General features: G+C 40.9%; 2 protein-coding genes, 1 long non-coding RNA gene, 1 other non-coding gene and 2 pseudogenes across 12 annotated transcripts; 1 reads left to right on the top strand and 5 right to left on the bottom strand.

Annotated features, from left to right (window-relative positions):
• Positions 1-22614: 22614 nt before the first annotated feature.
• On the bottom strand, positions 22615-22721 carry LOC138445462 (U6 spliceosomal RNA). Its single transcript, XR_011258896.1, has one exon. It is a non-coding gene; the product is annotated as a U6 spliceosomal RNA (small nuclear RNA).
• An 8664-nt stretch (positions 22722-31385) lies between these two features.
• Positions 31386-65631, top strand: LOC138444932 (uncharacterized). Its single transcript, XR_011258662.1, has 2 exons — positions 31386-31467; positions 65466-65631. It is a non-coding gene; the product is annotated as an uncharacterized lncRNA (long non-coding RNA).
• A 7601-nt stretch (positions 65632-73232) lies between these two features.
• On the bottom strand, positions 73233-334761 carry SASH1 (SAM and SH3 domain containing 1). Of its 5 annotated transcripts, none has more exons than XM_069598656.1 (20): positions 334667-334761; positions 223655-223783; positions 176500-176550; positions 176328-176377; positions 150585-150625; positions 148142-148228; positions 145655-145767; positions 136195-136296; positions 111191-111323; positions 105703-106049; positions 99101-99175; positions 97468-97611; positions 93916-94051; positions 92502-92671; positions 91572-91781; positions 90607-90757; positions 85160-85273; positions 80125-81257; positions 77745-77876; positions 73233-76589 (listed from the first exon to the last, which is right to left on the bottom strand). In XM_069598656.1, the coding sequence occupies exons 1-20, from the start codon at positions 334685-334687 to the stop codon at positions 76326-76328; spliced, it is 3603 nt and encodes a 1200-aa protein (XP_069454757.1). In that variant the 5' UTR covers positions 334688-334761; the 3' UTR covers positions 73233-76325. The 5 variants fall into 5 exon arrangements, with proteins under 5 accessions (XP_069454757.1, XP_069454756.1, XP_069454758.1 ...); XM_069598655.1 differs by lacking the exon at positions 334667-334761 and adding an exon at positions 265650-266228; XM_069598657.1 differs by lacking the exons at positions 136195-136296; positions 145655-145767; positions 148142-148228; ... (3 more) ...; positions 223655-223783; positions 334667-334761 and adding an exon at positions 116345-116714.
• LOC138445152 (lanosterol 14-alpha demethylase pseudogene) lies at positions 141048-144163 on the bottom strand (annotated as a pseudogene).
• Positions 334762-353823: 19062 nt separating the features above from the next.
• Positions 353824-354228, bottom strand: LOC138445121 (large ribosomal subunit protein eL33 pseudogene; annotated as a pseudogene).
• A 32509-nt stretch (positions 354229-386737) lies between these two features.
• On the bottom strand, positions 386738-1095452 carry SAMD5 (sterile alpha motif domain containing 5). Of its 5 annotated transcripts, XM_069598650.1 has the most exons (3): positions 1094361-1095452; positions 1034605-1034702; positions 1026503-1026638 (listed from the first exon to the last, which is right to left on the bottom strand). In XM_069598650.1, exons 1-2 carry the CDS (start codon positions 1094814-1094816, stop codon positions 1034640-1034642), a joined length of 519 nt encoding a protein of 172 aa, XP_069454751.1. In that variant the 5' UTR covers positions 1094817-1095452; the 3' UTR covers positions 1026503-1026638; positions 1034605-1034639. The 5 variants fall into 5 exon arrangements, with proteins under 5 accessions (XP_069454753.1, XP_069454751.1, XP_069454754.1 ...); XM_069598652.1 differs by lacking the exons at positions 1026503-1026638; positions 1034605-1034702 and adding an exon at positions 386738-386825; XM_069598653.1 differs by lacking the exon at positions 1034605-1034702.
• Positions 1095453-1153433: the final 57981 nt, after the last annotated feature.

Raw genomic sequence — 1153433 nt, 5'->3', positions numbered from 1 at the left:
CATAAGGAATTTGATTTAGATCATACCTGAACGGTCTAGTGGTTTTCCCTACTTTCTTCAATTTAAGTCTGAATTTGGCAACAAGGAGTTCATGATCTGAGCCATAGTCAGCTCCCAGTCTTGTTTTGGCTGACTGTATAGAGCTTCTCCATCTTTGGCTTCAAAGAATATAATGAATCTGATTTCGGTGTTGACCATCTGGTGATGTCCATGTGTAGAGTCTTCTCTTGTGTTGTCGGAAGAGGATGTTTGCTATGACCAGTGCGTTCTCTTGGCAAAACTCTATTAGCCTTTGCCCTGCTTCATTCCATATTCCAAGGCCAAATTTGCCTGTTACCCCAGGTGTTTCTTGACTTCCTACTTTTGCATTCCAGTCCCCTATAATGAAAAGGACACCTTTTTTGGGTGTTAGTTCTAAAAGGTCTTGTAGGTCTTCATAGAACCGTTCAACTTCAGCTTCTTCAGTGTTACTGGTTGGGGCATAGACTTGGATTACTGTGATACTGAATGGTTTGCCTTGGAAACAAACAGAAATCATTCTGTTGTTTTTGAGATTGCATCCAAGTACTGCATTTCGGACTCTTTTGTGCCATCTCATATCAAGCCCGGCAAAGTGACAGATCCACTGTAAGGGAAGTGGTACAGGAAAGCATCTCACTGTCCTTCCCTGTTTACCAACTTGAAAATAAACTCTGTCAACGTGGGTCTCCTTGGTTCACTGTTAATACAGAGCTGGGCATCTTCATGAATTACTTGGCTACCTATGTCCAAAATGGTCATTTTCATTTGATTTCAAAAATTCTGCTGCTTTTTTCAGAAGAGTTGGCATTTTCCAAAAGAAGAGTTGGATAACATTTTTTCTACCCAAACTGTTATCACAAAGAAAAATTACTATTGCATTCAGCCAAATTAAGCCTGCCTTCTATAAAAGAATAGCATCCTTTTAAAAGACTTTACATGTGGCCATTTTGACACTTATCTTGGCCTTCGGAATAGTAGATCTAATTAGAACAAGCTCTTCAGAAAGATAAAGAATAATACAAAATAGCCAGGATTCATAGAACAAAATCTTCATTGAAGTGACATCTCAGAAGGAATCATTTTTAAATATTCAATTAGTTTGGGGGTTATATTTTGGAGGGACTAATGTTGAAGCTGAAACTCCAACACTTATGGCCATCTGATGGGAAGAACTGACTCATTAGAAAAGACTCTGATGCTGGGAAAAATTGAGGGAAGGAGGAGAAGGGGACAACAGAGAATGAGATGGTTGGATGGCGTCACCAACTCAATGGACATGAGTTTGGGTAAACTCTGGGAGTTGGTGATGGACAGGGAAGACTGGCGTGCTGCAGTCCATGGGGTCACAATAAGTCAGACACGACTGAGTGACTGAACTGAACTACATTTTGGAATGCTTTAAGATGTTTCCATAGTTAAATTTCCCTGCACACTCTGTTTGGAGAAGGCAATGGCAACCCACTCCAGTACTCTTGCCTGGAAAATCCCATGGACGGAGGAGCCTGGTAGGCTGCCGTCCAAGGGGGTCACTAAGAGTTGGACACAACTGAGCGACCTCACTTTCACTTTTCAGTTTCATGCATTGGAGAAGGAAATGGCAACCCACTCCAGTGTTCTTGCCTGGAGAATCCCAGGGACTGGGGAGCCTGGTGGGCTGCCATCTATGGGGTTGCACAGAGTTGGACACGACTGAAGTGACTTAGCAGCAGCAGCAGCAGCACACTCTGTTCTCGCCATTCTTTGCTTTTGCTTGTGTTTTCACTCTATTCTGGGGGACCATTCCCTCTCTGTCCTCTTCCTGGCCAAGCTTCTTCCTTCAGTGCCAATTTAAGTGCCACTGTCTCTAAGGAGGGGTGTCATTAAAACTTGAGGCATTGTTATCACTTTTCTGAACAACTCTTTATTCCATTTTGAGCAAAGTTGGTCAACTGAGGATAAGGGTGAGGGGAAAAGAAGCATGTTAGAATCTTAGGCATAATTCTGAAAGGATATCATAATACATTTTAAAATAAAAGATAACACTGTTTGAATTGATTCACCTTCCCTGGTGGCTCAGATGGTAAAGAATCCACCTGCCAATGCAGGAGACACAGGAGACAAGAGTTCGATCCCCCTGGAGAAGGAAATGGTGACCTGCTCCAGTATTCTTGCCTGGAGAATCCCATGGACAGAGGAGCCTGGCAGGTTACAGTCCATGGGGTCGCAAAGTCGGACACAACTGAAGCGACTAACACTTTCATTTTCACAGATGTGGAAAAGGAATAAATCTCTTGGGAGAGTAGATGGTAACCTCTCTTATACCAGCCCTCTTTATCTCAGAATCTCTGGGTGCATTTCAACTGGGAAAAACTAATGTGGAGTCACCCCACATTGTGCACTCAAGATGTAATACTCAACACGCATTAAGTTCTTAACAGTTTACAAAGGGCTCACACACTGTTCTCAGTTGGTCTTTATTCCAACCTTACAGGTGGGATCAATATTCTCATCCCTGTCTTAGATGAGCTAGCTGAGTATCAGAGAAGTTAAACCATACCTGTAATGACACACGAGTAGGAAGAGAGAGACCCAGGCTGGAATGCAAATGCGGTTTGCTTTCTTTTGCACTGTGCTATTTTTATCATTTTATTTACTTTTGGCTGTGCTGGGTATTTGTTGCTGCACACAGGCTTTCTCCAGTTGCAGTGGGTGGAGACTACTCCTCGTTACAGTGCTTGGCCTTCCCATTGCAGTGGCCTCTTGTTGCGAAGCAGGGGCTCTAGGGTACGCAGGCTTCAGTAGTTGCAACACATCGGCTCAGTAGTTGTGGCTCCCGGGCTCTAGAGCACAGGTTTGCTGGTTGTGGTGCATAGGTTTAACTGTTCTGCAGCATGTGGGATCCTCCCACATCAGGGATCGAACCCATGTCTCCTGTATTGGCAGGCAGAAACTTTACCGTCAGGGAAGTCTGTGCACCGTGCTATTGAAGGGTGTCAGAATATGCCACTGTAATAATATGCCACTTTGGCATAAAGATTACTTTGAGTTGAAAGCAATTGATTTAAAAAAAGAAAGAAGTTTACGCTTTTTTGGCTGCCCTGCATGCAGCATGTGGGATCTTAGTCCACTGCAGGGATATGCCCGTGCAGTAGAAGCTCAGAGTCTTAGTCACTGCACCGCCCGGGAAGGCACTAAGCAACGGTGCACAGGGAGAAGCTCTCTGTTCTCTCCCTTTCTACCTAAATGCAAGGCAAAACTTTCCCTTGTTGAAGGTGTCCTTACCTTCTTCCTTCCCCCCAGGACCAGGAAGAGGAGATGAGTCTCATCACTGGACAAACACTGATTTGAGTCTGCATAACAAATCAGGGAGGCCTGGCGTGCCGCGATTCATGGGGTCGCAAAGAGTCAGACACGACTGAGCAACTGAACTGAACTGAACAAATCTTAGCAAATTACTCTTACCTTTCACTAGTTTCTCCAGTATATTTCCCACAATTTACTGCCCTAGAAGCCCGAAGCCCTTTTCCTTTGTCTTATCACTTCTCCACTCTTTATCATCCTTTGTTAAAATTGTATATAAGCTCCCAGACCTATCTTTTTGATTTTTTCTTTAAACTTTTTTTCTATGAGGCTCTCCATGTGCCTATGAAATAAATCTGTTCTCCTGTTACTCTTTTGTCAGCTTAATTCATAGCACCCAACCTAAGAGAGTAAAGTAAGAAGGTAAAGGAAAAGTCTTTCGTCCCTTACACTATGATCTCACATTTTTCATGTCTACTATCTCCAAATTTCTTGAGAGTTTTTTCTCAAGAAAAAACTGTGTCTAATACAATCATGGGAGAGTGGCTGTCTGGCTGGATTTCCTATAAGAAATATTTAAGTTTAACATATAGCTTATTCAGGATTAAAATTCAAGGGGTAAGCATTTTGCCTTCCCCGGTTCAGTTCAGTCACTCAGTCGTGTCCGACTCTTTGCGACCCCAATGAATCACAGCACGCCAGGCCTCCCTGTCCATCACCATCTCCTGGAGTTCACTCAGACTCACGTCCATCGAGTCCATGATGCCATCCAGCCATCTCATCCTCGGTCGTTCCCTTCTCCTCCTGCCCCCAATCCCTCCCAGAATCAGAGTCTTTTCCAATGAGTCAACTCTTCACATGAGGTGGCCAAAGTACTGGAGTTTCAGCTTCAGCATCATTACTTTCAAAGAAAACCCAGGACTGATCTCCTTTAGAATGGACTGGTTGGATCTCCCTGCAGTCCAAGGGACTCTCAAGAGTCTTCTCCAACACCACAGTTCAAAAGTATCAATTCTTCGGCACTCAGCCTTCTTCACAGTCCAACTCTCACATCCATACATGACCACAGGAAAAACCATAGCCTTGACTGGACGGACCTTAGTCGGCAAAGTAATGTCTCTGCTTTTGAATATACTCTCTAGGTTGGTCATAACGTTTCTTCCAAGGAGTAAGAGTCTTTTAATTTCATGGCTGCAGTCACCATCTGCAGTGATTTTGGAGGCCCCCGGAATAAAGACTGACACTGTTTCCACTGTTTCCCCATCTATTTCTCATGAAGTGATGGGACCAGATGCCATGATCTTCGTTTTCTGAATGTTGAGCTTTAAGCCAATTTTCTCACTTTCCTCTTTCACTTTCATCAAGAGGCTTTTTAGCTCCTCTTCACTTTCTGCCATAAGGGTGGTGTCACCTGCATATCTGAGGTGATTGATATTTCTCCCGGCAATCTTGATTCCAGCTTGTGCTTCTTCCAGTCCAGCATTTCTCATGACGTACTCTGCATAGAAATTAAATAAGCAGGGTGACAATATACAGCCTTGATGGACTCCTTTTCCTATTTGGAACCAGTCTGTTGTTCCATATCCAGTTCGAACTGTTGCTTCCTAACCTGCATACAGATTTCTCAAGAGGCAGGTTAGGGGGTCTGGTATTCCCATCTCTTTCAGAATTTTCCACAGTTTATTGTGATCCACACAGTCAAAGGCTTTGGCATAGTCAATAAAGCAGAAATAGATGTTTTTCTGGAACTCTCTTGCTCTTTCCATGATCCAGTTGATGTTGGCAATTTGATCTCTGGTTCCTCTGCCTTTTCTAAAACCAGCTTGAATATCAGGGAGTTCACGGTTCACGTATTGCTGAAGCCTGGCTTGGAGAATTTTGAGCGTTACTTTACTAGCATGTGAGATGAGTGCAATTGTGTGGTAGTTTGAGCATTCTTTGGCATTGCCTTTCTTTAGGATTGGAATGAAAACTGACCTTTTCCAGTCCTGTGGTCACTGCTGAGTTCTCCAAATTTGCTGGCAGCACTTTCACAGCGTCATCTTTCAGGATCTGAAACAGCTCAACTGGAATTCCATCACCTCCACTAGCTTTGTTCGTAGTGATGCTTTCTAAGGCCCACCTGACTTCACATTCCAAGATGTCTGGCTCTAGATTAGTGAACACATCATCATGATTATCTGGGTCGTGAAGATCTTTTTTGTACAGTTCTTCCATGTATTCTTGCCACCTCTTCTTAATATCTTCTGCTTCTGTTAGGTCTGTACCATTTCTGTCCTTTATCGAGCCCATCTTTGCATGAAATGTTCCCTTGGTACCTCTAATTTTCTTGAAGAGATCCCTAGTCTTTCCCATTCTGTTGTTTTCCTCTATTTCTTTGCATTGATCGCTGAAGAATTGCCTTCCCCAACACTTTGTTAATTTCTTCTTATTTTATTTTTTCATTAATTTAGAGTATAATTGCTTTATAATGTTGTGTTAGTTTCTATTGTACAGCAAAGTGAATCAGCTGTCCCCTCTTTCATGGATTTCCTTCTCATTCAAGTCACCATTGGACACAGAGTTCCCTGTGCTATACAGTAGATTCTCACTGGTTATCTATTTTTTATACAGATTTCATAATTTAGAAAATATTGCCTTCCCCAACATCTTGTTAATATCTACTGTATAGCACAGGGAACTCTGTGTCCAATGGTGACTTGAATGAGAAGGAAATCCATGAAAGAGGGGACAGCTGATTCACTTTGCTGTACAATAGAAACTAACACAACATTATAAAGCAATTATACTCTAAATTAATGAAAAAATAAAATAAGAAATCTGTAGAAACCCTACAGATTAATACAATTTAAATTAATTTTTATAATTTTAAAAATTAATTTAAATAATAAAGTAAATAAGAAACCTGTAAAACCCTAAATATTTAGAGGTTATTCATGATCATTCATTTGATATGAAAGTTAAAGTGAAAGTCGCTCAGTCGTGTTGGACTCTTTTCGAACCCATGGACTATATACAGTCCATGGAATTCTCCAGGCCAAAGTACTGGAGTGGGTAGCCTTTCCCTTCTCCAGGGGATCTTCCCAACCCAGGGATCGAATCCAGGTCTCCTGAATTGCAGGCAGATTTTTTACCAGCTGAGCCACAGGGAAGCCCAAGAATACTAGAGTGAGTAGCCTATCCTTTCTCCAGCGGACCTTCCTGAGCCAGGAATCGAACCAGGGTCTCCTGCATTGCAGGTGGATTCTTCACCAACTGAGCTATCAGGGAAACCCTCATTTGATATAGCTGGAAACATTCAGGAGCTGGAAACATTCATTGATCACGGTCAATGACTGAATATTATTATTCAATTGTTCAGTTAGTGTTATTAGATATTATTGTTCATTATTGTTCAATGAACATTTATTGTTATAAATTTCTTTCTCTTCTTAATACACATTTGAGTATGCTTACTTGCACTTTAAAAAGACTTACATGAAAACTAACGTGGTCTTTGATAAAGACATTAAAACAGTAAACTAGTTGTCAGTTACTATTTTTTCATTTACATATAAATGTCCTTTCTCTGTATGAAAGGGAGAAGATGAGACAAAGTAGTTGGCCTAAGAATCAACAGACTTATCTGACACTTTGCTGTGTGTCAGTGGAGTACCTGTGCAATCTGTGTTGTTTGCTGTTCAGTTGCTAAGTGCTGTCTGACTCTGTGACCCCCATGGACTGTAGCCCACCAGGCTCCTCTGTCCATGGGATTTCCCAGATAAGAATACTGGAGTGGGTTGCCACTTCCTTCTCCAGTGGATCTTCCTGACCCCAGGAATCAAACCCGAGTCTCCAGCATTGGCAGGCGGATTCTTTACCACTCAGCCACCTGAGAAGCCCAGTCTAGCTGTGACCTTCATACAATTTAATAAACAGTTGATTCATGTGGTAGTGGCTTTGCCTCCAGATGACTATTTCACTGAAACTGAAGTACTGCAAGTTAATCAAAGCTGACTCCTTCTTTCTTAGCTAAGGCTAAGAAAACTGGGTCTCTTGTCAGCTCCTGCTAATGAAGACAAAACAAACAAGCTTGCAGCTAGTCCTGGGCACACAAACTACACTACTGCAGGAAATCAGCAGGAGGCTCTGATGTCTCAAATGCATAAGGACACAATGTGTGTTTGCTGAACTTTTGGAGTCAAGCAACTTTTTAAGATTTTTGAAAAGATGCTCTTTCAATTCTGGTTTCCTCGGTGTGTATGCCCAGCAGTGGGATTGCTGGGTCATAAGGCAGTTCTATTTCCAGTTTCTTAAGGAATCTCCACACTGTTCTCCATAGTGGCTGTACTAGTTTGCATTCCCACCAACAGTGTAAGAGGGTTCCCTTTTCTCCACACCCTCTCCAGCATTTATTGCTTGTAGACTTTTGGATCACAGCCATTCTGACTGGCGTGACATGGTACCTCATTGTGGTTTTGATTTGCATTTCTCTGATAATGAGTGATGTTGAGCATCTTTTCATGTGTTTGTTAGCCATCTGTATGTCTTCTTTGGAGAAATGTCTATTTAGTTCTTTGGCCCTTTTTTTTTTTTTTTAGTGTTTGAAAACTTCCCAAATTCATGAAAAGTTTTATTTTTTATTTTTTTATTATTTTTTTTTAGTTTTTTATTTTTTAAATTTTAAAATCTTTAATTCTTACATGCGTTCCCAAACATGAACCCCCCTCCCACCTCCCTCCCCATAACATCTCTCTGGGTCATCCCCATGCACCAGCCCCAAGCATGCTGTATCCTGCGTCAGACATAGACTGGCGATTCAATTCTTACATGATAGTATACATGTTAGAATGCCATTCTCCCAAATCATCCCACCCTCTCCCTCTCCCTCTGAGTCCAAAAGTCCGTTAACACATCTGTGTCTTTTTTCCTGTCTTGCATATAGGGTCGTCATTGCCATCTTCCTAAATTCCATATATATGTGTTAGTATACTGTATTGGTGTTTTTCTTTCTGGCTTACTTCACTCTGTATAATCAGCTCCAGTTTCATCCATCTCATCAGAACTGATTCAAATGAATTCTTTTTAATGGCTGAGTAATACTCCATTGTGTATATGTACCACAGCTTTCTTATCCATTCATCTGCTGATGGACATCTAGGTTGTTTCCATGTCCTGGCTATTATAAACAGTGCTGCGATGAACATTGGGGTACATGTGTCTCTTTCCATTCTGGTTTCCTTCGTGTGTATGCCCAGCAGTGGGATTGCTAGGTCATAAGGTAGTTCTATTTGCAATTTTTTAAGGAATCTCCACACTGTTCTCCATAGTGGCTGTACTAGTTTGCATTCCCACCAACAGTGTAGGAGGGTTCCCTTTTCTCCACACCCTCTCCAGCATTTATTGCTTGCAGATTTTTGGATCGCAGCCGTTCTGACTGGTGTGAAGTGGTACCTCATTGTGGTTTTGATTTGCATTTCTCTAATAATGAGTGATGTTGAGCATCTTTTCATGTGTTTGTTAGCCATCTGTATGTCTTCTTTGGAGAAATGTCTATTTAGTTCTTTGGCCCATTTTTTGATTGGGTCGTTTATTTTTCTGGAATTGAGCTGCAGAAGTTGCTTGTATATTTTTGAGATTAGTTGTTTGTCAGTTGCTTCATCTGCTATTATTTTCTCCCATTCAGAAGGCTGTCTTTTCACCTTGCTTATATTTTCCTTTGTTGTGCAGAAGCTTTTAATTTTAATTAGATCCCATTTGTTTATTTTTGCTTTTATTTCCAATATTCTGGGAGGTGGGTCATGTATAATATCATATATGAAATGAATCGCCAGTCCAGGTCCGATGCATGATAGTGGATGCTTGGGGCTGGTGCACTGAGACGAGCCAGAGGGATGGCACAGGGAGGGAGGAGAGAGGGAGGTTCAGGATGGGGAACACGTGTATACCTGTGGCATATTTATGTTGAGGTATGGCAAAACCAATACAATATTGTAAATTAATTAACCTCCAATTAAAATAAATAAATTTTAAAAAATAAAAAAAGAGAGGGGATCAAATGCCCTGATTTCAAAATTTGAAAAGAAAAGAAAAGATGCTCAACATCACTCATTATCAAAGAAATGAAATCAAAACCACAATGAGGTACCACCTCACACCAGTCAGAATGACTGCTATCAAAAAGTCTACAAATAATAAATGCTGGAGAGGGTGCAGAGAAAATGGAACCCTCTTACACTGTCGGTGGGAATGCAAACTAGTACAGCCACTATGGAGAACAGTGTAGAGATTCCTTAGAAAACTGGAAACAGAACTGCCATACAACCCAGCAATCCCACTGCTGGGCATTCACACCAAGGAAACTAGAATCGAAGGAGAACACATGTTTATCTCAGTGTTCATCATAGCTGTTTACAATAGCCAGGACATGGAAGCAACCTAGATGTCCATCAGCAGACAAATGGATAAGAAAGCTGTGGTACATATACACAATGGAATATTACTCAGCCATTAAAAAGAATGCATTTGAATCAGTTCTAATGAGGCGGTTGAAACTGGAACCTATTATACAGAGTGAAGTAAGTCAGAAAGAAAAACACCGATACAGTATACTAATGCATATATATATATATGGAATTTAGAAAGATGGTAACAATGACCCTATATACAAGACAGCAAAAGAGACACAGATGTAAAGAACAGTCTTTTGGACTCTGTGGGAGAAGGTGAGGGTGGGATGATTTGAGAGGGTAATGGTGAAACGTGTATATTATCATATGTGAAGCAGATCACCGGTCCAGGTTTGATGCATGAGACAGGGTACTCAGGGCATGAGCACCTGGAGGATAGGATGAGCAGGGAAGTGGGAGGGGGGTTCTGGATGGGGAACACATGTACACCCATGGCTGATTCATGTCAATGTATGCCAAAAACCACTACAATATTGTAAAGTAATTAGCCTCCAATTAAGATAAATAAATTAATTTCAAAATAAAATAAAAACACAAATGCCCCCAAAAGAGACTTCTGAAACTAAGATTCCAAACAAATTCCTTTTTTCCCATAAATTTCCAGCTCCATGAAGAATTTAATGCTTGATTATGGAGGATCTACTATGTGCCAGGAGTTTTCAAGTGCATTATTATATTTTTGCTCAATTAATATTATGATAACCTCAGTCTCTTATATTTTAAGCCACCAAGGTTTGGCAGAAAAAAAATGCAGGCATATTTTCTAAATGCCTCCATTTAGACATGGGGTATGGGTGAGAATGAGATGTATGAAGAATAACATGAAAACTTACATTTAGTTCAGTTCAGTTCAGTCGCTCAGTCGTGTCCGACTCTTTGTGACCCCATGAATTGCAGCACGCCAGGCCTCCCTGTCCATCACCAACTCCCGGAGTTCACTCAAACTCACGTCCATTGAGTTGGTGATGCCATCCAGCCATCTCATCCTCTTTGCCCCCTTCTTCTCCTGCCCCCAATCCTTCCCAGCTTCAGAGTCTTTTCCAATGAGTCAGCTCTTCACATGAGGTGGCCAAAGTACTGGAGTTTCAGCTTTAGCATCAGTCCTTCCAAAGAACACCCAGGACTGATCTCCTTTAGAATGGACTGGTTGGATCTCCTTGCAGTCCAAGGGACTCTCAAGAGTCTTCTCCAACACCACAGTTCAAAAGCATCAATTCTGTGGCGCTCAGCCTTCTTCACAGTCCGATTCTCACATCCATACATGACCACTGGAAAAACCACAGCATTGACTAGACAGACCTTTGTTGGCAAAGTAATGTCTCTTCTTTTCAATATGCTATCTAGGTTGGTCATAACTTTTCTTCCAAGAAGTAAGCGTCTTTTAATTTCATGGCAGCAATCACCATCTGCAGTGATTTTGGAGCCTCCCAAAATAGTCTGACACTATTTCTACTGTTTCTCCATCTACTTCCCATGAAGTGATGGGACCAGATGCCATGATCTTCGTTTTCTGAATGTTGAATTTTTTCACTCTCCTCTTTCACTTCCATCAAGAGGCTTTTTAGCTCCTCTTCACTTTCTGCCATAAGGGTGGTGGCAGCTGCATATCTGAGGTGACTGATATTTCTCCCAGCAATCTTGATTCCAGCTTGTGCTTCTTCCAGCCCAGCATTTCTCATGATGTACTCTGCGTAGAAGTTAAATAAGCAGGGTGACAATATACAACCTTGACGTACTCCTTTTCCTGTTTGGAACCAGTCTGTTGTTCCATGTCCAGTTCTAACTGTTGCTTCCTGACCTGCATATAGGTTCCTAAAGAATACCAGGGGGTCTGGTATTCCCATCTCTTTCAGAATTTTCCACAGTTTATTGTGATCCACACAGTCAAAGGCTTTGGCATAGTCAATAAAGCAGAAATAGATGTTTTTCTGGAACTGTTGCTTTTTCCATGATCCAGCGGATGTTGGCAATTTGATCTCTGGTTCCTCTGCCTTTTCTAAAACCAGCTTGAACATCTGGAAGTTCACAGTTCACGTACTGTTAAAGCCTAGCTTGGAGAATTTTGAGCATTACTTTACTAGCGTGTGAGATGAGTGCAATTGTGCAGTAGTTTGAGCATTCTTTGGTATTGCCTTTTTTCGGGATTGGAATGAAAACTGACCTTTTCCAGTCCTGTGGCCACTGCTGAATTTTCCAAATTTGCTGGCATATTGAGGTGCAGCACTTTCACAGCATCAACTTTCAGGATTTGAAATAGCTAAACTGGAATTCCATCACTTCCACTAGCTTTGTTCGTAGTGATGCTTCGTAAGGCCCACTTGACTTCACATTCCAGGATGTTTGGCTCTAGGTGAATGATCACACCATCGTGATTATCTTGGTCATGAAGATCTTTTTTGTACAGTTCTTCTGTGTATTCTTGCCATTTCTTCTTAATATCTTCTGCTTCTGTTAGGTCTGTACCATTTCTGTCCTTTATCGAGACCATCTTTGCATGAAATGTTCCCTTGGTATCTCTAGTTTTCTTGAAGAGATCTCTAGTCCTTCCCATTCTGTTGTTTTCCTCTATTTCTTTGCATTCCCTGCTGAGGAAGGCTTTCTTATCTCTCCTTGCTATTCTTTGGAACTCTGCATTCAGATACTTATATCTTCCCTTTTCTCTTATGTCTTTCCTTTTCTTTGCTTTTCAGTTCTCTTCTTTTCACAGTTATTTGTAAGGTCTCCCCAGACAGCCATTTTTCTTTTTTGCATTTCTTTTCCATGGAGATGGTCTTGATCCCTGTCTCCTGAACAACGTCACGAACCTCATTCCATAGTTCATCAGGCACTCTGTCTATCTGATCTAGTCCCTTAAATCTATTTCTCACTTCCACTGTATAATCATAAGGGATTTGATTTAGGTCATACCTGAATGGTCTAGTGGTTTTCCCTACTTTCTTCAATTTCAGTCTGAATTTGGCAATAAGGAGTTCATGATCTGAGCCACAGTCAGCTCTCGGTCTTGTTTTTGCTGACTGTATAGACCTTCTCCATCTTTGGCTGTAAAGAATATAATGAATCTGATTTCGGTGTTGACCATCTGGTGATGTCCATGTGTAGAGTCTTCTCTTGTTTTGTTGGGCGTATGTAAAACAGATAGCCAATGGGAAATCGCTGTATATCTCAGGGAACCCAAGCAGGGGCTCTGTATCAACCTAGAGGGGTGGGATGGGGAGGGAGATGGAGGGACGTTCAGGAGGGAGGGGACATACGTATACCTATAGCTGATTCATGCTGATGTTTGACAGAACACAACAAAATTGTGCAAAGCAATTATCCTTCAATTAAAAAAATATATAAAATTTTACAAAAAGCCTCCATTTAGGAGGGCTCTGTAAGGTTTTTTTAATTGTCTTATTCAACAGGTATGTTCCAAAAAGGAGAAAAATCAGAACCTCATAATTTTTAAATATGAATATTATCTTTATTAGAACAATTGATACAAATAAAAATGCTGTCAAAATAAATCTTTTTGTCCCTAAAGGGGGGTCATAATTTATCAAACTCCCTGCCTTTATTTCACACTATTTATTTTATTTCAGAGCTGTATGATCTATAAGAATTACATGATTGTTATTTCCCCAGTGTTAAAAACCTCTAGTTTTTCTCTCTAGTTTAAAGGTTTAACACTGATGTTTAGAAAAGCTTTTCAAATGTCATATTTAAGTACTTTCCCCCTAAGGATTACATCATCGTTTTAGTAATTAACCAATGTGATTGCTTCTGGTTAAAATAAACTCTTTAGCAAAATTACACTCATGTGTTTACTATGGTGCAGTTATTTAAACAACTGGATTCCAGGAAATGATGTTGCAAAACATGTTTAGGTAAATAATGTTTTAGGTAAAAACAGTATTCAAATGGTCCTGTTAACTAGATTTACAAAATTATTAGCAATTTCTATTGCAAAGTAAACCTTAATTTCAACAGAAGTTACCAACCTTAAGAATAACTCAATATAGGTCATCATAGTGGAGAATAGAGGAGCTTGGCATGCTGCAGTCCATGGCATCACAAAGAGTCCAACACAACTTAGCAACTGAAAAATAACAACAACAACAATAGCTCTTCCCAATTTTGTTCAGTTCTGGAGAAATTTAACATTGACCTAAACAATTAATATACAGCTATCTCCCAAGGGCATAGCATAACTAGATTCCAGGCACTAAATTTGAAGTCAGGACACCTGAGTTTGAATGGAAACTTTTTGTTACAATTGATATTCCTTAACCTAACTGGGCAGAGAAGGAGATGGCCCCCTACTCCAGTACTCTTGCCTGGAAAATCCCATGGGCAGAGGAGCCTAGAGGGCTGCAGTCCACGGGGTCGCAAGGAGTCTGACACAACTGAGCGACTTCACTTTCACTTTTCACTTTTACGCACTGGAGAAGGAAATGGCAACCCACTCCAGTGTTCTTGTCTGGAGAATCCCAGGGATGGGGAGCCTGGTGGGCTGCCATCTATGGGGTCGCACAGAGTCGGACACGACTGAAGCAACTTAGCAGCAGCAACCAAACTGGGAAATGATAACCATTTTACAGAACTCTTTGAGGCTTCAGTTTCATAATCTATGTGAAAACTCTTCATAAATAGACAAGCAAAAATTATTTCCTTTTTCTGGGGTGACAACACCCATAACTGTGACCAAGCCAACAGAAGTCAACTGTAGCAACAGGCTATTTTTTTCATCTTGAGTTGGGATTTCTGTTTTGCCTCAGAATAAATTAGAGCCTATTCATGCCTAAACAGACACTGAACCCCTGCCTGCATTTGGAGCCCCTGATACAGCCAGACGCTCAGTGAACTTGACTATTACTAACTATCCCCCATCCTGCCTCATTCTGGCTTCTCCAAGATAACACAATCTTTCTCACCTGCATTTTCAAATTATTTATGTTCAAGTACTATTTTCTACAGGCTTCCCTGGTGGTTCAGTGGTAAAGAATCTGACTGCAATTCAAGAGATGTGGGTTCGATCCCTGGGTCAGGAAGATCCCCTAGAGAAGGAAATGGCAACCCACTCCAATATTCTTGCCTAGGAAATCCCATGGACACAGGATCTTGGCAGGCTACAGTCCATGGGGTCACAAGGGTTGGATATGACATAACGACAAAACCACCACCACCTCCACTATTTTCAATGGCTTTTATAACTGATTCCCCTTGTAATACCTTTTGTTATGATTAACAACAACAACAAAAAAGATACTATTGGATAAAGTGAAAATGAAAATGCTCAGTTGGGTCCGACAATTTGTGACCCCATGGAATTTTCCAGGCCAGAATACTGGAGTGGGTAGCCTTTCCCTTCTCCAGGGAATCTTCCCAATCCAGGGATCAAAGCCAGGTCTCCCACATTGCAGGCAGATTACCAGATGAGCCACAAGGGAAGCTAATCACTTATTAAATAGTAAATTTCATTACTAAGTCACATACACCAAAATAAAGGATGATAAAATTATTTTTTTCTATGGCTGGTGGGCTCTGCCATGTCCAACTCTTTGTGACCCCATGGATAGTAGCCCACTAGGGTCCTCTGTCCATGAGATTTTCCAAGCAAGAATACTGGAGTTGGTTTCCATTTCCTACTCCTGAGGATCTTCCTGACCCAGGAATAGAATCTGCCTCTCTTGTGTCTCCTGTATTGGCAGGCAGATTCTTTACCACTGCACCACAAGTTCCAAATGATGCCCAAGATAGCATTTTGAAGGATGTCTCATTGACCATCTACATCATAGTCACATGCGATATTAAATAAAATGCAGACTTATCTAGAAGGTTCAGTAGCGTGCAAGCCACTGAAACTCCCTAGGGAAATGTTACCATGCTGATGTTTGAACGTGATGCGAAGCATACAGTCAGCACTTGAATACATTGGAATTTACTGAAGAATCAGTATACAGAACTACATTTTGACACTTCTCCATTTCGTTTCTCCTTTTCATCCACAGTACATCCATTGTAACTTCTAATCCACCACTGTCCCTTTGAACCAGTTCACCCTGTCCCACGCATGAGAGTACCACACAGCAGAGGGCAGAGTCCCCTTGTAAATCCAGTCTGGAGCTACTTGTTTCTCTCTGCTCCTCAACGCTCTTTTCATTCTGCATCTGAACTTCATTGTAGATGAGGGAAGTAAATTAATATTGGAGGCGGATGACGTGCAGGAAGTGGCAATTACTCATGGTGGTAGCGCTAGACCTCTGCATAAGTGAACAAGGTTGAACAAGGAGCTTTATGAGAAATTTCAGGTTAATGTTACTCATAAGTTACTCATAGGTTAACAGCTTGTTTTGAGTAACATAAATTAGCAGTTTTATTTCCACTATATTATTTTGCCAGTGATACCTGTAAACCGTATCTCCTGTAAACAAAACAAAACAAAAGAATGCCTTAGGGCTTCCCTGGAGCTTCAGTGGTAAAGAATTCACCTGTCATTGTAGGAGACACGAGTTCGATCCACGATCCAGGAAGACCCCACGTGCTGCAGAGCAAGTAAGCCTTATGCTACAACTATTGAGCCCGTGCTTTAGAGCCCAGGAGTGGCAACTATTGAGTCCACTTGCTGTAACTACTGGAGCCCATGTGCCCTAGAGCCCATCCTCCACAACAAGAGAAGCCACTGAAATGACAAGTGTGAGCACCACAGCTAGAGAGTAGCTCCCGCTCGCCGCAACTAGAGAAAAGCCATCACAGCAGCAAAGACCCCCCCCCCAGCACAGCCCCCCAAAATGAGGCTTTAGGACCTCTGAAGATTTTTAACTTTAAACTTTTTATTTCATATCAGGATATAGCCAGTTAACAATGTTGAGGTAATTTCAGGTGAACAGCAAAGGGACTCAGCTATACATACACATGTATGAGACAAATACTGAAAAGAGAAAGTGTGAAACTATTCTGACCAAAGAGCCCAGTGATTTAAGGTGAGATTAAGTTAGTAAAGTATCGTTCATTTGTCAGCTGATTCCGGGAAGTTCTCTGTACCATTGCCTGGTGGGTGCGGCTCTTCCAGCCTGGTTATCAATTCTAGATAAATAACCTCCAGTTTGGTCTTTGAGCTCTCTTCCTTCATGATTCCGGGAAACACTGTTGAAAGACATCATGGACCAAACAACATTTGTGCTCTCTGAGGTCACTGGCTGGGCCTCCAAGGTCCTATAATGGGGATTGCCTCTGAGACCTGGACAGCCTCACTGTAAAAGCAGCAGCCAAGATTCATCTGATAACAGCAACAGATGAAGCTAAACTCTGTGTGGCTGAGATTGTATTTGCATGGAGTCTCTGAATTACTGTGCATTTGTTTATTCCTTCCCTTGGAAGTTCTGAACTGAGTCTCATTTTGAGAAAATTGCCATGAGAAGAAGCAAGCCCAGGCAGAAAGGATACCATCTGGACCAGAAATGGGACAAAGGAAAAACTGTTACAAAGAGCTCATACATTTTCTTTGCTTTTATTTTCTATCTTGATGAAAATTATAACACGAAACAAATACAAATGCAAAATGCAGCTGAAATCATGCTTTTTTGACAGATCTGTTAGGGGCCTTATCATTATCTGGGAGCTAACATCACAGTTGATTCTCTAATTATTTCTGTTCTGTTCTTGCTCCCCAGGCTTGCTGCCTTTCCAGCCACGACCTTGGTCCAGTTCTCCACATGGACTGTGCTATTTCCTTTGCTGATTCACTCAGGACCCTCTTCCCCTGGCATCATTTCAGGAATGACCCTGTCACTACTACCATTGTAGAGCTGTTTCCAGAATGTTCACTGGGAAACGTCATTGTACTTAGCATAACAAAATGTATGAAGTGTAGATTAAAAGATGGCATTGAAACATGTATAATATCATATATGAAATGAATCACCAGTCCAGGTTCGATGCATGATACTGGATGCTTGGGGCTGGTGCACTGGGATGACCCAGAGGGATGGTACAAGGAGGGAGGAGGGAGGGGGGCTCAGGATGGGGAACACGTGTATACCTGTGGCGGATTCATGTTGAGGTATGGCAAAACCAAAACAATATTGTAAAGTAATTAACCTCCAATTAAAATAAATAAATTTATATTTTAAAAAGAACAAAGTAAAAGGACTTTATCATATTACAACTTTTCAAAAAGGAATATCAAGATAGTGTAATATTTTAAAAAAATAAAATAAAAAATAAAAGATGGAGTAAGATATACAGAGATTAGACAGACAAATGGAGATTCTGTATACATACTTTTTTTTTTGCATACATACTTTAGAAGAGATTCTATACATGTGTATACATTCTGATGTTATGAGGGAGATTATTTTGTTTCTTGGCTGTGCTGGGTCTTAGTTGCTTAGTTCCTCTGTGGCATGTGGGATCTTAGTTCCCCGACCAGGGATCAAACCCACGTCCTCTGCATTGGAAGGCAGAATTCTTAACCACTGGACCCAACAGAGAAGTCTCTTTTTCTTGAATTCTTGATCTTCATGATACAACTTCACATCTCAGATCCATCAAAAGATTAATTATAAAGATACAGAGGCCCCTGGATAGCCAGATGCTTTTCTTCTGAACAGGATTAAAATTTCAATGGATTTGACATCCTAAGACGGTTAAGTCATGTTCACTAACCTTGCACTCCATTCTCCTAATCCTTGCCAACTGCTTCATAAACTTACGCTCCAGGAAAATGATTCCCCAGTTCCTTTCCCTAATGGTCCCTAGTGACAGTAAGTGAAGAAACTCTGCTCTTGGAGGAAATACCTGAAAACCAAGAATCAAAGGAACTGTGGTATCACCTAAAGAACTAACAATGTGAAGACAAGGCAGATGAGGAACTTTTGAGGATTTTCTTGCCACTCTCTGGAATCCCAGAGGAGCTGAGGTGACTCTTGATGACACCAGCTACACTCTGAGGTCAGCAGGGGGCAGTGTGGTAGAAGCTGCCCCAAAGAAAAGACAGTAGTTCACAGCAGAGTCCAAGACCAACTCGGGCAGGGCTGCATTGGCCATTGTATATTCCATAACATGAAAGAAAGCACAGTACAAGTTTTAGAGGCAGCTTGACTCCAGTTCCAATTGCTTCTAGATAGCTAGGTGACATGGCCTTAAACAAGTGACTTTTATTTAACTTAGTAAATTTTATACTGGAGTATAGCCGATTAACAATGTTGTGATACTTTCAGATGGACAGCAAAGGGACTCAGCCATACATAAACATTTATACATTCCCCCTCTCAACTCCCCTCCCATCCAGGCTGCCACATAACACTGAGCAGAGTTCCCTGTGCTATACAGTAGTACTTTATTTGTTACCCATTTTAAATATAGCAGTGCATACTTGTCAATCCCAAGCTCTTTAATTATCCCTTCCCTCCATTCCTCCTCCTGGCAACCCTAAGTTCATTCTCTAAGTCTGTGAGTCAAGATTGACTTCTGCATATTTATTGTCATCATTCTAAAAATGGAACTATTTATATCTTTTTCATAGGACTGTTCTGTGATTTAAAGAAGATAATAAATATGAAACCATGTTTGGTATATCGCAGTACTGCTTCTTACACTATATGAGCTTGACAAATTAGTAAACTTTGCACCTCCATCTGCTCGTTTATTACATGACAACAATCCTCGTGTCTGCTTTATAGGGGTCTTATGAGTATTAAATGAGATGATACAAGTAAAGAATATGGAATCACTCCCAGTAAATGATATCAGCTAGTTTTTAGTAATAGCAATACATGTTAGCTATTAAAAAGTGATCATTCAATAAATGAAAACTATAATCATTATCATTATCATCATTCAGAGACTATAAGTGAATGAGAGAAACATTACGGAATTTTCCAAACTCACCAGACCCACTCATTACAGAACTTAAAAAAACTATTCTTCCTTCCTTTTCATCAACTTCCTTTAATCATAAGATAATCAAAGTATTTATAAACAGAATCTCAAGTTATACAAATGCTGACACATACCCATGTATACAGGTACTTCTAATCAGCTTGGCCAGAGGGTTCAAATTTCAATGGGCTTTGGCAATTTGAAATAGCTGGATTCCAACAAAGCTACCTGGGTAATGCATTGGATGCCTGATGTATCACTTAAAATCAAAGAGTTACAGGAACTTAAAATAGACAACCTTGGTGGTTTTCAACTTCCAACCAATGGAAGGTTCTTCATTAGCAAGAATTCTTGATCAGCCCCTTCTTTTGGGAAGAGCTTGCTCAGTGACCGATCTGGATTGGACAATGTAAGTCATTATAAATTTTTTTCACGTATTGAACTAAAACTAGTTACCCAGAATCTTCTATCCAATAACATGATTACATTATTTCTATCCTCTGAATATAGGAAATCAAGTCAGTGCCCTCTTCTCCAGGAAGATTCTTCACTCTTCACAAGCTTTTAAACAGCTCTCATGCCTCCTCTTAGTCTTTTCATCTCAGTTCTTCTTCATTTCCCATCCAGTCTTATTCAGTATTATTGTGAATAGTACAGTGGCAACATTACCTCCAGGGTGAATATCTGTTGTGTTTGCCTTTCTGGTATCCATTTCCCTTTGCTTTTATTCATACGGTTCCTCTTCATATGGGAACCTACCTCATGTGGTTTAAATAGAAATAATCCTATCTGCTGCTACTAACCCTTCGAAAGCAAGAACTGGCACATGATCCACATATGGCCACCCCACCCTGTCCACAGTGATTGCTGTAGGGATGTGACCTAAGCCAGGTCAATGAGAGTCCATTTTAGGGCTCTGCTGGAAACCAATGGGAAAAGCATTTTCATTCTGCTAATTTAGAAGAATATGAGTCATAGACGTTGAGGGTCACACTTGTCACCATACACTGAGAACCAATCTAAGAATAAATGCAGCACACAGGAAATAAAGTCAGGAGACTGAGAGAGGCAGACTTCGCCCTGCCGGGAGCACGAGGCTCCACCTACGCTGCAAGTAGGGTTATCTCTGGGATTTGAAAATATCACATCCAATGCGTTTTGTTTGTTTTTTAGTTTTATTCATGCTACTTTCAACTTCAAACAAAATCGATTAACACACTTTCCTTGCCTGTGTAAGAGGGCATTGAGTCCAATCTACTCCCCTCGTCCACTCCCCTAGCAGCTCCACAGTTCCTTCAGGTTAGGTCCCCTGAGAACTTGATGTTATCAGCTGTCTCAGTTGGGGATCCCTTAGTTGCAAGAAGAGAAATGGATATAATCAGCACAAAATAAGAGTGCTTATGAGGATACAACAGTACAATCATAAACGAAGGCTTCTTCCCTTTTAAGTTGGATCTGACTTATTTTGATGCCATATTCCAGCATATTGAGATCATGATAAATTCCATTACCATTTAAATTAGTTGTTTTTGACAGGTGTGTATCTGCTGCATACATTTATGAGTACACCTTCTATGACTTTACTAAACCACTAATACAAAAGTTGAATAAGACAAGGGCGCAGAGCCTTGTGGTCTACCACTAGAAATCTATACAGGTTAACTGACTATTCATTAATATCCTTTGGGTCTAGTTAGCCAGCCAGCTGCAGACTGTCTTAACATTTCTCTAATCCAGCTCATATTTCACCATTTTAACCTTAACCTATCTCAAAGGAGACATTGAAAAATACTTTTCTTCAAATATAAAAGTAATAACCACTGCACCTGGCATCCACTATTCCCTTACTACTTACCCCTTACAGTGATAACTTTTACTAGAGAATTTGTCATTCTGAATTGCCACTGTCTATCTTTCCAGCAAGACTGTGAGTTCTTCGAGTGGCCAAGTTCAGTGTCTGTAGTAATGTACTGGTGCTCCCCTGGTCCATTAGGTGTTATAAATTAGATTATAAATGTTTTATTTTATCTTGCAGAGAAGGGACAAAGAGAAATGGTGACTTTTACAATAATCCAGAAGGGGTTAGTTGGGCCCTTTTATTTTATTTTTAGATTTCTTTTTTTTTTTTTAGTTTTTTATTTTTTAAATTTTAAAATCTTTAATTCTTACATGCATTCCCAAACATGAACCCCCCTCCCACCTCCCTCCCCATAACATCTTTCTGGGTCATCCCCATGCACCAGCCCCAAGCATGCTGCATCCTGCGTCAGACATAGACTGGCGATTCAATTCACATGATAGTATACATGTTAGAATGTCATTCTCCCAAATCATCCCACCCTCTCCCTCTCCCTCTGAGTCCAATAGTCCGTTATACACATCTGTGTCTCTTTCCCTGTCTTGCATACAGGGTCATCATTGCCATCTTCCTAAATTCCATATATATGTTAGTATACTGTATTGGTGTTTTTCTTTCTGGCTTACTTCACTCTGTATAATCGGCTCCAGTTTCATCCATCTCATCAGAACTGATTCAAATGAATTCTTTTTAACGGCTGAGTAATACTCCATTGTGTATATGTACCACAGCTTTCTTATCCATTCATCTGCTGATGGACATCTAGGTTGTTTCCATGTCCTGGCTATTATAAACAGTGCTGCGATGAACATTGGGGTACATGTGTCTCTTTCAATTCTGGTTTCCTCGGTGTGTATGCCCAGAAGTGGGATTGCTGGGTCATAAGGTAGTTCTATTTGCAAGTTTTTAAGGAATCTCCACACTGTTCTCCATAGTGGCTGTACTAGTTTGCATTCCCACCAACAGTGTAGGAGGGTTCCCTTTTCTCCACACCCTCTCCAGCATTTATTGCTTGCAGATTTTTGGATCGCAGCCATTCTGACTGGTGTGAAGTGGTACCTCATTGTGGTTTTGATTTGCATTTCTCTAATAATGAGTGATGTTGAGCATCTTTTCATGTGTTTGTTATCCATCCGTATGTCTTCTAAAAATATGGAACGCTTCACGAATTTGCGTGTCATCCTTGCGCAGCGGCCATGCTAATCTTCTCTGTATCGTTCCAATTTTAGTATATGTGCTGCCGAAGCGAGCACAGTTGGGCCCTTTTAAAAATTAGCAGATGATGGCATTAGTTTTTGTTATATCACTACTTAGTTTCCTCAAAAACAGGGTGTCTTTAGTATTATTCTTACAAGCCATGCTTAGGAAGTTGGAGAATAATAAATAGATTAGGTTCAAAGGGGAAGAAGAAAAAACAAAGAGGATTGGCTAAGATAGAAGAAAATGAGCAGAAAAGATAGAGGAAAAGCCAGAAATAGCACAAAATGTGCCTGATGCCTAACAAGTGGATCAAATCATTCTCTTTGGGGCCACTGGCCTGGACACAGGGAAAATTATGATGTGGTTGCTGCGGGCTGACCTCTGAGAGAGAGGAGATGAGCTGGTCACATAAATAGGAGATACTTCTTGCAATAGACTAAATATACCACACATCCCTCCCCCATCCCCGCCAAATCTTATATTGAAATTTAAGTCCCAGTATGATGGTATTTGGAGGTCAGGCTTTTGGAAGTTGCTTAGGCCATGAGAGTGGAGCCATCATAAATGGGACTCAGAGCGCAGCCGGTGGTGGCAGCCAGCGCACTAAGTGTGGCCAAGAGCTACCCCATGTCCAAGGTCAGGGACAGCAGCCTAGAGGCGCAGGAACAGCTGAGAGGAGCTGCCCCATGTCCGAGGTCAAGGCCGAGGGTCGGGAGGAGATACAGAGGAGATACCCCACGCCCAAGGCCAGGGACGGCAGCGGGAGGAGCCACCCCGCGTCTAAGGTCAGGGGTGGCGGCCAGAAAAAGCAACCCCACACCCAAGGCCAGGGGCAGCGGCCGGGAGGAGCAACCCCACATCCAAGGAGCAGTGGCTGCCCAGGCACAGGAGGGCCTAGAGGAGCCATCCCACGCTGAAGGTCAGGAAGGGCGGTGGGAGGAGATACCCCGCATCCAAGGTAAGGAGCAGAGGCTGTGCTTTGCTGGAGCAGCGAGATACCCCACACCCAAGGTAAGAGGAACCCAAGTAAGATGGTAGGTGTTGCAAGAGGGCATCAGAGGGCAGACACACTGAAACCATACTCACAGAAATCTAGTCAATCTAATCACACTAGGACCACAACCTTGTCTAACTCAATGAAACTAAGCCATGCCCGCGGGGCAACCCAAGACGGGTGGGTCATGGTGGAGAGGTCTGACAGAATGTGGTCCACTGGAGAAGGGAATGGCAAACCACTTCAGTATTCTTGCCTTGAACACTATGAAAAGGCAAAATGATAGGATACTGAAAGAGGTACTCCCCAGGTCAGTAGGTGCCCAATATGCTACTGAAGGTCAGTGGAGAAATAACTCCAGAAAGAATGAAGGGATGGAGCCAAAGCAAAAACAATACCCAGCTGTGGATGTGACTGGTGATAGAAGAAAGGTCTGATGCTGTAAAGAGCAATACTGCATAGGAACCTGGAATGTCAGGTCTATGAATCAAGGCAAATTGGATGTGGTCAAACAGGAGATGGCAAGAGTGAACGTCGACATTCTAGGAATCAGCGAACTAAAATGGACTCGAATGGGTGAATTTAACTCAGATGACCATTATATCTACTACTGCCGGCAGGAATCCCTCAGAAGAAATGGAGTAGCCACTATGGTCAACAAAAGATTCCAAAATGCAGTGCTTGGATGCAGTCTCAAAAATGACAGAATGATTTCTGTTTGTTTCCAAGGCAAACCATTCAGTATCACAGTAATCCACGTCTATGCCCCAACCAGTAACACTGAAGAAGCTGAAGTTGAACGGTTCTATGAAGACCTACAAGACCTTTTAGAACTAACACCCAAAAAAGATGTCCTTTTCATTATAGGGGACTGGAATGCAAAAGTAGGAAGTCAAGAAACACCTGGAGTAACAGGCAAATTTGGCCTTGGAATGTGGAATGCAGCACGGCAAAAACTAGAGTTTTGCCAAGAAAATGCACTGGTGATAGCAAACACCCTCTTCCAACAAGAGAAGACTCTACACATGGACTTCACCAGATGGTCAACACCGAAATCAGACTGATTATATTCTCTGCAGCAAAAGATGGAGAAGCTCTACACAGTCAACCAAAACATGACCAGGAGCTGACTGTGGCTCAGATCATGAACTCCTTATTGCCAAATTCAGACTGAAATTGAAGAAAGTAGGGAAAACCACTAGACCATTCAGGTATGACCTAAATCAAATCCCTTATGATTAAACAGTGGGAGTGAGAAATACATTTAAGGGCCTAGATCTGATAGATAGAGTGCCTGATGAACTATTGATGGAGGTTCGTGACATTGTACAGGAGACAGGGATCAAGACCATCCCCATGGAAAAGAAATGCAAAAAAGAAAAATGGCTATCTGGGGAGGCCTTACAAATAGCTGTGAAAAGAAGAGAGGCGAAAAACAAAGGAGAAAAGGAAAGATATCAGCATCTGAATGCAGAGTTCCAAAGCATAGCAAGAAGAGATAAGAAAGCCTTCTTCAGCAATAAATGCAAAGAAATAGAGGAAAAGAACAGAATGGGAAAGACTAGAGATCTCTTCAAGAAAATTAGAGATATAAAGGGAACATTTCATGCAAAGATGGGCTCAATAAAGGACAGAAATGGTACAGACCTAACAGAAGCAGAAGATATTAAGAAGAGATGGCAAGAATACACAGAACTGTACAAAAAGGATCTTCACAACCCAGATAATCACGATGGTGTGATCACTCATCTAGAACCAGACATCTTGGAATGTGAAGTCAAGTGGGCCTTAGAAAGCATCACTACGAACAAAGCTAGTGGAGGTAATGGAATTCCAGTAGAGCTATTTCAAATTCTGAAAGATGATGCTGTGAAAGTGCTGCACTCAATATGCCAGCAAATTGGGAAAATTCAGCAGTGGCCACAGGACTGGAAAAGGTCAGTTTTCATTCCAATCCCAAAGAAAGGCAATGCAAAAGAATGCTCAAACTACTGCACAATTGCACTCATCTCACACGTTAGTAAAGTAATGCTCAAAATTCTCCAAGCTAGGCTTCAGCAATACGTGAACTGTGAACTTCCTGATGCTCAAGCTGGTTTTAGAAAAGGCAGAGGAACCAGAGATCAGATTGCCAACATCCGCTGGATCATGGAGAAAGCAAGAGAGTTCCAGAAAAACACCTATTTCTGCTTTATTGACTATGCCAAAGCCTTTGACTGTGTGGATCACAATAAACTGTGGAAAATTCTGAAAGAGATGGGAATACCAGACCCCCTAACCTGCCTCTTGAGAAATCTGTATGCAGGCCAGGAAGCAACAGTTAGAACTGAACATGGAACAACAGACTGGTTCCAAATAGGAAAAGGAGGACGTCAAGGCTGTATATTGTCACCCTGCTTATTTAACTTCTATGCAAAATACATCATGAGAAACACTGGACTGGAAGAAGCACAAGCTGGAATCAAGATTGCCGGGAGAAATATCAATAACCTCAGATATGCAGCTGCCACCACCCTTATGGCAGAAAGTTAAAAGAAACTGAAAAGCATCTTGATGAAAGTGAAAGAGGAGAGTGAAAAAGTTGGCTTAAAACTCAACATTCAGAAAACAAAAATCATGGCATCCGGTCCCATCACTCCATGGGAAATAGATGGAGAAACAGTGGAAACAGTGTGAGACTTTATTTTTGGGGGCTCCAAAATCACCGCAGATGGTGACTGCAGCCATGAAATTAAAAGACACTCCTCGGAAGAAAAGTTATGACCAACCTAGATAGCATATTGAAAAGCAGAGACATTACTTTGCCGACTAAGGTCTGTCTAGTCAAGGCTATGGTTTTTCTAGTAGTCATGTATGGATGTGAGTGTTGGATTGTGAAGAAGGCTGAGCGCCGAAGAATTGATGCTTTTGAACTGTGATGTTGGAGAAGACTGCAAGGAGATCCAACCAGTCCATTCTGAAGGAGATCAGCCCTGGGATTTCTCTGGAAGGAATGACGCTAAAGCTGAAACTCCAGTGTTTTAGTCACCTCACGCAAAGAGTTGACTCATTGGAAAAGACTCTGATGCTGGGAGGGACTGGGGGCAGGAGGAGAAGGGGACGATAATGTATGAGATGGCTGGATGGCATCACTGACTCGATGGACGCGAGTCTGAGTGAACTCTGGGAGTTGGTGATGGACAGGGAGGCCTGGCGTGCTGCGATTCATGGGGTCGCAAAGAGTCAGACATGACTGAGTGACTGAACTGAACTGAACTGAACCCTTATAAAAGAGGCCCCAGAGAGACCCCTCACCACCACTCCCCCCCGTGGAGGAGGCAATGAAAAGACAGCCGTTGATGAACCAGGAAGATGGGTTCACCAGACATTGAATCCTTGGCACCTTGATCTTGAACTTCTCAGCCTCCAGGACTGTGAGAAATATATTGCTGTTGTTTACAAGCTACCCTATGGTATTGTGGTATAGCAGCCCAAACAGAGTATGACACGACTCTTTGGACTTCATAACTTAGGGAGTTGAATGCAGTTTGGATGAACTGGAATATATAGTCATATATGTGGGAATGCCTCTACCAGTAACTATTGAGCTTTTATAAAATATCTACTTTAATTTCCATAATAATCTTGAGAAATAATACTATCACTGTCCTTGTTTGCTGATAAACTGAGGTCTGGAAATATTAAATAACAACCTTAGGTCAATGCCTAATTTGCAATGACACCAGAATGTGACTTCAGGCCATCCTTGTCTGGACTTACACGATTACCTCAGGCTTTGAGATTTCAGAACTTTATTTACAGCTCACCAGGGACTACCAAGTTAAATGTGCTTATCATTACTTCCTTTAAAGATGCCCATATTCTTCTTTTAAAAAAATGGTGACACTGCACTGTATTTTACCACTTGCTGTTTTTTCAATAAAGTTTTTCATAAACCTCAAGGTTCAGATTCTCAGTTTAAAGCAAACAACAAACCTCTTTGTAACTGGGGGTGATCTTTATCACTCCGAGGTTTGAAGGATATTGTCTTGCTCACATGTTGAAAGGTGGTAACACAGCTGTCTGCAATGAATCTCTGATCAACAGATGTGAGAGAGAGCTGGTGAAAAGGCCCTGGTCAAAACAAACAGAACATCTGGCTGAAGAACTGAGATTTCTGTCTTTGGTTTTTCCCTCTCTCAAGCGCCATTGCATAACCTCTGATGATCACTTATGATCCTTGGAAGTAAAGCCCAGTTGCTGGTCACACTGTCAGTATTTCCTTCATATTATCGTTATCATGAAAGCCACTGTGAAGCAAAAAAAAAATGAAAGAAAAATAAAAAGACCACTTCTTTAAGAAAGTTTGCAACTTACAGTATTTATAAAGGCAATTAGTGGACTCTACAACTGGATGTTATTCATTTCTTTAATAATTAATCAAGCATTTCATGAATTTATTATTATGGATAATTATTTAATGAAACTATTAGCATAAGTTCCTAAAAGCAACATGCACACACTTACGCTGTAGCTCAATGGAATTTTGTCACAGAAACTACTTTATAAACAAGGTAGGTGCTGAAAAATAATACTTCTACAGTAAAGAAGCCACGCATCTGCTCCCATTTTTCCAAAGCCATTTTTCTCCCCTTCCTCTTTTAGGTTCCACTTCCCCTGTTTCAGCACTTCTCCAACCACTGCTACAGAAATTGATATTAAATTTAGAGCCATAGGACGAGTTCTGATTCTGAGTATCTCTAGGTAACTGAACTGCCCCTAGAAACTTTCCCATCCTAAGTACCAGGAAAGAGTCAGCTGGTTCCAACCCTTAGGAATATGGATGACACTCAGCTACTTTTGGAACGTGGTTTACAGCACGTCTTCATCAGTTCAGTTCAGTTCAGTCACTCAGTCATGTCCAACTCTTTGTGACCCCATGAACCACAGCACGCCAGGCCTCCCTGTCCATCATCAACTCCCGGAGTCCACCCAAACCCATGTCCACCATGTCGGTGATGCCATCCAACCATCTCATCCTCTGTCATCCCCTTCTCCTCCTGCCCTCAATCTTTCCCAGTATCAGGGTATTTACAAATGAGTCAGCTCTTCGCATCAGGTAGCCAAAGTATGACACAGAAGCAATAGAGTAAAGGGGTCTCAAATCAATCATACTACTTTGATTCACTGTGATCTGGGTGCATTGGGACCCCTGTCAACTAACAGCCCCAGAAAGACAGCCCCTGACTCACATGTGGGAGACGGGGTTAAGGTTGGAGTTTTCCCAGGCCTGCAGCTATTGTAGGGCAAATCGAGTGATGGTGAGATAAACAGAAGTATATAAACATATGAAGAGATGAGAATAAAAGAGAAGAGCATATGCATTCATTCATGAACTCATGCTGACATCTTCATGTGCCAAGCAAGATCTTCATGACTGGTGTCTGGAATACAACCTATATAGAGCAGATCATGCAACAAGTGGAATACATGTATGAACATTCATCCATAATGTAAAGGGGTAGACTTCAATAGAGGTTTGATCGACTTTGTTATGTGAAACAAAAGAGAGAGCATTCTTCTGAGGAGACTCAAGGAAGTCATGAAAAGCGTTGATATTGCTGCCAGGCCTAGAAGAACCTTTACAAGGTTCTTTACAAGATAAGTATAGAGAAGGCTTTTTTTCAAAGCATTATGGTGGTACAGTCAGTAAAGAATCTGTCTGCAATGTAAGAGACCACCTACAATGTAAGAGATCTGGATTTGATCCCTGGGTCAGGAAGATCCCCTGGAGAAGGTGAGCTACTGTCCATAGGGTCACAAAGAGCTGGACAAGACCGAAGCAATTTAGCACACACAGCAATGCTGTGAAGTATGTAGAGCAGATTATTTCCATTATATAAGTGAGAAAACTGAGTCATACAAAACTTCAGTCAATTGATCAAGGCCACATACTCAGTGTAGGTAAATTCCAAACTGGATCCTCAGTCTTCTGACTCCTGGTTTATTGCTATTTACTTATGCTGTGTTGTGTGTAGAAACAAAGGGATAGACCTGCTACATTGGCATCAATAACCCTACAACCAGGAATAACATTACTATGATTTCAACCTGTCTTTCCTAAGCTCAATCTCCATTACTGCTTTTGCAAAAACTCTTGTATTTAGAACATGTGTTAATCCAAGTCTTGGTGGGAAACAAATGGTATGCTCAAATGATTTGGGGAAAGTTTAATAAAGGGGTTATTTATTGAGTTGTGGACAAGATTTAAGGCTGTATATTGTCACCCTGCTTATTTAACTTATATGCAGAGTACATCACAAGAAACGCTGGGCTGGAAAAAGCACAAGCTGGAATCAAGATTGCCTGGAGAAATATCAATAAGCTCAGATATGCAGATGACACCACCCTTATGGCAGAAAGTGCAGAGGAACTAAAAAGCCTCTTGATGAAGTGAAAGGAGAGTGAAAAAGTTGGCTTAAAGCTCAACATTCAGAAAACAAAGATCATGGCATCCGGTCCCATCACTTCGTGGCAAATAAATGGGGAAACAGTGGAAACAGTGTCGGTCTTTATTTTGGGGGGCTCCAAAATCACTGCAGATGGTGACTGCAGCCATGAAATTAAAAGATGCTTACTCCTTGGAAGGAAAGTTATGACCAACCTAGATAGCATATTGAAAAGCAGAGACATTACTTTGCCAACAAAGGTCCATCTCGTCAAGGCTATGGTTTTTCCAGTGGTCATGTATGGATGTGAGAGTTGGACTGTGAAGAAAACTGAGCGCCAAAGAATTGATACTATGGTGTTGGAGAAGACTCTTGTGAGTCCCTTGGACTGCAAGGAGATCCAACCAGTCCATTCTAAAGGAGATCAGTCCTGGGTGTTCTTTGGAAGGACTGATGCTAAAGCTTAAACTCCAGTACTTTGGCCACCTCATGCGAAGAGCTGACTCATTGGAAAAGACTCTGATGCTGGGAGGGATTGGGGGCAGGAGGAGAAGGGGACGACAGAGGATGAGATGGCTGGATGGCATCACGGACTCGATGGACGTGAGTCTGAGGGAACTCTGGGAGTTGGTGATGGACAGGGAGGCCTGGCGTGCTGCAATTCATGGGGTCGCAAAGAGTCGGACATGACTGAGCGACTGAACTGAACTGGACTGAACTGAAAGAGAGGATCGTGTAGGATCCCAGAACTGGCAACATCCAGGGTCTGTCACCACCACCACCTCCTCTAGGTATGAAGGGCACAATGGGAGCAAAATCACGAGAACCCAGGTATCATGGAGAAGACATCCTGACAGGAACTGTGGCTTTTAAAGGCAGACACAACCCACCCCAACTACAGCTTTACCCACGTCTAGCTTTCAGAATGCCTGCCAGTGCCTTCCATTGGTTGGACTCACTAGGAGTCAAAGGGCATGAGAACCCATTGATGAAATCTATAAAAGGTCAGCTTTTTAGGGTAAGATCACATTGTGAAATGAGGAAAGAAAACCTGGAAAGGTGAACAGGCAGCATCCAGCACAGGGTATAGCAGGAGGTAAGGCGTGGTTTCTAATGTTTTGTTTTACCCATCTTCCTCACCCACATGCACCTCTGATCTGAGACCACACGCACAAACACACACACACCATTCTCTTTCCTCCTTCTCACTTGCTGTTTCCTTTTATATTTTGGAAATCTCACCACTCAAGTCAGTGCCCTGGGTCTTTAGCCAGGAATCCACTCCAGGCCAGTGGAGCCAACTCTACTTCATCCCAGTCTCTTGGACATTTTAAGTCCTGATCTGAACTTGAGGATGTACGCCTGCCAAGGTGAAGGGTGAGTTACAGAGGAAACATGTATGTAATTCTATGTTTTCCAAACCCTGTCCTCTTCAGGACCTTCTTGGTATAGTCATATAATTGGTATCATTTTGAGGACTAAATCTTGGACATCCAGGCTAAAGTTCTTCATAAGCTTTGACTGGATGAGTCAATGACTCTGTTGTACCAGCTGCAATCAATCCACTCTCTTTCATACTAGGCAGAGAGGGCTAAGGTGGCCAAGCCCGTGTGACAGATAAGTCCACCACAGCAGTCAAAAGAATGCTCTTAAGGATGACCAACTAAAAAAAATTTTTTTGGCTCTTAATGTAATAAGGACATCTAAAATTTTATTTTGGTGGAGAAATAAGTCCTGGGTTTATTTTGCTAATGAGCGAAGTTTACTTTGTTTCTATTTTAAAAATAAAAATCATAGGCGTGTGAATTATGTCTGTAATCTCATTCAGTGATAGTTTCCCTCTTAGACCCTTGATGGAAAGCCAATTTTATTGTAAGGTAGAAGAGTGGCAGCTTAAAAGGGATGAGAGAATAGAAGTGTTATTTTATATCATGAAGGTTAATTTTATAAAATCTGATATTTTAACAAACATCTATGTGCCCATTAAACCAAAAGTTTATATTCCAGTGATACTGAAGTTTTTTAGCTCAGAAATCTCAGATCAACAGTGGGCGGGTAGGATATTTCTAGTGAATCATTTGTTACTGTTCACTGTTGGGTGTCCTTCTCCTCCACCTCTTGTTTGCCCATCAGAGCTCCACATACCACTTCTAGCCAGTTATCCACCCATAGGGAGGCTACCCACCCATATTAGTCTCAATCATGATCTTGGCCAATCTCAATCATGATCACTTCTGAATACTTTGTTAGTTCTCCTGGCACAAGCAATAGGGGTCAGTTGTCCTGGGATTATTTTAACCTGGAGATAATACAAAGAAGCACAGAAAGGACTCCAAGAGGATATTAAGGTAGACGTCCAAAACCTTCCACAACAGAGCAACATTTTGTAGAAAGGAGGATTTTTCTAGAGAAGGAAATCAATTTTTTTGGAAACAGAGTGTCTGTTTTTTATCTTCTCTTCTGTCTTGCCTTTTAACTTCTTTTTTCTTGGCTGAACTTCTAGAAAGATGGGAGGAAGTTTTGAGTAAGTTTCTAGCATGTCAACTGGCAAAGCTAAAGGGCCTCACAAAATAATGGCTAGGGTCTTGTCTCATGATAACTGGTCTGGAAAGTCTCAAATCTCTGGTCGGAGATAGGCAAAGTCATAAAGTGGGAAGTTTCCTTCTCTTCCTTGTTCTCCTTCTTCCGCCTCATAACTAAGGCTTATAAACCTGTTATTTCCAACCAGCAGTATCTCATGATCAGAGCCTTTGCATTTTTGAACCCGTCAATTCAAACAACCCACTTGACTTCAGTCCTCTTGGTGTCCAGCCAGAGGAAGCTGGCTAGCTGAGCACAGAGCTAAGGGGTTAATGGGTAACTAGTTCCAGGTAACATATTTGTGTTTAAACTGGGACTTCTTGGAACTATCACTGAAATATACAGAAATGACTCCAATGTGAAGAATTTGGAGACTTAGCATGTGACTGGGAAATTGTACTTAGGATAGACAAAGCCTTTTGGAAGCTTCAACTCTTGCCATTTTGACCTTGATTATGCTTCTTTTGCATGGGAGGGACCCTTCCAGTTTTACCGCAGGACTGGTTGGGACCTGGGGTCAGAACATTCAGACCTCAGACTTAAATATAGGAGAAGTTTGTAGTAATTCAGCTTTGTTTGTTTGGTCTCTCAAACATATAAACCAGACAGCACTCAGTAAGATCCAAGATTAGGGGCACTGCTGCTTGATGACTAATGCAATTAAATAAGTTCTGGTGCTGGCATAACACCACAATAACAAATCCCATAGTGTCGAGTGCTTTTGCCAGATGGATTGCTCAAACCTTTGGAAGCACTCTCAAGTACACATACTTAATCACTGCAGGGCGAGTTCATGGAAAAATGACATGGTACTTGCGTGGGTGGAAGTCTCCTGTCACTTTCATTGGGCAGTCAATGCCATCGTCAGCTTGTATAGCCAATATTGTTCTGATTTCCTCACTTGTGGGCTAGTGGTATTTAATTATTAGAAATAGGATGAATTTAAGAGATCTAATGATTTTTTCCCCCAAATATATTAGATTTTTCTAGAACAGGCCTGATTTCAAATATCCTGTTCCATTGACTTTTAAAGCACATTCTGTACTCATCAAACTGAGTCCCAGTTTTTACTTTAAAAGTAAGTTACAGCATTTCCTCTATTTGGTTTATTTAAAAACACAACTTAACTTACCCCAGAGGGACATAGGTATTGAAAAGTAAGTAAAAAGCTTTGTGAAAACCTAATTGAATCTATTGTTCAATTAACTTATTAAAATAAATCAACAAGCCATTCAATTTTTCCTTCAATCAATATTTACCACATACAAGGAATTTGAGAGAGATTCAGCATGATGTGCTACCTCTCCTCAAGGAGTTTATAATTTAGTTGAAGAGGCAAAATGGGCACTCATGAAAGATGGTGGAGAATTCTCTGGTGACCCAGTGGCTAAGACACTACACTCTCAATGCAGGAGGAGCAGGGTTCAATTCTGGTCAGGGAACTAGATCTCACATGCTACAACAAAGATCGAAAATCTGACATACCTCGACTAACAACCAGCATAGCCAAACAAATAAATACTTAAAAAAGAAGAAAGATGGTGAGTGAGAAGTGTGGATAAGTCAGTGCAATAACCGCATGACAGTGTTACTGTATAGAGGTTCATAAAGAGGGAAACAAGGAGAGAAAGGAATAGTCAGACAAGTTGTAGAATGGGGATGGTATATAACAAGGTCTCTTAGGTCTTTGTTGACTTGGATAGACACAGAAGAAGAGTGTCCATGTAAGAAAAACATGCAAGGAGGCTAAGGTGAAGAAGAGGAGGGTTTAATTGATGAGAAATGAGGCACGAAATGAAAATATGTAAGGTTAAAATATGGAAAGCCTTAAGACAAGCAGAAACATTCAGACTTAATGGGGTAGTCTATAGGTTTTGAAAGATTTTCATAAAAAGCTGAATTTCAGGACCCTCAGGAGGAATTCCCATTATGAGTCAAGTAATAGTGAGGGGCCCTTAGACTAAAGCAGTATAAGCACAATAGAAAAGGAAGGAGTGATGTGAATGATACTGAAAAATATCTATCAAGACTCGATACAAGGAATAAACAGGAAGGCTGGGTCACAGGCTATTCCAAACCCAGTGGTAATGCCCATGTTCATCACTGAAAAAAAATCTAGTTACACTGAACTGAGGGAATACTGATGCCACTGATAGTAGATTTTAGAAGGGCCTGTATTTGGGAGGGCTTCCCAGGTGGCTCAGTGGTAAAGAATCCACCTACCAATGCAGGAGCTGCAGGAGATGCGAGTTTGATCCCTGGGGCAGAGAGATTCCCTGGAGGAGGAAATGGCAACCCTCTCTGGTATTCTTACCTGGGAAATCCCATGAATAGTAGAGCCTGGCAGGCTACAGTCTACGGGGTCATAAAGAGTCAGACACGACAGAGTGATGGAGCACACACACTATTTGGGAAAGAAGATGAATTGAGCTTTGAATTCTGGACTATGAGTTGAGGAAGGGAAATTCAAGTGAAAAGATCACCTAGATAATCTAAGAGGTACATGGATCTCAAGCGAGATCAAGCATGTGATACTGAAACCATGGTAATGGCCAACCAGTCATAGGAAGAGAGCTTACAGCCAGAGAAGAACAGAGGCCCGAGGCTGTTGTCCACTAAAACTGAGGACCAGTCACATTCCATTGGTTTGCCCAGGACTGCCCAGGACTGAGAGATGTTAGCATGTCTGCCCAAGTCTAACAGATGTTAGAATCACAAAGCTGTGTACAGAAACCTACTATACTTAATCAAATGGCATTTTATTATTAAAACTCTAGGAGAGGGCTGTTTTTATAATGTATTGACTTCTGCTAAATTAAAAAAATAAGTTTGCAAAATTGATGGGTTATGTTTCAGCCTTCCAGCCTGAATCACTATGTAAACAAACCATAAACATGATGAGTGGCATAGTTTCTGTCCTTTCACCACCTCTGTTTCTAACCTGACATAGATTATCACACAACCACCCTGCTAAATTGCACAGCTGTTACTATCCTGATTCTTCAATGAGAAAACCAAAAGCCTACAGAAACTTGGCAGTTTGATACAGGTCAAACTCTAACTGGCAGGAAGAAGACTGTTAGCAGGGTTTTCTGATTCCAAATGTTGTGCTCTTTCTGCTATGTGATAAGTCATGCTCAACAGAAACACAGGAAAGGTGGGACCCCTTCCAAAATACCCAGATAACAAATTCCCGTGATGCTAAGAATCTTCAAGTTAAGCAGAGCTCTAACTTCTCTCTACCTCCTGTGTTCCACAGTGTACATGCACAAGCAAACACGCACACCCAAACCTCTCAAAAGGCTTGTCAAAGTTAATTAAACCATAATCCAGCACAGGTACCTAGGTGCGGGATAGTTGGGGAATATTTATGTTGCTACTTATTCATACTTAACTAAAGTAAGTGCTTCTCTAGTTTGTAAGTAGAATTCACAACAATTCATTCAGATGAACAAAGCGACTTTTCAGAGTCACAGCCCACCACCCTGCTCTTCACCAACAGACGGCATCATGATTGCGCCCAGATATTTAAGTCTCAACTAAAGAGTGTTAGTCTGTGGGCGAAATCATGAAGTCAGGCAGATAAAGTAAGTGAATGAAGTGAAACTAGTAAAAGACAACAGAGAAGTTGGTGGCGGATGAAGTAGAGCCTGCCCTTTCCAAAGGGGAAGCTCAAGCCTCAGCTCTAGCCAGTTGTAATCATGAGGGTTTGGGGGTGCACTGTTGCAAGGTATTCTGATTTTCCAAGACAATGTGAAAGTTCTGGTTTTTATGTGAAATCTCCTGGTTTTAAATTTTGCAGCTAATTCGCATTTTAGAAAAACTCTGTACAGACTAAACACACCCAGATCTGCACACCAGATTGTGTTTGTGTTTTCTGAGCTAGTTTATTCACATTATTAACTCCGTTATGCCCCAAAAGCACAAAGCTTTTGAGGAGTGATAAAAGTGGTAAGAAGAAGGCCAAGAAAGTCCAAAATTCTGAACTAATCCCATCAGTGTGCACAGTTCTTTGAAGACAACTAACTTTACATGGACATGGATACATTAATTGATTTAAAAGTAATGCTTTCGACTCATGAACAAAGGGACTTATAAACCACTTTTAAAAACCTGATGTATTCATTAAGACAGAAGCATCAACAACATTTATATTGTGAAACTTGTTTAGAAAGGGATTCTCCTAAATATCTCCTTATAAAAGGAATATTGTTCTGTGACAGTTTCTGTGGGAGACTGAAAGTCTCTGGCATTAAAAGATAAATTACATCAAACATGAGCTTTGAGGGCAAGACCAGTTGAGAAAAAGAACAACTTGATCACTCAATAAGAAAAGGCCTGCGTGAAAGTCAAGGTAGTACAATAAAAAAAGCTACAAGAGAATTGGAGTCAGAAGACCTGGAGTTTTAGTCTTAGCTCTGTTATTAACACATAACCATACTTGATTCTGAGCAAGTCTTATATTTGTGTAGTTCAGTTTCATTTTCTATAGAGTAGGAGTTAATAATTATTTTCATTACAAGCTTGCTGTATTCATTATATAAATGTAATACTGTTCATAAATAGCAAAGCTTAAATAAGTTGTAAAATAGTACTATTAAAATGATAAAGATAATGAAGAAAAGAAGGACACAGGACAGAGAGAGTAAACATATTAGATAAAGCACATTAAGCTGCAACCATTTGTAGTCTGTGAAAAAACCTGTCCTGGCTCTTTTTGGACTGAAATACAGACTACTCAGGAACCTTGCTCTAAAGGACTCTAATTCCACAATACCGTTCCATCAAGGGTACCTCAAGCAAAGCTATCTTCAAAGCTGGAGCACTATATATCCTGGGTAGTGGTTTATACCAGCCCATCCTTGCTTTCATAATTAAAGTCATTTATATTGCATTGAAAAAGCTTGACTTGAATGTGGGATATTCTAGGGTGCATCATGATTGCAATGCAGAAAGGTATATAACAAGAGGCCAACCTTCATTACCTGGAGAGAGAGTTCAGTGCTAGGATATGAGGGAATCAGAGTGAAGTATATGTTATATTGCCACACTACTATTATATTATATTAAACTAATATCTATATCAATTTATATCATTTTTAAAATTTTGGGCCACACTCCACAGCATATGGGATCTTAGTTCCCCAACCAGGGATTGAACTTGCACCCACTTCACTGAAAGATAGAGTCTTAACCACTGGACTGCCAGGGAAGTTCCAACTTACATCATTTTAAAACAAGCATTTCACAGCATATAAGCTAAGATTTCCTTAGTTAATTTATTAATTTTAAAAGATTTTGAGGGAGACTTCTACTCCAGATATGACTGAATGGGGACTAGACTTAACTTCTTACAAGAAACAAGAAAATTGGACAAAATGCAGGAGAAACATTTTTGGGATATTAGACAATAGGCAACACAGGACTGTGCTCCCTCAGAGAATGGAAAGACATGAGGTGAGCCCAGCAATCACCCCAGGTATCTGGAGGCTTTTCTGGGTCATGAATCACGGAGGAAGGGATCACAATAGAGTACTTTACTTGAGGAGACAGAAACCAAGTTTCAGCAGATAGAGCTGGCTCAACACTTAAACCAAAGTATTATGCAAGGGTGGAGGAACAGTGCATGGAGAAAGAATGCATAGGAATCAACAATCACATTAAATGTAAATAGTCTAAACACTCTAGTTAAAAAGATAGAGATTGGCTGGCTGGATAAAATAAATGGATAAATATGCTGCCTGTAAGAAGTCCATTTCACATATGATAACACAAATATGCTAGAAGTAAAAAGATGAAACAAGTTATATCATGTTAATACTACAAATAAATATATGAGAAAAAACTTAACCTGGAGTTTCTATACTAATGTCAAGCAAAACAGATTTCACAGCAAAGAATATTATCAAAGATTAAAAGCCTATTTCATGATAAAGGTGAATTAATTAAGATAACATAAATCCTAAATGTGAATGTAACTAATAACAGATCTTCAAAATACATGGAACAAAACTAACAGAACTGCAAGAAGAAATAATTTACAATTATAATTGAAGAGTTCAACATCCCTTCCTCAATAACTAATCAAACAAGGTGACATAAAATCAGTAAGGATACAGAAAAGTTAAACATTTCCATCAACTATATTGATGTAATTGACATTTCTAGAACACTCCACTGAACAAAAGCAGGATGAATACTCCTTCTCAAGGGCAAAAAGAATATTTATCAAGTTAGATCATATCCTGCATGCATAAAAGAAGTCTCAAATGAACCTGGAGGGTATTATTCTTAGTAAAATAAATCAGACAAAAACAAATACTGTATAGTATTACTTATATGTTCAATCTAAAAAAATTAAGCAAACAAGTGAAAATAGCAAAATATAAGCAGACTTATAGAGAAGAAACTAGGGGTTACCAGAGGGGAGGGGAAAGATAAAGGTAGGGGATTAAGAGTTACAAACTACTGTGTATAAAATAAATAAGCTATATGGATATATTGTACAGCACAGGGAATAGAACTGATATTTTGTAATAACTTTAGAGTATAAAATATAAAAATCTTGAATCACTATATATAATATTCTAGTGAGATGAATAATATGAAACTAATATAATATTACAAATCAACTATACATCAATTTAAAAGTCTCAAAAAATATAACAGGGCTCAAGTAATACAAAATATGTTCTCTCATAAAAATTAAACTAAAAATCCATAACAGAAAGTTATCTGAAAAAATATTCAAGTATTTGGAGACTAAGTTCCTTTAAAAAGTAATCCACGGTCAAAGAAGAGATAAAAAATAATTTAGAAAGTATTTTGAATGGAATAAAAATGAAACCAACATTCCTATACTTGTGGGATGCAACTAAAACAGTACTAGAAAGTAGTTTTAAAGATAATAAGTGATTATTAAGAACTACTTTATACTAATACGCATCATGCCAAAAAACTTGACAGCTGAGATTAATTGGACAAATTCCTTGAAATACAAAATTTATCAAAGTTCAGACAAAAAGAAAAAAACAACCTGAATAACTTTATATATCTATCTTCAAATTTTAATTTGTATTTATAAGCTTTCCCATGAATAAAATCCCAGGCCCATTTGGCTTCACTGGGAAATTCTGGTAAATATTTTTCTTAAAAAAAGAACCAATTCTACCCAAACTCTTCTAAGAAATTAAGAAGGAGAGATTAATTCCCAGTTCATTCTCTGAGGCCAGCATTACTCTGACAAAGACGATTCAAGTGGGAATAAAAGACCTACACGTATACGATCAATTCATTTTGAGAAGATGCCAAGGTAAGTCAATGGAGAAAGACTTTTAAACAAATGGTGCTAGAAAATCTGGATATCCAAGTGCAAAAGAAAAAAAACCCTCAACTCTTACTTATACAAGACTACAAAAAGTAATTCAAATTGGATCATAGATCTAAAAATAAATGTAAACTTATACAATATCTAGAGGAAAACAGAGGAGAAAATCCTTATGAAATTGGGATGGGCAAATTGATAAATTATGCTATGTCAAAACTATAAACTTCTGTTCTTTGAAAGATACCTTAAAGAAAATGAAAAGACAAACAACAAATCAAGAGAAATATTTGTAAAATGCATCTCTGAAAAATGACTTGGATCCAAAATATATAAAGAACCCTTACAACTGAATAATTAAAATTTTAAAAAGATTTTTTTTAACAGCAAAAAACTTAACAGACAGTTCACTAAACAGATACAATTAGAAAATAAGCACTTAAAAAGATGCTCAATGTCATTAGTCCTTGGGGGACTTCTCTAGTGGTTCAGTGGTTAAGACTCCGTGCTTCCGATGCAGTGGGTGTGGGTTCCATTGCTGGACTAACTAGAAGCAGGGCATCCATGCGACTGGTTAGCAGTACCCAACCTTCTCATCTTCTGTTCCCCCCTTCTCCTCCTGCCCTCAATCTTTCCCAGCATCAGGGTCTTTTCCAATGAGTCAGTTCTTCACATCAGGTGGCCAAAGTATTGGAGCTTCAGCATTAGCATCAGTCCTTCCAATGAATATTCAGGATTGCTTTCCTTTAGGATTGACTGGTTTGATTTCCTTGCTGTCCAAGAGACTCTCAAGAGTCTTCTCTAGCACCACAGTTCAAAAGCATCTTTTCTTAGGCGCTCAGCCTTCTTTATGGTCCAGTTCTTATATCTGTACATGACTACTGGAAAAACCATAGCTTTGATGATACTGACCTTTGTCTGCAAAGTGATGTCTCTACTTTTTAATATGCTGTCTAGGTTTGTCATAGCTTTTCTTCCAAGGAGGAACTGTCTTTTAATTTCATGGCTGTAGACACCATCTGTAGTGATTTTGGAGCCTAAGAAAATAAAATCTACCACTGTTTTCTGTTTACCACCTTTTCTCCATGTATTTGCCATGAAGTGATGGAATTGGATGCCATGATCTTTGTTTTATGAATGTTGAGTTTTAAGCCAGCTTTTTTACTCTCCTCTTTCACCCTCATCAAGAGGCTCTTCAGTTTCTCTTTGCTTTCTGCCATAAGGGTGGTATCATCTGCATATCTGAGGTTGTTGATATTTCTCCCAGCGATCTTAATTCCAGTTTGTGATTCATCCAGCCGAGTATTTCACATGATGTACTCTGCTTGTAAGTTAAATAAGTGGGGTGACAGTATATAGCCTTGACATACTCCTTTCCCAATTTTGAACCAGTCCACTGATCTATGTCCGGTTCTAACTGTTGCTTCTTGACCTGCATACAGGTTTCTCAGGAGACAGGTAAAGTGGTCTGGTATTCCCATCTCTTTAATAATTTTCCACAATTTGTTGTGATCCACGCTGTCAAAGGCTTTAGCATAGCCAAAGAAGCAGAAATAGATGTTGTTTTGAAATTCCCTTGCTTTTTCTGTGATCCAACGGATGTTGGCAATTTGATCTCTGTTTCCTCTGCCTTTTCTAAATCCAGCTTTTTCATCTGGAAGTTCTCAGTTCACGTACTGTTGAAGCCTGAAGGATTTTGAGCATTACCTTGCTTTCATATGAAATGAGCACAGTTGTATGTTCTTACTGCAATAGTCTTGAACAAAGTCTTCCTGGACTATTTGACTCTGGTACTTTTTTTTTTTTTTTACAGTATGCATGCATTTTTATTTTAAAAAATTATTTGGATCAGTAACTGATAAAAGCAAACAGTGTATCTAGAAACATATCAGGTTTTTGAAACACAGCCCAACTCAGTAAACATTTCTTGAGCATTTGTATATTGTGTTTGTGTTGTGCCAAGCATTGAAGATACCACACAAAAAAGTAATAAATTCAGGAAATGGGCAGCATATCCAAAAGAATCCATAATAGATATCAAGTCTGATTTGCTTACTTAAAACTGAGACAAAGACTAGCTTTGTGATCTCAGGCAAAAGTAATCTCTTCTCCACATCTCTTATCCTGAAAAATAACAGTAGTGTACTGCATGGTTTGTAAATTTCTTTGACTCTTGGATTCTGAGATGAGTTTGGAATACCACAACAACTTGTTTTTGGCAGTAAAGTTACTAAAATATTTTTAAAATTTTTACTTCAGTCAGAATTTATTTAAATATGTTAGCAGTTTGTTTTAGTGGTAGAATTGGACAGGAGTAATATAGGATTCAACGAAGCATATCTGAGTCCTCTGAGAGGTACTTACAAATCGATATTTGAGACTTATCTGAAATCCTAGCTATTTTTTCTCTTTACAGGACATAGTTTAAAGGTCCAAAAAGTATTCTGGAGAGTATTACATTTTGGAGCTTGCTCAAAGTTCTATAAATACCCCGGCAAAGGAAAGAAAACAAGCCATCAGCAATCACTCTGTCAGGGATTTATCGAGCGGCCCAGAGTGTTGGACTCCAGTCCAAACTGCTGTCATGGTTATAAAGGCAGCAGAGTCATCATTCAAATGGATTTAAGTGCCCATTGTATGTAAAGACCTTCCTCACCTCTCAGGGCTAACAAGTTAAGATGGATAACGGGAGCTCTTAGCCTTAGGGGGTGCTTGGCACAGCAAAATTCAAACACAGTAAAGATAACTTCTTGCCAACTGAGTTCAGCACAATTGTCTGTAGTGAGGCTGTGAAGAACTAGAAGTAAGTTGCAGTCATGTACAGTTGAGTTGGATTCCTGGTGTATTCCCGTTTACTAGTTGTGTGGTTGTGGGCAGGTTAACTTAATTGCTTTGAGCCGCTCAGAGCTGTTGAAAGAATTAAATGAAATAGACTACATGAAATGCATAGGAATTCACTGGCATTATGCTTAATAAGTGTTAGCTGAATTCATTGACAGTAACATTTCAAGTTAGAGGTAGCAGTGGTAGAAATTTAGTCACCTTTATTTACTCTGTAGGGAATCAGAATAAGCCACTTTGGCAGAAGTGTTACTTTGAGCTGAAGATACTTGAGACACAGCAAATGCAGGAAGGGCTACAACCTCCCTTCTACCTAAATGCAGGATATAAAATTTCCTGTGAGAAAGGTGCCCTCCTTGTACCAGGAAGGGCAGGATAACCTTTTCATTTCTCTTTTTTTTTTGGCTGCACTGGGTCTTCATTGTCTCACTTGGGCTTTTCTGGCTGTGGCAGGAAGGCCTTGTTGCCTTGTGGACCAGGGATAAGAACCTGTATCCCCTGCCCTGGAAGGTGTATGTGTAACCACTGAACCACCAGGGAAGTCCCAGGGCAGGTTAACTCTTAATCATTAGAGACCCTTAGCCCAGAGATGTAATGTACATGACATGCATGCTAAATCACTTCGGTCATGTTGACTCTTGAGACTCCATGGACTATAGCCCACCAGCCTCCTTGGTCCATGGGATTCTTCAGGGAATGTACTGGAGCGGGCTGCTATTTCCTTCTCCAGGGGATCTTCCAGACCCAGGGACTGAACCCATGTCTCTGATGTCTCCTGCACTGGCAGGAGGATTCTTTACCACTGGCATCTCCTGGGAAGCCCCTAACGTACAAAACAAATCTTACTAAAATTGTCCTTACCATCCATTTAGTTTCCCCCATATATTTACCTTCCCACAACTGGCCACTTCTAAGAGCTTGAACCCATTTTACTTAAACTTGTCATGTCTCCACAAATTTATTATTATTTCTGAAGGTGCTTATAAGCCCTAAGTTGTAAGTACCACTTTGAGTTACCCATCACTGAGCATCTCCTGTGTTACGTAAATTGCACAAGTTTATACACTCTGTTTTTCTCTTGTTAGTCTGACTTTTGTCCATTAAATTTCCATAGCCTAAGAGCGTAGAGAAAGAAGGCTGTTTGTTTTCCCCCTCCTCTATAGTGCTTCCCTGGTGGCTCAGATGGTATAGAATGCAGAAGACATGCAATGCAGGAGACCAGTGTCCAATCCCAGGGTTAGGAAGATCCCCTGGAGAAGGGAATGGCTCCCCACTCCAGTATTTTTGCCTGGAGAATTCCATGGACAGAGGAGCCTAGAAGGCTACAGTCCATGGGGTCATAAAGAATCAGATGCAACTAACAGGCTCACTTTTTTCACTTTCACGTATGTAAGTAAATTTGTGAAAACTGTGTCTATCCAGAGAGACATCACTCTTATCTATTCATTCAGGAAGACTCTATGGAGGAGGTAAAAAAAAAAATCACAGACTGATGGCTTATTAGAGAGCTTATTAGCGTAGAGGGAACACAGAAATCAGAAAGTATCCTCAGGAAAGGAAGAGATGAAACAGAAGATGCTTCACATGTTGGAGGAACTACAGACAGTCATTATGATTGCGGTAGCAAGGACCAGGAGGAGAGTGGTGGGAGAGGAAGCCACCAGAAAAGTCTTTGAATTCCATCTCAGTGGAAGTGGAAGTCCCCGGAGGGCTTGAGCAGCCAAGTGACTTGCTCCAAATACAAGGGATATAGAGCTGCTCCTTGCCAGTCAGAGCTGGCTGCCTGGAGTTTTGACTAGATAGTTTACATCTGCACAAATACGTAGGTCTAGAGAAGTACTGCGGAGAAGGCAATGGCACCCCACTCCAGTACTCTTGTGTGGAGAATCCCAGGGATGGGGAAGCCTGGTGGGCTGCAGTCCATGGGGTTGCTAAGAGTCAGACCTGACTGAGCGACTTCACTTTCACTTTTTACTTTCATGCATTGGAGAAGGAAATGGCACCCCACTCCAGTATTCTTGCCTGGAGAATCCCAGGGACGGGGAAGCCTGGTGGGCTGCCGTCTATGGAGTTGCACAGAGTCGGACACGACTGAACTGACTTAGCAGCAGCAGCAGCAGCAGCAGCAGAGAAGTACTGAGACAGCTCACTTTTCTGTAATAGCTTATTTTGTTTTAAAACTGTGCTCTGCAGTTGGCTGAGGGACGTATCTGTCATAAACTCAGCCTTTGACCGTAGCGTGGCTCCCCTAGATGCTAGAGGCTACACCCCTAGAAGTGGCTGGGCAGTGGCCTCACATCCGCTTCCTGCCCCCTCTCTCCATGTAGCAGAAGTAGGTGGAAAGGGAGGGACTGTTCCCTGAGAAAGGGTGTGGAACTGGTGAGTGTGAGAGGCAGCATTAGAAGCAATAGGCCAAGTCAGAAGAGGCCTTGGCATTGGGAACAGGTTGTATCTGTATCATTTCAACCTCAATTCTACTTCATGGCCAAATGCCAGTACTTGGGGGGGGGGGGGGTTGGGGGGGGTGGTCATAAAATGTTAGAGCTGGAACAAAATAGTTTGGAGAACTTTAAGTCCTACAAATAATCAGACTGTACTGAGGAACCCTGGGAGTCCACAGAGGTGACTCAGGGACAATCCTGAGGGAAGATGCGAGGGAGAGCCAGTGGGTGGAGACAAGCTCTCCTCCCTACTGCCCCTTACCCCACTGCTTCTATCTATGTTAGATTGGATATTTATCTAAGATCTTGCTTTAAGGAAAGGTTTTGCAGCTAAAACAAAAGTTTGAAAATAAAAATCAAATCCACTTTAATCAACTCATTGTGAAAATGAAAAAAATGTTCAGAGATTAATTACAAATGTTCTGGACAAGCTTTTCTCACATGGGACCTCTTAATCACTTATTGCCGAGGTGCAAAGTTATTTAGTGAACACTTACTATGCGCCAGCCACTTGACTAAATTTTTTACAAACTTTATCTCATTAACCCACCAATAACCCTATGATATAGGTATTAAGGGTCCTGTTAGTGAGAAAATTGAGACTTGGTGAGGTTAAGTGATTTTTTAATGCTTCTCAGCTGAGAAGCAAAGCCAAGATTTGAACCCAGGTGAATCCATCTGACACCTAGGCCACAACTCATAAGTTCTATCCCATCCTCAAACAGATGAACAAACCTATTAGCCAAGGTAATTCTCATTGTAATCTTAAAAAATACGTTAAATGTTTAGAAAAGCCATAAAAGCTAATAATATTTATAGAGCTTTTCATATTTCAACACATTCTTCATGCAGTGCTCACCTTAAGCAGAGGACTCTCCTAGGAGATTTAAAAATACTAATTCATATAATAGCTCTAACAAGTAGTTACTATCAATATTCTCAGTTTTTGACGAAAACTGAGGTGCAGAAAACTTAAGTAAATTTGCCCCCTACTGGTAGAGGATGGATGCAACAACCTAGCAACAGCTACACAGAGAAGAATTCATTAAGCAGGCTCCTTTCCAACCTGCACTCTTCTTCAGTCCACGCGTCCAAGGTCACCCGAGAATGGAGAAGAACATGAGAGATTTTATGAGCCAGAACTGGATGGGCTTGCTTTACTCTTGTCACATCCTATTGGCTAAAACCCAGTCACATGACCTCAACTAACTGCAAGGGAGGCTGGGAAATGCGCTCTGATTTGTGGGGGTGGGGAGGAGAAAGTTGCTGGAACTCTAACAATCCCTTTTACTATAGAGGAAGACACTTTTAAGTGATATAAAATACACTCAACCTATTTGAAGGAAAAAAAAAAAGAGTCAATTTTTGAGCTTAATTTTTTTAAATTACAAATCTCAGAAGGCTAAGCAACAGTTCGTGGTGACTTTGTTTAGCAAATGGAGGACAGCGCCTGCCTCTTTTACCTCTAGTGCCCCGCAGCGAAGGCTGCCCCTGCATGGCTCTGCGGCTCAGAACCTCGGTTTCCCTCCTGGTTTAGGTCCGAGGTTAGACTTGACGGGGATTCATCAGGGAACCACATAGCAGACGCCATGAGCTGTTCAGAGGCCTGGGAGATGAGTATCACCTGTACTGGGGGTAATAGCTGGCCACACCTCAGGAAGTTGAAAAAGAAAGTGACGACTCAAGGATAAGCAAGTCATCTGGAAGAAGTGGTTGGCCAACTCCAAAACACAGAGAACTGCCCCACCAAAGCCGGCCGAAGGAAACAGCCTACACTGAGAAAGGAGTGAGGTCCCTGCGGGAAAACCTTAGGGCAAGAGTCAGTAAGCCGATGGTGACCGGAAGAGCTCCCAAGAGCCCAGGCTGGTCAGTGGGGGTCCATGGGGAACCAAGGGGCCCAAGTCCAGTCCCTCTGCACAGCTGCCCTGTAGGAATTTGGGACCATGGTTACCAGGAATACATCCCCCCTCCACCCCGCACCCCGCAAAAGAAACAGAAAAGCGGGATTTCCTGTGACTCTTTTCATTATAAATTGTTGATATCTGTTTTAAACATTTTGTTTGAAACGACACGTTAAGTAAAGCATGTGCGTAGGCCAGACTGACCCCCAGATGGGCAATCCGTGACTAGGGATTCAGTCCACAGGTCACAGTCTGCTACAGACAGCTGTCCCTGTGAAACCAGGAGATGCTCGGGACGCCCTCCCGCATGTTCTGGGATTTTTTCTGGGCAGGGAGGAATCATACCCTGGAAAACATAACCAATAAACATGAACCAATAAGGATGAAGAGAACATGGTGATGACTTACTGCTGGGACCAAATTTTATCAAGAGAGGAGGAGTCCTTATTGTTCTCGGAAGACGACAGAGTTCAAAGTAGGCGCCTCATGTCCATAGTGAGGCTTCTCTGGTGGCTGAGGTGGTAAAGAATCTGCCTGCAGTGCAGGAGACTCGGAGTTAGATCCCTGGGTTGGGAAGATCCCGTGGAGAAGGCAATGGCTACCCACTCCGGCATTCTTGCCTGGAGGATTTCAGGGACAGAGGAGCTTGGCAGGGTACAGTCCAGGAGGTCGCAAAAAGTCAGACAGGACTGAACGGCTGACACTTTCACCTTCCTGTCTATAGAACCTCCTTGCTGCTTTACCGGCCGGCCGCAACTTCCTCCATCTTCTCCTCTAGGCGGCCTTTGCGAGCGCTTTATCACCGGAAGCACATCAGTTCTCCAGCCAGGCTGGGCTGGGTCAACCCCGCTGCAGCCAGTGGGTAAACCAGCCAGGAAACTCCAGCGATTTTCCTAGGTTGAGTTGATAACCAGTGGGTTAAATTACAAATACACTTAGCTTAATGTTTACACAAATCTTACGGGGCTACTTTTTGTAAACCAAAAAGTCAGAAAATGAATAAACTATCCCTGAGCCCAACCCTCCTAATTTCTTGTATTCATTCAGAATGTGAGAATCAGGGGGTTTGAAACTGAGGCTCACAGGAACCTCAAACAGAAACGTGGGTAAGTGGTGCTAGGTGACCCATTTGGACTCTGTTTCCCCCTCACCAATAACCCCATGACCCTCAGGGTCATGAGGGGTGGGGAGAAAGACTTGAGAACTTGGGAGTACAAACGATGACCTTGCTAAGAAAAAAATTTTACTTGAAAAACTATTATTAAAATATTTATTAAATATAATAAATTGTAGTCACATTTTAATTTATATTTAAATTATATTAACAAACTATCAATACAGATAAATTTTTTTATAATTTTAGTTATTCTAATTATATAAAATTAACAACAGAAAGCCAACTTTTTAAATTGGAAAGCAATAGAGTTCAGTCATAATAATACAGATATGTTGAGGAAGAAGGAAAAAAGTATTAGAATTGAGATAGGAAAAAAAGACATGGAGTTGTGTGGGAAAGAGGTAAAACATTGCTGGCAGGTGGAAAATTGCATTCTTCTGCCTGTTGAGGTTGCTGACCAGCTAGTGGATACTCAACAAGTTATTAAACCTCTCTTAGTCTTTTTCTGTTTTTAACCTATAAAAATGGAAATTACACCACTGAAAAGGCATAATAGGATATTTGTGAAAGCACTGGAAAATTACAAAGTACCATAAGACAGTAAGACAGTTATGATAATATAATTTTAATAACATAACTGAAGAAGCATAGAAGAGGACAAAAGCAGGTGAGAAGGATCCATTGAAGGGAGAAGATGGAAGGGTGGCTTGACGTGTTCTGCCTGCTGCAGTGTAGCCATCAGAACAAATTTCCTCCTGTTTTTGCTGCCCTTTGAAATTCATATTGTCATCATAATCTCTCTGTAATGATTCCAGTCAGCTTTATTTCTAACTTCAAAGTTTGCATTTTAAATAACTATTTAACATAGATTTGGGTAAGTGTTAAATGCATAGAGAAATTTAGAGATGTACATTGGCCTGAACTATGAATTTCTGTGATATTGAACACTTTTTATCCTCAACATTTTATCAGAGATTGTTTTCCTCCCACATTAACTGCCTCAACTCCATATTTGTGACTAGTGTTTAAGTCTTTGTGGCCTAAATGTATGGATGGGAGTTTGAAGGGAGGACAGCCTGTATCTGATAGCTGAACTTCAGGATAAACATGATCTTTTTGACCCCAGGTGCAAGGACCCTTCTCACTTCTTATGATTTTCCAATAACTTAATGAAATCCGAACTCCCTATTGTGACAAACCAGCCCCTGACAATCTGGCTCCAATCCATTTTCCATCTGGTCCCCTAATAAACAGGGTGAGATGACACAGTGCCATGGCTTAGGAAGAGAACAATCCAGGTTGTATGTGGAGAATGGAGAGTGTTTGGAGAGGGGATCTCCAGGTAAACAACAATAATAAAACGATACACCCATTTGATATGCTTGAGCAAAAAAGATATTAGTTGGCATATAAATAGTCTTAGGGGGAAAATTGTCTCAGTATATAGAAAGTAAAACAATTATAACTCCAAGAAAACAAATATTTCCAGAATAAAAAATGATAAAAGTGGATTACTTGGGTTTTGCAAAAACACACTAATATCAATACCTTTATTGACCTTACTAAAAATGGGATATAACTGTTGGGAGGATGGCAAGAGAAGAAGTAGGGGTGGGGAATGTAGGAGTGCTAAATCTTCAACTACCATCACGGAAAATCAATAAGTAATATCCAGGTTTTAAAAAATAGTTCCATAAGCACACTGTTTAGAAGTCTAGAAATAAATATCACTCCCTTCAGTATACCAGCTATAGAAGTTTGTCTTCATGCTCTAGCTACTCAATTTGAAAATGTCTTGCTCTATCAGGAAATTTTATATAGCTAATAGCATCTCAAGGCACAATATGCACTTAGATTCAGGTTCATTACTGGAGATAATGGATGTGAATCCCTCTTTTGAGTCTTTTCTTGAACTTTCTGACCAGTTTATAAGACAGAATTGTATCATCATTATTATTTATCTCATTATTATGACATAGACAAATCATCCTGAGACCATGGGTCCATTCTGCTACTTTCTGGCTGTCCTTCGCATTTGCCTTGTTAATGCCTGCTTATCTATTCTGTGGGAATCTTCTCAGTTAAATTCGGTGATATATCTTGAAAGCTATTTCCATAGTCACATAGAAACAGCAGCACCTTGGCAATTCTCCATAGAATAAATGAATAAGGGTCACTGTCACTACGACCCCCCATTGCCTTGTTATGGAACCCTTTCCTCTGGGTGCCACTTAATGATAATGTCAGAGACAACTCAAATAGCATGTTAGTGGTGGCGAATTATTTTTAATGTAAAAGTTAAGTACAAACAGAAGTTCTAATATTCTTACCCTTTATTCTAGTGAATTGTCCTTGACACCCCACCTGGAGGGTCCCAGGGTGTGTCCTTAGACACCTGACCTCAATGCACTCAATTCTGAGCTTCTCATACAATGTCCCAGGAAGAAGGGAGAGGGTGTGGGCTATCAGGGTCTCTAAAGGAAAGGGGAGCTTTGGCCAACACAGAGCAAACAGGACATTTCCTTCAGCTTTGTTCTATCTTAACTTCTTATGCACATTTTGTCTACTGCGTATGAACACTATACCAGTGTGTGTTTTAATCAGGCATACCTGCTTCAAACTGAGGTAAATCTGACTCAAAGTGACAGTCCAGGCTGAGGCCTGTGCTGTTCAAGTACTTCATCTTTGTGACATGTTAATAGGATAAAGGAACAATGTTGACTTGATTTTATCACTGAAGAAGGCCAGCAATCGACCAGAGTGTTCACTGGAATGTTCCCCAGGAGCCTCTGGCTTCCTAGAAATATTAGTTAAGAACTCTAAGCTGCCAGGTAATCACGTTGAAAAGCCACCCTTTTCATTGTCCAGTAACCACAGGCCACCTTATGCTTTGATAAGGATGGTTGGCTGCTCATAATAACTAGGCAATAGAAAAGCTAAGTTTGAAATATCTAGAAGTGGGGGTGTAAAGGACCCCCACTGGTTCCAGGTGTGAGTCTATACAGGAGCAGCAAAAACACTGCACAGATAATCCCTCATTTCAATTTTTCACTGAGTTAATGTCATCCTGTTGCAGAAGTCACTCCTATGGATAAAGCTGCTAATGGGAATATAGAATTTGTCCTCCGGAAATGGATGGAAGTAATACAAGGCAGAAGCTTAAATGTCATAAATGCAGTATGGATCCAGTGCTAGAGTTGAGCAGGAGGAAAGATTCCTTCTGACTTGGAGAGAGGAGCGTCAGTGGAGCACAGGTGTCCCCCTCCTCCTGGGGGAGGAGGCATTGAAGAGGTCCTAGGCCATGGGACTAGGACATCCAGAAAGGTCAAAAAGAGAAGAAATGTGCAACCAAGGGGTTAAAGTAATGACCTCTGAAAGAGCTGAAAATATTTGGATTTTTTAAAAGATTTTTTTTGTGGGCCATTCTTAAAGTCTTTATTGAATTTGTTACAATATTGGCTCTGCTTTATGCTTTGGGTTTCTTTTTTTTTTTTTTTTTTGGCTGTGAGGCATATGAAATCTTACATCCCCAAGCAGGGATCGAAGTCACACCCCGTGCATTGGAAGGCAACGTCTTAACCACTGGACCGCCAGGGAGGTCTTTGTTTTTATTTTTTATTAGAAAATATTTGATTTTTCCTGGATAATCTAAGTAGTCATTTATTTGTATATTGTAATCCTTTTTAATTTCTATAATTGACAACATGTGGTATGGTAAAATTGTTTTTATATTCATCACAGTGGCAATTTACTCTCCAGATATATTTGCAGCCAGAAATCTTGTAATTTTAAATCGTGAATGTAGAAATTCAGAAACACTGCTTCCTAGATTTTAGGACATCTACTTTATACATATTATTTAAATTAGTCTTCTTTTTTATAGAAGCAAAGAAAATTAAATAGTACTAAATGGTTTATGACAAAAATAGTCCCTGCCTTACCCCTCTACCTCCCCCATCCTTGGGTCTGATCCCCAGAGGCAAGGCCTTTAAATTCTTTAACCATTTTGCTTGCTATTTAATTCTAGATTTCTAACTAGTATGCTTCTGTGAGTTTTTTAAACCTTGGACATTACCTATTGCTTTTCTATTATGTTGGATGAAGATTTGGTGCTTATGAATTCTCTACCCCTACTTCCTCTCTTGATATCTTCCCAACACTTATATTCCATTTTTATTTAGCTAGGTGAATAAAGGTTTTGACATTAGTATGTTCATGGAAATAATGTTCATTGTAAAACCTAAGTAACCTACAATTATTAAGTTGTCTTTCTTGTAAAATGTTTTGTTCTTCTGGACTTATTTTGTCTTATTTTCCCTTTTACAGTGTTTTACATGTTGAAAGCTTGAATTTCCCATGTAATTATTAAAATTATATACACTATAATTTTTTATAATAATTTAGTATATTGTTTAATTAAACAAGGAGGCCATTAGACTGGGCGGCACTCATATTGGGTTGGCCAAATAGTTCATTTGTGTTTTCCCATAAGATGTTAAGGAAAAACCTGAACAAACATTTTGGTGAATCACAATACTATGGCAGCCTACACAAGCAACTCAAAATCTAAGTCTGCAAACGTCTCAAGGTTACAAAAATGTTATGGACAACCAATCTCAAAGAGTCAAGTAGGCTTTAAGTGAAGAGTAAGTGTTAGTTGCCCAGTCTAGTCCCACTCTTTGGGACCCCATGGACTGTAGCCTGCCAAGCTCCTCTGTCCATGGGATTTCCTAGGCAAGAATACTGGAATGAGTTGCCATTCCTTTCTCCCAATATTCTTCCCAACCCAGGGATCAAACCCAGGTCTCCTGCATGGCAGACAGATTCTTTACCGTCTGAGCCACCAGGAAAGCCCGGCTTTAAACTGCAAGCCAATAATTACCTTGTTTTCTGGTGCTGCAGCTTGTCGAAGTCTCCCCTGGCTCCTGCAGGGGAGTGTCCCTAACTGCTTCCTATCTTGTGCTTCCAGATTCCAAGTGTTTCTTGCTCAAAGAAACTCTTGAAATTTGTAATAGACCTCAGTTTATCTTTCATATCAATCACCTTTTAAAACCACTCAAGCACATCAGATGGCCTTTCTATCTTTTTATTTCTCTGTTTATTTTCCTGGAGACCGCCTCGACCTCCCCGCGACCTCCACCTTCCTCATACAGTCTAGTCTGGTTGTTTGTTAAGCCCATTGCATACTGTCATCCATGGGCTTCTCCATTACTTTGTTAAGTTGGATTCTCTGTCCTCGGGCTGCCATGTGTGTGTGCTAAGTCACTTCAGTCGTGTCCGATTCTTTCTGACCCTATGGACTGTAGCCCTCTAGGCTCCTCTGTCCATGGGATTCTCCAGGCAAGAATACTGGAGTGGGCTGCCGTGCCCTCCTCCAGGGGACCTTCCCAATGCAAGGATCAAACCCACATCTCCTGCATTGGCAGGTGAGTTCTTTACCACTAGTGCCAGTGTCAAAAGAGATACATATTTTTTCAGCACCTTGTCTCTTTCTTCAGCCTTATTCTGTGATCACCAGCCTCAAACAGTCCCCAAAGAGCCACCCTTCCTGACCTTCTTGTGCCCTTGTATGGCTCCCTCCTACACTGACCTAAGCGGCAAATTGAATACAATGAAAGTAATGGTGTGTGACTTGGGAGGCCGGTCAGGAAAGGCTCCTGCAGCTCCTGTCTTGCTCTCCTGGATCACTCCCTTGCTCTGCAGGAAGTTGGCATCAAATAGAAGGCCCTGCCAGTGTCCGCAAAGGTGGTGCAAAGGTTCATTTGTTCTCAGTGTCAGCCTTGGGGAGCAGCAAAGACACCAGAAACTTTTTCAATTTTGCACTGAGTTAATGCTTTTAGATTTGTTGAACATTGAACACATGAATGCACCCTAGTTTTATAGGTATTTATTCATTTTGGGCAAGTTGAAAGAGACAGGGCATCATTATATTGCTGTCAGGCACCATTTGGCCTTGCTAAGACACTGGTGGTTATCTTAACTTCATAAACTCAGGCAAGCATGACTTCTTCCATTTGCATCTTGGTGAAGGATCTACTTCAGCTGCTACTGCCATTAAGATTAAGCTCATAAATAAACCTTCAAGTCCCTGTATCACCAAATGCAAACCAAGATTTTTCAGAAAAGAAGTAAATATATATTCGAGGTGCTCCTGTGGAAAATGGTATTTCTGTTGGGAAATCGGTCAAGGGCTTTTGGCACCACTAATAAAGTAAAAACAATTTATTTAAATTGTTTATTTTGTCATCATCTCATACTTTTAAATCTTGCTTATGTTTCATAACCTGCATCAGTTCAGTTCAGTCGCTCAGTTGTGTCCGACTCTTTGCAACCTCATGAATCACAGCACGCCAGGCCTCCCTGTCCATCACCAACTCCCAGAGTTCACTCAAACTCATGTCCATCAAATCGGTGATGCGATCAAGCCATCTCATCCTCTGTCGTCCCTTTCTCCTCCTGCCCCCAATCCCTCCCAGCATCAGGGTCTTTTCCAAAGAGTCAACTCTTTGCATGAGGTGGCCAAAGTATTGGAGTTTCAGCTTTAGCATCAGTCCTTCCAATGAACACCCAGGACTGATCTCCTTTAGGATGGACTGGTTGGATCTCCTTGCAGTCCAAGGGACTCACAAGAGTCTTCTCCAACACCATAGTATCAATTCTGTGGCGCTCAGTTTTCTTCACAGTCCAACTCTCACATCCATACATGACCACTGGAAAAACCATAGCCTTGACTAGATGGACATTTGTTGGCAAAGTAATGTCTCTGCTTTTGAATATGCTATCTAGGTTGGTCATAACATTTCTTCCAAGGAGTAAGTGTCTTTTAATTTCATGGCTGCAATCACCATCTGCAGTGATTTTGGAGCCCCCAAAATAAAGACTGACACTGTTTCCACTGCTTCCCCACCTATATCCCATGAAGTGATAGGACCAGATGCCATGATCTTTGTTTTCTGAATGTTGAGCTTTAAGCCAACTTTTTCACTCTCCTCTTTCACTTTCATCAAGAGGCTCCATGAGTATAGTAATACACTTACATAAGTGTTAGTCGCTCAGTCATGTTTAACTCTTTGTGACCCCATGGACTGTAGCCCACCAAGCTCCTCTGTCCATGGGATTTCCCAGGCAAGAATACTAGAGTGGGTTGCCATTTCCTTCTCCAGGGGATCTTCCTGACCCAGGGATTGAACCCGGGTCTCCTGCATTGAAAGAAGATTCTTTACCGGCTGAGCCACCAGGTACCTCTGTGTTTGTGGTACAAGTTCACACAGGCATCTGTAGTAGGAAGCAGCAGTGTGAAGTAGAGGGTGCTCAGCCTTTGGAATAAAACAAGAAGCAACAAAGCAGAACATGGTTTGTGTTCCAGCCCTGCCACTCCCCAATCATGGCACTTGGGAAATCTGATGATAACAATGCCTATCTCATAAGGTTGAAGAACGATTAAATGTTAAGTTCCATGGGGTCTCAAAGAGAGGGACACAACTTAGTGACTAAACAACAACAGCCTGGCACTTACTCTGTTAGTTCCCTTTTCTCTCATATCCATTAGGGTTCAATCAGGAGAGAGAACAAGTTTAAATAGAGAATAATCACCTAGTAAGAAGGATGTGATGATGCAAGCTATTATTATTATTTTTTTTTGTGGCACCACAAGGTGGAAGGAATATTCCTGAACCAAGGATCTAACTCATGTTCCCTTCACTGGAAGTGTAGAGTCTTACCCACTGGACACCCAGGGAAGCCCAGGACGCAAGCTAGGATATATAGAATGGATAAACAGTGAGGTCCTACTGTGCAGCCCAGGAACTATATTCAATATCCTATGATAAACCATAATGGAAAAGAATATGGAAAAGAAGGACTTCCCTGATGGTCCAGTGGCTAAGACTCCCCATGCAGGGAGCCAGGTTTGATCACTGGTCACAGAACTAGATCCCACAAGCCGCAACTAAAGATTTTGCATGCTGCAATGAAGATGGAAGATCCCTTATGCTGCAACTAACTTAAGACCTGGTGCAGTCAAATAAATAAATAAATTTTTTCTAGGAGAAAAAAAAAGAATGTGACTTTTATGAACTTCCTTGGTGGTCTAGTGGTTAAGTCCACCGGCCAATGCAGGGGACACAGGTTCAATCCCTGGTCCAGGAAGATTCCATAGGCAGCGGAGCAACTAAGCCCGTGGGCCACAGCTACAGAGCCAACACACCCTAGAGCCCACACTCCAAAACAAGAGAAGCCACCGCAATGAGAAGCCCAAGCACCAGAACTAGAGAGCAGCCCCTACTTGCTGCAACTAGAAAAAAGCCTGCAGGTAGCAACGAAGACCCAGCACAGCCAAAACTCAATATAAATAAAGAAAGATTTTAAAAGCATGAAGAAGAATATATATATATATATATATATATATATATATATATATATGACTGAATCACTTCACTGTCAGCAGAAATTAACACAACAGTGTAAATCAACTGTATTTTGATAAAATAAATTATAAAACAAACAAAAGTGTTAGCTGCTGCTGCTGCTGCTGCTGCTGCTGCTAAGTCACTTCAGTCATGTCCAACTCTGTGCGACCCCATAGATGGCAGCCCACCAGGCTCCGCCGTTCCTGGGATTCTCCAGGCAAGAACACTGGAGTGGGTTGCCATTTCCTTCTCCAATGCATGAAAGGGAAAAGGGAAAGTGAAGTCTCTCAGTCGTGTCCAACTTTTAGCGACCCCATGAACTGAAGCCTACCAGGCTCCTCCGTCCATTGGATTTTCCAGGCAAGAGTACTAGAGTGGGGTGCCATTGCCTTCTTCAAAAGTGTTAGCTATAAAGGGGCAAAAAATATCTCTGAAGAATACCCTAAGGCTGAGTGAGGAAATACTGACGGAAGGAGCAAACTTAAAAGGGAGGTGTTATGGGTTGAATCATGTCCCGCAAACCCTCATGTTGAAATCCTAAAACCTGGAACCTCAGAATGTGACCTTCTTTGAAATGACTTTATGGTCATTACAGATGTATTAATAACTAGTTGTTAGGATAAGGCTATACTGGAATAAAGTGGACCCCTAAACCAAAATGACTGTGTCATATATTAAAAGAGGAAATTTGGACACCATCATGAACACAGGGAGTACAGCAGATATGAATGTAGAGACTGAGGTGATGCTTCTGGAAGCCCAAGAACCAGAGATTGTCGGCAAACCACCGGAAGCATGGAACAGATTCTCTTCAGCTCTCAGAAGGAGCCAAGCCCATTGACAGTGTCATTTCGGACTGCCAGCCTCCAGAACTCTGATATGATAAATTCTGTTGTTTAAACCACCTGGTTTATTGTACTTTGTCATGGCATCCTTAGGAAACGGCTACAGGAAACCTCCTTCCCAATCTGGAATTCAGGCATTATTGGGGAGTGTGTGGTTGCAGCTCCGTGGATGACAGATTCATTCACTGAAATGCTGCAGTGAGTGCCATCACATCTCCCCTCAACCATCCCTTGTCTCACGCAGAATAGGAGCAAGAAGAAAAGACTCACGCCAGCGGCGAAGCAGCAAAACCCCTTCCTGCTGCCGTGGTCCCTCTGGCACCCTCTACTAACAAGATTTAGCATCACTCCTGCAACAAAGGAGGAAAGTTTACCGTGCCCTTCTCCGTGGCTGAGTAACCCAGAAGAGGTGGATTTAGAGTCCAGGGACCATTTATTGATAACTGGCACACACACCTCCTTCTTTTAGATGTATTGAAAGAACGTACAACAGAGTTTTGAGAAGGATTTGTTTCTTCTAGTGAAGCGGCCAGAGGCTGGCAGCCACACAGCAGAGTTGTTCTCACAGGTGTCCTTAACGTTTTTGGGTGTCATCAACCCTTCTGGCTGTTTGGTGAAACTTGGGTATACCTTCTCAAGATAGTATTTTTATATGTATAACCTAAAATACATAGAATTATATTTTTATTTAACTGCTGGGTTATCAAAAAACATCAGCTGATTTACCTTTGAAGGTATACTTTATTGCATGCAGCATACATATTCCTGAAAAGTTAGCAGTAAATCATAATTTCCTGATTTGAATGAGAGCCAAATCAATTTGAGTTTATTCTTCCAAGGACCTTATAATGAATCTTTTATAAATAAATAATTGCTTTATACTTTTAGTGATTTCTTTATAATCTATCATCTTGAAATTAAACCTTTAGCTATTATTTCCAAAAACACAAAAATAGAAAAGAGGCAGAGGAAGGGAGAGTTGACTGTCTTCCTGACTGTTGAGCTGACATCAGTCTTCTGCTGACCTCGACAGGGACCTAATGCCCTTGGTCTTTTGGTTCAAAGAGCTACACTGCTGGGTAGTATTTTATTCCTGGGTCTCTAGCTTAAGATGACAGATTCTCAGGCTCCATAATCATATGAGTCAATTCTTCACAATGAATACTTTGTTTTGTTCCTCTGGAGAACACTGACGAATACTATAGTAATACAAGTGCTTCTTATTCGTGCCTTAAAAACAGAATCAAGGGAATTCCCTGGTGGCCCAGTGGTTAAGACTCTGCACTCCCAACGAAGGGGGCACATGTTCGATCCCTGATTGGGCAACTAAGATCCGCATGCCCCATGGCACAGCCAAAATATAAATAAATAAATAACAAGATAGACCAGTGGGGCTAATAGTTACATACTAAAGTACCAATGACTGGAAAGGACATTGTGGAAGATCTGTAAGCCCTGTGAAGTGACATAAAAACACCTGTAGTTGTGTTGGTGACAACATCACAGGTGGTGATGGTGGAAGAAAAGGCTAAATTTCAGTTACAGGTTAGTGGAAGGCAAAGTATATAATTCTTCTATTCAAGTTTATGGACCCTTGGAGTTCAGAAGCCCTGTCCAGAGGTAATTCCAGCATTAACCTGAGGTTGAGCTAGACCTCGCTAGAGCAGGCAGGTATGCGTGAGGCTCACACCATGGAGACTATCACCCTGACACAGGCGTGAGCCCCTCAGCTGCACATACAACTCCTGTGGGATTGCAAGGGACTTAGTTGCTCTCCTGCCTCCTCCCACCGTAGCTGCTGCCTCCTGCATGGGGCAGCATGCAAAACACAAATGCATGCCAGGAAAGGGAAAGGTCCTGGCTGCACAGCGCCCACTCACAGAACAATACAATGGCCGACTTCAGAGTCCCTGGTGGACAGTCCCATGGTCCTGCCCACGCTTTGGCCAAATCAGTCAGTTAAGGAGGAGATGCTTGTGTATTTGCAAGTGTGGTACTGGACGGGCCCATTGACCCACTGACCACTTGGCTGCTGACCATCGAGACCAGGCTGACTGCCCTCATTGTGTTATAATGGCCTATAGACCCATGTTCTGAAATCCAGAACCAGAAGACAGGGCAGCAAGGCCTCATAATGTTTAGAGGCTGCACATTTGCGTTCTGCTCAGTTCCACTCTCCCTGGGGGTAGTCTCTTAAAAAAGAAAGAAAGGAAAAAAAAAAGATGCTGGCATACTTTCCTAGTGCGTTCTGTTCATCCAGCAAATACCTCTGAGCCATGGTGTGTGCCAAACACTGTGCTGGGAAGTCAAACTGAGTCCCCGGCCTCTGCCCTCAGTCCCCGGCCTCTGCCCTCAGTCTAGCGAGAGAAGCAGTCGAGCAGACAAACCACTTCAGTGTCCCGTGGTACCTACACAGGCTCGGAAGCCCACCCGGATGATGTGGAAGCAGGGAGGTGGGCAGGCAGGTTCACCTCATTAAAACAAAAAAACTTCACACACACACACACAAAACACACACCTGACAAGATTTGAAAGTTGCTAAGAGAGTAGCCCTTAACATTTCTCTCTCAAAAAATTGTTAACTATGCAAAGTGGTGGATATTAACTGAACTTCTTGTGGTGATCATTTCTCAATGTATACATACACCAAGTCATCATGTTGTATGCTTAAAACTAATATTACTATAACAGTATATGTCAATTACATCTCAACCCAACTGGGAGAAAAAGAATGTAGGTGAAGGAGGTATGGGCTTCCCAGGTGACGCTAGTGGTAAAGAACCGGCCTGCCAATGCAGGAGACATACTTAAGACACGCTGGTTCCATCCCTGGGTTGGGAAGATCCCCTGGAGGAGGGCACAGCAGCCCACTCCAGTGTTCTTGCCTGGAGAATTCCATGGACAGAGGAGCCTGGTGGGCTACAGACCATGGGGTCCTAAACAGTTGGACATGACTGAAGCAACTTAACACACCACGCACACACACACATGCTCTCACCTACACAGAGAGAGAGAGAGAGAGAGAGAGAGAGAGAGAAGAAAAAGAAAGAAAGAAAAAAAACTTAAAATGTTTTACTTTAAATTACTAAAATGAAAGCCACTAATCTCTATGTTGCTTTCCTTCTGAGTTTACCTATTGCATAAATATAAGCCACAGATATCAAGGACTCAAAAGGAGAGAATGGGGACCGAATTTCTCGTGCTCAGCCATTGAGAAAGCAATAAATTTCTGTTTTTTAAAAAATTTTTAATTAGAAGATAATTGCTTTACATTGTTGTGTTGGTTTCTGCCATACAACATCGGGAATCAGCCATAATTTTATTTATATATATATATATATATATATATATATCCTTTCCTTCTGAAGCCTCCCTCCCCCTCATCCCCCATCCTGCCCCTTTCTGTCATCACAAAGCACCAGGCTGGCCTCCCTGTGTTATATAGTAGCTTCCTACTAGCTATCTATCTTACAGAGGGTAACGTATATGTGTCAATGCTACTTTCTAAATTCGTCCCACCCTCTTCTTCCCTCACTGTGTCTGCAAGTCTGTTCTCTATGTCTGTGTCTCCATTCCTTCCCTGCAAATAGGTTCACCAATACTATTTTCCTAGATTCCATATGTGTACATTAATATATGATATTTGCTTTTTGCTTAGCACTCAATTTCTACCCCGTCTCATGGCCAGTCTATCTTCCCCCAGCTCCACTCACCGCCAGTGTTAACAAAAAGAACAAGTATAAAACATGAGGATAAAACAGTTTATAAAATTCCGTAGAGGGACCTCCCTGGTGGTCCAGTGGCTAAGACTCTGCGCTCCCAATGCAGGGTGACTGAGTTCCAAACCTGGTCAGGGAACTAGATCCCATGTGCTCCAACTAAGAGTTGGCATGACTCAACTAAAGACACTGCATGCTGCAACAAAGACCTGGGACAGCCAAATAAACGAATAAATATATTTTAAAAAATTCCATAGAGCATGGGAAGGCCAGTGGCTCAGCGGTAAAGAATCTATCTGCAATGCAGGAGACTTTCAGGCGTCACAGGTTCGATCCCTGGGTCAGGAAGATCCCCTGGAGGAGGAAATGGAAACCCTCTCCAGGATTCTTGTCTGGAGCATCCCATGGACAGAGGAACCTGGCGGGCTAGAGTCCAGGAGTCCGACAGGACTGAGTGACTGAACAACAACAAGCCTAAATTTTAAAATGCTTCCAGGACGGATGCTGATGGAGGAAGCGCCTCTGAGAGCTCTTCTGAGCGCTGACCCCTTGTTTTTCTGAGTGGAAGAATGGGTGAGAGAAGCTTGAGCTGATGACGTGGGCATAGCACAGTGGATCGCCTTCATGGCGCTCATGGAACGAGCACATTTCCGGGAGGAGCTGAAGTAAAGCAATGAGTTCTGGCAAGTTCTCCTCTCCTCCCCCTGCCAAAAATAAAAGAGTCAATGAATTGTTCAGTTTGCACGTTTGGAGTGTGCTCTGAGTTGAACCAGTCTCCCTGCCTCCGGCAGGTATTTGGCCTCACTAGGCTGTGTGAACCACGAGCCTGAGGAAGAAGCTTGATTTCTTGCTTTGTCAAAAGTCATTCTTTCATACACCTTGTGCATAGCTTTTCAAAAATGAGTGTGAGACATCTTCTCTTATTTTGGAGGGAAAATTGGAGGATTTGTAACATCCTCTGCTATCCAACCATCAAACGTTCTTCATGAGCAGCTCCCTCCCACCTCAAAGCCAATGAGGGCGGTGAGGATAGGAGTTCCCCAGTGGCCGGGGTGGCCAGTCTCCATCCAAACCGTCTTGACAGCACAGGGAATTATGGCGGTACACCTCCCGGCAAGGCCCTATCCATACATTCTGAGCCTGGGACGAAACAGGAAGTACCCAGGAGCCAAAGTAAACGCAGCTCCTCCCTGGAGAGGTGCCCAGGCCCTGCGTGTAGACCACAGCTGAAAGGGGCCTTGGAAAACTCTTGGAAACCTCTCCTAGGAAGATGGAAGAAATTCACACACTTGTCCCTGGTGATACAACACTGAATCTGCTCTGCAAACCACGGCAGGCCTTGGCGGGGAGCTCCCGGAGGTGAGGGCTTAATCCGGCCTGAGGACGCCTTGACAGACACTCGGGCCATTTCAGAAGCAGAGAGCGACTCTGAGGCTCGGAGCCCAAACCGGAGAACGGGGGACTCCCAGGTCAAAGACTTGGGACCTGGGTCTAGGGCAGTGTCTCATCTCTCCACCTTTATCCTCCTCCCCTCCAGCCCCACGGTCACCCACTGCTCCAGAGACATGCCTCTGAAAGAGATTTTAATTTGGCACCTGCGATGAAAGCCAAGAGGAGGGTTTGCAGGTCTAAGTGAGGATCGGCCTTGGCAAAAGTAGAAAGGGTTGAAATTAACCTCGGAAAAGGTATGGTGTTGTGTGGTATGTTAGTCACTCAATCAGGCCCGACTCTTTGTGACGCCATGGACTATAGCCTGCCAGGCTCCTCCACCCATGGGACTGTCCAAGCAAGAGTACTGGAGTGGGTTGCCATTTCCTTCTCCATCGGAAGAGCTATGGCAGCAGACAGATGGGTGCTGTGGTCCCATCTTCTGGTGCACCATTGTGGCCTCAGTGTGACATCCCAAGCCCCATCTGCCACTGATCAATGTAACAGAGAAGTGAGGGGCCGCAGCCCACTTTCCTGGGTCTGCCCTTCTAAGGGAATGCCCCCACCCTGTCACAAATTGGGGCTTCCCCGGTCTCCTCTCCCAGCACGGCTGCACACAGACCACAGGGTGTCAGAGGAGAGCCCCGTGCCTGTGACAGTCCTGCCTCCTGTCATGTGACCCCACTCCATTCTGACCAGAGCCCCCGCTCTCCAGGAAGCTTGAGTTGCCTCGGAGTTTATAGTCTGAGTTCTTAGAAGCTTGACTGAGCAGCACTTTTTTTTGTTTTTAAAGACTGGCAACTTTATTTTATAATTTTATTTATGTATTTACTGGTGGTTGTGCTGGGTGTGTGTTGCTTGGGCTTTTCCTTAGTTGCGGCTGGCGGAGGCTACTCTCTGCTCACGGTGCTCGGACTTCTCATTGCGGTGGCTTCTCTTGTTGTGGAGCACGGGCTCTAGGGCCTGTGGGCTGAGAAGCTGCAGTTCCCGGACTCCAGAGCATAGGCTCAGCAGCTGTGGCATGTGGGCTTAGGTGCTCCTGGGCATGCAGAGTCTTCCCGTATCAGGGATTGAACCCATGTCTCTCGTGTCTCGTACATTGGCAGGTGGATTCTTTAGCATTGAGCCACCAGAGAAGACCTAAACAGGACTTTTAGAAGCTGGTAGTTGTCTGTCTAGGTAGATACACCAGTTGCCCCTGTGTGGTCACTTGAGTGGCACCTCACTTCTGGCTTAAGTCACTAATTACCCCGGGACATGTGTGACCTAAACAGCTGTCTCTCATATCCCTTGTTATGCAAAGCAGTTGCTTGGAGGAATGTGAGTAAATCTGAACAGGGACCCAGTTGCCACCTGAGAAAGAAAGAGGTGTCATCCCCTAACCTCTTCCCTTTCAAGAATGCAACAGATAGAATGTCTCCGACAGACTGAGGTGGGTCAGACCGGAAAGGACACCCAGGCTCCCCAATGAGATGCCCAGTTCCAGGGGAACCTGAATCTGGATGATAACCTGGGCACAGTACCCCCATAGGAAGGTCCATTTGGGGGCTGGTTTTGGCTGATTGTTTGGCTGAAGCCCTAAGTAACCCCCAGTAAAGCCACCAAAGCAAAGAGAGTATCTTGTGCGGCTGGGAAGCCCTCCCCTTTGGAGGCTTTACATTTCAGATAGATGGAACTCTAAGACTGTCTTTTATCCTCCCTCCAAACAAAATGTCACCACGGTGTTTGTGTTCTTTGAGAGTGGAATAGGGACGCAGTGACGCTACAGCAAAAGAACTCGGCAGACCTGGAGCCTGTCCACGGGTGTCTCTGGTCCATAGGCTGTCCGTAGGCTTCTCAGAGACGTCCACAGACTTCTCTGGCTCTGATCGTAACCTATTGTTTCAAAGCGAGACAGGCTCCTTTGAGGTCAGTAAATCCTGCGATTCTTGGGCAACTCTTTTCAGGAATGTCTTAGGGAGAGATACACGATGCCCTATACTTTGGGGAAGTGGGGACTGAAGCAGTTCAGTTTGACAGAAAAAGACTATCCCAGGCGGCAACTGGGTCCCTGTTCAAAAGAGAGCAAATGGATTATTTTCAGAAATGGAAGAAGCTCAAAGCTGTTAGCAGTATTCGCTTAACTTCTATTACTGGCCCTTTAGACGAATGACATACTTCAGGAAATTGAAAAGCATGTATGAGAGACAGCACAGTGTCCTTGGACAGAAGTCCAGACAATTTGCGGCACTTTCGAATATGGTTTTGAATTGATTTATAAGGAATTGATCTATTAGGAAGAGCTGATTATCATATGAGCCAACATTTCCACTTTTGGTCCAGGGTAGGACAGAGACTACTTTGAAAAACTTTCACAGTACGGTGGTGTTCAATGCGTCCCCCTGGCCAGGCCACTGCTAAGGCCTGCATGTGCTCCCCTTCCCAGGTGGTGCCAGTGGTAAAGAACCTGCTCTCAAATGCAGGAGACTTAAGAGACACAGGTTCGATTCCTGGATTGGGAAGACCCTCTGCAGAAGGAAATAGCAACCCACTCCAGTATTCCTGCCTGGAAAATTCCATGGACAGAGGAAGTCTGGCAGGCTACAGCCCATGGGGTCACAAAGAGTTGGACACAAGCAAATTGGAAGGTGCACACGTGTTCCTGCAGGGTTCCTAAGCTGAAACCCTACCCTCCAATGTGATGGTATTAGGAGGTGGGGCTTTGGGAGGGGATGAGGATTAGATGAGTCACGAGGGTGGTGCCCTCATGAATAGAATCTGTGCCCTTACAGAACAAGAGGAAGAGTGTCTCTTTTTGTCTGCCGCATGCAAGGATATAAGGAGAAGTCAGCAGTCTAACCTGGAAGCAGGCCCTCAATGGAATCTGATGGCATTAACACTCTGAACTTGAACTTCCATCCCTCAGAACTGTGAGAAATAAATTTCTGTTGTCAATAAGCAGGTCTGTAGTTTTGTGTTATGGCAGCCTGGGCTGAGACAGCTATCAGTTCAGTTCAGTTCAGTCACTCAGTCGTGTCCAACTCTTTGTGACCCCATAAATCGCAGCACGCCAGGCCTCCCTGTCCATCACCAACTCCCGGAGTTCACTCAGACTCAATTCCATCGAGTCAGTGATGCCATCCAGCCATCTCATCCTCTGTCGTCCCCTTCTCCTCCTGCCCCCAATCCCTCCTCCTGCCCCCAATCCCTCCCAACATCAGAGTCTTTTCCAATGAGTCAACTCTTTGCATGAGGTGGCCGAAGTATTGGAGTTTCAGCTTTAGCATCATTCCTTCCAAAGAAATCCCAGGGCTGATCTCCTTCAGAATGGATTGGTTGGATCTCTTTGCAGTCCAAGGGACTCTCACTCAGTTATTCAATCAACATTACCTTAGGTATTGCTGTGAAGGTGTTATGTAGATGTGATTCAAGTCTATCATCAGTTAACCTTTAATAAGAGAAACTAAATATGGGTGAGCCTGGCTCAGTCCACTGAAAGATGTGAAGAGCAGAGCTGAGGATGAAGAAATCCTGCTTGTGGACAACAGCTGATGTTCCTGCCCAAGGGTTCCAGCCTGAGCTCCTGACACGGTGCCCTATGGATATGAGGTTTTCCCAGATAGCCCCCCATGACTGCAGAAGCAGATCTGTGCAGTACATGTCTCCCTTTCTTCTTCTTCTCCTTTTTTCCCTGAGCCATGCAGCTTATGGATCTTGGTTCCTAGACCAGGAATCAAACCTGTGCCCCCTGCAGTGGAAGTGTGGAGTCTTAACCACCAGACTGCCAGGGAAGCCCCCATGTTTCTTAAATATATCTCTGATTGGTTCTACTTCTTTGAACTCCGACTTATAGGGCAGGTGATTTTAATGTTGTTCAGGCTAAGAACCAGAGTTATTGAGTAGTGGTTAAGCCAAAGGGTGGGCTTTCCCAGGTGGCTGAGTAGTAAAGAATCCACCCACAATGCAGGAACCACAGGAGAGGTGGGTTTGATCCCTGGGTTGAGAAAATCACCTGAAGGAGGGCACAGCAACCCACTCCAGTGTTCTTGCCTGGAGAATCCCATGGACAGAGGAGCCTGGCGGGCTATAGTCCATGGGGTCACAAAGAATCAGACAGGACTGAAGTAACTTAGCACAAACACATGCGAGAAATAACCCAAGGTCAAATCTCATCTCTTCTACCTACACCTCTGTGACTGCAGTTCTCTCAGCTGTAAAATGGGGATCACAGTGTCTACCGCAGGGGGGCAGTGTGAAGGCCAAATGCTCTCTTGTATGTCAAAAGTTCAGTGAGCAGCTGGACTGAATCCTGCCCGCTGCTTTTTATAATGTCAGGCTATTCTGGGCCGTGAGCAACAAAATGCCATTCGAACAAAAATGAGCCTGGTTTGCATCTCATGGCTCGACATCTAAAGTTTAGGAGTTTATTTCAGAGTCAAATAACACCTCTTTCCTCCAACTTGCTCCTATGGTCTGCAAGAGGGCTCCAGACCCTTAAACCCACCTAGAGCAGGCGGTCAGACCTCTCTGCTAATTAAAGCAGTAATAAGGGGAAGCCAAGAGCCCCACCATGGGGCATATCATGAACTCCTTATTGCCAAATTCAGACTGAAATTGAAGAAAGTAGGGAAAACCGCTAGACTATTCAGGGATGACCTAAATCATATCCATTATGATTATAAGTGGAAGTGAAAAATAGATTTAAGGGACTAGATCTGATAGACAGAGTGCCTGATGAATTATGGACGGAGGTTCATGACATTGTACAGGAGACAGGGATCAAGACCATCCCCACGGAAAAGAAATGCAAAAAAGAAAAATGGCTGTCTGGGGAGGGCTTACAAATAGCTGTGAAAAGAAGAGAAGTGAAAAGCAAAGGAGAAAAGGAAAGATATAAGCATGTGAATGCAGAGTTCCAAAGAATAGCAAGGAGAGATAAGAAAGCCTTCTTCAGCAATAAATGCAAAGAAATAGAGGAAAAGAACAGAATGGGAAGGACTAGAGATCTCTTCAAGAAAATTAGAGATATCAAGGGAACATTTCATGCAAAGATGGGCATGATAAAGGACAGAAATGGTACAGACCTAACAGAAGCAGAAGATATTAAGAAGAGGTGGCAACAATACATAGAACTGTACAAAAAAGATCTTCATGACCAAGATAATCACGATGGTGTGATCACTCACCTAGAGCCAGACATCCTGGAATGTGAAGTCAAGTGGGCCTTAGAAAGCATCACTATGAACAAAGCTAGTGGAGGTGATGGAATTCCAGTTGAGCTCTTTCAAATCTTGAAAGATGATGCTGTGAAAGTGCTGCACTCAATATGCCAGCAAATTGGGAAAACTCAGCAGTGGCCACAGGACTGGAAAAGGTCAGTTTTCATTCCAATCCCAAAGATAGGCAATGCCAAAGAATGCTGAAACTACTGCACAATTGCACTCATCTCACATGCTAGTAAAGTAATGCTCAAAATTCTCCAAGCCAGGCGTCAGCAATACGTGAACTGTGAACTTCCAGATGTTCAAGCTGGTTTTAGAAAAGGCAGAGGAACCAGAGATCAAATTGCCAACATCTGCTGGATCATGGAAAAAGCAAGAGAGTTCCAGAAAAACATCTATTTCTGCTTTATTGACTATGCCAAAGCCTTTGATTGTGTGGATCACAATAAACTGTAGAAAATTCTGAAAGAGATGGGAATACCAGACCACCTGACCTGCCTCTTGAGAAACCTATATGCAGGTTAGGAAGCAATAGTTAGAACTGCACATGGAACAACAGACTGGTTCCAAATAGGAAAAGGAGACTATCAAAGCTGTATATTGTCACCCTGCTTATTTAACTTCTATGCAGAGTACATCATGAGAATCGCTGGGCTGGAAGAAGCACAAGCTGGAATCAAGATTGCTGGGAGAAATATCAATCCCTCAGATATGCAGATAACACCACCTTTGAGGGAGAAAGTGAAGAGGAACTAAAAAGCCTCTTGATGAAAGTAGAAGAGGAGAGTGAAAAAGTACAACATTCAGAAAACTGAATGCTTACAGCTCAACGTTCAGAAAACGAAGATCATGGCATCTGGTCCCATCACTTCATGGGAAATAGATGGAGAAACAGTGGCAACAGTGTCAGACTTTATTTTGGGGGGCTCCAAAATCACTGCAGATGGTGACTGCAGCCACGAAATTAAAAGATGCTTACTCCTTGGAAGGAAATTTATGACCAACCTAGACAGCATATTGAAAAGAAGAGACATTACTTTGCCAACAAAGGTCCATCTCGTCAAGGCTATGGTTTTTCCAGTGGTCATGTATGGATGTGAGAGTTGGACTGTGAAAAAAGCTGAGTGCCAAAGAATTGAGGCTTTTGAACTGTGGTGTTGGAGAAGACTCTTGAGAGTCCCTTGGACTGCAAGGAGATCCAACCAGTCCATCCTAAAGGAGATCAGTCCTGCGTGTTCTTTGAAAGGAATGATGCTAAAGCTGAAACTCCATACTTTGGCCACCTCATGCGAAGAGTTGACTCTTTGGAAAAGACTCTGATGCTGGGAGGAATTAGGGGCAGGAGGAGAAGAGGACAACAGAAGATGAAATGGCTGGATGGCATCACTGACTCGATTGACCTGAGTCTGAGTGAACTCGGGAGTTGGTGATGGACAGGGAGGCCTGGCGTGCTGCGATTCATGAGGTCGCAAAGAGTCGGACACGACTGAGCGACCGAACTGAACTGAACTGAAGAGCCCCACCGTGCTTATTAAAGTGGATTGTGAATTCCACCAGTCTCCATCATCATTCTTCAGTGGCGTTTCAATGGGTGGTTTACAGGACTCATGGCCTCGCTGATAACTTGGAGAGTCGCGGAGGTCCTGCTCTCCTTCCCCTGGGAGCTTGTCGTTTTCGCCGCTCCTGTGTCTGTACTGAGCGAGCGCGTTCCCGTGCTCTCACTTCCCGCCCTCCTCACGTTCAGCTTCGGCCTTCAAGCTGGCACATCAGTGCCCTCTGGTGGCCAGATCCTGCAGCTACTACTCATTCTGCAGGAGTTTATTTGCTGGAAGCGGCTGAGGATAAAGCGCTTTACTGTGATTTCTTTTTAAGCCGCGGACGCTCACGTGCTCCTGCGAATCCTTTGATGGGTGAAGAGTATCTGTCTCTTTATCGATTTACTTTGTCACTGGCTATCTGTATGACCTTAGCTACTCTTGTCGCCTCTCTGCGTCTGTTTCCTCACCTGTGTGTGTGTTTGCGTTAGTTGCTTAGTCAAGTTCGACTCTTTGCGACCCCACGGACTGTAGCCTGCCAGGGTCCTCTGTCCATGGGATTTCTCCCGGCAAGAATACTGCACTCAGTAGCCATTTCCTTCTCCAGGAGATCTTCCCGACCCAGGGATCGAACCCAGGCACATTCTTTACGGTCTAAGCCACCAGGGAAGACCACTTCTTCCCCTTTAACCTGAGATTAAAGTAAATCATCTCCAGCTTTAATATTTAGGCTTCAGGGGCTTCTGGCTCGAGCTAAATCGCTTCAGTCCTGTCTGACTCTTTGCAACCCCCTGGACTGTGGCCCTCGAGGCAAAATACTGGAGTGGCTTCCCGCGTATTCCTCCAGGGGATCTTCCCAACCCAGGGACTGAACCCGTTTCTCTTACGTCTCCTGCATTGGCACCACATGGGAAGCTCGTCAGGCTCCGGGACTGTCATCCATTTAACAAATACTATGTGTCGAGCCTAAAAGTTCAGACTCAACAGACAGCAACCTGAGCATTCCTGAACTTTAAACTGTAGCAGAACACAGCTCATAAATAATCAGCATAACAAAGAAGTAAACTACATAGTGTTAGAAGCTGATCAACGCTTTAGGGGAAAATAAAGTAGATATGAGACTCAGAACTGGTGGCCAAGATAAAGCTAAGGGATGGTGTCGGTTTAAGTGATGAAGTCAGATCAGGACTCTGGAAGGTCGCTCTGAACAGAGACCCAGGGGAGGAGGGTGGGAGGCGGTTAGTCCTGCAGATTTTCTGGGATAGAACGTTCCAGATTGAGAAGAACCCCACAATGGTCTGAGGCGAGGACCTCTCTGGCTAAATTAGACACAGAGGGTATAATGGGGCAAGGGGGGTGGGGGTGGAGACTGGCCACAGCACATTTCAGTGGAAATGAGTTTTAATTGCTGGATCACCAGGCAAGTCCCCATGGCAGAGAAGTTAAACTTGACTCTGAAAAAAATGGAAAGGCGCAGAGGGGTAAGGGCAGAGGATTGACATAACCCGGACTATGTTTTTAAAGGGTCTGCTCAGGCAGCCATAATAAAATACAATAGACTGGGTGTCTTGCACAACAGAAATTGATTTTCTCACAGTTCAAGTCCAAGATCAGGTTCTGGCAGGATCGACTTGTTGAGAACCCTCTTCTTGGTGGGTCAAAGCCAGCCTTCTCACTGGGTCCTCACACGGACAGAGAAGATGCCCCACAGTTCCTTCCTCATCTTATAAAGACTCTAATCCCTACCTGGGTCTCTGCCCTCGTGACCTCATCTAAACCTAATCACTTCCCAAAGGCCACACCTCCCGATGCTATCCCACTGGGGGACTGGCTTCAATGTTAGAATTTGGGAGGGACACAAACATTCACAGCTGAGTCTCTCGGGTTGCTGCGAGTGCTGGATGGCAAGGATGGGGATGGGGAAGCAGGTGGCTCTGGAACAATCCAAGTGAGGGGGTGGTGGCCACCATAGCAGTGGAGGTGGTGAGAAGGGGTCAGCTTCCGGACAGACATCGAAAGTAGAGACAGGAGGATTTCCTGACAGCTTGACGTGGACCAGGAGAAAAAAAAAAAAAGTCAAGGATGACGAAGGGATTTGATCTAAGTGACCAGAAGTCATCATTAATTGAGGTGAGAAATGGGGGGAAGATCAGACATTCGGTTTGGGAGGAGTGTTGAAGATAAACAAGGATGGTAGTAAATTGCAGTCAGATTAATGTTAACTCCTTCGGCTCCCACACAGGTATCCGGGGGGCCTTCCATATTGGGCTCAACCCTGGTTTGATTACGACCTTCATGTATTTCATTGGAGTTTCAGAGAGGGGACGGCTCACCTTCCTTGTCAGTGTTATTCTCTGACGCGGTATAAGAGGGGCACTATGTGAGGAATTAAGAGTGCTTCCAAATAATGCTGCCCGTGGCCCACTGAGGCATGGGTGGGTGGTCCAGACCTACACCTGATCAAGCATCTATCCTCTCCTGCCTCTTCCCCCCTCATTCACACCCTCACACACACCCCTAGAAGTCCCGTGTACACTTCCCTCTGAGTCGATCCTCAGAAATACAGTCAGTCATTATTACAGTAAATTCTTATTACATTATTACAGAATAAAGAAAGTCTTTATTCTAAGATGCCCCCAAATAAGTTGTGTGGTGAGATGGGAACCACCCTTTCCTTGTCTCCTTCCGGTAATCAAATTTATGTTCCTATAACTTCTAAATGAATACAACATAAGCATCCACACATGAAGCCAAGTTATAACAAATACCAAGAATCCAATCAAGGTTTCTTAGGGATCATAAAAAAAACTATTTTCTATGAGTTGAGCTATAGAATCTTAGGAGTCAGCTTGAGAGAAACAAGATTTGAGGTTTATGATCAATTCTTTAAAAATAATGCCTCACTTCAGAGGAACCCCAGACTCTAAGAATACATGAAATAGCCCCATTTACAAAATGGATTGGGCGAGTGGGGAGTAAAACCATGATTTGTAAGTAAGACTTATCATGGTAAAGCTTACCTTTATTGAAATCCACCAGTGGATTTAAACTATTCTATCAAAATTCTATACATAACACAGCAATTCCACATGCTAAGTGAAAAACCATGGGGAAACGCTGTCATTCCTATATGGAAAAAAGCTTATTCAGTTTTATTTGTAAATAGAGCTTTTCTGAAAAGGCACGCAAACAGTGGTTGTAATACTGACCTGTAGTGTGAGAAACAGGTGGCTGGAAGAAAAGGAAAGGGTCGCTTTTGGGTTTGTATCAAGTGCGTGTATTATCTACTCAAAAGGTTGAATTATACACTTCTTCTTAATTAAAAACATGTTTTTATATCAATTGAGGTACACTAAGTTGAAAATGATGAATTAAGCAATTTTGTCAAATTGCTTAATTTCTAGGATATCCCAATCTAGAAGTTTTTCTCTCTCAGAGGAAGACTTGGATTATTTCCATTTAACTATTGATACCTATGATATGGGGCAAGTCTGTGTGGACTCAAATTCTTCATTGAAAAAAATGGGCTTAGACTAGAGATGACTTCCCAAATCTCTTTCTGGGGTAAGATACTGTGATTATGTGACTTGACTATGCAATATTTGGAAAAAAAACTGAAATAAGTTGTCAAGGAGAATTTGAATGTGATAGTGAGTTTTGGTGATGTGACAGAAATAATATGGCAGTATAGTTGTATACAACTACTATTTTTGCAATACATTTTATCCTTAAACCACACCTCATTAATTCCCTTTCATTCTACTCACCTTTGAAATACCTAGGGAACAACAAAAGAGACAGATTCAACTGAAGAAATTTATTTATTTTTTTCCTAGGTACATAGATGACATAATTATAGACAAGTTTTGATACATAGGAAAACCCTTCTGTCCACCTCTTTTTGCTAAATGAATCATCACAATAATTTTTTACAATTTTTAAAACAATACACAGCTTTCTTGGGCTGAAGCAATCGCAAGAACATATTGGTACTGGTATATTACAGCTACTTACAATGTTTAAGAACAGCAATGGAGAAAAATAAGTTATTTAAATATTGATTTCATATACAGAAAGTGCAATGTTGTTAGTTGTTATATAACTTGCTTGACAGTTTCTTGTTTATCAATTTAAAATCGAGATAACGTGGACTCAGACTTTTTTTTTACAGTACACACGTGCAGCATTGACTTGGTGAACTGACTTCTTTTGCTGCAATTATGAAAGCAAACTTTGCTCTGTCAGGAACTAATTTTCAACAGACTACTTATTTCCAATTTCACCCATCCCTGGGTACAGGAAAAGAGAAAAGGGCCTCTGAGTAAGGCAAGGCCGTGAACAATCTATCTACTTCTTGCTTATCTGGGAATGTAAGTAGTGGTTGGGGCTGGCTGCATTTCCTTATAGACAGCTTCAAAGAGAAAAATGACACACAACGGATGTGTAGCTACCTGAGCCAAACTGCCTCTCCAGGTCTCTCTTGTGCTTTCCTAAAACAACAGTGTTCACCCTTCCTAACATTCGGCACCAAGTGCAACGGATGAAAACCGGATATTGCTGAAGCCGGCCACCTGTCTTCCGGCATCCACAGGCGGCTGCAAACCATCTCAGTCAAATGTCACATGCAAGCATTCAGGCTTTTCTAAGGTCAATTTAAAAGTTTAAAGCAAAAGAAGACCAAATACTAAAAGTTTAAAAACAAAAGGATTTTAATAAAAAGCACAATAAAGTAAAAATCACCTCAAATCCCACAGACTAGGAAGCCCTTCCACTGAAAATGATTCATGGTCCCTGAATTTCACTTCTAGGCAAAGGCAATGATTTCCAAAGAAGAATGGAAAAAAAAATACGGTTTGGCATTCTTAAAAACTCATATTCAGAGAGTTCACTTTTCTGGCACCTCTGTTACGTACGTGGAAATCTTACAGTGAAAATGAACCAACACTAGGAAATTCACGTACAATTCTCCCTTCTCCTTTGCTCCTATGTACCACCTGACTATAGGACTTCCTGGTATGTGTGGTCTTTTAGCTCAGCTTCAACTCTGAGCAGGCTCTCTCACAAGTCACGATGAGGCACCGAAAACGTGGGGTGAGGAGCCCATCCATTTTAGAGCATCCTCTCCTTCACACATGAAATCCCTTCCAATGACATAGTCACAGCAGAGCCTGCAGCCTCCTTACCCTTTACATGGAATGTCACATCCCACAGGAATGTCATAATGGGCTGAAAAGTTCAACAGAAATTTGGCCGCTTTAGCTTTTTCTTCTAGTGTTCCACAACTTCTTACATGGCATCTTATAGAAGGTGACTATTATTGAAGAAATATATATTATTCTTTAAAATTCATACCCAAAGCATGGAAAAAATATTACCTGAGAATGTCCTTTTCCTCAGAAATATGGATCCAGATCTATTTTAAAGCAAATGGTAAAATGGCTTTGTAATTCATGAAAACACCTTTTTTCCCCGCTCTCCCCTAAGGGATATCATTTGTTTTAATGAGTAGATAAAATATTACAGAACTTTTAAATCACGACTCTAAACATTTCTACCAGAAATGATCATACCCAATGCTTAAAATAGGGCTCATGATAAGAATGTAAAAGAAAATAATTTTATAAGCAACTGGAAACAATTTCTGTCTGCTAGAAAATCAGACAATAGATTAAAAGAGAATGCTGAAATCAGTTGGAAAAGAACTGACAATATGCAACTATTTAATACATGGCCAATATAGTTTGTTTGGCTCCATAATGAACCTTTATTATGTTTAAGTGAATTACCTAAATAAGATGGAAAACAGTATTTTAACTATAAAACCAGGAAAAAAATCTTTTAAAATATCTTATAAACTATTTCCCTTTAAAGAAAGTCTTCCTTAAATATTCAACTTACAATGACTTTTTGCAAAGGTACTCTGTTATCCGATGACCGAATTTTGGAATGGACCTGGTCAAGATTCCAAGTCAACACTGCAGCACAATGACCAACATGGTAACAACACTAAACTGATTAAAATTAAAGATCATAACCTCAAACACACAAACATACTCTCACACATGATATCTTTGTGAATTTCAGTGAGCTTTTTACCAGATTTAGTTAGCTGAAAATCTGAAAGTCAACATGAATCCTGGCCTGATAAACACCCCTATAAAATAAGCCACATTAGAGTGAGACAATTAGAAAAGCCGATTTCTGTTGGAAACATCCCACGTACGTTAGATGGCAGTCTAAGCTGAGGATCTGGAACTACGGTTACAAGGTAGTGAACACTAGGTTAGATAACTGCTTAAAAGCTTACATTAAGGCAAATAAATGCTGATTTGCTAGAAAGCAATTATTAAAACGTCTCTTGTTTACCTAAAGGAGAATAGGGCTTTCTTTTTCCAGTGCAGCCAGATTTTCTTACTTTTGAACACATGAGCCTGATCAATAGTGTACAATCACTCCCGAGGCTGTTACTTTGGCCTGGCTAAAGCCTGTCTGGGCCTCAGCAACCCTGCAGGGTGACGAAAGAGTGAGGAGCATGCTGAGAAACGGGACAGGCAGCCTCTCCCCCTGCCCCCTGCCCCTGCCCAGTGCACCAAGGCAGACTGTGGGCAAAGCATTTGTGGCAAATCGGCATCTTGGTTCTACTGTATCCTGAAAACAAAACTAAGTGCTTGTCTTTCCTTTGGGGGTCACAGAGAACCACACCAATTTCCTGGTGGGGGCTTTTCTGGAGAAGAGAAGGTCATCAGTCCTGTGCCAAGATTCCGAGTTCTGTTGGCAACACACTGGGCCTTTCTCCTGGGTCTGGTATGCATGTCCAGCCAAGGAGGAATTGCATCAGCATCATGAGCACAGTGAACGGGTGGCTCTTGTCCAGGGAGGCCCATTTCGGGCCTGGCTACATGGCCTCGGGGCCTGGTGGCAGTTTGAAGAGTCTGGCTGCAGACACGAGCTTGCTTATGTGTCTCTCCTCTGTGATGCCAGCCTCCTGAAGGCAAGTGTGGGACAGAGAAGGCACTTGGCCCAGGGTGCTAAAGCCTGCCTCAGAGAGGGCACTGGCATACATGGGCAGACCAATGGAAACCAGCCAATCCGACACGGATGACACGTAGCCAGGAGAGAGGGGCTTCCTGCAGATTTCTGTGAGTCCACCACTTGGGATCTAGGAAAACAAAGAAAGCGATTTCATCAAGATTTGACCAGTGCCACTGGAGAGCTCTTTCTTCTCTGCCTAAGAGGAGAGCTAGGCAGAAATGTTATATTAATACTACACTATCAGAAAGGGATAATACCATGAGATGTCAAAGCATCAAGAATTCTTTCTTGGCTTCTCAAGGTGAAACAAATCCTCAAGAAAGTGTCTGAGGTCCCAGAAAGTACTTGGAATTAGATCTAACCGCAATTAAGTGTGGAAGTCTCCAAACCATCACCATTTATGTTTCTGGCTCTTTTGTCTCATGGTGGTCACACTCTTCAATCAATGATCCCTATGGTGACTGAAGAACCAAACCTATGTGATAGTGTGAAAAAATAAGATATCCAGAAAAGCAATGATACTCATACAAAGTAGATTTTCTTCTGTATTTTGAATCTACACTAACATCCAGAAAATTCAGCATTTATTAAATTAAGCGTTAATTAAAATTAATCAACTATAAAGAATTAAAAATACAATAATAAATGTTGGCTAGGGCAGGGAAATGGACATTTATACTTGACTTCTGTGAAGGCCAAGTGAGATACCTCTCAGAAAGGCAATTTACCACCAAATGTGCAAATTCTTGAGATTTTCTGAAGTCTTAATGAAGCAAATCCTCTTGAAGGACTATATCCTCAGAAATTAGTCAACAAAGTCTATAGAATTTATTAACCAGGACATTCTTCACTCAATTATTTAAAATAAATGTCTTAATAATATGGAATTAGCTGAACTAAGACACATCTACTAGAACACTTTGAAACATAAATAATATTAAATAATTTCAGTAACAAAGAAATAGGTTCACAATCTGATAACTGAAAACATTAAGGTTTCCAAATTGTACATGTACTATTATACACGTGCAGAGAAATAACCAAATGGATTTTTTTTCCACAGTTCTGGGATTATGGATAATTTTCATCTTTTTCTTTCTGAAACTGTATTTTTAAAACTCTGCAGGCTGAATACGTATTACCTTCCCCCAGGGGTCTCCCTTTGATATCTTAGAAGGAACCCTGGGCTTCTCTGGCTACCAGCATGCCCATCATTAAGCCCTATAACTGAATGGACTTCAGAAAGCTGGGTGAGGGGAGCCCTGAACCGTGGGCTGCTCACCGCCATGCGGTGCTGCTTCCGCAGCAGCTTGACACGGATCTGGTCCATGTTGGTGGCAACATCCCTTTCCGGCTGGTCTAAGTCTTCTGCGTATCTCTGCACCAGGGCCTCAGGAATTCCACAGCGGCCGTGCTGCGAGCAAGAACAGAAATCTCTTAGCAAGGGCTGCGAGGATCTTCTTCTTTCTCCAAGAACAGCAACCATAAGGTAGGATAAGACATTTAGCTACTGGAAAGTAGGACCAACAGTTTTAATTTGAAGTGAATCTATTTTCTTTAGTGTCAGGACAAATATTTTAGAGAGAATATTTTACATCTTTATCTTTTAGGTAGTGATGAGCTCTGGAAATACATCTTGAAAGATGGTTAAAATAGAACACAATCACCCTCCATTGTGGGGTCTAAGGTCCTCACCTCACTCTATGTGATCATTTTGCAAAAGGTTACTGAAGGGCAAACTTGTGCTCTATAGCTCATCTACTGTTAGTCCCTCAGCTACAAAGAGTTACACTAGGCCAGCATTTACTATACAGTAAAATTTCCACTACTTTCCACTCAAAGGGGTTCATTCACTAAATATTAAGAAGGCAGAGGAGTATTTTATCATAAGGCATTCAGGGTCATAAGGCGCTTATAACAAAGACTCTCAGGAATGCATTAGAACAATTCATGCATTTCCAGGACTAACATACAGCTGCGTCTATTTTCATGTATTTGTCTTCAAAGTCATTTTGATATTGGTAGATGTACTCTGGGCTTTCCCGGTGGCTCAGAGGTAAGGATCCTCTTGCAATGCTGGAGACTCAGGTTCAATCCCTGGGTGGGGAAGATCCTCTGGAGGAGGAAATGGCAACCCACTCCAGTGTTCTTGCCAGGAAAATTCCATGGATAGAGGAGCTTGGCAGACTATAGTCCACAGTGTCTCAAAAGAGCTGAAAAGGACTGAGTGACTGAGCACACACACAGTTCGACATGTTTATATGTGTTTTTCACAAATGAGAAATGAGTTTTCATTATAGTTCTCAATGTTTTTGGTGCAATGGGGGTATTTTATATAATCTTTTATCCCCAGTTACCCATACAGATATCATACAGTATAATTATTATATCTGAATGATGCTAAGTAGCGCTTCAGTCATGTCCAACTCTTTGCGACCCCATGGGACTGGGGCCCACCAGGCTCCTCTGTCCATGGGATTCTCTAGGTAAGAATACTGGAGTGGGTTGCCATTTCCTTCTCCAGAAGATCTTCCTGACCCAGGGGTCAAACCTGCATCTCTTTTATCTCCTGCACTGGCAGGTGGGTTCTTAACCTCTAGTGTCACCTGGGAAGCCCCATTTACATCTGAATCAGCCATGAAATTAAAAGATGCTTACTCCTTGGAAGGAAAGTTATGACCAACCCAGATAGCATATTCAAAAGTAGAGACATTACTTTGCCAACAAAGGTCTGTCTAGCCAAGGCTATGGTTTTTTCAGCAGTCATGTATGGATGTGAGAGTTGGACTGTGAAGAAAGCTGAGCGCTGAAGAATTGATGCTTTTGAACTGGGGAGTTGGAGAAGACTCTTGAAAGTCCCTTGGACTGCAAGGAGATGCAACTAGTCCATTCTGAAGGAGATCAGCCCTGGGATTTCTTTGGAGGGAATGATGCTAAAGCTGAAACTCCAGTACTTGGGCCACCTCATGCGAAGAGTTGACTCATTGGAAAAGACTCTGATGCTGGGAGGGATTGGGGGCAGGAGGAGAAGGGGAAGACAGAGGATGAGATGACTGGATGGCATCACGGACTCGATGGATGTGAGTCTGAGTGAACTCCGGGAGTTGGTGATGGACAGGGAGGCCTGGTGTGCTGCGATTCATGGGGTCACAAAGAGTCGGACATGACTGAGCGACTGAACTGAACTGAGGGCTCCACAGTTTTCGAAGTAGGTTTATATTGATCTTATTAACATTTGCTCCTATTAATACTTCTAAGAGGTACTTATGAAAGTTATTATTAATTCAATTTAACATCCAATGAAATGAAATGGGGATTTGTTAAAGTTTAAATAGAAAGATGGTGAGTAACACATGGAAACTGGAGCTTTGTTTCAGGACCTGGTTCTAGTAATCACAGATAGTTCTTATCGCAAAGAACAGTTGGCCAAAATTAAATACAAACAAGTGAAAGAAGAGAAGGGAAAGAAAAAGAAATCCCCCAAGGCTGTGTTTGCATTTAATCTGGGCACTGTGCTCCCTATTCATCTGGACACCCAGTGCAAGGTGACAAGGGCCCCATGCCCTGCCACTGTCTGCCACCAGCTGCCGTCAGGGGGCAATATCATTGTTCCTGCCTGGCACCCCCAACTTACAGGGGTGGGGGGCCAGGGCCTCGGATACCTTATCAGAATAGGGCTCCTCGGTGAGGTCAATGCCTTCTGCCCGCAGCTTGTTCTCAGTAAGCATTTCCAGGTCCAGCCCGCGGGCGCAGGAGACCTTCCTGGCCAGCGCGGGCCCAAGCCGCACGCCGTGTTCCTGGAGGCTGGCGCTCTCAGGCAGCTCCGACAGCCAGGGTGGTGCCCTGGTGCTTGGCGGGCTGCCTGGCTCGGGCCCCGGGGGAGGCCTGGCCGCTGCCACCGCCGGGGGACAGTCGCTGGGGCCACCAGGGCTGCCCTTTTTAAGTGGCAGGCCGGGTGCGTCGGGGCTGGGGATGCCGGGGGGACCAGGAGGGACAGGATGCAGCCCGTTGGCGAGGCGCTCCCTGCTCTTCTTGGCGGGAACAGGCGGAGGCTGGACAGGAGGTTTGGCCTGCGTTCTGATCTCAGGGCCCCTCTGCTCAGCATCCATGCCTTCTTTGGTGCCCGGGGGGTGATGTGTTCCTTCGAAATCGAGTCCTTTCCTGTGACCCTCCAGAGGCGTCCGTGTTAAACTGGGTTTAATGGCAGGCAGTTGGGTGTCAAAGGTTTTGGGCAAACACGGAGGGGGGGATGTACCCCGTGAAAAGGGCCCCATCAGGCCATCCAGTTTCTTAGTAGTCGTTTTCTGAGGTTCAGAAAATCTCTTGCTTTGGGTCAGTAGCAATGCATTGTCAACAGCAGAATCTTGTTTGGGGCTTGGAACCTTTGTGACGGAGGGGGCTGTCTTTTGTGGCACTTCAGGTACAGTCTGAGGGGAGGGTTCTGTCACCTCGCCAGGCACACCTTTCTCAGGCTCTCCTTGAAGGTCGTCCAGGGAGTGGGACCGGGGCCAAGTCTCCACGGTCTGGGGGCCCTCCAGGGTCTCACAGCTCCGGCAGATGGAAACGGGGAGACTCCTTCGGTTTTTATTCAAATCAGTCATACACGGGGGATCACAGCTCTTGGAAGCGAGAGGGGTGAGACCACCGCCCAGCCTCCCTTCCCCCCCCTGCTTCAAAGCATCCACTGACTTTGTCAAAGGCAAGGTTGGGTAGTTGCCCAGCTGGTTCCTGTTGAAAGACTTCAAGCTGGACTCGGTGGATGACTTGGCAGAGAGGCCGGTTTTCCGAGTCTTGCCTACAAGGCAAGGAGATTTTTACAATCGCATTTTAAAAAGCAAATCAATCAAACTGATGTAAAAGGTGCGCTAACGTTATTGAAATCTCCAACTCCCATATCCCGTTGTGGAATTACACTAAGGACATAGAGTCACCACTGGTGATGGGGAGCTACTGTGGTTCCATTTTTATTCTTTAGAAAGAATTCTTAGTCTTATTAAGGGACTCGGGGAAATGAAAGTTAATTGAGTTATGTGGAAAGAAAATATGCTGTGTCAGGCAATAATATAAATCTAGACCTAATGTCTGTTTGCAGCTGTAGTCAGTGTGGAAGAAGGCATTATCCATATCCCACTAAGGAACCACACTGACGGATTTCTGATTAGAGTACAGTTTCCTAAGACCATGGTTGCAAAGGGGACAGGTTCTTTACGCAGGGGAATCTCCAAACTCCGGGATCAAAGGCCCCATAATCTGAGGTGGAACTGATGCAACAGTAACAGAAATTAAGCGTGCAATAAATATAATGACCTCGAATCACCCCCAAACCATCCCTCCCTCCATCCTCGTCCATGGAAAAATTGTCTTCCACGAAACCGGTCCCTGATGCCAAAAAAGGTAGGGGACCATTGCTTTAAATGGTATCCCCCCCGCCCAGGTTCACTGGTAACCACTGAACCCTCAAAATGTCTTTCAAGCCCTCACTGCTTTGTGTTTTGTTCAAGCGTGTAAAATAAATGTATCCTGCAAACCGTCAGCCAATCCTGGTAACAATGAGTAAACAAGCTTAGGTAAGCCTACTGCCAGTGAGCCTTTAAGATACCAATACGGTTCTAATAACAAGTGAAGCGACAGACCTCATTAAAGTAAACTGTCAGGCTGATAACTAAACTTATCAACCAGCCACAGTCTACTTAACAATCGCTGACTGATACTAACTGCTTCCGCTGCTTGATGAACAGAGCTGCTCGCTGCGTAACACCGAGTAACTGTAACACTGAGTGCATCTGATCCCCATCCACTTAGGACTCCCTTTCTGTTTGAGACAGTGAGCCATCTGGAATTTCCTATGGACTACCTCTGGGCTGTTAGGACAGGGAAACAATGAACAAGACTCACGGCCCTCAGATGGTCCTCCCTCTTGATATCGCTCTGTCCTTCGGTCATGCAGCTGAGGCATTTAAGATACCGCTCGCTGCTCGTGTGGCCCTGATGGATGGTCTACCTGGTAAATTGTTTTCCTTATGGACCTAATAGTTCCCAACACTCAAATGTTGGTTTTTATTGCAAAAAGGAAAGGACATAGGAGACACACAATTTCAGTTTTATGGCTGCAGGTATTTTAGAAGGAATTTATTCACCTCACACCGCAGTCAGCAGAGGCTAACTGGAAAGGAGAACGGTGAAGAGGTCAGAAAGGAAAAAATTACCACGGTGTTCATAATGGTAAGAGAATTGTCTTTTTTCAGAACAGTATACTTTTGAAATCAGTGATTTTCAAAGCAGGAGGATCCTTTGTAATGAAGCTTCATTCATAAAACAGAGCAAAGTTGAAGTGTGGAGGTCGTTCAAGGCTGAGGCCCAGCCCCTCTACTGTGGCCACCATCACTCACCCCACCAAGTGCCCCCTCCAGGCCTCTGGGGCTTGCAGGATCCCAAAGATCATGGATAAAAACCAGAGCTTCAAGCAGCATGAGCTCCCGAATCAGAAGTTACAAACTGCACAAGAGGCACTGCTGCTGTAAACCCGCTGTTTCCTAGTAAAACCAGAGCAAAGTCGTGCAGCTTGGTTTCATGTGTGAAAAAGCAAAGGTTGGGACAGGTACCATATCCTTAACTATTTTGTGGAGAAAGCAGAAAAGTTTGGGCGGAAAATGTCAAAATCTAGTTTGAAAACATCTTCCTTTTAAAGTGCTTTTAGTTGATTTGAATTGTGGACTTCTAGCCATTTCCTATGCACACTGTATACTTCTACTCAGCAAAGTGAAATTGACGGTTGATCCCACTGGTCCAAAACCTATTTATTGAATGTCTTTTCATTAAACTATGAAATGCATTAAACTATGGAAGATATAAGTAAACCACTGATTCAAACTGAGTCCATCATTTGTAGTGGGTATGGGACCTACTCTGTGAACTAAAGTTATTCTCCAATAACTTTCAAAAACTAGACCATGAGGAGGGCTGGCCCAACGTGTGAAGTTTTGGGCACCATAACTCTGAGCCCCTAGTCATGCATGCTCTCTGAGTGGGAAGGAAGTACCATATCAGATGTGGGTAATTATACTCTTTCTGTCTAGCTGGTCTGAAGTTTTGAGATTTTTTTTGTCTAATGAAAATGTAATATTTATGATTTAATCATGTACTCTTCATTTAGAGATCTAGCTTTCAAAACAATGAAGCAATATTTGAATAAAGTCAGACTTTTCACATTATTTTAATATGAATTTAGATATTTTCCTACTGAAATGATGACATACTGCTGCCATGATGTATCTGTTTATGGAAGGAGTCATTCTGCTATTGCGGTCCCCGATTTGAATGTTCAGGGCCAGCCCTGCTTAGGTTTACTGTCTATTTAAGAAGAAAAACTGAGGTGATGGATGATAATGATCTGAAGAAACCAAACTTTCATGCCCTAGTTTTGTAACAATGTTCTCAGCGGGGCTTCTTGAAATTCTCATATTGAAATGAGAGACTCATGAACAAGAGTCCTAAGCCCTAGGATATTCCTGCTCCTCAGACCAAATAAGCAAACAAATAGGCAGAGATCTTTTATGGAATATGTTGCCTTTTTCCTTGTTCCCGAAATAGGTCAGCCTTCTTTCATCCAAACTATGATTTGTGAAGGTACTTATGATAACATACACAAACTATATATATAACATATACAAACAAATCCCTTCTGGCTTGAAGTTCAACTAAGCCCAGATATCCCTGGCTGATGCATGACGACATTAAGTAGTTAAGAGTTTGGGCTTGAAAATGCTTATGGTATTGGAAAATCAGGTCTAAAATACTGTTTATCATTCGGATTTCCCTGGCAGTTCAGTGGTTAAAACGCTGTCTTCCAATGCACAAGGCTCAGGTTCCATTATTTGTCGGGGAACTAAGATCCCACATGCTATATGGGGTGGCAAAAAAAAAAAAAAAAAAACAAGAAAACTGTCTTTCATTGACTGCAAGACCATTAGGAGCCAGAGCGGTGCCAAGAGGAAGAGAACAAGAGCTTCAGTTGTTGTTGTTTCTCTTTAGCATCTTCACTTAAAAGATATGCACTGCAGGATTTGAGCGATAATTAGCAAATTGCATACATATGCACCTAGCCCACTGCCTCATTCATAATCAGTGTTTACAAAATGCTAGGTATTTCTGATATATTATTACTTTTAAGTCTTAGAACAAGCTATAAAAGAGAAACTCATATTACCGATTTTAGAGGTAAGAGCAAGGGATGGTTGGAGATGTAATTTGACCCAAGTCTTTGGCTATGCACTCCAGGTCTCCCCACTCTAAACCCCCTTGACTTTTTTCATGGTCCAGAGGTAGAAGGAGGGCTAATCTCCGAGAGTTGCAAGACAATGGGAAGTTTGGGGTCCCTTTCTCTAACACATAAGTTTAAGCTCTTTCCAGTTAGGTGCTGCTGCAGGATGGAAGAGTAACTAATGAAAAGATCTCTCTACTCATCTCTCAGCATCATCCATTCCCCAGATTCTTGAGAGATTTTCCTCCCACCTAAGGATCTGAATCAAGCACCAGTTAGTTGCCCTGGAAAAGCTCCTCTCCCTATTTGTAGTTTTCTCAAAAGCAATGGCTCAGGCTGCGGAAGAAAGATAGTCATTAGCCAAAGCACAGACACCAAGAAATGGCCCAGAAGGCTTGCGTATGACATGCAGCTGTGATTATCTGTGCTGACAGTACCATTTTCCAAATTCTCACTGCTTTCATAGCATCCTGAGTCTCGTGGAGAGCATCCGCTCAAGCCCTGGCTGTCAACAAGCAGCTTCTCCTGGGATCCGGACTGGTCGCTGTTACCTAGAGAAGATGAACACATGGCATGGGATTGTAACGGGAATGAAAAAAAAAACTGCAGTTTTCAAATCCATCGCATCCCAATTTTATCCTCAGTTCTCACCATACATTTTTGAAGACTTAGATTCTGGACGAAAACGAAATTAAATGAGTGAGATCAGGACATTTTTCTTTTCAAATCAAGTATCATGGGAAGCTAAGGCTGGAGAGAGAGCACAGAGGTGAAATACATCAATGCCTTCTAAGTCACTCGGAGTTTAACTGGCCTCAGGTCAACCAGGGAAAGGAGAAATTCAGAGCATCGTATCAAAAGTGGGGGAAAAGCAACCACAGTCCTTTCTGAGGGCTGATACCACCAAGCAGGAGCAGAGAGTGAATAAATGGGCTTTTCACAAGGAGGCATTAGGCTGTATGCTTTGTAGAGATCTAGAAGATTTGTGCCTCAAATAAGTTCCCACCTTTCCAAGTTTGGGAGCTGATATAAAAGTGAGCGTCAGACCTCCCTGGTGTTATAGTGGAGTAAGAATCTGCCTGCCACTTCAGGAGACATGGGTTCGATCCCTGGCCTGGAAGGATCCCACATGTTGTGTAGCAACTAAGCCCCTGCCCCACAACAACTAAAGCCCGCATGCCTAGAACCCGTGCTCTGCAACAGCTGAAGCCACCACAATGAGAAGCTTCTCATGAAGGGAGCAAGGCTGCCATAAAGGGGACACAAACCCCTAAACCCATGAGGAGTGAGTGAGTGAAGTCGCTCAGTCATGTCCGACTCTTTGCGATCCCATCGAGTATAGCCTATCAGGTTCCTCCATCCATGGAATTTTCCAAGCAAGAGTACTGGAATGGGTTGCCATTTCCTTCTTCAGAGGATCTTCCCAACCCAGCGATCGAACCCAGGTCTCCCACATTTCAGGCAGACACATTTACCGTTTGAGCCACCAGGGAGATTAACCCAAGAGGGGCCAGGGGCAAATCCTTTTGCTGCCAATAGGTTGGAGGGTTCTTCCTCCTTTTTCCTTTTCCCTTTGTCTTGGGTTAGCATTTCTATTTCTGCACACAAAAGGTATGACAGGAAAAGCTGAAAACACCCTCCAGAATACCCTTAAGGTGGGTGCCGGAAGGCTGGACGTCCTCATCCTAAGGAATCCTCTTAGAGAGAAGCATCACATGCTTTCTGCTGAAAGTCAGCCTACAGAAAATCACATGGGAAGTCACATGGGCCTTCATCACCCAAGCTGTGCAGCTCTGCACATTCTATAAACGGCACAGCTGACCTTATGCAGGTTCAAGGTTACAGGGAGATCATCTTTCAATCATAAGGTGGACCAAATGCTTGGTCGATAAACAGGAAACAAAACATTTTCTACATAAAATAAGTAGTTGATGATGAATGGCTTTATTTTTCTTTTCACTTCCCCTCCTCCATCTCTCTCTCTCTCACACACACACAAAACCAGAAATCTGATGTCTCTTCTCATCATTAAAAAAAAGTTGTGGGAAGACTGAGGGCTGCCAGATAAACACCAGCGGTTCCTACTGTCCACTGACCACTTCCTGTTTGTATTTCTCACAAGGAAAGCACTTTATAACAGAAATCTTGGCATATAAGCCCTTGAATTAGAGCACCAAAATAAAAATGCTATTTTTAAAGTGATTAATGTAAAATTAACTAATTGGTAGCACAAGAGCAAACCCTTCCCTTCCTCCACACTGAAACTGGAACATCTAGCGTGGTGTCCTCATTGTATGGACGAGTCTGTAGATTTGGAATAGCCTCTGTTCTAGCCTAGCATGTTATTTAGGAAAATGATACTTGTAAAATGAGGGCTTTGAGCTATCAGTTACAACCTAGGAAGAGGAATCAATGCAGTTTGTCCCTGGTGAGATAGGTCAGTGCATTGCAGCGGCCAAACCAGACTCCAAAGTGCTGACCAATGGGAATAAAACAGAAAAGTTGTCCCCATCATTGCAGGAAAATGAGGACTGTGCCTGCAACTTTGGGGATGCCAGCCTACCACACAGCAGCATAATAACCTGAAGTTATTATGGGGAGTAAAGGGGTCCTTTGCAGTGCCTGAAAATGGCAAATCAGTTTATAAAATCAGGAGACATATGTCAAGGAGATAGAGCCACTTTCTTCTTTCTCAAGGACATAGAGCCACTTTCTTCCTGAAGAATCCAATCAGCAGCTACTTGCAGGAATCCCACTATCAAATTTAGCAAAATTCCTTAAAACTAAAAGCCAGTGTTTCCCAGGCAGGTTGTCCTTCCTTAGGGAGAATGAAGGGGAGGGGTATCTTTTAGATGGACTGCAGACCAAGGCCTTTTCCTCTCCCCACACTCACTAACATTAATGCCAAGGCACAAAGGAAGAAAAAAGTGAGCTAGACTCATGAACATTCTCACAGTCAAGTGAGAATGAAGCACTGGGCTTGGGGCTAAAACTTCATTTGGACACGACCTGAATTTGGACTAAAGCTTTCCTCCATCTCATCACACACACACATACACACACACACACAGAGGAAGGAAAAACATGCTAAGACATTGATGAGACATCCAAACATCAAAAGGTACTTATGCCGTGAGGACATGTGCCATTTTTCTGGAGTGTAGTTCTCTTGGAAAAAGAATGGGATTGTTGGATAGCAGGCCTTCCAATGGCCTTGCAAATTTATGTCTTTAAAAAGCAAGGATTGAAGTACAACAAAATGTTAACTTTAGTTGGATTGAGGCAGTGGATATCAGAGAAGGCAATGGCACCCCACTCCAGTACTGCTGCCTGGGAAATCCCATGGGCGGAGGAGCCTGGTGGGCTGCAGTCCATGGGGTTGCAAAGAGTCGGATACAACTGAGCAACTTCACTTTCACTTTTCACTTTCATGCACTGGAGAAGGAAATGGCAACCCACTCCAGTGTTCTTGCCTGGAGAATCCCAGGGACGGGGGAGCCTGGTGGGCTGCCGTCTATGGGGTCGCACAGAGTTGGACATGACTGAAGTGACTTAGCAGCAGCAGCAGGCAATGGGTATGTGGATTTGTTTTATTTTTCTCTGTACTTTCCCACCTATTTGACATAATTCCTGATTACAATTCTTATGAAAATGATTTTCTTAAAAGACAGCTTTCATTTGGCAGAAAAAGGAGAATGGGTTTGGGATCAGTGGAAGGAATTGCTCTGGCACAATGTGAGTCTTTCCTGAATGGAGGAACCCTGTGGGAAGGCTGGCATTCCCCGTGCACAGATGCAGTGAGAGAAGCTGGACCCTCCTGACTGCCAAGCAATGATGCAGGTGTGTCTCTTGCTTCTGAGGGAGCTGAGCTGGAAGATGAGTGAGACATCTCAGATCTCAGCAGATCTCTGGATCTGTTAACTCTAACAGAAACTGATGTGTTCCTCTAAGTTATCAGTTACTTAGCGTACTTCTAAAATACAACAAATTTAGAATTGCTGAGTGTAGAATATTCTCATCCTAGGATAATCCTGGATCCAGGCTCTCGGTGCTCACTGGCACCCTTGAGTCCTCTAACGCCTCTATTTTAGAACCACTAAAAAGAAGTACCACATTATATATAAACGATGTTCTAAACAGTGGCACAGCACCGATTCAAAATGAGATTTATGAAGAAGCAGTGAGGCTTCCTTAGACAGCTGGGTGGGCATCATGACAGGCAAAGATCCCCTTACCTATAAAATATCCCTGGGGGGGATCTCAGGACATGATGGCAGGAAGGACAAGGAGCCCCAGCCCTTGAGACAGATCCTGCCTTATATACTCAGAATTCAGCTTTGCTCCTTCTATGTTTGAGTGCTAGAGGAAACATAACGGATGGGGTTTATCAACCAGCTGTTCTCAGTGGCTGAGGAAGAGCAAATGAACTATTTTATAGAGCAGATGTGGTCCAGGAGACTAGATAATTAAACATTAATTGATATTAATTGATATTAATATAGCTGGTCAGCCTCACCAGGCACTGGGCCAGGCTCTGACACAACCTGGTCACAGGGCAACCCCTCACCCACGGTGTCTCCTGGGAAACTCCAATCCTAAAGAGACCCGGTTATAAATTGATATTAACTACGGAACACAATTCCCTCCAAATCTATCCCCAAAGGCAGTGTGTTTATCTAGGGTTCAGACACCTATTTGACGGTGTGTCATCAGTTAATTTAGAGGGACAACCTATTAATCAGAAGTGAATTTAACTGTACTGAGACACTTACTTCTGTGTCTCTTGAGCCTGGTACATTCAGTAATGCACAATTTTTTTTCCACCATTAACCATGGGTTCGGTGTGTCTTTTAGCAATGGAAATGCTATTAGCTACTGATATCCCTGAAGCAGAACACACGAAAGAAAATACATTTGAATTCAATCACTGGAAAGGATGCTTCCCCCTTCATGATGAATAATCTCAGGAATATTTTTGATGTCAGAGTGAAGAATAAAGCACAAGATAAGACTGGGTTAATGGAGCAAAGGATACAGTGTATTCAAATAGACTACATAAAAGCTGTGAGCTCACTGAATTCTGTTCATGGACTGTAAAAATGAGCTATCATTTTGGCTGAGAAGTCGCAACATGGAATTCTCTGCTCTACATACTCACTGGAGATGATTCCCTGCTTCTTTAATGCAAGCTGATGAATTTCATTTATTCATTAACTAATTCATTCAATCAGAAAACAACTCCTCATGTGCTTTGAGAAGTAATTAACCCTTGGCAAGACAGGATACCCCAAGTCTGTCAGTCACTTTTGCACCTGGGTATCTTAATGACCTCCTAAAGGCTGTATATCCCACCAGCCCCCAAGGTGGCTTAAACTATGTCTTAAGTCCAAAAAGAAAAAAAAAGAAAGAAAGAAAAATACAATTCAATTCTCAGTGAAAAAGTACTGGGTAGTAAGGTTTTCTTTTGCTCCTGCATTGGCATTGGGAATCTATGTCTTTGTGCTGTTTGACATAATACAAAATTGACCTTGGCTTTGGAAAGAGTAGGGCTTGCCTGGTGGATCAGATGGTAAGGAATGAGCCTGCAATGCAGGAGACCCTGGATTCAATCCCTGGGTCAGGAAGATCCCCTGCAGAAGAAAATGGCAACCCACTCCAGTATTCTTGCCTGGAACATTCCACAGACAGAAGAGCCTGGTGGGCTACAGGCTATGGGGTAACAAAGAGTTGGACACGACTCAGTGACCAACACATTTTTCAAAGAGCAAGATCAAATGAGGGACTCTGGGGACCTAAGCACATATTAGCAGCTTATGGGATGCCTCCTGGTGACCTGAGAATGTGATGGATCTCACTGAACACATCTGGGCTGTGAGGGACTTACTGTCATATTCCTGTAACAGCTCCACTGCTGTCAAGAGAACAGCTCTGTGCTCTGGGTCCCTGATATTTAACTCGTCCAAGTCTTCCTCCTCTAGGAGCTTAAAGGTGTCCAGATCTTCATAGCCATTGAACAAGAAAGTGGGCATGTGCTCCTGGGAGAGAAATAAGACAGAAAAGAGTCAGCAGCTCAGCCACATGGTCCACGACCAACAACCATCCTCAAACCCCTTAACTCTTTTTCCATAGCCACTTTTATGTTAATTCAAAAATTAATAAGTATCTTTCTAACAGTCTGTACCCTCTAGTTCTATAGCTCAGGGGGCAAGCGGGGCACTTCACTAACCTTGGGCTAAGAAAGTGTACACTGAAAGCTGAGGTGGACTCCACTGGCCTGCATTTTAATTGTGCCCTTGCTATGAGCTGATGCCTGCAATGCCACCCAGTGTGTGGTGGAGGAGACACTTCTTTCATCTGGAGCCACTGAAACCCAGCTCAGAGAGACCTGTGACTTCCCCAGGAGCAAGATAGCTTTGCAAGGAGGAAACAGGTCATACCATGTAGACCCACCCTACTAGATGCTGGGGATAATGGTGGTGGGGGGGGGGGGGGGGGCGGGGGGCGGGCAGGGAGAATCCTCAAGGCCTCTGTGAGGCCAATCAGGATGCCAGGAACCTGTGCTTACTGCCTTTCCTGGTGGTGGCTTGAAGCTCACAGCTCTTTGAAAGTTGCTCTTTGGACTAGGAGGAAATTTCAACCGGAGTTTACTCTATCACCCTCAAGGGAAGTAAAGGATAGTGTTACAGTGCTGGATACTAATTCTATAGGATAATGGTACTCATCATGGCCATGGGTCATCCTTCTTGGACGACACAGATCACCCCGCCCTTCCCTGAAGGTGCCCTTGCTTGCTTAGTTTAAGAGAAAGTAATGTGGGATCGGGTGGGGCCAGAACAGGACGGAACTGACTTTGAGGTTGATCCGATCCAGGAGGTCCTCCACCGACTTAGGCTGGGGGGGTCTCCCTTTCCTCCTCCTCCTGGTGGCACGCTTGGGCTTCTCCTCTTCCTCGTTGAGCACGTCCACGTAGATGAATTTGAACGTGCCCACCTTGTTGTTCAGCAGGCCCATCCAGGTGCCCATGGGGGGTTTGCTGATTATATCAATGATGTCTCCTTTCTGTGGCCCAGGGAAGAAGGATCTTTCCATTAGGTACATTTCCAAGCATGAACCATCAATCCATCAGAAGTGTCAATCATGCGATGTTGAAGACACTATGAAGACTAGAATCAGGGCTCCACGAGTCACCTGATGTAATTGGGAGTACGGCAGAGACCACAGAGAAAACTCCTGATTGTGCAGGATCCCACGAAGGCCTGAGATCCCATCCCCTCAGGGCTCACGGCTGGGTGGGCACCTGGCTCTCTGAAGGCCTTGCCCTCACCCAGAGAGCTCCTACTTCTTGGAGAAAAAATTCCCACCAATCAGAGGTCAGTGGTAACTCCTGCTCTGTACTCGCTTCATACATTTTGTGAAATCCCATCTGCTCCATAAGGATGTCACTGATCACATCAATGAAGTCAGTCATGTCTTTTCAGTTGGCAAAAGCACTGAGACTGGAAGGTGAAAGGCAGTGGGAATTCTAGAGGGAAGCTGGGGTCAGAGGACAGGGCCAGCGTGGCGATAAGACAGAATTAACACAAGGCCTGCCTCTATCCCCAAAGGCTGGCTGGTTCTCTGGTTTATCACTGCAGAAGAGACCAGTTTATCAAAGGAGCAGCAGATACGTTGGCCAGTCTGCACCACAAGAGCTCAGCATTTAACACAAAGGAGAAGAGAATGGCTCCTAAAGCCACAAGGCACCCGAGGTGACTGCTCTGAGGTCAAGTAAACACACACCTTGAGCTTGAGCGAGTCTGTGTCGTAGGGGCTGGGTGTGAAGTCGGTGTGCACCCTGGCGCGCCCACAGAACGGGCCCCGGTATGGGGGCTCCTCGTCATCACCATCTTCCGACTTGACACTCTCCCTATTGCTGGTCGAGGAATCGGTGGTGCTCACTGTCTGACCACCTGTAGGGAACACACGCAGAACTTGGGTCAACGCAAATTTCCTGCACAGCAAAGCTGGCAACTCTGAAGCTATCACAGACTAGGAAGGTAAGAGCCAGAGGAAGGCAGTCATGAGCCTGACCTGAGCAGAGGCCAGGGGACGATCTGAGTTTTCTGAGTGTTCTCCCTAATCAAGCCCCTAAATGGACAGGGGACTCCAGCACGTTATCTTTATAACCAGGGAAGCCAGGTGACATGGAAACTGTCTGATAGAAGACACCGGCCTTAACCTTCATAACCTCCCATTTGTCAGGCATACTGTCTTCACCCCGTTTTACAGATGAGGAAGCTCAAAGAGGTCAAGTAACTTGCCCAAAGCCAGATTCTTTTAAGCTGTGGGTTTAAACTTGGTCTCTTCCCCCATGCTCAGCCAACACCACCACTGGGTTAGGAGTGGTTGAACAGTGTGTGTTTCAGGGACATTTGTCATTCTCCTCTCATCTCTTTTTTTTTTTTTCCTGGTTCTTAGTTGACGAAAACTAAGGTTACTAATAAAGTTTTCATCAACATTTTGTATTCATAAAAGTTAAGAAGACATTAGCTTTCTTTGTAAAACCAGAAAATTATTGGGAAGTCCCACTGCACCAAATGCATCAGGGGAAAATAATGTCACGTTATTGTGTTGAATTCTACACTAAAACATTTTTTTGATTAAAGACTGCCAATTGGAGAGAAGCATTTCTCTTCTCTTTTACTAAACCCCCACAAACATGCTAATAAAGGAACTGGATTTACCATGACAACATGCAGAGGGCAATGCACTGAGGAGAGATTTCTACCAAATTCTCTGAGATGAAAAAGTGGTCAGAAGATCGCTGGTTGCTATTGCAGGTGGAAGGTGTGCCCAGAGGTCAGCAAAGCAATGTGTGCGCTGCAGAACCCTGGTTATCTCCCTTTATTCTGCTGGTCATTGTTATCAGTGTTTCCCCTTGACTTCCTCCCTTCAGTCTCCATATCTTCCGCTAACATGCTTTCCTCTCTCCCCTCCAACCAAAATCATTACCCTCTTGTTTATGCTACTGCTAGACATCGGCTACTAAACGAATAGGACTCTAGGGCCAGGTATTTTTCAGGTCTGTCTTCATAACAGCACCCTAAGGGTAAGAACTCGGTCTTATTTATCTTTAAATTGCCTGAACCTGACACTCAGTAAAAGTCTGGCTTAGACGCCAAGGAAATCATCTATGATTGCAAACTGGACGCACTCATCGAGCTTTGACCGCTCAGAGAACTCCGCAGACTCTCCACAGAACCTCCGGCTTTGAGCTTGGGCTTGTCCACGTGTTCACTGTCAGGCTGAGAGGACGGAGGGGAGCCCGGCATCCCATCAAGGCCTGAATCCTGAAAGGAGTTTCGACAAAATCACACTTCGTCAGAGGGGGTGTGTATCTTTTTGTAATACACAGCTGTTTAGCAACGAAATCAATCGAATTCATCTTTATACTCATGTCTGATGCTTTACCCAAAATACACCTTCTTTTTAATCTATATCCTGTTTCATCTTCAAGTTTCAGCTCACATAACTATTAATTAAGCACTCAAAATGTGTTTTTCATGCTCTAACAGATGTTCTTGAAAAAAAAATCTCTCTACCTTGGAGACAAAACATTTTGTTAAAGCCTTAGAGACTCTTTGTATACTCCCTAGTTCAGTAATAAAGTGTTAGCAGGGCAGTCATGTCCAACTCTTTGCAACCCCATGTACTGCAGTCCACCAGGCTCTTCTGTCCATGGAATTCTCCAGGCAAGAATACTGGAGTGGGTAGCCATTCCCTTCTCTAGGGGATCTTCTCAACCCAGGGATCGAACCTGGGTCTCCCACATTGCAGGCATATTTTTTACCATCTGGGCCACAAAGCTGGACCTCAAATGTAGATCAAATACAATCCACTAGTGATGTAGTATCCAGAAGTACTATCAGAAAATAATTTTATCTATTTGAAGGGAAATTTCTACATTAAAAAAAAAAAGTGTATTCCTTGGTTTTGTTTTTAAAAATAGAGATCAGATTTTTATATTTCTGTTTACACAAATTATTGAAATTGGCTAATAAAATACCCACTTAGGACCCAGATACACAGTTGACCCTTGCACAACACAGGGGTTAGGGGTGCAGTTGGCCCTCTTTATCTATAGTTCCACATTTGTGGATTCAGACAACCATGGGTTGTATGTATAGTGATAGTGTTTACTACTGAAAAAAATCCACCCATGAGCTGACCTGTGCAGTTCAAACCTGTGTTGTTCAAAGGTCAGCTGTACCTCAAACATACCATTTTTCTATCTATAATACAGTTTCCATAAGTCACCCTACGAGTTTAGCTTCATTGACTTCTTTTAGTTTGTTGTTAGTAAAAAGCTGTCAAGCCTCTTTCAGATCTGAATACAGGCAGAAGTGACTCGGCAGAACTTCTCACTTTCGGGGTGGCTCGGTATCCATTAATTTGGCAGGCCCTTATCTGCACGTGTAACTGTTACATGCTTATTTGATTTGAAGTGCTATATAGACAGACACTGTCACATTTTTTAAAGTCTGCAGTCAGAATGGTCTACTTGCCCAAACAGAACAGTCTCTGTCATACTACACAGCCACGTGAGCACAAAACCATCTAAACGAAACCTGTTATTTGCATAGTGCCGAATCATCAGAAGGGCTCTGAGAGATTCTGCGGGGCCCTGCAAACTTTTAAGGACAATCAAAAGGGCAGCTTCTGATCCAAAACATACTTCTGCTTTCCATTTAAGAAAAGAGAGCAAACAACCTCAGCAACAATAATAAAGAGAGGCGCATTATTAGGAAGTTACTGAAGCTGCAAAGGATAAATTCCTGAGGAGGTTGGTTTTCATTCCTCTTTTCTGAATCATAAAATAAACCACCTATCCAATTAAAATCTTCTAAAAATTCTTCTGGAAAAAAAATCTCACAGTTTGAAAAACAGCAATATGAAATATACATCTCTGATAGTGTATGTTCATAAGGCTCTTAAAAATTATTAATTCATTCATCACATTTATTGAATACCACAGGCACTATTTCAGATGCTGGGCATATAGCAGGAACAGAGCAGACAAAAATCCTTATCAGAAGAGTTGATATATTTATTAGGAAGATTTTTTTTAAGCCTTACAATGTTAATTTCCTTTCTCCAAAAAGCACTATAATGATTCCTTATTTTTTGCTTATGTGAAATGACTGTTCTAAATAAACAGGAAAATAAAAATACAAGGCATCTATACAGCAGTAAAATTACAGAGAAATGCTCAAAATTACATGAAAGCTATATGCTAATGATCCACAAAGCAAAAAAACAAACAAACAAACAAAAAAAAAACCCCAGGAATATGTTTACAAGAGCTTTTAGTAGATATTTCAATCTGGGGGAAAAAATCAACTAAATAATAAGTGCTTTAAATCCATGCTTTCATTGGCATGTAGTCTGTCTCATAGAAGCATCTGCAGTCTGCCTCATTGCTGGGTAGAAATATAGACTTTCCATCACTTCCACATCCATAGGGACAAGAAAGGAAAAGAATAAGGGTAACATCCAGGGAGTTTGGAGGAAGCCAGACATCCCCTGTAGGTATAACAAGCCACAGGGTCTCAACCTGGGCACTCTGGGTATTTTGCATGATTAATTCTTTGTTGCAGAGGCCTGTCCTGTGCATTGTAAGATGCATCCTCAACACCACTCCATCCTAACCCATTGCAAGTATCAAAACTGTCCCCAGCCGATGCCCTGGGCTTGGTGGGGGGAGCAAAATCACCACCCCACCCCCAATACCCCATGAGAACCACTGTAATAAACAGAAGATGCACAGGCTTTGTTTGAAGCCCAGTGCAGGAGGCTGGGCTAGCTGGTGGTGAGTGATTCAGACATGGATTTTAGCTCACCATGTCCACTAGAGGGCAGCAGCTGAGCAAAAATGTCTGTTTCATTTTGTAGCTAAAGCGGCATTACCTAGGTATTTCAAGTTAAGACAACCAGCTGACACAGGCGGACTTCAACAGACTACAGAAAGAACACTATAAAGGTGTCAGAGGAGAGTGTTTTGAAATTTTAATGGTCAGAATTATCTCAGGCCCAGCTTTCCAAGTGTCTTTATTCCTTCCATCCATAAAAAGAAGGTCATGTTCCTAGTGATGAAATTACAGAGCTGGGGGAGGAGGCGTTGTCAATTCTTTGATATCTTAATGTTTCCAGATAAAGCTATTTAGTGAACACACACATCCCTGCAGAAACACGATTATTATGTAAGTCCTGCAGCTAGGAAACACTTTCTCAGTTTATTTCTCAGACTTGCTATGTGCTGCTAAGAACAACTTACACTACATTTATTTGAAAAGTCTGCTTCATGAGAAAATTTGAGTGTCTCTTTAAGGTTTGATTCTGGTGACATACATTTTGAAGGAAGGGATACTTTAGAAAATAAAATCCTTCCTTTGTTTTCTGAATTTTAGTGCTTATTTTTACTACAGAATAATCATTTCTTTACATGTCTGTCTCTTTTGCTCATCTGTACATAGAACACAAGATCTGATTTGTATTCCCAGCACCAAGCCTGGTGCTCGGATGACCCTAAGTGCTTAATAAATGTTTGCTGAATCCACTGTTTGTCTACACAAACTAGGCATGGTCCTGGAGCCTGGTTAATGCCAATGAATGTATTTAGCACCACTGAAAATCTCAAGACAGACCAACCCCAGCTGTTTTTGTTATGCAAAAGAAGCAGGAGGGTATCTGCTTGACTGCCACATACCTGCTCAGAGACAGAGCTGCTATATTTTTTAGACATTCTCTTCCTCATTGTCTCTTTCACGGATTTCACCTTTTTTCCAAGAGAGATTCGGGAGGCAGTGGGTGATTTGATTACTTCTTTATACACAAAATCTCCTTCTTTACCCTGCAAAACAAAATTTATTAAGTATCTTTAATCACAGAAAATGAAGCACCAAAACAGGTTTTATTATTCAAACCACGAATGTCCTACCTCTCAGCAAAATGTTGGCATGACCCAGGATCTCCACATTTTTCTTATGTTAACTCAGTGCTGTAATTTATCTTTACGATTAAAAATTAAAGCGACTGACTAACTGGCTTATGTTTATTTGTTTAAAGTAGAATATGAGTTAGTTTTATTTAAACTTAGTATGATATATTCTTCTCCTATTGCATTTTTTCCCACCAGTTTAAATACCCAAGGGGACTGTGTTTCATCAATAAAGAATGATTCAGATGAACCAGTGTTCACTTAATCCCAGCAAGAGGAAGAAAAAAAAAAAAACGATAATACTACTGAGTCACCCAAGAAAGGAGTAAGAACAAAACGGCAAATCTTAATCATTAGAGGTCCATCCCCTGAATAGATTTCTATCACTGAAGCATTTCATGTGGTCAACTCCTAACTGTGCATAAATTTAGTTTTCCCTGAACAAGTTCGATTGTAGTCACTTCTCATTCTATTTTATATTGGGGGGGGGGGCTTTCCCTCAGAAAAAGAAAAAAGAAATTATGCTTTTATTTTTTAAAAGATTGACCAGATAAAATTATTGGTTTATGAATCAATAAAATTTGATATCCAAATAAAATAATTTTATTCTCCCAGGAAATTCTGAGACACTACAAAAATATCATAGATGGGTGCTTTAGCTGACACGTGATCATAACGAATATAAAGCACAGAATCCTGATTTCACAGCTTCACAATAAAATGGACAAGGGGAAAACAAAACTGTATGGAAAATACACCAACATCCTTGGGAATCTCAGAAGGTAAAGTTAAAGGAAAACCTGTACACCACAGTGGGGGCCTGACCCCAGATTGTGATTCAGAGACAAGTCTGAAATGGCAGTAACCTTGGCTCAGAGGAGTCTGGTTTGCTTTGGCCCCAAGGGGACTAGGTTCATTTCAGGACACTCCAGATTAGGAAGTCCCAAGCTTAGTGCAGAGATACACATATGGCCTATGATAAGGCTGGTTTTCAGAAATGCTGGCTCATACTCTTGAAACCCAAATCACAGGGCTCTCTCCTGTGGCACTACCCACGTGTAATAGCCACATACACATGCAACTATGGTGAACAGAAAGCTTGGGAGCACCAATGACTAAGACTGCAGAAACCAAACTCCTCTGGACTTGTGATTTGAAGAAACCTGGGAACCAAGACATTAAAGGAATGATGCTCCTGCAAAGAGAGAGATGGTCATCTTCCATTCCATATGAAACCAAAAAGAGGCTTTAAGACAGTGAAACAAGGCTTCTCTCCAAACATGATTTAGGATCCCTGGAGGATGGTTACCTAGTATCGATTCTCAAAAATACTAAATATGAAACTGTGTCCACCACATCACTTGAATGAAAACCTTTTCCCTTGTTTCTGACGTGTACTCACCATTGGGTCCGAATTATTACTGCCGATGTGCAGAGAACGATTTGTCAAGTCAAATCCTCCAAAACTGCAGGTTCTCTGTGGAAAGGAGAAGGCAAGGCAGAAATAATCCAGTTATGTTTAAGTCACCGAACAGGGCACTGACCCAACACGCGTCCCGTTTGCAGAATGTCACTGGACCACAAACGTGTTACAGGATGAGTAAGAAAGGAGAAATGATGAAAAAAACACATGGTTCATGTTATAAGGAGACGTCGTCACTCATTTTGCCCTTCCACGGGCTGCTGGAACTATGCCTGCACCACAGGTTCAGAGTCCCCTTCACATGCAAAAACCAACTGGTTTTATATATATATATATACACACACACATACATATATATATATATATATATATATATATATATACAATGCAAAAATACCAAACATATGTTAATTGCTCAAGATGCCCTGTCTCTTAGCCACAGAATTTCCCTTCTATTCCCCTTAATATTGGCTACAGGAATAATAACGAGGGAACATGTATTCGAAAATCCATGTGCTCAAAGCAGTCTTGGAAACCCAGATCTGAAGTCCACTGAAAGCAGGCCTTTCTAACAGCCTCTTGTTTTGTTTAGTTTTAAATCACTCAGATGGAGGAAAAGTTATGTTTATAAGTAAAGTCCAATCAGGCCCAGAGGATTACTCACTCATTGCTTTCCTGACCTAGCCAAAAATGCTGATAACTCTCCCATCTAACTGCCCAACTTAATCACTTATGACCCTTTCCTCAGAGTGTATGAAGTAAAGACACCACATTTGCCCAGAAAGAAAAAGCTGATTCCGTGACTGCCTTTGACCACACTTCTTTAATTTCAACAGGAAAACCATTGACGTTATAAAGAATGAAAACTTTACTGTCCTTCTGGTTGGTTTCAAACTGAACGGAACTGCTTATGCTTCAGTGCTGCTATATCCCCAGAACTTTGAACTCTCTGTTGTGTTTCTAGAAAAGCGTCCTCATCCGTACCCCTACCCCCTGCAACCCCCAAATCATTGAGAAAAAGGAGAAACTCAAAGCATACTAATTTTTGTTACAATCTATTATCTTCTAAAGCAATTGGTAATAAAATCTGAACAACAGATTTGGGTGTCAATGTTTTGTATTACTTGTTTCTCAGAGAACTCTAAGTAGCAGCTATTAAATGGAAGAAATGAACAGAAAAGCACAATGTATCCTATGAACATTGCTTATTGAAAATAAATACACCTCAGGTATATATTCTGCAGCTTCCCTGGTAGCTCAGTTGGTAAAGAATCCACCTGCAATGTAGGAAACCCCGGTTCAATTCCTGGGTCGGGAAGATTTGCTGGAGAAGGGATAAGCTACCCACTCCAATATTCTGGCCTGGAGAATTCCATGGACTGTATAGTCCATAGGGTTGCAAAGAGCTGGACACGACTAAGCAACTTTCACTTTCAGGCACACATTAGCTGAACTGAGAACGTGGGACCATCCAAGAAGGAAAATGCCTAGGGTTTTGGAATCACAAAGATACAGATCCAAATCCTGGGTCTACCACTTAACTTGCTGTGTGACCACAGGTAAAGTACTTAAACTCTCTGAGCTCTGGTTTCTACATTAGTGAAATACTGTCTATATCCTATATTTGAGACTTTTAGCACACTGTCTGGCACAAAGCAGACACTCCCTAGTGGCTCAGCAGTAAAGAATCTGCCTGCAATGCAGGAGACATGGGTTTGATCCCTGGTTTGGGAAGAGCCCCTGGAGAAGGAAATGGCAACTCCCTCCAGTATTCTTGCCTAGAGAATCCCATGGACAGAAGAGCCTGGTAGGCTATAGTACATGGGGTCTCAAAGAGCTGGACATGACTGAATGACTGAACCACCGACCACCAACACCACCCTGAGAATACGGTAGCTTGTCCTGGCAACTGTAGTACTGAAGTCGAGATTTAGTCAACATTCTAAATATGCAAGTGAAGAACTAGAGCTTAGTTCTGGGCCTTATATTCTGGGATCTTCAACTGTCAAACCACAGCAATCCTAAGAATGGACCCAAAAGTGAGCGACAGCTGGTATGACAGAAAGAAAGGCCGGGAGAAGGAAGTGCTACAGGAGGCATTTCAGGATAACCAACGTCCAGGATAGCACATAACTGTTCTCCTTCATCAAAGCTGCGGCTGCTGTTTTAAACAGTCTACCATGGACACGACTTCCAATAGACATGACTTTCAGTTTATATGAATATCAATGGACAATGTGATTTCCCTTACAGTCAACTTACTCAGACCTGTATCAATTCTATAAAAAGAGACAATACCTCTGTAAACAAAATCATCACCAAACCCCCTCATCTGCAAGCAATGTCATGACCACCTCTCAAGCCTGATTTTTAACTTTAACTTCCCCTTTCCAGTGTATAGTGCCAAATACATTTTCTCATTTCTGCAAAGGCAGTCATTTTATTCCAGTCGCTTTCCTGTGACTCGGGGCTCCACAGACACAGTATGGCATCCAGATGCCTCATCATTTTATGTCTCTCATGCTCCCCCTGCCTTGAATTCCAACGCTGACTGCACCACTGGAGCCCAGCATGTTATTTCTGATGCACATGAAATAACTGACAAAGAATTTATGTGGAAACTATAACTGCAATAAATTAGAAGCTTATTTATGTCTTCATAAGCCTGCTGCATGCATTTTTTCCTAAAATAAGAAGTTTAGAGGAAAGAGTGGACTGGTTTTCTTAACTGCCAACTAAAACTTCTTCCAGTGATAGGCTAAGATATTTGGAACTGGTTCTTCTGTATGAAGGATGAACCAAATATAACAGTACCGCTTGAACTAATCCACAACTTTTTCTATTATATCAAGTGGCTCTTGAAGCAGCACTCTTTCAACAGAGAAAACAGAAGAGCAAAAGAAAGTAAACCAATCTTTGACTTCAGTGGTCTACATAAATAAAGCTTACATGAAGCTTTTCAAGTTCAAACATCTCCTGTACAGAAATTACAAGAAAATTTTAGATAGATGCTTGTGGATGAGGAGAGCCAGTCAATGGAATGGTCATGCAGTTGAAAACATGTTTTGGGGGGAGGTTGGATTTTTTTCAAATGGACAAAATTCCAAAATGTCATGCATGTCTGTTCCCCCAAACAAAATTGAATGACCAAATAAAAAGCAAGACAAATGACCGTTTCCAGTGAGTACAAAGCATTGTCATTTCCCTGAGGTTTCATCAAGCAAATATGGCATAATTTGAAAGACAAAAAGATCAAGGTTGAAGAGTAAAGGAAAGTATACTTTTGAATAAAATGAAAGAGAGATATGACAAGAAGAATGGAAAAGACTTAAGTTGAACCAAGCAAAGAAATTATCTTAACCTCTTAAAAACAAAAACGAAAACCCTTCTTCTGTTGTTAAAATATTTAACAACAGAGGTTAAAGCCTGAGCTTCTACCGCAGGCTGGAGAAGGAAATGGCAACCCACTCCAGTGTTCTTGCCTGGAGAATCCCAGGGATAGGGGAGCCTGGTGGGCTGCAGTCTACGGGGTCACACAGAGTCGGACACGACTGAAGTGACTTAGCAGTCTACCGCAGGGGCCATGGGTTTGATCCCAGGTTGGGGAACTAAGACTTCATACTCCACACAGCATGGCCAAAAACAACAACAGGAAAAACAAAAACACTAATACTCCCCCATTGATGCTTTTGAACTGTGGTGTTGGAGAAGGCTCCTGAGAGTCCCTTGGACTGCAAGGAGATCCAACCAGCCCATTCTGAAGGAGATCAGCCCTGGGATTTCTTTGGAAGGAATGATGCTAATGCTGAAACTCCAGTACTTTGGCCACTTCATGCAAAGAGTTGACTCATTGGAAAAGACCCTGATGCTGGGAGGGATTGGGGGCAGGAGGAGAAGGGGACAACAGAGGATGAGATGGATGGATGGCATCACTGACTCGATGGACGTGAGTCTGAGTGAACTCCGGGAGTTGGGGTTGGACAGGGATACCTGGCGTGCTGCGATTCATGCGGTCGCAAAGAGTCAGACACGACTGAGTGACTGAACTGAACTGAACTGATGTTCTCTGAATAATTAAATTTCATTTTCTTGATTGTACAACTACAAGAAATGGTATGTTCAAATTTCTAATTTAGCACTGAACACGTAATTTCAGCGAGTATTAAAACTGTCCAGTACTGCCTCAAGCTCACAGTATTTCAAAAAGCACCTAGTGTCAGGTTGATGCTGGGGACAGAGGTTCCAGAGTGCCACTTTTACAAGTGGCGGAGTCAGTACATGAAAACAAGCTCGTCCAAATGTCCATACTCAGCATCAGTGAAGAATTAATCACGGGCCCCCTGATGGCACAAATCTTAGAAATACCACTTCTAAAGAGAAGGTTCTGAGGAAGTTGTATCATTAACAATATAAATAATATAAGGGATATATGAGCGAGCAACTCAAGTCACTCAGTTGCAAAACTCCTCCATATTATCTGATTTAAACTCACAGGGGTGAGCCATCAGTTCACAGAGAAGTGGATCTGATCTGTCAAGGTACACAGGCAAATAAACTAGGCAGAACACCTCTGAAGGTTAAAAAAACAACAACAAATTATACCAAGACTAGGTGGCCACAAGTATTTTCCAAAAGATCTGTGGGTCAGAACTGAAGGGGTGATAACAAGAAATAGTAACAAAGAACTATTACTTTACAACAAAACCAAAACCAACCACAACTGCGGCCAAGACACAGAACCAGAGCAAAAGCTGTTACTGATAATATTAAAAGTGTTGCAAGATTTACAAGAAGGTAAAAAAAATGGAAAGTAAGACCTAGCGAGAAAGGCAACATGTGGGGATATTTGGAAGACCTAAGGGCTGGTACAGATGTAAGCATTCTATAAGGATGGCACTGACCCCAGAAACAGAACTTGACTGAATGAATTTAGATTACAGTAACCACCCTGGGAAGTACACCTTACATATGTGAAGACCTCTGGGAGAAGCCACCACGGGAGGCAGCAACACAGTCTATTCCTTCAGACCTCTGAAAGGGGACAGGCCAACAGCCCCAGGTGGATTAAGTAGGGTGCCAGGGGCCACAAGCCCACAGTTCAGCCTCATCCTGTGCCATTTTATACAGGCTCTTGTGCAAACTAAAAGTTGAGTGGTAATTTCCACAGGGAAATACTTATATTCTCCAGTTCAATATAAGTCTTGCCCTAAAAATAAATTTCACCAAGTCTCAATTCAGTAATGAAATTGAAGACCATTTTCTTTATTTGAAAGTCAGTACTTTATTCCTTGCTAGGTACAGAAGAATCTATGGGGCAGTGGAAGGCCCTTTTGTTTAAAAAGATAAGCACATCAAATATAGTTAAGTAAAACAAAAGAGCTCTAATTTTTCTTTCCTTTTAGATTGGAGAACTTTCCCTTTGTCCCCCAGACATAAATGTATTTCACAATGGTTTTTAAATTGGTGAGCACAGTGGTGCCCATCTACTGTGAGCTAGTTCTTATTGCTCTAATTAACTGGAGAAGAGACACCTCCTTGCAGGGCAAAACGTCCTTCTGTTTTGAATCAGCGTCTTGTGGTCAAGTGATAGGATGGCTGGGACTCAAGGCAGCCACTTCTAGAAGGCCAAACCCCACCTTGTACTCTGAGAGCCCTTCTCTGAATCAGTTTCAATGTTTAGTTTTAAAGGCTTCCCTGGTGGCTCAGACGGTAAAGAACCGCCTGCAATGCGGGAGACCCGAGTTCGATCCCTGGGTTTGGAAGATTTCCCTGGAGAACAGAACGCCCACCCACTCCAGGATTCTGGCCCGGAGGATCCCACGGAGTGTATGGTCAGTCCATGTGGTCGCAAAGAGTCGGACACGACTAAGAGACTTGCATTAAAAATCCAACAGCTTCAGCTGGCAAGAGGGCAGATGAGAAAGAAGGAAGGAGTGATTCCTTTAAGAGAAGTGGGGTTAGGAATGGAGGTGATGGAGTGAGGGACCAGGAGAAGAGGGGGAGGGAGCCAGGCTCCCGCAAGAGAGGCCATAACGCTTGACTGAACGTCACAGAAATGACAAGGCCATCCCGGGACCGTCTGGGTGACTCACGGACTTCTGGTGGATTCTCAAGAGAACCCTCTTAGTACAGCGGTCCACCGTGGCAGCCCACTTCCTCTTGGCCTCCTCCTCCTCCTCCAGCAAGCACCGCCTCAGGTCCTGCTTCTCGGCCTTGCTCAGGGTCCTGTCCGAGGCAGGACGCACTAGCTGGGTCAGGTTCAGGTGGCTGTACAGGCTGCGCTCCACCACGTAGGTGACATTGAACTCGCTGACCGCGGGGCGCCCGCGTGCCCTCCTGCCTGGGCCACCGCAGCCCCCGCCCCCTTTGGGTTTCTGCCGGAGCAGCTGCAGGTCGCAGGTGGCACTGTGGACGCCCTTCCTGGAGGGGCGCTGGCAGAGGAAAGCTCTGGAGCACGAGTGATTAGCGTCTGTCTTCTTCAAGCGGATCTGCTTCCGGACACTCTGCACCTCCTCCAGGGACGCCAGGAGGTGGTGTCGCCGACGGTGGCTGTCATAGAAGCAGAGACCATCGGTACTTACCCCGTGGCTCAGGGACCCAAGCCCCTTCTTCATCTCCCCCTCGGTGAGGGAGCGGGACACCTTCTGAGCCTTGTCGTCTTCCGGGTACGAGAAGAATGTCCCCATCTTCTTGGGGGGCTTTATCAGGCCCCGGCTCTCTCCTTTGCTGAAGGTTTTGACCAATTTGCGGCCAGCACCCCAGGTGTCCAGGCTACTGGACGATGGAGAAGTGGTGAGAGAGTCTGAGTCATCTTCTGGGGGTTTCTCAGGAGAAGCATCAAAGAAAAAGGGCTTCTTGTGCACGCCGGAGTACAGGGCGGACCTTTCATCTGGGACCGGGGAATTCTCAAACACCTGTTCCTCCCCGCCTGGAGGGAAACACACACACACACGGTCAGGGGCTCCTGTCAACACACCCTTGCATTCTCACAGACTTGTCTTTAGATCCCTCAGCCCCCACAAAAAAGCAGCTAGTCCATCCAGCCAGCCCAGCCAGTACAACCCACTTCCACAATCACTTACCTCCCATAAACCTGGTTCCCGCTTACATAAATGCATATAAAGAAGAAAATAAACTGAGCAAATAAATGGTTTCATGCAAGGCTAATGTTAAAAGGTTTCAGATGTGTTTTCTCCCCCTCCCCCTCCTCTCAGTGTCTTTGTAGACCAAACACCTTTACAGACCTATTAAAAATGCTGCTTGGAAACTCTAAGCCCATCCATAACACAATATTCCTTAGGATTTAACGATCATTATCCTCCCCAGTATGTCAGTGCAGTCCTCAGAAGCTAAGAATCAGAATCATTCTCCCTCCTGAGAGGTGCTCCTGTTGATCTGGATGGCTTTCTACAGTCAGAGTGAGACGAATGCCATGTGGCTGACAGCGATTTTTTTTATTGGTACACGTGCCATTTATGTAATTAAATCACCAAGGGAGAAGTTAGGGTGAAGAAGCACCATAAAGGGTCACAGCCTGCAAACGCAGCTGACAAATGGTCCCTGCTTGACAGGCTGAACACTAAAAGCTGGGGAACTGGATGATCCAAGCCAGGCATTCCCATCGACGCAGGCCCTGCTACAAAGCAGCAAGGGCGTTTAAGGGCCTGGACACGCAGGCAGCCTCATGGAGTGTTCCATTTCGTCTCAAGGATTCCAGCTCTTGAAGCCTTCACTGGAGCCAGGTATCCAGCCAAGCCTTTCAGAGCCCAGTGGAAAGGTTTGGACTTGCTGGCAGGAAAACTGAGTTCTTTTCTGCATGTGTTATGTGAACAGATGTGAGAAAAGAAGTAGGTCAAACTCTGGGTGTAGTGATCCTAACTGGCTCTTGTCCCTTTAATTATCGATATAAGGAAACTTTTGAGCACTGCGGCTTCTTGCCAGCTGAATTGTGAAGAGGAAAAAATACCAAGTTCCTTGGAACAGAAGGATGGCACTAAATATACCAGCTGGGACGAGGGTGCCAGTGTGTGGCTAAATGTCAGTGATAAAGGGAAAGGACAGCTCTCTCCACAGTGGGGTAAAGATGAGTGACTGGTAACAGGCTTTTAAACTTCCAGAAATTTCTTAATTTTCCTAACTGATGGGAATTACAGTTACAAATAGAAAGAGGAAAAAAGTTGCTATTAAATACAGCCCAAGACTGACTTTGACGTCAAGGAGATAGTGGTGGGGAGAGAGGGACTAAAAACATATCCGGTTCAAAGCTCTCCACAATCTGCAGCACAAATATATTCACTCGAGAATTATTCCTGGATCTTTCAAAGAAGTTTAAAACCCAGGGCTATGGTTCTGATGGACACTGATCAGACTAGAATGCTTCCTGTTCCCTCTTCAGGACACCTGAGTAACATAGACTAGAGACCAAGCGGCCATATGTTGCTGGAAGTAAAATACGGCAGCCTCTTCCAGATACAGCCTACCCTCCACTACCAGGAGTGAAGTGATCAGGTTGAATGGCACAGCCTGGGGACAGGGGCAGCCCAACAGCAGACTGCTCCCTAAAAATAGTCCAATAACGGATTGTGACTTCACATTAGCCCAAGTGATCATGGAGGTGTGCAAAGGTCCTTAAGGTCTTAAGGGGATTTGAGGACGTTAAGGACCTATCACTCAGAACTGTTCTGGAAATTTTCTAGATTCTGTATTTGGGGTTGTCATCAGAGATTCCAATACTTCCGTGTCACGTATGAGTTTGGAACCAGCTGGTTCACACATGCCCATGACGTAAGTAGCTCCACTTCCTGGTTCTGGCACGGCAGCATCTGGTAAGGAGTGTGCAGCGAAACAGGGCAAACAATCCAAAGAGGACACCTTAGCCTGTGCTATGGGCAGTCCCCATGTGGTATGGGTTCTTCCATCCTTGCCAGAGCCAAGGCCTGAAATCCCAGTCCATGCTGGAGTCCTTGGGGTTTAGGGTATTACTTCTCCCATTTACCTCTGACTTGAAAGTACAACTATCATACTGGAAGAACAACAACCAAGATGTGCTCAACTTCATCATCATCTGGTGTATGAGTTGCTTCTTGCTCAGCTGAGATGAGAGTAGGTCATTTTGACAGGAGGAAGGAGGCAGGTATGAGATGACTTAAAGCCAAAAACACAGATTCTAGCTCTGGCCATGCCACTCACCGTCTCCACCATCGTGGACAACTACTCCATCTCTCTGAGTCTGTTTCCTCACCTGTAATAATGCCTACCTGTATTTATTTTATTTTAATGGCCATGCCATGAAGCTGGCAGGATCTTAGTTTCCCGACCAGGGATTCAACCTGGACCACAGCAGTGAAAAGTGCCAAGTCCTAATCACTGGACCACCAGGGAATTCCCAAGGCCTACCTATTGTAGTAATATCTATTATAAGGATATTGAGAGGATAAAATTCAATGAAGAGATAGGTAAAGGTACTTTGTATGCTGAACAACACAGTACAAAAGCTAGCGATTCATTAGCAGGTTACAGGTGAACTGGAGTAATGAAGGAAGGGAAAAGACACAGAAATGACTGGATAAAGGGCACTACCCTGGCCTGCAATGTCATATTGTCTGGGGTCACCCACGCACCAGATAAGGACTCACTACTCTAGTTACAAGAGTAAGCCTGAGTGACGAATTGTAACTCTCTGGGCTTTTCCAAGACGCCAAAGCTGGGGAGTGAGAGATGGGGTGGGAGCAGAGAGCACACCCAGGATCTAGAGGAGTTAGGCTGCGCAGACTTAATTCCAGGGCTCTGTCCAGCTGGCTCGGTGACCATGAGTACATTACTTCCCCTCTTTGTGTCCATCTGAGTTTCCTCATTTCACAAATGAGGGCAGCATCAGTGTCTGCCTCTGGTGAGTATTCTGAAGATGACATATTACAAGGAGCTGTAAGATGACATATTACAATAAAATCTGAAGTGTTTAGGAAAGTGGCTGGCACACAGAAGGCTCTCAGGAAATGCTCATTATTATTCAGACAACTTAGTACTGGCACAGGCATGCGGAAGTCAAAAGGATCAACTCTTTGAAGGTCCAGGGGCAGAAGGAGGGATTGTGGGAACTATGAATCTCTCCAGCTTTGCAAAGAAGGTGCCCAGGTGGCCTCTCTGTACCAGCACAAGCTCTCTTGTTAATGAGGAAGACTTCTACCATGCAGAGCATGGAGGAGTACCAATCTAGCACGGTGATGTTGGGGGCAGCCTGCAGCAGATGCCCTGAGCTGTACACACACTGGGGGCCTCTCCTGGTGACAGTGGCAAGCCTGGTCAATAGCACCCCAGATGCTGGACCCCAGAACTGCCACTTGGGATTAAACTCACTAAATCCATCTTCCATCTATGACATCTAATTCATGCCCAGATGAACCAAAACTCTATGCTGAAAGTCCACAGAGTTATTACCTTTTACCCTATAGCAACCTCTTTTGGTATACTTTCCCTTTTTCTCAACTACGCCTCTCAGAGATAGCTGAATCGATTGATTCTGACATAAACACACAAGTGAGAATATTTCTGTGCTTTTATAAGCCCCAACACACATGACTATCACATACAAAGGGGCTCCTGGTGGTAGGCACAGGACCATGTACTTCACCCATTTATCTCATTTATGGACAAGACCCTCCAATTTATGCACTGGCAACTATGCATGAGGTTTGTTTTAAAATGAGATGCTCCCAAGGTTGAATGATGGCAATTCCATATGTTCCTACTTAATATTACCAAACGACACTGTGTGTGATTTCAGTAGACCTGCCACGGGAGAGGAAGTCAGACTGTGTGTTCTGTTCTGTGGAACCATGACAAACAGGCAGGTATTAAAACAGCCAAATGTAAACAGCACCGCACCTGGAATTACCATGCAAAAGACACCCAGATGCAACCCTGGAATTAAACAGAACTCTAAGTGTAAGAAACTGGCCATAAAGCAGATAGTGTCTCTTTCCCTGCTTCTCTTGTCTCTTCCCCCTTTCCTTTCCATCTCTACTTTCCCATAGTAACCCCTGGCCTTCAGTGGATTAAAACCAATAAATAATTACATTAAAAAAAAAATGTCAAAACACCAAAAAGAGCAACAGAAATCCTCATCTACGTAAAGAAAGGGGAGTTCAGTTCCCTGCAAGGTGCGATTTGATTTAGGTACAAAAAAAGAGCCTCTACAATGGCATTCTTTAAATCTACATGTTACAATTTTGAACTTCCCCACAATGTCAATGTGACATTTTAACAAGCCACGTGCTTTTAAAAAGAATAAAAAATCCTTTCTAGCATTTCTTTCAATCACTAATTGTTTCCCAAACAGGAAATCTTACTCTTTTGTAACTTTTGGGGAGACTTTTACAAGGTGCTGCAAATGCACTTTACTAACAATAAGAAAGACAGACGCGGTTGAGATTTAAACTGCCATAATTACACTTCAAAGGTTAACTATTCAATATAATAAATCTAAGTTCATGTCCCTTTTGACAGTATGGCTTCATCTGATGAGTGGCTTGGCCAGGAACCTGGCTCTTAAAGCACTTAGAATGGGAGGTCCTTAAAGCCTCTTTGGAACTGAGACTTGAGATCGTTAACAGGAAGAAGAAATCATCCCTCAGAGATCTGAAACGACATTAAGTGCCTTGTTTGTTAGATGTTTGAGGTGGAGATATCTTAAATTTGGACTAAATTCACTGGGTGAGAACCATAGTCCTTTAGAAGCCGAGGCTCACGCTCAGATGTTCTAAAATAAAAGTTTATATAAAATGGTGTAGGCTCCAAATGAAAGCTGGACCACATCTTGAGAAGATTTCATTGCCATACACTAGCCACGCCCCATCTTTGTAATATTTAAATAACTAAGCCTCCGGAATGCTGGAGGCCAGGATCCTACATTCCAGAAGATACTCAGTGCTGCCTTCCTCACATGCAATCCCAAATTCCCCCTCTGCCAGCCTCAGCCAGAACCCATTTTTCCACTTTCATATTTTCTACTGAGAGACGGACCCCACATGACTTGCTTTGGAATAAGTAGGGCAGAGTTTGCTTTGTTACCTTCTGTGCTGGGCTTTTTCATTTCTTCCACCCTGATGAGTTTCTTTCTCACTCTGCGAGTGGAGTTTACCAGCTTGTGTAACCTCTTAAACTTCACCGACTCCTCGGTCTCATCCTCCGACTGTTCTCTTGACTGGCAAAGAAACAAAGGAAAAGTTAATCAGATAATTGCTGGGCGGAGCTCCGCCTCACTGCCAGTCTTAACTCTGGCAGCTCTGCAGCTGAACTTGGGGCACCAACAAAGCCGCCCAACAGGTTCATAGAAAGACACGTACCATCATCTTAAGGTCTAATCTGGTGAATAATTAGGTCCTAGGCACCCCCACACACACCGATGGCCTGGCCTGGCCTGGGGTGCATTTGTCTCAATGAATTCCCGGTTCTCTTAGAGAGAGCTCCGGCAGGACGCTCCCCTAGGCAGGCCCTGTAATTCCAGTTACACTGCTGTGCTTTGGGCCAGCCTCTCCTCTGCCTGGCCCATCAGGGCTTGCTGTTTAACGTGGTCATCGACTACTTCTCCAAACCCAGATTCTGTTGACTTGTTCCAGTCCTCCCCGAAAATCAAAAACAGCAGGGCAGGAAAACGGAAGAAATGCAAAAAGCCATCCTCGGTCCCATTTGTGGGGACTGTCTCCCATCCCTCCTTCCGCCTCTCGCAGCTCCTTCCAAGAGTTCCCAAGGAGAGCCTGGGGAAAGAGCCTGCATTCCTCCACGAGGGACAAGGGAAAAAGCTGACCTTTTCAGCCATACAGTCCAGTCCATATTCCCCAGCATCCCATTTCAGTTCTGCAGTGATTCAAGAATGCTCAGCCCAGCTGTTTTCCCTCAAGTATCAAACATTACAGAGACGGGGGGGAAAAAAATCTCTGCAGCAATGACCCAAGCGAAAAACAATCCTTTCCTTGTGAACAAAATGAGGCTTTCGTTTCCAAGTCAGCTCCAACATTCAACAGGCAGCTTCCTCTGTTTTATCTGCTCAAAATGTGGAAAAAGCAAAAGAAGGCTCCAAGTCAATGGACGTGCTGCCCGAGCCGGGCGCGCCGGCATCCTTGGGGGCACAGAGCCGGGCGGAAGTGCGCAGGCTCAGCACAGCCCAGGCCACTCTGAGCCGCTCCAGCTCACCCCACGCATCCTGCCAACAACCTTCCCTCGGTTCCCTCCAACCTAGCTCGATGACAGAGCGGGGAGAGACATGCCTCCTACCAAAACCAAACCACGTCTCCGAACCTGAGTCTAATACGGAGACCTCCCCACTTTGAAGAAATGCTCTCACGAATCCCAATTTTATAGAAGCTAAATTGGGAAGCAAGAGTGAGCAGAGAACAGTTCAAGAGGAAATGAGGTAGGGATTCTAGTAATTACTTAGGCAGAAAAATAGTGTCTGCTCTGAGTCCACAAATATTTCTGTAAGCACTCTGGCCCTCTGTCAGGGATATATGACCCACTTCCTGGCCTCTGTCGTGGCCCTGGGGTTCCCAGCATTGGAGCCATTGTACTTTCTCCCTGCAAGACTATAAGTAAACCATTCACTCCTTAAAGAATAATTATCATAACCCATGAAACGGCAAGTCATCAAGAGAGGGGTATTTCTCAGACTTTCCTTCTGTGAAGTATATCAGTACCTACATCCAATTTCTCTCTTAAAAAAAAAAAAAAGGTCCTAGGTAAAATATTGCATACACATTTCAGAATTAAAGTTAACTGCTGGTAATGAAGAGTAGAAATTAGGCCCCCAGATAATCGTGGAAGGAGGATACATTGCATGCTGGCCATCATGCTTAATGCATTTGGTCTAAAACTTAAAAGGTAACACATTAAAATAATAAGTACAGCTTCTACTATATATTTGTCTGACCGGAACTTTACTTTTTCTTGCATGACTTGCTGGTGTATGATGGGACAGTCAGACTGGTCAACCAGAGGAATGAGAACTTGGTTAACCCCTCATTCTGGGTAATCAGCACCTGAACAAAACCACAGTGCATGGAATTACACATAAACACTGAAAAACATTCTGCCTCCTTGATGACGTCTCTCAAAAACCAAGTACTTCTAATAGAAGAAGAGTCAACATTTGACCACGGAAAGTTTCTGTACCTACAAATCTAGACTGTCTATAACCCTCACATTAAAAATTCTGAAGTCACGTGGAAATGAAATAAGCATATGTGTGTGTGCATGCTAAGTTGCTTCAGTCGTGTCCAACTCTTGCGACCCTATGGACTGTAGTCTGCCAGGCTCCTCTATCCATGGGATATGGACTGTAGCCTGCCAGGCTCCTCTGTCCAAGGGATTCTCCAGGCAAGGATACTGGAGTGGGTTGCCATGCCCTCCTCCAGGGGATCTTCCCAACCCAGGGATCGAACCAACGTCTCTTACATCTCCTGCATCAGCAGGCAGGTTCTTTACCACTAGCACCACCTGGGAAGCCCCGAAATAAGCACAGGTTGTTCATAAGCAAAATTCAGGAAGTTACATTGTAGAATGAATATCACTCATACGTAGCTTGGGGTTGCTGGTGGCGGTGTGCATGGGTGTGTGTAGGCGTGGGAAGGGGAGTAAAAAGAGAAAGAGGATCTGGAAAGGGACAATACAAAAATCCTGAGTCATAAAGATACAAATCAGTTGTAGGAAACACACTAACGGAAGGAAATTTTCAGGAAGAAATCAAAATAGTTAAACCAGGACAACAGATTTAAAGGCAATGACACCTCCCCATCCCCACCAGCTCTACTTTCCTCTTCTCAAATTCACTGGGGTGAAAAAGAACATATTGCAGGTACTTATTTCATTACTTTCACATGTTCCATCTATTTTTTGAGAAAGAACTCTTCAGAATTTTGAATTATTTTTTAATTTTTCTTGAAAAAAATTAAAAGTTTGGAGGCATTTGCCACTGACAAATCACAAATCATGGCAACCAATAACTTTCTTTGCAGTAGCATGTTTGGGGATACTAGACAAGATAGATGACACAGCACTATTTATATGAAGAGAAATGTAGGATAAAATCAGTCATTCAAGAAATATATGTATATCTTATTATTATCATTTTTAAAATAGAAAATCTCCTCTTTGTGAGCCCAGAAGTCACTGGAGGTAAACAGTTTATCCCAAGGATGCTTTTTATTGAGAGAGGTGTTGACTTCTCACTTCCTCCTGGGTCCAGAGGAAGAAGAGTTGTGAAATATTTGCCTTAAAAAAATCCTCTCCAGCTGTTTCAACATAAAGACTCTGTAAATGGCATGCATTTTTCTTTTAAACTAGGCAGTAAAGCTTCAATTCCTCATTTCACGTTTCTCCTTTTAAATATGCATGTGCCACTTCTGAAATGCTGGAAAAAAGAGACTTGTCTTTTTATTCAGAAAATACACCCCCAGAAATGTACGTGTGAGATGGGGGTGTGAGAATCTCTTTTAAGTTTTTTAAAATTAAGAAATAGATATGTGTATGTAAAGGAAATCCTCATACTTAGAGGAACTTTGTAGAAAATGAAGGAAATCTGCATTGAATATAAAATGAATGACTGATTCCAAGAAACAGACTCAACGCTATTATAAAACCAGGCTTTAAATAAACTAAAGAGAAAAAAAATAACAGTATATGTTTATACACATTCAAACACAAGATGGTATCGCCTACCCTCCCTGTCTTGGCCCAGGTCAGAGTACTAAAATAAACCTTAATTTGACCAGATTCTAAATTAGAAGGTGGAAACTCAATCATCTGTATACAACCCTTCACCTCTAAACCTTTAGTAGAAAAGGCAATAGATTTATCCCACCAGAGGATGTGGAAAAGTGGATTTACAATATTGTAAACAGAAACATTTGATTTCCAACCTCCGTCTTGCAGATTTTTCCACCAGAAAGCCCATATGGCTCAACTTTTAATTACTTTGGCTAATGCTATATGTAGTAATTCTGTGGTGAATGCTTAAGTGTTTCATTTCTGGTTTCCATGGCAACATTACATCAGATTGCAGACAGCTGGCTCCACAGTTTTAAACCATAACAAATTGACCAAGCCAAGGCACAAAACTATAGCTGCTTTAAAGAGAGAGTACACCATTCTCCCGCCAGGGTGCTGAATGAGGAGACTATGGGGCCCGCTTGGCTTGCAACAGAGGGTGGAGCCTCCCTCTTTCTCAGCTTCTTTTGGAATATGTGCATCCTTGACACATGTGCAGTGTTCTAATGGGAAAGACATGGAGCCAGCGCGGAGAACTTTTTATAACACAGCTACATTAAGGATAATCAGAAAAAAAAGGAACACAATTAATAGCATCTGTAAATACGAAAATGCGTGTGCTGGAGCAAACGGAAAGCATGGCCTTACTGATCAAACTGAAGCCTGTCACTGCAGGTCGTAACAGATGCTTCACTTGCCCCTGACCTTGTAACGAACAGTTCTCAGAAACGGTGATATACTAGAACAAATGCTTTCCAAAAGCTGCGTGGCAGAGTCCTGCAGGCAAAGCAGTAACCTCTTGTAATAAAGACTAATCTGAACTTGCACGGAGCAACTAGAACCCTTTGGGGGACCGCTGGAGACCTTGCTGAGCACAGGATTACAACTGCGCCTTCTGCAGAAACACACTCACTCAGCTTGCTTCCCCAGCTCCAAACATGTCCCGACTAAGTCAACGTATCTCCCCCGGAGCCACGCAGGGAACATTACATTTATGCACTCCTGAAAAGTATTCTGAAATTGGCAAGGTATTCGCCTGTGAAATTCACACGATGTCACTGGTACTAAACCTTCATGTTAGGAGAAGGAAACCGATCTTCTTTAAGAGAAAAGCCGTTTGCAACACTGCCCGAAGCCAAGTCTTCCGCGTGAAAAGCCTCCGCGAGTGGCAACTAAGCTCCCAACCCATGTACACCCAACCCCTCGTATCCTGCTTTATTCTCAATAATAATCACTCCTCTCCCCCCAAAACCTATGCCTTAGTCTTGAATGAGCAAGCTAGGAAAGAATGCTCTGGGATACAAGGTAGGGAAGTAAGGAAGGGACTAGAAGGAAGAATCAAGAGGAACTTGATCAGGAAAGGGAGAAGCACCATAGTCAGGAATAATGAGAAAAGCTTTTACTTGAAGTGACAGAAGTACAGGTCCCCCACCCCTCGGCATGAAATGAGTCCAGCAATCTTACCGGCTTCGGCATTGAGCAGGCCTCGGGGGTGATGCTGAGCGTGTCCGGGACCCCCACCCCCTCCCCTCTCAGAGCGCGTCTTCACTCCCGCTCGACCCCTCCGTAATCGCAAAGTGATGGTGCGGCTCTCCCAGACCATGCTCCCTGGGAGTTACATGATCGGGCAGGCTCCGCGGGACAGCTTACGATTCGAAGAAAGTGAAGACACTGGTTTCAATTAGCCGCTTGCTGCCTGCTGACTGATCTCCCAGTTCCTCGCTCACTGCATAACTTGTAAGAAAGGCATAAGTCATCAGCTCTAAGCAAATCTCCTATTCACCACAAGGAAAAAAGGGAGTGTTGTACGTGGCAAACAATCCCTGTTTTCACTGACGAAGGCTCCCTGACCTCCCGCTGGCCTCCAGTTCCTTAATTACTGTCTATGGAATTCCAGAGCAAGAAAAAAAAAAAAAGAACGCGAGAATCTGAGCAAGTCCGGGACAAGGACTCACCCTCAAAAGTGACTGAACTGAAAAAAGATCTCTTTTGCAGATAAGTCTTCTCAACACCCCCTGAAGGGAGTAGTCGCAATTGAAAATAGACACCTTCCAAAGGCTATTTTTGAAACTCCTGAATTAAAACTTATGATTGTGGTTTTTCTCCTAAAGTTGTCACTTTCTGTCTCTCTCCCTGCTTTTTATTCTTTCCGGTTTAGCCACTAGAGTAAATGTAGGACGTTTCTCCTTCACTGATGCTTCTAAAACTGTCTTACCTGTTTCAACAATCAGTTGTTTCGGAGCAGCTGAGTTCTCTTGGATTCTAAAATTTGAGCATGGGGATTCTGTCAAAAGATGGTCATTTAATTTTCTCAGGGCTGTCTAGGGAGCGACATCACATGCTGCTACTTAAACAGAACATCATTTCAAAAGGCAGGACTGAAAACCCCTACAAAGAATCCAAGACATGGGTTGCAGGCCATGTCTATTTTCAGGGCTAAATTCACTCAGTTGGGGAAGTCATGTATTCCCACTGCAGTTTGAGCTGCTCACTCCTCGGTGCCTCTCCCACCGTGCAGATCTTTATTTACACTATTCAAGGGCCGCCCCCCGCTCTTTTTGGGTCATCATATAGCAGAGATCCCAGGGGGGTACCACTGACCACCAGAGCTCCTTTTCCTGGGTACCTTTCCTGTTCTCCTTCCTTGGACACCTTGGGCTTCTCTCACTCTGCATGAGGATTTCCCAGGTGGCGCTAGTGGTAAAGAACCTGTCTGCCAATGCAGGAGACATAAAGACTCGGGTTCGATCCCTGGGTGAAGAAGATCCCCTGGAGGAGGGTATGGCAACCCACTCCAGGATGCTTGCCTGGAGAATCCCATGGTCAGAGAAGCCTGGTGGGCTACAATCCATAGGGCCACAAACAGTCGGACATGACTGAAGCAACTTAGCACACACACGTGTACTCGAAACTCCCTTTCCCTGAATTTTTCTGCCCTCCAAAAGTGTCTCCTCTCATCATTTATGGAACTTTCTTCCCTAGGCTACCTCTTCCCAATTTCACAAAGCCGTTTCCCTGACGCCCTCTCTGGTTTCACATATGCCCCCTTCCCACCACCATCTGGAAAGCCCCATGTGTACCACAAACGGTGACAGGTGCTTTCCCAATGTCAGACTTCAAACACCTGGATTTATCAAACACTCGCAATTCCCAGGCTCTGGGCTAAGGATCTGCACGCATGACCTGGTCTCCCAGATGGTAAATGGCAGCGGACGACTGGGATGCTTCATGGCTTCCCTCCTGCACCACCCTAACTCTACCCGGGCTTTCTTCACCCAAGACTGACAACCACACCGCATGCATTATCGTGCTTAGAATTCCTTAAGGCTGTCAGTAGACATCTCACTTGAATTTCTCTGTCATTTCATGAAAACTAAGAAAATGTGTACGCCCCAAAGATGGTGGGGAAATACTCCTCGACGTTGGAGCTAGAACAGCCTGGGATTAATTTCCAAGTCCTCCAGCAAATCCCTCTACTTCTATGGGGTTTGGTGTACCTCCACGTACATTTGGTCTAATAACATTTGTCTTAAAGTGCTGCTGTTTTTACAAATGGTGTACATAACTGCATACAATTGACCACTGGAGCTCGGTAATAAGTGCTTATTACAGCTGCAGTCTCTCTATTGCTGATCGGAATTCAAACAAGACCTATTTTAATTCTTACAAACTGCTGTTTTAGGTGCCCGTGTAGATAAGCAAAGGCAAGGAAAACACATGAAAGCAAGTGATGATGGACAACGTTTGAGGCTGAGTCTGAGCAGCGTGTTGAGATGCACAGATGATTCTGAGTGGCACTCGGAGCCAGAAAACAGGAGTCCCACAGACACAGGGTGCGGTCCCCTTTAAGCCACTTGTGAACTATCATTTGTAAAATAGGCAGTGGCAAGCCTCCTGGGGTTCCTGAGAAGATGAAGGGAGACCTTGACTGGGAGGGGAGCCCGTTAGGTTGCAAAGCCTCTACCGTGTAAGACCGCAGGTGCCAGGCATTGATGAGCCAGGTTCTGGGAGGCGGCTGATAGATAGGACCTATCTCCTATTTGTCCTCACAGTGGCCTCCTACTCCTTACTCACCCTTTTTAATGGCGACAGGAGAAGTCAGGTATTTATGGAGACACTTCATGTGGAAAGCCACGTATGCAGGGTGCATATGGTGGGCCTTTGGCAGATGCACAATTTGAAGAAGTTGAGACTCTCCAGCCCCGTAGCTCCTAGCCCTTGCTCTGTATTAGAGGAAATCTCAGGATATTTGAAAAACTAGGCTGAGCCAGGCCACCCTTGGGAAGTTTCTTGGTGGAAGCAAGAAGGAAACAGGGCAGATCCACTTCACGAAGGAGGAGCATCGCTGTTCTTACTCGCTGGGTAGTGGACTTGAACTCACCCAGCACACAAGAGGTGTGCAAATTTGCAGAGGACAGATTTGAGCATCTGACTCCCACCCTAAGGGAATGCTCTTTAGGTCTCCAGAGCAAAGTTCAAAGGCCATATTGTGAAATGTAGGCCTGCACGGTCAGAGCTCTCATCTCCAGCTTCTGCGTATGCTGTGCTCAGCTATGTGGATACTATGTGGGAACAGCCACTTACAGCACCTGGTTCTTATCCTCCGACTTCCTCACAGCACCTCAGACACCCCATCTCTCATGTGCCTGCACACCTCTGCACTTGCAGGTCCCTTTCTGGGATGATCTCTGCCTGCCCCATCTACTTCCCTAGCTCCTGCTCATCCTTCAAGATTCAGTTCATGTGTCACCTCCTCCGGAAAGCCTTCCTGGCTTTCTTCCTCATCTTCCTTATGCCAGGTGGTTGCACAGCAGCCAACAGAGTATCTTGGGACTGAGCTCAGTATGTTATCACACTATTATTAGCCCTTCACTAAACTTCAGGAAGACAAAGAGCACTGTCATTTCCATTTCTCTGTCTGTATTTCAGCAACATTTACTGTTTACCCTGTTAACACACGATCTATTTTTCATTAGAAATTTTGGAAGATATAGATAGAGGAAAAAAGAAAATGCTTATATTTTCCTGATCAGAAATATCAGTAACATTTTGGCTTATTTCTTCATGTGCATGCGCATATGCACACACGCACACACACACATACAATACACCTCTGTTACTTTTTAAAAAATAAACAAACAAAAAGAATGACCTTGTGATTTTTTTTTTTTTTTTTGAGGAGTGAGGATTAATTCAAGTGAATTTATTCTGGCACAGAATTTTTTTTTTTTTAATCCTAGATCTACAGCTGCTTCAACATTTATTTATTTATTTATTTTCAAATTTGTGTTCTGTATTCCATTCTTTTGACCTTGTAATCTTTAGCGACTCCAGCCCCCACATTCACAGTCACTATCAAGGTCCCCAAAGCCTCCCTCACATGAACACAGGTGTAAACAGAAACAAAGTGCCCACTGATAATTGTGACCCTCTTTGAGAGGCATTGTTGTGCTCAAGGTTTCCTTCGGAGAAACACTGGGGTTCTCAATGTATACTGCTCAAACTGTTTTATAACCTGTTTTTAAAAATTAATATGTTTTGAACGTCTGCCGACATCAACAAATACTTAGCAAATAAAACACAGCACTGCATTAATGATTCAATGGTATTCAGTCATAGATACGTACTATAATTTACTTAAATAATGCTCTCAGTCACTGGAACATTTGCATGTTTCTAATTTTTCAGCATTATAAAAATACTCTGATGAAGACTGTGTCATAAAATTTTCAATGTGTCTAGTACATCGTTTTTTTTAGAATAAGTGATTAGATTGTTGAATTGATGGGTGAAGAATGGGCATATTGCTAAATCTTTTGATACATATTAATTTGCTCATAAGAAACATTTTATTGTTTTAAATTCTCACAAGGAGTATACAAAGAATACCTATTTCTGCACACAATTGCCAACATTGAACATCATGATATTCTTTTCCATTTGCAATAAATAGATATTTCCTGATTGGAATCAATGAATGGATGTGCTGATTCAAATCATTAGGAAGGGAAAAGAATCAAAAGTACATGAGTAAGCTGGCTTGACCTGGACTTACAAAGGTTATACTCTAGAAGTCTGGGGGTAGGAAGGTCCCAAGAGAAACAGGGGTTCAGAAATGGGTGAACTCACTTCTGGTTGGGGAAACTGAGACATGCTTCAGTGAGGGGACAGGCACTCGCCAAGGCTTTGGGGACATTTCCAAGTTCCTGTATGAGCCTAAAAGTCTGCTGTTTACATGGCTCCCACTGACCTCACACGCCTGCCCATCTGGACAGTCAAAGAAGAGCTCAGCTGATGCTGTTCCCTTTATAAACAGCATGTGACACCGATCAACAACAGCTTCACGGCTCTCCTCTTCTCCAAGCTTGATTTCATAATCCCTCCAACATGCCTGATCTCCCTCCACTGGTCCAAGGAGTGATGCATTTGAGGTCACTCCCTACCTTAGGGGCAGTATACCGGCTCTGGCTGGGACTTTCATATCAGCATTACCAGTCATCATCGTCCGGCCATGGCGGAGGCCTTCTGGTCACAGCCACCCAGTTAATGTGCTATTCTTTATGTTTACACAAAAATTCGTTTCACTTTTTGAAGAAGTTAGAATTACTTTCAAAAGTGTTTATGAGTTGTCAGAGTAACTATATAAAATATGAAACACATTGTGGGGTTTTTTTCCCCCCTTATTTCACAAAGGAGTCAAGGGAGGACTCATCTATTTAGCAAGAAATATTTTGTTCATTAGCTGGTGACATCATTGTCCTCTGAAATGAAGAGATTTTAGTCAGCATATGGAAAAAAAGATGAAATTCCATTCTTCTCCCAGAGGTGCAGTGTAACACTGAAATAATCTCTCTGGCAGCTTCAAAATTAACTAGTTGTCGCCAGATTTGAAGGCGGAGGAGAAGGAGGCAGAGGAGGAGAAGATAATTACATGATACTCGTATTTGTATAAAGTATGTGAGAATTTGAGGTAATGTTACCATCCCCTAGAGGCAAAGGCTTGTCAGCACTTAATTCATTGAAAGAAACTCTTGAAAAACGAACTATAAAGCCAAAGGAACAACGAAGGGATACTACAATCCCCAATAAACTCTCTTCTTTTGCTTAAAATTCGCAAACTCTGAATTGCTTTTACTTACCCCCAAATAATGCTGATACTTTTGCTGTAAGGAAGGAAGAAAATATAAGACCTCAGGAATCTGACAGCCAAGTCTAGGGAGATTTCAGTAACAAGTAAGCTCACCCATCATGATTCTGCAAGTTTCCATGGAGCAGAGAAAATGCCTTTCCTTCTCGTGAAAGGAGTTGGGGGAAGAGAGATGTTAAGTGATGGAAAAGGAACCGACTTCCCCTTCATTCTGTAAATCTTTGGAAGATTTGACTGCTTGAGATTATGTCACCCTGCCCACAGGTCAGAGACCCCTTCTGGTGGTACAAAATAGGGAAGCTGAGATGAAAAAGTTATGGAAAAGTAGGCAACGGTTCTATAGATCTCTCTGTAAAGAATGGGGGAGTGTTACCCAAAACACACCCATGGTCTCAGGCACACTGAAGACTAAAGCCAAACACCAAACCCACTCATTCCCAAGAGCCTTCAATTCTCACACAGCCTGTGCCATGGAAAAAGGATGATTCCGAGCAAGACTGCCAACTAGGACAATTACATAGGCATTTGAGGCTCTAGTTTCTAGAGCTGATGGAAGTTTTCATCCCAGAAGCGGTAAGTCTCCCAAGGGATTGGGTGGTGTTTGCAAAGTCACATTGCTTTTATGGCATCTGAGACAAACTGATTCATGGATCAGGCATGATGACTTCTTGGACAGGGCTGCTAAACAACCTTGCCTAGGCACATGACGATGTAAAAATACGGAGAACTGATGGAGCTTGCATGGCAACGGAGGGAAGGTGCAGACACCAAGTTCTTTCCTCTGACCCAAACTTAGGCCACCAATCAGCATGGGCATCTGTTGAAGATGGAGGCAGGTGGGCCAACGGTGCCTCCCAGAGTCATGATCTATGACCTTCACATACTTCTCCTTACGTTTGTTGAATAAACAATAAGTAAATTTACTTCCAAACCGAAGAACTCTTGGCTGAATCCTTAGAAAATGAATCAGTTAGAGCTAGAAAGGTTGTTTGTGGTCATCTAACTGGCAAAACAATCAGGTCATGATGACTGCTGAAAGCTAAATCACAGAATATCCTTCCCACAAGTAACAAATGAGCAACAGCGCCCTAAAAAACACAGTTACTAAAAACTGGCAAAAATACTACACCAAGAGCATCCAAAGATATATAACCTAATATATTAAACTTTAGAACCGTATGATCAAGCTAAGAAACAAATTTCTGAAGACACAGAAAAGGAAGAAGTGTGTGGCCTTCTCTATCTTCTGCTCTAGGAGCAGCAGAAACTGCTTCAGGAGAGGAATGAGTGAAAAGATGTAAAGTTAAGTGTAAAGCTGGTCTTGACTGGAATGAAGCCTCTAGAAATTCACCAGGGATGGGAGGAATGAATTAAAAGCAGGCTGACTCTGGCAGACCCATTCCCCCAACCTTAAGCAAGCAACGTGAACAGTGATGCAGAACGTTTAGCAAACTCTTAGCAGGGGGAGGTCTGAGCCCAGGTATCCCAGTGAAGACCACATTCCACCTCAGTTTGGTTTTCCCCCTCCTCGGGCTCTTATGTTAGGCTATAGCAACAACAGGGGCTTCCCAGGTGGCTCTAGTGGTAAAGAACCTGCCTGCCAGTGAGAAGATACAGGAGATAAGGGTTCGATCCCTGGGGCAGGAAGATTCCCTGGAGAAGGAGGTGGCAATCCACTCCAATATTCCTGCCCAGAGAATCCCACGGACAGAGAAGCCTGGTGGGCTACAGTCCATACTGTCGCAGAGTCGAACATGACTGAGTGACTTGGCACGCACACACATAGCAACAACCAACATGAATGGATCACAAAATAAAGAAAGAAAAACACTGCATCATCTGACAGTATGGCAAATGGGTCAGAAATTATATCAGAACAAATAGAAAATGTGACCTGAACTACCCAAGCATGATCAAAATGAAAAGAAATGCATGAAACTACCCAAACTGTAAAGGGAGGGGAAAGAGAGAGACAGAAAAGGCATGGACCAACACAGTGCTTTTATCTTTGATCCCATCTCTCTATCAGAAGAAAACAAAACTCAAGGAACAGGAAGAAATCCTCAACAGTTGCTTCTCTTCATAAATAGTTTAAGAAGAATATGAATTCAATTAAATGAGGCCTCAAAGACAAGATAAAAAACATAATGATATGAATTTTAAAACTGCCATCATATATGGAAGCAACCTAAATGTCCATTGACAGAGGAACAGATAAAGATATGGCATATATGTATGTATGTACGTACATGTGTACACACACACACACACACACACACACAATGGAATACTACGCAGTCATAAAAAGAATGAAATAATGCCATTTGCAGCAACACAGATGGGTGTAGAGATTATCATACTGAGCGAAGTAAATCAGAAAAAAGACAAATATCATATGGTATCACTTATATGTAGAATCTAAAAAAGATACAAATGAACTTATTTATAAAATAGAAATAGACTCATAAACATAGAAAATAAACTTATTGTTACCAAAGGAGAAAGAGGTGAGGAAATAAATTAAGAATTTGAGATTGACATATACACACTAGTATGTATAAAACAGATAAACCACAAGGACCTACTATATAGCACAGGTAACTATATTGTAATCTATATTGCAAGATCTTGTAATAGCCTACACTGGAAAAGAATCTGAAGAGGAATACATGAGTAAACTGCAATCACTTCCTTGTACACCTAAAACTACCATAGTGTTGTAAATTAACTACACTTCAATTTAAAAAAATTGCAATCATAAGGAAATGCGGACCAAACAACCTATCACAGAACCAATCTGTAAATATTAATAAGAATGAGCAAAGAATAGAATCAATACCGTGGAAGTAAAAATATCGATAGTGAGGAAAATGTATATTATTTTAGAGGTGTCTCATGGTAAAGAATCCGCCTGCCAATGTAGGAGATGAGGGTTTGATCCCTGGGTTGAGAAGATCCCCTGGAGAAGGAAATAGCAACCATTTCCAGTATTCTTGCCTGGGAAATCCCATGGAAAGACAAGCCTGGCATGCCTCAGCCTGCAAGGTTGCAAAAGAGTTGGATACGACTTAACAACTAAACAATCAAATCAAACTACTTTAATCCATTTTCTGATATGATCCAAGTGTGAAGATTTACCCACCTATTTACCTAAGCCCAGGGCTACCCTGGTAGCTCAGCTACTCACCTGCAATGCAGGAGACCCTGGTTCAATCCCTGGGTTGGGAAGATCCCTTGGAGAAGGGAAGAGATATCCACTCCAGTAATTCTGGCCTGGAGAATTCCATGGACAGAGGAGCTTGGTAGGCTACAGTCCATGGGGTTGCAAAGGGTCAGACATGACCGAGTGACTTTCACTCACTCACCTAAGCCCACTGGCCTTGCTGCTCCCTCTACCTGACACAGTTCTCTTCCTTCTCCTGGTGAGCTACTGCTTAGTTTCAATCATCTTTTCTGGGCTTTCTACACTACCCTGACTGAGGACTAATGGACTTTCTGTGTGCACGTCACACGCTCAGTAGAAATATTCCAATTAAGCCCTCAATCATGCTGTCCACTTCTGTCTCTTCTTCTCAAATATAAACCCCTGTGGATAGGGACTAGCCTGTCATAGGTATTCAATAATGTTTGCACAAAGAGTGAGTGAAAGAATGTTCATGATGGCATTCTTTCATCTACATTCTTTCATCTGGGTCAAAAGCACAGGGCAAGAAGCGTCCTTGTAGGAACTAATTATGCAATGCTATTAGAATTATACTAGTTATAGTACAGTCAACAAGGTATGACAGAAAGTGTAGTACAAAGAGAAACAGGGGCAGAGAAGAGGATAAAGGGATATTTCTATAGAAATCATTTTGTGATTGGGATTTGAATTAGAATTTGGTTGTGTTAAAATACTGCTTTCCAAATGAATCCCCTTGGTGACTGACTATAGTTCTAAGAGCTTTGATATAATGGGTAACTGTTAACTTATAGTTCAAATAATACTCTGAACAAGTGATGGGCAGCCTGTGACTTTAGTAAGTTGGCTTACGCTGGAAGTGACCCTCAGTCTGAATCTGACTCATGAACCATGATAGCATTTGGGTCTCTCACCAAGCCACCCATTATTATAAGATTTGGCATCAGAGCAGAAGATTTAATGAGGAATTAACATGCAATGAAACAATATCATTAAGCAAGTAATGAAAGTCCTCTTATCCCAATCTCCTTGAGGTTCATCCCAAAAGCAAAATAAGAAACTGGCATTGCAAATCTAAATGCCAATCTTTAACCCATATTATATCACAAGTATCTGTATTTAGATATAATCAGCTAGCAGGGAAAATGTTGTATACCTTGTCTGGTATTTATGCATTAGGTTGGACAGATGAAACTGCCATTTTTATAGGTCAAAAGCTAATATTTCCAGTTCACATGGCTCAACCTAATAAAAGAAGTAATAAGGAATTCCCTGGCAGTCCAGTGGTTACGACTCTGCTCTCACTGCCAAGGGCCCAGGTTCATTCCCTGGTCAGGCAACTAAGATCTCATAAGCTGCACAGTGCAGCCAACATTTTTTTAAATTGAAAAAAAAAAAAAAAGTAAATAAAGATGAAGCTGAGGATGAAAGGAAAATCTTAAAAAAGAAAAAACAGACCAGAATGTGCCTCCAAAGTCTTAAATTTTTAAAATGCTAACAATAGGTTACATAATCCTCAGATTACGTTGTGTCTGAATGTTTTGTCATTGTTTTTGTTCTTGCGGTCTCTGATGTGTTGAGGAGGGTCTGCTGGCAGCACCCTCAGCTCCCTGTGACAGTACAGACCAGTGAAGACAGAGATGTTCCTGGTTCATGTGCCAGGGTGTTGTCATTTAGTCACTCAGTCCTGTGTGACTCTTCTGTGACCCCCAAGGACTGCAGCCCACCCGGCTTCTCTGTCCATGGGATTTCCCAGGCAAGAATGCTAGAGTGGGTTGCCATGTCCTTCTCCAAGGGATCTTCCCAACCCAGGATCAAACCCACATCTCATGCATTAGTAGCCAGATTCTTTATCACTGAGCCACCAGGGAAGCCCTAGTTTGCCAGGTGCAAAGAGCCAAATTCCCAATGATTTCTGGGCCTGCGATAAGAGCAGCCCCCAACACAACAGGCTGATGAGCACACAGCCACATGCTCAGTCAGCCCATCTCACTGTCACGATACAGTCGTATATAATCTCAAAACAATTAAGTATCATTTTTCCCAGACACTAATCCTAAGGTCACGTGTGTTACTGAAATCATACCAGACCCGTTACTTAGCCCACGTACACTTATGCCTTCTGAAACAGAAAATAAACTGACTGTATGTTGGGGAAAGGCATAACCAAGTAAACACACATTATTTACATTATGCTTGTTCTGAAAACCCTAGCCATCTGCCATAATATGCAAAAGCATAAGCACTGCTACCATGTTAATGGCACGTACAAAAATAAACTTTTACGGGAACTCAAGCATTTCAAGAATGCCAGCAAATGGAAAGGCACAAGATTGTCACACAAAGTAATAGGAGCTGGCATTCACTGGGTGTTTATTTGGTGCCATTTAATACTTGAGACACCCGTGTCGGGTAGATATACTTGGCTCGGGTTTGGAGGCACAAAGAGATGAAAAAACTTGCAGAGCTAATAGGTGGCAGAGCTGGGATCTGAACCCAAAGGCTGACTCACGTCTGTGAGCTTAACCAGCCCCCTCGCCTGCCCACGCTGGGCTAATGCCTGGCCTTCCCCAGGCCAGAGCCTCCTTCCTGCCTAACTCTGTTTAAAGATGATGATCTTAAGGGCTCACAGCAAACACATGGCTCAAACTTTGGCCCTTCTCCCAGGGAGAAGGCTGGGGATAGAGGGTGGTGTGGAATAAATGACAAGAAGTCATCTAAGCCGTGGTTCTTGGTCAGCTTACGTCCAATGAGAACAAAGCTCACATTTCTCACAGAGTTTGTTACACGTCATTTCAACAGACTGATTTTATCTCTGGTCTCACCATAAACTACAGGTCTACAGAATCATTATTTCTGCTCTTCTAAAGAGAATTTTAATATGTCTCTATTGTACTATCATTTCAGTTGCAAAATCACTTCTGTTAAAACTGAGGAATATTTCTTCTTCCCACCTAGCCAAATAAAAAGGAAATTTATAGAAGGTATCCATAAAAGTCTGAATAGTTATCTCAAGACCTCAAGTATGCATTAAAAGACCAGAATCAATAAAAGCTATTTAGCAAGATTTAGAAAAGTGTTAATATTTTTGTGGGGGGCGGGCACAGTGTAACACAGCATGGCATAAACATGCTGTCCCAAGGCTACAGGGTACAAAAGCCCTCTGGCAAATTAAGGCTAGGTCAAACTTTTCTTCTTTCTCCTGGTCAAATCAGAAGTCAAACAAGTTGAGTAAAGCTCTTCTGTTCAAGAAATAAAGATCCAAAGTGGACATCCAACCATCCTGTATTTAAGCCTAGCAAGTATAAGCGTCAAAGTTACAATAAGCAGAACCATTTTCTAGCCACAAATCAAAACTTAACTGCCAATTAGAATCCTTTCAAGCTAAAATCCATAAAGTTATAAAAAAACAAATCCTCTAGGAAAAGAGACGAAAAGAAAAAATATTAATACCATTAAAAGCAAACAATAACAACTAACATTTAGAAATGTAAGTTATTTTTATGCTTGGAATCTATTATTTCAAAGTAGGTAGGTTTAGTCACTAAATCGTGTTCAACTCTTGTGACCCCATAGACTGTAGCCTGCCAGGCTCCTCTGTCCATGAGATTTCCCAGGCAAAAATACTGGAGCGGGTTGCCATTTCCTTCTCCAGGGGATCTTCCCAACCCAGGGACTGAACCAGGGTCTCCTGCATTGCAGACAGATTCTTTACCAACTGAACCACCATAACTTAAGAGCAAAATGACAGTAGAAAGAAGGCCAAACGTTTTCATAAAGGTACGTTTACTGGACCTATAATGCCAACTCTAAAACTAGGTCTGTTTGAATCTTCACAGTTTATGCTTTCAATAAATATTTACTCAAAGTGAGCAAAAATATGAAAATCGTATTCTTTAAAAACATTGGTACTATCTATAGGTGGGAGACAATCCTATAAACTCATCACGAATTGACATTAAAAAAAGGTCTTCTTTGGGAATCGGATTTCCCCAAACAACAAATCTATTAACACTAGCTTCTATTTTCTTTTGATACCTTTGTAACATAAAAACAAAACTAAAATTTCTGATAAATTTTAACTTGTGGACTTCATCTAGAAGTTCACTCTCATACAAGAAACATATTCAAAATAAGAACCATTTTCATTTTATCAGTTATACTTCAGAATTTTGTTATTTAGCCCTCTTTTAAAAAATCTGGTTCCACCCAGAGTCTTAGAGTCTAAAAGGAGCACCTTGGATTTATAGAAGCCTCTTGGACAAGCAGAAGCATCATTCTGCCCATGGAGAGACACCCCAAGAGCATGACCTCTGTTCTCTGACTGCATTCTGTATTAAGTGATTAAACTGCATTCTGTATTAAGTGGCCCTTTTCTTTGACCATAACAGAAATTAAGGCATTTGCCCCTAAGAACCACTAAAAAAGTTAACTTTGCGGAATGTTCTCCTAGCTTTCAGTACATTATTTTTTAGAAAGTTCTAGACTAGACTAAAGCTAGCTACCTCTTCATGCATAACAACAGACCTGAATGTTCTGGCTGGAAGACAATGGCTGTCATTGAGGCAGGTGAAATGACGCTGAAAAATCTCAGTAAAAGCCATCTAGGGGTGAGAGCCAAGTTTATGGTTTATAATTTTAGAAAGCTCCCAAAAGATTTAACAATTTTGTATCAGGCCAACACTATGGGGATATTTTAGTTGTGACCTTGAAAGTCCTTAATGAAGGAAACACTTAAAATAGTGCTTTGTAAAAAGTGAAAGAAATGACCACTTGATGTTGTGTCTCCGTTACCCGAGATCTGGACACAGTTCAGCCACATGGCTCCCCAGGTTCCGGGCAAAGCTATACTCAGAAATGGAATGAAAGGCTACGCGGAGATGCACATAAGGACGTAAGGTATTATTATAACACCACAGCGATAACATAGCTCTCTCCTTGCACAATATTTCCCAACTCTAAATTCCCCCAAATGTAAAATGTTATCAATTATGAAACGATGGCTTGCTTTATAAAATAACTCACTTCACAAAACATTTCACCAGAATTGCTTCATCCTCATAAGGAACTCCAACTTCAAAAAGATAATTCCAAGTTTTTCCGGAACACAGTTTATATGAAGTAAAACAATTAAACAAGGACTAAAATAGATGCTTGCAATGGACTGTAAGAGCTCTGTGCTTTATTCTCCTTGCTGGTGCTTTAATATTTCTGTATACATTGTATTTTTTAAAATAAGCTGAATAGCATCATAATCAAATAATTGACAATTAGAAATCTTTTTGAAAAGAGGTTTCACTGCAAGAATTTCAGGCACAGAACACCAACTCTTAGCTACCAATTTTGTAAAAACAAACACTATGATTTACTAAAATGTATGCCTTGAGTAAAAAACTTGAAATCCCAGAAAGACAGAGAGCACAAATTCCTTTAAACATTTTCTTAATCAGAAGGCAAACTGAACCTCAACGCAGAAAGCTGAAAGCTTAAAATGAGAACTCTTACAACCTTCCTCCTGCAGGAGGTAAAGGAAAACACAAGTTACTAAAATAAAATGAAAAATACTAAAATACACATTCAGATGTTTAACAAGGGATCCCGTTAAGTTCTCAACCAGAAACTCTTTCTAAAAACTCTGACACTCACAACAGAAGTTTGTTATTAATGAATAACAGCAGAGAACAGATTCCCCTCTGGCAAAGAGAAAGCTATTTTTCACTTCCCCTGGTAACTATCTTTAGTACTTTATACTCTTGGAAACCAAGAATGTACATATGGCTTTATTGTGAAACAACATGCAATTATCGACTGCCAGTTCTGGGGGTGGGGGAACCTATGAATCAACGCAAATGAAATCTTAAAGCACGACAGGCATCAATATAGGCATTGAGGTCTGGTGACAAAGACCTTATGATCTCTGAGACTTTCATGGCCTGGGCATTCCTGACTAGGGCCAGCGAGCTATTTACATCTCAGTATAAGACCCGGCCCTTGCACAAAAGATAATCAAAGCCCTGAACCCAAGGCGGTTGGAATAGTACACAGTGGGAATTATCTGAAATTAATTACTCACTATCAGGCAGATGGAACATCAGTGAGAAGCAGTATTTTGGATGGAGTTTCTTGCAGAGTCTCCAGGGAAACACAAGACAGACGAAAGTCAGGGTAAGAGGGGTGAGTGTCACACACGTCGGGATTACCATCAAGTACAAGCAAACGTCGGTGCCAGTGGTGGTTGGGTACAGACAGTAATGAACGGTGTCACTGAACATGGGTGTGGGTTGTTCACACAGGGACAGCTAGCAAGGTACGTGGAGTAGACAGCCTTTCTTCAGAAAACTCTCTCCACTGCTGAATAGACTGTCTTCATTCACCAACATCTTTCAGTAACAGAGGCCAGCCATTCTTTTTTTTTGTTCGTTTTTGGCCATGCCACAGGGCATGGGGGAATCTTAGGTCCCTGACCAGGGATGGAACGTGTGACTCCTGCATTGGGAGCCTTAAGTCTCAACCACTGGACCGCCAGGAACATCCCAGGACTGTAAGTCATTCTAGAGCTTCTGGGAAATTGTGCTGAAAGCGGAGGGAGCATATGGTATCGTTGGCCCTCTGTCCAACTGGGAAAGGCTGAGCATATTTTTGAGCCGTCTATGAAGAAACAGTTTGCTGAGGAAATGATAACTAAGTGTGTGCATGAATCTCTGGGAGCAGGAGTGAGGGGGTTTTAACTTCTGCATCCCAGGGGAAACACTACGGGGGCAGAGTCTCCCCTTTCACCTTTGCAACCTGAATACCTAGCACAAAGTCTGGCACATAGCAAGTGCTCCACAGATATCACTGAAATGAACAAACAAATGCACTAGAGAGTACCCATTTAAGAAGTACCCATTTCATTCTGACAGCTGATATCAAGGTGATGGTTGTGATTTACCCTCTGAAAAGGGCTCAACAAACCAATACTTAATATAATGCTTCCTCAGCAACTTGTTTTATAGTAACTTTTTCCTAAATGAGACAAGCCTCTCTCCTTGCCATCTAACTATGTGAGGTTCTACCACTGACCTGTTTCTCTGAATGGATAAAGTCTTATATCCTCTCCCTTGATGCAGATGCTAGTAATCAGGACAGTATCCAGTGAGACGGACACTAAAGGACCCACTATGGATGAATGGGGCTTTGTGTTCTCTCTCCTCCGAGTCGGGTCTGAATCACAGAGTCCTGAGTTATGGTATTTATTTATTCTTCATGATTCTTTGGATTCATGATTTACATTTATATTATGTTAGTCTTTAGAACTAGAGGATAAGAGACCCCCCAAAATGCACTGAAAACCATAGATATGTTCCTTTGATGACCTCATAGTCCTAGGACATGCTGCTGGCTAGCATATGACACATTTATTATTATAAATGGTAAAGTCTCAGAACCTTGCACACAACACCATACCACGCAGTGTTTTCAAATGAATAACCCTGTGGGCCTTTTGTTTGTCTATTTGTTTGTTTTAGCTGCAATGGAATCTGGTGCTTGATTTAGGAAATCAGGGACAAGAAGACAGTGGGAGGGTTATATTTACTACAGATATGCCATGATTTGTTACTTAAATGCAAAGAAAGTATAAAGACTGAGTCTGGAGTTGGAAGACATAAAACATACTCTTAAAAGCAGTCAAGAAGAATGACCACTCAAATACAAGCTTGTGCACTAAATATTTCTCAAATAGGCTATAGGAGCTGAACACTGTGCTAGGCATGCTTTTCTTGCTCAAGGAGCTCATAATTTCAACCTCAAGGAGGTTGATATACAATTAATTCAGATACTCCAGGACACCTGTTAGGTTTTGTGTTGCAAGCTAATTTAACAAAGTGCAGAACAGAAAGCTATGAAAATATACTTGAGGATGCTAAAGTTTCAGAAGAGGTGGCAGTTGGACATCACCCTGAAGGAGGCATAGATTTTTATCCGGAAAATATGGAGGGAGACCTTTTAGGAAATGCACAAATTAAAGCAGAGAGCATGAAAATACAAGTTATGATCAGTAATGCATGCAGGCTCCAGTGTGGATGGAGTGGAGGCTGTTAGGGCAAAGGATGAAAGACGGGAGTAGAGAAATTGATTAAAGCCAGATCACATAGGGTCTTGAGTCTGCCAAAAATTTTGAAATTTATCTTATAAAACTGGAAAACCTTCAGCCTTTTGTGCATGCATGCAAGCTCAGTCACTCAGTTGTGTCCGACTTTTTGTGACTCGGTGGACTGTAGCCTGCCAGGCTCCTCTGTCCATGGAATTTTTCAGGCAAAAATACTGGAATGGGTTGCCACTTCCTCCTCCAGGGGTTCTTCCCGACCCAGGGATCGCATCCATGTCTCCCGTTGGCAGGCAGATTCTTTACCATTGCACCACCTGGGAAGCTCCTCAGCTTTTTGTGAAACATAGGAATGTAAGAAAAGGCGTATATTTTGGAAAGATGACTGGCTGTATGGAGCATTAACGAGAAGAAACAAGAGACTGAAAACATGGAGGCAGAGTTGTTTCCAAAATTTAAGGAAGAAATGTGCTAATAAACAAAATCATTGTGTAACAGATGAAAAAAAGCGAACTCCCTTCATTTTCATGTCATGAAGTTTGATGACTACACCATGAAATGTCTATCTGAAACTCTGGAACTCGAATTCCTATGATCTTGGTGGAACTCTTGGGAAGTACTGTTTTGGTCATTTTAAAATGAATAATAAAAGGCATCAAAACTGGAAGAGAAGAAATGAAATTGCCTCTGTTCTTGGGTGACATGGTCTTACATGTAGAAAACACTAGATTATACACATGTACACACACATTCTATTGGAGATAATAATGAAATTCCACAAAGTCGCAGAGTACAAAATTAATGTATGAAAGTCAGTTCCATCTTTACATACTGATAATAAACATTTTGAAAAGGAAATTAATGTTATCATATGTAAAAATAACAATAAGAATAAAATACTTAAATTTAACCAAGGAGGCAAGACTTTAATACTGAAAACCACAAAACAATGCTGAAAGACCAATAAGATGTAAATAAATGGAAGGATAGCCTGTTTCATGGATTGGAAGACTTCATATTGTTAAGATGACAATACTACCCAAATTGATCTACAAATCCAATGCAATCCCTATCAAAATCTCATGGTTCTTTTTGCAGAAATAGAAAAATCCAGCCTAAAACTCTTATGGAATCTCAAGGGATTTTAATATCTAAAACAGTCTGAAAAAGAGCCAAGTTGGAAGGCTTACATATCCCAATTTCAAACCTTTCTATAAAGCTACATTAATCAAAAAGGACAGACATATGAACCAATGAATAAAATAAGAGAACTGAGAAATAAACCCTTGCATATATGGTCAATTAATTTTCAAAAAAGGTACTAAAACCATTCAATGAAGAAAGGACAGTCTTTTCAACAAACGGTTCTGGGAAAACAGGAATCTAGCCACAAAACAATGACGTTGGATGCATATGTTCTATCATATACCAACAATAACTTAAAATGGGTCATAGACCTAAACTTAAGAGCTAAAACTGTAAACTCTTAAAAGAAAATACAGGAGGAGGGAGGTGGGAGGGGGATTCAGGATGGGGAACACGTGTACGCCCATGGTGGATTCACGTTGATGTATGGCAAAACCAATACTATATTGTAAAGTAACTAGCCTCCAATTAAAATAAATAAATTTAAATTAAAAAAATACAGGAGAAAATCTTCACCACAACTATTTGGCAATGATTTCTTGGATATGATACTAAAAGCAAATGCAAATTAGATTTCAAAATTTAAAACTTTGATACCTCAAAGGACGTTATCAGGAGAGTAAAAAGGTGGGACTTCCCTGGTGGTCTGCATGAGTTATGTCCCTGGTCAGGGAACTACGATCCCACATGCCACAAGGCATGGCCAACAAAAAAGAGTGAAAAGGCAATTCATATAATGGGAAAGAATATTTACAAGTCATGTACCATATACGGGATTAATATTCAGAATATATAAAGAACTCTTACAACTCAACCAATAGAACAAAAACACAATTAAAGAATGGGCAAATAACTTGGTAAACACTTCTATAAAGAATATATTAAAATGGTCAAGCACATAAAAAAGGATGCTTAAACATTAGAGAAACCAAATCTTAGACCCTAGAGAAATCAAATCTAAACCACAATGAGACATCATTCTATACTCATTCGGAATGGCTAGGCAGGGGAATCAAAAGTGTTAGTGAGGAAGCAGAGAAATTAGAACTTCCATGTAGCTGTCAAGAACGTGAAATGGTTTAGCTGCTGCGGAAAACTGAACAGCATCGCCTCAAAAAGTTAAACAGAGAAATTAAACAAAAATGGTATCCATGTGCAGTGGAATATTGTTCATCCATAGAAAGGAATGAAGTTCTGGTACAGCTGTAATAGGGATGAGTCTAGAAAACATGGGGCTAAGTGAAATAATAAACCAGACACAGAGGACACTGATTGTATGAGTTCACTTCTATAGGCACTTTATAAGTACCTAGGCTAGTCATATTCATAGAGACAGGAAGTAAAATGGGGTTGCCAGGAGTTTGGAGAAGGTGGAGCGAGAATGGAGTTATTGTTTAAGGGTTATGGAATATCTGTGTTGGATAATGAAAAAGTTCAGGAAGTGGGTTGAGGAGATGGTTGTACAGCAAAGTGTATGTATCTAGTGCTACTGAATTGAACATTTAAAATGCTTATAATGGTAACTTTTAAGTTGTACTTGACCATAATAAAGCAACCAAACTAACCAGCATGAACAGTACTATTCCAACTGCAGATTATCAGGGAAAGAAAAGAATAACACCTCAGAAGAGATGCCTCTTTTCAGATCCAGGTGGGAGGTGGTAATTGCAAAAAGAAGCCCAAAGGCTGAAATGGTGGAGGCTGTCCCTTTTTAGTAGAACCGGTTAAGATGCTCAAAGAGACAGTAAACTTACATTGCAGTTTGATGAGCCATCAAATGTTGGGTAAGAACCGTCTGGCCAGTCGGCAGGGTCCAAGGCAGTGGACTGCCGGTGCTGGGCCTCGTACTCCTTGAGCTGCAACAAGAGAAAACGGAAGACTGAAACGGAAATAACAGCCCAGACTGTCTACCAAGCAGCAGAAAGAATACTCTGGGCACCATCTTCACACCACTGTTGGTGACCAAATGCCAGCCAAAGACAAAAGTCCCCAAACAGAAAGAAGATACAAGCCCTGTCTTGAAGGTTTGCATCTAAATCAAACCAAGAGACACAATGGACTCCTTGTATTCTGTATTCCAAAAAGAACCTTGATTTTCCTTCTCCAACACCCTCCAACATCAAGACTCATCTTTCTCAGTTTAATTGGAAGTCTGATAACAGAAATTGTCTGTAGTCTGGCCTCTGGATTACCTCTCCTTGCAGAACACACAAGGTGTAGACTTGGGATATTTTAGTAAAACAGAGGTGGAAGCCAGAAAGTGATTTTTAAAAACTGCTTTCTTGTCCTGACTGCCTCGAATTCAGTTCCATGTTATCATCTAATAAATGTTATAGGATTTATTTGGGATTCTCTGGATGAGAGAACAATATATTTTGAATATGTTCAGAGACATTTAATGTTTGACAAATGAAGTATTACAGAAAATTAACCAATGTAACCTAGCAGAAGTAGATGAATGTGCTTTCTGAATGGCAATGTGAGAAGTTCCAGGTACTTGCCTAAAAACAGGTAGAAATTTAGCTATCTGCATGATACAATTAAGTTGTCGCTGCATTAAAATTCTGTTATAAAGCAGTTTTTAGATACAAATTTAGGACGTTGATAAAATCACGGTCCATGAATCAAGACACCAAAAAACGGAAACAATATGACCTAACAGCCCAGGAGATGATATCAGGACTGTCCTTTACCACTGGAGCTATGTGGATGTAGCAAAGCCATTCTACTAGAAAAAAGGCAAGCTTCCAAAGCCTTATTTCCACTTTGAAATTTTTCTCTGTGCACACTTGTGACAGGAAATGGACTGGGTAAGGCAGACAATATTAACAAGTAAGGGTTCCCAAATAGCTTAACCTCCCTGTGCTTCAGTTCCTTCACATGGAAAACGTGATGACAATAAACTGTCTCACAGGACTGCTATTAGAAAAAGTAAGATAACACAGCAAGCTTAACACACTGCACCCTTTGCAACAGACTTACGATGGTATTATCGAACTTCCCTGGTGACTCAGATGGGAAAGAATCCTCTGCCAATGCTGGAGATGTGGGTTCAATCCCTGGGTTGGGAAGATCTCCTGGAGAATGGAATGGCTAGCCATTCCAGGATTCTTGCCTGGAAAATTCCGTGGACAGAGGAACTTGGCAGACTACAGTCCATGGGGCCACAAAGAGTCAGACACAACTAAGTGACTAACATACACACTTTATTATCACCCTTGTGGTTTCAGGTAAAAGAGAGCTCAAAGTTCACATCAATTCTAGACATCTGAACTTCTGCTTATTCAGGCACTTAATATTATTTTAATCTTTGTAGTATATTAGGGGGATTGATATGCTCTAATCTCTGTAATACACTTAAGTGACGTACTAGCATGCTCTTCCTTTCCAGAAGTGCATTATTCTTCCTGTATGAGCAAAACAGCTGCCTTCTGAAAAGGGGGATTATCATCTGCTTTTCAGGGTCCCTGCCGTACTTTACTCAAATTAGCCCCAAGTTCCCTGAGGCACTAAATAAGCAGTTCATCTTTAGGAAAACAAAACGAAGTCCTCCCCAGTTAATCATAAGCAGACAACATTTTTCTTTTGCTATCTGTCCATTTCCATCATTTATCTTGAAGCCTAAGAGTACATGTGCTTCTTCTTTCTTAAAAAAAAAAAAAAATTCATTTGTTGGTTTCATGGCTTGTGGGATCTTAGTTCCCCAATCAGGGATTGAACTCAGGCCCTTGGCAGTGAGTGCGTAGAGTCATAACTACTGGACCACCAAGGAATTTCCCATGTGCTTCTGATAAACATTCAGATTTGTGCTCTATCTAAATTTACCTTGATTTTTAACTTCCTAACTTAAAAAAAAAACAACAACAACAAGATCTTTAACATTTTACAATGAAAAAAGCCTGGCTATTATTTACCTAGTTACTCTTTTATAATCCACTCTGCTCCAAAGACAATTGATGATGTTCATTTGAGAAACGTGTGTATTTTAAAGCAAAGTTATGGAGCTTTACTTTAATTCTGGGAGTTTTTAAATAATGGCATTTTAAAGTGTGTGTGTGAGCATGTGTGTTGGTGTCTGTCTGTCCATCTGTCTATCTCAGGAGGAACTCTACCTTCACATCCCTTTTTCCCAAGTCTCGTAGTTTTCTCATACTTGAAGTCTATGACATGATGCTTAGAGGGATGGCCATCTTATCCTACTGTAAAGACTTTCATGGTGAGCAATTCTAAAATGTTCCCAATTCTACGAGTGCTTATTATAAAGAACATTTATATTTAATCCAAGTTTCCTCCAGCTGCAATCTTCATTCATTTCCTTTTATTCTCTCATCAGTAGAGACGAAAACAAAACTCTCTTCAGTACATCCTAAAGATGGACTTTTAATAATCCTTCATATACTTGAAGACAGTGAATAAGTTCTTTGCTGCTTCTTTTCTGAGATAAATCCTTTCCAATTTCAGCCCACGAGACCTATTTTTTAAAAAACCCTCAATCACTTGTTGCTCTCCTATGGCCTCTCTTCATGAGCCTTTAGCTGCCCACATTCCTATGATTGATGTGCAAGAGCTGCTACAAGGAAATGATTCAATAATATATGTGGGTTCTCAGCTCATAATCTCATGCTCTGGTATACCAGATGCCCAGACTCCCTTTTAAAAAAGAAAAAGAAAAACACCTGTTCTCCAATTTCCCAGTTACCATAGATATGGACTCAGGCATATACCCTTCTCAGGAGAACTATCCATGGTCAACGGTTTGAAGGAACTGTTCAGTTAAAAAAAATTACAAAAATCGTTAAGTTAAGCTGCTGTCTTTTTAAATCACATACTGTTTACACAGAGTTAATTCATAAACTTCATTCTCTTTAAATGCTTTTGCAACTTACAGTGGTGTTTCACATATTAGTTCTTTGCAGCCTTTTTCATTTTTATCTTTGTATTGATAACTGGCAGAGAAGACAATGGCACCCCACTCCAGTACTCTTGCCTGGAAAATCCCATGGATGGAGGAGCCTGGTGGGCTGCAGTCCATGGGGTCACTAAGAGTTGGACACGACTAAGCGACTTCACTTCCACTTTTCACTTTTATGCATTGGAGAAGGAAATGGCAACTCACTCCAGTGTCCTTGCCTGGAGAATCCCAGGGACAGGGGAGCCTGGTGGGCTGCCGTCTCTGGGGTCACACAGAGTTGGACACGACTGAAGCGACTTAGCAGCATTGATAACTGGGTTTTTGGGAAAGTGAATCATGGACATATTCTTCACAGAGGGTAAATACTCATCAATCAGATCAAATCCATATAAACAAAGCACCGTGGGCCAAATTGTATTCATTTGAACATAGGTAAAATTTTCCCCAATATGGTGCTAGTGGTAAAGTTTCCTGCCAGTGCAGAAGACTAAGAGACATGGGTTCAACCCCTGGCTGGGGAAGATCCCCTGGAGGAGTGCATGACAAGCCACTCCAGTAATCTTACCTGGAGAATCGCATGGACAGAGGAGCCTGGCAGACTACTGGTCCATGGGGTCACAAAGAGTCGGACAAGACTGAGTGACTAACACTTTCACTTTAAAAGTTGCCCCGATACAGGAACACTGGGTGATACACCCAGCCCAGATGAGAGAAAACCTTCTCTCCTGATGCTGGGCTGTCCTGTCACAACTAACGTCTAGACATTCTACCTAGGGGTCTGTTTTTGCCCCTAACCTTCAATTACTTACTTAAATTCATTAACATTACAAAAATACAGTGCACAACAACAATTACATCAAGCAACAAATCGGAACACAACTTATTAGATTCCTCCTGACAAATCAGAGAAAAATCACACCTTCTTAGTAAGTCAAGACCAACCCTAGAAATTCCTCACAGGGGGCCACATCCCCATCTTGCACACACAGTCTCAGAACTGAATTCCTTGAACTGTAACTAGGCTGTGCAATATTATCTAAAGAGTGGTAAAATGATCACAGTACCTTAATTATACTGCGCATTTAACTGTGTCTGAATAGCAGCATGCAGACTTATGATAAAAATAATCTGAATCTTTGAAATATATATCAAAGTACACTAGTGTTTAAGGAACTCTGAACTGTGCTCCATGTGCCCCAAGGGCTGTGCAAGTCAGTGCCCTGAATACCACAGATATTTACTAGCTAGATTATATGAACTTTTAAGGGGTGTAACTTTAGAAAATTCAAATACAAAAAATGAATTGGAGGAGCTAATTATTAACGTTATTTTCCAAGTTCCTCCTTAGCTACGGTGAATGTGAAAACACATAAAAATTTTTAAATGCAAATAGTTTAACCTCTTGCAGAATGTCTTACGAATCAGACAACTCTCTGAAACAGATTATAATAATTCTTTAGTAACAGAAAAGCATTAAATACCTATGGGTCTTTTAGTCTCTGACTGACAGTGGAAGAGACACATGTATGACGTCAAGAAAGACCATTCTTACCATGGCCATTTTAGGAGGTCTAACTTTTTTTTTCATCTTCATTTTTATTTATTTGGCTGCATAGAGTCCCAGTTGTGGCACGTGGGAACCAGTTCCCTGACCAGGGATCGAACCCAGCACCCCTGCATCAGGAGCACAGAGTCTTAGCCACTGGACCACCAGGAAATTCCCAGAGGTCTAACTCTTGATGTTTCTTTTATACAGTGATCAAATAAACTTAGACCCTTGAGCTGATCATAAGCTAAAGGAGGCAGATCCTTGGTTTTTCTTGCTTTGTCTCTGGCTGAAAGGAAGCCCATCCAGATGCTAGTAGCCAAGAATGCATCTTGCCTTGCCAAGAGCCGGCCAACAAGGTCCCCTGCTATTTCATCAACTGTCAAAGGACACCCACCTTTGTGTGTAAAATCTAATAAAGTTTGGAGTAAGTTATCAATTTTTTCTTTAATCTGTTTCTGGATTGCCTTATAGAAAACATTCTTGATGTCTTGATGGGCTCTGTCCTATAGGCAAAGGCAGCCAGCCTGGCAACAGCCAGGCTCCAGGGCTAAAACCTCCATCCACATCCACACAGCTGTGCCACCTTTTCATGGAGTTGACTCCTGGTTTGACTCCATGCAAACAATGGCTAGCTGATAAAGGTATCAGCTAAAAAAGAGCATCTAATTTTTTTTCCTCCCCAACTTTGAAACTATTCTTTTGTTTCCTTTTCAATTATAGAAACGTGCCTCTTCAAGTCGACCATGTTAACTTTTGACTGTGTTAACTAAGTTGATGCTTTAAACATTTTCTTCTGCTCCAAGAAAACTGAGTTTGATGCATCCTATGCAACTCTCTTTGGCATTGCCTCTCTTCGGGATTGGAATGAAAGCTGACCTTTCCCAGTCCTGTGGCCACTGCTGAGTTTTCCAAATTTGCTGGCATATTGAGTGCAGCACTTTCACAGCATCATCTTTCAGGATATGAAACAGCTCAACTGGAATTCCATCACCTCCACTAGCCTTGTTCGTAGTGATACTTTCTAAGGCCCATTTGACTTCACATTCCAGGATGTCTGGCTCTAGATGAGTGATCACACCATCATGATTATCTTGGTCATGAAGATCTTTTTTGCATAGTTCTTCTGTGTATTCTTGCCACCTCTTCTTAGTATCTTCTGCTTCTGTTAGGTCCATACCATTTCTGTCCTTTATCGAGCCCATCTTTGCATGAAATGTTCCCTTGGTGCCTCTAGTTTTCTTGAAGAGATCCCTAGTCTTTCCCATTCTGTTGTTTTCCTCTATTTCTTTGCATTGATTGCTGAGGAAGGCTTTCTTATCTCTCCTTGCTATTCTTTGGAACTCTGCATTCAGATGCTTGTATCTTTCCTTTTCTCCTTTGCTTTTCACTTCTCTTCTTTACACAGCTATTTGTAAGGCCTCCTCAGACAGCCATTTTTCTTTTTTGCATTTCTTTTCCGTGGGGATGGTCTTGATCCCTGTCTCCTGTACAATGTCACAAACCTCCGTCCATAGTTCGTCAGGCACTCTATCTATCAGATCTAGTCCCTTAAATCTATTTCTCACTTCCACTGTATAATCATAAGGGATTTGATTTAGGTCATACCTGAATGGTCTAGTGGTTTTCTCTACTTTCTTCAAATTAAGTCTGAATTTGGCAATAAGGAGCTCATGATCTGAGCCACAGTCAGCTCCTGGTCTTGTTTTTGTTGACTGTATAGAGCTTCTCCATTTGGCTACAAAGAATATAATCAATCTGATTTCAGTGTTGACCATCTGGTGATGTCAGCAATGTGTGAACCATGAACTTCCAGATGTTCAAGCTGGTTTTAGAAAAGGCAGAAGAACCAAAGATCAAATTGCCAACATCCGCTGGATCATCGAGAAAGCAAGAGAGTTCCAGAAAAACATCTATTTCTGCTTTATTGACTATGTCAAAGCCTTTGACTGTGTGGATCACAATAAACTGTGGAAAATTCTGAAAGAGATGGGAATACCAGACCACCTGACCTGCCTCTTGAGAATCCTATATGCAGGTCAGGAAGCAACAGTTAGAACTGGAACAGACTGGTTCCAAATAGGAAAACGAGTAGGACAAGGCTGTATATTGTCACCCTGCTTATTTAACTTATATGCAGAGTACATCATGAGAAACGCTGGGTTGGAAGAAGCACAAGCTGGAATCAAGATTGCTGAGAGAAATATCAATCCCTCAGATATGCAGATGACACCACCCTTATGGCAGAAAGGGAAGAGGAACTGAAAAGCCTCTTGATGAAAGTGAAAGAGGAGAGTGAAAAAGTTGGCTTAAAACTCAACATTCAGAAAACGAAGATCATGGCATCTGGTCCCATCACTTCATGGGAAATAGATGGGGATACAGTGGAAACAGTGTCAGACTTTATTTTGGGGGGCTCCAAAATCACTGGCAGATGGTGACTGCAGCCATGAAATTAAAAGACGCTTACTCCTTGGAAGAAAAGTTATGACCAACCTAGATAGCAAAGGTCCGTCTAGTCAAGGCTATGGTTTTTCCTGTGGTCATGTATGGATGTGAGAGTTGGACTGTGAAGAAGGCTGAGCGCCGAAGAATTGAGGCTTTTGAACTGTGGTGTTGGAAAAGACTCTTGAGAGTCCCTTGGACTGCAAGGAGATCTAACCAGTCCATTCTGAGGTAGATCAGCCCTGGGATTTCTTTGGAATGAATGATGCTGAAGCTGAAACTCCAGTACTTTGGCCACCTCATGGGAAGAGTTGACTCATTGGAAAAGACTCTGATGCTGGGAGAGATTGGGGGCTGGAGGAGGGATTGGGGGCAGGAGGAGAAGGGGACGACAGAGGATGAGATGGCTGGATAGCATCACCGACTTGATGGATGTGAGTCTGAGTGAACTCCGGGAGATGGTGATGGACAGGGAGGCCTGGCGTGCTGCAACTCATGGGGTCGCGAAGAGTCGGACACGACTGAGCATCTGAACTGAACTGAACTGATGCAACTCTCTTGCCAAACACAGATGCTGTCAGGATGAATGCAGACAGCTTCTGCATTCAGAGGTTCCGTTTTATGATTACAGTAGCCATGTAACAGCATCACTCCCCAGACAGTAAGTACACATCTTGCCCATCATGGTACAATTAATATAGGTGTGTGTTTCTCACATGCATTTTCCAGGAATTCAACTGGACTTTTTCCAAGTGCTATGACACGCTCAAGGAATGGTACTGGAGAGAAGATGTATGGTGGACGTATTGCCCCAGCTAGGTTGGGTGGCTAAAGGTGGGGTGGGGCAGTGGGAGACCAGACTGAAGGTGAAGGGCAGGCGAAGGTGATCAGCAGCATGGACAGGATGTCACTTGTCCCCTTCTTCATCATTTCCCCAGCACACCTTCAGCCCACCAGGGATGCTAGAGGTTGAGATCACCCCTGCTCCTCTTCAATAGAGTGAAAGAAGCTGGCAGGTGGGCATCTGGTAGTAATCTTAGACCTCAGGTCTGCTACGACAGGTCCCACCTCCCACTGCCCTCAAGCGTTTTTTTCCCCCAGCATTGTCTCAGCAACATATTAAAGGTTTTTTTAAATTACTGATGTGTACAGTTGGGTATTCTATAAATTTAGTTGGGTTTTCCTGATGGTTCAGCAGTAAAAAATCTGCCTGCCAATGCACGCAACCCAGGTTCCAATCCTGGGTCAGGAAGATTTTCTGGAGAGGGAAATGGCAACTCACTCCAGTATTCTTGCCTGGAGAATCCCACGAACAGAGGAGCCTGGCAGACTACAGTCCATGGGGTCACAAGAGTTGGACACGACTTAACTGACTAAACCACCTCTCAGTATGTTTGTCACTATTTCAAGGTTTCATACCTTCAAGATTCTGTTTAATGGTAAAGTCATACCTCATTCAATGATTCCTTAGTGACTTGAAATTCTAAATCTGCCTACTTTATGACTTGTCTACCGTATGAACCAAGTATTCAAAGTAAAAGTCAAGAATTAATCAGTCAGTTAGTTGGGCAACAAAGTGGGAAATCTCTTAGGAATTGCTATCTTGATATTATCAGTGCTATTTCAGTGTCCTAAAGGCTTCTTTTAATGCCTAATTTAACTCAGAGCAAAATAAATAAATAAATAAATAAACAAACACAATAAACTATAATTTATATCTACTTACAAATGAAAGCAAGCAAAAGTTTAAGGTTTACAGATAAAGCTTGCCTTTTTATTCAAAGCTTAATTTATTGAAGGCTTCTTTTAGAACTAGTGTTTATAATTGTTGCATTTAACTTTTCCTTGGTGTTTATTGAGTAATCTATCATTATCAGTCTGTCCATTTACCCTTTGATGCCCCTGTCCTAGTCTCTTTGAGCTGCTATAACCAATCACCATAGACAGGGTGGCTTATAAACAACAGAAATTTCTCATAGTTTTGGAGGCTGGGAAGCCCAAGATCAAGGAGGTGGCAGATTTAGTGTCTGATGATGCCTAACTTCCTGGTTCACAGACAGCATGTGTCGTCACACAGGGGAAGGGGGTAAAGGAGCTCCCTGTGGCCTCTTTTATAAGCTCACTAATCCCATTCATAAGGGCTCCACTCTGAAGAGCTAATTACCTTCCAAAGGTCTCATCTCCAAATTAGGACTTAACATATAAATCTGGGGGGGTGGGGGGAGGACAAAAACATTTAGTCTATAGCCATCCCTCAACATTTTTCAATGTAAGGTGCTCACAAATGTAAACCAAACATGCGCACTCTTACCCGAGCAAGCGCTTCTTCGATGGTGATCATCTTTTCCTTGACCATCATCATCAACTGAATCCGTTCCTCATCACTCATTGTTATCTCGCTTGCAACGTAACCCACATCTTCTCCTAGAGATCAAAGAAGAAAAACAATAAGAATGAGAAAGATAATAGAAAGATGCCAGCCTTGACTGTGTGTCATCTAGGACTAAGGGATGTGATTCAGGACCCTGTTCTTCATGGAGCCACAGGAGCAGGAATGGGCTGCATTTGGGGAAGCCAGTGAACCCATCTCATTGGAAAACAAGCTCCAAGAACATATGGATGTTACCATGGAAACAAATCCTTCAGAAGGATCAGAGTTTTTGTGACAGAGAGTATAGTGGAGGAGTTTTAGAAGAAGACTAACAGGGAGTCTGGAGTGACCGCTCAGGCAGAGACCCAATTTAAAGATCCAGTTAGAGGGGACAAGCACTCCAGGGCTCCTTCAGCCTCTCTGTGTCCTTCCATTTCAAACATTAACAAGAAGAAAATGTTTGCATGGAAGATGGGAAGAGAATCCTCTTCTAAGACAGAGAACTTGAAGGTCACATGTCTGCCGCAGAAGAAAGCTCACAGCCTGGTAAAAGCCTGTGAAGTGTGTTGGTCACTCAGTCGTGTCCAGCTCCTTGGTTCCCTGTGGACGGTAGCCCACCAAACTCCTCTTTCCATGGAATTCTCCAAGCAAGAATACAGGAGTGGGTAAAAGCCTGTTTTTATAAAACAGTTTGACTGGTGTTCTTCAGGGGACATGCACAAGTAAATATAATCACAGGCGTGAAGTAGTTTCAGTTCATTAGAAGGAAGGTACTCTCTATGCGGATATCTGCAAGTGCCACTGCCATAAATACATTTCCACCCTGTGAGGGGAACTCAACTTCCAGTTTGGAACTGAAGGCAGCCAGAACTGCAGAGGGAAAGAGAATTCCTCGATTAGCATCCTTTGGCAGAGTCTTCCTGAAAAGCGAACATAGCCATCTGCTCTCAATATGAGAGTCACGTTGGCGTAGGTGCCTCTGATCAGCGCGTGGGGAGGTTATGTCAGGTGCAGACGTGCTGTCACATGTAGCTGGAGTTCTTACCCCTCACCTTTCTCCTCCGCCATGTCTTTCCCACATACACATCACCACCATCAGTGTTGTCAGGATGCTGGGCTACGGACTAAATGAGTCTGGCTGCAGACTTGTGGGAATGCATCGCGGTCAGGATGCATTGGAATTTATGTTCCCCTGTGTTTCCTTATCTCATTTCCATTTTGTAATCAATCAGTCCAGAAACACCGCTCAAGTTCCCTTCGCCACTCGGTCCCTTGTGCGAGAAGAGTGATGGTGTGTGCCAGGTGAGGGGAGAGAGAGCCTTGGCGGTGATTCATTTTACTATCTGCAACGCCTCCAGTGGTGGAGGGAGTTGCTTGGGTTTAAAAAGAAATCCACGTGAGCCGATGAACTGTTGGCTTCCTCCCTCCATCTCTCTCTTCTTTCTAAATAAGACTTTGTTAGAATCCGGGGTTTACTTTGAATCTCAAGTGATGCTGGGTGTGTCCCAAAAAGGAGAAACTGGGAATGTTTAAGAATAACCCCCTTAGAGCAAGACGACTTAAATAAGCCCACTGACGACTGCCAAGGAACCCAGGTGTGCCCCCTGGCATACAGGCTGCCCGTGTTTCTTGTTTCCGTGTGTATGAATAACTGTGCATTCTACACAGAGTAGGACCCTGAGATTTCGTGAAAGAAAAGAAGTCGGGCCAGCGGTGAGCAACTAAAAATGCTCATTTAATGATAACCTTATCCAGCCAGACTGGAATCTGGAAGTAGCTTTGTTTCCCCTCCCTGTCTGAATGCTGGAGAAACATAAATTATATAACTGGGCCTCAAAGGGATGACATATTTACTTACTATATAAACAACAACAACAGACACGGCCAAGAGGAGGGCAGGACTCCCTTCACAAAGCAGCCCGGGCAAATTCCCATGATGTCAGCCCATTAGACAGAGTTTCCAGGGGCAACAGCCCCATAACTGTCCCTGCCACAGAAAAGCATCAGAGTTCAGAAGACTGCAAAGGCCCCAAGTGGCAGGGCAGGGGGAGGGTCCAAAACTAACAAATGCTAAGACTTTCTAGACCCTTTTAGGGTCGATCTTGGCCAGGAAAGATCTCCCTGAGGTTGATGTGATTAAGAAAAGGAAAGATTTGGTCTCTGCTGTCAGATCTATGAAAAGAAAGGGCTGTGAACTCTTTCCGTTTTGTTTTCTTTGATTTAAAAAAAAAAAAAAAGGAAAGGAAAAAAGAGAACCCACTGGGATGAAATCTTAAAGTAATGATAGGAATGTCAGAAAAGCTGAACAGTTTATGGGCACAAGCAATGACTTATTCTAACTTACAGCATCCGTTTAGATTAGCAGCCCAAACGTCTTAACATTTTAGAGCTGAAAGGACCTACTGTCCGCCAGCTGTGTTACAGTACCTTTTGAAGTCTGTCTCATTATTCCTTTCTGATTCTTTCGGAAGTTCTGCCAGAAATACTTATTTTTCTTCTTCCAATCTCCCTTTCCTTTAAAAAAAGAAAAAAAAGGCACAAGCAATAAATTCATTAATAACCAAAGTAACCTCTTCCTTACAATTCAAAGCTTGTCAGAATACTTTGATTTCACAAAAAAGACAGTTTTTCTCTTTCAGTTTTGTGAAAAGACTTAGAAATGCCTATAAAGTTGTTTAAAAGAAATGCAAATTTCCTAAGAGCAAGAAATGGTACAATGGAGTTAAGATGAGGAATAAAGAAACATCAAAAAAAAAAAAGTAGCCAAAACACGCATACTTATACTCACTTTGATGTCTGTTTAACCACTGTGTCTAATTCTGCCTTGTCTTGTGGTATAGTTTTCCCCCTTTGGTCTCAGCCACAGTGATTTCAACTGAACCACAAATAGGATGCTTTAAAAAGTGAACTTTGTTTTGTTGTTATTTCTGTTGTTGATCTACCCTCGATTTTTTTTTTTTTTTTTTTGGTTATCCCAGCTTTGTGAAGAGAACAGAATGGTTGGTGTGTGCTGGGCACCCTGCTGAGTCGGGCTGGTTTCACAGGTCTGTGGGGCTGACCCACCCTTTTCCTCTTCGGTGTGGAATTGGTGTGGGTCTAGCTATGACATAGGTGGGGTGTGAGTCCCACCTCTCTGATACCCAGGTTACCTGGTGACCTACCTACAGCTCACCCAGGGCACCATGATGAGAAAAGCAAACTGCCACCCTGCTGTGACATCTCTCAACTCGACACGCACCCCCCCCCCCACACACACACACACCCCTCCTTCTTTCCCAGATGGTTCTGCGTGACTTTGATGTGAAACACAAATTCACTGTCATGGCTAAACACTTTTCCTGTCTGGTCAGCCTGTGATACTCAGGAACACCTAATACCTTTTAAAAAGCAAGAGGAGAGGGGTCAAGTGAAGAAAAGGAAAGAACAGGGTGGCCCTTTATTCTTTAAAAATCAAATGAAGCAGTGGCAGCCCTATCTCTTCTCAGGGATGGGCACACCCGAAGCTGCGGCTTCGTCACCCGTTTGGGATCCGGTTGCCCCGTGGAGTGATGAGCTGTTGGCTCTCACAGTCTAGACTGGTGGTGCCAGGCAGTGTAGCACGAAGCAGACCCGTGGAAACCCCACGCCTGGGGCTCCCGTGCTAAGGGCATCATTTGTCAAAGCAGGATGCCCTTACTACATTCTGACAACCCCCGGGACCACAGGAGGGAAACCAGAGCCCGCTGGCCTGAGGCTGCCTCTGTTCTCAGCATCTGGAAGGCGCCTGCTGCCTTTGGGCTAAACACAACAGCAAGTATCAGCCATGAAAGGTGGCAGCAGAAACGGGATTAGTAATACCTCTCTCTCGGGCAATCTCGGAATAGGACTTTTTTCTTGTAAGCTATGCTTCCCTGATGGCTCAGCTGGTAAATAATTCGCCTGCAGTGCGGGAGACTTGGGTTTCCAGAGAAGGGAACAGCTACCTACTCCAGTATTCTGGTCTGGAGAATTCCATGGACTATATAGCCCATGGGGTCATAAACAGTTGGACACAGCTGAGTCCATTTGGTGGATGAGAAAACCGAGGCTTAAACAAGCGACTTGCCCACGGTCATAACTAGGCAGCTGGTAGAGTCGTGATTCAAATCCAAATCAAGGCCTGACTTCAGCACTTATGCTCCTAATTATGACTAGTTTGCCAGACTTTCTTGGAGCAAAACAGAATAAAATGTGACAAAATTCAGAAAAGTCGATTTTATAACCAAGGAAATAAACCATAGAACACCTAAATTGTGCATAATCTTTCATTCAAAAGTTCCAAATTGAAGGATTTACCCTAAAGACTGGAGAAGGAGATGGCAACCCACTCCAGTGTTCTTGCCTGGGAAATCCCATGGACAGAGGAGCCTGGTGGGCTACAGACCATGGGGTCGCAAAGAGTGGGACCTGACTGAACAACTGAGCACGCACCCTAAAGACATGATCATGGGTAGGCTCAAGGATTTTCAGGGGCAGCAGCACTTCCCTGTGATCGAGAAAAAATTGCAAACAACTTACATGCCCAGCAAAGAAGAGACTGGCTGTCTGAATTATGGCACATTCAACATGACAGATTACTATGCAGACTTTAGAATTTTACTGTAAAAAGTACTCAATCATGTAGGGACATGCTCAGGATACATTCAGTTGTAGAATATGATCCAAATTATGCTTTTTAAAACCCACATAAACACAGAAAATAAGGGGAAAGCTGTCAAAATCTTAAAAATGTTTATTTCTGGATGGAAGGGTTCTTTGTAGGTTTTGTGTGTTCACATATTTATATGGTCTATAAAGCATCAAAAGGAAATAATTCATTAGCAATGGTTAAACCAAGGAAAGTGGTACTGACCTACAGAGCTGTCTTCCGAGTTTGACTTATGGAGAGGATTCCTACAAAAGAAAAACAAGTGTGATTATCAAGGAACCTTACCTTCATGTGAGACCTGAAGACCCTCCTAACTAGTGAGACCCAGCATCAATCAGTTTAGCGGAGCCAGGGAAATTTCTACAGAACATTAACCAACAGCCTTTCCCAGCCATCTGCTGCCTTTCTAGAAACATGCTAATGCGCCACTTGTCAACACTAATTAAAGATTCACTCCAGGGTACGACCTATATTAAATGAAGGGAATGGACTTGACTGGGTGATCATTCTACATGCTAAGTTATTTCCATTAAGAGGTCCTTCAGGGACTTCCTTGGTGGTCCAGTGGTTACGAATCCAATTGCAAGGGAGGGGACGCGGGTTCAATCCCTGGTCAGGGAACTAAGACCCCACATGCGACGGAGCAACTAGGCCCACACCTGAGCACCGCAACTACCGAGTCACAACAAAGATCCCCACCTGCCACAACCGAGACCTCACGAGTCAAATAAATAAATACATAAATACTTTTTTTAAAAAAGTCTTTCATATAAATGGGAAAGAGAAGAACAATGAGAACACAGACCCAGCAGATGGGTAGTAATGAGAAGACAGTCTCAGTACATGAGTAAGAAGTCAGGAGGGTGCAGAGGTTCAAGGACGACAAGCCACAGCAGACTGGAAGCCCCAGGTAGGGGCGGCCAGGATGGAGCTCCTCTGTCCCTTGCTGCCATCTGGCAAGCCTGCTAACTGTCTCACTAGCTCTTCCAAAGTGCAAAGTGAAGGCAAATAACTCAATGTTTTTAAAAACGGGTCCAAGTTCATTAATACATGTCTGGGCATCCGATTTGGCCCATATCCTCCCCTCCCCAGGCTGCCAATGTGTGAACCTGAAATGCGAACTCAGCCCCAGACCAGGTGATTAAACCTTCCTCGAGAAAATACACAGACAGGTGCCAACTTAAAGAAAGAAGGCAGGAGAACTAACGAAAGCTCACACTGTCTTTTTCAAAAGGGGAAGAGCCGAGGTGGAGCAGCATCTTCCACCAGGTGGGTCCAGAGTGAGAGGTAAGCACAGTGTCCCTGAGTTTGCAGAGCAGGAAAGCCAGGAAGAAGGAACTTGCGTCAGAACACAAGCAGGGGAGCTCAGAGGATGTACGCCAGAATCTCCACTGCACCTACATCCACCCAGGGTGGAGCGTGGAGGCGGCATCCGGTGAAACACTCTTTAGTGTGAGAAGGGCGGAGCTCCACGGAAACAGCCAGGAAGAGAAGAATTGTGTTGGCCCCAAAGTTCACCCAAGTTATTCCGCAATATCTTACAGAAGAGCCTGAGTGAACTTTTTGCCCAATGCAGTAACCAGAAAAGAACCTATAGAACTGAAGTTGACCAGACAGGGGCTGGGGTCTTCCTCTCATGCAGAGCCACTTGTGATAAGGCAACTCTCTTTGGAATAACTGCATCGATGCTGGCTGACCGCTGGCCGACATTTGAGAATGGAAGCGACTTCAGAGCCCAAGTCTGCAAGAAAAGTGTTTCTGACGAGCACAAAAGCCAGACTGACTCCTACTGTCCATGAGGGGACAGAGTTAAGAACAAAGAGCAGAAAACAGGGGAAAGGACTCGACTACTGAAGAGCTAGACCTGTAGCTGAGTTTCTCGCCCATATTACCAGGGCACCAGCACAAAAAGAGGTAAGGAAAATCTACCTTTCGACACATTTTGCCAGCTTTAGCTTCCAAAATACACTCTCTTCCTTTTGATCCACACAATAAGTGGAAATACCTAAACAAATATTTACGTGAAAGGCTTGCATGAAACAACCATCTCAAAGTTTCTTTCATTCAGTAAAATGACTCAGTGCTGATGCTACTCCTGTGAGTAAGGTACACGGACAATCGTGATGAAGCGGGGCTCACAATGGAGGGAGGGTGACGAACATGAATAAATACGGACAAAGAAGGAGAAGCAACAGCTGAAGGACGAGGGGGAAGGAGGGGAGAGGGCACGTGGTGGCGGAAGTGAGAAGGACAGGAAGGAGGAGGAAGTGGAGGAGAAGCAGCAGCCACACAGGCAAGCAAAGTGCACAGGGTCACAAAAGGAGAAGCAGGCAAATGCCAGCAGACAGCGGAGTGAAGCATTGGCTAGGTGAGTGGGGATCAAGGCAGGGAAATAGAATTAATGCTGAAGGTTTGAATTCTTAAACTTTGGTGTGGTTTGTTTTTTGTTTTTTTTTTTTAATTTTATTCTGTTGCATTTTAGCTCAGTCTACCTTACAGCAACCGGCCATGGCCAACCAGCACCATCGGCAGGCTTTCTGTAGATGACCTCTGACGGCAAAGGAAGTGGCACACTGAGTTTCAGACTCGCTCTCAGGACTAGGAAAGTCTTGACCTAATGGCTTAGTACCAAATATTTCAACTATCCCTAGCTCTTGATAAACTAGTTAACTATGTAATAAACTAAAAATATGTATATGTCTTTCACTTTTTCTGAAAGAAATGTTTTCATGGGAAAATGGTCTAAAGAAATAGTAGTTTTTTCCAATCCTTTGCTGATTTAGAATAATACGCTTTATTGAGTTGTAAGGAATTTCACCCACTGTTTAATTCAACCCCAGTTTTGCAGGAAACCCTGGTCTCCAGAGGAGGCACAAGGCTCCCTGACTGGTTAGAGGCCAGCCAGGAGCTGTACTGAGGCACTGTTAGCTTGGTTGTCTTTCCAAAATATACTCAAGTCTCCCTACCTGGATATAGTGCATATAAAGTTGTCTCAAAAATTCAAACGTTGATTTCTAATTTTTCAACCCATTTTTCTAAAATTCACATTACAGAAAAGTTATGTTCTCACTATTACATAGTTATCACAGAATAAGTCAATATTTCCCTCTCTAAAATGCTGACTTATAACTTCATTATTTTTACATACTTTCTTCAAATTACCATGCATTTCAAATATTTATCCTTGGATTTGCAATTTTGATCTATTTGTTACATAAAGTGCTTCTCCTAAGCATCACTTGCATTTCCCTAAGGATGCCAGCAGATGGCACTGTAGTTTCTATATTCAACTTGCTTATTGTGGCCAGCGGGGATTTTGTTTTCAGAATTTCACCAGTTCACAATCTAGATACTGGCCAAAGATAGCAAGACAGTGCTTTCATAAGCACGAGGCTTCCCAACTCATCAATTTGCAAAGGGGCAAAATACCATCATGTGAAGTTTAATTTGGATGCAGAGAATCGTCCCTGCAAACAGAAGCTGGCAGAGCAGCAGAGATGTAAAAACAAGGCCATCTCCTTTCTCCTCGAAACTGATTGGAAAATTCATCCAGCAGAAACAAAATTCAGTGAAGCCACCAAATTCCAGATTCGGATGGCAGCAGGTGGAAAGGGTCGTTTACTGATCTCCTGGTAGAAGAAATTAACACTCAGAAGTCAGTTCCAAAGAGACCTCCTTGTAAGACATCCTTCCAGCCAGACACTGCAGATCTGAACGTGGCAGCCTGTTTCCACCCATCATGCTCACTGTCAACAGGGTAAAGGAGATGGGGACTTCCACAAAGATTCTGATGACTGGGAAGCAATTCGACTGCACTTTGAGAATAAAGCATTTAATAATCATTGAATTTTGCTTTTAAAGTCTCCGAACTCAGGATCTTTTTTTTTTTCATCAATAACTGCTACTATTAGACCCCCAAACTGCTTAAGCATAAATATTTATCCTCAAGACCCCTAACTACTCTAGTTCTCCCTGAAGCCCAAATTCACTGAAGAAAATTCATAAGGAATGCATGAATTAGATTTTTTAAAAATCAACTTAAGGAACATCTCTAGAATTGAGCCAATTCTTTTCATTCTACTCTCCAATCATTACCAAATTCTTTGTTGAGTTGCTTTCTTCCTTTTTTTCACTCATTCATTTACTTACTGTTTCTTTCACTCAATAAATATTTATTAAGCTCTCGTTCTGCATCTAGCATGCTCTGCGGTAAAAAGATCATAGCAGTAAACAACGGGTAAGATCCCTGTTCTCTTGGAGCGGGGATGGGGGAATGATCAAGAAGTGGGGAGAATTCTAGAAAGGATGGACAGAGAAGGACTCTCTGAAGAGCTGACAGATGAGCACTCACCTAGATGATAAGCTGACATGACACTGGCTCCTCCAATGGGGAAGACTGACTAGGGAAAGGAGAGAGGAGGAGGTGAGAGGTCTCCTTTGCCCATGCTCAGTTTCAGATGCTTATTGAACACCACTGCAAAGGGGGATAGTTGGATATGTGAGTCTGAGTTCAGGGGACTCACTGAGGACCACAGATAAGCATTTAGAAGTCACCTGCATATTTAAAGCCAGGAGACCAACCAAACACAGTGAAGAGATGCTGAAACAGAGCTCAGGAGTAATCCAATTTTCAGGGGTGAGGAAAAGAAGGGGAAGTGGGCAGTGGGACTTCAGGAGAGGGGTCAGTGAGGAAAAGGAAAGCCAGGAAACTACACTTTCACCTTTTCTGGCTAGAAGAATAATACCAAAATCGACTTAACACAGCTTATGCTGCTGCCTCAAATGCCAGACAGGGTAAATTCTACATTGCTCTATTTTTCCATTGAATCTATTGCCTCACAGCAGAGAAGACCAGAGAGAAAGAGGAAACTAACAAAGGTCAAAATGAAATTCTTTATATTTGTTTACAGAATTCCACCTTGCCTAAGGACACACAGCTGGTCAGAGACCTAACTGGGTTTTGAAGCTGTGTATCTGAGTCCAAAGCTTCATCCAGTTCACTGAACATATTGCCTCTTATTTACATAAAGGAAATTCACATCACCTGATACACTGGCTTGCTTCTTGGGTAAATTCCTGGAAGACCCTCAGAAGGATTTATGAGGAGAGAGCATGCTTTCAATCCCAAATGTGAACATGGCTTATGGGTTTATTAGAACGAAGTATTTCAAAAACACTTATTCAGTTGTGTTACTACCACAGGGTCCTCCTGTCTGCTTCTGGAAGAAAATGAGGCCACATCATTGAGCTCAAACCTAGTTTTCTTCTGTCCATTTATATATAAATAGCCCAAGGTACCTCCAGGCAGAGACAGCTCTATCTCACTGTTACATACTTGGGCTGGCACACCAGAAAGGTAAAACAAACGCCCATGCATAAAGGAATTCCTAAAATAGATTGCAGGTCTGTGTTTTGATGCACTGCCCAGAAACTTCATTATAATCAAACAAAAAGGAAAGAAAAACAGTTCTATCATCATTCCTAAGAAAGGACCATGTGTTATATGTTACTGGAAAACCTATACTTAAGAGACTTTAAAGGCTCCTTTATCTTGAGTCTCCGGAAATACACTTTCCCATTAGTTTATTTCCGGCTGGATTTTGAATCAGGGCTTCTGCTGTGTCTGGGTCCTTGCCTGCTTTATCCCTTAGCCTGCCAAGACAGTCCCCAAGCCAGGAGCAATTTTCCTCAAGACCTAGAAAAAGAACTGAGGCATCTGTGCTATTGAGTTGTACCGTGCACAGGAGAGGGTAAAGAAAGTAAACGGGGTGAGGGCCTTTTTAGCAGTTAATATTTACTTTTGCTTTATTCCCTCTCTCTTTTTTTTTTTTTTTGGCCATGTGATGCAGCTTGCAAGATCTTAAGTTTCCCTGGAATGTGAACCTAGGCCACAGCAGCAAAAGCATCAAGCAAGTCCTAACCACTGGACTGCCAGGGAATTCCCTTCTTTTGCTTTATATTTACCTTACTTAAACATAACAAACTTGGGACTTCTCTAGTGGCAAGGTGACTAAGACTCTGCTCTCCCAAGGCAGAGGGCCCAGGTTCAATCCTTGGTAAGGGAACAGGCACAACTAAATAAATAAATGTAACAAATTACTCATATTCATATTTTGTATATTTAGTGACAAAACAGTGTGCATGAAATAGGTAATTCTTTAGTTTGATATTTCAGGTATCAAAGATACTTTTTCATATAGGAGCATTTCTCCTCTATTTAACCAAAATAAAATGAAACAAAATTCATCTCATATTATCCACTGTCGGCCATGAAAATTTAAGGGTCACCCCTTTTCCTAGCCGTGGGGTGAGGACTAGGATGAGGCCTCAGACATGGAGGGTCCCCATTGCTGGGTGCTCACTCTTGAGGTTGGGCACAAATGCAAGAACCAAGTGCCTCCTTAAATTCCGTACCCTCTGTAATCTCTTGCTTTTTCCTCAGTGGGGCCCTTCCCAGCCAATCACTGCTGTATTTCATACACATGATGGAAATTAGCTTGCAAACCCACAGGATGGGATGGAAGGTAACTCTGCAGCCAAGCGGCTGGCATCTGGTTAGAACTCCCTGAAGATTCAGGATCAGTGACAACGCCAGTGACATGTTGTCATCCTGGTGAACACTCTCCTTACGGGCTTCTCTTTCATGTCACAGTCTATTCCTGGCCTGTACTTTCTGGCTTTTTTGCTGAAAGGTCACCTTCCTAAGTGATCAAGGCAGGCGTATGAAGAACCAAGTCCAAGGCCGTGGCCGACACTGCACAGGCTCCGAGCTCACAGGCTCAGAAGTCAGGGACACCCGTAATAGCGCTGCCACAAACCTAGGCCAGGTGTTCCTTCTTCCCACGAAGTAAAGCAGCGTGATGCAAGACTGTACCTACTTTAGTGGGTTGTTAGGGGAATTACAGGAGGCAATGCATGTAAACGGCTTAGGGTGGTGCCTGACCACAGGTGAGTTCTCAGTGCATATGACCACCCCCTGGAGCCACCCCAATCAGATGGATTCACTTGGTCTTTGCAGACTATTACCCATCCTCATCCCACCAAGCCCAGCCACTGCTCAGCCCCTACTCTAGACTCCAGCAGTTTCCGAATCACCAAAGTTCCTCTCTTTTTTATTTTTCTTACACTGGTGCAGTCGTTCAGTGGCTCAGTCATGTCCACCTCTTTGCGACATCATGAACTGCAGCACACCAGGCCTCCCTGTCCTCCACTATCTTACATTAACTTCCCTTTCTTACATAATAACTTCCCTCAAATAATTTGAATGGATGCAGTGATCCTTCTTCCCCTTTCAATCTCATTTTATACAAGTAATTCATGTTTTTCCTAGAATTAAAAGAAAAAACCATCTAACACAACACTGCAAGTCAACTATACTCCAATAAAGTTTTTTTAAAAATAATATTTCTTTATTTGGCTGTGCTGTGCTGGGCCTAAGTTGCAGCATGCGGGATCTGTGATGGTCACTGGAGCATGTGGGACCTAGTTCCCTGACCAGGGGTCAAACCTGGGCCCCCTGCTTTGGGAGCAGAGTATCAGCCACTGGAGCACCAGAGAAGTCCCTCCAATAGAGTTTTTAAAATTTTTTTCATATTTTCCCCCTGAAAATTTAAAAAACCGACAACAACTGAACAACACAATTTATCCTTTTTTTAGCATACATAATGTAATTAACATTATGTAATTAACATTATGTAATTAACCGTACAAATTTTAAGCAGTAACAACTGTACAAATTTAGTTCATTGTGTTCAGCACAATGCATAGTAAAACAATTCTATGTTGATTTTGAGTAGATTTCAGTATGGATGAATACCAAATCATGGGAAGCACTTTGGACCCATCAATCATGTAATATTAACTCCTTAAAAGAAATGGCAGGGGTTCCAGGTTTATTAAGTGTGGATATTGTCTCAAAGCAAGAATATTACCTAATCTTTAATTTCAATTTGAAGAGGGTCTCTTACCATACAAATCAAATTCTCACACTTGGAAAGTGCTAGAAGAATATTTTGAAAAGTTTGAAATTTTCAGCTATAGGTTTGGGCCCTTTCAACTTTTCCTTCTTTATGTTATCTTTGGTTTTGAAACTGCCACCAGAATCACTGTAGGTGAGCTTTTCCTTCCACACAAGATATCTCAAAAGGAGCATCTTACTCAGAAAAATTTCGAGAGGAAGACACAGCCAATCCAGGTGCAGAACTTGATGTCTAATCACAATCATTTCTATTATCCCTCAATCCGCTGCTAATTTTATTAGGTATGTGGAAGTTCTAGGTCTTTCCTGCTGCAAAGCAAGTGAGTTTTGTTTTAAACATTAACTGCCCTCACATAGTTAAAATGAACATAACGGCTTCTCTTCCACTTCTCAACTGCACTTTACAAAAGCAATTCATGTTTTTCTTAGAATGAAAAAAAAACAAAACACTAATGATTGAACAAGATGTCAACATGGAGATGAATTGGGCAGCTCACTGGTCTCTAGTTGTGAATGATATTATCTCTAATGTCTCCCCTGAGACCACAACCCAGGAAGCCGCCCAGCACAATGGCTCACAAGGCAGGTTCTGGAGTCCGACCGCCTTGGACAGCTCTAGCATTCACTAACTAGCAACCCTGGACCAGCCACTTAGTCCCACTAAATCCAAGTTTCAGAGTATGCAAAACAGACACACTAATATTATGGAACATACGGGCTTTCTAGAGGTTTCAGTGAACTGTGGCTTGCCCAGTATTGAGAACATGCTTGCACATAAGCAGCACTACCAAGAAGCCAGTGATCACGGGACTGTGCCCTCTTAAATTACGCAGCTACCCACACTCCCTGGGAGCACATGGAGTCCGGGTATCAGCACGGCCCTAGAAGACATAACTGGGATTTTACATCCTGGTGTTTCTGGGAAAGCTAGTGTTTTCACAGTGAAAAGAAATGACTCAGTTTTCACGTGTCTTTTGCCCTTTGCCCTCCCCCTTGTTCCTACAGGAAACATGGGCAGAATGCCCAAGCAGTTGTCATTTTACTATAAGGAAGAAAGTCACATACTAAGGATAGAGGAGTACAGAAAATAATTCCTCAGAATACCTACCTTTAGATTATTTGCCTTAGGGGAGGGGGAGGGAGAAATACACACACACACATATAAATATACCCCTGTTGGCCTCAACACTGCAGACTTGGTTGTTAAGAAGTAAAAATGACAAACTTCTAAAAAACATTGACGTGGGTTTACCAAGCACATTCATATACATTTCATTGGATTTCAAGCTCATACAGACCCTGAAAAGAACTAGCCCCACTATATAGATGGAGAGACTGAGGCCTGGCGCACTCATGGAAGTGACTTGTCCAATTGTATTAATAAGTCACAGAGCTGGGGCTTAACCTCAGCTCTTCTGACATCACATCCAATGCCAGATGCATAATACTGTGAGCCCAAAGCTAAAACGGTGTGCATTTTCTCTCATTACCCCTGGAGAAGGAAATGGCAACCCACTCCAGTACTCTTGCTTGGAGAATCCCATGGACGGAGGAGCTTGGTGGGCTGCAGTCCACGGGGTCGCAAAGAGTTGGACACGACTGAGCGACTTCCCTCACTCACTCACTCACTGGCACTGAAGATGCAATTTAAGTCAGTGGCTTGGCCACAAGAGAGTCTGCAGTCCCAGGTCAAGCTCTGACTTTTGATGTTTCCTCAACAGGCATACACATCAAGCTGTTCAAAAGGAAAAGGGGGGGCTTCCCTCATGGTCCAGAGGATAAGACTCCACACTCCTAATGGACACGGCCCAGGTTTGATCCTGGTTAGGGAACTAAGATCTCATATACCACAACTAAGCCTGTGCACTGCAGCAAAGACCCAACATAGCCAAAATAAATAAAAAGATAAATTTTAAAAAAGATCTTGAACTTCGTTTTCACTCTCATTGTGGTATAACCAGTAAAAAGTAATGCTTTCCTTTTATGGCCTCAATGTGACATATTTTACACTTTATTTAAGTCTTTATACCTTCAGAATTACTAAATTATTGTCAAAACCAAAATAAAACAGGATTGTAGCACATTATTTTCACCACAAAAGCTAGTTTTTTAAAATAAAATAAGGAAAAGAACTATACATAGCTTTGCTTACATTTTTAATGGCTGCTATTTATTCTGTAAATTGGACACAATTATTCCTTCCTTTTGGTTATTTCCCCCTTTAAAATTTACTGCATATGTGTAATAAGTATGTGGTCCAAGAAAGGCTTTTCTGCAAGGAAATGTGGTTGAGTTTCGAGGCTGTCTGGATCAACAGGCATGCACCTGCCTGCTCCTGTGGAAGGACATTTGGTTATAACTATGCATGATGCAGGCCCCCACTCAGGAGCAGGTGTGGAAATGGATTGCCACTCTGCCTGGTACGGGGTGCACACGGGGCAATTCATCCCAGCAGAGGCTGGCACGGTAAGGAAAACCGGCCTTTGATATTCTTATCAAATTGGCACGGACCAGCAGGGAAAGCCAGGCTACAAAGAGCTGGCCCCTACCAGCCAGGGCCTCAGGATGGGGAGAGGGAGTATGGGAGGAAAGGAGGCGGAAAAGAGGCTCCTTTGAATGATCTCCTCGGTCTGTTTCCATGGCGATGGCTCCGGAAGCGGGTCAGAACTTCCTCAGTAGAAACAAATAGCAGCTCCCATTCACCATCACTCAAACCACGCTGGCCACACTGGCCGCTGGGACATCAGGATCCAGAGAGGGACGCGGGGGCCGGGGCTGCCAGCCTTTCTTCTGTTGGCTGCTCTGAGGCGTGTCAGTGAAGCTGCCTCTGAAGGCTAAAGCTGAAGGAGCTGTGGGCATGCAGGGCCCTTTCTGGCCTCCTGATCATGTGCTGGATGCACAGGGACCAGCCATCCCCCGGACAGGGCTGTGAGTGTTGCCTGCCTGCCCTACTTCTCCTGGCTGGCAGCCCAAAGGACCGGGTCCTCTCCACAGCGGCTGCCACCATAGCCTTTTTGATGTTGTTTTTTTTTTCACTTTTAATTCCTTCAGGGGTGTGTGTGTGTGTGTGTGTGTGTGTGTCACTCAACCGTGTGTGTGTGTGTGTGTGTGTGTGTCACTCAACCGTGTGTGTGTGTGTGTGTGTGTGTGTGTGTGTGTGTGTGTGACTCAACCATGTCCGACTCTGTAATCCCCTGGATCATAGCTCGCCAGGCTTCTCTGTCCATGGGATTCTCCAGGCAAGAATACTGGAGTGAGTTGCCATTCCCTTCTCCAGAGGATCTTCCCCACCTAGGATCAAACCCGGGTCTCCCGCGTTGCAGATTCTTTACCATCTGAGCCACCAGGGAAGCAAAGCTGATGAGAAACTTTGGCTTGTTATAAATACTATGAAAATGGGAACTTAAGCTTTCCTGTCTTTCCAGATCTCACTTGTGTTAACTGAGGCATAACTGACATATAACCTTATATTGGTTTCAGATATACAACACAGTGATATGATATCTGTATATATGGGTCAGGAAGATCCATTTCCTTGGAAAAAGGAATGGGCCACTCACTCAAGTATTCTTGCCTGGAGAATTCCATGGATAGAGGAGCCTGGCGGGCTACAGTCCATGGGGTCAAAAAGGGTCGGTACACATTGTGAAGTCATCACCACAATAAGCCTAGTTAGCATTTGTCACCATTCAGATCTCATGTTTAAATCTCCTCATCTCTTCGTCACATCCTTGTACCTTCCACGTGCACAGCCACTAGGCAGCTGCAGACGCTTCCCCCGCTGTACTCTGTCATTCCACTAGCTGGTCTGACTCTGCCCTCGGATTGCTTCACATCCTTCCTCCTTTTGATTCACAGCTTTATCTGAAGTGGCACACAAGCACCTGCCGGTGATGCACAAGCTCCAGAGAGCGCCGCCAGAGACCCCACGACCACAGCCGACCCCCACCAGCATCCTCTGAGCAGACCCCAAATACGCTGGTGACCGAGATGTGGAGAAGAAGCACGGAGCTTCCGCTGGACTGACGGGAAGCCGGTTTGGACAGAGATTCATAAACCCAAGCTGGCTGCCTGAGAACCCCTGGGAAACTTGTGACAGGCTCCATAGTTCCACATTTGGGGAATCCAATTCACTGGAGCTGGGCAAGGCCTGAGGGTCTGTCTTCAGCAAACTCCCCAGGTAGCTCTGACATGGGGATGTGCTTGGATCCCCCCAGGCTAACCCAGGAGAGAGTGGAATCTCCTCCTTCCATCCTCCAAAATGCGGAAAGCCATAATCCCGTGAGATTTTCAGAAAGGAATATGGAATACACTAAGATAAAACAAGTGGCCAGTAGGCTTCAGGGGTTACCCTTCTGCGAGGTTTTGTTTGGAGAAAGCTTTTAGACAAGGCTGAGGGCAGGGTCCAGCCGGACTCAGGGAGCTGCGGTGAACTTGTAGTCTGTCAGCTGAGCTCAGCTGGATCACGTTTCCCCAAAATCCCTTCACCGCACGGTACTGGGTCAGTGCAATGCTTCATGTGAGATGCAGAAAGCAGAAGCAGAAGCTGTTTTTTCTTTGGGCCTCAGGGTCAGTGCAGGGCAGGAGACCCTGAGCTGGGGCTAAAGCATGTGGCAGAGTGTCCCCTGGGTCACTGGGTAGCAGATGGGCCACAGGGCTCGCATTCCTGCCCAGGGTCTCCGGTCCTGGCCTGTGGCTTGTCTCCCTCCCAAGAAGGATGCCAGCAGCTCCTCCTGCAGCTTCCTGATGCTGGAGGATGACTGGGTTTCAGCCCATCCTTGTAGGTGGCCATCTGTCCTCTGTCCCCAGTTGAGCTGACTTCAGGCCACAATACTGGACACGATACTGGAACCAGGCCCCGCAGACACAGTGAGTCCAAAATGCTAGAACAACATGATCACAATGTCTGCTTCTCTCACAGACCCCCGACTGATGGAATTTATGAGGGTCTCAGCCCCACCCCGCCCTGCAGGGGTGGGCCGTCCCTCCTCCAGGCCCTATGTGCTATACCCACAGGGTATCACCTCACTGCGCCGTGTCTCCTTCAGGTTGTCAGAGGACAGCGACCTTCCCTAGCCTGTTCATCTTCCCAGGGCCGAGCATATGTGTCCAGACAGCAGAAACATGAAAAGCATTTATTCAGTTAAACGTCATTTGCCGCCTAGCCCATCGCTGGTCCTCCCCACGTGCGTCCACCGTTACATGCTGCCCGTGGTGGAGTCTATGATAAAAGGCCTGACGCTGGTGGATCAGCAGGTCTGGATTCCACCTCTGCCTCACTCAAAGTTCATAACCATGACGATGCCATGCCATCTAGTCTTTCTTGCTTCCTTAACTGCCAGCTACCAGTTACATTACAGTTCTGTTAAGAGGATTTACACACAAGTTGCAGGCTTGCGTCCTCCCCTGCTCCTGCCAGGATGCGTGCCAAGTCACTTCAGTTGTGTCCAACTCTTTGCCACCGTATAGACTGTGGCCTGCCAGGCTCCTCTGCCCATGGGGATTCTCCAGGCAAGGATACTGGAGTGGGTTGCCATGCCCTCCTCCAGGGGATCTTCCTGACCCAGGGATTGTACCCACGTCTCTTATGCCTCCTGCATTGGCAGGCGGGTTCTTTAGCCACCTGCCAGGATAGGAATGCTATTTATTTACTGGTAGCCCTCTCCTCTCCCACCCTCCTCCCTGCCCCAGTGTCCTGGTCACCTGTCCTGCAGGACAGACAATAACCAGCGGCCACTTCCGCATAGTAAAACACCTCCTGGCAATTGCTGGATGCAGCCCAGGCACGTGGCCTGAAGCTGGGCACGGTCAGCCAGAGGGTCGCTCACCAGACGGAGTTCAGGGCCATAGAGTTTTCGGAGGGGAACAGCTGAGGAGGAGAATTCTGATACAGCTGCTTTTGCTCCGAGCCCCTGTGTTCTGGAATGCTGAGCCCCTCAAATATGCTGCGCAATGGAGCACACACGTGTGTGGCACAGACCCACCCGCACAAACACGTATTTCAGCACGTTGTGAGCACACGGGCTCTGTGAAAGCGGTGGCTGTCTCCCAGCCCTTCCCCTACCCCCCCATCTCTGGGGCGCTGAAAGGACAGGAGAGCTCAGGTAGGAGGGGCACAGGGTAAGTGGCTGTGGCCACCACAAGCTGCGTGTCCAACACCGTCTAATGTGATGGATGGTGGGAACCACAGGCACACTGTGTGCAGAGCGCCACCCTAACGCGGGGTGTGTGCGTGTGTGGCTGGCAGTGGGGGCAGGGGGAGACATAGCATGTACCTGGGGAAGGCATGGCACTGGGTATTTCACACAACCACTCTCAGAAAGAGCTTTTATCCTGCACATTTTATCAACTTGGAACCTGAGGCTTGGAGAATTTAACTCCCAGAACTAGCAGAGCTTAAATTCATACCCTGTGTAATACCAAAGCTGACGTTAGCAACAGCAAACACAGAGTCCATGCAATGTTGGTGTGTACAGGGCAGGCTTTGCATTTGGTCAGAAAGGGAGAAATGGCCCAGGCTAGAAGGAACCCGGAGATCCTGACTCAAACTCACCACCATGTCCCTGGGAGCTGAAGCTGGAGGGCTGACTGTCACAGACAGACTGGGGGCCCAGGCCCTGGACAGTGCCCTTGCTCTCAGGCCCACAGCCTTGGCAGATAGATGCGTGCTTGCGAGCTAAGTTGCTTCAGTCGTGTCCAACTCTGCAACTCCATGGACTGTAGCCTGCCAGGCTCCTCTGTCCATGGGATTCTCCAGGCAAGAATACTGGAGTGCGTTGCCATGCCCTCCCCCAGGGGATCTTCCCAACCCAGGGATCGAACCAGTGTCCCAAGGCTCCTGCATTGCAGGTGGATTCTTTACCCCTGAGCCACCAAGGAGGCCTGGCAGCTGGCTACTAGTCAACTAATTAAAGCAAAAGAATATGGACTACATATGCCTATGCCAGGCTCCTGGTGCAGCCTATTTATTGGGTTGACCAAAAAGTTTGTTCGGGTTTTTCCACTACATCTCATGGAAAAACAAGAAGGAACTTTTTGGCCAACCCAGTATTTTCTGAAACCTAAGCTTGCCGTCTGCCTATCTTCCCTGCCTGCTGGGCTCCAAGGGCCAGACACTAGGAGCCCAAGTCACCCCGGGTGCTGTTCTCACAGGGCACAAGTACCTGCCGCCCTTCCCCGGGGGAACAGTGGGGACATGGTGAGACGCACCCCCCTGAACTGGGCAGAACCAACTGGTGAGCTATCCGGAAGGATGGGCCTCCAAGGTTTTCTCACTCCTCACACATACACATTCCCCATGGGAAAAAACTGGTATTCCCCTCCCCACCCCACAGCCCTGCCACAAACAGGATGTGGAAACAGGATGCATTAGTCTCAGCTCCAGGGAGCACCGCTTGACCTGGATTTCTTAACAAACTCCCCGGCCTCATCAGCAATTCTCACTGCCTCTGTCTGGTCTGGGCTATGGTTTTTCCAGTGGTCATGTATGAACGTGAAGACTGTGAAGAAGGCTGAGCACCGAAGAATTAATGCTTTTGAACTGTGGTGTTGGAGAAGACTCTTGAGAGTCCCTTGGACTGCAAGGAGATCCAACCAGTCCATTCTGAAGGAGATCAGCCCTGGAATTTCTTTGGAGGGAATGATGCTGAAGCTGAAACTCCAGTTTGGCCACCTCATGTGAAGAGTTGACTCATTGGAAAAGACTTGGATTAGGGGCAGGAGGAGAAGGGGACGACAGAGGATGACATGGCTGGATGGCATCACTGACTCGATGGACGTGAGTCTGAGTGAACTCCAGGAGTTGGTGATGGATAAGGGAGGCCTGGCGTGCTGGGATTCACGGGGTCGCAAAGAGTCAGACACGACTGAGCAACTGAACTGAACTGAACTGAACTGTCTGGTCTGAAGGAGGATTTAACAATCACCCTGCAGGTGGGTTTCTAGCACTCCCATTTACCAGCGAAAAACAGAGCCCTGGCCCACCACACAAGGGACCACAGCCCCTGTCCTCAGGGGAGTTCCACAAACAGATGATGCCTGAGCTCCCTCCTCAAGCCCTGTCCCTGGGAACCAGCTAATTGAGCAAGAGGGAGGAGGTTCCACTTAGAAAAGAAACTTTCTGACATTTCTTACACATTTCAAGGAAGTTGGACACAAAGTTGTTGAGAATTGGAATCACAGTATTTTTCCTATAAGCTGTAGCGCACACATTTTCTTTCCAATGTGTGCTTTCCTTCTGTTTATATGAAATATCCCAAATGGGCAATTCTATACAGACATAAAGTAGATTAGAGGACTTGGGGTCATCAGAAGACAGAGCAGTGATTGCTGAAGGACACGGGGTTTCTTTCTGGGAAACTGAAATGCTCTATACTGACAAGGTGATGGTAACATGTACCTGTGGATATAGTAAACACCTGTGGACTGTAAACTTTAAAAAGGTGACCAGCATGGTCTGTGCACTGCATTTCAACGAAGCTGATTAAAAAAAGAAAACAGATGACCCCACAAAAACCTGTAATACAAATGTTCAAAGTGGCATCATTCATAATAACCGAAAAGTCAAAACACCCTTAAGTGTCCATCAGTTGGTGAATGGATAAGCAGAATGTGGCACATCCAGACAACAAAAAGGAAGGAATGCAGCAAAGCTTTGAAAACATTATGCTCAGTGAAATAAGCCAGTCACTTAAACCATGTATGACCCCATTTCCATGAAATGTCAGTAACAGGCAAATCTACAGAGACAGAAAGCTGAGTAGTGGGTGTTCAGGGGAGAGGAAGATGGGAGAATTCAGTGCAGACAGCTGAGAGACACAGGATTTCTCTTTGAATTGACAAAAATACTCCAAAACTGATTGTGGTGATGGCTGCAAAACTCTATACACCCTAAAACCCACTGAACTTTACACCTTTTAACAGGTGAGTTGTGTGGTATGTGAACTATATCTCAAAGCTGTTACTAAGAATAAAATAAACACACTTTCCCAACAAAACTGCAGGTTTAAGAAGTTTTAAGGATTTTTAAAGTTACTATAATATTTTGTTTGTTTCTCCATATCATGCCTTTATTGGAGATGCTACGTGATCTGTTATTTCTATTGAACAGAGGAGGGAAAATCTGAGATGACTTGAACAAGACCGCAGAACGGAACTGAGTGGGGAGGGAAGGGGCAGCTCTTACAGAGAGATCTGGGGACTTGTGGAAACTACTGTTCTCTCTGTCACAAGTTTTTTAAAATGCTTTTAACAGGTGTCTTCTTCTGGCTAATATTCACAAATAAAAAGCACTTACTTCATATTGTACTGCTAACATTTTAGGGAGATGCTGGAATATGCTAGTCATGAAATCTGTTGATAAAAAGACTAATTAACTAGCCAGGAGTTGCAGAGCTAGAAGAAAGAGCCCGGATTTCAACCCAGAGAACTGGTAACCCCAAGGCTATAATGATACTTCAACTGGATTGGGATTTTTGTTTCTTGCTCTGGGACCTTAGACTAAGTAATTCCCCTCAAAAGTAGCACATACCTCAGTGAGTTCATGAAAAATTAAATGATCAAAGCACAATAAAAGCGACTAGCACCAGTGTCCAATACGCAGAAATAACCCAAGGTTATTACACTGCTATAGTGTTAACAACAATGATGCTGCTGCTGCATGTGACGGTATATGAAGAGACATCAAATGTTCCTGGATTCCAAGCGGTAGAAAGAATACAGCCAGCAAGGGGACTGAGAACGCATTCAAGCAGAAGCGATCCTTAAAACAGGACTTAAAAGAAGGAAATGCTTTCCGGTCAGGAACACCAGACAACTCAGAAGGGATTGGAAACAAGCTCCAAGGCCTGGAGCTGGGCCATGTGGCTGGCAGACGGGAAGATGAAGCAATAAAGATGGGCTGGGTCTCTATTAGGGGGTGCTGATCAGCAAGGTGAAAACCTGAAGAGATCCTGAGGTCCCTTCAGGATCTCAGCGTCCTCTTGGTGTGCTGGGACCTAATCATATTTCAGGGAGTAATTTCCTGAATTACTCTTTTCTAGTTCACCAGAAGAGTGTTAGGGTCTTCCTTGGAGTAGTGAAGATGAAAAAGAGGGACATGGGTCACGTTACAGAGGTAGCAAGCAACAAGATTTGGCAGAGGTCTTAGAATCAGGAATGAAATGCAGAAGTAATAATGTAAAGCTCTGTAAAGTGCAGAAAGTAGTCCCTGGGAAAAAGGGGGAACATACGGTCAGAGAACAGGTATTCACAGAGAGAAGGAAGAACGATAAAGGAGGAGCAGTTCTACCATAAAAATGTGCAGCTTGGGGTGATTGGAATGGCAATGAGTAGACAACCGGCAAGAGGCTGAAACAGGCACGTCACCAGCTTGGGGGAAGGGTCAGAGGGCGCAGTATAGATCCCACACAGCTGCCCAGAGACAGCAGTTCAAAGCCACGGGTGGGTATAAGTATCTTGGGAGAGCTTGCAGGCTGGATAAAAGCTCCAGCAGGATAGCCAGAGTAAGGGGTGGGAGGAACGCAGGGAGTTGCCAAGAGTGGGCATAAAGTGAGGGGGAGAAACTGGAAACCACAATGTCACATACACACACACACTAAGGCTGGAGAAAGCAATGTGACCAAGAGAAAATGTGAGCCAAATGCAGCAAGCATCTAAGGGCAGGGTGGGGCATTGGACCTTGGGAAGAGCATCTCAGCAGGGAAGGAAGAGAGGAATTCAGCTTTGGGGGAAAAGTTCAGCACTAAGTGGGGGAGAGAAATGGAATTATGGGAGGATGGCGAGATTCTCACAGGGTGGAAAGGAAGTAAGCATTTTTATGAGTGTGTGCTCACTCTCCCACTCACTCATTTATCCAAAGTCTTTTATGTAAAAGATCCTGGGCTCCCACCTGTGTGTGGGAGGTGACTACACACACACACACACACACACACACACACACACACATGAGCCCATAACTGCTGTCCACTGCTCCCTCGGTGTGGGAGGTGACTACACACACACACACACGAGCCCGTAACTGCTGTCCACTGCTCCCAGAGCAGGAGTGCTCAGGGGTGACGGAGCCCAGTAGCAGGATGCTCTATCTCCACTCTGCAGATTAGGGAGGACCTCCAGAAGAGGCAGGACCAGCACTGAGTTGTTAAGGGTGAATGAAGCCTGCACAGGTAAGGGGGGCTGGGGAGGATGGTGAGCATGAGAGACAGGACACCCCATCAGGAGGAGGAGGAGGAAGCTCATTGTCCATGGGAGAATGTGGCCCATCTGGGAGACCGTAGGAACTTAACCAGCCTGAAGAGCAGATCAAGGGAAGAGACGGCCAGGCAGGCAGAGGGCGGGTTAGGAGGGGTGCAGAAGAAGAGGCAGGCAAGACCAGGAAAGCAGGCAATCAGGTGAGTGAGTAGGCAGGAGGTGAGACAGAGCAAGGGGGACCAAGGGTGTCTTCCCTGGAGTCAAGAGGCAAAAGGAGGGAAAGACAGAGATTTTTGAGTGGGTGGGGGCTGCAGGAAAGAAAGCTGACACCTTCAAGAGTTACCAGCTTGCCAGATCAAACAGATGAAACAATTTGGAGAGTGACGCAAAGTTCAAATGGAACAAATGCTTGCATAGAACATTTATAAACTCGATTCTATGCATTTTATCCGACTACAAAACACTGCTCCCACTGTATTTATCTTCCTCTTCCATCACACTGCTATATATTTTTAGACTTTTTCACCATAAAATAGTTGAAGTGTAATCACAGGTAATGAAAGAAAGGGAAACTAAATCAGCGAATTTTCAACTCTAGTGAAAGACTTAGGAGAAAAGAACTTATAAATATTGGCGAAGGTGAAGTGTTGAGATTTATTTTGGCCCTTGCTGTCTCTATAGATAAATTTAAGAGACCCAGTATATATAAGAATAAAACTTGCTCCTACTTCCAAGGGAACATCAGAAGTGGAAGTTTTAACTGCTGTTATTTACAGAATGCTAATGAACTCATTTACTTCTCACCTCTCTATTTGCATAAGCAATACAACAAGCACTTTAGAATTAGACCTTCAAGGTTAGGAGCATGAATTTTTAAGTGGGATTCAATCTGGGCTCTGTCACCTGTTAGTTGTGTAAACATGGGCAACTTATCAACCCCTCTGTGCCTCAGTTTCTGCATTTGTCAATGGGAAAACAACACTGAGACACTGGACTGTGTTCACGGCTGATGCTCAGAGAACAGCTGCTGTGGGAAGAAATGAGTAGGGTCAAGTGGAGGGTGGTGGACAGGGTTTCTAGAAAAGCTTTGTAAATGATGTGCCCTTGGCTTTTTTACCTTTGTGAGATGTCAGGGGAGTTTGTCATTTCCTTGGTTCTGTGCTGCCACAGCAAAAATTTGAAGTGACGGACAGACCCGTGTTACAGCTCGGTGTTACAGCTCAGTTTAATTTGGCAAGCAAAGGAAAATACATCCTCGAGGCATGAGGGCAGGCTGACCCAAAAGACACCAACAGAAGCCCGTGGCTCAATTTTGGCTCCTCTTTTTATATGTTTTTTCTTCTCCCCTTGAGCCTGTGCTGTGAAAATTGGGCTAGTCAGGAGGGCTGTTTGCTTCACCTGGGGTTCTCATTCGGGTCCTCAGATCTTCCTTTGTTCTACTTTTGCAGGCTTTTTCCTTTCTTTGTCTTTTAGCCACCGCTATTTTGGACTCCATTTTCCTATTCTAAGTACCTAACACTTTTTACCTTCTTCCCTTTATCCTGCTTCTCCTTCCCTCCTGGAAGAGGCAGCAGCACTTTAAAACTGGAGGGAGGAAGGAAGGGAGCAAGGAGGAAGGGACGAGGGAGGGCGGGAGAGAGGGAGGGAAAAGGCAAGGAAGGCGGGAAAGGACAGTCTGAGTTCCCGAAGGCTTGCTTGAGCTGCAGTGCCAGTCTTAGACCTGCCCATGAGCATGAACGTATCTCGTGAAACTTCCCTTAGTTAACAATACTACTTGTCAGGTTTTCTGTTATTTCTAACTAAACTCTGTTGGCACAACCTAAAAGTTGCAAGTTAAGTTCAATTTGAAGACCTTACTGAAGACTATAGCTCAGGGGACAACTGCTCAGAGAGCTCTGAAAGGACTGATCCTAGGAGATCAGGGAGGAGCCAGGATAAACAGGGATTTTTCTTTCCCCCCAGAGGGGGAAAACATCAAAAGACTGAACATCAAAAGATTACCACTAATCACCAAAAAAAAAAAAGACACCCCACCAAAATCCATATATTTTAAGTTAATTGTTTTGGTGACTTTCAACAAATTGTGGAAAATTCTTAAGGAGATGGGAATACCAGACCACCTGACCTGACTCCTGAGAAATCTGTATGCAGGTCAAGAAGCAATAATTACAACTGGACATGGAACAACAGACTGATTCCAAATCGGGAAAGGAGTATGTCAAGGCTGTGTATTGTCATGCTGCTTATTCAACTTATATGCAGAGTACATAGTGAGAAATGCAGGGCTGGATGAAGCATAAGTTGGAATCAAGATCGTCGGGAGAAATATCAATAACTTCAGATATGCAGATGACACTACCCTTATGGCAGAAAGTGAAGAACTAAAGAGCTTGATGAAAGTAAAAGTGGAGAGTGAAAAAGCTGGCTTAAAACTCAACATTCAGAAAACGAAGATCATGGCATCTGGTCCCGTCACTTCATGGGAAATAGATGGGGAAACAATGGAAACAGTGAGAGACTTTATTTTGGGGTGCTCCAAAATCACTGCAGACGGTGACTGCAGCCATGAAATTAAAAGACACTTGCTCCTTGGAAGAAAAGTTATGACCAACCTTAACAGCATATTAAAAAGCAAGAGTCACTACTTTGCTGACAAAGGTCTGTCTAGTTAAAGCTAGGGTTTTTCCAGTAGTCATGTATGGATGTGAGAGTTAGACTATCAAGAAAGCCGGGCGCCAAAGAATTGATGCCTTTGAACTATGGTGTTGGAGAAGACTTGAGAATCCCTTGGACTGCAAAGAGATCAAACCAGTCCATCCTAAAGGAAATCAGTCCTGAATATTCATTGGAAGGCCTGATGCTAAGGCTGAAACTCCAACACTTTGGCCACCTGATGTGACGAACTGACTCAATGGAAAAGACCCTGAGGCTGGGAAAGATTGAAGGCAGGAGGAGTAGGGGATGACAGAGAATGAGATGGTTGGATGGAATCACCAGCTCGATGGACATGAGTTTGAGCAAGCTCCAGGAGTTGGTGATGGACAGGCAGGCCTGGCGTGCTGCAGTCCATGGGGTCGCAGAGTGGGACATGACTGGGTAACTGAACTAAGTGAACTGATGTATGGGAAGATGCAGGAATCTGTGCTGTTTGAAATTATTCCTTAGGTATGCATCTTAACAGGGCCAGGATCCAAAGCACAGAATGCCTCCAGTTTTTTTCTCCATATAAAAGTCCCTGGGGTTGGGGCTGGGGGCTCTGCAGTGGCTGATGGCTCCACCTTTACAGAACTGTTGTGGAGGGAAACATTCCTTGCCTGCACCCATTCCATATAGATATAGTTATAAAAGATATTTTCCAACAAAAATTATTTCTCTCAATTATTCTTGAGAATAACTGGTGAGTAACAAGAAACTTTAATAAGCATTCACCTTTTCAACCAGTCAACACAAAGCCAAGACTGGTGTAGTAGAATGGATAGTCTCATCAATAGGCCATGTAAATAGATATAAATAGAAGAGCTCCGTCGGCCTTCTTTAGTATATTTTCAGTGAAAGCATATGGAGGGCCTACAAACTGTAAGAAAAAAAAAAGGATGAATGGGGACTTTGTCAGACTAGGGAGGGAGGGAGGGTGGGTGGCAGCTGGCAGGTCCATATTCCATCCCCCCACCTCTCTCTCTCTATCCATGCATCCATCCACCCTTTCACCAGGCAGGTCCTGCATATCTCAGATGGGAAAGAATCTGCCTGCAATGCAAGAGACCCAGGTTCAGTCCCTGGGTTGGGAAGATACCCTGGAGAAAGGAATGGTTGGTTACCCATTCCAGTATTCTTGCCTGGAGAGTTCCGTGGACAGAGGATCCTGGGGGGCTACAGTCCATGGGATCGAACAGGACTGAGGGACTAACACTACATATCTGGAGACCAGAGTCCAAGGAACCTGACTTGTCAGGGTGCTCAGGTGCTGTCCTGCCAGATATATCAGAATTCTCACTGCTGGTCTACCCAAATAATCCACTTCCTGGGTCTTTTCCGGCCAGAGCTATAGTATTGCAACTTGAAAACTTGAAATGCTGTTGAATGCAAAATACCACTGAGAGAGGTGATGATTTGCATTACAGGTAACACCTGATACCTTCCTTAAAACAAGTTTTCACTGGGGGAGAAGGAAGGGCAGGGGTGCTGAGGCTCCTGAGACTACTGTGTGGGGAGGAGACAGTGGCTCCGGAAGGCAGGAGCCCCCAGGGCCCACATCTCAGCTCCCGCATTTCCTGCTGTCACCCGTGCCTCCGCTCCTAAGGTTGTGCTGCTGTTGATCTGTCCACTTGTGTTTACTGAGTTCTCTTGGAAACCTTCTGCCAATTAAACGGCACTGCTGACTCAGAAGGGTATTATGGTTGGCAGACACTCTGTAGTCACTAACCAGATACAACCAACTGGTTTGCCAGGTCATCCTCCAGGGCCTGCAAAGTTACCAGCAAGCATCTTCATTTGCAGAATAGCAGGATTTTGCATTCCAAAGTATTTGCAAGCACACAGAAGTGTAAAGAAGAGAGCCAAAGCATGCAAAAATTGGTGAGTCTAAGTAGAAGTCACATGGGAGCTCATCACAAAATTCTTGAAACTTTTCTGTAAATTAAAGTTTTTTTCAAGTTTCTTTTTAATAAGATGTATTACAGTTTTCAAAAACCATTAAAAGGGAAATGGAGGAAAAGATGTACGGAAACCTTCAAATTATTTAGAAACAACTAAATTCAAGGAAACCATTTACTAGAACATGGGCTTCCCGGGTGGTTCGGTGGTAAAGAACCTGCCTGCCAACGCAGGAGACGCAGGTCCGATCCCTGAGTCAGGAAGATCCTCTGGAGGAGGAAATGGTAACCCACTCCAGTACTCTTGCCTGGGAAATCCCATGGACAGAGGAGCCTGGAGGGCTACAGTCCATGGGGTTGCAAAAGAGTCGGACACGACTGGGCAGCTAAACAACAACAACAATTTACTAGAACAGAAGCAAAATGCCTGTATGACAGATGGGGAGGCTGAGGGTTGTCAACAGCTCTGTGTGTGTGTTTGTGTGTAAGAGAGAGAGAGAAATTTGGTAGCCTCGGGAGGCTGTTAGTCTATCTCTGAACCGCAAGAGTCATGCCACATTTTACCAAGTGGAGCACATAAACACGGAAAGAATGACTGCCCACAATTGAGGGGAAGGAGAAACACCAGCCTAACTAAGATGAGTATAACTTTGGTGAGTCACTTCCTCTGAGGAGGAAAGTGACTTGTCCCCTGGTAGATTCAGAGACTGAGAGATCACCTGAGCTCTCAGGCTGAATCACGCCACAGGGGTAGCAAACCAGGTCGGAGAAGCCCATAGCCTCTCATGCGGAGCTGCTGCTCACCTTCAGTTCAACATCACCACACCTCCAATTTCAAAACTGAGGTCAACTCAAATCTCTTGGCTACTTCAGCCTCCACACTACTAAGTCCCCAGGAGAATACATGCAACTAAGACAAAGGAAATTCATGCTTATGGCACATTTCTCTTTCAACCTCGAGGGGGCAACGGCCTGGGATTTTCTTCTGCTCATCACCCCTGACATTCCCCAGGCCTGAAACTGAATCCGCTCAGTGAGACGGAAGCTTTGGCACGGCAGCCTCCGCTCCTGGAAGCCGCGTCCGTGCCAGCGCACACACACGTGGACGGATTAGGCAGAGCTGTGCTGTAAAGCACACACACGCTCGCCTAACGTGTGCTTTTCATTCCAGAAATACTTTTGACGCCTAAGCCACTTCTATGCCTCCCTTGGCCTCAAACAGTCTAAGTGGCTCTATGCCAGAGGAAGTGTCTGTTTAAAGATAGGGACTTTTTCAAAATTTCTTTACCTCAGAAGATCATAAATAGAACCTTTTAGCGTAATTATGATGGAATAAAGTAGAAAAGGGAAAGAAAAAAATTGCTTTTTTTTTTCTTAAGTGACGTAAAAGAAATACTGGAAATATAAACTATAACATAGAATTATCTTCCATGAGAGTCAAGATTACAGGGTCCAAGTTAGGACAAGTAAGCCAAAAGTACTACCTTTAACGGGAAAGGTTAGTGAGCTTTTACCATCTTCTGTGACAAGTGTTTATTCTTGTTTTAAGGTGGCTCAGTGGTAAAGAATCTGCCTGCAATGCAGGAGACCCAGGTTCAATCCCTGAGTCAGGAAGATACCCTGGAGCAAGGCATGGCCACCCACTCCAGTATTCTTGCTTGGAGAATTCCATGAACTGAGGAGCCTGGCAGGCTACAGTCCATGGGGTCGCAAAGAGTCAGACACAACTGACCAACTAACACACACACACACACACACACACACACTTCAGAGCGAGGTGCAGAGGGGTATTATAATCATTGTTTTATTCTGGAATGTATTATACTTTTGTACTTTGCTTCTTTATGACTTCCATCCTGTATCAAAAACCAGTGTAAAAGAAGAAAACTATTTTGGTTGACTTGGCTGTCTCTTCCTTTTCTCCACGCTCACTTCCAGATATTTCAGGTTCACTTACAATAAGGAGTGTGAAATCAATAACACTTTGCAGAATCCTTGGGCATCACCAATTGAATTTACAAAATACACTCATCCACCTACATACATACACACACACACGCAGGAAAATAACTTCAAGTTCCACAGTACATACACACTATGAGTACAATCACCTATCCCATTTCCATCAGAAAGGACCTAAAAGACACCTTAGAAATTCTGCTCCAGGACAGAAGGAGGAAAACTTACTTTCTTTCCACTTCTGGTGTTGACACGGCGCTACAGAAGCCAAGCGACTCCTAGGAGAGAAGATTCATAGGGTCAGTGCAGGCAGAACAGCAGGCTTCATCTCATTTTTACATAATACCACTTTTTAAAAAAGACAGAAGCAAAAATAGATGATTAAAGTCACTGTGCTTACTTCGATCTGGGACCGCAGCTGAAGTGACGTGGGGCTGGCTTCGGGTTTCTCCTAAAACAGAACAGATGCTGGTTTAATGAGACTTCCAAACGTGGCACACACCAGAAAAGACAAATAATGTGTAAGAAGAGATGGGGGAGAGTTGGGAAATGCTAGGTTACAGTGGGAGGAGATAAACAGATTATCTGAAAAAAACTGTTTTTTAAATGAGACCCCTTGCCTTTTAAAAGTGAACTGTTTTCCAAATTACATCGCTTGACACTGGTGACAGTTTTATTGCAGAAGAGAAAAGCACAGTCTAACTGAAGAGTATGGAGAGTTAATGGTAAAATGATTTTCCGGGTGAGACTAGGCCGTCACAAAGACACAGAATTTACTACGGTCCATTTATGTCATGAAGTCATAAAGAAGAGGCAGGGGATTCAAGGATTTTAGAGATAAAATCACAGAGGACAATACTCTTCATTTCACAGTTTTAAAAAACTGTACCCTTTCGAAAGAAAAAAGAAAGATACACCAGTTACCTATGATTAAAAAATATATTGAAATAAACAGGATAATGACATTATTAGAAGTGCCATGGCTACTACAGAAAAATGAGTTATACAAGTAAACAGAGCGCCACACTGATATTTTTTCATAAGTAGAGAAAAACTTCAAATAGATGCTAAAGCAAAGCTTCACACCAAAGTGCGGTCCAAGACCAGGGTGGTCCCCGGCTGATCAGTAAGTCATAAGCAGGAAAATGGGCAGTTTTAGGGGAAGGAGTAATATCACCAACATTATACAAGCTTGAAATATGAAATTGTGAAAGTTTTCCGATAATCCTATTGTGTTCTTAAAGATCACTGTCTTCTTCGGGACTACATGGGTACTTTTCTATGAAGACTGTTTTCTTAGCTAACATTAGTCAGTTAACACTCAGGAAATGGGCAAAGATCATCTCAAATTACAAATTCTCACTTGCATCTAATTGCTTTTTTTTTTTAGTTTGACTAGTTCATCTTTAGCACAATTATAAATCTAGACCAATATTTTCAAATGCAGCCATGAAATGCAACTCCAAATAAAAGTATGAATGTAAACAAGGTAACAGGAATCCGGTACAAATACAGAAGATAAAATGAGAGTGTTGGAGTGGTTACATCTGAGAATGGGGTGATGTGGATAGGCAGACCACAGGAGAAAACTGTTCTAACGGACTGGCAACCCACTCGACTCCGGTTCCAGGACCTCATTTGTCATGAAAAAATATCAGAGTGGTATGAAGTCCCACTGAACTTCTCTCTGGTTAACATTCTCCTGGTTTGTATTACCACTTTCGTTTATAATGATCAAATATGTATTGTCATAAAACAATCAATGGAAATGTTTGAGTTACATTCCAAGTCTGATTGGTATGATGTCAGACTTAAGTGCAACCAACAAAAGGGATGTGTACTTTGGAGGTTCTTGGTGCTTAGAAACCTATCTGGTGCCCTGATACCAAACCTTTTAGGATCAGTGCGTAGAGAAATTTACAAACTTCAACTGTAGGAAGTAAGCAAAAGTAGACTTTGCAATTTTTTCATCTTCAGTCTTCCCATTCAGGAGGGTATGGAAGCCTCAGAATTATGACTCAACTCTATTAGTTCCTCTGAAATTTCCTCTGAAATTGTCCTTCTAGCACCCAACTCCATACTCATCAACACAAAGTAACTGATTCAACTCTTCCTGTCCTCTGTTCTTAACTTTCTTTATACTCCAAGTCTCTACTTACGAGATAATGCAGATCATGATAAGAAATTACCTGCTTTTATTGTAATTTTTATCTGTACTTTTCTAATAAATTTTATTTATTGGTGCATCATTTGTTACTCCACATAATAAACACAATATTTATGGTTTATTATGCAAAATGTACCCATTCCTGCATACAAAGCTGATGCTTGTTAACAATCATATTAAATGTTTGATGACCTGGAACTAATACTCTAAAACAATTCATTTTCACGTGTTAGTTTGTCACTTATAACAGACATTCGACAGTGCTGTAGCTACTTAGGAAATTGGTTGGGGGTGTAAGTTTGATGTATAATGCATTACAATTCACCCCATTAAAATAATGGACCCAGTTAGTTTCTGTGCAGAACATCTGTTTTATCAGGAACAGAATATGTTGAACAGGAGATCTCGCGCTGTGATTGTTTCTAGTGCTTTTCCACCCGCAGAGTATGTCACAAACAATGTGATTCAGAGCAAACATTATTAATTTCATCCCTCAAGGAGAGACAACCACCATTATAATGAGGGATTTCTTAGGCTAAATGTACCCTAAAGTAAAAACACTACACAAGTGAGGAGAAGCTTCTAAAACTACCCACTAAGTTAAGGACCTATTTGATGTTTGGTGAGAAAACAGATTGGGCTCTTTGGCAAAATTCCACTATTATGATATTGATAGATGTCACATGATATTAATGACAAACATGCGAAAATCTACCATTCTGTCGCGCCTTTGTGAATATGATGAAACCCATGGGGACCCACTATCGAGCCTAAGAAACAGAACATCACAATAAAGAGTTAACGCTAAAAAAAAAAAAAAAAGAGTTAACGCTAGCAGGTACTGATGTACAGTTGGATAAAACGCCTTCTGTGCAGACCATGAGACAAGTTTGGAAATGTGTCATACACACTTGAGGCAAACAGTGCTGGACAGTTTTTTATTCTGTTTAGCACTAAAAAAGAAATAGATTTCTTCCACTGCACAATGTGAAATGAAAAGGTGCGAAAGAGCCAAGCAGAAAGAGCACCATCACTGGTATTGTTTGCAGACATGTATGTATACATGTACGTATACATGTACGCAGCAATAAGGGGTATTGCTTACATAATAAAGAAGGATGGATTCAGGTCAAGGTGGGCAGAGAATGTGCAGCAAAACAGATGGACCTAGAGATTATCATTCTAAGTGAAGTCAGGTAGAGAAAGTCAAATACCTTATAATATCACTTATATGTGAAATCTACAAAAATGATACAAATAGACCTATTTACAAAACAGAAACAGACTCAGAAAGCAAATCTAAGGTTATGTAAAATGGAGGGAAGGAGGAATAAATTAGGAGTTTGGGATTAACAGATACACACCACTATATATAAAATACATTTAAAAAGGTCCTACTGTACAGCACAGGGAGCTATATTCAATATCCTGTGATAAACCATAATGGTTTCTATTTTTTTGGAATACATACACACACACACACACACATAGCTGGATCACTCTGTGGTACACCAGTAACTAACATGACATTGTAAATCAACTATACTTCAATTTTAAAAAATTAAAAGATAAAAAAAAAAAAAAAGAATGGGCAGAGAAAGGCTCCTCAACATCGTCCTTCCCTGTTCAGTTCCCAGTTTAGGCTGCCCCCTTCTCCATTCCTAATTCAGCCAGTGTAATGAGGGGAATAAGCTATGGTTTTTCCAGCAGTCATGTATGGATGTGAGAGTTGGACCATAAAGAAAGCTGAGCGCTGAAGAACTGATGGTTTTGAACTGCATGTTGGAGAAGACTCTTGAGAGCCCCTTGGACTTCAGGATCAAACCAGTCAATCCTAAAGGAAATCAGTGCTGAATATTCATTAATGGAATGCTGAAGCTGAAGCTCCAATACTTCAGCCACCTGATGCGAAGAACTGACTCACTGGAAAAGACCTAATGCTGGGAAAGACTGAAGGCAGGAGAAGGAGACGACAGAGGATGAGATGGTTGGATGGCATTACTGACTTGATGGACATGAGTTTGAGCAAGCTCCAGGAGATGGTGATGAACAGGGAGGCCCAGCATGCTGCAGTCCATGGGGTCGTAAAGAGTTGGATATGACTGAGCCACTGAACTAAACTCAATGAGGAGAATGACACCATCCTAATGGCACAAAGAGAAGAGGAACTAAAGAGCCTCTCGATGAAGGTGAGAGAGGAGAGTGAAAAAGCTGATTTAAAACTCAACATTTAGAAACGGAAGATCATGGCATCTGGTCCCATCACTTCATGGCAGACAGTGGGGAAAAATGAAAACAGTGACAGACTCAGTAGTCACAGTGTGGAATTCTAATCACTAAACTGCCAGGGCGTTCACTAGAAGGATCCTTAAATACCAATGATTGATTATTTCTGCAATGGCTTCTGTATTTCTGAGTTGGTGCAAACAGCAATGATTATTCCTGCAAAGGCCTCTGTATTAAGTGTGAAAGCACATAATACTTTTATATTTTTAAGCATAATAACTATTCTAAAAAATTAAATCTGATAATAACCTTAGTTTTATCTCAACAATCAAATATTTCTTAAGAAATATCAAAACAATTTCTCAAATTAGGCCATGCCCTGTTTAAAACACTTTCATGAAGTTAAAAAAATTTTAATAACTTATATCATAAAGCTATGCAAGCAGCTTATGTTTAACAATAAAGGTCCATGATGATTTTAGAAATAATCTCATATTCATAGTCTGACCAAAAGAAACTAAACCATAGTACTATATAGTTTTTTTTAAGAAAGGAATTAGATGACAAAAAAAATTACTGAGGGGGAAAACCTCATACCCATTTCTTGTCAAATTGGACAATTTCTGGAAACAATTCCCTGAATGTTTATTATGTCTAACATGTATGCACATGCATGCTAAGTCGCTTTAGTCATGTCTGACTCTGCAACACTATAGACCATAGCCAGCCAGGCTCCTCTGTCCATGGGATTCTCCAGGCAAGAATACTGGAGTGGGTTGCCATGCTGCTCTCCTCCAGGGGCTCTTACGGACCCGGGGATCAAACCCGCATCCCTTTGTCTCCAGCATTGGCAGGTGGGCCCTTTACCACCAGCACCTCCGGGGAAGCCCGTGTCAAACACAGAAGCAAAAAAAGAAAAGTGTTTCAAGATGACATAAGTGGTTTCCTAAAACCAAAACATGAGAGCATGTGTGTGCTTCCACCTGCTTGGGTATGTGCACACGCACTCACACATGGGCAACACACATACACACACAAACACACTCTGCGGTCACACCAGTGAACCAATCAGTGAAGTTGCTCAGTCGTGTCCGACTCTTTTCGACCCCATGGACTGTAGCCTACCAGGCTCCTCCATCCATGGAATTTCTCCAGGGGATCTTTCCGACCCAGGGATTGAACCCAGGTCTCCCGCATTACAGGAAGTCGCTTTACCGTCTGAGCCACCAGGGAAGCGGTCACACCAGTTGAGGTCAAATAGGAAACTAAAGTTCTGACCTTCCATGGCTGGGTTTTCACTCTGAAGCGCTACACTCACTGTGCAATATACCAATGTCAAAACCCACTCATGGCAGAACAGGGCCTGGAAAACAAGTACCCGGCCCTCACTTCCACACCAACTTCGCTTTCATGTTTTTGTGGAAATCCATACCTCTCCCTCCCTTAATGCCGGCAGTGCTGGAAGCCAAAGGAACTTCACAGCTGAGAAAGCAAGAGGGATAAACCCGTCTGCTGTTCCAAAAGCAGGGAGGAATAACATCAGGAGCCCACCAGCTCTGCTTAGCACCAAGTTCTCCTCCTCCACCTCAAGTACAGGAAGAGGAAGGCGGAAAAAAGCAAGAGGGCTGTGTGCTTACAACTTTCAGCCACAAGTGAGATGCAACAGGCTCTTACCAATGTATTCAATGCATGGCGGCAACAAAGCTCTGAATTGCTGGGCAAAGGTGCTGCTGGTGGTTGATGGGGACTTCCCTGGTGGTCCAATGGCTTAGACTCCACATTCTCAATTCAGGAGGCCTGGGTTCGATTCCTGGTCAGGGAACTAGATCCCACATGCCTTAACTAAAGATCCTACATGTCACAACAAAGCCCTAGCACAGCCAAATAAATAATTTAATTAATTAAAAAAAGACACATGTGGCATTCATCACTTAACAGGGAGACCGAAGTGATGGCAGGTCCCTGCTGGCCATGTATCCTCCCCTTGTCTGACTCCTCCATTCCAGCCCGTCAATGTGGCACGTGTTCATTCTACCCGGTTTTAAACCTCAGTGTTTTCTTGGGAATTTTCTCACTCCCATCACATTAGGAGATGCTGCTTCTTCATTCTCATAGCCAATGCATCTGCTCTCACAAACACCAGCTTCTTTGCCTTCCCCCTCACAGACCTGGACCACAGTGCACAGCAGAGTGGGAGATGCTGACTTCAAGCTGGTAGAATTATGTTCCAATCTGGTTCCCGCTTTAGATCTGTTTTATTTTATTTGGTTTTTCCAATGGCAACAAAAGATAAACAGACCATTTGATTATCTTTTAAGTTCCTTTCCGACTCTGAAACCCCAGGCTGCAGCAGTGTCATGCCCACTCAAGCTCTACTGTCCAATAAACCTTGAAATCCTAATGCTTTGTCTTTGGTATTTAAACTGCTTCATGCACGATGAGCGAGGAAATCAAACCAGTCTCCTTGGTCAATCCTACAGAAAATCAATGCTGACTATTAATTGGAAGGACTGATGCTGAAGCTGAAGCTCCAATCCTTTGGCCACCTGATGCAGAGAGAGCCGACTCATTGGAAAAAAAACCCTGATGCTGGGAAAGATTGAGGTCAGAAGGAAGGGGGACAGAGGACGAGATGGTTAGACTGCATCACCGACTCAATGGACATGAGTTTGAGAAAGCTCCAGGAGATAAGTGAAGGACAGGGAAGCCTGGCATGCTGCAGTCTGTGGGATCGCAGAGTTGGACACATCTGAACAACAACATCACGAGCATTAGAATCACCTGGAAGCTGGTTAGAAAGGCAGTCGTGGGCCCCACTTCCCACCTCCTGCATCAAAATCTGCAGTTTACCAAGATCCTCAGCTGATCCATATGCCCACATCAATTTGAGAAGCACAGGGCTTTGTACTCTGTGTCACATCTATGTTCCAAAATCCTTTTCAAAATGTCGAAACACAGTGCAGCCAGGATAAAGGTCACATTTCTGAAGGAGAGGCCCACTGAACCAACTGGTCAGCTCATAAACCCTCTTCTTAGAGACTGGGTGCTGGGTCCACTGTCCCCTGAGTGGATGCTTTCCTAGTGTTTCACTCTCACTCATGACTACCTGGAATGCCCTGCTGCTTCCTGTCCACCCAGATCCTAGTCATCCTTCAGCTCCAGCTACAAACCTATCTCTCCTTTAACCTTCCCTGCCCAGCTGTGTCTTAAACACTATGCCTGAGGGTCTTTAGTGGAGTTACTCTTAGGCTTGGGGCTTCCCAGGTGATGCTGATGGTAAAAAAAAACCTGCCTGCCAATGCAGGAAACAAAGAGACGAAGGTTTAGTCCCTGGGGCAGGAAGATCTGCTGAAGGAGGGCATGGCAACCCATTCCAGTATTCTTGACTGAAGAATCGCAGGGACAAAAGAGCCTGGTGAGCTACAGTCCATGGGGTCACAAAGAGTCGGACATGACTGAAATGACTTAGCAGACACACACTCTTCTGCTCACTTTACTTTATTCCCTCAAAGAAAAGGGCTTCCCTGGTGGCTCAGAGGGTAAAACATCTGCTTGCAATGCGGGAGACCCGGGTTCAATCCCTGGGTCACCAAGATCCCCTGGAGAAGGAAATGGCAATCCACTCCAGTACCCTTGCCTGGAGAAAGAATCCCATGGATGACGAATCCGACTCTTGGCGACCCCATGGACTGTAGCCCGCCAGGCTCCTCCATCCATGGGATTCTCCATGGAGCAATGAACAAGATGGGTCCCTCGTTTCTCTCCAAAGTCTTGCACAGGCTCTCTGCTCAGGAGAAGTGCTCGAGGGCTATCTATTGATTTGATTTGCTTAAGCTTGTTTATTTTGCCAGTGATCCTGACTGTTCCACTGATTTCTGTTTCAGGTCTCACTGACTGGAACATCTATTTTCATGCTTTAAGACTTCTTTCGGGTTGCAGGGAGTTACATCAGTAAGTAAAAGCAATTCAGCAAATACTCTCAAAATGATCTACAACTTAGATCTGTTAGAACTTAAAAGGAACAGGCGGTATTTAATCACTCTTAAGGTAAAATCTGCAGTGGCCTGTGTGTTCTCAGTCTGGCCCCATACCTTGTCATGTCTTGTTTCACCTAAATCGTTCACAGGTGAAACAGGAAGCGTTCGTCATTTTCAGGTTCCTATAAATAAACTCACAGCTTAGCATATAAAGTTTTTTCTAGTGAGTGAAAGTGAATGGAAAACTACTCCCATCCCACCACATCAAACAAGAAAGTTCCCAAGGAAAAAATACTCTTTTTTTCCACAGTTGAATGCTATCCCACTGACTGCAACTTTAAAGCCTAAGCGTAATTCACAGATCAGTGAATTTCTAGAAGCAGTGATAAGAAGGCAACAAAAGTGGCAATTTCTACCTAGCCATCACCACCCTGTGCTGAGTCTCCTTGCTGCCTTAGCCCATATTTATTAGACCTCTCCACGTTGCAAAAATGACTTAGAATGGCTTATGAAACTTAAGTGCAGTGTTATAGGATAAAGTTAAAAGACTAATGTAAATGATACAAAGAAGGAGAAAAAGCAAGATTCTGTAGTAAAACTGGTCCATGAATTACGTTAGTTCACAAAATACAGGTTATGGAGACCACACATTTGAAGGGGCTAAGCTTTTGAACTGCGGTGTTGGAGAAGACTCTTGAGAGTCCCTTGGACTGCAAGGAGATCCAACCAGTCCATTCTAAAGAAGATCGGTCCTGGGTGTTCACTGGAAGGACTGATGCTAAAGCTGAAATTCCAGTACTTTGGCCACCTCATGCAAAGAGTTGACTCATTGGAAAAGACTCTGATGCTGGGAGGGATTGGGGGCAGGAAGAGAAGGGGATGACAGAGGATGAGATGGCTGGATGGCATCACCAACTTGATGGACATGAGTTTGAACTCTGGGAGTTGGTGATGGACAGGGAGGCCTGGTGTGCTTCGATTCATGGGGTCACAAAGAGTCGGACACGACTGAGTGACCGAACTGAACTGAACTGAACTGAACTGAAGCTTTCTAATGTTTAAAGCAAAAAAGACATCAGTTAAAGACTGATATTACCCATCTTGCCTGGAGAATTCCATGGACAGAGGAGCCTAGTGGGCTACAGCCCATAGGGTCACAAAGGGTCAGACACAACTGAGGTAACTAAGCACATAGCACAAGGTAAGTCAAAAGATACAGGGCTATTCCTGTGAGTGAGAATTTCTCCTTTGAATTCTGGCAGAGAGTACACTAGATCTCCCTGACCAACATCACAAGCCAGGTCCCTACAGAACTGTCCTCCAAGTGCTTTAACTTCAGCAAAGCTGGAGGCAGGCCTGAGACCCCCTGATGTAAGCGGAGGGGCCTCCCAAGGGGGCATCCATGAGCTGCACACGCCCCCACCCCCTACTGACTGGCAGTACCCAGGACCCAGGATGGGGGCAGAACTCAGTTTGGGGAGAAAACAGATACATTCTGCCATCATGATGCATGGCTGTGGTAAAACACAGGGGTGTTAGTAAACGTTAGATGAACTGGTTAAAATCAAGGATAATTTGAATCTAAGAGTGTCAAGCTTGGTGCTCTCAAGCGTCATTTCAAATGAGGTCGTTTAACTTCTAAACTGTCTTAGGAGATGATGTACTGGATCTTTCAGGCTACAACTTGAACAGCGTTGAGTACAGAGCAGGCACCAAGCATCTTGCAGAAAGACAGGGATAGGACCTAGACTGTGGCAATGACAATGGATCATTTCAATGACGTGTGCCATGGTAGAAGCATACACATATTCATTCTATGAATAAAACTAACACAGCGTCTCATGTCATAGAAGTGTAAAAACTAAAAGGCACAGTGTTGTAAAGATATTTTAATCATCTTTTCTAAGAAGTTGTATAGTTCAGTTTAGTTTATTGACACCAACATACAAATGGCCACTGCACTTCCCAGTGGTAGACACCATGATGTCTAGCCACTCTGGATGATGTCTAGCCACTCTGGATGGTCCATCCAGACTCAGTGTTGTAAGAACAACGTGCAGAGATCCAGACTCACAAAGAGGTTTTCTGGGTAATCTCATTGCCGACGGGGATTGATTAATATGAGAGAAGAGTGATGGAAAGCAACTAAATGGGGCTGCTTGTTTTAAATTTCTCTCCAGGACTTCCCTGGTGGTCCAGTGGTTAAGAATCTGCCTGCCAACGCAGGGGACGCAGGTTCGATCCCTGGTCTGGGAGGATTCCACATGCTGTGGAATCCATGAGCCACAACTCCTGAGCCCTCACTCTAGAGGCCCCAGCATGAAACTCCTGCGCCCACACTCTACAGAGCTTGTGCTCTACAACGAGAGAAGCCCCCTGCAATGAAAAGCCCCCACAAGGAACAGTAGCCCCCACTCACTGCAACTAGAAGCCCACGTGCACCCATAAATAAACAAATAACACTTCTCTCCGCTGTCTCTTCATTTATTCTTCTATCTAATCATTCTTTAATTTAAAAAATATTTATTGATCATACACGGTATGCTAAGCACTGTTCTAGTCAAGAAGGATAAACACTGAAAAAGATAGTTGCTGCCCTCACAGAGCTGACGTTCTAGCGATTTCAGAAGTCACTCATGGGAATTATTTGCACTTAATGTCTAAATCACAGACCCAGGGGTTTCCCTGGTGGTCCAGTGGTTTTAAGAATTCACCGGCCTGGGGAGGAAGGTGGGAGGCCGGTTCAAGAGGGAGGGGACACAGGTATACCTATGGCTGATTTGTGTTGATGTTTGGCAGAAACCAACACAATACTGTGAAGCAATTATCCTTCAATTAAAAATAAATATTTTTAAAAGACAATAAGCAAATATATATAGATCCAAATAGGTAAATAAACAAAAATATACGTGATTACAAAAAAAAAGAGAGAGAGAGAGAGAGAATCTGCCTGCCAATGTAAGGAATCCCAGTTCCATCCCTGGTCCAGGAAGATCCCATGCCCTGGGGGTGGCGAGGGGGAGCCTGCAACTGAGACCGTATACCACAGCTAGTGAGGCTGCGCTTTAGACTCTAGAGCTCGTGCACTGCTACGAGAGAGTAGTCCCCACTCACCACAACTAGAGAAGGTCTGAGCACAGCAGTGAAGACCCAACAGAGCCAAAAATAGATTTAAAAGTTTTTAAAAAAAATCACAGGCCCCATATTCCTTTGTTCTAGCAGGTGCTATACAGGCAGGTGCTATCTGGACCACTGTGCTCAGTTCTGGTTGCCACATCTTCCAGAGGATAATGTAAACCAAGAGAACCTTCACTAGAAGGGTGTCTGGAAATGGAATCATACAAACGAGATCAATAGGAGGAACTGGGACTATTTACTCAGAGAAGAGAAGAAAAATACAAACATGGGAAGGGCTTCCAGGGAGAGAAGGCAGACAGCCTTATGCACCTTCCCACGTGGCACAACATAACAGGTCTTTCTACAGAGGGGGTGGCGGTAGGGGGGACACCGAGGCTTCCCAGGTGGCTCGATGGTAAAGAATCTGCCTGCAAGAGACTCAGGAGACATGAGTTCTATCCCTGGGTAGGGAAGATCCCCTGGAGTAGAAAATGGCAACCCACTCCAGTACTCTTGCCTGCAGAATTTGATGGACAGAGGAGCCTGATGGGCTTCAGTCCATGGGGTCACAAAGCACAGGACATGACTGAGCACAGCACACAGGGGGCAGGGTGGGAGGAGAAGAGGCTGAGTGAAAAAAACATTTATTATGTGACTTCCCTGGTGGCTCAGATGGTAAAGCGTCTGTCTACAATGTGGGAGACCCGGGTTCGAGCCCTGGGTTGGGAAGATCCCCTGGAGAAGGAAATGGCAATCCACTCCAGTACTATTGCCTGGAAAATCCCATGGACAGAGGAACCTGGTAGGCTACAGTCTATGGGGTTGCAAAGAGTTGGACACGACTGAGCAACTTCATTTTCATTGACAATATCAGAGTGTTAGTGAAACAATAAATATTGAATTGGTAAAAAATTTCCAAATACAATCTTCTTAATTTTTTAAAAACAGAACTGTGGGCTTATTTACTTAAGAATAACTTAAAAATTAGGATACATAAGCGAGACTGCAGCAAAACTTTTAAGGGTAAGTAAGCTCTTGCTGCTCTTGGTCATTTCTTAACAAGGAGTTCACTCACACAGCTAAGTGAAATTTAGGCCAAAAATTTTGGCCATTTTTATAACCACTGAAAAATACTTAACAGCAATTTATACTGCAAGAATTTAACAGCACTTTGAGTAATATCACAATAAAATTTCCTACAAAAATGTAACAGATTTCAAATCTACCTGAAACTTCTCATAGTAGGTATGACAAAATGACCAAGTTCTAGTGTGCAGACTTGTGCATCCAACGTCCATCCTGAAGCTAGCTCAGCCACACGGAGCCAAAAGGTTCCCGTGTCTCCACCATGTCTGACCACTATACCATGAACTGCACCTTGAACCATACTCATCCAACATTTCCAAGGCCCCGTGATCATCACATTCGGCAGAACAGTGCTGGACAGCTGGCTGATACAGTGTGAGCCATCACGGAGCTTGCTGCCCAGAGGAATCACAACAGGTTCCATCTTGGGGTCACACTCCAATGAGCCCTAGAACAGTGTTTCCGCTTTTAGCACCTTGCAACCGCCCAGAGGGCTTGTTTAACACCATTGCTGGGACCCTCCCCAGAATTCCAGATTCTGTCCATCTAGGGTGAGCCTGCTGATTTGCATTAAGACCAAGTTGCCCAGTGAAGACCACACTGCTGGCTGGGGAGCCACGCTTTTTTATTATTTACTTATTCATTTATTTTTGGCTGTGCTAGGTCTTCGTTGCTGTGCATAGGCTTTATTGAGTTTCAGCAAGTGGGGACTACTCTTCAGTGCAGTGGGGAGCACAGGCTATAGGCCTGTGGGCTTCAGTAATTGCAGCACACAGCCTCAGCAGTTGCCACTCCTGGGCCCTGCAGTGCGTGGGGCTCAGCAGTCACAGCGTCCAGGCTCAAGAGCATGGGCTCAGTAGTTGTGCAAGGGCTCAGTTGCCCCATAGCGTGTGGGATAGTCCAGGACCAGGGATCGAACCCCTGTGCCCTGCATTGGCAGGCAGATTCTTGACCTCTGGACCACCAGGGAAATCCTGAGGAGCCACACTTTGAGAACTGCCGTCCCAGACCAGGCAGGGTTGCTTCAAATTCTGGATTCAATGGCCTGGAGGTTAAAGAGATCTGCGTATCCTGACTCACATCTAAACTCCAGCCTGGTCTTCCGTTCTCTAGGAGGAGATGATCAAGACTAATGATTTTAAAATAAAAAGGATGAGCTTTAAACATCACTTAAAGGTGGAGGGGGCAGGTAAAGCCAGGTGTCCAATACTAGAATAAGTTATTTACAACATGTGGAATCTGCATAACTGGAGGATGTGAGATCACGACCATGTTACTATCTGCTGTCTGGGATGCGGGGTATTTCAAAAACTGATCCAGACCTCTGTCAACTATAGTGATTCTATTACTTATGTTGCAGTGTAACAGCTGGAAATTAAATAAGACTTTGAGGGATAATTTACTTTTTCCATTATATTTTTACAGGAAAATGAACTACAAGTCCTAACCCAATGACTCAAATGTTTTAGACTGAATAATCTTTGGAAGTTGGTGACTGCCTGTAACTGAACAAACATTCATGTATTCATTTATTGAACCAATATTTCTTAAGGGTCATCTTTATACTTAGCTGACATGCTGGGAACTGGAAGTATAAAGAAGAGTCGCTGAACTTCAGGAACTCTTGATCAAGTAAGATGAACATAACTGAGAAAATAAAAAGCCCAAAGCCTCCACATTATCATATAAATAACATCTGATCTGATCAGTATGCAGAGTGTGTGAATATGGATTTTATAAAAGTACGTAGCCTCACCAAACTGGAGATGCCAAATTTAAATGAATCCTCCAAGAGACTGGCTCACATTTTGTCATGAGTTAGAGCATTATTATTGTCTTTGTAGCTGTAAAAATCAAACACCATCATGACATGTAACCATTGTTCTTTCTCAGTCTTTGCATCACATTTTCAAACCATCTTTAAAACTTTTTTAACCATCTTAAAAAGCCTCAGAATCACTGACAGGCAGTGACAATCCAGTATTCTAAAGTCGTCAGTGACAAACTTTTACTTCTGAAAGAAATGAACTTTTGAATTAATAGTAACGATGTGACTGTGTACATGTTCAGTTGTGTCCGAGTCTTTGTGACCCCATGGACTGTAGCCCACCAGGCTCCTCTGTGGGGTTTTCCAGACAAGAATACTGCAGTGCGTTGCCATTTCCTTCTCTAGGGGATCTTCCCGATGCAGGGACAGAGCTCGAGTCCCCTGTGTCTCCTGCATTGGCAGGCAGATTCTTTATCACTGAGCCACACGGGAAGCCCAATAGTAATGTTATAAAACATTTAAAAACACACACATAAATGTCATAGTGTTTGATTAAGAAAACTAAGAATAAAATAAAAATTGGAAACTCAGAAGTTGAAACAACTGCCAAATTTTAGCCCAGGGCAAACTTTTTACTGCTGTATTTTAAGTGCTTGAAAAATCAGGTTTATAATGGAAACACAGACAGACCAAGCTCTGATGTAATATACATAAATGATATGTTTCTGTTCTTGTATAGTGATTTCCCTCCTCTCTAAACATTAATCTTTGAATGACTTACTCCATAAATTATTGAACTTAGTTCAAAAGCAAATGAAATCTAAAATACCCATTTACTGAATGGCTACAGTGCCATGTTGAAATTACTGTGATTTATCTCTTTCGTTAATGGTTACTGTAGCAAACGTACTTCATTGCTCAAAATTATCACCTGGTAGCACAGTTTACTCTAGTTTAAGCATAAATCTATCCCCCTATTCAGAACAGCAGCTGTTTGTCAAGATCTCGTTCATTGTTCACTCAGCCACAGCCATGAGGCTCGACTTTTTCTTTTTACATCCTGAAAGTGTATGTATACGTACACTGAGGTACATATAGATGGCATGCATATTTGGGGGAAAGCAATTAAATTTGCATGCACTACGATTGCTGCAGTGGGGGAGGGGTGAGGTAGAGCACCATTTACCCACTACTGAGCTCACTCCCTGTGCTCATATGCGACGTGACTCTACCAGCTCAGGCTCTGAACGCAGACCTGTCTATAGAACTATTGCATTTCTCACACGTTACTGCTCGCAGGTACTACAGTCACAGCAACTGAGCTGTTGTTGCTGTGGTTACAGAGAGAGATTCTGGTTTAGAATCCAACTTCTCATCTGCACCAAGAGGAAGGCCTCCTCCTCATTTCCAGTCTTATGATTTGGTTGGTAGAAAAGTTGAGGAAAACGTCTATTCTTCATCTAGAGAAAATTTGGCTGCATACATGACAATGGGCTAAATGGTTTAATATAGAGAGAGTTCTGCTAAATAAATAAGAAAAACACTACTTTAGATAGAAAAATGGGCAAATAACTTTAAGAGATAAGCCACAAAACAAGATATTTTTTAAAATGCACTCTTAAAAATAAAGAATTGAAAACACTATGAGAATACCTTTCACCAATCAAACTGGTAAAGTTTTCTTTTTCTTGATAATATTAAATACTGAGAAATACAAAATTTAAGAAGCATAGATACGGGATTCCCTGGTGGTCCAGTGGTTAAGACTCTTAGCTCCCAATAGAGGGAGCATAGGTTCGATCCCTAGTTGGGGAACTAAAATCCCACATGCTGTGTGTCCAATAAATAAAATAAAACAATTTAAAAAAAAAAAGAAGCATAGATATGCTGCTAATGGAAGTGCAAACTATACACTATTTCCAGATGGCAGTTTAACAGTGTTTGTGGGGTCTTTAAAATGTTCCTACAGTCAGCCTGCTAATAAACTCACATCTAACAATCTAAAGTATAATAAATTATGAAAGTGAAGATGTACATTTATAGATATTAATGGTTACTTATTTTTATAATAACACAAGATGTACATTTTAAAATATTCATGGTTACTCATTTTTATAATAACAAAAAACATTTAAATAGCTTGAGTTGAGGGGTATATAAATAAACTATGATACATTCGCAAGATAAAACGGTATATAACCATTAAAAATCACAACTCTGGAGAGTATTTACCAAGTGGAAAGTGTTCTCTACAGAAGGTTAAGAAATATAAGCAAGCACGCTGTATCCACAGCTTGATTCCAAAGTGTATTTGGGTAAATGCGTGAACATATACAGAATGCAAACTCCACTGGGCAGAAAATTCTGTATGTTATGTTCACTGATGTACCCCAGAACCCAGCAGTGTCTGGCACTTAGTAGGTATTCACTGCAGTCTGGGAGGAAATAACCTAATATGTGGTTAAATCTGAGATGGGGATAGGGATCAGAGGTTTAAGCATAACTAAGTTTGTTTTTTAGGCATTTCTGTATTTTCTAATTTTTCTGTATGGTGTACTTACTACTTTTACAACCCCAAAGCAAGACAAAAATGTTTCTATTTGAAATGTATTTTTTCTAATGCTATTTCTTCTGTAGAGCTAGAGTCAGATTTGGTTCAAAATTTACACCCACATGCAACACACTCTCAAGATTCTATACCGTAACTGGGACTCAGAAAACCCAAGGCATAGTAGAGGTATGTTAATTTTGTTAAATCTCACATGATAACTGATTTCTTTTCTACAAACAGATATTTATGGGAGCCTTGTCATTTAAGGATACATTATTCATGTCATGTGGCAGTCTGGTTGGGAGGGGAGTTTGGGGGAGGATGGGTACATGTATATGTGTGTCTGGGTCTCTTTGGCATGCACTTGAAACTATTACAACATTGTTAACTGGCTATATCCCAATATAAAATAAAAGGCTTAAATTTTAAAAAAAAAGATACATTATTCAGCACACAAACACACACTTCACTGTACTTTATTTTTTTTAACTGCATTATAATACTGAATATTTTGAAACATAAATAACTTGGAATTTTCTTCACAGAAAATTTGCTTTCCTTTCCCTTTCGCTTCAACTGCCTTGTCAAATTCTCCTTTCCCATAGCACGGAAAGATAAAATTGGAAGCATTTCCTTGTTGTCTCTTAACTAGCCTCAGTCACCTAAATATCACCAGGGTGTTAATTAGAAAATGGTTATTTCATATAAAATTATGCATATTATATGCACAGAGAAATTGCATGTATGCAAACAGTAAGCCAATTTGCCCCTGGCAGGTAGCACTTTTTTCCTTAGCAAAGCAAACAAACAGAAGCCTCAGAAGAGTACAAACAGGAAACACACTCGGACCTGATCTCCAAGGGCAGAAAACAGATGGACAGCCATTCCCTAGCATCTGCAGCAGGACTGATAAAAGCAGAGCCTCAAACACAATGACCAGTGTGCCTGGGAAACTGACAGGGGAGCAGTGTCCCTGAATATGGCATGTCCCTCCAAGGCTGCAATGAACCTAGAGATACAATTGTGACTTGGAGAAATGAGAGAAAAAAAGAGTCTTGCATGGAACAGCCAGGTCTGTCAAGAAAAAAAAGGCACAATCCATGCAGTGATACGGTATCAGTTCTAAATCACCCAAATTATTTCCTTCCTATCAAGCCAATGTACACAAACTCAAAACACTAACACTTGAATTTTTCATTCATTTCATAAAATTCGGGGCTTCCTTGGTGTCTCAGATGGTAAAGAATCTGCCTTCAATGCAGGAGACCAGGGTTCAGTCCCTGGGTCGGGAAGATCCCCTGGAGAAGGGAATGGCTACCCACTCCAGTATTCTTGCCTAGAGAATCCCATGGACAGAGAAGCCTGGCAGGCTACAGTCCACGGGGTTGCAAGAGTGGGACACAACTGATCGACTAACACTTTAAATTTTTTCACTTTCATAAAATTCAACAAAAAGGGAACCTGAGTAGAGCACTCACCTTTACCACAAAACCTTAAGCTAGGAGAAACAAAGGGCACCCTATGTATACGTTTTAAAGGTTGCACATATACAGTTTGAAAGTTGTTATGAAGAGGCTCTTTAAAATATTCCAAATTTTAGTCACCAGACACATGACCTGACAAATTCATGAAAATGTCAATTAAACTAAAAAGAAAATGATCTTTGGAAATACAGAATTCAGTTCTTTGTCATAAAAGATGCACAGAGCAGTAAGTAACCCCTTCAACTCTTCCAAAAATGTTTTAATGTTGGGACGAGCTATGCAGCACAGGAGAATGACTGAACAGGCATGAGACGGAAAGGCGGTTATAATCGCCAGGCAAGAGTCAGCGATGGGGAAAAGACTGGTTACATCAAAACTGTCGAGAGCCTTTACAGTCATGGTTCGGAGTCTGGAAGGTAATGAATGTTTTTGACAGGCCTTAAGGAAAATTAAAGATGTTACCCTTTCTGTGGGACGTCCGCCACCCCCAAGACTGTCCGGTGCTCACATCACACCATTTGACGACATGATACTGCCATTGTCTAGATTTGTCTACAGGGATTTCATGGAAGGTTTCTTGGCAGAGGCTGCTCACCATTAACATCCCAGTATCTAACAAAGCACCTGTAGAGATTGGACGAACACATGAATGAAAGGTAGTAGAGGGGACAGAAAGTGGAGAGATCACAGCACACAAAGCCTAATGCCCAGTATATGGTAGGAAACTAATGAACACTCATCAGCCAGATTAAAACTTCCATTATGTCTTTAATCTCGGATATTGACATTGTATAACTTGATCCACAGAGAATGAGACAGATAGTATGTTGAGAAATAAAGACAATGAGAGAAACATGTTCAATGAGGGATTGAGACTTTGTTAAGCTCTCTCTATATCATCTCTCTATATCTGGTTTTTCCAGTAGCCATGTACGGATGTGAGAGTCAGACCATAAAGAAAGTTGAACGACAAAAAATTGATGCTTCTGAACTGTGGTGTTTGAGAAGAATCCAACACCCTTGAGAGTCCCTTGAACTGCAAGGAGATCAAACCAGTCAATCCTAAAGGAAATCAGTCCTGAATATTCATTGGAAGGACTGATGCTGAAGCTGAAGCTCCAATATTCTGGCCACCTGATGCAAAAAGCTGACTCATTGCAAAAGACCCTGATGCTGGGAAAGATGGAAGGCAGGAGGAGAAGGGGATGACAGAGGATGAGATGGCTGCATGACATCACCAACTCAAGGGACATGAGCTTGAGCAAGCTCTGGAAGTCGGTGATGGACAGGGAAGCCTGATGTGCTGCAGTCCATGGGGTTGAAAAGAGTTGGACATGACTGAGCCACTGAACTGAAGTTGATACCGTCCACTACATGTGTCAAGGATGTTGCTAGGGACCACACAAGACTGCCATCTGTCCTTGCTTACCCTGAGTAGGCAACCAAGGGAAAAGTCAGAGTAGTTTAGGGATCAGTTCAGTTCAGTTCAGTTCAGTCGCTCAGTCGTGTCCGACTCTTTGCAACCCCATGAATCACAGCATGGCAGGCCTCCCTGTCCATCACCAATTCCCAGAGTTCACTCAGACTCATGTCCATTTAGTCAGTGATGCCATCCAGCCATCTCATCCTCTGTCATCCCCTTCTCCTCCTGCCCCCAATCCCTCTCAGCATCAGAGTCTTTTCTAATGAGTCAACTCTTCGCATGAGGTGGCCAAAGTACTGGAGTTTCAGCTTTAACATCATTCCTTCCAAAGAAATCCCAGGGCTGACCTCGTTTAGAATGGACTGGTTGGATCTCCTTGCAGTCCAAGTTTAGGGATACATGAAAGCAAATAGCTATTTTCTTGAAAACTCTCTCTTAAATATTCAAATGGTACCCATTTTTAAAACTGAACTGATTGCTTCAGTTATCCACCCCCAAGGTATTATCAAGTAACCAAAGAAAGAGCAGCAACAAACTCCTTGGGGTCACTTGGTCAACATAACCTCATAAACTCCAAGTAATTACCAAGTGTTCATCAAGGCTCCCTCTCACACTGCATCCCACTTCCCCACCTGCTAGCTGCCACCAGATCTCTGCCTATAAACTGCAGGCATATCCCAGGGCCAGTTCTATCTTGAGGAGCAGGTATTTCTGCAGTACTTTCTGATTCATCATTATCAATATAATTATCATCACTAGCATTGTCACCATCATCACCATCATCTTCTTCCTCTTCACTTCCCTGCCATCATCACCAACATCCATCAAGTACATGCTTGGTGCCACATACCATTCTAGGCACTTTACATGTATTACTTCATTTAATCTTCTCAAACACCTTGCTGTTGCTGCTGCTGCTAAGTCGCTTCAGTCGTGTCCAGCTCTGTGCAACCCCATAGACAGCAGCCTACCAGGCTCCTCTGTCCCTGGGATTCTCCAGGCAAGAACACTGGAGTGGGTTGCCATTTCCCTCTCCAGCGCATGAAAGTGAAAAGTGAAAATGAAGTTGTTCAGTCGTGTCCGACTCTTAGCAACCCCATGGACTGCAGCCTACCAGGCTCCTCCGTCCATGGGATTTTCTAGGCAAGAGTACTGGAGTGGGGTGCCATTGCCTTCTCCATCAAACATCTTATGCAGTAGCAAAATTTACTATTTCCATCTTAGAAGCTAGGAGAGTGAGGCTCAGAGAGATTACAGACCACATGCTAGGAGTCTGCTTGATTCCAGGGTGCACCGTCTCAATTGTCATGCTTACCACCTACTGACTCGCTGGGTCAGTACTTCAGTGCTGACAGTTGGGCTACCTTTAGCTTCCTGAGTCCCTCTCCTCCTCCCTGGTTCTTTAGCCCATATCCAAGCATTTTGCTTGGTTGTCTTCTTCCTTCTAAGGCTTTGTTCTGATAACCTGCACAATAACCTTGGTCTTCTCCCAGGGCAGGGGTTCTGCCCCATCCTGTGTCAGCCTGGTGACCAAGTCCCTTCCCCCTGCTCACAGACTTAACAACAGACAGATATCCATTAGTAGGGGTTCTCAATTTCCTGTCCCTGCCTGACTCCTCTGTCTTGAGGACCCCCATCACCTGCTGCTGGTCCAGACTTGAGCTTCCTGCTGGAGACCTGAGCCTTCCAGTAGATACTGGTGTTGAGGCCACTCAGTGGGTGGGTCTATAGCCAAGTGCTGGTCTCTGCAGGACATTTCTGCTCCTGCCATCAATCAGTAGCCTTGCTGGGAAAACTCTGAAGGTGTTAAGGGTGGTAATGAATTTCACATTAAAATTACCCACATGCCAGAGAAGCTCTTGGATTCTCTATTTTAACTGCAATCCAACAAAGACTCATTCTCTCTGAAGGCAGCACAACAAAGACACTGTTCCAAGCCAGTGCTGGACACACGGCAGCTCCCTTCTCCTGCAAGACACAGAGGAGCCTGCCACCTGTCAGAGAGTGTGTAGTTTAATTAGGTAACACTTGTGAAGGCTTTTGTGACGTGCAGCACACGTGTCATCCCGGGAGCTCACACATGGCATTCCACATTGCAAAATTCAAGAGCTATTTTTAAAGACTCTCTACCAGCTGAGCAGAACCTACGGTATGTCCTTCACAGACTGTTGTAAATCCACTACTCTTTCATTGGGATACCTCGAAAAGAACACACAACTGGTGGAGATTATTGAACAGGATACAAAGGTCACTTAATAAAAAAAGTATTTACAAGCAATGTTTAGTTTTCAGAGAAACCTCAAAGAGCTTTCTTTGTTTCATCCAGTACTTTGAAAACAAACAATTCCAGGGGAGGGGGCAGTTTGCAGGGTGGACCTATTGCACCATGCCTCCAGATGTCATTTCCAGGTAGGAGAGTGAGTCAGGACACTGGGGGCCAGCTGAGGGCACCACAGAGACTTCTGGCATGCCCTGGAACTTATAAACACCAAGGCCAGGGTCTCTGAGGCCCTGGCTAGACTTGCTTGGTCAGTTAAAGCCAAGTGCCTCACGACAGCTGTAGGTATAAGTGTAAGATCTACCTCTCCAGACTGTGATTACAGAAAGCTTGGCTGGCTTCAGGAAAACTAAATGGCTTATTTTTAATGAATGAGGGCAGGCCCCTCATCCCCTCTTTAAGAATGCTTCCGTCTGTCAAAGGGCTCCTGTGATTGAGTGGGTAGGCTTAATGGACTGCTTCTGGCTAAAAGAGGTCTGTGGGTAGTTCCCCCAAATCATTTTAGTCCTCCAATGACTGCCAGTGGGGTTTGCCACCTCCCCCCGGGCTTTCCCTTCTGTGATTAACTGACCATCCTGAGGGCTCCGAGAAGACCTGTGTCCTGCACTTTGCAGGGGCAGGGGCTGCCATGTTCTCAAACCCATTCACAAGACTTCCTTGGAAGTCCAGCGGTTAGGACTCCATGGCTTTCACTGCTGGGGACCCGAGTCTGAACACTGGTCAGGGAACTAAGATCCCGTAAGCCTCTCAATACATCCCCCCCCCAAAATACCCGAAAATTCATGTTTATCTTTCTGGGATCTATGCTCTGAAAGATAAACACAACAATGCTGATCATACCAAATGAAAGTCAAACCTGAACAATGATCCACCTTTAATTTTTTTTTAAGAAAGTTACCCTGTGATATATCTCCTACAAAATTAATAATTTTCTTCAAATATTGTTTTATCAATCTTTTTTGCCCCCCACACATGTGATATAACAAAGGCACCTTTTAGAGAAAAGCCTGGGTCAAATCTATCAAGTGTTAGAAAAGTGATATTCTTCCCTGGCGCTTCCCATCTAACAGGTAGAAGAAGTACAATATATGGAAATCAGTACACAGGCCCCTTTATAGTAAACAGAATTTGCTAGGTATATGCACAATTTTCATTGACTAATATCAACATGTAATTTGTTCAGCTGACAACAGGTACCAATAGGACTAAGCGATTTTCTCCCCCAAATTAAAAATATTCAACATCAATTTGTAAATTCACTGGCCAATGGAAGCCCCAGTCATCTGTCATTATAAAAATATGAGAGACTTCCCTGGTGATCCAGTGGTTAAGACTCTGCACTTAAAACACAGAGGGGTGCAGGCTTGACCCATGGTGGGGAAAACTAAGATCTCACATGCCACGAGGTACGACTAAAAAAAATTTTTAATGTGAAAACACTCTGCTGTCTTGAATGTCAATGATTTTGGCTCACACTGAGCATAGCCAGGCAGTACACTTGGCACTTTACAAATATGGAGAAATGTGTTCACTCTTCCTGAATCCTAAGGAATGTAATAAGCACCACAAGGGCAGACACTTCACCCATTTTCTTCATTGCAGCAGCCCCGATGTCTGGCACATAATAGGTGCTGAATAAATATGCATTGAATACATTGAAAGAAAAATTTCCCATCGTTCACACAGTAGCCTTCAGAGATTATGTTTATCCCCTTTCTACAGAAGGAGAAACTGAGGTTCTAAGAGATTATGTAACTTGCTCCCAGTCACATGGTAAGCTCCCTTCCACCTGCCTCCTACACTCATGCTGAACCATTCCGCTCTCTATCACCTGTCTCCTCAAGCCAATTACTGACTAAAACTATTTGCATCCAACAAAATGCCCGTATGAATACACAGTTGGCCCTTGAACATCTCAGGGCTTGGTCTGCATTTAATTTATAGCCCATATGTGAGGTTCCTCCACATCCACGGATTCAACCAACCAAGAACAATGCAGTACTGTAGTATTTACCATAGACAAATCTGCATATAAATGGACCCTTGCAGTTCAAACTCCTGTTGTTCAATGGTTATCTGTTTGTGCAAAAAAAAGAAAAAAAAAAAAACCCTCCAGAAATTCTACCCATGATAGGCTTTCTGACTGTGCCTTATGACCCAATACTTAGCATGTTTGGGCATTCAAACCTAATTATTTGGGTGCTTCCTCTATATCTTTATATAATTACCTTCTTTTTAGCAAGTATTACACAGACAAAAGGGGAAACACAAACCTTTTCGGATGACTTTTACCTGCTGTAAATATGAATGACATGCCCTTGGCAAAGGAGGATCAGAAAGCCACCCATGATTTAAAATTCTTCATTCTCCAAAGAGGGAAGGTCACACTTCTTCATAAAAAGGAGGAGCAAGTCCCCGTATATTTATTCTTCCTTTCTACTTTCTATTCTGCATCATCATTCTTTTCTTCCCTTCTTTTTGACCCACAAACATGCTCAACTCTCCCCATAGAAAGACAAATGAAAGATAGGGGAGGGGAGGAGACAGGAGAGGAGAGGAAGAAAGGGAGGAAGGCAGGAAGGGGTTGTTTGGTGAGCTCTACTCATTGCACTCTTACTTCAGAGCCAAAGATCAAACTTCTTATATGAATTTTCTATGCCCACCTCCTCCATTCACCCCTCACAGACCCATTCATTTCAGACCATACATCAGGTTTGGTGCCAAGAAGATGATGATAACTAAGATTCAGAGCGACTCTCTCTCACTCCAGCAGCTCCTATAAATCATCAACTACTGTAAAGTCTGTAAAGTCCCTGGCTTTACAGCTCCTAGAGAGCGTCTGAACAGAATCTCAACTTCCCCGCTTCCATCTCTCTCTCACCTGCAAGAAGCCGCATCTGCCTCCAGGTACCTCTGCTTATTATCCCTGCCTCTGCCATGGACTCAGTGAAGTTCAAGTTCTTCCAGTTGACAAAGCGTCTTGCCTCATTTCCATTTCCACAGCTGGTGTCTCTACTCGGGCTTCTGTTCCCTTTTTTTCTGGTCTACAGCCACAGCCTTCAAACTGCTCCTGCTCCTCCCAAATAACTGAAAAAACTATTGACGAACCAGACTCCTAAAGAACACAATGCCCATGTCATTCTCCTAATCAAAAAATTTTCAAATGTTGAACATTCCTACCCTGTCTGGGGGAAGGTAAATTGGTGCAGCCCCTATGGGGAACAGCATGGACGGTTCTCAAAAAAACAAAAATCGAGTTGCTATATGATCCAGTAATCCTACTCCTAGGCATATATGCAGACAAACTGATAATTCAATAAGATATATGCAGCACCCCAGGCTCATTCTAGTACCATTTATAATAGGAGGAAAAGGAAGCAACCTCAGTGTCCACCGACATGGTACACACACACACACAATGAAATATTACAATACCATAAAAAAGAATGAAATAATGCCATTTGCAGCTACATGAATGAACCTAGAGATCATCATACTAAATGAAGTCAGAAAGAGAAATACGATATCACTTATGTGTAGAAACTTTATCTACACAACAGAAGCAGACACACAAACTGAGAAAAGACTTGTGGTTGCCCAGGGGAGGGAGTGTGGGGGAGGGGTGGATTAGGGGTTTAGGACTAGAAGATACAAACTATCTATGGATTAAATAACAGAGTCCAACTGTGTAGCACGGGGAACTATCTTCAATATGCTGTAGTAAACCGTAACGGAGAAGGGAAATTTTTCCACACATTCCCTCTTAACAACAGAACAATGTCAATTATTTAAGGATGTTTGAGGCTTCCATGATAGGGGTACAACCTACTCTGCAAATTACTTAATCTCACTAATTTCATTGAAATTGGTGGCTCAGAGGTTAAAATGTCTGCCTGCAATGCGGGAGACCTGGGTTCGATCCCTGGGTCGGGAAGATCCCCTGGAGAAGGAAATGGCCACCCACCCCAGTATTCTTGCCTGGAGAATCCCATGGACGGAGGAGCCTGGTGGCCTACAGTCCATGGGGTCGCAAAGAGTCGGACACAACTGACCAAGCAACTTAACTAAACTAACTAAAGCTCCCATGAACGTCCAAACATGATTCAAACTAAGTTAATACTAAAGTAGCTCAAACTACCAAGATTATAGTTAAGTTTCATGCATTTGGTAAGAAGTCAACATGCACACCGGATTCATACAGTTTTTAAAATGGTAAACATCCCCCTAGAGTCTCATCATTAAAACCTTAGTATTACTCAGAATCAAGTTGTTTTCTGCAAGAAATGCCTCTTTCTTTTTTTCCAACAATAATTATTTTGCCTGTGATTATTTTCATATATACTTCCTGATTTAGTGTTTCAACTTTGGGGAACTTGCTGCAAACTCAGGGGATAATGGTACAAATCATAAGCTTAGAGATCACACAATAAATATTTTATTATACCATTTGACATCATTTTTTAAGCAATTTTTTTCTTCTTCCATTCATGGATGCTTTAAGGTAATTGTAGCCTTTAAAGAATCCTTCTCTCCGAGTGACAGCAGCTAAGTAAATAACTGCTACTATTGCCAGGAAAAGAATGAGGTACAAATTGAAATTTATGTGAAACATAAACACTTGGTGCTTCTTAACATTTCTTAAGTGAACTCTAATTTTCTCAGTGCTTTAAACAAAATCTATCTAAAACGATCCCTCATATTTATAAAACCGTAAGCCTCTTTAATGTCTTGAAATATGATCTCTCAGACATATACATGCTTTTTTAACACCTCAACTGCAAGTCATAGCGAGTCATAAGTATCAACATTCAGTCTAGCTTCAGGCCATGAAGGTTATGAAACAAACAGGAAATTTACCAAAATGGAGATTAAGGATTTGAGAAATTAATGGAAAATCCATCAAGAGAGTAGCCTGCATAAAAGTTTAGGCAAATATTCCTATTATAGACTGAAAATAAAGTTCTAAACAACCAGGGATTTCATGCTTCACATTAATTTCATCAACTTTACATAGAAAATTACTAAAAACCCAAATGACACTTCCTTTTTTTATATATAGTTTTATACACAGCCTCTTATATAAAGACTAGAGATCTCTAAGAAAATTAGATACCAAGGGAACATTTCATGCAAAGATGGGCTCAATAAAGGACAGAAATGGTACGGACCTAACAGAAGCAGAAGATATTATGAAGAGGTGGCAAGAATACACAGAAGAACTATACAAAAAAGATCTTCATAACCCAGATAACCACGATGGTGTGATCACTCACCTAGAGCCAGACATCCTGGAATGCTAAGTCAAGTGGGCCTTAGGAAGCATCACTACGAACAAAGCTAGTGGAGGCGATGGAATTCCAGTTGAGCTATTTCAAATCCTGACAGATGATGCTGTGAAAGGGCTGCACTCAATATGCCAGCAAATTTGGAAAACCCAGCAGTGGTCACAGGACTGGAAAAGGTCAGTTTTCATTCCAATCCCAAAGAAAGGCAATGCCAAAAAATGTTCAAACTACTGCACAGTTGCGCTCATCTCACATGCTAAGCAAAGTGACGCTCAAAATTCTCTAAGCCAGGCTTCAACAGTACATGAACCATGAACTTCCAGATATTCAAGGTGTATTTAGAAAAGGCAGAGGAACTAGAGACCAAATTGCCAACATCCGTTGGATCACTGAAAAAGCAAGAGAGTTGCAGAAAAACATCTATTTCTGCTTTATTGACTATGCCAAAGACTTTGACTGTGTGGATCACAACAAACTGTAGAAAATTCTTAAAAGATGGGAATACCAGACCACCTGACTTGTACGTTACCCTGCTTATTTAACTTATATGCAGAGCATATCATGAGAAATGCCAGGCTGGATGAAGCACAAGCTGGAATCAAGATTGCTGGGAGAAATATCAATAACCTCAGATATACAGATGACACCACCCTTATGGCAGAAAGCGAAGAAGAACTAAATAGCTTCTTGATGAAAGTGAAAGCGGAGGGTGAAAAAGTTGGCTTAAAACTCAACATTTCAGAAAATGAAGATTATGGCATCTGGTCCCATCACTTCATGGCAAATAGATGAGGAAACAATGGAAACAGTGACAGACTTCATTTTCTTGGGCTTCAAAATCACTGCAGATGGTGATTACAGCCATGAAATTAAAAGACGCTTGCTCCTTGGAAGAAAAGCTATGACCAACCTAGATAGCATATTAAAAAGCATATTACTTTGCCAACAAAGGTCTGTCTAGTCAAAGTTATGGTTTTTCCAGTAGTTGTATATGGATGTGAGAGTTGGCCCATAAAGAAAACTAAATGCTGAAGAATTGATGCTTTTGAACTGTGGTGTTGGAGAAGAGTCTTGAGAGTCCCTTGGACAGCAAGGAGATCCAACCAATCCAACCTAAAGGAAATCAGTCCCAAATATTCATTGGAAAAACTGATGTTGAAGCTGAAACTCCGATATTTTAGCCACCTGATGGGAAGAACTGACCCACTGGAAAAGACTCTGATGCTGGGAAATATTGAAGGCAGAAGGGAGAAGGGGACGACAGAGGATGAGATGGTTGGATGACATCACTGACTCAATGGACATGAGTTTCAGGAAGCTTCTGGAGTTGGTGGTGGACTGGGAAGCCTGGTGTGCTGCAGTCCATGGAGTCGCAAAGAGTTGAACAGGACTGAGCAACTGAACTGAAGTGATACATAGCCTTGCACATGGTAAAAATTCAATACACGTTGATTCAATGTAATTACATAACACTGAATTATATAATGCTGAATTACATAAAACTGAATCCTCTCGTAATTCATGGGTGTTTGTCTAATGGAAAAAAAATACTTTTTATTGCATTTTTCCTGGACTCCAGGACACCCAAAGTACTGAATCAATATTTACTGATGGATTGAATGACAGGATTATACATTTAATCGTATAAATTCATGATATTGTTTAAATAAAAATACATATCTGAGAAGCAATTTTTATGTCTCTGTCACAGGTATATGGGCAAAGCTTTATCTTCTACCACTGGGTAGGTCATGACACTACAGAGCATGATATTAGTTTATCATGAGGTCCTCCTTACGGCAAGCCCAAGCTCATCTCAGAACATGTATTACCTCTAATGCAATGTGGCTTTTTATTACCTCATGAGAGTTCCATTTACTACAGAATGTGAATTTTGTGCAGCTTCTAATTTAGACTGTCTTAGAGAGAAAATGTAATGGCGGTAATATGGTTCCTTGCTTTATAGGAAGGTATGGCTCTCGTCTCAAGAGAACCAGTTGAGAACTTTAAAAATTGTCTGAGATAAAAAACAAAACCATTCCTGAGCACAAGTAATCTCTTCTGTGGTTTGAACATGCAAACATTAAGAATATAACCACAGGCACTGCTTTCCATAACACTGACTTTTTGTTATAACAAAAAATACCCACCTCTATGTTTAAGCACCTTCTGAGGGAAACTGAGGGAGTACTCACTGGGATTACTGTACAAAACACTCTCTATATTCATTGCTACTCTACCAGTGGTGGCTTTACAACCTCCAGCTGACACATACCAGGATATTTTCCACAAATATCTTCTTGATAAGAGAAGAGCAAGTATTCCTGTTAAGCGTATGTTCTGTTATGGGCTGTGGTGAAAGTGAGTCTTCAAGGGGCCAGACTTGGTCATTTGATACATGCTTCTTGACTGCCTCCACAGTTCCACTTTATTAAAAGCACAGGGAATCACTTTCTTCTGCTGACTGACTTTAAATTGTAGTTTTGAAAGACAATCTTGAAGTCACTTAGGTATGAAATTTCTTACATAGCCCCAAGGTGATGTTGGCATAAAAATTTCTCCCTTCTCTTATCCTTATTCTTCTCTAATTCTTTTATCATAACATTGATGGCAATTTTCACAGCATTTTTGGACATCTTAAAGGAAACAAAACTGTACTTGGGAATTCATTTAACAAAAATTAAAACAGGAGACTGTTTAAATTCAATACTGCTTTTCACACAATACTATCTCCTTACAACTGTTAATAATTAAATATGCAGTTAATAATCATTGATCTCTGCAAGGTACAAGTCACCATGAGCCACCAAGTACTGTGGCAAATGTTCCAAAGGATTGTTCTTGTGCACAGTCTCCCAGTCGTATGGGATTCACTGTGATGCCGCGGATTGCAGTCCAACAGGGTCCTCTGTCCATGAGACTTTTCAGGCATGAATACTGGAGTGGGTAGCCATTCCCTTCTCCTGGGGATCTTCCCAACCAAGAGACTGAACTTGGGTCTCTTGCACTGCAGGCAGATTCTTTACCATTTGAGCCATGAGGGAAGCTTATCCTATATACGATAAGTAACTCAAAAAGGGTCAAAGACCTAAATAGAAGAGTTTAAACCAAAAAAACCTCTTAGAAGAAAACAAGAGAGAAGAAGCCTCATGACATTGTCTTTGACAATGAATTCTTGGCTATGACACCAAAGACACAGGTAATAACAAAAAACAGTGAGATTAAAAAAAAAAAACAATGAGATAAATTGAACTTCATCAGAATTTTGTAACTTCTGTACAACAAAAAACACTATTAACAGAGGCAAGCTGGGGAAAGGGAGAAAATATGTGCAAATCATAGAGTATTTACAGTCAATAAGGGATTAATATCCAGGATATATAGAGAACTCCTACAATGTAACAACAAAAGCAACCCAATTTGAAAATAGAAAAAAAAAAAACTTTAATAGACATTTCTCTTAAGAAATATACAGATGGCCAAAAAGCATATGAAAGATGCTCCATGTTACTAATCATTCAGTTCAGTTCAGTCGCTCGGGCATGTCTGACTCTTTGCGACCCCATGAATCACAGCATGCCAGGCCTCCCTGTCCATCACTAACTCCCAGAGTTTAACCTCAGTTCAGTTCAATTCAGTTCAGTTGCTCAGTCGTGTCCCAGTCTCTGCGACCCCATGAATCGCAGCACGCCAGGCCTCCCTGTCCATCACCAACTCTCGGAGTTTACCCAAACTCATGTCCAACAAGTCAGTGATGCCATCCAGCCATCTCATCCTCTGTCGTACCCTTCTCCTCCTGCCCCCAATCCCTCCCAGCATCAGGATCTTTTCCAATGAATCAACTCTTTGCATGAGGTGGCCAAAGTACTGGAGTTTCAGCTTCAGCATCAGTCCTTCCAAAGAACACTCAGGACTGATCTCCCTTAGGCTGGATTGGTTGGATCCCCTTGCTGTCCAAGGGACTCTTAAGACTCTTCTCCGACACCACAGTTCAAAAGCATCAATTCTTCGGCGTTCAGCTTTCTTCACAGTCCAACTCTCACATCCATACATCCATCCATCCAATCATAGCCTTGACTAGATGGACCTTTGTTGGCAAACTCATATCTCTGCTTTTCAATATGCTATCTAGGTTGGGAGATGGAAATCAAAACCATAAGAAGGTATCATTTCACATCCATAAACATGAGAATTGGCTATTATTTTAAAATAAAGAAAAGTAAGGAAAGAAGAGAACAAGCATTGGCAAGGATGTGGAAAAATTGAAACATCTGTGCATGACTGACGGGAATGTAAAATGGTACAACTGCTATGGAAAACAGTATAGGGGCTTTTCAAAACATTAAAAATAGAATTACCTTATGTTCCAGGAATTCTGCTCCTCGGTATATACCCACAAAGAACTGAAAGCAGAGACTCAAAGAGAGATCTGCACACCCATGTTCATGACATGGGGTTCATAGCATTTCGCTCAGAAGCAAAATGGTTGAAGCAATCCAACTGTCTCTTGATGGATGAATGGACAAATAAAATGTAAATAGATACCAATAACTTATTGGTAACTATTTGCTGAAATATTACTCAGTCCCTAAAAAATGAAGGAAATTCTGTCACATGCTGCTACATGGGAAAACCTTACGGACGTGACAGTAAGTGAAATAAGTCAGTCCCAAAAGAACAAGTACTATATAATTCCACTCATGAAAGTGGAAGTGTAGTTGCTCAGTCCTATTCCACTCTTTGAGACCTCATGGATTGTAGCCCACCAGGCTTCTCTGTCCATGGAATTCTCCAGGTAAGAATATTGGAATGGATTGCCATTTCCTTCTCCAAGGGATCTTCCTGATCCAGGGATTGAATTTCACTTATGAGAGGCCACATCCATAAAGACAGGAAGTAGAATAGTTACCCGGAGCTGGTGGGGAGCAGGAGAGGGAAGTTATTGATCAGTAAGCACCAGGTTTCAGTTTTGCAGGAGGAAAAGAGTCCTGACAATGGAGGATGATGATGAGAGCACCATATACTAAATGTCACCGAAATGTACACTTAAAAATGGTTAAGCTGGCAAACTTTATGCTATGTGTATTTTACTACAATCTTTAAAAGAAGTAATTTTTTAATCTAAAAGAAAGTAATGTTTTAAACTAAAAAAAAAGTGCTAAACCAAACTAAAACAAATTCAGCCCTATTCATTTACCCCCATGTAATGAACAAGGCCTTCCTAAACCTGAGAAGGGCCTGACCCCTGGCCCCAAGATTTTCCCTGTTCCTTTTGGAAGGCCAATACCCTTAGGGCCATATCCTTCCTGGATTCCTGTGTCCAAGCTCTTAGCACTCAAGCTCCACTGCTAAGTTGTGCCAGAAGACACACAGATGTTGGCTTGCCTCTGCGCTAGGTGCCTGATGGATAGCACACCACTCTCTCTAAGCTTCAGCAATGAATTTAGGAAGTTGTATACAAACAGTAAGGGCTTCCCAGGTGGCTCAGTGGTAAAGAATCCTCCTGCCAATGCAAGAGACACACAGTCAGTCCCTGAGTCAGGAAGATCCCCTGGAGAAGGAAACGGCAACCCACTCCAGTATTCTTGCCTGGGAAATCCCACAGACAGAGGAGCCTGGTGGTATACAGTCCATGGGGTCACAAGAGTTGGATACAACTTAGCAACTAAACAACAACATACATAACGTGACAAATTAAAATAACCAACTGCATTTATTTATAACTTCTTTCTCATCTCTTGCGGCTCAGAAACAGATTTCCCTCACATGAGCACTGCATCTCCTAATGGCGTCCTTCGGAGGACATCTTTGAGGTTCACATGGTGAGAATTCCAGTCAAAAGAAATAAGCAAACAAACACAACCAATGCAGAAGAAATTTTTATCTGACTAAAATTCTGTTCAAAATGTGCATCTCCTTAGGTCGGACCAGGTGACCAGCACCCAGCAATGAGAAATTTACAACCTCCCCTATCCACCCCTACACCCCTTACCCTCCCACCCCCACCCCCAGCCCAGGGTCTGTTCAGCAGCTCCACCCCAACTTCTTCCCTATCCTCCAGCCAGTGTGATGTGGACATAAATATATCCCCACCTGGAGAAAATATCTCTCAATTCTCCACTGCTTTGCAGGTCGCAACCCAGCACAAGATGGGTTGGGTTACAACAATTATCGGGTTGGTTTCTGTTTTGAGGATTTTTCTCTTTTTTGGGGGGTAATAAAATTTGAGCTTTAATATTAGCAAAAGTGGACACATCCCGAGGTCAGGCCAGTTAGTCCAGTTTTTCTCAGGATGTGTGGGATCCAGATGCCGAGCATACACACCACACATAACAAGTTTGCATGGGAAGATGGAGCCTACATATAAAATAGGTAACTAATGAGAACCTACTGTATAGCATGGGAAAAGCTACTCAGTGCTCTGTGGTGACCTTAATGGGAAGGAAATGCAAAAAAAAGGGGCAGCTATATGCATACATAGAGCTGATTCACTTTGCTGCACAGCAGTCACTAACACAATACTGTAGAGCAACTACACGCCAAAAAAAAATTTTTTTAAGCATCCTATCCATTAGAATCATATTAAAAAATAGGTTTATATAAGCAAATTTTAAAGCATGAAAGAGATTTTTTTTACTATCAAATGTACTTCCTTTGGGAGCCTTTTCACCTCTAATTAGAAGTTTGAACCTCTTACGATATTTTACATTTTTATCAGCCAGTGGACTCATTTTGTCATAAACTTTCCCCCCCCAGAATTATACTTTACAAAACTTTCTCGCTTTAAAATGTTCTTCTTTATGCTTATTTCAAACACTGAGTGAATAATAAAAAAGCCTCACTTCTTGCGGATAAAAGTGCAAATATCTCCAAAATGCCCAGGTACTGTCATTCACTTAGTCATTATTTTCACTGTTATTTATTACATCTACTATGTGCTGAGAGGGGCTTCCCCAGGTGGCACTAGTGGTAGATAACCTGCCTACCACTGCAGGAGACATAAGAGATGCAGGTTCAATCCCTGGGTTGGGAAGATCCCCTGGAGGAGGGCCCTGCAACCCATTCCAGTATTCTTGGCTGGAGAATCCCATGGACAGAGGAGCTTGGCAGGTTACAGTCCATGGGGTCGCAAAGAGTCGGACATGACTGAAGCAACTTAGCACGCATGCATGTTGGGAATTGTTCCAGCCCACAGAAATGCCAGCGTGAAGAATTATTTATTATACACTCATTATAGAATGGTTAAAGAACACAAAGGACTGTGGGATTCTGGAGCAGACTGTGGTGAAGTCTGCACAACCCTGGGAATACACTAAATCCAGGGAACCAACTGTACACTAATTTAGGGCTTCTTCGGTGGTTCAGACGGTAAAGAATCTGCCTGCGATGCAGGAAACCTGGGTTCAATCCCTGGGTCGGGAAGACCCCCTGGAAAAAGGAATGGCTACCCACTCCAGTGTTCCTGCCTGGAGAATCCCATGGACAGAGAGAGGCGCCTGAGGTTCCAGGCCATGGGACCACAGAGAGTTAGACATGACTCAGCAGCTAATACTTAGACTTTTCATGGGAGTGTTCTGAAGGAAGATAATATGTACTACGTGCTTGCACATGGTAGATATTCAATAAATGTGTTACAAAGAACACGATCAGTTGTGGTATTCAATGAAAAGAAGATACTGACTTGAAAATATATACGTGTGTGTACACAAACACACACACACACACACACACACACACACATATATATATATATATATAAAAAACCTTGCTTATTACTTTAGTCAGTATGATTATCCTAACTATAAGCCCTGTTTAACAGGCCTTTCAGGCCCTGTTAAAATCATCCAAACATTAGTTGTTTCCTTGTGTTGATCCAGGCTCTGGCACAGACTAAGCTGAACAATTGCACACATTCTTGTCCAATTACTCAGAAACCAGCCTTATGCTTGATTTTAGGTTGTTGAGTCCTGACTCCAGCCTATGGCACCTGCTCCTCCAGATCAGTTCAGCTAAGCTTTTCAATCAACAAGCATCACCACATTTACCTTTTCTATTGTACTTAACATATCTCCAGGTGAAACTAGTTGGAAATTAGCATTTGCTGTAAGCAGACCTATATGTATCATCCACTCATGAATATGACTAATAGAATCTTGCCCTTGGCTGTCTTGTTCTATTGCGACATGAACTTCCTGAAATGAGGCTTATAATTTCTGTTACTAAAAACTTCCCCATGAAACCACCTAAGTTACTGAAACACACCAGAAAACCAGTAAATGTTGTTTTTACTTTGCTGTTTTTACCAGTTTCCTGTATTAACATCCAGGAAGAATAATACATGCCATCATTCAGCCATCTCTAAAATATTTATCACATAATACTGTAAAACTACAATATTACAGAACCCTCTAACAATGTTAAACTAAATTTTCAAGAAAAGGCTACAAGTAAAACAGCAAAATGCTTTATTTTACTTCTCAAGTTATTTTACCTTCTCAAATGGAATTCTTCAATCGTCTATTACCCACTGTGCTCTATAACAATTAGGGAATATAATTTAACAGATTCTTTTTAATTTATAGGGTCTTTGGCCCCTGTTCTGAATGTCCAGGTTGTCAAGCCTTTGAATTCTCCTAATTATTTTTGAAATTTTCTATGTCTCCATTTCTGTGAACATTTCTTACCACTATCAGATAACTGTCTCGAGCTGTAAGTCAACCCTCTTTTAACTTATTGCTTCCACTCTGCTGCAGGTAAAACACCATGTATCTTTTTATGCGGGTATTTGTCTGTATGTAAAGAGAAAGAAGAGATGAAGGAGAATGAATAGAAAACTGGAATTCCAGGAAGTGGCTTAGAATCTAACTGTTTGGAACTGTTACTCTTGGTAGGCATTCAGTTCAGCTCAGTTCAGTTCAGTAGCTCAGTCGTGTTAGGAGACTTCTACTTTAAGGAATTTTGTGAATTTTTTTTTTGTAATGAGTGTATTATTTTAATTTGTACAACAGAAATAACTATATTATACTATTCTTTATAATATCACACATTTAAACTATATTACCCAAACATAAACTAATCTGTAAATCAAGATTTACTCCTTGGGGAGGGGTGGGGGAGGAGGAGGAAGGGAAAGAGGTGGTGGAGGAGGGATGGAGAGCTGGTTTGGGTAGAATCTCCCAATAGTAACAATGCAAGGTTAGTAGGTGGTCTGGGGAGATTCAGAGATTTTTGCACTGACTTCTCGGTTTCAAAGGCATATTCCATGGCTCAGAGGTAGTAACCTGCCTGCAATGCAGGAGATGCAGGAGGCCTGGGTTCGATCCCTGGGTTGGGAAGATCCCCTGGAGGAGGAAACAGCAACCCACTCCAGTGTTCTTGCCTGAAAAATCCCATGGACAGAGGAGCCCGGTAGGCTACAGTTCATACGGTCATAAAGAGTAGGACATGACTGAGCAACTGAGCATGAGTCCAGTTTCAAATTCTTCCTACCTTTGATACTTACCAGCTATTAGATTTTTAACAAGTCCTATTTATTTAGCATTCCTATTACAAATAATGTTTATTATATTCATTGAGCTTTAGCATGCACCCAGAAACTGTCAAGTGCTCTACAAACATTACCTTATTTAACCTAGCATATTATGTAACCATTACAACAACCTGTAATATCTTGCTTTACAACAAGCCATTGTCATCCCCGTCAGGCAATGGCCCAGACTGAAGTTCCAGGTAGGCCCCAGACAGAGAATGACCAAACAGGTGGGTGATGGAGTTTACCTACTGGGTTATTTGGCCTCCCTTTGGGAGCACTATTTTCTGCCTCTGCCCAAATGAAATTATAACATTATTAATATATGTCTCATAGTGGTATTAAAAATACATAAGGTGATAGGTATGGATGATGCCTCATGAACTTCAACGTATTTTTTAATGTCATTACTGCAATAATTATCGGTATTGTTATTATGGCCTCTTCACATTTCACCCTTCCTTTCTCGTTATTGCAACTACTTTAGGTAGTGAAGCAGATAAAGTACCTGAGTTTTACACACGTTAGGTTATAGAGATGATCAACTATGCCAAATAGCTTCAATGATAATTATCATAAAATCACCGGCATTTAAAAGATTCATCAGAAACATTAACTAGTGACTTTCACTTAAGCTGAAAATCTCCCTTAGAAAGGTTTTTAATGTTCATGAGTCAAGTGACTGACTCCAATGAAGAATTCAGATAAATTATCAAGAGATTCCAAAAGATGAAAGAGATCAAAGGAGTATCTTGGAGAAGTGAAACCCACATGCCCAGGAGAAAGGATATCCACACACAAAAATGCCCTTTGAAATCACAGCTGGAAATCTGTCTTCCTCTTGGCATCTTTGTTAAAAAGGCATGTCCCTGCCATCGCACACATTAAAAAATAACATACACTCCCACAAACATATCCAGATGTTCACGAATATTCATGATGTGCTTCCAATCTGGTTTGGACTTACCCTTGATTTATTTTTGATTAAGTTTCATCAGCTTCTGCTGGGGCCCATGAGATGGATGGCATGGCTGTACCACAAATTTCAAACATCTTCATACTCTAAATAATTGCAGAAAGTCTCTCAAAGTATCCCTTAGAAATAAATGCTTTATGCACCAGCCTCAGCATAATCAGTGATAGAGAAACTGGTTCACTCCTGAACTCTTAACAGCACTGCTCTACTTGATCAATTATGCCTCCATTTCTAAAACAAAGGTTGACATGAGGAGGTGGCGGGGGAGCCTGCAAATAGCTAGACTCTGACGTCCCTTTTCGAGAAATATGGCAAGGGATGAGCAGAAAGTCAACACCCTGCTCTGAGGGTTCTCTGATGTATTTTTCAGTCACCAGGTTAGTTTGTATCCTTCTAAACACTAAATGGTAAAAAAAAAAAAAAAACCAGAAGAACCGAACCAAATGCATAGAACAAATTATCCCAACATTTTACTGTCTTGCTTTCTTCTATTTAAAATAAAATTCACAAAACTTCCAAACTAGGGGTGGGGGGGGACGCAGCTCCAAATCAGAAACTACTGCTGAAACCAGTATAATGATCTTCTCAAAGGAGGTGGCCAGAGAAAGGGCCAGTCAGAATACCTGATGCTCTGGGGCCCAGTTCTTTCTGTCCTTGGTCATTTTGGTTGGTGCACAGGAGCTGTGGTGAGAGATCCCTCTAAAATACGAACCAAGTCTAGGGAATTCCCTGGTCCAGTGGTTAGAACCTGGCACTTTCACTGCCAGGGCATGGGTTCAATCCCAGGTCGGGAAATTAAAATCCTACATCAGCCAATAATAAATTTAAAAACTAAATATAAATAGTAATATAAATATAAAGTATATAATTTTATAAATATTTTATTTAAAAAATAAAATGTAAAGTAAAATAAGGGCCTGGTCTACAGCCACACTACCTTGAACATGCCCCATCTCATCTGATAAGATGTGGACCTACGAGGTCAGAAGGCCAATGTCAGGTGTATGGGCCGACACCAGCGAAGACCCACAACCCTGCAGCTGCTGACTTTCTGTCTGGGCCCTGCAGGCGTCTACCTAATCCCACTCCAGACCCCCAACAACCAACCAGAGCCGTAGAGGACAGGTGGACCCCTTGGCCTGGGCCACTCAGTCTTTGCCAAGGATCTCAAACTTAGACCCTTGACAATATTGTCAAATAACATTGTAGATGTGGATGCAGAAACCCACTGAAAATAAGGAAACATTAACCACACTCCTTTACTTTTCTCTCACAAGGAGACCATACTGCCTCTAGCGTGCTACAAATTAGCATGTTTAAATAGCCTATAATTAGCTCGTGATTAGCACAAATAAATTACACTGCAAACTTCCACGTGAAAAGTGTTTAATTGTTACATGTAAACTCTGAGATCATACTATAGTCCTGGTTTTAATATTCCAGGGCTTCAAAAAGGCACCTGGCCTGGGCCTCACTCAACTCTGAAAGGTCCCAATTCTAAGAACAAAGGCACTCCTTTCCCCTCCAAGCCCAGATTCTGGCCTCTGTAATTCCTGGGTTTTTCTCCCCAATTACTGTCAACTTGATTAACATTTAGGAATTCTCTCTGTTGTATGTAAATGAAAACAACTACAAAGCTCAGACTTTTTCCGCTTTCTGGCAAGCAAATGTATTTTGAGCAGAATGCTATTTTGGTGTTTAATCCCCCCAGGCACACTGCTTTTACAAATGCAAACAAACAAAAATCAGTCATTTCTGAATGCTCAGGAGCAAAACTAGAAAAGGAAGCTGATGTTGTTGATTCATATTTGAAAAGTCTGATGGGGACTATTCTATATACACACACAACTATTCTATCAGCGACTGTATCTAATCTGTCAGCTTCCAGAATGTACAGCTGTCTACAAAGGTCTCCAAGCTGAAGAGGATGGAAGGACACCTAAATTGATTGTTAAGTAGAATAAAAACCTTCTCAATTATGAGAGGTGCAGGATGCCAAGATCAAATCTGGCAGCCAAGAAGCCTGTTTATGTCTATGTTAACGTGGTGCAATGTACAAAAAATGCTGACTAAATTGGGACTGGACATTTGACTACAAATGGGACTTTGTCTGAGAGGAGCCTGAGCAGAGGACTGTATTACCATCTGGCTTAAGACATAAAGGCTCAGTGTATTTTGACATCAAGTGTGTGAATCCCACAGCAGAATGTGGTTCAGACTCACTATCTAATGCCCACTGTTTCTGACTGCAATCTGCAAATCAACAGTAGCCCAAAGCTAGCAAATAATGTCCTTTAAGACAAAATGAAACAAAACAAAAGCAAATGCCCTTAGCGCAACAGTTGGGCTTTAGCATTCAGCAGTTGAATATTTAAACTCAGGACAATTTGCAAAACAGATCATGTACTTATCCGATGGGTGAGAATAAGAATTCAGGAATCTGGTACCCTCCTGGGGCAGCCAGTGTTCCCTAAACGCCTAGGTGGGGGGAACCCTTATCTTGTCTTGAATATTCAGGGAGCTTAAAGTTACAGGAAACCTGTTTTCCACAGGCTTTGCTATCTCTAGAAGAGCAGTCAGGAAGACAAAACAAACCCCCCCTGGAGACTGCACAAGTCTGCGTGGCTCGGGAAGGCCACAAGGTCACCTTGGCCCAGCCGATCAACTATTGCAAAAGGGCGATTATTTTTGTTTTGTCTTGGGAATGCTGATGAATCAAAACAACATTCTTTTTATATTGTTAATAATACAAGACCTGTGAAAGGACAGCGTTTATCTTTTATCTGTACAGGTGTTTATATCATAGATTCTAGCCACAGTAAACGTCTCTCCATGGCCCATAAAAGCCACATTTTTGCTCTCATTTTTGGCTTTTTCTCTGTGACCTCGGCCTTAAATTACTCTGCACTGTCTACACCTCCCTCCCCAACCAGATTAATCTTTCTGTTTCTTTACAGTTGGGCTTAGGCATCACCTCCTCCAGGAAGCCTTCTTTGACTTTCCTAAACTGGGTCAGGGTCTCTCCTGTGTACTTCCTGCACTTAATAGTCTGCTTAAGGAATTCTTGGTGGTCCAATGATGAGGACTTGGCACTTTCACAGCCACGGGCCAGGGTTTAGTCCCTAAATGGGAAACCAAGATCTCGCAAACCAAAAAAGTACCGCCAAAAATAATAGTCTGTTTATTTGTCTAAAACCCCCACTAAATTATACCATCTTTGTGGATGGGGAATACATCGTTGTATTTCTGGAATGACAAAGTCTCAGACACATGCCTGATGCTCACTTAATAGTCTTAAATAATGACATATACAAATAAATTCAACAAATACTCACTGAGTACCTATTATGTGCCATGCACTATATACAGAAAGGACCAAAACAGACTGACAAACATCCCTGTCCTCAATCCAAGATTTACTGAAAAGGGACATGGGGAAACTTTGCAAGGTGGCGGCTGTATTCTATGCCATGCCAGGATGTGGGTGATGTGACCGCCCTCTTGGCAAAATTAGGTAGCTCAGATGCCTGCATTTCAATGTGTAAACTGTACTTCACAAACAAGAAACTTTCAAAAAGTAAAGGCAGAGGAACCAGAGATCAAACTGCCAACATCCGCTGGATCATGGAAGAAACAAGAGAGTTCCAGAAAAACATCTATTTCTGCTTTTTTGACTATACCAAAGCCTTTGACTATGTGGATCACAATAAACTGTGGAAAATTCTGAAAGAGATGGGAATACCAGACCACCTGACCTGCCTCTTGAGAAATCTGTATGCAGGTCAGGAAGCAACAGTTAGAACTGGACATGGAAGAACAGACTGGTTCCAAATAGGAAAAGGAGTCCGTCAAGGCTGTATATTGTCACCCTGCTTATTTAACTTATATGCAGAGTACATCATGAGAAACTCTGGACTAGAAGAAACACAAGCTGGAATCAAGATTGCTGGGAGAAATATCAAGAACCTCAGATATGCAGATGACACCACCCTTATGGCAGAAAGTGAAGAGGAACTAAAAAGCCTCTTGATGAAAGTGAAAGAGGAGAGTGAAAAAGTTGGCTTAAAGCTCAACATTCAGAAAACGAAGATCATGGCATCCAGTCCCATCACTTCATGGGAAATAGAAGGGGAAACAGTGGAAACAGTGTCAGACTTTATTTTTGGGGGCTCCAAAATCACTGCAGACAGTGACTGCAGCCATGAAATTAAAAGACGCTTACTCCTTGGAAGAAAAGTTATGACCAACCTAGATAGCATATTCAAAAGCAGAGACATTACTTTGCCAACTAAGGTCTGTCTAGTCAAGGCTATGGTTTTTCCAGTGGTCATGTATGGATTTGAGAGTTGGACTGTGAAAAAGGCTGAGCAGCAAAGAATTGATGCTTTTGTACTGTGGTGTTGGGGAAGACTCTTGAGAGTCCCTTGGACGGCAAGGAGATCCAACCAGTCCATTCTGAAGATCAGCCCTGGAATTTTTTTGGAAGGAATGATGCTAAAGCTGAAACTCCAGTACTTTGGCCACCTCATGCGAAGAGCTAACTCATTGGAAAAGACTCTGATGCTGGGAGGGATTGGGGGCAAGAGGAGAAGGGGACGACAGAGGATGAGATGGCTGGATGGCATCACTGACTCAATGGACGTGAGTCTGAGTCAACTCCGGGAGTTGGTGATGGACAGGGAGGCCTGGTGTGCTGCGATTCATGGGGTCGCAAAGAGTCGGACACGACTGAGCGACTGAACCGAACTGAATTGAACTGAAGAGTAAAGACGAAGGGAGAAGTCAGGATGCTGGTAACTGCTGAAGGGCACAGGAAGTTTGTTATACTATGCTGTTTATATATGTTTGAAATATCCCAAAATAAAAGCTAAAAGAAATCTCTGCACTCATATGAATAAATATTAATGAAGTACAAATCACAGACTCTCCAGCATCACTACAGGAGCTTTTGAACCAGGAATAAAAGGGAAGGAAAAGAAATAGGCAGTTACAGGTCTCTTCCGATGATGGACGAGGTATTTTATAGAAATTTCCCCCATTTAATCCTGGTAATGACTTTACGACAGAGGATGAGATGGCTGGACGGCATCACTGACTCGATGGACGTGAGTCTGAGTGAACTCCGGGAGTTGGTGATGGACAGGGAGGCCTGGTGTGCTGCGATTCATGGGGTCGCAAAGAGTCAGACACCACTGAGCTACTGAACTGAACTGAACTGAACTGAATGACGAGATATTTTTATCCCATTTTATAGAAGGGGAAACTGAAACTTAGACAGGTTACACAACTTGCCAGCTAAGTACAATGGCCAGAATCTAAATCCCGAGTCGCCCATCTTGCCATCATGTTTCTCACCCTTTTTTGCCACTGTAACAACCACAGAGGCTAGGACTCCCACCTGGGCTTGGGGTGGGAAGGGCAGAATCTGAAGAAGCCCCAAGAATCATCTCTAGACATAACAGATACCACTTTTACTGCCTCCTAGTCCAGAATTATACCTTGAAAGATTAAATTATGAAAACTGCAAGGAACAATAATTATGCCCCAGAATTATCCCTACACCATCAGCAATGATTCTGATATCCCACTCTGATATCCTCTGAGATAATGTGCAATATTTGTATTTATACTCCGGATCCTTAAAGACCTGGGTGCATCTCGCCTGGGCTCCTGGGTCCTGGTTAACAATGTGTTAACAATCTGCATGGATGGAGATCCAGCATCATGAACAGGGTCCCACTTTACAGTGGTAACTTCTCCATCAGGGCTGTGCTACACCAACCACCACACAAACTTGTTTCTGCCAACATCCGAGCAGATTCAGCTTCCCAGATGCCAAGGAAGCTGACGTGGCCAGTAATGGGAGGCTACCTTGAGAGTGTCTCTCTCCTGGCCACTGTCACTTTGACAGATGTCAGACTTAGCATCACTAGAGATGAGCCCATTATGGACTTGGGAAGCTGCTGTCATTTCCAAATGCAGCTTCTTGCAGCCAAAAACACACATGGTGCTCTGGGATGTGCCAAATGTATGGAAATACGGGCAACTTCCCTGCTGTTCAAGAGCGCTAATGTCCCGATCCCCAGCAGAGGCAAAGGCTGCGGTCCAAATACACAGTCCCTTTAGGGCCCATTTGGTGCTAAATAAAAACTCTCACGATAGTTATACATTTGAATCACAATCCCTGCTTATGCTGTTGAATTTTCACCCATCTGTCCTCTCTCTGTTACCTCCATCTAAACTAACTGGCCCCCCAAAACACTTTATCAAGTAAGTGCTTTATTCCAGTCAGGGGCCAGGTGATTAGGTCCTGGAGAAGTAGTTTGATATCCAGTCCAGAAATTTAATTACTAACATAATTATCAAAACCTTTTATTTTTCAGGGTTAAGTCAAGCATCTCTATGGGTAGGGTAACTTTTGGGCTTGTTTATTCTCCAGTTGGTATGTAATTAGCTCTTATGGACACTGCATGTTTTGGGACTTTTTAAAGCCAAAGAAATATCTAAATATGTTCCATCTATAGAACATTTCCTCAATTCCCCAAATTCACCCAGAGGATTTGAAATGACACAAACCCGAAAGACCTGTTTAAACCATCACCAAACTCTCCATCCTCAGGCTGTCTCTAAGGACTTTTTCTGCAGAGGACACCACAAGCTTGATGTTACTTTTTTTCCCCCTAGAAAATGCTTTAGAATCCTAATGTGTTACTATTTCCTCTTAGTGCTATCGGTGGGTCATTTCTTCTCCAAGCCATCTCACTTCTGCTTTTGACAGGGCTGCTTACTAGCCCAGCAAAGAAGGATTTACACGGCAGATCCTCAGACCCAAAGCTGCCCCAACAGCAGAGCAGGAAAGAAGTCTGCCTACTTGTCTGAAGGCAAAAATCGAAGTCTAGAAGTTACAGGTAAAATCTGACGCAATAAAGAGAGTCTTATGGACTGAAAGTTACAGCTTTTTAAGAAAATCGCTCTCCATCAAGACTCAATCTGTGATGAGCTAATCACTGCAAGAGGAAGCTTTCCCCAGGTCACTAGAGTTGCAAGCATGGCCTGAATGATGACCTTAAAACACCTCTAGGGATTTCCCTGGTGGTCCAGTGGTTAAGACTCCTCACTACCAATGCAAAGGCTTTGGGTTCGATTCCTGGTCAAGGAACTAATATTTGGCATGCTATGCAGAGAAGCCAAAAGATTTTTTTTTTTAATTTTTTAAAAATGCTTTTTAAGTCTCCAGCTTATGGACTCCTGAATAATGAGAACCATGTGGCATTTAACTTGGTCTTCAGCACTTGTCTGGAATCTCATAGAAAGGGAACCTGAAAATGATGACTTGGACCTTACTTTTCTCACTAACTACAGTTGAAAGGATGAAGAGTTTCCAGCCTGGCTGGAACTGGCTCCCATCAATGTTACCCACCATCACATTTCTGCAACTCTGATGAGAACTAATTTAGCTCCTGTGGTATTTTCTCCCACACTGTCTTCTGAAGCTCTGGAACAGAGCACACCAAATGAGGCCCATCTGTCTAAATGGGAAGAAGTTATTTATCCCACCTCCAGGCAGGCTTCCTTTCCTACCAAGAAGCTGCTCTCCAAGCTTCCCAAACACTGTGGGATAATTATGGAAACTCCAACTCTTAACCGGCTAGAATTTGGGAAAGCGCAGTTGAGTGTCGTATCAAGGATCATCTGCCAGTTCACAGCCATCATTTTCTTACTTGGTGAAGTGTCCTAGGAAGCCACAGAGTATCCTACGAGACTATTTTTCAACGTCAAAATTGCAACATCCAAGAACTCAGTGCGATAATTAGGTTATTGTTTGGCTACAATCTTGCCAAAAGGAAGAGAATCAACCTTTTCCCAGCAGGTTAGCCTAGTCTTTTCCCACACGAGAATACTTTCTTAGAAGAAAGGAAACACCTCTCTCCCACTGACACACACCAGGGGACAAAGTTATAAGAAAGACGCCCTTAATAACAATGACGCCCCGGTGCCTGCTTGGGCCACGGTGCCAGGCTCCTGGGATGATGACTTTCTGCCCCCAACTGATGCTTCTCAGTCTCAGCTGACTCTATTATACCAACTCCCACCCATGCGGAATACTAAATCAGCGAGGAAAAAGGATCAGTAATTATTTGACAGTTATGCTATCAGAAACCTTTAGGTGGATTGAGTTAAGGAAAAAAGTGAAAGTGCATAAGAGCACCAGCATCTTACCTACAAAGGAAGTGAATCATGTACTTGCGAAATGTAGCAGCTGCAGTACCTAAACTGCTTGTTGGATCCCTTATCCAATAGGTCTTTTGTAACATCCTTATCCAACAGGTTTTTATAATAGGTTTTTTATAAAAGGAATCAGTCATAAAATAATTATAGAAAATCACAAAATAAATAAGGATTCAATAGAATCAGTGTGCATTTTTTTTTTTAAGGCAAGAGGTGTTGTAACTCAAAGAGCTTCCCAGGTGGCTAAGTGGTAAAGAATCCATGGGTTTGATCTCTGGGTCAGGAAGATCCTCTGGAGAAGGAAATGGCAATCCACTCCAGCATTCCTGCCTGGGAAATCCCATGGACAGAGGAGCCTGGAGGGCTACAGTCCATGGAGTCACAAAGAGTCAGACACAACACAGCGACTAAACAACAGCATGGAAATACTGGCAGATATATAGATTTCATGGCATGCATGCGTGCTAAGTCACGTCAGTCGTGTCTGACTCTTTGCAACCCTGTGGACCACAGCCCTCCAGGCTCCACTGTCTATGGGTTTCTCCAGGTGAGAATACTGGAGCGGGTTGCCATGCCCTCCTCCAGGGAATCTTCCCAACCCAGGAATCAAACCTGCATCTCTTATGTCTCCTGCATTGGCAGGCAGGTTCTTTAATACTAGCGCCACCTGAGAAGCCCATAGATTATATGGACCTAAGGTACTGCCTGGAGAATCCCAGGGACAGGAGCCTGGTGGGCCACCGTCTATGGGGGTCACACAGAGTCAGACACGACTGACGTGACTTAGCAGTAGCAGCAAGGTATTTATTTACTATTTATCACCTGCAACTTCAAATTCTCCACTAACCATACACATAAAGGTCTTCACAAAACAGACAAATGAATTTCAATGCACCTGAGAGAAGGAATATAGCCATGAAAAATGGTGATGACAAAGAAGTCTTAATAATACAGAACTATAATAAAATATTAAGTATAAAAGCAAGAATTACATAGCTGATGTAAAAATGCCCCCAACAGAGAGGTGCTGAAACACCTATGTGGGTTATTACTAGGTGAGAAATTGGGATGGTTTCTTGCTTCTTTAAACTTTATCTTGTTGAAAACAAAAAGAAGAAAACAAAGGAAGAAAGGAAAGAACTAGCCTAGACCTACTTTTGGCTTAGAGTCAGTAAAAATGTAGTGTATATCAGTCTAGTGTAAAAATATCCTTTCCTCTTGAGTTAAAATAAAAATGCGATATTTTCGTTAAGTACAAAAATTTGATCACTGTTGCCACTACTGATACTTATTGTCTGATATCCACAGAACTGGGTTAATCCTTTGGGGATCTGAATTCTTTTTATCTCAAAGTAGTGCAGCAAAATGATCCACGCGCAAGCGTTAGAGGGGGAGGGAGGGGACGCTGGACCAGGAGCAGACTGGCTGGGCAAGCGCATATTCCCAGGATCCCACTCACCACGTCCAGGTCCTGGGAAACCCGCCGTTTCCGCAGCTCCTCCATCCTTTCACACACGTCGGAAAAGCAGGTATTGTAGTAATCTGCATACTGCTGAGCCAGGTCATCGATGTTTCCCAGAGAGCCGTCCTGAGGGTGAGGAGAGCAGGGAAGAAACAGAAAGAGAACAGAGGCGGTCAGTCCACCTGCATACGCCCTGTGTCCTCTAGTCTCCCTCTGTGTAGCCTTTATACTAATAACAGCTGGTATTTTTTAAGTGGTGGACATGTGCCACGCTGTTTTACACGCAACATCTCCTAATCCTCTGGACAGTCCTTGGACATTTTTCTCCCTGCATAGAAGAACAAACAACAGCTCAAAAGAGCTGAGCCAAAGCCCAAGGGTTCCAGGGCTACCACGCAAAGAAGCCGGGTCCCCAACTCAGGACTGTCTGATGCCAAGACCATGATTTTAACTCACACCCCTGCTTGCCTCTGGCCAAGAAATCCCCAGAAATAAACACTGTCAGTGCAAAGGCTCCCTAATGCCCAATTGGCAGGCTTCCCTGGTGGCTCAGATGGTAAAGAGTCTGCCTGCAATGCAGCAGACCCAGGTTCGATCCCTGCATCAGGAAGATGCCCTGGAGAAGGAAATGGCAACCCAATCCCACAGACAGAGGAGCCCAGCGGGCTACAGTCCATGAGGTTGCAAAGAGTCAGACGTGACTGAGTGACTAAGCACATGAAGCAGAACCTCCAAGGAAGCGTTTAAGGATCCACATGCCAGGACACCCTTCCCAGGAGGAATTCTGGTGGGAAGCTGAGAATTCAGGAGCCAACAGGGAATGCTACATCTGGGACACACCTCAACCACACCTCCCATGGGATGCTCAGAAAAGTGGGAACGCTTGTTCGCTACGTCATTCAAGCACAGATGCAAGAGGACACGTACAAATTCACCTAAATATATAAGGAAATACGTCTGTCTCTCCATTCAGGGAAAGGCCCAGAAGTTCTGAGGTCTGAACCCTCCAGTTCACACTCATCTCTGCTGCCACTTCCAATTCATCAGCTTAGGTATGTTTCCTAATCTCCAGCTATTTCCCCACGAGGTGTAATGAAGCAATGTGACACTCAGAGCTTGGTCCTTCACAGAGCTGACACACAAGTTAAGTGCTTGATTTACTTAACTAACAGTATTCACTACAAGATAACACTTCAGACTATAGTCTTCCTTTAGGGGAAGTGATTCCTAAATATACACACACAGAGTGATGCTGTGTACATTTATAGGTTATGCCATTTCTTCTATTCATTCATTCATTTGAGAAGTATCTTCCCTGTCACTTCTCACCTCCCAATGGGTTCTTTCTTTGGTATGAATAAATGACCCTACCAAAACAACCAAGGAAAACACAACTGTTAGACAACCGAAAAGACACACACACATTTTGCCTGGGACAGACTACTGGTCAGCCCATTGCACAGTTCCATCACCTATCATACAGCATGTGTCTAAGACTGCAGAGCACACTTACCTAGACACAAGCAGGGTTTGGGAATTAAAAGTTCTTCAAAAGCCTTTCTGCTAAAGACTGCAAGGCTCCAGTCAGGATGCCCAGGTCAGAACAAGCAACTACATCTATTCCACTTCCGCTTTCAACAATGTCACAGAACTGACCGAGTGGGGAAATAGAAATTGAAAGAAATGATTTTTTCTTTCTCTCTTTTTTTCTTTTTAAGAAAAGATGCTTCCTTTCTTACCAATAAAATGTTCTGTATTTGAGGTAATGGCCTAGAAGTCTGCAGTACAGCATAGGGGTGCGAAGCTCTCTGTAAAAACAGTTAAGATGTATGCACGTGTCTGGACAGGTAATTCCCTCACGTTTGAGATGACAGGCTGGATGGACACAGCGGGTTGGCCAGAGTCTACTGCCCGCCCCCCCCCCCTCCGGAAAACATTCTTCGTCAAATTTCCAACAGGGAAATAACACGGGATCAAAATGGAAGTCCACTGCCAGCCAAGAGGAAATGCACAGAGGAGGCCAGCCTTGAAGTCCTCACCTTACTGCTTTCCGTAGATGTGAGGTTCCTGACAAATGGCATCATAAATCAGACTATGATCCTGAGGTTTGTCCTGACTCGTCTGAACGCAACGGTACACGCCCTATGGACCACAACGTGAAAACCTACCACATCCTGACTGGGTTTTCTTGTCTCCTTCCCCAGTTGGCCTCATTGGCCTTGATCCAGTCACCAAAGGGACCTTGCAAAACAGAGATCAGACCAGGTCGCTCTCCTCTGAGAATGACACACGCCGCCCTCATCACCCATTCTACAAATAAACCCCACCCTCACCAGGCCTGGCTTTCAGGCCCCTTCATCTCTGCTGCCCAACCCCAGCCTGGAGAAAGGGGCTGTGGTCTGCCACCGAGGGCCAGAGGAGCCAGAGAGCACGGGCAGCCCCTCTAGCACCAGTTGCCCCCCTTCCACCACCAGGAGAAAGTACTGGAAGCAATTTTTAGGAAAGAGTGCAGGCAGAAGAGCTGCTCCCATGGGAGCATCTACTCCGGACACCAGCTACGGACAGCCAGGACTATGACTGCAAAGTGGCCAGTGAGGTAAGGGACTGGTCCACCCAAGCCCACCACTGCCTCGGCCAGACAGAGCATCTGGATAGTTCCAAGGACGAAGGGAACTTCTGGGCCACCTCTAACATCAGACTGTCTGACTTCTACTGACCCAGGATTATTTGCTTACACCTCAAAGACACAAAGCCCTCATTTCCCAGTTCTCTTCAAGAGCCTCAAGCGTTCTTAGGTCGCTCACCCAGTACATACTGGGAAAGATCCAGCAGCCTCCTTCCGAGTGAGTGTTGGACTCGCAACAATGTTACCCGAGAACCCATCCTTCTGAGATCCTGCCCTGATCCTGCCACTCCCCGTAGCCACGGGCACTCCTGGCCAACCCTGGGCTCTTTAGAATTGTCTTGGTCTCTAGCGAGTTTCTGGGGCTTCCCAGGTGGTGCTAGTAGTAAAGAACCCACCTGACAATGCAGGAGACGTAAGAGATGTGGGCTTGATCCCTGGGTTGGGAAGATCCCCTGGAGAAAGAAATAGCAACCCACTCCAGTATTCTTGCCTGGTACATCCCACGGAAGGAGGAGCCTGGTGGGCTACAGTCCATAGAGTCACGAAGAGTCAGACTGAAGTGACTTAAACACACCACACACACACAAAAGTATGATGACATCCTCATCGTACTCATTTCTCATTTCTCATCCAGAAACTTCTGCCTTCATCCCTCCAAGGAAATGAAACATACTTGCCGCCTTTGACCACATACAACTTCTACATCTTCTAACACCTGAGTGAACTTGTGAGGGGGTGGTTATAGCCACACACTTGTGAGAGCTGGCTGTTCTAAATGGAAATTCATCTCTCTCTCCCCTTCTCTCCCTCTCATTCAGAGGCACTAAGAGTTGTACTCCCATCCTGATTGCTGGCTTCTCAAAAGTAAGCAGCTTTCAAGTTTATAAACTGTATGGCTTATTCCAATCAACTACTATTTTCTTGGATTCATCAAGGTCATCTGAAAAAAAAAAAACTGTAAAAACACTTATTTATAGAGCTTTTGTTCAAACTGCTTTCTTTCCTTTCTCTCTCCTCTCTTGTACATCCTAGAACATCTTCAAAGTCAGCTGTTCACTTCAAAAGTTCCCAAGCTGCTGGTCAAACTTTCCTTCCCACTACTGAAAGAGTTTTCTTCCCTCTCCCTCACTTCCAATCACTCGGAAATCCCCCAAACTTCGGGGGCCAGGGAAATATCTGTTGCTTATGAGGAAGAAAGCAGCTGTTCAAGTTGACTCAGGCCAAAGACAGCAAACATCTCATACCCTGCGATGTCCACCCCTCACTTGGTGCTCAGCAGATAATAAATTAGAACAGGGTGGCACAACTGACTCTGTTTTCCCAAATCGCTTTCCAGATGTGCAGCGAGCCCCCATAATTATCACTTGCATCAGTCTTGATCCTTTGAGTGCCAAAAAAGGCAAAAGAAAAACTTTTTAAAGTGCGTATGTGTAATATTTATTTAGCTGAGTCAGATCTTAGTTGCGGCACTGGGTGTCCTCACTATGTCATGTGGGATCTTTCGTTGCAGGACATGGACTCTCTGGCTGTGGTGAGGACTTAGTTGCCTGAAGGCATATGGGATGTCCACCAGAAATCGAACCTGTGTTCCTTTCATTGCAAGGCAGATTCTTAACCACTGGACCATCAGAGAAATCCCGCACATGTGTTTTTTAAGGACGTCTTGTCTGTCATCTCCAGAATGGAATTTTTCCATCCCAGTCAAACGGAACCAAGGAACGACATGATGAATTTCTCTTTACTCACTCCAAATGCAGGCTTTTTCAAGACTATCTGAAGACCTTTGCATCCCTCCTATTCAACTTGTTCTTTTGTTTGTTTGTTTTAATCCTTGTTGCTTATCTATTTTATTTTTTTGTCATGCCACAAGGCATGTTGGATTTTAGCTCCCTGACCAGGGATTGAACCTGCACCCCCTGCATTGCAAGAGTGGAGTCTTAACCACTGAACTGCAAGGGAATCCCCAAGTCAACTTGTTCTTACTTGAGATAGTACAAACTTGTTCAGTAAAAATATTTACTTCAATTCAAATATTTGCAACATTAGTCTGTAGGGAATTTAAATAATGCAGCTGCTGTTTCAATAGCACCACGCCTATTATCTTTTTTGGGGGAATATGAAGTTCATGCCTGATTCAACACCCCACAATGCTAATGCCAAGAGATACTGATGTCACAAAATAAACTTCTAAATATACAGTATGACTTTAAACTATAAAAATTGATATTTATTATAATAAATACAATTATTAAAACACTGAAACAGATTTGCTTATTTTTCTTTTAAGATGCTAGAAGTTTCTGCTGTAGAGTGTATTACTTGTCTAATATGTTTCATTTCTTATATTTCCCCTTTGGTTCAAATGCATTAGGCTGAAGCAGGCTTCCCTCGTAGCTCAGTGGTAAAGAATCTGCCCACCAGCCAATGCAGGAGGCATGACTCTCAGGTTGGGAAGATCTCCTAAAGGAGGAGGGCATAGTAACATACTCCAGTATTCTTGCCTAGAGATTCCCATGGATAGAGGAGCCCGGCAGGCTATAGTCCATGGGGTCACAAAGAGTCAGACACGACTGAAGTGACTTAGCGTGCAAACAGGCTGAAGCAACACAGCTCAAGTTCAAGAATAGAGAAAAATCTTATTTCCTCAAAATAAACTTTTTAAAGTAAGTTGTGAAATTTTGTGTCACATTATGTTTTTACAAGATTTTCCCATCTCTGTCTACAAAGAAAAGAAAAGAAAATGATACAAGCAAATTCAAGTTCTCTTTCCAATTCTTAGTACAAAACCAGGTCACAGGATTTCCCATGGGGTACAGCTTCAATCCCTGGTAGGGAAACTAAGATCACACATGCCATGCGGTGCTGGCAAAAAGATTAAAAAATAAAAATAAAAACCAAACAAACCCAAAAAAGCAAGCACAACATTTTTCCATACGATCATCCATTTCACTTGATACGAACTTAATTTAAATCTGGGTCCCACTACCAGTGTCAGCTCAATGGGAGACAAACGTGTGTAATTTTCCCATGAAGCCATGGCACACGTTTACACGGCACCCCACTCCAGTACTCTTGCCTGAAAAATCCCATGGACGGAGGAGCCTGGCAGGCTGCAGTCCATGGGGTCGCAAAGAGTCGGACACAATTGAGCGACTTCACTTTCACTTTTCATTTTCATGCACTGGAGAAGGAAATGGCAACCCACTCCAGTATTCTTGCCTGGAGAATCCCAGGGATGGCAGAGCCTGGTGGGCTGCTGTCTATGGAGTTGCACAGAGTCGGACACGACTGAAGTAACTTAGCAGCATGTTTTTATACAAGTTTTTTATACAAGCAACATAAAAATACAGAGATAAGGGACATTGGACTGAACCATTCAGATTGGGTGAACTTCTGTTACAATTAAGAAAAAAAAGAAAAAGAGCATTGTCTTCTCGACAATTCATTCCATAGTATTTCTGAATTTTTATCCCGATAAAAATTCCGTCTCTGGAAAATGTGAAACTAAAAGAATTATGAAAACTGAGGCACTTGTATCTTTATTTTTGCTGTTCTTGCTCTCCTTTCCCCAGATGTCATTTATGCTTTAGACTATCTTGACAAAGCTTAAGGGGAGAAAAAGCAAAAGCAAAAAACTTCTCTGAAAACATCAGGAGGCACGATGTACTCTGGATCGCTGTATGTAAATTACATGCAAATGAATGCAAATGAACTTGTGGTCCTGCTATTTTATCTATCTATAAAGACAGAGCCCCAAGGGAAAACTCAATGTGTTGCTCTGAATCCCCAGAGTTGAGGGGAAGAAAGGGAATAGACTCCTGGCTCATTTATTTAATGCCTCTCTATGTTTTCCATCTGTAACAGTTAAGTACATATATGATATATGTTATGAAATTACATGTCATATTTACACTGCTCACTATCTTTTGGGGGGAGGGATAGAGATATATCCATAAGAATAAATATATCAGATCCTACAGGATAAATCTACTAAAAGAAGTCACAACAATAAAACCCTGATTTCTTGAATGACTTCAACAATGCATTCACACTCTTAATTAGTTTGTGTAAAGATTTTGAGGGGATAAACACTTCCAGCAACCTTTCAGGTGAAATTGCTATACCATAAACAAGACTTTAATTTCAGTTTCCTTGTTCAGCCTCATTGAATCTATGAGGCTGTTTGCACCAGCTCTGTCTTCCCATCCTGCTATACCATTCTGGAGAAATTCACTGAATCAGTCACGTCTGATTCTTTGCGACCCCATGGACTCCAACCTGCCAGGCTCCTCTGTCCGTGGGATTTCCCAGGCAAGAATACTGGAGTGGGTTGCCATTCCCTTCTCTAGGGACTCTTCCTGACCCAGGGATCAAACACAGGTCCCCCACATTGCAGGCAGATTCTTTACCATATGAGCCCATGAATCTGTAATAACTGATCTCAGTTATTCTTCTCCAAGGTATCCCTCCCAGCATTTCTGCAGACGGTTTGAGCTGAAATGCAGTTTGTATCAGGAAAGTTTTTGACACATAAAAACCAAAAACGTACACTAGAGGGACAAATTAAGTCATGCTGGTGGTGAGGAGGGCCCAGGGGACACACCCACATGGCAGGTGGCTGAAGGACGGCTGATTTCACATCTCCCACACTCATCCTTTCAAAACACCCAGAATTTTCCAGAGCCTATGTCTAATTCTTATCTCGGCAAATATGATCCTGGTGCTCAGGGCCCCCACTATTTATGCATCAGCGGTCTCCAGCTAACATAAATCCCTTCCTGAAGAATGAACAGTCTCACAAGCTGGCGGTACTGGCCACTTCTCTCTTCCCAGCACTCTCAGCAACTGCCTCTAAAGGCAATGGTGTTCAAAGTTCTGGGGAACAAATACCTGAAAAATAAATTGGTATATGGAACCTCCTTGTTGTTGTTCAGTCACTAAGTCATATTCAACTCTTTGCAACCCCATGGATTGCAGCATGCCAGGCTTCCCTGTCCTCCACTATCTTCTGAAGTTTGCTCAAGTTTGTGTCTATTGAGTCGGTGATGCTATCTAACCATCTCGTCCTCAAAGAACCTTCTTGACATAATGTAATTATTTAGGAATACTACTTACAACTCTAAGCACTTAATATAAATTATATCTATTAATATTTGCAACTACTCAGCGTTAAAAATACACCCCAAAATAGGCATTTTAAGTTAGATAAATAAAAGTGTAAACAAAAAGTTCTAAGTTCTCTCCTGTTCTCCAATGAATAAGCAACTGTAGTGGTATTCACCCTGCACATGATGACCCATTAGGACTCAAGGCTGGATCCAAGAAGCACAACTGCTAGGAGATTGGAAGCTGATAAAATAGTCTGCCTATACAGGTTGCTGCTTGTGCCAAGTACTGAGCCTAAAGTCACCACAGGTCGGCCACGGTAGCAGATGCAGGAAGCTGGATGTGAAAGACCAAGGACAAAACGCGAGCGCATTGGAACCAGGAAGACAACTGGAATCCATACCTGCTTCTCATCAGCTCTAACCTTGATGCCACAGCTGACTTACACGAGAAGCTGGAGCTCCTTGGGTGACTCAGGACCTCCAGAAGTTGAAGGAGATCTGGCAGAACCTGGATGTGCTGCAGGTCTGGGCACCAACTCATGCCAACAAGGTAAATCAGTGACACCACGAGGCAGCCACCACAGCGCCCACGACCCTCCACCAACCTTCAGAATCTAAAAACTATGGCTGCTGCTGATTCACTTCTAGCTTCGGGTTGACACTGTCCTTAACAGCCACAGAATCCTCAGATATATATTTGAGACCAGCATTTGTTTAAATGACATGGCACAGCACAGAAGAGCACAGAATAGAATAGAAAGTCTTGGCAACACCCCAGGAAGAAAGGGGACTGTTTCCTGCAACATTTGTTTCAGTTACGTATCTGTTTGTACCTATATAACTGTACCTGATCACCATGTACTAATAAAATATATCTTCTAGTGATTCTCTGGCCAAAAGTCAGAAAGTTATTGGTGGAGTTTGTCTTCCAGGCTGCACCCTGGGGGTCCACTTTGGAGTCTGTTCTTGAGTCCCTTAGGTCTCTTCAGGACCTTCACCCTCCTCCTCAACTCACCCCTAAATCCACATATCCCTGTGGGGCCCTAAATGGGAAACCTTAAAAAAGAAGGGCTAGCTTTGCGATTTAGAGCTAAGATGGCGCCTGGCGGAAGAGATAGGGGCGTGGTCTATGTTACAGTTTTTGATTGGCTCTCTTGATTTCCGTGCACGTGGACAGTGCGTGACCACCATAGACTCCTGTTATAACGAAGGCCCATGACGATTTGACCTTTAACGTGATTGGTGCAACTATGGCATATCACGATTTGACCTTTAACATGACTGGTGCAACTATGGCATATTACGATTTGACCTTTAATGTGATTGGTGCAACTATGGCATATTACGATTTGACCTTTAAAGTGACTGGTGCAACTATAGAAAGTCCCTGGCAAAAACCCCCTTGCTTGCCTATATAAACCAAGAGTTTGTAGCAATAAACCGAAACTGCTTAGATGGAACCCCTGTCGCATCTGATTGTCTCTCGCTTGGGGAGGGGCTGGGTTGGCAGAGAGCAGGCTCACCTCACCTCAGGCCCCCTCAGCTTTGCTGAGGGAAGTTCCACTGCCTCTCTCTTTCTGCGGAGCATCCCCCCACAATTCCCAAAGGCCCTCCCTGCATTTTTTTTTTCTTCTTGTAGTCCCTCTCTGCTCCTTTGGGGGGAATAGCATCAGTGATTGAATAAGTTTAAAGCCACAACAGAAGCATTTTTTTCTTCTCCTCTTCCTCCTGCAGGCTCAACACAGCCCGGTTGACTCTAGGATATGAAAAGCTTGAGATATTTTAGCAACAATGTTATTACCAAAATCTTATGCATGAACTAGTAATTTCTAATTATCTCCTGGAAAGGGATTTGAACAGCTTGGCCTAAATATGAACAAACTCAGTTTATAAGCCATAGAGAGGAATAGTTATAACAAAATGGAATGAAAAGGCCTTCTCCTGGGGAGTGTGTGTGCTGGCATCTTTGACATCATGATGATTGCCAGGTGTGATGAAGAAAGTGATCCATAAAACTATGGTCTTCAATCACCAACACCTAGTGGGGTATTTCATTAATTCAAACTATATTTATTGAACACCTATGAAATTCCAAGTGCTGTGCTAGGTGCTAAGTATACAACATAAAATCAGGAAACATGAATGCTTATTATTACTGGACAGAGAAGCAAAGTATGGTCTTTATTTTAATGCAGTCATATAGTTAAGTCATGGAAACTTGTTGAAGGGATTTACTAAATTGTGTGCTTGCTATATGAGGTCTTTTGGGGAATTAAAAGATTTGAAAGATCCCATTTGCTGGGCTATCGGTGGCTTTAAAAAAACATTTCACAGGAACCCTCAGAACTTGAAAAATGCAGGGAAAAGACTGGAACGTTGACACTTTGCTCAACTTGACATTTTGCTCACACTTAAAACGGACATGTGGATTTAGCCAGTGACAATTTTAGACTCAACTCACCTCTCCTTTCCAAACCTGCCTGAGCTTAATCGAAAATCATAGATTGGAAAGAACAGCAGAGTGAGCTAGCTGGGTGGGAATGACGTCAGAATCTCAGAATAGATTCACAGACTTCGATGAGCATGATTCACACTTTACCCTTCCTCCAGCCACCTCTGCTTGTAACCATGGGGAAACGAGCATTTGCAGGCAGTGGAGGCATCACGATCCTACTGGGGGCAAAACTGATCTATGATATTCCTAAAAATTTAGAAAACACATTTATCTCAGAACACCCCTGGAATTTCTTTTTATAATGCAAATTAAGCTTTGGATTGGGTTGGCCAAACAGTTTCAGATTTTTCCATACCACCTTACAGAAAAACCCAAACAAACTTTATGACCAACCCAATACAACATTTGAGTTTGTTTTATAAAAATGATATTCCACCCTGGCTTGAGCAGAGAGTTGGCAGGTGTGGTATACCTGGAGTCAGACATGTACCTGACTCCACCTGATTTTCAAGGACTGCTCCTGAGGACAGGACGACTGTCAAGTAAGATTCGAGGTCCTGGTGACCTGATCAAACTGAAAACATCATGCTTATCATCATTCCCTGTTATAGTGCTGATCACATTCTTTCTTGGTGATGTTGCCAAAATTCTATATTTTTAAGAACTGGCAGCTAATACCTAAACAGTGCTATCAATAAAAATTCACGTGGCTTACAAACCTGAGGATACCAAACACATGGCCCAGTACTAAAAAATTTTGCAGCCCTTAATTTGTATTTTGATAATTCTCAAAACTCCTCCTCCAGCTCCTGCGGCTGCTGCTGCTTAGTCACTGAGCCGTGTCCCACTCTTTGCGATCCGTGTGCTGTGGCCTGGCAGGCTCCTGTGTTCATGGGATTCTCCAGGCAAGAAAACTGGAATGGGTTGCCATTTCCCTCTCCAGGGAATCTTCCCAACCCAGGGATCGAACCTGGGTTTCCGGCACTGTAAGTGGATTCTTTACCTTCTGAGTCACCAGGGAAGCCCTCCACCTCCTTAGCAAATGCCTCTGTCTGTTCTTCCTTGATATTCAATTCAAACTCCCCACACCCACGAAACTTTCATTCTGGATTCCAATAGTCCAGAGATCAGCAACAGGCTGTTTCATCCATGCCAAGACTCTCAGGGTCATTCATTCATCCCCAAAGTTAAGAGGTCACTAGGTTTTACAATGTGTCATAAATAAGTGCTAATATAATATTTCTTCTCCACTATCTCTCAGTCTCAAATATCTCAAAATGTTTCTCCATCCTAATCTTATCAGAGTTTCAAGCCCTCAACCAAGGTTCTCAGCCATCTAGCCACTCTCCAATCCCATGTCATTTACAACCCGCTCTATACCCCCTACCCACTGTAACTTTCAAAATATAAATCTTGAAAACTATAAATGTCTTGAAGTGAAGATCTGACAAAGTCAGTCCATTGCTAACAAAGCAAAAGCCTTTTTATCTGTACTCTGTCTGCCTTTGTAGACCCCCACCCGTGGCTCCACCCGTGGTCCCATCCATGGACCAGTTTTGGCCACATCAAACTACAACCAGCTCTACATCATCCCTGCTATTATCTCACAGTATTTCTTCTGCCTAGAACGCCCTTCTTTTACTTCACTGACCCTCTAGGCAGCAGCCCATCCTTCACAACAGCCCTGATCTTCCCACTGCATCAGCGTAAATCATACCCTCCCCACACGAATGGAACAATCCGAGGTCTGCGATTTGCTTTAAAGTCATGGGAGAAGGAGAGGGGAGTGGGAGCAGGTGCAGACAAAACAAGGTTGGCCACGACTGATAACTGTAGTGCTGCCATACGGGTATTTTTAAAAATATTCTCTCCATCCACTTTGATAGTTGAAATTTTCCATTTAAGACTTTTTTTTAAAAAAGGGACTCTTACTTATTTACATGGTGATTGTCCCCAGGAAAACTTTAAAGTCCGTGAAAGCTGAATCTGGATCTTATTTTTGCAACCTTGGCCCGTAACAACCAGGACAACACCTGACACTTACCAATTACATGAGAAATACCTATCAAGTATATGAATGAATGAAAGAGGGAGTGAAAGTGAAAGTCGTTCAGTCCTGTCTAACTCTTTAAGACCCCATGGACTATACAGTCCATGGAATTCTCCAGGCCAGAATACTGGAGTGGGTAGCCTTTCCCTTCCCCAGAGGATCTTCCCAACTCAGGGATCGAACCCAGGTCTCCTGCATTGCAAGCAGATTCTTTACCAGCTGAGACACAAGGGAAGCCCAATAATATAGGAGTGGGTAGCCTATCCCTTCTCCAGGGGATCTTCCCGACCCAGGAATTGAACCAGGGTCTCCCGCCTTGCAGGTGGATTCTTTACCAACTGAGCTTTCATAGGGAAGCTCCCTATTGAAAGAGGAAAGGACGGAAACAACGGAAATCAGTAAAATGATCTCTCCCTTTCCTGAGGGTGTCAGGTAACATTCAGTCGATAACATCCTGTCCACTACACTGGCATTTTCACATATAATGGTGAGCTTTCACAGGCTCAGCCTCCCTGTCCCCACCAACCTACAATAGCAATTCGGTTTAGTGAGCAAAACATTCAAACATGACAGAAATCATTAGAAACAATAACAAATGACCTGGGTGAGAAGGTGGGTCACCTCCATATGAACACGCTCCGTTTCATGAGCACGGTCATCAGTCCCATTAGTTCCTTAAGTCCAACAAAGTTAGCCTTAGGTACCCAACTAACACAATCAGCTACATAGTACTGTATTGTAATAGGTTTATAATGCTTCTCACACAAATAATACATTTAAAAAATGCACACAAAAATAAAGAAAACATTTTTAATCATACAGTACCTTGAAAAGTACAGTAGCACCGACTATATCGCCACTGCTTCTACTCTTGCGTCCTGGCATGCTGGGCTTGAAATAAAGACACTGTAACCCTGTACTCTACACAGTACTGTATAGTAAAGTACACAAAAGCACAACCAGTCACAGAGGATGCACGCACGTGACAATGTACACCTGATACGTGAACTAACTACCGGGACTGCACACGCGAATGCACGTTCACGTCTCTAAACGTTCACCACTTGGAGGTTCGTATGCAGGGACTTGCTGCAATTCCTCTGAGCGGGAGACCCTTAACCTGTCCCCAGAGGAAACGCTACAGGGGGTGACTGACAGGTCAGTGCAGAGATGAGGCAGGACAGGGGCCAAGAGACAGAAGGGAACCCAGTTTTCAAGATTCTTCATGTATAGGAATTAATGATTCCTAATAATCTCCACTTATTGCTGATAATTTTCAATATGTTGAGGGTCATAGATCTGGGTGGAAACCAATGGAAATTTCTCATACTTAAAGGACAGACGATAAAGTTTCTTGGTGTAGTACCCTTAAGATCTAAAGATTAAAGTCTCACATTCTTCTCATATCTTGACAGAAAAAGCAATTATGTGTTTGGAAACAAAGACAGTGCCTTATATAAAAAGGCACAAAACACACCCGGAACTTGTCTGGCTGAAATCCTCTGCAGTCAGCTCCCAGTCAAAGGAGCCAGGAGGAAAACACACCTGGAATGCAACTGGCCCGGGTGTTGTAAGAAAGCAAATACCAGAGCAATGTTGTAGCCACCGAAACAGGCACGTACCCTTTACAGGACTGAGTTATCATGAGCTGAAGATATAATTGTTTGCTCCTATTTACTGGAGACTATTTTAGGGCCCTTTGCTCATTTGACACTCACTGGGTGGTTTCTTTCCAAAGTCAGGGAGAAACCAGTTCACTCCCTACCCTGGAAAAGCTCCCAGTGGTCCCCGAACTTCACTACACACCCAGCCCCCTCTAAGCACACTTCATGACTTAGTTTCTGCTATTTGCTCTTCTGACCAGTTCTTTATCTTCAGGACACTCACAGTGGCCATCAGGGCACTAAGGGCTTCATTGAGGCCACCTTGGGAATGTGGGCTAAAAGGAGAAAAATCTGGCTCCATCCTATACCACACTGTGATCTGTCACGTACAGGTAAAATTGGATTTAAAGAACGTCAGCCTCACAAAATTATCCCCCTTGTTTCATGCACATGCGTGAGTATCCATGTATCTACGTATCTGTCCATCTACAAATGTAACCACATAAAATATGAATTGACGTGCCAGCCATACTTCTATTTCATTTTGAGGGGGAGACAAGTTCTTTCCCAACTACATCATTTCCTCTCAAGAGGAGCTCAATTTTCATCATAAGAGATTTTCATGTTCGCCAAGAATATAATGTGAAAATGCTCTGAGAAAGCATCACAGGCACCCGGATCTGTTCTTACTGTTATTAGATTAAGAACATCTTGAAGTTGAGAGTGAAGATGATTTGCCTTGTACCACATTCCAAACATAGTTACAGTGTAAATCGACAGGCTTCTTATGAACTAAGAGAACAACAACAAAAAATCTAAGATGAACTGACATCATTCTACACCAAGCCAATCATCATAAGAATGAAAATATTCAATTTGCTCACAAGCTGAGAATTTACTAATGCCACCATTGGCTTTTTCATGACACCCACAGTTTAAATTTCTAACATAGACTTTTTTGAAAGAGCAACTCACTTTGTCAAAGAATTAGCATTTTCCCTCACATCTGTCAGAATGGCCATCATCAAAAATAACACAAGTGACAAGTCCTGGCAAGAATGTGGAGAAAAAGAAAGCTTCATACACTGTTGGTAGGAATGTAAACTGGTGTACCCACTATAAAAACAGACACACACACACACATATATATGGTTTCCTCTAAAAACTAAAAGTAGAAACACCATAAGATCCAGCAACTCCACTCCTGGGTATATTTATGAAAGAAACAAAAACACAAATCTGAAAACATACATGTACCCCAATGTTCATGGCAGCACTATTTACAGATGCCAAGACATGGAAGCAATCTAAGCGTCCATCAATAGATGAATGCATAAAAATTGTGATATATATTATACATAACAATGGAATACTCAGTTCAGTTCAGTCGCTCAGTCATGTCCAACTCTGCGACTCCATGAATTGCAGCACGCCAGGCCTCCCTGTCCATCACCAACTCCCGGAGTTTACCCAAACTCATGTCCATCAAGTCGGTGATGCCATCCGGCCGTCTCATCCTCTCTTGTCCCCTTCTCCTGCCCCCAATCCCTCCCAGCATCAGGGTCTTTTCCAATGAGTCAGCTCTTCACATGAGGTGGCCAAAGTACTGGAGCTTCAGCTTTAGCATCAGTCCTTCCAATGAACACCCAGGACTGATCTCCTTTAGAATGGACTGGTTGGATCTCCTTGCAGTCCAAGGGACTCTCAAGAGTCTTCTCCAACACCACAGTTCAAAGGCATCAATTCTTCAAAGCTCAGCTTTCTTCACAGTCCAACTCTCACATTCATACACGACCACTGGAAAAATCATAGCCTTGACTAGATGGACCTTTGTTGGCAAAGCAATGTCTCTGCTTTTGAATATGCTCTCTAGGCTGGTCATAACTTTCCTTCCAAGGAATAAGCGTCTTTTAATTTCATGGCTGCGATCACTATCCGCAGTGATTTTGGAGCCCCAAAAGATAAAGTCTGACACTGTTTCCCCACCTATTTCCCATGAAGTGATGGGACCAGATGCCATGATCTTAGTTTTCTGAATGTTGAGCTTTAAGCCAATTTTTTCACTCTCCTCTTTCACTTTCATCCAGAGGCTTTTTAGTTCCTCTTCACTTTCTGCCATAAGGGTGGTGTCATCTGCATATCTCTCAGCCATTAAAAAAGGACGAAATAATGCCATTTGCAACTGTCGTACTAAGTAAAGTAAGTCAGAAAGAGAAAGATAAATACCATATGATATCACTTATATATGGAATCTAAAAACACAACAACTAGTGAATATAATAACAAAAGGAAGCTGTCTACGGCCACACCACCCTGAACATGCCCAATCTCATCTGATCTCGGAAGCTAAGCAGGGTTGGGCCTGGTTAGTACTTGCATGGGAGAAAAAGAAGCAAACTCAGATATATAGAACAAACTTGTGGGTACCAGTGGGGAGAGGGGAAGGAGGAGGGGCAATGTAGACGTAGGGGATTAAGAGGTATAAATTACTAGGTATAAAATAAGCTACAACGTTATATTATGAGGAATATAGCCACGTTTTATAATAATTATAAAGAGTATAACTTAAAAATTGTGAATCACTATTTGTACCCATAACTTACATAATACTGTACATCAACTGTACGTCAATCTAAAAAAAAAAAAGAAGAAGAACTAACATTTTAATCTACTCTTCAGTGAAATCTAAAGTTCTCCATACCAGCATTTGCTCTCACAGGGCCCCCTCGTTTTTATCCATGGTCTTGGATTTACAAAGCAACACTCCCACTAAAGAAAATGAAGGTTAAAACACCACCTCCCCACACTCTTCTGTGCTTCTCAATTGCTGTATTAAAAAGGGGGCAATTTCACTTTCTTCTCTGTGATGTGGACAGGACACCTTTTGAAGTGTTTGCCACAGTGTGGGAGGGGAAAGCCCATAAGGAAAATCACATGTGCTCTCAGACTTCTTAAAGAGCTGCCTGGCTTTAAGATGCTGATTCATCAGAATGGGCTGCGCTTTTTCCATTCATGAAGCACAGCAATTTAACAGTCGTGTTTTATTTTTGTGGGAAATCAATTACTGGGTGGCCTCCTTTCACCCCTGCGCACCCTCAAAACACAGCAGTTGGAGAGATGCCATTAGGACCCAGGCAGATCTTGTCCCTCTGCTCCAAGGCCCTCCTCAGACTCCCCTCTTCCTTAAAGGGCTCCATCCTCCTGTAAACTGAAAGACCCTCCCCATCTGTGCCTCTGACCAGCGCCTCTCTCCTGCCTCTCCCAGGCTCACTGTCCCCCGGGATTATATAATAAACCTCATGACTCCTCTGCACTCCAAATCCACCAGCTCCAGCCAGGACATCGAACTTGCTCCTCCCTCTGCCTGTTGTGTTCTTCCCACGGTTGTGTGCTAGGTCGCTTCATTTGTCTCTCTGTGTGACCCCCTGTACTGTAGCCCACCACACTCCTCTGTCCATGGGATTCTCCAGCCAAGAATCCTGAAAGGGGCTGTCTTTCCTTCTCCAGGGTATCTTCCCGACCCAGGGATCGAACTCACCCTGTCCTTCTTTGGCAGTGGGTTCTTTACCACTAGCGCCCCCTGGGAAGCCCTCTTCCCAGGGTTACCTACCCTCATCTGCTGCAGAGCTGACTCCAGCCCCCTCTTCTCAAGGGACGTCCTCGCTGCCATGGCAGCCTCCCCCTCCTGTACATACAACCTCTGACCCCATTCTCTGCCTTATCTTTCTCCTTACCACTTTTCAGCATCTAAATTAGTCTGCGTGACACATCTTTTCCAGCCTCTTTCTCCTGACTAAAGTGTAAGGTCCAGAAGGGCAGAGATTTTCCCCCGAGTTTCGTTCACTGCTCAGTATTGAAGACAGTGCCTAGAACACTCTCGATATAAATTTGCTGAATGAATGAATGAATGAAATAAAATGCCAATCCATTAGCGCTGTACTAAGCACTACACTCAAGCCCTGGGAAAGATGGAAATAAACAATTCATACAATGCTCTATGTTATAACTTTTTTTTTTTTTCTAAGCAACAGATCTACTCCTCAGCCCTCTGATTTACAAGTAACTGGCAAGTTTTAGCTTCTTAAACACCCAGGACTTCACAACTTAAAAGGCCAATATTAGGAATACTGGTGCCCTTTGTAGGTGCACCATCCTGTTCTCTTTGTAAGGTTTCAAAAGAAACAAATGGAATACACAGTTCAAGGTGCTAATTACATCAGCTTATTAAAAACAAACTCCCAAGACATGCTAGTTCTAACACTTAGCACTTCTCTGTTTACGTAGTTTATTAGTTTCACACACGTGAGAAAGTCAAACACAGTGAACGTAAGATTCCAAAACAGCCAGTACGAAAGGAAAATTCTTTCCACTCACACAGACAGGGCTTTTAAAGAACTGGCTCTACTGTGCAAATTTGAAAATGAAAGCACATGGCAGTAAACAGGTTTTTACATGCCAGTGTTTCTTGAATTCGTAGTAGGCTGATGTTCTGCTTCTTTATGTACTGGGTTGGCCAAAAAGTTTCTTTGGGTTTTAACCTAATAATATGCGATTTAAACAATCTCATACAATCAGAAAAGAAGTATTTGCAGTATTCCATACTGTAAAAACAAGGGAGGACTTCATTTGGTAAGAACTTTAAATGGAGCATAAACACTGGATCACTGAGCTGTACACTTGAAACTAATACTGTACATCAGGGTTTCCCTTATGTCTCAGCTGGTAAAGAATCTGCCTGCAATGGGAAGACCTGGGTTCAATCCCTGGGTTGGGAAGATCCCCTAGAGAAGGGAAAGGCTACCCACTCCAGTATTCTGGCCTGGAGACTTCCATGGACTGTATAGTCCATGGGGGTCACAAAGTGTAAATCAACTATAAAAAAAAATATTAAGAGAAAAATAAAATGTTAAAACCTACCAAAAAAAAAAAAAAAAGAGTGAGGACTGTTTCAAGACATTCTGCATATCCAGGTCATAAATGACCTAATTTAATAATGCCAAATCATTTTCTTATATTAGATTCACAGAGAAAGTTCTGTGAACAACTGCTGCTGTTGCTGCTTAGTCACTAAGCTGTGTCCACCTCTTTGCAACCACATGGACTGTAGCCCGCCATGCTCCTCCATCCATGAGATCTCCCAGGCAAGAGTACTGGTGTCCGTAGCTATTCCCTCCTCCAGGGCATCTTCCCTACTCAGGGATCGAACCTGCGTCCACCTCTGTGAATGAATACCCCAGAATAAGACCTTCTGACTTGCAATGGCAAATCAGGCCATAAATGTAGGAAATAAATATTTCAAAATAGCCATTAAAGTTCACTGCTCCTCAACTGCTAGTACTCCACCACCCTCCTGGAAGCATGGTCAGTGAAAGGCTTCCCATCCCTACTTCTATCTTTCCTGACTTTGAGGCACCATGAATCATAGGGCATCTTGGCTGGCTCTGTGCCCAGATCAAGCTCAGGTCTTGTCCCCACCTCCCTATAGACAAGTGTGGTCGCAGAGGCTTGACATGACTCACGTGAAAATGCAGAAAAGTCCATTTGATTTTCTACAGAAATAATTCAGAAAACATCTAGAAAGTTATTAGTCAATTCAATTAGTTGATTTCAACCTCATTTCATTTTTTTCCCTAAACATTAACCTAGTGACTTTAGCCTCCTCTCCCATCCCCTCTTTTGTGGCAACCAAACTGCTAAAAGTTATGAAATATGGAAGGAGAAAGAGGATTAGTCATTGCTGAAAAATATAGTTCCCTGAGGCTGGTACTCTAACAGCAACATTCAAAGAGGTAACCAAGGAAAAGATACCAAGCCAGGGACACTTGGCAGCATACTTCACCAGTTTTTTTATTACTATAAAATTTTATTTATTACACAAAAGGGTTTCCATTCTTATTTGAGAATACCTTACTAGGTTGGAAGATATTTTGGAAAAAGCAAGAGACCCTAAATAACTCCAAATCAGAGAGAGAATTTAATAGGAGAAAACCAAGACAGCACCATTCAAAGACAAGGAAAGGAAAAATCTGAGATGGAAATATCTCAGCCCACCACACTCAAATAAGAAGAACTTGAAGATGAGTGTCTAGGACTAACATTTCAAAACTTTCCACAGACTACTTCTCCATGACTTTCTTCCTGAGTCCAAATCTTGCCAACTACCTCTAGATCTCTGATGATAGCTAAAACACCCACCTGTTGGGTTTTATGCATGTTCCACAATTTCTTTTTCAATAAAGGATGTCCAGATAAACTTAAAAGACCACAGAATACTCTGTCTAGAAGGAGACATTTGAGAAATCACTTGATCTTTCCCTACATCCTTTCCTCACCTCCACCTTCCATTTACAAAAAGAAAAATGTTATTTGTTACTTAACAAATTTTTTTATCTATGTTTGTGGAGGTTTTTCTTGGTTTGCTTTTGTTTGTGGTTTCCTTTCCTGTTTTTTTTTTTTTCCTGTCAAGGGAAGAACCAATATGGTGTTCCCAGGTTCTCATCTCAAAAAAGCAAATTACTACATTTATTTGTGCCTCAGAGACAACATCACCAAATACAGAATAGCATCTGTGCGGTGCATTCAGAACTCAGTGACCTCTTAGCAGTAACAACTGCCACTGGTGCTCACAATGTTACGGAATACCAGGACCAACCCAAAATTATCTAGCTTCAAAACTTTCACTGTATCATGGTGACATTATCTTTGTCCAGGTAGCAACAATTTCAGTGTGTGAAGCAGATATGATCATGAGTAAAATGCTATGAATAGGAAGCCAAGAGACCCATGATAAGCACAGCTTCCAAAAATGGTCTTTTCCTCTTCTATGGCAGGGCATACATCTAAAGGCAGGTCCTTCCCATGTTGTGTCCTCTCTTAATGTTTATGCATTCACTCCATCTACCAAGTCTTTATTCCAAGTTCTCTCACATCTGTACATTTAAGTACTCTTCCCAACACATATTAGCTCTGCCAGGCCAATGCATGAAAGGCAATGCATCTGTAATCCTTTGCAGCACCTGTCACAAGGCAGCACAGGTGGGCATTTAATAAAAGCTCCACAAAGGAATGAATTTTTCTCTTCCAGAACACAACCTTCAGACATGTAGCTTCAGATATCACATGGATGGCTTTAAACCAATTGGCTTTTGTTCCATTTGTTCAAATTTGTAGAATAAACTGATAATAGAATGGGAGGGGAGTATGTATGTGTGTGTGTGTGTGTGTGTTGTATGTTGGGGAAGCTGAAAGATGAAAGCTAGGGGAGAACTTAACATTTATTGAGCATATAAATACCTATAAATATATATATGTATGTATTAATCTATCTATAAACATATAGGCATATAGGCATATAAATAGACAGGATACACATCTATATTATATGTCAGTATTCTCACATGTTATTTAAGTGAAAACATACAAGACAATGTAGGCTTTACTGACTCCACCACACCAGTGAGAACAGATACTCAGGCTTCTGTTTCATGAAGCACATGCAGCACAGACCCAGGCTTCAAAGCCACACCTGTTTACCCCAAAGCCTGACTTCACCATTCTAGTAGTGTGGACTTAGAGCAGTTGGGCGTTAACAAATCTTAGCTAACCTTACTGCTTATCTAAATTATAAAGCCATCTATTAAGGCCTTCCACAGAAGGCCCCCCTCCATTATATTTTTTAAATAAAAGTGACAGCTAGTTAACTTGACTCCCAAGTAGCACACACGAGTGTATGGCTGAATCATCCTTCCAACCACAACTGAGGAAGCCCACGCCCGGGTGCTTGGCCAGGCCAATTGAAGCGGAACATCATCCAAGCCATCCTTTCTGTCCGAGGCTGGGATCACAGCTCAGCACTGGAGGGACGGCTCGTGGCCCTGTGGGGAAAGCTGAGGCTTGGAGACCCCTACTGTGGCTCTGGTGGCCTCTGAAGATGTCCCCTCCCAAGCTCTTTACTCCAGTTCTTCACGCCGGAGCATGAAATAGCGAACTGGAGCTGGGTGCCAGGGGGGCAGAAACTCAGCGTCTTCCCACCAACTCCCCTCTCCCAAGTCTGAGCAGCAGCACTGGAAACGGTGGGTCCAGACACAGGTCGGGGCCTGACCCCAGCGCAGAGCCTGGAGGGCAGAGGGGGCTGCGATCATCACATCCTGGTCAGCCCCGGCCCGCCCTCTGCCAGGACAGCTTCCTGAGGAAATCCTGCAGGCTACAGAGAAACGGGTGGCCCAGGCCAAGGATGTAAACAGGAGCAGCGTGTTTCATTCTGTGTCTCTGCACGCTCAAGCAAGGCCTTGGCTCCACAGCTTTTGGGGCAGCAGTACCACTGAAGGGCCAATGTCCTCGGATGACTAGGACTTACAAGTCAAGAATGGGCACGGCTTCACTCAACCGTTTTAAGACTGACGTGATCTCTCCTATGCTTTTAGCTTAAGAAAGAATTTGGTTGTTGTTTTAGTTGCAGCCAACTCTGCGCGACCCTATGGACTGCAGCCTGCCAGGCTCCTCTGTCCATGGGATTCTTCAGGCAAGAGTACTGGAGTGGGTTGGCATTTCCTTCTCCAGGTGAATCTTCCCAACACAGGGATTGAACTCGTGTTTTTTATGTTGGGTTCTTTACCAACTTGACCACTTGGGAAGCCCCTGACCCTTAAGTAATACCTAACCTCACTCAACCTCATCTGTAAAATGGGGTGATAATGCCAGCACCTGCATCTCATCTCATCTCAATAGGAGTGTGACAAGTGAAAAGAAATAACCCCCGATGTCATTTAGCATAGTGCCTGTCACACAGTAAACGCTCAGTAACAATCTTAGCTAGTACTCAGTTCAGTTCAGTCGCTCAGTCGTGCCCAACTTTTTGTGACCCCATGGGCTGCAGCATACCAGGCTTCGCTGTCTATCACCAATGATTGGAGCCTAGCTAGTCTTACAAGCACCAAAATTCGAGAATTGTCTAAACAAAGCCTTGGATGCCACTATCTGTAAAGTCTTTATTTTTATGAACAGTAACACAGAGGTATTTGAGATTTTTTTTTTTTTGAGGCATTTAAGTTTGGCAATTATTCCCCACTAAGCCTTTTATACACGAAGTTTCATGTAAATATTACTTGGAATCAGACTTTTGAGTACCAGAGACTGCATTTATGCTATTGTTTATACGAACTAGAGATAGCAGCCTGGGATTAAAGCTCTTCCCCTTGCCATCAACAATCATTTGGATGATGGGATCTGCCTCTTCCAGGTGTCAATTCTCCCACCACCACAGGGTCTGATGTGGGGGTCTGGTTTCTCAAGAATCTGAGAACAGTCCTGTCTGCCCACGTGGGTCAGCTGAGCAGAGGGGACTCCAGCCAAATGACATCTTACAATAGTGACCTTGCAGCTTTTCGTCACTGTGCTTCCTGAGAGAAGCAATGAGGTCAGTGTGAAAATAAGTCTAATTTTAGAAGTTAACACAAGGTCATGCACATGGGAAGTGGGAGAGGGAACACTGAAGGCCTTTTCTAATTGATCAGAGGAGAAATTTGGAATTTGGAAATTTCAAGAAAACTGAGAAGACCAATTGGGCCCTATGTTTAAAAAGTTTTGGAGTTCCATGCTGGTCCAGTGGCTAAGACTCTTTGCTCTCAATGCAGGAGGTCAGCTTATGCAAACTGCCAGAAACACTCTACTTTTGGATGGGAAGGTGGGTGATAGTGCATGGGGTGGGGGATGGAGGGTTGGGGCGAGCCCTGTATTTAAATTGTATTCACTTCATGTTTCACTGTTGCTATTTTGCAGTATTTTGTTGGTGTCAAAACTCTTGGAAACAATACTCACCGTTATCACTTTGTCAGCAAGCCTGTCAATCACAGATAGAGCCACCAGCCAGAAGGGACTCACCTCGACCTTTCACCAAGAGAACCTTCCTTTCGGCCTTGAGTCACTTCCTGCCCCAACTACAGCAATTTCTGGTTTTATATTCTTCTTACATAGTGAACCACAAACTCTAAGTGTGCTCAGGACAGCCAACTTTTGCATTTTTAACATCATATCACATTAATGAGGTTTCTTAAGCCCTTTTCTACCCATTGCTGAGCTTGATTCCAAATTACTGATTCTTCTGCCAGTTTTTGAAGGGACTGCATTTTGTTCCATGCGCTTACTCCACTGACTTCCCCCAGCCCTGGGGTGAGTCTGTTTTCAGAAGAAGTGGCAGCTGGGGACCATCTCTGAAAATTTCTGGAGCCCTCTTCCTTTGGGACCGTGACTCATCTTCCTTCTCAGTCTCAGCTTTAAAATCTTCCTTTTCCTCTGCAAATCAGAAGTTTCTTAATAGGATGTCTACTGGGCTGTGTAATAGTCTCCAAAGGGAAGTGATGAAGGTTTTGGCTTGAATCATTGAACTCGCGTTGGAAATGTAATCTATGGTTATGTACTATGGGGAGCAGTTCATTACTAACAGGATGGGCTACAGATGATGTAGGAAATTTAATTTTTCTAGCTACCCATTTTTATTGTACTTTACAAAGAACAGTTCTCTGAAAGCATTTATTCTGAACAAATGGTGGGAATTAAAACTAGTTTATCCCAGGGTCTAAACTTTTTAGGATGAAAATCCCATAAGATTTTAACTAAAATGTTCAGCAAAAAGTTCACAGAGATTAAAATAAAACACACTATACATTATTTCCATTTTCTCCATACTTTCATTCCTGACCCTCAACAATTCCGTAAGGAATGGTTTCTGACTCCTCAAATTGTAGTATCTTAGCTATCTCACCTGGAGAAGGAAATGGCAACCACCCATAGCTAAGATACTACAGCAGTTGACACTGGCTCAGAGACCAGGAGAGCAGAGTGGTGTCAGGAGAAGCTTCAAGCGGAGGTAACATTTTCATCCAGAAATCTCTGTCAGTTAAGTTCAGTCTAGTTGCTCAGTCATGTCCAGCTCTTTGCCACCCCATGGACTACAGCACGCCAGGCCTCCCTGTCCATCACCAACTCCCCGAGTTTATTCAAACTCGTGTCCATTGAGTTGGTGATGCCATCCAACCATCTCATCCCATCTTCCCCTTCTCATCCCGCCAGAAGCCTCTATCACTTCTCTCCTAACACAGTCCCTGTGGGACACCATCATTCATCTCCCTCTGAAGGACACAGGGCAGAAAACACAAGGGTGAGCCCAAAGGGTGAAACACAACCTGATATTTATGGATATCACCACCAACATTCCTGGGGCCACGTAGACTCAATCCCCCCAAAACCCTCGGCCAGATTCTCTGACCCTTCTCCTACCCCGAGCTCACTGGCCCCCAGCTAGAATGACAGTCTGTTTTGTCTCTGCACCCTCTCCCAACTTCTCTTTGGGGCAATGGTTGAGATGCGGGCAGGGGCAAGGAAGTGTTGTCCTCTTTGGAGGACTCATTCAATTCTGCCACTGCAGAGCAAAGAGGGAAGGCATTATACATAGTCCCTTTCTGACTAGATATACAGAGAGAGAGAGAGAGTAGTAATAAAGGCAGGAAGAGGGAAAACTTGAAGGCAATGGCCTGAGGGTTTATTTAATGGTAACTTGGGACACAAGGCAATTTCCCATCCATTTCATTCCTTGGCTCATCAGATGGGAAATGCTGGACCTTCACCAAGCAAACACCTCCTTCTACTTTGGCCCTTTTTTCACTCCCTAGCACTTGGGAGAGGGACAGAGGAACTTGTCTTCCTCATCCCTGGTGGAATCCACCTACACCCAATCAGCATTTGTTGCACAGGTGTCTGCGCTGCCCTGGTCAGTTTCTTACTGAAGCTCTACTTTGTCAACTTTCCTTCTCCTCCCAGTCAAGGTGTTGGTCCATGCAAAGTATTAAAACTAGAAAAAGTTTTGCTTTCTTTATACCTGCTTCCTTTTCCCAGCAGCTGTTCCCCTACATACCCAGCACACTCACCTGGATCAGCTTCCTAGGGTTGCTGCATTCCAAAGTACCCCAAACTGGGTGACTTAGAAACATACCATCTCACAGTTCTAGAAGCAGGAAGTCCCAAATCAGGGTTTCACATGTTCCCTCTGAAACCTGTAGGAGAATCCTTCTTTGCCTCTTCCTAGCTTGCAGTGTTTTGTCAGCAATCTTTGACATTTTGTGGCTTAACAGACACATCATTGTCATCCTCTATTTTCATAAAGTTCTGTCTACATGGGTCTTCACAGCATCTTCCCTCTGTGGATGCCATTGACTGTGTCCAAATTTCCCCACTTTGGATTAGAGCCCACTCTAACAACCTCATCTTAACCTGATTAAACCTGCAAAGACCCTATCTCAAATAAGGCTGCATTCTGAGATTAAGACTGAGGGTCCAGACTTTAACACATCTTCTTTGAGGGGGATACAATTCAACCCACACCACCACCTCACAAGGCTATGGGGACCATGGAATGAGATAATGCATGAAAAGAGCTTAGCAGAATGTTTGGTACATAGTACATGATCCATCAGTCAATCTACATCAGCTGCCAACAACATTATTGCTATTATTACTAGTATCTTTTTGCTCCATAGCAGCTTTGCTAAAATGGCATTAAAAACAAGTTTTTACAGCACTCAAGTTTGAAAGAATGTTCCAACTACCTCACAAAAATATAACCTCCAAATTCCTTGAGGGAGAAAAAAAAAATTACAATGGTTGACTGGGTAGCAAACTGTAGAATGTTCTTTGTTCTATCCAGTGAGTTCTGAAGCTTCAAGGAAGCGAGGAATGTAGAGCTGTGTAGGAATCAATAAAGGAAGAAAGGAAGTCCTCCAAAGAATCTGCTGACAACTGAATTTCTAAGCTCCTTTGGTTTGCAGGAAAAAAAAAAATTGATTCTATCTGCATGCTTTCTCTACATTGCCACAAAGAACATAGGCTTATATTTTTAAAATAATAATTTACTCAAGGACAGCAGATACACAAAGCGTTAGAAAACCAGAAGCCAAAGAACCCATTAATTGACTGCTAATGGTCTAAGAAGTAGTGCCTTAAAAATACAAGAAAAAAAGGTGATCACATTTAGTTTTCAAAGATATTTCAGAGTGTTGGCTATAACCCCAGTTGTACAGTGGTGACTATTAATCACCTCCAAGGCGCTGCTGCAGCACCGGCATGCTTTTCTCTGCACTAAGAAAGCTTGTTTTGATTTAGATCTTCTAGGGACACCAGAAGGTAGCGTGCCACTGACTCCAGCCCTCATTCATTTTGCTAAGTCATTTTTCTACCAAAACAACATTTGGAACCTTATCAGCGCCTGCTGCCAAACACATTGCATAAGTCAGGACTTACTTATCTTGACCTAACTAGCAAATTCAGGATTTAAACCAATCTTGCTTTGGCTTGTTCACTTGGTCTCTGGCTGATCCCCTGGGGAACCATCTACAACCAGCGCCCTCGAGCAACTCTCGCCCAGGATTTTCTTCTTTGTATGTGAGAACTTGAAACAGAATGCCCTGAACCTTGTCTGCAAGTAAGTCAACAGGTATACAAACAGTGTGTGTGTCTTTTTAAAAATCTTGATTTTAAAAAGTATATACAGATAAATCTAGTATCAAAAAACCAAACTGTTTTGCAGCTTGAAAAACTTTTTGGCTGACAACAGGAGTCTGTGAAAGTGGATCTTCCTGTTTTTCACAGTAGAAGAACAAACTGGAAGTCATGAGAACTAAAGTTTGACTTTTCTAGAATTCGTGGCAAGCTGGTAACAATGAGCCACCAGATGTTTGTTTCTCTCTGCCTCCTCAGGACAGATGAGCCTGCAAAGTCTTGAGTGTTTGCCACACTGACCCACAATATAGCATTCACGACCTCAGGGACCAGGCAACCTGGATGGAAAATGGGAAAACGCTGACTGGGCATCACTTTCTGGCTTTCCCTCCAAACTCAGATCAAAGAATAGCAGAGCCCACAACCAGCTCGGTCAGGTTGACTTCAGAGAAGCATTTGAAAATATTTGCAAAGATATAACTTCAGTGTTCTACCTTTATTTCACAGATCAAATAGATGAACTTAGAGGCCTAGAATGTGCAGAAGCCACAATCAGAAATTGCTGAATTATGGGTATTGAAATTTGGGCAGTGAAGTGTCAGTGTGTTTGAAAAGGAAACCAGGAACCCTGGATTACTCAACAGACGAGCGAATTGTGGTTGCCAACAAACTGAGTTTCTAGTAGCTATAAGGGCATTAAACCAGTCGATGCATGTAAGGACGCACCATGAAACGTAAGGAGTTATATGCCTATGTAAGTATTATCATTTAATTTCTATGAGCAGTACTTACAGAGTAAGGGATGTGACTTGCTGAATAATCTCCTGATGCTAAAGGAGTATATTCACTCTACTTGACTCCCCTCAGGTTTCTATGGAAGCTCTTCCACCATGGAAGAGATCCTGTTTTCTAAAGACACAAGATCTGGGATGTGCAGTCTCTCAGTGACCTGACAAGCTGAGGAATTCTTTGATATAGAATGAGGGGGTTACCAGCGGACATTCTGGTGTGTTGAAATAGTACATAATTCTCTGCTAGTGCTAAAGTAACATCACATAGATTTTACTGTATCTTTCATGTATCTTTTGACACCTATTTACTTTATTGCTCATTGCATAGCCTCCGTTTCATAATATCTTAATCAGGGCAAATCACTACCAGGCACCAGTGTTATGAGAGGCTTTCATTAAGTCATCACCTGGACACCACATGTTACGTAAGTAGAAGCAAAATGCTGCAGAGGCAGTAACGACCTTTCCCCAGCAAACTAGGTCCTAAGGCTACATTTTTGTGGAAAGTTCTTAGTAAAACTGTATTTCATGATAAAATCTGCTTTAAAAATGATGTCTTATCTTTCCAACATAAAATTGTTCATCTTTATAGACTTTCTCAAAGTTTCACATTTTCTATAAATGCATAATGAAGTCACTCCCTAATTAAAATGTACATAAGTGGCATATTATCTAATAATGATTAATAATAATAATCATCTTCCTTGAAACACGAAGAATCTCATTTTCTATCAAGTTCACACTGATAATGTGTCTGCAGGTTGCTTTGGGCTCTTGTGGGGACACTACCATATGATGCTTTTATAAATTCTTGATTGGTGATGGAAGAGTCTTAACTAAGATGTAAAAACACAGAATGAATGCTTAGCAACCTGGGCAAAAACAGTGGTTAATTCAACAAAACCTTGGGAAAATATTTCACAAAAACATTTCAAGATACTAAAAGTAGATTTAGTACAGTTACATGGGTCCAGAAATCAAAAAATAAAATCATTAGTTAAGTGGATATTTTTAATATTTTACATGTTTCTAAGAAGTCAACTAGCAAAAAGATCTCATGCTACTGTGATACTTAGTCACAGGAGAACTGAAAAATAGCAATCTGTACAACCATTTAAGCTGAAAATATGTTTTCATTACAAATACCTTTCTGCCTCCAGAAAACCCTTCTTATTCACAAGTCCCATACATTCTCTCTCTTAAGTACACGTAACATTTTTAACACCAGTTTCCTAAAGTGAAACATGAAGGTTAATACTTTGAAATAATTTATGCATTTGTTTTTAAATTTTGTGTTCTAAAAAGGACATTTGACAAACATTAAAAACATTAAATCATCAAAAAAAAAGTTAAATTAAAACAAATTAAATCAATAGTTAATACCAATCCTAAATTGAATATGTGGTATCAGACCACCCCTCCACTTAAAGATGAGCGTGAAGGCAAATTAATTCACACTCCAACTAAAGATTTAACTATTAACAGCTAATAATAAGGAACATTTATGACCTGCTTACCATATGCCATGCACACTTCTAGGGATTGAATTAATCTGACCAGACCCAATAATGTAAGTGGCTATTGTCCTCATTTCACTGATGAGGAAACCAATGCACAGAACAGTTAAGGAGCTTGCTTAGGTCATGAAATGCTGAAGCCAAGATCTAAAGCCACTCTGAACTGCTTCCTTTGCTCTTTACTCCCCTACAAAACAAACTTTCAGTTTTCTAAGAGGTGTTTAAACAATTTTTTCTTGTTTCTAAATGTGCTCATCCTGTTCCTCTTCTCTTGATAAAGCAAACAAAATCTAATTATTTTTGTATTATGACTTCATCGTTTAGTAGCTTCAGACTGACAGCAAAATTAAAGGAAACATAGATTCCCAATATGTCTCCTGCCCCCAAACATGCATGCTGCTGCTGCTGCTGCTGCTGCATTGCTTCAGTAGTGTCCGACTCTGTGCGACCCCATAGACGGCAGCCCACCAGGCTCCCCCGTCCCTGGGATTCTCTAGGCAAGAATACTGGAGTGGGTTGCCATTTCCTTCTCCAGTGCATGAAAGTGAAAAGTCAAAGTGAAGTCGCTCAGTCGTGTCCCCTATCAATATCCCCTACAATTATGTTGTGATTTAAAAGAAATAGATACTTGGTCTTCTTCCCAGTCCTGGTATAGGGCTCCTAACTCTTGCATTTGGAATGACAGGAGCATCTTGTGTCATTCATTAGGGGTCCCTTCAGAGGCATCTGAATTTTTGTTAATGAGGTGACTTAGGCTGGGGCTCCTAGATAGTCTCGGAATGGAGCTGACCACCAAGAAGACCAAGTAATTAGAAATTAGGCGCTTGCAGACTTATCTCATTCTCGGTAACCTGGAAGGGAAGCGGGGCTAGAGATTGAGTGCAGTTACCAAAGGCCAATTCTGCCTATATAATGAAGCCTCCATAAAAACCTAAAAGGACAGAGTTCTGAGAGCTTCTGGACTGGTGACCATGTGGAGATTCAAGGAGAGAGGTGCCCTAAAGAGCGCGGAAGTGAAACAGGAGAGAAGGGGGCAGGGCACAATCTTTGAAACAACGACACAGCCCGAGGACACCACGTCAACTGATTAGAATCAAATGGGTCAACGATGGTGAACAAGTCAACTTCGTCTAGACTTTGGTCCTCAGTGTACGCTCACTGTAACACATCAGCAAGCTAAATGACATAGCCAGAGGTGCCAGGACAGTTCCAAGGCCCATCAGCAAAGACCAAAAGATGGGCGGTGGCTCAATTTCTAGAAATCTCGCTTTCCCCAAAATAGGTTGGAATAATCCTTCCACTCACTTACCCAGCCCATAAAAGCTAACCATGCCACAATTTGGGGCCCACTCACCCTCTGCAATGGCCCACACTCTGCGGACTGTGTTTCTCTCTGAATAAATCCACTTCTTACCAATCACTTTGTTTCTCACTGAATTCCTTCTGTGCAAAGACACAAAGAACAGGTGAGTAATTCTAATTAAAAGATTATTGGGTCAAGTCCCAAGCAGGGTTTTGACTGGGTTCGAGTCCCAGCTGCATGGGTTAGAGTCCCAAACTGGGTTTTGGCTGGGTTCGAGTCCTGGCCTTGTGGGTTCGAGTCCCAGTCCGAGGTAAACGGTTTCAGAAGCTCTACCCTCTCCCCACATACTAGCCCTAAGCAAGGTTCTTCCAACTGGCTGTTCCTAAGTTATATCTCTTTATAATTCCATAACCCAGTAAGTAAAAACTGGTTGATTTAGCAAGTAAATTGGGTTTCCCAAGTTCTGAGTGCTGCCGTAGCAAATTAATGGAACCCAGCAGCCAGCCAGTCGAAAGCACACATAACAATCCGGACTTGCGGTTGGCAACTGTAATAGCGGCAGTCTTTGGGACTCAGCTAGTAGATAGCAGGACCTAACACTAGCAGAAAAATGTCAGATTTGAATTAAATTTGGGGAAACTCAGTGTCCACTGAAAATATGAGGATTGCTTGGGGTACTGAAATAAATCCACTGTACACATTAGAATGGTAAGTACAATTGTTACAACCTACATTGTCACATCATAATCACCCCAAATGCAAAGCACGCAACATGATTCACTCTTGCTGGTGAACATCTATTCATCATTATAAAAATTCTCCGTGCTCCACCTATTCATCCGTCCCTTCCCCCGACCCCGGCAACCACTGATCTTTTCAATGTCTCCACAGTCTTGCCTTTTCCAAACTGTCATACAGTCAGAATCAAAAATCTCTTCAGGTTGGCTTCTTTCCCTTAGTCATAAGCATGTAGGGTTCTTCCACATCTGTTGATGGCTTGATGGCTCATTTGTTTTTATCCCTAGATAATTTCCACCAAGCTTTACGTGTCCATTCACCTACTGAAGGACATTTCGGTTGGTTCCAGGTTTGGGCAATTATGAATAAAGTTGCTATAAATAGATGTATGCCGTTTTTTGCTTGGAGGACTTAAGTTTTCACTTTCTTTGGGCAAACACCAAGGAGGGCAATTGCTGGACTGGATGGTAAGAATAAGGCTTAGTTTTGTAAGAAACTACCAAATGGTCTTCCAAAGTGACTGTACCATTTTTCATTCTCACCAGCAATGAACAAGAGTTCCAGTTGTTCCTCATCTTCTTCAGCATTTGATGTGGTCAGTGTTCCAGATTCTGGCCATTGGTAAAGGTGTGCAGGGGTATCTCACTGTTGTTTTGTTTAAAAAAAATTTTTTTAACCTTCCTTTTTTCAAACAAGGACACTTGTAGAATTGTTAATGTTTTATCTTATGTCTGTGCTCAGTCACGTTCAACTCTTTGTGACCACGTGGACTGTAGCCCACAGGCTCCTCTGTCCATGAAATTCTTCAGGCAAAAATACTCGAGTGGGCTGCCGTTTCCTACTCCAGGGTATCTTTCTGATCCAGGAATTGAAACTGTGTCTCCTGCATTGCCTGCATTAGCAGGAGATTCTTTACCCCGGTGCCCCCTGGGAAGCTCTCATACTACAAGACTCGATTTTAGCCGAAAGGCCAAGAAGCGGTTATCTTATAAAGAGGCCTTTAAAATCCTCTGAAAATGAATGTAAGCCTATAGCACAGATACTTATTCTTAAACTAGAACATTCCTTTCTTCTTAATAACAAATAATATTGAAACACTCAATTTGTAAGAATGCCCCAAAAAGCATAAAAACATTTTTTACCTCGAGTGTGAAAAAAAAGTGTTGGTTGATAAGAAGTCTTAGGCAAAAGTCATCAAGTCCACAAAATTAGAATAAATTTTGAAAGTAACCAAGATTAAGGATACATACTAAACTAAAAAAAAAAAACAAAACACGTTTTTCTTCTGCCCCTTCAATAATACTTTTAGTTAAGATTACAATTATAGGCATTATTTTTCCTTCAGTTTTCATTCCACTTTCAATTCTTCATACCAGGACAGAAAATGAAGCCACAACAGGCACAGAGTGATGTGTGGACACACTGGACCTTCCTCCTTCACTACTTGCTGTAAAACCAAACAAGCAGTGGATGAAGCAACAAAACCAACCATGAGTCAAATCTGCATCACAGACACCAAGGAGAGCTGCCAAGTATGTCTATGGACACACAGAACAAAACTCTACAGAGCAATCACTATAAACTCAAACGTATCCATGTTCTCACCAATCAGCTTAGAAAGTTGAAAGACAAAAGGAGGTCCCTTCAAAAAAGAAAGAATACGGGTTCCAGAGAGGAAAAACTATCTCATTATTAAGCTCTTGTGTTCTGTGTCTCTAAGATACTCCAATGCCTGAGTCTCCAGCCTCCATGCCGGATTCTCTATTACAGGACCTGACAAGCAAGAAAAAATACAAGGTAAGTTATCTCTAGGAAGCATCTCAACTCATAAAGAATTAATGCTATCCAGTGAAACATCTTATGAAACAAAAGGTGGGACACTACACAGCTGGCTAACAGCAAAGCTAACGACCAGCAGACCCACACATTTCAGGTGTCATTACCAAATTAAGTTAATTAGTAAATTAGTATACGTTTATTTGAGAAACAACAATTCCAAGTCATCATAAAAATACATTTTATCTCAAAATCAGTCTGAAGGTTTACTGCTTACAGTCTTGCATTGATATTAAAAGGTACAGTTAATTCTTACAGCTTTAGCCTCTACACATCTAAATTCATTATTTTGAAATCAATTTTATTCCTACCCTAAGAAAAGAATGTGTGTAAACCATGGGTAAGCTCATCATATAATATAGCGGGATTATGATGGTTAAGTCTGATGCATAAAGTATTCTTCGACCCAAGTGTTTCAGTGGTAAAGAATCCATTTGCCAATGCAAGAGACTAAGGTTCAAGCTCTGGGTAGGAAGATCTCCTGGAGAAGGAAGTGACAACCTACTTCTTACCTGAAAAGCCCCATGGACAGAGGAGCCTAGTGGGCTACAAGTCCATGGGGCCACAAAGAGTCAGCCAGGACTGAGCCTATACACATGACATGCCAAACTGAGCATTTCCCTCTATTTCACTGTCCTCTAGAATTAGCTTTTACAAGATGGAATTAAAGATCCTTTGGTTATAGCATTGTGTGTGTAGTTATAAACAATAAATCTCCTTTTTAAGGAAACAAATCATTCACACCAGGGCAAAGACAGGTAAGCAAATATGTGTACACATAGATGTGTCAAGATAGACAATTTTTCTTTAGAATGAAAAAGTCACAGCACTACAACATCTCTAAAAATCTCTTGCATTAACCCAGTCTTCTCTTGAGCTGAAAAGAATTTATCAAAAGCAAGTTACCAGGAGCAATCCTTGACTACTTACAGAGGAAAATATTGAGATAAACAGAAGCCAGATGATAGATAAGCTAGTACATTTCACAAACGTTTAACCTCTCATCTTCTCTTGCCTAGACCACTAGTCTTCTTCCAAATTCATCACCAACTCATCACCCACAAAAGTCACATTTCTAGAAAGTGATCATGTCATACGTCAGTTTAAAATTCTGCAATGGCTTTTCACTGGAGAGTACAGAATGATGCCAGCTACCTCAGCTCTCACTACCCAGTACCCACCTCAGTGGGCTGTGCTCTCCCGTCTCTTTTCCCCTCAGCTCTGTCCAGAAGGCCCTTCCTCCCTTCTTTCCTCCTTACCCTCACTGGGGAACACTTCTCAAGGGAAACCTACTCACTGCCAGGACCCAAGGTGGAAGGCATCTCTGGGACTGACCTGCCTGCACCAGCACCATGGCTGACCAACCCACTACCCCCTCACTCTATACTCCAGCCTCCTTGGAGCACTCTACACACTGCACCACACAACTAGGAACTTAACGAAGGGGCAGTGGATGCTGTTTGTCCTTCTGGAAGCCAGGGGTACGTGCAGTTAATACTTAGTTTAAAAACTAGCAAAAAGATTGACAGTCCATTTGCTGTTGTTCAGTCACTAAGTCATGTTTCTCTGAGACCCCATGGACTGCAGCACGCCAGGCTTCCTTGTCCATCACCAACTCCCAGAGCTTGCTCAGACTCATGTCCATTGATTTGGTGACGCCATCCAACCATCTCATCCTCTGTCATTCCCTTCTCCTCCTGCCTTCAATCTTCCCCAGAATCAGGGTCTTTTCTAAATAGTTGGCTCTTTGCACCAGGTGGCCAAAGGATTGGAGCTTCAGCTTCAGCATCAGTTCTTCTAATGAATATTCAGGACTGATTTCCTTTAGGATTGACAGGTTTGATCTCCTTGCAGTCCAAGGGACTCTCAAGAGTCTTCTCCAACACCACAGTTTGAAAACATCAATTCTTTGGCGCTCAGCCTTTGTTATGGTACAACTCTCACATCCGTACTGGAAAAACCGTACCTTTGACTATATGGACCTTTGTTGCCAAAGTGATGTCTCTGCTTTATAAGAGGCTGTCTAGTTTTGTTATCAGTTTTCTTCCAATACTCAAGAAGTGTCCCAATAGAGATATGAAAGAATGAACTATAAAATTACAACTGTGAGTTAATTTCCAGGAAATAGCAGGGGATTCAAATCCCAGCTCCCCTGTTCACTATCTGTGGGATTCAGGATGTGCACATTTAACTCTCCACTGTAAAATGGGGACAACACTGCTCAACGGTCGCAGTGAGAAGACCAAGTAAGGTAAGTATGGGAAGGGCCCCGCCCAGCACTTGGATTCAGTCCCTCTCCTCACATGGTGACATCCTCTGGTCAGAAGCTGGAGTCAGGATGGTGAAAAGGATGCAGAACGAGCCAGGTGGGCAGGGGAAAATGTTTCAGGATAGAGATCGGCAAAAGAAAGCATGAAAGCAAGATGCTGGAAGGCTAGGAATATGCACTGCCACTTTAGGGCTGGTGGTCCAGGAAGGTGGACCCCTTCCAGGGCCCGAAACTGGGCTCTTGTCTAACACTCGGAAATGAACTGTCCGAGGAGACACACGTGCTGACAGTGCAGGAGATTTTACTGGGAGAGGGCACCCGGGTGGAGAGCAGTAGGCTAAGGGAACCGAGGAGAACTGCTCTGCCGCGTGGCTCGCAGTCTTGGGTTTATGGTGATAGGATTAGTTTCCGAGTGGTCTTTGGCCAATCACTCCAATTCAGAGTCTTTCCTGGTGGCACACGCATCGCTCAGCCAAGATGGATGCTAGCGAGACGGATTCTGGGAAGTGGACAGACACGCGGTGTCTCCTTTAGACCTTTCCCGAACTCTTCCAGTTGGTGGCGGCTTATTAGTTCCGTATTCCTTATCAGGATCTCCTGTCATAAAACAACTCATGCAAATGGTTACTATGGTGCCTGGCCAGGGTGGGTGGTTTTAATCAGTGTGCTTCCCCTAACACAGGGGCCTCTTTTTAAAAAAATGATCATTTTATTTATTTATTTGGCTGTGCCGGGTCTTAGTTGCCACATCCAGACTCTCAGTTGTGACATGTGGGAATCTAGTTTCCTGAACAGGGATCCAGGGATGGAACCTGGGTCCCCTGCACTGGGAGTTCAGAGTCTTAGCCTCTGGACCACTAGGGAAGTCCCCGGGGGTCTTTTTTGATAGCAAATCAAGGGCCCCAGCCAGAACTATAAGGCTTAATTCTGTCTTTGGCAGATAATTGAAAATTGAGAGGTCTGAGCTCTGGCCCCCTACTCTGCTGGCCCCAAGCCCTTCCATTACTATCTAAATGAAAGAGTTGAGGGCTCACATCCAGGGTCTCTTTGGTCAGTGCCTCCTGATACATCACCCTGCGATTCCTCTACTTCTGTAAAAGCCATAGGCTTTCCGCTGCCTAACAGGAACATAAAATCAAGATGAAGTCAGAATACTCGACACTAGGGCTGACGCTCAGATTCCAAGACCTAAAATTAAGTCATTAGCTAAAGGGCTTACCGTAAGACGCCACCCAACAATATGTAAATTACACACTGGTTGGTGCCAAGGTGCTTGCATTTTAAAAGCCCCCTAGGGATCTCACAGGCCCCTTCCCTCCCCCACACTTAAATACAGAGTGAAGGAGTCTTTTAAAGGAAGAGGACTTTAGTAAACAGCAAGATACAATAAACCTAGCAGATAACCTAAAGAGTTTATTTATTATGTTTATTAACTTAAATAAACCTACTACACTTTTATGTAGCCTGCAAAGGAACGAGAAGAGGGGAAGGTCATCTGTGTAGAGTTTGTCTACACAATGGCTATTTTCTAAGCATTGCTAGGAAATGGGTGTAAATTGTAGCAACACAGCAGGGAAATGTAAGGTTTGGGGGAGGTGCATCTTGCAGGATCTAGCAAACAATAGTTACTTACTAACTCCCTTCCTCTCCCTTCCCAGCAAAGGAGAAGTTTTAAATGCCTGCTTATTCCAATTTTGGAGGAAAACTTTATGAACCATCACAATTTACCAAATGGATACTTGGGGCTGAAAATATGATCTACCTCTTCTAATAATCTCAACAATTCCTACTCTTAAAAACAACAACAACAACAACAAAAAACTAGGCTCCCCAACCCCAAAAACGAAAATGGAATGTTTTGTCTGTAATCAGGGGTACAGAGGATGAGATAGTTAGATGGCATAGTCAATCCAATGGTCCTGAGTCTGAGCAAACCCCGGGAGGTAGTGAAGGACAGAGAAACCTGGTGTGCTGCACTCCATGGGATCTCAAAGAGTCGAACATGACTGAGCAACTGAATAACAACAAGGGAGTAAAAATAAAAGTAAAACCCCCAGAGAATTCTAACTGGTTCTGTACATCTCAACAGAAGTCTAAGAATGTCATCCTGAAAGGTCAGGTTTTGAAAACCCAAGCAGACCATACGTTGCCGAGTTAGTGAACAGAACAGAGTATTTGACTAGAAGATCACGGTTTAATTGCTCAGGGTTTACAAACATTTCCCAGTTTGCCAATTCGCTTTCAGTGGAAGTGCCAGAATTTGAGTTTGCACAGTGGAACTGTCCAAGTGGTAGATTCAGCATAAAGAAAATTTATTCTTCATAAAAGCACCCCATTATAAGCCAGGGCATGAGTGTACAGAACTGTATTTTGAAGTGGCTCCTGCATTTAAGAGTACATGCTTTTTTCCTTTTTCACTCAACAAAATCATGTTTTCAACAGCCAGTCAGTAAGTCCCAAGCCCTGGAGGTAGAAAATTGAGTAAAATGCCCTCTAGGTCTGCACAATCCGTAGTAAGTAGGGCTTCTCTATTTATATATTCACTTGTTAGCATTTTATTCATGCCAGCACACTCATTTTCATGCCATAAATTATACTGTTACTTCCCTAAATAAGAGTTTTGTTAACAACTATCTAAAAGCAACTAGTTGGTGCTGAACTGTGCAGGACTGAATTAATTTGAATGCAAAATGTGCCCTAATGAACTCAAACAACCACCCTGTATTTACTGAGATCAATGCCTCTGGGGTAACACCCTCCCCTGGGTCAGAACCAACAAAATCTACCGGGGGTCGGGGGTCGGGGTCCGGGCTGGGGGTGGGGAGGAGGGGAACGGGAGACAGATGGTGAGTGTTCCTCGTTATACTGCCCCTTCCAGAAAGGGGAGCTGCGCTCATTCAATTAAAAACCCCAATAGGCTTTGAAGTTCACATTTTTACACTAAGAAGAATCTGAAAGATAAAAGTAGCAACTGTGCCTGAAATCTGCTAAGTATGATGCTTGGATGTATAATTCCCCTTCTACCTCTTACTCCCCTCCGAAGTTCTCTAATAAAAAAGTTAAAGTCACTCAGTCCTGTCTCTTTGAAATTCTCCAGCCAGAATACTGCAGTGAGTAGCCTTTCCTTTCTCCAGGGGATCTTCTCAACCCAGGAATTGAACCCAGGTCTCCCACATTGCAGGTGGATCCTTCACCAGCTGAGCCACAAGGGAAGCCCAAGAATACTGGAGTGGGTAGCATATCCCTTCTCCAGGGAATCTTCCTGACCCAGGAATCGAACACAGGGATGCAGGGATCTCCTACATTGCAGGCAGATTCTTTACCAACTGAGCTATCAAGTAAAAAGAATCTTCCAAATTTGTTGTTATTGTTTAGTCGCTAAGTCGTGTCCAACTCTATAGCGACCCCAAGGACTGTGGCCTGCCAGGCCCCTCTGTCCATGGTATCTCCCAGGCAATAATACTCGAGTGGGTTTCCATTTCCTTCTCCAAGGGATCTTCCGGACCCAGGGATAGAACTTGAGTCTCCTGCATTGGCAGGCGGACTCTTTACCACAGGTCCACAAACTTCCAAATAGCCTTTGCCTACAATACCAGATATAGTCACATTTCTACTAAGTTAATCTGGGACAGTTAGTACTATGGAGCATCATGGCAACATGGTCCTGACTGGTGAAGGTCAGAAACCTGGGGTGCAGCCTGACATTGCCTCTAGTGCCCAAATCACTTTGCCCGTCTAGGCTGAGAGATGATTGTTAAATCCCATATTTTAAATACAAAATGAAGAAAATAGTGTCTTTTATCTCTGTAAGAACAGACAAAGTCTGACGTCAGTTTTGTGTCATGATATATTTTTCCAAAGATAGTTTCTTATAAACACTTGGATGACAGCATCCTCAACACAGAATAAAGATCCTTTTCCCCTAGTGACTTCTCATAGGCCCATACAGAGGAGAGGTAAGCTTATGTCCTCTGCATCTGCCTTTTGCCTGTGGAACAATCTTGATGCCCAAGATTTAAAGGAAAAGAAGATCTTATAAAAGATGGGAAAGCAGGAGTGAGCACTACCTGTTTAGGACAACCGTTACCGTCTTTCAGCCTCACACAGAACTAAATATTAGCTCTGTAAGAAGTACATATTTTCTTTTCTCCTGCATCAGCCTTTTGAATAACAGGTTTAGGCTTTTTGAGCCCCACCCCGTCTTCTAACTCAGCCAAAGAACACTCTGCTACGACTGACCCAACAGTGCTGGAATCTGCCAGGGAAGGGAGAGTCACTCTTCAGGAAGTGCTCTATGCCACCCCCACCCCCACCCCCACACGACCCTGAGCCCACACTTCAATATAAGTGAGCCCCTCCAAGGCTTCCCTCCCCAGCCCACACCCTACTAAGAGATGCAAACCAATTTTCTCAGTGACTGAAAATTTACAGTGAGACCTAAGCAAGAAATAGCAAGATAAGCTTCTGCTGGATGAACTTATAATACAGTCTATCACCACAACTTTTATCTATGTTCATTGAGTTTTCTGGAATTTCACTCAAGGCCCGTATTCATCAGTAATGTTCAGAAAATGCAAATAGCATAACTTGAAGTGTTTCTCAATATATATATTTTAAAATATTGGAGCGCTCTTGTGGGACGGCCAACACTCTTGTCTATGGAGTGTGTATTTCCCTGAACAAATCTGCTTTCAAAAAATAAGTAAAATAAAATATCAGAGTGAGAAGAGCAGGTAGAAATCTTTGACTGACCTTCCCTGGCTCTCTGCATAGGGCTAATTATTAATACCAAAGGACACCTGAAGATGGAATAACTGGGACTTTTAGGATCTCTGGAAAGATGAGCCACAAGATTATTTGTAAGAAAAAAAAAAAAAAAAGACAGCCATTACTTATTGTTGTTCAGTTGCTCAGTCGTATCCAACTCTTTGCGACCCCCATGGACTGCAGCATGCCAGGCTCCCGTGTTCTTCACTATTTCCCTGAGTTTGCACACTCAGGTCCCAGATGCCGTCTAACCGTCTCTTCCTCTGCTGCCCCCTTCTATTAATACTAGTATGCTGAGCACTAGCTATATATCAACTTAGCTAAATCTCAGAAAATCCAAGAAGCAGATCTTCTTTGCTTCACTTTTCAGGTGATGAAATAGAACATCAGTGCAGCTGGGTACCTTGGCCAAGATCATGCAGTCAGTCAACATAGAGGTCTGGGATCTGAATCCAGGCTCACTCACTACAAAGCCCAAGAGCTGAATCACCGTGGTAAAAATGGTTTCATCATTCCCAAAGAGCTTCTTTCAACAAACTATACCTCCTTCTATTAAAAAAAAAAAAAATCTCCAAGTAAATACAGAGCCTCTTCCAACTGGCTTCCACAATAGCCAATTCCAAATCTTTACATTGAAGTTGACTTTTTATATGTGGAGTAAGATGCCAGACGTACTTACCTATGTGTGGAGTAAGGTGCCTGACCTACCGCCCATCTGATTCCAGTTTACCTGCCTCTCTACAGTGCCATCAAAGCAAATCTACTACCTCCTCAAGGCACGGAACCCTGAACAAGTTAAAGCTTCATCTTCCATGCCTAAAAACTATTTTTCAGAAATTATGCCAAATCCAGGGGCGGGTTTAGTTACTGGACATTTCAAAATACATGACAATACAGATTTAGCAAAATAAGCCCTATTGTTTTTAGCCCCAAACACATAACAAATCTCCTGTAATTCTACAAACTGAAAACTGCAGAGTATGTTAGTTAACTTGTTGTGGTTCTGAGCAAGGAGGTAATTGTTTTCCTCTCCTGCTCAGACAACAAACGGTGCAGAGATAAACATCAGTAAAATCAGCCTCTTCCCAAATCCACAGCAGCCAAACACGGTTTATTTACATCCAGTCTTTGAAAGACTCTTCCTCTGTCTTTTTCCACTCCAACTTCTCAGCAGGTGTCCCAGATTACACTGCAACACCACACCCGATTGTTTAAAACATCTATCTTTGATGTGATCTGTGGCTGGTTATTTTTTAATTAGGTTTTTGAAAGCCTAAACCTTGTGGATTTAACCCCTTAAGAACTAGAGCCGGAGAAGGACGACCCCCAAGGGGTGGGCTGGCCGAGTCGGCGAGCGCGCAGGAACGCGAGGTCCCCTAGAGGCTTCCCTGCTCCAGGGGGACCCACGACCCGCCCACCCCCCGCCTCCAGGTAACTCACCAGGATGCCCATCACGTCGGTCCAGAGCCGGGAGAACGCCTCGGACATGCCCGCACCCACCTCGGGCTCCGAAGCGGGCTCGGGCTCCGGCTCAGGCGCCGCGCCGGCGGCTCCCGCGTCTTGCTCCATGGCCGGGTCCCCAGGGCGCCCTGGCCCCGCAGCCGCGCGCGCCCGGCCCCGGGAGCCGGTCCCCGCCCGTCGCGTCACCACCGAGCCGCGCCCCCGCGCCGCATCCCCCGCGGCCCCGGCCTCCGACCCGGCGGGGGCCCCCCGGGGCAGGCGGCCGCTCCTCGGCTCTAGGTGGCTGCGGGCCGCGCGACTGACAAGTCCGGAAACTTTCCCAGCCCAGGCTCGGCTCGGCGGCGGGGCAGCAGGAGGCAAAGTTCGCACCACTGAGTTTACCCGCGGGGAACTCTGGCGGCCCCAGCAGCGATGCACGCCGCTGCAAAGGCGTCTCTTCCTGCGGCCTGGACCGACTAACTGGGCACGCGACTCAGTGCTTCCAGTACGTCTGGGCAGAGCCCCGCCGGGTGACCGAGCTGCCTCGGGAACTTGGAGGGAACTCCCCGGCCCCCTCTCTTCAAAATGAGCTCTTCCAGCTCCACATGACTCTCTCCCCTCGACGCTAAAGAAAGCGTTTAGCAACAAAAGGTGCTCTGATGTCAGGCTCTTTGCATGGAAATGAGCCACAGACAGGAGAACAAATCGCCTGTTGAAAGAGCGGCCGCCTGCAGCCTCCCGCCTGCACAAGTTTCCAATCACGCCATTCACCGACACAGTCTTGGTCCCAGAAACTCGAGAAAGTTAATCTTTAAGCGAGTCCTACCCAAAAGAGTTCCCAAGCAGTGAGTGTCACAACGCACACCTCGCCCCTCCCGAAGTCAAGCGACCTCAGGAATTACAACTCTCTGCCTCTGGCAGCCGAGACTTGGAAAAAACAAGTGTGAAAGCTTGGGCACGAGCCATTGTTTGGGTCGTGTTTATTATGTTTATTACGAGTGGGGACATTTTGGTTCCCGGGTGCCGGCAATGCCCTGCATTGCTAGGGGTTTCAGCGCTTAAGGGGAAATGCGCCTTGGGTTTTAATGGTTTCTTTAATGTAAGGATCGGCGTGGGGTGGGCGAGTGGGGAGGCGGATTTTCAAAAGGAAGTGCTATGGTTGTAACCAGTAAGCCAGCACACTTGGGGCCCTGTGTGTGTTTTTCTAAGGACAAAACCCATGACGGATTTATTTTATGAGGGAAATAGCCCTATAGAGGTGTTTCTCCTTTTGTGATTGTTTCTTTAAAAACCACTCAACTTTCCCTGGGAGATGACGATCCACACTGGATTGGGTGATTGATTACTTTGTGAAGCAGTTCAGCAACCACAAGGAACCGCCTCTCTGTTAAAGGACTGCTTCAAAAACCCAAGTGAGATGCCCCTCGAAGAGAGTCCTCCCTGGGGCACCTCCCTGGTGTGGTTTTTTTTTTTTTTCTTCTGGGTCCACATAAAAAGAGAGGCAAAAGAGCAAGTCCTTGAAATCCCTTCCCTCGAGCATTAATTACCAAAATCCAATAAATGAAGAGCCCTTAGAGGAAAGTTCAAAATTGGAAGAAAAAAAATTTTCCAAAGGTAATTAAATTTATAAGCATAATCCCCGATGACAATATTTTTGAAAGGAAAGAAAAGGAATGAGAAAGCTCTCCCTTGATCATCAGAAGGCATTGTGCTGAAGTGGAATGCTGGGCGCAGAGTCAGTATGGCCTGGCCTAGTGCTTTCCTGGGTTGATGCTGGTGCCAGGTGTGTGTTCTAAAATTCTGGGAATCCAAATAAATTCATTAAAGCAGTGCTGGGCTTTTTAAAATTATCATCATCATCATCACCTCTATAAAGACATGAAAATAAGTAAATGATGAAAAAAAGGTAAAATAACCATTGAGTTGATTTTACGTACATTTAAGAATTTCGGTGTACTAGCCGTGTGGTACCTTACTCAGTGGGCTTCCCTAGTGACTTCCCTGGTTAAGAATCCACCTGTCAATGCAGGAGACGGGGGTTCGATCCCTGGGTCGGGAAGATCCCCTGATGTAGGAAATGGCTACCTACTCCGGTATTCTTGCCTGGGAAATTCCATAAACAGAGGAGCCTGGTGGGCTACAGTCCATGTGGTTGCAGAGTCAGACATGACTTAGCGACTAAACAACAGCAACATCTTACTTAGTCCAAGAAAATACAAAAAACAGTGCTGCTTCTACTGGGGCTGTATAAACACATTATGGCAAGGGACCGAGCATGATGCCAAACGAGAAGGATGGTGGGAGCATCAGTCTCCATTGCCAAGCATGAGTCTTTCTTCCTGACTCATCAGAGGACCTGAAGGCAAAGCAATGAACTTTTCTGCATTTCTATTTCCCCATCCTAGATGAAGCAAGGCCACATTAATTGCCACCTACCTCCTCAGAGGTGATATTACATTTCAGGGTCATCTAAAGATAAGGTACTATTTAGCAACAATACAAACATTTCTCAATATAATTAAATCTTAGCCATCATTTTGGCAATCAGAGAATCAAGCTACCCTAGATATTTGAGGTCCTTTTCCTGGGGCTGCCTAATAAATGGATAAGGAAATAAATAATACATTTGAGGAGGAATGTTGGTACCTATAATTTTGCTATCTGTGCATAAATATGAAATTCTGAGCAGTCATTTTTCTTCTTATAGAACACAATGTTTTTGACATTTGAGAAATGAAGCTGAACCTTTTCACAGATCAGCTTCATGAAGCTTCCACTCAAAATGATTCTGATTACTTCTCCCAAATTGAGCCTTTTCTCCACAGTCAATTCTTCCAAAAAAATTCTTCAAGGGCTTTTTAACAAAATATAAAGAATAATCAGCAATATCATGATCATGATCATACTATTTCAGAGTCCCCTAGGGTACCATTCACAAAGAGCTTTTTATAATAGAACTATACCTCCACGAGGGTGGAAAAGGGCCTTTAAGATGATCTGGATCAAATCCCTCATATTGAAGATGAAGAAATGGGCTCTGGAGAACTTGAATGATCACTGCAAGTGAACAAAGGGACAGGAGCACTCAAAGTCAGATGACTTCAGTACCTTTAAAAATTCTTTCATCTACACTGTCATGTATTTGATTCCCACAAAGCTCTGTAAGGTGGGCAAGTGTAGATTCGCCATTAAAGATGTGATATGGAAAACATCCACCGACTCAATGGACATGAGTTTGAGCAGGCTCTGGGAGTTGCTGGTGGACAGGGAAGCCTGGCGTGCTGCAGTTCATGGGGTCGCAAAGGGTTGGGCACAACTGAGTGACTGAACTGAACTCATAGGAATCCTTTTGTCTTTCCATCAAGGCTCTCCCTCATCCAACTCACTGGAATTGTCACAACACTGGTAAGTGAATTCCAAGGACAGAAAGAGATCTAGAAGAGGATTTTCTAGACGTCTAGTAGAGACCCAAAAGTGGACTGAAATCAGTTCTCTGTGTTCTGATAAACATTTATTGCAATGAACTATTAGAATGCATTGAATGAAAGTACATACTTGAAATACACCTATCTCAATAAGTGTTATTTCTTGGAAAGTTAGTCTCAGTTGTGTAGTCACTAAGTCGTGTCTGACTCTTTTGCAACCCTATGGACTGTAGCTCGCCAGGTATCTCTGTCCATGGGATTTTCTAGGCAAGAACATTGCCATTTCCTTCTCCAGGTGAACTTCCCAACGCAGCGATCAAATCTGAGTCTCCTGCATTGTCAGACGGATTCTTTATCACTGAGCCACTTGGGAAGCCCAAATCTCAGTCATACAGCTGCACAATACATGGAGCACAGAAGTCCATACATACACACATACACATATAAATGCACATATTGGATTGCTTTGTGAAAAAGTAGTTCTGACTATGTGGCAGGATTACAAATTTAAAAGCCAGTAGTCTAGAAGTTAAAGGTGTTGCCTGCAGCCTATTTAGGACATCTTTTTTTTCTTATGATTTTGATGTGGATCCTCAACTAGCAACTGTTTAAAATTTATTTCTGTGTATTTATTGGCTGTTCTGGGCAGGCCTTCTCTATTTGCAGCAAGTGGGGGCTACTCTCTTAGGCTTCTTGTGCTTAGGCTTCTCATTACAGTGGCTTCTCTTGTTGCAGAGCGCACGCTCTAGGTGCATCGGCTTCAACAGTTTCGACATACGGTCTTAGTTGCCCTGCAGAGTGTGGGATCTTCTCGGGCCAGAGATCAACCCCATGTTCCCTGCAATGGCAGGCAGATTCTTAACCACTGGGCCACCAGGGATGCCCTAGGACATGATGCCTGGCAGTGAAGGTAGAGTTTGGCAGCAGCACAAATATAATGGATTCAGGGCAGAGTTGAATTTGAATTTCACTCAGGTTTCTATAAGATATTGGGCAAGTTCTTTATCTCATTGGTAAAGTGGGAGAATTCAGCTATTTAATACAGTAGCTATGAGGTTGTGTGTGAATGTGCAGGTAGTAACTCTATGAATTAGAACTTTTTCTCTCTTTTCCCTCCTTTTGCCCTCCACCTACCCACTCATACCATGAGGTTTATATCTATAAAATGCCCTTGTCCATACCTGTCTGTTGGATCACATTATAAAAATGCTAAGTTTTCTAGTACATGCAAAAAAGAATTCCTAGCCCTGGAGTGTGGCTGCTGAGTAAAAGGTCTGGGAGACAGAGTGGAGTGATAAGGACCATTCAATTTTGAAAGTAAAAGTAGTAATAACAGCAATACCAATGTTATTTATTGAAAATCAACTTTATGTCAAGTGATTGACATTTTAAAAATAGTTTATTTAAACTTTAAATAGAATTTATGACTTCTCACTACAATCTGTCCATCCCACCCTGCTCACATCCTATTACATCCATCCACTGGTTCAAGCTACCAACCTCAGAGACATGACTGATTCCTTCCCACCTCACCATCACTCCCTTCTAACCATGAACAAGCCCTGTGGACCCTACTTCCTAAATATATGCCAAGTTCATCCACTTCCCTCTTTCTCCACTACCACCTTAGTTCATACTAGCTCCATCTTTTAGACTACTTTATTTGGATCAATGCTTCTCAAAGTGTGGACTCAAGAAGAAAAGTATTAGCATAACCTAATTTGTTGGAAATCCACATTTCTAGGCCCCAGCCCCCAAGTCTACAGAGTCAGACACAGTGATCAGCAGTTTAACAAGCCCCTCCAGGTGACTGTGATATCTACACAAACTTGAGAGCCTCTAGGAACTTGGGACTGTCAGAATAAGGAAAGGAACACATTGCCAAGGGAATGCCAAAGGAAGGTAAAGTTTAAAATATAATCTATTGAAAAACTAAACCAGTGGATGGCTTTTAAAATTAATTGGTAAAAGAAACCATCATGAGATATGTGAATGGAGTTCCCCAAATCAGAACCTCAGAGACATTTAAGGACACACAATAAAATGTTAAATGTATTTATTGGAATAAACTGTATTATCCATAAGAATAGCACATGTTCTAGGAACACAGCTTCATTCAAACCTTGTTATTTTTTATTTCATTGTTATTAATTTTTTTTTTTTTTTAACTTTTCAGCCATGCTACAAGGCATGCAGGATCTTAGTTCCCTGACTGTGGATTGAACCCATGGCCTCTGCAATGGAAGCATGGAGTCTTAACCACTGGACTGCCAGGGATGTCCCCAAATACTTGTTACTTTTTAAAGGTAACACATTTTCTACAGAAAAAAAACAAACAAACGTGAGATTAAGCAGATGTTAAATCCAAAAGATTATAAATAGTCTAATTAATGTTTTTACCATACTGCCTTCTGAAATTGATCTATGAAAATAGATAAGCTCATTTACTTTTTGCCTACAGTCAGCAATGCTCTCTGGCATTCCAACCCTGGGCATTCCACAATGCCTCAGGGGGTGGGGGGGGACAAACTTCAAGGAAATACTAAAATGCCAAAACATTTTTCCACTTAACAATCGCAAACACATTTTTTCCACAACTACCTTAAAAGTGAGCTAAATCTCTGCTAAAGCATTACCTGTTTAAAAGTCTTCATCTTGGAGTATTTGGTAAGAGAGATGGAGAAAAGAACCAAGAACAAACTAAAAAGAAAAAACCAAGTGAAGACAGCCCAAACAGGCTGTGGAGAGAAGGTAAATAAAATGATGATTCAGAGCTATAAATACTTTTCTCTGAAATCTCTTCTCCCACTCTGATAAGCAAGGTTACCAGCCTAGCCAGTTAGGTTTTCCTCTGTGTTGATGCTCTGTAAACACCACGGTTTTGCCTGGGAATTATTCCTCCAGACAGACAATGTGACTGATATTTCAGTTTGCATAGTTGGGTCAGATAAGATGATTTGTAAAGCCATTTGTAATTCTGAAACACGAGGATTCTGAACTATTCAGTAATACATATTATAGACAAGAAATAAAAGGCTCTGAGTGGGCTGGTTCTGGTGTGTGTCTTTTAGTGGCTCATTCATGTCTGACTCTTTGTGATCCCACAGACTGTAGCCCGCCAGGCTTCTCTGTCCATGGAATTCTCCAGGCAAGAATACTGGAATGGGTAGCCATTCACTTCTTCAGGGGATCTTCCCGACCCAGGTATCAAACCTGGGTCTCCTGCATTGCAGGCAAATTCTTTACCATCTGAGCTACCAGTGAAGCCCTTCCAACACTGAATTCACAATATTTAAGGCAAAGAATCCAAAGACTTCAACTCACCATGAAACAACTTCTGAATTAACACAGGAGCAGTATCTCCTGTGGAGAGCTGTGAGATTCTCTGAGAGCTACCTGACACTGAAAAGCAGAAAAAAAGGAAGCATGGAGAGCGAATGGTCTGTAGAATCATACTCCCAGCTATTTATTAACTTAGGAGAGTGTAAGACAAAAAAAAAAAAGGAATGTGTTAATAAGGGACCAGAGACTATGTTAAATATTTCCAAATTATGCAAGGAAAGTCTTAAAAAGCACAGCTGGGAAGTATCATCCACCAAACAAATTGCTTCATCAGTCTTGTGTATTTTATAAACTTTACCCAAAGCCTACTTGGCTGTCTCTATTGCTTAAACGTGGTCATGAAAAATATTTTTTTATTCCCCATTACTTTCAAAGGCTCCAATTAAGACTATGGCTCTGCTTCTTTGAAGTAATGTCATAGACATAGAACAAAAGATGCTCACTCACAAAATCAATCCCAGAAACCACAGAAAACTATTATAAATCTTATCCAGAATTGAAGTATTATCCAGAATACTCTGGTTGAACAACAATAAATATTAATTTATAATTAATGATATTTGCATATGACTTAACAAAGGAGGGGGATGTTGAGCTGAATATAGCATTCTGGAAAAAGTATGCGCTGACTCATTAAAACAAAGGAAAGTGTTATTATCCTTTTTTACTACTCCTTTTTTTTTTTTAAGAGTCATATATTTACTATATAAATTACTTGAAGAAGAACCATGAGTCTTAGATGCATTGCCCAGCCTGATGGTAACTGTATACAGACTGGCTTTCTTCTGTTCTATGTCTTTCATGGAGGAGCCAGTATTTTGGATTACGAGGAGCAAGGTTTTTATACTCCTAAAATGTTATATGTTGGCTGTTTTAAAGGGAAACTCGTATTCTTGTTTCTAAAGAAATAAAGACAGGAAAGAAAGAAGGGACAAAGAGAGAGAGAGAGACTGTCTTAACTTTCCCTTTAGCTGTAAATTTATCATTTTAGAATCTCAGAAGCATAGCTTCCTTCTCACACAGTCTAACTCCCTTCCTTTCCATGTATAGCAAGTTTTTCAGTCTCTCCTCAGTCATTCAAAGCCATTTTCCTCTTCTGGGTACTTTCTTTCAAACTGCATTTCCTGTGAAACATACAGGGGCACCCACGCATGCGCGCACACGCATACACAAAGGCCCAGTTATCTCAGTTTTCTTTTCTGAGCTGCCTTATACAATTGAAGATAAAAATAAATGAACTTGGTGAAGAGCTCATCAGAAGAGGTGGCGCCATGAGAAAGTCTCAATGAGCTTCTCACATAGAGAGAGAGAAGGTTGAGTGCCGGGACGCGGGTGTCACGGCTATTTCCTTAAATAGTGCTTCGGTCAAGTTTAGTGAAACGATTCCCTGTCTTGGGAAGCACGTTACACGCTCTGTTCCTGTGGTGAGGGCTGGCTGGAATGAGGATTGAAATCTAAGAGAAATATTAATATGGTAAGCAGGCACTAGAATTTAGCACCATTTCCCTCTCAGGGAACACAAATATTTTTAAAGGAACAAATAAGTGGATTGCCTAGGCATAAATTTTTCCTTTGCCTTACAAATGAAACAACTAGGTTCTAGCTTCTCTTTATCTAATGAATGTTCTCAAAAATCAGATGATGTTGATTCCAATTGCAAAGAGACACAACAAAGGCCCCTTGTTCTAGAAATGAGGTCATTTGGACAGTCTATCCATTAAGAAAAAGCCTATTTTGCTTTCAGAGGTCACCTATTGGGGCAGGAAATCCATCTTTCAGCCAGTGAACTAACATCTGGCCTAAGTCTTCTGGGCTGAAATGTCAATTTCCTGGTCTAAATGGAACACACATGAAAGGAAAAGAGATGAAAAATACAATTTTTTTCCCTTTTTTTTTTTTTGTTTAAGCCATGCTGTGAGGCTTGCAGATCTTAGTTCCCTGGCCAAGGACTGAACCCAGAGCCATGGTAGTTACAGTGCCAAGTCCTAACCAGTAGACTACCAGGGACCCCCCAAAATTTTCCCCCCCAAAAGTTACTCTTTAGTGATTAAGATGAAAAAAATAAAAACAGTAAAATACTCGTGTGAAAATTTTATTTCTTTCTCTAATAACTACTGAAAGGTAAAGTTAAGAGGCTAGGGATTAGTGATTGCGAAGGGACAAGTCAGTCATTCAATCCTACTTTCATAAATAAATCTACTTTAGAAAGACTAGTTACGGTTCATGATGGCTCATCCCCAGCTGGCCCAGATTTGCTTTTGTACTATGAGGAGTGGAAGTAGGGGGAAAGTTTACTAACTAAACTAACAGGATAAAAATTTAAAAAGAGAAAGTGGGACTTTCCTGGTGGCCCAGTGGTTAGGACTGTGCTTTCAATGCATGAGGCATGGGTTCGATCCTTGGTGGGAACTATGATGCCACATGCTGCTTGGCCGTACCAAAAAAAAACAAAAATCAAAAGAAAAGGAGAGAAACAAAGAATGCTTAATCAACATATAAAAACCAGTCTTTTAAAGCTGATTAAAAGTACCATAAGGGCTTCCCCGGTGGCTCAGTGGTGAAGAATCCGCCTGCAATGCAGGAGACATGAGTTCAGTCCCTGGGTTGGAAAGATCCCCTGGAGGAGGGCATGGCAACCTACTCCAGTATTCTTTCCTGGAGAATCCCATGGACTGAGAAGCCTGGTGGGCTACAGTCTATGGGGTTGAAAAGCATCAGACATGACTGAAGTGACTGGACATGCTGGCACTCAGAAGTGCCACAAAACATTTCATGTGTGATTCTTCTAAATAAGTCACCCACATCTTTGATAATATTCCGTAATTTCAACTAGTCTTTCTTCTATGTGTTCAAATTAGAGTGATTTTGGTCCGTCCTTCGTTTATTCATCAGGCAATAAACATTGATTGAGTTCCGGTTACATATGACATCATATTAGGTATTGAAAAAGGGTAACCCTGATTCTCAGGAGCATCTAATCAGGAGTGTAAAATCTTTATTTTGTTGAAATTAATTTGTTAAACTGTCCTATTTAATTTATAATTAATGGCAATATGGAGTCTAGAAGAGGGTGCAAATTGAAAAAACACAACTTTTCAAGTCATCCTACTAATTTAAGCAAGAGGCTAACAGCATTAACAATGGGGACACTTAGCTCATGTTCCTGCCTGATCCTACACTGCTTTCCAGCTTGATTTTCTGTTGTGATCCAACACAGAGTTATTCTGGAAGGCTCTTATCTACTTTGCCCCACATTCTGAATTTCCCATTTTATGCTTCTCCGTTTTGTTCAGTCTGCTCACTTTTCCTGAAATACTCCTGCTTTCTCCCTCCAGCTTTGTTGAGATACGGTTGATTTATTGTGTAAGTTTAAGGTGTACAACGTGTTCATTTGTTACTCTTATATATTGTAAAATGGTTACCACCACGCTGTTAGTTAACACCTTTATGACCAGTCATATCAGATAATTACCATCTTTTTTGTGGTGAGAACTATAAGATCTACTCTCTTAGCAACTTTTAAGTATATAATACAGTAGTATATTCCAGGTTTCTCTGGTGTATGTAATACAGGACTATAAAACATTAATCACCATGCTGTGTATTGGATTCCCAGAACTTATAACTGGAAGTTTGTACCCAACGGTCAATATCTTCCCAGTTCCTCCACTCCTAGCCCCTCCTCTCTGCTTCTGTGAGTTCGTCTCTCTTTGATTCCACATGTAGGTGGTATCATGGCTTCCTGGGTGGCTCAGTGGTAAGGAATTGCCTGCAATGCAGTAGTCACAGGAGGCACGGGTTTGATCCCTGGGTGGGAAAGATTCCCTGGAGGGAGGGCATGGTAAGCCACTCCAGTATTCTTGCCTGGAGAATCCCATGGATAGGAGCCTGGTGAGTTACAGTCCATGGAGTCACAAAGAGTCAGATATGACTGAAGCGACTTAGCGCAAACATGCACATCAGTGGTATCATATGGTATTCATTTTTCTCTGTTTGACTTCTTTCACTTAGTATAAGGCTCTCAAAGTTCATCCGTATTGTCACAAATGGTAGGATTTCCTTCTTTCTCATGGCTGAATAATATTGTGTATATATGTATATATATAAAACACATCTTCTTTATCCATTCATCTATTGACAATCTGGTTATTTCCATATCTTGCTTATTGTGAATAATACTTCAAGGAACATGGGAGTGCAGATATTTCTTTAAGATTCTTTTTCATTCCCTTTGAATATATACCCAGAAGCAGAAATGCTGGATCATATGGTAGTCCTATTTTTAACTTTTTTGAGGAAACTTCATCCTGTTTTCCATAGTGACTGCACGATTTATGTTCTCATCTACAGTTCACAAATGTTCCTTTTTCTCAGGTATCCTTATTTTCTGAAAGGGTATAGGTCGTTATGAGGAGTAGCAAAGAATGAAATCCACTGGTGTAAATGAGATTGTAAAACCAAGAAAGACAGAACTTGGGGAATACCAGCATTCAAGAGAACAACCTGGGGACTTCCCTGGTAGTCAGTGACTAAGACTGGATGCTCCCAATGCAGGGGACCCAGGTTCAGTTTGTTCAGGGAACTAGATCCCATGTGCTGGAACTAAGAGCTGGTGCAGCCAAGTAAGTGAATTAATAAAATTTTTAAAAAGAGAGAGAGAACAAGATGGGGTCATGACATAATGTCTGAGTGAGAGTAGTCCCAGGGGCAGAGAATCATGATGGCATGATGTCAAGGGAGCTGAGGATTATAGGAAGGAGGGTGGGATCAATGCCTAACATTAGCAATGTCTAACATTATCGAAAAGTCAACAGCGAGCATATCAACTGAGCGTTCATTCTGGGGGTCACTGGTAACTCTACTTAGCCAGTGCAATTTCATCATAGTGGAAGGAGCAAAAACCAGATTGGAGAAGAGTGAGGAAATGATGGGAGAAAAATGGGTGAAGAAAGATGATAGAAGCGATCACAAGGTTTGAAGAAATGCTTTTAAGCATGTGAGAGATTTGAGCAAATTTTTAAGGCAAGCAGAAAAGGAGTAGTAAAGGAGAAGAGATTGGAAATTCAAGAGAAGGTGAAGTGAAGTGAAAGTCACTCAGTCGTGTCTGACTCTTTTCAACCCAATGGAGTGTACGGTCCATGGAATTCTCCAGGCCAGAATACTGGAGTGGGTAGCCTTTCCCTTTTCCAGGGGATCTTTCCAACCCAAGGATCGAACCCAGGTCTCCCACATTTCAGGCAGATTCTTTACCAGCTGAGCCACAAGGGAAGCCCTTAAGAGAAGAGAGTACTAGAAAAAGATCCCAGAGGAGATGATGGTGATGATAATAATAATTTACATTTTTGAGAAATTATTGTTGGCAGGTTTCTCTCATACAGTGCTGAACAGAGTACCCCTTTACTATTAACACATGTTTCCTACTCAGTAATACAATATACAATATGCAGATCAGGAAGCAACAGTTAGAACTGGACATGGAACAACAGACTGGTTCCAAATAGGAAAAGGAGTATGTCAAGGCTGTATATTGTCACCCTGCTTATTTAACTTCTATGCAGAGTACATCATGAGAAATGCTAGGCTGGAAGAAACACAAGCTGGAATCAAGACTGCCAGGAGAAATATCAATAACCTCAGATATGCAGATGACACCATCTTTATGGCAGAAAGTGAAGAGGAACTAAAAAGCCTCTTGATGAAAGTGAAAGAGGAGAGTGAAAAAGTTGGCTTAAAGCTCAACATTCAGAAAACTAAGATCATGGCATCTTGTCCCATCACTTCATAGAAAATAGATGGGGAAACGTGGGAACAGTGTCAGACTTTATTTTTTTTGGCTCCAAAATCACTGCAGATGGTGATTGCAGCCATGAAATTAAAAGACACTTACTCCTTGGAAGGAAAGTTATGACCAACCTAGATAGCATATTCAAAAGCAGAGACATTACTTTGCCAACAAAGGTCTGTCTAGTCAAGGCTATGGTCCGCTGGTTATGTATGGATGTGAGAGTTGGACTGTGAAGAAAGCTGAGCACCGAAGAATTGATGGTTTTGAACGGCGATGTTGGAGAAGACTCTTGAAAGTCCCTTCGACTGCAAGGAGATCCAACCAGTCCATTCTAAAGGAGATCAGTCTGGGTGTTCATTGGAAGGACTGGTGCTGAAGCTGAAACTCCAATACTTTGGCCACCTCATGCGAAGAGTTGACTCACTGGGAAAAACTCTGATGTTGGGAGGGATTGGGGGCAGGAGGAGAAGGGGACAAGAGAGGATGAGATGGCTGGATGGCGTCACCGACTTACTTGATGGATGTGAGTTTGAGTGAACTCTGGGAGATGGTGATGGACAGGGAGGCCTGGCGTGCTGCGATTCATGGGGTCGCAAAGAGTCAGACACAAACTGAGCAACTGAACTGAACTGAATACAATACAGTTGATTAGATATAAGCATTCTAAGAAAGAATCGCATTCCAGTCACATTTTACCAATGCTGGACCCAGATCATCTTCAATGAATTTTAGGATTTTCACAAATCCTCATTCATACGTTTCAGATATTTCAGGTCAATAAGTGTTTGCTGAGTGTCTAACCTGTACTAAGGGCTTCGCAGGTGGCTCAGTGGTAAAGAATCTGCCTGCCAAGCAAGAGATGCAGGTTAGATCCTGGGGTCAGGAAGATCCCCTGGAGAAGGAAATGGCAATCCATTCCAATATTCTTGCCTGGAAAATCCCACAGACAGAGGAGTCTGGTGGGCTACAGTCCACAGGGGCAGAGAGAGTCAGACGTGACAGCGAGTAAACAACAAATTCTGTACTAAGCATTGGGAAGTATGAAAAGTCACAGATTCAGGCCTTGATGAACTTAGTCTACTGAAGGAAATGGACACATAAATATTCTCAACGCAGTCAGACAAAAGAATCCACAGGCCATTTATGAACTGAGACACTGGGTGATGGCAGCCTAGAGGCATCGTGGGAGCCTTCCTATAAGCGGTTTCATCTGAGTTAACATAGTCTTGAAGGAAAGGTTGAAATTAAGCAGTCAGATGGAGGCTGAGCTGGTTTCAGAGAACAACAGGAACAAAAAGCACAAAGACATACAATAACATTATGCGTCAGAGAAACTTGAAGCTATCTGTTTTTAAAAAGTGCCAGTGAGGAAATGGCTAGATCCAAAGCTCAGAGAACAAGGTGGCCAGTCACATTGCACCTTGTCTGCTGTCAACTAAGGTTAGTCTTAAGGCTCTGGGAGAGGGCATCGTCTGTATTTTAATACTTCCTGATTTCCTTTCTGGGACGGTAGTCTTCATTTTGGGCTTCACTGGTGGGTCAGTGTAAAGAATCCACTTGCCAATGCAAGAGATGCAGGTTCCATCCCTGGGCTGGGAAGATCCCTTGGAGGAGGAAATGGCAACCTAATCCAATATTCTTCCCTGGAAAATTCCATGGACAGAGCCTGGCAGACTACAGTCCATAGGGTGGCAAAAGAGTCACACAAAACTTAACAATGAAATAACAACAGCAATAACCTTCATTTTACTTGCCAAGGGCACCATGTACCACTGAGAGTCCCTGGGCTTAATTGGCAATGCCACTACCTGCAGTAACAGAGTACATAGATGAACAGCCATGGGCATGTCAGGGAGCGAGTAAAATTTGGAACACTTCACTCACGTGCAGGTCATACATGCCCAAAGGCATAATGATCCTTTCTTTTTCTTTCCAGTATTAGTATATGGGCCACCCCCTTGACATTTCCTAGCAGCAGTACCAATCAGCTTCACACAGAGGGGCTCGTTGTAAATCTCCCCACCAACTCTGTAATTTGAAGTGATTCACTATCTCCCTAGTTCTTGAGTCCTTAACTCTAAAATGAAGGGGGTAAAAAAAGATACTTAAAGTCTTTTCCACTTCTAACGTTCTGTATGACTATGAGTGAATGTTTTGGTATAGAGATTGCCTTAGGGTTTAAGGAAGTAAAGAGAAGCTAAAAGTCTGGGGAGGAGGAAAATGGCTTTCCTGCTTAGTGGAAGGAATTTTTATAATGGGTGGGTCAAGCTGTCTGGAAGATACCCCTTATAAGAAATGGTTGATGCATGCATTCTTGATGAGAGAAGAGTGTACCTCAATTCTGCATCTAGAAATCAAGCAGTATCTTCATGAAGGTGGCAATGGAATGTGACTGATATAAACAAAATTATAAATGTAAATGGCTACAAGATTCAGAAATTTGGCAGGATGCATCAAAATCCCATAAAAACATTTAATCTTCTGACCCAGTATTTAGATTCCTGGGAATCTATCCTGGAAAATTGTCAGAAGGGAATGAGAAGCTCTGTGCTCAGCTTATTGCTGCATTTTTAAAATAACATTTCAAATTTAGAAAGAAGCTTCACATTTCACAAGAGAAGAATGGTCAGATAAATAATGATGTTGAAGGAGTAATATCTGCTGATTAAAATATCAACATAAAAAAATGTCAGTATAAAGAACATGTAACAGCATGAAAAAATACCCTCTGTATGAAAAATTTAACTCTGGGAAATGAGGAGTGCAGATGTACAAACATGAGATGAGACTACCAACATGTCAGTGTTTGCATTCTAGTTGAAGCTCAGTAAATACCTTTTGAGCAAATAAATAAACCAAGTGAAATGAAAACTGGCAATGTATTAGGATGTCAGGATATTAAATAAAATTATCACTGAAAAATTTTCTCTGTTATTGTTTTTTAATAATGATCAGAGTTAAAGTTAATGGAAGTTACTCATTTATTAAGTGTTTATTGTGTATAAATTCGGTCCTATAGGTAACACATTCTATAATGCTATCTCTTCATTACCTTCTGAAACAAACCTGCTATATTTTCACCTCCAGATTCAAGCCTTCATGGAACCAAGTTCAATGCCAGCCACACTTGAATGAATGAATGAACGCATACCTCAGTGAATGACTGAATGCATATTTCCATGAATGAGTGGAGAGACTGAAGCACCAGATACTGGTGCTTTAAACCACACAGTCTCTGGTGTGCTGTATGGCTAGGAATTCTCAGCACGCACTCAAAAATCCTAGACTTCAAGATTCTCCATGTAAATGACTTCAAGAACTGGAAAGATTGAGTTCCTGAAGCTGGGAGAGAAAGAGTTCTTTTCAAAAACCTTGTCTCCTTCAATTACTTCTGATCATTCTTGAATGCCTCACTGTTGGACAATGGAATGTGCTGCAAAAACTTTACATGTTGTAGCTTTTCCAAAGAGCAACAGGAATGCACTATGGCAAATTTTTAAGGAATGGAACCTGAAGTGACCCAGCATCCAAAAAAAAAAAAAAAAAAGGCAAGCAGGAGCTGCTGGGAGTCACATTTTAAAAGGTTTTCTTGATATTTCCTCAAATCTCAATAATAACAAATATTCAGGAACCACCTCTTTTGATCTATCCATAGTGTTTAACTTTCCTGGTTTTGCAGGTTTGATTGTAAACATGGTGTCACAGATTAACAAGAGCTCTTTATTGGACCGAATTTTATCACTGGCTTGTGTGTGCCCATGTTCCACGGAACCCACTGGAATGGTTCATCTGATTCCAAAAGATGTATTTAACCTTTCATCAGCAACACAAGCAATTTCACCCTTGATTTTTCTTGGATACAGAGTCTACCTTCTTTACTATTGACCTTGAGCTTTTCCACAGAGAAACACTGTTTTTGAAGTTGCTCTGTGCCCTTGCTATTTCTCCTGATTCCTTCCCTTCCAGCTGATTCAGAGTAAAGCACGGGCAGCCAGGTGCCATGTCTGATCACCGTTACACTCCTCAAGGCACAAATGACAGTATTTTTAAGCACAGCAATCTCAGGGGTTCTACTTCAGTAGCTTGTGTGACATAAAGAGCCTCATTTGATCATTCACACATACATAGACTCAAAATACACCCATCATTCTAGAAATCCTGACTGTGCCAGAGCTTGGCCATCTCAGTAAAGCGACAATAAATATTCCTTGCATCATCTCTACATATGGTGGCTGGTTTCTCCTGGAAATACTTGTAACTCATGAGGGAAAACCAGCAAAACATTTCATAAAACCATGGTGTTAAATGCCACTCACTTTCCTGGTCTATAAAATAAAATGTGTAACTTTCAGTGCCTATGAGGAGAAAAACTGAGAGTTTAGAAACTCAAGGTCCAGCATTTTCTGAGCGCTTTCTTCTCATCATAGATGCATCCTGGGCAAGCCAATTAATCTGGGCACCATGCCTCCAAGTGGGTTGTGTGCTGTTCCATGCCACTAACAGCATGACATATCTATGCCCTGCACCCACTTAATTTGTCCCTGGCTGGAATACATGGACTTTTATTTGTGCTATTATCATCATATCCTGTCTAGACTGAAAACAGCTACAGAGCGGCTCCCTTCATAGTCACTGAATTAAAAATAAAGAGACCAGTCTGCCCCCTCCCATCACCTCTGCTGGGGATGCTGGTTGCTTTCCAATCAGTCTCTCCCATCGAAAAGGGGCAAAACGGAGGGAAGACCATGGAAGCTGCTTCCAACTGGCAAAATGTAAAATAAGAGCAAAACTTGACATTAAATAGTAAACACAGGGATCTGACTCTAGTAGTAGTATATTTTAAGTAAATCCCTTGGAAAAATAATGAAAGTTTTAAATCAAGCTAGGCAGCAGTAATGTTCAGACTTTGTTTTGACTCTAGTTTGAAAACACTGATATGCCAGGAAGTCAGGGGACAGAAGGATGACTATTTTCTAAGCTATGAGTGGGGAAGAGTCTGGGGACCTCAGAACAAGGATTCTCGAAGGCAGAGATGTTCAGGGGTGTGGCCGGCTATTCTTACTCTGAGATTTTTGAGAGGGTAAGAAAGCTCCTACAACCAAGGTAAGAAAATCCTTTAAACTTAAAATATTTTGAGTTTATGTAACACCAATTAATCACTGGGGTAACTTGCATCAGAAACAAACCAACCTAATCTGTCCATTTAAGGATTCATCAAAGGATCTAAGATGGTGGTTGAGCACAAAGACTGACTACTCAAGCTCAACCTTTAAGAAGTATTCTCTAAGCCTCACCTTCTTCAGTTATAAAATCAAGTTAACGAAAGAGTCTGTGATATAGTGTTGATGAGAAGAACAAAGGAGATACATTGCAAAGAATGTGATGCTATGGGTGACATGTAGTAATGACCAATAAAATATATTATCTACTTTTATTATTATTATGTGGAAAAGCAGTCAATACAACATCTGCTTGTCTTAAAGGAAGCACTGAATAAATGAGAATACTGGTTATTAAAACTGTATTTCAATTCTGTTCAATACTAATGATAAATAGTAGCCCACAGAATCCCTTGAATATTTGCAGATCATTAGCTGCTTTTAGAAAACCATCTATATGCTTTTCCATTAGTAGACTTGGGGCTCAGAAGAGATTGCTGCTGCTGCTAAGTCGCTAAGTTCTTCTAATTTGATCTTCATTTCTTTCCTCTTGAGCTAAGGACACAATAGGCTTCCCTGGTGGCTCAGTGGTAAAAAAAAAAAAAATACACCTGCCAGTGCAGGAGATGTTGGTTTGAACCCTGGTTCAGGAAGATCCCCTGGAAAGGGAAATGGCCACCCACTCCAGTATTCTTACCAGGGAAATCCTATTGCCATAGGAGCCTGGCAGGCTACAGTCCATGGGGTCACAAAGAGTCAGACATGATTTAGTGACTAAACAAAGAAAATAACCGAATGATGTTGGGTGGAGAAGAGAGAAGGAAAATAGATAGCATCGATTTCCAAAAGTGGTTTGAGGGTCTAACAGGAAAACGTATGCCACTGATTAGAGGGAAATGACCACAAATGTCTGAGAAATAACCCCTAGATTCAGGCACAAAATACTACACTCAGCCAGCTCTGTAAATTCCTCATTACCATATAAATTGTTTTCCAGGCTGATCTAATAGGATACGATTAATAATTGGAACTTGTTTTCTTCTAACAAGATGAATGACTGAAGGAAACCCATACAATTTAAAAGACCATTCCTAAACTGAGCCAGTAAGTGCTTTCTGCTTTGTTTTGTATAAACAAAAGTATTCTAATTAGTGGGCGAGGTCCTCATGGATGACAAATGAACTATATGTGGCTGTAGTCCTGACATCGTATGTGTTCACTACAGGCAGTGGGGCTGCCTCTACTCACCATATGGCTTATGAAATGAGAATTGTAAAAATTATGGCTGCTCAGGGACAGAACTTCCAAATCTGTGTTATTTATCCTCTGATTAGAATACCTTGTCAGCGCCGAGGACCGCTTGAGCTGCTTCCCAGCCCTTTTCACTTCCTCTTTGGACCACTTCTGAGGAGCACAAGCTCATTTCTGGTATAAATTTAACGCAACCTGAATTGCTTATGAAAAGTTGGACAGGAAAACACAGAGCTTGTGCTAAAGGTAATTTTCAGACGAACAAGCTTTCCTTGTTCAAGTTGCCCAAAATTCAGAGCTATGCAAGGGGGAGGGAAGGATTGGCAAGTTAAGGGAAATAAAATCAGCAAAATAAGGCCTTTGATGACGAGTTAACACAATGTGTGCTAGCCAGTTGACACAATTACAGCTCCAGGTTCTTGGCCAGAAGGAACAGGTAGCAATTTCTAATTCCACTGCCCACCCTACGCCGGGCATGTAGCTGCACGCACACAGTCACCGAGGCCCTTGTCAATTAAAAGCAACATTAAAATGACATCCCATCTGCTCCACAAATGTCGCTGAGCTGGTGCCACCTGTTGAGGGGCTGTGGAGACAGTAGAAGGATAAAGAGTCTTGACACAGGTTTGTGTATTTATATACACAGAGAGCCGCTTCATTCAATGTCCTCCCTTGACTTCCACTCTCTACTCTTCCTTGCCAGAAATCTTTTGAATAGTTTGGCAATAGAATTTTACACCCCAAAAGAGTGTTAGTTGTATTTAAATACCAAGCCTGGAGAATCACAGGACATTGTGAAACAGGGAACATACCTCAAATAGGAGGAAAAAAAATGAACATGCTGTTATTCTTGAACCATCCTCCACATGCCTTTACCAACAAGCATGAAGAAAAATTGCAGCCAAGGGGTTTTAAATTGGGAGTTAAAGATGGATTTTCTCAATCAGAGTGAATCTAAGACTCTAGGATGACGATGGAGACAACTGAAGCTCTTTTCCAAAGATCTGGACAGTAGAAAGTGTATCAGAATCACAGGGTCATGTCAGCTTACGTGAGCTTCTATCCAGCTCTGCTCATGGAATTTCCCGGTAATATCTAAGTCCAGCTTTGGGGTTTGGCTAAAATGGTGTCTCCTTTATCTGCCACTAATTCCCATGATCTTGTTCTCTTTTTGGAGGGGAGTGGGGAGGAAGAGTTCTGGTTATCATTCAAAGCGTGTCTCTTGGGACTTCCTTGGTGGTCTGGTGTCTAAGATATCATGCTTCCTCTGCAGGAGGCATGAGTTTGACCCCTGATGGGGGAACTAAGATCCAGCATGCTGCGGTACAGCCAAAAAGCAGAAAACAAAACAACAACAAAAAAAAATAAGGTGTTTCACTCCTCAATCACTCCACACCTCACTGGATCTCTGTCTACTGACACTTTAGCTGTCCTTCAAGACATCATCAAATGCCACCTCCTTCAGGAAGAGTTTTTTTTTAGCATCTGGTCCATCACTTCATGAAAAAAAGATGGGGAAACAGTGGAAACAGTGTCAGACTTTATTTTGGGGGCTCCAAAATCACTGCAGACAGTGACTGCAGCCATGAAATTAAAAGACGCTTACTCCTTGGAAGAAAAGTTATGACCAACCTAGATAGCATATTCAAAAGCAGAGACGTTACTTTGCCAACAAAGGTCCGTCTAGTCAAGGCTATGGTTTTTCCTGTTGTCATGTATGGATGTGAGAGTTGGAATGTGAAGAAAGCTGAGTGCTGAAGAATTGATGCTTTTGAACTGTGGTGTTGGGGAAGACTCTTGAGAGTCCCTTGTACTGCAAGGAGATCCAACCAGTCCATTCTTAAGGAGATCAGCCCTGGGATTTCTTTGGAAGGAATGATGCTAAAGCTGAAACTCCAGTACTTTGGCCACCTCATGCGAAGAGTTAACGCATTGGAGAAGACCCTGATGCTGTGAGGGGTTGGGAGCAGGAGGAGAAGGGGACGACAGAGGATGAGATGGCTGGATGGCATCACTGACTCTATGGACATGAGTCTGAGTGAACTCCAGGAGTTGGTAATGGACAGGGAGGCCTGGCGTGCTGCGATTCATGGGGTCGCAAAGAGTTGGACACGACTGAGCTACTGAACTGAAATGAACTGAACTGAACCATCTCCCCTTTAGGAGCCTCCTTCTTCTCCTCTATGATCCCAGAGAAATACCCTGCAAATCACACTCTTACAGCACCTAACACACTGCATTCCATTTTATTTTACTACTTTTTAAAGATTGTGTTTTTAAAAAATGTGAAGTATAATTGATGTATATAACATTATGTTAGTTTCAGGTGTACAACACAGAGATCTTAAAAATACATTATGAAATTATCCCCACAGCAATTTCAGTAAACAATACACAGCATTTTAGTTCTTAATTTGCTTCATAGTTTCTTCAGTGTGAGCTCCCTGAGGGCAGGGGCTCCATGTTTTGTTTTGTTTTGTTTTTTCTTTTTCTTTTTTGTTATTCTTAGTGCCTAGCACAGTGCCTCAAAAGAAGAGCTTCTCAGTGCAGAGTGAAACAAAGCAAAATAGAATCAACCCTGTGGAACACTCCCTATATGACAGGCATTGTTCTCAGAATGTTAATAATACAATAATACAAAAATTTATTTCCTGGAAGTGTGGATTCTTTACTGCCTGAGCCACCAGGGAAGCCCAGGAATACTGGATTGGGTAGCCTATTCCTTCTCCAGGGGAATTTCCTGACCCAGGGATCCAACCAGGGTCTCCTGCGTTGTAGGTGGATTCTTTACCAGCTGAGCTACCAGAGAAACCCTTTATCTTCTGAGGTTTTCAGAACTGACTTAGATAAGTCACATCCAAAGCCTGGTACAGAATAAATGGTGAATAAACTAGAAAATTGTATCTCATGAGTCAGTTAATTTTTAGAATATATTTTCTATGTAGTGCTACTACTATTTCTTCTCATTTTAAAGATGAAGAAATAGATATTTATAAGGGATAAGAAACTTGCCCCAAATCACTTACTCAGCTTAAGTGCCACAGTGGACTTCTATTTTATTTTAATATCACCTTTCTAGTTTTTGACAAGTGAGTACTGCCTTTAATGTTACTTCTTTTTCTTCCAAGTCGGGTTTATGGAGGTACAGTTTAAATACGGTAAATTTCATACCTTCAACTTTGCTGCCCATTGCTGTGTTACAGTCCTGCAACCACCATCACAATCAAAATAGGAAACAGTCACATCACCCCCAAGAGGCTTCCCATATGGTACCGTGGTAAACAGAATCCCTCTGACAATGCAGGAGATGCAAGAGACATGGGTTCGATCCCGGGGTTGGAAGATTCCCTGGAGGAGGGCATGGCAACCTGTCCCAGTATTCTTGCCTGGAGAATCCCATGGACAGAGGGATCTAGCAGACTACAGTCCATGCGGTTGCAGAGAGTCAGGCAGGACTGAGCACAGCACCACAGCAACATGTCAAAACTCCCAAAGAATCCCCGCATGGCCTGCAGTCATCAACCCCTTCCCACACTCCTGGGGTCTGGGAAACACTGATCTGATCTTTGTCCTTTACAGTTTGACCTTTTTCAGATTGTCACATAAGTGGAATCATATAGCCTGTAGCCTGTTGAGGCTAGCTTCTTTCATTTAGCATTTGAATTTTGTAAAGCGTTTGCGATTCATCATGTTACTGTGAGTATCAGGAGGTTGTTCCCTTTTATTGCCAAGTGGTGTCCTAGCGCATGGATATACCACAGTTCCCTGGTTAACCAGTTGAGGCATGCTTGGTTATTTCCCAGTTTTTGTTGATTATGAACAAAACCACTTACACATTCATGGACACGGGTTGTGTGAACATAGATTTTCATTTTACTTGGGTGAATACCCAGGAGTGAGCTTGCTGTGCCATAGGGGTAAGTGTGTTTTTAATTGTATAAGAAATTACCAAAATGATTTTCAGTAGTGGCTGTACCATCTTGCAATCTGATAAGTAATGTGTGAGTTTTCTTTGCTCCACAGACTTGCCAGCACTTGGTATTGCTAATTACTTTTTCTTGGTTTATTTTTCAAAGTCATTCTAATAGGTGTCTAGAGGTATCTCATTGTAGTTATCACCTGCAATTCTCTAATGACCAGTTATGTTGAATACCTTTTCATGTGCTCATTTAAAACATCGAGCTGTCATCCTATTACTGAATTTTAAGACATCTGAATATATATTCTGGATGTTGTTGTTGTTTAGTTGCCAAGTCATGTCCAGCTCTTCTCGACCCCATGGACTGCAGCATGCCAGGCCTCCCTGTCCCTCACCATCTCCCAGAGTTTGCCCAAGTTTATGTCCATTGAATTGGTGATGCCATCCAACCATCTCATCCTCTGTCACCCTCTTCTGCCTTAAGTCTTTCCCTGCATCAGGGTCTTTTCCGGTGAGTTGGCTCTTTGCATCAGCTGGCCAAAGTATTGGAGCTTCAGCATCAGATAGAAGTCCTTCACCCAAAATGTGGTTTGCAAATATTTTCTCAGTCTGTGCTTGCTTTTTTATGTGCTGGTTTTCAAAAAGAATTTTTACATTTGATTAATTCCAACTTATTCATTTTTTTCTTTTATGAATCTTACTTTGTTGTTCTAAGAAAAGTCACAAAAAAATTCTCCAATGTTTTCATCTAGAAAATATTCTAGGTTTAGATTTTTTACATTTTGATCTATGATCTATTTTAAGTTAAACTTTACCTAATATATATGTCTGTAGGTTTTTTTGGTTTTATGTTTTGTCATTTATGGATTTCCAAGTGGTACAGTACCACTTATTAGAAAAACAGAGCAGAAATCTGAGTTCTAGTTTCTCTGATTCCAGAGGTCAAGCTTTTACCATGTAAATTCTTGTTCCATGTTTATGTGTGTGTGTCTATATATATACACACACACACACATATTTTTTCCCTTTGTTGGGGGTAGACTGTAGGATATTAGTTCCCTGATTAAGGATCAAACTGACCTTGGCAGTGAAAGTAGAGTCCTAGTGCTTCACTGGACAACCAGGGCATTTTCTCTTTAGGTATATTTTTAATCTTCTGCTGGATCATACACTTTTTGACAGAATTGTCTACATCTGCCCCCACCCCCCCACCCCTCCCACCCCCCCACCCCTCCCACCCCCCCACCCCTCCCACCCCCCCACCCCTCCCACCCTCCCACTCCCCCCACCCCCCCACCCTCCCTACCTCCCCACCCCCACATAGCAGAAGGCCTTGAACATACGGTGCTTGCACGCTCCGTCGCTCAGTCATGTCTGACTCCTTGTGACCCACCAGGCTCCTCTGTCCCTGGGATTTCCCAGACAAGAATCCTGGAGTGGGCTGCAACTCCTTCTCCAGGGGATCTTCCTGATCCAGGGATCGAATCCGAGCCTCCTGCATTGCAGGTGGATTCTCTACCACTGAGCCACCACGGAAGCACTCCTTGAACATAGCATGTTCTCACTAATTACCCCAGACTGATTCTTTATTTATTAATAATAATAATTATTATTATTTTTTTGGCCATGCCCCAAGGCATGTAGGATCTTAGTTCTTCCACCAGGGGTTGAACCCACGTTCCCTGCATTGGAAAGACAGAGTGTTAACCACTAGACTGTCAGGGAAGTCCTGGACTGACTCTTTAAACGGAGGGTGGACTAACAATCATTCAAAACTGTCCAGTCCTTGTTCTCCTTTGCCCAAGGAAGAAACAGCATCCTCATACATGATGCTTGTGTGTTCAGAGCTCTGACCCACCCAGCAGATGTGTTGACCTCCATACCCTAAGCCATTTAATTCAAGGATGGAGGAACTAGTCTTTTCTTCCTGTTAACATGGATTCCAGTCTACCAATGGCGTGCAGATGATTGCATTTCTTCTGACATCATTCCAGCCTGATATACAAGCTCTGGCTGTCTTGAGGAATGATCCTTTGCCAGTCCGTTCTGGCCAACAGGCAGGGCAAGTTCAGGAGCAATTTGGGGCCAGAACTAGTGGGCGGATATGGGTGGAGGCGGGAAATGTGCAACACTAGTAGAACTGAGATTAACTGAGATCTGGCGCCTGATCCTATAGTGAATAAGCTAGTGTGGGCAGGCCCTCTGCATGACCTTCAGCTCCATGGATTTACAAGCCAAGGCCTTTCTGTAACTCATAGAGGGCAAGGCCAGTAAACCATTGCCTGGTCTTTGCCACTCAGGAGGCAAGAGACTCTTGCACAGTCCACCTAAGATTGTACATTTTTACGCCATTTTCCTTTATAATTCTTATTCAATATTCCACTTCTCTCTTTCCACATACAGCATAATGACAAACACCAAATCATGTCTTACGGGACCACACAGAGGAAGAGACTCTCACAGGCTGAAAAGGAACAACTGCATTTTCTATTTATTTAAGAAAAAAAATTTAGCTGCATCTTACAGCATGTAGGATCTTAGGTTTACAACCAGGGGGATCCCATGCTCCCTGCCATGGAAACACAGAATCTTCACCATTGGACCACCAGGGAAGTCCCATTTTCTAGATATGAGAAACTATGGAGCCAGAAAGCAGAAACTATCTTTAAAATCTCTCAAGCTTTTGGTAAACACTTGTATAATATAAGTGCTTTTTGCCTAGGGCCTATTAGAGAGTAAGTTCTCAGATATGCCATATTGTTAGTCATTATCATGCAATTTTGCTTTTTTACTATTTTTAAAAACTGTGTAAAATGCCATTATTGTATTTTGTATAAGATGTAATACATGTACACACACACATGCATATGTGCATATGTGCACACACAGATGAGACACTGGAGAGAGAGGGAGAAATATAGAGAGATTTGGAGATTAGGAAATGAGAGGAAAAGACAGAACACTGTGGTTGGCTGCTGCTCGTCTTGTTAACCCACGTTGAGTTTCCAAGCCCTCAGGAATTCTCTATCATGATCTCTACTTTCATATTATCACAGAGATTCTGGGATCAGAGCTCCTTTTCAGTACTCTGCACATGTGAACATTTTAGAGTCAGCTGGGTTATTTCAGGGAAAATTAAATAAAATATATTTGTTGAATAAACATTAACGGAAAAGTCATCAAACCCTGAGCCAAGTGACCAATTAAACCAAATCCTATCAGCCAAGTGATTTGCTTTCCATCAAAACAAAATAAAGTCAAGTTAAGTTGACTCAGAGGCTGAGCAAAAATTTTAATAATCTAATTAAAAAAGCAGCTGCCCATTAACAACATGAGGGAGACAACAGGCTATTCTGGTAGAGCTAGATTCTTAGGACAAATCATACACCCTCTTCTGAAGCCTGAGAATAAGCAGCAGGGGGTGGAAGAGAGTAAGTACAATAGGATGCATGAAAATGTGAGGCAGCCATGGAAGCTGGTTCATAAATATCTCTTCCAGAAGGACATCATTTTGTAGTGGATTTGACAGCTTGGTATACTGTAAGATCTTTTAGGACAGGGCTCCCAGCTTCCTTTCTAGTTGCCTTTGAGGGTTGTGCTGAGAATGTGGCAAGTGGCCAGTTGGCCAGGGCACCCAAGGATAACTAAGAGGCACTGTCACTACATATGCTTAAAAGCAACAAAGTCAGGTCATCTCACCCATATCTACCAAGCACACTGCACAAAGTGATTCGCTGAGGTACTGACCAAGTCCTGTGGCCTGGATGAAGTTTCTCCATTCCTTGGACACAGCTGGTTTCTGCAACTCAGTGGGCTAACTGCTTGTGATGCCTCTGAACAAACTCAGAGGAGTCCCCCATTTGGCCTTCACTTTTGGGCAGTGAAACAAAAGTAACAAGGCAGGGGTATGGTAATGTTCATTCAAAGGCTACTTTCAATGGTGATGTCCATTATTTAGGCACTGAAGAGAACCCAGCCTAAAGCATAGTCCTCGTCCTCCCTTGGTACTTTTGACCAGTGGTTCTTAAACTTTAATCTGCATTAGCACCTTCTGGAGGATTCCCAGAGTGTCAGATTCAGTAGGTCTGGGCTGGGCCTGAGAACCTGCATTTCTGACAAGTTCCCAGGTGGTCCTGATGTTGCAGGTTCAGAAACTACAATCTGAGAGCCACTGTATCTGCATTTGCTTGGATAACATTTCTTATTTGTTTTCAACTTGACACATGTTGGAACCTTAAGAATTCAGTAACCACGGAATCATTACATAGTAAAAGAAAAAGTAACAGTGAAGTCAACAATGTTTCACTTTTATAGAGGTCAGGCTTTCAGTAACCTCAAGGGTTTGGATCATAGTTGCAAACTCACTAGCAAGGTAAATAGGTCCTTAAATTGTTAAAATAGGTCTGTGAGAAAGTTATGGTACTCTGCAGAGGTGGGCAGTATAGAGAACCTTTTAGGTCTGAGCCCAAAATAAGCTTAATACATGTTTCAAGATGACAAAAGAATAGGAAGGCACAAGCATCAGGCTATATTATTTGTCAGGGGCAAAATGTCCTATTTGACTTGGTGTTAGCCCCTGTGGTCACCACTGTATTACAAGCAAAACACAAGGGAATGGCTATCCACTGCAGTATTCTTGCCTTGAGAATCCCCTGGATAGAAGAGCCTGGCAGTATAGTCCATGGGGTTGCAAGAGTCGGACAAGACTTAGTGACTAACACTTTCACTTTCACTTAGCCCCTGTGGTCACCACTATATTACAAGTAAAACATTAATTAATTTTCCTAAAATATTAAGGTTCCTCTTATAGCAACTCCCTCCCACTGCTGCCTCAGCATCAAATAAAGAAAATACAAAATGACCTGGAAAGCAACTATACTCTTATAGAAAATAAATGTATAAAAAAAGAAAAAGAAAATATAAAACAGCCAACAAGGATACCCCCTAGATGTGAGAGTGCAAAAGGATTTATAGCTCAGCTTGGGATACAGGATGATTAATGATTGCCAACTGGAAGTGGTTCTGATGGGGCTGCTGGGTGATAAGTTCCACGGCCTCACCCTCAGGGGGAATGGAGGGATGGGGAAGAAAACGTGCCCCTGGTTCAGCCCTGAGTGCACCTGCCTGTGTTCCCAGGTACAGGAAGGAGGCTGTGAAAATTGAGGCCTATTACTCTGTAAACCCAAAGAAGTGTTGTAAATGCTAGCGCAGAGAGACAGCCCTCCCATGTCGACAAGATCAAAGACCCCATGGAGAGACCTATAGGGGCTGAACTAACAGCTGCTTTTGAAAGGGCTGCAAAGTATGAAGCAGAGCACAACACGAGCAATGGTGAAGTGGCAGCAGTGATGCTCCTTGACCATCACGGAGTGACTTCCTAGAACCCAACTAGAGGCTGGAACCTTGGCACTCAGAGGCCAGTGATCCTGGTTGGTCTCCTCTAGACCCATCTCTGCCTTCTTTGTCATTTTCCCCCTGAGGGGTTGACATCTATCAACTATCCCCTGAGTCCTGGTTTTCTGGCTTCCTTTGGGTTGAGTCTGATAGTGAACGTGTTAGTTGCTCAGTCATGTCCAACTCTTTGCAACCCCATGGACTGCAACTCACCAGGCACCTCTGTCCATGGAATTCTCCAGGCACGAATACTAGAGTGGGTAGTCATTCCCTTCTCCAGGGGATCTTCCCAACCCAGGGATCAAATCCAGGTCCCTCACAGTGCGGGCAGATTCTTTACCATCTAAGCCACCAGGGAAACACAGTTTGAGTCTGAAAGGTATAGAATAAAGGGACAAAGCAGGTGATTAAATAGTTAACCCCACTAGGGGATTATAAGTAGAAAAAATATAGGAGACCCTGTAAGTAAATGATTAGTCAAGAAAGCAGGTTTGCTCAACCACAAAACTAAGCAGATTCATTTAGCAACAAAACCACGCAACAGAAGCACAACACATGCCCCAAACAATAAAACAATGGTGGCCTGAGTTGCACCTCCTGCCCAGTGAGCTCACTAAGTTAATGATCCCTAGGACATGCTCTCTGCACACATAAAAACAACAATTTGTAGACCTACCTTGACCATGTAGGGACAAGAAAACTCCCCTGCTCAACCTAGAGGAGGAGCGGATGATGGAAACATGACGTCTACTCAAGAAAGACAAAGTTCTTCTCCCTCTCCCCACTTTTCTTCTGATTATAAAACTATAGTCCAGTAAGTTCTTGCTTGCCCACTTGTAAGCCTCACAAGCGTCCTATTCTAACAAATCACTTCTTATGTATCATTTTGCCTCTCGCTGAATTCTTGTCTGCACTGAGACCTAAAGCACTATGGTATCAGAGCTCTTTAGAGTCCCCCAAATGACACCCAAACTGCTTCAAGTCTATGGTAGAGGACAGGACAGTGAAAGGAGAGACAAGGAGGGTAGGGGATGCCTATCAGTGTCTACTAGTGGCTGACTCCTGCCAAGGTTTCAGCAGTTGCTACCTTCCTCTAAGCCTGGGACTCAGCAGAAGTGGGCCCATTTCCACTGATGGTTCTTGATTTAACAACTACTTTCCCTTCAGCCTTGCAGGAAGCACTGGCTTCCCGCGGTTGCTAGCATCTGGTGCTTTCACATCCCTTGATCTTTCATCTTACCCACACCTCTGTGAAACAGCACTTCCTTCAACTCTTGTCAAACCTTTTGAGTCAGCCTGCTGTTTACTGCCTGGACCCCCTGAGATAGAGATGAAGGTCAAAGCTTCCCTGGGTTGAGTGGGAGCTTTGGTGAGCTCCTGACTGTAAACTCAAGAACAAATGGAATCATTAGCTTTACTGCAGGGAATCCTGCACTAGAAGGTAATGAAGGAAAAAGCACTTAAGGAAATTAGCCTCTGCTCAGGACTGTCAGTGGGAAAATGACTCTAAAACAATCGCCAAAATCATACAGGCAGGGGTTAAGCAGTTGAATACATTCTGAATAACTGACTACTATAGACCATAGGAGTTATTTTAAGAAAGTTTTCTAGAAGTTGTGAATTTTAAAACTGTGTCTTGAAAGAGCAATCATGTATTTATTGGCCATACTGTGTAGCTTGTGGGATTTTAATTCCCTGACCAGGGATCAAACTTGACCCACAGCAGTGAAAATATGGAGTACTAACCCCTGGACCATCAGAGAATTCCCAATAACAAAATTATTGAAAAGACTTGAAAGATAGTATGAGTACTGGCAGGCTTCCCAGGTGGCTCAGTGGTAAAGAATCCATCTGCCAATGCAGGATATGCGGGTTCAATCTCTAGGTCGGGAAGATCCCCCAGAGGAGGAAATGGCAACCTGCTCCAGTATTGCCTGGAAAACCCCTTGGACAGAGGAGCTTGGTGGGCTATAGCCCATGGGGTCACAAAGAGTCAGATGCGACTTAGCTACAGAGCACATATGCATGCACATGAATACTGGTGGATTTAGGAAGGAATAAAGTGGGATGCTATGTTCTATTTTTTAGAACAGTTTTTTTTTTTTGAGATACAATTAATCCATGTAAAGTGTATAATTCATTGCATTTGAGCACATTTCTAGGGTTGTAAATAACTACAATAACTAAGTAACTGCAATAACTACAGCCTAATTTTAGAACATTTTCATGCCCTTGAAAAGGAACATTGTACCCATCAGTGGGCAATCCTCATTCACCCTCCCCCACTGCCTTACCTCAAGCCCTAAGCACCACTAATCCACTTTATGTCTCTAAATATGCCAATTGAGAATATTTTATATAAATGGAATCATGCAATACATGGTGTTTTATGACTGACTTCTTTCACTTAGCAAAATGTTTTCAAGAATCATCCCTTGGTACATGTCAGAATGTACATCAGTGCTTTAATTCTTATTTCTAAATAATATTTTATTGTATGGATATTATGTATTCAGTCATCAGTGAATGTCCATTTGTGTTGTTTCCATTTTTTTTTAAAATAATACTGCTCTGGACACTCACACAAGTTTTTGTGTGTACACGTTTTCATTTCTCCTGGGTGTACCCCTAAGAGTGATATTGCTGAGTGATATAGTAATTCTGTTTATCTTTGAGGAACTGCCAAACTGTTTTTCTCAAGCAGCTGTGCCACCTTAAATTCTTACCAGTAAGGAACAAGGGTTCCAACTTTTCTACATCTGCATCAAATTTTGTTATAATGTCTCTTTTTGTTTATAACCATCCTAATGAGTGTGGCGTAGTATCTTAAAGTGGTTTTGATTTCTATTTCCTTAATGACAAATTCTGTTGAGCATCTATTTGTGTGCTTACTGCTCATTTAGATATCTTCTTTGGAGAATGATTCACTCAAATTCTTTGCCATTTAAACACTGAGCTGTCTTTTGATTACTAAATTACACTAGTTCATATTCTGGTTACAAGTCCCTTATCAGATATATAGTTTGCAAATAGTTTCTCTTATTCTGGGGTTGTCTCTTCACTTCCCTGATGTTATTTCTTGGACCACAAAAGTTTTTATTTTTAAAATGTATTTACTGTTTAATTGCAGGATAATGGCTTTATAGAATTTTGTTGTTTTCTGTCAAACATCAACATGAATCAGCATTGGTGTACATATAAAAGCTTTCATTTTCAATGTAGTCCAATTTATACTTTCTTTTTATCACTTTGGCATCATATTCAATATCTAAGAAACTATTGCTTAATCTAAGGTCAAGAAGACTTATATCTATGTTTTCTCCTAAGAGTTTTATAGTTAGCTCTTATGTTTAGAATTATGAACTGTTTGAGTTAATTTTTGTGCAGAGTGTGAGGAAGGAGTCCAACTTTATTCTTTTACATATGGATATTCAGTTGTTTCAGCACCATATATTGAAATTACTATTCTTTATCCCATTGAATTGTCTTGATATCCTCATTTAAAAAATCAATTTGCCATATATGTTAGGGCTTATTTCTGGACTTTCAATTCTATTTCATTGATCTATATGTTTTTATTTATACCAGCACCACTGTCTTGTTTAGTATAGCTTTGGAGTAAGTTTGAGAGTGGGCATTGTGAGTCTTTCAAATTCATTTTCTTTTCAGAATATTTGGGCTACTCTGGGTCTCCTTATAAGGACTGAGTTGAAAATGTAGCTCAATCTGGGGAGTGCTGCCATCTTATAAATATTAAGTGTTCTGACCAATGAACATGGGGTATTTTTCCATTTAATTATATCTTGAATTTCTTTCAACAATGTTTTGTGGTGTTTAGTGTATAAATCTTTCACTCTTGTTGTTAAATTTATACCTAAGTGGCTACATGCAGGCTGAGTCACTCTCGCGTCTGATTCTTTAGGACCCCATGGACTGTAGCCCACCAGGTTCCTCTGTCCATGGGATTTCCCAAACAAGAATGCTGGAGCTGGTTGCCATTTTCCTCCTCCAGGGGATCTTCCTGACCCAGGGATTGAACTTGCCTTCCCTGCATCTTGGGCATTGGCAGGTAAATTCTTTACTACTGAGCCACCTGGGAAGCCAGATACCTAAGTATTTTAGTCTATTTGATGCTAAGATATTAATGACATTTTCTTAATTTCATTTTCAAAAATTTATTGTTAGTGTACAGAATTATACTGATCTTATATTCTGCAATCTCGCTAAACTCATTTATTATTTAATAGTTTTTTTTGTAGATTTCATAAGATTTTCTATGTACAAAATCATGTGATCTGCAAATATAGGTAGTTTTACTTTTTTTTTTTTTAATAATGTGAAAAGCTTTTATTTCATTTTCTTGCATAATTACCCTGACTGGAACCTTCAGTAAAATGTTAAATAGAAGTGGACATCCTTATTTTGTTTCTAAGGAGAAATGCATTTATTCTTTCTCTATTAGATATGATTAACTTTTTGGCTGATGCCTCATGTCAGGCAGAGCAAGTTCACTTCTATTCTTAGAATGTTAAGAAAAAATTATTTTAATCATGAAAGGGTGCTAAATTTTGTTAAATGTGTTTTCTGTGTCTACCGAGATGATTACATGGTTGTGCCCCTTATTCTATTAATATGATACATTATATTAATTGACTTTGGATCATAAACCAATCCTGCATTCCTGAGATAAATCCCATTTGATCAGGGTATAGAAACTTTCTAATACATTGCTGAATTCAGTTTGCTAGTATTTTGCTCAGGATTTGTGTGTCTATACATGTAAGATGTTAATATAAGGGATACTGGTCTGTAGGTTTCTTTTCTTGCAATATCTTTCCTGGTTTTCCTATCTGGGTAATACTCACCTTACTGAATGAATTTAGATTGAATTTGCAAGTGTTCATCTTCAATTTTTTGAAAAAAAGTCTGTGAAGGATTCATGTTAATTATTTTTGGATGATTTGTAGAGTTCACTGGTGAAGCCATCTGGGTTTGGGTTTCTTTGTTTGAAGTTTTAATATTACTCTTTTAATATCTTTACCAGTTATAAGCCTATTCAGACTTTCTGTTTATTCTTGAGTCAGTTTTGGTAACTTGTATATTCCTAGGAACCTGTGTTCATTTAAGTTATCTGATTGTTTGATGCACAGTTGTTCACAGTATTCTTTTATGATCCTTTTTATTTCCACTACCTAGGTCAGTGGCGATATCTCTTCTCTCATTTATAATTTTAATTATTTGAGTCTTTTCTCTGTGAATAGGCTAGCTAAAAGTTTATCAGTTCTGTTGATTTTATCAAAGAACCAACTTTTAGTTTCATTGATTTTTTTCTAGCATTTTTCAAAGTCCATTTCATTGATTTCTGCTCTAGTCTTTAAGTTTCATCCCTCTGACTTCTCTTTCTTTTATTCTTCTTCTCCCCTTCACCCCTTCTCCCTCTCCCTTCTTCATCTTCTTTGCCTTCTTCCTCTTCTTCTTTCTCCTTTTTGTTACATAAATTTATCCATTTGTCATGGTTAGCAATGTTTCAAATGGTAGAGCTTCTACTGGTTTTTAAATTTCTGCAATCTTCTGATGATGAATTTTACTGTGATGGAAGAAGTGGTATGTAGGTCCAGGCATGACCTCCTCCTGTTTTCATGTAGAAATTAGAATGCTGAATCCTCACAGCTCATCTCTTTATCTTGGTTTTGTCACAGAAGTGAGAAAATAAAAACATGACATCCAACAGCCACATTATCTCAGAATGTTTTTCTCCAGTTCCCCAAGGGAGGAAACCATGGTGGATCCTGTGTTTACTGACAATTTTGTCCCTCTTGGTGCCTTGAGATATGTTGTTGCAAACTAGGTCTGAGCCCAGAGAATTTTAGTTCTTTTTTTAACATAGGCATTTTACAGCTATACATTGCCCTCTAAGCACTGCTTTAGCTGCATCCCATAAGTTTTGGTACATTGTATTCTTTTATTTCATCTTAAAACATTTTCTAATTTTCCTTACAATTTTTTCTTTGATGCACTGGTAAAGTGTGTTATTTGAAAGTGTGTTATTTAATTTTCCTATATTTATAAATTTACCAAATTTTCTTCACTAATTTATTCCCATCATGGCCAGAAAACATATTTTGTATGATTTCAATCTGTTTATACTGTCTTATTTTATGGATTAGCATATGGCCCATTATAGAGAATGTTTCACTTGTGCTGAGATAAATATGGCTGTTGGATGTCATGCTTTTATTTTTTAACCAGGTTTAAAGTACAGAGGTGCCTGGAGTCAAACACATCTTCTTTACCTTGTGTTCTTAGTCACACAGTCATGTGTGACTCTTTGTGACCCAATGGACTGTAGTCTCCCATGCTCCTCTGTGCATGGACCATGGTTAAATTGGGAGAAGAAGAGTAATTTTAATCATGTTATTAGATATATAGATAAGTATAGATATATAGATATACATAGGTACAGGCTATTTTTTGCAGCATGAGGACATATCATACAACTTTGAGAATAAGGCTGTATGAAGTAATAACAGAATGGATTCAAAACTCCCCACTCTGACTTTATGACACATATGTGCATGGGGTGATAAGTTGCTTCAGTCATATGTGACTCTTTGCAACCCTATGGACTGTAGCCCACCAGGCTCCTCTGTCCATGGAGATTCTGTAGGCAAGAATACTGGAGTGGGTTGCTTTGCCCTCCCCCAGGGGATCTTCCTGACCCAAGGATCGAACCCACATCTCTTAAATCACCTACATTGGCAGGCAAGTTCTTCATCACTAGCACCACTCACATATTTCTAGGAAAATCTTAGAAAATTAGAAGACTGGATTCTATGATTCCAGAGGTCCCTTCTAGTATTAAAATGGTAGGTAAATTATTGATACTTAACTTCTCTAACTCTGACTCTGATCATCATTATTAACCAAGAACATAAGAAACCATCTGAAGGTTCTTGTGAAAATTAAATGATGACGTTTTAAAATAAGCAAGAACATGGAAATGACTTGCCATAGTGTTTGGTACATAATAAACATGTTAGTTTTTTTTTAGATATGGAGGTTATTTAGATACAGAATGTTAGATTTTAGATGTAGAATTGATACTACCACCAATAAAGAAGGGTTTATCATTAATTTTTCTTTCCTCAAGTAGAAGATACAGGGAATCTTTGGTAGTGCTTTAAGGTTTTTGAAACTCTGGCCTGATCTTGTTTCCTTGCTCTCAGTGAAGAGAACAGAATATTTTATTTCTGGCAGGGGCAAAGAATTTTTTTTTTCTTTAAACCAGATCCCTGAAATGTATTCTAGTTACCTAATAATGTTAGACCAGTTGATGAGGATGTTATAAAGGAAATAAGCATCTGATGGACACAGGAAGGTCAGACTAGATAACCTCTTATATCCTTCCAACCTTGAATCTGCTGAGTTAGACAATAGAGGTTATGAAATCATCTTGTGACTCTGATCATACTAATGAAAAGGACACATTAGTCAGTTTATTTCTTGGAACTATAGTAAGGTTTTTAGTCTTCCATATTCAGTTTACTAAATCATTTCTGACAGTATGTTATGGTAATGTGGTCACAGGAAAGAGTTAATTCATTTCTACCCCAAAGCAATTTACTACCTCTCAAGTGTAGAATAAGAACTACCATGTGTTGCTTAACTGATATCCATGCATCAGTGGAAACAAGTCCTAGGAACTTAAAAGTTTCATTTCCTCCTCAGCATCTTGACTACATTCCCTGATTCTAGAAACCTTCATTCAAATGTGAGGAAGGACTGGATAGGCACCCTGTAAATTTACTGATTTAAGAGTTGAGAATTTGTAACTAAAGATAACATCCTGAAGTAATGTTTTGCTTCTTGTGCCCCCTCCAATTTAGTTTGACCTTTCACTCCAAGGCTCAGATGGTAAAGCATCTGTCTACAATGTGGGAGACCCGGGTTCGGTCCCTGGGTCGGGAAGATCCGCTGGAGAAGGAAATGGCAATCCACTCCAGTACTATTGCCTGGAAAATCCCATGGACAGAGGAGCCTGGTAGGCTACAGTCCACGGGGTCGCAAAGAGTCGGACACGACTGAGCGACGCTCCTTCACCCTTCTTCACTCCAAAGGCTTCTTAAATGTACATACTTCTCAGGAAAAAACCCTGAGAACTTCTAAAGGACTCAAATGATATCAGGATGCAAAAATCTTATAGCACTAATAAATGCTGAAAAGTAAGTATCTAAAGTCTAAATTATGAGAAAGAAATCTTTACAATGTCATATTTACCCATAAAATATTATTAGGTTTCCTGGGATTGGTTATAGCTTACAATTCACAGAGTCTCATAAAAACCATTCTCTAAAACAAGGGTCCCCAACCCTGGGGCCATGGACTGGAACCTGACCACACAGCAGGAGGTGAGCAGCAGGCTAGCAAGTGAAGTTTCATGGCCTAGGATAGAGGGAGTGCTCAATGGTTATTTGTTGTATTCTTTGAATGAATTCTCTCCTTTAACACATAAACAATTATCTATAGTTGCAAAGTATTTTAAATGCTTGCAGAATGCCCTGCATGCTTTATTTATGAGTTACTTAACAATATTTCCGCTCAAGAAAAACTATGATTATCTGTTGGCTCTCTGATAGGAAACTTACAGACTTATTGAAAGTGTTGTTGCTGTTTAGATGCTAAGTCATGTCTGACTCTTGCAACCCCATGGACTGTAGCCTGCCAGGCTCCTCTGTCCATGGGATTTTAAAGGCAAGAATACTGGAGTAGGTTGCCATTTCCTTCTCCAGGGGATCTTCCCCAGCCAGGGATCAAACTCCGGTCTCCTGCATTGCAGGCAAATTCTTTACCTCAGAGCCACCAGGGAAGCCCCCTATTGAAAGTGGGAAGTTGCCAAATAAGGAGTTATGGTAAAATGTTTTTCAAGTCAACAATTCAGTGTATTATCTTTTTATGAATGCCATTTCCCTTAAAGGCTTCCCAGATGGCTCAGCGGTAAAGAATCTGCCTGCCAGCGCAGGAGACGCAGGTTTGATCCCTGGGTTGGCAAGATCTGCAGAAGGAAATGGCAACCGACTGCAATTCTTGCTTAGGAAATTCCATGGACAGAGGAGTCTGGTGCTGATGCTGCTGCTAAGTCACTTCGGTCATGTCTGACTCTGTGTGACCCCACAGACGGCAGCCCACCAGGCTACCCCATTCCTGGGATTCTCCAGGCAAGAACACTGGAGTGGGTTGCCATTTTCCTCTCCAATGCATGAAAGTGAAAAGCGAAAGGGAAGTCGCTCAGTCATGTCCGACTCTTCATGACCCCACGGACTGCAGCCTACCAGGCTCCTCTGTCCATGCGATTTTCCAGGCGAGAATACTGGAGTGGGGTGCCATCGCTTTCTCCGAGAGGAGCCTGGCAGGATGCAATCCATGAGGTCGTGAAGAGTCAGGCATCACTTAGAGACTGAACAGGCAGGCATTTCCCTCAAAATCTGCTCAAGTTATAGCCATACACTAATTTTTGCTGAAGGTAGTGCTGATGTATTACATTGATGTTTCAATAGGGTTACCAGATAAAACACAAAGAACTGCAAAATAATTGGTACAAAACTACCAAATATTGCAGAGTGTACATATATGTGAAATCTGTGTGTCTCTAGTTCAAATTTAACTGGATATCCTGTATTTGTTTTTTCTCCTAAATTCGACAACCCTAGCTTCAAAGTAAATATTGCTCTCATCTTAAAGTGTTGTCACAATCGAATAAAACTTGTTTAATAAATAAACCCTTAACTGACTGTATTCAAACACAATGTCTTTAATCTAAGCTATTTTATCATCATCTCTTCTCAGGAAAACAAACAAACTAAGGAAGAAGATGGCTTTCCTAGTGACGGCAGTGATGAGATTCTCCACGGGGCCTCTCCTTTGTAGTTCCCTGAAGTCAGCAGTGGCTCCCTGGGGCAGTGTTGCACCCGGGCCCAGAATCCTACCCTCTGTGAATGAATGAATCCTATTTCACATTACAGGCCCTTATCAGTATTCTTTTCCGGAAATTTCTTTCCTCTTCTGAAAGAGCAGCCCTGGACACATAGAAATGGTAGATTTCAGCAACAAAGAAATTCTCTTCCCCAAGACCTTTCTTCGCTGAGGTTGACCTCACACAGAGGTTAACCCTTCACAACTGCACATCTTTGATTCTTGACCTTTGACTTCACAAGTATAAAAATGTGTGCCTTCAAAGGTTTGCAAAAATCCTTTAAACAAGAGACAAAGTCAGAGCTACCACGTATGCCTCCTCTTCTCAGCACATGTCTTTCGCTTGCCCTTGCCTCCTTCCTACAAACTGCCACCTTCCTACAAACTGCCACTGAATAAGCACTGCGCACCGAGTACACAGACTTCTGGGTGCTCGGGCCCTGGGAGATGATAAGTTCCTAAAGTGCTGCATTTAGAGCTCGACAGAGCAGCATCCATCTCTGGTTTTGGCGTGCTGTGGGATCTTAGTTCCTCCACCAGGGAGCGAACCCGGGCCCTCAGTAGTGAGAGTGTGGAGTCCCAAGCTCCGGATTGCCAGGGAATTCCTGACAGGGCAGCATTCTAAGCTAATTGTCCTTGAGTCTGCAATTCAAGCTTCCTGGGGTTCAGTCTTCTCATCTATGAAATGGGGCTATGAATACCAGGTGGACCCTAGGGTTACATGAAATATTGGGCCAAAGAACATAGCAAATGCTAAGCAAATGTCACTATGATTCATATAAAATGTATTTAAGAATATGCAAATAGGGTTGTCCCTGGTGGTCCACTGGTTAGGACAGCATGCTTCCACAGCACGGGTACGGGTTCCATCTGTAATCAGGGAACTAAGATCCCATATGCTACATGGTGTGACAAAAAATTAAAAAAAAATTAAGACTATGCAAATATCCATAAAATTTTGCTTTTTAACAAGCAGTACTCTCTACTGTAATAAGAATTTTCAACAGGTGTTAATGGCAACTGGAAATGGCTTAGTAAAGTCTGTGCATGTGAGTGGTACTAGAATAACGTGCTATGTCGGTCAGTCATGTCTGACTCTTTGTGACCCCCATGGAGTGTAGCCTGCCAGGCTCCTCTGTCCATGGGATTCTCCAGGCAAGAATACTGGAGTGGGTTGCTGTGCCCTCCTCCAGGGGATCTTTCTGACCCAGGGATCATTGAGCCTGAGTCTTCCGTGCCCCCTGCATCGGCAGGTGGATTCTTTACCACTGTACCACCCGGGAAGCCCACGAGAATAACACGGAATTTTCAATTTCACTGTTTGGAAGAACGCTAAGCAGTTGGCTTTCCGACACTGACAGGGAGATGACCAAGCACTGTAGAGCGTCCTTGTCTCCATTGCACTAGTGTGGAGGATGGAGCACAGCCTTCTGAAGGTCAGACGTAGGCAATCCCACTGAGGGGCAGGCAGTACAGCAGTTGGCCCGACCGGCAGGTGAAGAAGCCCTGTCATCACGCAGCGCTCACCGGGGCGGGGTCCGAGGAAGAAAGGCATGCTGGGAACAACTCCATAGTCTTCCTCAGGCACCTGCGCTTCTTCAAATGAGGGGAGAGTGCCCCTCCGTCCGCCTCCACCCTGGTGCTGACCATCGGCTTAATCTGAGTGAACCACAGGCCACTGAGGAAATGTCTCTCTGGCGTGTGGGGTGGCTGCCCTGTACATCAGTCCTTGAAAAGGTGAAAAGTTCTTTTTCGGAATACTGGCTCTTGGGGTTTTTCTCCATTTCTCTCTCTCCTCAAGGGAGAAGAAGCTGAGTTAAGAAGAGAAATGAGAATCTGGACCCTGCTCACCCAAAGAATAATGGATCTATTCTGCTCAAAAAATGCCTTGATTGTTGATGTGTTTACTTCAGCTCCTTCTCTGAAATTTGGGGACAAAGCAAAATTGGGAGTAAGGAGAGATTGTGTGTGTGTGTGTGTGTGTGTGTGTGTACGCGTATGTGCAAACAGAGAGCTCCTTTCTCTAAGGGTTCAAGATAGCCCCCCTGTAATGAGCCTGCCCACCCCACGAAGGCATCAAAACTCATTATTTTCCCCAAAGCTACATTTAAACCAGCTTTAAAGTGGGACACCTAGGACTCATTTAGTTCATATCCTGAATCTTTGTTTGCTTATCTGTAAAGTGAAGACATTGGATTAGACACAACCTCAGACCCTTCCAGGTCCAAAATGCTCTCTTGTTATGTTACTGAAACAGAAAGAGTAGATCTGGACTTACCCACAAGCAAAGCATAGTCCCAGACTAGTGGTAAAGAGCCTGCCTGACTGTGCCGGAGACATAAGATATGTGGGTTTGATCTCTGGGTGAGGAAGTTTCCCTGGAGGAGAACATGGCAACCCACTCCAGTAATCTAGCTTGGAGAATCCCACGGACAGAGGAGCCTGGCGGGCTGCAGTCCATAGGGTTGCAAAGAGTTGACACAACTGAAGCGACTTGGCACAGCACAAAGAATACTCAGCACTCTGTGTATGTAAATGTCCTCTTAACCCAAAGGACTTACTAGGCATTCGTGACATTTTCCTTTGCCTATTTCTAAAGAGGGAACCAGATTCTATGCATTTTAGTAAAGTAGCTACGGCAATGGGTTTTAACTCTCATTTTTTGGAAAAGGTAAATGTCAATATGCAGCACAGAGAGCTCAGGCTAGAAAACCCTACTGTGGTGTTAAACCACTTAAGAAAGAAATCTGGTGCTTTTCCAGGTGCCTTTCCATCCTGTAAGATAGAAGGGCAGTGGAAATTTTCAAGCCATTTTTTTGCACCATGCTTTTATTCCATGATGAATGAAGGCTTGGGATTTGATCAGATACGCTGAGGTTCACAGCTCTGCACTGCTATTTATGAAGTATTATTTAAAACATGGGACTTTAGCAGTTTCACACTGCGTGCTGACCTTTCTGTGAAACAATAACAATAAAAGTAATAGCAGCCACCACATATCAAGTAGTTATATTCTAGACTGGGTTCTAGGCAAAAGTCTTACCAAAAGTTCAGTTCAGTTCAGTCTCTCAGTCATGTCCAACTCTTTGCAACCCCATGGACTGCATCACACCAGGCCTCCCTGTCCATCACCTACTCTAGGAGCTTACTCAAACTCATGTCCATTGAGTCGGTGATGCCATCCAACCATCTCATCTTCTGTCGTCCCCTTCTCCTCTTGCCTTCAATCTTTCCCAGCATCAGGGTCTTTTCAAATAAGTCAGTTCTTCGCATCAGGTGGAGTTCGGTAATTTGTCCAAGGTCTTATCTAATAACTGAAGGACCCAGGATTTGTACAGTTCTGACCTTTCAGTCCCCATCTCCACCATTCCTGGCTTCTGCCACTGGTCTCCATTTGATTGCCAGCCCTGTGACTGTTTCCTGGCTGTGTAGCCTCATTTGCATTTTTGTCTGCCTTCTCTCACGGCCACAACACATCCGCAAAGGAATTCATGGCCGTGGGACTAGATTTCTCTCTGCAAAATCTAAGCAAGCCGCTCCAGAAACATGGGCGTGCCCAGTGCCACGTGGGCATCCTTCTCTGATGGGGCCAGCCAGCTGTGGCAGACAACTGTGTTCAGAGAGTCCCCTTGGTCTTCTGAGAACCATGACAAGGGCCCAACTGCCATTCACAAGATTTCCCGTGAAACATTCAGCCCCAAACTAGGCCAATGATTCCTCAGGTTTTTCTTGCCCGCTCATGAATCTTAATGCTCTTTGCATGTATAACAAGAGCAAATACTTCCTAAGTTCTGACAATGGAATAGGACCTTTCCTTTTCTTCTTCCCAGGAAAACTGGTGTGGTTGAGTCAAGGGTAAGGGCCCTGTGAAAGCCCAGTTCTAAAGCATAGTGTTTTCTGACCCATGGGACTTCTCTAGCTGGTCTCCCCCAGGATTCTAATTCTCTTTGACTCTTGGGCAAGCTACAGGGTGCATGCAGATTATAGAAAATTTGGAGCCTGGAACTTCCCTGGCGGTCCAGTGGCTAAGACTCTGAACTCCCAATGCAGGGAGCCTGGGTTCGATCCCTGGTCAGAGAACTAGATCCCACATGTTGCAACTAAGATAAAAGATTCTGTGTGCTGCAACCAAGACCCAGGGCACCAAATAAGTAAGTTAATTAATTTTTTTAAAAAAGAAAATTTGGAGACTAGCACCAGTGGCATTGGCCTTCCCTGGTGCTCAGTGGTAAAGAATCTGCCTGCCAATGCAGGAGACATGGGTTTGATCCCTGTTTGGGAAGATCCCCTGGCAAAGGAAATGGCAACCTACTCCAGTATTCTTGCCTGGGAAATCCCATGGACAGAAGATCCATGGGGTCACAAAGAGTTGGACATGACTTAGTGACTAAACAACAACAACCACATCAGCGGCATAAATGAGGTTTCTCAAACTCCCTTCCCCCTCCAAGATTCGGCGGCTTGGGGGCTCCAGCATCACCACCTGGGAGAGAGCAGCTGTGGAGAAGGGCAGGGGTGCCAGGCAGGGAGAAAGGACGCACTCACAGAGCTGCCCAGTGTCCAGACAGAGCTAGTGGTCCCCTGAAGCCTTTGCAAGACAATCCCTACACTTTCATTCTGAAAGGAAAAGAAGCAAACAGTTCAAGGACATGTCCTCCAACATGGCATTTGTCTGAATAGGATTGTAATCCCCATCGGGGATGTTTCTTAGGCTGCTGAGTCCTTGCTGTGGGCAAGGAAGCATGCCTAGGAGACTAAGCGATTTCTCCTTTTCCCGCTAGTCCAGGAGCAATCCGGTTCTGAGCACATCTGAAGGGTCATTGCCAGCACTACTGACCACCTATAGGGTTTTAATCATCTCGTGTTTGTGAGATGCTCTGTGGCCACTCTGCGTGTACCCACATCCAGGTTCAGGGAGCCCTTCCAGACTGTCATAGATCGTGGTAGATGTGATCTCCCACTCTGGGGGTCCTATTGATTTCAGTGGACCATTTACAGCCTGGCATAGAGCCTATGACTGATGAAATTCACATATCATTTGCCTTTGTCACTGTGCCCTGATGTGAAATTCTGGGAGAGAGAAGCAAGTTGCCCAAATTCATCTCTGGGCTTGAGAGTCACATCCTTAGTGACTGAGCTCCCGTGAGACTCAACGTTTGAGTGGAATGTCATTCACAGCTCTCTTCCAGGTATGGAGACTTCCACAAGCTATGCTTGAGTCACGCAGCCCACAGGCCAGTGTACTCAGATGTGATGGAAAGCTGAGTGTTGCTAATATCTGTAATGATATCCATACACCAAAGAAAATCCAGTTTCTATGGAAGGCTCTATTAGTCCATATTTCAGCATGATGCAGGGTTGGGATCTGCGGAAGACGGATGGCACCTTCTGCCCATGGTGGGTGAAAGGCAAGCTCAGGACTCAGAAAAGAGTGGTTTAAAACCTTTCAAAAAATGAATTAGATAACCATTCAAATTGGATGGCTTAGTTATATAGCTCCCAGAAGCAAGAAACAAGACTCTCTCTTCCAGCTGTATTCTACGAAAAGATCATCACAGAAGACAGTTCTGACTACCTTTTAATCTCAAGTAATACTTAAAGACACTTCATTAAGTACACTTTACAAAGATACTTCCTGTTCCCTATTCAGTGTTGTTGGTTTTTTTTTTTTTTTCCTTTTTTGCCTGATCTCGTTAGCAGTGTTAAAGATATTAGGCGCTCTTTTCCAGGAAGAATTTAACTAAATTCTTTTAAACATTAGTGTCTATTTTTCTTGGTTCTAAACTTCTTTCCTTTGCCATGTCTGGATTTTTCAGTTTTTTACCTTATACTGAGTCTTCAAATGTTTCCAGGAGACCAGCAACAACAAAGATAACAATCACAATACGTATCTTATGCCCCAAGCTGTGGCTTTCTTAATCTTAGCCCTTATTTTTGGCTTTTATTTGATTTCAAAGAGCATTTCAGTACCTAATAGATCAATCACATCTTGCCTCTCCCCACAATCTCTCTTTGGTTTTCTCTTAGCTTTGCTTAGCATTCGTGGAGAAAGCTCAGTCAGTCTCATCAGATGAGTGCATGGTTCTCATGATTTGGAGGCACTGAGGATGGACAAAGAAGAACTAAAGAGCCTCTTGACGAACGTGAAAGAGAAGAGTGAAAAAGTTGACTTAAGACTCAACATTCAGAAAAGTAAGATCAAGATATCCGGGTCCATCATTGCATGGCAAATAGGTGGGGAAACAATGAAAACAGTGAGAGACATTATTTTTTAGACTCCTAAATCACTGCAGATGGTGACTGCAGCCATGAAATTAAAAGACAATTGCTCCTTGGAAGAAAAACTATGACCAACCTAGACAGCATATTAAAAAGCACAGACATTACTTTGCCAGTAAAGGTCCATCTAGTCAAAGTTATGGTTTTTCCAGTAGTCATGTATGGATGCGAGAGTTGGACTGTGAAGAAAGCTGAGCACCGAAAAATTGATGCTTTTGAACTGTGGTGTTGGAGAAGACTCTTGAGAATCCCTTGGACAGCAAGGAGATCCAACCAGTCCATCCTAAAGGAAATCAGTCCTGAATATTCATTGGAAGGACTGATGCTGAAGCTGATACTTCAATACTTTGGCCATCTGATGCAAAGAGCTGACTCATTTGAAAAGCCCCTGATGCTGGGAAAGATTGAAGGCGAGAGGAGAAGGGGATGACAGAGGATGAGATGGTTGGATGGCATCACCTACTTGATGGACATGAGTTTGAGTAAGCTCTGGGAGTTGGTGATGGACAGGGAAGCCTGGTGTGCTGCAGTCCATGGGGTTGCAAAGAGTCAGACATGACTGAGTGACTGAATTGACTGACTGACTGAGGATGGACAGATGGGAGGAAGTAACCTTCATTATTCATATTAGATTGGATCACATGAATTTGCCAATACCAGACTATTTTTTGGCCTATAAAAATAACTTCATGTGGTTTAAACTAATACAGGAATTTTAGGCTCATATTTACACAGTGAATCACAATTTTCCTATAAAATCTACTCAGGCAGAGAATAAGATTATCTTCCTCACTGAAGGCTACCTTCATTCTGAACTCCACATTTTTCTAAAGATGATAATAGCTAGCATTTGCTGGATAATCCTGCATCTTCTCATGTAATCCTTGCATCAGTTCCATGAGGTAGGACTTTACGACTCCCATTTTACAGATCTGAACACTGAGGCTCCTCCTTTGCACTTTCCTTCTACCACCAGTTTCTTCTTTGCATTAACCTCTCACTCTTTTTTGGGGTAGGGGGGCTGAGCCTCGGGACTTGCGGGATCTTAGTTCCCTGATCAGAGGCTGAACCCTGGCCACTGCAGGGAAAGTGACTGAGTACTACATGCTGGATCGCCAGGGAATTCTCCAACTTCTCATGTTTTAGAAAGGTCTTCCTAATATTCCTTTTCAAGTGATTTTGCCTAAATCAAATGTGGACAAGTTATCTACCACCTGATCTTCATTGGGCTGTAATCACCCAGGATACAATGGTGATTCCTCCCCGGTGATAAGGGAACTAGGAACAGTACCACTTATTTACCAGTCCGGGATCCCTCATTTCCTCAAGTAGAAATGTTTTGGCATTACATTTTGTTTTAAAATTGTTGGCAGATGACTGATTTGTACGTGTTAACAAACAAACTGGGAATCCAGAGCATGAAATTATCCTGTTCATGCAGCTAAGTCACTTCAGTTGTGTTCGACTCTGTGCGACCCCATAGACGACAGCCCACCAGGCTCCCCCGTCCTTGGGATTCTCCAGGCAAGAACACTGGAGTGGGTTGCCATTTCCTTCTCCAATGCATGAAAGCGAAAAGTGAAAGTGAAGTCACTGAGTTGTGTCCAACCCTCAGCAACCCCATGGACTGCAGCCTTCCAGGCTCCTCCGTCCCTGGGATTCTCCAGGCAAGAACACTGGCGTGGGTTGCCATTTCCTTCTCCAATGCATGAAAGCGAAAAGTGAAAGTGAAGTCACTGAGTTGTGTCCAACCCTCAGCAACCCCATGGACTGCAGCCTTCCAGGCTCCTCCGTCCATGGGATTTTCCAGGCAAGAGCCCTGGAGTGGGGTGCCATTGCCTTCTCCATCCTGTTCATAGATGTCATCAAATAAAATGTAAGAAATTAAATTGTGACACATACTTAATGAAGTACATAATCATTATGATGTCTCACGGTAATTAGGCACAAACGGGATGTATTCCATGTAAATAACTGTAATTGGTTTGACTGTACATAGATTTTTAGGGTTGTTTTTTTTTCTGATCACATTCAGTTTTGTGAGGTCTGTAACTGTGTACCCAGATTCCATGTGTCATCACCTCTATAACCATCATCATACATGCACTGACCAGCACAGGTGTGGGTCTTGCACCCTTTCCCTGAACAGTTAGAATTTCCTTCTCCCCTCTTCCCCAAACCCCAACCCAGGACCATTGCTTCCTGGGTTGCAGGAATGCCCCTAACACCTCCCCTCCTGCCATGCTTCTCCTAGACTCAAGCCCTGAGGGGCTCCTTAGCTGCTGGAGCTGTACCTTTCTCTCCCTGGATGCTGAGGGCTTGAAGTGACTACTCTCTGAGCTCCAGTGCTGTGGATGAGAGTGATGCTGGGCTTAATGTGAAAGAGACAGAAACAGGAAGGGGAAGGAAGGGCTTAAGCCTGGGCTGCTGACCAAGTGGGCTCAGTGCTGCAAGTGACCCTATTCATATCAGTTGAAACCAAGGGGGAATTTATTGGATCCGACAACTGAAATATCAGGGCTGAATTCTAGTACTCAGGAATATTTTGGGAGATCTGTGTTTCCCTTTCCCTAAGGAGTGCTTTTCTCTGTGCTGATTTAATCTCAGGCAATCGTATCTGCACAGTACGAAGACAGCCACCAGCAGCTCCAGGCTTAAATCAACCATCTCAGAAACTGTAGGATAAAACACCTCTTTTGCAGTAGTTCCAACAAACTCCTGAGTTCAACTACAATTTCCATGGCCCTTGTTTACTTGCTAAGTAGTGTCCTACTCTTTGCAACCCCATGGACTGTAGCCCTCCAGACCACAATGTCCACGGAATTTTCTAGGCAAGAATGCTAGAGTGGGTTGCCATTTCCTTGTTCATCTTGCTTAACCAGGATTGAACTTGCTTCTCCTGCATCGCAGGGGGATTTTAGTGACTGTAATTAGAGAGTTAGGATTCCAAAGGAAACAAGGTTTTGTTGTTGTTGTTTAGTTGCTAAGTTGTGTCCTTCTCTTTGTGACCCCACAGACTGTAGCCCACCAGGCTTCTCTGTCCATGTAATTTTCCAGGGAAGAATTTTCCAGGCAAATGCCCTATGCCTCTTTCTTCCAAGTAGAGAGGCCAAGGGCATGTGATGCTCTTGTGAATGGCTAGGGCTCCATCAAAGGACAACCTTTAGAGCTGGAGCTGGATTCAGTCCCACTAGACCAGGTAGGCAGATAGTGGGCAATAGTAGGCTGCAAAGAAAAATTGGATGCTGTTATCAGAAAAGGGATTATGGAAGTGGGCAGATTATAGAAATGACAGATGTCTACTCTGCTGGTGAAACAGAGGGCAGAGAGAGCGCAAGTGAAATGGCCTTTGAGCCCCCATATCTCAGAGAGTTGTCTCAGAGAAGAGGAAGTATTAGGATTAAGGTAAATACAAGAAATGGGAGTAGATATAATCTCAGCAACCTATTGCACCTATTAAGTGGGTCTTTCAAGACCTCAAACTGAGCAAAAGTTTTACTTTTCTGTCCTTTAAAGCATCTCCCTCTACTGCATGCTGATATCTGCAATTTCTTTAATCACAGACAATCCTTGATTCTACAAACAGAGAAAATAGATTCAAGTGAAAATGCCCTGGGGAAGGCAACGTAGAGTTATGAACGAGTCGCAGTCCAAGTAGAAATGAAAATATCACATCATAAAGAACAGGGAAAGAGATGCCATTAACACAGGAAGGAGGGGACTTTCCTGGTGATCCAGAGGTTAGGACTCCGTGCTTCTCATGCAGGGGGCACGGGTTCAATCCCTCGTTGGGGAACTAAGATCCCACATGCTACAAGGCATGGTTCCCCCCAAAATAGGCCTAGTAAAATATATGTATTTAAAAAATGAGGAAAAAAAGAATAAATACAGTTGATTAAAGATAGAGGACACTCTGTGGTGACCTAAATGTAAAGAAAATCCAAGGAAGAGGGGATATATGTATGCTGCTGCTCCTGCTGCTGCTAAGTTGCCTCAGTCGTGTCCGACTCTGTGCAACTCCATAGATGGCAGCCCACCAGGCTCCCCCGTCCCTGGGATTCTCTAGGCAAGAACACTGGAGTGGGTTGTCATGTCCTTCTCCAATGCATGAAAGGAAAAGTGAAAGTGAAGTCACTCAGTCGTGTCCAACTCTTCACGACCCCATGGACTACAGCCCACCAGGCTCCTCCGTCCCTGGGATTCTCCAGGCGAGAGTACTAGAGTGGGATGCCATTGCCTTCTCCAGATATATGTATATGTGTGGCTAATTCCTCTTGTTGTACAGCAGAAACTAACACAACATTGTAAAGCAATTATACTCCAATTAAAACAAAAAAAGACAGAGGACAGTCAAAACTCACTTCTCAAATCTGTCAATGTCAACTCTGTTGATTGATTGAATACAAATAGCGGCCACAAGATTGATCTTAGTTGAAACTCAATAATACTTTGTTTTAACTGGTGATCACTTTGTTTTTAAACCTTCTTACTTTATTGAATGAGAACAAAACTTTCCAAACTTAGAATTTTCTCTTAGTTGAGAAATCTCTGTAGCTTAGACAATCTTGGCCCAGTTAGGTCATAATTTAAACTAGTGAGAAGAATGCAAGATAAAACATGCCACAGGAGAAACGTGTTGGCTCTCAGCCATACCCAGAGTCTTGGCATGTCTTAATAAAGTTAAACTTCCCCTCACCGCTTCTCTGATATAATCTGAATTTTGCTAAACAAGACTTAAACAAACTTGAACTTAATTTCAAAAAGGTAGAGAGAATAGTTTAAGCTTTGGAATCCCTTAAAGACCCTTAAATTTCAGAAATTCAGCTTTATTCAATATTTAAAAGACACTTAACAGGAATTTCCTGGTGGTCCGGTGGTTAGAATCTCAGGCTTTCACTCCTGGGGCCTGGGTTCAATCCCTGGTCCAGGAACTAAGATTCCAAAAGCTGTGGCCAAAAAACAAACAACAGCAGTCTAAAGAAATTAAAAAGATCCAATTAAAAATTTAAATAAAAAATGAAATAATTAAAAAAAAAGAACATACTCTGTTCCCCTCAATGTGACACCATCTAATTGGACTTTCAGTGAATGAAAGAGTGTTTAGGAGGCTGATCCCCCCAGTGACTTGGCTTTCAGACCTGACCACGTGGGTCAGACATTCTGAAGATGTCCCAGTGGAGGTTAGTAATGGGAGGACCAAAAATGTGACATCACAGTCCAAGTGTTTTTTATGATACTCACTCTTCCACATGAGAAACATTTCAAAGAACTTGAATGGGCCAAATGATATTCTAAATACACCACTAAAGAGAATCAACACTACAAAAAAGCTGTCCTAATTATCCTGGGTGTTTATCAAAAACAGTAATATTTTGGTCAAGTAGAATGACAGGAAAATGTCAGAAATGGTAGGGGTAGAATAATGTAAAGAAAAAGAGTCTGGAAGATAAGATGCCTTTTCATCTCTTTGGTAAAACACACTGAAATCTATAGCCATAATTCTAATTCCCAGTTCTCAACTGGGAGAGAGAAGGGAAATTCTTACCATATATCTAAGCATCAAAGATGAAAACTAAAGATGCACCAAGACTTGGGTGAGCTTCCCTTATTGGCAATATTTCATATAGGTTGTCACATGTTATTGCCACAAGAATTATATGCACTGTCTCAACTCCACTTGGGAGAGGTATATTGGTGATGTTCGTACCTGGTTATTTCTGGACTCCATCCACCCTGTAAGCCTTTTTCCTTTGCTAATTTTATTCTATATACTTTTGCTACCATAAATTATAACTGTGAATATAAAAAAAAAGATGAAAAGCTAAGGGTGTTGGTTGCAACCATAGATAAAACTGAACATTGCATTGAAACTTAGACTTTCCTCATTGAATTCATGACTCTCATTTATACTCAAAGTTGCTATATAACGAGGGGACACAGGCAGGATAGAAATCAAATCACCCTCTGGGTATACATTAAAGGAAGTAGCATCTCCAACCCTATTTCCCAATGTATAATACTCATTATGCTCGTTTCTGTGTTCCTATGTTCAGATGGTCTTCGAATCCAATAGCCTATCAGTCACAATTATCTATGTCTCTGATGCTAATCTGCTACAAACAAATCTTTGCCTGAAAGCCTTCTGTTTAAGTTTATTCTGGACAATGGCGAAGGCTACCATGGGCTGCTATGAAGACCTCCATGGCACCTCCACCGAGACAAATGCTCCAGACAGTCCTGGAGACTTCTGCGGGGAGGCCTCCCTCTAACCACTTCACTACCTTTTACCCTCAAGTCAACAGGAAAGGAAAACAGCAACAAAAATGAAGTTAAGGGCTCTAAGTTTGAGACTGTGAGGCATTTGAAATCAGGGAGGATTGGGTAGGATCACACCTTTACACATGGATGGACGGATGGCTGTGTTTGCACAAGGTTAATCAGTGTTCCCTCTCCCTGGGTCAACACCAGTGGTAACCTCCTGCCTCCTTCCTCACCTGCTATTATGGACTATGTCAGGTGATCTGGGGTGGGAATTAACCCAAATAATCCACGGAACCTAGCTAGCTTTGTGTCTGTTTTGTACAGTAAAATAGAAAAATAAAAAGATTGCACACCTTGAGAGATTTGGCTGTCTCTAGTTAACTGTCTCTGCTACACTAAAGGCTGGGGATGAAATCTCAGAAATCTCTCTGGTCTTTGTTAGGGAACCAGGCTTTGATGTAAATGGCCTGAATGTTTGCATTTAGAAACACAGACTCTGGGGCCAGCTGCCGAGAACCAGGTGAGAAATCATAATTTGATTGCTACCAGGACATTTTTTCTGATGGTTCAAACTGGTGTGTGTGTGTGTGTATGTGTGTGTGTGTATGCAGGTCTGTGTTGGCTGTAGGGTTGGTGTGCAGTTTGCCGAGAGGCTGAATTTGACGAGAGGTAGGAAATTAAAGGGCTTCCCAGGTGGCGTAGTGGTAAAGAACCTGCTGGCTAATGCGGGAGACCTGGGTTTGATCCCTGGGTGGGGAAGATCCCCTGGAGAAGGAAACGGCAACCCACTCCAGTATTCTTGCCTGGGAAATCCCATGGACAGGGGAGCCTAGCGGGCTACAGTCCACGGGGTTGCAAAAGAGGACACAACTGAGTGACTAAACAACAATAACAAGGGCATTATAGAACTAAACTATTATTCTTGAGGTCAGGAAAAGGTGCATAAGGCACACATCCATGGTGGGTAAGAAGCGAAGCCATGGAAGGATTTTTCTGAGGGGTTATTCCTGTTTCAGGTAGAGATGAATATGCAGTTCAATCCCTTCCCTCGGTTTTTGTATTTTTAATTATATTGAGTTTTGAATTTAAATACACCTATGTGCTGTTTCTTTTTACGTCTCTAGCTTAGGAGACCAGCTGTGTTTCTGGGACTGGCACAGGCTTGTGCGTGACTCCCATGATCCTCTGCGGCAAGGAGGCTCATCTCACGGGCACATCCGTGGCAGCCCCGCCACTCACTCCGCTTTCTCTTAAGTGATTGAAAAGCACACTTGACACACACGCCCTCTTCAGAGATCAAGTTATAATTAAATCCAGGAAAACGCTCTGACAGCTGGAGCCCGCAGGTTATGAGCTTGGTATTTGTTCTTGCAGAAGCCCACAGCCATAGCTGAAGTGTTGCTGCCACATGCCTGACATGGGTGACCGTGGAATGTTTGTTCTGTCTATTTTGCTTGGTGAAAATAAAAGCCCACTCGTAAAGTAAACTTGCTTTGAATACAGATTTAAGCATTTTCTCACAAAAATGAAGCTCTCTGTGTTCCAGACAGGACAAAAGGTTAGTTTGACATTGTGCCAACAAACAAGAACCCATAACTAAGTAGTTGAGAATAGGTAAACACAAATGGCTTGGGAAGGGGGGCGGTGTCTGGTGGGAGGCCAGTGTGGAGCCCAGATTTAACAGCTTCATCAAAGGGAATGTGTTAAATGCTCATTAACTGAATTTACAAATGATCCCCAACTGGGAGGTGTTGCAAACAACAGAGGAATAAACACACATACACACCCTCACTCCCTAATTACATGCATACATGCATACAAAGCAGGAAATGGAGCAACCTTCTGCTTAGAAAATAAATCCAAGATAAAACAGTTTTAAACACAGACTTTCAAAGAAAACATTAGCATAGATTTCATACAGAATTAAGGGGAGAGCTCACAAATGGTAAGCTGCTGTCTCTGGTGAAGGGCATTGGGCCACTGCAGGGGATAGATGGCAGGGGGCATGGCTAACTGGAAATAATCCTGGAAAAGATCTGAAACACATCCAGAAGGAAAGCAGGGGCCACGGGACACCAACAGAGGCAGGCTAGGATGCTAGATGATAATAGGCCACCAGATTCCAAATATTTTTTCCCCAAATCTCTAATTTTCTAGGGCTTCAGGAGTCACTGACCCAGACCACACTGTTGGGTTTTGGTTGTAAAGGAAGGACCACACCGGATCACACTAGCTGCCCTCCCTCTCATCACCCCACGGAGGCTTAAGAAGCCCTTAGGAACAGACTTCTTACGGTATTGTTTTGGGGGTTGCACAGGCATTTTGGGGAAAAACAGTGCATTCTGGGTCTTCAGCCCCACCTGGATAGCATCAGAGACTGTGAGCAAAATAGCACCTCCACTCCTGTCCTATCCCTGAAATCTGACCCTGTGGGCCCCCTGCTGCTGGCTCCTGGGGCAACACACCCCCTGGGCAGCAATGCTGCCTCTGCTGAGATATGTTTGTGTGATTGGAGGCAAGTCCTTGGATATCTCGCTCTGGGTCTCAGTTTCCTAACAAGATCAGAATTTCTTACTGGAGAATCTGTGAATTGGCTTCAGGGAAATCTCAACTCCCTTCTTGTTTGTAAACGTTTAATGTGAATGTGCATTTTTTTAGAGAAAGAACATACTCTTTAGGAAAGCATCATATTGTAGAGAATTTCCCAGAGGTCCAGTGCTTAAGACGTCATGGTTTTATTGTCAAGGGTGTGGGTTCGATCCCTAGTTGGGGAACTAAGATCCCACAAGCCACGCAGTGCAACAACAACAAAATAATCATATTTTAAAAGATGTTCCTGATTTAAGAAAGTTAACAACCATTGACTATCACTAGAGTACTGTTAAATTTAGCTAGAACTAAACATCAATCCCTATCCGATACAGTCTCTTCCATCTCTGATCCATATAAACAACCAGACGTTTAGGCGATGAAGAATCTGAGGCACCTGATTATCATAGGTCCTCAAACCTAAAACCCAGACATCCTACCTCCTTGATTAGGTATATATGGACTGAAAATCATTGGAATTTTTTGGCCTAATTGGTGAAAAAAAGGACAAGTTCAGGGTTGCAGGTGTGGACTGACGCTTAGACCATTCTTCCTTTGAAAAGTAAAGCAAGAGGGAAAACCTTCGACCAAAATTACCATATAAAATTGTACTCAGACATCTTGGGGTTCAAGGAAAATACTGGAAAAGAGAGAAGTGTGTTGCCTCTCATGGCTTTCTGAAAAACAAGGATAATGTCAATACCATGCCCTCAGCTAAACCTTGTAAAGGGTCCTCTGACTAGCATCCTGGGAAATGGCTTTTCTTAGGTCCCCCAACACCCAGGGACCACAATGTAAAGTCACACATACACAGCAGGGTGCTAGGCGCTTGTCCTGTTGAACCCATGTCACAGCTGTGGCAAGGGGATAGTGTATTAGCTTCATCCTCATTTCCAGGTAAAAAAAAGAGGGGATTGTGGGGCCACTTTTCTAAGGCTACAGATTGGCAACTCTTGGAGGCTGGATTCAAGAGCAGGCAGCCCCATTTCAGACCTTACCTACTGGTTTAACAAGTGTGTCTGGTTCCCATGAAGGGGTTGGGGGAGAGGTGAGAAGGGCTGGATCGGGAGAGGAGGAGGTGGTACCACGTACGTTCAGTGTGTGTGTATGTCTTCCTCCCATGGGCATGCCATAAGTCCAACGGGGATTGGGTACAAAGCTGCTTGAATTTATAATTACTCCAGCATAATACGGTCCAAGGCCAAACAAATCAGTCTCTCTCTTCAGTTCTGTCTCTCAATCTCCTGCTCCCTCTCTCTCCTTGTCCCTACCCTTCTCTCATGTCCACTCTTATTCTTTAACGAAAATACCTTTTTTTTCAAAAGTATCTACCGTTTATTTTGTGCTGTTTGCGAGCTTTCTCTCGTTGCGCCGAGTGGGGGCTCCTCTTCGCTGTGGTGCACAGGCTTCTCATTGTGGTGGCTTCTCTTGTTGTGAAGCATGGGCTCCAGGCACATGGACTTCGGTAGCTGTGGGATGTGGACTCAGCAGTTGCAGCTCCTGGGCTCTAGAGCACAGGCTCAGTAGTTGGGATGCACGGGCTTAGCTGCTCTTTGGAATGGGGAATCTTCCTGGACCGGGGATCGAACCTGTGTCCCTTGCATTGGCAGGTGGACTCCTATCTACTGTGCCACCAGGGAAGTCCAACATCCGACATTATTGAAGTTCTGATTCTTAAAAGATCTGAGAGAGACTTCCCTGGTGACCCAGTGGCAGTGACTCTGAGTTCCCAATGCAAGGGATCCCAAGTTCGATACCTGGTCAGGGAACTAGATCCCATATGCCTTATACGCAACTAAAGATCCCGCAAGTCACTACTAAGATCTGGTGCAGTTAAATAACTAAATAAAAATTTAAAATCTGTGAGAATACACATTCAGAATAATAGTTATCTTTGGAGGTGAAAGAAGGGATGTGGTAGGTGAGAGGTACAGAGTGGCTTTAGACGTATAAATAAAACGCCTTGTTAAGCCAGACCATCGGCATGCACTTAATGGCTTATATATTTCCAGCTGAAAAATATGAATATTATTAAATATTAAACAAACTTTTTCACAGTCTGACTAAAAAAAGATTTACTTGGCCTTAAAAATGTGCATACCACTTGACTGAGCAGCTCCATTTCTGGGAATCTATTCTGAGGAAATAATCTAAAATGAGGACAAAGATTTATATGCCAAAGGTTCATCACAATGTTGTTTCTAATTTAAAAATCTTGAAATAATTTAAAAAGTCTAACAAAGAAGAATGATTGGGCAAATTATGCTGCATCTGTGAGCTGGGATATTACAATACTTCTAAAAAATGCTTACAAAGTGTTTTTAAGGGTATAAGGAAATGCATTTGATGAAATTTTAAGTGGAAAAACAGAAAATGAAATGATGCATGAAATAATATTTCCAAGTTTTGGAAGAGGCTGAAAAACAAAAGACTGAAAGAACAAGGCAAATAGTGGGCACCGTTGCCTCGGGTTGTGCAACTGTGGCCCTCTGGACTTGTTCTAAGTTCTAATTTTAAACAACTGAGTATGTATTACTTTTGGGTGGGGGTCACACCATGGATCTTTTGGGATTTCCATTCGCTGACAGGGGTTGAATCCAGGCAACATCAGTGAAAGGCTGGAATCCCAACCACTAGGCCACCAAGGAACTCCCAATATGTATTACTTTTATAAAATGGAGAAAAAGTTGTCTTCCTGTAGGTTCGATCCCTGGGTTGGGAAGATCCCCTGGAGAAGGGAATGGCTATCCACTCCAGCATTCTTGCCTGGAGAACTCTATGGACAGGGGAGCCTGGCAGGCTATAGTCTGTGGGGTCGCAAAGAGTTGGACACCACTGAGTGATTAACACTTTCACTGTCTGTTTTTTTAGGTTCTTGTCATCAAAAATCTTCTACATGTATGTGTATGGCTGAGTTCCTTTGCTATTCACCTGAAACTATCACAACATTGTTAATCAGCTATGCTTGGTCACCTCAGTTGTGTCCAACTCTTTGCAACCCGCCAGGCTCCTTTGTTCATGGGATTTCCCGAGCAAGAATATTAGAGTGGGTTGCCATTTCCTTCTCCAGTTAATCAGCTATACCCAGTACAGAATAAAAAGCTTTAAGAAAAGTCTTCTGGTAGGTTCCTATATTGGCAATTTGGATGACTTTTGTCTCCTGGCCTAAATAATGTGCTGCTGCTGACAAGGCAAGTCCGGGGCTATGGGAGGGCATTCTGGAGTTCCTGGTCCCCAGACAGTTTGGTGTCTCCTGGTTTCTGTCACCTACTCCAAGACTAGATGGAGACGAGGGAAGCCCAGTTGGAGACCCAGGTGGGTACACACCAATGTAGAGAAGAACTGCGGTCACGTGAGGTGATGGTGTGAGGTTTCTCTGGTGTGTACACACACAGACACACACACACACACTCACTCACACACTTGCCTCCCCACGGTGTCGCTGCCCACATTCCACCCGGCCTAAGCGCCATGGGAGGAAGGCATGTGGCAGCAGTCCAGGGGCCTCTGGGGCAGCTGTCTCAGGGCCCAGGTGGCCGCAAAGCAGGAGTCGCAGCTGTGTGTGTCATCGGGGAGGGTTGAGGGGAGCTGCTCTGCCCTCCTCTTTCTTCTTCATGCCCCCTCCTCCTTCTTTAGCCCCATCAGTCACCCGGGGAGGAAAGGGTTTGGCGAATTTAACTAGCTGCCGATAGCTCAGAGTAAGGAAGGAGTCAACCTGGGCTGAGCTGTAAGCACATGATAAGCCTTGTGGAGTGGGGTCCCCAGAGAGAGCTGGGGAGCAGTTGGTTTGGATCTCTTCAGCTTTCCTTCTAGGGATCCGTGAGTGTCTTTCTTTGCTTCCTGGATGTTAGTTAGTTAGAATAGGAAAAATGAGTCCAGGATGTTGGCGGCCTTTTCCCTATTCTAACTACCTGACGCTGGGTATACCTCTTGGTGTGTACTCAGAGAAATGAGCTACGCTTAGAAGCAGAGGCTGCAGCTGAGGGGAGGTCTAGGCTTGCCATAGATTCAGGAGAGGGCAAACAAACAAAAGGCCCCGTGTCTCCTCACCACAATCTTGCTCAAATGTTAAAATATGTACGCTGATTGGCCAAAAAGTTCATTCGGGTTTTTGATGATGTTGCAAAAGTACCCGAACGAACATGTTGGCCAACCCAGTGTATTTATATACTTTAAATACATATTTACATATATTCAAACTATATATAGTTTGATATATATTTTAAAATATATTTAAAGATGTTTGATGTATGTATGTATCTATGCTTGATATATATGTATATGTATATAGGACTTCCCTGGTGGCTCAGACGATAAAGTGTCTGCCTACAGTGCTGGAGACCCAGGTTCAGTCCCTGGGTTGAGAAGATCTCCTGGAGAAGGAAATGGCACCCCACTCCAGTATTCTTGCCTGGAAAATCCCATGGATGGAGGAGCCTGGCAGGCTACAGTCCATGGGGTCACAAAGAGTTGGACACAATTGAGTGACTTCACTTTTCACTTTTCTTTATATAGGTACAGGATTTTTAATTTCATAATATTAGGCAGAGATTAATAAGCAAAACTTATCAAGTCAAGGCCTTACTCCTCTTCCCCCCCAACCACACAGTTCCCTTCTTCACCCCTCCTTCCCTAATATAACCACTGTTAGCTGTTTTAGTTATTTTATTTACTTGTTTCCGGCATTGTTGTCATTCTTCCTAAGTTATGTGCTTATCCTGCTATTTCTTAGGTTTTTCCCCCACTACAGACATACAGATATTATCTACTGATTTCTTAATATGAAGGATGATGATTTAACATTCCAATCTGCCTCCTTCCCTTACCCCCCTCATTTTCCCTTTTTTAAAACCCTCCTAATGTAATGACTGTGTTCTCTCAGGTTCTCTGAGAAGCAGAAAACAAGGAAGCACTAAAAATGAACAAGATCGGACTTCCACGGTGGTCCAGCGGTTAAGAACCCACCTGCCAGTGCAAGGGACATGGGTTCAATGCCTGGTCTGGAAATATTCCACATACCGCAGGGCAGCTAAGTCCGTGCACCACAGGAAGAGACGCCACTGCAGTGAGAAGCCTGGGCTCTGAAATTAAAGAGTGGTCCCAACTCACCGCAACTGGAGAAGGCCTGCTCTCAGCAATCAAGACTCAGCACGGCCAAAAACTAAACCAATGAATAAATACACAAAATTAAATTTAAAAACAATGAAATGAACAAGATAAAGGTGGTGGTTCCAGGGCCAATCTGAAACCACAAAGAAGAGGGGCAAGGAAGGAAGACTGGGAAGGCAAAGCCCTAAACTGCAGGGTCGTTCTAGGAAATTCAAGGCCAGGCTGATGCTGAGACCCAGAATACAGACTGCTCAGCGCAGAATTCTTACACTGTGCAGCCATAGCCAGCTCTGGTCCCCCTGCTCAGTCACTGCTGGAAACCCAGGATCAAGCCTCTCCTGGAGACAACAGTGGGTCCCCAGGGAGGGATACATTCCCCAAAGCAAGCTATCTTTCAAAGGGACGTCTGAGTGATCCACCTCCACGGCCACCACGTTTACATTCTAATTAGTGATTTTATTAGTGTTCAGTGCTTCCATTATCACGACTGAATGAATATGGTTCATAACTGTGTCATATTGTGTACTATAATTGTATTTTCTTTTTTCATTATTTTTCCTCTCTTGGAGTTTTTTTCTTTACTTACTTTTCTATGTATTTGCCCATTATTCTGCTCCAAATATTCTAAGAGTATAAAACACCCTGCATTGTGACAGAACCCTTTGGTGTATTAGTCAGTGCTGTTTCTCTATTTTGTCTACCTGCTCCATCTGGAGCTCTATTCGGAGTTGACCGTGCCTTGTTTATCCTCTCATTTGGCGGAGCAAGTCTTCCAGCAGCTTGTTGAAAGGGCTGAAAGTGATGTCAACATCTGACCCCTGCTATGCTCTCAGTCCACCCCGTATTTGACCATTTCTAAGTCAGCAATCATTGCATCTCAGAATCTGGACATTATTGTTCTTGGCTTCTCAGGTTACTGTTGAGCAGTCAATGCCATCCCGATTCCTGAGGTCTTAGGGTCTTTTATTTATCCCTAGAGTTCTGTAATTTCATAATAATGTGCTTTATTCTCTATGTTGGGTACTGGGTGTGTCTCTCTAATCAGGAAACCCTTGTCTTTCACTTCCAGGAAATTTTTGTTTATTATTTAACTGATTTCTTTCATTTTGATTTTTCAGCTCTCTCTTTATAGAACTTATTATTTGGATATTTGATCTACTGGACTGATCATCTAATTTCCTTAGACTCTGTCCTATATTTCTATCTAGTTCTGGCAGATTTCCCAAACTTTATCTTCTAAGCCTCTTATAATTCGTTTTTGTTTTCAGAAAGTTATTTATTTATTTTTTTTACTGAATGTGTTTTTCTTTCTCTTGCCTCACTGAGCATTCTTAGTGTGTGTATGTGTGTTAAGTCGCTTCAGTCATGTCCAGCTCTTTGCCACCCTATGGACTCTAGCCCGCCAGGCTCCTCTGTCCATGGGATTCTCCAGGCAAGAATACTAGAGCAGGTTGCCATGCCCTCCTCCAGGGGATCTTCCCAACCCAGGGATCAAACCTGCATCTCTTATGTCTCCTGCATTGGCAGGTGGGTTCTTTACCGCTAGAACCACTTGAGAAGCCCATATGTGTGTGTGCTTATATATATATATATATATATATATATATATATATACATACATATACATACATACATATAAACCACACACAAGAGAACAAATTCATACTTTTATTTATTTACTTCGTAGTAAGCTTAAATCTTTGAAGGGTATGTTTGCTCAGTCACTCAATCGCTGTCAGGTCCGACTCTGAGACCCCACAGACTGTAGTCTGCCAGGCTCCCGTGACAACAGATTCTGTGTCCAATGCCTTAGCTCGAAGGTTTGGAATTTGGCATGAGTCATGCCACTGTTTCCATGAGCATGAGCTATCTTTCCCCAGACTACTCCAGTTTTATTTTTCAATTAAGCAATTTATTTTTAAAAATTGAAGTAGAGAACTCTGACTTTGTTAGGTTTTCCGACCAGGAGTTACTATGTTCTTTGCTTTGTACACATAAGCACATCTCTCAGTTACATAGAATTCAATTTTATCTCGAGAATATACACCTTCCATTTTCAGAAGAGCTGTGTGCTCCCTCTGGTTCCAGAGACCCCACTGAGAGCCAGCAAAAATGGCCTTAGACCACAGCCTTCCAGACACACTGTTGTTTTAGAAGTCCTGTTCCCAGCAGGCTTCTGCAGGTTTCAAGATGGCAGAAAGAGCCTCAGTGTGTACTTTGGATGCCCTTCTGTTCCTCAGACTCTCTGCTACCTCTGAGTTCCTTTTCCCCACCTGTTCAGCTGTCTTTCATGTCTACAGCTTTCTTCTGTTATCTGATGATTCTCTGTGTAGGCCTAAGACTGAGCCACCAGAACTCAAATTGGAAGCCCAGCAATGGGGGGCCTCCTTTCCCAGAACCTTCTTAGATCCCAATATGCTGGTTCCTGTGGGTGTTCTCCAGAGCCCATGCCCCACATAATTTATTTTCAGTTTCCTACAGGAGTTGCTACTGTTTCCCTCAATCTATGCTCAATCTTCCCAACTTTTGTTGGCGTTTCTCACTTCTGTAATCCACCTTCCCCATCTTTGCTGCTCTTATGGTTTTATTTTCCCCCTTATTTTCATTTTACTGGGGTTGTGGAGGAAAGAGGACAAAGAGCATATGTCCAATGCAGTGTACTATGTATAGTGAGACATCATGCTTCTTCTGTGCTTATTATTATACTTTTAACACTCTCCATGCCAACATTCTTTTTAAAAAATGGTTGAAAAGGTATATCTTTTGTAGGATGTGCTCAGAGGAAACAACTGATTCTCAGCTTTTCAGATCCCAAGATGTCCTTCTTCTTCGACACTCTTTTGATCTAGTTCTTCATTAAAGTAATGAAAGGTTATCATGTACTGAGGACCTCGGTACGTCTCATTTCATCTTCACAGAATTGCTGCAAGTAGGTATTATTATACCCACTTTACAGACAAAGACTGTGGCTCAGAAAGTTTCTCCAGGAAACTCAGCTGACAAGACGTGGAGCATGGATTCAACTGGGTGCTGACCTGTCTTCCAAGCTGACTGCTCTTTCCAGGGCAGCCTGCTGCCCAACCCAGGGGGTGCTGAGCGCTGGGTGACAGCAGTGACACAGGACTAACATGCCGCGAGCTCGGTGGGAGAATGTAATTTTCATGCAGGCAGAGCCCTCATCTGCCTTGTTGACCTCTGTTTCCCAAGCACAAGAGCAGTACTTGATGCACTAAAAACACGTGATCAATAATTTTTAAAAGTGAATGAATGAATGGATGGATGGATAAATGTGGTATCCTTTAATTCTCAGAGCAACCCAGTCACGTCTTTTGCATTACTCTTGTAAAAGGGTAAAAAATAAGTTTCAGAAATTTGGGACTTCTCCTTTCTGCAGACCTGCTCTTTCTAGAAAGTGGTGTTTTTATGTAATCTGAGGAATAACCTGTGTTAAGGTGTTAGCTAAGACCGAACAGGATAGCTGAGTGGCTTGACTACATGAGTTCAGAATTATTCAGCATTGCAGAGTGTGCAAACAAAAGGGAACCTTCCTAACTGTTGGTGGGAATATAAGTTGGTGCAGCCACTATGGCAAATAGAATGGAAGGTTCCTCAAAATACTAAAAGTAGAGTTGTCATATGATCTGGTAATCCCACTCCCAGGCATATATCTGAGACCAAAACTAGAATTCAAAAAAGACACATGCACCCTTATGTTCACAGCAGCACTATCCACAACAGCCAAGACATGGAAACAAGCTAAAACGTTCATCGACAGATGAATGTAAAGAAGATGTGATACATGTGTACAATGGAATACTACTCAGCCATAAAAAGAATGAAACAATGCCATTTGCAGCAACCTGATGGACCTAGAGATTAGCATACCAGGTGAAAAGAGTCAGAAAAACAAAGACAAATAACACATATCACTTACACACGGAATCTGAAATAGGACATAATGAACTTTATTCGGGCTTCGGCGGTGGCACTAGTGAGGAACTAGCCTGCCAATGCAAGAGACTTAAGAGATGCAGGTTCAGTTTCCTGAGTCAGGAAGATTCCCCGGAGGAGGGCATGGCAACCTACCCGAGTATCCTTTCCTGAAGAATCTCATGGACAGAGGAGCCATGGGCTACGATCTGTAGGGCTGCACAGAGTTGAACATGACCTAAGCGACTTATCAGGCATGCACAAATTTTATCTACGGAAGACACAGACTCACAGACAGAGAACAGACTTGTAGCCAAGGGGAGGGAAACAACTGCTCTTCATATTTTCTTATCCCAAGATGTCCTTCTTTGACACTCTTTTGATCTAGTTCTTCACTGAGGTAATAAAAGGTGGGGAAGTTGGGGAGGGAGGAATCGAGAGCTTTGGTGTAGCAGGTGCTAATATATACCTGATAGATAAGCAACAAAGTCCTACTGAATAGCACAGGGAACTATATTCAGTATCCTCTGATAAACCATGATGGAAAAGACTATGAAAATGAATATATATGCATATGCATAACTGAATCACTTTGGTTGCCATTTTCTTCTCCAGTACAGCATAAATTAACAGCATCAATAAACTAAGCTTAAATAAAAGAAATTTAAAAAAATTCTTCAGCATTCATTTAGCAAAATATTATCAACTGTTCACTGTGTGCTATTGAATTAGGAGACTGAAATTCATTAAATCTCATCCTACTTTCACAGAAATCCTGCCCAGTTTCTGAAATATCTACTTGCTCACTGAAGAATTTGCTTAAAATTCAACCCCTGTTTGAGAATCTGGACCTCATTTTAGTGTCCTGTATTTTCTTGGCGTTTTGGAGCCATTTGATGATTTAAAAAAAAAATTAGTTCCTTGAAGGGCACATCTAACTTAATTTCGCATTTCTATTATGTATTGCTTCAGCTTGCAGGATTTTTAAAAAACGATGGGATTGTTTTGGACACTTGAAAGTGCCTTTTTCTATCTGACCTAGTTTTGAATAGTTAAGCTCTTTTTAGTCAGTTTATGTAAAGCCTTTTATTCTGAGTTTAAATTAAATTAAGTTTTAATTTAATTTAATGTTTACTTCCAGGACACCTGAACGGATGTAGAAATGCTCCAAAGGGGACTGATGTTACATAAGATATTCTCCAACCAGACTGTGATGAGGAAAAAATGAAGACAAAAGCCAAAGCAATCCACTTACTACCCCCTCCCTCTTCTCCTCCTTCCTCTCCCTCAACTACCATTCAAGGAAGAGACAAAGTTCCTCCTGGCTCCCTATTTTTGTGATTCTAGGTATCAAATGCTATTTTCTCTTGTTCTCTTGGGTCAAAGGAAAGAACGCAGGTGGGTAATTAAGTGGATGTATTTAGGGCAGGCAAAACTTCTGGCAACTTCTCCAATAAGCTGACCTACCTATTCATTCAAAAACTATTCCCTAAAACATCAGTGGGACATGTGAATGGCTTAAAATAGAAATGACTAAAACAGCCAGAGAAATAGATAACTTTACAGCACTTGCATAGTTACTTGATTAATTGTAGAAATGCTTATAATAATTCAAACAGGTGGCAAAAGGGAGGATTACATTCTTTCTGCTTGCCTAACACTTCCTTGGATCAGAATTTGTGAAATTAGTTAAAAGTGTTAATTAGTTGACTATGTCCCTATCTTTGATAGGAGAAAATGGAATCAAATTGCTCATAGCAATTTGAGTAACGGAATTATTTTAGAATGTGGACCTGTCAAATTCAATCTAGGAATGCTCACAAACTGTATATTTTATTACTTTTTTTTTTAAGGTCAAAAAATAGATGATTCTTGGGACTTCCCTGCTGGTCCAGTGGCTAAGACTCCATGTTCCCAATGCAGCTGGTCCTGTGTTCAGTCCCTGGTCAAGGAACTAGATCCCACATGCTGCAACCAAGAATTTACATGCCACAACTAAAGACCCTACGTGTAGCAGCTAAAAGACCCAATATGCTGCAATGAAGATCAAAGATCCCCCGTGCCTCAACTAAGATCTGGCGCAGTCAAATAAATACACAAATATCTTAGAAAATGATGATTCTTAAAAAAAAGATAGCACATCTGTATCTATTTTCATATTTGGAAAACTGTTGGGGTGCCAACCTAACTTAAGAAAATTTTCTTTCAAATTCCTTGGATATTATCTGGAACAAAGATGATATCCTTCTGACACTGCAGTCCTATGAGGGTAGCTAAGGTCATCTGACTGTCATCGCTTGTTAGTCCCCAGAGATTCTGATCAGTGTCCCTGAGGCTGACTTACTGGAAATTCTCAGCCCAAACAGCTGGCTGGTCTTGGCATAATGAACTAAATGTTCCTCCATGTTATAAAATTCTATCATTCGAACTCTTCAGGTATTAGAATTATATTTTGAAAAGTCTAGCCATCGGGATGGTGATCAAAGTGGTTTTTCACAGTGTTGCTGACCATGGTGGCTGAACTGGCCATCTGCTTGTGTTGGGAGCCACGTCAGCTGCAGGTACATTCATGTGTGAATTCTGTAGACTCTGGGACCGGACTGCCTCGGTTGAAGCACTGGCTCCCACACATTCCAGTTATGTGACTAGCTGTATATTGACTTTCCTTATCAGTAAAACAAGGAGTTTATGTATCTACCTCACTGGGTTTTTGTGAGGATAAAATGAGCTAATATGTCTAAAGAGTTAAGAATAGTGCCTAGCACCTGGTAAGTGGTATATTAAGTGTAAGTTAAGAATGTATTACTATCATTATTATTTATGTGACGTATTTGAAATTACATAAGGCGCTTTTTGGTTCCAGAAGCATAGGAGTGCATTTGTAGGTATGTTAAACTGGCAATTGCTCCTTTTATAACCCTGGAAATGCAATTTCCCAACAATGCAAGTTCTCATCCTTTCACTTTGCAGCCAGCTCCATTAAACATCTTGCTCCTCATCTCCTCTTTTTTTTTTTTATTTTGCACATACAATATACCCTCTTCCTCCATCAGAGATTACTTAACTCTGCTTTGGAAAATGTTTTTGTGATACTCACGACCCCCGTGAACCCTCTTCTTTTCTCTCACACTTTCAAATTTACTTTATCTTATTTTTAGTTACCCAAGTGACAAGGGAAGTGGTGGATAAAAAGTGGAATCATGTTGTTGACAAGCTACATCAAAATGAATGGGGGAGTTGCAAAATGAGAGAGTCCAAGGCTTGATAGGAGGGGCTTACATTCCTTCTGCATTCAAAGTTCTATGTCTGCCCATTCAGATCCATATTTCCTTACCATTTTATCTTCTACCTCATATGGGTTAAGCACTAGACTAAAGCTTTTAGATTATCATTTAATGCTCACAGTAACTCCTTGAAGGTAGGTATTATCTCCCATCTTACAGATGAAGAAAAACAAAAATAGAGAGGTAAATAGTATACAAAGACCACATAACTGGGGAGTAGAGAGCTAGAGTTAGAACCCATGCATTCTTATTCCAAACTCCATTCTCCTCCCACTACTCATAATCTCTTCTTTACATAATCATAGAAGCAAAACAATAATGGTCAAATTTCACTAATATCAGGCCCTTGAAACAAAAAATCCCGTTCAGAACATAGAAGTTTCCATATAGCTCTTTATTGTCTTCTAAATAAACCAACCATTTATTTCTACAGAACTCACTCTTCCATCCATCCTTTCCCCCACTTATCTTTCTAATCATCTCTCTATTCTCTATCCATCCAATCACATATCCATCCATTCATCCATCTATACTTTTATTAACTATTTAGTATATTCTGGGGTTGTAATAAGTCCTAAATGAGTCCCTACCTTTAAGGAATTCTCAATCTAGGGAAAGGAACAACATATAAATGAAATTTGCAATATACTGGGGTGAACATTAATACATAGTGGTTTTACAAAGTGTAAGAAGAGGAGAGGTGGGGAGGAGTGTTTCTAACTCTTCTCAGGGGAAACTTTCCAAACTAGGATCTCTGGTATTTTAGAAGGTCAGAGAAGGAACCATTTGAAATTGGGCAAAGTTTTCTCAGAAGCGTTTGTGCCAAAGGAGGAGAGAAAAAGGAATCTGAGGCAATATAGAGGGGTTTAATGTTTCAGTTGATTGAGAGCTTGCCAGAAACCAAACGTGGAGGAGGATATTTCAGACCCCCCCCAAAAAAACCTTGTTGGTGGAAAAGTACATGAAAATTATTTGCTAGGATTCCAACTTAGAGTATCATTCAAAAGAGCAGACAAAGCACCAAGGATAGGTGGTTAGGGTTTAGATAAAGAAAGGACTGGTGTGCAAGGCCAAGAATTTAATTTTCAAGGATATTAAAAATGCTCTCAAAAGCATTATTACAGTCCATTGTAAAATTATATCATTAAAAATTACAGTTAATTGTAAAATTTATTCTTCAATGCCCTTAAAATAAATAGTAAATGTTCTTTCTGTCCATTTCCAGAAACTTGTAACAGATTCTCTATATTTGGGGGTAAATTTGCATTCAAAAGTTGAGCTGGGAGCCTAACCTTGTTTCTGGGGAATAATGCGTTCTGAATTCTAAACAACAGTTTACAAAACTCTTTGTGACTTGGTGTGGTGGAATAGCCTCAGAGACCTGCCTGATGTTCAAATATGGGGCAAGGAAAGATGTGCCCCAAATGAAGACCTGCTTATTCTGTTACTCAAAATGTGGAAAGAGAGGCTTCTGGAAGTGAATTTTACTTGAGGTAATGGTAATTAAGTTTTTGATATTGGTTTTAACCTGGATGTCTCTGCAACCCACCCTACTTTTTATTTTCTTCCCAACCCTCTGGGATTGAAGTTAAATAGGTTAGTTAAATTAAGATATATAAATCTATCTTTATATAAATATCTCTATAACTAGCATCATCTGCCAAAGAGGAGGCTGATCTGAACTGGAACTGTTTCTGTAGATTTCAAGGCTCATTTGCCAGTCTCCTTAGCTGGGACAGAGCGATGTTTCTAAGCCTGAGAATTCCTCTTTCTGTCTGAGTTGATCAATACATCTTTTTGCATCCTCCAGCACAAAAACCCAAATGTGCTTCCTTTTCTAAAAGGGAGCCTCTGTCTTGCTGGGATTAAGAGGGCATAGTCCCATGACACAGTTTGCACTCAATTTTTGGCATCCAAAATACCTTCCCTCTTTCAAGAACTGTGGGCAGCCAGTCAAGAGGGGACAGTATTTTGGCATTTGGGCTGAATATCCTACCTGCCAACTGGGCTGCTCTTAATACATTGTTTCTGAAACTGGGGGAAGCACATGTAACAGGAACAGGCTTTGTGCTGTCAGAACACTTGTGATGAGCACATCTGTACCGAGCTCAGAGGAAGCCGGCCAGCTGTGTTTGTTCACTCAGACTCCTGAACACTCTCGCAGGGCAATTGTTACCTCTTAAGACTCGTATTTCATTTCTTTACTTTATTAATACCATAACCACGGAATCACACACTTTATACACTGTTGCCCTGACTGACATTCTAGCACTTTTCTCTCAATTGCTCATCACCTTCTAGGCTTTAGTTCTGGTGTCAATCTTCTCAAAGAGGGGAGTGGAAATTAACCCAAACAGAGGTTCACGGGCTCCATATGTTCAAACTGATGCTTCTTCCAGGGCTCCCTTCCACAATTCTATTTTCATTCAGCAAGTATCGATTGGATAGCACTTGGACTAGGTATTGTCCCCAGCTTCTCGGAGAAAATGATGAGTGGAATAGTCTTCTGGAAATAACCCGAGAGGCCTCCTCCACTCCCCAAAGCCCAGTCCAGACCTGGAAAAGGAGCCAGAAGGACCTCGGGAGCCAGGCAGGGGCTGGGGAGGGCTTGGCAAGGGGGGCAGAGCGTAGCTCAGAATCCATGCCTCAAGCCACGGGGCTCTCAGACCCTTGTTCACAACCCCTGTACCCTTCTTTTTCCTTTAATCAGTTTTAATGAGCAAATCTGATCTCCTTTTTAATTTAGAAGAAAAAGAACCACACATTCTATAATAGACTGTTTCCACAGAAAAGGAAGGGAAAAAGTTGTTCAGCCAGCTGAGAAGAAGACTTCAGTAGGATATTAAATGCTAAAAAGTTAATCAGACGGTCCTGGTCCCCTGAGGCTTGGAATATGAAGTTCAGAGTTCCATCCCTCATTCCTGGCATGTGAGGAAATATTTTCAGATAATTTCATAGATAAGCCGAGGGTGGAAAAGCTCTGGCTCTTAAACAGTAAAAACTTTTCTTGGCTTACAGAATTGTTTTAGAGTCTTGGGGGCAGAATTTTGCATAAATATCTACATAATTTTTGAATATATTTTATATAAATGATAAGTCACAAAAACACAAAACCTAGCAGAGGAATTTCTAGACAGCAGAGGCTTCCCAGTCTTTCGGAATTCTGATCGATTCATCAATGGCATTGAAAATCCCACCACCAAGTTATCTCATATCTGTTCGCTACCACAGTCCCCTCCTGAATATTCCTGCCCAAAGGTCAGAAGGATACTTCCTTACAGAAAAACAGTCTTAAATTTCAAAAACAGACAGCCTACATACCCTGCCATCTTGATCCTCCATGAAGGGAGCTGCCGTGTTGCTATCAGGCCATACGTTCGAATGTCCTCCAACTTCCTTTCTGACTCAGATCGAATGAATTCGCAGCGCTGATGTAAGGCTCTTAATAGGAATCTGTTTTCAATTCGGGGCAGATGTGGGACACTCTTGTAGCTCTAGGGATTATCAACTTTAAAACAAATCGCCTTCAGGATGATAAGTCAAGAGGCAGTAACTGCTTCCTGAGGCCTCCTTGGGGTTCCTTCCAAATGCTTAACATATAACACAAGAACTATGGCTCAAAAGAAGGTTTTGCTCCTGAAGTTCCCAGGCTTTAGAATGAAGCTTGCAAATACTCCCCAGAAACAAAGCTTGTAAATACATCTCAGAGCAATGAAACAGAAATTCAGATATTTTAGTAACATGCAAAAGTGATCAAAATGTTCTTGTCTCCCCCTCCCCCCTCCCCTTGCTGCCCCCCTCCCCCCATTTATCAGCACTGTGTTTGTTTCATGGATTAGAGTTTTTCTACAAATTGAAATTGAACTGTTCTGGTTCAGAGTTTTCTTGGCTCAAGGAAAGGAAGGGGAGGACTATTCCAAGACTTCCACAGAGAAACATCCAGAAATCAATTTAACACGATAAGTTTAATGTTCTCAATTAGCATTCCCACAGCACCAACTGCCTACAACTCAAAGCACGCTTGGTTCCGAGACACTCTGTACGGTTGGCTCATCCACCAGGATTTTAGACTCACACACACAAAAAAGATAGCTGTTGCTTAATATAGTTTAACCCAAGTTAATAACCCTGAAAAGAGGTTAAAAGAAACTACTAACTTACGAAACAATCTGAGGGCAAAAATTTAAGACTATTAAATGAAATTTTTCAAAATTTTACATACAACTTTAAAATATTAAAAGTCAGTGTGTGTTTCCCCATAGAAGCAGACACAGATAAGTTTAGGTAAAAATTCGATCCCTGGATTGGGAAGATTTCCCTGGAGTAGAAGATGGCAATCCACTCCAGTATTCTTGCTTGGAGAATCCCAGGGACATAGGAGCTTGGCGGGCTACAGTCCACAGGGTCACAGAAAGTCAGTCATAACAGAGTAGACAGACAGACAGACAGAAACATTAATGAAGAGTTAGAAAACAGTCACAGTAAATTACATATTTAGAAAACACAGTCTATTCTTTAACATGAATGAGTGTGGTGTAACGAAAAGTCACCCACCAGTGAACACTAGGACTACTGTTTTTCTTATCTTTAAAAGACAGATTAAATTTTCCACTAGCTTACACATGTGCTACATACAATTAAGCAGCATTATATGGAGGCATTAAGAATTCTGGATGGAACATAAAGAGACCTATCCCCAGATCTCTTTCACTAGAGTGTCTTTGGGCAAGCCACTGCCCAGGCCACAGTTCCATTGGCTGAATTAGGCAGGCAGCTTCTAAAATCCAAACTTTATATGTCAGTTATAAGGTTAATGCATTAATGATGCATTAATCAAGACTTGGTAGAAAAGAGAAGGCAAAGGCCTCTTCCTTCTTTTGTTTTCAAGAGTAATCATTAATGGCCACGAGCTGGACATCTCAGACAAAATTTTTTCTGCCTTGAAACATATAAGTATGGCCATAAGGGAAGTTTCCGCTGAAAAGCTGAATGTGAAGAGTAAAGAATGCTATTAATACAACTTATTCAAGTCAGACACACACACACACACACACACACACATACATATTGGCTTGATGGGTATGGGAAAATGGTAACCTAAGGCATTCCTCAGAATTCTCATCCTGCTCGTCGGCATTAATAATGTACTTGGCAAATTTTTTAGGATTCATTGACTTTTTAATTGAATGAAGTAAGTAAAGTCAGACGTTGTTAGTGAACAGTGAGTTGTTTTGAAAGATGGGGATAAAATGGGGAACACCTGGTGTGGAAGATGGAAAGTGTGAAGTGGTAAGAAAAAAAAGCAGGAATTACGAGCCTAGCTCTAGGGCTGCTACTGCTTAGCCTTACTGCTCCCTTAGAGGTGTCCATCTTCTCATCTATACAAGGATGGCATTGGTCTTTCCGCCCTCTTAGCTGCCCAATAATCAAAAGAGAAATTTTACTCAATAGGATGTAGCTTTTAGAGTTTGATTCTCAGAAGCACTGAAACCAAGACTATAAATTCAGTTCAGTGTACACCTGAGAACAATTATAGATCAGGCAGAGATCCACAGTTAATCTGTGATACAATCTTCTCCCCAACTATGGGACATCCCCACTTACCTGCAGAAAAGAGCTCAGATATACCGGTAAAGTCCCGTTTTTGTTGCTATTGCTTAGTTGCTAAGTCTGTCTGACTCCTTGCAACCCCATGGACTGTAGCCTGCCATGGGATTCTCCAGGCAAGAATACTGCAGTGGGTTGTCATTTCCTTCTCCAGGGGATCTCCTGACCCAGGGATAGAATCCGAGTCTCCTGCAGTGGCAGGCAGCTTCTTTACTACTAAGCTAGGGAAGCCCGAAGTCCTGTTACATAGCAACATAATAATTACGATTTCCTTTCAATAAACTTATTTACATTTCTCAGTTATAATTTGAGATAATATATATAGAGATAATATATATATATTTTGAGAAAATATATATATATATTTGAATTATAATTTGTATAATATACAAACATTTAAAAAGTCACATATAATATTGATGTTGTGGGTTGAACTGTGTCTGCCACCCTCCAAATTCATAAGGTGAGGCCTAACCCCATACCTCAGAGAAGGCGATGGCATCCCACTCCAGTACTCTTGCCTGGATAATCCCATGGATGGAGGAGCCTGGTAGGCTGCAGTCCATGGGGTTGCTAAGAGTCGGACAAGACTGAGCCACTTCACTTTCACTTTTCACTTTCATGCATTGGAGAAGGAAATGGCAACCCACTCCAGTGTTGTTGCCTGGAGAATACCAGAGACGGGGGAGTCTGGTGGGCTGCCATCTATGGGGTTGCACAGAGTCGGAACCAACTAAAGCAACTTAGCAGCAGCAGCAGCAACCCCATATCTTAGCGGATAATCTTATTTGGGGACAGGGTAATTTAATCAAAATGACATCAGCAGTGCTGCTAAGCTGTTTCAGTTGTGTCTGACTCTTTGCAACCCTACGGACTGTAGCTGCTAGGTTTCTCTGGTCCCGGGATTCCCAGTCAAGAATACTGGAATGGGTTGCCATTCCCTCCTCCAGGGGATCTTCCTAAATCAGGGATCGAACACACGTCTCTTACTTGTCCTGCACTGTCAGGCAGATTCTTTACCACTAGTACTACCCAGGAGTGGGTGTGAATTCAATGTGATTGGTGTCCTAATAAAATGAGGGGAATTTGGACACAGAAACATACTTATAGGCAGAAAGCCATGTGAACAGGAAGACAGCCATCTAAAAGGCAAGGAGAGAGACCTAGAACAGAGCCTTCCTTCACAGTCCTCAGAAGGGACCAGCCCTGACAAAATCTAAGATTTTGGACTTACAGATTTGAAAACTATGAGACAACACATTTCTGTTGTTTAAACCCCTCAGTCTGTGGAACTACTTTGTCACAGCAGACTGAGCAGAATGACACCTGGCATCCTCTGAGCAATGACTGTGTGTTATCTTGCGTAGTGGTTCTTCAGCCACTGCCTGACTCTTTGAGACCCCACGGACTGCAGCGTGCCAGGCGCCTCTCTTCTCCACGCTCTCCCGGAGATTGCTCAAGTTCACGTCCATTGAGTCGGTGACGCTATCTATCCATCTCACCCCCCTTCAATCCTTATCCCTTTGCCTTCAATCTTTCCCAGCATCAGGGTCTTTTCTTTGCATCAGGTAGTCAAAGTGTTAGAGCTTAGTCTCATTCAGTATTAGTCCTTCCAGTGAATATTCAGGTACTGTCCACAATCCGTGGGGTTCTCCAGGCAGGAATACTGGAGTGGGTTACCATTTCCTTCTCCAGCGGACCACGTTTTGTCAGAACTCTTCACTACGACTGTGCATCTTGGGTGGCCCTGCATGGCATGACTCCCAGCTTCATTGAGTTATGCAAGCCCGTTTGCCACAACTAGGCTGTGATCCATGACTGTGTGCTGAGACTGGGCTGACAGTGGGGAAAGGCCATCAGCAGCAATATTTTTGAAAATTAAAAAATAAAATCAAAATTATTATTTTATTATTAAAATAAAATAGTAATTTAATTATTATTAACATAGTTTTTAAAATGCCCTCTGCTTTCCAACACACAACATAACACAGCTAATTCAACAAAGCACACAAAATACAAAAATAAATAAATAAATAAATAAAACAAACCCTAGAGAAGTCCAGTGATGGGGAGGATACACACGACTGCATTCTTATTCAAGGTACCATGTGCTGACTCAGCTAAAGAGTTGGGGGTCACCTCTGTAATCCTACCAGCTCTTCTATGCTGTTGCTACTACTGCTAAGTCGCTTCAGTTGTGTCCGACTCTGTGCGACCCCATAGATGGCAGCCCACCAGGCTCCCCCACCCCTGGGATTCTCCAGGCAAGAACACTGGAGTGGGTTGCCATTTCCTTCTCCAATGCATGAAAGTGAAAAGTGAAAGTGAAGTCGCTCAGTCATCTCCAACTCTTAGCGACCCCATGGACTGTGGCCCACCAGGCTCTCCGTCCATGGGATTTTTCAGGCAAGAATGCTGGAGTGGGGTGCTATTGCCTTCTCCACCAGCTTTTCTATAGGGCATGCCAATCCAAGTATTTACAACACATCCTCTTATTAATCCTGAGAACTTTCCACCAAATCAGAACAAATGAAGCAGTACTGTGTCACTGTTTCATATCACAAAAAGTTAGGCTACATTGATTCTTTCTATTAAAGCACTTTATCAAAAAAAAAAAGCACTTTATCAAAAATAAATGCAAATGCGAAGAAACGAGCATAGTGAATGCACATTAAAACAAGCATTATTATATAGAACAAGTTGATATTGTTTCCAAAGATTAGATTCAGACCAGATTGTGCACCATTATTCTCAAATGCCTCATGTGGTAAAGTTTGGAAGTGAGTAAGTTTTATAAAACCATTACGAAGGAAATGCAAATATTCTGAACGTATATGTTAATTAAAATCAATTTCCATTATCTTTTGTCTTAACAAGCTCAGAATTAAACACAGTCTCTAAAAAGGGACAGCATTTATGGCTCAAACAAAGCTGAGACAAAGGCAGGACTCAGTGCAGGAAACAGGAAGGAGGAAAGCTTTTAGAGCTAACTACCTTAGTCAGGCAAGTGGATGTGGCCCCAGAGGAAATGAGATTCTCTAAGATTTAGGTTTTCAAAGGCAATGGCCTAATGTTCAGTGGGAACTGACAGATCAGTGGTTCTGGCAGAGTCTGACGCTTTCAATCAGTGAGGAGGAGTGGAATTATCTATTGCAATGCACAATTAGAATTGAGCTGTGTTTTGCAACTTGGATATCAGCAGTTGGTTTTTTTTTTTTTTCCCTTCAGGTTTGCCATAGTAACTTGCCTCCATGTTATTTACATTAAAGCTGATCTGCCTCACTTTCCCATGAGAGCTAAAAGTAATAACTTAGGTTTTATAGAGCTGTACAATATATATCTTTTGTAGGGGAAAATTTTAGTTATTCCATTCCCATTGTGCACACCACAACTTGAGTTTATTACTTTATTCCACACTATTCAAACGTTTAGTCTTCTGTTCATAAAATTCATAACGTTTCCCATGGTTTAGAGATGAACCAAGTGTGAAGATTTTAGATTTTAGATGATATCCTTTCTAACTCTCAGACTATGATTCAACACAGTATTTCTCATAATTGTCTGTTGAGAAAAGGCAGCTAGAGGTGGTTATTGAAAATGCAGACTCGCAGTGCCTTCATTGAAGGGTTGATTCTGTAGTTATGGTGGGTCTCTGGGGCTCCTGATCACTGGGCAAGCTTGAGAAATACTTTATTCCCTGACATAGGTGGAGTGTGGAATCACTTGGGGAGAAACAAAAATAGAGATTCTGATTTTATTGGTCTGGGTTGTGGCCTGAGTATCTGGATTTTTAGAAGCTTCTGGTTGCTTCTAATTGTGCAGACAGGGTTGAGAATCACTGACTTCGAAGAAACGACACTCAGTTAAGTGAAACAGGTGCGAAAGCAACGTATATCATTCCCATTAAGAAATTCAACGTGCTTTATCTATTTGTTTTATTTTGGCTGCGCTGGATCTCTGTTGTGGCATGCAGGCTTCGCTACTTGCGTCACGCAAGCCAGGTTGCCTTGCGGCATGTGGGATCTTAGTTCCCTGACCAGGTGTCGAACTTGCGTCCCCTGCATTAGAAGGCAGATTCTTAAAACCCTCAATGTGCTTTTTTATACATGTGTATCATTTGACTCCTTGAAAATCTGCTGAGATGGGAAGAGTAGGCCTCTTTCTTTTCCAGACAAGCAAACTGAAACTTAGAGAGGTGAAGAGGTTTGATCGAGGTATGATTAGAAGCAGAATTGTGGAATTGGTGAGATCTGCCTTACCTATTCTACTACTTGCTTATGCTTCTTTGCTTTTTAATAGCTCACCAGCTGTCCTAGACTCCTTTTAAAATTAAAACAAAACCAGACTTTTGGTTGCCTAGAGCTTCCCTTACATCAGAATTGTTATTAATAATACTACGCATAACAGCCACATCAGCAGCTAACATTGGGTCCTTTCTACACATTGCTAAGTGCTCTGCCTACATTATCTAATTGCCTCAAAGACTCCATAAGGTGGGTTATTATTCCCATTTTACAGATGAGGAAACTGAGGCTTAAAGACTAAGTGACTTGCCAAAGGTCACGTCCCTATGTAGCAGTCTTCTTATTTCATCTAAAGCTCTTCCTATTTTCTTTGCAGCCCACCAGATTTTGGCAAATGGCAGAGAGGAAAAGACTCTGATAAAGTAATTCAGAGAAAGCCATTATGGACAATTACAGATTTCCTGAATCATATTCCTACTTCTAATGTGGAGATGGATTTTTTTCCAGAAACTTCTAGAGGCCACCATTCAAAAACGTGAGTATTCAGTGTAATAGAAGAATCATGGGTCACAAATTCCTAAGTTACCTGTTTTGTCTGCTGCCTGGGTTAACGCTGCCTTCCCGGAGACAGTCCATGATACACTGACAGCATCTGAAGGCTTGAGCCTGAGTCCCAAGTGCTTTTTATTAGCTGTGGGGTCTTGAGCCAGTCACATCCAGGATGTGGCTTAATGCTCTGAGAAAACCAGATTCAGCTGGAAAATGAATCAATATTCTCATCTTTCTTTTTCTAAGGTTTCCAAAGTACTGAACTTATTTTCTTGTCCTGGATATGGCTGCTGTTGTCACTGTTGCCCATATAAACCATTATTATTGTTACTATATAAATAATATATATGATACTAGATGCTATACAATAAAATGAAATATATATTATACTTAGAAATAAAGTGCTTTGTATGGTGCTTGGTAGAGAAAGCAAATATCCTAGACATCATCACTGTTGTCATCATCATTAAATTTATTATTTCTCCATTATAGTTAATCACTAATAGTACAGAAAAACTTACAGATTTATTAATAGGTGGCAGTGACTGTACATTTATTCCTTTATATGTACAGAACATATTTTTCTTATTTAAGTGCCCAGAACTCAAAGTAAACCAAGTCAAGAATCAGGTTGCCTAAAAGTTCACGAGGCAAGCACCTTCTGTTTAGCTACAAAAACTCTTTATAGAAATTAGGTACTATTTCCTGATGTTATGGAAAGAAAAAAGCTGTAAAAGAACAGAATCTCTTTATCCCTCCAATTCTGAAGATTGTCATCCGGTGTGGGGATCCTAGCTAACTTCCTGCAAAGTTACAGTTACAGAAAGATTGAGGAGAAATTATTCTTTTAAGTATACTATAAAGAGAATAAGGCTACTAGCTCAACCGACAGAAGCTTATCCAAAATGCATTATCCCAAATCACTGTGGATGGTGACTTAAGCCATGAAATTAAAAGATGCCTGCTCCTTTAAGGGAAAGCTATGATAAACCTAGACAGTGTATTACAAAGCAGAGACATTACTTTGCCAATAAAGATCCAGATAGTCAAAGCTATGGTTTTTCCAGTACTCATGTATGCATGTGAGAGATGGACCATAAAGAAGGCTGAGTGCCAAAGAACTGATGCTTTCAAATTGTGGCGCTGGAGAAGACTCTTGAAAATCCCATGGACTGCAAGGAGATCAGATCAGTCAATCCTAAAGGAAATCAACACTGAATATACATTGGAAGGACTGATGCTGAAGATGAAGCTTCACTACTTTGGCCACCTGATGCAAACAGCTGACTCATTGGAAAAGATCTAGATGCTGGGAAAGATTGAGGGCAGGAGGAGAAGAGGGTGACAGAGGATGAGATGGTTGGATGGCATCACTGACTCAATGGACATGAGTTTGAGCAAGCTCCTGGAGATAGTGAAGAACAAGGAAGGCTGGCATGCTGCAATCTATGCTTCAGGTCGAGCAGTCAGGAAGAGAAGACATTCAAACTAGAAGAATATGAAGTCAGCTATTACGTGTGGGAAGAAAAACATTGTAGGCAAAGAAGTTTGTGAGTGAGAAGTCTCTAAGGTGAGGAAAAATGTTTAGTGCAGTTGAGAAATTGGAAAAGTCAAGTATAATTGGAGTGGGGAGAGCAAGGGAGAGGGGGTGTGACACGAGGTCATCAGGTGATTGGGGCTGGACCATGGTAAGGAGTATGGATTTATTTTAAGTCCAGAGGAAACCACAGAAGAATTTTAAGCAGAGAAGCAACATGATCTGATTCATGTCTCCATGTAATTCCTATCATGTGTGGAGAAAAGACACTGAAGACAATGATGACCTTTATCTTCCCAGCCAATACTTGTTAAAAAAGCAGAAATTATCAAGTAATCTCCCGCTAATTTTAAAGCAATCTTCCTTCACATTTCTGGAGGAACAGTAGTTCATCTACATTCTAAATAGGATACTAACAGAAACAGCAAGCTCCAACCTGCCTAGCTGGGGACAGGAATGCATTTTGCAACACTTGGTCAAAATTAAAGATAATAGAGTTATCTTTCAAATTGCAGTCAGTGATGTGCATGTCATTAGGTCTCTTCTTCATCAGAGAGAAGTATTGAGTTGAAAGTGAGCAAGATCTAGCCATATTCAGTCAGTTCAGTAGCTCAGTCATGTCTGACTCTTTTTGACCCCATGGATTGCAGCAAGCCAGGCTTCCCTGTCCATCACCAACTCCCGGAGCTTGCTCAAACTCATGTCCATTGAGTTGCTGATACCATCTAACCATCTCATCCTCTGTCATCCCCTTCTCCTCCCACCTTCAATCTTTCCCAGCATCAGGGTCTTTTCCAATGAGTCAACTCTTTGCATCAGGTGGCCAAAGTATTGGCACTTCAGCTTCGGCATCAGTCCTTCCAATGAATATCCAGGACTGATTTCTTTCAGGATTGACTGATTTGATCTCCTTGCAGTCCAAGGGATTCTCAAAAGTCTTCTCCAACACCACAGCTCAAAAGCATCAATTCTTTGGCACTCAGCTTTCTTTATGGTCCAACTCTCATATCCATACATGACCACTGGAAAAACCACAGCCTTGACTAGACAGACCTTTGTCGGCAAAGTAATGTCTCTGCTTTTTAATATGCTGTCTAGGTTGGTCATAGCTCTTCTTTCAAGGAGCAAGTGTCTTTTAATTTCAAGGCTACAGTCACTATCTGCAGTGATTTTGGAGCCCAAGCATGTCACTGTTTCCATTGTTTCCCCAAATATTTCTATTTGCCATGAAGTAATGGGACTGGATGCCATGATCTTTGCTTTTTGAATGTTGAGTTTTAAGCCAGCTTTTTCACTCTCCTCTTTCACTTTCATCAAGAGGTTCTTTAAGAGCCATATGGGACCCCATTAAGTCCCAGCTGGAGGACGAGGAATCCTGTGCTTCTTCATTTTGGACAGGTAACAGTAAACAAAACAAACAGGTGCCCACCTAGGATCACTTCCATCATAATAGAACTCTTAGCATTCCTGATAAATATAAAAGTTAAAACACTTAAACTCTACCTGGGCCAACTCAAAAATATGTCCTCCATCATCATGTAACCTTCTTTTTCCATTGTCCAGACAGGAGCAGCAAAGCAATAAAAGTCAAACTCTCTTTACCCTAAACTCCCTTTTCAGGTTTCAGTTCAATGCAAAGCGTATTTCTATGGCTGAGTTATGAACTCCAAAAATAGTGGCTTGTCATGGAAATGTAGACAGACGCCTCACTGCAGCCGCGCTCCTGGGCACTGCCATAGTCATCAGTTTTAATGAGAGCTGTTAATATCACCTCCATCAGAATGGTTGCCCTGGGCTGACTTTCTGGGCTGTGCACAGGTGCTCTCGGCCAAAACTGTAATGTAGGTTATTACATTATCAACGAGGCACAGATGTGCTTTCTGTCTGAACTCAAGGTGGTGTTCCTGCCAAATGCATAACTCTTTCAGTGGGCTGGGGTCTGTTTGTATCAAAATGTCGTTCTAGCTCAGTGAACCTGAGAGGCGCCTTCTGCTTCTCCAGGACAGGAGTTTAGAAAACACGCTTAAGAATGCAAGAAGGCTGGGTTCTCAAAAGGCAGGTACAGGATTTCTTAAGAACACGAAACTCAGCCTGACACCTTCTGCTTTTTCAGTGAAAGCTGCAGCCACTTCACGTTCACTCATTGACTCAGGAGTTTCTTGGGCTCCCACCCTGTGCAGGTATCCAGAAGAAGTCAGAGATGACTCTGCCAAGGACTTTTGCACCAGTGTTAGTGAAAGTGTTAGTTGCTCAGTTGTGTCCAACTCTTTGCAACCCCAGGGACTGTAGCTTGCCAGGCTCCTCTGTCCATGGAATTCTCCAGGCAAGAATACTGGAGTGGGTAGCCATTTCCTTCTCCAGGGGATCCTCCTAACCGAGGGCTCGAACCTGGAACTCCCACACTGCAGGCAGATTTTTTACCATCTGAACCACAATATACTGCAAATATTTCTGCCATTGCTGATTGTTTTCTTCAAACTTCTTCAGAATTGTCTCTTAAGATTTGGGTCTCCGTTGCTGTTCCCTGAGGCTCTAGTCCTAGCATATCAGTATTTTTCTACAGAGTTGAAGGTTTAACTTAATTGCACATCCCCAGTGGCGTCTCCTTTTTCCTAAGCTTGAAACCTCCATTCATTGAGCTTTTTGTTATTCAACTTAGTCCCTGGGATCTATCTGACTTGAAGCCAGATTTTTCTTAAAGCTGGCAGCTCCTGCAGTTAGCCTAGCATCCTACCCTGGCTCTGCCAAAAACAGTGTGGATGCCTGGGTGCTGAGAACTGGCTTTGAAAGGTACCCAGGGGCCACCACCAACAGGGCATCACACCTGCCTATGTTCTCAATGTGAAGTCAACCTGTCAGGAATGGAATGGTGGCGCAGGGAGAAAAAAGGTTTCTCCTCCACGCAGGAAGGAGTGGGGTTTGGATCAATCCTGACCTTGAAAATGACATTGCCTTCCTTGCTGTCCAGAAAAACTGTTCTCTTACACAGAAGCTAAATGGTGAGAAAGGAGATCAGTACATCGGCCACCATGCAGTCAGTCTCCTTGCTGCCATTTCAGTTTTTTAAGCATAGAGACGGATACAAGGAAGAACACTGGCAAGTGTGTGTGTGTGTGTGTGTGTGTGTGTGTGTGTGTGTGTGTGTCTGAGAAAGAAAGAGAGAAAGAGTTTGGAAAAGTATGCAGTGTTTGTTTCCCTGGGCATCTGAGAGCACTCAGTTGAGGAAAGCCTGAGACCAGCAGGGTCAGGACCTAGCATTACCCAGTCCTCTGTCCTTCAGCTCGTTGCATTCCTCTGGACTGATAACTGACGATGACAGAGCTCCTAAAGATAAGTGGGTGCTCTTCTTCCCATTTCCTTTCCACCTCACCCCCTGCCTCACTTCAGATCCCCCCGCCCCACCCCGCACCTCTACTAATGCCCAGTCCTCATCTGACTGATGCCAATCGGCACGGGCGGCATGAAGGGATGCCTGGTGGCATGAGCCCTGCTGCCTGGCCCCTCGACCCTCAGGGATGTGGCTGCTGCTGGGGACTGCAGGACTGTCATTCCTGCCATCCGGCTCAGAGCCCCAAAGATCCGGGCCAGCTGCAGTGCCCTGGCGGTGCGGTGGCTGTTCTACATGGCTGGCCTCGTTAGGAAGTGAATCTCTTGACAGGCAATTTGCCGCCGCCACCTGTATCTAGAAATCTTTTGCTAAGTCTGTGAAATGCAGGCAACCCCCTCTCTTCTCCCAGGCTTCGTTTTCACGACATGTTCTGCCTGTACTTAAAGTGCACTGCCCTGCTGGCATTTATTTCCATTTGGCAGTTGAAATATTCTGATTGCCTCCGCTTTCTCCTAGGCAGATTAGGCACATGTTTTAGAAATGGGAGGAAGGCAAGGACATAAGGGACCTAACAGGTGACAATGGAAAATAATGGCAAACAGACACGCTTCTGACTCAGGAAGACTTGGGTGGTGCTGCAAGTCCCTCCGAGAGAATCTGAATTTGGATGAAATACACAGGTGGAAGGGCTGACTGTCTGTACAGGGATTTATCATCAGCGCTGCTCTCAAATGTCAGGTGGAAGTCTTCCTGATGATTACCTCAATGGTAGAAATTTTGGATAATACATTAATATCTACAAAGCATTTTTAAGGACCTCTACCAACTACTAGGCAAATTCAAAAACAAGTTACATAAGAAGCTGATTAATGTTATTATACATTATATATATATATATATATATAATGTATAAGCTGTATCCTAAGATCTTTTTTTTGAGGGGGGGCGAAGCAGGCAATTATAACATGATTAATGTAAGTTATGTGCATGCTAAGTCGCTTCAGTCATGTCTGACTCTTTGCAACCCTATGGACTATAGCCTGCCAGGCTCCTCTGTCCATAGGATTTTCCAGGCAAGAATACTGGAGTGGGTTGCTGTGCCCGCCTCCAGGGGATCTTCCTGACCTAGGATTGAGCTCACGTCTCTTACGTCTCCTTCATTAGCAGGCGGATTCTTTATCACTAGCGCCCCCTGGGAAGCCCTAATGTAAGGTAAGGGACATTTAAAAATAATTTAGATTCAAAATAGAACTCTTTTCCATATACTATTTCATAATTGAAAAGTTAAAGTTCTTCAAATTTCATGAAAATGGAAAAGAACATTATGAAAGTGGTATCCTCTGATCTCTAGTCTATAAATATTTTCAAAAGACATATATTTCAAATAGATGCACATATTGTATTTAATTTTGGAGTTAAAAAGTCAGTTCTTAAGTATGCCATTTTGTTCAGAAATTAAAAACGAGGGAAATAAAAATTTTAATACCAAGCTCTATGGGAAAGGGTATTAGAATGATGAAAAGTGTCTTAGTCTTTAAAAGATCTTATCATTTCAACTGAAGTCGTCCCCCTGCTGATAAGGTTTGGGTCACTAGCAGTCTTTCCTGGCAGTCCAGTGGTTAAGACTGTGAGTTTCCAATGCAGGGGGCACGAGTTCAATCCCTGATTGAGGAACTAAGATCCTGCATGTGGCATGGTACGGCCAAAAAATTAAAAAATAAAAAGGTTTGGCTCACTCTTGGTGTAAGAGACACCATCAGTAAGATGCAAAGTCTTCTCCATGACGGGGAGTCAGTTCTCAGTCAAGTTTCTGCCAACCATTTCTTTTTCTCCATCAACCTTATGATTCATTAATGCAGTTAATAAAAATGCTTTAAGTCAAGTGTGTTCTGGATGTACAGTGATGCATAAGAATAGTTTTATTCCGTCTTACGGAGTGAAGAGGGACAGACAGTCAGATAAGCAACAGCAGTGGAACCAAGGTCAGAGTGGGAGGAGAAGTGTTATTTATAGGGCCTTCATCAGGAGCAGCTCACCCACCCCTGGGTATTGGTGAGAATGGTAGGGGAATGGGGACATTGGCCCTTACTCTGAAAGAAGAATCCGGGAGAGATCTGAATTTTCTCTCTGCTCACACAGTTCATCTGAAATTTGAGGACAGTTTACACAATTGGCATTGGCAACCCCATCCATTCCTAGAATTCTGGCTTAACCCTAGACGCAAGGAACACTCTGAGGGCAGTGGATTAACTTTGGTTCTGTTTAATTTTCCTAATCATACCTGTTGGTCTTGAATGATTTCAGCTCCCTTGGAACTCAAGTTGTCCCACTTTGAGTATAAACATCACCCCCCATCCTTGCAGACAACAATCTTTGAGTGCCGTCCAGTTATAACACACAGACAGCCAAGGTAACAGCAGCAAATAGAAATAGAAAAAATACCAAGCTGTTTGCATTGGGACATGGTTACCATGAAATGAGCAAACATTTAATTTTGTTTATTGAGATCAACGTGAAAGCTGTTGAATCTCTTATAACAACTTTGTGACGTTTGATGCATGCCTTTCTGAAACACCTCAAGCTGAGCTTGTTGTTCTGAAATGTCAGAATGTTCTATTCTGGTAAGCAGTCAACTCGTATTGAGTTCTCCCTTTGTGCAGAATGCCGTGAAGTGTGGCTGAGATGCATAAGGGGAACGAAAGAGGATACAATGAAAACTGGAAGCTGTGAGTCAGTAGACAGTGAAAACGATCTGAAAAGGGTTTCTGGTTTTGCTTGACTTCAGATCTGAATTCATGAACAAGGGGGAGAAGACCACCCATACTTTCTATGCGTGTGTTACTTTCTTAATCCCCTTCTCAATGCAAGGGGAGGAATTTTTGCCTCCTGAGTGAGGTAATCTCAGAAATGGCAGCCTGAATCTGTGATGAAGCTGTGCACCATCTCAGACCAAGGCAGGGACCTGCTAAATTTAAGGCCAGGAAGCCTTCAGACAGGGCTTAGAAGAAAGGCAGGTCAACGATCTCAGGCCTCACCTCTTGCTTCTTTTTCCATTTACATTTGATGCGCGTATGTTGACAAAATAAAATATTGAGAAATCATGGGAATTCCCTGGCTGTCCCGTGGTCAGGACTCCGTGCTTTCACTGCAGGAGGCACAGGTTTGATCCCTGGTTGGGGAACTGAGATCCTGGATGCTGCATAACACAGCCAAAACAAAACAAAACAAAACAAAACAAAACACCAAGAAGTCATAATTGTATAGAGGATAAATGAATAGTCTTTGGAGTTCTGAGATTTAAACCAAGGCCGACTGTGATCAACTCCACGACTTTGGGCAAGTCGACCTCTGTGAGCCTCAGTGTCCATATCTGTTAAGTGGGGGTAATAATATCTACTCAGGGGTTTACTGTGAGGATTAAATGAGATAACTAATATATAAGTCACTTAGCACAGGGCCCAGTCTAGAAAAGTTGAATACATGTTAAACTATTACTATCCACAATTATGTCAACTCTATGGAAATAAAATCAATGCTTTAATTAGGATTCTTTAGTTTGTTAATTCCCCAAATTGCCTAGTCTAAGCAGAAAGTTATGTGCATTCTAACAAATTTAACACAGGAAAACGAAAGACTCATTTATTAATTAGGTTAACAAGCATCTATGGAGCATTTTCTATGTGCTCAGCCATGGGTGAGCCGCTGAGGGTGCCGGAATAAAAGCAACTGTTCCCATTTTCTTGGACCTTAAGTCTAGTAGAGCAGGTCAATAAATAAACCAACAATGACCATGTGGCAAGTGTGCTTGATAAAGGCAGCTTGGCAGACCTATGCTTTGAAAATGCAGAGCTCATAAGAGAAGAGCATGTCATACCAGAAGGATTACATGGTGATCACAGTCTAACATGCTCATTCTAAAGGAATGGAAGAGGGAAGTCAGAAACACAGAAGAGATGACTGCAGGCCCTGCCTCACACCCTGCCGAGTTCCCCGCCTTAGAAACTCTTTTCTTCCTGGGCTGGGAGGTCACTCTTTGGCCTTTAAGATGAATGCTGGCCTCGGACAGAAGCTTAAGGGGGCCAGTCCTCTGTAACTCAGGTTTAAACCAAGTCTGCAGACAGGGCGGCCTTGACCATATGCACCTGATCTTCTGCCCTGAATGTTTAGCATCAGAGCTAGGCTCTTCCCTGCACATCTTTCAAAGCTCTAATCTTGGCTCTGATCTCCATGCTTATGGATGGGATTCAGCTACCTCTTAAAGACTTTATCAATGACCTTTTTTGCTCTGGGTGGATGTCAGTTTGTTTGCTTTTGATAATAGCTTTATTGAGATATAATTCATATATATACAATACACTCAATTAAAATGTACAATTCAGTGACTTTTAGCATATTCATAGCCCCACCATCACCACAATCACCTTCAGTAAATTTCATCACCTGAAAAAGAAACATTTGCACCCCCTAGCTGTCACCCCAATCCTCTTATCCCTCCAACCTCTGGCAACCACTAACCTACCTTCAGTCATTATAGATTTGCCTGTTCTGGACATCTCACGTAAGTGCACATTATGGCCTGAATTATAACCCCCTGAATTCATAGGGTGAAGTTCTAACCCCTCAATGTGACTGTGTATTTGGAGACAGGGCTTTGAGAGGTAATTGTGTGTGTATGTTAGCTGCTCAGTTGTGTCCAGTTCTTTGTGACCCCACGGACTATAGCCCACCAGGCTCCTCTGTCCATGGGATTCTCCAGGCAAAAATACTGGAGTGCGTTGCCATGCCTTCCTCCAGAGGATCTTCCCGACCCAGGGATTGAACGCAGGTCTCCTGCATTGTAGGCAGATTCTTTATCATCTGAGTCATCAGGTAACTAAAATTAAATGGAAACTCAATGGTGGGGACCTAATCCAACAGGACTGGTATCCTTATAAGAAGAGGAAGGGACACCAGGACTGTGTGTGCACAGAGGAAAGGCCATGCAAGGGCATAGCGAGAGGATAGCAGTCTGCTGGCCAAGCAGAGAGGCCTCGTGAGAAACCAGCTTGCCAAGATCTTGATCTTGGACTTCTAATCTCCAGAACCATGAGAAAATAAACCTCTGTTGAAGCCACCGGGTCTGTGATGTTTTATTACAGCAGCCCTAGTAGATTAAGGTAGTAGATTCATACAACATGTGACCTTTTGTGTCTGACTTCCTTCACTTAGCATAATGTTTTCAAGGTTTAATCCATGTTTTAAGATATATCAGTACCTCATTCCTTTTTTGATGACAAATAATACTCGTGTGTGACTAAACTACATTTTGTTTATCCATTTTGATGGACATTTGGGTTATCTCAACCTTTTGACTGTTAACGAGTAATGCTGCTATGGACATTCACGTATAAACTTTTCTGCGAATATGTTTTCATTTATCTTGGGCATATGTATCTTGGAGTAAAATTTATGGGTCATATGGGAACTCTATAACATTTTAGGAACTGTCAAACTGTTTTCTGAAAGGTCTACACATTTCACCTTCTCACTAGCAAGGAATGAAGGTTCCGAATTCTTCATATCCTTGTCACCATTTGTAATTATCTGTCTTTTTTATTACAGCCATCATTGCGGTTATAATCAGCTCTGAATATACTTTGGAAGGACTGATGCTGAAGCTGAAGCTCCGATACTTTGGCCACCTGATGCGAAGAGCTAGCTCATTGGAAAAGACCCTGACGCTGGGAGAGATTGAGGGCAGGAGGAGGAGGGGTTGCAAGGAGTCGGACACAACTTAGTGACTAAACAACAACAACAACAGTGGGTATAAAGTAAGTTCATTGTGGTTTTGGTTTGCGCTTCCTTAATAATGGGTAATGTTAAGATTCTTTTCAGGTGTTTATTGCCATTTGTGTATCTTTTTTGGAGAAATGTTTGTTCAGATCTTTTGCCTACTTTTAATCAGCAATTAAGTTTTTTAGACATTAATTTTTAATTTGACTTTTTATTGTTGAGTTACAACTATTCTTTATATGTTCTGGACACAAATTCCTTATTAGACATAAGATTTGCAAAACTTTATTCATTCTGTACATTATCTCTTCACTTTCTTGATGGTGTCCTTGGAAGCACAAGAGTTTTCATCCTGATGCATGTCCAATTTATCTAATTTTTCTTTTGTTGCTTATGCTTATGGTGTCTTATTTAAGAAACCACTGCCAAATCTAAGGACATGAAGATTTACTCATATGTGTTCTTCTAACAGTTTTACCATTTTAGGTCTTTCACCATTTAGGTCTTTGATCACTGTTGATTTAATTTTGTATATGGGGTGAAGTAAGGGTTCAAGTTCATTTTTGTGCATGTGGATATCCAGTTATCTCAGCATTATTTGTGGAAAGACTATTCATTTCTCCACTGAACTGTCTTAGGAATTTTATTAAAAATCAATCATACATTAAAAATTTATTTCTGGACTGTCAGTTCTATTCCATTGATCTATACGTCTGTTTTCATGCCAGTACCATTGCTATTATTGTTGTTGTTCAGTCACTAAGTTGTGTCTGACTCTTTGTGACCCCACGGACTGCAGCACACCAGGCTTCCCTGTCCATCACCAACTCCCAAAGCTTGCTCAAACTCATTTCCATTAAGTCACTGATGCCATCCAACAATCTCATCCCCTTCTTATCCTGCCTTCAATCTTTCCCAGCATCAGGGTCTTTTCCAGGGTCTTTTCAGTTATTCACATCAGGTGGCCAAAGTACTGGAGCTTCAGCTTTAGCATCAGTCCTTCTAATGAATATTCAGGAATTATTCCCTTTATGATTGACTGGTTTGATCTTGCTGTCCAAGGGACTCTCAAGAGTCTTCTCCAACACCACAGCTCAAAAGCATCAATTCTTTGGTTCTCAGCTTTGTTTATGGTCCAACTCTCACTGATAATTGTAGCTTTGTAGTTAATTAAGTTTTGAACTTGAGAAGTGTGAATACTCCAACTTTGTTCTTATTTTTCAGGATTGTTTTGGATATTGTGGGTCCCTTGAAGTTCTCTATGTTTTTGAAGGGTCATCTTTCTCTGGTGCCTTGCCAGGATTTATCTGCTCACTGAGGCATCTGGGATTGACCTGCAAATATGCCGTGTGCTGGTACCTAATATGCCTCAGCATTACTTTGCCTGAATAGACTTTTTCCAGCCCCAAGAACTGGATCTTGTTAATACAAGTTCTTCTTCTTTTTTTTTAAACAGGACAAATCCACACTTTTATTTATTTTCAATAAGTTTAAATCCTCAAAGGGTACAGCATCACACGGATTTTGTGTCCAATGGCCTTAGTGGGAAGGTACCTTTGCAATTTGGCATGAACCAGGCCACTGTTTCCATGAGCTCAATTTATCTTTCTCCAGATTACTCTGGTTTTGGTAGGTTTTCCACCAGGAGTTACTGTGTTGTTCTTTGCTTTGTACACATAAGCACATCTCTTGCCTAGATAGAATTCAGTTTTATCTCGAGCATATACACCTTCAATTTTCAGGAGAGCAGTGTGTTCCCTCTGGTTCGGCAGACTCCATTTACAGCCAGCAAAAATGGCCTTGGACCACAGCCTTCCAGACATATCTGTCGTTTTAGAAGTCCTGTTCCCAGCAGGCCTCCACAGGGTCCAAAATGGTCGAAAGAGCTTAATCCAAGTTCTTGATGGGTACCTTGTCTGGGAGGAGATCTAATTCCAAGCTGAACTCTGGTTTCAAATAAGATTGATAGATTTGGTCTGATGGTTCACTATAGAATCCTAAGAATTAATTAGGTATGATGGACAGCTGAAGTGTAGTCATGTTATGGCTGTTGTTTTCAAATTATAAAAATAGGGAATTCCCTGGCAGTCCACAGGTTAGGACTCTGGGCTAAGGGAGGAAGCCGGTTGGATCCCACAAGCTACATGGTGCTACCCCCCAAAATTATAAAAGTAATGCTGTCATATCCTAAAAAAGGTAAACAGTTAAAAAGCCATAATCCTTTTGTTAAAATTACAGTATAATTAAAGTAAAATTATGACAACCTAGACATAAAGTAAAAGTTATGACCAATCTAGACAGCATATTAAAAAGCGGAGACATTACTTTGCTAACAAAGGTCCATCTAGTCAAAGCTATGGTTTTTCCAGTAGTCATGTACGGATGTGAGAGTTGGACTATCAAGAAAGCTGAGTGCTGAAGAATCGATGTTTTTGAATTGTGGTGTTGGAGAAGATTCTTGAGAGTCCCTTGGAACACAAGGGGATCCAACCAGTGCATCCGAAAGGAAATCAGTCTTGAATATTCATTGGAAGGACTGATGCTGAAGCTGAAGCTCCAATACTTTGGCCACCTGCCCATGGGAAAAGACCCTGATGCTGAGAAAGATTGAAGGCAGGAGGAGAAGGGGACAACAGAGGATGAGATGATTGGATGGCCTCACCGACTCGATGGACATGAGTTTGAGTAAACTCCAGGAGTTGGAGATTGATAGGGAGGCCTGGCGTGCTGCAGTCCATGGGGTCGCAAAGAGTCAGATACCACTGAGCAACTGAACTGAACTGAAAGTAAAATTATAGTATCAATGATCTAATGTATTTCTGTAGATAGTAATACACTGGCTTCCCTGATGGCTCAGCAGTAAAGAACCCTCCTGCCAATGCAGGAGACGTGGGTTTGATTCCTGAGTCAGGAAGATCCTCTGGGGAAGGAAATGGCAACCTACTCTGGTATTCTTGCCTGAAAAATCCCACGGACAGAGGAACCTGACAGGCTACAGACCATGGGGCCACAAAACAGTTGGACGCAACTTAGTGTCTAAACAATTCCTCTGTAGATAGAAGTTTTTGTATCGTTTTTGGAAATTAACTTGAGAATTCCATTAGGAATTTTTTGGGTATCTATTATTTCCTTTATGGTTTGAAAGGGCATTCACATTTTCTGTTTTTTATTAGGCAGCATGTGGGATCTTAGTTCTCCCATCAGGGTTCAAACCTGTGGCCCCCTGGGTTGGAAGTGTGAAGTTTTAACCATTGGACTGCCAGAAAAGTCACACCACTCACATTTTTGTAGACATCTGTGTTCTTAGTCGCTCAGTCATGTCTGACTCTTTGTGACCCCATGGACCATAGCCCTTCTGTCCATGGGGATTCTCTAGGAAAGAATACTGGAGTGGGTTGCCATGCCCTCCTCCAGGGGGTCTTCCCAACCCAGGGATTGAACCCACGTCTCCCACATTGCAAGGTTGTTTTTTTTTTTTTTTTTTTTTTACTATCTGAACCACCAGGGAAGCCCTTTTGTAGGCGCAATCAAGCAAAAATCATACTTTGGGGTTAGGAAGAGTTTGTTACATCCTAAGTGTGCATTCACAGGAATATATTTACCTAGATTTATTTTGAGGTTAGGCTAAGATTTAACATGTGGTTTGTCTTTATATTGAACTCTTTCCTCTCTAAAAGCATATGTGTATTTCCAAACACATCATTTCATCCTTAGAACACTTGTTAAGGCTGACTACAAATGTTCAGGTTCAATCGATTTGGCTTCCGAGTCATTGAATAAAACATGCCACACCATTTATTAAAGGCTCTGGCAATCCTGATGCTCAGATTTTCTTCAGGTTGACCAGCAAGGGGCACTAAAGCCTAGCATCTCTTCCCTGTTCCCTTCCAACAACATCTGAGGTTTCAGTAAGAAAGTAATTGGGAATGAATCTGGGAGCTGAGCACTTTTATAGTCAGATCAAAACAGCGGTGGCAGTCTCTTTGATATTTTTTTAAGGGTATTGATATTTTTTAAATGAGAAAAATTCTGATTGGGTAAAAAGACAATAGAACAATTCCAAATATACAACCACTCTTTGCTTACAAACCATAATTCTCCTGTCTAGTCAATACTATTAGGTAAACCAGCAGAATCCTGTCATTGCTTTTCTATGAATTATTGTGTGTTTTTCATCCAGAGAAGATAATGGCTTAGCCACATAACAGTTCCTAAAAGGATGAACTACTTGATGTTATGATGACAAGCAATTATTACAGAAGCCTACTGGTTGGTCATTTTTTCCCCCTTCCCTTTAAATTTTGCCTGCCTATTTATTTCCATCAGCTAGTAAGGATGACTCTTTTATTGTTTCAAATAAAGGATGTCATCTATATGCTAGGCACACATTATGAATAATTCCCTGTCATAACAAGACACGAATGTCTTTCAGAGACTGACACGAAGTTACTGGAGCTGTTTAGTATTTGGTAATGGGCTTTTCTTTTTAATTTTAGCTTTGATCCATGCTTAATCACCTCAAGGTATTGAAATACTGAGAATGAGAGCATTCAATAATTAGTTCACCAAGCTGGGAGCTAAGACTCACTATTCTTTCATTCCAAATCAAAGAAATAGTTTCTGGAAGCTCAGTCCCCTTATCAATATTACAGAAATGATGCATGTAAAGTTAATTAATTCACAATTAATGTTCAATTACAGGTCAACCAATGTATAATACTCTGATTTTTTTCTCAATCATTCCTTTTTCAAACTGGTTTTCTTTTAAGATTTAGATTTTTTTGGACCTTGTTATTTGCATCCTGTGAGAACTGTATTAAAATGGATCACGTATTTATTCACCCAGCTCATTACAGCCCTCTTCCCCTCAAATACAATCCTAAGCCTCAAATGGCTGATTACTTAAGAACCCTCAAGAAGTCTTAGCTAAATGATGGACAGTTCGGAGTATGATTTTTAATATTTTCCCCTCTGCTAGCCAGAATGAGAAACTGGGGATCACAGAGTAAAGATTGTTTAGAGTGGAGAAGGAAATGGCAACCTACTCCAGTGTTCTTGCCTGGAGAATCCCAGGGACGGGGGAGCCTAGTGGGCTGCCGTCTCTGGGGTCGCACAGAGTCGGACACGACTGAAGCGACTTAGCAGCAGCAGCAGCAACCCTGTCGTGGGAGGTTACAGCTCCCGCTGTGTTATAGCCGAGCGCTAGACATGGACCAGCTGTAAAGGGAGAATCTCAGTTTACCCGTGGAGCCTCCCCAGCGGATCGCAGACCTGTTTTCCAAGCTGCTGGTTTCTGGTGTATAACTGCTAGTGTTTCTTAAGGGTTTGCCATTTGATTTAGCTTTGTGAAGTATCTTTTATCATAATCATAACTTGCTTTTCAAGCAATGGTACATGACCTGGTTCAATGTTTGGTTCTGAATTTATAAACTGATGTGTTTAGATATCTTAATGTAACTTGACAAGTCCTCAGTAGGGAACTGTGAATTTCTGTAACATTTTGATACGTTTTAAAGCACATGACTTAGATCTTTTTGAATAAAGCACTCTCAAAAAGAAAAAAAAAAAAAAAGATTGTTTAGAGGCTGAGGCAGATATCATCAGTTCAGTTCAGTTCAGTCGCTCAGTTGTGTCCGACGCTTTGCTACCCCATGAATTGCAACACGCTAGGCCTCCCTGTCCATCACCAACTCCCGGAGATCACCCAAACCCGTGTCCATCGAGTCAGTGATGCCATCCAGCCATCTCATCCTCTGTTGCCCCCTTCTCCTCTTGCTCCCAATCCCTCCCAGCATCAGAGTCTTTTCCAATGAGTCAACTCTGCATGAGGTGGCCAAAGTACTGGAGTTTCAGCTTTAGCATCAGTCCTTCCAATGAACACCCAGGACTGATCTCCTTTAGAATGGACTGGTTGGATCTCCTTGCAGTCATGGGTAGAATAAAAAAGACAGAGCAAGAGAAAGAAAAGACTGTGGATTCCACACTCTCTGAACAAATACAAAGTGTTCTGTCAGCTACGGTTCTGATGGTCCTGAGGCGCCCAGGCGTGGTGTCCTTTCCACTCCCTGGGCCTTTCTTCTCAGTGACCCGGGAGGTGGAGACAGAAACCATGTGTGCCTGGCATGGTTAAGAGCACAAACCTGGGAGTTAGGTTTGTTGTAGTTGTTATTCAGTTGCTAAGCCGTGTCTGAGTCTTTAAACTTCAGGTCGCCAGGCTTCCCTGTCTTTCACTATCTCCCAGAGTTTGCTTAGATTTATCTCCATTGAGTTGGTGATGCTATCTAACCATCTCATCCATTGCCTCCCGCTTTTCCTTTTGCCTTTAGTCTTTCCCAGCATCAGGGCCTTTTCCAATGAGTTGGCTCTTCGCATCAGGAGGCCAAAGTATTGGAATTTCAGCTTCAGCATCAGTCCTTCCAATTAATATTCAGGACTGATTTCCTTTAGGACCTCCTTGCAGTCCAAGTGACTCTCAAGAGTCTTTTCCACCCACAGTTGAAAAGCATCCACCTGGTGGGGTATTCTGGTGTGTAATTTTGGGCAAATGACTTTCTTATCTAAGCCTCAGTGAATTCTTCTATACTGTAAAGATTCACTCATACATTTAACAAATATTTATCAAATGCCTGCTATATGCCAGGCATTGTTCTAAGGCCCAACCGAGAAAATGAATGTGAAGCACTTAGAACTGTGAAAATAAACGTCAACTACAATCCATTGAGAACCTACTGTGCGCAGTGTACCCTATGCCGTACACTTTAGGCAATTACTTAATCTCTTTCTGCCTCAGTTTTCCTCATTTGTGAGGGGAGATCTTGGTCCCCTGTGGCTTTTGGAAGGTTTAAATGAGGAGACTATATTAAATACTTTGAACAGTGCCTGGCACATAATTAATGCCATGCAAATGTTCGCTATCATCACCTCAGTTTCTAAGTAACACCCTGGAGAGGTTAAGTGTTATTCTCACCACTTGAAGGATCAGTGTACTGAGGTTTAGGGAGGTCAAGGTCAAATGACTGGTAAGTCACAGATTGGTGGTCTTATCTACCTGGTTCCAAACACTGTCTATGCTTTTCCCATGGAAACTTGGTGCCTCCAGGAAGCATTGAACTCCTTTCTTGTGATTGCGCAGACTGTTTGCACAATAGCTCCAAAATGCGACCCCTGGTCCCTCTGAGTCTCTTCTATGAGTGTGCCCATGGCCATATACATGCACACACACACACACACACACACACAGAGGCACACGCTCACATCCATTGTCTTTGCACTTAGCATTCATTATGAGCAGTGGCTCCTCTCCTTATAGAAATTATGCCACCAGTTACGCATTCAGCAAAGCTGCCCATCCATTCCTCTAGAACCTGAATGCAAATTTAGTTTTTCAGTTTGTGAGCTTTCTCAAAGCTGTCTTCCTGACCTGCTCATTCATTCATTCATTCCATCATTCATCAAACATTCACTGTGAGCCAAGCTGGGTGCTAGGTAAATTCTTAAATTTTGTATTAATCACACACTATGTTTCCTCAGTATGTAAAATATCGGATCCTAATTGTGGACTTTGTACAGATTAGCTTAAAAGGACAGAGGGTAGGAAAAGACAATGTCTGTTTGTTTTTCATGTGCCCAAGATGATAGTTCTATCAACACTTCACAGCTTAAATAAGAAGCATATTTTCGCACCGTGTCCTTTGAATATCTCCCCTTAGGAAACACACAGCTACAAATTATATGGAGGTGCTTTAGAGACAAATGAATCTCCCTCTGAGAATTGTGGGGGAATGTGACTGCTTTAATAAACTATTCTTTTTAACTTGATGCAGTTGAAAATGTTGCAAGTGTTCAAAGGGGTACATTACACCAAGTTGGTGATGGATTTGTGGAAAACCAAGTTACAGAGTCAAAATAGCAATTGTTTCTTTTATTAAAAAAATATTGGCACATTCTCCCCACCCCCACACACAAAGTGCCTGAATGAGGAGGGAGTAGATTTTGAATTCTCAATGTTATACCCCAAAAGAGCTACAAGTTTTGAGAATGCATTTGCTGTGTGTTGTTCTCTGAATATTTATTCTTTCTTCTTTTAATAATAATTCAATTCTCCCCTGGGGAAAGGATTGTACTGGCTCTTGATTTAAAAATAAACCAAAATAAGATAAAAAACAAACAAGAAAATTCCTTATTGTCTTCTTCCCCAATCTTTTGGGAATGTGTGCTGTGACCATTGCTTACTCCTTCCCTCACTGGGCTTTTTTCTTAGGGTTTCTTTTTGGAAATGCCCTAGAACGTGGTATTTCTTAGGCAATGAAAGCTTCCACTCAGCTCTGTTAGGAAATACAGACAGAGAGCATTGTAAAAGAGATTTTAATTATTTCTGCTAATTGTCACTATTTAGAGGTTACCTTGAGGTTTCTGTCAAGAATTTCAAGTATGGGGCTAACATTGAGAGCCAAATGGCAAATTAATATACGACATGTAAGAAATATATACAAAGTGCCTTAAAGACAGAGACTTGTTAAAAATATTTGCCAACCACTATGATTCTGTTGCAATGCAGCAGACCGCCTGCAATGCAGGAGATCCAAGCTCGATCCCTGGGTCAGGAAATCCACTGGAGAAGGAAATGGCAACCTACTCTAGTATTCTTGCCTGGAAAATTCCATGGACAGAGGAGTCTGGTGGGCTACAGTTGGTGGGGTCTCAAGAGTTGGATATGAGTGAGCGACAAACCACCACAATGATCAGAACAGATGTTACAGTTTCAGCTTTCATACTTTCGTTGCTGGAATGTGGCAAGGTCTGGGTTTTCCCAGGGAGATAGGAGCCAGGATGACCAATGAGACAGGAGCCGGGACAGCATCCCGTTAGCAACTAGTACAGAAGCATTTCCGTAATATAACAACTGGTTTGCAGAGGTGGATTTTCCAAGTGAATGAGAATCTTGGATGGGAATCTTCCAAATAATCCTTCACATTCTTACTTTTTAATTCCAAAGGGATGCTGTTTCTTTAAGAGGTCCCACAAACTTGTATAAGCTTTCAGTTCAGTTCAGTTCACTCGCTCAGTCGTTACCGACTCTTCGCGACCCCATGAATCACAGCACGATAGGCCTCCCTGTCCATCACCAACTCCCGGAGTTCACTCAGACTCATGTCCATCGAGTCCGTGATGCCATCCAGCCATCTCATCCTCTGTCGTCCCCTTCTCCTTCTGCTCCCAATCCCTCCCAGCATCAGGGTCTTTTCCAGTGAGTCAACTCTTCGCATGAGGTGGCCAAAGTACTGGAGTTTCAGCTTTAGCATCATTCCTTCCAGAGAAATCCCAGGGTTGATCTTCAGAATGGACTGGTTGGATCTCCTTGCAGTCCAAGGGACTCTCAAGAGTCTTCTCCAACACCTCAGTTCAAAAACATCAATTCTTCAGCACTCAGCTTTCTTCACAGTCAAACTCTCACATCCATACATGACAACAGGAAAAACCATAGCCTTGACTAGACGGACCTTAGTTGGCAAAGTAATGTCTCTGCTTTTGAATATAATATCTAGGTTGGTCATAACTTTTCTTCCAAGGAGTAAGCGTCTTTTAATTTCATGGCTGCAGTCACCATCTGCAGTGATTTTGGAGCCCCCAGAAATAAAGTCTGACACTGTTTCCACTGTTTCCCCATCTATTTCCCATGAAGTGATGGGACCAGATGCCATGATCTTCGTTTTCTGAATGTTGAGCTTTAAGCCAACTTTTTCACTCTCCACTGTCACTTTCATCAAGAGGCTTTTTAGTTCCTCTTCACTTTCTACCATAAGGGTGGTGTCATCTGCATATCTGAGGTGATTGATATTTCTCCCGCAATCTTGATTCCAGCTTGTGTTTCTTCCAGTCCAGCGTTTCTCATGATGTACTCTGCATATAAGTTAAATAAGCAGGGTGACAATATACAGCCTTGACGAACTCCTTTTCCTATTTGGAACCAGTCTGTTGTTCCACGTCCAGTTCTAACTGCTGCTTCCTGATCTGCATACAGATTTCTCAAGAGGCAGGTCAGGTGGTCTGGTTTTCCCATCTCTTTCAGAATTTTCCACAGTTTATTGTGATCCACACAGTCAAAGGCTTTGGCATAGTCAATAAAGCAGAAATAGATGTTTTTCTGGAACTCTCTTGCTTTTTCCATGATCCAGTGGATGTTGGCAATTTGATCTCTTATTCCTCTGCCTTTTCTAAAACCAGCTTGAACATCTGGAAGTTCATGGTTCACTATTGCTGAAGCCTGGCTTGGAGAATTTTGATCATTACTTTACTAGCATGTGAGATGAGTGCAACTGTGCGGTAGTTTGAGCATTCTTTGGCATTGCCTTTCTTTGGGATTGGAATGAAAACTGACCTTTTCCAGTCCTGCGGCCACTGCTGAGTTTTCCAAATTTGCTGGCATATTGAGTGCAGCACTTTCAAAGCATCATCTTTCAGGATTTGAAACAGCTTTACCGGAATTCCATCACCTCCACTAGCTTTGTTCATTAGGCACCCCCAAATCAGGTTTTAGACCCCCAGGTTGGCGATAACTGTGCACGCCAGATGATTCCCAGCCCAGTCAACAACTGCAAGGCGACTAGGGATGAGGTCTAGAAGGGGCTAGCTCTGGCCATGCCTAAGTGGGTGCCCACGGCTCACTGCAGTGGGTGCTCTTGTCCAAAGTTCTGACTGGTCCTCACAGAAGGTCGATCCACTTTAGGAAGTGAATTCACTGGGCTATCATAATTATAGCCTGCTGTCATTATAATTTCTTATAATCTTTCATCAGACACAAATTTCTTCAATTTCCTACTTACCAAGAAACCTTGTGATTATAACTTAGCTCCTGCTGTGGCTGCCTTTGATAGGCTGGCCATCGGATTTAAGGGTGTAGTCCCTCAGGCAGCTCTATTTCTTAGAAAAAAATTTAATAAATTTATATTCTATTTTAGTAGCCATTATTCTAATTACCTGGTCAAAGTGAGTTCCCTTGTGAAAGACAATCTATGCTAAGGTTTCTGAGCCCACGAAGCTGGACTTTGGACCATGACAAATTGACTAAAATCAACATCCTGTCTCCAGGGACAGAATTCTCCACTGCATTGCCCTTGGCCTTCTTCATTTATGCTCAGCAGTATTTCAGCAGAACTGTTTATTTGTCTCCCCCACTAGACTGTAAACTCCTCAAGAACAGGGACCATCTGTATTTCAAATAGTATAAATACATAACAGAGAGTAAGGACTCAAAAAATATTTGGTGAATGAGTGAATGGGTAAGAAAAAGTGTGTGATAATCTTTGGATATTAGTAAACTAGAAGCAACAGAAACTTTTAGCTAAATTTACAAAATCACTTTGCTTTTAACCAATTTATTTTTTTCATTAGAAAAGTATTCGTAATGCTCTGTGGGTTAAGGATCTTTTACCTGTTTGTTGACAAGTCATATGAGATGTACTACAAACCCAACCACGGTTGATATAAAGTCATCTCTCCTTAAAATTTTTTTTCACTACAGTATAGTCCCTTTATTATTTTATGTCTACCAGATCTACAAATATTTAGGGGAATTGAAAATCATTTTCTATTTGGCATTTAAAGCTAGTGATGAGAAGCTAGTTATAGTAAGAATAAACCAGTCCTGGGATGAATTCCTTTGTTGAAAAATGTGCAAAATAACCCAATTGGATGGTATTGATGTCATTACACATAATTTTCATCATTCAGGAACATTTACTCTTGGTTTTAAAGCACTCATGCACACAGATACACATTATCCCACTACATGAAAATGTTGAGGCAGAAATTCAGGGAAAGAAAACAATTCTAATGAAAACAGCCTTTTACAAAAGAAGAACATTCAGAGGCAAATGAATGAACTGAATGATGGTGAGAAAAATCAAAATGAAAAGACTTCTAATCCATATCTATACACTCCTCTGAGATTTTGTTTCTGAGTCTACTGTCTTCTCAACCCTTAAGGATATGAATAATCTAAGAAAGAACGAAAAGGAGAGAGGGAGGAAAAAGGGGAGAAAAAAGCCACACTAAAGTATGAGTGTGTGCGTGCATGTGTGTGTATGTGTATTAGGGACAAGAAGATGCTTCACAGCATAATTCTTCTATTTTCTCAAACTTGAAAACCAAATCAAACACTCTATCCCTCTATCACCAACATATCTTTTGAGAAAAAAATCCTTCAGGTATTCTGAACTATATTGCTGGCTCTGTAACTTGCCTTATTAAAGAACCCCAAATGGAGACAAACTACAATACTATTAATACGAGGGGGCAATTAACTACCCAAAGTGAACAATTAATATTTCCAAATCGGTTGTTGCTTGTTAGAGGGGAGACAGGAAACTTTCTAGTCTCAAGCAGATATCATCTGGTCTTCATCTCTGCATCATTTTTCAACTGTAGCATGATGACCAATGGTACCCATGCCAAAATATCAAGAACTGATTTTATTAGCAGCATGCACAGCTCACAGGCAACCTGGTATCACCTTAGCTTTATAAGAGCTGAGTTTGAGAGAAAAGCAACCATTTGGGAATTGTGTTTGTATTGAGAAAGAGAGGAGTTAATGGTGTTTGTTTTCATAAGCCGAGAGGAAGTGATCAACCCTGTGGATTCTAAAGTTCTAGCCCTCAAGTGCTTTTCACATTTCCTCTTTAAGGCATCAAGCAGCTGTTTCTCTTGGGAGGGCTCCTGGAAGCCAACTGAGTTGAACACGGGATAATGGAATGTGGGCTTGAAGAAGGAATGCTGAGATTCAGCTTATAATCACACACACACACACAGTCCTCAGAACCTGTGAGCAGCTCAACTGAAATTCTTTTTTCCTTACAGCCAGGCAAAGCAAGAATCCTTCCTTCCCTGTGTCAAGCGGGGCAACCTTCCTTAGACCTCCTGCAGGGCCTGTGCTCTGAGGAACCCTGCAGACACACAGCTGTGATGGCTGCCTCTGAGACAGCAGCCACCAGGAACACAACCCCAGAAGCGACAGCCACAAAACAGCAGCGGCTTCTTCTCCAAATGGCTGTCTGAACGCAGCAGGAGTCCTCCTTGTTACAGCAACTGGAGGCCTTTCTTGTCTTCCTTGTTCCCTACCACAGCCTGCCTTCTCCAAGCCGAGCTGCTGTGAGCTCCTTAGCTCCAGGAACACTGGCCCCCTCTCAATTCAGTCCAGTTCAGTTGCTCAGTCGTGTCCGACCCTGCGACCCCATGGACTGCAGCACGCCAGGCTTCCCTGTCCTTCACTATCTCCTGGAGCCTGCTCAAACTCACGTCCATTGAGTCGGTGATGCCATCCAACCGTCTCATCCTCTGTCGTTCCCTTCTCCTCCTGCCTTCAATTTTCCCCAGCATCAGGGTCTTTTCCAGTGAGTCAGCTCTTCGTATGAGATGGCCAAAGTATTAGAGCTTCAGCTTCAGCATCAGTCCTTCCAATGAATATTCTATGTTGATTGGCCCTCTCCTGGAGTGTGTTATCACTTCCTGCCACTGAGTGTGTTCCCTCAGTGATATTGGGCTGCGGTATTCTAACACGGTGGTCTTGTTGAGGCTGTGGGAAGGCTCTGCCCTGTGAAGGGAGCTGGTCTTTCCTTCAAGGAAGGGAGACATTTTCTAGTGTCAGATGTGCAGAGAAAACATGGGCTCAAGGACAGGACTATCATAGGGGATTAGGTCTGGGCTTCCAGGTGTCTGAGCACACTTCCCTGCAGGGTGGGAGGGGTCAGTGATCTTGCCACATGTATGCAAGCCTACAGCTGGCAAGGGAGGCCCAAGAGCAAGTTTCAAACCCAGCGCATTTTATACAGCTGTGTATTATTTTATTTCTTTTGCAGTAGGACCCTCTTTAAATGCTCCAGCCCAGTCTCTCTCAGAGTGTTTTGGAAAACTCAAAGAATGGTCTTGGCCCAGCAGGTGAGAGTAGAGTTATGAGAGGCTGTGTCCCTGAGGCTAGACTTGAGGGGCGGGGGGTGGCCATAGGAGGGACTCCAAATCTCCACTAACTTAGTCCCCTGGCCTCCCGCTTGACCGACAAATGGGCTTCCCTAGGTCACTTCTCATCTTCCACTTCCACAGCCTTCCCAGTAACCAGCACATGGATAATTCAACAATGGCTTTTATGACTGCTTTAAAGCAGGATTTCAAGTTTCCTGATCCCATCCAACTCTCTCATCTGGTGTGCCAACTGAAATGCCCTGTTTTCATAGGTATTCAGCATATGGGATTTATACCATCAATAGGGGTAAAAACAGCACATATTCAGGGCCAGCAAGAGAGAGAACACAGCTTTAGACAGCATATAATCACCACTCATGGTCCCCAATGAAGAAACTATTTCTCATTCTGGGGTTAGACTACTTTATACAGAAAAAAAAAAAATATATATATATATATATATCTTTAAAAAGTTGTGTCTAGCTGTAAATGAACCAATAGCATATGTGTTCCTAAGGCACCCACATTATAGTCCACTAAAGAAAAGAGAGCAGAATAAAATATAACATGCTTTTTTTTTTTTTTTTTTTGTAGTGGCAGCTGCCCTTTTTCAGAGAAATACTAACTGGATATTGAGGTCATTCCTGAACCTATAAATTGCCTTGTGAGTGATAAACCCTCTTTCTGTGAAATTTACAATAAACATTGGTGTGTGAGGGGCAAGTGAAAGAGGACTTGGGATGGATGAAAACACGCACTCTCCCTGGCCTTGAGAAATTAGATTGAATGCTAGGAATTGGAGTCTTTGTTGTTAGGAGAGAGATTCTGAAATCACTGGGGCATGAAAGTGTTCTCAGGCTCATTCCAAGTTACCAAAATGAAGGGTCCAAAGACACTCAGAATCTCATAAAGTGTCTTGCCAAGAAAAAATGGAACTTTGCCTTCTTGGCTTCTAAAAGGAGGGTTTCCATCCAGGTTCCCACTGGAATGGAGAAGTCATTCACATATTTTCCCATCCTTGCTGGTCTCTCTGAATCACAATGACTTTATTTTAGCTTGTTATTTACCGAAAGAAAATGGTCCCTTAAAATCAGGCCAAAGACCAGTCTTCAGGTTAAAAAAAAAAAGTTAATTAAAAAAAGCAGGATATACTATTGCATGACTACCACTATGGAAGAAAAATTATGCACAGAAAAAATACTAAGAGAACACAAGTCTCATCTCCCGTTTCAGGACTCTTCCAACTGTTTCTTCATCTTAAGCCCAAGAACAGAGAAAAACAATCTTTAATGGAGCAACAGAACTCAGTGATTACCCAGAATCTGATGGCTTTAGTTCTAGCAGATAATTTTTTTTCCCTACGATGACTTTAAATATTTTACAGATTTTTTAGAGTTTGCCAAAAATAGGTCTGTGAACATCATGCAATGTTTTGTTTGTGAGAGAGGAAAAGAGATAAAAACATAACTTAAAAAAAAAAAAAGATGACTATGCAGGCAAAAATAATGCTATGGGATTTTAAATCCCATGCCTAGAGGTCTGAAGCTGATAACTTTTCCTGACCCCAAGGGGAAGATATTTTCCTTTCATGGGGAGCACAAAATCGCTGGCCATGCTTTCTCTCTTCCTTTGAAGACCATCTCGCCCCCCTGCTAGGGTAGGACAGAGCAGGTGACAGTAAATGCAATTTGGGGCTTAAATTTAAAAAATCTTTCTCTTGATCGCCTTGTAAAGGCTTCAGCTGCAAGTTGGAGAGCGCTGCGAGCCGGCTTGGCAGCAGAGGCCTGACACAGAGAGTAATGCCTGTGGTATGAGGGGGCCATCACCCACCAGCAACCTCGAGTGTGGGAAACTATTCCTTCAACTCAGGGAAGGCAGCCCAATCTCTGAAAATCTGATCTCCTCCTTTTGCCAAAGAGCCAGCTACAAGATTCTGGGATCCATCACTATTATTATAACTGTAAGGGAAAAAAATGACTTAATTGTAAAACAATGACCTCACCCTAATAACCATGGTCTAATCATTTCTAAAGAAAGCTGCCTTTTTTTCGTTCCTGCCAACTTGCAAATGAAGCAAATTATGTTGGAACATGATTATATTCATTAGTGATTATTCCATGAAAACAGTGAGGATTTGAATTTACCCTCCACTTAACCCACACAACTAACACTGCTGTGTAGATCTTGGGCCTAGTAATTGATGCTTTGTTAGGAGACTGTTTGTCCCAAGTTATGAGCAAACATGTATGCTTCTCTCAGTGAGATGCTGGTGCAGGTGAGAAAAAGAAAGCAAGTCACCAAAATGCACCTCATCTCAGAAGCAGGAATTATTTAGTTTAGAATCTTTGGATAATATTTCTCTGATTTAACTCTGTGTTTTTCTATGGGAAAGAATGACCCAAGGGATAAGCCTACTCTCTCATAGTCACATGTCAACATCCTAAGAGGCTGAACTGATGCAGGTTACGCTGAGCCAGCCTGAGGGCTGGTTATGGCCTGACATCCGTTGCCTCCCATGTGGGCTGTGCCCAAGAGGTCACTTGAGGTCTCCTGGATGTCTAGGCATCCCCTTCTAGGGGCGGCAGAAGAAAGAATAAAGGAGAAAAGAGAATAGAAAAGCACTATTACAGAGTGACAATATTTCCTAAAGTTGATTTTCTTAACCGTTTTTGAGCTGATCTCTACCTTATTGCTGAGAGATTGGTTAGCAAGGTCCCACTTCTACAGACGAAAGAAGTAAAACGGAGGACAAAGACGGCGGCAGGAGGACTTGCTTGAGATGGATTAGCAAGTCACAGCAGGACTTGGAGAAACATTCAAGTTGTCTGATACATGCCCCTGAGCGCTGACAATGGAAGGAAGTTCAGAATTTGGAATAGAAGAAGAGGCTAAACCACCTTCTTTTCCACAGTGGTCCAGCTGGTCAGACTTCTTTCAGATCCACGCCCTGGGTCATGGGAGACCATGTGGACGGCTCAATGCTAAAGTAGCACTTCCTCTAGGGAATATCCCAAGGCCAGGTCATGGTGAGAATGGGTCAGAAGGACCACATGATGTCATATTATTATTTCTTTCAGGAAATGCCAACACCCTCAAATTATTTAGCCATCTGAGTCCCTACAGAAGAACAATCTTCACCTTAGACCAAGGATATATCTCTCTCAGTCAAATAAATACGCTTGGAATCAATGAGCGAAAAAGTCTTACCATATATAAATTGTGAAGCCCCTCAAAGTAGGAGGCAGTGATGGAAGTTAAATAATTCTAATATCCCTGGTTGAGACGACCATCTGGCTTGATAAACTCATAGGCCAGTAAAGTGCTTGGTATTTTGGAGGGCCACGGTTTGTGTCTCTGCTTCCGTTCAGCCTTGACCCTGCCCAGCTTCCTAGAGTCTGCCTGCTGATTTGGTTAGTGAATGACAATTCCCGCAGTAATTTTTTGGAGTTATTTTTGAGCTGATCCACATTGATTTTTTCCCAACTAACTTGATGCAGAAGTTGAGTCAGTAAGAGAGAAATGTATACAGTGGTGGTAAGTGTGCGTGTGTGCCTGCTAATTTGCTTCAGTCATGTCCAACTCTTTGCAACCTCATGGACTGTAGCCCCTCCAGGCTCCTCTGTCCATGAGATTCTCCAGGCAAGAATACTAGAGTGGGTTGCTGTGCCCTCCTCCCAGGGATCTTCCCAACCCAGGAATTGAAGCCAAGTCTCTACTACTCTTGCACTGGCAGGCAGGTTCTTTGCCACTGGCACCACCTGGGAAGCCCCAGCTATAAAAGTGACACGTTTTGGATGGTGGCTTTTCAATTCTCTGCCTCCTGCTGAACCTGGGAATAAAAGTTGCCATCAACACAGACACCAGTTATAATGTGTTTGCTTTGTTATTTGGACTATTCAATTCTGCTCTTGAGGACAGGAAAATAAATGAAAGGATGAAATCCACAAGAAACCTTAGGCAAAGATAGTAAGTAAGGTAGTTCCTTATGCCATAGAGGCAAAATTCATAGCATGTATTATGTATACTGTAGAAGGGAATTTAGAATAAGCTAAGATATACTGAAGAGAAACAGAATAAAGGATTATGTGATACAACAAAGAAGGTCACCTATAGATAGAAAGGGATGGGAATATCAAGTCATAAGTCTTGACATACTATCTCTGGGTTGACAGCTACGTCACCCCTCTATTATTGCCCATTCATCAGCAACCCTCAATATAGTCCTATTCTGGCCCCATAAGTTCTGTGCTCAAAAGATGCAGATAACATCTATGGCTGTTCAACATGATAACTGGTAAGCTACAGAGTGTAGTCAGGGGTCCTTGTCCCTGGGTCTCTCCAGTTCTGTGTCACTGGTCCAGGGGGCCTTCCCTCTACAGGCTGCCTTGCTCAAATGTTGACTCTGATACCATAACCACCTCATCAGTGTGGAGAAAGAGACAGAACACATGGATCTTCATAATCCAGGATTCAGGTAGGGGTGCTGCCACTTGCTTGCACCTCCTCCTCATGAATTTACCCTGTCTCTTTCCCCTTGCTTTCCTCTCTGAGAAGTGAAGTGAAAGTTGCTCAGTCAAGTCTGATTGTTCATGACCCCATGGACTATAACCAGCTAGGCTCCTCTGTCTATGGAATTCTCCAGGTAAGAATACTGGAGTGGGTTGCCATCCCCTTCTCCAGGGTATCTTCCCAACCCAGGGATCGAGCCCAGGTCTCCTGCATTGTAGGCAGATTCTTTACCATCTGAGCCACTAGGTAAGTCTTCAACCAATTGCATAAACTATGTGATTCTAGCATCTTAATTCAGTCTTGTACCTTCCTGTTTTGTGACCTTTGAAATATCCTGGGATAACTTCCCACACCCCACTCCACCATCTTCTTCCCACACTCTCACTATGGAAGTGTGAAGGCCAAGGTGGTATGAAATTCTAACAGTCCCTGTATTAGCTTATCACTTTCTGAGTCCTGACATTCATAATGAGTGAACGAGGTCTTTCAGAATCTTTGTACAGAAGGAAGTAATTTTAAAATATGAGGAGAAAAAAAATAAGCCTACTGTGCCTCTGTAAAGTTTCATTTATGTTTTCATTGGTTGTAAAGACATTTCAAAGCTTGACTAACTTTCTCCACCTATCAGCTTGAAGGGTCTGAAAATACCATGTAACTAGCCAAGGGGGAAAATTCAAGGCCATTTTGGAATGAGGAAGAGCTCTTCTGAGAGTCAAGGCCTAAACTCATGAGATTTCTCCTACTATTTCCATCTACTATTATTTACTGACTGTAATTGCTAGAAACATGTTTGTACTGGTCCCTTTAATAAAGTGGGTCAAAATTAGGAGTTGTGGGTTTGACTCATCATAATATAAGAGTCAACCCTAAGGCCTCTGGACATGTTATTACAGCCTAGAAACTGCTGAATTAGTGTACAACTTAGCCATCTAAAACCAAGCACAAATACCTCTTTTTAAAATTATACAGCTTCTAATCAGTTTAACATGTTCTGTGGCAAATAATCATTCCAAGGAAACAATAGTATTAGTTATCTCTCTGTAATTGAGTAGGTCAGAAAGGACAAAAGAGGTTATAGTAAGAAAAAACTGTCTTTTTGATTAGAGAGATTTTATTTTTCTGATTTTGTCTTTTCTTTCAATGACTTGATTGCATCTGACCAGATTAAGCATATGATTATATAAGGTCAGCAATCAGGGTCTGTTCATATCCTTACAACCCCTCCCCTTTCCCCTACCACCTACCAGTTGCCTTTAGAATTTTTGTTCTGTGCAGAACTGAGTTTAAGTTATGTGATTAAAATGGACACATCGTTATGACACAAGTGGCCCCGCGGTATGGACCATTGTTTTCATTAAAAATCTGAGTTTAAATTTTACAGTAGAGGTGCTGATTGAGGGAGACAAAGAGTCCATGCATTGCCAGGAGATGGTTACAGGATTCTCCAAAAAGAATTCTTTTCTACTATTGTTGCTGTTCAGTCGCTCAGTTGTGTCCAACTCTTTGTGACCCCATGGACTGCAGCATGCCAGGCTTCCCTGTCCATCACTATTTCATGGAGCTTGCTCAAACGCAGGTCCATTGTGTTGGTGATGCCATCCAAACATCTGGGCCTCTGTTATCTCCTCCTCCTGCCCTCAATCTTTACCAGCACCAGGGTCTTTTCTAATGAGTTGGCTCTTTGCATCAGGTGGTCAAAGGATTGGAGCTTCAGCTTCAGCATCAGTCCTTCCGATGAATATTCAGGATTGATTTCCTTTAGGACTGACTGGTTTGATTTCCTCGAAGTCCAAGGGACTCTCAAGAGTCTTCAGCACAGTTTAAAAGCACCAGTTCTTCAGGGCTCAGCCTTCTTTATGGTCTAACTCTCACATCCATACATGACTACTGGAAAAACCATAGCTTTGACTAGACAGACCTTCGTGGGCAAAGTAATGTCTCTGCTTTGTAATATATGCTTTTCTACTATATCTTGGGCAAAAAATAACCCATGGACCCATCAAGAGTGAGTATAGTTCAGATATTTTTTAAATAGCTGAGAATCAGGATTTTCAGCCTGTGTAAGTTTTTTTTTTTTTTGGTGGGGGCTGCTTCCTAGGTGGCACTAGAGGTAAAGAATCTGCCTGCCAATTCAGGAGACACAAGAGACGTGTGTTTGATCCTGGGTTGGGAAGATTCCTTGGAGTCGGAAATGATAGCCCACTCCAGTATTCTTGCTGGAAAATTCCATGGGCAGAGGAGCCTGGCAGGCTACAGTCCATGGGGCCATAAAGAGTCGGACACTACTGAGCATACATAGACACACAAGGTGTTTTAACTTAGCTTTAGCTCTGGCTCCAGCTCCAGTTTCTTCTTGTCCTTACCTGCCTGCCCCAAGTCAGCTCAGCAAAGCACAGACAGTCCCAGGGAGAGGTCAAGGGTCATGACAGACACTTGATGCCTTGCAGAAACTTCACTGGCAGAAATCAAATGTGGATATTCAATATTAATATGCACACAGACACACAACTAAATTCAAACTTACAAACCATTTGAATCAACTAAAATTTCTGCTAAGTGTGCTAGTTTTTTGTTAAAGATGTTTCAATGGGACTACAATGCAGAATGTATGTTTCAGTAGAAATAAGTAATTTTATTGAATCTGGTTTTGCTTTAAAACTAAATTTAGGACCTTTACATTACCTTAAATTGTTCTAATTTTCCAGCAAACATGACTAAACAATTATTTTCTCTTTTGTGTGATGCTGATAAATGAAGGGAAATTTAGATAATTTCAATCAATGTGTAATTAGTGGCTTAATGTCATTCTTTCTCTCTTGTCTGTAAGTACCATGAGGGTAAAAATCGATTCTTTCTTGTTTCTCCTGGTATGAAAAAGTGGCTGATATACAGTATACACACATAATACATATTTTTAAAAGATGTAAGTTGGCTTCCTCGGTGGTTCAGATGGTAAAGAATCTGTCTACAATGCAAGAGACCCGGGTTCCATCCGTGGGTCAGGAAGATCCCCTGGAGAAGGGAACGGTTACCCACTCCAGTATTCTTGCTTGGAGAATCCATGGACAGAGCAGCCTGGCTGTACCCCAAGGCTACAGTCCATGGGGTTGCAAAGAGCCGGATACGACTGAAGTGACTTAGCACACACAGGTGGATATTTGGATGGATAGAAGAATCAAAGGAAAGAATGCAAAGGATCAGAGGTGGGAGAGGGGTGGGTGGGGGCTCCCACCCACATGAAAGCTCCTGGCAGATCAGAGGGAACAGCAGGTTGACTCTGCCATATGATGCTTCACAGAACCTAGAAGAGGCTGGACTTCAGGATCAGACAGACTGGGTTTCAATCGTTGCTCTGTCCCTGCCTGTGGCTAATGATTTAACCTCTCCGTGTCTCAGTTTCCTCATCTATAAACTGGAGAGAATACCACCTGCATCGGATCTTTGTTATAAATACAAAATCATACACGCTCCATAAAAGTTTAGCTTGATGCTATGCTCAGAGTCCTGAATAAGGAGAAACTAACTAATTACTTTGCCAACAAACGTCCGTCTAGTCAAGGCTCTGGTTTTTCCAGTGGTCATGTATGGATGTGAGAGTTGGACTGTGAAGAAAGCTGAGTGCTGAAGAATTGATGCTTTTGAACTGTGGTGTTGGGGAAGACTCTTGAGAGTCCCTTGGACTGCAAGGAGATCCAACCAGTCCATTCTAAAGGAGATCAGCCCTGGGATTTCTTTGGAAGGAATGATGCTAAAGCTGAAACTCTAGTACTTTGGCCACCTCATGCGAAGAGTTGACTCATTGGGAAAGACTCTGATGTTGGGAGGGATTGGGGGCAGGAGGAAAAGGGGACGACCGAGGATGAGATGGCTGGATGGCATCACTGACTCAATGGATGTGTTTGAGTGAACTCCGGGAGATGGTGATGGACAGGGAGGCCTGGTGTGCTGCGATTCATGGGGTTGCAAAGAGTTGGACATGACTGAGCGACTGAACTGAACTGAACTGAACTAAATGCTAGTTTTCCAAGGGGCACTTACTTCAGGGAATTTGAGGCATACATGACCACAAGCTCTGGGTGATGTACAGTATAGCTTCTGAAGGAGGAAAAGCTAAATGCTAAGTTCTCCAGCGTTCCTGTCTACAGTCTTTGCCTCAGAGAAGTAATATTTTCTTGTCTTCAGCTATCTCTTGAAAGGCAATCCCGTCTACTCATCTAAGATTCAATCCAACATTTTTAACTGTCTTCTGCACAGTCAGACACTCTACTTTATAAAGTACAATTTTATGCTCACATGTAACATATCCAACAACACCAAGTGAAGAATCTCAAATTAGTATCTCCTCTCCGGTCCCCTCTCTGTTACTTTCACTTCCATTCTCTCGAACTCCAGGCTCAAAGCCTCAGAGTCAGTGATCCTTGCCTCATCTAGAAGAGTGGTCAAACCACCACCTCTTGGCTCAGTAGGCTTGAACCAAAATCTGAATGTGGAGACTTACATGCCATTGAATGGATGAGCCTGCTGTTCACATCCACCAAAACCTGCTTTTCCTATTAGTTTCTCCTTTCCTGTTAATAATTAGGAATATAATTATTCCTAATTATAATAATCCTCCTACCATTATTAAAGCTTAAAAACTCAAACTCATCCTTGGCTACATACACGTTCAATATCTTCTATTCATCTTCCTTCACATGATCTCTCATATTTAACTTTCTTTCTGTATCTGCCGTCACAACTTATATCCTGATCATACAGGTTAAGAGCATGGACTTCAGTGTCAAGCAAAACTGAATTTGAGTGAACTTTTGTCACTTTTTTTAAAATCCCTGATTCATTTTTGAAATTTTTATTTATTTTTTGGCTAGACCATGTGGTTTGCTTGATCTCAGTTTCCCAACCAGGGATTGAATCCCAAGCCACAACAGTGAAAGCTCTGAATCCTAACCACTAGACCACCAGTTAGCTCCCTATACTTTGTCACTTTTTAATCTGTGCTGCTAGACGATTCATCAGACCTGCCTAAGCCTCTTTCTTCATCCAGCAAAAGAAATAATAGTAGTACCCATTTCATGTGATTGGCGGATTCATTGAGATAATGCCTAATGACAATGTCTGGTGTCTCACTGCTATTCATATATACATATCTCAGAGTTATTTTATCTAACCAAGGCTGAAATTTCTTCTACAACATTACTGATGGATACAACATTACTGATCTGGCCTTGGCTTGAATTTTTTCAGGGATGGGTGGATCAACATGTGAAATCTATTTATGAATAAGGTTAGTTGTTATAAAGTTTATTCCTATATTGAACTGAGGTTCCCCTCACATCATTTTCATCAGAAAATGACAGAAAATTAGCTAGAATAATTTTCCATATTACAACAACCTTTTAAGTCTATGAAGTCATCTTTCATGCTGCACTTTCATATTTCATCTTGCAGATTTAAACATCACAAGTTGTTGGAGTTTTTCTTGACTGTACTCTGATCCACTCTACTTTATCAATATCTTTCTTAAAATATTTTGTACTAAGCTGAACATGGAAATGCAACGGACTCAGGATAAGCAAAATGGTCTTTAAAAAGAAGAACAAAGTTGGAGGAATCACAATTTCCAATTCTGAAACTTGGTACAAAGTCTACAATAATCAAGACAGTGTGAAACCAAAACTATAAAACTTCTAGAAGAAAACATTAGAAGTAAATCTTTATGATCTTGGGTTAGGAAACAGTTTCTTAGATAGGACACCAAAAGCAAGAGCAACAACTACAACAGCCAAAGAATGTTACATTTTATAAAATTAAAGGACTTTTGTATTGCAAACAATACCAATAAAAGAAAGTGAAAAGACAACCCACAGGATGGAAGAAAATATTTTCAAGTCATATATCTGATATGAGACTTGTGTTCAGAATATATTTTTAAAAATCTTAAAGCTTAACAATAATAGGATAAATAACCCGATTAAAAATGGACAAAAGACCCAAGCCGACATGTTTCTAAGGAAGACATACAAGTCGACAATGAGCACATAAAACGCTGTCATTAGAGAAACACCAATAAAGACTATAAAATATACCACTTCATATTCACTAGGATTGCTGTAATCGAACAACAGCAATAACGAGATGTGGAAAAACCAAGAGCCTCATACATTGCTGATGGGAATGCAGAATGGTGCAGCAAATTTAAAAAACTGTTTGACAGTTCCTTGAAATGTTGAACGTAGAGTTACCACATGGTCTAATATTTCCATTCCTAGGTATATACCCAAGAGGAATGAAACATATGGTGGCACAAAAATTTGAACATGGGCCATTACTCAGAATAACCAAAAGCTGAAAACAATCCAAATGTCCATCAGCTGATGAATGGATAAATTAAGTGTGAATGGATAAATGTTGAGGACATTACTCATCAATAAAAAGAATTAAATATTGATATGTGGTATGAAAGGGATGAACTTCCAAACATCGTTCTAAATGAAAGAATCTAGTCACAGAAGACCACATATTATATAATGCTATTTTTATAAAATGTCCAGAATAAGCAGATCTATAAAGATGGAAAAAGTAGATTAGTGTTTGTTGAGGGCTGTGGGGAAAGTGTTGGTGTCGTGGGGAATACAGAATGACTGCTAATGGTTACAGGGTCTCTTTTAGGGGTGATAAAAATGCTCTAAAAATGACTGTGGTGATGTTCTGTACAACTTTGTGAAAAAGAAATATATAAGCACTGAATTATATGCTTTAACACATTATTGACCGGAAATGTACTAACATTAGTTAAAGGCATTAGTTTCTGCAAAAATTCTCTGGTCAACGTGTTAAATGAGTGAATTATAAATCTGTTTTAAAAAAATGTGTACAAATTTAGCACAATACTCTGCTGTGATCTGACCAATATCTGTTCACTGGTATTCTTTGTTATTTTTGAGGTCCGTACTTTACTTATACATTTACAGCACTACAGTTTAATTGTGTTTGTTTGTCTCTATCATAAACTATATGTACCTAAGGACAGGAATAATTTATTAATTGTTATAGTTCCATATACTTGTATAATATTTTGTGCAGAATATTTAATTAAAACATGTTTATCAAATGAATACATTTTAGGCTAAATGAATGTAGTTTGCATTTGCCTTAGGGTAAATATTTCACAGGTTATCAGTTAATCCTGCTCAACCTCTTTTCATGTGAATTGTTGTTAAGCCAGGGCAATTCAGTCATATGCTTGGGGAGTATATTTCTTTTTGATATCAAAGTGAAGTGCTTTATATTTATTTGCTAAATTTTCTCCTCTCAGATAACATCAGTCATTCTAGCCAATTAAGACTAGTCTCTATTTCTACCTGCTCTGTATTACAAATAAATCTGGATAAGCACGCTTATTATTTATACGTTTATTATTAAAGACTCATAAGGCGTTCTCCAAAATGTTGATAAAATCATTGAAGAGCACAGAGCTAAGGTCATAGACTGGTGGAACATCCAAAACTATCCGAAGACAGACGTAGTAAAAGGCTGGAGCTAACTGTTCTGTGATCTAGTCCAGTGGCTGAAACTCCCCTGGGAGCACCTTTCTGCCCACCTCCCCAAATCAGATGCGTTGCCATGTCTCTCATGGACCATTCTCTCATCATCACAGCCAGAATCTCTCTCTCCTTCTGTTTAATTTATTATAATATTTTGTTTATACTACTGTTGAGATGTTGATCTGATACTACTTTGAATTATATTTGTTCATGTAGGTGTCTTAGTATCTGTTCTAGACCATAAGAAACTTAAAAAGAGGAATGGTGATTTCTTTCAAACTTTTGCCTTTTAGAATTTGTGTGATTAGTATGTTGTATAAATAACATAGATAAATAAAATATTCACTGTTATTAAAACTACCATTATATGTTAACACCTTCAGGGGGTAAATGACTGATAAAATAATGTCAAATATTTAAAATGAATTCAAATAATCCATATCAAAACCCTGCTAGAGTAGACACCTCCCTCCAGTCTTCCTCAGTTATTCATGACATGATTTGGAAAAGCATCACGCATTGTATGTTTAAAGAATGAATCATCTGACAGTTTCCAAACTGGTCCACACTAGCTTGAAAGTCAATGTATCTTGCCCTTGCCTTTTCCCAGTTTTGTTTCTGTCAGTCTTGGTCCAATGTTTGGATAACTGCTCTGCTTTTTTATGTTGCTGTGGTGCTTACAGGTATGTTTCTATAGCTGTGTTCCTCCATCCTCCTGGAGTGTAGTCCGATTAAACCTCTTCTCTCTGTACCATGTCACAGATTCATCTTAATGAAACGTACAATCACTACTGTAGTATCCTTCCATTTCAGGGGATGAACACACTGAACATGTGTATAAAGAGGTAGAAGGCTTTCCATACTTGGCTTGCAATATAAAAATAGGTAATTTCTAAATCACAACTTCCATACCGTGGCTGGAGAGAGTTTACAATCTCCTCCTTGCAATTTTCAACATTTACTCAACAAGTACTTCCTGAGCGTCTACCATGTGCTGCTTACACCATTCCAGATGTTGAAGACACAGCTGTGAACAAGGCAAACACAGTCTGCACTCTCAGGGAACTTACATTCCAATGGCGGAGACAGGCCCCAAAGAACTTAGTACATAAAATCTTTCCTGACAGTTTTAAGAAAATAAAACGAGAGGACGCCTAGATTCTAGGTTGTTCATTTCTAAAGGCTGGAGTCCCTAGGTCCACAATGACTATTTCTGAATTAACAATTCACACTTCATAGATCTAGACTTTTAGCAATATATGTTCAGTATTGCTATTATTTCTCAACAGCTGTCACCTCAGATCACCTTCCACAGGAAACTTGACTTCTCAGTAATCCCAAACTCGCGGAGTTTACACTGTTCCCATGGAATTTAGAGGCTAATCTGAGTCCTTTACGCCAATCAGCGTAATCCTGTTCTCCTTGATTGTGATTGTTTTAGGCAGAGGCGAATGACTCAGCTGTTGCTAATCGTACTTGAGGTCTAATGTGAAGCTTCTGAGAAAGACTGCTGGCTTGTAAGAGAAAGGAAGACACAGAAAGAGGAGTTGGTCTTCTCGATCTCTGGAAATCTAGTGATGCTCTGGATGAGCCTCTGGTACCAGAGATAATCATCTTGCAACTCCAAAGAAGCCAGCTTCAAAATCTACAAGCCTAAGAAGGCGCAGAAGGAAGCAGGAAAAAAATGATCTTCTTCTTTTTTTTTTTTATTGGAGTATAAATGTTGTGTGAGTTTCTGCTGTACAGCAAATTGAATCAGCTATGCACATACATATACCCCTCCCTCCTGAGCCCCCTTTCCATCTCCCCACTCCATCACACCCCTCTAGGTCATCCCAGAGCACTGAGCGGAGCTCCCTGTGCTAGGCAGCGGCTTCCCACTAGCTAGCTGTCTTACACATGGAAGTGTATTTATGTCACTCCTCTCCCAATTCATCCCACCCTCCCCTTTCCCTGCTGTGTCCACACGTCTGTTCCCTACATCCGTGTCTCTATTCCTGCCCTGCAAATAGGTTCAAGGAAATGACCTTCTTGATGACAAAGTTGAACCATGGAACTGTCCAGCCCCCGAGGCACCCCACGTTAGTCCTGTAGTTATGTGAGATAATGCAGTTTCTATGACCAACAGTCTAAAACATTTTAACAGATGAAAGTAGATACAAATGCACATTAGCGGTCTGGCTGACAGATAAAACGCGTGTGCTAGTCTCTCAGTCGTGTCAAACTTTTCGCAGCCCTGTCCATGGGATTTCTCAGGCAAGAATACTGGAGTGGGTATCCATTCCCTTCTCCGGGGATCTTCCAGACTCAGGGATCAAACCCAGGTCTCCTGCATTGCAGGCAGATTCTTTACCGTTTGAGCCACCAGGGAAGCCTGATTAAATGTATGTGTAGGCATAAATTATCTCCCGTTTCCCTTTATGTTTGTGGCATTTATTTTTACATCAGGCAAAAGCAATGGTAAAGTTAGAAAATTTCAGGGTTGAAAATAAACATCTGAATTTACTATTAAAACAATTAAAAAAATCAACTCAACGTGTAGTGGTATTATGGTAAAATGAAATAGATGCTTATAAATTTGTTAACTGCTGAGGACGTAATAAAACATCAAATAAACAAGTTTTTCTTTAAGTTCCTTAATAAAAAAAAAAATCAGATGTTGAGTCCAGCCTTTCATTTTATCACTGGGATAAATAGAGAACAGTTGCTGCAATCAATTGCCTGTTTGTTTCCCCAGAGAGCTCTCCCACAAGCATATATTATGTATGGAGATGAGAGGGGAAAATGGGTTCCTTTTCATACTGTCTTTTCTTCTAAACTACAGTTTCTCCATTGGGTCTCCTTTTAAATAAAATGAAAGCAAAAAATGCTAAACTACTGCTGTCAGAAAACAGATCTCTCTAAAAATGAAATGCCAATTGTCTGGCAAATATTTTCTGTTGCTCATTTACAATGTTCTATTGGTCACTTTGATGTAGTCAAAGCTTCTGAATATTTATAAAGCTCTGTTATTTTTTGGGAGAAAGACAAGAAAGACAGGAACAACCTTATTGAGTAGTTATTTAGCAATTCAACCTTTATTTTAAAGGACAGATGGTGAGCAATTATATTTATATATAACCTCAATAGATAGTCTTTATAAAGTTACTTTTATAAGTGTAACTCTAGCTATAACCTTTGGTATATTGCAGCTGGGGACATAGTTATAACTAGCCTTTGAGGCCTGGCAGAGGGGTGGAGAGAGTAGATCAGTCAGTCAGTCAGTCAGTTCAATTGCTCAGTTGTGTCCCACTCTTTGTGACCCCATGGACTGCAGCATGCCAGGCTTCCTTGTCCATCACCAACTCCTGGAGTTTACTCAAAGTCATGTCCATTGAGTCGGTGAGGCCATCCAACCATCTCATCTTCTGTCATCCCCTTCTCATCCTGCCTTCAATCTTTCCCAGAATCAGGGTCTTTTCCCATGGGCAGGTGGCCAAAGTATTAGAGCTTCAGTCCAATGAAGCTGGACTTCCAGCTTCCAATGAATATTCAGGACTGATATTCTTTAGGATGGGCTGGTTGGATCTCCTTGCAGTCCAAGGGACTCTCAAGAATCTTCTCCAACACCACAGTTCAAAAGCATCAATTCTTTGGCACTCAGCTTTCTTTATAGTCCAGCTCTCACATACATGACCACTGGAGAAACCATAGCCTTGACTAGATGGACCTTTGTTGGCAAAGTCATGTCTCTGCTTTTTAATATGCTGTCTAGATTGGTCATAACTTTTCTTCCAGGGAGCAAGCGTCTTTTAATTTCATGGCTGCAGTCACATCTGATGTTTACAACAATCGCAGGTCTTCTTTCCACCCATAACTACTCGCCCCTCTTACTGAGATCATCTTCCAGTTTGTTCTTTCTATCTTACTAACTTGCAACAAGCAACCATAATATGTATTATTTCTTGCTTGATCCTCTTAATCACCAGTCAGCTTCTCTTGGGAAGATAAAATGCATTTCCTTTCCTTTCATCTGTCTGGCAGAAAGATGAAGGCTGTGGATAACTATGGGTCATCAACACACATGCCCAGCTTTTTAAAAGGAATCAGTTTCATTATCCTCAACCTCCATATATATTTTTTCTCCAAAATTATTTACTTGAGAGAGAGAGTTTGGTTCATTATTGTTTGGAAAAGATTTTAATATGATCTGTATCAGTTTAGAAAGGCATACCCATCACCTGTCCCAAGTCTTACTGTAGAGCACTGCCCAGGGATGCAAACATTTTGGACAACTAAACAAAAATGTAAATAGAAATGCTTTGAGGAAGCCTCTTTTAATGATTTATCAAGGCAACTTAAACATACAATTCTGTAAAACCTACATGTTGTTAAAGTGACATTTTAGATCATGTAGGAAAGGATGATCTCAATTCCAAACAGCCAAAGCAAGATAGGTTATTGAAGTTGGTTTATTTATTTATTTGGCCACACCATGCAGCATGCAGGACTTTAGTTTCCTGACCAGGAATTGAACCTGTGTCCCCTGCAATGAAAGGCTGAAGTCTTAATCATTGGACTGCCAGGGAATTCCCTGAAGTTGATCATTTTTAATCAAACTGGGTGTTTTTTTTGGTGAGTCTACCAAAAATTTTGGTGATACAAATCCACACATCAACATTTTATGTAATTTCTTTTAGATTTGTCATGCTTTATTTAAAAAGGCAGATAAAACCTATTTTTAAAAAAATCAAATCATGAGATATTTTTTGCAATTATAGTCAATCCTCATGTTTTCTCATTTCATATTTCCTATCTCCTAATAGCAAAAATGGGGCTTCCCCAGTAGCTTGGTGGTAAATAATCTGTTTGCAATGCAGAAGTGGGTTCAATTGTTCAATCTCTGGGTCGAGAAGATCCCCTGGATAAGTAAATGACTACCTGACCACTCCAGTATTCTTGCCTGAGAAATCCCATGGACAGAGGAGCCTGACAGGCTACAGTTCATGGGATTGCAAAGAGTTGGACATGACTTAGTGACTAAACCATAACAAGAAATAACAAAAATAGACTTACTTAAAGTTATAATGCACTTTTAGATATCAAATTTAAACTGTGTGAGTTACATGAACATTTTTTTTTTTTCTGGAGGTAGAGAAGTAAAATGGTTTAAAGACCAGCAGTTGGTAGATTCTTATGGTCTCCATCATATGGTCACTTTTTCCTCCCATCAGCGGAAACCCCTCTGTTTGAACTCAACTCTTGCTCATGAGTGATGAGGACCAGAAGCGCATGTTTCCAGACAAAGAGGGGCCTTTTATTCCCAGCATAATTGGAAGTGCTAAATTTTCGTTTACACAGCATTTTGAGATTGAAAGCACTGTTCCAAGAACTTTATCCATTATAACTTTTATAATCCAGTATTCTTACCTGGACAAGTCTATGGACAGAGGAGCCTGGCGGACTACAGTCCACGGGGTTGCAGAGTTGAGCACACGTGCACACACACAGTCCTAGAGGAGTCACTATTATGCCCTCATTTCCCATTTGGGGAAACTGAGACAGCTAGGCAGTAGGAAAACCAGCACTTGAATTCAGCCCACTCGGTTCTCTCAGTCTGTGCTTTCAATCCCTATGCTACAGCTGCCTCTCCTGAAATATCTTCAATTCTTGAGCCTTCTTAGGGAGTTGTCAGGATCATCCCTTTCTTGCCTTGGCCATGCCCAGAATGCTTCCACCATTTGAAGATGATGATGGGGAAAACACTTAATAACATTCAGTTACCTTTCATCTGTGAATCAGTTTTCATGCAAAGTATTATTATCCTCATTATAAAGATAAGGAAAGAAGGAACAAAGGATCAGTTAAGTGTAAATGAGACCAAGCTGAAAGCAGAAGTTCCCAGCCCTGTAATCTAATCATAAGAAAAGTTTCCATTCTAAGAGTTGCGCAGTAAACAGATTTGAAGAGAGAGAGAGAATGAATGTCATTGATGGGAATATAGGGAGGAAAAACCTGAAATGGAAAACTGTGCTTGCAATGATCAAATTTACTAGGTCATGGAAGCACGAATGATTTCACATATTCATTCAAATTCCTATGTGGGGTTGGTGATGTATTACCATGTACATAGCCATAATCATAATGCTGTGGGTGTTAGCTTGATAAACCAAATCTTCCAAGAAGTCAGAGGCTGATGAGCTACAGTTGGTTCAAGATCTTAGCAGCGTTGTGAGCTGAGCCAGGTTGAGGTCCCTCTTCCCAAGAGGGTGGCTGTCTCTTCCCAAGGTGTGGCCCCGTTTTCCCTTCCAGCTGAGGAGCCTGACTTGAAACAAGTCACACCCAGCTCTGTGTGGGCACGCTCCCTACCTAGAAAATCACTTGATTCACTTGCCCGATTCTCAGGTTTTAATGTAGGCAAGGATGAAAATTCATGGAATAGTTTCACGTTGCTAGGCTATTAAAGACAGTGATATTGATTGTATGAGGGGGTGTGGAAATCTGAATAATCGATTTATCTGCACAAATGCAGTATTCCTAAACTACTTACGTGTCTCTTTAGCCTGAGAACCCATTTGATATTGTGGCTCACTGATACAGAGGCGGCAAACAAAATCTAGGTGCCTGACCCAAATAAGAACAATCATAGGTTGGGAAGGGGAAAAAAAAGCAACGAGTTCAACTTATTTGAATTTAAGAAGAGGGAAAATAAAAGGAAAGAAAGAGGAAAGGATTAGTATTTTTCAGTTTAAGGGTTTAGGTGTGAGGGAGATATAAAAAGAGAGGTTGGGTAAATGGGATAAAGAAAAATAAGGGTAGTGGCCAGGGCAAGCATGGGCTAGGCTTAGAGACCAGTGAGCAGAGAAGACCATAGAGCAGGGAGAAATGTAGGGAAAGGCTCAGTCATTGCAAAGTGTTTTAATGGACTTGAACTTCTGTCACTTCCTTCTGTTCGGCACTGTTATCACTGCCCTTTGAAATTCTAATTAGCCAATTAATCACTGTTCTCAACCCCCACAGCTCACCAAAGGGGAAATTATGCTCCTGGTGGTAGCCAAAGCAATATCACCCCATGTCTAGATGAACTCAAATAAAACCAGTCTTGGAGGGTAAATTTTCCCTGCTCCTGCCTTAAGGAGTCACAGGAAATTCTAGAGGGACTCAGGTCATTTTCAGGAAAAAAAAAATTTTATCTAAAAATTAGAGTTTTAATATGTATCCTAAAACTTTTAAGTACAGGGGATTTCTCTCTACAGACTGCATTTTTAGTTTCACTCTGTTCCATTTCAAATCTATTCACCTACTGGCATACAGCTATGAAAAAGATATTTGTGCAAATAGAGGACATAAATTCAGTACTAAGCAAGCTCTGTTGAAGCTTTGTCATGTTAATACCAGCCGCAAATGAAAGTAAAATTTTATTTTTAGATTTAACCTCATAAATTGCCCAAAAGCAATTTTTTATTTCCAGCTGATTTATTTGAAGAAAATAGGCTCCAGATTTATTGGGTCTGTTAATAAAAAAAAAAATTAAATGACCTCCTGGAGTTTTGCTGCTATTTATTGATCTCTTTCAAATTTAGTAAGCAATTCAATCTGCAGTAAGGCGTGTTGAATGAAATGGATTGTGAATGCAAAAATGGAATGAACATTTAAAAGCATTTTCAAGTCCCAGAAAGTAGCTTTAATAAATGAAAATAAATTAAATTCACATCACTGGAGGAAAAAAAGATGGATTTTGTTTTAATGGTGAACTACACAGAAACACTATTAGATGTAGGATCTACTGGGCATTTTTTTAGAAGCCAGCTCAGAGAATGGATTGCCAAAGCTCTGAGGAGTGAAAGGCCCATCCTAAGTGAAAGTGAAAAGTGAAAGTGAAGTCACTCTGTCGTGTCTGACTTTTTGTGACCGCATGGACTGTAGCCCACCAGGCTCCTCCATCCATGGAATTTTCTAGGCAAGAGTACTGGAGTGGGTTGCCATTTCCTTCTCCAGGGGATCTTCCCGACCCAGGGATCAAACCCGAGTCTCCTGCATTGCAGGTAGAGGCTTTACCGTCTGAGCAACCAGGGAAGGTCCATCCTAATCTGTCCTGTAGCCATACCTTCTGAGACCTTGAGAAATTACTTCGAACATCATTAGGGTAATTCACTCCCACATTCACATCCAACGACTAAAATTGCTGACCAACTACTAATGCAACATCAACGTGAGAATTATGGGGTGCTTGCCCAGAATTAGACGACGTGACCACCATATATTCAAATCCACGTGTTATGTTTCAGTATACTTCTTATTTCACCTTTGTCGTGGTTGCCAGTATCAACCATCTCTTTCTTCTTGAAACTACTTTGGCTTTCTGAATACCTCACCCATGCTGGACTATTTCTCTGCCAACTTCTGTCTTCTTCTAGGTCTTCCTTTTGGGATCTCTTGACTCAGCCAACTCTTTAACCTGAAAAGTTCATGCAAGACTTAAGTAATGAGGCTTCCCAGGGGTTGCTCTGGATGCTTCCTCTGTCAATTCTTTTTCTAAGCAACCTCCGTTATACTCTTGGCATCAGCTAACTCCTTTATGTTGATCTCTCTCCGTTTCCTTTTCATAACTCACTACTTGCTCCTTGCTCCTCACCTCAAACTCAATATGATTCAAACTGAACTCAGTATTTTTCCTCTAAATAATTTTCTACCTCTGTAACGCCCATGTTCCACCCAACTCTCAGTGGGATTTCTGGGAATTCTCTGGTGGTCCAGCGATTAGGACTCTGTGCTTCCACTGCAGGAGGCAAGGGTTCCATCCCTGGTCAGGGAACTAAGCGCAGTGAGGCCAAAAAAATAAAAATAAAAAATAAAAGGTGGGGAGGGACTCCTTGTTTGACCTACACAAGAGAGGAACTGTTTCTTCAATTCTTGCAACAACCAACACACATAGACATTAGAGCTTCATTCTCTCCAGGAATTCAGGCTGAGAAAGGTTGAATCTTTACCCCACTTTTGTCTTTTTCCTACTTCCTATTTTCCTTGTAGGAATTCCCCCCCTTCTCATATTTAGTAAGTTCTAGGCTTCCACAGGTGTGCCTGTGTGCTTAGTCTTGTCTGAGACTTTTTATCTCCATGGATTGCAGCCTGCCAAGCTCCTCCGTCCATGGAATTTTCCAGGCAAGAATACCAGAGTGGGTTGCCATTTCCTACTCCAGTAGTAAGCGTATCCTGCTTTAAATTCCTGCCTTTAGATTTGCCTTTTCTAATCTCTCCTCCCACTCTGCACCAAGTCACTTCTAAGCAGCAAATCTTATCACACTTTTCTCCTCAAACCCTTCAATGCCTCCACATTTCCTAACCCCACTCCCCCAAACCAGGCCATAGTCAATACCAACTCTCTCCAGGTAAAATTGGATTTCTCCTATGGCTTCTACTTATATTCTTTGCAGCCAAAGATGGAGAAGCTCCATACAGTCAGCAAAACAAGACCGGGAGCTGACTGGCTCAGATCATTAACTCCTTATTGCAAAGTCTAGACTTAAATTGAAAAAAAGTAGGGAAAACCACTAGACCATTCAGGTACAACTTAAATCAAATCACTTACGTTTATACAGTGGAAGCGACAAATAGATTCAGGGAATTAGATCTGATAGTCAGAGTGCCTGAAGAACTATGGATGGAGGTTCATTAACATTGTACAGGAGGTGGTGATCAAAACCATCCCCAAGAAAAAGAAATGCAAAAAGGCAAAATGGTTGTCTGAGGAGGTCTTACAAATAGCTGAGAAACAAGAGAAGCAAAAGGCAAAGGAGAAAATGAAAGATATATCCATCTGAATGCAGAGTTCCACAGAATAGCAAGGAGAGATAAGAAAGCCTTCTTAAGTGATTAATGCAAAGAAATAGAGGAAAACAATAAAAGGGGAAAGACTAGAGAGCTCTTCAAGAAAATTAGAGATACCAAGGGAACGTTTCAAGAAAAGTTGGGCATGGTAAAGAACAGAAATGGTATGGACCTAACAGAAGCAGAAGATATTAAGAAGATGTGGCAAGAATACACAGATGAACTATATAAAAAAGATCTTTATGACCCAGATAACCACAATAGTGTGATCACTCTCCTAGAGCCAGACAACCTGGAGTGTGAAGTCAAGTGGGCCTTAGGAATCATCACTAGGAACAAAGCTAGTGGAGGTGATGGAATTTCAGCTGAGCTATTTTAAATCCTAAAAGATGATGCTGTGAAAGTGCTACACTCAATATGCCAGCAAATTTGGAAAACTCAGCAGTGGTCACAGGAGTGGAAAAGGTCAGTTTTCATTCTAGTCCTAAAGGAAGGCAATGCCAAAGAATATTCAAACTACCTTACGATTGCACTTATCTCAAGGAAGTGCTGAAAGTAATGCTCAAAATTCTCCAAGTGAAAACAAATAAGAAAAGCAAGGCTTTAACAGTACGTGAACTGAGAACTTGCAGATGTTCAAGCTGGATTTAGAAAAGGCAAAGGAACCAGAGATCATATTGCCAACATCCATTGGATCATAGAAAAAGCAAGAGAATTCCAGGAAAACATTTACTTCTGCTTATTGACTATGCCAAAGCCTTTGACTGTGTGGATCACAACAAACTGGAAAATTCTTCAAGAGATGGGAATACCAAACCACCTGACCTGCCTCCTGAGAAATCTGTATGTAGGTCAAGAAGCAACTGTTAGAACCGGACACAGAATAAATAGACTGGTTCCAAACTGGGAAAGGAGTACATTAAGACTGTGTATTTCACCCTGCTTATTTAACTTATATGCAGAGTACATTATGAGAAATGCTGGACTGGATGAAGCACAAGCCAGAATCAAGATTGCTGGGGGAAATATCAAAAACTTCAGATCTGCAAATGATACCACCCTTATGGCAGAAAGTGAAGAAGAACTAAAGAGCTCCTTGATGAAAGTGAAAGAGGAGAGTGAAAAAGCTGGTCTAAAGTTCAACTTTCAAAAAATGAAGATCATGGCATCCAGTCCCATCACTTCATGGTAAATAGATGGAGAAACGGGGGAAACAGTGACAGACTTTATTTTCTTGGGCTTCAAAATCACAGCAGATGGTGATTGCAGACATGAAATTAAAAGTTGTTTGTTCCTTGGAAGAAAAGCTGGCAAACCTAAACAGCATATTAGAAAGCAGAGAGATTACTTTGCCAGCAAAGGTCCATCTAGTCAAGGCTATGGTTTTTCTAGTAGTCATGTATGGATGTGACAGTTGGACTATAAAAAAAGTTGAGTGCAAAAGAATTGATGCTTTTGAACTGTGGTGTTGGAGAAGACTCTTGAGAGTCCCTTGGACAGCAAGGGGATCAAAGCAGTCAATCCTGAGGAAATCAGTCCTGAATATTCATTGAAAGGACTGATGCTGAAGCTGAAGCTTCAATACTTTGACCACCTGATGTGAAGAACTGACTCATTTTTAAAAGACCCTGATGCTGGGAAAGATTGAAGGCAGGAGGAGAAGGGGATGACAGAGGATGAGATAGCTGGCTGGCATCACTGACTTGATGGACATGAGTTTGATCAAGCTCCAGGAGTTGGTGATGGACAGGAAAGCCTGGATTGCTGCAATCCATAGGGTTGCAAAGAATTGGAGATGAGTGAGTGACTGAACTGAAATGAACTGATGGTTTCTACATGGTCCAGCAAAGATCATACTCTATTGCAATCATTCATTCATTTAACAAAAAATTTATAGAATGCCAACTATATGCACCAGGGAGGCAGTTATGAGCAAAATAAAATCATCCTTCACATGGAATCCAATGCTACATGGGCAAAAAGCCAGAACACAAGTGAAAAATTTATAAAATAGAATAACCAAATAATAAAGGACTTGGAGGTTCTTTTCTTAAGGATATTGGTCTATGTCTCTCCAGGAAGGTTTAACATATGAACTGAGAAATAAGCAGCAAGGAAAAAGATGCTGTGTGAATATCTAGGAGAAGACAGTTCCTGGTAGAGAGAATAACAAGTTCAAATGCCCTTGAGATTGGAACAAGGTGTTTGAGAAATGGAAAGAAGCCAGGGCAAGCTACATAAGTCATTGAGGTAGAGGATGAGAAGAAGGGATCCAGGAGATGGGCTGGAGACTCCATGGAGGCCAGGTTAGGGGTTTGGAATTTAGTTAAATTGCAATGGAAGCCACTGGAGGGTTTTAAGCAGGGCAGAAAAGTATTATGGCAGCTGGTGGGGAACAGACCATAAGCAGGCCAAGAGCACAGTCATAGTCTGGATTCAAAGCCATGATGCCTTAAACTGGATTCTGGCAGGGAAGATTGTAGGATGTGTTATATTTGAAATATAATTTGGATGTAAAGCCAGCAGAAGGTGCTGATGGATTGTGGGTGGTTATTTCTGTGACTCTTTTTCTGGCTTATAAGCTCCTTGAGGCAAAGGCCTTTTCCTTCATATCTGTATTTTTAATTCCCATCATGGTGCCTGGCACCTAGAATGTCACTAAAACCGGTTTATGAATGAAGCAAGCTAAGAGGAAATTACATTGCAGCTGGGGTGGTCAGTACAGGCTTTATGGTAAAGGTGAGAAGTGACCTGTAACTTAAAAGATGGGTAAAATTTTTACTGGTAGAAATGGAAATAGAGGGAAGGTGAGCACCTAACATTTCTAGATCCTGGGACAAGAATACAAATGGAACCCACATTCCTCTTGTCTTAATATTTTAAGTCTTAAGTCAAACCAACAGACTGTTAAATAAAATGTGCCTTACCAATTTGAAATTATAAATCAAACTAACAATCTGTTAAATAAAACATGCTCTATCCTTTTAGCTTGACAAATATACTTTATAATCACTAAGTTCTGGAACTTGGCAGTGGAGTGGGAGAGCCAGCCCATCCCCTGCCCCTTGCCCATCCGTATATGCACACATATAAACACCTCAGACTGCAAGTCAAAGTTCAGCCCACTTATTCCCCCATCCCCAACTCTGCGCAGGTCATGAATGCTGCCACTGGGTCACTGGAAGAGGGAATTCTGGGTCTCAGGTGGTCATAGCAAGGATTAGGGGCAGGACTTGCGCTCAGGGTAAACACATTCTCTAGACCCTGTCTGTGTTTCACCCCATGAGGAGAGGTAAGGCCAGAACAAGGCCCCCTAGAGTATGAAGCTAAAGTCCCTTCTTACCTGGATCTGGGGGCGGGGACTGGTTGAGGGGATAAACAGGGAGAACCACGCACGAGGCATACTTAGGGGAGAGGGAAAGACTCGTTTGTTTGGAGTGGGTAATTCATACAGCAGAGTAGAGATCTGGTCCTATAGGGATAAGAATTTGTGGTAAAGAACTTTGATCCCCTGGGCAATGAAGAGTTCTGAACTCTTAAGCAGAGGAAGAAACAAACAGACATTTGTGTGCAGGGTGAGGGTAGATGAGGAAATGGGAGAGAGAGGGAGATGAGCCCAGTGATTTTACTGCAAAGTTTAGGGTATGAAGTAATGAGAACTGAAAGCAGAGAGAAAGGAGTTCATGTAACATCTAAGAAGAAGAGACAACCAATTAGATGCAGGGGACGAGGGATTTGGAGAAATTGGGCCAAAGATGATTTTGCAGAAAGAAATGTGGCTGGCTGTGTTACTCTAGTGTTGTAGACTGCATGTTTGTGCCTCCTCCAAATTCATAATTTGGAGTCCTAATGGGATGGTATTTGGAGGTGAGGCCTTGGGGAAAATAATTAAGTCATGAGGTCAGAGCCCCTATGATGGGATTAGTGTCCTTATAAGAAAAGGAAGAGAACTAGCCCTCTCTCTTTGTCATGTAAGGATGCAACAAAAAGACAGCTATTTTCAAGCACCTTGATCTTGATTCCCCAGCCTCCAGAACTGTGACAAATAAAGGCCTGTCGTTTAAGCCATCCATTCTATGGTGTTTTAGAGCAGCCTGAGTTGGTTAAGACACCTTATGTAATGCTCTTCTCCTGAGAAGTCAGGTCTGAGTGTTGGTATGCTTGGAGCACTGTTTCTGGAATCGATGCCATGCCTGGCTTCTCAAGACCCTAGGAACCTGGGTTTTCTCTCAGGGTCTTCTCAAGCAAGCTCCCTCCCCACCTCAATACCTCTATCCACTGTCAGGGTGAGCACAGAAATGCAATTTTAGCTATGAGTTGTAAGTGATATTTATTTTAGGTGGTAGGGGGATGTTATAGAGATAATAAAAATGTAGGATTCTTAGGAAAGGACAAGAAGTCCTAAGGCGGGCACCCAGGCCGTGATCAGATAAGGTTAAATGTCATGGGGAAGCAGAAGAGATGACAGGGACGGTGGACTCTAATGGTGCAGTGGTGAAGAACTCCCCTGCTGATGCAGGAGCTGCAGGAGACATGAGTTTGACCCCTGGGGAGGGAAAATCCCCTGGAGGAGGAGATGGCAACACACTCCAGCATTCTTGCCTGGAGAATCCCATGGATAGAGGAGTCTGGCGGGCTACAGTTCATGGGGTCACAAAGAGCAGGACATGGTTGAGTGGCTGAGCACCTGGACTCTAAAGTACCTGGGTTTGACCCTGCCTCTTACCAGCCACATGACCTAGAAAGTCTGGCTCAGAACTTCTTCCAAAGCAAAGTAGCATTGAGTATCTTCTGTCCTCACGTGGGTGCTGGGAGCAGAGAGGAAGCTGTCCTTCCTGGGTTCCAGTCCCAGTCCCAGCCCAACTCCTGCTACCCCAAAGAGGTGAAGACAAAGGCCATGGAGCTTTGACTGCAAAAGTCAGATGCACCAGGGCTGCAGTGTTGTGACAGAATCAACCATTTCAAGGACTTTCCCCCTAAAGAAATTTGTGCCACTTGGTGGAAAAATACCAGTTTTATATTTTGCATATTGGAACAGAAAAGAACTTTTGGCCAAGACCGGCGTAATTTTACCCGAGAGGTTACTTTCTTCATGCGGGCTCTTATTGTGGCCATATGTGGTGATGTGCTAACTAGCTGTTTGTCACTAGCTCTTTACTCCCTGTCCTCTTCCCACCGTTGCTTGGCAGCTGAGTTTGTTTTTCGTTTCAATCAGCGGCACACAATTTCAAGCAGATGTTTTCAAAAGCGCTTGACTTTTAAGCAGATATACGGTGCTCTCTTGATGGTGCCGAGACCGCCATACTCAGGCCTGAATCTGGTTTGCAAATGAGGGTGCTGGTTGGCCTGAACTTGGACTGATTTTCTCGGCTTGTTATTGCTTGGACCTACTCTGGAAGCCTGTCGGCATTTTGAACGTGCCCACGCTGTTTTCCAAGGAGACACAGGCTCAGGGCAGACTAGGACTGGGAAGCACACTGTTTGGATTAGGGTGGCCTGCATTTGAACCCTGCCACCACCGAATGCTGATGGTGTGACCACAGACAACACTTGTAGCTTACTTGTCTGTAAAATGGGGAGAAGAACGGAACAGCATCTTATAGTGATAAGTGATAAAATGTGTAAACCATGTTGGTTCAATGACTGACATGAATAAGCATTCAGTACATCCAGAAAGAGATGTATTATTTTTATCTAGATTTTTGAAATCCTTACAACAGTCCTATGGGGTAGGTTGCTACTAATACTGCTATCACTGTGCTGTAGATAAAAAAGCTGAGCACAGAGTGGTTAAGTAGCTTGCCCAAAGTGGCACAGCCAGCAAGTAGCAGAGCAGTCTGGCTTCAGGGTCTCTCTGGGTCACTGTTTGGTGCTCAGTGGGACTGAGTGGAGGGCTTCCCAGGTGGCTCAGTGGTAAAGAAGTCTGCCTGCCAATGCAGGAACCACAGGAGATGCGATTTGATCCCTGGGTCAGAAAGATCCCCCGGAGGAGGCCATGGCAACCGACTCCAGTACTCTTGCCTAGAGAATCCCGTGGACAGAGGAGCCTGGCGGACTGTAGTCCGTAGGGTCACAAAGAGTTGGACACAACTGAGCAACTGAGTACGAGCACCAGAGGCACTGAGTGGTACATAACCGGCTGTGCACATTCAGACATCAGAGGTAAGTGCTTCACAGCACAAGATCTCATTTAACTTTCTAATTTCACTCCCTTGCGCTCTTCTAGGGGATGCTATTACTAGTTTCATGATAGAGATGAGGGAAATCAGAGGGTCAAATGAGGTCAGGGAGGACTTAGGCTGCTAAGGAAGGCTGCCCTCCAGGCCTGGCTCCAGGGCTGGCCCTCCAGCCCCCTTCTCTGCATGATGCTGGCATGGATCCTTCCGAGCTGCATGAAGCCGAGTGATCATCTCACATCAATGTCCCCAGGACGCTGATGGGCTTCCTGGGGACTCATGAGTTGGAGCCCATGTGCCCTGACTCAAGCCTGTTTATGTTTTTGTTCCTGGTATTATACTAACAATATCGATTGCCACTGTAAGTAATTCAATATAATTCATGTTTTCTTTTCCTTCGGCCACAAGTCTTCTAATAATAAAAAGTTTCTAAAATGAATAAATATTAAAAACCAAATTTGCACAAGCATGAGGATGTTAAAAAGGCCAAGTAAACAAGAAATCTGGGCACTTTCCTTTAGAAAATAAAGGAACTGGGGGAAAAAAAACTAAGAGTAGTAAAAGTACAAGTGGGAAGGGGATTCTGCAAAATTCCTTCATGTTATCCATATTCTGCAAAATTACTGTCCACAGTCACAGAGTAGAAGGTATTGCTGGTTACAGTTCTATCAGGAAAAAGGTGTTTTTTCCCCCTGAATTAGGTATTTTTTTCATTAGTTTTGTAGCTACATATCATAACTACATTTTAGTGCCATGGAAAAGTACAGGTATGCTCTGTAAGCTGATTCTGATTTTACATTTGAACCTTACATCTTACATACAATAAAACTATGCCATAATTTATGCCATAATTTATCACCAGCAATAAACTAGTCATTAAAATGTCACTTTCTATGATGCCCCATACAAGGCTGTTGATCTCATTTTGGCTTCCCAGATGGCTCAGTGGGGAAAAAAATCTGCTTGCAGTGCAGGAGAGGCAAGAGACATGGGTTTGATTCTTGGGTGGAGAAGATCCCCTGGAGTAGGAAATGGCAACTCACTCCAATATTCTTGTCTGGGAAATTCCCATGGACAGAGGGACCTGGCAGGTTACAGTCCATGGGGTCATAAAGAGCTGGACACGACTGAGCACGCGTGCATAGCCTATCACCAGTTTCCTTGCTGCCAGCCACGAAGAAAGGTGGCCCAGCAAAGCCTGTCTGTGTGTCCTGAAGACAGCCTCCCTCCTCTCCAAGATGCACTTCCAAATCATAAGAAACACATAGCACTAGTTTTTGCAAAGTATTTGGAGGACCTATTTTCCATTATTTTAATATAGTCTTATAAACTTTCCCTCTTTTAGAAGCTCTGCTTTTGTGTGATACAATTTGAAAATTCTATTGACTTCCCAAGAAACTAAGTTCTGTACACTTAAGCAGAACCAGAAAATGTACTGTTTCCCACCGATTTCCAAATGGGATTATTTGCTTCCAATTATTTGTTGGATTTCCATTGGAACGAGACAGGTGGTTTTAGGCTCAAGGCTCTTCAAGGATGACAGAAAAATAAAGCAAGGCCAGTAGCCTTTCTCACAGACACCCCATCACATCGCTGGTAGAACCCCAGTGTCTGCGCTCCACTGCTGTAGAGACAGGTGATGGGTGATCCCCACACTGACTTCATTTGAACCAGGCATCTCTGGGCTCCTGGGGACCCAGGTGACCGAGACAGGCCTGCCTTCTTCCCTAGAATGCTTTCGTTGGAGCAGATCTGAGTCCTTTCACCTGGGCTGACGACTGGGCCATTGCTGCAGCGGACAAGGTGCCAGGGTGTAGGCAGCTGGGGTGAGTCCAGGCATTCTCTCTGTCTCATCCATTCAGCTCAGTTCAGCAGAAGCACATGGAGTCCCTCCCAGGCTGCCGCACAGCCCACAAAGAAGCTGTTTGTCATGGAGGCTCGCAATCTCCCTCTCATGCAAGTGAAAGTGAAAGTCACTCCGTCGTGTCCGACTCTTTGCGACAGGCCAGAATACTAGAGTGGGTAGCCTTTCCCTTCTCCAGGGGATCTTCCCAACTCAGGGATGGAACCCAGGTATTCTGCTTTGCAGGCAGATTCCTTCCCAGGTGAGCCACAAGGGAAACCCAAGGATACTAGAATGGGTAGCCAATCCCTTCTCCAGGGGATCTTCCCGACCCAGTAATTGAACTGGGGTCTCTTGCATTTCAGGCAGATTCTTTACCAACCAAGCTATGAGGGAAGCCCCAACTGAACAATCATCTCATGCAAAGCACTCTGGTGATATGAAATTGGCCTCCCTCCCCTCATCCAAGGACTATATAACTCACCTTGATAATTCACAGCTGGGAGAAATACCAAATAAACACACATCTTGGCACATCTGGGGACCCAGTTGTATTTAAGTCCAAACAATGAAGAGAGAGAACCCTTGCAGGAGAACAGAGTTGGGAAATGTTTATAATCCTGTGAGATAACATTAGCTAATATGTGCGGAATGAGACACCGTGCTAAGTTCTTTGCACACACCACCTCAATCAATCCCTAAAACATCTGCAGCCATGAAATTGAAAGATGCTTGCTTCTTGAAAGAAAAGCTTTTAATATGCAGTGTTTTAAAAAAGCAGAGGCATCAATTTGCCGACAAAGGTCTATATAGTCAAAGCCATGGTTTTTCCAGCAGTCATGTACTGATGTGAGAGTTGGATCATGATAAAAGGCTAAGCACCAAAGAACGGTTGCTTTTGAACTGTGGTGTTGGAGAAGACTTTTGAGAGGCCCTTGGACTGCAAGGAGATCAAACCAGTCAATCTTAAAGGGAATCAGTCCTGAATATTCATCAGAAGGACTGATGTTGAAGCTGAAGCTCCAATACTTTGGCCGCCTGATGCGAAGAGTTGACTCATTCATTGGAAAAGATCCAGATGCTGGGAAAGATTGAGGGCAACAGAAGAAGGGGGTGACAGAGGACGAGATGGTTGGATGGTATCACTGACTCAATGGACATGAGTTTGAACAAACTCCAGGAGACGGTGAAGGACAGGGAAGCCTGGTGTGCTGCAGTCCATGGGGTCGCAAAGAGTCGGATGTGACTGAGTGACTGAACAAGGACTCAGGTGTGGCATGTGGGATCTTGAGTTGTGGAATGTGGGATCTAGTTCTCTGACCGTGATTTGAGCTTGGGCCCTTAGCACTGGGAAAGTGGAATCTTAGCCACTGGACCACCAAGGAAGTCCCAAGGATTTAAAACCATTTTAAAGCCCATTTTACTGAGAATGAGGCATAGAGAGATGAAGTAACTTGTCAGTCATTTACCTGATAAGAGATGGATTCAAAACTCAAACCCTAGCTGGATTAACTCCAGAGTCTAAGAACGTAGCCATTTTTGCTAATCTGCATTTACCATTAAACTTATTTATTAGCATGTGGGAAATGAGGAGCATACAAGCATTCCACTCATTTGAACATGCCTATTTTTTAACTTCACATCATAATGCATGCACCGTCAGTTTCTATCAATTACCAAACGCACAAATCAGAAACACAGCTCAGCCCAGTGTCATGAGCCTTGGACACTCTCGTTAAAGAAAAACCAGCTCGAATATAACACACTCGGTGTGGAGTGACAGGACTGTCATAAAGGTAATCATGTAAAAAACGAAATCTGCCATTATCCAGTTCCTGGATTTCCAAGAAGGAGTTGTTTTCTGCACCAGCTAATGATAAACACCCTTCTATTCATCATTCCCAGTTTTATACTCTTGGGACGAGGTTATCATCACTATCAAACCAGAGACATAAAAGACTAGGAAACATTTAGTTTTCGAAAGTAATGGCTCAGAATCCTAGTAAATCAAAAGAGCAGGAGGGAAAATAAACTATACGGTTACGATGCCAGCTGGAGGTCCTTTATAGTTGGGCCTTGACATTAGTTTGCAAGTTTCAATATTGAAGATGGTGGAAAGCAATCTGCCCAGGAGAACCAGTCTCCAGGCTTATGCAGACTGAAGATAATGACAAGATCCTGGAACTAAAAGTCACCTCTATTGAAATCTCTGCTTTCAGGAGAGATTTGGTTGCTTTTAAGAACAGAGAAGGCAACAGAACTGTAAGGGATTAACAAGACATTTATGGGTAATTTATTTGAGAAGTCAGAGGACTTCCCTGACCAATCTTTCCTCCCAACACCCTAATACATACGCGCGCGCGCGCGCGCACACACACACACACACACACACACACACACACACACACACACACTTTGGCCAGGGAATTCTAGGCTTCTATAGAAATTATACTGTAACTGAATTCATAGAATTATATTAATTAAAGCAATTTTAACACTCTTCAAAGTTGAACTTATGACTTTTTTCAAGGAAAATTTGCTAAAATCCTCTAAAAGCTGGGAACAGAGATTCTGAATCTGGAGTTCATGGATAGGCTCTTCCAAAACAGGGTGAACAATTTACTCTGGAACATATGCAACCCATGTAGAAAGTCCACAGCTTTCATCACCTTCTCAAAGGAACCCGAGAGTCCTTAAAGGTTCCAAACTACTCTCCTGGATAGACATCCTCCAGGAGAGCTGAAGGACACGAGAGTTAAAAAGGCCCCATTTCTCTCTTACTTGGTGCTTTCTGGAAGTTCATGCTCACAGGAGGCTCCAGGCCAGCAGTTGCTTCTTTATAAAAACCAAAACAGTTGTGGGAGGTATCAGAGTCAGAGACAGATTTTAGTTGGAGAAGCAGACAGTGTCTCTGAGTCCCTTTCCCTGGAGCCACTGCTGGTCACCCTCCAGTCCCCATCAGCACAGCCCATGGTACAGGCATGTGCATGGAACTGGGCTTCAGTGTGGGGTTCAGTCCTTAATCTGTTTCTTTCTACTGGTTGCACAAACTTTGTCAAATAAATGCTTCCCTATCCTATTTTTTTCATCTATAAAATGGGGAAAATAATATTTTCCTCTCAAGACTTATGTGAGGATTAAATGTGATAATGTGGGAGTGCACGACACACAGTCATCTCAGGGAAACTCGTGGGAACAGGTGTGTTTGGAATTCAGATTTTTAAGAAATGTAATACACACCTCTACATTATTTAATACCACCATCATGACCCACAATAAGATAAATAGCTATCTCTATAGCAAAACTATGAATATTCACGTTAAGAGGGGCGAACCAAGATTACAAACAGCCTTCTATCAATTCAGGTCAGGTTTTGTCACCCCAAAATGTCAGTTTTCAGAGCATTTTGGATTTGGGAGTTGAGAACAAGCCGTTGTAGGCCTGTCTTGAAGAATCTCACTTGGTTCAGTTAATATGGCCTTAATTCCTGTCACTCTTGAGTCACCAACCTTATAATCTCTGGGCATTGGCGCCGGACCCTGCTGAACCTGGTACCCAGCGTATTTCTCTTACCTTGATGCTCATTTGAACCGTGCTCTGCTTGCCCTCGTGGCTCCCCTCTCCTCCTAAGGCAGCTTGTCCCAGCTCCCCAGGCAATCTCCCTCTTGCCACAGCTCCCTTATTCCAAGGGCTGCCTGCCTCCCATTTAATATGTTCTCGGAAACTATCAGACTCACTCCCAGTGACGTAGGTAGGTACTCTGATGAGAACACTCTTCTCCTGGAGATGCAGGGCACATTCCCTGGTTTCAGTCAGGTGTGCCTGAGAGCTGCTCGAGGATGAATGACGCAGCAAATCCTCCAGGACAGCGCGCCGAGCCTCTCTTCCCAGTTCCAGAGAGTCCCAAGACCATGGGTTCCAACATCAACAGAACAGCGAAGGGAGACACGTCCAATGGCTGGCTGGCAGTCAGTGGCAGGTAGCAGCTGCCTAAGGCCACCGCCGGGATAAGACATGGCCATGGGATCATGTGGTTTAGCACTGGTGGAGGGCAAAGGGCATGATCAAAGGGTTTCACTTCTCCTTGGTTCACCTGCTGGGTGACCTTGCATAAGTTACTCTAAATCTTCTGGACCTCAGCTATAAAATGGGGAAAACATTACCCGCTTGACTAGGGCTATAATTAGGAGTGTGCGGTGGCGCTAGTGGTAAGGAGACTGCCTGCCAATGCAGGAGACACAGGAGACGTGCTGTTTGGTCCCTGGGTCAGGAAGATCCCCTGGAGGAGGGCATAGCAACCCACTCCAGTATTCTTGCCTGGAGAATCCCATGAACAGAGGAACCTGGCAGGCTATAGTCCAAGGATCACAAAAAGTTGGACACAACTTAGTGACTCAAACAAAAACAGTATACCTTTAGTTCCTGCTAAGTCAGATATCGACAATTTGAGAAGAGAAAACTAAAGTGAACGTGCCTGAGCCAGAGCTTCTGGGTCCAAATAACCATAACCTCCAACATGGATAACAGAGTAGACTGCACAAGCTTTCCTGCTCAATAGTAATGTTTTCTTTTTAAAATCAAACTTTTAATTTTATAGAGAGAGTATTACATCCTAGCAACTAAGTATGAGAAGTCTTTCTTCTAGCCAATTGTCTCATTTAATTCTTATTCTAATTTCTTTGGTAGGTAAAATTATTGTTTCTATCTTATAGCTACAGAAGCAGAGATTGGAGTTCATAAGTGATAGTTATCATTTATATTCACATAATCCTAACCCATAGACTCCTTTTTCTTCCAGTTTTATTGAGCTGGGTATAATTGACATACCACACTGCGTAAGTTCAAGGTGTATAGCATAATGATTTGATTTACATATCATGAAATGATTACCACAATGTTTAGTGAATATCATTTCACACAGATTTATAATTAAAGAAAAAATATGTTTTTCTTGTGATGAGAACTCTTACAGTTTACTCTCAACAACTTTCAAATATAACACACATCAGTGTTCAAGGTATTTATCATGTTGTACACTACATTATACTCCTAGTACTTACTTATCTTATAATTGGAAGTTTGTACCTTTGACTGCCTTCCTCCATTTCCCCTCCCTCCAAAATGCTGCCTTTCAGTTTAGAGTAAGACTTGAAGATCTAGTACAACTCAACCCTGTCACGAATCCTCAACTATTATTGAATCCTCAACTATTAATAATTAATTAATTCAACCTTACTGTGACAGGATAGATTCCCTGTCCACTGGTGAAGGACAGGGAAGCCTGGTGTACTGCAGTCCATTGGGTCACAGAGTCAGATGCGACTGAGTGAATGAACTGAACTGAACTGAATTTAATCTTAGCATTGCCTTGGGTTCAAGCAGAGTATAATGAACACACTAATTGTAAAATATTCTGTAGACCCCAAGATTCACTGAGGGCTTTACAATGGTTTTGGGAATTAAGACACCATGGATTTAAAAGTCTGTTCAAACAGCTGTGCATTTAATTATTCCCCTATTCTCTTGGAATAGGGAAGAAGGAAAATGATTTTAATTTATCAAAACAGAAATCAATGCTGCTGTTTTTGCAGCATTTTAAATTAGCCTCAGTTCCTTATCTGAAAAGGGGCCACTAACAGTATTCGCCATGCTGATGTGAGACACCCATGGAAACACCAGGGCTTTGCCAGCTGTAAAGGCTGCAGCTGCTAGATGTAGCCTTACTATGACAGACTGCCAAAGGTCCTTTCCAGTGCTAATTTTCTGTAATTCCAAGATTATGTACTCTAGCAATAAACAAGTCTTTTAGTTAAAATCTACATTTTTCTAACTGATTCTTATTGTTGCCATGTCTGGAAGGAACTTTGTGAGTGGGGGGAATGCAATGTGTGTGTGTGTGTTTCTTTTTTCTTAGAGTACAGTGGTCCTCCCCTTACCTGAGGTTAGGTTTTCTGAGGTTTCAGTTACCTGTAGTCAACTGCAGTCTGAAACTATGAAATGGACAATTCCAGAAATAAACAGTTCATAAATTTTAAATTGTGTGCTGTTGTGAATAAAGTGATGATATCTTGAGGCTTCCAGCTCTGTTCTGCCCTGGATGGGAAGCATCTCTTTGTCCACCATATCTTACCCCCATTAGTCACTTAGTAGCCAACTAGGTTGGGCTTCCCTGGTGGCTCGGGGATAAAGATTCCGTCTGCCAATGCAGGAGATGCAGATTCAATTTTTGGGTCAAGAAGATCCCCCTGGAGATGGAAATGGACCCACCCAGTATTCTTGTCAAGGCAATCCCATGGACAGAGGAACCTGGCACCCTACAGTCCATGGGGTCACAAAAGAGTTGGACACTACTTGAGCAACTAAATAACAACAATAGTAACAACAGCCAACTCGGTTATCAAATCAACTGTTGCGGTACTGTGGTGTTTGTGTCCAAGTAACTCTTATTTTACTAAATGGCCCCAAAATTCAAGAGCGATGTTGGCAATTTGGACATGCCATAGAGTAGCCATAAAATGCTTCTTTTAAGTGAAAGGGTGAAAGTTCTTGACTTACTGGAAAAGGAAGGGTATCATAAGATAATGCTAAGATCGATGGTAAGAATGCATCATCTATTTGTGAAACTGTGAAGAAGAAAAAAGAAATATGTGTTAGTTTCACTGTTGCCAAAGTTATAGCCACGGTGTGTGGTAAGTGCTTAGTTAAGATGAAAAGGGCATTATATCTGTGAAAATGAAAGTTAGTTGCACAGTTGTGCCTGACTCTTTGTGACCCCATGGACTGTGATTGGCCAGGCTCCTCTGTGCACGGGATTCTCCAGGTAAGAATATTGGAGTGGGTTGCCATTTCCTTTTCCAGGGTATTAAATCTGTATAATAAGATAATTTGGGAGAGAGAGAGAAAACACATGCATATAACTTTTATTACAGTATGTTGTTATAATTGTTCTATTTTTAGTTACTGTTGTTAATCTCTTACTGTGACTGATAAATTAAACTTCATCATAGATTTGTATATGTAGGGAAAACATGTATATACTGTTGTCCCTTGATATCTGTGAGGTACTGGTTCCAGAATCCTGGTGGATACCAAAGTCCATGGATGTTCATCAAAAGACTATAGTATCTGCATATAACCTAGGCACTTTCTCTCTATACTTTAAATCATCTCTAGATTACTTACGATACCTAATAGAATGTAAATTCTATGTAAATAGCTGTTCACTTCAGTTCAGTCACTCAGTCGTGTCTGACTCTGTAAGCTATGTAAATAGTTTTGAAGACAAGCAATGACAAACCTAGACAGCATATTGAAAAGCAGAGACATTGCTTTGCCTACAAAAGTCTGTCTAGTCAAAGCTATGGTTTCTCCAGTAGTCATATATTTGAGAGCTGGACAATAGAAAAGGATGAGCAATGAAGAATTGGTGCCTTTGAACTGTGGTGTTGGAGAAGACTCTTGAAAGTCCCTTGAACAGCAAGGAGATCCAACCAGTCAATCCTAAAGGAAATTAACCTTGGATATTCATTGGAAGGACTGATGCTGAAGCTGAGACTCCAATCCTTTCACCACCTAATGCTAGGAGCTGACTCACTGGAAAAGACCCTGATGCTAGGAAAGACTGAAGGTGGTAGAAGAAGGGGATGACAGAGGATGAGATAGTTGGATGGCATCACCGGCTCAGTGGACATGAGTTTGAGTAAACTCTGGGAGACGGTGAAGGACAGGGAAGCCTGCCCTGCTGCAGTCCATGGGGTCACAAAGAGTCAGACACGACTGAGTGACTGAACAACAAATATTTTGAAAACTGCTTTTAGTGGGATGCAAATTCAAGTTTTGCCTTTTTAAACTTCCTGGAATATTTTTTCCAAATATCTTAAACCTGAGGTTGCTGAAATTCGTGGGTGTGGAATGTGATGCTACCGAGAGTAAATGCACAGGGTTTGGTACTGTGATTTCAGGCATCCACTAGGGGTCTTGCAATGTATTTCCCATGAATACTGTACACATTTTCCTTTTTTGCCTATAATAAAGTAAAACCAAGTCAGTCTCCATGAGCAAGTACTGTGACTGTAATCCAGGTAAGAGAGGAGGAAGATGAGAGAGGAAAAGGGAGCTGAAGTTAGATGAGACTGGAAGGGCTCACTTTGGATGAGCGAGGGGAGGCTTCTGTGGTTGGACAGCACTTTGACCACAGCCACTCTGAGAGGTGAACCAATTCTTCCCCAGAGGACACTGACAGTGCAGGTAAAAAAATGTCACTCTGGAAGCCTGGAGATAAGATGCTCGATATAGCTGGCAACACACAAGGACAATGTGGGGAATAAAGCTGTGTAAATTCCTCACACTCAGCTTATGTGATCTGTGCTCCTTCCAGGATTCCAGAACACGTGTGCACTTAATTGAGCCTGACCCTACACACTGCTCCCCACGCAAAGGAAAATCTCTCTTAATCCCTCTTTTTTGTCCATTCTTTTTTTCTTTTTTTAATAGAACCTTAAACCACACATAGATAGAGGCACACTGTCACACAGATGAGTCTACTTCATGTCTTCTGATGATGACAGGCAGGGGTACACGATGGGAGAAGCAGAAACAGCCTTTGATTAATATTTCAGTCACAGGAGAGGAATTCAGCTCCAAGATGAAGGCGTATTAAGAAATAGCTCCCAGACAAATGGAGTATGCCAGTTCATCTCAAATCATCCAACATCAGATTCACACTGCATCAAAATTCAGGTGATTTATAGAGCCACATTAGGCTCTATTAGTATTAATGGGAAATATGCATGTATGTCGATATACACATTAGTGCAGGCAGACTTCCCAAAGGGTTTTTGCTTTGGGGCAAAAGCTGCTATTATTTGCACCTTCTCCACTATGGAAATAGAATTATACACACTAAATAAGTGTTCAATATTCCATGCTCAGCTGAAAAAGGCTCATTCTTAAAGACATGAGTGAAGCTACATTTTATATTTATAATTAAAAGCATTAAAACAAATGGCCCTGTCTTATTACTATTATTTATTATTTATAATTTAAGATTTAATTTATCACCGGTGTTCAGTCATCAGTTATAGTGGAAGAGAGCAGTTGTCCAGTCCTTTATTCCTGTGTCAAAGATGAAGAAACAGACAAACTATGGCACTGATTTATACAGATAGACATCCCAGAAGTGAATAATAAAGTGTCAGAAAAGACAATTTTTCTAATCCACAAAGCAGGAAAAAACTAAGGCTAACACCCACTCATTTTCTGGTGAGAAGAAGTTTTAAGTCAAACGAAAAGCAAAGAATTCCACAATATATTATCATTATACCAGTAACAGTAATTTCAACTGCTAATTAAAAAAAAGACCCAATTCAAAATGGCTCAATCTACAAGGAGGTTCGTTATTTCACAATGAGGATGTCTAAATTGTTTCCAGGTTAATTTGCTTGTTCTAGTCTTATCAAGGGCCCTATCCACCCCACCATCCCGCAGGTCATCTTTGTAGTTCACGGATGAAAACTGGATGCCAGCTTCTGGGCTTCATTGTAGACCTAACAATGATAGTTAGGAAGGAAGGAAGGCAGATCACCTTCCTTGCATCTCTTTTGCATGATGGGAAGGTTGTCAGCAGGAAAGTTTTTCCAGAAGTCCTTAAGGGGCCAGCATGAAATCACGTTCCTCTTCCAAAATCAACAAATGGTAAGAGAAGTGGAACATATTGGTTGACTTAGATAAGCAGTTTTACAACCCCAATTCACAAGTTCCAGAGAGGATCACCAGCTCCGAGCTCATGGTCTCCCAGAGGAGGCTGTGCACCATACAGAACAGAGACTCAGAGGGTGAGGAAGCAAGAAGGTGTGGGGTGAAAATGGACGTGAGTGTGTGTGTGTATGTGTGTGTGTGTGCGTGCGTGCTACACAAGGGAGTGCCCTTGCTGGGACCCTCAAAGGTCTACTTACATCTTGGGTACCTGGGGGCTCACTGATGTACATGAAGGAACGTGAGGTTTTATCCTGAATCTCATTCAAGTAAGTTTTTAAAAAAATATTAGATGAAAACTAGTACTGGGGAAGAGCAGTATGGTAGAATTCCCTAATTGGTTTGCAAAGGACAGACCTCTGAAACACTGATCTAAGGTAAAGGGTCTGGTCTGTTTCTTGGTGAAAGTGAAAGGAAAGAAAGAAAGTGAAGTCATTCAGTCATGTCCGACTCTTTGCGACCGCATGGGCTATATAGCCTACCAGGCTCCTCCATTCATGGGATTTTCCAGACAAGAATACTGGAGTGGGTTGCCCTTTCCTTTTCCAGGAGATCTTCCCGACCCAGGGATCGAACCCAGGTCTCCCACATTGTAGGCAGATGCTTTACCGTCTGAGCCACCAGGGAAGTAGGGGTATTCTATCCATCAGAGGCACCACATTACATTTAGAGATCCCTATCAACACATTCGTGTCTTTTAAAGAAATTAAAGTCTGAAGAAAAAAATACACTTTTGAGTCAAAGAAATATTTTAATATATAATATGAATATATTTGTCTTTACACTAACACAGTTGTAAAACATAACTTTCACTCTTTCTTAAATGGAGGAAATGAAGTCACTCAGTTGTGTCTGATTCTTTGTGACACCATGGACTGTACAAGGCTCCTCCCTCCATGGGATTCTCCAAGCAAGAATACTGGAGTGGGTTGCCGTTTCCAATGGCCCACAAAGCCAGAAGAGCCCGGGGCCCATGAAAATAGTAACACCGTCCTGTTTCAAGGTACACGTGGAAGGGACCCCAAGGCAGTGGGACCCAGAAGGGTCATATTTGCTCAGCAGTATGAACAGTGGGCAGGGGTGGGGAAGTTGCATTTCAACAGGAAAACATTAAATATAAATCAGAAAGCAACGGCAGCATCCCATGCATGCCCACCAGCTAAACATGGTGTGAGCTAAGGTGCGAATGAGCAGACCGGGTGCCTGGGATTCAGCCCAGGCCCACCAGGCATCAGGCGTAGCAGTGGATGCCTGTCAAGTGATCACTACCTGAAGGTCAGGAAAGCTTCTGGGAGTAGGCAGAGTGGAGCCTTCAGGGTGAAGTTTCTCTGGGGACGGAGGAAAGGCAAGGACAGTCCAATCATGGGACCTCAGGCATCATCCATTAGGAAGACCTATTCAGACTGGTTAGCCCTGAAATCACATCATGGTGTTTAGGGGTAACCACCTAGTTGGGCTGAGTCAAGCTGCTTATAATTACAAGAAACACAGAAATAAGAAGCAGATAGAAACATACACACACAGGTAGCAGCTCCTAAGCACAAAATGTGACTTGGGAACGTTGTCAGATATTCTTTTTGCAAAAGAGAAGTTTATGAAACAATTACCTAATGCACCCTGAAGACAAAGACTGGCAAAGTGAAGGCTGACTCCAGGACCTCTTGACAAGGTCTGGGATGACAGGGGTATAAACGCCATTTCAAGTCGGAGGACTGTGGTTAAAGGCCAGGTATGCAGACCGATCCTGTAATATCTTGTAGTTTCTCTCTCGTTGCCAAGTGGGAAGAGTGACATTGATAAATCACCCTATTATAACTTGTGATAAAAGCAGCGGGTACTTAGGGAACTGACCAACAGACACATGAAAAAGACAAATGGCTGCAGGAAGACGGCCGACACAAGTTGGAAATTAGTGATACCGGCTGTGGAATGAACAGGACAAAGTGTAGTAGACAGAGATAATATTCCAGTCTCACGAATGTCCATTGATTCGAGTCACCTGACAGCCTTCTCGGAAAAAAGTCTCAATTTACTATGAATACCCATGAAAACACCCTGAAAACAATACGGCATGCAAATGCAAGGTATTATTACGACTTAACCAACTGAAGCGGAAAACGGAATCAATTATCTATATACTTTCATGTTAGGCTCAAGTTTAGGGATATTCGGTCAGGACTTCTGTTTTGGTTAAATGGTCTAGATATTTACCATTGTGGTATATAGAATCAACATCAAGAGTGTTTTGTTTTTCTAAAACCTCCAGCTTTTGGAGGGACTCACAATGACTGTGTTATGATCCAAGAAGTCCCGCAGATACTTCTCCTCTATGAAACTGGGTTATTTTGTGCTGTCAACTGTGTGGGTTTCTCTGGTGGCATCAAGAAACTAGTTCTCAAATCGCTTCCTTCTTAAACCTCAAGGGTTTCTGCCAACGACATTCCACTGGTCTGTAGAAAGTACTGCCTTCCATTTTCCACTACCTCAGAACTGGGCCAAGTCAGCCTAAGGGGGAGTCATTAACTACTTTGGTTCCTCCATGTGTCTGACTGACCACTAATATATAACGCAGTTTAGCAGGTAGGAAGCCACACAGGGAAGCAAGGAGAAAATTCACTGCCATTTTCTCTGGCAGTTGTCAGCGATCAACAAGACCCAAAGTGAAACCTTCAGTTGCCAATAGTTCTAAATAATGAGCTCATGTTCCTGAGGCAGAATGGCCCCTTGGGACCCCGGGCTGCGTGGGGGTGGGTTGGGGGAGAGGGACAGCGTGAAAGTGGATAGAACAATGAACCTCTGAGATATTAATAAAGAAAGGAATGGATTAATGGAAGGGACCCATATGTAGGTTTCTGGTGATACTGCAGAAAGTACATGTGGCATCCAAGAGTTAGCCCATTTTTCCTTCAAGAAAACTCATTCTCGTGTTCTACAGCAGCTGCTACTGTTTGGATTATGAATAGTAATAAGCCATATGGCGTGGCAGAAAGGAATCACACATATTTTCACATGGACAAATATTATCATTCCAATACATAAACACGTCAATATAAGTGTTTTTTCTCCTGGGAGCAATACAGCCCCTGATCGCTGTTATAAGAAAATGACTTACTCTGGATGTGCAAAAATTACCTGCCATGGTTATTACTGGAGCCTGTACCTGCAACAGCAGTCTCCTAAAGTATCTTTTTTTCTTATTTATAGGAAGACAGGAAGGAAGAGAGGGAGGGAAAGAAAGGAAGGAATGAAAGAAAATCAGAAGAAAGAGAAAGAAAACAGAGAGAAGAGGAAGACTGTTCAAGCAAGAGGGGCACACTGTTCCTAGCTTTCCATCTGGAAGGCAGCCCGACCCCAGAAGCTCAGAACTGAGACAGCAGTGTGTTTGCCTGGGGATTGTAATGCCAATTCCCTAGCAACCAGACCCAGGAGGCAAAGATGGAAGAGACCAAATCAGGTTACTTAGCCCGGTCAGTGAAGGCCTGTCCTGATTTTATTTTAAATGCCTCAAGGACAAAGCATCCATCATGGACCATATATTTCTTCCAACAATTTATCTAGATCTTCCATTTCTTAATTTGGGCTTGTTACTTCTCTCTGTCATTTCATTTTTCTTTATTCTTCTTTGTCCCGGAACTTTCTAGATAGACTTTCCCCTGAGAATCTGCCACTTTTGGTGTAAGCTGTTCTGTAATCAACCCCAAACTTTTTATCCCACTTCCTGCCAAGGCTTGGTCATTGTCTTCCAAGGCTTTTCCGTGTCTGGTTTTTCAGGCTAAAGATGTGTCCCAGCTGGGTGGACGAGCCCATTTGACTCAGAGAGGGCAGCCCTGGGGTGAGGTTTGCAAGGAGGGACAGAAAGGGTGTGGCTTTGTCATTCAGGTCCTGTGGTCACTGTGAAAGAAAGTGCAGTCGCTCAGTCTTGTCTGACTCTTTGCTAACCCGTGGATTTGAGTCCACCAGGCTCCTCTGTCCATGGAATTCTCCAGCCAAGAATACAGAGGTGGGTGGCCATTCCCTTCTCCAGGGGATCCTCCAGAGCCAGGGATCGAACCCCAGTCTCCCGCTTTTGCAGGCGGATTGTTTACTGTCTGAGCCACGGGGGAAGTCATCTCTAACAACGTGGAACCAAGGGAAGCCACTGGAGACAGAAGACGTGGAGGGAGAATGGGGTGACCGAGGGAGCTGTGCCCAATGGAGAGAGCCATCCTAGGAAATACAGCAATGGTGGGCGATGCTAGAATCACGTCCACTGTAGTGCAGTTTGCAGCGGGTCCTTTCTCCCAGGGTATAATTCCTCCAAGTGAACAAACTGGGATCAGTTTACCTAGTGACTCTTCTCTCAATCATTAGGGTCTAGGTGACAGATATTTTTTTAAAAATTAAATCCCTAGGAGTTTGGGGTTTATATATACATACACACACACACACAACTATATATAAAGATAGATGATCAACAAGGACCTACTGTACAGCACAGGAAACTCTACTCAGTATTCTGTAATAACCTATATAGGAAAAGATCTGAAAAAGAACAGATGAAAGAACAGATATATGTACCTGTGGCTTCCCAGCTTCCCAAGTGGCTCAGTGGTAAAGAATCCGTCTGCCAATGCAGGAGACGCAGGTTTGATCCCTAGGTCAGGAAGATCCCCTGGAGGAGGAAATTGTCATCCATTCTAGTATTCCTGCCTGGGAAATCCCACGGACCGAGGAACCTGGAGGGCTGCAACCCAAAGAGTCGCAAACAGTCAGACACGACTGAGGACACATGCCCATGTGTGTCCAGCTGAATCGCTTTGCTGTCCATCTGAAACTAACAAAGCAATGTACACCAGCTATACTTCAACATGAAATGAAATGAGATAAAATAAATAATCGAATCCAGCACTTTCCTGATGCTTGTTCACCCTGTACCTCAAGGGCTTTCCACTGCAGGGCCAGGTCAGTGAGCATAAACGAAAACCTATCAAGATTAAGAGAGAGTAGGGGCTGCAGGGACCTGGGGATGTATGCATCCAAATGAAAATACCAAGCAGCCCAGCGCACGCAGAGCAGACCCGTCGGCAGCTGCCTTCAGCTTTAGGGCCAGCAGGCTGGAGGCCTCGCTCAGAAACCCGTCACCCTTCTCCCTGGGCACCTCCCAGGTTCCCTCCTTTGCTGCCTGCATAGGTTCTCCCTCACTCTCAGCTGTGCTGGTCTCAACCCACACCTTTTGACCAATGCCACATCCACGGTCCCAAGTGTATCCCTTACACAGTCCAGCCCTTTAATAGGCTGCAGGAGGTGTCTGTGCACCTGGAGCTGTCCCTTCTCTGGGATAAACATCTGGGGTTTACACCACCTGTCCTGAGTGTGACATGGATGGTTTTGGGCTCCAGGTCAGTAGCTCTCACTTCCCTGGTGGGTCAGACGATAATCTGCCTGCAATGCAGGAGACCTAGGTTTGATCCCTGGGTCAGGAAGATTCTCTGGAGAAAGGCATGCCTACCCACTCTAGTATCTTCACCTGGTGAATTCCATGGGCAGAGGATCCTGGTGGGCTATAATCCATGGGGTCACAAGAGTTGGACACATTGAGCTACTAATACTCTCACTTTTTCAGTTTCCAGTAGTGCTCAAAGTTGCTGGGTGATGCTGGTTGCTGTAGGTCTCCCTGGACCAGTAGCATCTGCATCTCCCAGCAACTAGTTATAAACACAAATTTGAGGGCCCTATCCTAGACTTTGTGAAATCAGAACTTTAGGGGAGGTGCACAGCGGTAGACTAGCAATTTGTTCACACCAGCCTTCTGGGAGGTTCTGCTGCAGGCTCAAGTTTGAGAACCTCTGCTGCCTCCGGTTGTCCGCATTCTCATTCTGCAATGTGCTTCAGTTGCCTGTAACCCTCTGAAACTACCTGCCTCAAACTAAACCTGGACCCACACAAACTACTGTCTCATTCATTTTAGGGGAATAAAGGGGCATTATGAAGATTAAATTAGATAACACCCATGAAATACCTAGCACAGTTCCTGCTGCTGCTGCTGCTGCTGCTGTTGCTGCTGCTAAGTCACTTCAGTCATGTCCGACTCTGTGCGACCCCATAGACAGCAGCCTACCAGGCTCCCCCATCCCTGGGATTCTCCAGGCAAGAACACTGGAGTGGGTCTCCATTTCCTTCTCCAATGCATGACAGTGAAAAGTGAAAGTGAAGTCGCTTAGTCCTGTCTGACTCTTAGTGACCCCATGGACTGCAGCCCACCAGGCTCCTCCGTCCATGGGATTTTCCAGGCAAGAGTACTGGAGTGGGGTGCCATCTTACTAAATATGTAAGGCGTTTGTTATTCCTGTCATCATTAATCAATTTGTCATATTAATTACACTACATTTTTTAATGTGGTCTGAGACCAAATGAACTCTTTCTAAAAAAGTTTTTTTTTTTTTTTTTTGATGTGGACCATTTTCTAAAGTCTTTATTGAATTTGTTATACTATTGCTTCTGTTTTATGTTTTGTTTTTTTGGCCGCATAGGAAATCTTAGTTACCTGACGATCGAACCTCCACCTCTGCATTGGAAGGCAAAGTCTTAACCACTGGATCACCAGGGAAGTCCCCAGATGAACTCTGATGTGTCAAATTGCTCTAGAGTTTTTGTCTCTCATTTACAACTCACATATTTACATAGTGAATGGAATTGTAAAACCTGTACTGAAAACAGTAGCATAAATGGTAGGGCCGAAACACCCTCATTGATGTGAGAAGTGATCGTGTTATACCAACTAAAAGCTCCACAGGTTTGGGGAGGAATAGGATACAGCCCCCCAGGAAAGGAAGGAAGCAATCACAGAAGTATGATTCCTTTGAGAATGAGGAGGGTGAAGTGGTGAAAGGAGAGATCAAACATAAACCTTAAACTTTCTGATATTTCAAAGAACACAGAGACTCTCCTTCCTAACTATCCTCCAATTTTAAAGGCCCTGCAGTGTCTCCACCCTTCTTCCATTTTAGTTAAAAGACCATTTTGGATGTAACTATGCAAAAAAGTAGAAATGCTGGCCCATGCTGGGTCTATATTAAAATTCACCCAATACAGAAAGCTGGCTTTCATTAAAGTAACAGCTAAACGAGGGCCAAAAGCTTGACCTTCATGTTGTTCAAGAGCGACACCAATCACCCGGCCTTGGCACGCACATGGATTTCTTGCAAGCATTTCAGCAGGTGTTTTCTGAATGGCATCCAGAATCGCACTGGACAGAAACGCAGCAAAGGTTGCTGAAGCCACATCAATAATGATAAGCTGGCAGATCGCGGCCCCTCCCGCCCGTCCTGCGAGCCCACGGAGATCACAGCACCACTGAGTCGGAGGGAGGCAGCGTCTGCGGGAGCTTCTAGCCAAGTGCAAAAGTCATTTTGCACTTGAGATGGAGACTCCAACAGTGCAGGCCAGAGGTCTAAGGGAATGAGAAGAGCTTAGGGGAGGAGACTGGCGGAGATAAAACATACACCAAATTTTTTTTTTATCAGTAGGTTTCATTTTAAAATTTGGGATCTCTTCAATACACCAGCTTACAATGTCATATCACAGCTGCTATATTTTCGGGTATACTTTTTTTTTAAAGTTAAGAAATTGTACTAAAGGGGAAAAGTTAATTATATTCCTTCCTGGAATTCTAAGTAGTAAGCATTTACAATAAAGTAAAATAAAATTACATCAAAGAACCCAGTTGACAAACACTATTATTCTGAATTCCTCCAGGTTCCTGCCTCAGAAACACCTGTTCAATAGCCTTTTTTTGACTGATGAGCATATTCCCACATGCAGGGCTTTGCCTGCCTCCAGCTTGCCAACCTGTGTTCAGAAAGCAAGACTACTGTCCGGACAGGGACGGAAAGCAGGTCCAGGAGTCAGAGCAAAGCTCAATTCTCCTCCCCATACCTCATCCTTACCCAACTCTGGGGTAATATCGGAAGACTTATTTAACCTCTCTGTGCCTCAGTTTCTCTTTCTGTAAAATGAGAGACTGGTTAGATGAGAGTTGTTACTAGTTAGAAATAAATGTCACATGTCCAGAGGGTCTGATAAGTGCTCAAAAATGCAGGGATGGGGGAAGATGGGTACCCATCCCGTCCACAGGGGACAACAGTGCTCAGTCCAGCTAATTATTGCCACATCTTTTGATTCTTTTTCAAGGAAATGTTTCTGGATTGTTACATCAAGTCTTCTGAATTTTAAATGTTGGCTTAAAGATTAAAAGAAAGAAAACATTAAATATAATCTGGAGGTAAAAATAGAACACTTATGTGATCCCTTAAAGTTCTCCACCTCCTTTGATTCAAAATTACCTTTAAAACCTATTAATACAACTTGCCGGTCGACACATGCAATCTCTTGACTGTCATCAGTCGTGTACTTGTGATGACTTGTCTCCCCTTTCAAACTCTCAGCTGAACTGTATACTTCTTTTTCTCAGAGGTAGAAAAGAATTTGAGTCGAATACAGCTACGCATATGCATGGCAGAGCTGACCATCTAAAGCAAAGGAGGCTGCCAGGAACCAGATTTCAGCAGGCATATTGATATGAATAAAGCCAAGGGGTCGGGGGAGGTGTGAGGGGCAAGTAACCAGAAAGAAACTAGGGCAGTGAGTGTGAAGGAGTAAACATGTTTCCTGTCCAGCAACCAGTAGCTAAGAAGGAGAAATGGGAAAATTTATGCACAATGTCATGAAAAGCAGGAGCTTTGAGGGGGCAAAATGTTTCAGGTGCCTGGAGTGTTGCCTAGTGGAGAAAGGTTGTTCTGAGCTCTTAAGATGGGCACTTGAGCCTGGAGACTTTTCTAGAAAAGATTTGGCTAACTCAAGGAACAGGGAAGAAAGCTTTGCTGGCCTTAGAAGTACATTGAAGAAGAATTAGACTTTTCTTTTATCCTAAGCAAAGATAGACTGTTATCTACATAAGATAGCCATAATTTCTAACTTGATGTAGTTGTACCCTACAGGATCCCTTCAGCAACCATCCCGTCATCATATTTTCCTCAGAAATACGCTTCTTTCTCCCTGCTCAGCTTGTACCTCTCTGGTCTGGGACCAGTTTCATCTCATGTTTAGCTGCTGTGCTTAGTCGCTCAGTTGTGTCCAACTCTTTGCAACTCTTTGTAGCCCGCCAGGCTCCTCTGTCCATGGAATTCTCCAGGCATTATACTGGAATGGGTTGCCATACCCTCCTCCAGAGGATCTTCCCAACCCAGGGATCGAACCCAGGTCTCCCGCACTGCAGGTGGATTCTTTACCATCTGAGCCACCAGGGAAAACACCTTTCTAGCTAGGTTCCAGAAACTTCAGAATCCAATCTACTTGGATGGACTAATTTTCTTTAAACACTGCTTTTATCATACCATTCTACTGTTCCCATACTTTCCATGGCTCCCAAGCCTTAATGTCTCTGCTTGGCCTTCAAGGCTCCCTAGCATCCACTCAGTTTGATCTCTCCGCATCCCTCATGTGCATTTCCTGCTTGGTCACTAAGTACTGCCTCAACACCGGGGTGTTCCCACATCCCAGCATTTACCCAACGTCACGCCCTTCACCTGGATGCCTGTCCCTCTCCTTTCAAAATCCTGTCCATCCTTCCCCATCTATTTCCTTCATGTAACCTTGTCCAACTCCCCTGCCTTTGGAATCACTGTCCCTTTTTCTGTGTGAACCATGCACTCTGAAACTCATTTATACATCATTTCACTCTCTAATTGTTTCGTGTACATATAGCTTGTCGCTCAATTATATTTTGACCTTCGTGAGTTGAGAGCGTGTCTTCTTCCTCTGTGTTTTCCGCAGAAACAGCAGAGTAGGTACAGAAGCCAGACTCAGTGAGCACTTGACTAATGCTTTGTTCAGTTGAGCTCATATGGAGATGGGGAAAAATGAGGACTTTAGGTTTGAAAAAAGAAAAACAGTTTGGGGTTTGTGGGTGGTAATGATCACACAGGACTCCAGAGCCAGTTACTGTTCACTTCCCCCAAATAACGTGTGTGTGTGTGTGTGTGTGTGTGTGTGTGTGTATGAGCATGTACATAGCGCCCACTGCTGACTGCATCCGCATATTCCATCCATCCTTGCTGAAGATGGCCCGTAGAACTGCTGTGCTAAGTTGTGCTCAGGGCAAGGACCCGGTCTACCAACTGTCCCTGAACAGCATACAACCTTGGGGACCTGGAGCTGCACAGACAAGCTCCTAAATCTGAATTTGCAGGGGCTGCTATTATCCTCCTTGAGAGAAGCATTTTCTGTTTATATCCAGCGAGGTAGAGAATTTCTAAGTGACAAAGGCAGCCTGCAAGAAAAAACTCGTGAAAAAAAAACCCTCAAACATACCAAGAACAAAGAGCAATGAGGGAATTATCCATGGAGGAACAGTTCTGGACCTTCAGGCTGAGAAGGTTGGGAGCCAATGTCCAACATCATGGAAGAAATCACCAGCTTCTGATGGCAGAGGCTTCTATTTCTCACTCTCACACTGCTCAACACTCAGAGAGCGCCAAGCCCATCATTACGTCTCTTCGTCCCATCATTACGTCTCACCATCAATGCAACTAAGATAACACCCTGCTGACCAGAGACGTTGAGCACCTTAATTATGATAGGAAGACACTGTGAAAATGCACCAAGCGCTCCAAACTCCATTTCTGTTGATGCACAGAGGCCTCCGAGCAGCCACTGGATCACCATGAGGTTAAGTCCCTCCTTCCCTGTCCCTGGCTGCCTGAATTGGCAGGTATTTCACCTATGGCACAGCCTGAAAGGAAGGAGAGACTGGTGAGCGGCTGCCAGCAACCTAAGGCAGTCTCGGGGGCCGCTGGCCTGGCGGTAAGTGGCCACCCACTTGCCAAGGGAACTGGTGACAACATGCAGTGGCCAAGACGGAGCCAGGGGCTGAAAAACTTCCAAAAGAGGAGAGAATTTTCAAAATGGGAGTTTGCGTGATCAAGGTTGAACAGAACAATAGGTGAGCATGCGTGATAGGTGTTTTCTGCACAGTTCTGATATTCTCTCATGTGACTGACTGCATCTTTCCTGGGAACCTCCTTGGGTAAGGGACTGGGGTGTCTGAGAGTGGAGGACCAATACTTGCATCTCGCCCCTTTCTGTATTTCCTGAGATCCAGCCTTTGTCCGGGCCCATTGGGCTGTCCCAAGACCCTGGAACCCATCAGAGCCTGCTGCTCCCTCAGCTCCTAGCCCCATGGAGCAGAGAGATCCCTTCCTGCCCTGAGAACATGCAGGAAAAAGCCTTTAAAACTTTTTTTTAGCTTGTCAAAATGAGCTCCTAATAAAAACTAAGGCATTTAAAATATTACAAGAGCACAGAAATAGTTCAGTCTCCAGAATACAACTGATATGCTTTGCTAAGTGAATGACTTGGATAAACAGAGGTGGATGTCTCAAAAGCTTGACTATTGATCTGAAAATTGTGCCTTTTTAGCTATGTTTGGGAACAAGATAGTAATTTTTACCTTCCTTTCTCCAAAAATATACAACATGGCTTGCCAGCTGAGATACAGCATGAAAACCCAAGACGCCAGCACAATGAGCATTCTTTAATGGACAGTAGTGTTACTGAAAAAGCAATGTTTTAATTTGTTCTTGGAGTCAACTTTATGTCATAAAAGAAGGTAAGACAGGGCATCCTGACAGGAAAAGGACAGGTGGGTCACGCTGCTGCCACCAGGACAGAATTTGTTATTCCAATCTTGAAAATCCCCTATTTTTCAAAAACAGACTCACAGACTTAGAGAACGAACTTACGGTTGCCAAGGGGGAAGATGGGAAAGGGATAGTTAGGGAGTTTGTGATTTACATGTACACACTACGGTATTTAAAATGGATAACCAACAAGGTCCTACTGGATAGCGCAAGGAAGTCTGCTCAATGTTATGTGGCAGCCTGGAAGGGAGGGGAGTTTGGGGGAGAATACATACAAATATTTATATATTACTGAGTCCCTTCACTGTCCATATGCTGTCCATCACCACATTGTCAATTGGCTATATGCCAATATAAAATAAAAAGTTTTTTAAAATCCCCATTTTTGCAACAGAATCTTCTATTTCCAATGAAGTTCAAATTCATATAGAGAAGAAAACTGAAAGAAAGTGAAGTCGCTCAGTCGTGTCTGACTCTTTGCAACCCCATGGAGCCTGCCAGGCTCCTCTGTCCATGGGATTTTCCAGGCAAGAGTATTGGAGTGGGTTGCCATTTCCTTCTCCAGGGGATCTTCCCGCTCCAGAGATTGAACCTGGGTCTACTCGCATTATAGGCAGACTCTTTACTATCTGAGCCACCAGGGAAGATCCCATTAGAAAAGATAAAACCCAATAAAATGTTATACCACGGAGCAAGCAGAGAGATAAACTAACTGAGAAAGCACAGTGCTGGGAGTTAGGGTCTAGGATCTTGTAGCCCGACTCTGAGTTCTCCAAGTAGGGGAACTTCACTTTACTCAACTATAAAATAAGATGGTCAGTCAAGGTCCCCAAGGCCTGAGAACCTGTGTCATTCTGTGAAGCTTTCAGAACTTGACCAATTCATTTGAAGTCAACTCAGTAGTTCTCAGTGACATAAAAGGCAATAGAAAGTCTGAATACTCCCAGTTCAGAAATTATAAAAATTAGCTTCAGACATTAGTATGCTCCTTTACCATGCTCTTCTGATTATAGTATATATATTATGATCATTATATATATACACACATATATGTGTATTTATATAATCCTACATGAGGTATATTTAAAGAAAATCAAAAGAAATCATCCAAATCAGAGTTCCAAGAAACGGTTCATCTGTGTTAAAAGCCTAGTTTGATGTTACAATTCCTTTCTGTCAGCGAGTTGTGTTGCTTCAATAAGGTCATGTCTTGCATGCCCACAAGCTCTTCAGTATGGTTCATCAATAAAATTAGAAACATTTACACCCAAACAGTTCATCCAAAGTCATTTATCACTAATACCATTTGGTATGTAGAAGGCATGTTTCACTTTAAAATAATGAGCAAGGCTCCAGTCCTTTGATTATAAATTCCCCTTTCATCTTAATTTTATGAAAAGCCACAAGGAAAATGCCCAGCGTGATGCCCTTGATATTTAAATACTTAGTTCCACTTACCATTAGTCTGCTCCAAAACTCAGCCTCCCTTGCAAAATGCTCCATATTGAAGGGATAAATTTTGTGTTCTGCCTTGTCAAACGTGTCACTTGGACTGCTCCAGTGACTGAGCACAGGGAAACAAACATTTCAGCTGAGCTGCCTTCATAATATTGACGGTTTGTCTTCTCTCCTCGCTGGAAGTCTTGAGAGAAATGGAATTTACATATGTTGGGATGAGATGGGTGCGGACATTTCTCATAATTATGATTCAAAATCGAGTTATGTTGCATTCAGGGAGATAATAATATAATTCAAAGAAGAAAAGTATCCCCTAGCATTACTGCCACTTAAGACAGGACAACTCCTATTGCCTTGTGCCAATGTACCACACCCAGTCTCTGTGCCAAGAACAACCTACAGTGGGTGGTGTCAGCTTCTTCTTGCATTTTTTTTTCAAGGCAGACTCTAGTGACTATAAACCTTTCAGCTCACTTGAAGGTGTGCACAGTGACACAAGATTAGACATCTGGAATGCAAGTATAAGGTTGTAAGGTCAGAGAGAAAACTTTGACAATCTTATGGGTGAAATTAACCAGAGTCGACTACTCATGATTCACTCTGTGTGTGCTCTATTAGAACAGGTAAAGTATGATTTTTAAACAACCATGTAAAGATGTAAGTGCATATAATAGTCTCACATTTTTTTCTTAGGAGAGATTGGAGAAGAAATAACTTCCTTAAAATGTCCCAGAGACTTGGGTCAGTGACTGTCATCATAGGCATGACCAGGACATGAGACATTCCCATTTTCATCAGTTCTGACTATTCTAATGGTCATTCAAAAGAAGCCACGTGTAAAGAGAGAGGTTTACCACCTCCTACCCATCATTTTTGCTAGCTGAAAAAAGAAGGAAAAGAAAAGTCTAGACAAAGCTTGATGGCAGAGACCTGAAAGAACTGAAGTTCTTTCTTTCTGGGGTCGTTTGACCTTTACATGTTCAATGAACATTTTCTGGATATTTACATCTAATGAAGTTGTCAAAGCTTCTGATGAAAAGCAAGACGAAAGTGCAAAAACTGCATGCCTTTTGATAAACCTTCCCTCGAGTGTTCTAACAACACGTCCTTCCTTTGCAGTTTCTAATTACACAGGACTTAATGAGCAGCGGCCCTTTACAGTAAACCAGACTGTGGTCAACCACTGAGCTTTACTTCCAAAGCCTGGGGTGGGAAATCAGAAGCCAACATCCTGCTCTTCTGACATGAAACGAACTACTTTGACAGTTATTCTCTTGCAGGAAGACTTTCCCCTCCTCATTTTAATATGGGTAGGGCTTTCTAAAACACTTCGTTTTTATAAGAGTTTTACCCTACAGGCAGTTATTTATCTCTGGTATATTTTCTCCATTTCTTTGTGCCCCAAATTAGTTTCAACTTCATCAGATTAACTGCTTAAATATTAAAAAAATATATTGACAAACCAAGGGACCTGGGGAAATGGAAAGTTGGTCAAAGAAGAGCTACTTTGCAAGAGAAGAAAGATGATTTTGTTGGAGAAATATCTAAAACTACTTGTGTATTTTTCTCCCCCTGGAAGCCCTGAGGAGGGCTACACTTAGGGTGACTGTTCCATGAACATGTTTTGCGGGTCCTGCCTCACAACTCAGTCCTTCTCTTAACTGCTGGTGTTTGTGGCCAGGGTGAGTCATCTGAACACTGAGCAACTTTTCCGAACATGTGAAGCAACTCTGGCAGAAAGATTTTCTTTGCAGCTGGTGAAATCTGATGCTCATTTCACTGAGCATGGGTATATGTACTTTTGTAAAATAGATACACTTGTGAAAAACTATACACAAACCCACGATTCTCAATTAAGTCATATTTTTTTAAAAACGCAAGGGCATCTAGATACTTAAGGGTATCCAAGGCACATCCCCACATAAGAGGGAAAACAACTTTTCCTTTAAAACCATCTGCCACATGAATGTTTTACTAGTGTGGGGTTTTATATAGGGCATTATCTTAAATTGAGCGGCACTAGTTCAGCCTGCTTGGCCTGTGACCGACCCAGCTAATGTCACTGGAACACAAAACTGACTCTACAGGCCTGTTTCGGTCATCTTTTTCACAGAGTGGTTATGAGAGCTTTCTTGAGTATGTGAGTTTTATTCAGCTCCAAGCAATTCGCAAGAAAAAGAGGATGCAAAGTTGGTTTACATTGTCCAACAAATTAAACTAACATAAAGGGCGATCTGTAAAGGATGAACCAGGGTGCCTTGAAAATGTGCCTTCAACCCTTCTACTCTGTTGCACAAATCCAGTGAGTGGAGGACCAAAGCTTCCTTCTCTTGTGAAAGGTTCACGCCACTTTGTCTTGAAGAATTGTCAGTCTCACCCATGGAGTGCAATGCTGTGCTGAGTGCTACCACACACTCCTAACCAAGTTTGGAGGTTTGAATTTAGGATGATTTCTCTCTCTCTCACTCACTGTATCCTTTCTGTTCCCCTCTCTGACTCTATGCCTCGTCTCCTTACCGTGGCAGAAGCCAGACCCAGCGGCAGGATTTCCTGGCTTTGGTTTTTGAAGAGTCTGACTCCCAAAGAGAAGATTGCATCTGAAGGAAGGAGCAGAACGTCTTTGAGAAACAAGTCTGGGAATAGAGACAGGTTCCAAGGTCCCAGGGAAGGGTGAGTCCCTGGCCTTGCCCTGGGGAAGCAGAGTGCTCCAGGGAGAAAGAGGGTGTGTCTATGGAGGAGGGCAGGCTTTTCCTGGTGACGGTAAAGAATCCACCTGCCAATGCCAGAGACTTGGGTTTGATCCCTGGTTCAGTAGGATCCCCTGGAGAAGGCTACCCACTCCAGGAGCCTTGCCTGGAAAATCCCATGGACAGAGGAGGCTGGTGAGCCACGTCCATGGAGTCTCACATGACTGAGCAACGGACACTTTCACGGAGCAGAAACTATAGGACTCACAGCTGCTACAAAGATCCTCATGACTCAGGGGGGGCATGGGAGCAGTCCTTCCAGGGAGTGCTGGGGGCCTGGGTGGAGGGGTGTCAGTGAGACCATGACAGACCCCCCCCCACCAAGGCCGCTCGCCATTCTGGGCATCGTGGATTCCTTCGCAAATCTGGTGAAGTCCTGGGAAGGAGAGGAAAGCCCAACAAAGGCAAAAATGAGATGCACCTGGGGGCTCAAAGTTGCTTTAAAGGAAATATCGGGTTGGTCAAAAAGGTGGTTCAGGTTTTTCCACATGCTCTTAGGGAAAAAAATCTGGATTTTTTGGCTAGCCTAATACAGGTCACACTTCGTCCTCACTTGAGTTTGATGACAAGGATTTGTATCAACTACTCATTCTGATGCCAAGCACTGTGGTGAGACCTTGGAAAGTCTGCCATTTTTCCTCTATAGGCAGATGGAGTCATATCTCTAGGGTCACAACTAGAGAACTAGATAAACCCGTGTGCAATGTTACTCCTGGATTCAAGGTCATCTGCAAGCCAATGCTCCTTGGGAATCACCTTGACCCTCACCGTTGACCTCTAGGGTGGGAAGTTTCCTGCTGTTGTTTCCTGGCTCTGCAGAGGTAAGAGGCACAGGATGAAACAACAGATGGGGAAATTTCTCAATTAGAAGTGGTTCTTGTGTTCACTGTGATTTGAGCTTTTGGACTACAGAAGACAGAAAGCACATCTTGACCAGATAAAATTCTATGACAGAGAAAATGATCCATTTAGGATCAGTTATCCAAGGCCCCCTAGGATATACTGGCACACTCACCCCCATAATTCGATCTGGCCTCTCTCTTCCAATGTTAAGTACGGCAGTTACTGAAATTTATTGTACATACTGCCTACGTCTGTTACCAAATGGTTTCTGGGACCATTGACAGATGCAATTAAAAAATAAAATTTTTTTAAAAAAAGCTCTGCTACATAGGTTGGAACCTATCTGACACTGTAAAATAAGACATTCCTCAGTCTTTCCCGAATGACCCATTTGTTGCTCAGTCGCTAAGTCATGTCTGACTCTTTGTAACCCCATGAACCGTAGCACTCCAGGCTTCCCTGTCCTTCACCATCTCCCAGAGTTTGCTCAGACTCGTGTCCATTGAGCCCATGATTCCATCCAACCATCTCATCATAAACTGCCCCCTTCTCCTCTTGCCAGAATCAGGGTCTTTTCCAATGAATTGGCTCTTCACATCTCGTGGCCAGAGTATTGAAACTTCAGTTTCAGTATCAGTCCTTTCAATGAATACTCAGGATGGACTGGTTGGATCTCCTTGCAGTCCAAGGGGCTCTCAAGAGTCTTCTCCAGCACCACAGTTTGAAAGCATCAGTTCTTCGGTGCTCAGCCTTCCTTATGGTCCAACTCTCAAAGTGTGAATAAACATGCCAAATCTTTAGGTGAACACCAAAAGCTGATAGAAGATGTGAACCCCCCATCTAGGATGCACACACGCAGACTAGGGGGTGCCTTCTGCATCCTCAGAAGGAAGGTGTGCAGAGCCCAAGGACAGGAGAGGAGGGTTCATGAATGGCCTAGGTTGGGGTGGATAATAAACTGTGTGGTGAGACTGTGTCTTTATTTTAATTGGCTGTTTCTGCAAACAGCATAAAGGCATGGCAACTGTCCCATTGCTGTGGTTGGCTGCATCTTATCCGGCATCAAGCTGCCCCTGGGGCACTACAGGGTCCTCTAGGCATGGAAAGCTGCTTCATTTTCTTGTGTCTGTCATTAGGAGATAGTGAGAGAGGCCAGGAAACAGCGAGCAGTAGGAGGCGAGACTCTTTACCCACTGAGCAAACAGAGGGAAATCACAGGCAGAGGCTGGAAGGAAGAGTGCAGGGGTGTTTACAGCCTCGTGTGGGCACTGGCCATGAAGGGTCCCTGAAGGGAAAGGAGAGGAATGCTTATGTGCCATGCACATTTCTTGCTTCCTCTATAGTCTAAAGATTGATTTAGACCTAGCAAGCCTAGCAGGAGTGTGTGAATCTTGTTTGGACACAAATCCACATATCAGGTCCAATTTCGAGTGCATTTAAGGCAACCCTGCAAGCTCTAATCTAATCTCAGGATCAGAGTGAACTACCAGCCTGGGAATAGCAAGTGCTTGAAGAGTTCCTTGCTATAGCTGGGAAGAGGGGAAAAGACGGAAAGATGTTGAACTCCATTTCCTGTACATGCATGCCACATGCCTAGAATTTCATAGATGTTTGCATTTCATCACCTTTAGAACCCTGAGAGGTAGACATTATTATTAATACCTGTGTTTTGCTGAAGAGGAAACCGAGGTTCACAGACTTGCCTGGATTCCTTATGGGATTCCCCATTCACTCAGCAGTTAGCAGTTGTTGTAATAGTGAAATTAGTGGAAATGTTTGAAGTGGCAGTCGTGAAGACTGCAACCTCAATATGTGCCAGGAGTTTCACATAATTATTTCACTTAATTGTCCAAAAACCAAGCAAGGTCTCATTTCAACTTTGCAAATGAAGAGTCTCAGGATGTTTGGGGGGCACAGTTTTGAGAGCATTAGCCCGCTGTGGCCCCCTTTGCCTGGCAAAGCAATCAAGTTATCCTTGCGAAAATTTAGTTTCCTACCAGGGATTGAAGCTGTGCCCTCAGCACGGAGAGGACCATTGGACTGCCAGGGAATTTCCTCTCAGAATGTTTTAATACCATGACCTTGGTCATTCAGATAGTGAGTCAGGATTTAAACCCAGGATGATTTACTTCAAAGTTCATTGTATCATGTCACTTTTTTCTCTTAAAGTTGTAAATAACCACATAGTTTTCATAAAGAGAAGGCAAAAAAAAAAAAAAAAATTAAACAGAGAATATCTGAGAGGGCCTTGGATAAAAAGTTGGTAAAAGTTGCTGTGTGCTAGAACCACAAAGATACAGAAAAGGCCTACCTTTATGTTACAAAGTCAATTATTTTACATAAACATGAAAACTATGCTATGGTTAAATGGTGATTGGCCATAGCTGAAAGCTAGAAAAGAATAAATATTTATACCATCTGCCTGGTGTTTCTTTGCTTATTAATTCAAATTTCTTTATAGCTTGTTCTCAACTATATCTCATTGTTTAAAATATAAAAGTTAGTGATAGATTCATTTAAAAAATTGGAAAAGGTATCACTCTCAGTTAGCCATGCCTAGACAATGTGAGTGCCAGGACATGAGGTCCTGGGTACCACGGCCTATCTAAGGCAGTCTACCATAGATGGTAAGCCAGAATACATTTCTCGAACTCTACAAGCCAGATCTACATGGGGTGGATGGTGGCTTCTGACAGACACAGCAGCCCTGAGCTCACCTCCCGGGCCACTCCTGCCAGGGGCATGCCAGGGCCCATCTCTGGTTGGTCACAGTCTTTGGGCATAGCTGTTTGCTACCCTGTTTTCTCCTCTCATTTCTTCCCTTGGAAGAAAAAAAAAGTGAAAGTAATCATAAAGTAAGTCACCTTCTGCTTAGAAACATTTTGTTGTTGTTGTTCCCAGTGATCTCAAAATATTTTTCTGGAATCATATCTCCCCATATGAAACGTCAAGCAAGATGCAATATTTTGCATGTTCTGACAGGATCTACATTTCTTGGCAATAGTTGCTTAGTAGATTAACACCAAATTTATGATCCTTCTTAGCAATTATACAGAATTCTAGAGTACAACTGGGTCTCATCTTGTGTTGCCACAATTCTCTTGGTTTCACATCTGCACGAACCCTCTTTCTTATGGGCAAAGATAGGACTTTAAATCTCCAATTCCTCCTAATGCTTGACAACATAGATATCCTGTGTTTCATAGCAACTTCTCATAGCACTGGCTTTCCAGGTGGCTCACTGGTAGAGAACCTGCCTGCCAAGGCAGGAGACCTAGGATATACAGGTTTGATCCTTGGGTTGGAAAGATCGCCTGGAGCAGGAAATGGCAACCCACTCCAGTATTCTTGCCTGGGAAATTCCATGGACAGAGGAGCCTGATGGGCTACGTCCAAGAGGGTCACAGAGAGTTGGACATGACTGAGCACGCATGCTCTCATAGCAAATTTAAAGCAAAAGAATAGTCCGTTGGTTTCATCCCGGTACCCAGTGTATTTTCCTAGGCCGTCACTTCAAGTGTCAACATATTGGAACTACAATGACATTGTTTACCACCTGGCTAAATTTATACCAAAATCAGACTTTAATATGTGCCAAAGGAATTTTGACATATACTTTCTGTCCTCTGAGCTCCACTGATTCTTGTTTGGCTCTTCACTGTTTAATTTGCACTAAAGTACCACACACACATATGAAGCACATATTGCAAAGAAAATTAAGGTGGAGTGTGGAGTTAAACCATAAAAAACAGAATCCTAAAAATTGATCAGCTTGTCACTGCCAAAGGTCATTTTCTAGGTGGAATATCCTGCTTTTATCAGATATTAGTGTTCATTATTGGAAAGTTCTAATTAATAGTACATATTTCTTAAATATGTTTATTTAAAACCAACACCTGGAAATATTCAAGAGAAGACATGGTTGTTTTTTGGTAGTTAGAAGTCAAGCTAAATAAATTTTTTTTAAAAAAGAGATTCCCCTGGTGGTCCAGTGGTTAAGAATCTGCCTTGAAATATAGGGGATATGGGTTTGATCCCTGGTTGGGGAACTAAGATCCAACATGCCAAGGAGCAAGTATGAAGGCGTGCTACAATTACCGAAGTTCACGTTGTAAGTAGAGAGTCCATGCACTGCAACAAAAGATCTTGCATGATGCAAAGAAGACTCAAAACAGCCAAATAAACATATAAATATTAAAAAAAAAAAAGCCAAGCAAGCCAGTTAGACGATGTGCAATCTCCAGCTTTGGTGAGCTCAGTTTAGGAAATTCAGCCATTTTTTGCGAAACCATTAGTTTGTGGGTGTTAACTGTGATCCATGTCTCTTTCTCATATGAGATGAAAGGGGCAATTTAAAAGGACATGCTAAGTCCAGTTCTCTCTGGAGGCAAGAGAAAGAAGGGAATGGCTTATGGAGACTGGGCCTGTAATGCCTTTATAAGACCATCTAAGACCACACCAGAGCCCTGTGATTATGGAGCAAATGCTATTTTCAGTTGCTCCCTCTGCCTCCAGCGGAAGGCTGGGGGCTGCTTGAAATTATCTGAGCTGCTGCAGCCACCTGACAAGGGAGGGGACAGGAATTCCTAAGCCTGCTTGTCAACAGCATACTACCAGTTCTGACCCTTAATAATTTATTCTCCCTTGAGGCAACATCACCATCTTCTTTCAAACTCAGTGACCAACATCTACCAAGCTTATCCTATGTTTCCTCAACAGCGATCCCCCCAATTTAGAGGACACCAAAAAATTCAATTACATCTTTTCTCCAACACTAGAAAAAAATGTTAAAGGTAAGCCATTTCTATGCACTGAGCCTAAGATACCTCTATATTGTTATCCTAGAAAACTAAAGTTTTGAGTAATCTGAATGTTGAAGAGTTTCTGTTCTTCTAAGCATAATCTGAGCAGAGTGATAAAGTTCTAAGGTTTAAGGATTCATTTTGGTTGAAAAACACAAGTGTTATATTAAAATGTTGGCTGTGCCCTTACTTTCTGAAATTGTTAAAAAACAAGGATACCAAATTGAATTAGTTATATAGGACAGAAACAACCTGATGTGTAGTAACTGAGCCATTTCTACTATGCACACAATATTTATGAAGGGAAACTGAATAGATTTCCCTTACAGGAGTACACATATGGAGTCATGTCTGAGAATAAAAAGAGAAAATACAGATGATGTTCATAGGCTATATTTTTCTTCTGGACCATCTAACTATGCAACTACAGATGTTTAAAATTAGCTTAAGTGATTATGTGTAACTCAATTTTTTTAATAAGCATCACTATGGACCTGGTCAGGTGGTCCTTTGATTTTCAAAATAAAGATTTCTACGATAAATGTCAATTCTTTGTCAGCCGGAAGATGACTGACAGTGAAACACTTGGTGAATGCTTTCAGTTCTTTAAATCATGTACTACGCCAAAGCCTCTGACTGTGGATCACAATAAATTGGAAAACTCTGAAAGAGATGCGCTTACCAGACCACTTGACCTGCCTCTTTGAGAAACCTGTATGCAGGTCAGGAAGCAACAGTTAGAACTAGACATGGAACAACAGACTGGTTCCAAATAGGAAAAGGAGTATGTCAAGGCTGTATATTGTCACCCTGTTTATTTAACTTTTATGCAGAGTACATCATGAGAAACGCTGGACTGGAACAAACACAAGCTGGAATCAAGATTGCCGGGAGAAATCTCAATAACCTCAGATATGCAGATGACACCACCCTTATGGCAGAAAGTGAAGAGGAACTAAAAAGCCTCTTGATGAAAGTGAAAGAGGAGAGTGAAAAAGTTGGCTTAAAGCTCAACATTCAGAAAACAAAGATCTGGTCCCATCACTTCATGGGAAATAGATGGGGAAACAGTGGAAACAGTGTCAGACTTTATATTTTTGGGCTCCAAAATCACTGCAGATGGTGATTGCAGCCATGAAATTAAAAGATGCTTACTCCTTGGAAGAAAAGTTATGACCAACCTAGACAGCATATTAAAAAGCAGAGACATGACTTTGCCAACAAAGGTCCATCTAGTCAAGGCTATGGTTTTTCCAGTGGTCATGTATGGATGTGAGAGTTGGACTATAAAGAAAGCTGAGCGCCAAAGAATTGATGCTTTTGAACTGTGGTATTGGAGAAGGTTCTTGAGAGCCCCTTGGACTGTAAGGAGATCCAACCAGTCCATCCTAAAGGAGATCAGCCCTGGGTGTTCATTGGAAGGACTGATGTTGAAGCTGAAACTCCAATACTTTGGCCACTTTATCTGAAGAGCTGATTCATTTGAAAAGACCCTGATGCTGGGAAAGATTGAGGGCAGGAGGAAAAGGGGACGCCAGAGGATAAGATGGTTGGATGGCATCATCGACTCGATGTACATGGGTTTGGGTGGACTCCGGGAGTTGCTGTTGGCAGGGAGGCCTGGTATGCTGCAGTTCATGGGGTCGCAAAGAGTCAGACATGATTAAGCGACTGAACTGAACTGAATGAATAGTTTCCAGCCAATAGAGCCAAGCATAAAGGCTTTCTAGCAGGGAACTGGTTCCCAAAGAATTTGCACAAATGGTTCCTGCCTTTTCTGCGTGGGCACGTCAGCCAGCTCTCCTACCATCTAAGTTACAGCAGGGCCCTGATCCTTCCTACCACACAGACTCATCATGATATTTCTCTAGCGTTTGGACAGAAGGGAGATCAGTCTGAGTTGTGCCCATGGCCACCAACTTCTTGCACACCAAGCAGTCTTTCTAGATCAGTAACGTGGAATGTTGACAAACAGCTTCCTAATCAGGCACATGGCCTCCTAGCCTCCGCTGGCCTCCCCCCTCATGGGAGACCATAGGTGGAGCTAACTTGGCTCTAACAGCACCCATAGGGCACGTGCCCTTCATTGTCTAAGGCAGAAAGATGCCTCAGGCATTTGGACGTTTACTTCACGAGGCACCAGCACAGCACAATTTATATAGAAATGCAATTTCACACAGAGGAGAAAAAAAGGACATATTTGTAATTGATGGTGGGGAGGGGAAAGTCCGTGTTCCCATTCTTCACGGTCGGTGCGAGGAGATGAATACAGGATAAGTGGCACCGAAGGGGCATTCATAGCAGATTGGTTTTCCTGACTTACAGAACCTCCCCAAATAATTTAGTAATGAAGACCTCTTCTGTGAACTGTCAACTTTATTTATCTGTTCTACCTCCATTCTGAATCAGAGTCATTTATATACTCTTTGTGGAGGAGTCCCATTCAACTGAGAATACAGCACGCTGTACGGATTTATGGAAGGAGGTGTCCTTTAAAAGCAGCTAAGATGACAGTCTTTTTCACATAGAATGAGACGCACAAAAATAACTTTTTGAATTATTTCAGGGATAGGCATACTCTGTTTTCGCCTAGCAATCAGTATTCTTATTCCTAACATTATTTCTCAAAATATCTTTAAGAAGCAGCCTTCTGGCATTATTATTATTATTGGTAAACAAGGTCATTTGAAGACATTGGTGGGTCCTGGACAAGATACAATCTAGAGAGAGCAGAGTGGTTTGGTGCGAACCTGACGGGTAGGGAGAAGACCTGGGTCTGGGGTTGTCGGTCAGCTGGTCAGGTGGCCTTGGATGGCCACCCCCACACCTCAGTTTTCTATTCCATTTGCCTCAAAGGATTAAATGAGTATGAAAACCTGCTCAGTTCCTCAAGTCGTGTCTGACTCTTAGAGACCCCATGGGCTGTCAGGCTCCTCTGTCCATGGGATTATCCAGGCAAGAGTACTGGAATGGGTTGCCATTTCCTTCTCCAGGTAGATGCTCTGAAAATGCCCGTGGCAACGTATACAGACAGTGGTGCTCCCTCACGGTACCATGAGATCCCCCCTTAGCATGATCAAGTGTGCCCATGTGTAGTTCTTAGGTCACCCACACACTTTCAAGCCTAACAGGTTGAGGCTTCTAGGCAACATCCCTGCTCATTCCCTGAGCTTTTTCCTCTTTCTAGGCAACACTGAGCTTCCAGCAAAGGAATCTCATGGTCCCTTAGGGTCTTGATATGGCTTTGATCTTGCAGGACCTTGTTCATTCCATGTATTGGGTATGAACTCACCATGTTTAAGGTGTTAGTCTCCACCACAAAATCTTTAATCCTTACCCATTGTACTTATTTCCACCTCTTTCATCTTGGTTTCCAAACAACTTTGCATTCAGAACGCCCTTCCCATCCTCCACTTCACCTCCTGGGCTTCCCTGGTGGCACAGTGGTAAAGAATCGGCCTGACAATGCAAGAGATGTGGGTTCGACCCCTGGGTGGGGAAAATTCCCCTGGAGAAGGAAGTGGCAACCCACTCCAGTATTCTTGCCTGGGCAATCTCATAGACAGACGAGCCTGGTGGGCCACAGTCCACAAGGTCGCAAAGAGTTGTACATGACCGAGCGACTAAACCCCGACCAAATACACACATATATTTTCTTTTTTAGATTCTTCTCCAGTATAGTTTATTACAAGACATTGAATACACTACTGTGCTATTTAGTAGGACCTTGTTATTTATTCGTTTTATACATAGTAGTGTGTATATCTGCTCTTCCTAAATTCCTAATTTCTCCCCCAACTCTGTTCCCCTTTGTTAACCATAAGTTTACTTTCTATGTCTGAGTCTATTTCTGTTTAGCAAATAAATTCATTGTACAATTTTTTTCAGATTCAATATATAAGTGATATCATATGATATTTGACTTTGCCTTCCTTCACTTAGTATGATAACCTCTAGGTCCAACCATGTTGGAATTAGAAGTAACAGATTCTTCATGAAGCTTCTAGATTGATTGCTGGTCATTAGATGCTTTCTACCAGAGGACTTATATAAAAGGAAATATTCATTCATTCACTCATTCCTTTTTTCATCCAACCAACATTTCTTTAGCTCCCACATATCCCTTCAAAATCTAACTGAATATTTCTGGAAGTTTTGAAACAATGACTTGAGAAACAAAATTATGAATTATAGCTAAATGTTTACAGTGAAAGCCACTCCCTCCCAGCTGTTTCTCTGAGCTTTGACTAGTAGCTCTTTAAAACAGACATTTACCCTGAAGCTTTGTTCCAGTTACCTATCATTGCATGCATAACAAACCAGCCCAAAATTTAGTGGCTTGAAATAACAATTTATGATTATCCTTCATAGTCCAGTGGATCTGCTGGGTTCAGCTGGGTAGATCTCATCCAGGATCTGTCACATGACTGCAGTCAGATGGGGACAGGTGCTAGAAGGGGCTAACGGCCCATGTGGACTAAGACGTCCAACTTGTGTAGCTTGTAGTTGATGTTGGCTGTTGACCGGGAGCCCAGCTGTGTTGTCAACTAGAATGACTCCATATGGCCTCTCCATGTGACTTAGGCTTCTCACAGCCCACTCATTGGGTACTGAGAAGAAACATTACAAGGTCAGGCAGACAAGAGACTTGCAGCCTTGGAAGCTTCAAGACTTCTCAAGACCCAGCCTTGGGAGACCCAGACTGCCTCTGCCACTGTACTCTATGGGCCAAACTGGTCACAAACGGGGCTTCCCTGGTGTCTCAGATGGCCAAGAATCTGCCTGCAATGCAGGAGACCTGTGTTCCAGCCCAGATACAGAGAAGGAAAATCAGACTGCCTCTCGATGGAAAGAGCACATGTGAACACACGGAGGGGAGGCGTGGATGGCAGACATCTTGGAGACTTTCTGCCCCAGGCTTCTGGGAGGAAGGTCCCCCAGCTACCATTATTGAGTGATTACTCCATGCCTTTTACCGCTTTGCATGTTTTCTCAATTAATTCTCACAACAACCTGATAAGATAGATAGTATTCGTTTCCCTGTATCAGAGAAGACAAAATAGGATCAAAATGGTTATATGACTTGTTCAAGGTCAAATAGATTATAAGGGGGAAAGTTGGGTTTTAAATCCTGGTATGTCTGAGCTCAAAGCACAGGTTTTTCACATTATGCAATGCTGCTTAAAATGATTGCTGCATATGAAAAATGCCCAAGGTAAGGAAAGACAAAGAAAAGAGAAAGAAGTGGATAAAAGTGCTTTCATATAAGTGACAGTAGTTCTCTGATGACAGCAAGCTCTAGACCACAGCCTCTTTTTTTTTTTTTTAAGGATTTTTTGATGCCTTTATTTAATTTGTTACAGTATTGTTTCTGTTTTATGCTTCAGTTTTTTGGCTGCGAGGCATGTGGTATCATACCTCCCAGACCAGGGATCGAACTCACACCCCATGCACTGGAGGGCAAAGTCTTGACCTCTGGACCACTGGATAAGCCCCCTCTGTTATTCTTTAGGTAGCAGATTTAAATGTTCAAGCCCCCAAACATTCTTACTTTATGGAAAAGAGTCTCTAATTTTAAATGAAGCATTTCAAGGGTACATACTTTAGTAAAATGAAAGCTGAATGTATTATTAGAATTAAAATTTACTATAAGAGTAACACATTCTTATTAAATGGGACAAATGTTGCCTAGTAATTTTTAAACTATCTTGAAAATAAGGCTAACATTAGTCTTACTAACATATAGGAGCTTTAAAAATTAATTAAAAGATGTGATTTAGTATTATGTCATAAGCAAGTTGAATTTTTAAATAAACATTAAAATAAAACATGACTCAGGGAACAAGACATTCACTTGTTTCCGGCACATTTCCTGTTAGCTGCAGGGGGCAGCACTGGTCAGTTAGTGTGTGTGTGTGTGTGTGTGTGTGTGTGTGTGTGGAGTCATTTCTTTCTCTGAAACGTTTTCATCTCTGCGCTTCATGGCATAAGGTGGCCCTTCTTGAAGAGGCCCTATCTCAAACTCCATTTCAAATGGGGGACTTTACTTTGGGATGAGAAAGACTGGTAAGAGATCCCAATGTTCCTTAAATTTTAAAATTCCTTATAAAATGATTAGTCCCCATCAAGAAACAAGTAGGAAATAAAGAGAAGACAAAAGAAAAAGGCAAATCAGATCGGAGCAATACCATCAGTGAAATGTCCATGGGAACTGTGGGTTGTCAGCACACCTGCTGGATAGATCTTGGTGCCTGGAACATGTAATCTTTCCGGGCAAGGGCATTCCTTGGCTTTGGCCCACTTACATGTTACTGAGCTCCTATGAGCTGAGGGATAAACCCCTTTCCCCCACAGGTTCTGCTGAATGACGAAGGGCAAAAAATAGTGATTTTCTGAGCAGTGCTGCCCCCTGCTGGTAGCAGTTATGCAACCCTGCAAACTGCAGTTTCCTCTGTCCTCGTTTCCATCAATAGCATCTGCTAGGAAATGGTCAGAGCTCTAAAGCTCTCGGAGACCATCCAGGTCACACTACCCTTGCTCACGCCACCCCCTGTGCACAAGGAAGCTCAGTTGGTGTTTGGAGGGGAAGTGACTTCCTCATTATCACAGCCTTAGTTCAGGTCTCTTTCTGCACCGCCTGAACACCTAACACCCAGAATTCACAGTTCCCCAGCAGACAGTGCTTAACCTCACTGTGTTGTTTGTACAGTCTTTTTAGAACAGTCTGGTGCCCTATGGTGAATCTTATTCTTCAGATCTGACCCATTTAACTGGAACTGTCAGACTTCCCCTTAAGCACTGAAATACGATTTGGGGGACAAATGTGGTATTTATGATTCCTTACATCTCTTTCATGAAATAAAAATAACACAAAATTTAGTTACTATTCTGTCATCTAGTTTCTGGGGAAAGGATTCTTCCATAACTAGAGCTAGTGATTTAGGATAGAATTAAAAGAAATAAATTTGATATTTACAGAGCCAGGAGGTTCCAACCGTCTTTCTAAATATTCATGCATTTGGCTTAAGTTTTATTTGACTTTATGATTATTTGAGCCTTAGATATAATTCATATGACAAAAAATTGTATGTAAAATTTTACTGGTCAAAGTATATAAGAAACTTCAGAATCTCACAGCAGCCTGGTGGGGTAATTAATCAAAAATCTCAACTGGTTAGTGTACTGGTACCCACACACACTTGGGTTACCTGGTTTGGTTACTAGTTCCAAGATGGTGTCCATGGTACATTGATGGAGATGTTATATGTACATGAGGTGCTTGTACATTTCTAGTAAGACATTTTTCATAACTGTAATATAATGAAAACTGGGCAGCTTCCGTGTCAGAGAGTCTTCCGTTTCCAAGAACAAAGTATAGGATCTTGAGGTGCCTTCATCCTCTCTGGCCAAAGCCTCATCCCAAATATGGTACCTACAAGAGACTTTCCATGACTCATCCATCTAACTTCGCTCCCTCTCCTCTTGATAGCAGTTGTTTTTATTTAGTCGCTCAGTCGTGTCCAACTCTTTGCAACCCCATGGATTGTAGCCCACCAGGCTCCTCTGTCCATGGGATTTTCCAGGAAAGAATACTGGAGTGGGTTGCCATTTTTTTCCTCCAGGGGATCTTCCCAACCCAGGGATCCAACCCACATCTCCTGCATTGCAGGTGGATTCTTTACCACTGAGCTGCTGGGGAGGCTCCCTCTTGATAGTACCTTGGTATTTATGGTCTCAGTTCTTGACATGTTTTTACAGTGAAAATGCCTTTCTGTGTGTGTGCGTGTGTGCGTGTGCACATGTGCTTATGTGCTGTGACTGAGCTAATAAGCTGTGTGCTTCTTGAAGGCAGGTGCTGAGTCTTTTATTCCTTTGATATTGTGCAGAAATGCCTGCTGTAACATTCTGCCAAGCCCAATGCATTTGGCATTTCTTAGAAACTGGATTATAGGAAAAACCTCAGCAAGGGTGCCACATCTTGCCTTCTTTAACAAACATGTCTTTCTCCCCCGAGATGCTGTCTGTTTATCTTGCCACCTGCAATTAGCATAATTGCCATCTTCAGGTCTTGCCCTTTATTGATCCTGGTAGAGAAGGCAGTTTACAGTCAAGAGTGGTGCTGATAGAAGGTACAAATCTATTCACTAGGACCTCTAATAGAGTTCGGTCCCTTGTCTGGCTCTTCAGAATCGCTTTTGTCTGCTTTTGTCTTAGACTGCACTTTCCTTTGTCTCATTTTCCCCAAGTTTGCTGTGGCAGAAATACACTAGACCACTTGACGGAGGGATAGAGAGCTATGAGATGCTTATGACGAATGTTTGGTTGCAAGACAGACTAATGTGATCAACTTGTCAAAATAAAGACAAAACCGTATAAATAATCAGCAAGGTATTTATCAAACATCATGGCAGCAACGTATGGAGAGCTATTCAGGGGTTTTTTGGTTAACAGAAGGGGTTGAGACTGGAGTCCCTGGATTCTGAAAAGACTCTTCCCCACAATGCTATTAAGGAAATGAACTAATAGCAAGAAAGCTGGCAAAAGTCCAGCCTGTATCTTGAAGCATTGTCAGAAAAAAAAAATGCATTCTTGAGCCTTCAGAAACAAGGAGAATGTGGCAGTATTGCCTAACATAAAGAAGACTGTTTCTAATTTATTCAAGCATTGTGCTGAGCCAAGAACGTATATATTAAATCATTAGTATTTAACAGTGAATTTGGAGCGCATGGATGTTTGCACGCATAGAAATAAGCACCCAGAAGAAAGATGGCAGGCCAGAGAGGGTAGATCAAGTCAGGAAACTCTCTAGGGTTCCCAGGTGGCACTGGTGCTAAAGAATCTGCTTGCCAATGGAGGAGATAGAGATGTAAGAGACTCAGGTTCGATCTTTGGGTCGGGAAGATCCCCTGGAGAAGGGAATGGCAACCCTCTCCAGTACTCTTGCCTGGAGAATCCCATGGACAGAGGAGCCTGGCAGGCTACGACTAAAGCAACTTAGCACGCATGCAGACACAGGTATCTCAGAAACCCAGTGGAGGCTTTAAGGCCAGGAGGGCAAGCTCAAGAAGCTTGAGTCAATTCTGATTGTGGTGCAGGCTGTACGGAGCCTGACCTGAGGAGGTTTTGTACAAGGCTACCAGGTGTGGGGACAGAGGTGTGTGCAGCACAACTCCTGAATGTGTCAGCCACACAGACACACACACCCTCTATGCGACCTTGATTCTGAGCCCTCCCCAGCTCCACGGGAACAACTGTTTTGATTGATCCCTAATGTTTGCTATGACACGAGAGGAGGAAGGGGAAGACACTTGTTATATATTCCTTGTCCTACAGCCAGTGCTTCCTGCTATCATCCGTGGCCAGACACCAACCAAGACTGACTCTGCGTCCCTGCCGAGGCTCCAACTGTAGAATCTTTGTCCTTTGGAAATGGATGTGACCGTGGCATCAGTATTATCTTCTTGTAGTTAGATTTACTCTCCCCCATAAGGCATCTAAATAGCCAAATGTGATTTCACTTTATTAGAATGATGCTAAAATGAATATTTTTCATAACCCATGGGGTACTGGAGAGAAATTTGAATGCTATGATTCCATTTGAATTTTATCATTGTATATATACTTATTTGGTAATATATTTAGCTGTTCATATGTAAGCTCATGCATAAGATTTTGGCCTTTTTTTGTTATTTAATGATACTCAGTGTTATGACTATTATTTTCACCTGCCTACCATCCATCCTCCCTGTAAAATCAGCCCTTTCTCTTGCCACTTACGTTTATGGACGCAATGCTGCTCGCAGATCCAGATGCTCAAGTGACCCAGAACTGGACAATCAATCCTTTTTGTCGCATCACTGTGTTTGATTTAAGGACTCTTGTAAGTTAAACCATTTCCCCTAAGAAGAGAGGCTGAAGTCCTAACCTCCAGTACTTCAGAATGTGACCTTATCAAGAGAGAGGCAATCAAGTTGAAATGTGGTTGTTAGGGTAAGACCTTCGGCAATGTGACTAGAGTCCTAAAAAAGGGGAAATGTGAACACAGACGGGCTTCCCAGGTGGCTCAGTGGTAAAGAATCTGCTTGCCAAATGCAGGAGACACAGGAGACGTGGGTTCAATCCTGGGTCAGGAAGATCCCCTGGAGTAGGAAATAGCAACCACCTCCTGTATTCTTGTCTGGAGCATTCCACGGATGGAGGAGCCTGGTGGGCTACAGTCGATAGGGTTGCAAAGTCAGACACAACTGAGTGTGCATGGACACTGAGGCACCAATAGAGGGAAGATAGTGAGTGGACAGGGAAAATACCATTTATAAGCCAAGGCTAGTGGAAGCTGGGAGAGAGGATGGAACAGATTTTTGTTCACCATTGTCTGAAGGAGCTAAGGATACCTTGATCTTGGACTTCTGGCCTCCAGAACTGTGACAGGATACATTTCTATCCATTAAACCCTGCAGTCTGTGATACTTTGTTACAGGGTAGCCCTGGCAAATGAATATAGGAGTGATCATGTGACTCAAGTTAAGCCAATCAGAATGAACCTCAGGATTTTTATGGAAGCAGCTGGGAAAGAGAAGATCTCTTTTCTTTTACAATTGTGAGCAAATAAGACCAGAGCTTCTCGGGATGCTAAGTGGACAGATTCTGTCTGTGTCTGAAGCCAGCTCTTGTGAGCAGAGCTGGAAATCCTGAGCGAGGAAGGAGGATCTGATGACACTGTTTGAGCTATAGGACTAAAATGTTTTGAAACAGCTTCCAGATCAGATCTTGAGTTTTCAGTTACAGTGGCCAATAAGTGCCCCCTGCTCTTTTTTATTTTCAAAGCACAGTATGGTTAACAAACCCTTTAAACTTACAAATACACTTTGCTGTTGTTTAGTCACTAAGTTGTGTCTGACTCTGGGACCCCATGGACTGTAGCCCACCACATTCCTCTGTCCATGGGATTTCCCAGGCAAAAATACTGGAGTGGGTTGCCATTCCCTTCTCCAGGGGGATCTTCCTGACTCAGGGATTGAACCCATATCTTCTGCACTGGCAGGTGGATTCCTTACTGCTGAGCCGCCAAGGAAGCACAATTATTCTTACTCTCACTCAAATGGTTCCAACCAAGTTACCTGGCATCTGAAATTTGGGCATGATTGAATTGCAGTTAGCCATATCCATACAGCTATTACTGCATGGATATGGCTCAAAACTCATTGGAAAAGACACTGACGCTGGGAAAGACTGAAGGCAGAAGGAGAAGGGGCCGACAGAGGATGAGATGGTTGGATGGCATCACCGACTCAATGGATACGAGTTTGAGTAAACTCTGGGAGTTGGTGATGGACAGGGAGGCCTGGCGTGCTGCGGTGCATGAGGTTGCAATGAGTCAGACACAACTGAGTGACTGAACTGAATTCAACTGGTGGCTCAAAACAGTAAGGGGAAATATGCGAAAAAATCCTTGTCACTGTGTTCTACAATATAGCATGATTACATAGATTGTGGACTCTTTCAGAGCTGTCATCCTGGGGCACACAGATTTGAAAAGAATATGTTCAACAGCAAAGTGTGAAATTAAATTGAGTCATTTAAATATTACTGTCACAGGTCAAATCTGTTTTTGCAGTTATCAACTGTTCTTCATGCCATTCCCAAACGATACTATGAGACAGCTATTTTAAGGAAGGATAGCTTTATATATATAGGGAATCTAGAAAAATGGTACTAATGAATCTATTCACAGGGCAGGAATAAAGGCGAAGATGTAAGAACGGACTTGTGGACACAGCAGGAGAAGAAGAGGGTGTGATGAATTGAGAAAGTAGCATTGAAACATGCAGATTGCCATATATAAAATAGATAGCTAGTGGAGATTTGCCATATAACACAGGGAGCTCAGTCTGGTGCTCTGTGATGACCTAGAGGGGTGGGATGAGGGAGGTGGAAGGGAGGTCCAAGAGGGAGGGGACGTATGTATACCTATGGCTGATTCACGTTGTGCAGCAAAAACCAATACAAAATTGTAAAGCAATTATCTCCAATTAAAAATAAATTGAAAAAAGAAAGGATAGCTTTAGAAACTTCACTTAACACTAAGAAATAAAAATATGGGACATTTCAAGTTCCCTGATGGTGAAAATATTTCTATAATCTCCACTTTGGGACCCCTGTGCAGCTGCACACAGGAATTTTTTCCCCCCTCCTTTAAGGAGAACAGTCATAGTCTTGCCCAGTGGGACAGTACTGGGTAGGGAGACAGACATGGAGGGAGTTACCACTTGGCCAGGTTGGGGCTTATTCTGAGAGTCACTGGTGAAAACCAAGCCCAGGACAGTCATGACCCTGAGTGATTGCCATCTGTTGCTTACTGGTTTCAATCCAAGCTTTCAGTCTGGCATCCACATTAGAAAAGATATGCACATATATTAGCATCAAAATAATTACCCACCACAGCATCTGTGCCAGGGGCAGAGTGAATGGGCCATTTTAAATGCATTGTCCAGTCACGCCTAAAGGTGACCTTTGCAATAATTCTGGAACACACTCCTGGATGACTTGGCTGGCTTGGTGCAAGAGTCTGACTTGCTGATTTCTGGGATAGATAACGGCTTCTTCAAAGCCAGAACTCAAAGGGGGAAATATATATATGGTTATGTTATTTATTTTTGATCAAGGATATCTTTTATCCAAAAACTGACTTAAAGCAGTGACCTAGTTGCACATAATCATAAAATTAAAACAAACAAAAAATAAGGTAAAGAGAAAAATAAAGAACATGAAAATCAGAGGGTGCCAGGTGTGAGATTAAAAAAACCATGTCCATGACTTAGTGACTGAGCACAGGCACATAGTCCTAGATATTATCTAGCATAAAATGTGAAGAGGAAAACATGATTGGTCAAAAGAGTCAGTTTTTATATAGCAAACACAAACAAAGAGAGACACAAATGAAACCTTGGTTTGGAGCAGGGGAGACAGAGTCAGTGGTTTCGTGGATCTGCAGGACTCTGAAGTTCCTGTCCATATCTGCTACAAGACACAACTTTCAAAGGAGGGGCTGAAAGATTACTAAGAAAATATCTCTAGGTAGTTTCTACTAGGGGCATAGATCCTTAAAGCATTTCCCCAAAGGCCCAGGTTGTTTCTGATGATTCCATCGGGAAATTGAGGCAAATAATTTGTTAACAGATCACGAGTGGGATCATAAAAGTTTACTGTGTATGATGTTTTTGTTTTTTTTTTCATGAAACGAAAGCCTAAAGTAGACTGTGAGAGTCTTCAGTTTCAACACATTCAAATGCTAGAGGCTCCACTCTGCTCTGATCTGAATTGCTCAAGTTCAGGTTCAGTTCAGTTCAGTCGCTCAGTCGTGTCTGACTCTTTGCGACCCCATGAATCGCAGCACGCCAGGCCTCCCTGTCCATCACCAACTCCCGAGTTCACTCAGACTCACATCCATCGAGTCCCTGATGCCATCCAGCCATCTTATCCTCGGTCGTCCCCTTCTCCTCCTGCCCCCAACCCCTCCCATCATCAGAGTCTTTTCCAATGAGTCAACTCTTCACATGAGGTGGCCAAAGTACTAGAGTTTCAGCTTCAGCATCATACCCTCCAAAGAAATCCCAGGGCTGATCTCCTTCAGAATGGACTGGTTGGATCTCCTTGCAGTCCAAGGGACTCTCAAGAGTCTTCTCCAACACCACGGTTCAAAAGCAATAGAACTCAAACAATCAAGGCATGATTCTGAGCGTGAGAGTCTGGCGAATCAGACGGTTTATGAGGGAGCCAGGTTGGACTTTCATCCACAGGTCTTAGACCTATCATGCCTGTTGGCCTGATATTACATGTGGTGAGCTGCATAGCAGCTTGACTGGTTAGAAAAGGGAAAGGGACAGAAGACAGCACCCTGTCCTTCACAACGGAAGGTGCTATGAGAACAGTGTGGAGGCAGCTTTAAGGAAGACACATTTTTAGGCAATATAACCAGCCAACATGTCAGAATGTAATGCCTTAAGAGGAACTACAAGTGGTCTGGTTGGCAAAACTGTTAGGGAACAAAACACAGAGACAAATACAGTTCTGGGCTCTGCAAATACTGTGTGCGTGCATGCCCACGTGCACACACACACACACAGAACAAAGACAGAAAAAATTGACTGAGCTCATTGCCTCCCAACATCGTCACACATTGGATGTTTAGCTCCTCCATCTATTCCATTGTTCTCCGTCTGACCACAAAGGTACAAGGGGCAAAAAAAATGGCCTAAATGGGTTCTCCTGACACCTAATAGGGTCACACACTCAGGACAATCTCTATTAATGAAGGTGCTGAAGGAGACAAAATGGAAATGGATATAGAAAGGGAACTCTACCTACCTCTGCAAGGTTTGAACTGCATCAAGAAGAGCTTAACATTGGAGGCAGGGAGAGAGTTTGGAAAATATAGACAAGCAAAACCCAGGATTCCACACAGCGATCTTGCACCACCCCCATCTCGCCTTCCTGCAATGAGTCTCCTGAAATATTTTCTTAACAAGTTTGTTTATTCACAGCGGGAGACATTTCATACTGATCTGTTTGAGGATGCATTTAATTACTGTCATGTTGATAATGAAGATTATTCTCACCCTTCTATCTACAAACTTAATTGTATGCGCTAAGTCGCTTCAGTCGTGTCCAACTATGTGTGACCCTATGGACTGTAGCCCGCCAGGCTCCTCCGTCCATTGGGATTTTCTAGGCAAGAACACTGGAATGGGTTGCCATGCTCTTCTCCAGGGGATCCTCCCAAGCCAGGGATCAAACTCATGTATGTTACGTCTCCTGCATTGGCAGGTGGGTTAATCTTTACCACTAGCGCCACCCGGGAAACCCCTTAATTGTATGTACACCCATCTTTTCTTGCTAACTTCAGTTTCATATATGTTTCCTCTGTTCAGAGCTAATCTTGTTGTTCTCAATTCCTTTTAAAGATTTACTTAAATTTATTTATTTATTTGGCTGTGCTGTGTCCCAGGGGCAGCACTCAGGATATTTTGTTGTGGCATGTGGGATCTAGTCCCCCAACCAGGGATGGAACTCAGACCCCGCCCCTGCACAGGCGACACGGAGTCTTAGCCACTGGACTACGAGGGAAATCTCCTTTCCTGTTTCTTTTTCTCCATCTCAACTAGTATTTGGTCTATTAGGTCTCTTTTTAAATTTTATTTATTTTTTTGACTGCACTGGGACTTGGTTGCTTCACTTGGGCTTTCTCTAGTTGCGGCGAGCGGGGGCTACTCTTCACTGTTGTGCTCAGAGTTATTGCAGTGGCTTCTCCTGTTGTGGAGCACAGGTCTAGGCACCCGGGCTTCGGTAATTATAGCGTGAGGTCTCAGCAGTTGCAGCTCCCGAGCTCTAGAACATGGGCTCAGTAGTTAATGGAGAACAGGCTTAGTTGCTCCGAGGCCTGTGGGATCCTTCCGGACCAGGGATTGAATTCAAGCCCTCTGTGTCAGCAGGCAGATTCTTTAACCACTGGACCACCTGCAAAGTCCCTGCCCCATTAGTTTATTCTCAAAATAGTTTATCCTCAGATTAGTTTCTCTCTCATCTTAGAAACAACCTCCCATGGTACTCTCATTTTCCTCAGGTTCCTTTTCTATGATAGCCTCTACTTAGAAGAGTCTATACTGTTGGTCTCTCCTTAGCTGTACATTGTAGTCACCGGGAGCCTTAATTGGACTGGGATGCAACCTGGCCATTGGGAGCGCTCAGATGGATCCTCAGGTGACTCTCATAAGCAGCCAGTGTACAGAACTACTGGCTTATCTGTGTTTCTATTCATTCCTCAGACCTCAAACCCTTTCCCTTCTGGTTTATAGTCTAATCCAAAATTCCATGAATATTTTCAGGTCTCCGCTTTGGTAACCTTCTTGAAACTTTCCTGTCGCTGGCTTCTGGACACTTGATTCCCATCACCCCAACCTTTGCATCTGTTTCTCAAAAGTTTTATTTCTTCACTCATTAAAATGGCATCAGGCCTTTACATGGTCACCCAAGCTGGAAATCAGGGAATCACTGTCAACACTGCACCTTCAGATTCTAGACTCTGTCACCAATTGTTGTTATTTCTACCCCTTTAAGAGCTGAGTATCTGTCCCCTCTTGTCCATTCTCACTGCTTAGCCCAGGGTTTGACCAGTGTGCATGTTAAGTCACTTCAGTCGTGTCCAACTCTTTGCAACCCTATGGACCAGAGCCTGTCAGGCTCCTCTGTCCAAGGGATTCTCCAGGCAAGGATGCTGGAGTGGGTTGCCATGCTCGTCTCCAGAGGATCTTCCTGACCCAAGGATTGAACCCCGTCTCTTACAGCTCCTGCATTGGCAGGTGGCTTCTTTACCACTAGCGCCCCCTGGGAAGCCTGCAGTAGTTAAGATTAATAGAAGGCTTTCACAATTAGTCTTGCCCAAACTTCCTCTATGGTCTTCCTCTATGGTCTGCCTCTCCTTTACCAGGACCATCACCACTCACTTCCTCCTGGTGCGCCTTACACCTGGCAACTGCAAACTCCTGATCACCTGATCATCTTTATATGCCTGGCATCTCACATCTCAGGTGGTTTTGTAACAGTTTACTAGCATGGCCTTGTCTGACAGCTAATATCTGAACAGCTTTTATGGAGTGATTAACAAAGGTAGACAAGAATGAAAGAAAGAAGTACCAAATATGAGTGATTCTAATCTCAGACAGCCTGAGCAGGGAAGGCTGCCGAGAGATGTGGCACAATGAGTCAGCTTTGCCTGGAGTGTCCTGGTTCTCTTTCAGGTCTGCTTTTGTGCATATAAGAAATCATTTCTTTAAGACAAGTTCAAGGCCACATACGGGTTTCATTACAGGCCAAATAGAAGGCAATAAAGCACCCTAGAAACATAATGGAGAAGGCAATGGCAACCCACTCCAGTACTCTTGCCTGGAAAATCCCATGGATGGAGGAGCCTGGTAGGCTGCAGTCCCTGGAGTAGCGAAGAGTCAGACACGACTGAGCGACTTCACTTTCACTTTTCACTTTTATGCATTGGAGAAGGAAATAGCACCCCACTCCAGCGTTCTTGCCTGGAGAATCCCAAGGACGGAGGAGCCTGGTAGGCTGCCGTCTACGGGGTCACACAGAATCGGACACGACTGAAGCGACTTAGCAGCAGAAACATAATAATGGCATGAACATATTGCAGATATGGCCTGGCTCAACATCTGAATAAGGACTATATTCAATATAAAGGGAAAATATTCTGAGCACCCATGCCATTTGAAATAGGAGGTCATTGATTTATCAGTAAAAATCAAAGGAATGAAAGGCTAGTAGTGATGGGATCCCCTCCTTTCACTGAAAGTGAAATGACTCTTGTTTAATGTTTTATTTCATTCACCCTATTGCATGGCCATTTCTTAAGAATTAATTTGAATTCCAGTACCTGAGTGACCATAACGTGGGCCACTGGTTGCCCCTTCTATGAAATATTAATTTTATAGTCATGTGGAGAAAAACGCATTTGTTCAGCTTCAATATCAACTTGTCTGGGAGAAATGTGGCAAGGAATTGTGTACTTTGGGGTGCAAATTGCTAATGCTCATGCGTTAATTAATACAACTTTACAGCTTTTTTTTGCTTCAAGAAGCAAAACCTAGATGAATCACCCAGTCACCTTATACTGACTTCTCCCCAGCCCCCACCTCCTTCTTCCTGGATATTCATAATGAAAAAATTAAGATAATTTGTATGCACATTTCTGACCATCATTTTAGGGTTCTGTAATAATAAAGAACAATTAATGAAGGCTTCTCTGGCTTTGACTAACCACTGTCTGGGCAAATGTTTTAATTAATGAAGAGGCTAATTCCTTTGGTTTAATCACTCAACACTGAAGCAGAGGCTGCTTGGGAAAGCAAATGACCATTTCATTTAGGGGTGTCTCTGTCCACAAGATGGCAGTAAATGTTTGATGAGTTTCTAGGAGAACCGTTGTCTTTTGTGTGTGCATGGGGTGGGGGTGCTGGGTGGGGGCAGCTGTTTAAAGGGGAGTGAAACTTGGTCTAGAAGAAAATTTTTATTTATTTGCTGTTTTACATTTTTGTGTCAAGTAAATCCAGTAGTATATAATTAATTTAAAATGCTTTCAAGTAGGTGACACTGTTTATCAAAACAGCTAAGCTGTGTACCAGACAATAAATAATATAACTGGCATTTACCTCAACTATATGCAACAAAAAAAGATGAATAAAAAATTAACATTTGGCTTGGAGGAATCATAGCATTCTACCTATACTGGCTAATAACTTGAAACTATATGAACACATTGGTTTATTTCTGAAGGTGAAGGAATGTTCTGCACCAGTTTTGGGCAATACAAAAGTCCAGGATGCTAGGGTCTTGTCCTCAGGAAGCTTGAGACCAGCAGAAACTATCAGCATGTATTCAGCAAATTGTTACAGAAGGTAATGACAGAAGGGGTTATGGATGCAAAGCTGTGTCACTACAGTGGTGGAGAGATTACTGTCAACTGGAAGGAAACAGGGAAGGCCTTTTGGAAAGCAGGCCACTCAACATTTGCCCTGAAGAATGAGTGGGATCCAGATTTGGGAGTCACTGGTGGCTCAGACGGTAAAGAATCTGCCTGCAATGAAGGAGACCTGGGTTTGATCCCTGGTTTGGGAGGATCCCCTGGAGAAAAAATGGCAATTCACTCCAGTATTTCTGCCTAGAGAATTCCACAGACAGAGGAGCCTTTCTGGCTACAGTCCATGGGGTTGCAAAGAGTTGGACAAGACTAAGTGACTAGTATTTTCACTTTTTTTCATGCTGACAGGTATGGAAGTAAAAGCACAGGCAGGACAGGTGAGGAGTATCTGGGGACCAACAGGCCAGTTGACTTGATTGCAAGTTGTACGTAAAAGGGAGGAGGGGGAATAAAGTCAGCCTGATGTTGAACACTAGGTTCAGAAGTTTAGATTTTACTTTGGAGGCACTGAAGGTTTTTGAGCTGGGGAGGGGCCTAGCAACATGCTTCAGAAAGAACTGCCTGGAATCTGTGCAGGATGGATGAAAATGGAGAGAAACTGGCTGTTCGATGGTGTGTAATTCTGGAGAGAGGCAGTTGAGTGGTCCTGGCCAAGCCTTCGTCGGAAAGCCTGGACCATTAACTTCATTTCTTTAGGTCATTTTCCTTCTATAAAAAGCAAATGGTTGGGCCAGGTGGTTCTTTTCAGCTCCAAAAACCACAGGCCTGGCTAGGATAATAGCAGGGGTGTAGGGACAGGGGAATAAATACAAGCGAGATTAGCAAGGCAGGCAAAAAGCACCTGGCCTCTGAGTGGAAAGAGAATGGAAGGATGCGGGGATGGGATGTTGGCAGGAGGGGAGCAGAGAGAGAGGGAGAAGCCCAGTTCACGCAGCTGGTCTCCTAGAAAGACAGTGGGGGTGTAAGTGAAGACTAACACCAGCTTTGTGAAAAATGCACTTTCAGCTTTAAATGTATTGGTACCCCAGCCCGATCTGTCACATGGAAATCGTGGACAAGGGGATTGTTTAAATTAATCTATTTGGGTAAATTCTCTGAACAGAGATAGAATGGCCATCATAAATGTTTAGATTCTTTCCCTCTTAATAAACTCAGAACATATAACATTGTTAGAGAAGAAAGACTTTTAAAGGTAATATTGAAGCAAGCAAAAGAGGCAGTTCTTTGAATACAAAGAACTGGACCTGCCTCACGAGAACTGGGCTGGGAGCTACTCTCCTGTCTGTGCTGCAGCCTGGGGTCCAAGCCTCCCATGTGCACTCACGGAGTGACAAGCACACAAAGGGGAGGGTGGAGGAAGCACCGGCTGAGTCATCACAGAAGAACTATCCTCAGTCTGATATTATCTCAACAACCGGAACAACCCAGTGTGATGGCTACTCTCCACCCGATTCTGACCGGGCGTTGGGGGGAAAAGGGCAAGTGTGAAGTCAACCAACAGTTATCAGGGAGTGATTCAAAAAGTGCCATTTCAGGGCCATCACAGGGTGACATCAGACAGTTGCAGGCTAATCTCCTGGACCACAACACGGTACAATGAGGACTGATGCCCGGAAGAGTGGATTGGCGGGAGGGAAGACTGGGATGTGCTTCCAAATCAGCAGAGATTAGTCTTTTTGATGCCACTCAGTGCTCTGAGTGGGCTTCCCTGGTAGCTCAGCTGGTAAAGAATCCACCTACAATGCAGGAGACCCTGGTTTGATTCCTGGGTCAGGAAAATCCGCTGGATAAGGGATAGGCTACCCACTCCAGTGGAATTGGCTGGAGAATCCCAAGGACTGTATATAGTCCATGGGTGTTGCAAAAATTGGGCTTTCCTGATAGCTCAGCTGGCTAAGAATTCGCCTGCAATGCAGGAGACCTGCGTTTGATGCCTGGGTTGGGAAGATCCCTTGGAGAAGGGCATGGCAACCCATTCTAGTATTCATGCCTGGAGAATCCCCATGGACAGAGGGGTCTGGCGAGCTACAGTCCATGGGGTCGCAAAGAGTCAGACACAACTGAGGGACTAAGCGCAACACAGCACACCGTGCTGTGAGTGGAATGTGAAATGGACATCTTCATTTAGTGTGCTGAAAATTCATTTCCAGACTGTTAGCTTCATCAGCACATCACCTTGACTTTTCTGCATAAATAGACATTGCTATATCATGAAATATATATATGTATGCATATATATACATATAGGCAATTTTTAAGACAGGAATTTATGCTTTTTAAAAATGAAGCTAAAAGATTCCCCAGCTAGATTAAAACACATGCATACAACTATTACTGGCACCCTGACCATCCTTAAACACAGTTTGTTTGGCACTGTGGACGAATTGGCATTTGTTTTCCAAACTTTCTAAACACCTAAAGTGCTTTTCCCTGAGAGTCTAGAGTGGCCCAAACATCAGGAACTGGGGAGGAAACTTGAGGACAAATCACAGCTTTTGGAGACCACTAGTTAACTTCCTCAACTTGTAATGATAAAAATATTGATTTCCTTTAATAATAGTGAATTTTAAAAAGTACTGTACAACCTCCTCTTTCTCCTTCTTTTTAAACCTACTTTTCCTTCTTCTTCTTTTCTTAAACATGAATGTTTAAAAGCAATGCTTTCTGCAGTGTGATAGGAATTAGCAATTTAGTTTAGTCAGTGAATTTAATATTCTGCCTTGAATATTAAATTAATATTAATATTAATTAATATTAACATTCCAGGCGGCACTGGTGGTAAAAAACCAGACGGCTAATGCGGGAAACGTAAGAGTGGCGGATATGATCCCTGGGTTGGGAAGATCCCCTGGAGGAGGGTACGGCAACACACTCTAGTATTCTTGCCTGGAGAATCCCACGGACAGAGGAGCCTGCTCGGTTAGTCACAGGGTTGCAAAGAGTCAGACACGACTGAAGCAACTTAGCACGTGCACACACTTGAGGTTAACCATCAAAACTTTCTGAACCCAGAACTCCCCTAAGTTCTCATCCATTTGGGGCCTCTTTTTTTTGGGGATCCATCTACTGGGTTGCATCTCAAAGCAACCTGAAAAGCTCAGGGCAGAAACCACATATTAAGTCTTTTCCGCCTCCTCACCACCCACTTTGCGAGTGTTTGGTGCATGGGCACATCACACATGCTGCAGAAATCAATGAATCCCCTCTTCGCTTCTCTCAGTCTACATCGGCTCACAGATGCATACTGACTGTAAAAAGTAACACCATACCAACACAACACGTAGTAGGACGGCGAACTTGATGTTATACTTGTAACATCAAAAATAACATCAAATTATAAACAAATACAATAATCATAAACAAATGGGGCGGGGGTTATTCCTTTCTTCCTTCTCTCCTTTCCTTCCTTTGTGTCTATTACCTGTAAGGCACTAAGGTTACAGGATGTCAGGAGAAACCTGAAGGTGACCCAGGGCAACCCTTGCCTTACCATGAAGCAGCTCTACTATAGCTCTGAGAAGAGTCCTATGGCCTCTGCCCAAACACAAGCAACGATGGTGAACCATTATGGCTACAGGCAGCCCACTGTGTGTTTAAACCTGTGATTATGTATCAGGATGCTCTTCTTTATTACTCAGCACAAACCTGGTCCCTGTAACTTCTACTTATTGTTCCTGGGCCTAAGGTATAAATGAAAACTAATTGTTAAGTCTTCTACATCATGGTCCTTAAGATATCTTCAATCTCCTTTTTAAGGCTAAACTTCTTTGTGTGTGTGTGTGTGTTTCTCCTCATTATTCTTTATATAACTGGACCTCCCTCTCAGACATGTGGAAGCTTGGGGCTCTGATGCTGATGGTGGTGCCATCATATTCCAGGAACCTGAACCCAGCCTGGGCAGAGAGGCACTGCTTCCAGCTGTTTGCAGACTACAGTCTGTGGGAGGCTTGAGGCAGTGGGAGGCAGGAACTGCAGGAGATTCATTTACAGAAACTGGACTAACTGTTCAAACAAACAATCAACACCCACCTCTTCCCTTTTCAAACTACAGCTTGCATCAGAATCTCCTGGAAGGGAACATAGATGGCTGGTCTCCACCCCCAGAGTTTCTAGCAGGTCTGAGCTGAGCTGTGAGAAACTGAATTTCCAACAATTCCCAGGTGATGCTGGCTCTGCAGGTCTGGGGCCACATTAGGAGAACCACTGCTGCAGATGATGGGATGATGCTGAGAGGCAGTATGAGAAAAGGATAGATGGCTTAATATGAATTGTAAATGAACACAGGTCAGGTCTGAGACTAGGGTGGGCAGGTGAGGTACCTGCCCTGGACGTAGAATGTAAGCAAAGCGGTTACTGTCAGGGTTACAGAAGTACAGGGCCATGCACAGGGACAGAGACAGCTGCAGTCGCGCCTGCTCCAAGCAAGTTGCTGGCCGGAATGGTTTTCATGCTGCAACATGACCTCCGTGGTAAGTAGAACGTTGGCTTGCAAAGATGTGAGCATAGAATAGACATAAAAGAGGGTTCTTAGTTTCCCTAACATCCTGGTGACTACTTCTTCTAGCAATAAATGTCACAACCCCACCCCCCTAGGCAAAAAAATTTCATGAAATTTTGGGCAAGGGGATAGGAGGGTTGCATTCTGTTGTTCAGTCAGACTCTTTGTGATCCCATGGACTGCAGCATTGCATTCTAAGAAATATTTAAAGAGTACAAGAGTATAATAAAAAATTCCTTTCACATCCTGAAAATATTTGAATTGAATTTCTTTTTCCAGAAGTGAAATTACACAAAGGACAGCAGGTAGTAAGTGAGGGTTGCGACCCACGAACTATTATCGTTATCATTTCTATCCTCAAAGGCTTTCCCGTCTCCTAGGAGACAGACATGTAAATAAGTGATTCTACATGCAGAGTGAAATGAGCAGAGGTCCAGCAACAGGGCTACCAACTGCCTGCCACTGCAATGGAGAGGACAGAGGGGTGCTGAGGATGTCCATGCCTGGTATTGATTGTGTACTCCAAGTCAACTTATTGAAAAACTGTGGCCCCCACCTCTGAGAAACCTGAAATCAGCAGCCGGAATTTCCAGACAGAGAGAGAGGACAGGGAGAGCTGGCGACAGTCTCCACTAGCCCCGATGTCCTAACCTGGGGCCTTGCTCCACAGCTGCTGGTGGCCCCAAGGGGACACGGCCCCCTGCCCCCCCCAGCCACCTTACTCTTTAACATGAGAGAAATTACAGTCTCAAGTTTGGCAAGAACTTAAAGGTGCTATCTGTTTTCTTATATATATATATATATATATAAATATAAATATAAAATTATCTATTATATTTTATATACAATTATATATTTAAAAATATAATTTATATATAAATATTAACATATATATTTATAAATTAATTAATCCATTTATTTTTGGCTGTGCTGAGTCTTCATTGCTGCGTATGCACTTTCTCTAGTTGTCGTGCACAGACTTCTCATTGCAGTGGCTTCTCTGTTTACAGAGCGCGGCCTCTAGAGCAAGGGCTTCAGTAGTTGTGGCCCATGAGTTTAACTGCCCCTTGGCACGTGGAATCTCCCCGGACCAGGGATCAAACTGGTGTCCCCTGCATTGCAAGGCAGATTCTTAACCACTGGACCACCAGGGAAGCCCGTCTTTTAAATATTTATTTATTTACTTTTGGCTGTGCTGGGTCTCAGTTGCAGCACATGCGATCTTGGTTGTGACAGGCGGGCTCAGTAGTTGTGGCATGCAGGGGTCTAGTTGTCCCTGGGCATGTGGGATTTTAGTTCCCTGTCCAGGGTTCGATCCCATGTCCCCTGCATTGGAAGGTGGATTCTCAACCACTGGACCACCAAGGAAGTCCCCAAGGGTGTCATCTGTTCCATCCTCCAACTCCAGGTAGAATTTTACTTTCATAATCAAGACAAATAAATGCTAGCAATAAACTCCTTTTGAAAGTCTTCAGGGAATAGAGTTTCACGATGCCTCCTGTAAATTGTTGCTATGCCTGTTTGTGTCCCCCCAGATTTCGTGTGGTAAAGCCATAATCCCCAATGGGAGGATGTTTGGACGTGGGGGCTTTTGAAAGGGCTTCCCAAGTGGTAAAAAACCCACTTGCCAATTCAGAAGACATAAAGAGATGCGGGTTTGATTCCTAGGTCAGGAAAATCCCCTGGAAGAGAGCATGGCAACCCATTCTGGTATTCTTGCCTGGAGAATCCCTTGGACAGAAGAGTTACAGTCCATAGGGCTGCAAAGAGTCAGACACAACTGAAGTGATTTAGCACAGCAGAGTAGGTTTAGATGAGGTCATGAGGGTGGAATTCCCATGATGGGATTAGCATCCTTATAAGAAAAGGAGGACACCAGAGCTTCCGTTCTCTCCACCACGTGATGATACAAGGAGAAGATGGTCATCTGTGAACCAGGAGGGCCCTCGCTCAGAATGCAACCAGGCTGACACCCTATTCTTAAACTTCCAGGCTGCACAACTGTGAGAAACGAATGTCTGCTGTTGAAGTCCCCAGACGACAGTGCTCTCTACAGCAGCCTGAACTAAGACAGTTGCCTACCAGAGGGGCACTTCCTTTGCTGCTGCTGAATCTCATGTCATTTCGATCTCTTTTCTCTTTGCCCATTTTGATCACCACTACCTATTCAACTAGAGAAACAACCACCAGCCAGTTTTCTAGGCGTCAAAAATGTCCCCCTTCAAGGTGTGCTGGGTGCTGCAGATGACGGGCAGCTCAGATTCCAGCAGGTGAAGACAGAGCCTGAACCTCAAGGCCCTGTTTATGGGAGGCAAGAACTCTGAAACTCTTTGGTACCAAGCAAGTGACCTGTTCCAGGCAAAGTAAGAAAGAAGCTGAGGCAGAGCCCTGAGCTGTTGCAGTAAGTCTGGACCTTCTCTCTCCCCGGACAAGTGCATGGAAATTATTTGCAAGCAAAGTTGGAATCTAGGCACGCTTCAAATTGTCTATACCCTACATGGATAGCTTGGATCAATTTCCTAAGTTAGGAAAGAGGAGAACTGGGTTTCAGTTCTGTGTAACATCATACATGGTAACTTTCCCAGTGTGGATTTTAGTCTATACATCTGTAAAATGAGGAACTTAGGTTGGATATAGTCAAAGCTGTGGTTTTTCCAGTAGTCATGTACAGATGTGAAAGTGGGACCATAAAGAAGGCTGAGTGCCAAAGAATTGATGTTTTTGAACTGTGGTGCTGGAGAAGATTCTTGAGAGTCTCTTGGACTGCAAGGAGATCAAACCAGTCAATCTTAAGGGAAATCAGCTCTGAATATTCATTGGAAGAACTGATGCTGAAGCTCCAATCCTTTGGCCATCTAATACGAAGAGCTGATTCATTGGGAAAGACCCTGATGCTGGGAAATATTGAGGGCAGGAGGAGAAGGGGATGACAGAGGATGAGACGGTTGGATGGCATCATCGACTCCATCGACATGAGTTTGAGCAAACTCCATGAGACAGTGAAGGGCAGGGAAGCGGGGTGTGCTTCAGTCCATGTCGTCAAAAGAGTCAGACACAACTGAGCGACTCAATAGCAATAGCAAAAAGTTATATAAGCTTAAGGTCCCACCTAGCTCTTAAATTCTCTGTTTTCCATGAAATGTAAAAGCTATCAAAATTATTAATATGTTTTATCTATTAGGGAAGAAGCTGCTCAGATTTCATTTTGTATCTCCCTGTTCAAGACAAATGGACATTGCGCACCAACAGTTCTGCTGTATCCCTTTTGCTAAAGGATGTTTGTCCACCCACCAAATTGTGCATTCCAGGCTTGCCACACAACCTGAGCCTGTCACTGCATGTCACCAGGCTAATTTGTCCTAATCCCCTCAAATTCACAGCCCTGTGGATGGGTTTTCCTATTGGCAAACTCAAGGCTGATTAATGGGCAATTACAACAGGGAACATGGAGATAGAGGGTCAGCAGAAAGGGACAGATGAATATTACCTGGAATAATTCACTAAATTCAAATCAGAAAATATTAACCTCTTTTCAGGAAAACACATGGCAATCTGACCCTATAGAGTTGAAATACCAAGGTGGCTAAACCTCCAGGGTTGGTGAGGACAAGAGGCACTTGTAACAGAAGCTTCACTACACAGCCCATCAGTAAGCGGTGCTTTGACATCACATGAGTTGGTTGGCTGGTTCCTTCTCCATAAAATTGTTATTTTAAACCCCAAACTACCTGGGATAATTCCCAGCCTGCTGACGGGAAATCAAAGTGCAGCAGAATGATTTCCCCTGCAGAAAAAGGCTGCCCAGGGATGCACTGGAGATGGTCAGAAAACACGCCTTGCTCCCAGAGGCCTTTTCCCTGCTTCCTATTTCACAGTCTCTCTGCCCACCTCCTTCAGAGGCTGTACACAAAGGCTACACTGATTGGAATCAAGCTGAAAGCATCACCTGTATTCAAGTGAGATAAAGAAAGAGTGCCTTGAAGTTTAGGAGAGCCTGCTGTGCAATTTCAATTTTCTTTACTGTTATCTCCTAATCACCTTTTCTTTAATACAGAGACTATTTTATTTTTAATTTGTCCTTTAGGAGAAGATATTTTGGGGGGCTGGGGATTCATCTGGATTCCCTTTGTGACATGAAATCGCTCAGTCGTGTCAGACTCTTTGCGACCTCATGGACTGTAGCCCGCCAGGCTCCTCTGTCCATGGGATTTTCCAGGCAATAGTCCTGGAGTGGATTGCCATTTCCTTCTCTAGGGGATTTTCCCAACCCAGGGATCGAACCCTGGTCTCCCGGATTGTAGACAGATGCGTTACCATCCGAGCCAATCTTTAGGTAGAGATTATTCCAATCCAAGTGTACACACACTATGACAGTGTTCTCCAGGGCTTCAGCTCCCAATCCGGGTACTCTGTGGGGCTAAGAAAAGGAGGATGGGACTTCTCTGGAGGTCCAGTGGCTGAGACTTCATGCTCCCAATGCAGGGACCTGGGTTTGATCCCTGGTCAGGGAGCTAGCTCCCACATGCCTCAATGAAGATCAAGAATCATGTGTGCCACAACGAAGACCCACACAGCCAAACAAATAAATAAATATAAAAGAGAAAAGAAGGACAAAAACCAGGAAAGGTTAGTAGCAATTTCAGTGATTCTGCCAGACCTCACCATGGTCATTACCATTTACCCGCCAATAAATGGACCTCCTGGTCTGGGATTGCCAAAGTGATTTGTGTCAGACTGCAGAGCTGTCACACCAAGTAATAGCAAGGATAGATAGGAAATTTATAGCTAATCTTCATTGAACACTATCACTGAGCATACTACAGGCACTGTGCTGGTTACTGTACAGATATAATCTCACGTGATCCTCAGGTCAGCTCTCTAGGAAGCTGATTGTACCCCCATTTTCCAGGGTATGAAACAGAATCCTAGAGGGTTAAATGATTTGCTTAGGGTCATGCAACTAGGAGGCAACAGAGCTGGGGTGAGAACCCAATCTATCTGACTCTAAAACATGGACTCTTTCCATCCTTCTTCCCTGCGCCTCCGGAGTAGAGAGTATTCTATTATCAATTTCACTTTCTGGTAGTATTGATATTTCATATTCAATTGTGATCGTAGTCATGCGGGAGCAAAATATGCAAGGCCATGCATCTTCTCTTTATTAATAGAAAACTGGGCTATGATTATTTGTGCACATTTGTCTTTAGTATCTTTATTACACATGCATCAGTTTAATACCAAAGCAGAAGCTTTATGTATTGGGCCCTTGGTACCAATATGTTTAGATTATGTATAGCTCTGAGCCTGTTTTACTATAACAGGGCCTCATTCTCTCAAATATATCCATCAACCATCCATCAGTGTAATATACATCACTCATTTTAGAACACATTTCCATCAGACCTTTTCTCACTCCACTTTCTATTACCACATATGGCAATTACAAGTTTAAAAATCAGAAGGCTATAAAGTGAATAATCTAAAAATGATTAATTTTGCTCTGTTAGAAAGCTGTCATTTCTGTTCTTATGAACTGATAATAATAACCTTGTCATTCCCCTATTTCTTTTCTGTGATATAGGGTATGTGTTAATTTGTGAGGGCCACCATAACAAAGAATCACAGACTGGATAGCTTAAATAACAGAAATTCATTGTCTCAGTTCTGGAAGAGAGAAGTCTGAGACCAAGATCAGCAGGGGTAACTTCTTCTGAGGACATAGGGAGAATAAGTTCCATGCCTGTCTCCTAGCTTTCTGGTGTTTGGCTGGCCATCTTTGGCATTCTTGACTTATTGGCACATCCCTGGTCTCTGCCTTTGTGTTCCCATGGCATTCTCCCTGCCAGTGTGTCTGTGACCAAACTTCTTCTTTCATAAGAACACCAGTCACTTGGGATTAGGACCCCATCCTGCTACTCCAGTACGACTTCGTCCTACCTACTAACTAGCTGCATTAGTAATACTCCTATTTTCAAGTAAGGTCACATTCTAATGTCCTGGAGGTTAGGACTTCAACAAGCATTTTGAAGGGCCACAGTTCAATCTGTAACAGTCTGGTTGGCTAGCAGGTGAGTCAGTGTGGGGGGACCAGCATTGAGCGTATCTGGGATGTTCATTGAGGAGCGAGCCTGACACTGAGGAAGCACTGATGCAGGAGCCCCAGGTCTGCCACGATGCTGCACACACTCCAGGATGGATATTAACATATCCACATATGTGCATTAACATATCCATCGCAATGTCAGGTAGGAGGTGCTATTTTCGAGATGTGAGCAAAGCTGCTGCAAGAAGGTAGAGCCCAGCACTAAATTTGCTGGGAATTGCTTGGGAAGAATTTCTTAAAACGCCTAATGCTCCCGATCAACTGCTTATCATACTCAAAAAACAAGGGCAAAGTTTTAGTATGACTCACTGTTGTCTAATATCAGAGCACTCATGTATTTCTTAGCAGTCAAACTTGGAGAAAAAGGCTTGTTTTAGGAGGAAGTGTCAATCAACATTTTAAAAGAGTAGGTGTCCTGATCTCTTTGCATAACATTTTGCCCTTTTGGTGATTTGATTAGGAATAAGCCTAAAATAGAGTGTGATGGATAGAAATGTGTTCAGCCTACAAATACATCTTCGTGTTTTCTGGATTTATCTCTCTTGGAGCTGTAAGTCAAATTACATATGAACCAATATACCCCAGTGTAAATAATGGCATAGGAAAAGGATTTATAATATTCAATGATGGGTTGCTTATGCCAAACAACATGGATATTTTAAACTCTCACACCCTAAGACAACAGACATACCCTCAGTGTTTGCTGCAGTGAGATTTGACCTGAATTTGTAGTAATCACCCCACACATTATAACTTAAAATTTGTTGTATGCGTGGCACAGCATTGATCAGTTTCACGTCTGAAGTGGTGGATGGTAAATTCACACATTACTTCTGAAGTCTGTGTCTAAGGCAAGGGCAATGACTGTCTAATTAATTTCTGTAGGATATCACTGCACTTTTAAAATTTAATATTAATGACAATCATTAAAAAATTACCATTGGTATTTCATGAAATGAAGGAAACATTATATATTTAAGCATTTATAAGTAGCTAGAAATCAGCCTCTTTTACGTTTAATTATTCTACTTTACTCTGGAAATATAATTTTCACACTCTAATCATAAGATAGACAAATAGACATGCTTATCAATAGCCTATGATTTAAATACACAAAAGCCTTCAACTTACTGCACCCCAAGTGCTCTTTGTCATGGCAATATCATTCTTTCCATGATAAATTCTGGGCTCCTAAAATACCGTGGGTTGATCTCCAACCTTTTTTGGCACAAGGGGGGATGGTTTCAGGATGATTCAGGCACATTAAATTTATTGTGCATTTTATTTCTATTATTATTATGTTGTGATATATAATGAAACAATTTTACGACTCACCATAATGCAGAATCAGTGAGGGCTTTGAGCTTGTTTTCTGCAACTAGACGGTCCTATCTGGGAGGTGGTGGGAGACTGAACACCTGAAGATGTTGTGTTTCTATGAGAATCTAATGCCACTGCTGATCTGACAGGCGGTTGAGCTCAGGCAGCAATGTGAGCGATGGGGAGCTATTGTAAATATAGATGGAGCTTCACTTGCCCGCCACTCACCTCCTGCTGTGCTTCCTGGCTCCCAACAGGCCATGGACTGGTATAGGTGAGTGGTCTTGGGGTTGGTGACTCCTTCTCTAAAGGATGCTGGCAGAACCTTTGCAGCAGGGAAGATGCAAGGTGCAGGATTAAGTGACGCCTCTTTTCCTGGCGCGGTGGCAGAGATTTGGTAAGAGTTGAGCACTTAGATGTCGCCTTTGGGGAGACTCTTTCCCATGGCAGGAGGTCTTCAAATTCATTATTAATGAGTCCTCAGGGAGTCATTTTGCAACCATTCTCCCCATGAAAAGTAAGTAAGTCATTGCCCTATCTATGTCTAAGGCTGAAAATGCATAGGGGATGACTACTCTGAACCTCTATATTCATTTGGAAAATCTGTATTTAACAACTGTGGTGTATGGAAAAAGTTTTAGTGTATTTGAGGATCCAGATTATCTTGGGACGGAGAAAAACACCAGGCACATTTATAGAGTTTTGGTGTGGGATAACTCTTAGGCTCCAACTGCCTCCCTATCTTTCCACTGAGATGTCCTGCGGGCCCTTAAAATTGACATGATCAAATTTGAAGTCATGGATTATCCCTCTCCTCCTGCCACATTCCTCCAGCATAGCAACTTCTGTTTCCAAAGGTGAGCACATGACGTCCTCCTCCACTTAGTTACCCAAGTTCAAAACATCGCCATCATCTACTCCACCCTTCCCCTTACATCCACAGCCACTTTCACTACGTCCTGTTCTTTCTCCTTGGATGTCTCCTGATCGGTACTTATCTGATACCCATTTCCTTCACTCCGGCTTGAGTTCAGATGTCAGTATTTCTCCTATGGACAATGCAACTGAACTGGACTTTCCATACATAGAACCCGCCTGACCCTCCACTAAGCTCTGGTTTTCATGCTGCCAAATGCACAGTAAAAGTGATATTACCTCCCTACTTCAAATCCTCTGAGTCTACCTTGGTCTACAAGGTAAAGTTAAAGCATCTCAGTGACACAGACAGGATCTTTCTCCATTGGGCCTTAACCTCCTTTCTAACCTGATCTCCTCCTTTCCCTGACCCTTTATCTTGAAACGATTATGTACTTTCACGTCTCTGTGGAGTTGCCTCTGCCTGTAATTCCTTCTCCCCTCTTTGTATTGAATGTCAACTCATCTTTTAAGACCAAGTTGATTCAACCTTTTATTGGTCAAACCTGTCAAGACCTCCTTCACTATTCCTGAGCATAATTACTTGCTTCTTCTTCGTGCATGCAGTATCTTATGCATACTTCATTCTTACTTATAACAGAATTGAAGTGTAATTCTTTATCAATCTTCCCTCCTAGGTTGCTCATTCCTTTACGGCAGGAATTGTGTCTCATTTGTGTTTCAGTTTCTAGAGCTTGGCTAAAACATAGTTTAATAACTTTTTGATGAATCAATGAATGAGGATGGAAGTCAAATTCATCATTTCCTTACCATTAGGAGTGGGTTTCTCCCTTTTATTTTCATAATTCTATTCTAGATAAGGAATAAGATAGGAAAGCTTATCCTATCAAGTCTTGTCATCGAAAAATAAAGTATCGACAAAGAAATTGGCAATTAGAACAACGAAAGAGAATAGACAGCCCCCAGATGGACACAACCACAAACTTGACTTGTGACATTTTTGCCTGTTATCAGTGAGGAAAGAATGGATTTCAAAAAATGGTGCTGGAGCAGTTGTTTATCCATATGGGAAAAAATGCAATTGTATGTCTATCTTTCACTATTAAGTTCAGGTGAATTAAAGATTTTAAAAGTGAAAGGACAGCTATTAGTATGAGATTTTTAAAAAGAAATTAGAGGAAAATACCCTTATGATCAAAGAGGGATTTATTAAACATGAAACAAAAAAGCAAAAAACCCAAAGGAAAAACACTGAAATATACTATATTAAAATTAAGAAAGTCTGTTCATGGAATTATACCATAAAGAAAGTGAAAAGACAAATCATTAACTTGGGAAAAATATTTTTCTAACATACATAACTAGTATTCCAGTATGCTATTTAGCACACCACTCTTAAACATAAACAGGCAGAAAAGGATCTCCAGGAAAGCATTAAAGGCGAAAAACAAAGATCATTGTAACAAAAAGAAAGTAAAACAACTTGGCACATGTAAAGAATATGTAAGAAAAAGAAAACTTTGAAGTTTTTGAGTTTACAAAGAACAGTATCTATTAAATAACAGGATGTTATACAAAAGAAAAATTCTAAGAAAAAATGACCTCTTAGAAAAAGTAAAAGCTTGATGGCAGAAATGAAAAACTAAATTGAAGGATAAGAAGATAAAGTTGAATAAACTCCCAGAAAACAGAAACAATGACAAAGGGATGGAAACAGGAGGAACAAATAAGAAAACACAAGCATTATACCAGGAGCTCCGACATCTGAAGGACAACCATCCCAAAAGAACAGAACAGAGAAATTAAACACAGGAAAACTAGTAATGAATAGTTGAAGGTAAAGTCTTCAGAACTGAACACGATTTTCCAAATTGAAAGATTCAATAAGTGCCCAGCAGAATGGATGAAAACAGCCCCTATCTTGGAATGGCACACTGTCATGAAATTTCAGATCATCTGCAACAAAAAGTAGATTTTACAATTGTGCAAAAAGAAAAAATAGAGCTTTCATATAATGGATCAAGACACAGAAAGGCTTTAGACTTTTCAATACCAAGACTGGAAGCTGATGTTTTCAAAATTCTAAAGGAAGATAATTTCCGGTCTACACCTATCACAGTCAATAAAGATGCTTCTGGATGTTCATGTATCAGAAACGCATCATTCATGCATCCTTTCTCACAGAGCTACTGGCTATTAGCACTCTCACAAAGCTACTGTGCTCACCAAACCAAGGGTTTAATCCCAGAGAAAGGAAGACCTGGAGCCCAGGAAACAGGAGATCCGCTGCAACAGAGAAGCAAAGGCAGCCAGCCCCTAGAATGAATTCTCTAATGGCAGCTGCTGACGACCCAGATTAGAACAGGTCAGAAAGTTTCTTGAACACAAATATATTTGAACACTTTGAAAGGAGATTTATACAACTGGGGGAAATTTTGAAGTTGAATTCGTGAGGGGCCCATAAAGAACGAAATGAATAAAAAAAATAAGCTAATTATTGACCAAAGGAAAACCCAACATTTCACAGGAAACAAAAAGTAACTATAAGTATCACATGTCCAGACTGTGAATGGTGTTCACATAGTCATAATTATGTAAACTGTGACTAATGGTATAACCAAAATATGATGTATGATTATTGGGAAGATGGAGAAAATGAGAAGTGTGAGTATATGTGTGGGGAAATAGAATGTCTAAGAAAGAACTAAATTCTGATATTTCAAAGTGGGAAGAAAAGAGGTATTTTTCTAAAACTGAAACACTTATTAGTAACAATATAAACATTTTATTTAAGGATATATAGGTACATAATTTAAAAATTCTTTTAAAAGGCTGAAATCAGAAGTAGATTTTGGAGTGGGAACTGATTTTTTTATATATCAACACTTGTAGTACTATTTGCCTCCTATGTGTTTGTACAATACAGATAAACCACTGAATTTTAAAAATAAGTAACAAAATAATACATACAGTATAACATATTTTTGAAAGAAAAAAACCAAAAAATATATTACTTAGGAATGCATTCATATGTGGAAAATCATTAAAAAATGATGAAATGACTGATGGGGTAAATACGGTTTAAAAAAAAAACAAACTTAAAACCTCAGTATAGCAATGAGCTGGAGTGGAGGGATAAGGATGGGGGGAGGAACTTTCAGACAAACTCAACATTATTAGTAAACTTCTATTTCTTAAGTTGAATAATAGGTTCATTTGAGCATAAATAAATTAAAAAGACTAATTTGTACACATCAAACATCATAGAAAAACAAAAGATGCTGCCTTTACATAATGCATTCGTAAAAACTTATAGAATATTGATTTCCTTTTTATCTATAGCTTGGTGTCAGCCTTTAGTAGTAAATTTAGAAAGTTCACAGAGTTGACCATTTTATGTGGACAGTATCATGAAATAGATCTATTATTAATCAACTACATTAAGAACTTGATTATATGGGAAATTTCCATCTTCTGATTAAAAGAATTCAACAAAAACAGTTCTCAACTTGTCTCTCTTTGAATCACCTAGAGGATGCCATGATTTATGCTTATGATGTTTGTCTTTATTTGGGCTCTCCTTGAGATTAACTGTGGCCAGTCCCACACCTTTCCTAAATTTTTATGTTCACCTACGCTGCTTGACTACCCATTAGCACCAAGTGCCATTAGCAGTTATATCCCCTCCTTGACTACTCATGCTGAACTCGTCTATAATAACAATAAGATAGACGGTTAGGAGGAATTCATCTTACACAGCACTGTTGAAAAACACCTCTAAGGTTTCCCCAAGTGATAGAAAACACTCCAAAACTTATAACAAGAGAACATCCAATCTCCCCAAATGGCTCTACTTGTCAGTAGCTTTATTTTCAATACCAATTGTTGGGAAGTAATGTTCTTTTATCCAAGTTTCAAACTGTACTTACTGGTACTCATTTGCAGAGCCTGAGAGACATTTATGTGGGATGACATTGAATCGAGCTTTCCATATTTCTGATTTACATCTTTTCTTTGGGTAGGACATCTTTTGACATAGCAAAACTATGTATTTGAAATCTGTTGATTGTCATTTGGTGGTGATGCTTTATTTGCACAGAGCAAAGCTACTGCCAAAGTGGATTAGACTGCATCTGTGCCTTTACTATTTTGGAATTTTGAAAAATATTAAAAGAATAAAAGTGATTTAAAGCAATATTCAGTACTAATAGCTTGACAAATATTTATTGACTGATTTTGGACATGAATACCTTTAATAAGTTATTTTCCCATTTGCTGACGCCAAGGGGTGGGACAATATTTCTGATGTGAATGCCTTTAATAAGTTATTTTCCCATTTGCTGATGCCAACGGGTGGGACAACCCAAAGAGCTGCCAGACTAAGAATGCTGTTGTCACCATCAATTAAAGCCCTTTGTTAGACAGCTCTGACCATGCACCTGTTTTCTTTCCTTTTCTCTTCTTCTTCTTTTATTATTATTTTTAATGCAGAGCTACTCTATCTCCTTCTCTCTTATACTGAATGAAAGGCAGGAGGGGGAAAGGAACAATAAATTTAGCTGAAGGCCAACGAGGGCACCCCACTAATGGCTCTCTCTCCTCCTGCCCCTGATTGCCTGAGAACAGGAAATCAGCCCACATCTATTGTGATCAAGGAGCACAAGCTATAATGTTGGTGAGTGAGCATGTACTCCTTACTCACTGCCTTTCTCCCTTCCAAGAGAAATAATTACTACGTTTAACAGACATACTTCAGAGCAAATACCTTCTTCTGAGCTCATCAGTGCGAACGACGCAGTAAAGCAGAGCTGGTCAGCCTTGATGAGAACACGCTGCTATCGAAGCCTCTACGGGCAGACCATGACCTATTTCCTCTTGCTTCGCTCTGCCTTAATTCAAGGCAACACTCAAAACTGTGAATGAAGTGTGAGAGTTGGAACATGTTTGTGTGTGATGGTGGACACACTGAGGTACCCTTGCACTTGTACGAATGCTCAGAGGATTACTCAGTTCTAAGAACAAGGCAGGACAAGCGAGGGGACCAGAAAAAGCAGCCCAGAGCCTGTCTGACCCACATCTGTGTTCCACACAGGAGTCAGCAAGGTTACCTGGGCACCCGCAGAAACCAAGCCCGTGACAACTCCCCTGGAATGTCAGGCTTCCTGAGGTGCCATCCACCTTCAGAGGCACAACAGGAAATGAGTCAGGGGAATCATAATGATGAGAAGGGGAAAAAATGTCCTTCGCTCTATAAAATGCTTGCATACAGATAATCTCACCTTTTAATTGACCCTTGCCTCTGGGGCAGAGATCACTGTCCTCATTTTAAGAATGAAGAAACAGATTTGGAGGCCTTAAGGTCAGAGCTAGGTGCTGGCTCAGCTCAAGTGTCCTCTTGGCAAATGGGGACATTTCCAACTCAAATTTTCGTACTTAATACTTGAAAATGTTACCTCTTAATGAGATTGGCTTTTTGTGGGGGTATTCTTCCAATTTTCCCCTTTATTAACAGTACATAGCTACTATGGTAAGTAATACATTCTTAGAGCTGCCCAGAAAAATCCCATTATGGTGATTATCACCATCTGCAAACCACTGTGAGTTTTTGTGCTTCCATGGGGTACTCAGAGTCAAGGATATTTTATATTCTTAAAGTTATCATTTTCTTTTTAGGACATTTTTAGTTAGTAACAGTCTTTTGGGCTTCCCAGGTGGCTCGGACAGTAAAGAATCTGCTTGGAGTAAAGGAGATTTGGGTTTGATCCCTGGACTGGGAAGATCCTCTGGAGAAGGAAATAGCTTCCCACTGTAGTATTCTTACCTGGACAATCCCATGGACAGAGGAGCCTGGTGAGCTACAGTCCAAAGAGTCTCAAAGAGTTGAACACGACTGAGCGACTAATACACACACACACTCAATAGTCTTTCAGCCTTTTTTCTTCATTTATTAAATAAAATGAATCAAATTTACCTGACTTGAAAATTTGACAGCAGTAAAGTGTTGAGTCGGAGAAGGCAATGGCACCCCACTCCAGGATTCTTGCCTGGAATATCCCATGGACAGAGGAGCCTGGTAGGCTGCAGTCCATGGGGTCGCTAGGAGTCGGACACGACTGAGCGACCTCACTTTCACTTTTCACTTTCATGCACTGGAGAAGGAAATGGCGACCCACTCCAGTGTTCTTGCCTGGAGAATCCCAGGGACCGGGGAGCCTGGTGGGCTGCTGTCTCTGGGGTCGCGCAGAGTTGGACACGACTGAAGTGACTTAGCAGCAGCAGCAGCAGCAAAGTGCTGAGTGCATTTGTACTTTAGCTTTATTTAGTTTTAAAAGTAAAAGACCATAGAATTGTCTTCAATTAAAAATGCAGATACAATATAAAATGCTAAAAACTCATATATTAGTCCTATTTAGGACACAATATATTTGATAAAATAAATACTAATAACTATGCAGGCATGCATGCACCATGGCTAAGTGAGAAGCCTTGTGGCTCAGTGGTAAATAATTATAGAAATACTTAATTCAAGAAGAGTCACTCAATATTTTGTAGCCCAATAGTAACAGACTATGAAATAGTGTTATTAAGCCCAAAAGCCCAATAGTTAATCTAGAGTTTGCACCTAGTCCAGGATCTGGCCCAAATAAAGCACTCAGTCAATATCTGTTCCTAAATGATAGCTGAATGTGTTGTTTTTTTATAAAACTCACTTATCTTCATTGATAATTTTACAATAACCTTAAATGGATTTTTAAAGGCTCTCACAAAACATATAATGTACATTTAGTATCATCTGAAACACCAGGGAAGCGCTGTATTTGGACTGATGGATCCTAAAGTGAAAAGGATTCAGGCTACTCTGATGATAAATAATTAGAATACAGTCTTTGGCAGTATAATTTTAATTTTAGAAGTTAGTTTCTGTTCAGATTTTATTCTTATGAAACATTCCTTCACTTCATTTTTCTTCTGTTACTGCCGCTCACTACTTTTGCAATAGAATGTTCTTTTAGGAAACTAGTAATCTTCTTGGTGTAAAAAGTGATGGCTCCATTGAGCCCCCTGGTGATGGGTTTGTTTCATCACAAAATTCTGAACATTCCGAATTCTACATTTTGGTTTGAAAACACTGAGCTGACTATTAATATGGCCATTTTATTATGATATAAATATAATAACAGTACCAAATTCAGAGAGTACCTTAACCTCTGAGATTTCTTCTCCCAAACTACCAAACCAATCCTAGTCTATTTATAAGGCTCCAAAATTTTTTTAAAATGTATTAATTAATTATTTGGACCACTGTAAAGGAAGTATTTAATTTATCAGGCTTCCCTGATAGCTCAATTGGTAAAGAATCCACCTGGAATGAAGGAGACCTGGTTTGATCCCTAGGTCAGGAAGATCCACTGGAGAACAGAAAGGCTACCCACTCCAGTATTCTGGCCTGGAGAATTCCATGGACTACAGTTCACAGGGTCGCAAAGAGCCGGACATGACTGAGCAACTTTCACTTTCAAATGTGGTATACCCCATGGGGCCCATTCATCATTTTTCCAAACTCAGAATTAAGTTATATTATCTCAGGGCCAAGACAGGATCAAACATAACTTCATAAGACCTATGCAGCACAATTTATAAGATCTTTTCTCCTGCAGATATCAAGCCCGCCCACAAACATCACAAACTATATAAAATGTTCATTTTTATTCGGATGTGATATTCCATATTACAGCACGTTTTGTAACTTTAGATTTGTTGTTCCCAGTAGTGGTATTATCCAGTTGTTGATTTGATTTGCCTTTTATTCTACAGTCCCTAATGGACTGCAAACACATATAATCATCTGAGTGAGCAGTGTTCCAAAAGTTTATATATACATTTGGAACTCAAAATTCATTTTCCCACAGAATCACGGTTTATTTATTTTTAAATTTTAATGTATCTTTTTGAAATTGCACGGGGCAGCATGTGGGATCTTAGTTCACCAACCAAGGATTGAACCTGTGTCCCTGTACTGGAAGCACATGGTTTAACCACTGGACCACTAGGGAGTCCCCAGTGCTAATTAATTTTCAAAGGTAAAGCTATGACAAACCTAGACAGAGTATTAAAAACCAGAGACATCACTTTGCCACCAAACGTCCATCTAGTCAAAGCTATGGTTTGTCTAGTAGTCATGTATGGATGTGAGAGTGAGACCATAAAAAAGGCCAAGCACCAAAGAATTGATGCTCTTGAATTGTGGTGCTGGCGAAGACTCTTGAGAGTCCTTTGGACAGCAAGGAAATAAAAAATGTCAATTCTAAAGGAAATCAGTCCTGGATACTCATTGGAAGGACTGATGCTGAAGCTGAAGCTCCAGTACTTCAGCCACCTCATGGGAAAAGCCAACTCATTGGAAAGATTGAAGGCAGGAGAAGGGGGCGAGAGAGGATGAGATGGTTGGATGGGCATCATCAACTCAATGGTCATGAGTCTGAGCAAACCCTGGGAGATAGTGAAGGACAGGGAAGCCTGGCATGCTGCAGTCCATAGGGTTGCCAAGAGTCAGATACAACTGAGCGACTGAATAACAATAATAATCTCTAAAACCAATTCAACTCATATTGCTGCTAAGTCACTTCAGTCGTGTCCGACTCTGCGCGACCCCATACACAGCAGCCCACCAGGCTCCCCCGTCCCTGAGATTCTCCACGCAAGAATACTGGCGTGGGTTGCCATTTCCTTCTCCAATGCATGAAAGTGAAAAGTAAAGTGAAGTCGCTCAGTCGGGTCCGACTGTCAGCAACCCCATGGACTGCAGGCCACCAGGCTCCTCTGTCCACGGGGTTTTCCAGGCAAGAGTACTGGAGTGGGTTGCCATTGCCTTCTCTGAACTCATATTGAATTGGGAATATTTTATAACAGTACCATGTGTACTATACTTGGTCACTATTTATGAAACTATTTCTCTGGGAAAATGAATTCTGTGGTCTGCTGCAGAGCTGTCAGAAATACACCTCGTCTCCTTCACAGCAGGAGACCCACCCAGATTCTGACTATGAGCTGCAAACAGTTTGCACAGATGACTGGGCAGGTACTCCTCGGGGGAAGGCATGTGGATAGTGTGGGGAGGGAAAGAGAAAGCAACATAAGTCCTTTACCCAAATCCCTATCCCATCCCTGTCCTATTCTATGTAAATAACTCTGAGTATTATCTGGTTTTTCATTTAGGAGTACATAAATACTTCAGTTGAAAATTATTAATGCATCTATTGTGCTTTCAGGAACTCTTCGTAGGTATGCAGTGGAAAAAGGATTATAGATGTATTAGAAAGCACATCCCTTACTCATCAGCAGGCACCAATCCCAGTGAAGTTCCAATGTCTCTGCCAGGTGCTGGGATACAGAGATGAGTAAGCCACCCTCCTTACCTGAAGAGCTTACATTCTAATCAGGAGCTACAGGAATCGAGACAGACCTTATTGTATATCACAGTGACCTTAATGTATTATACAAGGAAGCACAATATATCACTTCAAGGGATCTTAGAGTATCATTGGGCATGTATTATAAACATAACATAGAAATTAAATCAGAATCAAGAGCATAATATTCACAAAGGTCACAAAGCGAACTTGAAGCAAGAGCCAAATAAATGGTATACAGTGTTTACTACACTACTATATTGGGATTCCCTGGTGGCTCAGACGGTAAAGCATCTGTCTGCAATGTGGGAGACCCAGGTTCGATCCCTGGGTCGGGAAGATCCCCTGGAGAAGGAAGTGGCAACCCACTCCAGTACTATTGCCTAGAAAATTCCATGGATAGAGGAGCCTGGTGGGCTACAGTCCATGGGGTCGAAAAGAGTTGGACACGACTGAGCAACTTCACTCACTTGCACTACTATATTATTCTACATACTACATCATTATGTAGTATACATTAATGTATACTATACTATATACATTATATATATATATAAATACTGTGTGTGTGTGTGTGTGTGTGTGTGTGTGTGTGTGTGTGTGAGTTGCTCAGTCGTATCTGACTCTTTGCAACCCCATGGACAGTAGCCTGCCAGGCTCCTCTGTCCATGGGATTTCCCAAACAGGAATATTGGAGTGGGTTGTCATTTCCTTCTCCAGGGCATCTTCCTGACCCAAGAACTGAACTCAGGTCTCCCACATTGCAGGTAGATTCTTTACCATCTGAGCCACCAGAAAAGCCCATATGTACTGTATGGTATATACAGTGCATATATATTATATAGCCTTCCTTAACCATGGAGACCCTTTCCTCCCCCATGGAAAAGGCCCTCATATTTTTCAGAACACAACTGGGACATGGAACAAAATTCAAGGAAGTTCTGGTATGGAAAACAAGTGTATAAATTCAAGGAAGGAGAAATGTTAGTAAAGTCGTGTTAGGTTAGCACATGTACTTATCTTTGTTCTCCATCCAACCATCTCTATAAAGGTAATCACAAAAATGCTGTAAACACACAAGGGCTAAGACAGAATGAGAGAGCAGACAAGAGATGTTGAGTTGGTAGACAGCTGATGACAAGCAGTAACAGACTTAGCAGAGAGAAGAGACCCAAATTCAAGGCCATCAGCAGGGTGCCAATAAGAAATCCCATGATTTGCACCACAGAGCCCCAGAAAGCATTTTAAGAACTGGAGGCAACAAGTACCTGCTGGAGGCACCTGGAGCTGAAACTGAAGAACTATTTGTATAAGGTGTAGTTGGGCCCCTGAGTCCCCGCACTCAGCCTATGAAGCCAGGCACCTCCCCCTCACCTCTCAGCAGGCGCCAGTTTACTCTCCAGAGAGGATGAATTACAGAGGCTCTGGCTGAAGACGGCCAGGAGACAGGATGGTGAAAACATGGGAGTCAGAGGAAAGAGGCCACCCTACCAGCCCTTCCTCTCTGTGCCCCCTTCACTCCCCAGAACATTGCCATCCACATTTATCACCTTCAGGCAGGACTGATGAGGTGATTCTTCTCTGGGGAAACTGACCAACAAAAGGGGGGCATCGAATTAATATTTGGGGTGTGCCAAAGCAATGTCCAGGTCCCCTGACTTTGTATACAAAAAGCTTCTGATCAGAATTTTAGCATGTCACTTGTAGATATGAATGACCACCAAGCATCATGGGACTGTGAGAAAATCCCAAAACATGGAGGATGAAACTGCAAGGAAACAGATTAATTCAGGGAGTGGAAATATACTCCTAAAAGACTATCATTAATATCTTTTAAGGGCTTCCCTGGTAGCTCAGCTGGTAAAGAATCTGCCTGCAGTGCAGGAGACCCCAGTTCAATTCCCAGGTTGGGAAGATCCCCTGGAGGAGGGCATGGCAGCCCACTCCAATATTCTTGCCTGGAGACTCCCTCTGGACAGAGGAGCCTAGCAGGTTACAGTATATGGGATTGCAAAGAGTCAGATATGACTGGGAGACTAAACACATCACAGTATCTTTTAAAACTGAGGATATTTTTTAAAAAAGGTATGGGACAGAAAGAAAAAGGGGTATTAGAGACTAAGACAGCTTTTAGAAATTCAGAAAGAAAGAAAAGCAATATTAATAATTAAGAAAAAATTCAATAGATAATTTGGAAGATAAAATATATTTTCCAGATAGTAAAAGAAACAAAAATCCCAAACATAGAAAATAGGGGAGATATTTTTAAAAACCTAGAATATTATATAGCAAATAGTATATCTAATCAAGGCTTTCAAAAGGCAGATAAAGGAGGAAGAAGAAATTAATCCAATAAATAATATACAACAAATTCCAAGCATTTATGAAGAATAGCAATTTATGGATTGAAAAGGCCCACAATACATCAAATACAATAAATAAAAAAGATTTACACCAAGGCACAGCATTGTAAAATTTTAGGGTTATAGAGAACTCCTAAAACTTTTTTTGTGTGTGTATGGGGGGTACTGTATCACATATAAGGCCCTGGATATCAGAATGGCCTTGAAAAAGAGTATCACTAGAAAATGTAAAACAATAGAGCAAAGACTCCAATAATTCTTAGAGGAAAATCATTTGCCATCTAGAATATAACGCTTATCCAAACTATCAAGAGTGCTAATTTAACAACAAAAGTTTTATTTAGACAGTAAAATGCACAAAAAGTTTACCCCATTGTAACCATTCTCAGGAAGTCACTGAATAATGTGCTCCAGCCAAATAAGACAGTAAATCAAGTAAGAGAAAGATATGGGAGCCAGGAGATAGGATATCCAACACAGGCAATAAATGGAGTTCCCAGAATGATAGTGATGGCAACTTCTAGGGCAAACATGGAGGTTAGAACAGAAGAGCAAGAGGTCCAGGAGGAATGCTTCAAAAGAAAAAAAAGGGGAAGTAATTTTATTATTTGACAACGGTAGGAAGAATTTTTATAGTTCTTTTGGAAAGTCAGTGTTGAATTAGTGATGACTACGAGGAAAAAGAAATAAAGAAACAAAAGTCAAGAACCAAGACAGTTATTAACTCTAGAGAAAATAAAACCTTGAATGAGACAGGTAATAATATTATAGTAATCTACAAGGCTCAGCTGTGAATACTACTTACATGATTGTTATCACAATAACACTGATATAAAAACTGTTTTTGAAACTTCACTGGGTGCCTTCCCTGGTAGTCCAGTGGTTGAGATTCCATGCTCCTAATGCAGGGGGCACTGCTTCAATCCCTGGTCAGGGAACTAAGATTCTGCATACCACATGATTAAATTTTTATAAAAAATGACACTGAAGCCATGAAGGCTAATCTCGTTTGAACTAGAAGTGTCCCGCATGGGAGCCCAGGCACCAAAGCAGGCTGCCCAGGATCCTTACTACATGAGCAGGTGGGGTCTGCATGACAGCTTTGAAAAACAAACAAACAAACAAACAAACCTGGCTTAAGTCTCTTTTAAAAACAAATGGAAATAGCACATGTGAAACTAATACAATGTTATGTCAATTATATCTAAATAAAAAATATTTTTTTTCAATAAGCAAAGGCAAAGACTGCCCCCCGACATCATGGCAAAGCCCCAGGATATACAGGGAAGTTTCCTCAAGGAGACTGATCTGGGATCCCCCAGCAGCCCTGACTGGTTACTGGCTACAGGGTGGGGGTTGAGAGAGGGGAGTAGGATCAGGGAGGGATGATTCTGCTTTTGGGACCCCTCAAGAGATGGGGCTATAAAGACAAGGATGAACAGTGCACCGTCTAAGGAAACGGAGACTGTGGCAGGGGTGGGCTGAGGGTCCTTCCCCTCTCGGATGAAGCAGCAGCCAGGCTGGGGCAGGTCTGTGGCTGCTCTGACAGCAACTGGGGACAGCACTGGGTGACCGGGACCCCCAACTGGAGGGTGGGGCCCATGATTTTAACTTAGCGGAGCTCAGTTAGAAGGCTCCTGTGTTAGTCCCTGTAACCAGACTGATATTCTGCCAAGACAAGCAGGGCTATTTTCAATTGACAAATGATGTATGGAACTCTGGGCTTCCCAGGTGGTGCTAGTAGTAAAGAATCCACCTCCCAAAGCAGGAGACTCAAGAGACTGGGGTTCACTTCCTGGGTAGGGAAGATCCCCTGGAGGAGGAAATGGCAACCAATGGCAACTCCAATATTCTTGCCTGGGAATTCCCATAAACAGAGGAGCCTGGGGGGGCCACATACAGTCTAGTGGGCAAAGAGTCAGATGCAATTGAACGTCTGAGGATATATAGTACATATACAGAATTCTAAAGTCCTGTTTAGAAAAATTGGCTGAAATAATTCTGAATGAAAAGCCCTGAGATGAAGAAAATTTTTTGGAACTAAGCAGAAGTGCCGGTTGCTGGGTGCATTCACCACTGTGAATGTATTAAATGCCACCGAACCACTCATTTTAAAATGGTTAACTTTGTTTTCTAGAAATTTCTCCTCAATTAAAAAATAAAAAGGAGAATGAAGCTAAAAGAAAAAGAAGAACTCCAGGAAGAAGCAGGGCAAAGCAACTTCTACATAGTAGCTGTCAGCAAATAAAGACTTCCAATCTCTTTAGTCATTCATTCCTTCAATAAGTGTTGATCAAGTTAATACATTTTTAAAATTTTGTCCACACTCAGCAAGATACCACCACTGCATCCCTAACTGTTCTCAGCAAACATGTGACTTACCCATCATTTCCTCTTTCCCAAAGTTTATATACAAATCCCTCCAAAGAGCCAACTCATTGGAAAAGACCCTGATGCTGGGAAAGATTGAGGGCAGGAGGAGAAGGGGGCAACAGAGGATGAGATGGCTGGATGGCATCACCAACCTAATTGACATGAGTTTGAGCAAACTGCCTGAGATAGGGAAGGACAAGGAAGCCTGGTGAGCTGCAGTCCATGGGGTTGCAAAGTGTCGGACACTTAGCAACTTAACAACAACAGACATATAAAAATTCACTACATTCCCATTGCTCTGAAAAGGGTACCAAGTGTTGAGACCTGAACTGCAATTCTGCTATACCTGGAAGCATCCCCAGGACCTCTCCTCTAGCAGCTAACGCAATACCATCAGGACTCAGCCCGCCAGAAGCAGGAGCTCTGGCTACCATAGCCAAGGTCCTAGAACCCCAGACTGCATCCTTTTCAAGAACATTGGGTCTCATTGGCTTTAGGAGAATAAGGACTGCCAGGAACTCATTTCTTATAATCTCCCTAAATGCAAACTTCTTCCAAAATACTGTATTCCATTATGCTGAAACATACCTTTAGAGGTAACTGGATATTAAAGATACCAATTGTACAAAAAAGACAAACAAGCATCTCTAAAGAGGAGACTCGAAAAATGTAAGTCATTCTTTGCTGCACTGAATGAAAATTACATATGAGTGAAAAGGTAGATTTTCATATCATTGGATTCAGTAATGAAGCGACAGGAATGTAAAAAAACCTCACTTCCTTTATTTCTATTGTACTTACATGGAGATAAATGTCTGTGATTCTATTTTATTTGTAGTTCCCGTTTTGAGACCTCATAAATTATTTATTTTTATTTGGGCTGTGTTGTCTCCTAGGATTTTACTTCAATGTGTTTGCCACTGATCTGCTAATTTTTATTAAGGGGAAACTTGGGCAGAATCACACTTGCTTTGGGGACATGAGCTAACTGCAATACTATCACTACTCCTCTGAACTGGTTTTAAAAGAGGAGGTTGGCTTCTTACTTCAAGCCCGACTCTCTTTTTCCCATCTCAGCTTTATGTCTGTGCGATTTGTGAATTGTAAACAACAATCATTTTTTAATGTTCTTAGGGAAATGCCTTGGCTGCATTTCAAGCCTTTTATGTATTCTCCTCATGATGTTATCTGTAATTAAGCTTTAGATAATTAACATTTCCCTCAAAATCGGTATCTCTATCTTTTTCCCTTGTTTGTTACAGAACATTAAACTCTGCACTGCTCCCCTATGTCTTTCTGATCCTGAAGGTCAACCAAATTTTAATTTTTTTTTTTGCATGTAAATAATAAATAAGTGGTGCATGGTCTGAAAACTAGCATTTAATCTAGTGGCTAACACTAGAATTTGAGGCTAGGAAAGAATCGTTCTTACGTAGTTCTCCTATTCATTTTGTAAGCAGAAAAGGAACTCTTAGAAGCCTTTTCAGCAAAATAATGGACTAAGGCAGCAGCTGAATACAATGGCTGGTGGAAAGGGGGTGATTCACCTCTTCATGGGTCTCAACTACTTCCAGGACCAATTTGGGGAACTGCATGGAAAGGAGGCATTTTGCCTTCCAGGGTTAGGGATAATATGCTGGGAAAGAGCTCACACAAGCCATTTCACCATTATTTTGTTATTACGGCTATTAGGAAAATAGAAGCTCTGCTTTAAATCTAGATGGCACATCTCTCTGTAGGAATTACAGCTCTTCGACAGAATCCACCCCTCCTACACCTTTGTATGGATGGGAAGAAGAGCAGTGTGAGTGAGACTTGTCTGAAGCACGTAGGATAGAAATCAAAGCTTGGAAAGGCAGAAAGAGATCTTCCCCTTGAGGTTTCAGAGTGGATATGGCCCTGTCAACACTTCCATTCTGCATTGCTAACCTTCAGAACTGTGAGAGAATACATTTTGGTCATTACAAGCTCCCCAGTTTGTGGTATTCATAACAACAGCCCTAAAAAACTAAACAATGTTATTAAAATATTTTCTTACCACTAGAAACAAAATTTTAAAAACTTACCCCCTCCCTTCTGTTCCCCACACACATAAAGCATGTGGGAGATGAGTAGAAAACCAAAGCCTTCAACACTGAAGCTGAAGGACAAACCTGTGTCTTACTCTTGAAGGATTATGAACCATGATGGGGATAAGAAACAAAGTCCTCACAACTTTTTAAGCTCTGCTTAAAAATAACTAAAGGCACAATAGCCACATTGAATGGTGGGATCTGGACATAAGGCTACTGAAATGGATGACCAAACCAAGCATTCTAAGACAAGAACGCTGTCCACTGGGACAGGTTATTTTTCAAATTGCAAAAACTCAATGTACATCTTCAAAAAAGAGATAATCTTCCAAAGGATTTGAATGCAATTATTAAGAGATAACACATATGTTTAGCACAACAGGAAGTGAATTAGAGCTATGTTAGTCACACAAAGTAAATAACACATCACATTTGCCTAGGAATAAGCTCAAAATCTTGGTATTTAAGATGCATGCATGTTCAGTCTCTAAGCTGTGACCAACTTTTGTGACCCTATGGACTCTATCTTGCCAGGCTCCTCTGTCCATGGGATTTCCCAGGCAAGAATACTGGAGTGAGTTTCCATCTCCTCCTCCAGAGAATCTTCCTGACCCAGGGATAGAACACGAGTCTCCTGCCTTAGCAGGTGGATTCTTTACAGTTTAGCCACCTGAGAAACGGTATTTAAGATGAGGGGGATACCAAATGCTTTATTATGATCATAAATGGCTGATGCCACCAACATTCTTCCAAAGAGGGTCAAGGCCACTTTCTACCTCTCTGGACACAGACAACCGAGAAGAAGGCTATACAGTTCATTTTTTACAGGGAAAAGGTAAAGCCAGCAATATATTATTACTGCTGCTCTTTAATAGCTCAGATCTTCCATACAATCACCTGGTGAATATTTCAATTGCTTAGGGTGACAGGATGCTCTGTATAATATATGGTGTTCAGTTCAGTCACTTAGTCCTGTCCAACTCTTTGCGACCCCATGGACTGCAGCATGCCAGGCTTCCCTGTTCATCACCAGCTCCTGGAGCTTACTCAAACTCATCCCCATCGAGCTGGTGATGCCATCCAACCATCTCATCCTGTGGCGTCCCTTTCTCTTCCCACCTTCAATCTTTCCCAGGATCAGGGTCTTTTCCAATGAGTCAGTTTTTTTGCATCAGGTAGCCAAAGTATTGGAGTTTCAGCTTCATCATCAGTCCTTCCAATGAGTATTCAGGACTGATTTTCTTTAGGATTGATTGGTTGGATTTCCTTGCTGTCCAAGGGACTCTCAAGAGTCTTCTCAACACCACAATTCAAAAGTATCAGTTCTTTGGTGCTCAGCTTTCTTTATAGTCTAACTCTCACATCCACACATGACTACTGGAAAAACCACAGCTTTGACTAAACAGACCTTTGTTGGCAAAGTCATGTCTCTGCTTTTTAATATGCTGTCTAGGTTGATCATAGCTTTTCTTCCAAAGAGCAAGCATCTTTTAATTTCATGGCTGCAGTCACCATTTGCAGTGATTTTGGAGCCCCCAAAATAATGTCTCTCACTGTTTCCGTTGTTTTCCCATCTATTTGCCATGAAGTGATGGGACCAAATGCCATGATCTTAGTTTTCTGAATGTTGAGTCTTAAGCCAACTTTTTCACTCTCCTCTTTCACATTCATCAAGAGGCTCTTTAGTTCTTCACTTTCGGCCATAAGGGTGGTGGTCATCAGCATATCTGAGGATATTGATATTTCTCCCGGCAATCTTGATTCCAGCTTTTGCTTCATCCAGCCAGGCATTTCACATGATGTACTCTGCATATAAGTTAAATAAGCAGATTGACAATATAAAGCCTTGATGTACTCCTTTCCTGATTTAGAACCAGTTTGTTTCACGTTCAGTTCCAACTATTGATTCTTGACCTGGACATAGATTTCTCCGGAGGCAGGTCAGGTGGTCTGGTATTCTCATCTCTTGAAGAATTTTCCAGAGTTTGTTGTGATCCGCACAAAGTCTTTGGCATAGTCAATAAAGCAGAAATAGATGTTTTTCTGGAACTCTCTTGCTTTTTTCCGATGATCCAATGGATATTAGCAATTTGATCTCTGGTTCCTCTGCCTTTTCTAAAACCAGCTTGAACATCTTGAAGTTTATGGTTCACATCCTGTTGAAGCCTGGTGGAGAATTTTGAGTGTGTGAGATGATCGCAACTGTGCGGTAGTTTGAGCATTCTTTGGCATTGGAATGAAAACTGACCTTTTCCAGTCCTGAGGCCCCTCCTGCATTTTCCAAATCTGCTGGCATATTGAGTGCAGCACTTTCACAGCATCATCTATTAGGATTTGAAACAGCTCAACTGATATTCCATCACCTCCACTAGCTTTGTTTGTAGTGATGCTTCCTAAGGCCCACTTGACTTCTCATTCCAGGATGTTCGGCTCTAGGTGAGTGATCACACCATTGTAGTTATCTGGGTCATGAAGATTTCTTTTGTATAGTTCTTGTGTGTATTCTTGCCACCTCTTCTTAATATCTTCTGCTTCTGTTAGGACCATACCATTTCTGTCCTATATTGTGCCCATCTTTGCATGATCAGCATGAAAAGGCAAAAATATATGGTGTAGGGTCTCTATTTGAACAAGAATTGTTTTCAGATGAGGATTCAGGTATGCCTGACAGCCAGATAAAGGTTCATTTTCGTGAGACACTGAGAAGCCTCTGGGCAAGAATTAATATTGAGGGAAGAAGATATATAACGGCAGAGCGTTGACAAGGAACACTGCCTCTGTGTGTGGCAAGCTGCCTATCATTTGGACTTAACAAAATTACAAATCACACCTCATAAGATTTGTCAATAGCTGTAACTATTTTCATAGCACTTACATATTTTATAGTGAATTTATCAATGGCAATTTACACAACATTGTCTCTTTCCCAAGAGATTGCAGGGCTTTACTAAAATGTCTCCAAAAGATCTTTGCTTTAACACTAGTGAAAGGTACAATTAAAAATCTGTGAAATTTATTTCTTAGAGACTGATTTTAGCCATAAATCCAAAAGTTACCCATGAAATGAAAATTTCTACCCAGGCATTTCATTATGAAGTTGAAACAATATGAAAACAAATGGAACACATCTAGACACACAGATTTTTTTTTTCCCTTGAAAAAGTCTTTTCGCTTCTGTGAAATGTTGTCTCAAGGGACCTGAACATGTCCAGGCCAGCGACTTTCTCATAAACAGGATCTGGAGGGAGCTGGGTTTTCCACGGTGAAAAACATCCAGATTCATCAAAAGAAGAAAATTTCTCACGACTGGCTCAGCTCAACCTTTAAGGAAACAGCATGTTAAATTTCTGAACTGTTTATATCTAGGGTTTCAAAGGCGAATATATCATTCACATGATTGGGTAAATATTTCTTTTCTAAAGTAAATGTAATTTTATTTTGAAAAACGACAGTTTTCCTCAAGAAAATTTGGAATTAAAAAGATATTTAAGGCAGTCAGTTTTTTGATTAAGTTGCCAAGTAGTCCTTGAAAGCTTGTCAGGATATTTGGAGAAGGTGGAAACAGAAAGATTTGTTGTTGTTGTTCAGTCTCTCAGTCATGTCCAACTCTTGCAACCCCGTGGACTGCAGCACACCAGGCTTCCCAGTCCTTGACTAGCTCCTTGAATTTGTTCTAACTCATGTCCATTGAGTCAGTGACGCTATCCAACCATCGTTTCCTTCTGCCTTCAATCTTTCTTAGCATCAGGGTCTTTTCCAATGAGTCAGCTCTTTGCATCAGGTGGCCAAAGTTCTGGAGCTACAGCTTCAGCATCAGTCCTTCCAATGAATATTCAGGGTTGATTTCCTTTAGGGTCAACCCCATTTGAATTGTCCATGTATGCAATAAAATATTTCCCATTCCTCATAGTTGTAAACTAGTTGGTTAGTGTGGATTTGGGGCTGAGCTGAAGGGCTTGTCTGTAGGTCAATGCTGGGCTGTGCAAAATCATATCCTCTGTGACATGCCAGCAAGGCCCACACTCTTATGTTTGAGTCAGTCACCCTAGAAGGACCCAGAGCGTAAATAAGAACTTTCATTCACATCACACAGACACAAGTGAATATACAGAAATGAAAGTACAGGATGCATTTCCAAGACTATGTTCTCAATTTAAATTTCAAATAAAGGAAAACAGTGGGCTGTCTAGTTAAAATCTGATACCGAAAACTGTAGGTTTAGTGCCCCTAGGACTCATGCATCAACCTCAAGATGATGGAGCCAAAATACAATAAAACAGGTAAAAAGTAAATGGATTTTTGTTTTTAAAACTGGAGTATAATTGCTTTGGACTGCCCTGGTATTCTCCGTGGTAAAGAATCTGCCTTTCAGTGCAGGAGACTTGGGTTTAATTCCTAGGTCAGGAAGATTCCCTGGAGAAGGAAATGCAACCCACCCCAGTGTTCTTGCCTGGGAAATCCCATGGACAGAGGAGGCCAGCAGGCTACAGTCACTGGAGTTGCAAGAGTCGGATATGATTTAGTGCCTAAACAACATAAATGCTTTACAACGTTTTGTTAGATTCTGCTGCACAACAATGTGAATCAGCCATATATAGACCTATATTCCATCCCTCTTGAGCCTCCCTCCCACCCCTTAAATATTTGTTTCACAAAAACTTGGTAGACAATGCGAGTTTTGAAGCCTCTGCATTATGGAATGTAGTCCTGTTTTTTCTTTTTTTTCTTTTTTTTGTTTTTGTTTGTTTGTTTGTTTGTTTTTGTATGAGGAAGAGGTGGGAGATGAAGAGTGTTTTAGGATGATGACTGAACTTGGTTTGGGCAGCATGTAGTTGAATGGGTAGGACAGACCTGCGTCTGGACCAGGGAGCAGACAGGCCCTTCTGCTGCTGGGAGGACAGAGCACAGACCGCCCAGCAGGCAGCACCTGTGGCCTCAGCCCAGGCTGGGCTGCCTTCCTAGGCTTGAGAACAGATCAGACTCCTTCAGGGCATTAGGGGCCCAGCAGCAGACAGACAGGAAGAAAGCAGAGAGGACTAATTAGTTGCAGGGAAGCCAACGTATAGGGCTTCCCAGGTGGCGCTAGTGAGAACCTGCTTATCAATTCAGGAGATATAAGAGATGTGGGTTTGATCCCTGGGTCAGGAGGATCCCCTGGAGGAGGGCATGGCAACCCCCTCCAGTATTCTTGCCTGGAGAATCCCGTGGACAGAGGAGGCTGGTGGCTACAGCCCACATAGGGCTGCAGAGTCAGACATGACTGGAGTGACTTAACATGCATGCTATGTAGAACCACATGTGGGCATCACGTGGGGACTCTAGGCACTACATATGTGTGTGTGTGTGCGGGGGAGGTGAACTCAGAAGACCCGAGGTTGCTGCAGCTTCTGGTGGAGCCAAAGCCACAGGCCCAGCCCTAGGTACTAAATTTGTCGGTCATTGTCTACTCCCCTGCTGGAAGGCCTACTCAGAGAGTGGCTGTGGAACCAGTTCTTGCTGAAATATTACCCCCTGGTCACAAATTCTTTTAATTAAACAGCTGGAATAATATGCTAAAACTGCTCCATAGAACAATATAAATTTATGTAAAAAATACATTAAAACCAAATAATTGCATAATGGGTGAATTTTTAAATATGTTTTTCTCAAGTAAAATTCACACCAGATGTATGTATATATACAAGTACATGCATACATAAGTGTGTGCTGTGCAGCGCTTAGTCGCTCTGTTGTGTCCGACTCTTTGTGACCCCGTGCACTGTAGCCCGCTAGGCTCCCTTTGTCCATGGCGATTCAGCAGGCAAGTGTACTGGAGCGGGTTGCCATGCCCTCCAGGGGATCTTCTCCCAACCCAGGGATCGAACCCAGGTCTCCTGCATTGCAGGCGGATCCTTTACCAGCTGAGCCACCAGGGAAGCTGTACATATGTGTGTATGTATATATAATAGTAATTTACCAATGAAACCCTTAAGTAAGGAGCAAAAAGAATGTCTTTTGAAGTTTTCTGTTGTTAATGATTTCTAGGGAAGAAATGTAGCAGTGAACTTTTATGACCTACTAGGTTTGGGGCAAGGTGGGGGGAGGGTTGTTAGAACTAGACTTAAAATAAGGCATCATGCATGCTATTTTCATCTGGAATAAGAGTGTGACATCTGCTTGGGAAATAGATTCCAGAAAAGGAGAATATTAAATAAGTTAAAGGAAAGCCAGAAATATTTCACCTTCACTAATAGTCTAAATATTCACAAGACATTTATCACTATGAAATGCATGACTGTAAGTCTCTAATTAAATTGCTCTTTCTAGCCCTTGAGCTACATTGAAAATTATATAAAGGAGGCTATAAACCAGTTATCAACCTATTTTAATCACAGTTTGAATTAACAGAAGAAAACAGCACCAAGGAGAGGGCATAATTTTGACTCACACTCGACAGGCTTAAAATTGCAAACAATGTGCTACGTAGACAAGGACTGTTTCTCTTAATTCTCTGTATGAACTCAGTGCGTTGAATAGCACTCTGCATTGTCAGTATTGCATAAATCTTACAGACTGACTGGTAAGAGTCTCCTAAAACACAAAACAAAACATAAAAATGCATTTCATTCAAGCTCCAGGTTAGAACATCCTATGAGCCTCTCTGCCCAGTAATCGTAAACTCATCACATAATGATGTCAGCAATTGGACATGCTCACAAGCCTCGTATAAAGGGATTTGTGTTGCTAAATTCGCACAGAGGAAACCTCTGGCTTGCTGTCAAAACTCAAACATGTGGACACTGTGATTCAGCAGTGTCATATCATCAGTCCCGGAACCAGAAAGGAAAAAGACATGATACGAAAAAAATTAGTTTAGAGGTTAGATGCAAAGAGTGCTCTGGTCTAATAGTTGACATGGCATGTGATCTACAAGTCCCTGCAAACCTGTTTCTAGAATCACACATACAGAAGATAACGGGGCCATCATTCGGGCTGCTTTCCAGAAAAAATGAGGACAAGAATCTCTAAATAGTGTCGCTGAAAACATTTGTTCACCAGTTATTTTTAAATATCTAGTATGTGTCACATTGATCTAATTAATTGGGTTCAAATGGTGAGCAATATTTAGGAGATAAAAATAAAACTCCTGGGAAGAAAAGAAGTATCAAATGCTTTGAAGAGGGACTTCCCTGGTGGTCCAGTGGTAAGAATCTGCCTGCCAATGCAGGCGACATGGGTTTGATCCTTGGTCCAGGAAGATCCCACATGCCATGGGGCAACTAAGCCCATGCGCCAGAACTACTGAGCCTGCTCACCTAGAGCCCATGCTCCCCAGCCAGAGAAGACAATGCAGTGAGAAGCCCATGTACTGCAATAAAGAGGAGCCCCGCCTTGCCGCAACTAGAGGAAGTCTGCCCTGCAATGAAGGCCCAGTGCAGCCAAAAATAGATAAATAACATAAAAAAAAAAAAACTTTCAAGAGCATGGAGTATAAACTATGGAGCAGTTATCATACTCACAAATATGCGCTGAGCACTAGAAATGACAGAAAGTCACGACTTTAGCCCGGTTCTGCCTCAGCCCTCCAGCTTTATCTCACCACGGGAGCTGGAAAACCCCAGCAAAGGTCCTTTAATGTCTGTCTGGGCTCTAATTTGTGTTTGCCTTATACCTCTTTTTAAAATTATTCTGATCTGACTCTTTCAAGTTTCATTGATGGTATTGTCTTCTGGTCTTGGACCCACCCCGACTTCACCAACTAAATATGTGTCTAATTTTTTTTATTTAGGAAGTTTCCAAACATGTGCAAAGTTGGACGCATCATGAGTCAATGAATGATTCATTTTCATTATACAATGAGGCTTCATGAACTCATCACTGATCTACCATGATCATTGTTTTGCTGATCTTGTTGCATCTGTTCCTAGTCCCTTTTCACAATGTCAATTTTATTTTCATTGCTTGAGATATTTTAATTTTGGATGGTTGCTGATAAATCAAACAGGATTTTCAGTCATGGGGCTTAATGCCTAGCAAAAAGTAGGTCTCACAAATATTTGCTAAATGAATGACTGCTTTCAATAAAGCTTTCTTCACTATTATAATGGGAGGGGTTTTCAAGTTGCCTAAGGTAGACATTCTGAGTTCACTGTTATTAATAGCAGGTGAGGCTAGGAGACTTCCTCTTTAGGACACGTAAATCTTTTCCAGGTTTCCCTGGCCTGTTTCCCACTCACATGCGTGCATGCTCAGTTGCTTCAGTCATGTCGGACTCTGTGCGACCCTATGGACTGTAGCTTGTCAGGCTCCTCTGTTCATGGGATTTCCAGGCCAGAATACTGGTGTGAGTTGCCATGCCCTCCTCCAGAGGATCTTCTCTACCCAGGGCTCGAACCTGCAACTCCTGCACTGCAGGCAGATTCTTTGAATCAACGAGCCACCAAGGAAGCCCCGTTTTCCACTTACAACCCAATAAAAGGAAACATTCAAACAGGAAAGGCAGTGGGGGCAGCGTGGCAGGATAATGGAACTAAAGGTACAGTTAATCTCTCTTGAAACATTTAATTAAAACAAACACTATAAAATATGTAGCTACTTCCCAGGGTCCTAAGTGGTGCTATTTTTCCAGAAATACATTTGCTCAAGCATATTTGATTCATTATGTACGTTTCATTGTATCTCACTTGCGTGCAGTGTCAAAGATACCAGTTCGAGATCTAGAGAATAAAGAAACACAAGTCTCAAAAAATGTCAAACTAAACAGATGTGCTGCGGTGAAATACAGAAATCACTGCTCTCTGAGCAGTTCCCTGAATCTGAGCCCAGTCTAAACGCACTTTAAAAATGTCTCCAATGAAGAAGACACAGCATTTTATTAGTGGATAATACAGAACTAAGAGAAGCACGTAAGATAATATTCATTGAAAAATAAAGCAATCGGGATGACAATCAGGAGACCTAATCCTATCCTGGCTTTCTGTCCATATCCCACATAGCCATAATTTCTACCTTCACTTTTATCTGCCAAGCAAAACCAAGTGAAATCCTATTTGTATGGATGGCACAACAATTTGTCAAAAAGTATTTGAGTAATTGGCATGGTTAGAAGAAGACTGATCTGGTAATCAGAAAACTTAACTGTGTGACCTTGGGCAGATCACTTAACCTGTCTGGGTGTCCGTTTCCTGACTGTACAAGTCAGAACTGACTATCCAGTCAGAGGTTTTCTTTAGCGTTCCAAAGCACGTAGGTAAGAGTGGAACTGCTCTGCTGAAAACAAAGGCAAGAGGGCAACTCAGAGCTCCACCTGCTCCTCATCCTTTCCACACCCAGGTCTCTCATGGAAGAGCAGGGTTTTAGGATCCCTAATCTAGAATTGCTTAGGATTTGTCAACTCTAGAACCCCATGACTGTATCACAGCTAAATAAATTATGGCCAGCACCATTTTTAGAATCATTAAGAAATGTAAATGTGATTTTTTTGGGTGGATGGAAGATTATCAATATTTCTATGTGATACCTTAGTTTCTTTCAAAGGAGCCATCAGAAAAGGAAATGTTACTTGTTTGAAAGCTAAATCCATATGCTTATTAGAATTTCTGCCCCCATCTCAAGGTAACATTTTCTTTTCAGATTATATTTGTGTTCTTAATCTCCATTTACTAATTAGCCATGTCTAGTTGGTCAATTATTTCACAACTACTTTTTTTGAATGTACGTGTGTATTATGTAGAGATCTGGAGACAGGACTGACAAGGTTTGGGGGAGGGCTAAGAGGGACGGGGGAGGGGCTGGAGTGGGGGAGGGGAAGGAGGACGGGGTAGGGGGTTTGGGGTGGAAGGAAAGGGAGGAGGGGAAGGAGAGGGCGGGTCACTGGTTGCCTGCTTCAGGTTCTTTTCTGGCTGATGACACGTTTTTGTGTTTGTGAAGGAACATGCTGAGGTGGAGAGTTGAAGGACAGAAGACCCACTGAGCCTGGCCACTGCAGATTATAGATTCTGAGAAGGAAACTGCGGAGTCACGGGAACACGTCCTGAACCATCACCAAGTGGACTGCAGTCTTTGGCCCCAGGGCAGCGCTCTTTCCATTGATCAGTCCATGATGTCTGTGGGCTCCTACCTCCCACCTGAGGTTTCTGAGACCCACCCCCCCACCACCTTCCCAGAGCGCCCACAACTTTTTAATTGGAAAGAATTCCAATGTTCTTTGAAATCACAGCTTTCCTCTACTGCTGATCACACAAGTTTTCTTGTGCACTGGTGGTAGTCATTTAATTTTAGAAAGAAAATGCATTTACTCTTTCTTCCACTGACATCTCCCTTGAGCAGCATGAGTGATGGCACCCACACAGAGGCAGAGTTCAGGAAAAATACAAACACCGGTGATAGAAACAGAGGCTTCCCCCAACTCTGCAGTTCTCAATATATGATGTGTTATAGGCTGATTTAAGTCCCCCCAGATTTTATGTTGAAGCCCTAAGCCCTGGTCCCACAGAATGTGCTAATATTTGGTGGTATGACCTGTAAGATGTGATTAAGTTAAATTGAGATGAGTAGGCCAGGCCCTAATCCAGTCTGACAGGTATCCTTTTAAGGAATTGGGACACAATGAGAGACACCAGGGATTTGAGGACACCGAGGGGTCACGGTGAGAAGGTGGTCATCTGCTAGCCAAGAGGAGAGGCCTCAGAAGAAACCAAACCTGCTGACTCCTTGATCTTAAACTTCCAGCCTCCAGGATTCTGAGAAAATAAGTTTCTGTTGTTTAAGCCACCCAGTCTGTGGTATTTTGTTAATGCAGCCTTACCAGACTAATGCATTACGTGTTTACATGTATATATACACACATACATACACTATAGGAAAGGACATATCTAGCTATCCATTCACACAGACACACACACACACACAGCACACGCCCCAGAGATTATTACCTTTTTCAATTTAAGGCTTCTTAACATATCATTCACAAACACTGAGAATGCCACCTCATCAAATTATTTAGGAGTTTATCGCATGATGACGTTTAAATGAATGTTTTCATCTCTTAGTTGAATCAGGAAAACATCCCATTTGTTTTTCCAATCCCATCATGAGATACAAGCCCCTTATTCTTGTCTATCCAGTTTGCTAAGAAAATTCAGATACTATTTCCTGTACAGAGATGATGACATTGCCTGTAAGTTTAATTCTATGATTAGATACCTTTTCCTTTCAGACCAGGGTTGTTAGATTGTCTTATGATCAACAGAATCACTGAAACATGATTAAGATCTTTTTGGATTTCGGAAGCTCTGCTTTGTATTATGTGCTGACAGTAATAAATAAATAATTCCTCTGCTATTAATGATATTAACATTTCATGTAACTCATTCATTAAGTTCTCAAGTGGAGACCCAAAGCTATTATAATTCAGTACATAGTCACTTAGTATGAAACATACGCCTTCTCAAGCACTATATCCATTTTAAAATTGATAGCACCATCAGGTCTACAAGGTCTCGGGAAGAATTTCATTTTCCCACTCGTCTAAAGTGATTGTGCCACGTTCCCTGACCTTCAAAAGCTTTTCGTCATTTTTCTGTCATGTGGCTTAGAGGATCTCTCTTCCATCCATTCCTTTTCAGTATGTGCTGTGGGTAAATCCAATAAGCTAAGTAGCCATTTAGTTAAAACCCTCATGGGGTCAGAGCTCTGGGGAACATTTCAAGGCACTGATGTCCTTTCTTCAACTCTGATCTCCTAGATCATTGATCATCTTCTACCAGCTCTTTGAAATAGATATTCTCACCCCTTAATCCCCTGTGTTGAAAGTAATGCTAGGTCTGATACCTAGCAGCTGGTGCTCCCCTTGGGATGGAGGAGAGGAAAGGAAAGTCCTCTCTTCATGATTAATAATCCAAGACTCTCCCAAAGAGAGGTGAATTCTGGACATTGCCAGACAAGTGTCCCTGAAGGTGAGTGGGGAGGACTCTGTTTATAGCCTCCTGCCCTAGGACACCACCAACAGGGAGGTGTTACTGATAAACAGTTCTCTCCTCTCTCCAATGATAAATCGCCTGGTCAAAGGTGCCTGTAGGGTTGTTACAACATTTTTCTTACTGTTTGTTACAACATTTTTCTTACTGGAGACTACATCAAGAATGAGGTTGTAGAGGAAGGTCAAATGAAACCCTGGACTTTGTAAACAGTAGATGCTTAAATGCTGTGGAATATAAAGGAAGCAATGAGGCTAAAGATGTTCTTTAAAAAAAAAATCAACTCAAAATATGGCACAACACTATATTCACGTTCTCTATTGTAAGTGTGAGGTACACTAGTTCTATGATAAGTGAAATAATAGGTTTTAACATGAAAACAGAATTCTGGAGTGAAATAATTCTGGTAAATGCTGGGTTAAAAGAGAAGGGCTTTTTTTTTCCCATGGTAGGACCCCTCACAACTTGAATCTCTGTGAGATGACCATAGTATTCAGTGATTCCCAAACTTGTTGTTGGCAAGGTCTGTTTCTTCTGTAAGATATTTGGAAAAGGTTGCATTAAAAAGCTTTTAACTCACAGGAGGGATGAATTGTCTGTTGCCTTAAACTGACTGGCACAGAATTTTAAAACTTCTCACCCATGTTGGTGGGACCAGGACTCCAGGAAAAAGCACCCAGCCACCTTGCTGGCATAGGCTCCACTTTGAACTTTCCACAAAAGCAATGCATGTAGGTAGGGCAGAGAAATCAATGTCAAGTTTACTTCCAGTTTTTTCACATTTAAAACATATATTTTTTGGACCATAAGTTTTTAGTATTCTGTGTCAGTGTCAGAGTGGAGAAAGGTTGTGTAAGGGAAAGGCTAAGGAGTTAGTGCCCTTTAGCGAAGCTGCAGAAGAGGGAGAAGGAACAAAAACAAAACACGATACAGGAAAAGTCTCCTTTTCTACTCCTCAGCTGATAACAGAGCCTGACAGCAGAAAATGCAATTCAAATCAATCCAGCAAGAATAATGGGTGCCGTGGGAACGCGAAGCGAGATGCTTGCTCCTGCTAAACTACCTGACAGAGAGCGTATCTAGTGGTATCTCGGCTGCAGGATATTCATTCTTTCATTTAGTAAATATAGTACACATTCCAGTGATGACCAATTCTCGTTTAAATACTCATCTTAAGAGGTTTGGTCATGTCTACCTATACATTTGGGGCTTCCCTGGTGGCTCAGAGGTTAAAGTGTCTGCCTCCAATGCGGGAGACCTGGCTTCAATCCCTGGATTGGGAAGATCCCCTGGAGAAGGAAATGGCAACCCACTCCAGTATTCTTGCCCAGAGAATCCCATGGACGGAGGAGCCTGGTGGGCTACAGTCCATGGGGTCGCAAAGAGTCAGACACGACTGAGCGATTTCACTTCACCTATACATTTAACAATGAAGAAATGATTAATGCATTAATCCATTCAAGGTAGCCACTCAACAAGTGATTATGAATGTGAGCTGCAATCCAGGAAAGCTTGTTATAGTTTTAGTAGAAAATATGGAGACAATCATATATACTTTGCATGCATGCTTAGTCGCTCAGTCATGTCCCGCTCTTTGGATTGTAGCCTGCCAGGCTCCTCTGTCCATGGCATTTCCCAGGCAAGAATACTGGAGTGAGTTGCAATTTTCCTCCTCCAGGGGCTTTTCTCGACCTAGGGATACAAACCATATCTCCTATGTCTCCTGCACTGCAGGCGGATTCTTTACCCACTGAGCCATTGAAAAGGGAAAGCGTTAGTTGTGCAGTCATGTCCAACTCTTGGTGGCCCCATGGAATGCAGGTTTTCAGTCTCCTCTGTCCATGGATTCTTCAGGCAACAATACTGGAATGGGTTGCCATTCCCTTCTCCATGGGATCTTCCCGACCCAGGGATTGAACTCAGGTGTCCGACATTTCAGGCAGATTCTCTACCATCTGAGCCACCAAAGGCATTACTCAGCCATTGGGGAAGCTCCATACTTTGATTACATCTATCGAAAATTATAAAAATAAGAGAAGATGTGAGTAGAGATTATTTTAGAGAGGTAATTCTTTTTTTCTCTCCTTTCAAAAAATTGTACTGTGGTTCCACAGCTTACATTGTTCAACATGTGTATGTTTTTAATGACATAGCTTCATTCTTACGTGTGGTTTTGTTATTTAGAGGTCACTGTTTCGCTTCAACTAAGACAGAAGAAGAGGTGATTTACTGTACACGTGTTAGATTCAGCCATGACTGAGAACGGAACTAGTCCAGAAATGTCACCGATCCAAGGCAAAGGACTAAATGGGGCCTTTGTCCTTTCTAAAGTAATTTTAGTTATTTACTTATTTTTATTTTTTGCTGGGTCTTCGTTGCTGTGCTGGCTTCTCTCTAGTTGCAGTGTACAGGCTTCTCACGTGGTGGCTTCTTTTGCTGAAGAACTCGGGCGCTAGGGAGCACGGGCTCTAAGACACAGGCTCAATAGTTGTGCGTGGGCTTAGCTGCTCTGCGGCATGGGGGATCTTCCCGGACTAGGGATCGAACCTGCGTCTCCTGCACTGGCAGGCAGATTCTTTTACCACTGAGACACCAGGGAAGCCCCGAAAGGAACCATTTTGATATGAGCAGGGTGGGTCTCTCCAAGGTGGTGAGGGCGATGGATATCCTAGATCCACTGAGACAAGTTCTAGACAGTAGGCATGCAGTCCAATTGGTACCAGCATTCCTAGCCTCTGGCTTTCTTTGTTCTGCTCCTGTAGCTTCCAAGGGTGCACAAACTGGCAGCTTCCTGGGACCTTGGCCTCATATTTTTTTGGCATTTCAGCGCATGCATTTGCTTCTCCCTCTACTTGACTCTAAGGCATAGAGGCTTCTCAGAAGATGGTGCTAAAGCCAAGAGCGAGGGGCAGTTTTTCATTTCAAGTTTTATCAGGAAGACAAATAGAAAAAAAATAGAGATTGGTGTATATACTTTTTAAAAATTATATTCAAACTTCCAGGAAATTTCTATTCTGTGGTTCACTAGATGACTGAAGGCAATAAAGGCTGCTCATGCTGAATTATGGCAGATGACTTTGTTATGAACAGGATATCTGTGTTAACTTGACTTCCAGTAGCAGTTTCCTCTATCTTCAAAAAGGATATAAAGCCTTCACTTTCTGAAACTGGTATTAGTTCTGCCAAAGATTGTTTTGCTTTGTTTTCCATGAAGGCTGGCATTCAAATTTTCACCAACCCTGGAAGAAATCTCAAAGAACACCTTTTCTTATATCATCTCCAACTGTGGCTATAACAAGACAACCTGCTACCATACGATAAGGATGTTTTTCCTTTCGAGTCACAGAAATTAAGAGCAGTATCAGAATACAAATTTAATGTATTCAAAAGTATTTGCTAAAACACAGAGCTAGGACTAAACTTAGTATGGTCACAGTCAAACTTATCAGCAGGGTGAACAAGAGTGATGACACAGGCGGCTATACTCCCTCTTCTGATTAGACATTCCAGGTTTTATCGGTAAGAGCCACCCCAAGAAATCAACGGATAGTTTTTTAAAGATCCCAGATTTGACGCTTTGGTTTTCTAGATTGTACCTTCAACTAGAATCTGTTCTGCCCAACAATTAAAAAGCAAACATATGCTATTATGCTATGAAAAAATAATGAAAACAAACTAATCAGGTCTTTGAACTCACAGTTTAGTATGGTGACCATTTATTTCCAGATGATTCTGTGTCATCCTCAGCCTGACCTGCTCACCAGTCCATCTCATGCTTAGTAACCCCAAGTGACTTTATATATTGTGTGATATAGTCCCTCAGTCTATAAAACAGACATCATTTCTTTCTTTTTTAAAATATTTATTTATTTTGCTGTACCAAGTCTTAGTTGTGGCATGCAGGGTCTAGTTCCCTGAAAGTGAAAGGGTAGTCACTCAGTCATGTCCAACTCTTTGTGACCCTGTGGACTGTAGGACCCAAGCTCCTCTGTCCATGGGATTCTCCAGGCAAGAATACTAGAGTGCGTTGCCATTTCCTTCTCCAGGGGATCTTCCAGACCCAGGGATCGAACCCAGGTTTCCTGCATTGGGGGCAGACGCTTTAACCTCTGAGCCACCAGGGAAGCCCTCAAACCCAGGTCCCTTGCATTGGGAGCTCAGAATCTTAGCCACTAGACCACCAGGGAAGGCCCTCGTTTTGTTTTGTTTTGTTTTTTAATTTCAGGATAGAGACCTGTGGCTAAAAACACAGAGCTGAAATGACTGATTTTTCCCATTTATGCCCTTATGGAAGAAGAAATATGCAAATCCGAGTACAAACTGGAAGAGTCCAAATTCTATTACCCACTTTCCTTGGTTTGTGCCATCACTGGAATGTGAATTTCACTTCTTGGTATTTGTAATGGTTTTGTTTTATGTGCCTATTTGAATGCTCACAAGATGTCCCGATTACACATTATTTCTGATGTCTGGGAGGGTGTCCCCAGATGAAATGAGCATGTGAAGCAGTGGATTCTATTAAGTATGTTACCCTCCCCAATGTGAATAAACAGCATCCAACATGTTGAAGGCCTGAGCAGAACAAAAGGCAGAGGAAAGAGGAAATTGCACTTTAAAAAATTTTTCCTGCCTCACTACTACTTAAGGTGGAACATCTCATTTCCTTTCCTCCTGCTCTTGGATTGGAATTGACACCTTTGGCTCCCCTTCAGACTGGGACAGAATAACACCACTGGTCTTCAGTTTGCAGAGAGCAGACTGGGACTTCTTGGCTTCCATAATCACATGAGCCAATTTCTCATAATAAAGTTCCACATATATCCTATTGGATCTATTTCTCTGAAGAGCTGACTAATACAAGGTCCATTTCTTTTTTCATAGCCTCTGGACAATCTTTTGCTGAAGAATTGAAAGGTTTCTTGCTGAAAGCTCTGTAAACACATTTTCTTATTTCAGATCACTAATTCAGGGAGCTTCTCTGGTATTTTCCTCACAATAATATACTCCAGTGATCTTTATCCAAAGAGGCAAACAGTATTAGCGCCAGGTGCTCTGTGCTCACAAGCAAAGCAGCATGCATTTACATTTGTAAATATCCACTCCTGGAATATCATTGCTCATTCATTCTTTTTTTTTTTTTTAACACCCATGTTTGCAGAGCCATCAACCATCCCAGAGCAATCTGTCTTGCTTGTCTGTGCTCAACTGTGAAAATGCATCTTGATCTTCTTATTCCCCAAAGTCATGAGTCTAGCATAAAAACAGACCTTTATTACTAATTGCCCTGGTATTTTCTTGTCCCCAAAGTACGATGCTCAGACCATAGTTCTCAAGAAAGAAAACATAGTAATTGAATATTTCAGTTAAATGCAAAATTACACTTTACGCTGTTCTTCCAGCTAAGGTAGGTCTAGGATTTCTGAAAGGCCAGAAAATCTAGAGATCTTTTAAGAACTCGGAGCAGAGGAAACATGCTTTGTTGTAACTAAATGATGCTGTCAAATTTATGTTCTCTATTTCTATTTTCATATTTTCCAAACATACTCACTATGGGATACTACTACTGTCTTATAGTTAGAATATTTTTTTTCACGGAGTTCATAATTTGTAATTGATTAATAATACACTTTTTGGTAAGCTTATGAGATGAGCTAGATTTTTTTTATGCTTTAAAGTTTGTGTACTGTGTATAATCGCTCAGTAGTTTAAGATGACTTTCTCCTGTTCCATTAAAATGTTAGAAAACAAACAAATCTAACTGAATGATTTCCCCTAAGCTATTTAAACTAAGTTAATAATCTATTAATAATATGTAATGGGAGTTAACACCGAAATAGAAAAACACACATTATTTTGACGAATTACCCTCAGGGTCTGATAAGGCTTAACTAATTATTTATGTTCAGGGAAGAGCAATCTGGTAAACAAGTACATTCAGGTTTGCTAAACCGTGCTCAACTTTGGTTCCAATTCATCTCACGTCTTCCAGGAATGACCAGCAAAACTACAGAGTGGCTTACAAAAAATTCCACCAGGTTCTGATTTCTCTGAGGTTAGGAGAAGGTGCAGAGAAGGCAATGGCACCCCACTCCAGTGCTCTTGCCTGGAGAATTCCAGGGATGGGGGAGCCTGGTGGGCTGCCGTCGTACAGAGTTGGACACGACTGAAGCGACTTAGCAGCAGTAGCAGCAGCAGCAGGAGAAGGTGCTACCATTTAAATAAAAGTAGGACCAAAGGAAAAAAAAAGATACAACAGTAAAATGTGACAGGTCTGTTGCATGATTTCTTTGATTTTAGATCATTTGCTTTGAGATCAAGGCTAGTTTGCCTGAAATATTTCAACTTTTAAAAAAAGATCAAGATACTTTTTAAAAAAGATTAGTACAATAACTTGGGTAATTTAGAACAAACCCATCTGAACCCTTTACCAATAAGAAAACTGGTGACCCAAAGGTTGATTATCTTATGCAAGGTCACCTGAATGTCAGATTAGTAGGCTAGGACTCTTCCTACCCGGGTATGCTGACAATGGCATTGAATCATGGAAGAAGCCACCAGTTCAATGGGGCAAGAATGACTCATCTATATTGCAGATTGCTCTTGATGACTCAAATGATCTTCAAACTTCAGAAAAATCTTTTTTCTGATTTTTAATGGCCTAGCCTCCTCGAGGCTCTACAAACACTTGATCAATAGTCTATATTGATAAACTTGGACAGAATTTCTCTAAGTGTGTCTATAAAACATGTGTGTTTTATTCCTGCTCCAAGAAAAGCTATTTTCAGTCAAAAAAACTTGGGGAATTATTTTATGAAGCACACCTATTTTAGAAATGAAAACTTCTCTTTGAGAAAAAGACTTTTTAATGTACTTGTCCACGTAAACTTTTGTTTGCATGTAGTGGTTATTTTCCCTGGAGGAGGGCATAGCAACACACTCCAGTATTCTTGCCTGGAGAATCCCATGGACAGAGGAGCCTGGTGGGCTACAGTCCATAGGGTCTCACAGAGTTGAACACAACTGAGTGATTGAGCATGCATAAGTGATATCATCTAATATTTGTCTTTGACTTATTTCAGTGAAGTAAGTATGATCATCTCTAGGCCTATCCACGTTGCTGCAAAGAGCATTACTACATTATTTTTTATGGCTGAGCAATATATCATGTATATGTATATACACACCACATTTTCTTTGTCCATTCATCTGTCGACAGTCACTTAGGTTGCCTCCATGTCTTGCTTATTGTAAACACTGCTGCCATGAACACTGGGGTGCACGTATCTTTTTGAATTTGAGTATTCATCTTTTCTGGGTATATGCCCAGGAGTGGTATTGCTGGATCATATGGTAACACTATTGTTAGCTTTTCAAGGAATCTTCCATGAACAGTATGAAATGGCAAAAAGATAGGACACTGAAAGATGAACTCCCCAGGTCAGTAGGTGCCCAATATGCTACTGGACAAGAGTGGAGAAATAACTCCAGAAAGAATGAAGAGATGGAGCCAAAGCAAAAGCAATGCCCAGTTGTGGATGTGACTGGTGATGGAAGTAAAGTCCGAGGCTGTAAAGAACGATATAGGATAGGAACCTGGAATGTTAGGCCCATGAATCAAGGTAAATTGGAAGTGGTCAAACAGGAGATGACAAGAGTGAACATTGACATTTTAGGAGTCAGAGAACTAAAATGGAATGGAACAGGTGAATTTTAACTCAGAAGACTATTATATCTACTACTGTGAGCAGGAATCCCTTAGATGAAATGGAGTAGCCGTCACAGTCAACAAGAGTCTGAAATGCAGTACTTAGATGCAATCTCAAAAATGACAGAATGATCTCTGTTCATTTCCAAGGCAAACTATTCAATATCACAGTAATCCAAGTCTATGCCTCAACCAGTAATGCTGAAGAAGCTGAAGCTGAACAGTTCTATGAAGATCTACAAGACCTTCTAGAACTAACACCCAAACAAGATGTCCTTTTCATTATAGGGGACTGGAATGCAACAGTAGGAAGTCAAGAGGTACCTTGAGTAACAGGCAAATTTGGCCTTGAAGTACAAAATGAAGCAGGGCAAAGGCTAAGAGAGTTTTGCCAAGAGAACGCACTGGTCATAGGAAACACCTTCTTCCAACAACGCAAGAGATGACTCTACACATTACCAGATGGTCAATACCGATATCAGATTGATTATATTCTTTGCAGCCAAAGATGGGAGAAGTCAGTCAGCAAAAACAAGACTGGGAGCTGGCTGTGGCTTACATCAGGAACTCCTTATTGCCAAATCCAGACTTAAATTGAAGAGAGTAGGGAAAACCACTAGACCATTCAGGTATGACCTATATCAAATCCCTTATGATTATACAGTGGAAGCGAGACATAGATTCAAGGGATTAGATCTGAGAGACAGAGTACCTGAATAACTATGGATGGAGGTTGTGACATTGTACAGGAGGCAGTGATCAAGACCATCCCCAAGAAAAAGAAATTCAAGGAGGCAAAATGGTTGTCTGAAGAGGCCTTACAAATAGCTGAGAAGTGAAAAGCAAAGGAGAAAAAGAAAGATACACCCATTTGAATGCAGATTTCCAAAGAATAGCAAGGAGAGATAAGAAAGCCTTCCTCAGTGATCAATGCAAAGAAATAGAGGAAAACAATAGAATGGGAAAGACGAGAGATCGCTTCAAGAAAATTAGAGATACCAAGGTAACATTTCATGCAAAGATGGGCACAATAAAGGAAAGAAATGGTATGGACCTAACAGAAGCAAAAGATATTAAGAAGAGGTGGCAACAATACACAGAAGAACTATACAAAAAAAAAAAAAATCTTCATGACCCAGATAATCACAATGGTGTGATCATTCACCTAGAGCCAGATATCCTGGAATGTGATATCAAGTGGGCCTTAGGAAGCATCACTACAAACAAAGCTAGTGGAGGTGATGGAATTCCAGTTGAGCTATTTCAAATCCTAAAAGACGATGCTGTGAAAGTGCTGCACTCAATATGTCAGCAAGTTTGGAAGACTCAGCAGTGGCTGCAGGACTGGAAAAGGTCAGTTTTCATTCCAGTCCCAAAGAAGGGCAATGTCAGTCTGTTCAAACTATTGGACAATTCCACTCATCTCTCATGCTAGCAAAGTAATACTCAAAATTCTCCAAGCCAGGCTTCAATAATACGTGAACTGTGAACTTCTAGATGTTCAAGCTGAATTTAGAAAATGCAGAGGAACCAAAGATCAAATTGCCAACATCCATTAGATCATTGAAAAAGCAAGAGAGTTCCAGAAAAACATCTACTTCTGCTTTATTGACTATGCCAAATCTTTGACTATGTGGATCACAACAGACTGTGGAAAATTCTAAAAGAGATGGGAATAGCAGACCACCTGACCTGCCTCCTGAGAAACCTGTATGCAAGTCAAGAAGCAACAGTTGGAAGTGGACATGGAACAACAGACTGGTTCCAACTCAGGAAAAGGAGTACGTCAAGGCTGTATATTGTCACCCTGCTTATTTAACTTATATGCAGAGTACATCATGGGAAAAGGTAGGCTGGATGAAGCACAAGGTGGAATCAAGATTGCTGGGAGAAATATCAATAACCTCAGATATGCAGATGACACTACCCTTATGGCAGAAAGTGAAAAAGAACTAAAGAGCCTCTTGATGAAAGTGAAAGAGGAGAGTGAAAAAGTTGGCTTAAAACTCAACATTCAGAAAACTAAGATCATGGCATTTGGTCCCATCACTTCATGGCAAATAGATGGGGAAACAGTGGAAACAGTGAGAGACTTTATTCTTTTGGGCTCTAAAATCTCTGCAGATGGTGACTGCAGCCATGAAATTTAAAGACGCTTGCTCCTTGGAAGAAAAGCTATGACCAACCTAGACAGCATATTAAAAAGCAGAGACATTACTTTGCCAACAAAGGTCCATCTAGTCAAAGCTATGGTTTTTCCAGGAGTCATGTATGGATGTGAGAGTTGAACTATAAAGAAAGCTGAGTGCTGAAGAATTGATGCTTTTGAACTGTGTTGTTGGAGAAGACTCTTGAGAGTCCCTGGGACTGCAAGGAGATCCAACCAATTAATCCTAAAGGAAATCAGTCCTGAATATTCATTGGAAGGACTGAAGCTGAAGCTGAAGCTCTGATGTTTTGGCCACCTGATGTAAAGAACTGACTCACTGGCAAAGACCCTGTTGTTGGGAAAGATTGAAGACAGGAGGAGAAGGGGACGACAGAGGATGAGATGGTAGGATGGCACCACCAACTCGATGGACATGAGTTTGAGCAAGCTCTGGGAGTTCTTGATGGACAGGGAGGCCTGGCATGCTGCAGTCCATGAAACTGCAAAGAGTCAGACATGACTGAGCAACTGAAACGAACTGAACTGAACTGAACTCTTACTGTTTCCATAGTGGTTGCACCAATTCACATTCCCACCATCAGGTAGGAGGGCTCCCTTTCCTTCACACACTCTTCTATATTTATTATTTATAGACTTTTGAATGATTGCCATTCTGACTGATGTGAGGTGATACTTCATTGTAGTCTTGATTTGCATTTATCTAATAATTAGATTTTTGAGCATCTTTTGATGTGCCTTTTGGCCATACATCTATCTGGGAAAACATCTGCAAATGATGCAACCAACAAGGGCTTCATTTCCAAAATATACACACAACTCATACAACTCAGTAACAAAAGAGCAAAAAACCCAATCAAAGAAAGGTCAGAAGACCTAGACAGAAATTTGTTTAGGTTAATTCTTCATAGTACGACATCATTACTTTATATTGTTATTTTATCTGAAGTGCTAGTGAATTTCAGTCACAGTTTGACCTAAATATAAACATTAAAATATATTTCTAAGCCACGTCAGAGAAATTTCGAAATTCAGTTGCACGAACCAACCTTCCGTTTCCTACTCTTGAAATGGCTGACGATATAGTTTATTCTCATATTTACTCCTTATGGGATTCTCTATTTTAGCCTCTATTATTATTGACCATAGGAAAGCAGTCTTACAGTTGGTCAGGAAAGTTTTTATTAGTACTATTGTTCCAGTACACCATAGTCTACTACTGTCAAAACCTGATCTATAGCACTTTTTAGAGATAAATGACAGTATGGCTTTTTGTTTTAGCATTTTAGCTTTCCTGAATAGAGTTCTTGTTCTTATCAAAGTGAGAGTTAAAGTATTTAACTCTCAAACATTTTAACAAACTAATGTAGAAAATGACTGAATATTTCCAAGTTTCTTTCTCAGCCCACAGGCTCAGGAATATGAATTAGGTGCACTGATATAAATGTTGAATCTTTAATATTCCACACCAAAAGAAATGCCTCCAGGTAGCTTTTAGCATACTGCTGTAATCTTGGGTAATGAATTAATCATACTCGTCCTTAACATGGAATGTTAAGGTGGAATTCATCAGATAAGCAAGCACTTTTGCTCTGGAAAACTATCTCACCAGTACATTAGAGTGCATAGAATTGACTAATCTCCACAGACTAGGATCTAAAATTAATATAGGCCCCCAAATCCCAGTCTCAGAACAGTGCCAGATAAAAATCCCACATCAGACTGCCAGGAGTGCTTCTGAGGAGAAGAACGACACCCAGGGAACCAGTAATATTAATTCAGTAAATAGGAATTTATCCCACTTACCTCTGTCCTGAGGCCTTTCTGAATGGCAACAGCTATAGTCGATTGTGGAGGGCTGGTTCTCTTAACTAAAGAGGGGGTATCTGTATGTACAGTGCCATTCCTTAAACTAAATTTCTGCCTAGCTGAGTGACACAGAATTATACTGAGGTTGGCTGGAAATTTACAGGTTCATAGTGGTCAAAATGAAGTACAGGCTGGCTCACTGGTGTTCTGACACACATGGGGGAGGTCTTGGTTCACATAATTTTGTTATACAGAGATGAAAGCTGTTTTATGTTTTGCTATCCACACCTCCAGTGAGCTCTCCTACTCCCTATTATTTTATGGCTCTAGTCATTTCTTACAAGTGGTATTTTGGAGACTAGCATAAGCAGCATGAGACCCATCATAAATTTGGTTACATGCAAAGAGCTGGACTTGGGAAGAAGAGCGGCATCAGTTGAGTGGCATCTTCTGTGAGAGGAGAGTATATACAAATGTGTATTTCATGGTCTTGTATCAATACATTTCATATTGTATTGAAATGATGAGAGCAATCCTTCCATCTGTCCATTCAATCATTAATTCTCTTAACAAATTTGTGTTCAGGATTTGTAATCTTTAAGGTTCTCTCCTGGCAGTGTACAGTATGATTAAAAAAAAAAAAAAGCTGTGGTTTCCAGCCTTCAGTCTGTGAATGGATATGGGAGAGGGTGAGGAGAGGGCATGATAGAGAGAGAGCATGCCATGGTGGAAAGGTTGATCATAAACTTTACCTAAGTTACTGCTAGTTTTATAAATGCTACAAGATGAATTAACCCAACCCTCTTTAGGCAGGTTTCCTAATCTTAAATATAAAACTTATTGAAAAAGTATCATTCCTTGTGCTTCCCTGGTGGCTCAGTGGTAAAGAAACTGTCTGCCAATGCAGGAGACGTGGGCTTGGTCCCTGATCTGGGAAGATCCCACATGCTGTGGAATAACTAAGGCCATGTGCGTCTTTTATGCATGTGCTCTAGAGCCTGGAAACTGCAACTACTTAGCCCATGTACCACAACTACAGAAGTCTGCACACCCTAGAGCCTGTGCTCCACAACAGGAGAAGCCACCACAAAGAGAAGCCCTCACACCGCAACTCGAGACTGGCAGTGAAGACCCAGCACAGCCATAAATAAATAAATAGAAAGCATCACTCCTTTTTGTATATCATTATTTGGCAGCATAGATATCATACATAATAGATACCTAAAATAAAGAAGGAGAAACTGACCTATGTAAATATCTATAATACAAGTCAAGTGAGACAAGGGCTATCAGGAAAGTACCAAGTACTGTGAGAATTTCGATAAATCAGAGATTGCTTTGACTTGGAAGGAGGATAAAGGCTCTAGAAAGGGGTTATCTTTCTAACAAGCTCCAAAGAGCATGCAAGATTTCAAGGGACAAAAGAATCTGAGTTCAAATACCACATAAGAAGGATTTGAGTGCTTAAAACCTGACTGGAAGGTGGCAGGGAGGGGTCTGGGATGGCTGGGAAGTGTTGGTGTGAGTGGGAGGTCTGGGGTCTGAGAAGGGAGGGGCTGGTGACCCATTTACAGACAAAAAGAAGGTAGGTGGGTGAGGGCGGGGCAGGTTGGGGGTTGGGAGCATAAGGGTAGGATGTACTAAGTTAGAGGGCTGGGGCAAGATCACAGAGCGATTGAAACACAGCCTCCAGGCTTTTGAACATTTTTTAGTGCCTATATACTGGACATAGCTGATATTGAAAGTGTATGTGTGATATTGCAGGAATGAGAGTTGAGAAGAAAAGGAAAAAGGATAGAGACTTACTGAATGTCCACATTTTGAAGCAGAGAGGACGAAGAGCAATTGACATACTAGCAAACTGCAGCATGTGAAATTAGGGAACAGAATGTATTACGGGTTGTGAGAACACTGACTATTTGTTTAAAAATAAAACTACCTGGAGCTTTAAAAATCCACAGTATTTACTCAGATACATCTTATATGGACTAGCACTTTTTTAAAAAAGGAGAAGAATCTTTAAAAACTAAAAGAATCTACAGATGAATATTTATTCATCTGGTATTTGAATGAAAAAGAACTTTCCAAGAGTAAAAGATGAGACATGACAACAGCATTAAAATATTAAAAATTTATGTAACCAGGACAAAATTTTGCCAAGATCAAACAGATGCATCTCAATTTCCCTCTTACTCATGTCCTGTCTGCAGCCTGGTCCTTCCAGGGGTGGAGCCAACAGGCTGACTGGCCCAGAGTAGGGGAGGAAGAGACTGTGTTCTGGGAAGTCAGGCTGGTGAGGACTGCTAATGCCTCCATCTGCATAGGCCATCATTTTGCATACCAAAGGGTGGGCAGAGCTGATCAGACCCTACAGCTCTTGCAGAGTATGGAAAAAGACACCCCTTCTGCTCTCTGAGGCTGGGGCCTGGAGGCTTGCTGCTCTTGCTGGAAAAATATCTGGCACAAGGGAAGTCAGAAATAAAAAGTCAGAGGGATCATGCAAGGAAGAGGGAAGTGAGAATGAGGAAGAAGAGAATTGGTCCCAAATGCGTGGCCTGGATGAAGCCCCTTGATCTGAGGGACTCAGAGGCAGAAATGGTCTCTCTCTCCATTTCCATTCAGTCTTTTAGTTTTATATATGTATGCATGTATGAATGTATAATTGCTTTACAGTATTAGTTTCTGCTGAAAATGAATCAGATATATATGTATATGTATGTATGTATGTGTATATATATATATATATATATATATATATATATATATATATATATATATGACTTCCCTGGTGGCTTAGACGGTAAAGCGTCTGTCTACAATGCGGGAGACCTGGGTTCGATCCCTGGGTGAGGAAGATCCCCTGGAGAAGGAAATGGCAATCCACTCCAGTACTATTGCTTGGAAAATCCCATGGACAGAGGAGCCTGGTAGGCTACAGTCCATGGGGTCTCAAAGAGTCGGACATGACTGAGCGACTTCACACACACACACACACACACACACACACACATATATATCTATACATACATATACATATATATCTCCTCCCTCTTGGACCTCTCTCCCTCCCACCACGCCCTACTCCCATCCCATCCTTCCAAGTCACCAAAGAGCACCTTTTAGTCTTTTAGCAATGGATGGCCTTTCTGGCTGCCTTTTACCAACCCGGGTGCAGCCGTATCAGGGGTAACTGCTGGTGCATTTGATTAGACCTAGGGAGGCCTGGAAGTGGAGATTTTCTGGGTACTTCTTGGTTCCCATGTAGTGTGTCTGGGATCTGCTCCTAGAAAGTGTTAGCCCTAAATTGAGAGCCTGCAAGCCTGGCACTGAGGTGAGGGTAGGAGACCTCCCAGCAGAGGCTAGGGGTGAAGCCCCTGTGCCCAGAAGAATGTGGCAGGCCAAGGGCACTATGGCAACCAGCCTAAGGGACCCAGCCAGCCAGGCAGCACCACTGGGCTGGGCTGAGGAGAGAGCCAGACAGAGAGTAGGTGGTACATGTGGATCCAGATTGTTCTTCAGTCCCGCAAGGAGGTGACCAGTACCCTCGACTCCATTCTGGGTGAGAGCTGGGGTAGGGGATCAGCAATAAGATAGCCAACACAATTACACCAAAAACCAAAAACTGCCTAAAAGGGCTATTGAAACAATTAGTTCAGACACAATTCAAACACTTAAGGAAGCTCTAGAAGTTAATTTCTACCTATCCAATGGGTGAGAGTTTGTAGGCAAGACCAGAAAAGTTACAAATAAAATACATGTACCATTGTATCTGCACATTGAAGCACTGTATTGAGTAAATTTATGATTTGGACACATTCTCATATGTCAGAAACATTAATAAAATTAAATGTTAAATATAAAATTAGGGAAGGGCTTGCCAGGTGACAGCGGTGGTAAAGAACTCACCTGCCAGTGCAGGAGACATAAGAGACATGGGTTTGATCCCTGGGTCTGGAAGATCCCCTGGAGGAGAGGATGGCAGCCCACTCCAGTATTCTTGCCTGAAGAATCCCATGGACAGAGGAGCCTGGTGGGCTACAGTCCATGGGGTTGCAAGGAGTAGGACACGACTGAAGTGACTTAGCATGCTGCTGCTACTGCTGCTAAGTCGTTTCAGTTGTGTCCGACTCTGTGTGACCCCATAGAAGACAGCCCATCAGGCTCCGCCATCCCTGGGATTCTCCAGGCAAGAACACTGGAGTGGGTTGCCATTTCCTTCTTCAATGCATGAAAGTGAAAAGTGAAAGTGAAGTCACTGAGTCGTGTCCAACTCTCAGCGATCCCATGGAATGCAGCCTACCAGGCTCCTCCGTCCATAGGAGTTTCCAGGCAAGAGTACTGGAGTGGGGTGCCATTGCCTTCTCTGTGACTTAGCATACATACATCAAATAAGGGGGAAAAGAGATGAAGATGAAGAGAAAAAAGAGATGAACAAAGGGTTAATATCTTTTACTGACATAGAACTATTTTGAATAAATAAGAAAGATGCTAAGCTCTCAGGAGAGGAATGGGCAAAAACAATGACCAAAAACATCCCCAAATAACCAGTCAATTCATAAACCAGGAAATACAAATAGCTAATAAACATTACATACATGACAAGCTAATTAAGAAATAAAAAAATAAAGTAACATTTGTACTATTTTTACTTATCAGAAGAGAAAACACTGATACAAATTTTCTAAAAATCAATTTAGCAATTTACATCAAGGACATTCAAAATGCTTATATCTTTTGATCTATTAATTCCACTTCTAGAAAATTATCCTAGAGAAATGATTGGAAGTGTGCACACATTTAACAATGAAATTCAGCACAGTTCAAGATGTATGGAAAGAATGCAAATAAAATATTTCCTAGGCTCATGGCTCCCAAACAGATAAACTTGCACCGATCCTCATTTTAAAGACAGCCTAAGGGAGACTCCAGCTCCATAACTTTTCTTGCTATTCTATTTTAGTCCCTCAACCACTTGGCAATAAAGCCATTCTTCCTTACATGCAACTGAAACACACTCTGCTTTGCTCTAAACCTATGTTTGATCTCATGTAGGCATGATGAAGAGCTCCGTGGGATTAAATTTAAAAGTGTAAAGTCATTAAATTAAAAAAAAAAATCCTTTCTTGGCCCAAATTTTTCTTCTTTCTTTCAACAAATACTCACTTCTGGGGGCTTCCGACTTGCTTCTGGTCCTTGGCACCCACCTGGCCAAGATCATCGAGGGCTCATTGCTCCATAAATGCCTGGATGAGAAATGGCTGTGCAGAGAGACAAGCACAGTACTGCAAGGTAGTGTGAAAAGAGCTCGAACTGATGACTGTACAGGGTGCAGGGCATATAGAGAAATCCAGGTCAGCCTGGGGGAGTCACACATCAAAGAGAAGGAAACCTGGATACCTTGAGCTGAACAGGATTCCCCAAGTGGACAAAGACAGAGGTGAGGTGGGTGGGGTTTGGGGAGTGTGGAATCACGGCCAAAGGTACACTGAGAGAGCGTATGTCTTCATAGACTGAAGGCTATCCTGTATGGTTATGGGTGGAGCGCGTCAAGTGGGGACTTGAATAAGAGTTTGGGGACTTGCCTTGTAAACCGTGTCAAAGACTTTGAATTTCAACCTATAAACATTATGGAGTCAGTGAATAATTTAAGTAGGTGAAACATAATCAGATTGTAGTGTTAACCAAGGACACATAGATGCTGCGGGTGGTAAGTTGGAGGCACAAGTACCACATATAATGAATGTGGACCCCAAAGAGCAAAGAGGGGATGGGATTGAAGAGAAGGGTACAGGAGAGAACATATAGAATCAGTACTGCTCAGGGACCTGTTGGTTGTGGTACAGGGCGAGGGAAAATGAGAAGATATCTCCTCAGTTTCTGGTTCCCCTAAAAATGTTACTTTATAAAAAATTTCACCTATGAAGAGTTCTCATACTTGAATGTACAAGAGTCTTAATTTATGGCTGCAGTCACCGTCCACAGTGATTTTGGAGTCCACGAAAATAAAGTCTGTCACTGTTTCCATTTTTTCCCCATCCATATGCCATGAAGTGAAGATGGGATGCCATGATCTTAGTTGTTTTGAATCTGAGTTTTAAGCCAGCTTTTTCACTCTCCTCTTTCACCTTCATCAAGAGGCTCTTTAGTTTCTCTTTGCTTTCTGCCATTAGAGTGGTATAATGTGCATAGCTGAGGTTGTTGGTATTTCTCTTCGCAGTCTTGATTCCAGCTTGTGATTCATCCACCCTGGCATGCACGACATACTCTGCACAGAAGTTAAATAAGCAGGGTGACAATATACAGCTTTGATGTACATTTTTCCCAGTTTGAACCAGTCTATTTTTCCATGTCCACTTCTAACTGGTACTTCTTGACCTGCATACAGGTTTCTCAGGAGACAGGTAAAGTGGTTTGGTACTCCCATCTCTTAAAGAATTTTCCAGTTTGTTGTGATCCACACAGTCAAAGGCTTTAGCACAGTCAATGAAGCAGAAGTTTTTCTGGGACATATTGAGTGCAGCACTTTAATAGCATCATCTTTTAGGATTTTAATACTATCTACCTGCAAATATGCAATATGGGAGATTGAGGTAGCAAGAAGACAGGCATGATGCTTATGAAAGAATAATAGGATTCAAAGGGCTGTGAAACAGTACGAAATATGTATACATACTGGTCTTTGACCCCAGTTCGGACATATAGCTCCCATATTCCTTGGAATTTCCTAAGTGATGGGAAAAGACTACGTCTTCAGTTCTTAGAGGTGACTCTTGGCAGTCTTAGGGCTGGTCACCATGGTTAGACGCTCGGAACTTTCAGCCCCACCTCCATGCTTGGAGAGGGGAGAAAGGCTGGAGACTGAGTTAATGAATAATTGTGCCTACCCAATGAAGCTTCCCTAAAAATCCCTGAACGACAAGTTTGGAGAGCTTCCTGGTTGGTGAACACATCCAGATACCAGGAGGGTGATGCAACCCAACTCTCCCAGGACAGAGGTTCCTGAGCTTGTTCATTTCAATCCTTTAAAATATCCTTTGTACTGAATCGGCAGTGGTAAGTAAACTGTTTTCCTGAGTTCTGTGAGTTGCTCCTGCAATTATCAAACCTGAGGAGGGGAGTCACAGGAACTTCCCATGTGCAGCCAAGCCACATAAAAGTTGTGGCTAATCTTCAGAAAAACTGCTTGAGACTGATATCTGAAGTGGGAGCAATCTTGAAGGATGGAGCCTTTAACCAATGAGGTCTGTGCTAACTCTGAGTAGTGTCAGAATTGAGTTGAATTTTAAGTCACCTGGTTGGGGTCACAGAACTGACTAGGGTGGGGAAATACCCACATATCTGGGAACTCCCATGAGTGTGAGAACAAAAGAAAGTACAGTGGCTATTTCCTAGACAAGTCGACGTGGGAAGGGAAGTTAGTGAAGAGGGAAAGGAGTGGCCAGGACTGAGGAGAATGGTGGCCAGATGTGTGCGTCTGAAGGAGAGTGGTCCAGAGGTGCAAATGAGGCAGTGGAAGTCAAGCAAGAAAAGCAGAGACATGCGCCCCTGGATTTGGCCATTAGGAGGTTTCTGACAAGCTGAGAACTAGAAGGACAGAAGCAAACTGTGGAGGGAAAGAAAGGTGAGGAAGCAGAGACTGTGACTGTAGGGAGTAACTCAGGAGGCTCTGCTAGTGAAACAGGAGGGAAGGGGGCAGGGCATAGCCATTGAAAGAACGACAAACACTGGTTAGAACCAAGTTGGGGCCCCAGATGGCAGGAGAATCGACTTCCCCAGACCTTGAGCACCATAGTACACTCCCTGTAATACATTAGCATACGCTAAATGACACATCCGCGGGTGCCGGGACAGTTCCAAGGTTGACTATAAAAGGCCCCAAAGTGGGCAGTGGCCCAATTCCTGGAAATCTCTACCCCATCTCCAATATAGTTAGAATATTCCTCCCATTTGTTAGTGTATGAAATTACTCAGGACATAAAAACCAACCACCTCCACAAACCAGGACACTCTGCCTTCTGAGACAGCCCCATTCTGCCTATATAATGTATATCTTTCTAAGTAAGCCTACTTTCACTTACTATGGCTCGCTCTTAAAATCCTTCCTATGCTAAGCCAAGGACCCTCACTGGGTGGCTAAGGGATTCTCCCAAGACCTAGGACATGACCATCCTCTCATGCCCCATTCTCCTGCAACACTAGCAAGGGCATGAGAGAGCTATAATAGCAAGATTGATAACTAATCAGGGGCTGCCATTTAGAGCATAACAGTCTCTTTATGTATTAACCTATTTAAAACTTCAAAGTACAGAATTTCTAAATGATACAAAGGAACAAATCAAAATTCCCCAATACCGTGACATCTTCACAGGTTTAACAATTAAATCTAATTTATATAGACATAAAGGTGTGAGGAGAAGGTAATAGCACCCCACTCCAGTACTCTTGCCTGGAAAATCCCATGGATGGAGAAGCCTGGTAGGCTGCAGTCCATGGGGTCACTAAGAGTCAGACACGACTAAGCGACTTCACTTTCACTTTTCACTTTCATGCATTGGAGAAGGAAATGGCAACCCACTCCAGTATTCTTGCCTAGAGAATCCCAGGGATGGGGGAGCCTGGTGGGCTGCCGTCTAGGGTCGCACAGAGTCAGACACAACTGAAGCGACTTAGCAGCAGCAGCAGCAAAGGTGTGAAGTGTGGGCCTGCTACTGGTAAGTATACTTAAATATTATTAGTATGGTTGGTTTAAACCATCAATATATTGAAAAGGTTTCTGGATATACTTTTATGAAAAGTTGTTGCTGTTTAGTTGCTCAGTTGTGTCCGACTCTTTTATGACCCCATAGACTGTAGCCCACCAGGATCTGCTGTCCATGGATTTCTCAGGTCAGAATACTGACTGGAGTGGGTTGTCATTTCCTCCTCCAGAGAATCTTCTCAGCCAAGGGATCAAACCTGTGTTGACTACATTGGCAGGCGGATTCTTTACCACTGAGCCACCAGGGAAGCCCCTTTATGAAAAGTGCACACTCCTATATTTATAAATGAACATAAAAATAAAGATTAAAAACTTTTTCCAAGCAGTATCAATAAATCTATCATAGTTACATAAATCTTGCTCACAAATTCCTTATTGAGCAAGTTCTCATTAGCAAAAGTCTAAAGAGAGCTTGTGTATCAGCCTGCAAAAGCATCTAGAAGTCTGTGTTCCTATTCACTGATATCAAATGCATTATCCCAGAGGCAATCTCATGAGAAAAACCAATGAGATTGAAGTGGGCTGAGAAAATCTTTGAGAGATCAAAGCTTCTTTAAAGTTTTCTGGAAAATTTAGGTGCCATCTATCTTTATGTGAAACAAAATTAGAGTTAAAAATAATTCCATCCCTCATTCCACCCCTAATCCCTATTGGATACCCATTAAAATTTATTTTGAAGTTCTATTCAGTGAGTTCCCAAACCAATGTGGGTGGATTCAGAGACTGACATCTCTTTATGGGTCACAAGGAGGCGAAAAACAACTCCTGAGCTTTACAATTTTAGGAAGTGTCTTTAGAACTTTAGGAAGTGTCTAAGTTAGAAGGATTCAAGGTCCTTGCTTCCGAGGGATGCTGGTTTCACTCTCTCTATGCACTTCCTTGGTGGTTCAGATGGTGAAGAATCTGCCTGCAATGCAGAAGACCAGGGTTCGATCCCTGGGTCAGAAAGATTCCCTGGAGAAGGGACTGGCTACCTACTCCAGTATTTTTGCCTAGGAAATCCCAAGGACAGAGGACATGGTAGGCTGCACAGCCCAGGGGTTGCAAAGGGTCAGACATGACTGAGTGACTAACACACACACAGGTTGGAGAGTAGGTTTGAGACTAAAGATAAATTGCTTCTAATAAATCACCTCTAATACCAGCCTTTGGTTTAAAAATCTCATTAGGGAAAGGTAAGTCAAAGTTTGGAAACTGGCATGTGGTTAGTGATGTTTGGGCCTTGGACTGCAAGGAGATCCAACCAGTCCATTCTGAAGGAGATCAACCCTGGGATTTCTTTGGAGGGAATGATGCTGAAGCTGAAACTCCAGTACTTTGGCCACCTCATGGGAAGAGTTGACTCATTGGAAAAGACTCTGATGCTAGGAGGGATTGGGGGCAGGAGGAGAAGGGGACGACCCAGGATGAGATGGCTGGATGGCATCACTGACTCGATGGACGTGTCTGAGTGAACTCCGGGAGTTGGTGATGGACAGGGAGGCCTGGCATGCTGCGATTCATGGGTCCCAAAGAGTCGGACATGACTGAGCGACTGAACTGAACTGAACTGAACTGAAGAGGCCTGAGATTGGTCTGCCTGCAGTCTTTTCTCAGACCTGCTATCTTGGATTTTTTCTCCTCTTTCCTTCTCCTCTTTCTCCACCCCACCTTTTCTTCTTCCTCTTCTACATTCCCATTGGCATTGTATTCCAACCCTGCCCTCTGCCCTCCAGCCAGGGCCTAAACTCCAGGACCTCGACTCTGAGTTATATTTCTGAGTCTGATGTATCTGCTACTACTGAGTTTGAATCGAGTTTCATATATATATTTGCAATTACATATGATAACTATATATATTTAATAATATACCTGTTTTATATGTAAATAAAACATCAACAAAACCTATTGTATCATATATATTACATATAAATAAAATAAATAAATAAATAAATAACATATAAATTAAAAATCAAATTACTGTATAAAAAGGTTTGGCTGCAGTGGTTCTTAACATTTGAATGTGCATGACCATCACACCTTAGAAATACAGATTCCTGGGTCCCACCCTCAAATTTGTGAGACTGGGGAGGGAAACAGAAAAGATTTACTTCAGGTCATTTCTTATTTAGGTCCACTTTGAAAAATACAGTTAAGACTTTTTTCCTTTTGAAAAGAAAATTACTGCCCCCAGTGAAAATTAGATACAATGACTAGGTGAAGAGAATAACAAAAAATGATACAGTATAGATGGTTGTAGATATTTTTCCTTTGTACCTCTGTAAATGGGCTCCTTTACCTACTACATTACTGCAAGCAATGGACAAAGCTTTTTAGGGCATCTGAGAAAAATCAGGAGATTTCCAATGGAAATTTTTCACTCAATGAAAAGAGAACAATTTTATTTTTTTTTTTTGCCCTGGCACCTGTGATTCGCTGGGTATTGATAAAATAATCAGGGACTGGGAATTTTGTAGGAAATATAGTCTTCTGATTACCTAGAATTTGTTCTCTTGGAGATAGAGCACCAGGGAGGTAAGGTCTTATCTGTGGTGAGGAATGTATTTTGACTACAAACAGCAAAATGAAATTCAAAGTTGTCTTCTAGCTACCAATCTTAGCAGGCTTCTGAGAAATTTTGTAAACAACACTGACCCCCATGAACCGACCCTGGTATCCTAGCTTGCAGAACATCAAATGAACACATGCATGCAGACCATGGGGAAAAAATTTAAAAAACAACCTCCATTCCCTCACCCTCCCAAAACCCCACCAAATCCTAAGGTCATGAGTTCTGTTTTTGAAAAAACAACTTTGATTAAAAAACCTATAAGATTATGGAAAACTAGGGCCATAGAAAAAATTGGAGGAAATGATCCCAGAGTTTCCTAATTTCAAAGAATGACTTTATTCATGCTAAACATATAGCCTATGGGTTCTGGCTTCTGTCACCTTCCAAATAAAGTAAGAAACAGATTTTCTTGCCTTTTTTTTTTTTTTGTTCTTGGCTTCTAAAGTGCAGCTTGTTAAGTAGATTTCTGAGCGCAGGAGAAAGATAAAAAGACTTTTTCATGTGGGATGCAGGGGAAAGTGGTAGGGAAGGCCTGAAAAATGCTATCACTAATAACCTGCCAAATTAGGCAAGCACAGGGGGTGAACCAAAAGATCTGATAATTATTTTTTTCTAAGTAAAAATTTAATGGTTGGAAAGGGAAAGGGCAATGAATTGAATGGGCTGTAGGTCTGGTTCCTAACTTGAAGCATTTAAGAAATGTTTCATAATGATAGTGGTTGCCCACGTGCTTGCCCGCCCATGGCTAGAATGAAAGTGAATGAAATCTCTTAGAAGACCTTTGATCAGGCACCATCCCCTGACAGGAGTCAGCTTGTACTGAAAAGGCAGCACTCCATCTTGTCCTGGGTGGGAGATCACTACCACCGCTCAATTACACAAAAGGTGATACCCTGGGGTTGATAATTCTTGAGGAGCCCAATTAATTTATGCACCTGCTACTGTGTGCCAAGTTGAGTTAAGATTTTTTTTTACATTTTTATATATTTTCTCTCAAAAATATTCATATTTATTAATGTCGCCTTAGTAATGTTATTCCCCTGCAGAGAAAAGGAAATGTGTTCATCTCAGCATTCTTGCCTGCTTCCTCTCCCTTTCCTCCTTGTTTTAATTAACAATTGCTCAGTGCCCTGAGGGCTGTCATTAATTAAAAGTTTTTTTTTTAATCCTTCAGGAATAAGTAGAACTGATATTTTCTTCTTTTTAAACCCGAATGTGGCTTTCAGATTTATTTTGTAGTGTTTTTATGGTCTCCTTTCCTTACAATTAAATTTATTTCTGAAAGATTCAGTTGTTGATTTTATGCAAATATAGGATTTTTTCAATATAGGAACTAAAATGTCTTGATGTTTTATTAATTCATACTCTCCTTAGAGTTTGGTAAAAGAGTTTTCACAACATGAGAATTATGCTTTAAGAGACAAAAAGTACGAATATTAGGATCTCTTGTAACTGGGAAAATGTACATTTTCATAATTTCTTCTTTTCCATTGTTTAAGAAGGAGGTAAAGATGTGTTTGGGGGTTAAAGGAATTCACTGATGAAGGCAGATGGAGGAGATAACTAGTAAGTACATGTGCCTTCAAGCCATTAGGCTGTGACTTATACTATCTAATTACTATTTTGACCACTGATAGAATTTTTTCTCCCTTTAGTCTATGAAAAAACAGATTAAATAAGAGACTATAAAGGGACCAAAATGATTCCAAAGGTGGCTTAATGAAAAAAGAATAAAATGTTCTGCAGTTTTATGGAAGGTTATAAACCTTATGAACTGAACCGTTTTCTGATGATAAAATGCTGCTGCAAGGGCGGTCCAGAACCTTCTCTGACACAGGAGAGCAGCGTCTCCTCCAAGGTCATCGGGAGAGGCTTACAAACATACAATCACGGCTCAAATCCCTCTAGCTGCAGTTTCTAAACTCCATTTCCCACGTTAAAACACAATGTGAACCGTAAGAATTACCTTTAAAAAAATCACACGTGTTTGTCTTTACTGAAGGCTGCATGGAGGGAAATGGTCAGTAAGCAGAGCCAATTCCTAACTCAGCCTCTTTTTTCCCTGACCTCTTTCAAGGGGGTGATACTGCAAAGCTCCAGTGTTTCTCAGCCCCAGCAGCAGGCACACACGTTTCAGTGTTTTCTTCTCTAGTCAATCCTCCATGAACTCATGCACCATTCCCCTCTCCTCCAAATGCAGGAACACTCTATAGCTCCCTCTTGGCCCACTCTGATCTCCCTTCTCTATATTTTCTTTCTCAAAGACTTTGGCTTAAAACTCGGTGGCCAATAATCCTTAATGCAAATCACCGTCCTGGGTTTGTGCACTTTTAACTACTTCTGGACCTTTTATTTCTTTCTTTTCCTCTCTCCCTCCCTCCTCCCTTCTTGCACTGTGCGGGTCTTAGCTGTGTGCAGGCAAGATCTTCAATCTTCATTTTGGCACGTGGGATCTTTAGTTACGGCCTGTGGAATCAAGTTCCCTGACCAGGGATCAAACCTGGGCCTCCTTCATTGGAAGCATAGAGTCTTAGCCACTGGATCACCAGGGAAGTTCCTGCTATTTATTTTAAAACAATTTTGAATTTACAGGAAATTAAAAGAATAGTCTGAAAAATTCTCTTATACCTTTTGTCCAAAGATCCCAGTCAAATTTTACCAATTGTCCCAATCACGGCCTTTGTAGCAAAAACATCGTCCCAGCATCCCTGTTGCACCCGACTGTCATGTCACTCTAATCTCCTTCAGTCTGGAGTAGCTCTTCAACCTCTCCTTCACCTTCATTCTGAAGATCACATAAACACCATCAATTTTAACGTCCCATCATTATCTGAAATGCAACAAATCTAAAATGGATCTCATCTTTTTCTTAAAATCAGCTCTTTCCCTGAATTCCTACCTTCTGTCATCTTTCTTCCAAAAATCTAGGCTTAAAACTTTTCCTCTCCTTTAGTCCATATGTGATTACCAAATTGTTATATATCATTTTCTAACTGTCACTCAATGCCTTCACGTGCATTTTCCATCAGCACCTGAAACTCAACATGCCCATCGCTCTAGTCATCAGCTTCTTTTCAAAACCTCCTCCTCAGCTTCCTAGTGCCCTGAATGGCACAATTGTTGGCCAGGTGGCCCAAGCCAGCACGAGGGAGCCAGGCAGCAGGCGAGTATGAGTGTATCCCGTGACAACTTGGTCCTGTGCACTAAATGGAAGGAGGAATGGAAGATGAGAGTAACGTGAGAATAAGCCTTAAATGCTGCGCTAAATAATTCAATTTTATTCATGCCTTCTTTCTGGACTATACTATAAGCCTTTAAAGGCTCTAGCTATTTTAAAAACTGACTTATAATCTTAGCACTAGCTACCTCTTTCTATACAGAGAGAACTAAATAAAAGTTTGCTCATAAAGTTGATAAATTACACTGAAACTTAGAGCCTTTGAGAGTGTATCCTCCACTAAAAATTGCTTTTCTCTCTAAACACAGAAAGATTATTTCTAACTATAATCATCTGATTTGAAAAACATAGGCTATCATCTTACCTTTCCTCTAAATAGCAGTGGCAGAACTAATATAATAATTTAGCAAATACTAATTTAAAATAAAGAGTACTTGGCAAATACTTATTGAGGGCCTACTTTATTTATGTGGACTTAGAAGTATGAAAATGTAGAACTTTAATTAAGTATTCTGTCTTTAAAAAATAAGCATATTGATTTAATTTTAAAAAATTTTATTAGACTACTAGCTTTCATAAGTAAATAAGGAAAGGCTAGTGGCCTGTGCTTATATGAGAGAGAGAGAAAAAGAAAAAAGCACATGTCATACTGTGCATTTAAGAGACAAGATTATAACGGTAAATGCATACATTAAAAAAGGAATACCTCAAGGAACTAGAAAAGAAAAACAAAGTAGACCAAAGTTAGCAGAATGAAAGAATAAATATCACAGTAGAAATAAATAAAATGGAGAATAGGAAACAAATAGAAAAAACAAAACAAAAGTAAGAGTTGATAAACCATTAGCTAACTAAGATCATGGTATCTGGTCCCGTCACTTCATGCAATAGATGGGGAAACAATGAAAACAGTGAGAGACTTTATTTTCTTGGGCTCCAAAATCACTGCAGATGGTGACTGCAGCCATGAAATTAAAAGATGCTTGCTCCTTGGAAGAAAAGCTATGACCAACCTAGATAGCATATTAAAAAAGCAGAGACATTACTTTGCTGACAAAGGTCTGTCTAGTCAAAGCTATGGTTTTTCCAGTGGTCATGTATGGATGTGAGAGTTGGACTATAAAGAAAACTGAGCACCAAAGAATTGATGCTTTTGAACTGTGGTGTTGGAGCAGACTCTTGAAAGTCCCTTGGACTGTAAGGAGATCAAACCAGTCGATCCTAAAAGAAATCAGTACTGAATATTCATTGGAAGGACAGATGTTGAAGCTGAAACTCCAATACTTTGGCCACCTGATGTGAAGAACTAACTCATTGGAAAAGACCCTGATGCTGGGAAAGATTGAAGGCAGAAGGAGAAGGGGATGACAGAGGATGAGATGGTTGGATGGCATCACTGACTTGATAGACATGAGTTTGAGCAAATTCTAGGAGCTGGCAATGGACAGGGAAGCCTGGTATGCTGCAGTCCATGGGGTGGCAAGGAGTTGGACAGGATTGAATGACTGAACTGAACTGATACTAAGGAAAGAAAAAAGAGAAATTCAAATAAATCAAATCAGAAATGGAAAGGAGATATTACAACTGAGGCCTAAGGGAAAAAAGACCCTAGGAGACTATTATGAACAATTATATAGCTTCCCAGGTAACCCTAGTGGTAAAAGATCCTTTCTGCCAATGCAGGAGACATAGATGCGAGTTGGATCCCTGGGTTGGGAAGATCCCCTGGAGAAGGCTATGGCAACCCACTCCAGTATTCTTGCCTGCAGAATCCCATGGACAGAGTACGGTGCACTATGATCCACAGAACCACAAAGAGCCAGACATGACTGTAGCAACAGAGCATACATACACGCATACAGCAACAAATTGGATAACCTAAAAGAACTGGAAAAGTTCCTAGGAATATACAAACTACCCAGACTGACTATTCAGCCATTAAAAAGAATGAAATATTGCCATTTGTAGATACTTGATATTTTGATCTATGTATACATTATTAAATAATCACCAAAATCTAAGGCTAACTAACATATCTGTCGGTTTATACAGTTACCATTTCCTTCTTTACTGTCACATTGAGTGAAGTAAGACAAAGAGAAATATCATAGGATATCACTTATATGAGGAATCTAAAAAGAAGTGATACAAATGAATTTACAAAACAGAGAGTTTGCAGGCTTCATGTAATAGTCTTTCCATCACCATGTTGTATTGATTTCTGACTCCACTGTTCACACATTCACTTTCATGCCTGCCACATCAACAAACAGTCTTCATCCCTCCTTATCAAGCTCAACTGCCTTTGCCTTAGCTCAGGCCCTCGCCATCTGCTGTCCCCATTCCTTTCCTCCAATCTATTCCTCACAAGGCTGCCAGGGCCAGTGCGCAAAAACCAAAGAGGAACTAGCCTCTGTTTATAGACCTATAATGGTCTTCATTGCCTCCAGGGACTAATTCCAAATTCCTCAGATGGCATTCTAGCCTCAAGCTTTGTGACCCTATAGACTGTAGCCCATCAGGCCCTTCTGTCCATGGAATTTTCTGGGCAAGAATATTGGAATGAGTTGCCATGTCCTCCTCTAGGGGATCTTCCTGACCCGGGCATCAAACCCATGTCTCTTGAGTCTCCTGCATTAGCAGGTGGATACCTTACCTTAGGCTTCCGGTGGCTCAGTGTTTACTATATTCTTTACGAATACACCTGCCAATGCAGGAGACTCAGGAGACTTGGATTTGATGCCTGGGTCAGGAAGATCCCCTGGAGGAGGAAACGGCAACCCACTCCAGTATTCTTGCCTGGAAATTCCATGGCTGGTGGGCTATAGTCCATGTGATGCCAAGAGTTGGACATGACTGAGCACACTTCCACATTTCTTGTCACTCTTCCCCTACCTACCCTCCCTCTTCCCCACATTCATTCCCCCTATGCTGTAGCAACAGACCGGTCCCAATTATGTTGTAATGTGCTCATGTTTCCCAGATCTTTGCTACCCTCTAGAATATTCATGCTCATGCCCCTTTCTTATCTTATCGAAAACTGAACTAAATTTCTAAGATCCAATGAAAACATTATGCTCTGTAATCACTGAAGTAGAACCACTCACTCTATTACCAGAAATTTCACCATATCGTATCATGCTGCTGATAGTAGCTCTCTCATTTTGTGGTTTCTATTTTGATCCATGTGCCTCCTCCCAACTGACTGTGAGCAGTTAGAGAGCAAAAACCAGTTTTTTCATCATCTTTATGTTTCTAGGGCCTCACACTGATTGGTGGAGTCCCCAACAAATCTTTGTTGCTGCAACTATACAAGACCAAACATCTCTTCTTCATTAAGCACCACACTATTTTGACTGTCAAGTTTTTTCCTAGGTTTATCTCCATAATAAACTTTTCATTGGAATTTCCTACTGGTTTCCACTGTCTCTATGGAGAATATCCTGGCTTTATTTTTCACACTGGTCCAAAGATCTAACTCTTGTATTAAGTACTTCTACTCTTTAATGTTTCTTTTTGTGGATTTTAAAACATTCGCTAATTTCAGATGACAGTATCTTGTATATATTTTTAAAAATCCCAAAGAACCCACTAAAAAACTATTAGAACTAATGAATGAGTTCAGCAAAACTGCAGGATACTAGATTAATGTAGAAAACCAATTGTATTTCTATATGCTAGCAATAAACAATCAGGAAATAAAATTGAGAAAGTAATCTGCAAATCATCAAAAAGAATAAAATACTAAACACACTGAACAAAAGAAGTTCAAGACTTACATAATGAAAATAAAACATTTTTGAAAAGAATTTTAAAAGATCTAAATAAATGGGAAGACATCCCATGTTCATGGATTGGAAGATTCAATATAATGAAGATGGCACTCATCTCCAAATTCCACTGCAGATTCAATGCAATCTTTTAAAAATATCAATCAACTGCCTCTCTTTTTGCATGAAAGTATAAGCCAATCCTAAAATTTCATGAAAATTCAAGGGACTCAAACAGCAAATCTTGAAAAACAAGAACGAAGTTGGAATATTCACATTTCCCAGTTTTAGAACTTATCACTTAGCTATAATAATATACTGTGTGATACTGGCATAAGATATACAGATCAATTGAATACAATTGGGAATCCAGAAATAAACCCACACACTTGCAATCAGTTGATTTCAACAAAGAGCCTATAATAACCCAAAATGGAAACAGTCCAACTGTTCATCAACTGATGAATGGAGAAAAACATGATATATCTATATTACTCAGCAATGAAAAGAAGTACTGATATATTCCTTGGTAGCTCAGCTGGTACAGAATCTGCCTGCAAGGCAGGAGACCCCGGTTTGATTCCTGGGTCAGGAAGATCTCCTGCAGAAGGGATAGGCTACCCACTCCAGTCTTCTTGGGCTTCCCTGGTAGCTCAGACATTAAGAATCCACCTGCAATGTGGGAGACCTGGGTTTTATCCCTGGGTTAGGAAGATCCCCTGGAGGAGGGCATGGCAACCACTCCAGTATTCTCACCTGGAGAATCCTCATGGACAGAGGAGCCTGGTGGGCTACAGTCCATGGGGGTCACAAAAAGTTGGACATGGCTGAGCAACTGACAATTTCACTTTCACTTTTTTATATACAACAGAGATGAACCTCAAACATATTATACTAAAAGAAAGAAGTCACTCACAAATTGTTAATTTCACCAGTGTATAATCTCACATATTGTATGATCTTGTTTATACAACATGTCCAGAATAGGCAAATATATAGAGAAAAGTAGATTTGTGGCTACTTAAGATTTGGGAGTGAGCAGGGGGATGGAAAGTGATTTATTTTGGAGGTGAAGCAATTGTTCTAAAATTAAATTATAGTGATGGTTACACAGCTCAGCAAATAAAAGAAAAATCATTGAATTGTATACTTGAAATAGGTGAACTTCATTGTATGCAAATTTTATCTCAACAAAGCTGCTAAAAATGATAAATAAACATTCCTTATTATCCATGTGCCCCAATCTCCTAAGTATACACAGTTACTTCATTACCATTTCAGGTTAAACATGGAAAATCAGATATTTAATTTTCCCCTGTTCATACTTTCTTCTTCTTCAAGTTGCTCAGTCACGTCTGACTCTGCGACCCCATGGACTATACAGTCCATGGAATTCTCAAGGTCAGAATACTGGAGTGGGTAGCCTTTCCCTTCTCCAGGGGATCTTCCTAACCCAGGGATTGGACCCAGGTCTTCTGCATTGCAGGCGGATTCTTTACCAGCTGAGACACAAGGGGAGCCCAAGGACACTGGAGTGTATAGCCTATCCCTTCTCCAGTAGAGCTTCTTGATCCGGGAATCAAACTAGGGTCTCCTCCATTGCAGGCAGATTCTTTACCAATTGAGCTATCAGGGAAGCCCTACACTCAAATGCCTATAATTGTAAGGAAGGCATGACTAAGGATGGGAGCTATACATTTTGTCAGATTCCTTCCCCTTCCACTCAAAAAATTCAAGTGCTTTTCCTCTATATTCTCTTAATATTCTATGGTAGATCATCTGTTGCTTTCCAACCAAACAATTCCTAGACACTCATAACTTCTCTCCCTCCTCTCACTTTCCTTTTCCTCCTCCTCCTTCTTCTCTCTTCTCCTTCTCCAACCTTGTAAAGTAACATCCATTTCCCAAGTTTTAAAATTTTGTCTTTACAAAAAGTTACTCTTCCTTGTTATTATGATGTCTTCTCAGCTCTCCTTGGCTCAGAAACACAGAACATTTCTTATATGCTGGCTCTGTGATTACCACTGAGGATCCAAAAATGAATGACTCAATTTCTGTCTTAAAGAAGTTTTAATAAAGGAAATGAATAATATGTATACATATGTACAAGTGACTATACAACATAAAACAATGCAACAGATGTAGTGTGGGAGTATAATTAATTTTAATCAGAAGAGATGGGAAGTTCTCCAAAATCAAACAGTTCTTTATAAATTTGCCAAACTGTCAGATGACTTCAAAATTCTTCATAGTATCATGAATCAAATTCCAAAGTAAAATGGTAAAGTATGGCTTTAAAGTTGGTCCTTTTCCATAAAGAAGCCTACTAGCTAATTTTATACTCATGTGGAATCTATGGATATTAAGAGAATTAGATTGTAAACTGAAATTCTAATACAAGGAAACAAAAGAATGTGAGGATACTAAACAAATGAAATTACATTTTAAAAGAGTAATCGTTTCTGAATCCTAACACGAAACTCTTTCACAGAACACAACAAACAACAGCAACAAAAACTCCAAACCAAAACGAAACAACATGTCCTACTTCCAAGTAAAGACATACAGTAAAGGTTTGATCCTCTCACTTGGCTACAAGATCCGTGTACAGTTCACGTTCTTTCTAATGGAGTTACCCTCTGAGATACTGGGAACCATGAGGCAAGCTCAGCTCTCTGGTATCAGACACAGAGGAACTCTGATGAATTGGCCAGTCCATGGTGTCACTGCCTACTTTCTACTGAACATTCTGATTTATACATTGGCATCATATAAATTAATCTCTCCCAACACGCAGACTCCTGAATCAATTATGGAGTTTTCTGATGTATGAGATACCACTCAAGGTCATCCTAACCCAACATGCAAAATCAAATGGAAAGCAAAGAAGTTTTTCTATAGAGTATGCTTTCTTATGCGTCCCTTGAGGACACATCTCTCAGCCTTTGGGCTCCACATGCCATGGCATCAATTAATCTCCTGGCCTTTACAGTTAGCTAATTTTCCTAAGTTACCAATTTCCCACTAGTAGCCTCTCCCACTGGCCGTTGCATCCATATAAGATGCTGTCGTCATCTTCATGGTCTTGCTTTTCTAGCACAGCCTTGTTCAACCCAGAATGACATTTCCTTTGTAGAAATCTCTTTTCAATTTTCTATCATGTGCTCGGTTCATGTTTGTTTAATGAATGAATAAACCTATCCTGCCATCTTTCAGAACTGATGTAAAGGCAAACAGAATAGCTGTTCTACAGTTCATTTATGAGTCAGTTATCTGTGAGTTTTATTCTTCTTCTTGGAATTCAAATAGAATGGGTAAAATTCCAACTTTAAAAACCCAAAGGATCAGAGAAATAAAACTTACTGCTATTTTTAATGTCTTTAAAGTGATAGGCAATAAGAAAACTGCCAAATCAGGATCAGTCTAAAGAAAAAAAATTTTTTTTTTCTGGGAGTGATTGAAAGGGAGCATAAAAAGATGTCAAGCTGACAGATGGATTACTGCTATTTCAGATTTGCAACCAGAAAACAAGGCCAGGCTGTGGATCTTAGTGTGAAATTGCAAGTCTTCTATCTATTTCAGGAGATCACACTGGAACAGCTTATTTTCTTTCCCAGTCCTCCCCCATTTCTCCTATATACACAGCAGCTGTTATACCTGATGACATCTTCAAGGACAGTGCCAGAGATATATTTCACCAGATTTTCCTTTTCCCAGCCCTTTTTCTTTCGGGAGGGGAGGGGCGGTGTGGAACAATTTATAAAAGCTGAAAAGCTTACAAATGTATGTTGCTCTATGGTAAAGAGATGATGCCTAATACAGGAGTGCATATTGAAAGGTAAGAATATTGACTGTCTCTAGCACTGTCCAGCATCTCTTTTTAGGGTCATTTTCCTCTGAGTGATCTCACTTTTTACGTACCCTACACCCTGTTGTTCACTATTGCTGCCTTTACTCAGACTGTTTGCCTTAACTTTTTTTTTTTTCCATTTTTCTGACCATTTCCATGAGTCTTCTCCCATCAAAATCTATCTTTTTAATTTTCTGACACCACTAAAAACAGACAGCAAATCTAGGCTCACACTGGGTTTAATATTTGAAAGTACACTCTATGCATTTCTATTCTAGTTACTTTCATTTAAACAAATGGCTACTAGCACTTCCCTGGTGGTCCAGTGGCTAAGACCCCAGTTCCCAATGAAGGGGGCCCGGGTTTCAGCCCTAGTCAGGGAAGTAGATCCCACATACTCCAACTAAAGATCCCACATGCCACAACTAAGACCTGGCACAGTCAAATAAATAGATAGTAAGACAAATAAAGAAATGGCTATTGAAACCTATTGCCTTAATCTAGTTTAATATAGGTAGAAAAGTAGAAATTTGGACAGTGAAGAAAGAATGTACTGTTCCATCTCAAATTACACTACAGAGGTGACTATTACCCCTCTGTATGTATGCTCAGGCACTCAGTCAAGTCGAACTCTCTGCGACCCCATGGACTATAGTCCACCAGGCTCCTCTGTTCATGGGATTTCCCAGGCAAGAATAGTGGAGTGGGTTGCCACTTCCTTCTCCAGGGGATCTTCCTGACCCAGATATTGAACCTGAGTCTCCTGCATTGGCAGGCGGATTCTTCACTGCTGAGCCACTAGGGAAGCCCACCCCTCTGTATAAAGCTGGGCTGATGCTTTGATCTTCAAAAGTAAAAATCCAACTTCTACTTGAGTTGAATCATTTATTACTCAAATGTCATAGACTGACATTCTCTTTTTTTTTTTCCTGGATATTATATTTTCTGACACTCAGACAATTTTAAATATTTTAAATTGTCCTTCATACTAACAGTCTGGTTTTTGGATATGAAATATTCTCAGTGCTCCATCATGAAGCCATGAGCTTAATAGCAAATTCCCATAAGCTACTAATAAAAAGGCTCTAGACTTTTAACAGCAGTATTGTCTTCCTTCATTTTCTAAAATCAGTTAATTTAAAAGCCATCAGCGATAGACATCTTGTACTTTCTTACCATCAAAGGGAAGTCAAGAGAACATGGTTCTCATTTCTATTTTTTTTTTCCACCAATTAGTGGTAAAATGACATTGTCGCAAAAATGACATCGTTGCTCTGGATCTCTGCATGTTGAAACTGGATTCAGTGACTCTCGAAATTGTTTAGATTGCAGATCCTTTGAGAATAAGATGAAAACTCATCCAACTGTCTATCACACATCCAGATACATGCATTTTGGGGTCATTTGTTAGCATTCTATTTGTTATAATACTATGTTTAACAGAGCCAGTTCTGGCCCCAGTTTGAATTCCACTTTCACCATTACAAGTTCTACAACCTTGGGAACATCATTAAATCTCTCTAAACTTCAGTTCCTTACTCATTAAATGGGGGAAAATAACACCTACTCCATAGGGGTATTGTCAATTTAAATATTTGTAAAAGTACTGAACTCAGTGTTTGGCCTATAGCAGAAGGCCCTCAATAAATGAACAGGTTAACATAAATTGAAGAAACTAAAAAAAAAAAAAAATTAAGCCAAACAATTCACTGGATTAGATTATTTCTAAAGTTCTGTTCTATGCATTTAAAGAAAATAATTTTATTTTTCTTTCTAGAGCATTTGTAGGTCCATAGCAAAACTGTGTGAAGGCATAGAGATTTCCCATATCTCCCACCCCCACACGTGCCTAGATTCCTCCAACACCCCCACCCCCCACGATAGTAGTACATTTGTTACAACTAGTCAACATACATTGACAGGTCACTTTATTAAAAGTCCACAGTTCACATTAGAGTTCACTCTTGGTGTTGCACATTCCATGAATTTGAACAAATGCTTAACAACATGCATCCTGTTATATATTATATATGTCATACAGAGTAGTATTCTCCCTGCCCTAAAAATCCTCTGTGCTCTGCCTATTCATCATTTCCTCCCTCCAATCCCTGGTAACCATTGTCTTTTATACTATCTCCATAGTTTTCCTTTTCTACAGTATCATACAGTTGAAATCAGATAGTGTATAGTCTTTTCAGAATGGCTTCTTCCCATTTAGTAACAGGTATTTTCTCACCATGCCTCGACATGGCTTGATAGTTCATTTCTTTTTAAAGCTGGATAAATTCCATTGTACAAATGTAGCATGGTTTATCCATTCACCTACTAAAGGACATACAGTTGCTTCTAAGTTTTGGCAGTTATGAATAAAGTTGCTATAAATATCTATGTTTTGGGTTTTGGTGTGGATATGTTTTCAACTCGTTTTGGGTAAACGTCAAGGAGGGCAATTACAGGACTGTACAGTAAGAGGACATTTACTTTTATAAGAAACCACCAAACATATCAGCTATGTCTTTTGCAAATATTTTCTCCTACTCTGTGTCTTGTCTTGTCATTCACTCAACATCATCTTTCACAGAGCAGAAGAATTTTATTTTAGTGAAGTCCAGCTTGTCACTTCTTTCATGGACGATTTCTTTGGTATGGTACCTCAAAAGTCATTGCCAAATCCAAGATCATGTAGATTTCCTCCTATGTGACTTCCTAGGAGTTTTATCATTTTGCAGTTTACATTGATGTTTTTCATCCATTCTGAGTTAATTTTTGTGAAGAGCAACCTGTGTGTAATTTTTTTCTTTTTGCATGTGGGTGTTCAGTTGTTCTCAGTTCAGTTCAGTTCAGTCGCTTAGTCGTGTCTGACTCTTTGCAACCCCATGAATCGCAGCACACCAGGCCTCCCTGTCCATCACCAACTCCCAGAGTTCACTCAGACTCACATCCATTGAGTCCATGATGCCATCCAGCTATCTCATCCTCGGTCGTCCCCTTCTCCTCCTGCCTCCAATCTCTCACAGCATCAGAGTCTTTTCCAATGAGTCACCTCTTCACATGAGGTGTCCAAAGTACTGGAGCTTCAGCTTTAGCATCATTCCTTCCAAAGAAATCCCAGGGTTGATCTCCTTCAGAATGGACTGGTTGGATCTCCTTGCAGTCCAAGGGACCCTCAAGAGTCTTCTCCAACACCACAGTTCAAAAGCATCAATTCTTCGGCACTCAGCTTTCTTCACAGTCCAACTCTCACATCCATACATGACCACAGGAAAAACCATAGCCTTGACTAGATGGACCTTAGTCAGCAAAGTGTTGGTGTTTAATTTTATTTATAAAGAAACCATATTTATTGATTTCTACAGCATAGTATTTAAGTCTACATTTACCAAGCAAGCATCTCAGAGTTGCTTTTCAAAATATTCTTTTGGGATAAGTTAGAGGGCTGGTTGAGAGGGAAGTGTCTCATCTTACAAGTTGAGGATGCACTGTATACTAGGTTTTCTTCAAGATTTACAATGTTTATATCATATTAAAAGTTCTGATGAGTCCCAAAATAAAGCCAGTCTCTTCAGGGGTTGTCCCTGTGGTTCTCAAACTTATTTCACTGGGTTTACTCATTTTTTGCCCCAAATCCTACTAATTTTTCCAAGAATTAATGTTCCTAATATGCAGGTGACACCACCCTTATGGCAGAAAGTGAAGAGGAACTAAAGAGACTCTTGATGAAATTGAAAAGAGGAGAGTGAAAAAGTTGGCTTACAGCTCAACATGCTCAACATTAAGAAAACGAAGATCATGGCATCTGGTCCCATCACTTCATGGCAAATAGATGGGCAAACAGTGGAAACAGTGTCAGACTTTGTTTTTTTGGGCTCCAAAATCACTGCAGATGGTGATTGCAGCCATGAAATTAAAAGATGCTTATTCCTTGGAAGGAAAGTTAAGACCAATTTAGATAGCATATTAAAAAGCAGAGACATTACTCTGCCAACAAAGGTCCACTGAGTCAAGGCTATGGTTTTTCCAGTGGTCATGTATGGATGTGAGAGTTGGACTGTGAAGAAAGCTGAGTGCCGAAGAATTGATGGTTTTGAACTGTTGTGTTGGAGAAGACTCTTGAGAGTCCCTTGGACTGCAAGGAGGTCCAACCAGTCCATTCTAAAGGAGATCAGTCCTGGGTGTTCATTGGAAGGACTGATGTTGAAGCTGAAGCTCCAATACTTTGCGAAGAGTTGACTCATTGGAAAAGACTCTGATGCTGGGAGGGATTGGGGGCAGGAGGAGAAGGGGACGATGGAGGATGAGATGGCTGGATGGCATCACCGACTCGATGGACATGAGTTTGAGGAAACTCCGAGAGTTGGTGATGGACAGGGAGGCCTGCCGTGCTGCGATTCATGGGGTCGCAAAGAGTCAGACATGAGTGAGCAACTGAACTGAACTGAACTGAACTGAAACACATTTCAGGAAATACTTTTCTGGTCTGGTATTCCTTGTGCTCCTTTAAATCTCATCTTCATCAAGGAATTTCTTATTTGCAAGCGTTCTAAGTCGTTTCATTTGTGTCTGACCCTTTGGACTATAGCCCACCAGCCTCCTCTGTCCATGGGATTCTCCAGGCAAGAATTCTACAGTGGATTGCCATGCCCTCCTCCAGGGGATCTTCCTGACTCAGGGATTGAACCCACGTCTCTTATGTTTCCTGCATTATTAGGTGGGTTCTTAACCACTAGCGCCTTTAGAGGGCATTATGTACAGTGGAGGATTCCCTGGTAGCTCAGCTGGTAAAGAATCCACTTGCAATGCAGGAGACCCCAGATTGATTCCTGGGTTGCGAAGATCCCCTGGAGAAGGGATAGGCTAATCACCCCAGTATTCTTGAACTTCCCTGGTGGCTCAGATGATAAAGAATCACCTCAATGTGGGAGACCTAGGTTTGATCCCTAGGTTGGGAAAATCCCTTGGAGGAGAGCATGGCAACCTACTCCAGTATTCCTGGAGAATCCCTATGGACAGAGGAGCCTGGCAAGCTATAGTCCATGGGGTTGCAAAGACTCGACATGACTGAGCAACTAAGCACAGCACAGCATAGCATGTACAGTGGACATAAGAATTGTTGGAATATTAAGTACATATAAAATAGCTGTGCAAGATAGGTAAACTCAGTGATATATTTTGTGCATGTCCACAAGACCAATCAATCAAATTTTTTTGTACACTGAATACTAACGGCTAAAATGCTTGCAGTCAAAAGCAGCAACATACTCCTTGTTAAAACTATAGTCACAACACTTGTGCCTTACAAATATAGAGTATGACAATATTTAATATAGCTCTTCATCCATAGAGACACATGGCTGACATCCTTGATAAACAGGATTTTAGTTATTTCATCAAAGTATTCAATTGAGAGCTATGGAATAGCCATTGAATTGATGTGTGTTAGATCATCATGCTGGCATTGGCCACGCTGAATATTTGATGTGGAAATCTGGGTTATCATATCAGATTTGGGATACTGATTTGATACTATCCAACCCTGTCTAACTAGACTAAAATCTAATACAGAAAATTTCAATTCCTTTTCTTTTAGTCAATCAGGATCTTCTAAATATCTTGTTACCTTCCTCTTTGCCACTTTATCTAGACATATATGGTATTTCTGCATTAGTGGTCTTAATTGTTACCATAAACTTGGATTACAGGGGCAGGAAATGAAATATTGACAAAAAAGTGAGAAAGAAACCTCAGGGGAAAAGCCAACAAAAACATTAAAAAAAGATAAAAACTGAAAAAAAAACCCCACCTAAATTAAGGGAAAGCAGTTTAGTTTCTGGGATTGAAAGCATGAATAGAAAACATGGAAATGTGTTTTGAACATTCAGAAGAATTATTATACATATTTTATGGAGGAAAAAACTAAAAACAGAGAAGAGACTCCAAAATGCTGTCATATGCAAACAACACACACTAGAAATAAACAACTCCATCTTGCAACTCAACAAAATAACTGGGTGAAAGTTCTTGGTTTCTAAGAATTCTGAATAACCCATAGGGTTTATATATATAAATATAAATAAATAAATAAATAAATAAATAAATAAATATATATATATATTAGCACTTGCTTATGTTTTACAGGCAATTTCAGGACCAAATTTCCAAGAAATACTTTCCTTTGATAAAACTTTTATATTAAAACAAAATGTACAGTAAGGCAGAGGCTTATTTCTAGCTCCTTTGAGCCTCAGAATTCTGCAGACACCAGTTAACATTGGTACTGTGATTTTACCAGTTGCTTAACAGGATTTTGCTCCATCAAGCAGGCCCAAGGATTAAAAACAAAACAAAACAAAACAAAACTGAAGTCACATACTACATCATAGCTGGAAACAACAAAACATTTAAAGGGTCTTTTGTATAACATATTGCAAGTCGCCAGCTGTTTTTCTGATCCACAGAGCAAATCCTGCACTGAAAGACTGCTGCCCAGAAGGCATGCGCTGACATTGATTTGAATCCACCAGCTCTCCCGGTGGATCAGACAGCATCTACGCACTGGAATCAGTATTGCTATCACATACTCATCTGTCGCCTCATGGGACAAGAGCTGCAAGAAATATGAAGGGAAATTGCTCCCGTTAGGGGACAGCTACATTTATTTCCGTAAAAAGAAAAAAAAAAAAAAAGAAGCCACCACCTACAGTGTGCATGTTAAAAGGATGCCTAACTAAAAAAGAATCTACCCGTTTCTGCCCAATTATTAATACGCTCAGCAGAATAATACATTATTTCTGCTTCCCAGCTCTACTCTTAGCCTTCCTTGGGGTTGAGCTAACCGTTTTTTTCAAGGCCCTGCACAAGTGATTTGTCTTCTCAGAAACTCACACCCAAAGACATTTCAGAAAAATGTCCGCAGTGGCTGCCACTTTTGCCTTTGTGTCCATGTCCCTCCTTGTGTGCACACCCAACCAAAGGAAAGACTCTTCCACTCAATGAATAGGATTCAGGGATGCTTCTACATTTTTATTCATTCTCCAGTTTCCAGGATGGCCCTTCAGTTTGAAGGACTGCCACTATTTGAGGGAAAGCAATTTCAAATTTTAACTTGATTTTCTAAGCCAAAAATAAAGTGGCTTCACTTGATGGAAAGTGGTGTCATCCTCCTAAGAGTTCATTAGCCCTCTGAGCTTTCACTGCTTCCCATGGACAGCAGGACATTGACTTGCAGTAAATGTATGTCAAGCTCAGTAATTCCAAATACCCTGACTTAAGCCTAGGCTCACAGAGAAACACTGCCCTCAATACCAAACCACTTACATCCATCCATCCTTCCTTCCTTTCATCTATTTATCCAACAAATATTTATTAAGTACCCATTAGTGGTGGTGGTTGAGTCACTAAGTCATGTCCGACTCTTGCAACCCCCATGAACTGAAGCCCACCAGGCTCCTCTATCCATGGGATTTCCCAGACAAGAAAACGAGTGGGTTACTATGCCCTTCTCCATTAAATACTCATTATGTACCTGAAAATACAGCCGTGGATAAATAGACAAGACTTCTGCTGTCATAGCGTTTATTATGTAGGAGGAAGGTGCAATCGTTCATAGGATGTTACCCTTGAAACACTGTGATACAATCATGGTTGTTATTTTTAAAAGCTTTACCTTAATTCTCTGCTTTTCTTAGTGCATTCTATGCAGGAAAACGCTCTGAACATCTTCAGTTTAAGAATATAAAATATATTTAGAAGAGCAAAGATGACACTTAGCCTCAATGCTATAGCTCTTCAAATATTCTAAAACAGATAAGAATCTTAACAGAAGAACTCATAAATACATTTAATATATAATATTAACCAGAGTGATGGAAGCATAAATGGTGTCTGCATGATGAATTGTTGACCAAGTATTTCATTCAGAAAAAGGCAAAATAAGTTCCTGTGCGTTTCAGACCAGAAAGAAAGCTATCATTAAATGCAAAGCTTGTTTAGCAAAAATAAATTCAATAGTCACAGTAGCAAGAGCCTCTTGGGAATAACAGGTCATTAGAAGCTTTTAAGATTCTCATAACAGATGACATTCCCTTAGGTCCTTTTCAGTCCCAACTTGGCCCAAGTCATTCTCTTTCTTTGGCTGTTTTTTAAGTCAGTAGGCTGCAGTAGAATATATCTTGACATCATAACCTAAAATATCAGATCAGCTCAATTGTTATGCAAGTAATGTTGCTTTGCAAATGACTGCTGCGAGACGGGATGCTCCCAAATGAAGAGGAAAATGCGTGCCACGTCCACTCCCTGCTGCCTGAGGCTTAATCTGAAATAACATCTGTGAAGGAACATGTGACTCTTCGATCCAGCAATGCATGTGATGGGCAGAAGTATCTGTAAAAAATGTCTAGTCCAAGGGGATTAGGACACTGCAGCTTCCGCCTCTGCCTGTCCCTACTCTCACCATCCCACCTCTGCCCACCTTCCTCAGGAAAGGGAGCGGGTGGGAGTCAGCTCTGGAAACCAGCACCGTACAGTGTTCACCAAGATCAGCATTCCAACGGCAGCCATGGTTTCCTCCTCGGGGAGCAAGAGTTTAAACCCTCTTAGACTCTCAAGAAGGCTACCAACAAAATGTTTTTTTCTGTGCAAACCTAATTGAAAAAAGGATTGAATTAAAAAAATTATGTTATGTAGAGCCTTCCACAGTGGGCTTCCCAGGTGAAGCAGTGGTAAAGAATCTGCCTGCCAATGCAGGAGACTCAGCAGACATGGGTTCGACCCCTGGGCTGAGAAGATCTCCTGCAGAAGGGAATGGCTACCTGCTCCAGTATTCTTGTCTGGGAAATCCTAAGGACAGAGGAGTCTGGCGGGCTACAGTCCATGGGGTCACAAGAATCAGACATGACTGAGTGACTGAGCATGCTCATACCCCAGCAGGTGGTCCAGTGGTTAAGACTCTGCCTTCCAATGCTGGGTTCGATTCCTGCCAGGGGAACTAAGATCCCATATGCCGCAGGGCATCACCAAAAAATTAAAAAAGAAATAATTGTATGTTGTAATTAGTATCTATGAGAACTGATAATCATGAAGCATAATCTTTTTTCTTTTTTATAATTTATTTGGAAGCATCAAATTATGTATTTAATGAGACTTGCAGAGAATCACGGGAGTTGTTGGGCAACTGATTGATAATGTGTAGAAGAAGAATGGCAGAGGGACAGATCTGAGAAATATCTCTTGGATATACATACTCAGAGCATGCCTGTGTCTGCTTTTAAAGATCCTCTTAGGATAAAACACTGGAAAAACATATGTGGATATGGATGCAAAAATATCAGAATTCTTCAGAAGTTTCTCATAGTTCCATCATTTCCTGGCATGTGCTGCCTTTGGGCTTCATAATGTGTCTATTATCATCAACCTCTCCTTGTATATTAATAAGAAGATCCAGGCTGCCTAAATGCTGAATGAGGCTTAAATTCATTACAGCCTCCACTTAGTGATAAGCCTACATTTCTGTACTTATCACAGCAGAAGGTCTCAGAAACACCTGGTGCAGGGTGGGCACTCAATTAAAATGATTATCATTTTTGAAAGGAAAAAGACAGGCAAAAAATGGGCCTAATGCACAGTGCTTCATGAGCAGCCACTGCAGGAGGTACTACAGAAGTACCAGAAGAAGACTCTCCGATTCTGTGGCTTCTTTATGGTGTTGCAGGGGTCTATCTCATCCCCAGTCACAATCAGCTTAATACAAGGGCATTTGAGCAAACTTCCTGAGGGATGTACCCCCAAGTCCTGTCTCAGGGAATGAATGAAAGAAATGAATGCATGAATGATCGATAACATTGTGGCAGGCGTCACTCAATTACAGCTGGGAAGGATGAAGGGCAGTGAGAGAGGTTTTAAGGGAGGGCTTCTCAGGTGGTTCAGTGGTAAAGAATCCACCTGCCAAGGCAGGAGATGCAGAAGACGCAGGTTCGATCCCTGGTTTGGGAAGAAACCATGAAGAGGGAAATGACAACCCACTCCAGTATTCTTGCCGGGAGAATCCAATGGAGAGAGGAGCCGTGCAGGCTATAGTCCATGGGGTCACAAAGAGTTGGACACAACTGTGAGCATGCACACACATCCCTTCTGCCCACCCTCCTTGGGGCATATCTCAGGCACATAGGACGTAGTCTCTGTGCCCAGCAGGAAGTGAAAATGGGGTCAGTGAATAGTTAGTCTTTGTCCCAAAGGGAAAGGATTCAAATGTCCAGCCTCTCTTTCTACCTCATTGATGGCTGCCACTCTCCAGAGGCTCTGCCACCTCTCGAGCAGGTGGCCTCTCCCCCTCAAGTGAGAAGGAGTCTCCAACATAAAAGCCAAGTGGGGAGACTTGAATGACAGCAAAGGAAGAGCGAGATCAGAAATTCCTATGGAGGGTGCTTTTCACTGCGTTCAGTGTGTGTTCAGACATGATGAGAGCAGTAAGGTTTTCAATTTAAATTCTTTCTGAAATAGAAGAACATTACTATGAAGAGATACTTTTCAGAAAGTCAAGTGCCTTCCATCTATCACCTTGCTGTGTTTCAAAGTGTTCCTGCTCACCATCTCTGCATCCCAGGAACTGAGCAGAAGACGGTCTGCACAATTATCCTGCCCTTCACCTGCCAATCCAGGACGAGAATATCCTTAAATTTGCACCCAATCTTGCCTTACTGAGATGACTGTTATTTTTTTAGCAGTTCTATTTAGAACGTTGAACTATCCTGGGGACTCCTCCACCTGCTCCACAGTCTGTCGATTGTCTTAGTTTCTTTACCTTTTGTTCTTTTCAATTCCACAACCATTGCCTGATCTCTTAGTAAAATTCTCTTCTCACAAGCCTCCTTGGGAAACTCAAACATTCCGTCCCCGTCAGGCTTGACCACTCCTCTTGGTCTGTAACACAAGTAGCCTGCCTCTTCTTCTCCCCTTGGGCATCACTGTCATTCTCTTTCCCGTTCTTTCTTTTCTGACTGTTCTCAGAATGCTCTTTACCTTCCTCCCCCAACATGGGATGAATCTCAAGAGCCTCAATTCTTGTCCCACTGCATCTTCCTCTCATTTTTCTACCATAGAAATGTCAAGCACCACAGCCACAAGCTTCATTTGTCATTTCCTATCTCTCTATCTTCACTGCTTACTGATCACTGCCTGCCCCCAAATTGAGGGTCTTGCCTTTGCAGTTTTCTCCAAATTGGAGAAGCGTGGTGCCGTTCTCTGGGATGCCTGTATTGATATTTCTTTAACTAGAATAGGAAAGAATTTAACACTTATTATATTTAATGTATGACTTGACAGTATTACACATCTACAGTTGATTTTAAGTATATAAAACTCATCTCAGATAAGGTGGTCTTGTTATAAATGGAACTAAACAAGAACTGTCAAGAAGTCTCTTGAGAGTCCCTTGGACTGCAAGGAGATCAAACCAGTCCGTCCTAAAGGAAATCAACCCTGAATATAAATCAACCCTGCTATAGCTGAAGCTCCAATACTTTGGCCACCTGATGCGAAGAGTTGACTCATTGGAAGAGACCCTGATGCTGGGAAAGATTGAAAGCAGGAGGAGAAGAGGGCAGCAGAGGATGAGATGGTTAGATAGCATCACTGACTCAATGGACACGAATTTGAGCAAGCTCTGGGAGATAGTGGAGGACAGGGGAGCCTGGCGTGCTGCAGTCCATGGGGTCACAAAGAGTCAGACAGGACTTAGTGACTGAACAACAACAACAACAAAACAAGAAATGGATTTTTTTCCCATCACTGTTCTTCCAGCAAGCTCTTTGAATGGCACCCAGATGAAATCTTAACTGGGTATGATGATTAATTTCATATTTCAACTTGATTGCACTAAGGAATGCCTGAATAGCTGAGAAAACATTAATTCTGGGTGTGTCTTGAAGGTGTTTCCATGAAGCTAGCATTTGACTCAGGAGACTGTGTAAAGGAAACCTGTCCTCACCAGTGCAGGCAGGTGTCATCAGTGTGGGAGCCCAAATGGAACAAAGAGGTGGAGGAAGGGAGAATTCCCTCATCTTGGGCTGGGGCATCCATCTTTCCCTGCTCTTGGACACTGGAGATCCTTGTCCTCAGGCCTTTGGACTCTAGGACTCATACATGTGGCTCCTCGGGGTCTCAGGTCTTTGCCCTTGGGCTGGGGATGACAGAGGATGAGATGGTTGGATGGCATCACTGACTTAACAGACATGAGTCTGAGTAAACTCCAGGAGTTGGTGATGGACAGGGAGGCCTGGTGTGCTGCAGTCCATGGGGTCGCAAAGAGTTGGACACAACGGAGCGACTGAACTGAACTGAACTGGGAATTACACCAGCAGCTCCCCTGTCTGGCTCTCAAGCCTTCAGACTTGGACCGAATTATGCCATCAGCTTTCCTGTGTCTCCAGCTGGCAGTGGCAGAGATGGGACTTCTCAGCCTCCATCACCATATGAGCCAATCTCTGTAGTAAATCTTCTCCTATACATCTATGTCCCTATCTCTGTATCCATAACCCTAACTGTCCTATTGGTTCCGTGTCTCTAGAGAACCTTGACGGACACACCAGGTCCCTCACCTTTCCTGGGCATCTTTCCAGCATTAATCAAAGGCTTTGTCGAGCCATCCAGCCACCTAAGCTCCCTCCCACCTCAGACTGAGCAGACCACAGTTGGATGGGGGAGGAGGGGGTGCTCATTGTTTCTCCCCTGTGCTCTTCTGCTGCCCTCCAAGAGCTCCTCCTACCTCTTCAGGCTTGGATGGAAGAGAGGAGGGAAAGGGCCCCGAGACGTTCTCCTTTGTCCAGCAGCAGGGTGACCCCAGGGAAGGTTAAGTTTGATCACATCAAGTTCTCTGAGGTCCTCAGAGTCTTCCCATTGCACTCAAGGGAAACATCACCATCTTTCATGGTGGCCCACCACGCCCTCCGAGATCTGGTCCCACTCACCCTTGACCTCATCTTCAACACTCTCCTGCCCCAGCTCACTCTGATCCAGCCATGCTGGTTGATGAGCTGTTGCTGAAATGGGCCAAGAAGCCTCCCGCTTTGAAAGCTCTGCACACCTAGTCCCTCTGCCTGGACTCCCCTTCTCATAGACACCCACACGACTCACTCCTTCACCAGCTCAAGCCCTATATCACTGAATACTTTATTTAAAATTGCATCCCTATGTGATGCTCAACCCAGAGCTTTCTATGTTTCTCTACCTCCCTTTCCATTTTCTGATGCACCATATCATTAACATTAATTTCACTTATCTTTTGTTCTTATCTATTGAAGAGGACAGTGTGATTCAATACATAAATTCCAACACCTTACTGACTGGAAGTGAACTCAGATAATACATTTAAACAAAATGTGCAATGAACTAAGCTAAGTTGGAAGACTTCTCGGTGGCTAAAAGGTAAAGAACATGCCTGCAATGAAGGAGACACAGGTTCCATATCTGGGTCTGGAAGATAACCTCAAAGAGGAAATGGCAACCCACTCCAGTATGTTTGCCTGGGAAACCCTATGGACAGAGGAGCCTGGCAGGCTACAGTCAGTCCATGGGGTTGCAAAGAGTTGGACAGAACTTAGCGAGTAAACAGCAACAACAAAAAGCAAAGTTGGTCTGTTTATATTAATAAATATGGCATAATATTTCTTTGCTCTAAAACCCGTTTATGGCCACAATCTACCTGTTTATACCTCTTTCCCTTCCACTTACCACACATATTCTCCCCTCCAGTGCCACACACTGACTCAAGCACATTATTAATAACCTTCTTTTCTAGTCCTTTTCTCACACTGCTTTCTTCTTCTCCTAAAATATTTTTCCTCTTTCTCTCTGCTTATCCAAATACTAAATTTTTTAAAGGACTTCCCAAGGTTCCTCTTTTCTATGAAACAGGAAAGTGAACAAATATTCATGAAGCACATACTATATACCAACCAAAATAATGACACATTGTTTTGTTTAATTCTCTCAACACTTCTGTCATGTAAGTATTACTATTCCATTAAGTGTGCACTGCACTCAAGTAACTTGCCCAAGGAGGGTCCTATGACTATCAGGGCTGGGATCCCAATGCAGTCTGAAAACCCTAAGTGCCACACATATTCTGTGTGACCATGATGCTTCGGACCCCTACTCTTCAATGATTTCTCTGAACCATATTTTAAATCCCACACCTCAGTACTTTACAGTGGTTCCATCTATGATTTTTTGACTTTATGGTGATGTGAAAGTGATATGCATTCGGTAAAAATGATACCTCAAATTTGGAATTTTGATCTTTTCCCAGGCACTGAGCCATGTTCCCAGCCAGCCAGGCCATCACGAGTGCAAACAACTGATGCACTTACAACCATTCTGTACCCAGACAACCATTCTGTTGTTCACTTTTAGTACAGTGTTCAATACATTGCATGAGATCCTCAACACTTCATTGTACAAGAGGCTTTGTATTAGATGATTTTGCTGAACTGAAGCTAATGTAAGTGTTCTAAGCACATTTAAGGTAGGTTCAGCTACACTATGATGCTGGTAGTGGGTGTATTCAATGCATTCCTCATAAACTGAGGGATATCTGTATTGTCTTGGGCTTGTCCCTCTCATTGCTGTTTAACTTTGTATGTGCACTTGCAGAGCTCATGACTGTGATGCTTCCTGTTTCCCTGGAACTAGCCCAGTGTTCCTCTTTAACATTGGTAGGAAGGCCAGAGCCCATGAAGGAAGAGGGGTCGTTATCGAGCTGAAAGGGGAACTTGAAGCACTGAACTTAAAAAAAGAAAAAATACAGAGGTTACAATGGAGAAAATGATCCTTAAGTTCAAACAAGGCAGATAAGAAAAGAAAGATAAGAATTAGACTGGATTTCCTGATTTGGAGTAATATCATTTAAGCTTTTAGTGAAAGAGTCTTTAGTGGGCTATTGAAGATAGAAACCAGATTCCTGTGAAGTCAAGAGTGAATAATAGGTGAGGAAATGGAAATGGCAAGAATAGCATATTCTTTCCAGAGTATGTATTTTTGAGAAGTGGAGAGAAATTGTATAACATCTGAAGGGAGAAATCTTTAAGGAGAGGGGACATAAGAGGAGGGAGGAAAGGGAGGGGAAGAAGGATGGAAGGAAGGAAGTTAAGATGTAAAGAAGGCAGGAAATAAGGAAGGAAGGGAGGGAGATGAATAGCCTGCAGTAATAATTATGATAATAGGATGTTTTGCTGATGTTTCTAGAATTCCATGAGATGCTTGCCTTGAGGCTATTACGATTTAGAGTATACTGAACATATGACCTTTCAGTAGTTAATGTGCTCCCAAATCCCTTTGCCCAACTTCTCCGATTAAAAAGACTTGAATTATTTAAATTTTTCTAAAAACACTGTATATAATAGGATTTTCTTTTGTATGTTCAGCTTTTTGCTTTCGCCTTTCATAAACGTGGAAAAGGAGAATTTTGATATGGTAACGCAGCTGACTTCCCAAGGACTCAAGAATAAGGTCACCATCATGAGATCAAGTTCAGGAGCCATCACAGAGAGCAAGTTTAATATCTTGGATTATTTTGAGTATTGCCAAGGAGTGGGCAAAGATATACCCATTTGAATGCAGAGTTCCAAAGAATAGCAAGGAGAGATAAGAAAGCCTTCCTCAGTGATCAATGCAAAGAAATAGAGGAAAACAATAAAATGGGAAAGACTAGTGATCTCTTCAAGAAAATTAGAGATACCAAGGGAACATTTCATGCAAAGATGGGCTCGATAAAGGACAGAAATGGTATGGACCTAACAGAAGCAGAAGATATTAAGAAGAGGTGACAAGAATACACAGAAGAACTATACAAAAAAGATCTTCATGACCCAGATAATCATGATGGTGTAATCACTCACCTAGAGCCAGACATTCTGGAATGTGAAGTCAAGTGGGCCTTAGGAAGCATTACTATGAACAAAGTTAGTGGCGGTGATGGAATTCCAGTTGAGCTCTTTCAAATCTTGAAAGGTGACGCTGTGAAAGTGCTGCACTCAATATGCCAGCAAATTTGGAAAACTCAGCAGTGGCCACAGGACTGAAAAAGGTCAGTTTTCATTCCAATCCCAAAGAAAGGCAATGCCAAAGAATGCTCAGACTACCACACAATTGCACCCATCTCACATGCTAGCAAAGTAATGCTCAAAATTCTCCAAGCCACACTTCAACAGTACGTGAAATATGAACTTCCAGATATTCAAATTGGATTTAGACAAGGCAGAGGAACCAGAGATCAAATTGCTAACATCCGTTGGATCATCTAAAAGGCAAGAGTTCCAGAAAAACATCTACTTCTGCTTTATTGACTACACCAAAGCCTTTGACTCTGTGGATCACAACAAACTGTGGAAAATTCTTAAAGAGATGGGAATACCAGACGACTTGACCTGCCTCTTGAGAAACCTACATGGAGGTCAGGAAGCAACAGTTAGAAGTGGACATAGAACAACATACTGGTTCCAAATCAGGAAAGGAGTACGTCGAGGCTGTATATTGTTATCCTGCTTATTTAACTTATATGCAGAGAACATCATGAGAAATGCTGGGCTGGATGAAGCACAGCTGGAATCAAGATTGCTGGGAGAAACATCAGTTACCTCAGATATGCAGATGACACCACCCTTATGGCAGAAAGTGAAGAACTAAAGAGCCTCTTGATGAAAATGAAAGAGGAGAGTGAAAAAGTTGGCTTAAAGCTCAACATTCAGAAAACTAAGATCATGGCATCTGGTCCCACCACTTCCTGGCAAATAGATGGGGAAACAGTAGAAACAGTGACAGACTTTATTTTGAGGGGCTCCAAAATCACTGCAGATGGTAACTGCAGCCATTAAATTAAAAGATGCTTGTTCCTTGCAAGAAAAGTTATGACCAAACTAGATAGCATATTAAAAAGCAGACATGACTTTGCCAACAAAGATCCGTCTAGTCAAAGCTATGGTTTTTTTCAGGAGTCATGTATGGATGTGAGAGTTGGACTGTGAAGAAAGCTGAGCGCCAAAGAATTGATGCTTTTGAACTGTGGTGTTGGAGAAGACTCTTGAGAGTCCCTTGGACAGCAAGAAGATCCAACCAGTCCATCCTAAAGGAAATCAGTCCCGAATATTCATTGGAAGGTTTGATGCTGAAGCTGAAACTCCAATATTTTGGCCACCTGATGTGAAGAACTGACTCATTTGAAAAGACCCTGATGCTGGGGAAGATTGAAGGAGGGAGGAGAAAGGGATGACAGAGGATGAGATGATTGGATGGCATCACTGACATGAGTTTGAGTAAACTCTGGGAGTTGGTGATGGAAAGGGAGGCCTGGAGTGCTGCAGTCCATGAAGTCACAAAGAGTTGGACACGACTGAGTGACTGAACTGAACTGACTGAAGGAGTGAGCAGCCAGTCATCCTTCTTTGAATGCCAACATGGTTAGAGGAATCTGAAGAGGTGAGGTGTAGGATTATCCATGATGGGCATGATTTACCAGTTGCCTTGTTTTTAAAGGAACAGAGGCAAGAAAGCTGGAGTATGTATCATAAGCCCGTGCGTGATCTATAACCTGGCATCCACACAGCATATTTATGGGTCCTTGAGGGATGGAAGCCAAACTCTGATATCATTACCTCTTCAATACGGCAAAGGTTAAAGTGCTACACCTAATGTAACTTTGCAGTTTTATACGACAAAGATGTTGGGGGTACGTTACTTAACGATCACACTTTGATTTAAAGATACAAGCAGTATGCTTAGGGCCCTGCCTTGGTCTCCAGCAGCATGAGCTGCAGCCATAAAACACGGGCAGTGACAGATGGTTATTAGCACGAGGAAATCTCCTAAAGGGCTCGAATAGGCTCAGAAGGTTTACAAAATGAACCAGAATCAGTGAATTCCCAAAGTTTAGAGGGAGCACCAGAGGGCAAGGGGATTAATGGGAGATAGTCGGGAAACAAAGGTCAAAAAGTTGCAGGTAACACATTCCCAATTTATTAAACAGCCTCTAATTAGGATTGGTCTGGTGCAAGTGAACAGAGGCATAGCTCAGTCAATTGCTCACACTGGAATTCTGCTTAAAGAAAAAGTAAAATTATAATAATAAAAAGAAAGAAAGACCAAAAAAAGGTTACATCCTAGAAACCTTCAAATGTCTGAAAAATTTTACAGCAACAAAGACAAACCTGAAAACCATGGTAGAAGAATATACTGTTTCAGGCGGCTGAATTAAGCTGTTGTTATGAAATCACAATTTTTCTCAGTCTTCCAGCTCCTTGGACATTCCCTATGTAAATAATGCTGACAGCTTTTAATTTAAAAAAATTAGCCATAAGAATTAAAAGGACTATGGGGGTTCCCCAACATTCCCCTACTGATTGTTACTCAGAAGCAAGAGAGCTGAACAACAGGGAATAGAACATATTCTTACTCCAAGTGCTCCTAAATGTAGTCTGTTTAACATGTAAGAATTCATGATATTTATATATAAACACACACAATTTCCTCTAATTGCAACTTAAAAAGAATAGGTCCCCAGCAGAAAACTACAGCAGAAATTAGAAAGGGATATAAATTATTCTTGAATCAAAATGTTCACACAGGAATTAAACAAATACCCCCCAAAACAAGCCTTTCCCCATTAATCTACTTTCTCACCACAGGAAGGCTGGGAGTATCTTTTAACACTAGGACAGGTACCAGATGATTAATTAGACAAGGCCTTGGAAAAATTGTAGAATAGTGTCTAATAATAAAAATACTTTTCATCTGCAAAGTAATAAAAGTGAGAGTGGCTCACGCTTTCGACACCAGAGCTGGGCAGCTGGTGGAGAGAAACCACAGAGGTTACCCAGCATCAGGCATCCCAGGAAACAGTTAAGAAGGCACAGGGGACTTTATTATTGCTACTTCGTTTATATTTAAGAGAATCGGAAGGAGGCTGGGGCTGAATCACAAAGGAAAACATTGTAGTACAAAGCAGTGTCTTTGAACTTTAAAGAGGAATAGTATAAATAGCAATGGAACAGGAATAAAAACATAGGAAAAACATATAAGAAAAATCGCTGTTAAATAATTAAGGTCAAACAGTAAACAGAACACATAAATACAATGCCAGTTATTTTCCATAAAAGTAGTATCACATATAAAGTCAAATACAAATGAACTCAATACTGTAAGAAGGAGGGTGTCTTTCTTTTAAACACAGTTTGTAAGAGGCAATGTTTTAACATTCCACAACTTAAAATGTTTTTCTTAATGGCCTGAATTCCAGTTAACAAAGTTTGCCAACAGCCCAGTCATCAACCAGATGGCCTGGAAATAGAGTTGTCTCTTCAAGGGTCTGAAACAATCTAACGTTTCAGAGATCTAGAGCTTTCCAGTCCTGTGTCCGAAGCATTTTGGTAGTGGTAGGTCTACAAACTGCTCTGACTTTTGTGGGTTTGGAAGCTGCACCTGGATTAAGCCTCTGTGTTCTCATATCATATTTTACCCAGGTGACAGAAAAGGAGAGGTCCCCCGAGGCCCAGTGCTCCAAGGACAACAAACGAAACACCATAACTTCCAATAGATTGAATGAATCTGCTCATGGGTGGCAGTAATCAGGGTGAAAAAGCATGTCCAAAACAAGAGAAAATAACAAATAAACCAAAAACTTGGCTGGTCAGTATTAAAAAGGAACTATGCACCTTCAGTGCAGGAGACCTGGAAAGATCCCCCGGAGAAGGGATAGGCTACCCACTCCAGTATTCTTGGGCTTCCCTGGTGGCTCAGAGGGTAAAGAATCTGCCTGCAATGTGGGAGACCTGGGTTCAGTCTCTGGGTGGGAAAGATCTCCTAGAGAAGGAAATGGCAACCCACTCTGGAGAAGTATGGCAAAACCGTGACAGAGGAGCGTGGCAGGCCCCTGTCCATGGGATCACGGAGATTCAGACACCACTGAACGACTTCAACATTTTTTTTTACTTTTTTATCTGGAGAATTGCATATAAGTATAAAAATGTCATGGTGCTTCTGTTCTTTGCTATATTTTTCTTTAAAATAAGCCCAGAAGAACAATAAAAATCCTTAGGTCAGAATTTGAGCTCTATGCATACAGCAGATGTTCAATAAAGATTTTTTAAAATTAAAAAAATGAATCTCTTCTTTGAAAAAACAAAGTTTAGGTCTTTGAAGTAAGTCTATGGGAAACTCTAACACAAAAGGATACAAAGAAGTAGGTGAAACTTTATTGAATTCCAGCCTTAGAGTGAAAATGTTAAAATATCGCACTGGCAGACTGAAAAAGACAATCCATATAAAGGATTTGAAGAATAGGAGGCAGGAAAGCATAATTTAGGTATTCCCTGAGTTACAGAGCTTACATAACAAAAATCTGTCTGCTAAACACTGGAAGCTGCAGAATCTTGGAGAACTTGGAGATGGTAATGACCAGTCAGTTCAGTTCAGTCGCTCAGTCGTGTCCGATTCTTTGCAACCCCATGGACTGCAGCATGCCAGGCTTTCCTGTCCATCACCAACTCCAGGAGCTTACTCAAACTCATGTCTATCAAGTCAGTGATGCCATCCAACCATCTCATCCTCTGTCATCCCTTTCTCCTCCCTCCTTCAATCTTCCCCAGCATCAGGGTCTTTTCAAATAAGTCAGTTCTTTACATCAGGTGGCCAAAGTGTTGGAGTTTCAGCTTCAGCATCAGTCCTTTCCACTAAAAAAAGGTTTGTTACATGATTTGTCATTGACATTGTTTTATCTCACACTGCAGACAGGCTAGTCCCTAATGACAATCAGACAGGATGGCCCCAAAGTGAGGAGGAACCACAGAAGACACAACTGCTATTGGAAAAATTGATAAGTGGGTGCATAATCAGTTTTATTTTACTCTCCTTTTAATGGCTGCTCAGGAAATACAATTCTAAAAATACTGTTCTCTCCAGCTTAACCAAATTATGCATTTTATCGCCCAGCGACTTAAGCACTAAATGTTACCGAAAGGGCTAATATAAGACCTGAATTTATTTTAATTAGTCTTTGTAATACTGCAGCAGACTTGAGAATGGTTATAGGCCACCTGCAGTGGTTAAGAATCTCAATGAAGTATGGCAAAACCAATACAGTATTGTAAAGTAAAAAAAAAAAAGAAAAAAAAGAATCTCAATGAAGTCCCAAACATTTCACATGGCTAGAGAAGACCATTTAAAATAATACAAAGAGAAAGTGGAAACCAGAGGAAGATGGGAAAGAAGGAAGCTGGCTGGTTTGTTTTTGGACGTGCTCTCTGCACACAGGCAGCCAGTTACGGTGGGGTCGCAGTGCGGTATTAATAACCGACAGCTGTTGTTAACTCCTACGTTAGAGTAGATAACCTTACTGGGATCCATACCCAGGTCCTGGGCTGCAGAGTAATGAGTCCCCCCGGAATGAGAGCTTCGGCCTTCTTTGTTGTAACTATCGATCTACTGTACAGTCCTGATGTGATTTAGACGAGGGAGGAAGAGATAATGGCATTGATTATTCTATTTAGGAAGCAGACTAAGACAGAACTCAGGTACGATACACGAACAGAAAAAAAAACCCACTCAATCACTCCTTGTCTTTTCTTTGCCGTTCAAGGCGATGTAGGTAATCATGGTGACAGGGGAATACATCTTGATAAACACGTAGGTTTGAATTTCAGGGACACTTTGGTGGAACAAAACCATAACCCTGCTTTTGCGGCTTCGGCTTTTTAAGGACTGTGTATCGCAGTCCTGATGAAGCCCTGGATGGTGGCTTACCAGGGAGGGGTGAGCCTGAGGGGCCTAGCGAGAAGAAATCTTCCTCAGTTGACATCATACTTTCTAACTTCATTGGGTAAAAATGTCTTTGATGTGAAACTGGACTCTGTAATGTAAGGAATGAGATTTAGCCCACCTATCCCATTTAGTCTAGTTCAAAAGTGGAGTGGGGGGGCTTGGCTATTTAATGCCCAGGACACATTTGCAATGCCTGCAGACATTTTGGATTGTCAAGATTGAGAGTGATGGTGCTACTGGTATCGAGTGCTACCCTACTCTACCCCTGCTATGCTAGAAACCAGGTATGGTGTCAATACCCTGTGATACCCAGGACAGCCTGCCACAACAAAGAATTATCCAGCCCAAAGTGGCAAGAGTGCCAAGGCTGAGTAACCTTGGTCTAGTTTATTTCATAACAGGATTATCTAGAATTTAAAAAATATTTACCAAAAAAGCTGCTCAAATGCCTAATAGTTTGCCTTGGGACAAGAGTCCAACAGAAAAATAAAACTGAAAAGCATTTTGTGATGTGTTTTTTGCCTAGGTCTTATCCAGCTCCTATGGCCTGACTCTTAGCCACTTGAAACCTGCTTAAACTGCAGTAAATCACAGCTGAGCACTCCTGTTGGGTCTGGCAGCTGCATTTTGGGAGAAAATTAAGAGGTAGAGTAATAGCCTTGGCTTCCACTGGGTTGATAGTCCAGGCTTGAATACCAGTAAATAATAGAACAGGGTAAATTTAGAATGTCTTTCATGCGACAAGCAGAGAATAGGAGGGAAAGAAGAGGAATTGTGTCACGACATTATGGCATTCAGAGCCAGAAGAAACAGAACTGTATCTATTCCAATAAGCCACCGTGTGGTACAGCAGCCATGAACTTGGGCCTTTCAGGTGGACAGACCTTGCTATAGCACATATAAGCCATGTGATGCTGAAGCTCTGTGAATGTGGCTTTCCTCATCTGTTAATGATATCTTCCTGACAGAGTTGTGAAGACTTTGTAGCACACCACGATTATTTTTGGCTGTCAATTACCATTTTCCAGATGAGAAAAGGACAGTTCAGCAGGGTAGGTTAAAGGGCAAGCACCCAGTCAAACAGCGAGTTCGGAAAAGTCAGAGATACAACAGAAATCTGGTTCAAGGTCAGGGCTCCATCCGTAATGCGTGCCACACATCTCCTTCCTTGGATTCTCATTAAGGCCACCATCTGCATTAACACCGAGGCGCATCTACATGCACCATGAGCAGGTGCTACTGGAGGCACTGGGGATGCAGACATGGGCAAGACAGCAGCATTCCTAGTGTCCTCATGTAGATGAAGTGTGAAGGGAATATGGCTTGGGGTTACCTGTTTGGCCTTACGGAGTTAGGCTAATTTAGAGCTGAGATGGTCCTCGAACTGGGTTCTGAATGGTCAGGAAAGGGGGTGGGATGGAGCAAGGAAGCCCTCAGAGTCTCTGGAAACAGTAAAATGGTAGTGTTTGGGGAGCTTGTAGCTGAGCAGAGAATTACAGGTTTCAATAGGATGTTCTATATTCTGTCTGGTATGAATGGAAATACCTTATGTTGATCTAAGACCTCCCCTTCCACCACTGCCACTCTATCATAATGGAATGAACATTCGTTGAGTGCTTGTGGTGTACCAGAAGCCATGTTAAGCAGTTTACATGAACCATATCATGTATTTTTAAGAAAAAAGCTCTATGAAGAAAACACTTTTATTGCGAGGAAGGAAATTAGTATTTATTATGAAGCAACTAGTGTAAAGAGATTTAGTGACTTGCCAGAAATTAAGCATCAGTTAATGGAAAGCTTTGGCTAAACTGGATCTTCTGATACCATGTTTCTAGTGCTCTCTTAATTAATAGTTATGTATATGTCTTATATCTTTCCCTTTCCTCCTTGTACTTTTGTTCTTTTCTAGATTATAAATTCTCTGAGAGTCAGGACTATTGGTATTTGTATCCTTTAAAACTTGGGTTGCAGTGTGAGGTAGGGGTAGAGATTTAAGTGTCTAGGACAGAATCAAGAGTTAAGAAATGTTGGTGAAATTTAATGAAGATAGATAGTTTATTTCAAGGGAGTGGAAAGATCCCCTGGGGAAGGGAATGGCTACCCATTCCAGTATTCTTGCCTGGAGAATTCCATGGATAGAGGAGCCTGGTGGGCTACTGTCCATAGGGTCACAAAGAGTTGGACACTACTGAGCATGTAACACTTTCACACTTCCACTTTCAAGGAAGTGCTCTCAAAGTACTTACAAAGTGATGTTTCTCTTCTCATTGAGAAGTGGGGCCTGTTTCTACACCTCGAATACAGATGGGCTTGTGACTACAAAGGAGGAGATACTATACAACTTCTGAGAGTAGGTTGTAAAAGTGATGCAGCTTCTACCTTCTCACCTGGCATTTGGGCTCTTAGAACCCCTGTTGGCACAATGAGGAAGTGAAGGGAAGTGAAAGTCGCTCAGTCATGTCTGATTCTTTGCGACCCCATGGACTGTGGTCCATAGAATTCTCCAGGCCAGAATACTGGAGTGGGTAGCCTTTCCCTTCTTCAGGGGATCTTCCCAACCCAGGGATCAAACCCAGGTCTCCTGCATTGCAGGCAGATTCTTTACCAGCTGAGCCACAGTGAGGAAATAGAGGTCACCTATAGGCGTTCCAGCTGAAAGTCCCAGCTAAGAACTCAGTGGACAGCCAAAGTCAACTGCCAGATACTTGAGTGAGAAGTCCTGTGAGGTGACTCCAGTTTTTAGCCACTGTCTGGTCACAGCCACACGACAGACTCCAAATAAGAAACCCTGGCTGAACCCCCTCAAACCCAAGACTGTAAGAGATAGTATTGTTTTTGCCACTTAGTTTTTAGGATGATGTTTTATACAGCAACAAATAACTGGAACAACCAGTTCAGTTAGTTCCCGTACTGGATTCACTTTTATAGATTTAAAACCTTATTGTTTAAGGTTTTATACTGATATATATATATATATATATATAATATAAATGCATTACATACAAGAGGGCAGTGATGTATAAAAGCTTTAAAAAGTTGCCAATCTATCTCTCTATATATAGATAGATTAGAGCGATGGCATCTGAACATACACTTTAGGCAGTTTCAAATCCTGCATTCTAATTTCTAAGATTTATTTTCAAACTTTGCATTTCTGCTGACATTCTTGCATCTTTCTTTCTTTCTTTTTTTGCTGAGGTTGGTTTTTAATGATAATCTTATTGCTTGTGGGCAATTACACTATGAGTTCTGAGATTAGCAGTGGAAGTGGCATTAGGGGGATCTCATCATATTCAGGTAGCTGAACAGCCAAGCAAGTCACACTGTGAACTGTCACCCTTACTGCTGATAAATATCTTTAATCCCATTCAAATATATTCCACTTCCAAGGCTATTCATAGCATGGTTTGTCCTCTATCATCAATTCTATTCATGCAGGTTTCCAAAGCTCCCCACATTATTCTCCCTCCTTTCAATACATTATCAGAATACAATTAGTAATATATCAAAGAGGTACTTGACCCAGGTACCCACCTCCTTCAACAAAGCAGATTAAAAACACCTCTAACATATAGCATAAAGACATAGACAAAGTCATATATGGGCTCAATGCAATTCATGGGGGCCCCATGAATTGGATTCAGAGGAGAGATTTTCCTCCCTGTAAACTGGACTCAATCACCTAAATGGTAGAGCAAGTGAAAGAGAAATAGCATTAAGGATATTTTCAGGTTGGCATAAAGCTGAAGCCAGTAAAATGAACTTCAGTCTATGACGCTGGGTCCAGATTGCTTATGACATAGCACAGCTATTATCTGACTCCTAGAAAGAATTTCTAATGCTAATTTAACCCTGCAATTTAAGTCCTCAGACGTTTCACTGGCTCCTTGTCTAGTTGCTCCATAGTGAAAAAATGCCATTGTTCAGTTGCTAAGTCATGTCCAACTCTTCGCAGGGTTAATATGCTTTCTAGGTATGTCATAACTTTCAGTATGAAAAATCAAAACATGGAAAAATAACACTCAGATAAAGTGTACCCACATGAGCCTGGCCAGCTATAGTCCATGGGGCCACGAAAAGTTGGACATGACTTAGCAACTAAACAGCAAAATAAGAAGATATAAACGGCAGTTAAAGCTGAGTAGAACATGGACTGCTAAGCTTTAGAGTTAAACATGACATTCAGTTTCTGCTCTGAAGAAGCTCACCATCTAGATGCGTTCTATTAATGTGCCAGGGCAGCGTAACAAAGTACCGCAGACTGAGGGGTTTAAAAATAGAAATTTATTGTCTCACAGCTATGGAGCCTAGAAGTCTGAGATCAAGGTGCAACAAAATTTTGTTGCTTGATCAAACCTTAGTCAGGCTCCTAAACCTTCTCCCTCTCCACACTCCTTGTAAAATCCAGTTCTAGCAAAGACTCCGCCAAGTCGGTTTAACCAGAATCCTCGATTCCTGATATCTGATCAGGCCCCCCACCCTCTATCACCCAGGTGATGTCTGATCACCCTGGACTGCCTTCAGCAAGAATCCTGCTAGGTTGGTTTAGCTAGAACCCCCTTATCCATTGATACATAATTCCCTTTTCTAATGATATAAAATTCATTTTGCATTATGAAGGGTAAAAGTTCTTTTATGGGGAAAAAGATATTCTTGCTTTAAAGATTACTTCTCCCCAAGAAGTCTTTTATTAGATAATTCTGCTATTGTAGTTCAAGAAGTATTGTTCTTAAAGAGTTCGTCAAAATTCAGAAACTTCAGGCAACCCAGATTTCACTCCAGTTGATGAATCTGAAAGATTCTATAGTTGGTACTCTAATTGGACATCCAGGACAGGATTCATCACAAATTAAAGGAAAAACTGGCGTTTTGTTTTTTCCTCCCCAAAATGTGGTTCATCAATCTCGTTTTAAAAGAGAAGGTCACCATTTACCATTCCCCATCTTTTCTCAGGTAAATTGCTATCCTACTTTGAGGATACTTAATGGGCCAGTCAGAGCCCAAAACGCACAAATGCAAAATGAGCTGATGATACTGCCTTCCACTTAGCAGTATCGTCTCTGCTCTTAAGCACTGCACCATGTTTTAATTTGAGACTTGTTGAAAACAAAACCAAAACAAAACAAAAAATATATGTATATTCTTTTGGATTTTTTTGTTTTTGTTTGCTTTTGCTTTTTGAGAATTTCCAGTTTTAGTCTGACCTGCATTACTTGCTTTCTCTTGGGAAACTTAATACTTAGCTTCATTTTAGGCTGCATTTGTATACTAAAAAGGACTGAGATAAAACTGTGGTCACTTTCCTTAATCTTGAAACAACTAACTGCTTACTTATCAGTCTTCTCTCCCCGCTTGTTGGTCTACTTCATAGATTCCCCAGCATTAGAACATTATCTACTTAAATAAAATCCTTTTTTTTTTCAATGGCACAGCAAATTGCTTTTTTGTATCTGTCCATCACTGTGAAATCGGAAGGATGGATACTGAAGCTAAACTCCAATACTGAGGCCACCTGATATGAACAGCCAACTCATTGGAAAAGACCTTGATGCTGGGAAAGATTGAAGACAGAAGGAGACGAGGGCAACAAAGGATGAGATAGATGCTTGGATGACATCACCAATTCAATGGACATGATCTTTGGCAAACTCTGGGAGATGGTGAGGGACAGGGAGGCATGGTGTGCTGCAGTCCATGGGGTTGCAAAGAGTTGGACTCACTTGGCAAATGAACAACAATGAAAATAGTTGTGAAAAAGACATTGTTGATGAAATGTGTGATCCTCTAGAATTTAATGGGAAAAAAGGTACAAGAAATTCATAATTTGACTAATTTTGTTGACATTAAGCAAGTAAGTGAAGTCGCTCAGTCGTGTCCGACTCTTTGCGACCCCATGGACTGTAGCCTACCAGGCTCTGAGGAGCCTCTCAGTCCATGGAATTTTCCAGGCAAGAGTACTGGAGTGGGTTGCCATTTCCTTCTCCAGGGGATCTTCCCAACCCAGGGATCGAACCCGGGTCTCCTGTACTGCAGGCAGACACTTTACCATCTGAGCCACCAGAGAGACATTAAGCGAACTGACTTTTAAATAAAAGCTTACAATTATTTTCAATCTAAATATGGGGGAAGATAATAGTTTTAATACTGGAAAAGCATATTTCTGATTCCTTAAATTCTTACTCCCTTCTACAAAGGGAAGTCTAAGATCACTGTGTGTGTGTATGTGTTCAATTGTGTTCAGCTCTTTGTGATCCCATGGACTGTAGCCCATCAGACTCATCAGTCTGAGGACTTTTCTACGCAAGAACACTGGAGTAGATCGCCATTTCCTCCTCCAGGGGAAATTCCCAGGGATCGAACCTGCATATACTGTGTCTCCTAAATTGCAGGCAGATTCTTTACCGCTGAGCCAATGGGGAATCTATCAGTTAGTGAAGGGGATTGTGGAATTGAATCTCCTACCACTCTATGGGCTTCCCTGGTGGCTCAGACAGTAAGTGGCTCAGAAGACTTGGGTTCAATCCCTGTGTCAGGAAGATCTGGAGAAGGAAATGGTAACTCATTCCAGTATTCTTGCCTGGAGAATTCCATGGACAGAGGAGCCTGGTGGGTTACAGTCCATGGGGGTCACAAAGAGTTGGACATGACTGAATGGCTAACACACACACCATTCTGTAGTTGACATTTTAATTATTAGAAATGGTTTGTCTTAAAAGCTGAATTAATCTCTCTCTCTTTTTTTTTTGGTTTGTATTTTCCTGTTTCCTTTTATTTTCATCCACTGACTTGCAATTACTCTGATTTCTCAAATTTTAGTTGTCTCAGATAAACAATACTTTCCTATAATCTAACAATTTAGTCTTGTAGGTGGGAATTTGATCCATTTACAGTTATTTTTAAATTAGGTAATATACTTAGATGTATTTCTATCATTTTATATCTGTCTATTTCCACTTCTTTTCTTGTTGTTATTATTTAGTCACTAAATTGTGTCTGATTCTTTGTGACCCCCACAGATAGTAGCACGCCAGGTTTCCCTGTCCTTCACCATCTCCCAGAGTTGACTCAAACTCATACCCATTGAGTCGGTGATGCCATCCAACCATCTCATCCTCTGTCACCCCCTTCTCCTCTTGCCCTCACTCCTTTCCGGCTCAGGATCTTTCCCAATGAGTCAGCTCTTCACATCAGGTGGTCAGAGTATTGGAGCTTCAGCTTCAGCATCAGTACTTCCAATGAGTCTTCAGGGTTGATTTCCTTTAGGATTGATTGATTTGATCTCCTTGCAGTCCAAGGGACTCTCAAGAGTCTTCTCCAGCACCACGTTCAAAAGCATCAACTCTTCGGTGCTCAGCCTTCTTTATGGTCCAACTCTCGTATCTGTACAGGACTACTGGAAACATTTCCTTCTTTGTCTTCTTTTAGGCTGAGTGTTTTCCTCATTACATTTCTCGCTTCTATTAGTTTAGCAGTTATGCACACTTTGCCTCTTCTCTTTATCTTTTTAAGACTATCCTAAGCACATTCTACATGCACACTTAACTGATCAATGTTCAAAAACAATAAATGCATTTTCTAGCCTTTAGGTAATACCAGCATCTTTCACTTTCTATGGTCTGACTGCTTTAGAGTTATGTGATATAACTGTACATTTTAGTCTATCTTTACAAGATACTATTTTATTGCTTTATATAGTCACTTGAAAAAAGATGTATCACCTTCTTGGCTCATTATTCCTTCTAACATCTCAGGCCTTCCATTTGGAACCTTCCTCTGCCTTGAAGTGCATCCTTTTGAATTTCTTTAATGAAGATACATAGACAGAGATTTCTCTCTACTTTTGTTTATTCAACAATATCTTCAACTTCTCTCTTAAAAGCATTTTCATGGAGTGTACAACTGTTGGTTGGCTAATTCTCTTTTAATATTTTTAAGATACTGTTGCATTGTTTCTGGGTTCCTTTGTTTCTACTTGAGAGATCAGTTATTGGTATAACTGTCATTCCCTTGTTGTAATTGGCCTTTTTCTCTTTGTAATCTCTTTGACTTTGGCGCTTTACAGCTTCACTATGACCCGTCAAAGAGTGAATTTCTTTGTATTTATTGCTTTAGATTTGCAGGCTTCCTGATGCTGAGCATTAGTATTTTCTCCTCTTTTTACATTCTCTCCTCCTTGAGCTCCGATTATACTAATGTTAGTCCTTCTTATTTGATCCTGTTTTTCAACTTTTGCTTTATATTTTCTACCTTCTTGCCTCTCTGTGCTGCAATCTGATATTTTTCTTTTAATCTATTTCTTAGTTTTCTAGTCTCCTCGTCAGTTGTGTCTAATTCTCTGTTGATTTCAGTTCCATTCAACATTTTTTTCCCCCCAGAAGTTCTATTTAATTCTTTTACAAATATCTTTGGTCATTAAAAAATAGTTTCTTGCTTCTGGGATATACTTCAAGTCCATTTATTTTTTAAAGCATATTAAACATACACATTTTTATATTTCTGATAATCCTGGTATCTGAAGTCTTGCTTATAAAGCCTTGTTTGTTTATATGTTTAGGTTCTCCACTTTACACTCTCTATGACATTTCCCAACCTTAGATTGCAGGTGAGTTTCCACAGAGGATTTGCAATTGTCTCTGCAAAGTTACTAAGGAAATCTTCAAATCTGATACTCCTGTAAAATACATTTCCAACTTGAAGTTTATAAATGATTGGAGAGTGGGAATCTGGGTTGTGATCTCGTTTGATGCCTGATGTTACTACAGAGATTCAGGGGGAAACATTTCCCTTTAGGTATGAATTTTCCTGTTTTACGCAGACAGGTAATTTTCCTTGGCTAAGGATAAATGTTGAAGGGCTACATTATTTCCGTTTGCCTTTATACTTTATGTTGGAAATATCGCTATTAGATTCACCATCCTGGGCGAGACCCCCTTAGTCTGTAACTCTGATTCACCTTGAGACCATAAAGTTCAAGATCAACTTAAGCAAACATCCTCATTGTATATGCTGGCTTCTGTCGTTAGCTCATATCTTCTTCTTCAAGTTGCTTTCAGTGTCTGTGAATTTTTAACACTCCTACTATCTCATGTAAGCCTTTAAAGCTTTTTAAAAAGTCCATGATTTTAAGTTCTTCTCAAAGGGAGGCTCTATTCAGAGTGTGTCATCTGTGAACATCGATGATATTGCCTAAACCTTGGAGTTCTTTTGAAGGCTGGGAAACCATATTTAGATTTTAAATTTATTTAGTTTATTAAAATAATTACAACTTTCTAAAATCATAAAGTATATATTTGCTGCTAATGTCATTCTGTGCCGTGGGTCTTAATTACATGAGAATGTCAATTTTCATTTGCATAAGGATAGGAAATAATGATTATTTGATCCTGCTACTTCTTTAGGCTTTTAATAAGTGAGGCTTCATTGTATAATTTGTTTTCAAAAGCCTAAACCAAGCAAGGTTTTAAACACATTGCTAATGTTTAATCTGAGTCGTACAGAAATTTAAAAAATAGGGGAGAAAATGCTAGAAATAAAAAAGGCTTTATATCCTTTAAGATGAATTATTGTTTTCTTTCTTGGTACATGAAAGAATTTTCTCTGTGTGAAATTTAGAAGTTCTCATAAACATTCCTTTTCTACATGTTGACATAAGAATAAAATAAATGAAGAGCAACAGTAATCTCCCAAGGAATCATAGTTCAGCATGAAAATGGGAAATAAAACTTCCAGTCTAACATTTAAGAGACTTGGGTTCCATATAAAGGACTTGAGCCTTTGGAGAGTTTTTTTTTTTTAACTGAGACAATGCCTGTCTCAAGTGGGGCTTTGGTGTGAAAGATCACAAGACATCATTTCTTCAGTTTAATAATCCATTTAATACCATCTTTCAATCCCATTTCATGCTCAGTAAAGCAAGAATACATGAACCTTTTGCTGACACTGGTTTTGTTGAAGAGCTTTTGTTTATAAAGCAGTGGTGACATGATCTTATCTTGGGCCATCATTATTGGTTTTGCTTCTCTTCCCCATCCAAGTAATGCCTTCCTGTGATGTGTGCAGTTTTCTCATAGCAGTGACTCCTGTCCTAGGCTGAAGGGGAGACATGTCTCAACTTTCTGCCTCAAACATTTGCTCAAGTGTTCACCTTTTCAACCATCTCTGAATGCTGAGGAGGAAATATTAAGTCAACCGCTTGAACATGAACAAAGGCGAAGGGAGCCCTGTTAAACTTCCAGCAGATGCAGTGCATACTTAATGAGTTTACACTGAAGGTAAGTTCTTCTGTGAGTCATGGTCACCTATGAAATGCAGAATTATGATCGAGTGAGTGAGAAAAAGAGTCATGTAGAGTCCAAGACGATCCAGCCCTTAGCATTCTGTCTCCCTAAGATCTGAGACTGTTACGAAGGTGCCATGTCTCTCCATTTTTGCTTTTTGAGATTTATAATAGTGACCGAAGAGAACGACAGGAGTTTGCATGAAAAAAATGCTTTCATGGGGTATATTTTAAGAGACTGACTCAGCATTTGCAAATGAAATACATTATTATGGTTTTCATAAAATATGTATGCTATGGCAATTTTATCTTAAATTTCTACAGGACTTCATGGGCTGCTTTCACATAGTAACATTAACCTTTGTTTTTCAGATGAAAGAATGGAAACTTAGAGACTAAATGAATGGTCTCAACCAAAGTCCTATAATACAGTATTAGCAAAGGCACTTTTAGAACCCAGGCCTTCCAACTCATAAGGCAGTGTTCCCTCTATTACGCTAGTCATGCCTGTTGGAGTCTCAGTGTTCCCTGATGTTCCTCTGGTATTCCTCCCTCTGTTATACTTGGAAGGACACTCAGAGGTGTCCTACAAATTTGACAGTAGATCTACGCCTGTACTTCAAGTCTAATTGCTGCTTTACCACAGGATAAATATCCATTTCCAAGCACAGCAATGGCCTATTCAGTTCAGTTCAGTTCAGTCTCACAGTCAGATCCGACTCTTGGCGACCCCAAGGACTGCAGCGTGCCAGGCCTCCCTGTCCGTCACCAACTCCCACAGTTTACTCAAACCCATGTCCATTGAGTCAGTGATGCCATCCAAACATCTCATCCTCTGTTGTCCCCTTTTCCTCTCGCCTTCAGTCTTTCCCAGCATCAGGGTCTTTTCAAATGAGTCAGCTCTTTGCATCAGGTGGCCAAAGTATTGGAGCTTCAGCTTCAGCATTAGTCCTTCCAGGGAATATTCAGGACTGATTTCCTTTAGGATGGACTGGTTGGATCTCCTTGCAGTCCAAGGGACTCTCAAGAGTCTTCTCCAATACCACAGTTCAAAAGCATCAATTCTTCGGTGCTCAGCTTTCTTTATAGTCCAACTCTCACATCCATATATGACTATAGACCTATTATGGGTTCATTAATATGGGCAAATGTGCCGACACACCGCTAAATGACTAAAGAGAGAGTTTAGAAATATATCTGTAAATAACACCTTCTGCAAGGGTTTCATATTGACATCCCGAAGAAGCATGTATCCAATGCACACTGTGGATAGGATGCTCATGATAAAAGTTCTTTGCCAGAAGGGCCAGGATTTAGGTGGAAAGATAGGGTATGAGTCTAAGTAAATATCCAGTTCCAGCCACCACCATCACAAAGAAAGTGCAGAGCATCCTCATGGCTTTTGATGCATTTGGAAATATAGGGAGAATAAGTAGAGAAAAACCTTAGGCATAAAAGTAGGGAGCTTGTTTTAGGGAAGAGAGAGCTGGAGACTGGAGTGAGTATCTCCAGGCAGTGCCTGGGTTGCCATGAGAAGCTGGAGTCCTGCGGTAGATCCCCAGATGACTCTGAGCCTCAGGGGTTTCTGTGAAAGTGGCTTGTTGTTCAGTCGCTCAGTCCTGTCCGACTCTTTGTGGCCCCATGGACTGCAGCACACTAGGCTTCCCTGTCCTTTACTATCTCTCAGAGTTTGCTCAAACTCATGTCCATTGAGTCAATGATGTCACGGGAAGAGGGCTTATATAACAAAGTCGTTTAGAGGCGTTAAGTGGGAAAGTGCTTTGTATATCATAAAGCAATGCAGAAAGGAAGAGGGCGTGAAGCATAGATTGTCACCTATGGCTGTAATAGCTGGCTGTGATTTTGTCATGATGATGAGGCAAATCGCTTGTAGTACAGCCACACCCACAAACTACCATGGATGCTTTACAGACGTCTCCCACCCCCAGCTGCTCTCTGACTTGGTACACCAGTTCATGTAGCCATGTGGCAAACCCCAGATGTGGCACTTGGCATGTTGAGCTATGTTTGTGTCCCTCCACAGCGCTATTGTATGCACTTTAGGAATGTTAGTCTGTACATGCTGGTAGTCCAACAGCAGCCCGCTTCTAAGAGATGTGTTCCTGCGCCACCCACATTTGAGGCGCTATCCTTTGATTTCTGAACATCACAGAAAGCACATTTTGTTGTAAAATTATAAGACAGCATATCACTATTTTGTTTTCCTCTCCGGGCTCTTTGTTTTCTTTTATGAATTCTTAGAACTAGATATTACATCCTATGAAATTATCTATGATTGACTTTAATTTGCTTAGCTATGTCCACCTAGATTATGGGAAAAAAAAAAACCCACAAGATCAAGGATGGACCTCTACAGGATGCGGCTTTCCAGTCTCCATCAGTAATACTGTCACAGCAAGCCTAGGTGAGTTTTCAAATTATCTGTGGGGTCAATCGGAAATCAAAAGGCATTAAAAACAGAGTTCGTTTGCATGTTACTGTGGGGTCAGTACAAAAGAAAATAGAAGAAAGATTTCCTGTAACTAAGAGTTCAGAGTTGTATGCTTGATATTAATCACACTCCCACATAATTAATATTGTGCTTGTGTTTTGACAGGCAGCTTGATACTAACTAGAAATCACCTTAAATCCTATTCAAGATCTTTAAAAAAAAATTCAGCCTTGCATTTTATAAAGCCTAACATAAGAGCATGTGTATAAGATGTAGAGACAGGCTGGAAAGAAGCCACATTAGGTATTAACAACTATGTGAAGCAGTGCAGATTTGGGAGGTACAATAGGACTCTCTCTGGTCCAACTTTTCATCAGTACCTGGGATGGAGCTAGAGAAGTACGCTGATCAAATATACACATGAAACAAAGATGAACAGGATAATGAACAAACACGACAGAATCAAAACACAAAAGGATTTGGAGGCTTAAACATCAGACAAAACCCGGCTGAATTGTAACAGGAAAAATATCTGGGATTTAGAGTAGATTTACAATAGATCATAAGTAAGAATCAGAGGTCATCTAATCAAGAGCCAAAGCCTTCATTTTCACCAAAGATGAGATGGCTGTGTTTAACAACAAAAATCATCCATAAAATTAGTCTTTTCTAAAAGAAGAAAATATTGAAAGATTTTTTTTGCATCTAACAGAGGAATCAATCGTTCCCTGAAGCCTGCACATTACAATCACTGAAAAAGATTTAAAATAAATTCAGGAAAAAATAAAATAAAATAAATTCAGATTTCCTGGCCTTTTTGCAACTTTTTTTTGGCTTATCTTTGCTAGAACTCTTGAAGCTATCTCTTCTAGTATAGGATATGATTGTTATAATTTCTTTACATTTCTAAAATCTTTCATTCTATCTTCTGATAGTTTGTAAATGTGAGTCAGTTTCTTCAAAAATTAACTTCTACCTTTTGCTGAAATTACCTCAATTCTGTCAGCAAGAGCTGGTTGGCTTTAGCTAGTATTGGCATTGTTGCAAAACATGAATGTTCTTGGCATAATTCCTCACAACTGCCTCCCTAAGTAGTTTCTCTCATATTTCATGATTTGGTTGAAAACCCAATATGGTTAGGAAAAAGATGTGCATAAGTGAAGCATAATTATATTGATTCATGTTCAGCTGATAAAGATTTATTTGTCCTCGAGGCATAATAATGGCCAAGATTTGCCCATGATCAATAACTCTTGAACCAATAAATCTTGATATCGGCAACAAAAGCCAATATCTACTTAAACTTTTTTCAAAGTGTTATAATATGCTGATGGCATGAAACATGGGGCCCCATAAAACACATCTTGAGCTTCAGGTTGACATTAAATTTTTATTCTCCAAGAGTTAATATTCAAGATTCCAGTAACTCTGGAGCAACTGGCTGATCAAGGGGAAAGTTGTTTAGTGAGGACTGATGGTTAATAATATATGTTTTTTGACCAAAACAGCAAGTATCTGTTTCTTACAATTTTGGAGGCTGGGAAGTCCAAGATTAAGGTGCTCGTGTGAGTGGCTCTTCCTGCTTTAGAGATGGCCATGTGAGGACACTCTATCCTCACATAGCAACGAAACGATCTCACGTCTCTCACTCTTTCTATAAGAGCTTTAGTCCCTTCATGAGGGCCCCCCCTCCATGTCTTAATCTAATCTTAATTATTTCCCAAAAGCCCCATCTCTAAACACCACCACATTGGGGATGAGGGCTTCAACATATATACTTTAGGTGCATACCCACATTCACTCCAAAACAGATGGGAACAGGAGTGATGTCAAGTTTAAGACAAACTGGCATAGTTTATGCTTATAGTTAATTTGCTCAGTCCTGTTTCACTCTTTGCAACCTCATGGACTGCAGCACTCCAGGCCTCCTTATCCATCACCAACTCCTGGAGCTTGTTCAAATTCATGTCCATCTAGTTGGTAGCCTTTCCCTTCTCCAGGGGATGTTCCTGACCCAGGGATTGAACCCAAGATTTCCTCACTGCAGGCAGATTCTTTTTTTTTTTTTTTAATTAAGTATTCACTTTTTATTTTTATTTTTTTTTCAGATTCTTTATAAGCTGAGCCAAAAGGGAAGCCCAGGAATACTGGAGTGGGTAGCCTATCCCTTCTCTGGTGGATCTTCCTGACCCAGGAATTGAACCAGTCTCCTGCACTGCAGGTGGATTTTTTACCAACTAAGCTATCAGGGAAGCCCCCGTTCATGCTTAATAACACATTTTTTTTTAGAGGAGCAAATAAGATTTTATTTTCTTGGGCTCAAAAATCACAGCAGATGCTGACTGCAGCCATGAAATTAGAAGACACTTGCTCCTTGGAAGAAAAGCTATGACAAACCTGGACAGCATATTAATAAGCAGAGACATCCCTTTGCTGACAAAGGTCTGTCTAGCCAAAGCTATGGTTTTTCCAGTCGTCGTGTATGGACATGAGAGCTGGACCATAAAGAAGGCTGAGAGCCAAAGAACTGATGCTTTCAAACTGTGGTGCTGGAGAAGACTCTTGAGAGTCTCCTGGACTGTAAGATCAAACCAGTCAATCTTACAGGAAATTAACCCTGAATATTCCCTGGAAGGACTGATGCTGAAGCTGAAGCTCCAATACTCTGGCCATCTGATGCAAAGAGTTGATTCATTGGAAAAGACCCTGATCCTTGGAAAGATTGTGGGGAGGAGGAAAAGGGGGTGACAGAGGATGAGATGGTTGGATGGCATCACCAACTCAAAGGACATGAGTTTGAGCAAAATCCAGATAGTAAAGGATAGAGAAGCCTGGCATGCTGCAGTCCATGGGATTGCAAAGAGTTGTAGACAACTTAGTGACTGAACAATAACAATGTGGAACCATTGTGTTAAAATCCAAACTGTTATGGAAATATAAAGTATAACAGAGTTTGTCCATAGATTTTAAGTATGCACAACATACTGGCAGAAGAAAAACAACTTTTTGTAAAAGAGCAGAAATAGAAACAAGGTATGAGAAGAAATAAAACAAGTATATGAAGGAAGCAAGCAAGGGAAGGCACAACAAGAACATTTTATTGGTTACCCATCATGTGCCAGAATCTCGGTAAATTATTTGATGTTTGTCATTACATTTAAATCTTGCATTTCTATTAGGTACAAGCCAAACCTCAAGCACAGCTCTGATTCCTACAGAATTGAGGTTTAGGCTAAAGAAGTGGTTCTACAGTTTTCAGTTATCAGAGCTGGAATTTGAATCCATGTCTGTCTGAATCCAAGAATCCTGTTCTTTCTAGATCACTACTCGACTAAAGCTCAATGGTTACCTTTTGGGAGTCATTTGGGAATTATTAATATTAATGCATATATATGGATGCTAGAAAGATGATACTAATGAACCTATTTGCAGGCAAGTAATGGAGATGAAGATGTAGAGAACAGACTTGTGGCAAAGCGAGGGAAGGAGAGGGTGGGACAAATGGAGAAAGTAGCATTGACATGTATATACTACCATGTGCAAAAAGCCAGGCTTCCTTGGTGGCTCAGAGGGTAAAGCATCTGCCTGCAGTGCAGGAGACCCAAGTTCGAACCCTGGGTTGGGAAGATCCCCTGGAGAAGGAAATGACAACCCACTCCAGTACCCTTGCCTGGAAAATCCCATGGATAGAGGAGCCTGGTAGGCTATAGTCCATGGGGTCGCAAAGAGTCAGACATGACTGAGTGACTTCACTTTCACTTCATGTGCAAAAAAGATAGCTGATGGGAAGTTGCTATAAAACATAGGGAGACCAGCCCGTACTCTGTGACAACCTAGAGGGGTGAGATGAGGGAGGGGAGGGAAGTTTAAGACGGAGGGAATATATGTATATATTCCATATATTCCAATACATATATATACACACGTATATACACATATGATTATAATTGATTTACATTGTTGTATGGCAGGAACCAACACAACATTAGAAAGCAATTTTCCTCTAATTAAAAAATAAATTTAAAAAAGAGCTACCATTAAAAAGATAGTGTGACAAAGTACTTTTTTAGATTGGTAAGAAGGCTGTGCTGTGTAATGCTAACAGGCCTCAGATCAGTCTATGCAATGATTGTAAATATTGGTGGCTGATAATCCGGAAAAGGCAGATAATGTAGTTTTTCCCTTGGTAGGTTGAAAAGATTCTGTGGGACAAAAAGATGCTGGAATGTCTTTGACTTTTGGGAAGACAAGTGCCTTCCCACCAGGGTGTTAGTCTGCTCAGTTGCCATTACAACATCATATTCTGAGTGGCTTAAACAATAGGAATTTTTTATTCACAGATCTGGAGGCTGAGAAGTTCAAGATCAATGGATTCAGTTCCTGATGAGAATCCTCTTCTTGCTTGTGGATGTCTACTGTGTCCTTACATGGCAGAGAGACAGAGAGATAGAGATAGATTGATCTGGTTTCTCTTCCTTTTTATGTAAGGAAACTAGGTCTATCGGTTCAGGGCACTACCTTTATGGCCCCATTTAACTTTAAAGAAAGAAAGATAGCACTAAGTCATGTCCAACTCTTGCAATCTCATGAAATGTAGCCTGCCAGGCTCCTCCATCCATGGGATTCTCCAGGCAAGAATACTGGAGTGGGTTGCCATTTCCTTCTCCAGGGGAACTTCCCGACCCAGAAACTGAACCCAGGTCTCCTGTATTGCAGGCAGATGCTTTACCAACTGAGCTATGAGGGAAGCCCCGTTTAACTTTAATCACCTTCTTAAAGGGCTCATCTCTATACAGTCCCACAGGGGGTTGGGACTTCAACATATGAATGAATTTTAGGGAGACACAGTCAGTCCACAGCAGCCAGCACAGCACTTTGGACCTGTACCCAAAGATTCGCTCTTATTCATGTTCAGTTCTATCATCTATGACCTTGGGCAGATTTCCAATAAGCTTTCTTGAACCTCAGTCACCTGACTGATAACATGGACATCATTATGCTTGCACAGTGAACATCACTGGGTTGCGAGGAAGATGAAATTTCACAGCGTGTAGGTCACCCTGTGTTTCAGTGCATAAAGCTTTCCTGACACCGTTTAAGACGGACTACTGTCCCAAAGATAGACAGCAGGGTTTGAAGGAGCTTCTATTTTCTGAGCTTTGAAAAGTATTTTAAAGTCTCTAATTAAACGTCACCTTTTAAATGGAAATGTTGTCAATATGTTTTATTTATTTACTTAATTTATTTTTAATTGAAGGATATTTGCTTTACAATATTGTGTTGGTTTCTGCCAAACATCAGCATGAATCAGCCATAGGTATATATACATACGTTCCCTTCCTCTTGAAGCTCTTTCCCATCTCCCACTCCATCCCACCCCTCTAGGTGTTCCAAGCTTTTTATACATGTTCTTTTGGTCATTTACATGTCAACTGTTTCTAAAGTTATCTAAGTAACATAAAAAGGTATTGAAAAAATAAAGATGTTAAAATAAAAAGTAAAGCCTTTCTCTTTTTTTTTCATAAATCCCAGCTCCAGGTAACTACTGCTGCCTGTTTGCTATGTGCCATTTATTAGAATGCATGTATATTTCTATACATGTGTATGTAAACATGTATAAACCCACCATTTTTTGGAAGGTTTTTAAAGATGAAAATACAATGCTTCAATCTTTTTTCTGATCTTTTTCTTTGAATGTATATTTGTCTGGCTTAAGTTCAATAATTATCTCGTTGAGCTAAAGATTAGCTGCTTTCAGCACGTGTTGAGATTGCTGTCCTTATCTGGGTTGTAGGTTTAAATGACTATGGTTTTTTGCAGTATCAAACCAATCATTTTCTCCAATTTCCTACTAATTTTTAGAAAACAATGAAGCAAAGCATGCAATTATTTTGATATCTTGGTGCAAACAAACACTGCTGTGCAGACAAAGCAGGAAACATGGCTGAAAACAGAAATCATCAGCTACCAGGCAATTTAAAATATTTGTTCATTAATGACATCTAATTCCAGAAGAGTAAAGGCAGTTTAATGATATAAGTGTATAATGCCTAAAAAAGCAAGTTGTTTGAAATTCAACCTTCTAAAGTTTGAGTTTACATGTGAAAATAATTTGTGAAACCATAGACGTATGTTTGTGCAAAGGAGGAAAAGTCTCATTTTGATAAAAGGCACTTCTTCAAAAAGTATGTATGAAATTTTCCACATTCAGCCAGAGCGTGTGTGTGTATGTAAGGTTTTGTCATCTGCCTGAATGTCTTTTGTCTCTCATGCATTTAATAAACAGTTCTTATTTTACAATTCATTACAATTTCACTTAGTCTGCATGTGCCTCAGATTACTCTAGTCTTTCTAAAGCAGCTGGTACATTTACTCTTAGAAAAGATAATAGGCTTAAAAATGAATTTTGTTTAAAAGTCACCAACAAAACATTGAAGCTATTCCAAACCAGCTAACAATTTAACTCTGTCCTACTTACGCTGAGCAATATCATCCAGTGAAAGGCAATGTCTTGATGGATCATTCATGGAAAACTAAAGTAATTACCATCATTCTAATATTCCTATTTAAATGCATGAAAAACTGATTAGCTGAAAGCAGCCCTATATATAGCAGAAATGGCATCTTCTTAATATTTATGCTAATGCAAAAGACATTTTACACAAAGGTTAGAGGTGACATGTGGGTAAGAAATGATCTTAACATACACATTTGTTTACTTACAATAATGTATGACATGACTATTACTCTTTGAAAGAAATTTAATTGGCATGGAGGACAAGGTGTAGAGCAGATCAATGTGAAATACATATGTATATATTCATAGGCACAAGTACATATGTATATATATATATATATACATACACATATATACACATATATAAAATACACATCACATATATAATACATATAAACATATACACAAACATATATATCTGTATATATAAAATACATTCATATAGAATCATTAGTCACTGACAGAGAAGTGGAACACTCATATATTCCACCTAGTTTTTACATGTAGATTTCAGTTCACTTTCAGCCTGAGGTTGTCACATTTTTTCAGTCCAAAGAGAATTTTGATGGGAATTAGAAAAGCATTACTAATTTAGCTGACTCTGAGCGATATATACCTCCCATATATATCATAAAGAAACTAAAAAATGCTAAAATGATACCATTTCAAATTGCAGTTACCATCTTAAGCAACGAATGAAGAACCAGGCTTATACATTCAATTTGATTTTTACACTGTCATTTCCACATGGCTAACCTACAGACTGAATTCTGCTTTCTGCCGGCTTTCTAAGCACACTCCAAGGTGAGACTCCCCAGAAATGGTGCATAACAATGAGCACGTCTCGGAAGCAGTGCGTGAAGAACAAATAAAACATGAAATTACATGCGAACTCGAGAATCACATAAGCAGGTTAGGAACGGGTTACTGTCAATAACAGATTTCAAATAAGCCTCTGATTTAATGACAAGTGAAAGCCAGAGTCTGACTGAGGGCAATCAAATGCTCTTTATATCTGCTCCTAACTCACTTTTTATATGAAAAGAAAAACTGAGCCATTACAACATCAGCAATATCAGGCTACACAAAATCTGAAAGGACAAAGGCTATTTGTATAGGCAATTATAATACAATACACACCCACACCAGAAGTATGGTCAAGTGAACCAGTAACCAAGAGCAACTTCTAACTCAGCATATTGACGGAATTTCACTTGCAAGAGCACTTGCTTCTCACTTAAGCATTCTAATTGTGATTGTCATCATCAGCACAACTGTGATGGAAAAGAAATATAGCTTTCAGATGGAAAAGCTCAAGAAACCACCAGGAGACTCACTTAGGGGGAAATGAGGCAACACCTAAAATGACCCTGAGTTAGGTCTCTAAGAGAGATGCGAGTTTTGTTTCTGTTTTTTTTTTTTTTTTTTTAAGCATAAATTTCTCTTCTTAATTATACACTCCAGAATTCCAGACCCCAGGACACAATACCTCAACCAATTTTTTTTTTTTGTACATGAGTGAACTCCTTTTCTACATTTCACTATTCATTATTTAGTATTGTTTTCTATATTTTCAAGTTTGTTTCTGCGAAGCTTTGACGTGTTTCCCCCCAAAGTACTATAATTTCTTTCCAGGGAGGCCCTAGTATGATAAATTCTTGCTGAATTAATGTTTTACCAAAAATGGGAAGTTAAATAAGTTCATGACTCGGGTCAAAAGACATTAATTTCTAGACAAGCGATGATCTAATCTCAGATGGAGGTTTTGGAACAAAACTTTTTCCCCTTTCATGTAGACTCGGATGTTTTAACTCTGTACCCTCTATACTACATTGTAGGGGCTGTGTTCACATTTGAGAAAGACCCTTGCTGTCAGATAATATGAAATGTAAATGGAGAAAAGTGGACCTTGCAATTAAACGCAGTGATTGTGAGGGCTTTGAGAGCAGAAGGTAAGCTGCAGAAGCCTGACCCACCCTCATCTACTTCCAGTTTGCCTGGAAACACCTGCTTCTGTCTAGCCCACTTTGTAATCGGGAGTGAAAGTCCATGTAGAGAAATGCATCCATCTTTTGTCCATTCTAGTTCCAACAAGGCAAAGGAGTAACACGATCTTGTTCCCTCTGACCCTTGATGATACCCTGAAGCCAGATTCAAGATCCTCCATCAACTCCAGGTATAGCTGCTTTTGACCTCCCACCCACCGCTTTCCTCCTGGCGCACAGAACTCCTGCTTCAAGGTAAAGGATATACATTTGTAAGCAAAACATCGGGAATTTTATTTCCTTGGTAACTGGGGCAGGGAAAGAGAATTTGGGATGATGAGAAATGTTCATTCTGACCAAGTACCTATCCATTCTCCTCGTCATTCCTCAGGCTTTATCTGCAACACAAAGGAGGATCCCAAGTTGCTCCAAGTAGCGATACATTTAAAGTTAAATGGAAAGTAGAGTCTGCTGCTAAGTTTAGCTCTCCTGCTGAGATCCTTGGGAGATTATTACTTCCTTCTGGCTATATCAGGCCCCCCTTTTCCCATACCTATCAAGCGGCTTTGAAGTTTCACTTCATTTGAAATATTGTACAGTAAAGTCACACCATGTGCTAATGGGCTGCATGGATTAGTGGAGCAAATAGTTGCTTAAATTAAATTTAAAAGTAGTTCAGATAAAGACCTAGAGAATTAGTACTGAGGTTAAGGATGGAACCTACAAAGGGATGCCTGGCTGGAGGGGAAAATTACAGACAGGAGGGGTTGCCTCCCCCGGTCCCACTGGGAGAGAGTTTTGTCTACTGCCTCCACGCAGTCAAAGGGGATCCTGCTTGAAGGATGAGTACACGCGAGTTACTCTCAGAAGGATCAGAGGTAGACCTCACAAGTACACGTGGACAGCCAGGGATGCCCTCTGCTTTCCGTTGTCTGTGGTCAGGCAGGTATTGGCAGCGTTGGACGATCAACATACTTTCATTACAGATGAAGAAAAACCTTCTGTGAAAGCTGTATCACGGATCTAGGGAAAAACTTAAATTCTGCGCCGTACACAGATGCGTCTGTCAACCGCTCTTTCCTCAGCCCTGTCAGTGGATTTCAGTGGCCCACCTGCACCTCATTACCCTTTGTACAACACTCTGCAGCGAATTCTTATTCATAATCAGACATCTCATCCAATTCCAGGTCGCAGAAATCACTTAAGCAGTCTTAATGAATACAGCATCCTTCGCATTCGCCTTTAGTAAAAATTCAAAGTAAAATATTCCCAAAGAGAGGCGGCTAACCTAACATTCTCATCCAAAATGCAAGCCTGTAAAATCTGAGCTGAGACGATGGGGTTGCACTTATTTTTTGCCCCCCCTTTTGTGTTTCCTTTAGGTTCCCAGGACAGTCCTAGAGAAATCGGATTCTCTCCTCCATATGTCATAAGTAGAAATGAAGTCTGAAGTATGCTGAGCAATCTTCTATCATAGTTACCAGCAGAACAAGAGTGAATCTAAAACCTAAATCTAGTTTAGGGGCTTCCCTGGTGGTCCAGTAGCTAAGAATCTGCCTTCCAATTCAAGGAACATGGGTTCGATCCTTGGTCCAGGGAACTAAGACCCCACATGGCTGCAGGGCGAGGAAGCCCACTCACTGCATGGAAGACCCAATGCAGCCAAAAAAATAAACAATGTTTCTCTGATGTTTACATGCACACAAAATGGCCTTTAAAAAGTAAATCTAGTTTAGATTTAGAATCTAAGAAAGGATACATGGTAAAGATAAAAAGAGATCAGAAGGAAGCTTGATATGTTGTTTTTGTTCAGTCCCCAAATCATGTCTGACTTTTTGCAACCCCAGGCACTGCAGCATGCCAGGCTTTCCTCTCCTTCTCCATCTCCTGGAGTTTGCCCAAGTTCATGTTCACTGAATCGGTGAAGTTTGATATATGGAACTCAATATATACATGCAGAAAGGAAGAGGACATAGCAGTAAGTTATTTTCTAAAGAAAGCAGGAAGCACTGTAGAGTAATAAGCTTTTCCTTCTGTTTCTATAGAATTCACCATTGCTTTGCTTCCACTCCCAGGGTGATGAAAACACAGGACTTTATGGAATAACTAAGGAGGCACACTGTGAACAGATAAAGGCTGGAAAAAGGAACACCTCACTCTCCCTTCTTTCAGGTGAACAGGAAGCAGTTTATATACTGAAACACAATGAATCCACTAGAAGAAAACAGAAGATGCTTCCAGACACTTGCATTGAGGAGATTCCCCAAGCGCTCTCACTGCTAGGTCATCCTCACATAGTCGCATATTCCTTTTTCCTATTAAGAAAATAAAAAGAAACAAACCATTCAACATAATTCAGAAAGAATTTTTTTCTTGGGCTGTACCAAGCACAGGCTTATTTTGCAGTCCTTAATGGACATGGGCTTTGCTTGGTTCTCCTCCCAAAATCCAGCATCTATAGCAGTGCCCAGAACTGCCATCCTGCAGATAGCAGGAACTCATTAAATGTTTGCTGAGTTGAGGACCTTCAAACAGTTTTATAAAAGAGACACACATTTTAACTGGGCAATTCTCATATAGAGAAATAGATCATTCCATGCAACAGCAAGAACCATGGGATAACTTTCAATTTTTTATTTAAGGAAAACTACAACTATGGAATAAAAAAACCATTTTTTATGGGATAAAAAATTGGAACCTGTTTATTTTGATTTTCTGCTATTTCTGTGGCTTACTAATAAGCCAATCAATAATATGAATAAATCTCTGCAGTCATTAGCAAGTCTCTTTGGTGAATTCACCAATTTCTTTTTAAGGAAGGCAATTATAGAATTTAAAATCCATTCAGTCTCCTACTGAATTCACCTTTACTGTATTGAAAATCTAAATGGTCAATGCAAGTACAAGCCACTGTATTTTGAGTGGAGTCAGTGGAGTTTCTTAAATTAAAATTAAATTTGCAGATAATTGCAGCATACATGCATTTCTGAGAAATAATCCAGAGAAATCCTGTGTATCCTTCACCCAGGTTGCCCCAGTGGAAACATCTTGTAAAACCACAGGCAGTATAATATCACAATCTGGATACTGATTGATGCAGACAAGACACAGAACATTTCTATCACCATTAGGATCCCTCCATGGTGTTTCATAGCAGTGAAACACCTTCCCTCTCACCTTCACCCCACCATCACTCCTGGAATATACTATTATGTTTCTCCATTTCTATCATTTTGCTATTTCAATAATGTTATATAAACAGTATTCTTGCCTGAAATTAGCAGAGTCAGATACAACTGAGCGACTAACACCTTCATTCTGGGTTTCCCAGGTGGTGCTAGTGGTAAAGAACTCCCCTGCCAATGCAAGAGACATAAGAGATGTGGGTTCAGTCCCTGAGTCAGGAAGATCCCCTGGAGGAAGGGATGGCAACCCACTCCAGTATTTTTGCTAGGAGAATCCCATGGACGGAGGAGCCTGGCAGGCTATGGTCCATATGGTCGTAAAGAGTTGACACCACTGAAGTGACTTAGCACGCACATGCATGGAAACAGAGTACTTAGTATATAATCTTTAGGATTGAGTTTTTTCATTCAGCCTAGTTTTCTGGTGATTCACCCATGCTATCATTTATATCAACAGTTTATTGCTTTTTGTTTTTAAGAAGTGTTTATGGTATGAATGTACTCCAGTTTAGCCATTCACCTCTTGATGGACATTTGTTTACTTTCAGTTTTTTGTTATTGTAAATAAACTTGTTAAAATCATTCGTCTACACATTTTTCTATGGACATAAGTGAAAGAGGAGAGTGAAAAAGTTGGCTTAAAGCTCAACATTCAGAAAACGAAGATCATGGCCTCCAGTCCCATCACTTCATGGGAAATAGATGGGGAAACAGTGGAAACAGTGTCAGACTTTATTTTTGGGGGCTCTAAAATCACCACAGATGGTGACTACAGCCATGAAATTAAAAGACACTTATTCCTTGGAAGAAAAGTTATGACCAACCTAGATAGCATATTCAAAAGCAGGGACATTACTTTGCCGACTAAGGTCCATCTAGTCAAGGCTATGGTTTTTCCTGTGGTCATGTATGGATGTGAGAGTTGGACTATGAAGAAGGCTGATCGCCGAAGAATTGATGCTTTTGAACTGTGGTGTTGGAGAAGACTCTTGAGAGTCCCTTGGACTGCAAGGAGATCCAACCAGTCCATTCTGAAGGAGATCAACCCTGGGATTTCTTTGGAGGGAATGATGCTGAAGCTGAAACTCCAGTACTTTGGCCACCTCATGCGAAGAGTTGACTCATTGGGAAAGACTCTGATGCTGGGAGGGATTGGGAGCAGGAGGAGAAGGGGACGACCGAGGATGGGATGGCTGGATGGTGTCACGGACTCGATGGACGTGAGTCTGAGTGAACTCTGGGAGATGGTGATGGACAGGGAGGCCTGGCGTGCTGCGATTCATGGGGTCACAAAGAGTTGGACACGACTGATGACTGAACTGAACTGAACTGAAGTTTTCATTTCTCTGGAATAAATGCCCAGGAGGGGAATTAATGGATAGAAGATAACTGAATGTTTAGATTTTGAAGACACCATTGAACCATTTTTCATAGTGGCTGTACATGTTGGACTTCCCTGATGGCTCAGATGGTAAAGAATCCTCCTCCAATGCTGGAGACCTGGGCTCGATCCTTGGGTTGGGAAGATTCCCTGGAGAAAGGCATGGCAACCCACTCCAGTATTCTTGCCTGGAGAATCCCATGGATTCTGGAGGAGGACTACGATCCGTGGGGTCGCAAAGAGTCAGACAATACTGAGCGACTAAGCATAGCATAGTACACATTCAGTCCAGCAGTCTATGAGTGAAGTAATTTCTTTGCATTCTTGCCAGTATTTGATGTTTTCACTATTGTGGATGTTAGCCATTCTCATAGATGTGTACTGATATCTTAATATTGTTTTCATTTGCATTTCCCTAATGAGGGGTGACAGGGCAACATGCGATTGTTACCTTCTCCATGTCTTTTCTTATTTCTGTGCTATGCCCATATGTTGTAATCTCAGCTATTAATAGAATCCTTAGTTTTTGTGAAGGTATTTTCAGGCATGGATAGTTATTCAAATTGATGGTTCTGAGAAGAAAAAAATGCTAGAAATTCCTTTCCCATCATTTTGCTGACATCAGTCTCCCCAATTTTCCCTTTTGTAGATTGTACTTTTGACATCAAATGTAAGAATTCTTTGGAGAAGGCAATGGCATTCCACTCCAGTACTCTTGCCTGGAAAATCCCATGGACGGAGGAGCCTGGTAGGCTGCAGTCCACGGGGTCGCTAAGAGTCGGGCACGACTGAGCGACTTCACTTTCACTTTTCACTTTCATGCATTGGAGAAGGAAACGACAACCCACTCCAGCGTTCTTGCCCAGAGAATCCCAGGGACAGAGGAACCTGGTGGGCTGCCATCTATGGGGTCGCACAGAGTCGGACACGACTAAAGCGACTTAGCAGCAGCAGCAGCAGCATAAGAATTCTTTGCCTAGTTCTAGATGTCAAAGATATTTTCTGCCATTTTTTCTTAAAATTATAGAGTTTTACATTTGTTTCTAATCCATTTTTGAGTCAATGTATTATAAGGTATGACTCATTGGAAAAAATCCTGATGCTGGGAAAAACTAAAGGCAGGAAGAGAGGGGGGCAACAGAGGATGAGATGGTTGGATGGTATCACCAACTCAATGGACATGAGTTTGAGCAAACTCCTGGAGCTAGTGAAGGACAGGGAAGCCTGTCATGCTCTGGTTCATGGGGTCTCAAAGAGTTGGACACAACTCACCAATTAAACAACAACAACAACAGCAATGACAATGAGTCTTAAATCTAGGTTCTCTCGTTTTCTCAGTTCAGTTCAGTTCAGTCACTCAGTCGTGTCTGACTCTTTGCAACCCCATGAATTGCAGCACACCAGGCCTCCTTGTCCATCACCAACTCCTGGAGTTCACTCAGACTCATGTCCATCGAGTCAATGATGCCATCCAGCCATCTCATCCTCTGTTGTCCCCTTTTCCTCCTGCCCCCCAATCCCTCCCAGCATCAGGGTCTTTCCCAATGAGTCAACTCTTCGCATGAGGTGGCCAAAGTACTGGAGTTTCAGCTTTAGCATCATTCCTTCCAAAGAACACCCAGGACTGATTTCCTTTAGAATGGACTGGTTGGATCTCCTTGAAGTCCAAGGGACTTTCAAGAATCTTCTCCAACACCATAGTTCAAAAGCATCAATTCTTCGGCGCTCAGCTTTCTTCATAGTCCAACTCTCATATCCATACATGACCACAGGAAAAACCAAGCCTTGACTAGACGGACCTTTGTTTCCTATGGATGCCCAAATACCCAGTACCACTTGTAAAAGCTATCCTTCCTGCATTGAATTGCTTTTGAATCTTTGTCAAAATATGCCAGGCATATTTGTGAGTCCTGTTTCTGGATTTTCAATTCTCATCCATTGATCTATGTGTCTATGAATCGATACTCTTGCTTTATTCCTGATGTCAGGAGAAAAATATTCTGTTTTTCACCCTTAAATGAAATTTTATTATTAAGTTTTCTAAAGATACTTTTTCAGTTGAAGAAATTGAGGAAATTCCCTTCTACTCCAGGTTTTTCTGAGTTTTTTTTTTTCCTAATAAATAACAGGCATGTTGAATTTTGTCAAATTATTATTTTTTTTAGGTGTCAGTTCATCTTGTGCAATTTTTCTTCTTTGGCCTGCTAATATGGTGGATTATATTGAAGTGGTCTTATATCTCTGGATTAAGCCCTAATTGTTCATGGAGTACAATGATTTTTATATTGCTGTGTTCTGTTTTGTTAGGCATTTTTACATCTATACTCATGAGAAATACTAGTCTGTACTTTTCTGTTTCTATTACTTGGTATCAAGATTTTACTAGGTTTATAAAATGATTGTGGAAGTGGTCTTTTATATTTTCTGGAAGAGATTTATAGAATTGATGCTTGGTGCAATTACCTGTTAAAACACCTGGGTCTGGACTGCAGAATTGGACTTTAAAAAAATTCAATTTTCTAAATAGTTGTGGGGCATTTGAATAATTTTTTTTTTTTACATTAGGTAAATTGTGGTAGATGGTGTTTTTCAGAGAGCTGGCCTATTTTATCTAAATTGTCAATTTTATGTGTATAGAGTTCTCTGAAACATTTTCCTGTTATCAGTTTGTCATTTGCACAGTGTTAAAGGTTGAATTGTCCAAAATAACTTGTATGTTTAAGTCCTAAACCTCAGCACCTTAACATACGACCTTACTTGGAGATACGGTCTTTATATAGATAATCAAGGTGACGTCAGTAGGCAGGCCCTAAAACAATAGGACTGGGGTCTTTATGAAAAGGGGAAATTTGGACACAGAGGTGAACACAGAAGGAAAATAAGAAGACAGCCATCTACAAGCCACTCAGAGACACCTGAAACAGACGCTTTCCTCAAATCGCTTGGAAGGAACCGACACTGCCCAAACCCTGCTTTTGGACTTCTTACTCTCCAGCACTGTAAGATAGTTGATCAAGGCTTCACTCAGCCTGCGGTACATTCTTACAATAACCCCAGGAAACTTTTACAAAAGAGTATTTGTGGTGATATCTACACTTTTATTCCTGATATTAGTCACTTGTGCCTTCTCTCTCTTTTTTTCTTATCAGTCTTTGTCAATTTTATCTTTTCAAACAACTATTGGTTGATTTTCTCTGCTCACACTCTGCTTTCAATTTCACTGTTTTCTGGACTTCAAAAACAGGTTTTTACTTCCTATCTTCTGCCTGCTTGAGTTTATTTTGCCCTTTTTTTCCCCTGCATTCTCAAATTTATTCATATAAATTTGAAAATTTTCCTCCTTTGTAATGTGTGCATTTAGTGCTAAAAGTTTGACTCTTAGTGCTGCTTTAGCTGCTTTCCACAAATTTTGATATATTTTAATTTCATTTTCATTCAGTTCAATGATTTTTTTTTGAATTTCCCTTCAGATTTTTCCTTTAACCTATAGATTATTTAGATGTGTACTGTTTAGTTTCCAAGTGTTTAAAGGTTTCCTGCTTTGTTTATGCTATTGCCTTCTAGTTTTATTCCACTATGGTCAGAGAAAACATTTTGTATAATTTTAGTTCTTGTAAGCTTGCTGAGGTTTGTTTAATGGCCATGATATGGTATTTTGGTATAGTTTCTGTATATACTTGAAAAGAATGAGTGTTCTGTTATTGTTGAGTGGAATGTCCTGTAAATATCAACTAGATCCCTTTGATTGATGGCAATGTTGAGTTCTTCCATACTCTTAATTTTACAGTAATTTTCTTTCTAGTTTTTCTTGTAGTTGTTGAGAGAATCATGTTAAAGTTTCCATCTATAGCTGTAGATGTGTCTATTTCTCCTTTCAGTTCTGATAGTTTTATCTTCTCATATTTTGCATCTTGCAGATCATTCAGCTGGAGACCACTGTTATACTGGAGCCCTGTTAGTGTGATGCTAAGATGAGGGAGGAGAAGTCTTCTATAATTTTATGATTAAGTTTTGATCTTTCAGTGGACTTGTGTTCTCAGTTCCCATCTTCCCTAGTCTCAGAAAAGACAAGTAGGAGTACAAGCTGGTTCTGTTGGGTCCCAAAGTAGAATAAAACAATTATTTGTTATTATTTACTAACAACAATAGTCGAAAAGTCTTTTTTCCCTTTCTCGATCATTTAGCATTTTGGTGAGACTGTTTTTACTCACACCTGTGGCATTTTTATATTGTCGCCTTATTGAACAATAAATCTAGGATATAAAAAGGAAAAAGAAAATTCAGCAAACTCACTGTTGTGTTGTTTCTTAGGTCTCAAGATCCCTTTCTGGTCTGCCTTCTTCTTATCACCTTTCAGAGTCTTCTTATGTTTGTCTTATGTATAATGCCTAGAGTTTTTAGTAGATTTAGCAAGAATATGCAAATTCTGATAAACTGGATGTCCACCCCATCTTTCCATAAGTGAAGGCCTCCAGTTATTGATGTTCTTTAAACAAACCCTAAACAACCATGCTCTGGTTGAAAACATATTTGATATCTCTTTTGGTACTATAATACTATTATGAAGAGTCTACAAGAAATTTAAAAATTTGAAATATTTTATTACTTAATAATATCCTAATTGACTTGTTTATTTAGATAGCCTATTCTAAAATGAAGTACACTTACACTGTAATGTATAATGAATAATTATAATGTATAAATACATTGTAGAGTAGTTCTCTACCCTTTAAATTAACATTTGCATTAATTCAAATTGACCATTTTCTCCACCCTCCAAAAATTGATGGTACTACAGACAGTTCATATATCATTATATTTTATAATGCACTAATAAACAAAAAGATTTGGAAAGGCATTGTCCAACGAGCATCTGATTTTGAGACTACGGAAGTATGCAAACTACAGGAAAGGTGGTTCTAGAACTTACTGCATAGACTGTGTCCAGTATAGTGCCTGACACGCAATATACATTGAATAAGCATTTGCAAATGATTGAATGAATAAATGAAGATAGCCTTGAGTATTTGACGCTGATATTTTTCCTCTGACATAGAATTTTTGTAACTAATATGCATAAATGAAATCTGACTGCCCCTAATGGAAATTTATAGTTAGATGCAGATGTGTAGTTTATGCATTTATACATACAGCATTTTTGGTTCTATGTCTCATGTTTATGCTTGCGTACGGTAGATACATGGAGATTCTTAAAATTTTTTAAATAAAAAAATCTTTTCTTCTTTTGACATCATGCAAAACAGCAAAATCAGCAATCAAAAAGCTAGCTCTCTTCTACTTACAATAAAAGTTAGTTAATGGTTAAACCTACTGAGCTTATTGAGAATTCTTTTCTTTCAAAAGATATTCAAGGGTATGGTCATTTATCAGAAAATTGCTTCTTTTTCAAGTAAACAAATGACTTTTCTCCTGTTCTCTGCTTTCCAGGTCTCAGGATAAAATGTTGCCAAGTGGTAGAGATCTCTCATGCTGTGATTCATCTGAGCCCTGTAGACTAAGCCTAATTGATGGGCAGAGAATAAATAGAAAAGCAGGCTCTGGCTCTGCTGACACAAATCCAGTTTTCCCTGCCCAGCTCCCAAATGCTGGCTAAATCTATCTACATTTTTCATGGGCAGAGTTACAGTGCTATATTCACATTTAGACGTGCAACATAAAGGAAATGCTTCTGATTGCTGCAAATTGTTTGGGTAAAAGAAAGAATTCTAATGTCAAGATGTTCAACTGGTTGACTGCAGTTGGTCCTCTGTATTCACGAGTTCTGCATCCATGGACACAGACGCCAGTTGTACTATGCCATTCTCTGCAAGATACTTGAGCATCAGCAGATTTTGTTATTTGCAGGGCTCCTGAACTAATCCTCAGATACTGGGTATGACTGTCCTTGAGAAAGATGAAGGAGAGATGTATGGAAAATCTTGGCTTTCTTCTACAGTCCTGAAGGAAGTGGATTGCATAGCTCTCTACTGTCTAAGGTCTTTACTCAAATGTCACCTTTTCTGTGAAATCTTTTCTGGCGGCACTGCTCACGATTGTACAATCCTATCCCCCTTGACACAAAAATATAAACTTATCCTCAATTTCCTTTCCTTGATTTGTTCGACTTCAAAACACTTAGTATCATCTTGCGTTCTACATATTCTGCTCATTTATGCTGTTTATCATCTGTCTCACTCTACTAGAACTCTGTCTCAATGAAGGCAGGACTCTTTTCTATGTTCACTGCTATATCCTCGAGAATCCTGGTGTACGGTAGGTGCTCAATGAATATCATAGAATAATGGAATGAATCCTCACTGAAAAAGACAATTGTCACAAAGAGTTTAACCGTCAAGATGATGACTGCTAATTGTACAATTCAGTTGGTTTTCATGACAAAGGGAGATGGAAGGGGGAAGCTGTAATCTGGGAATATAACAAATCTGCATGGTCCCTCTCTATTATCTGACCAGGTCTCTTGGTCTCTCTGAGTTTCAGTTTCTCATCTTTAAACAAAGGGCCACTGTCTAGTCACTAAATTGTGTCTGACTCTTTTGGGACATTATGAACTGTCTTGCCAGGTTCCTCTGTCTATGGAATTTCCCAGGCAAGAATACTGGAGTAGGTTGCCATTTCCTTCTCCAGGGGATCTTCCCAATCCAGCGACCGAACCCATGTCTCCAGCACTGGCAGGTGGGTTATTAACCAATGAGCTACCAGGGAAGCCCCTTAAACAAGGGGACTAGGGAAGAAAATCACTACAGCGACCCCCCACTTCCCATAGCTCCATCACCTAAGCATTCATTTGCTTATTATTTCATGATCTGTGAGAGACTCTAAGTCCACAGTCTCAGTGAAAATAAAAATGGTTTTATTTACTATGGAATTTTGTACCTCTTATATATCTTACAGTACTGGTGACACAAGTTATATTACAATAGAGGCCAAAAAATGGATAATGTAATTTAGAGCAAAGAAGAAAATAGAAGAACAAAGTAGAGTAAAGGAAAAAAAAAAGAATAAATAAAAATGGTGTGGAAACTATTCCACTGCATAAAAGGAACCTCACAGAAAGGTCTATATCACCAGGAGAAATGAATTTCTAACACTGTATGCTGATCACAATTACATAATGAATCGTGATTTACAACATGATTTTTGCAAATAGACCTGGTGCATTGAATTGTTCTAACAGGTCATGTTTTTAAATGACTTCTGAACCTTCAATAATAATAAAAAACTTAACACATGGACCTTGAGATTAGTGCCTTGCCATAAAATAAGGTGATTTCACTTCCTTAAAATGAATTATTCTCTGTGAGCAAGGCATGTGAAGCACTGTTCTCATTGATTCTCTTTCTTTGCACACTTTCTGCTCTTCTCCAATCATAAGTCATTGCACCAATAGAACTTCCACTTGCATATAAAGTGTCTGGTGCCATAGATGTATTTATTGTCACTTTTTATAAAAAGACTACACATTTTCAGCCATGACAAGAGAGCAGCTGGCTAATTTAGAGTGCCTGCTGAACATTTGAGGAAAAGTAATCATTTTATTTTCACTGGTTTATTTAGAGGGTACATTCTGAATATGAATGATCATAAATATGAGAATTATACAGATGTATGGGGGGGTATCCAAATGTTTTCATAGAAATGCACAGAAAGCCTCTTCACAGCTCTGTGATATTTTTGAGTAAAGCAATTCAGAAATGCCTATTTTTTAAGCAACAAATGAAGGTTGGTCAAAACTGATTATGGTATTACAGTTTTAAAGAATAGTTTTACTGTCAACAATTCATTGTATCTTTACAAAAAATTATTAATTGATATGAAATTTTATTAACTCTATGGATTTTAAATATAATAATCTTATTATTAGTAAACATGTTCCCTCTGTTGATTATTATTATAATATTCACACAGTAGCACTTAATTTCAGAAACCAATTTGAAAATAAGAAATCCTATATTATGTTTCCAAGAACAAAATCATAATATGGTTTGAGTATAAAATGAAAATATAAGTTTTATTTAGATTTATTTCATTTTTAAAATTTCTATTTTTTAATGTTATAAATAAAAAACTTGGTACTGATATATGCATATAATATGTAAATGACCAAATATACGGTACATTGGAAAGAGTGCATAATCTAAAATGTACAGTAGCCAAAAGAACAAGTCCACTGCTCTAGAAAATAGTAAGTCTGAACTGTCATTTCTATTTACTGTCAATCACCAGAACATATTTAATTTACCAAGTACTTTTAAGTGACTGGCATTACGCTAGGCACAGCAAGTATAATTACAAATCATATAATAAATGGTTTAGGGTTTAACAAACTACATACCATAAAATTTACTCAAATAAAATAATAGAGGAACTAACATGTCACTTCTCCAGAAATCCTATTATACAACCACCAGAAATACATAAGACTCTTAAAGCCAGCAAAACCAGGCTTATGTGTTGCCAAAATAGATGCCAGAAATACCCATGCACTTTAAAATAGTTGTTTCTCAGCTACTACAGTTTTGGTAGATTTTGGTTCATCTTCCAGTGAGTTTGATGGTCCAGCTTTTATAAAACAGTAAAAACTACAAGTCAGAAAGGGTAGAGGGTATAAAAATGTAGGAGAGCAATAATAGGAGGAAGTAATAGTAGCTGATGGGCTTTCCTGATATCTCAGTTGGTAAAGAATCTGCCTGCAATGCAAGAGATCCCAGTTCAATTCCTGGGTTGGGAAGATCCTCTAGAGAAGGGAGAGGCTATCCACTCCAGTATTCTTGGGCTTCCCTTATGGCTCAGCTTGTAAAGAATCTGCCTGAAATATGGGAGACCTGGGTTCAATTCTTGGGTGGGGAAGATCCTCTGGAGAAGGGAAAGGCTTACCCACTCTAGTATTCTGGCCTGGAGAATTTCATGAACTATATAGTCCGTGGGTTGCAAAAAGTTGGACATGACTGAGCAACTTTCACAGTGACAGCTGAAAAGTAAATGAGAAAATTTAAAAAATAATCCCAACTGTCATCACATGCCATATTAAAATAAATGAAGAAGTAAATAATTATATATATATAAAATATGAAAGGTCATTATATCTGAAAGCTAAAATTATCAAAGCTCTAGAAGAAATCATAAGATAAAATCTTTGCAACCTTGAGATAAGCAAGTATTTTCACTTGTGACACAAAAAGCATGAACCATTAAAGAAAACTTTGATAAGTTGGACTTAATCAAAACTTAAAAGCTTGCTTTTTGAAAGATACTCTTAAGAAAATGAAAAATGCAAAGCACAGAATGGGGAAAATATTCACAATACATATATCTGACAAAGTACTCGTAAATAGAAGTTATTTAAAAAGTTTACAGCTCAATAAGAAGACAAAAACTCCAACTAAAATGATACAAGATTTGAAAAGACATTTCATAATAGAAGATATCAGTTCAGTTCAGTCGTTCAGTCGTGTCTGACTCTTTGCAACCCCATGAATCGCAGCACGCCACCAACTCCCGGAGTCCACCCAGACCCATGTCCGTTGAGTCAGTGATGCCATCCAATCAGCTCATCCTCTGTCGTCCCCTTCTCCTCCTCCTCAATCTTTCCCAGCATCAGGGTCTTTTCAAATGAGTCAGCTCTTCGCATCAGGTGGCCAAAGTATTGGAGTTTCAGCTTCAACATCAGTCCTTTCAATGAATAACCAGGACTGATCTCCTTTAGGATGGACTGGTTGGATCTCCTTGCAGTCCAATGGACTCTCAAGAGTCTTCTCCAACACCACAGTTCAAAAGCATCAATTCTTTGGCGCTCAGCTTTCTTTATAATCCAACTCTCACATCCATACATGACCACTGGAAAAACCATAGCTTTGACTAGATGGACCTTTGTTGGCAAAATAATGTCTCTGCTTTTTAATATGCTGTCTAGGTTGGTCATAACTTTCCTTCCAAGGAGTAAGCGTCTTTTAATCTCATGGCTGCAGTCACCATCTGCAGTGATTTTGGAGCCCAGAAAAATATAAGAACAGGCAAAAAGCACATGAAAAGATGCTCGATATCATTAACTATCAAGGGAGTACAAATGAAAACTGCCATGATATATTAATGTACATCCTTCAAATAGCTAGACTTTTAAAAAAGACTAAGATGCTAAAGCTGAAACTTCAGTAATTTGGACACCTGATTAGAAGAGTTGACTCATTGGAAAAGACTCTGATGCTGGGAGGGATTGGGGGCAGGAGGAGAAGGGGACGACACAGGATGAGATGGCTGGATGGCATCACTGACTCGATGGACGTGAGTCTGAGTGAACTCAGGGAATTGGTGATGGACAGGGAGGCCTGGCATGCTGCGATTCATGGGGTCGCAAAGAGTCGGACACAACTGAACTGAACTGAACTGAACTGAAGCATACCAAGTTTTGGTGAGGATGCAGAGCAATTGACAGTCTCATCAGTGCCAGTGAGAATGTAAAATGTTACACCTACATTAACAAAAGTTGAACATACAATTACCAGACAATACAGCAATTCCACTCCTAGATATCTGTCCAAAAGAAATGAATGTAAGTCCAATCCAACTCAATTAGAACTTCCATGAGGCAAGGTGTTATCATGAATAGCCAACGCCTTGCACATCACCTAACTCCTAGAAGATGCTCATAGGTTGCTGTTATCTAAATGAATGTGTGTGTGTGTTCGGTTGCTTAGCTGTGTCCGACTCTTTGTGACCCCATGGATTGTAACCCACAATCCATGGGATTTTGCAGGAAAGAATACTGGATTGGGTTGCCATTTCCTCCTCCAGAGGATCTTCCCAATCCAAGGATAGAACCCATGTCTCCTGCATTGCAGGGAGATTCATTACCACTGTGCCACTGGAGCTCAGTAACTTTGAATGGATGTTAGCTAATTAATGGTACAAAGACTGAGCATACAGATGTATAATATATTATAGTGACTCACATTTTGTTTTTATTTTTAAGCTGTAAGCCCATTCATCCATAGCAATCTTATAAGAAATTCTAACACGTAAAACAGATTAAACCAAGTTATGCCTTGCCAGTCTACCCCCACTGTCTGCAGTGGCAACCAATAAAAAAACTTCTTAACATGGAGTTGGCAGGACCTGCAAGGACTCATGAAGGATTGGCAGAATTCTCACAAGAGCAAGTGGAAAGACTGATTAGACTAGGAATTACATATAGAGTGATGGTGTGAAGTCTGGGTAGATGGGATGGGGTTTGATTAGAAAGTGTTTTTCAAATATACTCCTTCACTTTCTGCTTCATCTTTAAGTCTCTTTTCTACCTTCTGAAGTCTAAAAATTCCCAGAACCACCTCTCCAGAACTTCCAACTATGCCAAGAGTAGGAAGTTTCTGCCAGTTTCATGCTTTCAAGGCATTAGTGTCCTTCACCAAAGCAAAAGATGCCATGAATTGTAAGACATACCATTATTTCATGAACCACTTAAAAAAAAATGTTGCCAGATAGAGTACAGGTATAGGGCTCTCTTACCACTTAGAAGTCTTATTTTAACTTATCTAATGAGCTTTTTCAAGATCATTTAGACAGAAGACATGTAACTGGAGATAGGATCTCGACCACTTTAACACCTTTAGCAGTGACAACTTATTTCAGGAACACCAGGGGTTTAATTATTCATTCCCCCCCCCCCCCCCATTGAATCACATGTTGCTGGAAGTTAGATAACTTCTGCTCAAAGTCAGCAGGAAGTTCAGGGAAAGTTCAGTGCTTTAATGCTAAGTCCTGCACAATGAATGAATCGGTAATGCCAGCCTCTTGTTGCGTTGACATTACTTTCATCTTGTGACAGACTGTATTTTCCAAATACGGCTGCAACAATATCTCTCAGCCCATATGCTCTTGTAGGAACTTGCTGCTTCCCAACCAAGACAGAAAGTTAATTCTTTGCCCCTTGAGTCTGGGCAGGTTCCGCAGTCACTTGTCACCATCAGGCTGTAGCAGAAGTGATGCTTCAGAATCTGGGTTGTGAAAGGTGATTCAGCTTCCACCTTGCCCATTGGACCACTCGCACCTGAAGTCCTCAGCTGCCAAGAAACAGTCCAACTGCCCTGGAGATGCCAAGACACTTCAAAGCCCAAAGGAGCCCATGCAGAAAGATCACAGGCACAGGGAGAGTCTCTGAGACTACACAAGGGAGAAATACATCCAACTATCCTCCACATGCTTCAGCTTTCTGCTATTACAGCTCTAGTCTTCCACTGAATGCATGAGAGATCTTGAACCAGAACTACCCAGGCAAGCCTGCCTGAATTCCTGTCCCACAGAGACTGCAACAGATAAGAAGATGATCACTATTGTTCTAAGCCATGTAGTTTGAGGAGTGATTTGTTACTAGTGAGAGACAGCTGGAATATAACTAGCCCTAGGCATCTGGCAATTTCTCATACCTTTACCTGAGTTGCTTGATTTGTGCTAGGCAATCCTTTTCCAGATCTCTCAGTAACAAAACACTACTAGCGGCATCTACTTGTGAGCATAGGTTCTGTATAGCACGTGCCTTGCTGCTTCAGAAAAATATGAACTTGTGTTCAGATTTACTTTATCAATATAAAGATTTTCTTCATTGTTGTTGTTCAGTCACTAAATCGTGTCCGATTCTGTGACCCCATGAACTGCAGCATGCCAGGCTTCCCTTGTCCTTCACTATCTCCCAGAGTTTACTCAAACTCATGTCCATTGAGTCAGTGATGCCATCCAATCCTCTCATCCTATCACTCCCTTCTCCTCTTGCCCTTAATCTTTTCCGGCTCAGGGTCTTTTCTAATGAGTTGGCTCTTCGCATCAGGTGGCCAAAGTATTATAGCTTCAGCTTCAGCATCAATCCTTTCAATGAATATTCAGGGTTGATTTCCATTAGGATTGACTGGCTTGATTCTTTACTGTCCAAGGGCCTCTCAAGAGTCTTCTCCAACACCACAGTTCTTCATTAACATATCATATATCCCCATACTATTTCCATACTTCTACATGTATGATAATTTTTCAATTCAAAATCTTAGTGTATTTTCTAAGAAGACACTTTAAGTGGCATATGCAAATCAATACCTGTAGCATCCACAATGAACACAACCTAACTGAAGTGAAGGCAACATGAACACCCGTGACCAAGTTGAAGAATGTGCAGACAGTCACAACTAAGTCATGGTAGCTATTAATACTTAGTCATGGGCAAAGGAAGATGCCATCCATTTTAAGATACATCCCAATTTTGAAGTGTTAAAGTGTGAAATTTTTGAATCAGAGTAAATGAAATACAGCATATATTTCATATATAATTGTATCATATATAATTTTTTGCCTTGTATTCTAGGTGTTTGTGCACACCAGTGTTATAAGCATCTGTTGGACCAGTCTACTTACCTCTACATCGCTAGAAGCTCCAAACTGCATGCTGTGCGCAATGCTTTCCTATCCAGAGTCAATTAATCACCCACATTGACTCCATTTTAATATCACACTTTGCAGTGCCAAACCCTCAGACTGGCTGGGCAACTCTTTGTTTACTTCTGTCTGGCTATAATCCTCAGTGACCATCCAATCTTGTGCTCTTCTTAATTTCCCAAGTTCATTCCCACCAACTTGAGAACTGAGAGGTAACAGGGCACAGGGGAAAGAACCAAGATCTGGCAGCAGTGCTGAGTTCCTAGACTCTGTGGCCATTCACAAGCAACTCCACTTCTCTAATCTCCAGATTTATTTATTCATTTTTAACTGGGAGTAACGTTACCTTCCTGGAAGCAAGTAAAAGTTTTACATAAAGTGTCTAATATCTGAGTGCCAAGCTCTAGTAACATTGTTTTTACTTTCCTTTTATCACCTTTACCTATTTTATGGAGAAGATAAGATTGTCCTTTCAATTTCTCCTTTCTATCTAAAAATTAACCTCCAGCTTTACCCCACTTGTCTTTGTATCATTAACTCTCGTATCATTCAGAATATCTCTGTTCTTTCCTAAGAACATTGTACTATCTTAGTTTCTTCATAGATAGACGAGAAATAATGAAAATACCCACCCATGGGTCTGTTTATTAGGGTATAGCCAACTGATACATCTTAAAACCTTAGGTCATTTCCTGATACATAGTAAGTTAACAAATAGTCTTAGCATCTTGACTTTCTCCTACTTTACCTCTGACAGTGAACAGGCTCTGCTTGGTGTTAAATCTAAGTGACTTGAGATGGGGAACAGGAAGAGAGATGACGAGTTAAGGACTGAGTCTGTGTAGTTTAGAAAGAAGAACTAGAAATGGCTGTGAAAGATTAAAATGATTCTCTGCCACCAAATAAAGCCAGGTCTCTTCTCTTCATGTTGTTAATCTGATTGTCGTTGTTCTTATCTATCTTCATTTTGTAAAATCTAATGAAAAATTTGTCTTGAATGAACACTCAACAAATATTTGATTAAAGTGAAAGAAAGAAAGTGAAGTCACTCAGTCGTGTCTGACTCTTTGCGACCCCATGGACTGTAGCCTACCAGGTTTCTCCATCCATGGGATTCTCCAGGCAAGAATACTGGAGTGGGTTACCATTTCCTTCTCCAGGGGATCTTCCTGACCCAGGGATCGAACCCGGGTCTCCCACATTGGAGGCAGACGCTTTAACCTCTGAGGACCAGGGAAGCCCATTTGATTAACTGAATATATTTCAAAAAAGAGTCAATGGAAAAATGGAGTTGACAAAGAGAACTTCACCTTAATCAACTTTCAAGAGCACATTTTGTCAATTTAAAGAGTCTACTCCATGAATACCAGATCTTGGCCCCAGCTCCCAAATATCTGACATCTTTAGGTACATCCATTTCCCTAACAACACTTGGTGGTTGGGAGTTCCCTGGCGGTCCAGTGGTTAGAACTCTGAGCTTTCACTACTGAGGTTGCGGGTTAGGATCCTTGGTCAGGGAACTAAAATCCTGCAGTGAAGCCAAAAATGAAAAACAAAACAAAACAACAATACTTGATGGTTAATCCTATAGCAAACCATCAGCCCTTTTGGCTTCAATAATCATATATTAGGTACTTTGCTTTCGAGGCATCATCTTCACCTCTAAGTAAGTTACACAATGCAAAAGTTAGATTTTATTTTCCTTTAAATAACAATCACCTTTATAAAAAGTTTAATGATATTTCATTATTCATTGAATTTTCTGATTTGTTAACACTGCTTATTCATTTTTCCTGTAACTTTGGACTTGACCAACATGGTTTATGGCCTTCCATGGTAGATCAGATGGTAAAGAATCTGCCTACAATGTGGGAGACCTGGGTTTGATACCTGGGTTGGGAAGATCCCGGAGAGGTGGACATGACCCTCTCCAGTATTCTTGTCTGGAGAATCCACATGGACAGAGAAGCCTGGTGGGCTACAGTTCACGGGGCGGCAAAGAGTCGGACATGACTGAGCAACTAAACACAACATAGTTTTTAATCCATTTTTACTACCTTGTGGAAGTTATTTTACTTTACAATAGGATGGCTTTCTTTCATATGTAAGATACTACTTAGGAAGTAGTTCTGAAGATTACAGTGAGAGAAGATTGAAATCAGGTAAGAAGGTACCTAGAATATAATTGGTGATTTAACAAAGCTTAATTTCACGACAAGCTTCCTCAATTCCTCTTGACCTTCTTTTTTTTCCCTTTTAGTATGTGGGCAGGACTGTAGAGAGAATTTTAGAATGCTATCAATGCAATTTTATTTTCTTAGTTTTTGAGCTTTAGCACATTAAAAAAAAATGCTGACATTTCTGGAATTTCATTTAAAGCTCCTATCTATTTAACCTTTAATAATCCATATACATGTATAAATATTTCTCTCTCTCTTTCTTTTTACATCAGAGGTTTCCTCAGATTATCCTCCATGAAAAGACATGCTTTGGATTATCTTTTCTTGAGACAGGATAGAAACTATATCCAAGCCTACACAAATTTGATTGGCAAAGTCTTTGAGATTACTGTAAAGTACTTTCTAAATATCTGTGCTAAACTCCTGGAGTGTCTAAAGCATTATCTCATTTATTTTAAATAAAAATATATCCAGGTTTTTGTAAGGAAAATCAGTAAATTTATTAATAGAACACAATCCAAGGCCTTTAAGATGACAGTAGAGAGATACTCTCTATGTGGTGAAGACCAAGCGCAGAAGAAACCATGGTCCCAACTGTTAGTTCCAAAATTTACCAGTGCCCTGATCTCCTTCATTACTCTTGCCATCTTTCTCCTGAATTTCAGGGTGTGAAACTGCATTTCATCTGAAACTGGCAGGAGAGGCCAGTAGTACTGTCGTACCTTCCTTAACGCCTTGTGGCTCAACTCAGACATTTATCTAGAACTCATTAAAATTGTAGAATAATGACTACACACAAACACACACACACAAACACAGTAAATATCGGAAATATCGATCTCCTTATGCCAGACGTACACTTAGAACAAACCTAAGTTTGTTCAGCTTTCTGAGTTCTAGATCCAAGAAGAGTGAGAAGGTAACAAATTCCTTCTTCCACATAAGCTCCATTTTCTCTGTTTCAATTTAATTCAGATGTGCTTATCTCTTCTCTACCACTGACACTAGAACCACCCTTCCCTTTGCTTTTATAAACCTTACTTTATTAAACAAATATTTACTGAGAATCTACAGAGGAGCCTGGTGGGCTACAGCCCACGGGGTCGCAAAGAGTCGGACACGACTGAGCGAGTTCACTTTCACTTTCACTATGTTTTCAGAATAAATTAAGAACACAGTCTATGACCTTTATCTTCTTGAGTCACATTTCTTCCTGTTCTAGTCTTTTCCGTGGCTCAGGAATTAACTCCATGATTCATATGTCTAAGAGTCATTTAATTCACTTTTCTCATATTCATATAGACAGTATTCAGTTTTAACAATTCAGCTATTGGGACACCCTTCTGCTTACAAGAAGAGTAAAGAATTTGTTTTTAAATAGAGAAAACTCAATTTGAATAAGATGCTTGAAACATATAGTTAGGTGCAGCAACAGACAAGTTGCCTATGGCACCAAAAAAGCACTGACTTCAAGCACTGGCCATGCCACTAAGTAGTCAAGAGGCTTGGAATAAATCACATGACCTTGCCAGACTTCAGTTTCTTTAGGTTTAACGTGACAGTTTTGCTAGGTCACCTCTCTGGACTTCTCTCTAAAATTTGATTCTGTCACGTGTCTTATTGTTAAATATGTTTAGATATTTCATTTGACAGGTAAAACAAGAGAGAAGGTGACTGGCTGTTAAACCAGTTGGTCACATTTATCAATCTGATTTAGGAAGGAGAGTCACTTGCAGAACGGGCTTCTCTTAGAAAAGTCACATTACCTTTTTTCTTTTCTTTCAGATCAGTTTGTTTCAGGTCAATCTGTCTCTCTCTTGAAGGACTTTAGTGAATCTTGGCTAGCACTTGAAATCTACGGTAAGATACAGTAGGCAATTATTTAATGAGTCATTTTGTGACTACATAATATGATGTGTCAACTTCCAACTATTGTTCTGCTTACCTCGATGCAGTTAGTTCAATATCTTGGGATCTGTGATGAGCAAAACACTACCTTTAGCACCAAATCTGGTATCTGGTAGGATGCTTTTGGTTACAAATAAATAACAAAACATCATTATAATCTGGCTTAAATCATAAAGGGAATTAATTTGGGGAATTAATTGGCTCATGTAACTGAAGAGGTGGGCTTTGGGGTACAGATGAGTTAGAGGTTCAGTTTCATTTCCACAGATTTTTCCTGCTCCTCCATCTTTTATGGGCTAGCTTCATCCTCAGGTTGGGTTCTCTGGATAAGGTGGCTGCAGCTAGAATTCAGCATACATACTTTTCTCTTCAGATCATGTGCAATGAGATTGGTGGGGTGTTGGGTAAATTTCTTTCTTATTAAAATCCAAAGTTTCACTCTAATTGGATAAAGTTAGATCACAAAATCTCCTCTGGGCAGCAACCATGGTATGAAGGATGGGAAGAAGCCATTGGCTTCTCACCATATAGAGCTAGAGGAGGGTCAGCCCTCATAGACAGTGCTTGGCTGTGTCAGTACTTGGGGAGGCAGCCAGTAAGAACTACATTACAAAAGTAGAAAAAAAATTGGCATCTGCTCATATTTTAGATGTGGATGAACAGACACACAGACACATGTAAATAAAGAACTCTCTTATATTCAAGAATTTCCAAGTGAAAAGATGTATGAACATGATGAAATAATCCCTTTGTGGTCTTAGTATTTTTGTTTAAGAAAGTATTAATATTGACATCTGTTGAATCTGATTTCTTTGAGCTTCCTTGATCCCCAGTAGGTAAGAAGATAATACTTTAAACTTACAAATGTTGCTATTTAACAGGTTTTATATTTTTTAATATCCATAAAAGCAGTTTATATGCACAACTGCTAAGTCCCTAAATCCTTAGCAAGCAATGATAATTGTATTGTTATATTACTGCTAATGCTATAATAATAACACATGTCAAAATCCCAGGAACCAAAAGGTTAACTCTGGGGAATTCAAGTGCATTGACAACTCTGCATTCACAAGAGTGATCCTGGGTTATCATTTCCAACTTCTTTTTATTCCTCAATGATACAGCCTCAACATGATCATCTACATAAAGCACCCCCATAATCATATTAAGATTAAGGAAAATATGTATGAAACGTTTTATTCATGCTTAGTGACAGTGAGCAAGGTAGAAATAGGCAGAAGAATTTTTGTGATAGTTTATATTCCAACAAATAATCACATGGTTTCAAGTGTACTCCCAAAGCAGATTACACATTTTACGCATTTAATTATAATCATACTTTCCTCTTATCTGATATGAATATCTTTAATTTAAATATCAGTTTAATTGATGTCTATCATTTAATAATCATAATATGATCCAAGCCAATTATAACAATTCTTTCCTGTAAAACTATAGCTGTTAGAAGAATGTTGAGTGGGAAAATGTTTAAATCCTGACATAAAAATGTCTGTGATAAAACCAGGAGCTTTGAATTTCATGGTCCTTTAATATTGCCTTTGAAGTAATGAAAAAGCCATTTTCCACCACTTGCTTCAAGGATTTCACTAATAACATCTTTCACAAAGGACCGATCTTTTTTTAAGCAGGATATTGTGACGTTATTCTAAAGCATTTAAAATTATATAACAAACTTTTACTGAAATTTCTCAGTCTACCTTTTTTTATTCTCCCTAATGAAATACTTGTTAAAGAGGTTACTTCAACCTTATGAAAATAGGTTATGCCTATGATAGAGTATCCATTATTTAATTCCATTCCAGAAATAAAGGATAACAAGTTGGGGTGAGGGGAGGATGAGGAAGAGGGATGTTATAAATAATGTAAAGACTAAGAAAATAGACTTTTCTCTTTTTTTAATTGGAGTTGAATTGCTTTACAATGTGGTGTTAATTTCTGCTATACAAAGAAGTGAATCAGCTATACATATACATACATTTCCTCCCTCTAGGCTTTTCTTTTGATCCTTTGGTTCACCTTAGGCGGCAGAAAAATTAGTAATTTGATAACCTTGGACAGGACGATCATGGACACTTACCTCCACACCAAACTTCCCTTCTGTAGGACTGCTGTCCACTTAGGAAGGACCTAGTGGCAAGGAAATTGCCAGTGCTTAAACAGGTCAACAGAACCGGCAGTGATCTTTGCAGACATCTGCATGTTAGACTCTGTGACCGTCCCTGTGTACCCTGAACAAAGTCAACTACAGCAAGAAGCAGAATTTCAGAAATTCCTAGCTTAGGGCTGTCTAATTAAAAAATGGTGCAAGATAAAGTTTCCCAGGAGCACAGACATCTGAGAAGGAAATTAGTTTCTTCTTTTACTTCACATGGGATCCTCGGTGAGGAAACTGCAAAGGGGAGTTCTGTAAAATGCACCTGAGGATGTCCTAGACAGGCTGTGCTGAGAAAGCTGACGGGGGGCAATAACCCCAGGCTTTGTGTTGGACCAACTTAGCTTTCCTGAGATAATCAAGTACTGAAATGAGGAGTGTTTCTAGGAAGTAACCAATAAGAAATTAAAGGATAACTTTACCAGCACGTGCTAAAAAGAAAAAAAAAAGAATGAATAAATAAATGAACTAAGGAAAAATTTGAATCTAAAAAAGACTTCCCCATAGACATTTTTTTTCAAAGAAGATGTGCAGATGACCAACAGGCACATGAAAAATGCTCAATAGCACTAACCAACAGAGAAATGCAGATCAAAACCACAGTGAGATATCATCTCACTCCCGTTAAAATGGCTATCATCAAAAAGTCTTTAAATACCAAATGTTGACAAGGATGTGGACCAAAGGAAACTCTAGTATGCTGTTAAGATTGTAAACTGGTGCAGTCACTATGGACAACTGTATGGAGTGTCCTCAGAAAACCAAAAATAGAAATACAATATGATCCAGCAATTCCACTCCTGGGGATATATTCAAAGAAAATGAAAACATGAATTTGAAAAGGTACAGGCACCCCAATGTTCATCCCATTATTTAAAATAGCCAAAATATGGAAGCAACCCAAGTATCCTCAACAGATGAATGAATAAATCTAGGAATTCTCCACTGTTTACATTCACAGTGGAAACAAGTTGAAGATGACTACTAATGTAATACTGGTTCAGTTCAGTTCAGTTGCTCGGTCGTGTCCGACTCTTTGAGACCCCATGGACTGCAGCACACCAGGCTTCCCTGTCTAACACCAACACCCAGAGCTTACTCAAACTCATGTCCATCGAGTTGGTGATGCCATCCAACCATCTCATCCTCTGCCACCCACTTCTCCTCCCGTTTTTAATCTTCCCTAGCATCAGACTCTTTTCAATTGAGTCGGTTCTTCACATTAGGTGGCAAAGGATTGGAGTTTCAGCTTCAGTATCAGTTCTTCCTATGAACACCCAGGACTGATCTCCTTTATGATGGACTGGTTGGATCTCCTTGCAGTCCAACGGACTCTCAAGAGTCTTCTCCAACACCACAGTTCAAAAGCATCAATTCTTTGGCACTCGGCTTTCTTTATAGTCCAACTCTCACATCCATACATGACCACTGGAAAAACCATAGCCTTGACTAGATGGACCTTTGTTGGCAAAGTAATATCTCTGCTTTTTAATATGCTGTCTAGGTTGGTCATAGCTTTTCTTCTAAGAAGCAAATGTCTTTTAATTTCATGGCTTCAGTCACCATCTGCAGGGATTTTGGAGACCGAGAAAATAAAGTCTGTCACTGTTTCCATTGTTTCCCCATCTATTTGCCATGAAGTGATGGGACCGGATGCCATGATCTTAGTTTTCTAGGCCAGCTTTTTCATTCTCCTCTTTCACATTCATCAGGAGGCTTTTTAGTTCTTTTTCACTTTCTGCCATAAGGGTGGTATCATCTGCATATCTGAGGTTATTGATATTTCTCCTGGCAATCTTGATTCCAACTTGTGCTTCATCCAGCCTGGCATTTCATGTAGTGTATTATGCAGATAAGTTAAATAAGCCTGGTGACAATATACGGCCTTGACGTGCTCCTTTCTGGATTTGGAACCAGTCCATTGTTCCATGTCTGGTTCTAACTGTTGCTTCTTGACCTGAATACAGATTTCTCAGGAGTCAGGTCAGGTGGTCTGGCATTCCCATCTCTTTAAGAATTTTCCACAGTTTGTTGTGATCCACAAAGTCAAAGGCTTTAGTGTAGTCAATAAAGCAGAAGTTGATGTTTTCCTGGAACTCTGTTGCTTTTTCTATGAGTCAACAGATGTTGGCAACTTGATCTCTGGTTCCTGTGCCTTTTGTAAATCCAGCTGGAATATTTGGGAGTTCATGGTTCATGTACTGCTAAAGCCTCAGTTGGAGAATTTTGAGGATTACTTTGCTAGCATGTGAGATGAGTGCAACTGTGCAGTTGTTTGAACATTCTTTGGCATTGACTTTCTTTGGGATTGGAATGAATTTTGGATATATATATATACACACACATATAGATAGATGTATATATATAATAAAGAAGATGTAAGATATATATATAAAGAAGATGTAATATATATATATAAAATGCAATATTACTCAGCTATACAAAGAATGAAATTCTGCTATCTGTAACAACGTGGATGGATATAGGAAGTATTATACTTAGTGAAGTAAGTTAGACAGAGAAAGCAAAATCTCTATATTATAACTTATATGTAAAATCTGAAAAAGAAAACAAACAAATATATATAACACAACAGAAATTGTGTCACAGAAATAGAGAACAAGCCAGTAGTTACCAGTGGTGAGAGGGAAGAGGATGTTAGGGAGGCATGTTGCTGGATTAAGAGGTATAAGCTATTATGTATAAAATAAATAAACAACAAGGGTATGTTATAAAGCAAAGGGAAATAAAGCCATTATTTTCTATTTTATTATTTATTTATTTTTGGCTGCACAGTGAAGCTTGTGGGATCTCATTTCCCTGACAAGAGACTGAATTGAAAGCCCTGAATCCTGACTACTGAACCACCAAGGCACTCCCCATAATAACTTTAAGTGGAGTGTAATCTATAAAAATACTGAATCACTGTGTTGCATACCTGAAATTAATATAATATTGTAAATCAACTATACTTCAATTAAAAAAGAAAAGACCTTCCTATGATAATGGTGGAGGGCATAGCTGTTTTCCTTTCATTACACATACTTTTCTGCTTGTTCCCTTCCTTTTCACAGAAAGGGCAGCAGTACCGAGCTTAGAACCACTGTCAGAATTTCAGAATAGTGCCTGGAATATTCTTAGATTGTGTGTGTGTGTGTGCTAAGTCACTTCAGTTGTGTCTGACTCTTTGAGGCCCTAAGGAGTGTAACCCACTAGGTTCCTTTGTCCAGGCAAGAATACTGGAGTGGGTTGCCGTTTTCCACTTCAAGGAATTTTCCCAACACAAAGATCAAACCTCCGTCTCTTATCTTATGTCTCCTGCATTGGCAGGTGGCTTCTTTAAAACAACTGCCACTTGGGAAGCCCATTCTTAGATTAGCTATTCTTATTATAATAACATGATTTAATCGATTTATGGATGTTGATGGTATCTGTTAGAATGGCCAAATGAATGAGCCACTACAGTATTCATATCAGGAAAAGCATTTCAAAAGATCAGATTCCTTCAGTATTTTATGGCATCATTTTGTTGGAATCATTATATTCCACAAGATTGCTTGGGACAGACCCGGTGACACGATGTAGACTTTTGAAGTTAACCTCTATAGTATTTGGGACTCAGTAGACATGTCCTGTAAAGTGCAGTTGGCTGAACTTTTATGATGGGGCTCTGAAGTGAAGGTTGGAGAGGTTACAGGGATCCCCATACGTATTTTAATCAAGACACATGACACGAAGTTTAAGAAACACTGTTTACTTTATTCATACCATGCCTGTGTCTTCAACATTCTAAAAGAGAAAAGATAGACACTCTGCTTCCTTTCAAATTCTTTTGGACAAGAGTCTTGAATGAAGGAGATGAGTGATTTAAGTGATTTGGCAATAAATGCTATAACTGAGGGCAACAAGGACATAGACGTCTAGACAAAACAACGTCATTAAGTATGCAGGAAAAAAAGCAAGCCTTGACTGAGGTTCTGCACAATCAGTGCAGCACTGTCCAACTTTGAATTTTCCACAGTGGTGAGCAGGTAGTTACACTAATTAAGGCAGAATAAAAGTTGTATGGCTAAATCCTTAAGCAATAATGAAAATTTAGACATATTGTCTTGTGGTGATATTCTGGAAGCTGGCTGTATATTTGTAGGTGATTTAAAGCTCCTGATTTCATAAAGTTCCAACAACACTGCTAGGGTTTCTTTTCTACAATGTCCCAGAGACTATTCAAGGATATGGGTTACCAGGGGAAAAAATCTGGACTAAATAATAATCAATTAAGGGACGGGGTACACCCCAAGCCTAAAATTCTTATGGCGTACTTGCTGAAACAAGAAACTTTACAATAACCAGCTTTTGAGATCTTACTAAAACCTATTTTGTCAGGTTGCAGTACAACAGGCAATCAGACTTTCAAATATTGACCTTGTGGGCACAAATACAACCTTTGTGGCAAATCACAGCAGCACTGGGTTTCAGGAACAAAAGGAGGAAAAGCTAGTAAGAAGAGAAAAGAAACACTTGTCAACTCATCAAGGCACACATTTCTTAGAGGCTCTTTCAGGCTTCTAACGTTAGCTATAGAAAGATCACATGAAGCCACCTGAGTCTGTATGATGCCTAATTTGTTTTCCTCCACCTTATGACTCAGATGAGTCCTCAGGGAATTAGGTCAACTAATCAATGTTTAAGTGTCTTGGAAAGAACACTCAGATGGGTCAGCAATGGTCCAGGCAAATGCAGAGGAGCACCTTCCCTGCCAAAAAGCAGGGAGTCCAATGCTGGCCCATTAGCGCTTTAATTCATGTACTGTTTCCAGAGACACACTGTCAAGAATTGTTAATAATCAAGATCGTCTGATGGCAAAGGATATGAATTGTCAGGTCATTCGAGGAATCAGTTTCAGCTGATATAATACCAGAACTTTCCCTCAGAATCAGTTTTCAGTAATCTGGAGTCAGAAGGCAAAGTCCAGAGTAACCTTCTACAGTCCGGTAGAAAATGGTTTATCTGTTCAGATCTGTAGACATTCCCATGCACGCAATCTTTAGGTCCCCTATCATTTCTAGAGAAACGGTGTCTACTGGGCCATGATGACCATGTGTGCTGTGCTTAGTAGCTCAGTCGTGTCCAACTCTTTGTGACCCCATGGACTGTAGCCCACCAGGCTCCTCTGTCCATGGGATTCTCCAGGCAAGAATACTAGAGTGGGTTGCCATGCCCTCCTCTAGTGGATCTTCCCAACCCAGAGATCGAACCCAGGTCTTCTGCATTGCAGGCAGATTCTTTACCATCTGAGAAGTAGCTTCTAATCTATATGCTCATTCTGTGACTCGGAATGGTGTAATCTCAGTATGTTTTTAAGTTGTGAAGTGAAGTCACTCAGTCGTGTCCGACTCTTTGCGACCCCGTGAACTGTAGCCTACCAGGCTTCTCTGTCCATGGGATTCTCCAGGCAAGAATACTGGAGTGGGTTGCCATTTCCTTCTCCAGGGGATCTTCCCAACCCAGGGACTGAACGCGGATCTCCTGCATTGCAGGCAGACACTTTACCCTCTGAGCCACCAGGGAAGGATATTATCAGTTTATCCCTTTTAAGTCATAGGAACATTGAAAACGCTTAGGCCAAGGCATTCTTCAAGGTTCACACTGAGATCTCCTCACACAGGGCAGTCCTGTGGTACTGCCTCCGGGAAAACCTCTGGGTTTCTCCATTTGAAAAAGACAAACAGGTATGAAGGAAAATCTTAGCAGGCTATTCATATCATTTGTGAAATTTAAATCTATGAATAAAAACAGATGCTCAATAAAGAAGCATCAAAAGAAATAGCATAGATCTATCAAATATCTTAGCAGGACCTGGGGCAGAGAATGAAGTCCTACAAACCATGAAGAATCTGGTAAACAAGGCCTTTTGTTTTACTGAGACTCAATTATACATATATATAATATATGGGACTTCCCTGTTGATCCAGTGGTTAAAACGTTGCCTTCCAATGCACAGGATGTGGGTTCAGTCCCTGATTGGGGAACTAAGATTCCACATGCCTTGTGGCCAAAAAAAAAAAAATATATATATATATATACACACACACAGAATTGGAGTGAACACACACACACACACACGTATATATTCTAGGAAACTATCCTAGGACATCAATCTGCCCTCAGGTACAGAATATGCGCAGGCATTGAACAGGTAGAAATTCCACCTGTGTATCTGTGATATCTACGGCCACTAGCCATTGCTGACTACTATTGTCTTTCCTTCTTCCCACTCTGCCCTTGTTTCATTTTCTATCCTTCCTCTTCTACTCCCCTTCCTTCCCTCCCTTCTTCTCTCCCTCCCCTTCTTCTTTCCTTTCTTTCACAAGAGAAAATCCTCATGACCAGAAAAGATATTATATTAGAAAATAGAAAAAGGACAAGGAACTAACAATGCACTTTACCAAAAAAGGAGTCCTTTATGGTCACAAAATGACTCTGGGGAAAAAATACCATCCTTTTTCTACAATGAAGAACTTCAAGAACATTTACTCAACTACCGAAAGAGAGTTTCAGGAAAGATTCCACGTACAATAGTTAGAATAGTCATCGTCATCATCAAGTTACACTTGAGTGCCTGGAATGAAATAACAAAATATAGATGGAGTGTTTCCTGTGGCTTCATGTGAAAAGACCAAAGGAATTGCCTTCGTATTTTGCATTAAAACACCAATAAGAACAAAAGAAAGCTTAATACTTCTCAGTGTGTTGAAAGGAGTGTGGGCTGAGGTGAGTAATTTTTCCCTTTCTCTCAAGAACAGGCCAGTGCAGCACACACAACTTGGATTAAAAACTCAGAAAGATTCTACTGAAAGACTGCAAATCTTGGAACACAGAACTGCCAAGGGAAGCTGTGAAATTTCTTTTTCTTGCAACATTTAAGGTGAGGTCTTTCAGGGTTGGTTTACATATAATATGATTGTGACCTTGCATTACCTTTCAAAGCTTCTGAGAGGACACAATGATAGAGTTTAGGATCTGACATTAAAGCTTGCACACTTATGGTCTATTAAATTCCAGCAATTTGGAAAGAATTAAGCATTATCCAAGTATTAGTTACAACGACACCAGTTACAACGATAAATGAGTCTCAAGATTGTTTTGCTTTACATTCAGTGTCCCCAGGTGGAAGAAAGTTTCTGCTTGCTTTTCCCATTTGGAGAAGAGGAAAGAGAGAAGCAGGACGGTTACTTAGTATAAAAAAAAAAAAAACAAAACGTAAAGATGTGTGCTCAGTCATGTCCTACTCTTTGCGGCCCCATGGACTGTAACCCACCAGGCTCCTCTGTCTATGGAATTTTCCAGGCAAGAATACTGGAGTGGGTGGCCATTTCCTCCTCCACAGGATCTTCCTGACACAGGGATCGAACATGAACATTTCCTACATTCGTAGCTCTTGCATCTCCTGCACTTGCAGTTGGATTCTTTACCACTGTGCCGCCCGGGAAGCCCTTACTTAGTAAGATCACCTCTAAATCCCAGATGGGGTGGCGTGCAAGGAGCCCTGGTCCCCCAACATACATACGTGGTGCATCTGCATTTCTTCTTAAGACATAAGGACTGAAATCACACTGCTTTATTACAAAAATAAATTATGTAGGAAAACAAGATTCCAATTTACATACTCCGTAAAACTGAATTTTATTCCTTAAGTTTTATCTTTTTAAAAATATAGTGTTTTTAATAGTGTTTTGTTCCTAGGGATCACCAAAATCAGAATTTCTTGGGATGCTTCTTAAAAGGTAGATTCCTAGGCTCCACTCAAGGTGTAAGGATTAGAATCATGGGGGATACCACCCTCTAAATCTGCATTTTAAACAAATCCCCCAAGTAATTCTTATGCATCGCTCTAACTCTTAAGCATTACTGAAATCAATTCTGTAACCTTGGCCTGAAAATAACTACTTAATTGCTTCCAAAGGACAAGGACAGCAAAAAATGTATAGGCTGTAATTCTACAATAAAAACATATCATTATACAAATGACACAGTAAGAGGACGTTAAAAATATGTAGAAGCAAAAAAAAAAAAAATATGTAGAAGCGTTTTGTCTAAATTCCCATTCCCAGTGTATAAATTCTCTCTATGCTTCATTTTCACAGGTCACATTTATATTTATGATTCTGTGTGCAATTTCACACCAGATTAAGAGTAATTATCTGCCTCCTTTCTCTGACTCAGTTCTTATGGGACTGACTTTGTGTAGATTCAGTATTCTTCATACTCTTAGGCTCAAATCCACAAGGAAAGTCAACATAAAAGTAAGACCTTCATTGTAACCAAATGAACAACATGAACAACCAGAAAAAATCCAGTGTCTGAGAAAAGTAAGGCTTTGATAAGTGAAAGTCACTCAGTTGTGTCCGACTCTTCGCAACCCCATGGACTATACAGGAGTGGGTAGCCTTTCCCTTCTCCAGGGGATCTTCCCAATGCAGGGATGGAACCCAGGTCTCGCACATTGCAGGCAGATTCTTTACCAGCTGAGCCACAAGGGAAGCAAAAGCTACACAAGAATCGAACCAGGGTTCCCTGCGTGGCAGGCGGATTCTTTACCAACTGAGCTATCAGGGAAAGTTTTGATAAGGTCAGCAATAATTCAAACCCAACCCCATGTCCAAAATTCCCCAAACTTCACTCAGAAAGGGGCTTTCAAGCAATTGTCACTCCCTTGTAATTTCCAAATGTTAACTTAAATCGGATCCTCTCTTTAGCATTCAGTCCTTTGCTTCTCTTTGCAATAGAACTTACAACCTGAACAGCCTTGATGACAGAAGTTTGCAAACAGAAGTGTTATGAATAGGCTTCAATTCCCAGCTGATGAAGCTGTACACGTGCAATTGACAGATGTTAGCTTGTGAAGGAGTTACGTGTGCTTAAAATACCATTTCATTCACGGTGAGAAAGAAATAGCCATTTCAAATATGTACTAGCTGGTATGCTGCCCTCTGGCCAAAAGCTCTTTATATAGAAATGCCATTTTGCACAGCATAGTGTCAAAAGCAGGCACAGTAAAGCAGGAGGATTTAACCAGGGACTGTGAGTGATCCAGTGAACAAATATCCTGTGTCCTATTAAGTGAAAACAAATTTAAAACCATGCTGGGAAGCCAGTCGCCTGTTTATAAGATCAGTCTTTCAATGTTATCTGCTAGAAATTGTATCATTGGATTCCCATGCGATCAAAGCCAAGTAGAATTAGTGTCAAAAAAGCCATATCCCTTACTAATTCATGTTAGTTACAGGGGACTCGAGATGAGTCACCACCAGTGGGTCTGTGAAAAAGCAGAATAACTCAAGGAGATAGCAATAGGAAAATCATTTGTTCATTTGTTGCAGTAATACTATGTAGTTCTAATTAATTATAAAAATACCACAGGCGACTAGTCACCATGTGATGGCTGGGGTTTTGTCAAAGCAAAAATATGTCAATAACTTAAGAAAGTGCATTAACACTACACTATTCGATTTCTGGAAGTAAGTGAAAGGGGAGGGAAGCCTATATTATGTAAGATCTTTAAGTAGGCATAATGCGGAGAGTACTGTAATATATCTGTTATAAATTTAGACTAGAGAAGGAGCCAGATACAAAGTCTGGTGCGATAATTTTTATTAGTAATCAGAGGAAGATCTTTGAGTATATCGCTTTAAAAAGGCAGCCTCCATCACTGTACTTCCTTGGGGCACTGGTGGAAGGTGAATTGGCACTAGCCCTCAGGAAGACAGTGGGGTGGGATATATCAAGCCTTATAAATATGCATGCCCTCTGACCTCACAACTTAACTTCCGGGAATTTATTCTATGCAAATGATCAAAGATATTAAGTAAAGATGAACTATAGGGACATTTGTGGTGGCTGAATTTGTAAGAGTAAAGGGTTAGAAGCAACATGAGTGTGCTAGAAATGAAACACTGGTCAGACTATGGTACAACCATCTACTGGGTAATGTACATTTTTAAAGAAAATATCACATGGGAACTTTAATGATATATTATTTAATTATCATTTCTATCACTTAATGTTCTGGAGCTATTGTTTAACAAAAGAGGAGTCTAACTAAATATTATAGTTGGTAGAATTCAAGTGTCTGTGTGTCACTAAATTTTGTTGAATTTCTCAGCCTTAGGATTTGTCTTAAGAATGCACCCGTAATGAATGCTGGTGCTGAGTGTTTCAGGGAGCAAAGGTTGTACATGGACAGAAAGCGTCTTTACGTGTCCCCAAAGAATTGTGCACAAACTCTACTATGCTTGTGTTTGTGCTCAGTCGTGTCTGACTCTTGGTGACCCTATGGACTGGAGCCCACCAGGTTCCTCTGCCTACGGGATTTTCCAGGCAAGAATACCAGAGTGCATTGCCATTTCCTCCTCCAGGGGATTTTCCCGACCCAGGGATTGCAGCATCTCTGGAGTCTCCTGCATCGTAAGTGGACTTTTTACCACTGAGCCACCTGGGAAGTCCCACACACTCTACTATACAGGGGCATTAAATCCCACCCCCGTTCCCTCTGCCAGCACCCATGTCGCAGAAAAATCTAGAGCAGTGTCAGAAGTGAGACATGGCCCTGCTATTGCTACTATTATTTCTTTATATTTCTTCCTTGGTGACAAAGGGCATATTAGATTAAATCAGTGATTTTCTAGCTTTCCACTTTAAATATTTTTAAATGCAATAATATATGAAAATTATCAAGCTGTTTAAAATATGTCAGGGGACTTCTAGAAGTCTTGAGCAGTATAGTGGACCAAATATCTTCACTGATCCTTTTGCTGAAAACAAGTAAAATTTTCTAAATAAAATACTAAATTTGTTAATGACTGAAAGGCCAAAACTCAGTGAAACCAGGAACCTAAAGAGGTATGTCATATACTGAAGACAAGATTGTCTTTGAAGGCATTTACCAGCAAAATGAACTTGAACATCAGCTCATGATCTTATGAAACATCCAGGGCAGGAGACAAAGAAAACCAGAATCCACCTAAAGTCTCTAATATGAGATCTCACATAAGGAGGCATCTGAATGGCCTTTATCTTCAGTGTACGGAAGAACCAGAAATTACCTTCCTCTCATGAGACTGAAAGAAAATAAAACCACAAAATGGATAGTATCAAGAGCATAGTGCTCAGAAAGGACAGTCATATTAGACCTGCAAAGCTTTTACGTGTCATAATTGTCACGTATAGAATAAAAATACTTATGTTTAGTATGTATACAAAGGACTTCCCTGATAGCTCTGAGAATGAAGAATCTTCCTGTAATGCAGGAGACCCATGTTCAATCTCTGCATTGGGAAGATTCCCTGGAGAAGGGAATGACTACCCACTCCAGTATTCTTCTCTGGAGCATTCCATGGACAGAGGAGCTAAAGGCCAGCAGCTTTGAAAACATGAGGAAAAGGAGAACGAGACCAAAAAAAGACCAAACATTTGAAAAACAACAAAAACAGAACTTCCAGAAAATATGCGAAGTGCTTTTGAAATTAAAAACTCAGTTGTTAAAAAGTTTTTATTTATAGCTGAGAGAGAATTACTAATTTGAAACTAGATCTAAAGAATTATACAGAACAAAACACAGAGCGACAAAGAGACAGCAAGTATGAAAGACAAATGAAGTAGTATAAAATAACAGAGTGAGAAGTTCAAAATCATATCTCATTGGAAATCCAGTGGGAGAAAAGGAAACAGGACAGAAGCAACATTTGAAGAATTAACGGCTAAGCGTTGTCTCAGTTTTATGCTATTTACAGTATGCTGCTGCTGCTGCTAAGTCGATTCAGTCGTGTCCAACTCTGTGCGACCCCACAGACGGCAGCCCACCAGGGTCCTCTCTCCCTGGGACTCTCCAGGCAATACTGGAGAGGGTTGCCATCTCCTTCCCCGACGCATGCATGCATGCTAAGTCGCTTCAGTCATGTCCAACTCTGTGCGACTCTATGGACAGCAGCCCTCCAGGCTCCTCTATACACAGGATTCTCCAGGCAAAAATACTGGAGTGGGTTGCCATTTCCTTCTCCCATTTACAGTATAATCACTGCTTTATACTATTTATAATGAATAGAACAGACAAACACAACTCATGGACAAAAATAACATCTTAAAAGCAAAAGAGGTAGAGCAAATGACCTAGTAAAATTAATAATTTGATTGAGCTTACTTCTCACAATTAACAGCATAAAAGTCGACCTAGGGTGACATGTATCTTTCTACATATTGAAGATGTTCCATTGTTACTTTTATGCTTTATTTTTATTAAATATTAATTTATTTTACTAAGTGCTACATTTATTTTTGCCTTTGGTGTTGTACAGTTTGCTACCGTGAGTTGTGTTTGTCTGTTCTGTTCAATATAAATACTATAAAGAAGTACTTACACTGTAAATAGCATAAAACTGAGACAATTCTTAGCCATTAATTCTTCGAATGATGCTAACAAAGTAATGCTCAAAATTCTCCAAGCCAGGCTTCAACAGGGTGTGAACCATAAATTTCCAGAGGTTCAAGATGGATTTAGACAAGGCAGAGGAGCCAGAGATCAAATTGCCAACATCCGTTGGGTCATCAAGAAAGCAAGAGAGTTCCAATAAAACATCTACTTCTCTTATTGACTATGCCAAAGCCTATGACTGTGTGGATCACAACAAACTGTGGAAAATTCTTAAAGAGATGGAAATACCAGACCACCTGACCTGCCTCCTGAGAAATCTGTATGCAGGTCAAGAAGCATCAGTTAGAACTGGACATGGAACAATAGACTGGTTCCAAATCTGGAAAAGAGTACATTAAGGCTGTATATTGTCACCCTGCTTATTTAACTTATACAGAGTACATCATGGGAAATGCCAGGCTGGATGAAGCACAAGCTGGAATCAAGATTTCCAGGAGAAATATCAGTAACCTCAGATGTGCAGATGACACTACCCTTATGGCAGAAAGTGAAGAAGAACTAAAGAGCCTCTTGATGAAAGTGAAAGAGGAGCGTGAAAAAGTTGGCTTAAAACTCAGTATTCAGAAAACTAAGATCATGGTATCCGGTCCCATCACTTCATGGCAAATGGGTGGGGAAACAGTGGAAACAGTGACAGACTTTATTTTCTTGGGCTCCAAGATCACTGCAGATGGTGACTGCAGCCATGAAATTAAAAGACACTTACTCCTTGGAAGAAAAGCTATGACCAACCTAGACAGCACATTAAAAAGCAGAGACATTACTCTGCCAACAAAGGTCCGTCTAGTCAAAGCTATGCTTTTTCCAGTGGTCATGTATGGATGTGCGAGTTGGACTGTGAAGAAAGCTGAGTGCTGAAGAATTGATGCTTTTGAACTGTGGTATTGGAGAAGACTCTTGAGAGTCCCTTGGACTGCAAGGAGATCCAACCAGTCAATTGTAAAGGAAATCAGTCTTGAAAGTTCATTGGAAGGACTGATGCTGAAGGTTAAATTCCAATCCTTTGGCCACCTGATACAAAGAGCTGACTTAGTGGAAAAGACCCTGATGCTGGGAAAGATTGAAGGTGGAAGGAGAAGGGGGTGACAGCGGATGAGATGGTTGCATGGCATCACCAATGCAGTGGACATGAGTTTGAGTAGGCTCCAGGAATTGGTGATGGATAAGGAAGACTGGCATGCTACAGTCCATGGGATCGCAAAGAATCGGACACGACTGAGCGACTGAACCAAACTGAGTGACAATATCTTCAAAAACAAAGTAAAGATAAAACTTTACTTTCGGATAAAACCTGGACTCAGCCACTTCCCAGCAGAGCCATCATTTCTTTTAGTGAAGCACGGAATTATATTTAAGACCAGGGTGCCAGGGGTGATCAAAGTATGGGAGTGTCTTTGTGTCTTCTCAGTGACTAGAGCTAGAAAAACCTTCATATATAAACACACCCAGGCAAACATACACCTATGTGCACACATACATGTACTACATACATTATCCACATGTATGCATGGGTGAGCACTTGTGCATGCCTGCTCAGTTGTGTCCAGCTCTTTGTGACCCCTTGGGCTGTAGCCTGCCAGGCTCCTCTGTCCATGGAATCTCCAGGCAAGAATACTGGAGTGGGATGCCATATCCTTCTCCAGAGGATCTTCCCAACCCAACGACTAAACTCACATCTCCTGCATTGGCCAGCATATTGTTCACCATGGAAGCCATTCTTTTTCTGAGTATGTAGAATATGAACATGCTTCCAAAGGTAAAACTTTTTAAAAAAGAGATATTCATAGAAATGTCACTACTTTCCAAATTCCATCCTCTCTGACTGCCACCTTGACTAGTAGATTAAAAATTCTGCTGTGATGAAACATTGTTGATGTATCTTTCCTGTTTTTCTTTTTGAAATGAATAGCAGATATATGAAGTTTTTATTTCCTCTTCTTACACAACCAGCATTTTGCTTCTAAAAGTCTCAAGGGTTAAGAAAGAAACAGTTTAACAAATCAGAAAATATTTAGGACAAATTTACAATAATAATACTGAATATCAAAACATACGAATGCAGATATAGTAACACTTAATGAATGCATTAAGCCTCCATTTTGAGATGTCAGTGCAAGAGCATCAGAATAAAAGCAACCAAAATAGAAGGAAGGAAAGAGAAGAGGTGAGAGGAATAAAAACCAACGACACAACAGAGAAAGCTGAGACAGGCAAAAGTCACTCCTGGACAAAAACTAAAATTTATAAAACTGTTTAAGAAGCAAATAGGAAAAAAGAAAAAAAGATAATTACATTATATTTCAAAAGAAAGGATGAAATAAACTCAAATGCAGCAAAATATTAGAAATACAAAAAGAGGTTATTTTTTAATAACTTTGTACTCATAGACACATTATTTTTAAAACTGCACCAAAAATCCACTGGAAAATAAATAGAAAGACCAAGTAGTACTATTGAACATTTGGAATCACTGAATAAAAATATTTCTGGAAGAAAACACCAGGTAGTATTTATTACCTTAAGTTTTGCCATTTTTTTTTTCAGTTACACTGGAACTGAAGTCGCTCAGTCATGTCCGACTCTTTGAGACCCCATGGACTGTAGCCTACCAGGCTCCTCTGTCCATAGAATCTTCCAGGCAAGAGTACTGAAGTGGGTTGCCATTTCCTTCTCCAGGGGATCTTCCTGACCCAGATTATACCAAAATTATACCAATTATACCAAAGACCAGAAAACCAGAACATTTACCAAACTCACTTTCATGGGGAACTAGCATGATCTCGATGTCAATACCTGAGACAAGGACTGCACAAAAAAGAAAATTATAATTAATTCTTTCTCATAATGGTATGTATTAGAAAATGGTAACTATCTACCTACTTTTGTTTCTTTTAGCAATGTAAATTCATACGGAACTGCATGTAACCTGGGCTCATAACTACCCAGCCTGAGAAAATATTTTTCTGCTTCCCTTGCATCTATATGTAGTCATGGAATTAACTTTGGGTGAATGAGATATGAGGAGGGCAATTTTCTGGTCATCTTTTTGAGAAATCTGTTCAGCAGCAACAGACTTACAGACAGGAAAAAAACTTACAGTTACCAAAGGCAGGGGGAGTGATAAATTGGGAGTTTGGGATTAACATACACACATTGCTATATATAAAATAAATAACAAGGACCTACTGTACCACAGGGACCTATATTCAATATCTTATAATAATCTATAATTGAAAAGAATCTGAAAAGAATACATTATATATGTATGTATAACTGAACCACTTTGCAGTATACATGAAACTAACATGACTTTATAAATCAACTACAGCTCAATTTAAAAAAAAATGTTTTAAAAAAAAGACAAAAAGAAGGAACCCTGTTCAGGACTCTGTCTCTCTTCTAAGCGTCTGAGAGGTGGTAGGATTTGGAAGCCAAGTACTAAGTCCACGAAGCTACCAAGCAGCTATGAACCACTTACCTATTCCAGACTATTACTAGGTGAGAAAAGTAAATGTCTATCTTATGCATGTTACTCTATTTTGGGTGTGTTTGTTATAGCAGCTTAGTTTCTAGTCTAGTTAATACAAAATAGATGCAAAAATCTTAAATACATTAGCAAACTGAATCTAGCAAAGAATATAAAAGGTGGCCAAGTTTTGTTTATCTCAGGAATGCAAGGGTGGTTTAACATAAAACAATCTATTATATATTTTATTGCTTTAGCAGCTCAGTGAAGAAACTAACATACTAATCTCAGTAATTTTGTTAAAATAACTGGGTAACATTCAAGTGCTCGACAAAATAAGGATAGAGAAAAAAGCGCCTAGGGTTGCAAAGAGTCAGACATGAATGAGCGACTAAGCACACACTCAATGGGATACATCAACATATTCCTTTTAAGTTAAGAACATTACAAATACTCCATGTTAACTTCTATTAAGGGTGGTACTAGAAGTAGAGGCAGCACAGTAAGATAAGAAGAGAAATAAAATAGAAAAGAAGGAATAAAATTATCATTATTAGCTGACAATAAGATCGTACAGAAAAATACCAAAGAATTTGAGATAAAGTATTATAGCTATTAAGAAAGCTTAGTGAATTTCCTGAATATTTTATGTTCCTTAGAATTGTCTAGATATAAACACCAACTGCAATTTTTTCGATACATCAGGGAATTGAATTTTAAAAATACTATTTATAAATGTATCAAAGGTATAATTTCCCCAAAATATATCCAGCTGCTTTTCCACTTTATGTAGAAGACGTTAAAATTTTACTGAAAAAATTTAAAGACATTCCCTCATCCAGCTACTAAAAGAGATATCTTGTTCAGAGATAGAACGAGTCAAAATCCGTATGAGGTTAATTCTTTACAAACTGATCCATCAATTCAATTTCAATCAAAACTTTAATCCAATCCCTAATAAGGATTTTGTTTTTATAGGATTTTGTGTAATAAAGTAAACTGATTTTAAAATGTATATGGAGGAATAAAGGGTCAAGAATAGTCAACATTGTTCTTAAAAGAGAAAATGTGTGTGTTTGTTGTGAATGCTTAGTCACTCAGTTGTGTCTGACTCTTTGCAACCCCATGGAGCTCACCAGGCTCCTCTGTCCAGGGGATTCTCCAGGCAAGAATACTGGAGTGGGTTGCCATGCCCTCCTCCAGGGGATCTTCCCAACTTAGAGACTGAACCCAAGTCTCCCGCATTGCTGGTGGATTCTTTACCATCTGAGCCCCCAGAGAGGAGGCCCAAAATGAGAAACTAAGGAGTGGGAAATTCAGTTCATGTGATCTCAGAGATTATTACTAAATATAAGATCTCACTTATTTCAGAGCTGGTGTTGCTGATCATTGGGCAGAGACAGATTTTTCAATAGAAAACAATAAGCATTTAAAAATGGAATTCAATCCTTACTCACATCATAAACACAAATCAATTTTAGCTGGACTACATACTTTAAGCGGAATGCAGAATTATAGAACTTTTAAAAGAAGACACAGGAACTATCTTGACAACCTGGATTGGGGCAAATTTTTTTCTTTAAGGCATAGGACATCTCTGGAGACACACGGGGAATCATTCAAAGGTTAACATTTCAAGGTTCTGTTCCTGCAATTAACTAAAAAGAAGAGACACCCCACAGAGGTCGAAAAGGATGCCCTGAATCTAATTTTGGCAAATTACAGTGTTTGGGGAGAGTATCAGAGATAAACCAGCTTCTCATGCAAGACTCCTTCTTATATTCACATCCCAGTATAGCTGATCACCACGTCCTTCAACAGACAGATAGTTTTAGGAAGGCAAAGCAATGAAAAATACCACCAACATACATCAACAGAAAATGAAGTGCACTGAATTATCTTGCATAAGCAATAAAATAAATATTAAAGGTTACTATTGAGTCACAGAGGACATACCTTCCTATCAATATTAACAGATGTAGTGCATTAGCACCTGAAAGCTACACTTAACATTTTCATCTGTAAAATAGATAAAAAGAAGTAATTTCTAGAGCATATAAAAATGATATATAGCCAAAGACATCTGCCACGAACTATCTCCAAAATTATTTGGTTATAAGACAATGAATCATGGAAGCACCATTAAAAGCTGAGGCTAGAGGACATCAGAATTTTTCCTCTAGACCCATCCTCACTAGCTGGTGACCCCTACAGTCATAGTCATAAATATCTTAACTCCTGTATTCCTACCTATGAGGTACTTGCTCATAGGAGATAGATAAAAATCCAGTTATAAAGAATATTATTGGAACCACGGGCAAGCTTGAATGGAGTTTGTGGATTAGAATGATGTAATGCAACAATGTTAATTTTCTGAATTTTTTTTTTTCCTCTTAGAATCCCCTTGTTTGTCAGTCAGTCAGTTCAGTTGCTCCATCGTGTCTGACTCTTTTGAGACCCCATGGACTGCAGCACACCAGGCTTCCCTGTCCATCACCAACTCCCAGAGTTTGCTCAAGCTCATGTCCATCAAGTCGATGATGCCATCCAACCATCTCATCCTCTGTCATCCACTTCTCCTCGTGCCTTCAATCTTTCCCAGCAGAAAGATTTTTTTCCAACGAGTTGGCTGTTCACATCAGGTGGCCAAAGTATTGGAGTTTCAGCTTCAGCATCAGTCCTTCCAATGTTTGTAGCAAACATAGTAGCAAACAAGTCCTTCCCTTGTTTGTAGCAAATACATACTGAAATATTGGGGATGATGGCCACCTTTGCTGGCAAACCATTACTCATAAAATGGTTTAGGGAAAAAGCCTTCTGTACATCCCAACCAGTAAAAGTATTACAATATGAAAACAAACAAACAGAATCCTTTTGCTTCCCTCCTCCTCCCCTTGTCTCCCTTCCCTTTTCCATCCTGTCTTCCCCTCCCCCTCCTCTTCCTCCTTTTCCTCATGTGTCTGCTTCTTCCTTCTTATTTTGCAGAAACAAAAAATACTAACAGTGGGAGACAACTGTAGAAGATTTCTTTCCTTTATAAATAAGAGGTAGAGGAGTATAAACTTTGAATTTGGAACATATTTTAAACTGATTGTAATAAATGAAAAATATAACCCTAATGTGTTTCCAATTTCAGAGGCTTATTATATTTTCAGAAGTCTAGGACAATTTTTCCTCTATAGGCTGGAAAGAGAAGAAAGCCCTGTTTCCCCTATTCTAAATAATTTCAGACACATATCAGATCAATAAACTACAGCTGGCATAAAACAATGATTATTTCATAAGGATGAGTCCTTGTAAAATAATCATAAATGTCTAGACTTGTAGCTGGGACTCCTTTTATAATGACAGCAGATTTGAAACATGAATTACTTTCTTTCCAACAAAAACAACTTGGTAAAAACAACTTGGTAAAAACAACTTGGTAAAAACAACTTGGTAATGCTGGAGAGGAGAGCACTGAAAAAGCAATTTTAATAACTGTCCTGAGAACACACTGGCCTCCACCTGCAGGTTTCTAATTTATGTACTCAATTCAAGTGAAAGAATGCAGATATCGCACTGTTTCCCAGCTACACAAGTCTCAAACTCAGTTGGTTTGGTGCCATCACAACAACTGAGTACACCCCATCCTGTCAGTTAATGATTTCTGAAGACACAGGTCAAGGTCATCAGGCAGTAGTAAGGTTAAAGTGGCCTTTTGTTGTGGTGGTTGTTCAGCTGATAAATCGTGTCTGACTCTTTTGTGACCCCATGGACTGTAGCCCATCTGGCTCCTCTGTCCATGGGATTTCCCAGTCAAGAATATTGGAGTGGGTTGCCAGTTCCTTGTTCAGGGCCTCTGCCCAACTCAGGGATTGAACTCTCATCTCCTGCATTGGCAGACAAATTCTTTACCACTGAGCCTAAACTAGGAAGTAGACCCCAGGGACTGTAGACCACCAGACTCCTCTGTCCAGGCAGGAATACTAGAGCAGATTGCCATTTCCTTCTCCAGGGGATCTTCCCTACCCAGGGATCTAACCCAGGTCTTCTGCATTGCAGGCAGCTTCTTTACCTTCTGAGCCTCCAGTCTCAGCCACTGGAAAGTCACCAAGGTTAATTAGAACATCATAGCTCCTTAGATTCACTCTAATCCTGGCCATGCGTTATATGATGCTAAAAAAATGATGACAAAGACTTTGATACAAATTCATTCCCATTCTAGATCCCCTTCCCTTGGGAGTTCTGTGGACTTCTGATTTCTGCTGCTCTGTTCTTCCATTCTCTTCCTGGGCTGGGCCTTTAGAAATGAGGATGGAGCTTGGTGTGCTTGGTTGGTCTGATTTCTCAAGTGCTCTATGCAGGGCTCACAACCGCTCTTAATAGCCCTGGGACTGTCCGGGGCCCACTCTGGCCTCTCCTGCAGAGATTATGCAAGTTTTGGACAAGGGCTGTAGGGAAATGGATCTATGCCAATAGTTCTGCCTGCACAGTTCCAGCAGTCTCTCTATTGAAACGTCATTCGATCCTACTTTAGAGTGTGGACGTTTTCGTTTTACGTATCCTTGCTCATTTCTTCAGGGTTTTTCCCTTTAATCAGGGTTGAAAAGGAGCTACATTAATAGTAGTGGGACTGGCCACTGTTTCCGGTGTTGAATTTGTGGGTAGTCAGAATTTCAGATGCCAGGACCTCAATCCTCTGGTGATATACCATGTTATGTTACATGACAAAAGAGACTTTGCATGTATAATTAAGGTAAGAGCTTTAAAACAGGGAGATTATTGTAGATAATTGGATGAACTTAGTCTAATCCACTGAGCCCTTAAAAGCAGATAACTTTCTCTTTTGGCAAGCAAAGGAGGATGCATCAGAAGAGGAAGTGAAAGATAGTCAAAATATGTGCAGGACTGGATCTATTATTACTGTCTTTGAAGATGAAGGGGGCCATGAGCTGAGAGGGTGACTCCAGAAGCTGAGCAGAACATAGGGCTGACAGCCAGAAGGAAAGGGTTCCCACATGGAACTGATTTGTACCAAGAACGTGAATGGGTCTAAAAAGTGACTTCCAAAACACAAACAAACAAAAAAAAAGCTAACTTCCCCCTCATCGGACCCCAGGGCCTCCAGATAGGAGCCCACAATGGCAAATACTTTGATTTGACTTTCATGAGACTTTGAGTAGAGGAACCAACTGAACCCACCATGACTCTTGCCTACAGATCTGTGAGATAATTTTGTATTGTTTTAAGCCATTTTAGTTGATAGTAATTGGTTACAGCAGCAATAGCAATCCACTGTGAGTTGCCATTTTTTCTTTTATAATTTTCCAACTCTTTTCTCCTTTTAAACAGGAAATTGGCTCTGTGTTCTAGGGATGGGGAGGGTAGGGAGAGTGTCCAGAATTAGTCTGCACATTTTTTCGGACCTCTGTTTAATGAAATCTAAGGCTGGAGGAAAAAGGATTCCTGAGGTTAGGTAGAATGTCTAGATGAGAAGAAACCAGAAGCAGGAAGGGGATAGTTTTGCCCAAACCTGAGTGATCCCTAGGTTTGTGGGCAGGAGATTGGGAGGAAAGAAGAGGAATCACCAGAAGGATCTTCAGGAATTGGTACCCAAGGAAGGACCCTGCCTGGAACAAGCATGGTGGCTGGACCAGCTGAACAACCACCACTGGGAGTATTGTCTGAAAGCCCAAGAATGATATGAAGCCTGCACCATTGAGTGTGTTGCATTGCCTGTAACACTGACTCTTTGCAACCCCATGGACTGTAGCCCGCCAGACTCCTCTGTCCATGGGATTTTTCCAGGCAAAGATACTGGAAAGGAAAGGAAAGTGAAGCCACTCAGTCGTGTCCAACTCTTTGCGACCCCATGGACTGTAGCCTACTAGGCTCCTCCATCCATGGAATTTTCCAAGCAAGAGTACCAGAGTGGATTGCCATTTCTTTCTCCAGAGGATCTTCCTGACCTAGGGATCGAACCCAGGTCTCCCACATTGCAGGCAGCCGCTTTACCATCTGAGCCACCAGGGAAGCTACTGGATACTGGAGTGGGTAGCTATTCCCTTCTCCAGGGGTTCTTCCCAACTCAGGGATCGAACCCACACCTCTTGCATCTCCTGCATTGGCAGGTGGGTTCTTTAACACTGTGCAACCTAGGAAGCCCCACCGTCGCACCTACACTCCTTCTAATTGTTACGTGCTTCTTCAGTCATCCTGGGGAGACTGATGGAAGAAGTGTGAGGGTCCCAGAGCTAGGACATCTGTGGCCCACAGTCCCACCACCTCACTACAGCTGTACCACAGTACTATTCTTCCTCTACCCAGGGCCCCAGCACATCTAGGGGCTTGCAGGCTGCGCAGTCCACGTTCTCCCACCCCCTGGCTTCTCAGTCTCCACCCTCCCCGCACCGTGGCCCTTCTCCTCAGCTCCCGTTCTGCTGAGGGTGGTAATGCTCATGGCCCCACCCCTCCCAACCTTGCTCCGGGTTATCCAGGTTACTCAGCTCACTGTTTCAGGGATCACCAGCCAGCAAGTTAGGGGGGAGGTGTGCGGAGGGATGAGGAGTCCTCAGTTCACCCCCAGGAGCTATATGGCTTCACAGTGTACCAAATGGCACCACCTCCTGGATGTCTTCCACCTACAAAAATATCACCACCAAGTAGGTGACCACATACCTCATGATCAGAACCAGGACATTTGCTAGTGAAGAAGTGATGGAAAATACGGCCAGGACTTTAGCCACATAAACCCAGGAGATCCTAGCCAAATTGGGGTGGGGGGGTGGGGGCGGTGTGCTGTCACCCTAGCAAGAAGGCTCTTTTGTTTATTTTGCTCTTTTTGGTCTTTTGCTTTCTGGTGGGCTGTGACCCGGTCCTAGGGTGCACTGCAGGGATTTGTATGTATGGGAGGAGGGGCATGCGGTCTAATCAACCTACTGTTCTGGGTTCAAGACTTCCCTTCCCTGCCTGACTGACCTTTTGCTCTTTGGACTCTGCTGGGCTATCTCACTTTCCTTTCTTGTGGGCTGAGGTCATCCCTGGAAAGTTTCTGCCCCTCAGGCAGGTTGGCTTGTGTCAGAGTACCCCTGCATCCTTCAGACTGACTGGGAGGCCTGGACTCAAGGCTACACACAGCTCATGCTGTCAAGCTGTCGACTTTATGCTACTGAGTTATGATTACACAACTGGAAAATGTCTGAGCCAGAATTACTCTGAGTCTTTTAAATTCCATTCCTGTGTTTTTTTTTTTTTTCTTCAACATCACAAAGTTCCTGGTGGCCAGAGCCTAGCTTCCTCAGTGGCGATGCCTGTAATTCTTGGCTGGTCCAGAACTAGCTTCCTCACTGGTCAGTTCATGCCTCACACATCCCAGGGGAACCTGATGACTGAGCGCATATGATTTTCCAAAAGTAATACTTCGTCTATCTAGAAAAATTAAGTTGACACCATAGAAATGACTGGGAACCAGAAGCACAGAAGGAAAATTTAACCTAAGCCAAAGTTCGTTAAACGAGAAACCTCAATTTAATAGCTACTAAATCTGAATATTGGAGAAGGCAATAGCAACCCACTCCAGTACTCTTGCCTGGCAAATCCCATGGATGGAGGAGCCTGGTAGGCTACAGTCCATGGGGTCGCTAGGAGTTGGACACAACTGAGCAACTTCACTTTCATGCATTGGAGAAGGAAATGGCAACCCACTCCAGTGTTCTTGCCTGGAGAATCCCAGGGACGGCGGAGCCTGGTGGGCTGCCATCTCTGGGGTCGCACAGAGTCAGACACGACTGAAGCAACTTAGCAGGAGCAGCAAATCCGAATGTTCACGTCATTGGTCACAGAGGAGGCAGCATTTCCTCAATGACAAGTGGAAAGGAAGAGTCTGGAACTTGGACCTTAAGCACCCTTTGTCTCCACGGCTGTATCTCCTTAGAGTCTTATTTGATTCTTACTGCAAGATCTGCGGATGTTCATGTCTGTGTACCCTTCCGAGGGAGTCCCACAGTTAGAATGTACTGCTATAAAATGATCAGGTATAATTTTGTAAGGTAAGGTCAGAAAATATTGCAGCCTCTCCCGCTCCTCTTTTTAGAGCTGGTTTATTAAGTTAAAAAAAGGAAGAAATGTGCCTTCAAACAAACACACTAAATTAGACCTTTCAAAACACTTGTCATTAAATGATGATTTGTTGAAACTTCAGACAGGTTAAACGTATGCCACAATTTGAGTGAAAAAATTAGCTTTCCAGGGTTGCAATTACAATTCTACTTAGTTGCCATGGTGATCACACAGCATATGGATTTTGTCAGATAAAGACATCAGGGGTGGTGAGAAGGGACAGTGTATTTTTTGAATCACCACATGCCAAGTGTCAACTCTTTTGCAGTTCGCTTGTAAAAAAAATTTAAGGAAAAAAATGCATCTGGATTCAGAGGGTTGGAAAGAGGAACAAGGCTTTGGATGAATTTAAAAAAGCGGGGGGGAGATTACTAGAAATGTTTGAAGAAAATCTGAATTTAAAATTACTTGAATATTAATGCCAAATTGTGTAATAAGGGCACCTTGGAGTTTGGACATTAGAAGCACCTACAATCTAACAAAAACATTCCAGTAGCAAGTGACCAGTCTGTTTCATTCCTCCCGCATCTTAACTGTATGTGTGTCTAGGGTTATTTTTGTTAATATCCACCTGCTGGGTCAATATGAAAACTACAAAGTAGAATAAGAATTTCCCTGGGCTGAAGACACAGGGCTCTAAGATGGGAAATGATCTGAAATGAATTCCTTCCTGTAACAAAAAGAAAAACAAAAAGACTAAATACCCTGTGAATGCAAATGAAACTTGGAATTCTCAATTTACAGTTATTTTCATTTATCATTCAGAGCGTACACACTCACAACAATGACATCTGTTCTGCCAGCATGAAAGTGAAATTGAAAGATCGTACCACATCTCTGTCTGCTGCGGTGTGATAGGGTCTCAGAGCAGGTGAGCCTGGGTCCAGAGGCCTACCTGGCTCTAAAGATATCAGCAGTGACCGCAATTCATTAGCCACCATAGCAACCATAAACTCCTGGCGTTATGGACTCATTTACTCTAGAGGAGGGAGAGGAACAAACAACACACGAGTGATACACAAGGTATTTGCAGAGTATAGTGAGGGCTGGGAAATAGGGTGACTGTGGTTTTGTAATGCAAAGTCCATCCTGGAAGAGGAGGGACATGGGTGGCATGTCAGCTGGTGTGTCCAGATCGAGCGTCCTGAGAAGACCACTCAAGGAGATGACATACGAGCTGGAGGATGTGAGGGATGAGACATAGGCAGTCAAGCAAAGATCTGGGGAGAGATCAGAGCAAAACAACACAAAGACTGAGCAGTCAAGAGTTTGGCTAAAGCAGAATGAGGAGCAGAAGACAGTTTAAGAAGTTTCTAACTGGAAGATCATGAAGGGTCTGGTGATTTGGGATATGCTTGGTTTTAGTCCATTTCCTTCATAGACATGACAGAATTCTATAAAATTGCTCCAGAATTTATGAAAATGTAAGTGTTAGATATCTGGTGAGAACTGCCTATGAAAAGAAACATGTGGGGTTGGATGGAGTGCTTTCAGGATGTTTTGCAGAAGTCCCAGCCAGTGTTGGGAGGGAAGTATGCACTTCCCTCTTATCGGCTCCTTGCATCCCCCAAGATTAAGTGATTCAGAAATGGTACCCAAGTCTTGATGCTCATCAGAAAACCTGGTGATTGCTGTTGTTGTTCAATCGCTCAGTTACATCTGACTCTTTATGACCCCATGGACTGCAGCACGCCAGGCTTCCCTGTGCTTCACTATCTCCTGGAGTCTGCTCAAACTCATGGCCTTTGAGTTGATGATGCCATCCAGCCGTGTCATTCTCTGTCACCCCCTTTTCCTCTTGCCCTTAATCTTTTCTAGCATCAGGGTCTTCACATCAGGTGGCCAAAGTATTGGAACTTCAGCTTCAGCATCAGACCTTCCAATGAATATTCCAGGGTTAGTTTCCTTTAGGATTGACTGGTCTGATCTCCTAGCAGTCCAAGGGACTCTCAAGAGTCTTATCCAGCACCATAGTTCGAAAGCATCAATTCTTCAGTGCTCAGCTTTCTTTATGGTCCAACTCTCATATCCATTCATGACTACTGGAAAAACCTTAGCTTTGACTAGATGGACCTTTGTCAGCAAAGCAGTGTCTCTGCTTCTTAATACCCTGCAGAAAATTCTTAAAGAAATGGGACTACCAGACTACCTTACCTGCCTCTTGAGAAACCTGCATGCAGGTCAAGAAGCAACAGTTAGAACAGACATGGAATGACGGACTGGTTCAAAATTGGGGAAGGAGCACGTGAAGGCTGCATATTGTCACCCTGCTTATCTAACTCATATGCAGAGTACATCACGTGGAATGCCAGGCTGAATGAAGCTCAAGCTGGTATCAAGATTGCCAGGAGAAATATCAATAACCTCAGATAACTGGTGGAGCCTGTTAAAAATTCAGGTTTCTGGCCCTTCTCCCAGGCTAGTTTAATCAAAATCCTACAGAAGGGGCCAGAGCACCTCTCTTTCTGTTAAATCCCCTGGGATGAGTCAGACCATCAGCCACACTGGGACCCCGGGCACAGGGCAGTGGAGCAGGTAGATTCTACCAATGCCAGCGAGACCTAGGAAATTGGGGGGGGACACAGTATCTCTGACTTTCACAAGTGGGGTTCGGGGGTGTCAGGAGGAGCTAAAGTCTCTCCTGTTGTTTATACAGCAGGCCCTCTCTGGTGAGAGCTTTATGAGGCTGGATTCCCCTTACAGTCTCAAATTGCCAGTCTGTTGATTCGTTTAGTGCTTCTCATCCTAAAATGGTGGCGATTTCTCAGAACCGCAAACTTGTCTGGGTATGTTAATAGTGTGTCTGTGCCTTTAAATAGAAAAGCATTAGGGAATATTAGCCCAGGCTAATTATACACATCAGTTATAGCTAATAATTAAAATTTGCCTTAGGCTTTGTGGGAAGGTCGCTCTTAGGGACTAAGAGTTGGTTCTCCCTCCCTCGTTGTTTTACATATTTACAAATTAATTTAAATGCGATAATCTGCAACACTGATAATCATAAATGCTTAACTAAATAGAAATGCGTAAGCCTTGAGACAGGCTCCTTATACGATGACTAAGACACAACCACTGATCCAAGAAATCTCCCTACAATACACTCCATTGCAGTTGTGGAGGGGACTAACCACACGAGCGGGAAAAACAAAACCCAAAACAAAAAGCCTTTCCCATCTCCATCTGCCTAGTTTCTTGGAAGTCAGCAGGGCTCAGAAAATGTCCACTGTATAGATATCTATTTGAAGTTGGACTCAGATCAGGATCCAATTTAATACAGGTCAGCGAACAAGTGTTAAAAAGCAAGGTCTCTAGCCTGCTTTCAATCTATACTGGATTAAAAACAATGATTTAGAGGTGAAAGGCTCTGTGTACCCTGCCATGAGCCCAGGGCCACTCAGCACTTTGGCTATTCTACAGTGCAGAGATCCATGGCACCATATTTTCCCGAGGTCATCTTCATCAGATAGGACGTTGCTCGGTCTCATCCTGCCAGAGAATTTGTTATATCGATTGGGGGAATAAGGTTAATTGAAGTGAACTTTGTGTTTTAAAGGTGGGTTTGGTGCCAGCCTTAACAATTAAAATGGAATTCTTCTCCTTTAAATGTCTTGGGCTCATTTGATTGCGTGGACGGGCGCTGTTTAGAGCAGAGGCAGGCGTAATTTTATATCGTGCAATGCTCATTTACTTTTCTCCTGTTGCTATAACAACTCACTTTTGAACCAGACATGGTGATAGAAAGCCTTGGCTTCCCGATGAATTTCGCATTGGTTTTGTTTAGATTTTCAATCAGTTCACTTGGAACTGCAGCTGCAAGTACAGGAATAGATTTTACTCTTTCCTTTTTTAGAAACCTTGCTTAGGACCAAAGCTTTGTGTTTCTGTCTTGTCTGGAGGGTTACACCCCATGCACAGTTTGTGATCTCCCTGGCATAAATCACATTTCAGACTCAGATTGTGTGCTGTTCTCTCCCCTAAAGGTAACACCGGGGTTTTTCCTGCGCCTGGCAGAGAACCACACCCATCAAGCCATTCTGTTTTTTAGTCTTCTGTCCAAATGCTACCAGCAAGACCTAGATCTCTGCAGCACTTGGGAATCTGTAAACCTCAAAATTCATGATAAACCTCACACAGCACAACAACATGCATTTCTTAATGACTCTAAGGGAACAGCAAGTAGATTTGGCAAAGGTAGAAACAGACAGATATTTTCAGAGAAACACAAAAGAGTAATTGCACACCCAACAATATGCCAATTCTGATTCCATCCACTTCTCGTACCCCTCCAACCCTTCCTCCTACTGATAACAGACGCTAAGAAGGACCTAAAACAGATGCCCATGCTTTTGGAGGGCAATAGAAGAATTACAATTGAATTGAAAAATGGATTTAAATATTTGGGGTGAAATGCTTTCCGGTCAACATCTACATCTTTCCTTTTAGGGAAGATAAACTACAGGGCTTCCCTTGTGGCTCAGCTGATAAAGACTCAATGCAGGAGACTCAAAAGAGGCAGGTTTGACCCCTGGGTCAGGAAGATCCCCTGGAGAAGGAAACGGCAACCCACTTCAGTACTCTTGCCTGGAAAATTCCATGAGTAGAAGAGCCTGGTGGGCTACAATTCATGGGGTCCCAAAGAGTTGGACATTACTGAGCACACATACAGATGAAAAGTACAAACAGTTTTCACAGCTTGATCAAATTTTTAAAAATCATAGAACTCTGCTAAGAATGAGGTGAAAAACAATTCTAGAAAATATAATTCCCTTCACCGCCCCCATATTTTAGCAAGGTAAGTAGTGGCCATTAGCCAGTGCTGGCTCTTTGGACACGGTTCTCTCTTCTTATCCAAAGGTCTTAGGAAAAAGAGCCATGAGTGAACTATGAATTGCTAACCAGTAGCCTCTATTCCTTAAATTTTAAGATAAATGGCTAGATGTTTACATGCTGAAAGCATTGAAAATGGCCAAATTACCATTTGAATGCCAGTGAGACAATGTGGTACATGCCTGTGCCAGCATTCTGGTCCTTTTTGGATGTGCTGTTTTTCTCTTGATCGCCCAGGTAATTCCATGGCCCACAGTCACAAACACGGTGAGAAGCTATGCTCTGTGGCAGAGTGTAGTCAAGACATTTGCTCCTTATGGCATTACCAAAAAAAAATGTGACCTATTTGGCGACATAATAATGATGACCTTTAGGTAAGATAGCATATTCAAAAGCAGAGACATTACTTTGCCGACTAAGGTCCGTCTAGTCAAGGCTATGGTTTTTCCAGTAGTCTTGTATGGATGTGAGAGTTGGACTGTGAAGAAGGCTGAGCGCTGAAGAATTGATGCTTTTGAACTGTGGTGTTGGAGAAGACTGTTGAGAGTCCCTTGGACTGCAAGGAGATCCAACCAGTCCATTCTGAAGGAGATCAGTCCTGGGTATTCATTGGAAGGACTGATGCTAAGGCTGAAATTCCAATACCTCATACGAAGAGCTGTCTCTTTGGAAAAGACCCTGATGCTGGGAGGTACTAGGGCAGGAGGAGAAGGGGACGACCCAGGATGAGATGGCTGGATGGCATCACTGACTCGATGGATGCGACTCTGAGTGAACTCCGGGAGTTGGTGATGGACAGGGAGGCCTGGCGTGCTGCGATTCATGGGGTCACAAAGAGTCGGACATGACTGAGTGACTGAACTTAAGTAAGGAGGTTTGTTTTCAATTCTGGTGAAGCTATTAAAAGTAATCTTTAAGCACAGAATTAAAAGGGACAAACCTAATGATGAGCTGATTCTCTTTCCCTGTCTCTCCTCCACTCCCCCAGCCCCCGCCCCCAACTCTAGCCATCTCGCTCTCTCTTTATATATATATATAGAGAGAGAAATGTCAGATTTATGCAAGGGACTGGCAAACCACAGAGTGAATCTGAATTTCTGTTCTGCAAGAGTAGTGTGGACCCCAGGAAACAGCTCAGCCTCTTGGCCAGGCGGGCTCTCTGAAGAGTTTGCTGGATAACCAGCTATTCAGGAATGTAAATTTTGAGTGCTCCAAACTCTCAGAGTTTCTAGTTAACCTTGTAAATGAAGTGTGGAAGAAAGAGAATCAATATTTGAACACCTCTAAATGTTAGGTGTGGATTTTGTTTAAATCACATCCTAAGCAGTTTTCTAATCATATGTGTGAAAAATGGGTCAAATCAACTGAATGCTTACCAATCACTAGTCCTACTTTTCATTTCTGCCTTTGTAAACAAACCACTTAAGATATTTTTTATAATTGAGAGTTATGAGAGGTAAGATAAGGTATACTTTTATAACATTAGCAGGAATTTTCATTCTTTCTCAAGAATTTCTTTATAATTTAGGACAAAAGCTTTGAAGAATGCATATTTTTCCTTTGCATAATATACTCATGATGCTACTTTCTCATAGTTAAAAATCACCTGGACACACTCACAGCTAAGAGTGACATAGTTCACGGAAGAAACACTATTCAAGAATATGATTACTATTTCAATAGCAAACAAGGAGGACACAGAAGGGTCTGGCATTGAGCTCTCTGAGATTTCCCTTGATAACCTAGATGAGCAAATGAAGCCTCTTCCTTCCCAGGACATGGGTAAGATTTTGAATTACCTTGACACCTGGAGAAGCTGTCACTGCCACTTGCCTGTAGCATGGTGGGCCATGAGTGGTGGGCCCAGATCTTGCCCTTGACACCAGGCCAATATGTCAAACTACCAGCAAGACTGCCTCGTAAATAGCTTGGCTCAAAGATGAGCAGATAAAGAACATTTTGAGAGGGGAAATAGCAAGAACAAACACAAGATGTTTTAAAAGAACTACATGGCTGAATGCATAAACAATGGAAAGGAATTTGAATTAAAGTGTACCTCCTGCTAAATATGACACACAACTGCAAGGAAAGTGCTGGAGAGAAATGAGACCACAATGGGGTGAAAACATCCATCCATTCACTCAATTCTTAAAAAAAATTCTTTGAGGGTTTAATCCACACCAGTCTCTGTGCTAATTGCTTGGGAAACAACAGTGAGTAAATTGCAGTCCTTGCCCTCAAGTAGCTGCAAGTCTAATGAGTCCAGATGTAAATAAAGTCATCACATGACCCTGAATACTAAAATAGCATATTGGCCGCTGGGTAGGGCACTGCAAAGATGATGACCTGTGAACCACATCTTGAATTTGGAATTTTCTAAATATTGATAAGGAATGGGAATGGAGATAGAAAAGGCCCAGAGTTGGGACTCTGTATGGGATTCTGTGTGTAAAAGGCCTTTTACATCAAGGTCAAGATTTGAGGTGCTGGTGGTAAGGAACCTACCTGCCAATGCAGGAGATGTGAAGGACACTGGTTCCAGCCCTGGGTTGGGAAGATCCCCTGGAGGAGGAAATGGCAACTCACTCCAGCATTCCTGCCTGGAGAATCCCATGGACAGAGGAGCCTGGCAGGCTACAGTCCATGGGGTGGCAAAGAGTCGGACACGACTGAAGCGACTTGGCATGCATGCACCCAGTCCTGAAAGCTTATTCTCAGCACACTGATTTGCATCACAATTTGCTGAGTAGAGTTTTCCACGGCTCTATAGTAGAAGAAAAAATTGCCAGAGCAAGATATTTAAGCTGAAATGCTTGTAAGTTTTTAGATGATATGCATAGTTTTAGTGCAGTTTAGAGAAGCATGCATTTCTTCTTTCCTTTGTACTATATTTCTCTGAACTCAATTCCTCATCTGTAAAATGGTGGTCATCAGAGCACCTCCCTCTTGAGAAAGAAACAGGATAATGCCTTCAGAGGCTGAAGTGCTTAGCACAGTGGAAGGCACACCTTGGTCACTCAATAAATGTCAGCTCAGATTATGTTATCTGCACGTTTACTTTAACTAGCTTGCGTGTGTGCACGTAACTAGCTCAGTATGAGTATGTATGGGGAAGGGGTTTGCCTATGTGCCTGTGTGTCTGTATTTGTGAGCTGAGTGTGAGCACTGTGTTGTGTGTATGTGTGTATATGAATATCTGGCATTTGAATGTCCCTTTCTTAATGCCACCAAGTTATTTTCAAAAATTCTCTAGAAGTTCTCTTATTAGACTATTTCAGATAGCCAAGCCATTTGAAGCATGAAATCTTTATGTACTGCAAGACCTTTTTTTTTTTTTTTTGTAATTGAAAGGAGTAAATTTAAAAAAAAGGACTACCCCAGCAGTCCAATGGTTAAGAAAGACTCTGTGCTTCCACTGCAGGGGGCAGGTTTGATTCCTGGTTAGAGAACTAGGATTCCACGTGCAGCATGGCACCACCAAATAAAGAAAGAAAGAACAACCCCAAAAGAGAAAAACACTATATTCTAATGACACTGAAGGGGCTTCCCTGGTGGCTCAGTGGTAAAGAATCCACCTGCTAATGCAGGAGACACGGGTTCTATCCTTGGGTCGGAAAGATCCTCCAAAAGAGGAAATGGCAACCCATTCCAGTATTCTTGTTTGGAAAATCCCATGGACAGAGGAGCCTGGCGGGCTACAGTCCATTGGGTTGCAAAGTTGGACACAACTTAGCAGCTGAACAATAATGCCAACAATGGCACTGAAGAATAATTTGGTCTTTAAATTACATCCTTTTTCAGTAGTCCTGATTGCTGAACTTGAATGTACATTCTATCATTAAAAAAAAAATGCTGTAGCCATAAATACATGGTATATTTAAGGGAAATAATTTCAATCAACCACCCACAAAGAAAAAAACGTTAACAGTCAAAGGGTCCTAAGAAAGAAAAATGACTTTCAATCCTTGATGAGGAAATTCTGTGATAATACTAAATTTTTTCTCACTATTTTCTGAAAGGTATTTCTGGAAGCAGTACTGAAATTCCACCACTGTTCAATTCATATATCAAAATATCTCTTCTGTTTAAAATGTCTGGAATGCATGATAAGCATCTTGTATGTTAATCCTATCTCCCTTGAGCACCTTATTCCTTTAAAAGGATTTATTTAACTCTAAATACGCCAGCAGTTATATAGGTAGATTGAGTGTGCTATTTGAAATCCCCTCTCCAAAGTGGTGCTTCTGCCTGTTTGCGGTAGGCCACTTTTTTACCACTTGCTCATTTTCTGCTAAAGCTGCACTGAATCATGGAGACAGAGGGACCTCTGGGGTCAGGGAGACCCAGGTTCAGACTGCAGCTTTGCTACTTAGTAGGTGGTGATCCTGAAGAGATGATTTTATTCACATTGTAAAATGTAAAATTATTACTTAGCTTTTAAGCTACTTTAAGGGGTTAAAGATGAATATATAAAACACCTATCACCTTACCTGGTATATCAGAGGCTCTGTAATCCTGGCTATTACTAACCCTCATGCACGTCAATAATTCATATGGTAGAAAGATCGCCTATTCAGAAGTTCACATAGCTTATAGATTGTATTTATAATCATAGGCAGTTTGTGAACAATTCTTTAGTTAGTTAAGTTAGTGTTAATTGCTCAATCGTATCTGACTCTTGTGGCCCCATGGACTGTAGCCCGCCAGGCTCCTCTGACCATGAGATTTTCCAGGCAAGAATACTGGAGTGGATAGCCATTCCCTTCTCCAGGGGATCTTCCCGACCTAGGAATCGAACCCAGGTCTCCTGCATTGCAGGCAGATTCTCTACCGTTTGAGTCACCAGGGAATTTACTGCTAATGCAGTTCACAAGGTGCCCATCCAACAACCTTGGTTCCCTGGAATTCCTAATTATATTCCAAACAAGAAATCAGAAAGATTCCTTCCCAGAGCATCACATAGGTAGGACAAAGAATAGCAACCTCAGTTATACCACTTGAATACTACAGGGCATGATGTAGAATAGGAATGAGACTCAAGGTTCACACAGACCTTTACTCAGCAGAAGAGTTAATAGAATTGGAAAACCACAGGCATCTTCAAAGTTTAAACAGCAAAAAAACAAACACCAGCAAAGTTCCCTCCAACCAACCTGTTATTTGCCTTATTCGGACAACACCCGGGGAGAGGCCCTCCCAGCCCTTACACTTGGACTCTCAGGAAGGTGCCAGGAGCTTTTGATCCTAATGCTGACATTTCTTTAGTGAAAGGCTTTGGAAATGATTCTCCCAGGCAGAAAGGACAACCCATGTGAGACTGGAGCCAGCACACAGAAAGGCCAGTGTTTCACCACCAGACATTCTTTCTTATTTTGGTTTATGCTTTGATCTAACAGCCGCTGAAGTTCGGTGAGCTCTTCTGAACAGTACCTGGGGTGGTATTCGGACCGGCCAGCATGCTTTCTACAAATTACTGCTTAGAAAAACAGAGATCACAGATCAAAAGAAAAAAAAAATCACAGACCAAAGAATAAAATAAATACAACTACATAATAAACCAACCATAAGCTCGGTTCAGGGTAGATTAGAAGGGGAGAAAAAAAGAAATTTTAACTAAGACCTTTAGTTCAGGACAGAGCACCAGGCACCCTCTAGGCGGCCTGGTGGCTGCAGGAGGCCCAGGATCTTGGGTTTTCTGAATGCTTAGCCCAAACAAACAAGAGTGGTCTAATCTTCCCGTGGAGCCAGCATGCTCAGCAAGCAACAAAAGCAAACCGAGATGAAGACATTCTTCAGGCTACCTCTCTTAGGTCTATAATCTCCAAATCAAACACTCCTTTCTTATGTGTGCTTCCCTAGATAGCTGTAAAGACTGCGAACGGAGCCCCAGGACTCCTTCCAAGGTCACTGTAGGACACTGAGCAAGCTGCTCTCCTGGAGAATCTCAAACTTCGTGATCTGGCTTCGTTAATGAACCTTCCCTGGTCTGCATCACCTAAACACCCCTGCTGATATCAAGATGTCTAATCTGTAAAAATCAGTCAGCTGCTTTCTTGATTGTGGACAAAACTGGTACTTGCAACTCTCATTTGTGATGGGTTTGCCTCACAAAGGAGTGAGTGTCTTCTTCTCATCTGTGGCTGAAGCTATTCTTAGGTTGGGGACAGGGCATACTGTTCTCATCTTTTGGATCCATTTTTGCCCACAGCCTTGAACACTGTTCTTTCTTTGCAGCTTCTGTTCTTTGAGCAGGCAGGCTAGCATTACCCCCTGGGCTCCTCTTTGTTGATTTCCAGGCAGTCACGTGAAAGAGGCCTCATCTTAATTAAGTCAAAGCCCCTTCCTCAGTGTAGTTGTCCTTGACGGGGCCAGCCCAAAGCACACGATTAAGCTAACTAGCCCTTTACTGTAAGTGAAAGTTGCTCAGTCATATCCGATTCTTTGTGACCCCGTGGACCACCAGGCTCCTCTGTCCATGGGATTCTCCAGGCAAGAACACTGGAGTGGGTTGCCATTTCCTCCTCCAGGGGATCTTCCCGACCCAAGGTTTGAACCCGGTTCTCCCACATTGCAAGCAGATTCTTTACTGTCTGAGCAACCCGGAAGCCATATTTACATCTTTACTGCAAACTGTGTCTTAAGAGGGATGCCTCATAGAGGTACAGAGAGCTGCCTTCTCTGTCTCTAGAGCTGACAGAGATGCAGAGCAGAATGAGAGTGCAAATCTGTAGGAATCATGTAAACAGTTGGAGAAATTTGGACAGCCTTTAAATGTGTTGAAGAAAACAAATTAGGTGCAAATATTTAAAGAGCATTTCTCATTTCAAAGTGATTTGTCATTCTTAGGCATTCTGTGAATGATGATTTCCATTTTATAATGAAGAGCTTGAAGAGGCCAAGTAAATCTGCTCCCATGCTGGCAGTGTTGGGTTGGGAACATGCCCATTGCCATTGTGGGAAGGGTGGTAACTGCCACTTGGATTGGGCTGCAGGCTCGGCATGACTCAGCCCTGAGGCTTCAGTTTCACTCTTGGGTTGGCGAGACAATTTTTAACTGAGTCTCCCGCTCCCTCTCATCATTAGCCTCCCCCTACGCTTAGCACAGAATTTCAGGGAAATTGGATATCCAATCCAAAGAAACAATCCTATGGCAGAGAATCAAAGTTGTAGATACCACAATTTAAGTCACTGGGATAAAAGTCGATCAGTAATTTCCAGAGACTTTTTTTTTTTGAGCCATTTGACACCAGATTGGTAGCTGAAAATAGGCCACCAGGAGAGTTTATATACAACATGAAGATTAACAAGTACTACAAATTAGAGCCCCTCTCCTATCCCCAAAGCCCATTATTCAACAATGAGCCACTGGCCAGGAATATATCAAGTGAGAGATGAAAGACCAAAGAGGGAGGTTCACCCTCTGGAGACACTCAGTGCAATCCCTACTTGAAAAGGCAAAGCCAGAAAGTTTCTCTAAAACACAACAAAGATCTGACCAGGTTGGTCCACTTTTTACTCTTGGTGTCCTTGTACATTTTAGGCTTATTTATTTATTTTTACATGAGTTACAAATGAATATATTCTCATTGCAAATAAATGAAATAATACTGCATTATTATACCAAAATCACTGCAGATGGTGATTGCAGCCATGAAATTAAAAGACGCTTACTCCTTGGAAGGAAAGTTATAACCAACCTAGATAGCATATTCAAAAGCAGAGATATTACTCTGCCAACAAAGGTCCATCTAGTCAAGGCTATGATTTTTCCAGTGGTCATGTATGGATGTGAGAGTTGGACTGTGAAGAAAGCTGAGTGCTGAAGAATTGATGCTTTTGAACTGTGATGTTGAAGACTCTTGAGAGTCCCTTGGACTGCAAAGAGATCCGACCAGTCCATTCTGAAGGAGATCAGTCCTGGGTATTCATTGGAAGGACTGATGCTGAGGCTGAAATTCCAATACTTCGGTCACCTCATGTGAAGAGTTGACTCATTGGAAAGACCCTGATGCTGGGAGGGATTGGGGGCAGCAGGAGAAGGGGACAATAGAGGATGAGATGGCTGGATGGCATCACGGACTCGATGGACTTGAGTTTGGGTGAACTCTGGGAGTTGGTGATGGACAGGGAGCCCTGTCGTGCTATGATTCATTGGGTCTCAAAGAATCAGACAAGACTGAGCGACTGAACTGAACTGAACTGAATTATACCAAAATAATAATAGATAGACTAAAAAAAAATGATCCCTTTATTTACCCATTTTCTCTTTAACTTTCTTTTAACTCATCAGTTTTATGGGCATTTTTGCTCTTCTTTCTATGCAGAGACACACATATAATGAATATAAATACATATTTTCAAGGGCTTCCTTGGTGGCTCACCTGGTAAAGAATCCGCCTGCAATGCAGGAGACCTGGATTCAGTCCCTGGGTTGGGAAGATTCCCTGGAGAAGGGAACAGCTACCCACTCCAGTATCATCAAACATTTCAGGCTTATTTATTTTTACATAAGTTACAAGTGAATATATTCTCATATATTCTCATTTCAAACCAATGAAATTATTTTAGCCATTATTATTATGGTTAAAAATGACCATATTATTATACCAAAATAATAATATATAGACTGAAAAAAAATCCTTTTTATTTACCCATTTTATCTTTAACTTTCCCTTAACTCATCAGTTTTATGGGTACTTTCATTCTTCTTTCTATGCAAAGACACACATATATGAATATAAATGTATATTTTCCCATATGCATATGTTCATCTGCACTCTTCTGCATTTTATATTTTTATAAAATCTAGTCAGTTTAAGATACTCAAAGATCCTATTCAAATCTAGATCACTAGACTTCTTACCATTAACTGAAGCTCATTCTCATCAGAGCAGAGATGATTTCCCCTCACATTTACCCTACTACCATTAACGCTTCAGGACGTACCTGAGAAATTTATAATTTATGTTAAATACAAACTGGCATATTTTAAGTTGCACCATAAAATACTTACTACAATGTCGCTGATAAACCTCCTCATCTTTCTAAATGTAAACTAGAAACAAATAACTTGAAGAAAATACAGTGATCGAGATGATAGACTTCATATGCAAAAATCAATTATTTTGAAATATGTGCAGCTTATTTTATATAAATAGCACATAAAATTAATTTTGTTTATTGATGTTTCAGGAAAACACCCGTATATTCGAAATGCCGATTATACTGTTGAAAATATAATTAATTAACTGAATTAAAGTAGGATATTATCTCATATGATATAATTCATGGAAAGTACTTTAAAAACTGTAATGTGTTATACAAACAGTACCTATTGATGTCATGCAGAGGAAGAGAAATTCGTTCTTCTTTGCATAAATTTATTATTAAATGGGCTATATATCAAGCCTGCATTCTTTATGCTTTGACACTTGCTTCATATGATTTTACTCCATGTAAATGTTTATTCCTAACTCACTGAGCAATTGTTAATGCATTATGCATAAGCCTTTAACTTTCAATATTCAGATAATGCAGAATTTCTATATATAATTTAAATTCCCTGCATATAAATGACTGTCAATATATTTCAGTTAAATACTGCTAATTCTCAGGTTATTCAGGATGGCAAGGAATCGCCTTGGCAAGAACAACGCAGAATGACTAATAATTCTCTGGACAAACACTTTGCAGGACGTGTCACCTCTTTCCGTTATGAATCTAAATAATCAAGCATTATGTTAACACTGATTATTTCCTTAGTAGCCATGTGAGGTCCCCTGGCAGGCACATGTCTTCATTTCCTTTCAGACTCTTCTGTGTTTGGCATAATACAACCCACTAAACACTATTAAATGAATAGCTGTAAAGGTAATGAAAACAATAACCAAACCATTAAATTCTTGAAGTCCATTCAAACATGTAGGTCCGCTTGACATTTCTTTTATTCAAAGGTGGTTTCCTAATGTCCTAATGACCACTGAGCATTTGTTACACACCAGCACGTCGCTAAGGGCATCCACATTTAATGTCAAAATAGCCGCTTCTTAATCTTCAAGCAGTGTAGCAGGTGTAGCTGAAAATCTCATTGCCTTAGGAGACTGATTTGATAGACTGAAGTTTCTGCCTATTTCTTTTTTTAAATAAGCTCACTCTTTTGGTAGCAAGCACTTAGGGGATTCTCAAAATATTTGCAAACATTTCTGTCAGATAGCATCACCGTCACCATATGATTTAAACAAGCATGTATTCATCACACTTAAACCAGATGTCATCTGTGTAGATGAGAAATGAATCACTTGCTCCTGACAGCTTGTTTATTTCTGGCAACACTTTCCAGCAGGGATTGTCTAAATGCACAACACACTTTCCTTCTATCTAGACATGAGAATGAAAGTCCAAGTGCTGGAGGAAAAAGTATTTCTTCAAGGTGTTTCTTCAGAAGTATTTCTTCTGTTTCTTAAAATCAGACACCCTTTCCCCTCAGATATAGGGGTGCGTGGCAAGAAAAGGGAGGCAGTCTTAGAGGTCCAAGCTCTCTATGTGGCTTAAGAGCAAGAATTCTATTACTGTTACCACCTCCAAATCCAACCTGGACCACTATTTCCATTAGCTAAACAGTAGCTCCGATTAGCTACATTGTGCTAGGAAAGATGCTAAGCATTTTGCCCACATGATCTCATTTAATCCTCACAATAATCTTAGACACAGGCATCTTCTCTCCATGGTATGGTTGAGAAAACCAAGGTACAGACATGTGCTGAATAAACTGCCCACGGATTCCCAGGGATTATGTACGAGGCAAATCAGTGATTCACACCAGGCCTTTTGACTCCAAAGTCTATGCTATACTAACAGGTATTTCAGGTTCTGAGGTGATAAACTTAAGTTTTCTGAATCTCCTCCTCCTTATTTGTGGGATTATGGAGTTAGGCAGCAGAACAACTAAGGGTCTTTCAGTTATAGATGTCTAAAAAATGTAAGCACTTTCCAATATCTATAAAACAATTTCTACCATGTTTCTGATAGTTTGCAAACATATATATCCTCTATCCTCCATGTTATAAATGGGCAGAAAGTTATCTTCTCAGTATAAAAAATACATCCTGATGGTGTTCCAATGTGTTTACAACTCTTAAGGAAGAAAACAAATTTCAGAGGCCTTAAGAATAAGACACTTGTAAATTTCATTTTGGCAGGGGGCAGGTTAGGCCAAATGATCAGAGAAAGATTATGTGTGTGTGTGTGTGTGTGTGTGTGTGTGTGTGTGTGTGTGTGAAGAGAATTATCATTAGGGTCACTATACAGTTCCCGAGGTGACTAAACGGCTTGAAAGAACGACTCTTCTAATAATGAGGATAAAGCAGAAAGAGGGAGATGGTGAACAAACGGTCGGTGAGCACTGCCGTTGTGCAATATTAAGGTCCTTTCGATAAATCCTATAGATCAGGCCAGCTCCCAGGCTGGAAGGTCACGATTCAGATGGCCAGAGGAACTGCTGTGTCAACTTTAAATGATATCTCTCCTTGCTACAGGGCCAAGAGGAGGTGGCCTTTAAAGAAAAATATCAACTATTACTAATGCCCTCGGTGCTTATATCAGCCGCTTCTCTTTTTTTGACAGTAAGGATGTGAAGATGAGAGAATCTAATCTGTACAGAGTTGACTGGGGAATGAGAAGACCTTCCAAGGGCTATGCCAGAAATAGAGGAGATGTGGGTCTCTTTGGGGGCTATTGTGTCCATCCTGCTATTGTGTATACATGCTAGAGCACTTCCTTTTTCAGTCAACCAAGAATATGCCTTCCTCTCCACTTTGGGGGGAAATCCACTTATGGGAATGAATTGCTGATAATCAGAAAATTTTTCTAAATGTAAAAGTTAATATTATATCGTGCCAGTGGACAGAGACTGGGGAAGTAGCATTTATTTTTTTTTAGGGTGTTGAGGTTATAGGACAATTTGTCTTTACATTTTATATTTCCATTGATATAGCTATAGTATTGTTTAAACCATATATGCAGAAATTGGGAGGGCTAATTTGGTATAAAATAAATTGATTTGCAACAGCATAACTTCTACACATTTTTCTCCATACGCAAAAGAGTCCCTATTCTATGTGTTCTCTGGGATCACCCGCGGGAAGGATCTGAATTTCTGACAGTCTTAAACGTGACAGCAGCCTTTTAGCATGGAGACGAGTACAGTAATTTGGCAGCAAACTCAAGACTCATGCTCACCAGACTGGTAGATCGGAAGTAAATCACAGATGTCACACACACGCTCTCTTAGAAGGGAGAGAATTGATAAGGAGCCAAAGCCCATCACACCCACACCGTTCTCGTTCCAATTGATAGAATCTCTCACCCTTGAAATTCTGACAAGTACCATTAGAGAAAGAGACTCTAACTCATCTCTCTTCCTGACTCTTTATCCATCTTTCCAAACAGTTTCTATCTGAGCTCAGTCTCAAGCTCATTTAATTATGACATCTGAATCAATACTCCATACAAGACCCAGCCTATACTAGCTTACTTGGCAGCTTCCAATGTCCATCACAGCCTTTCTGAAAATGTTCAACTCATTTTGAAAAGAAGGTATCCAGCTTAACATTAGGTGTCTTTAGTTATTTTTGATTTTTGAAACTAGTTGTTACTTACAGGTCTAACAGGGTTGAACACATATTTTCAAAAAAATTATATTGCATATTCTGAATTCTTTTTTTTTCCTGTCTCTGAAATGCTAAGCAACAGACTACAGAAATGGAAATGAAGTCAATAGCAATTTAAATAAATTACAAGCTGGTAACAGCTTGCTTTGGTGATGTTTTAAGTGAAACATATTAACTGTAAAAATATCAGGATGCTTTAGAATATCTCAGAGACCTCATTCTGATACTGTCGTAGATTTGTCAATATATGCATATAAAAGGAACATAACATGAGCGAGGTTTAGAAAAATAAAAAACATTGCATAAAAATGATGTGCTAAATTTGGAGCCTGATTTGGTGAAATAAACATGATCAGTTAACATGGATCAATGTTCTTTGAACACAGAATGTATATCTGAAGGGGATTTCTGGTTGAAAAGCTCTGTTAATATATAATATATAGTTATGGTTATACACAAAGAACATCTGCAATGTCCTTAAATCAGAATACTTCGCATCTTATCCCTGTGGATGAGATCTGTGAGTTTAGTATAAATTATCTAGATTCTCAGTTTCCTTATCCATCAAATGTTTGTACAGGAGAGTCCAGAGTAATAAATAAATCTTGAAGTTTGAAGATTCTGTGATTATTAGGGCATCTTAACTGTGTGTGCTTAGGCCTTTAAAATACTCATTAAGGAATTTTTAGTCACTTGCAACTAAGTATAGGCCTCTATGTTTCTATACTAGGCTTATATGGGTCTGTAGTTATATAGGCCTATATGTAATAGGCCTCTATATAAGTCTATATGCTTTTTTTTTTTCCTTTTGACTGTACTGCATGGCATGTGGGATCTTAGTTCCTGATCAGGAATTGAACCCACAATCCTTGCATTGTAAGTATGGAGCCTTAACCACTGGACCACCAGGGAAATCCCTATAAGTCCATATGCTTTTAGGCCTGTATGTGTCTATACAGTATAGATTCCTAAGAGTCTAAAAGTTACAGCCAGTATATGTCCATAAAGCGTAGGCCCATGCGTCTATAAGGTATAAAGCTCTGCGTTTATAAGATACAGGCCTCTGCGTGCATGCATGCTAAGCTGCTTTCGTCATATCCAACTTTTTGAGATCCAATGGACTGTTGTCTGCCAGGCTCCTCTGTCCATGGGATTCTCCAGGCGAAGATACTGGAGTGAGTTGCCATGCCCTCCTCTGGGGATCTTCCTGACCCAGGGATAGAACCCTCATCTCTTATTTCTCCTGCATTGGCAGGTGGGTTTTTAACCACTAGTGCCATCTGGGAAGCCCTCTATAGGCCTCTATATGTCTACAACATACGAAACTCTGTATCTAGAAGATATGAGCCGATGCATGTCTATAAGGCTTAGGCTTTGAGATGCATAAACAAGATATGTCTCAAATGTCCTGAAAATATCTACATGGGATCAACTAAGTAGTTCCATTACCTTGACAAAATTCCTTCTAGTTTTTTTTTTTTAAAAATCTGTAATTTTACCACGAGGAACAAAAGAGACACACAGACACACATGCTCACACGTGTACTCATACACACCTACATAAAATGACCCGTTGGAAGTCTTCAGAGAGAGGTCTGTATAAAATACAGACTTAAATCATAAATAAGCTTCTCATGAGGAATTTTAAAAAGTGATTATAGGAAATCTTTTTAATGATGCTTTGGAAGCTGACACATCAAAGTCAATTGTTTGGTGACTATTTTTAATGTTACTACAGAAAAGAAAAAAGTCAGAGAACTGCTCCATTTTTCCCCTGAGAGTACTTAGCTTTACTGCCACTAGCGGGACTTAAATTCGTTAAGCCTGGCATTGTCCTAAAGGAGAAATAGCCATTACGATCTGTTGCCTTTGGGAATGATGGGTGATTGATGAGAGCTCACACATTCTCATGAAAGAACTCAGGCCTAATACAACTTAACAGATGCCCCAAACAATAATATTAATAGTTTACATTTATTATTGTCACTATCTTTTCAAGCTACTTGACTAGATCACTGTTGTATATTATGTACTAAAATGTTTTTTAAAGATCTGGTACCCAGGTTCTAGCAGTTAACAAATACTGTTATTTTTATACCATTTTACTGTTATTAGCAGTGACTCTAAATACTGCAAGCACTTATGAATAACCAAGAATACAATTACATCTCATTTGCCATACATACACATGGTAATCTTTTATGAATCCTAAAAATATACTTCAAAACACTTCCTGAAATACCTTAAATATTTTTGGCTTATAGGAGTGAGCTGAAAAAGGTGGCAGAATTCTACTTTCCTACTTTTAAACTAATTTCTCACTCTACAGAGCATTCGACTTTTACATCTTCAAAGAAGGGAGGGTCTAGAGTTATCAAGGTCTGGCTTCTTAAACCTTAACTTAGGCTTGACTTTACTTTGACTCCAAACATCTTTTATGGCCAAAAATGTATTGTTAGAAATCCTTCCATAATCTATTGAGGACCCTGTATAGAAGAACATCTAAGTTAGACATGTCAGCAGTGGATGTCATTCAAGACAAATTTCTGTGGATTGGGACGGTTTTCTGATGCCCGAATCTATGAAGAAAACGTAATCTCAGTTCTGTGACCGCTCTTCATCACTATCCCATGTAGATGCAAAAGGGACCAGAGTTAGTGCAAGGAGCCAGTGTAATTCAGCATAAAGAGCCCATACTTAAGGCGATTATTGAAATTGTTGTCCAAACCTAGACATTTATTTATTTATGGAAAAAAAGTTCACTGACTATGTAGCTAGGACAGCCTGCATAAATTGCAACTGTTTTGGGCAAATTGTGGCTTATGATCACATGGCCATTATTGGCTAGACAAATATTTGCTCATCATTCTGGGTCTTTGGGCCTCAGCTTTCTTATATTTATTGCATTGAAAAATATGTTACATCTCAATTTCTTTTAATCCTACAGGATGGCCAAATTAATAACTCTCAATAGTCAAGAACGAGAAAAATATTTTATAGCCTAAAACATTGGTGGTGGTGGTTCAGTTGCTAAGTCATATCTGACTCTTGCGACCCCATGGTCTGTAGCTGGCCAGGCTCCTCTGTTGATGGGATTCCCCAGGCAAGAATAATGGAGTGGGTTGCCACTTCTCCAGGGAGTCTTCTTGATCCAGGGATCGAACCCGATCTCTTGCATTGCAGGTAGATTCTTTACCAACTTAGCCACCAGGGAAGTCCCAGTCCTAAAATATTTCACTGTGTTTAAGTGACTATTCTCCAAATAGTCTATAAATTCACTACAACACATAACCTGTTAGGGGTTTAAGGGAACTGGAAAATCATCAGTTCTTATGGAGAAGATCTGTTTTCTATTGACTGCAAGCTTTCTTTGTGCCAATAGTGAAATTGCACTGCCAAAAATGTACTGTCTTAGGTTTCAGTAGTAAAAGTCCAGCCTTGAGAGCACTTGGGAAAGAGGTGTCCACCAATGTATCTATTACTGGCCAGTCTACACCTGGAATGGTATATCCAGGGTGAGCTCGAACAATTCCAGGCACAAATGTTGAGGGCAGCAGTGGCCTGGAAATGACCTTGTTTCTAGAGAAGTGGGAATAAATGGGATACTTAGACTAGAAAAAGAAGAAATTACACCTAACTTTACAAATCAAGATCTGGAAGAGAGATTTTTGAGTTGCAAAGACTAAAACAATAGCCAATAGACTAAAGTTTAGGGACAAAGTCGGGATCAATGTATCCGATTCCTTTCTCATATTCTATTGTCCATGGGATCTCCCAGGCAAGAATACTGGAGTGGGTTGCCATTTCCTCCTCCAGGGGATCTTCCCAACCCAGGGATCGAACCTGAGTCTCCTGTGTCTCCTGCACTGGCAGGAGGATTTCATTACCACTAGTGCTGCCTGAGAAGCCCTCTTATACTCTAACATGTTCACAGACAGAAGAGATGCCTCCTCTGATTGGAGAAGGAGATGGCAACCCACTCCAGTGTTCTTGCCTGGAGAATCCCAGGGACGGGGGAGCCTGGTGGGCTGCCGTCTATAGGGTCACACAGAGTCGGACATGACTGAAGTGACTTGGCAGTAGCAGCAGCTGAGGGAGACAGCTTCTGGTCACTTAAACTGTTCAAACAGCAGCTGAATTCTGCCACCGAGGAGTGAGGTGTTTCCAGATCGTGTTCTGCAGCATCTGAGGAGGGTTCACAGAAGCGCTGGGGTGGGGAGAAGGAGAGAATTAGGATGGTCAGTCCATTCAGTAGCATCAGAGTGCCAGGCTCCAGCCCCGACTAACCACAGTAAGACTGTTTCTGTTTGTTGTTGAATTGCTTTGGTTCCTGGTCTTCTTTTGTTTGCTTAATGTAAGGGCTCTGCTTAATATTTCCTTTGGATGAAAAGATGTGGGGAAAGGTTCTAGTAATGTATCTGTTTTAAATCATTGACTCCAAGGCTTCCTTACAACTCTAAGGTTATAAGAATCTATGATTTTAAATTCAAGATAGTGGTCCCCTGTAAACACCCTTATCATCATTCAGATTTTCAGATAGTCCAGTTCTCAGATTAACTCTTAGTTTGTAATTTCTCAAAGACAGACTGGACAAAAGGATGCAACTAGAGATGCTTGGTCTTCAAATGTTATGTTCTATGTGTAAAAAGAGGAGTAAGCCAAAGGGTGTAAGACACCCAAGCATTTGACTAAGAACACGAGTCAGTAACTTTGAAGCAGTATTTGTTGATGATAAAATACAACTTATGGATGGAGAGAATAACACGGAAACTTACATTACTGTGTGTAAAATACATAGTCAATGGGAATTTGCTGTATGACTCAGGGAACTCAAACCGGGGCTCTGTGACAACCTAGAGGGGTGGGATGGGGAGGGAGATGGGAGGGAGATTCAAGAGGGAGAGGACATATGTACCCCTACGGCTGATTCATGTTGATGTCTGGCAGAAAGCAACACAATTCTGTAAAGCAATTATCCTTCAATTTAAAAATAAACTTAAAAATTTTTAAAATATACAATTTAGATAAGCAAGATGTGGTGGTGGTGCTCAGATGCTCAGTTGTGTCCGACTCTTATGACCCCATGGACTATAGCCAGCCAGGCTCCTCTGTCCATGGGATTCTCCAGGCAAGAATATTGGAGAGGGTTGCAATGTCTTCCTCCAGAGGATCTTCCCAACCCAGGGTTTGAACCCACGTCCTCTGCATCTCCTGTGTTGGCAGGTGAACTCTTTACCACTAGCACCACCTGGGAAGTCCAACCAAGATTTGGTTGCATTTATTTTTTAACTCATCTCCAGAAATCCACTTCTCAGATAAGTCTGAAAATAAAGACTAAATTAAACAAGTAAGATGAAATTTGACTAAAAGGCTTCATTTTTCTCACATAACATTTTAAAATTTCATTAAATTTTTTCAATAAACTTAATGGGTTGAACACCCTTCTTTATCTCCTGACATCTCATCCTCATATGATACTGTTTACATATGATACTGTTGTGATTTAACTGATTCTTAGCAAGTGCTTTAAAATACCAAAGAATTCATATTCTGAGACTCAAACTGAAAATTGGAAGTGAAAGTGAATTAACAGTCAGGACTATTGAATACCTTTAAAATAATAGGAAGAATCATTTGGATATAAACATCTATCCCAGTTGCCCTAGGATGATTATAATTTTAAAAAATAAAACTAAAATAAGTGGTGGAGAAATTAAAACACTCTAGTGGGATTGTAAAATGGTGCACCCACTGTGGAGAACAATTTGGTACTTCCTCAAAAATCTTAAACATAGAATCACTACTCCTAGTTATATATACGGACTTCCCAGTGGCTCAGAAGGTAAAAAAATCCACCTGCAGTGCAGGAAACACAGGAGTTACTGGTTTGGTCCCTGGGTGGGGAAGATTCCCTGAAGAAAATGGCAACTCATTCCAATATTCTTGCCTGAAAAATCCCATGGACAGAAGAACCTGGCTGGCTACAGTCCAAAGGGTCACAAAGAGTCAGACAGGACTGAGTGACCCACCACAGATATACATACAGAAAAGAATTAAAAGGACAGGGACTCAAATAAATACATGGACATGTATGTCCATAGCAGCATTATTCACAATAACTAAAGGTTATAAGCAACATAAATGCCCAACAATGGATGAATAGATAGATACATTATGGTTTATGCCTACAACGGAATATTATTCAGCCACAGAAGGGATTAGGTGGTGATATATGCTATAACATGAATGAACCTTGAAAATACTATGCTAAGTAAAAGAAACCAGACACAAAGTGTCACATGTTCTTTGATTCCATTTACATGAAATATTCAGAACAGAAAAACTCAGAGAAACAGAAAGCAGAATAGTGCTGACCAGGGCCTGGAAGGTGGGGGTAGGGAAATAGGCAGTAACTGCTTAACGGATGTAGGTTTCCTTTTGGGGTGAGGAAAATGTTTTGAAACAAGATAAAGGTGGCACTGAATTTCAAAATTGTTCACTTCAAAGTGGTTGGTTTTATATTATGTGAATTGTACCTTAATTAAAAAACATATGAAAGTGAAAGTTGCTTAGTTGTGTCTGACTCTCTGCGACTCCCTGGACTGTATAGTGCATGGAATTCTCCAGGCCAGAATACTGGAGTGGGTAGCCTTTCCCTCCTTCAGGGGATCTTCCCAACCTAGCGATGAAACCCAGGTCTCCTGCATTGCAGGTGGATTCTTTCAGCTGAGCCTCCAGGGAAGCCCAAGAATACTGGAGTGGGTAGCCTATCCCTTCTCCAGCAGATTTTTTCGACCCAGGAATCAAACTGGGGTCTCCTACATTGCAGGCAGATTCCTTACCAGCTGAGCTACTAAGGAAAAACATATAGACAAAATTAATTTTATGAATTCCTTTGGGATAAAATACAAATGTCCTTAATTCTCAAGAACACAATAAACCAACAAGAAGTTGACATCATCTTTCATGCTCAGGGACAGCTTCTGTTGCCTGGATTTTAGATTATATTGTCCAGAAAGACTGGTATGGCCCATTCATATCCATCCACCCATCATTCAGCCACACAGTTATTCAGCACTCACCCCTGACAGCCTGTGGCAAAAGGCAAACTACCTGCCTTCAAGGAGCTTACAGTCTAGTGGGGAAGACCAGGCACCGCCATAGAACTTTGTATGTGATATTTTACTAGAGATCTAAAGTGTCTCATCACTTCAGAGACCAGTGAGGGATGGAGAAGTATGAGAAGGCTCCATGGAGAAGGCAGAATAACAGTCCAATCTCTAAAGACAGGTGGGACTTCTTTAGCATTTTACATACTTTCAGGGCTTCCCTGGTGGCTTAGATGGTAAAGAATCCACCTGCAGTGTAGGAGATGGGTTCAATCCCTGGGTTGGGAAGATCCTCTGAAGGAGGGCATGGCAACCCACTCCATATTCCTGCCTGGAGAATCCCCATGGACAGAGGAGCCCAATGGGCTACAGTCCATACGGTGGCAAAGAATCGGACATGACTGAGTGCCTGAGCACACAGCACAGAGCTTTTATCACGCTGCATTAAGGCTGTTAACATGTCTCTCTGCCCTTACAGACTGCATGACACTTGAGGTTAATAACCATATCCTTGTATCCCAAATGCCAGCCAGTAGGAATTTTTCTGAGTTCTTGGAGTAAAATCTCTCTTGCAATCATTCCTACCACACAGAAATTAGGGGTATATTGCTACAAGAAGATGCAACAAAACTTTAGATCAAAATGTGTGTTTAAATGGACCACCAGGTTATCTCACTGCCTCGGAATGGCTTTTTCTAAGCAAATACTGTTCTGAGGCTCGGGACCAAAAGGCTGAGTGAGAGGAGCAGAGGCAGGTTTACATGAAACCAATCTAGTATAAGCTTTGGGTCCATCACTTGCACAGACCTCTTTCAAGGTCTTATTGATAACCTTATACTCTGAATTTCATACATATTTTCTCAAAAAGGATCTCCCAAGTTGTATAAGCTTCAAGCACTACAAAGTCTAGGTTTACCCTGAATAAAAGGAACTCAAGTGGTTTGATTCTGAGAAAATCAAGGTCTTTTGTAAGGAGTAAAGCCTGCACTGCTTAAGAAGATGGGGTGTGGAATTGCATTGCCTAGGTTAAAAATCGGATCTATGCCACTTAAGAGACACATGACCTTGGGTCTGATACTTAACCAGTTTAAGCCATTTCCTCCGTTACAAGAAGAGCACCGCTCACTTCATGAGAGTATGTTTTTCATTCAGCTTTATTTACTGAGCACAAACTAGGGGCCAGGCCCTGGAGAGTGAATCAACAAAGGACATCTCCGTAGTAGCAGGAGAAAATTTTGTTTGTAGAGTGTACATTTATTCAGATCTCCAGATGATGGTGTGAAATGTAGAATCTGTATGTTAACTGGTTAGGTTTGTGCATTACTGGGCTTCCAAGGCAGTGAAGTGGTAAAGAATCCGGCTGCCAATGCAGGAGAGGCAAGAGATGCGAGTTCAGTCCCTGGGTCAGGAAGATCCCCTGGAAGAGGAAATGGCAACCCACTCCAGTATTCTTGCCTGGAAAATCCTATGGACAGAAGAGCCTGGCAGGCTACAGTCCATGGGGTCACAAAGAGATAGACATGACTGAGCAACTGAGCACATCCATGCATTACTAGGAGGAAATCTGAATATCTTTTACACATGGCAGTGGGAGTGTATTCCAGGTGAAATTTCAGAGGAGGGTCTTGATACATGAGGCAGTTTTTCAGCAATTAATTTATAGAAAACACGTGGCTCCTCTCAGGTTTTTCATGACGGCCCAGAATGTGTGTTGCTGGCAGCCAGATATTTTTCCTGGAAGCTCATTGCTTGCAGAATCCGCTCCCTCTGATGATGGTTCAGCAGAGCCTGAGTTTGGCAAGTTGTAAGGCCCAATAGACAAGCATTTGTTTCCATGAACTTTTAATTAAGGTTGTTTCTGGAGCTTTGAATTGAATTTTTATATGGCAGAGAGGCAACTTCTTGTATGCTAACGGCTTCACTGCTGTGCAGTAGAAGCATGGGGACCTGCATGTGCCAACAAAGCTACCTTTGAATGTATAGCGTATCTTCAAATTATATGAGAAAGAAGCCAAGTTCAATGGCAAGAGAAGTTCTGGAGCTCTGCATAATTAAGAGATAGGTCATATTTGTGAATTACACACAGTATCCCTATCCATCACAACGGAAATGTTTTTCTCAGTTCTGTTCAAAATCTTTGTTGAATACCTACTTTTTTTCTTGTTTTCTTTCTTTATTTTTTTGAATCTGAGATTTAATCCAGGACAAAGACTGTCAACAGAAATATCAAATAACTCCAGGCTAAAAGTTCTAGCATGTAGTTTTTCACATTGCCAGCCCATTTATACAAATTAACTTGATGGCATAACATAGTTAAATGCGCTAGAAATGAGCACAGTCCAACTGAGTCTGTCTTCCATTCTTCTCTTTTTATTAATAGAATAAAAAGAGTTTTCTTTGCTTTATTTCAGATTTAACAAACCACTGATGGAGAAAAAAGGGAAAGTGAATCTTCTTCCCTTTCAAACTCTGAGTAACCTTGGCAGCAACATAAGCCTCTATCAAAGGCAAACAAGACTGTAAATAACAATTATTTCCCATTCACAAAAGCTGCCTTTGACAGCCCAAGAAATAACAAATTATAAGTGAATAGCCCCCAAGAGGATTTAAAGCACTTTAATCATCCTGAACCTGTTTTGATGTTGTTTCTTCAGAGTGGAATTATTAACTCCTTTGAGGAACTACAACCAAGTTTGTAATTTCCAGATGTTCTAACTAAGCAGAGTGAAAGGCAGAAAAGTCCACTGGCGAGATTTTTTGAAAAATTAAAACAAGATATTTTGAGGGCATAAATTCAGGGAATATACTCTACTTCCTTTATATTTTCACTCTAAAAATGTACTAAAGGAACTTATACATTGCCTTTTCTTAGAATTGGAGAAGGAAATGGCAATCCACTCCAGTATTCTTGCCTGGAGAATCCCATGGACAGAGGAGCTTGGTGGGCTACAGTCCACGGGTCTCAAAGAGTCGGACACGACTTCACTTTCACTTTTCTTAGAAAACCTATCTATTAGGGAGTCAGAATACATTCATTCTTTTGATTCATTTGCTTCCTTTATTCTTTTCTAATCAGTTTTTATCATGTTGGCATAGGAATAGGAAGACAGTTGGTATGCATAGTGTTCAGTCACGTGGTTGTGACCCACTCTGCAACCCCATGGACTGTAGCTGGCCAGGCTCCTCTGTCCATGGGGATTCTCCAGGCAAGAATACTGGAGTAGGTGGCCATGTCCTCCTCCAAGGGATCTTCCCAACCCAGGGATCGAACCCAAGTCTCCCACACTGCAGGCAGATTCTTTATTGTCTGAATCACCAGGGTAGCCCAGTTGGTATGGTATCCCTATTGGGTTCATACTTGGTGAATGCACCTAAATCTACATGCACAGACTTCCCTGGAAGTCCAGTGGTTAAGAATCTGCCTTCCAATGCAGGGGACATGGGTTTGATACTTGGTGGAGGAACTGAGATCCCACATGCCATGGGGCAATCAATTCCATGCCCCAACTACTGAGCTTGCACCACAGTGAAAATGGAGCACATCCAAAAAATATAAATAAATAAGCCTACATACATGTGAGGCAAGGAATTAAGGTGGAACAGAAAGAACTCTCATCATGCCAGGAAGTAGTTGTGTGACTGGGTGTGACCTTCTGAGCTGCAGTTGTTCTCACTGTTAGAGGCTCTTCCCAGTTATAAAATTCTCTGCGCATGCCCTAGCAACACAGTGCTCATACAGCTGGAACTATCACAGCCACTTTCAGGCAGGTGCTATTCAAGGATGCTAAAATAAGACCAGGACATAATGATGAATCAAGGATTTCACCAGAGGAGTGGTTCACACAATGCACAATCAAAGAGTACCAGTTGTGAAGACTCTTGAACTGTGTAACTGGATTTCTGTTCTGTCTTGATACAATAACAGAGTCCCTAAATGGAATTATACTTAAGACTGAGAAGAGGCAGCTGGTGGTAATGTATGTATAATTCTATCAAAAAATTCAGCTGGAGCCATAATGCAAAAATGAGATGGGTCAGGTGATTAGATTTGTATACATATCTACTATTTCCAGAAAATGACAATATCTGCTATTATTTAAGAAACAATACCCATAGTGTCTTTCTATGAACATATTTCTATATTCCAAATGTTCATAGTATGACCTTGATATTATTTTGTCATACGTACTTTATCCCAGACCTGGAATGTAAGCTACTCTGTATATTTCAGAACTGTTTTTGCTTTTCAAATCCTGTAGCTCACTTTACAGATTTACAGGCTGAAAATGCTTTGTTACAGTGCTACAGTTCTTCTGACAGAAAAACAGAGGCATTCTACCTGTTCAAAAACCAGAGCTGCTTCTGCCTAAGGCACTGAGGAGGAATTGATGAGTTAATAATTAGGGACACTTCATTCTGATCCTTCAACAAAGGCAATTATTTCAGTTTTAATATCGGGGTCACATTTTTATGTCACAGTTGATTCAGAGAGAGAGCTGTAAAATATGTAACATTCAGAAGGCCTTTGGTTTTCTCTTACATTATTCCAAACTGCTAGACTAGCACTTTGGGTTTGGGGATTTGGGACTGAGACATAATTAGAAGAAAGCCCGGCATTGACAACAGTGATCCAATGCCTTCTGTTTCCCCCAGGAGAAAATTATAAAGGATATGCTAAGTCTCCATTAGTGAAATCATAATGTGACAGTCATTACCCTTTAAAATTTAAACAACAGTTACCACAGTAAGTTAAAATTCTACTAGTTACAGTGTAACTCCTGCTTGTTAGGTTGAAGGCATGATCTTTCCATCTTGAAGATCAAACACAGTTGTATATTGGCATTTTTGCATGATTCAATCTTTAGCTTTAGGCAAACTTTTTTTACATTTCATATAAATTTTTACAACTTTAGATAACTGCAGCATTCTAATTTCTAATTAAATGGTTATTTTATCTAGTACATTATAGACTTTCCCCTGGAGGACATGGTTTACTACCAACCTTTTCAAAGATTAAGTTAATGTGGATGCGAATAGTTTTTAACCTGCATATACATTAGTAACAATGTTTTGGTTTGTTTCTTGAGGCTAGAGCAAAACTTACCAGTTTTAATATTACCTGGGTTGTTTCCAAGATTTCTATCAATGCTAAGACAGTCACCCATTAGGGTAAAGCCCAACAACAGTCACTTTTATTATCGGATCAACAAAAGTCATCAAAACATACTGTAATACCTACGGCTCTTGATATTTATTTAAATCTATGAAACAAGGAATGAACATTCACTGGTTACACATTGTAAGAACTTGTATCCTTAACAGTACTCATTATATATATAACACTATTCATAGTTCACTTCAAATGCCAGACTTAAGTAATGGGAATACTCCTTGAGCAAAGCATAAGTAAATCACTGCAGTGGAATTCAATTAGATTAAATCTGCCGTTCTTTGGTACAGAAGCAGAGGAGCAGCAATGCCTGAAAGCACAATCATGTAGCCCCTGACTTGGAACAAGTCCACCAGACTCTGCCCTTGGAAACTAAGACAGAGTAGGGCACACTTTGTGAATGAGTTTGCACTGCAGCAGGAAGAAGCAAAGAAAAACTTGGCCTTCTTCCCTCAGCACTTCCACAAAGACATAAATTGTGCATTGAAGGATGCAGACAGGAGAAACCTCTCCAAGTTAAGCTCCAGGGAAAGGTCTGCTTTGTATTCCTTGGAAACTCACAAAGACACTAGTGCGGAATTTAAGGACTGTCAAATTTTTCTTCAGCTGGGAATATGCCAAGGGACCCAGACATCCCTAATCACACGTGGGTCAGAGAAGAAAAAAAAAACAACTGGGCTGGAGAATCTATGGAAAGGAACTGGATAGTTTCCCATGTCAAGGATAGCCGAACTGTGCTTCTGATCTACCGAGGAGCAGAGGGAAGGAGAAGGGAAGAGCTGACTTTGAGCTGCAGCTCTCATCCTGGCATTCAGGTGAGTTTCAACTTTTCCCTAGAATTCTTAGTAGAAAGAAAACTACCTATGAATTTTATGTTGTGAAAAAAGACAAAACTCAACTAAAAGCACCAGAAAAATCTCAAATACCCAAACCAAAAAACCGTGGTTCTTTTAATTTTAGGTAAAGTGTCTACATGGATTTTTTCTTGAAAATTTCCTTCTCTCTTTATGATGGAGAAAAGCATACATTTTCCTTTTTGATTAAAATGTGCATATCTGGACAGTACTATCTGTGGTCTGCTTGGTGGGGGCACTTGATAATTGATTAGATGACTGATAACAATTATATCTTTAACTTGGTAATGAAAGTTCTCTGCACTTTGAACGTCAAACGCAGTCAAATCTGCTTATAAGATGGGTTAAGGTAGAGAAGGAGACTCAAGAATAGGTAAAGACAAATACCCTGTCCATCAACAATGCAGTTGAAAAGGGACAAAAATTGGATTATGGGAACTGGAAGGTGGTGCATTTGGCTGCAAAATTAAATAAGTTCAACTGTATAAATGCAAAGGTGTTTTGTTGCTCATGCTCTCCATGTAGTGGAGAGTATCTATACCTAGAAGCATCTCATTAGTGCAGAGGCACCCAGAATGAAATTCTCAGAGATAACTGTACAAATGCTGTATCACTGGCTGTAAAACAAAAATATTATACATGACTTTTTAATATCTCCTCAGAGGGACATAATCAGGAAAATGTATTTGCTTTCCAAGAAAACATATCAAATAAGTAAATGATTCAATATGTAAGAAAAATTTTTCATTAATATTCTTCATAAAATTGTTTCATAAAAAAGCTTACATATGAAAATAATTTTTCACTGAAATAGATTTACTCTTTGATGTTAATAGACTTAGCTGTTCAAATTAATTTTAAATTTTGTGAAAAACAATATAAAATGTTGGCTTTGTTATGATCTATGAAATTACTTTTTAATATTTCTTTGTACCCTTGAGCAATTTAAAATCTATGAGGTAATACATTTTTCCATAGGATACAATCACCATGGTGATTCTGAAACCTTAATTTTTATATTAAACAAAAGCGTTAGGTTTTGGAGTTTATTGGGGCAAAAAAATGAAATACACAATTGCCTTGAAATATTATCTACAAGTAATAAAATATTTATACATGACTTAACTGGTTTTATATAAAAATGTAGATTTTTAATCCATTATAGTTGAGGTGTAAATGGTGTAAATTAACTCAGGTAAATACTTGTGCTAAGTGCTCTCAGGTGAATTGCAATCAAAATTAAGATCTACAATTTAACAAGATAAAGTCACCTCTAACTTACTCTTTGTTAATTTCAAACAAGTGGAATTAAATATCATGATTACAGTTAGGCTTTATGGAGTTAAAACCTTCCATGTGCAATGTTTGTCCAGTGTTATTTAAAGGTATAAAATTTACCTGTAAGCCTTCTATTAAATAATTCTAGGATTTCATAAAATTGTCTCCATGTCTGGGAAAACTCCTAGCTAACCCCTCAAAATGCGAACATACCTGAAATGAAGATGGTATCAAATATCTCATGATTAGTGTTGCTGTCTTCAATCTGGTATTTTGATAACATGAACTCGATCACTTTCAGAAAGCCCTTTCTAAATTTAAATTTAGAAATACAGGCCATTTCACTCATTAAATGGAATTCAGTACAATTGAAATGGAAAACAGTAAGGTGATAAAAACATGACTTTCTATATTGAATAAAAATAATTCAGTTTTAAAAAGAATAAAACATAGACCACATCCACTCCTCCAAAGTACAGTGTAAGTTACAGGTGTCAAGGCATGTCATGATCCATTCTGAGATGTCTCTCTGGTAGCTTAACACTGTTACAAGCTGGTGTTAAGCTGTTTTATCCATGAAGCTTCCAAGAGGTTTACCAATAAAAATATAATCACCTTTTCTTTCAAGTTGTTTTATGAGAAAAGTGGATTCAAGTTTTAAATTTTTCTAGCAAATGAGGATAATTTACTGCAATGTAAAGCCCAATTTTCATCATGATTATAGGTCATTCCTTGGCACGTAAATGACCAAAATGTATTGTACTTAAAACTGAGTGCTCAAAAACATATGTGTAGATGGACAAATAAGCCATGGGGTATGTTATGACCCATTGTGGGGAATTAAGATATTATCCATGTAATTATTTAATTCAAATAATAAGAGTGTTTACCTATAACATATATTGTGTCATCTTAATGAAGGAAGATTATGCTGACTGGAACTATATTTATGTTCTGTATTTTAGCTGGTTTTAACAATCAAAAATAAGCAGAATTGGAAATTACCATAGGTCATACCCAAATCCCATTAAAATACATAATTTCAAATTTCTTTAAAACTCTGCTTGATGCGAAAGGAAGAGAACTGAACTGGGAGCCAATAGATAGGGCTGAACTTGGAAAAGACATTTCACCTTCCAATGTTTCATTCTCATTACACTGAAGAAACTGAAGTTGAAAGGTTTTATGAAGACCTACAAGATCTTTAAGAACTAACACCCCAAAAAGATGTCCTTTTCATTATAGGGGACTGGAATGCAAAAGTAGGAAGTCAAGAAACACCTGGAGTAACAGGCACATTTGGCCTTGGAATGTGGAATGAAGCAGGGCAAAGACTAATAGAGTTTTGCCAAGAAAATGTACTGACACCCTCTTCCAACCTTTTTCAAACACCCTCTTCCAACAACACAAGAGAAGACTCTACACATGGACATCCCCAGATGGTTAACACCAAAATCAGACTGATTATATTCTTTGCAGCCAAAGATGGAGACGCTCTATACAGTCAACAAAAACAAGACTGTGGCTCAGAACATGAACTCCTTATTGCCAAATTCAGACTTAAATTGAAGAAAGTAGGGAAAACCACTAGACCATTCAGGTATGACCTAAATCAAATCCCTTATGATTATACAGTGGAAGTGAGAAATAGATTTTAAGGGTCTAGATCTGATAGACAGAGTGCCTGATGAACTATGCAATGAGGTTCGTGACATTGTGCAGGAGACAGGGATCAAGACCATCCCCATGGAAAAGAAATGCAAAAAAGCAAAATGGCTGTCTGGGGAGGCCTTACAAATAGCTGTGAAAAGAAGAGAAGTGAAAAGCAAAGGAGAAAAGGAAAGATATAAGCATCGGAATACAGAGTTCCAAAGAATAGCAAGAAGAGATAAGAAAGCCTTCTTCAGTGATCAATGCAAAGAAATAGAGGAAAAGAACAGAATGGGAAAGACTAGAGATCTCTTCAGGAAAATTAGAGATACCAAGGGAACATTTCATGCAAAGATGGGCTCGATAAAGGACAGAAATGGTATGGACCTAACAGAAGCAGAAGATATTAAGAAGAGGTGGCAAGAAAACACGTAAGAACTGTACAAAAAAGATCTTCATGACCCAGATAATCATGATGATGTGATCACTAATCTAGAGCCAGACATCTTGGAATGTGAAGTCAAGTGGGCCTTAGAAAGCATCACTATGAACAAAGCTAGTGGAGGTGATGGAATTCCAGTTGAGCTGTTTCAAATCCTCAAAGATGATGCTGTGAAAGTGCTGCACTTAATATGCCAGCAAATTGGGAAAACTCAGCAGTGGCCACAGGACTGGAAAAGGTCAGTTTTCATTCCAATTCCAAAGAAAGGCAATGCAAAAGAATGCTCAAACTACTGCACAATTGCACTCATCTCACATGCTAATAAAGTAATGTTCAAAATTCTCCAAGCCAGGCTTCAGCAATACGTGAACCGTGAACTCCCTGATGTTCAAGCTTGTTTTAGAAAAGGCAGAGGAACCAGAGATCAAATTGCCAACATCCGCTGGATCATGGAAAAAGCAAGAGAGTTCCAGAAAAACATCTATTTCTGCTTTATTGACTATGCCAAAGCCTTTGACTGTGTGGATCACAATCAACTGTGGAAAATTCTGAGAGAGATGGGAATACCAGACCACCTAACCTGCCTCTTGAGAAATCTGTATGCAGATCAGGAAGCAACAGTTAGAACTGGACATGGAACAACAGACTGGTTCCAAATAGGAAAAGGAGTATGTCAAGGCTGTATATTGTCACCCTGCTTATTTAACTTCTATGCAGAGTACATCATGAGAAACACTGGGCTGGAAGAAACACAAGCTGGAATCAAGATTGCCGGGAGAAATATCAATAACCTCAGATATGCAGATGACACCACCCTTATGGCAGAATGTGAAGAGAAACTGAAAAGCCTCTTGATGAAAGTGAAAGAGGAGAGTGAAAAGTTGGCTTAAAGCTCAACATTCAGAAAACAAAGATCATGGCATCTGGTCCCATCACTTCATGGGAAATAGATGGGGAAACAGTGGAAACAGTGACAGACTTTATTTTTTTGGGCTCCAAAATCACTGCAGATGGTGACTGCAGCCATGAAATTAAAAGACGTTTACTCCTTGGAAGAAAAGTTATGACCAACCTAGATAGTATATTCAAAAGCAGAGACATTACTTTGCCGACTAAGGTCCATGTAGTCAAGGCTATGGTTTATCCTGTGGTCATGTATGGATGTGAGAGTAGGACTGTGAAGAAGGCTGAGCACCGAAGAATTGATGCTTTTGAACTGTGGTGTTGGAGAAGACTCCAACAGTTGGAGGGTCCCTTGGACTGCAAGGCGATCTAACCAGTCCATTCTGAAGGAGATCGGCCCTGGGATTTCTTTGGAAAGAATGATGCTAAAGCTGAAGCTCCAGTACTTTGGCCACCTCATGCGAAGAGTTGACTCATTGGAAAAGACTCTGATACAGGGAGGGATTGGGGGCAGGAGGAGAAGGGGACGACCGAGGATGAGATGGCTGGATGGCATCACGGACTCAATGGACGTGAGTCTGAGTGAACTTGGGAGATGGTGATGGACAGGGAGGCCTGGCGTGCTGCGATTTTGGGGTCGCAAAGAGTCGGACACGACTGAGCGACTGAACTGAACTGAACTGATAGTGTAATTAAAACATGGACTAAATTTCTCTAACTCTACTGGATGCTCTAAGGTCCTTTTCAGCCCCACCACTGCACGATCCTTTTAGTCTGTCCCCGCGAGCCTTTATCTTCATATTTCATTTCCATTTATTTTTCCTGACTGGATTTCTGATAGCTAAATGGCCCCATATTGCTGACATGGCCAAAATAACAGAAAAAGAAAAAAGTTCAAAAACTAGAGAAAGTGAAAGTGAAAGTCATTCAGTCGTGTCTGACTCTTTGTGACCCCATAGACTGTCTATGGAATTCTCCAGGCCAGAATACTGGAGTGGGTAGCCTTTCCCTTCTCCAGGGGATCTTCCCAACCCAGGGATTGAACCCAGGTCTCCCGCATTGTAGGTGGATTCTTTACCAACTGAGCTATCAGGGAAGCCCCAAAACTAGAGAAGTTATAGCCAAATAAACACCTTTGATTAAGCATGAATTTACAGTGAACTCCCAAGTTGTACAAAGATTTTTAAATATGTAATCATTTTTTTAATGTACTGCATTTTAAAAATGAAGACAAAGTGATTATTGACAAATAAAGTGCCCTTAAATAATTTGGAGCTCTAGACCCCTTAGGGCCATTGACATTGACTGTAGGATGCTTTGAATATGCCAGGTTACTCAGTGAAGATAAAAGCCCATAAAAAGAAGAACACTATATGAAGAAAGGAGAAAGAAATTAAAAATTAAAACATAAAATTGGTCAAGTCATAAAAATATAATTAAAAAAGTCCTCTGAGGCATTCTATCACGATTAACATAAAGAGTTGTAACATTTTCAATTAAAAAGGGAGATAATTCATTATAAGATGAAATGTAGGCCTCTCCAAGTATTATTTCATATAAGTCCTTTCAGAGATCACCAAAAAGGCTTAAACAATATTACCATGAAAGACTATTTTGGAATATCTTAATGATCTGTTTAAAATGTTGAATAAAATTGATAGCTATCACTGTTAATGCATCAGTTCTACCCAGCCAAGGAAATATAGTAACCATTTACCATAAGCAATTACTTTGAGAGATTCTGTGATTATCCTGAGATTTCAAATAAAAGCAGACTGTTTTATTTGCACTATAAAGCAAACTGTTAATATTTTATACTTCTTCAATAGAAAGGTGGCAATTTTAAATCCTGAAGAATCAGTTTGACACGTTTTACGCTGATTAACTTCAGGATGCCTTGGACACAGTAAGTCCTCAATAAAAATGGAATGAAGTTGCTAAAGCCCTATTCTTCTTACGTTAGTTCCCACCAAAAACTATTCCCAGCTTCATCACTGTACCTGAGCAGTGGTTGTCAAAGAGAGTTTTCTGGGTTATTATTATTATGTAAATATGTCCAACGGGGTTAAATGATGTGACATGCATCCCTTACACAGCAGGAATTATCTGAAATATTAACATGCTGACATATATTACAAGTCTCCAAGGAGGATACATGGTATGTAGCCACCTCAGATACATTTGTTCTGTATCTCTTGAAACATGTCACTGGACTACTGTTTTGGTAAAATCACCTTGAAAATGAGGTTGAGTATGGTTGACACCCTTCGCCAACCATCCAAATTCCCCTTCATTCTAGGCTCACTCCCTCTAGATGCTCCTAACACAATGTGTCCAATAATAAATGATATCTAATGTTTTCTTTGTTTATCAAACATACAATCTTGCTGAACCTGTACCAATCTCCTTGCAGGGGACACAGTACGGAAGATGAAATTTTTTCCCTCTCCCTCTTATTTCACTGTTGTTTGTTTGTTATTTCTTTGTGGTAGACACATTTAACATGCTTTCCTTGTTTACATTTCTGTATATATAATTTGCTCACTAGTGAGCCCGAAACAACAACCTGTGTAACGTATGGAAGCCGTTAGAGCTGCTTTAGTAGGAATGAAAGAAAAAAAGCAAGGAAGCGGAAGAGGAAGAAAAGAAAGAATAACACTCAGCTTCTGATGACCAAAATCAAGTCTTGAGTCAAGAGTCATGAAGGTCAGAATTGATAAAGGGAAGAGTTGTTTACAGACCTGTTCACTCTCATTTGGCATGTTGAGAGCCAAGGCTGGCTAACAGATCTAAGAATTTATTATATACCAGAGGTAGAGAGAACTCAGTGTAATGGAAAGCAGGTAGAACACTACTGCAGGGCTGTGGAAGAGAAAGCTGTGGAGGTAAGGGAATAGAGGAAGATGTCTTGATTTTCTTTATTTCAAAATCCCAGCACGTAGATGTGTTAGACTGGATGAGAGTGTGCTGAGTGTACAGAGGCTTTATCTTGCTTTCTATATGGGTTTTGGGGGACAGACGATTTTGCAGGGTGCCTGGAACAACCTGGGAGGTCCAAATGGTTGGAAACAATGAGGGGATCCAAGTAACCTGGGTACCTTTGGGAAGATATTCCAAAGTTCCACTGCGCTCCATCAGAAAAGTGGCGAAGGCAGCTGACGGCGCTGGCTGAGACATCTCCAGCTCAAACCATCTCTGCACCCTGGCTACTGAGTGATCAGACCAGTTAGTCAACCGTGAGATCAACAGTGAGTCAGCTAGACCTCAGGAGGATATGCCAAGCCCCCAAAGGCAAAATCCATAGTTCAGAGCAGCAGCCTGTCTGCCACACACAAACCTAGACACAATTCAGTGGGTCCCAGCCAGTGCCCACACGTGAGCCAGCACAATACCAAGAGACAATGCCTCAAGCCCCCCATGCACCCAACCATGCTAAGGGTGATGGTTGGGGTAGAAAGAGCAGGTATTACCTGGGCCAGAATCTATAGGACGTTGAATTTCACCTACTTATCCATGACTGTTTAAATGAGAAGAGGTTGAGACATGTTTAACTGGTGAGTCTGAAATGCCCCCTACCTGTTATGGTAAGAGTTCAAAATGATCAGACCAGTCTTAGAAAAATAAACTAGGGTTTTCTTGGCATAGCTAACTATGTGCATATTTTCAGCACCTTTCATTGTCCTTAGACACTTGTTTTCTATACCATGTTTCATATTCTGTTTTGTATTGTTATCTATCTTTTTTAAAGCTAGGATGTCCTGTGTCTGCTTTTGATAATATAGCTTCATGAAGACAAGGACATATTATGTTTCTATATTTTACTATATATTATAAGCATAGTACGCACACATACAGCAACAATATTAATTATAATGCTTTTTCATAATTCTGCCCAATTCTATACATAGTGATCATATTTGGATTATATAATAAATTTTCTATTACAGAATGTACCTAGCATAATTAAACATTTCATGTTGAAGAGGTATAGTATCTCTCAGCTTACTGTGCCAGAAGAGAATTTTCAACCAACATAGAAATGAGTGCTGTGCAATTATCACTCACATAATCATCAGTTACTTTCACCCAACAGTGGAGGTTCATTATGGTCATTATATGTTACAGATAGCTGGCATTTTTTAATAAGAAAAATAATGACATCTTGGACATATTTGTTGGCAGAAACTCTAGTGCATCTTATTTCAAAGTGGAAGATGTTCATAAAAGACATATAATATAAATCATGAAGCCAAGTTAAAATAGACTTTGTCTCAAGCAAGATATTTGCAGGTTCTCTTTATAGTGAAAAGAAAACTCAGTGACTTCTCCAGATTTGACCTTTCTGGGTGGCTTACCTGAATAAAATGAGAAGAATTTAAAAATAACAAAAGAAGCTCTCATACCAAAATGGGGTTATACACTGGAAACAAAGTGTCTTTATATTATTGTTGCCTGAGTTAAGGGATAGAGTTAAATATAATGTATTTGTTCACTCTTGTATTTTTTCCCCCCAGCACAGGAGTGTGTAAATAAGAAGCTCATGCCTTTTCAAACCTATACCACCATATTTCATTTATGGCATCCAATAAGGTCAAAAGGCAAAGAATAAAAACTCTCAGCATGGGCTAACTTTGTCAATTTAAAATGTGGTTCACTATTCAGCCCGTTGTTAAGCAAGCTGTTCAAATAATGTCTTGGTTCACATGTCTGTGGGTCTCTGCGAGGCTTCAAAGTCTAGGGAATGGCCTATGCAAGTCTGAAATCTAACCTTCCTCACCCTTCCATCTTTCTGCCTCCTGTTTTCTGATCTTTTTAATCCAGAACCTTTAATAGAAAAATTCTGTTGCCAGACTGAAAACAGCATGGGGTCAACATCCCATACAGGTTATTTAAAGCAACATCTACAGTCTTTTAAATGTTTCAAGAGCAATTTAGTTCACCTCTGGGTACCCTTTTTCAAACGCGTTCTATTAAACACACATAAACACAAGTCAAACATACTTAAGATGAGATTATCAAAAGCCAAAAAACCAGATAAACCTAAATGCTTAAATAAAATACTCTTTAAGCAACATATATATCTCAGTTCAATTAATTAATATAAAAGCAAGACATTTTAAATAAACAATGTGAAGGAGTAGATAACAGAATACAGTGGAACCAAATTTACTGTCTTCAAGGAACAACTACTTCTAACAATAGGGTCACAAAAGAGTCGCATACAACAACTCAACAACGGCAACAACTTCTAACAAAACCAATAAACCGAACCAATAGCCAATAAGAAAATCAAGTACATGTTAGACACAGAAAGCCCTAATTTCCCACATTAAAGGCAATAGGCAATGTAGTCCAGCATTTTCCTTGCTATCTCCAAGTGGAAGTCAACTATCATAAAACTAGAATAAAACCATCAGATGTTGTGTATATTCTACTATGAAATCTGATTTACAAATCAAAGGGCTTTCGTTCTTTCCCCTGTTACTCATTTCCCTTCTGGATTCTTCTTCAGCCATTCTTTTAAAGGCAAAATCTTGGCAATAACATACCTAGAAAAATGACACTCTCGGTAACTAACTTATAGAAGGACATCTGTAAAATAATGTGTCTGTGTCAGAATCACGAGAAAAGGTAGGGACATATCAATTTCACTAACTTAATAAAAATGCTTTTGAAAAGTAGGATTTAATCACCACATTGTGCAGAGTACCCGTGGACCATCCAAAACGCTACAGAGGAAAGAACTCTTCTACTGAAGGATACCAGATTAAGGAGATTCTTGGCAACAATTAAACTGAAAGACTATAATAACAGGAAAAAACACAAGCAAAAACTTAAGCAAAATGCCTCTATGTGGAGTTTTATATTTGATCAAAATCTGAATGGAAGGCAGTCAAGAAATATTCAATAAAGGCAGAAAGAAGTAAAAAAAAAGAAAATCACACAAAAATAATTTATGAAAGCCAAGTTTTCATCCTCACTCAGTCAACTCTTGGGCCCTTCTCCAGAATGGAATACAATGTACGCTATGACACAACTCCAAAGTAAGATCTCAGGGAAAAACTTTAATCTAAAAAAGATTGAACACATACCAGCACTTTCAATATAAAGCATGTCCAAAGCCCCTTCACGTGTTCAGGTTTGCTATTTCGTTCTCTCAGGCAATTCACATGCAGCTTTGAAGCAACAACATGCGGCACAATAAAAGGAACACTTACCAGACAAATCACCACTCCCTGAAGCAACGAAGAGAAAACATCACTTACCTAGGAAAAGAAAGGAGTCGCGATTAAGATGTTATCACCTAAAGACTATTATAGCAGTTCTTAGATTGTCCCATCCTCTTTACTGCCTGGATTTTCTCAGTGAACATTATTAGGCTTTTCAAACCAAGTTTTAATTTATTTATGACGTAAAGGGATTTTGTATGAGAAGTGACTTCAACAAGACAGTACCATCTTGCAAAATCCCCTGTGAGCTTGTTTTGCCCCAAGTCACTGACATATACCCACAGGCAAGCACAAAGGGGAAGACGGTAACAAGAATCTGAAAGGAATGGAAACACACCCTTCCGTTGTTTCTGCGAAGAGCAAAGGATTGTCAGGACATCAAGAGTGCTTTGCTGTGAACTAGTAACAGGATATGGAAGGGAGTGCTGTGCTATACTTAGTCTCTCAGTCGTGTCCAACTCTTTGAGACCCCCTGACTGCAGCCCACCAGCCTCCTTTCTCCATGGGGATTCTCCAGGCAAGAATACTGGAGTGGGTTGCCATGCCCTCCTCCAGGGGATCTTTCCCACCCAGGGATCAAACTCAGGTCTCCCACATTGCAGGAGGATTCTTTACTGTCTGAGCCACCAAGGGAGGCTATGCCCTTAACCAGACCTGGACCATCCCCAGCCTGCATACCTAGATATAACCAATGGTTTGAGAGTATGTTCAAAGTTTTCTAGGAAGAGGCAATAATGATAGCTTATTGGCTCCCAAAGCTCAGTGATCATGAAACATAGGTTTTTATGATTTTAGGCTAACTCTGATTCAAAACATTTTTATTGTCAAGTTATTCAAAGTGCAGAACATTTACAATTTGTATGAACTTTTTAATTTTGGTGCTAATTGGTTATCAAGTGAAAAAGTACTGACAAGCCTAAGAGATGCCAGGGATTGCTGGCTGTCACTAGAACCAAGAAGAACCCCGGAGCAGATGCTTCCTTTGCCCCCACCCCCAGCCCAAAGAGCCAAACCTACTGACAACTTTAATTCAGATTTCCAGCCTCCGGAACTGTGAGACAATAAATTTCCATTGTTCAAGGCACACAGTTTGTGCTAGCAGTCCTAAGAAATTAATACAGATTTGTGGAATAGAAAGGAAAAAATATCTGTAAGAATCATTAAGAAGATATTCTGTAGTCCTTCTGGATAGGAATGTATATGAGTTTGGATCCTCTGAGAATCAAAATGCCAAGACAGGATTAAACATGCAAAGATTTGTGAGCGAAAACTCTGGGAGGAAGGGTCTGGGGAGAAAGTCTAGGGAGGCTGGGAGACCATGACCACTGTCTGACCCCAAGGGGAGGAGCAAGCGAGGGGCAGTTGGGTGGGAGGTGCTTAGACTGAAGCCTCAGAAAGATCTGGCAAAGTCACTGAGGCTCCTTTAGCCTCTCCCAGGAAGGGAGGGATCCTTGGCATCCCCATGTTCTTTACCAGGTCACTGGGCTCGTGCCTTCTGTCAATCAGGAGTTCTCATGGCCTCTAGGCAATCAGATAGTCGGGGAAGAGACAAGGGTGACTTGCCTTGAGATGAGTTCAGTTTCTACATATGCAGAGTGTTAGGCACCAACTGTATGCTCAGGGGATGGAAGGGAGCTCAGAGGTGCAAGTGAGAGGATGAGATTGAATTTCTGAAAAAATGGCTATAGTTTCAGGAAGGCAGATGAGATGATGAAGGGCCAGGGAAAAGAAGAGACCCCGGTGTAAGCAATAAACTTAACCAATAGGAAATGGTTTTAACAAGGCTTTTAGAGGAGAGTAAGAGTTGTATGGAGCTTCCGAGGTGGCGCTAGTGGTAAAGAACCCACCTGCTAATGCAAGAGACATAAGAGACGTGGGTTTGATCCTTGGGTTGGGAAGATCCTCTGGAGGAGGGCATGGCAACGCACTCCAGTATTCTTGCCTGGAGAATCTCATGGACAGAGGAGCCTAGTGGACTACAGTCCATTGGTTCTCAAAGAGTTGGATATGACAGCACACATATACACACACACGAGATATGTGAGGCCTCCTAGGGCAGGGCTGCCCTGTCCTGGGAGCCCAGGGAAAAGGTTTTTCAGGAGGAGGAGCAGTTGTGGAGTCTGATATGCAGAGTGATCAAGCAGAATGACTAGAGAGGGAAGCAGTGGGTTTCCATGATTAGGGGAACTTTCAAGAAGGTGATGGAGGTGAAAGTCTGAGTTGTGTGAGGTCAGGTCATGGACCAGTAAATATAGACGTTATATTTACTCCTTTCCTGGTAGTGAGCAGAAGAAGGACAGGAGTTAAGGGGAGAAAAACAGCTGATATTCTGAGGGACAATACTTGGTATTTGAGTATTATCTGAACACTTCCTATCAGATACAATGATGTTCTAACACAAGGGTCCCCAACCTCACCTCTGGGATCTAATGCCTGAGGATCTGATGCAATAATAATAGAAATAAAGTGTACAATAAGTGTAATGTGCGTGAATCACTCCCCTCTCCCATCCGTGGAAAAACCGTCTTCCAGGGAATCAGTTCTTGGTGGCAAAAGGACTGGGGACCACTATTCTAAAAGATACGGTGTTTCTCAGCTCCTGAACTGCCAATAAAGCCCTTAGGTATCTGTTCTGGGATTCCTGGTCTCCAGAAAGAAAATACAATAGAAAAGAGGCACTGGGAATACGACAAGCATCATATATATACACGTTTAAGTGATGCAGTTTGCATGACAATGTATCTCTCTTTCACTAGACAAGAAGTTTTTTATCTCCAACTCATTGTCCTCTGCCAGAGAGAAAGATAAATCCACTGTGTCTTCCTTCTTTGCCTTAATTGGGGATTCGTTGAGCAAGTCCCTTAAAGACACACCATGGTTACAAGCCCACAGCTGCTGCTGCAGCCTTCCCACAGGGAGCTCTTAGCCAACAACAGACAGATCAATACCTGCCCTTTTGGAAGACATGGTGTTCCTGCCGCTTCCACACTGACCTCCTCAGATGCTCACACCCGGAGGGGCTTTCTTGCACTCCAATCTGCCCCTCCCCTGACCTTTGTTAATCACAAACAAAGTTACTGAGAAGTTAAGCAAAGCATTTAGTCACCAGATGTCTTGATGTCTAAAGACCAAGTCAAATGGGACATTCTATCACAGCTTATTTATATTTCCTTTTACTTTGCATTTTTTCAGGGAATATGATTGTCAGAGATAAACTGAGGCCTAGGAAATATTCATTCTTCCCAAATCAGAGAAGGTGGGAAAGCTGGAGGTGGTCTCTTCCTGGTCCTTCTCCCTGTCCCCCGTACCACTTCAAGTGGGATTTAACACTATCTACTGGTAAAAGTGCCCATTAAAAAAGTGCACACACACACACACACACACAATCAGTCTGAAACACTTTGAATTCCAAAGTACCCTGTTTCGGTCATCACGTTTTAGAAAACGACATTTTATTTTGGTAGGTTTTTATTTTTAAATACCATGTCATTGGGTTGCATTTGTCATCCCTTTTTTTGGGGTTCATAACTGATAATTTTGTATGAAGCAGACAGACACAGTACATCTCCAATAACTAGACTCTGTTTCAGTGTGAGTTATTAAACTGCTTGGGCTATAAACTGAAATGTGAGATGATAAAGGCCTGGATGATATTAAAGCACTACTTATTGTTGCAAATGCAGGCATGTTTGGAATTCCAATGCCAGTGAGAGCTACATAGTGCCAAGCCCTCTGGAGGGGAAATCTGCCAAAGCCCCTTTAACCACATGCCTGTAGGAATTTGTGCACTTAATTAAATGCACATACTAAGTAGTTAAACAGCAGAGTCACTGTTTATTCACATACATATCACTGAATCACCAGATGGCATGTAATAGAGACTTAAACTCCCTGATGGTGTGTTACACATCACACAAAGCACACTAAACACAGGTGGGGACTGTCTCTACTATTTGTATAAACTGTACAGATAAATCTAACGAAGAGAAAAACAACACACAACATAGTAAATTGGAGAAAAAAGACTTTAAGACATCTTAATTACTAAGCATTCAGGAAAGACACTGCCAACTTTGAGCATTTGTTTTCAGAAGTCCTCTGAACATGGTCTGGCATAATTTAATTAATCGTACCCTTCTAATCATAATGTCACCTTTGATCACAAGACACAGCAAATACAACATCTGTGGAAAAGTAGAATATATGATATTGGTTGATATTGCATAAATATTTCCTGGTAGACTTCAGTTTCTAGAATTTTACCAAGATCAAAGTCCCTTCATTATAGAACAGTGGCTTGAGCCAGAGAAGATGCTCTGTGGCCAACTTTTCTTTTGCAACTGGACTGAATACAGTCCAGGGTGTCTGTGGTGAACAGACCTTAAGGTGGCTTCCACTCCTGGAGTCCATGCCCTTGTGTAAGGCCCTTTTACTGAGTGTGGGTAGGGCCTGTTGACTTCTCCAGCCTCATCTCTTGACACTGATCCTTGCCTCCCACAAAGCTACACAGCGCCCTGCCAGTGCTTCCCCCACAGAGAAACTCTGTTGCTCCTAAACTGTGCCAAGTTACCCAACCTCTGGGCTCCGCACAAGCTACTCGCTCTGCCTATTCCCCACCTGCTCTCTGCCTGGCTAATTTCTACTCTTTCTTTAGAACTCCGCTCAGATATCACTTCTCTTGGGAACCTTTCCAGATTCCCATAAAACTGAGTTAGTTCTTTCCTAGGTGATCCTATCACATCATATTCTAATTCCTTTATGAACATGTCTTAGTCCAGATGCTTTTGGTAATAATCAATGGAGTCCCATTTTAAATAAAGCAAGCTAAAAATTATTGGAAAAATGTGCTGGGGTATCTCATGAAACCCAAAAGCATATTTGAAAAACTTATGCCTCAAGAAAGATGAGAACGAATTCAGTGCCTGGGAAGCCATCAGAAAATGGGGATACTGATGGCTCTGTCTCCCTCCTTTCCTCTTTTCAGAGTGTGGCAATATCCTGCCACTCTTTTTCTGTGAGGCAGCTCCATGCCAGATCAAATACCTCTTCTCTCAGGGCCCTGCATGCATGCATGCTCAGTCACTTCAGTCGTGTCTGACTCTTTGCAGCCCTATGGACTGTAGCCTGCCAGGCTCCTCTGTCCATGGGATTTCTCCAGGCAAGAATACTGGAGTGGTTTGCTATGCCCTCCTCCAGGGGATCTTCCTGACCCAGGGATTGAACCTGAGTCTTCTGTGGCTCCTGCATTGCCGGTGGATTCTTTACCACTGAGCCACCAGGGAAGACCCTTGTGGCCTTAGATTTTATTTATTCAGTTCAAACAATCCACCCTGATACACTGCTGCTACTGCTAAGTCACTTCAGTCATGTCCGACTCTGTGCGACCCCATAGTCGGCAGCCCACCAGGCTCCCCTGTCCCTGGGATTCTCCAGGCAAGAACACTGGAGTGGGTTGTCATTTCTACACTAGCATATCTCAGCCCCAATCCTGAAAGACAAGAAAGAGATTCTACCTGGCCAGCTAAAATTGAACAGCCGTCCTTGGGATGATTATGATGGTTAAAGGATTCAGAGCTGTTGAGGTTCACTCCTGTGCTTAGGGGTGCTGTTCTCAGACAAGGGGAGTCAGGTTATTGATTATCACACTGCATGCAATTGTCTGGTTACTAGTTAGTCTCTTCTACTACTTGATAAGCTCTATGAGGGCAGAGTTTGTGTCTAAATTTCCACTGAGTGCCTATTATCTGATACATCAGTCAGTACAAAGGAAGTGCTCAATAAATAGCAATTGAATAAGTGAAAAGCATTGTATGCTCTCCCTTTGATTAATCATGTTGTCAGTAAAAACAAAAATTATTTAATTTCGTCATGAGAGTATTGACTAAAAAATGCTTCTTTCCCATAGTCTTCAAAACAACTAGAGAGAAAACTGAGGGACTGTAGCTTTGCTTAGCACAGATTAGTGATGGATATAACTGATTCACTCCTACTCACACACTTCCTAGAATAGACTCATCTTCTTTAAGCCAGTATTTCCTAGAAGTTGAACACAAGGCATAGGCTCATTGAAGACTCAATCACCTCTTGAATTACAAAGAATTTTTACTTCGCTTGAAGCTCTACTATTATTCATAAATGACTCAAATTAACCAGCCATGAATTTTCCCACTGAAAAATTCCCATCTGTTAAAGTGTCTTAGGGAATGTGAAGTCTTAGTCCCTAGGAGGGCTGTGTATGCTTGCGCATGCTTACACACATTCTAAATCTTGGTTTAAAAATCAAGATCTATTTAAGTACCCGAGAGAAGTTCTAGGCAATATCCAACCTAAAAATAAAGACACAAGAATATAAAACCTTCCTAAATCTATGATGTGATTTCATACTCTTCTATAGACATTTGACCCACATTATCCTGTAATCAGGATCGCTTACCTCTCAGGTTATTAATAATATTACATGATGTTTGTCTGGAGGAACTTCCTAAGGCCCCTGCAGACTTTGGTCTGAACCACTTGTTCAGTTCAGTCGCTCAGTCGTGTCTGACACTTTGTGACCCCATGAATCACAGCACTCCAGGCCTCCCTGTCCATCACCAACTCCTGGAGTTTACTCAAACTCATGTCCATAGAGTCAGTGATGCCATCCAGCCATCTCATCCTCTGTTGTCCCCTTCTCCTCCTGCCCCCAATCCCTCCCAGCATCAAGGTATTTTCCAATGAGTCAACTCTTGGCATGAGGTGGCCAAAGTACTGGAGTTTCAGCTTTAGCATCCTTCCTTCCAAAGGAATCCCAGGGCTGATCTCCTTCAGAATGGACTGGTTGGATCTCCTTGCAGTCCAAGGGACTCTCAAGAGTCTTCTCCAACACCACAGTTCAAATTCTTCGGTGCTCAGCTTTCTTCACAGTTCAACTCTCACATCCATACATGACCACTGGAGAAACCATATCCTTGACTAGACAGACCTTTGTTGGCAAAGTAATATCTCTGCTTTTTAATATGCTATCCAGGTTGGTCATAACTTTTCTTCCAAGGAGTAAGCGTCTTTTAATTTCATGGCTACAGTCACCATCTGCAGTGATTTTTGGAGCCCCCACAAATAAAGTCTGACACTGTTTCCCCATCTATTTCCCATGAAGTGATGGGACCAGATGCCATGATCTTCATTTTCTGAATGTTGAGCTTTAGTCCAACTTTTTCACTCTCCTCTTTCACTTTCACCAAGAGGGTCTTTAGTTCCTCTTCACTTTCATCTGCATATCTGAGGTAATTGATATTTCTCCCGGCAATCTTGATTCCAGCTTGTGCTTCTTCTAGCCCAGCGTTTCTCATGATGTACTCTGCATAGGAGTTAAATAAGCAGGGTGACAGTATACAGCCTTGACGTACTCCTTTTCCTATTTGGAACCACTTGACTGGGGTGCAATTTTTTCTTCTATTGAGTCCTGCCTCTTTATTGCTAAATAATGATCAACTCTTCCTGCTTCCAAGTCTAAATAACATCAACCTAAACTTTTTCCTTTTTTTTTTTTTTACAAAATATTTATTTTTAATTGAAGGATAACTGCTTTACAATATTGTGTTGGTTTCTGCCATACATCAACATGCATCAGCCATAAGTATACACATGTCCCCTCCGTCTCGAACCTCCCTCCCACCTCTCATCCCATCCTGCACCTCGAGGTTATCCCAGAGCCCTGGTTTGAGTTCCCTGAGTAATACAGCAGATTCCCACCAGCTCTCTATTTAACATATGGTAGCGTATATGCTTCCATGCTGCTCTCTTCATTCATCCCACCTTCTCCCTCCCCCAGCTGTGTGGACTTTCAGAACATCCTCAGCGGGTCTGCTTATTTCAGTGACTTGGACCAGGAAAGGGGCAGACAGCCGCATTTTAACAATACCTCTCAATCACTAAGTGTCTTCTCCTGGAATGTGGTTGACTGAATTTCAAAATAAAAGACACCTGGGGGGTTATTTGAAGGCTTTAAATATGATTACCTGCAACAACTCTTAAATATTGTTTCTTTGTTTGATAGGGGTAAATGGCAGAGACACAGGTGGGTTGGTAATATAACCTGCCAGTTGTTGAGGGTCAGCTGTTGAGTTCCCAGGATCATGACTAGTAATTCTATCCTCCAGTCTGTATTCGCGTCCCCAGTAAGCAGGATTTAATTTTTGTTAACTCCATATCTGTCTCTTTCTCTCTCCTCAACCCAGCATCACATATGTACAAATCTACAGTTTCTGTCAACCCCCATGCCATCTGCTCTGAAGCCTCAAAGGTAAAGTACTTTTCCAAAGCCCCAGGAATATATTAACCTAAGTGAATACATTCCTTCCAGGGACTTCCCTGGTGGTCCAATGGTTAAGACTCTGCTCTTACATTGCAGGGGGTGCAGGTTTCATCCTTGGTGGGAAATTAAGATCCCACAGGCCATGCAGTGGGGCCAAAAAACAAACAGAAACAAAGCAAAACAAAAATTCTTCCAAATTATTTGGGCATCAAAACTGATAGTGCTGAATGAAAGACAGAGCAGTCGATCGGAGGGCAATGCATTGCTTTCCTCCTAGGCAGGAGGAAAGACTTTCCTGTCTTTGCTAAAATGTTATCTCATTTCCCTGATTTAACTTTTACTGTAATGGTCATGGTCAGAATAAGGGAAAATAAGCTGGGTAAGATGATGACCAACCTAGATAGCATATTCAAAAGCAGAGACATTACTTTGCCGACTAAGGTCTGTCTAGTCAAGGCTATGGTTTTTCCAGTAGTCATGTATGGATGTGAGAGTTGGACTGTGAAGAAGGCTGAGCGCCAAAGAATTGATGCTTTTGAACTATGGTGTTGGAGAAGACTCTTGAGAGTCCTTTGGTCTGCAAGGAGATCCAACCAGTCCATTCTGAAGGAGATCGGCCCTGGGATTTCTTTGGAAGGAATGATGCTGAAGCCGAAACTCCAGTACTTTGGCCACCTCATGCAAAGAGTTGACTCATTGGAAAAGACTCTGATGCTGGGAGGGATTGGGGGCAGGAGGAGAAGGGGACAACAGAGGATGAGATGGCTGGATGGCATCACTGACTCGATGGATGTGAGTCTGAGTGAACTCCAGGAGTTGGTGATGGACAGGGAGGCCTGGCATGCTGCGATTCATGGGGTCGCAAAGAGTCAGACACGACTGAGTGACTGAACTGAACTGAACTGAAGATGATGACACAAGGGCCTTTCAAACTCTGCCCCAAATACCTGCAGGAAAGATTTCTCTTCTACTGTACAGAGAAACTACTAGTAACTATGACTTTAATCTGCCTATACTCTTTCTCTCAGCATTGGTGGAACTGACTTTCCTAGCTCCCGATTTGAGTTGGACTATTGGTCGGCCATGGAGAAGGCAATGGCAACCCACTCCAGTACTCTTGCTTGGAAAATCCCATGGACGGAGGATCCTGGTGGGCTACAGTCCATGGGGTCGCTAGGAGTCGGACACGACTGAGCGACTTCACTTTCACTTTTCACTTTCATGCATTGGAGAAGGAAAATGCAACCCACTCCAGCGTTCTTGCCTGGAGAATTGCAGGGACAGGGGAGCCTGGTGGGCTGCCGTCTATGGGGTTGCACAGAGTTGGACATGACTGAAGCGACTTAGCAGCAGCAGCATTGGTCGGCCAAGCCAATATAACACCAGTAACCGTGTCTGTAGCAAGCATCTGCAGCAAGTGTCTGCAGTGGTGTAGGGAAAGAAAGCTGGGAAAGATCCTCATGGACTTTTCAGATTTTTAATTTTATAGACTTTTTATTGGTTCCCCATACCTTCTGTTAATAAACTCCTCAACTCTGTGGGAAGACCTGTTTGGCCCTGGGATTGTCAATGTGATCTCATTCTGGGATACAGTTTTCTAGGCTATGACTCTCTCATAGAATTAGGTAGGCATATGAGTGACTTGCTTCCCTCTGGTTTACAAAGGACAATCACATAAGACCCAGGAATTGATTGCCAAAGTCACCTAGTTGGCCATTCTAGAACCTTATCTTGTGGTTTGAGATTCAGTATCCCTTCCCCCTTTAAAACTCAATTTTGTGAGAAGAAAATGGCTTTACATGAAGGAAAAAAAAAAAAAACTTTCTTAAAAAAAAAAACTTATTCATGAAAATGAAAATATTTAAAAATTCTGCTTCAAGGGACATAGTACCAAGAGATGAATTCAGGCGCAATAGGTATGAATTATATTTCATAAGATACAACCTTAACTATGAAATATGTTGGTTTAACTTTTCCTTCTCTACTGCTTCATATTACTAGCAGTAGCCATAAGGTCAAAGGTAAAGCTGCCTGTTATTCACTTTAAAAATAATCCATGAGGGTTGACTTGTGACTTGGGAAACCATGCAGTACCACACTCACTAAAGGGGTAATTTGGCAAATACGTTGTATGTCTTCCTACTAAGCTAACTGCTCCAGTTCCCTTCCCTCCCTAACTGGGTGCAAACCTACCTATGGTCATAGGACTACTCCTGCGGGCTCTTGAGAAGCTTCAGTTGAGTAGCTTGGCTTTAGGCAGGTGTACAGGGCATCCTGTTCTGTCCATCTTCTTCATTTCCCCACCTGCCATTGGGCCTGCCCCAGGTACCCCTCCCTGTAATGAGTGTTTCCAGTCATGGAATCCTGGCCTTTTTATTAAGGAATCAGAACTCAGTATGACTTGGCCTCTCTAGGACTAGCACCTTGAACCAGAAAAGATTGAAGAGGAGGCTCACCAGGAGCTGAGTTTACCTACATGCGTATATACACACAAGGGCTTCCCAGGTGGCCCAGTGGTAAAATAACCGGCTTGCCAATGCAGGAGAGGCAAGAGACCTAGGTTTGATCCCTGGGTCCGGAAGAGCCCCTGGAGCGGGAAATGGCAAACCAATCCAATACTCTTGCCTGAAAAATCCCATGGACAGAGAAGCCTGGCAGTTTACAGTCCATGAGGTCAGAAAAGTTGCACACAAACACACATGTACACACATATACATATATACATAGTCTCTTGCAAACAAATCCTGCATGTGCTCATATAGCAGACAAGAAAAGAGTTCCCCTGCGCTACCACTGGGGTCTGCTTTTGACTTCCCTAATCAGTATAGGTTACAAAGGTTTTGAATGAAGTGTCCTTCCTTCCCTCCCCCACCTCCACCAATATGTTTAAATGCAATAATGTTTACAATGGGGAAATATGTTTCCCACCGACTCAGAGTGTTAGAGGGGGCATGCTTCATTATTGGGTGTATTTCAGGAGGAAAAAGTAAATCAGAGACATATATTAGGAAGCGCCCAGGGGCACACCCATGGCAATGACCTTTAAAGGGCAGTAGTAAGTTACTTGACAGCATAACTAGCAAGTGAATGATCTTGCTGTGAAAGGTCACCTGAAACTAGAACAATATTTCCTATTTCAGCACATAATCTGGTACCTTTTGACACATTTCTCTTCCTTAGGATGGTCTGATTTCTGTAGAATAGATCAGATGCATTTTTCTTCGCTTAGTGATGACTGTGTCTGATTGGGCTCATGGTAATACTGGCTGGCGCCTGTAGGCAGTCCTTGCTATTTTGGTTGTTTTGAATGCTGGCTACCAAAAAGTGACATTTGCATTACTCTAGGTTATTTTGAGATGTCACAGAATTTTAGAACGTTTAGAATTAAAAGGGGCTTCTGAAACACTTCAGTCCATTTTTTGCAAAAGAGAACGCTGAGCCAGGAGGGAACAAAGGCACTTGCCCAAGGTTACACAGCGAGGAAGGGTGGACCCCGGCTGCCTACTCTCTGGCCTGCCACAGTTTCATCCTAAATACAACATTTGTAGGTAAATCAGCCAATAATTAGTAGAGTGGATTAGCAATGCCCTCTGTTTAAATTCCTGTGAAGTTCCTTAACAGGTATCTCTCTTCTATAATCCAATTATCTCATATCTTTTTCCTATTTTCCCACCAGGTCTCATCTGGCAGACGCCATGTGCTGTGTCTGGTCGGCCATCACTTTTGTTTCCTAATCCAATTGCACGACTTGATGTTCACAGTCCTACTCATTGTTCTGGTGAGTTAGACCATGACTATAGCTTGTCAAATCTCTTGTCTCTGCTGATCACTGAGGCTTCTCAATCTCCTATCCTGTGATGGGGTTTTATCCACACTGTTGGGAGGGAGGAAGTTATCTGAAGCAAATGTGTAAAATATCGAGCGACTCTGCGTTTGGTCAAAGATACTAAGTTAAACTGAAAAACCTCAATAATACCAAGCTGGTTGTTATTTTGTTTGCCTTTTTCCTCATTGGAAATGTAAAAAAAAAAAAAAAAAAAAGTGATGGATTTCAGTCCTCTTTAATGTGTTATTTAAGATGCTAATCTTGCATAATCACAATGATTTTGATACAGAAATCAACTCATCACAATAAAAAAAAAGTGCATCAGCCACTGAATAGTTACTCAGATAATATTCAATGGGCAAACCACTATTTCCTCCCACCAGCAACTATCTGGATATGTGCAATAAACATGAAGGGAAGGGAAAACACTCAGTTACAAGTTAGCTGTAGCTAGTATGTTTCTTAATATTTAGAAACACTATAATTTCATTTCCTGACCCCAACACAGAATATATGCACAAGAAGAAAGAAAAAAGGGGGGGGAGTAGGGGGAGAGACAGAAATTTTAATATTTGACTGAGTTAAAATACATTGGGCTTCCCTGATGCCTCAGTGGTCAAGAATTTGCCTGTAGTGCAGGAGACACAAGAGACACAGGTTTGATCCCTAAGTGGGGAATATCCCTTGGAGAAGGGAATGGCAACCCACTCCAGTATTCTTGCCTGAAAAATCTCATGGACAGAGGAGCCTGGAGGATTACAGTTCATAGTGTCACAAAGAGTTGGACATGAAGGAAAGTTATTAGCAACCTAGATAGCATATTCAAAAGCAGAGACATTACTTTGCAGAATACGGTCTGTCTAGTCAAGGCTATGGTTTTTCAAGTGGTCATGTATGGATGTGAGAGTTGAACTGTGAAGAAAGCTGAGCACCGAAGAATTGATGCTTTTGAACTGTGGTGTTGGAGAAGACTCTTGAGAGTCTTGGATCTCCTTGACTGCAAGGAGATCCGACCAGTCCATTCTAAAGGAGATTGGTCTTAGGTGTTCTTTGGAAGGAATGATGCTAAAGCTGAAACTCCAGTACTTTGGCCACCTCATGCGAAGAGTTGACTCATTGGAAAAGACTCTGATGCTGGGAGGGATTGGGGCAGGAGGAAAAGGGGACAACAGAGGATGAGATGGCTGGATGGCATCACCGACTCAATGGACGTGAGTTTGATTGAACTCAGGGAGTTGGTGATGGACAGGGAGGCCTGGCCTGCTGCAATTCATGGGGTTGTAAAGAGTCGGACACAACTGAGCAGCTGAACTGAACTGAACTGAGCACACACAAACTAAAAGTACATTATCCTTGAAACTGTTTGTTGAGGAAGAAGTAAAATTTCCCCAAGTGATTTTTAATGGCATGGCTGCATGCCATGCTGTGAGGTACATGAGTACCTTTGAGTCCAGTTGAGACCCAGGGTCCTGCGAGCCATAGCTTGGCCTCCTTGTCTGTGATTCAGGCAGCAGCAGGGACATCCTGGCTGTCCCTAGTCAGCTCTAGGACCCAGCTCCCTACTAAGTTCCCTCTTCTGTGAAGTAGTTTGGTGCAGGCCCTCACATATATTTTTGATGGTGCTAGTAGTAAAGAACCTGCCTGCCAATGCAGGAAACGTAAGAGACATGGCTTCAATCTCTAGGTCAGAAAGATCAGAAAGAACCCATTCCAGTATTCTTGCCTGGAGAATCCCACGGACAGAGAAGACTGGCAAGCTACAGTCTATAGGGTCGAAAAGAGTTGGACACAACTGAAGCAACTTAGCATGCATGCACACACTTGTTAGTATTTTCAATTTCTTCTTATCTTTTAAGTTTAAGTGTGCTTACTTGTAATAAAAGAATAATGCTTGTCTTGTCCTGCTCCACAAATATTCTGTATATAATGATAAAATGAGGAAGCAGAAAAGTGCTTTGAGCATTCCAGAAGAGGCTAATCTAATGTTATTATATGAGAAAGTATTATATTGCAACATCTCTATTCTTCTTTAAGTCAAGAAGAAATGAAAGACAGATATGGAAGATTTCTTTGGAAAACATTTAGAACCCAGAACAAAATAGTGCTTTGGTTTCTTTCTACTCGAAAATGCTAAGAATATACAATGCCTATTGAACTGGATATTCCTATTCGATATAGCACTACCTCATGGCAGATTTTTGATACACAAATTTCTATAAAACCAAAGATACAGACATTCTTCTCACTGATCGCCACAGGCTCTTGAATAATAAGGATAAATACATAGTAAAATTGCAATTCAAAGAGGAACGTTCTTATCAGAAAGAACAGACAAGCAGCGTGTTTCCTTGCTCTGCAGCACAACAAATATTTTTAAGACATTCTGCAAGTTAAATATGAATTAGTGATTTTTGTCATTTCTTATTCCAAAGCACATGACATCAAAGAGAGAAATGCATTTGTCAGCACAATTCAAACAGTCCAAATGTTAATTTCTAGAATGTTCCTTTTGAAACCCAACTCTGAGGTTTGTAGTATAGCTAGAGAATTATTCTTAGGGTCAGGATTATCAGGTAAAACCTGAATTTGGATCTGTACACTATTGGATTGAGGTTTATGCAAAGATGGGGCAAAGATCTAGGGAATAATTTTGAAAAAATGAAGACAACATAAGTATACACATGAAATAAATGTGTTAAAAGATATGTGTGAGGTGTGTGTCGGGGGGGCGCTGAGTGAGGAGAGATATTATTTTAGGGGAGAAATGAGAGTATCAGACCATCTTTTCACAGCCCCAATCCAGTGTCCATATTCACCATCACAGAGCACAGTTAAATTTTTAATTAAAAAATTATTTTATATTTTGGCCACACCATGCAGCATGTGGGGTCTTAGTTCTCTGACAAGGATCCAAACCACACCCCTTGTAGTGGAAGCTGAGTCTTAACGACCAGACCACTAGGAAAGTGCCCAGCGTGTGCCTATTAATTTGCTTCGTCATGTCCGACTCTGTAACCTCATGGACCGTAGCCGCCAGGCTCCTCTGTCCATGGGATTCTCCAGGGAAGAATACTGGAGTGAGTTGCCATTTCCTCCTCCAGGGGATCTTCCCAACCCAGGGATCAAACTCGAGTCTCTTATATCTCCTGCATTATCAGGTAGGTTCTTTACCAGTAGCTGCTGCTGCTGCTGCTGCTAAGTCCCTTCAGTCGTGTCTGACTCTGTGCGACCCCATAGACGGCAGCCCACCAGGCTCCTCCGTTCCTGGGATTTTGCCATTTCCTTCTCCAATGCATGAAAGTGAAAAGTGAAAGTGAAGTCGCTCAGTCATGTCTCTTTGTGACCCCATGGACTGCAGCCTACCAGGCTCCTTGGTCCATGGGATTTTCCAGGCAAGAGTACTGGAGTAGGGTGCCATTGCCTTCTCCGTTACCAGTAGCACCACCTGGAAAATCCTCAGAGCACACTTTAAAATAACAGAAAACTTAACGAGCACACAACCTCATAAAGAATCTGCCTGCAATGTGGGAGACCGGGGTTTGATTCCTGGGTCCGGAATATCCCTTGGAGAAGGAAATGGCAACCCAGTCCAGTGTTCTTGCCTGGAGAATCCCATGGACAGAGGAGCCTAGCAGGTTACAGTCCATGTGGTCACAAGAGTCGGACATGACTTAGAGACTAAACCACTACCACCGCAAAGAAAACTCCATTGCACCAGGAAGATCAAAACTTTTCTCCCAATTTCTCTGTTAGGAATGTTCTTCTGCTCTTCTTGTAGCCATGGGAGGCAACATAGCCTTAGCAAGAAATTCTCAAAGAGAGCTGATGCCACCCCCTAAGGGCATTTTTAGAAATTTGCGGGGGCACTGTTTTTACCTGTCAAAATGATAGGCAGTTTATGATGTTCAGTGGGCAGATGCCAAGGATGCTGTATCACTGACGGCGTGCAGGAGAGTTCCTTTATTGTGCACAATAAAGAGTTACTTCTCACAGGGATTTTGAGCACGCTAGGACATTTATGTAAGTGAAAACCAGCTGATAATTACCAGAGCCCTGATTCTGTTTCAAATGCAAAAGTAAATCCAATTGAGAATGCTTTTAAACAACCCTGATTTCTTTTAGAAATTCAAGTACTGTATATAACAAAGGATGATTACACCTGTTTTTTGGTAAAATCTTACCAAAACTTGTTCACCAGTTCAGAAAATCACATCAACAAGTGTAATGCCACCGGCTGTATACAAATTGCAATATAACACAAGCGTCTTAGTCTATTTGTAGCTGTTACATCTATGGTGATTCTCCATGTTTGCAGCTGTCACATTTATGCTGATCGAAGGATGTTCACACAGGTGTGAGCATCTGACATCAGGAGGTCTTCCATTAAAGCTGTATCATTTATTATAATTTCTTTTATTTCCCATTACATTAAATTTATTTTAGGTTGGTTCTAAAAATACATGTGTGAGTAAGTTATACCATTTGTGAATTTTATTTCAGGATAGGAAGGGAAAATTAGAAACTATTTACATTAAAAAGGACCATTGGGTGTAACAGAGTTGAGACTCATTGAAATAAATGAAATGGTGCCTTAGGAGACCTGATTTCCTGCAGTCTTGGTCAACCATGTCTGAGTTTGGAGAAGCCGTGTCCACACAATAGAAAATGGTGGGCTGCACTAGATCGCTTTCAATTTTAAATCTCCATTCCCTGACCTAGACATTAGTTTCTATTTAAAAAACACTTTGAAAAAATGAAAAAAGCTTAGGAAACTGGGCAAAGTAAGTATTTTGGAACTGGTGCAAAGTGCTGAATGTAACTGACTGCTCTAGATAAGGATAACTATGGGTACCTGGAAAATTTAGGAACACTATTAGGCAGGATTCTAAGAAGGAAGAATTGACCATGTACATTCTTTGCGTTTCTGTTAAAATTATGCAGCCACTTAAATCTTAAAAGAGAATTTTGAAAACATGGGAAATCCTAATATGTTAAATAAAAATTAGGAATCAAAATTCTGAATTTGATAGGAAAAAAGTATGCCTACAGGAACATAGAAGGCAATATCTTTGGATGCTACAACTTCTAATCCTTTTTTAAAAAAAGTATGATATTCTTAATTTTACATAGTTTCTATAACAAGTATGCATTCTAAGTCACTTCAGCTGTGTCTGACTCTTTCTGACGCTATGGACTGAGGAGCCCACCAGGTTACTCTGTCTGTGGGATTCTCCAGGCAAGAATACTGGAGTGGATTGCCATTTCCTTCTCCAGGGTATCTTTCTGATTGAGGGATCAAACCCATGTCTCATGTCTCCCACATTGGCAGGCAGGTTCTTTACCACTAGCACCACTTGGGAATCTGCATAACGAGTATTTATTATTTTTAATTGATTTTTATTGGAATATAGTTGCTTCCAGTGTTAAGTTTCTACTGCATAGTACACACAGAATGTACAGCAAAATCAATCAGCCATATATTTACATATATCCCCTCCCTTTTGGACTTCCTTTCCATTTAGGCCTGGACCAGTGTAGTGGGCCCTTATGCTTCTGTTTGCTGTTTCTGCCTGAGACTTGTGTTCCTGTAAGTTCTCCAGTCGAACCACCAGTGGTTCAGGTGCCACTTGCAATATTATGTAAGCCTAGAGCTTAACTTTGAGCTCTCTGAACTCTACATACAATTCCAGAACCACATTACATGCTGAAATATAACATTACTTATGTCACTATCCCTAGACACGAGACTGTTAGTTCTGTGAAAGCATCCTAACTGCTGAGTAGGTTTCTTAACCTCCTTGAGCTGGTAGAGTGATATTTATATCTGCCCTAATTCATGGCTATAGAACCAAACACTAAACCAAAAGCACTTTATAAATTTTGAAGAACTAAATTAATATCCAGTTACATTATTATTAATTTTTTTTCATTCAAATGCATAGGGCAGAACAAGGCTGTGATACATTCTCATTGATTATGTCAATATAATTATGATAATTAGAAACCTTTTTTTATTGACAAGCCCATCATTGCCTAAAATTGATTAGCAATGATATGATATTTACATTAAAATAATGCATCTTATGCTAAGACTCATAGATGCACAGATATAATAGTCAAGATTAATTGTTCAACATGTCAAGTATAGAATTATAAATTCAATCTATTCAGATTTGCCCTTGTTAGAAATGCACATTCTGGACCTTGCTATTAGATTCAATTTATTTAACTTTGCGTGTTGGTCTCTTTCCATTGAACCACTGGTAGGCCTCATAAAAAATGTTGGATACAGACGGTAACCCCAGTTGCTACTCTATTGGTTTGTTTGCGTGTTAGAATTTCTTTTTATCATAGTTACTCTGCGATTTAACAGTAGGTGGCTAATGGAAATGTTATTTGCTGCAGTGGCAGACTAAATCAGTGGGAAATAAGGGGGTGGAGGGGGAGAGTTGGGGAAAAGAAAGAAATGTGTTTACACTTGACAATGTCACATGAAACAGCTGGAGCCCTGAGTCCTTGACTCTGGAACTGGCATGTTCTTTAAAGAACTCATCTACATTATCACATGCTCCTTCACACTTAGAAATCTATTAATTTACAATTAGTTGTATTGATTTTCTAGTAGATTTGTAATTTCTGTAATAATTTACAGACTACTGAAGAAATTAACTGTGCCCCTTGGAAAGATAAGCATTACTGAAAAAACAGATCCCAGCACGAGTTATCTGACACATCACTGAATGCCTGGATTTTGAGTTTTATATTCTATATTAATTACAGCAGAACCAATGGGGGAATGCCATCCAAGAAACCTCCTTATTCGTTCTGTGCCCACTCACATCATGATATTTTAATATGAATTCTCATCTGGAGATACAGGTAAGAATATATCCTTTCAGTTTTTCAGAAGAGATAGGCAGGTTCATCTTCATTTCTCCTGTGGTTACAGGAGAAATTTTCCTTAACAACCCACATATACCCTAAGCTGTATTTTTTTCCACACTACAAGATTTAATGATAATTAGCTAAAAAATATGCAAATGTTTATAACTCCTTTAAATTATTTCAGTTCTCTTGAAAGTTCTATTGGGTGCTAGGTTTTGCCAGGCACTGTTAGCTCTGCTCATATAAAGTGGAAATTGCAGCCTGGGTTTGGAGAGGGTTAGGTCTGGTGAGATGAAGGGACAGTGTTGATGCAGGATCCTGAGGACAGAGATATGCACAGGGTACCTGAAACTCAGGAAGAGGAACCTTATCTAGTCAGGAGAATGGGTATAGTCAAGAGAAGTGATGTAGAAGGAGCTGATTCTGTGTTTAAATGAAAGAAGACTGGAGTTACGATTTTTGTAAGATTAAATGCAAGTGAGTCTTTAAATATATTTTTCATTATGAAAAATTATCTTGTCATTTAAGATAATTTTTGACTATCATATGAAATATTTCAGTACTATGTTAAGGTTATTTCACTTTGTATTGTTTTTCCTGCAATGAAATATTTTTCAAGATGATTTCTCCTTTTAAATCATTAAATAAAGTATTATTATGTGTTTACAGAGGAATAAATCTGAGGTCTCTGTTTACTTTGGGTCAAAAGGTGAGAACACCATGGGTAAACGGCCTGGGGGACACTGACCTCTGGCTTGAGAAATGTCTGTCCGAGTTTGTCTTTTGATACAGAATCACCTGTGTCCAACAATACCAGCTCCCAAAGCACTGAGGCTTGGGATAAAGTAGAACTTACATCTATAGCTTGAACACAATTGTTTAGTCTTAGAAAAGTCACGTTATTGCCCTGAGTCCACTCAGTGGAAAATAAGCTGGACAAGTTCTTTACATTATCTTCCAATTTTAAACTTGACCTCCATGACTTTGACACGAGTTTAAGTTTGGGAATAGTTAGCTCTTTTAAGAAGTAAAAACAACTGAACTAACAGTGAGGGTTGCTAATGGTAACATCAACTTGTCACAAATTCTTACCAAATGGCTGTGTTCCAAAGTTGACACATTTTCTTGGTTCTCCTTTAGTAAAACCTACTTCTTGTTCTGGTTTTGATTTTGTTTGCTTGTGTGTGTGTGTATGGGTGGGGTGGGGGGGGGTGTTGTGTATTATCACTCTTTCTTTCACATAAAAGAAGTATTCTCTGATACTGACAGAACCAGATTTGTTAACAGCTACAAGTGTAACTTTACCACTTGACTGCAATGTCTTGCTCATCTGTTTTGCTTCTATAAGTTCTACCAGGGCACTGGCTGTTCAACAGTATCTTACTTTAAACCTCTGTCTGGTTTGGAATAGCTGTTTAATTAACATGTGGTTAACAAACAAATTACAGAAATATGGAAATGTCGAAAGGCCTCAAATAAGACAACTCAGGGCAAAGACTTTTAAGAATGCTTTGTTTTTCCCTGTAACTGTAAAAAAAAATTGTAACAGAGATAATAACACAGTGGAGATTACAGTTTGGGGAAATCTAAGACGTATTTTAGTTCTGAACAGTTTTGTTCTCTCAGGGCATTATCTGACATGTTACTGACCACCCGTGGTGTTTTTGTATTGTTCCTGAGAAATAATTCTATCCAGGGGCTTGAACTGAACGCTATTCCACAAAGTCATGCTCTCCTTCTGGATACTGTGAAATTAATACACCTCTGATTCAAGTGCGTGTGTATTCATTTGCTTCAGTTGTGTCTGACTCTTTGCAACCCCGTGGACTCTTGGGATTCTCCAGGCAAGAATACTAGAGTGGGTTGACATTTCTTCCTCCAGGGGATCCAGGGATCCAGGGGATCTTCCCAACCCAGGGATGGAATCCACATCTCCCGCATTACAGGCAGAGTCTTTATCCCTGAGCCACTGGGGAAGTTCTTTGATTAAAGTACTCTTTGCTTGTCTTCCTTATAATTTGAACTGTTGGCTCCAGATCATTATAATGGGAATTTGATGGGAAAAGTGGAGATTGACAGTCTTTTCAATTATATGGTATTAAATAATTTGTCTAAAATGATTTCTAAGTTCAGTCAAATAGGTACTGAAAATTAAATCAAATTACTAGGAACTACGGGCATATCTCATTTTACTGTGCTTCATAGATACTGAGTTTTTCTAATAAATTGAAGGTCCCCGGCAATTCTGGGTCCAGCAAGTCTATTGGCACCATTTTTCCAACAGCATTTGCTCACTTCCTATCTTTATGTCACATTTTGGTAATTCATGAAATATTTCAGACCCTTCACTAGTAAATGATTACGACTCCCTGAAGGCTCAGGTGATGGTTAGCAATTTTTAACAGTAAAGTATTTTAAAATTAAGGTGTGTACTTTTTTTTTTTTTACACATTATGCACATAGTACTAGTGATAAAGAATCCGCCTACCAATGCAGGAGGCTTAGGAGACAGGGATTCACTCCCTGGGTTGTGAAGATCCCTTGGAGGAGGAAACAGCAAGCCACCCCAGTATTCTTGCCTGGAGAATGCCATGGACACAGAAGAGTCTGGCAGGCTACAGTCCATGGGGTTGCAAAGAGTCAGGCACGACTGAAGCAACTTAGCATGCATGCACACTGTTTTTTTTTACACTTACGCACACTTAATAGACCCAACACAGTATAAACATAAGCTTCATATGTGCTGGGAAACCAAAATATGTGTGTGACTTGCTTGCTGCGATAATTGGTTTATTGCAGTGGTCTGGGATCGAACGCAGAGTATCTCTGAAGCATGCCAGTAAATAGTTGATGTAAAAGGAATTTAATAATAATCAAGTATAATATTAAAAAAAGCACTGGCCAATTTGTGGATGCCAAGGGGGAAAGAGATTGGAGGAGGGATGGATTGGGAGTTTGAGAATAACAGATACAAACTCTTTATATACCAAATTGATAAACGTCTTACTATATAGCACAGGCTATATTCAATATCTTGTGATAAACCATAATGGAAACAAATATAAAAAAGAATGCATATATGTATAATTGAATCACTTGCTATAAAGCAGAAACTAACACAACATTGTAAATGAACTATATTTCAATAAAATCAATTTAAAAAAAAAACCACTGGACAAGAGGCAGGTATCTGGTTGTGGGTGTTCTTTTGACATTCACTAATCACAAATGTTTCTGAGGAAGGTCACATGGGCACCTTCAGGCCTCAAAGGAGACCTGATGAAATAATCCCCTAAATATTCCCCTAAATTTCCTCTAACTGTAAATTTTTATGCTTGTACATTTCTTAGATGGTACTCAAGGAGATGAGAAAGAGGGGACAACAGAACATATGAGCATATGTTTTAAAAGTCTAGACATAAAACTCAACTTCACAAGAACTGCATGCATTCAGACAGTCCGTCGATATGGTCTGGTCTTTCTAAAGGGGGAAGTTGTCGTCCACCTCTGCACCCCCCTCAGAAAAAGCCAGAGGAAGATACTTAACAAGAAAGAACAGTCACACAGGAATATTCTGAATGTTAATGCCAATGAATATTTGCTGTGTGCCCGATCATAAATCTCACCCTCCTTCCTCACTGCGCATCAGTGGGACATGCAGACACCTACCGTGTTCTGGTGTTTGTTTCTGCCAGGCCAGGGGGAATTTAACTGCCAGTGCCTGGTTACTCACTTCAATTTCAAGTAATATCATGGCTCCAAGATCATAACTCACACTCTAAAAGAAAAGTGGATCTCACTGTGACAGAAAGATCAGTGTGATGAACGTGGCTCATGGGCGTCCCGTCCCGCGTGAGGCCTCTGAATTGCTGGTGGAGCATCAAGGCCTGTTTCAGATGGATGACGACTGCAAGCCTAGCCTGCATTTTGTGTTGAAATCATACACTTTCTCTCTTGGGGCTGCTTCAGCAACATTATGCAGCCGTAACAGAAATATATTTCTCATGCTCAGCAGTAGGGTTTGAATTAGATAAACAGATCCCAGGATCACTTCTATATAGGCTTTCCTGTCGATGACTCATGTCCTACAATTTCCCTCCATTTTTCACAATCTGTCTCTGCATTTCTCTCACGATGCATGCATGTTTGTGTACCTATACAAACTATATACAGATTTTCTCCTTCCTTCCCACAAAGTGGTGAAAGCCCATACAGAGAACCAGTGATCCAGCTCATGACAGATTAACTGAACAGGCAATGAATTAGGAGAGGATAACACCACCATACATGGTCAGCATGTCAGCTTCATTACTCGAGTCCTGCCAATCAAAGGAAAGGCAATGAAAAGAATCCCATTTGCTTCACTGTCATAAAAATCACAGCTCACACCCAGCAACGCGTGTGGCATGAGATGACCCTAGTCCCTGCACACACACACGCCCATGCTTGCATTCCTGTTTCATAAACTGCTGGAGCCCTAGCCTCTGCCAGCATCTGCCCAGGACATGGAGCCATTGGAGAAATTTACTATCAGAAACTTTGAGACAAGGAGCTGCTAAATAGAGGTTCGGTAATAAGCTGTCACCTGCTGTTCTGTTTTGCACTGCAAATGTAAGAATATAGAAACATTTTAAGCAGCTTAGGGGCAGAAATAATAGAAAACTAGTGATTTTGGTAATTTACATATTTATAGAGGCTGTGGAGATTTTAGTCAGGGAACAATGAAGAAAACAGAGTTGTCAATGATCAAATGCTGCCTGCCATGAAGAGCTAAACCCAGTAATTTACAGCTAAGCTCAGTTACACCTTTGAAATTACTGCAAAAAAAAAATAAAAAAGAAGAAGAAAACACCGAAAATGTGCATTTTGGTTCAGGTTATCAGCTTTAAAGCTCTATAAAATGAATGCATCTGAGCATGTGACATTTTATACAGGTAAAAAATACCATTACAGAGAATAACAGCACAAATGAAAAACGAACTGTGCAAATGAATGATAAGGCTTCATGCGCTGCTCTCTTGGGAATACCTGCATTTTTATACCAACAAAGGGCTTCAGTCAAAGGAGTAACTCTCTGATAGTACAGCCCAAGGTATCGCAGACAAAGATGCCTTCCCACTGTATCCCATCTCCTCTGAGCCCCAGCTAGTGTCTTCATTCTGCCTCAGATTAGTCAGTGGCCATTTACCACTCCTAGGGTCTATTCTGCCCATGTTTTCTACCCCTTAAAAATGAATCATTTTTCAGGCAGAGAATGAGATGATTGGATATTATCATCAACTCAGTGGACATGAACTTGAACAAACTCCAGGAGATAGCAGAGGACGGGGAAGCCCGGCATGCTGCAGTCCATGGGGTCGCAAAGAGTGGGACATGACTTAGCAACTGAACAACGAACACAAACGATTTAAACTTCCAAATCAAGTATCAAGCACAGTGCCCCTATGAACAGAGAGAATCTCAGCGTAGATAAGAGGAGGAGCAATTTTCTTTCATACCCTGTGACCTATGTATAGGGCACCCTTTATGTAGACAGCCACTGCCCAGCATGGATAAAGCAAAGGCGGAAGGAGATAATATTTACTGAGCTCTTACTATGTGACTTTATTTCTCACATTAGCACTATGAAGTAAACCTTACTGTCTTCAGTTTACCACGAAGAGTTTAGGGAGTTAAGAAGCTCTCCTATGAAACCGCAGTGGGTATGTGGTGACTCTGGTAAATAATGGCCAGGATTTGTTCTCGATGTTATATGTTTTGCTCTATCAGGATACTTCACTTCAACTCTATGCAGACCAGGCCTATGTTTGCAGTGTATAGGTTACCACCCAATTGGACTGCAGATCTATTTGCTAGCTACCAGGGTTTGACTTATATATTTCTCTATGTGATAGTATAAAGTGAAGATCTGTAGGATAAACAACTGTGATTATAAAATTTAAAGACAGTCTTATAACATAAGCATTCTAGTCCACCTGGTGGTTTATATCAGATTCCATGTAGTTCTCTAACTTTCTCTTTTAGGACTCTGTCAGTCACTGCTCTAATAGTTGGTATTTTAATGCCAAATTCAATATGTGCAGTAGGTTTGAACTGACTGACCAATTGGCTGAACAGCTAAACCACAATAGAAAGTAAAAGTGAAAGTACTGGTCCCTGAGTCGTGTCTGACTCTTTGTGACCCTATGGACTATAGCCTGCCAGGCTCCTCTGTCCATGGAATTCTCCAGGCAAGAATACTGCAGTGGATTGCCAAGGGATCTTCCTGACCCAGGGATTGAACCCGGGTCTCCTGCATTACAGGCAGATTCTTTACCATCTGAACCATCAAGGAATGTTTTCCCTTTTGTTGCAAAGATGCAAGAAAGGGATGATAGCATCCAGATTGGAGAATAATGAAAAGAGAAGTAGGGAAAAGACAAAGGAAGGAAAAAAAAAAAGAACAATGAAGAGCTGGGTAGGGGGTGGTCAGTGCGTAGTGGACCAGAGGGATGCTGTAGGTATGCTCACCCACCTCCCTGACACAGCATGTGCAAAGGACCAGGAGCAGAATGAGTCAAGGATGGAGAGTGCATGCTGTGGTGGGCAGTCCCCAGATTCTGAGTCTCATTTCCAGCCAGTTCACTTAATTTGGATCCTCTTTTTTTCACTTGTTTAGTTTTCTTCCTGGCCATACCCATGCAGGAATGCAAGCGTGCTTTCACAGCCCAGGAGCCGCATAGCCTCAGCAGACTTACACAAGTCTGTTGAAACCCCCAAGTAAAGGACTGGATCACTCTGAAGATGAAAAAAACCCTTGGAAAGACCCAAACCGAATTTTTCAAACCTCTCTTCATCATAAAACATCCTCTCCCATTTTCTATCTACTTCCTACAAATTCTAGCAAGCTTAAAAGATATTTTTCAATGGAAAATTAAAAAAGGTTCAGCCAGAGAGTTCGCCCCAGGCCTAGGAGTGTTAAGCAGATTGATTTCAAGACGCTCCAGAATTTCAATTGCACGAGTAGACTCAGACATTAGTTGGACCCAGCACCTTAAATGGGAAACTGGCCCAACTGCAAGATGGGGGACTGACCGAGACAGACTGAAAGTGATTTCGGGACGCCTGAAGCATCAGGCCTGTGTTGAATCAGCAGCAGGATCTGAACAAGAATCTGGAGGTCGGCAGAGCGAGAGGCTCCATTCATTTATCGTCTGCATTTCTGTGAAGTCAGCGCCCAGTTTTGAGGTAAAAGGAAGATTAATCAGACAGGCAAACCTCAAGCATCAAAATGTTCTGTGAAGGCAGAGAGAACTCCCTCCTGGGCTGGCTATTACAAGCAGGTATCTTTGAAAAATACTATTAGTTAGGACACAGCCACCTGAATTCTGAGATTTCAGCTGAGAGCCCAAAGTATAAGAATTTTACAGTTATTTTAGCTGAAGCTAAGGCTGTTTTCCTAGGGAAAATCAAAAGAACTATGTGTTTGAGTGATGTTAGGGGAAAGACTCAAAATGTTACCATAATTTTTGTGGACGTTTGCTTTGCATGTTGTTTGATCTATTTTTAAGACAGCTTAAAGATTTTATATAAGTATATGGCATCATCTTCCACCCAGCTGAGAGCACTGATTCCTGATTCCTATAAGTCAAAAGTGACTTACCGATTATTCTATACACACCTCTTTTAGCAACAGTCCCTACTGAATAAGCATCCATAGGGAAAGATGTTCTTCAAGAACGAGTCAGTGCTCCAGGCACCCATTATTGGCAGTCACCAGATGAGTTTGTTTTTCAGTCTGGCCCTCTTCTTTCCTAAGCATCTTTAAGGGATGTTCTGTGGGCCAGAGAGAGAACCTGTAGGATGCTGGAGTGTAAAAGTCAGAAAGAAGGAAGGAAAGAACATCAGAGGCCATGGAGTTGAATCCTCTCATTTCACCAATGAAGAACGTAAGGCACAGAGGTGGATAAGAAAATAGGTGTATTGTCACAAGAGCAAGTGAAAATCCATTTTAAATTAACTTTCTGTCTGTGGATGAACTCCAGGCTCTGCCCATGGTACCCATGGTCAGAAAAGAAGTTAACGACAATCAAAAGAGAGAAAAGAACATCCTCGCTGAAGCAATTATAATCATGGTGGTAATTTTCCAGAAATCAATTTTCCTTTCTTCTTCACTAAAAGTAATCTGAAATTTCAGGCAATCTCATATAGGATGATGCATTCGTATTTCCACAAGAAATGCTTGAAGACGGGATTTACACACTGTACTGTCCACCACAAAACTAATTTAAATTTATTTTTACACAAGGAGCACTTTCTGAGATCACACTGTGTGTCCAGCATTGGACTGTAAAAGGAGAAAATGTATGCACTGTTCTCAAATCACTGAACTTTTTAGTAAGTTTAAGAGAATGGGACATCATAGCAGAAATCAAAGTAACTTTGTATCCTTTGGTCTGATTCAGACAAGCCTCAGAGGACAGAAACCTCAGTGTGTGGCCAGGCCTAGTTGAACACTTGAGGAAAATTATTATCATAGATTTTTGAAACTCAACTAAAAGCTGATATTTCAGTTCAGTTCTGTCACTCAGTCACGTCCGACTCTTTGTGACCCCATAGACTGCAGCACACCAGGCTTCCCTGTCCATCACCAACTCCTGGAGCTTGCTCAAACTCATGTCTATCAAGTCGGTGATGCCATCCAACCATCTCATCCTCTGTCATCCCCTTCTCCTCCCACCTTCAATCTTTCCCAGCATCAAGGTCTTTTCCAAGGAGTCAGTTCTTTGCATCAGGTGGCCAAAGTATTGGAGCTTCAGCTTCAGCATCAGTCCTTCCCATGAATATTCAGGACTGATTTCCTTTAGGATGGACTAGTTGGCTCTCCTTGCAGTCCAAGGGATTCTCAAGAGTCTTCTCCAACACCACAGTCAAAAGCATCAATTCTTTGGTGCTCAGCTTTCTTTATAGTCCAACTCTCACATCCATACATGACTACTGGAAAAACCATAGCTTTGATTAGATGGATCTTTGTTGGCAAAGTAATGTCTCTGCTTTTTAACACACTATCTAGGTTGGTCATAGCGTTTTTTCCAAGGAGCAAGCGTCTTTACCACTGAGCCACCAGGGAAGCCCTCACATGCATACAGAGTGATATAAAAGACTGGCCAAAATGAAAGAATCTCTTCCAAACACAGAGTAGCTGGTGGGAGAAAAAGATGGTGACCAGAAGCAGGAAAAGCCACCGAGGGTCCTGAGCTCCTTAACTTAGCTTGTGATGACAGGAAAGGAAGAGCAGAACAGAAAGCAGGTGTGAGGTAAGTTCCAGAGTTTTGTCACAAAAGAGTCCAACTTAGGAAAGACAGATCAGGAGTATAAACATATTGGTCCGTGTGGATAAAATTGCTGTCACAAACAGACCTGAATTGCAATGGCTCAAACACGACAGAATATTTTTCTTTCTCACCTAACAATCTAATGAGAGTGCTTCACGGACTGTTCCTTTCCGTTTCTCTGAGACCTAAGCTGAACGTCAGCTCTGCCATCTTTAATATCCAGCCTCTGTCATGTCTCCCGTAGCTGCTATCCAGCCACAGGAAGTGGGAGGATCCTGGAGGGCAGCCTCTACGATGCTTCATGGGCCAGGCTTGTAAGTTTTGCACATCACTGTCATATACAATTCCAGTGAGGAAGACTAGTGCTGTTGACCACAACAGCCATATAACTAGCTACTACTGAAGAAGGGAAGAACCAAGGTTGGTGCTGCTAAGTCGCTTCAGTCGTGTCCAACCCCATGCGACCCCAGAGACAGCAGCCCACCAGGCTCCGCCATCCTTGGGATTCTCCAGGCAAGAACATTGGACTGGGTTGCCATTTCCTTCTCCAGCGCAGAAAAGTGAAAAGTGAAAGAAGTCGCTCAGTCGTGTCTGACTCTTTGCAACCCCATGGACTGCAGCCTACCAGGCTCCTCTGTCCATGGGATTTTCCAGGCAAGAGTACTGGAGTGGGGTGCCATTGCCTTCTCCAAGGTTGGTGAGTACCTAGCAATTATTGCCACAGCAAGGGTGAACCACAGGAATGAGACAGCTCGAAGAAGGTGGTTAAGAGGCTTCTCCTGGGAGCACAGTGATAACACGCAGTGTGGAGAATGTATAGCAGTATTTCATGCTGTGTGCTTCACAGACTCAGAAACTCAGAGAAACTCCACACTACAGAGTAATCTTGAAAAGTCACAATACATTAACCCATCTCAGAACTTCTATATTTAAAAAATCCAACATTTATAGAAAAATCTGCTTAAGCTTTCCAGCATTCCCCACACTTATCTGACAGCAAATCAAATTCCATTTGTGGGTCAGTCCACCATCTTGAAATGTCACTTACCCAAAAATGCTGTTGGTGGTAAATACTTTCTGAATCTATACTAAATAAGGTATTTTTAGCAAACACATGCATTTTCTTTGTCCTCTATTAGAGTCAGAAGATCTGTTTAGTGTGTTCGAATTGGACTAGGATAAGTTATTATTTTGTTTTATCATAACAATAAAGAATAACCTTGAGATAATCAATCAGATCAACTTTCTATGTTTTCCTCCCCCATCCAGATAATGAGGGCCAAGATACTGACCTACCTTGTAATGCATTTTACAAAATCAACATAAAGGTTTATATTAATGTTATTAATCAAATTAGCAATGAAATGGCTAATAAGTAATTAGCCATGGAAGAGTGACTCCACTATAATTGTATGGCCAAGGATTTGCCACCCCTTTTGAAGGTTTGACCTTATGGAAGAAATAATTAACATCACTCTTTATCTTTGGATATTATGGATGGCAAATAAGGTCTGGCTATAAAAAACATTTCTGACAAATGAATCTTTGGAAGGATTATTAAAAACTGGATGCCTTCAATCTAGCCAAAAATATTTATTAAGTCCTGACCTTAAGGTAGTTTTATGGGGACTCTAAAATAATTTTGTACTGTTTTTGACTTTCAATAATATACAGGTTTCTAGATAACAATTATGAAAATCAGGATGTGAGAAAAGGGGTGCAGAAAAATTTTTATACCATATACAGAGAAAGGATCTGGAAAAGTTTCAAGAAAAAAATAATACTTAAGCTGCCCTTTGAAAAATGGTCAGAAATTCAGTGGATGAGATAGGGATGGTGGGTGAGAAATGCAAGGTCACAGACTCTTTCCCACAAGTAGAATAACATTAAAGTGAAAGCGAAAGTGTTAGCTGCTCAGTTGTCTGACTCTTCACAACCCCATTGACTATAGCCCAACAGGTTCCTCTATCCACGGAATTCTCCAGGCCAGAATACAGGAGTGGGTAGCCACTCCCTTCTCCAGGGGCTCTTCCTGACCCAGGGATTGAATTTAGGTCTCCTGTGTTGCACAGAAGACTTAAATCTTCATTAGTACTAATTATAGGTGGTAGTTACAAGGAAACAGCCACCTCTTTAGTTCTATTTTCCCAAATTTTTTGAAATCATTTGTTTGGAGACAGGTTAATGTGGGTTTTGAGACAAACAAGGTTTCTATAAGTTAGAGAAATATTAGGGTAAGTAAGGTTAAATCTACTTCATTACCGAGTGCTCTTCAGCCCACAAGGATATGCAAATAAGCTTCCTGACTCTAAGGCAAGGGTATCCAATAAAGAATTTTTCAAATGTGAATAGTAAGTTTTTCAAATGTAAATAAAGGCCCAACTTCCTCAGGTTTTGTTCACTCACTTTACATCTTAAGAATAATTTACCTCTGCTCAATTTCAAAATATTGCTTTGATATTTAAGTATTTCTATTTCTATTTTATCTTTTGAAAGATTTTTAAATGTGGGATATTTTAAAAATCTTTATTGAATTTGTTTACAATATTGCTTCCATTTTGTGTTTTGGGTTTTTGGCCCCAAGGTATATGAAATCTTAACTCCCCCAGGGATCAAACCTGTACCCTCTGCATTAGAAGGTGAAGTCTTAACTGTGGTAACCCAAGGATGAAAAAGTAGATAAAACCAAGGAGGGTCTTGGAATGCAGGAATGGAAAAAACAGACCCTTACCATCCTTCCCTCCCCCATGTTGTAACTATTAATGGATTTCAGGTCCTCCTGAGTAGTATAACCTATCTCCGCTCCTACCCCATAGGGACAAGGCATTTGCCTTACTCCTCCCCCACCTTATACATGCCTCATCCAATCAGCAGATGACCCACAAGACCCCTATTCCATGCCTTGTATGCTGGGTATAAAAGTAGACTAAAGACCCCTGTCCAACATGGGTTCTCCCTTGAGCTGGCCCGCTGTTCTAACAGCGTCTCCTACTCTAATAAACTATATTTTCCTCTCATTCTGTCTCATGTCTGGAAATTCTTTTCCAGCCCACGCCCGGACCATGACATTAACCACTGGACCACCAGGGAAGTACTTTAAGTATTTTTAAATGCATCAAACACGACAAGTGTCACATGAGCATAGTTAGCTCTAACAAATGTGTAGGGCCATCACTGAGATGCTGGAGGTTATTTGGACCAAGAACAATGGATTTTTCTTTTGATTGCTACACTATCCAAGGCTTAAACTGGAAAGACACTGTTATGAAGCAGTGTAAATCCAGAAAAATATCAGGCCTTTTGCCACAAGAACAGACTATCGATTTTTGAACGAGAAACAATATCTGAACCCATCAAGAAAGAGGAGACAGGGCCAGTTTGGATATAAAAATACCAAGTCACACACAGGGCTGTGAGACTTAGAGTCTTTGACAACTCACATTTGCCTGATGGGGACTGAGAAAATGGGTCAGAAGTATTGGTAGAAGATTCCTGATGAAGTAGAAGGAAATCAAAATGAATAAATGAATATAAAGGGCTGGTTATTAATATACTACACATTACAGACACAGCATGGAGTCTCAGCAAAGCCTCCTAGTGCAGCCTATAGAATGAATAATAAATAAATGAACTATGGGAAGTTCAAGATGGAGGGGACATATGTCTACCTATGGTTGATTCATGATGTATGGCAGAAACCAACACGACATGTAAAACAATTATCCTTCAATCAAAGTAAAATTTGAAAACAAATAAAATTATGAGAAAAAACATATATTGTCTCTAAAAAAAAAAAAAGAATAATCATAGCGAAGTTTCCCTTATTGGCCAAGTTTCTGATTCTTTCATACTCTGATGTAGAGGCCAACCCTCATATTTTCGGTTCCAGAAGCTCGGTAGATTGCTCCCTACCCTGAGTGTAACAGAAAATGTCACAGTAGAAAGTGAAGCGATTTGCAAAGAACTTATACATCCAACACAGGAAACACGACTTTACAAAGTGCATCCAGCCTCTTAGCACATCACAATGAATGAAAGCAGAGGAACTTAAGCAAAGGAAAAGACAACAATTAACCATATCGAATAGCCATTTCCAAAGATGATGCCTGGTAAATTCTCTTATTTGTACAAAAATTTCTTTTCATTTATTCAAATGTGCTTCGAGTAACTCAGTGTTTCAATTAAGTATCCTACTTCTGTGCAAACACACAGAAGTATATAGATGTATAGACCATAAATTAGGTGATATTGACTGAGTACATACCATGAGCCAGGCACTATTCTAAGTTCTTTATGTATATGAACATCCCTATAATGCTGGTGGTACTATTCCATTTTACAGATAAAGATATTGAGGCACAGAGATGTTAAGTGACCTACTCAATGTGGCTAGTAGTTGGTGAAGCTATGATGGAACCCCAACCATCTGCCTCCACATCATCCAATACTCTTAAATTATTAATGATATTCCTTCTACTTGCATATCACTATAATGCCTTCAGAAAAATTTGATTCTGAACACTTGGACCCTGCTCAGATATTAAAACAAAATTGCTGAACAAAATCTTTAGCTTCCTCTTTTATAATAAGCTAGATTAGGGAAAACATTGCTAATAACTTCTAGAGGGTCAGACTAGTAATTTTTCATTTTGAAAAAAACAATAAAAACATGATGTGTCATTTATATCTAATCTGGGGAGTAACCTGGCTGTCCTTTCTCAGATCAGCAAAAGGTTAGCTTACAGTGTTTGAGTGGGCAAGTTACCTACATTCAAAATGACATAGATAACTGACACAATTAGAGAGAAAATTGAGAGCGTTCCTGTTTTTCCAGAATTATCGAGGGAACTACTACAGTTCTTCATTTCCCTTTGGCAGATGACCCGCCGGCCAAATACCCATTAGCCTCCTTCCTCATATCTTACCTGCTTTAACTTCACGATCCCGGGCAATGCTATTCATTACAATGCTGGTTTTACTACCACCAGGCTGCTCATTATGAATGACCTGTGTGTACACTCCTGCATCTCTAGCAAAAGAACAAAAGGCAAAAGAGAACTGGCTCATTTTCCAATGAGCTCTTGAAAATTCCTTGCTTATTTCACAGAATGTATCATGGCTGATAAATTTAATCAACTCAGCATCACAAAAATAAACATAAGCACAGTTTCATGTGAGCCATTTTAGTGTATAAGCAATGCATCACATGTCTTCATTTGCCTTTGACCCACCCTCTAAGGACCTTGACCGGTGGGGTACACCCTCACTCTGGACTCCCTCTATGGCTCCCTAGTGCTTGCTCAAAACCAACACCACATTCTTGTTGGTCCAGCTCCTGGCGACTGCGCATTAGGACAGTCTCCAAGAATTCATGGGGACTAGTGAAAGTCTTAGTCCCTAAGTCGTGTCCTGACTCTTTGCAACCCCATGGACTGTAGCCCGCCAGGCTCCTCTGTCCATGGGATTCTCCAGGCAAGAATACTGCAGTTGGTTGCTATTTCCTTCTTTAGGGGATCTTCCTGGCCCAGGGTTTGAACCTTGGTCTCCTGCACTGCAGGCTGATTCTTTACCATCTGAACCATCATCTGTCCTAAAAGCAATGAACCAGATTATCAAACAGATGCAGTTTTACTTTAAGCATCACCTGTCTACCTTCTTGCTTCTGGCATCTCTTCTCTTTCTGGGATTTCTTCACCTGCCTGCCTCTCAGGACTTCGGCACAACAGTCACTTTCCCAACTAAACAAAAAGTCTATCCAGGAAGGGGCTCAAATGAACAAGTTCAAAACTTGGTGTGAATAAATTACTGCTATCCAGGGTATGAGCTCCTCTATCTAATTGTAGAAAACAGATTAGATTTTGAAAAAGGCAATGTTCCCAGGACCCCTGAAATTATTCCACATACAGGGGTCACAACTCTACCTACAAATACTTCTCTGGTAATGTAAATGATTAAACAGGCAAGAGTCAGACAAAAGGGAGGAGTAAGACCTGGGGCACTCAGGAGACCTCACACTTTCTCTAAAGCTGTTGCTACTGTTGTCATGTAAGACTATAACCCTAGTCTTGGCAGTTATTCTGCTTTTTTTTTTTTAATAGAAATGGAAATATGCCCTGTTATGTGATTTCTTCTACTTTTTAAATGTTGGCAATCAATCAAAGATTTAAATAAGTAATCTTTTAAAATCAGGCCTTATGAAAACATACCGTGGATCTGAGCTATCCCAGGGACATGCACTTTGAGACATCTGCCTTGGACAATGATGTCCTCTCTGTCTGGTTCTTAACCCCGAGTCCCACAGCTCCTACATATTTAAGTTGTGTATGGTGATGGTCCGGAAGCTGCTCTGGCTCTAGAGCTGGTCATTAATATTTTTTTTTTTCGCAAGGAGAATGCTTTGTGGTTTTCAATGCACCATCAATGCACAACCTTATTTAATTTTTACAATCATCGGTCAGAATAGTCTTCTTGACTATATGCTGATCTGTTACTATCTGCTTGGCTACGATTAAACATGTGGGGCAGTAGGAAAGAATCCATCTGCAAATGCAGAGACACAAGAGATGTGAGTTCGATCCCTGGGTCAGGAAGATCCCTGGAGAAGGAAATGGCAACCCACTCCAGTATTCTTACCTGGGAAATCCCACGGACAGAGGAACCTGGCAGGCTCCAGTCCATGGGGTCGCAAAGAGTTGGACATGACTGAGGACTCATATTCATATATACACATAGGTACATACATACATCTATATTATATAAGATGTTATATGATTATATGCTATAAACTGATATGCTGACAGCAAAGTTCTCCCCAAATTCGTAAAGGAAAACTACATAATTTGCACACAGTGAGTAAGACTAGGTTATGCAGAAAGGATGAACAACAGAAGATGAAATGCTTGGATAGCATCACCAATTCAATGGACATGAGTTTGAGCAAGCTCCAGGAGTTGGTGATGGACAGGGAAGCTGGCATGCTGCAGTCCATGGGGTCGCAGAGTCAGATGCAACTGAGCGACTGAACTATGCAGAAAGAGACTCTGGAGATTAAATATTTCCTAGGTCAGAAATTAAAAGAGCAAGAATTTGGTTATAATCTAATAGGCAGTTTGAAGAACTTAATATGAGAATATATTGATCTTTTGGTAGTGCCAAAATAATTCTGATAATTCTGATGCCAGAGAGGAAATGTCCATTCTCTCGAGGGAGAGGATATTCTGACTCAAACATATAATCCAGCATGGCCTGTCCCAGAAGGAGATAAACAAATTATTATCAGAAAATTACCTGCTGGTTTATCAGAGTCTAGAATCTTTTATTATGATTCAGTGCTTACAAATAATCACTTGATCATAATTCAGCATTTATTTAGTTTTTTTTTTTTCTAAGAGTGGATGCATTGACTGAAAGAAATGGTTATCTACCTCACTTGGCAGTCATATTTCTTGCTGTAAATTTATAAACTGGCAATCAGGTGTATAAGTCAAAGTCCCGAGAGCATGCTAAGAGTTGGCCTCCAACAAAGGATCAGCTCACAGAGTGCTGGCCAAAATCAAGACTCAGGGCCTGGAAAGCCAAGGACCAGACCCTCAGTTGTGATAGATTCGGCAAAGTCAATGTCATCTACTGAAGGCGCCTGGCCTCCAGTTGGCTGCTGTCCTGCTGACTCCCTCCCAACCTCTCCCATCCTCAACTCCTTCTCCCCATCACGTCACTTCTTTATAATCACTTATATTGAGATATAAATCATGTAGCATAAAATTCTATCCATTGAAAATGTACAATCAAGCCATTTTTAGTGTATTTACAGAGTGCAATCTGATCAAATCTCATTTTAGAACTTTTTTTTCCCACCTTATAAAGAAAACAAGTCTGTGCTGTGCTTAATTGTGTCCAGCTCTTTGCAACCCCATGGACTGTAGCCCACCAGGCTCTTTTGTCCATGGGGATTCTCAAGGCAAGAATACTGGAGAGGGTTGCTATGCCCTCCTCCAGGGGGTGTTCCCAACCCAGGGATTGAGCCCAGGTCTCCCAAATTGCAGGCAGATTCTTTACCATCTGAGCCACAGGGAAGCCCAAGAATACTGGAGTGGTAGCCTATCCCTTCTCCAGGGGATTTTCCTGACCCAGGGATCGAACCTGGGTCTCCTGCACTGCAGGTGGATTCTTTACCAGCTGAGTCACCAGGGAAGCCTGAAAACAAGCCTATAACAGTCATTCCCCACCCAAACCAGTTCTAGGCATTTGCCGACTCTGTATAATTCATATAAATGGAATCATACAATATGAAGTCCTTGTGGCTGGCCTCTGTGTCTGAAACCATGTTTCTGAGGCTTGTCTCTGTGTGTGTATCAGTACTTCAGTACTGCTGCTGTGAAGACTTAGAGAATGATTGTTGTGGCCAAAACCCAAAACTTGAAACTGCTGGTGATATAGTTTTTTTTTGTTGTTGTTGATATTCATTTCTCTTACTCCAGTGATTTTTTTTTTTAAAGAAACTTACAATGTAATATTTAGCCAAGTGTTCCCATACTGGAGAACTTTGTTATTATTGATTTCCCTGGTGCAATGCAGTTTTCTCTGTGAGGTAGTGTGATCATTAAGTTTTTTATTATTTTAAAGTGTGCTCTGGGGACTTCCGAGGTGGTGCTAGTACTGGTAAAGAATCTGCCTGCCTGTGCAGGAGACATAAGAGACGCAGATTCCATCCCTGGCTCAGGAAGATCCCCTGGAGGAGGAAATGGCAACCCACTCCAGTATTCTTGCCTGGGAAACCCCATGGACAGAGGAGCCTGGTGGGTTATAGTCCACAGGGTAGCAAAGAGTCAGACAGGACTGAAGTGTCTTAGCACAGCACATAGTTGATTTAATATCCTCCACTTAATTTAAATAACATGGTTTCTTTTTAAAAATGTAAACTGTCCCTCTTTCTGTTATTAGGTTCATTTTTGCACATCCTTGCCCTTCCCTAAGGAAAGATCTAAGCATCTGAATGCAGAGTTCCAAAGAATAGCAAGGAGAGATTAAGAAAGCCTTCCTCAGCGATCAATGCAAAGAAATAGAGGAAAAGAACAGAATGGGAAAGACTAGAGATCTCTTCAAGAAAATCAGAGATACCAAGAGAACATTTCATGCAAAGATGGGCTCAATAAAGGACAGAAATGGTATGAACCTAACAGAAGCAGAAGATATTAAGAAGAGGTGGCAAGAATACATAGAAGAACTGTACAAAAAAGATCTTCAAGACCAAGATAATCAGGATGGTATGATCACTCACCTAGAGCCAGACATCCTGGAATGTGAAGTCAAGTGGGCCTTAGAAAGCATCACTACAAACAAAGCTAGTGGAGGTGATGGCATTCCAGTTGAGCTATTTCAAATCCTGAAAGATGATGCTGTGAAAGTGCTGCACTCAATATGCCAGCAAATTTGGAAAACTCGGCAGTGGCCACAGGACTGGAAAAGGTCAGTTTTCATTCTAATCCCAAAGAAAGACAATGCCAAAGAATGCTCAAACTACTGCACAATTGCACTCATCTCACATGCTAGTAAAGTAATGCTCAAAATTTTCCAAGCCAGGCTTCAGCAATATGTGAACCATGAACTCCCTGATGTTCAAGCTGGTTTTAGAAAAGGCAGAGGAACCAGAGATCAAATTGCCAACATCCGCTGGATCATGGAAAAAGCAAGAGATTTCCAGAAAAACATCTATTTCTGCTTTATTGACTATGCCAAAGCCTTTGACTGTGTGGATCACAAGAAACTGTGACAAATTCTTCAAGAGATGGGAATACCAGACCACCTGACCTGCCTCTTCAGAAACCTATATGCAGGTCAGCAAGCAACAGTTCGAACTGAACATGGAACAACAGACTGGTTCCAAATAGGAAAAGGAGTACTTCAAGGCTGTATATTGTCACCCTGCTTATTTAACTTCTATGCAGAGTACATCATGAGAAACACTGGGCTGGAAGAAATACAAGCTGGAATTAAGATGCCGGGAGAAATATCAATAACCTCAGATATGCAGATGACACCACCCTTATGGCACAAAGTGAAGAGGAACTAAAAAGCCTCTTGATGAAAGTGAAAGTGGAGAGTGAAAAAGTTGGCTTAAAGCACAACATTCAGAAAATGAAGATCATGGCATCTGGTCCCATCACTTCATGGGGGAACAGTGGAAACAGTGTCAGACTTTTTTTGGGGGGGCTCCAAAATCAGTGCAGATGGTGACTGCAGCCATGAAATTAAAAGACGCTTACTCCTTGGAAGAAACGTTATGAGCAACCTAGATAGCATATTCTAAAGCAGAGACATTACTTTGCCCACTAAGGTCCATCTAGTCAAGGCTATGGTTTTTCCAGTGGTCATGTATGGATGTGAGAGTTGGACTATGAAGAAAGCTGAGCGCCGAAAAATTGATGCTTTTGAACTGTGGTGTTGGAGAAGACTCCTGAGAGTCCCTTGGACTGCAACGAGATCCAACCGGTCCATTCTAAAGGAGATCAGCCCTGGGATTCCTTTGGAGGGAATGATGCTAAAGCTAAAACTCCAGTACTTTGGCCACCTCATGCAAAGAGTTGACTCATTGGAAAAGACTCTGATACAGGGAGGGATTGGGGGCAGGAGGAGAAGGGGACGACAGAGGATGAGATGGCTGGATGGCATCACTGACTCAATGGACGTAAGTCTGAGTGTACTCCGGGAGTTGGTGATGGACAGGGAGGCCTGGCGTGCTGTGATTTTGGGGTCGCAAACAGTCAGACACCACTGAGCGACTGAACTGAACTGAACTGTCCTTCCTTACACTCACCCCTCTTCCTCCCAGGCAGCAGGAGCAGGTGTGGGCTGTCCTGAAGAGAATTAACCTCTGCTTCTGCTAATCTCCTGCTTTCCTGGGTAGGGTGGGAGGTTCTACTCTGAGATCAGCCCCCATTGACATCACCTTCCTTTAAGTCACCGATAAAATGAGTTGTCCTGTCTCTGAGCTCTCTCCAGACCCGGCTCAACTCAGTCATGATTCTAAGCAAGTGCAGGCAGGGACCAGATGTCAGTCATCTTATTCCCCTCAGTCCCCAAAGGCCACACACTACACCCAGTAAAATTGCTATAGATCAAATTGAATCCGAGGACAAAGACACTGATGTCACCATTTGGAGATTTCTAAAATAATAGGAAAATAACAAAGTTCTCCAGTCTGGGAACACTTCAATTGCAGAGATGATTCATAAAAGGTGAACAAAATATCTTTAGATAAAACAGGTTTGCTAAAACTCTACCACATGGAGCACACTCCCTCTTGCCTTCGCTGATCAAATATTAGGGGGTAACATCAGCTGTCTCCATAAACTCCCCTGTCTTTGGAGTCCTGCGTTTTCCAAAATGCCCTTTTGAAGTCAATATTTCCAGTTCAGGTTTCCTGGGACTAGCATGGCTGATTTGGAATGGTGTCTTGCCTACTGGGAAAGCTGTATACATGCTGAATTCTGACCGCTGTGGAGCCCATACAGACAACCTGATTTCCTAGTGCACCCAAGGTCACGGATCTGTCGGCATCTGTCTCCAATCTTTCATCTCCTATCTTGAGGCACCACGTGCTTTTATTAGGATTTGGGGGGTGTATGATTGGCAGCAAAGCTAAGGCAGGGTAAGGGAATCAAATCTTTCATTACTCTCGTTTGCTCAGCTTTGCAGTCTCTGAATCATGGCTGGAGCAGCAAGGGAGCACAGGCTGCCCCCTGCAATCTTCTAGCTCAGACACATTGCTTTGCTTTGGAAAATCATCCTCCTTCTGAATTCCTCCAGCAAATGTATCAGCACCTGACTCTGCTTCCATTTTCCTTCTCATATTTCACTCCAGGAGCCCGATATGTAGCTGGATCTGACAAGAAAAAATTTATAAGGATGCAAGCTCCAGAAAACCTTGAATACATTCCAGTTAAAGGTCCAGGGGGGCAACAAAGAAATCATCTCTAACTCATTTTTGAGCACTGTAACAAGGGCATTTTGCAGGGGAGAAAAATCATGTTTTATTGTTGCACTGGTAATGTTCACAGCTGTTAAAGACTTTGTCACCTCTAATGACAATACATTAAGGAGAACATTTCAACATCTGCCAGGGAAGGTGGGGCCGGTGCTGAGGGCTGGCCCCAGCTCCACCCAGCAGCTACACCATTCACCAAAGGAAATCAATTACCAGGTATCATGATGCTGAAGTTAGGCTATTGGTTTTTTAACTAATCAAGTTCTGCAGCAATTCCTTCCCTGCAAAATAATTTTTATTAATGAGAGGTGAGATGAGAAAGCTCCTCTGGGCCTGAAGAAGCCTGCGGATATGCGAAAACCTCCTATCGCTGAAACGCTAATGAATCAAAATCTAATCTTCATTGAGACAGAAGTGAGCACAGAGTTTGGAATCACGAGACTCAGATGGGAGTGTATTCTCTGCCACTGTTGTGTGAGGATCCTCAGTGACTTCACTGCTGAAATGGGCTTCTCATGAGAATGATATCAAGTATGTAGCTGGTATATGGGGAAACACACTTCAGATATTAATTATATTTAAATATACAACTGTCCACAAAAACTCATATGCATGTCAAAGTCCTCAGAGTTAAGTGGGGTCTGCTTCTGTAGTGTTTAATGTAAAATTTCCTAAAGAACTGCATTAGAGGAAGCAGAAATACTGCTTACCAAGAATCTCCCCCAATAGATCTTGCAGATGTACTGGTAGCATCTTTGAACAATAGCTCTAGGACAAGACTGCCTTATTTAGGAACTGGACAGATTTTGAAGTTATTGGGTTGGCCAAAAGCTTCCTTAAAACCTGAAGGAAGCTTTTGGCCAATATTTATCTGGGTGACTCAAGAAATCAATACTAGAAAGAGAGTATTAGAAGCCTAAGAAAGAGAAGTCCACCAGGGAATGATGGAGTAAATAAAGTACAACTATGTGATGGAATACTATGCAGACTTTTTCATGATATATGCACTAAGAAAAATGAGGCTGTTAACCAAAAATGCACACATGCATTTTTATATAAATGTGTACATATAAATGTATATCTAGAGAAAAGACTAGAAAGCAATTGTTCTAGACTGAATATCTGTGTCCTGCCTTCAGATTCAGATATTGAACCTCTATCCCTCCCCTGGGGGATTCTCAGGTGGCACAATGGTAAAGAATCCACCTGCCAATGCAAGAGACACAGGTTCAACCCTTGGGTTGGGAAGATCCCCTAGGGTCGAAAATGGCAACCCACCCCAGTATTCTTGCCTAGAAAATTCCATGGACAGAGAAGCCTGGTGGGCTACAGTCAATGGGGTTGCAAAAAGGAGTCAGACATGACTGAGCAACTAAGCAACAACAACATTACTATCAAGCGGTGCTAGGGGCTTAAGCGACCTAGAGTATTCTTTGGAAGCTCAAAGAGGAGGATTACAGTCATGGAAATAGAATAAAGGAACTTCTGGAAAGGACGTGACTGCAATCTGAAGGAATTTTAAAATGCATAAGCAGATGGTGTATGTCTCTAAGGACCACCACCCCAATCTGCCTCTACATGTTGGGTGCCATCTTTCTCATCCTGTCTCATCCAAATTCTCTGATCTTTGCAATTAACTGCCTACTGGAGCCACTCACTAAGGATGGAGTATTACTGAGGCATTTGAGAGATGGGAAAAAGATTTCATTCAAAGAAGGAACCAAGGCAGGACTTTTAGGACACAGAGCATCAGGTTCATAAATCTGAATTTTTTTTTTCCAGACAGAATTCTACTCTAAGAATTCACTCATACTAAGTTAAAATAATGTTGTTGCTGTTCTAGTCACTAAGTCGTGTCCAGCACTTTTGAAAACCCATGGATTCTAGCCCGCCAGGCTCCTCTGTCCACGGGATTCCCCAGGTAACAATACTGGAGTGGGTTGCCATTTCCTTCTCCAGGAGCTCTTCCCAATGCAGGCAACAAACCCATATCCCCTGCATTGGCAGGTGGATTCTTTACCACTGAGCCGTTTGGTTTATAAACTGAAATGCTAATTCATATGCATTTGCAATGTATAACACAGGTATGACTAGAAAATACAGCTAGAATTTCACAATCACTCAGGAGCTACTCTCCCTGATGGGAAAACCAATTTTTATAGTGAAAAATTCAATTCCTGAAAATAGACTAAGAATGAAGAAGTTGTTGCCATGAAAGTTTTTCCTCTGTTGTGTTCACTGCTTTCTTTCCAGCGTTTTCCCTAGAACAATGCCAGATACAGTACTTGCCCAATAAATTGAGTCGATTAAAAGAATGAAAGAACAAAGGAAGGAAGGAGGAGATGGCATGGGAAGGGGAGGAGAGGCGGAAATGAGGGCGGAGGGTGATTTCAGGGGCTAGCGTCACCAGCCAAAGGAAGCCTGACTCCGCCGTCACTGTCACCCAAGGCGAGCCATGCAACATGATCAGTCTTGCTGTCAGACTCGCAGAGTCTCTGGATCCCTGGACAGGCGTTGTTGCCCAGGGGTAAATTCTTGTTTCAACAAACATTCCATAGACACTCAGAATCTGAAAGAGGTCTAGAGCCTGGAGAAATGGGACATTAGAGGAATTTAGCCTCAGTCCTTCCTGCCCCAGGCAGCTCTGTCTACAAAGTTCACTTACACAGTGGACTCTGCTTTCCTATTCAGCTCCGTATTTTGGTTGCTGTTGTTTTAATTTAAACTCCCATCACTGTAGAAAATGCCAAGTATTTACAATTGATAAGCTTTCATCTTAAATCTTAGATCAGGGGAGAATGCTTAAATGAATGCTTAAATGGATTTCTGATTTTTTAAACTAAACTTTCTTACATTAGATTTTACAATAATACCTGTCTGTCCTTAACAATCAGCTGAAGGGTTAAAAGCCTCTGATTCTCCAAAGGTGTGGCTTCTCTTAAACATTTGATCTCATCACTTAGTACCAAATCCACAGTTTACCAATGAACAACGACTACTTGAAGTGAAGTGAAGTGAAGTCGCTCAGTCCTGTCTGACTCTTTGAGACCCCATGGACTGTAGCCTACCAGGCTCCTCCATCCATGGGATTTTCAAGGCAGGAAAACTGGAGTGGGGTGCCATTTCCTTCTGCAGGGGATCTTCCCGACCCAGGGATTGAACCCGGGTCTCCCACATAGTATTACCAACTGAGCCACCAGGGAAACAGCCTACTACTTACAACACCTTTAAAATTCTGTTACATCACTCTATATATTATGGTGCCCCCCAAACAGACCACAAATGTGTAAACTAACTTGAAATATTTCACATGACCTCTACTAGTCAGCTACAAATATCAAAACTGCATTTCCCTTCTTTTCATTCCTTTTTACATTCTTTTTCTGGCCTTTATTTTGGGATTCCATTTTCCTTATGTTTTAATTTTATAATTATACAAATAATACAAAGACTATATGTTGTAAGAATTCAAGTGATACAGAAATTACATACAGTACGAATGTTCCCCTTTAACCAGCTCTTCCCATTCCAACATGATCATGGTTGACCATTAAATTCATAGCCTTCCAATTCTTTTTAATGCTTTAATATTTTCATAAGAATACGTTCTAATCTAAGAGGACATCAGTTCAGTTCAGTCACTCAGCCGTGTCTGACTCTTTGCGACCCCATGAATCACAGCACGCCAGGCCTCCCTGTCCATCACCAACTCCTGGAGTTCACTCAGACTCACGTCCATCAAGTCCATGATGCCATCCAGCCATCTCATCCTCTGTCGTCCTCTTCTCCTGTCCCCAATTCCTCCCAGCAGCAGAGTCTTTTCCAATGAGTCAACTCTTCGCATGAGGTGGCCAAAGTACTGGAGTTTCAGCTTTAGCATCACTCCTTCCAAAGAAATCCCAGGGCTGATCTCCTTCAGAATGGACCGGTTGGATCTCCTTGCAGTCCAAGGGACTCTCAAGAGTCTTCTCCAACACCACAGTTCAAAAGCATCAATTCTTCGGTACTCAGCCTTCTTCACAGTCCAACTGTCACATCCATACATGACCACAGGAAAGACCATAGCCTTGACTAGACGGACCTTAGTGGGCAAAGTAATGTCTCTGCTTTTGAATATGCTATCTAGGTTGCTCATAACGTTTCTTCCAAGGAGTAAGCATCTTTTAATTTCATGGCTGCAGTCACCATTTGCAGTGATTTTGGAGCCCCCCAAAATAAATTCTGACACTGTTGCCACTGTTTCCCCATCTATTTCCCATGAAGTGATGGGACCAGATGCCATGATCTTCGTTTTCTGAATGTTGAGCTTTAAGCCAACTTTTTCACTCTCCTCTTTCACTTTCATCAAGAGGCTTTTTAGTTCCTCTTCACTTTGTGCCATAAGGGTGGTGTTGTCTGCATATCTGAGGTTATTGATATTTCTCCCGGCAATCTTGATTCCAGCTTGTGTTTCTTCCAGCCCAGCGTTTCTCATGATGTACTCTGCATAGAAGTTAAATAAGCAGGGTGACAATATACAGCCTTGAAGTACTCCTTTTCCTATTTGGAACCAGTCTGTTGTTTCATGTCCACATAGGGTTATTTATATAAGGTTGTGTTTTTAAAGTAAATGGGATCTTACTATATGTTTTACTCTGTACTTTTTTCACTTAAGAATACCTTAGCAAATAATCATGTGTCAAGCATATAGGGCCACTTCATTCTTTCTAGTAGCTCTATAGTTTTCTACAATATGGATATACCATAGTGTATTGTACCATTCTCAATGGATGGTCATTTAGGCTGTTTCCAACTTTTATTTTTAGTAAATCTTTCTTTGAAAAATTTTATGCACATAGGCCAATAAGTATAAATACAGGACAGACTGCTAGAGTTGGAATTGTTGAGTCAAAGAACATATGTACCTAATCCTTTAATAAAAAAGGTTCAACTTCTGTCCAAAAAGAATATTCAAATGTACACAGCTCTCCAATGTCTCTATGAGTCTCCGTTTCCATGTGCCAGTGCCAACACCGAAAGTTATTGATCTTTTTATCATTTACTATCAGATACTTTTAAAAATTATACCTCATTTACATTGCCTTGGTAATTATATAGACCAAGTATAAGTTTATTTGTATTTCAGTCATATATATAGTTATATATATTTGGCTCCATCTCCTTTAAATTAGACCATTAATATATATTTGGCTTCACTCCTATAAATGTGATCATTATTTTCTTCAGTGATTGTTTTTTTCTTCTGGATGTGTATTTTCTATATTTTTAATATCAATCTTTTATCTGCTACACATGTAATAGATATTTTTCTTCAACCTTAGATTTGCCCTTTGTATTTGCCTACGGTTTTTTTTTCCTGGTTCAGAAAAAAAATGTTTAATTATGTTACCAAAAGTGAACATATTATGAATGTCCCAGCTGAGTACCTAGAGAGAGTTTCTAGGCATGGTGCAGAGAAGGGAAAGCCAGGCAGAAGCTGTCAGTCCTCCTGAGTTGAGGTGACAGAGTTGATAGTCCAGGGAAGGCAGGGTATCAGACAGAAGAGAACCACACAGAGAGAAACCTCCAGAGATCTGCAGCCTGTGCTCTGGGAGAATTCAGCTGAGCACTCATCAGTGTATGTGTGGGAGGAAACTAATCGAGGCCAAGAAAAGAACCCACCTGAAAGGTCACTGTGGACAGTGCCCAGAGCCCACACAGGGCAGGCAGCGAGATCAAAACACCTCAGAGTTCAGGAGCATTGGTTAGGATGCTAAGAAGGTGCTTCCCTCAGTAATGATCCACAGGAATCAATGCGTTTCAAGTAACTTAGCTATGTTGCAGAACAAAGCTCAAAAAGACTTCTAGGAATACAAAAGTCTAGCAATGAATAAGGTAAAATGTGAATTGCCTGGCATTTAACAATAAATTAGACAGCATTCAAAGAGGTCCAATGCTTAATGAGGAGGAAATCAATCAAGCCTGACCCAGAAAACAACACAGATTTTAGGACTAGTAGAACAAGACATTGAAGCGGTTATTACAACTGTGTTCCATATGTTTGAGAAGCTAACAACGGAATATGTTAAGTCTGAACATGGTAGGTAGAGTCATGAAAGATATTTAAGACCTAAATAAAACTTCTAAAAATTAAGTGTGAAGTAAAAATACAGTGGATGAGATTAATGGCAGACTAGATATTGCCAGCAACAGCAAAAAACAGTGAACATGAAAACATAGCAATAGAAATTAGATTGTGAAAATAACTGGTGGTAAAAAAGGAATACAACATCAGTGAACTGAAGACAACTTCAAGTGATCAAATAGACATGCAACTGCTTGCACAAAAAAGAGGAGCGGGCGAGGGAAACAACAACAGAAAAATACTTGAAAGAAAATGGCCAAGATCTTTGCAAAGTTGATGAAAACATTTACAGCTGTAGGGGCCAAAGATCCAAAAAGGAAATCAGATGCATAAGAAATTTGAAGAAAATTACAGTAAGGCCACCACTATCAAATATCTTAAAAGCAGTGGTAATAAGAGAATCTTAAAAGCAGAGAAAAAAATATATTATGTACTGAGGAATAAAGGAAAGAATGACCTCAGATTTCTCAGAAGAAACAAAGCAAGCTAAAAGACAAAGCAGCAACAACTTAGAAAGTATTGAAAGAATAATAGCATTAACCTAGAATTATTTCTTTGGTGAAAATATCTTTTGAAAGTCATGTACAAATGTGAAAGTTGGGCCATAAAGATAGTTGAGCACTGAAGAATTAATGCTTTCAAATTGGGGTGCTGAAGAAGACTCTTGAAAGTCCCCTGGACTGCAAGGAGATCAAACCAGTCAATCCTAAAGGAAATCGACTCTGAATATTCATTAGAAGAACTGATGTTGAAACTGAAGCTCTGACACTTCGGCCACCTGATGAGAAGAGCCGACTCATTGGAAAAGACCCTGATGCTGGGAAACATTGAAAGCAAAAGAAGCCAGCAGCAGAGGATGAGATGGTCAGATACCATCATCAGCTCAAGGGACATTAATTTCAACAACTCCAGGAGACAGTGAAGGACAGAGGAGCCTGTTGTGCTGCAGTCCATGGGGTCTCAAAGAGTCGGACAACAATAAATATTAATAATAATTAGACTTATAGAATTAACTGGTACAATGTAGGATTTTTAAAGCTTTTCTGAAAAGGTTATTCAAGGTTTCCTAAGTTTTAAGGATTGGATCCTGGTTTGAAAGCAAAATTAGTAGGAGCACCAAGACAGAAGTAGCTTCTATCCTATTATTAAATAAAGCTATAGTGAATAAATTGTTTAAGGTTTCTATTTCTTCCCAAGATGACAGATCCCCAGTGCTGCAAATATTGTGACATTTAAATCACACAGTCATATTTAGGTGTTGTTTAGTGTAACAGTTGCCAGATAACACCAACTATTATGGAATTAAATGGAATTAGATCATTAGTGTTTATCTAATCAGAACAACTAATATACAACAACTAAACTGAGATAAGATGGGCCAACCAAAGCCAACTATGAGGAAAATAAACACGAAGTTGTAAGTTTTTTTCACTTATCTGATACACTTTCCTTTTATTTCAAAGTGAATGACTTTACAGCAACAGCCCGTATACACATTCAATTAATTATCTGAGTTTCAGGGAATTTGAAATTAATTTAAAACTGTTTGTGATGAATGAACTTATTAATTATGGGAGGTATCATGACAGGCAAGTAACGAACTGGAATGTCAGAGATTGGGGCACCTGGATTTCAAACCTTTCAATCACAAGTCCTTTCCAAGGACACAACTGCAGGTGAGATAGGAAACCCACCTGAGGCTTGCCTTTGCTTTCTATGGGCTCCACAGCCAAGCAAGTTGGAAGGAGGCATCCTGATGGATGTAAAGGAAGCATGTCATGTGGTCACTAGTCTCTTCTCCACATGGGACCACACCTGCTTAAATGTCCCGGAGTTCCCTGGACATGGTAAGCTATCAGCTCTCTCTGCCAACACCCGTCTTGGGCAAGGTGCCCATACTCCTCCAGAACCTTGTTTCTCTCTGTTGTAAGTCATAGGAACCTTTACCACTTGATTTTCCAAGATGGTCAATGGGAAGAAATCTGGGGCGGGGGGCGGGGGGAATGACTGTAGGGAAAAAAATGCTAAAAATTTTAAGTGTATCTAACAAAGGAGACACAAAGGAAAAAGAGCAGCTTGGAGACTAAAAACTTAGAATTGGCTGGTATGCATGCATTTACACTCTTAAGTAATAACCTTTCATTAGTTTAGGGCATTTAATAGTGCAGATTTAATAAGATAAGCAAAGTCTTATGGCTCTGAAATGGGAAAAGGCAAATATTCACACCTATTTCCACATTTCAGTGGGCTCTATCATTACATTTGCAGTGATGCAGCAATAAAATTAGAACATCAAAACCTGCACCTTTGTCTTCACTCCAGAAACTGATTAATGTCAAAATGTCACATCCTTTCCACTGTCAATAAACAGAGACTAGCAGCTGTTAATTCTCTGAAGGGCTTTAATAGCATAGAAGAAACTGAATTAATTGATACCTTCTTAATCAGCTGGATTTTCAAGGGTTCAGTTTTTTAAAGAAGGTTATATAATCTTAAAGACTGAGACAAAAAGCAAAGGAAATTATTTATATAACAGTTTCTACATAGGAAGAATCTACTATACCCTGAAATGTACAGCTGGGAGGAAAGGGGAGATGGTTTGATGCTTTTTGTCAATCACATGTCTGAGCTTCTCATCTGTTTTGTTCCTGGGATGAAGTCTTTATGGCCTGTATCTTTAAAGCATCATGATGCCAAATTACATGACTCAGATCTGCCTCAAACCACTCTGAGGGACAACTTTGAAATAAAATTAGAAATGGCACACTAATCCTTGGCTTTTTATTATAATTTTATTTTATTTTTAAGTAGCACTTACATTATAACAAAATGCCCCTTGTGTCTGCTAGACTCCCGTATAAATGAAGTGGAAATTAGATACACAAGCCTGCAGACTACATTCAATCATGGAAAACCTTCATTCTTGTGTAAATTAAAATGATCCTCTGCACAGATGCAAAAGAACTCATCCAAGTAAAAACATTTACATGTAATTTACAGAATGCTTTCTCCCTTGGAAGCAATTGCTTCCCCCAGCATCATAAAAACCTACATTTTAAATGTTGACTAATGCTCAAAGACACTGAACCAAGCTAATAAACTGCAGAAAATGAAAGAGATCCAAATGGGAAAATGTAAAATAACCATATATTTTGATCTTCTCAGGAAATGTTTATCTGACAGTAATTTTAGGTACTGTATTAAACAAACTACTTCATTGATAATTAGTTGTCTTCTCAATTTTGTTTTCTAATAATAGGGCAAAGTGTATATACAAGATCTTGATCTTTGGTTTTCTTCTAATTTTTTCTTAAATTGGAGTATAATTGCTTTATAATATTGTGTTAGTTTCTGCTGTACAACAGGAATCAGCCATATGTATACATAGATCCCTACCCTCTTGAATCTCCCACCCACCTTCCCATCGCACCCTTCTAGGCACCACAGAGCCCCGAGCTGAGCTCTCTGTGCTCTACAGTAGCTTCCCACTAGCTATTTATTTTACACATGGTAGTGTATATATCGAGAAGGCAATGGCACCCCACTCCAGCACACTTGCCTGGAAAATCCCATGGATGGAGGAGCCTGGTGGGCTGCAGCCCATGGGGTCACTAAGAGTCGGGCATGACTGAGCGACTTCACTTTCACTTTTCACTTTCATGCATTGGAGAAGGAAACAGCAACCCACTCCAGTATTCTTGCCTGGAGAATCCCAGGAACAGAGGAACCTGGTGGGGTGCTGTCTATGGGGTCGCACAGAGTTGGACACGACTGAAGCGACTTAGCAGCAGCAGTGAATATATGTCAATGCTCTATCTTTAAATGTGGATGTTCGAATTCTACGAAAAGTTTTTATTGTCAACATTTTTCTTAACCCTCAGGCTGGCAGGTCCACAATAATGGCTTCCTTGACATTAAATGGTCTGGTTTGCTGAGTAAGTGTTGTATTAACAGAATGAGTGGCTCTGCCCAGTGTCACTCAACAACCACCGCCACAGGTTGTCTAGGAGATGGTTACCTAGACTCAGAGCATGTACTGGACTGCTCTCTGCTGTTTTTCCCCTCCCTTGCTTACTGCTTATAACCAACACAGTTCCCAAAGGGACTTTTTTTTGGCTGGGGCAAATCACTTCATCTCCCACTTCCTTATTTTCTTCATTTCTAAAATTAGGGTAACAAATAGCTATTTAGGGGTGGGGTGGTAAGAAGAAACATGATAACCTCTAGGTCAGGGCCAAGGAAAATGCTGAGTAATAAAAGGGGATAGAGAGTGGGACAGTTTATCCCAAGCTTGAGTGAAGAAATCCACTGCAACTGAGACAGAAATTTAGCCCTGGGGCTTTTGGCAGCATTAAAGAGCTCTCATTATTTTATTAACAGAAGCATTCCCTTTCATCAGAAGAACTCTCTGCATTGATGACCTAGCTCTTCCAAGGATTTTCTCTTGATTTGTATGGGGCAGTGACCAGCATTAGTGCTGGTTATGGAACCCTCCAGACCAGCTCCGTGAAATGCAGAGGAATTCTTCGTGTGTTCTTTTCTCAGACCAACTCCAGACCAAAGCCAAGAGCATCATGTTAAATCTGGAGCTCTGTGAAGACCTGGCTGTGGGATGCTGGAGTTACACATTCCAAGTATGTAACTTTCCAGCGGCCAGACTGGATGAAACCGACAAATTTCTGAGGAGCAGATGTTTGGCGGGTCCCTGGGGCTGCTACTCTCTGCTAGGATTTGATGGGAGCAGGCATTTCTGAATTGAGATGCAGAGCACAGCCAGCAGCTATTGTGTGTTGCTGTAGGAAAGGAGCTAGGTGGTTTAGGTCTCTGACAAGCGGGAGTCAAGGCTGATGCTTTACTCAGAGTATCAGTTGCTGCAGGGTCATCTCCACTGTGTGAAGGCGGGTGGGCAGATGACAGGTAGGTCAGCAGCTTTGGACTTCTAATGCTCTGGGATGCTGTATTGTGTCCCCCGTAAACATGGGACAAGGCCACTGAAGACCATGAGGATTTGATATACCATTTACCTATTTCTGCCCCAGGGAGCCTTGATGTGGGCCTTGTAGAAAGCTTAATTTTGACCAGGAGAGAGAGCATCTAACCCGCAGGAGTGACTTAGTATGTTATCCCACCCCCCACCCAGATAATGAAATGCCTTGCCCTGCTGGGCTGCTTATCACTCTCCCTCTGAATGCTAAGAGCTCCTGCCAAAAACAAAGATCTTGGTTTCCCCATAATTGCCACTGAGCTGTCATTTCTGAAAAGAACTAAGCAACGGATTCTGTTGTATGTTACAGCCTCTCCTGGGCTGTGATGGTACAATGGGGTGATCCAAATGGAAGAAGGTGTTTATCATCCTATTTGCTAGTGCAGATGGATATCTGATTTGTTTGGTTCACCTAAAACCTGTGTCAAACTGCTTAAGGAAATGTTAAAAAAAAAAAAAAAAGAAAAAGAGCTTAAATCCAGCTCAGTGTCCAATGTATTCAGGCCTGCAAATAAAGACCCTTGCTGAAGGAAGAAACCTTTGACAATGAGAAGGATGTGAAGTTAAGAGTTCTTAAAATCAGAAATATTTCTTCAGAAATTGAGAATAATTACACCAAGAATTGAACCAACATTTTGATTCCTCCACAAGAACTTGCTTCAAAAAGGTACCAGTTTAACTATTGGTAAGGATGTAAGATGTTAAGTCTGAGTGGCAGGAAAGAGATGCTAAGGAGAAAGCAGGTGGCATGTGGGGAGGAGATGCAGGTAAACTATAGAAGAGCCCGGCCCGAGGGAGCAGGCTTCCTAAGTGGGATTATCTGAGGCGTTCAAAGAAAACCTCCAGCCCAAAGCCACATTTTCTACAGATTTTGAAAATCCGTTTACAAAGCAATTCTTTCGACTAAATTTCATCCTCTTTCTGACCTATTATATTAAAATGCTTAGGGAAGGCACAGTATATTAAGTCTCTACCATCTCAGTGTGAATGAGTTTGTCAGAAGCTTTCACCCAATACAACAGAAGTCTGGAAGAATAGAAGGGAGCAGAGCGTGCTTGTGCATGTGTGTGGGGGCAGGGAGGGAGGGAGAGACAGAGACAGGGAGAGACATGCAGAGACGAGCATAGACAGAGAGAGGGAGACACAGAGAGAAGCAGAAACAGCGGGAGAGACAGAGGCTTGTACGTGCAGGAGAAGAAAACATGTAGGGAATAAATGTAAAGAGACAGACATTGGGACCTGACCTATCTAGACAACCTTGGACTGGTTACCTGACATCTCAGAATCTCAGCTCCCTCCAGAAAAGGCAGGAATAAAAATGCTTCCTCATCAATCCACACCGTACAGGATTTTTGTCAAGACTAAAGTAAATAACACATGTAAAGCACTTGGTCCATAATAGACATGAGATGGTTGGATGGCATCACCAACTCAATGGACATGAGTCTGAGTCAACTCCCGGAGTTGGTGATGGACAAGGAGGCCTGATGTGCTGCAGTCCATGGGGTCGCAAAGAGTCAGACACAACTGAGCGACTGAGCTGAACTGAGACATTCTATAAGCATTTATTATTCATGTTACTTTCCTACTTTATCATTTTGCCTAAGAGCTGCCCTAGGAAGAAGCAGGAGGAGAAAGGCAGTAAGGAGTAGCCAGACAAACCTAAGATGAGAGGAATCTCTGTGCTCCTTCCCATCAACTCCTGTATGTGCACAAGGAAAGTAACTACCTCTAGATGTCCAGCACCATGGGTTAGAGTGAGCTAATTTATATTTACATACAATGTTCCATTGGGGAGTCACAATCCATTTGGTTTCTAGGAGAACATGCTTATCTGCACACCATTATTCTTTAAACATTAACTGAGAGCTCGCTGGTAAATGGTCCTTTAGGACAGGCTTTCAAAAACAATCTCCTATTGCTTTTTGTGCACTGTTTTCCAAAGCCTCTGTTAATAACCTCATTTCGATCAGATCTCTTAGTACAAATGAACCTCCCATCAAAACTCTAAGGGCAACCCATGATATTATCTTTGCCAATTGAAATTCTCAAGGTGAAATACATATGTGCTATAATTGGCACCTTTGAAACATCATTTTCCCATAGAAAGCTTTTAGAGTTGCTGCCAGCAAATGCAGCCTGGCAGGTCCAGAAAGGTGAGGTCTGAGTATGACTGCTTCATTACCAGCAGGGTTTTACCCAGGTGACAGAGTTTCAGCTATCTGTCAATCATGCCCATGTCTGGCCTCACGGAACTCGAAAGGCACTGAGCTCGAGGCATCATCCTGTTCAGATAAATAATTACTCTAGCTGAGCCATTTCACGGAAAAGCAAAATTCTGTATCCCTATTGCTCACCCAGGAGCGCTGGTGAAATTCACAGCTTCTTCAGCACAGCATGGAGAGCAGAGCAGTGCATCTGGGGAAGCACTAAACAGTGCTAAGAGTCCCAGCTTCAAACACAGGTAATGGTTGGACATATCCTTTTTTGATCTGTAATTCCTTTAATTTTGGGCATAGGAAAGTGACTTTCTCTTTGCCACGGATGTCATAGCAAAGATTTCAGTACCCGAGCCCTTCCTTAAAATAATTCCCTTCCAAAATATTGATTTTTGTGAATCAAATCCTAAGTTGGATAGTTGGGTCTCACTCATACTGTATATAATAAAAATATAAAATTAATCACATTCTTATTAGGGTTCTCCAGAGATATATCAAATAGAACCAACTGTTTTAATATATGTAGTGAGACAGACTGTATACTGTCACCTTGCTTATTTAAATTATGCAGAGTACATCGTGTGAAATGCCAGGCTGGATAGAGCACAAGCTGAAATCAAGATTGCTGGGAGAAATATCAATAACCTCAGACATGCAGATGACATAAGGCAGAAAGTGAAGAGGGACTAAAGAGCCTCTTGATAAAGGTGAAAGAGGAGAGTGAAAAAGCTGGCTTAATATTCAACATTCAAAAAACTAAGATCATGGCATTCAGTCCCATCACTTCATGGCAAATAGATGGGGAAATAATGCAAACAGTGACAGACTTTATTTTCTTGGGCTCCCAAATCACTGTAGATGGTGACTGCAGCCATGAAATTAAAAGATGCTTCCTCCTTGGAAGAAAAGCTAGGACAAACCTAGACAGTGTATTAAAAAGCAGAGACATTACTTTGCCGACAAAGGTCAGTCTAGTCGAAGCAGTGGTCTTTCCAGTAGTCATGTATGGATGTGAGAGTTGGACCATAAAGAAGGCTGAGCACTGAAGAATTGATGCCTTCTAACTGGGGGGTTGGAGAAGACTCTTGAGAGTCCCTTGGACTGCAAGGAGATCCAACCAGTCCATCCTAAAGGAAATCAACCCTGAATATTTATTGGAAGGACTGATGCTGAAGCTGAAACTCCAATACTTTGGCCACCTCATGCAAAGAACTGACTCATTAGTAAAGACCCTGATGCTGGGAAAGATTGAAGGCAGGAGGAGGAGGGGACAACAGAGGATGAGATGGTTGTTTGGCATCACTGATTCAATGGACATGATTTTGAGCAAACTCTGGTGATACTGAAGGACAGGGAAGCCTGGTCTGCTGCAGTCTATGGAATCATAAAGAGTTGGACACAGCTGAGCAACTGCAGAACAACAACAACGAGAAAGAGACACAGGCAGACAGTGACAGAGATTGAGATTTCAAAACTTATGTTAAGCCATAAGCTTTTGTTATTTTCAAGGTTGGCAACTCTGGAATCTATAGGAGAGACTGTCAGGCAGGAGATGAGAGAAAAGTTAATGTTGCAATGTTGAGTCCAAAAGCAGTCTTTGGGGATTTCCCTGGTGCTCCAGTGGTTGAGGATCCACCTTGCAATGCACGGAACTGGGGTTAGATCCTAGTCTGGGAACTAAGATTTCACACACCAAAGGGCAAGACGTCTGAGTGATGCAACTAGAGATACACGCACCAAAATGAGAGATCTTGTATGATGCAAAGAAGATCCTGTATCCCATAGTAGGACCTGATGCAGCCAAGTAAATATATATATATGTATACACACACACACATATGCAGTCTGTGGGAAGAATTCTTTCTCAAGGCATTTTAGTCTTTTCTCTCAAAGCCTTCAACTGATTGCTGACTGCATGAGGCCCCATCATATTATGGAAGGTAATCTGCTTTACTTAAAACCTATTGATTTAAATGCTAATTCTATCTAAAAAATATCTTCACAGCAACATCTAGATAGTTATTTAATGAAACACCAAAGCCAAACCAAGTTGGCACATCAAATTATTCATCACACTTGTTAAAACAAATGTGTCCAATCCATTTTGACACTATATTTCTGTCTTTCCTATATATAGTCACCTGGGCCTTCATGCTTGAGTGCAAGCCTGATAATTTGAAGCTGATATCTCTGTTGTAGTTGAATTAATAAGTTTATCATGTATTATACATAATTATGGCAAAATATACAAGAATCAGAGAAGGTAATGGCACCCCACTCCAGCATTCTTGCCTGGAAAATCCCATGGACAGAGGAGCCTGGTAGGCTGCAGTCCATAGGGTCGCTAAGAGTCGGACACGACTGAGCGACTTCACTTTCTCTTTGTACTTCATGCGCTGGAGAAGGAAATGGCAACCCACTCAAGTGTTCTTGCCTGGAGAGTCCCAGGGGTGGGGGAGCCTGGTGGGCTGCCGTCTATGGGGTTGCACAGAGTCAGACATGACTGAAGCGACTTAGCAGCTGCAGCAGGAGCAGCATACAAGAATCATCTATTATATCTGAACTGTATTTGATTACAGGATTTCAATTTGGCTGTAGTGCCTAAGTGTTCATGGGCCTTAAGTTTCAAGTTTTGCTTGATAGTGTAAATTATAATACAGTTGAACCTTGAACAATATGGGGTTGGGGCACCAATTCTCTTGCAGTCATGTCCTCAATATATATGATCCCTCATCCCCAGATTCAGCCAGCTATGGACTGTATAGTACTGTAGAGCATGTTTTTACTGAAAAAAAAAAATCCATGTTCAAGTAGACCTGCACAGTTCAAACTCATGTCATTTAAGGATCAACTGTAATATTATCAGACCTCCGTGCTACAGGCTGAGACAGTAAAGAATCTGCCTGCAATGCAGGAGACTTGGGATCGAACCCTGGGTCAGGAAGATCCCCTGGAGAAGGAAATGGCAACCGACTCCATTATTCCTGCTTGGAGAATCCCATGGTCAAAGGAGTCTGGTGGGCCCCAGTCCATGAGGTCACAAAGAGTCAGACATGACTGAGTGACTAACACACACATATTATTAAACTCATACTATCTAAAGAATACCTTCATAGCAACATCTAGATGGCTATTTAACCAAGTAACTCGGTACCAGAGCCAAGCCAAGTTGGCACATCAAATTAATCACTACACTTGTTAAAACAAATGTGCCCGGTGTTCTAGGCACTGTGTACTAGGATTTTACTTGTATTATCTTCTTTAATCCTCATGAAAGGATGAAAATGAAGTCGCTCAATCATGTCTGACTCTTTGCAAACCCATGGACTGTAGCCGACCACGCTCCTCCATCCACAGGTACTGGAGTGGGTTGCCACTTCCTTCTCCAGAGGATCTTTCCAACCCAGGGATTGAACCCAGGTCTCCTGCATTGTAGGCAGATGCTTTACAGTCTGAGCCACCAGGGAAGTCAATCCTCATGACAACTCTATAAAATAGAGTCTCTTAATATCCTTACTAGTGGATTTAAAAAATAACTAAGACTTAATCCCTGGGTCTGGAAGATCCCCAGGGGTAGGAAATGGCAACCTACTCCAGGATTTTGCCTGAAAAATTCCATGGACAGAGTGGCTGGCAGTTTACAGTTGATAGGCTTGCAAAGAGTCAGAGATGACTGATTCCCTGAGAACTAAACACTCCTGTGTGTGTGTGTGTGTGTGTGTGTGTGTGTGTGTGTGTGTGTGTGGAGGGGCAGGCAGAATTCAAGAATTGCCCAATGTCTCAATATTAAGTGATGGGTCTATATTCAAATGGAGCCTGTCTGTCTCCAAAATGCAAACTCTTAACCACTGAACTCGTGTCTGCCAAAGTTCTTTTCCAAACAATGATTGATGGCTAGGTCAGCTAACTTTAACACAATGATCTTATCATTGTGATTGATCTTTGCAAAGTCACTGACAGGGACAATGCTGAAACAGATGTTTGATCACCCTTGATTGCTTACTCCAAACATTCTATTTTCTAACAGTGGTAGTAGAAATAAAATAAAAACTGGCCCCCAAAAAGTTTAAAGTAGCCTAGCTCCAAATGAAGACATCACTCTTCTCCACCAGATCAAAGACTGTTTTTCTTTAGAGCAAAGCAGTATTTTTGTGTTCTGACAATGTAACATGAAGCATACTGATGGTAATCGAATTTATTTTCTTTTGTTTTCTCTTGAGTCTTGAATTAGTCAATACAGAGTAACAAAAAGATGTATGTTGAATCAGAGGTGTGGTTCACCAGAGACTGTCAGCCCTTAGTGAACCTAGAATCACAGAATGCCTATGAAAATACAGATTCCTGGGCTTTGTCCCCCGAGTCTGATCATTTGCCTAGGCTGAGGAACCGGCAATTTTCTGGGAGTGCTTCTCACATATTCACTGGCACATTTCTGGAAACTGCTAACTAGAAGTTTTGTTGCTGTTGTTCAGTGGCTCAGTCATGTCCGACTCTTTGTGACCTCATAAACTGCAGTACACCAGGCTTCCCTGTCCTTCACTATCTCCTGGAGTTTGCTTAAACTCATGTACATTGAGTTGATGATATGATCTGACCATCTCATCCTCTGTCACCACTTTCTTCTCTTGTTCTCAATCTTTCCCAGCATCAGGGTCTTTACTAATGAGTACTCTTCGCATCAGGCAGCCAAAGTATTGGAGCTTCAGCTTCAGCATCAGTCCTTCTAGTGAATATTCAGGACTGATTTCCTTTACGTTTGACTGGTTTGATCTCCTTGCTGTCCAAGGGACTCCCAAAAGTCTTCTCTAGTACCACAGTTCGAAGGCATCAGTTCTTTGGTGCTCAGCCTTTTTGATTGTCCAGCTCTCATATCCATACCTGACTACTGGAAAAACCATAACTTTGACTATACAGACGTTTGTCCACAAAGTATGTCTCTGCTTTTTAATATGTGGTCTAGGTTTGCCATAGCTTTTCTTCCAAGGAGCAAACATCCTTTAATTTCATGGCTGCAGTCACCATCTGCAGTGATTTTGGAGCCCAAGGAAATAAAGTCTGTCACTGTTTGCATTGTTTCCCCATCTATTTGCTATGAAGTGATGGGGCCAGATGGCATGATCTGAGTTTTTTGAATATTGAGTTTTAGTGACTGGTCACTCCAAAATGAAACTTACCAAGGAGTGAGAAACTCTAAGGATTCAGGGCCCTCTTGGTTCCTCATATCTACCCTCCCAGGACAGGCAGCATAATTTGCAGGGCTCAGCGCAAAATGAAAATGCAGGACCCCTTGTTCAAAAGTTACCAAGAATTTCAAGATGGCGACAGTAAGGTATCGCAAGTCCCCTACACATGCATCTTCAAGTTGCAAACTTTCAGAGATGTGAGCATGTATTCACATGACCAATTGTGTAAGTTAGTTCATGTGCTTGGTGGACACTGTCACAAGAATGCATCCTCTGCAAGCGGTTGTGCTTTTGCATACTTCACAGTTTTGTATCGAGTATAGCAGTAAGGAATCTCTATTTCAAGCCCAGGATGTCTGGAAGCGAGTGTAAAGACAGCTGTATATAGCCAATGTGTTATTTGAGCACCTAGGCTAACTTTGTTGGACTTATGAACAACTTGGATTTGCAAACACACTCTCAGAACAGAGCTCATTTGTATGTAGGGAACTTATTGTATTCAGTGGAGCATGGGGCCCCTCTGAGTGTGGAGTCATGGGCAACTGTACAAGCTGAATGCCCCTGACGGCCTTCTTTCCCCTGTAGTGTTCTGGGGTTTATGAGACTCAGATGACAAGAGAATGCAAGAGAAGAAGGATGAGAACAATGGAAGGAAAAATTTCAATGGAGCTGTTGACACTTCTGGGCAGGCTGAACTTGAATGTATACAACAGATGTTTGGCGGTATGAAGAAGGTCTTCACTTACAGACAGTAAGAGATTTAAGTGAGGCCACCATTAGGCCACTTCCCCGATAGTCTGGGTCACTGTCCTATTTCTGGTGACTTAGGACTCACTGCCATCCTCATCACATAATTCATACTTTTAAAATATGTCATTTGGTTTTGGAAAGAAAGAGTGCATGTAACTCAAATCAGAATAAATCTGAAAAGCATAAAGGTACTGGTAAAATTTGAGAGATTCCTTGGGGGAATTCTTAAATTATAATTTATTATTATCTTAAATAAAGAGGTTTGAAAATTCAACTTCTAAACGCAAATGCAAATTTGAAAAGGTAAGTGAATGACCAATAGATGGTTAAAAAAGAGCAACATGGGAAAAACAGGACACAGTTAAGGGAGTTCATCTGTTACTATTTGGGCCTTTTCTCAGAGCGATGTGACATAGGCTTCCCAGGAAACTCTAAACACAGCTTAACATAATCTTCAGTTCTTCTTCAAAGTCTTACCCAAATCCCACAGACTTTATGAATCTGTCATTATAAATAAGTACAATCACAAAAGATCACTGAAATTAAAGTAAAACCAAATGCTGACATTACAAAATTTATTTTTGAGAAAAGTCCAAATGTTCATGCTGGCCCCTCCCACCCCTGAAACACCCTTGTTCACCATCTTCAAAAGGACTATTAATGCTGTGAGTTCTGATGCTGAAAGCACAGAGCACCTCTTTACAGATAAACTTTCTCTCAGTAATCACTTCTGCATCTTCCTTTACTGTCCAAATGAAGATATAATGGCTTTCCTCCACTGCTAACTTCACAATGAACATCCAGCCAAAAGCCCAGATCCTGCCGCCAGCTGTCTGGATAGAGAGCCATCCTGAGCAAACACACTGAGAGCACCATTTCCCACACAACAACATGCTTTTCAGTCCTCGCACAAAAGCTTCAATTTAATGTGGGCTGTAAAGCCAGCCTGACAATAAATATAAGAAAAGGTCATTTTAGATTGAACACAGCTTTTCAATAATAGGAATTATCTGATGCAACACATGGGCATGTTCTTCTCTTACCCATGAGAGCTGGAGACATTTTAGATCAATAAACGGATGAAGAAATCTAAGATCTAATATGATGTGGGTAAAGACTTTCAGAGTGAGGTGTGTAATGTTTGGACAATGACTAAACTCTGAAGCCATGATTAGCATAAGGAAGGCAAATCAGAAAGCCATTTTTCTCACACTTGAAAGTTTTTACTTATGTTTAGCATTATCCAAAGTTTTCTGAGCAGTTTAACAAGTATCACATCATACTCACTAAGAGCAGATAGGAGCTGAGATATATTTCCACTATATATATGGTACAGTTTTAAAAGATTTAGTAATCTTTGCTGGCATGTTTCCCAGAAGCATGTAATATTATGAAAAAATTTACATGAGATCAATCATGTCCAGACTCTTTGCAATCCCGTGGACTGCAGCCCACCAGGCTCCTCTATCCATGGAAATTTCCAGACAAGAATAATGGATTGGGTTGCCATTTCCTCCTCCAGGGGATCTTCCCAACCCAGAGATTGAACCTGAGTCTTCTGCACCTCCTGCATTGCAAGCTGATTCTTTACTGCTGAGCCAACAACTCAGTGAACTTAATTCTATCTTTCTTCTATATAAACCTACCACTAATTGGGGGTTTTTGAAATAACATTGGTGATGCACCATAAAATACATCCTAACTTTTTACATGGAGTAGGAAATGGCAACCCACTCCAGTATTCTTGATCAGAAAATTCCATGGACTGAGGAGCCTGGTGAGCTACAGTCAATGGGGTCACAAAGAGTCGGACATAAAGATGTATAGGACATTAAAAGAATTTGTGTGGAAACTGTCCTAGCTACTTAATGAAGAAGTAAAGACAAATCTGATAAAAGAAAGTATAGACTTTTAATTACAAGAAAAGTAACCCAAATAAAGTAGCTAGTCAATATTTAAACTCAAATACTTTAAAATTTCTCTAGTTATATATATATTTTAAAGTTATAAAATTAGGACCATTTAAAAGAAAAAAAATATACTCTTAATGAGTAATCCTAATCATAATAAAAAATAAGTACTCATCTACTCAAAGCTATGGTTTTTCCAGTAGTCATGTATCTATTGGGTGCAATCTCAAAAACGACAGAATGATCTCTGCTCATTTCCAAGGCAAACCATTCAATATCACAGTAATCCAAGTCTATGCCCCAACCAGTAATGCTGAAGAAACTGAATGGTTCTGTGAAGACCTACAAGACCTTCTAGAACTAACACCCTCAAAAGATGTCCTTTTCATTATAGGGGACTGGAATGCAAAAGTAGGAAGTCAAGAGATACCTGGAGTAACAGGCAAATTTGGCCTTGGAGTACAGAATGAAGCAGGGCAAAAGCTAACAGAGTTTTGCCAAAGGAAAGCACTGGTCATAGCAAACACCCTCTTCCAACAACACAAGAGAAAACTCTACACGTGGACATCACCAAATGGTCAATACCAAAATCAAACTGATTACATTTTTTGCAGCCAGAGATGGAGAAGCTCTATACAGGCAGCAAAAACAAGACCAGGAGTTGACTGTGGCTCAGATCATGAACTCCTTATTGCCAAATTCAGACTTAAGTTGAAAAAAGTAGGGATAACCACCAGATCATTCAGGCAGGCTAAATCAAATCCTTTATGATTATACAGTGGGAGTGACAAATAGATTCAAAAATTAGATCTGATAGACAGAGTGCCTGAAGAATTATGGATGGAGGTTTGTGACACTGTACAGGAGGCAGTGATCAAAAACATCCTCAAGAAAAAAATGCAAAAAGGCAAAATGGTGTCTGAGAAGGTCTTATAAATAGCTGAGAAAAGAAGTGAAAGGCAAAGGAGAAAAGTAAAAATATACACATCTGAATGTAGAGTTCCAAAGAATAGTAAGGAGAGATAAGAAGCCTTCCTCAGTGATCAATGCAAAGAAATAGAGGAAAATAACAGAATGGGAAAGACTAGAGAATTTCTTCAAGAAAATCAGAGATACTAAGAAAACATTCATGCAAAAATGGGCACAATAAAGGACAGAAATGGTATGGACCTAACAGAAGCAGAAGATATTAAGAAGAAGTGGCAAGAATACACACAAGAACTGTACAATAAAGATCTTCATGACCCAGATAACCAGGGTGGTATGATCACTCATCTAGAGCCAGACATCCTGGAATGCAAAGTCAAGTGGGCCTTAGGAAACATCACTATGAACAAAGCTAGTGGAGGTGATGGAATTCCAGTTGAGCTATTTCAAATCCTGAAAGATGATGCTGTGAAAGTGCTGCACTCAATATGCCAGCAAATTGGGAAAACCCATCAGTGGCCACAGGACTGGAAAAGGTCAGTTTTCATTCCAAATACAAAGGCATTGCCAAAGAATGTTCAAACTACTGCACAATTGCACTCATCTCACATGCTAGCAAAGTAATGCCCCAAATTCTCCAAGCCAGGCTTCAACAGTACGTGAACTGTGAACTTCCAGATGTTCAAGCTGGATTTAGAAAAGGCAGAGGAACCAGAGATCAAATTGCCAACATCTGCTGGATCATAGAAAAAGCAAGAGAGGTCCATAAAAAACATCTGCTTCTGCTTTATTGACTATGCTAAACCCTTTGATGTATAGATCACAACAAACTGTGGAACATTCTTCAAGAGATGGGAATAACAGACCACCTGGCCTGCTTCCTGAGAAATCTGTATGCAGGTCAAGAAGTATCAGTTAGAACTGGACACGAAACAACAGACTGGTTCCAAATTGGTAAAGGAGTACATCAAGGCTGTATATTGAACCCTGCTTATTTAACTTACATGCTGAGTACATCATGAGAAATGCTGGGCTGGATGAAGCACAAGATGGAATCAAGACTGCTGGGAGAAATGTCAATAACTTCAGATATGCAGATGACACCACCCTTATGACAGAAAGCAAGGAAGAACTAAAGTGCCTCTTGATGAATGTGAAAGAGGAGAGTGAAAAAGTAGGCTTAAAACTCAACATTCAGAAAACTAGGATCATGGGATCTGGTCCCATGACTTCATGGCAAATAGGTGGGGAAACAGTGGAAACACTGAGAGACTATTTTTTGGGCTCCAAATCACTGCAGATGGTGACTGCAGCCATGAAATTAAAAGACACTTGCTTCTTGGAAGAAAAGCTATGACCAAGCTAGACAGCATGTTAAAAAGCAGAGACAATACATTGCCAACAAATGTCCATCTAGTCAAACATGTTTATTCCAGTAGTCATGTATGGATATGAGAGTTGGACTTTAAAGAAAGCTGAGCACCAAAGAACTGATGTTTTTGAACTGTGGTGTTGGAGAAGACTCTTGAGAGTCCCTTTGACTGCAAGGAGATCAAACCAGTCAATCCTAAAGGAAATCAGTCCTGAATAGTCACTGGAAAGACCAATGCTGAAGCTGGAACTCCAATACTTTGGCCACCTAATGCAAAGAACTGACTCATTGGAAAAGACCCTGATGCTGGGAAAGATTGAAGGAAAGAGGAGAAGGGGATGACAGAGGACGAGGTGCTTGGATGGCATCACTGACTCAATGGACATGAGTTTGAGCAAGCTCCGGGAGTTGGTGATGCACAGAGAGATCTGGTGTGCTGCAGTCCATGGGGTCACAAAGAGTCAGACATGACTGAGCAACTGAACTGAACTATTAGTATTACTATCATATATAAACAGAAAACCTTTTTATTTCATATAGATATTTTAAAAGAATTTTATTTGTATGTCATAAGCTGTTGTTTATCCTCTTTGTATGAAACTTATAACTGATAACAGCACTAAAAATACCCTAGACTATTAAAAAGTCAACTAACAACGCAGTAAATGAAAGTAGATATCACATACATGTTTATCCTTTCATTATGCTTTCAATAATAGTTCTAATAATATTTAAAGGTACAATTATTACAGATGATGCTACTAAGCCATAGATCAGTTCAGTCTGCCAAACACTTGTTGATTACTCACTTGTGCTTGACACTACATCTCATCCTCAAATTGATTAAAAAAAAAAAAAAAACAAACGGCTTCCCTGGTGACTCAGATGGTAAAGAATCTGCTTGAAATATAAGAGACCCGAGTTTGATATCTGGGTTGGGAAGAACCCCTGTAGGAGGAAATGGCAACCCACTCAAGTACTCCTGCCTGGGAAATCTCAAGGACAGAGGAGCCTGGTGGGCTATAGTCCATGGGGTTGCAAAGAGTTGGACAGGACCGAAGTGACTAACACCTACATACCCGTGTTCAAGGAGCTATGGGACGTGTTGAGGGAACATACTTTCCATCTTGTTGAGCTGGTTTTTTCAGTATGCCATCAGGTTGTACTGACCTGTCCATTTGTGTTCATTATAGCCCTCATGACTATGGCCTGAACACAGTTCCACCAGGTTGCAAGGACACCAGAGAAAGGGATTTTCTTCATTTCTAGTCCATCAGGGACCACGAAGTATGCAAGTCTGTGAGAACCAAGTCAGTCTCTGCAAATCTTCATCCCTCAGTCAGTGTAGATGAGTGGTATCACATGGTACGACTTCTCCCTCCTCCCAGCATTGTGACCTTGGGCAAGTAACCCAGCCCTCTGATATGCTTCCTCATGTATGTCATGAGAATAATCACCCTCCTGGATCCTCTGAGGATCAAATTAGTTAATTCAGATAAAGCACTTACATCAGCGTCTGGCATACAGTGTGTTCCCAGTAAGCATGGACTATTACTGTTAATCAGAAATGAAGTTGTACATAGTGGAAAACAGCTCATGATTTTTCTCAGTAGGGAAGACTTTTTTTTTTTCCTCCATTTCTTTCCTTAATTAGATCCCTGTTAGTTAAAATAAGTTTATATCTATATATAATTTTATTTTTCTGAGGGCTCAATTTCTTTTTCTCTAATTACTTTGCAGAAAAAACATTACAGACTTAATTTACTGTATTAGAAACAACTAGTTGGCATCATGAAAAGAGGATTTGGCCCTTCAGAGGAATGACAATGGAAAAAGAAAGTCTGAGAGAAAACTGGAACCAACGGACCGTTTTTGAATGATGTGATCATGCATGTCCTTTCCTTAATGTTGCTGCCTCATTGGATATCTCTAGTAGGACAAAGATGGGAGGACACAATTCAGCAAAAGCCATCCTATAGAAAAGCCCAGAGGATGGGAAAGGTAGACAGTTTCCTTTAGAGTAAATTAATTTATGAAAACAAGTGTCCACTGTCTCTCCAGGGACGGTGATCTCTGCTCAGGGTGCCAGCAGATAAGCCACAAGCTTGTCTTGGTACTTGAGGACCAAAGTGCCATCATACCATTAATTGTGCTTTTCCAATAAACTGAATGGAAGAAGAAACAAAATTCTTAACGTTTCTCACCTTGATATCTCTCTTACCTTGGAAACGGAGCAGGACCATATGGTGCTTGCCACCCTCCCCCAGCCCCCGCCCTCCACCATGTCTTCTGCCTGCCTTTTGTCTGTGGAAAACTTTAGTCAAAAAATAAGTTTAATCAGAGAAGTGGGAAATGCTGAAACAAAGGAAGTTTAAGGAGACTAAATCATAACAATGTAGTCATTAAGCATAGTCAAGAACCTTTAGTTCTTTCTCAAGGGCTATAGATAACATTCTGAGCCATATCCTGTGAGCTGTCTTATAGATTCCAAACACCAGGTATAGAAGTTAACAACATGAAGACCAGACTGTACCCAGGGTTTGAGCTTCCACAATTTGGAGAATTGACTGCAAAGAAATGGGAACAAGTGTACCCCCAGAACTGAAGATTAACTATACCTGAAGCAACCAAGATGCTGCTAGTCAGACCACGGATGACCAATTGAAGATGACTGTTAGAGATGACTGTGCTGTTTCTGCATGTAATCCCCCTCCCTGCCCTCACCACTATATCTATAAAAGCTTTCACCCTCTGCTTGTCATGGGGGAGAGTCAGTCTTTGCACAAATGTCCACCACCCTCCCCCACCCCAGGTGCTGGCATCTGAAATAAAGCAAACCTTCCTTTCCACCAACCTGGCCTGTTTATTGGTTTTTGAGTACCAAGCAGCTGCAACCTCCTTTCCACGCATACCTTGCAGTAACACCTTCATTTCTTTTATTTTGAGGTTCAGCTGGCTAATTTTAAAACAAAGTTTCATTTATTAAGATAAATAGAGATTTATCTTGTCCTGTTTTTTTTTTTTTTTAATTCAGTGGGAAAATTAGCCTCAAACAGCAATCTAATAATGTTAAGACTAAAAAAGTGCAGTGGTGGATTTGTATCATTTTTATAGTTGTACTATTGAGCTGAAACATATTCCTTTTGATATAATTAATTCTAAAAAATTCACTACTTTTAACGTTGCACATAACTCCAATCTACTGGCTTATTTTTTACATGTTCTCCCACACCTGCCAGAGATTCGGTCAAGAAATGGAATTCTAATTAAATTATCGGAATTTAACAAGTCAAAGCTATGTTTTTTCCAGTAGCCATGTATGGATGGATGTGAGAACTGGAACATAAAGAAGGCTGAGCACTGAAGAATTGATGCTTTTGAGTTGTAATGCTGGAGAAGACTCTTGAGGGCCCCTTGGACTGCAAGGAGATCAAATCACTCAATCCTAAAGGAAATCAATCCTGAATATTCATTGGAAGGACTGAAGCTGAAGCTCTGATACTTTGGCCACCTGATTCAAAGAGGACTCATTGGAAAAGACCCTGATGCTGGGAAAGATTGAGGGAAGGAAGAGAAGGGAACAACAGAAGATGAGATGGTTGGATGGCATCACCAACTCAATGGACTGGAGCTTGAGCAAACTCAGGGAGACAGTGAAGGACAGGGAACCCTGGTGTGCTGCAGTCCACATGGTGGCAAAAAGTCAGACACGACTTAGCGACTGAACAATAACACGTCAAAAATGTTTAGACTGGGTTTGTATGAATGGTAACTTGGTCTAGGGAAAACACTGCAGAGGATGCAAAAGTGTCTCATCTTTTTTTCCTTTTTCTAACAAAGAAAAATTATATGAGCACAACAATTGCACATTACCTTTATAAACGTCACAGTGGCTGGCAGATATTTCCACAACCACCCCCCACTCCCAAACTATACCATCCTTGCTTTTGAAGGATTGTTTGACCTTGAAAGCAGAACGACCCAGTGGAGAAATGATGAGAAAGACTGGCTTATAAGTCTAGACGACTTTCTTCCTTCACAGTGGCCTTTATTTCTCCTTCCCTGCTCTCTCCACCCCGATGGTCCCCCTGCTCTCCATTTCCCCAGTTTCTTTTGCTCACCTTCACTTCTAACTTCTGCTCTGTTTTGATTATGTGCACTTTGGTCTCTTTATCTCATCTGAATTGCAGATTGCATTTTTTTCATTCATTCAAGCTAACAAATATTTATGGACCATCCCTCTTGTGTCAGGAAGTGTCATGAATAAGGCACTGACTCTATCCTCAAGAACTTTGCTATTTACTATAGGGAATATTATTAAAAAAATCCTACCACCATGTCAATATACATACATACATACATATGTATGTGTATACATATATGTGTGTGTGTGTGTATATATATACATATATATACACACACATACATGTATATACCAAGGATAAAACAACAACAAAAAGATGAAAAGGAAAAATAAAGTGCTTCTGTAACACAGTCTTGGGCGTGGATGGAAATAAAGGCAGGTCCCTCCAGAATACAAAGCTGGTATTTGCCAGGTAAGTGGGATCCTGGTGGCTCATCTATAAAAGAATCTGCTTGCTAATGCAGGAGACACAAGAGGCTCAGGTTCGATCTCTGGGTCAGGAAGATCCCCTGGAGAAGGAATGGCATTTACAATGAATACCTAGTTTGTTTCTTCCAGGCACCACGAGTGCCACATACCCTGGGGTTTTCGTAGGCATTGTCTTGCTACCCTCATCACACTTGGGATGTAGTTCATTATCCTTGCTCAGTATGCAGGGCTAGGCTGTCCAATATGGGAGCCACTAGTCAGATGAGCCACTGAGCACCTGAAAGGTGGTTTGTCTGAGTTGAGATATGTTTTAAGTATAAAATGTACACTGGATTGTAAGGCTTAATGTATTTTTTTAAAAGGATGCAAAATATCACATTCATGATGCCTATGTTGATTACAAGCAGAAAGGATAATTATTTGGCTATATTGCATTAAATACATCAATACATTGTTGCTGTTTAGTCGCTAAGTCGTTTCTGACTCTTTTGTGACCCCAGGGACTGTAGCCTGCCAGGCTCCTCTGTCCATGGGTTTTCCCTGGCAAGTACACTGGAGTGGGTTGCCACTGCCTTCTCCAGGAGATCTTCCCGACCCAGAGACTGAACCCACTTCTCCTGCATTGGCAGGCAGATTCTTGACCACTGAACCTCCAGGAAAGTAGCACATATACACTAGTGAAGTTAACTATATCTATTTCTTTTTACTTTTTCAAATGTGGCTTCTAGAAGACCTTAAATTACAGTAAGTGGCCTGCAACTGTGTTTCTTCTGGATAGAACGTTCATCTAGATTCTCTCTGAGTGATTTGGGGACGAAGTTGTGTCCTCCCACTGAACATGTAGGTAGTCATCTCCACTACACCCATCTATTCAGGACCTACTGGGACGGGAAATGCTTCTGCCTCCAACCCAATCATACATGTTGACCCAGTATGGCTGCTCCTGGGGGCAGGACTTGGGTCTGTATTCATTTGAACACAACATCTCCCAATAACCCTGCAGAAACTACTCAGGCTTGGAGAAATGCCTTACTAGAAAGCTGCAGGAATCTGGGCTCCAAGGCTCAGAGGCTGCTCTATGCAGCGTCTGACTATCACTCTAAGAGGGGACACCTTTGTCTGCAAATTTGTCCCTGATTTACAGCTTTCAGAACTTTTTTTTTTTTTTTCCTTTACAACTCACTCACATATTATCCTTAAGCAGAGGATCACGCACATTTCCCTTGCAGAAATTTCTAGGATGAAAAATGAAGTGAGCATTCCTTTTTCCTTTGTTTACTTAAATGGTCACATCCTACTCAGTCCAAAGCCATCACCATCTGTTTTCTGTGATCTAATTACAAATGGAATAAGCTCTTAATTCCCCTTTCCATCATTTTAAGATCTATGGCATGAAAATGCCTCTGCAAATGCTTCCAGAGTGCTTATTTTTTGTCATGTCTTTGATACAACTTATAGGGCCAAAGTTATTTGTTTGTGCAGAAATAAATTTCACTCAGAGATGTTTACATGACAGAGACTGATAGGTGTTTTCTATCAGGACTCTGCTTGGCTTCCCAGTTTGTTTACAGCAGTCTATCTTAGGAAACCAGGAAGAAGTGTATTTAGCAGCAAGTTAGTTTTTGAAGATCATGTAAATTTCTCATTCTTTTAAAAATAACTGTCACATACTTGAGAGTCTTTTAAGTAGAATGTTGTTGGATATGTAATTTGGTTTCATATTTCCTCTGAATGACAGAGTGGTTTCTTTTTTTTTTTTTCCATCACAGTTGATCTTCACCCTTTACCATCTGGGAATTTGAACTCTATTTTTAGCCATTTCATGAGTTGCCAATTTAATGCATTTAAAGAGGGCAGAGCAGATGTCTAAAACATTGAAGGTAATTAATTAAGTCCCACGATTTCCAGACTACACAAAAACAATTTGCCATTGCCTGTAAAATGGTATAATTGAGTATTATAAATGTTTCCAGGCCAAGTCTTGCTATGAATTATTTAGTGCATCTGTCCTAATTAAAGACCTATTGGAAGATTAATGTCTCGTAACCTGACAAACTACTTTACTTAGTAACAAATTATCCATATAATGACCTCAAACTAAATTTATATAACCCAAGAAGCCATCTGAAAGAATTCACAAGCATGCTTCAGTAGAAGGAATTTTCTCTGCATATTTACATTCATCTTCCCAATAGTCTTTTAGCTTCTAATAATTGTAAAAATGCAAGCTTCCCAGGTGGAGCTAGTGGTAAAGAACCCACCTGCCAAAGTAGGAGACGTATAAGAGGCAATTGGATCCCTGGGTTAGGAAGATCCCCAGGAGGAGGGCATGGCAACTGACTCCAGTATTCTTGCCTGGAGAATCCCATGGTCAGAGAGGCCTAGTGACCTATAGTCCACAGGGTCGGAAAGAGTCAGATAAACGACTAACGCGACTTAGCACACAAGCACGCAACTGTAAATAAAAATCAATCTGTTCCAAAATAAATGTCCTAGTCATTTCTAGCTTTAGTCAACATCTTGTAAAAGATACGTGATTCACAGTTCCTGCAACCTTCTTGCTACACCTAATTTAAAGAATTTGCACTAAAGACAATGATATGTAAATCCGTAATAACGAAGGCACTGGCAATAATTAAGAATATTTTTACATTCTTAATCTAAGCTTGATTTTTTAGGATGAGATTGTCCTGATTATATTTCAGCAGTATGAGGAACACCAAATATTCAGTGAACAGTATCTTCAGCTGAATGATGGGGAAATGCCCTACCAAGGCTAGATGTCAGAGGGCCCAATGAAAGCTCAGCACTGAGGTCGTTTAAGCCTAAACTTAGAAACAAACTATATGAACCAATCTTGCTTTGGCATTAGAGATCTAATGTACCTTACAGCTGTAATCTCCACGACACAATTATTAAAAAAATCTATGGCACACACATACCTGATGGGCAATGGAAAGAGGGCCTCTGCTGATTGCGTCTCCTGATAGCAAGTGGTTGGGAGAGGGAAGAGAACAGTCAGCTAGGGGAAAACTTTATATATATATATATATATATATATATATATATATATATATATATATATATATATTTTAATGTAAATCATTCCCTCCCATCAAAAATTCACTGGCCTTATCATGAACTTCTTTAAATAGCAGTTTACATATTATTTCTAAAGCTTAAAAAAATCTCCACACCTAGGTTGCATGGGAGATTTTTCTGTAAGTCTGAAGATGTCTCTCTCTATATATGTATATTCATAGACTGCTCTACTTGAGAATACAAAATATAAAAATACCATCAGAGCAAAGTAAAATTTTTTTAAACTGAATGTGTTAAAGTATGGTTAATTGACTAAAATTTTGAGATATATATATTTTAGGAATATTTGGCAAACTCTTTTACTCTCATAAAGTCTAACAGCAGTTTGTTTAAAAACTATAATTCACTCTTATCAGGAAAAATATTCAGAAATCTTTTCTTATCCTAGCTTGAATCTTAGCATTTATAATATCATTGGCCTTTAGCATTCTTTCCATATAACTCTTCTCCAATTAGACTTTCTCACACTGAAAAACAATTCAATTTCTTCTTTATATCCCTGTGTGAATTATATCAGGGCTTTCCTGGTGGCTCAGATGGTAAAGTGTCTGCCTCCAATGTGGAAGACCCGGGTTTGATCCCTGGGTCAGGAAGATCCTGTGAAGAAGGGAATGGCAACCCACTCCACTGAATTATATATTTTAACAAAAATGGAGTCATAAGCTTTTATAGGAAATAAGCTCAATAGGGTCAAATTGATGGAATGCTACTTAACATCTACCCCCTTTTAAAATCTACAGAATATTTGGTGCTCCTTTAAAGTGCTTTTAGCTAAAGTCTACCTCATGTAGAGGTGCAAAAGTACCTCTAATTACATGTAATGGGCTTACTGATATTTTTGCCAGATGGGAGGAAGAGAACAGTGAAACTGAGTAGAAAAAAGAGACAGCTGAGTATTTTTTTATTAAATTTGTTTTCTGAGTACCTACAGTTTGTTGCAGAAATTTGGGATATAGGGAAAAGTGCAAAGAAAATAATCATAAAAACTGTTCACAGACCCATCACCACTGATAATCTCATTAGCATTCTGGCATACTATTTTTTTTTCTATGCACTCATTATAGAATGAAGTCTTTCCTCATGAACTTTTACATCTTGCTCTTTTACTTTTCATTACATTGTAGGCACTTTTTAGTGGTCTTCGCTTTTTAGCTGTCTAGAGAATGATTGCTTTCATCATAACTTAAGATGTGGTATTAGTGTACAGCAGAGGAAATGTGTCCTTCCCATGAAATTAAGTTTCAGACTTCTCAGAAATGCTATTTAAGTAAACTAGTTCTAATCTACTGATTTCTGCTGAGTAGTGGACAAGTTGTAAATTGATTAACAGAGAACAAATGTAAGTCTGGCTGTAGGTATATACACACATACTCCTGCATTCTCAGAAGTAGTCTATTAGAAAAATATCCCAGCTTACTAATATACACTAAAAGTATTAAAAACATTAAAAATCATATAATCATATAAATAAAAACCTGACTATTCTAATTTAATAGCTATTAAAGGCATAAACCTAAAGAAATCAACTCTGAATATTCACTGGAAGGACTGATGCTGAAGCTAAAGCTACAATACTTTGGCCACCTGATGTGAAGAGCCAACTCATTGGAAAAGACCCTGATGCTGGGAAAGATTGAGGGCAGGAAGAGAAGAGGATGACAGAGGGTGAGATGGTTGGATGGCATCAATGACTAAATGGAAATGAGTTTTCCCAAGCTCTGGGAGATGGTGAAGGACAGGGAAGCCTGGCATGCTGCAGTTCATGGGGTCTCAAAGAGTCGAACATGACAGTGACTGCTGCTGCTGCTGCTGCTGTGTGGCTTCAGTCGTGTCTGACTCTGTGCGACCCCATAGACGGCAGCCCACCAGGCTCCCCTGTACATGGGATTCTCCAGGCAAGAACACTGACAGTGACTGAACAACAACAAAAGGCATAAATTTTATTAAATATTTTAATAAAAAATTACTAGAACTCAACTGAATAAAAAGTTTTAAAGTGTATCATCATATTATACCTACAATTCAAATATGCTGTGGGAAATGTTTTTTACTAGAACAATAGGTTATGTAGTTCTTAGAAAGATTGAAGGCAGGAGGAGAAGGGGACAACAGAGGATGAGATGCTTAGATGGCATTACTGATTTAATGGACATGAGTTTGAGCAAACTCTGGGAGATAGGGAAGGGCAGGGAAACCTGGCATGCTGCAGTCCATGGGGCAGACACGACTGAGGGGCTGAACAAAAACAGTGCTCAGAATGGCCAATCAGATATTTACTTGTCTGTTTAGAACTGGATTTGCACTCACAATAAGTAGGTTTTGGCAAAACACAATGAAAGAGAGTCTCCTTGTCCTTCTGCCTTAGAATACTACCTAAGATAGACACTGAAGCCTCAGTTTGTAAATATCCACAATAGTTGTCCTCAAGTGACATCCAGGTGTCCCCAAGATAAACCCACATTCAAGGACATTTCAAAAACTATCAGGAAAACATATACACAAAAAGAGAATCTTTGAGGCATTCATTTACATGCTGACTAAATCACCTAACCATGATTAAATGTCAGGTTCTAGAACTGTGAAACAACTAACCTTCATGTTGCAACAGAGAGGCAAAACGCACACATATATTACATCCATGCAGCAGAAATGTTAAGTAAATCCTAGTTTCAAACCATCTGGGGACCTCTTCTCAGACAATCTTTCATCTTTCTCTCGGCTCTATCTCTCCTTTTCGCTGTCTTTGTCTCTCCTGCCCATCCTCCCACAACATATATACACACACATACATATACAGACACACAAATCAGGGTCTGTGTCAGTTACGTACAGTGACACTCAATATTCTATGTAAAGAAGTCTCCACATACTTACCATGGAGTCTCACCTTCAGTTCTTTCTAAAATAAGAACATATGATATATGGACACTGAAAGATGGCCCGCAGAAAACAGTTCCCTGGTGAAACAAGTTTAGAAAGCAATATATTTAATTCCCATAGTGGAGATTTATAACACATATTCGCATAGTAAAGACTCTGAAAGAATTCCTGCAATAAGAAACCTATTTTAAAGTCATCTGCCTCAGGATGCTTTTATCTGGAAATATCTGCTTATTTTGTTTACTATATATTATCAACCATGGGGAATGGGCAATGACATAAGAACACTCAATATCCTGTGATTGAGACCTTTCAAATATTATGACTGAACACATGTGGGATGCAGTGCAGTTCATAAGATATCCATCTTTCTTGCCAGGACACTTTGATCTCACTTTATAAAAATTATAAAAACTTGTATTTACACATCAAAATAAAGTAACTTAATAAAGTAAAGATGGACTTTAGGCTTTCTTCTGCTGTAAAAGGATTCCTTCACACTTCTTTGATTTAATAGGTTTCATAAAATGTATGGTATTGTTCTTTACATTCCCGGGGTCTGTGAAGGTTATGGCATTCTGGGATATTCCAAAACCATTGCCTGAAACAGACACCTCATTTTTGACATCCTTCTGGGGTGTTCTACGTGGAGCCTCATTCAGAGATCATAGGTTCACCAAGTGAATTTTGATTTTTAGAATCCTCTTAAAGGAAAATATGAAAAGGTTGTTAAAGCTAATTATATCCACTTCAAGTACACTCAGGAACAAGGTTTTCTCTTAAGAATTCTCAAACAGTGAAATTGACATTTTTAACCAAGTCCTCGTGCATGAAAGGCAAGTGGGACATTCCCCTGGGCTGTGGAATTCCAGGGATTCAAGACTCAAGACTTGCATAGAGGAAGATGATATTTATGCAGGTTTCTGTGTAATCACCTTTAAGGGGGGAAGAAATCACAGTGGAATACTGAAAAGAAACAAGAAGCAGCTCCTTTGTCACGTTGCAAACACAGATAACTTCAGTGATAAAACCGAATAGCTGGGGTGGTGGGTGATGGTGGGGGGCGGAGAGGGAAGCGTGGTTGGCAGCTCAGAAGTACAGTGACAGGTCAGTAGTGAAAGGTAAGACCTTGGGTCTTCTTTGGAACAAAGACTTATATGCTACCAATAAATGTTGAGCGGAAAATGCCATTAAAAGGAGACAAAAGGAGGAGGAAAAGATATTGCTCAGCTTAATCTTTAAGCTCATTTTACAAGTGCCCAATAAACAGCCTTCTACTTAAGTTTACACTTCAGTGGCTTCTATGGTAGGTAACAAAATCTTTTAGCTTCAGAATAACTCCAGGCTATATAATGGGCTTTTAAAATGAATATTCAGGTGTTTTGCAAGTTCTGTTAAGAGTTTTAGCTGGTAAAGAGTCATTAATGTCTTACAACTCAAAGAATAGTTATAAAACACCAAAGAAGGGTTTTCATTTGGGATAGCCCCACGCCCACCAGTTCCTCTTCACCTACATGAATCCATTCTGAAATGATATTCCTGAGGGCCCAGGTAAACTCAGGTCTTCAAATCCCAACCTGAGCTTGAAGAATGGAATAAACTGAGGAAGACACTCTGTCTCTGAATTTATTGCTCCATATTTCAAGAAATATTGATGTTACTTTTAAAATTATGACCCTTTTCCTATGACACTGGTCCTACTAAGTGGATGATTTCTTCTTCCAAGTCCCTGTAAATAAGATCAGTTTGTAAAGGGAAATCATTTCAAAATATGTTGGGACTTGCAGTAACTTCTTCTCTCATCCATACCTCTATTGGTATCCTTAAGCCTATAGTTAGTGGGCTTTCAGATACAACCTTTTAAGCTAAGACTAACAGTCAAAACAGCCAGTGCAGTGAACACCTTTTCATCAGTAGTTTAACTTTAAATCAGACTGAAAACTGTCACCCCTCCCAAAAGCTTTGGTCAAGAGAATATATACCATCTTTGGGTAAAAATACAAAATCAGACAATTTCACCAATGTAATCTCACATTTGAGATCCCAAAGAGGCTATTTCTAGAAGTGCCAATAAAGAAGAGTTATGAATTTTGGTTACCATAAAATCCTGTTTAATATTAATATACTTTTATATGTGAGCTCTATTTGATAACATAAAAATGCATTTATTTTAGGGTGATCTTTTTACTTTGTTTTATACCAGGAAATAAAAAGTTGGCTTAAAGCTCAACATTCAGAACACTAACATCATGGCATCTGGTCCCATCACTTCATGGCAAATAGATGGGGAAACAGTGGAATCAGTGGTTGACTATATTTTTCTGGGCTTCAAAATCACTGCAGATGGTGGTTGCAGCCATGAAATTAAAAGATGCTTACTCCTTGGAAGGAAAGTTATGACCAACCTAGACAGCATATTAAAAAGCAGAGACATTACTTTGTCCACAAAGGTCCTTCTAGTCAAGGCTATAGTTTTTCCAGTGGTCATGTACGGATGTGAGTTGGACTATAAAGAAAGCTGAGTGCCGAAGAATTGATGCTTTTGAACTGTGGTGTTAGAGAAGACTCTTGAGAGTCCCTTGGACTGCAAGGAGATCCAACCAGTCCATCCCAAAGGAGATCAGTCCTGGGTGTTCATTGGAAGGACTGATGTTGAAGCTGAAATTCCAATACTTTGGCCACCTGATGAAAAGAGCTCACTCATTTGAAAAGACCCTGATGCTGGGAAAGATTGAGGGCATGAGGAGAAGGGGATGACAGAGTATCAGCTGGTTGGATGGCATCACCAACACAATGGACATGGGTTTGGGTAGACTCTGGGAGTTGGTGATGGACAGGGAGGCCGGGCGTGCTGCGGTTCATGGGGTCGCAAAGAGTCGGACACGACTGAGTGACTGGACTGAACTGAACTGAAATTCTGAATAAAGACCAAAGGCTCTTCCCTCAAACCTAGCTTTTCAAAATCCATCCCAGGTCCCAGGATAATAGTGAACCTTCTGGAGGATGCTAGAATTCATCCCAGGACTTAGCGGTAGGTGGCGTCCCTCACACCATGATAGCTTCTTTCAGCTTGGTAGAACACATATCATTCTTGAAATCTGAAGAAATAAGATGTAAGAAAGAGATCAAGTCTCACTCAAGAGGAGTGATTAGTTCTAGGGAGCTAGAGGTTGTCACAGAATAGGATTCCCAGGCAATACGGAGGTCTAAAGACTCAAAAGTATAGAAACCTGATGAGTTAAGTTTTCACCACATATCTGTCAAGGTCTTAGAAACATGTTTTCAAGGGAACAAGGGAAACAAAAGACTTTTTAGAGTCAACCTGATTCTCCAGAGTATTGGGACAGGTAAAAAATAATAATTGTTTTTTTTTTTCAAAAGCTAAATGAAACAACAAACAATAAATTCCATGTCTGATCTGATTTGTCAGTCACGTATGAATGCAATGAATGGACTTTTCCACACATTTTTTTTGTACAAAGCATGGTAAAAACTCAGAAGGGAGAAGGATACCCTCAGAGAATTCTTAGCAAGGATGTTTTCTGGCCCGAAACTGGACCTTTCCGTTTCTGAGCTGTCATCTCCATCAGAAAGCATGGGAATGTATCTATTTCTGTGCAAGGCTATATGCTCAGTTGGGCTGCTCTCAGCTCAGTGTCACTGAATAACAACAGCTGCTGTCACAGAGAAAGGAGGAATATCTGCCCCAAAGTCACACAAGGGGCAGCCCTTCAGAGACAACACTTTCCGGAATTTATTTTGGCATGTTTCCCCTTGGGCTTCAAGGGTACAGAAATGAGGCTGAGGAAGGGAGGTTGGAAATGCAAACTCTGAAAACTTGTGCAGAAATTCTTCCTGATCCTACAAAAAAATCCACATTTCCTAGTGATCGATTTTAAGAAGTCTGGTAATATAAAAAGTATGCACAAGCCCTGAGCATCGAGTTCAAAATGAGAGCTTGATGCAAATGAATTTGCCTTTTCTGGATAGAAACCTAGACTGTGAATGTGGGCAGGCTGCCCCAGGCTATGATTTCTGGGAAAGCTGAGGGTCTGGTTAGCCAGGCACCCTTTGGAAATAAACAAGTCAGCAGAAATGGAGAAGGAGCTTTCTATGTCTATCACCTACTACCCACCACTGGAGCAAAATGACAGAAAGACTAGAGATGATTAATACTGGAAATTTTAATACCAGTGACCCAATGTCTGCTTTACTTTTGTAACTGCTGACCCCGTGGCGGAAAAACAAAATTTTCAGATCATCATACAGATATTTTCAACAGTTCAGCTCTCATCCATACACTACTGCTGCTGCTGCTGCTGCTGCTGCTGCTAAGTTGCTTTAGTTGTGTCCGACTCTGTGTGACCCCATAGACGGCAGCCCACCAGGCTCCTCCATCCATGTGATTCTCCAGGCAAGAACACTGGAGTGGGTTGCCATTTCCTTCTCCAAGGCATGAAAGTGAAAAGTGAAAGTGAAGTCGCTCAGTCATGTCCGACTCTTCGCGACCCCATGGACTGCAGCCCACCATGCTCCTCCATCCATGGGATTCTCCGGGCAAGAGTACTGAAGTGGGTTGCCATTGCCTTCTCTGCCATACGCTACTGCTATCTCTCAATTTTTATTGTGTGTTGAAAAGGAAAAATATGAATCTATTCATTCCAATAATTTACTTTCTATTTTGAAATTACACATGGAAGTTGTTCATATCCAAAAGAGTATACTTAAGGTTTTGACAAAACAAACTAAAAAAGTTTTGACAGAACAAACCAATAAGACACAGGGTACATTTTGTTGAAGAAAACAAATTTTCAGTCCTCTTGTTTTTTGTGTTACTACTACAAACAGATAGCATTCACATCTTCTAGAATCTAAACAGCCAACTTCTTTCCTAGTTGGTCCCCAGTGCCTGTAGGGCTATGGAGGAATTATGGATCCTAAATATATTGCTGGAAGTTAGAAAACCTTCACTACCCAAAGATGCATGGACTTCATTCATATTCCAGGGATTGTGAAGTAAATTATCTTTATAAATATCTATGAATGGGAGTGTCTTAACATATTTGACTTTTTTAAAGACTTGCAATAGTCTTGTACTAAGTAGGTCCTTAATTAAGATACTAATTGTTATGGGTTGAACTGTGTTTCCCAAAGATATGTTGAAGCCCTATTCCCTGTACCTATAAATGTGACCTAGGGTGAAATTCTTTACCGCCTGGGAAGTCCCTAGTGGTAAAGAATCTGCTTGCAAAGCAGGAGATGGAAGAGGCATGGGTTCAATCCGTAGGTCGAAAGATCCCCAGGAGTAGGAAATGGCAACCCACTCCAGTATTCCTGCTTAGAAAATTCCCTGGATAGGGAAGCCTGTTGGGCTGCAGTCCATGGGGTGGCAAAGAGTCGCACGTGACTGACTGACTGCGCAACAGCACGGGGTGAAATAGGGTCTTTGCAGATGTAATTAAATGAAGATGAGATTCTTCACCACCTGAGTCACCAGGGAAGCCCCAATCTAATATCACTGATATCCTTATAAAAAGAGGAGAAGAAAAATAGAATATACAGGGAGAAGGCCATGTGACAGCAGAGACAAAATTTATTCTGATAATGAATCTACAAAGCCAAGGAATGTCAAGGAGTTCTGGTAGCCACCAGAAATTAAGAGAACACAAGGAAGTGTCCTCCCTTAAAAACTTTAGAAACAATATAGCCATATAGCCCTGCTGACAACTTGATTTCAAACTTCTGTGAGGCAATATATTTCTACTGCTTTAAGGCCCCCAGTTGGCAATGCTTATGAGAGTAGACCTATGAAACTAAAACATAAGTTTGAGTATTTTTTAAAACAAATGTGATAATTACAGGAAACTAACTCTCTGATATAGTGACTGATAAATAATAATTCCATGGCACTAAATATGGATAAACACAAGGTATTTTCTGACCTATGCTTATGTAACTATCCTAAACTTCCAAAAGTGAATGCCAGAGACAAAGTTTCAGAGTTTGATGAAGGGACTAAAACAAACAAACAAGAACTAATAAGCCTTGAGAATATACACTCACGTGATTTACATGCAGTCCTAATGAAGACTACATGTTAAGACAGCATGCTTTTAAGTTGCATGATTAATTATCAACATTGGTTCCCTCACTGGACAGCTATAAGTGAAACCCCAAAGTAAATGAATATTTATAAAATTTATCTTAAAATTGAATAGCTAGTTAATCTTTTGGCCATATTCCCTAAACCTGTGTCAACGTATGAAAGAAGGTCAAAAAAGTTTCATCACCTCTAACCCTGAATATTCATTGGAAGGACTAACGCTAAAACTGAAGCTCCATACTTTGGCCACCTGATGCGAAGAGCCAACTCACTGGAAAAGACCCTCATGTTGGGAAAGATTGAGGGCAGGAGGAGAAGAGTTTGGCAGAGGATGAGATGGTTAGATAGCATCACCAACTCAATGGATATGAATTTGCTCAATTCAATTATTCTCCTCCATGCCAGAGAGTGGAGGACTGGCATGCTGCAGTCCAAGGGGTTGCAAAGAGTCGGACACAACTTAGCAACTGAACAACAATGACAACATGCAAGACATATTTTTACCCATCATCTCTCCTTAAGAAACTTGATGTTTTTTCAAAAAGAATTTTTTAATCTCTCTTCTTTAGGTTGTTTTCTCATTGTCGATCAGCCAAATGCTTCAAATGAGTATGGAAAGCAAGCAAGCTGGAAAATCCAGCCTTTACCACGACAAGAGTCACCTGGATATGTGATAAATCGTGTTCGTGTATGAATTATTATTTAGACAGCTAGTAGAAATAGTAACCTGGAGAAATAGCAAAGGGTAGCTGGTTCTCCTTTTCAACCAGATGGTGTGGAGGGCTGAAGGAGCACCACATGTAATAGGATCCTTCCATCCCTGACTTCCACCTATGCCATCAGCTTGAGCAGCAGATTAGAGCACAGGGAGGTTCCACATGGAGACTCGGAGTCATGGTGGAAGGCCCAGCTCTACAGTTCCTAAGAATCTCCTCTAAGGGACAATTTCCACAAACACACAAGTTTATTCCTCACAAGTCACCTTCACAGTGAGGCCTGCTCAAGTTTTCAATCCCCTTTCTTTGCCTTTTTCCCTCCTTCTTTACACATATCTTAAAAAAAAAATTTTTTTTTTTAAATCTTTTGTTTTGATCTTAGTTTCCTGACAAGAGATGGAACCTGTGCCATCTGCATTGGAAGGGCAGTCTCAGCCACTGAACTTGCCAGGGAATTCCCTCTTTAATATCTATTTATTTAAGTTCTTTTAAACATATATCTATGTACTAAGTATTTTACTTACTTATGTCATTTACTGTCTTTTCCCCACCAGAATGTGAATTCCAAGAGGGCCTTTTACCCCTAGGATCTTGGCTTTCTTCTCAAAAAGTAGTGGCTGGCACTCAATAAATACTTCTAGAATAAATGAACTACAGAGAAAAAGGCCTGCTAGCTTTATTGCTAAGTGTGAGAAGCTTTTAGTGTATTTAACTAACCAACAATGGATGTGTGTGTTACTGCTTATTGTGTCTGACTCTGTGACCCCATGGACTAGCCTACAAGGCCTCTCTGTCCATGGAATTCTCCAGGCAAGAGTACTGGAGTAGGCTGCCACTTCTTCCTCCAGGGGATCTTCCCAACCCAGGGATCGAACTCCGGTCTCCTGCATTGCAAGTGGATGCTTTACCATCTGAGCTACTGGGGAAGCAGATAACTAACTACAGGCTTTGTCTAATTTACAAGACTGAATGAGGAGTGTTGTAGCTTATGCTTATGTATTTCCAAGGCCTGGCTGGGAAGTTTCCTGAGTAGACCTCTACTGATGAGGGATTGCTTCTCTAAGCTACCCACTCAAGCATCTAGCACATGATAAGCATTGTATCACTTTTGAGAACTGATCATCTCCTACTGCCAAAGCCAGCTGCTTAATTACTTTGGAAGCATTTACCAGTGCACAATATCTAAGGGCTTCATAGGTCAACCAGAGGTGGATTAGGTGCCTCCAGCACCCCTAAACACAATAAATTGCTCAAAGAGGATAGAATAGCAAAGCCCAAATTAAATAATTCTCACTATAAGCTTCAAACACAGCAACCTAAGAAGATACTTAGCAGCAGAAAGAAATGTTAGAAGAAGATCCAAGAGCTATACTGGCACCTAAGGGATTGAGTTGCAGTTCTGATCTGGTCTATTAATTGAGCTTTGCTAACTGTTCAATGGCAATTTAGCCAGGCAACATTGATCAGGTCCATTTAAGAAATGTTGTTAAGGTAGACTACCATGATCAGAGGGAGGTGGGGGCCTACACATGTCCTCCACCATAGTGTCACAAGAACTGTAGCCTGCCAGGCTCCTCCGTCCATGGAATTCTCCAGGCAAGAATATTGTGGAATGGGTGGCCATTCTCTTCTCCAGGGGATCATCCTGACTTGTTATAACCAAGGCAAGCCTACCTCCAAATTCTGCCTAACGTATCATTTTGTTATTAGCCAGCAGGCACATAAAGCCCTCTGAGAGCACTCTTCATGGAGGGTTCACTTTGAGGCATAAGAGTTGATGGTGACAGGGGGTGTGCCCGCTCCTAACCAGTTAAGTGACAGAACCTAACGAAGGCATTCTGATAAGATTTCAAGAGATTTCTAGACCACAAAGGTTACATTACAGGTTTGGGGTTCACCTGGCATAGGCAAGCTGTCCTTCCATGCTAGGTAAGCCCCAAACCTGTAATGTAAACTTTATCTTGAACCACCAATGAAAAGTATTTCTTAATATTTTATGCTAATTATTAGCCCATTGTACCTATTTTGATAGCTATTAAAATATAAACAATATATAAGGAGTCCCCCCTATAGTGTTGATTCATAATAAGCATACTCCAAATGATAAAATTTCTTCAAATGCTAAAATAATTTAAAATGAGGTTTTAAGGTTACTTATAGGCATACATACGTAATACAATTCCACCTATAATGGCAGAAATAGGGCCAAAGAAATTAAATGCATAAAGTGCATGTTGGCATTATTATTTGGAAAACAAAGTTGTGAGCTGACCGTGAGTGGCTGCTGGCTAGAAATTCTGGGGTCTAGCTAGAGCGGTCCAACTCTGCTTTGTTCTCCACAGAGGTTAGTAGTGTCTGGCAGTAGTTTTCTCCTCTGCCTGAAATATCATGGGGATAATTCCAGGTACCATCATCTTCCAAGGCAGGAATCTACTGATTAGATGGCACTTATTTGCTTAGCTCCTTCTATGCCACCCCTCCCTGTCTGGCAGAAGCTCAAGAACAAGACTGAGCAGGAAAGAGTAGCTAATCCTCAACTATTCATTCACATGATCACAGAATGCGTTTTTGTAGAATTTTTGCTATTGAAAAATACATAATTCCAGAAAGATTAAAACTCAACAACATGCAGACACAGAGTACTTTTTTAAAAAACACTAATTTATTGATCAATACGATGCATGGGTTTTGAAAATGTTAATGAAAAGCATCACATCCAAATTCTTGGTCTATCTGGTCATTAAAAGACAGCAACTGGGAGATAGTTTTTCTGTAGTAAGCTGTAGAAGTTGAGGTGAATGTTATGGAATTGTGTGGTTTAATAACCATACACAGCATAAGACCTGACCATCATATGGATGATTTCTGGTGGTATTTCTCTTAGCCTATTCCAATAATAATTTTTGAGAGTCTACTATTAGGGGTAAGTTACTCTTGTACTCTAAATATATCTCATGAAAGAAAAAATTAATATTTAAATTCTGAAATTGTAGTCTACTTAACTGACTATGTTGTAATTTTGGATTTTTTTCCCTCATAAAGGTACATTCAACTGCACATATTTAAAGCATATAAATACTATACATATATATCCATGGAAGTATTAACACAGTCAAAATAATAAACATACTCATAAACCAAAGTTTCTACTATGTCTCTTTGTAATCTCTTCCTTCTGCCCCTGCGCATTGGCCTCCACTGCCAAAACTCACCCTCAGGGAACTACTGATTTGAACACTTTCACTAAAGCTAAGTTTGCATTTTATAGAATTTTATGTAAATGAAACTGGTGCTATTACAGGTGCAATTCATTTTATATAAATGAAACTGTGAAGTGTCATCATTGTTTTTGTCTTATAGGCTTCTTGCAAACACTGTAATTACTTTGACGTTCATCTATTTGGGCTCCAAAATCACTGCAGATGGTGGCTGCAGCCATGAAATTAAAAGACACTTACTCCTTGGAAGAAAAGTTATGACCAACCTAGATAGTATATTCAAAAGCAGAGACATTACTTTGCCGACTAAGGTCCGTCTAGTCAAGGCTATGTTTTTCCCAGTGGTCATGTATGGATGTGAGAGTTGGACTGTGAAGAAGACTGAGCGCTGAAGAATTGATGCTTCTGAACTGTGGTGTTGGAGAAGACTCTTGAGAGTCCCTTGGACTGCAAGGAGATCCAACCAGTCCATTCTGAAGGAGATCAGCCCTGGGATTTCTTTGGAGGGAATGATGCTAAAGCTGAAACTCCAGTACTTTGGCCACCTTGTGCGAAGAGTTGACTCATTGGAAAAGACTCTGATGCTGGGAGGGATTGGGGGCAGGAGGACAAGGGGACGACAGAGGATGAGATAGCTGGATGGCATCACTGACTCGAAGGACATGAGTCTGAGTGAACTCCGGGAGTTGGTGATGGACAGGGAGGCCTGGCGTGCTGCGATTCATGGGGTCGCAAAGAGTCGGACACGACTGAGCGACTGAACTGAACTGAACTGATATTATTGCAGACAAATAGTTCATTCTTTTTATTACTGAGTAGTATTCTGTTTTATATTAGCAGTTTGCTTATCCATTTATGCATTGATGGATATTTGGGTTGTTTCCAGGTTTTGTTTATTACAAATACAATTTCTATGAACATGCATGTACAAGTCTTGCATGAACATGTTTTCAATTTCTCTTGGGTAAATACCTCTCAGTAGAACGGCTGAACCACATGATGAGTGTATTTCTAACTTTTTAAAGAAATTGCTAGACTATTTTCAAAGGTGATTATATTGCATTTAATCTATAGATAAATTTGAGGGAGAAATGACATTTTAATAATTTTGAAAATTCTGACACATCCATATATTTCTTCATTTGTTTTGGCCTTTAATTAATCTCAATAATGTTATATAGTTTTTAAAAGGCAAATTTTGCACATTTTTTTTAGATTTATCACTACGTATTTCATAGTTCTATGTAATTTTACACAGTGTTTTATAATTTCAACTTTCAATTATCACTGCTAGTATATGACATACACAGTGGACTGATCTTGAATCCCGCAACCTTACTAACTTCATTTAATATTTCTAGCAGTTATTTTGTATATTTCATCAAATTTTCTATATAGATGATTATAATGTTTGTGGAAAAAAAACAGTTTATTTTTTCTTCCTTTCCAATCTGAATACTATTATGTTTGAATGATGGACTGCTGGTTTTATTACACTGGCTAGAAGTGGTAAAAGCAGATATCTTTGTCTTGTTATTGATCTTAGGGGGAAAACATTTAGTTTTTTATGATTAAGTATACTATTAATTATAGGCATTTTTATGTAGTTTTTTTCAAGCCAAAGATGCCTTCTTTTATTTCAAGTTTTCCCACAGTTTTAAAAATAAGGAATTGATGTTATATTTCATCAAATGCTTTTTATGCATCTCTTTGAGAAGACCATGTGGATTTTCTGCTTTACCTTGCTATTAACAATATGATGAATTACATTGATTAATTGTTAAATGTTAAACCAACCTTTTCTAAATCCAGCTTGAACATCTGGAAGTTCACAGTTCATGAACTGTTGAAGCCTGGCTTGGAGAATTTTGAGCATTACTTTACTCGAGTGTGAGATCAGTGAAATTGTGGATAGTTTGAACATTCTTTGGCATTGCCTTTCTTTGGGATTGGAAAGAAAACTGACCTTTTCCAGTCCTGTGACCACTGCTGAGTTTTCCCAACTTGCTGGCATATTGAATGCAGCACTTTCAAAGCGTCATCTTTTAGGATTTGAAATAGCTCAACTGCAATTCCCTCACTTCCACTAGCTTTGTTCGTAGCGATGCTTCCTAAGGCCCACTTGACTTCACATTCCAGGATGTCTGGCTCTAGGTGAGTAATCATACAATCCTGATTATCTGGGTCATGAAGATCTTTTTCGTATAGTTCTTCTGTGTATTCTTGCCACCTCTTCTTAATATCTTCTGCTTCTGTTAGGTCCATACAATTTCTGTCCTTTATTGTGCCCATCTTTGCATGAAATGTGCCCTTGGTATCTTTAATTTCCTTGAAGAGATCTCTAGTCTTTTTCATTCTATTATATTCCTCTATTTCTTTGCATTGTTGCTGAGGAAGGCTTTCTTATCTCTCCTTGCTATTCTTTGGAACTCTGAATTCAAATGGTTATATCTTTCCTTTTCTCCTTTGCCTTTCACTTCTCTTCTTTTCTCTGCTATTTGTAAGGCTTCCTCAGACAACCATTTGGCCTTTTGCATTTCTTTCCCATGGGGATGATCTTGATCCCAGACTCCTGTACCATGTCACAAACCTCTACCCATAGTTCTTCAGGCACTCTGTCTATCAGATCTAATCCCTTGAATCTATTTGTCACTTCCACTGTATAGTCATAAGCGATTTGATGTAGGTCATACCTGAATGGTCTAGTGGTTTTCCCTACTTTCTTCAATTTAAGTCTGAATTTGGCAATAAGGAGTTCATGATCTGAGCTACAGTCAGCTCCTGGTCTTGTTTTTGCTGACTGTATAGAGCTTCTCCATCTTTGACTGCAAAGAATACAATCAATCTGATTTCATTACTGACCATCTGGTGATGTCCATGTGTAGAGTCTTCACTTGTGTTGTGGGAAGAGGGTGTATGCTATGACCAGTGCACTCTCTTAGCAAAACTCTGGTAGCCTTTGCCCTGCTTCATTCTGTACTCTAAAGCCAAATTTGCCTGAGGAACCAGAGATCAAATTGCTGGATCATCAAAAAAGCAAGAGAGTTCCAAAAAACATTTATTTCTGCTTTATTGACTACAACAAAGCCTTTGACTGTGTGGATTACAACAAACTGTGGAAAATTCTGAAAGACAGGGGAATACCAGATCACCTGACCTGCCTCTTGAGAAATCAGAATGCAGGTCAGGAAGCAACAGTTAGAAATGGATGTGAAACAATAGACTTGTCCAAATCGTGAAAGGAGTACGTCAAGGCTGTATATTGTCACCCTGCTTATTTAACTTATATGCAGAGTACATCATGAGTAATGCTGGACTGGATGAAGCACAAGCTAGAATCAAGATTGCCGGCAGAAATATCAATAACCTCAGATGTGCAGATGACACCACCCTTATGGCAGAAAGCGAAGAAGAACTAAAGGGCCTCTTGACGAAAGTGAAAGAGGAGAGTTAAAAAGTTCGCTTAAAACTCGACATTGAGAAAACTAAGATCATGGCATCCAGTCCCATCAGTTCATGGGAAATAGATGGGGAAACAATGGAAACAGTGACAGAGTTTATATTGGGGGGGCTACAAAATCACTGAAGATGGTGACTGCAGCCATGAAATTAAAAGATGCTTGCTCCTTGGAAAAAAATTTACGACCGACCTAGACAGCTTATTAAAGAGCAGAGACATTACTTTGCCAACAAAGGTCCGTCTAGTCAAAGTTATGTTTTTTCCAGTAGTCATGTATGGATGTGAAAGTTGGACTATAAAGAAACTGAGCACCAAAGAATTGATGCTTTTGAATTGCGGTATTGGAGAAGACTGTTGAGAGTCCCTTGGACTGCAAGGAGATCCAACCAGTCCATCCTAAAGGAAATCAGTTTTGAGTATTCATTGGAAGGACTGATGTTGAAGCTGAAACCCCAATACTTTGGCCACCTGATGCAAAGAACTGACTCATTGGAAAAGACACTGATGCTGGGAAAGATAAAACGCAGGAGGAACAGGGGACGACAAAGGATGAGATGGTTGGATGGCATCACCAACTCAATGGACATGAGTTTGAGTAAACTCTGGGAGTTGGTGATGGACAGGGAGGGCTGCCGTGCTGTAGTCCATGGGGTCGCAAAGAGTCGGACACAGCTGAGTGACTGAACTGAGCTGAACTGAACTGAAATCAACCTTGCACTCCAGAGATAAACACTACTTGATCACAATGTATTATCATTTCACATTATTAGAATCCATTTCCAAACCTTTGTTTAGGATTTTTGAATTTATGTTCATGAAGAATATTGGTCTATAGTTTTCTTGTACTATTTCTGGTTTCAATCAGGGTCCTTCTGGCCTCTCAGGGAAGAAATGCCCAGTATCCATTTTCTGGAAGAGTTTATACAAAATCATTATTATTTCTTCCTTAAAAGTTTAATAGAATTCACTGGTGAAGCCAGTGGGGACCAGACTTTTCTCTGTGGCAATGTTTTTAACCACAAACTAATTTCTTTGTTAGATATGGAGCTATTCAAGTAATTTATTTCTTTTTGGGTGAACTTTGTTAGTTTGTGCCTTTCAAGAATTGTGCATTCATCTAAGTCAAAGGTTCCCATGACTTAGAACATGGAAAGTATTACCCATGGGGCAGTATTACCCCCTGTTTACCTGTGGGGCATTTGGCAATATCTAGATACACTTTCTTGTTTGTTACAATTGGGAGGCGGGATATGGTACTATTAACATCTAGTAGGGAGAGACTAGGGAAGCTGCTAAATATTCTCTGACCTACAGAACAGCCTTCTCTATAAAGAATTATCTGGTCCAAAATGCCACTTTTTTTGAGGTTGAGTAAACTTGGTCTACATTACTGAATTTATTGGCATAAAGTTGTTAATAATACTTCTTCACTATTTTTTAAAAATATCTTTAGGGTCTGTGGTGCTATTCTCTAACTCCTGATACTGGTAAGTTTGCCTTCTCTTTTTCCCTCCAATCTATTGTGATAGAAGTTTTTCAGTTTGATGCTCAAATTTCCACCATAACATTCTCACTAAGTTTATCCTCTGAATAAAAATCAAAAGCAATGAAAAATTTACTGGAAATGGTTATTATTTCCATTTATATAGATTTTAGTTTATTCTCAGAAAGAATATATCTTTCTGGCAAGTGCTCCTTGGGTCTAATTCTACCTTCTAGGAAGCCATAGATTTTCTGATGAAAACCTCTTTAAGATATTTGAAGACATGTTCTTGTCCTAAATCTTGTCTTCTCTAAGTAAACCACTTCATGTTCAATGTTTCTGATAGCAAGTGCATTTATTGATTGGTTATTGACTCAAAGCTATTGAATAAACATTGATTTTTCTTTTAAAAGGACACTCAATACTAAATACTGTCTTGTGTTTTAATTCTTCTCTGCTTAAGTCCAAGAAATGAGTTGTTATCATTCTTATGAATTATGGGTATTCTTTTTATATTCTGAGCATAGTATTAACATGATGTTTGCTGTCATTGTTGATAACATTTAATAATGTGTGAAAGTACCTATAATTATTCAAGCTAAATTAAAGTCAGTTTGGAGCAATCATAGTCTCCCATGATCTCTCATGTGAATAATGTAAACCTCTGCCAATTTCAAAGTTCTCACATTCTAAGGAATTCTCCATGCTTAAACCCAGATTAGGGTGTATAATATTTACTACTTTAAAATGTTAGTATGTAGTGGCCCATTTATGTTAAGATAAGTGGTTTCAGTTGAGCAAAATCCAGTTCCTCAATAAGGCATTTGAAGGCTCTTCTCTGTGATCCTGACTATACCATCTTGCCTTCTCTGGTCACTTCCTTTCCTGTCTTCCTAGAGCAGAGGATGTATTCCCATCAAGGCTGCTTGCCTGGTAACAGTTCTCCTTGTTTATTCTCATATATTTCTCACCATTTCTCCACCCCTGGTAAAATCCTACTCTCTCTTCACATCTCTCTCAAATGTCACCTATCTTCTGAAATCCTCCTAGCCTTTCTCCTGTCTCAGGCCTCCTGAAAAGTGATTTTCAACTGGAACCACATACTAGAATCACTTGGAGGCGTTTTTAAAAATACCAGTATCCAGACTAGCTAAGTCGGAGTACTGTCTGGTGCCTCATAGCTACTTAATGAGTATTTTAAAGCAACTAACCTATTCAATGAAATGAGAATAGATAAGAAAAGGCAATAATAAAATGTTTCTTCAGAACATGGAAAATAGTTTTAATATGCATTGTACATTTATTTCTGACTGTAAGGGCTGTTACTGGTATTAAGATAATATTATTTATTCAACTGAAAGGTATTATTACATGGAGGATTTATTAATCATGATAAAGCATTTCATTCACATGCTATGTTAACTAAAAGATCAGAGTCATTGGGATAGATATCTTAAGAGAACAATGTCTTCATTTGCAGGAAATAAATAAATGTGGATGTTGGAAGGAGATTTTAATTACTAAGTAAAAAAAAAAAAATCTTTTTCTCATGCTCTCCAAAAAGTAATTTACCTAAAGAGGAAAAAAAAAGTATTACTTGGATAAGATTGGTATATTAGAAAAATGGTTTTTAAAGTTTTGGCTATATAATGAAACATGTGGGATCTTAGATTCCTGACCAGGAATCAAACCTGTGTCCTGTGCATTGTAAGTGCAAATCTTAACAACTGGACTATCAGGGAAGCCCCCAAAATGCATATATTTTAGTTCTTTGCTATCTCTATTACTTTAATATTCCTTTGAAAATGTAGTATTAATTACTCTTTTATGCCTAATCAGATCAGGGATATATGCTGACAGGTTTACTGATCTGGTGATGAGTAAGAATTGTCCCAGAAGTGCCTCCACTATGATGTTTACTTAGACTTTGGTGTGGCTCATGGTTCAAATACTGGGATTTCAAATGAGCCAGAAGTGCTGACAAGGGATATGTTATCACCCTACATCCTTCACAGAGCTCTCCCTTCTCTTCCTTGAGAAGCAGTGTTTCCTTAGAGTTCCTACCAGGGACTCAAGTGACAATCATATTACGGAAAGTGAAAATGTTAGTTGCTCAGCTGTGTCTGACTCTTTGCGACCCCATGGTTTGTCCATGGGATTCTCCAGGCAAGAATACTGGAGTGGATTACCATTCCCTTCTCCAAGGGGATCTTCCTGACTTGGCTTATTACCAAGGCTTACACGAAAAAGGCCAGGAGAAGAATTTGCTGCAACCAGGGCATCAATATATCTGGCTGGTTTGAACAGAAATGACCTGTCAGAGAGCATTGCTTCAAATTTGTCCATTCTTTAGACTGAAATGGAAGGAAACATCAGAATCTGTATACTCTAACAAACCTTGAATTAAATTTCAGGATATAGGTCCTGATTCCCTTGTTACTGACTCTAGACCAGTGAACCGGAAGTGAGTTACTTCTTTTAATGTAGAGGAGACAAGAAAGACAGAGAGATGGAGGGCCTATGAGAAACAGATGTGAATGTTGCATGTGACTCTTTTGTTTTTAAATGTTCCTAAAAAATTACTTAAGGGTTTGGCTGTAATTTAACGCAAATGAATGGATGACAGGTCAGTGGGATGGGCAACAGAAAAGAGCAGTGTATTTGTTCAAGGGGGGCAGGATAGTTCTTCGTCTCCTTATCAGTACTTTTAATTTAAGAAATTAGATGTCTTCATTGCCCATGGAGAATATTGCTCTTCTGTTATGTATCAAGCTAATAAAAATCACTGGGAGAATTAACACAGAGTATGAATTAAAATGCAGGGCTGAGCTGTTATTTTTTAAAAGTGTTACTTGCATTATGCATCACTTTGCATATAACCAATTCAATCTTAATGATAACAATCCCAGCTTCAATCTTTAGATAGGAAATCATATCATTGGAACTATGGCTAGCGAGAATTTATGAAGAAATTAAACATATGTTAGTAGCCAAGAGTCGGACCCAACTGAGTGACTATGCACAGCACACACAGTGCGGTATTACAATATGCAGATCCTTAAGAAATAAAACTTAATTATTCTCAGGTCTTCAAATATTTTTGATCTGCTTAAATAGAAAAATACCAATACTATTATTTGACCACACTTTAAAAAATTATTAATATTTATTGATACTATTATTTATTATAATGACTTTAAATATAAACCTCAACTGCAACATATAGTGTTTATATGGGTATGATATACAGATCATATGAGAAAGTGAAAGTGTTAGTCACCCAGTTGTGCCTGACTCTTTGCAACCCCATGGACTGTAGCCAACCAGGCTTCTCTGTCCATGGAATTCTCCAGGCAGGAATACTGCAGTAGGTTGCTATGGGATCTTACCAATCCAGGGATTGAAACTGGGTCTCCCATATTGCAGCCACATTCTTTACCATCTGAGCCACCAGGGAAACCCATAGAGCATATACATATGGTATCTATGTAAATATCACAGGGTACTCTATTTACAGGAATACGCTATATGTCATATTAACAAATATTTATGTATTTATATCTATCTATCTCTTTATCTATACAGATAAAGTAATGTTGAGGATATTTATGAATTCTAAAACCAGTATTAGATTTTTATCTAAATTTCAAGCCTTTGCAAAACAAACACTAATAAATACAAAAGTACATATAGATCTATTTTAGAAGATTAACAATATTTGAAAAATATATTCTGACCAGCAACTGTATTTTGGACATAAGAAATTGTTGGTTTTGTCCTGGAAAGTAAAATTTATTTCAGCAAAATTTATTTGAGCTACACTATAGCTCATCAGACAAACACCTAAACATCGACATGCAACATTTTATTTTCTAATACAATTTAAGTGAAAATTGGGTGATACAGAAATGAGAATTTTCTTTTTCACTATTTTATTGGGATATCTAAATCAATGTGGTCTATTGAAAGACAGTCTGCTCACAGATTGGGGCAGGCTGGAAGAGAGAGTTGATTTTATTTAATTTTCTATCCATACCCTCTAGATGGTGAATATATTCTCAAAATTTTAAAAATATACATATGAACATCGATTAAGCACTTTAGTACCAACATAAGACAATCCTAATAGTACCAAAGTATGGCCTAGAGTGTTTCTTCTAAGCCAGGCTAACCTCGTATATATGAGTCATCCTTAGGAGGAAAATATATGTATTTCTTTTCGAAGCAGAAGGAAAAAAGTCATAGCACAGTCTATGTGAATCAAATGAGCCTCCTGGATAAATTCAGAATATTTCCTAATATTCTGAAATATCCTCAGGAAATCAAAGAAATCATTTCGAAAACAATGCCCTCACAGTTAGGTATCACTTTGTCTGTTTCTGATTATATCTGACATGTAAACTGCACCTGTGAATACTTTTTCTCAAAATTTCAGAAATTCTCTTTTTATGTAAATTCCTTGATTGTGGCTGGAAATTTCTGGAACAATATCCAGCAGTGTTGAACCAAGAGCAGGTGGCAAATAATTACCTGAAGCTTCATCCTGAAAAAATTAAGAGGTGACAAAGAGTTGAGCTAGGGACACAGAACATTATAATTCTCTGAGGTTTACTCCATGATTCCATTTAAAAGACTTCACCTTGAAGTTTTACTGTCTAAATAGTACTTACTTCTTAGAGATGATTCAGTGACAGAGTTTAAGATTCAGAGTGGAGCACAGCCATATAATAATTAAACCGATATAGCACACAACTTAGGATATATAACTGACAAGCTATTTTCATTTTTCTTAGGGAAGAAACTGCCTACTTGCTGAGAATATACTACTTCAGTGTTTCTGATGCCATTATTGAAATACTAACCTCCTATACCTAAAGAGTCCTTTAAAAAAGAGCTCTCACACAGCACTTTATTTCCTCTACTAAATATAATAGAAATTTAATTTTAGATATAGTCCTCCCTAGGTTAATTTAAAAACCAGTCAATTTTTATCTCAAGAAAGTCCTAGATTTTCTAAATTTATCATACAATTTTTTTAAACTAGGCTTTATTTGATGTCCATATTAAATTGCCTTGGTATGTTATCATTTAATTAACTCATAAGTATACTCTGTATCACGCTGTCCTTAAAGGCCAGAAAACCGTAAAGCTTGCTGGATTTGTATACCTATGCTTTCTGAAGGCTCTAGAATCATTTAAACAGCATTCATGATCCCTTTAGCTATTGTGAGCTTTTATAAAAAAATAAAGGAATGCAAGTTAAGTTTAAATAAACTTACTACAGGTAGCTCAAGTGGTGAAGAATCCACCTGCTAGATACAGCTTCTATGCCTGGGTCGGGAAGATCCCCTGGAGAAAGGAATGGCAACTGACTCCAGTACTCTTGCCTGGAAACTCCCACAGACAGAGGAGCCTGGAAGGCAACAGTCCATAGGGTTGCAAAGCCGGACAGACTGAGTGATGGAGTGCACACACACGTGAAAGAATACACAGTAAAACCCCAAATATATTGGACTGCTTTTAAGCCACAGTATTTGTTTTCTCTCATTTTCATCACAACACATCTTCATTTTCCACCAAGTATGTCACTCTTATCTTCAAACAAATGCCTTTGTCACTGAATGCCAGAAACCAACCAAAGATTGAATACAGCTGCATGCAGACATTGTCCTCAAATGCTATGCAGGATAAAGCAAGTGTTTCACTCTTTGTCTAGGTTCACCTCCCACCATCAGTCCAAGGCCCGCCCCACCCTGAACAAATGCCTTAGGAGACAAGCAGTATCCTTTTCTAGAGCCCTGGAAGCTGTGAGGGAGCACATGATTTCCATATTGTGGTAACATAAACAGTTTTGAATCTTTCTTTCACACACTGAGGCTGGTCTTGAAATAATTGGGGCCAAGCTGCTTAGATCAGCAAATATCCAACACTAGTGCTAAATCAGGACACAAAACATAACACTGAATGTCCATTAAGTGTTTTAGCACCAACATAACACAATCCTAATAGTACTGAAATATGGCCTTAAGCACTACTTCTAAGTAAATCAAAACCCTTGGATATGAGCCATCCTTAGGAGGGGAAAAAAATGTACATTTCTTTTAGAAGCAGAAGAAACAAAAACATTGCATGATCAGTGAACAAAATGAGCCTCCTTCATAAATCTGGAATATTTATGAATATTTTGAAATATCCCAAGTTAATAAAAGACATCATTTTAAAGACAATGCCCTGGAAATTAGATAACACACTTTGCTCTTTCTTACTATGACATATAAACTGCAGCTGTGGATTTTTTTTTCTCATAACTTAGAAATTATCTTTTGATATAAATGGAAAGTTTTGTTCATTTTCTAAATCAAGGAGTCACTTGCTTGGGTAGATCACTAAAACCTAGAATTACCATAAAAAAGAATACACCAATTAGAACAAGAAATTTATCTTCAACAATTATACCTTTTATTATCAGAGTAACCATCACAGAGAATTCCAAGTTATTTAAAGTAAGCAAACTATGGCCACTTTTTGAGCTATGACAGCAGAGTCGAAGAGCTGTGACAGAGATTCTATGACTTGCAAAGCCTAAATATTTACTGTTAGGCCCTTTGCAGGAAAAGCTTACCAAACCCTGACCTAAAGGATTCAGAACTAGGCAAGATATCTGACCTTTGCTTGAAAAAATGATTCAAACCTGAATACCCAAGGCGATTTGTCTGTTTTGTACAGAAATGTAATGACTGAAAAAAAACAGAAAATGTGGTGCTGTCATATTAGAGTGCTATAGCTAATCCAACGGGGGACCAGATTGATCGGTTGAGGTCTGCACATGTCATCACAACGCGTAGGAGCTTCTGTTTGGAACACTGCACCTTCAGCAGCTTCTGTGGACAGTGGTGCTTTATCCTGACACCACCTAGCAAAGCCTGTGTATCTTGATAGGGAAATAGGGCTGAGTGATTAAGAATTTAGGCTCAAGAGCTAGATGGATTGAGTCCCACCTCCACCACTAATCATCCATTAGGTGAGTTGACCTTCTGAAGCTTAGTTTCTCCATGTCTACAATGAGGATATTAAAAACAATAGGACTTACTTCACTGGGTTGCTTCATGGATTAAATAGATTTAAGTGTGTGAAGTGCTTAAAACAGTGTCTGGCATGTGACAAATGCACAGTGAGCAGAAGCTAACACTGTCTTCTCAACTCAAAGCATTGGGAGAGCTGAGATGCAAGGGTGAAGGACATGGGGCTCTGAATTATCATAGGATTCAGAGTTCTCAGAAAATGTGTGTGAGTGCTACTGGCTTCAAAGCCACAGATACTGCTAGAACTATCGTGCTTAACTGCCAACATTATAATCAAAATAAATTCTAAGTTTCTGTCTAATGTTACTGAGTATAAAGATGCATTTCCCCCATCTACCATTAGGAATCCCAGATTAAGAACTGATTTAGGAGAAGAAATGGATTTAGAGGTGGTAAAGCTAGGGTCAATCGGTAGTCATGACAAAGATACCTTTTAGCTGAAATCATAAAGGAGCACTGGAACAATTATTTGTTTATAAATGCTCCTCCACTGTCCAGTAAAGACATATATTTCCTTTCTGGAAAATTTCCCAAGAGCTTGGGAGAGTACTCACTAGGAACTCAGTGGGAGGGTTGTTATGGACCCTGGCTAAGATCCTCCCATGAGACAGATGAGAAAGCTTGTCAGTGCCTCCTACTTACAGATTAAATTCTGGAGTCTTGCAACCTCAACCAGATCAATGGGAAAATAACTGCTGAGCGGTCTAATCCTGAGTCACCCAGCCAAAGGTGTTTGAAAGTGGTTGTTAATTTTTCCTCCCTGTTTTCTAAAGCGTTCAATAGATTGCTGACTGGCCACAATCAGGGAACTGCGCCGTTTTGATTATTACATGTAAATTAATTTACTGAAAGAAGAAAGCACAAGCATTTAGTAGGACATGGTTGTCCTATCTTGACAGCATTTTAGTTATGGGTTCAAGAGTAATTACTGAAATAAATCATCAATAGGTGGTGGCAATATTGATTTTGTGTCAGCACCTGGGTAAACTATAACCCCGTCTGGGTCTGGAGCAATGTGCATTGTCTTTTGAGCTTTATTTATTTTATTTTTTGAATTGCTGTCCAAAAAAGGGCTTTACTCTCCACACGAAACTGCCTACTGAGCTGCTTTTCCCAGGAAATCTCACCGCCCAAATCACCTTTCCCCCTGCAGTTCTCACCCTGAACAGTCTTCCTGGACCATTTTACTGCACTGTCTTAACTAGTGTGAAATGCTAATACGGATGGCTGTGATTTTCCAACAAAGCGAAAGGAAAATGTGATTACTGGTCACAGGGTTTTATATTAGCACTTGCTTCTGCTAATTTAAAAACAGGTTGGACGGCAGGAAAACCAATTTCCTCCCCTAACATTAGTTTGTTCTGCTGTCCTTTGTTTAATAAATATCCTCTGAGCCCAAACTAATGTGAGTAGGAGAAAAGAGACCTGAGTTCTCCTTCTATTAAATACAAACTGGAAATCTAGTCTGACTTAATATTGTGGAAGACCACTTTGAACTTGATCTTTAAACCAAAATAAAGCAACTTCCATGGCTTTATTTATATTTTTCTCTGACTGGCTCAGATAGAAAATCTTTGATGTTTCAAGTTTATTAAAGGTGAGTCAGGTAACTCAGAATAGCGGGGCACTGAATCAGGATAATCTGACCTTAAATAAACTCAGATTAAATAGGTTTTGTTTCATACCAAGAAATGATCCTTTGGATGATAACAGAAAGCAGATAAAGAAACAAAGCACATGAACTGAAGCTTCTCTATCTGCAGAATCACAAATCTCTGTCTCTTTCAGTTGTCTCTTAAATTTTGAAAAGCATGAGCTGTATGCAGATTCTAGGAAAAGAACTCTTCCCATTCCTCTTTAATTGTGCTATATATTTTGAATAAACATTTTTGACTTTTCTAGTTCAAAATCCAGACTCCATTTCCATTTTTTTCCATCTATTATTTTGCCTCTTTTGAATCATATGTTTATGGCGGTGCTGGTTTAGTCACTAAGTTGTGTCCAACTCTTGCAACCCCATAGACAGAGGAGCCTGGCAGGCTATAGTCCATGGGATTCTCCAGGCAAGAATACTGGAGTGGGTTGCCATTTCCTTCTCCTGGGGATCTTCCAAATCCAGGAAACAAACCCGGGTCTCCGGCATTGTAGGCAGATTCTTTACCAACTGAACTACAAGGGAAGCTCGTATGTTTACATATATGTATAAATGAGTTCCCCCTCTTCATGGCTCTATGCTCCAACTCCAGGTCAGTCATCAACCATGTCCTCTCTTCACTTCACCTTGCATTTTCTTCTACTCATCTCCAAGATTTTTAGAGCATCAAAGAAAATTTATAATAAATATTGACAATGATACTATCTTGGTATTTGTATTCTATTCTCTATTTTACTAAACTGTTATTAGTTCGTTTGAGAGAGGTATCAGCTTTATTTTACCAGTTAGGAAACTTAGCTTCAAGGAATTGAGTTAGGTGTCCAAGGTGACATATTTTCTAAACAGAAGAGCATGTACTTGGATTTTTGCTTTCTATATCATATCCTCACTCTTCCACTACAAGTCAAAGTTTCATTGATTACAAACGTTTTCCAAGTTTCAACTCTTGCTCTTTCCCGTTGAGTTTCTCTTCTTCTTCTGTTTATATCCTCTACTTTTCTTCCCAAGTTTAAACTATGTTTGATTTCCCAGGAATATACCTGCTTCTCACAGATAAAGTCCCCATACATGCATTTTTGAACCCCTGCCCAGAAAAAGTTTTGAAGAACGGTTGCCATGGATGTTCTATGCAACCACACCTTGAAGATTTTATATATTTTACCTGAGCACAGTGCCTTGCACATAGAAAAACATTCAATAAAGGTTTTTAGAATGAATCTGTGAGTATACATTAGAACTCTCTGACATGCCATTGAAACATTCCCAAACCTTCTCTAGGGGGTGTTGGGCTAATGTAAATGTGAGCGGAAAACTCAGCAAATGTCAAAAGGCTATAAATAATCACTTGGTTTATCAGTACAGGGAATTTACATATACAGACATTTCCTTTGATGAATGCTACACCTCATAATGAAAAGGAACATCTATTTAGAAAAATTAAATATACAGTGGAGAAACACGGGCTTTGGATCAAAGGCTTGACTCCTATTCTCAACTCGGCCACTTCCCTTAGTCGAATTACTACTCCAGAGTTTCAGTTTCTTCATTTTAAAACAGTCTTAATAACATCTCCCTCACATGATTATCATGAGGGTCAGATGGGCTAATGTTTGAATAGTGCCTTTTGACACATAACAGTCACCTTATAAATGTCACTTCTGTCATTTTTCTCCCAAGTCATGAGTGTCACATTCAAGTGTGACTTCAAGAATTGATAAACTACTGGATTGATCCAGATATCAAATTCTTTATAAGCATATTATAAATATGGAGACTTTGAAAAGTGTCATTTTAAAGATTTTGAGGGAGACACGGATGCCTCAAGCTCTGATCTGAGCAGACACAGGACTGTGCCCAACTGCAATCTTGTGACATGTATTCCTTCATGAAGATCCTAAGTTCTTGAGACAATGAACAAAAGAGGATGCGGTGGTCCTTTTTATCAGGAATTCGGTTTGAAGGGGTGAGGGACACACATATGGACACTGAGATACAACTGAGGAGACAAGTGGTCATATAGAAGTGTGGGCACAGTGGCAGAGTTCACAAGTAGAAGGACGCCACTGAGCTTGGGATAATTATAGATGCTATCTCAGAGGTTTTAACTTTCAAGCTACTCCAGAAATTCATTTAGACTTTTTTATACTTGCTAAAAATGTGGGAGATGAATATCAGTGTGATTTTTTTTTCTAGATCCCAGGATGTCTGGAGAAGGAAATGGCAACCCACTCCAGTATTCTTGCCTGGAGAATCCCAGGGACAGAGGAGCCTGTTGGGCCGCCGTCTATCAGGTCGCAGAGTCGGACACGACTGATGCGACTTAGCAGCAGTAGGATGTCTTTGCCTTTGACCTTGAAAAAGGACTGCTGCTCATTTTCCTTATTCACACCAAGTGAATATGGTTTACAAGTAAGTCCTAGTTTAATAAAGTTTACTCTTCAACCCTGAGCCTAGATAAATCTCATCTACCTGTCATCTATCCCTGACATATGCCAACTCAGAGATCTTAGCACAAATCAGGGCTGGGGAAGTCTCACTCCTCCAGAGTCAGGCTGATTGAACTAAGTCAGGAAAATAGCATCAAGGGACAGGAAGTTGAGAGGTGACAACTGTTGCTTAATGATAATACTAGAAACAATAATAAAAGGAGGAGGAGATGATTCTTATGCCTACTATGTCTTAGGTGATATTCTATGGGCACTTTAATACACACTGTTGTTTAAATTTTTATAACACTGTGAAACAAACATTATAACCCCCATTTTACAGATAAGAAAACTTGGTTCAAAGACAGGGCCAAGAACTGAACACAGAAGTCTCTGTGATTATTCCAAGATCCCTGTACTTAGATCTAAATCATGTTAAGTTTTGACACTAAGTTCTTACTCAACCTCCAATTCTTCATTTTGCATTTTTATTTTCCAGTATTTGTCATAATATTTCAATGGCCAATTCATATGTTTTCCTCCACAGATCTGTAGTTTTGAAGCTTTATTTTTCCACACTCATCAAAATGTATTGGTGGTAGGCCTCTAGTCATGCAAATCTCTTTTTCAAGGTCCTCAGTACTTGGGAATCCTAAATGCCTTTTGAAACTGTTGAGTGAAGCAAGCACTGCCTATACATGTTCTTTAACATGACACACATTTTGATAATTAAATATCCCATATTGACAGTGAATCACTATACCATGAGCATTTGGAGGGTGATGACTGCAAGAAAAGAAAGCAAGAAAGAAGGAAGGAAGAGGCACAGGAGTTCTTCCCCTTTGGTTCCTCTTCTGATAGTCTAATTTCCCCCTGTGTTTAGAGACTTCATTGACTCAATATTTGAGCCAAATATTTTAGTTTGCAGCATGGTCTACCACTTGAGATATTTTCCACTGCATTCAAAAGCAAACTCTACTCAAAGGGTTAGTCAACCAGGAGAGTATAGACATAGGAGTAATTCTGAGTCAATTAATCAATGATGTTTTTATACCAAGGACCCAGTTTATTTATATCTCTCCACTCTGTTTCCTATAGGGTCAGCTTCATCCTAATGCTTATTTCCACCACAAAAGCAAAGATGGTTGTAGCAACTCTAAACATCATATCTATATACTTCACAGTCCAGAATGGGGCATCACATTTCTTCCAGAAACTTCCTCAGAAGTTTCTAGATCTCTCTTCTATATCTCACTGACCTAAATTGGGTCATAAATCCTTTCTTAAACCAATCTCTATCCAGATGGGCCAAAGGAATTTCATGAGTTGACTGGCTTAAGTCTAGGCTATCTGAACCAGTCACAATAGTGAGGAGAATATCAGACTGTCTTGACTGCTTTAGACTAATATCTTCCACTACTTAGCAAATTGTCATCTTCCCCAGAAGCCATGAGCTTTGAGACGGAAATACACAGAAAGGAGTAAAAAGGGAGTGAACACTGTATGGACCAACAACAACCAACAGTCTCCACTTATATAAAAGAAAATAATGTAACCATTAGAATGTAAGAATATACTTACTGGATTAATTGCTCTTGGCAAAGTTGAAGGGTGAGTCTATCTCTAGAAAGAGAATATTAACACTCTCAGCCTGTCTATCAGAATATAAGAGCATATCCTTTCCATATATGTAGTCCAATTGTCTTAGGTGTTTCAGAAGAACATGTTCTCTGTTTTTCTTTTGGGTTCTTTCTAGCAATTGGCAACTGATCTCATTATTTTCAAAGGAGTATTTTAATATAAACTTCATTTTTTTTGTTTAAAAGCAAATATTATTAACTCATTCAAAAAATATTTTTGAAAACCTACTAAGTACACCATATTGCTTTAGGTCCATAAGGGATATGCAGAAAAGATGTAGTGACTGAGTTTAAAGGACTTACAATCTATGCTTTTAAATAGTGGATTTAAGGCAGGATTGGTGCAACCTTAATAAGTACAAAGAACCCAAAACATCCAGAGGTAGACAGATGATTTCTAATTGTGTACACTAGGCAAGAAGATTTGGGATGGTAATTTTTTGAAAACATTTTAATTTTACAATGGAGTATAGCTGATTAACAATATTGTGATAAATTCAGGTGGGCAGCAAAGGGTCTCAGCCAAACATATACTTGTATCCATTCTCCCCTCAATCTCCTCTCCTCTCCTACGCTGCCACATAGCATTGAGCAGTTCTCTGTACTTTCTAATAGGTCCTTACTGGTTATCAATTTCAAATATAACAGTGTGTACAATTTGATCCCAAACTTCCTAGAAATGGTAATCTTTTTGAATCTGCACACTAATCAATTAAAACACTCATCAGAAAATGAGTCTGTTATGGTTGAAGAAATGAGCTGGATGAGAAATTTTGAATTTACCCTTCTTTAAGAATAGCCTATAGAGGAGAATGTATATGAAATAGTTACAGTGTATATTAGGCTCCAACTAGGAAAACAGAAACAAATCTTTGCCTTTATAAAGAGCATATTTGCTGCAAAGACTTGTTTATTATACAGGTAATGAAGGAGCTGAGAAGACAAGCATGGGTAGTAATACAACCTTCAGATAAACATAGTGGGAAGCCACTGCTACTTAGCAGAGAGAGGCAGAAGGAGGATGTGAAGTAACCAGGACCAGAGGCCTGCATCACTCAGCAACATCTGTAGTCTTAGAGGACCTATTCAGAAGGAACTGGAGCCAAGAAGATGCAGCTCCTTCTGGAGATCTGACATGAGGCAGTGGAAAGGGGAGGAATGGCTCAGCCTCTTCCTTTCCCTTCCCATCTCATCTGAGTGCTCATTTCCCCACTGGACCAACCCTGTCAGAATCCAGCAGATATAGGTGATGCAGGGATCAGCCATTTGTGATATGTAGCAGATCAGAATAAAGTTGAAGAATGGAAGTCAGAGTAAACAGGCCCAGGAATGGCACAGTTAGAAACTGCAAGGAGTGCTACTAAGTTTCTGCCAGTGATGTCCTGTTTAATAGGTGAGGCCACCTGGTGGGTCTAAACAGGCTGAAATGAAGGCAGAGGTGGTTCATCATGTGTGGATACTGCATGTGTGAACTGGGTTGAAGTTAAGATGAGCTGAAGAAAATTGTTCCTCGGTAGTTATTTAAATGAAATAGCAACTGAGAAAACATATGACTTTTCTGAGAGAACGATGGCACCATGGCAGAGCATGGAACCAGAACCAGAAGCCTGATGTCTTCTTAAAGAAATCAGATAATAAAACAGGGGTCCAAACACCACAATCATTACACGCTGCCATATACACCCTACCTTATTGTAGACTGACTTTTCATTTCTTTGTCAAGATATAAAAGTATATACTACATACATTAAATTATGTATTTAAAGAGACAGGTTAGCTGAAGTTTCCACATCAGAGTTTCCCATTGGATCAAACCAATGATGACATTTCTCAGAGCAGGATCTCAGAACCCCAAACAGTTTTTCTAGCACAGCAAGTCAGCACAAGGTTTTTGTTGTTGTTTTTTGATGTTTCTAAAATTGCTGTATTAATTGATATTCCATGTCCATTCATGGTTATGATCAAAGACAGTAATGAGTGTATTTCTGAAAACTTAGGATCCCAGTTTGTTTCATAACAAACGTCAGTATTCACATATTTCTCTACATAAGAAAAAGTCTAATGATGTTAATTTCATCATTTTATCATGTTTCATTCACTATTTTGCAGAGTGCATCCCAATTTAGAAATCTAGAACTTTTACAGAGAAGGGTAAATACAATAAAAATTGCAATGATAAGCTAAATGGCACTGTAGCATCCATCACAAGACTTTAAGTATAACTGGATGACCAAGCATAATTCAAAAGACCAAATTGTATTTGTAATTCTGGTCATATTTCATAAAAATGGATACCATCAATATAGTGCTGAGAATGAAACAGGGCAACAGCAGATGCTTCAGTGTCTATAAAATTACCCAAGGGAATACAAATGAGTTCACATATCAGTGTCCAAACCCCAACACTCAGCTGTGTGCCTTCTCATCCTTGTCTTCACCTAATCACTCAGGCCCTTTCTCTATTTATCAGGCTGGTGATTTTGAGTTTCATCTCCAAAATTAGTCTGTTTCAAAAGATTCTTTCAAACAACTATGCTTGCTATAACATCTTCCGGAATGAATGCTGCTTCAAAACAATAACACTCGTTTGGGGGAGAATTGTAACTACCTGATAATAGACCAGTCATGTGACTTATGACACATTCCTACCCTCGTCTCACATCAGTAACAGGAAGAGAAATAAAGAAGGAGCCTTCTCAATGTGTACTTTATATGCCATAACTCAAGAAATCAAACTCCTATTTATTCATCTCTTTTAGTAACACGCATTTGTAAGTTGCCTGCGCTGTGGTTTATAAATTATTTTAAACTCTTACACTGCTGTTCCAAAATATAAATGTATGTGTTAATATTGTAGACTTGGACTCTGCTGCTGATAATACAACGGGAATTTAACTAGCTTATAAATGTTAAAATGTAAAAGCAAAGAAAGTCCTGCTATTCATCTTCTCTGCAATATTCAGACATTCATGAAATTGAAAGTTAATGTACCAGGGACTTTCATTATCTGACCCATTCCATCCTATCTATTAGATTCTCAAAGCACTGGAGACAGAGGACCAATATGTCACCAATACAGGACTGGAAAGGTCACAAAAACGAAGCATCAATAAAGCACTACTTCTGAATCAAATTTCACAGTGCTCAGCAGAAAATACGTTCCACAAAGAGTATTGGTAAGAATGGAACTGATAGCTAGACACAACAGAAAAGTATTTCTTGATTCAAAAAAAAAAAAACACCCAAAACTATGTTAAAACTCTCCATACCTACACAGAAAAATAGATTCTATTTTATATGCCTAAATGCAGAAGAAATAACTCTCCATTGGAACCACAGTAAAGTTTATAGTCACTGAACTGACTAGCAAAACAATGTAGTCTTGTTAAATTACTCTTCCTTCTTTCCTTAAGCATTTAGTAAATTTCATATAGGACTTGTACAATCAATGTAGTTTTCAATACCTTTCCAATAATGGCATCTAGAGAATACATTAGTTAATTTATCATAGCTTTTGCTATTTTAGTGTATGAAATATGTATAAGCTTAATTTGCTTAATAAAAATTAATCTACCAAAATCCATGGCTTCTTTTAGCGCTCCAAATTTTGACTAATTCTGAGTACTCAATTATTCAACAAGTATATTTTCAAGATTTGCTGTCAGTAATCTTAATAGGTGTCAAGAAAATGAAAACATAAGTATTAAGTGAGGCTTTTCTTTAAATTAGCTGCAGATACAGGAATATGTGTAAAAAGATGAAGAGCCACAGAGCCTCGGCTGAGTGGCCAAAGAGTCACGCAATTAAAGTAATAGGAGCTCCCAAGAAGAAACAATTGCCAAGGCTTGATGGGACTAGACCATCAACCTGTGGTTCTCCCAACGTTAGGATTTCAGTTCCAAAGGATCTGAGGGACTGGCATTAAGTTTCTAATTTTTTTAAAAAATAAAAATAACAAGGCTGCTATTTAAAATTACTAGTACCGTACTTTTAAAAACGACCTTTATTACTAAACTTCCAAGAGAACATTATTTAAGAATAAAAACTATCAAGTAACTTGAGTTTACTGACTAACTCACTACATTACTATCACTTTTTCTTTCATTTTGGGGAAATTTTTTTACAGACTAGGATTTGAGAGCCTCTGGTTAATTCTAAGGGCTAAATGTATACTTTAATACAGAAGTGATACATGACAGTATCCTGGGCACAAAAGACTATAGTCTAGAGAAAGAAGCCACGTATGCTGATGTGATAAAGCATTGTGAAGCAGACTAGATACCAAAGGATTATTAATTAGGGTGACCAGAGGGCTGAATGATTTTGGTCTGGGATGGGTGGTGATTTAGCTCAAAAGGAGGAGGTGCAGGAACATTTAAGCAAAATGGAAATTTGCATGACAGGACAGAAAGAATAAAAATAAGTGAGGCTGGTGATCAGGAGACTAGACAGATTACAGGGACAATTTTACATTGTGGAATATTTGGAGAATTCTAAATGCACCCTTGTCAGTAAAATCATCGGAATTAAGTACACATAAAAAGATAAGGAAATTCACATTTTTTTATGGCTTGAACAATGAAGGAGACAAATATCAGTGTGGATAATAATACAAGAGAAATCAATTATGAACACTTATTCCTGTCCCTAATATTTTAAAAGAGAATTTGGTAAGCACTGTGCTTTAAAAAAATATAACACTCTTAAAAAAGAGAGAAAAATGTTACAGCAAACTTAAACTTATTTTTATATTTAAACTATTTTTATAAGTCATATAGGCATTTGTCAGCAATAATATCTCTTATCCTATACATTACCTTTCCCTGCTCTTCTTGACATGACTATGTTATTTTTTTTGTTATCCTTGTTTTATTTGCCATATCACACAATTCAACTGAAAATATTCTAGTATTAGAACACTGATTAGACAGTTGAGATTCTACTAAAATAAGAAAGAAATAGAATACAACTTTTTGGAAAATGCAGTATAAGATCATTTCTTCTAGATTTTAATAAGAGATTAAAATCATGGTTCTTTGAAATAAAGGAAAACACAGCTTGAGGTTCTACCAAAGGAAGAGGGTCTTGCTCAAATAGTGAAAATGTTACAGATTCCTTACATGTCTTCATCTAATAAGTTAAAAAATATTTGGCTGGGAAATTTCAGTATGCATTCATTAATGGCTGTCATAAGTGACCACCATTCCTTTCCAGAGCACTCTTGCGTACTTTGCTGCTTACAAACACTGAGCCCTCCACCAAGTTTCCCTCAAACAGTCTTGGGAATGAAGATCTTGTAAGATATTTTAAAAATAACTTTCTCTGTTTCCCTGAACACACGGCTGCCACATTCCCTAAGCCTCCAGATCTGTTTTAAATTCAACTGGAATCTGAGGATCTTGACAGAAAGGACCCTAGAGAGGGCTTGTCCAATTGACAACAGAGAATCCAATAAGTCTTTTCATCTTCGGCCTCGAGATGTTATGTTGGGAGGAAAAGAAAAAGAGCAAGAGCAAAGGGAATGCTAATAGCTTGAGCAGATTTGGGGTGAAAAGTCTCTTTTTTTGTTGTTCTGTGCCAAACCATTGACATATGCTTGAATTTACCATAAAGAAATTCAGAATTATTAAGTTTGATCAGGGCGGGGGAGGGACAGATTGAGAGTTTGCAATTAGCGTATTACATATAGAGTGGATAAACAATAAGGTTCTAGTGTGTATCACAGGAAACTATATCCAATAACCTGTAATAAACCATAATGGAAAAGAAAAAAATAAAATAAAAATAAGTGTGATAGTTGTTCAAATAGGGAGAGAGAGTTTGACTGTTTGACTGTTTTTTCACAGAATTTAGAGCCTTTAATATATTTACTCCATATTTGATACTTATTTTATTTTTGAGATGAAAGAGCTTATATTAACTTCTTTTGTGACTTATGGTTGTTACTTAAAGATGAGGTAATTTAGTCAGATCTGGATATTTTAACTTCATCCTCACATGAAAACAAAAAAGGAAGTTTCCTACACTTCTTCAGGAACCTCTACCCTTTGCCAGAGGATAAAGCTTTTGTGTTTGGAAGATGTATGTAACTTTGTACCTAAATAATTCCCTGGTAGGGAGACTAGAGGAGGGGGGGAAAAAAAAGCACCTACCAAGAACCTGCTTAACATTGTTGCTGCTACTATTCTCAGCAACTGCTATTAGGGCTTAATTAGATCTCCATGACAAAATTCATTACAGAAAATCCTGGCTTAGTGAAAAAACAATAAACTCAGCTCATTCATAACCTATTAGCTATTTTGCTATTAAGGAACTAGAATGATCCCATCTCCTTTTTTTTTTTTTCTTCTTCTTTTCTCTTATCTAGAAGACCTGAATGAAATTTAACAAGTAGTAAAAAAAAAAAAAAAAGAGAAGGAAATGAAAGCACAGGGTGTGTGGTGGGGAATAAATCCACAAAGTTCACCAAGCTGCCCTCTTCCATGACATCATCCTCCACTTAATGAGACAGAAGTGTAAACGGAAAGAGCTTATCGGGAGGGAGAAACAAACTTCTTTCCATTCTTCCTCTCCAAGCCCATTGTGACTCATGTAGATTCAGGCCCTTTTATTCTCTCCTATATTAACACATCACCTCTAAACCCAGATCTCTCTGTCTTCACCGTTGCAAGCAGTCCACTCTTCATCCACTTCTAGAACGAGCCTTCTCAACCACAAATTTCATTTTGTTCAAATCATGCTTAACTGGAGTCCTATTACTTATGAAATAATAAACCTATTTATAACAGAGCAACCTGGGCCTCCCACAACCTGGCATCTATATAGATTGGCAACCTTATTATGCTTCCTCATTCCTTTCTGGCACAGCTCACCACACCCAAAGTTCTAGCTGCCCAGGAAGAACCATCTGCAACTCCTTAGAATGAGAACCTCTAAGGCAGTCTTATACATCTGGGCTTTCCACATAAGGCTGCTTTTACCTGAAATGTCCTCACTCCATCTTCATCCACCAGGGCAACATTCATAAATCATGGGGCTCTTGGTGCACCACTGGGAAAAGTTACGCTAGTGACCTATATGTACACACAAAGATTATACAAACACATGCTCTTGCTGTCCAGTCACCCAGTTGTGTCCAACTCTGTGACCCCATGAACTGCAGCATTCCAGGCCTCTCTGCCCCTCACCATCTCCCGAAGCTTGCCCAAGTTCACGTTCATTGCGTCGCTGAGGCCACCCAGCCATCTCTTCCTCTGATGCCCTCTTCTCTTTCTGCTCTCAATCTTTCCCAGCATCAGGGACTTTGCCAATGAGGTGTCTGTTCACATGAGATGACCAAAATACTGGAGCTTCAGCTTCAGCATCAGTCCTTCCAGTGAATATTAAGTGTTGATCTCCCTTAAGATTGACTGGTTTGATCTCCTTGCTGTCCAAGGGACTTCCAGGAGTCTTCTCCAGCATCACAGTTCAAAGGTATCAATTCTTTAGCATTCTGCCTTCTTTACAGTCCAGATGTCACAACTGTATGTGACCTCTGGTAAGACCATAGACTTGACTATATGGACCTTTGTCAGCAGAATAATGTCTCTACTTTTCAATACATTGTCTAGGTTTGTCATCACTTTCTTGCCAAGAAGCAACTGTCTTCTGATTTTATGGCTGCAGTCACTGTCTGCAGTGATTTTGGAGCCCAAGAAGAGGAAAGCTGTCATTATTTCCACCTTTTCCTGTTCTATCTGCTATGAAGTAATGGGGCTGGATGCCATGATCTTAGTTTTCTTAATATTTAGTCATAAGTTGGTTCTTTCACTCTCCTCCTTCACCCTTATCAAGAGGCTCTTTAGTCCCTCTTTGCTTTCTGCCATTAGAGTGGTATTATCCACATATCTGAGGTTGTTGATATTTCTTCTGCTCATCTTGATTCCAGCTTATAACTCATCCAGACCAGCATTTCTCATGATGAGTTCAGTGTATGGGTTAACAAACAGGGTGACAGCAGATAGCCTTGTTGTACTCCTTTCTTGATCTTGAACCAGCTGTTCCATACAGGATTCTAACTGTTTCTTCTTGACCCGCATACAGGTTTCTCAGCAGATAGCTAAGATGGTCTGGTATTTCCATCTCTCTAAGAGCTCTCCACAGTTTGTCATGATCCACACAGTCAAAATCTTTAGCATAGTCAATGAAACAGAGACAGATTTTTTTTTCTGAAATTCCCTTTCTTTCTCTGAAAGTGAAAGTCACTCAGTTGTGTCTGACTCTTTATGACCCCATGGACTATACAGTCAATGGAATTCTCCAGACCAGAATACAAGAGTGGGTAGTCTTTCCCTTCTCCAGGGTATCTTCCCAACCCAGGGACTGAACCCGGGTCTCCTGTATTGCAGGCAGATTTTTTACCAGCTGAGCCACAAGGGAAGCCCAAGAATACTAGAATGGGTAGCCTATCCCTTCTCCAGCAGATCTTCCTGACTCAGGAATCAAACCGGGGTCTCCTGCACTGCAGGTGGATTCTTTACCAACTGAGCTATCAGGGAAGCTTTCTCTGTAATCCAGCAAATGTTGTTTTCTCTATAATCCAGCAAATGTTGGCAATTTGATTTCTAGTTCTTCTTCCTTTTCTAAACCCTGCTTGGACATCTGGAAGTTCTAGGTTCACATAAGCCTAGCATGCAAAATTTTAAGCATGACCTTACTACCAAGGAAGATGAGTGCAACTGTCTGATGGTTAGCACATTCTTTGGTGGTACCCTTCTTGGGAGCTGGGATAAGGACTGACTTTTTCCAGTTCCACGGGCACTGCTGGGTCTTCCAGATTTGCTGACATAATGAATGCAAAATCTTGAGGGCATCATCCTTTAGGGATTCGAATAGTTCTGCTGGAATTTATATGTGTATATATCTATATGTGGGTATGTGTACACCCATATACTTTGGAGGAAAATCATCACCTGCTAGATTTTAGCAAAAGTAAGCAAAAATTTCAGGAGCAAAAGGATGGGAGAACTTGCCTCTCTCTTCATAGATATAATTGTGAGATCAGGCATAGAAACTAAGACTGTTGTACATTAAGTCCACTCCTTGTGAATTAAGAGAAGATCACATGTCTTAGTAGACTTCCACATCCCATCTGGAGTCACATGTTTCTCCTCCTACCTCTGGCAAAGGAGTCAGGTCACACATAGAAAATTGCTGTAGTGGCAGGGGCTTAAAATAATCAACCTACTGCATGTGCCCTCACTGGATCCAAGTTTTACATGTCCAGTTTATTCAAACTTTGAGAGTAATAAATCCTGCTAGTGAATGACTTTACATGTGAAGCAGAAGGTTCTTTTGACCTAAACTCATCTCTGTAAATCCCATGAACGGAAGACCCTGGCGGGCTATGATCCATGGGGTTGCAAGAGTCGGACATGACTTAGCCACTAAACAACAATAGCTACAACCAACATCCCTCTAAAGTTGCAAGAAGATTGATTCCCTTGTAATAATCATCCAAAAGTGGATGACCAAATCTGTGTTCATCACATTCATATTCCTTACAGGTTTTAGACTTTGATTATAGCCCCTCCACCTTCATGTTTAAAGGGCTAAAGACTTGGTGTTTTAATATGTCCTCCTCTGGTATACCTGTCAAGCCCCTCTTCCTTTGCCTGTTCTTGCTGCGGTTATGATATCTTTCTTTCTTCAGCTTCCCCGGAGTTTACGGTCTTCAGCTTCCTTTGAATTTAAGATCCAGTGACCCAAATCGCACAAACTCTCCCCAAAGTGGCCAAACTTTGTTTTCATTTTTGCAAGGGCAGGACTATGATTTGTTTTGGGTTATCAGCCTTCTCATTGACTTAAATCATCTCTCTGGCTTTTTATGAAAAGAATCTGTACAGTCCATTTTCAGGACTGATGAAATTCAATTCAGTTCAACTCAAGAAATACTGACTGAGTGATGTTTCTGAACTCAACACTCTCATAGCTATTTTAAACAACAGCTAAAAGCCATCATTTTATAAGCTTGGAAGAGATTGAGGTCATAATGTAGTACTGATACTGGACAGAATTTAGGAAATCAGCCATTCCAATAGCTTTACAACTTTGTATAATCCATGAGGGAAATTCTTCAAAGGAAAGCTCATTATAGACATTAGCAAATAAAAGCTGAGATGGTCTACTCCAAGGAGTTGTTCAGGAGATAAAAGTGCTTCCCGTAAGCATTTTTCCACCATATTTGCAGACATACCCATGGAATATGGGCTTCCCTTGTGGCTCAGCTAGTAAAGAATCCACCTGCAATGTGGAAGACCTGGGTACAATCCCTGGGTTGAGAAGATACCCCTGGAGAAGGGAAAGGCTACCCACTCTAGTATTCTGGTCTGAAGAATTTCATGGGCTGTATAGTCCATGGGGTCACAAAGAGCTGGACATCACTACACAACTTTCACTCATTCACTCCATGGAATATAGAGTTGGTTCTGGTCTCATCATTTAATTTACAGAAAGGCGACTAAGATGATGAATCCAAGGTTACAGGTGAGTTAGAGGACCGAGATTATCTGATTCCTGATCTAGCACATACTCTCCTACATCGTATTTTCTTCCTTGTATTTTCCTTTTACTGAAACTTACCTAGGGAATTCCCTGGCAGTCCAGTGGTGAGGACTCCATGCTTTCACCACTGAGGGCCAGGGTTCAATCCCTAGTTGGGGAACTAAGATCCCATCAGCCAGAAACAAAACCAAACCAAAAACTCACCTACAATTTTTGTAATGACATTCCTCTAGATGGACTTCCTAAATTTACCATTTGCTAAGTCTGTTTTTTCCTCTATCCTTTCCTCCTTTCTCTTCCTCCCCTCGCCATCCCTTCTTCCCTCCCTTCCTTCTTTATAAATAAGTGTGTTTCTCATACTCCCTTGTAATTGTTTAACTTTCCAAGGCCTTAAATTGGCAGAAGCCTGACCTCAGGCTTCTTAAGTTATGCTTCCACTCAATCAGACAAATCAATCTCTGTTTGCACTCCAAGCTAATTTGTCCTGAATGCATTCAGAATGCATTGACTTATTCTAATTCCTTTAACCCATCTCATTTTCCTACATTCCTTTCCCTGATCAAGGAAGATGATCTGATTAGGGTTTCTGCTGAAAGCAGCCCCGTGGTCTCTTAATGTCCCGTTGGTACCCTTGTGGGTGGCGGATGATTGGCACTAATAATAGCCCTCAGTCAGCTCTTTTGTAGACTGTGAGCAGCAGCTGAGGCTGCAGCAAAATTCTCTGTGGCATGTTTTGAGACCTGCCAAGAACTAGCAACATGCAAGCACACCTAGCAGCAATAGGAGCACTGTCCTGAAGGATGAGGATGCATCTAACAGCTGATAGAACTATAATAACACAACAGTGATAACCCTGGATTATCTGATGCAGGGCCCTAGCATACTCTTCCCACGTGGCCTCAGTTATAAATGTAATACGACACAAATGAATGATGAGCAAAGAATGAACTCAGGCTACTTTAATTTAGGAGTTGTCAACATTTTTAATGTCACGAGCGAATATAAGAAATAAAGAGACCAGACAGTGAATCAGAAATAAAAATACTAATTCTTATCCCATCCTCACAATGCTTTATTATTAGAGCCTATGACCTTCTTGGGAGAAAAGTATATGTGAAGAACCATTAGTGGAATATTCTGGAGCATTAGTGCTCCCAAGATGGATGCTGCCCTTTAAAATAGAAGCTGCTGAGCTTGGCCAGACATGAGTTACACATCTTTTCCTTACAGCTCTGCATTATCACAAATGATCATTCTGGTCATGCCAGCCATGGAGGATTACTTCCCCACATTCGAGCAGGAGGGTCAAATGAGTGGAGGGTGGAGAGAGACAGTGAAAAGAGACTAGAAATGGCTTTAATTTCCAATCCCATGCCCCGTGACTACTAAACTCAATAGGAATCTATTCACTGAAAGCAAGAACAACACTGCGGCCCACCAAGGGGCCACCAGTATTTCTAATACACCATTAACTATAGTAATATAACGACTATCAACGCACACATTTAAAAGAGACTCATGGCATATTCTGTTCAAGTTCTATGTTCCCTGAACAAAACTGTTGCCATGGAAACCTCTACCATAAGGCAGGTGTAGTTCCGCAAAGGACTATGGGCTATGAAATCAAGTTCCCATGGCAACATTTTTGTTCAAAGCCTGAAGAATCTTAAATACATGTGCCAATACATATTATTACCCAGCAGGATACATAGGTGGGATTAATAAAGTTCAATATTTGCTCAACTAAAAGTTGCAATCATGGTAAAAATAAATGAATTAGAACCAGTTTCTATGGATCATTTATATAAACAGACTTCAGAGTTGTTACACTACTTCCTTATGAATAAGTGAGTACATGTGAAGTATTAATAGATGACTTTCTTTCATTAAATCCATCAGGCAGAGAAATGTTAACAATAATGATGGAATTTTAAAATCTGAAATATATCTTCAACTCATCAGTCTCTCATGAGATTAAATCACTCAAATTTACCAAAAGAAATTAAGATCACACTGTGTGCTCAGTCCCTCAGTCGTGTCCGACTCTTTGTGATCCCATGGACTGTAGCCCACCAGGCTTCTCAGTCCATGGAATTCCCCAGGCAGGAATACTGGAGTGGGTTGCTATTTCCTACTCCAGGAGATCTTCCCAGGGATTGAAACCATGTCCCTTGAGTCTCCTGTACTGGCAGATGGACACTTTACCACTGCACCACCTGGGAAGCCCAAGATCACACTACCTGCCTGTAATAGAACCAATTACGATAGTAAGCAAACAGCTAAGGGGAAAAAAAGTCAGGTTGATTCATCTATGTTATGCGAACTCAAGCTAACAAAATGTGCCAGTTGGGATATTTATGCTAACTGCCATTTCTGGAGCCTCAAAACATCCATATAAATATGCGAAGAACCAAATTAAGAAAAACTTTTTTCTTTATCTTTTACAAATAACCCTGAAAGTAATAATCATTTATTATAATAATATATTTCAGAAAATATATAAAAAGATAACACTACAGAAGGCAAAGAAGGTATAAGAAGGTTTCACAAGGAGATGCTTGAGTATGACTTTAAAAGGAGAACTTATCCTTCATCATCATTTCACATCTTCTAGCCCCATAAAACTTCAAAATAAAATTGATGAGCATGATAGTGAATACTCTATGATGTTAGAAACTATATTTGGTTTTGCTCATCATTGATCCACACAGGGCCTGGAACACATTAAACACCCAATAAATATGTATTACATGGATAAATAAAACACTCTATCAGCTTGGGTAACAAAGAATCTGAGGTTACAATGGTGTCTTTCACAAAATTATACAAATAAGATCTGGGTGATTTAAGTAAAATATCCCTATTAGTTCACATTTTAAATTTAGAAATGCATTGTCATTTCTAAACTGTTTTGTAATTAGCATTATCTCCCATACCTTTAGCAATGTTTCCTTCTCTTTTCCCCCAGCCATTTCATCATGTGGCTAATGATCTACAATCAAACACATAAACGCACCAGGAAAGCTGAGCACAGAAAGGAACCCTGGGGACCTTTTTATAAAGAATTCATTTTTTTAAAAAATGCAATTATCCAATTTTTGGTTTATCTGTTCTGGGAGTGATTTTTTTTTCTATATTAGATTTTTCTTTTTTTCAGTGTGGCACATCTGTTAACACGTACAGTGAACTCTGATCTTTTTAAAAAATTTTAAACCCCATTTCATAGAATTTCTATGCTAATGCTAAAAATTCATTCTTAGAATATGACCACAGTTATCAATTTCATTTCCAAAACTGGACTTATATTCTTAAAAGAGATGCATGTATATAATTTTTCAAAGCAATATGGCAGCAACAGTTTAAAGATAATCTAAAAGCTGGAAGATATCTCCGAAGTGCCAAGGACCTCAAGGTGCCAGAGTGTGGAAGGCCAGGCAGGCTCTGAGGCCTGTGGAATCCATGCAGCTCTGAGGATGAGCTGCAGCTCCAGTCAAGTGTCCCTGCTCAGCTGACAGCCCTTGGGGTAGTCACAGTCCTCAGCCTAAACTCCCTTATAATTTAAAACGGAAGTAACTCTCAACACAGAGGGCTTTGTGAGCACTGAATGAGATGATGTGCATTAAAGGCTGCCATTTCCTTCTCCAAAAGCACACCAAGAAGTTCTATTTCTTACCTCTACATATATAAATGTAAGTTTTGTTGCCATTATTATTATTTTATTCAGAGTCCCTAAATATTTAATAAACTAAGGAATAAACAGCAAAGAGATCCAACCAGCCCATCCTAAAGGAAATCAGTCCTGAATATTCATTGGAAGGACTGATGCTGAAGCTGAGACTCTAATACTTTGGCCACCTGATGGGAAGAACTGATTCATTGGAAAAGACCCTGATGCTGGGAAAGATTGAAGGCAGGAAGAGAAGGGGACAAAAGAGGATGAGATGGTTGGATGGCATCACCGACTCGATGGACATGAGTTTGAGTAAGCTCTGGGAGTTGGTGATGGACAGGGAAGCCTGGTGTGCTGCAGTCCATGGGGTCACAAAGAGTCAGACACGACTGAGCGACTGAACTGAACTGAACTGAAGGAATAATCGCAGAGTGCATGCTTATTTTTTTTTTAAATAGCATTTAACAGCATATGTGCATTTCTCTATAGCATCAAGCTCAATTCTGCTAGTGCCTAGTTATTTTCTAATAGGTTGGTATCCTGGAATGAGACTGTGTGTTCTACAGAAACTTAAACCCTAACGTGTTAGGATTTTATTTTAAGGAATTTTGTTTTGTTTTTTAAAGTCATGGAGTTAAACTCCAGTAATACCTGATGCCTCAGAAAGTTTGGGTTGGGGACAGCATGATACTCTTAGAGAAAATGGAGGCTTAGAAGTCTCCCAGAGTTTAATACAGGTGAATATTTTACTATTTTTCAGAAATTTGACAAAGAAACATGCGATTTATTTTTAATCAAATAACTTTGCTAGTTTTACCACATTAGAGGCAAAACAGCAAAAACATAGGCAAATCAAACATATAAGGAAATATGTAAACAACTATTTAAGGAATCTTCTAAATTAGGCCACACTGATGGTTTTTCATTCATTCACCCAAAAAAGTACACTTATTGCAGTGCTTCTTAAAGCTTGGCACAGGGAGGATGGAAAGTAAGATTTCTGGTTTTTCAAGTCCTGTGAAAATATTAAAAATCTGATTCATGTGGATGACTCCTTATAAACAGGAGTCAACACATAAAAAAATTATTCAAAGTTTTCCCAGAGAAAACTAGTGGGAGAATTAAACCTCACAAAACGGGTATAGCCATAAGGAATGTAGAAACCTGACTGTGCCTGTAAGAACCATATTCATCGTGACAGGATACACCGACTTCAAACATGACATCCACAGTAGGTATGGAAGTAAATATGCACTGAAGAATTGCCACATATAGCACTTAGAAAAAAATGAATGTTGAACTTTAAGGTGCTCTATCGCATTAATCAACTTTTCAAAACAAACGGTGATTTAAATTCATGTTCGGCATTAAAAGGAAAAAGAACCAAGACAATAATGACAATTCACACAATGGTCCATCATACTTGAAACTGTAAGACTCAGATTGGCAACTAAAAAAAAAAGCTCAAACAGGGTTTTTAAAAAAATGCTGAAGCATGAAACCTGTTTTAGGAAAACAACATCACTTATCATGTTAAAGTTGTTAGGACCAGTTGGATTGATTACATAAACTGGCAACATTTACCATATATAAGTGGCGAAGCAGTAAAAGAATCTGCCTGCCAATGCAGGAGATGCAAGAGACACAGGCTCAATCCCTGGGTGGGGAAGATTCCCTTGAAGAAGGAAATAGCAACCCACTCCAGTATTCTTGCCTGGAAAATCTCATGGACAGAGGAGCCTGGCAGCCTACAGTCCAAGGGTTCCCAAAGAGCTGGACACAACTGAGCACACACACACACACACACACACACACATACCATATACATTTCACTTGCTCTACTGTCAAGAGTGTTGCATAAAGGAGTTCAAGTTCATTTCAAATTTGCAGATGTAGATCTGCGAACAAAAAGATGATATGAGAACATGTGATTCTGAACCAACACAGACTCATTTAAAAAAATTTTTTTAAAGCATACTTCCATTACTTTATTCTGAAGTAATACTAGATGCTGCATCAGGCTCCGGGGATACAAAGATGTAAAACATCTGGAGAGACCCTTCTCTGGAGGCCCGCGTCATCTACGACTGGAGGGGAAACCACATATAAACACATCCATACAAAATATGATGTGGTGCGAAAAAAAAGTGAGAATCTAGAAAAGGGAGAGACTGAAAATCTACTGTTTTCTATTTTGAAGCAACTAAACGAACAAAATATATTACCTCCCCTCTACCCCCAAGCTATTAACAAGAATACTGCAGGGTAACTTGCCCAATCATCGTCTGTTTTACTAGAAAACTAAAGTGAAAATTGCAATCTGTCTGCTGTAGAACATACTGGAGCATGATCTCAAACTGATTACAGACTTGTTGAATTGTATCAGCATTGATTTATAAGGCGCAGCCCTGCGGTGTATCAGTGTGGTGCCAGTTCATAAACGCAGCACCTCAGGCTCTTGTACTGGGTCCTGGGACAATCCTATGTGAGCTTCTGAGCATCACTTTTATTACAATCAGGTTGCTGTTTGGACCCTTCAGAGGTTTCTACAGAATCATTTTAGGAGTGGTGATGAAGAGGGGCTACTTGTGGGATCCTGAGCTAAAATGCTGCCAGGGATATAAAAAACTCTGAACAACTGCCTATGTTATAAAATTTCATTCCTAATCTTACAAAGGCATCTACTGAAATGAAAAATAATTCTACAAGGTGATGAATTAATGTTTGCATTATCAGCAAATGATAGGAAACAAACATTTTAGACTAAAAGGAAAAAAGCTTTCCAGAGTAGGATGTTATGATTAAGTCTTACCACTTGACATCTGTTGCTTAAAAGAAATTTGGTTCATTCATTCATTCAAGACATATTCCCTGAGTTCCTACTATGTGTCAGGCACTGTAGTTCACCACATGACATGGCATTAGCTGATCATTAATATTAGTACATTTTTTTTAAAAAAGGAAAATACGAAAACCAAAATGAAGTACTTTCTATTTACAGAAATCACTCGCTGTTTCCTAAGTAAATTAAACCACGCACAAGATTTAACAGGTTTTACTCTGACAAAAGTAGTAATCAAGGTGGCTAGGAAAACAACGCTATTTCAAAGCACCATCATTTCAGCCAAGTCATTCAGGACACATTTCTTTCCTTTAACCTTTACACCCACTAAGTGATAGAACTCCTCTGTCCAGTGGGTAGGTCAGACACCTCTACCGCTGCACAAATATCATTCAAGAGAAAACACTATCACCCAACCTGATTACATGGAAATTGGTTTTGTACAATAGAAGCCTTTTTGTTCAGACGACTACAGCCTCCTACGGTGTAACTTTCTTTATAGAGTTAATAGACTAGGGATGGATTTTGAATTTCACACACATACACAAAAGCCTCATTACCATTTACATTCGTGCATGGCTAACAAAAATGAGCAGGAGCTACTGCAAATCATTAACGCCGAGAAATGAAATTGAACCAAGGAAAGGAAAGCCTGTTTTCTTAAAGCCCATTAGTATGGATTAACGTTAATTATAACAGGATAGTTCAACCTATCAAGAACAATTGTGCTTTGTTTTCAGATATTCAGAAATGTAGATGGGATCCTGGTTTAATTTTAAAGTTCATTTTAATATTTGGACATTGGGATACTAGTTCCTCAAACGTTCATTTCTGAAAAAGAAGTCTGAACTTGAAACATTGATTTTGATTTTAAACGAAACAAATAGTTTTCAGGAAAGAGAATAAAAAATAATGGAGGGAAAGAAAGAGATACAGCAAAACCACGTGCTGTGCTAAGTCGTTTTAGTCATGTCTGACTCTTTGCAACACTAACCTGCCAGGCTCCGCAGTCCATGGAATTCTCCAGGCAAGAATAGTGAAGTGGGTTGCCATGCCCTTCTCCAGGGGATCTTTCTGACTCGGATCGAACTCATTTCTCTTGCATCTCCTGCATGGCGAGGCGGGTTCTTTAACACTTGTGCCACTTGAGAAGCAACGTGGACTTAATCTCTCCACCTGAAAGCGCTGAAATTCTTACCCACTCTCAGTGGGTTCAGAGGGCACCCTAATCCCCTACACCCCACCTCCCAAGGATCTGTGTATGCTACTGCTTCCACGTCCCTTTTGTTCTCCCAGACATGCCGCATGCTCCTGGTCTCCTCAACTTTTCTGGTTCCCCTCTGTCTCTTTACCCATGTACGAGAGCATACTTGCCTCTGGATCTGTGGTAGTAAGTCGCCACCATCACTCTCAGGGTTAGCGGGGAGGACCCCCAGTTGACATCCTACCTCGTCTTAGCTGCCTCTTTCTCGGGGTCTTTCCAGCAACTTATATTCCAGTCTTCTTAAACTCTAATCCCAGCCTCAGCTCTTGGGTCCCACAGGCACGGACCTGGGAAGCCCCTCTCCCTCCAAGCTCCAGACAGAAGTTGGACATGTATCCAGCTTCTTGTGCTGGAAGAGTGGGGCTGAGGTTCATAAACATAAGGTTGTCTGTTACTGTTAGAAGCTCCTTCACACAAAGGTGGTTGCTCTTTTATGAAAGTCACTTGGAATGTGCAAGCTCTTTCTTTTCTGCCCTATTCCTACAGTTTTGTCTGCATTGCTTACAGTGAATAGGAAGGAAAGAATGTATGGATGAGCCAGGAAAAAAACGAGGTGAATCTGACATTTCAATGTATTAAGACATCAGGTTGACCACTTAGGATGGAAGGGTCACAAGGGGTAGTTGTAACTTGATGATGTCACTGTCCTATATCTAGATTCTGGATTTTAACCAAGTTTAGAACCAAGTCCATCAGTGACTGGACATCCTCCTTCCTCTCTCCAGGCCAGAGACAGATCCAGGCAAGTGGTGATTGGTTCTGGGTGCTGATGGGGTACACACATGTTTATCACAAAACTCACTATTTTTTATTTTCCTAGATCCTGGAAGGAGTGATGGATGGTTGGAGGAATGCTACATGCAAGCATTTGCCAGACGAAGCATACTGGCATTTTTCTTAGTTGTCTTACATGACTCTTCATGAGATGTTTAATGGGGGCTTTCCAATCCAGCACACTGAAACTGACTTTTAATTATAGAAGTATAATTAACATTCAATAACTGCACCTATTTAAAGTCCACAGTTGGCTGAGTTTTGACATATGTGTGCACCCATGAAACCATCATCCCATTCAAGATAGTGAGTATATGCATCAGCCCGTAACGTTGCTTCACATCCCTCTGCCCACCACACTAAAATTTTGAGCATTATTTCCATGGAAGAAACCATCAGCTTTATTCTCCAAAATGGACCACAGCATCAGTTTAATTTCACAGGACATTATCGTCCACTGAAGTATCTAGAATTCATGTTTCTGACTGGCCAAGGTTCAAAATGGTTTGGCCTATTCCATTAAAGAGATGTGTTCAGGCATGTGCATGTATGTGGGTATTCACATAGCCATGCATATACCCTTACAATATATTTTAATGTAATTTTGAATTAGAAGTAGTAGTCTTCCCCCCGAAATAAGTTACCTTTTTAAAAATAATAATTTATTTATTTTAATTGGAGGCTAATTACTTTATATTATTGTGGTGGTTTTTGCCATACATTGACATGAATCAGCCATGGGTGTACCTGTGTTCCCCATCCTGAACCCCTCCTACCTCTCTCCCCATCCCATCCCTCAGGGTCATCCCAGTGCACCAGCCCTGAGTGCCCTGTCTCATGCATCGAACCTAGACTGGCGATCTGTTTCACATATGGTAATATACATGTTTCAATGCTATTCTCTCAAATCATCCCATACTCCCAGAGTCCAAAAGTCTGTTCTTTACATCTGTGCCTCTTTTGCTGTCTTGCATATAGGGTTATTGTTACCATCTTTCTAAATTCCATATATATGCATTAATATACTGTATTGGTGTTTTTCTTTCTGACTTACTTCACTCTGTATAATAGGCTCCAGTTTCATCCACCTCATTAGAGCTAATTCAAATGCATTCTTTTTAATGGCTGAGTAATATTGCACATGTATATGTACCATAGCTTTCTTATGTATTCGTCTACCAATGGACATCTAGGTCGCTTTCATGTCCTGGCTATTGTAAACAGTGCTATGATGAACATTGGTGTACACGTGTCTCTTTCAATTCTGGTTTCCTCGGTATGTATTCCTCGGTATGTATGCAGTGGGATTGCTGGGTCATATGGCAGTTCTATTTCCAGTTTTTTAAGGAATCTCCACACTGTTCTCCATAGTGGCTGTACTAGTTTGCATTCCCACTAACAGTGTAAGCGGGTTCCCTTTTCTCCATACCCTATCCAACATTTATTGTTTGTAGACTTTTGGATAGCAGCCATGGTGTGAGATGGTACCTCATTGTGGTTTTGATTTGCATTTCTCTGATAATGAGTGATGTTGAGCATCTTTTCATGTGTATGTTAGCCATCTGTATGTCTTCTTTGGAGAAATGTCTGTTAAGTTACCTTTTTTTAACTAAAGCAAAATTTTGGAAAGATTTTTTTCTCACTGAAATGTCTTTTCTTTTCACCATATAGGACCAACCTTTCTGGCACATCTTAGTTACAGATTTAGAAACACAATTATTTGAGCTTCAATTAGTCATTCAGATTATTATGCAAACCAGTCAGCTTCATGGACCTGGAAGGACACAAACAGGGCCCAAACAATTAGCTCTTGTCACTCTTGCTGTGTGAAAATTGAATGATGACACATGACAGGGGTGTCAGGCTCTGGGAACTGGTAGTGTGGATGCTGCTACCCAGGCAGTTCCTGGACATCACACAAAAACCAGGCTCCCACAAAAGGAGATCAAGCCAGTCAATTCTAAAAGACATCAACTCTGAATATTCATCGGAGGGACTGATGCTGAAGCTGAAGCTCCAATCCTTTGGCCAGCTGATGCAAAGAGCCAACTCTTTGGAAAAGACCCTAATGCTGGGAAAGATTGAGGGCAAGAAGACAAGGGAATGACAGAGGATGAGATGGTTGGATGGCATTGCCAACTCAATGGACATGAGTTTGAGCAAATCAGGGAGATAGTGAAGGACAGGGGAGCCTGGTGTGCCGCAGGAAGTGGGGTCACAAAAAAGTCGGACACAACTTAGTGACTGAACAACAACAACACAGAGGTTGAAATGATTCAACCAATCTCTTCACAAATAATTGTTTTCTGGGTAGCATCTTTCCACAAAACTATGGTTTAGTAAAGAGACGTTTCTATCTTTTCATGTTTCTAAGAGATTTTTTTCCTACTTACCAGGGAGCATGACCTTAGCTGATAGAGAAGACTATTTATTAAGAAAAAAGACACTGTACTGCATGTCAAAGGCCACTCACTTTATGAAGAAACCTCTTCCCTTGTCACATGGCCACTGGAAGGAGCATCCATCAATCAATCAATATTTGCTGAGATCAGATGGAGCCGCTTTCCTTCACTACTGCAGTTGTCAGATTTATGAAATAAACAGTTTGCTTGAGCCTAAAATGAAATACTTTCTATTAATACTGTATGTATAGCCTCACACACTATTGGACCATTCACTGGTTGCATAAATATGTATTGAATTTCTACTATGTTCGAGGCATTACAGGGCATATAAATATGGATATGACATAATATGGCTCTCAGGGAGTTTACATCATGGAAATGCACATGGCACTCAAGAGAACATTTAACTATGGAGGTTATGGAAGAGGAGAGATCTGGCAGGACGTCTGAAGTAAATAAAGGCTTTCAGATCTAAGGAAGTTAAGGATGATCGAGGAAAGATTTACATTTAATTAATCATTTTCTAACTTGATCAGACTTTCATTATGTCTTTGCTTTTGTTGCCTACGTGTTGCTGTCCTGAACTAGACTAGAGTCCGTGTGAGGCCATGAACAAACTTATCTTTTGTAGCTTTGTATAGCATATAGTAAGTGCTTTTGTGTTGCTGAATGAACAGAATACATTAGAAACGACATCATCTTTAGCACATGACTTTCAGGCTAGCCAGACAGTAGCAGATTTCTAGGAATGGTTTAGAAGTGTTCCTACTGTCCTTTTCTGAGGGAGAACTTTATTTAATTTGTTACTTCCACAGTGTATTCCCAATACGAAAAAAATATTTTTTGTTTATAAAATAAATGTAGCTTCATCATATATAGTTTTGCATACACACCAAAAAAACATTAAAAATTGTCTTCTGTACTCGGTTCACTCAGATTATGTCCCATTTTCTTGTCTCTTTTATGTGGTAATATTAAGTACTCTGCATATATTTAATACTATATATTCAATATATATCCTAACACATTTAATTTTTTAGTACCATTTCAATATATATGTATAATTAATGAATGCTTTGATCTGGTTGATTTATTCATCTTTCTAACATATTTTTATTAGTATACTCCCACAAACAAAAGGGAGATACTAAGCTTGAGCTCTAAAAGAAGCTTGCTCACCCTTGGTCGGCTATCAAAGTATATTTAATTTTTTTAATCATCTCTTTCAGAATGGAATTGAAGCCACATTAAATACTCTGCTATCAGTTCTATTTTGGGTATAAATCATATGACACTCACCCAATATATTCAAGCCTCCACTTAACCCCTGGGAGGAGTTACCTTCAACTAAGACGGCAAGACCACCATCTAGAACATTTTCAATAAATGGCAACAACCAAGCCCTGGGTCCCTTATAGACACAGACCACTCAGATAAAAAATGGTTGCTTAGGAATGCTCCAGTGTGCTTTGTGAAAAAGAGTTATTAAACCAATGGACAAGCCCGACCTTGCCCCTCCACCTCTCAAAACCCTCCCATGCCTTTCCTGCTTCTGGCCTCTTTAAAGAATTGCTTCCTGCACTGTCTGCCTGAAGCATCGTCTCCACTGCAAAGCCCTTCCTGAGGGCTTCTGTCATCTAGGGGTTCCTCAATGGCTCAGTGGTAAAGAATCTGCCTGCAGCAAAGGAGAGACAAGGTTCAGTCCCCACTTTAGGAAGATCCCCTGGAGGAGGAAATGACAACCCACTCTAGTATTCTTGCCTGGAAAATCCCATGGAAATCCCATGAAAATCCTATGGCAATCCCATGAAAATCCCCTGGAAGCCTGAAAATCCCCGGGAAGGCTGGAGGGCTGCATCCCATAGGGTTACACAGAGTCGGACATGACTGAGCACACACGTGCACTATCACCTAAGTTAGAGTGGAACCCACTCTCCTAGGCGCTGTCACTATTCCCATCCTTGTTTTTACTACCATGCCACCACACCTGGACACGCAGAGTTGATTTTATGTCTTTCTCCCACTCTTCAACACTTGAGTCTCAGAGGGCAATATCACCATGTTCACTTTTATATTCCCATTGCCCAAAGAGCTCTGGTCACGCAGAGGTGCAGCTCATGTTTGCTGAGTGAATGGCTGACTGCCTGAGGCCCTAGGGTGGAGGATAGTTGGAAAGACAAAAGTGGACACAGGGAGCCTGCTACATGATCAGATTCACTGAGCTCTGACAAGGGGCACTTCACCCATCCTTGGCATGAAGACTTGCCTTAATACCTGACTCTGGGATCTGCACAAAAGAAACCATTTTCTCAATGTTCTTCTAAGTTAGAGTCTCTAGAGCTGGCCTATTGGGGAGGCACTTAGCCCTGATCATCTCTTTCCATCCAAAGGCTGACACCATTCTTCCAGCCTCTCCTCAAATGCTCAGCCTGACCCTCAGCAGGGGATCCTTCGCTCAGACCTTCTCCACTCCCCCCTGAATATTAAAAATTAGGAAAAAGAAAGTTTAAGACCCCATTTCCTGCCAACTACATCTCCCTCTGGTCTCTTCACTGATAAACATTGATATTTTCAGAGCAAGTTTCACCAGAAAAGAAGAAGCCAAAGGAAATTTGCATGGCAAAGGTACACATATCATTTTAGGCATGCAAATTATTGTTTTTAGAAGAATAAAAGGCTGTAAATATTTTGAGAAGTGGGCCCCTAGTGCCTCTTAAGTATTCTAAACTACACTGTGTGCTTCGTAATTATATAATATATAGAATACCAGCTGCTTTGAATGGTACTCTGGAGGTTTGGAGGATATCAGAAAGCTCTCCTCCCCCAGTGAGAGCCATAATCAAGCAAGCAATACCGTAAAGCCAGATCCAGTTGACATTGAGTTGCTGGATTTTAACACACTTTAAAACAGATGTTTAGTCGGTGTGGTGTGGATACAGAGGAGCATATTTTTGCCTCAAAAAACAGAGCCATACAAAGTTGTATACCTGTAAAGTGTATTAATATTTATTATCTCATTAACATCTGTCTGAAGTTACGTACACAGGTTTACATTTGGATATATGTGGATATCCTTATAGATTATATATTTAAATATTTATATCTTTGCATTCAAATAGATGCATACATTTAGTTAAAAGATAAAACCCTAGATGCTTCTTTTCAAGTATGACAAAGAGCAGAGATACATTTGAGCACTTGGAGAAAGAGTCCAGCATACTAATGCTTTCCATTGGGCCTCTTGCCTGTCACAACCGTAGGCATCTTTTTGAAGGCTTCATAAAAGGAGAGGTTAATTATTTATAGTCTTACAAATCCCCTCCCTAGTTGCTTATATCCTGAAAAATATGACCTGGGTAAGAACTTTGACTATAAAGGAAAGAAGAATGGGGCAAAGACACTTGGCTTCTCCTTTGAGGATATCATACATGGCCAGGCCCAACAAGGAAATGGTAATTTCATGAAATGCTTTCAGAATGAAAGAGAGAAAAGCCTCATAGCTTTCACAGCTAAAATGTAGGCAGGGTTCTGCAACCATAAGCTTCCCCTTGGAAATCACTGGTCTTGAGTTCTGAGTGTTACTTCTGCAATTTCTTTTAGAAAAATGGAAAAATGTAGCTGTCCCCAAAGACCAGAGTAAAAAAGGACTATTGTTTCTAGAAAAACAGAGAAATGTGAGTTCTATTCATGGAACTCAGTGGAACAAGTCACTCAGAACTTAATTTGGCTAAAGTTGCCTGCAAGACACAGGCACTGAAGTCAGCCTGTATTCAGTCCCAGCTATGACCTTAAGCAGATTACCTGACCTTTCTCAGACTCAGTTTTCTCACCTGTCAAAAGGGGACAATACTTATCTTGAAGTGAGATATCCTGATAGAGTTCTTGCATCTAAAGGGGGATAACACCCACAGATGAGTCCATACATAGGCATTTCTACAATTTCCCAAATTGACAGTCACCAACTACTTGCAGTAATTGACCAGTCTGTATGTCTGCATTGCACACTATTTGTAATTTCAATTCAATTTGACTTTGAATAGGAAAAATGTACTTCGGAGAAGACTGAGACTGATAAGCGAACAGCTTGCAGAATGTTTAAATTAGGACCCTGAATGGAAACACTTTCTATGTATCTGCTCTGACACATTTCTCCCTCCCTGTATATCTGTTTCTCATGAAAAGTCCATGCTCTGAGTTTACCTCCAGCAGAAAAACTTGACTACTTTTACATATATGACAAAGGGTGATAAGGCATGCTTACCCAATAATTTACTAGTGTTACTCTTGTTCTAATAATTACTAATCATCAATGGTGCTAATATAGTGATGATAATATTGCCAACTTATCTTTGTTCTACTGCCACCGTCAATTACCACTGGTGTGAAGACAATCATATTAATAAGTACCGAGAGGCCAGTATTGACAAGGGAATAAAACATTTTTTGAATAGAGACATCTCACTGTTTAATTTGCCAACATTCTCTAAGCTGCCGTACATGTCCATGACAGCCACTCTGTCACAGCTACATTAAATTAGAGCCCTCCATTTCCTCCTATCTAAAAATAATCTTCCCGCACCTTGTTTCTCATTCAACAAATATTTGTCCAGTGCTTGTGATAAGCCAGGCTCTCTCGCTTTTCCTCTCCAGGAAGAACCATCAGGAAGCCATGGTCTATACCAGAGCAGCAAACTGCAGCCCCAAGGGCTATGCCCCATGGACAGGTTTGCCCTGTTTAGTTTGGACAGAGTTTTCAAAACTTTGAGCCAACATTTGCAAATGTGCAAATTTACATCAAGAAACCCCTAGATTGTCTGCGTCTTTTGAAAAATCAAAACCACTGGCAACACAGGGCTCGCACAGCCATATGGAAATAATCAACTGGGGCTAAAGTGGGGTGTGGGCGCTTCCACTCCTCATTTGCTTCCCTAATCCACCCCTACACTCACACACACACTCGCAGGCACATGCTCTTTTCAAAGACTGACCAACCCCCTGACACTGGAAGGTTCCATGGTGGGTGTGTGAATTCCACCCTGTTCCATCTAGCCACCTCGGTCTTCCCCCCCAACATTCCTTCCTTCCTTGCCACAGCATTTCTGCCTCCATCACAGAAAACAGAATTTGATCTCAAAGCAAAGTGAAGTTGCTCAGTCGTGTCAGACTCTGTGACCCCATGGACTGTAGCCCACTAGTCTCCTCTGTCCATGGGATTCTCCGGGCAAGAATACTGGAGTGGGTAGCCATTCCCTTCTCCAGGGGGATCTTCCCAACCCAGGGATCAAACTCAGGTCTCCTGCATTGCAGGCAAATTCTTTACTGTCTGAGCCAACAGGGAAGGCTGATCTCAAAGTAAATTTAGTCCTAATTATCAAATCCCATCACCAGCCCTTTTGGTCCTTCTTTCTTCTTCCTCCTCAGACTCTTTGAAATATCTGAATCCATTAACCAACCCTGCTTTCCAGATTTCCCTCTGTCTGGGCTTCTTGCGGTCTCTCCTTTGGTCCTCAGCCTGTCTCCCCACGTCCTCCTCCTTTTCCTCAGGCACTGTTCCTGAGGGAGTGCTCTGCACCACCCTCTCTGTGAAAACAATAGCTTTCATCCTTTGCCAGTTCTTATGACTACAGCAACCTAAACAACTTCTGCGTTTCCATCTCCAGCTCAGGTTTCAGTCCTGGAAAGGAAATGTATTTCCTGTACATCCCCAAACAGATGGTATCTCAAACTCAAGATCTCAAACAGTAGGCTCGTGAGCAACCCCTGCAGCGTATGTTGGATCTTCATGATCATTGCACAATCCTTCCAGTTACTTGTTCCTAGTGTTTACTCTCTTTGACCTTTCAAACCTGTGACAACTCCCTCCTTCACCTCTGCCAGACCCAGTCAGATCTGTCATCCAAAGGACCCTTCTGTCTCCCCCCACAGCCACTCCCAAAGCCACAAGCAGAGATGAGGCCACACCAGCCCCTCCTGTGGTCCTCAGTGCAATGGGCTTCTGATTATGCCCCTGGGTACTACTTCCTCCTCTCAAATCCATTCTGCATGTCAACAACAGACAAATCTCTCTAAAGCACTGTTACTCATCTCTTCAAAAGCTATCCATGTTTACACATTGCCTAACGAAAAGTTCTGAATTCCTTAACCTCAGGCTAACATAATGGTATGACCTCAACCTACTCTTTTACCTTTTTCCCCCCTATATTCTTTCTTGCTACAAAGAAACTAAACTCTAGGCTGTCCCTATGTTCTGAGCTTTCCTTTACCATACTTCTATTTGTATTATTTTCTCCATTAAGAACAAAATTTTCCCCTCTGTTACCAGATCATTAGGCTTCCCAGGAGGCACTAGCAGTAAAGAATCCACCTGTCAATGCAGGAGATGTAAGAGATGTGGGTTCAGTTCCTGGGTTGGGAAGAGTCCCTGGAGGAGGGCATGGCAACCCATTCCAGTATTCTTACCTGAAGAATCCATGGACAGAGGAGCGTGGCGAGCTACAGTCCCTCCATGAAACCTCTGGTACACCAAGTGGAAACATCATTCTATTGTTACTCTTCTACTACATAACATTTATTAAGTAATTTATAAAAGTAAAGACATTAAAAAAAAAAGTAAAGACATTGCACTTACAACAACTTCATAAGTTATTGTTATTGAACCAGTTTTAAAGATGAGAAAACAGGTTTGGAGAAGCTACACAACTTGCCCAGGGATGCACGGCAAGCAACAGAGCACGCGATTATATCCTCTTTTATGGTATTTAACATGTTTGACTTGGGACTTGGTATATTGGAATTATCACCTCTACCAGACAGTATAAGCTTCTTGGAGTAAAGGAGAATGGCATACATGAATACACTGTACCATACCCACAGCACTTGGCACATGGGATGCACTTCAATGATGTGTATTGAACTGACAGATTATGTTAACATCTCTGTGACACAGTTTTCTTTCCTACGAAATGGAGATAATAAAAGTACCTTCCTTGTGCCCTTGCTGTTAGGATTAAATGAGTAAATCGAGTCGAGGGCTTAGAACACTGCACGGCACAGAGCGTAGGCCACCTGAATGTTAGTGATACCAAGAGCCGCCATGCTGATTGCTGCCAATATGTGCCCTGTAAATGACCAAGATGAAGGCACTAATCCTAAGAGAAGAAAGACTTCAGCATTATGCTGGGCTTGTTCAGCTTTTCTCCCATCTTTATTTATTGCCTCAGTTTCTTTGGCAGGTAACTCAGAATCATCACATTTTCCAGGAAGTACTCAGAACCATCACTCTGTCATGCTGCCCAGCGGAGCAGGACTAAGTCAGCACCACATGCCGGGTACTCCTGGGTCATTGACTTCTGAGGGCCAGGTAGGATCAAAAGGGTCAGTTAACTTTTCAGCAGCCTTTCTGGAAGATATCCCTTCAATAAGACCAAACTTCATAGGAATGATAAATATACTGATGTTAATGTCTATGAGATTCATAGGACTATAGCAACATAATACAAATTTATGATGTAATTATAACTAGTGAAGGAAGAGGAATGAATAATTACATGAAAACTGTTATCCTAGTAATAATAAAAGCTGTCTTAAAAATACATCAGACTCCCTCTCTGAAGAAAACTTATATATATTAATTTATCTAGGCACAAAAAAATGGTTACATACATAAAGACACTAATTTCAACTTTCCATTTAGTCGTTCAATTGACATTTGCTGGGTAAATGCTAGAGCTATACACTGCTAGGGACCAGGGATGCAAAGACGAATAACTAAGTTCTTGTGCTCAAGAAATATATGCAGTGGTTCTCAATGGGGAAAGATGCCTCCAAGGGACATTTAACAGTATCTGGAGATATCTGTAGCTGTCCTACACTGATGGGGTGGGGTGGTCAGTGCTACTGGAATCTATTTAATAAAGGCCAAAGATGCTGCTAGAAGCTTCCCATACGGTGCTGCTGCTACTGATGCTGCTAAGTCACTTCAGTTGTGTTCGACTCTGTACAACCCCATGGACTGCAGCCTACCAGGCTCCTCCATCCATGGGATTCTCCAGGCAAGAGTACTGGAGTGAGGTGCCATTGCTTTCTCCACCATATGGTGCTAGTGGTAAAGAACCCACCTGCCAACGCAGGAGACATCAGAGACACGGGTCAGGAAGATCCCCTGGAGAAGGAAATGGCAACCCGCTCCAATATGCTTGCCTGGAAAATCCCATGGACAGTGGCAATTGGCAGCTACAGTCCATGGGGTCACAAAGAGTCAGACATGACTGAAGCAACTTAGTATGGACACACCCACAGAGATGCTGCTCAACATTATATAATTCCACAGCAAAGAATGACTTGGCTCCAAAAGTCAATGGTGTCAAGGTTAAGAAATCCTGAGACAGACTCAGGGTGCTAAAATTTTATTCCTGATAACCTGAATCTGAGACTGGAAGTGAAATTAACATCTACATAGCCATATGCAATAAAAATGAAGGATACTGTTTCACAGAGAATTTTCTGTTATTTCTCCCAGTTGATAAATTCTCAATTGCCTTCATACTTTATTAATTGCATTTGTTCTTTAAAAAGAAGATGACCAGAAACTGTTTTCCCTAAGACCCTGCCCCAAGAGACATCAGCTTCAGAAACCCTGTTTCCTGATTCCCATGACTCAAGGGCAGACCCATAGGACATGCTCTCCAAAAAATGGCTCCTCTGATGAGGTCTGCTCATGTCAGCTGGACAGGGGATGGGTCACCATGCCCAGGCTACAGCAGCTGAATATCTGTAATCTGTCCCAGACTGGACTTTCTGGATTAAATCTAAACTCCCATGTGAGATAAAGCACCGAGAGTTTTAGATTCTGCCCACACCATCTACTATAGAGAAATAAAAAACAAGAAAATGACATAAATAGAAGAAATAAAAAGAGAAATCCATTTTGACAAATGGCAAGGAAAGAAAAAAAAAAGGTAAGCACAAGTCTCCAGGACAGATCAGTGATTCTGGTAATAAATGCCTGTTTTACTACAACGTTAAACTCTATTTTTTTTTTTTTGCCATAACTCACTATACATGCAATCCAAGATCCATCAAACTAAATCCTAACATCATAAACTTTGCTTCTGTCATTTATAAATATATGAAAAAATTATTGGATGGAATTCTCATCTTCTTTCAAAAGTCCTGCTTAATATGAGTCAATGGGGGCTTGGTTTAAGCCACATACATAGGAACCTGATCATTTTGTCACCACCGCTTGTAAATCTGTGGCTCTGGCTTCAAACTGCTGACCTAAGCAGAGCTACTCCAAACCAAGAGATGAATTGGATTTTATATACAGGTGATGCACTAACATTAAAGAACTACTAAGGATTCAATATATTATACATTCACTTCATTTTCTTTTTGAACTGGGAAAATAAAACAGTTTTACTTAAAACTAAATTTTAAACAAGTCATTTCCCCAATGGTCCTAACCTTGGAGTTGTAAAATTAATTCTGATAATGCCTTGGAATTATTTTTACCAGGACAAGCCAAGATTCACTCACCAAGAGGGCATAGAAAATACAGGACCATACTCATGTCCACAGCTGCTGCACGGCTGGCCTCCAATACATGGATCTTCTGGCTTTCAGGGGGTGGGAGTTCTCCACCCAGTCTCCCTCATGGTTCTCTAAAGGATGATACTAACCTCTTGGCTGGCCTGTCATTCTGGCCTCTTAATAGAAATGCCTCTTACTTCACAAAACACTCGAAGAGGCTGAGGGAAAAGAAACTCAAATTTTTATTTCTATTTTCCTGACACATATTCCCATTTCACCAAAATATGACCAAACATTCTCACAATGAAGAATTATCTAAAAGAAGCCATCTGGTGTTCAGCTAAGTGCTATGTTATGGAAAGCCAACAGACTTAGGTCTTATAGCCTAAATAATTTAGAAGTCACTTGGATACACGTGTGTGCATGCTTAGTCACTTCAGTTGTGTCTGACTCTCTGTGACCCTATGGACTGTAGCCCACCAGGCTCTTATATCCATGGGATTTTCCAGGCAAGAATACTGGAGTGAGTTGCCATTGCTTTTCCATGGATACAAGTGCTATTATGTAAATACATGTACAATGGAAAGGAAAGATAAGTCCTAGATAGAGATGCAAGTAAAATACAAAAAAGGCATCTAAAGGAAATCTAAGGTTGTTATCCTCAACACCTTGCCCACAAGCAAGATGGATAATTTAAACCTTATCTCCATTTCAGTAACAGCATGTTTACTATGGGGGTGGGATGAATTATCCAATTTTTAATGCAGAACAGTGTGCTAAAAATAATTTTAAAAATTGTTTTATTCAAATAGGATTAATTAGCTAAGTTTTGAAACAAACTGCTTTGCTCTCTGAGTCTTGTTTTCCCCATCTGTATGTCCCTGTCTATATTAGTCAGCTTTGGTTGCTCTAAAAAATTATCATGGACTGAGTGGCTTAAACAATGGAAATTTGTTTCTCACAGTCCCAGGGGCTGGGAAGCACTAGGTCAAGATGTCAGCTGATGACGTTCTTGGTGAGCAAGCTCTTCCTGGACTGCAGAAGGTTACCTTCTGTGTCCTCTCTGAGGCAGAGACCTCCACCCTTATGACCTCATCGAAAACGAAACACCATCACATGAGGAGTTAGGGCTTCAACACAGGAGTTTGGAGGAGGGGACACAATGAAAGTTGCCAAGTAGAATGCACAGTGCTTGGCATGAAAGGATCTCAAAAAGTGGGCCAGGTCAGCAGTTCAAACAATACTGAAAGCAAAGAAACGGGGAAAAGAAAATTTGGGTCAGAACCCAGCTATCAACTAGAAGGATCTAGTTAAGAGGAGTATGTCAGACAAACATTTAGAAATGATGAAACATGCACGTGCTAGAAGTCAGAGCACAGTGCAGTGGCTGAACCCCAGCAAGAGGATTCCCAAAGTCAAGGCAACAAGTCAAACAGACACACAGCACCACCAGTTAAGAGACTGCAATTGGGCAACTCATATCTCTATGTGTTTGTAGCCTGAGAGGTACCAATGGTGGGGGTTGGCAGAGGTGAACTACAAGTGGTAACAAATGAGTCACCATGAATGTCTATGTGTAGAGGGCTCATTTTTAGTGTTTTCACATTCATGAATAAGAGGTCTACCCATCTCTGCTGCCTACCTCACATTAGAATGGCTTTCTCTTGGTGTCCTTAATCAACAGTCTAATTGCATTTATAATCTTGCCCAAGGATGTCTTACTGGCATAAACATACCCCAAGATTCATGCACCAGAAGACTAAGGCATCTGCAAAGGACCAAAGCGTTGGTGCCATTCATGCAACTGTCTTCCTTGTGCATACCAGGCACTACCTTTGGCTCTTCCTAATTCCACCCTTGGCTTCTATCATGCCCCTAACAAAGATGGCTCTCTGCTTCCTGTGGTCCCCACAGGAACTCTGAGGCAGCCGATCATAAGGATGAATCTGAGGCTAAGTGGCAGAGCTCCCCCAGTGGCTCAGACAGCAAAGAATCCGCCTGCAATGCAGGAGACCCGGGTTTGATCCCTGGGTTGGGAAGATCCCCTGGAGAAGAAATGGCAACCTACTCCAGTATTCTTGCCTGGAGAAGTCCATGGACAGAAGAGTCTGGTGGGCTACAGTCCAGGGGCTAAGTGGTATGCCACCAATAGTACGGCAAGCGTATTCCTATTCTTACAAATTCCAGAACTTCAGATGGATCTGTCACTCTAAATCACCTATCTCCTTCCAGTGATCATGCTCTTCCATCTTAGGTCACTAGATGGTGAGTACTCCTTCAGCATTTCTCTTTATTTTGATCTGTTTACACTATGTACATGTATGTGCTCAGGTGTGTCTGATTCTTTGTGGCTCCATAGACTGTCTGACTATTTGCGGCTCCTCTGTCCATGATGTTTTCCAGGCAAGAATGATGGAGTGGGGTGCCATTTCCTACCCCAGGGGATCTTCCCAACCCAGGGATCAAACATGTGTCTTTTATGTCTCACCTGCATTGGCAGGAGAATTCTTTACCCCTAGCACCACCTGGGAAGACTCACCTGGTAAGAAATTACTAAACATTTATAGAGTTCAGGCAATACTCAAGGGGATGACAGAGGATGAGATGGCTGGATGGCATCATCGACTAGATGGACCTGAGTTTGAGGGAACTCCAGGAGTTGGTGATGGACAGGGAGTCCTGGCGTGCTGGGATTCATGGGGTCGCAAAGAGTTGGACACGACTGAGCGACTGAACTGAACTGAACGGAATACTCAAGTTTCCATTGCGTTGTTTCTTTTACTCTGCCTTGCTGCGGGATTGAAAGGAGGCTCTTGCATTTCCAGCTGTGTATCTGTGTGTGTTCTCAGGATCCAATACAGAGCTGGGCATACAGATTCAATGTTCAATAAATACTTGCTGGTTTGAAAAAATAGTTTGATTTCAAACTTTTTCCTATAATTCACATTTTTATCAGCCAGCTTTCCCTATACTAGGACTATTCAAATCAGTTAATTGTTAGCATCTCCATAAAGACAGTTGTATTTCCAGTCCTATAACATATAATGAATGGAGCTTAGTAACATCAGTTGTATGTAAACATAGCTAAAACCAAGTAGGGCAATGAGTGACACTGAAATGCTCATACTGGAAATACTCATACTCCCATGCCTGGGAGTTTACAAGCTGCTACCTTTTTGGTAGCTCAGTGGTAAAGAATCCACCTGCAAGATCCATCCTCAAGTTGGATCCCTGAGTTGGGAAGATCCCCTGGAAAAGGAAATGGCAACCCACTCCAGTATTCTTGCGTGAAAAATCTGATGGACAGAGGAGCCTGGCTGGCTACCATCATAGGGTCACAAAAGAGTTGAATACTACTTAGATACTAAACAACAACAACAACCATTCATATTTAATACACTGAACCAGTAATTCATATTACCAGAAACATATGTGTAAAAGAAAATCCCTCTTAATAAATATCACACAAATGAATATTAAATATGTTACATTGATATAATTGGGGTAGAAATTGCTAAAATGACATATACTGGCTCTCCTTTGCAATAAACCCCACCAAAGGAATAAAACAAAGAGACTGCTAAGAGTATGACTAAACTCCAGTAAGGTCTGTTTTAGTTTCTTTAAGATTGCAAATATTTTATTTAATTGTCTATGTCTATACTCGGAAAGGCTATTTGAAACTCACTACAGGCAGTTACTGAATACATCCTTTTAATCTCAGCTTCTTGTTTATAACAACTCTTTCTTTTTCATTTCACTCTAATCAAATATGCCATTCAAGGTCTAGAATTTTATAGAGACATAACAGCAGTTATTTATATGCTGGGAGCAATCCATTTTTGAACAGCTGGCAAAGCAGCTTAATATCTCAGCCAATCGTTTTAAGCTCTAAAAAATCCCACATTCTACCGTGCTGTTAAAAAATAACCTCATAATGCTACTCAGCCCAGGCACAGGACACCTCATCTCCATTTTTTCTCTCCTGTTTGATTTTATAGCTTTCAGATGAGCTTTAAACCATTTTACTACTAAGAAATAATTTACAGTGAGAGATCAAAATTAGGCAAATGCAACTGTGATGCTAGGTTGTCTGGCAGCAAGGGGTCTGTTTATTCAACAAATAATTATTATGGACCTGCTTCTCTGTATGCTAAGGAATGAGAAAATGATGGGGAAGCCCCTCTGTTCTGGAGGAGCACTAGTGGGGGGACACAAATACATAAACATGTCCTCAAAATAAACAATGATGGGTATGACAAAGGTCCCATGACCGTCATGTCTATGACAGAACAGAGCTATGAGTAAGGCTCCACCTGGAGGACCTCAGGAAAAGCTTTACTATGGGAGTGACTCTTGGGTGGAAACTTCCATGAACGGCCTTTAAATCAGAAGGAATTGGACCTTCAGAAGAGACATGGGAACAAAAAGATCTATGTGTAAAAGGATACAAGGAAGCCAGGTGTGAATGGAAGTTGAGAGCCCAGGGCTGAAGTAGAAACCTAGTTTGGGCAACAAAGTCTAGAAGCAGACTATAAAGAGAGGAAGTGTGGAGAGTGGACATGCATTTGCGCTCTGGAGTCAGAAAGCATAGGTTCATATCTAGACTTCATTACTTGCTGGCCATGTATGTATTTTTGGGCAAGCTGCTCAACATATCTGCTAACTGCTTCATCCGTGTAGCGAGGGTGAGTATAACCACTCACTTCTTGGGGTTGTGACAACTGCAAGAGATTATAAACATAAAATATTCAGTCTAGCACATTTAAAGGTTAGCTTCATTTTAAATGTTATGCCTTGAGACATGGGCATGCGGCCAGTATAGCTGATGAACCTATATAAATATAGTCATACTTACATGACTATACTTGACTTGTATCAAGTAAGCCATATAAATGAATTGGAACGTTAGAAAGCTATGGTTTTAGTATGAAGGAAGGTAGATGAAATAACTGACCAGAGATAGGGATATTGAGTAGGAGACTAGTGTTATACCCAGGTTAAAAAATGATGACGGCAGTACATAGTTAAGTACAGATGTGAAGGAGTGAATTGGAGATATGTTCTGCAAGTGGAATGATCACAACCTTCTAAATGATAATTTTTTCAATGAAAAAAGTCAAAGATAGGTGTAAGCATCAATTAAGAAATATCTACAACCTACACAATTTATACAGTAACTAACATATATATATATGAGATACACACACACGCACAAAGAAAAGAGGATAAAAAGTCTTAGATTGTGTACAGGAAAGAAGTATTCAGAGTATGTTTATTTGTCAATGTTTACTAATGTATCTATTGAAATGTGACTGATGTATAGTGAATGCACAAATATTGTATTTTGTATAGTTTGATGAGTTTCAGCAAATGTTTCTATCAGTCAAGATATGGACACGCCCAGAAAACTTCTTCAGGTCCTTTCCTAGTTGAATGATGCCTCTGAACAAAAGGGCAATCATTGCTGTGGTATCTATAACAATTGAGTCTTTTGCCTGTTCTAGAAATTTTCTTAATGATATTCTACAGCCTGTACATTTTTGTGTCCAGTTTCTTGTACTTAGCAGGTTTCTTAGATTCTTTGTCTGTGTTTTGTGTGTTAGTACTGAATTCTTTGTTAGTTAAAAGAATAAACAGTTAAAGGAAATACTTGTTAAAAGTATTTCACTGTATGAACATATCACAATTTGTTTATCCATTCTCTATTTGATGGACATCTGAATTATTTCAAGTTTTAGACTACTATGAATGATGTTGCCATGAAGACTTTTGTACAAATCTTTTGTGGGCGAATGTTCTCCTTTTTCTCTTCTCTTCATGGTTGAATTGGTGAGTCATAGAATAGATAAATGCATGTTTAATTTTACAGGAAACTGCCAAAGTGTTTTTCAAATTGGCTGTAGCATTTTACACTCCATGGGTAATTTATAAGTTTCAGTTGCTCTATATATTTGCCAACATTTGGTGCTATTAGTCTTTTAGATTTTTAGCCATTCTGGTATTTAACAATGATATTCCTTTTAGATTTATTTGCATTTCCTTGATGATTATGTTGAGTACTTTTCTGTGTGATTACAGGCCATTTGTCTACTTTCCTTATTAAGTTTCCATTCAAGTATTTTGCCCATTTTATCTTTTAAATTTTTAAGTAAAAAATCATAAATTTTGCCTTTTTACAATTAGATTCTATAAATTATTTTAATATTCTGGGTACAAGTCTTTGGCAATTCTATGCACTAGAAACATTTTCTCTGTGTAGGTTGCCTGTTCATTTTTTAGTTGTGTCTCCTAACAAACAGAAGTGTTTGATTTTGATAAACTCCAACTTAACTTTTTTCTGTGATGATTAATAATTCTATGTCCTAGGAAATCTACATTTCCTCAGGTGAATGTATTCTCCTTTGTTTCCTTCTAGAAGCTTTATAATTAAAGATATTATGTTTAGGCTTTTGATTCATCTCAAAGCAATTTTTGTGTGTATATGAGACAAGGGTCAAGGTTTATTTTTTCCATATGGATATCTAGTTATGGCAGCACCACTGATTAAGAAGACTTCCCTGGATTTCCCTGGTGGTACAATGGATAGGAATTTGCTTGCCCATGCAGGCAACCCAGATTAGATTCCTGGTCTGGGAAGATTCCACATGCCTTGGAGCAACTAAGCCCGGATGCCACAACTACTGAGTCTAAACTCTAGAGGCTGAGAGCTGGGACTACTGAAGCCCTTGTGCCTAGAGTCTGCACTCCATAATAAGAGAAGCCGGGACAAGGAGCAGCTCACACTCCACAACCAGAGAGGAGTCCCCGCTTTCTGCAAGCAGAGAAAGTCCAGGCCAAGCAACTAAGACCCAGCACAACCAAAGAGAAAGTTTAAAAATTAAATAAATAAAAATAGACAGACTTTCCTTTCTTCACTGAATTTCCTTGTCACCTTTCTGGAAATTAATTGACCACATGTATATGGTTGACATTCTAGGAATCAGCAAACTAAAATGGACTGGAATGGGTGAATTTAACTCAGATGACCATTATATCTACTACTGCAGGCAGGAATCCCTCAGAAGAAATGGAGTAGCCATCATGGTCAACAAAAGAGTCTGAAACGCAGTACTTGGATGAAATCTCAAAAATGATAGAATGATCTCTGTTCGTCTCCAAGGCAAACCATTCAATATCATGGTAATCCAAGTCTATGCCCCAACCAGTAATGCTGAAGAAGCTGAAGTTGAACGGTTCTATGAAGACCTACAAGACCTTTTAGAACTAACACCTAAAAAAGATGTCCTTTTCATTACAGGGGACTGGAATGCAAAAGTAGGAAGTCAAGAAACACCTGGAGTAACAGGAAAATTTGGCCTTGGAATGCGGAATGAAGCAGGGCAAAAACCAATAGAGTTTTGCCAAGAAAATGTACTGGTCACAGAAAACACCCTCTTCCAACAACACAAGAGAAGACTCTACACATGGACATCACCAGATGGTCAACACCGAAATCAGATTGATTATATTCTTCGCAGCCAAAGATGGAGACGCTCTATACAGTCAACAAAAACAAGACCAGGAGCTGACTGTGGCTCAGATCATGAACTCCTTATTACAAAATTCAGATTTAAATTGAAGAAAGTGGGGAAAACCTCTAGACCATTCAGGTATGACCTAAATCAAATCCCTTATGATTATACAGTGGAAGTGAGAAATAGATTTAAGGGCCTAGATCTGATAGATTGAGTGCCTGATGAACTATGGAATGAGGTTCGTGACACTGTACAGGAGACAGGGATCAAGACCATCCTCATGGAAAAGAAATGCAAAAAAGCAAAATGGCTGTCTGGGGAGGCCTTACAAATAGCTGTGAAAAGAAGAGAAGGTGAAAAGAAAAGGAGAAAAGGAAAGATATAAGCATCTGAATGCAGAATTCTAAAGAATAGCAAGAAGACATAAGAAAGGCTTCTTCAGTGATCAATGCAAAGAAATAGAGGAAAAGAACAGAATGGGAAAGACTAGAGATCTCTTCAAGAAAATTAGAGATACCAAGGGAACATTTCATGCAAAGATGGGCTCGATAAAGGACAGAAATGGTATGGACCTAACAGAAGCAGAGGATAAGAAGAAGAGGTGGCAAGAAAACACAGAAGAACTGTACAAAAAATATCTTCATGACCTGGATAATCATGATGGTGTGATCACTCATCTAGAGCCACACATCCTGGAATGTGAAGTCAAGTGGGCCTTAGAAAGCATCACTATGAACAAAGCTAGTGGAGGTGATGGCATTCCAGTTGAGTTATTTCAAATCCTAAAAGATAATGCTGTGAAAGTGCTGCACTCAATATGCCAGCAAATTTGGAAAACTCAGCAGTGGCCACAGGACTGGAAAATATCCGTTTTCATTCCAATTCCAAAGAAAGGCAATGCAAAAGAATGCTCAAACTACTGCACAATTGCACTCATCTCACATGCTAGTAAAGTAATGCTCAAAATTCTCCAAGCCAGGCTTCAGCAATACGTGAACCGTGAACTTCCTGATGTTCAAGCTGGTTTTAGAAAAGGCAGAGGAATCAGAGATCAAATTGCCAACATCTGCTGGATCATGGAAAAAGCAAGAGAGTTCCAGAAAAACATCTATTTCTGCTTCATTGACTATGCCAAAGCCTTTGACTGTGTGGACCACAATAAACTGTTGAAAATTCTGAGAAAGATGGGAATCCCAGGCCACCTGACCTGCCTCTTGAGAAATCTGTATGCAGGTCAGGAAGCAACAGTTCGAACTGGACATGGAACAACAGACTGGTTCCAAATAGGAGAAGGAGTACGTCAAGGATGTATATTGTCACCCTGCTTATTTAACTTAATGCAGAGTATATCATGAGAAATGCTGGACTGGAAGAAACACAAGCTGGAATCAAGACTGCTGGGAGAAATATCAATCACCTCAGATATGCAGATGACACCACCCTTATGGCAGAAAGTGAAGAGGAACTCAAAAGCCTCTTGATGAAAGTGAAAGAGGAGAGTGACAAAGTTGGCTTAAAGCACAACATTCAGAAAACGAAGATCATGGCATCTGGTCCCATCACTTCATGGGAAATAGATGGGGAAACAGTGGAAACAGTGTCAGACTTTAGTTTTTGGGGCTCCAGAATCACCGCAGATGGTGATTGCAGCCATTAAATTAAAAGACGCTTACTCCATGGAAGAAAAGTTATGACCAACCTAGATAGCATATTCAAAAGCAGAGATATTACTTTGCCGACTAAGGTCTGTCTAGTCAAGGCTATGGTTTTTCCTGTGGTCATGTATGGATGTGAGAGTTGGACTGTGAAGAAGGCTGAGCGCCGAAGAATTGATGCTTTTGAACTGTGGTGTTGGAGAAGACTCTTGAGAGTCCCTTGGACTGCAAGGAGATCCAACCAGTCCATTCTGAAGGAGATCAGCCCTGGGATTTCTTTGGAAGGAATGATGCTAAAGCTGAAGCTCCAGTACTTTGGCCACCTCATGCGAAGAGTTGACTCATTGGAAAAGACTTTGATGCTGGGAGGGATTGGGGGCAGGAGGAGAAGGGGACAACCAAGGATGAGATGGCTGGATGGCATCACTGACTCGATGGACGTGAATGTGAGTGTACTCTGGGAGTTGGTGATGGACAGGGAGGCCTGGCATGCTGTGATTCATGGGGTTGCAAAGAGTCGGACACGACTGAGCGACTGAACTGAACTGATATGCTTTCTCTAGTCTATTCTATCAACCCTCAGCTCTATTCTAAAGTCATTGCCGTGGGTTCTTCTCTCTTTGGCCTCGTCTCCCTGTAATGCAGTTTGGAAAGTTCAGGTAGAAAGTGATGGTGAATGGGGAGTTTTCCTTTCCTCAAGGATCACAGCCCTGTGCTATCTGTTGTCCAACATCTGAAAACAGTTGCTTCATATGAAGTGCCCAGCACTGACCACACCAGGTCAAGACTCCTCCTCCCAAAGGTCAGCCTCACCACTCTGGAAAGCTTTTCTTTACTTTCCCTCTGTCCAGACCAGCACTGCCCAAAACAGACCCCTTCAGTGCTGGAGCTTCTGTTCAGTGGTTCTTAGTTAATTCCCGTTCTCACCTCTGTCACGGATCCTAATGTAAATGTTTCAACAACTTCTGCTTTTGTCTCCAACACCAAACATGAACTCCGAGAAGTATTTATCCTTGTGTGCTCAGTACCTAGCTGACTCCTGGGCTCAGGTAGATGGAATTCAACGTACAGCTGTTAAGTGAATGACTAAAGTCACTGAAATGATTTAACAGTAAGAAAATTAGAATTTCATAAAATAAAGATATTTCTTTGTCTTGCACTGTTTAGTTTGTCAAAATTTTTCATGATGGTGGGATATAAACACTTGTACTGTATCAAGCTTCAGTTTTCTGTATTATCTAAAGAAGTATCATAACTGGGAATACCAGCCTCTTTCTAATAATTATGGTAATTATTATAAAAATGTATATATTTTACTTATAAATTACAATCCCTTATTGATAGGTTGCAAACATTATTTATGCATTTGATACATTGTGAGGACTGTCATTATTAATGCTATTATTAACATGCTAACAGCTCATTAGGCTTTTAAAGTTGAACATTAAACCATTAATAATATTATTTCAAATAATTACTCAAATATAAATAACATTAGGTTTTTTAAAACTGAAAGAATGTGATATAGTATGTATTGATTTGCTTTGTAATGAGTCAAGTTACAACAGGTTTCTGGCATATATATATATATTTTTATTACATAGACTATATCAATAACCCAGGGCTACCACCAACTTTTCAGAACAGAACTCAACAGTTCATCTTTCCAGCTTCACTCATCTGGTTGCTCTTGGTGTTAGCGTCAGCATGAAAGCCAAGTACTAAGTTAAATAAAATAGATAAACAACAAGGACCTACTGTAGAGCACAGGAATTATATTCAATATCTTAAAAATAACCTATAATAGAAAATAAAATATATATAATTGAATATACTACATAATGTATATATATAAAACTGAATACATATATAATATATATATATATAACTGAATCACTTTGCTGTACATCTGAAACTAACACAACATTGTGACTCTAGACAATTACAAAAAAAAATTTCAAATGCCAAGTGAGTTAAAGAATGATCTGTTGAACGGATGGATCTTTGCAGGATCTAACACCCAAGGACATTGAAAAAAATTTTACAAATCTGTTCTTTATAGGTTATTCTGTGGCTCATGGACATTCAATTTTTATGTTTCTTATACTTTACCCTGCATGAACATACCATACAAACTCAAATTGTCAAACATTCAATCTGATAAGTCTATAAAAATTCTCAATATTCATTTCATAAATTTACCATATTTAAAACTATGCATTTATATAGTTGCAGAGTTGTGATTTAAATAAAAACTTGATACTATCTCAAAAGCCATTAACTTTAACATTACAAATGTTTAATGTATCCTTGAGTAAAGTTAAATGCATTTATATGGCAGCAGGGCTTTTTGTATAATGCAGTATTGTACTTTATTTTTTTTAATTTTTTTTTAGTATTGTACCTTAAAAGTATATGATGTTAAAAAATACTTAAAGAAATGATAAATCTTGTACCAGACTATTATGTGAGGTTAAACTTTGCATAGGTTTTTTCCTTAAATGAGAAAATGGATTTAGTACAAGAATAAATAACATTTATTGAATACTTTTAAATCTCTAAGCATATTTAATTCTTGCTAGTCCTCTAATTTAACTCTCCAAACAATCCTGGTGGTAGATTATAATCACTGTCTAGTGAGAGGTTTATCAAAGAAAAATAGGAGGATTAAAATATTTAAATATTCAAATTTATGCATTCTATTAAGTGTTATCCATTAAATAAAATACCTGGGGAGGACAAATACATTTTTTCCAAAGGTGTTACAATTGTTAAAATATTTTGAGGGTCAGTATTTTCACAGTACAGGCAAATTTTTAATAATAGATTTGAATTTGTGAAATGGTAAAAAATTACTGAGAGCCAAGAATAATTAAGGAAAGGGATCAGCTTGTTCAGTTGTATCCAACTCTTTGTGATCCCTTGGACTGTAGCCCACCAGGCTCCTCTGTCCATGGGATTCTCCAGACAAGAACAATTAAGTGGGTTGCCATTTCCTACTCCAATACTGGCTTCCCTGGTGGCTCAGAGGTTAAAGTGTCTGCCTCCAATGTGGGAGACCCGGGTTCGATCCCTGGGTTGGGGAGATCCCCTGGAGAAGGAAATGTTTACTATATGTGTGTGTTAGTCACTCAGTTGTGTCCGACTCTTTCTGACCGCATGGACTGTAGCCCTCCAGGCTCCTCTGTCTATGGGATTTTCCAGGCAAGAACATTGGAGTGGGTTGCCATGCCCTTCTCCAGGGATCTTCCCAACCCCGGGATCAAACTCCCATCTCCTGCGTCTCCTGCATTGCAGGCAGATTCTTTACCACTGAGCCACTAGGGAAACCCATGAGGATCATGACCAGTAGCCAATTTTGTAAATATGGACAGACTCTAAAATTTACACGGGAGGAAAAAGGAGCTAGAGCAATCAACACAACACTAAAGAAGAACAAAGTTGGAGGATTCACAATATCCAATTTCACGATTTACCATAAAGGTACAGTAACCAAGACTGTGCAATATTGGTGAAATAATAGATAATGCAACAGAATGGAGCATCTAGAAATAGGCCACAAGAAATATATTCAGTGTCCTTGGTGGGATTTTTTGTTATAAAATTTAAGTATTCAAAAACCATTAAAAAGAGCAAAAATTAAAATAGAAACAATTCAGTCACCCCTAAATATGTGTAGCCTCATATTTTCTACTATTTTTCATTTACAAAATGTAATAATAATCAGCTATCAAAAAAAAAGAGATCTATGAATACTGGTATGGACATTGTCTTATATGTATATACATCATTGTGTATGTACATTTATTTTAATTAACTGAAGTCCATATTTCATTTGTATTTCCTTGTTTTTGATCTAACATCCTTCATCTGTTCCAGGATCCCAGTGTGAATGCAATGGTTCAGAAGGAAGGAGAAAAGGCTAGAATGATCTACATATATGGTAACAGGTTAGAGTTGCAGACATGTCTTATGAATCCATGCTTAGCCTCGTATAGATACACATGAATATATACAGAAATAGTGATACATCTGTGTATATGTAGAGATGGTACAGATTATATTTATAGGTCCCATTCATATCTATGTGTATATATATGGATTCCTATCAAACTGAAAGAGCCTAGAAATAACAACACCCAATACCAACAAGTTTACCTTCGCCCAGATCCCTGGAACCAAGAACCAGAGTTCCTTGGAGAAATGGAAGATTCTAGGTCTGGGACAGGAAATATACAAGATAAGCCTAGAGCATCTTATAGTGCCAGGAAGTAAGGAAGTGCTGGAAAACAAGGACAACCATGGGATCACATCAAAGGGACACAGAAACCAACTAAAAGCATTCCCCATAGCCAAAGCTGAAATAATTTGAGTGAGAGAAAAAAGTAGGAAGCCAGACAAAGACAAATATCTGTCATATGATATAGCTTTTGTGTGGATCTAAAAAATTATACAAATGAACTTATTAACAAAACAGATATAGACCCACAGACATAAAAGAAAAAAATCACAGTTACCAAAGGGGGAAGGGGATGGGAGAGGGATAAATTAGGAGTTTGGGATTAACAGATATACATTACTATATATTAAATATATAAGCAAAAGAGACCTAATGTATATTGTACAGGGAATAATACTCAATATCTTACAATAATCTATAAGGGAAAGAATGTGAAAGTATATATATATTCATATATATATACTCATATGTATATATACACTCGTAAGCGTACAAATTATATATAGAGAGAGATAGATATATATATGTTGGGCTTCTCTGGTGGCTCAGTGGTAAAGAACTTGCCTGCCAATGCAGGAGATGTGGGTTCAATCCCTGAGTTGGGACAATCCCCTGGAGAAGGAAACGGCAATCCATTTCAGAATTCTTGCCTGGGAAATCCTATGGAAAGAGAAGCCTGGCAGGCTACAGTCCGTGGAGTTGCGAAAGAGTCAGACATGACTTAGCAACTAAACAATATACATGAGTCCCTTTGCTGTACACCTGAAACTAACACAACATTGTGAACCGACTATATGTCACCTTTTTTTAAAAAAAAAGGAAAAAAAAACCAATACAAAAGAATGAAGGAATATTGGATTATAACTCAAAGTTCAAAATAATATCTATTAACTCATTCTGATAAAGAATAAATGATTGAATAAATGAATAAATGGGGGAAGAATGGATAAATATCCCATGTCAAAAGCTTCCAATAACTTATATAGATAATATATCCACAAAGAAATGAAGCACAGCTCCCCGCTCCTTAAGTGTGGGCTATGCATTCCGATCAAAGAGTGCAAGATGAGAAGGGGGAAAAGAGTAACTTGACAGTGGAGAAATCTGATGAACACTAGCTCGGCCAGGTGAGTAAGGTCAACATCAACAATGTAAATCATGTTGATAGCATGTGTTTTTGACAGAATTTTATGAAAATGAACTCTCACATCTGTGATCTTATTTCCAAAAACCCATAACTCCTCAACGCAAGAGAAAGACACAAGACAAATCCCAAATGAAAGACATTTTATGAAATTCCTGACCTATATGCCTCAAAACTGCTAAGGTCATCAAAACATCCCACTGTGTATATACACACACACACACATATATATGTGCAATGGAATACTACTCAACCATAAAAAAGAATGAAAGTCTGCACTTTGCAACTACATGGATGGGCCTAGAAAGTATTATGCTTAATGAAATAAGTCAAAGACAAACTCTGTTACTGTTTACATACGGAGCCTAAACAGCAAAATAAATAAATGCAAATAACAAAACAGAAACAGACTCACAGGTATAGAGAACAAACTAGTGCTTACCAGTGGGGAGAGAAGAGAGGAGAGGCAGAAGCTAGCAGAACAGGATTAGAGATATGAACTATTAATACTATATATAAAGTAAATGAGCAACAAGGAAATGTTGTATAGGATGAGGAAATATAACCATTACTTTGTAATAACTTTAAAGGGAATATAATCTATAAAAATAGTGAATACTATGTTGTACACCTGAAACAAATATAATATCGTAAATCCACAATACTTCAATAAAAATGGCAGAAGAAAGAGGAAAAAAAAAAAAAAAACAACAACAAGGCAAGTCTGAGAAACATCATAGCCCAAAGGAGCCTAAGGAGACATGATGCCTAAATGTAATGTGGTATCTGGAATGGAATCCTGAAATAGAAATAGGACAGGAGGTCAAAATCCGGGAAATGCAAATCAAGTACAGACTTTAACATTAATAATAAGTATTAGTATTTATTCATTAATTATAATTGTTCAAAAACATGTAAGATGTTAATAATAGTGAAAGCTGGGTATAGGGCTTATGGAATGGTGCTCTCTTGAGTAAGTCTGAAACAATTCTAAAACATTCTAAAATAAAAGTTTATTTGAAAAATAACCTTCCTAAAAATTAACTCTCAAAAATAAAAAAATACAATATCTGAAAGGAAAGTAGGAATAGGAAGAATGAGTATAAAGGTATACCTCTCCTCCGTGTCTATGGCTGTGCTTTTCAATTGGTCCTGAATTCAAATTTATCAAAGAAATTACTCTTGCAATTCAATGGCAGCATTATCACACCTCCATTAGTCAAGGATTAATATTTATGTAGAATAGTGGCTACAACTGTCCCCAGAACTTCATACATATTCTTAAACACGCTACATCATCTCCTCAAAGTGACTTCACTGAATGGGAAAATATTACTGTGAAAGTATCTATACAACTGTTTACCCCGTCGATCATCCCACCGAGGCTAGATTCCTCCAGGTATAAGCACTGGCATTTTTGTTTCTTTTCTTTTTCTCTCCTTTTCTCTTCCCCCCACATGTTTCTATATATTTTTTAATAGTTTTTGCATTGTAGTTGCATTTTTAACAAATCTACAGTCCTCAAGGGAAAAAAGTTCCAAACACTTCATGATTAATTGTATAGCCAACTTTCATTTGTCTCTCAACCTACTATTTGAGCTGCATGTATATGATGTTTCATTTGCAAAAGTAATATGCCAAAGCCTTCAGTAACCCCTCTTATAGCATTTCTGTTTACATTTTATTGGTGCTGTAAGCTATCTGCAGTTGTCCCAGCTTTCAAAATCCTTTAGGTAGCCTTAATTATAAGCACAAAAGACTTAAAGATCCACAGGGTTCTGTGTACATATTTCACCCTAAACATTTTGGAAACAAAAGATTAAGAATTGTAGACCTTTAGGGCAGACATCTGTCAGTGCAGTGTCTGCCATTTCCAATAAACCCACCCATGCAACTCAGATTCCTTAATCAAATAGCAAGCTCAGCTGTTTGGGTTGACATCCAAGCAGACTTTTTTCAAATGATGGTCCCAAATCACAAGAAAACCCTTATTAGCCATTCATCCAGTCCTTCTGTAACCGCCAATATAAACCAAATTTGCTCTTTGGTAGCTGATAAAGAAGCACAAGAGATAACCTGTAAATGGTCAGATGAGTCCTAACACTGTAACAAGTGATAGTATATACACTTCATTCACTCCACCTTTACAATAAAAAGGTTGTGTTCAGAAAAGGAAGCAGTGAGTACTGTGCAATCAAAATGCCAATGTATTCTTTCTAAATCTCTTTTTTGGAGAGGATACTCTGTGTTTGACCAAGCCGAGAGAAAAAAAAAAAAAAAAAGTCCTGCATTGGACAGCAGCAAATACAAGGCTTTCATATATTTGTCTCATGACGATATTTCATCTTAACGCAAACGGGTTACAACAGCTCCTGCAGAAAATTGCTCTCTGTTTGCTGGCACCCTAGGATGCCATCATTACTGACAGACTGAGAAACCCATCAATGACAATTCAGGACTCAGTCCAATGGTAGTATCCAGATGCAGTGTAAGTGGATCTTTTTTAGGGCTCTGTTTGTGGATCTCTTTAATTCTTATTCATGTCCAGTGGTCCTTGACTTGTATGAAAATTCAGTGCAATAAAGGCTTCAGTTCAACTGAATTCAATTTCAGAAATCATCAAAAAGTCAGATATTTAAAGTAATTTTTAGAAATCCTTTTGACTACACCAGGTGAGGGAAATATACTTGGAGGACTCTGCATCTGCCTATTTCAGAGGCACTGTCCTCCTCCATCATGGAGGACATCTATTCCATTTCAAGTTAACGAGGCTTAATTCTATTTCCATGGGCAATTGGCAAGAATAAATTAGCCACTTCATCGAGGCTTTTCTGTAACAAAACTCTTTATGATTGGAGCCCTCATCACAAATTTTAGGTGTTGCTATGGGTGTATAAATAAATCTATCAGGATAATTTTTGAAGGTTATTTGCTTAACATGACATCACAACTTCTGGCTGAATTTCTTATACTTGCAGACTTCCTGTCATATATTATCTTTCTCCTCCAATGCACTTTAATGAAATCACTTAATTCTACATGCAAGGTATTTGACTAAGACTAAAGGCAAATAGATGGGGACACAGTGGAAACAGTGTCAGACTTTATTTTTTTGGACTCCAAAATCACTGCAGATGGTGACTGCAGCCATAAAATTAAAAGACGCTTACTCCTCGGAAAAAAAGTTATCAGCAACCTAGATAGCATGTTCAAAAGCAGAGACATTACTTTGCTGACTAAGGTCCGTCTAGTCAAGGCTATGGTTTTTCCTGTGGTCATGTATGGATGTGAGAGTTAGACTGTGAAGAAAGCTGAGCACCAAAGAATTGATGCTTTTGAACTGTGGTGTTGGAGAAGACTCTTGAGAGTCCCTTGGACTGCAAGGAGATCCAACCAGTCCATTCTGAAGGAGATCAGCCCTGGGATTTCTTTGGAAGGAATGATGTTAAAGCTGAAACTTCAGTACTTTGGCCACCTCATGCGAAGAGTTGACTCATTGGAAAAGACTCTGATGCTGGGAGGGACTGGGGGCAGGAGGAGAAGGGGACGACCGAGGATGAGATGGCTGGATGGCATCACTGACTCGATGGACGTGAATGTGAGTGTACTCCGGGAGTTGGTGATAGACAGGGAGGCCTGGCATGCTGTGATTCATGGGGTTGCAAAGAGTCGGATACGACTGAGCGACTGAACTGAACTGAACTGAAAGGCAAAAATCCTTGCAAATATTTTACATGTTGGAAACTTAAAAGTTTAAGAAACCAATATGACTACAGAGCATAGTTTGCCTTTTGTTGTATTTAAACTATCTAGTCAAACACAGCGGAATATTTCAGCCTATGTGATGTTAAAGGCAAGATTCCTTCACCCCCACCTCCTGCTTCAAAAAAGCTTGAAAAAGACTGAATGACTTCAAAATAAATTAGAAAAACATTGGCAGCAAAATGGGTAGCATCCAAAGGAATCCAATTCATGTAATTTAGGACAAGCAAATGAAACCATGTCATCCATATGTTAATAGTGTGCTAGTCTGCACCTGAGAAAATTTTCCACCTCAGCTTCTCTCCTTCAGCAAGTTTAAAGCCAAGGCAAATCTGTACACTTCGCCTGATGAAATTCAGAAATGACAATTTAGCTGCAAGGTCTCTTAACTAGGAATGCATGATATATTCTGAAGCAATGAGAATATTCACCTAGATTTATCACAGGGGAGTCCATGAGCTTATCCTTGCCTCGCAAAATGAAGTTTTGACTTTCCAGATGAATAAATTAGACAGCAGATCACAATATTCATCCATATGGAAATAACCATAATACAGGCTTCCAATTCTAAAAAGTGTTTAGTGTTTTTCAAGGACGATAGACTATGATGGCATGTTTACAATTAAATAAACAAAGGCAAAGGCAGTAATAGTAAATGAAAACCAGGTATTTCAAACTTTAGCTGATATAAATGTTATTATAAGACTACCGAAATCTGCTAAAGCAATAGGCAGACACTTGGGGAAAGTGTTAAAAAAAAAAAAGGGAGTTAGAGATCAATTGGTTTCGGAGACATTTTGCAGAACCTCAAATATCATACATTCCTAAAGCTGAAACTCCAAAGTAAACAGAAAACGTGAAAAAGTGAGCATGCTTTCCTGCTGAAATTGCACAGGCAATTTAGTTAGCGTGAGAGGGACAAACCAGGGTTGAAAATCAGCCAGAAAACACATGTTCACATCACCAACACTGCAAGAAACACCAGGAGAAGTCTGTGTAGTGTAGACAACAATTATGTGGCTAATTCAAGAAGCAATTTTTATGTTTAAATTCTCAACTTAAAAACTAGGAATTATCAAAAGTCATTATCTGATAGGACTAACAATTAACAATCTCTTGAGACCATCCTGTAATAACACTGTTCATAACCAGTACCTTTTTTTCCCTCATTTTGCTTTAGTATCCTAAGAAGTGTTTTAAACACTAGCATTTATACCTTTTACTCAGTGTACTCATTCAGCATTCCCTCAGATGTCACTGGGCTTCCCAGGTAGCTCAGTGGTAAAGAATCTGCCTGCCAAATGGGAGACGTGGGTTTGATCCCTGGGTCAGAAAGATCCCCCGGAGAAGGAAATGGCAACCCACTCCAATATTCTTCCCATATTCTGGGAAATCCAAGGGACAGAGGATCCTGGTGGGCTACAGTCCCTGGGGTTACGAGAGAGTCGGACATGACCTAGCAACTAAACAGCAACAGCAGAGGTCATCACATTATTTATATATTCAATTTTATGTAAGAGTATGTATACTGATATAAGACATATGTGTACACTTCTAAAATTAAATTCTCAGTATCAGAAGAAGTCTAGTATTGGGTGTTGACCAAGAGGTTCATGCCTGAGGAATGTCAAAATCAATGTAGGATGGCCAGGACCTAAGGAAGATTATAGATAGACTTCTAAAGGTCTAGGATAGAAATTAGGTTCCTGTGAAAAACCTAGGAGAGGTGGGCCCAGCCAAAGGTGATCTATGCCAGGGGCTCTGCTGGAGGGCAGCAGAAGTCACAGAGGTGCGTAAATCACCGTGTCTGAGACACCAAGAGCTGCGACGTGGAGCCTGTGACAGCGGAAGGTTTAGGACAGGATTCCAGTTCTGGGAGGAAGTGAAGCAGGTAGAGAAGGCAGGTACTTTAGCACAGGGTAGCTCGACAGGTAGGTCTAGTTCTCTAACTGGAAGCCAGCATGATTCCAGAACTGGAGAATGACAAGCATGGTGGGAGCATTAATATTTTCAGATATCCTAGTGAGAAGAATGACAGTCAACATGTTCATGCTTCTTCTTAAAAACCAGGCAGAAATAACCAGAGCATATGATTGCAACAAGAAATCCTTAATTTGCAAAGAACTGAGGCAACCACTGTAATCACTTTAGCAATTCCCTGAAAACAGCAAAGAGCATAATACTGACTTAAAACGTTGAGTTATTTGAATGAACTTAACTAGTTCAAAGGGGCTTCCTTGCTCAGTGGTAAAGAACCTGAGCCTACCCTTTGGCTCAGTGGTAAAGAACCCACTCACCAATGCAGGACATGCAGGTTTGATCCCTGGGTTGGGAAGATGCCCTGGAGAAGGAAATGGCAACCCACTCCAGTATTCTTGCCTGGAAAAGCCCACAGACAGAGGAGCCTGGTGGGCCACAGTCCATGGGGTTGCAAAAGAGTCAGACATGACTTAGCAATTAAACAACAGCAATGAACTAGTTAAAAAAGAAAACTTTCACTATCCTTATTATCTTAATTTTAGAAGAGGTATATAATTACATACAACACAGTTTGTTTTAGCTAGAGCTATTGATTTTAAACATCAAACTGTCATTTGTTTGATTTAATAAAATTCAGGGCTGGACAGGGGCAGGACTGGATTTTCATTACCAATTTCCTTTGCTCTATAAAAGGAAAGCCACCATCTCATTATAAACTTTGTATTTATTGGAAAGAGCTGGCTTGTGGCTAGTTATCACCGGCATTAGACAGCATCGTTTGCGTTGTCTTGAAGGAAAAATCCGGGGCATTACCTCTGGAATTCAATTCACTGCAATAATTGCTGCATTTGCAAATTTGCCAGGCAGCTTAATGCAAAATATATCAATAAAGTTAGTACAGTCTGGCAGTAAACAAACATATATTTACATGTCACTAGGGTTAATAAGAAAATTTTCAGTTAATATGGGCCACTAAACAAATGACAGGATTGTGCTGTTTGGGCAGATAACCTAGCAAAACTAGAAGTGGGTCAGAACAACTTTTCATATGTATTATATAAAATGATTGTGAAAACAGAGAGAATATTTATAGAATTGTTAAACTGTCCTCATATAATTTTGCTAGTAACAGTTAATTATTATATAAGAAGATACTAGCCATCTGCACTTTCTATAGGGAAAGAAAAGATTAAACATCTTTACTTTCAAAACAAAATCTCCCTACACAGTAAAGAAGATAATTCTACCTAAGATGTTAATACCTTTAAAATAAATTTTCTAGTATCACTGTTTACAAGGGTAGGTAATGGCTCTGAAAGCATTCAGACAAGATCAATGTGAGAAAAATCAGAGCAGGAGAATAGAAATGAATGCTGTTCACATCTATGCCACTGGGCCCATGCCATTTTTGCTCTGAGATCTGTGGACCTCCATGAGGCTACTTCCTTGCTCTGTTCACTCCAGTTAGGCCCAGGCAAGGAAGGTACAAATCAGAATTTTATTTCAGATTCTCTCTCTTAATCTATTAATATGCTGTCAGTAGCATTTATTTGAGGCTCACCAAGGATGAGAACAGTATGAAAAGAATGAACAGTATGGAAAGGCAAAAAGATACGACACTGAAAGATGAACTCCCCAGGTCGGTAGGTGCCCAATATGCTCCTGGAGAAGAGTGGAGAAATAACTCCAGAAAGAATGAAGAGATGGAACCAAAGCAAAAACAATGCCCAGTTGTGGGTGTGACCGATGATGGAAGTAAAGTCTGATGCTGCAAGAACAATATTGCATAGGAAACTGAAATGTTTTAGGTCCACAAATCAATGTAAGTTGGAAGTGGTCAAATAGGAGATGGCAAGAGTGAACATCGACATTTTAGGAATCAGTGAACTAAATGGACTGGAATGGGCTAATTGAACTCAGATGACTATTATATGTACCACTGTGGGCAAGAATCCCTTAGAAGAAATGGAGTAGCCTGCAGAGTCAACAAGAGTCCGAAATGCAGTTCTTGGGTACAGTGTCAAAAATGACAGAATGATCTCTGCTCATTTCCAAGGCAAACCATTCAAATATCACAGTAATCCAAGTCTATGCCCCAACCAGTAATGCTGAAGAAGCTGAAGTTGAATGGTTCTATGAAGACCTATAAGACCTGCTAGAACTAACAACCAAAAAAAGATGTCCTTTTCATTATAGGGGACTGGAATGCAAAAGTAGCAAAGTCAGGAGACACCTGGAGTAACAGGCACATTTGGCCTTGGAGTACAAAATTAAGCAGGGCAAAGGCTAAAAGAGTTTTGCCAAGAGAACACACTGGTAATAGCAAACACCCTCTTCTAACAACACAAGAAAAGACTCTACACATGGACATCACCAGACGGTCAATACCAAAATCAGACTGATTACATTCTTTGCAGCCAAAGATGCAGAAGCTCTACAGAGTCAGCAAAGAAGAAAAAAAAAAAAAAAAGATCGGGTGCTGACTGTAGATCAAATCATGAACTCCTTATTGCCAAATTCAGACTTAAACTGGAGAAAATAGGAAAAACCACTAGAGCATTCAGGTATGACCTAAATCAAATCCCTTACAATTATACAGTGGAAGTGATAAATAGATTCAAGGGATTAGACCTGATGGACAGAGTGCCTGAAGAACTATGGATGGAGGTTTGTGACATTTTATAGGAGGCACTGATCAAGATTATCCCTAAGAAAACAAAATGCAAAAAGGCAAATGGCTGTCTGAGGGGGCCTTAAAAATAGCTGAGAAAAGAAAAGAAAAGCAAAAGGCAAAGGTGAAAAGGAAAGATATACCCGTTTGAATGCAAAGTTCCAAAGAATAGCAAGGAGAGATAAGAAAGTCTTCCCTGGTGATCAATGCAAAGAGAGGAAAACAATAGAATGGGAAAGACTAGAGATCTCTTCAAGAAAATTAGAGATACCAAGGAAATATTTCATGCAAAAATGGGCTCAATAAAGGACAGAAATGGCATGGACCTAACAGAAGGAGAAGATATTAAGAAGAGGTGAGAAGAATACACAGAAGAACTATACAAAAAATATCTTCATGACCCAGATAACCACAATGGTGTGATCACTCTCACCTGAAGCCAGACATTCTGGAATGCAAAGTCAAGTGGGCCTTAGGAAGCATCACTATGAACAAAGCTAGCGGAGGTGATGGAATTCCAGTTGAGCTATTTCAAATCCTAAAAGATGATGCTGTGAAAGTGCTGCACTCAATATACCAGCAAATTTGGAAAACTCAGGTGTGGGTAGCCACAGGACTGGAAAAGGTCAATTTTCATTCCAAGCCCAAAGAAAAGCAATGCCAAAGAATGTTCAAACTATGACACAATTGCACTCATCTCACATGCTAGCAAGGTAATGCTCAAAATTCTCCAAGCCAGGCTTCAACTGTACACAAACCACGAACTTCCAGATATTCAAGCTGGTTTTAGAAAAGATAGAGGAACCAGAGATCAAATTGCCAACATCTGCTGGATCATCAAAAAAGCAAGAGAGTTCCAGAAAAACATCTATTTCTGCTTTATTGACTACACCAAAGCCTTTGACTGTGTGGATCACAACAAACTGTGGAACATTCTTCAACAGATGGGAATACCAGACCACCTGACCTGGTGACCTGAGAAATCTGTACACAGGTCAAGAAGCATCAGTTAGAACTGGACACAGAACAACAGACTGGTTCCAAATCAGGAAAGGAGTACATCAAGGCTGCATATTGTCACAGTGCTTATTTAACTTATATGCAGAGTACATCATGAGAAATGATGGGCTGGATGAAGCAGAAACTGGAATCAAGGTTTCTGGGAGAAATATCAATAAACTCAGATATGCAGATGACACCACCCTTATGGAAGAAAGAGAAGAGGAACTAAAGAGCTTCTTGATGAAAGTGAAAGAGGAGAGTGAAAAAGTTGGCTTAAAACTCAACATTCAGAAAACGAAGATCATGGCATCCAGTCCCATCACTTCATGGCAAATAGATGGGGAAACAATGGAAACAGTGAGAGACTTTATTTGGGGGGGCTCCAAAATCACTGCAGATGGTGACTGCAACCATGAAATTAAAAGATGCTTGCTCCTTGGAAGAAAAGCTATGACCAACCTAGACAGCATATTAAAAAGCAGAGACATTACTTTACCAACAAAGGTCTGTCTAGTCAAAGCTATGGTTTTTCCAGTAGTCATGTATGGATGTGAGAGTTGGACTATATAGAAAGCTGAGTGCTGAAGAATTGATGCTTTTGAACTGTGGTGTTGGAGAAGATTCCTGATAGTCCCTTGGACTGCAAGGAGATCCAACCAGCCCATCCTAAAGGAAATTAGTCCTGAGTATTCATTGGAAGGACTGATGCTGAAGCTGAAACTCCAATACTTTGGCTACCTGATGGAAGAACTGACTCCTTAGAAAAGACCCTGATGCGGGGAAAGATTGAAGGCAGGAGGAGAAGGGGGCAACAGAAGATGAGATGGTTGGATGGCATCACTGACTCAATGGACATGTGTTTGAGCAAGCTCCGGGAGTTGGTGATGGACAGGGAAGCCAGGCTTGCTGCAGTCCATGGGATTGCAAAACATTGGACATGTCTTGGTGACTGAACAAAAACAACAAGAAATTTGCCAGCTCTTAATTTTTAACTTTTTATTGGAAAAGCCTCAGTGAAAATATATCTTATTAAAAAGACAATTCACCATAACTAAATCTCATTATAAACTAACTGGAATGTGAAATAATAGAAAATTATGATAATTTTCAAAATTGAAAATTTTGGAAAGAAATCGATTACATAATGTTTAGTATATTTCAATGTTCAATGCAGCCATTTTTCTGTTAATGTTCTAGTACATTATTAAAGTTGATATTTTTAATAATGACAGTAGATATCACAAGCATATCCTCAAAATTTTCTACTTTTGGAATGACATATCTAGATATAAAACTTAATAACTGTTATCAAGCAATGTTTGAGTCAAAGAAAACATTATAATTAATATTACCTTTATTGACACCAAAAAGAAAATAAAAAATAGTATGAAGATTTGTATTATACATAAACTCGAATATCATAGATACACTGTAAAAAGGAAAGTCCCCAGATATTGCAAGAACTATTAAATAAATCCTCTTAAATCATGTTGCTTTAGTAAACAACTGAGTATAAAGGACTCCATATTTTAGACATCAATTATACACCCAAAAATCTTCTCCCCTAATAATGAGCTAGAGTAAAACAGCTCTAGTGCACGTTGGGTTAGAGCAATGCCAGAGACCACAATGGCATTTTATTACCAGAAAATGATTGTTTATTTGATATTAGTTCAGAATTCATCAGCAAGAGACCATTTGCTAGATCAGGATTTTAATTTTTGAATAAAATGCTTCTTCATAAAATGGTCAAATACCTTTCGGTCTCTTTCCTAAGCTCCAGGAAGTCGTGGCACATGATTTTTAAACAAAGGCTTTGCTCTCTGCCATTAATCCTTTCTGAGTAAGCAAATAAAGTAATCCTTTTAATCGCCAGGGCTGATATACCCTAGTGGTGAAACATCAGATAGGCCCCTGCTGGTTGCAGGAGAATCATTTCCATGGCCAGGGAGAAGTGCAGGATAAACATCTCCATATAGGATGTCATGGCTGAATTAAAAAGTGCTGTGCTAGGAGCAGAAATGGATTATTATTTTATTGCATTATAATCCATGGCATCATTAACTTGGATGGCATGTTCATGTATTCATATTCTTCTCTCAAGCTGTAGCCGTGTGCAGCTAGCTGTCGTCCATTTATAGGAGAGGGAAGAGAGAATGTAGCTGGACACAACTCTTAAGCATGAAATACTGTGTCTGCCATAAAGTGTTGGAACTTTGTCACATTCTCTAAGTGGAGCCATTTAAATTAATCTCTTTCAACCTTTAGGCCTAGTGCTGAACATATTTATTTTCTTTGACCTCCCCCAATTGTGACTTCTGGCCATTTATTCCTTTTAGTTGATTTTTTCCCTTATCTCAAAGAGCTGAGTGGGATTCTAGAAAACAGAATTATTAAACTTGAATGCACCACATCAATGGCTCTTAGAGACATTTTTTAAAAAAGATATACAGATGCTTTAGCAATAAAATTAAAATGTCTTTTTTGTTCCTTTTTGATATCCTGGGAAGCTGAACATCATCACAATCATCATTATCACCACCATCAATGTCACAGCTAATCCTTATAGTTTATATATTAATGGGCAGGCACTGGTTCCAAGCCATATGTGGGTATATGTATATACACACACATACCCACATACATATTTCCTGGTGGCTCAGATAGTAAAGAATCTGCCAGCAATGTGGGAGACCTGTGTTCAATCCCTGGGTTGGGAAGATCCCCTGGAGAAGAGAATAGCAACCCAATCCAGTATCCTTGCCTGGAGAATTCCACAGACAGAGGAGCCTGGCAGACTACAGTCCATGGGGTCACAGCATTGGACACGACTGAGAGACTAACACACACATATCAAAGTTTTATAAATGTAACTCTAAGCCTAACTGGATGGTAGATGATAAATATAATTTGTGCATATATATGTATACATACAATCATATATATAATATACAAATTATAATAATATACAGATATGTTAATTAATATTATATACACATATTAAATCCTAACAACAATTCTGTGACAGGGCTTCTATTACTATTTATTACTGTTTATTTAAGGCTATTTATATTAATCTAAATACATCACCAGAAGCATTCAGATGGATTTGAATTGTCACGATGTGCACAAATTTAAATAAAACAAGGAGGCTTGCTTTCACAGTCTCAGAGGCCACATCAAATTTAAGGCATATGACAAAATTACTTTTCATTGTCTAAAATTAAGACAATTACAAAATCAGAAAACAGTGAACACATTGAGTCTCTATATTGAGTGTCTCTTTTCTTTTGGCTGCCCAGAAACACTTAAATGATATATTTTTTCATTTCATTGAATTTGAATAATTATTCAAATTATTGAATTGCTAAATTATTTTGTTACTTTTAATACTAAAAATATCATATGAAGAATTAGCATCTCAGGCTCTGCAAGGTCTCAAGTCTCCTTAAAATAGGTCAATAAGATTTTAAACTTTCAAAAACAAATTATCATATTTTTCCTTGAATAACTTTCTACTCCTTTAAAGGAGCTTATTACTATATGAAGAAGGCAATAATTTTTAATAGAAAATATTTAATTAAAAAAATAAAACTTACCTGTATAAAAAATTGTCTATTTTTGATTGACTCATTTTTAATTAAAAACTGTATTAAAATTTTTATTGAAGTATAACTGATTTATAATATCATGAGATATTCAATTTTATTTTTTTTTAATTTTTATTTTTACATTATTTTACTTTATAATACTGTATTGGGTTTGCCATACATTGACATGAATCCACCATGAGTGTACATGAGTTCCCAAACATGAACCCTCCTCCCACCTCCCACCCCATATCATTTTTCTGGATCATCACCATGCTCCAGCCCCAAGCATCCTGTATCCTGTATTGAACATAGACTGGCGATTCATTTCTTACATGATAATATACATGTTTCAATGCCATTCCCCCAAATCATCCCACCCTCTCCCTCAGAGTCCAAAAGTCCGCTCTACACATCTGTGTCTCTTTTGCTGTCTTGCATACAGGGTCATCATTACCATCTTTCTAAATTCCATATATATGTGTTAGTATATTGTATTGGTGTTTTTCTTTCTGGCTTGCTTCACTCTGTATAATCGGCTCCAGTTTCATCCATCTCATTAGAACTTTACAGAATCAATAAGCCTTCAAAACTTAAACTAATTCAAAATACTTTGTTTTTGAAAAACTAATCTGTGTTTGACTGACAATATTTCTTTAAAGGGCTCTAAACTTTAAAAAATAATTCAAGAATTAAGTTACAAGTTAATGGGAATTCTGAGATAATCTATACAGGAGCATATGAGTGATCCAATAAAAATAAAATTGAATGAGACAAAGCCTGCAAAAATGCCTGACCGGATGTCCAGCCCTGTGGCTGTAACAGCAGGGCTCCAAAGCTTAGTTCATTTGACCTGAATAAGGCTTAAAGTATGTTTTTATCTTTTCTTTAATTCTTTTACCCTATAACAATAAACACAGTAGGAATAAAAGTCATAAGCATCCTAACCAATGTCCATATTACAATTTACACATTACTCACATATTATTATAAGAATCCTCCAGGAAGACAGGAAGACTTGAGGTTCTCACATTCCTTTTGTTACTAACAGGAAGGTACTGTTTAGTGCCTCAAAATGATTTTCCCAAAGTCACAGAGCAGGAAAACATCAGAACCTGGGCTTACAAGTATCCCTTCTACTACCTCACGCTTTCCCTCCACAAAGAACCAAGAAAAAGTACAATTCTCCCTTGCAGAAAATACTCAGTACCATCATACAGCAATTATTTAGTAGACATCTATTAAGAAAAAAACGTGACTTCAGGCCTTGTAAAGAATGCAGAGCCCAAGACATTGTTCTGCCTTCAAGGAGCTGAAAATCTAATAGATTCTATAACCTGTTACAATAATAATTAATTTATTATTCATACTGCATCAATGTTTTCTAAATTATCTAGTGCATTTTAATTATATTTGCAACATTTTCTCTCTGACTTAAAACAAAATTCTTAACAAGCTAACAGATGTGGAAGAAAAATGAGTGAGTATGAGGAGAACTTCAACAAAGCTGGATTTTACAAAACTAGAAGTAGCTACAGTCAAACATGCCTGTTTGTTACAGCAACATAACTGATCAAGTTACTCAGTATCCTCTCTTTTAAAAAAGGCAGAGGATGATCAAAAAACTAAAATCATTGTGTCTAGCCCCATCACTTCATGGCAAATAGATAGGGGAAAATGGAGACAGTGGCAGATTTTATTTTCTTGGGCTCCAAAATCATTATGGACAGTGACTGCAGCTAGGAAATTAAAAGACGCTTGCTCCTTAGAAGAAAAGCTATGACAAACCTAGACACTGTATTAAAAAGCAGAGACATCACTTTGCTGACAAAGGTCCGTATAGTCAAAGCTATGGTTTTCCCACTAGTCATGTACGGATGTGAGAGTTGGACCATAAAGCAGGCTGATGGCTGAAGAATGGGTGCTTTTAAACTGTGGTGCTGGAGAAGACTCTTGAGAGTCCCTCAGATGGCAAGGAGATCAAATCAGTCAGTCCTAAAGCTGAAGCTCCAATACTGTGGCCACCCGAGGTGAAGAGCCAACTCATTGGAAAAGACCCTGATGCTGGGAAACATTGAGGCAGAAGGAGAAGGGGGGTGACAGAGGATGAGACGATTGGATGGCATCACTGACTTGATGGACATGAGTTTGAGAAAGCTCCAAGAGTTGGTGAAGGACAGGGAAGCCTAGTGTGCTTCAGTCCATGGAGTCACAAAGAATAAGACATGACTAAACAACAACTTTTACAAGGAAAATGTCCAACATGATAAAGACACTTTAGCTCACCAAGACATATTCTGGTCATAGGATAGGGTAGGATTTGTCTGGAAAATTCTTTTTTACTGAAAAAAAAAAAAATCTAGGGAGGCTTATCTTTTTTAGTTGTTTGATACTTAGAATCTTGATTTTGTTGCTTCCCCAGGAGCAGATACACTGTTTTCCACTTATTCTCCAACCATCCATTCAACAAGTATTTATTGAATGAGTACTATTCCAGGTACTGTAAGATCAGTAGTAAACCAACCAGACAACTTCCAGCACTCACACCAGGGTTCAGGGGACACAAATATATATGATATCAGCTGCTACAAAGAACAGAGCAGGAGAGAAGGGGACTGTAAATGTTAGGACAGGGGCTCTTTTATATGAAGTCCTCCCTGTGCAGATAGTATTTGAACAGAGACCAGACAGAAGTTCTGGGTGTATTTTGAAAGCAGAGCCAACAGAATATGCTGGTGGATATATAGGGCAAGGAAGAGAAAAGTGAGGATGAATCCAAAGTTCAGAGCCTGAGAAACTGGTAGAATGGAGATGCCATTAACAGACACCAGAAGTTTGTGCTGGAAATTCATGGTTGGTCGTGGATGGGGAGCTTGGGACATGAGTTCCATGTTGGCCATTCTATTGTTGGGATGCCTGTTGAACATCCAAGTAAAAATACCCACCATGTAGTGGTTTACTTAAGCCTAGAGGCTGGGGCTAGCAAGATACATTAGCATGTCCATGGTACTCAGGAGAGTCCACTAAAAGAGTGGAAATAAGTGGGAAGAGAAGAGACATATAGATCAAGTCTTCAAGTGCCCCAATGATAGCAAGTTTAGAAGACTCTAGAACCAACAATGAGATACCACGTCACACTCATTAGGTTGGCTATTTTTTTTTTAAGTAAAATAACACATGTTACTTAGGATATGAAGAAATTAGAACCCTCGTGCTGATAGGAGTGTAAAAATGGTACAGCAGATGCTGTGGAAAACAGTTTGGTGTTTCCTCAAAAAGTTGACAGAAAATTACTATATGACCCATCAACTTGACTTTGGTGTGTGTAACCAAAATAAGATTTGATGACAGCAAATCAAACAGATATCTGTACACTCACGTTTACAGCAGCACTATTAAATAAACAAAATATGCTATATACATACAGAGGAATATTATTCAGGTATAAAAAGGAATTAAATCCTGAAAAATGCTACCACATGGATGAACATTGAAAACATACTAAGTGAATAACCCACAATTAGAAGGACAAATGTTGTATTATTACTCTCATATAAAGTATCTAGAATAAGCAAATTTATAGAGATGGAAAACAGAACAGAGTTTACCAGGGGCTGGAGGAGGATGCATGGAGGATTATGGCTTAATGGTTACAGAGTTTCTATTTTGGGTTATGAAAAAGTATGGCAGTCAATAGTGGTGATGGTTACACAACATTGCGAATGTACTTAATGCCACTGAAATGTACACGTAAACACTGTTAACATGGTAAACTCCATGTTATACATATTTTACCACAATAGAAAAACCAAAAGGAAAGATAGAGCCAACAAAACAGACTGAGGAGGAATAGCTATTGAGGTAGGAAGAGAAGAGAAAGTAGAGAAGCAAAGAAAGTGCTTATAGAAGGAAATAATCCTAAGGGTTAATAGGCTACTGGGGAGCTAAGCAGAATGACTGAGGAACTATGGTGGAAGTGGGTGGACAGCTCATGAAGCTTATTAAGCTAATTTAAAAAGTCCTTGTCCTTGGAAGTTTCATTCAATTTCCACTAGCCAGTGTTAGCACAAATCTTGGCATTATTGAAGCATGGTAAGAGTTATAACTAACTGCTACGGAGCAACAGAAAGTGCAAGAGAGAAATAAAAGGAGGAAAAAACAGTCAAAAATATTCCAGCACAGCCCCATTTCTACTGCGTCTAATTTTAACGCTTTTATTCCCTGACTTCCAAAGTATGAAATTAATCTACTTTAAAAGAAAATAGGGGACAGGGTGCTGATTGAAACTAATCAATCAAGTTGGGAGGTGATTAATAGAAAGCAGTCCGATATGTGCTGCAGGCGTATCTACAATGCAGGTAGAGAAGTGGTCCTTTTATAGTTCATTACATATCTGTGTGATGTTATTTATTGTTTACTTAAGCAATAGCAATTGAAGCACAGGCCAATTCCCGGGAATTAATGACCCACTGGGAGAGTCCATTACCTCTGGATGTTAACCTCAGTCAGTTTGTTTTTTTCCAGGAAAATCCCTCTGAAGAATCATTTGTTCTCCATTCCTTGTCACCACATTTGAAAACAATATTTTAAATATTCCCTTAGTGTAAGGTTATTGAACTATACTAACATTTCTACACTTTTGAAAGCAATGGTGTCTTTAAGATAACAGTAGGGGGAGGGACTACAAAGACCACCTCCTGAAGACCTTCTGAGCTTATCCAACTGTTCACAGCAAACTACAGATTTTTTTTTTAAGAAAGTGAATTAAAATGCACTTCAAATGTTAATGATAGTCCTAGTTTTTAAGCGAACATTTCAATTGAAGCATCTTCAGGGTTTGACAACTCCCAGATAGTTCCAGACCAGCGCTTAAAGTGATATGTCACTATCTAGGATGAAGATTCTTTCCCATCCTTTCATGAAATTCTGAACATCCCATTTGTCCATCTGACTTCTAAAACTGCTAGGGGTGCCTCCTGTTTCATTTAATATAGACTCATTTTTCCCCTCAGGAAGATTTTTAAATTAAACACCTTTCTAAGTTATCTGGAGTATTCCCAAATAATGTATTTGATATTTCAATGTAAATTGCAAGTGAATATTTAGTAGCAGATCTCATATCTTGGAACTCAATTACTGTTGAGAAGGAGAAGAGAAGGAGACCAATGATATCTGAGATTCACTATGAAATAAGACTGAAATTAAATCTCTCCAAATATATATATATATATATATATATATATATATATATATATATATATATATATATATATGGGAGCAGGAAACAGCAACCCACTACAGTGTTCTTGCCTGGAGAGTCCTGTGGATGGAGGAGTCTGGTGGGCTCCATGGGGTTGCATAGAGTCGGACACGACTAAAGCGACTTACCTGCAGTATATATATATAGTGAGAACAGCGTATGTAGATTCACCTTTTCAGAAAACAAACTTTGAAGCATTTATCTAAATTAGCTCCTTTTCAAAACATTTATCAAGCATGCAGTCTGTGCTGGGAGCAAATATATGATAATTTAATGTAGATGCTGTGTTATTGGAGGCATTTGGATCAGGCAAGTTTGCATTGGAGATGTTTCAATTAGAAATAAAATACTTCATTTTTTATTTTAAATATCAAGCAACATTTGCAGTAAAAACTCCATCTTTACCTTTCTTTGCTGATGAACATAAGGATGAGGAGGACGATACCAATAACAAAGAGATGGGATGCCATTGTGTTTGTGACCAGTGTGACCGTGGTGCAAAACGGGGTTCACATCAGACTCAATTTTCCACTTAGTGTTTAACAATGAATAACTTTCCATTTTGACTCAACCCTACCAAAACAAACCAAATCAGAATGCTCCATTGAGGCCTGGCCTCATGTTACTCTGGAGATACAGTGATGAGATAACACTGATGAGTAATATATATATATATACACACAATTAGAAGATGGACAATTCTGTCTCTACATGAATCTATTCTTTAATAGGGACAAAATCCATTCAAATTAGAATAGGAAGAAGGAAGAGACAGGAAGACAGTAAGGTATTTTGCACGCAATAATTACTAGAACCTTTATCACTTTTTAGAGCCAGGTAAGAGTGCAGCCACTCTGGGGAAAGGGAAGTTTGTGAGGGAAAGGACAGAGAAAAACCACGGTCACATTGTAGGGTTTTATCAGGTAGTATTCTGGGTCCCCCTGGGCATACTACTGCTTATCCTGAAGGCAGAAAACTGCAAAGAAAGCATCTGGACCATCAGGAACATCCTTGAGAGTCAACAATGACCTTTTGGGGAAAGATTTTTCACAGAGTTGCCATAAACAACAGCCTTTCAGCCTCAACTGACCATTTTTCAGCCCTTTCAGGGTCCATAAGCACCATTCAGAAGCTTGATTTGTCCTCAAGCCATTGACCTGATAAAATGTCAAGGAAATGAGGGTTAGAAAAAGCTGTCACTTTTAAATAATTTTGAAATTTTAGGAGGGCCATTCTCCCCATTCTACAAGTCTATGATACTCTTGGATGCCTGAGGATTTATGACCGATGTTTGCATAATCTCTGTGGGACAAACGACTTCAGAGGTGGTCACTAATGACTTTCTCCATTGTTTCCTTTTAGAGGCTGCGTTTGCAAGCGTGCATGCTCAGTCGCTCAGTCTGTCTGACTCTTTGTGACCTCATGGACTGTAGCCCACAAGGCACCGTTGTCCGTGGGATTTTCCAGGCAACAATACTGTAGTGGGCTACAGTAGTGTAGTAGTGGATTTCTCCTTGGGGGAAATTTCCAAGAATTTCCGGGGAAAGAATTTCCCGGGAAATTCTTATCCGGGGATATTCCCAAGCCGGGGTTGAACCTGCATTTCCTGTCATGCAGGCAGATTCTTTACCATTTTCCCACCTGGGAAGCTCTCTCAGCTCCTAACCCTTGAACATCTCTTCCCAGCCCATTCAGTTGTCTGAGGTCTGAAATTTATGTTTTAAAAGATGCTTATTTCTCAAGATGAACTGCAAAACAAATATCCAAAGCAATACAATAATTTTTTTTTAAGCAAGTCATCTTAGAACTGACATTGAGTCTCAACTTCTCTTGCAATCTAGTCCATTTGAGTCTACTTAATTAGTAAAAACAATGAACAAAAACCCTCAAGGTGCTCAACAAATTGAATTTTAAAAAAATCTTCTTGGCAGCCCCATTTCATATCAGATTGAAGATTAACATTGCCCAAAGAAGGGTACATAAAATCATCTCAGTTTTGTGGCTAACCCAATTAGTCCATTCATGGGAAAAGACTCAGGTTTCCTGAGTCAGCACTCCATCACTTGAATCATGCTGACATTCATAAATTCATGTGGACTTAGAGTAGAAATTGTCCCTTTGAGTAGCTCTATGACTCAGATCCATAATCTCTTTCCCTGTGTGAGAAAGATGATCCTCCGTTACTGCACAGACCTCAATCTACACTGAGACTAGATCTTATAAAAAAAAAATTAAAGTACAGTCAATACTAATGGAAGGCAGCAGGGACCAAGATAACCTCAAAAAGCAGTTAATCAAAATGTGTTTAAAAGCTCTGACTAAATGGAGGTTTAAAATGGATAAACTGGAAGGTGATCTGATCATAATCCCCAGCTACATACCCCAGCATTTCTGTTTTAATCTTAAAATCATCCGTTGGTTCCAACTAAGAAACTAACGTAAAGCCAGTCAGCATTCAGCCTATTCCCAGGGAGCATATCATTCTACAGCTGAAATGAAGGATGCTGATCAATGACACTAAGTGTTAGTTACTGTAAGGATTTCTGAGTGTTGGGGGGTGGGGGCATGAGATTCATAACACTATGCTATTTCAAACTCTCAGTACAATTTACTCTTCTGTGACATTTAAGCAGACTAAAGGCAGTGAAAGTACAATTTCCATTTCCAAATAGTGAGACAGACCAAGAAAACAGACACATTATGGGCTAATGGCAGAGCTGCAGCCTAATTTCTGGCCAAACGTGACAAATCCCTTTTAACTCCATAACCTCCTACGCATGGGCAAATAGAAATTTTGCAATGGAAGTGAAAACCTATCGATATACCCAACTGTGTAAATATTATCCTTTAGACCTTGGGAACTTGTTACTTGCACAAACTTTAAAATGTTACAATGAGGCTTTCTTCTACCAATGGAAAATAAACATGTACCAATTATTAAATGTATTAAACTTGTTTTCCCTTTTGAAAGTAAGGCAGCAGTGAGCATGCTCAGTCACTCAATAATGTCCAATTCTGCAACCTTGTGGACTATATAGCCCAGCAGGCTCCTCTGTCCATGGGATTCTTTAGGCAAGAACACTGGAGTGGGTTGCCATTTCCTCCTCCTGGGGATCTTAACCCATGGATCAAGTCTGCATCTCCTGCATCTCTTGCAACATGAGGTGGATTCTTTACCACTGCACTACCTGGGAATCCCAAGGCAGCAGAGCACAGTGATATTATTCCTGATTCTACCATCACTGAATAACAAACTGCTCTCTTCTGTATTTGGGAAAGAAGAAGAGTGGGAGAAACCAAACACACAGAAAACAAACAAAAAGAATGAAATGCTTTATAAAAGTTTCAGTTTTATATAATATGTCTATATTGAAGGAGGAATAGGAAGACAAAAATAAGATGATGAGGAGGAATTGAAATGTAAGAAACTAATGTTATTTAAATAAAATGATGGTGCTTCACTCTAGAGATGTCCTGAGAGCACTTGATCCATTGAGACTCTAATTTTTTTCAGGCTAATATATATAATAATACATAATGGCTAATGTTTCACGAGCCAAACACAGTCTTTGTGCATAATGGGTCTGAATCCATGCCATTTTCCCAAGGATTCAGTGAGCAGCTAGTACTATCGTACCACATTCACAAAGGTGAACTCAGAAGCACAGCGCATTTAAATGACTTGTCCCAAATGACCCAGATATGAAATTATGAAACCAGGATTAGAAGCCAGTCTGGCTCCAAAGCATCTCATTCACTTCTAGTGATGCTCATTTCTCAGCTGATACATTTAGTTTAAAATGGAGTATTTCTGTAAATGCATTACACAGGATTTTTTTTTTTTTTTTACTACTGTTAATCTCTAACACATGAGCAGAGCACCATGGAGGAAAATAAGGTTGGGGGGAAGTTTATAGTTTCTCAACTCCTCCCTCTGGCCAATCCTATTTCCTCCATTTTCCTCAAGAGTTGATCCCAAGGACACACCTCAGTAAATTTCCAGCACAGAATGCATTTCCCAGGGAACCTGACTAAAACGCTGTAGCCTCTGTCACTCTGTGTGTTAGTGGATCTAACACACGCACACACTTCCTTTCCTCTAATCCTCTCAATGTAGTTAAATCATGTTGCTATTGTTTAGTTGTTAAGTCATGTCTGATTCTTTGTGTCCGACCCTATGGACAGCCCACCAGGTTCCTCTGTCCATAGCATTCTCCAGACAAGAATACTGGAGTGGGTTGCTATTTGCTTCTTCAGGGTATATATTCCTAACTCAGGGATCCAACTTTCATCTTCTACACTGGCAGATGGATTCTTTACCACTGAGCCACCAGAGAAGCTCAGTTACATCATGACTTTTGGTTAAATCAACAGCCACTGTTCATATCACAAGGACAATGAAATACTCTTCACTGCTGAGCCAGACAGCACCCCATGATTACCATTCCTTCCTCACATGCCCTTTGTCTTGGAATTGGCAAAGCTATTGCTTGTGCATTTGCTGAGATTCTATGAACTTACTTTCGCCCAGTTTGTCAACGGATCTGTCAAATGCTTCTCTATACATTTTGCAAATCATTTGTTCAGCTCAGTTCAGTTGCTCAGTTGTGTCCAACTCTTTGCAACCCCATGGACTGCAGCAAGCCTGGCTTCCATGTCCATCACCAACTCCTGGAGCTTGCTCAATCCCATGTCCATTGAGTCGGTGATGCCATCCAATCATCTCATCCTCTGTCATCCCCTTCTCCTCCTGCCCACAACCTTTCCCAGAATCAGGGTCTTTTCCAATGTGTCAGTTCTTAGCACCAGGTGGCCAAAGTATTGGAGTTTCAGCTTCAGCATCAGTCCTTCCAATGAATATTCAGGACTGATTTCCTTTAGGATTGACTGGTTGGATCTCCTTGCAGTCCAAGGGACTCTCAAGAGCCTTCTCCAACACCACAGTTCAAAAGCATCAATTATTCGGCACTCAGCTCTCTTTATAGTCAAACTTTCACATCCATACATGACTACTCAAAAAACCATACCCTTAAATAAATGGACCTTTGTCAGTAAAGTAATGTCTCTGCTTTTTAATATGCTCTAGGTTGGTCATAGCTTTTCTTTCAAGGAGCAAGTGTCTTTTAATTTCACGTCTGCAATGACTATCTGCAGTGATTTTGGAGCCCAAGAAAATAAAGTCTCTCACTGTTTCCGTTGCTTCCCCATCTATTTGCCATGAAGCGATGGGACCGAATGCCATCATCTTAGTTTTGTTAATGTTGAGTTTTAAGCCAGCTTTCTCACTCACCTCTTTCACTTTCATCAAGGGGCTCTTTAGTTCCTCTTCACTTTCTTCCATAAGGATGGTATCATCTGCCTATCTGAGGTATTGATATTCTCCTGGCAATCTTGATTCCAGTGAGTGCTTTATCCAGCCTGGCATTTCACAGACTTCATACATATTCAATACTCTAGCAGCTTTATCTGATTCTCAAATACTTCTCTCTTGCAGCCCTGTACCTTCCTACTTCAATTTGTATTATTTCCTGGTATAGATGTCATCCTTAAAATTTCTTTTCACGTTTTTCTGTGCCTGACCTTCTATTTCACAAATCCACATATTTATCTGCCTTGATTTATTCTTTTGTTTTGCTGGAGCCTGTTCTCCAGTAGCTTTCTCTAAGAAAGCATGAGTGAGATATATATTGTGGAAACACATACACATCCACTGGGGCTTCCCAGGTAGCAATCATGGTAAAGAACCTGCCTGTCAATGCAAGAGACGTAAGAGACGTGGATCAGATTCCTGGATCGCCAAGATCCCCTGGAGGAGAGCGTGGCAACCCACTTCAGCATTCTTTCCTGGAATATTTCATAAACAGAGGAGCCTAGCAGACTACAGTCCACAGGGCTGCACAGAATTGGACATGACTGAAGCTGTTATTCTTCACTCACATGTGATTGATAGTTTGTCTGGGCATACAATTCTTGGTTGAAAGTCACCTTTTCTTTGAATTTCCAAGTTTTCCCCTATTTTGGTTAACACTGAAAAATCAAAAGCCATTCCAATGCTCTCTCCATTGGGTATGAATAATTTTCTCTCAAAGCTAAAGAAAACATTTTTTCTCCCCAGTGTTCTGAAATGTGATAATGTGTTTTGGGTTAGCCTTCTTGATTTCATTGGGCTGGGTGCTTTGTGCACTTGTTTAATCTGGGTTGTTCTGTCCCTTTGTTCTAGAAAATTCTTTATTATTTCTTTGATAAGTTTCTCCTTATTGTTTCCTCCCAAGTCTCAGGAATTCCTTTCAATGGGGACCAACGGACTTCTTAGATCAATCTTATAATTATATTTCCTAGTTCTCACCTCTCTTTTTTACCACTTTCTGGAAGAGTTCATTCATTACATTATGTTCCCACACTTTTATGATATATTTTCTTTCAGCTACAGTATTTTTAGTTTTCAAACACCTTCTTGATCTCTATTTCTTTTAGAGAGCTTTCTGTTCTTATTTTATGGGCACAGTCCTCAAATATTGGTGGAAGTTCTGAAGTCTTCTTCCACTTCTTACAAAATTCTGTTTCCTCCAGGTTTCTACTTTCTCTCATTTGAGGTTTCCCTATAGTTTGGGGGTGATTCTTGACTTTTTAAATGTTTACAATTGAAACCTATCATTATTTGTTCATGAGCCTCCATTGAGCCTTCAACTGGGGTCCCATGAACCCCAGTATCCTACAAAGAGAATGAACTGGGGAGAAGAGCTGATGTATACCTGATGTATGACAGCCTTTCCTCCAGGACTGCTCTTTCAGCCCCACACCTCACCTCAGCCTTTGGAAGTGCCTGGAACTGCTACATGGGTTTCCAAAGAGCACAGTGATTAATTTCTTGGTGGTACTGTCCTCTTAAGATTAGGCGGGAATTTCCTCTGCTCTGATAAACCAATTACTGTCTGCCTTCTTTCTTCAGTAATGATTATTAAAATATTTTTCCACCATTGCTTTCTCTCCGGTTCTCTTTGCCCTTGTAAATTAACACTTTTTTCCATTCTCTTGGTGCATTTTAGCTAGTTTGGGGAGGAGAAAATGCATGTGTGGGCATACTGTCATTTTTAACTAGAAGCCCTAAGTTTTATTTCCAAATACGTATTTATGATTTCACATGTCTTATGATGAAGAGTAGTTTTTAAGACAAAAACTTATCCTCTTTAGAGTCTTCTTTCATAAACTTTGAGAAAATAGTTCCCTCAAGGTGCAAAGCCAACATCAGAGAGTTTTCTCTTTAGCAACAAAAAAAGTAGGGGGAAACCCAGGTGTTCAAAGGAAGAGTGATAGCTATATTATAAAGCTCAATACAATTTTCCTTTAAAAAGTATTCTCAAAGACCTTTTTTTACAAAGCCATATGTATAGTGGAATATACAGGCAAAAATACACATTGTTCATTCTGCACAGAGCAGTCAAGCTTACACAAGGAATCCTGACATATACTGCTTCCATCATGCAAACCTCTCCAGAGACAGAGATTCTAAACCAGGAATAATATCATTCTGTGCAGACAGTGGCAGCAATCAGAATGATGATATCAAACCATTACACATCCAAAGAGACAGCAAAAATCCAATCTCAACATCAAAGGTAATCAGCAAATAACTGAATGGACATGGTTATATGATTAAATTGTATCATGTTCAGGATGTGTAAACAGAAAAGAAGAAATTAGGCCACGTGATAAAGTAGCCTTTCTTTTAAAATTCTGCTCAAAATAGTTTTCCTGTGATTTTGTAGATGAGAAAAATGAGTGAGAGAGAAATTCAGATGAAGGGACTAGAGAATATGGGATGTGTGAGGAACATTTTAGTCATTTCTGGTAGAGTTACTGCTCTGCCACACGTAATGACTTCTATAAATTATTAAAACTTCCAGTCTTGTAGTAATGATTTGGTAATAAGTCCAAATGCATTGGGGCATGAGAGAACATCCAAACATTACACTGAATGTTAAATGTTATCGTCTGGTCCAGAAATTATTTCAGTAAATAACATCTGGTGAAAATAATTACCCTGCATTTAAGTTGCAAAATGATGAGATATTTTGAAGAAGATTAAGTACAAACTTCATATTTGTTTATTATAGGAATTCAAGAATAATCTTAAAAGTAAAAGTGGAATGCTAATCCATGCGATATGATTAAGGACAGACCCATCACTGGCTTCTGACTTGTCAGGTTTATGTCTTCATGTTATTACACTGGTATGAAGCCTGATCTGAGAGCTCAGATAATCTGTATACTATGGAACTTGGGATATTTATAGTCAGAAATTTGCAGCTTCATCCATAAATACCAGTTAACATACCTGAGTTATTTATGACATATGCTCCTAGTTTGCATTGTACACAATAACACATTTTCTCACGGTGAAGCTATCTGCCCACTCAGGGCCTTCTTTTGGATGTGCTGTGCTGTAGTTAGTCGCTCAGTCGTGTGTGACTCTTTGAGACCCCATGGAGTGTAGCCCACCTCTGTCCATGGGATTTTCCAGGTAAGAATACAAGTGGGTTGCCATGCCCTCCTCCAGGGGATCTTCTCAAACCAAAGATCGAACCTAGGTCTCTGATATTGCAGGCAGATTCTTTACCATCTGAGCCACCAGGGAAGCTTAAAGATGCTCAAATAAACAATTCTCAAAAGCAAAATGTGTAAGTGTGCATTTGTGTCCATATGTGTATCCAAGTTGTAAATGTACAAAGGACCAGGGTAGGGCAAGTAAAATACTCATTACAGGTAAAAATCTAAATGGATGCCCCCAAATCTCAGTAATTCTAATAAATAATCTTATTATATAACATTTAAAAAATCAATATTAAGGCAGAAATCTCTACATGGTACAACTAAAGGCAATGAGTTCCAGATGGGCTCCTGGAAGGACATTAGGTAAAAATCAAAAAAGTGTGTATAAAGTATGGACTTTGGTTAATAAAAAAACATGCAGTGAATGAAATATCAAAATTTTAAATAAAGACAACTATATCACTGATTTTCATTTTTGTGTCAAATTCCAGCGTACCTCAGTATGGTACGGGTGTGTACTTGTGTATTTATCTATCAATGCTTTTTTGTTTTGTTGTGTATTCAAAAATAAAAAAAAGATAGTCAGATGATTAATATCTGCACAAAGTAAAAGTTAATAAATTGTACCAATGAATATCACTCATCTAAATCGTCTGTAAACTCCTTAAGTACAGGCCAAACTCCCTGAACAAAGGAAATATATTTAATTCTACCCATCATATTACCTAAAACTTCAATATTTTACTTGAACTACTAAATGAATATTTGGACTGATATGGAACTGGAGAGGGTGGGGGATAATCCAGAAGTAAAGAGCCCTGAGTTCTAGTTTGGTTCTGCCACTGTTCACGGCAAAGCACTTTATCTCATTGGGACTCAAAGATCTGGCCTATTTAACTGACTGAGTTGGATTATCTCTGAAGAGCCATGATTCTAAAAGTTTATAGATTTGTCATTTTTAGTTTATTTTTTCCACTTATGAACAATTAATTAAGAAAGTCATATTAAACAAAATATTACAACACAAAAGAACTGCCTTTCTCACTTGTTAATCATTTGATATCATCAAAAATAGAATTAAGGAGTGTAGATTATCACAGAATCCATGAGTTCTTAAGTGGACAAAAACCTGAATGTGGTATTGTGGCTACAAACTGGACATCTTGAGAGATCAGAACACCAATTCTAACAGCTAAAATTAACAGATACACCCCTGGCATCCCAAATATATACTGTAAATGGAATTTCCTATTAAAAAATGTAAAAAATTACTTATTTTATTACTAAGTATTCCACAAAAGTCTACTTTTAAACCTGGGATTGACCTGATATAGTCTTATAGAATCTAATATTTTGTAAAAATTATTTTCTAGAAAAGAGTATTTAAAATTCTAAAGCTACCATATAAGCTTTATAATATGACCATCATTCCATAATAATTACAGTTAAATATGTGATCTTCTATATTCAATATTGAATTTCTATAATATGCAAAGGATTCTATGTACTATTATATACTAGCAAGATAATTCCATATTGCATTATAAAATGTTATAATAATTGTGCTTTTCTATCTGTTCAAAAATCATAATCATATCTTATTTTAGATGCCCAGATCTCTCACTTAATTTTTTCTAATAATGTCATATCTGGGCCATAAAATCCTCATTTCTGGATTTCACAATATCACAAAATAAGTTATAATCTATCTCTTATCATTCATTTCTAAAAAGCAAGTTATTATATTTAAAGAAATTAATATAATACAGTAATTAACATAACATACAATACTATACCTTAAACCCTTGGGTATATATTATGACTTGAGTAATTTGTGGAAATAGGAGATACTAAGGTTGAAATCTGGAGAAGGAAATGGCAACCCACTCCAGTATTCTTGCCTGGAGAATCCCATGGACGGAGGAGCCTGGTGGGCTGCAGTCCATGGGGTCACAAAGAGTCGGACACGACTGAGCGACTTCACTTTCACTTTCACTTTAAGGTTGAAATTAGTAAATAGTTTGAGTCAAAGATTATGTTTTAAATAAATGAACTTCCCCACAAAAGTATAAAATTTCTAAAGGATTTTATTTAGAGAATTGTTAAGAACTTATCTGTAATTAGAATTATTTAATGTAAACTACTAAAGGGATTTGCAATGTAGTTCACATTTTTTCTGTAGGTACAATAAATATTATTTCTGTAATTTATTTCAATTCAAAATAACTTATCAAATCATCTCCTTTCCTTCCCCACAAAGAAACATACAGGTATCTGCTTATTAAAATTTTCCCACTAATTCTGATTAAATAGAGGCCAACAGAAGGCTCTAGAAATTGGGAAGGATATAGATCAATGATGAAATTTAGGCCAAACAAATACAGTTTAGCTAAAGTCAAACATTCTCAAATGGGGTTCATGTTTGGGAACGCATGTAAGAATTAAAGATTTTAAAATTTAAAAAATAAAAAAACTAAAAAAAAATCATTCTAGATACTGTCACACTCACACTGTGCCATTTATCTACATTCACATGACTTTGCAAATAGTGAGAAATAATTACTAAAATTCAACATCAATGTTTCCAATACTGTAAAAAACAAATCCCCATTTTTGTGTGTGTTTCTTTCTATTATACAATGCAGTACAGAGTGCTTAAAAGCCAGAAGCTGTACTAAGTAACTTGCAAACCACTGAAATGGCAAATGGCAACTAGTTAGTTCCATGCTCGACAGAGCCAAAAGCAGTGTGTCTACCTCATGTAGAGTTACTGAATTTGTTAATTTCTTTCAATCTTTTAAAAGTTATTACATTACCAAGTATGATGTTTTTATCAAAGACAGTAAAAAGCAAATAAATCCCATAAGCTTTTGAATTATTATGGTAGTTTTAGCTATGGTGTGTTTTCATATAAAGCTATTAATAAGAGACATCCAAATTTACACCTTAACTGTCTACTGCTACTAGACAGATGGCTGTGGAAAGGAGACCTGTCATTTAAATGAGTCACCATTTTAATCAACATGCTCATTGGTTACCAAGCAAAGCTAAGCTACATCTGAGTCATTACTTTCTGGCCTCAGATGTGAAAAATGATCTATTAACCTATGGAGCTACACATCTAGTTCCTTTTTCTAATGCTGTATGTTTACCTGAAAAACAGAACTGTCATTTGCACTTGAGCCATTTAGAAAGATTATATGTAATCCTATTTATTTTTCTCTAATTTTGAGCTATATTTCACCTAATGCATTCATAGGGAAAGAACAGAAATGGATTTTTTCCCATGAGATTGTACTCCATTGAAGAAGAATGATGCCTTGAGAATCCACATATTCGGTATGGTATTGGAAAAAAAAAAATTGCATTTGAGGGTTTTTGGCAAAATCAATTTGTGCTTTGATCCTAAAGAAAGATCATACTGACGTCTTGGGAACAAACTACATAAAATACACTGATTATTCCATTTTCAAAATATACCGCCAAATGCTGACATGCCTTGGACAATTTTCCCATTATTCCTACCTTAGAAACCTACATTTTGAGAAAGAACTATTTAGTCTGAGAGCTGGCACTTGTAACTTGGGTTAAAAAAGATTAAAAACCAAATATACACACACACACATACACCCTTGCCAACAAAGACAACAGTTTCTTCTTATGATATATTAATGCTATCAGACCACTGTCAAAAACAAACAAGAGTTAGTTTCCAAAAAGAATATGTCCTGGCCTGCATTGAGACACAGCTGCAATTCAGATGGCCATGCTAGGCCCCATCTGTAGGAATTGGATGCTTGGAGACCCTGGCCAGTCTGAAGCCTATTTAAAGAAGCCTGAGAAGGCTAGGCAGACAGATGGTAAAGCAATACAACAATGAAGAAAACCTAGCTTATGCTGATGCCTATTTTGCTTTCCAAGAGGATGTTGTAAGTCCCAAACAACACTCCATAATGGGACATCTATCACTCACAAGGATGCAAACATTTGTGCTCAAGCACAAAATATCAGTTACGCTGGTCATAAATCTCATCAAATGTAAAAAGAACACAACATTCAGCCACTATGACAATTAGAATACAAATTGCATACAGCAGTTATTAAGTAACTGACCACAATTTCATTGATTTAGCCCCAACCTCTTTTTTGTCATGAAGAGGTTTTTGCCCTTGCTCTTTCTTTTGTTTTATTTTTGCTATGTGTCCTAGCTTCAGTGGGCCTAAAGATACTACTATGGACAGAAGTAATGGATTAAGCCAAATGCAGATCAAACACTCAAAAATGAAGATCATGGCATCTAGTTCCATAACTTCATGGCAAATAGATAGGAAAAAAGTGGAAACAGTGACAGATTTTATTTTCTTGGGCTCCAAAATCACTGTGGACAGTGACTGCAGCCAGGAAATTAAAAGACTCTTGCTGCTTGGAAGGAAAGCTATGACAAACCTGAGTGAGTGAGTTGAGTCGCTCAGTCGTGTTTGACTCCTTGCAATCCCATGGACTATACAGTCCATGGAATTCTCCAGGTCAGAATACTGGAGTGGGTAGCCTTTCCCTTCTCCAGGGGATCTTCCCAACCCAGGGATTGAACCCAGGTCTCCCGTATTGCAGGTGGTCTCTTTACCAGCTGAGCCACAAGGGAAGCCCCGACAAACCTAGACAGCGTATTGAAAAGCAGAGACATAGCAGAGCAAAGGTCCCTATGGTCAAACTATGGTTTTTCCAGCAGTCATGTATGGATGTGACAGTTGAATCAAAAAGCTGAGCATTAAAGAATTGATGATTTTGAATTGTGGTGCTGGAGAAGACTCTTGAGAGTCCTTTGGACAGCGATGAGATCAAACCAGTGAATCCTAAAGGAAATCAACCCTGAACATTCATTGGAAGGACTGACGCTGAAGCTGAAGCTTCAATTCTTTGGCCAGAGCTGACTCATTGGAAAAGACCCTGATTCTGGGAAAGATTGAGGGCAGGAGGAGAAGAGGGTGACTGAGGCTGAGATAGTTAGATGGCATCACCTGCTCAATGGACATGAGTTTCAGCAAGCTCCAGGAGATAGTGAAGGACAGGGAAGCCTGGCGTGCTGCAGTTCATGGGGTTGCAAAGATTGGGATACAACTTAGCGACTGAACAACAGATCAAATATCACTCTGGCTTCTCTCTCTCATGAGTACCCCAGGAGGAGGGAAGGAATATTCAATGAAGTAAAAGGCAGCCAGCATGTAGGAGGTAGGTTGCAGGAGGTGAGATCAGGTTATTTGATGGGTTGGACAGAACCTTAACTGCAAATGGAAGGCACTACTGCATTTTGAATGGGGGGATATCATGACTTTACTTACATTTTAAGGCCTTCCTTCTATTGGCTGGATGGAGAATGGATGGGAGGAGACTGGGGAAGCCAACAGTAGGAAAGTACATTAAGGAGATGGTTGCATTTTACCGCAAAATGAACAGTTTTGCTTGGGGCTAACATGTCATAACATTTGCAACATAACTAATAGGATGTGGGGACAGGAGGGCACCAGGCTAGGTGACTGGTTGTCCTTGGCATGCCTCATTTCTTTATGAAGTTGGTTTTTCAGCCTTAAATCTCAGTGCCATTATGATTTATGACTGCATGAAATTTTTTAAATTAAGATTTGTTTGATTGTCTGTTTCTATTAAGGTGACCATAATAGCAATTTTCCTTTTTCCAAACAAATGTTTTGCAGAGCGCTGTAACTCAGAGTCTGTGTATGGATCATGACAGTGATTAATTTCTGTTGCTAAATTCTTTATTTTCTGTAACTAATTTAAGATAGCTGCCACTTTTTAATAACTAAAGGATATAAATCCAGTAGGGTATTTTTCTTAGGTAATTGATATAACATCTTCATATTAGTGACTATAAATTATGACTATGTTACCCCATTCTGTCACCGAGCAAAGCTTCTTAAAGTGTGTATATCCAGACTGTCGCTGTGCAGTGGTGCATACAACCTCTCCTCAACTAAACAACAAATCATAGAGCCAAACACTGTCTAAACCAATAATTTTGTTAGGATTTCATTCAATCAAATGAAAAAAGTCACTGGTCTTACTGACAGTATTGCTTGTTTTGGTAAATTTGTTTTAAGGTTAGTGTTTACCAGGAAGTCACTCTGCTGGTGCTGCTGCTAAGTCACTTCAGTCGTGTCCGACTCTGTGCGACCCCACAGACGGCAGCCCACCAGGCTCCCTCGTCCCTGGGATTCTCCAGGCAAGAACACTGGAGTGGGTTGCCGTTTCCTTCTCCAATGCATGAAAGTGAAAAGTGAAAATGAAGTTGCTCAGTCGTGTCCGATTCTTTGTGACGCCATGGACTGCAGCCTACCAGGCTCCTCCATCCATGGGATTTTCCAGGCAAGAGTACTGGAGTGGGTTGCCACTGCCTTCTCCAGAAGTCACTCTAGATAGAAAAAATATTGGGGATGGAAAGGGAGAGACTATTTTCTACTTTATTTTACCAACAACAACAACAAAAAAGTGTTTCTCAAATTTCCTTATCAGTAAATAGGGAAATAAAATTTCTCAGGATTTCTGAGGGCTAAAATAATGTCCAGCCCTGATCACTAATTTCTTATAAATGGAAGAAATTCTTCTCAACCCATTCACATACCACTTCCTTGGAGGATTCATCTACAAACATCAGTGACTCTTAAATAGAATCTCTTGCTGTGATACAAACAACAGTAGAAAACTGAAAAACCAGAATTGATGCCAAATGTATAAATGAATTCTGGATTACAGTGGTGTTGGCTTATACGTAACATAATTCTGTCCATACACCAAATAGTGTGTGTGTGTTGGGGCGGGGGAGGGGGATAGTTCTAACTAGTCTCAAAATGGCATCCAAACCACTCAGAGAGAATGAGGACATCTGTGAGTATTTATACCCATAAAAACATGTCAGTACATTCTTACACCAAGGAATCCCAGCTGCAAATGAATGAGGGTCCCTGATACGATGCTATCAAATCTCAGCCATTGGCAGCAAGGACACCTCTATAGCAGCACCCTGAATACTGACATACAACTGTAATTGATTACATTTAACTTTATATGATTTGTAGATAAATGATGACTGAATGTTTATGCAAAGTGTCTTGATAAAGAAATGAGACTAATTTTCTTCTTGAATAGCTTGTGAAAGCAGAAGAGCAATCACACTGCAGCAAGAATATATGGCAACATGTTTCAACGAGCAGCAAGTAGTATTTCCAAGTTCAGCCAGTCAACTGTCATACGCTAACAGCTGCGGTGAATAGCGCTTCATGTCAGAACAAAAACGGGTGATCACTAAAAGGGAAAAATTAATGTTGAGTTCTGTGCAATAAATCTTCAGCATATCCCCCTTGACATGATAAAATAAGCTTCTAGGAATGAAAGAAGGTTGAGAGTCACAATTTTGGTGCCAAGAATTTTTTTTTTTAAGTTATGGAACCTGTTTATGTTGCTACACAAAATGATTATCTGGTCAATCTTTGAGATTCATTGATAAAAATGTGGTTAAGGGCCTAAACTGGACATGGAACAACAGACTGGTTCCAAACTGGAAAAAGAGTACGTCAAGGCTGTATATTGTCACTCTGCTTATTTAACTCCTATGCAGAGTACATCATGAGAAACACTGGGCTGGAAGAAGCACAAGCTAGAATCAAGATTGCCGGGAGAAATATCAATCACCTTAGATATGTAGATGACATCACCTTTATGGCAGAAAGTGAAGAGGAAGTAAAAAGCCTCTTGATGAAAGTGAAAGAGGAGAGTGAAAAAGTTGGCTTAAAGCTCAACATTCAGAAAACGGAGATTATGGCATCTGGTCCCATTACTTCATGGGAAATAGATGGGGAAACAGTGGAAACAGTGTCAGACTTTATGTTTTTGGGCTCCAAAATCACTGCAGTTGGTGATTGCAGCCATGAAATTAAAAGACGCTTACTCCTTGGAAGGAAAGTTATGACCAACCTAGATAGCATATTCAAAAGCAGGAGTTTGCCAACAAAGGTCCATCTAGTTAAGGCCATGGTTTTTCCTGTTGTCATGTATGGATGTGAGAGTTGGACTGTGAAGAAAGCTGAGTGCCGAAGAATTGATGCTTTTGAACTATGGTATTGGAGAAGACTATTGAGAGTCCCTTGGACTGCAAGGAGATCCAACCAGTCCATCCTAAAGGAGACCAGTCCTGGGTGTTCTTTGGAAGGAATGATGCTGAAGCTGAAACTCCAGTACTTTGGCCATCTCATGCCAAAAGTTGACTCACTGGAAAAGATCCTGATGCTGGGAGGGATTGAGGGCAGGAGGAGAAGGGGACAACAGAGGATGAGATGGCTGGATGGCATCACTGACTCGATAGATGTGAGTCTGAGTGAACTCCGGGAGCTGGTGATGGACAGGGAGGCCTGGTGTGCCGCGATTCATGGGGTCGCAAAGAGTCGGACATGATTGAGGGACTAAACTGAACTGAACTGAACTGAAAGTCCTAAATTTAAGCAAAGAAGAAATCATGATAAATATTAGGGCTGATAATGATAAATTTTAAGATATTCACGTTCATTCAGTCCGGCCTCCTCTTTTTACACATGAGAAAACTAAGATCAAAATCAAATGATTTCTACATGATAGAGTTAAAACTAATTTCACTTGTTTTGAAAGGAACTATGTCATGAGAAAAACTTTGGAAAACATTATGCTGGGTATTTTGAATAACAAAAAGATTACAATATCATTTTATTTCATTTTCAAAAAGGAGTAGGTTAAAATCCTCTTTTTAAAATTTTAAATATCTTGAAAGTATACCTAGATATAAAATATTCAAAGCCTTTACTGGAAAATTCCCACATCCTCAGGATCCAAAAACACATGTATCAAAATTATTAATATAATTGAACCTTAAGGTGGGGTGGGTGGGAAGGAGCTCCAAGAGGGAGGGGGATTTATGTGTAATATACAGCTGATTCACTTCATTGTATAGCAGAAATTAACATAACATTGTAAGGCAACTGCTGCTGCTGCTGCTAAGTCACGTCAGTCATGTCCGACTCTGTGCAACCTCATAGACGGAAGCCCACCAGACTCCTCTGTCCCTGGGATTCTCCAGGCAAGAACACTGGAGTGGGTTTGTAAGGCAACTATACCGCAATAAAAATAATAAAACAAAAACAACTTCCAATTAAGAAAAAAATAACTGAACAGCAAGTTTTTTTTTCTTGGTTTTGTTTAAGGAGAAAATCCTGCCTTCCGCACATGTTGCATGCAGTACCACACAACCCAAGTCAGTGCTAAGACATCAAAATGTTAAAAGCTATCTTCACCCTTAAGGAATTCTATATGACACAAGCACATTGGCTAAGGCCAGAGATTATTTTATTATAATAGTTCTTTGGCTCAAAACAGGGTTTTAGTCTAACCAAATGCTCAAAAATGTGATGCAGGTTCCAAAACTGTTTTGAGAAATAGTCCCATTATTAGACAAATTTCTATTATTTGCTCAAGGAGACTGCTTTCACATGGGAAGCATTGAATAGAGAAGAAAAAGAATGTTGGTTTTAGAACTAAGTTAGTAACAGTACTTATATTCTATGGTTAAATATCTTTGTTTACATTAGCCCAATTTCTACAGTTTAATTATGAATTCTGAAACACTGGATTTCCTTTTCCGTTCCCTATGGTCCCCATAAGAATGAAGGGTTCTATATACAGCCTGCTTTCAGGAAGGATTACTGACACAATGATCTTTAACTCCTCCAGGTTAAGTTTTATGCCCTGTTGGGGACTTCATGTGATTGATATTAGGAGTGGGAAAGCATATGCTCAAACACCACTGACTCAGGCAGGCCTCTGGCATGATACAGGAGGTGATAGTACAGAATTGCACAGTTAGAAGATAGAGTTTGCCTTTCATATCTTTAACAGAAAACTCATTCCATCCTGGAGAGCAATTTTCTGCATTTTACCACTTTCTAGGAAAAAAAAAAAAGTTAGAGTACCAGTGACTGTAGTTACCATATATTATATTTTATGCTGAAAATTACTTTTGCACTCCTCAACCACACTCTTGAACACTGAGAGTACAGTTCATCTTGCATATCAGCAGGTTCCACACCCATGGATTCAACCAAAAGCAGATTAAAAATATTCCAAAAAAATATTCCCTGAAGTGCCAAAAAGCAAAACTTGCTTCTTGTTGACAACCGTTTACAGAGCATTTACACTGTATTCGGTATATTTTACCTAGAGGTGATTTAAGGGGCTTCCCAGGCGGCTCAGTGTTAAAGAATCTGCCTGCCAATGTAGGAGACTCGGGTTTGATACCCGGGTTGGGAGGATCCCCTGGAGAAGGGAATGGCAACCCACTCCAGTATTTTCGCCTGGAAAATTCCATGGATAGAGGAGGGCTCTAGTCCAGGGAGTCGCAAAGAGTAGGACATGACTGAGCCCTCACACACATTTTATAGCACGGGCCAAGGGTGGGGGTGGGGGTACTGGAACCAGTTCCTTGTGCATACGGAGTGATGACTCTATTGTACTAATGAGAGCAAAGCAGCTATAACTAGAGATAGGAGTGTGTGTGTTGATGATTTGTTCACAGTTTGCATATGGCCTGGTAAGCACTGTGAGTGTGAAAGTTGCTCAGTCATGTCCGACTTTTTGTGATCTCATGGGCTGAACTAGGTCCAGATAAATTCCTCTTTGACCTCTCAGGACCTGCCTCCCATGCACACTGCACTCCCCTGTGAATGTATGTTTGTGTCTTTAAGAGGTATGCAGTAAAGGAAAGAAGCTCTGACTTTCTGAATGTCAGCATCAACACTGATAACAGGGTTAACGTTGAAGCAAATGCGATGACTGTTATGTTTCTTTTTCAAAGTTAAATCGGTCATATTCTCTGTAAAATCAAATGAAACAAGCATCACATTCCAATCCTGTTATATTCTGACAGTTTACTGCTATAGGGCAGAAAGGCAAAAATAAATGCAGTAACCCACAAATTGCTTCCAATTGTCTGAGAACTTCTTAAGTACATAGTAAGTAGCTCTAAAAGCAGAATCTGGATTCCGAACAAATTCCAACATGCTTCAAATTGCCTCTTAACATATTTCTTTGGAGAAATGCCTAAGTGTTGAGGTCTCTTCCAGCTAGCATAGCTGCCTCTATTCATTCCCATGTGAACTGAGCCTGTCAGAAGGTCAGATCCAACCAGTGAGTCACCAGAGGACCCTCTATAGTGTCATCCTCAGTGTGAGTATATGTAAATACAAATCAATTTCAGGGAAATATGACATAATTAAAGGCTATTATTATGCAGTCCTCTATGAGTCCTGATTTGCATGTTTCCAATAAAAGTACACAGCTCACAGTTAGCACACACAAGCTGTCATTTTTTTTCAATACTATAATTATTACTTGCAAGCCTTGAAAAATATCTCTATCAATTCCAGAAAAGGATTTGAGAGAGATTACTGCAAATGATGATGGAATAATGAATATTTCTTTTGGCTTTCCAAAAATTGCCATCACAGCAATATATTGAAATTTTCATAAGTATATAAATCACAGACAAAAAAAATTATATTACTAGCGTTAAATTTCAGGAGTTAAAAAAGTACCTAAAAAAAGATTGAGAACTAATATCACAATGAAGCGTGATTGCACTAGTTGAGACTTAGTATCTCACTCTTCCTTGCATTTTTTATTAAGGCACCAGTTTATTTTTAAATCAAAGGTGATTATGAGTTGAATTTTGCACTGATTAGAAAGGCACTATAGAGAAGATTTAAAATCTAGATTTAAGAACTAGGTGCTAGGGTGTGGAGAAAAGGGAACGCTCCTACACTGTTGGTGGGAATGCAAACTAGTACAGCCACTATGGAGAACAGTGTGGAGATTCCTTAAAAAATTGCAAATAGAACTACCTTATGACCCAGAAATCCCACTGCTGGGCATACACACCGAGGAAACCAGAATTGAAAGAGACACATGTACCCCAATGTTCATCGCAGCACTGTTTATAATAGCCAGGTCATGGAAACAACCTAGATGTCCATCAGCAGATGAATGGATAAGAAAGCTGTGGTACATATACACAATGGAGTATTACTCAGCCATAAAAAAGAATTCATTTGAATCAGTTCTGATGAGATGGATGAAACTGGAGCCGATTATACGAGTGAAGTAAGCCAGAAAGAAAAACACCAATACAGTATACTAACACATATATATGGAATTTAGGAAGATGGCAATGACGACCCTGTATGCAAGATAGGGAAAGAGACACAGATGTGTATAACGGACTTTTGGACTCAGAGGGAGAGGGAGAGGGAGAGGGTGGGATGATTTGGGAGAATGACATTCTAACATGTATACTATCATGTAAGAATTGAATCGCCAGTCTATGTCTGACGCAGGATGCAGCATGCTTGGGGCTAGTGCATGGGGATGACCCAGAGAGATGTTATGGGGAGGGAGGTGGGAGGGGGGTTCATGTTTGGGAATGCATGTAACAATTAAAGATATTAAAATTTAAAAAATAAAAAACTAAAAAAAAAAATAAGAACTAGGTGCTTTTACCCTCAGCTTTACCACAGAAATATAAAGAATGATAAAAAGGTAAGTTCTTATACTATTATTTCTATTATATCAAAAAATTAAAGTAGAGAGCCATGGATGTAGCTTGTTTCAAAGTTATGACATATGATTACAATAAAATCTAATCAATTGATATCTAATATATAATGATAGTTTTTATTGACATTTATTATCATCTCTGTATTATATTTACAGACTTTGTAAAATTATTCATGTACCTTCTTTTATTAATTATACGAATTTTAAATTATTTATTGTAAATCATCTCAGATATTTTATGGAAAAAATGAACATTCATAAAAATGTTGCCCACGAATCCAAGGACAAAGAAAAAAGAAAGTTCTTGGCAAGGGGAGAGTGAGCTTCTCTGTCTAGCAGAAACCTTAATTCTTTTGCATCCATTATAGGGCTGGGCTTTAGTCATCTGGTTTGATCAATTTCTTTATGGGGCTTAATAATCTCACCTCTCTCAGGACATATGCTCCTGAAAATCAAAGATTTTCTCTGCACTGTTTGAGGGCTGAGCCTTCAGCATGCATTAATTATAGCCATCACTGATTGTGCCATTTTTTGAGGTTTCAACAGTTCTTTTCGAACCTTGTTACAGAATCTTAATCTTGATCATTCGTTCCTTCAGCAAGTATTTGTTGAGGTTATGAGTACCCAGAACTATTCCTGGTGTCAAGAATACAACAGGAAACATACCAACCGAATATAAACAATCCCTACATTTTGGGTGCTTATGTTCTAGTAAGGGAGACGATGGAGAAAAAAACACTATAAAGTATATAGCATGCTAAATGGGTGAAGGATAAATGGTAGACAGGGAGTATTGTAGGGAGAGGGAGTTGCAACTTAAAGGCCAGTGGCCTAAAAAACTCTCATGAGAAAAGAACATTCAAGAACACACCTGAAGGATATCAGAGAAAGAGCTTTCCAAGCAGTGTGCTTAGTCACGCAGTTGTGTCTGACTCTTTGTGACCCCAAGGACTGTAGCCCGCCAGACTCCTCTGTCCATGGGGATTCTCCAGGCAAGAGTACTGGACTGGGTTGCCATGCCCTCCTCCAGGGGATCTTCCCAATCCAGAAATCGAACCCAGGTCTCCTGAATTGCCTGCAGATTCTTGACCCTCCGAACCACCAGGGAAGCCCTGCCAACCAGAGGGATTCACAAGTGCAAAAGCCCTAAGGTGAGAACGAGCCTGCTGTGTTCAAGGGAGAGAAATGAGGTCAGTGGGTTGGAGCAGACATATATCTCTCCCTGCCCAACAGCAGCAAGGCACGGAATTCTCAGAACTTTTTGGTCATAAACTGAGGCTGGGGAAAAATGGCCATCTGTGTATTGACAACTCTCCTCCCCTTCCCAGTTACTGGGATTATACCAAAGAGTAAGAACACAGCCTGAAGCAAAATGAGCAGAGGAAAGGTAATAGCAGATTTAGTCAAAGAAGTTATGGATCATTGCAATTCTACTCTGAGGGAGAAAGGAAGCCAGGAGACATAGATCACTGGAAGAGAAGTGGGGAGGGAGGGAGATGGAATTATAAAAAGGAAGAGGAGAAGAGGGGCGAAGAAAACAAGTGGGTAAGATAAATTAATAATATAACAATCCACACTTAGAATACGGAGCTAATAAATGATATATATTGTTCTCAAGAAATGTAATCTTTTATTTGCATCTATTTAACAAAAAAGCTCATTCTGCATTGCTGTTATTTAAAGAAGAATATATATGCAATCTATGCTTATGCATGGAAGATCTACCATGACCTCATATTTATATTCTGAATCCTAACAAGCAATCATTTTGCTTAAGAAAAAACCCACTCCTGAACACATTCAATGGATCTCTACCTCTAAACAGGTAGAGACTGTTTTCTGTTAATTCTGTAGAATACTGCTATGGACTGAATGTTTGTGCTCCTAGCCCCAAACTCATACATTGAAATCCTAACCCCTAAAAGGTAAGAAGGTAGGATCTTTGGGAGGTGATCAAGTCATGAGGGTAAAGCCTACATGAATAAGACCTGTGCTCTTATAAAAGAGACTCCAGAAAGATCCCTTGTCCCCACCCACTGGTGAGGACACAGAGAAAAGATGCCATCTATGAACTAAGAAGCGGGTCCTCACCAGACACCGAATCTGCTAGTGTCTTGATCTTGGAATTCCTAGCCTCCAGAACTCTGAGAAATAAATGCCTGTTATTTATAAACCAGCCAGTCTATAATATTTTGTTTTATCAGCTCAAATGAACAAGACAAATACAAAATTCTATGTCTCCTCTAACAGGAAAGCACCTGTATGCACCAAACACCTTGACGTATTTTATTTTATATCATAACAAAACAGTTCCTGTCTAGTGAGAAATATGAAACATAAGCAGCAGATCAGGAATAAGATGAAAGAAAAGAATAAATTTATCAAGAGCATGAATGACAACAGTTAGTACAATGAGACAATAAGGAGGTTTATGTGAGAAAATTCGGATGTAATTGCTTTTTGTATATATATACCAAGAAACACACAAATACACAGAAACAGACACTTTTATTTAGGAACAGGAAACAAAAATCACTTTTCTATTTTGGGGATTACAACATTCCTTGCATTAATCATAGCAAATGGTTATGAACATCATGCCAAGATGCTCTTGTAACTTCCTTTTCAGTTCAGTCATTCAGTCATGTCCAACTCTTGGCAACCCCATGGACTACAGCACTCCAGTCTTCCCTGTCCATCACCAACTCCCGGAGCTTGCTCAAACTCATGTCCATCGAGCCGGTGATGCCATCCAACCATCTCATCCTCTGTCGTCCCCTTCTCCTCCCACCTTCAATCCTTCCCAAGCTCAGGGTCTTTTCCAATGAGTCAATTCTTAGCATCAGGTAGCCAAAGTACTGGAGTTTCAGCTTAGGCATCAGTCCTTCCAATGAATATTCAAGACTGATTTCTTTCAGGATTGACTGGTTGGATCTCCTTGTAGTCCAAGGGACTCTCAAGAGTCTTCTCCAACACCACAGTTCAAAAGGTTCAATTCTTTGCTGCTCAGCTTTCTTTATAGTCCAGCTATCATACCCATAAATGACTACTGGAAAAACCATAGCTTTGACTAGATGGATCTTTGTTGGTAAAGTAATGTCTCTGCTTTTTAATATGCTGTCTAGGTTGGTCATAACTTTTCTTCCAAGGAGCAAGCGTCTTTTAATTTTATGGCAGCAGTCAACATCTGTAGTGATTTTGGAGCCCAAGAAAATAAAGTCTCTCACTGTTTCCATTGTTTTCCCATCTATTTGCCATGAAGTGATGGGACCAGATCCCATGATCTTAGTTTTTTTAATTTTTTTAATGTATTTATTTTAATTGGAGGCTAATTACTTTACAATATTGTAGTGGTTTTGCCATACATTGACATGAATCAGCCATGGGTGTACATGTGTTCCCCATCCTTAATCCCCCTCTCTTCTCCCTCCCCATCCCATCCCTCTGGGTCATCCCAGTGCACCCGCCCTGAGCATCATCTCATACATCGAATCTGGACTGGCAATCTGTTTCACATATGATAATATACATGTTTCAATGCTATTCTCTCAAATCATCCCACCCTCACCTTCTCCCACAGAGTCCAAAAGACTATTCTATACATCTGTGTCTCTTTTGCTGTCTTGCATATAGGGTTATTGTTACCATCTTTCTAAATTCCATATATATGCATTAGTATACTGTATTGGTGTTTTTCTTTCTGGCTTACTTCACTCTGTATAATAGGCTCCAGTTTCATCCACCTCATTAGAACTGATTCAAATTATCCTTTTTAATGGCTGAGTAATATTCCATTGTGGATGTGAGTTTTAAGTCAGCTTTTTCACTCTCCTCTTTCACTTTCATCAAGAGGCTCTTTAATTCCTGTTCACTTTCTGCCATAAGGGTTGTGTCATCTGCATATCTTTTCCTTTTATTTTCAGTCAACATATTCCTTTGAATATAATTCAAGGTGCCTCTGGCTTCTTTGTCATTCATGGCCTAATACACCATTTATCTGTCTTATTAAATTAGCACTTTGGTATAAACTGCCTAAAATAAACTCATATTCATTCAATCTCTATCAAACTTATAATATGCAATATAAGTTTTTTACCCCTAACAAGATTCCTTTGCACAGTTATAATTTTGTTTCTATTAATACAAATTATTCAGTAGCACATACAATGTGGTATCCCAAACTTGGTTATCAAAGAAAATTATGATATAGAAGCCAAAGAGATACATCTCAAGATGTCAGCAAGTTGAGGTTATTAGCATAAATATATCATTAAATGACATTAACTTAAATGCAGTGGAGACAGATAGAAGGGCCTCAGACTTTAAATCAACAACAGTTAATACATGGAGAGTAGCCATCCCTTGACTTAATTGTACTGCCAGAGCATACCACTGATTGTCTGGGCCATCCAGTTGGTTCTGTCCCTGGCTGAATGCAGCAGATGTAAAAATTACAATAATGAATCAATGGCTGTTTGTACAAATGCTTGGATTTATTTTTCCAGGGAATTATCATCTGTCAATGCTCCCTGGACTTCATCTCTGGGTAGAGATGAAAAGTTGAATAATATTGTCAGTTATCTATTTCCCCTCCTTTCTTTCATTGCTTCTTTCCCTTTTTCATCTGTCCTTTCACTCATTTTGAGAACAATAATGAGAAAATAAACACTTAATGTAGCACTTACTACCCAGGCACTGATGTATTTCATATATAAGTCATTCAAAAATCATCACAACCATATAGGGTAGATACTATTACTGTTTCTCTTGTACACGTGAGGAAACTGAGACTCCAAGAGTTTAAGTAAGTTGCCCAAAGTCACAAGGCTGCTGGGTGATAGAATCTGGTTGTAATCCAAACTGTACTCTTGAGTAATCTCACCTCTACAACTATACATGCATAAGGAGGCTGATCTTGAGCCATGAACACATTGCTCCCTATCACGTGATAGACTCCAGCTCAAAGACTCCTTATAATCAGATTTGATGATTGGGATAAATCTGCTTTTTTCTGAATATCTACTGTGGTGAGAATACATTGAAGGTGAAGTGAAAGTGTTAGTCGATCAGTCATGTCCAACTCTCTTGGGACTCTAGTGGACTGCAGCCCACCAGGCTCCTCTTTCCATGGAATTTTCAGGTAAGAATACTGGAGTGGGTAGTCATTCCCTCAATATATGCCAGAAAATTTGGAAAACTCAGCAGTGGCCACAGGACTGGAAAAGGTCAGTTTTCATTTCAATCCCAAAGAAAGGCAATGCCAAAGAATGCTCAAACTACCACACAATTGCACTCATCTCACACGCTGGCGAAGTAATGCTCAAAATTCTCCAAGCCAAATTTCAACAGTATATGAACTGTGAACTTCCTGATGTTCAAGCTGGATTTAGAAAAGACAGAAGAACCAGAGATCAAATTGCCAACATCCGTTAGATCATTGAAAAAGCAAGAAAGTTCCAGAAAAACATCTACTACTGCTTTATTGACTACACCAAAGCCACTGACTGTGTGGAACACAACCAACTGGAAAATTCTGAAAGAGATGGGAATACCAGACTACCTGACCTGCCTCTTGAGAAATCTGTATGCAAGTCAAGAAGCAACAGTTAGAACTGGACATGGAACAACAGACTGCTTCCAAATTGGAAAAGGAGTACATCAAGGCTGTATATTGTCACCCTGCTTATTTAACTTCTATGCAGAGTACATCATGTGAAACATCGGGCTGGATAAAGCACAAGCTGGAATCAACATTGCCAGGAGAAATATCAATAACTTCAGATATGCAGATGACACCACCCTTAAGGAAGAAAGTGAAGAAGAACTAAAGCACCTCTTGATGAAAGTGAAAGAGGAGAGTGACAAAGTTGGCTTAAAACTCAACATTCAGAAAACAAAGATCATGGCATCCGGTCCCATCACTTCATGGCAAATAGATGGGGAAACAGTGGAAACAGTGAGAGACTTTATTTGCGGGGGGGTGGGGGGGGGGGCTCTCCAAAATCACTGCAGATGGTGACTGCAGCCATGAAATTAAAAGATGCTTGTGCTTTGGAAGAAAATTTATGACCAACCTAGACAGCATATTAAAAAGCAGAGACATTACTTTGCCAACAAAGGTCAATCTAGTCAAGGCTATGGTTTTTCCAGTAGTCATTTATAGATATGAGAGTTGGACTCCAAAGAAAGCTGAGCACCAAAGAATTGAACCTTTTGAACTGTGGTGTTGGAGAAGACTTTTGAGAGTCCCTTGGACTGCAAGGAGATCCAACCAGTCAATCCTGAAAGAAATCAGTCTTGAATATTCATTGGAAGGACTGATGCCTAAGCTGAAACTCCAGTACTTTGGCTACCTGATGCTAAGAATTGACTCATTGGAAAAGACCCTGAGCTTGGGAAGGATTGAAGGTGGGAGGAGAAGGGGACGACAGAGGATGAGATGGTTGGATGGCATCACCGGCTCGATGGACATGAGTTTGAGTAAGTTCCAGGAGTTGGTGATGGACAGGGAGGCCTGGCGTGCTGCAGTCCATGGGGTCACAAAGAGTCAGACACGACTGAGTGACTGAACTGAACTGAGACGTTCCCTTCTCCAGAGGATCTTCCTGATTCAAGGATTGAACTCTGGTCTCCTATATTTCAGGGGGATTCTTTACTGTCTGAGTCATCAGGAGGAGAACATATTACTCCTAACTGAGTTGGGGAGAAACTTCAACATGATGATTGGGGCATTAAAAGGATAAAGAATTTTTGTCCTCTAGTTATGAAGAGCAACTTGTCTGCTGTGATTAAGTCAAAAGAGGCCAGAATTGTGCCCACGGAGAGAAATATTTTTCAAAATCCAAGCATTTCCCCTTTGATCTTTGTCTTTTCAGAAGAAAAATGAAAACACAAACAAAATATAGTTTTGAAAATTCAATGGCTGTTTGAAAACAACTGAAAATGGTCTTGGAAGGAAAATATAAGAAGGTAACAATGTTTAAGACAAAAACAAGATAAGCAATCTGTGACCAGAGTTGACATTTTTATGTAATGCATTAACCTATATTAATGCTGTTTTACAAATGATTCAACTAAATCGATGCTGACAATCAACCCAGTAGCTTAGGAATACAAGATGAATAAAGCAGAGCTCCTATCTATGGCTTATAAATAGAGACGGTAAGATGGGTTAAAAAAGCATCAAAATATAAGCCAAAATTACTCCTTGAGTGGCGTAAATCAAGATTTAGAAGGAAAGGTCATATCCAATTGGGTGAAGTCCAAAAGGACGTCCCCTCAATGCTGGCTTTCATGACTGTTGGTCAGCAAGCCCGCTGCCTTTATCCATACCCAACCTCCTCCATACCATGAGCACAGTCAGCCCCTGAAGGCAGGTCTTTGCCATTTCCGACCTGGACCACTGTGAAACAGAACTCGCTGTCCTGCCCTTCACTGTGGTCATGAATCCCCATGGTAGCATTTCTCCCAAACCTTCTCTTCTCCTTCTCCCCATGTCCCAGCATTGTAGGATAGTGTTCATGTATCCTACCGGGAATTGTGTCTTCAAGTTAAACATCTGAGACCCACTCAACTACTTGATGAGTTAAGATTTCCAGACTTTATGTCATCTTCATGGTCAGCATCTCTCTAAAACATTGGTACCCAGAGCAGAGCAGATCTTTCTTTTATTATGGTGCTCAGGAGGCTGTGGACATTATTAAATGTTGTCCTAGTGGATCAATTGAGAGGGTATGTTACATGAACACCGAAATTCTGATAGTCAGGGTTGTTACAGCCCCACGACTTAGTCTTGTAATCCCAATATAAAGGAAATTCACTTTATTTTGGATGCCTTTTTCTTGGTGACTCCACACCAGCTCCCAGTGATTTCTGCTTTGTGTTCCAGATGTTTGGTAAAATGTACCAGACCTTGATTCCCAGTTACCACAGTGAATATCAAGTATCTACCCCTCATTTCTAAAATCCACCTTTTCCCACTTTTGAGTCATTACAAACCTTCTGAGATCTTCTATCGTTCATTCTTAAAGATGTCTGACTGGCTCCTTCTGTATCTTTCTACCTCACTCAGCTAAGTTTGTGCCGTCTCTCCTACTGCATTCTCATCTCAGATTTCCCCTTCAACCATGATCATTTCTGTATTTGCAGACTACAGATTACTCTACTTGGCAAAATACACTAAAGCAAAATGGAAAGCGAACACAAAACCCCATCGCTTGAACCACTGCAGGCCTTAGAAATAATCCAGCGTGTGTATGTGGAATCAGCACACAACAGAGCCAGGTGACTTTACCTCCACTGTTTAACTCCATCTCAGCCATCCTCTAAACTGAGAAAGCTGAGATCTGAGAGAGTCCAGATGGCCCAGGAGACCACTTCTAATTTTTAACCAAGTTTGAAAAAGGAGGGAGGGAGGCAGAAGTGAGAAAGGCAGGTATTTTAAGAATTTATCCTAAGTGTATTTGTCTTTCTCCATCTGACTTATTTCACTTAGCATAATTCCTTCAAGGTGTATCCACAGTGTCACAAGTAGCAGAATTTCTTTTTTTATGGCTTACCAGTATTCCATCATATATATATACGAAAATTTCTTTATCCATTCATCCATCAATGGACACTTTAGTTATTTCCATATATATCATATAAAAAGCTATAATTTACAGGGGCGCATGTATCTTTTTGATTTAGTGTCTTTGTTTTCTTCAGATAAATACCCAGAAATGAAATTGCTGGATCATATGGTAGTTCTAGGGCTTCCTAGATGGCTCAGTGGTAAAGAATACGCCTGCCAATGCAGGAGACATTGGTTCACTCCCTGAGTCTGGGCGATCCCCTGGAAAAGGAAATGACAACTCACTCCAGTATTCTTGTCTGGGAAATCCCATAAACAGAAGAGCTGGTAGGCCACAATCCACAGGGTCCCTAAAGAGTCTGACACAACTTGGCAACTAAACAAGAACATGGCAGCTCTATTTTTAATTTCTTGAGGCACCTCCATACTATTCTCCATAGCAGCTATACAGGTTTATATTCCCATTAACCTGACCTAATCTTCTAAGTCACTAGTAACACTCAAAGTGGACGTAATTAATATGAAGTCCCGCTAGACAGCGAGCACTGTGTTAAAATACCATTGATGAGGCTAGTACATACCTGACTCAGCCATTCTGGACAATTCTTGGAAGGCTTCTGTTTCATTTAGACATCTGTTTCCTCAAGAAGTTAAGACTGAGTCCACATTATTACCTTCTAAATGATTACAAAAATCAGACTAACCTTACGGAGCTATCTTCAAGATTAAATGAGATAATTCATCTATAGCACTCTGCAAATGTCAGATACTATTCATATTATTATATAACAACTCTTGAGAATAGTTTTTCCAGTAAAGACTTTTTCCTTTCTTTTTTCTGTTTTAAGATATTTTTTATTATAAATTTCAAACATGTACAAAATTAGAAAGGGTAGTATAACCACCTTTCATGTATCTTGCCTACCTGCCAGTTTTAATTATTTATCAACTCTTGAACAAACTTATTTCATCTCTATTTCTATACACACACACACACACACACACACACACACACGCAGAGGCATGAACAGTTATTTCTAAAAAATTCTCTGTAAATGTCATCTATAAATATTTATGTATATATCTCTAAAAGTTAGGAACTCTTTTAAAAAAAAAACACAACTGAAGTAAGCCAGAAAGAAAAACACCAATACAGTATACTAACACATATGTATGGAATTTAGGAAGATGGCAATGACGACCCTGTATGCAAGACAGGAAAAAAGACACAGATGTGTAGAGTGGACTTTTGGACTCAGAGGGAGAGGGAGAGGGTGGGATGATTTGGGAGAATGGCATTCTAACATGTATACTATCATGTAAGAATCGAATCGCCAGTCTATGTCTGATGCAGGATACAGCATGCTTGGGGCTGGTGCATGGGGATGACCCAGAGAGATGTTATGGGGAGGGAGGTGGGAGGTGGGTTCATGTTTGGGAACGCATGTAAGAATTAAAGATTTTAAAATTAAAAAAATAAAAAACTAAAAGAAAAAAACCACAACTATCACACTTTAAATTTTAACAACAGTTCCTTAACATTATCAAAAAGACAACTGATGTTTATATTTCTGTGCTCTCTTACAACTTTTTGTTCCAGTTTAGTTAGATTAGGATTCAAATAAAGTCCATACATTGTGATTGTTCTGTCTCTTTGACTCTTAATCTATACCTTTCCTCTCTCCTATCTTTTTTTCTTTATAATTTTTGTTGTTGTTGCGGAAGAAATTGGGTCATTTATTTCAGGTGATACACTTTCCCACAGAATCCTGTGAGCTACAAAATTATCACTTCTCTCTCAGTATTAGCAATCCAACTTTCTTCTTTTCATCTCAAGGATCATTTTCTACTCATTGTAACTTGAAACAATCATTTTTGTCAGTTGTATAAAAACTTTGCCTGAGAAATATTTATGGGGATTTCACTTAAACATTTAGCACTTCTTCTATGTCAGTAACCATTCTAACTATTCACAAATGTAAGTTTACTTAATCATCATCATAATGTTATCCCCCTTTTACAGATGCAATGCCCAAGGCTCAAAGAGGTTGAGGAACTTGCCTAAAGTCACAGGGCTAGTAAAGAGGTAAAGAAGTCTATTTAGAAACTAAGTTTGGGAGAATGGTAAACGCTCCCGTAATCTAACCATTTTTCATCATCAGTGTTATACAGCTGAAAGGTTTTAGATATGCAGTTTGACTCTATTCTACATATTAGTTATGTGCCTCTCAGCAAGGTCCTTGCCCTCTGTGAATTTTTTAAAAATTATTCATTCATTTTAGACTGCGCTGGGTCTTTGTTGCTGTGCATGGGCTTCCTCTAGTCGTGGCGAGTGGAGGCTGCTCTCTAGGTGCGGAGCGCAGGCTTCCGGTTGCGGTGGCTTCCCTTGTTGCGGAGCATGACTGTAGAGCATGTGGGCTTCCGGAGCTGCGGCTCCTGGGCTCTAGAGCACAGGCTCAATAGTCGTGGTTCACAGGCTTAGTTGCTCCGCAGCATGTGGGATCTTCATGCTGCGGAGCATGAAGATCAGAGACCAAACCTGTGTCTCCTGCATGGGCAGGCAGATTCTTTACCACTGAGCCTCCAAGGAGGCCCCGTCTGTGATGTCTTGATATACAAAGAGCGTTTAATAAACAAACGTGAATCCTATCCAGACATCCATTTTAAAAGTTAACTATAAAATCTCTTTTATAAAATTTCACCTTATGATAAACCATACCCGTGAGAAATACAGTACACAGTCTCTTTAAATTCCCAAATCTTTGGGAAGTTTTTCTCCAGTAACTAGGCATTCATATCACTTATGAATTAACAAATATTTACCATGTTGGGGCTCGGAGTCACAACTAAAATGCTCAGTATGAACTAATTGCAGGATGAATTAATTAAAGAGACTGTAGTTGTCATCTGATAAAAATACATAAAATATCATGTTTAAATAGTCAAAAGATGGAAAAGCAAGCAATATCATGTATAACTATATGAATTTGCTTCAAATAAAATTATTGAACTTTAGAAGATGAAATGTTGTATTTTATATATATAATAAGAACAATCTATAGGATGTGAATGGGCCTCCCTGGTGGCTCAGTAGTGAAGAGTCTGCCTGCAATGCAGATGTGGATTCAATCCTTGGGTTGGGAAGATCCCCTGGAGAAGGAAATGGCAGCCCACTCCAGTATTCTTGCCTGTGAAACCCCGTGGATGGAGGGGCCTGAGGGCTACAGTCCATGGGGTAGCAAAAATGTCAGACATGACTTAGCGACAAAACAATAGGATGTGAATAACTGAGGAGTAAGTTAAATAGCCTGGATTAAACTTAAATGGCAACCCACTCCAGTATTCTTGCCTGGAAAATCCCATGGAAGGAGGAGGCTGGTTGGCTACTGTCTGTGTGGTCACAAAGAGTCGGACATGACTGAGCGAATTCACTCAAACTTAAACCATAAGCCCAAATTCAAGTATCAACTTATTATTGATCTTATCAAGCTAGGGTGTTAGCATTCCCAGAACAATTATTAATAAATTGAAGCGTGTGCTCAGATTACTTTTGTAAATTGATGGACTGTCACAATAATGGGATATCTGATGCTCTTCAAAATTCCCTTTAAATTTACTTTTACAGTAATACAGCAATTTAGAGAGTAATGGTTTTCTTGTCTGTCCACATTTTAAAATTTATTTCAAGTGCACTTTCACAGATAAAGAACAAAGTAATATCCCCTACCTAAAACAAGTCAAAATTGTCAAGCTCGGTGTTTTTTTGTTTTTGTTTTTTTTACTTTTTTAAAGGAAAATTATAAACAAGAACTTAACTCTTTCATTGAAGAGGCAACATAGTTTTTGGCTGTTCATCTGTCCTTTAAAAATAAACCTGCAAAGGCCTTCAGAAAGAAACCACATTATCTTGATCTTTTGGAAGCCTTTGTTACATTCCAGTGACCAAATGTCCAACTTCATTAAGTCCCACTGGAAAGAGCATTCTTCCTTCCCCCTTTTTAAACAGGAGAGGCCAAAAGCTTTTCTTAGAGTCAATCTAAATGCTTTCTCAGATAAATTAGTATGGAGAAAAGTCAAAGCCCATTCAAGCTCTAACATCAGGAATGAAATGTCTTCCTGGTATGATTTGTGTTTGTTTTCATCAGATAGTAAGTTTCTATATCATAGAAATTACGTGGTTTGTATAGCACACAGCAAACCCCCAAGACAGTTTCCTTAACACATGCAGGTCATGTGAAAATTACTGTTGGCTTTTCGTGACTATGAACCATTTCAACTAAACAATTACAAATAAACACTTTAGGCTTAGGGCCCTTATAGCAGACTATTGCACTTAGATGAAAGAAAACACACACACACACACACACACACACACAGAGTGAATATGCTCAGGAGTGAATAAGGAAGAATTCAACTCAGACCACAAGAAACCAACTTGCAGCTGCTTCAGAACACTACTACAGTTTTGCTGTTATTGTGTTTTTTGCCTAGATAAAAATCACCTCTCTTTTTTAAAAAGACATCTATTAGACCAAGAGTCCAAACAGACTCAGGGCTTCCCTCACAGCTCAGTTGGGAAAGAATCTGCCTGCAGTGTGGGAGATGCCAGTTTGATTCCTGGGTGGGGAAGATCCACTGGAGGAGGAAAAGGTTACCCACTCCAGTACTCTGGCCTGGAGAATTCCATATACTGTATAGTCCAAGGGGTCACAAAGAATCAGACTGAGTGACTTGCACTCACTTTCTCTCACTCCAACCAGACTCAAATTTTATGTATTTCAAACGATGTTGTCAGAATTTACATTTGTAAACCAGGACTGGGAAGTTCTTTGTTTTTTATATGAACAAATACACATACACACACTAGAAATAGATGCGTGTAGGATCTAGTTTTGAGGAACCTAATACAAAAACTTTTAGACCTTTTCAAAAAAAGGTCAACATGAGAAGCTTTGAAAATGTTAAAGAAAAAGAAAGAAGGAAGCAAAGACACACACATATCCACACACGGAAGTGTTGTGTTTTACGGTAAAGCACTGATTGCCCTCAGGTTAGGAACATACAAACTATGTGTTTCTGCACGTATTCAAGGTTCTTACTCAACCATTTCTCCTTCTGTGCAGTTATAGTCAAACACTGTGTGCTGCCCAGATCCCTGGGATGGCAACATGCCAATAACACATGTACGCTTTATCACTAACAGCAAAAACACAAGTCATTTAAAACCACCCTCCAAACCACCCATTTCTATTTGCCTTTCTAGGTTAACACTTATCCACCATATCTTGAAACTAGATATATTTCAACAATTCAGAATATACTAGTCCTAATAAAATCAATATGCTACACATGGAAGTCTTTGTTGGATTCAGACAAACTATTAGACCACTACAAACGACGGTGAAACTCAAGAAAATGCTGAACAATTATCTAGTCAAAGGCTTTTGAAGCTTCTTTATCAAAGAAGCATAACAATTGTTTGTAAGAGTGTATGTATGTAAACTGATGCAACAACTACGGAAAACAGTATGGCATTGCCTCAAAAATTAAAAAAAAAATTACCATCAGTTCAGTTCAGTTCAGTCGTGTCCGACTCTTCGCGACCCCATGAACCGCAGCACACCAGGCCTCCCTGTTCATCACCATCTCCCGGAGTTCACTCAGACTCTCATCCATCGAGTCCGTGATGCTATCCAGCCATCTCATCCTCTGTCGTCCCCTTCTCCTCCTGCTCCCAATCCCTCCCAGCAGCAGAGTCTTTTCCAATGAGTCAACTCTTTGCATGAGGTGGCCAGAGTACTGGAGTTTCAGATTCAGCATCATTCCTTCCAAAGAAATCCCAGGGTTGATCTCCTTCAGAATGGACTGGTTGGATGTCCTTGCAGTCCAAGGGACTCTCAAGAGTCTTCTCCAACACCACAGTCCAAAAGCATCAATTCTTCAGGGCTCAGCCTTCTTCACAGTCTAACTCTCACATCCATACATGACCACTGGAAAAACCATAGCCTTGACTTGACGGACCTTAGTCGGCAAAGTAATGTCTCTGCTTTTGAATATACTATCTAGGTTGGTCATAAGTTTTCTTCCAAGGAGTAAGCGTCTTTTAATTTCATGGCTGCAATCACCATCTGCAGTGATTTTGGAGCTCAAACAAAGTCTGACACTGTTTCCACTGTTTCGCCATCTATTTCCCATGAAGTGATGGGACCGGATCCCTGGTGGCTCAGCTGGTAAAGAATCTGCCTGCGATGTGGGAGACCTGAGTTCAATCCCTGGGTTGGGAAGATCCCCTGGAGAAGGGAGTGGCTACCCACTCCTATATTCTGGCCTGGTAATTTCAAGGGCTGTATGGCTGTATGGTCCACAGAATTACCATATGATTCAGCCATCCCACTTTGGGGTATTTTCCCAAAATAATTGATGTCAGAATCTTGAAGAGTATTCACACAAGTGAAGATTTAGAAACAAACTAAATGTCCACTGACCAACGAATGTATAAAGAAAATGTGGTATACACATACAGTGGAATATTATTCAGCCTTAAAAAAGGAATCCTGCTATTTGTGACAACAGATTAATCTGGAGACTAAACATATGCTTACATTGAATAATATGTCTTATTTGTTATGTTTATTTATGCTTGTATATCTTATTAGTTTAAATATTATATTTCTATAGAGCTATTCAAGTTCTTGCTATGGTATGAAATTATTGCTCTGAAATCTTCAATGATATAAAGAAAGAAATCTTGGAAGCTACATTATAAAGTTTCCTTGAACTGAGCTGAACTTATTCATAGTCTTATTCTTACATTAGCAGCTATCATGAAAGATTACTCTATACGTATTAGGCGAATTTCAAATCTTTTTGAGGCAATACTCATTTTGAAAGACCTATAATAAATTTTCTAAGAACATATTTACTTCTATTAAACCTGATTGAAGATTTTCTGATACAATAATATGCTAAAGCAAACATTTAATACCTGTATTTTCAAGTATGAAATAATTTAATACAGATGATATATGGAAAATGTAAGATTTAGCATAGTCCTTTGTTTATTAAAAACTAACAGTAAGGTATAAAGATTCTTTTACAGGCACATGATTATTTTAATTTTAAAAAGTTGAAATGTGTGTATTTAGCTAAAATAAATTTTGGTCAGAGATTTATCATTTGAACTTGGCTGGATTTATCTGTAGCTTTATGCCAGTGTTGATTGCAGCCGTCATGGAATCAACAAATCCTGGCAAGACTCTGTGATCCAAATCAGTGTCTTTCTCTATATTGCTACTCCAGGCCAGGGTGACACAAAGTGATGATAGAAATAATATTAAGTGATATAGGACTAATGGAGACAGTATTTCAAAATGCATCATGATCTAAAATAACAACACTCAATAATTTTGGAAAATAAAATCAGAGAACTTTCATGAACACACATAAAAAGAAGCACAACAGAGAATTCACACTTCATGGGAGGAAGGGGCTGGTCCAAAGGAGCTGCTGTAACTGGTTTCAGGAAGGAGGTAGGCATGTCAGCCCAGGGAGTCTGAGCATCGTGCAGCCCCCAAGCACTGGAGTATGTCTCCCCTAGGTGTCAGTGCTTAGGTTTATCAAAACTCTGGTTCAAAAAGTAGGGTTCCCTCTCTTTGCCTCGCGGTGGTGGGTCAATCACTAAGTCATGTCCAACTCTTGCGAGCTCATGGACTGTAACCCACCATGCTCCTCTGACCATGGGATTTCCCAGGCAAGAATACTGGAGTGGGATGCCATTTCCTTCTCCGGGGGTCTTCTCGATCCAGGGATTGAACCCAGGTCTCCTGCATTACAGGCGGATTCTTTACTGACTGAGCCACCAGGGAAGCCTCTTTGCCTATCAGAGGCTTAATATCCATTTGTCTTTCTATAAAACCAGAACTTTGACCCAAATCAAGATTACCTTGCTTTCTTCAAGAAGAAGCCAAGAAAGAATACCAGAGCTGTCACTTTAGGGTGAATGCTTGAATGTATCTTGAAAAAACAAATCTATTTTTCAAACCGAACAACACACTTAACACAGTCAATTTTAAAGCCCAGGTCATGCCCTTATCTAAGGTAATGGCAGGCTTCTCAAAGTGATCCCAACTGCTCTGACAGGTAATTGAGAAACATTAAGACAGAAGGTTAGCCTAATGTTGAGAAAGCCTTGAATGTGTGTTTTGAAAAACAAAGCCATCAAGGCTAAAATTCCTATGAGAAGACAGGTCACAGCCACACTGGCAATTCATTTGATCTTATTTACTTATGTATAAATCTCTGCTTCTTTTGTTAAAAAGATCAACTAAGTGCTTAGAAAGAAATAAGCATATTAAAAATCACCTAGTTCTTTCTGCTTCCATCAGTACATCTGATAAAGCATTCAGAAACAAGTCTAAATTTCAGAAGGGGAAAGCTGCAGTGTGTCAAGGTTAGGCTTGTGCGAATCTGAAGTGCTGGAATCCAAAATGTAAGCTGATTCGCCCACAACTGGGCAGTGGAGGCGTATACTTTAATTAAAAGGAGATTATCTCCTTTACTTGAATTGAAATATCTCCTTACATTTGAATCCCACGGGTTGGTAAGTTCTAGCGGAATTCAGATCCAAGAAAAATAATGAAATGTAGTGGGAAATCAGTCAAATACAATCTAAATCTCATTTGGTCTAGTGTTTCAGAAAAACACTTTAATATCAAATTGAGATCTTTTCCCAAAATACCCATGTGGAGGTCTTACCTCCAGATATTTACAGAGAGGAAGGAAATCACCCACGTTTTTTGATGTACAACCTTAGATAGAAACTCTTGTCTGGAACCTACTTGTTTTAAAGTGGTAACAAGGCACATGACAAAGGAATAGATAACATAAAATAAAGCAAATAATAATGTAATAAGTGCAAATCATTTTACTTAATAAAAGTGATGAATAATACAAGTCATTCAAAATAATGTAAATAACTCAAAATAACGTACCTAAAAAGTATAAATAACAAACTAGTATAAATAACCGTTGATTCAAAATTACTCATCTATTTGCTTAGTAAATCACCTGTTTCTTCCTACTTCAAGGAAAGAGGATGACAATTCTAAAAGTTTCTGCTCATTGACCTAAAGAACTGATATACTATTTATAATATTTTCAGTCCGTTGTTTGAATATTTTTTGGCCACACCTTAGAAGTAGGATCTAAGGTTTGAGTAGAGCAGCATCATTGAGGGTTTGGATTTACACATGTTTGACTAGGCATAAGGAAAGTAGAAACTGTGCTGCTGTGTACAAAGCATAATTTCCAGGATGCTTTTTCCCCAGCTTATCGTGGACAGGCAGATTTTTAAAACAGTCAAATGATCAGCCAAAGAAATTACTGAAGATCTTTGTTTGCCATTCAGTGTTTTCTCATAGGCCTGATGCTGCCCTGGTAATTCTCTGAAGGCTCAAGCAGCAGATGACCCACAGGCCGTGTCCTGACCGCAGGTGGCTGCGTGCATGTGGTCCACCCTTCACAGGATGTGAAACACAAGACTTAAAAAAAAATATTTCCAGAAATTTCAAATCACAAGATTTCATGTATAAATATTCTAATTCATGGCTTGTCTTTAAAAATATAACAAAACAGAAAAAGACTCACAGATATGGAGAACAAACTAGTGATCATCACCAGTGGGGAGAAGGCTGGAGGGAGGAGCAAGAGGGGTGAGGGGGATTAAGAGGTACAAACCACGAGGTATAAAAAAATAAGACACAACATACAGAACAGGAAATGTAGTCAATATTTTATAATAACTTTATAAGGAGTATAATCTATAAAAATATCAAATCACTGTACTGTACACTTGAAACTAATATTATTCCATGTTGTTCAGTCACTAAATTGTGTCCGACTCTTTGCAATCCCATGCACTGAAGTATGCCAAGCTCCTCTGTCCTCTACTATATGGAATCATATATGATTCCATATCAACTATTCTTCAATTAAGTTTTTTAATTAAAAAAATTTTAATTGAAGATTGTACCACCTCTGGGCAAAGCTACAATCATGGATGGCCAGACAGACCCTTGTGCTCAATTTGGGTTTTTTAAATCTCAGGATTGCTTCACTCATCTGCAGAATCTTGTTTAATCTTTGTAGATGCTGACTTTGTAAAACCTGCAGATGAATGTTTAGATGCATTTTTTCAGGCCATTATGGACATTATTCCACCCTCTGCTACGGAAATGTTTATAATTCTTAATATATCCTTCTTAATATATGTAAAACATTTGAGAATAATAAGCACATAACAAACTCTCAAAAGGTGTCAGCTGACATCATTATCATATACCATATTCTCTCTTTCTCCATCCTCCTCAGCTTATATTATTACTTTCCATATATTTTTTAAATCTCTTCTGGAAATGAGACTACAAAATAGCCAGTGTCCTGGCTTTTGCATAAATGTAAACACATATGTTCACATGTACTCACATAATACAGGTAGAATTTCAGATATGTATGTGTGTACACATAATGGGGAAAGGTTGGTTGGGAGAATTCTGGTTGTTTATTCATCCCACTCTATTTCTTTTCTAAAATTTTAAAATTTGTATTTACCTGTTTATTCTGAGTGTGCCCTTTAGCATGTGGGACCTGAGTTCCCTATCAGGAATTGAACTCACACCCCTGCAGTACAAGTGCAGAGTCTTAACCACTGGACCACCAGGGAAGTCTCTCCCACTCTATTTCAACTGAGGAGCAGAAAAGCCCGACTCTAGCACCAGTCCAACTCTTTTTCTTTTCCAAACCTATATATCATGTATACTTTAAGCCTCCTTTCGAGGATTGCTTTTATTTTAAAACTTCAGACATTTACTGACACAAGTAATGTAAATTTGTCACTATCTTAAAAGGAGGGACTGCTTTTACTAAGATGTGCCACTAGACAAACACTGCCTTTAGCATTCTAGCAAAACAACACACAATGGAGGCAAAAATATGCTCCAAAGAAAAGTCAATACATCTTATTACAGTCATCCTGCAATAGTGTAGGATCGAGATGATTAAATTCACAGCTCAAATAAACAGCGTGCAAATTAGTTCTTGAAGGGAGTGGCACAATAATACCTGGAGCATAAAAAGAGGAAATGAGCTTTAATTAAGTGTTGGCCAGTGAAATCCTACTGGAAAAGCAAAATGAAGATGGAAAACAGAAAGTCCAGCCTGCCTAACGACGTGAAGGACAAGCTGTCAAATATGAAAAACCCTGACTGAAAAAAAAGTGTGAGTATTTACTATACATAATATATACTATAACACATATATAATAAATAATATTGCATTATAGGTTATATAAAATACATATGTATTTTAAATTTAATCTAACCAGAGGTTAACCTTCTCTTTTTTTAATATTTACTAAAATATTGGCTCATCTTTTTAGTTTTCATAATACTACTATTTCATAGGGAGGAATTCAAAACCCAGGACTGATGTGTCTTTTTTAGTTAATGTGAATAAATAAATGTCTTGAGATATTTAAAAAATCAATGAGTTTGAGAACAACCAACAGACTAAAATTTGTACCTTCAATCAAGACATGATGGGTTAAGAAAGAAAAATGAGACACAAAATAGAAACCCAACTTTTGGACTAAATACTAAGACACATGCTTAAAGATTAGTTTTTAAATATATTATTTTTAAGTTTCTCTTGGTTGAAAAATGTAGTCTTTGTCTGAAACGGCCTTGTGAGTTATCCTCAACGCTCAAACCCATCAAATATGTGTTTTCAAAAAAGGATATGCCAACAGTTGATACAACCATGCTAATCCTTTGCCTTCCTGTGATTATATACATCTGTGTGTTAACCCTCCTGAGTTATGCAGGCCATAATTGCTGTTCAATGAATATAAATTGTATAAATTATCTGTTATTCTAGAAAATAAGACTTTATCATTTATGACATTTTCAACATTTCAGATCAAGGAGATAATTTTGTGGTAAAATTTCAGTCAGTATCTTGAATGAGTAAATTAAAGTATGTAAAATGACTGATTTATTCATCACTTATTATACTTACGATACTAGTAACAGGAAACCTTACATACCACTAAGTGAAGACATTGTTCTACATACCTAACATGTATCAATTTTTGCCTCTACAACAACCCTGCATGAGGCTGGTAATAATACCATCCTCATTTTACTGATGAGGAAACTGAGACCTTCAATGGGACATAACTTGCCTGGTATCACCCTGCTAAAGGGTGGCAGAACCAGGATTTGAAGGGACACAGTGTGCCCCCAGAGTCTCTTCTCTTAATTATGTGCCACGTGTTATAATAAAACCTTGTGATGGTTAATTTCATGTATCAACTTAACTGGATCACAGGATACCCAGATATTTGGTTAAACATCATTCTGGGCAAGTTTGGGAGGGTTTTTCTGGATGAGATTAACATTTGAATTGGTAATGGTAAAGCAGATTGATTTCCCCAATATGGGGGGACCTCATCCAACTTGCTGAAGGTCTGAAGAGAACCCCACACTGATTAAAACTGAATTTTTTTTTTTTGGCAGAGAGTACATCAAGGCTGTATATTGTCACCCTGTTTATTCAACTTCTATGCAACAAACATCATGTGAGATGCCGGGCTGGAAGAATCACAAGCTGGAATCAAGATTGCCAGGAGAAATATCAACAACCTCACATATGCAGATGATACTACTCTAATGGCAGAAAGCAAAGAGGAACTAAAGAGCCTCAAGATGGGGGTGAAAAAGCTGGCTTGAAACTCAGCATTAAAAAAACTAAGATCATGGCATCCGGTCCCATCACTTCATGGCAAATAGATGGGGGAACAGTGGAAACAGTGGCAGGTTTTATATTCTTGGGCTCCAAGATCACTGCAGATGGTGACTGCAGCCATGAAACTGAAAGACTCTTGCTCCTTGGAGGAAACACTATGACAAATCTAGACAGCATATTAAAAAGCAGAGACGACACTTTGCCAGCAAAGGTCCATCTAGTCAAAGCTATGTTTTATCCAATAGTCATGTACAGATGTTGAGAGCTGGACCATAAAGAAGGCTGTGTGCCAGAGAATTGATGCTTTCGAACTGTGGAGAAGACTCTTGAGAGTCCTTTGGACTGCAAGATCAAACCAGTCAATCTGAAAGGAAATCAACCCTGAATATTTATTGGAAGGACTGATGCCAAAGTTGAACCTCTAATACTTCGGCCACCTGATGTGAAGAGCTGACTCATTGGAAAAGACCCAGATGCTGGGAAAGATTGAGGGCAGGTGGAGAAAAGGGAGATAGAGGATGAGATGGTTGGATAGTATCACTGACTCAGTATTAGCCACATTTTTACAGGTAAGTCACATTTTTATATGTATTCCAAAATGATGGCCAAAGTTATATTGCTAGGGAACAGGTTTCACAGCCAGGATTTGAATCCAAGTCTAAACCCAGAATCCATACACTTTTCAGATAATTGTGATACCTCTCTGAACATCAGAATACCAATGAGAAGGTTTCAGGCAAAAGAAAACACCAACTCCTTGTTTTTTCTAGGAAATTCTCCAATTCTATTGTACAATAGTGACCCATTAGACATCTCCATAGATAATTGCATACCTTGAAACTGCAGTGAACTCCCCCTTAAATGGAAAAGAATATGAAGGCTTATTTTTTAATTATAAAATAGATCATATAACCCCTCAAACTTTTAAGAGTCCATATTATCTTAATTTTTAATTAAATCAGTGATATTCCAACCAATCATATTTAGCTCTTTTAGTTCTTGTTCAGAAATCTCGCTGTCTCCACTTTGATTACAGATCTTTTCTCCCTTGAGATAAAATTAATTAGAAATACTTTGGCTTTTGGATGAGTTCTTAGACTACTATAGATACATTACTGTGAGCAGTAACAGAGATCAGCCATCCCTTCACACACATAAACAAAATAGTTATTTCTAATAACAATCAAAAGCTACAAAAAAAAAAACCCTCTCCTAACATTCTGTGCCATTCTAATAGCTGCCTTTGATATCTAAATACCAAGCAATCAAAACAAATGTTAATTAGTACCCAGCATTTACTATTCATAGAGACAGGCCATCATCTGTTAATTATCAGACCAATAACAGTATTGATCACAATTTGTCAACTTGGAAATAATTGAAACCAGTAAAAGAAGAGTAGGATCTTTCAGTAAACAATAGGCTTTCATCACAGAAATGCTTAGCCAGCTCTTCTATTGTATGTTACCCTCTTCATCAATAAGTGCTTTTCATATAATTGTCTCTCTCTCAATGGTGCTGGTTTTTTAAAACAAAAATTATGTGATTTAGTGAGAACATATTAGGCACATATATCACGTTGGCAGCCAATATCAAGTCATGATGGAATTAAGGGAGTCAATACTGGGCAGAAGGCATACAGTCGGTGTTCCTAGGTGCTTGTACCTCAAAAGACTGCTAGTTAAGTTTGTTTTTCAACCATTTAAAAAGCATTTACTGAGTGCCAACCATGTGGTCTCTAGATGTGGATTTAATTATTCAGGCATATATTTTCATGTTCTAAGTCTTTATATTTAACACAAAGACACAAAAAGCAGTCAGCTGCACGAAAAGAGGCAAAATCCACTATTGGCTTCGTCTTCAGAGTCTTTAGTCAATGGAAGCTTAGTTATCAATCTAAAGGAAAAAAACAGATTCCACTGGAACACTGTCTTGAAACATACTCCTTTACCTATTACCTCTTCTTCAGTCATCTTTTCTTCTAAGACTAATAATTTTGCAAGGAAATGCAACATGGAAAGACTAAAACCTCTTAAAGCATGGATATATGGTCAAACCCTCTCTGACACAAATAAGCTATCACCATGCCTGACAAAGTTGCTCAGTTTCTGCAATACAAATACTTTTCTGTCAGAGGAGAAATTTATATCATAGGGAAAAAAACAAAATTTTGGTTGTAAACATGAGTTAAGATGGAAATGCCTATTTTTATTAATACCTAATTCTTGGTCCTGTCCATTTTGGAAGGAGGAAGGAGAACAAGGATAAATTCAGATTTAAAGGAACTAGAAATTAACTCAAGCAGCTGATATTTAACACTTTCCAAGGAAAGGAATGGCCCTTTTCCAGCTGTGAGGACAGGCCAAGTGTTTTTAACTCTGTGAAATCTCAGCAGCTCACCTTCAAATTGGCTTTACAACAGCTTTTCTGCAATAACCATATGTGCCCATTTTCTGCCTGAAGAATTTCCATTTTAAATCCCAGAAAAACATGAATCATAACGGAAATTCTGACATAACATTAACTATAGCAGCGTTTGGAGAAGGGACGAGAGAATAAAATAATTGTAATGGTTATCAAAGGTCTACCTGGAGAATTCAATGGTTAAGTGGATAACCCTTTGACTTTTCACCCCTGAGACTGTAGTTGGGATTCAAGTTGACTGGAGTGACTAAAAAATCATTTTGCCCACTGATGTGAGAAAAGCCCAAAGTGAAATGAGAATTGTGGTCTCAACCCAGTTGTTTCAGGGCTGTATTTCCAAATCACAAAACCAGAGCAAACGAGCATTCTCTGCAAAGATATACACAAAACTCAATGCTTCTAGGAAAAGAGAAAAGGGTATAAGACACAAACCAATTTTAATGAACTATGACTCACACAAATATACAACCCAAGCAAAATCTTGTTATAAAACATATACATTTTTTAAAAAGCCTTGGCTATTTAATCACTGACATCCTTTCAAATTCTATATTGTGTCATTAGTCCTTTTGATATGAGCTGCTAAATGTTAATTCAGGAAAATGGTAAATCCACTCAACTATTTGAGCGAAAAATATTTGCAGTTTCCATGGAACTCGCTTCCATGATGAAAGAAATAAAACCTAGAATGCCATCAAAATGTAGGCAGCGTGATATACCTAACTATGACTGAGATGGAATCAGTTGACAACTAAAGAAATACACAGAAGCTTCCAGGAATGCTTAAAGCCTTTCTTAAATGAAGGAGTTCATATCCCTAGCAGGTTTCAAGAAAAATACCCTGTTAAATTACAAATTACAACCAGCTCTGTGTTTCTTTTAGAGTGAATAATTCATTTGTCCCTTAAATTCTTTCTCTATATCTGATGTAAAACTGCTTCTCACAACAGGTGCTAATCCATATGGAGAACAATTGATTAGAGCAGAGGAGAAGGGAAAGATTGGGCGTCAGAGCCACATACCCTCTAACAAGATTTCAAAAACAAATACTCTGGCAAAAAATATTATTACACTGGGGAAAACAAGACCCATTCCACCAAAAGTAAATCTGAAGCTCAGTTGAGTAATATATTCATTTTTCATAGTGTGTTACACGCAACATTCCTGCCTCATCATTTTCAACTGTTTCAGGAGAGGAAACTCTTACCTTGACACAATTTTTGTGTTTACTATAGACTTTCTGCAAGAATTCAGGCTTCATAAAGTGACAGCAATTAGGCCTTCAGTTCCATTTTTCTATAGATGACGTTACTGAGCTCCCCTATTTCAAGTTCTGTATTTGATTTAATTAGATTAGACAATTATTAGCAAACGTAAAACACAACAATATGTGAAAGAAACAGCAGAATCAGTTGGCATGCCCTGTGTATGAAGAAGATTGTCAAGTAATGCTCCTTTTAAGACTCCTGATTAGAAGGCTGTGATTGCAATCACTAATTCTTTTCTCAAGGGTCACACAACTGTTCAGATGGCCTGTAAATTGCAATTACAAAGCAAGATGAGGGATGTTGGTTGATGGTCCTTTTTCTGAAATCCAATCCACTTTTAAAGTATACTGCCTTCCAATAATTGCTTCTCATCACTTCTTCATTTAATAGTAAAATTTTATGATTTTGCATTGTTATTGAAAAAACCTCATTAGTCCACAAAGGACTGGGCTTGAGTAAGATGTCATATCATCAAATGTCTTGTTTTCCAGTTTCAAACCTCAGAATTTCTAAATTTCAGAAATACTCTGATCAGTCTGTTTCCCTTGCTGTCACTTGTTTACTTAACACATGTAAAGACATGTATGTCCTGCTTCTTAATATGCTACTGACATAATTCTTTATCTTTGACAGCCCTTTGCTCCACAAATACAGAAAGTGAAATGAATGATAACTAGTCACTCCAAATTCCATGGGTTGCTTTGCTATTGGAGCCAAGAAAAAAAAAATGAAAGAATGAATGATTCATGGAAAAGCAGTGCATTCAGGACACTTTTTTGTAGTGACTGGAGAGCAAAATGGAGAGTTGAGTGCTAAAATGTAATTCTAAACATGGATTATTCACTGGGCAACTAACCAATGGAGAGAGGGGTTAGGGAGGCAGAGAGAGTACAAAATAGAGAATAAAAGAAACAGATTTTCAAAGTTTGACTGCCAATGTTTCAATGTTTTGCTAAGTCACTGAAAACTGTCTGATATTTTTGCCCTAAGCTTATTTGCCATAAACATCTTTGCCAAAAATGCTTTCCCTGCATAACTAATTGGCTGTAAGGATTTTTTTTTTTTTTGGTTTAACAGTTTGGTTTCAACTATTCTATTCTAGTTAGAGAACTTACTGATGGCTTCATTGAGTTGACAGATGATAATTTGTCCCAAATTTTGATCTCTTATTTTGAAGCACACTACATTGAAGGAGAAAGAGGTTGCGGGCTTAGAAGGTACAGAGCTGAACCCACATTTCCCACAGAACTTTGGAACATCTGTCAAAGGATGTGTGACAATATGTCAAGAACACAAACGACAGTGAAGAGGCTTTCATAATGCAGTAGAAAGTTCAATTACAAATATGGATCCCAGTGTGGAGAAACTGACACCCCTCTTAAATGAAAGAAAAACTTTTAGCAAACAGAAAATGTTCAATGCTCTATACACAGTAGCCGAGACGTGGAAACAAGATAAATTTCCATCAAAAGATGAATGGATAAAGAAGATATAGTGTATAGGCACAGTGGAATATTAGTTAGTCATAAAAAAGAATTAAATAAGGTCATTTGCAACAACATATACGGACCTAGTGCTTAGCATACTAAGTAAAACAACTCAGAAAGACAAATATCAGATGGTATCACTTGTATTTGGAATCTGAAATATGACATAAATGAACTTATCTACAAAACAGAAACAGACCCACGGACACAGAGAACAGATTTGTGGTTGCTGAAGAAGTGAAGTGGAGGAGGGATGGAGTGAGAGCTTGGGATTAGCAGATGCAAACTATTATACAAAGAATAGATAAACAATAACCTACTGTTTAGCACAGGGAATGATACTCAATGTCCTGGGACAAGCCATTATGGAAAAGAATGTATATATGCATAATTGAATCACTTTGCTATATAGCAAAAATCAAGACAATGTTGTAAATCAACTATACTTCAATAAAATAAATTTTTTAAGGAAGAAGAAAAAAAGTGCAGTGCTGAATAGGGGATGAATCAACAAACAGAAATAAATAGATAGATGGATAGAGTATAACACTGAATGAAAGACTTGGAAGACAAATACTTATGTACAACACAGAAAATAAAATCAGTTGTTTGCACAGCATTGTCATGAATCTATATACATCTTCAGTTCAGTTCAGTAGCTCAGTCTTGTCTGACTCTTTGCAACACCATGAATTGCAGCACACCAGGCCTCCCTGTCCATCACCAACTCCCAGAGTTCACCCAAACTCACGTCCATCTAGTCGGGGATGCCATCCAGCCATCTCATCCTCTGTCGTCCCCTTCTCCTCCTGCCCCCAGTCCCTCCCAGCATGAGGGTCTATTCCAATGAGTCAGCTCTTCGCATAAGGTAGCCAAAGTATTGGCGTTTCAGCTTTAGCATCAGTCCTTCCAATGAACACCCAGGACTGATCTCCTTTAGAATGGATTGGTTGGATCTCTTTGCAGTCCAAGGGACTCGCAAGAGTCTTCTCCAACACCACAGTTCAAAAGCATGAACTCTTCGGCGCTCAGCTTTCTTCACAGTCCAACTCTCACATCCATACATGACCACAGGAAAAACCACAGCCTTGACTAGATGGACCTTTGTTGGCAAAGTAATGTCCCTGCTTTTGAATATACTATCTAGGTTGGTCATAACTTTCCTTCCAAGGAGTAAGTGTCTTTTAATTTCATGGCTGCAGTCACCATCTGCAGTGATTTTGGAGCCCCCAAAACAAAGTCTGACACTGTTTCCACTGTTTCCCTATCTATTTGCTATGAAGTGATGGGACCGGATGCCATAATCTTTGTTTTCTGAATGTTGAGCTTTAAGTAAACTTTTCACTCTCCTCTTTCACTTTCATCAAGAGGCTTTTGAGTTCCTCTTCACTTTCTGCCATAAGGGTGGTGTCATCTACATATCTGAGGTTATTTATATTTCTCCCGGCAATCTTGATTCCAACTTGTGCTTCTTCCAGTCCAGCGTTTCTCATGATGTACTCTGCATAGAAGTTAAATAAGCAGGGTGACAATATACAGCCTTGATGTACTCCTTTTCCTATTTGGAACCAGTCTGTTGTTCCATGTCCAGTTCTAACTGTTGCTTCCTGACCTGCATACAGGTTTCTCAAGAGGCAGGTCAGGCAGTCTGGTATTCCCGTCTCTTTCAGAATTTTCCACAGTTTATTGTGATCCACACAGTCAAAGGCTTTGGCATAGTCAATAAAGCAGAAGTAGATGTTAAATATACTCAAATATTTTGTATTTTACATTAAAGCCTTTTTAATTGTCTCATTCATTTCTTATGTCTCATCATCCCCTTTTTAATGTCCCTCTTTTTTAAATCATTTTATCTTTTACAGCAAAACTGCCTTACAGTCAATTAGTTATGTAGCAAGAATGTTTGTGGCAAAGTCATCTATAGTAAAGAGGCTTAGGAGAGAAGAACCTAGAACCACTAAAAATAAAGTGAAGTCCTTATTTCCCATCACAGCACACATGAACATACCTCACTGGGTTAATAGTTTATAATGAGCACAGTGATATTTTTACAGTTAAACCTACGGAGAACTTCTATGTTCTCTTGACTGACAGTGGTAGCTCTAGATATGGTACACTGTCCAGTAACACTGACCTTGTGAAAACATTAGTTTAAGAAAAGACTTAAAATGGGGAGCTGAATAGAGTTTGAGTGCTGAGCTCAAAACTGTCTCAAAACCAGTCTGAGCTCCAAACTGGTTTCTCCACTTGCCAGCTGTGTGGTATCAGGCAAGTTGCTTCTTTCTGTGCTGCAATCTGTCATCTATAACATGGGAACAAAGTAGCCTGGCCCTCATACAGGCAGTTATGAGGATAAAGAGTTACCTAAGTGTTTAGAAGAGCCATACCTGCCATGTTGTTGAGGCTCAATATTTACTTAGTATTTTCTCTCTTACCATAATTCTAGAAAGACAGCACACATTTAATTTAAAAAAAAAGCCAATCTGAATTCATAAGACAGCAGAGCACGGACCCTCCATATCTGTAGATTCTACATCCAAGATTACAGGACTGACTGTACTGAATATTCACTGGCAGGACTGATGCTGAAGCTGAAACTCCAATACTTTGGCCACCTGATGTGAAGAACTGACTCATTGGAAAAGACCCTGATGCTGGGAAAGATTGAAGGCAGGAGGAGAAGGGGACAACAGGGGTTGAGATGGTAGGATGGCATCACCGACTTGATGGACATGAGCTTGAGTAAACTCCAGGAGTTGGCGATGGACAGGGAGGCCTGGTATGCTACAGTCCATGGGGTCGCAAAGAGTCTGACACGACTGACTGAACTGAACTGAACTGAACTGACTGTACTCTGCCATTTTATAGAAGGCAACCATGATTTGGCGGGTCCTGGAACCAAACCCTATGGATACCTAAACAGCTTTACATAAACAGCAAACCTCCCAAATTTTCTCCTTTCCCTTTGCAGTGAAATTCCTTGAAAATATTGTATATTTCCATCGTCTCCACTTTTGCTCCTTGCACGTTCTCTCAAACCCATTCTGCCCAGGTTTCCCTGACTATCTCCACTCAAACTGCTCTGATCAGAGTCACCACGGTCTGCACAGTGTTGGTGTCAATGGATAATTCAGAGAGCTCATCTTATTGACATACCAATGTACCTGATCCCATGATCACCACTCTCCTTAAAACTCACTTCCACTGCTTGCTTTGAGGGTACCACACTCCTGGTTTTCTCTGCCCTTTCCTTTCTCCACCTCCTTTTTGGGGCTGTTCCATCTAACAGTGAGTGTCTTAGGCTTCATTCTCGGACCTTGTCTCCTTTCTACACATACTCATCCTAGGTCATCTGTTCCATCTCCTTCCTGCCTTTAAATTTTTATATGCTTATGTGTCCCAAGTCATGCCCTTGAACCACGAGCTGGACATCCCGAATGCAGTATGTCCCAAATTGAACTCTTGATACTCCTCAGGAAATGGCAACTCTCCCCTGCAGTTGTTCAGGCCCTAAAACTTAGGATGTCCTTTATTTCTATTTGACTCTACTTTCAGAAAGCAGTCAGAATGCAAGCACCACCTCCCGCACCCCACTTCACTGGACCACAGCTCCTCCATTTCTTGCTCAGGTTATTGCAAGAATCCCTTACTGTTCTTCCTACTTCTATTCTTACCCCCATTTTAGTCTATTCTTCACACCTCAACCAGAGATCCTTTAAAAATTTCAGTCTGACAGTTTCCTGCCTCTGTTGAAACTCCTCCAATATCTCACCATCTCATGTAAAGTGAAAGCCCAGTCCTTTCTATTTCCTACAAGACTCCTTGCTGACTTCCTATATGTCTCTCCCTCTTATTCACTGGCTCCAGCCACACCAGTTTCCTTGCTATTCCTGGAACACACCAGACAAAGGAGCTCTCAGAGACCCTGTCCCTGCTGTTGCCCAGCCACCCACTTGGTTCACAATTCCATTCTCTTTTGATCTTGACTCCAGCTCACCTTCTCTGTAAGTCCTCCCCAGGCCCTTCTGTCTAAAATTGTAACCCCTTCCTGATAGTGGTTCCCCCCCCATTTTTCATTTCTTAGTACTTATCACTACCCAACAGACAATATATTTTATCATACAGGCCTTCCTCATTTTATGGCACTTTGCCTAACTATAACTTGCAGATATTGCATTTTTTACAAATTGAAGGTTTGTGGCAACCCTGTATTGTCAGATGATGGTTAACAAATTCTAGAAATAAAGTATTTTTTTTAATGATGGCATGTACACTGCTTTTTTTTTTTTTTTTTTTACATATGATGCTATTGCACACTTAATAGCCTACAGTACAGTGTTAACAGGGCTTCCCTAGTTTCTCAGTCGGTAAAGAGTCTGCCTGCAATGCAGGAGACTCCGGTTCAATCCCCAGATCGGGAAGATCGACTGGAGAAGATACCCACTCCAGTATTCTTGCCTGGAGAATTCCACGGACAGAGAAGCTCGGTGGGCTATAGTCCATGGGGTCACAAAGAGTCGAACATGATTGAGAGATGCATTTGGGCTATAATGTTAACTTTTGTATGCACTGGAAAACCAGAAAACTCCTGTGCTTCACTTCACTGCAATGGTCTAGAACTGAATCTATAGTATCTCCAATGTATGCCAATGTTTATTCCTTGTCTCCTAACTAGATTTCAAGATCTATACAGAGAGAAATTTTGTCTGTTTTGTTCAACATTGACTCTCCAATATCTAGAACAGTTCCTGGCACACAGTGAGCAATCAATAAACAAGTGTGTGAGATGAATGAGTTCTTTCACCAAGGCATGTTTAATATTTTGCAAGGTCAGACATGTGGTGGTGGTGGTTTAATCACCAAGTCTGCATTTTTTAATATTTTGCAAGGTCAGATGTGTGGTGGTGGTGATTTAGTCGCTAAGTCCTATCTGACTCTTGCGATCTCATGGACTTTAGCCTGCCAGGCTCCTCTGTCCATGAGATTCTCCAGGCAAGAATACTGAAGTGGTTGCCATTTCCTTCTCTAGGGGATCTTCCCGACCCAGGAATCTAACCCAGGTCTCCTGCATTGCAAGCAGATTCTTTCCTAACTGAGCTATAAGGGAAGTGTTGGATAGCATTAAAAACAGTTAAGGGAAACACAGGCCCTGCAAAATCATTTTTAAGAACACTTTTTTCATATTTATTGTAAAATAAAACAAATACAGAAAACCTCCTAAAACAAATATATCACTTTATAAATTTATTATGAAGCAAATATCCTATAACCACCACCCAGTGAAAGAAATGGAACTCTGCCAGCCATGCCAAAAGCCTTCCCAACCTTGTCCATATCTCAGTCCCCTCCCCTACAAAAACCACCACAATCTTGACTTTCATAGAAACCACTTCCTTGCATTTCTTTACATTTTCATCATCAAAGCAATAGAATTCCTAGACACTTTGGTTTCAGTTCAGTTCAGTTGCTTAGTCATGTCCGACTCTTTGCGACCCCATGAATCGCAGCACACCAGGCCTCCCTGTCCATCACCAACTCCCAGAGTTCACGCAAACTCACGCCCATTGAGTCGGTGATGCCATCCAGCCATCTCATCCTCTGTCGTCCCCTTTTCCTTCTGTCCCCAATCCCTCCCAGCATCAGAATCTTTTCCAATGAGTCAACTTGGTTTAGACGTGCCTATTTTAAAAATTTCACATGTTCATGTCTCCTTTAATCCACAACCCCACAACTCACTGCCCCACTCCATCTGCCTTATCCTTCTTTTCATTGCAATTCCTACTGAAGAAGCTAGGTCAATGGTCCTGTAGGCTTCCCACAGCTTGCACAGGGGTGGTGCAAGTCAAGGTACCTCTGTATTTGCTGCAAAGGGGAAGTCTGATCCCAAGTCTTGATCAGAATCAGGTTTAATCTCTTTAGGTAGAACACAGGTTGTGTCTTATTTATTATTTATTTTCCATTGGGAGGCACATGACAACTGCTTGTCTCTCTTTTAGTGACATTACTAAATGATACTTGATACTCAAAACCCAGATCTACTAACTCATTAGGGATGCAGAATGGTGATATCCTAATTCTATAATTCAATGTGACTTTACTGATGGGAATACTTTTATAAAAAGGCAATCCCACTCCTTTATTGGTTGATTACCCACTTGTACAGTTCACAGAGAAAAGGCAGGTAAAATGCTAGATTCTTACCCACTACCAGTTTTCAAAATAATGAGATGGTCCTCTATCATATTTTGAATGTGATCATTTAGTGTTTGAAAAAATATCCTTATTAATTACGCTGGGATGAAAAGGTGGTATCTTTTCAAGTTCTTTGTTTTCGTCTGATGCTTTGGGATGTAAATACAAAGCACTGCCTTTATTAGTTGACGTAGCAAATGCAGGATGTTTATTCACACTGGAGCTCTGATGACTCTTCAGTAGATAGATATGAAAAAAAAAAAAAAGTCCAGGTGCTAATGTGTCTGTTATCCTACTGTTGAAAAATTATCCTGGGAATAACGTGTTCCCAAGTAAGATTATAAATATGTACCAGCAAATCAGATTTACTTTCCACATTCATGTACTAATAACTTATTGAGTGCTTACCTTGTTCTGAATGGATAGAGTCAAGAGAAGCTCTATAGGACTTTCCCGGTGGTCCTGTGGTTAAGAAACTGTCTTCCAATGCAGGGGACACAGGTTTAATCCCTGGTTGGGGAACTAAGATACCACATGCTGTGGGGCAACTAAGCCCATGTGCCACAACTAGAGAGAAGTTTCTGTGCTACAACTAAGACCCCAATGCAGCCAAAAATAATTAAAAAAAAAAAAGATTCAGAGGTCTGGACCTGGAAGGCAGAAAGGTCTCATATGAAGGCTTGCTCTAAACCCCCATCCAAAACAGAGTGTTACTTAATCTTACTGAGTCTCGATTTAAACTATAAAGTCTCAAAATATCTTAAAATTGGATTTTTGCAGATTAACACAAATGTCAACTGGATGCACAATGTCTAGCATAAAGAAAGCACACATGTAAAACTGTGTTATTATGTGAATATTCAATAATATTCTCTATATTCTCCATGGAGGAGACATTCATTAAGGTAGAAAAAAAAATGTGTGGACAGGTGGGAGAAATGGGAGTGGACCATATTTAGGAGACAGAAGTGATATTTTTCATTTGGGAAAAGCATTTTCAAGGTAGGAACCAGATTTTACTTTTTTATTTCTGGCAGTTTCTAGCAAACAGTAGTTTCTTAAGAATGTGTAGTGGGATTATAAATTTAATTCATAATATAATACTAATGTGTAGGAGAAATGAAGTAATTCCTTTATTTTATCTATAGCTGATCTGTTTTCTTTACAAGCATCCCCTCCACAGGTGAAAAGTAGAAAGCACATTCTTATTCAGTGTAAAGCTTAGTCAGATCCAATAGTTTAATTAATCCTTTCAGGTAATGCTGAGTCTTTTTTTAAAAAAATTATCTCAGCCTTTCACATGGTTTCCTTTTTCCTCCTGCCTCTCTTCTTCCTCTCCCTAAAATAGCATCCAGGTGTATGCTTCAAATCAGGATAAACCCACTCAACAAAAACTATCAGGAAGCAGGTGATGAGGCAACAGACTCTTCAGATTTTCCAAAGTACTCATGCTAAAGCAGATCTACTCAGGCCCTGTGCAGCTGCAATTTTTTCCCTATCTTCTTCATCCATGTCTACTTTGTATGTTGGTTTATCAGCCATCACATTGGTTAGCCTTCAAGTCAGAAGAGAACTAAAGATCTCCCCAACTGATTAAACATGTTCCTTATTACCGTTGGGCTTCCCTTGTGGCTCAGCTGGTAAAGAATCAGCCTGCAATGCAGGATACTGGAGTTTGATCCCTGGATTGGGATGATCCTCTAGAGAAGGAAACGGCTACCCACTCCAGTATTCTGGCCTGGAGAATTCCATGGACTGTATAGGGGTCGCAAAGAGTCAGACACAACTAAGCGACTTTCACTTCACTTTATTAAATTTTAGAAAATAACTATGGATATTATACACTGTAGAAGCTGCCTTTAGAGGCCTGTCCAACCAAGTTATATATAATTCATCATAAATGTGTGGAAATAATTTATAGGACAAAGAAGAATAAAACCTTAGAATGGAAAATAAATGGAAAAAGACCTGGGATCCAGTGATACCTATGAATAGAAAAGGTGATTGATTTTGAGAGTTCTGACATTAGTTGTATGCATGTAGCAAAATGTTCCGCCAGAAAATTAGCTGTAACTAGTTCTTTTCTTGAGGCAAAGCTATATGCATGTTTGTTTGAAATTAGCAATAAACTTTAAATCACCAAACTCTTAGGTTTGGGTCTGACATTTATAGGATATGGGAAGTCTTTAAGAAACACTTTATTTCTAAGTCAATATCTGGCTTGGTAGTTTCATCTTTTTGAAGATGAAAATTGATTTTTCTCAACACTGCAAACAGGCTGCTTCCCTCCCCCATCAGTACAAGGTGCCAGAAGCACAGGCAAAGCCCTGATGCCTGGTCTTGGGCAGCCTTGTAGCTTGCCATTTTCAGCATGATCTATACAGAGGACCAGGATAAGGTGACTTTTCCAATGTGGCACATTTTAAAAGAACTTTCTTTTTTTTATTATTGACAAAAAAGACAGTCAAAGAGCACTTTTGTTACAAGCTGTCATAGTTATTTCACCTGAATTTTTATTTCAGGCAGCAAGTGAAAAGGATTGGCTCAGATTGGACTTAAAAATAACCCAATGTATTTATTTGTGACAAGTGCATCTCTCTATGAGGATTAACAGACACTGGGTAAAGCTTGAAATCTGTTGCTGTTTAATTTATGAGCTTTCCCAAAAAAGTCAAGCCTAAAAGAATAAAAACCATTTTCCTGCACTATTTCACTTTCATCAACATAATTGAGGAAAAATGGTAAGGAGAAATGTTGCGCTATCTCCCACAACATGATATGTGGATTTTTTGAATGAGAAAAAAAATGTCCATACAGTTTAAGGAGTGTTTCCTCTGTCACAATGTTTTGCTGGCTGTTGGGGCACTTATGTGATTACACCAGGGAAGCTCCATTTCCATTTGGGATATAGAAAGCCATATGAGAAGGACCCATAGCATCTCATGAGTCACAGTAGTGTGCTCATGAACAAGACCGAGGGCAGGGAAGAATGAAAGCAGTGGTACGAGTGTCAGGAAGTGAATGGCTGCCACTCAGGACAAGAACAATGTCCCTCCACTTCCCCAGAGACCACTCTTAGCTATGGGGGATGGGAGCAGGAACTCCTCCCGTCCCATGGTTGAATCAAAGACCCAGTGCTTTATGGGACAGATGGAAACGAAAGTCTCACTGCTTCCAGGGGAGGAGAGATAAGGAACTCACTTGAGCCTCAAATCCTGTACTGATACCAAGCAGACAACTGTAACTGCTAGAAACAGGGCAGAAAGCTCTCCTACTCAAAGTCTGGCTGCTGTGATGAAGGGAGGGGATTGAGGGACAGTAATGCTGAGAAAGTTCTACAGCCAAGATTCAGGCTTACAAGACCTCCCTAAAATCAGGACTGAATCATAAGAACTAAGGAATCCTCCCACTATGCATCCAACTCTCATCCCCCACCCCCAGCTCTACTGGCCTCACATTTAGTAACAAGCAATCACATGGCAACCCACCCCAGTACTCTTGCCTGGAAAATCCTATGGACAGAGGAGCCTGGTAGGTTACAGTCCATGGGGTCTCAAAGAGTCACACACGACTGACCTACTTCACTCAATCACAGTCTATTGCTGGGGGAAGGATAAGCATGGCCTAGATGTGCATGGGTTGCTGTAATCTGAGGATGGAGCAGGGACATTAAGAAAAAGCCTGCAGCACCACAAGATCTACTCTAAGCACAAGATAAGAGTAGCCCACCATTGATGGAATTCAAAGTCCATGGTGCTCTCAAGGATAACTGTCAGTTCAGTTCAGTTCAGTCACTCAGTCATGTCCGACTTTGCGATCCCATGAATCGCAGCACGCCAGGCCTCCCTGTCCATCACCAACTCCAGGAGTTCACTCAGACTCACGTCCATCGAGTCAGTGATGCCATCCAGCCACCTCATCCTCTGTCGTCCCCTTCTCCTCCTGCCCCTAATCGCTCCCAGCATCAGGGTCTTTCCCAATGAGTCAACTCTTTGCATGAGGTGGCCAAAGTACTGGAGTTTCAGCGTTAGCATCATTCCTTCCAAAGAACACCCAGGACCGATCTCCTTTAGAATGGACTGGTTGGATCTCCTTGCAGTCCAAGGGACTCTCAAGAGTCTTCTCCAACACCACAGTTCAAAAGCATCAATTCTTTGGTGTTCAGCTTTCTTCACAGTCCAACTCTCACATCCATACATGATCACTGGAAAAACCATAGCCTTGACTAGACCGACCTTTGTTGGCAAAGTAATGTCTCTGCTTTTGAATATGCTATCTAAGTTGGTCATAACTTTCCTTCCAAGAAGTAAGCGTCTTTTAATTTTATGGCTGCAATCACCATCTTCAGTGATAACTGTAGCAACTGCAAAACCCAAATCCAATCCAACCCAACCTCAGAGTAGGCTGGCCCGCAACCACTCACAATAATGACAGAAGAAAACGAGAAGTGTGTTCATTTCTGGATCTTAACACTATTTACTTCAGTCTCTTCTGTTCTTCGGGTTTACCTGGTGGCCCAGATGGTTAAAGAATCTGCCTGCAATGCAAGAGACCTCAGATCGATCCCTGGGTTGGGAAGATCCCCTGAAAGAGGGCATGGCAACCATTCCAGTACTCCTGCCTGGAGAATCCCCCTGGACAGAGGAGAGTGGTGAGCTACAGTCCATGGGGTTGCAGAGAGTCAGATACGACTGAGTGACTAAGCACTTCAGTTCTTCAACTCACAATGTCTGAAATTCAATCAAAAATAACAAGGCACATAAAAAGCAAGAGAAGAAATGACTAAACGAGTCTTTGTCTTTATTTAGTTCCTGCTTGAGGGAGAGGTCTATCAGCCAATACCTAAAATGGATTATAACATAAAACTAGAACTATTTCAAAGTGTATTAGTAGTATTATATACATAGAGAAATGAGTAATTATTTCTGCCTAGGGGAGATGCCAGGGAAATCAAATAAGAGACATTAAGTGAGAGTTTGCCATGAGGAGAAATAGAACAAAGCATTTCAGTAGAGGAAATTGCTGTGCAAAGGTATGGATAGATGAAGAGGACATGAAATATTGGCAAGTTCACAGTTAGGCCAATACAGCCTTGGGGAAAAATAGTTCTCTCATTGTTTGGTGCTTTTTTCATGGTGTCTGTGAATGTGCATGAGTATACAATGCTAATTGTTCTCTGAAAATAGAAAAACAAATTGACTATATGCTGGGAGTGAAGTGATTCCTTAACACCATGGCTTCTGGAAGAAAGATTCTCGAATACCCTGAACTGCTACTGACAAGGTTAGGCTTTCTTGCTACTGGTGCTAGCTGATATTTAATTTTAAAAATACTCAAATGAAAATAAAAACATATATAATCATTGTGCCTATTGAGCATCACAAAGAATAGTTTTTCTAAAAAAGGAATATTGCCATAAATCTGAATAAATTTCCTGCATTTCTCTATCCACAGGAAATAATACTAAACATTTTTCTGCTTTCTTATTGAAAAGTTGAATTAAGAAAAATGTATAACTTGTATCATTTCTCATTAATGGTAATTAGCTTCTGTATTTGAACAGCATCATAAACACTCAAATGTGTGTCTTAGTGAGATATAAAAATTATAACCTTTTGAAAATCACCCAAACAAAGATAAACTATGAGAGCTTTTAAATATAAAGTATACCGAGGAAATGGTGCAATTACACGGAACTTTCAATACAATTGGTTTAAATTGATTTCATTATGAAATTTAAACTCTCATATATAGTTAGTACAGTTTATTTATAGGCTGCCTCTGAGTAGTTTGGGAAGCTGCACAAATGCTTTGTCATTAATCTTCACTTCCTTCCTCATCTTCTCTGTGCGGAAATTGACTCTCTCAGTCTTGGTGTAGCCTCTACACAGGTATGGATGGATTGTGTGGGCTCCATGGGTCAGGGTGCGAGGGAACATTTAAATCTCCATTGGAATCATTGATCTTTTTCTCCTTCTCTTTCATCTAGATGGGGAGGGACTAGGCGCTCCAGATTCTGTATTGACCACTTATCACTCGTTTATTTAAATATTTACTGCAACCCTGTACTTCTTTATCTAAATCTGGGCAGGACAAGATGGAATTGCAACTCAGGGCAACAAGGACTATCCGCATACCCTTCCTTCTCAGTCAGGTGAATTCCCAGGGGGTGTGCAAAATGCGCTGAGAGTTCAGACAGTAGGACAGGGGTGGAACATCTTCCTGGAGCATTCATTTCCCTCAAATATTTTTGTATTAAACCTTACTTTTTTCATAAATAAATTCCACTATGTCATGAATTAGAATGCACAGTAGAATTAGAATATACCTAAACTAAAACAAACAAATTTAAAACCTGTTTTCACTCTTGCCCCAAGATACTTCCCTAGATCCACCAGGCTCTTCTGTTCATGCTCTTTCCTTATGATAGGATCATAGCGGATATTATAAGAAACTGTGGGGAATTCCATGTTGGTCCAACGCTTAGGACTCCACTGGTGCTTCTACTCCAGGGGGTATAGGCTCGATCCCTGGTTGGGGAACTAACACCCAGCAAGCTGTGCCATGCAGCCAAAAAAAGAAACTGTGGCATTTGCTACGGTGATGTTTGCGATGGTGAATTATTAATAATATGTGAAGTATAGGAATTTAGGGGGTCACAGTAGCTAATAGTAGGCAGCTCAATGAGAGTCATGATGTAACTCTTCAAGAGGTCCCAAGTGTTAAAAAATGCATGAAACAAAAACACAGCTACCATGAACTGCCCGAAAAAAGAGTTCATGAGGTTAGAATTTCTGCTGAGCCTATGGTGTCTCCTGAGTCCAAGAGCCACAGGTCTTCAACAGAATGAATCCAGCTCTCATTTTCTCAATGTTCCAGGCTCAGCACGACCAGCTATAAGATGGGCATTCTAGGGGAAAAGTCACAGCTCAATAAAAACAGCCCCAACAGCAAGCAAAATGTATTCTTGAGATTTGAGTGGCCTTGGTGCTCAGACATTTGGATCCCTGTCCTTCCCACTCTGGGCTATGATACAGATTTTCCATGGGAAATATGCTTTCTGACTCTCAGGAATAGCTTTGAGAGCATCCTCTCGACAGCACAGATCCCTCTCTACAACTAGTACATGGTGATGGCTCTCCCCAGCACATGAGCCATCTGAACATCTGCTGACCAGATACAGTTCACCGGGCTTCAGCTCGCAGTTTCCACAAGAGAATTTACAGTGTGAGGAACAACTGCTGGCTCTATAAACTGCCTCTCTCTCCCTTTTACTATGACTATTGCTGCTCTTCTTACGGAAGTTGCCCTGCTTTGTAACAGCTACTTGCCCTCTGAGCTTTGAGTGCCAAAGACAAAGGAAATCACAGAGGTGAGAAACAGGGACAGGGGTGGCGGGGGGGGGGGGGGGAGGTGGGGGGGGTGTGAAGAGGGGGTAGAGGGGCCACTCACCACCAGATTCCTCTCTAGATATAGAGACCTCAGACGGGTTCTCTACGATACAGGTAAGCTAACGATCTGTCCTTCTTGTAATTAAAACAAGAGAAAGGGCCACTTCTATGAACTCTGCATCAAAGCCAGACCTTTTGGGACTTCTTGGGCGGTCCAGGGGTTCAGACTCCACCTTCCAATGCAGAGGGTGTGGGTTCAATCCCTGGTTGGCAGCCAAGATTCCTCGTGGCCAAAAACCCAAAACATAAACAACAGAAGCAATACTATAACAAATTCAGTGTGCCTATATGTTCCATTGCTTCAGTCATGTGAAACTCTTTGCAACCCTATGGACCAGAGCCTGCCAGGCTCCTCAGTCCATGGGATTCTCCGAGCAAAAATACTGGAGGGGGTTGCCATGCCCTCCCTCCAGGGGATCTCTCTGACCCAGGGATCGAAGCCACATCTCCTGCATTAGCAGACAGATTCTTTACCACTGAGCCACTGGGGAAGCCCCAACAAATTTCATCAAGACTATAAAAATAGTCCACATCTCAAAAAACAACACACCTTCCAGCAACAATGCTGCTTCTACAGTACCTGGCTCAACCACTGAGCCCTTGAAGTCTCTCCATATCTCTAGGCCACTCTGCCTTCATTCAGTCTAACAGAACTCTAATATCCGTATGTTGTGGGAATGCCTTGCCCTTGAACCAAAAATTCATGAGGTGCTAAAGACAACCATTCAGAGGTGTCTGCAGAGGACACATATTCGCAGCCTTTCTATTTCTTTTTGTACCCTTCTTGCACTTAGTTCAGCAGGCTATAAAAGCATGGGAAGAATTGCTTTTACTGTAAAGCAGCCTTCAGAGACAGACTTCACATGCAAGGCTTGATTTAGGGTTTCCCCACACATACTCAGGCTTCCGTGGTGGTTCAGCTGGTAAAGAATCCGCCTGTAATGAGGGAGACCTGGGTTCAATCCCTGGGTTGGGAAGATCCCCTGAAGAAGGGAACTGCTACCCACTCCAGCAATCTGGCCTGGAGTGTTCCAGAGACAGTATAGTCCATGGGGTCGGAAAGAGTAAGACACGACTAAGAGACTTTCACTTTCACGCAGGCAACCTGGGTTCAATCCCTGGTTTGGCAAGATCCCCTGGAGGAGGGAATGGCTACCCACTCCAGTATTCTTGCCTGGAGAATCCCATGGACAGAGGAGCCTGGAGGGTTACAGTCCATGGGGTCACAAAAAGTCGAGCATGAATGAGCAAATAACACTTTTATGCTCTCACTTCATACTTTATCACTGGAAAAGGAAACGGCAACCCACTCCAGTATTCTTGCCTGGAGAATCCCATGGCCAGAGGAGCCTGCCAGGCCACGGTGCATGGGGTTCCAGAGAGTCGCACAGGAGTGAGCGACTGAGCACGCTCAGCCTGCGGGGGAGAAGGAGGGGTGTGCCATCATTGGTGTCTTCCTTTCAATGCTCAGCTAAGTAGACAATAAACAAACCACTTTTCAGAAAAAATTACCTCTTCTAACGAACTAAATGATACCCTGGTGGCATGTATTAACTTCCATCACTGTAAAAATGAATTTACCTCATACCGTAAGCAATCTACTTTTTGAGAGTAATTCGGTTATATGATTAAAGCCGACACTTTTCAAAAGGTGGGGCTTTCTCTCATGGACTACACTACAAATGGAATTTTGAAGCTGAGACATATTTTTTTTAACTCCAGATACTGTTTAGAAGACGACAGCTATGATTTCCTATTATCAAGTAGTTAATAAAAAGGAAATGATGCTGATATCTTGGTGGCCTATCAAAAGACTTTTGCTGGTTACTACTCATTGTGAGAAAAATGAGTTTATTGAGGAATAAACCAGGATGGCCTGGAGGGGAAGGAGAATGGACATTTTGTCAGTGATTCTTGAGCAAACAAACACTGGGAAACCATCGAGCCAGTTCTAACAGAAAGGCAGATCATCTGAGTCCTGGCCAGAAGCCCTTCATCACTGCTCCATCTCACACAAGCGCAGCCACTTGACCTCAGTGTCAGAGGAGAACCTGGCTGGACTTCAGGGACCCATAAGAGATTGTAACTGTCCAACTAGAAGGCATAAAACCTGGGAAATGAATATGCTCCCTGGGGTGTCATCAGCACCAATGGGAAAGACCAGATGTAGCTTTGGGAAGGAAATCCAATCAAGGGTACACTTCAGGTTCTCTGGAAGAGGAATATCACTCCTCATTGATTCATTCTATAAGTCACCAGTATTTGTCAAGCATTTATTTTGTGATCGGTACTGAACGAGGCCAGACTACAGAGATGAGTGAGATAAAGACATTTAGCAGGGCTGTGTCATAAGAGGACCTTACTGGTTGAAATGAGAAATTTGGATTTTAGTCTAAGTGTAGAGGAAATCATGAAGTGTAGTGGAAATCACTCCAGTGGCTAAGACTCCACAGTCCTGACGCAGTACCCTGAGTTTGATCCCTGGTCAGGGAACTAGATCCCACAGGCTAAAACTAAAGATGTCACATGCCACAACTACAGATCAAAGATCTGCACAGCCAAATAAGCAAATAGACATTAAAAAAATAATTCAGAAGAGGGAAGGAGTGAAGAAGAGAGGAAAGGAGAGGAAGAAAGAGAAAGAGATGAACTCCTTTATTACCTAGCTTACGCTTATGGTTCATTCCTTTGTCCTAATTATTTCTTAAGCTAGGAAGCATACAGAATTAGCCCTGAATTTGGGGAGCAACTCCATTCAGCCAGTACCCAACACTCAATGGAATCTTGAGTAAGTCACCTAACACTCAAACACCCTTGGATCACAGACAATCTGTGATCTCTTCCACTGGTTAACTTCTTCCTGTTTCTGTCGGCTTGTGCATGACTCTTCACTGATTATTTTTCTTTGAACACATAAGAAAAAAATTTTAAACATTAAAGCTTTCTCATATCAAGAAAGCTTGCAACTTCTCCAAAAGATCAAGGACAGCAAACACAGGGTCTAAAAAATGCAGTCAATGAACAGGTGTTGTGAACAAAATTAAAAGGTTATTGAACACAAATATGTTACCCATAAAAATGCAACATCCTGGAGGAGGTGGGTACCACGCTGGACCTAGTACTGATTTGGCAAGATTAAAACTGCAGGAGAAAGGACACTGAGGTACAGAGAGATGGAAGGCTCCTGGATTTGACTGACGATACTTGGTGAGAAGACAAGCTGCCTTTTGAGCATGTGCAATCCCACTGAATGAGCTTCCTGAACCTGAACAGGAGAACAGTGGCGCCACAGAATTCGTTAAAGGACAAGAAATGAAGTGGACCAACTTGGCCTTACAGAGTCTCCAAGAGAACGTTCCCCATAGGAAAACTGATGTTTGGCTCTTTGTTCACGAACAGATTTCTTTCTTAAAGGCAACATCCTGGGTGTTACAAGCTCTGGATTGTGATTCAGAAGGTCTGAACACTGGTTTCATTTCTGTTACCAATTTATGATTTTTGAGAAAGGTGCTTAGTATTCCTGATGGTCTGAAAAATAGTTTATAAAAATGAGTTATGATTATCTATAGGGACCAACAAACTGTTCCAACCCTACCCTTCTGGGAAGGGTGGAGTAGAAATTACAGAGAGCTGGGAGAGCTCAGGTGAATCACTTTCAGTCTCTGGGCTTGGTTTCTCACATGTAGAATGAGGAAAGCTGGATGTGAGTCCCATTCATGCCCCGTGTTTAAAAGCCTAGGCCACTGGGTTATTAAATGAGCATAACATATTTTCTCTCCTTTGGATCCACAGTGATGGTAGTTTTGAAATCTTCCACACGTAGATTCCAATGTTGCCAAGGCACTGGGAGAAAGGCAGAGAGGACCACTTGTGGTCATTCTGTAAATGATAGATTTGGAGTGGCACAGGTCACTTGTGCTTACATTCCATTGGTGAGAATGTTGTTTCTGTAAATGTAAGGAAGGCTGTTGCTGCTATTGTTCAGTCGCTAAGTCACGTCCATCTCTGTGATACAGTGGACTGCAGCATGCCAGGCTTTCCTGTCCTTCATTATCTCCCAGAGTTTGCTCAAACTCATGTCCATTGAGTCGGTGGTGCCATCCAACCATCTCATCCTCTGTCACCCCCTTCTCCTCTTGCCATCAATCTTTCCCAGAATCAGCGTCTTTGCCAATGAGTCAGCTTTTCACATCAGGCGGCCAAAGGATTAAAGTTTCAACTTTAGCATCAGCCCTTCCAATAAATATTCAGGGTTGGTGTCCTTTAGGATTGACTGGTTTGATCTCCTTGCTGTCCAAGGGAGTCTCAAGAATCTTCCCCAGCACCACAGTTTGAAATCATCAACTCTTTATTGGAAAGCTGGGATGTATATAGTAGAAAAGCTTTTAGTAGTTACTTGTTGGTCTCTGCCACAAGACAGTGGGAGACTTTGAGTGTGCCAACAATATATGTAAGCAAAAAGAATTTGACTACCTGAATGACAACTGGACTTAATGACTAGATGATAAAGGACAAAAAGGTAATAAAAGGAACTGTTAAGGTAATGGTTACTATCATGTGATATTCTGAAAGACAAAACTATTCTGATTTTTTTTAATATAGCAAAGAAAAGAATAGTTAATAAAAGTCTCTCTGGTTGTATGCTTTAAAAAAAAAAAAAAACTCTAAGACACAAGTAATATGTCCAGATAAAACTGATCAGTCATTTTCCTTCATCTCCTTGATGCTAGTCTGTTTGGGTGTTAGAGCAGAAGTGAGTGGTTGATTCTGTAAAATTTAAAGCCCCAGAAGTGTTTTCAAAATATAATTAAGCTGCTTGGTGGAAATCTTCCATTCAGAATCAAGGTACACTTAGAAGACACAAGATGTAGAAAATAGCATTGTGCTTTAGTTCGATAAAATGGCCATGAAATGTGATTGTGCACTTTAATAACCAGTATTCAAAAATTCTTACAATTAGCACTTTCTGATTAGATAAGAGAACGTTTCTAAAAATTGTCCTCATTGCTCCACTGATGTCTCTTGGATTTCTGTATGAAAATGCCTATTTCTTTGCTGTCACGTACCAGAGATATGTCAGCTTAAACTACGGGTGGTACAGAACTCAGAGTGAGCCCCCCTGGTGTTTGTTTAAATAGGGCTTTTGATTCACAAGCAATTAGCCATTCATGACACATGACACTGTAACTGATGTCATCAGAGCAGCTAATTAAGTGTACTTGTGCACATGACATTCCGTGATGCAAGAGACTCAGAGCACAAACATGTTTCCTCATATTGGATTCCACAGACTTAATCATTGGGCTGGAATTCATCACAATCTGATTATGAATTTGGCCACGACCTCTTCAAAGAACCCAAACTGCTTGTTTCCAAGGCAATTTAATTCAGCATTCCTAACTTTTTTTTTTAACTTTCTGCAATATTTCCTGCACCCTCAATTAACTGAATCAGCTCTGCTACAACCACTAGTTTAGACTGATGAACAAAAATAAGCCGGTGAGTTTGTTTTGAGCTTACTTCTATTTCAGCATAAAACACAGGAAGTCTTGGGTAATGAGCAGCAGCTGAGAATAAGACCTGCCCGAGTTGATCAACACTAGAGTGAAGACGCGCAGTGATCACCTGACAACGCCTCTGTTTGCTCCTTCTGGGAAATGCAAAAGGGAGCATAGGGTCAGAGGAGAAGCCCAGGTGTGGGGATCAAGCAGAGGTGCATTCAAATCCCCAGCCCACAACTCACGAGCTTTGAGAACTCTGACAGTGGGCTGAACCCTATGAGGCCCACCTTCCTCATCTGAAATGACAGATAACAATTCCCACTTCAAAAACGCTGTCAGGAAGATTTATTGAGAGAAACTGGGACAATAAATAGTAAGCTCACTACTAATGCCAGCCCCTTTCTCCTTATGATCCAGTCCCGCTTCTAGGACTTTCCACTGTTGTCAGCCTCCCTGCCTCCCTGCCTTTTTTTCACACTTGTTCTTATGCATTTTAGAGACTAGCTGAACACCATATATATGACAGGCACAAGACACTGTTTCCGCCCTCAAACAGTTTCTAGTAGGGTAGACAAGTACTGAGTACAGTTTCCTTATCTTAAATGTCATCTGGGATCAATGATGCCATTTCTGTGGATCTTTATTTTCCTTTTTATTAGCTGTGCCTCACAGCATGTTGGATCTTAGTTCCACAACCACAGATGGAACCCTCACCCTGTGCACTGGAAACATAGAGTCTTAACGTCTGGACTATCAGGTAAGTCCCAATAATAAGTACTTTTAATATTAATACAAGGATAAGCTGGGCTGTGGGTCAAGCACATGAAAGGAACATGTAATCCAGTTCCAGAGCAACAAAGCTTTGTTGTTGTTCAGTCACTCAGTTGTGTCTGACTCTGCAACCCCACGGACTGCAGCACGCCAGGCTTCCCTGTCCTTCACTATCTCCCATAGTTTGCTCAAACTCATGTCCATGAGTCAGTGATGCCATCCTATCATCTCATCCTCTCTCACCCCCTTCTCCTCATGCCTTCAGTCTTTCCCAGCATCAGGGTCTTTTCCCAATTGGTTCTTCACATCAGGTGGGCAAAGTATTGGAGCTTCAGCTTCCGAATCAATACTTTCCATTTATATTTGGGGTTGATTTCCTTTAGGACTGACTGGTTGAGTTTATGGCGAGCAGTAAGGTATGAATGACAGAGGGCTGGTGCACAGCAGGAACATTACATGCAAAATCCAGAGGCGAGAGAAAGCCTGGACCTGTAGGTAGTTCTATCTGGCAGGAGGCAGGGCACAAAAAAGTAATTGTGGGACATGAACTTGGAAGTAGGCAGAAGCCAGATTTTGAAGTACTTTCTAGACCTTGCGGAGAAATTTAAACTTTATCTAGAGGCCAATTAGGAATGACTGCAGGGTTTTAAGTGGAAAAGAGGCAGAATACAATTTATGCTTTAGAAAGACAGAGCAGGTGATGTAGGAATTAGTCAAGATAGTGAGGCCAGATACAAAGTTGTTGACATTCTCCACGGAAAGGGATTGACAGGCAGAACCAGAGTAGGTAGGACTTTTAATTACCCCTTCTTGATACTGGAATTAGCCTGGGAACTTCTGTGAAGTTTCTACTTGGTCAAATAGTTTTACCATTTCTCCCACCTACCTGGGTATTAACTATAAGCACAAGTATTTGCTATTCTCACTTGCATATGTCCTCTGTGAGCCATGGTACGTAATCTAGAGCTAGAGCCCAGCTTGATTTGACGATCATCGTGGATTTCGTCCCCTTCCTCACTGGTGACTAGTGTCTTCTTTCTGTGCCAGTAGACATTTCTTGACAAAATTACCTTCAAACCAAACAGAACAAAACAAAAAACCTGACTAGCCTTCTAGAGAATCTATTTGACTACGGTTAAGTTTGTACATGTATATACAGAGGGGAAGACTGTTTCATGAAATATAATCTCGCCACTGAAATGACCTTCCCTAACTACTGCTGCTATAATTTGGGAAGACCCATTAGTGTTTAATAAAACATGACACATGAATGCAGCTGAAGGGCAAAGATGTTGAAGAATTCTAATATCTTAAGGAATGCGCTGACTCTGACAGTCTTATGAGAAACTAAGGCATTTTAGAAGCAATTACTCTAACTTACAATTTTACTAAACTTCAGATTAGAAGGAATTACACTCTGGAAGCACAAAATTAGAAAAAAAGAATCATACTTATTCATCTTGAAGAACTTGTAAATAAAAGAACTTTTTAAAAAGTTAGCAAGGGAAAGGCTTGCAGAAGTGATGTTTGGCATGTAGAATGGATAGTTAAAATGTTTCATGGATGCTTAAAAATGTTCTGTAGAGCCACATAAATACAGTAACTGCTGGTTCTTCAGAGAGGAGCATGAATGAATAGTAGGAAGCATCATTTTAACACTGGCCATTTTTTAAATTATTTGGGTTCACAATATTTCTTTGCCGGAAAGCAATGAAGTGTGAAACCAATCCAATGAAACCAGACAGATTGGGATACCACTACCTCCATATTTTTACCAAGCATTCAACATGCAGACACCATCTGAAGCCTATGGTTCAAGATCATAAATCCTCCTGTGAGGCTCATTTGTTAGTATTTGGGCTCATTTATCATCCCAAAGGGACAACTGCAAAGGAAAACACAATTGAATACTGTTGATCCATAAAACCTCACATGTTTGCATGTGACCTAATTTAAACAGAAAGAAACTCCTCTGTATTTTCTTCCAAATCTACCTCCGTGCCCACAAAGGCCTTGAGGATACAAATGCATTTCTAAAAATCTTTCCAGTTTTGATCTCTTTTCTCATCTTTGATCATTTCCTGAAACTACCATTGTTGACTGTATATTACACAACATTCACTATGGCAAGCACTTTATAAATAGGATCTTATCTAATTACAACAATATCATGAAGGATGCTGTATTAGCTTACTAGGGCTGCAATAACAAAGCAGTACAGACTGGATGGCTTGAAAAACAGATGCTGTCTTATCATTTATCTTTCAATTTGTTTATACTGGTGTTGTACAGCATTAGCTGCCTTGCAGTTGTGGAGGCCAGACATCTGGCGTCAAGCGTTGGTTCCTTCTGCAGGCTGTGAGAGAAGGATCCAATTGTTCCAGACTTCTCTTCTTGACTTGTCGATGGGCATCTTCTCCCTATGTCTTCTCTCTGTCCATGCCTGTGTCCAAATATCCTCTTCCTGGCAGCCCTGTGGTAAAGACTTCACCTTCCAATGCAGAGTGTGTGGGTTTGATCCCTGGTTTGGGAGCTAAGATCCTACATCCTTCATGGCCAAAACAAGAAAAAACAAACAAACAAAACAAAACAAAACAAAACAAAAACAAAAAAAAAACGGGAGCAATCTTGTAACACAATAAATAAAAATTTAAATAATGGTCCACATAAAAAAAAATTGATCTTTATTTCCCTCTTCTATTTGTGTGCCTAGATTCAACTTAAGTATCTCTGTAAACAGCCTGTCCCAAATATAGTCACGTTCAGAGGTACTAGGGTTAGGACTTCAACATATGAATTTCGTGGGGGACACAAATCAGTCCAGAACATCAGTAATATAGTCCCATTTTACAGATAAAGAATCTGACCTTGGAAGTTCCAAGGCCAGAAAGAGAGTAAGATGTGAAGTGACTATTCCCCTGGGTCTATCTGATTCCAGAAGCAAGCTTTTATTTGATACCCTGTAGGGCTTTCCCCAGTGGCTCAAATGGTAAAGAATCTGCCTGCAATGCAGGAGATCCAGGTTCAATCACTGCGTCAGGAAGATCCCCTGGAGAAAGAAATGGAAACCCACTCCAGTATTCTTGGCTAGAGAATTCCAGGGACAGAGGAGCCTGGCAGGCTAGAGTCCATGGGGTCACAAAGAGTCAGACAGGACTGAGTGACTAACACTTCCAAACTCTCTTCAACTCAGACCCTACACCATACCTCATCCTATCCCCCACCATCCTTAGTCTTACCATAGGTATGAAAGAGCATCAAGCTAATGAGCAACAGAGGAAAATATTTTTCTGACAGGGGTAATGGGTAGTATAAACAAAGGCACTTTGCAAGCTTCCATTTATTATCTACTTAGCATGGGATGGTAATAAGCATCTTAGAAACAAAATGAAAGAGAACTTGACCCTGCAATCTCGGATCTTTCAACTAATGACGGACAACACCAGTGCAAACAAGTTCAAAAGATAAATGGTAAAAGCTGAATAAATGTCTATTATTAACTAGATAATGAAAGGATTTCCACTAAACAAGAGCAAAGCGATAAAGTGGAACCAGAAGGAAGTGAAGGGTGTTTCATATTTAGATTAGGCTGGTCTGAAGGAAATGTGCATCTCTCTTCCTGTTATTTGAGCACAACTGAGGGAAGGTTTCAGAAGCCTCCAAAGAAAACAGTTCAGTGTTTCCTCAATTTATTTTGTGAAGCACACTGCATTTTACATATTTTGCTCAGCGCCTCAGCAATGTGTTACCATTACAGATTTTATAAACATGGTTCTAAACAAAATGACATTCACAAAAAATTTTAATTGTTTAAGTCATAAATATGAAATCTAATACCGAATTTTACGAAAGTTTGATGGTATAGTAAAACATCAAAATTAGCTGAAGAGACATCTTGCTAAGTTTTTCCATCACTTAAAAGCATGTCAGAGAGGCTTCCCTGGTGGCTCAGTGGTAAAGAATCCGTCTGCGAAGGCAGGGGATGCTCGTTCAATCCCTGATCTAAGAATAGCCCACATGCTGCAGAGCAACTAAGCCCACGCCCCACAACTATTTAGTCTGTGCTTTCCAGCTTGGAAGTCACAACCACTGAACCCAACCACCCTAAAGCTCGTGTTCTACAAGGAAAAGTAGTGTCCCCTTACCTCGCCGCAACTAGAGAAGAGCCTGCACAGCGACAAAGATCCAGTGCAGCCAAAAATAAATATACAAATATTTTTTAAAAAGCAAGTCAGAAAAAATCTGCAATATCTTTACTATTATATAAACAATAGAAAATAATCATTCTGAGCACCATACATATGTGGAAACACCTCTCGAATGAGTAAACTTCAGTTAAAATCAGATGATACCAACTTGATCACAAGTTTCTGGCTGAAATAGACTTTAAATGAAATTTATGAATAGTGAAATGTTAGTCCATTTCATGTGGGAAATTAATCTGGACAAAGTTAAAAAAAAGAAGCCTGCTTGATCACACATCTTAACATCAAGGTTAAATAGTGTTGACCCCTAAAGAGCAGTCTCACCCATGGAGTTGCCCAGAGGACTATGAAGAAGCAGAAGAAAGCATCTTTTTAGCATCGTCCCCAAGAGTTACTTACACTGGATACTCGGATGTTAGCCTGTAGATTTAGGAAAAATCAATTTGAATACTGTTTCTTCCCTTTCTTTCATAAAACTTTGTCAAAAAGTAAACATCTTGGGTCCAAGCGACAATATTTACCAAATAGTAAAATTTCTTATAATAAAAAATTTGTCAAGAGAATGTGGTTACACACACACATTTGAATGCATTTAAGCTTAAGAAATGGCTTCAAGCTCAGATGTGTAAAGGAATATGATACACGACTAAGGACTGAAAAAACAAATCTAGAAACAGATGTCCAGAAGGCTGGTCTCCTTGGGTGGGACTATGTCCAGTGAAAAATTCAGCTCCACTGAAAAGCCTAACAATGGATTCTTATCTTTGGAAGCTACAGTGATGCCCTGAAACAGTAATGGACTGTCACTATTTCTTCGAATTCCACTGAAAAGCACAGTGACACAATTCCAATGCATATGTAAATAATTACTAAGCAGCAGATAATTATGCTCAGATCAATAGCTGGACAGCTGGGTTACTCTATGTCAAAACCTAGGCAATTCAATGAAAGCTCCCCTGAGGAATATTCTTGGTTGTTATGGTGAATTGTGCTGTTACTTTTGCATTTTGATTGATTAATACACAATGCAGCTTGGCATATTTTCTATTTGTCATGCAAAATGCTGGTAACACATGAGAAGACATAGTTGAATTCTCTTACTATTTCTTAATGAAATTTTTCTTTAATCTTTCAGAAACACAGCAAAATATTAGGTTTTGTACATTTAAAAAATCTTCACCTCAAAAATCTAAAAATAATATGCTGGCCTAAAGTAGGATGACTATGGAAATTGACAGATGCATCAAAAGAGTTCTAACAAAATATTCTTTTTTATAATATCAAAGAAAGAAGTTGATAGTAATTCTTGGAGAGGTAAAAATCTGACACTATAATATATACAGTTCATTTTAGAGATTTCTCTACTAGTTCTATACGCAATCACAATGGATATTTATGCATCCTCAATGGGGAGAGTACATAAAATGTTTGTTCACCCTCAAAGGGAATGCATTTTATACACTGACGTTCAGAAGAAAGAAAATGAGGACGTTCAGAACATTGAAACATACTTCATTGGGTAGTAGTGGAATCTAGTTTCTACTTGAGTTTCCTTACTCTGTCTTACAAGGTTTGCCTCAACCTTACTAGTCTAGTGGGGAGAATCCTAACGTCTTTTATATACAAGTGTTCCAATCTTTCTCTCCTAAATCACTGCTCACAATCCCCATCTTATTCTCTCAGTGCCGATAGCCATACTTACTGGTGACAAAATGTGGTGTCTTGTGCTGGGTGCCCTGTGGGGATGACAATTTCATTTAACTGATGTGCTATCTCAACAAGACTGCTAATGTGACAGGGAGGTGACCTGAGCTCTACCAGAGCGTCCCCAAAGAAGAAAAGGGCAGATTCAACCAAGTACTTTTGGCTTCTTGTCCATGAACAATTGCACTGATTTTCAGTCCTATAATAATGTGAATGACCATACTCCTTAGGCACTACCGACCACTGGATTTTATTATTTCATCCTGTCTCTCTTTTAAAAAAAATTAATTTATTTACTTTAATTGCAGGCTAATTATTTTACAATACTGTGGTGAGTTTTGCCATATATTGACATGAATCAGCCACAGGTGTACAGGTGTCCCCCCCCTCCCACTTCCCTCCCCATCCCACCCCTCTGGGTTGTCCCAGTGCACCGGCTTTAAATGCCCTGTTTCATGCATGGAACTTGGACTGGTCATCTATTTCACAGAACACAAAGCTTTCTTCCCTCTCCGTTGGCTTCCTCATGGGCCCCATGTCTTTTAATTCTTATTATTGTCAAACTTGAAGGGAATCTGGTTATCTTTTTCCCAAGGCCATCATCACACAGGAAGACAATGTTATTTTCCAACCTTCCCCACCCTACATCCCCTTAACTTGTCACAGCCCATTGTTCTGATTTGCATTGGAAATATAATTTGTAATTGCCTACAAATTAACTATAGAATTTAAATTTCTCTTCCGGGATTACTAGAGTAATCCAATCTATTTTGCTTCAGTTTCTACTTGACATGAGTATTTCAATGTAATTTTTTTCATTAAAGAGATGATGAGTGAAGAATATAAATTAATGAAGTCATGCCTAATAAAATGAGAAGGGTTTGGACAATAATTAGTAGTAGAAATTTTTTTCCCCAGAAAATTAGAGGTGCAGAGTTTCTGTATGCTTCTTTTTGTAAGCCTCTATCTGGTGATCCCTCTGGTAAAATATTAAAACTAAGCTCTTCCTCAAGAGTTGAATAAAAGGTAGAAAAGCCATAAACACATAGGTATGTTCTCAGGTATTAAAATTTCAGAGGGGATTTACATCTTACACCGGCACTGCCCATGTGATGCTTTCTCTCAACCTCATCATAATGAAGGCCAGAATGTTCCCTTGGAATGTGTTTACCATCCTCTTCTCTACATGTGAAAGTTTTCAACTCCTCTGAGCTACTGTAAAATCACCACTTTTTTTTTTTAAAGAGATTTTGAAAGACTAAAAATATCACTTGGAAATAAAGGGGGGCGGGGTTTGCACACAGAAATGGGTCAGAGAACACAATGGTTGGAGAAGGCGGAGCTATAAATACACCACCTACATGCCACTTATCTCAGAGGGGCAAGCTCCTGCACACATGGGCTCCATAATACCAGACGGTCTATTTGTTCACAATATTAAAGGGCATCTAGAATTAGCTATAGTAAGGGATCAAACTTGACTGAAGAATGGGCACAGAAAGGCTGCGTGTGAAGATGGCCTGTGACTCAGGAGTGTGGCTCTCCTAGGCCTTCCTGTTGGCCACTGTCTTATAGAAGCATCACTCCAAATCTTTGTTGTGAGGAGACAAAAACCTAGGACAGAAGGAAGCACCATCCTTTATCCTTCCGCAGTATCGCTAGATTGTACCGCTTAAGGCATCTCCTTGGCGATGCTGTGTGGTTTCCAGCTGAGAAAAGGAGTTTCTGACTCGGATTTTGTGGCTCACATCTCTTGCCTATCACATCTCTCAAATAAAACAAATAGAAGGAGGTCAGAATAACCAGGCAATATGTAAACCAAGGTCTCCCGTGCTCTGAGGTTCTGCTTGACTAAAGTGTGTTTGTGTGTGGAAATGTGCTCCATTTTTAACTAACATCTTTAACAGTAGGGTACTGTTTAGCTAGGCAGACAATTCAAAGAATTGAAATGCGGTCTTTCAAAGCCAAATCTGAGATTAAATATTCAAAGTATGAACCAACAGACAAGCCATTGTAACACACTATGGGTAGAAACACAAAACTCAAAGGACCAGAGTTTCCTTAAGATCCTGAGTTCCTTATAATTAATTTCTGGTTACTTGGCCTATGGGAGCAGACTTGCTAGAATTCAAGATGGGAAAGAGAGAGGTCTGTATGTAGATGTAGATTTTACGAAACACACATAACACACACACAAATAGACTATAAAATAGACTTCTAACCCTTAAAATATCGGAGGTCGGAAGCTCCAGTGGTCCATCATTAATGAGGCCAAATGAAATTAAGAGCACTCACCACATCAACAGCAAGAGAGCTTGCATCCAACGGAATCTGTGATGTTGAATACTAAACATCTGGCCACAAAGTGATGGATTTTCCTCTGTCATCTGTCCATAAACTCCTAAATTCTCCAGCTTCCCAATTCATTGTTTTTTAAACTCATCTCTCAGCAATAACCTTCACACACCATAATTTTCATTAGCATGCTTCATCCCTCACTCTGTAGAAAATCTTTTATCACCAAACATCTCTATTGCCTCTCCTCTATAAATCAGCTCAAACATATGTCACTTCTTATCTAGTATTCCAATCATGCTCATATGCTCACCAATCTCCCCAAATGCTCCACAGCTTCTCATCTACAGTTTCAAAATTTCACAAAACTCAATCTTACCTGGGGGTTCCTTCCCAGTCCCATTCTTTAGACAGATTCCTCAAGTCAGTCATAATTTAGAATCAAACGGAAAAACAAACTTCTGTATAGATTTCTCCCTTTTAATCCTGTATGTACTTTCTCCCTATTCATCCTGTACATCATTTTCTATTCTTGACCTCTCAAGCTCTGCTTTATTCAAAGTCAGCATGCAGGTGAGATCAACTGGCTTTTGATCAGCATTCCCAACGACACCTTGATTTTTATTATCTAAAAATAAAGGATAGAAACGTGGGATCAAAACCAAAATAAAATGAATCCTTCTATTTTAATGCATACATTTCAATTTTAAACTATATCTTTCATATAATTATGTGTTTTATCTGACGCTATATACATGCTCACATAAATTTTGAAACTATTATATATTATGGTTTTTCAGCACTAACAAATGTGCACAGCACTTACTAGTGTATAATTACTCTTATCTTGGGCTTACCAGGTGATTCAATGATAAAGAATCCACCTGCCAATGCAGGAGACACAGGTTAAATCCCTGGGTCAGGACAATCCCCTGGAGGAGGAAATGGTAACCCACTCCAGTATGCTTGCCTGGAGAATCCTGTGGGCAGAGGAGCCAGACAGGCTACAGTCCATGGATGGCAAAGAGTCAGATGTGACTTAGTGTGCATCACAACTTTTATCTTACTCTGTAGTGAGGTATCTTACTCTGTAGTAGAGATCAATGTTCAACACTCCTTGAATACTGGTTTAATGTTTATTATAGCAGTAAATGCTATTATTATCCCATTTCTGCCTTCCCATGCAGGGGCCCCAGAAGCAAATTTCAGTCAAGTTTGCTAGAAGGAACCAGCTCATTTTGTTTAACTGAACACGTAAGATTCAGGAATCCTTTTTCCACCGGCTAGAAACAATTAGAACCAGGCACATTCACAAGACTCTTGCTCCCACCCTGATTTATCTTCCTTTTCAATCAAATAATCTTTATTTAATGTCTTCGAGCTGGGTTCTGCTGGCATTTGCTTTGGTCTAGTCTCCTAGTGAATTTATTAGAAAGAAATGTAATTTAATCTGTGATTTCAATTTTCCACCAGCAGATCACACTTGCCATTATCCTTCCTAATAATGTTGTTAAAAATATGCCAACTGTTCTCTTTGTGAGATCATAAAGTTAAAGTCCTTTTTCTAAAAAGAATTTGATATGTGCTTCTAACATACAGTATTACTTCCAGAGACCATCCCAGGGTAACAAAGTGACTCAGATGTTTGCTGCTATACAAGTAAAACATATGTGCACAGGGCCTGAGACGCAGAGGGAGATTCACACTTATGATACCAGCTCATATGGGGATGCATCCCCAACACAGTGGTTTTAGAACATTTCAGGATTAAGGGCAGGAGGAGAGCTTCCCAGATGACACTAGTGGTAAAGAATCCACCTGCCATGGCAGGAGACTCAAGAGACCCGGGTCAGGAAGACCCACTGGAGCGGGAAATGGCAACCCACTCCAGAACTCTTGCCCGGAAAATCCCATGGACAGAGGGGCCTGGCGGGATGCAGTCCACGGGGTCACAAAGAGTCACACACAACTGAACACACATCCACATTGCACAAGGATAGGAGGAATGCCTGAATATCTAAAAAACCTGAATTTGAATGTCTAGTCTCTTTGAGCATTTATATAAGACACATGAGGAAGGAATCCCAACCTGACTCGTTTTACCTGAAAAAAGTCCATAATCAAGCTTAATCTCAAGACCTACTTACCCAAAGCCTCAGTTTTCTTCTCTCTAAAGAACACAGTGGTTCTCAGCCAGGTTAAGGCAAGATTGGATATAGCAGATGTGTAGTTTGAAAAATTACATTTATCATTATAATATAATTTAATCTTTGGAAAATTTCTGATTTAATAATACAAACTAAAGAAAATGAAGGTTGAAGAAAATAAAGGCAAGGGATTTTTAAAAAAGGAAATCTAAGTTAAAAACAGCTGAAACACAGTGAACTAAATTCTCTTCCAGATCTAAAACCTATGATTTTCCCTTCCACCATCAGCATTTGGCACTGAACATGGAAGGGCTGGTTCTTTCCTGTAATTAGTGCTGCATATCAGCAGTAATAATGAATTTCAATCTTGCTTTGATTAAATATAAAACATTTTATTCAAATATTAGTCAAACACACAGATAACACAAACATCCGTTCAGACTCATGTATGACTTGGCTTCTGCTAACCTCAAACAGCCCCAGAGCTCCCCAGACTTGCTAGTCTTGAATCATCTAAATCACATCCTGAAGTCTTTGAAAGAACTCACAACTTGCTAGTTAACAACCAGCTAACAATATGCATCCTGTTTATCTTAACATCGCTCCTAATAGAGAAATGAGCTTCAGACCAGCTTCACTGCGGACTATCTCCCTGGTGAATAAAACGTTTCACACTATAACATTTAATGCTTAAAGATCAGGACTCTTAGTTAAATGAATTAATCTGGTGTGAAAACTATTTGCATTTTTAACATCATCAGAATTTCTTTCACCCCCAACTGTTTAGTTCACTGCTTGTTTGATTATAATTAGCAAGAGAGGAGGGGGGAAGACATTTTATTCAATGCTAAATGGCATTCAAGAATTTTCAAAAGAAACACAGAATGAGTAGGTGGGGCGAAGGAGCCGCAGGGCTCTTTTTAGAGAGGAAGTAATCTTTCTGCATGAAGTGTAGTCTGCTCTTAAACCAACAGTTCATTTTCCCATGTGTATCCTGGATTCAACTCATTTATGTGAATATTTTGGTGATATATATCAAGCCATTACTTTGTGCCAGGAATTGCACTAGATGATGAAGGATGCAAAGCCATAAACAATAGGAAGCTGCGGCTGAAGGATGGGGTGGGAAAGTTAGTTTACTTCTGACTTTAGATAAATGAGATTCTGAGATTCTACCAGGAGGATTGTAGTAATCAGTTTCCAAGGCTTGTGTTCGCCAACATTTAGAGGCCAGGGAGGGCCAGGTAATCTTTTACAAGGCTCCAGCCAAATCTCCAGCCTTTAATATCACCTTCCCTGTGCTCCTCCAGTTCCAGCACCAAGAGCCTCTTTTCTGTGCCCAAAATGTGCTCAAATGAGTTCTCCCTCTGACCCACACATGAGAATCCCTCTGCTGAAGAGCCTGCCGGTGGGCGCCTCTCCCTCCTTCAGTTCTCCCCCAGTGAGTTACCTCCTAGGAGTCCCACATAGCACTCTTGATAATCACCATCACGATCCTTAATAATCTGATTTATTTGTTTACCTGTTTACTGCCTGCCTGTCTCCACTAAAAAGTAAATGGAGTAAGGGCAGGGACCTTCTTGAGAGGACATCACATCTGAACTAAGTTGAAAGCATAAAGAAGAGTTAACTGGGGAACAAAGGAGAAAGTAGGGTAGTGGTTTCCAAGTACAGAAAACACTATATAGAGCTGGCCCTCAGTATCCATGGGCTGTGCATCCAGGGATTCAACCAACTGTGAACTGAATATTCAGGGAGAAAAAAAATCCCAGAAAATTCCAAAAAGCAAAACTTCAATTTGCCACACTCTGGCAACTATTCCCATAGTATTTACGTTGTATTTACAGCTATTTACATAGCATTTACATTGAATTAGGTATTCTAAGTAATCTAGGGACTTCCCTGGTGGCTCCGATGGTAAAGAATCTGCCTGCCAATGCAGGAGATATGAGTAGAATCCCTGGGGCGGGCAACCCACTCCAGTGTTCTTGCCTGGAGAATCCCATGGACAGAGGAGCCTGACAGGCTACAGTCCACGGGCACAAAGAACTGGACATAGCTGAGCAAGTAATCTAGAGATGATTTAGAGTATACAGGAGGATGTGTGTAGGTTGTATGAAGATACTACATAATTTTATATAAGACTTGGGCATCTGGGGATCTGGGGAGTTCTGGAAACAAACCCCTGTGGATGCCAAGGGACAACCCTGTGTGTGTGTGTGTGTGTGCATTCATTTATGCATACATGTATGAAAGCACATAGGTTATTTGTTTTGAGCTAAAAGATGTAAAATAGTTCTCTCATTCAATCTCTGCCCCAGAAGCCTTGTTACTGTCTGAAATAGCCCCCAACAATGGCAGGACTGCTTAAAGGAACACACACTGCCTGGAAATGCCACACTGTTTTATGTACCTTAACTCACAGAATCCAATCCACCTCACAACTCCACGAGAAGGCCGCTGAGATACAAAAAAAGTGAAACAGCCCAAAGTCACTCTGCTCAAAGAACAGAGCCAGATTTTCAGCATAGGCTGGTCAAACTCCAGAGGTCAGAACTTCCAAGCCAAACACCACTCCCTTTATATTTGTGCATTGGAGGTTCCTAATGAAATGATAGAATGTTATAGGAAGGGATGAAAACCAGAAGTCCATTCCGTATACTGGACTCAGACACGGGGCAAATGGTAATCCATGTACCCGACTCATCATCCCCGCACATTCCTGGTGGCCAGTGGGGCCAGGGTGGCTGGAGTCCAGGTGACAGTCTCGGGCCCTGAACACCTGTGTGTTCACCCAAGATGCCTGACAAAAGCTGTCACTTCCTGCATCTGTGATCTTGGGAAGAAGGTTGAGACAGAGCCATCACTCCACATTCAAAGTTTACTGCAAGCTGACTTGCTGAATTGGGTACACACCCAGAGCAGCAGAGAAGAGAATGGAACACAAGCCCACAGTGGGGTGTGAAGCAGGAGCAGACAAGATGGGGTGGAAGGGGCAGATATGCACGTGAGGAATCTGGGAGCATGGGGTGGAGGGAGGAGGGGAGGGGAGAGAACTCAGAAAGAGCAGGTCCCTCAGTGAGCCCCAAAAGAGCCTGACACCTCTCCACAAGCCCGCCAGCTAGTCATCTTTATCCAGAACCAGAGTCATGTGTGGGCATGTTATGAAGAAAACTTACCTAATCCCTCTCAACTGGGAGGTGTTAATTTGATAATTCTCAGAAGATCTGGTAAAGGACAATGAGATTAATTAAAGGGGAGAAGAAATTTTCTCTAGTCTTCAAAACTCTTTTGGCTTACTGCATAATATAGAGGAAAATTATCGTAGGTCTGATGTGTGTGTGTGTGTGTGTGTGTGTGTATTTGTATGGTAACACTCTTCTTAATGTACCTGATGTGCCCCCTATAAACTTCTCGCCTGCCTCTTGTTACAGTTTGGGGTGCTTATTGCCCTTAAATCATCTGGGACAATGACCCTGTCTTATTCATCTTTGTAGGCTAGTAGCTAGTACAATACTTGGCACACAGGAGATTCTGAGTAAATAGTAAGTAAAGGAAAGAAAATCTAGAGCTTTCTCAAATAAAGATATAACGCAAGTTGAAAGAAACAAGTTATTGTCTTTGTTTCTGTTGGCAGGAACTTTAAATGTCAATATATTATCATTTCCTTATTTAGTGTCCTGATCCACTGATCACACTTGCCCTGTATTCTCTAGTTATCAAGAAGCAAAACTATGACAACATCTACATTATTACCCAAGATAAGGAACCATTTGAATATATCTGTATTATTGGCCTAAGAATAACTCAAGCATTTTGATTTCTAGAAATTTTATGGTAAAAAAAAAATCCTAGAAACAAAGCTGATCTCTAAAAAAATTCACAAGAGGAAATTTATCTCTGACAATATTTAACTAACCAAACTGAAAATGTCAATTCAACAAGTCATAGAAGTTTCTGTACACCATCCAAGGAAGACGAATGCAACATCATTCCTCACTTAAATGCCGTGTTGCTATTCAGTCGCTAAGTTGTTTAGGACTCTTTGCTACTCCATCAACTAGAGCATGCCAGGCTCCCCTGTCCTTCACGATCTACTGGAGTTTGCTAAAATTCATGTCATCTTTCTTTCATGGGTCAAATGTGCTGTGATTTCCACTGCAATAAAAATGTTCAGAAGGAAAACATCCAAGATGGAAATGAGAGAGACGTTGTGGAGCCTTCAAGTTCCAGATGGCCAGTGACAGAACTTTGAAGAGGATGTGAGACTTTGCTGCTATGGGTTGTTATTTACAGATGCTCACTTCTGCCTTTCAAAATCATTTTCCAGATTACCACATGTAAATCGCTTATAATTAAAATGTTTTTTATTGACTACTTATTGATTCAAGATTTCAGAATGCTTTGGCTATCACTACAGAAGGAAAAACCTTTTTTCACAGCTCCGACAGTACATATTATTACCTAAATTTCTATTTGGTAATAACACACGCTGACTGAATACATCAACTGCATTATTATTTTCCCCACTAAAGTATTATGTTTAATGAAGACTCCTGGCCTCTCACAACCGAGGCAGGCACAGTAGCCACCAGCCTGCCACATCTTGGAAGCACAGCTATAAATATTGGGGGAAATAAACACCAAGAAGTTCTGTGACAGATGATGCCAATCACAAGGGGCCACTTCACCAGGAAATCACATGAAAGATTTTGCCTTCATCGCCTTTCACGATAAGTTTATCTAATAAAATTGAAAGGGGGAAATATAAGAGAGAGGAATTACAGGTTAATTGTTATCACATTACACTTTTACAATGTTATCCCACTTGGTCCTCCTCAACAGATGCCTCCTCTGCAAACTGTCACAACTGAACAAAGAACTTTAATTTGCAGAGGAAACCAACTCGATGCTACAATAAAATCACTTCTTGTTGTCTCTTAATAATGAGCTGTCAGATAGGATGCTTTGATTAAAACAGCAAACTTTCCAGCATGAAAAGACCTGGCCCGTGTGAGGCTTACTGCTTCCTCTCAGATGAGACGTTCCGCATCTTTCTTACCCTAGCTTTGATTTCACATTACATATCTGATCTCACAGTAACCTAGCTTTGATTTCACGTTACATAGAGTTCGATCTTGAAATCTTTCAAAATCATCCCCTGAGTTGCATGGATCATGACCAATTCTTGGGAACAAAAGTCGTCATCCTGTCCTGTTACAGATAGATTATTTATCAAGACCAGATTTCAGTCCCGGGTTGGAGGCAGCTCTCTTTCTCTCTTCCTCTGGCTGCTCCTTGCTGGCCCGGGGCAGAATACTGCCTTAGGAATCTTCCTCAAGGACCCAATTATCCTGCGGCAGCGGTGTGTCAGTGTCTGACAGCTATGGGCCACGTGCCGGCCCTGCTGTCAGAGGTGAAAGACGGCTGTACCCTCCTCCTCCCCGCGTTTCTATTACAACAAGGACTGGAGAGGCGCGTGCCTTGAAAGGAGTTCCTTAGGAATACCCCGGAGGTCAAAGACTGCTTAGAGGAAAAGGCTGAGGTGAAAATTAAAAACAGGAAAAGTGCCAGGAGAGTCCAGATAGGTGCTGTGATCTCCCTGGGCCTGCGGAGCTACTGTGGGAGAGCGCGGCGCTCAGGCTGATTTTAATTGAGATCAATTTCACAAGTACCGTCTTCGGCACAGTCCTTCAACTGATTGAAAGCCAAATGAAGCTTTTGTAAGTGGTGACAGGTCTTTTTCTCATCTTCCCCACCTACTCTCTATCCAAATCCGATGAGACTCTGAACTTTTGGAGATTCTGTGCTAAAGAAAAGAGCAGTTATTCTGGGCTGATCTCCATATATATACATATAGTTTTAAAATAATGATTATTTGAGCTGTACTTTTGGGAACCTAACTCGTCACTCCAATTATTTATCTGCAGCAAACATTTATTGGCAGGTCAGACACACAAGAGGCCCCCTGAATTCTGACAGCGGGCTTTCTTAAAAATGCAGTGATTCCACTTGGGGACCACAGGCTCAGCACTTGTGCCCCTGGCTGATTACATCCTGAAAGAGTTTGGGACATGTGGTTACGGTTTCCAGAGGATGGTCTCGTGGTCACACTTATTTGAATGAGTATAAAAATGACTTGTGTCATAATGGTGATGTCACTTAATAACTAGGAACATACCACAGTCATACAAATGTAAAACCTTGGTGTTTATATAGTCTAATCTTAAGATTCCACACATAACGGACTTCTCTCAATTTTAGAACACTGCTAAATAAATGGTTATCCCATAACAGACAGAGGAAGGCCCTGAAACAAGAGAAAACTCACACTATACAGAATTCTATGATAGTTCCTCATATTGAAACCAGAGTAAGAAAGACAGTTTCTCTTTAAGAGCATCATAATGAATTTAAGATATAAAATACAATCAGTTTCTTATTATAAAGGCTAGGTAGGGTTGAAATACAGTGTACTAAAGAAAGCCATAGCTATTCTCATCTTGAGAAGTTTATGAACAATGAATGGACAAACACATGAGATGGGGCTCTAAAGTATGGAAAGTACCTTTTAATACAGGGCCACTAAAATTTCCATATTTCAGTAAGTTATCATCGCTTTCAAATAATCACTCAAATAGTTATTGCAAGATCCAAGTGACATTAGGAGGGTAAATCAGTGTTTTAGTACTTGGTATGCAGCAGAAGGGGTGCTCATGTGTATGCACACGTGTGTGAAATATATATATACATACACACACATACTTATGTGCATGCATGTTAAGTCACTCCAGTCGTGTCTGACTCTACAACCCCACGGACTGTAGCTGACCAGGCTTCTCTGTCCATGGGATTCTCCAGGCAAGAATACTGGCATGGGTTGCCATGCCCTCCTGCAGGGGATCCTCCCAACCCAGGGATCGAATCCTTGTCTCCTGTGTCTACTGCATTGCCAGCAGATTCTTTACCACTGAGCCACTGGGGAAGCTTATTACACACACACACACACACACACACACACACACACACATATAACCTATATCCTATTTGTACTTGAAGACAATGTATTTATTCCAATGAGGTTGCAATTGATCAAAATGCAATTGTTTTGAATTTCCTCTGAATTATTTGCAGAGCCTTCAGTACCTTCTCTTTAGCAAGATTTATTAATGTTTAATATCTGCAAAGGCCAATCTTAGATTGGAAAAACTTCCTGTGATAGTGGCCTTGATTTCTGGACAGTGCTGTCATTCAAAAGTGAGACTAATAAAAGAGTCTCAAACAAACTAAAATTTGGGGTCAAAATTGAAACATACTCTATCAAAACAAGGGGAGAGTTGGTTGGGTGACTTATAACTAAAGGCAACTCCAAAAGAGGACTTGCAAGATGGTAACCCTGTATGCGAGACAGCAAAAGAGACACAGATGTATAGAACAGTCTTTTGGACTCTGTGGGAGAGGGCGAGGGTGGGATGATTTGGGGGAACGGCATTGAAACATGTATAACATCATATATGAAACAAATCGCCAGTCCAGGTTCAATGCATGATACAGGATGCTTGGGGCTGGTGCACTGGGATGACTCAGAGGGATGGTACGGGGAGGGAGGTGAGAGAGGGGTTCAGGATGGACAACATGTGTACACCCATGGCAGATTCACGTTGATGTATGGCAAAACCAATACAATATTGTAAAGTAATTAGCCTCCAATTAAAATAAATAAATTTATATATTTTTTTAAAAAAAGACTGCTTTGAGTAATGCCAAGTTTGGCGGAGTAAGCATGTAACTTCCTGGGTGACTACATTCAAACCCAACAGATATTTTGCCATGTAGACACTGGGGGTTGTGAAATACACTTTTTTATTATTTTATAACCAAACCTCACTTATTCTTTTCTTTTTTAAACTGCACTCCAGAAGAATACAAGGTTCATGGCCATTGTATTTTTTAATTTTTTAATTTTTTTATTGAAGTATAGTTGATTTAAGATGTTGCGTTAGTTTTCTGGTGTACAGAAAAGTAAATCACATATACATATATCCACTCTTTGTTAGATTCTCTTCTCTTATAGGTCATTCCAGAGTATTCAGTAGAGATCCCTGTGCTATACAAGCCTCATCATATAAGAAACAAATCTATAGACTCTCTCAGTAAATCTGAAGAGCTGAAAAAAAAATCAGTAGATGTTTAGTTTATATGTTTATAGGCTGGAGACAAAGACAGACTCTACTAGTTAGTGACTGAATAGAGCTGGACACAACAGAAGCAACATAGCATGCATGCACGCACATAAAATTAAGAAATAATTAGAAAAAGAGTGGTAGAGTTCTGCTAGGTAAGACTTAGGAATATGTCTTGAATTATAGAAACCTGAGAGCTGGAAGGGATCTTGGACACCATCTGGAGTCTAGACCAATTCTCTCATTTTCAGAGAGGAAACATAAAGTTCAGAGAAGTTGACTGCTTTATCCAACCCCATATATTAAAAGAGGTAGAATGAAAATAATAGATCAAAGTCATTACAAATTTCCACTATACTTTGTTGTTCTAGAAACAGTATTTTAAAGAAGTCATAAATTTTTAAGAAAAGTTTTTATTACATACATACAAAATAAATATCACTTTAAATACCTCTAGAAATTTTATGGGTTTCCCACTTGGCTCAGCGGTAAAGAATTCACCTGCCAATGCAAGAGACATGGGTTTGACCCCTAAGTCAGGAAGATCCCCTGGAGTAGGAAATGGCAACCCACCCCAGTATTCTTGCCTGCAAAATTCCAAGGATAGAGGAGCTTGGCAGGCTACAGTCCATAGGGTAGCAAAGAGACATACTGGGCATGCTCACACACACACACACACAGAAATCTTATAGCAATGAATCTTTAGTATCAAAAAGCTAATGAGAAAAAAAAAAGTTAATGACATAATGATGTTAGCCCATTGACAGGGGTGTTTCTAGAGGAGATTCTGGACATCTAGCTTCTAGAGCCTATTACTTTCTGCTCTGGTTCTTCACTCACTGGGCATAGCTCTCACAGGATAGCACTCTTCTTCATATTAATGTTCCAAACAGAGTAATATATTAAGAGATGAAAGAAATGTAATGATCTTGGATTTAATCTCATAAGCATCCCATCCCAGAGACAGCTATATTTCAGCAGAGAATTAAATCACTCACTATCATTCTATTTCCTAGAAAGCCCCGTGGCATGAAGAAACAATTATTTATTTTTTTACAATAAGTGATTGATCTCCTAAAACACCAAAATAGTTTCTCTCTTTTCAAAATTGCATCACTGCCATGTTAAATGTGTTACTATATGGATACATTTGCAAAGACATCTGACTATCTAGAAAAAAATAACCACCTTGGTTGCTTCCTTTTTATTTCATTCAATAACTGGGGAAGGAAAAAGAGTTACCATGTATAAGCACCTGTGCTTTATATACATTGTACCATTTAATCCCCCCACTAGCAGAGTATGGCAACCTACTCCAGTACTCTTGCCTGGAAAGTCCCATGGATGGAGGAGCCTGGTAGGCTGCACTCCATGAGGTCACTGGAAGTCGGACATGACTGAGTGACTTCACTTTCACTTTTCACTTTCATGCATTGGAGAAGGAAATGGCAACCCACTCCAGTGTTCTTGCCTGGAGAATCCCAGGGACGGGGAAGCCTGGTGGGCTGTCGTCTATGGGGTTGTACAGAGTCGGACACGACTGAAGCGACTTAGCAGCAGCAGAGTACGAAACTGTCACCATTTTACACAAACACTCAGAAGCTTAATTCGATTTTTTTCCAAAGTGAGTAGCCTATATGTTTTGGAGCTTTGTCTGAAGCCCATTCCGGCCTGGCTGCATTTCAGTATCAAACTAATTTAGAATCACAGTGTGGTAAAGAGAGCTTGTCTTTAGCTTTCAGACTCTACAAGCCAAATACCTTGCCTTTGAGACTCTGGTGCTAGGTTTGCCCTCTCTCATTCACTGCCTTCAAAGAAGGCTATATTGACTCTGAGATTCTGTCTTGTTCCTCTTTCCTGCTGATTCTCATTTTTAAATAAAATATATTATTAAAAAGTTTTAAATCAAAACAATAAACTTCTGAGAGATTAAATAGATAAACTGGATTAAGAACAAATCTTTAAAACTATCAGAAGAGTGTAAAAAATACCTGTATGATCTTTCTTGGGAAAGATTTCTTAAACTGGCACAAAAAGTATAAACTATAAAAGACTGTGATGTTTCACCATATAAGAATTATAAAGGTCTACACAGTTATGTTAAAAATAAAGGGACTTTCTGAAACAAAATATTCATAAGATATAAGGCAAATCAAGGATTAGTATCTCAAATATTTAAAAAATCAAATGAATTTAAAAAGTCTAAAAGAAAAATGAAACAAGGATATACATTGACACAAACAGAAACAAATGTATATAAAAAAACAGATTTCCAGTCAGTTGTTCAAGGGAAGCGTAAAAGTGTTAATGTTACGTAATTGACTTCATCTTCTTCTCGAGCCTCTGTATGGGGAACTTGGGGTTGGGGTGTGAAGATACTGGTTCTATCCCTGGGTCAGGGAGATGCCCTGGGGTAGGAAATGGCAACCCACTCCAGTATTCTTGCCTGGAGAATTCCATGGACAGAGGAGCCCGGCAGACCCATGGGGTCACACAGAGAAGGACATAACTGAGCACTATCCACACATGGAGAATAGGGGTATTATTAACTTTCCAGATAAGTGAATCTCTGACATTTTTGGTTCTAATTAATCTTCAGATACATAGGGGAAGAAAACATGATCCTCAAAGAATAAATATTGCTTGATGCACAGTCCTTACTAAGGCAAGAAATTTGACTCAAACATTTCAGAAAAAAAAAAATTAAACATGAGTTGATATCTTCATTTTAGCCAAGTGATCAAGGAAACTAGAATCCAGATTCCTCGAGTACTCTGGATAAAATATTAGCTCATTTGTAAAATAAAATGTTCCATGAGAAAGTTAATTCATTTACTTAGAAAAGATATCCTAAGTGCCTAATTTGTTTGAAAAGCTGGAAATATAGATCTGAACAAAACAAAGTCCCTGTGCTTATATGACTTAAAAGTTAGTAGAAGATATACTTAAAGAACTCTTAAAATTCAACGGCATGAAAACAAATAACCAAAGTTAAAAATGGTCAAGATATTTCATCAAAGAATATATGCAAATACACATATAAAGAGATACTTAATATCACTAACCATTCAGTTCAGTTCAGTTCAGTCGCAGTCGTGTCTGACTCTTTGTGACCCCATGAATCACAGCACGCCAGGCCTCCCTGTCCATCACCAACTCCAGGAATTCACTCACACACACGTCCATCGAGTCGGTGATGCCATCCAGCCATCTCATCCTCGGTCGTCCCCTTCTCCTCCTGCCCTCAATCCCTCCCAGCATCAGGGTCTTTTCCAAAGAGTCAACGCTTTACATCAGGTGGCCAAGGTACTGGAGTTTCAGCTTCAGCATCAGTCCTTCCAAAGAAATCCCAGGGCTGATCTCCTTTAGGATGGACTGGTTGGACCTCCTTGGAGTCCAAGGGACTCTCAAGAGTCTTCTCCAACACCACAGTTCAAAAGCATCAATTTTTCGGCGCTCAGCTTTCTTCACAGTCCAACTCTCACATCCATACATGACCACTGGAAAGACCACAGCCTTGACTAGATGGACCTTTGTTGGCGAACTCCTGCTTTTGAATATGCTATCTAGGTTGGTCATAACTTTCCTTCCAAGGAGTAATCGTCTTTTAATTTCATGGCTGCAATCACCATCTGCAGTGATTTTGGAGCCCCCCAAAATAAAGTCTGACACTGTTTCCACTGTTTCCCCATCTATTTCCCATGAAGTGATGGGACCAGATGCCATGATCTTAGTTTCCTGAATGTTGAGCTTTAAGCCAACTTTTTCACTCTCCTCTTCACTTTAATCAAGAGGCTTTTTAGTTCCTCTTCACTTTCTGCCATAAGGCTGGTATCATCTACATATCTGAGGTTATTGATATTTCTCCCAGCAATCTTGCTTCCAGTTTGTGCTTCTTCCAGCCCAGCATTACTCATGATGTACTCTGCATAGAAGTTAAATAAGCAGGGTGACAGCATACAGCCTTTGACATACTCCTTTTCCTATTTGGAACCAGTCTGTTGTTCCATGTCCAGTTCTAACTGTTGCTTCCTGGCCTGCATAAAGGTTTCTCAAGAGGCAGGTCAGGTGGTCTGGTATTCCCATATCTTTCAGAATTTTCCACAGTTTCTTGTGATCCACACAGTCAAAGGCTTTGACATAGTCAATAAGGCAGAAATAGGTGTTTTTCTGGAACTCTCTTGCTTTTTCCATGATCCAGTGGATGTTGGCAATTTGATCTCTGGCCTCTGCCTTTTCTAAATCCAGCTTGAACATCTGGAAGTTCATGGTTCACGTATTGCTGAAGCCTGGCTTAGAGAATTTTGAGCATTACTTTACTAGTGTTTGAGATGAGTGCAATTGTGTGGTAGGGAAATACAAATAAAAACTCTAATGAGATTTCAATACAAACCTTTTTGAATCTCTAAAATTAGAAAGCCTGACAATATCAAGTGTTGGTTAGGATGTGAAGCAACTAGAACACCACCTGCGAGAGTGTAAAGTAACACAATTATTTTGGAAAACAGCCTAGCAGGTTCTTAAAAAACTATATGTACCCCTACTATTTGATCTAGCCATTCCACTCCTAGAGAAAGGAAAGCATCAGGTCTGACAACTGATGTATGTAAAATGTGTACATAAATGTTCACCGCAGCTTAATTTGTAATAGCCAAACAATCCAAATGCAAGGGTAAGCAAATTTTGGCATTTATACACCCATATAATTGTGGGGCATATAGCCATACAATAGTATACAGCAGTATTATTGAATAATATTCACGGATAAAAATAATGAACTACTGATACATGCAACAACAAATTTGGGGGATGATGTTTATGTCCATTGTCTTAATGGTGATATTCATAAGTGTTATACTTAAGCCAGAACATACACAATTGTACGCTGTAAATATGTGCAGTTTATTGTATGTCAAGTCTACTTGATTGAACGCCTTAAAAAAATGGCTCAGACACCCATGCAAACAATCCTCCTTCCCCACAAACTCGCATTTCTCAAACTGCCCTTTTATGCTTCTTTCCCATATCAGGGCATCCTCGTCTAAATGTGAATAAAATTGTTGATGGGGGCAAGGAACACATACAGATTAGGTCCTGAAGCTTTCTGTCCACTAGAAAAGAGAGTTTTGATGTGCTTTTTTTAAAAAAACAAAAAAAAAAAAACAAAAATAAAAACCTTAAAAAGGAAGAAAATCATGCTGATTTATTACTCATGTTACAGCGAGCGATCTGGCAGGAAACAAAACCAGCAGTTAATCTGCCAGGCAGAAAAAATGCAATCCCTTTGTTGGTTGTTATGAAGCAGTCGGCTGTTTTATGGTGGGAGTCTATCAAATTCAATACATTTTACATGATTGCAAATTCCTTAAAATATGAAGATGCTCTAAGGGCGTAACAATGAGAGACTGCGGTACTTTGCAAGAACAATTTTTGTTATTCTCTGTAAATTCTACTGTTTTATTTTTAATAGTAACAAGACACCAAATGCCATTAGTGTTATTTTAATATAAATGTATACGTGTGTTTTAATGTGCATGTGGAAAGACAAGAATTGCCTCGCCTTCTTTCAGAATTGTAAGTCAGGCATATAAAATAACATGAAGACAATCTGATGGGTAAAATGTATCTATAAATATCTAGGATCATTTACTATAAATTACCCATTATCCTGCCCCCACCCCCACCCTTCAAGGCAGTAAATGCCCTTAACTGAAGATGCAGGATGAGAACAGCTTGCCCCATTCTTTATCTTTTCTGCATAAACTCTGTTAATGGCAAGCCTAAATGGAGCAGCTATTTTCAGGGTAATATAAGATGACACCTGGGAGGCACCACAAGTGTTTCAACTACTGGGAAGTTGCCTTGCCTGGAACTGGCTCACTTGTTCATTTTTTGGTTGGGCCTATAAGGTGACCAAGGAGAGCATGGTGACTCACTCCAGTATTCTTGCCTGAAGAAGCCCATGGACAGACGAGCCTGGAGGGCTACAATGCTTGGGGATCACAAGGAGTCGGAAATGACTGAGTGACTAAGCACAGCACAGCACATAAGGCGACCATTTACAAGACTCCCTTGGGCTTTCCTCATAGCTCAATTGGTAAAGAATCTGCCTGCAATAAGGTGACCCCGGTTCAATTCCTGGGTCAGGAAGATCTGCTGGAGATGGGATAGGCTACCCACTCCAGTATTCTTGGGCTTCCCTTGTGGCTCAGCTGGTAAACAATCCGCCTGCAATGCAGGAGACCTGGGTTCGATCCCTGGGTTGGGAAGATCCCCCAGAGAAGGGAAAGGCTACCCACTCCAGTATTCTTAAGTCCAAGGGGTTGCAAAGTTAGACAACTGAGCGACTTTCACTTTCACTATTAGCTATGGGGCTTCCCAGGTGGCACTAGTGGTACAGAGCTCACCTCCCAATGCAGGAGACCTAGGAGAGTGTGGGCTTGATCCCTGGACGGGGAAGATCCCCTGGAGGAGGGCATGGCAACCCACTCCAGTATTCTTGCCTGGAGAATCCCATGGACAGAGGAGTCTGGGGGGCTGCAGTCCATGGGGTCACAAAGAGTCAGACACAACTGAAGTGACTTGGCATGCTATTAGCTATGAGCATGGACAGAGGAGTCTGGTGGGCTGCAGTCCATGGGGTTGCAAAGAGTTAGACATGGTTGAGTGATTAACACTTTCACTTTCACCCACCAACAGTTCCTCTGCCCTCCAAGTGCCCCTGAGAGCTGACATCCCTGTGGTCTGACCCCTAGCCCCCAGCCTCTCCTTGGACCATTTACCATGACTGGGCATCCTCCCTGCCTCCTTCATGAAGTCATCCTGACTCAGAAGTCTTCTGGTCCCCACCCCACCTTTGTCACTCCAAGCACTTCATCCTCTCTGGATTTTTCTTTTTTTTTAATTGGAAGATAATTACTTTATAATATTGTGTTGGTTTCCGCTATACATCAACATGAATCTGCCACAAGTATTATACATATGTCCCCTCCCTCTTGAACCTCCCTCCCACCTCCCACCCCTCCCACCCCTTTAGGTTGTCACAGAGCACCACGTTGAGCGTTCTGAGTCATACCACAAATTCTCACTGGCCATACGGTACCGTGTATGTTTCCATGCTACTCTCTCAAATCGTCCCAGCGTCTCCTTTCCCCACCGTGTCCACAGGTCTGTTTCATTCTCTGTATTACACACTGACCATAGCATCGATCAGATTTTTCTTCTGTTTTCTCATGTTAAATGTAACTTAGTTTTCCTCTAGCTCAAAACTTATCGTCAAAATCTTCCTAGTGCAGCCGCGTTTTCTCCAACCTGAGGACAGTCCTGCCCTCCTGCTCACTGTCTTGTTCCTCACGGCTGCTTCCAGTCACCACTGTCCTATTTTGCTGGAGCAGCGGTTCATGGAAGTTCATGTTGTCTATGGCACCCCTCTTGCCCCTTCCTCTGCCTTATTCACCAACTTCAGGTCTAATACAGGTAAGGTCAGGTTCAGCTCACGCTGTCACATACACGTTGACACTGCCCTGCTCACAGCCTCTGAAACACCCTTGGCTAATCACCGTTGACTGTCCACTGTCACACCGCTTTCTTGTCATCACCCTCTGATGCTAAAACCTCAGTACAGACTCAATGTTGATAATACGATCTCCATCACAAAAATGAGGATAGCTGGTTTCTGAACTGAAAGGGTAGCATCGTTAGTAGCTTTGAAGATTTGGTTTATAAGCTAAAGTCAGAATACTCAGGAAAAGAGCCACTCTCTTTAAGGAAAAAAAAAAACCCACTCTTGACTTAGTAAAGCAAGCCCATCTATACACTGATTTTAATTTTTATCAGGCCCTTCGCCATCGCATTCCAGCCCCATCTTCTTTCATTTTCTGTATCCCTGCCATTTTCCTCAATCCCGCATCCCTTTCTACCATCTTAATCCCAGCTCCCTAGCCACCCGCAGTTACTCTTAGCTCCCTAGACACACTGTCCCTTTGCATATGGTCATCCATCTACTGGAAGTCTGTATTCCTCCTGGAAATTTCTGTCTGTTCTTTGGTCTAGTTTAAATGTCACTTTCTGTTTAAATCCCTTTCTCAACTCTTTTAGGATTGTTCATCCCTATGCCTTTGATGTGTCAAACACTTTATAGGATCTAGGAGTTCATCAATAAAGTGAAGAAACTAAAATATCTGCCCTCTTGGAATGCACTTTTTAGTGAGACGGAACTGATAATAAACAAGGGGGTAGATTAAAAAAACACAGTATATTATTTACTAATAACAAACTTTGTTAAAGCATGCCACAAGCTGGGATCAAAGACTCAAGGATGCTGAGACTCGAGAGGGAAACTGCAATACAGTAAGTCCCCTACGTACAAACAAATTCCATTCCAGGAACACATTCGTAAGTCCGATTTGTTCATGAGTCCAAAAAAGTTAGCCTAGGTACCCGACTATCACCATCAGCTTCACTGTAGCTCCATCAGCACTGCTTTGACGCTTGTTTCTGGATATCCTGGGTTTGAAACAAAGACACTATGTCACTGTACTCTATACAGTATTGTAAAGACCATGAAAGCACAACCACTTGTTGAGGATGCACGCATGTAACAATGTACGCCAGACACGTGAACTAACTTATGTGACTGGATGTGCAAACATGTGTTCACATCTTTGAAAGTCCACAACTCGAATGTTCGTATGTAAGGGACTTGCTGTATTAATACAAAGTGATCCAAGGAGGCTGTACTGAGCTGCATTGAGTAAGCAATGCAGGAGCTAAGGAAGTGAGCCTGCAGTTGAAGAATGACAAGATCAGTGTTCATTGCTAGTATCTTTGTGTCCAAAGTTGGACTGTAAATTCTGTGAAGGCAGAGACTGTTTTGTATGGATATTTGGGCCTCCAGCTTCCAGAATACTCCTGGTTAACTTGTAGGGGTTCAAAAAATGATATTTGAGTTAATACCCATGGCATGCTCTGCTTATCTCTGTCTGGGTAAATTTCACAATTCCAGGTGACTTTTCTCAGAGATAACACTACAAACAGGCAACTGGGTGCACGGTGACAAACTTCAATTACCATAAAAGCAACCCACTGCATGCTTTCAGCACTCCTTGTAAAATAAACAGTTAAAAGATAACTGTCCTTGGCATTGATACACTGAACCTAAAAGCTATATTCTTGGCCTTCTCCAATATATTTACAAGCATCTAATAAAATGCAAAGTAAGTTTATTTCTTTTGCATGACATTTTATTAATGTAAATGACCAAAAGTTTCATGCAATGCATTATCCTTGAACTATAGTGATTCACTGTATTAATGGAAAATCACTGTCAGTGAATTTTAAATGGATTCTGGGAGGGTATTACAGTTTTCCCCTTGTATAAAAATATCCTAAAATCTATATTTAAATGATTTTATTGAACCAATAAATGGTTACAGTACTGTTTCAAAGGGAGCAAATTTAAATGGGTGACTTTAATGATATATAACATGTGTTAAGTCTCAGCCCTTCCTTAGTAGCTCAGATGGTAAAGCATCTGCCTGCAATGTGAGAGATGCGGGTTCGATCGCTGGGTGGGGAAGATCGCTGGGTGGGGAATATCCTTGAGTTGGGAAGATCCTCTGGAGAGGGAACTGGCAATCCACTCTAGTACTCTTGCCTGGAAAATCCCATGGACGGTGGAGCCTGGTGGGCTACAGCCAATGAGGTCACAAAAAGTGGGACACGATTGAGCAACTAATGCTTTCAAGTCTCAACCAAAATAAATCAGAAGTTAGAAACCAGCTGACAACTTTAACAGATACAAAACCCTTGTAGAATAAGTTAAAGTGACTGATAAAAAGGAACAAAGAAGGACTGCTACCTACTGAGATGACCTGAATGAAGAGTAAAACTATCTCTAGCATATCTGAGTCAGTGGTGTTGGGGTGTACCCCCGTGTTTACTGCAGCATTATTTACAATAGCCAGGACACGGGATCAACCTAAATGTCCATCGACAGATGAATGGCTGGAAAAGATGTGGTAGACGTGGTATGCGCACGCACACACACACACACACACACACACACACACACACAATGGAATATTACTCAGACATCAAAAAGAATGAAGCTGGGTCATCTGTAGTGACGTCGATCAACCTAAAGTCTGTCATACAGTGTGAAGTAAGCCAGAAAGAGAAAAACAACTATCATATATTAACGCATATGTACGGAATCCTGTATTTGCAGAATGTAGAGAATAGGCTTGTGGACACAGTGGGGGAGAGGGTGGCACAGACTGAAAGAGAAGCACCGACGTATACACACTGTCTAATGCGTGAAACAGACAGCTAGTGGAAAGGTGCTGCATAGCACGGGGAGCTCAGCCAGGTGCTCTGTGATGACTGGAGGGGAGGGGAGGCGTCGCGTGACAGGGAGAGGATATGTGTATATATATACATATATATATATATTTTATATATTTTATACATATATATATATATTTGATCCGCATTGTTGTACAGCCAAAACTAACACAACACTGTAAAGCAATTATACGCAACTAAAAAAAAATAATGTCAGGGAAGCAGGCATGTTGTATAGTGTGGGTGTGTATTAGGTACCCACTTGGTAAGATGACCTTACTAGTTAAGCGGAGGGAACGCACTTAGGTTGAGTATCTCACAGTTCAGAACGTGTGGTTATAATTTTAAAGGAAGCCCATGAACATAGGCTGGAATCACGCTTTTGTCATACATAAACAAGCATTTAGTCTCCTTGTTAGAATGATAAATTATCCGCAAAACTTAAGAAAAAAAAGAATGCTTGATGTACGATCCTCCTCTACTCTCTTCGTATAATTGTTTTTATATAAACATTATGATTTTTATGTCTTTGAGGGATTTTTGTCAAAGTTGTAGCCAATATTTAGTTGGTTCTTAGCGGCTGGACAGACCACAATGCTGAGAAGAATGCAGACCAAATCTATCAGCAGGTAAGACTGCTATGATCAATTATTAATGTCTGCCTTGGGCAAGGGTTAATATTGTCACATATGCTATTCTTGGCTTCAAAGGATGATAATACATTATTGCATGAAGCAGGCGTGGTGATGGAGGAGAAACTTAACTTGAGACCTGAAAAGAAAGATGAAACAGTAAAAAGAGAGTGAGGCAATTGTTTTGTCCAGCTGTCCCTACTCAATTGTAGATTCTCATTCTTTTGCTAAAACCTTGGGTTTATTTTCATTTGTTTGTTTTATTAAGGCAGGTAACTTCTTTGCAGAGCACAAACTAGCCATCCCCTGGGACATTAAAACATGAGAGAATGTCACTGTACCTACTGGAGTTTGGTCAGGAAAACAGGATCCACTGCAGGTAACTTTAAACAGGAAGAGATTTTATCCAGAGCTCTGCAGCAGAAGTCAGTAATTGAAGGGAGTCTCGCATACAGATGCAGAGCCCCGCGGCATCACCCCAAAACCCATTAGAAAGAGGTGAGGACTCAGATTTAGAAATTATCCGTCAGATCTTTAATGAGGAAAACCTGATGTTGGTGAGTGCTAGGTGTCCAGTGTTTGTGCTACTAATCTCAGCTTTCAGGTCCATGTTGGGGAATGTGAAAGGCAGGGTGGAAGCAGATGAATTTTTCAGTCTGAGAGTGAACTGCTGAGCCCCAAGCCACACTGTCTCTGCATGAGAGCTTCCCAGAGGCATGAGCTGCTCTAACAGGCCACTGGGGTACCAGCAGTCACCCTCCACCGGCTCTGTCTCCATTACCTAAGAAAAGCCTCCACAGCCTTCATTTCCTACAAACTTCTGTCCAGGGAGCTCTGGAGATGTGGAGCTCTTAGAAAACGACCACTTATCACAGCCACTGTCCCCTTTTCTTCTGCTACCCAAAAATGACATAAAAGAGTACCTCGCGGTTTATATTTACAGTAAAACATTGTCACTAATGCACGAGTTGAATAAGTGTGATTAAAGGCAAATTTCAACTTCCTGCTAGCCTTTTCTAATAATTATAGAACTTAAAATGGCCTGGTACACTATAATTATTTTTTTTATTGTTCAGACACTTGAAGACCCCATTATGCTTTTTATTTCTAGTAAACAGACCTTCACTTTCTTTTAAAATTTTGTTCCTGTAGAGATTAAATCCTCTCCTCACTTCCCATCTCTCATTTATGTTGCTGCTCCTAGATTTGGGTGAGCTTCCTTCATTGCAATACCATCAGTGAGATGGGGTAAAATTTTCTAATTTTTTTCCTTTTATTTTGCATTTCATGTAGGCTTCAAAATCATTAATTAATATTCAAAGTAGTTCCATAAGAGTTAGAGACAAGATATGAATAACAACTATTATGGTTACTATTTAACATTACACAAAGAGTTTTAGCCAATAAGATAATACCAAAAAAAAAAAAAAGAGAGACAGACACTAAATGTAACGACATAATTGTAGGAAGAGAAGAAAATCTATTACCTTAAAAATCCAAGACAAAAATCAAACATGGCATGCTGTGTGGCCCAGCAATAAAGATGGCAAATAGTTCCAATAATGTAAATAATGGCCACTAGTCTTTTTTCTTTTTTAATGTGATATATATACTGTGCTGTGTTCACTCACCCAATGTGCGACTCTTTGCAACCCCATGGACTATAACCCGCCAGGCTCCTCTGTCCATGGGGATTCTCCAGGGAAGAATACTGGAGTGGGTTGTGATATACATTATTTGAAAGGAAATGAAGGAGCAAAGATGTGTTAAAAGAAAGTGAATCTTTCACCTAGAAAAATCTATAGAAGTTGATACATTAAGAAAGTACCAGAAAAAATACCATCAAAAATTGCTTGACTACTTAAGTAGTAGCTTCTGGGGAGGTCAGATGAGGGTGGAAAGGGTTGTGATAAGGACACTGATTTTTTTCATTAAAAGCTTTTAAAATGTTACTGGCTACTGATTTGATGGAAAAGCATTTTCTCCTTTTTATGTTATAGACTTGAACTGCAAATTTTACTATAAGAGGTATTATTTTGTAATTAAAAAATAAGAATTTCTTAATCTAAGAAAATCCACTAAACACCTGCTAAGTGATGGAAGTGTCTACAATAAGATGAACAAACCCAACAAATTTCTTATTTATCTTTAATAATCATTAGAATATATAATGTGAAATATCCCATTCACAATGGTGACAAAAAGCATAAAATACCAGCAATAAGACAAATAGAAAATACACATGAGCTGCACCCATACATTTTCTAGGAAGCTACAAATGAAACAAATGTAAGGACAGAGGTTAACCATGTTCCTGGTTGTAAAACTCAATACCATAAACCTATAAACTCTCCTAAAATTAATTTACAGATTCAGTACAGACTGCAAAAAAATCCCCAACTGATTTTTTTTATGAAACTTGCCCAGTTGACTCTCAAATTTATCTGGAAAAGTAAACGTGCAAAAGCTAAAACAATTCTGAAAAAGGAAATGAAAAGGGATTTGATCTACTAGGTTATAAAATATATTATAAACTTCTAGTACTTTTAAAAAATGTGGTATTAGAGCTGGAATAAACAAGAAGATAAATGGAAGCAGAAGATAAACAATTCACAAATAACCTGATGGACACATGGAAAGATGCTAAATTTCTCTGATAATAAGAGAACAACAAATAAGTGATGAGCTACTTGTTGCCCAATTTCTTGAAATATTAAGAAAAAAGTAATAATACCCAATTTTAGAAGAAGATACATGGAGAAAATGTGTTCTCATGTGCTATTTGTGTCAGCAACTTTTTTACCCATTCTGGGGCCAATTTGCCAGAAAATCTATATGTTAATGTGCTTTAATCTTGACCCAGAAATTCTAATTCTAGAACTTTGTCCTAGAAATATATTCCATTCAGTTCAGTCGCTCAGTCGTGTTTGACTCTTTGGACCCCATGAATCGCAGCACACCAGGCCTCCCTGTGCATCACTAACTCCCGGAGTTCACCCAGGCTCATGTGCATCGAGTCGGTGATGCCATCCAGCCATCTCATCCTCAGTTGTCCCCTTCTCCTCCTGCCCCCAATCCGTCCCAGCATCAGTCTTTTCCAAAGAGTCAACTCTTCATATCAGGTGGCCAAAGTATTGGAGTTTCAGGCTCAGGATCAGTCCTTCCAGTGAACACCAAGGACTGGTCTCCTTTAGGATGGACTGGTTGGATCTCCTTGCAGTCCATGGGACTCTTCAAGAGTCTTCTCCAGCACCACAGTTCAAAACCATCAATTCTTAGGCACTCAGCTTTCTTCACAGTCCAACTCTCACATCCATACATGACCACTGGAAAAACCATAGCCTTGACTAGACGGACCTTTGTTGGCAAAGTAATGTCTCTGCTTTTGAATATGCTATCTAGGTTGGTCATAACTTTCCTTCCAAGGAGTAAGTGTCTTTAAATTTCATGGCTGAAATCACCATCTGCAGTGATTCTGGAGCCCAAAAAAATAAAGTCTGACACTGTTTCCACTGTTTCCCCATCTATTTCCCATGAAGTGATGGGACCAGATGCCATGATCTTCGTTTAAGCCAACTTTTTCACTCTCCTCTTTCACTTTCATCAAGAGGCTTTTTAGTTCCTCTTCACTTTCTGCCATAAGGGTGGTATCATCTACATATCTGAGGTTATTGATATTTCTCCCAACAATCTTGATTCCAGCTTGTGCTTCTTCCAGCCCAGTGTTTCTCTGATGTACTCTGCATAGAAGTTAAATAAGCAGGGTGACAATATACAGCCTTCACGTACTCCTTTTCCTATTTGGAACCAGTCTGTTGTTCCATGTCCAGTTCTAACTATTGCTTCCTGACCTGCATATAGATTTCTCAAGAGGGAGGTCAGGTGGTCTGGTATTCGCATGTCTTTCAGAATCGTCCAGAGTTTATTGTGATCCACACAGTCAGAGGCTTTGGCACAGTTAATAAAGCAGAAATAGATATTTTTCTGGAACTCTCTTGCTTTTTCCATGATTCAGTGGATGTTGGCAATTTGATCTCTGGTTCCTCTGCCTTTTCTAAAACCAGCTTGAACATCTGGAAGTTCATGGTTCACGTATTGCTGAAGCCTGGTTTGGAGAATTTTGAGCATTACTTTACTAGCGTGTGAGATGAGTGCAACTGTGTGGTAGTTTGAGCATTCTTTGGCATTGCCTTTCTTTGGGATTGGAATGAAATCTGACCTTTTCCAGTCCTGTGGCCATTGCTGAGTTTTCCAAATTTGCTGGCACACTGAGTGCAGCACTTTCAGGATTTGAAATAGCTCAACTAAAATTCCATCACCTCCACTAGCTTTGTTCACAGTGATGCTTTCTAAGGCCTACTTGACTTCACATTCCAGGATGTCTGGCTGTAAGTGAGTGATCACATCATCATGATTACCTGGGTCATGAAGATCTTTTTTGTACAGTTCTTCTGTGTATTTTTGCCACCTCTTCTTAATATCTTCTGCTTCTGTTAGGTCCATACCATTTCCGTCCTTTATCGAGCCCATCTTTGCATGAAATGTTCCCTTGGTATCTCTAATTTTCTGAACATAATATAGAGTATCATATAAGGGTTTTGTAATCTTAAACTTTTAAAAAATGTTTTCTATTTATGAATTTATTTATTTTTGGCTACAGTGTATCTTCATTGCTTTGCCTGGGCTTTCTCTAGTTTCAGCAAGTGGGGGCTACTCTTTGCAGTGGTGCATGGGTTTCTCATTGGGGTGGCTTCTCCTGTGGCAGAGCACAGTCTCTGGACGCACGGGCTTTAGTAGTTGTGAGACACAGGCTAAGTTGTCCCGTGCCATGTGGAATCTTCTTGGACCAGGGATCGAACCCAGGTCCCCTGCACTGGCAGGCAGATTCTTATCCTCTGCACCACCCCGGAAGTCCGAGGTCTTTGCAGTCCATATAAAAATAGGAAAAAGTTACCAAGAGTGTACAGCAAACGTTTAACAGAAGTTTCTTCTGAAAACAAGAGTGAGACAGGGGTAGGATAGAGGCAGAAATTCACATTATACTTCATACATTCTCATATAAATTTGATACTTTTGCTTAGGGTAGAAATTTTTGCCTCTGTTTGAAACTAAACAATTTTTTTAAATAACATACCATTTAAAATATTATAAACCAGTCTACCAAAAATGAAAAGCTTATGGCAAATATATTTTTATCATTTCATGTTTAAGTTGAAGTTTTAATTTTACCACTCTGGTTTTGTGTAAGAAAGAAAAATTATGAGAAGTACAAAAGTCAAAATTAAATGTTTCATTTTCAGTTTTATCATTACCTCTTTTTACTATGATATTTACAGTCTTTTTGTGGAAAAGGAGAAGGGGAGGAGGGAAAATAGAGGGAAATAAGAAGAACTTGAGTAATTCCAGAAGAGGCGGGACAAGCTCAACAGTACTCTACTGATATGGTTGTTTGTCATCTCTCTGCAAAACAGACTGGTAGAAAACAGCTTTGAAAGTAACCCTTGGATTATCATAACAAAAGCAGACAGCAAGGTACCTGCAGACTTCCTCCTGGGCACTTGCACACAAGATGTAGATAAGACCAAACTGCCTAGTATCAGCTTTTTCTCAGCCTCTTTGGATGTTATCATAAAGATGTTCCAGACCAGGTTTTGCCACTAAGTCTTCCTTATTGTTACGTGCCAATGCCTTTTTATAAAACTGCAAATCGCCATGCAAATTGTTAGATGTGATTATTATCAATTCCTGCAAATTACTTTTTAATGCCTTTCTTCCTTTCTCTAATCAACACCTCACCATAAAAATAAATAAATGTTGGGAATTCAAATTAAACAATGACAATAACCCCTTACTTGGTGCCTAATACATGCAAAACTCTGAACAATAAAGTGTGGGAAAACAAATGATGAGTTAGACACGGGCCTTACGCTGTAAGGTAGCAGAGAGGACAAGTATGTCCACAGCACCTCAATAAAGGCTTTAAAAAAAACCTGAAGAATAGTTGATTTACAGTGTTGTGATGGCTTCAGGTGTACAGCAAAGTGACTCATTTATTCATACATATATATTTATATACATACCTATATATAAATATAGGACTTCCCTGGTGGCTCAGATGGTAAACATGTGTGTATATATATGTATGTATACATAGGGAGTTCCCAGTGGCTCAATGGTAAAGAATCTGCTTGAAGTGAAGGAGACTCGGGTTCGATGCCTGGGTCAGGAAGATCCCCTGGAGAAGGAATGGCAACCTATCCCAGTCTTCTTGCCTGGGAAATCCCACAGGCAGAGGAGACTGGCGGGATACAGTCCATCGGTAGCAAGAGTTGGACACGACCGAGTAACTAGCAACAACAAAGATATATACGTGCATACGCACACAAACACACACACATTCCCCTGGGAAATGCTGAAGACATTGTTGAAAGCTGGGAATGAAGGCAAAAGGAGAAGAGGGCGGCAGAGGACGACATGGTTAAATAGTGTCACCAACTCAATGGACACGAACTTGAGCAAATTCTGGAAGACAGTGGAGTACAGAGAAACCCGGTGTGCTGCAGTCCATGGAATCACAGAGTCGGACACGACTTAGTGACTGAACAACAACAATTACATGCATATTTTTTTTCAGACTCTTTCCATTATAGGTTATTATAAGATGTTGAATATACTTCTCTGTCCTATACAGTAAGTCCTTGTTATTTCTCTATTTTAGTAGTGTGTGCCTGTTAATCCCAAACTCCTAATTTATCCCTCCCCTGCTCTTTCCCTTTTGATAACCATAAATTTGTTTTCTATGTCCATGAGTCTATTTGTGTTTTGTAAGTAAGTTCATTTATATCATTTTTTAAAATTCCACATATAAGTGATACCATGTGATATTTGTCTTTCCCTGATTTCCTACATTTAGTATCATAATCTCTCAGTCCATCCATGTTGCTGCAAGTGGCATTACTTCTTTTTTTATGGCTGAGCACTATTCCACTGTGTGTGTGTATGTGTGTGTGCACACATACACACACATATATAAAGTATATATACACTACATCTACATATATAAAGTATATATACACTACATCTTCTTTATCCCTTTATCTGCTGATGGACGCTGGGTTGCTTCCATGTCTTGGCTATTGTGAGCAGTGCTGCTATGAACACTAAGGTACATGTGTCTTCTAGAATTATTCATCTTTTCCAGATACATGCACAGGAGTAGGGCTATTGGATCATTTGGTAACTCTAATTTTAGTTTTTTAAGGAACTTCCATACTATTCTTCGCAGTGTCTATACCAATTTTCATTCCCACAAACAGTGTAAAAAGGTTCCCTTTCTTCTACATTCTCTCTAGCATTTATTTGAAGATTTTTTAAAAACACTATAATATCCACATTGCTCACAATGAAGAGGGTGACAGCCAACCAGATCAGCTCTAGAAGGCTTCATGTGGGAAATGACATGTCCTCTGAATGCAGAAAAAAATGGGAGAGAAGGATATTCCAGGAAAGAAGCAGTAGTCACTCAGTCATGTCTGACTCTTTGCCACCCCCTGGTCACATCTCTTCCAGATCCTCTGGAGAAGGGAATGGTGACCCACTTTAGTATTCTTGCCTAGAGAATCTCATGTACAGAGGAGCCTGGTGGGCTATAGTCCATGGAGTTGCAAAGAGTCAGACATGACTGAGAGACTAAAGGTGGGAATTGCCCTTAATTTGGTGGTGAAGCTTGATGGACTGGGGAAAGGCAGAGGAAAAGGGAGATAGATATAAATGGGAATCAATCTAAAAAAAAGAAAAATTGGGCATACATTCTCATCAGCATTCTAGTAAATATGTCTATGCTTATTTGAGGATCTTATGAGGGTTTGTCCTGCTTGGGATTTGTAATGAGGACTTCCCCATATTTCACTATATTTATTAAATTTACTAATATTTACTAAAATGGGCATTCCAAATCAAATAAAGGAGATTTGCTATTCCTAAATCACTTCATTTGTAATCTGATCCCCAAAAGAAAGATTACCATTGCAGACACAGATGGAGAGTGCGAGTTTTGCGGGCCACCATGAAAGACTTGCATTTCAGCCCTCCTCTGCTTTGCAAAGCAGCCTGGTACCCAAGAGGAGGGGGAGCCAGCTCCCTGATACAGGGATGAGGAAGAAGGGCCCAGAGCTTGTGAGTGCCAACAGGAAGCAGAACTGGGAATGCACCCTGTTCTCAGGGACAGAGTACAGATGAAGTCTTGAGGGCACTCACTAGAAAACATTTTTTAAAAGCCTTTTTCTCAAAATACACATACGCATCCCAATGAGCTGGTACACACATACCCTATGCAACTCTTTTAAGTCAGAGTAAGGCAAATTTATTGAGTTATTTTGTACTGAGAGCAAAAAATAAAAAGCATATTCAGAGAGAGCGTGGTAAGATATATCTTAAATGAGGTAAAATGACCATCTTTCTTTGCTTACATCATCAGCCTTAGAGGACAAAAACAACACAGAAGGTTAAAAACACTAATACTGCCGCAGGAGAAAAAAGAAAAAGAGATGTAACAACTATCTCACTAGATTCTGGAAAGAAGACATTCACACTAGAGACATCTTCATTGAAAGATGGTATCACATCAAGGATTATCTTGGCAAAAATTATGTCAGTTGACATTTCAGGGACACCAGCTGTGGAAATGGTTTTTATGGCTGGTTGAAAGGGCAGATTCCAAAAGCAGTGGGAAGTCACCCTCTAATTATATCAGGCTTGAATCCTGACCATGGAGTTGATTGGTGAAAGGTACACAGTAGGAATTCTGCAAGTGCTGCCGGCAGCCTGATCATCACTGATCTGACATCCATTCTTTCTAAAACAAGGTTCTTTTTTTCTGTCTTTTGATTATGAAAACACTTCCTTGTCAATGCCAAGGTACCCCAAAATTCAAAAAGGAAATAAAATTTACCATCATCATACCATGCTAATATAACAATTTTTGATGTTTCTTTCCTTTTTTTCTATGTCTTTTCAATACTTTTAAAACATTAATTTATGTGATACATCATAGGGTTTATCTGACTGATGGATATAAAATAGAAAGAGACCTAGCCATGCAAAATTAAAAAGAAAACATCTTGGCGGAATTGTAGAAACTACATTAAACTCTGTTTGTAGATTCGTTGCTTAAACTTTATCTCCAAATGCAATAAAGGCAATACAGTAGAAAATACAATAAAAACATTCTTTTAGGGGAAGATATTCATTACCAGAAACATGTTCTCTGGTAACAGTGCAAATGCCCATTCTAGTTAAACAAGGTTGAGTGATTCCCACTTGCTTCTCTCCAATCTTGGGACATGATAAAGAAATTGCTACCTAAGTAAATTTTATAAAGGTTAACAGTAGACCAAACTCAGTACGAAGAGAAAAAAACCAATATTATACAAAGCAGTGATGAATACCAACATAATTTAATTCCACCAGCAGATGCTTGCTTGGTGCTATTTGTTTTCCCTTTTGTAGGGTTTAGGAACTGCGTTCTGATTGCAAAACAAAACAAAACAAAAAACCCAAAACCTAGATGCTGCATGCTTCTGAATTTGATGCACAATATATATTCAATTTTAAACTAATTCTGCAAAGATCAGGTTCTGTCATGAGAGATTAGAACAAAATGCCATTTAAATTTACATCTGGTGTGAAACGCTTCTGGATTTGTGTTTTTGTTTATTTTTAACTTATGGAGATCCTATTTTGTTGAATATTAGCATCTATTTTTCACTTGAAGAAAAGAATCCTTCAATAAAAACAATTGGCATATTTTGAGGTATAATATATTAATATTTTTCTATGAAAAGATCAAAAACAAGCACATCTTTGGGCATGAGTGAGAAACTCATCTGATGGAAGAAATCTTTGTGCAAAGTACCTGGACCTCAAAAGTATCAGGACAAGCATGACCCACTCAGAAGATGGTTTATAGTATATTTATCTCTGCTGGTCTCCTGGAGCTATAATGATTACTGTCAGCGGGGATGCCCTTTCCTATGACAGAGCTGACACTGCTGAGTACAAATTAAAGGAAAATCAGATTTCTTAGTCTCCGAAAGAGTGGTGGGGGTGGGGGAGGGGCAGAATCTTTCCTTCCATGTCTCTTTTCTCACTGTTTCAAGTTTGTCAAGGAAGGGAACTCAGCACCAGAACATTTAAACAGAAATGATGTACACTCAGTGAGAAAGTTTTCATTGTTGTGTGAAGTAGAGAGAGACAACCACTGCTGAGAAATCACCCAGGTTTCCTCAGATTTCCCTAACCATGACCCAAACAAAAAGATGAATTCTGGTCCTTCTCAGCTTTGATCTCACAGCTCAATCTGTTACAGCTAAAATATGTTCCGTTACAAACTTCCAAAAGACAAAGTGTACAAAGTTCTCAAAAAAAAAAAAAAAGAATTCCATGTTATAAACTTAGACAAATATATGATTGAAACAATTATAGAATTTTTTATCATTGGAGATTTTTGTATTAAGGCTTCAGGATTTCACTGTGGTAGAAACAATGAAAAGCTTTCAAACTGCTGATGAAAAGCTTAACATAAATGCAATATTGCATAAATGCAATATTGTTAGGAATTCTCATATTCATATTTTTCTCTAGCTTCATGGTAATTCTCACTAAAAATGAAAGTCAACCCCTATTCTGACTAGATCCTTAATTGCACAGAGGAATGCTAATGTGGTAATGACACATTATCAGATGCTGCTTTTACAAAATATCTTACAAGACAGTTACTGGTATACTGTGAAATATTAATAATTAAAAACAAATCACACTTGTCAAAATAAATACATCTGTCTATTATAACATCCTTGTTTCTCTACTCGTGCTTGTTTTCCGAAATGGCAGGTGTCAAGGTGGATCTTTTGTTGTAGCACATGTATCCAATTAAGCACATGGTTTAGGGAAGGCCTGGTACACTGAAATGATTACGTGCATGCAAAAGAGTGATGTAGCTCAAGGGCAGAATTCTCTGCAACTGTTGTTCTGCTAAGTCGCTTCAGTCGTGTCCGACTCTGTGTGACCCCATAGACGGCAGCCCACCAGGCTCCCCCGTCCCTGCGTTCTCCAGGCAAGAACACTGGAGTGGGTTGCCATTGCCTTCTCCAATGCATGAAAGTGAAAAGTGAAAGTGAAGTCGCTTAGTCATGTCCAACTCTTAGCGACCCCATGGACTACAGCCTACCAGGCTCCCCTGTCCATGGATTTTCCAGGCAAGAGTACTGGAGTGGGGTGCCATTGCCTTCTCCGATTGTTGTTCTAGGACAACCAAAAACAAAAGAACGATTCCCAAACTGGAAATATTCCATTAATGATATTTAACCCAAGCCTCTGCACCCTGGAAATATTCTCATCCACAGTGGGGAGCCTATAATGAAGGGTCCTGATACACTAATGCATATCCATCAACAAGGTGAAGGAGGTCCAAACTTTGGGAGAGACTCACCTATTACACAATTTATTGCACAATTCAGTGACCAGGTTCCTCAGTTTCATATTTAACTTTTAAGTCTAACTAATTCAAATAATGTCCTTACACATCAAAATGGAAATTGGTCATGCCTCTCAGTGTCTAAGATTCTACATCCTCATTCATTTCCATTTTCAAAAGAAGCCAGAAAGCAAGTTTACTACTAGTTTAGAATGAGACCCTTAATTACCAAGTGGACTGCCGTGTCCCAAAGGCTTGCCTGGAGCATCCATCTCTGAAAGGAGGTAGTTATAACCTCATTTGTTTTCTGTGTCCAAAGTTTGATACATTACAAATGAGATGAACTTGAGCTGTTTAATTGAGAAAGGTGAATGAGTCCATAAAATACTGTACTTCTTTCAGCTTTCAGTTAAGTCAGGTCATTATATCACAGAAACACTGCTCAGTAAGTGTGTAGCCAAGAAGCCTGACTAGTCCCCTTAGGTCTGTTCTCCCTTTCAGAGTATTATATGCCTCATCTTTCCTTTGCTGCTTTTCTTATTCTTAAAAGGATGTGAGACATAAAGAAGGAAAGGAAAGGAATAAAGGAAGATAATCAACCTACAAAAAATGGGGGGAAATGGGGAAACCATGAACTTTAACTGTTGACAAGCTATCTGAAAAAAAAAAACCAAACAAACAAAAAACAGAGCAAGGTCCTTCTAATGAATGAGGATTTCCTTGCTAATATTCACTCTATTCCTTCCAGCAAGTCAGTTTCCTACATAATGAGTTTTAAGAGTGATTAATAATTTGATGACTAACGATGTCTTCCAAGGTCATACAGTCCTCCCATAGTTCTCAGATGTATATGTTTAGAGAAACCCTTGATTTAAACATTTTAAAAGATACTTATTCCATTACAGTGTGATGTCTAATTTTAATCTGCTATGATACCAAGTGTGCTTTCCCAAGTATTTTATGTACTTCCTTCTTATAAGTAAAATACAACATTTTCATCTTTGATTTTATATTTTTAATGTATATTATCCAGTAAAAAGTTTGAAGGGGACGTCTCAAATGAAATTACCTTTCAAGGTAATGTGTGTGCTATGTGCTCAGTTATGTCCAGCTCTTTGGGACCCCATGAACTGTAGCCCACCAGGCTCCTCTGTCCATGGCGTTTTCCAGGCAAGAATACTGGAGCGGGTTGCCATTTCCTACTCCAAAGGATCTTCCTGATCCAAGGATCAAACCTGCGTATCTTGCATTTCCTGCATTGGCAGGAAGATTCTTTACCTCTGTACCACTTGTGAAGCCCAATTTTAAGAATAATACTTATCTGGAATCTTAAGATTCCGCCTTTTTTTTTCTTCTTTTTTTAATGGTTGTTCTTTTCCCAGCTGAGGGCAAGGGGGAAAGATTAGCAATTTTGCTCATAAAGTAAATATATATATACACACACGTATAACTGCCAAATCGCCATCCAGAACTTCAGCACTGGCCAATTTGGAGATTTATATCCTCCTGGTGCTATATATTAGGGAAAAGTCTGTGCCTGACCTCATCGAGTAGACTGGCAGGAAGACAGGTGATCTAATGAAACTTGGAAGATCAATCTTAAAACCCTCTCTCAGAGAAACCTTAACCTGACTTCCCAATGCCGAGCAGATCATGAAATCTACAGGGCGCAGCTGCAGCCTTAGAAATGTCCACCTCACCCCACATTGGCTCAGCGTAGTAGGAAAGCAGGGTGGCCAGAAGGCAAAGGTCTGAGGAAGGGCGGAGTTCTGAAAATCACTCTATAAATTCTGTTTCTAGGGTGTGCTCAGAATGTCAGTTTTAGTACAAACCGCTACCACAATCACAGACATCAACCAGAACCTAAATAATCTGTAGAATATGAAAAGAGATATAGAAGAAATAATTGAGACATTTGCATATGTACAGTTCCAATTCTTGCCTGAGCGTCCTTCTGCAGAAGGAGCTGGGCAATTTTAGCATGTCATAAGGACAGGCAGACTTCTAATTCAAGGCTCTCAAGACCCATCAGGTCTGCAGCAACCTCAAAGCTTCCTGTCAATGTTGTTAATGGCAAATCTAAGCATGTGAGTGTTTTCGGTCAGGGTGCTCCTAATAGCATCGTGATTGTCAAGTGATTGAGGACAATCATAGGGAGAAGACAGAAATGGTCTATTAGGACTTCGTGGCCATCTCTGCCCTGTCCCCACAGAGCTGCTTCTTTCTACAGGCACAATAGGGCGGTGACCTACAGGAGATTTACTGTAGCTTTTCGTAGTCCTATTTTCAGCCACTACAAGTTATGAAAATCTAACGCTGGGGGGAGGAATGGGAAATATGCCCTAATGCTATAAATACGTACCCTACTGCTAGATATTTTCAAAGAACTATTTGCTATAGCCTATTACTTATGCTCTAGATGGCATTTCTCTTATATTTGTTTAACAAAAGCAAAAATGGAATACACTCATTCTATTACACTTTGGGAGAACCACAGGGAAAATAGAGCTTGCTTCTTTTCTTGATCACCTCTAAGAATTTTTTATCTTTCTAAGGAACCACCTCTCTCCATCCAAACTACCCTATCTGATCAGGAGGAAGCTGAGCTAGTGTGCAAAATTACATATCCTTTTGTACTTGTTCTCTTCTTCTGATTACATGATCTTTGGGGAGAATATTATAGGTAAGTAAACACCTAGTACTAAGGTATTTACTTGATATGCTTTGCTAATAATGCAATCTATATTAAAAAAGAAATTCACAGAACCAGGGAGATGAAAAACCCCATGATTTCTCAAACATGTTCCTAGGACCAATAATGTGGAGGTCATCTCTTTAAATGTTCTAAGAACATGCTCTATTTCCCAATCTTATTTGATTAGGAAACTCATCTCCCCAAAGGATACCTATTAATCTATTAACAAGACATGTTTTTACCTTCATTCCATATGCTCAATACACGCTCTCTTCTACTCACATTCTGCCTCGGAAGTGGACAAAACCCACATTATCCCAATAGGAGAATGAAAAGCTGGCTCTTTAATTTCTTTAACCTCTCTCATACCATCTCAATTAGTAAATAATTTGAAATGCACAGATGGGTAGAAAACCATGCTAAGCCATTTAATAGCCACAGTTTCCACTTTCTCACTAAGGCTTTCTATATTTTGAGAGGAGTCCCAGTTGCTAAATCAACTATGCTTTTGCTGGAAAGATTCAGGAGAGACAATTCTACATTTAACTGTGGCCTTTCATCTTGGGCACTACTAGTTTTGACGGCTTTAAGTAGAGTCAACATCCTCTGCAGTTCACAGAAAGAGCTAGGAAATAATACCGATCTTCAAACTATCTTACTAACATCCTCTGGAAGACAATCACAGTGAAACAAATTAAACATGCCCATTGTCACTGGGCTGCTGTGTAGGAGGATCCCTGGGTTTCTGAGCAGGTGGGTCCCTGGAAGAGTTTCTGGAGAGAGCTCTGAACTTATCCCAAAGACCACAGATCTGATCTTAAAAGTTTATCTGATGCCCTTGAACAGAGTGAGCAAGGGCCATCTCTTAATAGTTGCAGGAGCGCCCATTGGGTCTGTGTGAGAAATTTATTTTTTCCCGTCTTTAAAGACCTTTAATTTGGAAACATTTTCAAGCTTTACAAAATGCAAAAATATATTAAAAAGAATGTCATCTACCCTCTGACTAGATTCACCTACGTTGAACATTTTACACTATTTATCATTCACTCTCCCTCTTTCTCATTTTTTTTCTGAATCATTTGAAGATATCTACAAAATAATTATGTACGTCAAGCCTTTTATCACAGAAAAATAAGGATATACTCTTACATGGCCACAATATAGTTATGAACTTGAATAAATTTTACATAAATATTTCTCTCTAGTCTACAGTTAATACTTGAAGTTTTATCAAATTTGTCTCAAATATATCTTTTCTCCTGTTTTTCTACCCTCCAGCAGAGGATCTGGTCTAGAGTCAAGTGTTTCCTTTGCTTGTCATGTCTCTACAGCCTTTAGTCTGGGGAACTGACATAGTTATTATAAAATCACTTTCAGCGTCTTTTATGGAATTGACATTGTTGAAGAATGTAGTTTCATACTCTCATGTATTCTTTAATAGGACATTCCGCATTTCCATTTTGTCTTTTTTTCCTTGTGACTGTATTCAGGTATAATTCTAGGCCAGAATATTGCACAGGTGATGTATCCTCGGTATCACAGCTGATGATACACAATGTCTCACTGGTGATGTTAATTTCAGTCACTGGTCAAGGTGTTGCCCGATTCCTGGACTGTAAAGTTACCATAGATTTTCTCTATCACTGGTAATAAGCAGCACATTGGGAAACACTAAGAACACCCATAAATCCACCTCCTTCTCATCAAAATTTCTCCCTACCTTTATCATCCAGTGATGATTTTTGCCTGATCCATTCCTTACCATGACTTTCCTGGCTCCCGCACAATCTCCAGCCCTCCCCATTTACCAGTCAACCCTCAGGATTCTACTGAAAGTACAGCCTGCCTTCCTGTCCCTTTTATTATCATTTTTACCTTTTGCTTACTGGCACAGATTCATGAATTCCTATTATTTTTAATGATTTATAATCCATTATTGCAGTTAACCATTTTAGTGTTCAAACTGTCTAAGGTTTGGCCAGGAGAAGTCTCTTCATGCTGGTTTCGGTGTCCTTTCCCATCTTTTTTGTGCCCTGTACCTTCTTCCTTTGTGGTATAGTAAGAAGATCAAGTCCTTTTACCTGTCTTACCCCTGTCCTGCAATCAGTCATTTTCTCATACACCTCTGATTCAGTTTAGGGAGGAATGGTATTTAGAGACCAAGATATGGAGCTAAATAGACTCACTGCTATTGGAGTTTCTTTCCTTTATACATTCAACAAACAGAGCTCAGAAATACATCCAGATGCAAACATTCACATACAATTATCCATATACATTAATGCAATTACATATATACATGCATATCCACAACACATGTATATCTTTTAAAACCATGTGTTGTTTACCCAGGATCTCCACTTCTCATGTATCCCCAAAGGGGATCTTTCCTTTCTTCTCCTACCCTATATTCCACAGTTAGATCCCAACAGCAACATTTTTACTTATTTGCTTTCAGTTCAGTTCAGTTCAGTTGCTCAGTTGTGTCCGACTCTTTGCGACCCCATGGACATAGAATTTGTACACATTAACATGCTTTCAAAAGTTAAAAACATATAAAAAAGATAGACTCAGAGAAGTGTCATTCCCTCCATAGCACTTTCATCCTATTCTATAACTCACCCTTATAGGTAAGCATCTTCATTGTTTTCTGCTTACTTCTTCTTGTATAACTTTTAGTAAAAATAAGCACATATGCGGGCTTCCCAGGTAGCGCCAGTGGTAAAGAAGCCACCTGCCAAGGCAGGAGAGATAAAAGACGCTGGTTTGATCCCTAGAGAAGGGCAGGGCAACCCACCCCAGTTTTCTTGCCTGGAGAATCCCATGGATAGCAGAGCCTGGAGGGCTGTGGTTCATAGAGTCACAAAGAGTTGGACATGACTAAAGTGACTTAGCACACGTGCAAGCACATACGTATGCTTTCCAATTTTCTAATTTTCTTCTAATTTTTCCTTCTTTGACATATAAAAGGAATAGACTCTTTGGCTTACAGCTTTTTCATATAAACGGCACTTATCGCTCTGTTATAGAGGTCTTCCTTATAATTTTTTTATAGTTGCACAATACTAAAGAGTGTGTTTATTCTATAGTTTCTGCAACCAGTCTCTACACTTGAACACTTAAGTAGCCTCCAGTATTTTGCAATAACAACAAATGCTTCAGTGAACAACCTTATGCATATATATTTTTACACTGTAGGTTTATCTTCAGGGTAAATTCCTAGAAATAGGATTTCTGAGTCAAAAAGCAAATGCACATATAGTTTTGGTAGATATTGCCAAATCCTCCTCTGTAAAAACTGTACCATTTTCTATTCCCATCAGCAATGTATGACAGTGCCTGTTGCTGTATAGCCTTGCCAAAAGAATGTCTCATCAAGCTTTTAAGTTTGCCAATTTGGCAAATGAGGAATAGATTACTGTTGTTTCAATCGGCATTTCTCACATTGTGAGCAAATTTGAACATTTTTTCATATGTTCTTCTTTTGTGAATTATCCATGTAATTTGCCCAATTTTCTATATGATTGCTGTTCATTTCCCATTGATTTTTAAAAGATGATTACTAATTAAAGGTATTAGCCCTTTATCTGAGCCCTTTATCAGTGATGGATTCTGAAAATATTGTCTCCCAATAGCCACTCATCTTTGAACTTCTTTGCTATGGTGTTTTCTTCTTTTGAATGTTTCCTTTGTTTGCTTTTGAACACGCAAAAGTTTTTACATTTTATGTAGCCAAATTTACCTTTTGTTTCATTGTATTAGAATTTTTAACAATCACTCAAAAGTCTTCCCCTACACCCAGGTTTTAGAGGGATTTAGTGATATTTTCCTCTGGTATGTGTATACTCTTTTCATTTTAAAATCTCTGATGCATTTGGAGTTCACTATTGTGCATGGTATGAGAAATGGATCTAATTTTATTTTTTTCAAAATGGCTATTCGATTTTCCCAACACCATTTATTATAAAAGACCATATTTATCCCCATGCTTGAAATACTACTTTTATTTTATACTAAATTTCTATGTGTAATTGGATTACTCTGGAGTTTGTATTTTATTTCATTGTTTTCGGTTTTATGGAAGTGAATGCTGTGTTATTTGGTACATAAATATTCATAATTGTTACAATTTCATAGTAGTAATGGCTTCTAATGTTACATTTTTGTCTTATTTAACGTTTTGGGGGGTTTGAAGTCTACTTTTTTCTTAGAACCTGTAAGAGTTTGCACTTACATGATTTCAAATGCCACATCCATTGTACTCCTTGATTAACACATTTTTTGATCACTAGCACTGCTCTGCACTAGAAAAATACAATGAAAAGTAATTAATTGGATGTATCTGCTTACCTGATGTGGCAACTCTCGAGAATCAAGTAGATATTGCAATTAATAAATTACATAAATGCTCTTTTACATTTACTGTGGTGGATATAATTGTGTACAGCACGAGTTGATTTTGTAACACAAATTTTGATTAATACAATCATCCTAAATATCTTTGCGTAGAGATGTGTTTTTCTGTTCATTCAGCAATATTCAAGTTTTGAGAGGGCTTAAAGAGCTCGTAAGAGGACAAAGTGGACATATGTGTTTATTGTTTCAGAAAAGAAACATAAATAAATGAGCATAACCAAGATTTTCACATATATGACAAAAATGAGGTCCAGTGGCATGACCTGCCTAGTTACACAGCCGGTTAGTACAAAACCACTGCTATCAAACAAGTTGCTTAATGGCTAGTCGAGTGTGCTTTTCACACTTACATATGAAGTCTACTTCTGCACATACCAGAGTGCTTTCTCTATGTAAATATCTTGGCAAACAGAAAAACTCTGTGTGCCCCAAGCAAGTCTAAGTGATACACAACGTGTTATGTTTTTCACAGGCCATTTACATGAGAAATGAAACCTTAGAGCACTCCAATTTCCTCTTTAGGAAAAAAACGTGGGGAGGACAAGGAAAAGACAAAAGGAATGAGTGAAATGAATTTCAGGGTCTGAGACTAAAATTGCCTGGTGTCCATTATAATGATGACTAAACAGGGATATGAAAGTGTCTCTCGGAGTCCTGATCACATGGGCTTGTCATTCTGCTTAAAAGGATTCCAACGTGGACTTCCCTGGGGGTACAGTGAATAAGAATCATTCTGCCAATGCAGGGGACATGGATTCTATCTCTGGTCCGAGAAGATCTCACATGCCGCGGAGCAACTGAGACCAGGCGCCACAGCTATTGAGTCAGAGCTCTAGAGTCCACGAGCCACAGCTACCGAAACCCATGAGCCTAGAACCTGTGCTCTCCAACAATGAGAAGCCTGCCCACCACAACTAGAGAAGAGCCTGGGTGGCAGTGAAGAAACTATGCAGCTAAAAGTTAATAAATAAATTAACAACTAATTATAAATAAATAAGATCTGTATAGTCCAAGCTGTGGATTTTCCAGTAGTCATGTATGGATGTGAGAGTTGGACCGTAAAGAAGGTTGAGTGCTGAAGAACTGATGCTTTCAATCTGTGGTGTTGGAGAAGACTCTTCAGAGTCCCCTGGACTGTAAGGAGATCAAATCAGTCAATCCTAAAGGAAATCAACCCTGAATGTTCATTTGAAGGACTGAGACTGAAGCTGAAGCTCCAATCCTTTGGCCACCTGGTGCAGAGATGACTCGTTGGAAAAGACTGTGATGCTGGGAAAGATTGAGGGCAGGAATAGGGGGTGACAGAGGATAAGTTGGTTGGATGTCTTCGCCAACTCAAGGACATGGGTTTGAGAAAACTCTGGGAGATACTGAAAGACAGGGAAGCCTGGCATGCTGCAGTTCGTGGGGTTGCAAAGAGTCAGACACAACTGAGCTACTGAACAGCAATAACAAATAATAAAAGTTGTAGATGGCATCATCTAAAGAAAAAAAAGAGAATGGATGGTAAACTGACAACAAGTGGATTTCCAAAGTGTTGGAAGGCATTTCAGGTTTTCTGTCTGCTTTAGGATTTTGTTTATACATATATAATTTTTTAAAGAAAAAAAAAAAGCCAGACCAACCAGGCAGAAAATCATTCTGATGTAAAAACTGTTAAGAATCATGGAGGGGAAAAAACCCTCTCCCTGCATGCTGGAGCTAACTGCTTACTCACAGGCACTTGTATCAGAACAGCAGCAGCAGGGGAAGGAAGCAGAGGCTAATCAGAAGGAAGAAAAAAACATACTCTGCAAATGCTAAAATGGAGCAATAGCAAGGCCCTAGGAAGGGGTGTCATGTGTTTGGGTAAAAAAAAATAAGCCATGTAGCAATGGAGCATTTAAACCCCTATGAGTGGTGGAAACCAGGCTGGCTACTCTCCTCCTCCTCCAGTTATAAACCTTGCAAATCCCCCAGGGAATTCTTTGTGCAGAGATAATTTCTCAGACTGCTTAGAAGGTAAAGTCATACATCTATAGAAAGGCATGTGACGATGGTATATTTATGTGTGAAAGAGAAACAAGGAATCTACTGGTCTCTCCATTTTCAAGGGAGAAAATTCAAAGACATTTCACACCACCACCTACAGACCAGGACAATGCCTTCCAGAAAAATAAACATCGTTCCTTTCAGGGTTTCCAAAACTGCAATGTGAAATTCAATTATTTATTTTAAAATCCCTAACAGGATTGTTTCATCCTGCAGGAGAAAAGTCCCAGAAGTAAAAGGAACAGCAAATGCTAACCAAAAGGGAAGAGAAAAGGACAAAAAGGCTCATTATAGAATCCTCAGTATCAGGGGATGCTATTCTAAACTATTTATTAAATTCTTCTTGTCTTTCTTGATTGCATCGTCCAGGCTGTGACTGATGCTGTAACAGAATAGGAAGAGCATGAATTCTCAAAGGCAACTCCTCTTTTCTACACTCCTGGGAATATCTCAGAGCTCACAATGGGTTAATAAAGAAGCCCCTGATTCTTGATCTCCTGAATAAAGAGCTCACCAATTAACAGGCCCACAGGAAAGCACAAAGCAGTTTCATATCAAAACAGAAAAGAAGCCCAGCAATTTGCAAATGTCCAAAAAAAATGCATGAAACATCAGTAAATAATGGAGAGGAACAGAAATTTCAAAATAGGCTCAGTGCATCTTTAAAAGTGCCTTTTTCCAGATAAATAATTCTAGATGAACAATTTCATACACATAGGGCATTTGAATAATTCCATAGACTTCATTTTACCAGATCTTTCTGCCTAATTACAAGTCTTTGAACCAGACAACAGTACTTGAAAGATCAATGCCAGGCTGCACAAAGCATATATAAAGCGCAATTAAGAGGACTGCTCGATGGAGCAATAGATAACATGTATATGGACGTATGAAGTCTTCACATGTACACACTTGATATTCGTGTTGTGTGTAGTGAAGACACACACTTTCACTGTCCTAAATGTCTCTGGTTGCCATTTTGTAAATGCAACAATCAAAATGAAAATGGAATTAAAAAAAAATAGGAAGATTACCACCAAGGTTTAGATAATTTTCTTACTGGAACTTTTCAGTCTAGGGAAGTCTAATTAACTGCATCTGAGAGTTTTATTTCTAATACTGTTTCACTTTTTACTACTTATTTAGATCAAAATCTGACACATTTTAGGAAATATGTGGATTTTAAATGTGTCCTAATTCATTCAACTTGTTTCTCATTTTCTAACACTAAATTAAGATAATAAAACATTACCATCTTGGACTACTTAGAAGGTATGTATATACTTCAAGCACAGGCATTTCATTTGTAACTAGGGAAGCAATGCTTCATGTCTGGGAGAAGAGCAAGCAGAGTCACCGACACTGGGTATTCTCAGTTCTCAGGGAAGGCAGGTCTAACGAATGTAAGAGATGACAGGCACAAAAGGCATCTAAGACAGTGGCTGGCACCAAGAAAATAAATAATAAATAGCAAATTCATGTTGACCAGAAAAAAAGTGACATTTTCCAGTGACACATTAGATAGGAGAGGAAAAAGTATGAGGAGTCAAAAATTGTAGGGAAATGAAAATGTATGTCTTGACTGCAGGATAAAAGACTGTTAGAACTGCAAAGACCATAAAGACACACACAGACAGAAGGGACTGAATCAGGGTCTCTGGGATGAGTGGCCACAGAAGGCCATGGCGCTGAACAGTCCCTGCCTGTGCCACTATCTCTACTGGACCACAGTGTCACCACCATCTAGACCCCTCTCATTCCCTGAGCTTTTGTTCAATAGCACTGCAGGAAATTAATGGAGAAAATAATGGAGAGTAACATAATCACTGAGTTACTTCCCTTTCATATCTATATGTTTTTGCCAGGTTGAGAGGAGAACGGCCGTTAGAAAACATTTATAATATGGTTAAAACCACTTGACAAAAAAAATCTTACTTATTAAACTGAAGGTAATATTTGGACCTTATAATGAAACCAAATGGCTCTTTGTGCAGTTAAATAAAGGACACATGACCACAGAGACAACACACTTTGTATATTTGCAGTTAAAGAGAAAAATGCAAAGCAACTGCCTAAGAAATGCTCCTTTGTCTCCTTTCATTTTCTGTTCCCAAACTTTGGCCAATTTAGGTGCAGTTACTATCTGCTTTTATTTATTAGTATTTTGAGACAGCAATGGCTTTGAAATGGCAAAAACAGAATCAAATAAAAGTTGATCTTCTTGACTAATACATGAATTAATCACTCATTTCTGCAGAATCCTTGGCTGGGAGGGTGCCGGAAGGGAGTGGGTGAGCTATATGTAGCACTCTGACCATGGGCACATGTGCGACCTTGGGAGAAAGCACTGAAACACTCTGGTCTCCTGTTTCCTCTTCTAAAATATGATGCAGCTGAATAAAGAATCTCTAATGTTGAAACAGAGCAGGACTCCATGGTCCTTGCCCACCACGTGCTCTGTCTGCTTTTTGTCTGCAGAAAAACTTCAGCCAAAGAATAAGTTTAATCGCAGAAGTGAGAATATGCAGAAACCAGAGAAAATAGTCTTTCAAGACTAAATAATAGTTCAGTCATTAGGGATAGCCAAGGACCTTTAGTTCCTTCTCAAGGACTACAGATAATATTCTGAGCCACATCTTGTGAGCTGTCTTGCAGATACTGAAACCCCTACAAAGTAGAAGAAGTTTAACTAAATGATGACCAGACTGTAGCATAACATAAGCTGCCACAATTCCAAGATTGTCCCCAAAGAAATGAGAACCAACCAACCTTGGGACTAAACATTAACTATACTTAAAACAATCAAGATGATGCTGGTCAGACCACCCATGACCAATTTCAAGATGACTGTCAGAGCTGACTGCTGTTTCTGAATGTAGCTTCCTTCTTCTCTCTATAAAAGCTCTTGCCCACTGGTTGTAAGGGCGGAGAGTCAGCCTTTGGACAGGAGTCCGCCCTCCCTGTGGGCTGCCAGCATCCAGAATAAAGCAAACTTTCCTTTACAATACCCTTGCCTCTATACTGGCCTTTGAGCCATTAGCAGCCGGACTCCAACTTTCGGTTACAATGTCACTCATAACTCCCTTATTCTCTGATCATTCTTCCCCCTTGTTTGATTTTATTCTTTATGTAAAATTGAACGCCAACAAGAAAAGCAACTCTCAGAGGAGAAGCCATATGTTAAAGATTAGCAATCGAGAAAGTTGTAGTGGCTACAGTGTGTCAGGATTGTTTGTAAACTTCTATGACCCAAAGTCTCCCTCTCCCCAGAATGCAGTCTGGAACACAATCCTTTGCTATTTTAAATCGGACAGCTTTAATTACCTCTCCTTGTTATGAAACAGAAAGGACAGTGACTTTTCTAAACTTGATTTTTGACTAAAAATCTCTTTGCCAATTCCTTTGGACAATAAATTCTGAATAGTGGTATTTTATATCTCCCAGACAAACGTCTCTTTCATGAAAATGGGTGGGGATGAATGAATTTCAAAATGTCATCATTTTAGCTACCATTTATTCTACTCTATTACAAATTCAATAACCTTGAACCAGAGTTAATAGAAATTCATGATAAGTAATAAAAATCAAACTGGCCTCAAATTCCCGTGGCTTCACACAGCCTATAAGCTATCAATTCCTCAATCTCTCTCTCCAGCCTAGAACTCTCTATTGAGTTCCAGCCAAAATCACACCGACAGATGTCACCAGACAAAACTACACGGACAGATGTCCTGTTGGAGCCTCAGACTGAACACATCCATCACCCTCCTCCCTTTCCCCGTACAGGCTCCTCCTTCAGTGTTTTGTGTTTCTGTGAATGTTTTCATCTCCCAGTTTGGTATCTGAGTTTGGCTCCAAGACACTCTCCTCTCCTTTGCCCCAAACACTGTTGATTCAACTCCCTTTAATTTCATCAGATAGATTCCAATCTTTCCTATGAATAGAACCTTAATCCTGCATTCTGAAATGCAAATCTGATGACTTTCCTGCTTAAAAATATGCCAGTGCCCTTAATGTAAAACCCAGTCTCTCTAGCAGGACATATCAATACAAGACGCTTCATAATCAGGTCTCTGCCTTTACAGCCAGCCACATCTTCGGTCACTTCCTTCTTTCCCCTAAAAGTTGTCAATGTCCTAAGCCTTTAACATGTTCCCAATTTCCCACACACTCTTTTCCTCTAGTCTTTGTGTACATCATTGTTTCTTAGTGGGGCTGTTCCTATTCCCTTCTGTGTCAGGCTGACTTCACTAAGCCTTTGAAACTCACCTCAGCCCTTCTTACGGGTCAGTCTCAGCCTTCACTGACTGTCCATGCGTGTTCTCATAACGTGACAGGCATACTTCTACAAACTTCTACAATCCCCACTGTGTGGCATTTTAACAACTATTGTATGGCGAGTCCATAAAGGCAGAGTCTGCATTTTATTTAGTTTACCGATTGATGACAGGCATATAATAAATGTGTAATAAATGAACAACTATGCATGTAGCAGAGGGCCTATGAGGACAGTAATCCTAGTCCAAGGTGCCTGGGACAGTCCAGGTCCACCCAGATCCAGCCCAGCTCATCCCAGCCTGATTAAGAATAGATCTCCCTTTCATTCCCAATTGTCCAGATGTGGACAATAAATCATATGATCATTGTCTATGAGTCAACATACCAGATGCACCTGTAGCCTTATTAATAATATCATATAAAAGACACAGCAGTACATTCACAGAGAGAGATCTGGGGAAGATGATCACTGAGCAAGATGTTCTAGCCTGGGTGGTAACATTTCAGGTGACTTTTTTCTCCTGGTCATACTTACATTAATTAAAATTGCTTTCATCCATTCAGCACAGATCACTTCTATAAAACTAGTCAAATGACTTTGAAAAAGTCACAGCATAATTCATCTCAAGTGAATTTTCCGGAATATTCAGCTTTATCTTTAGGGCTATGGAAAATGCCAAGATTTTTCATTTTGTAGGTCAACTAAGCATATGACAGAATGGGCCCATCATAAAGATAAAGGACATCAAAAGCTTGTGATTATATTCACAAATGTCATCCAACCCCACATTGCATGAAAAATGAAACTAAACTCAACTAAAATAAACAGTTCTGAGAGTCAGGATGCCAGAATATCCAGACATTTGGTTTGAAGCTGCTGCATAGGGTCTAGACTTCCACAGCTGGTAATGTGAATAAATTCACAGACCAAACTTTCAAATAGTAACAGCATATGGAAAACATTAAATGGGACATAAACATTGCCAATCAGAATCCAACAGAGGTAATCTAAAAAACATCCTCGTGTAAAAGTGTTTCCACAATCGATTCTACCTCACAGAGCAATGACTTTTATCAGCTCAAAAACTTACGGAATCTTAGTGTGGAAGAAAAGTAAGTCATCATGTTTTCTATCAGATTTGTATCATGATTAAACGTATATAGTGAAGCATCACTGGTCACCAACTTTTAACCAGTACTTAAATATATAAACTAATAGCCAACTTTTGATGAAGTTACAATTCCATATAAGTTGCAAGCCAATTACTTTCAGTTACTTTCTCTATTTTCTCACTGACTTGCAGATGCATCCAAAAAGGACAGTACAAAGCACATTTGTTCTGCCTGGAAGGGGATATTTAAGACAAATCATCCCCAACTTTGTGGAGTCAAAGTTGAGATGACTGCTTGCATCTCTTCCAGAGCTGACTATGTCTGGCAAAGGAATGGTTAGGAGATCTTGGACATCAAGTGAAAGGAGGACAGTGGTGAAGGGGTACATCTTGGCCAGCCAGAGCCTTCAGCTTCCTTTTCTGGCAGTGGGTAGAAAGCGCATTGATGCCTCCACAATCTGCTTCTCTAAGAATGATGGGCAGCCTCAGAGAGGGAAGTTCCGCACCAGCTAGGATTCAGCTAACCAGCTGATGATGTAGCGGCATCAAGTCCCAGAGAATCAGGTTCAAATTCTGTCACATAACCTTGATCAATTTACTTAGCCTCCTGAAAGAGAGTCCCTCCAAGATACTGGGTGTGAGTGAGCATGAACCCTGTCACCTAAACTGTAGAGGCATTATGTCTGAGATAGGCTCAAAGGATACATTTTCAGAAGAGGATGTGGGGAGCAATGATCCCCTTGTTGCTGTTGCTATTCAGTTGCTACGTCATGGTTCTTTGCAACCCCATGGACTGCAGCACTCCAGGCTTCCCTCTTCTTCACTACCTCCCAGAGTTAGCTCAAACTCCTGTCCATTGAGTCGGTGATGTCATACAGCCATCTAATCCTCTCTCGTCCCCCTCTCTTCTGCCCTCATCTTTCCCAGCACCAGGGTCTTTTCCAGTGAGTCAGCTCTTTGAATCAAGTGGCCAAAGTATTGGAACTTCAGCTTTAGCATCAGTCCTTCCAATGAATACTCAGGGTTGATTTCCTTTAGGATTGACTGGTTTGATCTCCTTACAGTCCAAGGGACCCTGAAGAGTCTTCTCCAACACCACAGTTTGAAAGCATCAATTTTTCAGCAATCAATCTTCTTTAAAGTCCAACTCTCACATTCATACATGACCACTTGGAAAACCATAGCTTTCACTATACAGACCTTTGTCAGCAAAGTGATGACTCTGTTTTTAAAACACTATCCAGGTTTGTCATAGCTTTTCTTCCAAGAAAAGCGTCTTTTAATTTCATGGCTATAGTCACAATCACAGCAGTGATTTTGGAGCCCAAGAAAATAAAGTCTGCCAAGTCACCTATATTTCCTCTTGGGAGATGAACGTGGCATGGTGGCAGGGATGGTACCACTGCTTAGAGTGGCATCCTGTTGGCTGTCTTCATCCAGAAGACCCAGTAAGCATGCTTTCAGCAACTCAATGTCTGGAACCAACACTCTGAGAGCAATTATGCCACTTCCTGCATTAGCCAACTCATCCATACTTTCCATCACCATCTACACACTTATAATCTGTCTAACCATCATTGCTCCCCAGAGTATGAGATCAATATCACTGACTGACTTCTAGAAACTTTCACTTGAGTCTCCCATTGGTATTTCACACTCATCCAAATCTGATTGCTTTATCTGCCATCCCCTCAAAGCCAGTTCTTTCAAACTCTGAATCTCTGTGAATGGCATCACCATCTGCATGATTCATAAAACCAGAAATCTTAATCTCATCTTTGATTAATATCTCCTGTCTCACTCCCTGCATCTACTTGGTCCCAGTTCTGACTCTGACTTATTGTACCTCTTAAAGGTTTCTTGCCCCCTTTAATGGCATTTTCACATCACTACCCTGTTCTTGGATTATTCCAATTATCTTCCTAAAGATCTCCCCACCTCTATTTTCAACCTCACATTCACTGACCACTTCAATGTGTTCTCTCCATATTGTGGCCATTATCAAGTCATCCTCTACTTTAAAACTCTTTGTATAAAATCAACATGAAATGGATTAAAGACTTAAATGTAAGACCCAAACTATGAAACTCTTAGGAAAAAAAAAAAAAAAAACATCGAGGAAAAGCTCCTTAGCTTTGGTCTTGGCAATTTTTTTTTTTTTCTTGGTATACAGTCTCAAAAGAACCTACAATAAAAGCAAACATAAACAATTGGGACTACATTAAACTAAAGAGCCTCTGCCCAGCAAAGGAAACCATCAACAAAATGAAAACGAAGCCTATGCAATGCAAGAAAATATTTGCAAACCATGTATCTGATAAGGCTAATATCCAAAATGAAAGGAACTCACACAACTCTAAAGCAAAAAGAAACAAATAGCCTGGTTTTTTAAATGGGCAAAGGACCTGAATATACATTTTTCCAAAGAGGACAACGGTCAACAAATATGTGAAAAGTTACTGAAAAATCACTTATCATCAAGGAAATGCAAATCAAAATCACATCAGATATCACCTCACACCTGTTAGATTGACTATTATCAACAAGATAAGAGCTAAAAAAACAGTGGCAAGGAGAAAAGGAACAGTTCTGTTCTGCTGGTGGGAATGCAAATTGGTGTAGCCATTATGGAAAAGAGTGTGGAGGTTCCTCAGAAAATGAAAAATAGAACTAATGCAAGATTCAGCAATCTCATTTCTGGAAATATGTCCAAAGGAAATGAATTAGTATCTTGAAGAGGCATCTGTACTCCATGTTTACTGAAATATTCTTCACAATTGCCAAGATATGGAAAGAACCTAAATGCTCGTCAACAGATGACTGGATAAAGAAAATATGGTGTACACACACCATACATACATACAATGGAATATTATTCAGCCATTAAAAAGGGAAATCTTGCTATTAGCTGCCTTCCCAGCACAGGGATAGAATCCGGGTCTCCCGCATTGCAGGCAGACACTTTACTATCTGAGCCACCTGGGAAACTATATACTAGTTGCTAAATCCTATGCAATTTACCTAACTACACAGAACTGTAGCATCCTTATCAAGAAAACAGAATAATAATATCTATTTCACAAACTGTATTGAAGATAAACGAGCTCAGATATATAAAACATTTGCCACAGGGCTCAACATAGAGTGAGCCACTGATAATGATCCCAGTGTACTCATGAGCCAAGGGCCATTTCTGGCATATATCTGTATTTTGTTGGGGAATCGTAATTCAAACAGACACATGCACCCCCATTGTTCACTGCAGCATTATTTACAATAGCCAGGACATGGAAACAACCTAAAAGTCCACAGAAAGATGAATGGATAAAGAAGGTAAATATGGACAACATGGCACATATACACATTGGAATATTACTTGGCCATAAAAAAGAATGAAGTTGGGTCACTTGTGGATGGACGTGGATGGACCTAGAGTCTGTCATACAGAATGAAGTAAATTAGAGAGAAACGCAATATCGTATATTAACACATATATGTGGAATGCAGAAAAATGGTACAGATCAACTTATTTTCAGGAAAAGAGATGAGAACAGACATTGGACATGGGGGAAGGGAGGTGGGGAGATTGGGATCAACGTATGCACACTTCCATGTGTAAAATAGACAGCTAGTGATAACCTGCTATTATATAGTACAGGGAGCTGTGCTCGGGGCTCTGTGGTGACCTAGATGGGTGGGACAGGGGTAGGGTTGGGAAGGAGGTCAAGAGGGAGGGGCATAGGTATACATACAGCTGACTCACTTCGTTTTACAGCAGAAGCTAACACAATATTATAAAGCACCTATGCATGCGTGCTAAGTCCTTATGGACTCTAGTCCTCCAGGCTCCTCTGTCCATGGCATTCTCCAGGCAAGAATACTGGAGTGGGTTGCCATGCCCTCCTCCAGGGGATCTTCCCGACCCAGGAATCAAGCCTACGTCTCTTCTGCCTCTTTCATTGGCAGGCTGGTTCTTTACCACTAGCGCCACCTGGGAAGCCCATCAAGCACCTATACCTCAATTTTAAAATGTTAAGATTGCAAATTCTCAAATAAAAACTCAAGGTTTTACTTTATTATGAAAACAAGTTTTCAGATCTAACAGCCCTGGATAGGTACTTTTTATACAACAATCAGCTGGAGCCAAGTAACACCAACTCTTTTGGATGAGACACAGGCCTTAGTTTGCCACAGACCTCACTAATCCTTATCCTTGACCAACCTTCTCAGCTTAAAACCATCCGTGCTTAAGACCCTCACTGCATGCAATTATGGAAAATCCTTTGAGATGAAAGTGTTAGTATACGTGGTGCAAGATTATACCTAGTACAAAGGAATTCAATATAACCGGCTCTTTCCCTTTCTCCAGATGGCCTGCATGTTTAAGCTGAAGTAAATTCATAAATATATTCCTCTATAGAAAAAGTCTATGATTCTAACCTACAGGTCAGCTTTATCACCTCAAAGCAGAGGAAGGGACAATGTTCCTTTTGTTTTAGAAACAGATTGCCTGAGCTTAGAGAAATGAACTTGGAGAGTGCTTTTTTTAGAGACCATTTCCAAGCCCGTTTCCACAGGTGGTGCTGTCTGGCATGTTGACCTCACATAGCCCAGGGGAGCTGGCCTTTGCTCAATTTCTTGAAAGAGAGATGTTAGGCTCAGTGACCCCCAAGTGGGGATTGTCTTCCCTCTTTACACTTGCCATCAGCTGTTGGTGGCATTTCTTCAAATCAGCGAGGTGTCCTGTTGTGCGGGGGAGCGGGAGGGGGCGCTCCAGCGGGGCAGCCCCACGGAGCCTCTGACTGCGGCATCTTCTTCCTCAAGTCCTGGGATGCTGGTGTTTCACATCACATGAAGGGGGCTTCCCGGGCGGTCTCTGATGTTCGGTTTTGTTATGTCTTTTCAACGAACACAGAAATCCATCTGTGAACATCTTGACCTACAATTCTATGCAGATCAAACTACAACCAGTATGTTTCAATAACAGGCTTAAAATTCAGCGCCGTTGGTGAACTCTAATTCTAACCCTGATCCTAATTTACTATTTGACCAAGAGGTTTATCAAGGGGCTTCTATGAATTTTATTTCTCTTTGATGCCTTAAAGAATTTGGGGGTTATAAAACATATGATACACACACATACATACATACATAGGCACATAAAACAATTTCCAAATGTATATCCTATAAAATCAAGTTCTAACTTTAATGTAATGAAATGAAAGCAGTATGAAGCAAAGTGGTTTTGAAGAAATCAATCTTTTTCAATCAATGAAAGTACTTGATAATGTTTCTACAAAAAAAGAAACATCTATTTTTTTGACCAAGTTCTGAGGCTCTAATTATCAAAGTCCTAAAGAGATACTGACACATGGTTGGGGAAAAGTTGTTCCTACACAGTTAAGAATTGTGTTTATTTCCAAAAAGATGCTAACTTTATAAATAAAAAAGCACATAGGTCAATAGAGAAGAATTTTAATAAAACAAAATGATATAAGAATAAACCTAATTTCTTCTAGAGACTTCCAAAACATTCCTAAGGAACATATGCAAAACATCTTGGTCTTCTAACCTCTAATGCTTTCTGGTGTATACGGTCCAGTTCCTCTCTCACTTCTCCTAAAGAGAAAGACAGACATTAAGAGAAGTCTAAACCTCAGAAGGGAAAAATCCCAAGTCTCTTTGCCTTTTCTGATTGGGTTTAAAAAAACAGTTTTCTAATTGGAGCAGCATTTCAGAAGCAAACACTTCCAGGCTTGGTGTCTACATTTTACAGTCAGCAAGAAATACTGTTTATAATTTCACGGAAGGTAAAGCATTTCACCAAGGGCAAACATTCATCACGCTATGAATCAACGACCAGTCACCTTTATCCCCATCCGTATGCAAATAGCTCTCCAATTTTCCTACTTGTCATTATATGTGACATTTAAACTCAGTTACTTTGGACCTACAACACTAGTTAACCCCAGGCAAGCTAAGATTCCAAACAAACCCTTGCTAATGTGTCAGAAACTCATAATTTCTTTCTTCCTTTCTGTTCAGTAAAGTCTTCCATAAACATACACCAAATTCTGTGTAACAAAATGCTTCAGACTATACACTTTACCTCGGCAGAATTTGCTTCTTACTGGCAAACAAGGGAAAAGTCTAATGAATTTAGGATGATTTTCCAGTTGGAGATTTTATTTTTTCCCTCTAATTGTTATCACAATGTAAAAGAAATAAAATTCAAATCAAACCAGTAGTCCACTTTTTTCTTTAAACTATATCCAAGTCAAATGAATAAATGAAAAAAGCTACTATTAATATTACACAGTGGGATAAAATTAGCTTCCTTGCTGTATGTTAGTTGATCTTTTCTCCATTGCATAGATAATTAAGAAAAAACCTACCCACAAGATTTAAAGGACTGTAGACAGGACATCTAATTGCTAAGCAAATATTTAATTCCTCTTAAAAATTTAATGGAATGTTAAATCCCACAGAAAAATACATTCAGAAAAATATGCCAAGTATAGAGAAAAAATATAGAATACAGAACATATAAAAATCAAATATGTGTACTGTATTTGCTATAAATAAAAGTAAATTCTCAGTTTTTAAAAGAATTATTAACAAATGGAATGAAATGTGGTCTTTTCAACTTAGCAATAATTTTTGAGACCTCTCAAAGTATTACAATATTAAGCTATTATTCCGGCCTCATTGCAAATACTCCTCAAGTATAATTATGGCACCTGTTCAGTCATTCTACTGCATACCTTTCACTGAGCACCTTTCATTTAAAATGCCTCTATTTCATACTTTTTATTATAGGTGTTTTACGGTCACTTGATTATGAATCCTCCGTCCAGTCATTGCTGCTCTGATTGAAATCACTGAGGTTTACCTTTTTCGGTGCTGTGTGCATGTGTGCTAAGTTGCTTCAGTCACGTCTGACTCTTTGAGACCCTTTGGACTGTAGTCTGCCAGGCTTCTCTGTCCATGGGATTCTCCAGGCAAGAATACTGGAGTGGGTTGCCATGCTGCCTCCTGGGGATCTTCCCAACCCAGGGATCAAACCTGCATCTTTTAGGTCTTCTGCGTTGGCAGGCGGGTTCTTAACCATCAGCACCACCTGGGTTTTATGTGTTGATCACTACCAAACAAAAAACTATGATATGGATATTTTTACAGAACACATAGGGCTTACCCATGGACACTGCACAAGTCATTACATTCTTCTCTTTCCCCATTCGTACACTTTGGTCATTGGGCAGAAATTTCCATTTCTCCTGCTTCCATAGGAAGACTATGGACATTTTTCTCAAAGCTATGAGCCCAGGCAGACCTTTCCCCCAGCATGCATAACAAAATTTGGCTTTCAATTTAGGGAGAGCCATGTTATACTAGATACTGTATCATTTGATGGCATCCTGAAGTCTCACACAACTCCCACTACAAATGACTATTTAAGCAATTTTATGTCACTGACTCTTTGGCAGAGAGAGATGCTGGGCTTCAGCCAGAAAGGCACTGGATCAACCTCACCAAATAAAGTACAGTGATTTATTTGACACTAGGAAAATAGAACATTATGAAGATGGGAAGATTTTATGATTTTTTTTTTCATCCCAGCTGGAAAGATCAATCAGACTGGGGATATCTTTAGAATCCAATCAAAATTTCCAGTAGGAAGGAGTTGCAGATACAGGAGGAAAGGTCATCATTTATTGCCCAACCCAACTCAAGGTCCTACCTAATGATCTATGTCCTAAAAGGAAAGTCAGATTCACAGGCAAAAATTGTTAAAGATGGAAAACTGTTTCCACAAACAGTTTTATGAACTGGCAGAGTCATACTCATTGTGTAATCTGAAGGTCTTAAAAGAAAATGAATAACAAAAATCCAATCCCACAACTCCATTCCCATCTCCTGCCAAACCTTCTCCCATCATATCTTCATTTCTGTAGGCCAAGCAATTCTATCCTTCTAATATTTTCTTGTTTATCACAGCACTAGGCATAGAGCATTAAATTTAAACTATACATCTCTGGCATGTAAAAAACTTAAGCACCAAACATCTCAATCTTTTAAGATGAAAGGTAAGAAGTAACTATTCACATGTCCATATATCAAAAAAGTATCAGAATAGATAGCATGAAACAGATATGAAAGAGCTAAGTGTTCCTCACTAAAACAATGAATAAAATTATTATATCATACGTTTATTGACTAAATTTATTGTATGTGGGGAAGTAATAATTATCTCCACAGAGTGAGAAAACCCTAAGTGGTTTGTGTTTTCTGTTTCTTTTCAGTGACTTTATTCTGGCGTGATAATGGTACAGATGACAACCAACTAACCAGTAGGGCCAACCTCATTCACATTCACCCTGAGCCCTGCACCCAGATAAGCAAGAGGGCAGCCAGGACAGTGGGAAGACTTAGACTGTAGGAATATGCTATAGAATTGGCTTTGAGGTTTTGCAACCTTGGTTTGGGATTATTTATAGTAAAACTAGGGTCCCATAGCTATTAGAAAATTTTTAAAAGTCAGTTTATTTGCTATTACACTGATGTTTTAATAAAACATTGTTTTGCTTACCTTATCTGTAAAATGAAAAGGTTGGCTACATGACTGCTAGCACTAAATGCTGGCAGATGTCTCTGAGGACATCTTCTGGGGAACATGCAAAAGAGGACCTTGCAGCTAGAATGTAAAGGTCACATTTCTAAAAGGCAGTGCATGAGCAGAGTAATTAAGTCACTGTAATGACTTATTAACCTTGATTGCTGCCATGATTACAGTGTCATCTGAACTGGGGCATCAACTTCCAAATACACTTTTCAAGTGCACATGGAACAGTCTCCAGGATAGAGTGCATGCTAGGAAACATAACAAGTCTCAATAAATTTAAGATAGCTGAAATCATGTTGAGAGTCTTTTCCAAAAGCAACAGCATGAGACAAGAAGTCAAGTAGAAGAAAAAAACTATAAAAAATATAAACACCTGGAGGTTAACAGTACACTACTATATAACCAGTGGGTCACTGAAGAAATCAAAAAGGAAATTAAAAAACACGTGGAGAAAAATGAAAATGGAAACATAAGGATTAAAATATTATGGGACCCAGTAAAAACAGTTCTAAGATGAAAGTCTATAGTGATACAAGCCTACCATAGGAAAAAACAATCTCAAATAACCAACCTCACCTTACACTTACATCAGCTAAAGAGGGAAGAACAAACAAAACACAAAGTTAGTAGGAGGAAAGAAATCATAAGGATCAGAGCAGAAATAAATGAAATAGAGACTTAAAATAACAGCAGAAAAATCAATGAAACTAGCTGGTTCATTGAAAAGATAAACAACGTTAATAAACTTTTAGTCAAACTCATCAGAAAAAAAAAAGAGTGGGAGGGCTCAAATCAATAAAATCAGAAATAAAAGAAGTTACAGCTTCTAAAATACAAAAGATCATAAGAGATTACTGCAAATAATTATATGCCAATAAAATGGACAACCTAAATAAATGAGTAAATTTCCCAGAAACATACAATCTTTCCAGACTGAAATAGGAATATAGAATATGAGTAGACCAGTAACCAATAATGAAACTGAATCAGTAATAAACAAAACTCTCAACAAAAATTCTAGGACCAGATGGCTTCATAGGTAAAGTCTACCAAACATTTAAAGAAGAGTTAACACCTATGCTTCTCAAACTATTTCTAAGAGAAAGGAATGTTTCCAAACTCATTCCATGTATCATCATCCTGACACAAAACAAACAAAGACCACAAAAAAAAAAAAAGAAAAGAAAATTACAGGCCAATATCCCTGGTGAACATAGAAGAAAATCTCAACAACATATTATCAAAGAAAAATCAACAGTGAAATGATCAGTCACCAAGATCAAGTGGACTTTATTCCAGGAATGCAAAATGGTTTAATATCCACAAGTCAATCAATGTGATACATCACATTAACAAACTAAATAAAACCATATAGTTATCTTGTTGAATGCATAAAAAGCTTTTGACAAAATTCAATATTCATTTATCATAAAAAATTCAACAAAGTGGGTATAGAGGCCCTATAATTCAACATAACACAGTACGTCCCCTACATGCGAACCTTCTGGTTGTGAACTTTCAAAGATCGCAGACATGGGCTTGCATGTCCAACCGTGTAAGTTACTTCATGTCTGGCATACATTGTCACATGTGTGCATTGTCTACAAGTGGTTGTGCTTTTGTGTACATCACTGTGCAGTACTGCATACAGTACAGGACAGTATCTTTATTTCAAGCTCAGGATGTCCAGAAGCAAAAGCGGAGACAGAATCGAATCCAGCAAGGAATCAGAACCTGTGCCATCAATGTCAGGCATGAGTGAAATCACAACTTGCCCTCCATCTCCTACTGCAGAGGACCCTTAGTTCTACCATCTCCCACCTCCTACCCCTCCTCCAGGCAGTAACTCTTCTTGCCTGTTCACTTGATCCCAGCCCCTGTATGCCAGCTGTTGTACTATACAACTGTACTTTATTCAAGGTACTGCATGGTAAGATTAAAAATATTTATTTTTTATGTTTGTTTTTTTATGTATTATTGTGCTATGTATTATTACTGTAGTATAATAGGTTTATAATACTTTTCACACAAGTCACTTTTTATGTACTATTTATGTGAAAAGTATTATAAACCTATTACACTACAGTACTATATAGCTGAGAAAGAAGAATACCACAATATCTCATGTCAATGGGGAATCTAAAAGACAAAACATTCAAACAAGACAAACTGAAAACAGATTCAGATACAGAGAATAAAGGGATGGCTGCGAGAAGGGAGGTGAGTAAGGAAGTAGGTAAAATAGATACACGAGATTAAGAAATAAAAGCCTCAGTCAGTAGAATTCAGTCGCTCAGTTGTCTGACTCTGCAGTCCCATGGACTGCAGCACGCCAGGCTTCCCTGTCCTTCACCAACTTGTGGAGCTTGCTCAAACTCATGTCCATCGAGCCGGTGATGCCATCCAACCGTCTCATCTTCTGTATTCCCCTTCTCCTCCTGCCTTCAATCTTTCCCAGCATCAGGGTCTTATACAAGGAGTCAATTATTCACATCAGTTGGTCAAAGTATTGGAGTTTCAGCATCAGCATCAGTCCTTCCAGTGAATATTCAGGACTGATCTCCTTTAGAATGGACTGGTTGGATCTCCTTGCTGTCCAAGCGACTCTCAATTTTTCTCCAACACCACAGTTCAAAGGCATCAATTCTTTGGTGCTCAGCTTTCTTTACAGTCCAACTCTTACATCCATACATGACTACTGTAAAAACCATAGCTTTGACTAGATGGACTTCTGTCAACAAAGTAATGTCTCTGCTTTTTAATATGCTGTCTAGGTTGGTCATAGCTTTTCTTCCAAGAAGTAAGCGTCTTTTAATTTCATGGCTGCAGTCACCATCTGCAGTGATTTTGAAGCCCAAGAAAATAAAGTCTGCCACTGTTTCCATTGTTTCCCCCTCTATTTGCCATGAAATTATTGGACCAGATGCCATGATCTTAAGTTTTTTGAATGTTGAGTTTTAAATCAGCTTTTTCAAGCTGGCTGATCTATTTGTATAAGCTTCAGTTATACAATAGATAAGACATGGGGATGTACTCGATAGAAATATAGTCAATAATATTATAATAACTTTCTAAGGGGTAATACAGATATTACACTTACCATGTTGATCATTTCCTAACATATGCAAATGTCAATTTATTATGTTAATGTCAATTTACAAATAATAAAGAAATAAACTGGAGCTTCAAAAGATTTCTGGGATCATCTAGGGTACATCTTGAGAGTCCCCTGGACTGCAAGGAGATCCAACCAGTCCATCCTAAAGGAGATCAGTCCTGGATGTTCATTGGAAGGACTGATGTTGAAGCTGAAACTCCAATACTTTGGCCACCTGATGTGAAGAGCTGATTTATTTGAAAAGACCCTGATGCTGGGAAAGATTGAGGGCAGGAGGAGAAGGGGATGACAGAGGATGAGATGGTTGGATGGCATCACCAACTCAATGGGCATGAATTTGGGTAAACTCCAGGAGTTGGTGATGGATTGGGAGGCCTGGTGTGCTGATGTTCATGAGGTTGCAAAGAGTTGGACATGACTGAGCGACTAAACTGAACCGAGGGTATACCTCCTATTTTATAGATAAGGAAGCTGAGGTCCAGAGAGCTGACATTTCTACCAATAAGGATATTATTTAGGGCTTTTTTCATAGCCTGTGATACATGAAATTAAATGCACCACCAACAACAATGAATAAAAATGAGAAAAGCTGGAAGCTGAAAACTTTTATCAAATCTTTAAAGCAAGAAAGTTTAAAAGAAAATGGATTCTTTAAACTAAGAAATAATTACAAGTGCCACATACATTTTTGCAGTAAGCTACAATCTAGCTTGTTATTTTCCTACAAAGAAAAAGAAAACACATTGTGTGATGTGTGTATAATAACCTCGTTCTTCACTTTACAGGAAACAAAAGAGAAAGTTTTAACAAAAGGTGTAATTCATTATTTCCAGACTCTAGGAATTAAAATAGAACAATCAAACAGGACAACAAATCAAATATCTTTATGTTCTACTGTCATTGCTATAACCAAAAAAAAAACAAGTATTCCAAGAATATGATTTTTCTTCTAAGCATCTTATAACTGAATTAAGAGTCATTTACTTTAGTAAATACATCATGAATCCAAACTCCAGTGAAACAAGCAAGAATTTTACTGCAAAACTCTAAAAGCTAAATTATCTCAAGTTTATAGGTAAAATGAATAGATTCTATACTGCTTGCCTCTCATCAAACACTATAAATGTAACCACACAAGTCTTGCAGTGGCATGTAGGGCAGAATACCAAAGAAAGCTTACAGCAGAGTCTGAGGCAGCTGAATGTTAATCACGTACAAAGCTCTTAAAAATTTAGGATCTGGCTCATTTAAAAACACACATTCTTTATAGACATTTTGAAATTTTATGATGAGAGTCTCGTCATCCAATCATTAAATTTTTGAGCCAAAAATTTCAAAAAGACAGAGAGAGGAAGAGAGTCAGAGTAGCATAAGGTGATAACCAAGTTGGAGAGACCAGCCCGACCTGCAGAAGCTCTGCAAGGCACCCTTCTTCTGCCTCTTTCCTGAACACTGCCCTTTGTACTTGGTCACTTCAGTCATGTCCAACCCTTTGCGACCCTATGGACTGTAGCTCACCAGGCTCCTCCGTCCATGGGATTCTCCAGGCAAAATTACTAGAGTGGGTTGCCAATTGTGCCCTTTACCATGTTTAAAAGATCCATCTTCCCAATGGGGTTGATTTGCTCCATCAAACCCACTGTGAAGAGAGCTTCACAGTGGGTAGCCAACTTTGACTTCACTGTAGCCAACAAATCGGCTCGCATCTAAGTAGAACCTCCCCCAGCAAACGGGCAGAGGACTGACTGCATCACGTGCTGCTGATGCTTGTTTTAACGGAAGGACACGGGAAAAGAAATTCTTGAAGGAAACCTTCCAATCTTGGATCTCCAACTTTGAATCAAATATCTCCATTGCAATGTGGATGGACCTAAAGATTGTGATGCTAATTGAAGTAAGGGAGACAGAGAAGGAGAAATATCATATGACATTCCTTATATGCGGAATCTAAAAAGAAATGAGACAAATAAACTTATTTACAAAACAGAAACAGACTTAAAGAAACAACTTATGGTTGCCAGGGGGAATGTTAGGGGAAGGGATAGTTAAGGAGTTTGCGACTGACATGTACACATTGCTAGATTTAAAATAGATAACCAACAAGGAACTGGGGGCTTTTCCGGTGGCTCGGACAATAAAGAATCTGCCTGCAATACAGGAGACCTGGGTTTGATCCCTGAGTCGGGAAGATCGCCTGGAGAAGGGAATGGTAACCCACTCTGGTATTCTTGCCTGGTGAATTCCATGGACAGAGAAGCTTGGCGGGCTACAGTCCATGGGGTAGCAAAGAGTCAGACATGACTAAGTAACACTTTCACTTTCAACAAGGAACTAGTGCATAGCACAGGGAACTCTGCTCAATGTTATGTGGCAGCCTGGATGGGAGGGGAGTTTTGGGGGAGAATGGATACATACATATATGTATGGTTGAGTCCCTCTGCTGCCCACCTGAAACTATCCCAACATTTTTAATCAGCTATACTCCAATATAAAGTTAAAAGTTTTTAAAACAACAACAACAAATATTTCAGCTGCAAGAGCTGAGTGCTGAAGGGGTTATTATAGGTAGAAGAATTCAGCAATCAGGTTAAAAATCTGGATTTCTCAGATCCTGTATCCCGCCCCAGTCTCAAAGCAATTCCCACCTATCATTGTCCAACTATTAGTAATGTCTCTCAGATGTTAAAGCAGGTTTACAGAGGATTAAGGAGCCTAAAGTTACTATTATGCAATTTTAAAGTTTCTACAAGAGTTCAATGAATCTTCAAAGGGATATTTGAGGTGAGGAGGCAGAACAAGGGAAGCTAACATTAAATTAAAAAATGCTTAACTGCTTAGCAACGAGATAAACATCTGAGTGATCTTGAAGAAAGTCCTCAGGTCTAACTAACTTTGGAGGTCATGGCTTTGAAGCAAAAATCTGACAAAGCCAGTGACCATTTGACTTGGCAACTTTTCTAGATGCTTTTCCATTTTGCCATTAAGGAAAAGGCCTCATAACATCCTACTTCTTTTAATAAGGAAACTTCACATGGAACCTGTTTTAAATGGGATGAACAAAGCAATCCTGGTTTACTGGGCAACTATGAAGTTTGAAAATGTACCTTTCTTCAAGTCGTGAGAACATTTTAGAATTTTAACCATTTTTTAGGATTTCTCCTTGGAACTGGGCTAGATTTTGCAGAGCTCTGCTGAATTTTACATTTATCCTCTCTTACCTCTAATCCGTTTAACTGCAATGTGTACAGTCTTAGCCTCAAATAGTAATTATTCTTCTCCCCCATCTTGACGCTCATAAAAAACTCTGAGATATCCTTGCCCTTTACAATTGGCAGCAGCAACCTTTCCTAGTAAAAATCAATCCATCAATAACTTCCTTGATTAAAAGTTGTCCTTGTTTCCATATGGTTATCAGAAATTACCTATGCTGAAGTTTTTAGGGAATGGGCAGCCAATTAAAACAGAGTGGATGTTCACATTGATGAATCTGAGTAACTATTATCTCCTGATTTTCTAAGAGTGAACATATGAAAATCCTTCCAAAAAAGAAGCAAAGGAAACATGTATAAGCATGTTTTTCAATCCTTCTTAGTTAGAAAGGCAGCATCTATGAGGGAATGGAAACCTATTCTCTTCTGTCTATTCCTCCAGGCCTTCTTGCTAACAAAAGACAACTGTTGGCAGGAGGCTGTAGCACCCACACTTCAGTAATGGAGCCCGCTGAGATGATGAGCCATCACTCCTCAGGGGGAGCCCAGAACAGCAGCTCCATCCTTCCTGAGCAGGCTGAGCAGAGGTCTGAGCTATACATGAAGCTTAGCAACATCTCATATTGAAAATATCATTCCTTAATTTAAAAAAAAGAAAATACCGTTCACACTTGTAAATATATACATTAGCTACACAGAATAAAACCTGAATATCCTTACCTTGAGTATACCTTGAATATACATATATTTTCACAGATCAAATACTGGATAATGTTCAGCATTTTTAATATTACAAATCTCATTAATTGTGCTTTTGTATTTTGCTACTAATTCATATGACTAGAGTATTATACTTAGATCAGAACTGAAACCACATCAAAGTTAGAAACTCTGGCATACTGGCATGGATGCCAAGACTAAAAATTTCACAAAAGGTTAGAAACTGAATAACTTTCACTTGCCAAGTTTTTGAAATTTTCATCTTAAATAACTGACTTTATCCTGTACATTTTTAAAACCAGAATACACAGCACAATGCCTGTGCACAACATACCCAGGTCAAAGGATGTCTAGCTCTGTGCCCTAACTATTCTTTCTTACTGGGAAAAATCAGCCAGTATTTGGTCTGAAACAAATTAATCAACATACATGAAAACACAAGTCTACCAAATCATTAGCTAGTAAATGAATAGATTAATTAAATTTGAATCAAAATACATATACAGGTGACACAAATACACTTAACAGCATTGTCCCTGACTTAGAGAAGGTTACCATCTAAAATAGAAAATTTTGAACTTGACAGACTCATGAAGAATAAATTCTGCATTTAATTTATTCCAAAGTAAGCCATAAAAGTACTGGCATCAAGGTTTGAGGAGCCCCACACTAGTTACCCACATGTGTTGGCCGTGGCACAGGCAAGGTTACTCAGGCCACAGTTCTCAAAATGATGTCATCCACTGCGGGGCAGGCCCTGCCGGACAGAGCTGCATTTCAAACCTGGCTCAGGAGACTGATGAACATCAGTACATTCTAGTCAGTCGCATCTTACATTCCTAATCAGGCTTTTCAAAGGAATTCCCAAGGTAGCTGTGATTCACAGAATGGACAGAGAAAATGTAATTACGCTACTTTAAAACAAAATCAAAATGTCAAAGTATATATCTTGGCAGAAAAAAATATCTTTATGTAATTCCTTTGAAGCCTTTGGTGAGCAAAAGAAAAATTTTCAGTGGTGTAGATAAATGGACTAATATTCCTAACTGACAAATAGCAAGTAGGTTACATGTGCTATAACCATCCTGTTTCTTATCAAGAGCAAAGCATTTTCAGAAATAAATGTATTTTAAAATAACATCCAAATTGGCTTTTCCTTTGCTTAATGCTATATTTTTTCTAAATATTTGGTTGAAAGACAGAGAGAGAGATTGAGAGACAGCACAGGAGCAAGCAGGTATCAATGGTAATGCTTTTCTCTGTAGTCCCACTACCATTACTAAATGTAATTGAATGTATTAGCAGGTCTCTGTAGGGATGTGATATGCTAACACACTCTAATTTTCATTAGTTTCTCAAAACTGTCAGGTGAGGAATGTAAAATATGTACATGATAGAAATTAATAATGGCTGGTACTGAACAAAAGTATTAAACTGGTTTAAATGAATTAAAAAAAGCAGAAATTGCCTATGAAAAGGAAGATGGTTAAATCACACACAGGAATGCACTCAGATGACAGTCCCCTATCCATTTTCCTGAAACAGCTGCTGTGCCAAAGAGTAAGAATGAACACATAAGTCCTCATGTCCCCATCATGGTGAACAGCCTTGGATCCCACAGTGGGGTGCTTAGAGAAGCTAAAACTGTTGACGAGATGGAGGGTTCCTTTTTCTTTTTCTAAAATGAAAAGCCATACAAGTGTCAGCTAAGACTTTTCAGTTAAACTGCACATTTTCAAGAGAACACTGCTGATTGAAAAAATAAAAAAGCCAGCTGAGATGTTCATACCTGGACATATCTGGGGAGGTATCAACAATGGCAAAAGAGCTTTCAAGTGCATGCTTTACATTCAATAGGCACATGAGGGTTCCAGTTCAGTTCAGTTCAGTTCAGTTCAGTTCAGTCACTCAGTCGTGTCCGACTCTTTGTGACCCCATGAATCGCAGCATGCCAGGCCTCCCTGTCCATCACCAACTCCTGGAGTTCACCAAAACTCACGTCCATCAAGTCAGTGATGCCATCCAGCCATCTCATCCTCGGTCGCCCCTTCTCCTCCTGCCCCTAATCCCTCCCAGCATCAGAGTCTTTTCCAATGAGTCAACTCTTTGCATGAGGTGGCCAAAGTACTGGAGTTTCAGCTTTAGCATCATTCCTTCCAAAGAATATCCAGGGCTGATCTCCTTTAGAATGGACTGGTTGGATCTCTTTGCAGTCCAAGGGACTCTAAGGAGTCTTCTCCAACACCACAGTTCAAAAGCATCAATTCTTCGGTGCTTAGCTTTCTTCACATTCCAACTCTCACATCCATACATGACCAGTGGAAAAACCATAGCCTTGACTAGACAGACCTTTGTTGGCAAAGTAATGTCTCTGCTTTTGAATATGCTCTCTAGGTTGGTCATACCTTTTCTTCCAAGGAGTAAGCGTCTTTTAATTTCATGGCTGCAGTCACCATCTGCAGTGATTTTGGAGCCCAAAAATATACAGTCTGACACTGTTTCCACTGTTTCCCGATCTATTTCCCATGAAGTGATGGGACTGGATGCCATGATCTTTGTTTTCTGAATGTTGAGCTTTAAGCCAACTTTGTCACTCTCCACTTTCACTTTCATCAAGAGGCTTTTTAGTTCCTCTTCACTTTCTGCCATAAGGGTGTTGTTATCTTTCGACAATCTTGATTCCAGCTTGTGCTTCTTCCAGCCCAGCATTTCTCATGATGTACTCTGCATAGAAGTTAAATAAGCAGGGTAACAACATACAGCCTTGACGTACTCCTTTTCCTATTTGGAACCAGTCTGTTGTTCCGTGTCCAGTTCTAATTGTTGCTTCCTGACCTGCATATAGGTTTCTCAAGAGGCAGGTCAAGTGGTCTGGTATTCCCATCTCTTGAAGAATTTTCCAGTTTATTGTGATCCACACAGTCAAAGGCTTTGGCATAGTCACTAAAGCAGAAATAGATGTTCTTTTGGAACTCTCTTGCTTTTTCCATGATCCAGCGGATGTTGGCAATTTGATCTCTGGTTCCTCTGCCTTTTCTAAAACCAGCTTGAACATCTGGAAGTTCACGGTGCATGTATTGCTGAAGCCTGGCTTAGAGAATTTTGAGCATTACTTTACTAGCCTGTGAGATGAGTGCAATTGTGTGGTAGTTTGAGCATTCTTTGGCATTGCCTTTCTTTGGGCTTGGAATGAAAACTGACCTCTTCCAGTCCTGTGGCCACTGCTGAGTTTTCCAAATTTGCTGGCATATTGAGTGTAGCACTTTCACAGCATCATCTTTCAGGATTTAAAATAGCTCTACTGGAATTCCATCACCTCCACTATCTTTGTTCGTAGTGATGTTTTCTAAGGCCCACTTGACTTCACACTCCAGGATGTCTGGCTCTAGGTGAGTGATCACACCATCGTGATTATTTTGGTCATGAAGATCTTTTTTGTACAGTTCTTCTGTGTTTTCTTGCCACCTCTTCTTAATATCTTCTGCTTCTGTTAGGTCCATTCCATTTCTGTCCTTTATTAAGCCCATCTTTGCATGAAATGTTCCCTTGGTATCTCTAATATTCTTGAAGAGATCTCTAGTCTTCCCCATTCTGTTGTTTTCCTCTATTTCTTTGCATTGATTGCTGAGGAAGGCTTTCTTATCTCTTCTTGCTATTATTTGGAACTCTGCATTCAGATGCTTATATCTTTCCTTTTCTCTTTTGCTTTTTGCTTCTCCTCTTTTCACAGCTATTTGTAAGGCCTCCCCAGACAGCCATTTTGCTTTTTTGCATTTCTTTTCCATGGGGATGGTCTTGATCCCTGTCTCCTGTACAATGTCACAAACCTCAGTCCATAGCTCATCACATGAGGGTTTCAGTTCAAGTCCATCTAAATGCAGTATTTCATTCCAACCTTGAAATAACCCAAAGGACAATAGGTAGGTAATATTTTCTCCATTTTTCAGAGAGGAAGAGCTGTGGTTCAGAGAACTAAAGACATACTTGCCCATGAAGACATACATTCACCAGGGATCTGGAGCTGAAATGAGTTTACTCCTTCAATGCAAGGTTGACAGAGACCCTTAGGTGCTGAGCTGACTATGGGAGGCACTCTTCATCCAACTTAGACTCCCCCTGTTGTGGTGGAATCTCCTCTCTCATAATATAATGAGGGCTTAGATGAAGTCGTGCTGCCTGGAGTATCTCAGCAGGTCCCAGAGAATGGAGGCTGGCCAGTGTCTGGGCTTGTCTGTGCCAGGTGAGCGGTCCTCCGTGGGCTTTCCAACACCCAGATTTCAGCCGACTCCTGGCTGCTGCCACTTCTCTCTCTGCTGTCCTCACGTGGGTGGGGGATCACTTCCTGGGATGAGTGATTCTCACACACATTCTTCTATTCACCCAAGTCAACATCTTTTCTAAAAAAAATTTCCCTAAATCTTTTTTTTGCATCTGAATTAAATATAGATTTAAAATTTGTCTGTTGAGCATGTCAGAACATTAGGCAGCAGCAGGGGACTCATGTGTCTTGGGAGCTGTTGATCAAGGGTTTAGATCATACTGTGAATAATAGTATTTAATATCTGATAATTTTCTGCCACATGACTGACCCTTTATGAAGATTACTTGGTGTAGAAAGGCTGGACCTTCACCCAGGTTTATCTGGCCCCAGCATCTTAATGCTTAACCACTGGGCAACATCATGCCAGGCAATGGCCACAGGAAAAAAAATTGGCAAGAAGTGACAGATGCAGGAATCCAATGACAGGTATCTTCTTTTTATGATCCAGGCCAAGTGACATAAAAAGAACAGAATGAGATTTCATATTTCATCCCTACGGTTTCACGCAAGTACCTCAATCATATGTTGATACAAATGAACACTTGGGAGATATCTCAATTTCTCAATTTTTACTGATAGCTTTCTAATTTCTAGAATTTTGGTGAGCATGTCATCTCTGTTTACTAAAAACATGACAGTCAAACCTCACGAATGTGTACTTTTCTTGGTGTTCAGCAGAGTTTAATTCTCTTAGTTCTTACATACATTACTTTGTATTCTCATAGTCCCCCAGCCTTTCTGGATTATTCCAATCAGTCATAATATCCTCTTCTTGGAAATTCTAGAGCATAGACTTAGCTACTTGCTTGGGCACTGACAGGCACTTTATCCTGTCTTCTAATAATGTTATGGACACATCATCTTTCCTGACTTTCCAAAGACAAGACAATAAAGACTTTACTGGATGCATCTTTATAAGCCCAACACATGCTACCGTGACTGACACAAGGTAGACAAACAAATCCGCCTTCGTTAAATCAATTACTAACTGATGAAACTAGTGAATACTGTTATAATACTCAATACTGCCACAGTAAGTCAGTGTAACTAGCCGCCTCACCCTGGTTGTTTGCAACGCCAAGCATTTAGTCTCTCGCTCTTAGATTTGCATAGTTAAGCTGATCTGGGTGGGTTTCAGGTTGAGGGTTAGCTGGAGGTGATGCCAGACAGGTCTGCTCAGGTCTGCTCCATACATATTCATTTTTGGCCCTAGTCTTGAAGGGTCAGAGGCTATTTGGGCATTCTCTTTTTGTGGTGGATGTATGGTGCATGAAAGTTCAAAGAGTGTAAGCACATTTAACGCCTCTGCTTAGGTCATGTCCCTTAACATTCCATTGGCTGAAGCCAGTCACATGAGCCCCAATTAATGGAATGAGAAGCGCATGCCACCCGCAGGGAGAGCAGGAGGGATGTGAACATTTACTGACAAGTACCCATAACTATGAAATTATTAGTTATTATACCATAACTATGAAATCATCACCAAGTCAAAAAGGGACTGAAACAGAAGTTAGACTAAAAGGTTAGGAGCTGCAACTAGAAATTACTTTAAAATAGGCATGGATATCAGAGTCCCTCAAATCTAGTTAAAAATCCAACCTCACTTTTCTCATATGTATCAATAAAACTGAGGATATTAATAGGCCCTACCTCACAGAACTGTTAGGAAGACTAATAAAATGATCCATGTAAAATATTTTAGCCTAGCATCCTAAACACCAAGCAATGGTCATTTTCAATATATTTAAATATGCATTCGATAAGCATGATACTGCAGCTGCAGGTGGTGGTGGTAACAGGGGTGACATGAGGGCGATGTCAATGATGGCAGCGGTGATGACAGTGACAAGGCACAAAAAATTTCAATTATTCATGAATGAACTAATTGCAATTTCAACAACTTCATGATATCTACAAAACTAAACAAACAAAGCAAAGCAAAATTTTGGCAGTTGTCCCTGCCCATAAGCTGTGACGAACATTCTAAAATTTTGGCTCAACTCAAACTGCTCCTATGTGTCTACATGTGTCTCTAATTGGCTACTCCCACTCTTTGAGTCCTCTTTCCAAATCCCTCTGTGCCCCTCTAAGGAGTTTTGCCCCTCTTCTTTATATTATTATAATTTTTTAAAATTTCTTACTCATTCAATCTACAATGTCAAATAATTTCTCTCATGGTCCCTTTTATATCATTTCTTCACAACCTTCATTTTGTCAAAACTAAAAGAACAAACTCATTTCTTCCACATCTACTTCTATAGCATCAGTTCAACACTACTGAATTTGTACTGTGTTCACAACCAAGATAATCACGATGGTGTGATCATTCACCTAGAGCCAGACATCCTGCAATGTGAAGTCAAGTGGGCCTTAGAAAGCATCATTACAAACAAAGCTAGTGGAGGTGATGGAATTCCAGTGGAGCTATTTCAAATCCTGAAAGATGATGCTGTGAAAGTGCTACACTCAATATGCCAGCAAAGTTGGAAAACTCAGCAGTGGCCACAGGACTGGAAGAGGTCAGTTTTCATTCCAAGCCCAAAGAAAGACAATGCCAAAGAATGCTCAAACTACCGCATAATTGAACTCATCTCACATGCTACTAAAGTAATGTTCAAAATTCTCCAAGCCAGGCTTCAGCAATACATGAACCGTGAACTTCCTGATGTTCAAGCTGGTTTTAGAAAAGGCAGAGGAACCAGAGATCAAATTGCCAACATCCACTGGATCATGGAAAAAGCAAGAGAGTTCCAGAAGAACATCTATTTCTGCTTTAGTGACTATGCCAAAGCCTTTGACTGTGTGGATCACAATAAACTGGAAAATTCTTCAAGAGATAGGAATACCAGACCACTTGACCTGCCTCTTGAGAAACCTATATGCAGGTCAGGAAGCAACAGTTAGAACTGGACATGGAACAACAGACTGGTTCCAAATAGGAAAAGGAGTACGTCAAGGCTGTATACTGTCACCCTGCATATTTAACTTCTATGCAGAGTATATCATGAGAAATGCTGGGCTGGAAGAAGCACAAGCTGGAATCAAGATGTCCGGGAGAAATATCAATCACCTCAGATACACAGATGACACCACCCTTATGGCAGAAAGTGAAGAGGAGAGTGACAAAGTTGGCTTAAAGCTCAACATTCAGAAAACGAAGATCATGGCATCTGGTCCCATCACTTCATGGGAAATAGATGGGGAAACAGTGGAAACAGTGTTAGACTGTATTTTTTTGGGCTCCAAAATCACTGCAGATGGTGACTGCAGCCATGAAATTAAAAGACACTTACTCCTTGGAAGGAACATTATGACCAACCTAGAGAGCATATTCAAAAGCAGAGACATCACTTTGCCAACAAAGGTCCATCTAGGTGGTTTTGCCAGTGGTCACGTACGGATGTGAAAGTTGAACTGTGAAGAAAGCTGAGTGCCGAAGAATTGATGCTTTTGAACTGTGGTGTTGGGAGAAGACTCTTGAGAGTCCCTTGGACTGCAAGGAGATCCAACCAGACCATTCTAAAGGAGATCAGTCCTGGGTGTTCTTCGGAAGGACTGATGCTAAAGCTGAAACTCCAATACTTGGGCCACCTCATGAGAAGAGCTGATTCACTGGAAAAGACTCTGACATTGGGAGAGATTGGGGCCAAGTGAAGAAGGGGAAGACAGAGGATGAGATGGCTGGATGGCATCACGGACTCGATGGACGTGAGTTTTGGTGAACTCCAGGAGTTGGTGATGGACAGGGAGGCCTGGCGTGCTGCGATTCATGGGGTCGCAAAGAGTCGAACAAGACTGAGTGACTGAACTGAACTGAACTGGCAGGTGTTCTGTTGTATGCTGGAGAACACATAAGCCTCATAGGAGAAGAATCTGCCCTCTTAAAGTACTTGTAATCTAATAAACTGACTTGATGGACGCGAGTCTGAGTGAACTCCAGGAGTTGGTGATGGACAGGGAGGCCTGGCGTGCTGTGATTCATGGGGTCGCAAAGAGTCGGACACGACTGAGCGACTGAACTGAACTGAACTGAGCTGAACTGAATCTAATAAACGAGCCAAATCTTCGATGTCTCAAGAAGATGAGAGAATGGGAAAAGGGTAAGCTCTATGCAGTGGAATATCAGTCAGCCATTAAAAAGGAATGAAGCATTGACACATGCTTCAGTGTGAATGGACCTTGTAAACATTATTTTGAATAAAGATGCCCATTATAAAAGACCATTTATTAGACCATCTAAAAGACCAGATAAATGACTCCACTTATATTAAATTTCTAGAACAGAAAAACCTCTAGAGAGAAAAAGCAGATTAGCAGCTGCTTGAGGGTTGGTGGTAGATGGGAGCCGAGAATAAATAAGGCGTGACTACCAACACATACAGGATTAATTTTTTAGGTGATAAAAGTATTCTAAAATTGGCTGAGTTGTGGTTACAAAATTCTGTGAATATACCAAAAAGCATTGGATTGTATACTTTAAATGAGTGAATGGTATGTGGATTGTATAGTATGTGGATGACATCTCAATAATACTATTTTTAAATAAAGGGGGGAAACACAGTTTGCACCAATAATTTTAAACTTCTCAAAATGAAGCAAAGGAAAGGGAAAAGAATAAGAAGGAGGAGAAGCAGCAGTACCATAACTTTTTGGAATGCTGTCAAAAAATTATCTGGAATGTTCAAATTATATGCAAATTACCAGATCAAGTTACATGCTTTGCATAAAAGCTGTTGTGCATTGGCCTCTAGAGAAAACTATTTCCATACAGATATCAGAACTTCAGTTGGGAAAGTAGCAGTTGTCAGCTCATGGGGGTCTCCACAAAAGGCTAGACTCGTGAAAGCAGATGATGTCCCCCGTCACTCCCTACCCACTCAGCAACCGGCAAAGCTAATGCTGTCATTGGCCACTTCCCCCCGGTGACAGAAGGAATAAGAAATTGCGGCCTAAGGGTCAGGAAACCTCATAAAGAGAAGTCAGAGCAGGAGGTGCCAGCTGGAAATTTCCATATTCTCAAAGGAAAAAGAGTATAACCCTGATGAGAGTTTATCTGCAATAATTACTACAGTTTTAAAATAAAGAACTAGGCACTTTGCCCCCAAAATGCTGTATTTGGTGCATTTTGGAAGAAACGTCATTGAGCCTTAGGCATGGAGTAAGATGGTCTCTTTTAAGAAAACAACCAAAAACTAAAACTGCCTTCTATCTGTCATTTCATTCAACTGTCTGCTGCGACGATGGGTTACACCTGAATGCTGACTCACTGACCATGCTTTGTTCTTTTTGTTTTCTAGAACCTGTGGCATAGAAATGCTTAATATGTGTTGAACGAAGGAAGGAGGTTAAGACAGTGGCAAGGGAAGAATGTAAAAAAGAGAAAGGAAGAATTAATATAAATGAAAGATTTTAATTAGAATAGCCTGTTAAAAATTTAAGTTATGAGGTGTAAATAGTGGAACTGATCTAATGTCCTCCATAGCCTGAACTAGGAAAGAGTATTATTTTTAAGGCTTATTATGTTTAAATGAGCATTAGCCATTGACAAATGCTTTCAAATTTTATGACTCAGGGCTGGATTAGAAGTGAGCAGTCAAGAGCAGTCTGTTGTCACAGGACCCATATCAAGCCTATAGTCTGAGTCATCCCTGATCCTTTGATCTCTTCTTCTTTAGAACTGGGGGAAACTACGCCAGCTTTGTCTTAAGAAAATCAAAGGATCAGAACTCACTGAAAACTCTTCAGTGGACGGGAGTAGGTCTTGGATCTTTCAGGGCACCCACTGCTGGTGACTAGGATGGCACCCAGGATATCCCCTGCATACCCGCTCTGGGCTGTGAGAAGAGGGGACAGGAGATTCCCGATGCACCCACACAAGAAGAATTCATAGGGTCAGAAAGCCAGGGATAACAGTCCACGTGAAGTAAAAGTAAGTCTGACACAGAGCAAGCATTTAACAACCATTATGACCACACTGAACCCCACAATTCAGATCGGTTCTGACAATCAGTATGGGATCACTGTGCTGTCCATTTTTAGACATTATTATTTTACTACTTTTGACTAGTAGTCATTTTAAAATGGACTGAAACCCCCAAACCTCTTCACACTTCACTGCTAAATTACACCCTGTGTCTTGCAGGCATGTGACTGGCGTTAATAACCTAAATGCGGGGCTTTTCCTCTATTCCACTTAATTTCATTCTATTGGACTGCCTGTCACTGTACACCTGGAGAGCTGTTTAGAGTCTGATTTTGTCATCCAATATATTAATATTTTCCCTAGCATCATATTCAGGGATTTGACCATCACAAATACCTTTATCTACCCAAGAAAATTAGAAAATGGGGAGCATGAGAAACAGACGATGAATCTCTGTGATGTTCCACTATAGGACGTATTCCAGAATGTCCTCAAGATAGCAATGGGCACTACTTGGATATGGTCATTCAACCAATTAGAACCCAACCAGAGATGTTATTCTGTAGGCCAGTGGTTTCCCATCTATCCTCTGTAGAGTATTAGGAGTTCCAGGGACTGCAGAAGAGAAGGGAGCAAAGGGTGGGAACTCTCTCATCTCCCTAAGCCAACTCTTTTTCATTTATTTTCTTCCTTTTTTTTTTTCACATATTGTATTTCCTCATGATGCTTTGTTTGAAAAAAAAAAATCATTTGTGTTCAAATCTTTGAAAACCACTGATTTAGACCAAATTTCTCTATTTTCTATGAGTGGATTATGAGATCCTTTTGACAAATATCTTTTGAAATTCAGATAGCCTGTTCTGACCTCCCCTCACCAGCACTCCCTAATCCTACCATCAAAGCAAATCATCTTCCCAAGTTCAGTTGGTTCCTGGTGATCGGCTTCTTTTTCTCTTTTTAATTCCCCAAATATGTTTGTTTAAGGAACCCTCTTACTGGAATGAGCATTAAGTTTATTATTTTTAAAATTTGGGGACACATTTGCCAAGCCATAGAATTTTAGAAATTATTAATACTATTTCAAATACTATACAATACTATTTCAATACTATACAATACTATACTATTTCAATACTATACAAATTCTTAAAAATGGTCAGTAATGGTGTAAAAATGCAATTTTCAAGTTATTTCAGTATGTTAGATTGCAAATCATTCCTACCAAAGGGTGAAAGTCATTTAAAGGAGTCAGGAGCTCTCGTATAATCTCCTTGTATTTGGAGCCTCATTCCTCTACCTAAGACTTGTAATGAGATTAAAGAAACTTCATCAACATTCAGGAATCAAACAACAAGCACATCTATCAGCATTATCAAATGGCCTACAATAATAATAATTTAATTCATGAGGAATTATACATCTTCATAGACTAAAAATATTTACTAGGCTTTCCTTCAATATTCCATAACTATTCTGAACAAATCCCAGGCACTGGGCGAAGGAGGCTGACATTATCAACCTTTCTGCACATATCAAAAATGTAGAACAATAATCGAGTGATAGGGAATATCTGTACAAAAAAAAAAAGGAAATAAAACATCAGTGAAATGTGAACAGTGTCTTTAAAACTCTGGTAAAATTTCATTTTTTGCCAATGAAAATGGCAAAATAGCTTACAAGAAATAGCTTGGTTTCTTTTGAGCCAAATTTCATGTAAGTATAAGACTGGCAATACTTTCGTCTGCCATCCAAATACAAAGAAATGTTCACTACAGATTTACTAGATAGCACTGCAAAATCTAGACTGGGCATCATAAAGAACACAGGAAAAAGGAAGGATAATTATGTAAAGCCAACATTTGAATGCATTGTGTGTGGCTGGCAGACTTCACCTGACTCACATTAATATTCACATCGGGCACTGTTTAATGATGCCATTCAGAATGGGGATATGAGCAGGAAGAGGTATAGAGGCAATCAAAAAATAATTTATTGCAAGAGAAATATTCCTCCCTTTGAAGCTTCATTTTAAAAAGAGGCACTTTTTTTTACCCCCTGTACCTAATTTTACTAAATAGATTCTCTTCCTTGTCAAAACCCCAAGGGTACTTTATGAGAAATATAAATTGGTATGATAAAAAAAATCCTACACAAAATGTATATCACTCAGGTGACACATCACATGGATCCTTTAAAAAAAAATCAAACTGTGTTAAACATAAGCAGGGGCCTTCAGTTAGCAATAAGGTGCTTTTATAAATTTCTCCAGTTTACCCAGGTAACTTTCAAACCTGAAAGAAATGCTTCCGTTGCTGTCATTATACTCCAAATCTGTCCAGTATCAAAAACCCAAATTCAAATTACATCAGGAATGAGAAACCATCAGGCTTTTTCCAACACTGAATTTAAAGATTCAAGTTTCTCCTCCTTATGTAAGTACTTCCTAAGTAGTTCTAAAGCCATTTGTACTATTAGTGAAGTGGTACAGTTCTATATTTAACTTAAAATGTTTATTTTTTGTGGAAGACCTAGAGAAAGAAAGAGGAGGAAGAGGAAGAGAAACTGAAGAATTATAACAATAAAACAACAGCAACAATACACACATATTTGAGCAGTAAATATGTGCCAGAGTAACGTTAAGTCGCTCAGTCATGTCCAACTCTTTGCAACCCCATGGACTGTAGCCTATCAGACTCCTCCGTCCATGGGATTTTCTAGGCAAGCGTGCTGGAGTGGCTTGCCATTTCCTTCTCCAGGAGATCTTCCTGACCCAGGAATCGAACCCAGGTCTCCCGCATTGCAGGCAGACGCTTTACCGTCTGAGCCACCAGGGAAGCCCTAATTATGTGCCAGACACTTTGCTAAATGTTTTATATGTATTAATTTTTAAGCCCCAAATGACCTTATAATGTAGGTACTATTATTTTTCCCATTTTAGAAATCTGGAAACTGAAAGGATAAGTAATTTTCCAAGGTTGTGGAGTTCATTTAAAATGCATAAGTTAATACAAATTACAAAGGCTAAATCTGTATCTTGGGTTTCCCTGTGGCTCAGCAGGTACAGAATCTGTTTGCAATGAGGGAGACCTGGGTTCGATCCCTGAGTTTGGAAGATCCCCTGGAGAAGGGAAAGGCTACCCACTCCAGTATTCTGGCCTGGAGAATTACATGGACTTTATGGTCCATGGGGTCACTAAGAGTCGGACATGACTGAGCAACTTTCACGTCAGTTTTGCCAGGACGAGGTGGCCGAGTGGTTAAGGTGATGGACTGCTGCTAATCCACTGTGCTCTGCACACGTGGCTTTGTATCCCATCCTTTTCGGCTTGCAGCTTCTACTTCCTGCCTTCAGCTTGGGCTTCCCACGTGGTGCTGGTGGTTTTTAAGAAAAAAGAAAAAAAAAACAAAACCTTCTCTTGCCAATGCAGGAGACACAGGTTCCATCAGGAAGATCCCCTGAAGGAGGGTATGGCAACCTACTCTAGTATTCTCGCCTGGAGAATTAATTTCCCTCAGCAAAGGCAACTACTTTTGGGCTTCCCCCATAGTTCAGCTGTTAAAGCATCTGCCTGCAATGCAAGAGACACTGGTTCGATCCTTGGGTTGGGAAGATCTCCTGGAGAAGGGAAAGGATACCCACTCCAGTATACTGGCCTGGAGAATTCCATGGACCTTATCATCATGGGGGTCACAAAAAGTTGGACATGACTGAGTGACTTTCACTTCAACTTCAAACCTGTATCAGTGTTAAGTAATAAGGAAGTCGGGCAATCATGGATAAAAACAGAGGCTAAGAAAAGTCCAATAACTCTTGATTGACCAGAAACCATTTCCTTTGGGAAAAAAAAAAACTGGAAACAATTGAAATTTTTCAGTCTGGATAGTGCCCTTATCAGTAGGAAGATACTTGATAACAGATAAAACAATTTCAGTGCCTTAAATAAACATAGATTTAATTTCCTTACACATAGCAAGATATCTTGAGATAGGTGGTTGCTGCTCTTAGTTTTATAATGTTAAGGCCAATGACCCTGCAAACCTTGCGGCCATTTCCTCACTGTAACAAGAGAGCTGCTGCAACACCAGCCATCATATCACATTCAAAGACATGAACCAGGTGTTGTCAAATTAATACACCAGAAAAGCAAAAGCTTTCCTCAAAAGACTCCCAGTCCCCCAAGCCAAAGATTTCCACTTAGAGCTCAAAAGACAGAACTAAGTTACACGTCTATTTTTAACAACAAAACAGGCTGAGAAATATGAACAGAATTATCATGACTGACTGGATGATTTGTGACAAGTTGTCTGGAGCTGCACACCCTGCTGCCTGGAATTAAAGTGGGGTTTTGTTAGCAAGGCTGAGATTGGATCTGGAGTTACACAGTTGGACATCTGCCTTCAGGGTCTTTATTCATATAAAGAAACCAAGAGTAAATATTTTAGACTTTGAGGGCCACGTATGATCTTTGACATATATTCCTCTTTGTTTTTGTTTGACATATATTCCTCTTTGTTTTGTTTTTGTTTTCATGATCCCTACACAACTCAGCAACTAAACAACAACAAACAAAATATTCTTAGTTCCTGAGCTATCTGAAAATCAGGTATAAGTGGGACTGTACTTTGCCTGAGGTTTCAGATAAGGATCCAGATATAAAACACAGCACTGAAGAAATTCAATTAAGACCATTTAGAAGCATTAACATATCCCTATATCTAAACTTTTATTTTCTCAAAAGGAATAAGACTGTAAGTTAGGAAAACCAAATTGCTAGCCTAATAAATTTATTAATAAATTAACTAATAACTGAGTGACTTAATAGCTAAATTATTTCAGTAACTCACCTAATAATCTTAACTCTTTCAACCAGACCATATTCTGCAGAGTAAGAGACCAAAAAAGTCCCAAGTCCCTGCCAGCTCCAACCCTGAGTGATTCTAACCCATAAAAGATAAAAGCAGCAGCATTTATCATGATGACTAAAAGCCCAAACTGTGGGACCATACATCCATATTAACCAGAAAATATTATCAGATTGATTCTACAATCCTTGGGAGACCCTGAGCCCTTCACAGACATGGAATATTCATACGGATATTCCCTGGTATTCACACAGACTCTCCACATATGCCCCCTCCCCCATAAAATCCACACCAATGGAATATTTGGTCTGAAATAATTTACCCATTGCTTTCAGTCTCCTAACTTGAATCTCATTCCAACTCTCCACTTCCCTACAACTCCCAGCACCACAATGTCCAACCAAGGGAGGCGTGCCCTAAACAGACAATTTTTAATTTTAATAAAGTTTAATTTTAAAAAAACACAAAAATCAAGAGCTTCTTGTATTCACTCTATAATGTATCCCTGTTTTCTTTTTTTAATTTTTTAATTCAAGAAAAATGGCTTTACAGAATTTTGTTGGTTTCTACCCAACATCAACATGAATCAGCCATAGGTATACATATGTCCCCTCTCTCTTGAACCACCCTCCCCATCCCATCCTTCTAGGTTGTTACAGAGGCCCTGTTTGAGTTCCCTGAGTCATACTACAATTTCCCCTTGGCTATCTATTTTACACATAAGGTATCCCTTTAACATAAAAATGTTTTTCATGACTTCATATTAAGTAAAACCAGTGCCCCAGGCAGATGAACCCTGGTTCCCAAGGCCCCACCAAAGGACCCCGTTATTAGCATCTCCGGATCCTCAAGGACGAGGAGGAGGAATGCATGCACCAAGCTAGGATCCACATTCAGGTTCCTCGTAAGCCTAATTGGGGGTTTTTATATTCTTCCCTCTCCTTTGATTTCAGTACTACAAAAATTCAGAAAATAAATTTAGCCAGGAAATAAACACAATAAAAACAAATGTACATGCCCTCTGTTAAACTTCAGTCTAATTGAAATTGGCAGCTACCATTTACCGATCCTTCATTTCTCTAATGTGAGCAATCTTACTTAAGTTTAATGGCCCTTTGAGATCATAAGTCTTCAGATACACTAGGCATAATGCGGTCAGAGTTATGACAAGCAAATGCTTATTTTTCCACAACGTACACTGTTTTTAGGAAGAATTGTTACAAGGATCTGCTGAGTTATATTGGTTTTTTTTTTTTTCCGATGAAAATGTTCTCACAGGAAAACAAATCATGGAAACAGCAAAGATAATATCACATTACTCCGTCTACCCTATCCCTTCCTGTATTATCTTCAGTGGGAAAGGAGCCAGTCACCGCTTACAATGCTAATGTACTATTCTTACAGCTCAAAAGCATAGCATATATCCTAAAATATGGGCATACCATTTTTATGTCCAAGTCCTCTGGAATCAGAACAATGATTTTAACATTAAAATGGTTTGCCATAGGCGGCAAAGCTTTGCCATTAAGAATCCTATTGTGTGTGAGGGGTTATTGAAAACTAATAACCAAGTAAACAGTGAGCATATAAGAACAGTACACCTATTCTGGGCGTATGGGCAGCTCACAAGGACCCCTCCTGCTTGCCCCCGACCCCCTCTCCCCAATATCCACACACACATACAGCTGCCCTCCTTGTAAACTGTGGTCTTACCATCCTGGGCAGTGAATTACACCAAGCCAGACCGTCTGCCCAAGAATGCAAGATTGCAGTCAAGTAACTATATTCCTTTGGTTTGGTCTCTGGAGAAGAGAGATAGGAAAAGTTTCCCGGTGCCTTTGACAATGAAGGATTCAGCTCAGTCGCTCAGTTGCATCTGACTCTTTGCCACCCCATGGACTGCAGCACACCAGGCTTCTCTGTCCATCACCAACTCCCAGAGCTTACTCAAACTCATGTCCATTGAATCGGTGATGAGATCCAACCATCTCATCCTTTGTTGTCCCCTTCTCCTCCTGCCTTCAATCTTTCTCAGCATCAGGGTCTTTTCAAATGAATCAGTTCTTCGCATCAGATGGCCCAAGTATTGGAGTTTCAGCTTCAGCATCAGTCCCTTCAATGAACACTCAGGACTGATCTTTAGGATGGACTGGTTGGATCTCCTTGCAGTCCAAGGGACTCTCAAGCATCTTCTCCAACACCACAGTTCAAAAGCATCAATTCTTCAGCACTCAGCCTTCTTTATAGTCCAACTCTCACATCCATATATGACTACTGGAAAAGCCATAGCTTTGACTAGATGGACCTTTGTTATCAAAGTCATGTCTCTGCTTTTAAATATGTTGTTTAGGTTGGTCATAGCTTTTCTTCCAAGGAGCAAGCATCTTTTAATTTCATGGCTTCGGCCACCATCTGCAATGACTTTGGAGCCCCCCAAAATGAAGTCTGTCACTGTTTCTATTATTTCCCCACCTGTTTGCCATGAAATGATGGGACCAGATGCCATGATCTTAGTTTTCTGAATGTTAAGTTTTAAGCCAGCTTTTTCACTCTCCTCTTTCACTTTCACCAAGAGGCTCTTTAGTTCTTCTTTGCCTTCTGCATAAGGGTAGTGTCATCTGCGTATCTGAGGTTATTGATAGTTCTCCCAGCAATCTTAATTCCAGCTTGCGCTTCATTCAGCCCAGCATCCTGCAGGATGTAGTCTGCATATAAGTTAAATAAGCAGGGTGACAGCAGAAAGCTTTGTTGTACTCCTTTCCCAATTTGGAACCAGTCTATTGTTCCATGTCCATTTCTAACTGTTGCTTCTTGACCTGCATATAGGTTTCTCAGGGGCATGTCAGGTGGTCTGGTATTCCCATCTCCACGAATTTCCCATAATTTGTTGTGATCCACACTGTCAAAGGCTTTGGCGTAGTCAATAAAGCAGAAGTAGATGTTTTTCTGGAACTCTGGTTCTTTTTCGGTGATCCAGCTGACATTGGCAATTCAACCCTACCTTATTCCTTATATACAAAACTTCAAAACCTCCCCCAAGGACTTCTCCAGCCCATCTTCCTTTCTACCCCAAGAAATACATAAGTATCTAAGAAGCTTCGCTCTGATTATCACTCTCCACAGGCATAAACTTCACCAACAACCCAGACTTCAAAGTAAAAGTCAAGCTCAGGACCCTGGAGTGTAAGAAAGCCCTGCATGATGGCGCACTGATCCATCTTTTTAGCCTCATTGGCTATTGCTACGCACACAAAAACCCAGCCATATCCACAAAGATAAAAACACAGACGAGTCTCTACTGCCTCCCTCCAACCTCGCCTCCCTTGGACCTCTCCCTCAGACCCACAATCCCGACGTCCAAATCTAACTCCTCTAAAAAAATAAAAATAAAAAGTTCCTACCACTTTCCCATCAGGATACACGCAGGAAAATATAACTCTTTACTGTCCACGGAGGAAAACTGGTCTACCTCCGGGCGTTCTAGTGGGCTGAGCACAAGAGATGAGCTCACCTGTATCCTATTTGCAGCAACCAGGGGAAGAATGCTCTCTGCTTTAGGAACACGGTTTCCTTCAGGAAGTTTCTCTGGGTCTTTCTGCAAGTGTTTCGCCTTCTGTAATGTACACGCACGTGGGGCACGCGATTTACACGCTCTTGCGGCCTCGAACCCGCATTAGTTATTCCCGTATGTTATCTCCCCCATGGTGAACGCCCACCAGGCTCCGCCCACGATGCCTGCTCAGGTTACAGGAATGAACGTGCAAAGCAAGCACTGTGCTCTGTGGTCTTGGTTCTGAGAGCAGAGCTGAGTAGGAAGTGGGCAAAATCTGTGGTTGAGGGGTCCGCCAGGAGGAAGGCTAAGGCTGGAATCTGTGAGAAGAAGAGGAGGGAGTCCTGAGAAGAAAAGGGGCAGTTTAGCCACGCAGGCTGAGCTCCAAGTTGAAGGGGAGCAGACAGCAGGCTGGATAGAGGCAGGGCAGTTAGTGAAAAGAAGGGATGAGACCCACAAGGTGGTCTGGGGCCAAGGAAGAGCACGGCGCCTTGGCTCTTTCCCGCAAGGAGTACATGTGGCTTAAAGGAGGAAACACCAACACTCAATTGATTTGATGAAATAACATTATACTTCCTACAGAATCCACAACAACTGAAACGGTGATCACGTATCACCTGTCCATTAACCAGCAAAGAACTGCAGTGGAAGCTTCCTTAGTCTACTAGGACTCCACCAGAACTCTCCAGGGGGCATAAACCTGCAGGGGCTCCTGGAACCCTAATGCCGGGGTGTCAGTCTTTTGGGTAATCACCACAAGAGGGCGCCCTCCTTTGCTAGGCAGCTTAGCTGAGAAGCGAGTGGCCTCTAGACTGAGGATAGCGGTGACTATGGTCCAAACACGCCTGCAGCCAACCGCACTTACACAGATGTCTCTAGTCACTGATACTGAGAATAGCTCCCCTGTCTGCTCTGTTCCTCAAGAATTTCTAAAGGAGGCTATTCTCCCTCATTCTTAGAAAACACAGTGAAACACAATTGGTCCGATTTCCCCTCCAATTCATTTATTTAGAGACAAAAACCAGGCATCTCGTCTTGTATTAATTTGTGACTTTAGGAGTAGCAAGGAGTATCTTTTCTTGAAAGTATCCTCAAGAGTAGCATACCCGCCATGCTTGTAGAGAAAATGCTTACAGAGAACTCAGGAAAGTTTCTCTCCAGATCAGGGGTTATGCTTCTTTTCTGTCAGGTTATAGGAACTAAAGGATCCGGAGCATTTGCCTTTATACTTTGGCTTCTAGAAAGTTCAGTGATAAATGAAATGTTCAATTAAGTATTTAATTCATTTCAAGCACATGATGACTTTCTATTATTTTTATTTTAATTTTCCAATCTCATATATTTCTCTCAAATAAGAATGGGGAAGATGTTATTTTTGAATGGTGTGAAAGCATAGCTTCCATTTAACTATGTTTTTGCAAAGAATTTCAGTTTTCTAGTTAGAGGCACAATCTCCTTAAAAGACGAAGTAACTTGAGAAACATTGTCGAGTCAGGGGAATGTACCAAAGGAATACAATACTTGAAAGAGATGAATCCTATAGGCAGACTCATGTTGCTCAAATGGCTTAAACTGAAAAATGAGAAGCTCAGAAGAACAAGCTTGGACATCCAGGTACCCTGAGGGACACATCCCACATTGGCAAAGTAAGTCATTGGTTCTAAGCTTCCTCAGAAACCGAAGCTCTCCAGGCTCCCTAGAAAATGGGTTCCCCATTACTGTCTAGGCAGAGGGTCCTCTCTGTCTCTTCATATATGGCTTTGGGAGTGGACAGTCCCCCCGAGTTTCTGACCTTACCTTGCTCTGTCTGTTTAGTTCTTGATAAAATGTAAAGCTCACTTTATTTTGACTTCTGATAGTTTAACCACTGGCTTCAAAGTCCAGCTGCCCGGTGTATGCTCCAGGCTCCCTTTAGTCCAAGCTTTCTCCCAAGCCCTTGGAACTCCCCTTCCCCATTGTTTGGTCCAAAATGCTTCCAGGTGTCCCTCCATGGAGCTCCTCGAGGACCAAGCCAGTTCTCATCTTCAGGCCCATCAGTTTTCCTACTCTTGTTTTCCCCACAACTAGGCTTTAATGTTCTCATACTTCAGGCTGTATCTTATTGACCTGTGTGTTCCTACCACCCAGCACAGTGCAAGCACTCAAAAAACGCTGCTTTTATTTATATTTAAAGCACTTTTTAAAGTGCTTTAGATTTAAAGCACTCAGCAAATGCTGATCAAATCATTTCACCTCTGTGCCTCAGCTATATCAGTTTTCTCACTTATAAAACAGAGATTATAGGGCTATTGTGAGGATTAAGTGAGCTAAAACATAAAAAATATAATGTCTTAGCATATTCTAAGCATTCAGTAAAAGTTAACCATTTTTATTTAGCACGCAATAAGTAACCAAATTATTAGGCATTTGATAAAGGTTTATTGAATAAATGACTGTGAATATAATGACAAAGGAATATAATGAATATAATGTCATTATCGTCCCTGGGATTGGAAGATCCCCTGGAGATGGGAAAGGCTACCCATTCCAGTATTCTGACATGTAGAATTCCATGAACTGTATAGTCCATGGGGTCTCAGAGAGTCAGACAATGACTGAGTGACTTTCACTTTATAATGACAAAATCAATATTAAGAAGTACAAGACACACATGCCCAGTAGGCTTTGCCTTTTATACAATCTGTGTCAACAAATCTGTGTGGCAATCATGGAAAGTGCATGCATGCATGCTAAGTCGCTTCAGTCATGTCTGACTCTTTGCAATCCCTTGGACTATAACCTGCCAGGTTCCTCTGTCCATGGAATTCTCCAGGCAAGAATACTGGAGTGGGGAGCCATTCTCTTCTCCAAGGGATCTTCCTGACCTAGGAATTGAACCTGGGTCTCCTGCATTGCAGGCACATTCTTTACCATCTGAGCCATCAGGGAAGCCCCATGATGAGAAGTAGGTATTATTATTGTATGAGGCACGGGGCTGGAATGCCACCAGAAGTATGCATTGTATGGAAGGCAGAAGCCAAATTCCCTTTCTCCAAGGCCTGTGTGCTTTCCTAGAATCCAGGCCAGTTTGACAAGTTTTACATGTGACAGTGGAGAAAGTGACCCCCATAAGCTAATGTATCCCAGCATTTGTTTCCAGCATCTGCCGGAGCAATTTCAATTAGCTTCCAGAATAGACACTACCATGTGGCTGACGCAGCAATTTCCACTGAAAGCACTATGGAGCAATTTCATTTCATAAAGCAGTCCCCGCAGCTTAGATTTGAGAGCATGCCGCATTTGCGAAGATGGAAATGACATAATTATGTTCTAAGTTGAGTTTATAAGTCACAAACCAATTCCAAAGGCCAATGAATCTGAAAAGTTGCTTTTCCCAGGTATCTTTTTCAGTCCTGTGGGGCCTCGTGGCATGGCGGCCAGTGCTGTGCCTGCAGCCTACACAGGAGATGCTGCTTCAACTGAGGTTCCTGTGTTTCTCGCTTCCTTTTCAAGACATACTATTAATTTTTCTTAATATGTTTTTGGGTCACCATAGCCTATGCAAATCTACTCTACAGGGAACAGCATCTTTACACCAGGTAAGAGTTGCTCAGGAAAAGACAGTCTACAGTATCCCTCAGATGATGAAGAGAGAAAGCCACATGATTCCAATTATTCAAATTCACAGATGAGAAACTTGAATCCCATAGCTTCAACTTGCTAGGTCCCTCCCACTTGAATGTATTTATTAACACTGAAAACAAGGTAGAAAAACTATCTGAACCAAAGATCACTCACTCTCTTCTTACTAATGTATATTCTGGAATTACCATATGGCACTTGAACAGAACTATTAAAAGCTACTGTAGTAGTAGGGTTAGTCACTCAGTCGTGTCCGACTCTTTGCGACCCTGTGGACCGTAGTCTGCCAGGCTCCTCTGTCCATGGGATTCCCTAGGCAAGAATACTGGAGTGGGTAGCCAGTACCTGTTCCCTTCTCCAGGGGATCTTCCTGACCTGGGGATCGTACCTAGGTCTCCCAGATTGCAGGCAGATTCTTTACCATCTGAGCTACAGGGAAGCCCCCAAAGCTACTGTACGTATAGCTAATAAAGGGATCACAGTGGCTGTGGAATTCCTGGAAAAGCAGGAAAGGAGGAGTGGAGAGAAGCATTCATTGAGCACCTATCATATGCCAGACCCTGTGTTTATAGCTTGTCATGCATTCGCATCTCACGAGGCTACACATCGAGGCAGGTACTAGGAGCTGGGATTCCATTTCTCAGTAAGTCATTTAAGCAACACGTGTCTACCCAGGGATTCATCTCTTCAAATACGAATCCCTGTTTTTCCATGGTACATTTCCATGGCTCAACAATGAGGTCTTCTTTTTTTTTTTTTTTTCAGCCACAAGGCATGTGAGATCTTAGTTCCCCAACCAGGGAGTGAACCCAGGCCCCCTGCCCTGGAAGCACAGAATCTTAACCACTGTACAGTAGGGAAGTCCCTCGCCAATGTTTTTTAAATTACTTCATCCTTCAAGGACATTGGGGCTTCCCTGATGGCACAGCAAGTAAGGAACCCACCCACCAATGCAGGAGATGTAAAGAGATGCAGGCTCGATCCCTGGATTGGGAAGATCCCCTGGAGGAGGGCATGGCAAACCATTCCAGTATTCTTGCTGGGAAAATCCCATGGACAGAGGTGTCTGGTGGGCTACAGTCTATAAGGGTTGCGAAGAGTCAGACAAGAATGAAGCAATAAGCACACAAGGGACGTTGAAACTTTTTGTAAAAACACAGTTAAATGGGAGATGTCCTTTCAAATCATTCACAAGTAACTTCTTCCTCATTCGTATTTAAAAGAAATATACAAAATTGGGAATCTAAAGTGAAAAAAATAAATAGAAACTCACCATATACTTGGAATGAATTACGTACTTAAGTGAACATGCATTTATATCTGAACTTCCTAATAGCGAAGGGAAAGGGGGAAATGCATTGGGTTATTTAGTCCCCTGGGACCTTTGCAGCATTTTCTCTTACCAACATAGAAGTCAAGATTAAAGTCATGACCTCGGTCTAGAGCCACAGAATTCCAGTGAAGAAACTGTTTATGTCTTTGGTATATTTCAAACTATGCCTACTATAATTTATTTATTAAAAAAATACTTATGTATACACTTTCAGTTCACAAAAAATATGAAACTTTCCAGCCAATATTTTCACATCACTATGTTAAGGAAAGTATGTTTATACTGACACACACCCCAGGCATATTTCAAAGAACTAAACATTTATTAATATTTGGATTTTGCTAGTAGAGCATGCACAGCAAATTCCTCAACTATTTCTGCAGGGCGTTTATAAAAACAAGTTCACAGTCATGAATGAAATAATGGATACTTTGCTCCTCAAATAAATAAAAATAACAATTTTTTTCAATTTTACTAGTTGTTGATATAAATAAAAATGAGTACTTTTCCCCAAGTCGTAAAAAACAGGTGCCCAAATGGCATGAGACAAACATTACCAGTGATCTATTTTTAAGTTGATAAATATTTAAAGGTACTCGTTTATTAAATCTAACCTTCAAATCAGAACTATAATGTATTTGTACGGCACTAATGCAGCTTAATTTTAAATTTCAACAAGCTTCAAAAAACCAGAAATATACATTTTAAAATCAGGGTTAGTTGTCTAATAGACTTTTTGTTGGTATTTTAAATGTACAATTCTATATGTAAACTTTCTTCTACTTAGTATTTTTTAATTGCAGTATATTTCAGTTATAATGAAAAGCAAAAACCTTACGTGTGCAGAATGATGACTTTTTACATACGCATGTTCCCATTTCCTCACTATCCAAATCAACACATAGCAAATTTACAACATCACAGAAAGTTTTTTAGTACTCCTTGTCCCATGGACTATTACCCTCAATTCCAGGTAATCACTTTACAGCTTCTAAAATCAGAGATTAGTTTTGCCTGTTCTTCACCTTTATAAAGGGCTTTCCAGGTGGCCCAGTGGGTAAAAAATCCCCCTTCAATGCGTGACACACAGAAGACACCTGGGTTGGGAAGATTCCCTGGAGGAGGGCATGGCAATCCACTCCAGTATTCTTGCCTGGGGAATCCCATGGACAGAGGAGTCTGGCAGGCTACATACAGTCCATATGGTCACCAAGAGTCAGACATAACTAAAGCGACCGAGCAGGCATGCATCCGTATAAAATGGGGTCATAAGAATGCCTCTTTTGTGTCTGGCTTTGACTCAAACAGTGTTTCCGAGATTCTGAGACCACAGGGTTGTATGTAATAGTAGTTCCTGCATTTGTATCAGCTCATCTATTTGCCCAGTAGCAAAGAATTTACCTGCCAATGCAGGAGTGCAAGAGATGGGGGTTTGATCTCTGGGTCGGGGAGATTCCTCTGGAGTCATTAATGGCAACCTACCCCAGTATTTCTTGCCTGGAACATTCCATGGTCACAAAGAGTTGGACATGACTAAGCACACACAAACACACACACACACATCTTTTTGCAGGCTAGACTCAACTCAGATGCCTCCGTTTTTGCCTAACGCAGCCTGCTGATCTTGCTGGGCTCACCCAGGGTCATCTCCTTCATCGAGCACTTCTCCATCTCCGCAGACATTAGCAGCTCCTTTTCTGATCATGTCTTTTTAAAACATATTTTAATCTGCTTCTGGGGCTTGATGCTCCCATTCTGTAGAGCAATTGCCCGGAGAAGTAAAGGAGGGAAGACCAGATGGATAGTCACTTAGTGGATAAATATGAATGGGCAGTACAGCTATGGAGCGCTGATTGAGAAAAATGTGTAATTTAGGCAAAGAACTAGTCTCACACTTTCCTTCTCTCCTGCCTCTTCTGCCACCTTCCTTTCCTCTGGCCTCTCCTCCTCTCCCTCTTCTCTACTCTTTCCCTCCCCTTCTTCCTTACCCCTTCCATCTCCCCCTGTGTCTCTTAATTTTCTTTACTTTCTTTGCATTCAATTTTTTTTTCTTTTCTTGTGTTAGTTAATTCACTTGAAAAACATTTAATGGAGTATCAGGCTACTGAGCCCAGACAATAGGTCACATGACTAGTGGTGACTGAATAGGGTATCACGAGGAGAAAATGAGTTACTAAAGTATGCCCATGGAAGAGGAGAGCTGTTAGGAGTACAGAATAATCCCTGCATGCGTAACCAGGGAAGCGCCCAAATATCTAACTGGCCAGGAAGGTGTTAGACCGTGCCTGTGGGTTAGACTGGTCTCCCAGCGCATGGGGCTCAAAGAAGGCATTTAATAAGAGGCTCAGGGCACTCAACAGGGAAGAAAAGCTACAGGTTCACAGGGCTCCCCTGCACTGCACAGCCACTAGAGGGAGTGCAGGAGTGAGGGAGCAGGTTATAGAGCAAGTGACTCTATAAAATATCATCACAATGAACTTTCAACAAAAGCTGAGATTTCAAATGCAGTGACATCAGAAAATAAAAAGAGAGATAAGACTGAATTCAGGCACTGGTTCAGCCCTCCACGGGATATAAGAGGAAGAAAGAAACTTAGATAACATGATGTACTTTAGTATATTTTGTAAATGAGACAATGGCCCAGAGATGACTAGTAACTTATCCAATATCACACAGCAGTTTCCTCTGTTCTCCAGTATTGTTGCTTTTTTTTTTTTTAAGAGGCCAATTCTAGCATTGTGCCTACCACATTTCTTTAAAAAAGAGGCTCAGGAGTACAATTATTAGGGAAATAAATTTTACAGCAATTCAAGATATGAGGGAAGGTCAAAATAGACTAGTTATGGAAGGGGAGGTAAGGAAAGTAGTCTGAGGTCAGATTACTAAGAATTTGTACTCCAAGTAAAAAGTGCAAACTTGATCCTTGGGAAACAGTAATGAAAATAAGGATTTTTTAATGAGAGGAGATTCAAATAAAAACAATGTTTGGGGAATGCATTAGTCCAGACCTGATGCACACTGTGACTGATGGTGCTGCTTCTGTTTGGGTGGCTGGGTCACAGGATGGTACAACCTACAGCTCCTGTCACAAGCACCACACAGGTGACCACTCCATTACAGCCAGAGATGGGTCCTTGACCCAAGGTCAGCCCACCTTCGTGCTGGACAGCAACTAGGTGATAGTCAAGCCAACTAAACCAACACCACCCTTGCTTTGTGGGAGTATGAACTTGAGACCTATGATGATAGATCAGTAATTGCTGGGGGCAATGGAAGCCAAACAGATAAAGGAAAACAGAATCAGAGACAGACTTGAACTGCATCAATGGCGCCCCATTTGTTTTTTCATTATTTTCAGTTCAGTTCAGTTACTCAGTTGTGTCCAACTCTGCAATCCCATGGACTGTGGCACACCAGGCTTCCCTGTCCATCACCAAATCCCAGAACCTGCTCAAACTCCTGTCCATTGACTTGGTAATGATATCCAACCATCTTATCCTCTGTCATCCCCTTCTCCTGTCTTCAATCTTTACAGGGTCTTTTCCAGTGAGTCAATTCTTCACATGAGATGGCCAAAGTATTGGAGTTTCAGCTTCAGCATCAGTCCTTCCAGTGAATATTCAAGACTGATTTCCTTGAGGATTGACAGGTTGGATCTCCTTGCAGTCCAAGGGACTCTCAAGAGTCTTCTCCAGCACTACAGTTCAAAAGCATCAATTCTTCAGCACTCAGCTTTCCTTATACTCCAACTCTCACATCCCTACATGATTACTGGAAAAACCATACCTTTGACTAGATGGACCTTTATTGGCAAAGTAATGTCTCTGCTTTTAAATATGCTTTCCATGTTGATCATAGCTTTTCTTACAAGGAGCAAGCGTCTTTTAATTTCATGGCTGCAGTCACTATCTGCAGTGATTTTAGAGCCCCCCAAAATAAAGACACTCACTGTTTCCATTGTTTTCCGATCTATTTGCAAGAAGTGATGGGACTGGATGCCATGATCTTCGTTTTCTGAATGTTGAGTCTTAAGCCAACTTTTTCACTCTCCTCTTTGACCTTCATCAAGAGGCTCTTTAGTTCTTCTTTGCCTTCTGCCATAAGGGTGGTGTCATCTGCATATCTGAGGTTATTGATATTTCTCCTGGCAATCTTGATCCCAGCTTGTGCTTCCTCCAGCCCAGTATCTCACATGATATACTCGGCATATAAGTTAAATAAGCAGGGTGACAGCAGACAGCCCTGTTGTATTCCTTTCTCGACTTGGAACCGGTCTGTTGTTCCATGTCCAGTTCTAACTGTTGCTTCCTGACCTGCATATAGATTTCTCAGGAGGCAGGTAAGGTGGTCTGGTATTCCCATCTCTTGAAGAATTTTCCACAGTTTGTGGTGATCTACACAGTCATCTGTTCCCATATTGTCATGGGAAATAGGTGGGGAAACAGTGGAAACAGTGGCAGACTTTATTTAGGGGGGCTCCAAAATCACTGCAGATGGTGACTGCAGCCATGAAATTAAAAGACGCTTACTCCTTAGAAGATAAGTTATGATGAACCTAGATAGCATATTCAAAAGCAGAGACGTTACGTTGCCGACTAAGCTCCGTCTAGTCAAGGCTATGGTTTTTCCAGTGGTCACGTATGGATGTGAGAGTTGGACTGTGAAGAAAGCTGAGCGCCAAAGAATTGATGCTTTTGAACTGTGGTGTTGGAGAAGACTCCTGAGAGTCCCTTGGACTGCAAGGAGATCCAACCAGTCCATCCTAAAGGAGATCAGCCCCGGGTGTTCTTTGGAAGGAATGAGGCTAAAGCTGAAACTCCAATACTTTGGCCACCTCATGTGAAGAGCTGACTCATTGGGAAAGACTCTGATGCTGGGAGGGATTGGGGGCAGGAGGAAAAGGGGACGACAGAGGATGAGATGGCTGGATGGCATCACGGACTTGATGGACATGAGTCTGAGTGAACTCCAGGAGATGGTGATGGACAGGGAGGCCTGACGTGCTGCAATTCATGGGGTCGCAAAGAGTCAGACACGACTGAGCGACTGAACTGAACTGAACTGACACAGTCGAAGGCTTTGGCATAATCAATAAAGTAGAAGTAGATATTTTTCTGGAACTCTCTTGCTTTTTCAATGATCCAGTGGATGTTGGCAATTTGATCTCTGGATCCTCTGCCTTTTCTAAACCCAGCTTGAATATCTGGAAATTCACAGTTCATGAATTGTTGAAGCCTGGCTTGGAGAATTTTGAGCATTACTTGCTAGCATGTGAGACTAGTACAATTGTGTGGTAGTTTGAACATTCTTTAGCATTGCCTTTCTTTGGGATTGGAATGACAACTGACCTTTTCCAGTCCTGTGACACTGCTGAGGTTTCCAAATTTGCTGGCATACTGAGGGCAGCACTTACACAGCATCATCTTTTAGGATTTGAAATAACTCAACTGGAATTCCATCACCTCCACTTACTTTGTTCGTAGTGATGCTTCCTAAGGCCCACTTGACTTTGCATTCCAGGATTTATTAAATAAGAAAACTTACTTATTCAATAAGAACTTGAACAGGAGAGAAAATAGACATTTATTTAAAGTCTGGTGAGCTGGGGAGGCGGGAAAAGAATCAGAAATCCCAGCTGCCTTAGAGCCCTGATGACAACCATCCTTTTCCCAAATGACATTTGTATGACTGTTCCCAGAGGTCTAGGCAACTGAAGTGAGATTCCTGTCCCAGAACCTTATAATGAGACTGTACTATTCCAGGTGACTTCAGGGAGTCTCTGTTCCTCCTAAATAAATAATTTAAGCAGCAGAAAAGCTGAGGACTGCCTGGCTCCATTCTAGTCTTCAGAGAAGTCCATCCCTATCGTGGAACACCTCACTGAGGTCAGGGTGATTGCCCCTCACTCTCTCTGGGTGGATTTCCCTGGTGGTTCAGTGGTGAAGAATCCCCCTGCCAAGCAGGAGGCACGGGTTTGATCCTGGGTTGGGAAGACCCCCTGGAGGCAGAAATGCCAACCCACTCCAGTATTCTTCCCTGGGAAACTCCATGGACAGAGAAGCCTGTCCAGAGGCAGGCTACAGTCCATGCGGTCACAAAGAATCAGGCATGCCCGCTGCCTGGGTACGTCTAACCAGCTTCCACTTAATCAGTCCTCAATCTCTTCACTCACCTTCTTCACTTGCACTTTCCATGTGAGAATATCTGGTCACTCCAGAGCCAGGTCTAATTTCCTATGAAGACCTCTGACTTTTACGGACCCCCCGGTTCTTTCTTCCTTGTCTCCCCTTGGTAGAACACCCATCCCAGGTCATGCCCCTGGGCCTAGCCCCAAATCCTGATCAAATCTTTGTGGCATGGAGGAAAATGAAGGTCAGACCCTCCCCTAAATGACTGGTTCAGGGACCTCAGGCCATATCATAAGACTGCGACTCCAGGACAGTGTGCAAAGGTCTGATTTAAAGGACTAGTAGGTGATCTGAATTTCAAAGATCATCTGGTGTTACTTTGACATGTCCAGCAAGTGTCTCACTCATAGTAAAATACTGGTAATAAGACAAATTTCAGTTCCATGCTTGAATACAATTTTGTGGGCGATTCATTGCACAACAGATGGTGGCGGGGGTGGGGGGGGGGCACTGCTGGAGAATCACATCCCCCGGGCACTGCTTACACACAACATCGCCCGGCTTGACAACTGCTCCCAGGAGTGCAGTCACGGCACGAGACCCAGCCATGTCCTGAATAAAGTCTCTGCTGAAAAGGGACATTTTTCTCCTGTTTTTACTCTGATGGGGCGGATCAGCTAGGAATAATAAAAGTTGCAAAGGACTAAATGCTTCACGTAAATTACTTCCTTCCCTCCACTGTGTGTTTATCAGCCAGCCCAAATACTGTTCACATATAAACGTAAATGGAAACCTGAACACGGACAGTGTCAGATGTGTGACAAGAGGTGTGTGCCCGGCATGGAAAGTATCTCATAAGTGTGAAAATTATGTGCCTCGTTTACAGAACACAGCACAGAGTATAATGTGGGATCTTCACGCTTTGCTGGTGGCTCTTTTCCCAACTGTTTAATGAAAGCGACAAAAGTCGCAATGAGTTGTGTTAACGTAAACGGGACTGTGAGAAAAATTAAAGCCAGGTGTATCTGAGGAAAATAAATATTTCATATGAAGCAACTGTTTTCTCTTATCTACCAAATATGTTCTCCTGTTAGGGACCTGGTAGAGATGTAAAGTAATGTCTTTTAGGGAGTGCACTACTTTGCTAGCACAAGTAGCTAGCCAAGTAGCACAAACTCAATGGCTTAAACAACAGAGATTTAGTGTCTGATGATTCTGGAGGCTAGAAGTCCAAGACCAAGGTGTTCACAGGATGGATTCCTTCTATGGCCAGTGAGGAAAGGACCCATTCCAGCTTTTTCTCCTTGGCTTGTAAATGTCCGTCTCCACGTTCACCTGGTGTCCTCCCTGTACATGTGTCTCTATCCGGATTTCTCTTTTTATAAGGACTCCAGTCATTTTGGATCAGCGCCCACCATAATGAGCTCCTGCCAGTGCCAGAGCCACAAGAGATGTGGGTTTGATCCCTGGGTTGGGGGAGATCCCCTGGAAGAGGAAATGGCAACCCACTCTAGTACTCTTGCCTGGAGAATCCCATGGACAGAGGAGTCTAGCAGGCTCCTGTCCAAGGGGTTGCAAAGAGTCAGACACTGAGCACGCACTGTTGTATTGTATTTGTATCTAATGAGCTCATTTTAACTTGATTACCTCTATAAAGACCGTATCTCAAGGAAGACCACATTTAGAGGTATTAGGAGTTAAGACTTCATCAATTGAACTTTAGGGGAGACACAGTCAAACCCATATCAGGGGATTTAAAAATAACAGCTTTTCAAGGTGGTTCTCACCTACCTAATAGAGGAAAGTAAGCAGCTTTTAAAATGTAATTGGAATTTTAAACTCCACCAGAGTTTATAAAAACAATTCTAAACACTAAAATGGAGTAGAAACATGAGCTCCTCTTGCCACACATACAGCGTATAGGATAGGGGTCCCCAACCTCCAGGATCTACTGCCTGATCATCTGAGGTGGAGCTGATGGAGTAATACTAGAAATAAAGTGCACAATAAATGTAACGTGCTTGAATCATTCCAAAACCATCCCCCACTGTCCCCCCCTCACCCCGGCTCATGGAAAAACCGTCTTCTACAAAACCAGACCCTGGCGCCGAAAATGCTGGGGACTGCTGGAGAGAAGATCCAGTGAAGGCCACCCAGGCCTGCCTCATCTCACGCATGGCTTTTTCATTTTGTTTTGTTCTGTTTCAATAAATCCAAAGGCACTGGTATAAAACCTCAACATTGGCCAAAACAGAATGAGGAAATTGAGTAGGAAGCCAAGAAAAACAAACAAACACAGAAGATCACTTTACAGCATGTCAGAATCAAAAGAAAAAAGAAAAAGCCAGCAAACTCCCCTGACCCCATCTTCCATGCACTTCTTGAATCCTCTCCATGGCAACCACAGCAAAGGGCCGTGCAGATTGTACTACTCAGCAAACTCACCCAGAGGATGCTGGTCCCTCTTTATATAGTTGGAAGTTCTCCCTTTTATTGAGTAGACAGGATCCTAACTCTATCTATGGAACAAACCTATCTAATTCCTTTCACATGACAGTCCCCAAGCATTATGAAGACTGGTTTTCACACATTCAACAAATATTTGCTGTGTACGTACTATATGGCAACACATTTCTACTCTAACTAGAGTCTAGTCTATGGTAAACAGTCTTGTGCCTCAAACATCCTTCATGGGAAATAGTTCTTTTCCCTTTACCATTCTGGCTTTTCTGCTTGAAAAAGGAATTTTTCTCCTTGTAAAGTATATTGCCCATAACCAGATAGAATCTTTATGGTTAATTTATCTTTCAGTCCTAACAGTTAATTTATTTATCATTTGGTTCAGCTCATCACTCCATCTTGAATTACTGCATGGTAAACTTGCAAAATGTTGTGATCTAATTAGTGTAAATTCTGTTGAAGAAAACATAATGAAGTAAACGATTGCTTTTTATGGAATTTCAATAATTTTTGTTAATGTGTTAATATGCTTTAGAAATATCCCTTCTATCCTTCACATTTTTTGTAGGTTATTTTGTTTTAAAAAACTGGAAAAATATTTAAATTTATTTCAAATATCCTACATAATTCTTTGGTTTCCAGAATAAGACTAAAGCCATAGAGATTACTCAATTCTTCACCATCCATTCTTACCAACACATTTTATAAAATTAAAAATTAAAAGCAGCAACGTGAGCACAACATTGACCTGGCACTGAATGTGACACACAGATAGCGTCAGAGAAACCCTGGATGCGAAAACGCAACCAGACCGTATTTTAGTGGTCAGCGCTCTGATTGTCCGCCACAAGATACAAATCAGTGGCCACAGTTCCGAGCTTCAGAAGTTCTCACAGTAAAAATTTTTGTTCTCCACTTTAAAAAATAATGATCTTTCTCTCTTCACTCCAGTTATCCAATGAGGCACAGCCTAGCGTTTTCCTAACAACAGCATGTGTGGAAAGAAGGTGTTGTACTTGGGAAGCTGTTGGTAAGGCAATTACACCCAACGTGAATTCATTTGGTAAATTTGCCAAACTTGGTTCACAAATTCCACGATGCTGAAGCTTCATTAAGTCAATGTGTCAGAGGATCAAAAGAATTCTTCCCACCAAGCTGAGCAAAGGATGCATGGTACTTGAAGGAAACATAAGCCAATGCTAGTTCCCTCCTCAAAACCTAGAATTGAAACTGAACTCCCATCTAACACTGCGGGCACATGCTTATGTGTTTCAAAACTCCCCAAACCTGACAACTGACCTCACCCCTGTACCTAGAAAATGACTTTGCAATTACATAGCACTTAATCTGACAAGGAATCTATCTCCTGGCTCCAATCTACCTGGTTGGAGGGAAAAGGATATAATTTTCTCACAATCTCATACCAACTGCAGAACACGTGCACTGTCTTTTCAAACTATATCCATCAAGAACTTCCAGGTCTTTATAGTAGGAAAAATTAAGAGTAGTATTAAAAATGAGATTTTTACCTATTACTGATCCATGTTGACCTATGGTAGAAACCAACACAATATTGTAACTATCCTTAAATTTAAACTAAATAAATTTATTAAAAGTGAGATTTTTTCACAATCTTGTCATAGCTCACTTTTGATGGTTTCATTAAATCTAAAATTCTCCAGCTGTTGGTCTTCATGTTAGAAATGAAACATTGCTTTCTACTAATATTAAGTCTATATCCTAAATTTAAAAAAATATTAAATTTAAAATTGTGTATTTTTAATCTGGCCTCTGTGGAAAATTAAGGCCTAAAACTATACACACGGCCTCATAAACTAACACAAAATTTCTTTTAGAAAAATTCCTAGAGGATATTTCCAGTGAAAGTTAGACGCACACAGGAACTAAGTCTGTCATGCCCAGTTTTCAATTACTGCATAAATACGGAAAAATCTAAAAAAACCCTCTATCTCCCAGTAAAGGTAGTTTTTTTGTGTGTGTATCAAATGACTTTGCTCCATTCACAGATCTGCTAAAATGTTAATGTACCTGAAATCTTTGTGTAACAACTTAATGGAAAACTAATGGTCAGGAAATTGGGAAACCACTATTCCAGACCTGACTCCACAGAGAACTAGCTCTGTAACATAGCAGGTCACCCTCCCTCAATGGACACTGAAAAAGCTAAAGAGCTGACATCAGTGAACGCGCAGGTCCTGGGGTTCTGATAGAGGGTACCAAACGCTTATCACTCCCTCCCCTAACTCAATCTACTTATTATTGTCAGTTTCTAACTGGAGCAAATCTGAAATACTGATTCTCTAAACTTTTTCCTTTTTTCTTTGGAGTCAGAATATTTAACATGAGACCTACCCTTTCAACAATTCTTTTAAGAGCACAGTGAAGTATTAACTCTAGTTACAATGTTGTACAGCAATCTCTAGAATTCATGCATCCTGCATAACTGAAATTTTCTATCCCTTGATCAGCAACTGCCATTTCCCCCTCCCTCCAGCTCCAGAGTCAGCATCACGGACTCAATGGACATGAGTCTGAGCAAACTCCAGGAGATGGTGGAGGACAGGGAAGCCTGGCATGCTGCAGTCCATGGGGTCACAAAGAGTTGGGCACAACTTAGTGACTGAACAACACCAGCCCCAGAACCACCATTCTGCTCGCTGCTTCTATGAGCTGGACTATTGTAGATACTTCCTGTAAGTGAAATCATGCAGTGTTTGTCTCTCTGTGGCTGGCTTATCTCATTTAGCTTCATATCCTCCAAGTTCATCTAAGTCATCACGTTTTATAGGAGGTCTTTCTTCCTTAAGGTTGAACAATATTCTGTTGCAAATATAAACCTTATTTTTGTTTATCCATTCAACTGCCAATCGACATTTAAGTTGCTTCCACATCCTGGCTATTATAAATAATGCTGCAATGAGTAGGGGAGTGCAAATATTGTTTTGAGATCTTGATTTTGATTCCTGTAGCTTGAAAGTAAGGAGTGCCTTCAACTAGAAATCCAATAAACAGTATCTCTCCTTTTGTCAACATAAACCCACATTAATATCTACATAGACCTCCACACACAAAATTATTGCACAAAGCACTAAAAACATCACACTTGCCTGGGTAATATTATATCAGTTGGCCTAAAATTATGCTGACAACAGAGTTTGTTTTATTGATACTTGGGATCTTTTCCTCCCTAATATTCAATTTAATTTCTGCTGTAATCACCTAGAAATAACTTCAGTTAACATACCTGATGCAATTCCGTAGGAAGAAACATAAAATCAGTTTCTTTTTAAAAGAATGTGAATCTTGAAAAGTCTTATCTTTTCATCTTTATCTTCACATGGCTTTAAAATTACAGCATGTTAATCTGCTTCATACATAAACAATGTATTTCCATTACATCCATTCTAGTAGAGGCTCTTCAATTTCAAATAATGTAGCTGTTTTGACATGAGTTCTAGTGAACTGTGTGCTTTCAGGGTCCCCATATTTCCCATCCTACACCCTTTTGCTTCAGTATTCTTGACCCAATATTTTCCTATGCTATTTTTAATTACCTAACAATTTTCCTTATTCTGGAACTATACTTGTACTACTGGGGTGAGAAACTCTTCTGACTATGTTTCCACAATGATCCCTTCAAACAGAGTAAAGACACATTCTGAAATACAATCTAATATACTACTCCCATATGTAATTTTTAAAATAGATTAGTAAAGAAAAAAACTGCAGAATTTATGACACTGATTCAGCCCCACCATTCTTTTTAATCCAGAAGTTCTGTTCTGAATTCAAAATGTTATGTTGAAAATGATGAACTTTCACCACCCAAAAAAAAAGAAAAAAAGAATGTGAGGTTTTCAGCCTGTCCAACCTCAAAGGGGAATGAAAGATGATTCATAAGTGAGAGTCTTTACCAATTTTCAGGCTGTTACAGAGCTCTCAATCTGTGCTAAGACATTTCAAAAGTGTAAAATACATTTGTTTCTTTTACAAACTATGACAGCACAAATGAAACAAGTTGCTGCAATTCGGTGTGAGCAAATTCAGGCAGCTGCTGCTGTGCTAAGGAGACTGGGGGTTATCTTACCAGCTCTGCTGAGCCTTCAGCCCCTTCCTTAAGGATAATTGAGTGCTAATTCAAGGGAAGGAGGCAATGGACCAAGATAGTTTTCATAAAATATGAACACTCCCCAGCACACATTCCTTCTGGCAGCTGCTTCTTCATGAAAATTCTGAAATGCATAATCGCATTCCCAGTGAATGTGGTTAGCTCTATCAGTTCTATAGGTCAGCCAACATACCATGATTAATCTTTTTGTACCATATGAGATGAGAATCACAGTAATATAAGACAAAAATAATGCTTTAACTGAACTATTTTTTATATCTTCGTAAGTTTTCTGACATGACTAGGATTTGGGATTGTAAGCTAAGGTCCATTTATGTTCACACAATGTGGATATGTGTTCATTCTGTGAAGGTTTGTGAAGAAAGTGTCTTCAAGATGTACCGAGGTTTCAAGTCTCTAAAACAATATTAAGCAGACACATGTACAGTGGTATTTTTAAAAAATAATAAATCACAAGTTATAGTTAAATACAAGTCTTGAACTAAAATAAACTCTTACATGAATTAGAGAAGTTGTTCCGGATATAAAAGTAACCTGATTAAACATCTGAATGAAATAGTTGCATGCAGATCAGCAGAAAAGATCTAACTGGTGGTGTTCGGTGTGTATACAATATTATTAACTCATAATCTATAAATTTTTGTGGCAGAATCCTGATGGATTTCATGATTTGCTTATTTTTGTATGCTCGTTTCCTAATGAACCACTGCCAACTTGCCTGGTATGCTGCACTGATTCAGAGTAAGAGACAGACCTCATACAAGAAGTCCCACTGGAGAAGCAAATAAACTCGGTGTCTCTCAGAGTCAGCTTGTGAGTTCCACATGAAATCTATGGAATATGAATCAACCTAATAGCCTTTCATATTATGTATGTTACACAATCATCACGGTCCAGTCCCGAACACTACAAGAAAAATCTACACCTATTTTTGAAGAGTCTGTTCATGTGGTTAGGTCGTTCTAAGCTTTAGCAGTCATCCCCATTGCTTGATGAACTAGTCACACAGTCAGGAACAGAACTGCTCTCGAGCTGTTTGATTTCCTTAAGGAATTCTGATTTGGCATCTCCTCACCTCACCTCTGCCCTCATCCACAAGAATCCATAATTTGTTCTCACACTTCCCACTTTCTCCAAGTCTCCTGAAGGTGTCCTATTACCATCAGACAGAACATAGGGACCCTGTGATCGAGTCTTGACAAGCTTCATCTCATTAGTGCCTTTTTTAATCATCCAGGGTGACAACCCATGATAAATTATGTCAAAACATAGGGTTCTAAATGAGGAGAGGGAAAGTGAGGGAAAGGAACGTACTCCAAGAATAGATGTGTTTATTCATCTAATTTTGAAATTGAAGAGGAAGAAAGATAAACCCGAGAGGGCCAGGGAGCACTTTGAGCTAGACTGGGGTTGGGGGTTGGGAGGAGAAGTGAGGAAGAATTGCAAATGAAACTCCCCAAAAGGGAAAAGATGGGGAAGCTAGCCATTTCTCAGTTCTGTTTAGTGACCTCTTTTACCTATCAAGGGATAAAGAATGTATCTGAATCCAAGAAGGAAGGAAACAAAGAAGGGAAGGAGGAGGGAAGGAAGCAAGAAAGGAAGGAAAGCAGGGAGGGAAGAAAGAAAAAAAAAGTTTGGCATCTCAAACTGAGACACTTGGTTAGTTCCTTTGCAGGAATACATTGACTCCTCTGTGAATTCCCTGAAGCAGCGCTGGAGTGAAAGCAGACTTAGCCAGAAGAGGCAGGACCAGGGAGAATCAATCCAAGAATCATTACCATCCCCTGCTACATAGAGCATCTAAAAGGGGTCCTTCCCCTACGCTCTCCTGCCCTAAAGGAGCTTCTCAAGGACCCAGAGGCTGAATAAGCAGCAGTTCTGACCACACTGCAGAGAGAGTCCTTGTCACTTTGCTTCCTCTCTCTGTTAATAGTGTGACTCTTCCTCCTAAAAATAAGAATCCAGGGGAAGACAAAAAGGGGAGGGAAAATGGGGAGAACCCTGAGCCCAGCAAAACTTTTGAGTTTAGCAGCTATTGCTCACAGGTCAGCTGCTAAACTGACCTGGGCTTTTTTGCTGGGCTCAGGGTGACCTGACTTCACAAGTCAGGCTCATCCAATAAAAATCTATGTAATGATTGAAAGAAAGGGCCCAGGATCAGTTTGATACAGCAGGATCTTTAGTTTAACCAAGCAGTCAGGCAAAGATGTTCTCTTTTCTACAAATCTCCTATGACAAGGAACTGACTGAAATATGACCTGACAAGGGGTCTGGTTCTCATTGCTTCTAATTCCAACTCAGGAAGGAAACATCTGAGCTGAACACTGATGCGTCAAAGATGTTCATGGGAAACTGTTTAGATTGGGTCTTTTTCCCCCAAAGTATTTCACGAGTCAAAATATCAGGTTTAATCTGGAAAAACTGAACAAAAAATTTAAAGTAAATGGATTTCCCCTCCAACTCTGACAAATACAATAAATGTGTTAGGTTAGAATTTATACCTTACTTCAATCATTAAAATGGAGGTGACAGATTAATTTCCATTTTCATAATTATAGAAACCTTAGTTCATTGCAAATTTTACACTTTTTTGGCAAGAAAAACTGTCTGGAACATATCACAACATGCTCAGTCTCCTTCATTGAAAAAACAAACCTGTCTTAACTCTCCTTGACTCTTTTATTGCCTTCTTTCCTACAAAGCCATGCTTCTTTCAAGAAATTTATATTTCCACCTTCGTATCCACCTCCAAACTATGACAGTTTGGCATCCATTGCCATGACTCCATCAAGGCCACCAACGTCTTGGTCTTGCCTAATCCAAGAGGCACTGAGAATTCAAAATGTGTCCCACTGCCCACTGGCTCCTTGGAACTCTCTCCTTATCCTCTGTGACACCACCCGCTGAAGCTTTCATCCCCCTTCCTGGCTCTCCTCCCACGCCACTGATCATACCTCCTCAGTTTTCATTACCGACCCTTCTTCTGCTCTCCTTGTAAATGTCTCCATTCCCCAAAGGTCAATCAACAGTCTTTTTTTTTTTTTAATTTCCACACATTCCTGCTGGTGAGTTCAAATGTCCACAACCTCAACTACTTCCCATGGCATATTCTTCCTTCTGGTCCTCTTCCACACCCTATGCACCTGGGACACATCTTCAAGACATAACTCAACACAGTGTTGGACGCAGTGGATGCACACTAAGTACCCACTGAAGAATGAATGAATGATTGCATGCGCTTGAGTTACAGAACATTCTTAACTCTGCTAGGGAAACCAACAGCTGAATTTCCAAAGAGGAGCCTGGATTACACTCAATCTCGCAATAGCTCAAAGCTACCCTTGTAAAGTCACCATCATCATCACTACCCTCTGTTTAATGTATGTAGACAATGGATATTCATTGGAAGGATTGATGTGGAAGCTGAAGCTTTAATGCTCTGGCCACCTGATGTAAAGAGCTGACTCATTATTGGAAAAGACCCTGATGCTGGGAAAGACTGAAGGCAGGAGGAGAAGGGGGAGACAGAGGATGAGATGGTTGGATGGCATCACCGACTCGATGGATATGAGTTTGAGCAGGCTCCAGGGGCTAATGAAGGACAGGAAAGCCTGGAGTGCTGCAGTCCATGGGGTCTCAGAGTCGGACACGCCTGAGTGACTAAACAACTAGACAACAGATGGATGAATGCCCAAATCCAAGTCTTTCTGGTTCTAAAACTCATGTTATTTTTTGCTAGTTTAGATGTCCCCACAAAAAGAGGGGAGAACCATCCTTTCCCACCTTAAAAAGGATACTCGGAAGCTTTGTCACCTTGCGGACTCCACTGCACCAGTGGCTTGGGAAGGCTGCGCTAGAGAGCCTGGCGTCACCCAGCCAAAGTAATATAACTCCAGGAAGGAGACAGCTACACAGCAGGACTGGCCAAGCAGAGCTGAGGTGCTGGGCGGCCTGCAGGGGAGAGAGGTGGCCCTATTTTAGCAGCAGACAAGGAAACAGAGGCCACAGTAATTCATGCCCAGAGGAGGAAGTCATTCCTTTACGTACTAGACAGTGACTCTCTGGGGAGTCCCAGGTATTGCCCCAGAAAGGCTATTCTGGGAACCTGGAGTCAGTCATGGGTTTGGAGTTAAGACTCAGGGAAACACAGTTTGCCATGAAAAGTATTACCTTGGAAAACAGTAGCTCTCAAAGAAGTCATGAAATTTATATGACTAGAAATATCAGTATAATTTTCTTGCTTTATTGAAATAAATAAATCATGTTTTAGAATGTGATGACTCTTCTCTTTTCAGCAGGAATGTTTAATTTTGTAAGTACACTTTCCCGTGAGGTGAGAGGAAATATATCTGAAAAGCAATTAAGATTTTATCAAATGTTATCAATTCATGACACCAAAGTATGTCTCATATGAGAGTGAGAAGGATATCCTGAAATAATCACAAATAGATTTTTGCTCACAGCAAACCCACAACAAGCTCTGTTATAAATAGTCTCCTTTTACCGTAAAGTTGAGTAAGTGAAAGGGATTAATTCATGGTCTGAACACACATCCCAGCAGTGCTCAGGGGACAGTATCTCAACAGACATCTGGACAAGCCACTGATTAATTAATAGATTAATTAATCAGACAGCTGTACTCTTAGAAGAGAATTTAATTGTTTGGATTAATAACCCCACTAATTAATCCTAAAAATCAACAACCTTACAGTTGAGAAACTGCTGATTGTCTGAAGTCCCATCTGTATGATAAATATCCTTCTCAAGCACTTACTGGCTAACTGGACAATAGCTACCAGGATGCTCAGTGCCATGAAGGCTATTTTTCAGCTGGGTCAACATTCTTCCTCCCTCACCCCCACCATCATAACCCCACAAGTCTTTATGGCATGAAGGGGAAGTTCTGAGATGGTATTTATTTGAAACTTGAAGCGCGTGACACCAAAATAAGGCATGCCGTTTCCTAGAAAGAAGGCTCTGAATAAATTTAAAGAAAGATTGCCACGAGCTAGTATGATTGGTCCATATGACATTTTTCAAGATGAAATAGAAACATCCAGAACCTTATTCCATATCACCTATCTAACAGATAAAGCAGGCATGTAAAAATGTTAATAAATGGGCATATTTGTCAAGTTAGGAGGAAAAATGGTTTCAGATAGAAGCTTATTAATAACTGGGGACAGAGAAACACTTGAGCGTTTGATAACTCATTATTCAAATAGAATTTTTTTCAAGTGACATTCTTAGAGCAAAAGATAACTTCATTTCGCTGGAAAATGTGTGTTTAGAGAATAGACGTTAGTGTCCAATTTTCAAGTACACATACACAGAATCAAAAATTTTGCCAAAGTAGCATTTATGGCCACAATGAAACACCAGTAGTTTAATAAACAGGCAGTCAGAAATATACTTTAAATCAATTTTTGCAAATCATATTAAGTTTCACAGCTTGAGAATACTGTGTAAGAAAGTTCATGGTAATGACTGTGCTGAGATAAAGACAGTCATGGACCAGTAAGTCCATCTACATCATGACATATTCTTTGACAAAAGTAGAGGAGGTATTAAAAAAAAAAAAAAACCAACAGAGAAAAAAAAGACAAGTACATATCCTGGCAAAGAAGAAAACATTAATGAAGATAAAAGAAATACTGAAATAATGTGATTTTCTAGAGAAATTTTAGTTACTTTTACATGGCCTTAAGTACCTTACCTAACTGGGAACCTGGCAAACACAGCAGGGGTTCCAGCTAAATACATCATGTAAACAGGATGTATTCCAAATATATCTTCCTTAGATACCCATGCCAGCAAAATCTATGCTGCATAAGTCTATATCACATTCATCTGTGTCATAAAGATAAAATAATAATACTGAGTTGTATAAAGGACTCCTGTTATCATTATTCGGAGAAGGCAATGGCACCCCACTCCAGTACTCTTGCCTGGAAAATCCCATAGATGGAGGAGCCTGGTAGGCTGCAGTCCATGGGGTCGCTAAGAGTCAGGCACGACTGAAAGACTTCACTTTCACTTTTCACTTTCATGCACTGGAGAAGGAAATGGCAACCTACTTCACTGTTCTTGCCTGGAGAATCTCAGGAACGGGGAGCCTAGTGGGCTATCTATGGGGTCGCACAGAGTCGGACATGACTGAAGCGACTTAGCAGTAGCAGTAGCAGTTATCATTATTTTCCAGATAAGAACTCAGAGGCATGAAGGGTATGGATGAAATGCCTACAAATTAAAATTTAGATAAATGTTGAAAAGGGTGTGGAGAAAAAGGTTCCTTCTTACGCTGTTGGTGGGAATGTAAACTGGTGCAGCCACTTTGGAGAAGAGTATGGAGATTTCTCCAAAAACTAAAAATAGAGTTACCATATGATCCAGTGATCCCACTCCTGGGCATACATTAAGAGAAACACATATAACTTGAAAAGATACATGCACCCCAATACTCATTGGCTATTTACAATAGACAAGACATGGAAGCGACATAAACGTCCATCAATAGATGAATGAATAAAGAAGATTAGTATATATACAGAATGGAATATTACTCAGCCATAAAAAGAATGAAATAATGCCATTTTCAGCAACAAGGGTGGACCTAGAGATTATCACACTAAGTGAAGTAAGTCAGACAAAGTAAAATATCATATGATATCACTTACATGTGAAATCTAAAAAAGGATACGAATAAACTTATTCAAAACACAAATAGATTTACAGACTGAGAAAATAAACTTATGGCTACCAAAGGGAAAAGAAAGGAAAGGGACTAATTACACAGGAGTTTGGGATTAAAATATATACATTATATAAAATACATAACCAAAAAGGACCCACTGTACAATACAGGGAACTACTACACACATATATATATTCTTTCTTGGATTCTTCTACATATAGATTATTACAAGATACTCAGTATGGTTCCCTGTGATCCATCTATGTGACCACTTACCTAGAGCCAGACATCCTGGAATGTGAAGTCAAGTGGGCCTTAGAAAGCATCACTATGAACAAAGTTAGTGGAGGTGATGGAATTCCAGTTGAGCTATTTCAAATCCTAAAAGATGATGCTGTGAAAGTGCTGCCCTCGATATGCCAGCAAATTGGGAAAACTCAGCAGTGGCCACAGGACTGGAAAAGGTCAGTTTTCATTCTAATCCCAAAGAAAGGCAATGCCAAAGAATGTCCAAACTACCACACAATTGCACTCATCTCACACGCTAGCAAAGTAATGTTCAAAATTCTGCAATTCAGGCTTCAACAGTATGTGAATCATGAACTTCCAGATGTTCAAGCTGGATTTAGAAAAGGCAGAGGAACCAGAGATCAAATTGCCAACATCTGAGGTGTCATTGAAAAAGCAAAAGAGTCCAGAAAAACATCTACTTCTGCTTTATTGACTACACTAAAGCCTTTGACTGTGTGGATCACCACAAACAGTGGAAAATTCTTCAAGAGATGGGAATACCAGACTACCTTTCCTGCCTCCTGAGAAATCTGTATTGAGGTCAAGAAGCAACAGTTAGAACTGGACATGGAACAACAGACTAGTTCCAAACTGGGAAAGGAGTACGTCAAGGCTATATATTGTCACCCTGCTTATTTAACTTATATGCAGAGTACATCATGAGAGATGCCGGGTTGGGTGAGGCACAAGCGGGAATCAAGATTGCCAGGATGAATACCAGATGACACCACCCTTATGGCAGAAAGTGAAGAAGAACTAAAAAGCCTCTTGATGAAAGTGAAAGAGGAGGGTGAAAAAAGCTGGCATAAAGCTCAATATTCAGAAAACGAAGATCATGGCATTTGGTCCCATCACTTCATGGCAAATAGATGGGGAAACAATGAAAACAGTGGCAGACTTTATTTTCTTGGGCTCCAAAATCACTGCAGATGCTGACTGCAGCCATGAAATTAAAAGATTCTTGCTCCTTGAAAGAAAAGCTATTGTCAACCTAGACAGCATACTAAAAAGCAGAGACATTACTTTGCCAACAAAAGTCCACCTAGTCAAAGCTATGGTTTTTCCAGTGGTCGTATATGGATGTGAGAGTTGGACTATAAGGAAAGTTGAGTGCCAAAGAATTGATGCTTTTGAACTGTGTTGTTGGAGAAGACGCTTGAGAGTCCCTTGGACTGCAAGGAGATCCAACCAGCCCATCCTAAAGGAAATCAGTCCTGAATATTCATTGGAAGGACTGATGTTGAAGCTAAAACTTCAATACTTTGGCCACCTGATGTGAAGAACTGACTCATTTGAAAAGACCCTGATGCTGGGAAAGATTGAAGGCAGGAGGAGAAGGGGACGCCAGAGGATGAGATGGTTGGATGGCATCACCAGCTTCATGGACATGAGTTTGAGTAAGCTCCGGTGTTTGGTGATGGACAGGAAAGCCTGGTGTGCTGCAGTCCATGGGGTCACATAGAGTTGGACACAACTGAGCGACTGAACTGAACTGAAAATTAATGCAACATTGTAAATCAGTACTTAAAAAACCAATAACTTTTTTAAAAAAGCAATAAAAAGCAAGAATTTTCTTTGAAAAAATTCAATATTGCAATCACTGTGAGATGCGGTGGGAAGTCGGGGGGCAAGTAGCCCAGAACATCTTCACGACCAGGGAGGACAAAACACAAGGGCATAAGGGCTGCACTAGAGACCTGAGTTAGAGTCTGAACTCTACCGACTAGCTCTTGGGAAAGTTATTCTAAGCTGCAGTACTAATTGGGAAAAATAATAGCCTCAATCTCAGAAGGCTGATGTGAGCATTAAGTTATTGAATGTGTATAAAGCTTTTGCACCATGTTAAAACAGTAATACTTATTGTCTTCAGTATGAAAAAAAAAAAGATTTCACGGTCTGTGTAAGCATTCCACACATAATGGGGAGTTTTGAGGGGGCTGCTCAGGTGCAGTGGGTCTCAGAGTGGCATACTATGTGGTGGTAACATGTTGAGGAAGTTCTAAGGCAGCTGGTGAAAATTTTTCTACCATATAAAATGAAATTAATAGCTTTACCAAGGTTTTCTTTGTAGCTTTAGAGAAGCTACATTCTATCCTCCATTTGCGCCTGAAGGAGGGACGTTCAACTGAGTAAATATAACAGAACTGTCACATTTTAAGGTACACACATCGACTTCTAAGGAAAGCGTGAAAGTGTCAGTCCCTCAGTCATGACCCACTTTTTGTGACCCCGTGGACTGCAGCCCACCAGGCTCCTCTGTTCACGGAATTCTCCTGGCAAGAATACTGGAGTGGGGTGGGTTGTCATTTTTTCTTCAGAGGAAAACATACACGCATATTACACACACATTTTAAAATCACATCGAAGTTACTTCAGCTTTTCTGTAAGTCTTTGAAGATGCTTTAAGCTCTTGAATTACCCAAGGACCAATCAGGTTGAACCTCAATTTTCCTTTAATGGCCAGAATTCACAGACATGTAAGTTGGTGACAATTTCTGATTAACCGACTATTAGTAAAGACTGATCAGTTTCCTTTCCAGTAATATGTCTCAAGTGTGGATGAGCTCTGAACGCCCACCTCCTTGCTCCATACTCCTGCCTAGTATCTTTCTCCTTTCACTACTGAAGAGGATCAGCCATCATAATAACTCTCTGAAATCCGTTTAATTATATACCTTAAAGTGGAAACAGCTATTTACCAATACCCATCTTTGTCACATAATGGATTAGATGAAAACTTGTAAAAATCCACTCAGTTTCAATTACCTCTGCTGCTCAGAACTTGGTATAATTAAAGTCAGTGGCATTATCTGTAAACTTCATTATAATCTCATTTTACCTTCAATCTTCCCTGCCACCAAAACCTTTTACAAGAGCTGTTAATAAAAAGGAGAAGAGACTATTACATTCTCCTCTTTCTGCTCTTACCTAACCTCTGATCAAGTCTTAACAAGCAAAGAAATGAGAGAAAGAAGAACAAGGGAGGGGCGCAAAGAAGATCAAAGTGCTCAGATAATACCAAAGGACTAATTAAGGCTGTGAAATGGAAGTGCTCATGCTTGTACTTTTCTCTTTGGCTTCTGGTGCTTTGTATTTTACCTTCACAGGAAAGAGTTTGCAGAAAGACTAAGTCGACCTCCTACAATGGATGTGTCTGCTAAGCCTCAGGACATAGAGGCGGAAAGTAAGTACAAGAGATGATCTGGGAGAAGAAAGCACAATGGAGTCTGACGTCAATGAATGAATTACTGAATCAATGCAGTTTTAATTCTTCTGAAGTTCATGCTCAAGTCATGCCAGTATCTGGGACAACCTTTCAGATACAGACAGCCTGAAAAGTACTGCATTCAGCCAGCTGCGGAGAAGGAAATGGCAACCCACTACAGTATTCTTGCCTGGAGAATCCCAGGGACAGAGGAGCCTGGGGGGCTGCCGTCTGTGGGGTCGCACAGAGTCCGACACAACTGAAGCAACTTAGCATGAGTGCATGCATGCATTGGAGAAGGAAATGGCAACCCTCTCCAGTATTCTTGCCCGGAGAATCCCAGGGACAGAGGAGGCTGGTGGGCTGCCATCTATGGGGTCGCACAGAGTCGGACACGACTGACGTGACTTAGCAACAGCAGCACCCAACTGCAAATGCCTGGTGCCCAACGCCACTATACAAAGCTTGGGCATTAGCTACAATTCCAAACACATTAACTATAAGGAATCCACCAGAAGTACTAACCAATCATTCTGTAGTATTAATAACAGGTCTATTAAATTGGCAACTTTTTGTACGGAAGGCCTTTCTTGTTTCCTCGGTCTAAAGGAGGTCACCTACCCCTTCTCCTAGTCTCCTGTACTTTGGTTTTAGTACATTGATCATATATTTATTTGAATATTTATTCATATCAGTATGTTGTCTGCCTCTCTCCTAGATGGTAAGCTCTGTTAGGACAGGGAACCAAGTCTATTTTGTTTGCCATTATAAATTCATATATTTTCCAGGGTGACAGAGGAGGCTGTCAATATTCAATAAAATGAATGAAAGAATGAATGAGTGGGCAAATACATAGGTGCTAGAATTCAGCCCTGGCCACGAACTTCTGATGTGACCTAGTGAAGTCACTCCCCTTCACCACAATTTCTCTTCCCTCTGTTGTTGTCACTAAGTTGTGTCTGACTCTTTTGTGACCTCATGGACTAGCCCACCAGGCTCCTCTGTCTGTGGGATTTCCCAGGCCAGAATACTGGAGTAGGTTGCCATCTCCTTTTCCGGGGATCAAACCCACGTCTCCTGCACTGGCAGGCAGATTCATTACCGCTGAGCCACCTGGGAAGCCCTCTTCCCTCTACACAGAATGTGTACGTTAATTACCTCTGCAATATCCCAGGACATGACTTCATAATTTAAAAAAAAAAATCATCATAAGCTGATCACAAAGAAAAGCTCAAAACTTTTCATTTAAATGTCACTCAGTGAGGTCAAGCCAACTTCTAACTACTGAAGTTTGTTCCTGGTAAACAGGAAATGGGAAGGGAAGAAAAAAAAAGACCATGAAATCAAGTAGTGGCTGCCCCCCTCATGTGGGGTGTGACCCCCTTGCCTTCAGCAAATGCTCACTAGTTTCTGATATGTACAGGACCCGTGCCAGGCATGTGAGGGATACGGAATACTTCATTCACTGTAGGAACTTGTATTCCGTAGGAGTTATACCTTCTTTGAGGAATTCTAAAGAAAAATAATTTCTCCCGGTTCCTATGTGAAAATAGCTATGGGCCATTTAAGAGATAAATACAATCTTTCTCTCCTGGAAAAACCCAAAGAAATATTTGGGAGCATTAAACCATCACAATTCTGGCTCTGACTTCAAATAAACAGGACCAATAAACCCTCCCTTCTCTGCATTTCTAATTTAGCAAGGCCTTTATATACCCTCTAAGAGCAAGTGAATTTCATATTTGCATCTTATTCAAAATGTGTTGGCATTTTGCTAGATTTTTTAACTGTAGTTGGCAGCACTGAACCATCTATTTGGGAATATAGAGCAATATCTGCTCAGAGCTCTTATTCTGGGCCCATATACACACATACATGTGAATGTACATATTTAGAATATCTTTGATGAATGTTTTTTTGATGGAATTAGGGAGGGAGAAAAACCAGAGGCACATCAGGTTAGTGTCCAGTAATATCACTAGATCTCATTTACTGAGTGCTGACTATGTGTTAGGCACTTGCATTTATATCATATTAAAGTCTCTCAGAGAACTATAAACAATTATTATCACATACCTAGTACTGGTGCTCAGGCAGTAAAGACACCACTTGCAATGCAGGAGACCCGGGTTCAATCCCTGGGTCGGGAAGATCCCCTGGAGAAGGAAATGGCAACTATTCCAGTATTCTTGCCTGGAGAATTCCATGGACAGAGGAGCCTCACAGGCTACATTTCATGGAGTCACAAAGAGTCAGACATGACTGAGCAATTAACACGTTTCCTGTTCCATGAGCCAGGTTCTATTTTAAGAGCCTGTAAATATGTCATCTTATTTAAGGCTCTCGTAGTCTGATGTTATGGCAGAGCGCTCAGGCAGTTGGGCCTGTAACTACCTCTCCATGAAATGCTGCTGTAATCCCACGTGCAAATGAAGGCTGCGGCTTGGCAGGCTGGCTGGCCCGAGGTCACATACCCTGCAAATGGCCAAGCTGGGCTCTCAAACTAAGTCATCTGTCTCCAGCTCCCAGTCCTTTATGTCCTAGTGGTCTGATGGCCATGCTAGATTTGTCTCAGTGGCATATATGAGGAAGAAAAGTTGATGTCTGAGAAGCAGAGTTAGAGAAAAGAGGGACATGTTTAGAGTATGAAGAAATTGTTCTAAAATTACAGACTGACTAACCACAAAAGTTACTGTCCAAACTTTTGAAAGTGAAATGGGTGCTGTTAATAATAATCCCTGGACAACAGGCATAAACCAAGAGGTGTGATCTCCCAAAAGAACTCTGATGCAATTCACCTTATTAGTTGAAGTGACTAAAAAGATGCATAGTAAAAATAACCCACATATCACTTTTTCTAGGCTAGGTGATACTTACAAGCAACAAAAGTATAAATCATGTTGACAAACAGATGATTTTTTTTTTTAGTAGTCCTCTAAAATGTATTTCAAAATCATATCACAGGGTAAGGAAATGAATTTTATTCAGGGAACTGAAATAATTGCCTGAAACCGGGTAATATCATTCACATGATATATTTGTCTAAAATACTTGAAAACGAATTAGATGTTTCAGACTCCTAGGAAAACTTGTTAATTAGCATAAAAATGATTCTCAAGAATAAATGAGATAAATTGAAGGCAACTTTACCCTGGTCTTTGCTTCTCATCTTCCTATTGACTCACTTTATTGCTTGTTTCACCTTAATGTCTTGGCTTCCATTTTTAAAATCCTATAGTAGCAATATCTACCACTGTAAGAAATCAATAGAATTTTAAAAGTGGAAACAGGTCTTCATTCATTTTGAAAAATGCAAAGCTTCAAACATTGAAAGTTTCCAGGTTGTAGACTATCTTTCCGGCAAATGAGTCCTCACAGTCCAACTTTATTTGTTATTATAAACTCAGAAATGGAACAGAGGAGAGGAGCTAAGGTCTAGGAGACTAAACAACAAAAATAAGTCATTGCTCTGGCAGGCTGAGAGGGGCAAAGCATGTCAGACAGTGGAAGGGAAAACACAGAAGCAGAGAAGTACCATCAAGTCTGGAAAAAGCAAAGCATGTTAGACAGTGGAAGGGAAAACACAGAAGCGGAGAAGTCTCATCAAATCTGGAAAAAGCTGCAATAGAAAAAATAATCACACAGTCAATTCCAGGGCCTACAGGTGCATCCCTGCTGGTGTATTAGTAAATTCACTATGACATAAGTGGAGAATATCTCTTAACCATCTATATTCATTTATTTTACAAGATTTTAGATTTATTATACTTGATGATACTTTTACAGAACAGCATGTCTTCAAGAGTCATTAAAAAATATATCTTTAGCAAGAATTATAGTTGTTGAAGGAATGATGCTGAGGCTGAATCTCCAGTACTTTGACCACCTGATGAGAAGAGCTGACTCATTAGAAAGGACCCTGATGCTGGGAAAGATTGAAGGCAAAAGGAAGAGAGGGTGGCAGAGGATGAGATGGTTAAATGGCACCTCCAACTCAATGGACAGGAACTTAAGCAAACTTCGGGAGATAGTGAGGGACAGGGAGACCTGGTGTGCTCCAGTCCAGGGGGTCACAAAGAGTTGGGCATGACTTTGAGACTGAACAATAACAACATAGTTGTTGCAGGGATGGGACTAGAATGGTGAAAAAGTTAGAGGCCTTATCTCTAAAAGCTTACAATCTAGCAGAGAAGACAAGAATTAAACAAGTGCACACACAAATACTGCCAAACTCCCTAACTAAATCTAACAGGAAAATAACATTCATTTTATTGGCATTCATGTTACAATCAACGTCACAGGAAAACAGCTATTTTCTTCAAAGCTTAAAATAACATATAAATCCATAGACGAGGTGCAGCGGAATACATAATTTATGTGCTAATAACTGTTTATTATTTCTCACAATTTTTTTTTCTTTCAACCTATTAGAGAAAGACAGGTGAGGAGCAAAAAAAAAAAAGGAAAAATGCTAAATTTTTTTTCATTTTGACTTTTATTAATTGGCCTTTATTTTATTTTTGCTGTCAAGGCCCTTTTCCATTCTTTCTGTGTCTTTATATTTATCTTTATATCACTTACATCTTTATATTATTGCAATATGAATTATAATGGCTAATACTTTAACCCCTGATATTTTCACAGAGTATGGAGGAAATGATAAAAAGAAAAATCTAGGCAGTGTGGACTTATTTAGAGAAAGACCATGGTATTACTGATTAGTTTAAATGTGGGGGGATATTCAGGCAGAAATATTCTAGACTCTCCACTCAGCAATCTCTCTGTAAACACCCAAAGAGCTATTAATATTAACATTAATACAGATAATCCCTCCTTTAGTTTGTTTCCCTTGTGAAAGGCAGAAGCATTTTTATTAAATATTTATATGAGTGAAATTTCAGAAGATTGGGTGTTTTCAAATATATGTACACAAGGATTTTTCCCCACCCTTTAAAAAATAAGTCAAATACTTCTGTTTCCAAAACTTGCAAAATACACACAGCCTAACAAATTGGTGTGTGATGATATGAAACTAGGCAGTTTGCCCATAATTGAAGACATTTTGCCAACAAGTCCCAGGCTGCCAAGAGAAGCGGTGACAACACTCTGAATATGAGCGTATGATCCCTATGTAAATATCTAGGCATCCTGCCCTTATGAAGCCATGATACAGGCCCATATGACTGGCAGATTCCTTAATTAATCATGGCGCCCTGTGATGGCCATCCTTAAGGATGACTGCTACCTCAGCTCCAAGCTAATATTCACTTCCCACCCCATTCTCTGATCTGACCCATTTCTTTTTGTCATGACCACATTGTTCAGAAATGAGGCACCAAGAAACTTTCACTTAAACTACAACTCTTATCTTTGTGTGGTCCTTACCACTAAAAGAACTTTGATTTTCTTAACACGTAATTTTCACTTTTCACTAGCTATTTTCTGCATTCATGGTGTAAATATATGTATATATTTCCTCTCTCAAACTGACATGGTATTAGGACTTTTGAAAATCAGTTCTTTACAAATCCATAATTTAAGACCAAAAATAAGAATCCTTTAAATGACACCAAAAAATGGCAGGTTCTTCATACTGTATATAGGGCTTGTTCCTCCTGAAAAGAAGGAAGTAAATTGCTACTCCATTGAAACACTTTTTCAAGCTATGAAGGAGTAATTTCTTATGCTAGAGTAGTAATTTATTAAATGAATTCCTAGTGACCTGAAGACTTAATGCACCTACTAACAGAAGCACGTTGCTGCCTTCTCATTAACAGTTCTTGCTCATTACATAAAGTTCATAAGAGGCAGGAGCAAGCCCATCGCTGCTCTTAAGAGCAACATCTTACTCTCTTTGGTGAGATTAATTATTGACTTTGGGGGCATGTTTTCTTACTTAACCATCACTGAGGAAAGGGTTCATGCTATAACTCCATCCAGCCTCATCCTTTCCCTCTGATAATATTTACAGCAGCATTTGGAGTTATCTCTGTAGCTTTTTATTTGAAACTGTCAATGTTTAAAAATCCTCCATAGGCCTCCTGTGCTTAGTCACTCAGTCGTGTCTGACTCTTTTCAACCCCATGGACTGTAGCCCACCAGGCTTCTCTGTCCATGGGGATTCTCCAGGCAAGAATACTAGAGTAGGTTGCCATGCCCTCCTCCAGGGGATTTTCCCAACCCAGGGATCGAACCCAGGTCTCCCATATTGCAGGCGGATTCTTTACCATCTGAGCCACCAGGGAACCACTGGTCTCCATCCCTCTCCATAATAGATCCTCATCTAGTTGCCATGACATTCTCCAGATTCTTGTATCACTATCAGTGGTTCTCAACCTTTTGTCTGCACCATATACACCTCCTATAAATAAGAGACACTCATTCAAGGGCTGGGGCATTGGTGGTTGGGAATAAAACTTAAAGAGTCAGTGTGTTGGTAATGCGGGTTGCTCAGTCATATCTGACTCCTTGAGACCCCATGGACTATAGCCGATCAGGCTCCTCTGTCCATGGGATTCTCCAGGCAACAATACTGGAGTGAGTAGCCATTCCCTTCCCCAGGAGATCTTTCTGACCCAGGGATTGAACCTGGGTCTCCTGTACTGCAGGCAGATTCTTTACCATCTGAGCCACCAGGAGTCAATGTGGATGGGTGCAATTTTTAGAACCCTGCCCCCAAATACGGTTAACATAGCTATACATTGATATATCCTTGATAATATTAAGAACCATTTGTTTGTTATAGCTATTTCTACCAGCAAGCTACTTTTGAAAACTCAACGATTTTCTCTCATGCTCTTTTCTTCCTGTCACATTTCCTATTAAGGGTTTTATAGTTGATAGCACATTTGCCAAAGATAACACACAAGTTACATTCTGCCAGGCACTCACAGAGCTAATCTAATTAGTGGCTTGAAACACTTTAACGATAAGTATGTGTCCTCATTTACTTATTCTAAGAAGGTATATTACACTAACAAAATAAGTATATAATTGGAATTTATATAATAATTCATCAGTGGTAAGACATTGTGTAGAATCAGGGAAGCAAATGTCACCCAAAGCCATGTTCCCACGCTGCCTGGCATAGTCACTGGGCTTCATTATCCAGTAATAAGCAGAGGGGTGTGGGCCAGGAATTGGCTAGCACAGCAGCTGTGAGTACAGAGCAACACTGGCTGGGCTAGAAAAGCAAGTGGAAGGCGTAGGCTCTGGGCAGCTTCAGGCCAAGTAAGCCCTGCCCAGAACGAGCACTGGGTCTCTGGTATCTTAGGATAAGGAATATGAGTGGCAAAGAGTTAAAGAAGCAGTGGATCACACTACAGAGATTAAAGAATTCCTTTATAAATATAATATAATGAAAAGACAAATGACAGTTCTTTGAAAAACAGAAGAAAGTCCTTAGTCAAGAGCATCTGTATGGTCTCCATGAACTGTCCATAAAAATGTACGAAATGGGTTGGTTGGTTTGTTTTTGATGGGCTGTCTTTTAGTAATCATGGAAGCAGTACATGCTCAGAGCTAATATTCATTAATAAAGGAAAAATCATAACAATGCCTATAAATCCAACCAATCAAAGATAAAAATTGTTACATACTGCCTGGTATTTTTCCTACATGGCTAGCTGTATAAATTTTTACTGAAATCCTATAGGCTCTGAAGTAGGTTAAAGTATTTTAAACTTGGTAGTATAACTGAACAATTTATGTATATACATCTTAGAAGAATATTCCAGAGATGTAGCTTTATTTGGAAAAAAGAAAATGAACTAGTTTTTTTTTTCTAACAAGTTTCTTCCAGGTAAATTGCCAATTTTTGCAGACTTTTTTAAATTCCACATAATTATCAGGTAACTCATTCCAGAGCAACGGAATCCTTCCATAAATTTCCCTTGCTCTTCATTTTACCACTCTTTGAGCAGAATGGCAAGAGGTTATGGACTACTTTATGAGCAGTTTTTCATTTCAGTATAAGGCTGATGGTTCCTGCATAAAAATTACCTGTAACCTTCTGGATCTATCTTTCAAGTAGTTATGCATATGATTTAATATGCTGGCCCAGGCAGACTAGAATCAGCTAAATATATGGATTGTATGTGTCAGCTCTTTCTCATAAATAATAATGTTGTACTTTCTCTCTCAAAACAATTGGCTGCCACAATAACTGATTGTAGGAAAAACAAAGAGGGTTTCTTGTGATGGATCCTTAATAGGTTTTAAATAATAAAAATTAGAACATGATAAGCTCAAAAGCATAGCGATTACATTTCCCTTGTTTAGAATGTAATCCAAATTCTTGCATTAATTCCGTGTTGTGTGTTTATATTTCGGTTCACTGAGGCTTACTGATTAGACCAGATACATCTTGTAGCATTTCTTTCAATATCCAGCTCACTGTGGTATTGGATTGAGCAACTATTCCCTCCAGAGTGCTGATCTGGCATCTGGAGAAACAGCTGCTCTGTTTCATATTGGAAAAATATTCACATAATGAAATGTTTATGCTTAAAACTGGATATGGATTTTATACATCCTGTTTTTATGTAATGAAAGGGGTATGTTATTTTAAGAAATCATTAAGTATTCTAATGTTTAGTCAGATTTTCATTTCGTGTAACAAGATTTTCCCTGAAGCTGATGCCACACAGACCCCAACCCACCCCATCCGCCTAAAGCAACTGTGTTTTCTAGCACCTGCAAAACAATGAAGGTTTCAGCTGTGCACCACGGCAGGCAGGCAGGCGTGCACCACGGCAGGCAGGCAGGCAGGCACCACGGAACCCCAGCTCACACAAGCAGGTGCAGCTAACACCAGGCCTCTGGATGCAGTACTGGTACAATCCAAAGTCTTGCTCACAGCTTTTGGGGCTCTGCACCTTAGAGACTCAAACTTGGGTTTCCCCGGTGGCTCAGTGGTAAAGAATCCACCTGAAACTGCAGGAGACTCAGGAGACCTGGGTTTGATCCCTGGGTAAGGAAGATCCCCTGGAGGAGGAAATGGCAACCCACTCCAGTATTTTTGTCTGAAAAATTCCATGGAGAAAGGAGCCTGGTGGGATATAGTCCACAGGGTCACAAAAAGTCGGGCATGACTGAGCACACACGCATACTATGGTATGGTACAACTTAGAAACTCAGGGGTGTGTTTTCAAAGAGTTTTTAAAATTAAAACCACACATCTGCAATACAAAGTGCAGAGAGGAAAAGCCAAAACAGTTACTATGCTCATTTTCTGCTTTTAACATACTCAAGGGGGATACCTAGAGCCCCCCTTGATTTTAGAGCCTGCATACTGCCTGCTGCCAAGAAGTCCTTCTGCAGAGGACAGCAGGCCAGGCCCTTTCCTAAAGCCCTGGACCAACTTCGGGAGCACAGCTTATTCCGATGGGGACTCTTTTGATGAGCATATTACTATTTCTATTAGGTCAAATATAAAGGTCACTTTAGGGATACAGAGAATCTTAGACATAAAACGAGCTTTGCCAAAACCAGCACTCAGGATTTTCTCACTATCTACTAGCCTATTAACTTACCACACTGGTCCTTTCTATCTTAGACGGAAAGACACCCTCCTCTCCCTGCCTAAGGTTGCTGTCTCCCCCTCTACCTGTTTCTGCACCCTTCTTAGGAGCCCCTCTCTGGATGATCTGCTCACTCTATTCCCATATCTCACCTTTAACCCCTCTATACAGACCCCTCAACCATCGCTAACCTGCCTGTAGAACTAAACAAAACCAAATCCAAACACCTCTCCAGCCATCTCCCTTCCCCCAGCTCCCGCCCCTTCACAGCCACACTTATTCTCAGTGGACCCCTCTTGCCGTCCTTGTTGTCTCACCTTCCATCCATCTGTCAAAGCCATGTCACCCTTTTTCACTGGAGTCTCTCTACCTTCCATGTCATGGGACTTCATCTACTGGCTACTTTTCTGTCCTTCCTCACCTAGACCTTTCACAACACATGACATTGTCAGAAGTTCTTTCTCTTGGAATTGTCTCTCTTTTTGTCTTTGGTGACTGTCTTCTCTTGGCTGTTTCCTCCTACCTTGGTCAAAGCTCCTATGCTTCATGGGTTCATGTGAATACTGATGCTTAGGGCTATGTGCTGTCTCTGGGCCTTTCCTTCTCTCACTCTCCACACTATGCCTGGGCCACCCTATCTTCCCTGTGGTTTTAATTAGCATATGCCAATGACCCCCAGACATTTATCTCCAGCACAGATCACTCTCCAGAGATGCAGACATACATTCTGCATCCAACTGCACATCTCACCCCAAAGACCTCAAACTCAACGCATCCAAAACGGAGTTCACCATATCCCTAGCCCTGCTAACAGACACCTTATCTTGTGCATCCTTCACGAATGAATGACATCGTTCATGGAGATACCTGTCAGGTCATATATGACCCCTCCCTCTCCTTCACCTCCCATCCCTCAACCACCAGAAGCCAGTAAAGAGGAATCATACCACTTTTCAGAGTACGTTTTTGTCTCAACAGTACTATCTCTTCTCTCTTGCAACTCTTACCTTGAGGAAGCCTGTTTAAAAAAAGGGGAAGAAAAAAATACTGTTCTTTTCCTTGGTGAGAGACTGGCAAGAGGTAGATTAAAATAAAAAGCCACAACAAAGCTGTACCTCCAACATGGCATTTTTTCCTGCCTGCTGCTGTGGCTGGAAAGCCATGTGTAGACAAATAGTAAGAGGTAATGTCACTTTCCTGCTCCTAGATCTAGGTGAGAATTTTCATTTAAAAAAAATATCAGAGATTGGCTGCAAAAAAGGAATTCCAGGTACATGAAAACTAGAAAAATCAAATGTAAGAATTTGCCAGAAATATGATCATCAACCAAACAGAATGTGGACTTGGACAGTTTTTATGAACATCTACTTCTATACTGTCTAACATGTTACTGCTAGCCACCTAAGACTATTTAAATGTGAGTTAGTTAAATTTAAAAAATTAAATTAAATATTAAAATGTTTCATCCTCAGCAGCATGAGCCATACTCCAAACACTCAGCAGTCATGTATGGCTAGTGGCTATTGTATTGAACGAGGCAGAATAAAATATGCCTATCATTGCACAGAGTGCTACGTGACAGGCCTGGTCCAGACAATATAATTAATGAGAATGGGAAATAAAATAGAGAGAGCTAAGACTGAATGAGAGGAAAAGGCCAGTGGTAGATTGGCACTGACAAGAGCTGTGCCTTTGGCCTTTATGGTATAAAGGTGGTGAAGACCAAATAAGAAGGAGGAAGTCTCAGGGGAAAACCAGGGAAAGGCTGTCATGAATTCTCAGAATAATGGTGCTCACAGGAAGACTAGCATTTTTTTTCTCTTGGCCACGCAGCACAGCATGCAAGATCTTAGTTCCTGGACCAGGAATCAAATCTGTGTGCCCTGCAATGGAGGCACAGAGGCTTAACCCCTGGGCCACCAGGGAAATCAAGACTAGCCTTAATATTAGCATCCTCTGGTTTCTTCTCAGATGACATCACTTCCCTCCTCAAAGACCTGAGAAGCAGTTGTCAGTGCTGGGAGCCAGACACTCGGAAGAGCTGGTGTGGATTTTCAGTGTACCAGTAATCTGCTGACAAGAATATTTAAAGCAGCAGTTTGTGCATAATTGGTGATTTTATGCACTAGGCTCTTCCTATCATAACCAGATTAGAATGGATTTGCATTCTAATACAGCACTAAATGACCCACACCTATATTTCTTCAGAAGATCACTCTCCATGATGGCAGGATTATGTCTCATTTTCCCTAGCACTTAAAACAGTGCCTGGCATGAGTAAGGAATCAATACACATTTGTCATATGTGAAAACATGTTGGGCATGTGAATGCCGACAGCCATACACCTTGAGAAACAAGAGTTTGAAAATATCCAGCCTACAAAATAAAGTAGGTCCTCTCAGTATATTAATAATATATAGGAATCAGAGACCACTTTCCAAGCCAACACACATATCTTCCCTTTATTCACCTATTCGTCCTATGTGCCTAGGCTCCAGAGCCACTGGCCAACATCCCTTCTTCCACAAACACCACACACTTTCATCGCTTTAGGGCTCTGCTCAAGCAGCTCCGCTATTGGAGAATCCCTCCCCCCTCACTCCTCTTTCACCCTCCCAAAAATCAAAATCCTACCCAGCTTTTAAGACTGTTCATCTAAATCAGACACATCCTGCAACAGGAATTTACTTGGCACAGCAAGATCAAGCCAGTCCATCCTAAAGGAAATCAGTCTCGAACACTCATTGGAAGGACTGATGCTGAAGCTGAAACTCCAGTACTCTGGCCACCTGATGCGAAGAACTGACTCACTGGAAAAGACCCTGATGCTGGGAAAGAATTGAGGGTAGGTGGAGAAGGGGATGACAGAGGATGAGATGGTTGGATGGCATCATCAACTCAATGGACATGAAGTCTGAGGAAATTCCGGGAGATAGTAATGGACAGGAAAGCCTGGTGTGCTGAAGTCTATGGGGTTGCAAAGAGTCAGATAGGACTCAGCGACTGAACAACAAGCAGTGCCATTTTGTTTTCATGGAGTTTGAATCCTCTATACACCCACCTCCTTCCTTTACACATTAAATACTTTATTCATTCTTCCTTGTGGTCCCTCCAGAGCCCACTGTGGTACCTGCAGGAATACTGCTCAATAAACTCTCCTTATAGAAACATTTAGAAATTGGGCCTTCGTTCATCACACAATCTTAACAGCAAAGTTGTCGAATGTGAAAATGAATTCTGATGGCAACTGCTAACATTTATTGGGCACTTACTATATGCACCAGTTCAGTTCAGTCACTCAGTCGTGTCCGACTCTGCGACCCCATGAATCGCAGCACGTCAGGCCTCCCTGTCCATCACCAACTCCCGGAGTTCACCCAAACTCATGTTGATTGAGTCAGTGATGCCATCCAGCCCTCTCATCCTCTGCCGTCCCCTTCTCCTCCTGCCCCCAATCCCTCCCAGCATCAGAGTCTTTTCCAATGAGTCAACTCTTCACATGAGGTGGCCAAAGTACTGGAGTTTCAGCGTTAACATCAGTCCTTCCAAAGAACACCCAGGACTGATCTCCTTTAGGATGGACTGGTTGGATCTCCTTGCAGTCCAAGGGACTCTCAAGAGTCTTCTCCAACACCACAGTTCAAAAGCATCAATTCTTTGGCACTCAGCTTTCTTCACAGTCCAACTCTCACATCCATACATGACTACCGGAAAAACCATAGCCTTGACTAGATGGACCTTTGTTGGCAAAGTAATGTCTCTGCTTTGAATATGCTATCTAGGTTGGTCATAACTTTTCTTCCAAGGAGTAAGTGTCTTTTAATTTCATGGCTGCAATCACCATCTGCAGTGATTTTTGAGCCCCCAAAAATAAAGTCTGACACTGTTTCCACTGTTTCCCCATCTATTTCCCAGGACATAATAGGACCAGATGCCATGATCTTCGTTTTCTGAATGTTGAGCTTTAAGCCAACTTTTTCACTCTCTTCTTTCACTTTCATCAAGAGGCTTTTTAGTTCTTCTTCACTTTCTGCCATAAGGGTGGTGTCATCTGCATATCTGAGCATAGAACTACATAAACAGTTCGTATAACCCTGACATAGGTGAGATAACTCACCCAAGGCTACATGGATTTAGGTGGCAGAAAGGAAGTCAAATCCACGTGTAACTCTTTTCTTTCCACTGACATTTGAGTTTTCTTTTCTTTGCACTGTGTTTTAAGTTCTGCAATAAGTGTGGATCAGCTTAATTTTTTTTCACTTTGAATATATGACTCTATAAAATACAAATGACTGTTACCCACAGACAACTCTCAACCTCTGCTGTATGTTTTTCCTGTGGATGTTAATTCCAAAATGTTTGAAAGCATTTTTAACTACAGGATATGGATTATAACCTATTAATATTTATCATGCTCTATGTCTACTGTAACCAAGTTTACCATCAAGGGGGAAATTATGCTTACTTTTTTTCTATAACTAGATAATGCCTTAGAATTGTTTTTGAATCATGCAAAAAAAATAAACTCATCCTTTATTGTGAAGACATACGTATACTCATGCAATTTTTCAATAATCAGAAGCTCCCTTGAGATCCCCAAAGTGAGCAGAGAAGTGTACTGGGTAGTGCAAATTACCCTCCTAACTGGAAGTCACTCTTCTTTTGGGAGGTGGGAATGAAAATGGGCATACCATTTTATTTGCTCAAGATTATTTACTATTTGTGAAACAAGGTTAATTTATGCATAAGTTAACATAATTTATGACTTTATACATAAGTTAACATAGTTTATACGTAAGTTAATTTATACACAAGTTAAACATGGGGCTTCCCAGGTGGCACTAGAGGTGAAGAACCCACCTGCCAATGCAGGAGGCATAAGAGACTGGAGTTCAATCCCTAGGTCACGAAGATCCTCTGGAGGAGGGCGTGGCAATCCACTCCAGTATTCCTGCCTGGAGAATTCCATGGATAGAGGAGACTTGGGGGCTACAGTCCATAGGGCTGCAAAGAGTTGAACACAACTGAAGCGACTCAGCAGGCACACAGACCCCAAACATTCTACTAACACCACAGCTAAGCAGTACAGTATCAAAATGACTAAACCTTAAGCAACTACTAATTAGAGTAAAAAAAATCTAAAGGCAAGATTCAAAAAACTTATAAAGCAGAAGGGCAATAAACTTCTGATGGCAGTAAGCTTAGTTTACAGCACTTTCTTGTCCTTATTCTGTCAGCTGTATGTAACTCCTTGAAGTAGGCTCTGTAAATGTGTTCCAACTTCTCCTCATTAAATGATACAGTCAGAGGCCTTGCCTTATTCCTATTATTGCATTTAGCAGACCTATTATTTTGATATATTGGACTTTTAAAATAGTACACTTGATGCTAGAATATCGCCTTCATCAGTTTATTCTTTTCAATTATTGGTTGAGATTTATACTACGGTTTGTGTTTTTAAAACACTAAACACTAGATTTATGTAAAGCGTCTGTCTACAATGCAGGAGACCAGGGTTCGCTCCCTGGGTTGGGAAGATCTCCTGGAGAAGGAAATGGCAGCCCACTCCAGTATTCTTGCCTGGAAAATCCCATGGACGGCGGAGCCTGGTAGGCTACCATCCATGGGGTCGCAAAGAGTCGGACACGACTGAGCGACTTCACTTCACTTAGTTGCTACATGCTTTTTAAAAAACTAATTTCTCTAAATCACATACAACTGGCTGTTTTCCATACTACAAACACTATTTTGGTTTATATCAATGATGTCTGGAGATTTTAAATCTAAGTAGAGATTTATTTTTCATTCAAAAGTCACTTCTTTGCCAACCCTTTCCTCACACCTCTAAAATCTAGGAAATGTGCCAAGATTTTCATAAAACATATTTACTTATTCTTTGAATGTTCTTGGAGGGAGATTAAAGCACAGAAAAATAAAAGCAGATGAATAGGACTTGTGGGCTAAAAGATATATTTGATTCATTTTGTTGTCAGTTATAAGAAGGAAAGAGAGAAAAAGAAAGAAGGAAAGAAGACAGGCTCAAAAATTTGAGGCAATGAGCTCAGTTTCCTAAAACTATGCTTTAGTCAATGACATCTAACTAACTCTTCAATTAACTCCTTTGTCTTAACATGTACATAAATATTACCCTGTTTTGTATTTCATGGGGGGCAATAAAGTAATTTTCTAAAAACAATATTTCTAATGCTAATATTGGGATTTTATCAAGATGAGATCTATTGGAAGTTATAGTTTGTTATATGTCTAGCTGAATGATCATTGGTTCATTCAAAGTACAGAAGGTACTACGTTTTCTCCCCAAAGGCCCAATTAAAAAAATATTTGGTCACCAAATTTCTTCAGTTCAGGCATCATGGAGAATATTCACAGACATTTGGAAATGTTTGGATCTTGGTAGAAAGCTGCCCACTGGGTTATATAAGTAAAAAAAAAAAAAAAATTTGACATGTACACACTGCTATACTGAAAATATATAACCAACAAGGGCCTACTATATAGCACAGGGAACTCTGCCAAATATTATGAAAAACCTAAATGCAAAGAGAATTTGAAAAAAGAATATATACATGTATAACTGAATCACTCTGCTATACAATTGAAACTAACACAATGTTGTCAATCAATTATAATCCAATATGAAAAAAGGTTTAAAAAGGTTATCAATTAATTGAGACAAAATGAGAAGAATCAATATGTGTAAGAGAAAATGATTTGGGGGAGGGTCAAAAATTCCAAAATGTTTATTTTCCTCTCAGAATGTATAAAGTGATTTCAAATGGCAAATTATTATACCTTAGGGGGCACACATGGAGGAGGAAAAAGTAATTAAAAACCAGTGTAATAAAATTAGTTTCCATTTCAAGCACCTGATATATACAGTGTGTTTTCAGGATATGGCTAGTACTCACAAGCATACCTTTTATAAATCTAAGGACACCTAAAATGAAAGAGGTGAAATGAATTTTCTAAGATACGTCAAAAGTCTCTGTGTCTTAGTTTCCTTACCTATAAAATGGAGCAACTACAGCAACTACTTTATTGGGTTATTATAGAATTAAACGGAATTTGTATACCTTGCTCTGACTAGTGAAAGCACTGGGTATTTCTCCACCAAGGCCACTCAGTAGGGAGCTGGGGTTCCTTTCTCCCAATGCCCCAGCCTCTTTCTGCTACACTACCCATCCTCCGAGCGTAAGGAATGGAAGCCCAATAGCTCCTGAGGACATTTAGAAACTTCAAATATTTTAACAGGGTCCTAATATTTAAAGGTCAAATAGTAAATTATGAGCTGCCACTTGGAATTCTAATTATAATATAGAGTATTTCTTGCCCTGAAGCATTAGTGAGAACAAACTCCTGCTTTCAGCAGTGGCTGGGGACACTGGTTCTATGATGGTTTACTCTATAATAAGGCATCATCATTAAAGGATTCGGGCTTCCCGGATAGCCCAGTTGGTAAAGAATCCATCTGCAATGCAGGAGACCCTGGTTCGGTTCCTGGGTCGGGACGATCCCCTGGAGAAGGGATAGACTACCCACTAGTATTCTTGGGCTTCCTTGGTGGCTCAGCTGGTAAAGAATCTGCCTGCAACGAGGGAGACCTGGGTTCGATCCCTGGGTTGGGAAGATACCCTGGTGAAGGGAAAGGCTACCCACTCCAGTCATCTGGCCTGGAGAATTCCATGGACTGTATGGTCCATATGGTTGCAAACAGTTGGATACGACTGAATGACTTTCATACACCATTAAAGGACTCAAGTGAAAAATTACCATTCCATAGCAGAAGGTGCTAAATTTTATAAAATATAATATTTAAATCATCATTTAAAGACACTCCATGAACCAGAGAGCCCCATGAAATACAGAATACAGTAAACCAAACTTACCAGTATGTATTGTGTGTGTATGTATGTGTGTGTTAGTTGCTCAGTCCTATCTGACTCTGCAATGCTATGGACTGTAGCCCACTAAGCTTCTCTGTCCATGGGATTCTCCAGGCAAGAACACTGGAGTGGGTAGCCATTCTCTTCTCCAGGTTATCTTCCAAACCCAGGGATCAAACCTGGGTGTGTCTCTTGCATTACAGGCAGATTCCTTACCACCTGAGCCAACAGGGAAGCTCATGTATGCCATGACTGTAGGGTAAATCAGATCAGAAGACCACAGAATAATATTAACACAGACTCAACTACAAAAAAGGTCAAAGGAAATTCTTACGGAGTCTAAGGTAGTTACAGACAAAATTACTAATATAGAATTATCAAAACTTACTAATATATAATATATAGAGGAACAGAAAGTAAAATGAGATGGGTGGTCTAGTTTTCCTCATAATTTTACAGACAAGTGTATTTTGTGGATTTGAAAGCACACTTTGTCCCGTTTTGATGACATCAGGACAGAGAACAATGGAAGGGAAGCTACAGCTGAGGACACAGGGCTAGTGACACAATTGCTATGAGGTGTGCATATGCAAACTCGGATGCCATTCCTGGTAGGACAATTGCAGAGACTCTAGCCTACATTTCCGCTAACAAACCATTTAATCACCATTTGAAGAAAGAATGAGACACTGTCTGGAAACCTTCTGCAGACAAGTAAGATCAAGATAGTACCACCATCTAAACTCACATTAAGAGAAGGGCTTAGATGAAATCCAGAGATGACAGAGGCTCTCAGACAGACTCCGTCAGCCATCCTCCTGCCGACCAGGACAGTGTGAAGACAGACCTGAGTCCAAACGTGACTCAGAAGAGTCCGCCTAGAAAAACACTGAAGGATGACCTCATGCTTCCTTTGCTTTACTTTTACAGCTGTGTGTGTCTGAGTGATAAAGCATAAATATCTATGTATAAAGAAGTCTAAGATAGCTCTGCCGATAAGCTAAACAGAAAAATCTTAATGAAAAAGCTGTATGGTGTACTAGTTGAACATTTCTTCTCTTTCAGTGGCACTTACTAGTGGCCTTACCCTCTACAGCACCTTAGACTTGCAGTATATTTCACCCCTTCTTCACCTTGTCTCCTGACCCCTCTAACACGCCGTCTTTTAAGATAAACATTCTCTCATCCATCTGCCCTCTCCTGCTTCTTAATGTAAGGCCCTTATAACAGAGGAGCCTGGCAGGCTACAGTCTATGGGGTCACAAGAATCAGACACAACTGAACGGCTAAGCACACATTTGGTCTCATAATAATTTAAGCCTATACAACGTAAATAAAGGTTAAGGAGCTCAGTCATGCCTGACTCTCTGCGACCCCATGGACCACAGCCTGCTGGGCTCCTGTGTCCATAGAATTTTTCAGGCCAGAATACTGGAGTGAGTATTACTCACTCCGTTTCCTCTTCCAGGGGATCGTCTCAACCCAGGGATGGAACCTGTGCCTCTTGCATCTCCTGCACCGGCAGGCAGGTTCTTAACCACTGTGCCACCTGGGAAGCCCCACTATTTGTGTAGGATCTACACTGTTTGTGTAGATCTTCGCATCTTCTCTAGTAACACAGCATACACTAGCATTCACGTGACAAGTACATTCATCAGAGTTTGATTAACTTTAATTGCAAGAATAGATTTATATTTTATTAACTGCAGGAATAGGTGATATCCTTCTCACAATCCATGTTAGGAAAATATAACCAAAGGAAAATCATAATTCCAACAGTGTGGCAATTTGGTACTTTCAGATGCCTTCACAAATTATATTTGATATATTTCTGCAGAAGAAAACTTAAATGAGCATGTAAATTTTTATTTTATAAAATATTTGCATTTATAGTTTTATACAAAAGGAAACAGGAAACTCAGAGGACTTGAACAATAAACCCCCAGCTCAAGGTGAACTTCTGATAAGGAGAAATTTGGTTTCTTGGGTCCTGGAGTGAAAGGCATGTATGCGTGCAACTGCTCAGTCATGTCCGACTCTCTGTGACCCCATGGACTATAGCTTTCAAGACTCCTCTGCCCATGGGATTCTCCAAGCAAGAATATAGGAGTGGGTAGCCATTTCCTTCTCCAGGGGATCTTTCTGACTCAGGGACTGAACCTGGGTCTCCTGATACAATCTGTGCTACTAGGGAAGCCCCAGTGAAAGGCATGCTCTCCTTCAAACACAACGGCCATCAAGTCTCTCCTTCAAACACAACGGCCATCAAGTTCCTGCAAGTTCCCTGAGACCAGAAATGGCCTGGTAGAACCAACTGACACAACTTGAGTTCAGTTTCCTTATGCCTATGAGCAAGTTCACTTGGCTCTTCATTCATTCAACAATATTACTGAACACCTACAACGTACTAGAAATGCACCAGAACTACATAAGGATCAGTCATAAGCAGGGAACAACTCTAGTGGGGGTGAACCAGATGTGCTCACAGCCTTGGGAAGGTCACAGTCAAAAACAGACCACGCTGCTCGGTGACTTTCTTCTAAAGGACATGATGTTAAGCACAGATACCATCTGTTTCCCAGACCTTTCACAGGGTGTGTTTAGGCAACGCTGTCCAGTGGACATGTTTGGAGACCTGAGAGCAGCAAAGGGGTGAAAGGAAATGGTTAGACAGCTACTCACCAGAAAAACCAAGACTAGACTGCAATCAGGGCTTCTGATTTACAGGTCAGGATTTAGAAAAAAGACTAAATGTATATTCTTCACTCAAAAAGGCTATTTTTACAAATGCTAGTATGTAGATTCATTAATTTCCAAAATGAAGTTGAAGTTGAATTGATGGAGCTCGGCAGATATACAAGAATGCACACTGAATATATACAATCCATGATTGGTGTTCATTACTCAACCAAAAGACAGATGAGATTCCACAGATATCCTGTTAATGGTACGTGGATGTAATAAAGTGGAGAAAGTGGGCCAAAAAAGTGTCCATAATTATATGAAGGCACTCTGTCAGAGTAACTCTAGGGTCAGGGAGGGAGGGAAGTAAGCTTTTCACTAAAATTGTTCAAGATTCCTCTTTTAAATTAGGAAATCCTCAATGGGACAGCATATGACCTGCAATGAAACTAAAAGGTATTCATTTTCCGGATTCAGTTGACAGACTTTAAAGGCTGCCTTAGGCGAAGTGATTTTACTAATAACATAAACCATCTTATTTTCTATTAAATCCTCCTTACTTGGGATCACTACTGCATGCTCGTAGGGGAAACATTTTTTTAAAAATACATTTTGCAGCTGCTCACCAACATTATTGACTTTTCTAAATAATGCTCAACAGATCAAGGAAGATTTGAAGCATGAGATTTTAAAGCTGAAAGATTAGGTTTTCATACCATAATGCTGGCCCCCGCAGAACCCAGGGGCTGGTTGGAGCTTTAGTTTATGAACAAAAGCATGTCTTGAAAACCTTTGAAACTAAGTTGAAATTAAAGCCAGTCTACAAAGATAGATCTTTTTTTTTTTTTAAGATGCCACAGATCCCTGTAGGTATCTTTCTAGGACCTGACATCAGACAAAAAGCCAGGATTAGAGGATCTGGGAAAACCTCAACTGTCTATTGCCAGTCCAGTGTCATGGTGGGCTTTTCACACACTCCAGGCTCCAGTGTGTCTTAACTACACAATTTCTGAATCTGTTTAGGTCTTCCTCAGGTCCTTTTTCATTTTTAAAAATCAGAAATCTGCGTATTTATTCTGCATCTTCCCGGTTTTAAATTTACTTTCCTCTCATCTTGTATTCAGTGTGAATAAAAACAGCTATTCATTATCATCAAAACATACCACATGATACCATATATAGAGAACCCAAAACACTATTTCAAAACTTCTTTGAATTAATGTTGGGGGATGCTTATCATGTGCTAATTAGTGTGCTAAGCATTTACAATAATTATTCCATTTGTTCAAAGGTCCTGAAGGCAGAAAGTGGTAAGGCTGGAATTTAAATGTTTAGGTCTCATGACCCCCAAGATGCTGATTATTTATAGTTGAATCACATCAACCTGTGTGTGATGGAGTTTCAGGGACTCTGGGAGCCACAGCAGGATCTGTGGGAGGAACTCCACAAATGACACCCCACTGACCCCCTAATATATCCCAGCACTCTCCCTCCCACTCTGGGGGCCACAATAACTGGAAAAGAATTGCATGCTATTTATCACCCTCAAAAGTACTTTTTTAATCAGAAGAGAGGTGGGGAGAGAAGGGAGAAGCCACAACACACATATACATAACCATCACACAAAAGCCTCCAAGCAAACATCATTAAGGATTTATTTGAATTTTGCATGCAGTGTGGGGAGCCAGGCTTTCTCCTTTCTTCTGTGTTAGCACTCTGATTTCCCATGCTAACCATAATGCTCCAGTATCGTAAACATTTATATATCATCCATTTAAATAACGCCCATACTAGGTCCCATTCATTGAAATGTAAATGATCACAAAAGAGCCAAGGCGGGAATCGCAGTGAAAGCTGTAACATTTATTGAACAGAGGACATATGTTTGCAGATCACAGCGTTGCATGAGCATACATTCCAGGATTCATAGCATGGTTCCAGTTCAGCTTTCTCACACAGTCCCTTTTTCAAACGGTAACTGAAAGGAAAAAGGTGTCAACTGCAATTACATACACAAAACCACAGGGCAACTTTCATTTAGAATGCATCTCTGCTCTACTACCTAGATGGACACAAGGTGCTTTTTCAGGCCCGTGCTCACATTTTTGTATGATTAGAACTTTTCGAAGAACAATGCTTTCATAACCCACAGGGTATCCGAGAATACTGGCCACCTTATCAAGCTGAGCAACAACTTCAATGAACAGCAGAATTTCTAACATTTGTCTTAATCAATATCCCACTTTGCCTTCAAGATACTCAATACAGCATCTCAGTTTTTGGAATAACAAAGGAAAATTCATCTGACAAAGGGCATGGTACAGAATATATCTATAAAAGGTATTTCTCATCAACATTAAATAGCCAACTTCTTTCCTTTTGTTCTAGTGGAAGAAATTCTGGCCAAATTGTAAAAAAAAAAAAAACAAAACAAAACAAAAAACCCACCAAGCTCTTGAAGTAGTCTTTAACCTGCATAACCTGCAATTTTCCTCTAAACATTATCTTTAAATAATAACAATAAAAAATAAAGTTTAATTTCTAGGAATTTAAACAATTTAAAAGAAAATCTCTATTTTGATCAGTTAAAAAAAGATTGTTCATTTTTCTGAACTACTGTTCTTTTTTCTTTCCTTTTATGGAAATATCTAAAATAGTGATCATGAAATAGAAAATGATTATATTTTATCTCCTTAAGAGATTAATAACAGAAAGCTGAAGAGGATTTTTGAATCAAAGAATCTGATAGTGTAAAACATCTGATATAGGAATGCTTCATTGATTACCATGTGGACTATTAATAAGAATAAAATTAGGAAATCTAAAAGAGAAAGCCTAGCTGATTCACTTTGCTCTGAACAACTAATTTTGTTTAATTTAATACACCATCTATGATCTATGATGGCTTTCTTCTAAGCACAAGTTGTCAGCTGATCTAAGAATTCCCTATTACTCCATCCTTGGTCTGAATGGAGATCTGGCCATTTTTAAGGTGAAGCTCTTGCTTATGTCTTGCATATGTATCTGGATATAATCTTCTTCTTTATTTTGAAATTCAGAAATCCTCTGCCTGTCTGAACGTGATATTTTAACACATACTTAAATATTACATGTAAATATTAATCATTTTGTCCAAGAACTAAACTTTCTTTGACCTTCTTTTTGTTACTGCTCAGTGCTCATGCAAAGACCTTTTTATAACACCCAGACTCTTCACTGAGAACAAATCAGACAGGCTCATCTGTTTGCTGGCAGGTGCATCCCAGGCATACCACATCTGGTTTTTCTTCATCTAGAAAAGAGTTTGCTGATCCACCATCATGTGCTTCGTGTCTTGGCTGGATTCATCTCAGAAAAGGCTATGGGGGAATGCCCACGTGTACTCCTAATTTGTAAATCACAGTCATAAAATGAGAGGAAAATGCACATTTGCCCTCACTAATTTGCAGAGAAAATTTATAAGTCTAGAGCTGTTTTAAAAAGAGGTAAATTAAAGAGTTCCTTTATATGTGACTATTTCCCCAGACTTGAAAAACACTGACCTTAGTCATTGGTTCATTGTTTTTGAAAATCAGTCTTTTCATTCTATCAATAAACACTTCTTCAACCCTACTATGAGCAGGTACTGAAACCCTGTTTTATCCTTCCTAAAAGAAAGCAAGGATTTCCCAGGTGCCACAGTGGTAAAAAAAAAAAAAAATCTGCCTGCAATGCAAGAGATGTGGGTTAAATCCCTGGGTGGGGAAGACCATCTGGAGAAAGAAATGCCAACCCACTCCAGTATTCTTGGCAGGGAAATCCCATGGACAGAGGAGCCTGGTGGGCTACCAGCCATGGGGCTGAAAAGAGTCAGACAAGACTGAGCAACTAAGCACACACACAAACACACACACAAAAGAAAGCAAAGGGCCTTATTCAGTGGGTTGACAGCCACAAGGACATGTCAATTTATGCTTGAGTGGTCTAGCTAGTTTTAAGGTAATCTCTTCTATATAAAAGGAAAAAAAGAAGGCAAGAGAGTGAGGCACTGTACACCTACTATATGTCAAACACCATGAACTGTGTGGGTTTGTTGCAGAACTCTTAAGCCTCCTAAGAACTAAGAAAGGGTATTTATTCTTCCTATTTTATGGACAAGGATAAAAAGTCTTTGATGAGTTCAGTAATTGTTCAAGATCATTTCCCATGCTATAGTCTCAGCTTGTCTTCTTTTTTAAAAAATGTTTATTGCACTGTTTGCAGATGACATGATCCTCTACATAGAAAACCCTAAAGACTCCACCAGAAAGTTACTGGAGCTAATCAATGAATATAGTAAAGTTACAGGATATAAAATCAACACACAGAAATCCCTTGCATTCCTATACACTAATAATGAGAAAATAGAAAGAGAAATTAAGGAAACAATTCCATTCACCATTGCAATGAAAAGAATAAAATACTTAGGAATATATCTGCTTAAAGAAACTAAAGAACTATATATAGAAAACTATAAAGCACTGGTGAAAGAAATCAAAGAAGACACTAATAGATGGAGAAATATACCATGTTCATGGACTGGAAGAATCAATATAGTGAAAATGAGTATACTACCCAAAGCAATCTACAGATTCAATGCAATCCCTATCAAGCTATCAGCGGTATTTTTCACAGAGCTAGAACAAATAATTTCACAATTTGTATGGAAATACAAAAAACCTCGAATAGCCTAGGCAATCTTGAGAAAGAAGAATGGAACTGGAGGAATCAACTTGCCTGACTTCAGGCTCTACTACAAAGCCACAGTCATCAAGACAGTATGGTACTGGCACAAAGACAGAAATATAGATCAATGGAACACAATAGAAAGCCCAGAGATAAATCCACACACCTATGGACACCTTATCTTCAACAAAGGAGGCAAGAATATACAATGGAGTAAAGACAATCTCTTTAACAAGTGGTGCTGGGAAAATTGGTCAATCACTTGTAAAAGAATGAAACTAGAACACTTTCTAACACCATTCACAAAAGTAAACTCAAAACGGATTAAAGATCTAAATGTAAGACCAGAAACTATAAAACTCCTAGAGGAGAACATAGGCAAAACACTCTGAGACATAAATCACAGCAGGATCCTCTATGACCCACCTCCCAGAATACTGGAAATAAAAGCAAAAATAAACAAATGGGACCTAATTAAAATTAAAAGCTTCTGCACAACAAAGGAAACTCTAAGCAAGGTGAAAAGACAGCCTTCAGAATGGGAGAAAATAATAGCAAATGAAGCAACTGACAAACAACTAATCTCAAAAATATACAAGCAACTCCTGCAGCTCAATTCCAGAAAAATAAACGACCCAATCAAAAAATGGGCCAAAGAACTAAATAGACATTTCTCCAAAGAAGACATACGGATGGCTAACAAACACATGAAAAGATGCTCAACATCACTCATTATCAGAGAAACGCAAATCAAAACCACAATGAGGTACCACTTCACGCCAGTCAGAATGGCTGCTATCCAAAAGTCTACAAGCAATAAATGCTGGAGAGGATGTGGAGAAAAGGGAACCCTCTTACACTGTTGGTGGGAATGCAAACTAGTACAGCCACTATGGAGAACAGTAGGGAGATTCCTTAAAAAACTGGAAATAGAACTGCCTTATGACCCAGCAATCCCACTGCTGGGCATCCACACTGAGGAAACCAGAAGTGAAAGGGACATGTGTACTCAATGTTCATTGCAACACTGTTTATAATAGCCAGGACATGGAAGCAACCTAGATGTCCATCAGCAGATGAATGGATAAAAAAGCTGTGGTACATATACACAATGGAGTATTACTCAGCCATTATAAAGAATACATTTGAATCAGTTCTAATGAGGTAGGTGAAACTGGAGCATATTATACAGAGTGAAGTAAGCCAGAAAGAAAAACACCAATAAAGTATACTAACGCATATATATGGAATTTAGAAAGATGGTAATGACAACCTTATATGCGAGACAGCAAAAGAGACACAGATGTATAGAACAGTCTTTTGGACTCTGCGGGAGAGGGAGAAGGTGGGATGATTTGGGAGAATGGCACTGAAACATGTATGATATCATATATGATATGAATCACCAGTCCAGGTTTGATGCATGATATAGGATGCTTGGGGCTGGTGCACTGGGATGACCCAGTGGGATGGTATGGGGAGGGAGGTGGGAGGGCGGTGCAGGATGGGAACATGTGTACACCCATGGCAGATTCATGTTTATGTATGGCAAAACCAATACAATACTGTAAAGTAATTAGCCTCCAATTAAAATAAATAAATTTATATTAAAAAAATAAAATAAAGTAAGATAAAATTTTTATTGAAGTATCATTGATTTACAATGTTGGGTCAGTTTCATGTGTACAGTACAGTGAATCATTATACACTTGCATATATCCAGTCTTTTTTCTGGATTCTTTGCCCATATAGGTCATCACAGAGTATTCAATAGAGTTCCCTGTGCTATATAATAAGTAGGTCCTTATTAATTATCTATTTTTATATATAATAGTTAGCTTATGTTCATAACACAATCACTACAGGAAAAAGCTATCAACATGATTCTAGAATTTGAACTCAGATCTGAGGAACTCCAAAACGAAAACTCAGTGCTTACTGTTTCTATTATTAATTTCACAACAGCAAGATGGTATAAATTTCTCTAGATAGAAAAAATGCCTGAATAACAGCTATTCTAAATTGATATAAATTCCTTTGTGAGGAAAGAACTCTTAAAATTATGCATTCACTCTGCCAAGAATATGTGAGTTAAATCTCTATCTCAAAAATTTTAGATCAAATAAAGAAAATTTTGCTATAATCCTCCCAATTCCTCAATATTATGAAGTCTGTAATTAACCTCTCTCTATGGTCTAGGAAATACAAATAAAGATAATCCTCTAGTTTTGATAAGATATTTATTTATCCCTCCATTATTTCCTTCTCCTTAAAAAATTAAGGATACCATGAATGTTAGTTAAAAGAGAAAAACACTGTGAAAAATTACTCTTCTTAAGCATTATTATCTCCAGATACAGTTCATGGTAAGATTATTTCCTTTCTCATATCTATAGTCTAGCTCTTAACTCATCTTCATTTAATACAAAGGAATTAATGGGCTTCCTTCAATACTTTTCTGCTTATTTTAAAGCTTTCTTCCTCTACTTTCAGGTAAGAAATCTTTAAACTCCACAGGCTATTTCACTGTTCTAGATTGTGCCTCTTAATTTAGATGCTGTTGTTGTTCAGTTGCTAAGTCATGTAATTCTGCCACTTTGTTGACTGCAGAATACCACAGCTCCTCTGTCCTCCATTCTCTCCGAGTTTGCTCAGATTCATGTCTATTGAGTAGATGATGTTATCTAACCATCTTACCCTCTGCTGTCCCCTTCTTCTCTCGCCTTCAGTCTTTCCCAGCATCAGGATCTTTTCCTATGAGTAGGGTCTTTTCCAGTGAGTCAGCTCTTTGCACAGCTGGCCAAAGTATTGGAGCTTCAGCTTCAGCATCAGTCCTTTCAATGAATTGTCAGGACTGATTTCCTTTAGGATTGACTGGTTTGATCTCCTTACAGTCCAAGGGACTCTCAAGAGTCTTCTCCAACACCACAGTTTAAAAGCATCAATTCTTAGACACTCAGTCCTCTGTGTGGTCCAACTCTCACATCCATACATGACTACTGGAAAAAAACCATAGCTTTGACTATAGGGACCTTTGTCGGTAAAGTGATGCCTCTGCTTTTTAATAGGCTGTCTAGGTTTAGCATAGTTTTTCTTCAAAGAAGCAAGCGTCTTTTAATTTCATGGCTGCACTCACCATCTGCAGTCATTTTGGAGTCCAATAAAATAGTCTGTCACTGTTTCCATTGTTTCCCCATCTATTTGCCATGAAGTTATGGGACTGAAGGCCATGATCTTCCTTTTTCGAATGTTGAGTTTCAATCCAGCTTTTCACTCTCCTCTTTCACCCTCATCAAGAGTCTCTTTAGTTCCTCTTCACATTCTGCCATTTTGCCAGAGTGGTATCATCTGCATACCTGAGGTTGTTGATATTTCTCTTGGCAATGTAGGTAGAGGATTATCATTTTCAAATTTCAAGAGCAAACCCAAAGAGAAGATTTAAACTTGGCAAAATAATTGAAGTTACACATTATACAAATAGAAAATCAAACTTGAAATGACTGAAGAATTTTCTAGTTCCTGTAGATTGCATCATAATGCCCAGGATGAAAAAAATAGATTTTTCAGAAATCGGGTCCTCTCCAGCAACAATTCAATAAATGCATGAAAATGCACATCTGTGAAATAAATCTGCCACAGATGCTGCACCTGGAAATGAGGTCTAGAACAGGAAGCCATTTATTATCACAATAAATCATATCTATAATCTATAGAGATCCCTACTCCATGAACAAAAAAAAAAACCTAGTTTGGAAATTTTAAAGACTCTAGTTCACTTAAAAAAAATAATGATGAAAGATTGATTGGAATATAACTCTTACAGAGCTGCAAGCTACAGCATGTTATTTAAAAGACATGGTATACATACTTTCAGAGCTTAATTTCCTTGCATTTGTACTTAAGAATGAGACTGAATTTACCTAGTCTAAATTAATCTTTCGAAGTGACCAAACTATGTAAACCTGATATTTTTAAAGTGATTAAAATGGCCCTTGGAGAACTTAACTGCCTACTCATTCCAGTATGCACCAGGAAAAAATGAAGGTAGATTTCTTTTTTTTTCCTGAGCGTTTCCTACTCTTGAGTATTGTGTGATGTAAACTTTTATCTCTTACATACATCTAAGCAGTGCAGAGAAGATTTTGGAATACAGTACTGCCTAGCTGCTCTTAGAAGCTGTTTGACAATGGGGCTGGCTGTGTTTCTAGATCTTTCGGATGGTCTCCTTTCAACTAAGTTTTTGGTCTTCTCAACATGGTTGCATTTTCTAAGCAGAAAAGAAAACTGCCAACATCCAAAAGCAAGAACATCAGGAAGCAGAAAAAATTCAAAATTCATCTTCATTTCCTCCTCTCACCTCCTTCTACTCTCCTTTTAGGCTCTGGTTATAAAGGGCTCTTAATATCCACTCCCACTGCTCACCCCCCACCAAAGGCCTGAAATCAGAGTCTGGGGAGGCAATCTGGGGCATAGCAGCATCCAGAGCCGAGGAAAACCAGCCATCAAGCCACATAGCTGGACCTTGCTCAACGTATGTCAGAGTAAGACACTCTTACAGTTCCCAACACTCAAGTTCAGTCAGATGAAATTTAAAAACAGAAGTTAGAAAAAAGTTTCTTCCTTTGCTTTTCTTTCCTTACAAGTAGATCTTGTAAGGAACATAAATCTGTCACTTTTATCATTCTACCTATATCTGAAATAACCATATAAAGCACCTTAGAAAAAGAGCTCCTTCAAACAAACTATTCTATATAGAATTATGTAAAATATCTCAAACTATGAAAACACAATCTTATATGAAGTGGAAAAAAAATGTTTAAATACAAAATTAAAATTACTATTCTCAATTTAAAGGCTAATTTAGAAATGATATAATGTCTAGCTATTGCCAGAAACTTTTTTGTCTTGTATTACACACTTAGTCAGATTAACCAAAAGTTTTAGCCAGTCTCATTTGTTTTCATCAAGAATGTATAGTATGGAGGGCAGAACCCCCAAACACGCAGAAGACCGTTTCTAACAATGGTATGTTTTTTAAAAAATGAATTCAGTACTTCCTTATGTGTGATATTTCACTGCCTTTTGTCTAGCTATTATGAATGTGTTACCCAGTATACTAAGTTGATAATTCCAGAATTTTTCCAAGCAAAAAGTTAGGCTGATGAGTATTTCCAGGGTCATCCTCCATTTCCCTTTTTGAAAGAAGGTTCTAAATATGCCCTTTTCCAGTCTTCAGGCACCTTATCAGTCCTCCGCGAGTTTTCAAAAATGATATCTAGCGGTTCTGTGATGACTTCGGCCAATTCATTAAGAACTCTAGGATGCCAGCCATTGGGACCTGTGGATTTGAACATATCGGGGTTATTGAAGTTCTCCTTTACCCGTTCTTCCCCTAGTCCATCACGGATTTCTGCTCCATTTTTTAAGTCATACTTGTCCCCTTCTGGTTACCATATGGACTTTTGAAAACTAACTTTAAGACTCTGTCATTTATCAATTTTCTCTTTGAAGCTAATAATAAGAAAACGTACTTTATTCTTCTCAAGTCTATATTTGTTTTTTTAAAAAGGTCTACTTCTCTTTCCTTTAATGTTTCTTATGAGAACAGGAAAGTAAAAAAAAAATTAAATAAAAATATATCTTGTAATAAGTTTGCTTTCCTAAATCATATCGCTCAATTCTACACTTTGGTAGCCTTAGTCATAGAATATCAGTCAACGAAAAAAAAAAAAAAGAATATCAGTCAACATACTGCAAAATATTTCAAATGCTACCTAGCTCATGCTCAGGAGGTATGTATCTATCCAGCTTGTCTGTGTAAAGGCTAATTCAAAATGCACCTTCCTAAATAAAAGATTCACAATCATCTTTAATCATAATCATTTGTGTGCACAAATAGTAACTTTTCCACACAGGCATTTAAAAGCATATTTGTGCACAAGCTGGAAAGAGATGAATCAGGATTTCTTACAAAGAAGTAACCTAGCAGAATTCATCTGCTATTGTGTGGTCATCTGCACCAGTGTTCTGGGATTGATATTACACTAATTATCTCCAAGCTCTGATTGGTGTTGACAGTTTTAACCCCTTCGTGGTCACGATGATTCCTCCACAAATGAAAGGCAGCAACAGATTACAGTTTCCTGCCCATCTGTCACCATTGTGCCCTGGGCCAAGAGTCCCTTGACAGATCAGAGTGGACAAAGGAGAAGGAAAAAAAAAAAGGGTGCAAAGGAAGAATGAGGATGCCTGGGTCTCTCCCATGATTTTTGATACGACAGGCAGACGGTGCTGCTTGGATTCAACCATTTACGTGTTTTTTGGTGTGTTTGTTTTTATTGTTGTTTAACTGAAAAAGCTTTTCGAAAAGGTTGAATCACTTTTGCTCTCTTTCATTTTTGTTTTTCTAGTCTACAACTTTTCAGTGTTACCCCTAGTTTTATTTCTTACAAAAAAAAAATTGTATTGCAGGCATTATTGAAAGACTTTAAAAAATTATTCTGCACATTTCTCTAGGGTACAATAATTTGTTTTAGCACATGCTATGTTCACCCCTGCTCAAACAGCCACCTGCTGATAGCAATATGTTAACTAATATGTCACTATTAATTACTTTGGGTAAAATCATCCAACAATTGCATCTAAATGGATAGAAAGTATTAATAGCCATGCTCAGAAAGTTTCTTTCCCCAGAGAATCAGGCTGTTTTGAGATCTTTTTGTCCCTGTAATACCAAGTAATAATATCTTAGTACTCACTAATATATTCAAATAGTCACTCAGATAAACCCATCTCCAAGCCAATCCATTCTTCTACAAAAATCAAGCTCCTATTATAAACTATGTAAAAGTAATATCTGATCTAACTTGACAAGCCAAGTTTTTTGGTTTTTTGTTTTCTTTTTTTGAGGGGAGGAGTGAGGGAAATTTAGCTTAACATGAAGGCAAAACTGTTTCATTTTTAATGCTCTAATAAATGAATAAATGAAAAAGTGCTGCAACAAAAACGTATTTGCTTTAGAGTGTAAGTTAACTTGCTATTTCTACCTGAAAAACCAGAAGGAATCTCTGGTTACAGCATTAGGGCAACTAAGAGCTGACTCATTAGAAAAGACTCTCATGTTGGGAAAGACTGAAGGCAGGAGAAGGGGATGACAGAGGATGAGATGGTTGGATGGCATCACCAACTCAAAGGACATGAGTCTGAGCAAGCTCCGGGAGATAGTGAAGGACAGGGAAGCCTGGAGTGCTGCAGTCCATGGGGTCGCAAAGAATCAGACACGACTGAGCGACTGAACAACTGAACAACAAAAGACCTCAGGAAGACTACAGCTGAATTTTGACAAAGTCACCAAGGAAGGAAGACACCATCCTGAGAAGACTCTTGTTAAAACAAAAGATTCTCAGATGTTGCACCATGCCTGATACAGCTCTGCCTGAAGTCAGCAAGATACCCCCGCCAACCATTAAAGGTCACTGTGTTAAAGATCATTGTCTTCCAGGAACCTATGGAAATAAAAAAAATGCCCTGGACAGGCTATCATCTAGTAAATGCAGGTACCCTCCACATTAAACTCAGCTAAAGATGTGCACCACGAAGTCATTCACAAATATAGTATCAAGCTAACAGCCCCAACTGAAACCTCTTGCGTCTTAGTTCAGCAAAAACCAATTGCATTGATTAAACAAGCCCAGCCTTGCCATTTGCTAGTTTTCATTCTTTGGGGGAAAGGGTGGGAGGCAGACAAACAGGATTTCCGCAGTTGGGTCATGGAGAGTTTCAAGATGTGAAAGCAGTCTCAGAGAACAGTAATTAGCGGAGCACATGTTGCTTCATGATCAGAGGAGACATTAGTAATTTCCCTGCTAGGAAGGCTCCTTGGCGCTCTGGCACCTGGCATGCACTGTGACATCCTGGATCCTGCTCCTTATAGATCCCACTCTTCAAGCAAAAGAGAAATGAACAGATGTTTACAACTCTGATCAGCATTAAGGAGATAACTGCTAAAAAGATGTCTTATGGGCAAACAGGCGATGTCAGTCCAGTCTCACTTCACAGAGCTGCTCCTATCAGCTCACATTTTTTCCATTTTATTTTCTCCCTAAATTGTCCAGCATATTCCTAGAGAGAGAGAGAGAAAAAAAAAAAGCCCTTTCTTCATTCCTTCAAGGAAAATAAAAATCTGTTCTATATAAGTTTGGGCTTTCCAGGTGACACGAATGGTAAAGAATCCGCCTGCCAATGCAGGAAACACAAGAGACGCGTATTCAGTCCCTAGGTCAGGAAGATCCCCTGGAAGAGGAAATGGCAACCCTCTCTAATATTCTTGCCTGGGAAATCCCATGGACAGAGAAGCCTGCCAGGTTATAGTCCAGGGGGTCACAAACGGTCATACATGACTGAGAACACACACATACACACACCTTATAAGCATTTACAGCCTTCTTTGAATATAGGACTAGGTTGACTTAAAAAAAAAATCATGAAAAAAATTGCCTCAAATCTGGTCCTTTCTCAAAACTCGCAAAAATCCATCTCTGGACCAATAAATGAGTGAGTGAGTGAGTGAAAATAGCTCAGTCGTGTCCAACTCTTTTCAACCCCATTGATTATACAGTCCATGGAATTCGCCAGGCCAGAATACTGAAGTGGGTAGCCTTTCCCTTCTCCAGGGGATCTTCCCGACCCAGGAATCGAACCTTGTCTCCTGCATTGCAGGTGGATTCTTTACTAACTGAGCTATCAGGGAAATCACAGGACCAATAAATGGTAAATTATATTTTTGGTTTTACTAATGTTCTTGAAGCTTTACTGTTTTTAAAGACAGAGTTTATAAAATTGAATGCCAGCAGTCTGTAATGTGCCAAATTATTATCTATTTCTAAGGAGATATTACTAAAACATTTATAATCCTAGCTGGCCTAATTATTCCCCGACCTGCTTTGAGACATTCAGAGTTCTTACCTCAGGGCCATACAAACCTAATTCCTGGGCTGAACTGTGGCTTTCTCAGTCTTACTTGTTCTAGGATATTAAGAAGGGTGAGAGAAGAAGAGAGGAAGTCTTTCATTTCCCACATATCTGGCAATTCTAATCTGTTAGAGTTCCAATCAGAGAAACAAAGGGGGTGTACGGAGGCACAGAAAAAGTTATTGAAAGAATAAAAAAAACTATTATCCTGTGGCTAAATATTAAGTTTTATGAGATAATGTGTTTTTTTCTTAGCTGATTATTCTGATTTTTAACTGACTTCAGGTCTGCTACTCTTTTTAGCTTCTAATTTCCCCTTAATTAAAAGGCAATCACTATCAGGTTCAGGATAAGCCATTTAGAAGTTATTTTGCTATTGTGATATTATTTAAAAGGATGTAGCCCCATTGCAGATGTAGAAACAATAAATTCTCCACTTATGGTAGCTGAGATTTAAAAAAAAAACAAAACAAAAAAACTGGTGACTGTACAATAATAGTCCATGCAATTTCCTTACAATTGGGGGTGGGTCAACTGCCTCTCGGAGAAGGGAATGGCATCCCACTCCAGTACTCTTGCCTGGAAAATCCCATGGACCGAGGAGCCTGGTGGGCTGCAGTCCATGGCGTCGCTAAGAGTCAGACTGAGTGACTTCACTTTCTCTTTTCACTTTCATGCATTGGAGAAGGAAATGGCAACCTACTCCAGTGTTCTTGCTTGGAGAATCCCAGAGACAGGGCTGCCTGGTGGGCTGCCATCTATGGATCGCACAGGGTTGCACACGACTGAAGCAACTTAGCAGCAGTAGCAGCAGCAACTGTCTCTTAGGAAAAAATTAATAAAAAATAATGGTACAAATGTTGCCTGGATGGCACACATGCACTAATCTGCTGATATACAAGATTTTTTTTACCACATGACTTTCTCAACATTTAGCCATGTCACACTACCTATCACTATGGACCCAAGGAAGACTGGTAATACTCTAACAGACTGGGGAGGTGGCAGGTGTGTATAAATACAGCCTCATTTTAGCTTCAAATTTCTCCAAAGGCATAACCACATTTTAGACTTCTTTATATCCACTGCAGCCGTGAAATTAGAAGACGACTGCTTCTAGGAAGGAGAGCTATGACAAACCTAGAGAGTGTATTAAAAAGCAAAGGCATCACTTTGCAGAGGTCCATATAGCCAAGGCTATGGTCTTTCCAGTGGTCATGTATGGATGTGAGAGTTGGACCATAAAGAAGGCAGAGTGCCAAAAAATTGATGTTTTTGAACCGTGCTGCTGGAGAAGACTCTTGAGAGTCACTTGTCCAGCAAGAGATGAAACCAGTCAATCCTAAAGGAAATCAACCCTGAATATTCACTGGAAGGATTGATGTTGCAGATGAAGCTCCAGTCTTTGGCCACCTGATGCTAAGAGCCAACCCACTGGAAAAGACCCTGATGCAGGGAAAGACTGAAGGTAGACGGAGAAGAGGGCAACAGAGGATGAGATGGTTGGATGGTATCGCCGATTCAATGAACATGAACTTGGGCAAACTCTGGGAGATGGTGAGGGACAAGGAGGCCTGCCTTGCTGTAGAACATGGGGTCGCAAAGAGTCGGACAGCACTTGGCCTCCAAAGAACAACAGCAATATCCACCCTGGGAATATTATACAGCATGTCATGTACTACTACTGCTGGCTGATTCAACTGTCCACAGTAAAATTTTTCCATCCAATTTCTCAGTAAACTAAGTTGCTATCAAGAAAATTTAAGTCTAGCAAGTCAGACAGGAGTATAGATACCTTTGCCTACATGGCAGAGAAAAAATATCAATATCAATATGTTGACTAATCCCATCGGAATCTTCATGGTCACCGTTCAGTTCCTCCAAATGCCTCTAAGGGGCGCGTCTGAGCTGCTGGGAAGGTTGAGGCTGCCTCCCAGAACAACAATCTGAAGGAGCCGATGTCATATTACACAGTGAGCTGGCATGGATATCCTTCCTGCTACAGGTGCTCCACAGGGTAGGTTTCTTAGGGATTCTGTAGACTAGAAAAACATTTGCCCGTTCCAGAATGACCTGTGTATACTTTCTTTTTTTGACTGTAAACACAAATACCCAAATGCATTATAAACCGTTCTTTATCCTGTCTTCATTTATGGTGTGTCCTTGCTAAGTATTGATTTACTAGCTAGTTTCTGGACAAAACTAAATAGGTTATAACAAACTGCACTGCTACTCACCACTTTCTCTGGACTCACAAGAGTTCTAGGCTTCACTCAGGATTAAATTTGCAGGTTTTCAGCAAATTGAAAGTATACTGGAGAGGATGGAAATTTTCCTACCCCTTCTTATTCAGCAAACCCTCAGGAAAAGACTCCAAGGTTAAAAGACAAAAGCGTCTTGGTTTATTCTCTCCTCCAGGCATTAACTGGCTTTATAATTTTTCCAACTGAATAGCTATGTAAATTCCTGATTTCTTAAAAGCACTTTGTTGTCGTCATCGCATATTCCAAATATGCTAAAATTCCCCCACATGGAGAGCAGCCCACGAGGCTGTGCCCTGCAAGCTGCAGAAAACTCCAGGAGACAAGAGGCCTAGGACCTCCCTCACTCCCCAGATCAGAGTTGGTCCTGTCTTATCTCTACCAGGAAGAAATTATCAGGAATTGAACTGTTAGGAATTCTGAATTGTTCTTTCAGCAATTTTATAATAATTAACAGCTGGTCACAACATGAAGCTGGGGCTAGGTCACCACACTTTCAAGAAGTATAATAGCACAGTTAAGGAGGCAAAATAGTAGCTGGAGGGGACAGTGGTTTTAAGAACAAGGAAGGATCTGGGCACGTTTACAGAGGAGTGGAAGGGTTCCATGGAGAGAGACCAAATGCAAGAAAACAAAGGGATAATTACGGGCCATAATCATGACTAGGGCCAAGAGTAGATACCCAGAGGACGGATTAGTCTTAGAGGGGAGAGGGTAATTTTTCACCAGAAACAGAGGGAACAAAGAACAGATGGGCAAAGATGCCAACACTTTGAGATGAAGGAGGGGCGAGGGAGCTCTTGTGCAACAGACTCGACGTTCTAGGTAATGACGTAGCCAAGGCCATCTGCAGAAGGGGAGGTGAGGGGGCAAGGGTAGTTTTAAAGCACCTGAAGGTGGCATGGGGGCTCTGAAACAGTCACCAAGAGAATTGTGACATGAAATCAGCTTGACAGTTCCAAGAGGGCAGATTAGGCTGGGCTGGGCAGGACTGTCACGGAATGACAATGAAAGGGCTTTTAGGGGCTTTCTATACTATGCTTCAAAGTCTCCGAATGCTACCCAAAATAGTGATCAAGACACAGGCCTAGAAACGCTCAATAGAAGTCCAGAACAGAAACAGTGATAAATGCTACAGGATGCTGAATACTAGGGCTTCCCAGGTGGCTCAGTGGTAAAAATGCTCCTGCAATGCAGGAGATGCAGGAGACGTGAGTTCTCACGTCCATTGAGTCAGTGATGCCATCCAACCCTTTCATCCTCTGTCGTCCCCTTCTCCTTCCTCCTTCAATCTTTTCCAGCATCAGGGTCTTTTCCAATGAGTCAGTTCTTCCCATCAGGGGGCCAAAGTTTTGGAGTTTCAGCCTCAGTGCTTCCAACGAACACTCAGGACTGATTTCCTTTAGGATGGACTGGTTGGATCTCCTTGCAGTCCAAGGGACTCTCAAGAGTCTTCTCCAACACCACAGTTCAAAAGCATCAATTCTTCAGCACTCAGCTTTCTTTATAGTCCAACTCTCACATCCATACATGACTACTGGAAAAACCATAGCTTTGTTGGCAAAGAGATGTCTTTGCTTTTTAATACCCTATCTAGGTTTGTCCTTACAAGGAGCAAGTGCCTTTTAATACTGTGGCTGCAGTCTCCGTCCACAGTGATTTGGGAGCCCAAGAAAATAAAATCTGTCACTGTTTCTACTTTTTCCCCATCTAATTGCCATGAAGTGATGGGACCAGAAGCCATGATCTTGGGTTTTTAAATGTTGAGTTTTAAGCCAGCTTTTTCACTCTCCTCTTTCATCCTCATCAAGAGGCTCTTTAGTTTCTTTAGTTCTTTATGTTTACAGTACATACTATGATTATAACCAGTCTACCTCAGTAACAGTCAACAGCTACTAACAGTAACTGAATAAACTTCTGTGCCAGGCACTGTGCTGAGGACACAGCATACTTAAACATAATCTCCCTTACTTCTTACCATAAGCCCATATGATGGCTCTCCTGGACTCAGTTTTACAAAGAATATGAGGCTTTCAAGTGTAGATATCCTGAGAGTGTCAAGTTAGTGGCAGAGCAGTTCTATCCAACAGTGAAGTCCACCCTTGTAAAAGTATGCCTGCACTCCCCATCATTTTTGTTTTATTTATATATGTATTTATTTATTTTGGTTGCACAGCATGCAGGACTCACCCAATAAGGGACTGAAACCATGCTCCCTGAAAAGGAAGTAAGGAGTCTTAACTACTGGGCCGCCAGGGAATTCCCCCCACCATTTTTGATTGGGAATGTACAATAGTTGAATAACATCCCCTCAGACTCACAGCCACCTGAAATTCCAGAATGTGAACTTGGAAATACAACCTTTGCAGATGATGTAAGCTCTGCAGATGCCATCACTGGTGTCCTTTCAAGAGGAGAGGAGACACAGACAAAGAAGGCCATATGAAGACAGCGACGCAGAATGCAGTGATGCAGCTATTCATACAAGCCCAGTAATGGCAGGAGCCACCTGACGCTGGGAGAGAGGCAAGGAAGAATTCTCCCTTCAAGGCTTTGGAAGGGAGCACGGCCTCACCAAAACCGTGTTTTCATACTTCTGGACTCCCAAACTGCTAGAGAGTAAATGTATGTTGCTTTACGCCACTCAGTTTGTGGTACAGCCCTCAGAAACTAATATGCAACCCTTTCATAGAAATATATAATTTCTCAAATGAGCTTAGGAGTATTTTTAATCACTTCATTTTCAGCAGTACATGCAAATGTGATTTTAAGCAAAAAGTATTTCATTTTTATTCAGGGTAAGAAATGTGCATAATACTTACTTAGATATTATATTTAATGTCATTCATAATATATAAGAAAATTTTAACTTCATCCTATTAAATAAATGATGCCAACTATTTAATTATGTAGGAAAATATGATTTATAAAAAATACATTAAAAACTAAATACTGTGTTTCTGCATGGCCTCCATGTATATTAAGATGCAGACTGAGATTTAACTATTTCCTACACAATCAAAAATATAAAATAGTCAGCAGTTGGGGTGAATGTTTTTATTTTGCTTGATGTCCACTAGTTTATGTACCTGAATATTTATGATTTGCTTTAAATTGCAAGATAAGAAAAAAGGTTTCAGTGACTACTTGTAAGTATTTCTCTACAAATCACATACTACATACATGGACATTTTTATTTCCAATAAGTTAAAAATGAATGTAAATGCCAGTATTTTTCTATTCTGCTATCAGTTATTGAAGAACTGAAGAATGAGAGTTTAACGTGCAATGTAAGCATATTTGAGATCTAAGAGGTTTTCATTTCACAGAGGAAAATATTTAAATAATTTCCATTGTATGCTTAAAGATATGTAATGAAAGAGTTACTATTCCCAACCTGGAGAACTTTTTTGACTCCTTTAACAGTTCAGAAACCTCCAGCTAGTCAACATGGCGATTTCTATATTAGCAGTTCTCAAACATCTGGTTCCAGGAACAATTTGTAGTTTTAAAAACCACAGAGGATTTCAAAGAGCTTTTGTTCATGAATTGTAATTCATATATATATGCATATAAATAAAATAACTTGATATTTACCATATTTGAAACTGCAAATGAGAAATATTTAAAATATTTAATTCACCTAAAAATTAAAATGGTACATTCATCAGGTTAATATAAATAACATTTTTATGAAAGATATTTACCCCCAAATTAATAATAAACATTGCATTGTTTTTCATTTTTGCATATCTCTTTAATGGCTAGTTTAATAGGCTACCGAGTACTTACATCTTCCACACTTGAACTGTGATAATATGCTGTTTTAGTTGAAATGTATGAAGAAAATCTGTCATTAGAAAGAGGAAAATATTTTAATAGCTTTTCCAGGTAGACAATTGTAGACATTCTTTTGATACCATGCCAAAATTGACAACGTATAGTTTCTTAAGTCAGTTCCAATGTGAAATCTGAAACCATAGCAATAAACTTTTTGTACTCCATAAACGATATGAAAATCTGTCTGTCTTCTACTATTAACAGACCCTTTCTCATATATGACTTGGTAATATCATGCATTAATCATTTGGAAAGTACTGGGTTCCTGAGTTATGCAAATCTTCTAAATGTTCACACTTCATCATCATTCAATGTCAAAAAAGAAACATATGCTACTATCACCACCTACCTCATCAAAAAAGGCTTCAAGTCTTGGGAAACTGTCAGTTTTACTGTGGCATACACGTTTTTAATGTAAGTTTTACTTAAATATTCAAATTTTGTTATTAACAAATATTGTCCATTGTTTTTCTTAAAATATTACCAGTTGCTCAGTAGCCTATGATTCTTTGTGACCCCATGGACTGTAGTCCACCAGGCTCCCAGGATTTTCCAGGCAAGAATACTGGATTGGGTTGCCATTTCCTTCTCCAGGGGATCTTCCTAACCCAGGAATCAAATCTGAGTCTCCCACATTGCATGCAGACTCTTTACTATCGGAGCCACCAGGGAAAGGTTCACTTTATTCACTTTCAAGAAATTTAGCTGCCAAATATCCAGTAGGTAACCATAGTTTGTTCCACAGTGTTCTTCTAAGTGAAAATGATATTCCATGACTAAAGCAGCTAGTTGAGCTAGTAACTTAGACAACAATAGAAGGGGTTAGTAAGAGACAAGGTTCACATTCACTTCCATTTGCAACAGAAATCTTTGTGAGTGGTTATCAAAAAACATGTACTCAAAAGTTGAGACTTAATAAGCTTACTAATTTCTACTGCTTCATCAAGGCCATTTTAAGGAAAATGGTCATTTTCTTTGGCATGTGTACAAGAATGCCACAAGCACTAACGTAGTTTAGTGTCTCTGCCTTAATTGGCATTAATGTGATAGCATTTTTACACCTAGTGGCTTTTGTGCTACTAATGCAAATGTCCACAAAGTAAAAAAGGCAAATAATGTCAAAGAGTACTGTTATGAAATAATTACCTTGCAAACTGAGTCTTGGGGACCCCCAGGGAATCTGTGGACCACACATTGAGAACCATAGTCTAAACCACTTCTAGACACCAGAGTCGAGATACAGGCCACACACACACACACACAAATCACCAGTGGATCACAGACCAATGCATCACTCTGGAATATAATTCTGCCCTTTGCAATAACTCCTTCCTTCCAATCACTCTGCATTTATCTTCCTGGCTCCCTACCTGCCTCAACCTCATGAAACTAGGAAGTCTGAATATAGTCTTTCTGCCTTGAAGGTGAGTTAACTTTCCTCCTCTGGGGAGAGGGTTTGCAAAGATAGCTAGGCTGGCTTGGGCGGAAGGGGTGGGCAGGGGAAACACTTCTCAAAGGGACTGTGCTTGCCAGCCTTTACAAAAGCAAGAGTTTTTGAAGTGACTTAGGCAACTCTGATTAAAAATAACCCTTTGTCTCTTGGCGTCCAGTCCCAGCTCCCGGAACACTGAAGCGTGGCCTCCACTGGGCTTTAACCTCACCTGCCAAATTGGAATGGGCAGGGAAGCAAGACAACTGTCATAATCCTCTTTAGCAATTCCTTGGAAAGCACATTTGCATGTTCAGTGGCAGCCACAGTGAAGCACTACTCAGGGGATCTCTGCTGTTTTCCATCACTCCACTTCTCTGATTTTTGCAGGGGAAAGAAGGACACTTTCAAATGTCTCAAGAAAGCCACAAGCTCTGATGGCCTCATTCTGGGTCTTAAGAACCATCAGTTAACTGTTTTAAAAAACAACAACAACAACAACAGTACTTATGAAGTCTTCTGAATAATCCTCAAAATGCTGGCCTTGTCCAAATGAACTCAGGACATGTAAATGGGTTACCTGAAGCAGCAAAACATGTAAACAGGACTGAGTTCCATCACACACTGAAGGTCTTTTGCACACATACACTTGCTGTTATGAAGTGATACTCCGAGAAGGTTTGGGTGCAAAACACAAATCAGAGGGCTTCAAACAGTTACAGTTCAAGGTAGCCTAGTGTCACGTGTCCAGAGTAAGCCCAGGGTGGCTCTGTGTGTGTGTGTGTGAGAGATGTCGAGGCGGGGAGGGTAGGGGAGAATGGAGGAAGCATGGGTCTACTTCCCCAAACCAAACCAGCCTGTCCTCCAGGTTTTCCTCGGCAGTCATCACATCCCTCCCTGCCAGGACAGAAGTGAAATCCTGGGGGAAGCAGTGCAGGGTTAGAGATCCGTGCTCAGACTCTGGAAGGAAACTCCAGGCTGACGACTTCCTGGATGGGTAACCATGGACACATAGCTGCTCTGTGCTTCTTTCCCATCTGAAATGGGAACCACAGTGCTGCCTACATTTCAGAGAGTTATTACTAGAATTAAAAGAGAAAATATTTGCAAGACGGTTTAGAACAGTATCTGGCACAGTGTAAGCGGATATAAGTGTCTGAATGTTTTTTCTAATACATGCCCCATAACAGGCATGGAATTCTATTTCTTCATTCAATCACAGAGTGATATAAAAACCCACCCCTAAGGAGGCATAGAGACTTAGACACATCTTCAGAACAAAATCATAATGGATGTGCTGCAACATTATTAAGTTAGTCACCCACAAATGTTATTAGAATAAATCATGAATAGTGTGTGTGCTTTAAGCACTGTCTAGCCATTAACTTTTAAAAATTTCATTTAGCTTTGTGAAGCATGCCCTATAGAACATAACTCCCATAGCAGTTGTTCTCAGCTTATTCAAGCATAAAAACCTCTTTTTAATTGTTTTAAACCATAAGACCCCCCACTTTTGCCATAGGGCATGTGTATGCATACCCCCCCACCCTCACTATACACTCAGAAAAGAGAGTAACTTCATATTATACTCTTACTTTCTTCCCACTCTTTGAGAAAAATTGTTGCTTTAAAAGTGACCAAGAGGGAATTCCCTGGTGGTCCAATGGTTAGGACTCTGAGCTTTAGCTGCTGAGGATGTGGGTCAATCCCTGATCAGGTAACTAAGACCCCACATGCCCCATGATGCAGTCAAAACGAAAGAAAAAGAAAATAAAATGTACATTGTTGTGTAAAAAAGTGACCAAGAGTTCAAGAACTCCTTCAAATAAATTTATATGAAACATAGTATTTATGTACAAATCCACTGAGAATAGCCGGTACCCAAGTAGGTTCCAAGACCCTTGGATTAATTCCTCAAGAGTCTGGGTTTCTAATGTTAGAAGATGCTTTCACTGAAGAAAGGGAATCATCAGAAACTAAGATCATGTTCTTGAAGAAATTCAAATACATTAAAATAAAAGATTAACCAAGTGAAAGTCAAATGCCAGAATCGCAACTTCTTTAATACTGTGTGGTCGCTCCAGTCATGCATGGGTGAGTATGCCAGTCAAGAAGTATTTCAGTACATCTGAATACAGCAGTATTTCAATAAGCTAAAGGCCAACATTTTTTATGACTTAAATCAGAATAGTTTGCTTTTATCTTCACACAATCTTCCACAGTTGAGCCTGACAATTTTTCATTGTTTACTCCTTTAGGAATCTGACCCACTGTAACAAAGATGTCAAAAAACAAAGAAATAGATAATCCCATGTAGTTTCTGCAAGAATCATGTCTGGTTCCAGAGATAATAGAAAGGACCGAAATTTCCTGGAACTAACACAGATCCATGGAAACATCCCCAAGCAAAAACAGAGTTCAGTGGACTACACATCTTTCAGACAATTCAAAACTAGGATAACAAGAGATTTCAGAAACCCCCTATTGTTGATAGGAGTTTCCCTTGTATGACATGGAACACAATCCCAAGAGCTGACTTTTTGTCCCTCAGATAAAACTGTATTTAAAATATGTATAAACATATGCTGAAATCACATTTAGGAACCAGTTCTTCAACTATTTTCTTCTGTGTTTCCCGTTTCCTTTGGGACCTAATGTAAAATCACCTCTCACATAACTGCATTCTGCCATCACTTTGAAGGCAGAGTTGTTTTTATTTTAGGATATCATGTGCAAAATCATGCTATTTGACACTACATTATATTCACAGATGATGCAAGTTAAATAAAGACACCTTGCTGATTTCTTAATATAGATTCAGCTAAGATTAGTTATGCATCTGCCACCTTAACATTCAGATTGGGGGGGAAAAAAGCCTTAGTTAAAAATCACACTTGCATTGGAAGCACTTAGAATTTCATGGTTCATTTAAGAGCATCACAATCAAGAATTTAATTATGTCAGAAAATAATGGTAACTTCTTAACAACCAAAATGGCACCTCCTCCATTTCTCTCGCTTCCACTGCCAAAGCGAGTCATTTTCCTTAACCTTTACAGGCCTGTCCTCTGATCTATGGAACACGGAGTTTGATGAGATGATTTTCAGATACCCTCTGGTCTTACCATGCTGTGATTTTAAGACTTCTGGAAAACGGACTGACAAGGAGGTGAAGGGGAAACAGAGCCAAGACACTATGGGAACTTGGCCAATTCAGTTCCTAAACAAGGCAGTATTTCCCATGACGCAGACACACATTCCACTTGCCTCTATCAGTAGACTGGCCACTCAGAGCTCCCGAAAACAACAGTTTCACCAAAACCACAATTCTGTATTAACATTTAAACATCTGCCTGCTTTATTCAATCCATCCTATTGTTCATGCAAGGAACTCTGTGACACCTGTTATAAAACAAAATTCAACCGAGGAAAGGTGAAGATCTAATTGGCTTTTAAAATAAATAAATAAAACTTAAACAAATAAACATTCGCCTAGTAGCAGTAGTGTAGTGCTAGTCGCTCAGTCGTGTCCGGCTCTTTGCAACCCCATGGACTGTAGCCCACCAGGCTCCTCTGTCCATGGGATTTTCCAGGCAAGAATACTAGAGTGGGTAGCCATGCCCTCCTCCAGGGAATCTTCCCATCCCAGTGACAGGACCTGGGTCTCCTGCATTGCAGGCAGATTCTTTACCATCTGAGCCACCAGGGAACCCCAACAGTATGTTAGTCAATAAATCACTGAACCTCAAAAAAACATGATGCTTCCTAAATAAAGTCTTTGTTACAGCATCAGAATGGACTGAGAACTAAGGACAGGAAATTAATCTCTGTGAGGTGGAGGGGAAAGTCGTATTTTGGAATCAGCAAATCTAACAATAACTTCCAGGCTGAGTAACAAAGTGCTTAGGCTTGCTTCACAAGCTTCTACAAATGTAGTAAAAATCCTTTACAGTGTCAAGTTAAAGTTTACACCACTGAATTACTTAAAAGAATTCACTCTGGTGGTAGATAATGTTCTAATCAGAAGAATTGATGCTTTTGAACTGTGGTGTTGGAGAAGACTCTTGAGAGTCCCTTGGACTGCAAGGCGATCCAACCAGTCCATTCTGAAGGAGATCAGCCCTGGGATTTCTTTGGAAGGAATGATGCTGAAGCTGAAGCTCCAGTACTTTGACCACCTCATATGAAGAGTTGACTCATTGGAAAGGACTCTGATGCTGGGAGGGATTGGGGGCAGGAGAAGGGGACGACCCAGGATGAGATGGCTGCATGGCATCACGGACTTGATGGACATGAGTCTGAGTGAACTCCGGGAGGTGATGGACAGGGAGGCCTGGCGTGCTGTGATTCATGGGGTCGCAAAGAGTCAGACACGACTGAGCGACTGAACTGAACTGAAGAAAATGTCTGACTGGTTCCTCCACCAAACAGAAACTGAGACACAAGCTTTAGGTACAGGTCATTTATTTGAGAATGTGATCCCAGAGAGCAGAAACAGCGGCCAGGGAGAGTGAAATAAACACCAGGATGCACCTGGCCACTCTGTGATGTGCTGTTCGATTCTCTAAAATGGTCAGAGGAACCTCAGGAAATGCATTTCAAAACCGTGCATGCGAGAGAAGAAAGAAGCATTTAGCCCTCATCTTCTATTACCCACTTGTCAAGGTTTGCTTCGTGGGTGGCCACTCTTCTGCACTTCATGCTTACACACGTTGAATGCCCAGTCAGCTCTCATAGGAGCCAGTGACAGAGTCAAAGGAGCTCCTGGCCAGAACACAAGAAGCACAGGCTTGAGCCAGTGAGCGGTCAGGCTACATCTCAGAGCTACCTGTTGAAGCTTGTGCAGAACTGTTCACCCAGCAGTGGGTGGAATAAGAAGCAAGGCCAAGATGATTTGAACTGATGCACACAAGCATCAGGCATGTGTATGAGTGAAGATGGGCCACTTATGTTGCAGGAACAAATGACCCCATGATTTCAATGAATTACAAGTACAAAGGTTTCTTTTTACTTATGATGCAATTCCAAGGTGGGTATGCTAGGATCCTGGGACATTTTCTTCACTCTAGGACCAAAGCTGACAAATCAGTCTCCATCAAAAACATAGCCAATCATTGCTGTTTGAGGGAAAATATTAAATTTGTGAACTCTGCACAGTTTTATAAAGCTTCTGCCTGGAAGAGGTCCATATCACTTCTACTCACCTTCCATTGACTAAAACATGCCATCTGCCTAAATTTAATTCAAGGGCTGGAATATATAATCCTCCGGCAGAAAGGGTATAATGTAGCAAGGTGATTGAGAGTAGAGTAACACAGTCTATTACTCTGTACTTTCATTTTCACAGGAGAAAAGCCAAGGGTAAGAGGGGCAATTCACTTTAAGGAACCCTGTGAAAATTCTTTCATGGTACCATCTTTTCTTTGAGCACATGGCAATCAATATTTAAGAATATTAAGTCTCAATCAAAGAAACTAAATCTTTTTCCAATGAGGAAGAAAAAGGCATGAGAGATACCTCATGGGGAAGGATAAAAAACCATCACACGTCCTATGTTGTGAATTTCTTCATCTTATGGATGTTGAAATGATTCTCAGAAATCACAAGTAATGTTGACTTCTAAGGACGTTAATGACAGACCTGGGCCGAGGCTTCAATTCTCTGTATTCCCATTCCAGGACAAAGTTAGGGAACATTCATCAACATTTTATATTCAAGTTACCTGAAAAGTATAAACACTTTACAGAAAAATCTCTTTTTTTTAAATTTAACAACTTAATGTAACAATGAAACAATTTAAATAGCAAGGCAAGCATTCCCTGACAAGACAAAATTCAATTTAATAATAAATACCACTGCAAGTAAGCATGTTGCAGTTAGAACATTTGATTTATCAGCCTGCTGAGCAGAAACATCGAGGTCTTTGTATTCATACAAACTTAAGTGTCATCAGAATTCTATTAGATGAAACAACCAAGTGGGAAGAGGGAAGAGGTTAGAAGAGCCTCATTGAAATAAAGGGAGTCCCTATTTGGGAGAGAAAACTAACCTCCAAGCCTTTATTTAATTTGATCTGCCTCAGGGGCCAATGATGAAAGGGTGGTAGACCATTTCAGTCGTTTACTCGTTCCATCTGTATTTATTGAGTGCTCATCCTGTGCACAGCACAGTTCTAGGCACTGGGCTCAATGCCTAGAAGAGCAAGGCAGCTACGCCCCTCCCTTCATGGAGTGCACACTTTAGGGAGCGGGAGGGGAGACAGAGAATAAACAATGAGAGGTACAAATAACCGAGATAACTTCAAATTAGGGCAGGTCTTTAAAGACAGTACTACCTGGTGGCTCAGAGGTTAAAGCAGCTGCCTCCAATGTGGGAGACCCAGGTTTGATCCCTGGATCGGGAAGATCCCCTGGAGAAGGAAATGGTAACCCACTCCAGTATTCTTGCCTGGAGAATCCCATGGACGGAGAAGCCTGGTGGGCTACAGTCCACAGGGTCACAAAGAGTCGGACACGACTGAGCGACTTCACTCACTTCACTAGCAGTTTGAAGGGGAGAGGTGGGATGCCAGTCTAAGTGGTGATCTCTCTGAACTGGCAACAGGTAAGAAAATTTTGACACTGTGTATGTAAAGTGCAACCTGGCTATTAGAAACAGCAACACTATCCTTTAAGGGCTGCTGCTGCTGCTGCTAAGTCACTTCAGTCGTGTCCGACTCTGTGCGACCCCATAGAGGGCAGCCACCAGGCTCCCTCGTCCCTGGGATTCTCCAGGCAAGAACACTGGAGTGGGTTGCCATTTCCTTCTCCAATTCATGAAAGTGAAAAGTGAAAGTGAAGTTGCTCAGTCATGCCCGACTCTTAGCGACCCCAAGGACTGCAGCCCACCAGGCTCCTCCGTCCATGAGATTTTCCAGGCAAGAGTACTGGAGTGGGGTGCCATTGCCTTAAGGGCTATTGTTACTCTAGTAAGATCTCTGAATGTTTTAGTCTCTGTTCTCTCCCCCCACTTCCCACTCTCCACTAAATCTCTCTTTTAATTGCCTAGTATTATATTTTTTTCCTTGCTTTATTTATTAAATGTATTTTTATGATTATAGTCTTAATTTTTTTAAATAAGCTATTTTATATCCCCATTATCCAAATTAAGTTGCTTTTTAAGTATTTTGTATACATTATGAATACTTTGCAAGAAAATTCATCCTCCCACCTCACTAACCTCAGTTTCCCCCTCTTCCCCTACCTGCATTTAATTCCTGTTGTAGAAAGATTTCTTCCCTTTTAAAGCTGTGTTTGGGGGGAAAAAAAAAAGGTTCTGCACAACAAAAACTTCATTTCTAACCTATCCTGGGCAGAAGCACTAAAGGGAGACAGAATTTGAAGAATGTCGTCACTGACTCTCGCCTTTGTCCAAAGCCCGTACCCTTTGAGTAAGGCTGACGCCCATGAGTACATGATGTCACCCCCATGATTAAATTAGACTGTATGACAAAACGCAGATTCCTTGGGCTGGCTTAATCTAATTCTAGTCATTTTAACACAGTGTTCCTCTGGCTAGAAGACAGAAAGAGAAACTGGTAACAGGAGAGGGACTTGGCTCACCACTTCCAGAGTGAAGATGGAAGGGCGTACATGAGAAGGCATACAGTCAGCCCCTGGTTGCCCAGCACTAACAGCCAGCAAAAATGTGGAATCTCGAATCTACAGCTGAACAAACTAGATTCTCCCAACAACTTACGATCTTAAGAGCAGATTCTCCCCCAAATCCTCCAGATAAGAGCCCAAGTTGACTGATACCTTGGCTTTGGCCTTCTAAGACCCTAAGCAGAGAATCCAGCCAACTTGCCCAGAGTGTGGACCTATAGAACTGTGAGATAACCAATGAGGGTTATTTTTAACCATTAAGTTGGTGGAAACTTGTCATGCAGCAAGAGAAAACTAATACAACATGTAACCAGATTTATCACCCTAGTCTTCTATTGTTCAGTTCAGTTTCAGTCGCTCAGTCGTGTTTGACTCTTTGCGGCTCCATAAACTGCAGCATGCCAGGCTTCCCTATCCATCACCAACTCCTGGAGTTTACCCATATTCATGCCCATTGAGTCGGTGATGCCATCCAACCATCTCATCCTCTGTCGTCCCCTTTTCCTCCTGCCCTCAATATTTCCCAGCATCAGGGTCTTTTCCAATGAGTCATTGGGTACTACCAACCTGGGGAGTTCATCCTTCAGTATCCTATCATTTTGCCTTTTCATACCGTTCATGGGGTTCTCAAGGCAAGAATACTGAAGTGGCTTGCCATTCCCTTCTCCAGTGGACTGCATTCTGTCAGACCTCTCCACCATGACCCGTCCCTCTTGGGTGGCCCCACACGGCATGGCTTGGTTTCATTGAGTTAGACGAGGCTGTGGTCCGTGTAATCAGATTGGCTAGTTGCCTGTGACTGTGGTTTCCGTCTATCTGTCCTCTGATGGCCTCTCTCAGTGCCTACCATCTCACTTGGGTTTCTCTTACCTTGGACGTGGGGTATCTCTTCATGGCTGCTCCAGCAAAGTGCAGCCGCCACCCCTTACCTTAAATGGCTAAATAATGACTCCTTCCCACCTTCAGAATGTGCATCATTAATTCTAATGAAAGGAGGGAATTTTCTGGGAACAAAAAGGGAGGAGGATCAGTGATGAAAAAGCGGGAGCCAATGTGGGACAGATTCAGGTCAAACATACTGTATGATTTACCCTGCCCAGGCGCAGGGTCACGGTTGTGCTGGGCCACCAACTTCTCTAAAGGAAGGAAAGAGAAAAGCTAGGAAAAACCAAAATGCGCCACAGCACAAGTGACAGGACACTAGGTACAACCAGCTGATTTTCTTATCGATTCTTGGCACATGGAGTAGGGGGATGCGGGGGTGATAAAACTGCTTAAATGATGTCATGCCTTCCTGGCATTTTTCCAATGATAAATTCACATGATTATATGCAGAGTTCAGAAGCATTTGCATATCGCAGCAGAGGAAACACTGTATGTTCCCCTGACGCCCCTTCCTTTTCCTTGGCACAAAGGAAGACTACTGTTTCAGGCTCCCCTACAAATATGTTAGGGATACGGTGGGGTTCTGGCAAACAGGACTTAAGTAGAAATAACAGAAGTCATCTCCAGGTCACACTGTTTAAAAATAGCAAGATCCAATCTCAAGCTCTCTTGTCCCTGAAGAGGCCTTGTGCTGAGATGGCAGGCTGCTAGATAGAGGGAGTCTGGATCTCTGAGTCACTGTGTGGAAGAGAGCCTCCACCAAGATATACTAGACTTTCTTGGGGCCATACATAAGTATCTGTTAAGGTTTTGAAATTGAGTGGGATCATTTTCCTATTATGGCACAGCTTAATAATATTAATTTATCCTAAATAATACATGTGTATTTGCTCATTTGATTTAATTTAACAAGTTTGGACAGAATCTCTTTATCTTAGACTTTTTCTTTAGTGCAACATCTAAGCATTACACGAGGACTTTAACACAGGAACTTGAATATCAAATTTAATTACTGTTATGAGAAACTCACATTCTGACACATCTGATATTTACACTGGATAATTTCTGTCTTACATAAAACTACAATGAGGCGCACATATACACATACAAATTTATACACATACATGTAATCATCAACAGTAGGAATAATGACAAACTCCTTCCTGCTGTGCCAATTTTTAAAGTGTATTGGCCTTAACCACATCTCTGCTCCGCATTGACCGCTCACATCAGAAAATGGGGCTAACCCTATGATCTTCTCAGCCTAATTTAAGCAATGTCAACCTGCAACAAGGACAAGTTGAAAGTAAAAACTAGCAGTTGTTTAGCAGAGAGAAGGACTTACAATGAGAAGTCAAATTATTTCCCTGAACGTTCAGAAAGGTGTTTAACCATTTAGAAACCAGGAGAAGAAGTGAATATACCAGGATTTCTAACCTAATCACCCATCTGCCATTTACTTGAAATGAATTTCAAAAGACCTAAGAAAAGACAAAGGGCTGATACATATTCTTAATGTACAAGATTATAATTAACCTAACGTCTGTTTCAAATTTACTATTATCTATTAAAGAATAAATAATTTCACAGCCCTCTAATACAGCTCTTAAGCTTTAAATCAGTGACCATAACTAATAAGCAGCTTAATAGCAAGAATATCCTAAATAGAGCCACAGACTGCAATTTCACTGAGTGTAAATCATCATCATTTTTAATGCAAAGGCAACAGCAAATCTCTGTAATTACTGGGTGCATTTTGAATCACTTTTATTATTACTGCACTGGCCCCATTAAAAATCCAAAACACTGAACTGCATGGAATATAAAACGGGAATTATGATACCCTACAAACTCTAATTGAAATCCATAAATTTTCTGCCAGTATTCAGAATTATTTTGTTGCCAAAGAATTTCAGCTATTCAGAATTAACTTTGAAAGCATTTGCTTTGTCTCAAGCAATAAGTAAGAGCATTTTACATGGCCAAATTAGGGGAAGTCAATTTTGGAGCAAAACTATGTGGATGGTTTCTTAATCACCAGGATTTTACATTTCTAAGGAAAATCGTAATATGAAAAAAGAAAAATAGAACAGAAAAATCAAATAGAATATACCACCCACAAAAGCATATTAAACAGTGCATCCCTCCCCAAACCACATCAAGATCAGGGCATCCCATCACTTCACGGGAAATAGAAGAGGAAAAAGTGGAAGCAAGGACAGATACTCTTTTCTTGGGCTCCAAAATCACTGTGGATGGTGACTGCAGTCACTAAATTAAAAGACGCTTGCTCCTTGGAAGAAAAGCTACAACAGCATATTAAAAAGCAGAGACATCACTTTGATGACAAAGGTCCGTACAGTCAAAGCTATGGTTTTTCCAGTAGTCATGTATGGATGTGATAGTTGGACTATAAAGAAGGCTGAGAGTCAAAGAACTGATGCTTTCCAATTGTGGTGTTGGAGAAGACTCCTGAGAATCCCTTAGACAGACAGCAAGGAGATCAAACCAGTCAATCCTAAAGGAAATCAACCCGAGGTCTATTGCTGAAGCTGCAGTTCCAATACTTTGGCTACCTGATGTGAGGAGCTGACTCATTGGAAAAGACCCTGATGCTAGGAAAGATTGAGGGCAAGAGGAGAAGGGGGCAGCAGAGGATGAGATGGTTAGACAATATCAGTGACTCTTTACATGAATTTGAGCAGACTCCAGGAGATAGTGGAGGACAGGGGAGCCTGGCATGCTGCAGTCCATGGGGTCGCAAAGAGTCAGACAGGGCTTAGAGACTGACCAACAAGCAAATCACTGCCATAGCCACCCTCACCAATCAGATGCGATGGGGACTGCAACAGTCCCCACAACAGCAGCATCAATCTCCTTACTAAAAATGACCAAAGGATGTCACTCCATTTACAAAAAGTTTATAATGTCAACATTCTTGTCAGTGCACGTTTGAGCAATGAACACAGGATGGGCCACCAAGCCACTGGAAGGGATGGTGATATTATGAACATAACTTTATGTGTAAGCTTAATAGCTAATGATGTAATAACTGCCTCTTAAATGTATTCCATAAATACTGGCATTCACATGAATGCACGTATCTGTGTAGTTATAGTATTTACTATTTACATCACAAGGTTGAGCATGCAGTGTAACCATCCTATTAAAATTAAATTTCCTATATACTAACACCTACTAATTTGCCTAATGTCCGCTATAGAGGTTACAGCCCTGCAAAACTAAGAATTTTCTTTTAATGAGGTTGTGCCACCATAGGGAGCCTTTTTATAAACTGCATGCATTATAATTTTCCAATCACAATGCACTGGCATCTGAAGGGCCTTAATCTCCTTTGAGTATCTTATTTTTGAATATACTTTGAAAAAAAAAAAAGGATTTTGCTCTCCCTTGAACATTCCTTTCCCACTGCTTATACGTGTTTGCTTACATTTCACATTCTCCTGGAATGCCTCCATTCCTCCTCTCAATTCGTATCTAAACTTGACTCAAATTTCATCCTGTATGTTAGAAATTCCCAGATTACCCCACCCTGAAGGATTCATTCTCCTTATTCTAAACTCAGTTCAACTAGCAGCCCCCCTGCTTTCCCCATCTTTGCTGCCTTAAGCTATCACTTAAGTTACACATGTAATATTTCATAAATTTTTCTTATAACTGTAAGTTCATCAACAGAAATCATGCCCTCATCGTACTGAAGTCTTTTTAAAAACTGCCCATAATTCCCAGTACTCAAGAGTGCCATAATTTTAGGTTTAGATGCTCTTCCTCAAGTTATTTAGACCTAAATGTCATAATATCCAGTTCGGCTCCAAGCAAATCAAACCTATAGATATGGCAAAGCAAAGACTCTGATAGTAAATTTTTTTTAATTAAAATTTTCTCACTTTTATATAAGTTCAAGGAAGTTCTATAATTCTGACTTTGCTATCCAGTAATGACCTATATAGGAAAATAATAAAGAGTGGTTATATGCAGATGTATAATTAATTCAATTCACTTTGCACACACTAGAAACTAACACAACATCTTAAATCCACTATACACAAATACACTTTTTTTTCTAAATTTCTGACTTGCTCTCACTAGAACTTTCTCCAGAGGACTGAGCAGAGGAAATTCTCATTTAAAATCACAAAAAAATGTTTCTAGATGTCAAAATGTACACTTGTGTTTAAGCAAATCAGTGCAACCCAGGGCAAATGACACAACTTTCAACAGAGAATTTTCTAGCCAATTTTGCAGCCAGGAGAAATGCGATGTCAAATCTTGATTTTGTCAAAGCCAGGATGGGAAAGAGGGTTAGAATGACACAAATCGGTGATTCTCAAACCAATGAGTTACCCAACCTGCTGTGCGTGTGTTATCTGACTCTTACTCCTTGCCCTAACTGTTCTTTCAGACAAGCTCCTGTTAACTCTGCTTGGGAACTCCTTATGAGATTTTTGCTTCATAAAAGGTACTACAAAAAAGTTGAAAACCCAGCCCTTTCACTTCTGACATAGCATGTCTCTACAAATACTGTCATTTTATATGGAAGGAAACTCAGGCTGAAAAGGCTAAAGGATTCACCTCACTCAGGACCCAAAACTAAAGCAGCCAATGGCAAAGCAGAGATGAATCCCCCCCAAAATCCACCTGTATCGTTTTACTGCATGTCAGGTATGGCAGACTGTCACACCGGGGCGGGAGGTGACCTGCCCCCTCCCACCCTTTGTTGTGTCCAAGTTCATACTAGGCTTTGTGATGGTTCATTTTCTGTATCAATGTGGCTTGGCTATGTCCAAGACAGTCTGGACATTGCTATGAAGATATTTTTTTTTTAATGTGGTTAAAATTTAAATCAACCTACAATAGACTAAAGCAGTTTTTCCTGAACAACATGGGTAGGTCTCATCCAGTTAGTTTAAAGTCTTAAGAGAAAAAGCGGAAGTCTCCCAAGAATGAAGAAGTTCTGTCTTCAGGCTGACTTTGGACTCAAGACCATAACATCAGCTCTTTCCTGAGTCTCCAGCCTGGCCCACAGGTTTAGAAATGCCAGCCCCCACAATCATGTGGGCCAATGCCTTAAAATAAATCAGACTCTCACTCCCTCCTTCTTTTTCTCTCCACACATACATGCACAAACACACACACCATGCACACACCCTACTGATTTACTCTGTCCTCTAATATAGACTCCTCAACCTTTTTCAGTAAGTCTCTTCCTGTCTTTTGCCACCACTAAGCTTCCTGGGTATCATGTCTTGCAATCCCTGAGAGATTTGCCTGATCCCTAAAATGCTCCCTTTACTTGATCAAAGTCAGGTCTGCCATGAAGGCTTCATTGGTGGCTGAGATAGTAAGGAATCTGCCCTCAATGCAGGAGACCTGGGTTCTGTCCCTGGGTTCGATCCCTGGATCAGGAAGATCCCCTAGAGAAGGAAATGGCAACCCATTCCAGTATTTTTGACTGGAAAGTCTCATGGACAAAGGAGCCTGGCAGGCTATAACCCATGAGGTCAGAAAGAGTCGGACGTGACTGAGTGACTAACACATACACACAGAAGCCTCCGGGCTTCTTACCTGAGCTTTCCCCAGGCCTTTGACCTAATTGTGCATTTTGTTTCTTAAAAGTGGCCCACCCACTCAATTTGACAAGCCTTCATCTCCAAAAGACCTGGCTCCATCCCTGGGTTCCACAGATGGGGGTGGGGCTGGTCCCTCAGTTGGAGTCTGAGCTCCTAACCTGCCCACCCACCTCTGGCAGTGCTACCAGACTCCTCCCCTGCCCAAGGTCTGACCATTCCTGGGACCAGGCTGCATGGCAGGTGTGTAAAATCTCAGCTCAGAAGAACTTAAGTTAACCTTGACTACTTAAAATCCTAAAAGTAACTCACACAATAAGGCCTCCTCAGTGGAGTGCAGTTAATAGTTAATAACTGGCTCCCCAGCAGGCAGGACAAACAAAGGCAGTGCGCAGGTGCCGGCAGGGAAGTGGTAGCCGGGAAGTGGTAGCCGCAGTTGGAGCGGCGGGGACCCGGGGCGGCGACCATGAGCCAGCAGGGCACAGCACTGCTGAACCACAACAACCTGGAAGGGCTTCCGTAGTAGCTCAGCTGGTAAAGAATCCACCTGCAATGCAGGAGACCCTGGTTCAGTCTCTGGGCTGGAAAGATGCCCTGGAAAAAGAAATGGCTACCTACTCCAGTATTCTGGTCAGGAGAATTCCATGGGCTGTAAAATCCATGGGGTCGCAAAAAGTCAGACACGACTGAGCGACTTTCACTTTCATAGTGGGGAAATGAATGCACACAGATACAGTCATAAACATATTATACATGTAACTAATATAAATGATGCATAGCATATCACTTACAAAAAGATATCCAGTATCCTTGCCTGGAAAATCTCATGGACACAGGAGCCTGGTAGGCTGCAGTCCATGGAGTAGCAAAGAGTTGGGCATGACTGAGCGACTAACACTTACATCCCTTATGGTAAATTCCATAATACCCAAGTGATTCTCACAGTATGCTTTTGTTGCTTTGGGCTGAACGCTTGTGTTGGAAACCAACCCATAATAATAAAGAGCATGGTTCTGACCTGAATGTTGGTTACTCGTTTGTTGAAATTAATGAGCAAGATGAAAATGGAGGCAAGTGTCCTCTTAGCGCACATTCTATTGAATGGGTGCCTGCCAGGCACCAGGCATGGTGTCCCGCCTTGGGGCTGAAGAGGTAAATAAGACAAGGGCCTGCCTTCACATCTTATAGACGGAAAAGACTTAAAAAAGCAACTATTCCGACAGTCATCTTAGATTACAATTAAGTACTGCAATTTCAGGCAGAATATTTCAAGTGTTGTGCCAAATTCACTTCTACAATTTACATATTCATAACTATTGTGACTTGAGTGTAGATTTTATATGTGGACTGGACTTCATTCACAAAAACAAGTTTAAATTTTTTTCAGAAACATTAGAACAAAAATCAATTGAGCGTTTTAAATCCTAAAGAATCTCTTTGGTCTCCAAAACGGAAAAGAAAAATATATACATTATTTTTAAATCCTTGAAAGTTCAACTGCCCTGGGATAATTGAAATGTATATTCTGGCTTTGTTATAGAGACTTCTCAAGCCAGAAGGGATCTATAGTGGGGAGGAAAAGGCATGTTTCATAAACAGAACACTGTTTAACGTGCCACAGTCAAGACAGTAGTTTACAATTTTAAATAAGGCTAATTCTAAGTGAAAGTAGGTCAAGTTCAGAGGTTAACTTGGATTAACTTGGATCTGTGTAATGTGATTTGGTAGTTCTTAGAATAACAGATTAAGACGTCAAAAGGCAGAAATTGCAAAGAAGGCTGGTTATGCAAAATGCCCAGAGCTCAGAACCAAGGACTTTTCTCCCAGTGTTCAGGAAGCACAGCCTGGTCATGCATCTCACCAATTCCTCAACTCCACCCCAAGCCACTCTACACCCCTGCTTTCTGCCTTTTAGTTGGTGATCCTTAGCATTTACAGCAAAGCCTTTGTAAGGTTTGCTTCTCACTGTTCGTTCTGCTTAATTAATTAATTTCACAACCCTCAATAGTCACCACAAAGATTTAAAAAGCAAAACTACCAGCCAGTTGTGGTTGAGAAGGCAGGGGTGGGGGCTGGATGGCACGTCTCTAGGATGCCAGCAAAAGGAAGGAGTGGGCAGGCCCCAGAGGGTACCGTGGGCTGTTTCACTTTGCACTTCTCTGCAGAAAGGAAATGAGAACTGACATGCCCTATCACTTATAAAAAGCTCTCTGCACCTGCCTCCTGCACACTGCCCACCGGCCCTGCTCCAAGGTAAATGCCAACAAGAAAAATGTGCATGTGTGTATGTGACACACGTGTACAAGACTGTTTTGGTAAGTAACTATTACTAAAAAAAATTCCTACACTAATATTAACCTGATTCCTTTCCTAGTCACCTCTACTTATAGTTTAAAAGGTTAATTTTTTTTCATTTTTTATTGGATGGCTCAGCAGCTAAAGAATCTGCCTGGCAAAGCAGGAGAGATGGGTTCGATCCCTGGGTAGGGAAGATACCCCAGAAAAGGAAATGGAAACCCACTCCAGTATTCTTGCCTGAAAAATCCCATGGACAGAAGAGCCTGGTGGGCTACAGCTCATGAGGTCGCAAAGAGTCGGACACGACTAGGCACACACACAGCACAGAGCTGATTTTCGATGTTGTGTTGCTTTCTGCTGTACAGCAAGATGAATCAGTTATACACATATCCACTCTTTTTTAGATTCTTTTCCTATATAGGTCATTACAGAATACTAAGTAGAGTTCTCTGTGCTATACAGTAGGTCCTTATTAGTTATCTATTTCGTATGTAACAGTGTGTATAGGTCATTCCCAAGCTATTCCTGTTTCCCCCAGTAGCTATTAGATTGTGTTCTATACCTATAACTCTGTTTCTATTCTGTAAATAAGCTCATTTGTACCATTTTTTTAGATTCCACATATAAGCAGGATCATATGATATTTGTCCTTATGGTAATTGTTGCTAAAGAAAAATCCCAATCACAAAGAACAAATATTTCCTTTCCTGTGACAGAAACTCTAAATATGTTTGCTGGATAGCTCTGTTTGTAGGATTTTTTAAAGGAGACTATAACTATTAGAAAGTACCTTTTCCATATATGGTAAAGACTAATCTATCTTAAGGGGAAAAAAAAAGATGCTGAAGAGTCCCAACTATTTATGATATTTTTAAATGTCCTTTCAACGTGTTTCTAAAACTAACAAACTTTTTCTGCTAAATTTATTCTTTTAAACATGCAATACAAATTGTAAGTATCTCAGTTACCATTTGCATTGTATAAACTGGGCAACTTCTGAAAGAATTATTTTATGATATTATTCAAAATAGCCATATAGCTCTTCCCTTCTGTGGCCATCACTGAAGCACCAGTGGCCAAAATGAAGTTCAATCCCTTTGTTAAAACGGAAAAAAAAAATAGCCATATATTACAAAGTATTTATAAGTGCCCAACTCATTTTTATTGGATGTTTCAAAATATGCTAAAGTGAGTATAGGACTAGCAAAGTGGTATGAAAAGCATTAATAATAAATTGCTTTGCTCAAAATGGGAAGAAGTAGGCGGAAAGTACAAAAGGTTCAAGAAAGTCATTACCAGCGAGTTTATTCAGTATTTTCTGAGAATGCCATCATTTCTTTATGCAAAGCTTCCTATAACATTATCTGTAACGAAATGGTAATGGTGTCCAATTGTTCTGGGTATCTTAACAATACAAAGAAATAATTTATTTGCATCTACACCACATAAGAAAGACAATTAAATTTATACTGTTAACAGAATCAAATGTTCAATTCTAGAAGATAAATCTACCTAAGTCAATCCTAAAGGAAATCAGTCCTGAATATTCACTGGAAGGACTGCTGCTGAAGCTGAAACTCCAATACTTTGGCCACCTGATATGAAGAAGTGACTCATTGGAAAAGACTCTGATGCTGGGAAAGATTGAAGGCAGGAGGAGAAGGGGACAACAGAGGATGAGATGGTTGGATGGCATCACCAACTCAGTGGACGTGAGTTGAATAAACTCCAGGAGTTGGTGAGGGACAGGGAGGCCTGGCGTGCTGCAGTCCATGGGGTCGCAAAGAGTGGGACAGGACTGAGTGACTGGACTGAAACGGAAGTGACATCTAAATTGATAGTTCTCAAATTGCTGGATTAAGGCCAAGGAGAGTTATTTTTCAAAAATATTACAGTGTACACAAGAATAAAAAGTACATATTATTTGATAAGGTTACCAGAACCATATTTATAATATTTTTAAAATATATAAGAAAAAGTTTATTTATACAAATATGGCTAGAAAGACAAATATTTGGCTAATAGTTCTACTGTTAACATGCCTGTGAAAATATTCACCATTTTCATCTCTAACAGCAGCTAAACATTGAACACATATTAGTTAACTTCCTGAGTGCTTACTATGTACCAAGCACTGTGATAAATGCTTGGTATACATTTTTTCCTTTAATCTTCAGAGCAATCTTATAAGGTAGGGAACATTATCTTTCATTTATAGATAATAAAAGAATGGCAGAGAAAGATTAAGCCATCTGTTGGAGGTCACACAGATTAAAAAATGATGGAGCCCAGGGTGTCTGACTTGAGAGCCTGGGATCTCATCAACTATATATGCTATTGAGCAGTTGCTTAGTTGGTTGTTCTCTAGTAAATATCACACAATTATGCTATGGACTCACCTTCTTCCTTTTCAACCTTACTTAAAACTATTGTAATAAGGACTGCTTCTGGATTTGGGAGAGACTGAGCTCTTCAGAACGGATCACCTTCACTAAGCAACCACCTAGATCCATCAGCTTCTGAGCAACTAGCTACCTTCAACCTTAAAGCCACGCTCAGATCCCAACATATGACCTGGATTGACTTAAACCCCAACAGCATGACTGCCTGTCAGGTGATAGAATATAAATGCAACCCCCTTACGTCAGTGTTATGGGTTGAATTGTATCCTGCCCAAGATTCACATGTTGAAGTCCTAAGATCCAGGATTCCAGAATATGACTGTATTGAAGATAGGGCCTTTAGGAGGTAATTACAGGATAATAAGGTCATATGGATGGGCTCTCATCCAATAGGCCTGGTGCCCTTATAAGAGGCGATCAGAAGATTAGGATACAGACAACGCACAGAGAGGAGACCCATCTGCAAGCCAAGAAGAGTCCTCAGAATGGAATGAACCCTGCCCACACCTTGACCTTGGACTTCCAGCCTGCAGAACTGTGAGGAAATAAATTCCTGTTGTTTAAATCACCCACTCTGTGGTATTTTGTTATAGCAGCCCCAGTCAACTAATACAGTTTAGCAATTAAATCCATGTTCAACCCTTGCAGGAATATCCTGAATTATATGCTTCTGATCAACAAAAAGGAAAAGTAGTTGATTACTATTAGAGAAATATAGGAGACAGTTTTTTAAATCAAAGCCCCAAAGTTGGAGGGTAGGGTGGAACCCAATAAACTGGTGCTTGTGGAGAAAGAGAATCAGAATTCCTGAGGAGATAACAGGGAAGGAAACAAAGAAAGGTGAAAGCATGAAGAAGCTTTGTAAAATAAATAGGTTTAGGTAACTGTCCTGGTCAAACATATCTGCCAGGTCCCATGCAATGGAATAAATTCTACACTCCCTAGCACTGTTCCACGCAATGGAATAGATTCTACACTCCCTAGCACTAAAGCAAAGCACCTCAAAAACCCAGCCCAGCTGCATCCTACACTGAATAAGCCCCTGGAAGAGGAAATGTCAACCCACTCTAGTGTTCTTGCCTATATAATCCCATGGACAGAGGAACCTGGCGGGCTACAGTCCACGTGGTCACAAAGAGTCAGACACGTCTGAGCAACTGAACTGAAATGAACATCATAAACCATCTAGCTTTCCAGATGGCATACTGGCTGTCTCGGTTGTGCTTTTCTACCTGTAGGTAAGCATATCAACAGACTGATCCTTCAAAAGCAGCAGAATTTGTCAAGCACATTCAGGGACACTGACAATAACCAGCACTTCTCTAACACAGGTTGACAGATGATTCCCTCTTCATGAGACTCTGTAACACAGGTTTCAGCTGATTTTGCCCACACAAAAACCAACCACCATGGTTCACACCTCAACTTACCATCTTAACTGCTCTCTTTAGGAATTTGAGGGCTGTGGTTTACGTCTGACCTTTCCATTATGACTAACAGTGATGCCAAGTCACAAATGGGAAAAGGTTTGAATCAGATCCTTTGTAAGCTCTAGCTATGTACATTCTGGATAACAACTGATTTTACTTAAAGACTGAATCCTATTTATACAGATTGAGTTCTGTTTTTTAAGGTTCTATTCTCTCTGTATGGGTGTTCCATGAACTTTTTAAAATGTATTTCCACTCCCAAATAGGCCAACTGATGACTAGCTCGCATCAGGGGTCAACCACATCATCACCTCCTCCATAAGATCTTCCTGCTTTCCAGATCAGATACCCACTCCACTGACTCTCATAACAGGCTCCCACACCTACTCACAGCATCTATCACAGTCAGAGCATTGTAATTCCCTACTGAGTGGTCTGTTCTCATAAGTTCTTGAGAGCACAGACTAAGTCTTATTCCTCAAGATAATTCCACCACCTAACAAACAAAGACTATCAGAGAGAGAAGGCCCAGTCAAAAAATTTCAAATGAATGCAGAAATGAATTTATGCACAGCAGAAGCAAACATCGATTTTGTAGTAAACCAGCATGGACAAAGAATGGCGCCTGCCTTTCAGTAAACAAAGGGTGCTGCAGCCATCAAGTCATCAACCTCTTCAGCCACCCTTGATGGTGTACCTAAGGGGAACACCGGCTGGAGAAAAACAGGACACTGGCCCAGATAGTTCAACTGCATATCAAAGGAGTAATTTGAATAAGCCCAGACTCTTGCATCTTCCCATACAGAGAAAAGTGCTAAACTCATTAACTTGAGGTGTCTGTTTTTTCTTTAATTAGCAGTCATCTTTTGATATTTCGACTACCTGGATTTTTGTATGGTTTGGTTTTGATTTTTTTTTTTTTTTTGAAAATTCTCCTATATACCCTGGGCTCCTCACTTACCTCTTCAGACCCTTACCTCCCTTACCTCCTCTCCAAGTTATCTGAGAGGCTATAGCCAGTAAGTCCACTAAATAAAACATAATCCTCAACTTTTAGGTTGCAGTTTTTCAGTGAGCAATAGTAATATTTATCTAGATTCTTACTTCCGGTCATCAAGAACACATGGAGAGCTAAGTCTTCTGTCCCCTATTACATTCAATTGCTACAGCAACACAGAGATAACAATATTTGAGTCCTTACTGTGTTCTGGGAATTTTCCTAAGTCCTTTGTGTGTATATTTAAATGCTCACAAAAAATTCATATAAGGTATCAAGGATTGCTATCCCATTTTACAGATAAGGAAAATAAAGCCCCAAGAAGAGCAGTAACTTATCCAACCCTCCTCACATAGCACAGCATTACTGTAAACAGAAAGTATCACGTGATCTTAAAATTATATTTTAAATTTTTTCTAAGACCTTACTATGTGTCCTTCTAGAGTATACTAGCATTCGGGGATTGGTCTGTTTAAATATAATTTGCATACAATAGTGTATCCTTTTAATCTATTTGGCTCAATGAGTTTTGACAGTCATATACAATCATGAAACCACAACCACAATAAAATATATAACATTTTCATCATCTCAAAAATTTTCCACGTGCCCTCTGGCAGTCATTCCCATCCCTCCATCCCAGCCCAAGGCAATCACTGATCCTCTTTTCTGTCACTATACTTTTGTCTTTTCTAGAATATCATACAAATGGAAGAATACACCACGTAGTCTTCTGAATCTGGCTCCCTTCATCTTGCATAAGGCTTCCGAGGTTATTGCCAAGGGGCAGTTATTTGTTCCTTTTTCTTGTTTGGTAGTATCTCACAGTATGGACATATGACAATCTGTTTATACACTCACAAGCAGATGAAGATTTGGGCTGTTTCCAGTTTGGGACTATTTTCAGTAAAGCTTCTATGTATACCCATGCACAAAGCTTCTATGTATTTTTGTATGGACATAAGTTTAACGTCTCTTGGGCACAGCTATGAATGAGGCTGGTTGGTTGTGTGGTAAGCTTATGAGTACCTTCACAAGAATCTGCCAAACTGTTTTCCAAAGAGGTTGGGCCATTCTGCGTTCTTATCAGAAATGTGCATTCTACTTGCTTTATATTCTTAACAGTGCTTGGTTTTGACAGGCTTTTTCATTCTAGCCATTCTAACAGTATCTCACAGTGGTTTTAATCTGCATTTCTCTAATGACTAATGATGTCGAGCATCTTTTCATGCGCATAATTGCAATCCATAAATCTTTAGTGAAGGTCAAAATGTTTGTCTATTTTCCTGCTGAAATGATTTTCTTCCTATTGGTGAATTGTTAGAGTTCTTTCTATATTCTAGTTGCCTAGTTCATCAGTTCAGTCGCTCAGTTGTTTCCAACTCTGCAATCCCAAGGACTACAGCACGCCAGGCCTCCCTGTCCATCACCAACCCCCGCAGCTTGCTCAAACTAATTTCCATCCAGTCAGTGATGCCATCCAACCATCCAACCATCTCATCCTCTGTTGTCCCCTTCTCCTCCTGTCTTCAATCTTTCCCAGCATTAAGGTCTTTTCCAATGAGTCAGTTCTTTGCATCAAGTGGCCAAAGTATTGGAGCTTCGGCTTCAGCATCAGTCCTTTAATCCGACAAGCACTTTGCAAGTTCTTTCAATCTCTGGCTTAAACTTTTATTTCCTTAATAATATATTTTAAATACATTCTTTAACAATATAATTTTTAATAAAGTTTATCTTAGAAAAGTTTCAGATTTATAGAAAAATCGAAAAGGTAGTATAAAGAGTTCCCATATAATCCCATATCCATTTTCCCCTATGGGTTTTTTTTTTTATATAATTAATAGCCATTTTTTAACTTTCAATCTGATAGTTACAACATCCTGGTCATTCCTAGGTCTGGTTCTGTTGACTGCTTTTTCTCTGCTAAGTCAATTTACTTTTCCATTCCTTTTGCATATCTATGAGTTTTGATTAAATGCAAAACACTATTATATAAAAGAGCAGCTGAGACTAAGGTAAATGAATTTACTTCCGGGAGGGGCACCTGTCTTCTGTTATCAGGCTATTATTGTGAGTGGCTGTGTTAATCTGAAGTGGATGAGTGTCTTGTTGTTGCTATAGTAACAAGGTACAGCAAATACTATGAATTTCTCTAGCAGTGGATTCCAGCTACCTTATGTTTAGCGAGAGATCTGGAGTAACAGCAGTGGTTTTCCTTAGTGTTCCAGTCCACACCAATACATGGTAGGGTCAAAAGGAGTTTCCTTTATTCTCCTGTTGCACATGTCTTTGACAGACCTTGTCACCTAAGCTTCAGAGGTGAGGCCTTCTCAGCATCCCTTCCTTCTCTACCCATGAATGACAGCCAGTCTCTACCCTGCATCGCTGGAGGATCATAGGTCCCTGCCTGCTCCTCCCCAGCTATGGCAGACCCCTGGTTAATATCAGTTCAGATCCTGGGCATAAGTGGAATCCCCACTCCTCCCTTGGTGGTTGTTGTTCAGTCGCTCCGTCGTGTCCAGCTCTTTGCAACCCAGTGGACTGTAGCACACCACGCTTCACTGTCCTTCACTATCTCTCAGAGTTTGCTCAAACTCATGTCCTTTGAGTCAGTGATGCCATTCAACCATCTCGTCCTCTGTTGTCCCCTTCTCCTCCTGCCTTCAATCTTGTACCTCCCTTGGTACAGATGGGCTTTATCCACCGTCAGTGCAGGGCTAGGACGGTTATTTTCTATACCTATCTAACTAATGGGAAAACCACTAGACCATTCAGGTATGACCTAAATCAAATCCCTTATGATTATACAGTGGAAGTGAGAAATAGATTTAAGGGCCTAGATCTGATAGATAGAGTGCCTGATGAACTATGGATGGAGGTTCATGACATTGTACAGGAGACAGGGAGCAAGACCATCCCCATGGAAAAGAAATGCAAAAAATGCAAAATGGCTGTCTGGGGAGGCCTTACAAATAGCTGTGAAAAGAAGAGAAGCAAAAAGCCAAGGAGAAAAGGAAAGATATAAGCATCTGAATGCACAGTTCCAAAGACTAGCAAGGAGAGATAAGAAAGACTTCCTCAGCGATCAATGCAAAGAAATAGAGGAGAAGAACAGAATGGGAAAGACTAGAGATCTCTTCAAGAAAATCAGAGATACCAAGGGAACATTTCATGCAAAGATGGGCTCAGTAAAGGACAGAAATGGTATGGACCTAACAGAAGCAGAAGATATTAAGAAGAGGTGGCAAGAATACACAGAAGAACTATACAAAAAAGATCTTCACGACCAAGATAATCACAATGGTGTGATCACTCATCTAGAGCCAGACATCCTGGAATGTGAAGTCAAGTGGGCCTTAGGAAGCATCACTACGAACAAAGCTAGTGGAGGTGATGGAATTCCAGTTGAGCTATTTCAAATCCTGAAAGATGATGCTGTGAAAGTGCTGCACTCAATATGCCAGCAAATTTGGAAAACTCAGCAGTGGCCACAGGACTGGAAAAGGTCAGTTTTCATTCCAATCCCAAAGAAAGGCAATGCCAAAGAATGCTCAAGCTACCACACAATTGCACTCCTCTCACAGGCTAGTAAAGTAATGCTCAAAATTCTCGAAGCCAGGCTTCAGCAATACGTGAACCACGAACTTCCAGATGTTCAAGCTGGTTTTAGAAAAGGCAGAGGAACCAGAGATCAAATTGCCAACATCCGCTGGATCATGGAAAAAGCAAGAGAGTTCCAAAAAACATATATTTCTGCTTTAGTGACTATGCCAAAGCCTTTGACTGTGTGGATCACAATAAACTGGAAAATTCTTCAAGAGATGGGAATACCAGACCACCTGACCTGCCTCTTGAGAAACCTGTATGCAGGTCAGGAAGCAACAGTTTGAAGTGGACATGGAACAACAGACTGGTTCCAAATAGAAAAAGGAGTACATCAAGGTTGTATATTGTCACCCTGCTTATTTAACTTATGTGCAGATACATCATGAGAAACGCTGGGCTGGTAGAAGCACAAGCTGGAATCAAGATTGCCAGGAGAAATATCAATAACCTCAGGTATGCAGATGACACCACCCTTATGGCAGAAAGTGAAGAGGAACTAAAAAGCCTCTGGATGAAAGTGGAAGAGGAGAGTGAAAAGGTTGACTTAAAGCTCAACGTTCAGAAAACTAAGATCATAGCATCTAGTCCCATCACTTCATGGGAAGCAGATGGGGAAACAGTGGAAACAGTGTCAGACTTTATTTTTTTGGCCTCCAAAATCACTGCAGATGGTGACTGTAGCCATGAAATTAAAAGATGCTTACTCCTTGGAAGATAAGTTATGACCAACCTAGATAGCATATTCAAAAGCAGAGACATTACTTTGCCAACAAAGGTCCATCTAGTCAAGGCTATGGTTTTTCCAGTGGTCATGTATGGATGTGAGAGTGTGACTGTGAAGAAAGCTGAGCGCCAAAGAACTGATGCTTTTGAAAGTGGTGTTGGAGAATACTCTTGAGAGTCCCCTGGACGGCAAGGAGATCAAACCAGTCTATCCTAAAGGAAATCACTCCTAAATATTCAATAGAAGGACCTATGCTAAAGCTGAAACTCCAATACTTTGGCCACCTGATGCGAAGAACTGACTCACTGGAAAAGATTCTGATGCTGGGAAAGATTGAAGGGAGGAGGAGAAGGACGAGGATGAGGTGGCTGGTTGGCATCACTGACTCAATGGACATGAGTTTGAGTAAACTCCTGGAGTTGGTGATGGACAGGGAAGCCTGGCGTGCTGCAGTCCATGGGGTCACAAAGGCTCGGACATGACTGAGCGACTGAACTGAACTAAACTGACCATGATGCGTCTCTTCTTTCCTAGGGATTTAGATCACCAGGCGCCTTTAGAACTCAGATCTCCAATGGGACAAAAAAGAGGCATGATATTGTACATTAGGCATCTTTTTCTCATGGTTAAAGTGGGAGCAGTGTCTTCTTGTGGCTTTCTATACCTTAAATGAAAGCAGAACTATAGAGCTTAATATTATTTAAAACAAGTTATTGATCCTATAGGACATTACAGTATAACCAAAGGCTTTCTCATTATTTTGAAACTTTCCTTCTTTCCAACAAAATTAAGCCTCATATTCAGTATGTGAGTCTTTTTTTCAGACTGAAATGATCTGAGGGTTTCCTGGGCATATTCCAATGAAGACACACATGGTGCTCACAGATGTAATGTGGGCTGAGCTTTACTGGAACTCAACAATATGTCAACTAGCTCTTCAGAGCTATTTCCCCAAGTTTGCAACTGCTACTCAATTTCAAATATCCTTAATTTTATTTCAAAATAAGACCATTAAAATGGATGAACCTGAGCAAAGGGGGTACTTATTATAAATGAATAAATATATTTTTTAAATAAATCAAGACACGTGTGACTGAAGAAAAGTATCCTTAGAAGTAATTTTTGTAAATAGTGCTGCAATGAACACTGGTGTGCACATATACTTTGGGGCTATTTACAATAACGAAGACATGGAAGCAATATAAATGTCCGTTGACAAAAGAATGGTTAAAGAAGATGTGGTATACACACACACACACATACACACACACACACACACACACACACACACACTGGATTATTACTCAGCTATAAAGAAGAATGAAACAATGCCATCTGCAGCAACATGGATGAGATTATCACTTCAGCAACCTAGAGATTATCATATCAAATGAAGTAAGTTAGAGAAATTTGTATGCAGGCCAGGAAGCAACATTTAGAATGGACATGGAACAACAGACTGGTTCCAAATAGGAAAGGAGTACATCAAGGCTGTATATTGTCACCCTGCTTATTTAACTTCTATGCAGAGTACAGCATGAGAAATGCTGGACTGGAAGAAACACAAGCTGGAATCAAGACTGCCAGCAGAAATATCAATAACCTCAGGTATGCAGATGACACCACCCTTATGGCAGAAAATGAAGAGGACTTAAAAAGCCTCTGGATAAAAGTGAAAGAGGAGAGTGAAAAGGTTGACTTAAAGCTCAACATTCAGAAAACGAAGATCATGGCATCCGGTCCCATCACTTCATGGGAAATAGATGGAGAAACAGTGTCAGACTTTACTTTTTCGGGCTCCAAAATCACTGCTGATGGTGATTGCAGCCATGAAATTAAAAGATGCTTACTCCTTGGAAGACAAGTTATGACCAACCTAGACAGCATATTCAAAAGCAGAGACATTACTTTGCCTACTAAGGTCCATCTAGTCAAGGCTATGGTTTTTCCAGTAGTCATGTATGGATGTGAGAGTTGGACTCTGAAGAAGGCTGAGTGCCGAAGAATTGAGGCTTTGAAACTGTGGTGTTGGAGAAGACTCTTGAGAGTCCTTTGGATGGCAAGGAGATCCAACCAGTCCATTCTGAAGGAGATCAACCCTGGGATTTCTTTGGAAGGAATGATGCTAAAGCTGAAACTCCAGTACTTTGGCCACCTCATGTGAAGAGTTGACTCATTGGAAAAGACTCTGATGCTGGGAGGGATTGGGGACAGGAGGAGAAGGGGACAACAGAGGATGAGATGGCTGGATGGCATCACTGACTTGATGGACGTGAATCTGCATGAACTCTGGGAGTTGGTGATGGACAGGGAAGCCTGGCCTGCTGGGATTCATGGGGTCGCAAAGAGTCGGACACTACTGAACAACTGAACTGAACTGAAGTTAGAGAAAGACAAATATTGTATGATATCACTGATATGTGAAATTTAATTTTTTAATGATATAAATTTTATTTGTATCATTTAAAAAAATAGATTGCATGTAAAAATATTTACAAAACAGAAACAGACTCACAGATATCAAAAACAAACATATGGGCTTCCCTGGTGGCTCAAATGGTAATGAATACAGGAGACCTGGCTTCGATCCATGGGTCGGAAGATCCCCTGGAGGAGGAAATGGCAACCACTCCAGTGTTCTTGACCAGAGAATCCCATGGACAGAGAAACCTGGTGGGTTATAGTCCATGGGGTTACAGAGAGTCAGACATTACTGAGCAAATGAACAGCAGGAGAACTGCTCTCAGTATCAGTGACTGCTGCTGCTGCTGCTGCTGCTGCTAAGTCGCTTCAGTCGTGTCTGACTCTGTGCGACCCCACAGGCGGCAGCCCACCAGGCTCCCCCGTCCCTGGGATTCTCCAGGCAAGAACACTGGAGTGGGTTGCCATTTCCTTCTCCAATGCATGAAAGTGAAAAGTGAAAGTGAAGTCGCTCAGTTGTGTCCGACTTTTAGCAACCCCATGGATTGCAGCCTACCAGGCTCCTCCGTCCATGGGATTTCCCAGGCAAGAGTTCTGGAGTGGGGTGCCATTGCCTTCTCCAACATCTGAAACCAACACACTGTAAATCAAACATACTCCAATAAATTAAATTTTTTAATTTAAAAATAAAAATCTTTTAAAAAGTAACTTGGTGGGAGACAATGCTTATTACAACAGTAGCGCCATGTCCATGATCAGAATATTAATAAGTCATTTCTCCCTAGAATGCACATTTCTAAGAAAATCAGCTTTGTCTTGTTACAGTACATTTTTTGTTTGTTTTACTTTTTATTTGATTGTTTGGGATTTGGAACTAAAATAGGGCTATCCACTAACTAAATGGCAACCCACTCGTGTTCTTGCCTGGAAAACTCCATAGACAGGAGACTGGCATGCGGTTGCAAAGAGTCTGATACGACTATGTGACTGAGCACACACTAACTAGTTTACTAGTTACTAGTTACTAACTAGTTTACTAAAATGACTTGCAATTGATTCAGAACCCCACCTCAAACACCAAAAATGCCATTACAGATGTTCAAAGCCTGTGTTGGAGGCTACAAAAGCAACTCAGACGAAGTATTCCAAGAAAGAAGAGAATCACTTGATTAAACATCTGCTTCCCAAACTATTCTACACTTTTTCTAAATGAAGAAAAGCCCTGAATCTTAAGAACTTATCTTAAACTAAAACTGGGCTTCCCTGGTGGCTCAGCGGTTAAATAAGAATCTGCCTGTCAAAGCAGGAGACATGGGTTGGGTCCCTGATCAAAGAAAATGCCACATACCACCGAACAACTTAAGCCTGTTGGGCCAAAACTACAGAGTCATGTGCCCTACAGCTCTACAAGAGGGGGAGCATGCTCAGTCGTGCCCAACTCTTTGCGACTCCAAGGACAGGCTCTTTTGTCCATGGGATTATCCAGGCAAGAATACTGGAGTGGGTTACTATTTCCTTCTCCAGGGCATCTTCCCAACCCAGAGATTGAACCCAAGTCTCTTGCATCTCCTGCACTGGCAGGCAGATTCTTTACCTCTGAGCCACTTAGGACGTCCCACAACAACAGAAGCCACCGCAATGAGATGCCCCAGCACCACAAAGAAGAGTAGCCCCTGCTCACCACAACTAGAGAAAGTTGGTGAAGCAACGAAGGCCCAGCACAGCCAAACAAAATTAAAAAAAAAAAAAAAAGAAACTAAATCACAAGTTATATATATAGCAAGACAGTAATACAGTAAAAACTGGGGCTTCCCTAGTTGAGACTCTGTGCTTCCAATGCAGGGGGCCTGGGTTTGATCCCTGATTAGGGAACTAAATCCCACATGCCACAACTAAAGGTCCCATGTGCCACAACCACGATTAAAGAGCTCAGTTGCATGCAACAACTAAGATCTGGCACAGCCAAATAAACAATTTTATTAAAAATACAGTAAAAACCCTTGAAAATCAGGACCAAAAAGAACTAGTATTTGCTGTGCAGAATATGTTCAACAGTAACATACACAGTTAATGATGACTAATTGCTTCATCAGTGGATTAACACCGATGAAGATTAACACTCAAGATTGACAGGGACTTTTGTCACCAAACTGATGTGATTTAATTTCTGTATGACTCTCTTTCCAGTCTCCTTTTGCCAATCAGTATCTGTAATGCATGTTGAAAGAATGAAGGCATTCTCTTTGTCTTATCAAACATAAAATATGGATTCATTCTATCATGAGCCTGTGGAATTTACACTAATTAGCATGCTTTTAAATTTTTAAAATAAAGTGAAAATCTCTAGGACATATCCACCCCCTACCTCACAATTAGTCCTCATCTTCCTCACCTATAAAACGGATAGCACAAATAACGTTGCTCTCAGAGACCTGTGATGAGGACAGAATGAAATACTGTGATAAAGCACTCAAATAATATAGACTGTTACCACGATTATTATCCTGCATGAAGGAGGTAGTTCAGTCAAGAAGTCCCCTCCTGATATGAAGAGGAAAATCAGACATATCCATAATTAGTTCATATAAGGTTAAATCAAGAATGTATATATGTTCAGTCTTTAGTCGTATCCGACTCCTTTTTGCAACCCTATGGACTGTAGCCCGCAGGCTTCTCTGTCTATGGGATTTTCCAGGCAAGAATATTGGAGTGGGTTGCAATTTCCTCCTCCAGGGGATCTTCCCGACCCAGGGAGCAAATCCACCTCTCTTACCTGTGTCCTCTGCCTTGGAAGGTGGATTCTTAACACTTGAGCCACCTGGAAAGCCCTTGAATCAAGAATACGTCTAAATTTCACAATGAGTGAATCGAAGCACAGTGAAAGTGGTCATATTACAGGGTGAGCTCGATGCTCTAGGAAGCCCCTGCTTTTTCAGTTTGCCTGCCTTCAAAAGCCCCTGCCCCTACTTTCCCTACAAATCACTTGTAACATAATTCAGCATGTGTATCCCAAAACAGCAATCTTGGGGGTGATAAAGAAGATCATGCTTCCTGTCAGACAGCAGGACTAATATGACTCAGCAGGTCAAGCGTCTCACTGTCACAATGTTTTAATAAACGATTAGAAGATTCAATTCACCACTATTTTCAAGGTGAGCATATCAATATAAGGAACCATATTAACAGAGATAAACACATGGCCCAAACTGCTCTGCCAGGAAGTGGCAGTAAAAACTCTGATTTAAAATGACATGGCAATAAAACTCAAAGTTAATGTCACCAACCTAACTCCAACTCTCCACCACCTCTCTATAATGAAGTTGGTCTCAAAAGAATAAATTATTTTGCATACCCTCTGGCTCTACTCTAATCTATAATGGATGCAATATGCATATCCTGAATTATTCTACTACGCAAGCCTAAGCAAGCCAGAGATACAGGGGATTTGTGGGACCCCAGACAGGAACTAATTCCATCTTTTCTTCAGATGCTTTACAAATGACGGTGACTGGAGCACTGACTTTGGATGCAATTAACAACTCATTGAATTTTTTTTTTTCTTTCACATTTAGGTAGAGCCACTTTTCATCTTAACTGGATCCTGTAGTTAGCAAGTCCTAAGAATTACTCAGGGACTTCGCAGGTGGCTCAGCAGTAAAGAATCCATCTGCCAATGCATGAGACACAGGAAACATGGGTTCAATCCCTGGGTTGGGCAGATTCCCTGGAGGAGGGCATGGCAAACCACTCCTGTATTCTTGCCTGGGAAATCACAAGGACAGTGGAGCCTGGTGGGCTACAGTCCATAGGGTTGCAAAGAGTCAGATACAAGTGAGCGGCTAAACACACACACAAATTACTCAACTTTTTTAATGTAAAATATTTCCCTTTCATAAAGACTATCTACCACTTTATTACTTCTGGCCATGAAAATATGGCTAATACTTAAAGCAGTACTACTTTTGTCAATGAGGAGTTTCCCAAGGAGAGCATCCTAATCCAGCAGTGTTTCATCTTGCATTGATACATGGCTACTTTAAAGTGCCTATATCTTTACTACATGATTGACAGCCAGCTTGGGAAGCGTTGGGTGCATCCATCTCTACAAACTAAGCTGAATACAGCAACTGAGGTAGCTGTTTCATCTAGAAACATACCATTCTTTAATATTTGCTTCAGTGGCCTTTTAAAATGAAAGTCATTCTATTTGACCTTTCAACAAATGTTTAATTGTCAATCAAGGATTTGCTCCAATAATCTTTCTTACAGAGTTCTCCAATTTTATCTTTCTTACAAGTGGACTGTTGTTTCTATGCAAAGCCAAACATTCAAATTAAAATGAATGCCACTTCAATTTCCTTTATAAGGGTTTTCTATTTAACATGGCATCTGGCAAGCAGCCCCATCTGTATTTTCCACTAAAAGGTGTGGGGTGGGGTGGGGGCAGAAAGGGCGAAGACTAATTGATCAGGGAATACAAGGTATGTGGGGGAAGTGGAAGAGTAGGAGGATGGAGGAGAAGAATATAATTCTAGAATCTGGGAGCAATTTCCTGAACTCCACATGGTGGTGGTGGGGGGAGCCCATTTTGGCTGTGAAAACAGTAAAATCAATAAAGATTCACGTTAACCCCTCACCCTCCTCAGAGTCTCTGCCCTCTGGTTCAAAGACAAAATGTCTCCACAAACCAGAAAGCTAAATCATTACTCACAACTCCGTGTCAATTGCCTTTTGAGTAAGAAGAGTGTGGCGCTGGTCCCCCCATCTCCCTGCTGTCACTGCCTCTCCTGCTTGTCTCGACAGAGACGACAACTTCCAAAAGCTACTAGCAGAAGTCAGCTGTAATAATATCATGACAACAACTGTCTCAGTGGTTACCAAACTGAAGGTAAATGTCAAACATCATCTGAAAGGAAAGATACATAGTATAAAAGAATGTGACAATAATCTGGGCGTGAGATCACAAAATTCCTCCTCTCACAGTCAGGTTGCTTCAAAAGACATCACTTAAGGATGGTTCATGTCAGGAAATCTGTTCATGCAATACATCATAGCGGTAGGCCCAAGAAGAAAAAGACTCTCAACTATTTTTGAGTTGCAAAAAATGACATTTACTAGAATCAAATGTCCATTCCTAATAAAAAATGCCTACAAAATTACTAAAACCAAGATGCTCTTCAACATCGCGAAGGATACCTTAAGCTGAGAGCCAATGGCAGAATACTAACAAAATCCTTGTAGCATGTCCATTAAAATTTGGAATAAGACAAAAACATCTACTTATCATTATTATTTAGCACTGCCATATAAACTCTAGCCAGTGTGACAAGACCAGAACAGACAAATAAAAGCTATAGTTCCTGTGAAGTAGGTGATAGAATTCTGTCTTTATCAGATTCCATATAACATTAGAACTTTATCTTACATCATGTCCCTAAATAAATTTCAGATGAATTAGAGAGCTTGATGTAAACCTGAAACAAAAAAAATTAATTGGAGATATAGGTAAATATTAACTGATTTTTAATAGAGAAGAAATTTAAGGATAAAATAATCATAAATATTATAAGGATATTATCATAAAATATTAGAAAGATAAAAGTAATCAGGAAAATAGAGATTGATTCTATTTCTTCATTTAAAAAAAGAGGAAACCATAAAAAGCAATGGTAAATTGGGCAAAATATCTTCAACTGTTATACCAGACAAATAAAGTATATATGTTATTGATAGTATAAAAGCTTTTTGAAATTATGGAAAGAACAACAAGCCTTAACAGAATCACAAGGACATAAACTAATAATTTAAGATAAGTCTTCATATTAAGAATAACCTCATAATCATACGGTTTTGTATTATACCACAAACATTACTCAGATGTTTTGAGGAATTACTATCCATCAGTTACTCTCTGAGGTGTTTCTCATATACTATCTCTGTATTCAACACTCTTTAACAAGTGGGTGATAGTTTACCCATTTTATAGATGGAGCAACTCAGTTTAGAAAGATTAAATAATTTGTCCAGGTAAATAGTAAAAAAAAGAAAAAAAGATTTTAAGTTCAATTCTAAGTCTGTATCCGCTATATTCCTTCAGTCTGAAAGAAACGACTAAAATTATTGATAAGGTAAAATACATAAGAGTTCAAAAATTTTGGACATCCAAAAATAAATCATAAAATTCTAAGCTAAACCAACATTCTGAAAAACCTCTGCAACCTTTATACAACAATGATTATTTTCCTTAATATAGAAAGAATTCTTGCAAAGCAATGGTGTAAGACAAAAAAAAAAAAAAAAAGGCAAACACCATTAAAAGCACTATGTAATTATAAATATAAAAGCTACAAATACAAAACTATGTTGATTGGTAATCTAAGAAATACCATTCAAAGAATGATGAAATACTACTTCTCAAACGTGACATTTTCAAATAATAAAGAAATTAAATAATCAATAATAACATGGGTAAGGCTTCAACCCAGTAAGAAAATGACTGAATTAATTATGGTGTTAAACTAAGATGGAATATGTCTTAGTATTAAAATCATCAAATGATATCTGCTAACAGAAGAATAGCCTTACCCTTATTTTTATCCAATACCAGATTTGTGCATGTGTACAAGACAGGAATTCTAATTCATGGGTAATTTTTAAAGAAATACACTATGAGGGTTAGAAATTGTACAGATCATTTTAAATTTATTCTCAATCTGCTTCAGTGTTTTCCAAATTTCCCCAATTCAGTGTATTCACTTTTCAATCAGAAATATTTTAAAAATTGTATTAGAAACATAATGATTTATAAACTAGCAATAAGAATACTTTAAATATGTATAGTTCTTTTAGAATTTACAAAGTAACCTTATAAATATTATTCCATTTAATTCATACTGCAGTCTTTTGAGATATATACTGGTACCATTTAACAAAATAAATAACTTTTCTTAAACTAAAAAGATTAAATTTCTTTATGTCTTCCAAGGACAGGGCAGAGAGAGGGGCAGGCAAAGAAGGGCCCTTAAAAGAAAATGAAACTCTGAATTATGAGCATGCCCTAAAGAAACGCTAAACAATGTCAGTGATACAACATTTCTCTCTGAAAAAATCTTTTGTTGGCCTAACTTCTAGGCCACAGTTATTGTGGCCTAACTTCTTGTCACAGTTATTGTCAAGTGATAATGGTATTACATTCACTTCAAACTAGCATCTTTTATTACCTTTCGTTGTATAAGCATCGTGTTCTACATGAGAGTTAATTCAGAGAACTCCTGGTTATATAACTGGCACCAACCCACAAACTTGGTTATAAGAATCCTTTTCTAAAACAAGTTGGTAAAAGTGGTCATGTCTCTCCCATGGTGCTACATGAATAAGTCAAACAGACTGAAAATAAACAATGATAGCACCATGATTTGTTAAAAAAAAAAAAAAAAACTTGAATTAGTTCAATTCTATTCTTCTTATGTGACCACTTAAAGAGTTTTCATTTGTGTTGAAAAGTCAAAACAGGGAAACATAGCACAAACTGGTACAGACTGCAAGGGGGTCGTATGTTAGTTTGGTTAAGTGCAAATTCTATTTCATAGATGAAATGGTTTCACTAAATTTGAGTTCTTTAAAACTGAAATGCATTCCTTATATTAATTGTTAACTGTTTAAAACAAAAAAAAAATCAAGAAAATGAATACTGTGTATTATTCTCTGATTGTACTTAAAATAATCTTGTCACAGAGGTAGAGTGCTAAAAAAAATACAGGTGTCAAATCAACAGGTTCATCTCTAGTCTCACTATAAAGTTATGCTCTAAGAAAAACACCTTAAAACTGGAATATCTGTTCATTAGGATTTTGGTAAAGAATACACACGAACTGTTTTCCTTGTCTTTTGAGCATGTTCCAAATGTGGTAGATCTTATTTTGTTAGTATTTATAACTTTATGGAAACATAATAGGAAGGTTTTAAGAGCTCATCAGACCATTTATTTCAATTAGAAGCGGTAATGAAATCTGTTTAAACTATTAGATATCACTTAGTCTCTATGTAAGACAGATTGTATACTTAATGCCTTTTGGCATGATCCACAATTTCTTGTACTTAATACTTTTCATATTGACTGAAAACAAGGATTCTCTTCCTACTCCACCCAAACCTCCTCAAGCCCAAATCAGCAGTTTGATCTGAAAGAGCATTTTTCATAAACCTTAGAAAATAACTGTTATAAACCTTTAGCTCACGTGCTGGCAGTAGCAATAAGAAGCCTTAGCTATAAGCCAAGGATTCGATGCTATTTCTAGCTGTACACAGACTACGACCTTGAAAAGTGATAACTATCATGGTCCTGGATGTACCTGCCCTCACCATGGGCAATGTTCTTCCAAATGCCTTTCCTTTCCAAAAAATGACACACTGGACCACTATACTCATGACATCATGCTGCTTGGACCTTGTGGGCAAGACGTAGCAACTACTCTAGATGTACTGGTAAGACTTCTGCATGTCAGAAAGTGGGAAATCCATCAAAAATTCAGGGGCTTTCTATCTCAATGCAACTCTCAACAGTCCAGTGGTGTGGGTTATACCGAGACACCCTATCTAAAGTAAGGATGAGCTGTTGCGTCTGGCCGCTCTGACAATCAAAGAAGGGGCACAGTGCCCCTTTGGATTCTGGAGAAAACTGATGCCCCTTCTGGATGTGCTGCTTCAGCCCTTTTACCAAAAGATCCCCCAAATCCATTCGTTTGAGTGGGGCCCAGACCAAGGGATTCCCTGGTAGCTCAAACGGTAAAGAATCTGCCTGCAGTGCAGAAGACCTGGGTTCAATCCTTGGTCGGGAAGATCCCCTGGAGAAGGGAATGGCCACTCACTCCAGTATTTTTGCCTGAGAAATTCCATGGACAGAGAAGCCTGGTGGGCTACAGTCCACGAGGTCGTAAAGAGTCAGATACAACTGAGCAACTGACACTTGTACTTTCAGAGCAAGGGAAGGCTGGGCACCAGGTCCAGGCTGCCATGCAGACAGCTTGGACAGTGGGCATATGCTCCAGCAGGTCGGCAGTGCCTCTCCTCCCAGCGGCAGGGAGAGATGTGCTGTTTGGAGGAAACCTGTAGGTAAATCAGTGCAGACCTTTAGGATCTTCGAACAAGACTCTACTGAACCTTAGTTTTGAACATCTAGCCTCCAGAACCGGCAGAGAATAAATTCCTGTTGTTTCACACATCCAGTTTGTGGGACTTTATGATCACAGTACTAAGAAACGGATAGAAATTTTGTTCTAATGAGTTCAAGGGTATTAGCTCATCTAATCGCTTTAAGGACTGCAGCCCACCAGGCTCCTCTGTCCATGCGATTATCCCAGCAAGAATACTGGAGTGGGTTGCCATTTCCTCCTCCAGTGGATCATCCTGACCCAGGGTTCAAATCCACAATTCTTTTTTTTTTTTTTTTTTTTTAGTGTTTATTATTCCTTTTATTTATTTTTTAAATTTTTTAAATTTTAAAATCTTTAATTCTTACATGCATTCCCAAACATGAACCCCCCTCCCACCTCCCTCCCCAGAACATCTTTCTGGGTCATCCCCATGCACCAGCCCCAAGCATGCTGCATCCTGCGTCAGACATAGACTGGCGATTCAATTCACATGATAGTATACATGTTAGAATGTCATTCTCCCAAATCATCCCACCCTCTCCCTCTCCCTCTGAGTCCAAAAGTCCGTTATACACATCTGTGTCTCTTTCCCTGTCTTGCATACAGGGTCGTCATTGCCATCTTCCTAAATTCCATATATATGTGTTAGTATACTGTATTGGTGTTTTTCTTTCTGGCTTACTTCACTCTGTATAATCGGCTCCAGTTTCATCCATCTCATCAGAACTGATTCAAATGAATTCTTTTTAACGGCTGAGTAATACTCCATTGTGTATATGTACCACAGCTTTCTTATCCATTCATCTGCTGATGGACATCTAGGTTGTTTCCATGTCCTGGCTATTATAAACAGTGCTGCGATGAACATTGGGGTACATGTGTCTCTTTCAATTCTGGTTTCCTCGGTGTGTATGCCCAGAAGTGGGATTGCTGGGTCATAAGGTAGTTCTATTTGCAATTTTTTAAGGAATCTCCACACTGTTCTCCATAGTGGCTGTACTAGTTTGCATTCCCACCAACAGTGTAGGAGGGTTCCCTTTTCTCCACATCCTCTCCAGCATTTATTGCTTGCAGATTTTTGGATCGCAGACATTCTGACTGGTGTGAAGTGGTACCTCATTGTGGTTTTGATTTGCATTTCTCTGATAATGAGTGATGTTGAGCATCTTTTCATGTGTTTGTTAGCCATCCGTATGTCTTCTTTGGAGAAATGTCTATTTAGTTCTTTGGCCCATTTTTTGATTGGGTCGTTTATTTTTCTGGAGTTGAGCTGCATAAGTTGCTTGTATATTTTTGAGATTAGTTGTTTGTCAGTTGCTTCATTTGCTATTATTTTCTCCCATTCAGAAGGCTGTCTTTTCACCTTGCTTATATTTTCCTTTGTTGTGCAGAAGCTTTTAATTTTAATTAGATCCCATTTGTTTATTTTTGCTTTTATTTCCAGAATTCTGGGAGGTGGATCATAGAAGATCCTGCTGTGATTTATGTCTGAGAGTGTTTTGCCTATGTTCTCCTCTAGGAGTTTTATAGTTTCTGATCTTACATTTAGATCTTTAATCCATTTTGAGTTTATTTTTGTGTGTGGTGTTAGAAAGTGATCTAGTTTCATTCTTTTACAAGTGGTTGACCAGTTTTCCCAGCACCACTTGTTAAAGAGATTGTCTTTACTCCATTGTATATTCTTGCCTCCTTTGTCAAAGATAAGGTGTCCAGATGTGTGTGGATTTATCTCTGGGCTTTCTATTTTGTTCCATTGATCTATATGTCTGTCTTTGTGCCACTACCATACTGTCTTGATGACTGTGGCTTTGTAGTAGAGCCTGAAGTCAGGCAAGTTGATTCCTCCAGTTCCATTCTTCTTTCTCAAGATTGCTTTGGCTATTCGAGGTTTTTTGTATTTCCATACAAATCTTGAAATTATTTGTTCTAGTTCTGTGAAAAATGTGGCTGGTAGCTTGATAGGGATTGCATTGAATTTGTAAATTGCTTTGGGTAGTATACTCATTTTCACTATATTGATTCTTCCAATCCATGAACATGGTATATTTCTCCCATCTATTAGTGTCCTCTTTGATTTCTTTCATCAGTGTTTTATAGTTTTCTATATATAGGTCTTTAGTTTCTTTAGGTAGATATATTCCTAAGTATTTTATTCTTTTCGTTGCAATGGTGAATGGAATTGTTTCCTTAATTTCTTTTTCTACTTTCTCATTATTCGTGTATAGGAATGCAAGGGCAAATCCACAATTCTTAAATTTCCTGCATTGACAGGAAATTTGCCATTAGTGCCACCTGTACAAGGACCAATCACCTTAAGAGTCATGAGTATTACGACTTTTTAGAGGGGCTTCCCAGTTAGCTCAGCTGGTAAAGAATCCGCCTAGAATGCAGGAGACACTGGTCCAATTCCTGGGTCTGGAAGATCCCCTGGAGAAGGAACAGGCTACCCACTCCAGTATTCTTGGGCTTTCCTGGTGGCTCAGACATTAAAGAATCTATCTGCTAGTGCAGGAGACATAAGAGACCCAGGTTGGATTCCTGCATTGGGAAGATCCCCCAGAGGAGGGCATGGAAACCTACTCCAGTATTCTTGCCTGGAGAATCCCATGGACAGAGGAACCTGGCAGGTCAGTCCATGGGGTCACAAAGAGTCAGACAGGACTGGGTGACTAAGCACACAGCAGAGAGAGGAGCCAAAGATGACCTTCCATGGGGCAGAGCTGGGACATGAACTCTGCAGTCTGGTTCTGAGCCTGTGCTCTTAACCACTAGACCATCATGTCAACAGAGGAGTAACAGGAACCCACAAGCCTCTCTCACCTGGATGACCTAAGTGGGCTGCCATCACCATAGAAACCATGTCCTCTTAGTTTGGGAGCTCAGCTCTCTAACTAGGCTCTCAGCACCCTGCTGTTGAAGGCAGGTTCTGAGTATCTGAAGGGTAGGTGACTGCCCAGAGTTCGACTTGAAGGCTCCCTGCAATGCCCACAAATATCCGCTATTTCCTGGTAAGGGATTGATTTTGTTAATGGCAGACTGCCCAGGGTGGCACAACCCTGAGGGTGATCCCTTTCTTCAATTTTGTACCTTGGCACCCCCTACCTTACCCTGGTCCTGGCCTTGCTGCCAGTATCTTCTTTTCAAATGACCTGCAAGAATAGCACCTTAAGTCCTAGTTCTTCTTTGATACTACTTAACGAAGAAACACATTTTGATTTTAAACTTCATCACCTGACCGGAGTCTCAACCACAGTTGATCTTTTTTTAACATTTGAAATAAATACAAGCATAAAATTCTCCAACCCTCGCTAACTTTTGGAAGTAATATTCAACTTTTACATGGTGCATCCATTTCATGTCAGGCAATGGGCTGGACCCTCAACATCAAGGTCCATTAAAGAGTAAGCAGGAGGATATCTGTCTAGTTCTTTATTATAAAGCCAAGGGCTTGGCACATGGCATTTGCTTAATGTTTATCAAATAGGGTGGGCGGATGGATTGATGGATGCATGGATGGCCGAGGGTCCGTGGATGATGAAAGTCCATAGAAACTAAACTATGAGGAGCATGATGAAACGGGCAGCCCTGCCAGCACCCAAGCTCATCTCCTCTCTCTCTCTTTTATCCAGAGTATTCTTTTCAGGGAATACAACCAACCAAACAAAAAAACCTAGAAAGATGATTTCTTGCCCAGATTGAGGATACTTGATGATATTGATTTGATTTGAAAAAATTGAAATTTGCTAACCTCCAGTCTGTCCAAAGTAACTTCATAAAGGCAAAAATTCTTGGGAGAAGGGATATTTATTGTCATTTCAGCTTCTGCCAGGACCCAAGGCACAACTCCAAAGGACACAAGCCTATCTGTGCCAACCTCTCTCTTACTAAATATTTCTTCTATATCCTTTACCCTGGTGCCAGACACAGGAGCCCTCAAGCTACCTCCAAACACCTTCATCCCAAGCCATCTCTCCCAGACACCTATGAATAACCCTATTACCATGAAACTCTGAGGCGTGAATGAAGTTTAACACTCCTATAGTATTATTAAGTAAGGTTATACTAACTGAAACAGCTCTAGTTGGTAGCGTGTGCCTAGGAGGTATTTTCCAGTGAAACCTATATACCTGCTCCATCCACGAACTACCCTAGAGCTCCCTTCCGCTTTCCCAAGTCTGCTAGAGAACAGGATACTTTTACAGTTCCCTACCATCCACATCTTCATGGCAAGTAGATGGGGAGACAATGGAAACAGTGAGAGACTATTTTCTTGGGCTCCAAAATCACTGCAGATGGTGACTGCAGCCATGAAATTAAAAGACGCTTGCTCCTTGAAGGAAAAGCTATGACCAACCTAGATAGCATATTAAAAAGCAGAGACATTACGTTGTCGACAGAAGTCCATCTAGTCAAAGCTGTGGTTTCTTGAGTAGTCATGTATGGATGTGAGAGTTAAGCTGAGCGCTGAAGAATTGATGCTTTTGAACTGTGTTGTTGGAGAAGACTCTTGAGAGTCTCTTGGAGATCCAACCAGTCCATCCTAAAGGAAATCAGTCCTGAATATTCATTGGAAGTACTGATGCTGAAGCTGAAGCTCCAATACTTTGGCCATGTAGTGTGAAGAACTGACTCATTGGAAAAGACTCTGATGCTGGGTAAGATTGAAGGCAGGAGAAGAAGGGGACGACAGAGGATGAGATGGTTGGATGGCATCACCAATTTGATGGACATGAGTTTGAGCAAGCTCCAGGAGTTGTTGATTGAAAGAGAAGCCTGCCATGTTGCAGTCCATGGGGTGGCAAAAAGTCAGACATGACTGAGCAATTGAACTGAACTGAACCATCCACATCTACCATAATCCCCATGCACAAACATGGCCAAACTTACATAACACAACATCATACATAGCTTATAACCTGCAGCACAAATATATGAATAGTGAGTGTGGTTTCTATTCATGTTTACTTCTATAAATCCTTTTAGCATTGTTCTATAATATTTCTATTTAGGCAAAGGTGCTTCCCTCGTGCCTCAGTAGTAAAGAATCTGCCTGCAATGCAGGAGACCCAGGTTCGATCCCTGGGTCAGGAAGATCCCCTAGAGGAGGGCATGGCAACCCACTCCAGTTTTCAGAGGAGGCTGGCAGGCTATATATAGTCCATGGGGTCACAAAGAGTTGGACACAACAGAAGCAGCAGCATAAACACCAGATTCAAAATACCTACTATTAATCTATTAACACAATGTTTGCCAAAAATCTCTAATCTCTCCATCTATCCCCTCACTGGAATCATGTGGGCAGAGAGAAAGGAAGACTCTTCAATGTCACCCCAACAAAGTTCCCAGTCTGTTCATCCATCCTTCCTCTCTACCCCTCTGTCACAGAGAAAGTACCTCCACCCCCTTTCCTTCCAGTTCTCTGGACACAATTCCCTCCACTTCCTTGATCTCTTGGGTCATCTCCTTTCTCCCATTATCTTCACAGGCTCCCTCTCCCTGAGGTTCTCCCACCAACACTTAGACATACTATAGCTTCTCTCATTCTCAAGAAAATACAAATTCACAAAACTCCTCGCTTGACCCAAATTCCCCCTTCTTCCAGATGTAGCTTCAGTTCTATCTTCTCAGTCTGACTTCGTTAAAAAGTTGTCTGCAGTACATCCAGACAATGGAATATGACTCAGCACTAAAAAGAAATGAGCTATCAAGCCATGAAAAGACCCAGAGGAATCATAAATGCCTATCGCTAATAAGAGAAAGAAACCAATCTGAAATGGCTACAGAACTCTTAACTATGTGATGTTCTGGAAAAGGCAAAATGATGGAGATAGCGAAAAAAAAAAAAAATCATTTGTTCCCAGGGCTTGGGAAAGAGAGGGATGAATGGGCAGAACACAAAGGATTTTTAGGGCAGTGAATATACTCTGCTTGATACCATAACAATGGCTATATGTCATTCAGTATACATTTGTCCAAAGTCACAGAATGTATACCATCAACAGTGAGCCCTAATGTAAAATCTGAACTCTAGATGATTACAATGTACTGATCTAAGTTTATCAACCATAACAAATGTACCACTTCTGGTGGGGGATGCAGATAAGAGAGGCAACCATGCTTGTGTAGGGGCAGGGGTATATAGGAAATCTCTGTACCATTCTCTCAGTTTTGCTATGAACTTATAACTGCGCTTTTAGAGACTTCCAGGATGGTCCAGTGGTTAAGACTTCGCCTTCTAATTCAGGGCATATGAGTTTTATCCCTGATCAGAGAGTTAAGATCCCATATGCCTCATGGCCAAAAAACCAAAGCATAAAACAGAATCAATATTGCAACCAGTTCAACAAAGACTTTAAAAATGGTCCACATAAAAGAATCTTATTTTAAAATCTTAAAAAAAATAAAACTGCTCTTTTAAAAAATTAAGTCTTTAAAAAGAAAAAGTTTGTGCTCCCTGTTTTTACTTCCTCTCGGCCCATCACTTTAACCTGCTGTTTCAAAGGTCCCCGCTGGCATGGCTGCTCCTTCCCATGGATACACTTAGTTCTTATCCTGCTTGGTCACACTTTGACCTCCTGACCAGTCCCTCCTCCTTGAAGCAACACTGCTTCCAATGACTCACCCTTTCACCTCCCTCCAAGGTTCTTCATCCTCTGCCCGTCTCCCAAATCTTGGTCTTCCCCAGGGTTCTGTCTGGGTCCCTTCTCTCTTCTCCCTCTACAGCTCAGTCATATTTGTGGGTCCAACATGGGGACAACTCCCAAATCTGTATCTTTTGCAACAGCATCTTTTCTCTGCTCCATCGCCATATTTCTAACTGTTAACTACATAAATTGATGCTTTTGAACTGTGGTGTTGGAGAAGACTCTTGAGAGTCCCTTGGACTACAAGGAGATCCAACCGGTCCATTCTAAAGGAGATCAGCCCTGGGTGTTCTTTGGAAGCAATGATGCTAAAGCTGAAACTCCAGTACTTTGGCCACCTCATACGAAGAGTTGACTCACTGGAAAAGACTCTGATGCTGGGAGGGATTGGGGACAGGAGGAGAAGGGGACAACAGAGGATGAGATGGCTGGATGGCATCACTGACTCGATGGACGTGGGTCTGAGTGAACTCCGGGAGTTGGTGATGGACAGGGAGGCCTGGCGTGGTGCGATTCATGGGGTCGCAAAGAGTCGGACACAACTGAGTGACTGAACTGAACTGAACTAGATAAATATGTACAAATATGCCTCCAGCATTGGACACTCAGTGTGTTTAAACCCAAAGGCAACATCTTTGTTTCTAAACTTGCTTTTCTCCTGGGTTCCCTACTCAAGAGAGGGCATCACAACCCTAGACTGGAACTCTCTGCTTGTCATCTCAACCTCCCTCCTCTCTCACCCTTGTCATTCAAACAGTCATCCAATCCTGGCTCACTTACTTCCATGGCACCTCCCGGTGTCGCCAAGCAGTCCAGGCTGCAGCACGTGGCTCCTGACACTGCAACCTCATCCTAATCATTTACTCCATCTCTGGTCAGGATCCATCAATAGCTCCCCTCTCAGGGTACAGTCCAAGTGCATTCAGGACTAGCCCCGGCCTGTCTCCACCTCCTGCCACTTCCTCCAAGCACTCCAGCCAGACCGAATCCCTCTACATCCCCTCTGCCCTGCTGGCTGGTGCCATCCCTCCCTTTCTGGCCCCTGCACACACTATTCTCTCTGCCTAGAACACTTGTTCCCTTTAGGTCCCTCCTCTCCTTCAGGCTAACCCCTGCATCCTTCAGTTCCCAGGCTAAAGACGGGTTCTAGAAAGCCTGTCATGATCCCGCCTCCCCAGACTAGATTGGAGGCACCTGTCCATGGCTCATGTGCCTCCCATGAAAGCAATCAGCATACTTTCTCATTGTTGTTCATTCTATTCTGTCTTCCTCACCAGATCACAAGTTCCTTGAGGGCAGGGCTGGTGCATTCTGCCTATCTCAGTAACCTGGAGCCTGGCAGAGCCTCCACAGAGAGAAGCTTGTTAAAGTATTGAGAAGGGGCTTCCCTGATGGCTCAGATGGTAAGTATCTGCCAGCAATGAGGGAGACCTGGGTTCAGTCCCTGGGTTGGGAAGATCCCCTGAAGAAGGAAATGGCAACCCACTCCAGTATTCTTGCCTGGAGAATCCCATGGTCAGAGGACCCTGGTAGGCTACAGTCCATGCGGTCACAAAGAGTGGGACATGACTGAGCAACTTCACTTCCTTTCTTTCTTATACAAAGCTAATACCTAATCCTTACTTTGTGAAAACATGTCCTCATTTCATGAAGGTAGAAAAATCACCACAGTCAGAGAAGCTAAGAACAGGGCAAAGGAGGGAGCCATTCAACATTTTTAGATTTTAAGCAGTGCTCTTTCCAAAGCTATACTGCCTTTGGAAAACAAAGAGAAACTTATTTTTCTTACACTTTAACTGACCTAAAAGAGGAAATTAACAACTGTTGATAAGATGTAATGAACACAGCACTGTGGCAGAGTTCCTGGCAATATTAACTGTTATTGAGGCAAATATCACAATCCTACAGTTCTTTCAAGTAATTTTCGGGGAAATTCTGCAACTTACTTTCTTCTGTAAGGGCGCACTCTTCCTGCCTTGATCATCCTTGGTAAAATCTGCTTTCAAACCATCTAATAGTCTCACCACAGTACAAAAAATTTACAAGGATCAGCCATGCAGAGACTATAAAGGAGAGGCGAGACCTCTCTAATAAGCAGAATTCCAAATGCACATAATAAACATTATATTTTCTGATCATAACAGAGCCAAGGAATTGCAAGAAATTAAAAATTGGATCACATTTTAAAGAGGAGTCCTAAACCGGTCTGTAAAGAAACAAGCTGCATCCAAAAACATCTTAAATAAACTGAAATCCAAAACTGACAGAGATAATGGACACATAAGCAACAAATTCAGAATGACCAACATAATCTGGCACTATACATGTGCATGCTGAGTCACTAATTATATTCTGATTTCTAAGTATAATTATTTATAATTTAGTGTGTTTTTCTTTCAAAAAATATATAAAGTAACAGAATTTTTTTACAATTAAATTTGTCAGTCACATTTTTCTGGTGCCCAGTAGGGAGCATCAATGGAAGAGGTACAAAAATACTCTGGCCCCATTTTATTCTTCAGTTTGAGAAAGAGAATTACATATGCATAGAAAGTGAAAGAGGGTACATTTTTATTATCAAACGTTATTGTTATGGGATTTATATATAGAAGTTGACCAAAATTACTATTTACATGGAAAGTAAATCATACTACAATGTAAGCTGAAATTTTCTTCAATAAATTGCGCTTACTCAAATATAGACCATATCATACACTGATTTAGGCAGGAATGCACAGTCCAAAGCTGATGGCCGGACACTCATGGGCTTAGAATCCTCCTCCACTGATTGTTTTTAGATTCTAAGTCTGATATCTAGTCTGTCTTTTTAAGCATCAGAATCAAAATGTGTTACTTCCTGCACATCAACCTCGCCTACAGCCCATCCTCTCCTCTGTCCTCCCGGCCCAGCACCCAGCTCTCCTCCTGAAGCATAAGCAATACCAAGTGATATGAACTTGTTCTTGGCATCCCTTTCCGGCCAGGACTTGACCTGCGTGCTCACCATGCACCCAGGTGCTCCCACTCTCTCAGCCCAAGCCCACCTCACTTCCTGGGCTGTTATCACAGAAGTCTGAGTGGCCTGAACTCCTCTGACCTCCTGTCTCCAAGAATGACTCTGACTGAGAGTCAAAGTCCCTATATATACACATGTCCCTATATATACACATATATATATGTGTGTGGATCTCTAACTCTATATGCCTGAGAAAACTACATTCTCCTCTTCATTGTACTATTTGGGGCACACATCAGAAACACAGAGTGGGTAACAGGAATACATGTTTAATTTGAGGTAAACTGTCCTCCAGACTTGCCCTCTTTATCCTCTTTACAGACTTCTTATAAAACAAAAGTGCACTCTTAAGCAGATTATCTGAACTGCCTATCTGTCTTACAAGACAACATACGGATAATATTAAACCTTCTATTCCCCTCTACCCTACATACTGTTGTCTACATTTTACAGTTTTCTTTGGAACTTCCTTGAATCCAGACATTATGGTCTTCAGACGTGTGAATTATCCGCCTGGCCCTGTTCGCACGCGGTGTTCACTCCTCGCCAGCAAGAGCAGCAGCACCAAAAACAAACAAGAGCAGCCCCACCGTCATTTCCCCCTGGGCCTCTCTCGGTCCTGACTTTCCCGCTGAGGCACTCCTTTGCCTGCAGTAACCCCAGGCAGGCTTGAGGATTCCCTGTACTGTCTACTGCCTCCTTTCAAGTTAGGACCCCTCTACCCGAATGGCTACAGAAGCCTAAGCTCAAGAGTCTCAGCTGGAGGCTGAGCTCTCGAAAGAAATAAGACTTTCTGCGGTTAATCATTAAACGCCCCAATCCACAGTTCAGCCTTCCTCACACAGCGGCTGCCACAACTTCCCTGCTTCTTTCCAGGCTCCTTCCCTAGGGAATTCCTCACTGGTGACGGAAAACCTCACTTCCTTGGGTTGTGCCCTCCTTTCCCACATTCGAACCCACTGAGAAGTCCGTTGCACCTGCTTCATCTCATCTGAATTAATAATCAACCAAACTGACGACCCAGCACATAACCGAGCAGCGCACCTTCTGTGGCCCCAGGACCTCCAGCGTCCTGAGCACCCACTACCTCCCTCTACCTAAGTCGAAGGAACTTATCCCAAGTGGACCGACTTGGCTTTCTGTTAACTTTTCCCCTACACTGTTCAGGTCAGTCATTCGCGTTCCAAATGTGCAGCAGTGCTGGGATTCGACGGAATGGAATTGAGAGCAACAGGGCATCAATTCTCACTCTTTGATGAAAAGAGTTGGCCAGTTTCCCTTAGCAGCTTCTCGAAAAGGCAAGGAAAAGAAGGGGAAGAAAGAAAGGTCGAGAACCATGTGGGGTTTAACCATTCTTCTGGTACCCCTAGACCCAAAACTACATGGAGGCTATCAGGAACTGCCCGGGGCCCCCGTGGGGGAGCACCGAGCGTCCAGTTGCTGACTGAGACTACGCGGGGGACTTGGTCCTAGTGGAGAATTATTAACACCTGGGTGAGAGGTCCTGTCTTAACACCAGGGAGGAGGGAATAAAAGAGCGAAGACAGGAAGAACACAGAAAAGGGTCCCAAACACCCGAAGCATCCTCGTCTCGCGTCGTCTCCCGGAATGGGCTGCCCCACGCTGGAGCCGACGGGCTGGGCGGGTCCCTAAGCCGCGCTCCCCGCGCCGTCCGGGCGGCGCCTCCTTACCTTGCGGGAGTACGGGGGCTTGCTCAGGTGGATGCCGTCGCGGACGAGCTTATCCCGGATCATGATCTTCAGCTTCAGTTTCGGGTAGCTCACCAGCTCCCTGCCGCGAGGGGCGGTCGTCTGGCCGCGGGGGTCCCCGCGGGGGCCCTGGCTCGGGCCGCCGCACGACTCCCCCAGGCGGCGGGTGGGGACGGCGAGCGGGGACGGCCCGGGCGGCGGCTGCGGCTCCAGCGTGAAATAGAGGCCGGCGGCGGCGGCGTCCTGCTCGCGCAGCCGGCGCACGGCCTCCAGGATGCGGCGGCGGTGCGCGGGCGCCCGCACCCCGATGGCGTCCAGGTCCGGGTCCCCGATCTGCTTGCACACCTCCAGGTCATCGTAGCCGTTATCCACGAAGGACTCGGCGTACTGCGGGAGCTGCAGCGCTTTCAGCCACTCGTAAACTATGTTGGTGCACATGGTGGCCCCGGAACCCCGCCGGCAAACAGCGTCCCGGCGCCCGAGCGGCACCAGTTCTGAGAACTTTTAATCCTCTTCCTCCAAAGGGGAAAATGAAATCTCGGTAAAGTTTTCCTTTTAAAGAGGACAGCGCCGGAGACAGAAAGCCATCAGAAGCCTGAGGAGGGAGTAGCGGCAAAGCAGCCAAGTGAATTCCCCGAGCAACCCGGAGCTTGCAGGCACTGGCGGCTAGGCGAGCTGCTCCGCGCAGCCCCTGGATTCGCCGCCGCCGCCGCCGCCGCGGGGAGGAGCGCACGGCGGGCGCGCGAGGGGGGGGGAGGCGGGCGGGGCCCGGGCACACCCCTCGGACCCGCGCGAGGTCAGCGGTGCCCGGCTCCGCCCAGGACCTTCCTCAGCCGGGACAGTCCCCCGGCTGCGCGCCGCATCTCAGTCCCTGGCCGCCGCCGTGGGCGTCTGAATGCGCGCCTCGCGTTGGAGAGGCACCCCCCTCCGCGCAGACCTGCGGCCGCCCAAGAGCGCCTGGTCTCCGCGAGTGCGAGTCACGGTTGTCCTCCTAGCGGGAAGGGGGTGGTCTTCCAAACTGCCAGGCTCCAGCGGCAGCCTTGGATGGCTTTTTACGTGTCTTTTTAAATCCGTTTTCTCTAGCCCGTGGAAATCTCTGCGCTCACTTCTTCCCGAGCCTCTCTGACTCCAGCCTGCGCGCTCGCGGGCCGCCCAAGGGCACTTACCCTGGCTGGGCGAGGCTGTGAGGTCAAGTTTCCCCTCTCGTTTCCCGATCCGTGTTGGATTCCCCCTTTCGTCCGAGCCCGCGCGCAGGCCGGAGCCCGGCGGTCCGGCTTCTCAGGTGGACCGCCGCTCAGCGCCGGGAGCAGCGGCGCTTTGGCTCGGCGAGTGGGCGCGACGCGGGGACCGCCCGTTTCCAGCCGGCGCTGCGCTCGGCCCCTCCTCGCTACCGCTGGGCGCACCGGGCGGTGGGAGAGGCTGGTGCTTCTGCCTGGCTCGCGCTTCCTAGACACCGGGGTCCGGGAAAGTTTGGTTTGGGTTGTGCTTTCCCTCCGCTGGCGCATCCCTTGCGATCCCCCACCGGGTCCTCTCACCCTCGTGTCCACTACGCTTTCCTTCCGGTCCCACCGCCACCACCCAGCATCCTGCCCGACCTCCCCGAGTGGCTCTGTCCTCCAGGGACGGCACTTCTAGGTGTTCAGTACCGGAGCCTGGGGAGCAGAGCGCACGCCTCCCGCCCAGGGATCGCGTGGACATCGATACACCACCACCCAGCTCGCGTTAGAGGAGACGCTCTTGGGAAGAACGAAAGCTACCGAGTTGTCTCTTTCGTGCTCAACACCTGAACAGGCCCATGGGGTCGGGGACCCGAGGAGCAGGTTGAACAGCCCGAGTACCTCGAGTTTTCTTGAGCGTCTTGACCTCTTCTTGGGCTCGGAAAATTTGGGTTTTAGGTACTCGGTGGGCAGGGTCACTGTCTCCTCTCTTTTCGGGGAAAGGCGATTCAGCTTCGCACCTGAGCCATTTCAGGACCTGAACTGGACATTTCTCCTGGAGTCTCCGTGGCGGCGTGCCAGCCACTAGCCCCGACCCTGGAGGTGGACCACGATAATTTCAGTGTCGTTTCCAGACCTGCACATTTGGTCTTTAGAGCGGGGAGAGGGTCCGCTTTACCTAAATCATAAGAGTTTAACCCCTTTGGGGCTATAAACCCCTTAAAGAATCAAATAGTTTTTGCCCTTTGAGGCGGGAAACTAACGCACCTAATTGCACCCAAAATATTCCCTATAGTTGGGGGCGGAGGGAAGAGGATGACCCGGGTTCCCAAGCCTCGGGACTAGCAGATTAAGAACAGTTGCCAGGAAGGATCTGCCTGGAAAGAACCTGGTGGGAGGTGGGAAATCGAGCGCGGAGAGCCGTGGGGCTGCAAGTAGCCTTTCCCCATCCCCTCTGAGTCACCCGGGTCACCCCTTCCGGAGCTCGAGCTGGAGTCGTCGGTTCTGTTAGGATGCTCCTCTTCTGCGCGCTTCGGCGCTGGAAGCACTAAGCCCTTTCCGCCCCTCGCGGCTCACCTCCTCTCTCGCGCCAAGGCGGACTCACAGTGCCCCCTAGCGATTGCGTGACTGAATTTTAAGGTGTTCTGCTGCTGCTGCTAAGTCGCTTCAGTCGTGTCTGACTCCGTGCTACCCCATAGACGGCAGCCCACCAGGCTCCCCCGTCCCTGGGATTCTCTCAGCAAGAACACTGGAGTGGGTTACCATTTCCTTCTCCAATGCATGAAAGTGAAAAGTGAAAGTCAAGTCGCTCAGTCGTGTCCAACCCTCAGCGACCCCATGGACTGCAGCCCACCAGGCTCCTCCATCCGTGGGATTTTCCAGGCAAGAGTACTGGAGTGGGCTGCCAAAAGGTGTTCAAGTTGCCACAAACTTGATTTAGTTCAGTGAAAGAAGTATCTTCAAGGTTTTATACTAGTTCCTGGCCCCCTTTTAAAATACGAATGTTTATTTTTTGCATCAGATTCACCGTCGTACCCAGACACTGTTTCATAAGGACCTTTGACTTGTAGGAGGCAAATATTCCAGCACTGTGAATAGTGCTGCTGAGAAAAGAAGATATAGCAGATATTTATTTGGAACTTCCTATATGCCAGGAACCTACACATTTCTCTGTATATATGGCAAGAATCATATTATTATACAGTATGGGCTTCCCTGGTTGCTCGGTGGTAAAGAATCTTCCAGGAGACAGTGGTTCGATCCCTGAGATGGGAAGAGCCTCTGGAGAAGGAAATGGCAACCCACTCCAGTATTCTTGTGGGATAAATCCTGTGGGCAGAGGAGCCTAGCGGGCCCTAGTACACCCGGGTCACAAAAGAGCAAAACATGACTTAGTGACTAAACAACAACATCCTACAGAAGAAAGGGAGGCACCTAAACGAATGTTCCTCCCACCCAAGATGTCACCACTGTTCACAGGAGAGCGAGGGTTAGAACTCCGGAGGCATTGATTCAGCGCTTGTGTTCAGCCAGGAAGCTTCTGGAGGACATGCAGAAAACGTCTGACTGGTTGTATTAGGGGAATGCATTTTGTTTTTAGAGTGGGAAAGTGAAAGGTCCAGGTTGTATTGCTTTTTTTTTTTTTCTTTCCCCAGTTGTATGAAAAATCCAACAGTGTTACCAAGGGCTTCTTTGCTTGCTTATCTACAGCCTTTTCCCCTCTGTGAGCTGAGAGATGCTCACCTTGCTCATTAATCCTTAGAGACGGGCAGCAAGTGTTTTTATTTCCATTTTATAATTAGGGAAACTGGTTTGGGGAAAGATAAATGACTTGCCCAAGGTCATACAGTAAATCAGGGCAGAGACAAGAACAAACCTGCCATGTCAAAGTGTCTCCCCGGCCGTCGGCAGTGATTCTCCCTTTATTTATGTGCAAGTCAGTATCCAATTAGGAAATAAAGCATCCTGGTACACTCTTTGGAAAGGAAGCCTTTTCTAAATTAATCACTTGCTAATCAGTCATAAATAAAACTTACTATTACCTCTAGAGAAAGCCTGCTATGTGGAGTCTTCACTAGTCCGAACAACAGAAACACTTTCCAGATACTTCTACTAACCTTTCTCCTTTCCTGCACTTGCTCAAGCCTTTTACGTGTGAGCCCTCAAAGCTCTTTCTTCTGCTTGCCTTAGCATATTGAACCTCTCTAAATAGATTTAGTTCCAGAGGCAACTACGTGTAATCTCAAATACAAGTTTTGTAGGTTTAACAGGAGGGAGAGACACAAGGCTAAAATCCAAAGTGAAACAGGCAGTTTTAAAGATTTAGAACTGTAGGTTTTTGGAGCTAGAAGGCCTTTCAAGGTCATCTCAAGCATCCATGTTTACATGAAGGAAGTTGAGGCTATAAAAGTCAAGTCATTTCCCTAAGGTCACACCACTGGTTGGTGACAGATGTAGGGCAGGAACCCAGATCTGTTTCCTTACGTGTTCTTCACAATGCCCTGCATTACCTCATTTTGCTGTAAGCGCCTGGCTACTGTCAAAATCATTCATTTACTCATCAAGTGTTTATTAAGTAGGCACTTCAGTGCCAGGCACTGAAGCAAAAAGAGAAGAGTTGTTTTTTTTTTTTCATTAATTGGAACTGGAGAGATTTCAGCATTCTAAATATGTAGAGAATAAACCCATAGTTTTTTGTTTTTTGTATGTGGGTTCATGAATTAAGATTACGAAGGTGATATTTTCTTCTATCTTTAATTAATTATTCAAATTCCATGAATCATTACATTAGCCAAAATTTGAATTAAACTATTCTACATCCAGACAAAAATGTACTTTAAAAAATACAAGTGGCTATTATGCTCCTAGGCACAGTCTTAGAACACCAAATTAATTTACTCAACACACATTGTCAAGTACCTATAATTTTACAAGTATTCTCAAGTGGTATTGCTTTATTAGAATTTCTTTCCTTTAAAAAAAAAGTCCAAAACATTTATGATGCTGATTATTATTTAATGTTTGGGGCCAGATATTTTTTTATAGAGAGGACCCCTCGCCTGATGAAAATCAATGAAAAAATAGGTTTTCTTTTTTAATCTATCTTAGACAAAGTTTCTAAATGTTTCTTTTTAGGCATTCGTTTGAACTATTTTCTACTGGTAATAACTGGCAAAATGCCTATTGATACTCAGTGTAATAAATTAATGATAATTATATTCAAGTTTTAAATTCTAAATCTCAGAAGACAGCCTTTCTACTTTGCTCAGACTCTATAACTTGATTTAAGGATATAGAATGAAAAATAATTTGTTGTGAAATTTTCTTGGTGCCACATAACGTTTCATGAGGTTTCATACCATTTGTTTTTGAAGATAAATGTTCACACATAGGGTGTGTAAAAATTAAATTCCATTAACATCTATTAAATGTCAGTCCCCAGGGTGTCTAGGCTTGTAAAAGTCAAGGATATATAATATTAATCTTAAAATGCAGAATATGTCTTGCCTCTGTTTAAACTATGAGCTGAAAAGCATCTAGGAGGAGCATATGCCATAGGGAGAAAAAAGAATAATGGACTTGAGTGATGTAACAGGCAATCTGTTCTCCAGTGGCTGGGAGTCAGGCATTGGGCTGGCAACTTAATTGGGGGCATGGTGGGCGGGGATGTCTGTTAATATGTCTGAGCCGTATACATTATACTTGTGTGTGACAACACATATATGAAAGAAGGAGAGACATGGAGCAGTAGGGAGCAGCAGCAGGATTCCATTAGATAATTCATTACTATTATAACAGGCCTTTCTTTCTTTAAGGAAGGAACAAAGGGTAAAAAAAAGAAAAAAAGTTCAAAAACTCAGAGACCTGGAGATCACTAACAGAAAGAGTCAAGCAAGAGATTAATAGAGATAGAAAATAAAATGAGATCTATTTTTTAACAATCTTATACTCTTATCTCTGGTCCACTCTCCTGCTGTTCAGTTGCTCAGTTATGTCTGACTCTCTGTAACCCCATGGGCTGTAGCCTACCAGGCTCCTCTGTCCATGGGATTCTCCAGGCAACAATATTGGAGTGGATTGCCATGCTCTCCTCCAAGGGATCTTCCTGATGCAAGGATCAAACTCACGTCTTCTGCATTGAAGGCTAATTCTTTACCACTCTGGTAAGCCCCCCCCCCCATTTCTATATTTTCAAATGCTCTCAGGAAGCAGAGGAAAGAATTAGTTTGGTGTTTCCTAAGGTGGAGAAGGCAATTTCACCCCACTCCAGTACTCTTGCCTGGAAAATCCCATGGATGGAAGAGCCTGGTAGGCTGCAGTCCATGGTGTTACTAAGAGTTGGACACAACTGAGTGACTTCACTTTCACTTTTCACTTACATGCATTGGAGAAGGAAATAGCAACCCACTCCAGTGTTCTTGCCTGGAGAATCCCAGGGACGGGGGAGCCTGATGGGCTGCTGTCTATGGGGTCGCACAGGGTCAGACACGACTGAAGCGACTTAGCAGCAGTAGCAGCAGCAAGGTAGAGATGATAGGTGAAGCTATTTTGTTAAATGATAGGCAGCTCTTAGGAGTAGCTTTTTTTTTTTTCTCATTTAAATCAGCAAAGTTAACTTACCACCTGAAAATCAGGTTATACTGATATAATCAAAAAAATCTCAATACAAGTGAAATGATATTGATGAAAGCTATCTCTGACAAGTGCAAGTTATTTACCTAATCACAACTGTGAAATCACTCAGTTTATGAACAGGTGTCAAAAACTGAACAAATATTAGTTGTTCCCACCTAACAGTTGATTTCCAATCCGGTCTTACGACAAATGATATGGTGAGGCTATTTCCTGAGGTCTGTTAGGCTCCCTATTGACTGAGAGGTTGTAGATGTTCTTTTTTGAGACAGACTAATTTTATATATTTGTTTTCACTTCTTCTTACTTGGTTTAAGTTTGCTGTCGGGATATATACTCTAAAATTATTGAACACTCTTGAACCTTTGACTTAAAGGAAACCTGCGTGTAATTGGGGCCCCTATGGAAACCTTAGTTTGTCACCATGAGCTTGAAAGCTTCTAACACAGATTTTTAAAAAATAGCCAGTGGTTATTAATTAATGTGATTCTTTGATATTGAATAAAGAAATACGTCCACATTTGGAAGTTCTACCTATATCAGTATATTTTCAAAATATTGTCACAAATTCATGCCTGCTAAGAGATCCACTAAAAAAAGGGAGATAAACTTATCTGTAATGGAATAGGAAAAGTTCATTGATGTGGTTTTAGATCTCACATTGCAACTAACCTTTAGAAAACTAAAGGTTTTCATCAAGGTTTCTTATAGTACCGAGAAAAATATCTACAATTGTCTGAAAAGGGTGTTAAAACAATCCTTCCACTTCTAACAACACATCTTTCTGATGATGGATTTTTTTTTTAAATGTACTTCAAGTAAAGCAACATATTGCAACAGATTAAATACAGAAACAAAAGGAAGAAGCCAGCAGTCTTGCTTAAGAGATTAATAAAAGAGATTAATAAAAGAGATTAATAAATATGTTAAACAGTGCTCTTCTTGCTAATTTTTTATTTTGGAAAATAGAGTTTTCCATATAAAAGCTATTTATGTTAACATTTAATGTTTGATTATTGTTATTTAAAACAAATAACTATTGTAAGTTTGTGGGCTTTAGTTCCCTGACCAGGGATCAAACAAGGGCCCTTGGCTGTGAGAGTGTGGAGTGCTAACCAGTGCACTGCCAGTTAATTCTCAAAGAAATATTTTAAAGTTTTCTCTGTTTTACCTTCTAAAATAGTAAACACCAGTAGATAAAATCCACAAAGCAAAAACTCTGAATGATCCTCGATAATTTTTAAGACTGTAATGTATTTGGCCTTGGAATGCGGAATGAAGCAGGGCAAGTTTTGCCAAGAAAATGAGCTGGTCATAGCAAACACCTTCTTCCAACAACACAAGAGAAGACTGTACACATGGACATCACCAGATGGTCAACACCAAAATCAGATTGATTATATTCTTGGCAGCCAAAGATGGAGAAGCTCTATACAGTCAACAAAGACAAGACCAGGAGCTGATTGTGGCTCAGATCGTGAACTCCTTATTACCAAATTCAGACTTAAATTGAAGAAAGTAGGGAAAACCGCTAGACCATTCATGTATGACCTAAATCAAATCCCTTATGATTATACAGTGGAAGTGAGAAATAGATTTAAGGGCCTAGATCTGATAGATAGAGTGCCTGATGAACTATGGAATGAGGTTCATGACACTGTACAGGAGACAGGGAGCAAGACCATCCCCATGGAAAAGAAATGCAAAAAAGCAAAATGGCTGTCTGGGGAGGCCTTACAAATAGCGGTGAAAAGAAGAGACACAAAAAGCAAAGGAGAAAAGGAAAGATATAAGCATCTGAATGCAGAGTTTCAAAGAATAGCAAGAAGAGATAAGAAAGCCTTCTTCAGCGGTCAATGCAAAGAAATAGAGGAGAAGAACAGAATGGGAAAGACTAGAGATCTCTTCAAGAAAATCAGAGATACCAAGGGAACATTGCACACAAAGATGGGCTCGATAAAGAACAGAAATGGTATGGACCTAACAGAAGCAGAAGATATTAAGAAGAGGTGGCAAGAATACACAGAACTGTACAAAAAAGATCTTCATGACCCAGATAATCACGATGGTGCGATCACTCATCTAGAGCCAGACATCCTGGAATGTGAAGTCAAGTGGGCCTTAGGAAGCATCACTACAAACAAAGCTAGTGGAGGTGATGGAATTCCAGTTGAGCTATTTCAAATCCTGAAAGATGATGCTATGAAAGTGCTGCACTCAATATGCCAGCAAATTTGGAAAACTCAGCAGTGGCCACAGGACTGGAAAAGGTCAGTTTTCATTCCAAGCCCAAAAAAAGGCAATGCCAAAGAATGTTCAAACTACTGCACAATTGCACTCATCTCACATGCTAGTAAAGTAATGCTCTAAATTCTCGAAGCCAGGCTTCAGCAATACATGAACCGTGAACTTCTTGATGTTCAAGCTGGTTTTAGAAAAGGCAGAGGAACCAGAGATCAAATTGCCAACTCCGCTGGATCATGGAAAAAGCAAGAGAGTTCCAGAAAAACATCTATTTCTGCTTTATTGACTATGCCAAAGCCTTTGACTGTGTGGATCACAAGAAACTGTGGAAAATTCTTCAAGAGATGGGAATACCAGACCACCTGACCTGCCTCTTGAGAAATCTGTATGCCTGTCAAGAAACAAGAGTTAGAACTGGACATGGAACAACAGACTGGTTCCAAATAGGAAAAGGAGTACGTCAAGGCTGTATATTGTCACCCTGCTTATTTAACTTCTATGCAGAGTACATCATGAGAAACACTGGACTGGAAGAAACACAAGCTGGGATCAAGATTGCCAGGAGAAATATCAATAAGCTCATATATGTAGATGATACCACTCTTATGGCAGAAAGTGAAGAGGAACTAAAAAGCCTCTGGATGAAAGTGAAAGTGGAGAGTGAAAAAGTTGGCTTAAAGCTCAACATTCAGAAAATGAAGATCATGGCATCTGGTCCCATCACTTCATGGGAAATAGATGGGGAAACAGTGGAAACAGTGTCAGACTTTATTTTTTTGGGCTCCAAAATCACTGCAGATGGTGACTACAGCCATGAAATTAAAAGACGCTTACTCCTTGGAAGAAAAGTTATGACCAACCTAGATAGTATATTCAAAAGCAGAGACATTACTTTGCCGACTAAGGTCCGTCTAGTCAAGGCTATGGTTTTTCCTACGGTCATATATGGATGTGAGAGTTGGACTGTGAAGAAGGCTGAGCGCCGAAGAATTGATGCTTTTGAACTGTGGTGTTGGAGAAGACTCTTGAGAGTCCCCTGGACTTCAAGGAGATCCAACCAGTCCATTCTGAAGGAGATCAGCCCTGGGATTTCTTTGGAAGGAATGATGCTAAAGCTGAAACTCCAGTACTTTGACCACCTCATGCGAAGAGTTGACTCATTGGAAAAGACTCTGATGCTGGAGGGGATTGGGGGCAGGAGAAAAAGGGGAGACAGAGGATGAGATGGCTGGATGGTATCACTGACTGGATGGACGCGAGTCTGAGTGAACTTAGGGAGTTGGTGATGGACAGGGAGGCCTGGCGTGCTGGGATTCATGGGGTCGCAAAGAGTCGGACACGACTGAGTGACTGAACTGAACTGAATGTACTCATAAGGCAAAAAGTTTGATAACAGCTAATCTAAGTAGTATGTTAACAGCTGACAGCATCACTAAAAGAGAAACATCCAGATATTACTATTACTTCGATTGGAAGTAGACACTACCTATGAAGAAGTTTTGCTAAAAGTTATGTTGACTTGATTCTGATCAAAGCTCTACAAATAATTAGCAATTTATAGGAAACACTATATATCCACACTTGCAAAAATGTGAGAATAAACATGTGGAAGGTACAGTCAGCAAAATCCAGAATGAAAGGAGATTGCAGGGGAAAAAAGACCTTGTTTCTTCCACAAAGTGGCAAAATAGAGAGTGGGTGGGGAGGGGAATTAGGAGACAGGGACTTTGATGAGGAACAAAAGGCAGATCAAACAATTAAAAAATACAGACTTTTTCTGGAACCTGACTCAAACATTTTAAAATATTTTTATAAGAAAATGAGTAAAATGTGAATATTGACTAAATAGTTGTTGATATTAAGAAATTGATAATTTTAAGGTGTGATACCAGTATTATGGTTAAGTGTGTTTTTTTTTAATGTAGCCACCTGATAGTGATGCAAATTTTGCAGGTGAAATGAGATAATGCCTAGATTTGTTTCAGAGTTAACCTGGAGAAGTAAGAAGTGAGATACCAAGCTGACCAAAAATTTTTTTTCTTACAAACCCAACAAACTTTTTGAAAAACTCAATACATGAAAGAAGCTCAACTATGAATTAATTGTTGAAGCTGTGTGATATTAAATTGGGTTCATTATATTATTTTCTTTATGATTTTACATTTTCTGATTTTCATAATAAAAGGTAAACAAATATACAGGCAATCCAAATTCCACATTATTCTGTGGGTGACTTGAAACTCTTAGATGAACACAAGGTGGTCTGTTGTAATTACAATCCTTATCACTCTCAAGGAGGCTTCCCTTGGTGGCTCAATGGTAAACAATCCATCTGCAATGCAAGAAACACAGGTTGGATTCCTGGGTTGGGAAGATGCCCTGGAGAAGGAAATGGCAACCCACTCCAGTATTCTTGCCTGGGAAAGCCATGGACAGAGCAGCTTAGCAGGCTATAGTCCATGGGGTTGCAAAGAGTCAGACACAACTGAACCAACGGGGCACTCACGCCACTCTCAAGAGGTGATATTGACATTGGCAGAGATCAGAGAGATTATGTAAAGGTCCAGAGCTGCGGACAACTAGAACCATACCTGTGACAAAAGCTCCATTTCAAAGAGTATAATCAATGTCCAGTACACAAGTAGGTGGAACTAGAACTAAAAAAAATTTTAAATACCTTATTTCATTGATTAGTTTTTATCATTTAATATTCATTGAGTGCCTGTCATGTTTCTCACACTCTTGTAAATGTGGAGATAAAGCAATGCCCAAAGAGGGACAACGTTTCTGTCCTTGAAAGGTTCAAATAAAACACTATATCATTTCAGATGCAGATAAAAATATAAAGAAAAATAAAGGGAAGAGAGCATGTCATGAAATACCTGGAGGAAGGAGTGTTCTGGGTGGCCAGAACACCAAGTGGAAAGGTACTGAGGCAGGATAAAACGTGGTGCATTTGGGGAGAAACGAGAAGGTTTATGAACTGTGGAGGGAAAAGGAAAAGCACAGGAGAGTGGAAGCAAGAGGAATTAGAGAGGCAAGGCAAGACCAAATTGCTGTAAGGGGTATTTGGCCCTGTTTTAAACTGGGTGGCAATAGTGGTAAAGAAGTCTTCTGCCAGATCAGGAGACATAAGGGATACAGGTTCAATTCCTGGATTGGGACCCACTCCAGTATTCTTGCCCAGAGAATCCCATGGACAGAGGAGACTGGCGGGCTACGGTTCATAGCATCTCAAAGAGTCAGACACAACTGAAGTGATTTGACACACAGCACACTAATATGATGAAAAGTCACTGGAGGGTTCTGGGCCAGAAGAACTTGAGCTGATTCATAATTTAACAGGACTGTTCTATCTAATTCATGGAATAGAGACCAGAGGGATCAAGGGCAGAAGCAGTGTTCAATAGGTCTAGCAAAGCCTTGGACTTGGTCCCTACAGAGGCAAATCTGGGATGAGAAATGTTCAGAATTTATGACACAGACATACCTCATTTTATTGTGCTTCACTTTACTAGACTTTGAAGATATTGCATTTTTCATATATTGGAGGTTTGTGGCAACCCTGAGTTGCACAATTCTATCAGCATCATTTTTTTCCCCAACAGCATTATCTTTTAATTAAGGTATGTACATTGTTTTTAAAGACGCAATGCCATCACATACTTAATAGACTTCAATATAGTGTACACATAACTTTTATATGCACTGGGAAACAAACAAAAAAAATTCTTATGACTTGCTTTATTGTGATATTCACTTTATTGCAGTGGTGTGGAATTGAACCTGCAATATCTCCAAAAGCTGCCTGCAGTAGGAATGCTTACTAGATGTGGGCTGTGGACTCCTATAAATATTTGATAAGAGCAAGTACAGGACCAGTTGCCATCTTCTCAAATGGAAGAGACAGGAGTGAGTTTGGCAGTGGGGAGGGAGAAGAAGCAAGAGTCCTCATTCTGACATACCAAGTTTCAGGCACTTGACAGTCATCTAAGTGGAGTTATTCAAGGGGTGTCAGCAGCCAGGGGAGAACAGGAGGTAGAAATATCATTGTTGTGTTGTTGTTTAGTTGCTCAGTTGTGTCAGATTCTTTGTGACCTCATGGACTGTAACCCACCAGGCTCCTCTCTCCATGGGATTTCCTAGGCAAGAATATTGGAGTGGGTTTCCATATCCTCCTCCAGCTTGGTCCATACCCTCCTCCTCCTCCTGGTCTTCCCAACCCAGAGATCAAACCCAAGTCTCCTGCACTGCAGGCAGATTCTTCTGCCACTGAGCCACCTTGGCCATTTAAGCATGTAGTTGGTACATAAAATCACAGGATAAAGTGAGATTAGATTAAAGAAGGCAAGCAATGAACATGTACCTCAACCTAGAGACTCTGCAAGGGACTCCTAGGAGCCACAGGAGAGGAGAAGGATCAGCCGTGAGCTCAGCATGGGACCTGCGAAAAAAGCCATTTCAAGATGAGCAACCGCATCCATTCCTGCCGAGGGATCCAGAGGTGTTAGGACTGAAACGGACCTGGATTGGCAACAGGAAGGCTAGTTTCTGGCCTTGCCCAGAGCAGTCTCATCCATGGGGGTGGGCTCAAGAGACACTGAGGGGAGCAAGTGGCTGTGACAATATAGGGGCTGTAACCATAAAGGACCAGAAAAATGGGTGGGGGCTAGAGAATGTTATGCAGTATGGAAGGGTCTTTTTTAGTAATGAGAAATTTCTGCATGTGGGGCTGCCAAAGGGAAGGATTCAGGAAGCTGGGAGTGGGGGGTTGGGGGAGGGAAGGGTGATACAGGAGCACCTGGGTGGCTGTGAGGGGATGTAAATGGAATCCAAGGCAGGCGTGGGTGTTCTGGCCTTGGGTAGGAGCGCAGCTGGTGTGTTTCATTTGTAACAGGTGAGAAAGCAAGTCTGTGGGGACAGACACGGGTAGCTGAGTAGATGTGGGGATGGGAGGATGTGGAAGTTCTGTTCTGCTTGATGACCAAAGGCAAAGTCATCTGATGAGAAAGAAGAAGGCAAGGGAGATAGGAGATAGTGTAGGAACAGTCATCCTAGAGAGTGGGAGAGTGAATTGACCAGAGAAATACAGCAGGGATGCCAGAATCCCAGAGTCATATTTGCGCCTATGGCCATAAATTGAATGAGACTGGTTGGCAGCATTGTGTGTTCTTCAGTGGCACTGAGCTGCTCGGGTGCAAGTGCAGAGCTGCTGGAAAATTCACTTTAAACACACTTTGACTTAGAAAAAAAAAGAATAAGATGCAAGAGAGGGTTTACATATAGGAAATGAAAAAGTGGAATAATCCAACAAACTTAAAACTTGACAGTCTTTCTGTTATCCAACATAAAGCAAAGAAAGAATTGATCTAGTTAATTGAATAATCTGGCTAACAGAACTTTGTCAAATAAGATTGTACATATTTAAAGGATTAGTATAAATAAAATAACTACTGAAACCATACTGGCAACCTTCTTGATTCAGAGGACAGTGTGGTATGTTGGGGTAATAAATAGGAGCATCCGTTACTCATTACAGTATATCAGTGCATGAGTACAGTACAGTACTAATCAGCACATCATTACTGTACTAATCTTGATATTAGAGCGAAGAGGAGACAATGACTATACTTGATAGAATTCCAGATAATCCAATTTACATTCTAATCGAAATTATCTTAGTATAATCTGTCATCCTGAAAATGCTGCAGGAAAGGAAATCAAGACTCAAAAATGTTTTTCCAGTGTCTGAGATCAGTGGTGTAGGTGGTGAAAATGATTTACAAATCCCTTTGAGCACATAAATTTCAGGTACAAAGGAAATAAAAGAAAAGAGCACAAATGCTCCATGAAAGGAAGAGTTTCTTCTCTAAATGTTGTTAGATTAATTTAATCCTATACCTAGAAATGATGGGAAATGACTTAAGCTTTTTCTTTCCAGAAAATTCTGAAAGATTGTGCTGCCAAAGGTAAAGGGAAGGTGGGAATAATTTATATCGTGAAAGATTTATAAAATATAAAATCTATAAAGTAGACTTTTCCTGAAGACATCAAAAAAGAAGATCTTTAGAAAAACTAAGTTTTTTCAAGAAATTTTATAAGATTAATGGGGAAAAGTGTTTATAAGTTCCTTGACAAAAACTTAGGGTGTCCACTAAAATAGAAATTCTATGAAGCAAATACTAAATGATAAATATGAAGTGAAGTGAAGTGAAAATCGTTCAATCATGTCCAACTCTTTATGAGCCCATGGAATGGAGCCCGCCAGGTTTCTCTGTCCATGGGATTCTCCAGGCAAGAATACTGGAGTGGGTTGCTATGCCCTTCTCCAGGGGATCTCCAGCATCACAGATTCTTTACACTTTGAGCTACCTGGGAAGCCCGATAAATATGAATAAAATGATAAATATGCAATATTACAGGAACTTATGTCTGTGCATTTTCTAATTCCTTGCGGAATTTCTGGGTAAGGGCAGAATTATTTGAAATAAATGTCATAGATGTTAGTATGTAGTAGAAAGATACAGAGTTGTGCCTTTCTTTAAGATACACATAGCTCCTACACTTTTAAAGAACGCTGTGGGCTTCCAAGGTGGCAGTAGTGGTAAAGATTCCACCTGCCAGTGCAGGAGACACAAGAGAGGCAAGTCTGATCCCCGGGCTGGGAAGACACCCTGGAGTAGGAAATGGTAACCCACTGCAGTATGCTTGCCTAGGAAATTCCATGGGTAGAGGAGTCTGGTTGGCTACAGTCCATGGGCTTGCAAAGAATTGGATGTGACTGAGCAACAGAGCACAAATATGTGATATTATATGTCACAGAAATCACCTAATAGTTTTTTTTAAGTGTTTCACACAGTACAGAGTAATTTATAAGTAAAATATTTTAACATAACTTCTTTTTGTAAAATTCCATTTTTCTGTAATAAAATCCCAATCTGAATTTCCCTTTCATACAGATTTTTCATGTGCCTACATCAAGTTAAGACAAGAGGAAATTCAAAATATTCTTTGTACATAGGAAAAAAAAAAGTCTTCTGCTTCTTAATATCAGTACAAATTAATGGGCTTTAAAGACACTAGTGAAAGATGAATTCTCAGATCCAGCAGCCCTTGCTTAGTATGATTATTAATAATAATGTTAATATTAACTTCTTGAGAGAACAATTAGATTTTTATAGCTTTGTATATATCACACCAAGCTAAGTTCACCTAATACTGTTCGTAAAGTTAAAGTAGGTCTTACACTGGTTTTTATCACAATGTAGTTCAAGTGCAGGAACCAACGAGGCCTTGAAGCTCCAATACATGACTGAGTGACTGAACAAAAGCAATGAGAAAGAATAAGTTAAACAAAAGACCACATGCTTTCTTCCAAAGTCACTTGCTTTCTTTCTTTTTACTATGTCCTGCCTGAGAATGATATTCCCCATTTCTAGACACTTTTGCAATAAATATAATCTCACTATTTATGAGTCAATACCTGACAATAATTTATTTTTTATAATTAATGTGTGTAGTTATAATGCCAAATTAACTATCAATTTTTAACAAACTTTGACATAAACAGTCCTCTCTGTGTGAACATGGATGACCAGGGCAGGGATCTGCTTTCCTATAAAGGGCCAACAGTAAATGTTCTAGGCTTTGTGTTCCGCATAAGTATCAGAAAACACTCTTCTCGATCATTCCACAAAGAGCCCAAAATGCATTTCTCCCTTAAAAAGTTTGTTATCTACATATACTTATATTGTATCCTTTACACAAATGTCTCTGATGTAAGTGAAGTGGAAACACATTCACATATTTCTATGATCCAAAGTCAACCTTCTTTTGAAAAGCCATAAGGTGTTTTCCTGGGGCTTTCCCAGGGGCTCAGCGGTAAAGAATCTGTCTGCAATGCAGGAGACACAGGTTAAATTCCTGGATCAGAAAGATCTCCTGGAGGAGGGTACGGCAACCCACTCCACTTGTCTGGAAAATTCCATGGACAGAACAGCCTGGTGGGCTATTGTCCATGGGGTTGCAAAGAGTCGGATATGAGTGAAGTGACGGGGCATGGATGCAGGGGGATTTTCTGGGACCACCTTGAGAACCAAGGTCCTTTTTTTTTTCTTTTAAGATGTCTTTGATATAGACCATTTTGAAAGTCTTTATTGAATTTGTTACAATCTTGTTTCTGTTTTACCTTTTGGCTTTTTGGCTTCAAGGCATGTGGAATCTTAACTCCCTAACCAGAGACTGAACCCACAATCCCTACATTGAAAGGTGCAGTCTTCACTCTGGACCACCAGGGAAGTCCCTGAGAACCAAAATCTTTGAAGGTCCTTGCACCTTTGAGGATTTTCTTTGCAAAGCCCAAGGCCGTGCCACCTTCGCCTTATGACAGAGCTAACTCCACTCACTTTATCGTGGGACTGACTATGTAGGTTGATATTCACTAAACGGAACAGAGCAAACGAACAAACAAAAAGTGAGCAAGAAGGAGTAGATGACAAGCAACACATGGATTCTTTTTCCTATTTGTCCCTCAGCGGTGGCAATGAAAAGTACTCTGCGGAACAGCAGTAAAGAATATGAAAAGATGAGCATAGTGGGGGTAAGCAGCGCCCATTCTAGTTGACTTCAGAGGCACCATTGCCAAACTTCCATGACATCTTTTAAACATAAAGGTTCGTGGTTCTGCCTTTGAATCTGACAAGTTCTATAAGCACCTGAAAGTTGAAAGTGGTAAGAAACTGTGGATTTTCAAATATACAATGTATTTTTTGTGGAGTGGTGTAGAACTGTGTGGTCCTGTGGTGATTCTTAGCTTTCCAAGAGGCATTGAATAGTAAAGGTCAAGTTCAAATTCCCATGGATTCTTGACAGCAAAATAAAAATAAATCTGGTAAAAATAACACTTCTCTGACAAAGAAACATAGATTTGCCGACTTTTTAAAAATACAGTAGATTCAGTTCTGCCATGTTTAAAAAAAGCAAGAGAATAGGTTGAAAGCACCACCAGGGACAGTAAGCAAAATTGAACAGTAGCGTTAACTCTTCTATAAGTTAAAAATGGTTTGAGAACAGCAGTTATATAGGGATTTCATTGAGGAAAGGGGTCAATGTACAGAAATGTACACCAGAAAAAAATCGTCATTATTTTTTAAATTTATTTTTCTGATAATCAAACTAATCTATACAGGAAGGTAATACACAAAAAGGGTCACTGTGATTATTTAATTATTTTAGGATGATGAGGTTATGAGGGAATTTTAACTTCTGTTTTATTCTTTTCTATATTTTTTTATTTTTACAATTACAATATATTTACAAGCACAAACAAGAAATAGTGAATGAGTCAATAAATATTGTTTTCTAATATTTATATTATCTCTGGCATTACTTCTTCAGGAGGAGAAGTACCTTTTAGAGGACCTGACTCCTTTAAAACTGGGTTGCTGCTGCTGCTGCTGCTAAGTCACTTCAGTCATGTCCGACTCTGTGCGACCCCATAGACGGCAGCCCACCAGGCTCCCCTATCACTGGGATTCTCCAGGCAAGAACACTGGAGTGGGTTGCCATTTCCTTCTCCAATGCATGAAAGTGAAAAGTGAAAGTGAAGTCACTCAGGGCTATAATAAAGAGTCAGACCCCAATTTTGATGTTTGACTGTCCACAGCTTTCAATCCCCCTGGTATATCACGAACTGGCAAGTGGATAAGAAACAGCAAGTGGATCCAATGGGAAATTCAAACCACACAGACCTCTGCACATCCACTAGAATTCTCACCACCATCCCAACACTCAACCACAATAAAAACCCTGAGTCAGTTTCCTTTCCTTCTGCTCTCAGGCCATTTTGACCCGCGAGATGAGCCTCCCCTCCAATCCCCTCCCTTCTAATTTCTGCTGCCCAGAAACCTCAATTATTTAAGCAATTAACTTTTTCATAACCTCTCAGGGTGTGTGTGGCATTATCAGTCTTGACATCTGAACTAAAATTTAGGTGGAGGGTCTAGCAGAGACCTGACCTGAACTCTGGGAACTCTGAGACTATCTGGTTTCCTCTTCTTCTTCCTATCTTACAAATACCCCCAGGGTAGTAACCCAGTCGTGTCTGACTCTATGCGACCCTGTGGACTGTAGCCCACCAGGCTCCTTCATCCATGGAATTTTCCAGGCAAGAGTACTGGAGTGGGTTGCCATTTCCTTCTCCAGGGGATCTTCCCAACCCAGGGATTGAACCCGGGTCTCCCGCATTGAAGGCAAATGCTTTACCATCTGAGCCACCAGGGAGGCCCTTACAAATACACGTGTTTCTAAATTGAATTATCTCCTGTCTTCTCTAACCACCATTTTGGATGCTTGCAATGACACTTTCAGGTAATCTAAGCATCGCTAGCCTCGTTCAGGCTTTCCATCACCTCTCACAGCAGCATCCTAACCCTATCTCCTGGCTCCTGCCCCTGCCCTGTCCCGTGTATCCACGCACAGCAGCCGGAGCAATTTAGTCAGATTATTCAGATTTAGTCAGGTCTCTGTTTGGTGCCCTCCATGTTTGCCCATCTTTTCTCTCAGAAGAGAAACCAATGGTTTCAGGATGTTCTGTAAAGCCCTACAGGATACATCGACAGCTCCAGCAACCTTCCCACCGCCTTACTCCGCTCCAGGGCAGTCGTCTCCTTGCTGATGGTCAAGTATGCCAGATGCACACGCTGACCCTTGGAACCTTAACCCTGGCTGCTGCCTACGCCCAAAGAAGCTTCCCCACCTGACCTGCCAGGCCTGCTCCCTCACTTCTTCCTTCATCTTTATTCAAATGGGCTTTTTCTGGCTACCCTAATTAAAGGGCCAAACAAACAAGCCAATAAATAAGCAAAAATTCTCCCCCACTACTGCACAGTTCACTCTCCTCCCTGATTTTATTTTTCTCCCTGGAACTTATTATCATCTAACACAATATTTAATGAGGTTCAATCAGAACAGAGATTGGGGGCGGGATAGTGGCTGTTTTGTGTACTGTTTATACTTATTTCCTAATATATGATAGGTGTTTAATGACTATTTTTGGAATGAATGCAGAAATGATGAGCAGTTCTTTAAAAGATCAAGAAAGATCTGCATGGTGGAAAAGTCCATATGGCACTTCTAGACCTAGCAAGCTTGCGTTAAAGAGCGTGCATAATTTCTGTAATTTCTTGGTAAAGAGAATACTTTTATTATATGAATAGTTGGAATAATGTATGTTACTTATTAATGTATATATACATGACTCCAGTTATTTGGAAACCATTTGTAGAATTCAAAGACACTTAGTTATTAGGATTTTTAAAGCCCTCAAGTTATCTGGCCCTCTTGGCCTATTCCTTCAGATGATTTTATTTTGAAACATTGATTGTCTATTGTGTTTAGATTTGTAGCAGAATGATTAGAGCAGCCTCAAAGAACTTTGAAATAAAAAGAAAATTGGTCTTATTCTTAGCAGCTCTTCCTAGGACTCTTCTAATTTATATCTGTCGTTTCATTGTTTAAAGTTAAGCTTGCCGCATTGCACGCTCCTCTGCCTAGAACCATGCATGTGTCCTATAGATAAACTGGGAAAGAATAATGTGCTAATTTGTGGGCTCCAGAGCATGGTTGCATTTAGGTTTTAGCATAAACTTTAATTTTAACAAAGAGAAAATAGCAGATTCAATTATAGATGTGGAAAGCCTCAGAGACAACTAGGAGTAAAGAAAGACAAAGTCAGAACCATTACAGTTTTAAAATGACAATAGCATTAGTATTTCACTGTACAAAGCACTTTTGAGAACTTTATCTTTTGTGCACCTCATTCACTATAAGCCCTGATATAAGTATTTTTATCGCTTTAAGATGTGGAAACCAGGGCTCAGAAAGGCTCTTGGTCATTTATAGTTACATAACTATTAAGTGACAGACAAAGGATTATCAACCCCAGGTCTCACAGCTCCAAATTGTATGTTCTTTTCATTGCATTACATTAACATATCCTTGTTGATCCTTGATCAACACTTATCGAAGCACCTGAAATAATCTGATTTTTAAAAACTTTCCAGAGGCACCTATGTAAAAGCAATGGCAAAAAACCTTGTGAAGAGTAGATCTTCCATAATTGAAGAAAGAGGTTGAGAAGCAGGCAGTAAACCAACTGTCAAAATCAGAAGAGATGTCAAAATAAAGTAAAATTAGAGACTTCGCAGAAAGAAAGAAGGGTAGCAACAGTGGAGATAAATGGCCTCTCCAGGTGTCGACAGCGTTTCTGTGGAGCCACAGTGTACCTCCTAACACTCAAAAAATTATTGTGATTATTATTAAAGGTATAAGAAGGACCTTAAAGTTTAACAAGATCTTCTGTGTGGTTGGTAGTCAATAAGTCTTAATAAGGTCACAGTCTATTTTGCATTTCTTTTGAAATGTTTCAGATTTTACTTTTCTTTATAAAGATATTTGCTTGATTTTTAGCTATGATACTTGAAATTGATGCTCATAAAAGTAAGGGACACGTGTTATAAACTTGGACATAACCAGAATTTCAAAAATAAAATGAGTGCTTTGAAGATGGGAAAAATAGTTCACTAAGGAATGTGAATGTGTCTTGTGAATTTTTAAAAATACCAGAAAATAAGTCTCATAAAAAATAAAGTAGCAGATCCTGCTGTTGTTGTAAATTGTATACCTAATAAAACATTTTTCTTCTTTAATATTTCAGGGAAAAAACAGTTGTTCCAAAAGATAATAATGAAAATTAAATTAAATATAAAATTGTGTTGTCTGTAAAACAAACCACTTTTAATAAAAATGAGTGTTTGAAATATATAAATTTATATATATATATAAATTTTCAAAGCAGAGCAGATCATAAATTAATCATATACAAGGATAAATTGCACATTTGTATTCTAGGCATCTGCTTTGTCATCTGCTTCACTGGATTCTAATTATGAGTTTTAAACTGGACAACCTGCACATGGTAGAATTATATACTTAAGATATGAACAGAAGCATTTCTTAAACATTTGGTTTACACACTTAACTTACCATGAGGCATTTTATTCAATCATAATTCATACACCTAATGCAATTTTTGTAAATGCATCTAAATCCATTTGGTTGAATTGGTGTTCATATGAAATGCTTGCAGGTCTAGTAGAAAGTAAGCAGTTCTCTTTTTGTAAAAATAAATATTACCTGCAAATTTTATTTTTTCATCTTTAAAGTTATAGGCTAGGTTTGGAAATAAATATTCTCATCTTAAAATGGAGAATATAAAAAAATTTGAAATTCTTATAGACATATGTCTTTTCTGGCTTTCTCTACAAATAAGAATTTCCTTCTCCTTAATCAGACTGTGTTAGATGTTATCATGAGGAATAATATCTAAACATATTTAATGAGGATTTGATACATTCACATATTTAAAAAGAAAATGTTTTTCGTACATTTATTTTAAGAGAAATATATACTCACATTGAAAATTTAGAAAATAAACAATGAAGGAGAAAATAATTTCTTATTTTTTACTTTTATCACTACTTATTCATAATTCTATCAACCAAGGATAACTGCTGTTGGCATTTTGGCACATTTCTTTTCCACTTTTATACATTTTTTCACTAATTTAAATGGACATAAAATGAACATTTTTAGACATTTCTTTTTGTTCACATTTCTGATTATATTCATAAGTTTCTAGAAGAGGAAATGCATTATTAATGTCCCCTGGATTGTTGTCATCTGCACAGAAACTTCTCTGATATTTTCCTTCTAAGGAGCACTTCCTTGACTCCCATGATCCTCTTGCGGTACATCCCTAATTCCTTTTATTCTTTATAGAAGAAGTACCAGAGTTATCTTTATCTCTTGTTTCTCCTTAGCTCCTCCCAGTCCTGATTCCTATTATTCTTTATAGAAGAAGTACCAGAAGTACCAGAGTACCAGAAGTACCAGAGTTATCTTTATCTCTTGTTTCTCCTTAGCTCCTCCCAGTCAATGTCTTAGCTCCTCCCAGTCAATGTCTTTCCCATCTTCAAAGATCACTCATGACTCCCCCCATGCTGTCAAATTTAAAGAGCTCTTCTCTGTTCTTCAGCAGCATTCAATGCAGTTACCCACTCCCTTCTCTGCAAATACTTCTTTTCTTGGCTTCTGTATCACTAAACCATCCTGTGAAACACACAGCAGGATGTATATCACACTTTCTGAAGCTGGGCAAAGCGAGATGGAATATAAGAAATGCCCAGGGACTTCCTCCCAGGTGATCTCGAGGTATAGACGGAGAGAAAAGCAACATCACGACAGTCAGAAGCCTCCTTCCTCTCCTTCTCACGTTTTGCAGCTGTGGCTCTGCCAGCACAACAAGGGGTTCTCGGGGCCTGGAGTACCAGGTGTGGGCAAATTGGAGGCAGCTGAAGAAAACTAGATACGTCACTTCCTTCTGGAGCTCCTCATATTTGCTGAAAATAGACTTTGCCAAAACCATCTTGGAGAAGACAACTTTCCAACTTTAACTTGTGTCACAGGACTGACTCATGACCCACCAAACATGGCCTAGTGGGTCTTTTAAGAGTTTATGAGTGGGTGACAGTCTAATGAATGTAGGCTAGAATCACAGATGGTGTCCAGGCCGTCCTTTAGGCATTGGTCATAATTCAGGTTCAAAATCTTTTCTGAACCCACTTCGTTTTAGACCATCCTGTTATGCTATTTATACTAGATGCTGTTATTACAGTAACATATCCTCCGTTCAGTTCAGTCGTTCAGTCATGTCCGACTCTTTGCGACCCCATGAACTGCAGCACACCAGGCCTCCCTGTCCATCACCAACTCCCAGAGTTCACTCAAACTCATATCCATCGAGTCAGTGATGCCATCCAGCCATCTCATCCTCTGTCATCCCCTTCTCTTCCTGCCCCCAATCCCTCCTAGCATCAGTCTTTTCCAATGAGTCAACTCTTTGCGTGAGGTGGCCAAAGTACTGGGGTTTCAGCTTTAGCATCATTCCTTCCAAAGAAATCCCAGGGCTGATCTCCTTTAGAATGGACTAATTGGATCTCCTTGCAGTCCAAGGGACTCTCAAGAGTCTTCGCCAACACCACAGTTCAAAAGCATCAATTCTTCAGCGCTCAGCCTTCTTCACAATCCAACTCTCACATCCATACATGACCACTGAAAAAACCATAGCCTTGACTAGATGGACCTTTGTTGGCAAAGTAATGTCTCTGCTTTTGAATACACTATCTAGGTTGGTCATAACTTTTCTTCCAAGGAGTAAGCGTCTTTTAATTTCATGGCTGCAGTCACCATCTGCAGTGATTTTGGAGCCCCCCAAAAATAAAGTCTGACACTGTTTCCACTGTTTCCCCACCTATATCCTAGATGCAAACTAATGAAGTATCTTTTGATTTGAAGGGAGTAACTACAGTTAAAAAGACTAGATTCTAATTTGCTTTTGAAGTTAATGGAGTCATAGACTGGAGGGAAGCAAAGGTGCTGATGGAGAAGCTCAGTGGGGGCAGAGAGAAAGACCCCATCTCCCCCGAAATTAGGCTACTATCGTTGTTGGAGAGAAACACTTGTTAATTATGAACTGCTCATAAATCTGCCTCAGCTTAAGTGCCCACGAGCTGAGGATAATGGAAGGAAAAACAATTTAAATCACATTATGTAGCAAGCAACTGAATAATGTATTTCATGCTGTCTCAGTGCATTTCATTTCTTCAAGGATATAGACTTGCTTCTGCAACTTCAAATGACGGAAGGAAAGCACCCTTTTGGTTTATATTGTTCTCTATCATTCATGGGTTCTTGGTAGTAAATAGCACTTGCTCCAAGAGGATTTTTCTTTTTCAATGCCTGCTGCCGATTTATGGCTTGTTTTTTGAATGGTTTGAAAGTGTTGAACTGGCTAACTATATAGTTATCTCTGAATGCTATCTGAAATTTTAGGAGAATTTCTATAACCAATAACTCTTCTAAAGAAAGCCAAACCATATCTCAAAAAATTTTAGAAGAATTCACTGGTTGTCCAGTGGTTAGGACTTCATGCTCTCACTGCCAGGGGTCTGGGTTTGATCCCTGGTCAGGGAACCAGGATCCCACAAACCACGTGATGCTGCCAAAATAAAATAAAATTTTAAAGTCATTAATAGTAATTATGGAACATCTTGCTTTTAAGGATATGTCATTGCTATTTTACCTCTTCTGGGTACTATTAAAATCAAAGTGAAGGAAAAAAACAATTTTTTATTTTGGTGTATTTTGTTTTACTCTTCTAATATTTTAAAGTGGAATTATAATAGTCATCAATCAGGTGTGCAGGCCCCAATACAAGAACTCCCACTATAGAAGAGAAAATGAATGAGCCACTCAGGTCAGAGAAAAACTATAGTTTTGAGTAAAACAATCTCATCCCTGCTATGTAAAACAAAACAAAACAAAACTCCCATTACGTGATTAATATTGAAGTCTCTGCACAATTAAAAATTATTGCATCTGCAAGTCATGAACATTTACAGCTGAAAGGGTCCATAAGGATAATTTAGCCTAACCTCTTCATTTTTCATAGGTGGAGTTGCTAAGACACAGAGAGAAAGACTAACCAAAGGTCATGTTGCTAGAACTGGAATCAAATTCCCCACCTTCGCTGGAGTGAAATTAAAAAGACATTAATTAAAATCCACTGCAGTTAATATTGCAGACTAAATGTTCAGAAGAAAGGAAAATTACTATATAATTTTAAGTATTTTATAATGCATGGTTGATCTGATAGAAAAGTACAAATAATAATAAGAGCAAAAATGATAATAAAGTGCGAATTTGGAGTGGCATATAAGTGCTGGAATCAGGTGTTTGTCTATGGTATTTGGCAATCTCTGGGGGACAAGAACTTGGGATTTAAAGAACCATACAAGGGCTTTTCTGGTGGTCCAGTGACTAAGACTCTACGCTCCCAATGCAGGGGTCTGGGTTGAATTGTGGTCAACTAGAGATCCAGTTGATCTCACATGCTACAACTAATGATACCCCATGCCAGAACTAAGATGTGGCACAGTCAAATAAATATATAAGTATATGAAAAATAAATAACATATGAGGACTTAAAAAAAAAAAAAGAGCCACATACAAAACCTGGCACTTTGAGCAGAGTAGAGGTTTGTATAGTTGATCCCTTCACAGAAAAATACAACTTACAAAGAATGATAACCTCAGTAATAAGGTAAGCTAGAGAACTATCACCATGTGAAGGGATAACATTGGCAAACATCTCAAATATGGCTCTGAGTGTCAGAGGAAACACAGGTTTCCCTAGAAGATTCCTACCATTCAGGTAGGTTTGGTACAGAAATACATACTTCCCCGGGTGGTAAAGTTAATTCCAAGTGATCAAGGGTTGTCAGTGTCCCCAAAGATCTGGCAGAAGCAATTCCAAAGGATCTCTGAACACTTTCAAGCTAAATCTTACATCATTCCTGCAATTAAAGGGGGAAAACAAAGCAGGAAAGAAATCTCTACAGTAGAGACATAGATGAAAACAGGTGAGCAAAACATACTTGCAGAGATTTCATATATTCAAATACCAAATCTGATCACCTTTCACTTTAAAAGAATATACGTTAAAGCTTGAATTATTAGGCCACTATGGAAAAAGGTACAAATGGGACTTTTAGGAATTAAAAATACAGGGTTGAAGTTAAAACTCAGTGGAACCATGCAAAATGAAAGCAAGGAGAAAAGTACCATTTACAATTGTATACAAAATACTTAGGAATAAATTTCATGAAAGAAGTATAGAACTTACACTCTGAAAATTATGAAACATTGCTTAAAGAAATTAAAGAAGACCTAAAGAAGTGGAAAGATGTCCCAAGTTCTTGGTTCAGAAGAATTAATATTGTTGAAATGGCAATATTTCTCAAATTGATCTACAGATTTTATGCAACCCAGAGTGTGGTTGGCTTTTTTGGAAGAAATTAACAAGATGATCCTAAAATTTAGATGTCAATTTAAGGCACATGAAATAGAGGTAGGCAAAAAAAAAAAAAAAAAGTATTGAAAAAGAACAGCATTGGAGAACTCACTTATTTATTTCAGAATTTACAAATTTAAAGGAATAAGACAAGGTGGTACCAGCATAAGGGTAGATGCAAAGGGTAGAATAGATCAGTGGAATAGAATCAAAAGTACACAAATAAATCCCTCATATTTACAATCAACTGTTCTTTGGCATGGAGAAGGCAATGGCACCCCACTCCAGTACTCTTGCCTGGAAAATCCCATGGACAGAGGAGCCTGGAGGGCTGCAGTCCATGGGGTCGCTAAGAGTTGGACACGACAGAGCGACTTCACTTTCGCTTTTCATTTTCATGCATTGGAGAAGGAAATGGCAACCCACTCCTGTGTTCTTGCCTGGAAAATCCCAGGGACAGGGGAGCCTGGTGGGCTGCCACCTATGGGGTCGCACAGAGTTGGACATGACTGAAGCAACTTAGCAGCTCTTTGGCAAGGATGCCAAGTCCAATCAACAAGATAAAAATAGTCTTTTCAACAAATAGGGGTGCAACAAATGGACAGACAATGCAAATGAATAAAACTGGACTCCTACTTTATGCCACTTACAAAAATTAACTCAGAATGGTTCAGAGACCTCCGTATATGAGGTAAAACTTTAAAGTCTTAGAATGAAACATAGATATGACATTAAAAGTACAAGGAACTGAAGAAAAAGATAAGTTCATCAAAATTATAATTTTTATGTTTCAAAGGACATTACAAAAATGAAATACAACCTATAAATTGAGAAAAAATTTCCTGATCATTCATTTGATAAAGGATTTGTATTCTGCATATATAAAGAACACTCATAATAATAAAAAGACAAGTGACAATGGGTAAAAGATTTGAACAGACATTTCCTCAGTCCTCAGCAAAAAAACCACTGGCCGTCAGGGAAATGAACATTAAAGCAACAATGATATATGACTTTATATCTAGAATGACAGTGATGATGTGCAGAATTTGGAACACTTATACAATGCTAATGAAATTGCAAAATAATACACTTACTTTGGAAATGATTTTGGAAGTGTCTCAAAATATTAACATAGATTTACCATATGATCCAACAGTTCCACTATTAAGTACCTACCCAAGATAAATTTAAACATATGTTTACATGAACAATTGTACAGGAATATTCATAGTAGCATTATTTGAACCTAAATTTCCATCAAGTGATGAATGCATAAAATAGCTTCTATCCATATAATGGAAAATTCAGTTCAGTTCAGTCACTCAGTCGTGTCTGACTCTGTGTGACCCCATGAAGCGCAGCACGCCAGGCCTCCCTGTCCATCACCAACTCCTGGAGTTTACCCAGACTCATGTGCATTGAGTCAGTGATGCCATCCAACCATCTCATCCTCTGTCATCCCCTTCTCCTCCTGCCCTCAATCTTTCCCAGCATCGGGGTCTTTTCAAATGAGTCAGCCCTTTGCATCAGGTGGCCAAAGTATTGGAGTTTCAGCTTCAACATCAGTCCTTCCAATTATTCAGCAATAAAAGAATGATGTGCTGATACAGGCTACAACACGCATGACTCTTGAAAATCGTATAATGATGAAAGAGGCCAATAACAAAAGACTATATTGAATGATTACATTTATATAAAATATTCATAATAGGAAAATTTACAGAAGTCAAAAGTAGATTGCCTAGGACCAGGCCTGAAAACAGAGGAAATGGGAAATACCTGCTAATGGGTATGGGATTTCTTTGGGGGATGATGAACAATCAGGACAGTTTTCACAGGGAAGGACAACCAACAGATGCCAATGCTGATATGACACAGATATTGGAAGGATCTGAGGAAGACTTGAAAGCAGTAGCTATACAAATATTCCAGCCAGCAATTGTGAACATTCTAGAAACTAATGGAAAAATAGCCTCAGCAAAGAAATTGAAGATCTAAAGATAAACCAAGCTGAAATTTTGAAACTGAAAAAATAAAATGATCAAGAACAAGGCAAGAGTGGCCACTCTTACCATTACTATTGACCGTAGTACATCTTAGGTAGTACAATAAGACAAGACAGATTTTATATGGATGGAGAGAGAGATGATAGATAGGAAGTTAGCATACCAATTGAAAAGTAAGAAATAAAACTGCCCTATTTGCAGATGGTATGATTATCTACAATAAAAATCTCAAGGAATAAACAAAAACACTCTTTAATACTCATATTCGAAGTCAATAATATAAGATACCAAGTCAACATATACAACTGAATCATCTTCAGTATGTAGAAATGTATGAAAACTTTTTTTTTACAGTACCATTTACAATAGCTCCAAAAACAAAAACAGATACATTTAGGCATAGATCTAGCAAAACTTATACAGAATCTGCTTGTTGACCACAACGAAATACTGGGCAAATACAAGCAAATATTTGACTTGACCATAAAAGAGATGTCAGCAAATAAGTTTGAAAATATATTCAATCTCACTAATGATTAAGGACATGCAAATCAAAATAAAAATGAGATTCCATCATACACCTACTAGAATGGCTACAATTAAAAAAAAAACAAAACTGACAATACCAAAGGTTGAAAGGATTTGGAATAACTGGAACTGTCATACACTGCTGAGAGAAATGCAAGAATTTGCAGCCACTTTGGAAGGCTTTGTTAGGTTTGTACACAATTAGCCATACATTCATTATTCAAACCAGAATAACCAAGTGAAATGTTGATAAGTATCCTAGACAACAAATATGGCCAGATACTCCTTAGTAAAGAGAGGTAACCAAAGAGACAAATCCGCTTCAATCTTAGATGTATAGGAATGACTCACAGTCTGACTTCCAAACTTAATTTACTTGAGTCATTTTCCCTCCAGAGATAATTCTATGCCATACTGATGACGTGAACATTATGAATTATTGTGTTTTTCATTATAAATTATCCCATTATGTTTCTGGTTTACCACTCCACTGCTTGTCAGTATTTGTCCAGTTGCTTTTAGATGAACTGACTAAGCCATTTCTGAAACTGAAAATTTGAGAATTAGTCTATAAGACACAGCCAACTAGTCAGTTACGGTAGTAAACCATTGGTCTGCAAGGTCCTACAACATGGCAGGACTCTTTAATCCACTGGACACCATGAACACAACACTGGAGCCTCTGACCTTTTCATGGTACCTTGAAATATTTGTGATTTTAAAAAAGAGAGATTTCATATCTTAAAGGAATACTGCAGAATCAAATTAATAAATGTTAACAGATGTTTGACTAAGTATCTATAGAATATAAAATTATGTTAACTAATCACCTGTATCTAAACTCAATACGTGTGAGTTTAGATACAAGAATATACGAGATGTGGGCTTCCCACGAGGCTCAGTGGTAAAGAATCTGCCTGCATTGCAGGAGACCCGGGTTTGATCCCTGGGTCAGGCAGATCCCCTGGAGAAGGGCATGGTAACCCACTCCAGTATTCTTGCCTAGAGAATACAATGGACAGAGGAGCCTGGCGGGCTGCAGTCCATAGCGTCGCACAGAGTTAGACATGACTGAAGCAACTCAGCAGCAGCAACGTATACAAGATGGAGAGGGATATTGCCTGGGAGGAGTGCTGAGTATTCACAAAAATTTTAAAACAGCAGAGAGTTGAATCATTTGTTTTAGAATATGACTTGCGCACAAAGGGATTGTCATTCCTGAGGTCTATAAACAAGTGCTCTTGTGCTTGTTTTTCTCTTGGCTGTGACAATGAAACATCTATGTAGCCCAGCCATTAGCATGTAGCCCATAACAGCAGACACCTATTGTGGTTTTAACTCACGTATTATGTGTTTCCTTCTTATAAACTTACCATCTGAGGGTCTTCCCTGGTGGCTCACCGGTAGAGAATCCATCCACCAATGCAGGAGACGTGGGCTTGATCCCCGATCAGGGAAGATACCATGTGCTGCAGAGCAGCTAAGCCTGTCCGCCACAAGAATCAAGCCTGTGCTCTAGAGCCCGGGAACCACAACTCCTGAGCCTATATGCCACAATTACCGAAACCCAAACACTCCAGAGCCTGTGCCCTTCCATAAGAGAAGCCACTGCAATGAGACGCCTACCCACTGCAACTAGAGGGTAGCCCCCGCTTGCTGGAACTAGAGCAAGCCCGTGCGCAGCCGTGAAGACCAAGGGCAGCCAAATATAAATAAATAAATAAATATACCATCTTCAGTGTGTTCATGGTGGACATCAGCAACAATTCATTTTGATCTATACCTACTTGTGGAAAACTTCTATAATTGCAAGAGATAGTGGAGGGCAATTAATAACTTTGTATTTCAAAAGTTATATTTATAGTCATGGGAAAATGAAATTCATTTTGTCAGTGCGTTCACATCTAAAGTCTTGAATGTATATGTGAAAGCATTCAGATCTCTCAAAGAACACATAACTTTGGAGTATACACCATTTGTAATGGGCATTTTCCTTTCATATTTGAACATTTTCTCAACTGTAGCAAAAAGAGATTGTTCTGAATCATTTTTAAAAGGAAGATGACATTTATGATAAGATATACACTCTTGGAACCACAGATGATAATTTGATGCATAAAAATTTTCAACACATAACATGCTGTTCCATATTTATTAATACATTCAATAGGCTAAGTCATATGCTAACTACTGATAATAGAGAAGAAATTTTTACAGGCAGGATTAATCTACCGACTATTGAATTCTGATACTTCTGAAAGTTAATTCAGTAAGAGGTTAAATTAGTGTCCCTAAAATGTACTGGGTGTTCCTAAATTGACTAAGCGGCTTAAACAACAGAAATTTATTTTCTCGCATTTCTGGAGGCTTGAAGTTTGAGACCACGGTGTCAGCAGGGTTAGTTTCCTCTGAGGGTCATCAAGGAAGGATCTCTACCTGGCTTGTAAATATTAACAGATGGTCATCTTCCTCTGTATTTTCCATGGTTTTCTCTCTGCGCTTATCTATGCCCTAGTCTCCTCGTCTTATTAGGACACCAATCAGACTTGATTAGGATCCACTCCAGTGACAATATTTAACCTCAGTTACAGGTGGTGCAGAGGTTAAAGTGTCTGCCTGCAATGTGGGAGACCTGGGTTCGATCCCTGGGTCGGGAAGATCCCCTGGAGAAGGAAATGGCAACCCACTCCAGTATTCTTGCCTGGAGAATCCCATGGACGGAGGAATTTGGTGGACTATAGTCCATGGGTCGCAAAGAGTCGGACATGACTGAGCGACTTCACTCACTTCACCTCTTTAAAGACCCATCACCATGAACAGTCATATTCTGAGTCCTTATATTGAGGACTCCAACACATGGATTTTGAGTGGACAAAATTCAGCCCGTGACAATTTACAACAAAAAAGTTAAATTTTTTTTTTTGTTAATCAAAACACAATCTAATTTAAACATGAGCTCTGAGGGAGGTAGTTTGTCATCCTTAAAAAGTGAGGTTTTTAAAATGTTTTTCTACTTTCCCAATGTTTCTTTGGGGTTGACAAATTGTATCAAGAGACTATTTTTATTCAACCAAGTGGCAACTAGAGATCATGCCTAGGGGAAATAAGATGCAATTTTAATTAACAATTTTTATTTCTATTAATTGTAAGTCTATCAGTGTCATTCTAATTTAAACCAGCAATCCCTCCCTGCTAATGATTTCTTAATGATCCTGAAGCTACGAGGCTGTGTCAGTGCTTTAGGGTGGATTCTCATCCTTGGGGCCTCATCTACTCTGCACTGGACGCATCTCAGTGTGTGTGTGTTTTTTTTTGGTGGGGAAGGGGTTAGGGGTTTGTGTAGAGGGCACAGACAATCCAGGAACCCCCCAAAGCTGAGGCATCCAAAAGTGTGATTGAGTTGAATGTGACCAGGTTTTTGAAACAGCAAACACATCTTATTTCAATGTCTTTGGAGCCCATAGCTCTATCGTTGTCACTCTGTTTATTTACTGGCTTCATCGGGTCTTAGCTCTGGCATGTGGGATCCTCACTGCGGCACATGGCCTTCTCTCTAGCTTTTATGCTCCAGAGCGCATGGGCTCAGTGGTTGCCATGCTCGGGCTTAGTTGTCTTGCAGCATGTGGGATCTCAGTTCCCTGGCTAGGGATTGAACCCGTGTGCCCTGCATTGCATGGTGGATTCTTAACCACTGGAACACTAGACAAGTCCCTACTCATCTTTATTAATAAAGAGCTTTTGAGCACCCAGTGCTCTGTGAAAGTATATTTTGATTTTTACATTTATAAATATCACAAAAATGGAAACTTTAAAAGCAAATACAAACAAACTACCTTATATTTTCTTTTTGCTCCTCCTTGTTCTGTCATACACAATTCCCAGAGAGTAGATGCCCCATTTTGGAGGCTATTGCCTCAGATGTCTTATGACATGAGTCCAGCTGTGAATATGGAAATGGACCAGCACCAGGAAGGAATATACACGTCATTTGTTGAAAGGGGGAGATGTGTGTGCAGACTTCCCCCAGTCCATGTGGCTTTCTCCAGATCCACAGATTCCACAGTGGGTGGGACAAATGTTCTCTGAGCCCTAGTGGTCTTCTCATGATTCCCAATGCCTTCTACATCAGGAAAACTTCTCGTCAGAAGCTTAAATTTTCTGAGGCCAGTAAAACACATGACCACAGTGGGATCCTGGCTCTGCAACTCTGTGTACAGAACCAGGTTTGTATATTATCATAATGAGCTGCATGATTTGAAAGACAAGTCTCGTGGATCAGTCTCTCAAAAAGAAAAAAAAAAAATTCCCAGACTCAGCAGGGGGTCTCTCTTTTACACTTACTTTGATTTGCTTTCTTCCTAAGAGTTATCAGTAGGGGAATGATACGGACTTATTGTGATGATCATTCTGAAATGTATAGAAATATCCAATCACTATGTTGTGCAATGGGAATTATCATAGTGTTGTGGGTCAATTACACTTCAAACACAAGCAAAATCACAGGAAAAGAGATCCAATTTGTGGTTACTCGAGGTGGGGGTGAGGTGGGGGCTGAGGGTAGAGGAAACTGGATGAAGGGAGTCAATAAATACAAACTCCAATTATAAGACAGATGAGTGCTAAGAATGTAATATATAACATGATAACTAATTAACAGTGTTGTTTACTTATATGAGAGTTTTTAAGAGCATCAATCCTAGGAGTTCTGATCACAAGAAAAATTTTCTTTTCTATGTCTTTAATTTTGAAAAGATGAATGTTCACTAAACTTACTGTGATAATCACGATGAAGGTGAATCAAGTCATTATGCTGTATACCTTAAATTTAAACTGTGCTGTATGTCAGTTATATCTCACCAAAACTGAAAGGAAAAAGCTTACCAGTAAAAAAAAGAAATATTTCTTTTTAAAAAGATAAGAAATAAGATAATGAAAATCACTAAAATACAGTTATTCCCTTTCTAAACTACATATTTCAATTTTAGATAGCATTTATTGTTACTCTACCAAAAAAAAAATAATGAGATTGACATTTATACTTCCATTGACCTCTCTTCCCCACTATTTCAGTTTTCATTACTCACTGTATTATTTTCTGACATTTTGACAGATGTCAAGATCTGTGAACGTTCTGAGATTTTACTACTTGCCAATTAACAAGTCAGGGTGCCACTGCTGAGGGAAGACAGAACTCCTGGGTCAGAAACAAAGGATGTTATTACTCAGGAGATAAGCAGCATGAGTCAGTATACTTGCATCAATTCCTCTTACCCTCAAGTCCCATGAAGGCAATTCAGATTGAAGGGGTGATTTCTAGGGATGTTTAGGAAGTAACCTGTAAAACAGAGCCCAAAGAAACACCACATTAAGATTCCAGTGACTGTAAGAAACAGTTATGCCCATAAGTCAAGAGATGGATTGAAGTCCCAGTTTTAACAGGCATAGTTATTAGAGGTGCACAGTTTCTGCAAGATAAACCGTTGACTTGGGATAGGGGATTAGAGAGCCTGAGAGATTTGACTCAGCTAACCTTGCCTATCATAAATATGCTCTACAATCCATGATTCTGTTGTATCAGAAGAGATTAAACTCCTGGTGCCCTTTAAGCCACTAACTCATTATTATTTTGAAATGGCAGGAAAAAAAGTATACAAAGAAGCATGAGGGGGGATATTTTCTGGTGAAAAAAAATTAAAGAACTCATCTTTTGCAGGAAAATTTTTGCTTTGTGGGGGCAGGGTGATCTCTTTTTTTTTTTCCTGGCACAAAGTTATTTAAGAAATGGTTGATTGGAGAATAACCTCTTTATGTCCTAATACCCAAAGGCACACTTTCATATCTGAGATTCTTCTTTAAAGATTCCTTTAGGTAATGTAATAATTTGCCTAAATTTCACTTCACTCAACTTTTTTTTGAGACTTTGAAAAATACAACAGGAACTTATATGTATGATGGAAAGCATCAACCCTGTTTTCTTGCATTCTTAGTCACTTCAGCTGAGTCTGACTTTTTGTGACCCTATGGACTGTAGCCCGGCAGGCTCCTCTGTCCATGAGATAGCAAGAATATTGGAGTAGGTTGCCATGCCACCCTCCAGGGGATCTTCCTGACCCTGGAATCGAACTCACATCCCCTGCAACTCTTGCATTACAGGCAAATTCTTTATTGTTGAGCTACCAGGGAAGCCCTGTTCTCCCACTACCATTTATTTATAGTTTTACTTTAAATAAAATCATTAATTGGCGTAAGTAAAAATTTCCATGTCCGGTTGCAGGAAAGTGCACATGAGCAATCTGACAGCTTGAGGCTTGCTGTGAACAGCATGGGTTCCAAATTTGGCACATCTGCAATTAGCCAAACATGGTCATCTTTCATTAGTTACTGATAAATTAGGCAGGATGATAAAAGTTTGAATTAATTTCTCTGAAAGATGGATGATAAATATCCACTGCAGGAACAGTTCTCAAGCCTGTCCTACAATTCTGGGCTCTTCCCACCTGCCTGTACGTGAGGAGACCTCCTTAAAAACAAATGTGGGGCTTCCCTTGTTGCCCAGTGGTTAGGAATCTGCCTTGCAACGCAGGGGACACTGGTTCGATCTCTGGCCGGGGAGGATAACACATGCTGTGGAGCAAGTAACCCCATGCACCACAGCTACTGAATCCAGGCTCTAGAGCTCATGAAGCATAATTACTAAAGCCGGCGCACCTAGAGCCTGTGCTCCTTGACAAAGAGTAGCCCTTCTCACTGCAACTAGAGAGAGCCTACAGGCAGCAAAGAAGACTCACCACAGCCAGAAAATAGAATAAAATACACCCTAAAAAACAGAAAACAACAACAACTACAGCCATTTTGGGATGAACCGTAACTATGTGAATTTTTTAAAGGTCAAAAAGATGATTCTGTTCATGTTTGGGTTTTGCAAACTACTGCTGTAATAAGTGAATTTGCTAATTGTTCTATTCTGCTCAACAAATAAGCCTAGGCTTAGTTTTCAGTATCTATCATATATCACACATGACATTTATCATAAATCCTATATGATTTGACAAATGTGTCATACACCAGAGAAAAATCTTAAATAACTTTCTTGGGGTTATAAATATGTGAACATCAAAGCCAGATACAGAATTCACAGTCTCTGAATTTTCAACTCGTTTTATGAGTAGATTTGCTGTCATTCTTCATTCCATCTTTGACACAGTCAAGTGGAATGAGGGTAAAGAAAAATAAATAACTTCCTGGATGCTTCTAAGTCTTCTTTGGTAAATTTTAGGGAACAAGTTTAGAGTCCTGAACACAGAGGGCTTTTTAGGTTTTGAGTTATTTTGCAAATAGTTAAACTGAGTTGGAAATAATTACAAAGCAAAGAAAGATCAAAATCTGAAAAGACTCCAAAGCTTGATAATAAAGCAGGAAAGAAAACCGAAAAAGACACAACTTAAGTCTAATGACTGGATACGATTAGCCCAGGAAGAAAATGGTAATAGTTGTGTCCAGAAGGATGATGCAAGGGCCTCCCTGAAAGTCCAGTGTCTGACCAGCACTCTCCATATAAGGGGCCCTGGTTGGATCCCTGGTCAGGGAACTGGATCCCGCATGTCACAACTAAGAGTTTGCATGCTTTGGCTAAAGATCCCACATGCCCCCAGTGAAAACTGAAGATCCTGAATGCTACAATTGGAACCCAGGGTAGACAAATAATTTTTTTTTTTTTAAGAAAGATGATGCAAAGGAAGGAAGTTCAGAAGTTAAGCAAATCCAATTCAACTTGAAAAAAAGAATGACCACATTCTGTCTACTGTTAATAGGGATAATAAACACACTAATCTCTTGGCTACTGGGTATACTGTATACATATCTGTGTGTGCACCCTATGTATACACACACAACCTGGATTGAACTGTGTTGATAAGATTAATGCAAAACTATTTTAAATTTCTGTGTTTGTGTGTGTGTGTGTGTGTATTAGTCGTTCAGTTGTGTCTCACTCTTTGTGACCCCATGGACTGTAGCCAGACAGGCTCCTATGTCCATAGGATTTTCCAGGCAATACTGGAGTGGATTACAAGTATCCCCTTCTCCAGGGGATCTTTCCTACCCAGGGATCAAACCTGGGTCTCTCGCATTGCAGGCAGATTTTTTTTGTTTTGTTTTGTCTGAGCCACCAGGGAAGTCATTTCTTTTAACTACAAAATAAAAATCTCATGACCAGAGGAGCCTGGCGGGCTACAGTCCATGGGGTCATAAAGACACGACTGAAGCCAGATGGACACAACGTGTCAAGGGAAGCCCCAGAGAAGGCAGTGGTAAAGTGAGAGAGGAGAGGCTCCTGCCTAGCTGATCATCTCGGGGTGGGGGACAGGAGTGGGGCTGAGAGTAGGGGTGGGAGTGGAGTTTGGGAGGAATGCCCCCGCACCCTGGGACCAGTAGGAGCAGTCTCCGGGTGCCACGGGAGGGACAGAGAGGCCATTGCGCAGGCTTGGCCGGCTTGTTCTTGGCAGGAGCACTTTGAGTGGTCGCAATGGGGACAGGGGTTGGGATGGATAGGCTCCAGGTGACAGAAGCAGCCCCTAAACTCCCCTTTGGCAATTCCTGATGCAAAGATAGAAAAACTTACAACCAACAAGCCAGAAGAATTTACCACGGGTGGGTGGGCGGGCGGAGAAGCCGGGTTCATAAAGCAAAAGCATTGCAGCTGGTCTTGGAAGAGGGGAAAGGGTGGCAAAGTGCAAAGTATGGGGGTGGGGATGCGGGTGGGGAGGCAGTCAGGAAAGGTGCTGGGGAGGTGGCTGGGGGGATAGACTAGGGATGTGTTAGGAGATGACAGTGTTTTAACAGTTTTAGGCATTGCGGGCCTAACCCAAGTAGCAAAAGGTGTGCGCTATGAGGAATAGGAATTTTCCTTTGCTTAAAAAATACTCTTCAGTATTAAATATGTGGTTTAAGTACCCATGTGAGTTTGATCTGTACTCAGCTTCAGCTTCCAACACGCCAGGTTTTGACAGTCAGGCTCTGAAATTCACTCCTACCCAGCTTGTTTGTTTTTCTCTGGGATCTGTGGATTGGAAGGTTCCACCCCATTGGCGGGCAAGGGGCTTCACTTGTGGCTCAGCTGGTAAACAATCTGCCTGCAACGTGGGACACCTGGGTTCAATCATGGGTTGGGAAGATCCCCTGAAGAAGGGAATGGCTACACACTCCAGTATTCTGGCCTGGAGAATTCCATGGACTGTATAGTTCATGGGGTCACAAAGGGTCAGACATGACTGAGTGACTTTCAAAATTTAAAAAAAAGCCACTTCATTTAGTCTGCCAATACAAATATTAATCTCAAGTAGAAACCTCCTCACTGATACACTCAGCTTATTTGACCAAATACCTGGGCACCTTTTGGCCCAATCAAGTTGACATACCAAATTAACCATCACAGCTGTATCTAGTCTGAGACATGGGCTATTTTTGGCAGATGAATGCTATCTTTAAAATTGGCAAGAGAGATGTTGAATGAGTTAAACATGAGGCAAAAAGACTCGAAAATTAGCTTGAATCAGTTATACTTTATTTATATTCATTTAGAAGCACTATTAATTATAAAATAAATCACGCATTTCAGAGAGCAGGGGCAGAAGTAAAATACGGTAGTTGACAAGAATTCTATTGGACCAGAGTCATAATAGGGGCAAAGCACAATTTGTGCATTTTGTTCTTTCGGCAGCTCCATTAGAAAGAAGTCCATCAATCAGCTGGAAGAATGCAGGGAGTCAGCAGATCTGAGTCTCAGTTGAGAGATTTGAGGGCTGGACAGTCTATAATAGATGTAAGAGTCGTGACGAGGCACAGTCAGACACTAAAGCGCATCTAATAAAGGAAATATTTTTAAAGGAACAGATGTCATCCCTGAAGATAAATGAAGATTGTGTACTTCTATGGAAAGAGGATTATAGAAACATTTGTCTTCATTTGTTATCTGAACCTTGTGAAATCCTTTTCATTATCATTGAGTACTACAGAAATGGTTTTGGTGACTAAATTTACCTGAAGTACATTCAGTTCAGATAATATTTAGCTTTTGTGAAAGTGTTCATCGGTCAGTCAGGTCTGACTCCTTTCGACACCATGGACTATAGCCTGCTAGGCTCCTCTGTCCATTGAATTCTCCAGGCAAGAATATTGGAGTGGGTAGCCATTCCCTGCTTTAGGGGATCTTCCCAGCCTGGGGATCAAACCCAGGTGTCCCACATTGCAGGCAAATTCTTTACCACCTGAGCCACCAGGTAAACCCATTTAGCTTTAGGGGGCTGAGTAAAGAATTTAAGAATTCTTCTCTTCCCCAAAAGAAATACAAATTAATAAATTTATAAAAAGTTTTCTAATATTAACTATTGAGTTTTTTCTTTAAATGTTAGAAATAAAATGCTAGAAAAGGTCATTAGACCTTGTCATCAGCTTATTGGACAGCTGAAAAAATTGAGGCCATGAGTGGTGATCTGGAGCGGCCATAAGCACTCAGCTATGGTGATGGAGAGAAAAAACCTTTAGTTTCTGATCCTCACTCCTTTTCTCTTTCCATTGCATCTTTATTACGACGCTTGGAATGTAGCACGTATTCTTACATGGCAGTCATAATTTAGATTTTTTTCAACCACATTCTCTCATTTAGGTCCTTGAGGATTTTTACCCTTCTTTTACAAATGAGAAAACTGAGCCTCAGAGAGAGAAATGATACCCTTATGGGTACGCAGAGCTAGAAATCACACCACGTGTGTGATGGGGTTCTCTTGATGCTGGTTCTGGTGGTCTTTTAGTTACCTCCCAGGGGTGGAGAAAAAAACCTACCCAAATTAAGATGTGCTTGGGGACTGCTTTAGTTCTACTTTATCTCTTCTTAACTGTAATATAACATTAATTTTTTTCAGTGCTAGAATGTGAATAAAACCGTTAATTTTTGAATGATTAGTGGTAGTTTTAAAGAGTATTTGAACCAAGTGATTATGGTGACTGGAATGGTTACAATAAGATACACAAATCACATGGACTGCTTGGCTAAATTTTGTAATCAGTCACTGGGGAATTAGCATTATGGACCAGAAATAATAATGGTAGTTTTGAAAAGGATGTTTGAAACATAAATAAAAGTATTACATTTATTTTAGCTTTACAGTAACTTGTCATTTTTGCCCCATCAGTTTTTATCCACTCTAATTTTATCTAGTTTTTAAAAAAATGTTTATTTACCTTTATTTGTTTATTTGGCTGCACTGGGTCTTAGTTGAGGCAAGCAGGATCTTTCCTCGCAGGCTCAGTAGCTGTGGCACATAGTCTCCATGGCATGTGAGATCTTAGTTTCCTGACAAGGGATTGAACCCACACGCCCCCTGCATTGGAAGGCAGGTTCTTAACCACTGGACCACCAGGGAAGTCCTTATTTTATTTTTAAAATCATAAAATAATAATGCTTGTCACAGTGGAACAATGTAAAGGATAATCATGCCCAAACTGGATTTTCTACAATGTTCACAAAGATATGATCATATGCAAGTGTTTTGTTTTTGCCAAAATGTAAACATACTATGTTTATCACCCCATAATTTGCTTTTTTAAATCTGACATTTTCATGGGCATTCCCACAAGTTAATCTTAGACATAAACCACTTTTTTCAGTTTAGTTTCTTTGTAAACACACATATTTGTTATAAATGTTTTCATTTTTTTTAAATTAAGCCTTTTTTTCTTGTTTGTGACCCTACTCCTTTTCTCATTCTTTACCCCGAACACAGGCCTCCAAGCTGTGTTCACAAATTGGCATGTCTCTTTCCACTTTTATTCAGGCTGTGTAACATGTGCGTGCATACACACACAAACACACACACTGTATCACATCAGATCTGAGATGCACCTTGTACCTTTTTCAGATTTTAACATTGCTGAAATTGCTATATGTCTTGCAATTTTAGATTTAATGAAATATGGTATGGATATACATACATACACACACACACATATATATATATATATATGGGAGCCTTTCCCTTCACTCTTTGTGTTACAAAAAAAATCTGATCATGTTTTACCTATTTTTCTGCATTTTCCTTTCTCTTTTAATTTGTGGAAATCCCTCTAAGAAAAGTGATAAAACTCTAATCCTTTTTAAGCATGTATTATAATATACTCACTATTCCACTAGCAATGGGCCTTCATTTTTTTCATTAGTTCTTGTTTGTTTTAAATTCTGCAACAAAAATGCTGCATAAGCATTATTATTCATATCTTCTATGTACTGGTGCTTTGATTTCCTGGGATAGATTCCAAAGAGTGATATTTCTGGTTTGAAGGGAATTATATTTTTATTTCAGTTGTATTACCAGGTTACTTTACTGAATGGTAGTAGCAATTTATTCCTGTTCTGGTTATCCATTGCTGTATTACAAACCACTTCAACTTTTAATGGCTAGCAACAACACCAATTGATTACCCTATTTATGAAGCTGCAATTTGAGTGGCATTTAGGGGGCATGATTTAGTTTTTGCTCCTCATGTGTTTGGACCCAGCTGACTTGAATAGCTGGGGATACACAGTTGGAGGTTGGCCAGACATCTCTTACTCTCCATGTATTCTCAGAGCCTCGTCTCCAAAATGTCATCTCCAAAATAGAGGTGTTGCCAACATGGCAGTCTCAGGGCTCAGGTGAGAATTGCAGGTCTTTTTACAACCTATCATTTGCAAGTTCTTTTAGTCACTTCTGTATTCTATTTGTCAAGCAAGTCACTGAAGGCCAGCCCAGATTCAAGCAGAGAAGGAATAGATCAGCTACAAATCTCATAGCCAGTGAACAGAGTGAGAGTTGCTCAGTCATGTCCAACTCTTTGTGACCCCATGGACTCTACAGTACATGGAATTCTCCAGGCCAGAATACCGAACTGGGTAGCCCATCCCTTCTCCAGCAGATCTTCCCAACCCAGGAATCAAACCTGGGTCTCCTGCACTACAGGCAGATTCTTTACCAACTGAGCTATCAGGGAAATCCAAGTAAACAGAGTACTTATTCCTAAGTCTTTCCCAGCCTGGATCTTGTTCTTTAAAAGTTGTGTCAATTTGACAGATAACTGGCTGTTCATTTCTTTTGTATTTTCACAAGTACAGATGAAGATGAACATCACTTATATGGTTGTTGGCCACTTGAATTAACTCTTCTATGAAATGCCTATTCATTTATTTGCTTGTTTGGGTTATTATTTTTTTAATAGGAGCTCCTTGTACATTGGAAATATCACTTTATCTTGTCATATATGTTGCAAATTCTTTTCTCTATTTTTTAAATTTTAGATTTGATTTTGTTTTACTGTGTCTTTTACTGTATAATAAATTTGTGTGTGTTTCTGGGTGCCTCAAATATGAAGAGTCCTTACTCAGGTTCTTCCCATTTCCAGAATTCCTGATTCTAAGAGATTGTTTACTAAGGGATCACCTACATGTAGTTTGAAACAGTACCATGCCTAGTCTTTCAGAGGGCTATTGATAGAATTTGAATGTATCTTTGGATACTTTTACTTAAAATTCAATTGTGTTAGGACTTCCCTGGTGGTCCCCTGGTTAAGAATCTGCCTTTCCCACAGACAGTGGATGTGAGTTCGATCCTGGTTGGGGATTGCACATGCTCAGGATAACTAAGCCTGAGCCCCAACAAAGATCCCACATACAGCCAATAATAAATAAATAAAATTTTAAAAATTCACATGTGATAATACTAAAAAAATAAAAAATAAAATGTTACGGATCCAGTGCCGTAGGATGGAAAGACCACCGGAGTTTTGGAATCATACAGATTCTGGAATCATCATTCTTGGAATCATACAGATTCTGTGTTTAAATCTAAGTTCTGTCCCTTACCAGCATGCAACCCAGGACAATTACGGAATCTCCTTCCTTGGGCCTCAGGCCTCCTCATGCATTCAATCCTTTCTTGTAAAAGAGTTGAGAGCATTGTCTGAGGACATTGGAAAGCACCTGGCACATTATGAAGGTGAGTTGGCTTTTCCTTTCTGTTCTGAATATCTAAAGAGTCATTTGCAAAAACACGCAAGAAATAAAGAACAGGTTGTCAGAAGGAATGACTTACAAGAAAAAGCGGTTGGAATGTTCTGAAATGACCTGAAAGGGGGGAAAGTAGAGCTCTCAGGGCAGCTGGCAGGACAGAGGTAGGAGGATGAGTAATAGGCCCAGGAAAGCATGAAGAAAGAGGCACTGAAGAGGTAATTGTGCAGAGGAAGCTAAATGTACACATATATTTCACACCATGGCAATTCATTTGGGAACGTGCAATTGAAGGAGGGCCCATACAAGATATTAAGGCTGGAGTGAAGAAGGCGAGAAGGGGAGGATACATTCTTCAGTTCAAAGTCAGACTGACCCCTACCAGGTCGGGGGAGTACTAGGAGGGAGGCTGAGAGTCAGATTCCCAGATGTGTTAGTGAGAAGGCTGGGTGGCTTGAGGTGGCTTCTTGGGCAATTGCTGTAATGATTTGGGTGCTTTGAATGGTGTTGTCTAAGCCTAAGTAAATGTGTTAGTAACTGATATGAGTATTATGCGCTTGCTAAGTCTTTTCAGTCGTGTCCGACTCCTTGCCACCCTATGGACTGTAGCCCGCCAGGCTCCTCTATCCATGGAATTCTCTAGGCAAGAATACTGGAGTGGGTTGCCATTTCCTTCTCCAGGGGATCTTCCAAATCCAGGGACTGAACCTACGTGTTGTGTCTGCTGTGTTGGCAGGCAGGTTCTTTACCACTAAGCGCCATCTGGGAAGCCCAATCTAAGTTTCAGGTTGTTGTTCAGTCGCTAAGTTGTGTCTGATTCTTTGTGACCTCGTGGACTACAGCACACCAGGCTCCTCTCCCCTCTACTATCTCCCAGAGATTGCTAAATTCATGTCTGTTGAGTCAGCGATGCCATCCAACCATCTCACCCTCTGTTGCCCTCTTCTCCTTTTGCCCTCAATCTTTTCCAGCATCAGTGTCTTTTCCAGTAAGTCAGCTCTTCACATCAGGTTGGTCCAAAGTATTGGAGCTTCAGCTTCAGCATCAGTCCTTCCAATAAATGTTCAGTGTTTATTTCCTTTAGGATTAGGATCAGAGTATAATTTCTAGTTTATCTTTTAAAAATGACAGATAAACCCTGATCACCATGGCTCTGGATTGTTCCCAGTCACTACAAGATACTTAGATGGTTCGGCTGTTGCTGTCATAGTCTGGGAGATCACAAGTGAGTTCAATCCTCATGGGGGCTTTGCTCCATATGGCCATTATAAAGCCTGAAGTAGAGCAAACCTCCAAAGCTTGCCAGAGATGCACAACTCAGGAGCCCCCGGGAGAGAAGACAGTTCACCACCAACTGTTGGGGACGAACTTCTAGAACTAGGATGTGACCTACCAAGGAAGCTGGCTTCAGTCCCTGGAGAAACCCAGGGGTCTCCATGGGAATCTCCAGTGGGGATTCTTGCTGGGAAGATGTGTGGTGGAATCACATGCATTTCATAAAAGGACTTCAGAGGAAAGATCACTAACCCACCTCCTGCACAGTGGGAGGCCACCGGGATACTCCCAGCTCTATTCTGGGTTTCAGACTTCGTGGAAAAAATTCAGGACTTTTGCACCTCTTTAAGGATACCTTCAGGCTTCCCTGGTGGCGCTGGTGGTAAAGACATTCCTACCAGTGCAGGAGACATAAGAGGCTTGCGTTTGATTCCTTGGTCGGGAAGATCCCTTGGAGGAGGGCATGACAACCCATTCCAGCATTCTGGCCTGGAGAATCCCATGGACAGAGGATTCTGGCAGGCTATGGTCCATAGGGTCACAAAAGAGTCAGATCCAATTGAAGTGACTTAGCAGGCATGCAGGGATACCTTTAACATGAAGTGCAAACATTGTGCCAAACATTTGATTATGAGCTTCTGGGGCAGGTGGATAACAGGAAGGAAATGAGTCAGATTTCAGTGGAAGAAGAGAAATGTACGCAAAGAGGAGAAGGCAAGGGTGGGGGTGGGGAAGCTGATGAAACTTCTAATTCAAAAGCTGACCTTCTTCCAGGCCAGAAGAACATGCAGGTACCTCCACCTCAGGGCTGCACCTGGGGAGGAAAAGATCCACTGTGACCACAATTCTGTGACTCTCCTGATTCAGATCTAAGACCTATCTTTTGTTGTTACTGTTGTTGTTGGTAGTGGTGATTTGTTTGTTTTGGCCTAGTAGCTTGTGAGATTTTAGTTCCCTGACCAGGGATCGAACTTATACTCCCCGCATTGGAAGCGAACAGTCTTAACCACTGGACCGACAGAGAAGTCCCCATCTGAAATTTGTTTTGATATCCTTCTGATATCACCAAGGCTCTGCTCCTTTCTAGCAATCATTTTTCTCTCTGTTGTTCACATTGGATTATTTCTCTTGACCTGTGTTCAACTTCTCTGATTTTTACCTTTGCCCTACAATTCTGTTCCATGAGTTTTCTTTTATATCTTTCAGTCCTTTGTCAGTTCTTGTTTTTTTATATCTTTATTATTATTATTATTTTGCTATTTTAAAAAAAGAACTCTCTTAGAAGAGGTTTCTTGATGTTTGCTGGAGCATTTTAGTGGCTGATTCCAAGTGTCTGAGATCAGGAGCTCTGTCTAATTAACCATCTTCAGAGGTAGATGGTTAAATGTATTGCTTGGTATATATTATATGCACAAGTATTTGTTGAATGAATATGTAAGTAAATACATACTTTAATCAATGTAAGCTGCAGAATATATATGAAATATTCAGTGTGAGGACTTAGTTTAAAGTCAGCTCTTTTGGAAATACACTGTGTTGTACATCAGTTCAGTTCAGTCGCTCAGTCGTGTCCGACTCTTTGAGACCCCATGAATCTCAGCATGCCAGGCCTCCTTGTCCTTTACAACAAAATAGACATTTTATTTATCTTCAGATTTATGTAGCATAACATCCCCTGGTGGCTCAGATTGTAAAGAATATGCCTGTGATGCAGGAGACACAAGTTCGATCCCTGGGTCAGGAAGTCCCCTGGAGAAGGAAATGGCTACCCACTCCAGTATTCTTGCCCAGAGAATTTCAGGGACACAGGAGCCTGGCGGGCTACAGTCCATGGGGTCACAAAGAGTCAGACACAACTGAGCGACTACTAACACTTTTCCTTTAGACACCTTCAGATACTAGACTGAATTTTCTATGGGTCTTTGAAAGTCACCCAATTGTCTTTGAAAGTTGCTCGGTTTATGAGTCTTCAAATAGGAAAAATATAGCTAAATAGGAAGTAAGACCCAAACTCAGTTTGGAGTACTTGAAATGGTAAGAGAAAAGGGATTCCAGGCAATGAAATGAAAACAGGAAGATAGGTAGGACAGTCATAGGTGGGAAGAAGAGAGTTTAGGATGCTGTTGTACAAATGTCTTGACCTCTTCACCGATGCAATGACTCCCTGGCCATTGCCTCTCACGGTCCACTTTCCCAGCCCCTCATGGAGACCTCCTGTTTTAACCACAAGAGTCCATTTCTCGCCTCTGGGCCTCCTTTCCGTTAGCGTTTTTGCACACCATTTTTTCTCATTGGCCACAGTCGTCCTCTCTGCAGGCGGTTCACAAGTCCTTATCATTCTTCCAACAATATCCAAAGCTGACACTTGCTTGAATTTCCACACTTCAAAAAATGACTGTTCGGAAATAGACTTACAGACAGTGAGAAGAAACTTACAGCTATCGGAGAGAAAATGCGGTGATGGGGAGGGATGAGTCAGGGTTTTAAGCCAGCACATGGAACCACTTATTAGTTTACTCCATTGAAGTTTCTACCTTTCTTTAGACTATAACTTTCAAATGAGGATCTCAAGTCTTTCCATGTGAAACTATTTGACAGACTAATGCAAAAAAACAAAAAGAGAGAAATAAGACTAGAATAATCTCCTGGGTATTACAGCATTTTAGTTTCTCAGCTAAAAAGCTAAATTTAATTGTTCTTCTCTGAGTAGTTATATAGTGATCATGAAATAGACTTAAGAATCTGATTACTTAATTTAGACCATCATATCACTTAATTTGGCATTGCTAGATTCCTGCCGCTGACTTATACATTTCACTAGTAACTTATTGACCAGGTAAGCAATCTTTTTAAAATTAAACAGAGTACTAAATAAAATGCATAGTACAGAATATAAAGTGTTATGGAATTAATAATAAGCTTTCAGGAACCAGTCAAGTTTTCATAACTGTCAGAACTATAAAGGCCTTTGAATGGAATATTCAGTTCAGTTCAGTCGCTCAGTCGTGTCTGACTCTTTGCGACCCCAAGAATCGCACCACGCCAGGCCTCCCTGTCCGTCACCATCTCCTGGAGTTCACTCAGACTCACGTCCATCGAGTCCATGATGCCATCCAGCCATCTCATCCTCGGTCGTCCCCTTCTTCTCCTGCCCTCAATTCCCCCCAGCATCAGAGTCTTTTCCAATGAGTCAACTCTTTGCATGAGGTGCCAAAGTATTGGAGCTTCAGCTTTAGCATCATTCCTTCCAAAGAAATCCCAGGGCTGATCTCCTTCAGAATGGACTGGTTGGATCTCCTTGCAGTCCAAGGGACTCTCAAGAGTCTTCTCCAACACCACAGTTCAAAAGCATCAATTCTTCGGCGCTCAGCCTTCTTCACAGTCCAACTCTCACATCCATATATGACCACAGGAAAAACCATAGCCTTGACTAGACGGACCTTAGTCTGCAAAGTAATGTCTCTGCTTTTGAACATACTATCTAGGTTGGTCATAACTTTTCTTCCAAGGAGTAAGCGTCTTTTTTAATTTCATGGCTGCAATCACCATCTGCAGTGATTTTGGAGCCCAAAAAGATAAAGTCTGACACTGTTTCTACTGTTTCTCCATCTATTTCCCATGAAGTGATGGGACCGGATGCCATGATCTTTGTGTTCTGAATGTTGAGCTTTAAGCCAACTTTTTCACTCTCTTCTTTCACTTTCATCAAGAGGCTTTTTAGCTCCTCTTCACTTTCTGCCATAAGGGTGGTATCATCTGCATATCTGAGGTTATTGATATTTCTCCCGGCAATCTTGATTCCAACTTGTTATTCTTCCAGTCCAGCGTTTCTCATGATGTACTCTGCATATAAGTTAAATAAGCAGGGTGACAATATACAGCCTTGACGGACTCCTTTTCCTATTTGGAACCAGTCTGTTGTTCCATGTCCAGTTCTAACTGTTGCTTCCTGACCTGCATACAGATTTCTCAAGAGGCAGGTCAGATGGTCTGGTATTCCCATCTCTTTCAGAATTTTCCACAGTTTATTGTGATCCACACAGTCAAAGGCTTTTGCATAGTTGATGAAGCAGAAATAGATGTTTTTCTGGAACTCTCTTGCTTTTTTGATGATCCAGCGGACGTTGGCAATTTGATCTCTGGTTCCTCTGCCTTTTCTAAAACCAGCTTGAACATCAGGGAGTTCATGGTTCACATATTGCTGAAGCCTGGCTTGGAGAATTTTGATCATTACTTTACTAGCATGTGAGATTAGTGCAATTGTGCGGTAGTTTGAGCATTCTTTGGCATTGCCTTTCTTTGGAATTGGAATGAAAACTGACCTCTTCCAGTCCTGTGGCCACTGCTGAGTTTTCCAAATTTGCTGACATATTGAATGCAACACTTTCACAGCATCGTCTTTCAGGATTTGAAACAGCTCAACTGGAATTCCATCACCTCCACTAGCTTCGTTCATAGTGATGCTTTCTAAGGCCCACTTGACTTCACATTCCAGGATGTCTGGCTCTAGATTAGTGATCACATCATCATGATTATCTGGGTCATGTCTAGATCTGATAGATAGAGTGCCTGATGAACTATGGAATGAGGTTCGTGACATTGTACAGGAGACAGGGATCAAGACCATCCCCATGGAAAAGAAATGCAAAAAAGTAAAATGGCTGTCTGGGGAGGCCTTACAAATAGCTGTGAAAAGAATGGAATATTAGTCCATTTAAAATAAAGGACAATTTTATATTTTATATTTAATGAGAAATTTCCACAGAAATAGCAGCTACTGAACATTCACAACAGAAATAGAGAGATATTAAAAATTAGATGAAACACAAAATATATTAAAATATATGTGCATGTGAGTATATCTGAAAGCTTATGCATATGTGTAAATATGTTACATGTGACAAAGCCCTTGAGTTTTGGAGTTTAGCAACAAATATTAATTAGCACCTTGTACTTGACAGGTATTATGTCAGATATTAGAGGAGTTACAAAAATGGATAAAACAGTCTTTTCTCAAGGATCCCATAATCTAGAGAGGAGATGGATGTGTGAACAAATAGCTGGACCACATTGTGATAAGAACCCAACTGGTAGTATGAGGAATGGTTCTTGTAGCAGAGAGGAGAGAGCCATTCATCGCTCCTGGGGCATGGAAAGCTTCCAGTGGAAAATGACATTGTAGTTTAGCCATAAAGGATTAGTGGGATTTTTCCAAGATAAGAAAGAAATGAAGGGTATTTCAAGCATGAACAAGAGCATGGAAGATTAACAGCGTGGGTTGTAAGGGCAGGAGGAAATGGCAGGACATGGGTTTGGAATGGTATATGATACCAGAATCATGGGACATAGAAGAGAGACTGTTAAGAAGCCATGCTGGCAATGAAAACTCTGGACTTCACGGTCGGTCACCAGAGGAGTCTGAGAAATTTAAAAAGACAACAGCTTTACCGGAGCTGGGATAGAATATACCAGAGAAAGAGGAGGTTGTAAAAGGAAGAGTAGATAGGGATAGAATCAGTAAGATGCTGAAGTAGAGGCAATCACTGAGCAGGAAAGAAAGAGGATAAATTTGGAAATCATTTATGAGGTTAAAAAGGAAGCACTGATGATGGATTAGATGTTGAGGCAGGGAGAATAGGGGCTCAATGAGTATTTCTGGTGTGATAGCATGGTGATGTTTCAAATGATGCATTCCCTCACCTCACACACAAAATTCCTGTTGCCTCTCACTCAGGTGGCAAAGGTGTGTTGCCATCTGTGTCCTCAAGTCACTGTTATTACTGAAGAAACAGAAAGATTAATGGCAGTGTCTCTGGATGTAACTCCAGGGAAGGGTTCTATCTTGCTCACTTTTCCATATCTAATATGTAGAACAGAATCTAACACATCCTGGTGTCCAATAAATATTTGTTGAATTAAAAAGAAAGCCAATATTTTGAATGTCAAAATGGAATTTTGGAGCTCATGGTATAGACAACAGCTTTTAGGCAAAAAAAAAAAAAAAAAAAGCAGGGGGAAGGGGTTTGAGTAAATGGTTACTTGGATTTCCATGTCAAGAATTGAGGTCCTGGCTTAAGCAGGAAGCAGACTATGATTTTCTCCTGTCTGTCCAGATTAGATGAGAATCTTAGATGTTGGGATGGGGAAAGAAGGCAGAGCTCTGAGCCTGACACCCTTCAGGGATTAGCTCCAAGGAGGACAGAGGAAAGATGGAACTGGCTGAAAAGTTTGAGGGTCTAAGAGGAAGGAGAACTGAGACCCTATTTCCCTTTGGAAGGAGTGCTCCACACCATGCTGGCCTGACAGCTGAGATTCTGGGATGGCACCCCCAGGCAGAGAGATTGGGAGAGCTTCTGCTAGGGTCCAGCAACCAGAGTGATATATAGGACAGCATCTTACCTGAGGCTCAGGAGGAGAGAGGCGAGCTTAGATCATTCTTCTTCAGGCACGTCTGGGAGCCAGCGTCTAAGAGGAGGGAGGGAGGAAACGTAAGAAGGTTTTAGCATCTGAAAGTCTTTGGAGAGCAAGCAGCTATGAAAAATTCTAAAGGCAAAAAAAAAAAAGGCTTTGAGAAGAGTTTCGGTGTTATGAGTTGGGTTCCTCTTAGCATCTTCTGAGAAAGTTGAATTAAGTGTTAGATTCTTCTAAAATTATTTTTTATCTGTCATGTGTTTTCTGGAATACCACCTCGCCTGAGACAAAGCCTTGGGAGTTCTTGCTTCAGTAGGTTCATGAGAACAAGATCTATGCATAGGAACACACTGAAGAGAGAAATTATTAGAAGTTCTTTCCTGCACCCCCAGGTGATAGTCTAGAATTGTATATAAGTGGAAGGAGTCTCATTTCCTAGTTCTCTAAAAAATAGTAAACATTTGAAAGCTTATTATTGTATTTCATCAATTCTTAGATCCTTTTTCAGATAGCTCACATCTTGGAAATCAGGATAGGTTATGCAAATATAATTATTAGCATTGTTGTTAGCGGTACAAATACTGGTGCCTAATTTTCAGTGGCATCTTAGTTTAATGCAATACTATGTGCATCAGATACTGTCCTGAACACCTGTATTAATAATCACTACCATCATACAGACAAGGAAACTGAGGCATGGATAAGTTTCATAACTTGCTAAAAGCCATGTGTATCATGAAGAAGGGGTATGCAAGACAGCAAAAGAGACACAGGTGTATAGAACAGTCTTTTGGACTCTGTGGGAGAGGGAGAGGGTGGGATGATTTGGGAGAATGGCATTGAAACATGTATAATATCATATAAGAAAGGAATCGCCAGTCTAGGCTCGATGCAGGGTGCAGGATGCTTGGGGCTGTGCACTGGGATGACCCGGAGGGATGATGTCAGGGGGGAGGTGGGAGGGGAGTTCGGGATTGGGAACACGTTTACACCCATGGTGGATTCATGTTGATGTGTGGCAAAGCCAATACAATATTGTAAAGTAAAAAAAAATAAATAAATAAAAATAAATTAAAACAGCTTTCTTCAGAGCCCATGCTTATCTGTACACTATGTCTCTACAGCTACAGAGGGTACCCCAACAGCTAGGTTTCTCTGCTGTTACCTTACACATTATCACATGGAGTCATTAAAATAATCATAAATTGGTGCTGCTTTCATTCCCATTTAATATCTGAGGAAAGTGTTTAAAAAAGGTTAAGTAACATAAGGTCATATTGTTGGTAAACAGCAAAAAAGGACTTGGACCTTGACCTGATCCAGTCTCTCTTTTACCAGCTAAATGGAAACAAAGACTTTGAAAGGTAATCTGCACAATAAAGGGACAGGAACGCAACATCCTAAGTTCAGACAATTTTTATTTAGAGATATTTTATAAATGTTCTGTGAAAATATATGTTAAATCTGCTATGACTAAACCCTCCAAAGAATTTATTCTCTATACCAGGGAGAAACAAAATAACATTTATAAATTTGTGTTTATTACAAAAAAGTGCCAGGCACTGGGATACTGGCTGTTTTTATTTTAAAGGCAACTACATCTTAATTTTAATCTGATCCTATATCTTGATGATAGTTGGCCATAAACGCATCCTGGTTTGGCTTTCTGGAGCCTCACACTGCAAACATGAAATTCGGTTGAACTAACGGGGCTTATTAAATTCAAACATGATTAAATTCATTGATTCTCCATTAGGTACTGTGTTAAAGACAGCGTGTCACTTTGTTTTCATCCTGATTGTAGCGGTTTTAATATTACCTGACTTGCTGATGCTGGAACCAGGTCTGCTACTTGCTCGGTCCTATTCACACGTTTTTCTGATTCACAGATCTTCTAAGGGATTAATATTTTTAAGGTCACCAAGCCTTGTGCTTGTGTGGTAATTTTGTTTTCTAACCATTTTCAGGGATTATTTTATTTCTACAAGTACTCTGTGAGGGAGGTAAAGCTAGTATTTGCATCCTAGTTTTACACATGAGGAAGCAGGCAAATAGAGGTCATGTGACTTGGAAAGGTCACTGGCATAGTACTAAACCTAGGAATGGAAGACTGGCTTTCATACTCAGGTCAACCTGCACTTCTGAAAGGAGCTACATATAAGGCCCATTTTAAATAAACTTGGCACTAAATATAAGATAAATCCGCTTGCCTGATATTTAACCAATAACCACTCCTTGAGTTTTCATGATTGATCAGGAGGGATAAAATTTTCCAGTAGGCTAACCATTAGAAGGGTATCCCTGGTAGCTCAGCTGGTAAATAATTCACCTGCAATGCAAGAGACCCCAGTTCGATTCCTGGGTTGGGAAGATCCCCTGGAGAAGGGATAGGCTACCCACTCCAGTATTCTTGAGCTTCCCTGGTGGTTCAGATGGTAAAGAATCCTCTTGTGATGCAGGAGACTTGGGTTCGATCCCCGGGTTGGGAAGATCCCCTGGAAAAGGGAACAGCTACCCACTTCAGTATCCTTGCCTGGAGAATTCCATAGACAGAGGAGCCTGCCGGGCTACAGTCCATGGGGTCTCAAAGAGTAGGACTTGACAGATTCTCACCCCACTAACCGTTAGAAAAGTTGTATAATAGAACCTTATAAATGGATTCACTGCGCATCTTATCAAGGGGAGTTTTTGTTCAGAGAACCACATCAGGTATTAAGATTTGTGAGCTTCAGCCACAAATTTACCTGGCTTGCTCACCCACTCTGACTGGTTCAAAGCATGGATTAAATGTAAAAGAGAAAGCAAACTTCTAAGAGAAATTAATGCAAATACACTAAGATCTAAACTAGCACTTAAATGGCCTGGACTTCTTCTCTACGCTTTCTTATATACACCATGGCAGAGCCATTTAGGAACACATTTTTGACAGCCCCTCGGAATGTGTCCTACTACCGGTCTTACTCTCTGGGCCAGTGGTTCTTGTGAGGGTGGGAGTGAGTCCTAGTTAGAAGGAGAAGAGGGCCAGAAAGAGGGACTACCCTATTGGGAGTGTTTTGGAAATTTGTGGGGCCTTTTATTATTGCTGTTCTGGTAGTGTATAACCTTAAGATTTACATATTGAAAAACAACTTTTAAATTATAAATCATATTCATTTCATACCTCTGTAGTGTATTAGGCTATTTTATCAATTAAAAAGATTTATTGGAGTACAGTTGATTTACAATGTTGTATTATGTCAATTAAAAAGAAATTTACGTATATAGGAAGTATATCATCTACAGCCGACGCATTGGAAAAGACCCTGATGCTAATAAAGATCGAGAGCAAAAGGAGAAAAGGGTGGCAGAAGATGAGATGGTTGAATGGCATCACTGACTCAATGGACATGAACTTGGGCAAGCTCCAGGAGGTAGTGAGGGACAGGGAGGCCTGGCGTGCTGCAATTTATGGGGTCACAGAGTCAGGCACAACTTAGTGACTGAATGATAACAATTATCTACGAATGTCATTAGAGAGTATAGTAAATGAAACATCCAAAATATCTGTGATGTAAATGGGAAACTAGTTCTAGGGCATGCTCTAGATTAGATGTCTCCAAGTGTGGTGAGTGAGTCAGCAGTATCACCTGGGAACTTGTTGACAATAGAAATTCTTATTACTCCAGACTTACTGAACAAGAAATTCTGGGGATGTGGCCCAGCATACTGTGTTTTATCAAGGTTTCCAGGAGATACTGATGCTCAAGTTTGAGCACAGCTGCTTGGACTAATGGTACCTGCAGTCACATTATTGTTAAAGGAACACAGAGGTGACTACCTTTTCTAACTGCAGTTTTCTGGCTTTTAGACCTATGCAAAGCCAATGCTTCCTTGGTTAATCATTCTAGCAAAGAGGGCGGGGCTGGACCTGAGGGCTGTCAGCACGGTTTCTGTCACTTCACACCTCTCTAGTGCTTATGCTTTAAAAATTTCTGCCTCAGCACAGGTCTTCTGTGAACTAAACGGTTTTTACTTTATCTGTTGAGATATTGCATGTCTGGAAATAACCATAAGGAATAGGAATGGCATTATTGCTTATGAAAATTATTTGCAAATTCACCCAATATTGAGTGTGGGGGACCTTGAGAAATATAAGGAATAATATTGCATTAGCCAAAAAGTTCCTTTGGGCTTTTCCATACTATCTTATGGAATTTTTGGCCAACCCAACAGTATTTTGGACCCAAATTGGCAAAGAAATGTGCTTGGTTAAAATAAACATTAATGAAGAATAAAGAGATTTGGGGTGAGAGGCACTGGAGAGAGAGAGATAGGGAAGAGAAATAGAGAAAAAGGGAGGGAGGAAGGATGGGGGAGAGAAATACTCAGAGATAAATTCAACGAGGGCGATGCACAAAGGTCTTCTATTTGGGAGCAGACACACACACACACTCACACACACACGCGTGCGCGCTCCCACACTCACTGTGGGATAGTAACACTGCTGGTTAGCTGTCCCTTAGGATACCTGTTGAGAGCTGTACTCGGTCTTCCATGGAGGACAAATATGCAACAGAAAAGTTAAATACTTGAGTTTGACATTTAAATGAAGCTCTCAGACTTCTATACTGTAACAACATAGTCTGTATTCTCTGAAAATGCTTTTATTAATTGTGGACCTTACTTATATGTTGTTTTAAACAGTGATAAAAAACTATAAGGTCTCATTTTTAAAACAATATACAATGAGAGAATGTGACCAAAATTAAAGGTCAGAATATTTTCATAAGTTTTGAGTGAATATATATCGATGTTAATTTAAATTTGAAAATGTATGACGAGTTTGAGAGGTTTTTTCTTCTTTAAAGGATAACATTTGTACAAAAACTAAAAAAAATTATTATTACACAAGCAGTCACATTATCTTTTAAAATAATGGAAGAAAATCAGAATCGTCTTATATAGGCCTATGAAGACTGACAATGACAAGAATACTTCTGTCTAAAACAGTGAAAAGCACTGTGCCATTTAAGCAGGACACACCTTAAAGTTCTTTAAAAATCCATGAACAGAGACATGAAGACAGTCTCTTTACTTTTTAAAATTTTATCACTTTACACCTATATTTTCTGGAAAAAATACTATTTCTTTTGATTACATAGAAGATCACTACCAAATGATCTAATCACTTTATAATAACTTAGATATTTCATCTGTTCCATATCTAATAATTTTCTGGAAGAAAAGTATCAATCGTAAAAATTAACCTTTGCAAAGTCTGCACCTTTCCATTGTTACACCATACTGAAAACACTTCTTAAAGGCTCAGATAATGAGACATGACTGCCACCATGTGGGCAATAAGATGATACAGATTTCAAAATCAAATAAACCTTCAGTTTAATAAGAGAATGACCATATTCTTTATTCTGAAAATGCAGTGGAAACAATGATAAGAACGGTCAGTCCTCTGTGAGCTCCATGTTCTATATCCATTAATGTGATGTTCATTTTTGGTACAAGTAGGTGGGACACTGACAATATTAACTAGCAAAATGCCATTTATGGAAATTATCTAGTCTCACTACTTCGTGTGTTCCACAGGCCCACAGCATGTTATTACTTGGGAGCCTGTTGGAGATGCAAAGTCACGCCCTACCTTAGAAACCTGGAATCCTAATCTGCATTTTGACAAGATGCTGAGGATTGTCCTACATGCTCAAGGTCAAGATGCTTTCATCTGCAGCTGGACCCTCGCCCTTACCTATACTTCCCACCCAATGAAGGGGCAGGTAACTTTCACCAAAATGTTCAGATAGTTAAGAAAAGTACTGCTTGTTTTACTTTAATTATCTGATTAACTTGATTTTTCCTTTGCAGATGTAGAAATCTACTTCATTATTTGCTGAGGTTAAACTACTGGATTAATTCCACAATTTAGAGAAAAAATTAAAACAAGCTTTTCAGAAAAAAAGGGCTTAGTTTTCAGAGAGATTAGAGTATTTTATTTTGCCCAATCAGAGCCCTTCAGCATAAAGAGACATTCATATACATATATATGAACATATTCCAGAAACATTAATTTATAATACATTTTTTAAAATACCAGCTTAACGGTATTTATTTACAAAAATATTTCATTACCTACTTTTAAACCTTTTGCTGTGATGACAGTTTGTAAAGTACAGGAATGCAAAATAACTACAAAGTTTAACACATTTTTCTGTGTTTGCAATAGTGCTTTTTTTTTTTTAATGAAACAGTACACAGAGATGGGTTTTTTAATCATATTGAAAATGCATATTCCAGCAATCACCTTTGAGATAGTTACTGGACTGAGCAAGATTTAAAAAAAAAATAAGTGCAGCAACTGAAAACTATCTGCATGTACATTTCAAGGTGGACACAAGCTCGAGCTCTGTACCAAGCATGCTTGCCCCCGAAGTGGACAGTGTTAGCAAAACTTAATCTTGCTCTTTTTAACATTGTTTTTGGTGTTGCATTTACAATGAACCAATAGTATAACTAGAAAGCAAGATGTTTTTCCAGTTCTATCATGTTAAGCAGAGGTCACACCTAAGGATCACAGTACCATTTATTTACAAAAAATAAAAATAAAAATAAATTAAAAATTTAAAACATGATTTACCCTTTTTGCATTACTGTCTATTGGTATCTTGAATCTGTTTCCAATTCCTTACATTGTCTTCAGTGGAAGCAAAATTTAAACAACACAAAACACAGTGCATAAAAAAAAAAAACCCAAACTCCCAAATAAACAGGATTCCATTGTCATTAGCCTATATCCATTTTAAATGCCCGAGCCAAACAACCTACAATAAATTAATATCGGTTTATTTACATCACATACACTATGAAATTTTAATTTAATCTATAAGCCTCATTGTGAAATACTGGCAAAACTGACATTCATGAATTTTCTGATGTGAAGAGTGCAATAAAAAGAGCAATTACACATAGTCCTGGACTACTTACTCCATTTGTAAATGAGCTGTGTCTAATAATTTAAGACTGTATTAGAAACTGAAGAAAGCAATGTTATAACCTTGATAACTGGGAAGTTATTAAAACCATTTAATTCAGCTGAGAAAGGTAAGCGAAAGTTTTCCCTTTAATTTTGTTGTTGTTACCACTATTTTCTGTGCACAGAACCTTTAAAACTTCTGTGGTATAGTAAGATCATTAATATTCACAGGAAAAATAATCCCCATAGCACTTTACAAGAAACTGATCAGTGATGAAAAGTATAATTAACAAGAACTGTAAACAGTATCTTCACATTCATTTTCAAATGAAAAAAAAAATTTATGGGCATAAATTTCAATTCAAGAAAACAAACACCCTGAAAGGGAAAAGAACAAAAAGAGGACACTTAAAGATAGAGAAGTGCTCTTTTTCAAAGTAAATACAGATTAAAAAGTCTAGGAATATTGATCAAGTATCAAACTGATAAGGAACATATTCTATAAACTACAAAATAAAAACCTTCATTGACAAAAATACATAAACTCTGTTTTCATTTTTGGAAATTTATTTTTAAAAAAGGTAGAAGAAAATATCTGGAAAACTATTTTAAATATATATATATATATATATTTTAAAACAATAGTTAAGGTAGGCATCCAACAGCAAGCTGCAGGTATTGAGAAAGACCTTGTAATTATTGTTGTGGGCATTTTCCCCAAAATAAAATTAATATTTGAAAATGCTCAATAGAGGGTTTCTTTTAACCATAGGAATGGTATCTTTCCTGTCATGTGTGTAGACTTTTGAATGATGTATGATTCTTTAAAATTAATTGTATCTCGATATGAGATACCAGTATTTCTTATTATAAGCGTAAAACATAACTTTTTGTATGGATAATATACATACTTTTTAAGTACTTCGACTTAAACTTAACAAGTTCACCATTTTTAAAATTAAAGAATACATTTATAAAAATTCCATTTTAAAACTAAAAGTATATTCTCTAGCAGTATGTATAAATATAACATGTTACTGTATGATCTT

Source organism: Ovis canadensis, chromosome 8, assembly GCF_042477335.2.
Source record: "Ovis canadensis isolate MfBH-ARS-UI-01 breed Bighorn chromosome 8, ARS-UI_OviCan_v2, whole genome shotgun sequence".
NCBI classification, from domain to species: Eukaryota; Metazoa; Chordata; class Mammalia; order Artiodactyla; family Bovidae; genus Ovis; species Ovis canadensis.
The sequence above is the reverse complement of the archived record's forward strand: the minus strand, read 5'-3'. Positions and strand labels throughout refer to the sequence as shown.

Coding starts and splice junctions, on each gene's coding strand:
- SASH1 (XM_069598655.1), bottom strand. CDS start 265,778: ATGGAGCAAGACGCGGGAGCCGCCGGCGCGGCGCCTGAGCCGGAGCCC. Junction 176,551..223,654: donor TTTCCCAGGACCTGGACGTG/GTGAGTGGGATC, acceptor GTTCTGTTTTAG/GAGAAACCCGAAGCCAGCCC. Junction 76,590..77,744: donor GGAAGCAGCACCGCATGGCG/GTGAGCAGCCCA, acceptor TTGTTTTCCTAG/ATCCCAAGTGGTGGACTCAC.
- SAMD5 (XM_069598650.1), bottom strand. CDS start 1,094,816: ATGTGCACCAACATAGTTTACGAGTGGCTGAAAGCGCTGCAGCTCCCG. Junction 1,034,703..1,094,360: donor AGCCCCCGTACTCCCGCAAG/GTAAGGAGGCGC, acceptor TCAAATCCACAG/GTCCCAATGGCTGGCATCCT.